This window comes from Fusarium fujikuroi, chromosome FFUJ_chr06 (genome assembly GCF_900079805.1).
Source record: "Fusarium fujikuroi IMI 58289 draft genome, chromosome FFUJ_chr06".
Classification (NCBI taxonomy): domain Eukaryota; kingdom Fungi; phylum Ascomycota; class Sordariomycetes; order Hypocreales; family Nectriaceae; genus Fusarium; species Fusarium fujikuroi.
The window spans coordinates 1695762-2789380 of NC_036627.1; the positions used below are offsets into that span (position 1 = coordinate 1695762).

The window sequence follows — 1093619 nt, forward strand, 5'->3', positions numbered from 1 at the left end:
CAGAGATTTCGAGGCTTGATCCCCGAATTGGAGACTCGCAAGTACTTGACTGTATGTGGGTCTTCACATATAAGTTTGACAAACATGGGTACCTGCGAAAATGCAAGGCAAGGCTTGTAGTTCGAGGAGACCAACAGTATAAGTCAAGCACAGATGATACATATGCTGCTACCCTTGCTGGAAAGTCATTCAGGACGCTTATAGCAATTGCTGCAAAATATGACCTAGAGCTCCTGCAGTACGATGCAGTGAATGCGTTTGTAAATGCAAAACTGCAAAGCAATGTATTCATGAAGCTGCCACCCGGTTACCGGAGTGGTGAGAAACAGGATCGAATACTGCTCCTACACAAAGCACTTTACGGTCTGCGCATCGCACCTCTTTTGTGGCAAATGGACCTCGGAGATACCCTCGAGGCTCAAGGCTGGAATCAAGTCCCAAATGAACCATGTTGCTATCGGAAGGAGAATATCCTTATGTTCTTCTACGTAGACGACATAGTATTTGCATATAAGAGAGAAGATGAGAAGAGTGCCTCTCAGGCTATTGAGCAACTCCAACGAAAGTATACACTTACTGGAGGAAAAGAGCTTCAATGGTTCCTTGGAATGGAAATCATTCGAGATCGAAGCTCAAGGCACATCTGGGTAACTCAAATCTCATACGTGGAAAAGATATGCGAACAGAGCACTTCAAAAACGCCAAACGCGTCTCCAATGTCAAAAGAAGAACTCCTCCCTAATGAAGGCACCGCCAGCTACAAGACAACTGCCTGGTATCGAAGGGCCATAGGGTCACTGCTCTACGCCAGTGTAATTACTCGGCCGGACATCGCATTTGCAGTATCAAGACTGGCACGTTTTATGACCAACCCAAGCGAAAAACATGTGGAGGCGGTGAATCGAGTTTTCAATTACCTAAACGACACTCGTTTCTATGCATTGGAGTTTGGTCCCGGAGAGGGGTTCGACGTTCACAGTGACGCATCTTTTGCAGACAATTCCCTAGACCGCAAAAGCTCTCAAGGCTATGCAATGAAACTCTTCGGAGGTCTAATAGGATGGCGAGCCAATAAACAAGACACTGTAACGACATCAACAACTGAAGCGGAGCTATTGGCACTCTCACAAGCAGCAAAGGAAGGTCTATTTCAGAAAAGGCTCCTCCAAGGACTACAACTCGAGCTGCCAATTGACCAAATGCACCTCGTCCTCTGCTCAAAAACTCGACAGATCGATCTCCAACTGTTTTGTGACAATAAACAAACGATCGGCCTCTTGAAGAATCCACTACAAAAATTAAAGACGAAACTGAAGCATGTGGATGTACACAACCATTGGCTGCGCGAACAACTAAAACAAAAGACCCTATCTCTTCAGTATAAACAAAGTTCAGAATTGATTGCAGACGGGATGACCAAAGCACTCCAGGGCCACTCACAAAAGGAAAGCTGCAAGCAATTTGGACTTGTGAATATTGAAGAGAAAATCCGAATGAGGAGAGAAAAGGTTACTGCGGAAAGAACGATTGAGGAAATCCTAGAGGAGTTGAAAATTTAGGAAAACAAGAGTCCTCTTAGGAAAATGAAGGTCCTTTTCGGGAAACGAAACTCATTTTCGGGAAACGACACTTCTTACAGAAGACTGACAGAGTAACCACAACGTCACAAATTTACCTTGAAGGAAATAGACTGTCTCAAGTTTTACAAAAATTCACAAGTTCACAAAGAAAGGAAATGAGAGGCATTTCCCCGAAAAGACGTTCAATTCATGAAATGCCCGAAGGCAATACCTACGGCGCCTAGCGCCGCGACGAAAACGAGCCCCGAAACACAAAAACGAAACGCTTAACCCAAGTTCACCCCCGCCTCGCGAAGGCGAATGTCGTGCTTATCAGGAAAGGTGTTGTCGGCGATACCATCGAGGATAACCTTAGCCGCAATGCGGCGCTTCTCCTTGATCTTCTGCTCGTCCTACAAAATCACCTAAGTCAGAAAGAGTCTCAAAAGTAGAAAACAAAGCGCCAGCTTACTTTTTCAAGGTCCTTGGTAGGACCGGGGTGGGCGCGGCAGTAGTCGAGAAAGTAGAGAGCGACAGGCAAGGCAGGCTTGGGACTATACAAATAAGTTAGGAAAACGAGAGTCAAAACCAGGAAACAAGACTCGTACATCTTCTTGCAGGAGCCACCCTCAACGCAACGCTCGTAGCGACGTTGCCCAGGAACAGCATAACAAATCCCATCGCTGCGACCACCGGTCGCACTGTTCAAGCAAGGAAGGCAGGGCGGAAATCTCTCAACAGCATCGCTAGCACTAATTCGCAAGTCGTAACCTGAAAACAAAGCTCGAAAACTTACACTTGTTTTGCTGCGGCAGCAGCAGCCTTCTGCTTCTTCTCGCGGGCCTTACGGAGCTTGCGAGACGAGGGACCACGGCGACGACGACTAAATCAAATGTTTAGCACCTCGAAACCATGAAACGAACTGCGTTGATACTTACGGAGGTGCGTTTTCATCTCTCTCCTCCTCAGAGGACGAGGGAGGGTCGGAGAGCTCCGACGAACCTTCTGGATCGTCAGGCATCGCGAAACGGAGCACGGAGAAGAAAAAGCGACACGGGAGAATATATATCTGGAAATGCTGCTCAAAAGTCAGTAACGAGGCTCCTTTCAAAGAAAGCAAAATGGCGAAGCGCAAGCGCAGCGCGCGCGCAGATATCACATACCGATTGATGGTGGTGAAGCTTGAAGAGAAAAGAAGAGAAGGAAATTCACAACAAGAGATAAGATTCATTTCTACGAGCTGCATTTGCTTACTAAGGCAATGAATCATGGGGCAACAGTATGGTTATTATTCTCTGAGCTGCCAGTGCCAGACACCGCCAGCCTGAATCACCATCAAACCTCATTTTCAAAATTCTGGAAATTCATCTGGGAAACCTACCGACCAAGACTCAAAGTGGAATGACCGGCTACGAGTACAAGATAACGAAAGGACACCTCATTTTCTTAAAACGACTCTCATTTTCCTAAAACGAGTATCGTTTTCAGGAAGGGACCTTTGTTTTCCTCCAAAGACTACTCGTTTTCATTCTAATTAAACGCAACTTCAGATCAGCCAAATTTGGCAAATCTGGGGGGGTATGTTAAACCCACTAAGATAAGAGGCAGTGCGTTATCTGATAAGGAACCTCATTTCCCTATAGAGAAGGTTATGTGACTAAATTACCCCGCTTTTCAAGTTAGCCAGAATAGCAAAAATAACCTCAATCAAGCACCAATTCAATCAGCGGTTCAACAGACCTCATCTGGGATCACAAGGGTATCGACTTACCCGCTAGCCTCCGCCGCGGAAAACAACGCCGAGAATGTGGCTGCCAGGAGTTATTGAGACAACATCAAAAGTCTCAACGTGCCATCCAGCCGTGGTGTCGACAGGGCCTGTAGGTAGGTAGCATCCTGGTACACCAGAGGGCAGATCCAGTGGGGGGCAAAAAGTATAAAGACCCCTTAAGGTACCGAAAGGGGCGTCTAACCGGAACGGGAGATTATTATAATACTGCTTTAAGCTTATATTTTCGACCTTTTAAAGTGACTATAAATAGGCTTAATACTTTATATATTAACCCTTTGCAGCAATTATAGCTGTAATGCAGTTTAATATTATATTGTAAAGGTTCTTTAATATTATATCTTAAAGACTATTTTAAGCTTCTATTATAGCTAAAACTAGGGTATATTATATAGTAACTGTATTCTTTATATAAGTTAGTTCTAGATATAATTAATATATCTCTACCTTTATTAGCGCCTATAGATTCTCTATAGGGTTTAAATTAGGCAAATATGGCAGCTAAGTTATCAGCTTAACCTGAAGCTCTTTTAGGAGGGCTTTAACGATCTAGGCGGTATATATAGATATATTATTATATATAAAGATATTGCCAGCTTAGAGAAATTAAGGTAAGATATAGAAATAAAGATAATATATATTAATAGCATTAATATTACTAATAAGAGGCACTAATAGTATATAAGAATTATAACTAAAGGCAGCCTAGAATATCTACTAAATGGCACCTTACCTCCTTACCTCCCTTATATCTTATATATAAAGAGCTTTATAAGGCAATAAGAAGGTCTAAATAGGTCTTAAGCCCTAACTGCAGTGCACTATATATTTATTACTTTATTTTATATGCCTTTAATTGATGCCTTAATATATTATGGCCTATTAGAGCCTCTTATAAGCCTATAGTGGTATTAGAGTAACTTGTTTTTTCTGTATCTATTTTCTCTTATTTATCTTATATAAAAGGTATTAAAAAGACTGTAATTTAACTATATTATTAATAGAATTAAGTAAATTTTATATAGTTATATATAGATTAGTTATAATGGCATTATAAATTTAATCTTATTGCTTTTCTATAAGCTTGTGCAGTATATTGGAAAAATTTATATATTATCTTTTTTCTAAAAGAGAGAAAATTCTATATTTAAATCCCTTAATTTCCAGCATCTTATTAAGGTTTTACCTAAATATAAATAATTATTTTATTCTCCTAATTTAATATCCCTCTTTAGTATATAATAATTTTAATAATAATATACTAGTTTTAAAGATTTAAGTATTATATTATATTACTTTAGCAAGATATTAATAAACTATTATAGGGTAATCTATACTTATATTATCTTAATAATTAGATTTTAATATTTATATTTTTTTACCTTACTAAAATTATTAATTTTTAATAAGCTTTTATTAATATTTTATTTACTTATCTTTAAAATTCTTTAGTTATAATTTTTAATAATTTTATTACTATATCCTATATTAACTCTTATATAAATATTCTCTAAAAGTTTATCTATAATTTAGAGGTTTAGCTAATTAATTAGTCCTCTAGTAAAATCTTATATTTTTACTATATCTATAATATTTACTGCAATCTCTCTTTTTAATACTGCACTAGCCTCTTACTAAAGTATTATATTTTCTATACTAATAACTAAAAGAAGTATAGCTCTATATATATTTCTTTATCTTAATTATTAAATCTTTACTAACATTTTGCCGGTTTTTTATAAGTATTTTAATGCAATTTAGGCTTACTATCTAGCAATTAAGTACCTTTAGGATTATTTTATTAATAAAGAATTTAATTCTATTTAAGTCTAGCAGGCCTATATTACAATTAAGTCTTACAGTATGGCTTAATAAGTAATTACTAACTGTATATATAACCCTGCCTTTAGTAATAGTAATATTCTAGCTGCTATAATTTAGTCTTAAAATATTATATCTTTTTAAGACCTTTAGGCACTTTAATGCCTTATTTTTATATATTTTTTATTAAGGCTTTTCTAACTTTTTAACTAATTTATTTTTAAGGTAGTATTAAACTTACTTTTAAGAAAATATCTACTTAAATTGCCTTTATAATGCCTCTTTATACCTATAATATCTCTACTATAACCTGCTTTTATTTAGCAATCTTTTGCCTAAATACCTATAAGGATATCTCTATTAAGAGTAAGGGGACTTATAATAAATTTCTATCTATATTTAAAGCTAAGCTAGCTTTTTATACTTTACTTAATAAGTATTTAGATAACTTTATTTCTAATGTTTTAATTGCTTTTACTGGCATTACTTCTATTAATTATTCTAGCTAATTTACTCCTGCCTATTATTAAGGTACTGCTAAGCCTTTTTGTATTTTTAAGTAATTTAGCTAAGGGTTTTTAGTTTTTTAGTCTTTATTATATAGTTAGTGTTAGTTATATTGTGACGGTTATGATGAGCATTCCAGGGTAAGAGGTCTAGCCTTGTTGGTGGGGTTAGAAGGCTGTCTATAGTGACAGACATAAAGGAATAGATTCCCCTCAATATCTTAGTTTTAGTATACCTTTTTAGACTGAATTTTACACTTTTTATCTTTATATTTAATATTATTAAACTAATTACTTAATTACCTATCTAATAATAAAGACCCTATCTTAATTAAACCTTTATGGCTATATGCACTTAGCTTATAATTAAGGCTATTAGAAATTATTATCTTCTTACAGTCTTTTCCTTATTATTACTCTTTACCTTTAAATTAATTCCTAAAACCTAGAAAATCCTCTTTATTAATAGTTACTGCCTAAAGGGATTTTAAAATTAACTAATTAAATAGAAAGAAAGGCACTTTTATACTGCTAAAAGTTATAGATATATTAAAGAAAGAAGGCATTAAAACGAGAAGATATAAGGTAAAAGGCTATAATAATAATAACAATAAAATAATAACTTATTTATAAGAGCTACAGATAGTAATAGATCCTTTAGTTTTTAAGCTAAAAGCAATAATATTAAATATCTTATAAATATAAAGGGCAATACTATAATTATAAAACTAAGATTATTTTATGCCTTTATTTTATAGGATAAGGATTTTACATTTTAATAAATAGAAGGGAATAGCCTTAACCTAATAGCACTATAATATAGCTATAGTATCCTTAAGGGATACCTACCTTAAGAATAAAGTTTTTTAAGGTCTTTATATTAAGACTAAGACTTAAAGAGCTATTTCCCTTAAAGAGGCTAAGATTAGTAGTACCCTAGAATTCCAGTAAGATACCTTTTAGAATTATCTAATTAAAAGGTCTTTAAGAGTAGTGCTATAAGATATTTTTATATTAGCAGTATTCTAGACCCTTATAAAAGACCTGGCTATTATAATAATAATTAAGATAATAGTTTTATAGAGGATGGATAAAAGGGATACTCCCTTAACCCCTTATAGAAAGGAGGTATTTATAGAAAACTTATAAAGATATTCTAAACTAATTAATTAATTAATATTTACTATAATAAGCTTATTTAATACCGCTTTAACCTTTAAGGATATAGGAATTTAATCTATAGAGCCTATAATTCTGCTGACTTAAGCCAGCAGTATAACTATAGCCCCTACTATAACTAATAACTAATTCTATACCCTTATTAAAGCACTCTATAAGTAATATAGAGGGTATACTATTATTAATTAAGTTTCTCTATATAAAGAGACCTTTTTTAGGGAGAATATTATAGAGTATCTCTATTACTTTAAGCGTTATATAGATAACGCTAATATCCTACTAAAGAAATGCACTATAACCCTTAAGACCCTTATTATAAAGTCTCTTATAGGTAATATCTATTATGCCTGTAAAGGATATACTTAAAAGGAAGCCAAGAAGAACCTAAAGGAGATCTTTATAGCTAAAGATAATATAGCTATAAGTAGCCCTAAAGCTAGGCTTAGGAAACTTAATTAGAAATGGCTTCCTAATAACTACTTTTAAATAATTAGATAGTTAACCTGCTATTAGTTTAAGTTTAAAAAACTTAAAAAGGAATATAAATTAATAACTACTTAGTCTAAAAATATCCTTAATATAATTTATTAAGATATTTTAGATAAAGTCTCTCTATAATATAAAAAAGGGTAGGATAATATATAAAATATACCTTATAGCTAACTTACCTAAATAATTAAATTAATTATTAGTAATAAGATTACTAAAGCTAAGAATTATTAATACCTTAAAGAAAATAAGAAAGATGGGCTTTAAGATTAGGCTTAAGAAATCCTAAAGCTAAGGGCAGTAATAAAAGTACCTACTAAAATAATCTTAAAGAAAGACTAAAAGTCTATAGTAAATATCTTAATAGATAAGTTAATTGCCTTATTTAAGGAGATATAAGTTAACTTAGCTAAAGAGGCAGAAAATAAGATTAAGAAGATATTTAAGATACTTTAAGTATAGATAGATAAAAGGCTTATAAACTAGATAATAAGCTAGCCTTAATATATAACTATCTAAATATACTTAATAGCTATAGACCTAACTAATTAGATAGAAGAAGAATTTAATATATATATTAATGTAAACTATACTGACTAAGGCTAATAGTATTTATATTAGTATTACATTAAAAAGGGCCACTTTCTAGAAGGGTACTATAATCTAGAGTTTAATAGAAAGAATAGTATAGCTAATTATAATGCATTAAGTGGTATAGCCTAGATAGGTTATTATAAAAAGCCAGTTTTAAGCTACCTAATTTATAAGGTAAAAGCCAATTTTAGTATTAAAAAACTAATCTATATTTAAATCCTGCACTTTCTTAAGTCCTTTCTCTATAGAAATGCTAAGCATATAACTATATATAATAATATAAAAATCAGTTAGAATATAGAAAGAAAGGTCTTAAATGCTATCTAGGAATATCTAAATAAAAAGCCTAATCTTAATCCCTATAAACTCCTATATGCCCACCCTGGCGGCAATACCTACTTACTAGCAGATATTATAAATAGAATATATAATAACACTTAGCCTTAAAATATTAAATTAACCTAAATAAATTTTATTATATTTAATAAATACCTAAATATAATACTAAATAATTAGGAACCTAGGCCCTTTAAGATTTAAATTTCTAATATTAATATAAATATAAATGCTAGAAAGTAAGTTTATATTAAAGATAAAGAGGAGGTTTAGGCTATAGAAATCCTAAAGAGGTAAACTATAGAGAAGGACTTAAGGAGTTTTAGTCTTTTTAGGCAGAAGAAGGGACCTAAAAGATTAAATAATCCTAAGGCTTACTAAAACTAAATTTATACCTAAATAAAGGCAGATATCTATTTTAAGAAAATCAAACTAATTATCTCTAATGCAGTAGTGCTTAACTTATAGCTAGGTAAAGAGATTACTAAAGAAATAGAGGATATAGTAAATGGCATTATTAAGGTCTTATACTAGACAGTTAAGGATATAAAAACTGACTAAAGCACTTCCTAAACTACCTTAATCCTTATAAATATAATTTAATTTATAAATTAAAACTATAAAAAGAACTACTAGGATTTAATAAAAAAAATATTAAAGATTAGCATTAATATTAATGCTATTTACTTTAAGACTGGCAGTAAAGATATAATTAATTAGTTAGATAGGTATATTTAAAGTAATAAAAAATAAAAGTTAATAAAAGAGGAATATATAGTTATTAAGAATAAAGGCACTTCTTATAAAACTTAATAAATAGTCTAAACTATTAACCTAGATATAATGCTACAGCTAACTAATAATAAGGAACTAAAGGATTTAATAGTAAATAACCTTAACTTAAACCTCTACCTTTAGAATGGCAATAGGTTAATAGTATAGAGGCAGGAGCTGCCTAGAATTATAGTTAGGCTTAATAACCCAAATAGTTATATTATAGAAGCTATAGTTAACACTAGATCTAAAGGGAATATTATCTCTAAGAAAGTTATAAAGGACTGCAAGCTAAAGATAATTAATATTAAAGCTATAATAATATTCTATATAGGTAATAAGCTTAAGATAATAGGCTAAATAGAGGCTAAGATATATTTAGCAAATATTTAAGTCTTTTAGTAGTTCTTTATTACTCTAACTAAAGTAATAGTATCTTTTATTTTAAGAATGCCTTTTATAAGATTAATATAAATAATATTTAATTATTTACTGTAAAATAGATTAATACTATTAATCTACTAGCTAGGTAATATAAAGTTTATTACTTCTATAGTAAAATTAATTAAGTAAAAGTTAATATAAACTAAAACTAAAAGATTAATTAGTTTAAAATAAATATTAACTTTATTACTAAGCTAGGAGTTAAGGATATATTAGGCTTAAAAGAGGATAATATCCTATTATTAGTTAGGGCAATAAGCTATAAGTCTATAGATAAGGTTATTAAGTTAATTGCTAGAGAAGGGATAAAGCAATATAAAGAGGTCTTTAGAGCTACTTTTAATAAGATTAGGCAGTATATAAATAGAGCTATTAAGGAAAGAAAGGAAGAAAAATAGGATATAAGTAAAGATAGAAAGGTAGCTAATATTAAAGTTAATATAATATATAAATAAAAGGGGGTAAAGATCTATTCTATAGATAATATACCTTTAGATAGTTTTATTCTAAATAGTAATCCCTTCTAAAAGGAGAAGAAGTAGGCTAAGATTAAAGATATACTAAATATAGCAGTAAAGTATATTAAGTAAATTACCCTTAAGTTCTCTAAGATTAAATAAGGTTACTAGCTAAAAGGAAAAAGGCTTTTAGCACTAAAGGATTAGGTAAATAGTATACTAATAGATATAGAACTAAATATATTCCTTAAGGTAATATATAATTAGGAGGCAGCCTTAATATAAGACTTCTTAAAGTGCAGGTAGCTAGATTTAATTATTACTTCTCTATAAATCCTAAAGGTAGTTCTATATAAAGTATAGTAAGTAAGAGATATCTTAATACTTAAGGGTTATAAGGCAGTAGTTATTAAGCTATTAAAGGAGCAACTTATATATAGAGTATTAAAGGAATCCTATAGTGCCTATTAAAATGCTTAATTTTTAATTATTAAAAAGGATAGTAATTTCTGCTTAATTAATTCTATAACTTTAATAAATAAGGTAACTATAAGGGATAGCTTATTGCCACTATATATAGATAAGTTTTTAGCAGATTTTACTATATATAAGATTATTTTACTACTAGACTTCTTCTTAGGATATAATTAATTTCCTCTTAATAAAAAGAGCCAGGATATAACTATATTTAATATACCAATAGGGCTATTAAAGATATATAATTTACCTTAAGGAGCGATAAACTTAATGGCCTAATTTATAAGAAATATTATCTATATCTTTAGAGACCTTATTCTAGAGGTCTATAGAGCTTTCCTTAATAATATCTACATTAAGGGGCTAACTACTATCTATAATAAAGAATAAGTTACCTTAAGTATAAGGAGGTATATTTTTAAATACCTAATTAATATTAATAAGGTTTTCCTTAATATTAAGCTATTAGAATGCACTATTATAGGAGGAAAGTCCTAGTTCTACTAAAAGATAATAATTATAGTAAAATACCTCTATAGTATATATAAAAAGGCACTTAATAATATTAAGGTAATTAAGATTATAGAATAAAAGAAATATATTAATATAGAAGAGATATAGTTATTTTTAGGGATTACTAAATACTATAGGTAATAAATCTATTACTTTACCTAAATTGCTAAACCCCTTATTAAGCTGCTTTAAAAGGATATTAAGTTCTTATAAGGCCAGCTAGAATAAGAGGCAATAGATATTCTAAAAGAGAAAATCACTTAACTACCTTTACTAATTACCCTTAACTATACTAAAGAGGCAAGGAAGGTAATCCTTATAGTTAATATAAGCTTAACTAGTTAAGGCATTACACTAATATAAGTTATTAAAGGGAAATACTATTTAATATAATTTAAGTTAGGGTTATAGAATAAGGCTAAGTCTATATATAATGCAATAAAGAGAGAGTATTAAGCAGCATTATATATATTTTAAAGGTTAAAAGGGATAATATATAGTATTAAGTTTACCCTTAAGACTAATATATAAGTATTAGTATATTAATTAAATAAGAAAGTAAATAATATATCTAGGTTATTAATCTTATAATAGATTAGCTACCTGCTTCTCTTTAACTTTAAAGTTTAGTATATACTAGGACTAAAGAACGGGGTTACTAATAGACTATTATATAAGTAAGCTAGACTATTTAATTAGTTAGATATTAAGGTTAAGGAGGATATTAAGGACTTTATTAACCTTTACCTTAATACAGTTAAGATTAATAGATTGCCTAAAATCTTTAATAGAAACTATTTACTAAAGTCTAAATGCTTAGCCTGTTACCTATTAACCTTATAAAGGCCGCCAGTTATAGCAGACTTTTAGTACTATACTTTAAGGAGCTAGAGTAAGAAGTTCTTTATTTATAACTGTTAGCTCTAGAAGTATATATATTAAGAATAGAAGTAGCCTATACTAATTAAAGAGGACCTTGCAATCTAAAAGGAAGTAATTAGGTAGTACTATAAGGGATATAGCTATAAAGGATATAATATTACTATTAACTTAATTTAGAAGAGGTACTTCTAGAAGAACCTTTAGGGGGATATTACTGCTACAGTTAGGTTATATAAAACTTATTAAAAGTATTACCTTAAAAGACTATAGGAAATAATCTATTATACTGCATTAGGTAATCCCTTTATTAAGGTCTATTTTAACACTTAGTATATACTAAATAACTAAAGGTATAAGTATTTACTTAAGGCCTAATATAATCTAATAGAATAGATTAAAGTTAAGCCACTAAAAGCCTTATTAGTAAAAGCAATAGCTAAATTCGTTAAGGGACTAATCTTATAATTTAAGATAATAATAATTGCAGTAATAAATAGAGGCCTAAAAATAAAGAAAGAATTGCTATAGGTCTTTTAGCAGTATAAAGTAAAGACTATTAAAACCTTACTATATAACCCTAAAGCTAATAGCCTAAATAAGTATAGTTACTATATATTTAAAAAGGTCCTAGAGAAGCTTAAGCATAAAGGGAAATATGCCTAGGTAGATAACCTTAAATATACTCTATTTACTAAATAGATAGCTATAAAAGGATCCTATAGATTTTTACCTTTTTACCTGATATATAGCTAGGAGCCTATATACCCCCTAAAGGTTAAATACCCTATTTAGTAATTAATTAATTAAAATAAGGTTTATATACTAAAAGAGAGGCTTAAGGCATAAATTTATATCCTATAGATAAAAGAAGTAGATATAGAGAAAGCTAAAGTAAAGGTTATTAAATACTAGAAAAAGGCTTTAGCCTTAAGGAATAAAGAGCTTTAGTATAAGGTATAATATTGGCCATTAAGAGTTAAAGACCTTATTCTTAAATATAATATACTATAAGTAAACAATATATCGGTTAAGTATAAGATAACTAAGAAATAGAATAGTCCCTTTTATATTATTAAGTACTATTTAGGAGCTAACTATTACTTACTTTAAGAGCCTAATATATTAAGGCTATTAAATAAGTTAATATATAGGGATTAACTTTAGAAGTTTATTAAGGATAAGGATAGTTAATAGACCTATAAGAAAGACCTAGAGCTAAAGGAGGAAAGGATAAGTGTTAAGCTTCTATAAGACCTGGTTTTTAGTGCCTTAGGTATAGAACTGGCTAATTATATTAAGAGGAAAGTAACTAGGTTAATGCTATTAGCTAACCTGATTACTAACTTAAAAAATAAGACCAGTAATAGCAATAAGGATAAAGAGGATTTAGGTATATTAAACCTAATACTAAACCTATATAGGGAACTAAAAATGCACTTTAAGGTATAGCTTAAAGGGCTTCTTAAAGGTAAGAAAGATACCTATAAATTAATTAATTAATCTTAGATTAATTAATAGAGATCTTAGGAGCCTTAATTTAGGGGTAACTAAAATATAAAAAGTAGAGTTATTAACGCTAAAAGCATTTTGCGGCATTATACTTTTAGCAGAGAAGAAAAAAATAAGTAATAATATAAAAAGATAAAATATTACCTTTATAAAAAATAATAAAAGGAATAATACCAGTATAGAATAAAGCCTATAAACTCTATAAATATATATTTAATTATAATAAAAAAGGAGGATAAATTTAATATAGAATCCTATAGACTTAAGGGAGAAATACAAACTGTAACTAAAATAGGGAAAAGACACTAAATAAAAGTGCCTTAAGGACTATAGATAGGGGACTAGAATTAAATAATTAGTTAGTATATAGGAAAGACAGCCCTTAGATAATTAGCATTTTGCTAGGATAAGAAAGGTAAAGTCTAGACTTAAGGGAGATAGATTAGCCTAGATATGCCTTAAGAACTTAAGATCTAGATTAAATACTACTTAAATGCCTAGATAATATATAGAATACACTAAAGATATACTTTTAATATCTTAAATAAGTATTAGATATATTCTAGATTTCTTAAATATAGCACTAAAATTATACATTTTTAAGATATAGACTTTAAAATTCTATATTTCTATTACTAAAAATTAAGTCTTTACTGCTTAAAGATACCTTATTTCTTATTTATTATCTAGTTAATTATAAGTTTAGCATTCTTTATTACTATTATACTATCTAGTTTATTATCTTAAGGCATTATAGGCTACTAATCGGTAATTCTTAAAGAAGATTAAGGGTTTAGTTAACCTATAAATATTTAGCAAGATCCCTTAATCTACTAAAAAGAACTAGCTTAGGCAATACTATCTTTTCCTAATAGGGAAGCCTTAAGAAGACTAAATTAAGGTTTATTAGCCTAGTAAATAGAGAGATAGTGCCAGTTATAATTAGCCTTTATATTCTAAATACAGTTAGAATACTAGCCGCTCTAGAAACCCTTAATTAAGATATAGTAATAAAAAGGCTAAAAGATATACTTATTATTCTAGCTAGTAGTAAAAAGGTAAGAATTAATATAGTTTTAATATATCTTAAGATTATAAATACTAAAAGAATTAATTAGAAGGGCTTTAAGGTAAGGCTTACTTTTTATAAGCTTAAAGAAAAACTAGCCTTAATAATAAGTAAACTTAGCTAAGATATATATAGGCTAGAGTTATTAATAAGCATATTTAGCAAGCTAATTAATAAGGGCAGCATTACTTTAACCAGTAACTATAAGTATCTTTTCCTAAAAGACAAAAGCGGATTTAACGGTTAGTTTTAAAGAGCCAGAAGTAAGGCAGTATAAGAGTTTAATATATAAAGGATATTATATACAGTTAAGCACTATACCAGTATAGATCTAAATATTAAAAGAATTAAAAATTTAAGAGATTAATTAATATATAGGGGAAGTATAGAGAATAGTAGCACTTATAAGTATATAGATAATAGAATTCTTAAAATCTTTAGTGCTAATCTAAATACCACTATATAATTACTAATAATAATTAACTCTAGAAAGGAAATTAGATTTATAAATACAGCACTTAATAACTGCTATAAGATTTAGGAGAGTCTTCTTTCCTTTCTTTAAGAGATTAAGACTATTAAGAGCTTTAGTAAATATATTAAAAGGTATTAGTATTAAAAGATTAAAATAATAAAAGGGATTAATTAAATAAGAAGTATTAAAAGAGAGATTAAAGGAATAAAGAAAGAGGAAAAGAGGTAAAAGGTAATAAAAAGAAAAAGGATCCTAAGTTTAGGATAAAAGCTTTTAGGTATGTAATAGAGATGAATTACTAATATAGCTATATAGGGGGTTTCTATAGGCATAAAAAGCTCTCTTCTCTCTCTCTTAATTCCTTTTTCCTTCTTCTATTTAATATATTACTTACTTCCTGCTTTATTAATTAATTTAACTGCCTGCCTCTATACTTTAAGATTGCTTAAAGCTATTCCTAATCTTATAACTATACTTACCCTTAAACCCCTGCCTTAATCTGCACTTATATAACTGTAAATCCTATAACTGCAATTATATCTCTCTTTTAGCACTAAAGTTAAAAGTATTTAATTAGTTAATCTTCTATCTATTAAGCCTAAAGGAAACCTTTATTACCTTTAAACTAAATACTATCTGCTGCTACAGTAATAATATCTAATAATAACTACCTATATAGTAGATCTACTTTTATAAGTAATAATAACCCTAACTTCCTTAAGCTAAAAGACCTAGCTCTTTTACTTATACCTAAGAATAATAATAAGTATTACCTTTAGCACTTTATTAATAAGTTAGTACAGTATCTTACTATTTATAGTAGATATTATATTAAGAATAGTAAGAGAGACCCTTATAATACTAGGAAATACTTAAATACTAATAACCTTTGCCTTAATATAACCTTAATAATATAGCCTGCTATAGTCTACCTATAAGAGGATTAGGGAAACCTTTTATTAGTATAAATTAATCCCTTAAGGTATAATATTATATATATATCTATATAGTATAAACTTATTATAAATAAGGCTTTAGCTTTATATAGTTTTAAGATCTAAAAGATTAATAATAATACTAATATAAGTTAGGCAGGATACTGCTTTCTACTAGTCTAGCTACTTAAGTAAATAGAATAGAACTAATATACTAGCAGAAAGGCCTTAATATATCTTCTAGTTATAACTTTATATAGGATAACTAATATCTATTATACCTATAACCAAGCCTTTACTATTTAAAGTAATAAGTTATTTACTAATTACCCTTCTTAATAAGTTATAGTAGGCCTAATAGATTATTACTATAAAAAGAAGCTTCTAGATAGTATACTAAAAGTTAATATAGACTTTAGCTATTATATCCTCCCTATAGAATAAAGACAGAAAGTTACTAAAAGGAGGTTTATTAGCTTTTTAATTTACTTTAAGGATACTAAATATTAGGTCTTTATCCTATAGGACTAAAGGCATAGCTAATTATATATCTTTAATACTTATAAGAAAAGCTAAATCTTTTATATTAAGGTAACTATTCTGGCTTAGAGAGAGTAGTTAGCAATCTATAGTATTTTATATAATTTTAACTACTTTATGCCCCCTTTAATATATTAGCTTAATTCTAATAGCTATAAACTGCTATCTGTTTAATCCTTTAGTCTAGCTATATATGCTTATATTAGACTTAAGTATATAACTCTAAATAGGTTTAAACTACCTATTATATTAAATATTAATAGCAAGAGAGACCTCCTGTAATAAAATGCCTACCTTAAATATAATAATTAGATGCTAATCCCCTAAAAAATTAAGTAGCCCTAATATATTTAAGGCTAAAGAGATCTAGCCTATGCCTTAACTAGAGTTACTATTTTTAAGGAGCTTAGGATAAAGGATATAACCTACCTTTACCAGAAAAGAGGTGCTAATAGCAAGCCTATAAAGGCTATAATATTAAAGAAACCGCTTAAATAGGTTAAACTCTTAGAGTAGATTTAAGATATCCCTTAGAATCTAAATAAATTTAATATATTTAGCCGCTTTAGTAAGTATAACTATATTTATATTAAGAGGCTAGATCCTAAGATAAAACTAAATTAAAGTAAATATATACTTAAGGTAATTAGATTAAAGTTATATAAAGGAAAGCCTATATAAAGGAAAGAGATATTTTATAAGGCAATCTTTTAGTTAAGACTAGCTAAAATAAGAGGTACTTAAGCTATTAGACTTATAAAAATTAGTATAAATATTTACAGAAGTGTATTAAATTTTAATACCCCTATATAGCAGTTAAGGCTATAATAAGTAATTAATTTATTTAATTAATTAGGATTCTCTATATAGAGATTATTACCTATTCCTATTATTAGTTAGAATTATAGTTTAGGGTCACTAATGTATATAATACCCTTACCGCTAAGAATCCCAGTTTAGCAAGCCTATACAGTAACCTTAAGGCTAGCTTTAAAAACTTCTATATTAGATGCCCCTTGCTAAAAAAGCAGGATTCCTATTTAATATCTTATAACTCTAAAGAATGCTAGTAGTAACTCTATTTAGTACTTTATAACTCTAAAGAATATAGCTATTAACCCTAAATCTATTAAGGTTACTTTAATAAACTAGCTAAAGCTTAAGAGTCCTGCACTATTATTAAATCTAAATAATTACTTAAGTCCAGTCTTGCTGTAAAACTAATAGGTACTTTAAAGCCTTAGTCTATTCCCTTTATCTCTATTATTACTATCTATTAAATAGAGTCCTAAGCTAAGTATTTAATTAAGCCTATAATTTTCTATAACTTAAGAGCTAGTAGTCTAACTAAACCCTTTATTAAGGTAGCCTATTATAATAGTTATAATTAATAAACCTACTATTATTAAGGATATATTATATATATATTATGCCAAAATAACTAAAGGAAATAAGGAGGCCGCTAAAAGAACGATTTAAGATCTTAAAGCTTACTTCTAGGAGATAATTATTAAACTAAAGTTATAAAAGCTGCCTATTTAAGGCATACCTAATTATCCTTTTCTCCTGACTTTAAGGACTTAGGCTATATTTATTCCTATAGGGTTAATAAGACCCAGTTAGTAAAATAATATCTAGAACTTAGTAATTAATACTTTTTAACCTTAAGCCTAATTGAATTAAACTTACAATAAATAAATAGCAGTAAGGAACTAGGAGTAATAGGAGGATATAGGTATTTACTAATATAATAGAATAGGTTATAAGCTTTATTTAGGTTAGAATTAATTAATTAATTAGTTATAAAAGGACTGCTAGGAAGGAAGGACTTATTATATATATATAATTACTTTTAGTAAATTGCTTATTTAATATGGTTTTTTAGGCATAAAGGCATATATTAAAACCATATAGGGACTTATATAATAGTTACAATAAGCATTCTAGGGTAAAAGGTCTAGCCTTATTAATAGGGTCAGAAGGCTATCTATAGTAATAGACATAAAGGGATAGATTCCCCTTAATATCTTAGTTTTAATATACCTTTTTAAACTGAATTTTACACTTTTTATCCTTATATTTAATATTATTAAACTGATTACTTAATTACCTATTTAATAATGAAGACTCTATCTTAATTGAACCTTTATGGCTATATGCACTTAGCTTGCAATTAAGGCTATTGGAAATTATTGTCTTCTTGCAGTCTTTTCCTTGTTGTTGCTCTTTACCTTTAAAATATAAGCGTTTATTAGGGCTTTACCCTTTTTGTATTTTAATAGTTTTTTAAAGATAATAAATTTAAATTAAATCTTTTAGGTATTTATTTTATTATATAACCTAATCTAAAATAATTTCTATTTACTATTTAATTACTATAATTTTAATAAGCCTTAATTACTTAAGAAAATTTTAAAATTTCTTATTAATAAGGTTTTTAGTTAGGCTATTAGCTATTAGTTAAGTTAATAGGATATATATTATATTTACTATCCTATTTATTACTTTTTATTTTAGTTAATAGTTATAGATCTATATATATTATAGCTTTATATATAGCTTAACTAATTTCTTTTTAATTAATTAAATAGTTTATAAGTTATTATATTAGATAGTTACCTTTAGTGGCTTAATAAGGCCTTATTAAGGGATCTTATCTTTTAGATTAACTTATAATAAGGATATAAGCTGGCTTATAAAGATAGCCTCTTTAGCTGCCTATAATAAAGTAAGTAATTCTGCCTCTATAGTAAATATTATTATAGTATCTTACTTATTTACTTACTAGCTTATTACTCCTTTAAATAGTTATATAGTAAAGGCTTATAAGCTTTAACAGTCTATTAAGTTATTAATAAAGCTTATATTTAAGGCTATAAGTAACCTATTAATAGTAAAGTTATTATTACTTTTAAATTAAAGGGTTAAGTTTTTAATTTAAGTAAGATACTATAGTGCTCTATCTACTGCCTTATAATATTATAGTTTTAGGTTTTAATTAAATCTTACTAATTAGCTAGCTATAAAGGTAATATTTAGATAAGTTATTATTATAATATATATAATAGTACTTACTTTCTATTAGTAACTATTTATACTTTTTAGGCTTAATAATTTAGTATATAATAATAACTCTTTTTATACTATTAAGATAACTGCTTTATATCTTAGTAAGGGGTCTAGAAGTAATTATTATATTTTATTAATATATATAGCTTAAGAGAGCTATAGGTAATAGTTTAGTCTGTCCCTTATAACCTTAATGCCTAAAAACTATTATAAGGTCTTACCTTCTTTAATATAATATATCTTTTATAATTTCTTTATTAAATCTTTTGCCTTTTCTTTTTATTCCTTTAGGTAGTAAAGAATACAGTTATCTATATAAAAGAAAAATACTATATTACCTTAAACCTAATAATAGTTCTTATTAAGTACTTAGTGAAATCCTATATGTAATAGACCTTTCTTAAAGTGTTTTTACTATAAGAGAGATAACCTTTAGAGTTTATATAATGCCTTTTATAGCTTAAGGACTATACCGGGTTTTTAGTAACCTATTAGCATTTTTATATATATATCTTTATTTAATATTAATTATATAAATGCATTAACTATATTATATTAAAGTATCTTATAGTTAAATCTAATTGCAATTACTATTAAAACCCTAAAAGATATTTTAGCTAGTATAGTTATATATATATCTTAGCTATCCTTTACCTATTAGTCTCTTTAGACTACTAATCTTGCCTTAATTTTTAGGAATCTTTTATATTTATTTAACTTATAGATATATATTTAGTGATATTTAAGTATTTAATAACCCTTTACTGTAGTCTTAGCTACTTCTATTTATAATTAAGAGAGTTTATAGCTTTTTAAATAAGCTTTTTCTGCCTTTTAAATTATATCTTAATATAGATAACTCTTTATATTAGTATATAAGCTAGAGAGCCTCTTTAGGAGCTTTTAATATATATTAATATAAGGCCCCTTTTTCTTGTTTAGTGCAGAGCTTATCCTATCCCTTTAGGCCTTCTGCTTTTCTATATTAAATTAGTTTAGAGGCTAAGGTAAGCTCTTTCTCTTTAGTAAGTTTTTAAAACTAGCTAAACTCTCTTAATTTTTATAACCTTAGGTCTTCTATTAGGTGCCTATATATATTTTATACTATAATATCTTTACTAGAAATGCTATATTAAATAGAATACAATTTCTTACTTATATCTTAATAAGGGTTTTACTTACTGGCTTACTACCTCTCTTTACCTTTAGATTATTTTCTATTATATAGAAAAAACCTAATAGAAGTGATTTTAGGGGTATTAGTAGTAGCTTAAATCTAAACTAGATATATAGTTTTAATTCCTTACCTGCCTTTATTAAGTTATTAGCTTTAAGGCTTATAAATTCTATATTTTTATTAGTAATTTTATTTAGTTTTTTATTTACTAGATATATCTATTATAAATTAGGCTAAGTTTACTAAAATAAGATTAATTCCTTAATTTATTTCTCTATTACTGTTAGGTCTTTAGCCTATAGGTTATTTTAAAGGGTTACTATATTTCTATTAAAGTATTAATATTTATTAAAAGTAATATTCTATATTAAGAATACCTTTTTATTTAATAGGTTTTAAATCCTATAGGAATTACTTAATATATATTCTATTAGGTATTTAATCTACCCTCTAGGGGTTTAATAATATAATCTATTACATTACAGTTATATATCTTTTATTAGTATAAATACTTTATATCTATATGCTTTAAGATATAATAGGTCTGGTTTTACTAACTGCTTAGCTATGCACTTTAAGTGAAATATCTTATATAATAACTTATACTATCTCTAAACTAATAGTATATAGTTATAGAGATAGGTGGCTGCCTTTATTAATTTAGGCTAGAGGTATTTTAGAATTTTTATATTTACCTTTATTGCCTTGCTTTTCTAGATAATAACTATAGCTACTCTTTTTGTATTATTATTTTAAACCTATATATTTAAAGTAAATAGTTTATATTATATTTCTTACTAAACTATTTTAATATATACTTATAGATAGGTTATTATAATTTTATTATTATATTTAATTACCTTTACTTTTTTAAAGTATTATATTTCTATTATATTTAAGAAGCCTTTTAGTACTAAGAGAATAGTAAGGGTTATCTAATTAGTTATATAATAGTCTTAAGTAAATCTTAATACTTTATTTATAAATATTTATACTAAACTATAGCCTATATATCTTAGTAATATAAGGTAAAAGTCTATAGCTATTTAATTTCCTAAACTTATAACTTAAACTGACTCTTAAGGAGTATAGTATATTAATTAGTAAGCTTTTATTACTTTATATATATTATAGTTAACTATAGTTATTTACTATATTTCTATTAGAATCTTTAACTTTATTTATACTTCTCTTATAGATATAACTAGATATTAAAGAGCCTTTAGCCCTAAGTAGCCTAACTTTAGGTGCTATATTAAGGTATTACCTCTTAATAGCTTTCTTTTAGTCTATATTATATATATATACCATTTTAGAGGGATAGGAAGTGTATTTATTGCTAGTCTAGCTTATATTAGTTTTAGGTTTTAGGGAGAATGCTTATATTTAAGTATTTATTGCCTTTTAATCTTTAAGACCTTATTAAGTTTATTTCTATTTAAATACTATAGATAATTATTTCTTAGGCTTATATTTTACTAAATTCCTTATTTTTTTAACTTAATAAATAATATTAGGTTTATAGCTAATATAGTATATAAAGCTATATTATAGAGTTATAGTATTTTTAGCATGCTATTACTTAACTTAAGTTTAATTTATACTTTACTGTATCTTTCTATTAGGATTTATATTACTTTTAACTAAAAGAAGTCCTTAAGGGCTGCTGCCTTAAGGTTTTTTATTTACTTTATATCCCTAAATATATATATAGTTACTTCTAAATTTAATAATACACTTTTATTTAGGGGGTAATAGTTAGCTACTGTTAGGCCTGTATTTAGCTAAGTAGAGCTAACTAGATATAGTTAGGCTAATCCTTTTAGTTTTAGCTTCTTAACTTAATTAGCTATACCTTTCTTATTTTTATTTATTCTTTTTTATATTTAATTAATAAAAGCCTATATTAATTTAAATTTAGTATAAGCCTTTTTAGAGAAAGTATAAAAACAGTTTAATAAAGTATGCCTTAATCTATATACTTTATATCTTCTTACCTTATTTTTACTGGGTTTTTAGTAAAGATATTTCTTTTCTTTTTACTTTTTTTACCTAGGCTTTTTTAAGGTATTTTAGTCTTCTCTAGCCTCTTCCCCTTATTTAATTAGAAAGGCTTTATAGCTTACTTTAGCTCTCTATATATCTAGCTATAATACTAATACTAGCTAAATATCTGCCACTATTATATTAATAGATAGGGTATTAGACTAAATATAATTTATTTAAGTAATACTATAGGCATTTGCCTATAACTTTAATAAGGTTAACCTTAAAGCTATAATAAAATTAGAAAACTATTAATCTGCCTTTTTAGCCTCTTATAGGCCTATATTTTAGGCTTTATTAATTAAGGTTTTCTATTACTTAAGTTAGTTACTTATTTCTTTATAGGTTATATATTTTTAGTATATAGGTTTTACTAAGACTTCTTTATATATTTAGTAAGCCTTTTACTTTTACTCTATTTATATTAAAGAGAACTTATTATAGAAAGACTAAATCTATTTTACTAAAGTATTATCTTCTAAAAAATAGTACCTTATAATCCCTTTATCTACTATATTTAATACTTAATTTTAAATAATAGATATCTTTTTTTTTAAGTCCTTATAATTCTTTAGATATATTTTATATATTACCTTTATTATAGTAACTATTTAATAATCTTTCTTTATAAGATATAATATTTATTAAGTCTATATTTTATATTTAATATAATTTCTATCTAGTTTAATAATAAAGGGATTAACTTCCTATATAACTATCTTTTATATTAATAAAGATAATACTTTTATAGTAATTACTGCTTTAATAGCTATAGTGCTTTACTGTTTTACTGCTAATATATTAAGGGGTATAGATATAATTACCTTAAGGGTAGGCTTATTAAATACTATTAAGTTAATATAGGCCTATAGATCTTTATTCTTTAATTTAACCTTTAGGGCCTTATACTAGCTAATTTACTTATTGCTAGATTTAAGCTTAATTATTTAATTAATTATTATTTTAAATATCTTTAGTAAGTATTAGGCTTTCTTTTTTAATTATACTTATAGTAGTTTTTCTTATAAATAAGACTTTTAATTATTAAAAAAACTTATATATTATCTTTTTTCTAGAAGAAAGGAAATTCTATATCTAAATCCCTTAACTTCTGGCATCTTGCCGAGGTTTTACCTAGATATAAGCGATTATTTCATTCTCCTAATCTGATATAGCGTGCCTAATTAAGGCAGAGAAAAATTTTCCTCTCCCCGTTATGCCTTGCGGCAGTATGTCGTTTTAATCGTTTTAAGGGGAATATAGGGAAACTGCTTTTAAATTTAATGGTAGGAATAACCTTATCTTTTTAATTTATATATTTAAGACTATAATAAAGGCAAAAGCTCTTTACTGTATAGCATTACAATCTATTTTTTAGTATTATAATATATATAAAAAAGCGGCATTAAAAATGCGGTCTCAATCGGGCTAGTTAGGGAGGAGCTACTTAAGGGGTCTTTATACTTTTTGCCCCCCACTGTCGAATGCTTAGCAGCTTTGATTGTATTAGATATGGCTTCCAGTCTATGTGCCAGTATATTATATGGTGGACGGGTAGCATTTCCTTGGCCATGGATGTAACCCTAACAGTTGAGGTTTTTCAGGCATCCCTCCCCAGAGTCCCAGACCCAAGTTAGGGGGGTGATTCCGGCGCTTCTTCAGGTCAGTCTAGAAACCTTGATGATCATGGTTACCAATTTACCTTCCATGTACAGGTGGATTCTTGTCCAAGCAATGACCACTGAACAAGAAGGCCTTTCAACCCCCAATGAGTTCATTGTGGGAGCCCTTTGAGATAACCACTGACTACAATTCAATTTGCGCTGATCCAGCGCTCTCCTTGTCAACTTATAATCCCCTTTCGCTCATTCCATGTTGGCATCGAAGACACTATCACAGATATCACTTAAAGCCAATACCCCATTCTGTCTGGTTACATCGAGTGTTAAACCTAGCGTCGGAAACATTAAAAGACCGAGTCCTGTTACATATTAGGAAGCAGCTCTGAGCATTAACGATGAATTAACAAAAATGCTACTGCAACCCAACTATCTCTTCACTAAAGTCACTTACAAGTGACCTGTTGTGACCTCCACTCCCACCGCGTAACTACAGTAGTATTTAACTTAAGCTTTAAGCTCGAACTACAATACACCATCCCGCTGCTATTTCCATCTTCAGTTCGTCCCTTAATGAAGATCTTGCGGCTACACAACATATGCGGAAACGTTTCCAGGTGCGCTAACGAGAGATAGGCAGGTTGTTGTTTACTGGCCCCTGGTCTTCAGGTGTCAAGGACTCTTACCTCACATCGTGTTTTTGGGTACTGGATTCGCTTCAATCCTATATAGTTGTGCTCTCTGTCTGGTCTCTGCATGTTTGCCTGCCTACGTGACTTCAAGTTTTAGGAAACATCTCGAGGGGGCCTAAGCTTGGAGGAGACTTTGTATAATACAGGTATGATTCTTCACTATTCCCCAGTAGGATGCATTCAGGGACATGGCACGGGCTTTATTCCACCACTTTCGCGCTGTTTAGTATTCCAGCTTCCTTTAACTTCGATCGTGGCTTGTCATAAGTCCCTCGGTGTGCGTATAATTTCAGGAACCCGGGGTTCGTAAACCTATGTATCCTAGGAAAGTCATGGGGCTTCTACATGACGTTTTAGGGGGTGCGTGTTCCTGATCGTGGTTCTTATGTTTGAGTTGCTGTTCAGAACAACAAGACTGCAACTTCGTACATCGGTATTTCCCATCTGATTCAACTGTCCAGAACACGATGACTTGTATTGGTATGGTATGGATATTCACGAGCTGATAAATTGAAGCGGCTGAGAGAGACTTGACTGCCATACATCATGGAAACCTGAAATTGTCTTCATGCTCTATGAAGCTGATAGAATGATGATGACTGCCTCATCGATTAATTACATGGTGGTTGTCAGTCTGTGACACCGAGCTCTAGGGTAGCTTACTAAGCGAGCACAAACTGTGGCCGAGCATTTCCCGCCACACTCCGAAAAATTCTTCCTTCTCCGTGATCTTGTCAAAAACACCCACACAAGGGCAGCCCATCCAAGTCATCGGGGCCGAGTTCTTCCTCTTCCGTCGAGGCGTCGCCGTCGTATCGCATTTATCCAGCTCCGAGATCCCAGAACAAGAGTCGTGTAAGTCGCCATGACCAAGATATAGCTTTCCTAATCAACAGCACGAACACAATCATGTCGTCGCGTCTGCCTGCAAAATCACTTTCCGTGACATCCCTCGCTTGGTTCGCGATCGTGTGCACTTGGTCAACATCGCGTCGAACTATTGCTAACAATGGCTTCGTCCAGTGATATCGTCGCGCGTCGCGCAGGGCTTAATTTGGTGGAACGCCGTCATATCGCGCCTCATTATTGCAACAATTGAAGCATTACGCCTGTCAATACTCATCTCCGCATATTGTGTTGATTGACGATCGTCCTCGCCCGTAAAATACCTCGAGTGCCAACCGACTGTACCATCTGCATGTCAAGCCAGCTGTAGCCATGAGTACAAAGCTAGAAAACGAGGCAGAGGATGCCAACATCTCATATCCCTCGCCCGGCACTGAGGCAATGGAAGCTGGCCCTTTTTACAACACTAGTGGCCGAGACGTCCCTCAAGACCACCAAGAGCACGAGCACCATGAGCATCATGAGTCCCATCACGAGCCTCATCATGAACAGTTAGACCATCATGCGCCGGAACAAGTACAACATGTGCAAGCTCCAGAGCACAATCAGAATGACCTGCAACCTCCAGAACCGGAAACCCCTCAGCAGCACGTTCCTCGTCCTGCCAACCTGGAAGAGCTTCAGCTGGCAGCCCAGTTAGGCCAAGGTCTAGCTGGAGCGCCCATGATGTCAGCCACAGACCCCAACATGAACGTCGAGGACCCCAACCTGCGAAGCATCATGCCTCACCCTGACCCCGAGCAGCAGCAGACACCGTCATATGTTCACGATACTCCGACGAGCGACCAAATGGTATCGCACGCCATGTCTGTTTCTGTTGGGCCACCAATGGGCCCCCAATACCCTATCGACAACAGCATCCCACCCAGAAAACGATCAAAGGTGTCAAGGGCGTGCGACGAGTGTCGGAGGAAGAAAATCAAGTGTGACGCCCAGTCAGATACTGGGGACGCTCCCTGTTCCAGTTGTGCTAGATCATCCATTAGATGCCTATTCAGCCGCGTACCGCAGAAAAGGGGTCCAAGTAAAGGGTATGGTTTTGATACCTGCAAGCAATTACGCACTGAAAGGCAAAAACTGACAGCCTCAACAGATATATCAAAGAACTTGCAGATCGCATCCATAGCATCGAAAACAAGCTCGAGTCCGATGGAGGCCTGAGCCAAGACGACATCGACAGACTCTTTTCCACAGATCGACCTCGGCAAAGCCAAGGCGAGGATGCTGCTCGAAAACGACCCTTTTCCAGTATTTCGACAAACGATTTTGTTACACCCTCGCGACAAATGCCATGGGGCTCGGACCACAGGATGCAGGCCTCGCCAGGGACTTCTGAAGCATATTCAGCTTACAACAACAACAACTCGTTGGCACCCCAAGCTACACCCATTAGGCCAGACAGTACGCCCTCTAAACCTCCCGTGGCTGCTATGGACGTGTCAATGCCAGATGCTCATGAGACCGTTGACATCGACGAAAGCATGCTACAGAGGTTAGTGATCCGTCACCGAAACCCTTTTCCGCAACTAACATGTCGTTATTCAGTTATTTGTCAACTGTTGGCCCTGTGTATCCGATATTGCCAAGCACAAAGAATCGAATGCAGGCGTTACTCGCGCAGTGCCCAACATCGGTCCAGAATGCATTTGCCAATGCTCTTCCCGCTGTCGTAGGATCCGGTGGTGACACAAAGCTTGCTAGCTTGCTACTTATGGAACGCGAGAGCGATGAAACCCATGCCACACAAGCCACCTATATTGTGCATGCCCAAACGCTGTTGCTGCTTATTATCGACGCAGACTGGCGTTCTTCACCAACTTTGCCATACTTGCTTTCTCGTGCAGTTGGTCTGGCCAATTCGATTAATCTATGGCGATACACTCCCGTCGAGTTGGTTTTGGAGTCCGACTCGGACTCAGATGACCAGCTATCAGTGCGGATATGGTGGTCATTGATCCTGATGGACCGTTGGCATGCTGTCGGCAAAGGAAAACCACCAATGATACCCGACAATAGTACAGTCGCTCCTCCTGGCCTGGAGAAGATCCTGGGAGATGTGTGCTTTTACCTTGCTCGTAAGTGATAACTAGTTCATTATAGGTAGTTGTTGATCGCTGACCGAGACTCTAGGACTTTCAAAGCTGCTCAACTGTCTGTGGCAAGCTATCTTCACATTGCAGCTCGGAATGTCCACAACCGAGGAGATAGTGGCACGCATACTCGCAGATTATGTCGAGAACTACCGAGAAGATCTCCCTGCGCATATCTTGGCTACGTCGCATCCCGTGGTGCATCTAGCATACTGGCACTGTAAGCTCATGGTTGTGCTTTTGACACCAGGCGCTACGCCGACCGAAACGTTATGGCCTACCAAGGAAGTGATCAACCTTCTCTTTGCAAACGAGCACCTACGCAGTCCACTCGTCAATCACTTTGTGTCTCTTATTACGATGTCTCTGGCGAAGCTTGTCAAGATCGACAAGTCGCGAGAAGAAGCCACACAGCTGATCAAGGACATTGTGGAAAAGACAAACGAAATGTGGAATGGTGTTCGCGACAAACTCTCGGAATTCTTGCGTCCAACATCGTCAGTAGAGGCGGCAGCGAGCCAAGGCCTTCAACACCTGGCAGATCTTGCCACAGCACATGAGGGCATCGCACCGGGAGGTGATGATATCTCATTTGGGCCATCGTTGGCATCAGGGTATTTGGATATGGCGTAGGACATCATTCAAAAAACACAACAAGACCTGTACACACACGTGTGAAGAGGCGATGACCATTGTCAGGCGATGGGATTTGTATAATTATTATTCCCCTTTTTGGTACTTGTTAAACTGGGGTAACGGAAAATGCGGAACGATGACAGTAGATGATAGTGCCAAGCTTGTGCCATGAACGATGGCGTTTGGGTTTTGTTGAGATACTATTTTGATACTTATCAACTTTGATATTCGAAATCCCATAATTGTCCTATTACAACGCTGTACAACCGAAGCTCTACTCTGTGTGCAGTAACGGTTCCGAAACAGAGTTTTTCCCACGCTGTCCACAAGCTTGTCTGGTCAATCATGGCTCGAACTGTTACATATGTAGCGTCGAGGGAGAAAAAGTCAAAATCTTGCATATTCTAGCCGTACCTGATCGACACTACCTCTTCCCTCTCCGAGTACCGGACCAAGCTAAGAAAATCCGACGGTTCGGGAAACGAGTAATGGGAGAATTGAGTTTACGTAAATGGGTCTTTATCGAATTAGAGGCTTCTCCCACTCGACTACCGATAGACTAGTTGTTAGGGACTCAGGGTTAACAGGACTTGGTTGTGAAGCCGTCGGTCAGTACTCCGTAGTTGAAGACAAAATGTTACCTAGTAGTTAGTAACAAGGTACGTAGAGACTTTGGCTCCGCTTAGCTTAGCCGTGCAAACGATAAAGAGGCTAGAGAGGCTAGACTGAAATCCTTGAGGCTATGCTTTGCTTGCCAAGTTGTTAGTTACTTAGCTTGTGTGGTTGGCTGTCGTGGCCGATACATGCGAGACGCATGTTTTGTGTACCGTACCTGGCTTCCATTTTCAGAAGCAGTATAGAAACCTTCTTTGCTTGATATGAAGTACGTACATGCGCTGTACGCCCCCCTCCAAATGTAACTTGGACTGCAGGCCAGGAAGAAAAAGACCAGGCCAGGCCCTGCATCACTGAGCTGATGCTTCTGTGCCGGCCCGGACCCGGTATGGACCGTTAGATGCATGTACCACACAGAAGCAGAGTACGGAAAAAACAAAGTGCATCTGTCTGTTTTATCTGTGTGCATCTCCGAGCTCGAGAAAAGCAAGTAGCGTACATGTAGATGTGCTAAAGAATCTTTCATGTGTGTGGGGTCTTTGGTGACATCTTTCATGACAATTTCCAGCCTCCGTACTATTTTCATGGGGACCTCGGATGATCGACATTGTCTAGAAACAACCAGGAACATCACCAGAGCCTGTACGTAAAGCAAGACACATCGAATGCAGAGGGATGATGATGTCCTGGTCCAAGTGCCACGTCTTCCTTAAATCCCTGTTGACCCCGGCTTGGGGATCCCTGGAATCATGGGGTGGAAAAGAAATGACGGGGAAATAGGGTGCTCATCTGTGGCGGCTTGCGCGCGGGCCTATAGGATACCAACAATATGAAAGAAACGCTGGCTGTTTCTGAAATCAGGCCTAGAGACCTGGCATTGTTGTTGGTCGAGCACCTCTTGCATTAGACCCCTAGACAGCAGAAGGCATCCTTTTGGATATCTCGTGCACCACGCAACTTGGCTGGTCGAACCACTTCGTCTCCGGGCGTCCGACGATGGGCTGCAATGGGATCCGTGTGATGTTGTCTTGAAGCAATGACAAGTGATACTGCCGGAGTTCGAAGCAAGCTGGTGTCAGTGATCCTCAATGCATGTCGACACAATCACCCAACGTATGTAAATATGTATGGTGGAACGGTATTTGGTGGTGTTGGCTCATAGACCTCGACTCGGTTGGTCTTGGTCCTCAGTCATAAAAGTCTATTGCGTTAAATCAAGTCATGCCGAGTACTCTTCGTCGTACCCAGATTGAGACCAGAAGCAGAAACATCGAACCAAAAATAACAAAGAACGATGATGAACAATTGAGTCAACAGACGCAATAACTGCTTGACAAACGAGTCTAGAATATGCAATCTCCCTCCTTCTTGCATCGCTCAGCTTGTAAATTCCCCATGCAGATCAAATCGAGCGCAGGTCGACGGACCACCAGTGCAACCTAGTCTTCTTCCCTTGGTCTGATTGCCATGGTCCGTCAGCCATTGCTTTCAAACTGAATTTTGTCTGTCTTGATCACATTTCTTTTCGCAAGCTAAATCATCCAAACATATTGCACTGCTCGTCTCTTCTTTGTCCTTGCTCTGCTTCTTGTGTAATTCAGAAAGCCATCTGCGCCTGCTCTATCCTTTCCATCCCTCCTAGCCGATAGTAGGAAAACTCATGCTCATCAATACTCTCAAACCGTCTACTTCATGGATGAGAGTGGTGTCTGTCGTAATCATCACCGCAAGAAACCCAGACATCGTGCAGATGCGATTGGTTTGCGGGTGGTTGTGAGCGTAGATTCGCTCCGTATAAAACGTATATATGTTGCGCTCTTCACGCGAAATGTGTAAAAGAAACCATGCCTCTCATGGCCTCAATTCGTTTGGTATTTTTCAACGCCTGCCGGTGCGTCACCCTAATGACTTGAAATAAAAAAACCGAATGGGTATTGTGTACGCCAAAATATTCGAAAGCTCGATAATTTCTCAGATGCCCCAGAAGCTAGGCACTGAAGCAGGGCCGAGAGGCTCGGGGCTTTCGTCCATTGTAGTGATGCCCTCGTTGTAATTGGGCATCCAGAAGGCAGGGTCGTCCTCAACCATGGATAGACCGGCTCCCGCCATAGGGCCACTATCTGCTCCCTTGTAGAAGCTGTCGTAGTCGATGGTAGTGAGGTCGGTCGAGTTGGCCATCACGTTGCCGTTCTGTCGGATGAAGCTATCGGCACGGCTGAATCCTTCCAGGCCGTCATAGTCGCCGTCTCCTCCGGGAAGAAAATCTTCCACTTCGGAAACCTCGCCCGAGGTCGATGTAGTGTTTGCCAGGTGGGGAAGGTGCTCTGAACCGCTACCAAAATCGAAGAGGCCATTGAAGCTCTGAGTACCGGCCTGGCTATAACTGGAAGGCGTGAAACTCTCGCCCTTCATCTCTGAAAGATCATAGTGGCTCCAGTCGACTGAAGCAGCACTGAGACCAGCGCTGTACATGGGGGCATCTGTCTCTGAATTGAAACCAGATCCAAACAGATCAAACGTACTGTTAGCCATATAAGGAGGGTACTCGATGCCTGAAAGGTCCAGAGGAGGCAGGTTGCCATTGAGGTTCTGGAAGCTGCTCGCACCACTCATCAGGGGCGATGCGGTTTCTGATTTGACCCTTCGCTCTCGGTTGGTAGCAGCGCGTGCTCGGCTATTGGGAGGTTCCCGTGTGCTCTTCTGCAGCATGCTTTCGGCGCCTAAGCTGCCAGTGCTGTGAGCCGAGTTCACCCTGTTAAGCTGATATGGGCCACATTTTTGCGAGACCCGGTTGCTTCGGTGAGCAGGCTTGTGGTTGCCGTGCTGATCGAAGGTCAAGACCCCGTCTGAGTGGACCGTGTTGGCTCGTCGTCGTCGACCCGGAGGCTTCGGACGGCCACTAATGCTAAGGGTCAAAGACTCGCGCTCCGAGTCAGATTCAGGAACGGTGTCAAGAGCAGGCTCGTTCTTGTGAGAGCAGCTGCAGGGGCCACCATGGTTACAGCAACATGTCTCTGCGAAAGTTTTAGAAAATGCGAATTGTGTCGAGCGTCTCGAGGTCTGTAACACCTCGAGAAACCAGAGGAAGCTCACCAGTGTGCCCCTCAACGGCTGGCTGCAAGTGGGCACATTTACTTGTCTTCTCACCGCAGTCGCACTTGACGTGAGCAGAGCGCGACTTACGCATGGCGCGACAGTGAGCGCATTGGGAAACTGGTCGACCCTTCTTGTTGATGTGCTGAAGAGGGCGGTCTATCGAAGGATTGTGGTCAGTACAGAGAACAGAGCTAAGCTTGGAGCAATGTCCATGGACGAGTACTGGATTTACATCCAGCCAAAGGTAATGACTGGGACCGATAACCCATAACTTCAGTCTTGAGTTCCGACTTACCAGAATGTTGGCAGTTGCTCACGCGGTGGCCGCGGACGCAAGCCTCGCAAGCATACTTTTCTCCATCAATTATCATTTTGGCGGGTGCAGACTGGCTCAAGGTGCAGTCGACTTGAGGTTAAATGGCGAGCTAGAGAATCGTGGAAACGGTCGTTTCTTGACGAAAGCCAGATATGTAGGATCCAAGGTGACCAAGTTCGAGTCGAGTATGCTCGGTCCGGCCAAGGTGGAGGGAGGATATAGTGGGTTTCTATCGACACCGATATCCAAGGCTTGTGTGTAAGTGTCCCGCAAAAGCGCTCCCACGCTAAGAGAGGAAGTGGATTGAGGTTGGGGAAACGGAGTCGAGAAAGCTTTGTTAAATCGGACAGTCAAGTTTCAGTAACATATCGTGACGGAGCTTAGGCAGAGCTGGAAGAGGCTGAAAAACGAATCCAGACAAGGAACGTGGGAGCAGAAGACTATAATAAAAGTTTTCGAGGGCAAGTTGGACAAAACCAATTGATGAGAGAGAGGAACGGAGTGGAGATACACCGGCCAGTAGGTGGGTATTTTCCCTTGGGGTGTCTTGGGGTCTCCTCTGGAACTGTATGGTACAGTAGGTTCCTAAACCTAGCTTGTGGCCGGGTTGGATCGCTCGCTACTGTAACCCTGGGCCCTGGGGGTGCGATGCAGATTGTAGTGGTGGGTGTAGAGAGGGAGTGCGCCGCAGGAATACCTGAAATGGATGGGCGGACGAGGTTGGCGGCAGGACCGGGGTTTCTTCTGGTGCACGCTGCAGACTGCACAGCACAAGCGGGTTTGGCGCCTTCAGCTACAGAGCCAGAGCCAGCTAAGACAACGACATCGACGACCAAGTTCAAGCCAAGCCGCCCTGCTGGAGACGTTGTGGGTGGAGATGTCGGCCCGGATGGTCGGAGCGTTCTCGTTCTGCGTTGTTCGTCGCTCGTCGGACCTGGTACTGTAGCTTTGGTGACGTCGGCGGCCGACACCAATTGGTGAACGGAGAGCAGAGAACGGAGAACACACCGCACAACTAAGCGTGCTCCCTGAGGAACACACTGAAGGACGCCGTGCAAATGTGAGGTTGGGAAATAGAGGAAAGAAGTAAAAGTGAAAGATACGGGAGAGATTCGAGGAAGAGAGCCTCTTTTATGACAGACATTGAGTATAACAGGAGATAATGACGAACTGCAGCGCGAAACCCACAGAGCTCAGAGTCAAAAGACCAGTGCCCAAAGTAGCAGCGTTGAGGCGTGGTGGGCAACAGAACACCCATCACAATGTGATATGTCTGTGAATAGCAACATACTGGTAGCAGGCCAACCGTGACCCTTGGTCCCTAGGCCTAACATGATCCCTGGATCATTAAGTTGTCCTGTACCGAATCGATCCGCATAAGTGAAATCGAATTCTTGCTTTCTCGCTGGTTAATTCCGCCAGCGTGCCCGCTCAGATTGGACATTCTTTGCCTACAGCCCCTAGGGTCCATGTTCTCAATATCCTTGCCTTGCCTTGCCTTGAATAGCAAGGCGAGGCGTGGAGGTCGCGGACACGGGCGCGATCGAGGATACTCGGCTGTACAGTGTGGGACGATGGCGCAAGCAACAAGGTGACCGGGCTGGGCGGGGTGGAAAGCATGGGCTGGGATGGGGGACAAGGGTTCTGGAGCGACCATGACGAGCTTGAGAGGACAGAGAAGACATCGTCAGTGGTCATCTTCCGTTGTGGTCCGTGGCATGGCATGGGCCATTGCTGAAGACGTGGGATTGAGACCGAGTTCGGGATAGCGTCCTCTAGTTGTTTCTCGAGGAGAAGGGTTTAGACATGAGCGAGCCTGTGATGTAGAATCGCTGGGCATACATACGTTTGTGTGTGTGATTGGGGGCAGCGGGAGAAACGTTACCGAACATACTGCCGTCGCGTTTGCGTTGCTTCTAGATCGACATTTCTCAGCCGTGTGTGTTTATTAAGGGCGAGATTTGATACGCTCGCATAGGCCGTCAAACTTATTAGCCATTTGGTTGTCATCATGAATGAATCAACTGTCGAGTGAGAGCTTGGGGGATTTGTGGAGCTCATGGCCCGTGGGATGGTGATTTATCCATGAATGTTATAGCGGATGGATCAAGATTGAATGGGGGAAGTAGTGCAAGATTGGTGCGAGACAGATTACAGTGGAGAGATGCGGAGTGTACAAAGTGAGAAGGAGCAAGAGCAGGAGAACCGCAGGAGAAGGGGAGAGGGAAAGAGGGAAGGAGGGAAAAAGGAGCCGCAAGCATTGGCATTAGACATGGATTCGTGGTTCACATGTGTCCTCAGTAAGATAATCATGTAATTACAATGCAGTTTCTACATCACCTTCCTGTTTATTGGCAATTCAGACCACAGCAGAGCAGAGCAATTCAGCATCGGGAACTAGGTAAATGGACGATGAGAAGGGGTTGCTGTTTTCGGGATTGCCTACCGTATGTAAAAGCGTGTGTCTGCGGGTAAATTAGGTTGACTGGCATAACGGGACGGAGGGACGATCAGAATATATCCATGCTTAACTTTATGGGAGAATCCGGACTCAGCAGAGACGCTGACTGGCTTGAACTGACATCCTAAACCCAGTGTTCGAGGCCAAAACAGCCACAGTTTCTGTCTGGTCTTGCACCTAATCCTTCGTGTTGCAGCCGCTCCGCGTCTCGAGTCAAGAAGAGAATAGTGCAACAGAGACAGGGACCACCGGGCGATACGTACTGTGCGCACTACGTATGTATACAAGATATTATTTGGGATAATAATCGACTGTATGAAATTCAACACGACAGTAACATTATCGTGTCCTCATCAAATCCACTTCCGCTGTGACTTGGGCTTGAAATCTGACGCTTAGTTGGCGCCTCGTGCAGCTGGACATCGGCTCTGTCGTGACTTGGGAACCTCTGGTGCAGGTATTGTCGCGTGCAGACAATGCCCTGCCCTGTACCTGACGTGATGGTACACTGACATATCTCAGAGGCTCGTCTAGTGGCCGTTTGGCTGGGGTTATCAGACTGGGGGCAGGGCAGGATTCGACATTCGTCAATGAGGATCACGGCACAACAAGTTCAAGGATGCCGCTCAGCCATTGGCTGTACCGAAGCTTAAGACGGGTACGATCAAACCAGGTTAGACTGGCAGATTTGATCCAGGTCATCAAACGAAAAAAAAAAAAAAAAAAAAAAGAAAAGAAAAGAAAAGTTTTACGTACATGCAGAACAGTACCTTATCGGCGGAGCATCTTCGGGACGATCCATCCATCCATCAAACTTGAGTTGGTGGTGGTGGCCGGTGGCCGGTATCTGTTCGGAAATTCGCAATCCTTGCTCTGGTTGGTTGGTCGGTGGGTTCTTACAATTGCTGAGAATGACTAAGGTAAGCTGATTGTATTATTGAAATGCTCCTTGTCATGTATAATATTAGCACCCGAGCATCTCGCTTTTTGAGGTCCATAAACAATGGCAGAGCCGACGGATGTAATTGCAAGGCTCCCGTCTGTGCCGCTGCAAAACACAAGTGAAGACAACCATGCGTACTGTGCCTCACTGTAGCCACACTGTAGCAGATCAGGCTGATTGATTGCACTTCAACAGGTCCACCTATAAACATCCTCCAGCATAAGACAGCCTCCCAGCTAATTCGATAGGGCGCGCTTGTACGGATACTCGTCTACATCCACACTTTGTCTTGCTGCATGAGTGCTTGGCAGAAACAGTAACGCCGCGGCTCCCTGAGAGAGAGAGAGAGAGAGAGATTGGGAGTTTCGGTTTGATTGCCGATACATCATGAATAGACTTTGCGAGGCGGCTCTATTCAAGTATACGACCTAGTCCGTTTTCAACCATGCATCGGCTGTAATCTCGTTCTCGCTTGCTGATGGCTGGTGCCCTGGCTACCTGGCAATCATCTTGTCATACTCCGTACAGCTCGTCGACTTGCTGCGCGGTGTGTCGCTTCTCGATTGACGATGCTGACTCCATTTTGCTGCAGGCAACAGCATCATCATGCTTGTTAGGCCCCTTGTACAGAGTTCACGCGACTCTGTTACTCAAGGTCAGCCATAGCTACGTATAATCGTCCCGGAGGCTTTTATCCACAGAGACCCCAGCGCCCCGGCTGGATCATACACTTTATGCACCAATGCTGGCCTACAGGCTCCATGCACCGGAGCCGGACAACGAAGCTACAGGCTCCTTCTGGTGTTCGTGTCAAGGCATGCCGAGAATGTGCGTCAAGGCAAAGATGACAATGTCTCAGTCTGGATGGCCATCTCCAAGACCCTCGTGGACCCTGCAAATCATTGGATCCCAGGGTACCCTCCAACCCAAATTAAGCACCGACAGTGTTACCATGACAAGTGCACTTGTGTGCAGACCGCCGATCCAGGGGTAGGTAGCCCAGATTCGCCGATGCTATTTGTAGCCTTGTCTCGACATGTATGATGTATCTACCTGTTGGACTGCCTATCTTGGTATAATCCTTCGGACTATATGCGGTGCTTCGCCTTTCACATGAAGCACAGATCTTTAACTTATGACAAGCTGACCAAAGAAGAAAGCACCGCATAGATTGACACTTCAGCTGGACTCTTCCACACTTGCAGTCCAGAGCTTTGATTGCTTCCTCCAGATGTGCAGGGCGGGTGACTGAGACATTACCCATCCATCCATTGGCACCCTCAACTCTTCCGCGTCATCAGCATTGCACAACCAACCAGCCGTCTCCGCCCGGGTGATGCACTTTCGGTTCAATTTTGTTGGTTTCGATTCGTTCCGGAATCTTTAGAAACGGATACCCTCCGAGGTGCGGTAGACTCTCGATTTTGTTCATGTCCATTTGTAGTTATATTGTGACATTAGCATCCTCCAGCTCAGACACCAGGATTTCCCCAACTTCCCCCGCGATGCACGGATCCCGACGGGATAGTGCGGGCGAGCGGGTGCCGGGAGTTTGTCTTCTAACCAATATGGTTTCTAGGCTTCAACACAGCGACAGTTCATGATCGTTCGGGTGATCCAGCACGTATTCCTTAGATCAGCAACAATGACATTTCCTCTATGTGATGCGTGTTGATTTTGTCACTGCACTGCCGCTGACTTGGTGGATAATCCGCTTTGACGATCTGCGCGAACCTGTGTTCGAATCTTGAGAATCGGCTTGCGGCCATGGAGGATATCTATCACCGGGCACACCAAGTTCTTCCCCAATCATCGTGCTTCCGGTTACCACCAGAACCAACCAGGCCTGATGAACATGGGACGGGACCCCGATTTCTGCCGTTGCTTAGGTGCATGCCGTCTGTATTAAATCTTACTATGTATGTACTCCGCGATGCGTCTATGTCGGCTATCATACATACGTATTGACTTATTCAAAGAACTCTAATTCTCTGGCGTCTTTGCCGGCAAGATACTGATAATGGATACATGCCCCTTTATCCACACAAAGAATGAGGACCACGAGCCTAGTCACAGTGAGCGTCCGGCTTATATGTAACACTTCATTTCAATGACGATTATCTCCAGCCAGCAAGGTTCAGTCAATGGGAATAAGTTCTTCGTATCCAAGGGTTTGGCAACTGGAAAAGACAATTCCGGACTCCGCATTCTGTGGTGGCTAGCCATCCAACTAGTACCAAGTTACGTATAACGAATCCCACAGCCGCGAAAAGCGACAGCCGCCTCTTTTATGCCCCCGCTCCTCAACTTGATGCGGGATGCCGAGGGGTCATCGGAGTTAGATCTGACCGCCTTGGAAGATCTATATGTATGAATTTCTGTGTCGTCCACGTGTATGCATAGGATATCAAGATTCCGCCCTGAAATGGGAAGATGAAAGGCTCGTCGCCTGACCGCAACATATGCGGTGTCAGAGACGTCACGCAGGTACCAGAGTGATCTCTGGCGTGTCCAGCGATCGGAGGTCCATTCTGCACTCTGGTAGACCATTCCTTGCTCCTACTCCACGAGGCTCACGCAAGGGTCTGTACACGCCTGGCTGCTACTGGCTTGCATCTGTCACTGTCACTGTCACTGTCACTTGTAACTTGTAACTTGTAACTTGAGTACTCTGCCGCATGTCTGGGGAAGTACCAAGAGTGAAGCAGGGGTTGGTGAATTGGCTGACAATGTCCTGAGATCTATGGGAATTACGATATTGATGTACCCTGCCACTACTTATGATACCTTACATTATACGGGATGCAGCGTACATATGGATAACTTCCTGGGGAAATTAACTACAGCCTCTTGGTCCACTATCGATCAACCGTTCTCCAACAGACTCTCCACATAGGCAAAAGAAATGCCTGATATCCGTTCATCCTTACTTCGGAGATGTCAAAGAGAGGTCTCATTCCCGGGCTACATGTGCAAGCTTGACTAGTATGCGTCTACTCTGTATGGCTGTGCGACTTCGGGTCCTGTTCGCTCAAGCAGGAGATGCTTTGCAGTCAGCGAAGACCGTCAAGTTGCACAAAGGGGCAGGTTGGATTGCGCCCGTTGTCAGTGTCAGATTGACAGACTCGAAAATGCAAAGTGCTAGCCAACAATGGACATCCAGACATCGTATAAGAGGCCAATATGAAGAAGTTCGAGACAGTGCTGGGTGTCTCGAGTTTGCACCGTTCCCAAAGTCACTCGAAAACAGACCGGAATCCTTGCCTAAGTTTGTCTAAGACTCCAGACATCCATCGGGGCCCCATTGCCCGCCCCCACCATCCCGCATCTTTATATGCTTACATGATTGGTTCTTGGCTTCATGGCGGAATTCCCCCAAACAGGATTTTGGCTGTCTGCTCACTTCACACCCCGACCCTTGATCTGCTAGGTTCCAGCAGCTTTTCTAGAAGCCTGCGCCCCTGCATCCTTGTGGTACAGCGGAGGGAGCTTGGACCAAGCTGTCAGGCTTCTGATTGCCCGCAGAAAAAAAAAACATGCGCCAGCTCTTGCATATGAATCAGCAGCGATACCGCTGTGGGATGCGCCAGGCGAGCCTCAGCAGACTTTGTGACTTTCAATCCTCGGTTTTCCTTTTAGCACCCGTGCTTCTTAGGTAAGTTTTTACCCCATGCTCAGAGTGGAATTGGATGATCATTGCAAAGCCACCTAGGCTACCTACTACGTACATACATATATACATACCATGCAGACTAAGGAAATGTTACTGATCAGCGAGACCTTGGCCACGTCTGTATGTAGTTGGCCGCTCGTCCATGGAATGAGGATTCGCTACCACTTACCAGGAAACGACGTTCGCCTAGAAGACCGACCCGAGGAGATTTGTTGACCGGTTCCGTTATGTGGTTACTAACCTCACTAACTACACCGGCAGTTTTATGGATGGCTGAGTGGCTCATGGGCCATGGCTGTACGTATCCGTTCACATTTGTTTTGTTGGCGATGGGGCTCATCTGCGACGCTTGACGGTAGCTACCTAGTAGCCTACCTTAGGTAGGTATGTTGGACGCGATGCCCAAAGAGTCTTGGGTTCAATCTGCACGTCGACTCTTGCGATGGCGCTTCCGCCTAGCCGCATCTGCTTTGATCCATGGCCAATCTCCTCGTCTCAGGTCAAGGCAAGTTGTAAGAGGGTGAGGGTCGCCCTTGTCATGTGTGTCTTGAGCCTCTCCGGATGGGTACTTGCAGTCTCGTTACTTTACCACCATCTGCTGCGAGCGTGCGAGCGCAAAGTCTGAAATGAAATGAGTTGATGTGAAAATGAAACGAAACACGAGCCCTAATCAAGCGTTGAACGGTTAAGCGCCACGAAAAACCAAAGTCGAGAATGGAATAGCATGGAATGGGAAATGCACCCGCTTGAGATTGGCAAAAGACAGTTTCCATCCATTCATTGACCACAACATTCTTAGCAAAGTTTCCTGGTCTTGTCAGACGCAGACACAGACAGAGCCTCGTCTCCCAGGGGCTACCGCTTTCAGGCACGGCACGGCGCAAGAGGTGGGCTCGGTATACCAAGGGCAGCCGCGGTTGAAAGGAGTCTCCAAACGGGCCGGCTTGTCTTGATTCTCCATTTATTATGAAAATGGAGTGGCTATCAATGGATCATGAGAGAGCGTGAGCCTGTCAGGACAGGTCGACGAACATGACCGTAAAGCAAAGCAAAGCAAAGCACCACAAAACAACGGTGCGGTGGCCGGGCCGTTCACGGCCGTAAAAGGCAACTCGAGCGTGACCTCAAATGATTGGTTTAAACGTGTGCCTTGTCTTGCCCTGAAGCTTCTATTGGCCCAGAAGATATTCGAGAAAGGGGACATGTAATTGGCCGCCCAGCCATCGGTTAATCACAACCACCCCCACGCTGACCAGGCCAAATTGCAAAATCAAAACTCGCCCATATCTTTCACAAGTCGAAAATTTTTTCCCTTTGCAACCACACAAGCTCACAAAGTTGGGGTCAACCGCAACCACAACCACAACCATTCCACTGAGCGCCACGAGGTATTCAACAAGATATACCACGCTTAGGCGCTGATCGCCGACAGCGGCTGCAACCCAAGGCTATCATCGTGTCGATTCTATCGTCATGGTTCCAATTTGAGAATCTCTGAGCTGTCTTGGAAGCGGCCGCCTCCGACACGGCTACGTGCATTTGGATTCGGATGCTGGATGTGAAATATGCTGCTTGACATGGCTGGGATAGCAATACCTCCAGCCCTCGCGTCGCAGCTATTCGCCATTCAGCATGGCATCATCTTTGCATCTGTCTACTGCAAGAGCCTCAAGCATGAGGCAATGCTATAATAGGTTTTCCGTGACACTGACATGTTCCCAACAGTTTCTCGCGTGTAATGTTTGCCAGCAACCGCGTTGGGATCTCCTCAGCGTGGTAATCGGCATTCAGTGTCTGCTCTCCATAGACCTGGATGTTTTTGCTCTGGCATAGATAAATTCGAACTCGTTGCTGGGCACCCGACTTTGAGAATGTCGTCTTGACTTCTTGGACAAGTCGGGAATCAGCTGTAGGCACATAATGAATGATTCTAGAGTATTTTGATATCCAGCCAGGTCGATAAAAACGACCAGTGGTTTTTGATGACGGCAACAGCTCCAATAGCTACGAGCCTTGATGAGTCGGCAGTTGACACATTGGTTGAGATCATGAGGGCCACCTTGCATCATGAATGTGGCTTACGTCGCGTGGGATTGACGGCAATAGCTGCTGGTCTCTATACCCTTCCTGTCTCGTGGTCTTTCTGGTCACTCGAGTAGGTGTTTGAATCTTACACTCACTCACTCATTCGCACATTGAAACCGATCATCAACGATCGGCGGGGTGTTCCGAACCGGGCGAACGGCGTCGCCGATTGGTAGCCAAGAATTTGGGTGTGAATAGCTCCCGAGATGGTTAACATGGAAGTTGGTTGATTGATTGATTGATTGATTGCTTGCTTGCTCTACCTTGATGACTTGCCTTGTTTGAACAACGATGCTGACACATTACGGGAGACTAAGGGAACTAGAACAACTGGTTTTCGTCTTGTGTTGCATTTGCCGTGTTTCGGAGCGAACCACGACGAGAAGAAGCTGGAACTTGGGCTGTTTGATGCCAAAACTATCCGATGTTGGCGGGTCTACTTGGTCTGGAGGATCAATCATCATCAAGTTGACCTGACTTTACTTGTGCGTGTGTTCGCCCATGCAGTGCTTCTATCTGGTTCAATCACACAAGTCTCACAGGGCTTGCTTGCCATGCTGCCAGTGACGTGACGAGCACGGCTGGGTCCGATGAGATGGAGAAAGGTGCCATATGCAGCAGGTGGTGGCCGATCACTGCGACTAAGATGGTGTTGTCGAGGTTCATGATCCTTCTGAGAGGACAAGTATTATGTACACATGTAATTGGGTCTGTTATGACGACGGTCGATCGGCCGACGGGAAAGATGAGGGCAGGCTCGATAATTGATTTCAGTGACAAATGATTCCTCACTCAGTCACTGTCACTGTATTCCTTATGTATAGAAGCCCAAGTATCGTATAGAGGATATTCTAAGGCTTGGCTTTTGCTGGGTTTCGATGGTGTGCTCCATCTCCAACCTCTCGGTCCCCAGGCGGAATGGACCTCGGTGTTCGGGGTGGAAGTGGCGGGGCTGGGTTGCTTTGAGGTTGAGTTAGAGCTTCATGACTGTAATTCAACCTCGTTTAAGTCTCGTATTCTATTGTATCGGCAGAGAAATACAGAGACTCGTTACTCATCAAGTCTGAAGCCTATCGAGACTTCTGTCGGCTTAATTAAAACGCCATCCATTGGGTGCCCTGAGAGCATAGCATAGAAAGGCCCGATACCTCGACATCATGGCAGACAACAGGTACCCAAGAAGCACCCATCATACGAATACTCAATTGCGCATAAGTCAAGTCTAAACTATTACTGACATGTACTACATCTGCCATAGCCGCGTTGATATCATCTTCATCGGTGCTGGCGCCGTTGGTTGCTTCTACGCTTCACGCCTTCATCACGTAACGCACCCAACTTCATGATATCCTGCATAGGTACACTCACTGACCATCATGATAGCCATCCCAAAATATCCACGTCTCTCTCGTGGCTCGCTCTAACTATGCTGCTATTCAAAAAGACGGTGTGAAGCTTCTGACACGAAGCTTTGGTGATTACACCTTCAACCCCGACGCGGCTTTCCCTTCTGTCGATGCTGCTGCTGGCACTTCATCAGGCGCAAAGCGAGACTGGCACTACATCTTCGTGACAACCAAGGCTCTTCCAGATATCAGCGATGACTCTTCCATCATCGAGCCCTTGGTAGGCCCAAAGTCATGTATCGTCCTTATCCAGAATGGTGTCGGTGTAGAGGAGCCCTTCCGCAAACGCTTCCCTAGTAACCCCATCGTCAGCGCTGTTACCGTTGTTAGTGCAGAGCAAACCTCTCCTGGTACTATTCGTCAGAACCGCTGGACGCGTATCAGCATCGGACCTTACACAGATGGTTTAGCCTCGAAGAACTCGGAGCTTGGCCGTCGTGGCACAGAGTCGACTGACGCACTGCGTCGTTGGTGGACAGAGCTGGGTGGTATCAAAGACGTGGATCCCCATGATGAAGTCGGTCTTCAGACTGTGCGGTGGCACAAGCTCTGTATCAACTCGGCCATGAACCCCTCCGCTGTGCTCTCAGGTGGTCGTGGCAATGCCGACATGGTAGCAGATGACGAGCTCCAGCGACATCTACTGGGCGTGATGCACGAGATTCGAGATGCTGTGCCCAGGATCCTCGGCAGACCTTTCCCGGATAGTATGGCCAAACCTGAGAAGATCGTTGAGAGCACAGCCCGCAATAAGGGCGCAAGGCCGAGCATGCTTCTGGACTGGGAGGCAGGCAAGCCCTTAGAGCTTGAGGTGATATTGGGCAATCCTGTGAGGATTGCAAGGGAGAAAGGTGTTGAAATGCCTAGGTTGCAGAGCTTGTATGCGCTTTTAAGGTCAGCGCAGGCCATGAGGAGGAGGGAGCAGACCAAGGGGAAGCTTTGAGCTGCCATCTTGTTCAGAGACGAGTTGCAATATTACATCGTCTATTAAGGCCGAGATAGAGGTTGCGATAAGACATATCCGAATTGCCAACTGTTAGTTATTTATCCATTACAAGTTCTATTTCGTTGCCATACAAATCGCTCTCTTCTCATGATTCCAACGTCGGCGATGAAATCACTTCCCTTTTTTCTGAACGAGTGCACATCTTGAATTGAATTCATGTGATAAGTTCCATGCAGTAGGAAGGACACAGGCTGGTAACGTCCTTGATGTTGAATCGTGTGTCAACGTGCTCAGCATAGTCCTGAGTGCCGAAAACGAACATTGAGTATTACGATTACGACATGGAAGAGCATATAAGATTGTTAAACCAGGCTCCCAATGAAATGCGAGGCCTTTCAAGCCAATACCCGATACTGCTCTTTCTCTCTTTCTCTCCGGTATTGCATCTTGACTCTCCGGCCTTAATACCAGCGGTTCCCTGCTTCAAATCATGGTATACGACCGTGATAAACCATCTTATTTTTCATCTGGATATAGTCTTGATGGATCAGTTACTCTTCATTTCATGAACCGTCTTTTATCAACACTCGCAGAGTCACCAAAGATTGTAGGGCACTGATCTCTTAGCCACTCACCACCAATCCACAGGAATACTCATCGTAATTTGACATATCATATATTTTATTTGAGCTCAATAGTATTATAGAACAAGATCATATGTTCAGTCACTGCAAACCGATCACAGCTAAACTTTTTTGGCTCCAAGCTCTGTGTGTCATCTCCCTGGACCTCGTCTTACCAAGCTGTTTGTTGGCTATTATGACCCAAATAGTATCTTCAGGGAACCAGATATCTCATGGGAAAACTCAAATTCGAAGTTTCACTGCGAAACCTTATCATTCGGTGCATCGAAAAAAAGGAACATGTAACAGAACCGATATGGACAAAGGAATGGACTCGCGTCTCTCCTGGATACGGTCCCTGTGCAATAAGAACGGCAAAAACTGACGAAGAACAGGAAACCACCAATACAGTGACGATCCAATTCTAGTAGCTGCCAAGGCATCAGGTGTTACTCTTGGTGCAGGGAGTTGCATCACTGTCCAACAATTAACTAAACATGGCCCTGACCAGATTATCTCGACAGCATTGAGACGAATCACTGGCACAACATTGCAATTCGGTATCTTGCCATGTCTCATATATCTGTTCAGTGGTCCTGCACTTCTGTCTGTCCATTACTAAACTCATCTGGGTGTCTTACAGCGCACTGTAGGTCTCTGAAGGGTACCTGTTTGAAAGACCGGGTACAGATCATTTCAGGATCCCCTGCATTGAGTGGAGGTATTTGTCTAATAGATAAACTTCTTCATTGATTGTGCTTAGCTATGTCTCTAATAGTGTATTCTTGTATGGTGAACCAAATCCCTTGAAAAAGGAGATCCATTGTCAAAGGGGGAAAATCACAAAATTGGTATAGCAGAGACATTTAGAGGGAATTCAGAGCTTGCTTATCAGAAAAAATATCCCCAATATTATTGTGAGTCTTTAATCATGTCGTAGCTGGCTTATTGCCTTTATTCGAGGTCCTAGTTCTGGCATGGACGATCAAATACTGCATGGACGTCACATGGGTTCACTACGTAAGTGTTTATATTTAGAAAACAAATAAGATCTGATAAGATATGCGCAGATCATTAGAGATTACCACAGATTAGTCGGTCTTAGATTACTCCATGACCGGCGACACCCCTGTTGAAGTTCTCGGGTTGGCTAACATCAAGGCTGGGTGATATCTTGTAAATCTTGTATTATGCCGTTCAGCTGCTATGCCATCGAGTACACGAGGCCTACAAGTCGAATGACGGTCCACTGACCAGAATTTTAATTTCAAATCCTCTTGTTCCTCCCTATCATTGAACGCTACAAGGTTCCTCAGTGGGCGCAGACGATAGTGGCTACTCATCTTCATTGGCTTCAAGGGAGCGCCTTCAACCAAGCGGTGCTTGTACCGAAGGAGTGTAGGATGGAAAGTGGATAAGGGTGGCTGGATATTTGACGGTAATCCTTCTGTCTATCCTCCAGTTGTATGTATATATATGTACGCATGTCGTATGTCGTATGTCACGCTGATGAGGTGGCACCAGAGTGAGGCGGTTACCCGTGGTTGCAAATGAACATGAAACACACAAGATACTTCTTCTCCCGCCCTGTTTTCTCGAAGTCATGCCCCTTAGTACAGCTCAGCTACGGCACAGTTGTATTAAAGTGATCCCTTAACCACCTTTCCAGCAGCTTCACCGTCCTACTTTAGACCGCCGGCGTTCAGGACTGGGGCCTCTGTAGCCAAAAAGAAGTATTCCCAACTTGCCCCCTAACCCATCCTCCCATAACTTTCAAGGAGCTGAAGCTGAGATAAGTATTGGCGATTAGCCAGGATAAGCTCGATAAAGCTACACGTTTCGAGTTCCGTGGATCGACCAATCCAGATAGAGAAAGCTCGGCCGACCAATGATCTTCAAATATGACACTACGCAACTAACCATGCATAACATGTATAGCTAAGAATAACCATGGGATCACACTCTTGCGGCTTGGGCTTTCGCTTGTTCTCGAACGTTGTTGTACCGTCAAAGCTGTCATATCTCACAATCTCCATCTTAACTGATCTGGAGCTTGGACGATTTCGTGGCATAACCTAACCCACTCACTTAACCATTAGGCCTTTTTGCTCTGTTCGAGACTGGGATATCCATGGATGAAAATTGCCAGCTCGTTTACTAGCCATATTCCTATATTGAGCTAGACATGGTTATATTTGCTTGGCATGGCTATCTTCGATGCCAGAACTTCGTGTCTACTGTGGATAGTGATAGCTACCGAATAGGCTAAGCAAGCATAGTTCCTGGTGGTCTATCTTGATTTCCCGTTTCCATTGTCGTACTTGAAGAATCGGCTTGAATAGACGTCAAATCATCACGTCCAAGAGGAGGGTCCTGGCTGTATGGAAACGTCCATAACTAGGATCGTTAGTAGGGACGACTTGAGTGGCAGCTTATTGCTAATTTTACGCGTTTACACGCAATTCTCAAAAATATATTCGATAATATAGACTGACTACTTTAGCCCTATGGGTAAGAAGTGATGGATCTCCCATGTCCCAAGGGTAGAGTCTTAAGAGAGCTCGCCAAATCGATACGCGATTACAGGGTATGTTGAGAATCATATCGACAAGCAACATGCACGGCTGTCAAAGAATGGCCAAAAGCCTTGATAACAAAGCGGTAGCAGCTGATGGTCTTTATCCTCTTTGAAATACAAGGCCAGGGATATTCATTGACCACACAACACATGATGGAATAGCAATCCAAAGCTTGACACGATTTTGATCTCATAGTAGCCGAGAGCTTTGTATAGGGAGACCGAGGCAACGGAGCAAGTGGTTCACTTGAGTAAAATAAAAAGTCCCGTCAAGAGGCAACTGGCAACTTCTATAGATATCAGGCTGCTTATGAATCCCGAAACCTAATGTAAAATCTTGGTGATCTTGAATAGCAGCATTGTGTGTCGTTGAGCGTTCTCCAAATTTTATGCGGGGTTAAGCCGTTAATTTGAAGGTATATCACAATAAACGACTAAACGGTTTAAGCTTTTGTAGATTCAGGGTCTTGACAACGGTATTTTGAGTTTGTTAATCGCCTAGCATAGTGTATATGTGTGTAGGGGGAGTTCAACCAATATTCTCTTCAACGCTTGGGAGGTTCGGAGCCTCTGCCTAGGTTTTCACTGTGAGAGCTTTCCATCCAATAGAACATCTGCATGCTCTCGCACTGTCTTAGCGTCGGGGAGCTTATTTTGGCGTCTCTATGACACGGCCTGGAATGGGTTCCCTCACGAGCAGGGGTCAGGCGAGAGCCTCTCGAGATCTGATCTAAGGATAAAGGCAATCTGCTGTACCTAGCCTAAGAATTCGGCCTTCTAGCACGGATGGCACTCTATGATTTGAGCTTTGCAAAGCCAGGCAAAATCAGAGATTTTATTTTGTGGATATATATCAGACCAGTCTCTCGTCCAGCCTTTGAATGAAGTTCCGCGCGTGGTTCAGAATCGGGACTGGCTGCCCCTCATGTCGAACGGATGCCCGTTCCCATTAGGTGTTACCCTTCGGAGCACCTCCGGAACGGTGTTTGGTCTTGGCACTGGGATCCTCCGTGCATGCAGCCTAAACTGATGGTAGTTAGTGAAATGAAATGATCAGAAAGGGGACCTCGTAGATAGACAGGCGGTAACGCGGACACGAGAAATCCCCGAATGTCAGTGTCAACTTAGATGTCAAAGGCCTATTGTCATAAATGGCCCACATGGTAGAGATATTTCTCGGCGGCCTACAGTCACCACAACTGAATGTACTAGGTAGAAATGCGATAGATGTGGAGGTTATGTTACCTACTTAGGGGATCCGACGACATATTTGCCCAGTGGAGATAAGGTATTTGTAGCTCCGAAGAACATTGCTAATTCTGTCGAACTTGGTTCCTCGGAAAAATCATTTCCTCTCCAAGAAAATAACCAGTCCCCTTGACAGTTGAAGTTTGAAAGCAAACTTGGACTGTACGCTGGATGACGGAACCTGAAATGTCGGATTATTAAACCAGGTGGATCAAGGATTGCAACGCCACTATGGCTGGCACGACAAGATCTGCGTTCAATGAGATGATTGTCATGATCCCAATTCACTCCACGAGTTCTGATTCGCCAGACCACCCATGCACGTCCCCAAATCCGGAGAGGATGCACCGCACCGGCTTGAATGATGTCACGATCGTATGTGGCGCCCCAACTGTTTAAGACCTCAGGGCTGAGAAGCCTGGGTATCGAACATGGATAAACGACTCTTACAGATGTTACATGTCTCGTTGTAGCTTGTGGCACAAATGCCGAGCTTGGCTGCCATTGCACCAGTGGTGTTTGAGGATACTGAGATGCGGTTATTTAATAGTGTGCACGATTTGTCCAAGACCCTTGTAAAAAAGATCGGCGAGGGGCTCGTAAACTTTGCCTCTCTCACCTGATTACAGGAGTACCTATGAGCAGAGTAAGTGGCAGACGGGTAAGGGTCAGGAAGCGCCATACACTATGGTGCCCTGAACCAGGACCTGGCACAGATGAGGGGTCCAATTGCTTCCTGGGATCATTCTTCAGGCTAGCAAAGCACCTACGGGCTGACTGGTAGGCCCTCTTGGTCCTGGAAAAGCCTAGGCCGTCCTGATCGCCGATTCACGACATGGTGCATTGTCAAGCGGTCTGGCTGATCTGTCTGTAATCCCTGTTTCACGATCTGGGAATGCCATCAGCATTTGAATAGGCGGACGATACATATCTGACATGATGCGGCTGTCAGGGGAAAGGAGCGTTTTATGCCAGCTGGTACTGAAGACGGCAACACGCAACGGTCGGCTCCAAGGTCCTCGATCCCCGTCAAAGTGAATGATTCGCCGCATCTCGGACAACCCCTAGCTCGTACTGTAGAACAATGACAACTGCAGTATGGAGTATGGTAGTGTACTTTCAAATTAGCGCACGGGTTTCAATGTTGGATTATCTCCCGTGAATGGCCAGCCTACCTATGATGCTATGATGCTACATATAGGTACGTGTACAGCCATCAGGCTGATAAGAGTCAAGACTTATCGTTAGGGTTGTGTACTCCGTATTTTTGTGTTAAATCAATAGGTTTCTCTGAACACTTTCCGATCTCGCTTCGCTGTGCCTGAGAAGCCTGCAGAGGATCAAGGCAAGGCTGTGGATGCGAAGTTATCAAAAACGATGATCAGTAAGCCCAAACTGAGCCAAAAGGCCCCGTTAAAAAGGTCATGGGGCAATCTTTGAAGACTGGAGCCAAAATGGCAGAACCCTTGCTCGATGGCGGGGCTTGTTTCTCCAAGTTGCCGCTGGTTTCATAGAGGGGAGGGCACAATTATAAGAGCGAGAATGCCGTAAAAAGCTCGTTCTTCCATAGTGACACTGTACGGTTCCTCCCCTGGCTGCTGGAATCTATGGTTTCGTGGTGGAGGGTTGTTTCGGGTTCGAAAGGTCTTGGGGTCATCGAAAGCACCAAATTATTCACCACGAGACCCTTTCATCAATGGCGAGAGCTGATTTATCTACAATAGACAACAACCTCAGACAGAAGGCAATGGAAGAAGGTATCTACTATGAGCTCAATCGTGAAAAGTGCATCTGCAGTGCATCGTGGGCCCGAGTGGGAACCTGAAGGCCTAGACCTGGACCAGGACCTGGCTGGGCCTGAGCCTGGGATGACGGATATAATGGGATTTTCAAGGGATAAAGATGGGATTCTGAATAGTCTTGGCAATGCAATGCAGTGTTTCGCTGAGCGAGAGTGGGAAAATGGACAAGATCGACGGAGCTACTGAGGCAGATGAGCAAGCCATAGGTTGGTTGGTGGGGATCCATTGGAAGTCCTGAGGTGGGCTGTCCTTGTCCTTACCTTGCCCGTCTAGGGTACTGCTAGACTGCTTCATGCCCTGTGCTGCCCCTGGGGCGCCCATTCTCACTTGATCCTCAGCGCTGTGGCCACTGGACTGCTTGACTGCCCGGGCTGGCTCCTCTCCGGTAGGTGCCAATAGTGAGGGGTCACACTGTACTGTGCTGTGCTGTGCTGCATCGAAACTCGCCACCTCCACACAATCAACCAACAACCTACAAGCAACCTTTTGTCCTGTGCCAAAACCTCCCCCCCAGCCAGAAGCTGCCACCTCGGGCTGGCAAATTAATATTCTCCTCGCCCTTGAAATTCGCCTCACCTTCTTCTCGATTTTCCTTACCTCGTCATTTGGACTGGTATTACGTATCAATCGATAAATCAATCGCCTGAACAGTCAGAGCCTTCGTCACTCCTTCCGCATTGGGATACGCCATCGCAGCCCTTTTGCCATCTACCGCGCCTATTTTCTATCTGCCCGTCTACCGTGATAGCTCCGTTTCGTTTCATACGCCTTGTCTGGTCTGGTCTGTCTGTTCTATCGAGGGCAGTTCGAAGTCTGAACCCCTGTTTGGCATCGAATTGGATGGGAGCCCCGTCACTTCCACTTGGATCTTGCTCCTCCTATCAACACTACCCTACCTGGTACTCTATCATTGTGCATGTAGCTCCCGCGCTGCTCCTTCTGGCAAACAACCTATCAACCACGATCACGACAACTCCACGGACGATTTTTCACTTCACCTGGGCTACCCCAATCGTTCGATCTCACGAGATCATCCTAGGCTGTCACCCTAACATTCTTACGATATCGGTTATAACGGGAATGCACGACGCTACTTTGTAGGACCGCCCTAACCTCTCCCTCGAGCATTCTCTTCCCACCCTCTTTTGCCTCTCGGCTTTCATCCTTCAGCATCCGCTTCGCAACTGTTAGGTTAGCGATCAGACAGCATCGCCATGGATGCGCCTCACGAGAAGGACGACCAGGACGTCAACCAAGCCCAGCCAGAGCAGGAACAACGGGAGCAGGAACACGACCCCTCGTCTACGTCTCCTCCAACCTATACTTCTTACCCTCCTCCCCCACAGTCTTCGACAGCATCTTCGTCAACATTCAGGCCCATGGGCCAAGACTTGCCAAATTTGCGAACAAGTCCTTCCGACGCAACTCCAACACGCACGACTCGGGCTGCCTCATCTGCTGCTCCTAGCGAGCAGAATAGTATTGCAAACTCGGACCCACCGTTTTCTCCTTGGAGTGTTGGATCAGACAAGCAATTAGGATATCACTCTGCTGCTTCAGATATTTCTGGAGATCGAGTCTTTCCTATACGATCCGTTATAAGCGTCGACCCCAACTCTAGTAAGATCGCCAGTGAGGATTATTTCCCGGCTTTGCCTGAGCGCGATGGTCGAAGCATTCCTGTCCATGTTCCAGGTGCTCCTCGAGCTGACACAGGGCCAGATCTGAGACGGTCAGACACTGTCCCAGCTAATTACCATTCACGAGCCCACAGTGAGCGCATCGATGCCCTTATGCGGAGGAAGAACACAATGAGCGGTCCAATGTCCAGTATTCAACTAGACGCAAACCGCCATGGAAGCAGTACAACCCCACTTCAGCTCGATATCTCCACTTCCGACAATGAAACAGAAACAGAAGAATCCGGGCCAATGGGTCACAGCGCACCTGCAGCTGTACACTCTGGACACGAGGCCGATGTGTCTTCTGTGGGACAATCGAGTTCTGACGTCCCCCTTATCACCTCTCGCTTCACCCATGTTGTAACCGATGATGGCCATGCAGTTATCACAGGTCGCAATGGAGTCCTTCAGCGCTGCGAAGATGAACCGATCCATACTCCTGGTGCGATTCAAACATTCGGCGCTCTCGTTGCGCTCCGTGAAGAGAATGATGGCTGTTTCGTCGCTCGGTACATTAGCGAAAACTCCGAGCGAATGCTGGGCTACACCCCCAAGCAACTATTTCAACTCAAAAGCTTCTTGGACATCTTGACGGAGGAACAGCAGGATAATCTTCTTGACCACATCGATTTCATTCGTGACGAAGATGCGGATCCAGCCGTTAACGGGCCTGAAGTTTTTAGTTTGTCGATTCGGTCCCCTAAGCGCAAAAGCACAAAACTCTGGTGCGCTATTCACATAAACCCGGCACATCCTGATTTAATCATTTGCGAATTCGAGCTGGACGATGACACTGAATATCCTCTACGGCCTGTTGATGAGTTGACGCCCGATACCCCACACGACACCCTCCAGTCAAATCCCACACTGGAAGAAATCGAAGAGAGCACAGAGGTCCTCAGCAAACCCTTGCGGATATTGAGAAGTGCGAGAAAGAGGCGGGGTGAGCAAGGTGCCATGCAAGTCTTTGATATCATGTCCCAGGTTCAAGAGCAGCTCTCCTCAGCTCCTAATTTGGAAGCGTTCCTGAAAATTCTTGTGGGCATAGTCAAAGAATTGACTGGCTTCCACCGTGTCATGATCTACCAGTTCGACTCTTCCTTCAATGGCAAGGTCGTAACAGAACTTGTCGACACATCAATGACAAGAGATTTGTATAAAGGCCTCCACTTTCCCGCATCAGACATTCCGCGACAAGCTCGCGACTTATACAAACTCAACAAGGTCAGGTTGCTTTACGACCGGGACCAAGACACCTCCAGAATAGTTTGCAGGACTAAGGAAGACCTGGAAGTGCCTCTAGACATGAGCCATTCTTACTTGCGAGCCATGTCCCCTATCCATATTAAATATCTCAAAAACATGGCAGTGAGATCGTCCATGTCGATATCAATTAATGCTTTCAACGAGCTATGGGGCCTTATTTCTTGCCACTCATATGGTAATCACGGCATGCGTGTGTCTTTTCCAATTCGGAAGATGTGTCGCCTTGTTGGTGATACCGCGTCCAGAAATATCGAGAGACTATCTTATGCTTCGCGGCTGCAGGCTCGCAAGCTGATCAACACTGCACCTACAGACAAAAATCCTTCCGGATACATTATTGCGTCTTCGGAGGATCTTTTGAAGCTGTTCGATGCCGATTTTGGACTGCTATCTATCAAGGGCGAGACCAAAATCATGGGTCTTGTGGAACAAAGCCAGGAAGCCCTCGCGATGCTGGAATACCTACGGATGCGCCAACTTACCTCTGTCGTTGCATCGCAGGACGTCAAAGAAGATTTCCCCGACCTGCGATATCCACCTGGTTTCCAAGTTGTAGCTGGTCTACTCTATGTACCCCTCAGCGTTGGTGGCAACGACTTCATCGTCTTCTTCCGGAAGGGCCAGATTAAAGAAGTCAAGTGGGCCGGCAACCCCTACCAAAAGTTTGTTCGAGAGGGCACTGCTGGCTACTTGGAACCAAGAAAGAGCTTCAAAACGTGGAACGAAACTGTTGTCGGCAAGTGCCGAGAATGGAATGAGGAACAGGTCGAGACTGCAGCCGTGCTCTGTCTCGTCTACGGTAAATTCATTGAGGTCTGGAGGCAAAAAGAAATGGCTCTTCAAAACAGCAAGTTAACTCAGTTGTTGCTTGCTAATTCTGCCCATGAGGTCCGGACACCTCTTAATGCCATTATCAACTACCTGGAAATAGCCCTGGAAGGTAGTCTCGATCAAGAAACCCGAGATAACCTGGCGAGATCTCATTCCGCCTCTAAGTCTTTGATCTATGTCATCAACGACTTGTTAGACTTGACCAAGACTGAGGAAGGACAGAACTTGGTCAAGGATGAGGTTTTTGATCTTGCCAGCTGTATTAGAGAAGCGACAGGTCCATTCCTGAATGATGCCAAACGAAAAGGGATTCATTACACCGTTATTCAGCATCCTGGGCTTCCACAATTTGTGCATGGCGATGAACGACGAATCCGCCAAGCACTATCGAATGTCACTGCGAACGCGGTGGCCCATACGCACAGCGGCCACGTAAAGGTGGAAGTCTTTGTGTCAGAAGTCAAAGATCGACAGGCAGTGGTGGATTTTGTAATTGAGGACTCTGGGATTGGCATGAGTGCCAGCCAATTGGACACCTTGTTCCGTGACCTTGAACAGGTCAGCTCAGAGGAAGCGCCTATGTCGGGCACGAAGCTGGAGGAGATGCCTCGCGAAATGCGAACATTGGGACTCGGTCTTGCTGTTGTTGCCCGCATTGTTCGAAACATGGATGGGCAGCTTCGCCTCAAGTCGGAGGTTGGCCAAGGCTCAAGATTCGTGGTTCAGCTTCCATTCCTTCTTTCCAATGAGTGTCCAAGCTCACAAGGAAACGAAAACATCACTAAGAGTAGTCGGACAAACAAGTCGACAAACAGTGCAGAGTCTGCCAATACTGCAACATCTGCTCCTCTTTCTTTGACAGCTGCTCCAGAAGGAGAGATCACACTCGTTGAGAGGGTTAGCTCCATGACTTCAGCTGTCGAAGGAGGCGATGCATCAGTGAAGGGAAGCCGAGCAAGCCAAAGAAGTATGAGTAGCCATGGCAGCCGTGGCAGCCATCAAAGTGACGCCGATCGACTCATTGATGCGATCTCGACGCCCCTATCTCTGAACGACAGGGAAGGCGGTGAGTATCCTCTTCCTGGTAGTGTAAATTCAGGAGGGACCTCCATGCGGCCCACGTCCCGCGGAGCTGTCAGCCTCAGTGGCCGATCTGTGAGTCCTCCCCGGAGCCCTGTAGTAACCAAACCACATAGCGAGCCTGGAAGCGCAGGGGTGGTGGATTCAAAAACTCCGATTCGCGCTGTCAAGATTCCAGACGAGTACAGCGATGTGCCTCAAAGACCACAGCCCAACGAACATTCCCGTGTCCTTTTTGAGATGAAGGGAAACGATCGCCCCGTGACAAAGGCTGCGACAGAGAGTGTCACAAGCGGAGGAACTCAGATGACTGAGGCACAACATCTGGAGGTCCTTGTGGCCGAGGACGACCCAATCAACATGAAGATTTTGAGGAAGCGTTTGGAGCGAGTCGGCCATGGTGTGCATCATACTGTCAATGGCGAAGACTGTGCTGCAGCGTATCGCGAACGATCAAAGGAGTTTGACGTGGTCTTGATGGATATGCAAGTAAGTCGTTCTTCTTAAGTCTTTCCCACATAATTTACGTTACTAACATAAATAAGATGCCAATTGTCGATGGACTCACAAGTACGAAAATGATCAGGTCAATGGAGGCATCCGCGGAGCATCAAGGCCATTCGTCGTTGGCTAATTCAAATTATCGCATACCGATTTTCGCGGTTTCGGCTTCTCTTGTTGAGCGCGAGAAGCAGACCTACGTCGATGCCGGGTTTGATGGCTGGATCCTCAAGCCGATCGATTTCAAACGTCTCAACACTTTGCTTGCCGGTATTTCTGATGAGGAGGTCCGCAAGTCTTGCCTATACGAACCAGGTCAGTGGGAACGTGGAGGTTGGTTTCTTCCAAGGGCCGTTCTTGGTGGTTCAGTGACTAGCGACGAGACGACACCCAAGGCCGAACCTGATTCCAAAAATAAAGACATAGGCAACACAGTAGCTGCCGAGAAGGCCAAGGCTGAGGGCGATGCTATTGAGCCTGCGCCCAGTACTTGAGACGCCAGTACTTGCACCAGCAAACAAGTCGTTGGCCGACGACAGCTCCAGGGTGATGTAAAGCTCTCCCCATCTTCTGCTTTCATATACGAAGGGGCCTCCTCAAAAAAAAAAAACCAGCAATTCCTCTCGAGTCTTTTGACATCTTCGATACATACCCTCACATGCCATTTGACCGTGGCTGCTAGTTTTGTTCTATCGTTCTTTTTTCTTTAGCTTCATTTTCGCTTTTCTTTTTGGCTTCAAAGGTTTTAGCCCACGGGATACACGCACTGTACACGATAGATATGATGGGAATGGAAATGGGCAACAAGGCGTTAGGAGCTTTCAGGCGTTGAAGTACGCTTCACCATCGCAACGCTGTTTGATGTCGCAGGCTGTCCTTTCCGTGCAAGCAGAAAAGTCCTTGTACGAGGAAGACACTCATAATCGCTGGCAGTCTACCACTTTGTTTTTGTTTGATTTTTATTTCACTCTTCCCTTTTGTTAGCATAGAACGGACGAGAGACGAGGACCATGATGTATACGATAGCATGGGTCAAGGACGGGGTGTTTGGTGATGGGAAAGGTTTTTGTTTTATTACTTGTTTCTTGATCGATCTCTGCTTCTGCTCTGCAAAAACAAGAGCATTGAGCTTACTCACGGTGAGGGGGGGATTTCTAGCATAGCTATCCTGCGAGGGGTCACGGTCGCATGAGGATGGAGTACAACACCACGCCGCAGGTCTGGCGACTTGGTAGTGGTTGGAGGAGGAGGAGGAGGAGGAGGGAGGGGAAAGGCATCAGGAGTAACAGCATGTATATGCCTATCCATAGAACTCATGCCTAATGCCTATGAAGGAAAACACAACATAACTTGGATGGTTCGAATGGGCGAGAGCACCACATAACCCCTGAGATGTCAACAAGTAATAATGTGCCGAGCTTAAGCATAAATATCACTAAGTTCTTCAAGTCATGAGTTGATTGAATCCTGAGAGTTGTCATAAATGTGCATTTGATGTGTATTTTCCATAACCTACCTATCAAACGTTCAACGCCGTCTATGCATTAATCCTGCAAAGCAAAATCCCAATGATACCCTTCCTCCCACCCCGTGACACCATCATGCTTAACCCTTCCTAAAGCGTCTCCAGTGCGTCTACGCCTTGTTCCTATGATGCAGCCATTAGGCATTTTTGCCATATATCTAGGTAGTCTGATGTCGAAAGTTTCCGCTGAAGAAAATATTGGAATCTTTCATTGGCAGTCCTAACATCTACCGGGTCTGGAGTCGCGAAGGGGCATGTATGAGACCGGCCGGATGCGCCCGTCACTCTACAGCTCGGATTCAGCTCCATTAGTGGACAGAGCCATGGGGCTACCATTGTTGTTCTGCCTCTGGCGAAGGCGAGCGTTTCCAGGAGGGCGTCGACGAACCATAACTCTGCCATTCACACCAGCTTGACCGCTGTTCTCGTCGTCATCCTCCGAGTCAGGGTTCTGTTCTGCGTAGAGACGGGCTTCATCGAGCTCGTTGATATCTGTGGGGCGGTTCACGGAGCCACTGCATCCTGGGCCCAGAGCGGGCTCTCTCAGAAACGCGGAAACCATAAATGCGAGGCTCGTATATATGCTCACGACCTAGACCAGGGCCAATATTCTTTGCGTACATGCCGTTGATGAGACCATCGCCTTCGTTAACACGAGAGCTCGTGGATGACAGCACTTCGATGCCGCGCTTAGTAAGGTCATATTCTGGGAAAGTAAGGAGAAAGAGGGAGCCGAAAGTACGACCAAAGAAGGCGCCGTCGACAGTTTGGAAACGGCTGTTGGGCGGGACGTAAACGTCTAAACATGATGGGCAGAAGAGCTTAACCGTGTCCTCGCCAGGGATATCGGAGAGGCCGACAGGCAGAGTGCGAGCTTGGTCACAGTTTGTCCTGGGACAGCAGCCAAAATGGCCTAGCTCGTACTTTTCACTCATCTGCTGGATGCCAGCCCTGGAGCAGATAAAGCGTTGGTGGATGAGGCCGTACAGCATCTCGGCAGAGGATTCGATGACGGACAAGTCGCTGGCCATGCGGTGATGCCTCCGCTCGCTGGCTGCTCTAGTCAAGCGTTCTGGGTCTGACTCGTTCTCATCCTCTTCCTCCTCCTCTTCCTCCTCTTCCTCGTCGTCCTCTGGTTCCACATCCAGGATCATCTGTGAGACAGGGGTACAACGTTAGCAATTCTGGGTCCTTTGAGAGAGAGAAAACTGCAAACGTCGACGCGCCTGCGAGACAAGATAAACATACCTCCAATGCTTCCTTGTACATGGCAACCTGGGACTGCAGGCCAGTCAGGTTGAAGTCATCCTCGATAAACTCCTCCGAGACTTCGGCAAAGTATTCATGGCCGAGAAGAGAGCAGAAACTGGATATCCAGGACTCGGGGACGCCCGAAGAGGTCGACATGGTGTCGCTATCGTGGTCGTCTATTTTGTTGTCGAGGGGCAACGAGTACCAGTTGACAAGGCTGGGCCAAGGGATTGCGCTCGGTAGCGGTATGGTATAAAACGAATCGCAATGGAGAGGCGAGAATAATTACAGATGTTGTGAGGGCGTTGAAGTGCTGTGCTTAAGGGCGCGGTATCGATATGATAGCTGTAAAGCTACCTCGAGGCGGGGTGATGGATGTTGGTGAGTATTTTGAGGGGCGCAGATATCGCGAGCCACGGGCACAAAGCACCCACTACACCTAGCCTACCTAACCTACAGTGGAGGGCATGCGCGCTCGACGCTAAAGTCGATCGACGTTGGTGGGGATGTGCCCGCTATTATGGGATCCGTACCTAGTAGGTGAGGTATGTGTGATTTCACAAACAAAACAAGAGCAGTGGTTAATGCATCAAAAATCAGTGCATTTCCGATAATATACAGTAAATGGATAACGTTGCAATGAAACTTGGATTATATGACTGAACAGCCATTTCCTCTCTCGTCGATTGCGCCAGGACGAAGAGTTTTGGTGCAACAGAAATAGAAGGATCTAACTATTAATGCTTGGTTTCCACTTCTATCTAACGGTACCTGCTTCGGGACAGGGTTTTGCCGCTTCCGATACATAGATCTCGCCTCTCATATTCAAGATTCCTCGATAGATGGTGGTAAAAGTGACACCCAACACAACCAAATGCATTAGATGAATGCAGGGCATAACGTCGATCTATTCTCAAATGGAACTACAAAAAATACATACTATGGCAAGCTCTTCTCATTACTAAGTCATTGTACAAGAACCTCTTCCCATCGGAAATAGAGAAATCATGAGCAAAGCTCTATCTACCTTCTCACCATGGAGTCGGCATATATCAAAGACGGCTCCATTATGCCGATATTTCAGTCAGACATTATCACCAAGAAAGGGGATACCAAGAAAGGGAATACCGAGACTGGTAGCAGTAGCCGAGGAATATACCACCACTGAAGCATTTCGCACGCGATCATTTGAACTCGAGAAGCCTGTCGTCTTCGCCAAAGACCAGGGCTCACCGGCTGCCAATCTACCTGCACTGGAGAACTGGTTCATGGACGAGGAAGAACCACACCACACAGCCAACACAAAAACTCCACGGCAGCCTTTATCACGGCACTTCCGGCGCTTTCGCAATCCCATGGTCACTTATGAGATTTACGCTCCGTCTCAGAAGCAGAAGGACAGCCTCATCATGTTTCGGGATTCTCTTGACCGAGATATCCATGATGATCCCATTGTGAGGAATTGGGACAACTGTTTCAACCAGGAGGCTGTGGTTGACGGTGTCGTCGACGCAACCGTCAACAACATAGCCAACAGGGACTTCTATCGATTCACTGCACCTCTCCGTCTTTTCAATAAGATATACCACTTCAACAAAGTCTTGCTGAGTATGGGGCTCCCGAGAATATCACTATATATTGCTCAGTGCCCCATAGAGAATCTCCCCAAGGAGCTCCAGGATGACCTTCCCACGCCAAAAATCCTCAAATCCGTTGGAAAGGGAGACATATATGCTACTAGCATATGGCTCGGCCTAGTGCCGACGTACACACCTCTACACCGAGATCCAAACCCCAACTTCTTCTGCCAGCTTTCCGGGGACAAGGTTCTCAGGCTCATGCTACCAAAGGCGGGGCAGGCACTATTCGGCGAAATACAGGCTAAAATGGAAAAGACAGACAATGGTCGGTTACGAACGGAGGACATGATGCAGGGCGAGGAACGGGAAAAGCTGCATGATGCTGTTTGGGGCGACAATGAAGCACCAGCAGGGCTTTTTGAGGTTGTGCTGGAGCCTGGCGACTCTATGTTCATCCCTTCGGGCTATTGGCATTCTGTCAAGAGCGTGGGATGGGATGGAGAAGTGAACTGCTCAGCCAACTGGTGGTTTCGATGATGCAGCCACATATATAGCGGTATCGCAAACTTCTTGTACATTATATCAGCCTTTACGAACAGGTCTACAGATGACCCAATTGAGATACCCGCACGGCCAGAGGTGCATCTCACTACCGCTCTTGACCTCCCATTTGCTCGTGTCTGCACCACAAGACCGCAACAAAGTCTCAACTTCTTCGGGCGTTCTTGTCCGCAGCGCTGAGATATATCCATCAAACATGAGAACGAACGGTAGAATAGGGATCAAGCACGAGAAGATGAATGTTGCAGGTGATCGCCACTTGAGCGCGAAGAATGGAGCACTGAAGAATGCGCCAATGCCTAGGAACGTGACCGCCAACACGCTCGCAAAGGAGCGATCTTGTAGTTCGAAGATGGCAAGTCCCTCGCTTGTCTCGACAGTATCTCGCAGGATGTCCTTGGCCAAGTCATCGTCAAAATGATGAAACGCCAGGTTGAACAGTCTGAAAGGCTTCGTTCCATCTTCTCTCTTGACAAGATACTCCGGAGCAGACGACGCATCGACAGAGTTGCGTTCATAGGTCAACATCGGATTCTTCTGGGCAACCTGTTCCCAGGCTTCGACATTTGGGTGCAAGTCCGTAAGGATAAAGCGAACAGGATCCGATCCTTGAGACTGAAGGTGCGCGTTGACGGTGCGAGCTATCGAGGGCGTGGGTCCACCGCCGCCGGCACAGAAATCGATGTAAGCATAATCGGGTAGAGACGTGTTGAGCTGCTTGATCAGGACTTGGGCACTGAGACTCGCGGGAGATTGGGACTGGAGAGGCGTGTTGGAGAGCCAGGCGCGTGTGAGGCCATCTTGGACGCGAGCGCGAAGAAAGGCGGGAAACCTGATGCCTTGTCAGTACTATTGACGCTGCTATAGCAGCTGCAAGTTGGCCTAGTATCCTGAAGCTGCTTGTTGCGGGCTTGGGCAGTTGAAGCTCAAGAGTAGAGCATGGATGGATGGATATTGGGGTTGACGGAGCTCTAGAGCTGGTGGAGCTTGACTTGGTGTCCAAGTACGTACCAAGTTTGATCGTCAATCTCAAAGAGATGGAACCGAGGAACAAGAGGAGCCATTTTCTATGGTGAAAAGCTCCGCTCTCTATCCAATTGACCGGTTCACTTGTTGTTAGGTAGCAGTTGATGTAGGAGTTGTGTGTCTTGGTTCGATAAGATGTGAAACTTGGTCGCCGCGAGTGTTGGCTACCTACTCTAGGTACTAGGTATATCTGGCAAACGATGTCGTCACCAAGGGTAAGTTATTCGCAAAACAAAAATATTCTCAACACATAGGTATTCAACGAGAGTTCAGAGTAGCTCAACTGGCTGAAATATATATGTGTGAATGATTCTTCGAGGAGGAAGTAAAATCGTATTGCAGAAACACCCGATGTTTCTCCTTGTATCATCATGTTTCGTCGTCAACCTCTAAACGCCTCCGTGGAACTTAATACGCGCGGACATTTAGTTCCCATGCACCATCATGGCCAATAATTGACTCACGTCAGCATACCATACCTATCACATATACACAAGTGATTATAATTGCTCAGAGAGGTATGGATGAACCCAATTCATATACATTTAGTCATCTCAGTTTCCTCACTGTAAGTGAATGGTTGATATTACGGTGTAATAACACACAGCTTTGCACTAGTAGCGGTCGTTCCGTGTCAGTGTCAAATTGCATGCAGTTTGTCACGTTCTTGTAGAAGTTATTAACTACTTCGTCAGTGCGTCGGTATAAGGATCAAATCCCATACGACGCTTTGCTTCGCTCCGAGCCCTCCACTGTGTTTCGCCAATCAGCCCTGTGGTTGATGTCTCCTCCAGGAAGAAAGTGAGTATGTGGTCAGGAATAGACAGATGAGATGTCTGCTGAAACTCCTGGAGACTAGCCAGTCGTATCAGCATCTCCATCAGAGATAGAGATGTCGTGATCGCCCCAAATGGCGATCGAGCGACAAAGTTCTCTGTCTCGGCTGCTGTGACTGCTTGTAGAGAGCCCAGTCTATCAGGGCTGTTCAAAGATAGTCTCTTGATTTGATCGACGACATTCGAGTCTAAAGATCTCCTGTCACGAGGCGTACCCGGCTTCGATGTCATACACTTAGGCAGCTCGAGCCTCGTCGAACCTACGGAGTCGGTATCATCGTCTTCCCCAACATCATCTTCGTCATATTCTTCTTCGTACACCTCGAGGGCCATCCACTCCGGATCGAGATGTGACGGAAATCTCCACTTGAAGAAATGCTCGCTTACCGGCACGACATTGCTGTCTTCCAGTACTGGGCGTCCGAGACCCTCTAGAAGTTGCCTGTCGATCTCAGCTTGATCGTCCTCATCACTCGCTGAACTCGTTGTCTCGCTCTTGTCATCGTCCTCGAGTCCTTCAATAAACACACCGACATCATCGGTTTCCTGGTGGGCCGGCAGCGCTTGAGTGTCTCGTTTCAAAAGCAAGACTGGTCTTTGCTCGCTGTCAGTAGCGGAACCAATGTTCAAAATCCTGCCTGTATCTGTGTAAAATATCTTGGACAACTGATGCACAGGAATGGATTCGCGAATGCCTGCTCGAGCAATGTCGTCGTATGGCTGAATATTATGCTCATCATCGTGGAGTCGACCGTCGTCAAGGTCTTCGATAACCTCCAGGTGGTATGCATATTCTCCCCCACTGGTCGATTCAGGAGCTGGAAGGGGAAACTCCTGGTCTTTCAACGGATTCGCACAGTAACCTCGCTTACTGTCAAAGTAGAAGTCTCTGCGGGTTCTACAGATTCGAACTCTTGCCTTGTGTAATACTTCCTGCCACAGTGGCTTCCGCTCCCCATCCCCCAACCCGTACGCAGTCCTGATGCTCGACGTTTCCGAACAGTGACCATTAGTAGAGACTGTGTTGCCTGCAGCTTGACAGGTGGTGTGCGGCTTTAGCGTGGATGCGTGTCCGAGAAAGAGCATGTAGAGTGATAGAGTAAAGACTGGACCAATCTGAACTGGTCTATTTGGATCTTGTGCGAACTGCGTGTCGCCGACGGTGAGTAGTGTGCTGGCCTGCAGCAGTCTGGATGGTGATATGCCAGCGGGTAGAGATGTGGAAAGGCTCTCCCCAGAAGCAGTAATGGCTAACTGCAGTAGCGGGATCTCACGATCGATCCGGTCCAGGAGACCCTTTATAGCGGTGATGATAGCTAGCAGGCTGTCGTGGCTGGCAGATGATGAACGTGCCTGGGCATTGTTACTACTTGAGTTTGAACAGATAGTAGTTGCTGACTCTATGCGACGGCCCAGCGAGACAATGTCCTTATGCAATGATTTCGCAAGGGGAGTTGCTGATTCGAGAAATACATTTCCACGACCTGACCTAGTTGGGATGTGTTAGAATCGGACTAGGAGAAATAGCTCCAACTAGTTGAGCAGTTGATGAGCGAATGGGGTGCTTACTTGAACTCGATCAAGTCTATGGCTGGTGAGATGATCTGCAATGGTGATAGGTTAGGTCTCAAGCGCCTGGTACCCCAGAGTAGTGAGTAACTACTTAGTTTTATGCCTCACGACGCACCTTTATTTTGCTATCAAGCAAGTTTCTTAACGATTTGAGTTCAGCATGGACAGCCTTGTCTTCAACTGACTTGAGGAGTTTGGAACATTGACCGACGGCATACGACGATGTTAGGGCGATGCCGGAGCGAATGGCATATCTCATGGCTTGAACGCCGACTGTTGCAAGGAACTCATCCATGACCAGGACGTTCGTGACTCGCCTTTATCGAATACTGTGTCATGCTGAGAAGCACCGGTAGAAATGTCGATAGAAGAGAAGAGTTCGCGAATTTTAGGTCGAGAGAGTAGACAAGCAAAAGATTGCACGTCCCCTTCTGAGAGTTCCATGTCGCATTGGATTGGTGGCCGTAGCTTGTTAGCAGCGTTATTCACTGCACGTAACCTAATTGACCGCCAACGCATAGGTACCTAGACGGTGTAGGTTTCGGGCACTTACACTGAGTATAGAGGGGCAACGTGTACAGTGTGAGGATTAAAGAGCATGCCCCCGCCATAAGGTGAGGTATGTATGGCACGTGCAGTCCTTGCTTGTGGCTGGTGTCGATGCCCAGCCCATCATCATTAGGCTTGATCTCGCTCAAATGATGGGATGAGTCAGAAGACGAGTCATAAGGCTGAAACTTATACAAACGCATTGTGATACTGACAGATGCTCTGAGTTGTTTGGAACAATAAACACTTGATTCTGCCTGTTCCGTCCCGTCCCTTCTTTGATAGATGTAAGTGTGAGTTGACGAGCGCGCACAGTAACAGTCTCCTGAACTACCTTACCCGCAGGGCATAAGGTTTAGGAGTCTCCAGGCCGTTGGGGGAGCAAGAAAACGTAAGACTTTAGAAGAGAATGCTAAAATAAACCCAGTAAAGAGTCCCCTAAGCTTAGGCTTAATTGCCCAGGTCTTTTCGTCATTTAGGAGAAAGGGCCTAAGTTTCTGCCAGGACAGTTCCATGGCCCAGCGTCATGATGCCCATAGCGGGGCAATAATTTTCGCAGTCTAAACCAAGGTTGCCTGGTTCTTCTCGCCTCACCCCACCAAGCAAAACACAAGGAACCTAAGCATATTCACAGAATCAATATAAGTTGTTGGGCGTCTTTGGTGCCTAAAACTCATCTTTCACTGACCAAATTTGACATCTCCAAGGGTTGGATTTTATTTATCTCCCTTCCCCATTTCCCAAAGAATTTGACATAATCTCATCGCTTGATAATCGAAAAGAAAAACACAAGCCCCATTTTCCACAGACAAGTTGCTTGCATATCTAGGGCCTTTTTAAATCCGCAACCCCATCCAGGCCTTAACAAGTGATCGCAAAACCCTCTCTACTCTCCTCTACCTACCTACCTACCTACTCTCCCTCCTCCTCCCACCCCCCACTACGCGACACATTCCACCGCCATCAAACACATCAAAATGGCGACACCTAATTCTTGGGAGGACGATCCCGCTTCTCAGGATGAGAACCTCGCTCAGCAGGCTCAGCAGCAGCTCAACATGAACAACCCCGCCCCCGCGCAAGGAGGCTTCCGACCTGGCATCGCCTCTTTCCAGCCTGGTGCTGCTTCATTCCAGCCCGGCCAAGCATATGGAGGATATGCACCTCAATACCAGCAGCAGCAGCAGCAATACTATCAGCAAGGCTACTACCCCCAATACGGTGCTCAGCAGGGCTACAACCAATACAACCAGGGTTACGGTGGTTACAACAACCAAGGCTATGGTATGACACTTGCGACCCAAAAAAAAAAAATTCACAATCCGCCGAGATCCGTGACTATGACATACTAACACAAGCAGCAGGTGGTGGCTATCCCCAGTATGGCCAACAACAGCAACAGCAACAACCTCAGCAGCCAGCTGCTCCTACGATTGCTCAACGACCTGCCGCCGATGCTCCCGCTGCTGCCCCCAGTCAGCCTGCTGCCGCTACCGCCCCTAAGCCCAAGGTGATCAGCATCAGCGGCGATGCTTCGGGTCCCAAGCCCAAGACGAAGGTCCTCTCCATCTCAGGAACCGGCGCCGCTACTCCCGTCAAGCAAGAAGAACCCCCCAAGGCTGAGCCTACCGATGAGCCCGAGGCCGGTCAGAAGGCCGCAGCCGTTAAGGCCATCGAGAAGACAGGCGAGAAGGCCGGTAAGGCTACCACCGCTAAGACCTCTGGTAAGACCTCACCAAGCCCTGGCTCTGGTCGCAACAGTCCCACCGCTGGTGAGAAGAAGGCCGCCGCCCGAGAAGTTGATGCCGTCGAAAAGGAGCAGGCCGCCGATGTCGACCAGGAGACTCTCAAGGAAATTTACGGCAAGGAGCACGTCAACATCATCTTCATGGGACACGTTGATGCCGGAAAGTCAACTCTTGGTGGTTCAATCTTGTATGCTACCGGTATGGTCGACGAGCGAACCATGGACAAGTACAAGAGGGAGGCAAAGGACTTGGGCCGCGAGTCTTGGTACCTGTCATGGGTCATGGATCTGAACAAGGAGGAGCGCACACAAGGAAAGACCATCGAGGTTGGCCGTGGTTTCTTCGAGACCGAGAAGCGTCGTTACAGTATCCTCGATGCCCCCGGCCACAAGATGTATGTCCCCAACATGATTGGAGGTGCCTCTCAGGCCGATGTTGGAATTCTCGTTATTTCCGCCCGAAAGGGCGAGTACGAGACAGGTTTCGAGAGAGGTGGACAAACCCGTGAGCACGCCATGCTGGCCAAGACACAGGGTGTCAACAAACTCATCGTTGCCGTTAACAAGATGGATGACCCCACCGTGGAGTGGTCTCACGAGCGATACCAAGAGTGTACCACCAAGCTCGCTCAGTTCCTCAAGGGCACTGGCTATAACCTCAAGACTGATGTTTACTTCCTACCCATCGCCGCTCAGCAAATGATGGGTATCAAGACCCGCATCCCCAAGGATGTCGCTCCCTGGTGGGATGGTCCCGCGCTGCTCGAGTATCTTGACAGCATGAAGGCTCTCGAACGCAAGGTCAACGCCCCTTTCATGTTACCCATCAATGGCAAGTACCGTGATCTTGGTACGATGGTGGAAGGTAAGATTGAGGCTGGTGTTGTCAAGAAGGGTATGAACATGATCATGATGCCCAACAAGACCAACGTAGAAGCTGCCGCCGTCTACGGCGAGCAGGAGGATGAGGTTCAGCTAGCTCAGTGTGGTGACCAAGTGCGAATAAGGCTCAAGGGTATTGAGGAGGACGATATCTTGCCCGGATTCGTGCTCTGCTCGCCCAAGAGACTGGTGCACACTGTCGCTGAATTTGAAGCCCAGATCCGTATCCTGGAGCTCAAGAGTATTCTGACTGCCGGTTTCAACTGCGTGCTGCACGTCCACTCCGCCATTGAGGAGGTAACATTCGCAGCCCTTCTACACAAGCTTCAAAAGGGAACAAACCGCAAGAGCAAGAACCCCCCTACACATGCCAAGAGGGGTGACAGTATTATCGCCCGTATGCAAGTGATTGGCGGAGCAGGCGCTGTGTGCGTGGAGAAGTTCGAGGACTATCCCCAGATGGGTCGCTTCACCTTGCGAGACCAGGTAGGCTTTATTCCACCCCAACCCCAACACGCCCATTCCCCATTCTACTAACCCCCATACTTTTGGGTGCCTCGTCCCCAGATGGCCAAGAGACCACTGCCGTTAAGGCGTGGCGGCAAGAGTCATAGGGAGTGCCTCAATATTCGGATATCAGATAGCTAACATGATATACGCACAGGGACAAACCATTGCTATCGGCAAGATTACGAAGCTCATCTTCAATGAGGCTTAAATGAATGATGACTGTTTTCGATCCGCGCACAGTTGCGATTATGTGAGGCCAAAAAGGGTCACGCCATGAGCAAAAACACAGGGGATATGTAACGGACATTCACCACAATCATCTTCACAAATCATCACGGTTTCGACGGCTTGGCGCTGGGGAAGTAACGGGGTTACCAGGGACACGGTGCCGGAATTATAGGATGACAGGAAGGCCGCTTCTGTTACCCGTCAGAGGGACATCGAAAATGATGACATGAAAGAAGAGACAGTAGGCGATATTATGGTGGGTGCCATACATTCTCCGTACTTCAAGTGTATATAGACAAGCAAATGAGAAAACAAAAAAGGATGATGAAAGGGATCATGACACACTATTTGCTTTGCTCATGTGCGGTATGGATGGCGTCTTGATATGGCAAACAAATCATGACTCTCACACGTTCAAGATAAATGTTATTCATTGAAAGAGAGCTAGCTGAAAGCCAAATGTTGGAAACGAAGCTGTCTTTGAAACCGATAGACGAAAAGAATGAGGTCTATATAAGGGGACAGGAAACACGGCATGTGTGTTTATAGTAGCCATTCAATGCGGTGATACCTATTGAGGGCCAAAGCAATTGAGGTAACATCATGGTACTGAGACAGGAGGGGGAAAGAAAGTGAAAGATGGACGGAGATAACAAACCGAGAAGTTATCGTCCACCTGAGGTCTGAGTTAAGAGGCAGCCCATGACTAGAGAAAAACTCAGAGCCGGTGAATCATGTAGAACACAGGCTCGGCAAGAGGAGAGATTTCGCCGTCGCCTCTTTTGACACCACTTAGAAATCTGCATGAAGTCACGATAATTGACAATCTAGGCCTTAGTCCACGATACGTAACCCCAGTCTCCTACTGCAAGATATTGCAGGGATCTCGACTTTGATGGACGGTCTCCGAGGTCAGTTAGTGAACGGCAACGGGACGGAGACCCCGGGGAGGGTATTTTGCATGGGCTTGATGGGGTTTTGGTAGATGGGCTATCATGATCGAGGGGTTGGAGCAAGGAAGTTTGTTAGCGAGGTTTATGAGCACGAGGAAAAGTCGGGACGGTTCAAGGAAAGCGTTACAGGACGCTACATCATTGTTCCAGAGTTGAGAAGCGGTGACCGAATGGAATTCCGAGATGAGTATGGGGAAGAATGATGCATATCCACCATATCCATGTAAGGAAGGGAACAGATATTGCGGATGCGGTTGCGGGTGTGGATCCCGGTACGGCGCTGGCTGGCTTGCAGCGGCCCAGCGGATCGGGAGTTGGGGGAGTGATAGATGCGTCAGGATACGGTAGAAAACTGCATGTCGTGTTGGTGTATTCCAAGGTGAGTGAGCCCCAGCAACACAACGGTCTCGTGACGGAAGTCCTTTCGGAAGGTTGCCGAGAGGACGGAGGTGTACGGAACACCGTTGGGTTCTAGGTGGATCAGCTTGGAAATACTGATCAATGCCAGGCTGTACAGCGGTTCCTGATATTGCATTATCATGACCAAACTTGAAGCAATATGCAGTGTCCAGGATCAAGGTAGTCGCGAACTGCATTGATCATTCATGGGAATTTGACGGTCGGGCGGAAGAGGACGTCAGTTTTACTGCGACAGACGCACATCAGTGATCGACGCCACGTCCTGTATCAGTTTGTTATCTTAAAAGATAACATGAAGTTGAGCGTGTATGCATAGACAAGGGCCTGCATCGCAAGCTTGATCAAGGTGAGCGAGAGTGGTTGACATCGCATTCCGGAGGCATACGGAGGAGACGGAGCCGGGTGACGGAGCACGATAGTCAGGAAGTTAGCCGAAACATGGCAGGCAGGCGCCCGCAACGGGAGCAATAGTCGTACCGGGTGTGACATTATCCCTAAACTGTGATGTGCTTCTCTTGTAAGAATAATAGCCCCCGCAACCCCATTTCCCCACGCAGTTCTTGAAACCCCAGCTGCCCAGCCCCAAAAACGTAATTTAGATGGAGGCTCTGAGCGGAGAAACGGTCAGAAACGGACAGTCGGATAATGTCGGAATCTACAGAGAGACGGTTTGAAAAGGTGAGAATCTGTAAAGGGGCGTGTGCATTCAAGGTGAGCATGAGGCCAATCAGAGTCGCCGATCGTAAAATTCGAGTCATGTGGAGAAAGGCAGGGAATGCAGGTTCTGGTCTGTACGTCACCCAGATCCTGGTAGAGGCTACCCACGGGAAGCTTTTTGCATTATCGTGACTTTCTGTTATTTTGCCTGACAACTGATACATACTCCGTACTGACGGACGAGATGAGTTGCGGGGCGAAGCAAAAGAGGATCACAATCGAGTCCAAGGGTCAGTGAGATATGTCACTAAGCCAGGTCCTGGGATTCTAGTCCAATAGATCGAAATTTTTTCAAGTCACGACCAATCTTGACTGGGTAACTGGAGTCATGTGCAGAGTCTGTTCTAAAAGCATCATCCCCAGGCTGGTGTTGAAAGGCGCAAGGGAATGGTAAGCGAGAGTGCCAGAGTCTAGAAGCCTCCACATTAGGTTGTTCAGAGCTGAACACCAACAATTCTTCCGAGGTGACGGAAATAGAGTCCCAGTTGAATGACGTGCTAGTGCCAGGCACAAGCCATTGTCAGACTTTGAGAAATCGAGAAGACGCAAACAATGATCGTGATCCGAGAACAAACGTGAAGTGGAAGAAACAAAGGTACGTTGGGTTCATCTGCAGGTACTAATTCTGAGGTTAGTACTACCTACCTTAAGTTAGGTACCTAGGTACTAAACTAGGTATGAATTACCTACTATATCTACCTTATAACAGCAGGTTGACAAAAGAAACCTTCCTTCCCTACTAACCTTACTCTAATGCTTCAGTGCTGGAAGGGAAGCTAGGTGTAAGTGACGGTTCTCGATGGCGCCTGCAGGAGATCATCCAAGTTCTGGGGGATAAGGGGAAGGTACAGCTCTCGGGGTTTTCAGCGGTGGAAATACCTGACCCCAAACAATAAAACCTGCTATTGGTGAATCGCGGGGTAGCCCAGACCCCAGGGTAATTTGGAAGGAAGGAACAGCTGCATACTGAATGTATCATTTACAGAGTACAACCTGATTCATTATTACTTACACCATCAGCAAACAAGGCATACGTTCATCCAACAACTCAATTCCAGTCTACGTATTAGTTACCCAAGGTACTAACCTTACCTTGCCATCTATCCAGTATCAAAACTCTCCAGGTTGGAAGCAGTTGTTAGTGCCAGCAGCTTGCACTGGTCTGCAGTTTGAATTCACATACATGCCAGATGCTCTCCATTCTCGCCTGCGGAGCCGTAGCGTCAAAGTTGATCCTTTTCTCTCCGTGCCGTATCCACAATCTTCCTGTTTGTTCCTGTCTGGTGACCAACGAGTTTCAACAGCACAGACATCGTATACCGACGGGTTTGAGGTGAGGCTCGGTGTTGTCGCTCTTTTCTGCCTAGGTACCTCCCTCTTCTCCGCAATCTGGATCTCAGCCCTAGCTTGCTCACCTTGAGTTATCCCCCTTTTGCTCCTTACCGCTTCCCATCCCCAGAAGCAGCCTTAGCGAGCTTGTTTTCCCATGATCTTTTTTTGGTCTTTTCCTCAAAATTTCATAATCTGCTGACCTGTATGAAGACAGACAGCACCGGTGAGCGCAAGCGTTACAGCACGCAACCCAATGGGTTCCCGCCTTTCCAGTCTTGGATTTTTCTACCAGGCCCGGGGATTAAGAAAACTTCTGCCATCAAGCCAAGCTGCCAAAATTAGCTGGCCCAAAGTCCGTAGAAGCATACCCAAACCTATCAAAGTCTTTTTGTCACTTAGAATAGATGTCCTAAGTTTTTCTTGCCTCCCATTGCCAAGATAAAGTACTTGACGATTAGTCGCCAAATGAGGTGTAACATTCGCCTTCAATGCAGCATGCACGGCTTTCCATCGCCATCCACTACAAGCAGGTAGATGAGCGAGTAAGGAAATATCATCTTCTGTATTGCATTGCACCAAGAGACGACCAACCCCCTTGTGCAATTGGGCGCACCCTCGCAATCAAGACCAACGAGGGTTGCAGGCCTCACTCCTAGTTCCGAAACCTAAAGGAATTCAATGTCCGAATACCTCGTCAACTTGACCCTCAAAGAGCTCTTTGATAACTATCCCCCGTACTGTCCCGATGATAACTGCGACCCTCCTTGCTAGGAGTTACGAGCTCGCTGGGGCACGGTTATATACGGTAGGTGGCCCGGACTACAGAACATGTATAAGCATTTGCGACAATACAGGCATATCATTCTAGTCAGGTATGGTTGCCAACGTCGACGTCAAGAGTACTGTGTGTTGCAAGCATGTGCGTACCTTATATGCATGCATGCAAAACGAGGTCTAGAAACTATTCAATGTGTAATTGAAATGCAGCCGAGTCTCTTTTCCCGGAATATCGCGGGCCTCGCTCATGTCGCTGTGGTATTTTAGTCTGGGGCTATTGGGCTGGGACTGGCGATCATGACGACACATTTGGTTAAAATGCATCACGAACAAGACGATAGCCTCACGACTGGGATACTGAGGAAAAGACCTGGGAGAGTTTTGTGAATCGAGCTGTCGAGCCCTCAAAATTATGAGGCGGCTAAGGTGAGATTTGAAGAATTTGCAGTATGTAAGTTGGGTACTCAATTAGACGGCCACAGGCCCGTATATAAGAATATCTGGAGGGAAAATACTTCCCTACCTTACATTACAGCAGCAGTGTACCGTCATGGTTGTCATCACGGTTTCGTCCCCTTTACCCTTTTACCATTAACAACGTGACTATCAGCTGCTTGCTTGCCATTCAATCTTCACCACCACCACCACAACAACCACTGCCACCAAAAAGAAAAGAGATCAACCGTCTTGGGAAAACACAGTAAACCTACCGTACCGTACCGTATCTTGCCGTCACAACAACGTCAATTCGATACGTCTAGAAGTAAAGGCGCTATCCGCACGGCATCATCCACATCCACATCGAGGCCAGCAGCTCCAACCAAGGATTGGATCCTTTCGTCCTTTTTTTTTTTTTTTGGCTACTGGCTACCCAGTTGTTTTGGTTATTTCCCCCATTGTTGACCACCTTGACCACTCCTATCGTGGTTGTCGTCTTCCGGCATCTTCCTGAATTTGGGCCTTAGTCTTTAGTCTTCCCCGCCAAAACCTTGACGCTTTGCTCACTGTCCCAAGAGTTTGGACCGGGGTTGGGTTACGTTTCGTGACCCCCTCCGTCCCGCAATATCCCATCATTAGAGCTGGCTTCCAGATCGTGTCTTCGGGTACGGCCCCAAATTCAAGCCCAGGCCAAGGCCCAGGTGTCCTATCCCGTCACCTTGTACCAAGACCAAGAGGTCTCTTCCGGTATAATATCGTGCCCGTCACCTGCAACGCCTCGCCGGCTCCACTACGCGCTTGTCTCTGCCAGTCAAAGCCTCACTCCCCATCCGTCCCCGTCCCTATCCATCCTCGGGTCTGACCCCGGCAAGCGGACGCTATCTATCTTGTGGAGGAGCACACCGCGAACCTCACACCCCAGGGCGTACACTACCAAATCTCGAGCTGCTCGTGAAGCTTTTATAAAAGCCATGAATGACCCCGTCAAAAGAAGTGCTTTTCTCTATTCAAATCAACTTCTCAAAGGTCCAAGCACACAGATCAAGGCTTCAGGAACCGGTTTATTCAAGAGTAAGTCTTATCTTTGTCCCTTCCTTTGACAGTTGTGCTGTCTTGTCATGATACCCTCACATGACTACTCCCCTCTCACTCTCCATGACGGAGCACCAAACAAAGCGGCTACCGTTGCACGAGTCTCAAAAACCATTACTGACTTGATCGCAGTGCTTCCCAATAACGTTAACAAGACTTCCCTCCACCCTACCGGTGTTACGTACGTTCCTCATGACACTTGATCAGTCACACACAGACAGTTTCACTAACACGGGCTTTACAGTCCTCACCAGGAGCACACCGAGCTGGAACAGGAGCTCCACGACAAGGCTCACATCGATTATGACCGTGTCGCCATTGTAAGAAGCTCTTCAGTCAACAGCGACATAGCTTGTCACTAACATGTGATTTCTCAGATTCCCAACCCTTCAGTCGCTGCCCTCTACGAGGATGCTCTTGTCTACGAGACCGGTACCGCTATCACCTCCAGCGGTGCCCTGACAGCCTACTCTGGTGCCAAGACTGGCCGATCTCCCCTTGACAAGCGAATTGTCGAGGAGGCTTCTTCCAAGGACAACATCTGGTAAGTGATAACCTGGATAGCGGCAACAGAGTTCCGTCTGTTGCGCACATGAATCGTCATGAGCAGACAAACTAACATGAGAACAATAGGTGGGGACCTGTCAATAAGCCTATGACTCCTGAGGTAAGATTCAAATCGGCAATTTCCTTGATACACTCTACACGATCGGAACGACTGGGACTACTTGGCTGTGGCGTGGCATCTTGACTCTTGTTTCCCAGCCCTGGGAACACGAGAAAATTTGCCTACATCACGAGTTTTACGCCCATAACCAAGACGAGCGAACCGAAACAAAACGTCGAGACCCGCGCCGGAAGAGCATCTCCATTCCATCCAGCGACTTCAATTGGCCTTGCCCCGAGGATACCCGGAGCATGAGCGTCATGGCTTTGATGGCTTGTCCACTGGTGCTTATTCTCTTACCCAATTGCCTGGTCGCTGGTTGGTAGATGCTTGGCCGAGGATTTGTCTAGTGGTTCATTGGCCTAGCGCTATTGGACCTGGTTCGCTCGTTCCCCTGGTCTTTCCGGGGAGGGCCTAGAGTAGCTGAGGGAGGGTGTCATGGGATCGGCACGCTAGGCCTTGACCCCGCAAAGTCCTCACACGCTCACCTTCCCCTCTGGCAATTGCTCACGGCTTCAGACCGAAGCCTTCGGCCGTGACAAGCCCCTCTTTTCTCCCCGACCACGATTTTTCCCGACACGGCTGCCCTTTACCGTTTCTGGAAAGGCTGCCGTTTGTCATGTTCCCTCCCATCCATGATCTCATTGCACAGCTTTAGCTTCAGCTCCAGAATTAATGACTGACAATATTATCACTGCAGGTCTGGAAGATCAACCGAGAACGTGCTGTCGATTACCTCAACACACGAAGCCGTATCTATGTCATCGATGGTTTCGCCGGCTGGGACGAGAAGTACCGCATCCGAGTTCGAGTTATCTGCGCCCGTGCCTACCATGCTCTCTTCATGCGAAACATGCTTATCCGACCTTCACGAGAGGAGCTCAAGGACTTCCACCCCGACTACACCATCTACAATGCCGGCAAGTTCCCCGCCAACAGATACACTGAGGGTATGACCTCTGGTACCTCCGTTGCCATCAACTTCGAGCAGAAGGAGATGGTCATCCTCGGTACCGAGTACGCTGGTGAGTTTTCATCTCCTTCCTTCCTTCCTTCCTTGCCTGCGTGAATCAGAGCCATTAGACTTCGAGACACACCCACATCAACTTACTTCCTTCCTTCCCTCCTTCCTCCTTCCTCCTTCCCTCCTCCTCTTGCACCTTCTCCCTGTAGGGGAAGGAGATGCTTCGATGAGGATGCTCCTTCTCTTACGCTTGGCTGGGAGAGTCATGCTGGAAGAACTCTGAATGTGAGGATGTCGTCCAAATTTGCCAACAGACATCCCTTTGGCGCATTTGGACGACGTCCGCAAATTCAGACTCAACGATGGCTACCCTCGATGTTTCCACTATTCTGCTTTCTCTTCTCTGGGCTGCCCTCAATGTTTCGAACTGGATCAATCCTCGCTTTCGTATGGTCTGCCGTTCTGAGGCTCGCCTGTTTGAGCTATTCCGACTCGTCAACTTCTCGTTTTGTCCTGGATTGCTTCATGCTCTCCAGGCTTCTGCTCCTCCGTCCATTGAATGGTTTTTGGCACTCGACTCCTTCGCTCCCAAGAATGTCTGGGGAGTTTACATCATTGTCCTCAAGAAGCGAAACCATCCAAGCATACTCTACATTGGCTCTTCCACAGCAGCTAAGCGAGGTGTCAGAGCCCGTTTCTACGAATATGATGCCAAGAAGAAACTGGGCACGTATGTGAGCAACGCTCTGCGAGATGGGTACACGATCCAGCACAAGGCACTTCTGGCTTGGTGTCAGATACCCGAGGCATCCAATATTCCCCTTTACCGTACTGTCGTCATCGCTTTGGAGGCCGTCCTAGCTTGCTATTTCTGGGCGATGGCTCGTCGAGACCACGACTATGGCTTCAACCACCTGTGCCCCTGGCCCTTAGAGTCATTCTCCTACAGTGGTGCTTGTTCCTATAACCCCTTGAAGGAAGCAATACATGGAGATATCGGGCTGTCTGCAGATGAACTGCAGAGCCTTGCAGACACAGTCAGAGAGAAGAATCTGGCGTATGGCAAGAAATACCACACACAACAACGCCTTGAAGCCACTCCTGAATTCAAAGCCGCACAAGCCAGGGCAAACGCGAAGCACAGGCCTAAAACACAAAAGATAAGACAAGAGGCCGTCGCTGAAAAGCGATTTCACTGCGTCGTTTGCAACTTGAGCTGCTCAGACCAGAGTCACCTCAATGAGCACAATGCTACAGCCCGACACAAGAGGAGAGTCAAGGAAGGAGGGAAAGGACCTCACTGTGATATCTGCAACAAGTCTTTCAAGTACCCCAGTGATCTCAAGGCTCACGAAAAGGGAGCTACTCATCTCCGGAACGCCGCTGCTCATGTTTCTGAATTCGAGTCTATTGAAAACGATGCTAACCTCCCAAAAGGTGAAATGAAAAAAGGAGTCTTCACTGTCCTCTTCTACGAGATGCCTATCAAGCACAACGTACTCACTCTCCACTCCTCTGCCAACGAGGGCAAGAACGGCGATGTCACACTCTTCTTCGGTCTCTCTGGAACTGGCAAGACTACTCTCTCCGCCGACCCCAACCGAGCTCTCATTGGTGACGACGAGCACTGCTGGTCCGACAACGGTGTCTTCAACATTGAGGGAGGTTGCTATGCCAAGACCATTGGCCTGTCCGCCGAGAAGGAGCCCGATATCTTTGGCGCTATCCGATACGGTTCCGTCCTCGAGAACGTTGTCTTCGACCCTCTCACCCGTGAGGTCGACTACGACGATGCCACCCTCACTGAGAACACCCGATGTGCCTACCCCATCGAGTACATCTCCAACGCCAAGATCCCATGCTTGTCTCCCAACTCCCCCTCCAACATCATCCTCCTCACATGTGACGCCCGCGGTGTTCTGCCCCCTATCTCCAAGCTCGACCGCAACCAGACCATGTTCCACTTCATCTCCGGTTACACCTCCAAGATGGCCGGTACTGAGGACGGCGTCACCGAGCCCCAGGCTACCTTCTCCAGCTGCTTCGCCCAGCCCTTCCTTGCTCTGCACCCCATGAAGTACGCCAAGATGCTTGCCGACAAGATTGAGACTCACAAGGCCAACGCCTGGCTCCTCAATACCGGTTGGGTCGGTGCCGGTTTCGCTCAGGGTGGCAAGCGATGCCCCCTCAAGTACACTCGTGCCATTCTCGATGCCATCCACTCTGGCGATCTTGCCAACGTCGAGTATGAGAACTATGAGGTCTTCAACCTCCAGGTTCCCAAGACCTGCCCCAACGTCCCCTCAGAGCTCCTCAACCCCTCCAAGGCCTGGACTGCTGGCGAGGACAGCTTCAAGACCGAGGTTGTCAAGCTGGGCAAGCTCTTCCGCGAGAACTTCACCAAGTACGAGAGCGAGGCTACCGAGGACGTTGTCAAGGCTGGCCCCGTTGTCTAAGAAGAGGAAGAATGAGAGAAAAAGAACAAAAGGGAAAGCGATTTTTTTTTGCGACTGGTCATGACAAATTCGAGCAACTGTTTATCATCTGGGATCGGCGTCATTACATGGCGGCCATCAACCGGCTGCCCTCATCTTTTTTTGTCCAAGAATTTCTTATATAGCACGAGATTGTGTGTATGTGAGCATGAACAAGGCTTTACGATTTCTGCAATAGAAAAGCATTTGCTATTGATTTCTGACGTCTGTTTGCTTGTGACTTGGCGACTTGCGAGATGCTGACAGATTCTTATGTTTCCCACTGCCTAAAGTGAAGGCCAAACAAAGCACATTTAACGTAGGAAAAGGCATAGATAAAGTACCTCGGTGCCACTCAGCGAAATTCTGTGCATCTATCTACTAGGTACCTAGGAGATCTCCTAGAACAATCAGATCCGTCGACATCCTGTCAACAATGCTTCCATTTCACACCTCCAGCTGCTGCAAGCTGTGCTCACCCTGTCCCAAAATCGAATGTCCGATGAAGTCGTTAACATCTTCGGTTATAGCTTGGCCAGTTTTCCGCTCAAGAATGCTCAAATTTACCAAGCTTCAACGGGAGCAGCGGTATCAGCACCCCAAGCACCCCCGCCACCAGTGTTGCCGCCATCACCACCACCTCCCCAGGCATCACCGCCAGCGGCATTGCCGGCATTGTTGCCAGCATCCTCTCCCCAGGCGTCGCCAGCGTCACCAGCCCCAGCGTAATCGTTGGGGTCGAAGTCAGAATCTGCCTCAAACTTCAAATTGTTGCGAGCTTCACCTTCGGGAACGTACTGCTGGAGGAAGTCAGGGATCTCCTGATTAGTCTCCAGGAGTGTTCGAGTGAGAACACTGGCCATGGGCTCATCACGCTCCGAAAGAAAAGATGTGGCCACACCTCGATGGCCGATGCGACCAGTTCGGCCTAGTCATGTTAGTTAGTGAATCCCAGATACAAGATGATAATCTCACCAATCCGATGAGTGTACTCCTCGATGCCGCCGTAGTCGATGGATGGCATGTCGTAGTTGATGACATGCAGGACATTCTGCACATCAATGCCACGGGCAGTCACTCCGGTAGCAATGAGAATCGGAGCATTTCCAGAACGGAAAGCCCGCATCGCGGCCTCTCGCTCCTGCTGGGTCCGATCACTGTGCATCGATGTGACCGGCAAATGCATGTTGAAAAGGAAGTCGTCCAAGTTATCTGCGGCCTGGCGACTGTTCACGAAAATGATGGTACGAATACCATGCATTTCCTCAAGTAGCTTGACCAACAGTTCCTTCTTCTGGGGGGCTTCAGCCTGCAGAACAATTTGCTTGATGTTGGAAGTGGTACTTCCGGCGCGGCCAACACGGAACCGGACATGAGAAGCCGCGAGGTAGTTCTTGGCCAGGTCACGAGCGGCCTTGGGGAACGTGGCAGAGAAAAGGCTAAACTTGACGTTGCCTTCATCCTGTTCTGTTGAACGATTAGTTTCTGATCGTCTGCGAATGCATAAGGTTATGCTTACCACCACCGGACAAGATTGGGTTAAGCTCTTCGGACCAGTCGTCATTCAGGAGTTCGTCGGCCTCATCAATCACCATATAACGCAGGCGTCGCAGAGTCAAGACTTTAGGGCGTTGAATAAAGTCCACCAGGCGACCAGGTGTTCCGATCAGTACATCGCATCCTTTCTGCAGGAGACAGGTCTGCTCCTTTACAGGAACACCCCCATAAACGACACCCGGACGGAGCATGGTACGATAACAAAGCTTACGAGCTTCATTGAAAATTTGAACCGCCAGTTCACGAGTGGGAACCACAATGAGTACAAGTGGCTCAGCAGTGACCTCGTCGAGGCCCTCGCGAAACGTCAATGGGTTGGGACGGAAAGCAGCAAGCTTCTTGGCCTTGCCCATGAGCTTGCTGAGAATGGGGATAAGGTACGCAGCAGTTTTGCCGGATCCTAAACGCAAATTAGTGATGCCGGTAAGTACCTCAAGGGGCACACATACCTGTTTGCGCGATGCCAATGACATCGTGTCCCATTAGGATAGAGGGAATGGTGAATTTTTGAATGGGCGTCGGGTTCTCATAGCCACAAAGCTCGATGTTCTCGAGCATGGCGGGATGGACGCCAGCGTCCTTGAAGGAGCCGATGGGATCGATTTTAGTCGGACCCTCCTGCTGAACCTCAATGCTCTCGATTCTATGACAAGGTCAGATGACAGGTAAGCCAGCAGCATGCATCAGCTTACTGAGAGAAGTCGAGTCCAACTCGGTCGTGGCGAGTAGTGGGATCTCCGAACAATTCGAGCTCTAGCTCAGGATACTTGGGACCGACATCACCATACTCATCCTGCCAGGCATAGGCACGCGCGTTACAACCCCACTGCTGGTCACCGCCACCGGAAGTCATGGAGGAATAGTCGATCGCCTGGGGCTCAGTCCATTTCCCCTGGGACGCATCGTATCCCTGAGTGCCGGGAGTTGCGGATTGGTCCTTCTGACCGGCGCTAGGGAGCGCTTCGCTCATGGCAGCGGTATCAAAAGTGTCCGCCATGGTGGTGTTTCTGTGGGCGTAAAGTTAGATAGATAGTTCAGAGATAATGGAACCTGGGGAATGGAGAATGAGAAATTGAATAACTGACTCGGGAGCTGGAAAGTCTCAAAACGAGAGGGGCTGATTTAGATAGGCAGGTCGAAACCAAAGTTATCAACGTGCTTGAAGAAGGAAGGTCAGCCAAGTTTCAACACGAGTTGAGGAACCACGCGCAATGTGAGAAGCAGATAAGAAACGGTGAAAGGGAAATAGGCGCGAGGAGAAGAGAAGAGACAGCCCAAAACACGGCGGGAGGCCAGGAGGTAAACAAGAGAAACATACCAGGCAACAACTTCCTGACAAAACAATAGAGACTACAACGCTTTGTAGTTATCTTGATGTTATAGTCGAGGAAGAAAAAGAAATATCTGACTCTTCTCAGGAGCAGACTGAAAGTGAAGTCGAAATGCAGATGTGAAGAAGGAATGAGGAAGAAAGAAGAGAAGAGAAGAGAAGAGAAGTTGAGGAGTGGCTAAGGTATTTGTACTTCTGCCTGCACCGATTGTGCGCGCTGTGAATCACAGGCTCCTCATGGTTAAGGCATGGAAGTGCAGGGACGAATTGCTCCTTGTTTGCCGTTCGAGGCAGGTGCCCGTGTCAGAGGGTAGCAGCTTGCCGGCCGGCTGCCACTGCCATTGCTAACTTACCTTACTTCCTGCAATCCGAGGCACGCAACAAATGAAAACTGTACCTACGAAGATTGGAGGCTCAAGCCCCTAGTAGTAGAAACTGTTTCTGGTGAGTGAATACGGAGAAGTGTTATTCTGTGAGTGTTCACTCTTACTATTGAATAGTTTGGAGTTGATTCAAATCCATAAAGCTCTGGCGTAAAGCTGTAGATGACGTTTGACGAATTGAGGAACAATATTGATACCTTGTTACATTCACCTGATATATTGCTAGTGAACTCAATGGCTGTCCATGCTGTTCTTGTTCTTGTCACTTTGCTTCTGCATATCTACCATGAAATGCTTACAATGAGTTCTGCATCTGTCATACATTGCTGTTCAGACAGCACCGTTGCGGCATGAAGGAAGCGCTGGCATGTTATTTGATTCAGGTCTCTGGTAAAGTGCAGAGCTACAGGACCAGACATTGATAATTTTGTTTCCATAAGATTATTACATCTTCAAAGTTGGAGGAACCTGATGGGCTTATGTCTGAACACTCAAACACCAAATATCACCCAATCTGCCTACTAAGCTACTAAGGTACCTAAAGTATGCAGTAACCCGTTTCGATATTCTTTGATCGGACCACATGTAGTCAGGACAAACAAGAAATCCGGATCTTGGAACCTACTGTCGCAAGTTACATAGCTCAATGTAGACAAGTCTTGCTTGTTGTGATTGTACAAAAGTTGTTACTCACAACAACGTTGAGCTCAGACACACATAACAAAGCAGTGAGTTTTTATTATGAAATCAGCTTGAACCCTTCACCAGAGGCTCAGGAGATCCTGTGTATCCATTGCCGTCGAACTTTCATATTCGCCCATTCCGTCTTGAAGAACTTTGTCGAGGCCAGCTGCCGCTCGACCAGTAGCACCACCCTCTTTTTTCGCTTGGTCGGTGCCCTTCAGCACTGCCTCCAAAAACCTTCGCTCAAATACTCGTTGTCTTGCATCCCGACTGGGATACATTTCCCCCTCTTCGTCTCGTCGAGTACCATAAAGGTTGAGATATTCGAATGCATTCGAGTCTTGTGGGATTCGATATAAGTTGTCCCATATCTCCGACTCATCTTCGGGAATCTCAGCTTCAGGCCGAAGACCAGCCTCCAGGAACCGTGATAGCGTGGCGATTTGTCGGGCATATGTCGAAGCATCTTTTGCCCGCAGACCAGATCTTGAGCCAGAAGACCATCCGGCTTTTGAAGTTGTCAATGCCCACCCCATCATGGCACAGAAACTGTTTAGGGTCTTCACCCAACCGCCAGGACACACGATCAAGTCGTTCTCTGCAACATCCAAAATCCATTCCATTACACCGAGAGAGTCATTGCTGATGTCGGCCGAGAGGTGTGTCATACCCGCCCGGATAAACATGATGGCTTGCTCCACACTGTGTCTGACCTCTTCGGCAGGTAGCTCTCTGAAAAGCTTGAGTAGTTGACTTCGAACTGGCGTCGAGCTATCTGAGATGAGTGGAAGCAGTTTGGCGAGAACCGCATGTGTTCCTACTGGATTGACAGGAGGTTCTGCTGAAAGCTGTGAAGTAAGATAGGCCAATGCTTCTCGTCTTTGTTTGTCTGACTTTGAAGAAGAGGCTAGTGAGAGATTGTGTTTGAATTGTTGGGCGACATCAGGTGCGACTGTTGAGAGTGACTGATGACCCATCACAATAGCTATGGCCCATCAGTAAATTGAAGGGAAACACACACAAATCTCCTCACCCTTTGACTTGAAACTTGTATCTGTGAAATTGGACGCTTTTGGCTTATCCTTGCCCACCTTGAACTTCGGTTTCTACATCTTGTTGGTGAATTGCACTTCAACAATGCCGTAGTGATTGAAATCATACCTGGAAGTCCTTTTGCTTCTCGCGCTTCTTCTTGTTGCTGGAACCCATGATGTCGGTTTGTTGAGGTCACTAGAACAGATGTATAAAAGTAATAAGTAAAGTTCGGATACCGCACAATGTCAGGTTATTCCCTAAGATAATCTTTGTTATACGGAATACTGAGGTTTGGATTCTTTGATCTTCAACTGATAAGATCTACCTTCTTTCCCTGTTGGGGTTCTAAAATTTTGGCGGTGTCGGATGGCAGAACCTCCATCGTGCCCCGCGGCGTCACCTTAACGCAAGGTCCGACCACGCTAGACCAATACATCGCGACAATCAGCGGTATCGAACATCACCATACTCAGCTACTATAAGAATGGCTGAATCTTCACTGGTATGCTGAGAACAGAGGCTTGAGATACTTTGCGAAGCTAATAAACGGACAGGCTAATGGCCATGATGCCCTCGAGGAGAAGCTCGGCCGATTGTCAAAGAAACCTGGTGTTAAAGCCAGCATCATTCTTGACCGAACCACCGGCGCTATCCTGAAAACCAGCGGCCAAATCGATGCTCTTCAGACCTCTAAGACGCGAACCACATCTACTGCAACATCGTTTTCCAACGAAGGTCCTGCACTAGAAGAGAGCGAAACGAAAGGAGTCGAGCAATTCGCCGCCATCGTCTGGAACTATGTGAATAGCTCCGGAAGCTTGGTTCAGGAGCTGGATGGTGAAGTGAGGATCATCACAGGCGTCACAGGCTCATAGCTAACAATCAGTAGGATGAGCTGAGGCTTCTCCGCTTACGAACAAGGAAGCAAGAATTGGTCATTGTACCCGATCCCAAGTATTTGCTTGTGGTTGTGCATGACACACCTCCAGCTTGAGCTACGAACCACGCTTATCTAAGTCTTACCACTGTCTGGGCGTCCCAGATCTCCCACTTACCGACTTCCGGTGAAGGGCTAGGGGAGCGATTTGCCTTGATTCGAGAAAGATGTTCTGTTTCATCGACTGATCAACTGGGAATGTGACGGGCCGTGGAATCGACAAGATGCAGGGGATTATTACTGGTGTGTTGCATTCGGGATGGTCTTGAGTAAGGCAAGACATCTTGAACGAAATCACGATTGAAACACATGGGCTGGAGTCTGCGCATGCATCTCTGCCATGTCTCGAAGGGAAGAAAGAACAAGAGAGGCATATCAACATGGGTCAAAAGGGCTGGAGTCTGCGCCCTCGCGGCTATCCCGTTACCCGATTTCCTTTTACTGTGCTTCCCGTCACTACGGGGCTATCACGGGGTCCGCCAATGTCCGGCATAAACAATTGGGATGGGAAAGGCAAATAAATCCGCCGCTGTAGGTAGCCGCGTGTTTCGAAGGTTTAATGGGCCGAACAATTACAGCTGGATCGCGCCCCTTGTTTCACAAGGGCCCCATTGGCGACGAAAATGGTGGTGGCCGGGGTGGAAACGCTAGGAGCCGTTGGAAAAGAGCACGGAAAGGCCTCATGGGGGTCATGGCAATTGAGGATCACACATAGATATCGGCTACCAACGCAATTGAGCAGCATTTCCGGTCCAAACTTGTAACGGACAAAGTTGCGAATGTGAGCTTCTTCTGCTTGTTCAGGGCCGAGCAAGGTTCATACGGGGCAGCGCAGGAAAGACGGAACGCACGCACAAAATACGTGCGCACGTCCTTATCCTTGACCAGTATCCAGGATGTATGCGGATAACGGAAACGCTCAACAATCAGGGTTACATACTCTGACTTGGAAGAAGGTTGCAAGGACTGCAGGGCTGATACATGGCCAAAGGCAAACACGTCAAGTATCGATCATACATATGTCTGATCCCAAGAAGTCCCAAGTCTCAGATCATCAGAACTAATGTTGCTGACCGAGCGCCATATCGATCTAAGGTTCCGATATGATTTGTACTATTTTCGGCAAGATAACATTCCGAAACTAACGAGGGATTTCCAACTTGACCGTCTGTTCACCTTGGAAGGCTTATTTACACCTTGTCTTGTCTTGTGACTTTCACTTTCACTTTACGATGCCAGGTCCTTGCCGAAGCGGCGAATTCTCCCTGGTTCGCTTCTCGCAACGGCGGTTTCGAAACACGTCGTCTTACTCCCTCCACTTTTACACATTGGCTTCCGCCAGAGAGGCCCACAAACTCCCGCAACTTCCAGCATCAGGATTCTCGAGCTTGAGGCTAAAATGGCCTCCCTCCGGATGACAGGAAATGAACCCCGGTTACGTACAGTGCAGTGCTGCCATTCTACGATAACATTGACCGTAGCAGTTCATGTGCCTACCTACCTATGTTGTTACATAATGAACTCTATAGTCGGGTCTTGACGTACACCACAAGGGCTGAGTATAACGTTCTTAGCATGTTTCCCATGTAACACACACTAGTGAGTCTAATTTGATGTTTGCCAACATTCGTACGGCAGACAAACTCTGGCATGATTGATAGATTGCGTCCACCTTCTATTGCAAGGATCAATGCTTGCCCACGTATGCTGGGGGCCTTTGAAACTTCTGTTCTAACCATTGGGTATTCCGCACTCCGCTGCTCTGTAAGACTGGAGCGTGTAGTACTGTACCATACAGTATGTATATAGACCGGGTCCTGGGTGTTATGCCGGCTTCCATATTGGATTCGGACCTGTATCTACTCACATCGATTCGAATCGCAGATCTTCCGTTTTACCCATATTACCCAGGCTCGGTACATACAAAGAGCAATCCACGATCGTCCAGGTTGGTTCAAGGCCCACGCTTCCAAGGTCTCCTGGATATCCACGCGTGGAGACAGCTGCATGTTGCACGAACAAGAAAAGAAGCGGACACAAGAGAGACTCGGGAGAGAGGGGATTATATCTGCTGCACGGGATTGTGCACCAATGACCTGAGACGGCCGTTGAACTCCTGGAAAGGGAAAGCATTGTGTGCTTAGCATATTCATACGTACGTACGTGGATCAGCCAACAAAGACCTATAATTGTATAGCAATACGGGTGCAATGACAGCAATGGCTCCATTCTGTTCTCCGTCGAGTCATCTTTTTGAATCTCGAGTCCCCTTTCGTATTCCAATACAAATGCCTGAGGAGTTGTTGAAAGCTGGATGTTCTGGTGCCAGTTCATACCGCAGTCCAACAACCCACACAACGCAACGCAGAAAAAGGAGCACCTAACTGACTGACGGAGGCAGTAGTTAGGGAAACGCATCTATCAATCAAACAAGAGGCTCTTGCTTTACAGCCTGTCTCCTTTATCCGGAGTGGGCCATGGTGCTTGTATCCAAGTTGAGCTGCCCACGATCAACAATATCAATCTGAACCTTCGGCGGCGGATGCCCGCGTTGCGCTGATACTAACGCGGCTCTCACATGGAAGACCTGCGATCCATCGCAACAAGATCGCAGTATGCCATTAAGCAAACCAAGGCCGTCTCCACGGTCAACTGCCACGAGCAGTTTCAGCGACACCACCGACAAATCAGGGCCAAAATTGACGGATGAGAATAAGAATGCGCCGTCGCAAAAGCGACATGAACGGCAAAAGTCCAGGGGACTACTGTTACCCCAGAGCCAGAGCGGCGCCACATCTATAGCCACCACCAGCATAATACCGACCAAATCTCCTATTGCTGATGGAGATGCCCAAAACGAAAACGATGAGAATGATCCCATTGACGGTTCTGGTGCCATTGGCGCATCTGCATCAACCGGGGGTCGTTTTACAAGGCCAGACTATCTACTCCATGGTTTGCTTACACGAGCGAAGAACCGTGTAAAAGATCGAACTGGACGAGACAAGGAAAAGGGCAACGGAGATGTAAGTCAAGATTTTGATAAGTTATTCACTGGAATTATTCCTGATGAGACACCCACCCACCATCTCCGTCATAACTGCAAGTCATCCATTCCCTGATCAGTGCGCATCCTCAGAGACAATGAAAGATCAGACCACTGCTCAGCCCAGCCCAGCCCAACCAACCACTGTCGGGTGCTAGGGCGATCTTCTCTCAGGTCATGCGATTGCCGTTCGGGGCCCTGAATTGGCCCCTCAATGGGCTCAGTTCGGGGGCGCCTTTGACCGATGGTATTTATCCGGCTTAGAGATGTCATGATGGTCCAATGTCCGGTCATTCATGTCAATTGACTCGGCGACTTTTTTCCCTTTAAGCACTACCTGTATTTTAGTTTCTTGTGACCCTGTCTGTACCCCCAATTGCTTCCCTCCCCCTCTCTACTGTACTGCACTTCTGTCTCAGAACTAATTGCTCCCTTCTTCACTGCAAACAGACAACATCAACTGTTACAAGTCCAACCAAAGCCTTCTCTTCCTCCCCGCATTCTCCTCCGCCACGCGCCGCTCCTCCCGACCGAGGCTTCCGTCGTAAAGCCCCACCTCGAGCTTCTACAGGCAGATCTCAAGGTACTAAGACGCCTTCATCGTCACAGTCGCCGTCACACTCACCACCACGGGCTCTCACTTCCCCGCGTTCACCACCTGATCAGAACAAGCCTCTTCCTCCTCCACCTCCTCTGCCGAACTCGGGTGCCTTGTCCGACAAGGAAAATGCCACTTCTCCTCCGTCCAATCCCGTCTTGAAGCTGAATAGAATCATGTCTACTCTTACCGACTCAGAGATCGAGAAGCTCTTCTCTGGCGCCCCCCAGTACTTTGCCCGTAGCGAGGGGCACTGTTCTGGCGCCCCCAATCCCAGCGTCGCATTCCCTTTTGATGAGGCATTGGAGATTCGCGACCTCACTGATCATGTCCAAATTGAAGATAGAGCTTGGAGTGGCCTTACAGCATGGCCTCATCTAACTCGAGATCTCAATCAGGATGCCGCTGCCCGGGCACAGGCCGTTGACTCTCGCAAGGCCCATTTCTTCATCCGCTGTCGGGAACGTCCCAACATGCTGAGCATGCAAGGTCTAGAGAAGGGCACCATGGGCTTCTCAGCTGCCCTTGAACTCGCCGTTGGCGATGCCCTCGAAGAAGAGCAGTTCGGTTTTGACAGTGTTGGCAAAAAGGCCCATGCCATTGTTGAGGCACGTGAGCGCATGCTTTCCTCTCTGGGCTACCTGCGTCGTCTCCCTGAGACAGAGCTGCTGGATCGTCTCAAGCGAAACGCCGAGCTATACCGGGTCAATGATCTTCGAAAGAAAACTTCCGTCCAGACTTATCAGGATCTCTTTCACACTTTTATGCGGCCATGCAATTCCGTTGTCGATAAGCGCGACCACTATAGCTTGACCAACCAGATCAATGCCTTGATCAAGTGTCTTGGTACCGCCAACGTTTGGTTTGACTTCACCCATGTCGAATGGAGGATCAGATTGGGTCAGATTCTTTGGGGAGGTGAAGACAACGATGAACTTGAGGATACTTCTTCCATTCACGACGCTAGTAGTGCCAGCGAACGGGCCGAGGAGAAGTATTGGCTTCTGATGCAGATTCTTGTTGCGACCGAACTCCTCATCCGCTTAGATGCCATCACCGAGGGTGAAGAATATGGAGTCGAGGCTTTCCGACCTGTAGATGTTGTTCACTTCGAAAGAGCCGCGACTCCCATGGTCAAGTGGTCGCTTCATCTTGCTAGGAGCTGGCTCGACAATATCGAGATTGAGAAAATCAAAGAGGATCCACCAAGCGACGCTTCCGAGACAAAGGGAAAAGTTACCCCTCCGCCTGCGACTGGCTGGCTAGGCGCCCTCTTCAGTAAATTTATCGTCCGTCAACATCATGAAGACAAGACGACAGCAAGCCATACCTATACTATTAAAGGTCGCAACCCACAACAGCAGGTGGATGGGCTTACTCATTTCGCGAAGAAGCTACTCTGGCCCAACATCGACACATACGAGGGACTCATCGCGAAGAACGCTCGTCGATCGATTATTAACTCCGTGCCTAAGCCTGCTCCTGTGATAGCCTCTGAGAGATCATCAAAGTCTTCTGAGTCGAATGGATCTAAGCGGGGACTCTACTTTGGTGCCTGGGACCGTCCTGGTAGTCAAAAGGATAAGACTCGACCACAGCGACGAAAGCTTGCAGCGGCGCTTCACCCCTCCGGATGGCTTTCGAAATCATATATCTATGGTCTGGTACTCCCTGGAGATGGCATGTGCCACTTCCTGATGGCCACACTTCTCGAGAACGACAGTAAAGCCATGGAGCGTTTGGGCTCGTTCGCTAATTTGTGTGGAGGGTTTGTGTATTCTGGCAAGAGCTTTTGGAGCACGTCATGCATCGTAGGGCGAGTTATTGCAGCAGGTCAGGGATCAGCCGAGTGCATGGGATGGGTTTCCAGCGACATTCTACCCCTGGGCATAGATGAAGGTTGGGTAAACATTGAAGTAGAAGAAGTGGCTGGTAAGTTGTTATATATTGTGAGAGGAGCATTAGGCTAACAGACAGAAGAGGACAAGGCCCATCTGGGCAAGAAAGCGAGACTCTGGGCAAAGAAACGAGTTGAACGAGAATCGTCCATCCTCGGAGATGCCGATGAATATTCCGTGTTCCCTGCCGACTTTATCATTCCCCACGAGAACAACTACTCTACGCCGCCACCGTTGATCAGCGTTACTTTACGGTCGCTTGAGCTTCTTTCTCCGGCCAACTCAATTCAGTCCACGCCCTTCACCAAGCTGACACCCGGTGCGAGTGTGAGCAACAAGGAACCCGAGTTGTTATCGTTCCCAGCCAATGTCAACTTTGCGGTGTCGATTGACGGATTCACAGCTGAGAACTTCTCATTCTCCCTATTGTATGACATTAACTTTGTCACGGCGCACCCCTGCTCGCCTTCTCATCGTGTCCGATTTGTTAAGTCGCCATCAAGTCCGACAATCCAGCAGATCGATGTGTCCGGGTCAGATACGTTTGGGCAAGGTTCTCGACCCGCTCACAGAACAGGCAAGTCAAGTGGTTTCCGGTCAACGTCGCACAGCTAACTCTAGTCAGGTCATCCCTTACACAAATATTATAATTACACTGTTATTCATATTTCGGAGCTTCTAAAGCGGCAGCATGCTCCCCTTTCGGAGCTTCTCGCTGTTCCTCAGACTCACCGTCGCTCGCCTTCACGCATGGGCAGCGAACGAGTGCTTGTTATTGACTGTATCACTAACTTGTCCGAGGTTCCTCAATCTCCCACGATTGAGAGACTTACCTCAAAGTATAATATTGTTCAGAGAAGAGGTAGTTTTCCTGCTGCGGAACAGATGCATTTCGAGTCCAGAAAACGACAGTTTGGCTCCGACATGGAAATACTGGTTCGTGCTCTTTGCGCTCAAAAGGGCTGGAACGCCATCATTAGTCGACGGAAGCGAGGATGTCTGGCTTGTGCTATTCGTGAAGCTGGCGCACTACAGTGGAAGGTTATCATTAGGGTGGAGTAGGAAAAGCTTGCCTCGTTGTAGCGAGCGTATGATTTGGCGTTTATGTCGTGGGAGTATGCTGTGTTTGTGAAATGGGTACCAGGTTAAGCCTTTGTCTTTGGTTTTGGTTGTCATGATACATGTCTAGTACGCTGGATGACCTGAGAGGATACCCGTTATGTATATATACACGAAAGAGATGTTTGACTTTATCCGTTTTAATTTTCGCCTCTGGGTAACGCTACCGTTGAAGAGCTTCTATAACGTGAAGATTCATGTTCTAGGCACTGTTAATAACTGATTCCTCGACCGTATCTAGGCATATGAAGCCATTTCCTATTTAGGTAGGTCATTTCTACGCCACGCTACCCCACTCAAGGAAGCGCCACAAGCCGTCCCGAGACGACAGGTCGCGCGAGCTCAGAGGTAATTGAGACAACCATTGAACAACCGTCAATCCTCCTCATTCACAGCAGCAAATATGTCGCCTACCAAGGACCCCAGAAGAGTTGACCTGAGTACGATTGCCCTCTAACTCCAAATATCAGTCAATGGCCTCGCACACGAAGCACAATTCAATCTTCACGATTGCGACATGAAGCTGACTGCGTGACAGTCGTCCCTTACCAAGAGCCCAAGAGCTCAGGTGACTCGACCGACCTCTCCTCAACGATGTCTACTACCCTGCCTATGGCTGCTATGTTTACGCGCAACAAAATGGTTGGATGGTACGTTTGCCAAACGAGCCTTGAGAATGCGGAGAAGTGGCGCGATGCGATGCGATGCGACACGAATCGAAGCGAGACGAGGCCGGGTTGCTGACGAAACTTGATATAGGGCGTCAGTTGTCTTCTCTATCCAGAGCTGGCTCGGCGAGAGCGAGGACTCGAAGAAGAACTCCACCACTCCTGGATACTTCTCCGTTGGCATGTCCAGTAAGGCCACCCCTATATCGTTCGAGAATCGAAAATCCGTGCTGACGGGACGCAGTTATGGCTCTTGCTGTTACTTACCTCCCTATGTTCCTCCCTCCCGTCGGTGGCAAGCAGGCCTCTGGCACCGAGGCCCCTGCTCCTGTCCCTCTCGCATAGTGGCCAAAGAGGTCGAGCTGTATACAACGGGAGGACTTGCGGAATGGAAAACCACCCTTAATTATTGCTGAGCGTTATCATTTTCTAGGTTCCAAATTGATCCGTACTCTGGGTGGGAATTGATGGACAGGATATCTGTATTATGAGTTCTTGTAAGAGTGAGCGAGTTTTCAAGTCTGAAGAATTCTGCATCCTTCACCCCAATCTCACGAACGATGACAGCCTGATTTCGTTCTACATAATGTGATTGTCGATGACTTCAATGCTATCCGGGAGTGAAAATGGATCAGAAGTGCGCATATTGGTCTTGATGGAAGCGCAACTATCATCATCACCTGGGCTGTTTGGTGTCAATGGTTTGGTTATTGCATACACCTCCAGTGCCTCTCCTTCACAAATCTCAAAGGCAATGAGTGACATTAAGTTTCGGGTGGAAAAGACATGAGTAAATGGTTAGATGATGCTTTCATATTGATAAATCAAAGGCACACTGTGAAGAGTACGTAATAAAGATCATGACTGTGTTACGCACTCAAATTTATGAGAACGAGGTTTCAGGCTGTAAAACGCTAAGGATGGCTCCTTATTGGTGGATGTTACTGATTGCATAAGATAATTTATGAGCAGGGTCTAATGACAGTGGAAGGAGAAGGGGACCTACACCTCAGTCTCAGGGAGCAAGAAATCATCGAGTCTCAATATTACCTTAGATGTCAAAATAAACTCAGCAAAAGGTATCCTAAATCTGGTCTAAATTTATACCAAGTTACCTAAATCTTTTTATCATCTGAGGTCAAGGTCCGAAGTTTTCTTTCCTCCCTAACTACCATAGCTGCAGTACTCCGTACCGCGGGGCTACCTGCTACACAGTGCTTTACGCGGGCCACGTATAGAGGGGTTGTGAGCTAGTGACATAAATATCAGACATACCATCCACCAAAGCTCGGACTGTTCAAGGCTCATTATTATGACACCCTCAATCCGTTGCCGGGGCAATTCATTATGTCATTTTTTGGACGATACCGAAACGATACACTCATGCAGAGTCCCTTGTACTCAACGGCTTCACCAAGCTGCACATACCCTCCCGACGACACTTACCGCCCGGCGTTTGAATGAAGGACCCTGACGACCTTTCAAACTGGTCGCCCAAAAAACATATCAGTAAACCAAAGCCCGGTGGTTGCTTTGCATTTAAACCACAAACGACCCTCTCATCAAAACAACAACCTGACTTCTCCAAACTTGGCCCAAGCCATACCCATACCCATACGCATTCCAAGACACGTCTCAGCGATTCTACTGCTCTTCGAGACCTTGGCACCATGGTCAACGAGCGGGCGCCTCCCAAGGTGCCTCTAAACTCCATCAATCCGAATGGAGAAAACACATCCCGCGAGTTGTCTCCCGACGATGATATCACTGCCCTTGTCCGTGGTATGAGCTCGCTCAAAGGCAAGGTTCGGGGAGACATGAGCGACCCCTTTAATCCCGCCGACGCAACCAACACGCCCACATTCGGTCATCCTACCAAGATGATGTCCTCTCGTAAGCAGAGAGCAGACCCTTTCATACGGCAGAAGACACGACCGGAACACCACCTCGATAGTCGAAGCAGCAACAGCAACAACGGTGCTAGAATCACAGGCCCCCGAGGCCCGGTATACCAGGATCGAAGACCACCACCAATGCCCATGTTCAGCTCGAATGCACCCTCTGCACCACCAGTTGCATCCTCATATGCGCCAGCAAGACATTACGGAGAGGAGACTTTCTACACAGATCCTGCCAAGGCGAGTGCTGATTTGAAGGCTTTGCTTGAGGGTGGCATGGAGGAGGGCGAAGAGGAGGGTGGAGAACAAAGCCAAGCTGATCGCCCAAAGACATCAGAAGATCCAAAGGATGCCAAAGACGGCACAGTGGATGGTCTCAAGGTCAAGCTACTACCTCACCAGGTCGAAGGAGTTGAGTGGATGCGCGGACGAGAACTTGGCCCTGTGAAGCGAGGAAAGGTCCCCAAGGGAGGCATTCTCGCCGACGACATGGGTCTTGGAAAGACTCTTCAGACCATTTCACTTATCCTCACCAACCAAAAACCAGCCAAGGACGCACCTGGATGGAAGAAGCACTTTGAGAAGATCGAAAAGACAACTCTGGTGGTGGCGCCACTTGCTTTGATTCGACAATGGGAACACGAAATTAATGATAAAGTGGAAAAGACCCATGGCCTCAAAGTCTGCGTACATCATGGACCGAACCGTACGAAGCGATTTAAGGAGCTTGCTCTCTATGATGTTGTCATCACAACTTATCAAATCCTGGTCTCTGAACATGGCAATTCCTCAGATGCCGAGAATGGGTTGAAAGCGGGATGCTTTGGTTTGCACTGGTGGCGAGTCGTTCTCGACGAAGCCCATACAGTCAAAAATCGCAATGCAAAGGCTACCAAGGCTTGCTACGCCCTCAACTCTGAATACCGATGGTGCTTGTCTGGTACACCTATGCAGAACAACCTCGATGAACTCCAGTCCCTTGTCAAATTTCTTCGCATTCGACCCTACGACGATCTCAAGGAGTGGAAGGAGCATATTGATCTACCCCTGAAGAATGGCCGCGGTCACATCGCCATCCGCAGACTACACAGTCTTCTCCGATGCTTCATGAAGCGAAGAACCAAAGAAATCCTCAAGGAAGCTGGAGCACTTAACCCTGGTGGTAAGCCTTCCGCCGAGGGTGAGGGGTCCTCAACAGGCTTCAAGGTCACCGAACGAAAGGTTGTTACTATATCGACTGCATTGTCACCTGCAGAGCGCAAGTTCTACGATCGATTAGCTGCTCGAGCAGACCGAAGTATCGAGCAGATGATGCAAGGCAAAGTCAACTATGCCAACGCTTTGACCCTGCTGCTCCGCCTACGCCAGGCCTGCAATCATCCCAAACTGGTTGAGGGCAAGCTGGAGAAGGACAAAGATGCAATGTCTACAGACGCTACCCAGAAGACCCAGGATACGGACATTGATGCCATGGCTGACATGTTCGCTGGTATGGGCATCGTTTCTAGGGACTGTAATATTTGTGGGCGAGGCTTGAGTCACGAAGACAATAAGTCAGGCAAAGACATCTGCTCTGACTGCTACGATGACCTAGCATATTTCAACAACCACGAAAGGCCAGAGCGGTCAGAGCGATCCGAGAAGCCCAAGAAGCCCAAGGACAAGAGCAGGAAGAAAGACAAGAAGAAGGAAATTGTTGACGAAAAAGTCATTGACAGGCAAATTGTTGAAGTTGATGATGATGAAGATGACGACGATGAGTCCCCTAAGAAGCCCTCGGGGCGACCTCGCCACCGAAACACGGTAGTTGACAGTGATGACGAGGACGCAGAGTCCCCAAAGAAGACAGCTCGCCAGCCTCGGAATCGCAACGCCATCGTTGACAGCGATGATGAGGAAGAAGAGGCGGAAGGCTCATGGCTTGTGCCCGAGGATCAGCGGGGCTCCATACATCTGGGAGAGGCTGGTGGCGAAGAAGATGAGAATGCCGAGGGTGGAGGCGACTGGATTGGCTCCGATGACTCAGAAGATGAAGAGAGTAAGGTTGAAGACAAGAGCAACTTGAGCAGCTTCATTGAGAACGACGAGAGTAAAGGGAACGTGGCTTCTGACTCTGATGACTCCTTGGCGTCCTTGACAGATATCACAAAGCGCATGGCTGCCCAGACGCTGGACGATGGGCCGTCTCATGCAGCTGACACCACAAAAGCAGGCACAGATGCTGATACTACGGCCGCCGATACTACTGCTGCTAATACGACAGCTATTTCTAGATCATCAGCCTCAGATTCAGGGTCTGACTCTGACTCTGATGAATCAGATGTCTCGTCTGAAGAAGACGATAGTATTTTCTATCCGTCCCGCGATCCCAACTCCCCTCAAGTTCTCGCTTCTTCCAAGATTCGAGAGCTCATCAAGATTCTTCAGGGCGAAGTCAAGGAGCACAAGTTCATCGTCTTCTCCCAGTTCACTTCTATGCTTGATCTTGTTGAGCCTTTCTTCCGCAAGGAACGGTTCCGCTTTGTCCGTTACGATGGCAGCATGAAGAACGATCAGCGCGAAGAAAGCCTACGAAAGTTAAGGGGCGATCCTCAGACCCGCATCCTGCTGTGTAGTTTGAAGTGCGGTAGTTTAGGACTCAACCTCACGGCAGCGACCCGAGTTGTCATCCTCGAGCCCTTCTGGAACCCGGTATGCTCTCCTATTCTTAATCCCCTTTCCACATAACTATTCTAACTTCTTTGCTAGTTTGTCGAAGAACAGGCCATTGATCGTGTCCATCGTCTGACCCAGACAGTCGATGTGATCATCTACAAGCTCACAGTCGCTCAGACTGTCGAGGAGCGTATCCTTGAGCTGCAGGAGAAGAAGCGCGAGCTGGCCGAGCAGGCCATCGAGGGTGGCATGCGTAAGGAGGCTCTCAAGCTCGGCATCAATGAGATCATCAACCTCTTCAAGCCAGGATCTTCGGAGAACCCAGTTGTTATTGGCGCTGATCCCTCCGCTGTCGGCAACGAGAGCTTCAATGGCAACGAGCGTAGAACTGCGGCTTCATCGCAGAGACGGCCAGGGCGGCCTAGAAAGGAAGAGAGTGAGGTGTATGGTCGACGATGGTAAAGCAGTTGCTTGCTGTAGACATTGACGATGAGATGGTCATGGTTGGAAAAGGTGTTTAAGAAGGCTCAGGATTTATGACATGGCGCAATGAATTATTCTTTATTTTGGCATTAGCGATATTATTTGTTAACTCGCATGTCCTGACCAGATAACAGATCGGACAATATTATCTACATTTTTTAATCACCTGATCTGCTCATAGCTCATGAGAATTATGCTCATCCTGTGCCTCATTGCACTCCAGCCGAGACATGCATGTCCTGGCCTGGCCTGGCATCCTGTATGCGTCTTCAGTCTTTTTTATCTCTTCCAATCTCTATGGTTCTTATCTACATGTTTCTGAGAATGTTGCCGAGACCCTTGAGCTTTCTCAAGGGAGCTCCATAGCCCAGCTCCACAACACCATGTGTGAACTTCCAGCTATCGGGCTGACTCTTGATAGGGTACTGTACTGGGGGAGGGATACCAGTACGGATGCCCAGCCAGCCGAAGCGGTCCTCACAAATGGCCTTCATGTTGCAGAGTCCGCGTAGACCTTCTTCGCCTGCAAAACGGCCGTAACCAGAGCCACCAACACCACCAAAGGGCAACTGGACGGCGTAGTAGACGGCGAAGTCATTGACGGCGACCATGCCGGCGCGGAGGCCCTTGACGATGGGCTGTAAGTTGGGATCACGCTCGGAACCATGAACAGAGGCACCGAGGCCAAAGTTGGGGGCGTTAGCAATGGCGAGGATATCTTCAGGGGATGATGACTTGGCGCGGAGCAGGGTAAGAACAGGAGCGAAGCACTCATTTTGTGCAATACGCATGTCGGGGGTAACGTCGGCAAGGAAAGTTGGCTGGAAATAGTGGCCAGTGGGATATTCAGGATGGTTGTAGCGTTTGCCACCAGCAAGGAGACGGGCTCCTTGGGCGACAGCCTCAGCGATGAGTTCCTCGAGGCGGTCAAAGGAGGCGTCAGAGATCATGGCACCGACATCGGCCTCAGGGCCCAGGCGTAAGGCGTTGACGCGAGGAGCAAGCATTTCGACAAGCTTATCATGAATTGCACGAGGGGCGATGACTCTCTCGATACCAATACAGTTCTGGCCAGCGGCTTGAAAGGTTCCGCGGAGAATGACTTCGGCGATGCGCTTGAGGTCTCGAGAAGCAGAGTCGAGAATAATGAAGGGGTCCTTGCCACCAAGCTCTGCGACAACAGGAGTAAGGCTCTTGGCCGCGCTAGCAGCAACATGATGGGCGACAGACTGAGAACCGATGAAGGTGATGTGACTGATACCAGGATGTGAAGTAAGATGGCCGGCGGTTTGAGGCCAGCATACGACAGTCTGAACAAGCTGAGGATCATGACCATGGGCAATGAGAGCGCCACGAGCGATGTTGGTGAAGTACTGGCTAGACCAAGCAGTCTGCTCAGAAACCTTGACAAGAATACCGTTACCAGAGAAGAGGGCGCTGATGACGGGACCGATGAAGTTGTGGAAGGGATAGTTCCAGCTGACAAGAGCAGCAACAACACCGAGAGGTTCATAGTGGACAGTGTTGCGCTTGTACATCATGAGAAAGTTGGTAGGACGACGAGACGGCCGCAGCGCAGCTTCACCATGGTCGAGAGTCCACTTGAGCTTCTCAGCTGTGACAAGAATCTCTCCCAACTGAGCATCCACCATAGTCTTTCCGCTGTCCAAGCAAGCAATCTTGACAATGTCCTCGGCATTGTCGAGAACGTGCTGCAGCAGCGAGCGCAACACAGCCCGGCGTTCCTCGAAGGTTGTCTCAGCCCATACCTTCTGCGCAGCCGCGGCGGCGACAACCGCTCGATCGATAGCAGCAGGTGTAGAAGGATTGATTTGTCCTAGGAACTGGCCAGTAGCTGGTGCATAGCATTGAACGGCTGAGCTGCCAGAGACCCTGACTGAAGGGGCATCGACGGTGGAGTAAGGCTCGGGGATCTTGGGCGTGGGAACGGTAAACTTGCGAGGACGGCCGGTGGCTGCTTTGATAGAGGCTGTAGCGATAGCGTTTGTGAGGCGGAGAATTAGAGTTGCAACGACAATGGCAGCGACTGTCCCGACGGCAGAGACTGTAGATTGCCTGTGAGGAGTGAATTAGCTTGTAGGTCACGATCAATGGGCTCGTTGCTAAAGGATAGCATGACATGACATGACATAACATAACGTACGAGATGTTGTGCTCTGCAGCAAACTCATTGCACCTCCGCCAAGCGGTAAGGAGCAATGGTTCTTGATTGTCCATTGCAGATTCTGACATGATCAATTCGTCTCTTCCGCAGAAATTGTACGTCCCCTTTGTATCATGCGACAGCTGGAGATGGTTCAGGTCGGATGGTGGGTGTGTTATTTAAAGTGGGAGCTGGAGTCTGAGATCCCCTTCTTCTTAGGTTGAATTGATGGATTGGGTACGTACTGGAGCTAGTTTCAGGGACCTTCCATTCACTGTTCCTGCCAAGCCTTGACCGCCAAGGGAAACGACCCGCCGTATTCGTACTCGCCCTGAATGTGACTGTGAGGCTCATCAACTCGAACCATAAAGCAACATCAGACCAGTCCACAGAGAATGAGTGTCATATAAAGTCAACACCACCAGCATCAAGGGACTCGGATTCGAATTCGAACTTGAGGTTGAATTTGCATATCGTCTTATTGATTTTCGTCTCTGGTCTCCAAAAGGAGATGACAACTTGATTATATAACCGCTTTCTTATTTACAGCATCAACACTGCTGTCTTCTCCCACTCTTTCTGTCCGTCTGTCTTTCAAGCTCGCTTCCTCACCTGTGACATCCTCTCCAGCCTCAATCAGCCCGTCTCCTCGTCTCGCTATTCTCCCTCCCTCTCTTCGACAGCGCAATAATGAAATGTATCTTCGTCAGAGAATGGGTTTGCTGCTTTCCAGCTCTAAGGATGCTAAAAAGAAAAGTGTGAAACAACATGGGAGATGAAGGAAGACTAAAAGTGATAGTACCGAAGCCACCAAAGAATCAAATCAATTCATACAAGAAAACAAAAACCCCCTTTTGCATTTCCCCTTATAACGCCCTGCGTGTGTAAAAGCAAACCTCCTAGCCCAATGCAGTTGAAGCATAGGGGGTATTATAAAATAGATAAAAACCAATTCGACCTCGTTGCCTTCGTTGCGTGCTAAAGCGCATGAGCATACAAAGACCGCGGAAAGCAACTCATAGATCGCTCATGCTGATCGTAAGTGCATCACTGGCCGTCTGAGGCCTGGGATATCAAAAGCAAGGAAAGGTCGAAAGAAACAAAACTCGGCACCGGGTCCGCAGAGCCGTGTGGTCGGCAATAGTCGAGTTGGGCATCATGTACAGCGAGATGCAAAGGGCCGGAATCATATGTTGGCACTCTTAGTCAACGAAAGTCCTCTAAGTCGAGGGCGGAATCGACCTCCTTGCGATTGACTTGACTCGATCCTTGAGAGTCGCGCTGCCGATGTGAAGTCGTTGCTGGCTTCAAAGCTGGGTCTCACCCTGTCCATCGAGGCTCGCATACGGTCGTATGATGGTCGTGCTCGGTCAATCGATGGCCGGGCTTGCATTGGTACATCCAACGATATGCGATGCGCCGTGTAATTGGTCGAGTCGCTGCCATTTTGGCTGTGTTGATTATATGTCGTGGTTCGTGTTGCTGTTGACGGAGGGTAAATAGGCCGTAGATCCTCATCAACACTTCCATAAGCCACGTGCTTGGGCATCTTCTTTGACCTCCTTGAGCTCTTGGATGACTTGGACTTATCACTCTTGGTATCTGCAGTGAGAGGATCACTGGTCTCTTCAGCCTGGTAGAGGTGTGCGAATTTACCCATTCGTTCCTGCTCACGAATGATGTCAACATCGTAAGGCCAGTACACTTTCTGAAGAGCCTTGATAGCAAATCGTGGGAAGAGGCATATGACAGGTACAAGGAAGAAACATGCCCAGAAGGTTGCCTCTCCATATACCTGTGCAGCAGTACCATAGAAGAATGCTGACGAGGTGAAGGAAGTGTACACTCCAGTCCAGAAGAAAATGAATACATCAGAGATGACAACAATGAGCACCATCAACCAATCCCAGCGATAGGTGTTGATCAAAATGTACATGTTGATCGTGATGACGGCGGGGTGAGCAACATAGGCGCCAAAGCGAAGACGGTCCTCGACGCCAAGACCGTTGCCAGTCAAGAAGGTACCAGGCATAAACAGAAGGTACGGAATGAAAAAAACCATGATGGACTGATAAACACCATCAATCATGTAGAGCCTTTAGCAGATTTAGCACAGAGCATCGATATCAAGGACAGTTTACTTACCAGAACTTGAGCTGGGTCCACTCCAGTCGCTCGATACCTCGTCGGTAGAGCTGAGGAACAGCCAACGATACCTTGTCAGACACGTCCTGATCCAGAACACCCATAATAGCGACAGGGACCGAAGTGAAGAAGAGGTTGAACATGAGAATATACGTGTAGTCGAAGAGATAGGTCATATCCATGTCACAATAGATCTCGTACCAGAAAATGGAGAAGGTCCACACCATGTTCTTGTAAAAGAAATTGCTGATACTCTCTGCCAGACGCCGGTACGACCATCGACCATGGACAAGCACCAGTCTCTGAAGGAATCGGAATTGAGCAATAGCATAGTCAGAAGACATGGCTGCTTGACGGCCTTCGACACCAGCAATACCGACACCAACATCGGCTTCCTGAATCATGGCAACATCGTTGGCACCGTCACCAATGGAAAGAGTCATAACATCGAGACCGTTCTTGACCATAGCCACAACGGCAGCCTTCTGCGCAGGACTGACTCGACAACAGAGAACCGACTTGCACTGCTTACAGAGCAGGAGAAACTTTTGCTTCAGGCGATCGTTGAGTACCCATCGGAGTGTGAAACCATCGATGACAAGCCCGTGGGTTGGGGCGGGCGGTTCGTGGTTCTTCTTGGCAAGCGCGAGATCATGGTCGCTACCAGTAATACCAAAAGTCTGAAGGTTGTCGTCTAATAGTCTTTCTGCCATATCAAAGAAGGTCTCGTCGGTGATCTCACCTGTCTCGTCCTCGTCGACCTTAAGGTGAATCAATTCCATGTCGTTGTTGAGAAGGTTACAAGAGAAGCCGATGTTAATAGCAGTCTCAACTTTGTCGCCAGTGAGAACCCAAAGCTTGATGCCAGCATTACCCAAGAGAGCGATTGTGTCGGGGACACCATCTTGTAAACGATCCTCGATGGCGGTACCACCAATAAGGTAAAGATCTTGTTCAATCAGCTCGGCCACTGATTCCAGCTTCTCTTCCCGCTCTTCGAGGGCAGATGCAGCTGCATCGTGCTCTTTCTTCCAAGCTCGGTAGTCCTGCTCGGAAACTTCCTTGTGGGCAATACAAAGTGTTCGAAGACCTTCCCGGGCAAACATTTCGAGATGCTCAGCGGTTGTCTTTCTGAGCTCCTTCTGTTCACCTCGTTTAAGGCGGGAGTAGATGATGCTGTCTGCACCTTTGCAGAAGAGAACAATGCGGCCATCAGGCATCCGGACAATTGAACTCATTCGCTTTCGACTAGAGTTGAATTCAAGCGTGTTAAGAATTTGATAATGTCGGTCCTGACCCATGACGTTCAGATTGATGCCTTCACCAGAGCTTCCGAGAACAGTGAAACCCATATCACGAGCAGTAGCAACCAAGGCTTCTTCATCTGGTGACTGCGCCTTAAAAATCATTTTTGGTTTGTCACCATCAACCTTCTCAGCCATCACAGTATGACAGAGAGCCAGGGCTAGCATGAAATACTCATTGGCTGCCTGCTGCTCAGGGCCTGACTCGCCAGCGAGATCGGAAACGAAATCAGGAGCAATGAATGTCAAAGCCTCGTCGTGAAGATATGGATTGTCGTGAATTTTGCGAAGACCAGCAAGCGCCCGGACCTTGGCGTCAGCAATCTCGGCGCGAACCCTCTCTCCTTCCTTCTCAACGTCAATGCCAAGTCGCTTTTGCATTCCTGCCTGAGCTTCCGTGTAAGCTTCTCCATAGGGCTGTCCATTGATCGTTGCCTTCTTGAACTCCATGACGTTTTGTGTGAGAGTACCGGTTTTGTCGGAAAAGATGTATTCGATTTGGCCAACATCGTCCGAAATATTCCATGACTTGGGAATGCACGGTTGATCGATTGGTTCATAGTACATCTCCACATCGCTGTAAATAAAGATAGCCTGCAAGGTTCGCACAATTTCCAGGGTGATATAGAGCGAAATAGGCACCAAGTTCTGGAACAGAATAATGGCAGCCCAGAAAGTGATAAATCCGCTCATAGCCGGTTTGCCACCAATGGATCCGAAGTCGAAGAAGTGAAGAGACGCATCTGTCTTTGCCCATGCCACGCCGTTTATTATAGCGGCGAGCAAACACATGATAAGCAAGATACCAAAGTTACACACGACATTGAAGTTCATCTCTCGAGCAATGCGAGCACGCTTACTAGGAGTGATACCGGCGTTCATCATGATTTTGGTGTCATGTCCGGTATACACAACTACACCAACAATCCACTCAGTATTCCGGAGGTTGCATCCACGTAGGAGGAGGTTGTCTATGGTGATAGGTTCCGTCATATCCTCAGGTTCTTCGTCGAGGTAGCCGGGGACATTCTGCTTCCACTTGATGGCGCCGTTATACTTGTAGAGGTTTGGTTGAGGTCCTTCGCTTTCGATCACAAACTCTGCACGTTCGCAGTCTCTAGCATGCTTTAGACCTCGGCCGCAACGTAAAGCCTGGCGGACTTTCAGGTTAGTTTCGCCATCCAGATTCTTGGTTTCGACATAGCAACCTCCATCAGGATCGGAGGTTGATAGGATGATGACATCGGCGGGCAATTCTTCGTCATTATATATACGAACGAAATCGCCAACGACGAGACTCTTCCAGGTATCCTTTTGAAATCGGGCACCGGATGGGGGATGGTTGTAGTTGATGACATCAGACTTCATCTGCGATAAAGCTGCTGCGCGCTTGGCATCTTGCTGGTCGGGCATCTCAAATTGTGCAGGCGTGGCCTGAGGTGAGGGCGATGGAACAGGAGTCATCTGAATGTCCTCTCGGGCAGACATGAAGGACTCGCGGCCAGTGAAAGGCGATGCAATGGACTGTCGCATGGACTGACGAGTTCGGTGCGTCTCAACTGAAGGCCGAGGCGCATCATCCTCCGCAGGGCTGGCCTTCCGCTTTGCCCTCTCCTCCTTCGCCTTCTTGGACCACAGAGATTGAGTTGCTCGCCAAATAGAACCGAAGAATTTCGAGTTGGCCTTCTTGAATTGACGCCACATGGAAACGTCACCCTCCATAACATTGACGTTGTTCCAGTTTCGTAATCGGTGGACAGGAGCATTGTTGAGTTCGATGTCGAGAATAGTTCGTCGGTAGTCTTCGATGGCATCCTTGATAGCAGTTACTGCAATAATGAAAATCAACGGAACGGCGTTGAGACCTGGATTGACGCCACCAAAAATGGGAAAGATCTATTTAAAGGTTAAGGGTGACTCGCGGGAGTAAAGGGGGGCGGATGGTTAACTTACGACCAGGATAACCAAGAACAAGAAGAATATATTAGCAACATTGTGGAATTGGAACCACAAGTTTTTAGGAACGAATGATAGAGGGGTATATTTGGCCGTTCGGATTTTATTTCGTGTGAAGACTTGAGTGGGATGGCCGTTCTCATCCAAAAGCTCTTCAGGCAGTGGCTGGTTAAAGAACAAGGTGCGGTTCTCGTGATCTTCGTCCTCCTCACCACCATTCTGGTCTTCGGGGTTCGCTTGGGGCGGTTGGCCATCGTCACCGTGAGGGTCGGATCCGTCGGAGGGGGGGTTCTTCTCATTGGAACCTGTCTTCCTATGTCCCATACGTTCGAGCAGAGAATTGCGTTTGTTGTTACTACTGTTGACACTCTTTCTTTGTGTGGCCCATCGCGATCTTTGGGTAGCACTGAGGGCCTGCGGATCAAGGTGGCCGTCAGAGGTTGTTGTTGTGGTCATGATGAAGTCGCGGGCAAGCGCCCGATCGGCCCCTCGATGCCAGCCAGATTGGGGAAACTGAAGAAGTCCAAGTCGGAGTCGAGAGAAGCGAGAGGCGTCTGATTAAGCGTATATGGTACAGAGTCGAAGTGAATGGAGCAGGTACAATTGAAGCAACACCAGCTGCTCGTCAAAGATTACTATTGGCGGCGACAATGTGATAAAGTCGAGTTTGAAACGGCTTCGCCAGGACCGTTTGAAGATCGTCGAAACGGTACAAGAAGGTGAACGTGGAGAGAGTAAAGGTAAGGTTGTTGATGGTCGAGATGGGACTGACGAGAAGAACGGGCTGGCTGGAAGAAGGTACGGTACAAGGGGAATTGAATTGTGTAAGCAAAGGCAATGGGCAATGGAAAGAACGGGGCGGCAAGGGAAAAAAGCTACGGTGGACTTTGGAGAGACGAGAGACCCTCCCCGGGCCCCGTCCCGTCCGCCAGTTAAAGTGAGTGGCCGCCCGAGAGCCTGAGACTCTAGCACTCTGGGATGGCCATTTCTGGGTGGTACCCGCTCGAGACAAGCGCTGGGACTTGCTGACGAGCGCTGCTGAAGGGAAATGGGCAGTGGAGAGTGGGTGTCGGGGGCGTGGGTCGCAGGCTTTCCTCTGGGTGGGTGTGCGTGGGGAGTCTTGATCCCGGCCCATCCGACGCACTCTTTCATCTGCCCGGAATGTACCCCCTAAGTACTCATGGATCTGCTCCTGCATAGGTACTAAGGTACAGACATATTGGATCCTGTAAATGCTTGCATTGGGATTCTCACGATTGCGATGCGCTGTCTCGCATTGTGTACTAACCAATGCCTAGCAGCTAAGCTTCTTTGCAGTGCTTACATACCTACCTACACTCTACCTTGCCTTGAAAGCCTCGACAAGGCGGTGTTGTCGCATTGCTGGTATACATTCAATGTCATCATCCATCCATTAAACCGCATCACGAACAAAATGTCTTCTACTCATCGGGCTCTAGGCTTAACACGGTACTTCCGGGCATCTGTCATACCTCACATGCCGATTGAACTTAGTACTGTACTCCCTGGTTCTCATCATGATAGTTTCTCAGCGGTACGGATAGGCAACGGTCAAAATCCAATGAAACCTATGGATCTCCCGCCTCCCAGCGACCTGCAGGGCCTACTAACGCCGGCGCCACGGTTCTAACTGAAGTCGCCGGGAATTTCGACTGTGTTGTACTGCTCTCAGCAGCTAGGCGGTAGAACTATCTTGGTCTAACGTGGATAGATCAGTCATACCTCAGCCCTGGGAACACGGGCGGCTCCCTCGGGCATTCAATGCGTGCGTCTCGCGGCGTAGTCGGCCGCTACATATCTCCGACACTCCTGGTTTTTTTTTTTTAATTCAACATTTGGAGTTGGAGAGGATGAGAAGCTCCAACAGAGTTAGCCAGGGGTCTATTTATTTATCTTAACACGACCACAACACAACCAACTGCGCTGCAACGGTTTCCTAGTACCAAACATGCACTGAACACTTCCACTATATCTGCATCTTTCTAGGAACTCCGTGACCTAGCTTCGAATAAATCACTCCGCCCTTTGTGAGCTTTGTTAATACGGAGTAGCTTGCTGCGATCTATTGCTGCATACGCCTCCAGCTGGCATTTACTGCCCCCCTTGAAAAATCAACCAACCAACCCCTTGCAAAGGGGGAAACTTACAATAGGTCGCGCCTAAGATTTGCCAAGGATATAATCAAGTCAATCGCGACCCTGGGTATCCGATGCGTGTTTTCTGTCAAGATTCGTTAGTCTCGCACGAACCATTGTGAGTTTTGAGGGTTTTGAGTACCCGAACTTTATGTGTACCTATGTCCATGGATGGAAGCTCCGGCTCCGTCGCCTCCGTGGATGGACTCCGCATACGGACATTTCACCACACCCTTCCGGCCGTGACCATTGTCATCGCAACCAAAGATATCAATAGCGTACATCTTAAAAATCGGATAAGCTTCTATTCGTTGTAGCCATCACGACTAGTCCCTAAGGGTCAAATATGGTGGCTACTTGTCGAGACCGTCATCAATGGCTTTGAATTCCCTTTGGATCATGTAAACCGAAAAAGAGCGGGGTTCCTCTGAGTAACACCCTTGGTAAATTGTCGACTCTTTTGATCCTCACCGCGTTGGCGACCCTGGACAATCGACCGTAAATAAGTAGATGATTGCAAGCGGTGACTGCACAAATCTCCTGACGAGGGGTCAGGGGATGGCCGCGCAATATGTACTGTACCAGCATAGGTAGTACGGAGGTTCGTCTCAAAAGTATTTGCCTAAGATAACTTACGCCACAATTGCTAATCCCTGTCAGGTACAGAGGTATACAAGAGATAAGACAGCTTACAGAGGGACTGCCCTATTAAACCCCTATAGTTATAGGGCATTTAGGGAGAATCTTTAAGTATTTTACTGGTTAAAACTGCTATAATTTAATTAGAATCAGTATCTATTATCTTGCTAGATGTATTTCTGGTATCTTATCAAAGGTGGGTCTCTTAGCCACAGTCTTCTTCGGCAAAGACTTTTGAGACGAACCTCCGTAGTAGGAAATCAGAACAGAAGATACCTACGTAGGTAGCAAGTTCTCCAGGAAACTTGTAGGTAGCAGTTGCAATGTTTCAAGACGGGATCCTCCACTCTTTTATTTACCTATCCAACCTTGCGTGATGATCTCAATGGTCGCTTGGCGGCATCAAGATCCGGTTTCGCCTCGTCCTCCTTTATTGATGTACAATACCACGCTGTAACGAAGATCCAAGACTGCTTTCTTCATTTACGAGAATATTTACTGTCAAAGTGCGAGAACGGGAGGGTTGTTCCTGGTAGAGAGACACTTGACAGCCTCATAAACAACCGAGGAACAAGCTTCGACCAGATCTTCACGTCCCTGCCTCAGAGAGAGGACCAGCAAGGTTAAGTTATTACTGTATGTATGTAGGATGAGCCCCACGTTGCTTTAATGAATGAATGAATGAATGAAAATCAGCCCCTCATTGGACAGACTTTAGTCGTTGTCTTTTTTGTTTATTCTGTTCCGTTTCCTTTCCTTATCCGCTGCGTCCTATGTTTATTTATTTGCTTACCTAGGTAGGTAGGTACTCTAATATCTAGGTACATTCAGTTCTATTAGATGCCTCTTGGCAGCAAGGCATCCCGGGGTTATACGAGCGCCTTCCTCTCTTGGATGGAAATATAACTTGTCTGTAAACCTCCGCAGGTCCCGTTATGTCCAGATTTTACCTCCGCATTGTCGGGTTCACGGACTTTGCTTACGAGCGAGGAAAAGCGCCACGATATTTCTCCGCCGTCATCCAATGGGACTAACTCATAAGCAGATGCAGACATGACGGATGAATAAAGCAGCATCGGTCGGTCACTTGTAATCAACGGACCGGGCTTACAAACACAGCGGGGTCTACCACTTTCACGAAGCCCATGGAATTAACACATTGCGGTGCTGAGTGCGGCGTTGCCGTGCCTCGAGAGAAGCTATGAACCTCGCCTGGGATACCAAAAAAAAGATTGGTATAAAAGCTAATAGAGTCTCTGTCGACTTTGCCTAATCATTTTTGTCACCTAGAACAGAAATTACAAGTTTTCTTGCCTCTTCTCACGTTAGACGTGCTGCACCACAGGTGACGGATTGCGGTTCCACTTGGTTAGTAGAGATTCGCCATCAAATCTAGGTACGTTTCATCATTCAGCCTGACTCCAAGCTCAATTTGATCAAGCCCAGGTAGGTGTTGGAGATGTGATTTTTTTTCGAGTCTGTGTTATTCCCGTATGAGGATTGACGGGAACACAAAACACACGCTCTGTACGAAGCACTTTGTTTCTTACAGTGCTACATTACACTAACCCAATTGCCCTGATTGCTGCACTGTCCTATCCGACCATTGAAAACCGTGGATGCTTAGCTTGGCTTTCTTACCATTGCATTGTCCTTGGGTAAGGTACATGCAAGTAACAACAGAGACCCATTGTCCCCCTGTCTTGAAGCCTTGTTAGCTCAGCGCCGCTCAGGAACGCGAGTGCCCTTTGCTCCTTGTTTCGTCAACTGGAGAGGACCCTTGCTAGGGGTCTCCTCTCCTGAGCCTACCATCTGCAGGTCCAAATTTCCAGTGACAGGACTCCCCAGGGGTTGCCAAATATCACGGGTAGAACTAGATCGCCAAGATCATATCGACTGGTTGAAATCATCTATATACCTCATGATCGCGGCCGTAAATCTCAAGAATGATAAAATGTCATCGCCTCTGTCAGCTCGTTTTGTTTGTACGACATATAACCATCCGCTCGTAACACCTGAGTCAAACGGTCAACCTCTAATTCTTAATCTGGTGCATTTTTATCAACCCAAGGACTGCCCAGGCTAGAGAGATGGAAGGATCCATAATGATCCATCACTTCTGATCCAACCCTTCAGAAGCAAAGAATGGAACGCGCCGAGCTGGGCTGTGCTGCGTCAGCCTCGGATTGGACGTCTGAGACCGGCTCGCAAATGACCCACTGTCGTATTCAGGCGTCATCATCTAACAAGAAGCAGTTGTATAACAATAACCCGAGCCCTGGACTCCTGTCAGGCTCGGATGCCGAAACCACATCTATCTCAGCTTACACTACAGTCAGCTTGGAGCCTTGGGCGTGTTAGACCTGATCCTTCAACAGCTTCATTACCTTCACCAACATCGACGTTGCACTAAACCAATGCCGAACGAAATAAGGTCTAAGTCAACGTCTTGGGGTCGCATACCAGACACAAGCTTCCAACCCCCGATTTCAATACTGCACTATGATTTGTGCTGTAATAAGAGACGAAATGCTGGAATGAGCGCAGAGGCTCCATTTCCGACGATCGTTCTCCAGCGTTCTCGGCGGTGTTGGCATTAAACGCATAATGAACCCCTTTTCTCGACCACAGTCTGCATGGACGAAACACCCATGTGTCGTTGATAGATTATGAGGCTTGATCCCGCACACGCCGCGTATCTTGGAGCACGAACCAGTGAGCTAAAAACAACAGCATTACGTCTACATCGTGATAAAGGCCTGGTCAATGCTGAGAACTAGAAGATCAATGTCCAAGAGGGGACTCTTCTGGAAACTCTAGTGTAGAGAAAGGGGCCATAGGCCAAGAACTATCGCCATTCCTTTTTCAGTACCTAGCCGCCCATTCTGTAGAGCGCCACATCTAGAAATGGTTACATCTGTAGGGCGAAGTCTGTCAGCGGCCAAGATGCAACCTGTAACTTCTTTAAGATGTCGGTTGTTGTACTAGAGATTGCTCTAACCTAAGCACTAGACACAGTCGCATGATGATTGATGATGCTATTCATATCCGTAACTCATCGCAGTCAGCGTCTAACTCCTTATAGGTAGGAGGCCCCCAGGCAGCCACGGCAGCCACACTTAGTCACCCGCCTCACCCTAGGTACCTCAACGCGTCTCAACCTAAAGCCATTAACGCGGTTAGTATGTCGTAGCTGCATCTTGTACTTCCTTCACACACCCTGTACCTACAGTCATTTTTACAGGTGAAGGTATCAAAACCAGGGGACTCTCCAAATAACCTGCTGCAATTTATAAACTACCGCTGGCTATCGGATCAGATACGCCATGTCTCAAAAGGGTAAAAATGGGAATATTATGAGTTTCTTCAAACCCGTGACAAAGTCACACACACCCAAGGCCTCAAGAATCTCAACACCACAGCCACCTTCATCACCGTTGGAACAAAAGTTGGCGACCCCGGTCAAGAAGACGGCAACAATACCCCGAGACTTTGAGATAAAAGATTCAGACGAAGAAGATGATCTTGGCGCATCCTCAGACGATTCGCTGGAGGATCTGTCCGCTATCCTCGGACGAGGTCGCCCAGGAAAGGCTGCCGGTACCCCTCTTCACAATCCCTTTACGACCCCAAGGGCCAAGAGAACTGCAGTTGAGTTTCCTACGTCCCCATTGGCGATAATGTCCAAGCACAAATTCGACCTCAAAGCTCTTGCAAAGGATGCTAGACAGGATGATGCGACTCATGCAAGTGCCTTAAAGATCAAGGCCCTTTCAACTGCTGAACAGCATGATCAACAAATGACAACAGACGAGACGTCGCGGGATGTGATGGAGGGCATTGTCAAGCATAACACCGGCCAAGATGCCCAGAAAGTTATGAGAGCCGTTCAGAGGTCAGCACCGGGACACTCACAGCTACGATATTGCTTCTTTCGTGAAGGATATACAATACCATCCCCCACAGCTGCCCCCAAAAAGTTTAACAAAGGGCCATGGAGACTGTTGACTCAAGGCGATTACCAGACACGGGAGCAACATCTCGCCTCAGGACTACCTTTTACCCTCTTGCAAATGCAGGGGGAACTCCCGGATGAACTTTTCGAATGGATACTGAGTGAGGTTTGCTCCCAAAAGTCAACCCTTGTCAGAAGAGAATACTGCAACTTGCTCAGCTCGTGCCCAGAAGCAGTTGCGCGCATTGTCACGCCGCGTCGGTTGGAGGAGCTGTTTCGTCGATTTGGTGCTTCTTCTGAGCTTGAACAACAAGACTCTCATTTGAATCTTCTGATACCAAGTGCCGAACCTTATGAAGGACGCGACTGGTCATCTCTCAGCTCCTTCTTATCACTCCTCACGGCCATCTCCCCCTATATGGCCCAGGAGTCAGTTGTCTATGCTTCTCAGACGCTCCTACGTATGTCAATGGACAGATTCTTGATATACGAGATTGATTTATTGGTCACTTACGAAACTTCTATCCATGCCCTTCTCGAAGCTATTCCCCAGCCTGGCTGGGACACATTTGTGAGTTACACTCAAGGCTGGTACACGAGATTCTGACTGACACATATGCAGTGCTCTGAAACATGTACACAACTGCACACATTAGTCAAAGAACAATGTGTGAGGACCAATGCTCTTGCGTGTCTGCCTATCCGCAAAGCTAGATCTCACGAGCTTAGACGGCGACTGGCTATGGTGTTCTTGTTCAACGACCCAAGCTTGGGTCGCTACCATCCCGATGATGTGGTTACTATTCGTGGCGTCATAGCACTCTTGGATCACGAGGACTTCTTTGTCGGGCCCAAGACAGATTTTGCCCTCCTCCAGGCCAACATTTTCCTCATCAACATCGTTGTGGATGACGGGTCATTTGCACTATCCGATGATCTGGAGAAGGAAAAACAGTTCAATAGCGATGTCGACGAGCTTGCAGTCAGACTGAGGGAAATCTGGCGAAAGATCAACGATGCGGGTATGAAAATCGCTCGTACAGAAGCCAAAAGCGTCATAGAATGGGTCCAGCAGCGACTCGCACATTCAGTCCGTACACGCCGAAAGGCGAAGAAGAGCATATTTGACCTGCCAGGTCAGAAAGAGGATCCCTTCCTTCCGAGGCAGCAGAATTATATCAAGAACTTCCTCAAGAAAGCACCACAGAGTGTGCCGGACCAAGTGGCTGAACCATCTCCCACAGAATCAGAGGAGGTCTTCCACGAAGCAGTAGACGCCGATACGATCGTGGTTAAGGTGAAATAAACTTGAGAGCTACAGGGCTAGGCGAAAAGGGTAAAGGCGTGCTGCAATTCACTAGGTACTGTTGTCGCGAGTATTTGAACGTGTAATCAATTCTACCGCGGGCCAAGTCCCAAATCAGACAAAAGAGTCGAACACAACACACAGCGTCTAAACTACAAGCGCAGACTGATGAACAATGCGGGTCGCGAATGGCTGAAGCCTCCCCAGTCGTGCACTCATGGAAACGATACGTACGTAGAGGCTCCCATATAGAGATATTTATGGTCATGAAAGGGGGTTTAGTCGAAGAACTTGCGGTTAGGATTCTTGCCGAATAGAGCCTCTCGTACTGCAGGAGCAGCAGACTCTTCCAAGAGTCGCAATCTCGCCTCAAAAGTGTTGTCGATGTCAATCTTTCCATTTCCACTGATAACAACCACACCGCCAGCACTATTACTGTGTTAGCTGCCCACTTCAGGTATCTTCTGGAACGGGCTTGCACGTACATTCCCTCAGGGAGAGGATCGTCCTCTTGAATCTTTGCTGTAATGTCCTTTCCAAGCTCCTTCTTGAACTCCTTGGCAGCCTCCTCGATGGCCTTCTTGACAACATCGTAATCCTTCTTGCGCGCGCGGACTTGGAGCTCAGGCTCATCAAGAGCGTAGAAACCCTCGAGCAGAAGACCTTTGAGGGCCTTTTGGTACTTGCCCTTATCCTTGGCACCCTCGGCGAGCTTCTTCTGGGCCTCCTCAAATATGTTGTCGAGCAGCTCCTGGCGGGCGCCGAGGACCTTGAGTCGCGTCTTGTTGGCAACGGTTGAGCGGGTGATCTGCTGGGACATGGTGGCCTGCTTGAACTTCTTCTCGTACTGGCTATCGATGGCGTCTGTCTCCTGGCGGACGAGCTTGGACTTCTCGATCTCGAACTCCTCGTTGGCCTTGATCTCGATCTCGCGGGCCTTCTCCATGGCTTCTTGCTTGATGAACGCCGTCATCTTGCTGAGCTCATTGTTGACCTATTTGTGGGGAGAACCGCGCGTTAGAATTAGGAGACTGGTGAGACGGATGAGGGACTGCGTCGTTTGGGCATGCGTACCTGCTGGTCGGACAAGGCGTGTTGCGACATGATGGGCAGATTTATACGGATTTGTTAGATTCGAAAGGTGAGAGGATGATAAGGAAGGCCCTGGATGGGTTCAAGGTTGAAGTGGTAAAAGGATGGTGATGGCCTCTTGTTAGTGAAGGTCAAGGTCGGCGATGGACTATGATGGAGTTGGTAGTTGTGTAGGTATGGGATGTGACGCCAGCCGTTCCAAGACCCAGCCTACCAGCTTCTTAGCTGTATCTTACTGTGCACCAGCAGGGAACTGACTGGAGCTTGGGGGCTAGGTAGCCAAGCCACAGTTGCTCCCCACTGCTTAGAGTACAGAAGGTACTGAGGTAGCACAGCCATTCGACAAAGAGTCTCGTTCTCACACCTCATCGCAAGATGCGTGTTGTTCTTGGAAGAATGAGGTGCATTTGTGGGAAGGACCTTATTTAAAACACCTATAGATTTGAGTGTGAATAATCGAGATCATCTCAAGGCCATTTTGCATCGTTTACATGTGCATTATGCAACTTCACCGCCACAGTGGCTAATTAGTCCCGTGTGAGAGCTGCATGCCTATCTGCTCTGGGTAGGTAGTGTAGTCTACTTTACTCACGTCAGGTGTCCCACGCTCGACTCAAGCTTGTCCGCCTCCGACTTTCTATTGATTAGTTTCAATTCAAGACATAAACTTCTCGCATCAAACCGTTCATTCATATTCATTCTCTATATCCTTCGGTCCTCTCTCGAATAAAGAACCTGCTGGTATACCTCTCCGATCGGCGGCAGCTCAACAGCCTCCCCAGTTACCTACGACTAGCGCTTCTACCAGCCATTCCCCTTGAATCTATCGAAACAAATACACCCTTTACTAGTCCAGTAACACGAAGCGATCCTTGTACCAAATACACAGCCTATGCGACATCTCAACAATTCGCCTCAACTCTCCCTTGCCAGATGACCTCGGACCTGGCACAGGCGCAATGGGGTTGCTTGGCGGCATCTCTTCTGGAGGGAGCATAGCTGTACGTTGCGTACAGCGCTATGTGAGCGGATAAAAGTGCTAATTTTGGCGACTGTAGCTTGGAATTATTGTTGGATTGATATCGACTAGTGTTCAGAGTCTAGGTCTGACCTTGCAGCGAAAGTCGCATATACTCGAGGACGAAAAGGGACCTCACGATGTCCGACGGCCTCCCTACCGAAGGAGGAGGTGGCAGATCGGCATGGGCATGTTTATTGTAGCAAACTTGCTGGGAAGCAGTATTCAGATCTCGACACTCCCGCTCCCCGTTCTCTCGACTTTGCAGGCTGCTGGCCTCGTATTCAACTCGATATGCGCATCATTGATCCTCAGCGAACCTTTCACAAGATGGTCTTTGTCCGGCACGATTCTCGTTACAACTGGCGCTGTATTGATCGCTATATTCGGAGCCATTCCTTCGCCGGCGCATGACTTGAAAGAGCTGTTGGAACTCATGGCGAGAAGGCCATACATTGTCTGGATGATACTCCAGGCGCTGTTTGTCCTCACTCTGGCGCTGGCCGTTGATCTAATCAACAGCATGTCGAGCCTATCACACGACGCCCGCTTTCGGCTGGCTCGAGGCATTACTTACGGTGTCATCAGTGGAGATCTCTCTGCTCATGCACTATTGTTTGCCAAGTCCTCAGTAGAGCTGGTCATCAAGACTGTTGCTGGACGTAACCAGTTCGTGCATTGGCAATCTTGGGCCATCGTCCTAGCTCTCGTCACGCTGGCTCTCTGCCAGCTCTATTATTTACACCGAGGTCTCAAACTTGTTTCAACCTCGGTTCTTTACCCTTTGGTTTTCTGTGTCTACAACATCATTGCCATACTTGACGGTTTGATATATTTCAACCAGACAAGCCTGATATCACCTCTAAGAGCGTGTCTCATTGCTTTGGGAACTGTTATTCTGCTTTCCGGTGTCCTGGCACTCTCATGGCGATTAAGCGACGAGCAGCATACACCCGGCGTTGGACAGTCGTCCCTTGCCCCTGGTCTTGGACTTGTGGAGGACACTGAGGAGGAAGAGTCGCTGCTTGGCTCAGACAACGCCGTTGCAGATGAAGACTCAATTCCACATACATATCAAACATTCCCGCCCGCAATTGACGAAACACCACTGGTCCCCTCTCGCAAGAGGATCCCTCGGTGGGCTGAGCGAGCTGAGATTTGGGATGAGTTGGAGGATCGAGATGAGCCCAGCACTCCAGGCAATAGGAGACGGTCTAGTACACTGCCGCGCCATACAGAGTCCTCACCCCTACTCCCTACCAAGAGATCTACCACCAGTGGCCCCGTTGCGGAGGAATCTGGGCCAAGCACCGAATCTACACCTCGACGACTTCCACGACGAAGGCGGAAGAGCACAGGATTTCCAGGTCTGAAGGCTCGTCGATACAAGAGAAGCAGGAGCTCCACAGACTCGGGTGCTCTCGGTAACATCCTCTCATTGAGTTGGTTCAGGAGTAGAAACCGCCAGTCATCACAAGCTAGCACCAGCGATGGCTTTCCTTGGGGCACCACATCTCAGCAGGACAGTGCTGAGACAAGGGGTGACGCAGCTGTATGAATACGAAATATCTCTCTATGTAGCTTTTGGAGTTGTGAAGAGTGTGAGAGGCGAACGAATGGCGTTTTCTTGTGTAGAGTTTCTTCTGGGTTTCTTGATTAGTGTCTATGGCAAGGCTTCTGGTTTTCCAACAACCCTGCGCATGCCAATGTCCACACACACACACACACACATATATATATATATACGTTTTAGGGCTCGAATGAATAGTATCGACGGCAATGCATATCCGCTGGAGTATTTGCATTTTCTATTCACAGATGCCTGTGAGCGCAGTTACAGTCGGCCTAGTCACCTGTAATATCAATCCCGAACATATAGCATGTTGCTTGAAATTAGTTAAATGTTTGCATCGTGAAGTAGAAATTCCACATTGACCCCGTACTCTCTAGCCCTTATGAATGTGGCCCTGCAACACCGATCCTATCTAACAATTATTAGTTGGCCAGGATCTTCTATCATCCATGCGAGCGAGAAAAACAACAGCAATAACTCCAATTTCCATACGCACTCCGTACTCCAAGACCCTCAACTCCACATCCCGTTCTTCTTATTTTAGCAATAAAACAATACATGCAACAGATGCGAACTCCAAATATCCTCCAGTAGCGAAAGCTGTCCCCGGACTGACCAGGTCAGAAGTGAAGCTTTTCGTGATGGGCAGGACCATATCCGCAACAACTCTTCGTCGCTATTGATTCGGTCATCCGAAACTTTTCATGATAAATTCATAATAAAAGAGATAGATAGAGACACACGAGGCAACTGTTTTGCTGTGTGATCCCAAGTCCGCTTCGATGTGTATAACTGATGTATAGATACGATTGAACAAAAAGCGGTCAATTCGAACAGGTCCCGGACAAGGTGTGGATTCTCATGACATAATTAAGACCTTCTCTAGATGCAGACATGGTCGAGGAAACTCGTTTCGGTCGAATGTACAATAGAACAAGTCCTGGGACCGAAATTCCAGTGCTGTAAAGCGGGAATGGCTGTAATAATGCGACAACGCTCCAATATAGAACTGTAACTGACGACTGATCTAAAAAATTAGGACTCTCCTTTGCTGTGGTGGACCGTAGTTGTTTTGTAACCGGCCCGGCTTAAATGAATGTGTCGTTTGGTTGCAATTAAATTACTGTTTGAAAAGAGAGTCGTATACACGCCGGCCATGTGCATCAGCATGAACTCGCAGAGTCCTATACACGGCTCGTACTGGCTCGGCTGCGTTCATCCTCCTCTTCCATGACATCACTCAGCCGGGTAGGATGGTGATGGCGAGGGACTGTCTCCCAGCCAGGAGTCCCATAGCCTTGGCCGGAATAGTCTTGGGGGTCTGAGTATGCGCCAGTCCATTGGCCTCCGCTCCCTCCACTGCCTCCTCCTCCAGTAGAGGTGGAAGGAGAGTCTTGTTTACCGCTTGGTGGATTGGTGGTAGCGGGCGTTGCATACTCTTCTGCTTCAGCATCAGAACCGGAATATGTAGAAGGTGGTCCAGCGAAGGGAATCTTATTTCCTTGGGCATCCAACAGGAAGTTGCCATTTGCATCAATCACGTACTCACCTTCGCTGTAACCACCCTCTGATACTGGTGCTTGAAGGCCACCACCCTGTTGACGATATTCGCCAGCACTTGTTGTTGGAGGCTGAGTCTGGGGAGAGGAAGTCGCCTCAGGCGGGTAACTAGCTCCATACTCAGTCTGATAAGCCCCTTGAGCTCGGCTGCTTTGATGTCTGCTTGGACCGCCATGTGTCATTGGAACCACTTGTACGCCTCCAACAATAGTAGGCTGTCCTGACTGAAGAGATAGCGTTCTGTCACGTTCCTCCTGCTCACGTCGCCCCAATTCCTCCCATGCACGACGCGCCTCCTCTTTAGAGATGGACAGCTCCTTGCGCATCTCAGCAAGCTGTTTCTGAGCTTTAGAAGTTCCTCGCTCATTCTCGACAGCTTCTCGGATAGCATCTGCTCGGCCTCGACGTTCTTGATCCAGGGCAGCCTCCAACATGGCATTGACTTCTTGCGCGCGCTCCAATTCAGTTCGAGTTTCGAAGAACCATCGCTGGAATTTTCGCTCCGAACTTGCACGAAGACGCTGAAGCTCAACAACGGCATGAAATAGATTGGCTCCGGCCGCAGATAGATCTGTCACCTGGCGCGCGAGCTGTTGATTCAAGGGATCCCGATTCAACTCATCCTTATTTTGTTCAAGCTTGCGGATCCAGTAGCTGGTAAGTCCTTCCCAGTGCGCAGATAACGTCTCCCATCGCTCAAACGCATGAGGAAAAGAATTTCGGGTCTTTGAGCCACTGGCACCCCCTTGGTTTCCGCTCTCAGTGCCCTGTGCAGCAAAATTTGGTTGGTTTCCGGGAGTTGGGCCCGTAAAAGTTTGGGGAGGTGGTTGATTGGTAGTGCCAGATCGCCCGGGCCGGCTAGCTGGTACTTGTGATGTAGTGTTTGCCCTGGGACGGGCTGATGTGTTATCAGGAACGGCTTGCGCCTGACGCTGGGGGTTCATGGGTTGGCGCGCTTCTGCGTCAGGAACCTGCCCAGCAGCAACGCCAGCAGATCTACGCTGTTCCTCTGCTCTCCGAGCCTGCTCCAAAATGCGCGCCTCCTGCTCAGCTCTCTCGCGCTGTTGCGCCTCTGCCTCGGCACGTTGGCGCGCTTCCCGAGCTGCGCGCTCCTGCATGATCATCCTTGGGCCTCTGATACCAGAGGGTGAGCCAGTTTGACCAGGAGTTGCGCCAGGGCGGAATGGAGAGGCAGCTGGCTTACCATTGGAGACTGGAGGCATGCCTCCAGAAGCCATAAGATCGGCCATGCTTGCAGATTCCTCTTCGAGATCTGGAGTGAAAGGATTGGGGCTGCGCAGCGCCTCCTCGAGTGCAAAGAGGATGGCGCTGTGGGTATGCTTGGAGATCTTAACCACGGGGTGTGGTTCTGGATAGTTTGCAGGTACGGAAGGAGTCTGTCTCGGGGGGGATTGGGGATGCTCAGAAGACACCTCGTCGGGATCTTCAGTCAGGTCCTGTGAGAGCCGTCGGCGGGGGCGGTGAGTTTGATGCGGCGCTGAACGAACGGGGATAAGTCCCAATACAGTGGGATGGTTCTCCGGTAGGTTGTCAACGGGTGCGAGGGTCGCCTTGGGTTCAAAACCGAGAGAGGCAGCTGCGATATGGACTTTGCGAGGCTCAGGTGCTGGAGTGGGAGGTGCGTCAAATCTTGGGGTTCGACGAAGACTTCGGGGCGTGGAGAGCCGCTCAATGGGATCCGACGTCTGATTAAACAGCGGTCGTGAGCCAAGACTTGGAGTCCTTGAATGCTGGCGTTGCGAGTGCTGGGTAGGGGTCGTGGGCGCGTTAGTGTCGTGACGGTCGTAAGAAGCAGATGATGATCGTATTCTGGTCACGTCTGCGGCGCTGAAAGGGCGAGGAATTGGGTTGCGAAAGTTCGACAAGTTGAAGGTTCACCAGCGGGCGCTGGTGGTGTGTTGCGTTACGGTGGAGGTTTCGGGAGGGTGGAGTGGGGGAAGGTTCTGATGCGTTGTACAAAAAGTCGGTTTCTTTTCGAGTTGCCAAGCGGGTGAGCAGATCAGAATAGAGAGGCCTCTTCAGACTGATGACAGTGATGGTCTCGGGAAGGACGGCCAGGTCTCAGTCCGGTCTGAGTCTACTCGAGACAGAACCGAGAAGTGTAATTGCCCAACTGGAATGTTGAGGCGAGCGAAGTAAAGGTGAGGAGGGTCAAATTGGGTGAGCGTATGTGAGCCCAAGAGGATGGGCACCGGCTGGTGATGTCAAAAAAAAGCTGGTGGCAGGAAACCCAAGCCAGGCCCGAAGCTGGAAAATTGGGGGGGTTGGTACTAGGAGCTGCAGTGACCGCCCGCCAGACCAAGGTCCAGACAAGCTGAGAGGTCCTCGAGAAACGAGCCACTAGTAAGAGAGAATCTTTAACTGCAAGCACTTCGCACAAAACGCACGCGCACGCGATACGTAAAATCACCAGCGCGAAATGATCGGTATTCGACTGAGGTAGCCAATTACTTTATGCGGTGGAGTTTATAGAAACAACGCGAGTTTGCGCTCAATCGCATTTGTTCGACGATGCCAACGCAAGAAACAAAAAAGGTTGTCTGGAGGTTTGCGCGCGCGTGGCCGAGCAGCTAATCAGCAGCTCGTTTCGTTTGATCGAATGTTCTTATTGAGGCCGTTTGAAGGGGCTTTCTTCGTCCAGCGAATCTGTTTGCAGCTCGAAAATTAGTAAATGTCGCGCAATGGCTTGAACGTTGTCGCGCAGTCGTCATGCGCAGCTCGGAGCCCGAACAAGCAAGCAGTGCTGTAAGTGAAGCTAAGTAAATCGAGCGGCTGGGAAGGACGAAGCAAGGGGAGCACAAGAGCAACATACTCCTCTTTTGGGGGCCAATGGCGTCTTTCCGAGGAGTTTTCTTATCCGCGCATGAGTTGAGGTATCACCCTCATGTGCGAAGTGGTTGTTCTTTAGGGGTGATGATAAGAAGAAGAGGTGAAGGTAGAGTAACAAGTTGGAAGGGGAAGAAGAAGGAAGGTGCGCACACTGACGTAGGGACCTACCTGCTAAAATAGGTAAGGGAGCTGCGCTGTCAAAACTGCCCGCGCCGAGTCTCCTCCCTCAAACCATAGAACTGGCAATGGCACTGGCAATAGCACCGCCCACCGGAATTGATGACTTAATGGAATTAGTTGCGCCAAGTTTCCTTGGTTTGGCGAACAAAGTGCGATAAAAACTTTTGCTAACTAATGCAACTAATAGTTAATGCCACTATTCTTTAAGGCTTGACCGGGATCGAGGATCATCATATCACTAGCATTGGCCAGCGAGAGTTCATCCAGACGGCAACAGATACTACAGATATATTATTATTTCAATCGTCACTCTTGAAGTTATTCTTGAACAACCAATTCGAGCCGAGTGTCTTTGCCTTCCTTTGATTCACGTCTTTGACTTTATAATGTATGGTACCTTATGTAGTAGGTATGCGTTAGACTGTACCTGAGGTACCTTGCACCCTCGAATGGTAAGTTAGTACCTACTAAAAGTACCTACCTGAGGGCACTGCGTTGACCGTCCCTGATTCTAGGGTAAATCCACCCAATAACTGCCTAAGAGCAGGACAATGACAAAGAGCTGGAAGTTTGGATATCAGGCAATTACTTCATACCCATCTTCTGTCGATTCTCATGCATCGTTTTGGAGACTCGCGTTTGGCCTGTCTGCTCACCCATCCCGTTGACTTCCCATATCACCTCATCTTATCCCACCTCGCCGAGTCCTGGCATTGTTCCCACACGTTGTTGCATTGGGCAATAAGGCTTAAACCATCTCTATCGAAACCCGATAAGCTTAGTTGGACCAATATTGATCTGACTGTCCCAGGCAGTTGTCACCGTTTCAAAGTATTGCCTTTATCATTGACTTCCCCAAGCCTTTGCATGGCAGCACGTCTCTACCGGGTTGTACAAGAGCTTTGAGCCACCGAGTGACTCTAGCGTGGGAGGAAGCGAATAGACCATCGTCTGAATTACTGACCTTCTCAATCGTACTGACCGCTCCTGACATACAGGGTTCGAGGTGGAAGCAGAGCTGCAGCGTAGAATTACTCAATGCCAGGGAATCTTGGGCATGAAACAGACAGGACGAGGCGGGCTGCACTATTGGTCGTCGGGACCTCAAGCTAGGTCGCTGGAACTTTAGGGCTCATCCTGTTACTCCGTACTGTAAGTGAGAATTGTTGTCCGTTAGCGGGAGCCGGATCTTGATCCCGCCCCAGCCCCCCTGGTTTTGGCCCATGCTTTCCGCACCGAGCAGCTGGTTTGCTTGGGCGAAATGGGAAGTGGAAAACGGGGCCGAGTGCAACGCTGCGTCATGGCGTTAGGTTATGATCAGTTAGGCGGAACAACGGTTGACTGCCACGTTTCCTACAGCTGCATGCCGTAAGTTATTCTCTTTCGAGCCCTTCACCCGACTTTAGGCTTCAGTCCTTAGAGCCCCAACGTTGAATGTGTGAGCATAGGTATGATGCGAAGGTCGGTGAGGGACGAATTAATTCCTCCTCAAGGACAGCCCAAATCTCATACCATCAAGCTCATGAGCCAGTCTATTCCAGATCTGGTCTGGAGGAGCGGGAGTCACGGCACGCCCCGTTTTATGGGGTCTTCAGTCTCCAATCAGAGTCTTGTTCCTCGTTTTCCTAGTTCGGTTTCGAGCTGAAGCTGAAGCGGAGCAATTGGAGGCCCTGAGTTCTGTGCTTGGGTCTGTAATCGAGAGAAAGCATCAAAGTGTCGCGATTTGGATCATATTTGAGTCGATACCAGGCACTTCCGGAGCTATTGTTCTTTGCACATGATACCTCACCCAACAAACTACTTGTGGGTATTCTCTCAGGTTCTTGGGAATTGTTGGGCCTTTCTTTACCCCCCTCTCCTGCATCCTGCATGTTACATATTCGTGTAACACCAGAAGTGACGCCCAAACGTCCACAGAATGACCAAGGTGAATCGAGCTGCTGGTCAGAGGTGCACCGAGTAAGCACTTCCCAGTCCCTCCCTTCAGTTGGCGCTCGGGTTTCTTGGGTGCGTATGAGACAGCCGATGAGTGAAACATAAATGATCACATTTGCTGAGTCGAAACTGCTCTTCTGTAGGGTAACTGTTGGGCAAAAATGCAGCATTGTCTGAGTCCTTCAATTCTCGAATTGGTCGATGAAAACGTAGGCGGCTTAGTCAACTCTGTAGGTAGTCATGTCTCGCCAAGAGTGCGCCTTCGGATGTTTTGTGGCTTTCCCAGTTCGTTATCGGATACTGTGTTGGAATGAAACGAGAGCTGGTGTGGACTGATACCCTATAGCTTTGGGAGAATCCTCTGGTGTGAGGATCATGAGAAAAGGGCATCACGAACCTCATGAGGCTTCATCTCGATCAAGGAGACAAATTTTCTACGAGATATGGAAAAGAGCCACAAGTTTAATGAGCCCACCGGTTTCTTTATAACAAGTTTGAAATCTCACAGAGCCAAGAGTGTCTTGAGAGATCGAGCGATCGATTAGAGATTCCTATGATGGTTGCAACCAGGAACATTGATTTGGAGCATCCCTACCTTAAAAAAAGAAAAACCAGTTCTTGAGATATGAGGCTTGCTTCTACAACATATTCAGCTTCGCGGCCCTCTTACTGGACGCCTCAAAAGTTGATCTGGATTCTTTGGTTGCTTCTCAGACAGAAAGACGACTCATCTCGAATATTGTCGAGTAACAAGTCGACCATGAGAGAGCCCAGGAAATAGGCTTTATCTGATGTGATGGGAATAGTCTCTGGTTGGCTTGCTATACGAAATATGTCAGTAAACTCTCAGCCCTAAGCACCTTCATCAAAGGCCATTCAGGAATGTGATTATCGAAGCCAATGTACGAAGACTGTAAGAAGCCACCGTATAAATATCGGATGAGTACACAGTTCGGATGAATGTTCCTGCAGCTAGAAAAAGACCACCACTCGTTTTGCCCCTCTCTAATAAATCTCTGCTTAGACAGATCTTCCCAATAGCTCAAAAACATGCATATAATCTGCAGCTAAGATGCAAGATGCAGGCACACTTTGCACTCTGCATTTCAGCTGGTGGGAGAACGATCGCAAAATGCTCGATCTGGCACTTTCTCGATCGCAACTATGTGACGCATACAAGGTGTGCATGAAAGCCATGAGATAACTGTCTTCTCAACACCATCGCCATTCCTGCGCTTGACGAAACATCAGATTTTAGGAGTCACGACCGATAAAGAAGGGCAGAAACACAGCCAGATCGCCGATCTAAGATCGAGAAAAGGCTATGCATGTGCGATTTGGGTGCTATAAGCCCTTGCGGCAGCGAGGCTGGTGGCCTGACACAAGACCATTTTAAGACATGCATCGCGCGAACTGTCCAGAGAAGGGGGTCGCAAAGGCTCAGAAGCTGTCACTATCGTGTCATGCAGGTTAGTCCTGATGCTTGAGTAAGGGGTTCGACTCAACGACTGCCTTTCGAAGGATGAAGCTCATCTTTTGATCGGAAAGGTTTTCATGCGGGAGGAAGGGTCCAAGGTGACATTGAGGGAGATGTAGTGTGTAGGTGAGGGAGTTTGGTGAGTGAAGGGAGAAGAACAAGAGCTAAGTAGAGATATGTACTCGCTGAGAATATTTCAAGGTTATGAGTGCAGATGCAGGAAAGAAAAAAGTGATGTATATCTGTTGGCTCTGCCTGTTGTTGACTTTAACTATAGATTTCTACACTATAATTAAATTAAAATTCAACTCCTTCGTTATTCATCTCTGAGTTTTCAAAGAAGTTAGTTAGTAGGTATTAGTTAGTGAATCTTATCCTCTCTTTTCTCCGTGGGCTTAGTTCCTGGAGATGGTGGGGACCCTGCGTCAAGGATGCAAGATGTGCAAGCTAATGCAGGGTACAGCTGCCGGTACGACCATCAGGTCAGGGATAAAAAGTTGTTCAGTGCATTATTTCCTACATATCACTTTTCCAGTCATCGGCAGTTGTTCTGATTGGCAAACACTGAGGTAGGGAGATGTCTAGCTCATGGTAGTATATATGTAATAGTGGACTAATTAACAGTCGCTTACGTGCCTCCTTTGAGCCAAGCTGAAGTTTACTGGCAGACTGGGGACTGCTCAGCTTCCTCTTCCACTTGTGAATTCTTCGCCACTGAATCTTCAGCGTCACATCCTCTATCTCCTGGAACAGTCTCCAACTACAAACCGCGCGGAGTCGCCGGCCAATGAATCCAGATGCAATAGAGCATTTTTCCTATTCCACAAAAAGACTGCGTTGCTACGGATCCGAGGTCCACAATCTCAGCTCAACCAACACTCATCCGATGTTATTCTGAGCTATCGGAGACAAGTGTCTTACGACTCCACTCAGAGACAGCGCAGTTCTCCCATCTTCTGGATATCCAAGCAGGGAGGATCCCTCAAGACCTCGACACTGAACCCTCGGCTCAGGCCGTGCCTGTATCAGTCACTTCCGTCGCGACTCGCGTTCTGTCCGCTCCAGCTGGTCCAGGTCTTGCTGGTCTCCATATTGAATGCCTTATCCTGAGTCTCGCGTGTCGAGATGCCTCAGTTGAGCACAGCGCTCAGACGCCTCTCATAGTGAGCGTGCCAACAGATACTGCCATCATTTTTCTCAAGATGCCTTTGAAACCAAACAAAACCGCTATACCAAGTATGAGTTACCAGTCTCGGCCACACTGCGGTATTCAATGCGAACAAAGGGCTCAGCTGCTGTTCAAAGACGCGGGCCAAACATAACTCTCAGCATCGGCCTTGTTCGCCGATCGTGGACAGAGTCTGACATTCCCCAGGGACCAAACCTCATGAGCTCCTGCGTGTCTCGACCTAGTACTAGGGACCCGATTCCTTGGAAACCTGCCGACTCGCTTAAGGGATGAGCACAACGCGTGTTGAATGAACACACTAATTATTCTGATCCTGAGTAAACAACTCAGAATCAAGGAATTAAGCCCGTTGAAGCCGTCTGGATGCGACTTCACCATACCATTGCTGCTCAGAAGACCTTTGTTGCTTACATGAACGAGTCAAGCATACTGACTATGCTTTGTGCCTTCGCGCCCAGCTTTCCTTTGTTTATTGTCAATTGGTCTATTTTGGTACCTACCAGCAATTGACTGCTTTTTCCGGCGTCGTCGGGTCTGAATCTCCTATCCGAATCATTATTTCACATTGCTTCTTTGCGGAAGATGCACTCTGGTCATCCGCCGACAGGCTACTGCAGAAAGAAAAGAGAATCATGCATCTGCAGCAGACCTGTAATAGTTTACAGTACGGATACTGCAAGTCTGAGAGTGCAGAAAAATGACAGTCAAAAAGTGTGACGCAAGGGATCAATCGCGCGTCTGCATACCAAACAAACCCCCGAGGCCCGAGCCCGAACTAGAGCAAGCCCATGTTCCTGTCAAAGCCCTTGGGAAGATGCAAGTGTTCGGAATGCTCTTGGGGCTGCCTGAAAAGAGGGATGGCTCCATGGCTAGAGCTAGACTGAGAAACCCCTCTACCCAGGAATGCCCCTCCAGGTCAAGGGCGTCTGCTTGATCAACATAGACACATGCAATGCAACGCTCAAAGTGGGTGTGCTGGACCCACGCTATGTTTCAACTTCCTTTGACAGCTTCTCTGCGTTCATATCTATTTGTATATCATGCCTTCTGCATCCCTGGTTTATTCATTTTGATATCAATATTGTTGCGAGTTAATTTCATGCTTCAAACTTCACGATCCACCATGGAGCCCTCTAGCAGATTGGCCGACCTCAAGCTCGTTTCAAAGTACTATCCCATCACCAACTACTCGTATCCTCAACAGCCGGAACGCCCAACGCACTATCGAAGTCGCTTCTCTGACGACAGAGCGTCATTGGGGTCTGAGGGATCTTCACCCAGTCTGATCGACGACCGAACAGACTCGGAAGTTTCTCTGGACGACGACTATCAGTATCACGCTCATGCTACAGAGCTTTGGGATAGCTTCTGGCTTCCAAGCAAGAGCAACAACCACGAGGCACACCCAAGAAAGCAGTATCCAGCTTTGATTCCATCTCGGCACCCACAAACCCAACAACACCATATTCAGCAACAGCCGCAAATCCAGCAGATGCCACAACAGAAGCAGCAGCCTGAGCAGCGCCGTCTCAACCCATTGCCTCTCCCCAAGAGTGCTCTGAACCAAGGCCGAATGCCAAGTGCAACTTACTCCCCCTTCCCAAAGCCTCTCCCACTTCCACCTCGAGATGCACCAATGTCCCCATCTTGGCAATGCTCTAGAGATGTACGGCAGAAGCCTCAACGTCCCCCTCGTCCCCACGAAGAGGTTTTCATATTCCGCTCCCTCCAGAACTCACCACTCGCTGTACGCTTTGCCATTTCTCAAGACTCACCCCGACCTACTACACCAAAGGACAGACGTCCCACGACATCTCAAGAGATGCGAGCCCCAACATTCACAAAGGTCATTTCACACTCTGAAACCGCCTTACGCCATTCTGCGGGACATGTTTGTGCACCCAAAACCCAGCCACCCGCTTCTGTGATGCGCTCAAAGAAGTCTCTCCCTTGCATGCGTCCTCTTCCGCCAATTCCACAACCGGAGACGGAAGAGAAACCGGAGGCTGAGCCCCACTCAGTCTTTGAATATGATGACTCTGATACTGAGTCTGGCAGCCGCTCATTCTGGTTTCATCGTCGGTCAGGAAGCGATCAACGAAAGACAAGACAGCGAACTGCACCCTCATCGCCTCGCAAGAGACAAAACGATGTCATAGGGCGTATGCTAGGACGACGCAGTCGAGGCTGATGACCATATCACTTTTCTTTTTCTTCAGGTTGCTTTTGCTTTTTTCTTACGACCACCTTCTTTTCACGTACATGATGATACCAACTACGATGTCTCTACGACCTATGACAACTTCACACTCATTTATGACTCAAGTGGAAACCTCTACTATACGCATCGACGTTGCCAGACGCGACATGACTATAACGACCTTTCTTTTTCCTCTTCCTTTTCTTCTCTTCTTTTTCTTTTACAGATGAACGCCGAGAGAACCAGCACGGAGTTCCGGAAAACCCCCAATCTAGGGGTGGGAGAGTGGCACGTGGACCACCACTCGCTATTCATTATTTCCTTTGTTATACTGGTTTTGGCTTTTAGAGCCAGACGCATTCGCCTGACTACCAGATTCAGAGCAGGCGCAAGAAAAAGGTGGCTGGGTCTTTGACTAACGAACAAAGGTGCGGGTACAGTCAAACTAACGGGATATGAGTTCTCATGAAAGAACATTCCTGATTTGAGTCCGGAAAGTCCAAATGGGGAAAAGGTTACAGGGAGTCCCTTATGATAGCAATTCTTTTATATAGGATTAAACAACCAACGGCTATTGCCGAATGAAAATAGCTTGACGATGACGTCCACATACTGCTTGTTCTCAGACATACGGTCATGTGCTTTGCTTTGGTGTTGTGAATGCCTTCATGTGGTTGGTGATGTCTCACCCCACCACAGACACTCGTCGCCCATGACAATTATCACATACGCATTGGAACCATGTCTTGATACATATAGCAGCTGAAAATCGGCCAAAATGGAGCCTGAAGACCCAGATATTGTCTCCTCTTCTTTCGTATTCATCCGTTCTAAAGTTCCCCAGCCATACACAAGACAAGCAGTCTAAGAGCAACTGAGACATTACTTTTTCTCCAATTTGGGACGAATTCCTCAAGACTCCCCAGCAACATGGCACATTCCAATACTTCCATTCCATTCGGCCCAAGGTATCCTTCTCTTCAACGTACATAAACAAGCCATCCTTTAACGTGTAAACATCAACCCAAGTATTTACCCTTTTCCAAAACGCCCAAACAATGCAGCCATAACATGCGAGTAAAAACCAATAAACGCTTCGAGTACACCAAAACAATAAAAACTACACGCGTCCAATAAGCCAAGTATCGCAGCACAATCAAATCATGACTGGGTTCGTATCATGAGAGCCTGTTCGGTCTCATTAACCCCCTTTAGACATTACAGCATCAAGCCGTGCTTATGAGCATCATTATCAGGTAGATCTATGAGATCTCATTCTTTTTTCGGTAAATCGTTTCATAGGGCGGACGCTGTCGTAGCGCTCGTCCCGGGAACCGCCAAAGTACCACATTGACTGCTCACGGGGATCAGAGCGATCAAGTCCCAGGCGGGCCTTGAGGTCAGTGGTGTCCCTGACGGCTAAGAAAGCAGGGTCTGAGAGAGTCTCCCGAGCCGCGGTGAGAGAAATGATCTCAGCAAGATTATCGACAGAATGAGGGATGCGGAGGGCCCGGCGTCCGGGCAGCATTAGAGAGAGGCAGCCGAGGTAGAGGAAGAGGAAGGCGAGGAGAACGCCAAAGACGGGCATGTTGGGGAACATCTTGACCTGGCCACGGAAGTTGGTCAAAGCCATGAAGAGACCACCTGCGAGGACGGGGATGAAGATGAAGATTGTGGCCATGAAAGAGATCACAGCAACACGCCAGTGGCCGTTACGGAGAGCCTTCCATGTACATTGGAAGGGGTAGCAAGCAGCGTAATCGGCAAGGATGGACTTGGACGCAATCTCACCAGAAGACTTGGACATATCTGCCCAAGGCTGGTGGGTGCGGAGAGCGTCGTCGAGACTTTGGAAGAGCAAGAACATGATCATGCCCAGTAGAGAGGGGATAAATGCGTAGAGGAAGTTGGCCGCAGAGAAGGCTCCGCTCCTGGGTCGGGCAGGGACCTGAGGGAAGTATCCCTGGTCCAGTCGAGTCTGAGGTAAGAAGGAGACAATAACAATTGCGAGGATCAAGAGGGTCATTAAGATGACTGAGCCCAGAATCACGGAAGTTCGCAAGGCGATAGGCGTGTATTTGTAGTGGCGTACTTCAGCCTCAAGGTCATCGAGAGAAGACGCAGGCGAGATTTCGGGCTTCTTGAGGACGAGGTCGTAGGTTCTGTAATCAGAGTGACCACCGTCACCAACGGAGCCGATGCCGTACCACACGCCACCTTGCTGACCATCCATCTGCCAATACCCGAGTCGATCAAGAGCACGCTGGCGAAGTTGGTCCTGCCGTACATCGTTGCTCTGAATAGCCTCCGGGCTGTTGTAGCTACTGGTAGTGTTGCTCTGGCTTAACAGGGGAAGGAGATGTCCCACAGATCGAATGTCCCACAAGAGCCCCGTCCATCGGTTGCGCCAGAACATCATCAAAGCGATGGTGGCTGCCAACAACAAAATATAGAGCGTGACAAGTGTCCAAGCAACACCCTGAACTGCAGCCCAAACCCAGCCCTGATCCTTGAAGATGCATGTGAAGGCTGTGCTCATTAGAGGGATCGTGAAATTAGCGAGCCATGTGCACACACTGAAGCACTGGAATTGCCAGGGTCCTGTGAACGAGGGAATGAGAAATGTCATAGGACGCAATCGTCGGAAGAGTGCGAGATATCGTTCTCGGGGCTCGGCATCAGCCATAGCGGTGAATGGTATAGTTCGTATTGAAGCAGTGATGATGGATTGGGCGTAGATTAGGATGATTCCTGCGAAGATTTGAGGCAAGATTCTGAACAAAAAGTATTGACCGCTGTAGATACTTCCAGGATATGGAGTGAAACCACCATGATTTTGAGAGTAGACAGCGCAGAAGATGAGAGCGGCTATCATGAGTAAACACAACAAGGCAAAGATGCACATAAAGACTGGTCGAAGAATGGCAGGCTTGAAGACGAGAGGAGGATGCGCTCGGTCGATGGGGATGGATCGAGGGCGAGCCTTTTCCCTCTGAGCGAACTGGTCAGGCTCAGAGTGGTCTGAAGGAGTTGGTGACCGAGGAACGGCTGGTACATCGTGATGAGCAACGGGCTCGTTGTGATGACGAGCATTTGGCGCAGGGTGCACGGAGGTATCGGGCATCTCGTGGCGAGGAGCTTGCGTCTCGATCGGTTCTGGTAAACGATCTTCAACGTAAGCGGGCTCCGGTTGTGTCAATTGAGGGTATCCCCTCGCCATGTCCTCATCGGCGTACCGTCTTGGTTGTGGGTAGTCCTCCTCGTAGTCATTGGAAGATCCGGAGGGGAAATGCGCAGCAGAAGGACCGCCGTGATTTCTCGTCAGAGCCTCAAGAGCGTATTGAATATATGGTGTATCGTCAACGCCGGGAGTGACCTTGCCAGCGGCTATTGTCAGCTCGTCTTTGATACTCGCCATGCGAGCTGCGTTCTCGGCGGCGAACATGGCCAATTGAGCCTCGTCGAAACGAACAGACCCAGGTGTAGGAGCTGTAGGTGCAGTTGGTGCAGCTGGAGGAGCAACGGGCGGTGCAGTATTATGCGTCTGCGTTGGTGGTGTAGGCGCCGCAAACCCTCCAGGAAGATCAGAACCGAATAATCGTTCAGGGCCGTAGATCTCAGCTGTCGAGGCTGTGACCTTTGATGGTGGTAGAGAAGGAGGTGACGGAGCAAAGAATAGAGCACCAGGCGGTGATGCTGAGGGATTGGTAGAGTTTCGTCCTACACGCTGTCTGAGATCATAATATGGGTGAAGAATTGGCTGAGATGATTGATCGTCGTCGTCAACTGGTTGTTGACCAGGAGTCTGTCTCTTTGGAGGACCTTGACCTGTGATGGTAGGCTCGTCAGCGACACTGACAGACGAAGCCAGTTAAGTGCCAAGTGTGTGTGTATGGGTGGTGTTGGTGTAGATGTATGTATGCAAGGTATGTAAGTGTAGTGTAGTGTAGTGTAGTGTAGTGTAGTGTAGTGTAGTGCAATGTAATGTGTGTATGTGTATCTGTAAAAGAGGGTGTGATAGTGTCACGTACGAGGTGCTTCCACAAAGTCGAAGTTGAGGTTTTGGAAGTTCATTCTTGTTCTGGTTCTTTTTCTGGGCGAGATCAAGAGCAACAGACTGAGAGAGGGCGTAAAACCTTGGAATGCAGACCGACTTCTTCCCACTCCACACACTCACATACAACACACAAGCTCGTTTTGACCAATTGGTATCACAAAACAAGATGCGAGAAGAAGGACAACAAGTGCATGCTGCAAGCTAAGAGAGAAGAATGAGATATGGTTGGACTATGAGGATTCTTTGCGCGAGGTTGGGTTCCTTGGAGAGGCTGGTAATACTAGGCTAGACGGATAGACGAGAAGACGATGCCATTCCCAGCCTCTTTTTGCCCCACCAAACAAGGATTGGGTGTCTGAGACAGGGATCGAGGGAGGGGTGATACTTACCAGAAGAAAAAGAAGAAAATCAAGTCGGATACACACACAGATTTGAAAAGGACTTGATTTGAGAATTATCTGTGCTTTTGTACTCGAAGAGAGTGAGGGAGATTATGTTGGGTTGGGCACACAAGAGTTGGCACTCGTGTTCTCACCTCAGGCGATAATGCAGCTGAACTGCTGTGTTGTCACAGCGCTTTTCGTTGGACAACACACTGAACAAGGTGTAGCTAAGCCTATAAAGGTATAGCTCACACGGCCCGTCGGGAACTTGCTACATAGTATGACGGTGTGAGATGGTCCAGTCCATGTGAAGTCCACAGATATGAATGTTGTCAACGGTCGTGAACACGAGCTATTCTCAATGTGTTCCAATGACTTGGACCATTGAACATCCACATTTAATTGTCTAAAAGAACCGATCAGCTGTGGTGACATGATGTTTGTACCGCCTATCACGATGGACAGGGGTCTGAGACATGACCAACCACCTCAAAAGTTATCTGGAACCATCAGGCTTGACATCTACGGGTAACCAACCTAGCTTCTACTAGAATTTAGATTACCTGCCTCTCTGTCCTTAAACTTAGATCAATCGTTTCAGGCCTACTGTGTTCCTGATTTTGGTCTCATCTAACTCTATCTCGTGTTGTTGTTGGTGGTGGTGGGTGAGATCCTATAATTAGAGCTTCGAGATGCGTGCAACACAAACAATGCTCAACCTTGGTTACCTATTCTGGGCGATTTGAGATACAGGAAGTAATTAGAGACCTTGAATGCAGGAATAAGACAACTCAAAGTGATTAGACATAAATGTCACTGGTGTTCAAACGCTTCAATGACACAAAAGCAAGCTGAGCTCTTGGCTTACACAGCTGAAGCTCAATCCACTTATTAAACCACTTCAAGGGCATGGGCCGCATTTCCTGCCTCCTCATGCAAGGCACATGCAACATTGACAGCCAGGATTAATCAACAGACTGGGATCGCGTCTTTTTTTCTCTTCTTTCTTTTCTCCTTCATCCTTGATATGTCATTCTCGCCATCTGAGAGGCTGGTATCGAAAGGGCTGAGCCTTGGATGTTTGTGCGCTGCGTCATGGTGACCAAGCCAACAAGGGAGAAGCACCCTGGATATCTAACCTTACCGCCCCTGTTAGGAAGCTGGACCAGATTCTTGGAACGATCGCCAGTTGGCGACTGAGTTCCAAAAATGTCTGCTTGCTATGATGCCGAAGGGATGAATGCTGGATTTCGTAAAACGGATTAGTGGTGGTTGGCCAAAGGGAGAATCAGCAACCAAAGGATTTGGACCAGTCAGCTCTCAGTCTAATGTCTTTCAGTCTTTTGTTCTGGGCTGTCTAATAGGAAAAAGTTCGCATATCGTATTCCGGTTCGAGGCTGAATTGGTTCTTACAAGAACCTAGTCGAACTGTACTCGATTGCCCCCCCAATTGAGCTTCCAACAAATGCCAGCTTCATCATTGGAGGGTAAGCCCAAAGCTCACCTCGATTCGATTGGCGAAGACAATAGACGCCAAGTCACGTGCGATTAGTAGTGTCTGTGTAAGCCTGAGATAATCACCAAATTCTTTCTATTTACCCCACATTATTGCGTAGCAGCGAACCAAATCGCTGAGCAATCATTACAAAGTCAATTACACAGCAAAGCATACTTAGCTATATCTTGTCAGCGTTTTTCAATCATCATCAATCGAATCTATTTTCATGCAGGCACTTTCTCGTGAATTCGGTGAATTCGTCTATATATGTTTCGCGTCAGTCCCTTGATTGCGATTTTCGTCGCTGCAATTTCCATCCTCATCATCATCTATCCAAGCAACTACATCGCTCACATTCAACAACTTACAACAAACATTTTCACAAACAAAACCACAACAATTACTTCAACTACTCAGAGTCAAATGAACGCCGCAAAGAACATGTCAAAGTCTCTCCGTCACGCAAAGATCACTCCTCATCGCTCCAACAGCCGAGGTCACAGTGATCATGGCTGGTTGAACACTTACCATAGTTTTTCCTTTGCCGACTGGTATGACCCGAGGTTCAGTCACTTTGGCTCCCTTCGCGTTCTCAATGAGGACCGAGTAAAGGCCAACTCGGGTTTTCCTACTCACCCTCACCGGGACTTTGAGATCTTCAGCTACATCCTGTCAGGAGAGCTCACACACCGAGACTCGATGCTCACCAAGGGCAAGGAGGGAGGGCAGTCTGACAAGTTCTACCGCATGCACCGTGGAGATGTCCAGTTCACCACTGGTGGAACTGGCATTGCCCACTCGGAATTCAACGAACACAAGTCAGACACTGTCCACTTTCTTCAGATCTGGGCCATCCCCTGGAAGCGTGGTCTTACCCCCCGATACCACACCCGTCACTTCAGCGATGAGTCCAAGAGACAAGACTTTGTCAAGATCCTGAGCCCTCTCAAGGGCGGCGAGGAAGCTACAGTCCAACAGGAGAAGGACGCTGAGCCTGTCATTCCTGATACCATCCCCATCCATGCCGACTTCGTCATGGCCGCCGGTATCATCGAGCCAAGCAAGAAGTTTGAGTGGACCGTCGGTGGAGGCGCTACTGAGCAAACAAAGAGAAAGGTCTATGTGCATGTGCCCATGACCAAGGGAGGAAGGGCCAAGATCCGTCTGGACGGCCGGGAGGATTCCGAGATTCAAGAGGGTGATGGTGCCTTCATCGATGGTGTCAATGCCGGTGATAAGCTTGCCGTTGAGAGCATTGGTGAGGCCGAGGCCGAGGTTGTCGTTCTTGATACTGCTTAAGTACAGTCTGACAACGCTGCGCAAGCCAGGGAAGCTATCTGAACAGGAAAGATGGTAGCATTACGACCAATAGAAGCCTCTAGATGTATTTAGCGTGAATCAGTAAAATTGATTTCTTACCATGTTTAAAAACCCCGTTCTATATTGAAGTTGTCCTGACAAAGTCTCCAACAAGTGGACTATAAGTTTCAGAGAGGATTTTCGCTGCTGGCAAACTACGTACTAAAGTCATCCTTATCCACCTCGTGATAAAGCCGTGGGGATCGGATTAAATCCGTCTTATGCCCTATTGAGTGGTAGGTTAATCCATTTGTCCAACAAAGCACCGAGAGTGACATTTGTTGGCCCATGCATTTATGGACCATCCTTGGATATTTCGAAGAGGATCGTCGGCTAACAGATGACTCGACACCAAGAGAAGAGCATGAAGTCAAAAGACAACGAAGAGGTGAGTTCAGTCTAACTGGCACGATGTGTTCTGGCAAAGAGCCGAGAGCCGCGCTGTGTAACACCCTGAGGTCAGAAAGAAAGAAATCATAAAATCGAATGGTGATTGGTAAAAGTAGGCCTCCAGACGGTGCAATGGACGGCCTTGGCAGCTGGAGATACTATGCCGACTGCCAAGCAACACGCGGTAATTTGGTGAGAGATGGCCCAGTGAGAAAGCTGTGTAATATGAATGGGAGCGTAATTATACTGGCAATTGGTGAGCTTTGGTAAATAACCATCTCTCAGGGGGCGCTGCATCAATTATAAGCAATATCAATAAACACCACGAACGTGCTTTTTCTAAAAATCGGCCAAGCTGAAAAGCCTGGAATATTGGAAAGTATTGGACTAGCTGACAAGATGGTTAGCGTGTGGTTGAAAGACGAGACTATGGATTCTAGGCTCATCAAGAAGAAAGAGAAGAGAAAGCCACACTCAGAGTTAAGCTGACGACGCTTCGGAAGATTACTCGACTCCTTTCCACAGCCGTTGAGTCAGCCACTCTCCTCAACAACGGTTTTATCTGGCTATAAATCTGATGATACACAGTGACAGCATTTGATGTCACTGACAGATGAATGCCACTCGGAAGAAAGCGAAAAATGTCGATCAAAGGCAGGGACTGACCCCGGATCGGCTATTTCCCAACGTGGTACTCCGTAGGTAGGTGTCAAGCCTGAACCCTTTCTCATCGTCATCAGGGGTTCAAACCTTCAAACTTCACGCTTCACCACTGCCAAGTCTCTAGGGCACAAGCCGTCACTTCTGTGATTGAACTACCTTACTGGCCAAAACCTCCGGAGGCATCAGGGGTTTGCTCGAAGTGGAAAACAGGAGCGGTGACGAGGTGAGTAGCTGCGCTAAAAGTTTAGCCCTACAGAGCCAACACAACATGCTATTGGTCGATTTAGATGCAGGAACCACTAGCTCTATCGCTTAGTATTCCACGACTCCACGTGTAACAGGGGTAGATACCAACGTCGAGTGACAGCCCACTCTCAGTTTCTTTCCTTCACACATGAATGTTTTGCAGGAAAAGTCAGTTGTAATGACTCGAGTTTCTTCACCTAGAGACAGAGACAAAGTGACAACTGTGAAGATCTTCTTGTCGCCAGAGCCTATCCCTGCCAACTCACTTCCATGGACACTGTACTAGGCCCCTCGACCGAATTATCAACTGCGTAGGTAATCGGACCAACGACACTCTAAACATGCTTAGGTACTCGGAGATAATCGAACCGAGCCAATTCCCTATCCCCATCCACACTACCCCTAAGACTTACACCTTCGCCGTAGTGACCAGACAGACACCGGTATTGGCGCCGTCTCCAAACGGACATCAACCATCTCCATCTATCAGCCTTAGATGGGAATCATTGGCCTGCCAAGATCCAATTTCCATAATTCCCCTCTGAACCGCTTCCCATATCAACCATAGTGTGATATAATGACACCATAAACGCAGCTTAGCGGCTGAATTTACCTTATCACCGTCCCCATTCTCACCTTGGCGCATCGGCTACGCGGCTCAGACGCCCATTTTCGATAGTCCCTCAGCCGCCCAAGTCCACTTTCGATCAACGCTTAGCCTGTTCCTGGAATCGATAGCCTCCTTCAGGTGTCCGAACTGCAAGAGTTCACAGAAAGAGCCTTCTTCTGCTGTTCCAAGGCGGAGATTACTTTGCACGATGTGGCCGATTTCGCCGTACTCCATCGACAACCCCGGGGTCTATGTCTAAATGGTCCTCTTCTAGCGACAAGACTCCTTACTATGTCCTAGATAGGCAACCACCGGTTCAAATGGCTGGAAAGCCAACAGCTGAGATGGCTTTGGCCGTTATGAGATGCGTCTAGGGCAGAAATTTCCCGAGTGTTAGTTCCCTCCATAATAGAGGGCTTTCCCTCTCTTCCCCGGTGTTCCTCTCTGTCTTTCCCATCAACTCTGTTGACAGTAAATTCAAGACGGCTCGGTCCTCGGCCTCATTGCAAACTTTGGTTTGCGTCCTTTCTTTGATAATCGTATCAACACATTCTTTAACGGCCTCGGCCACATTACGATCTTTTACAGCCTTTCAGTCACCCATCTCGTGACAATGTCTTCTATCTCTTTTCCGGGTGGCTCTGGTCTCTCCCTGGGACTCAATGGATACTGGGTTTGTTTAACTCACAGTCTTGTGATTAACCAACTGACCAACTTCTGTAGGGTCAACTTGGATCCGATTCACTCAAGTCCTACTGTGATTCCGCTCCAGAGTACGTTACTTTGTCTTTTGTGAACCAGGCTCCCGAACATACAGAGTCAGGCTATCCTGGTACCAACTTTGCCGGACACTGTGCGGCTGGTGTCTACAGTAACAAAAACGGCGTGGCCTCATCACTCCTCAGTGAATGCTACACTATCAAAGAGGGCATTCCATACTGCCAGGAGCGCGGAGTCAAGGTTCTTCTGAGCATTGGTGGAGTCTACAACGAAGCTGGAAGCAACTACAAGGTGACCACTGATGACAAGGGCGTTGATTTCGCAGACTTCCTGTACAAGGCATTCGGTCCTTACGATCAAAGCTGGGATGGTCCTCGTCCTTTTGACAGTGACGATGGCACAACCCGTCCTGCTGTCGATGGTTTCGACTTTGATATCGAGCATGACCTCCGTACGTGATGACCAACATATTGAAGAACGGAGCACCAGCTAACAACCACAAGCCAACGGCCCTTATATCGCCATGATCAACGAGCTCCGCCGATTGAACAGCGATGTCATCATTACCGGCGCACCTCAGTGCCCTACCAGCAATCAATACTTCTACATGAAAGACATGATCAACCAGGCCAAGTTCGACGCCCTCTTCATTCAGTTCTACAACAACCCCGGCTGTGATGCTATCCCCGACCCTTCTGTCTCATGGGATAGATTCAATTACGATGACTGGGAGGGCATTGTTGAAAACAGTGCATGTAGTCAGAACGCCAAGCTCTATGTTGGCCTGCCTGCTAGCGAGGCTGCTGCTCCAGGCGGAGGTTATCTTGAGCCGGAAGCCATGAAGGATCTCGTCTGTGCTCTCAAGGACAAGACTCACTTCGCTGGCATCTCTCTCTGGGACTTGACTCGTGGTGCTGGTAACGAGATTGACGGCAAGAACTATAATGAGCATGTCATGGATGCCCTGAAGTATGGCTGTGACCCTGTTCCTGTTACAACCACCACTGCCTTGGCCACTACCTCTGAGGCTACTTCTACTGCAGAACTTACTACAACAGCTGACACAACTACTGCCGATGTTTCTACTACTACTGGTGTAACAACCACATCCGGTGCCTCTTCATCTGATGTTTCTTCCACGGAAACTGCCACAACTAGTGGGTTGACGACTGCTGATGCTACCACAGCCTCTGGTGTTTCTTCCACTGAAGGCTCTACAGCCAGCTCTGATACCTCCGCGGCTACTGATGTCACATCAATACTGGCTACCTCTGCTACATCTGATACTTCCTCAGCAACCGAGACAACTGATAGCTCTGCCACAAATGTTTCTGGTTCTGTCACCGACACTACCGCTTCTGAATCATCTGCCACAGCCACTGATTCTTCCGCTGACACCACTGAGACATCCGCAACTGGCAGTGTCTTGAGTACCGGTACTGCATCTGCCACAGTCGATGTCACAGCCACTAGTGACTCGTCTGCTATCACTCAGGATGCCGCGACCGCGACCTCGACCACTGATGCCGTTCTCGAGAGTAACACAATCACCGAAACTGCCAAGACAACGGACTCTGCCCAGGAAACCGAGTCTGCCACTGCTGAGACTACTTTCAGCACCTTCAAAGGCTGGAATGCCACCTATGGTGCTCCTTCTTATACTCAGAAGTATGGCAACCCTACGACCCTTATCCCCTCTGGCACTGCAACTATTACCAAGGGATCGCCTGTTTACACCAAGTACCCCGATAACACCCATGCTGTCAGCATGACCACCAGCACTGTCTGCACGACCCGAGTCCACACTGCTGTGGATGGTTATGTGGTCACCGAGACCATCCCTCTGTACACCACTGTCTGCCCCGTTACTGGTAAGGCCAAGCCTACCAACTACGCTGTGCCCTCTCAGTACGAGACTAAGACTGTCTACACCACAAGGATCCAAACCGTCACCAAGTGTCCTCCTGAAGTCGCAGACTGCCCCTATGGATCTGTTACCACAGAGACTATCCCCGTCTACACCACGGTCTGCCCTGTGACAGAGAAGGGCAAGCCTGCTCCCACTGATGTCCCTTACAACCATGAGATCAAGACTCTATACACAAGCAGGGTCAACACCATCAGCCAATGTGCTCCCGGTACTCCCGACTGTGTCGTCGGCGCCATCACCACGGAGATCGCTTCGTGGACCACGGCTACTGTGCCTGCGCAGCAAACTCAGCTCATTAAGATCTACAGGCCTGTGCCTGAGATGCCCAAGGTTGCCACTAAGGAGGCTCATTACAACGGCACAGTCTACACCAGTGTTGCTGTCCCTCCTGTTACGCTCAAGACAGCTGCTAAGCCTGGAGTTTTCGAGCAGGCTAAGCCCACGCATCAGCAGTCTTCCGGTGCTGCCGCGCCTACTGGTGGCTACACATCGGTACCGGTGTCGGCTCCAACCTATGCTCCAGCTCCGATCACTCCCGCTACTGCCGGAGCCTCTTCTCTCGCTGTTGGTTTGACATTGATGGCCGGTATGGTGCTCTTCCAGGCGCTTGCGCTGTAGAGAGAGACATACTCCTTAGACTTTCTTTGATCGCTCCTCTTTCTTCTCTTCTCACCAATGTCAAGATTCCTTTTATTATACCTTCTTAATGTAGAGGTCAATGGCCTTTACAGTTCATGCCATCCTATTTATGTTAATGTGTATAGAATGAATACATACATATGTTACCGTTAGAACTCAATGATATTTGATGCAAAGAATCCTGCTATGTAGATTATTTCATGACCTGAAACGTCACACGTGGCTCATACTCTGTACCCGATGAACTGTTCCCAAGCACAATATTGCAACGTTGTTTGCAGATCAATCGAATCTGCTCTGTAGTATAGCCTATATGCCTCTTGGTGACACTTGTTATCTGATGGGCGCTTGTGTGTCAAAATAGGGATTTCTTAATGCAGAATGATACGTCAGCGGCTGCCGCTATATCTCAACCTGTGCTGGATCGTTGGGTGTGCCTCATGGCTGCGTCAAACACGTTCAAGGCATGGTAAGTATAAAAAACAAAGAACTGTTCAGTTCCGCGCGCGTCTGATTATTGAATGGAAGGCTTCTGAGCAATGTTAATCATTTCAAGTTACCTCGGCGACGTCAAACTCAAAAGCTGGCCTGTTAGTTAGCGGTTTATGTATTATTCCTGGTCGCGGGCTGATTGACCTTGTAGGCTCGAGCCTCCTCGGAGCTAACAAAGGAACCCGGTTGTTGTCACGGTAAAGCTTGATTGATTGATTGGTTCGAGGGGAAGACGTCATTGGACGGGAGGGATATGAGGAGAAGCTTCTATTAAGGACCTCATACAGAGTGACAGTCTGATGAGTGAGGTGAGGTGAGGTTGCAACGGTCTGAAATCTCCGAACGGTGACGAATGCTCAGCTGTGCCAGGTTAAGCGATGTATGGCATCCGATGTTACATTGGTGATTACAGGGACCTCAGATTCAACTTATCAGGTTGTTTTGGTAGAATCTGAAGGTTGTCATGATAGTGGCAGTGCCCCCTAGAACTACTAATCTATCGCCTATCCAAGAAGCTTTCCCCACCTGGCGTGAAGCTCCAAAATGGCCCCTCCATGACCGGTTACAGCGCTGTTGCTATGGAAGGTCCCTACCTATCTCTGGGCTGTACCTTTGTACAGTAGTAACCTAACATTGGGTTTTTGGCTGATCAGCTCTGTCCCGTCGTGACGAATTCATCCCATCAACCGCATCATCTAGATCCGGTCGCTTTTGTTTTCCTTGCAACCTGGCGACCAAGGTTTTCCGTTTCCTCCTCACCTACATCAACACCAAAGCTCAGCATTCACAACTGCTTGGCATTGACCAGCAACACCCCTGTACACGACAGCTACCTTACCTGACTGCAGCGCACTTCCTTGTTGTCAATCCAGTGTCTGGCCCCTATTTTCTCTTATTCCCCGCCTCGGCTCGATATACATACAGTAACTTTGGGAGGGGAGCTCGATCCATTGGTAGACGTTGGCCAACATGTCTGACGCCGGTGATGGGTGAGTTTCCAAGTGATAGTGATAATTACCATTGCTACTGGGCTTTTGCAGCACCAAGAGAGCTGCTGCATTGTCAGATTGGCTCGCAATTACCGCTGCATATGCACGCACACCAGATGCAGTAGATGCAATGGAGTCGCAACTGGGCCACATCACACATGCTTCGCTCTCGTACTTAAACTTAGCTTCCCCTCTACTGCTTGACCAACCCCCCAGCATCAAAAGTCGTTCCACCTACTGACCGCTGTTTATCTTTTTATCTTCAGCACCCACAAGCGGTCCAAATCCGCCGCCGCCCTCTCTCTTTTGCGGCGCAACAACACTCGCGACGAAGAGTCCGGTTCCGAAGACGGGAGGCTTCGGAGAACTCCCTCATCCTCAAACCCAATCAACCCCATGGCGCACCAGCAGACCCCGCGAGGCCACGGGGCCAAGCAGTCCGTCTCCTCGGCTGGCCTCTCGCCTACAGCTTCTCAATCAAAGTCCCAGCAATTCCTCTCATCGCCCTCTGCCGAGAAAAGCACTGCAAGCCTCGAGCAGTCCGTTCGAAAGTTCAGGTTCGTCGAGGCCCTCCGAAGCGGCGACACCTCATCCATTTCCCGTGCCATTCGCGAGACAGCTGAGAACGCCCCGCGAGCGAGCATCTCATCAGTAGGCGCTTCTGCCACAAGCGCTCTCGACGACACCACAATCCTTCACCTAGCGATTCAGTGTGCCGAATTCCCTGTCATTGAATACGTTTTGTCCGAGGGACAGGGATCGATCGATGTGAATGCCCGCGACAAGGATGGCAACACCCCGCTTCACCTGGCTGCAATTCAGGGCCGTACCACAGTCGTGAAGCTTCTTCTCGAGCAAAAGGATATCAATGATGCTATTGCCAACGCCCAAGGCAAACTGCCACTCGACGTCGCACGAAATCCCGAAATCTTCCAGCTGCTGCAGCTCTCACGATCCCTTTTCGCCGAGGCCAAGGTCAAGCAAGTCCAAGAACTGATTGCGCGGGGCAACTATGGCGCACTTGCTGGTGTTCTCGAGGAGCACCGAGTCAAGACCGTTCTCGACATCAACAGCCCCGAATTCGCATCCGAACCATTTACAGTCCAGACTGGAGGCACTTTGCTTCACGAAGCTGCAAGAAAGAAAAACACCAACCTCATCCAGGTTCTGCTTCTGCATGGTGCCGACCCCTTCCGTCGTGATCGAAAGGGCAAGCTGCCTCAGTCCGTCACAAACGACGATGCCACAAAGGCCATCCTCAAAAAGTCTCCAGCAGCTGTAGCTGCCCAGCGTGGAATCCAGGAGAAAGCTGTGCTGGGGCAGGCCGCTTCCCAGGGCACCGCAGGGTCTGCATCCGGTGATCCTCTAGCCGGCAGAGAGGCTCGCGAGATGAAAGGCTATCTCAAGAAATGGACCAACTACAGGAAGGGCTACCAACTGCGATGGTTCGTGCTTGAGGACGGCGTTCTCAGCTACTACAAGCACCAAGACGATGCAGGCTCCGCATGCCGAGGTGCCATAAATATGCGTATTGCGAAACTCCACATGAGTCCTGACGAAAAGACGAAGTTCGAAATTCATGGCAAATCCTCTGTCAAATATACCCTTAAAGCGAACCATGAGGTTGAGGCCAAGCGATGGTTCTGGGCCCTCAATAACTCGATCCAGTGGTCCAAGGATCAGGCCAAGGAGGAAGAGAAGCGGGCAGCTCGAGGTGCGGAGCTTTTGAGGCAGGCTAAAGCCGACCCAAGTACGCTTTCTCTCCAGGACTCTTACAGCGAGAACACCAGCGTCACAGATCTACGCAGGAATAGCTCTCAACTTCCAAGCAGGTCTCTGTCCAAGATATCGTCTGTCGATCAGAGACCAAGCCATACTAGCCCTGGTACAACTGGCAGCTTTGAGGAGGATGAATTCGTTGATGTTGAGACTGATGCAGGCACCTCGCGGGCACCCAGGAATGGAGCGCCAACACATAATGATATGGATGACGACGACGATTATGGCGACGATATGAGCATTCATGAAGAACCCACAGCTACTAAGGATGCACTCAACATTACTGCTCAATCGGCTAAGCTCCAGCTCGAAACAATGTCTCACGTTCACCAAGCCCTTCTCAACGAGCTGAACCAGAACCCGAACACGCCTCTCTCTGACAACAGCGTGACGCAGGCTCTCGGAACATATGATGCCGCCATTCGAAGTCTATCAACTCTGGTGGCCGACTTACTGCGCATTTCCAAAGACCGTGACGCCTACTGGCAATACCGCCTTGACCGTGAAGCTAATATGAGACGTATGTGGGAGGAAAGCATGGCGCAAGTGGCCCGTGAGCAAGAGGTTCTGGAGGCTCGCGTTGGAGAGGCAGAGAAGAGACGCAAGGCCACAAAGAGGGCGCTAAGAGAGGTGATCGAAAGCGGGATACCCGTCGGCGTAGAAGAGGCCATGCCCCGTGTTGAGGACACAATTACCGAGAAGGAATTGAGCGATGACAGAGAGAAGGAAGATGAAGAAGGAAAGTTCGAAGATGCTGCCACCAAACTGTCACCAGTGCCGCCTAAATCGCCTACAATGAAGAGCGTCCGAAGGAAACCCACAATCATCGTGGACTTGTCCGAGAGTGAATCCGAAGAAGAGGACGAGTTCTTCGACGCTGTGGATGCTGGCCAGGTTGAGGTATCTGAGCTCCCCGCGGAGGAGGTCAAGCCTAAGTCTCAGGATATTGTCGTCTCTGGTGGTCTAGACATCAGCTCCTCTTTCAAGGGCTACGAGAATGGCATTCGAACGAGGCTCAAGATGGACGCCGATGACCGTCCTAAGATTTCTCTCTGGGTACGTTTACTACATATACGTGACATATGAACAATACTAATTCTGGAGTAGGGTATTCTGAAGTCGATGATTGGCAAGGATATGACCAAGATGACTCTGCCTGTTTCTTTCAACGAGCCAACTTCACTCCTCTACCGTGCTGGAGAGGATATGGAGTATGCCGATTTGCTTGACTTGGCTGCTGACCGGGCCGACTCGATCGAACGACTTATCTACGTGGCTGCCTTTGCTGCTAGTGAGTACGCTTCGACTATCGGACGTGTGGCCAAGCCTTTCAACCCACTGTTGGGAGAGACCTTTGAGTATGTGCGGCCCGACAAGAACTACCGCTTCTTCATCGAGCAAGTCAGCCATCACCCTCCAGTCGGCGCTGCGTACGCAGAGTCACCCAAGTGGTCTTATTGGGGTGAATCGGCTGTGAAGTCGAAGTTCTATGGTAAATCCTTCGACATCAACCCGCTAGGTACATGGTTTCTCAAGCTTCGGCCCACCGCTGGAGGAAAGGAGGAGCTTTACACATGGAAGAAGGTTACCTCGTCTGTCATTGGTATCATCACTGGAAACCCAACCGTCGACAACTATGGCGTAATGGAGATCAAGAACTGGACAACGGGCGAGGTGGCTCACGTTGAGTTCAAACCGCGTGGCTGGAAGGCATCGAGCGCATATCAAGTATCTGGAAAGGTTACCGATGCAACTGGAAAGGTTCGCGTCAGTCTTGGTGGTCGCTGGAACTCCAAGCTGTACGCTCGCCTGACCCCAGGCTACGAAGCAGCCGTTGATGAACCTAAGGAGAGTGGCGGTGACATGGCCCAAGGTGGTCTTACAGACCCCAACCGTGCGTATCTCATCTGGAAGGCGAATGAGCGTCCAACTGGCATTCCTTTCAACTTGACGCCATTCGTCTTGACTTTCAACCATATCGATGACAAGCTCCGCCCATGGCTTCCACCTACTGACTCTCGTCTTCGACCTGATCAGCGGGCTATGGAGGATGGAGAGTATGATTTTGCTGCTGATGAGAAGAATCGTCTGGAGAATGCTCAACGAGCGCGCCGGCGTCTCCGAGAAGAGCGTGGCGATGAGTTTGTGCCCGCGTGGTTCCGAAAGGCACGTTGTGAGATCACAGGAGAGGAATATTGGCAATTCACTGGCAAGTACTGGGAGCGACGCGAGAAGGCCGGTCCAAACGGTGATCCCCAAGTTGCGTGGGAGGGGTTGGAACCCATTTATGAAGACCATGTGGATGAGGATACGATTCGGTGATATAATTGTTGCTCGTTAAAATTGTTAATTACACAAAAAAGAGAGAGGTTTGAGAAATGTGAGAAATGCAGCTATTACGATGGTATAGGGAAGTTGTTTAGGTATAGTTGGTAGAGTTCTGGAAGCTTATACAGAGCAGTACAAGTTGCAGACGCATCTCCATCACTATTGAGGTTCAAATTAGCATTTATTGGGCTAAAGCAAGATAGGTACCGTTGTAATTCCCGGAACGGAGAATAACTGTGCGCTGCCGGGCTCTGAGTGGCCGATAACGAGGTAGATTCGGCCCCACGGCCGGCATAGCCTCCGAACCTCGGTAAAAAAGGACAAGCTTAAACTCATCAGGGGCAGGTTACGTACGTAGACTAGGGAGCTCGTAGTGAGGCAGCACATGAAAGCTCGGCCTCTAAAGACATCATCTTTCTCCTTAAAAGATAGTGTCTATACTACATGTTGACTATTCCTGAGTATCCACAACTTCTTTCCAGCATCATCGGCAGCAATACGGCGCATTCATTCAATTGGAGCGTGATAGCAAAATGACAGTCATTGAGGACCACGTTAGACCGACTCTACTGCGGCCACCAGAGCACGATGAGAGCAAGTCTCTGATTGAGAATGTGTTGGACGTCACAGAGATCAAGGTTCTAGGCCCTGTAAGTCGTGCCTCTTTTTCATCACCTATTTCGGTTACGTCAAATCAATGAGTGATATGTGATACTACTCTCACTGCATGGTATCAATACAAATAATTAGTTAGCGTTACTGACTGGTCACAGGACATCTTTACAAACACACAACCTCAATGGCATCCTCCTGGTGCTCGTGGTATCTATGGAGGTGCTGTCATCGCGCAATGTCTTGCTGCCGCGCAAAAGACGGTCCCGGAGACGTTCCTAGTCCACTCATGCCATTGCTACTTCCTGCTGGCGGGCAACTCTGAGATACCCATTCTCTATCATGTTGAGCGTGTACGCGACGGACGCTCGTACTCAACACGCACGGTCCAAGCGCGGCAAAAGGGCGCGTGCATCTTTACCACCACCATCAGTTTCGTGCGTGAGACACCTCCTGAGAAGAAGCGACGGGAGGTCAGCCATGCGGCGAGCCTGCCGAAGGATGTGAGCCCTCCGTCAGAGGACTGGGATGGCGAGCCTGAGTGGGCAAGGACTGGACCATTCCAGAGCCACAGAATCGAAGTATTGGGCGCCCAGGACCCAAACTGCAAGCCACAGGACCGCAAGAGCAGACAGTGGATGCGCTCGAGACAAAAGATCTCAGCTGGAGGTGGCCACCAAGCACATCTCAACGCCTTGGCCTACATGTCGGACAGCTACTTCATCGGCACGGTCTCCCGCCTCCACGGACTATGGCGCTTCCCGTTCTCGCCACAAGAAGTACCCTCGCTGGATGAGAAGACCCAAGAGCAGGTCAAGAGTCTGTGCGAGTTTGAGGGCATGGGCAGTAACGTGGAGGACTGGAAGGGGCGGGCACAGGTGGGGATGCTGGTGAGTTTGGATCACAGCATCTACTTCCACGAGCCACTGGCAGTCAAGGCGGATGAGTGGATGTTTACCGAGATGGAGAGTCCGTGGGCGGGAGATGGCAGGGGTGTTGTTACACAGAAGATATTTGGCAGGGATGGGGCGTTGCTGGCGACGTGTTTCCAAGAGGTGAGCCTTGTCTGTGATTTGATTTGAGTGATATGAGAGTTGTGCTAACTATGTTCAGGGCGTTGTTCGGCTTAAGCAGGATGGCGGAGAGAAGGGTGCGAAGCTGTGATCTGCTTCTGAGCCATGAGCCGTGTTTGTTTGTTTGCTTGCTTGTTTGCTTGTTCGTTTCGTCTGTTGACTGATACCATACATACTAATTACTACCTTTGACAACTACGTCAAATTTGAACCCTTTTCAAGGACTTTCCCTTCGACTTTTACTGTTCAGGCAATGAACAGCTGGTTGATATATTGTTCATCGTTCACCTCCCTTTGCCCATTTGCTTGTTCAGAGTAAGTTACAAACTTGTTCTACGGTCAAAGCGTTATTCAACATATCATGTACGGGAATTTTCTTCGGACTCATTGGCTACAGTATTGTGATAGCTCCCATTTTTCTCACCATGTTAGCCCCCAACAACACTTCCCGTGGCTCTGTGCATTGAATTAAGTGCATACCCTTCGGCAACTTGCGTCAATGATGATGCTTTTGAGTTGTCTCTTGTCACTTTCTGTCCTGTCCGCCTGAACACGGGAGAACAGGCATATGTTCAGCCAGAGTCCAAATACGGTTCGTGACTGCTATTGCCTCCAAGATTTTGGTATAAATGCGACCTCTTCTCTACGAAGACTTTTCTTCTTTCCTCATTATTCTTAACTTTCCATCATAATCAACAACACCAATTTGGCGTTTCAAACATCCTAATCATAATCTTTGATCGATGCCTACTATACAACCATTCCAACACTCCGACACTCCAACGCACGAACAACCCATTTCGAGGCAAGCCTTGATTTCATTTTCCGTCTTTTTCAACTTTTTCTTTACTCTACAGATTATACTAACAAGATGTGTCAAGACCGCCATCTTCTCTTCGCTCCCTGTGGCCACTCCTTGCACGAGGAGAGATGGATATGCAAGCGGGCCAAGTCCTTCATCGGCTTTTTCAACAGGGTCCTCCTGCAGAAGAAGTGCGAGCCAGTCAGTGTCATCGCAATCGTCATTGACTGGTGTCCCGTTTGCAAGGTGGCCTTTGAGAAGCTCGTCAAGACTATCGGAGTCCACCCTGTGACATTCAACTGCCTCTGGGACCCAAGACTGATGGACCGGTATTGGTCCATCAAGTCTGAAAACGAAAGGGTCCGGCCAGTTGATCCGGAGGTGATAGGCCCCGTAGCTTTTCAGTGCTACGACCTGATCAAGTACAACAAGATCAGGGCGGGGTCTAACACTGTCAAGAGAAAGGTGGACAGCTGGGAGTTACGCTGTCTTCAGGCCGAAGTGCGGCGACTGAAGCCTGTCTGCGTGTGGATAGAAGACTATGAGCACGAACCCGCCGAGACTCTAGATGATCAACTGAACCTTTGCAATGTCTCCTTGGTTGAAACCAAGAGAAAGGCGAATACCCACGGTCTCGTCCTGTAAGTTCTTCTGTCCACAACTTCACTTCTGTCACTCCGTTTGTCACTACGTATGAGCTATTACTAATTAATATACTGCTGAAGATTTGAATGTATTCAATATAATGCTCGTTCTGTGGGGAGAAGTTTAGACTTCTTTCTAGCAAGAACTCACATGCAAAGTTACACACAATTAGAAAGTTGTGCTATAAGAGAGTCTATGATCGAAGTGATGCCTGTGCCTGTTTTTCACATCAGCCCGCAATCAAACTATCGACAAGACAAAAACAATAAGAAGAGAAATACTTTACAGTACAAAAACGACAAGACTCAAGCCTCTATATAAATGTCTCTTGAAGACGAATCATGTGCTCTTAATCATCTTCAAAAACTGATGAAACATGATCCTTCAGGCTCCAAACTGAGTCGCAGGTTCCAAGACTGTTCAGCAAAGCTAAGCCTCGTACACGTAGCAATTGCCAATTCCTTCTTCCTACAAACCCATAGAAGGATGGAATATTCCCGCCCGACTTGAGTGGCATCCACTGTAGCGTAGCGTTAGATCCTTGAAGGACCGCTAAAAATGCCAAACCCCGGAACTTCCCCAGGGGCTGCCTAGGTATATGTAGGGGCTCTAGTGGCTGAATTGCTTGGATCCAATTGGATAATCACCCCTAATAAGGCAGACTCAGGCACAGACTCGGGCGTTTTAGTGGCGTAGGCACTGCCTACCTACCTTAGCTACCTACTTGCCTTAACCGCCTGGGCAAGTCTTGGCAAATCTCCAGCTGATCAAAAGAGAAAAAGTTCAGCTCCTCCTCTAAATTACAATTATCTTCTTCTTCTTCGTCTCACTCTTCGTCTCACTCCTTTTTAACTACCGACGCTAAATTGATACCTTGGAATTAAGCTTATTTCTTGGTCGTTTTCTTATAGATTTAAACCTTTTCATCTTTTTATTCTTCATCGTATTAAGTCTATATATATTTTGTTTTCGTTTATTTATTGCTTGCTTCCTGTTGTTTGTATACCGTTGCAGATCAGCGCGTGCTAGTGTTGCATCGTGCACGCCAGTTATCAACTCTATTCAGCAGCCTCCCAATTGACTTTAGCACAATGCGAACCTTTACGATTCTAACGTCTCTCGCCGTTGGAGTTTCTGCTGGCACTGTCTCTGCCCCAGTTGTAAAGCAACGATTCCATCAGGAATCGCCCCTTCACAGCCGCGACACTCTCAGTCTCGCTGCTCTCAACAATATCACAGGGGGTGGTTATTACGCCGAATTTCAAGTCGGTACCCCAGGCCAAAACATCAGCTTTCAACTTGACACTGGTAGCAGTGATACTTGGCTCAACTCAGATGAGACCGATCTCTGCAACAGCAGAACCAAACAAGAGACTATTGGCCCTTGTATGACTACATGTAAGCTACTCTCCCATCTCAACCACCAAGACTAAATATACGAACCTTCTGTAGTTAAACCTGACAAGAGTCGTACCTATGAACTGGTCGATCGTGATGGATTCGACATCACCTATCTTGATACCCGCTCTATTAGTGGTGATTACTTCAACGATACCGTCACCATCGATGGGAAAAGCATCAAGCAGCAGAGGCTAGGCCTCGCGACGAAATCTGTTCGTCCAACGGGCCTCATGGGCCTGGGCTTCTCTGCAAATGTCGTAGCCAACGGGACATACCCAACCATTGTCGAGAACATGGTGTCTCAGGGCCTGATCGACCGAGCTGCCTTCAGTCTCTGGCTGGTGAGTCAGCAAGGAACAACAACAATAATTGACCCCTGACTAATAAACCGACAGAACGACCTCAGTGCTGAGCAAGGAACTATCCTCTTCGGCGGTCTTGACACTAAAAAGTTCGTCGGCAAGCTTGCAACTCTGCCCCTGTTGCCTGATCCTTCTACTCTCAACCTCACTCACTTCACCGTCGCCTTTGAAGGCTTCGAGGTCAAGACACCAAAGGGCCAGGAGATCAAGGTAGACAGTCTCAAGAAAGACACAACCGCCATCCTCGATTCTGGTGCTACCGTCTGCCTCTTGCCCGAAGCCCAAGTAGGACCTATCTATAAGGCCTTCAACGTCCTGAGTGTGGAGGATGTCGCTATTCCCTTTGTAGACTGTGCCTACGGCAAAGACAAGGGCAAGGGCGTTAGCTTCGACTTCAAGTTCGACGGCGAGACCATCTCTGTTCCCATGAGTGAAATGGTTATCGATGCCTTTCCCGACAAGCAGGAAATCTTCGACGACCCTCAAGTCTCTTCCTACTTCGATGATTGGGACAGCGTCTGTATGTTTGGAATCAGCCCTGTTAGTCAGTATGGCCTCACCGGGGGCGTCACTCTCCTCGGAGACACATTCCTGCGTTCTGCCTATGTTGTTTATGACCTGGCAAATGAACAGCTGGGCATCGCTGAGGCGAACCACAACACGGACGAGTCAAACATTGTTGAACTTAAGGAGAAGGACACCAAATTCCCGGATGTCACTGGTGTTGAGGGTGAGTCATCTATTTTATTCGTTTCATTCTCATTTACCCCCTAAACTAATGCATTTATAGGCACCTCCAGTTCCGAAGAGGAGGACAATGCTGCCGGTCATTTGTCTCCTGCTTCCATGGCGACGCTCATCGTGGCTGCGGGTGTTGCATTGGCTCTCTTGTAATCATGAGAATAGACAGGCAATGAAAGTTGAACGCCAGCGTCAGACGTTGCAAGTGAGTTCGGACATGTACATAGAACCTAAGACACTGGCTTCTACCAGTGCTGTATTCAAAAATGATAACCATTTGAAGATGTGCGCCTGTCGTTGACTTGTCGAGGTTCGTCCTCAGTTTCACAGCAAATTCTGAACGCCTCTACCTATCTATATCCCAATCTACAATTACATGGCCTTTGTGTCAACATCTCAGCCCATCTTGTTGTACCGCTCCCGTGCCCTGTCCTGCACCGTGTTCACATATTCGGCGTAACTGTTCTTTGTCTTACGCTCAGCCAATTGCGCTGCGTCGCCAAGATTGCCGCCCTCTGCGCCCAATCCAACGCCCTCCTGGTAAGCATTTGTCTCGATGACCTCGGTACGCCCATCTCCATTGGCTCCAAGGCCTGCACCGGTTGACCATCCCATCTTGGCCAGCATACCTGCTCCCTTAGACTGAACGGGCTTCGGAGCGGGCGCCGCCTCTTCCGCCTTTGGGCCCGACTTGGGTTTGCCTTGTGGTGCGACTGTTGGCTTGGTAGGCTGGTTGAAGGCAGCTCGCCTCTCTTTAGCACGATCGCGATATTGCGATGCCGCAGCTGCCGAGTCGGGATTCTCTTGGACCTGTTTCTGAAGTCTCTTGTCGCGTGCTGCTAATCTAGGCAATGCCGCCTTGACCTGTTCTTCGTTTTCCATCGCGTTCTTGTGGTTCCGGGATTTTTCATGAATGTTAACTTCATCCGCGGATTTGTACTTGCGCATGCAAATCAGGCACATCAATCGATCACGATCGACATAAGAGATTGGTGCGTCTCCAGAGACTGAGGTCGCCTGTGTCGTACTGCCGGGAGTATCCGCCTCATCTGGTGAGCCCTGCTTGCTGGGAGCCGCATGCTCTGGAGGACCAAGTTTCTGTGTCCCGGAAAGTGAGATCCTAATAGCACTCTGAGATTTCGATGAGTCTCCTCCTGAACCTGACAGGTTTATGCGAAGTGGAGTCCGATTCACATCGCTGAACTCAGGCTTGTCCTGTCTTGTTGGTCTAGTATCTTTCTCGACGCGAAGCTCATCCCTCTTGCGCTGCCACATGGCCATTTGGCCCGCCATCATTGGCACAGACTTCTTCGTAGAAGAAGCAGCGAGACTTCCCTCTGCTTTGCGCTTCTTTGACTTCTTATCGTTGCCATCTTCCTCGGTTGTTTTCGAGGCACCTTCACCTCCAGGAGGCTGCTCATTAACAACCCGCGGGCTCGGATACACATGGTAGTCTCGGTATCGAACACGAAGGTTGGGGTTGAGCAAGGGTCTGAATGACAGGTGCTCGATTTCCGGTGTAACCTCGCGTTGTTCAGGCAAGAAAACTCCCATATGAGTGCTAGATACTGTCACTGGGCATGCTGCAACAGTAAATGATCGAGATTTGTGAAATTTTGCCATCGCGGCCGATGCGTCTTCCACCGTCCAGAACTCAGCAAAACCATATTTGAAGGATTCGTTCGTGTGCGCGTCACGCATAAGGAAGACTCGATGAAGAGAGCCAGGTCGAGCGCCGTAACCTGTCGTGTCGCCTGTTGGGGCTGTGGACTTCAGTTTGGGTGCTCCATTAGAAGTATTCTTGACTTGGTTGGGCTTTACAAGCTCTAGTCGCTTCATGTCTTCGGCTAGCATGTCTTCAGTCACAAATGACGCCAAGGGGTAAACAACAAGGATTTGTGAGGGTACATCCGAAGCATCTGCCATGCCTGTGAGGCTCAATTGCCAGGCTGGGGCTAGAACTTCAACATTAGCATCCATCGTTACTAAAATGTTCGGTCAACTTACCAGCCTGTGGGCCGCCACAAATCTTGCATTTAGTTCGGGTAGAAAAGTTGGAAAAGTCGCACTATCTCGTTAGTAGTTGTGTCGCTGAAGCTGTGGGAGCAAACCTACAGTAGGACAGATCCAGTCACCACCGGGAACTCCCCGAGCATCGGCTTCATCGCGTGCATCTCGATTCCGAGCGTAATGGATGTACGCATCGAATCTCCCTTCTGGGATGTCATCAGTGGAATGCGTCATCTCAACAAGAAGCTTTGGATAATGTTCTCTCATAAAAGCAACAGCATGGTCAACTTCCTGGAACTGCACAAACGCTCTGCGATTTCCTGTTCGTGCGTGTCAGCAACAAAAACGTAAAATACCAAGCACATCTTGCTGACCCTTGGAAGCGGAAACGCGCACGTCAATTGAGGGGAACTCGGAGGCAACTGAGTTGCTCAGGATACTGTCGCGCAGCTATAGGCGGGGGAATTAGTCTTGAGAACTGGCATCAACTGGTTTCAAGGAATGTGTTGCGCCGCTGGTGCCGTTTAATGGAGGACAAATGCATAGGACACCGGCAGCCTTTTGTCCGTTCTCCAGAGCAGCGAGGCTCGAATCCGTAGGCCCAGAAGCCCGCATGGTGTTCTTGTAACAATTTTTTTAGACCGATAGGGTACCAACCTCGTTCGACGATATACTGAAAGGCAGGCCTTCAAGAATGACGGTGTCGCTAGGCTTGCCAGCATCTCGCGTTGGGCTGCCGGAGCGACCGCGGTTATGATAGCTTCCAGACGGAGACTGTGATCGTGGATCATCGCCGTCACGGTACCGCCCTCTGCCAGTCCGCTTGTCGTCCTCATGACGTCGTTGCCCTTGATCGTTGCTGTTGTCTACGTAAACATCATCATACATGCCTCGGTAGTCATGTTCGTCGCGAGAGTTGTAGCGCGCTTCTCGAGATGCGCCGCCTCTTCTTGAGTTTCCATCAGCGTGACGGCCAGACCGGTTGTCGTAATCGTAGTCGTGGTCCCTCTCGTCATCCCGGTATCGAGAACTTCTCTCTTGAGGATCGTCGCGGAAAGCTTGCTTGGGCGGAGACCTGGAATGATCTCGCCGTCCCATGGGGAAGTTAGCTATGAGGCTCAAATCATCCATGAAGGTCCTTCTCGAGTTTCCCATATCTGCCTGAGGCTCGGGTTATGTGTTTACCCTGCCGCGATCGGTAGCCGGCATCTCGGTCTTGAAATTCGTCGCTCATGTTCATCTTGGTTTGCTAGTCGTCCCTCGAGCGATCAGGGATCGCATTTGGTGGTCGTCGCGCACAGCAGCTTCAGCTAACGCGGTAGCCTTTGTCAGGTCAAGGCGATGTCGATTTTAGAAGCGGTTGAATGTGAAAAGAAGAGGAAAGGAAGGGTTTTATTATGATGAAAACTGTATAAACGAAAGTCAAAAAGTCAAGGCGGCAGGGAGGAATAAAGATGTCGAAGTGGGGCTTAGTCATCGCAATGTGATGCGCTCATGTGAGTGCCGTCACCAGCGAATAACTTTGGCAGGCAATCCTAGGTAATAAGGTACCTAGGTAGCGGGAGAAAGTGATTAAGTACAGAAATCAGATACCTGAGGTCAAATTACCTTAGGTAGGTAGGTAAGGTCTACTATAGATACCTAGTAATTTCTATTGGGCCTTCCCCAACCATGATAGGTAGTCTCAAACAGTATGGCTTGACATCTGGCTGGCCCTTATAAACCAAGCGCACTCTTGATAGAACAACTCCGAAATATAAACTCCTTCTTATCTCATCTCTCTTCCAACATTTGCTTGGCTAAAAATGGCAACTCAAGAAAAGGTTCAGGATCTTTGGGAACTATCAGAACAAGACTGCTATGTCGCTCTGACTCACGATCATCTCAATGCCCAGGCCATCATGGACCGGGTGCGCAGCCCCTCAGCTGGCGCAATCGTGCTATTTGCAGGTAATGAATTCTTATCTCTCGCAGGTCTCTGTTCACAGCGGAACTGACCAAGCTCAGGTACCACCCGCGATAACTTCGCAGGAAAGCCAGTGAAGGAGCTACAGTATACAGCGTATCACCCCAGGGCTCTCAAGTCCATGATGGCCATTGCAAAGGACGTTCGCGATAAGCATGGTCTCCGCGGAGTAGCCATGATTCATCGCCTCGGACCTGTGCCTATCGCAGAAGAGAGCATACTAATCGCCGTTTCGTCACCTCATCGGCAAGCGGCGTGGCGAGCTGGTGAAGAGGCGTTGGAAGAGTGCAAATCCAAAGTAGAGGTTTGGAAACGTGAGGAGTTTGAGGGTGAGGAGGGGATATGGAGAGCAAACCGAGACGGAGCTATCGGACAGCGTGAAGAAAGCTGATGCCATTTTACTCCAATTGGAAACAAACGCAATCTTTTGACAATTCGTCTCCTTGAAATCATCAACATTCTGACGCTACTATTCTGTCTGGCAATGACGGATCACCTTGCCTCTAAACCACCAACGCTATCATGCTCCGGGCGTCCCACTATCGCCAAACCTAATTCCAATAATACACAGAAAATATTTTTAACCTTAGAAGCATCACGACTCTATCTTTGGCGTTTCCTTCTGGTAGGCAGGCGGAGGTTCTCGCATTAGCTCAATGGGACATCGGGGAGGGTATTTGATTCCGCGCGCTCCACCATACATCACTATCGCTTGTGTAAGTACTAACGAGCGGACGGCCTGAGACGGGAACTTGTACATACTGATGTGTCCGTGGTAAGCCTCGGTAAATGTGACATCAATGCTGAGGCCTCGAATATCGATGTCTTCTGTCAATGCCGTGGGATAGACGATGATACCGTATTCAGCATGGAGGACTCGCCAAAACGAAAGAGGAAGTCTGAGTTCAGTTAGTTCGATGTTCATGTGTGTTGCAGGTAATGAACACTGCGTACTTGTACTGATTGTGTTTGATGCAAGCGTGGACAAACAAGCACACGGTCTCGAGAACCAAGTGCCCATCATTGATAGCATCATCCAGTTCATCGGCTGCGAGGTCATGTACCCGTTGAAGACGCTCCTTAGAGTATTTCATGGCAGTTTTCCACCCCTTGGCGATTTTGTCAAGGTCTGTAATTGGCCACTCCTCCATTTCTACTGATTTTGTAACTTCAGTTGCGGGCTTTTGGGATAGCAAATGGTAAGGTGGTGTAGAGTGGTTTCCGTTGTGGTTGTTGTGGTTGTTGTGGTTGTTGTCGCACTATCTTCCGCCTACCAAGAGCTTGTGGTAAAGTATCTAAAGACTTGAGAAATGATAAAGTAGCTAAATATGAATGAGAGAGAATGTTTTGGGTATTGAAAAGTTGAAGATACTCAGTTTGAGGACCTCTTTGACTCAAATATCTAGTTCCTACCTACCTACCTACCTACGTAGGTATTCTTTTCAGGTTCTTCTCACATAACGAGTCAGGGACCATCAAGGTGTCTCCTCCTGCCTCCACGCCATACGCCATCACGGCCAGACCTTGCCTTAATCATTAATCATTAGGGCAAGTATCTTACCAAGACAGCCTCCAAGGTCCTCCTTCATACCTTATTTTGCCTTGTCGATTTGAGTTGAAGCCATTCTCCAATCACAATGCTTGAACGTGCGTGCCTCTTGATTAAAGCGTGGGGTTCATCATGACTTTGCATGAGGGGGAGGGGCAATCTCGTGAACCCTTCTGGCCACTTCCTCATAATTGTCATGTCATCATGTCATGTCAACTCCGATCACGGGGTCTCTACAAGTTGTACTATAAGAAAATAGGTAGATAGTATAGGGTATCGATATTATATAGCTGAGGCTCAATTGCCTTGGTACTCATACAGCTAAGGCACCTCCGAAGGTCCCAGGTTGGTTGGTATATATATATATACTAGGTCATCAAAAAATCAGATCGCTCATGGTATCTCTTCACGCCATCTCCATCAACCCAACACAATCCATAGTATTACAGGCCTCTGCACACATCCACACAATGCTCCCTTCTTACAAAGCGTAGTTTTCGGTATGTAAGAAGATCTCTTCAAGCTCATCATCTCCCCAGATCTCCGCCTGGAGTCGGGCAACCGTATTGGCGACACCAACTCTCATAGAGGGTGGGCCACATACGAAGACTGCCGTGCGTCGGCCAAGGATGCCTCGTCCATCAGCACCTCCTGTCGCCCATTCCTTCAGCATATAGCCCAGGTCAGGGCGACCATACTCAACGCTCCATCCTCCATCGATCTGATGAGGCACAGGGAACGCGAATCGCATCAGACTCTTTTGAAACTCGGTTGGGGTTTGGGGGAACCCGAAGTCAAAGCCCGATGGGGGACCAAAAGTTGATGTTGGTCGCGGTCTTCCGGCCTCAGGATTAGCTGTCCTCAGGTGGGCAAGCTCAGGAGCTCGGACTGGGAATGCTTCTTCTTCCGTAGGGAACGACTCTGGAAGTCTTCGAGGAGACCTTGGCGCGTAGTTAAACTGAGGTGGATTATCTTGCTTCATGGGTCGGAAATGGAACTCAGGGTCATTTTTAGTGGGTTCCTCGCTGTCACCAAGCGGAATTTTCTTGTCCTCGGGATAGCCGTGACCCTCAAGTCTCCTCAGAGCCTCATCTTGGTTAGTAGGAGGTGGTCCTGGAGGAGGAGGAGGGATCGAGTGAGGTTGCAGGTACTTCTGCTGAGGGAGGGCTGTGATACGGTCCTCGTCCTCGGCCCGTAGCTCCCTCTCACGCTCAGGGTCACCCTGGGCCTCGGATTGGATTAGGGCCGAATTTCTCTTGGAAGCGATGCCCGCAACGAAACCGTCGAGCTTGTCATGAAACATATGACTTAAAGCTCGGGGTCCATTAGGACCACCAGGGCCAACCTGACTGAAGGGTCCTGGTCCTTCCATACCTGGTCTCGCTCTCACAGCCGATGTCACAAAGAACTTGCAAGTGACGCTCTCAGGGGGAGCAGCCTCACGACAAATTCGCAGCTCTTCTCTGAACCAATCCATAGCTTCAAGTCGCTTCAGAGCCCAGACGACAACAACTTTTTTAGTGATGGCCTTGCCATCCCTCATTCTCTTGATGAGGTTGAGAAGCTGTGACACAAGGGCAGTGATACCACTACCTCCGGCAATCAGGATGCAGGTGTCAAAGGCAGCTAGATCGCGGCGCATACCGCCATAGGGGCCATCAAGAAACGCGCGGTAGGTATGGAATGGTCCTTTCTCGATGGCGGTATCAAGCACCTTGCGTGTAAATCCACCATAGGGCCTGAATACCAGAGTACAGTCGCGGTATTGCTCGCCGTACTCTGATGGGAAGTCATCGCTGCAAAGCGATGAAATGGTGAAAGGATGGTTCTCAAAGATCGAGATACCAGGCATACGAAGATAAACGTATTGGCCAGGCTTCCATTTCATCTGCGTTGGGATTGTAACTTTGATGGCGTTCTCTGCCATAAGAGTAATAGCGGCCTCGTCTCCAACCATGAAAGACATACGCCAAGGCTTGAGCCAGTTAAGCTTGAATAGCCTTATGAAGTAGCAGAATGCCCAGATACCTATTGTTGCATAAAGGTAGGCCCACGACATGAGGAAGTTCTTCGTGTGCCAGAAAAGGAGACCAACGTAGACGATTCCCACGGGTACGTGGAGAACCACAAAGATCTCGTAGGCCGTCCTCCTAATGAAGGGCAGTGATGCGACACACAGCCAGATGAGGGGTACAAGACAGGCGATGCCAGTGCCATAAATGATGCCACTGCCACCGGGAAACAAGCGCTGAAACACCTTCATTCCCCCGTCATCCCATACAGGCTGGATATAAAAGGGAATGGCGTGGACGAGGGATAGGAATAGACAGAGGTAACCTGCCCATCGGTGGAAAACATTAAGCCGCTCGGGGCCGATGCCAATGATAGCAGTAAGGATGTTTGCCTTCATGCTGGTTGCGATGATCCATGGTGTCAAAGCAATCGCAATCATGCCGGCTCGAATCGCCAGGGGAGGTGATCCGAACTGAATGCTCTGCCAGTATAGAGGCTGTTGCAGAAAGCAATAAAGGACAACAAAGGCGAGAGTAATGAAGACAGTAGTAAGAACTGCCAGTGAGGAGAAGGTGATTCGGCGTTTTCCAATCACCAAGTCCGGGATAGGGCGATAAAAGATCCATCGAAATAGAGCCAAGGTATCGTTGATAATATTAACGGAGGAGAAGTGTGCTTTCGGTCGAAAGTTCTTCTCGCCCATCATGTCATGACCTTCTGGGAAGAAATGCTGGCTCTGGGCACTGCGCATACCGGACATGGCTTCTACCTCAGCATTATAGAGGTTTTGGTAGTGCTCCTCGACCTCCTGTTTGTAAATAGCTTGTCGAATCTTGTCCTGCCAGAAGTGCCAGACACGCATGACGAGAACTGTGCCCATCAAGGCGAGGGCGAAATAGGACCATCCTCGGCCATATTTACCAGACTTCTCCCAAGGGTCTATTGTATGCGCCTGGACTAAGCCAGGTGGGGTTGTCGGTGTTAGGGGAATAGATATACGCTTGATGAGGCCGGAGAAGGTCCTTGTAGCCTCGTCCATGTATGAGTTGGGAGCCATTTCGACCAGCGTTAAAGCTCAGTAAATTTTGGTTTTATTTGGCGACAGAGCGCGGAACAGGCTTTTTAATTCGACATCAACGGCGATTTCGTATATCGTTATGGGTGTGTTTTAAGTAAGACGAGTCCAAGGGCATAAGACGGCAACTTGGCTGACTGGTCTATCGAACCTTCAATGAACGGCGAACTGTTGAGTTACGCCCAGACGAAACAGTCAATCGGCTCGAATTGAAGAATTCCAGACTCTCCGATTAGAGATGCAAAGGCAATAAGACAGATGATAAACGAAAGGATGCGAACGCCTTGAACTTGGGGTATTGGGAAGCAGGGTCTTATTAGTCTTAAGACGGGGAGCTACAGTGGAGTCTAAATGGGCATGCGGCCGAATATATGGCCTCAGGCGATCGGATCCCCACCGTCGAGCGGAGAATGGTACAGCTGCAGAGGTAAGGCCCAGCAAATGTATATGGCAGCTGGTGGGTGGCTCTTGTGATACGGCGGCGGCAAGCATGTCACTACTGTACGTGCAGGGATAGAAGAGGTGGAATTCAAGATTGACATGCGGGAAGAGTCTGTGCAGAAAACGAGTCAACACAAGGACCAGCGGCTGACGGAGCTCTGATATTGGCCAGCTCATGAAATGCCGTTTCCCCATGAGTGGATCATCCGGCTGTCACACAGCCGCGAGCTGGCGTGGTTGAGAGACATAGACGCAGGCGGAGTGATGAAGGTGGGTGACATGCAGAATTAAGAGAAAGGTCAATCCATAATGAGAGAAACACGATGGCGGGATGTGGGTGTTTTCTGGTTGAGGGGACCGGGATGCAGGCTCTAGGTCTGCATGTTGACACGGATCATCATCAACGATGGCTGGGGCATGACATACTGTTTCTCTGCTCGAAACTTTGTAAAAAAAACAATAAAAAAGTTGTTTCTTAGACAAAGGCTTCATTGCATCTTTCTCAAGACCGCTGTGATAATGTGATGAACGCTATAATAGCTTCACAGTAAAATGAGACCTAGCGCTTGCTGTACGGGACGAGAAATTAGCATTGTGATAGCTGCCGAATGTTTAAGCTCTCAACGACTGTTGGCTCATCCACAACCAAGGTAAAGATGAGCGTCTGAATAAGGCTCAGGATTGGGTGCTGGAAACTCCCGACACATCTAGCCAAGATGTTCCTGGCACTCGAGCCGTGATCCAAGCACTTGCTTGAGCCATCTGCGTTGGTCTATCCCCCCTCCAAGGACGGGTAATTGCTCTTAGAGGCCGCTGATGGACTTGGGGGCTGAATGGCAGTCAGAAGCAACCAGGGTGGAGTCTTCAAGATGTAACGCTGTGATGAGATGCGATAGGCTAGCATGATTGGCCGACAGACGCAGTGACGATCCTTGCAGGTTTTCGATGGCTTCTTCAACGGGCGGTAACAGGCGAGTTCTGATTCGCTCTTTGAGGTGATTAGCCTTCTGGAGATTTAATCGCATGCTTTCTTCTTTCAAAGCCTCGAACCTCATTCGAGGATTTCCTTGTTCATATCGGGCATTTAGAATCTCAAAATGGTCGAGAATCATCCGAGCGTAATATGATGGGCCAGGAACGGTTTGCGTGGATGTTGAAAGAGTCTATAGTCGTTCGATGATGTATCGAGGATGCCTGAACCAACAGAGAGAGTTGCACGACATCATCATGGCCGTTAGGCATGTTGGTGATATGTTCTCTCCCATGCACAGTTTCTGCGGACCGCGGCGGGATAAAGCCCATGGTGTGAGGGGACCAACAAAGGATCCAAACTCCCTGTCGAATTTTGCTGTCGCCTTTGCCACGCCTCATGGATACCTCACGATGTACGGTAAGTGTCGGATCAAACGGAATATGTTGTTGGTGATGTTGGTTGACTTGTGCTTCTTGTGACTGTCGATCTTGACGGTGTTGTTGGTGATTGAACTTTTGACAGTGGGTAACGTAACGGGAAAAGAGGTCGGCAAGTCCCTTGTCAAGAATAACGAAGAGCATGCTCAATGCAGAAGTTGTGACGTTGTCAAGCGAAATTCCAATAGCCACAAGTCTTCCTAATTGCATCAACCGTCAATATGACCAGGAAATGAACTGTCTCTACCGATTATGGCTGGAGTAACGATGTTCAATAATTAACTCTAGTCAAGTGCATCAATAGAGAATAAGGCCAATTGTAATACCCCATTGAGCCAAATGAAATAGCAGTTTGTCAAAAGTCATTGTTGATATCGCCAAGTATCCTACTACAGATGTTCTTTGAATAAAGTAGGTATACCTGCTTAACTTACCCTAGGTAGGTAGGTATGTTGAAGCTTGAGGCAAGTCAGCCTTGCACATGGCGGCCTCTTTGACTGGACGGAGCTCAAGTGACCCCACCAAGGAACCCCATGAGGCTGCGAACATCTCTCCAACTTTTCATCATCCATTTCTCATACTAAAAGTCAACCACGGTCAATACCTAAACTTACAGTAAATCCTGACCGAGGGTTCAGTTTAACTCACTATCATGGCCTCCACTAAGGGACTGACAAGGACGACTTTCGCCAAGCTGTCGCCTCATCCGTATCTACTTGCCAGCCTCGATCCCGCCTCTGATGATATTCGCCCAGCTCGAAGCAATGGACGAGCCCGAAACGAATCTCGCAAGCCAACAGTCAACTTGGCGAGCTTGTCACACGCTCACGGCAGTGCTGTTGTTCGTGTCGGCGACACTACCGTCATTTGCGGTGTACGAGGCGAGACCATCTTAACACCCAACATCCCGAATTATCGTGCCTCCAATACCGAGACCGAGTTGAAAGACTACGACCTCCTGGTGCCCAACATTGAGCTTGCTACGGGTTGCGCTCCTCAGTTTCTCCCAGGTGGTCCACCAAGCACTCTTGCCCAGACTCTCAGCACACGCATATACTCCCTTCTTCACAGCTCCAGAATCATCAAGCCTGATGACCTGCGAATATGGCACACACCACTATCAGAAGACCTCGAAGATCACATGGAGGAGGATGGAGAGGACACAAGCAACGAGAACCGATCCGTTGTGGCTTACTGGGTGCTCTACATTGATATCTTTTTCATCTCCTTCGATGGAAACCCGTTCGATGCTGCATGGGCCGCTACAATGGCTGCGCTACGAAACACGAAGCTTCCTGGAGCGCGATACGACATCGACCGAGAGATGGTCATCTGCTCCCACAAACAGGCCCGACCTCTCAACATCACGAACATTCCAATCGCATGCACAGCAGTTGTCTTTACCGGCAAAGAAACTGACCGACCCACTGACGGCAGGTTCTGGCTCCTCGTTGACCCAGACAGACTTGAAGAGTCACTCTGCGACGAAAGTGTAACGGTCGTGGTGGACTGCAAAGACGGGGATCTTAAGCTCTTGTCCATCTCCAAGCATGGAGGAACTGCATTGACGCCCCAGTTCCTTACGTCAGAGCAGTTCTTAGGCTGGGCTTCAAAGCGATGGGAAGAGTTCAACGCGGCCATCACCCAATCATAGATTAATGATACCCTAATGAAAAGAAAATGCATTGCAATTGCCCACAACCGTGGCTTTTACCATTATCATCATGAACTAAGTTGGATGGATCAAGAAATGTGTCAAGGCCATTCGACCCACCCTTTCAGACTTTATTCTAGGGCAGGAGATACCGGAAGACAAATTGCTCTACCACTCATAAAGTGAGTAGTAATGAAACTACCACGCCACGAGCAATGTTCCGCAGAAGAGGTAGACATTGCGTAAAGGGCTGAGCGGATGGTGAGGAAAAAGGAAGAGAAAAGAAAAAAAGTATCGGCCAATCTTTTTTTCATTGCTGGGAGTTGAAGTGCACGGGCCAACTGATTTTATTTACTAACCTCCACTTACTGCTTAGCAACCCTGCCCCACTTGAAATCTCCTTCAAACTTCGCGCATCATAAAAAGGCTGATCAACTTCCTCTCCCTTCCTCTCCCTCTATTCTCGCAATCTCAACCTCACCATGGAATCCCTCTCAGACACCCTATGGGATGTAGTGATCAGCGGCACTGGGCTACAACAGTCCCTCCTCGCCCTGTAAGCTTTGGATTCCATTGTTGAGATGTTGCCTCGGTCGGACTGACCCAGCCTTCATTCTTGAAGAGCTTTGTCGCGTTCAGGCAAGAATATTCTACACGTCGACCCCAACGACTTCTACGGAGGCAGCGAAGCCGCGTTCAGCCTTCAGGAGACAGATCAGTGGGCTGAGAAGAATCGATTGACAGACCCATCGCGGTTGTTCTTTTCTGCGGAGGTGACGCGAGATGCGGACGCTTTAGGTGCTACACGATCCTATAGCTTGGCTCTCGCGCCGCAGCTGATACATTCGCGGTCGAAGCTGGTGACTCAGCTCGTCGACTCGAAAGCATTTCGGCAGATTGAATTTCTCGCTGTCGGTTCCTTCTACATCTTCCAGCCCTCTTCAGATTCCTCGTCCACACCGTCGCTCAGCCGGATACCATCGACCCGCGAAGATGTCTTCTCCAACAAGTCCATTCCAGCTCGGTCCAAGCGGTCCCTGATGAAGTTCCTCAAGTTTGTGCTTGACTTTGATTCGGAACTGAATATCGGTACATGGCAGGCACGTGCTGATGAGGAGCTGGCACAGTTTCTGGCCTCCGAGTTCAAGCTCGATGCTACACTTCAATCCTACATCATCACACTGACGCTGAGTCACGATGGGAAAATATCGGTCAAAGATGGCTTAACCGCCATCAACCGCCATATGACATCGATGGGCGTTTTCGGTTCTGGCTTCGCTGCAGTCTATCCCAAATGGGGTGGATTGTCAGAGGTGGCTCAAGTGGGCTGCCGTGCTGCTGCGGTTGGCGGTGCAATATATATGCTGGGATCTGGCATCAAGAACCTGAAACGATCAGAACAACCCGATGCTCCGCTGGAGCTCTCATTCACGAATGATATCGACGTCAAGACCAAATTGGTGGTCCAAGGCGCCGATGCAGCTGACTCTAGCAGTATTCGAATCAGCAGGCTCACAGCGGTCACAAAGTCAAACTTGTCTCCGGTCTTTGAACTGCTTACTGATGGCGCTCCCACACCCGCTGTCGCAGTGGTGGCATTTCCTTCGAGCATTGTCACTATTGAGGACCAAAGCCCTCACGAGTTTCCAGTCTATGCTATGGTACACTCAAGCGACACTGGGGAGTGCCCTTCTGGACAATGTGAGTTCACCTTATCCTTTCTTCTTTTCTCATTGTGTTATGATGATTCACATACCGAATACTTATCTACATTGTCTGAATTCTAATGACGATCATTATCTCTGACAACCTGATGCACACCTCACTTTATTATTTTATTTGACACATGATTAAAAGACAATCATTCTAACGAAAGGTCAACAGATGTTATATATCTCAGCACTGTCTATACCACATCAGCGAAATCAGTCCTCAAAAAGGCTCTTTCGTCTCTGATTGCCGCTGTTTCCAAGGACCACAATGCGTCCTTGCCGATCTACCAGGTGTACTACGAACAGAGCGGTGGATTAAACTCTTTGAGCGTAGATGGAGACATTGCTACATTTTCCCTCCCGTCGCTGGGTCTAGCATTTGATGATTCCATCCTTGACTCTGTTCATGAGGCTTGGAAATTGATTAATGCTCAGTCCGAGGGCACATCTGCTGATTACATGCAGTTCGAAGATCGAGAGGGTGGAGTGGATGATGATCCCTTCGACTAGAGATAATATCAATAATAATAATCATATGCGAAGTATTTCAAGTTTTGTTTCTTCAAATATCATGTATCGAGTGTTTGCCCACTGAATGAATCTCTTGCTTACGGACCAGAAATATCCCGTTGCTACCTCGTTTCCCACCCCCAAATCAAGATATATACCGTTGACCGTATCCCACATATGCTGTCAATACCTATGGTCCCATTTTGCTTCCATGTCAAGTGTTCCCCGAACTCCAAGAATTTGGTGACTGATTTCCCCTGTAAATGAAATGGGCAACGCTGCGTGAAATCGTAAAGTCATCGTCAATAAAAGTCGTTCCTGTCGTAGGCTTCATCGCCATGCGTCTATGAAACTCACATGAATGATAGTGTACCAATTGAACCCTCGGTCCAAAAACAAGTCTAGGCCAGCTCGTCGGCCATTTCGACCTCCTTCTGAGGAAGAGTGAGGCCAATGCGGATGGTGCCGAAGGGCTTTTTGTCGGCAATCCCATCTTGCTCGATAGCAATGACGTTCTTAGTTGCAAGAACGAGAACATGCATGAAAGCTTCCGATGCGAACTTCTTGGAGTTGGCAGGGTCATCGAGCTCGTCGGTAAGAGTATTGAAATCAATCCAGCGACGGCCAGCTTGGTCGCAAGAACGAGTATATCCCTTGGACTCCACACGAGAAGTGGCATAGCCTAAGAAGTCAAGAGCAGAGGCATCAATGACGGCACCAGAGCCCTGTGTATCGTCGCCATTGCCGAATTCGCCATCAACCATGAATCCTTCATCGCCGATAGAAGAATCTTGAGAACGGAGCATCGCCAAGTCATCAGAGCCATGTTGCGGCCCAAGCTGATCACTCCAGCGCTCGATTGGGCGAATTGCACTACCGCGGGCATGCAGAGGACTTGGAACAGGGAATCTCTTCTGTGCACTACCCTGTCCCCGAATAGACGAACCAGGAGCAGCAGAGGGAGGACGACTCCAAGGAGCCATGGATGAGGAGTGCCGATCTTCAAGACCCTTTGCTGCATCCATTCCCATCTCTGGGGCAATGTCTTCACCAAACATGATAGCACCCATGTCACAATCAACACCACGCCCAAGCTCGTTGGCATGGTCTAACTTCTGACGGACATTCCGTGCTTCATTGTGCTCGTCTTCAAAAGCTTCAGCAGAAGCACGGCGGCGGCCTCGCGTCACAATTTCTGGTTCTTGCTCAGGATTCTTTCCCCGTAACTGTGCCAAGAGAGCCATACCAGAGAAGTGTTCTGCGAGGAGGTGTGCCGCCCCTGAACTAGCTCTACCAATACCCGCGAGCCCATTGTCAAAAAGAAGAGCCTTCGCGTTGTGCCGTGCCTGAGCGACAGTGGTAACAGGACGGGGTTTGTAGTTGGCCTTCATGTTGTCAAGATAGTTCATAGACCAGCTTCGCATCTCTGTCGCAGCAACATGGTTCTTTCCGTCGACCATTTGGCGAATTCGACGTCGCCTTTGTCGTCTCAGTGGTGCTTTGGCTTCCTCAGTCGAAACTGATTCAGAGCTGGGCTCGGCCGAGGAAGTTGCTTTTCTGGCAACAGAGCGCTTGGGGAAAGGCTCAGCGTCAGGTAAGGCAGCTTCACCCATGATGATCACATTGTCTCCTTCAAGGGGTCCATTTTCGACGTTGAGGCCGGCGTTGGCAGCTTGAATCTGGAGTTGCTCTTCGAATGCCGCCGTTCCAGGAAGGGGAGGGAGTTGTGGTTCCATGTCGCCGAACTCAATGAGGTTGCCGTCGAGGTCAAAGTTGAGGTCAAGACCAGGCATATTTGCAATGTCTACGCCGAACGGGTTGAAGTCCTCCACAGGGTCCTGCGTATGAAAAGGTTTTGCGAAAGGAGAATCATGGTCAAGATCCGTTGGGAGACGGTAACTTCGGCCAGAATGCGAAGACTGAGGAATGTCGAAGTTGAGCAGTGAATTGCCCCGACCTGAAGAGCTGGAACCTTGAGTCTTAGGAGTCATTTGAGAGACACTGCCTTGTGATGAAAACTTTGTCGAGAGAAGAACCAAATCATCAACGCTAGCCAAAAGGTCGAGCTTTGGGATAGTCGACAAAGGATCAAAGGACGGGTTATCCTGCAAGGTGATTTGATGCCGCCTTAGAAGAATATGTCAGTACACAGAGCTTTGTGAGGCAACAAAGGACGTCTTACTTTGATTTGCCCGCGTTTGGGTCCGTTTCACTTGTATCCATAACCCGAAAGAAGGTCATCATGTCAGATTGTGTCTTTTCAGCGTCCGAGAGCATGTAACGGCACTGCTGGGCATAGACTCGAGAAACTCCATAAAGGAGGTTTCCCTGGAGACGTAGAGCCAACGGGGCTCCTGGGTCGATGATGGTCTCACATGCCTTGGGAACGTTGACTTGTTGAATTGCCTTGCGAGTCAACCGCTTTTGATTGGACTTGCCCACGGTGGCAACGAGCCTAGATTGCAAAGTCAGTGAATAGAATGAGACGAAAAGAAGGCACTGATATATACCAAATGGTGGCAACCCCATACTGGGTATTGCTGAGGACTGAAACGATGTTAGCTATGTCCTAGTTGATGACATATCATGAGGTGACTTACTCTCGTGGCTATAGAACATGCTGCTCCCGGATGCGCCTTTGAATCTCTGAAAGAGCGCCCGAGACTTCGTCTAATAAGGGCAAAAGCAGGTTAATCAACGAGGAAGTTTCGCTCTAAACTGCCCCCTATACTGATGAACCGGCTTGAAGTTGGTCGCGGTGCTGTAGTTAGTAGGTGAGGTTGAAAGTTTAGGAGGTTATGATGCAGGATAAGGAGAATGAAATTGGAAGGAGGAGAGAAGGGACGATTTTAGTCGCGTCTGATATTGATCAAGAGGGGCCTATCGCGGAGGCAGTTTCAATGTCTGGCAGCCACTGTCAAGCACCTGGCACCTCAGGCAGCAGCAACTAGGAACTTACAGCACACCTATTAGGTACCTAGGTAGGTAGTAGATAATGTATAAAGAACTATCTCATGTTGTATTCATCAGGCTCTTATTGTCACATTCAGTTATTGGTAGTGATGACCGTCCCTATTACCCTCTCTGAGTAGCTACACTTGCAACGCCCTGGTGTCAGTATCTCAGCTTCAGTTAAAGGACCTTAGGAGAGAGTTGAGGTATCGTTGAAACTATCTGTTCGGCCTAGATAATGAGATCATTGATTATTGAAAAGAAACGAAAAGTCGGTACGACAATCTCGAAGTCGTTCGTGGTCAATGTAGTTGGTGTCTCTTAACTAACATACCTTGTCTTAGTACCTAAGGTATAGAGCGATCTTTCGATGATACATTTCCTTTCAAGTTATTGCGCATAGTCTTTACGGGCGGTAGTTACTCGCGTACTGCTGGCCTGAAGCCTTCGTCGCCTCGATCATGTCGGCCCTTGATGCCTCTTGCTAGACAGGAGGACCTTGGGATGGACCTATCAGCTCAATGGCTATTCAGCAATTAGAATATTATGTTCATCACAACTGCTTGTCAATAATCAAACCGCGTTGGTTCCGTGGTCTAGTTGGTTATGGCATCTCGTTAACACCGAGAAGGTCCCCGGTTCGATCCCGGGCGGAACCATACTTTTTGTTCGCTGGCTATTCACCGAAGAGGAATGTGTTCTTTTTGTTTATCTACATTACGCTGATCGGCGGGCACATGATGTCGTGGAGATTCAGTCCCTCTATTTGCAGGTGACTGCAAGAATTGAATTGGTTCTATCTAAGGAGCTCTGGGACTCTGCCAATGACCACCAGTAATAGTCATGAAGTGAACGCTTGCCCACAGAAATCTGATTGCATGCAGGAGACTGAGACTTATTTGACGTTTGATGAACTACAAAGTCTTGGCCACGTCTGACTACTTGTGAGTTGTTCGAAGGCCAGTTCCGCTGGCAATCAAGGCAGCACAGAGTCCTAGAAGGGCTACGGCAGTCGAGGCGCCAAACGCATATCTCAAACCATGATAGTAAACCAGACGCGCCCTGAGTTGCACATCGGGAGGTAATTGACGGATATAGTCGACAGAGTGTCTGATTTGCTCAATAACCTATGTGGCAAAGCACGATTAGCATCTGATCAAAGGCTTTACGACAGAAGTTGGCGACAAGAAAAAGGGCATACTCTCCATTTATCTGCTACGTCACTCAATGCATCAGGCAGGCGAACGCTGAGTGTAGTCTGAACGATGGCAGATGTGACTGAAACGCCCCAGACGGTTCCTAGTGAGCGGATGAGGTACACTGTCGAGGCCGTGACAGCGTGATCTGTAAAATTGTAAGCTGGCAATATTGATCTACAGAGACTCGTGTGCTTACCGGCGTGGTCGAACGAGGCGAGTGAAGTAAACAGTATACCGGGATAAATAATGCCTTGACCAAGGTTTGCGGGAAAGACATAGACAAAGTACTTCCACTTCGAATCTTGAAACTGGAGTAAGGTCACCAAGCCGTTGCCTACCACCATCAACAGAGCTCCAGTTCGCACAAGAGCAAGCAGTTTGCCCCAACGAGACATAACTACACCAGCAATAAGGCCGCCAATTGGAGTCGCCAGTGAAGGAATTGCAAGTCGAGCACCGGCTGTGGTGGCCGAGTCAAGCAGAACAACCTGAAAGAAAAGCGGAAGCATGAAAAGGTACTCGTGAAGTGTTAGTCTATTCTACTAAACGTGGACAACTCGCGGAAGCTTACCCCATATGCAGCCATGCCTGCGCATACGTTTGCACACTGCGTTGCAATAGGTAGCCTTCCTTGCAGCAAACGGAGGGGGATAACCGGGATGGCACTCGTCTTTTCCTCAACGACGAGGAAAAGACCAAACAAGAAAACGCTCCCAATCAGGGCTCCAATCACCCAAGGACTACCCCAGGGAAGCTCGTTTCCTCCCAGGCTGAGTCCCACAAGCTGAACCGAGATAGCTACGACTAGGAGAAGTGACCCAGAGAAATCGACTCTGTGCCAGACAGTACCTAGACTGCCATCGAGCGAAAAACCTCCAGATTGATCAGAGACGACTAGAGCTCCAATGATCAGGGCCATGATTGATACAGGCACCTGAAAGAGAAAACACCATCTCCAGCCAATATGGTCGGCAATCGAGCCACCAAAGGAAGCTCCAGAAATAGCTCCAAAGCCATAGATGCCGTTCTGAAGAGCTTGGTACATGCCGCGCTTCCTAAAAGGAATCATGTCCGAATTGACAATAGTGGCTTTCACATATCAATGGAAGTGAATGAGAGAGTTTGGAGTTACACTTACCCATTGTCATCAAGCCTCCACCGCCAAAGCCCGTCAATGCTCTCATGACATTGAGAAAGATGATATTGTTCGCAACACCACACCCAAGACATCCAAAGGCAAACGTAATGGTTGAAATGAAGAAACACAGTCGTCGCCCAAAGATATCAGATACCCTGCCATAGAGAGGCTGGAACGCTGTGCTAGTGACAAGATACGATGTAGTCAACCATGAGGCTGTGTTTGCGGCATCGAACTCAGAGCTGATGACGGCATAGGTGGCGGCGGTGATGGTACTATCGAGGCCGTAGAGGAATACATTCGACATAATGGCCAACTGAATCCAGACGAACCCACGAGGAGGTTTCCAACTGTCTTCGTCGGGAGCTTGAAGTAGCGGTTGATCCTCACGAGGCTCCAGGGTATCATTTTCACTGTTGCTTTGCTGTGAAGGGTCCAATGCTTCAGGATCCTGGGCTGTGAGAGACGAGTTCCTCATGATGAGACGATTTATTGCGATTGCGATTAGGGATTGTCGATTTCCAATGATACGAGAATTATCGCAGTCGGTTCAGGAGAAAGATGTCAAAACGCTACGGCTGAAAATACTTTTTGCGTCACAAAAAATGGTGAATAAGAAAACCAATCTGATATGACGTGGGGCATCAAACGGGTCGTCGGCCATGACTCAACTTCAAAGAACCAGGAATATTGACGTATTGCAGAGGTAAACCGGGCTGAATCAATGGTGAAATCTCGCATTGAAATCACGTATTGGCTGATCCAATGAGAGCCGGCAGATCATTACGCTGTTACACAGAGCAAGATCGGTATCTATGGAATTCGGCAAACAATTACCATCTATAAGAACGATGTATTAGTGTATGAAGCATGGTATATAGAGTTAAAGATGAATTCTTCCTCTGTCACACTATATCTCAACCAAGACACTCAAAGATGCCCAGCGCCTGGGAATCATTCACTCATAACCAACCATACAATTCTTTCTCTTGACTCACCTTCAGGCGACCAGAAAGATGAAAATTAAAATAATGTTCGTAGCCTCCATGTCCAGCCAGCAAACGTGAAGAGCATATAGGTAATGGCTTGGGGTAAGATCTTGGTCGCCGCCTTTAAGAACTCAGCTGGTGGTGATAGGATATTATTTTCACGAAATTCCCAATATGCGACAGATATTCATTGAACACAACAACAAAGGCTCTGGTAGTAAAGTCCACCTCAGCATGATTTATACAGTTGTCCAGATAATCTCATCAACCCCGCCTGTCTCATAGATTCATTGTGTGTCAAACCAGTGCCTTGCACTGTTACACTCGCCAAGTTAGGTCCCTTACAGCCCGAACTTAAGAAATGCACCTAAATCTTTAGATATTGGCAGGTTCACGCCTGAATGCATGTGATTTATGGCCCTGGGAGAAAAGAGCTTTTGCAGGTAGAGCTGCAGTCATTGTAAGCCCGCTTTAGGCAGGAATGCAGTCTGCTGCAGCAAACATCCACTCAAACCAACCACTTTCCGTATCTTATGGCAAAACGAAACACTCTCACCAAAAGCCAAGAGAATCCCATGCCCCGAAATCAGGATTTCCAAGGACCAACTTGGCGCGTCAATGTTTGTGGGCAAATCGCGCGAGACAGTCATCAACTGTCGAAGTTCATCTCGTGCCACCATAGTCACGCAACACCATCGACAAATCAGCAAAGACAAAGAAAGGATTGTTTTGATACGGGCTTTCCCGGCAACCCTCTCAGAAAGGGAGGTATCAACTGCGAATAGGACACCGCCCTCCCTTTCGAATCCAAGGGTCCAACCATCCAACGTAGCCCTACGCTCCCGCCTAAGACCTGCGCCTGGGGAGGAAGGAAATCCGAGCTCACTTTGTCTTTAAATCATTACATATGATGGTTCTGGTATAATATTGTATATTGTTACAGAAATAGCAGTTCGATGTGTAAGGCCGTTTCATTTATTGGCACCTGGTGTCTATTTGAGTGACAAACCTCGAGGAACGAAAAGAGTCGACATCTATCATTTTCCAGCGTTTCCTTTCTATTCCAGCCACGATACCAAACCAGGTTGTCATGCACCTCGATGCACGTCAGCAGACACTCACCGCCGTCTATCACTATCAGAGCGCAACCTGCATGCTTGTGTGACAGGTTGAGCAAGATGTACCTTCGAACTATGGAATTACGGTCGCGATTTAATACTTCCCGCTCAACAGTTCCGTGCGAACCGTGCCGCTTCCCCTGAAGTATGAGTCGCAACTAACTCAATTCAATCGAGGGCCTCGACACCTCGGTGAAATGGGGCCGGACCAGCCGCTTAGAAGCAGATAGATTCCTCCTTTCCCACGGGAGAAAGCGGGGAATATCCAATAGTGCCTCGTGAGTAGCTGTTGCGGACAATACATAACGATCCAGGTACTGATAAGATGCGATCTGAAAGTGGTCTTTGATGCCCCGCGGGCTGTTCCTGCATCTGAGATGCGCCAAAAGTCACCAGTTTAGAATTCTATATCTGGTGATCAAGCAACGCCCCCCCCCCGCTTTTGATCAACAGCTCTTCACACCAAGAGGCTGACAATCAAATGGCTCGAAGCAAAGATGAGCAGGACACCACTTCGTTGAGGTCTTCAGACTTCGATGAATGTGGAGAGAGGACGCCAAGCTAAACCTATTCGAAGCTGGGAAGAAGAGGGAGGTGGGTGTCGAGCTCCAGCAAGGATAAATGGACTTGGGCGTCACATAGCGCTCTTTGAGAATCCCAAAAGAATAGCCAGGTCTGGCATCATAGGCCGGCCCGACCACGCGGTTCACAGCGGTTAGGAAGATCGGCAACCTTACTGTAAGGAAATAATGGAAGCTGCGCCAACATTTTTGCGATAGGACAGGACGGGACAGGACAGGGCAGGGCAGGGCAAGACGAAACGGAAATTAAAACAAACTTGGTCCTGGAAATGCAAGCTCGACGTCAAATACATCATTCAGCTCCACCACTTGGCACAAGCTCGACCGCCGTCTTGAACAAAACCGGATTGAGATACCGTCAACGCAGTCGTTGTGCAACATTGGCTTCCGTCAGTTACGCTGCTTCTTCTGCTTCTGCCAGGGAACTTCTCACAGCCAAGACAACACCCGCCAGCCGTCTTATCCATTGGCCATCTGGGCATCTGGGCTTCTGGACTTTTAGGCCTCCCCCCCCCCGCCTCAGAGACTCTCCCCCCTGCACACATAGCCCGACCATGATCCACAGCATACACAACCCCGCCATTCACAGTGGGTAAATGGCCTCCGAGGCCTCGCCGGAAAACTGTCCGTGATACCCCGCTATCACCGTATCGTGTCGAAGCATCCATGGAAGCTCGTTATGCCAACTAAGGAAAACGCCCGAACGTGTCTTCAGGGGAGCTTGCTGACGGTCGTCCCTAATTAGGGAAGTCACTGTGCAGCCTTTAGATCCTTTTGTGCACCCTGCATTCGCAATTGTTGGAGTTGTGGCGGTTGTACGGAGCGCATGCACGAGAGCTTGTGACACGAATATACACTGGGCGGGATCAGCAAACTTTCTTAACAGTGCCCAGAAGTAAGACACTTTTATTCAAGACTTGCATCGAACAGAACGCGTCATGGTGCTTTCGATGGTCCTCCACAGCATCATCGTCGTGTCTTTTCTCACGTGTCCCCGCATCTCAGTCCCCCTTGCAACCTCCACGCCAGAGAAATCCACGCCACGATGCGATACGGCTGCCCAGCCTAGACCTTGGCTCGGGTTGAACCTGGTACGTCTCCGAAGGGTTCCGCTCGCCAATAGGTTTGCTGTACTCTGTACACCTCCGAGCTGGGCCTCTTCACCTCGCTCGCTTGCTTGCTTCCCACCATCCTCTCCTGCATACCTGGAAACTCCATGCATGTTTATCCGCGGCTGTGCATCAAACTCCTGGGCATCCTGACCCTCCCTGTCTTACCTAGCTTGGCGTCTTAAACACCGGTCAAAAGGCCATTCATTATTCTGGCTCCCGCACACTTTCACGGGTCTCACTTATCTTGCCTTCTGACTTTCCACGCACCGTTCAACCGTCCCAGCCGCCTACCGTGTGATCCTGTTATTGTCTCGTATCGCTACTTAACCTCAGCATCCCCAATAGTGCTCTTGGACTGATGCTCGAGCTGTCGTGTGCTAGCTCTCTTCCGCTTCGCTCTCAACTGTGCTTCCTCCACCGCAATCTGCCATCATGACGGGCGCTCTCGCAACTCCACGGTATAGTAACGACGACTTCGAAACAGCTTCTATTCGCTCTGCTGCTCCTTCTTATGGTGAGTAGGCAAATGTAGTTGCGATTCTTTGTATCCCGCTGGGAAATCGGCTCTACTTATACACCAGACTGGAGCTCAATACCAGAGCTCCACTACCTGGCACGAGACCAAGCTTGCTGACTTGTCCATTGCCTCAGTATCGGAAGCTCCCTCATACCACTCAACAAATCCATACCCTGAGACCTTGCCATCATACACCCCTCCAGCTCGGTCTCACGCGGTTGTGAGGTCCTCCTTAGTTCCTCAAGGGAGCGGTACCTCAACTCCACGCCAGCAGACTATCGGCTTGCCTCCAGTACCTGCTCTTCCTCTGCGATCCCAACCGAACCTGAACAATTTTCGTATCGCGACATGGTCTTCCGTCTCTAGCAACCCCAACGCCCGACACTACCAAAATGTCGCGAACCGGCGACTGACTGCTCAGCGAGATCCCGTAGACAGCCTTCGTCGAGTCATGACCGATGTTAGCGAGCAAGAACAAGACCGATACATAACAAGACCGTTGGAAGATCCCTATCTGGTTGGTGAGGTGGCTGCCGCTCGTGCTCGTACAGAGCGACTTGCACGAGAATCAGGGGATGATATTCTTCTGCGAGAGGATCGCCAGTGGGACTGGTTCTTAGGTAAGTTAAAAGAAAAACAAAAAACAAGCTTGTCGAGTGTTATATCGCAGTTGTTAACGTAGAATCAGCTCGAATGAGAGACTCGGATGACCGGCAGCGGAACTGGACTCCGACAAACCCATACAGGCGGGAGGTGGAGGTTGGGAGCCGAAAGAAGCTCCTTCGCCGTATTGGAGGACGACGCTTGCTATGATCTTGCTTTGTTGATCTCTGCCTTTTTGTATTTTCTTTGCATCTTCGTCGCGCTGGGTCGCTACTGTCGTGTCTATTACGTTGGCTGAAACGACATTGTCGCATTCTCATGGCGTTTTGATGATCTAGATTGGGTTGTCGGGATAAGGCATGGCATGCGAGTTGGGGGTTCTCAAATTGTCAACTGCACTCCGATTGATGGCATGAAACGGTCGTCGTGAGCATATTCTTTTCTGTCGCTCGTTCTCAAACATAGGGTCGCATAGGGCTTGGTGAACCTGGGCTGGTATTAGGTAGTTCAACCCTCAAATGAAATGAACACTCAAACTGTCTTGAGACGTATAGTGCCAACATGTTGGAGAAATCATGTTAGCATAGACTTTGCGATTATGCTCGAAGCTAGATATGGTCAACTTCCCCGCCATTTCTCTACCTGTTTGCAAAAGATATGTTACACGTCCAATAACGCCATGCCCGATGTACATATGATGGTATGCCTCCGTAACTCGATGGCAGCTCAAAACCTCCTCGATGTACAAGTCGACCATTCGATAGAAAGTCGACAGAATAGGTGTGATTGTTGATTGAATAGGATTTGTTTAACCCTTGCTCTTGCTGTTCAGGAGAAGAGCAACGATGAGTCTACAGGATAATTAGCATGACCAAAACACACTCAAATATCATCAATGACGTACCCATAGAGACCAAGAACTTCGCCGAAGATAAGAATCAGGACCATGCCAACAAAGATCCTAGACTGTTCCATATAAGCACGAACGCCAGTGTCGCCAACAACTCCGATGCAGTAACCGGCTGCAAGCCCAGTCATGCCGACTGCAATACCACATCCGAGATGCAGAAAACCCCTAATACTGTTAGTGTTCGTTTTCATTGATGAGACTTCGCGTCGACGTACGAAAACAAGCTGTAGTTCTTGCCTGGGTCGAGATCCTCAGCGATGAGGACGGAGATGACTAGCGAGTAAACGGCAATAATACCGGACATGACGACGGGGATGAGGCACTGCAAAAGGCGTCAGCGATAGCCTTGATTGAGCCAGAGGACAGTTGTACCTTCATGATGAGGTCTGGTCTAAATGTACCGACACCAGCAATGCCGATGCCAGACTTGGCTGTGCCATAAGCAGCACCAATACCTATCGGAGTCGTTCAGTATTCGATCTGAGTAATATCGCATCGCGGGAAGAGGGAGAGTATCGTACATCCGAAGACCATTGCAGCTGCAATTCCGGCCTACAAACTCGCAGCATCAGCATTCGCGTCCACCCCTGGTTTCAGACCAACAGAAAGACCAGAACGGGGATACTCACCATCCCAATAAAGGGTGCAAACTTGGGGGCGAGCTCTGATTCTGCCATGGTGAGGATATGAGGCTGTCGGCGAGCTCTAGTGTCAAGGGCGACGTGAAGAGTTGACGTTATAGCTTGATGATGATGTAGCCTGCTACTGGCCAAGGCTACCAGAGGAGTTGGAAGCTGAGGTGGAAAGCCACATTGGAGCCGGTGAGTTTGACCAATGACGAGTGAGTGGCTTCGAGATAGATCACGTGACTGTGTAAACCATTAAGGTTGGCCTTGATCAAAGAATTTTGGACTCGAGAAGTAAGACAAAGGTAAATACCCTTCAAAATGCATGTATGATTGCATGATAGAGATGATCTAACTTCTTACTATTGTTACATATATAGCTCTACCTGAGACTTGACTGGGCTCGTAATTCTATGTATGAGTTTAGAGTATCTGTTAATGATGGGAAATAACAGGCTTCTGCCAAGCGGTGTCTTGACTGTATTTGAGGCAGCCGACGTGGACGGTTTCCAGGACTTTTCCCTTTGTCTCGGTAGGCCGCTACGATTGTTCTCCTTGAACCTAAAGACGAGATCCGGTAGTAGTTAATAGTATGCCTTCGAAGCTGCTATGGCATTAGTGAAGGTTGCCCTGTATCATTAACCCAAGGCTGAAGGGGCCGAGACAGCCGGCAATACCTTGTCTTTGGCGGCATTTGATTCCACAGCTCCAGTCACAGAAACATTGGACGGGACGCAATCAAAACCAAGGGCAGCATGGAGATGCCTATCTGCTGATATTGTTCTCGGCAACTCTCGTCAGTGAGATTGCCCGAGTTCAGCCGTGACAAACAACAAACAAACAATAGATTAGTAGGGAGCAATCAGCAAACACCCGCTGCATAATCAAAGGATGCAGGTTAATGTCAGAAGTAAGAATCAACGGCCACTAGCGTGCCCCTTGGGTCCCTCCAGTTCAACAGGAGGTTTAATTGCCGTAACTCCCGTCTAAGGTGTGGCGACGCAACCACTGGATCAATTAACCTTTGAATTGAATTCGACTCACCACAAAGGGTCCATTGCGAACAAAGATCTCGTGCAACGAGTAAACGAGTACACAGGTACAATTGAGTGACGCCAGAGGAGATATGACATGTGCTTGTTACATGAATGAGGCAGCAGTAACAATAGCTGTAGCAGCATCTGTTCCAGGTGTCGGACTGGAGCGTCAACACTACAGTTAGGCGACCAACCTCAGGTCGGACTACGATACACAAACAAAGAGGCTCAACTTCACTGTAACAGCTCGAGTTGACGCCTTGAAACAAGGAACCGACTTTAGTACCGACTAAAGATAAATTACTGTTTTAACCTGCTCCTGAATAACTACCCAACTTAACTAGTCCACTTCTCTTTTTCGTATCCACAGCGCAATGCCAACGATCCATGCTCTTACACTGCTACTTCATACCCCAGTATATTCATCCCCTGAAATTGTACTAAATAATTTAACTGCCCATAGCCCATCCATTACGGCGCGCCCACATTGCCGGCCCCCCGTCACCACATTCATCTCGACCCCCAAAGAGCACAGAGGCCGCCATCAGACAGGTGGACTCTCTGGTAGATCTAGCACTGGCGTGTCCGTCGTTGGCTCCTACAGCTGACTCCCTGTCCTGTCCTGTTCCATTCAGTACCTGGACGTGGATTCTATTGGCTTGGATTACCTTTTACCTCTTTACCTGCGACGAGTCGGGTGCCTGGCTTGGATCGTGAACCTGCAACTGCAACTCCCTCCAAAGTCCATCACCAGAGGGCTACTCCCCCGAGAAAAAACCCTCTCGAGACGGCGACCGCCCATTGCCTGCGATCACATTCCTTATCGTCGTCCCTCCACATCCTCGATCGGTCGACGAGCTTCGGCCCAAGGCGAGAGGTTTGCCATTTTGCTCAACCGGCCGCCTTGTCCGACGGTCCCCCTCGAGCCCAAACTTGCAAATTCCGACACGACACTTTGCTTGGGTAGAATTCACACCCCGATCCCTCATCATCTCCTCGCACCGTAACGACGAGCGCTACCTGCGAGGGTATTCGCAGCGCCAGTATATAACGGACGGTTATCGCTCACGTAACATTTATCTTCAGCTTCAGGGGACATACAGTATTGGCGTCGACTGACGGCGGCGCATCCGTCGAAGTCGGCTGTTGATACGCCAGATAACGAGCTTTTGGCCTTTGGCGCTCAAAACCATACCGGTAATGCAATTCCCATCCCCAGGTACCACCCCTTTCTTGGAAAACTCTCCTGACATGCCCTTGATCAAGTTTCCCTTATCATGTCGAACTACGGTTACGATCCTCGAGGAGCTCCTCAAAGGCCGCCGCAGAGGGGCTACGGCGACGACAACAATTACGGTCAACGAGATGCTGCATTCTCCAACATCTTCGGCGCTGCTCCGCCTCCTGGCCGATCTCAAACAATGACTTCGTCCTCTTCGATGCCTCAAAACATGATGGACCCCGGTCGCACTCAGACTATGTCTTCAATGTCCTCTGGTATGCAACGGCAACCACCGCCTCGTGCTCCCCCAGGACACTATGGGGACCCAGCAGCTGGCAGGACTCGGACAATGGATAGCAATAGCATGATGGGGAATGGCTACTATCCAAGCCAACGCTCAGCATCTGGTGGTCAAATGCCACCTCACTACATGCAGCAGCAGCAGCAACATCATCAACCACGACGTCCGTATCCAGGCCCTGGAGGACCTCCACCTCCTCGAATGGAGCAAAGAGGTCCGCCGCCTCCGCAAGCTCCTGGTGCAAGGACTCCCGCCCAGCGATTCTATCAAGGAGGACCGGCACCTGCAATGAACAATGACCCTTATCGCTCGCAGTCACTCGCTTCTGCTCCTCGCCAGCCAATGTATCACCCTCCTCCTAGCGCCTATCAGCAAGCTCCAGCAAACCACCTTCGACAAGCCCCGTACGCGCAGCAGAACTCAGCGAGGACGACCGCTCAAGGGCGAGTTGTGCCAGAACGTCATGAAGACCGCACCATGTCGCTGACTGGTAATTACCAACCCCAGAGCATGGACGCCCACCAGACCATGAGTGGTCGAGTCATCCCTAACCGACGAGCACCTACCGAGCTGCCGGCCACCAACGGTTACCCTAATTCGATGCCTCACGCTCCAGGGGCACAGACCCGAACCTCTAGCATGGTTTCGTCCAATGGTGCTGGCGATCATGGTAGGACCATGTCGATGGCCTCTACCGTGGCACCAACCATCACCCCTTCCGAGTCTGATGCTTCTACTTTGGTTCAGCGACCAACCAGGAGCAAGTCGATCGAGAGCGAGCGCCCCCCGACTGCCACGAAGATTCGACCACCCCTCGTATATCCTGCCCTACTATCTCGAGTCGGAGAGTGCTTCCGTCGCAAGATTATTGTTGGTGACCGGACCAAGAACGAACTGACATACAAGAATGCTTTCAGCGGTTCTGAGGCTGTCGATGTCTTGTCATATATTATTAGGACTACTGATCGCAACCTTGCCCTTCTTCTTGGCCGAGCTCTGGATGCCCAGAAGTTTTTCCACGATGTCACTTACGAACACCGTCTGCGAGACTCCCAATCGGAAATGTACCAGTTCAGGGAGACATTAATGGATGAGCCAGAAGATAAGCCCGCAGTCAATGGTGTCTTTGTCCTGCTTTCCGAATGCTATTCTCCAACCTGTACCAGAGATCAACTTTGTTATTCAATTGCCTGCCCTCGACGATTGGAGCAAGTTTCGAGACTGAATCTTAAGATCAACCCTGGATTACGAAAGGAGGATGCTGTTAATGCTGTCGACGACGAGGCTGATCAGACAGACGAACAGAAACTCTGGATTAACTCCGTTCCAAAGGAGGTTGCTGAGAAGGTCGATGAGCGGGAGAAGAAGAGGCAGGAAGTTATTTCAGAGATCTGTTATACCGAGCGAGATTTCGTCAAGGATTTGGAATATTTACGAGACTTTTGGATTCTGCCTTTACGATCAAAGGCTTCGCCAGTTCCTGTTCAGCGTCGCGAAAAGGTTGTTAAGACCATTTTCAGCAACATTATCGACCATCCCAGTATTCATACCGTCAGCTCCCGGTTTGCGTCTGGACTCACGACTCGACAACAAAAGGAACCTATTGTCCATAATATAGGTGACATTTTCCTTGAGTATGTCCCTCAGTTCGAGCCCTTTATTCTGTACGGTTCGAAGCAGCTGGAAGGAAAGTTTGAATTCGAGAACGAGAGATCAGTCAACCCTTACTTTGGCAAGTTTGTGGACGAGATTGAAAGGCGCAAGGAGTCGAGAAAACTGGAGTTGAATGGTTATTTGACCAAGCCTACGACCCGTCTGGCACGATACCCCTTACTCTTGGAGAACGTCTTGAAATACACGGAAGATGGCAACCCTGATAAAGAGGACATTCCTAAGGTTCTGGTCATGATTCGAGATATTCTCGGTAGAGTCAACGCAGAATCTGGAAAGGCTGAAAACCGATTTAACCTCAGGAGGCTTCATGAGCAGCTCCGTTTCAGACCTAATGAGAGGGTTGATCTTCGACTCACAGAAGAGGGACGTGAAATGGTCTTCAAATGCCAGTTCAAGAAGTCGCCCACGGATCCTGCAGAAATTACGGCCTTCCTCTTTGATCACGCCGTTCTTCTTGTTCGCATCAAGCAGACTGGCAAAACTGAAGAGATTAAGGCATATCGACGACCCATTCCTCTGGAGCTTCTCGCAATCAGGGAAATGGACGAGGTGATTCCCAAGGACGGCAATATGAAGCGTACCTCGTCGAGCTTGATTCCTTCGATTCGGAACAACGCCAACGACCCAGCGAGAAAGGAAGGTTGGCCGATCACCTTCCGCCATCTGGGTAAAGCAGGTTACGAGCTGACGCTTTATGCGTCTAACCAAGCTGCTCGTCAAAAGTGGCTTGAATTTATTCACACTGCGCAGGAACGCCTTCGATCCCGTGCCGACTTCTTCAACACAACGGTCATCTCAAGCAAGTTCTTTGCTGGTACCAACCGTGTCAATTGTGTTACGCCATTTGGTAAGTCCTCTCTGCTTTTTCCGATTCGATCGCTAATATCACGACAGATGGTGGCCGTAAGCTCTTGTACGGTACTGACAATGGTGTTTACCTGTCGGACCGCAAGGTGAAGGATCAAGTGCCCCGTAGGGTATTGGAGACTGCAAGCGTCACTCAGATTGATATTCTGGAAGAGTACCAATTGCTCTTGGTCTTGTCTAACAAAACACTCCAGTCTTACCCAGTTTCTGCCCTCAACCCCGATGAGCCCGCATTGTCTAGGAGGCCTAAAAAGATCCAGAACCATTGCAGTTTCTTCAAGACGGGCATCTGCTTGGGCAGACATCTGGTCTGTTGCGTCAAGTCATCTGCCCTATCTACTACGATCAAGGTCTTTGAGCCTAATGATGCCATGACCAAGGCCAAGAAGCAGAAGGGTATTGGTAAATTCATGAGCGGCGGTCATGATGAGCTCAAGCCATTCAAGGAGTTCTACATTCCCACCGAATCTTCGTCCGTTCACTTCCTCAAGTCCAAACTCTGCGTTGCCTGCGCTCGAGGTTTCGAGGTCGTTTCCCTCGAAACGCTCGAAACACAATCATTGCTCGACCAGGCTGATACGTCACTTGACTTTGTGGCTCGCAAAGAAGGAGTTAGGCCAATCCACATTGAACGACTTAACGGAGAGTTCTTGCTTAACTATTCGGAATTCTCCTTCTTTGTTAACCGCAACGGCTGGAGGGCCCGGCCAGAGTGGCGAATTGACTGGGAGGGTACACCACAGAGCTTCGCACTCAGCTACCCCTGGATCCTTGCTTTCGAGCCAAACTTTATTGAGCTCCGGAACATGGAGAACGGTGCTGTGCACATTGTGCCTCGTAAAAACATTCGCATGCTTCATAGTAGTACACATGAGGTAAGTTTGATCGCACAGAAAGCCATTTCTTTCCAGGATGCTAACATGATGTCAGATTCTATTTGCACACGAGGACGATAAGGGAGACGACGTTGTTGAGGCAATCGACTTTTGGAAGAGCAACCGCAAGTCGGAGCTGCTCGGTTCATAACAATAAATAAATACCGGACCCGGCATTGGGGGAGCGTTTCTTTTTTCTGGAAAGATTTTTTCTTCTTCTTGTATTACTTGGCGGCGCCCGGTTATTACGACATCGGCTATCCTTGGGCGTGAGATACTCGTAAGAGTATTGACGATTTTCGGCTTCTATGTGGTAATCCTTTTATTTGGGAAGACACAAACTTTTGGGCCGCACTTCGAACCGCTCACTGGATTTGGTTGTAGTGCTCCTGACTATGTAAATCGGCAAGTCAGCACATGGTGAGCCTTGATGCCGGCTGAACCAGAGCAAAGCATCACCTCAATGGCGTCGCTAAGATGTTTGAAATATAGGAGCTGCAGATACGGAGATGGGGGACCATGACCAGCAGGATGTAGGATGGGACAAGATAAGATGACGAGATGGAAAAGAGAAAGACGATATATCGTAGCCTGTACTCTGGAAGGATGAGCGATGTTTGGCATGGCATACTGTTGCATTCCATGGCATGAAATATTTTGGAGCAGCTTGGAGCGACTTAAGAGTGAGGGAGCGTCGTGAAATAATGGCCTGGACAGAACAAGAAGGGAAGGGAAGGGAAGGGAAGGACTGGGCTCTACGGTACTATAGTAGTTGAGCTTACAATTTTGATTGTAGTAATTGGAGATATCCTCCTCGACTTTCATTATCTGCTGTTACTCACTTATTCACTTCTCACTCACACAATCTGTATGTCTACGAGAGGTACCTACTTAAGCACCTAAGTACTCCGTAAGGTAAGTTAGTAGGTACTTGGCCAAGTGTCGATGGCCCACTCACTATAAGAGAACCAATCCCCTCTCATGCGACCCTGACATTGGCGTATGCCATGTGGCAGTGTCTTCTGTGGCTCGCTTGTGGTAATGACTGTTTCATATGGGTATCATGGAAGGAAAATATGGAATGCTTTTTTGACCATTGGGCTCTTTCAGCATCTTGAGGCCTGATAAAATCTCCATTTTTCTCGTTTCTTCACCGAGTTTCTTTCGACTCGGGGTTACTTATTCTGTTGTTGACTCGCCTAAAGTTCTGAGGTCATGATTCGTCAGGTGCGCGAGCTACCTACTAACCTTAGTGCTACCTCGCTGTAGCCCAGTACCAGACCAGGCACTAACTCTATCGCTATCTCCAATTGCATGTGATTCATTGAATACTGACATCACCTCCATTTGGACAAGACCTTGGACTACGGATACCTTATCGACCTCTCTTGCTAGCTACATCTCTCATTGATCCTTGTCCCTACAACAACAAAAACCTTAAGCTGGGATAGGCTTGTATCGCGACAATCCTCAGACAAAGATTGTCGCGATGGCTATTCCTTTCATCGGAAGGCTTCGCCCGTGAGTATCCCCTATTCGTCTTTGTCTTGGCCTGGAAGATCTGCGTGGGCTCATCCACACTCTCATCTTTACTATGCGCCGACTTTACTAACCTCTAATCCGAATAGTCACGAGTATCTAGCTCTCGTGGGATCGTTTATTCTCGTCGGTCTCGAGGCAATCATTCGAGTCTTGACTTTGGCTTTGCGTGAGTCGCAGACCCTTTCCCGAGCGGTGTAGGGGGTCATACTAACAACAACATCGCAGCCCCATTTCTTGTTACGCTTTTCTATAGAGCTTCAAGACGGCTCTTCAATAGGTTTTCTGCGCCTGCGAGGCGACGAGCGGAGAGTAAACGAAAAAGTTGGCTTTTTGGCTGTTTCTACTAGACTCGGACTAACATCGTATAGCGATATCCACCAAGGTACGAGACGCGCCTGACTTTGTTGAGTTGTGTCGCATTTGGGGCTACGAAGCAGAGGAACATATCGTCCAAACCAAGGATGGATATCTTTTAGGTCTTCATCGTCTGCAGTGGAGAAAGGGCGAAGAAGGTCAGAAGGTCAATTACGGCCCGACGAGTCTGAAAAAGAAGGTCATCTACATGCACCATGGCCTTCTTATGAACTCAGAGGTTTGGGTTGCTCTCACAGATGAGCAGAGATGTCTACCATTCGAGCTGGTTGAGAGAGGTTACGACGTCTGGGTAAGTTTGACTTCATTGTTACGCAGCCCACGTCCGTTGACTAACACCTGCATAGTTTGGAAATAATCGGGGTAACAAGTACTCCAAAAAGTCAATCAATCAGTCGCCCACCTCCAATGCCTTTTGGGACTTTTCCATCGATGAATTTGCCTTCCACGACATTCCAGATAGCATCAGCTATATCCTTGACACGACCCAGCAGGAGAGTCTCTCGTACATCGGCTTTTCGCAAGGTACAGCCCAGGCTTTCGCAAGCTTAGCCATCCATCCCAAGCTCAACAACCAGATCAATGTCTTCATCGCTCTCGCACCTGCTATGGCACCTGCCGGCTTATCTAGTGGAATTGTCGACGCGCTCGTAACAGCATCGCCTTCTGTTTTGTTCCTCTTGTTTGGTCGTCGTTCCATTCTCAGTTCCGCTACGATGTGGGAGACCATCTTGTACCCACCCATCTTCAGCAAGCTCATCGACATGGGACTTTCATTCTTGTTCAATTGGCAAACCCTCAATATCTCCGCGAGTCAGAAATTGGCTGCTTACCCACATTTGTACTCTTTTACGAGCACCAAGAGTGTGGTTCACTGGTTCCAAATCATTCGAAACAAATCCTTCCAGATGTATGACGATGACGTTCACCAGCCAATCAGTGTCACTTCAAGCAGCAAATACTCCAAGGTTGCCAAGTACCCGACTCGAAACATCAAAACACCAATCGTTCTGGTTTACGGCGGCAGCGATTCCCTGGTGGATATCAAGGTTATGCTCAAGGAACTACCACCTCAAACTGTGGCAACTGAGATTCCTCACTATGAACATCTTGATTTTCTCTGGGCCCGAGATGTCGATACCCAGGTTTTCCAGCACGTGTTCGATGCGCTTGATAGCTTCACCGATGCCGAGCATACAAAGGAGGAATATGATCGTTACTATGTCAGTCGGCAGGAGAGTCTTCTGGGATCAGGTTATGCATTCGGGCATGCTCACCATGGCAGCGAGAGCGAGTCTTCGACACTTACACCAAGTCTTGAGGGAGCCAATGGCGTCCAACTTACGCCCCAACCTCAGCCACACCGAGCACGAGAGCAGGCGTCTGGAATTCCTTCTCCTAAGAACACGACGAGACACAGAGTGAAATACTCGGGTGAAATACCTGCAGGCGACCGACCAGCCACCCCTGAGCTTTTTAAAAGTGCTGCGGGAAGAGACTCACCTGAAAGTGGATTGGATTCCCCGGTGGCGGCCAGGGTAAAAGCTGGTGTCAAGCGCAGTGGGAGTGTCGGGAGCAATATCAGCCTGGATATGCGAGAGGGTCGTGGTATCAGTGTCGGTGCGAGTAAGGCTGCTGGTGGCATCGTGACGAAGAGCGGCGCCAGCGGAACCAACGTGGAGGAGAGTCCTAGAAGGGACAGCTCTGCAGAAAAGAAAAAGAAGTAGGTGGTTAAGTGGAAGCACAATGGAGGAAGAGTTGGATTCAGTCATGTCTTCGATCGACGATTCAGAAATAATGCTTATTCTTTTTATTTGTTACAGGAGGGACAGCGATACATCCCGAGCAGTGCACGCACGTTACAATATATTGGGTTTGAGAGAGCCCAGCTTTTCGCTATATACATAGTGCAGACTTGCACAGATCAACACGATAGAATGCAGGATAAGAAAAGCCAGAGAGGACCCTCTTCTATGCTACACTGGTCGCTTTCCGTTCTAAAGAGGCGCAGCAATGAGAGTGACTTTCATTTGATAGGTAGTCAAAACAGGATGATGGTGCGAGGAAGTGTGAGTGGGCCGGACCATCTGCAAGGCTCCTTTGATCCTTCAACTGTATTATTGAGGCTGAACTGAAGCAACCAATACTATCTTTTGATAGGACTATCTTTCAATATATCCACAATCAAAACGGCAATGCATGCTGTTTTTCGGCCACCAAGGGCCGACGGGATGATAGAATATGTCAGAGACTAGCCGCAAACTTCGCGAAACACGAAATACGACGGAGGTGAACTCCGATATCATACTTGGATCCTGTACCTACTTCTCTAGCCTTGACCTGGATACCTTTCTTATAGAGTGTAAAGATTTCAAGATTGTTTATGTATGGGCAGAGTGGAGGGCCACTTGCATTGAAGCTGAAGTACAGGAGGGGGTTGCATAACGAACAGCCATATATATATATATATCGGGCTACCCATCTTTTCGTTCTTTTCCTTTGAACACTGGACACAATTACTCATATTTGACCTGCTTTCGCTTCCTCATTATGCAGCCAACCTCCCCTGTTTCCCTTAACGGGACACAAGCTCCTGACATGCCCTTCTTTTGTCTTCAAAATCCCGAAGCTGGATCGTGTGTCGATGATACGGGCTACTACCTCTATCGCATCGATCTTGCACCAAATGCTGCATTTCTTGCGATGTTCACAGTTTCATTGATCGGCTTCATTGTCACTTGGGTTTTCACTCGCAGAGGTACAGCTTTCAATGTTGCCATGATCCTAGGTCTTCTGTGCGAGATCATTGGATACAGTGGACGCATCGCGAGTTGGTACAATCGCTTCGATATGAATGCCTTTCTTACTCAGATTTGTTGCTTGACCATGGGACCAGCCTTCATGGCTGCGAGTATCTATCTTTGCCTACGCAGGATTGTGTCAGCTTTTGGACCAGAGAACTCACGGTTACCTCCCGAATACTATACTAGACTTGTAAGCCATTGCCTTGTGGATATGACTCAAACTTGCATTCTAATATACCGACTCTTTAGTTCATCCCTTGCGATGTTGTCTCTCTAGTCCTTCAAGCCCTTGGGGGTGGTATGGCCTCCGTTGCTTCTCAACAGTACAAAAGCGCAGACCTAGGCACAAATATCATGATAGCAGGACTCGCCTTTCAAGTTGCGACGATTCTCGCCTTTATTGCTTGCTCAATTGACTTTGCCATTCGAGCTATTCGTCGTCAACGTGTCCTCGGTGAAGCAGCCTTTGACCAGCGCCCTGAAATCGTCAAAGTCCGCAATTCTCGACGGTTCAAAGCTTTTCTCTGCGCTCTATCACTCTCTGCAATTTGCATTCTTTGGAGAAGTGCGTTTCGAGTTGCGGAATTATCTGAAGGCTGGAAAGGACCTCTCATGGGTCATCAGTATATGTTTGTTGGGTTTGAGGGAATCTTGATTGTTGTTGCCGTGGCCGTTCTCAATATCTTCCATCCCGCCTTGTGTATGAAGGAGCTCTTGGAGATGGATGGTGGTGGTCTCAAGGGTATTTGGGGCTTCCGCAAGCGCAAAAACAATGCCATGACTAGTGAAGAGTCTGTGGAGGATTCAGACCGAAAGACACCCACGAGCGAAGCTGTGGCAGTTTAGGGTTGGTCCAGTGCGTGTACGTTGGTGTATCAGAACAAACAATCACCAAGTTGTATGTAGGGAAGCCTGTAGGCATTGAGAGGATGGTATCAACATTGAATGGACGTATTGTAGGTAGTGAATTATATGGATCCTATGGGTAGTCCCTGAGTGTCTCCGAGCAGTTTAGGAAGTATATTCCAGCTGCTTTCGAATGTTAGCCCGTGCCAAAAGTCACTTGTAGGTGTTTGACAGCATCTTCTATCATCCTATAACCCCTATCAATCACGCCATGGAGCGAAAGAATAGAATGTGTCCCGCCTTTCACCAGTAGCATTTCCACGTCAACTCCCAGCCCCCTCAAATGCTCTCCAAAAGTTAGTGCCTCTGGTGCGAGAATATCCATCTCTGCAACAGCGATCCACGTCTTTGGAAGCTTGCTCAAGAGAGATTTGGGGGCAAGGTTAGGGCTTGCGTCCCATTGAGAGCGATGGTCATCACGAGTAAAGTAAAGCTTACGATAATACTCCATTCGTGCAGGTGTAAGCCAGGGTGCAGTCTCAGCATTGGGCCTCCATACCCCTTCAGCTGTGGCAGTATTGTCAACAACCGGTATGAATAAGACCAATGATATAGGAGGATGTGTAATAGTGTTTGGGAGTGATGGCTGAGCTGTCGGTAAAGGGACTTCTGGGTTCGATGCAGATAATGCAGCGACAATCGCCAGATTAGCACCAGCTGACGTTCCGCTGATGGAAATACGGGAAGCATCTATCCTCTGTAGCTCAGTAGGACGAGATGCGACCCATCTTACGGCGTCAATCGCATCCTCGACTGCAACTGGGAAAGGGTTTTCAGGGGCAAGCCCATAGTCTACGCTGACGACTATACACCGCGCTCCTGGATTTTGTGTAAGCATCGTACGATCAGACACAATCAGAGAAACACATACTCTCACAAGCCCAGCAGCAAAGATCGGTGCCATTGTTGAGTCCCCCAACTGCCCAGGCACCACCATGAAACCAGACGAGGACAGGCCAGCCTCGGTCATCACATTGGCCTGTTGGTGTGTAAACTCTCACTCGGAATCTAGCAACGTCATGGTCGCCGATGCTCCCTACGGGAATAGGTTTTGTTCCTCCAGGAGGGAGAGAATGCTTTTTGGTACGGATTGAGCCGTCCCAGCTACTGATCTCGTCTCTTTCGATATACTGCAGATGCGCCTCATGATAGGCGACATATTGGGGATCTAGACTATCACGAATGGCGGGGTGGAGGGGCTGACAGATCTTGCGGTGTGTGTCATCTGTCATTGTAACGATTCATGGGTTTGGAGTAGGTTTCGAGGAGTTGTAGTGAATCAGATTGTGAGGTTGATTCAGTTGATTCAGAGGCGAGAGGTCAGAGGTGAAACCCCACGCTTCCTCCAACCCCCACTATTCAGAGGCCAGACCCGCATCTGAGACTTAAGCTTACATTTCGAATCACTTTCTGCGAGTTTTAGGGTCGGAAATTATCATTGCATGTGTCCAAACCACTTTCTCATATTCAGATTTTAGAGATATTCTGAACATCGATTTAACAGCCTCACTGTAGTAAAACAAGGTAACCCCCCGGGCTGCCCGAACGGTGCCGTAAATAGTGGGGCAGATGCCGAAGCCCGTCACCGTAATTCATAAGGCTATCCCGACTTTGGAGCTGATGAAGTTTGACTGAGCACGGTATAAAAGGATCAAGTAGTTTCCTGCGTAGAATACTACAGCAGTAAATTTCTATCAGTCCTTTCAGGCTTTACAACAACATATGCTACCATTGAGATGCAGTCAGCCTGACGGCTTCAAACTCTCATAACCTGACAGTTAGTTGAGTTGTGTTACCTCGTTCTCGGCTTGGCTTGGCTTGCTCATAGGCATGCGTAAAGTGTTTGGCAAGTCAGCCTGCAGATTCGGTAATTCTAACGGGTCTTACGGTGTGCCCAATTACTGCTGGCCATGGCTGTTTTCTTGGGCAAAGACACCGTCTATAAGTGGAGAGAAGATGTGTTAGTGAATGCCAAGCAGACTCAGCATGGGTGCTGTGGATTGAGCGAGATGAAGTTGGCTCGGTTGGGGGTAGGGTAGTTATCTGGATTTCCGAGGCGGGGAGTCAGCCGCCCAATTTTCAGGGTCCTTACATATGGTAAAAATACTCCGGGTTTGTCCAGAACAGCTTGAGCTGTCTTGTAGGGCTGTGGCTTTAGGCGGCTGACATGCTTCGTTCGGTCTGGCCGTAACACGTCGAGTCGACATGCCGAAACCTAGCACATGCAGTCAGATGAGTAGGACATTCATCATAGGAATGTCACCATAGATCAGCCCTACCGTTTTGTTAATGGGAGCAATGTCTTGGAATATTGCGATTGGTGGGGGGGAATAGGTGATTCACATGTGTTTACCAGATTGAATCAAGGTTCATCAACCGTTGCAGTTTTTATTAGGGACTCTCGGGTAGATCAAACTTAACAATAGACAAGGCATAATTAATACAAAGAAAGAAAGATTCAGTTCCAACGGCCTGGGGCGAGTACAAACAAAGTACCTTGTAGTACTAGGTAGGCTGCTTCACAACTGACCGTATTGAATGCCGGATATCAGTCCCAAATTGAGATACGCATTCCTTGACCAATGGTATTCCCGTACCGAGGTGAGAGTTGCTACATACAGTACTGTCAATCAAAATACGAAGAGCCGGGAGACAACATCCTCATTATTGCGCCATCTGTGACGTGCGGTGAAAGTACCTACCTAAGTTGGATCCCGCTAATCTGACAGCGAGGCCGCCCAGTAACTTTACGTCTAGGCACTAATGTATGTACTGAACCCCCCACATCAAACTTGAGACCCAGTCCAATGGAACGCGATACAATCATGGCTCTTGAAATGTTGTCTTTTGCACCACCGCGATCGAACAAGAATATTGTTTGGAACTTTTAATCCGTACTCAGTAATTATTGAGGATGTAAAACATTCTCCGCCACGGACGCCAAAAACCCCAGGGCATGACCCAGAACACGAGCCTGTGACCTAGACCATCTATGATGTGGTCGCACCATCAAGTCTCATGGGTAAATTCGAACAACAAGGTACCTTACTTTTGATGATCAAAGGCCGAGTTCAAAAGATCCCCAGGGTTCCCCAAGCGATAATTAAACACTGTGGAGCGTGTTTGTTCGTTCGTTTGTTTGTTAGTACCGAGGGACTTGCGATTCATCAGTATCACAAGGCAAGGTAAGCTTCTTGGCCGTTGAGACTATAGGTTAGTAGATTAACTTTTGTATCATTGATTGTGGCTTGTACTGTAACATCACCTCAAGGCGTTCCCGAGGATAGTCCATGAATGGTGAGGATGTGTTGGATGGTTGGATAGTAATGACATGGGGAAGCTTCGGAGCCTGATTGATCTTCAGTGACGTCTCATTAGTTTAGTTTGGGTTATTCCAATCTCACCTACGCCTGCATACTACACACTCCGTCTCTGCTCTGCTCTGTTCTCCTCCGTCGGATACAGTCCCCTTCTCTTGGGTTTAATCACTTTGTCTTATTCTTTCCCTTGTCACTCGCTAAACCCTGCCTTTGCACCAACCAGATTCTGACAGCTGAGGACGAGACTGATTTATTATCGTTCTTCTCGTCTCCAGTCGTCCATCTCCCACCGCAGGACGCAAGGCTCTACATATTGTTCTCTACCTACCTTATTACCTACCTAGCTAGCTCAGGGCCAAATTTAGGACCCGACAGACAGAAAGATTCTCCAAGTGGAGGAGGAGGACTCAGGACCCTGTTTGCCTAGACCAGACTCCCTACGCTGTCTGTTCAGTCCTGTCCTGTCTTGTCACTGCCTGAGTAAGAGGGGCTTTCGCTCTAGCTTCGCTTCTCCCTCTCTATCTCGCTCAGACAATCCAATCTCAATTCCGCGCTCGCCGCTCTCGAGTCCGCCCATCACACATAACTATCCAGTCCAGTCCATCCACATCCAACTCCGAGCCAAGATCCATTTTCTCCGCTGAGCTCATTCGACTCGAGACCAGACCCGACCCGACCGCCTCGATTTGTTTTTGCGCACAACAAATCTGTCGCTCTTTTCCTTGCGTCTTACTCTGTCGGCGACAGCGTCATCTTCAGCACCCGCAATCCATTATTATATCCATAGTCGACATCCTCGACCCCTCAATGCGACCCGCCCACGCCCATCAACCCTCGCCGTCCTATACGAGGTAGACGCCCGAACCGCCAAGCCCAAGCGGCACTCACATTTATTCTTACAACCATTCCCGATTCCCTCGTCACAACTATTTCCAACTACAATCACCCGCCGCCATGTCTTTTCGCGGCGACGACCAGCGAAGATATGGCCATGTGCCACCTGTGCAGTATCCAGTCGCCGGCCGCGGCCAAGAGTACCAGCAACAGCAGCAGCAGCAGCAACAACAACAGCCGCACTCATCCTACGACGATATTGGACGCCGAGCTAGCTTCAACGGCGGAGACGACGCTGCTTATATTCAACCACCCACCAACCGATCTCCTGCCTTTGGTGGCTCTGGAGAGGATGAGCTCTTCATGAACAACAATGGGGCGGCCCGGCCAGGCTACGGTTCCACGAACAACGCGCTGTCGGGCTACCAGCACCAGTACCAAGATGTACCCCCCACGCCGACATACTCATACAATCCTCAAAGTTTTGCGCAAACTTCAGGCTTCTCGCGGTCGACTTCCACCAATGCTCTGCCATACCGCAACCAGCCTCAGCCTCAGCCTCAGCCCCCCTCGCGTTATGCTTCGAATGCCAGCTCCTACACACCGCAGGCTTACGATCCTTCTGCTTATGCAAGCACCAATGTCCCACAACGACAGGCTTCTTACCAAGGATACAATACATATGGCCAGTCATATGGGTCGCAAACATCCCCTGGCTTCAATCACTCTACCGGAAGTTATCCCCAATCTGTGGCTTCTCCTGCTTTATCGTCTGGGTTTGAGCAGCCGCTCCGGAGCCCCTCACTCAATGCCTCGCCTGGCGCAGCACAGACCTCGGCATATGACCAGTCTTATAGCCAATACCCAGGCCAATTGTCTAATGGGGGAGGATCTTTCTCAAGCGCTTCGCAGCCTCCATATCCTACCGCGACGCAAATGCCAGTCGGGCCATATTACTCCCCGAATGAGCATAATTCACTATACAATAGAGGATCCCGTTCAAATTCACAAGCCTCGCCTATGGGATCACCCGCGAACCCTGGATCAACATCACCCGGACTGCAACGGCACCCGACGAATGCACCCTTGCCAAGCCGTCCTATTGACGATGAGCTCACCTGGAGTGCCGGACATGAGCGCATTACGAGTGACAACCTTATGCAAGAGTTGGAGCTAGAATTGGGCGGCTCTGGGCAAGGCTACCGTCCGCTTCCTGAGCCTGAGAATGGTCATTATGATGACGATCTTCATGGCCAGCGATTGCAACGTTTTGACTCAGGTGCCACGACAATTCCTAACAATGCCAGCCGAACGACGTCCACGCGAACTGGTCAGACCGCTTATGAGCCTGAAGAAGATGACGACGCATATGGAGAGGCTGGCCTCATGGCTATGCGGCAAGCTGAGCTTGACGAACAGCGCTTCAGTACCGGCTTCGGATATACGGACATGCCTGCTATGCCAGAACCCTCTCCAGAGCCCGCTCCTATCAACTCTTTGTCAACGAAGGCGTTACATACTCACCCTGAAGAGCAAGGCCACAGCAGCGACAGTGATTTTGCTGGTGTAGACTTGGGAATGCTAGGGGGTGGATTTGGTGGTACGTTGACCTACGGCGGGGATGTTGGATCTCCACCCGCCTCATCCGGCCAAGATACTGGTCGACCCCTGCCCACGCCAGGCTATTTCAACCGTGCATATGATCAAGGGGAAAGTGTGCCTGCGTTCAAGACGGCAGAAATAGACTACGGCGGTACAGGAGGCTTGCAGCCCCCAACGCAACATCGGCTGAGCTTCGACGAGGAGGATGAACGAGTATCACTGTGGTCTCGACAGAGCGGAACGGAGTCCCCTAGTAAGGATGAACTGCAAGATCTGTTCTATCACCCGGGACTATCAAACCGACCCCTCCCAGCTATCCCGGGGCCAGGATCGGATAGCAGCTCGATGCTCTCGGTTCAGACCAACAACCGACAGCAATACCAACACGCATATTCGCGTAGTACCGATTCGCGATTTGGCGCGCCGGATAACCCTGAAGCTTACTACACAGGCAACCAAGCTTACAACCTGCAACCCGAACGATCCATCTCTTTGGCTGGTCATAGCCATACACCCCAAGTGCAAACACCTGCTCGATCCAGGACTGATGCTGCCGAAGAAAGGAGGAAGCTCGCCAGGCACGGCCATCAGCAAGTGCCATCGAACCAATCTTTCCCGGAATACGAGACTCCTGCTGGCTCGATAGCGGCATTCGATGGAATCACACTACCAAGCGGTCGAAAGAAGAAGTTCATCCCTTCCAAGCTTAATGCCTCTGATTTCCGCAGATGCGCTGAGCCATGGGCGCTCAGTGGTCTTGAAAATTGGATCCGTGAGATGGGAGAAGGTGAGATGGATCTAAGGACCAAGACGATCGAGGAGGCTTTGATCAACCTCTTCACTGGCAAGATCCCCATGATGAATGTTGCAGATGCCGAAGTTCTTAGCACACATGTAGTATCGTTGATGCTGGAACGAGGTGTGCTTGTGCCTGATGAAGAATGGGTCAAATTTGGAAACGGCCGCATCTCTGGAGTTTTGTGGCAATTGACCGGCTCTGGATGCTATGCTCCCAAGGTCCACGACGAAGAGATTGGGGGCCGGTGCTACTCTCATCACTGCACTCGTACTATCAAGAAGGTTGACTTGGAGGAGCTCGCCCAAGACTCTCAACCTGCAGACGAGTGGCACGTCTTTTATGGTCTTACCAAGGCCGACTGGGAATCAAAGCCCAAGAAGGAGGTCGAGCGTCAGAACATTTTACACGAAATTGTTACTGGTGAGGAAAACTACATCAAGCAGTTGGATATCTTCCGCAGGTATTACAGGGATCAGCTTCGGGCCATGCAACCCCCTGTCCTGAAGCCCGAGAAGCGAGACAAGTTTTTGCATACGGTGTTTGGAAAGCTTGACCAGGTCCAGGCAATCAACAAGGACCATCTTTTGTCGCAGCTCAAGTATCGACAACAAGAGCAGGGTCCTTGGATCATTGGCTTCAGCGATCTGTTCCGAGAATGGATTCGCAAGGCCAAATCAGTCTATATCGAGTATGCTTCGGCTTATCCCAATGCAGTCTATCAGGTTCGAAGGGAGGCCGATCGCAATATTCTCTTCAAGCGATTCTTGGACGACATGCAGAAGCAAAAGGTGTCTTCGAAGCAAGATTGGACACATTACTTGATCGCGCCTATTCAGCGCCTTCAGCGTTACTCCCTTCTACTCGACAGTGTCGAGAGAAAGATGCCAACCGACAGCGAGGAAAAGACGAACTTGGCCAAGGCCATCGCGGAAATCCGACAAGTCACTCTCGAGTCCGATCTCAAGGTCGAGGAACAAAACAAGAGAGTCGAAATGATGGAACTGAACAGAATGCTCGTGCTGCGGCCAGGTTTCCATTCTGTTTTGAATCTCGACCATCTTGGCCGTGAGTTGATCTTCCAAGGTGACCTACAAAGAATGGGATCAAAGGGAGTTAGATGGGTTGACACACATGCTTTGTTATTCGACCACTACATGATCCTGGCCAAGACGGTGACTCCCAAGGAGGGCAAGGACAAGAAGTATGATGTTTCCAAAGAGGTACGTGAAGTTTACTGCACAGCTTACGAAACCGTATCTGACTAGGCGTAGCCCATCCCCATGCCTCTCCTGTTTCCTGAGAGCATCAACGACGAACCAGTTCAGAAGCAAAAGGGCATCACTGCTCCATTGGGAAGAACTACAGCAGCGGCCGCCTCCAGCACTCAACTTAACAAGGTCAGTAGCAATACTAGTAGACCTGGTCTGGAGCACGCAGCGACAAACTCGTCTATGGCCTCTGGCACACCAACCGGCTCGAACGACACGGAGGGAAAGATCCTGTATCCGTTCAAGGTCAAGCATCTTGGTCACGAGGTTTATACTCTGTATGCATCATCAGCCAAGGATCGTGCCGACTGGTGCAACATGATTATCGAAACCAAGACAAGGCACGCCAAGGCACTCTTCTCTCAAAATGCTGAGCCATTCAGGCTGCGGGTTCTCGCGGATGCAGCTTTCCACTACGACACCGCCTCTATGTACGCAAGGTTCTCGAGTGTTGCAGTCAAGGGCACTCCTCTTGACCGGGCAATTCACGAGCTGGAGAGCGTGCTGGGACCGGCTCAGGGCGTCGCCCCAGTATGCCGTGCCCAGGTCAACTGCGCTACCAGCTTCACTGCCTTTGGCAAATCTGTTATTGCGATCGGAACTGATTACGGAGTTTACATCTCGGAGCCGTCAAATCCTCGCGGATGGCAGAGGGTATGTGGTTTCCTTTTTCTTCAATCTGATATAGCTAACAATTTTACTACAGACGGTCCAGGCAACCCGCGTCACTCAAATTGCTGTCCTTGAGGAATTTTCTGTCTGCGTGCTCATTGCCGACAAGAACCTCATTTCATATCCTTTAGATGTGATCGCTCCAGTATCTGACTTCTCGGCCCCTGTCAACGACAGCCCTCGACGGGCACCACAGAGACTTGCCAAGGACGTCACCTACTTTGCCACAGCTAAGATGAAGGACAGAATGCTTCTGTTCTACAAACGAAAGGAAGGTTTGCATACATCATTCAAGGTTCTCGAGCCTATCTTCCAGAAATCTACCGAGAAGAAGTCTCGGCTCTTTGGCGGACGAAAGGCTGGTGGTGGAGGATGCGCGGAGACATTCCGCGACTTTGACGAATTCTTCTTCCCAACGGAGTGCTATTCCCTCAGTCTGTTCCAAACGTACATTGCAGTTGCGACAGCGAAGGGAGTCGAGATGCTCACCCTGGATAAGAAGCAACCTATGTCTATTCCTGACCTTAAGGCGCCTGCGATTGCCAACATTGCCAGCCGCATCCGAGATCAGAAGCCGCTCGGCATGTTCAGGCTGAACGAGAACGAATTCATCGTGACATATGAGGACTGCGCTGTATACGTGGACAAGCACGGTGATGTCAGCCGCACGCTGATCATGGAGTACACTGGCAAACAGAAGAAGGCCCGTGGTGCGACCATGTATGGACAGTATCTACTCCTCTTCAACGAGGACTATGTTGAGGTGCGCAACGCCGAGAACGGACGACTGCGCCAAATCATCGCCGGTCGAGACGTGCGCGTGCTCGATCTCGGCGTCCGTGGACCGACTGGCCGAAGCACATTGAATCCGCAGTCACACAGTAACGGATATATGCAGTCGACAAGCGCGGGCAGCGAAGGGTCAAAGGGCACCGTCAAGATTGCCATGGCCCATCCGGAGCTCCCGGGTCGACAGATCGTTTTGGAAATGCTTTTGAACGACGGACACACGGAGAAATGAGAGGAAGCGAATGATTGATAATGGTTACGATGATGAGCATCTCTGGAGACTCAGTACCCACCCGGCGTGGGCACAATATCTTGAAATTTGAATGACTTGAGATCATGAGATGAACAATCAAATTGAAGGGCTGTTTTAGAAGAAAGGGAGGGGGCTTATCTTTCCTTTGAGTCTGTACATGTACATATCGGCACTGGCCTAGTTCCTCACTTGACGCTCTGTGGCCCAGCAGCCAGCTAATGATTGGATGGATGGCCGGGGCTATCTATGGCGAAGGGCAGTATTTGTGGCAGGGCGTTCATAGGTTGGTGTATAAGAAGTTGCTGGTGTTGTGAATGCCATCATGAATGATACCTAAAGAACAATTTAGAGAGATATCTATAGTGGATTTGGATTATAATAACAATCAAGGTCGCTGGCTGTTGCATAGCTGGTATGGCATACTGCGGTTAATCTTGACAAGTACGAGATATAAGCCATGTTTTGTACGTGTTTATTTGTTGAACCCAACCCATCCTTTCTACATGTTGACTACATGCGTGGTAATCTACCATGTAAAAAGTGACAAGCTATTCCTGAGCTCCCCTGACTCTGGAATGGCTTTGCAAAACCCACCCTCCTTTTCAAGCAATATATGCGTCCATTTGCGACCCACGCCTTTTGAAAGCAGTCCCTCTGTAAGGAGTAATCGACTGTGGCATTACAAATCGTGAGATATGTCGGACTCAAGGCCACCTTTTTCGACAATTGTCTAACTTGCCCATGCTTGATTGCATTTAGGGCTTGGCCTCCTGGATGGTCTCCTTGGCGTCCGCCTTGATGTCCTCAACGACACCCTCCAGGCTCTTCTTCTTTGCTGACTCGTAGCTGAGAATTCGGGTGATCTGGACGAGGCCGACCATTCCGAGGAAGAAGTTGACAGCGGCGAGGCTAAGATACAGCTGTTAGCTCGAGTGTGTATGATTTAGCAGGTTCTAAGCGTACAGGTAGTTCTTGGGCTTGATGATGAGGCACCATCGAGTCCAGATGATACCGGTGCAGGTCAGAGCGAGGTTCTGAGTGAAAGAGAGCTTCTCGGCGGGACGAGCGAAGTCGGAGATACCGGCAAGGACAAGAGCCCACTATAGATGGCGAACAAGGTCAGTAATTGTGATTATATCGGGGTTTCGAGAGTAGTTGGATCCGTAGTGTAGATATCGCGGGATGATATAGTCAACGAACCTTCATGACGGGAGCCCTACAACCACGCATATTAGCATTCTGTGTCAACAATCGCTTGTTCTAGACTTGTCCTCACCAGAAATGCACAGTCTTGAAGCCGACCTCGCTCTCCATCATGCGCTTGAACCAGCTCTGCTGCTGCTGGGCGCCATCAGTGCTCTGCCATCGACGGCCGCTGCCCTGGTAGAAGTTCTGTCGAAATGTTTGCTGACGGAAAGCCTGTCGAGCGGGTGCGGCGAGGGTAGCCTGACGGAAGAGGGGGCGCGAGGCGCGGAAGATGGTGCTTGCGGGGGAGGCCATGATTGCTATGCGACTGTCGTCAGTGCCAATATCAATCAATACTAATTAATATGAGATGCAATATCAGGAATCAAAAAGTTGGGTAGTCAAGATAGTTTGCGCGCAAATCGAGACATTCGGCGACCACATGGAAAAGTATAAAAGACACAATTGAATCCCAATCCGCGATCAGATAGTCAATAGCAACTTACACGTTGATCTCTTGGTGGAGGGGAGATTGGTTCAACAGAGAGACGTTGTGGTCAAAAAGATGAGGTTCAACGTCAGCGAAAGAAGCTTTGAGACGTTGGGGCAAGGGTAGTCGGTCGGTCACTGTAGCCCCGAGATAGCTGCTGTGGTCTGTGGATTTAGCTCACCATCCACTAAGTCCATTACTGCACGGTGCCCGGAAACCGGAGTTATCGTGCGTCCGGGGCTCACTCTCACTGTGGACGAAATACGGGCATCTATCTCATGGATACGTGGGGAGGAAAAGCCGTCAGCGGAACCGGAGGCTGTGCATAATTGGATTATGCACGCACACTATTGGCTCTTTTATGCAAATTATACCTAAGGTACATAACCTTTGTACCGCTTTTCAGTCCCTACCTACCTACCTAGTAGGTTTATTCCACCCGAGCCTCATTGAGGAACCTACCAAAAGCTAGCAATTACTTAGCACTTCAAGGCCGACCCGACTCCGTCGCTCCTGTTTTTACCTAACGAACGACTCAACCACGTTAATTCGCTTCATAATGTCGGCCAAGTACGCTTTCACAAAGTCTCTCCGCGAGGTGCGATTCCTCTTTTGCCAGACTTCGGAGCAGAGCGCGGCTCTTCGGTACGTCTAAACCCGTATTATACTCCCCAGCGACGACAACAATCGGCATGGTCCTGGCCCAATTGGGCACATTGGAGGACACGAGCGACCGGACGGCATTGCACAATGACGGTAGAGCTTGGGGAATCATTGGGCTGATTGTTTCCTGCGCCGATATAGATCATTCATCACCCGATCGTACCCTACCATGAAGCGCAACAACCCCAACATTCCCATCCTGATCCGAGAGGCCGCTGGCACCCAGCCCAAGGTCTTTGCCCGATATGGTTCGTATTCTATATCGCTGGAAATCCTCGGCCATCTTAGAGCGATATCATCCAAATCACGGCAGTACTGACATGATCAAATCAGACCGAGGTGTCGAGAAGTCACAGATCCTCGAGGGTCTCTCCGACAAGGAGATTGAGGAGACCGTCACTGGCTTGGTCAAGGCTGATCAATAGAATCATGAGTATCGATCGCTTAATCAACATTTGCCAAAACAAAGAGAAGTTATAGGGAGAGACCTCGAGCTCGGGCATCACCACGATGAAATGTACATAAGGGTCAAATCAGCATGCGACAAGAGAGCATTGTACTACTACGAAGCCTGTCCATCATCTTGAACATCGACCTCCTCGTAGCTGCTTCATGGCCAAGTCGCTCGCCACTGGAGTCATATTGTTCCTCATTTGTTAACACATCGAGATACATATAGGCTTCCGGGCTTGCTATATTAATGTAGCAGCACCTCATCATTATCAACATACATAACGCACCACCATGTCTCTCTCTGTACTCACGGTACTATATTACACCTGGCATAAATCGCACTTTTTTTTTCTAATCCCTGACCTGAGACCATTGTGACGTGCCCAACAACAAACCAGATATCGCAAACTATGTTAATGGACAATCCAACTTGTCCATGCCCAATGCAAGCCCTTGAAATCCACTACCCTGTCCCCTATTCACCCCCCCTCCCCTTTCTACTGATTTGATGCCAAGTAGAGCGAAAGGTGCCGACCGAAATAAATTCACTGACCATTTCTCGATTCATATCTGCTCGGTCCTCCCTGTTCTTCCTGCTATGTCTCAGTCACATCACAGTCTAGTTCTTGGTGACAGGAGATCCTTGTCCGAGCTCACCGTCATCTTGGGTAGATTTTGTCTTTCCACCCCAAGTCAAGGGTGTCTGTGGCTTGGATTGTGCCCGTTCCCGAGAAGCTGGAAGTGAGGGCCAGTCATCGTCGATCAGGCCAGGCTTCTTGACTTTTCCTCCTTGATTCTCTGGGGTTTGAGGCATCTCTTGAATTTTCTCGACCTTTGCCTCGGCCTTGTTAGTCTTGGCACTCATCGTCACTGCCCTCTCCTTGCCTTTGCCTCGTTTCGAACTTTTTGCCGGAGTATTTCCCTCTCCTTGGTGAGCAGGCCCCTTTTCCTTTCTAGGAGTTCCTTTTTGGACCGCTTCTGAGATGCCTCGACGACGTTTGACGGCGGATGGGCCCTTCTCATCCTGAAGAGTTGTCTCGCATGCATCATCGTCCGCGGCCTTGGGGACCTCTCGGATTATTTCATCTGTTTGAACATGTTTGACAGCCGATTCATTCACTGTGCCACTGCTTGGTGCTTCACCAGCTCTCAGATTGGCAACTGGTCCTTTACTAAGAGACGCTGTTCTCGATGGAGATACAAACTCTCGGGCCTCGGGATTGAGGCGGCTCCTTGCGCCATTTCCATGATCGCGCAAGTTCGGCGAGTCGTCAGATTCGGGGAGGCTCTGGCATTGGAAAGCAAAATTGGTCGAAGGAGGTGGCGCTTGAGCATCGAGTCGTTCTCCTGCGAGCATTGAGCTAGGAATCATAGGACGAGGTCGACGTTGCTTGCCGAAGCGAAGTGAACCTCCTCTACCCATTCTGAATCCCCGACGACCGCGTTCGTCCTCATCAGGGGAATCTGATTCGTCAAATGGAGGTTGGGGTTGAGGCTGAGGCTGGTGCTGGTGTTGAGCCATTTCGTGCTTATTCCCATGCTTCTTGCTTCGCTTAGCAGATCCAGATACAGAAGGCTGCTCAGGTTCATCGTGGTGTCGCTTGATAGGCGAGGATGAACCCGGTTCCTGACTTCCGATATGGCCTCCATGGTGTGTATTAGACCCCAGCCCTCCACTGCTAACATGCATGTGCTGAGGTGTCATGTAGCTGGATCGAGGAGAAGACGGCGGCTCGTTTTGTTGAAAGGCGTGATTGGACTCGTTGCTCGTGGGTGCCATGTTCTTCGCTTTCTTTTTCTTGGCCTTCTTCGTGTTCTTTCCTTTACCTTTTGGGAGCGTGTCTGAAGTATGTTCTTGCTCAAACGATTGTTCAACCTTGGATATGACATTTTCGGTTACAGGAGAGGTTGAAGGCATCTCAGATGGCTGTGCTTCACCTATAGTAGTTCCCTGCGGCTCAGTAGCAACTTCTCTTGTTTTCCTGGTGGGATGGGCAGTAGAAGAGCCTTTTGGCGCCTGCGGCAACTGAAACCTCGACTCGGGGTTCTCGGACATAGATGGCTCGTAAACATCGCTGGTGCCTGGAACAGAGGTTGCATTCTGCCCTGAGATTGGCAACTCCATCTGTGTAGCATTACGTTCGCGATTGTCAATCTTTCCAACTTCAGAGTTGCTACCACACTCGGTGGCGATGCTGACCGGGTTCATTGGGGTAACTGAGCGAGGCCTACGGAGAGTCAGAGGCATAGGAATTTTAGCCCATGCTCGTTCTCTCTCTTTTTTCTCATTCTCAGAAAAGAAGCTTGGCACACCACTGTGACTACTCTTGCTACCAGTTGGTTCAGACAGTAGTTCAGCTTGATGACCAGATGTCACCTTTGTTTCTGCCTGGCTTTCAAGCGCCTTAATGGGCATCTCATTCAGGCGATGTGCTGTCGTACCAATACCCGTAAGTCCTTCTGCTTTGTCATTTGGTTTCGTTGGGGTTCCTTGGGAGGCAAGGGAAGTTTTCGAAGGGGTGCTGGGCAAGGAAACACGGGCTTTGATCCCAGTATACTTGCTTGTGTCACTTCGCGGACTACCCGGATCATCTTGATCAAGGTGATGGATTTCATCCAAAGCTTCTTCAGATGGAGGCTTAGTCTGCAATACCTCACGAGAGCATGCGGTTTCCTGCGCCGGCTGGATGGGAGGAGGGGCAATTTGCCTTGGATCAAGAGCCGGCTGTCCAGGGAGGAGTGCCTGTATGCCGGGTCCGGACTGCACAGTTGTAGATGGAATACCAGGGGCTGGAGGTTGTGCAAGTCCAGACAAAGAACGTTGCCCTCCATTGGGTTGCCAGAAATGACTGTTATGTGCTTGCCCAGGGTTGACTACAGCCGGATGAACGATGCCTGGCATCATGTGAGGGACTGCGACAGTACTCGGCGCATTGCCTGGCATCGATAGGCCGAAAGGATAAGGAGAGAATGGAGGAGCGGCGGAGTTCTGACCAGAAACTCGACCTGGGAGTGGTCGAGTAGGTGCTTGCTCCAAGAGTGTCCATTTTGATCGCAACGCAGGGGAAAATGTAACAGATATGCCTTGCTCAGGCATGTTGCCGCCGCCAATAGTCAGTGCTTCACCAACTGACGAGGAGTTTACAAACCTAATTCTTGTTAGTCGGTCATTGATTTCAACATGAATCCACAACGAGTCATGACTTACCGGGCAATAAAACGTCCTGGTTCTTTCGAGGCGATCGGGAACACCTCTTCTACATATCCATATCTCTCAGCCAGGCCAAACTTGAGCCGTGCGAGTATGTCTGGCCCAGTAAATCCTTGGTAGCCTTGGACAATGATGTATACAGAGCGGTCACGAGAATCGCAGATCGAGCAAGAGCAAGGTACATAATCTTTGATCGACAAACCATCCTGAACGTTCTGGCAAGTAACTGGATCCCGACGCCATGAATCCTTCCATGGTGCCCCCTCGCGCCTCTTCTGGTTGAAATCAGGGTCGGTATGAGGTTGCGCAACAGGCGCGGTTGCGTTTCGCTGGTTGTGGCCACCGCGGCGGTTTTTACGAGCCCCTCCGCGATGGAAACCTCCGCGACTCAATCCAGCATTCCCGCCGTTGTTATTCTCATGGTTTTGATAGGGCCATCTGCCATCGTTCGAATCGAAACGATCATTCCGAGAAGAGTTGCTGGTATTTCTACCACGACCAGTCAATGAACCCCTCTGAGGCGGCTGTGACAGCTGGACAGGTGGAAATCCATGGTCAAGTCCATTCTGCATGGGAAAATTCTGTTGGGGAAGTAAAGAAAAGTTTCCTTGAGTGGCAGGGCTAAAGGTTCCTGCTGAATAAAAGGGGGCCACGGGAGAGGTGTGCATCGCGAATTGCCCAGAAAGTCTCGTACCTTCAGGGGGCTCAGTACTCATCGCGCTGTTTTGAAAGCCTACTTCAGGTGTTTGCATCTGATTGAACGTACTCATTGTCCCAGGATACTTCATTTCTTTCTGACCGTGAGCTACTGGCTCATCAAAAGCTCGGTTTGGTCGCTGGTTCTTGGGTCTGTCATTGGTGCTAAACCGCAACTCTGCATCTCTGATGATGTTTCCAGTGATATGGTCCTTTGAACGACTCGAAGTAGCCTGGGCTAGTTGCTAATCAGCCTTCTGGCTATCGGTCGGAGGCCTCTGGTTTGAACTTTCTGTGGCATTTGCAACATCTTTTGTAGGACTAGCAAGACTTGAGTTACGCATGACTGCTGAGCCTGGTAATGATGTTGTCACTGTGGATTTTCGAGCTCCTCGTGTGGTCCGGGGATTTTTGCGGCCATGTCTTTTGACTTTTGTGGGGGTCATTGCATCAAAGTCCTCCTGCTCCTTCTGTTCGTGGTGTCCGTTGGAAGAGGAAGCGGCTTCCTCATCATTCCCCTTACCATCAGTGTGGGGGGATGGTGTTCTGACTGAAGGGAAAGGCTCTGTAGATTTACTTCTGGCCTGAGCTTTTACCCGGAGACCACTGTGAGCGGTAGTGTCGTTAACCTGCTTTTGTTCGATCAAGGCTGTCTCGCTGTTGCCGTGAACGGAAGGCCCTGCTGCTGCTGCGGATTGGTGGAGCGCTTCTACCGCACTGGGCACACGGCATTCAGGCCGTCTAAAGTAGTGTTTCCCATCAAGCACCATGATAGGGTGAGTGACTTTCTCTGATGCCGGGGAGGAATGGTGAGGCTGCCACTCCGTTGGCCTTGTAGACAGACCCGAAGGTCCTAGGACGCGTTGGCCCGCTATGAAGGTGTCAGCATAACGGTAGAACCTGATTTTGGAAGCAAGTTTCACATACCTAACCAGTTTTCGAGGTGCCCCTTTTCGTAAAACTCCTTGAAGTGATTAGGTTTCGTTGCACCTGGCCTCAATTTCTCGGGTGATAGTAACAGAGATCGTCGATGCGCAAGGGCACTTGCAATAAGATGGATGGCATCATCCGGAAGGCCTCTCATAGCTTCCCAACCGATGACACCATTGATAGAAAGACCAGTTTCATTGCTATTGGTGAGTTTGTCGCGGTTTTCGTCGTCATACAACCAGTGATCAACCCATTGGCCAACTTCGATGGAAAAGGCATTATGGACGTCGAGGGCGATGGACTGGTTCTCGACAAACAGTTGACTAACCACATTCCAAAGGTTCAAAGCTCCGTAATTGTAAATGTCCTGGGCATCAAAATAGTCCCACAAGCTATCCCAGCAGTCTGGATACGGCATGTCTTTTATGACCTCCCAGTAGAGCTTGCGGAGTGAGTTGCAAGCAGATTGAACTTCGTCTCCGGACCAAAGGTGAACGCGGCGCTGAGGCAGTAAATGCTCCATGTAACGAAAAGGGTTCGATCCATTACAGGTAGAGAAGATGGCTTTGGCCCCGACTGGAGGGTTGCTGTAGAATCCCACAGGGAGGTAGTCTTCGACGTACGTTTGAACGACGCCCTCAGGACCAGGTGTCTGCAGCATTTTGTAGAAGTTGGGTAGGCCATTGGGGTAGAAGCTGGTGAAGGCTTCGCGCAAGTTAGGTGGCTGGTCTCTGGCATAAGTCCGGTCTGGTTCCAAATTTGGTTGAGGCGGCGGCGATGGCCCATTGGACATGGAGAAGTCATCCGCCGAAGCGGGTTGAGGTTGAGCCATGATGCTCTGTGTAACGGTCGGTTAGCACATGATGAGACAATGTGCGCTTGATCTTGGAAACGAGGTGAACACTTTCATCCCGGCTTGAAAGATCCTTAGGGGTCATGAGATGAAAACATTCACCTCGTCTTGATAAATCACAGTTTGCATAAATAGAGGTGTTCGAGGCTTACCTTGAGAAGTGAAGCGCCCGAGCGCAAAACAAGTGCAAGTTATGGTTCAGATTCAGGTATAAGATGGAGGAGATTAATTTCAGAAAGAAGGTAGTTCTTTCCTGAAGTCGATGCCCAACGCGCGATGATGCGCCGTAAGGAAAGAAGGAGGAGGGGAGATTTGTCGGTGTTTTCAAGATGTGCGGGAGTGAGGTTTGAGGAGAAAGAAAAGAGAGTTAGAGGGAAGGAAAGGATCAAGAGAGAAAAGGAAAACAAAAAGTAAAATCGAAGACCGGGCAATGATTGTTCTGGCTTGGCCCCTACTGCCGCCGACACTGTCACCGAATAAACATTAAGTGACTGACACTGGCAATGTTAGTAACTGGCACGCACTGGCACAGCTGGCGCAGACCTGAACTGATGATCAAAGTCTCTCGCTTGCAAGTATCCATTCACCAACAGTTGTGTCTTTGCGGTGCTTGCTTGTGACTCGAGGAGTGCAAACTGTCAAAGTCAAACAAAGGCAAGGAAACCTTCCTGAACGGCTCGCAGCCTGCTTGCTAGCTAGCTCGCCTATAATAGAGCGTAACAGACTTCGGTTACAACTAGACTAACCTTGGGTTTTCCGGTATTTATATACTAGACAATAGCAAGATTAGTTTTGCTCGAGGTACTCAACGCGTCAACGACACAGTCGCCTAGGCATCTTGCAGCTCAACGCGGGTGCTTGCTGATTCTCGCTCCACACAAACGGCTACTCTATTATATGTAGATTGTGAAATATGTGTTGGAGAACTCGTTTCTTGCTTGGACTAGGAACAATTCCATTCGATTAGACGAGGTTAATGCCTGTGCCCTTTGGTGGCATACGGTTCACGTCTGGTAAATTTGGATGCCAAACTTTGATATTGTTCATAAAGGGTCTTTTCGTGGAAAGACTGGCAATCGTACCGAGGGGAATGCCTTGTGGCATTTCGAAAAGAAAATCGGGCGCTTGTCAACCTACTATCGTCGGCTCATGATGGGTCACTAATACAAGCATGCTAATATGGCTGATCGTCAGACGCTATCAATCATTGACATAGTATATACAGAGAGGGGTTATGCGATAGTTCATTGACAGCTTTAGAGACGTTACTTCTGTGTTTTCAGAAGCTTGAGGATCTCAGACTCGTTGTCGCCAGCAATGGCCTTGCCATTATTCCAATCCACAACCTATACGTATATTAGTCAGTAGGTTTCCATCGTGACATTCCAGAGGCAACATACCACTGGTCGAATGAAGCTCTCTTTGCTCTCTTTGAACTTCCTGAGAGCCTCCTTCTCGTTGTTTGCACCCTTGATCACCTTGGGGATACTGTTGCTTCCAACATATTCCAGAATTGTCTTCACCTGGTCGTCTGTAGGAGGATCCTCGGTGATGTTGAGCTCAAACTGGTCTCGAATAGGTGCCGTCTGGGCGGAGTGGTCGCTCGCTTGGTCAAGAGTGGCGCCAGAAGTGGCATTGGCAGAGACCTGCTTCAAAAGGTTGGCGACTCTGACAGATGCCGGAGAGCTGGCCTTGTGGAAGACTGTCACAATATCGAGTGTCTTATGCTATATGCTTGTTAGTAATTACGCATATCTGATATTGGCCTCGTAACTTACAAAGCGAAACATTTTAGCTGGTTATTTTTCAAAAGTTTATGTTTAGAAAACAATTGTAGAAAGATCACGATCGTTCATGGAGGTTGATGTCGGAGCTCCGATTCGGTATAGCTCCATGAAGCTCGTCACGCCGAAAATGACTTAACGTTAATGGCTCGGGTCTGCAAGGCCCGTGCATAGACCCCCACTACGGCACCCGCTATCTTCCGCCTCCTCAAGGATGACCAGAGATATATAAGAGAGAGCCAATGTCCTCGGGACATTCGTGTTTCAAGTATGAATGACATTATTTAAGAGAAGAAGGCTCAAAGTGGGTATAAAAATAAACCTTTTGGCGATAGGTTTTAACTTTACAAAAAATAATAATTTTTAATTCTCTGAGGGGTCAAAGACACATTAATCCAGCCAGTCACTATGTCCTGGCTTAGTACTTACTTTACTTATGGGTGGTGTTAAGGTCAGGGTCCATCTCGGTAGATACCTCATTTACCAGTCGTGGTTTTGTATTTTGTAAAACCCAGCAATCACGAAATGTTGCAAGCAAATTGCCAATCAGTAAAGTTTTTAAGAAATCAAATGTCACGATCGGATGAGGCTCGGCTAATACATCTTGATTGTCCCAGTTTCAAACTTACCTTACATACGGTACCACACGGCAGCAAGCCTTGACGTGAGAAAGAATAGCTGGAATGTTCGATCGCTATTGTTTCTATATGTGCAAATGGACGTGCTCTCTCATTAAGAATTCATGAGATGTTGTTTAGTGTCTCATGTGGCCTGCTGTCAAGGATCATGGACAGGCGCCTCGCCAAGCTGATATCAACCGCTTACGCTAGAAGATCGACTGTATGTAGCAAAGCATATGTTGCAGAAACCCTAAGGAGGAGCCAAAATCTCTTTCTTTTTACTTATGACGTATGTGTTGCGATCTGATGCGTTTTGTTGTGGTGAGCAAGGACTTTCTTTTATCATGACGTATTCTATGAAGTCAGGGTTGTGGAGAAGATGTATGACCATGGCACTGATTCATCGTCGAAGAGGAACTACAAAAGGGTCTTGAGATCAATTAAAACTATTTCTCACACAACATCTCATCTCTTCACATAATTCTCCTTTTCAATCACTAAACACACAACTCTCACACATCCATCATGTCTGGCCACTCCAACGTTGGTAACCGTGGTGTCTACGAGGCTGGCGATCAGAGAAACGCTCCTGAGTCGGAGCGCAACGTTGAGAACCCCTACAACGAGGGCAAGGAGAACTCTCACAACAACCTTGATTCCAGTACGTATTCCGTGGATTAAAGATGAGAAAATATTCTAACAAAATTGCAGAGGATGAGCGATCCATCGCCAACCGCCTGGCTGCTGAGGAAGTTAGTTGAGCCGCCGCAGTTGGATATCCACTATATACTAATGTAAAACAGCAGCGATCCGAGCCTGACGACGATCTCGAGACCGCCCAATTAAAGAAGGATCCCACTCTGCCCGTAAGTCCAATCGAGATCTGGCTTTGGCGCCGAAAGAAAAGCAAAAAACTAACAGCAATAACAAGGCTCGCGCTCACGGCAACGAACCTTCCAAGGGCGCAAAGGTCGATGCTCAGCTCCAGGCTGAAGAGGAAGAGGAGTTGAAGCGCAAGGGCAAGGCTTAATTGTAACAATAGGTACTTTAGATCACGGCCGAGTCGTTGCAGGCAAATGATTCGGAAAGGATGAATTAATGATTGAATTGAAAGCCGAAACATGACTCTACATCGCACACGTGAATATGAGGAGGCCTTGTGGTCTTATTGAAACATAAGTCAGTCCCAACGATATCTCGTCAAACGTCCCCGGCACATTAGATGTCATAGTATATGTACTACGTATGTGTTTCAATGCGATCGCTAAACATCGAGGTAGCAAGGATTGTACGGCATTTCACATGAATAAAACGAAACGAGCGGTATTGCTTGTGAATGTTTAAAAAATTATTATTAATTGTAATTGTGGACATTGAATGTGTCTGCTTGTAGCTGCTAGGAAGGCTCACAGTATGCTAACTAAAGCTTGCCACTAGAGAAGACGGAGAAGTGTATCACTAAAGTCTTGAGTTAGTCTTTGTAAAATGGCAGGTCATGCGAGACTGAATGTAAGACAGAATGTGCTTTCAGAATATGTAAGAAATTGAATATCAGCTATCCGCCCGATTTAGCCACTCCGGCGAAAGAGGACCATCAAGCAGAATCAATCGCAAATTACCTCATCCTATGCGAGAGAGAGAAGAAGGGGAAAAGAGAAGCGTGATGGATTCTTACCTTGATGCACTCAAAAATGTGGTGTGTCTCTCCGACCATAAGGAGGAAGAGTTTTGTTGGTCTGTACAAAACTTGATGTCTTCAGAAATTTTCTTTTGAAGTTGTCGTCGGCTGGCCCGTGCTCCGTTGCCGGGTGGTGAGCTCGCTTTGTCGGACGGCCAAAAGGTTAGTCCGGAAGTTAGACCGAAAGTTAGGGCAGGCACGCACAGGATCTTTTTCTGCCCACGATCAAAAAGTCCTTAGCGATTTCAAGGTCCGCGGCTCCAGCAAACAACCAACTAACGGGACAGCATAATCGACAACTGGTATGAACCTCGACTCCTACGATCGCAGTTGTATTCGAACAATCAATCACTGCGCGCGCGACTCTTGAAACATTCGACTAATCGACCGTTAATTAGATCACCGTCACAATGGGCGACGCAGTCATTGAGGGTTCGAACTGGCGCCTCGTTGAGGTTGGCCGTGTCGTTGTTATCAACGGTGACCACCCCTTCGCCGGCCGCCTGGCCACGATCGTCGAGATCATCGACCACAAGCGAGTAGGTTTCTCCTGCTTCAGAACAGACTTATCTGCCGAAACACGCGATATTGACCCCGTCACAGATTCTCGTCGACGGTCCTTCCGCCAACGCTAGCCTCGCTGTTCCCCGACAAGCCGTCCCCCTCAGCAAGGTCCTCCTCTCCTCTCTTATCGTCGAGGGCTTGAACCGCGGTTCCCGAACTGGTGTCGTCCGAAAGCTCTGGGAGAAGTCCGAGATTGACTCCAAGTGGGAGCAGACCAACTGGGCTAAGAAGCGGGATCAGATGGAGCGGAGGAAGGGTCTCACCGACTTCGAGCGCTTCCAGGTTCTCCGACTCAAGAAGCAGCGACGATTCGAGGAGCGCAAGGCTCTGGCCAAGGTCAAGGCCTCCGCATAAATGGGTCATTAAGCTGGAGTCACGGAGGTGCTTGAAAGTCGGGTTTAGATCAAGTGGCACGGAACTGGGCAGGAAACACATCACGGCGGTATAGAGGCTGCTGGATTCACTTTTGCTCCGTTCTGGAAGGCTGTATTTCACACTTCATCGTCACGATGAACGGCGTCAATACGGAAATTCTGAGATCAACTGAATTCAAAGCATAAGGAGCATCAAAAAAGAACATGGATTCATTGTGAACTGTAGCCGAAATAAAAATGAAATGAATACCCCAAAACTCCGCTGCCTGTGTATGCATGTATGTCTTTACACTCAGCCACTTTGTATCCCCATATTCAACCTTAATTATTGTCCAAATTGCTCCATGGATTTTCCCTCCACCCGTCGTCACTTTCTTAGACATCCGGATTCTGGAGGGGGAGACGTAGTGACACAGATTCTGATTACCTAATGCACCTTAGTTCCCACCTCCCACCAAGCCCTAGGTAGAATTATCGCTGTGCGAGGACCCCATCACAAAACGACGACGTGAGAGATCAGGCCAGCAAACAGACGTAACTGGGATCAGCAAAACAAGTAAGTGCGCAGCTGTCGTTATGTTCATTATGTTATTTTGCTATCGATTTTTTGCGGTCCCGGGAAGATTTTGCTGCCACAAATTGTTTGCCTGAGATTTACTAACATCTGTGCCCGCACTTCAGTCGCCAAAATGTCGAACCCCCGCGTTGAAGAACTTCCCGACGAGGAGCCCAAGAAGACCACCGTCCAGGAGCACGAGGATGATTCCAGCGACGACTCCGAGGTCGAGGAGGTCGGCGAGGGCCAGCTCCCCGCTGGCTCTACTGTGATCCACAACCGCAACGAGAAGAAGGCTCGCAAGGCCCTCGAGAAGCTGCACCTCACCCGCATCCCTGGCATCACCCGTGTCACTCTCCGACGACCCAAGAACGTGAGTGCCGGTGGTTTTTTAAAGAGATTGGAGGGATAAAATGAAGTGTTGGTGCTAACCGAAGGCTACAGATCCTCTTCGTCATCAACAACCCTGAGGTCTACAAGTCTCCCAACAGCAACACCTACATGTAAGTTGTATTGTTGTAAAAAGATAGATCTGCCTCTGACCTCAAGCCAGTGTTTTCGGTGAGGCCAAGATTGAGGATGTCAACGCCGCTGCTCAACAAGCTGCTGCTGCTCAGCTCGCCTCCGCCAACGCTGAGGACCACTCTGGCCACAACCACGGTGAGCCCAGCAAGGCTGCTGAGACCGCTGAGGAGAAGAAGGACAAGGAGGAGGATGAAGAGGAGGAGGAGGATGACGACGAGGAGGTCGACGCTTCCGGACTCGAGGATAAGGATATTGAGCTTGTCATGACCCAGGCCAACGTCAGCCGCAACAAGGCCGTCAAGGCGTTGAAGGAGAACGACAACGATATTGTCAATTCCATCATGGCTCTAAGTATCTAAGCATGAGCTTCTGCTGGACGATCATCCAAAAAAGCATGTACAGGGGACGAACATTGGGCTCTTGTATTAGTTCTTGGCGAACTGTACCCTGTGGAACGGAGTTGATGCCAAATAACGGGAACAATTGAAGGGGAATAACACCCATAAATCCGTCAAATAACGCTGTTGAAATTTTGATCATGCGTGATGTTGTATTCATGGACTGATTGTGACCGACCGACCGACTGACTGACTTGATATTCGTTTCATGAGCGATGTATGTCATGACTACTTATTCCATCAATTGCTAATTGCTGTCTACGCTGAGTCACCGTACTCCGGTTCGTGAGAGTTTCTGCATCTCGGGTCTCATCGCTCAATACTCTCTTGCCATTGATTGGCTTCTGAGCCTCAATTTTCCTTAACTTTTGTCCTCGCTCATCCTGAGCCGACGTCAATGAGGGGTCCGAAAACGCCGCACGCCGGATATTTGAGTGGAAGCACGTGACTTCCTAGTGCCCGGTAGTTCCCTGAACTTCGGCAAAGTCATCAACAGTCAATCAAGATTATCCTCTCCGCTCTCTCGACATCGTAACCTTCCTCAAAATGGCGACTGTAAGTTCAATTCATCAATTGGCGCGTGTGACTGATCGCAGGTGCTGTCGAAATTCTCCCCCGGCCCCCGATCGCGCGCCTCTACGCCCCAGGATGCCGTGAGCTAATTTTCCCTTTCTCCGACAGCGAAGCGCAGCTCTCAAGCTTGACTGGACCAAGGTCACCAGCTCCCTCGGTCTCCGTGGCCAGACCGTTGCCTCCCTGCAGGCCTTCAAGAAGCGCAACGAGGACGTCCGCCGCAAGGTTCAGCAACTCCAGGAGCAGCCCACCACCGTCGATTTCTCCCAGTACCGATCCGTCCTCAAGAACCAGGCTATCATCGATGAGATCGAGAAGCGATTCAGCGCCTTCAAGCCTGTCACCTACGATGTTAGCCGACAACTGAAGGCTATCGATGCTTTCGAGGCCGAGGCCGTCAAGAACGCCGAGGCTACTAAGGAGGCCGTTGACCTTGAACTTAAGGATCTTGCCGCTACCCTCAAGAACATCGAGGAGGCCCGACCATTCGAGGAACTCACTGTCGTACGTACCACCGAAGCTGAGACTGTTGGGTCGATATTCACAAGTTACAGGACGAGGTTGCCGCTGCCGAGAAGTCTATCGACGAGAAGACTGCTCAGCTCGTTTCCAAGGGCCGATGGATGGTGCCAGGATACAAGGTATGTTGTCCGGATGACAGAGGAATTGACAGTACTAACACCCACTGCAGGAGAAGTTCGGCGACTTGGCTGTGGTTTAAACGAATCGCGATATACCTTTTCCGACTTCGTGTTGTGTACTCTAGCATTGTAGATACAAGATCCCGAGGGAGAACCCGGCTTGTCTCATATCCAATTCGCTACAATTTTTCCTCTGTGCTTTATAATGAATTCTCATTGAGTTATTGAGAATGCGGTTCGATTTGAAGCATAGTGTTCGAGTTCTTAGTTACCAGACTAACCTCGGACCTCTCAAATTTATGTCTCTTGATTGCCCAATTCACGCCGAGCATCCTAGTTCTTTGTTCCCGTCACTCTCGAGTGTTGTCTTATAACAACTTTTGGAATGAGCCTTCACTCCTTCGTCGATACTTGGCCCAATACCTATCGAGTATGGAGACAGTCATTTCAGGAGGTTGAACAATCCGAGGGAGACGTTGGCCGAATTCCCATACACCACCCAATGCACAGGGCAATTTCTTGATGTGCCCAAAGTGAACCGTAATATAGGCACGCCATCCGATCAAGTTCATTCTGTTCTGCAACGTTTCAGTCATCTGCATCATTACGCATCTCTTGTCATACCCTATATCCGAAGACAACCTGAGAGTTAAGTCCAAGTCCGGTGTCGGACTATATGAAAGGAAGTACACTATGTAGAATAGTTGCTGATATTCCATATCCAGGAGTCGATTGGTAAAGATTGAGCTTCTTATAAGTTATTTTTTTTTTTTAGCTATTAGACTCCTCTATCTTCTTTGTTTTAATCCAAGCTTGGCTATTCCGTTCTGAGGGTCTTCTACTCAAATAACGTTATTGGCCAAAACTGCAAGGCTCTAAATCCTCAGACGTCGCTCTAGGTATGTAGTCAGTCTCGTGCAGTATCTTTGTTCGGAATCCTACAGCAATATCAGGGTCACGTGTCGGACTTTAGCCTGAATATCCCGACTTACACGATACGCTATATATCCCTCGTAACGTATGGTCAGTATTGCGAATACTTCTCCAATCAAGTCCTTTGTCAAAATACCAGATCAACATCAAATATGGTCTTTCCAGATCCGGAACTCGAAACCTTTGTCTTCAAGACGGCACCGCAATTAGACGCTGCTTGGCTGGCACATGAAGAAGAGGCCAAGAAGAAAGGCCCCCCAAGAGTATTCAGCAGTATAGAAGAACGGCAACCGATTTATGCTCAGGAATGCCGCGACTTATATGCTCAAGTTACGGCGCCTGGAACCCGAGACCATGAGCTCTCCCAGGGAGTTACGAAGAAAGAGTTCACTATTCCCTCTTCTGTGGATGGGCATCCAATCCCCATCCTTCAACTGGACCTTACAGGTGCCGAAGCTGAGGAGCCGGAGATTATCGTTATATTTTACCACGGCGGCGGCTTGAGGGTTGGTGAGGCGGATAGCGAAGAACTATCTTGCAGGCATATTGTCAAGTCACGCATTGCCAGGATTCGACTTTACTCAGTGGGATATCGCCTGCTGCCTCAAAATCCAGCTACCGTCTGTCTTTCTGACAGCTTGGATGGGTTTCATAAATTCCACAACCCAAAGATAAGAACCATCGTTATCGGAAGCTCGAGTGGTGGACAGATGGCATCTGCAGTGGCGCAAGCAGCTCCTCAGGGTGCCATTCACGGACTTCTACTGAGGTGTCCAGTCACAGCGGACAGAGCCAGTGGCGAGGAATATGTACCTGAAAAATTACGTCCATATCACACAAGCGTGTCTGAAACGTTCATCACATCATTGGGCGGATATTTACACCGAAACACACCGAGGGATGGTCTTGAGAAATTACCTCTTGAGGTTTCGGAAGACGAGCTGAAGGGACAGCCTCGTACTTGGATCCAGCTGACTTCAAACGACCCCCTGTACTCGGATGGGCTATGCTATGCCATGATTCTTAGGGAAGCAGGTATCGATGTCAAGGTTCAGGTGGAGGTGGGCTGGCCGCATACCTTTTGGCTCAAGGCTCCTCACCTCGATCATGCCTTGACCTGCGAGAAACATATGCTGGACGGATTACGATGGCTTCTCAAGTAGGAGAAGATAAATTCGGAACGGGGCATGCATTTTTCATTACTTCCAAGCATAGGAGATTTTGATCTATTGTATGATTGTTCTCTCCACTGCCACTTCTACGGTAACAATGTGCCCCCAATAAGCCCTTCAAACCTCCAGTAGAGTACAGCAGTAAAAAAAGAAATAACAAATAATCTTTTAGATACAATTCAGGGCTGTAAGGTATTGGATTTCCTTTCAGATACCAAGCCTTAGGTGAGTCCTTTAATCTTCCTCGCGACACTCATGGTTTTCGAAGAGGGATTTGCTCGTTCTCAAAGATTCGCGCCAAGTAACATTGGACGCAAGCCATGAAAAGCGTTTTTTCAAGACGGATTTGGGGCCTGCCATGATGGTCCCTCATTGAATATATTGCCGAGGGATCGTTCGATAGAATGACACCACTTGTTCTTATGGCACAGAGCATGAAGGTTAGACGTTGTTCGGATCTTGGCCCTCATAGGTTAGAGAATTCCAGTCCTCGGCGAACACAGAGTAACAGAGATTCTTCAAGTCGACACAGATCTTCCTGAGAACGAGAATTTGTTCAGTATAATGGTTGCCAATAGTGACCACCAAACACCCCTGTATCCTGTGAACTTATCGTTGGATTATGTTTAAGGAGAAACACCATCCTACCACCTGGTGTAAGAATCAAGATTTAAGTTTGTCTCCTGATTCAATTAACTTCTGATTTACATAGAGAACAAGGTCCAGATCACAGCTCTGGGATGTCATAGTGGTGGAGGTACAACGGCGAACAACCCACCAGTAACTGAAAGGCCAAGGAGCTGCCTGGAGGGAGTTGGATACGATCCTTTCACACTGAAGCGGCAGGTATCGTTGAAAGTATCAGGATAAGACTAGACAAAATGGCGATGCGTTTCTTGACAGCAAAAGCATTCAGGTCTATCAGACAAGACCAAGAGCAAACCTGCGAGTGCCATTGTACCCACTCAAAGCCAATAGAAAGAATCTCCATGAGACATCGCTTGGCTCCTAAACTCCAGCATTTGTTCTCCCAACTTGATCATTCATGTGTGTTTAAATTCCTTTTTTTTTTCAAGTATTTAATCCTGGTGTATCATTTCCCCTCAAGGTTTCGCATATTGGGCGGTCCATTCCTTGGCGGTTGCAATAGCGGCCTGCTCATCCTCCTTCCAGCTCTTGGCGACATCTGCAGCGAGAGGGTCATCCGGGTTAGGAGCACCGAGGAGGGCCTGGATCGACAAGAGGATAGTTCGGATCTGGAGAGCGGGAGACCAGTTATCTGTAGCGTTTGTCAGCTTGGCCGTTCCAGACCTATATGCACCCTGATATGCAACCCACTCTTGAGGACATCGAGGCAAATACGACCAAGCTTATCGACGTTTGGGTGGAAGATCTTGGTTAGGAATCGAATCTTGGGAGGAGTCATTGGATAATCGTCGGGGAGGAAGAGCTCGAGGCTGAAAACACCACCTGAATTCTGAATTAGTAGGCAGATCAACTGGTAGTGATACAGAGCATACCCTCATACGGAGACTGGGCGGGACCGTGAATTTGGACATCGAAATATCGGAGGTTATCCTCGTGAGGAACGGCACTGATTCCTGGAACACTGTATTGCGACGAATGTTAGGTTACAAAGTCAGGGAGCAAGACCTGTAGCCTCGGGGATGACCTACGGCTCGGCCATGAGCCGTTCTGTCTCTTTGATAATGCGCTTAGGGAGAGCCATGATGGAGTCGGGGGGGTATGTGAAGGTATTTCGACGATATTCGATATCGGTGGATACGGTTCTTATCTCGGTGAGTACTTGCTTATACGATATCGTGTCGTCGTAGCGGTAGCTTTCGGTAGAGTTACGTAGAGAAGGGTTGTGGTTGGGTGAGGTCTGGGTTGAATGCTTGAAATACCTGGCGGGCACTTATTAAGGTCAACGGCGGGGCAGTCGCAGTGGCAGGTACTCCGTAGAGACCTGTATTATCGAGAAGCAAGCAATCTAACAAGACCCGATGGGAGTGATTAAATGAAAAGAAAGATTCTGGCAGCGCGCCGCAAATAAACGGAATTGTTTTGACACCTGATCATTTAAATCAAGTGACGATTATCAACAAATGGTTAGGCAAAGATGGGTAGATAGGTAGGTAGATAAGCCATGTGCATCCATTATTAGGTACTATACTCCGTAGTTTGTCTATACCTTAGTACGTAGTGTAGGTAGGTACCTTATGTAGTAGAGAGCTATACTTCAAAGTACATGCCCTTTATTAGGCGCTGTCATACAACAAATCTGCCCAATAAAGGTCGCGGAAGGTTCCGTCATGGAAGTGCTGAACCTTTCACACGCACTTCAATGGGGGGGCGGGGGCTGGGGATGTACCACAACACCTCAAACAGCAGGGGCGGTACCTCCTTGTGGAACGATGTCGCGCGCTCTGACCACCTCCTGTCAATCATTCATCCAGTGGACGCGAGCTCAGTTGAGTAACTTCATTAATAAACATCTTTATACAACGTTCGTATTCAAGAATACATTGCCCTGGGCAACTCTTCTCCCCTGCTGCACTTAAACGCCTCTATCCTTCTTTGGCCTCTTGTGGATGATGACATGATTCAAAGCCATTCAGTGGCAGTCCGCTGTGTCTCCTGTCCTCTCCCCTTCTTACCTCATATCATATGAGTTGCGACATGAGGAACGTCGTGATACCCTCTCGAGATAGCCCATCACCATGCCCTCCTTCGACCAACTTGCTGATGCCCCCAAGAAGGGCAAGGTCATCAAATCTGCCTACGAGAGCGAAAGTTTCGAGTCAGATGGCACCATTCATGTTGATGGCCTAGTCGGCTCTGCCACTATCTCTCCTGCTGGGCGAGACGTCGCTTTGGCTTCGTAGGTTAAAAGTGTACGGTTGACTTGATAGATTCTAACAACGAGATAGGCCTGATGGATTGGCAATCATAGATCTTGACTCACCATATAGCCCTCCCCGGCGACTGAGAACTCATGGCCTTCCGTGGTTGGTTGTGGATGTCCAATGGTCACCCTTTGCTGCTCGCGACTACTGGGTCGTCTCTGCTGCCAATCATCGTGCCCTGGTGTGGAATCTCAATCGGAGGGAAGACTCAAGTTCAGGTGCCATAGAACATTCTCTTCAAGGCCACAGTCGTGCTATTACAGACGTCAATTGGTCTGCTCATCATCCAGATCTCTTGTCGACCTGCTCAGTAGATGGCTACATTCACGCATGGGATCTTCGAAGACCGCGCCAGCCTGTTTTGACCTTCTGCGATTGGACTGCTGGGGCATCTCAGGTCAAATATAACCGCCAAGCATCTCACATTCTCGCTTCTGCTCACGATCGATGGTTGCATATTTGGGATGAACGCCGTTCTTCTGAGCCTCTAAAATCCATCAAAGCTCACAAATCCAAGATATATGGCCTGGACTGGAATCGGTCTGACCCGAAGGCGATCGTCTCCTGTTCCATCGACAAGAGGATCAACTTCTGGGACTATACTGCGGAAGAGCCTTTGCAACATACCATTGAAACTGGATTTCCAGTGTGGAGAGCTCGTCATACACCTTTCGGGCACGGCCTCCTCGCAATACCCCAGAACGAACCGGGTGATCTTTATCTCTACGACACCAACTTTGAACCAGAATCAAAAGTGACAAGTCAACCAACCGATGTCTGGCCGGGGCACGGAGATCACAAAGCAAAGGAATTTCTGTGGCGATGCCGTGGCGGCATAACTGACGACGGTAAAGACAACCGTGAATTCCAGCTCGTGTCTTGGGGCACAGACAACGAACTGAAGCTTCAATGCATCGACCCCAAGATCTTCGCCGCTATCGGCCATGAACGCGGCATGCCAGCCGATCCAGCGATCAGTATCACTCGAAAAGGCGCAACATATAAGACTTTCCGTACAGTAGACGAAAGTACGGATCGCGATCGTAAATCTGCTACAATGAGTGATCACCGGCCTGGCACCAGCTATCATAAGCAAAGTGCTCTAACTCTAGGAATGCGATCAGGCACAACTCAAAGCCACCGTACATCGATGGCATGGCGAGGTCCTTCAATGAAGGCCAAGGTATCTGGAAGATCCGTCGATCGTAACCAGTCGCAAATAGGATGGATGAAAGGAATTGCCATGACTAAGAGAAAGGCATCAACGAGCGCCAAACGACACTTGTCAAAAGACTCGGGTATATTTGGCCATGGATACCCTGACGATGACTGGGCAGAACCTGAGTCTATTCAGGAGGAACTTTTACGCATCAGCCATCAACTTCCCAAAGTGAGGTGGGACAACATTGATATGGACAGTTTGACTCTCAATGCCTCACTGAACGGCCCTTGGGGCGCTGATGGGGAAACTATATTCGTTAAGGTTCGGATTGATATTCCAGTCGGCTATCCCAAGACCAGGGCACCTAAGTTCTATGTTGAAAAATCGTCCTTCATGCCTGCAGAGACTCACAAAAAGATTGATCGCGAGATTCATCAACTGGCCAATCAGTTCTTGCAGAGAAAAAAGAATTGCCTAGAGGTTGCCTTTACGTATCTCCTTGGGGAAGTTGATCTTGAAAGCAGCACAACCTTCTTCAAGAATGTTCGAGATTTAGATGATGAACTTGATGGCTTAGCGGACGAGAGCTCTAGTGAATCGGACGAGGATATCCCCGCTGGCGGTTCGGCATCCATGTCTCAAGAACTCCCCCCTCATAACGAGCTGGATACCGCGCTTGCGCCTCCGAATAGGACTATCGTGCCACCACCACCCAGGACCTGCGGTGCCAGGTTCTCACACAATGGACGACTGATCTGTTTCTTCCCCTCCAAAGAGGAAAAGGCACGGGCATTGTTCACCACCACTATGGACGCTTATAGGGAACGCCCTAAGGGGGAACCATTCTTTGCAGGCTTTGGCAGAATCGCACATGATCTTGGGCCTCGACAACGTTTTATGGCGGAAGACAGTTCCGCATCCAGTGGGGATTCTGATACCGACGACTCTGGATCGTCTTCATCCTCATCATCTTCGAGCGATTCAGAGTCTACGTCAATGCACAAGATTAATCTCTGGTACCACCCTAGTCGCCAGTTTAGGAAAACATGGAGCGAAGACAGATCAATACGCTCGAGTGGCGGTGGTACGGGAGTAGGCACTGGTACTGGCACTGGCACAAGTCGCAGGAGGCCTGGTCGGCCCAAGAACCTAGTCTCGATGCATGACTTCCGTGGTCTTCTCCCCTCGAAAGAGGAATTTGCGCGTGAGTACGCCATCTTTGGCGATGGAGCCGAGGTCTGTGAGCACAACGCAAAGGTTGCTGAGAAGTACAACGCTCGAGACCTGGTTGATGTCTGGCGGTATCTTGGGCTTCTATTAAAGAAGGGCGTTCCGCTAGAGATACTCGCCCACAATCAGAGGCGCGATTCTATTCTGGTAATCGCACACGATGTGGTTTCCAGGTGCAATGCCGATACTTCTCCTCACGATTCCCTTTTGGAAAGACATGAAGGTGCATTGTCGGGCAGAGTCAAATGGGGTAGACATCCCTTGGCCAGGGACTTCATCATGGACCTTTTTACATACTATGAGCAGATTGCGGATATCCAAATGCTGGCAATGCTTTCTTGTATATTCAGCGAATCTTCTGCTGCAGACAGTGTGGCTTACTTTGAATCACATCTACCGCAGCCCGAAACTCCGCTCCCTTTTAAGGCACCAGCTTTCTCGCTAGATTACTTCCCCACTGATGCCTCACTATGGAATATTGGTGGACGCAGTTATACCAACTCAGCTATTACAACACCGATGACAGTGCACACTCCTGTCCACTATTCTGGATCCCAGGCGTCAGACGATGGCATATGGGGTGGCGATGCAGCATCGAACTCGTACTCTTGTGGAGAGACGCCGCCAAATAAATTCAAGGGGCATTTAGGGGAAGTTGAGGCACCGCCCAGCGTGTCTACGTCTCCAAACACACGATTTCTAAATAGAGCAAACTCGGGTCTGGCATCAGCTTTTGCTGCCAACCTGCCACGTTCGTTTGCAGGAGTCAGCTCGTCGTCACCTCCAAATCAAGTAAGAAAGAGACCCAGCCCTGCTGAGACGATTCTCAGCAGTCTGGCTCCAGGCAATGTTACATGGAGTGCGTCGACCGCGATGGACTCGAATGGTGGGAGAACCTCTTTGGATGATGACGATTATGTGAGGGATGATTATGTGTCACTTGTGCCCACAAAGATTGCCGTCACAATGGAGGATCAAACCGCCTTCGACGATGATGGTTGGCTGAACGTATCCATGCTCGAGTCCAGTCAGGCGGATGTCCATGCTCGTTATCGATATGCGTATGCTGAAATGCTGCAAATGTGGAACCAACCACTCTCCAGACTGGAGATTATGAAATTCAACTCGCTCAAGGAGGGCATGACTGGAGGACACGGTGACGACGCCTTCCATGAGCCAGGCGCTGGTCACGATGGCAAAGCACATAACTCATCGCCCATTGCCATGGGCAAGAAGGATCAGCTTCAAGCGCTGCTTGCATCAGGCCGCGGTCTTGATGTCACAGGGATGTGCCGTATACACGAAACACAGCTGGAACCACTTCGCTATACTTCCAGTGACTCCAAGGTCGGTGGTGCTGTTGGTACATGTGATCGCTGCCATCAAACTCAGAGTCAGCTTGCATGTGTGTACTGCCTTGAGCCTGTGGATGCTCTCTTCCCTCCATGCTTGGCTTGTGGTTGTGCAAGTCATGAGGCGTGTCTAGCAGAGTGGCATGCTGCTGGCGAAACGCAATGCCCCGCAGGCGACGAGTGCAACTGTGTGGAGGAGGCAGCAGATGGCCAGGTTGAATCATGGGCAGCCCTTCAGGGAGCCATGCTCAAGGGGCAAAGACATATGGTGATGTTGCCCGGTCCAGCCTTGGATGATAGCGACGACGACGCAAAGATGCCTCGTAACTGGGAGAGAGTTGAGTCCTCTTTTCCCTCACGAATGCAGGGCCTTTCAGCTGCGAGTATAAGTCTGGGCAACAGGCTACGGAAATCAGCAGGAGAATGGTCACGAGCTTCAAGTTTGAAACGAAACGATCGGAGGAACGTAATATGATATCGCTGTGGGAGCGCTATCGGATTTGACGAGCCCATTGCCATGTACACTAATGGAGGCTAGATTGTTTGAGCGCTGGAACTTCATGTGTTAGAGTCGAATATGTATCTTTTTACACAACACTTGCTTGCCATATTTCAAAAAAGATGAATATCAGTCACGTCAAAAGGATGCTGGTAGTCATGGTTGAGGAAGTGCAATGCCTTGGGTATACTGCTGGTGCTCGGTTGCAGTAACTCAGGGTCACAAAGCCCAGGTATGCATGCAGCAATATCTAGGCAACTGCTTTGTCAATAAGGCGAGAATGGCATCTAACATATCAACAATTGTCACACCAATACGATTATTCAGTTGTGATATCTTCTTTTTCCACTGACGACATGACATCAATTCTTGGGCCTTGTTCTAACCAGATTTATAGGTAGACAATCATCTGCCTGGCAAGAGCATACACTTGTTACTCTTTGCCTAGCAACAGTATAGCAATTCAAGTCACGGATCCTAATGCAATAATAATATCCAAACTCTTTTTTTTTGGGAATGATTCCGAGGTAAACTAACAAACCAAACACAAATGCTAGAGAGTAACGGCCAGCAGTACATCCAAAACATCAAACAAAGCAACTTCGATTTCAACTCAAACTCACATCCCAATCCTTTTGCTTTCGAAAACACGGCAAAATACTTACCCAAAGTCGATCAGACTACCATCTGACATGTCTCATCTCGGATCGGGTTCTCGAGTCTTATTCGAGTCAGCACCCACAAGTCTCTGATTCTGCCGAGATAGCGCTCACTAGACTTTGGATACAGGTCTAGGTGCGTCCATTCAAGCTCTCTTGGCATCCTATACCGACCGCGACGTTGTCCGACGATCCACAAACGGACAATTGTATAAGGAAATAGCCCATTTGTAAGATCCTCGCCAGCAGATGCAAGCTCTGCGACGTCAGACCAAATTAGCCGAGTGTACTCCACGCGTCGGGTATCTTGGTGGTAGCGGAAACCATAGTACTCACCTCGTCTGTTTGTTGAGGAATTGAGGAAGGGCAAATGACTTTGGTCTCTGCAGCTGGTAGGTCGCAGGCACATCATAGTAAACTCTTCAAGGTGAGGGAACGTCTTGAGGCTCAAGGGTCGCCAAGCATAGTCTGTCAACTGAATGTGTGGAATTGCTTCTTCATAATCAAAAGTTGACGCAACTAGATGCAGGTCAAGACTGATGAGGTCGTATCCATGAGGATATCCAAACTGCGAGGGCACAGGCTTTGGGATGACCATATTGTGTGTCAAGAAGGTGTCCTTTGTAACAGACATTTGCCTCAACCGATGGTTCCTGTCTTGGAAACGAGTGCGGTGAAGTTGCTCGAACACTTGATATAGTCCAGGTCTGGGCATATGAGATCCGCCCATGTATATCATTGCCTCGATGCTGCGATAGTCATCTTCGCTTCTAGATGCTCGTTCAGGGAAGAAACTGACAATTTTGGGGCCAATGAGCTTGTGGATATCACTACCCATGGTAGCGAGTATCACTTGCTCGGTGTTGAGCAGTACTGAAAACATGATAGAGGTGACAAGATTGTGGGTATGTCCAAAGCTGCTGAACTTGCGATGTTGAGATGGATTCGTGTATGCCATTCTAGCTGCGGAATATCTTTGCTTTATAGTCGAATTCATGCCTGGGACATCAGTATAAAGATAAAATGTTCATCATTATCTAGGCGTCGTTCATGTTATCACATCTCTGTTCATTGCGGCCTTCCAATGAACAGAGATGTGATGTGATGTTATCCTCCTCTGTTCGCCCGAACACCACTATCACATCGTCCATCTCAGTATGAGGGGGGATGGGATGGGATGTTCCATGTCAGATAACCAAGCTGAAGTACTCTGAACTATAGCGCAATACACGAACAACATTGGCTGTTCAAAAGTTCATTTATAATATGCAGGTCTACCTGAGGATTGAGGAAATAGTCTTTCAGTTTTGCCGTTTCTTTAATCATTCTGTTCGGCTTATTTCAAAAATAAAATTTCTAAATGCAATAAATAACAGAAACAACATACCTCAGTATGTCTAGACTGAATATTTAAATAATTAGATACCGTTGCCTGTTTCATCATTGAGTTGCCCATAATGATAGCGCTAGACCATAGCTTGTTCTGGTCGTTGTGCCCTTCATTTCTGGTAGGACATGATAGTCCAACAAGTTCTCTTCATAACCTGACCCCCTCTCCATGGCTCTTCTTCATTTACCCTCAGCGAGTGTCAATTTGTTCTTCCTTGTGTTGTTGCCGTTGTTGAACTTCACGCACATATTAGTTGTCCAGGGCCTAGGTACTGTTCTTATCGTTCAGAGCCTTGCGCTTGTCAAAGGTATCCCCCATCGAGTTCAATTACCTTGAATGCTACGTCGTCTCACTTCCACTCCAGATTCGCTCCATCCATCCCGTTGCAAGTCAAACGTCAGAATTCTCTCAACAACCACCCATCTCATTCTGTTTTCGTAGACGACTTTCTCTTCACCAGCTTGCCATGAAATGATTCGGATCCACTTCTGTCCGTCATCAGGGGCCCTGTATCTACCGTCGAGGAAGGCAACCTTGGACAGCATGATACTGCGCTGTCTGTTGAGTTCGTGGCAGTCCTCTTTTCCACAACGGCCGTCTTTCAAGACAGCCTGTGCTTCTGGCTCACTCAGGTCCAGGGGTGCCATCTCAATGATGTTCTCGTCCACCCAGTATCTGAACTGCTTCGCCAACTGTTGAAGTCGCCTTCTGTATGGCAATTCTGGGTTCACCTGGACCATCCACGCTGGGTCGATTTCCCCCACCTTGACAATCCACATATCATCCACGTTAGGGAACCAAAACCTGTCGAATTCGATTTTCCCAAAATCTGGCTGCCGGTAACACGCCGATAGATAGACAGAGTAGTGATAGGGTCCCTCCACCCGTCCATCATCAGGGAAGCAGTCCCAGAAGACAAGACGCTGTATCCGTGGGGCAAGACCATCTAGGTACTGGTCGGTCACCTGATCTGAGATCCTGTGGTCACAGAGGAGGATGTCCCTGGAGAAGTCGAAGTATGATCCATTACCAATTGGTTCGTACCCCACGCGGGTTTCATCTCGCGCTTCCGCAGTGAGTTGAGTAACGGTAGGCAAGGGATAAGACCGGCTCTTTTGAACCAGATCACCATATAGAACGATACGGGGCTCGCTGGCTCGTGACCATATCTTGAGACGAAGTTCTGTGGGTAAAGAATTAAAGTCGGTCGTAACTGAGGTGGAGGGGGACAAAGACGAAATGGTCTCGAGATCATGAGATGAAGAAGACATGTCCATTATAGTAAATAGAGGGTGGAGTATATGAACTCCAAGGAATAAAGACCAGCAGAAGACATCAAAGTTTGGCTGCCAACCAAGAGGTATCAGCGGCGGTTTTAATCTCACGTCGGGTACGGAGTATATAGTGTCGAACCCCAGAGCAGGGGTTCTCACGAGGACAGACGGAAACGGTGTCATACCTACAAGTAAGGGGGGGACCATGACCGTTTGCGGCACGTCGGGGGCGGGGAAAATAATTGATCCTCGTGAAGCCATCGTCGGACGCGGTGCATACATGCATGCGTGCATGCATGTAAGGTATGTAGGTGGTAGATAGTAGATAGACTATGTGCTGTACATACTGTGTCACAGCCTACTAAAACCGGGATGGTTCACCGACACCGCACTCAGCGGTTCGATGGCGGCAGGCTGCATGGCGGATTCTAATGTCTCGGTCAACCTACCAATGAGACAACTTTCCAAGGAACAAAGTGGTGATGAGACCGGGGGAGCCGCAGATGGTGCAAGATGTTAAGTGGACGATCACACTTGATCGAACATTTCGCGCTCCTTGTTTACCTCTTGACTCTCACTTGTCTTGTAAAAAGCAAATCTGGCAAAAAGCCTCACAACGTCCGCCGTTTCCCCTCGCCGCCCTTTTTAGCTCATCGTCTTGCTTCAAGTATGATTTATAGTCTTGTCTTGTTTTTTGGTCAAATGTTTGATAGGATATCTCGTTGTGTACGTACGGAGTCGAAACAGCCAAAAGACAACGCTCAGCATTCGAGACAACCGATCAGTCCGTGTGTCTATAGCATTATAATTATGCTATGTCTTGGATAATGGCCTGATGTGAGTTGGACGGTGGCAGAGTATCCCAGTCGTGGCTGCATACGACGCAAAAGCCTGCCAGTGGGCAAGACCGATACGACGCGATGCTAGGGCCGGAGAGATCAATCAGAATCAGGACCTCCTCAGCCCGGAGTGCAATCTCTCCAGTTACATACAGTCATCTGGAGCCTGGAGGTGACCGCTTATGATGCTGGGAATGTCGATTGTCTATCACGAGGCTAGGTGACAGTTGTCCAAGAACGTGGGTCAACGCGCGAACAGACACTTTCAGCTCAGCTCAACACACCAAAGGAGTGAGTTAATTGGTTATCTATTCCAAGCTTGCTTCAACCTTCTTCTGCTGTTGGGAATCTAAGATGTGTCCTCTTTCTTGCGGTGGATGTACGGAGTACCGAGTCATCTTCCGATCCTATGTACACTCCGTACTGTAGAGAAAAACTGCGAGTTTGGTATGGACCCAGCGGTATGGTTGGCTTGACAAAATGTGAGGCGGAAGGGCTTGGACGGGAACCTGCAAGGGATGTCGGGTAACCCCGTGTGGAGCCTGTTAACTTGAGGCGGGATAGTACGCGATTGGTGCCGGTGAACTGGTTCTGGGACAGTCCAAGAATGAACGCCTTTACCAAGTCTGGCTATGATTGGCAGTGAGATCTGACTTGGGGCAGGCAGCGGGCATCCTTGGTGACTGCAGATAATGATGGTGATGAGTGTGAAGGCTGAGCAAATGGATATCGGGCAATAACACCGGGCTCCTATTTCATTTTGCCATCGACATGATCCAATTTCTCCGATAACAGCACATCAGCAGGTACGGGTGCGTGGCTGGTTCTGGGTCCCGAGACCACGTTTTTCTCCAAATCGATCTCTCAGGATCGGGAGAGCTAACTTGATCCATTGGCTGGCAGATGCGAAGTGGTCGCTATCGAGGAGTGGAGATAACTATGCGGGTTTATAGGTGTGACGGGGAGAGAAGGCCTGCATTCTGCACGGTCCATTCTGTATGCTGCGTATCCACGAACCATGTCTAGCATATCAACCCAGTTTCTCGGTTAGAAGTAACTGAATATGCCAAGGCAGACTGGCTGGTCAAGCAGGATGGGATGGTGGGTGGTGGATCGAAGGAAGGGCGGTGATGTGCTCAATATTGGAATGGCTGATGACTGCTTGAAACATCGGTGTACATGCGTATCTGCGTATACTCAATGTTGTCACTTTCGGTATCCAATGTCATCAAGAAGATCGCACTGTAGCCGCCAGACCTGAGTTTTCTCTCCGGCGGATGTTCTCTCCTCCTCCTGCAATGCAAGGTGCTGTTTGTGAAATCATGCGAGTGATGAGGAGTCGTCAGGCGGTTGAGTTGACTCTGCTTGTATAGGGTAGTGGAATGGCCCGAGGGTTGATCAAAGCTGCTTTTTATTCTCGGTCCGCGCATCAGTACATTTTCTATCGTGTTTGTTGTATGGCCGTATTTCGACTTTGCGGGAGGAGACGAGAGGATACGAGATGAGAGAGAAAACTTGTACTACTGAACCCAGATGGTGACTGCACCATCAGTTGTGCAGTTCCAAGTTTGCCTGCCTATGAGTGGGAAGCTGCAAGTGTATCACCGACCCCACCATAAGACAGCTCCATCCTTCCTGTTATCCTCCTGCCTGAAGTGAGAAGTAGGTACCTCAACAGTCGAGGTACAAAATCCGAGAGACAAGGAATACCCAAGGAGGTACTTGCGTATACGAATATTGTACTGCTGCAGGATCAACGTCCTCCGGTGGGAGCTGGAGATGACGATAAGCCCGTCACATCTCAACTATCAAAGCATGGGACGGATGTTCTACTAGCCACCTACATACAGTACAGTCAGTACATTACAGCGCAGCCCACACAGCTACGTCCAGGCTCGCGCACGCACTTGTCTATAATCTAACTTTGCTTTGTAGATCCATCCCATACATTCCCATGACGGGAGACACTACGGCACGATCTCCAAGTCCACTAACCCTGGGCGACCCACTCATTACAGGTGTCAATTGGCATCAACACCAGCCTCCAACTTCAGCTCCGGCTCCAACTTCACCAACAGAAAGTCCAGGTTCAAGCCAACCCCCCGATCCCGATCCCGGACCCGGACCCTGATCCCGACGCCTCCAATGCCTTCTCGATAGCATGCCACCCCCTACCGACGACGAGACGCCGTTCCCCTCGTTAGACCACTCGGCCCTCCATGGCTTCGGTCGTTCTCATCTTTCCCCTGATGATGCCTTTGTGTCGCCTCCTCGAGGGCCGCGAGGCCGGAGCCGAAGACGTAAACGCCCATGGAAGAAGCTGATGTGGGTTAAGCAGTCGTGTAGGCCTCAGAAAATTCTTGTACTGGACAATGGTAGCTAACAATTGAGCCTACAGACCCCGATAACTACACAGATCAAGCGACCTTCCTCGAGAATCTCCAGCGCAACCCTCGTCTCAAGCCATACGACTTCTGGCCACTCGTCGCTGACTCTACGGTCATACTACAGCACGTCTGTTCAGTCATAATCTTTGTTGTTTGTTTTGTTGGCATATTTCAGGAGCGCGTGTCTCCTGTTGCTGTCACAAGTTGGAGCAGCTTCGCAACGTTTGTAGGATGGATCCTCTGGGAACGTTGGCTATCAGAAATTGAGGACACGGACGATCCGAGTCTTGGCGTTGCAGCGAATGTGATGGGAAGGGCCGGTCGGACTGGAAGTCTAAGGCGACCAACCCGCACGGGCAGTATCCGGCGTCCACCTCCGCTCCGGGTCGAGTCGGCGCCGTCTACCGCCGCACCCTCTGCTGTCGCTTCGGCTGCGAGTTCAACAACCAACCTGCATGCGCCCAGCACGATGCATCGAGCTCAGTCTGCTTCGAAGACCTCCCTGGCCAGTGGCATCGCACACACTCCACGAGCGAGTCAGGAGCATCTCCCTGAACTACCGCCTCCCCTCCTGGCAGAAGAAAATCGATATCGACAGAGGATGGAGACAGTCAAGTCTGCGATTCTTATCTATTGCACGCTCCTCGGACTGAGCCCCATTCTCAAGTCGCTAACGCTATCAACATCAAGCGACAGCATCTGGGCTATGTCCTTCTGGCTTCTCGCGATCAACATCTTCTTTTTTGACTACTCTGGAGGTGTAGGCGCCAAGTTTCCAGCATCGCTGTCCACAAATGCTGCTTTGATGGCATCGACTGTACTCGCCAGCCGACTACCATCGACCAAGCAAGTGTTCAGCCTGACACTCTTCAGCATCGAGGTGTTTGGGTTGTTTCCAGTGTTTCGACGCTATGTACGACATCGAAGCTGGCGCTTCCATATCCTCTCTGCCATTCTTCTGGTACTAGGTGCAAGCTTCGGAGTCGGCCTAATACTGGGATACGATAAGAACACAGTTGGATGGCCATGGAAGAGTGGACTAGTGGGCATGATTGTTGGAATGCTCATTGCCATACTGGCTACAGGAGGCTGCAGCTGGTGGCTGATAGGGCTTCAGAAGTACAAGAACGAGATACGAGGACCGTGGGATCCCGCGAGACCCATTATCATGAATCGACCTCGATGGGATGATGATTCATGAGGCGATGTCTTTTTTAGGCATGTAATTATTATTTACTTGTTAATGTATTTGGACTTGCATTTACTGCCCTCTGAGGAAACATTTCCACTCCAGTAACTACATGATGGAATTTTTTGCAAAGTCGCCGTCTTTTTGAAGACAAGATCTCTATTTGCATCGATTTTAAAGGAACGACAAATGAGTCCCGCTGTATAAGCAATTGCCAAACACACAAGGAAACTTGGCAAGATTTCTATGCTGAGTCAAGCTTTTTGTTCAACTCCACAAGGCTACGCTAGGACGCCGACATGGGAATTGTGTCACAGATCGAGAAGTAAGCGAGGATTCAATATCAATCGAGGTTCTGATTGAAGGGATAATCGACTTTGGCTTAGCTAAGTTTGGTGGCTGAGATAATTGGAATGAAATGGAAGATGGCAGTTGAGGGAGACTTGACGTTTTGTATATGGTACGTACTGCGAATGGAGGTTACCTAACTGCAATGTGCTATATGCAGGCCTAGGCACTCAGTTACTATCATAGATCACATCACTACCCACTTGAACATCCTCTCTACTACTCAGTATGTACACCATGATTTGCTTAGCGAATGGAGATCCATACGTGGTGTTGGCATGATGTGATGAGAGGTTATGTACCTACCTATGTAAGTGCTATGCCGTACTCGCCTGATTCCAAGCCTCGACAACGCGTTACTCTGGATACGAGATGCATGCACTGTTGCAGCCGCGGATCGGTGATGCTGATCTGGCCCTGCATGTGAGGATGAAGTCAAAAGAAGAAAAAGCAGCCGCCAGAGATAGCTACAGCAGTATTCGTTCAAGCATCACTGCGTTTCGTGGAGTTGCACTGTCTAGACACCTCCCCGAATTAGAAGCCGACATCCACCAATAGCAGCAAGGGAGAAGGAAGATGTTTTGTTGGGAAGCGTTGGATCCAAGCCAATTTATCCGTACAAGGCCACTAGACAGTCCTGCCTACCTACCTGTGAGGCACTGAGGAGGCACTTTGGGACGACGCGTAAGTGTTTGTATGCAAGTACGCGCATGCACAATGCGTGAGGGGGCAATAAGCTGACGTTGATGAATGAGCTTGAGGATGTCGGATGTGAAGATGACATCCAGAAGAGACAACGGCAACAGTAAGCCAGCTCAGCCTTCAAGGTTGCCACGATTGATTCAGTGTGTGGGAGCTGCAGAAGCTGAGATGGTGCTGCATATCATGTTCTCATCCTGGTCTTTGTGCCGTTTAGTGGCGTTTCCGGTTGTTTATACATAGGTAGTATGTACGGAGTACTGAGTATGTTTCTTCTAATATCTAGCCCTATCTTGTTCTGGGTGGTATGCTCTGTAAGTTTAGTGGGAGAATAAGTGATAGAAAGCAAAGGAAGCTTCTCGTTGAAAAAGAAAGAAAAGGAGTAAACAGACGAAAGGAGCAATGTTGATGCATGAACTACCTGAGCATCATCATCAAACCTTAATATGGAGAAATAAAGTTATGGTAGGCTCCTTCGTATTCAATACATACCGACAGTCCGACCTACCTACATTCGACGTACGTATGTTTCTAGATCTGGAAAGACATTGACTGTTGTGATGTTGTCCGGGGCAATAAATCCCTAGTTTCGAGGGTAGCACCAATTTAGACTACCCCCTCCTCTTCAAACATGCACGGATGCATACCAAGAAACGCCATGGGCAAAGATGGCGTCGCCCCCCAAACGGCAACCGGCACAAACAAGGCAAAGAGTAGCAGATTTATTATAGGGGATGAGAGAACTAGAAAAGACATAAATAAAACTCAAATTTCCTTGTTCTCAAAGTCGCTGCCGAGCACAAAATGACGCTTGTTGGAGAAGATAACGGAAGATACTCCATACCAGAAGAAAGAAAAAACAAGTAGAGTTTTATGAAACCTCAGACGATGACACCCGACAATTACGAGAGTTGTGAGAATGTTACTGAAATATGGTGATTGACAGGCCATTAGAACTCTAACAGCGCTGTAGACCCACCGAAAAAGGTCAGCGCCTATGCCGCAGGACTCGGCATGATTGGTCGATTCAGGCGTTTTATGTACAGTACACAGAAGGTTGGTGTCGGCTTTTCGGGGTTGGGGGGATTGAACCAGGGGTCCAGGGGCACCTCTGCAGCCTGAAGCTGTGCTAGAGCTTAGCATTGGATCAGGATCAGGTCAATGGTCACCCCAATAGCAGCAGCTTAGCCTGTATTCGTTCGTAGTCCAGCCACTTGTTGACGTCTGCCGTCTGTCACTATTGACTGGGCTAATAAAGTATCGGGACTTTTTAAGTTTGCAAGACTTTACTACATTGTATATAAGGAGGTGATGCCAACCTGTTCCGAGACTTGTCTTAGTTGTCTCCTGTACATCCCTCTCGTTGAATTGAATTGAATTGAATTTGCACCTGTCTAATCGTTGACTTTATAATTCAAAGCTCTCCCGCTTTCGCGTTCACTCAATCGTTTATTAGTTACAGTAACATTCAAGATGAAGGCTACTTTCTTCCTCGCTGCCGCTGGCCTCGTTGCCGCTCAGGACTTCGGTGGTCAACCCGAGTGTGCTGTAAGTCGCCCTGAACCAATGGAACACGACCATCCAATGACACCACCCGACTAACATCCATCGTGCAGCTCAAATGTCTCCAGGAGAACATCCCCAAGGCCGGCTGCAAGCTCGAGGACACCGCCTGCCAATGCGCCTCCGATTTCCAGGAGAAGCTCCTCCCCATCATCACCCCTTGCTTGACCAAGGCCTGCGAGGCTCAAGACCTCCTGAAGGCCCAGTCCGCTGCCGCCGAGGCCTGCAAGGAGTTCGCTAAGACCGCCGGCTCTGGCAAGCCTACAGCTACCTCTGCTGCTGCCACCACCGGCGCCGTCACTGTCAGCATCGATACCTCCGTCACCGGCTCCGCCAGTGTCCCCGCGATCTTCTCCAGCATCCCCGAGGAGTCCACCGCTGTCCCCGTTACTCCCCACCCCGGCAACGGAACCTCCACCAAGACTCACGGAGCTTCCACCCCCAGTGGAACTTCTGGCTCTGGTTCCGGCAGCGAGAGTGGCAGCGCCAGCAGCGTTCCTACTGGTAACGCTGCTGCTGTTGCTGGCCCTGCCTTCGGTCTCCTCGCTGCTCTCGGTGCTGTTCTTGCTCTGTAAGAGAGCTCTGATACCTGTTTGCGTATATTTTCACCTTCACCACGGAGCATTTCATGGGACGCAGTCAATTGACATTTACGATACAAGGAAATTAATAATGCGTTGTTCAAAGATCCATGGATAGTGTATCACTTTCCTTTTTTTTTTCTCTTCTCCCAGGGGTACCCATGGTTGATTAGCTTGCCATCGAGAGTGATGGGAAAAGTACTAAGTAATAGACATGTACCAGCTTAGCTAGTAATAATCAAGCATTGAACCTATAGGTTTTCAGTTGATGTATATCTATCTATGCTATGATTCGTAGTGATGATGATGATGTATCCGCAGTCATTCGTCCAGGATCTCTCACAACGGTCCAGCTCTCACCAAGTCTACATCAATCAGCCACGGTAGCTGTATAGGTCTATATCTGATATCCATAATCGCCGCGTTGACAAACAATGTTTGTTTCCCTTGAACCACGCGACTGTCACCCTGAGTGAGGTCCAGGTGTGCAGCTCTTTGTTTGCTCATCTCGATTAGCTTCACCCTCGTTGCATTGGCCTCTTCCTCGTTCTGCGTCACGCGATTTGGTCGTAGCCCCTTGAGCCCGACTTTTCTTGACAGTTTCCCATCAATGTCATTGTCTTTCCATGTCACATGATGCGTCCCCCAAGCTTCATGAATATGGCCGAAGCAGTGAATCTTGGGTCTGGCCCGGGCAATAGCGGCACGGAGATCGGGACAGCCAGCGTGGGACCCAGTCATGCCTGCAAAGTCGCAGATACCTCGTGGGGGACCGTGAGTAACGACCACATCGGTTTCCTCGGGGATGTTGAAGTCGTGTCCGTTGTCATATTGGAATGCCCAGCCACCATACGAAGGAGTCCACGGACTCGCATATACTTTCAACAGAGCGCCATTCTGCAGGGTAAACACATGAACGCCCTCTGTCAAGTACCGAACACCATCTTTCTCAGCCTCCTGAAGAATAGTCTTGACCTTGTCGAGCGTGTCCGCTGGACCACCAAACTCATTGATCCAATAATCATCATGAAGCGCCATGTCATGGTTGCCTGCGATGACCAGCTTGAGAGGGGCGTTGATAGACCGTAACACGGAGAAGGTATTCTCGAATTCAGGAATTGTCGTTCGCTTCGTGAGGTCTCCGCAATGGATAGCCACATCAGAAGAGGGAAGAGGGTCTCTCCAACCCGTCGTCACACGCGTGACATCCTTTTCGTTGAGCTCATCATCGGTAGTAGGTCCGCCTTTGTTCTTGGGCTTTGGTTTCGACCCATGCGTGTCGGATATGATAAGGATGCGAGTCTTGACATGTTTTGTAGCAGGTGTTTCGGACATTCTAATGAGAGTTCAAGCCGATCATGGGAACGCAATATTTATGTTGGGGTTGAGCGTGCCAGGGGACAGAAGAGTTATTATCGAGAAAAGAGTGGATGGTGCTTTCAGCGGCAAGAGTAATTCTATTTCAGCAGATGGTAATTATCAATATAAATTTGAAAGAATAATGCTGCCCAGTTTGTGTTTGCGGATTTCTGTTTACACTGTCAGAAGGAACCTTTCATGTATACTAAGAGCTCAGGCTGACGTCGATGTTTATTCAATGCCTCTCAAGGACAGAAAAGACGAAGCCTAGCGTCCGCGTTGTCCTGAAGAATGACATTGCAAGGGCATGAGAAGAAGACGTCAAAGTACATAGAAATAGAATCAAGTAAAAAAGTGTCACCTTGTGCAATATTCAAAATTGTACAGAGACTGGGAGGAATTGGAGTCGAGTATTAACAACCTCCCTAATTCTTGACTTTTTCTTTTCTCTTCAACTGTCAAAATGGAAGATGTGGGCCTTTCAACTGCGCGACCTCTACCCCAATTGAACTCCCCCAAACACAGCATCAACATCCTCCTACATCCATATCACCACCCTCACCCCCGATCTCCATATTCCACTGTTCGGAAGTAGTCTCTCTCGATACAGTTCCTGGAATATGGCGACGGGAGATTCTCAAGACATCCCAATGGGATCGCCTCCCGAACCGCCTGCTGAAGTAGACCGAGAGCCCAAATACGGTGGCTATTCACGATTCGAGGTTGAGCTTGAGGTTTGTTTGCTCTCTCATTTAGTAGCGCCATGAGCCCCTAACTAACAGATATCGCGCGCAGTTTGTTCAGTCCCTCGCCAACCCGGCCTACCTCAACCACCTTGCCTCCCAGAAGCTTCTCAGCCAACCCGCCTTTGTCGCATATCTTGGCTACCTACAATACTGGAGCAAACCGCCGTATCTCAAATACCTAACGTACCCCGGCCCGACACTACGACATCTCGAGCTCCTCCAGCAGGAGACGTTCCGACAACAAATCATCAGCCCTGATGTCGTGAGGGCACTGATGGAGGAGGGCATGAAGGCATCAGTCGATTGGCACCGAGAGAGCTAGAAGGTCCCTGCCAAGCTGAACAGGCCTTCGCAGGACGATACGAAAGGCACGAGTAACAACAAGAGGAATCAGGATGAAGCTGTGAATGAAAGCATGCCTGATACCCCGCGAAAGCGAAAAACCCCACGCAAGAAAAAGAAGCATTCCGCCATCAAGGACAGTGCGACGCCTGTTGGAACAGATTCTTAAACACCTCTAAAAGACAAGTATGATGGCCCAACTCCATTTCTCCTTGCACAAAGAAAATCCCTTCGCTACGAAACCCAAAGCAATCCTTCCCCGAACTCAGTTTTCTCTCCACCGGTGACCACAGGTCATGCACTTGTAAAAGCTCGTCATGGGCTCATCAGCACTGCGAATTTGGACCTGGAAGAATGCTGCCTCATCTCCCTCGCATCCCTCGTTAGGGCACTGAACACGACCCTTTTGCGCATTGTCCCAGGCGCCAGGACCGCCAAAGACATCTTCCTTCTCGACACGCTCATACATACGTCGCGAAAAGACGGGCTCGGTGATGTGATGTTCGAACGGGCAAGTTCGGCATTCTAGACGGTTGGTTCGTGTGTTTGTGAGGGAGACGGTGAGGATGTTTGCGCAATGGGGGCAGACTGAAGTTTGTTAGTTTGGAAGAGGCGCATCAATTTTGGGGCTCCTACAGAGCAGCATGATGACGGTTACTATGCTCGTGGGCGAGAGGAACGGTTTAGTTGGTTAGGAGGGACGTTGATTTGCTTAAGATGGCCCTCTTATTTGGTAGTTGTCGTGGATTGAGATGCCGTTGAATAGACAAACGATCTTGAATTGAAGATGGAATGACTACCTTATTTTTTTTTTCATCTAACCGCAGAAGCATGAGGCTGCCTGACTTGATCTGGTTGGTCCCACTATCGCCCAGGCTGGTCTGGCAGTTCTAGCGCCATCCCTCTCCCCGCCATTTCCGCCTGAGCTCCCCTGAGGTGGACTTGGATTAGGCTGGGCATCACAGTGCCCCTCCAAACACCAACGAAACATGAAACACCCAAAACCTAGCACAGTCCTTATTCACTGCCTCCCTTAAGCCACAACGACACAACCAGCCTGTGCATCCTCTGTTTCTCACCTGCGGACATTCTTAGAATACTTCTGAACTACCAACGGGGTTTGCCAGATTCTTCAGCGCTTGACTTCGTCATTGTCAATCCGAACATTTAATACCCCGCTCTCGCGAACCCCAACTTGACTTGATATTCAACAAATCTCAACATGGCTGGAGATGAAGAGCACGATGTGAGTTACATCATGCTTGGCACAAAATACTCCCAATAGATCGGCGAATTAACGCGAACTCTGCAGGGTGCCACCGTTCAGGAAATCCTGATCGAAGCTTGCCGCCGTAACAACCTTGATCTTCTCAACGACTGTCTTGAGGACAAGTCCGACGCCGAGATCTCAAAGCTCCTCAACGAGACCACAACTGTCATGGGCAACCATCTCTACCACGAAGCCGCCTCCCGCGGAAACTGTGCGCCTCACATACCTTCACACATGCGCATGATCCAGACGAGCTAACCCACCGCCTCAGACGAAATTATTGACCACCTTCTCGACCAGCCCGAATTCGAGTGCGATCCCATTAACCGTTCAGAAGGCGACACACCTCTCCACAGCGCTATCCGTTGGATCAATTCAGAGCCGCCCGCGCAGCGACCCTTCGGCAACGCCCTCGTCGAGATGATGCTTGAGGCCGGCTCCAGCACACGAGTCAAGAACAAGGCCCGTCTTACCCCCTACCAGCTTGTCGATCCTACAAACACAGAACTCCGCGAAATCATCCAGAAGCATGAATATGCGAATCAAAATGCCGGAGACTTTATCAATGTCAACAACTCGGCCGGCCATAGTGGAGCCGTGCTCGATGTTCCAGACGACAGTGATGACGATGCTGAATTCAGTGGAAGTGATGAAGAGGAGAGAGCTGAGTGGGAGAGGAGGCGGAAGGAGAAGCAGCGCAAATAGACGCGCGATATGGCACGTTTGCACGAATTCAAATATAGAGGTTGCTTCACAATAAGACGAGGCAAACCAGTTCATGGGTGGATATAAATCATCAAATCTCAGAGCGATAGAACCTAAGTAGCTTACGCACAGGTGCAAAAATAAGCATTTCTCATTTAAGGTTATCGAAAAAGGGGTATAAGCGTTCTAATCAGGTATATGGTGCGGTTTCTTCTCCATCGTCTATCGTTTCTTCGTATGCGCCCTTCTTTCTACAGTACGGGCATCAAAGGAATGTACTTGAGATCAGGAACCAGCCTGAGCCCTGGACAAAAAGAGAACTGCACAGCCCCAATGGTTGGTTCTCGCATAAGACCCGTTACATCTTATACTAGTAGCCAAGTTGCAGTTGCCAACGCTGATGAAGCCATCATGACTTTGATAGGTAGCACATGGTTTCCGAGGCTCCTCTCAGCTACGATATAACTGACGTCCCTGAGCTTCTTCTGTGTCACCTCCGATAGGGTGCCAGATTGGGCGAGCTCGTTCATTTCATCCCCAAGTTGTCGCAGAATGTTAGTTGAGCGACCCTTGGGGCACATGATTACCTCCCAGCCTCCACCATTAGGAATAATGAACGTGGACTTCTGGTCGTCATAAGCAAAACTATAAGCATCGGGGCATATAATCTTGGCTCTCTTGCTGTAGGCAGATGGCTTGCAGACATCTGGGTCGTGGTACTTCCCTACACAGCAGTCCTCATCAGTTCCGTACGCAGCGCATGCACTGTTACAGGGGGAGAACTCTGGCCGTTGAATGTCGTCGTCTGGATAAGGATAGACGCCATCCCCAGGCTTAGTGGGTGGAAAAGCAAGGTATTTCCATGGGCACCAGCTTCGGGCATTGTCACTACTGACTCGAGTTTCAAGTGGGACGGGGTATGATGAGTTTGTGTAATATGTTCCCGTCTGACTGCTGGCGTAGATCCAACTAGGTGTCGCAATGCAGGCGCAGTTGGTCAGATTCGGCGGAATGAATGTTGTGTTCTTGGCGGGTATGTAGTTTACGCCCATCGGGAGATTGTAGCCGTCAACCAAAGAGAGATCGTAGAAAGTCTGCTTCCCATGCAAACCACCAGCCAGTGTGAATTCAGCGAGTGTTGCTGGCGTTGAACCCTGTTGGCGGTCAGTATTATACGATTCTTGTTCCCGCACAGAGCACTTACACTGGCTTCGCAATCCAACATCCCAAAACAATCTCCAGTTTTGCAGGAACACGAATCACCATTTACAGTACAATTCGTACGACCCCAGACGCGACCTTGCCAATCCCATGAGACCCATAGGTCTTTGCTTTTTCCTTGAGCGAGCTCGAAACCTCCAGTTCCCGGGCCTCTGCCGGCCTGTGTTGCAATGCCGGGCCAGATTGTCGAGTCACATTTGTTGGTAATGGTCAAGGGAATTGTCCTGTTAGGATCTTTTGGTTCCCCTCGGTTCGGAGATCTAATTCGTCCAGGGAAATGCAGAAGATCGTCGTGTGAACCCTTCGTGGCATCTTGTGCCCCTTCCGCCCCTGCGGCGCTCAGGAGAATCCCGACGGCAACAACTGGTATCAATACTCGACAAAGTGAAGAAACGCTACTCGCGCCTCTACGCGTCGACGAGGATACCATCTCACGACCCGGGAACTTTATTCCTACCAAGACGAAGAAGTTGAACGTGGGTAATTGAGACTGGGATCCAATAAGCCTGCCGAATGAAGTTGCCTCAGATCCAAAGTATCAAAAAACAATAATAAGTGCTAACCAGTCGTGATCATAACGCTGAAGGGACTATTCAAGCTGCAGTCGAGAGGCAGATATAAGACGAACGATAGAGTTGGTTTGGAGCCAGGGTCCAGGGTCGACAGTGACGTATAGGTGGCTGTGAAGGTGCGAATAAGGGACTGTTTTCTTGATGCCCAGAAACTGTTTCTTGATAAACCTAGTCGAACTGATCTGCAATTCAAGCGTGGCAACTGGAAATGACCAGAAGAAGGACGAATAGTTGGCCCAATGAACAGGGATTGACCGGCCGAGGGAAACGAGATAGGGCTAGGCTGTCGTGAAGGAGAGGTGATGAGAGGGCAAAGCACGAATCTGAAACGACCAGGGGCAAAGATGATGCTCTAACAGCTATTTTTGGTGTGTGATCGCCCAAAGACAAAAACCAGGAAAGTACATAACAATAAAATATGTAGAAGAGGATAAAGGCGAGATGAAAAACTCGCCTGGAGCCAGGGAAAGAATCACAAATCAACAAAGGACAAGACAGAAGTGAAGGGAAGCATAAACAAGAGACAAGGTAGCTCAGTGAGCAAAGTAACAGAGTGCCGCACGCTGCTCAAGGAACCTACGAACGAACCCATGGCTGGCGTTCCTGCCATTTCCTGATGTTGGTTAACATGGCAAGTCAAGCAAGTATGACGTCAGAGCAGTCGCGAATCAGGACGACGGCGGATGACCGTCAAGATGGCCTCGTGCTGTGAGTGTCTATCAATCTATACCTACCTAGTACTCAGATAGTTTCTGAGAAACCGTTCACTGCATATAATGAGCTACGCTTGTTAGGTATACTAATGCCATTGTGAGTGAGTCAATCTCAGCCTGGCACCACGTGCGTCGTGCGTGGTGCAAGAGGCTCTGCCCCACTTAGCCAATTACCGTATTTGGAAATCTGAATATCGTCAAAAATCGAAGACACCAAAAAACATACAACACCGGGGATTCGCTGGTCGTCACCGACCCAACTACTAATCCGGCGCTTCGCAGCTTGACGATGGGGGAGCAGACGGGACCCCGTATTCTCTACGAGCTTTGGTCGTATGTGCTTGACCGTATTCTTCCTGAGACCTATAGGCATATGATCAGAAACTGTGAGCAGCTTCAGCGTGAGACTTGAGAGAGTGCGTTGATCGCTTTTGCATGACTCTATAGCCTGTTTTCATTCAACTTAAAATTCATTGTCTATGTACGAGTAATCATCATGTCGTTCATGCATGCAACTCTTCCCCTCTTTATCTTGGAACGTAGCACCAGGCTCAGTCAGACACGTTGGTCTATCACCATTGCCCCGTCCGTTTTAACTTCTCAGTACTAAATCCAACATCTTTCGCTCGACATGTCGCACGTCCTCTTCGCGTGCTCTTGAGGCAGCTATAAAAATAATCCCATCTGCGCGCTGACTTGGCGTCATCTTGGGTCTGTGTCTTCCTAGGTATCATGGGGTTTCAAAGTGAACCTTAAACTTATCGACTTTCGCTTCCGCTTCTATTGAAGGCTTGTTTACCTGAAGCGAGAGCGGCAGCGGCCCATGACTTCACCTTGACAAACAAGTTCGGCGCTGAATTCCGAACCGTCGAGGGTCAGGTAAATATCGAAGTAAACGCGGTAAAATGTGCCTTGAGGGGTATCCATTCTCTCAAAGTCCTTCTCCAAGTTCTTGCGAGAAAGATCCGAGGTAAGAGTAACAACTTCCTTGATACCTGTGATATGTTGGTCATGTGTTGTGAAAGCTCAGAATGAATGTTTAACTTACGGGGATCCTTGGTGTATTCAGGGCAGACATCATCGTCGCAGGCATATAGCACATCCTCGTACATAAGGGTGGCACCTGGAGCGACTTGTCGGAAGAAAGAGACCTTGACGGGTTCGCCGTTCTTGACCTTCTGGCCCTTCTGGACGAAGATCTGGCGGGTGAACTTGCAGCGGTCCTTTCCATCGAGAGACGGCACACGATAAGCCTCGGGGTGGTAGCCTTCCTTAAAGGGCTGAAGAGTCGCCATGAGGTAATGTCGTCGAGCAACACGATGAGTAACAATTCGCTCTGTGATACCAGCAGTAACAGCACCCTTGACAATGGCAGCCACGGAATCCATGGGTCGGACAACCTTAGACTGGAACTGGGGAGGGACATGGAGTTTGATTTGTTGGAAAAGGTACTCAGAAGCACCGAAACCACCAACAACCAGGATGTTCTGGAGAGTGCGGTTCTGGGCCTGGATGGCAATAATCTGGTTTCTCACAAGCTCCAGGATACGGTTGACAACGGGCTCGAAACACTGGAGAATTTCCTCGTTGGTGAAGGTCATGTAACCCTCCTCAATACCAGCCTCAGGGAACTCAGCCTCGATACCAACGTCGACAGCCCACTTCTGACCGTTGTTTCGGAAATCAGCCTTGATTCGGTTCTCGAAGTCCATGATGCACTTGGCGTAGACTCGGCCAGCGGTCTTGGAGCCATCGGGAAGCTTCATCTTTCGAATCTTGGTGCGGAGAATGTTGCTGAAATTACGGTTCAGGGCTGTTGAACCACAAGAATCTCCAGAACCAGCCGTACACTCGGCAACAGTGAAGGGGTTCTCCTCTTCAACCTCGTAAGCAATCAAATCAACGGTACCACCACCACAATCCACAATCAGAACAGCGTCATGGACCTTGAGGTCCAGAAGACCGGTCTTGGAACAGAACAAAGCGGCAGCCTCGGGTTCTGAGACGAGGGTCAGACGGTTGTCGTTCTCATCGCGAAGGAAACCGGCCTGGATGGCAGCAGCTCGAGTAGCGGCCTTTCCAGCATCGTTCCAAATAGCGGGGACGGTCAGATAATATCGGATGTTGCGTTCTTCTCGGTTAAAGACTTCACCCAACGCCTTTTGCAGAGCTGACCGCATAGCCTGTCGAAGCTTAAAAAGGTAATCGGCGGCGACATCAATTTCTGACTTTCCTGGAGGCAGAGGAGGAAGGTTGATAGGGTCAATGTATGTGTTGCCACTCAACATCAGTTGCAGCTTGAACCATTCGACCTTTTGTACACCGGGCTTGGGATAGCCAGTAGGAGCAAGGGCATCGGCAATATCGGGTCCCCATCCTACCACTTTCTGGTACTGATCGTAATAAAGCACTGTTGGAATCTGTCAAAGACAGTTGTTAGCTTGCTGTTTCCTTGATTCGTGTCTTGATCGTTGCTAACATACCTTCTGCTTGGTATAAGAACCAGCACCTGGCCACTCAGTAATGATATCTTCCTTGGCTTCGTTGTTGGTCGCGAAAGCAAAAGCAACACCTGAGAATGTGGTACCCTGTTGATTGTTAGTTAGCCACAGTGTCTGCCACGCTGGTAGCTAGCCTACAAAATCAATTCCAACAATGAGCTGAGCCTTGCTCTTGCTAGCGCCCTCAACTTCGGCAGCAGGGCCTGGTCGTTGAAACTGCTGATTCATAGGAGCACCTGGAGGACCGGGAGGAGGATATCCTTGGGGAGGCGGTGGTTGTTGTCCAAAACCAGGAGGACCTCCCATCGGAGGAGGCCCTTGGCCCATGGGCGCCATTCCTGGAGGGTAGCCCATTGGGGCTCCGGTGTTGATCGGAGGAGGACCGCCGACCATTTGAGTTGGAGGAGTGCGGTTGGGCTGTTGAGCGAGAGGACTGGTACGACCAAGAGGAGCTTGACCTGGAGGGAAGTTTGCGGTATAGCTAGGCGGACGGTTGCCGGGGCCCGGGTGATTCATCGGAAGACTCGTCGTTGAAGACGATGGAGCGATTGAGGGAGCGTTAAGCTGTTGCTGAGGAGGCAGCTGCGGTATTTGGCCTGGAGGAGGGGTTGGGCTCGGTGTCAGACCTTCCGAGGTCTGTATGCTTGCAGCGGATTTGCGTTTTCCGAAGCCAAGGCTCTTGAAGCGGGAGTTCATAGAACTCATAAGGAAAAGAGGAAGAGGAGCAAAGGGTAGAAAAGGTTGAGAAGTAGGACCCAAGAGGTCAAAAGAGGTAGAGGCAGGCACAAAAGCACAGGGCGGCGAGCGAGCGAGCGAGGCGCCGCAGCAGGACGGGGCAGGACGGACAGGACGAGGGGGGTTTTCGATGGAGGCGGATTAGGATTGGGCGTAAGAGGGGGAGGGGGATATGAGAAGAGGAGTGGGAGCGTCAGGCTTGGGCTCGGGTCAGAAATTAGCACGGCCTGGGGGGGTGGGGAGGGGCAGTCAGAGATGAGCGATGCTACTAGACTGCCAAGGAGTGAGGAAGCAAAGTGTTTCCTCACTGAATATCTGTAAAAGTATTAGTAAAACAAGACGAAGCGTGAGGGACAACAGTAACTCAACTTACTATCCAGCAAGGTACCTAATTTGGTATATGATGTAGTAAATGAGGTTGTATTCGTTATCACTAGAAAGTCGCGAAAACAGTGGCAGCTGTGGGCTAGAAATGATCAAACTAGGCTGGTTGCTGAGTGCCTTTCTTTCACTTGAAAACAGACGAGGTAATATGTAACTAGGTAGTCGAGAGAAAGTTCTCAACCGTAAACGGTCCGTCCGGTTAATGGCGCTTACTTCGATTCTGATGCTGTTCCAATCTGCTGGTCTTCCCTTGAGTGTCCTGAATCTCTACAATGGCCACTGCCACTGTCTTTGCTGTGTCTTAGATGTTGGATCCTAGGAGTGTGCAAAGAAACAAAGAGGGGGGTGCGAGCCTGATGCCTTTGCTGGCTGGTTGGCTAATGCTATTGAGCTTGGGCTGAGCTTGGGCTGAAGCTGGCTTGGAGCTGGATGCACCAAGAGCCGTCTCTTGATGCTGAGATGTCCTTACTTAATGCAGGCTTGAAGATGGCGCAAATATTGGCGGTAGTGACCGTAGTTTCCAAGCTTCGTTGTCTTGAGTACAAGAGTATCCGTACTGTATAGTCAGTGATTCAGCACCACTGTCTGTAGCCGTAGGGTCGTAGCAAGTTGTTTAAAATGCAGGCGGGCTTTCTTTGGTTGGTGTCGATACGCGCTGATATGGAGCACGTCCAATGTCTATTACCGGGGCCTCGTTCTTGAGAGGCGATCAAACAAAGAGGCGCAGTTGAACAGAGGAACGGGCAGGCCGAAGATACGATGGGCTTGGTCAATTTAGCGAGGAGATGATGATCCAGGAACGCTTTTGCTTCGTAGGTGAGTTTAAAGTTGGGAGGTGTCGGCGTGCAGTATTTGGTAAAAAGGAATCAACGTAACAGGAAGAAGAATAATTCTGAGGTGAGGTGCTGTGCTGTGCTGTGCTGTACTGTGCTTCGCTTGGCTTAGCTTTCGAGTCTTCAATCTGGTATCAGTTCCTTCTGGGCTGAGCTCGGGTGGTGGCTGAACTGGGCGCTGCAATCTGAGTAACCCGCTTCCGCTTCTATTCTGCACTGGACTGTACAGTGCTGTATAAGGTACCCAGTACCGTACTTACCTACCTACCTACCTCTACCCAGATGGTAATCCAATCCAATGGAAACGAGGAAGTAGAGCCCGACCGCCTCTAGTGGAGACCTGACCAGGACACAGCTGACGGCGCTAGGATATTTTCAGCGGTTTAAGGCTGAGGACAGGGGTTTAATGACCCATGTGCTGCTACCGTAGCAGTAGGTGCATTTATTAGTTACCGGTCGTTGCAGGATCATTTCACACCGATGCTCTGGTTTGTCAGATCAGAAAGTTCATGACCTTTGATGAGAATTGAACAGGCTGGACTGTCTAACCCCAGCTGTCAAATATTGACGCCCAATTGATATGCACTAGAGTAGGTACTAAGCTACCTACCTGGTAAGGTACACAGTAAGGTAAGTACCTAGCCAACGCCATTCTGCCTTGTCATCGTTCTGACAGGATGCGATCTGACCGGTTAATTGCTTTCCTATTGTGGCTGTGAATGAGGTGGATTCTTCCCTTTAGGTTCTCGTTTACTTTCGCCCACTTATTATGTATCAATTCTTTTTGACATTATTCCAAATCAAAGTTCGCAGTTGACATAATTAACAGAGCCCTCAACAGCTTATGCTCAGTTTATTCTGGTTCGTCCAAGTCATGTATGACTATCTTGGTTTCTGGGAAGTACGTCCAGATAACGTTGGTGTTGATCTTGATGTCTGGTACACGAGGTGGGATGGTGGGGTAGCTACAGAACACGAGCAAAGCCCCAATCTTCTGGGTACGGGCGATGACGAACCTTGAAACTGCCGAGAAAGAGGACGCCAATGTTGACGTTGATGATGACGCAGTTTTTCGTATATTCGTTTGATGATGATTCTCCCTCAAAGAACAATCGAAACTGTCCAGACTCGAGTTGTTGGGTGTTCCTAGGTCAGTAGGCAAGCAAGGTTAGTAGGTAGGTACCTTGTAATAAACCAACCAGCGGGTGTCAGCCTGACGTTACCCGGTACCAATTCTTCGCTTCTCTTCAGCCGCCTTTGTCCATACCTAGGACCTACCTAACCTTAGACCTTAGACTCAGTGGAGGGCCTGGGGTATGACGATGCAGAGCCCTGGATTTCAGGACTTGTAGGACTTTTTGTGGGCCATCTTCTAGCCAAATGGTTATTGATTCTTGTTCCACACTTTGCTATGATTTACGATCCTCGCACGGACAGGTATCTTCAATGTTACAGTTCCTTCTATCAGCCCAGGGTCTAGACCATATCCAGATCTTGGATGAGTTAAATATGAACTTACAAAGCCCTGACAATAGATTGGTCAGCGCACGATGCCGTCTAAGTTGTTGTTGCTCAGAAACGACCTACCCTGTATTTGCAGACCACCTTGCAGTTGAAAACCGCTACGAGTATTGTCAACACTTCCTCGAATAAGTCTAGCTCGTGTGGCTAGTCAATTCTTGAGATATACTGGCAAATCTAGTGAGAATTTGGGTGTAATGTCGTCAACTCGATTACCGAGTCGAAAGTTAAGTCTCGCTGTAATTCTCCGGGAATGTGTGGCGATTCAGTTTGGCCATGGAGTCTTTAAGAATTGCATGTCTAAGCACAGCATAGAGAGCTGAAGATGGAAATACTATAGACGACATCAAAACATTAATATCCGACTAAATAACGCCGTTTCACCGCCACTCAAAGATGACCTAGCTCTGTTGACCACAATCACGACACACAACAGTACACTTTTATTCCCCAAGCAACGTAACTCGATATTCAGAGAGTTCATGTTGGCCACACAGAAATAATTACCGCAGCAAATACAAGCTGATACGGTTCTCTAGATAGTGAACAGGTAGTTGTTGTTCCATCAGCCATCCATACACACAACAAGTTTCCACTTCCAAAGGGCTATAAACCCGAGAAGTATTTCCACAATGATGCAGATAACCTAGGAGTTTAATATGCTAATGCTGCCAATCTATAGACTCCATAGTAAAAGCACCGTGATTGGGTTGGTTCTTACTTGTTCAAGATATCGGAATTAGAGCTGGACAAATTAACAGGAGTAAAGTGTTAGATACTAACATTTGAAGGAGAGCGGTCGGATTCTGTTCAGCGGAAGGTGGCAACTTAATTCTAGAAGAGACAGGGAATCAAACGAGTTTTCGATGAGTATATCTGTGTTGCCTCGATCTTTGTGAACGACCAGTACGAGGACCGTGTAGTCAGGGGTAGGTTTAGATCAACACAAGTTCTCTCGTGTATCATCGGCCTCTTCTTGAAGCATTTAGCTACAACTTGGTTCAAACAAACCGCAAGTTCCAATCGATTGGCGCAGAGACAAACACTCTTACAAAATTACTATCGTTAAGTTTTCAGTGCCCCGTGCTGGTGTTGAAGTGAGCTTAGTGTGCCTGTTTGCGTTATTCAGGTAGGCAATCATAAATGAACTCATATCTAGCCCTAGGTCTAACGTGCAGTATCAAATGAAGGAAGCATCCTGGCACATATTTAACCGGCGAAGTTAACTGTAGCGTTTTTACCTTGACTATCTCCCACGTGCTTCGGTTTGCCTCAGCCCTATGTCCACAAACAGGACCATCTGGTCATAACAAAGATGGTCAGCACCAGTGCATTGATATCCTCCTATTACAAGATACGGTACTCATGAAATGAGGCAAAACACAAACTGGAGTGAAAGATGCTGTTTCGTGGCATCGTGTCGAGGCTACCCTGTAACTCTCTGATATCTTGTGCATCTGAAGACATTATCGAAAACTAAGCTATTTTGGAGAATTCCTGAAGTCCGAAGATAGCCCAGGGCCTATGGATCTTGTGCAAATAATGTTGAGAAGCGATGTTGGCTGACTGTTTTCCGGAACATATGAGATCGTTATCACCAACACATGATTTGTAGACCCGTTTCGAAGATTATCTAGAGGAAGAAGGCGAGAGAATCTCAGAGATATAAAAAACCCTAAATGGTAGCTCACACTGAAAAGAGTGATAAGCAGACCGGTATATTTGTTCACCTCACCTTCTTTGTGTTTCCATCGGGCCAAGTCAAGAGCCAGGCCTTAGAATGCCAGAACCAGAGAATATACACCACCCCCTACACCTTAATGCCACAAGGCCTTGAGATTTCATGAACAAGAGATAAATCTCAACCTCTGGATGTAAGAAACAGAATGAGATATACCACTAAGTAGAGTCCTGGAAAAGGCAACTTAATGGTATTGCTTACCCCCCTAAGCCTCTAATAACTTTAGCGAAGCCCTCCTATTAAATGTTGGGCACCGTTGTATTGATACGCCTTTCGGCGCAATTCCCCTGAATTAGTATTATTTTGGACTCAAGGGATGTCGTAGAGTTGCTCAAACAAACGCACGGCGAGGTAGGGTTTGGACCTTGTGGCTGCTCTCGAGATCAGATCAAGAGATAGGGCAACGCAGGAAAGGCGTCATGGATGGCTTCTTTGTTGACCATTAATAACACAGAGTTTTAGACAGTTATTCCTCACCTGTGGTAGAACCACAGCAATGCGACCACTCATATATATCTTGCATAAGCCGATCAAGGGGAACTTCAGTAGTTAAAGGTAAGTAGTTACGGACAGTCTTAAAGTCCAAGGTACGTCATTATTAGTGTCATATCTGAAGGCTCTTGGATTCAATTATTGGGAATCGCTGATCTGCCGAAAATGAGAGGCTTTGGCCCCTGACTTCAACGGCCAGTGGATGGAATAGTATCTACACCCTTCAAGTCAGAGCATAGTAGCATGCGTTATTTGGAAGGAATATTCAATTAAACCCGAGATTCTACGATGTGAAGCATATATCACGATCGCTGCAAATGATAGGCAGAACCACCATTATGGATCGCCGATCTACCAGGAAGGGAACACCAAACACCCAGTCTTTTGTTAGAACACGGCTAGTCCCGTCGATTTTGGTTGATGATATGGCCAACGAACACATAACACGTTATGGTAAGATAGCAGCTTGTTGCATCGATGGTTCAAGGTATGAGTGAATGTCTTGGTCAACATAGCCTGTAGCAAGGTAAGGGTTGAAATAGAAGTGGAAACCGCGAACAAAGATAGAAACGGATTGCATCAATCGAATTTCGCACTCAAGTCGGATCTTTCGGATGCATGCTAATGTTTTTTTTTGTGATGTTGTAGTATCGAGAAGAAGAAATGAACGTAACCGAGGGTATGCCAGTGTCGAAACATCTCGAAACAGGGGAGACATTGATTAACATGATTGGAGCGCATGGACCCATATATCGAAGATTCGAGTGATACTGACAAAGCCCACAACATGAAAATGCAACGGGATCCTCGACGGATGCAGGTGTAGGATTAACGGTGGGTTTCTGTAGACGCATTTGTTATCAAGGCTGCACCCTCGAGTTATCAAAGTGACTACCAAACTGACAACTGATTGTATGTACAAACATTAATGTGGATATATGTTGCAGGGCTTGCGGTTTCTAGGCTAGTGTGATAAACAAGATTTTAGACAAGACTTTTTTAGTGTCATGCATTAAAAGTTGGGACTGGCTGGGGGGTTTAGCCCCTGTCCCATGAGTGACAGGAGAAGGGGTGAGAGTGAAGGTATCGTGGGATGGTATCTATCATAGAGTAGGATGAGTCAGTGTTGTTTGTGATATGTATGAAACCCACTAATCGGTATCCTCGTGAGCATGTTGGTGAAGTGGTCCGTGGTGTTGTGGGTATAGGAGAGGAGAGGAGAGGAGATGAGACACGAGATAGGGGAGAATAGAGTCAGCATTTCTAGTAAGAGACTAGTCATCAACTACCGTAACTACTGTATCGTGGTCTCATCTTCACCGTCTCGAGGTGTCTCCGTTCTTGGAAACCCCGACCTCTCTTCTGGCCCCTCTCGTCTCTCATCTCTCATCTCTCGTCTCCTCCCGCAATCTTAGTTCCCGTCACATGAAGGGTCACCCAAGATACAGTACGGAGTACATAAATACGGATGCTAGCTACTTATCCCACCCACCCATTCGGAAATCCTTATCGAGTTAGCTTCATTTTCGTGCCTGAGAGCGGGGAACTGGATACCTGGGTTAGTTAATTGCAGCTCTCCCCTCCGGAACGTTGCGGCTCTGCTCCGTCCCCCCTCGCTTAGGTTGAGCTAAACCTGACAACCCACATTCCCAACTCCCAGCTTCCCACTCACAAGTCTTGAATTGCTTTAATGCTCACGAGGATCAAAATCCAATGCAATATAAAAACGGAGTTGATGCACCCGTGCCCATGTCTCGGATCCGAACACGTCCCCTCTAGCATGGGACGTGCATTGAGTTCCCGGCCCCTCCTGGATATCCGGAATCACATAACCCACTTTTCCCTTTTTTTCTTTCGTCCCGCGTGATCTTTTACAATCCTAGACAGATCTAAATTAAGAGCAGGGCTAGAATCTGCCGCAGAAGCTTGCCTTGCCTTTTATTCCTTTTAGATGTTGGTGGGGGGCTTTATCAGAATTGCATTACAGAGCGGCCCAGCCCAGGAATAGACAGGGTGAGGCGACACCTTACGAATCTAACTAACCCATCAAGGCATTCCGAGGTTCACGATTTTCGACGACACTTCCATTTACCCAAGTAAGGCAGTTAATTCGGCTTTGTTTCTGGCAACTTGCATCTCCCACCTTTGTTTATTTCCTGAATTTCGGTGTGTCTTGGTCTTCATTGACTCGGCCTGGTACCTATCTAGGTAATAGTAACAGTTCACTTCCACTCCACAATGAATCTCAACTCCTTTATTATACTCAACAACAATTGTGACTCTATCAGCATGTTCCAAGATATTACTCATAACATACCTACATAATAATATAATCATTTACCATAACTATGTACATGGTCTGTATTTATTCCAATCACAAAATTGTTCAAAGATCTTCTAATGAACTATAGAAGTAAAATTGTGTATATTGAATTGCTTCAAAGAGGTTGCAGACCTGGACACCGTCTTGATGGCTTGAATTAAATTTACAAGTTAATTCAAAAGGCACAAGAGCATCACTCTCACCACACATTGTGACTTTGAAAAATGATTGATTTTAAATGTTGATGGTATTATGCAATAGATGTAGGCTTTTATGCTATACTGAAATTCAAAAGGTCAAACGCCGAGCTCCCATGCTCAAGGCTCAAGACGCGCTATGCCAAGTCAACGCCCCCAAAATCATATCATTATACAAAAGTATGTAGACTTTCGTGGTCCTTTGCCCTCGCATTATTTTATTCGTCATCCTCGTCCTCATCCTCCTGGAGCCAGCCTCGGCTCATCTCGACGGCTCGCTCCCACCTCTTTCGTGATCGGCGGACAGTCTTCTTGTCAGTCTCGGGGTAGAAGATCTTGCGGCCCTTGCGGTTGACTTCGTGCAATTCCTCTAGTTCATCCCATACACCAGTGGCGAGACCCGCAGCAATGGCGGCGCCGAGTGCAGTAGTCTCACGCATAGCGGGGCGGTCGACAGGCACACCACTAAGGTCGGCCTGGGTCTGCATGCAGAGGTCCGAGTTGGAGAGGCCGCCATCAACGGCCAGGATATCGAGGGCATGGCCAGAGTCAGATGCCATAGCATCGAGAATGGCGGCTGTTTGATGGCAAGTAGCCTCGAGAGTAGCTCGCACAATGTGGCCCTTGTTAGTGTGTTGGGTGACGCCGAAGAGAGTACCCTTGGCGTCATCAATCCAGTAGGGGGCGAAGAGACCACTGAAAGCCGTCACGAATGTAACACCGCCATTGTCAGGGACGCTTTTGGCTACAGTATCCACCTCTGAGGAGGAGTTGATGATGCCGAGGTTGTTCTGGAGGAACTTGACACCAGAGCCAGCAACAGCGATGCTGCCCTCAAGAGCGTAGACAGGCTTGCGACCCTTTCCGAAATCATATGCAACAGTAGCAAGCAGTCCGGTCTTGGAGATGACAGGCTCGTTGCCAACGTTGTAGAGAAGGAAGCAGCCGGTACCATAGGTGTTCTTGGCCTGGCCTGGCTTGAATCCACATTGACCGACAAGTGCTGCAGACTGGTCTCCCAAGCAGCCAGCAATGGGGATACCCTTGAGAGGCCCACGGGCGAGAGATCCGTAGGCAGTGGGGTCGGAGGAAGGCACAATCTTGGGCAGGTTGAGCTTGGTGCGGTCGACCTCGAAGAACTTGAGGAGCTCGTCATCGTACTGGAGGGTCTTGAGGTTCATGAACATGGTGCGGCTGGCGTTGGTGGCATCTGTGACAAAGATGGGTCCGCCCTCACGATCTTGTCCACCGTTTAGGTTGTAGATAAGCCAAGAGTCGACAGTGCCAAACGATAGGCGGCCCTCATTGTAAGCCTTTCGGACTGACTCAACGTTTTGAAGGACCCAGAGCAGCTTGACACTTGAAGGGTAGGTAGACAGTGGGAGACCACAAGTCTTTTGGAGCTTCTCAGCACCAGGCTTGTTTTTGAGCTCACGGACGAGAGAAGAAGTGCGAGTATCCGGCCAGACAACGGCGTTGTAAAGGGGCTCGCCAGTAATGTTGTCCCAGAGGATAGTAGTCTCACGTTGATTTGTGATACCGATGGAGCGGATATCCTCGATATGGTGACCCTTTTCGCAGAACTTCTCTGTTGCTTTCTCGATGCATGTCTCTACAGACTCGAGGAGTGTCATGGGGTCATGCTCGTGCCACCCAGAGTTGGGATAGTGATTTTCAAACTCAATCTGGTGACTCACAATGGGCTCTCCATGACCGTTAAAAATGAGGAAGCGAGTTGATGTGGTGCCCTGGTCGACACTACCGACGAACCAGTGTTTTTGCTTCTCCTCTGCTGTCTCCTCGATACCTTCAGGGAGTTGCTCGTGGTCTGACTCGGGTTTGACGGAGAAGAAGTCTCCGGTAAGGTCTGCAGCCTCGGCGGCCTTGAGAAGACCCTGTGGTAATTGCTCCTCAAGGAGGATGTCAGCAGTTCGTGGGCGCTTAGACTTGGGTTCTTGCTTGATGAAGTCCTTGGGGTTTATATCATCAAAGTTGTCCTGCACTAAGCGAGGTGCGTCCGCTGTTGTGAATTGTTGCATCCTTGCACACGATGTGGTTGAGAAGGAGTTTATGAATCTGAGGTTTGTGATATCGTGGCAAGGGGGCCGTCCCTAGCAAGTACAAGGTTGTTTCTGCAAAGGATGTGGCGTAGTGTGTGGGCGTTTATGGCTGACAGCAGGTGGAAGGAGTCGTTGCCAAGAAGATAGATTGTTGTGATATAGATAGATAGAAGGAGGAGGAGGAGGAGAAGTGGTTGTTGATATAGATTTAGATCGGTAGAGAAGATGTTTGATGAGTGATGGAGAACGAAGAATAGGAGATGGGAAGAATGAACATTGATGGGAGGAAGTCGGCCTTGATAAATGTTTGAGGATCGAGGGGGAGCAAGGGGAAGGTGGGGGAAAAGAGCGGAGGGAAGGCCGGAGGAGGGCTCGGGATTCCATTGTGAGTTAGACGGAAGGCACAAGACACGGGAACGCGCCAAACGTCTGGAGTCAAAGTTTGGTAAGGGTCGGTAGGGGAAGGTAGGGCAGGCCCAACTGACAGGCACATGTGCAATGCTGACGAGTTGCCAATGCTAAACTAACGCCCACGCCCAGGTCCGGATAGGGAAGGAGAGCGGGGTGATTTGGTTGGGGATGCTGGGATGTTGTGTATGCTGTGCCTCGCTGTAAGTTGACTGAGACTGCCGGGGAGATCGATCGCCAGAGACGAGTTCAAAAGCAGGTTTGATTTTCGGCCGGCTACTGCCATCATAAAGTGGGACATTGCTTGCCATACCCCAACCCCACTTTGCAGGTCAGGCGGACTACATACATGCGGAGCCCCGGCTTCGGGGCACGTCCAGCGGGACACTGAAGGAATTACTGACCACGCCTTGAAGCCCACCTTGGGGAATTGAAACTTGGATCATGAGGACAGACTGAAATTAAGCTTACGAAGACGCAGAGCACACTTGGAGCTATCTGAAAAACTATTTTTTATTTTACAAGTTCTAAAATAGCACAAACTGCATCCAATTTAACCAAAGCAGTAACCCGCCAGAGTTTCTTTCCCTCATTAATGACCCGGAAACCTTTTTTAAGGAGTGGGGCCCGCAGAAGTCCAGACTCTTGAAGGGTGCGCTCAATTCAGTGACGTTCAGTTGACTCCCCCCCTGGTTGGTGGACTTTCTGTACCCGCCCCCAATTGGTACTGCTCCCACCCCCAAAGGTTTCTTTTTTAGTTATGGCTACCCAAATTCTTCAATATTGGGGGACGTTTTATCTATCTGAAGTCGGAAAAGCCAATTTCATGAGCTGGCGTTGTTCCTGACGGCACATCGTTACCAGAGATTTAATCCTGGTTACAAATTTTGGGCCAATGTGCTGTGCAGAAAAGGCTGCAGTCTTTCCTAGAATGGATAAGCGACAGGCCCGGGATTGCTCTAAGGAGTCGAGACACATTTGGGTCTCAAAAATGCATGCAACATGTCATGAGCGACTGCATTTTCTTCACTGCCCTTGCTTTCCAATTTTTACTGGCCTTTCGAAGGGTTCCGCAATTTGCTGCTTCCGTTCTTCTCCTCCTTCACTCCTTCCTCCGGACATAATCGCCCTTGGGATTAAACCGGTTTTGAAAACAGTGGCGTTACACGTCACAGATGAGGCAAGTGCGTGCTCTGAGCCGCACAGGAAGTGGCTGATCATGATCAAAACTTCGTCGATGCACGTATTGGAAGATCGCAAGTGCATCGAGATTCTGGAAATTTCAGTGGCTCTAGACCCTTATTTCAGCGTGGGAATAAACGTCACTTATTCACGTCACTCTTAGAGCCGCTGACCTCTGAGAGCATCCACATTTCAGCAAATCCACTCCTGGACATGGCTATGACACAACGCTATGGCTCATGAACCCAATGACGTTACACGCTTTTTTCCAAAGGCGGGACTGACTCCAGTCAATATGCAACCAAACGACAATCGTCAAATATCGATGTGAGTTAAATGCGATCGTCCCGGCTTTATGATTTCATTCCTAGTTCTTACATATGTCGATCAGGTCCAATCCTCCGGACCAGCTCGACCAGTCATTGAAACGTCACATATCCCAGACCCAGGGCTCTAACGTGGGTAACATCAAACGTCAACGCATTTCCATCGACAAATCATCTCAGCAGCTCACCTACAGTGACGTTGCCCAAACCCCAGGGTCTAGTTCTACCCTTGTTGATAATCCTCAATCGACCAACGGCGACACAATCGCTTCTTCATACACCTCGTTGGACCCCTCTCCGCGAGAATCCCAAGACCCTTATGACGACCCTTACGATGATCCAGAGTTCGATCAAGTCTTTGAGAGCCTCACCGGACCCAATTCTATCGACAAGTCAGGAACGTCACCGCTTTTAGTCGACAGTGATGAATTTGCTCTAAAACAATCGGACCAGGACGCCTTGGCGGAGTTCCTGGAGGAAGAAACCTAGGAAGAGCCTCAACAACCGCCATCGAGCGTTCTACGTACATGGAGCGGTAACTCGAGGTCAGCGGATGAGTATGACCCGCTATTACAACACTCTTCACCGCGTCCAACAGCCGATATACCAGAGGGCAACATCGGATATGCACCTTTAGATGAAGGTATAGACTGGAGTAATGTCCAAGAACATACCCGCAATAAGACAAAACCTGAATCGACAGTCGGTTTCACAACTGGGAACGGGAGCAAAGCCCCCGAACATGAATCACCGATTGCTAGACGAAAAACATCCATCTTTTCGCAATCTCGATCATCAGCACCCACAAATAGCCAGAGCTCAGCAATATTTACAGGAAACGTTTTGCTGAAACCCTTCAAAACGTTCTTCGATCTCCAAGAGCTTGTAGATGCGAAGACTCAAATGTTCCGAAACCAACCTGACATTACCTTTGAGCTCTTCGCTCGAGTCATCTACTCAAGTCGCGAGAACTTCTACAAGAAACAGTATTTTCGATTTCAGAGCCTACTCAAAAATAGCCCGCCTTATATAAACGGGGCACTTCTGGCCTAGGAGGTCGGGAGTCCACTAGACTGTGCGGCTCAGGAGTTACTGAAGGCGCAAGCATCACGTATGAAGTGTTTTTGTCGGTGTAAGTTGCGATCGGACCCAAGGTCAGAGATCGGTTGGGGCATATCAGTGCTGGAGATCCGTCCCACAACATGGAAGGAAATTCAGGGGGCTATGGATGTGCTTGGGAGACATGATCTGGACGAACCAGGGAGTTCATATGGGAAATAGAGTGGGATATGATGGAGTTTGCTTTGACGGAGATAGTTTTCGATTTTGTGGAATGTAGACAACAACATCGCGTCCCGTTACTATAAAACGAATGATTCACCATGAAACTAAATTTAATTAATGTTCTAAAGTCTTATCTATTCGTATATGTAAGATTGCCATAGCGATCCTCTATGAAAGGGTACAGACACCGAAAACATTCAATATACCCTGACGCAGCCAGGAACTCTCTACTGGCATTTTTAGACATGCAGAAACCAGAAATTCGTCTTCCGTGAAACAAGGTTACCTATACTTGGTTGGGTTTCAGCCTAGCTGACGATGGGCGATGCGTTATGAAAGGAAATCCCTTCATGCGCTACGCCAGCCAGTCGTGACAGAGCCTTCGAACATCTAGTTTGGCATGATGAGATTCAGGTAAGGGGCCATTTGTTTCTGCGCAGCAGATTTGACCTGTCTAAGCTCTGTCAGAGTAGGAGGCTTTGCGTTTCCTTGGCGTCGCAGCCAGCTCTCTTCAGTCTCGAGGAGTGCAGCATCATCATCTTTGCCGGAAGGGTCGACAAACTGATATGACCGATATTCACAGTTTGACCAACCGGTAGCTTGAGGTGCTGGTCAGAGAGCGAATAAATCATGGATTCTCAGGGGCTACTGCTCACCTCTTCCTTCAGGCACACCGTACCAGTCATCTGTCAAGAAATGCAAGAATCCTCCGTGGGAGACGACAACAATGTGCTCGTCGCCACTAACACGATCTCTCAACATTTTTCTGGCCTTGAGGCCACGCGCCGTCAGCTTCTCTAGCGTAGGCTCATACTCACTGTCAGGACCTTTATCAGTCCACGACTCCTCTACGTTGGAGTAGTCGGCGATTCCCTCAAACTCAGCCTGGGCCTTGGCTACAGGCGAACCAGTATCGCAGGGATTGGCGGAGACCTCCTGAAACACTGGAAATGTGACGATGGGCTTGAGCTCATCAGTTCCAAAGGCGTGGAGGCAGGTATACACCGTACGGCGCATAGGTGAGGCAAAAAGCTTTGTAAGCTTGTCATGGTGAGGAAACTCCTTGCGGAGTGCAGCGCATTGCTCCTCGCCAAGGGGAGTCAAATCTGGATCTTGCATCTGCTCATTCTCGATCGAGAGGTTGTGGAAGCCTTGAGCGTGGCGAACGAGGTGGATAGTTGGAGCCATTATGATGCTGATATGAAGATTGAGCGAGATTTCGAGTAAGTGATGTATGATATATCTAGGATGGGATAGTGATAATGATGATGTCTAATATAGAACTGAAGAAGAAGATGGTTCTATTTAAGAGCCAGAACAATGATTCGTACGAAAACAAGACAAGGAAATAAAAACATGTTTGTAAGAAGCTATGACTCAGCCCGTGGCAGCCCCGCCAAAGCCCGTGTCATGGTCTCCGGGTCCGGCTTCGTCAGCGGAGCCCACCATTCATATTGCGTGGTGTGCACGGCCGTTGAACCCCGATTGGTCTCCGACCTGCAGTAGCTTGCACCGCCGCCACGGAATGCTTGATATTGGCTCGCCTCGATTACCTTAGTTGTATACTCCGACTCGGCTTGTTGACTACAATAGCAGATGATTCCAGCAAACTTTTGATTCATCAAGAAAGAGAGTAGTCAGAAGACGACTGTGGACATAATCGCTTTAGTCACGTCTACGCAAACAATGAAACCATCTCAAGGGCCCCATTCTCCCTCACCACAGATTCTATTTCACGAGTCTATGTGCATGTTGCGCCAAAGCAGGTATATGTATCACAGTTTCAGTATCTTAACTACCAGCACATATGACTATGCCCGTTCACGCGCCCAAGAGTATATCCATTCTGGTCTTCTAAAACTGACAACCCGGTAAACGCCAGTTTGACTCATTATAATAGTCAAACACCAGATATAACACATAGGCAAGATCAATGATGCCGACTATCTCCAAATCTAGAACTCAATGAGAGCCTCCTCCTTCACGGGTTGCTTGACAGGCTCCTGTTGTGGTACTGAAGGGAATGAATCTTGTGTGTAACCACCGTATGCCCAGTTCTGCGGTGCGACAGGTGGTTGTTGGTGTGACTGGGGCATAGATGGCTGCCAGTACGCTTGCTGCTGTGGGGGAGGTGCTTGCTGGGTTGGTTGGGGCGGTTGAGGCTGAGACGGTTGAGGCGGCTGGGCATGCTGCATATGAGGAGACTGCACAGGCTGGACTGGTTGCGCAATCTGGGCGGGCGTTTGGCTAGGAGTTGGCTGTGAGGGAGTAGATACTGATCCTCCAGGATATTGGGAAGGCTGCTGCAAGTTAGGGTATGGTGACTGATTAGCATCAGGTGCAGATGGTCCCAGAGGGGTCTGCTGAGGCTGATGGGGTGTAAGATAGTATGAAGAATTGGGGTCACTGGCAGTTGGAACCTGGGGCTGTTGTGAGTTTTGTGTTTGCAGGTTGGGATCGTTGGGTTGTTGCGGCGGTTGTTGCTGCTGCTGGTACGGATCTTGAGGTGCCGAGGGCGCTCTGTTTTGCCAACTATCGGCCCGTTGCACCTGATGATGATGAGGGTATTGGCTGGGCTGCGCTTCCGGCGCGGATCCGTAAGAAGGATATTGAGGCTGGGGTGTTGCATGCGGTGGTGGCTGTTGGTAGTGCTGGTGTTGAGGCGCCTGGTAACTGGCTCGTTGTTGACCTGTATAAAAGCTCTCTGCACCAGTCGGGTTGCTGGGCATCTGGGAAGGAATGGAAGGGTACGGCCCAGCAGCCTGGCGTGGCGGCGGCAAGTTATATCCCCCAAGATTCTGTTGGCTGTAGGCTTTGGAAAGTCGATCCTCTAGCATACGATCATAATATCGAACAACTGTGGAGAGTTTCGCATGAAGATCAAGAAGTGTATCTGAAATTGGGTTAGCATCTCAATTCCTTCAGCAGAGAAGGTATACTCACCATGCTTGCTCATAGTCTCTCCGTAAGTTCTTGCCAGCTTGGGCCGTAATGTACCGATGCTATCATAGAGTTCCTGGATCTGTGGCTCTCGTAGAATGGTTCCTGGCGGCTGAGTCTGAAGCCGGTCCACCAGTGTTGAGAACAGGTTGATGTTCTCTGCCTCCACAGGAGTCAATTCATAATCGTTCTTGGGAAGAACAAAGTTGGTGGTAGCAGAAGCGTCCATAGAACTGGACGTCTGTTCCTTGAGTGCCGCGGCGTGTCTCTTCTTCTGCTCTTCCATATCAGCCAGAGAGGCAGCGATGGCGGCCTTGAGGTCAGCATCGTCCTCCTCTGCTTGTTTAGCCGACGAAGCGTCACCGTTGGCTGCATAAGAAGTCTGAGCCGGTCCAGCATAGCCGTGAGAATGGGTCTTAACCTCCTCCAGGCTCATTGCCAATGCCTTCTTCAGATCTTCGTCAAATCCATCGTCAACTCGAGCGTTCCGAGGCTGCATGGCTGATGTGCTTCGTGTCTTATGGGGATATGTCGGCGATCGATCGAGCGATGGGTTGGGAATCTTATGTCCCTTGTTGGTAAGCTTCGCATAACAGCCATCATCGACTCGCACGGGCGTCATGATCCCCAGGTGCGGGAGAGCGACAACTTTGGCCGAGCACTGCTGGTCAAAACAGTTGCCGCAGTTTCGGCAATGATGCTTTCGGTTGGTAAAGGTAAATGGTGTTCGACATCTCATGCATACGTCGGAGTCGGTCCATTCCGGAGGCTGATAACATCGTTAGTTTTCCCCATTGCGTGACTATGACAAGAGTAGTACTCACAGCGCTACTGTCAATCATGCTGCTGGCCACGGATATCTTGGGAGGGAACTGGTATCCATCGCGTTGTAGGGTCCGATAAACCTCACCGATGTACGAAAGCTCGTAACGACCTTCAGTAGCACCCGCCCAAGATTGTATAAGCTCAAGGATTTTGGATTTCACGTCAGCATTGACAGCACCGCCTCCTACAGCCTGAAGTAGCGAAACAAGGTTATCCATAAACTCTCGCGATGCGACTTCAGCAAGGAAATGTGAACCGCCATTTTTAACGCAAGTATCGGTAAGCTGAAAGGAGTCAGCTTTGGTAATTGTTCTTAAATCGATGGGATTCATACGTTTAAAGCGCTCAACTGTGTATTGGGGTTCTTGTTGCCGATGCGCTTCTTGAGGGAGCGCATTGCCTCTTTCGGCGCAACCGTCTTGGATCTGATGACATCGGAAATTTCGAGGTTAAGGGCAATATCTTCTCTAAAACCATGGTTAGCTGGGGTTGCCAGGGCGTAACTGGCTGTCTGGCGACATACAGGCTACTGCTTGTGGCCTTCTCGATCTGTTCGTCCAGGGCCGTATTGGCGGAGGACGACCACCAACTCATCATCTTGGCTTTTGGCTACAGCGATCAGCAAAGAGGAGGGGTATTGCGCTCAGTTGACCAAGTGAATCTGAACAAGAGGTATTGGTATCGAGGTGTCTGAAACAGCGACGCAGAAGGTCAAGATGCTCGATGAAGCAGTTGCTGCTGTTGATGTTGATGTTGATGTTAATGTCTGATGGAGGTTCAGTGTGTGCCTGCGAAGCTCCTATGCTCTGGGCTAGGCTCTCGTTAACCCCAGCCTCTGTCTGGGCACGGCGATTGAGGATCTGACGCAGAAAGGTGCCTCATTAAGTAAGGTTGTGAGAGCTGTGATTGGCTGAGAGGAGCATTGATTCCACAGCAGTGCACTTCAAGGCAGCCTAAAACCCCACTGTAGAACGCCTGGACTGTCGTCAGCGCTGGAACTACGCGGTCAAGCTAAGCTCTTGTTCTGTGGGAGAATGACGACGTATTCTGTGGCGCACGTGGCTCAGGTGCATGAGCGACCTCGAATAGAGAGGTAAAGTCCCTGAGCTTCGGTACGAAAGAGGGTTAAATAGTACTTACTTCTTGCGGCTGATCAGGCGTCCTATCAAGTACTCCAGATGCTCTCATATGTACCTACACTATTCCCCGCGACTACTAACACCTCACCTCATGGCAGTCAAGTCACCCATGAACAACCATCCTTTATACCAAGTTCATTCTCCCGACAGTACAACCCCTCTCGTTCGGCATCCCATGGTTCTTGTTCGGGAGGAGCCTTTGTTTGTGATGTTTCCTCGCGCGATCCTTTAAGATGCTGCATATTGATGCCATCTGTACTCGGTCGAGGTGCTGTTGACCCTTATATTTCCATACTCCGCCACTCTTCGGCTCTGTCGTTGTTGTCACAGATAATTCATTGCAACCTTTCGCCGCCAAACCCTATTTTCGCAACTTGAACACTATAATTTACCTTCGATCCTCAAAATCGAATCTACTGACCGAGACCTTTCTGTATAACGACTTTGGAGCACCGAGCAAGGCATCATGGCCTCCCTAAGGCATTCGCGCGCAAGCAGTGTGGCCACCGCAGGCTCACACTCCTTGGGCAGCCCCGGCGCATTCAACCATGGCCCGATACCAGGCGGCAGTCGAGGAGGCGAATCTCCTTCGAAGCCTCCAATTCCTCACATTGACGATGTTCTTGCTGCGCGGAACCTCGACCGGAACGTGTCTGCTCGAAAACTTCTGGAATCGGCCGAGGCATCATTTAAGCAAGCCGAGATCGCTCGGGAGTTTCGCAGACCGGCCATCGCTCTGAACGAATATATACGGGCATCCATAATCGCCGTACAATTCATCACCAACCATCCCGAATATCATGATCTCAAAACGAGTCACGGCGATTTTGTAAAGGCTCATAACAATCTACTCGCCAAGATCAGCCAGCAGGACCATGTGTATGCCAAGATCAAGGCCGACATTATTGCGGATAACAAGCGATCTGGTGTGCAACCACGGGCTGTTCGACCGAGCTCGTCACAAGGAGGAAGTCGGCCACATACACCATCAAAATCGACCGTCGAAGGGCCCATGTCACCCTCAAGGCATCGATCTGATGGGCATGGCATGAATGGTTCTCCTGCTCGAGCAAAACCAGCAATTCAACCGAAACCTCAATCTCTCCACGGGAACGCCATCAAGCCCGGGGCTCAAAGAGCATCCATTAATGGCGTCCAAGATCTCGCTGCCAGGTTTGCCAACCTGAGAGGCCCGCAACCTTCACCAGGTCAAGATCCACGCATCAAGACACATCAGATAACGCTCCCAAAGCCGATGGGTCCTAGAGAGATGCCCCCACCCCGGCCGCCCAAGGTTGGTATTGACACCAGTGTGCCTACTCTACCCAAGATGCCAGATGCTATCTACAGCCCTGCTCGTGGGAGCATCTCAGGAGAAGTAACAAGACCGCCTTCAAGCACACCTCGTAGCATGTACCGCACAGCGTCCGCCGTTTCGATACCCGGAACTCCCACGGGCTCATCACAGTCACAAACAGACTATTTTGTTCCTACGCAAAGCTATTCGAACAACTCCATTCCTCCGGTCCCCCCGAGCAATCTCAATGGCTCTGTAAGGGTTCCAGAAGGCGATGCCATTTCCCCGGAGGAACTATACCAAGCTATGAAAGCTAAGGGGAGTATTTTGATAATAGACATTCGCATGAGGGACGACTTTAACGAAGGCCACATTATGTCGTCGTCAACAATTTGTATTGAGCCTAGCATCCTGCTCAGGGATAACCTCTCTGCGGATGAGATTTCTGAGAGCTTGATTCTCTCCCCTAACCAGGAACAATCGCTTTTCGAACAACGCCATGCCTATGATCTAGTGGTCTTCTATGATCAAGACTCTGAAGAAATCCCCGAACACCCACGGAACTCTGACGACTTGGTAATTATATCACTCCATCGAGCTTTAGTTCACTTGAATTTTATGAAGGAGCTCAAAAACACACCCAAGATTCTCAAGGGAGGTCTCGATGCTTGGGTTGACTTGATGGGGCCGGCATCTCTGGGCTCGACTACTTCAACAACGAATAGAACAGTGCACTTGGAGCGCAATCGAAGCCGGTTATCAGCTATCGAGCGACGGAGGTCAAAATATATCGCCAAGCCTCTCAAGCCTGACGAAGTCAAGGTGTGGCAAGAGACACTCAAAAACGACGACGATATGCAGACAGCATCATCACCCAACTTCACTCGTACTACGGAAGACTTCCTTCGGAGATTCCCACCAGTGTCTTTGGAACAAGAGTCTATGACTTCTCCGGAAGAGAAGCCCCGGAATCGCCCTGTTTATGGGCTATCTCACAAGGTCGACCTCTACACAGACTTGCCCTCACCACCTACAAGACCAGCCCCTGCTTTACCGCGACGAAGCTACAGCGGCCTTACCGAAGGGAGGGACGAGAACGAGCTTTATGGCAACAATAACGCAGTCGTGCCGCCTCGTCCTTCAAGAGCACCAACTATGAAGGCCGTGGAGCAGCAATCCACAGGTGATTCGGCCAAATTCTACACTGGGCTCAACAATCCCAACAACTGGTGCTACGCCAACAGCACACTGCAGAGCTTGCTCGCTTCACCTGAGTTTGGAAGAGAACTGGCGAACTCGGAATGGGTCAGCAAGTACAAGGCGCCAATGAAAGATGACGAGAAGATTGAGCAGCCACAGCTCATGATTCGTATTATCTCAAACCTGTTCCACTGGATGAGTTCAGGCAAATTTCAGGTCATGATGGCCCAGACGCTCATGGTAAGCTAATCACAAACTCACAGACAAGAAGAGCCGAGCTAACAGAACTATAGAATTACTCACATCACGTTTGTACCCAAAGCCGAAGCATCGAGCAGTTTGGCGGGAGCCAGCAGCAAGATGCCCAGGAGTTCATGTCTTTCGTGCTCACTCACCTGCACGACGAGACTAACACACGCCGAGATCGAAAGGGCACTGCTGCCCAGCCCGATACTAAGCACCAGTCTCTTGTGAAGGCTGCTGTCCAGTACTGGCAAAATCACCTCGAATACAATCGTTCTATTGTCGACCGCTACTGGCGCGGTCTTGAGCTATCGACTGTCGAGTGCTTCGAATGCCGCACCCGTACTTATCAGTTCAACCCTATTGATGTTGTCCCTGTCACAGTGGGAATGGGGCGTGGCATGACGCTCGAGCAGGTTCTCGACCAGTATACATCAGGCAACATCATTAACGACTTCCATTGTGATCATTGCCGCCATCCTACTCGGGCTCAACAGAGTCTCTCCTTTGCCCGCTTTCCGTCCTTGCTCTGCGTCGTCTTCCGGCGCTTCCACTACCAACATGATTCCTCGGATTTACGCAAATCAACGGCACCCATCACGTGGGATTTCAATGACACTGACTTTACACGCTACTTCCTCCCCCCTGGCTCTCGCGAGTCTTCATCTGGATTTGATCCCATGGACCCTGCATTCACAGGGCCATTCCGCTACGAAGCTTATGCTGTTATTGTTCATACAGGCAGTCGTACTGATAATGGGCATTACTTGGCGTATGTACGGGACTCTACGTCTCATGACCCTTACGCTTGGTTCTGCTGCAACGATTCGCGCGTGACAAAAGTTCGCATTGGCAGCGGAGACCGCGATGATGTCCAGGAGGAGGTGTTCAAGTCTGGCCGCGACCGCGTACCATATCTGGTCTTCTTTCATCGCAAGGGCACGCGATAAGGCTTTATCATCGTATCACTTACTTATACCCAACAATTCTTGCCGGGTTTGAGAGTTGGATATATCCTCATGGCTCCTCGTTCCTTTCTTTATAGAGGAAATCTGGAACACTTATTGATCATGAACATGGTCGAATTCGCCATTGTCTTACCTGCCTTCCACCCTTTCCCCCATATCAGCCCGATTCTCGCGAATTGCTATGAATTTTTCAACTTCCGGGAGGTCCTGTCTTCTTTTCCAGCACAGCTTTGTTTGATCTATACCGATACTACGCTACTAGTCTAAATGGGTTGTTGTTCCAGGTCCCCCGTCGTTTTTATATGAATATATTATCTCGCTAGCTGGCTATCATGGCATTGTACGGAGTAGGTAGCGTGCTCTTTTTTGGTAAATGTGCTTGACCTAGAGTCATGACTCGAAGGAGGGGTATCTGTTTTCTGGCAAGTGCTTATTATATCCATATACCGATTGATCGATGATCTAATCTATGTACTTGAATCACCGTTCGTAACTCCATTTTAATGTGCCATATATCAAGCTAGAATGTTGCTAGCTGGTCCCGTTTCTCAGACACTAATTGTTTACTGGGTACCTTCTGGCCGATGGCTGGTATTAATACCGATGTAAACTAGACCAGGCAAAGAGTTACAATATTCTACATCTTGAACACCTTTCCATGGCCGCCAGCCAATGGTTCTCTCACGCCAAATTCGATTTGCAGTATCACATGTCAGCTCACATCAGTTCATCCCCGAAAGAAAAGGGTAGGGCCGAGTGAGCAGCCATAAAGTGGCCCGGAGCCGAGTTCCATTGTCGTTCAAAATTCCCTTAAGATATCATGAAGCCAACGCCGCGAAAGTAATTACAGGCACTGAAAATAAACCCGCATCAAGAGTTGATACACCACGTCTTTCCATCTTCTCTCTTGGTATCCATTCTTTCGACTTTCAAACCAGATGTTCGACCATTAAATCTTCTCACCTATTCAATCGTTAATCACGAGCTAGTGCTCTTGAGGGTGGCAGCGATGTCCTTCTTGAAGTGCTCGGTGATCTTGCGTCGGTTCAGCTTCTGAGTAGCGGTGAGAAGTCCCTGGGAGCAAATGAATTAGTAAAACTTCTAGCCAGCCAGCGATTGGGATTGTCCTTACATTATCCGATGTCCACTCTTCGTCGGTGATCAAAACGCCAGTGACTATCTCAATACTGCTCAAACCAGCACGTTTGGCAGCACCTTGGAGATCCTTGAGAACAAAGCTGACCATCTTGGGGTTGGTGTGGACAGTGTGGAGATTGTGCTCATCAACACCCAGCTCCTTGGCCTTCTCGTGCAAGACTTTCTCGTTCGGCATGATGACGGCAATAGGGCGTGAGTGCTCGGGATCGGCGTGGACCATAACGTTGGCCACAGATTGGACACCACGGTACACAGACTCGAGTTTCTCAAGGGCAATGTATTCGCCGCCCTGCATCTTGACGAGATTCTTGACGCGGTCAAAGACCCGAAGGTGGCCCTGGGCATTGAATTCTCCGATATCGCCAGTCTTGAACCAGCCGTCAGGAGTCAGGGCCTTTTCTGTCTCCTCGGGGTTGTTCCAGTATTTAGTCATAACTGGCAAACCCTTGATCCAGATCTCACCTTGTGGAACCTTGGCTTCTGTTGAGTAGCCCAGCTCGGGAAGTGCAACAAGCTTGACATCGCAAGCGCAAGGGGTAGGACCAATGGCATCGGGGGAGAACTCAAGTGGGCAGCCCAGAGAGCCATTGGCGCAGGTCTCAGTGAGGCCATAACCAGCCAACATGGGAGCAACGACCAACGAAATGAAGTTCTTTGTGCCATCGGAAATACCACTGGCGCCATTCATAGTGAAGCGCATACGACCACCCGTCAATTCACGGACTTTGCCAAACACGATGCTGTCAAACAAGCTCGCCAGAGGCAGCTTGTTCTTGGAGGCGAATGCCTTCCAGTTGTAGGCGCCCCAGAAGAGGTTCTTGAGGAGAGGACTGGCAGCCTCGAGCTTGGCTGTGATGCCCTTTCTCACAGTCTCCCAGATTTGGGGGACGCCAACCATGACAGTGGGCTTGAACTCGCGCATATCACCAGCGCAATTCTTCATTGATGCATCAGAAAGCGTTCGCGGGTTTCCATATCCAAGAGTTCCTCCAATGTACATGACGAGGTTTTCGAGGGCCATTTCGAAAATATGAGCAAGAGGTAAGTAGGCAAGAATACATTCCTTATCGCTAACGCATTCTTCGACACAGGTGTACAAACTGGTGACTAAGAAGGAACGAATTAGTATGAGGGAGCAATGTGGTACAAATCAGCTCACCTCCAGCAATAAGAGCTTCGTGGGTGATGCAGGCACCCTTGGGCAGACCAGTGGAACCAGAAGTATACATGATACAGTAAAGGTCGGATGGCTTAGCCGGGTTCGGCTCGACGGGATTATCTTCACCGAGCTGACGAAGTTCCTCGAGAGTGATGATCTTCAGATCAGGATGATCGGCCTTGAAGGCCTCAAGCTCCCCACCCTTGGCGAAGATCGTTCGGTCGTTGACGATGACGGTTTTGACGGAAGACTTCTTGATAGGCTCTGAGGCTGTCTTGAGGAGTTGCGAATCGACATACATAGCGCTACATTCGGTCTGAACGAGAGAGTGCTCGACACCACTGGGACCAAGCGTATCGTAGGCGGTGACAATCGAGATGGACTGTGAGGCAGCTGCGTGGGAAGTAGAGATCCAACCGATGCTTCACGCCGTGGAGTCAGAAACCAGTGCTTGGATACAGGGCCAGTCAATGCTGAACATACCTAGTGGTACCGAAAATGTGAAGCTTGTCATCACTGGTCAAGCCCAGCTTCCGTAGACCGGAGCCGATCTGCAAAACGCGCTCGAGGTACTGTTGGTAAGTCAAGTAGTCGAAGCCAGTCAACTCGAAGTAGGACCACTCCTTCTCAACTTCTTGAATTTCGCCATCGACGTTCTTCTTGACCTTCTTCTTCTCAGTGTGCATGTTGATGAGCTTGCGGGCACCGACAGCATGATGGTTGGGGTAGAGTCGAGCGCTGCGCTCAACAACCTGGAAGACGGTCCTGGCATCGGGAGCAGGATAGGTGACGAGGCCGTCCTTGGCCTTGGGGTGACGTCGAGGAATAGTTTCGCCGGGGACCTTCTCGTAGCCAGGAGCCTCGATAGTGAAAGGAGGCTTGTGCACCTGGTGCAGCGGCATAATGCCCGTTGTCCAGTCAGTCATCTTGAATGCGCGGTAGCTACGGAGTAGACGAGGAAGCTGATGAAGGTTGAGGTTTAGGTGATGGTTTAGGTGATGGTCAAGGTGAAGGAGGACAACTTCACAGAATGGGCGGCGATGACGACAGTGGGGGTTGAGAGTGAGGGTATCGTTGAGAGTGAGGAGAAAAAGGGAAAGAAATATGAAGGGGGAGACTGGTGGAATTAATGTGAGGAAGGGACGGGAAGCGAAGCCACGGACGGAGACGACGTAGGAGAGAGCAGCACGAGCGTGGAGAAGGAGATACTGCATCTGGTTGGCACACACTAACTTTGGCTGCCTTAATACTAACCTACCTTACCTACCTAAGCAATTGGAGCAACAGAACACAACACAACGGGAGAGCTAGAGTGAGCAATACGTATGGAGAGGCGCTTGCTGCAGGAGAGACACGCAGATACGGCACAGCAGGGAGGTACACTGAATGGTACAGTACCATTCAAAAGCCCGGGCCAGGTCGAGGTGGAGATTGTACAGGGTTTCAGCAGCTCAAAGTACCTCCAAGTATCCTAAGCTCGGTTGATTCAATGTCCATCTGACGCGGTTATCTTAGCATCTATTCAAGCACAGGCTTGGCTGAACAAATATTTAGATTGGTACACTCTTTTTCTACCTATGCTTTACCTTGGCTTACCATAACGAGCTTCCTTTTGGGTCCTGCAGACTGCAAAGATAGGAGCTAATGCTGGAATACGACAAATGGTTTTTTTTGCAGCGGGACTGGATACATAAGGTACTTTACCTTACTCTTGAGTTAAAGTCTCTTCGGACAGGGAATCTTGAACAGGACCGAGGAGGGACCTGAAAGATACCTTGTTCAAGATGGAGACCAAACAAAAGCTGAGCCCTTCACAGACATCAATGATCAAAGTAAGTGGTGATTGCGTAAATATAACAGGCCTTGGCAGGATCTAATTCCTACGCCACTGAGAAAAGACTTTCAAAGTCTCTTAGGAGTTAAAAGGATGATGCCACTAATAAAAAGACAAGTGTCACATAACTTCTCCATATAAACTTTCCACATTAAATCCAGTTCACATGAGAAAAGGTGGTGGATAATGCTGTCGAACTTTAGACCTACCGAGATATTCGTAAATCAAAGTCTTGCAGCAATTTCGGAAAATATAGGCAAGTACAAAAAGATACAGATGGGGCCCAGAGCAGTATACCCCTTCAGGCTTAGCATGGATAGCTTCAGGGAAGCTCCAAGGCGCTAAGTCTGCTGGGGAAACAGAGGGTGGGACGTCTTGATTGCGTCACAAATGGAGTCTTCGAAATTGTGCTTGCAGGTCTGCGACACGAACGACCATAGGTAGAGAAGAAATTCAAGAGAGCCCAGTGAATGACAGACAAGACGTGAATGGCAAAAAATGGTCGTCATCACCATCAGAGCTCTCGGCTTCTTCGGCGCAACCATTGGTCCAGCGTCATCAATGCTACAGGTGGCAGATCCTGAAGCCAACGCTCAGTGCTCCCCAGATCCTTGTTGAATCACCGGATCTCGAAGGTCTGTTGCTGGCTTGGCCGTTACGTTGAGGCTGCCCCATTCTCAGTCTATCCCTCACTCGACATATTGTCTCTTAACAGCCAGTAGCCGACCCTCTCGCCCGTACCATCCGGCGAATACGCATGGTCAGCAGCTGTAAGCACTTTGTTATTGTTATGCCGACTACCGACGTGCAAAAGGAAAATCGATGCACCTTTCCGTAACCGAGGGAGAAGGAGAAGAACAAACAGAGTCCAATATGGCCGTGCCGCGAACGCATTGCAAAGCCAAGATTGACCTCCAACAACCAACGTAACCGGTTCATCGCATAGAACAGATCGGTACATGTACTTCTACAGTAATAAGGTACCTTACTGCTAGGATCAGCGACAGGATGCTGTGCCTTACACTGCTTTTAGCACTATAAACGCCACACTTAAATCATTTTCGCCCTATGGAGGACTAAAGATGGTATGTCTCCAGCTCAAAGACCTTCTGACCCAGGGGGGCCATAGACACCCATGCAACCCCAAAAAAGTCAATATGTTCCAAAATAAGGGAAAGCTGTCATGTTTTTGAGCCATTTCCCCCAACACTCTGGGCACTTACACAGCGGTCTGCCTCACCGGGAGGCACCGGGCCCTATCAAGGAGCTCGTTGGGTTGCTGGCGACACACGTGCCTCGAACACAATCATGTTTGACAAGAAATGCATGTATCACCAAAAAAGCCACGAAAACTTCAATCATTTCTTTAATTCCAGATTCATCAAGACGCATATCAGATCCACCGCCGGGACCCCGCTGGCCGGATCTCCCTCCGCTGCTCCCCCGGACTCTTCAATGCTGGGCAGAGAAACGGGCTCAGGGAGTGCCTTGCAGATGGGATCAATCGCCGAGTTGACATTGGCTGTGGACGACGAGTCTCCTCTCTGATGCTAGTCAATCAGCTGTGTTACGTTCCGCTGACCTAAACCAGCCGAGGTGAATGTAGGTTTGTTACAGGTCGCGTGGCATGTGTCACTGGGCTTGCCCTTAGGTAACCTACGGAGTGCAGTATTTCGTAAAGAACCAATAACTTATGTTTCCGTATTTCTGTCTGCACTCTCCCAGGCTTGATTTCATTCATGCACTGCCACTCTGGGTTTCTCTTGGCGCCTAAACTTGTGTTCATACATACAGACGCCACCATTTGGGAGCCAAGCATTCACTAGGCTGCTGCTAGGTTACCCCATATTCAAGCTCGTTCGTAGCCGAGACCTGGCAATGGTCAGGTGTCACTGGTGAGGGGGTGGACGTGACTGTTTAAGGAATATACCTTGTTGAATACCTATGCACAGTAACTACCTATCTTTTCAGGCTACACTACGAGACTTTCAGAATCCCGGCAAATTCAGGATCAGTTTGGGACTGTGAACGCACTCGCAGGCCCCACGAGCTGTCACCATAGCCCAGTGTAACCCAATCCTTCAATCCTTTAAACTATCTGCCTAGCTGAGATGTTCGTGTATGAACAGACGAGTGGCATGTCCGTCACCGAACGGAACACAGCTCAAAGAGGTCGGAAGTTTCCTCTGGGGTCAGAATCCATGTCAGGCAAGCGCCCACAATGATCAAGATGATCAAGAACAAACATTGCCGAGCCTCGGGACCAGCAGCGGAAACACGGCTTTCTTGGTCGAAACCCGAGGAGCCGGCGACAGAAAAGTCAAACTATATGAGTATCACCCGAAGCAATTGAACTCCCGCTTCCGAGGAAGGTCTAATATGAATCAAACATGATACTCGTACTCCGTATGGCGAGGGGAGTTTGCAGAGCTAGGAGGGTGTAGAGACGTCTCAAGGGGCTTTTTGTTGCTTGCACTTGGCCTAGACCATTCCACCTGCCAACCTCTGAATGCGACATGAATGTAATTTGACCATGGTAGATTCCGCTTTGACAAGTCAAGCCTCGTTGAGCTAAGTTAGATGACGGCTGTTGATAGTGACATGAATAAAATGACGGGGATTGCTCTATTTCGGCAGTTCGAAAGTCGTTCTGCCGTTTGATCGAAATTCTCAAAAGGCAGATTCTTCGATCGTTAATCGTTCAGTTATCGATATCACTTCTGAAGGTGGCACGTTGCAGAAATCGAATTCCTGTTCCCTGAACCCTGGATTTAGCGTTGCAGATCTGCAACTGGACTTCTCTGAAGGGGAAAGGGATTCAGGGGTATCAGCGGACAACTTCCAATGAGCATTGGCTTCTCTCATGCAATTACATAGTATGCAGCCCGTAAGGGCTGAACGAACTGCAGAATGATATCTCTTCAGTTTGGTACTGACAGCTCCCGAAATGACGGAAATCACGGCATAATTATAGTTAAAAGTCCCCTCGAACTCGTAATGACTAGCACGACTCGCTTATCCACGTAGTCAATTACAGCAATCCAATTAATATCTCGCCTACTAGAGACGCGTACCTGTCGTGGCGGGGCTGGCAGGTGCTGATTGGTCGCCGTGATTTCGGAATGGCAGTTCAGGGGCATAATGACCCCCAAATTACATTGGAGACGGGGGCTTCACTTGAATACATACCTAAAGCGAGAGCCTCACCTTTTTGCCTCGTAACTTTATTTGTTTTTCCTCTTCAACGTCGAACTTGTCTCGGATTTCATATCATAGACCCTCGAGCTGATTTTTTAACAGTGCAAATCCTACAGTATCTGCTCTGCTCACGATGGTGGTACGCAGAAGTATTGAGCAGTCAAATGCTTGGCTCAAACCTGTCGAGGACGATGAAGATGAGGGCTTTCTCACTGTGGCCGAAGATGCCGAAGCCAAAGGAATTCTCGATGATGGCAACAGATCGACGCTCAACTTGACGACTACTGAGCTTCCTGTGTATATGAACATTCACCGGTAAACTCGCCCTTATCCTTGATCAATCCCTGCCTGCAGCTCAGAACTGCATGCTCCTAGTGAGCCATTGTAATAAGCTCGCCGAGAATCATAATACACCCATCATGAGGAGTCAGCGTGCTAACTCTCCTTGAGTGTAGAGTCCGGCGTTTAGTTCTTGCGAGTATTGGTAAGTCTCATCCTAAGTCGTATATAAAATATGGATTCTAATATACATCAGATGATCCTTATACTATGGAGCACTTCAGAGATCCCAAGATGAACGCTCTAGTTGTGAGGCCTCTGGTCGAAAGGCTTTATAGCCCAGATGATATCTCAGTCGGTGAGTTTGAAGCGCAGAATCTCACCTGGGAGTCTTCTCTGACTCCTCCCTGTCAGTTTATTGCTTGTTAGCGAACCGTGTATCCTTCCTAAGAGAGCAGTCTAAGGAGGTTCATCAGAGCGTCAACCAGGCGCGTGCAATCCTATGTGAGCTGCTCGCCAGTCGGGTCCTGCGCCGCTTCCACGAGGACAATCCAGGACCGCAGGGTCTTTTGCTGCTCTCACATATCCTCGTTGAGGGCTTCGACCCATTTCAAGGAGCCCCTAGTCACATGGAACGTCCAGCTAACCGACCCCAATGGCCTGGATCTGGCGATGCTTCTGGCTCTGAGAGAAAGGTCACAGCTCTCGAGTTGGCAATTGTCTCGGAAAGCAAGTTCTTCATCAGCTCTGCAGCCTGTCAACGAGCTGTCGATGCAGTTCATAACGGTCAAATCATTTACACGCCCCTTTCATTTATGGATTTCCTTCCGGATCACTATAAACGACGACCTATCTCTCTTTATGACCCCCGGACAGCACCTCTCCTCAACCACCACCGTCTTATTGTTCCTCGCAACCGAAATCTCATCGAACTCGTTCACTTTATCATCTTACTGGTGCTCTACGTCATGACCATGATTTCTCGCCATTCTGAGGTCAATATGTGGGAGTTCGCCTTTTGTATTTACACCTTCGGTTGGCTTCTCGAAAAGATGGCTGCTATTATCGAGCATGGCTGGGCAGTTCACGCACAGAATCTATGGGCATTTCTTGACATCACTTTTGCTTCCATCTTTGGCGCCTATTTCATTCTCCGCATCTACGACTTTCTCCTCGATCAGCTTCATTCTGGCTATGGACTACCGATTCTTTGTATTGCAGCACCTGTCATGTTGACCCGGGTTGCTTTCAACCTACTGCCGAACAACCTTGTCTTTATCTCTGTTCACGCCATGATGAAGGACTTTACTGTACTGACGTTCCTTGCCACATGGTGCTTTACCGGCTTTCTGCTCGCTCTGCAGTGGCTTGTTAGTGCTAGCAACGATGGTGATGAGGAGTTCAGCTGGTACGTTGTGGGCAAATGGATGCTCTGGATTTGGTTCGGTCTAGATGGTGAGGGTATTGAGGAGTCGGTGCGCTTCCATATCATCCTTGGTCCCGCGTTGATGATTGCCTTTGCGTTCCTGGGCAACACGCTCTTTCTGACCATTCTCATTGCCATGCTCACGAACACATTCTCCAAGATTGTGGCCGACGAAACGGCCGAGATTCAGTTCCGACGCGCTGTTTTGACTTTTGAGGGCGTCAAGAGTGATTCTATCTTTGCCTACCCCCCTCCCTTCAACATTTTGGCTCTGATGGTGCTCCTACCCCTGAAGCTTGTCACCACCGCTCGAATCTTCCACATTGTCAATGTGGCCCTTATTCGAACTCTCAACATGCCAACTCTCCTGCTCATTAGCTTTGTGGAGCGGCGCCGTCTTTGGATGCAGTCCAGACGTGCTTCTGGCAAGCGATCCAAGTGGCAGTTCACATCTCTGTCACCGCATAACGATGTCCAGGCAGTCTTCAAGTCGATTCCGCCAACTGAGATTTCTGACATCATCGATCAACTCGACCCGTTGGGTGAAGTCCCAATTCTTGAGGACGATCTGATGCCTACGATGGCAGGTGACAATCCCCAGTCGAAGCTGAGAAGATGGAGAATGTTGCAACGAGAAGGGCATCGCCGAACAGATGATACGGATGCGTGGAGTAGCTCAAGCAGCATAAAAAACGAGTAGACAATATCGAAGTTACGAGCACAGCATTACATCGGCGAAAGGAGTTTATTTTAGGTTGTTACTATGGGTGGGAGGAGTTTTCCGACTTCTACGACAAGACAAGAATTATATAGAGAAAGAGCAGATGAACTATACCTTGTAATTCGAGATTTTTGAGCTCTATAACCAATTCTGCCCCTAGGTAGCATTTTATACGAAGTGAAGTAGTACGGCTCAGCTAACGTAGATTGGTGCAAGTCATGAGATATAGTGATCAAAGTGATAGAGACATTCGGTGAATACGTAAAACTATCTCATACTATCCTCGTTATCAAAACATGACAGATATCTATATCAGCATTGAAATATCTATGGTATCGAGATCCATCATTGTTTCGCTCCAGGTTAAGTAAGGCAGTTGTGAAGTTGTAGTTGTTCTATTTGGAGGACCCACTCAAGCTGTTGGCCCCGCGGTCATGGGTGTAGGGGTCCTCAAACGGGAGCCAAAGTAGAGAAGTCCGAATCTTTCACAGGCAAACATCACCATCACCAACGCAACTAGAACAAAGAATAGCAATTGGACACCTTTTAATATGCCCAAACGTTATTGATTACACACACACACGATACGGAACGAAGAAAGGCACCTGAAATCTACTCATCATGGCCCATGGCGACGACCAACCGTTGTCTATACGACCATCTCCCGTCGCCGATCGCAAACCTCAGAACATTGCAGAGTTCATTGCTCGCGCCAACGCGCAACCTGGAGGCTTCAGAGCTATAAACGAGGCCAAGCTAAGAGAAGAGCTTGCCCAGGAGGAAGCGGAGTATGGGGATGCGCTGGATAGGGATGTTGACATGACCGATGTAGACCAAGACGACGACGACGACGCGGATGCGCCGAGAGACCTCCAGGAAGTGCGCATGGAGATGCTAAAGAATCTTGAGTATGGAAGCCCGCATCGGTCCAGAGAATTGGTCGATACATCCTACAGCATGATCATAAACTAATATCTTTCCTCAGCGCCGCAGGGAATACAGCTCTTCTTACCCTCGACTTCCTCTCCCTCCTCATCTCGAAACAGAACCCTACACAGGCTGGTGTCACTCTATCACAAGGCCTACGCGACATGGTTGGCATCGGTACACTGGGCACTGACAGGCTTGATAACCCACCCGTGACTCCAGCCAAAGTACAAGAACAGGAGAACATAGCATTGGGTCTGGCACTCACACAGACGAACAAAGCACGGGATGCTGCCGAAGCTGCCAGTGCATTCTTGGAAAAAGAAGTCACGGTTGAGGGCAAATACTGGGAGGAGATCACAGCGGTCCAGAAATCCGGGTGGTCAATATCCAGAGTGCCCCAAGAAAGGCATACACTTGGTGTTCGATTTGGTTTCTCCGAAGGTACGCCTCGCTTTTGATGAGTTTGACAGCGCACGAGCGTGCTAACATGACCAATAGCTGCACCCGAGTACAGGAACAGTCTAGCACCCATGAGGCGAGGCAACGACGGGGCTGTTCAGCTTGATTGCGGCCGGCTGGGAGGAGTATCTGAGCGAGTTGTTGTGACATATGAAAGAGACGGTCAAGTTACCGGTCGCTCTGCTTTACCAGCTGAGACGGCTGCTGACGCTCCCTTGGAAGAGCGTGTTCTTGAAGCCCGAAACACCATCTTCTCACAAGAGCTATGGCATGAACTGACACGCGAAGCTCGCACCCTTGCAGCATACGATGTCAAGCCATACGATTCCCGCCTCATCTGCGATATAGATCCAGCATCCAAATCAAGGGTCATCTTAGAGCTGGTGCCGCTTGGCCCTCAGGCTTCTTCGGATGACGCTCTTCCTGATAACCAAATCGCTGAGACGATATCCCTTGCGCTGCATACCCTCCTTAGCTACGCTCATCGACAGAACGAGCTCACCAGAACTCGCCCTATTCCGCCTCATATCCCACGATCGAGAGGCCAGCAAACACATGCTCTTCTACGTCCTATAATCGCTCGCCTCATGCACCTCCACAACGTCCAGGTCGTCACCAAGCACATTGGTGTCCTCGTTCAGTCTCTTCAGCGCGCTGGCTTCCCGTCACGTTTCGTCCTCAACACAACCCCTATTTCTCTCAACGACTCAGATCCCGCGAATCAGGGACCCAACCAACTTGCATCGTCGCAGATCATGATTCGGAATATGCTTCAGCCCATTGAGTTCAACATCAAGCTAACCATTCTTCCCAATGTCAGCTTCACCGTCCGCGGCCGGACATTCCTCATGCCCGTTACAGCGACTTATTACTATGTAATCACCCCCCCGAACTCACCTCTTTCGGCTGCATGTGCACCATATCGGGAAGGATATCCAGACGCAAATGCACTGGCTGATTACCTCGGCACTGCTACCACACGCCTTCTCGTCGAGCACTACCTCGCTATTCTCCCCTCGCCATGGTCCAAAGGCATACAGGGCAATGCCATTCTCAACGCCAAGAACGAGGATTGTCGGATGGTCTTCACAGTCACGCAAGAGCCGACCCTCCATCTAAAGAGCACGTCTATCGTTGACGGGCAACTGGTGTCCCAGGAATGGACGTGGTCGGACGACGCCACCAAAATACATGTTCAGGACATCATAGATACCGAGGTTTCCAAATTAAACCTCTGAGACTTGGTCGCTTCCGGCTGAGAGGGTAGGAGAGTAAGGTGGACAGGATATACTCAGCTTTTGATGGTGCTCAAGAGCTTTACATCAGCTGTGGTGTAGTATATAGACTGGACGCATCTATTTACGAAGCAACGAGTTGTCTTTGTGCATTCTGGTTCACACCATGTACACAATACGATCACGCCCATTCTTACCCTCCAACTGGAAACAATGTGATATGTACTGAAATCATTTCCTTAACGTTGACATGGTTCATCTATGGATTGTTCACCCTTGTGCAACATGCACGCTGCCTGCAATCAACACTGAACGAACATCTGCGAAGCATGATCCTTGAGCTCATACTCCAAAATGTCCCTTGGTGGAATCATTATCCATATCTCGTTGCTTACATAGTCGCACCGAGAAAATTTCTCAATCGAATTAACGCCGCGAGGTGGTCGTTCGGCTCCCACGATATTGAGGCCTCACTCAGCCCTGTAACTGTCATAACTCGTCCACGTCTAAAAAAGCAAGTCGTATCCCATGATACTGTATAATGCGATAATTGATATCGTAGCAGACGATCTGATCTGTTGGTTGACATACATCTATTAGCGGTTGAATCCGAAAAGATTCTTAAGGTCGTTGATGCTGAGACGACCAATCTTGCTGCCTGCAGTCTCGTCCAGTGCAGCCTCCACCATCTCCTTTTTCTTGTTTTGCAATTCAACGATTCGGTCTTCGACAGTCTCCTTGGTCAAAATTCGATACACCTTCACCTCCTGTTGTTGCCCAATTCGATACGCTCGATCGACGGCCTGCATCTCGATGTAGGGATTCCAGAAAGGATCCATAATTATTACTCGAGACGCAGCGGTAAGGTTCAGGCCTGCATTTCCAGCTCGGAGGGAAACCAGCATAACCTTGGTATCCCTTCGCTCACGGAAGTTCTGAGCTGCAATGTTGCGAAGAGTTGCTGACATTGAACCATCGTATCTCTCTGGCTTAGCCATCTTCTCATGTGACATGGCGACCTGTAGCAGATCCAATAGCAGGGTCCACTGAGAAAAGATGATGGTCTTCTCGCCGGTTTCCTCAATCTTCTTTATGAGATTCATGCATTCCGTGACCTTGGCAGCAGGTTCCCAAGTCTTGCGTAGATATCGCATGTACTTTTTGAACGCCTCGCGGTTCTTGTAAGCCTCCTTGCGCAGGGTCTTAAGCATGGCAGGCTTGACATCCAATGACTTTCCCTTACCCTTGTTCTTCCGTTTTCCCTTTCCTTTGCTCTGTTTCTTGACCGATACCTTTTCGTCCTCATCCGGAAATTCGTCGTTAACGATGAAACCTTTGAGATTGCCATTTTTGTCCACCTCATCATCTGACTCGTAGTCTGACTCTGACTCTGTCTCTGAGTCGTCACCCGAGCCAGATACATCGGCGGCTGGTTCAAAATTGGATTCTTTCTTGATGGTTTCTGGCATGTGCACTTCCCGAAAGGTTTCGTAGGAAAAACACTTGACAGGGTCGAATTGGCCGCGACAGACGGGGCACTTAGCCCGGCTGCTTTCATTTCCTTCCTGCAAATTAACCGCCGAAGCGCTCTCTACAATCTTAACAAGGCATTCGCTGCAGCTATCGTGGCCGCAGGGAATAAAAAAGCTAGGGCATTGAACGGCATCATAGCAGATAGGACATTCGAACGCCTCGACCTCCTTGATCCTTTCCACTATAGCTTGATCCAATTCTTTGACCAGCTGTTTTTTATCTTCATCCGAAATAGACGAAGAGGCGACCTCGTCGACATCCAGATTGAGATGTGGATGGCAACAAGCCTGTCGCAAGCGAAGTAAAAGAACGAGAATATTGGAGTAGTTCTTACTGACTGTCCCCTCACGAAGATATTTGCTGAACTGGACCCTGGCATGTTTTTCAAGCTGCGAATAGAAATCGCGCTCCTCAGGTGATAATTCGGCATAGATGATTTCTTCCGTCTTCTCAGGGAGCACAAGGATGGGCTTGCCGTTGAGTTTTGAGCTTTTCTTACGCCGGAGCATGATGGCTTTGAGAAGTGCTTGTAACTTATCCATGGCCACGTGTTTCGGGTCTCCATTGCGGCCAAATAGAACACCAAATCCCTGACTGAGCATTAGCGACAAACTGGAATTGAAGACTGATTGGCATACCTGTCGGAACTCTTCCCACTTCGAGTACGGTTTGATCCTCAGGAACTTGACAAGAGAGTACAGTTCTATGATTCCATTCATCATGGGTGTTCCTGTTAGACACCATCGGTGGATCGATTTCAGTTGGGTGCAAGCTTTGGCACCCTTTGTGTCCTTGTTCTTAATGCATTGTGCCTCATCAAGAATGACACGGTAAAATTGGGCCTTGACTGGGTGCAGAAGTGACAGTTTGGAACTGATGGTCGTGTCGTTCCAGTTGATGTTTCCTCCCCTTTCGTTATGATCCTCCACGATCTTTTCAAATCGCTTGAGTTCCTGTGCCACCGTTCCATATGTTGTCAGCACCACGTCGTATCTAAGCAACTCGTCAATCGAGGCCTTTTTGCCGTGATGAACATATACCGAGAGCCGGTGTGTTGGTTTGGTCTTGGTAGCAATTTCTTCTTCCCATTGACGTAGGAGAGCCACAGGGGCGACGATGAGGTTTGTCTGACATCTTAGTACACTAACTTGTTTGTCAATCGGAGATACGCACCTTTGGCCTTGTGGATGCCCGTCGGTCCAAGAGGAGCGAAAGTGTTGAGATCGTCTTCCCAAGCCCCATGTCATCAGCAAGAATACCACCTTTGTTTGTCCCTGATTCCATTTTCTTCATCCAGGCTAGAGCAATGTCCTGGTGGGGATACAGAGGTCTCTTCAACCCTTCTGGTGCCTCGCCTAGACCTGCCTTGGGAAGATCCATATCAGCAGAGATATTTTTCAGGAGAGCATCAAGTTCTCCTTGGTCTAGCTGAGGCGTATGGAAATTGACCGCTTCTCTCGCCACATTCATCGCACGGGGGTTTATTGACTCGCCATCGGCATCTAGCCCGCTCACGAAGTCAAGTCCGTTACTCCATCTGGTCAAATTGGCGAGTTCTGATAAATGTGGTGAAGAACCGGGTGAGTTGTAATTGTTAGGCCAGAAGCCGGCAGGAGACGCACCAGGATGACGCCTACTCAGGTCTGGGTAGTTCATGCCGGAAGCCAGGATTGGACGGCCAGAAGGAGTTGGTGGTTGGCGAGTAACAGATCCTGCGAAGATAAGATCCGGGTCATCCTTGATGGCATTGTGGTTCGATGAAGTTGCCACAGGTATGTACTGAGGGGCCATTCGCCTTTGGGGTATGTTGAAAGCTGGCCCAGCACCTGAAGAATCATCCCAGCGCGCATCATAAGCGCCAGGGATCCGAAAGAGGTCGTCATCTGCGTCATCAAGCGGGGTAGAAAGAGCTGGCTGGCTGTTCATGAGGCGTGTAAAGGCGTTATTTTGAGAAGATTGTGAGCCTGAAGGCTGATTGGAAGAGCTTTGACTCGAAAGTTGTCTCGCAAGCTGTTGGTCTGCCCATTCCTGCTTTTGTCTCTCTTCGGCCTTAAGTTGTTCAGCGATGAAGTCGGACCCTATGTCATCATCGTCCCTGGTGTTCTTCCGTCAGCAGTGAAGGATACAATAATGGTACGAAGCAGCTTTACCCAGTAAGGTCTATGAAGTCAATATGGTCATAATCATTGCTGTAGGCCATGGCAGTCGAGAAGGTATTATCTTCGGGGGAAATGCGGCGTGCCTTCGCATGATTGTCATGGAAGGAGAGGCGAGCTGAGTCGGCACCCCTCTTTCGATCAGGTAAACGCCAGACACCGTGACGTGATGGAGATTGCATGGCTTTTGATGCTTCAGGCTCACCATCCCCTGGAGAAAGGTCAGCTTGATGCTCTTGGCTGTAGGCCTATTGAGTGATCAAATCAGGGATTGGAAGGCAACATATGAAGTTGGATGATCCAGCCAGAAGAACTTGAGTGCTAAAAATATGGCATGGGCACTAAAGTAGAAACCACATATGAAATGTGTAGAGTACTTTTCAAGAAGCTCGTACCTAGAGTTGATGATCCAAGGAAACGATCTTTGGGAACGTGGTGATGAGATTCACCAGCTGCAAGTGATATGTGTTAGACAACGAGAAACAATGCCGCTAGGTTTATGCTGAGGGGTGGAACATACTAGTAGTACCAGGCTCTTTCTTCAATTTCAAGGTTTGAAGAAGCTTCTTGAGGCGAACGATCTCCGAGTGAGCCTCTTGTCTCATATCCTCAGCCCCATCATACGTTGCCTCGGAAAGGGACTCCAAGACAACCTTTTGCACTGTCAGCTCCTCGTGGATCTCCTCGACACTCATGGAGGTTGTGGCAGCCATCTTGTGCTGCAGCCTTGAGAAAGGCGAATGAGACAGCGCACAGGCGCAACGACAGCATTCAAGACCCTCTCGGTCAGCGACAGCGACAGGCCACCGGAGGCAAGGGGCCACCCATGAATCTTCCCAGGGTACGCAGCAAGACCTCCGGATTGCTTGAGGCGGCGGCAGGGTAGTGGTGGCCGGCCTATCAGGATCCCTATCGCAATCTTGTAGTACCAATTATCGCAAGATGAGCGGTGTTAAAGAACGTTACTCTTCGCAGGTGCACGAATGAGAGTTGCAAGCGGCTGAAGTTGGTTGTTGGTTGATATTGTAAGGTTCACATTTAATTTTGAGGTGGAGCTCCTTCAGGGACGATTATACCGGGAGTATGGGAAGGAGCTCGCCGCGTCACGCGTTAAGCTATTCACTGGAGTTGAAAGTGGAGGAGGACCTGAGGAGCTAATGCAGGCAGCAACAGCCATTGTACCTATTGTAGTGGGGGAGGGGCAATCATGGATGACAGGCAGTGCCCCCCCCCCACCTTGAAATGGGTTGGATCCCTTGCATAAAATCATTGATCATGATCAGAGCCTACCTTAGCGCCGCCTAGGCTGAGTTAGGTAGCCTACTGCAGTTATTTCCATTTCAGATAGAGATCTCTATACATTGTAACATAAGGAGCCTCACATAAGGCAATTCTTTGGGTAAAGGTATGACTCCGAAGGTTAGGTATTATAACTATACCTAACTACCTACCTACCTACCCATCTTAGGTACTATGCAGGAAACTGAGGCGGAGTGCAACAAATGTTCTTTGGCCGTGTCTCAAATCCCACCACCTCTTTGATCCAGGCAAAAGTACATTTTCAAGGGAATAGGCTATATGAATGAACACCTACCTACCTGCAGTGTACACCGCCTCTTGATCAAATGTCCTTATACGTGGCACTCGTGCAAAGAGCACCAAGGTCACACAAACAAAGGGCAGCAGCAGTGCGAGGTGAGCACAGCATTCCGCCTCATTTTCAAACAGGCAAGGTTGAAAGGAGAAAAAGGAAGGGATATCAGATTTATACCAACATTGCTCGGACGAATCACAAGCCTCGTCATGCCCATTGTAATGTCAAACGCCTTGTGCTCCATCATGGCCCCTTTGAACGCCGCAAAATACAAGAAATACCTACGCACAACATTTCCAACATTTCCAACCTACCCACTACCTACCTAGTCTAAGGTACCTAGGCATTCACAATTCAATCATCATCTCCAGTGATTTTATGCCAGACTTTCTCCACTTTGTGAGTGAACCAATCCCAAATCCCTTCGTCTTTATCATCGTCATCGTCGCCACTGTCACTATCGCTGTCGCTGCCACTATCCCCATCCTTACCTCCGCTGTCCTTAGAGGGGGCAGCCGACTTTGATGGTTTCACAGGTTTCTTGAGTGAGACTGTCGCCTTGGCGGACTGCGTAGGGGCAACTGGGACCGTAGGTCGTTCAGGCTGGGTGGGCTTTTGAGGCACAGTTGGCCGCTCGGGATGACTTGGCTTCTCCGGCAAAGTTGGGCGAGCCGGCTTCTTGGGGGCGGACGGAGGATCGGCAGGTTCCTCGGGCGTATCTTCGGGCTTGTGCACACCGATAGGCTTCAGGGGAAGCCGTAAAGTTCCGTTGTTGGGGCTGGGCGTCAAGCCAACGGAGTCGCACAACATGTTGTACACCTCAATGTTTTCTGATCATCCAAATCAGTAAGTGAGAAGAAAAAGCATACTCTCAGAAATCAACTTACGGAAAACTTCGATCTGGCTGTTCGCTGGGTGGGGGAACGCAGGGCCACGGGCAATGAAAATGGCCCTCATAAGCGGATGCTCATGGTCATAACCATGAAGGCCCCGCGGATGATATACGAGATTCTTCTTCTTTCCTTCTTCAACATTGAACTCGTCTATGGTCACAATTGCCCATCCTGTCTCGGGGACAACCCACAAAGGGGCGATGCGGTGATGCTTGGAGAAGTGATATCGCTCGGGCATGTCGACATCACGAAGATAGACTTCAAAGTTGGGGTTCGACTTTGACTTCTCCTTGAGCTCATCATAGAGTCCTTTCAGGTCGTCGGGATTCTTGGGACGAAGACCGTAGAGCGGCCAGCCATCGATATGTTCAATCTTGTCAGTATCGATGAGGTCTTCGAGCTGGATTAGTCTTGAGATATCTGTGGTTGCCATACCGTGATCGGAGACGACAATCACATTGACAATGTCGGTCAAGTTGCGCTGCTCAAGACCATGGAAGACCTGTCCCAGCATGCTGTCCACATTATTGATGGTTTGGCGGATCTCGGTGGAATTGGGACCGAATTTGTGACCATCACTATCGACATGAGGAACGTAAGCGGCAATCAATTGTGGTCGCATGTTGCCGATGTCCACTGTCTTGTCCTCAAAGCCGGGCATATCAAGAAACTCCATGATTCTGGCGACCTTGTTCTCAAGTGTTTCTTTGCCATTGAACTTATCCATCAAGCTTGGTTCAGTATGAAGAACATGTGCCTCGCTTCCGGGCCACATATGGACAGCACTCCGAACCCCTTGTTTCTCCGCTGTAACCCAGAAAGGCTCTCCTCCCCACCACTTTGGGTCAAGACTCTGGCCAGGATGGGTGTAGTAGAATTGCGACTGCATATCAGGATCCCAGAAGGTATTGCTGACGATGCCATGGCTTTCGGGATACAAGCCTGTCGCAAGAGTGTAATGGTTCGGAAAGGTGACTGATGGAAAAGAAGGATGCATCCACTTCGGCGACACTCCCTCAGCAACGAACGAGTTCAAGGTAGGCGTCAGTCCACGTTGGAGGAAGTCGGCGCGGAAACCATCCAGGCTGATGATGAGGGATGTGGGCGCGAAGAGAGCGGTTCCGTTGCTGACCAGGGGTTGGTTTGCCTTGGTGAATCTGTTCCTGCGATTCTTGGACAGCTTCCAGGCCAATAGAATCAGGATCGCGAAGCCTATGGCGATCAGGGAGTGAATGAAGACCCACCAGCGCCAGCTACGACGTCGCTGGGCCTTTGCTTCGGCAATCATATTTAGATGATGTCGATCCAATTCGTCACTGTCATCCCTCTCGCTACTCTCACCAGTTGAACTTCCTTCCTTCATACCTCCTTCTTCCATCTCATACATCAACTCTCCGTCCTCTCCATGTTGAGCATGCTCCACAAGTTTCTCTCGCTTCTTCTGTCTCCGCTGGCGTCGAGTCTTTCGCTTCTCAAGCACAAGATTTTCGGCGGAGCTGTTGATCGAACGACTTCCTGAACTGCTTCCTCGACGACCAAACATTCTGCCTATACTAGGCACTGCGAGTCCTGAGCCACGGCGCTCCCGTTCTTTCTTTTGTCGCGAATCGGTAACAAGTCGGTCGATATCTTCCTCTTCCATCAAGACGATACGATCGTGAGCACGCAATTCTCTACTATTTCTCGCGCGTGAGATAAGTTCGTCATCGTCGGTATCGGTATCTTGATCGCTGCGGGAGTGGAGAGACGAAGCATCGTCGTCATATGCGATAGGAGAGAGGAACGAGGCATTGTCGCGATCCTCCCTAGAAGGTTTCGTATTTAAGTTGTGGAAGGACATGATGACTTGACGTCGAAATGTCTCTCAGGAACATGAAATGTCCTCGCATCTGCTACGTCGCCGCTGTCGCATTTATTAGGGAATTTCTATTTAAGGGGATGTAAGACATGGTTAGACCCTTGGGATAAGCCATGTTCAATGCCGCGAATGAGACCGGGGGTAACTTCTACCGGCTCCGTTTTCGACCCACAATCGATGTCAATGGTGCGATCATGTTGATTTGATGGTTTTATTGGTGGGTTCTCCAGCCTTTGTTTGACATTTGGAACTTTGAACTTTACTTTGAATCAGATAAATAGCTGACTGTTTCGCCCTTTCCGTCCAAGTCTCAATTATTAATAACCCTTAGGACATATCAATAACAGGAGATATTTCTTATTTATTCTCAGGCAAAAGCGATGCTCAGCCATATATATACATATATATGTTGACAGCCTCACAGACTAGACAGACACCTTATTGGCAAGTTTCATCCCTGAATTCCCGGGGCTCCATCTAGCTGCATCTTAGTCCAAACACTAAAAATGATGGCTTACTCTGCCTGTGATGTATGGACCCAAAGATAGATGGGCAAAACAAAAGGTTTGCGGTTTGTGTGGATCGAACACACGACCTTCAGATATCGAATCCCGAAGTTTGACTTCAGTCTGACGCTCTCCCAACTGAGCTAAACCCGCTGTTGGTTGTAGATACAAATAATAATGCATTTCATGTTCACTTCCAGCAACCAATCTACTCCATAGAACTACGTAGGTTATCGAAGACGGCGAGGAACACTTCGTTATCATGATGGGATGGATATTGCCACGGTGAAGGGATCTGAAACTAAACTGTATGTTTGAAGTTGTGTCTATAGGCCATTTCTTAACACTTGCCTTGCCCATGTAATTGTTATCATACGACGCCTAGGCTTTGCTGAACCTTGATTGCCCTTCTATAATTTCCCACCTTTGCTTGCAAACCAACCCTCAGCCTCATCTCGTCCCAATAAGCTTGAAATCATAATCTTTCCAAAGACATCTATATCATCTGCCTTTGCCTCGGCGAGGACACCATTAAAGATGGCATTTGTCACTACATAGTGGTCCTTATCTCGCCATGCTTCAGCAAATCCCAAAGGGGTCATAGCATTCCATAAATATGCAGACAGTGTCCATGAGTGGCATAGACCAAGCCTTCCATCACATTGGAGCATTTTGCTGCCGGACATGATGCGATATGTCTGTACAAGATAGAACGAGAATAAGAGAGTTCGGCGTAGTGACTCCTGGAGAATCCAATCTTGCCAGAAGGCTTTTGTTGGGGCTATAGGGTATAGCGGAAGCGTGCCAGGTGTACCCTCGATGTCAAATTGGGCATACGAGAACAAGGACATCGCGGAAGCCTCTATGGCTGGAATGATTCGCTCTGCTGATGTACGAGCACCTATATCGCCGTCATAGAGCCTTATTATCTGGTAAAGGATGAGAGCCTGGGTATGAGCTAGACAGTCCAGGGGCGTTATTGGTGGCGGCGCTGAGAGTAGGTCGTTGACGCGAGATTCTATGCTACGAAATATGATGGGCGAATTGATGCGGTTTTTGGCCAGGTATAAGGCACAAGAGGAGTGGGCATCTGCGTTGATGTTAGTGGGCGTAGACGACAGTTGAGCGCTGATCTTTACCCTGCATCGACCGAGGCATGGCATCTTTATAGAGTAGTGGATGACACCACGGTGTTTGATTCTCAAGAACCATCTTCTTTGGAGCTTCTTTGATCTCATCAACAGCCCACTGAAGGCGATTCAAGATATGTGCTGAAACATTGCCAAAATCTTGCGTTGACGGGCCAGTCAATGCCAAAGGCTGTTGACCAAGTTCTAGTGCCACACCTTCTAGCGGGAGATCAAACGTATCCAGACCACTAGAGCTTGCATCAATTCTTGAGATGATGGTATTGAAATCCTCAATGATGGACCCAGTAATGGGAAAGCTGCTAGAAACTTGAGGGGACGGTTCATTACTCAACAGACAAGTTGATACTATCTCTGGTGACCCAGACTGAGGGCTCAGCTGCCCTCGTATCGTCCTTGTGGGATACTGGCAAGATATCTGTCTCTGAGAGCATCGGAGACACGCGGGTAGAGCAAAGTCGCAACGCCGCTTCGCTTTGGTGCAAGCAGTACAGGACTTCCGCCGACTTGGAGGGTTGCGGCGTTCTCGAGCGGTAAGAGACATATTATTAGAAAAGAAAAGCTGCAGTGGTTCACCAATGCGCGGAAGTGAAATTAGTAATACCAATGATTATGATGTTGGAAGCTGTACGCATCTAACGGGAAAAGTGGATCAAGGCGGACTTCCGCCCGGTGCAAGCGGTTTCCGTGAGAATGGCGGATCTCCGGCGACGGGATGGAGTACTCTATGGGATAGAAGAGTTCCCCGCAAGTCAGTATGCGGCTATCTTCTATATAATGAGGGCCTGTGGTACTTCAAAGAGATTGAATAGTTGACCTCACATAGCATTTGCACGCACTATCGTTTGACAAAACTTGGAAATGTCTACCCCTCAAATATTCGTCTCGGGCGCAACGGGTTGTCAGGGAGGCTCTGTCGCTCGCTACCTGCGATCCAAAGACATCGCTGTCCACGCCCTTGTCCGCGATCCTAACTCTGATAAGGCCAAAGCTCTTGAGACTATCGGGGTCCAGCTTATTCCTGGAGACTATGACAACAAAGCGGCTCTCGGAAAGGCCATGAAGGGCTGTACAGGCCTCTTTCTTGTCCTTATGCCCGACTTCACAGACCTCACTGCGGAGAGGCGATGGGCAACCAACGTCTTGAATAGTGGCAAAGAAGCTGGCGTCAAGCATGCCATCTTCTCAAGCGGCTTCAGCGCTGGCAATCCCGACCAACTGACTGCCATGGAGCCAGGAAGCTTCACCGATATAATCATGCGAAATAAGCATGCAATTGAAAACCAGACTCGCGATGCAGGCTTCAAGCACTGGACAATCTTGCGCCCAGGAGCTTTCATGGCCAACTATGTCGAACCCTTTGTCAGAATGTATCCCGACCTCGTGGACAAAGGTGTTTTTGCAACTGCTATGACTCCTAACACTGTTCTACCCTTGACTGATACAGTCACTATTGGCAAGTTCGGTGGCGAAGCATTTTTGCACCCAGCCAAGTTTCACGGAAAGGAGATCACGTATGCCGATGAGTGGATCGAAGTGGAAGCCATCTTACAGAAGCTCTCCAAAGCCGTGGGGAGGGATCTGAAGGGAGAGTACCTTTCTGATGAGGAGATCATGGATCAGAAAGCCACCAACCCTTTCATAGCTGGTCAACTGGTCATGAGAGACATGGCCAAGCTTGCGACCAAGGAAGAAGTTGAAGTATGGGAAATCCCGCTGAGCACATTCGATGAGTTCCTTGAACGTGAGACACAGGCGCTTCATGAAACATACCACAAGGCAGCTTGAATGGTACGAGCACCTGAAAATCTATGAGCGGCTGATTTGATGGCATAGGAGACTGACTCTGTGAGAATGTGTTTGTCGATGATATTAAATCGTTGTTGAAATGATAATGATAGCAAATACGGGAAATTATAGCACCATCCAAAACTCTGCGTGAAATAAATGTGTACTACTCTTGCTCTACTGAGCCATATATCTCTTGTCGGAAAGGACAGAAACCTGTGAGTTTGTATTTAATTGTGTGCGACACCTCGACTCTGCCGTTGTAGCTAGGAGGCCTTCTTTCTTATGGTACCCCAGTCCAAGTTATATAGATAATACTCAAAAGCCTGCCCACAGGCTGTCAACCGATCTGCGCCGTCACCGTCAAAACGCCCCCAAAATGCCACAAGCTTCCGTTAAACCCTAGTTGAGCGTGTATTACCAAGAATGTCGTAAGTCTCAGCCCATTTGACTAAGAAAATATGATTACCCAGCACAGGAAAAGATCACTGTGCTACTCCGATAGCTCCTGGAGCTTCACGTTGACTCGCGCCCACTTCAACGATGTGGGTGGCGCTCTTACTGTTCATATCGTGTGGTAGGCCAGGCTCCTCAGTACCTGGGGTGGTGTCGCCTGTCGCCTTCTCCTGATGTGTGTAGCCTCTATTGCCACCAGCCGAACTTCCTGCAGCACTGCTTGATTCGCCAATACCTCCTACTGCCCAGTCCCCTCGAGATTGCCGCGCCGAGGCCGACGCTGGATAAATCCCGTCAGAGTCATATAGAGTGCTTCCTCTCATTGCTGGGTTTTGTGGCCACCCCAAAGGCATACTAGACACCCGACGATGTCGCCCCTGACTTTGGTTGGTAACGCCAGCAGGCACATCGTTTGCAACAGGGCTGTTAGTGTTTTCTTGGGAGCTGCCATTGCTTGATGTCGCAAAGACCGCAGCATTCTTTTCGTTGATGTCCTTCTTGTCCTTATGTCTAAATGCCGCGGCTGCGCCCCCACCAGCAGCCAAAGCGGCAACGGCAGCAGCGGCTGAGGATCCAAAACTCCGAAACTGATCGATGGGACCAGTGTCTGACGTTTCGTCAAAAAATATCCAGAACATACCAGCGAGTAGGCCGGCGAGAATCAAAATTGTAATAATGGCAGCACCAGCCTTATCACCGGCAGGCAAAGGTTTATAATCCAAGTCCGGGGTCGTTCGCCCAACATCTTCGGCACCACCGCCAGGATTGGCTTTGCTTGTTCCTCCGGTGTCCTTCGTTAACGGGGCGGGTCGATCCTGGATCATGCAGGCAAGAGTAACTTCCAATGCGGCCATTTGTTGACCAATGGTGACCTCGCCCTCAAACTTGTCCTTGGTCCAGTAGAGACTACACATTCGATTGTTATCACCCCCCGTGCACTTGTCCGTGGCTGCAACAGCGGAAGCACGCAAAAGGGGCATGATGGTGTCGCGAGTATGGGGAGCCCATTGTGTGGTGACAGCAAGCCAGCGGCTCAGATATGCCTTGAAAGACTTCTGGTCGAGGTTGCAGAGTTTCACGGGTTCACAGGCTACCTCTGTCATTATGTTCTTTTCAGGCCCCGAGAAAAAGACTTTGGCACCCACGAGAAGATTGTCGAGGCGATCCTTCCAGACCTGGCTTTCGGTAAAGTTGTACATGGCAGCGGCGCCAAGAATCATACCGCCCGCGTTGTAAGAGAATTGATAGGGAACGAGTTTCGTGCAGTTGTTGCCGATATGAGCACCGTCATAAACGTACCAGCTCTTAGGGTCAATAAACTCGACTGCTTCCATCCAGTCCCATGTTCTATCTGCCCAGTCGGCATAACTGCTATTGCCAGTGAAGAGAGCAAGGCGGGCACCTAGAGCAAAGAAACAAGCCTGAGAAATCGAATTCTTGTAGTCGTAACCCCTATTCCACTGCATTCGGTTGTTAGCCCATCGATATCAATTTCGACTGATGATAAAGGTTTGACGCTAGGCACCCGGAGGACGCCACGAAGATTTGACAGGTGATGATGGCGCAAGTCCGAACTACACATAATTGAATCACTAACCTGAAAGATTTGCCATCTCAAGCCGCCATTGCAATGCTCTGTATCCCAACGAGCTGCCTGGGTATTGAACACGGCTTGTGCAAGTCCAAGCCATTGTGGCTGGTCTTCTGCAGGGTGGGGGAAGTTATACTCGGCAGCCGACATGACAGTAAGTCCCCAGAATCCCTGATCATCGTTTCCTTCGGTTCTTGTCTGGTTAATAGGCATATAATCGTCGTGATCGCCGACCTGGAAAAGAAGTGCCTGTTTGGTGATTTCGACATATTGAGAATCGCCAGTGTATGCCCAATAATCGACGAGTGTTCCCATAAAGGCGCCAGCGTACCACCCTGGCAGGAAGTGTTAGTATCGACAGATGGAGCAATGTCGACTTGGGGAGTGCGTTCGTACAGTAATAAGGATCAGGTAGTAGACCTGGTGTTTGTCCGGGTTCGTCGCCATGATACATGCCAACCATATCCTTGGCGATTGATTTGGCAATCGACTTAATCGAACCTGAATTGAGTTTCTACGTCAGAATGCGCGGTATTGGGAGGACAAAGTACCAAGCAAGCGGCTGGGCGACTGTTTCATGGTGTAACTCACTCGTCGAATTAGGATCCAGTTGGTAGGCCAAGGTAAAGCGATTGAGCGTCAGTAGCAGGGCAGCTATGATGCCGCCTGCACCGAGCCTTGGCTCTGATCTCGATGTTGACGGGAAGCGCATGTCGACGATGAGCTCAAAGACGACAAGGATGATACGTGTCGAGCTTCATGAGGATGCAAAGGTAGAAAGAGAAAGAAACGAGCGAAAGGATGACGATGAGAAGTGGAGAGAGACAGACAGAGAGAGAGAGACAGGCGTGGGCGGAGGTTACCTGCGAATGAATGAATGAGTGAGTGAACGCCCTGGATAGGTACGGGGATTGGGATGGCAGCCCGGGGTGGCTAGGAACCTAAGAATGGAAGGAACCTCGACAAAGAAGCAGGGTTAGGCATTACCTTACCTAGGAGCGGGATTACCTTAAGGTAGAGCTAAAGCCAGTTTAGGTGCACAAGGTACCTACTAACTTTTTTACCTCAGTTTATAAGGTCACAAAGGATGGAAACTTTAAAAGTTGGAGGTCGGGCATTCAGTGCGAGAATTGATCAAAGGCGACAACCGGATCAATTGGGTGCTGACAGAGGAATATCGGGAGATGGATGATATGATATATTCGCCATTTATTGGATGCTTGTACACGAGGTTGAGCAAATGGCAGTAAATTACCCTCGTGTAGCATTTCAAGCGCATCTTCGGCCTAGGTACAGAGCACAGCACCTCCAATTAATCATAAAAGTAACCTTTTTTCCGTAAGCGGGAGCCATTCAAAAAGTCCCATCCAATCCTCAAATGGCCCGGGCATAGCCATGGAGATACGAGGAGGAAATGTCACTGACTAACTGCTCTTGATAACATTTGAATGTTTCACCCCTCGAAATATCGTTAGATGAATGCATACCACTCACTCATTCAACTCGTGTCGGCCACCTCGGACATACATGCCATCCAACTGCATCATTGTTAGCAGCTCACAGCTGAATAATCCCCCTCTGACCCGCCATCTCCAGGTCCAAGCTAGCCTCTTATGCGTAGAGATTTGCCAATACGAGCAGGCGAGGACCTGGAACGGCCGCCCTCAACTCCACCCTCTGCACGCTCTAAGGCTCCGTCGATACGGCCGAGTTAGCGTGAGGGATCCAGGTGTGATGTGCCAAACCCAAACGGGCCAAGTCCAGTTTGTATCTGATGAATGGTATGGTATGTACGGAGTTGCCTCTTGAAAATGAATATCACAATGTGAAGAGCAAGTCTCGGTAGCACGGCAAGCCAAGAATATGTGTGATATGAGGGGTTTTGTGGTTGACCCAGTAAATTTATACAACAGTCCAGGTTATAAGACAAGAATTTGGGGCCAAGCCCGTCGCTTGATTACGCTCAGTAAATGACAGAACATCCATCCCTGGCCGGCCATTGCTCATCAGCTGACATCTGTAATCGAGATTCTCGTGTTCACCTTGATATCCCACTTCATCATCATGTTGATATGACCTGCATGGGACTTTGGCATGGCCTATCCAACGCACTTTTGGCCCCATAGAAGAGCTTGCATAAAACATCTAGGGGTGGTCAAGTCGGTAGTCGATTGATCCATCTCTCTTTTGTTTTAGGGGTTTATTTGTCGATTCTCCGTAAACCGGCCGAGTCTGACGAACCTTGGACCCATCGCAGATCAGGTCAATCCATGGGAGCATTGATATTGACTATTTCTAAGTGACTAAGGTTCCAGACTTTCGAAAACAGGCATTCTTGGTGTTTGTGGAACCAACCATTAAAACACTTGTTCCCCGGAAATGGTCGATTCTGATACTGATCAGCGGTTCCGTCTTTGTTCATAGCCGTGGCGAACTGAATAAAACACTACACAGTTAGTGGTTCATATCGCAAACACACTCTTTTAGTCCAGCGGCGTTCCCCCCGTTACACTAACCGCAAACTCCTGCCTTTTGTTCAACTTTCATATAGACGCCAGTGTTACCAATTGTCTCATGTTTGAGGCACAACTGGTATTTCTTGCTGCACGATCTTCTCCCTCTTCTCCCGCTCAACGGCAATTATGATGTGTTGCCTTATTCTATTAATCATTTTGAGTCTGAAGCTAACTCCATTGCTGGTTTCTCGTTTAGGGGTACCTTATTCAAGAAGCTTCTGAGCCAGTCGTTTGCTGGACAAGCCACTTCTGGTCATTTGTGCTGAACATTCATTCTATCAGTGAATGCCCTGTCTCATAACCTGTCCCAAGTATTATCATCAGACTCTACTGGTTCATCCTCGCTTGAGTCGCCCGCATTTGTAAACTCCCGAAACAGTGCAATATCCTCAAACCTGCCAGACAGGCTCTCCACACTTGCTTCTTCAGGATCCGTCATGGCAAGATTCAAATCAGCCATGAAAGTCGCCCGTATATCTTCCGACGGACTAGTCAGCCTATTCTCCTCAAATTGTACCATTAGTCTTCGTGCTTCGTCTGTGGATAGATCGCCTTGCTGAAGCGCCATGGACAATATGCTGCGACCGATCGTTTCGGCAAACCGGAATGCTCGTCGTAGTTCTCCGTAGCTTTCGACACAAAAGAATAGGTAGAAGCGCCAGGCAGGATCCTTTGTATCTCCAAGAATCGCATTGGCGATGTGGATCAGAGCAGTATGCCATAACATCGTGTAAGATGAACATGCATATTTTTCTCGGTACATCACCACAAGACGCTTGAGCTGATTCACGGATGCCTTACATGCGGCGTCAGGCGAGCTGCGTCTGCAGGGAAATGTTTTCAGTCGCAGTGGTTTCGGCGAATCCCTCGCACGAACTGTAAATGGGCGAAGGACACACAGAATAGCGACATGGAGCCAGATACTGCCATTCGATTAGCTTTAACAGAAGAAGGACTATAATTGGGAAGAGGCAAGAAAGTCGAAACTTACTGAAAGACAAAAACATGATGCGGACTCTGCTCTGAACGCACCATAGGTGGAGGCAGTGTTTCTGCCCAAGCTATCAACTCTCGATATTTGTATTCCGCAAAGGCGAGTGTAATGTGACTGTTGAGGCTTTCGCGCGGTAGAGGCTGATCACGATAGTATTTCAATGTTACTTCGTGCATTATTCTCCAAAATCGACATATAATCGGAAACGTGCCTCCCATGTACGCCTGCTTAGGTCTCTGCTGATGAGACCCGGGGCTGGAATCAGAAGGGTCATTCCATTCATGTCCTGGTATTGGGACTATAGGGGGGTGCTCGGGATACGAGAGGCCAGGTTGTTGATAGAACAAAGCCATAAGCCTGAGGATGTTAACATCACATCTTGTCTGAGGTCTTGACTTCCTGAACCCACACTATCCAGTTAAAAGCCCCCCAGGCCGCATACGATGTCGCGCTTTGTAGCTCGGGGCTCACTTGCTTTGCTTTCGAATTCGCAACGCTTTGCTCGACGCCAAAAAGCCCCATACGAGCCCCCATGGCGTTCACTTCAGATACATACGTCAAGACGTAGTGGTCTTTTCCATTACCCAGATATGCTAAGCCCAGAAGCTGTGTTGCAGCAAGATTCAGCAGAGAATCTGTCGCCTTTTCAAGGGACCAGCGTTTCTCGGCCTCTTCACAAAACTGTGGTATGAATGGCTGAACAGTAGAGTCGACTGCACTGTACATTTGCTGTTGTTGTCTCAGCGAGGCTAATCGAACACCACACTCCTTCCAGACCACTTACACAGCTCCAGTACATAATGGTACTGGCCAGTAGTTTACTGCAGTGTTTGGTTCGACAATGGACCAGATCTTCCATAAACAGGGTGGGATCAAAGGGGCCCAATAAGGGGTGGTCAGTCTCCAGATAAAGTGATATGACCTTTGCTGCCAAGTCGGAGGCGATTGGTACAGAGGTCCAAAACCCAATATTAAGTTCTTCTAGTCGTTTGTCACATGAGCTTAGGGTGGGTGCTAGGCTCTGGGTAGGATCATGGGCTGGGAACGGGTTCGGGTCACTGTTGGTGATTGGGGTGTTTTTGTCGGTTTGTGCGCTCGATGATGTCCGGCTGGCGCTGAAGACTTTCCTTCTGAACGTCAGTAAAAGTTGGTCATAACATGGCTTTGTCGCCGGATAGCGAATGTTGAGGCTTTTCACATCCAGTCAGCTTACTTCAAGATACTAGATTCAAGGGGTTGGAGCGCTGGAAAGGCGAGAGAATGTCCTGCCATGAGCTCAGCTTCAAGGCCCAGGTGCCGAGGGTGCTCGGGGGAGCGTTCATGGTCACTGATGTTTTTTGTTATCCGCGGCTGGATTATCGACACGGCTGTATCGAGATCTGCGTGGCTTCGCACGACTCGTAGAACATCAATGGCCTGCGACTCGGGTACTGTCTTCAATATATCAAACAGCCCCAGAATCTGCTCTGTTTTCTTACTCGTCTGGCCCGGACTTCGAGTCTCGGCGTAGGTGCATGGTTCCTTTTCGCCACGTCGTCGACAAGCCTCGCACATGGGCTTTCTTCCATCGCACTATTTGACAAACCGTGTTAAAAGGGACAAATGGGTTGGCACTTTTCCTGACAAGCTTACGCGAATCTTCCTCTTACGGCACGAGTCGCATGCTAGTTGTGTTCCGATTCGTTGTCGCTTCAAAGGTTCGTCGCTGGAGGACCGTGGAGTCGAGGAAGATCCAGATGGGTGCGAGTTGGGGGGCGAGTTTTCGTTGGGAGGGATAGGGAGTAGCTGGCGATATCTCTTGGACATTACTTGGACTCGTGATACTGCTTGCAAGGGAACGTTCAAAGAAAGTAAGTACCTAGTGTATCACAGTTGACTGGAAGCAAGGGATCAGACAAGGTATTCGGTGACAAGTAATATCTGCGTTGCATGGGTCTCCTTTCACGTGTTTCATTATCCAAATGAGTGAAGGTTGGAAGTGATGTCAAGTAGTTAATGGATGCGTGCACACAAATAAACGAGACTTCTCGATCGAGGTGTGTATCTCTCACCCTATCAACTTAACGCTGCTGCGTAGAACCAGCTTCCCAAACAATCTGCTAATGATCAGAGTCCCATATACCATATTCGTACAATTGCACTGTAGCTCGATTCAAATGTGGAGGGACAATATCGAGTTCGGAGGGGGATCCGGCTCAAATGATTGGCTGTAGCTAACGAACCAAAGATGCATTAATAAGGGTGAGCTTGACGAAATAATCATACCTTGTTGTGTCTAATCCAATATCATGACATCCGTCCATACATCCACACATACATCCATACATAAGGTGATGTATACTTCTGTGACAGATACACGTACTACCTAATTTACCTATTGTTGATGACTTGAAGTTCTGAGTCGCCTTGAGAATGAGTCATATAGCGTGTAGATGTCTGTTTTGTTGAGCTTCAAAATCCTTCTCCTCTTCTCGCGTCTTCCGCAAAATCAGTGAAGCATCCGCTTGTGTTACATCAGCGAGATCGAAATCGACATTTCGATCGAATCCTGTCATCTGGACGACCCCTGTCATTGGTTTCTTTAGCTGCATGTTTCTAAAATCCCGGAAGCCTCTTCCATCATGATGATGACAGAATGATCGCTTCTCTCATATTTATATCCTTATATCCAGGTTCAATTATCTCAGCGTTTTAATGAGCTCTACTGAATTAAGAATGTTTCCCTTTCGACAAATTATGCTTTAAGGATGCTTACCGTTCAGTCCTATTCGTGGCTATGCGCAGATTAGGTGTGATTATAGATCGAGTGACAGAACATGGATAACGTCGTCTATGCCTTTTCGCTTTATATGGGCAGCATAGTAAGACGTAGTCAACAAAAGATAGAGTACTGATAGCAGCTATCTACCCCTTGTTTCAAGTTTACTGATATTCATTGCTGTTGATGCTGGGTGAGGCTCAATGTAGTCTCTCGTTAGCACCATTTTGAAAGCCATGTATGAAGCATCCAACACAGACCTCAAGGTTTCATGTTAATACAACGAAAAACGTCTCCATAGACGAATTTCAGCAACTATTCTGAAAATCTACGACCGTCATTATTCTAGTTGCGATAGGTTGTAAGTCTAAGACACCTTAAGTACTAATATATCTCTCTATTGCGTGGCCTATCAAGACCCATCTACGGCTATTTGATATTGCATATTTCAGCAACAATAAAAATGATACCAGCTGCTGTGTTGCAGAAAGTCTTTCTGGTGAAACCCTAGGCACTAATACAAATTACCTATCCCTTCCTCGTTCATGTGTTTCCAAGTGCATGAATGGGCTGTTTGAGGGGGGTACCCGAATGTGGATGTCTGACCTACACTCAAATTGAATCGGATGTGGCGCTGTTGCTGAGGTAAGCCGTGGCTGATGGTGGCTGTGAATGGATGCGAATACGGGCAGCGTCTCCGCGCTTACTGAAAAGGGACGACTTGGGTTACAGCATCACATGAGTCTGTCATCACCAGTTCCATCTGTAACCTTTTTAGGCATTGCGTACCGCGACTCAAAGCAACAGGAGGAACGTATCACTGCGCGAATACTTTACAGTGCAACTACTCTCCCGGTAAGCGTGAACAATGAATTATACGCCTTTCCAGTAGGACAGGTCAGGACATTTACGACCTACAGCACTTTTTGTAGACAGGCTAGGTGCTCCAAGGTGTCTAGGTATTGACTGTCATGGCCAAAAATAGAACAACAGAATGAACGAACTACATAGTAACCAACAGTTGATGAACCCCGATAAATTGAAAGGACAAAGACTCTTGATTGCCAAAGCCTAAGTTATGTATCCGTAGGCCTTCGAATCATGTAGAAGTACTTGGCCACGACGTCAATCGCCCACGTTAAAGCAACCGCAGCCCATCTGAAGCCTGCCCCGAGCCCCCCGGGGGCCTCGTCACCCAGCAGCGCCCCAAAACCAGCTCCGCCCTAGGTTCACCTGCAACCTGGTCACTCACTACTTGTTTCGCCTGGGCCAGCGCAACGTCTCATAATCAACTTCCCTCTTCCAACCTCTCGCTACGCCAACCTCCTTTTTTCGAATATCACAACGACACGACACGATAGCACCGTAATCGCGAACTTGCCCTCCTGCACTTTCCAACCTTTCGCGCTATTCCGACCGATACCCTTTTGTTATTTCCTAGCGACTTGAACATCTCCAAACCACAGCCAAAATGCCTGAGCAGGAAGCCCCCTACGACCCTTACATCCCCAGTGGCCAGGCTGGAGCCCAACAACAGGGTGCTGGCGGCAATGCCAGAACGCAGGCGCTACAAGCTGTAAGTTTGTCTTGATGATTTTCGTGATGCGCTGGTGTTTTTCGGATGATTTTGGGTTGCGACACTTGGCGACGAGGCTGTCTGTCGACGGATGGTGGATGACGCCTCCTTTTGGTGATTCGCAAACGGTTTGCGATAGATTCGCAATTTCTCGAAGAGCCAGCAACCGGCCACCGGCAAATCATGCGATAATAGCCTAAGAGTACTTACGCAGCATCATGCTCTCCGTTCCGAGCAACCCGATCAAACGCCACTTGCCTCAGTGTGCCAACGTTTAATGAGCTTTCGCAACATTCTTGTCGTCTTGCCGTCAGGCGACGCCAGTGTCCAACCCACGTCGCACCTCAACATCACCAGCACTGCAATGCCTCTAGTGTTGGATATGAACTAATGTAGTCGGTAGCAAATTGATGATACCGTTGGTGTGATGCGTGACAACATCAACAAGGTTTCTCAGCGTGGTGAGCGCCTCGATGCTCTTCAGGATAAGACCGACAACTTGGCCGTCTCGGCACAAGGTTTCCGTCGAGGAGCCAACAGAGTCCGCAAGCAAATGTGGTGGAAGGATATGAAGATGCGAATGTGTCTGATTATCGGTATCATCATTCTACTGGTCATCATCATTGTCCCCTCTGGTATGTCGTCGATCTGTCAAAGATGTGTTGTTGAAGAACTTGCTAACCCTCCTAGTTGTGGCTACTCGTTAATAGCCCAATCATCTGTTTGGGTACCACTTGGTCCTTACGATACACACGCTGGGACATGACGACATCGAATATCGCAAGCTACGACCATGGGAAATGGAACTTTTGGGCAACCGGCCATTATTGCAATGGAATATGATTTGAGCACGATGGAGTTTGTTCACGTTGGGTCCCGGTCAATGTTACGCAGGCAGTTTTCGCTCCTGGGGTGACTTACTGATGACGAGGTCTCAGTATTGCTCCTGGAACTTCAGACCGGGCTGGATGTTTGAGATTAGGCGTTCCCCAATTAATTGAGATGTATACCTTTCCGCGGATCCTTGTCATCAAACCGGCTCCTCGTATTGCGTCACTGGTCGCAACGAAGCGGCAGTCTGCCTGCCAGACTGAAGATAGGAATGGCGAGTGACGGTTCATGATTTCTGAGGGCAGAAGATCGGGGTCAGCTCTCCGATTCTTACAGTATTCCCTCTTGTTAGTCCACCTCTTTAATAGGAGAATCCTATCGCACGATGAAGGTTCCAGTTTATAGAAACCCATGGTGACTGTCAAAAACTTTTCGAAGACGTGGGTAGCCGGTATTTGGATGAACTAGACTAGCCATGCCTCGAACAATAGTTGCTCCGAAAGTGGAACCTATCTGCACATATGGCATCGTGTCCGTTGAGGATGAACGAAAGAGAACCCTTACAGGCTCAAGATTCGACGTACCTGAACCATGGGACTCCTCTGTTGGCGTCATTTGGTTGTGGGCTTCTTCTGTAGGTGCAAGGGTATTGTGGGTAGGAGGAGATTGATAACGCCGGCTGATTGATAATGCCTCATCACCATCTGATTTTTTTCTTTTTTAGGTAGGGGGGATCAGGGAATGTAGCCGTGTTACTGGACCTCGGTGAGTTTGCCTTGGTAGAAAGATCTGCAGCGGATGAATGGGACATTTTTACCATTGCCGCTTCACTGTAGATATTTCAATGCAAAGATGAACAAATGATGTCAATCTTAAGGCAAAGGTTGCTTACTCGTCCATACTTACAGGCCACAATAGATGAGACGGCTCGAACGTGGTATTTTTCATGATGGAGCTTGACGGTGAAAAATTCTATCATGATGCAATGGATACCGGTAAGGTGACCCTGGTGAGCTAAGGGTCTGCAAGCGGTGTCGGATCGATGGTGAAAAGTCAGAGACGATGACTCCAAGGAATATACGAGTTGAGCTTTGGAGAGATTGCAAGTTACAATAACAGAACTACCTATCAAAGACCATTGTCTCGACTTCTAAGACGGTCATACGAGCGTAGAATAATTGTGCGTAACGCAGCTGGTTACACATGAAGAAATCTTGATAGCCTCCACTGTCTGTTGCCCCTCCATTGGAGGTAACCCCAGGTTCCTAGGTACCCTAGTACATTGAGCTCCTTACACCTTTTTAGCCTCCACTGACTCACCTGGGCCTTATCTTGCCGTGTGGGCCTCTCGATCTAATCTCTAAAAGAGTCAACAGTCCTCGTCCTTTCTTCCTCATCCCTCCCCTCTGTCCATTGCACGATCTCCCTACCATCGTCGAGTCAATTGGCTTAAACAAGATGTTTTCCGCCACTTCTGGAGCTTTCCGGGCTGGTGCCCGACGAGTCGCTCCCCGCGTCGCTCGCTCCAATGTCAAGACTGCCGCTCCGACTGCGCTCCGATCCATCAACACCAACCGTGCCCTCTCAACAACCAAGGCCCATGCTTCTTTGCCTGGCCGCGATAGGACCCGGGAGATTGTTGCGCAGACTATCAATAGCATTGGCAGCAGGAGGGAGGGTGAGCAGTACCTGAAGCTCTTCACCTCGGTTGAGTCCCAGAAGTTTGCCGTTATCAAGGTCGGCGGTGCCATTCTTTCCGATTACTTGGACGAGCTCTGCCGAAGTCTCGCGTTCTTGACAGAGATGGGCCTCTACCCAGTTCTGGTACATGGATCAGGTCCGCAAATCAACAATATTTTAGAGGTTATTTTTTCTACTTTCAACTGGCAAACATTATACTAACATGGAATTCACAGTCGGCTGGTGTTGAGCCCCAGTTCGAAGAAGGTATCCGAGTTACTGACGCCAAGACCTTGGGTATTGTTCGCAAGCTTTTTCTTGAAGAGAACTTAAAGCTTATTAACCGACTGGATGAGCTCGGTGTTGCAACTCGATCGATCAGCGGTGCTTTTGTAGCCGATTATCTTGATAAGGAGAAGTGGCAGTATGTTGGCAAGATCACCAAGGTCAATAAAGATGCTATTGAGAAGTCCATTGAGGCTGGCTACATCCCTGTTCTTACCTCAATGGCTGAATCTGAAGACGGCCACCTCCTCAATGTTAACGCTGATGTCGCTGCAGCCGAGCTTGCACGTGCGCTTGAGCCCCTGAAGGTTGTTTATCTGTCAGAAAAGGGTGGACTGTATGATGGTGATGGCGAGAAGATTTCCTCAATCAACTTAGATGCTGAGTTCGACTATTTAATGTCTCAGCCCTGGTGCCGATACGGAACGCGACTTAAGATCAAAGAAATCAAAGAATGTTGGTAGGCCCAAGTGACAGTGTGCAAACTTATAGCTGACCATCCCAAGTACTTGACACACTTCCCCGCAGCTCGTCCGTTGCTATTATCCACCCTAGCGATTTGCAAAAGGAACTGTTCACCGACTCTGGTGCCGGCACCCTCATTCGTCGAGGAGACAAGATTCAGCGGGTTTCCTCTATCAATGAGATTGGAGATATTTCCAAGTTCAAGGAGACTCTGGCCCGTGACCGCCAGGGTCTTGATGCTGAGGCCACTGTCGAACGCTTTGTCGATCATCTTAAGGAGAAGAACTTCAATGCCTACTTCGACGATGGAATGCAGTGTCTAGCTGTCGTCCTGCCAGCCAATGAGGAGCGACCAATTGCTACACTGGCTACTTTGAATATCACCAAGGCTGGATGGCTCAGCAACGTCGCTGAGAACGTCTTTGCTGCCGTCAAGAAAGATCACCCTAGCTTGGTCTGGACTGTCAGCGAGGAGGATGAGAACCTAACTTGGTTCTTCGAGAAGGCTGACGGAACCTTCAACAAGAACGGCAATGTTCTTTTCTACTATGGATGTGAGCTCCGATCTGAAGCTCTGGTCCCTATCTACGAGGAGTTTAAGGCACACGGCCGTGCTATGTTCGGCGACAACCTGGAATCTCGACTTCGAGATGCTGCCAAGACCACAAGTGAGACGTTAAACGCCTCCCAAAGCCGAACTTGATCAAGCTATCCAAACTATCTAGCTGCGATCCTTGAATATCTCGCAATTAAAATTCCCAGTATAATATAAAACGGTTTAACATTTCACCTTCAGACCCTTATTGACGTAGGCCTTCTTCCTTATCGTGTAGCTTACAACAGAAGCGAAAGAGGAACAAGCGATGTTCACTCTGAGGCAGAAGGGCTGTCAAAGATGGACACAGCATCACACAAACCAAACTGGACTATTCCTCAGGTTAGAAGTCTTTGTGGAGATAACTACAGTAAGTACTTGTATTTGAGTGTGGTTTGGAAGAATCTGAGAACTGCCTGGACTGTTGTTGATGAGGTAGCTGCTACAAACCAACAGTTACAATCACAGGCTGTGATCGTCATTGTCAGATATTCTCAACTATCACATCACATACCAACCCGAAATAGGCGACGTTCTGGGCCGTTGGTGTAACATGAAAGTGGCGCGCCTAACGATGGCTTCTAAGCATAGCAATAACAAGAGAATGTGCATCGAAAACCGTATCAGGTCAGTTGAGCGATAGAAAGACCTGCTGTCTTCCTATCGTCACTCTGTCAGCCACTAGTCCAAGTAAAACTTCATCAACAAGGAAGAGTTGAGTCTGTCAAGATGGTCCCCCAAAGGCGCCTATGAGGCTGTATTTTATTGAGAATGAAGGTTCTCTGAAGAGGGGGGGAGGAGCACATATGCAGAAGATCTCGGACTGGAACTTGGAAAACCTTGTTTGTCGTGGATATTTTGAGCGAAGGGAACTGCTGAGGGAGGCGCATCAATCAGTGAGTCACCTTGTGTGAGGTCGGATACATGTCGTGACTTTGATTCTTTGGGTTCTTGAATTGCAAAGAGCAAGTACACGCGTAAGCTTGCTGAGGCTGCAACAGTATCTGTATGTTGAAGAACCTCCAAAAGATAGTATGGAACTTCCACTCGTTGTTTATTGCTGACTCCAAGCTCAAGAATTATCTAGCACTTCACTCCTTCATCCTGTCGAGCTTGCCACCAGAGGATGAAACCAACGCCGAGAAATTATGCTGTAAAATCGTTCCTGTAGTCGCGAAATAATATGTAGCAGAGTTAAATACAGAGGCGTTGCAGAAATCGTCATTTTATAAGGCCGCCTGGGCTGTGAAGTATCAAGCATCATGCTGGGTTGGCAACTGGCGGCAGCTGGCAAGTGTCTGAGTCTTGCGACAGCCCCTCGATCAGTGTTCATTGTTAATTCTCGATGAATAGGTAGATGGATCAATCCCACAATGGCATTTTTATTTCTATTGTTGCAAGCTCATCGACATCAACGACTGATCACTGTGCATAAATATATGGGCTCACTAGGTATCTAAGGTACTCGCCGCAACGTGCATCCTCGTGGATCTTGAAACAACTTTCTCTCACTCGAGCACTCGAGTCATTTCGTCAGAGCGAGTTCTCTCTCATCCACAAGTTTATTTTAACCCCCTTCCACTGCCAACATCGACTTCAGGTCCACAGCCACTTCCGCACCTGAGGAACCCAAGGCGTCTGAGTCTCGACCCATGAGCCGTCTTGAAATAGGCCTCATCGTGGGAGTCAGTGCTCTATTCATCACCTTGATCTTTTTCATCTTTCTTATCCGAGCCCTGGACCAACGCCGTCGCAAAAAGCTGCTGAGGAGAATGGCCGAGGATGCCAGAAACCGTACTCCCGAAGAGGAGATTTTGCGCCGCCGGCTGGCATGGCTTCAAGTTGAGCGTGAGTCAAAGTAATGGCATGATACAAGAGAAGGCTGCTGGTGAACATGTCGACAGGTATCATGCAAAGCCTGCGCTGCGTATGGGTGGATAAAGACAACAACCCAGCCGATCCACCCCCCGAAGTCGTTGAATTTGACCGGCGCAAGGGCCGTATCCCGTAACAGAAGCCGCACATGCCGCAGTCGGAGCCACAGCCCAAGGAAGCGAACTAGTATACATGCATATCTGATGCCAGTCGATTCAAACCTGTATCATCCATCCACCGCAAAAATGCGAACGTGGCAAAGCACTCGAGATGTGACAAGACATGGATATGGATTGCGAAACGGGCGTAGACTAGGCAACTAGTTGATTGCAACCGACGTGGTATCGAACGTGCACATAAGGATGTTGCCCTCGAATGAAGAAGGATTGGGTTGCTTGCAGGACAGTGCAGGGTTATTATATCAAGGCAAGGCCGCGGCTATGTACAACTACACGCTATACGGATACTTACTTGCAGGGAGGTAATGACATGGAACAGACGGGTAGACTACCTTAGCTATCAGTCAGCCCAGGGCTGGGTTCCACAGTGATGATCGACAATGCATACTATAGTAGATATTCCGAGGCAGTATCCATTTTGGAAGGGAAGCATTCAGGTTGTGTCAGCCAGTTATGAGCCTTTGCATAATAAGTCACTCTCTTATTATCTTATACCAAACGAAGGACACCGTGTATGATTACCTTATTTGCTGAAAAACACCCAGTCACCCGCTAAACAAAACAGAAACGCTTGATATTATACCTACCATAGGTATGCCTAGGTACCTAGTACTAAGGGAGGTAAAGCACCCCGTAGCAGATTGTCAGAACTGCCCGGACCAGCCAAACCCCAAATAAATAGGTACCTACCTTAGCTCCATGGCGCGTCATCTATAGTCACGTGATCACCTGTCAAGAAAGCTCCAGCAGCTAACCCACAAGCCTTCCAACCGCCACATTCCGCGTTTCAAGCCAATTCCTTCTATTTCAACACGCGATATCAAACATCATTTTGAGCTGAGGCCGACTTTGCCCTTGGCGCCCTAATGGCTTCGCGATCACCATCTCGCGGCCGTTACAGGTCGCGCACGCGCTCACCCGCTGCACGCTCTGAACGTTCTCGTTCACCCCAGCGCCGCCATCATCACGACTCGCGCTCACCCGCCCGCTCCACATCACCCCAGCGTCGTAATGGCCGTTACAGATCTCGCAGCCGCACTCGGAGTCGTAGCAACAGCCGGAGTCGAAGCCGTAGTCGTAGCTGGAGCCGCGGGGCTCGCGATCGCAACGACAGAGATAGGAGTGCTTCCCCAGTCGCCAAGAGCACAAAGGTACGTCTTGAACAGTTATAGCCGGGTTGCGGAAACTGACTTAGTATGCCTAGATTGTTGTAGAGCGACTTTCCAAGAACATCAATGAACAGCATCTTTATGAGATCTTTGGGCAGTTTGGACGCATCAAGGACCTTGACCTTCCCATAAACAGAACCTGTAAGATGACCGCCTCTCATTTATCTCGGACATCAGCTAAAAACAGTTCAAGTTGGAACAAACCGTGGCACAGCATACATACTTTACGACTACGAGGACGATGCCGAGGCCGCGATAGCCCACATGCATGAAGCTCAGGTGGATGGATCCGCGATCAATGTGTCCATAGTGCTTCCCCGTCGCAAACTTTCTCCTGCGCCTCCAACAGCTCGGCGTGGAGCCAACATTGATCCTAGAGTTCCGTTTGCGGGAGCACGTGGGGGGCCCCCTGGTGCAGGCATGGGAGGAAATAACGGCATGGGTGGTGGTGTTGGAGGTGGAGGTCGCCGTCGAGCGTCTCCAGGAAGTCGGTACGGACCCAGGTCTGATGTGTATCGTCCAGGATCGCGTTCGCCTTCCAGATCGTCGGCTGGCCCCCCTCCTTCCCGTGGCGGTGGTGGAAGCCGATACCGCAGTCGATCCAACAACTCCTTTTCATCTAGATCACGCTCGAGATCTCCAGGTCCCCGGCGAAAAGCAACCGGCCGCCACGATGATCACGAGACAAGACGACGCGGGAGCATTGATAGTCGCGAAGGTCGAAGTCGATCTCGAGGACGCGGACCAAAATGATTCAAAAGCTCTTCAGGTGTAATTAATTTGCTTCGATTGGCGTCACGAGAGGATAGGGGAAAAGGAACAGAATAAACAACGGCCCCAGGTTTTAATTAGCTCTCGGAAACAAGTTAGTCACTTGTATCTGTCTCCCGTCTGGCAAACTGACATCTGACCAGGTGAAGATGTACGTCTTACCACCTAGTTATGTTCGGCAACGAGGACCCTCAAGAATCCCGCCTATCAACTTTTTGGATCACACCCAGGTTCGCTCCGTTCTGTTACGGCCAATCACTCGCCCATTATCCGAATTGTCTATCAATGTCCCAGTTCAATTCATGTACGTGATCTCGTTTTGGTTTCGGCGTTTCAGGACAATTGCCGCAGACGGGGCCAGCAAGGATTGCCCCCGATGCCTTCCCATGGATATGCACACAAGTCACAGATTTCGGAGCTGGGAAGTTGAGGATAGACTTTGAGTGCTACTGGTCCAGCCACTAGTTTCGAACGTATATCGACCATTCAGGGACCAGTCACTGGTCACTAGATCCAATCTACCATTTGTCACGATTCGCACCTCTCCCCGCTCGGCTAAGGGGACCTGGTGTGGGGATATAAGAGGACCCATGCTTAGAGACTAAGTCTTGGGGCAACTCGACCCTTCGCGATAGTCTGATCCAACCAACATTCCCTTATGCACCGAAGCACGGCAACAGTGGGATGGTTTGAGTAACACCGCCCATAAGCAACATGGTCTATCGAGCCAAGACAGTCTGATACCAGGCCGGGGTCTTAGTCTTGCCCTCAGCGTCCTTCACCCACAGCTGTGGCTTCTCCTATAGGGCTGAGGAGAGGCGGATCCTACGACGCCGCTCTTGCAAGCAAGATCCATGAATCGTGAGCGACCAGGGTATTATTTGGTCCTGAGCTTGGCTCGGGTCACCGTTTCAAGAGGGGCCGCTGTCAGACTGCACCACTCGCCATACGACAGTCTGTCATGCCCTCCTGCGCAGCCAAGTCGTGGCTTACAGCTGTCAAAGCGAGCTCGGTTTAAACATGCACCGAACACATAGAGTGCAGATGTTTGACACATAGCAGATCTGACACCACCAAGGGTGTCTTGACAGGCATGATGTTCACACATTCTCTCACACCATGCATATCGGTACAGTACTGGATAAGCTGTGCGTCACAGCGGTGACATCGCATCTAGGGTACAGTACACACCCCCTTGCGGGTTTTGTGACGAGATCCCATTCTGCACTGGCGTAAATCGAGGCCGTGGTAGCTTTAGGCACAGCCGCACATCGCATCACTCTCGGCGGCTATACATACTAGCATCGTGTATTCACCGTCAAGAGCATACTATACCCAGCATGTGATCCACTTGCATGGCGCCAATTACGAGATCCCGGGGCAGGGTACGGGTAAAGGCGCTGCCGGCTAGTCAAGCCAGGAGATTTTTCCCTAATCAGCTGGAAGCCTATAAAGGCAAGATTCTGAGGCCTGACGGACAACGCTTCGGCTTTTGCTGGGGTGTCGAGCCCCCTTTCTCACATTACTGCTTTAGGAGCCTTGCATATTCTGCATGGTACGACAGAGAAGGTGGTGTGTGGCGCATAGTGTCTGTTTCGAGGACCATGGTAAGAGCCTGGAGAGCCTGGTAGACGGACAGCTGCCATAGGTCCGTATTCGAGTTTGGCAGCTGTCTCTGACATGGGTGCCGTGCGCGTTGCAGGGTTCAAGTCGGTTGTGCTACCGAGGACTTGTGGTCTGGCTGCGTTTTCTGTGTGATCACTCAGGTAATCTTTGCCTTTGAGGTCCCCTCGGCAGCCAAATTGGGACCCCACCGATCTCTTTAGGATGCTAGGTGTTCCTTTTGAGTTGACGCTATCATACATGGGAAGCCGGTTTCAGCTTGTATGAACCACGGCAGGTATATTGAACCCAGAGCCTAAGAACGGCTTTACGCGCATCATCAATGCTCTGGCATGCCTTCTTGGGTCTCTTTGTTGTTTCCCTAACCCCCGGGTGTTTTCCCACGGGCACCTACCGCCTCGACCCTGCTATGAGGAGCATTCTCTAGAAATATGAATAAATGGCTATTGCTATGGATTTTGGTTGAGGCTCAAATCGCCGATGAGAATATCGGTGGCTGTGCCGTGGTCATACCGGTACTTATTTAGCGCATACTGAAATACCTACTTGCCTTCCCTACTCGGTCCCCAGGCCCCGGGGCTGGCTGGACCTACTCAGATACGTGGACTCTGCTCATCTGGGCAACATGTTCGCCGTGCAATCCAATCCCCCTCACTGGTTTGACCACCTGATGGGCTCGGCACGAACGATGTGTTGCTGTGAGGCACGATGCTGGATACGACAATGATGATCCTTTGAGAAACAGCGAGAAAGCCACCGGGTTTTAAGGCCTGATCCTGGGGCGCGGGTGCGGGTCTAGATGCCGTCGACTACACCTTGCGCAGCTGATCGTGTAGGTCAACGTGGATATCTATCGTGAACCACCTTACACATTGATCTGACGAGCATACTACCCACCTGGTCAAGGTCGATGATGTGCCATGTCGTCCAAGGGCGAAACGTGAGCCTCGTTAAGAGGATCGGTGTCGCACCGACTATCTGGAGATACTGGGGTGGCAGTAATGTCGAAGAATAGTATAACATAAACCACAAGCCTAAACTAAGACTATCTATCGGATACCATTTACCACTTTGACTAGTGTCTCTGGAGGGTCAGGACCAAGTGTGTCCTCTGTTTCTCTATTTCTTGTCTTGATGACTCTGAATGTGCAGCCTTTTGGATTCTCTCCCATGTCCATGATGCCTAGGGCTCATCCTCACCTCTATCTTGACCCTCACTTCCACACTTTGCGTGTGGCTCACTGCCCGATGTCTCTCGAATCGCAAGATCCAGACCCTCCGCCAACACCTCCAGGAGGGCCGCGTGTCCCTCCTCCTCAGCCAGACCCGCCGCCGTCTCCTCCTCATACATGGGAACTGTTCTGACCTTTTGGCGTTTCTACTAGCAATCTCTGTTGCCTTGTGCCAGATTTCCTTCGTCGATCAAGCCTCTTTCCGCTCTCTTGGAGTGACAAGGGTTCTGCTTTTCTCGAAGCCAAGATCGACCTCCAAGAAGAAGAGACCCCTGTTCCGCGTCCCGCCACCTGGGGTTCATGTCTTGGGGATCGACCCCGTGTAGGACAGTTGAAAGAGAGTACAAGAGGCAGGAGAGGAGTTTACGCCAAGCATCATGTCACTTATCATACAGCACCATGCCCGAAGTCTCATGCTTCTTCGCATCACATCTCGTGGGGCGATCATACCAGGATTCAACATATGGCCCGAAACAAGACTTTGGACCCAACAGGCGGGAAGTACGGGAGTGATGGATAAGCCACAGACTGGCAGCGTTTATGGTGTGGGTTGCGAGATGTGCATTATTCCGGATGGGGGGGGAGAGTGGGAGAGTGGGAGTGGAAGTTTTGCCTGAGACGGACGGACAGCCCAGTCCGTTACGGTATGGTATGGTATGGTACATTACGGTACGGTACAACACAATACGGTCCGATCCAGTGCATTACGGAGCGTAAGGTATAGGATACGGACGCACGGAGGCCCTGAAAGACTCTGCCAGAAGTGATACGGAGGGCTGACTGGGGTGTTGGTTTGTGGGGGATGCGTTGACTTTCGGATGAATCTGGCAGAGCAGCAATCCGATGATGCGGCTTGGCGCATGAGCGACACACAGAGAGAGGCCGGCATGTCACTCTTTTGCTTTTGAGGCCTCTGCCATATTATACCGATTATGAACGAAGAGTCGTCGACTCAGCAAGCGAGCGAGCGTGCTGCTCTTTCTGGTGGGGGGTGATAGGTTCTGGCTCTGAGCCTGATTCCGATTCCGATTCCGTATCCATTCATAGTGGGCAACTGCACTGATTCATGATCCTTTCCGCCTCCTGGCTCTCTTTGGTTGAAACCGTTTCCATGGTCGCCGAACTAAGCTTGTTAGTCAAGCAAGGCGAGGCAGGGCAGGGCAGGGCAAGGTATTAGTCAATTAGTTTAGTCGCTGAGCGGTACATTACAGACAGACGTATAGCGGGTCTATCGCGTTTATTTATCCCGTCTTGACTTTGCATGCATGGCCTGTCGTCTGTGTATTCGGCGTATCTCAATCTTGCCTCCTGTAATCCTGTAATTGTGGATTTATCCCGTGCTTGGATGTTTGTGATAACGAATGACTCAGTTGCCAAGGAATGGATACTGGTTACGAAACATTTATCTAGTTTACGCGGTCTGAACTTGTTTTTCTCTCTCCTCTTCTGATCGAAGGATTTCTTCTTCCTGTATGTATCTCCGGGGTGATTGAGCAAGTCGCCGTCGCCTCAATGATACCTAAATAGCATGATACAGCCAAGACTTTATCCACCTACTAACTTACTTACACCTGTGCTAGCTCAGCCCGCTTCACTTACAGGCAAAGATACATAGACACGATAACCCTGTCAATCAAACGCACCGCCCGTTCTATTCCCCCTAGTTACAGATTCTCGGGCTTTGCCTATTAAGGTTGTCGGCCGAGACACCGACAGGCTTTTCCACTTCTAAATTCTACTGTACCCCACGAACCAGGTGAGCAATTCTGGCCGGGTTGCTTTTGCCACGGACTTGGGATGCTTACCCTAGACCCCACAGCGGCATCTTCCGTGCGCTAGGACAATCTCGCTGTTCTGTTGTGCCAAAAACTTGTATTTTGTATACTGAATATGGCAAGTCGTGGTGCCATTTACTTAGTACTGACCGGAGGACAAGGATTATCTTTATGGCAGCCGTACACAATTGCATGCATAACATCCGCGACCTTGAACGGATCTAGATCTCTCCGTGTATCGATAGGAGACTAAGAAAAAAACTTCACCAATCACTTTACACGCCAAGAGGATAACAATATCCGTTCAAGTTAAAAACCTCATCCGAACGATAGAACAAAGACACTTGACTGACGCGGAGTTAATGAGAAGTCCGGACGACAAGTGCCATGCCTGTTTCGCCAAGAAGTTCGATCCACGTTGATCAAACACTGCTTGACTAAGAGCAAGATCTGTGGAATCTCGGGGAACATACTGGCAAAAAGGAGGATGCTTGGTTCCGCTAATGACTGTTGGGGTAATTATTGATCGAAAGATAGAGAGATCTAAACTTCTGCAAAGCCAACCGACCTAAAACGCCAAAGCTCAAGAAAGCTCGCGCAGAACAAAGAGACCAGAAGAACACCAACTCTTACTACAAGAGCGCCATCCCCGCACCTATACCCACGATACCCAGTGCAGCGCGGGCAACATGTGCTGTGGCCCGAGGAGCAGCCACTCCCCTGCTTGACCTTGTGGTGAACCACGGCGTTGCCACAGCGTTGCTCTCAGCATCATCTGCCGGTGTAGGTGTTGGCGTGTTTGTCACTGGACAACTCGCGGTACAAGGGATATCCGAGTCGAAGACATCGTCAACGCCAGCAGACTTGAACACGGGATTCTGGAGCCAGAGACTAGGATTAGGAACCGCATCGGCCTCCTTTGGGTTGTTGACATTGGAGATGATGTGAAGTATACCATTGGAAATGAGAAGGTCAGTCGTGATGATCTTGGCCGAGTTGACGAACTTCTCATTGCCAATTTGGCGGACGTGGACCTCCTCACCAGTCAATGTGGTAAGAGATGTGGCATTGTCGAGGTCAGTCGAGACAAGGACCTTGCCAGGTATAATGTGGTATCCCATGACACCCGCTAACTCCTTGGTTGACATGCCGCTGAGTGCACTGCCAACCATCTCCATGGCCTGATCTCTTGGAGCAAAGACAGTGATGTCCTGACGACCAGCAAGATCAGGCATGAGGCCAGCTCTGAAGAGTCCCCCAAGAAACGAGTCAACCTTACTTGCCGTGAGGACCTGACGAATTCCAGAGGGCGGAATCAACAGACTGTCAACAATCTGGATGAGTCCACCTTGAAACTTGATATCGTAGTTGATGACCGTAGCTCGATTACCCAGCCGGGTACTGAAGATAACATCGTCAGGTTGTTTGTTGATAAGGATGTTCTGACCAGCAGTGACATTGCTCCACTTAGGATTGAGAAGAAGTGTAGGCTTGACATATGCAGGCCCCTCCTTCAGCTTTATTGTGCTTATAGTACCCTGCAGAATGTGGTACTGAAGGAGCGGAACAGTGACCTTGGCATCGTTCGGGTCCCAAATATTGGAGAGAGGAGAATAAGGGATTTGGTTGAAAGCATCATTGGAAGGAGCAACAATCTAAGAAACATTAGAAATTAGTCGCTGCCCCTGAGGCTAGGAAGATCAGATCCAACTTACCGTGACACCCTCATAGCTGGGAAGCTGCAACAGGACATCGGGGAATTTCTGAAGGCGTTAGATAACAGTCTTCGGCTCACAAACTAACATATTTCATACCTGGATCAATTTGTAGTATGTTGAGAGCTTGGGGTGCCTTGACAAAACACTGCCCAGGTCCATGGGCAGAGCTTCAGTGGCATCATCAGCAACTGCCAGTGACACAAGACTGGCAACGCCAGCAAAAACTCTAGACAGACGCATTGTGTATCTGTTTATTAGAAAAGAAATATGATAAAACTGACGAGGCAAGCTTGTAATGGTAGAAAGGCTGCCTATAGACTAACTGATCTACACCTTGCAGTCTCTGGTGCAGAAGTTAAGAAAAAGAAAAGTTCAGTGAATCTGTTTCAAATAAATGAGTGAAATGTGAAATAGGGAGCGTGGTCAACACGGTAAAGGAGCGAAGTCCATCCAGGAACGATGGGAGGAAATGCAGAAGCCCGGAACCGAAAAAACGGTCATTTGACAAGGCTTAATAGGTCTCTAAGAGGCGAAGCGGTGACATCCTGTACGGATATCCCGCCAGTCATAGGAATTTTGGAAGCTAATTAGAGCCGTGTCAGGCTTATGGTGAGGGACGCTACTGTTAGCCTCATCAAGAGAGCTTCCAGAACTCGAGCGCCTCACGAGTGACACCCAAAAATATCGCCAAGCCTCTGCCATTGCTATGTGGTACGGTACGGTACGGTACTTGGAAGTCTGGGAGTGTTGTAGCTTCTGTCAGATCTGCGGGCATGCCGAAATCCGACCCCTGGACCCTGCTAAGAACCCTGCATTGCAAGGATGTCATTAGTGGCCCAGATCTCCGGATTGGGACTGACAACCAGGAACGAGCCACCACTTCATCCAATAACATGAACTCTTGCTCACTTGAACATGATCAGATATCATACAAAGTATAGTCCTTGCAGATATTCTGAGTTCATCTATTGGGCTAAGGAACATGCGTATTTTTGGCCAGCGCATCCCGAGTAGCTATCAACCTATGCACCTTGGCATTGTTGCATCTTGTATTCCAAGAATTTCTTGGCTTGTGTGACAGCATACAACCTCGTGGGGCTTATTGTAATGCTTCCTGACACTGTAGAAGAGGGGAAACCACCAGAAACAGAAAGTTGTGTGGCCAGTGACGAGACATGCCGTCATATAACAATGCAAGACAGCGTCGAATGTTGGCCTCGTGTAAGTGTCTGAGCATCCTCGGCCAGTCGGTGACTTAAAGTTTGGACCATATAGTCTTGTTAAAACTTATCCAATGTACACGAAAAGCGCCTCAAGAAGCCAGTCACTTCAACACTGCTGGCTCTGGAAGCGTCCCTAAACTCGTAGTGCCCAGCCAAGGGCGACTTGAGATTCAACTGACCATGTCCAGTTCCGAAGTTCTTCTTAGCAAGGTGGGACGGCACTTGTGGCGTTATTCTCCAGTGAAGCTATCGGACCCGAGTATGCGGCACGGATACTGCGAGTTTTCCGTTGAAAGAGATGGAATCCGCCAGGCAGGCAATTGTCATATCACATTCATCGGTGTTTCAGCTGCCCATCACCTCGGAGTTAGAACGAAGCACACACGGCTGTCGTACAGTAAGCTTGCTCGAGGTTAGTATTGATAGAGTTCACATCGAGCCGAGGTGTTAGTGCACCGGACCTAAGCATGCCTGGACGTGGGTGCACCGAGTTTACTTGATGTTGGCCGACAGGGTGTGCAAGTGGAATGGGGGTTGAAGTTGCACCGGGCGTTGATCTAGACAGCAGCTCCTGATCGCCATGCATGTAGGTAGGTGGAAATAGAGTTGAGGAGCTCGAGTAAGCGGGAGGGGCGGGAGGTTTGTCTCAGTCATGGCAAGTTTGCTCTCACGATCGACTTGTTTGCCGTTCTACCGTGCTCGCTGAAGCTATAACGCCAGGTCAAACGGGAAGTCGGGAAAGGCGGATGATCTATGGGTACTATTAGTTACTATTGATCAACTGAAGATATTGGCGGACGAACCAAAAGATGGCCGTCATAGACAGCCTCTGTCCAAGGAAACGGCAATTCGTACAACTGGGGTAGCGGAATCTCGCGAGATCACGCTTCGGTTCCTGCATAGGGCGGGAACTAAAACTCAAAAAGAAGTTCTATTGTTCGAGCCATCGAGATAGTGCACACTCAAATTTGGCTTAAAATTTTTGTTATCGACGGTTGCGAGAGAGGGCTCAGGACGGCGATGACCACGCTGAGAATGATGGCGATGGCGAGAAGGATGGAATGTAGTGACCATAGTTCAGTGGAGCTAATATAAGATGCCATACAGTGTTGATGATGCTGCGCACAGCTTTTATCCAGCCATAGCGCACAGTGTTGACTTTTCAAGCACTGTATCCATACCTAAACCGATCGACTTACAATCCATCCATCCCGTTCTTAGCAACTCGTGTTTGTCTTGCCAAGCAATCAGCGGATCAGCCTCGTTCTCGATTTCTTAATCCAGCGATGGCTTCATCATGCTCAGCTTGACTGGGCTTAGCCTTTCCTCTTCTCAATGCCACAATTCTCTATCATCCGCCAGATCTTCCCCTTGGCCAACGAACTCGATACGTGATCGCATTGTGCGATTTCTGACATGAAAGAAAATTCTGAATTTGGCTTTCTCCTTGACTAGCTATTCATTCCTTACCTTGTATTGGTTCCTGACTAGCCCCAATCACCATGGATCATGAATGTCACTGTGGTGTTGAATCTTATCACAAGACTTCTCCCTTCTAAACAAATCCAGCCTCTTCAGTTTTATTCACTCGAATCTCATTTCTCACCTGCTTGTTTGACATGAATAATCCATATCGAAAAAGTAGTTACGGCGGGCACGAAGGCCCTGGCCCGACTGACATGTCACGAAGGTCTATGGACGCCAGTGGCCCTCATGAGGCGACCTCAACAGGTTACCGCCACAGTATCGACCCTGGGCGAGGCTCAGGTTCAGGTTCAGGTGGCCACGGCGGCATGTTCAGTATTCCAGAGTACTCGAGTCCTGCCTCAGAGTCTGAATCTACATCTGGCTCAGGAACTCAGATCGACGAGCGAAATCGATACTTTCACTCAAGGAGAGTGAAGCCAGGCGAGGTTGAGAAACCGTGGCTTGAAAAAACCAACCCCAAAGAAAAATGGGTGACCATCCTTCCCATTCTTGCAATCTTCCTCGGCCTCGTGGGTTCTGGCTTTCTTGTCTGGGATGGCATTCGAAGCGTAGTCAAGAACAAGTATTGTCTTGTTATGGAGGAGGATTTCAGCCAAGGACTGAATCCTAACATTTGGACTAAAGAAGTCGAAGTTGGTGGCTATGGGTATGTTGAATCATGATGTCTCTTTTTCGCTCACACGGCTAACCCTCATAGAAATGGCCAATTCGAGCAGACGACAAACACAGACGAGAACGTCTATGTCGAAGATGGCAAACTCATCATCAAGGCGACTTTGCAGGATCCCAAGTTGATGCAGAAGAACAACGTCATCAACCTTCTCAAGGCCGGCACTTGCACCTCTAAAGTCTGGTCGAACTGTGTTGCCTCCACCAACTTGACTGCTGGAAATAACAGTGTGGTTCCTCCCGCTAGATCTGGTCGTATCAATACCAAGAAGGGCGCCAACATTAGGTACGGCCGCATCGAAGTCACTGCCAAGCTCCCTGAAGGTGACTGGCTCTGGCCTGCTATTTGGATGCTCCCAAGACAGAGTGTCTATGGTGCCTGGCCTAGATCTGGCGAGATCGACATCATTGAATCACGCGGAAACAACTGGACGTACAAACAGGGTGGAAACGACATTGTTTCCTCAGCGCTACACTGGGGTCCCAACTCTGCCAACGATGGCTGGTGGAAGACCAACAACAAGCGAAAGGCCCTTCACACCACCTATAGCGCTGGTTTCAACATGTTTGGCTTGGAGTGGTCTGAAAAATATCTCTTCACTTATGTCAACACCCGACTCCTCCAAGTCACATACACCAACTTCAAGAAGCCCATGTATAAACGAGGGGGTTTCCCCGATGTGGATCAGAATGGCACAAGGCTCACTGATCCATGGACTATCTCACCTAATGTGAACGCGCCGTTCGATCAGGAGTTTTACCTCATCCTCAATGTCGCCGTGGGCGGCACAAATGGGTGGTTTGAGGATGGAAAGTCTGACAAACCATGGTACGATGCCTCGCCAACGGCTAAAAAGGACTTTTGGGACGCAAGAGAGCAGTGGTATCCAACTTGGACACAGCCACAGCTTGAAGTTAGCCGAGTACTCATGATGCAACAGTGCAATGGTAATGAGGATCTATGAAAATGAGACTAAAGCAATGAGTAGTCACCTCAGGGAGCAGGATGAGAGAGATTTAGACTGAATATACCATCTTGGGGCTAGTTTTACGGTACAATGTTTCGATTTGAGGAAGTTCCTTTGTTAATAGAGTTGATATCAAACGAAAAGGAAGTCATGCAAGTTGCACCATACCTTCACCGTTTAACACATAATTAATATGCGTGTCTCATAACATGTCTGACTCTAGGTAATTTACGGCATCTAAACACCAAACATCAAGTGCATGGCTTCAAAAATTCCCACCTTTTTACTGCCGTTGTGCTAACTCACATTATGTATCAACAGCAGCTTTCACCACTTGGCATTCAGAAATATTTTTACGAACCCTTAAAGATCAGACTAGTAATGCAGTTCATATCTATTGACTTTATCTTAAGCGGAGCGGTACCAAGACTATTCATGCCCAACTCTTTGTATAAAATCCTGTGTAATGAATCACGAGCTACTGAGGCTACCGAGAAGTTTGCTTTAGCTGCCCGCCCATAGGTAACTGATCCGTTTCTGGTCTTCTGTTTTCTCGCAGCGTTGACTCAAGTATGGTGGACTACAACAGCGTCGAGGAATTCAGCATGCCAGGCAATACAATCAAACTTCGATAGAGACGAGTTTATGGCCACAAAGGCTAGTCGTGACCACAACGCTGCCTCTTCGGCCCGTAAGATAGGAGCCACCGAGCTCTGCCCTTTTGACTACGTTCTGCGTAGATTCGTGAAGGCATCTCGTGCCAAGGCTATACGTATCTTGATATTTGTAATGAAGTGTTGGTGGTGTTTGAGCCGGGTCTGCGGAACGAGCTCTACTAACATGTCGAAGGCGGAGGCGCCGAACTTCGGGAAGCGTAGAGGCGTCCTAGGCGTCCTAAGCCCACCAGTGGATTCATCAGGCTAGTACAATAACGTCAAAAGTAAAAGGGTTCATGTTGGCGATGACAGTCGCAGTGGCTTCCGGCTCAGTTTTAGGATACCAATCCAAATCCGGATCCAATGAACGTTGCGGTGCGCTTACGCCTAGTATTAGCTCAAGGTACCAGGGGAAGATCTGCAACTTGAGGGCTGTAACAGGTGAATCAGGTTTCAATAACGGTTGCTAATTAACCAGAGATCAATATTTTCAGGTACAGAAGAGCTATGTAACTCTACTGCACATCACGGTTTACATCAATGTTTAGCGCCCATCGGTATGGAGACTCGTCGCTTATCTTCAAGATATTTACTAGATATAAGGTTGTGGGCTTTATGAGACATGGTTACAGAGCAAATAACTACTGTTAGTTTCGGTAAAGCTGAATCCCTGCAGACTCAGGCGGTGCCTAGAGCCTTGTGACTGGCTTAATAGCGAAATGAAATCCAGCAGACAAGACCCAAGGCGTTTAAGTGAAAAGAGTCTAAGGAGGAGGGTGTCGATTTTAAACCAAATAGTCGTTCGACGTCAGAGCGAAAAGGACGGAATATGTCCATGATATGATTTTGATACTGTTTCCGCTGCCTAATGAAGTCATTATATCATCTTGACTATTCAAGTATTGGTAATTCGTTATTCAAGAACGAGGGAACCAAATATAGATTTCAAGGCTCAACACTTTAGGTCTACTGACGGCTGAGATATGATCGACAAATGAGTGAAACATGGCAAAGCATGATAATGGAAGTACGGGGGTGTGATATGTGAGCTCGGATGTGCCAGATTTCAGCACACAATAGGACTGAAAATCGAGAAGCAGTCTTCAGTGCTGTAGGAGCTCTGGGGCAGAGGATGGCTATCTTGGCAAAGTGACTCTTGTGCCAACCATCTTTCCGCGATGGTGAGTGGTGATAACTGACAAATCGAATTTCGATCGCTGGGATGCCGCCGTGGTCTAGGCCATCTGCATTGATTGCCCTATTGATGAGCGAGAGGCCGGTTCAGGTCGGCAGCAAAAGCACTTTAACCAAGGCTTCGATTCACGACTCGCCAGGGACATTCGATGCATTCCTTATGCCATGCATTACTCTCGGGACGGCGCGAAGTTTGCAGCCATTAAAGCCACAGACAATAGTAGGCTCTGGGTCGACCGGTTTGGTACTGGGGAGGAATGTCTGATGACAACCTATAGATGTGGGGGCCCAGTACCGAGTAAGCGTAACTCCCGACTCCAATTAGTAATTGAGTATACTTCTGTTTGTAATAATAAGGTAACTGTGTTCCATTCAAGTTGATGGGCTGCAAGGTGATAATTCGAGGTGAAGTAATACACAGCCAAGGCTTTTGTTCCTGCATCAAGCCGATGTAGGTACAGCCCCGCATGCTCTTGTCCCCACGTTAGACTGCATTTCCGACCTACCTAGGTACCTACTAACAAACATTGTCGCCACCTTCCCTTTCCCGGAGCTCACAAACAAGCCACACCACGCCACTGAAGCTGTCACAGTGACACCAGGGGAGGGGCAGATCTATCCCGCTTGCCCAATTTGCGTATCAATCGTGAAATACGAGTGCGTGATTGGTTTATGTCTAAGATCCCACTAGGCCTGATACAGAACATACTTTATCCGCAATTCCACCTCAGCTGAATGTGACTGCACTCAGCCAAAACACCAACACCGTCAAAACTCATGATAGTGGGAAGCAAAAGATGGTCATCATATCAGAAATGCAGCTGTGCCTAGACAAAGAGACTTCTTTATGATAGGCAGGTTATGGATCAATATGGAATCGTTCATCAACAACTTCATGTTCCCGTCACCCTACAGGTCCACGAGTTGTTTACAGTTTCCGGCTCTCCCGCTTCAACCGGTTCGCAGAATCAGACGCCACTTACAGTACAGCAAGTCTCTAGACCCAAGTGGCACGGTCCAACAAAGGCAGTACTTGCCACATTATTACGTTCTGACTTCCTGAAATGGGTCGTCCAGATTGATCGATCCCCTTCTTGGAGGATCGCAGACAATAGGCTTGGCTCTCGATTCAGGCTTGGCATTCACGAGCTGAATGAGGCATCGGTCAGGTTTCAGAACGACAAAATGCTAACAACAAGCTTTGTGCCCACATGGATTTGTCTCGTTTCCAGCCACCCGGGACAATCTCTTGTGCCATGCGCTGGACCCCGGTCGACTAGTCTGAGACACGCCTACACCAAGACCAACTTTCTGGGAACCTCTAGCCACACTTTACAGCTCAAACATAATCGTCACCCCTCCGCTTCTTGCACGCTATTCCATCTAGACCTATGGCTGTCCGGCTCGACGTTGGCTGTAAGGCTTGCCTAGGGTCTAGTCGTGGTCATCCAAGTGGATGTCCGTGATCCGCTTCGTACAGCTTCTGTCGCGATGCCCGACCTCATTGTCTCGCTGTCTAGCCGCAGTGGCGTGGTCGCCGAATACTGGTTCTCCCTCCGGGCAAGAGAAGAAAACTTTAATATGCTCGTCCCCGATTCCTTGGCTGAGTCTGGCGCAGAAAATTAAACACTGAAGCTCAAACAAGTTTGTTTAATTGAACCGGTAGTTGCACTCTGTGAGGTTTGATCCTCTCATCTCAGACCTTCACTCACTACGATCCTTCGATCCTACACTCCCTCATCCGTTCTTTCTTCCGTCGTTCGCTCAATAGGTGCAACTTCCTGCCACTCCTTGAACCTGTCTTTTTTCTTCGATTAAGATATTCATGGTTATGAGTCTTTGAAACACAGTCCTTCTAACAAATTCCATATACGCGGGATCGCTTCGGCACAGATCTTCAAGACAGCTCAGGAACAGACTTCTTGTTCTTAGCCGAATTCTTCGGGTTACTATACGGCGGGCTGTGTCCCCAAACGCACAGTCTTTCAGAATCTTGTTTTTGCTTGCCACATTTTCTACAAGCACCGTCAGGATGGGTATCGGCAGTTACTTCAAAGCGGAAATCCCGCCTCAGACACCAATAGGACCTCCTCCCAGGAGGCCTAGCCACCGTCCATCAATGTCCCTTCATGCCCCAATCATCGAGGAGAAGATCCCCCCTGCTGCCGTGGTAGAACTACATTCAGCAGCTGGGCCCAAGTTCACTGCAGGCCCTCCTTCAATTGCGCCGTCATCTAAATCGGGCAACAGCAATCTTCTCGATGACATTAAGCATGAGGTTATGGTTAACTACCTGTACCAGCAACAATGCTCCCAACTCTGGGTCGGAGATGGCTCTGGTGAAATTGAGGGTGTTCTTCTTCGTAAGTCTCGGGGCCAGTACATGGCTTGCCCGCCTCAATTCGGACAATCTCCTTTTGCAATCGCTTGCACGGCTCTTAATGTTCAGGTGTGTACAACTTGTCTTCCCATGGTGAGAGTGATTGCTGACATATATCTCAGTGTGCGATGACTGTCAACTCTCGTGTCATCAAGACCTTCCTCCAATGGTCTCCTGATGCAGTGGATGTTCCATTGATGAACGGCCTTCGTGTGCAGATTCTGCCTACAGTGAATGACCTCCCCCGAGCTCGTAAGCATCAGTTCGCGGCTTTCATTGCTTCAGATGGTCTTCTTGTCGTCTGGGATGATGATGCACTGAACTTGATGGCGCGAGCCAAGATCATTGAATCAGAGCTTATGGAGCTGGTATGGAACTCTGGCCAGTCCGTTGACGAAGATGAGAGAGACTCTACTATTGCGGCGGAGTACGAGATTGACGAAGAGAGTGGTGAGATCAAGCCGGAAGCTCGACCGGTTCATCTGCAGAATGCTGTCCTTGTTTCCCTCACACTCCTCCTCGTCATGGCCTCCCTGGGAGCTGCGTGGAGGCAGCTGGCTGTGGAGATAGCCATCGATGGCGACTATAAGCGACTTGGTCTCGTCGCTCTCTTCCCGATCCAAATATTCTTCTCTCTTTTTTTCGCCCAGGTCATTGTTGGTTGTTTGGCACAAATCTTTGGTCCAATTCGCCAATTGACCATCAACTCTAAGTTCTACTCAGCACGCCCGCCACGAAGACTCCAGGGAGCCACTCTGCCTCATATCACCATCCAGTGCCCTGTCTACAAGGAGGGTCTGAATGCCGTCATTCTTCCTACTGTCAAGTCCATCAAGCAGGCCATGTCAACTTATGAACTGCAGGGTGGTTCTGCTAATATGTTCATTAACGACGATGGCCTCCAGCTTCTTAGCGAAGAGGAACGTGATGCCCGTATCGACTTCTATGCCGACAACAGCATTGGCTGGGTTGCACGACCCAAACACGGCGAGGATGGCTTTGTCCGGAAGGGCAAGTTCAAGAAGGCTTCAAACATGAACTTTGGCCTCATGATTTCTTGCAAAGTCGAAGAGCGCCTACAGCTCATCAAGCGCCCTGCCGATTGGAGCCAGTCTGATGAAGCCCTTGCCTATGAGCAGGCCCTCAAAGATGTTCTCGAGGAAAATGGCCGCGCTTGGGCTGACGGAAACATCCGCGTTGGCGACTACATCCTTCTCATTGATTCTGATACTCGTGTTCCTACTGATTGCCTGCTTGACTCTGTCTCTGAGATGGAGCAGTCCCCTGATGTCGGCATCATGCAATTCTCTTCTGGTGTTATGCAAGTTGTCCACACCTATTTCGAGAACGGCATCACCTTCTTCACTGATCTGATTTACACTGCTATTCGTTTCACTGTCTCCAACGGCGATGTTGCTCCCTTCGTCGGCCACAATGCCATCCTTCGCTGGTCTGCTATTCAGCAAGTTGCTTACCAAGATGAGGATGGTTATGACAAGTTCTGGTCCGAAAGTCACGTCTCTGAGGATTTCGACATGTCTCTTCGTCTTCAGTGTAATGGCTACATCATTCGTCTTGCTGCTTGGGCCGGCGATGGCTTCAAGGAGGGGGTGTCTCTGACCGTCTATGACGAACTCGCTCGATGGGAAAAGTACGCATTTGGCTGCAACGAGCTACTCTTCAACCCCATCCGCACTTGGTTATGGCGCGGTCCTTTCACCCCCCTCTTTCGGCGCTTCTGCTTTTCTAATATTCGCTTCACTTCCAAGATCACTGTCGTTTCTTACATTGGCACTTACTATGCTATTGGAGCTGCCTGGATCATGACCACTGCCAATTACTTCCTGATGGGTTGGTTCAATGGATATCTCGATAAGTACTACCTTGACTCGTGGCAGGTGTGGTTCTCTATCATCCTTGTGTTCAATGGACTCGGTAACCTCGCGCTTGCTATCATGAGATATCGCTCTGGCGAGCGGACTCTGGGCTATGCCATTTACGAGAACTTCAAGTGGACTCTTATGCTGGCTGTTTTCCTTGGCGGCCTTTCCCTTCACGTGAGCCAGGCTCTTTTGGCACACATGTTTGAGATTGACATGAGCTGGGGCTCCACGTCTAAGGAGGCTGAATTCTCCAACTTCTTCATTGAGGTTCCCAAGGTCTTGAAGAAGGTAAGTTTCCCCCATCAACATATACTACAATCACATACTAATAAATTACACTAGTTCCGTGTCTCCATGACATTATCTCTGCTGGCCATTGTCGGTCTCATCATAATGGCTACCGCTGACTTTATTCCTCATTATTGGCGCATCAACGACTTTGTTGCAATCCTGCCCATGGCGACTGTCGCTGGAAGCCACCTCCTGCTGCCCTTGGCATTGAATCCTGCCCTTATGACCTTTTCATGGTAGTTCTGACTCATATGCCGTCCCAAAAGCATGTCCATTCCTTTTCTTTCTTTTGTACTGTCTTTTCATCAGACCTTGAGTCAACGGAGTATAGAAGGATCATACCCAGTAACATTCGTTTTCATGGCTAGGCTTTAAGAGCCTGCCTGTATATATAATGGCAGATAAAGCTTTATTCAAAATAGAGGTTCAATTGAAGTGAACTGTCGAATCATTGTTGCTCTTAACATTAAACTTCTATCAACATACATTACATCACCTCGATATCAACAGTGACATTTGCTCTCCCTTCATGTTTCACTCAGTCAATAAGCTAACGAACAGTCGAGTTGAAAAATCGAAAAGAAATCGTCACAACAGTAGGAAGCTAATCTGTAGAAAGTTTGATTTGATTCAAAGCCGTCTATCCCAAACCAACGCCTCTATACCATCCGTTCAGTTCTATCTAAGTATGTAAATTCCATTCGTTCTTCATAGCGATACCGCATCATGCATAATAAATGAGCTGATACCTTCATTCTCCTTTTGTTAACAACCGCCAGATACCGCACAGCGTGGAGACTTGTTCATATCCGCATAGTCTCAAAACAAAAACGCACATAAGAGCAAAAAAATCCAATGAACTTTTCTAGTTGTCCTCGTCGTCGGTGTCAGGAGGATGAGGAGTACCCTTAGGGCTGTTGAGCCATTCAATGTGACGAAGTCTGCGACGGACCTCACGCTCCTTGAGCTCCTTCTTGGTCATCTTCTTCTTCTTCCTGGCCTTGAACTTCATATCCGAGTTGTCCTCGATACCACTATTGACAGCGCTACTAACTACGGAGCTGGCAGCAGTGCTGTTGACGCCGCTGCTGGGACGGCTGTCCTCAAAGCGGTCGAGACTGACAGCAGCGTTCCCTCGAAGGGCAACACGGCCGTCACGGACGTGCCATTGCTCAGAGCAGAGGGCACCGACAAACTCTTCATTGTGAGAAATCAGGATAACTCCACCCTTGAAGTCGCGAATAGCAACTGCAAGACCACCAAGGGAGTCACGATCCAAGAAGTTGGTAGGCTCGTCAAGCACGAGAAGATGAGGGTTGTTCCACATGGCTCCAGCAATAACGACCTTGACCTTCTGGCCTCCGGAAAGAGAGCCAATCTCGTTGTGGTTGGCGATCTCGGGGTCGAGTCCGAGATCTTCAAAGTGCTTGGAGATGACCTTGGGCTGAAGCTCACGGTAGCCGAGACCCTCTCGGGAAGCCTCGTGATCGTCAAATTCCTGGACGAGCTTGTCGAATCCAAGCTCGGTAAGGGTCTCACGAGAGATCATGGTGTTGTTCTTGGGCAGGAGACCTCGCCACTTACTGTTAGAAGTTAGGCATGAGCTTTGTAATAAAAACATTAAGGGAACTTACACTTCGTATTGGAAGGTCTTCTTGTACTTTGAACGACCAACCAGAGACTCAATCTGGCGTGGAGACTTTCCATCCTTCAAATCAACCCACTTCTCCATCTGAGCACGATCGGCATCTGACAGAACACGAGTCTGCTTCATGTGAACCTCACGGTCGTCACCGTGCTGGTAACGCCACTGAAGATACTGATTAGGGGTCTTCTCCAAATGCATCTCAACGTGCTCTAGAGCGTGCTGCTTGATATAACCAATACGGAGGTTAGGGTGCTTCTCAACTTTTCCGGTGGTAGGAATAGTCTCGCCGGTAAGGAGCTTGATAAGAGTCGACTTGCCAGCACCGTTGGGACCAATGATAGCAACACGAGAAGACAGACTCAACTGACAAGAGACTTCCTGCAGTGAAGGCTTCGTCGCACCAGGATAAGCGTATGAGACGTTAGACATGCGGATAATAGCGCGGGTCTGTGACTTGACACCAGTCAGGATACCAGGAGGAGGGAACTTGAATTGGACCGTAGAGGCGGAGAGTGTGTAGTAGCTCTTTGCCTCCGGGCGAATCTTGACGAAATTAGCCAGGTTACCCTTATAACAAGCCAGCTTCTTGTTAGGCTCGTAATGGTAAATATCAGTTGTAACATTGTCCAGGAATCCGGAGTCGTGAGAAACAATGAGACTGGTGATATCGGGATGAGACTTGAGGTAGTTCTCGAGCCAAGCGATGTTGGCAACATCAAGATGGTTAGTAGGTTCGTCCAGAAGTAGAACGTCGGCACGCTGGAGCATAGCTCGGGCCAGAGCCAGCTTCATCTTCCAACCTCCAGAAAGGGAACCAACTCTCTCAGCCTGACGACCCTCGGGACCAGCAGTGAAGCCGAACTCGGCCAAAACCTCAGAGATACGCTCACGGCCTTGAGTAGCAATCTCAGGATCCTTAGCAACGAACTCAAGAATGCTGATGTCAGCGTCTTCGCCCTGGTTGTGCTCAACATAGCAGGTACGGAGAACATCTTGAGGAGGGAATCCCTCGAGCTTGCCATTAGCAATGCTTCGCATGAGGGTAGACTTTCCAGCGCCGTTGCGGCCGCAAAGACCATATCGGTGACCCTTGAGGAGTCGCAGGTTGGTGTGTGACAAGAGCAGCATACCACCATAGGCGAGAGAGAAATCGGCGTTGACAATCTCGACCTCACCGTCGTCCTCCTTCTCAGGAACCCCGTACCGGCGGTGGTCCTCGTCTACATAGTGCTGCTGAATAGTGTCGGCAATCTTTTGAGGAGCCTCGGCATCCTTCACGAAACTCTTGACGTAGGGAGCAATTCTTCCAGAGATGCGATTGACGAACCGGTAATTGACATCAATAGCGACCATGTCGGAAATATAGGGACGAGCCTGCTTCCAGAGGTCCAGGCTTCCAGTAAGGCCGCCGTTGACCTTGATCTGCTCATCAAGAATCTTGGCTACGTCGTCTCCTGCGGTACGAGCAACGACGTCCTTATCGTCACCCATAGCCTTCTCCATAGTGGCGAGGGCGCGTTCAGCGATCTCACGGACCTCAGGGAGCGAGGCTCGGTCGCAAACGCTCTTGACGCCAGGGATCAGCTTGGGTAAGAATGTTCGGGCCTCGATGGGGTCATGGACCAGCTTTGTCAAGTTTTCGACGATAACAACAGTCTGTCGGAGAACCTCCTGGGCGGTGGTGGGGTTGTTAAGAGATCGCTCGAGGAAAGGGGTCAGAAGAGCCAGGACGGGTGAGGTAACGATGGCGACGAAGGTGGTTTGAGACAGAGCGTGAATAGCCTTCTGGAGAGTCTGGGACGAAGGGTGCTGCATGGTATCAATAAGAAGAGGGATACGAGGAGCAACATCGTCGTTGGAGAGAAGGGTAGTGAGAGAGTTCATAGTGTGGACGGCTTGCTTCTCGACCTCGGCCTTCAAGTCATGCATGCCATTCTCGACCACGGGGATCAAGCCAGCGAGCTTTGCACCCATGGCCTCGCGGAGGATATCCTTCTCAAGGGCCTCCTCTTTGGTGCCTCCAATAGAAATTTGAGCCTTATCAGCCATCTTCTGAAGAAGCTTGTAGGCGCCAACGGTTCCCTGCCACTTTCCGGTCTTCCTGGAAAGATACTCGGTAAGAGCAGGAAGGAGACCAGCAACAAGAGCCTCGGGGCTCAGGATGCCAAAAGCGGCATCGAGGCCATACTGTGCAGCCTCACGGACGACAGCGCCCTTATCAGAGAGAGCATCAAGAGCGCAGCCGACGAGACCGCCATCCTGGAGGAGCAGAACGACCTCGCTGACAGGCTGCCGAGGAAGGAAACGCTCAAAGACGGCACCTAGAAGGTTCTGACTGGACTCGCGACGAAGACCCGACTTCTTATCAGCGGCAGCCTTCTTGATCTCGGCAATGATGCCGTACTCGTTCAAGCCGGCAACGCCAACCGAAGAGAGGATAATCTCACAGAGGCCGTAGCATGCATCGATCGAAGCGGCCGAGGTCTTTGCAGTGAAGATTGTGTTGATGAGGTCGTTGATGGTTTCTTGAGATGGCGGGGGCGGGGCCTCCTTAGATACCATCGTCGGGTCCTGCGACGGCGGCGTAACGGGGTGAGGCATCGTCTACGGTTGTCTTCGTATAAGAAAACAAATATATACGATTAATGGGCCTCGTTGAGTATTAGGTACTGTTCCAGGAGAGGACAGTAGGAATAAGAAGGAGGGAGAAGGAACAACAAAAACCAACGAGGCCCTTGAGGGAAAAATAGGTAGCGAGCGTAGAAAAACCGCTGCTTACGATGGATGTTAGGTAAAACAAAGTGACTTTCATAGGTTGGGCGCACTAACTACTAAATTTCGGTTTGAAATTTTTCTTATCGCTAGCGGCGGTTGTCTTATCGCCATCCACTCGGAGACTCCGCCCCACTGCCTGACTATACTTAGTAGGTTAGTAGGTAGAGCCTAACTAGATGTATGTATCCTTGTTTATTTCCACGTGCATTCTGGGTAATCAATTAGTGGACTCTTAGACTCTCAACATGCGATTCAGAGTTACCGATCCAGAGGCAAATTAAGTACATTTCCTATTCTGTCAGTGACTAGGTACGGTCTACCTGATTAATTCGATCAAAGTTCTGGACATTACTCCATGGGTTATAAGAAAAGTGAATGGATCTAGTGGCTTAAACTGACTGTGGTATCTAAATAAAATCTCAGATGTTTTATCAGAGCCAAGGCTCGTCTTCCCAGTCAATGCCCGTTCAACGCCCGCATGTCGGTGGCCATACCACAAGTTACCGACTTTTCCAGAGTCTTTGCTAAAAACAAAAGGGGAATGAATGCGTGAAATATAGTCGACTAGTTAACATAAGGTAGGTAGGGTATAATAAGAGAAGAAAGAAACAGGCATCATATCATCCTGACCGCCTCACATGATGAATACTTCCCAGAAGCTACGCCATCTTGAGAAAAATAAAATACAACTACAATGCAAGAGTAAAATTCCACCTCAGTGCATCAGCTAATGACTGTGTTCACTTCTCAGAGCCACTGGACCTTGGAAACCAGAACTTCCAGGGACGACGTCGTGCATTTCCAATCCCTGAGAGCTCGATCTCGGCCGCTTGTCTCGTCGAATGCCTAGGCGTTGGTCGCCTTCATGATAATGCGCTTTGAACTGATAATACGTGGGTTGTCGGGGGCGGCATAGAACGACAACAAAGTTCTTCAACATGTTGGCTTGAGAGAATGCCCGGAAACGCTCCTTCTTAGCAAACTTGTGTGAGTTCATGTACTCTCTGGTCGTTTCGCCTCGCGCCATGAGGAAGACATGATATCCCATCAAAGCAGCAGGATAAAGGAAGGAGATAAACCCAAGAAATACCAACGCAAAAGGAACTCGGAAGTGGTCAATAGCTTTTCCGAATGAGACGCCTTCACGATTCTTGTAAAGAAGAATCTGTGTAAGAGAAGTGGCGATGAGGTATGCCGCAAGGATAGTTGCGGATGTAACAAAGGTAAAGAAATATCGGTAATTACGTTTCCCGACACAGTTGTTGAGCCACACACAGTGATGATCATGGGTTTCGATACAGTTATCGCATAAACGACAGTGGTGGGCACGGGGTGGTCGCCAGATATTGCATGTTCTACAGTGCTTAACCGGAACTTCCATGGCGGCTGTTGATGATTCCGCAGATTTTATCAATGCCCAATCTGTCGTGGGCGGGCTGAGTTGGAGAGGGTCGTCGTTGTCGTCGACAGGGGGAAACTGGTGAAGATTTCGCGGAAGAATCTAACAAGCATTAGCCAACACGCATCCTGCTGTGACAAGATATAAGACTTACCCCAGGGTCCGTAACAGAGGCGTGGATGAAGGAAGAGAAACATATATACGCAAGGTATGCAAAAACAATAGGTATCGCAGGCGATACATGCTTCCATAACCAAGGTGCTTCAAAACCAAAGAACAGGGCGCAAGGAATGATGACAAAGATACCGGTCGCAATATTAACAGGTCTCCCTCTTGTGTTTTGCCAGCGACCACCAAGACAGAATACTGTGTTGCCATCGAAATACTGATGAACACGTCCGAGATCTGATTTCTGACTTGGCTTATGAGGAACCCGGGGATGACGCTCAGTATGAGAGTCTACAGGTCTGAATTGTGGTGAAGATGCAGACGAAGAGAGTTTCTCAGCTCCTTCGGTACTGCGATTCTGACTTTGCTGGCCTTCGTTACTTCGACCCGGCATAAGGAAGCTTGATCGAAACGACCGTGGAGATTTAATCGGGCTGGGCAGGTTGTGTAGGTCCTTATAACTCTTGTCCACAATGATGTTATGCTGAAAGTGACCTGTATCGGAAGTCTTGCCTTGTTGAAGAGGACGAACACTATCAGTCAAACTCCCCGCAGGATAATGGCCATGGCTAGGGCTCGTATTCGCTGTTATTCTGTCCAAAGTTTCTTGTTCCGTCATTTCCGTGCCCCGGGATGGTGGAGATCGCATGTTATCGTCATTGCTTGTTTGGCGTTGCAGCTGCGCAATGGGGTTCGATATAATACTTTGCCGTGTTTGACTACCACTAGCTTCGCCGTGCTCATCGAATCTTTGTTGTGACGTTGGCGATGTTGGTGACGTTGGCGAGGTAGGAGACGCTGGCGACATTTGACTCATTGTAGATGGACGATGCGATCCTCCTCTTTGCGCCTGTAATTTCTGCGAGCTCATGGGTCTGAAAAAAGCATGCGACTGCAACGATGGAACATGGCTCCTGCTTGATAGGCTCGGCGCTTGGCTTGTCGAACCGGCAGTCGAACTCTCGACACTCCCTCTCTTCGCTTGTACGCCAGAAAGATATGTCTTGTTACGCAAAGACTGACCCTGCCATGGACCCCTGGAAGACGCTCCCGTTCTTGCAGTATCAGGCCGAGAACCCATGTCCGCACTTCGAGGAATGCTCATTCTGTTCTTTTGTAACTCTGGCCCGTCCCCGTCCTCACTCGCGATGTCCGTCATTCGAGAAGAAATTATGCTCGGCGGCCGGGCCGCTTCGGAACGGGAATTATGTGGCGCTGAGAAGCCATCGTCACCGGATTTCGCGGCCATAGCGATGGCAATGTTGAGTAATGGTGTCGTTAGCAGTCGTCTACCTAGAGACGACTTTACAGGAAGTCCTGATCGAAACTAAGGCAACGGTTGCGCGAAAGGTCGAACCGAGCTCAGCCTCCCATTCAGAGTCTTGTTAAATTCTTCGCCTAGCCAGTGAATAGGTAGTGTCGAGCGATATCCAAAAGTGAAATTGGCACGGTCGGCAGGTTGGTCGCGTTACGCAGTACTGTACAAAGGAACCAAATGAAGGGATGGAAGGACAGGGGTGAGAGGATACGGGTTTCGATCGTGGAAAAGGGAATTAGGAGAAAGTGGTCGCGAGAAAGATAGCTAAGCACGGTAGGTACTAGGTAGGGAGCGCACAATTGGAGAGTTAAACCAGTAAGTAAAAGAGAACGTAGTTAAAGGGCGGCCAGCAACGAAAAGAAAGGTGATGGGATGGTGACAAGATGAAGAGGAGGTGTATGCTTGTTCCTTTTTCCTGTCCTTGCCTTGCCTTGTTCCGGCTCAGGACTGGTTTCTTTTTCCAAGCCCAGCCCAGCCCAGTCCAGCCTCAGAAACCTTGGGCCCGACTCCTTAGGTAATTGGACGTTCGCGCTCTCCCAAGCTGTCGTCCTCAAGCCCCCTACCTACCTAGTAAGGGGCCAGGGGCTAACCTCAGGTCGCTGAAGCCCCTGCTAGCGGCGCTGTTCTGAGGGCTGTCGGAGGTTGAGAAACTCCAGACGATAACTGATCACGAAAAGTACTACTAACTACTTAGACTAAGAGATTGCTATGGCTGAGCGCATACATACGCCGCAATCAAAATGCTCTGTAGCTTTCTCATGCACAAAAAGACGTCACTTTCAACAGATTGTGGAAACCTTCTGCAGCAACCCGTTTCGTTGACGTTTGACAGCCAGTCCCAGAATAACGTCGGTTGCGGTAACTAGTAGGTACTCCGTAACTCAGTTAATAATGATGGTTGCATTCACTTAAAACTCGGCTGAAGCCAGCTAACCAGCCAGCCAGCCAACTTTACTAGGTGAGTAGAGCAGTCTTGGCTTCAAGAGGTTGATATGATCGTCGCTGCATCACAATGAACGTACTTAGGTACTTTAGCCAGGGACAATACCTTACCTAAGGAAGTAACTACGGAGTAGTACCTAGGAGAAAGCCAGCTTGTGGCCTGGTTACCCAGGCACCATCGCTAGAAGGCTCTGGACTCAACTCAAGACGTCATTCCTTGTAAATCGTGATGCTACACGTGACCTTCTCAACTCCCCCGGCATTGGCCAATGAAAGTGCACGCATTCATCGTAGCGACTGTCTCCGAAATCATACGAGAACTTCAAAGCCTCAACCACCTAAGAAAGACCCCGACGTAGAAACCCGTTCTTCAACAGCAAACAAGAGCACGTCGTCAAAATGGCCTCTCGCATCTCCCGCCGATTCCTCTCCACCACCGCCCGCCGCTTCCAGGAGCACCAGAAGGCTGAGCTCAAGAAGGAGTCTCGTCGCAACCCTGAGATTCTGGTGCGTCATAATGCCTCGGCCCACCCTTGGAACTATGCCCGGCCAAAACAATGAGCGGCGGAAATGGACCACGAATTATGGTTGCTAACGTAGATGGATGATTTGTAGATTCTAGGCGGTGTCATGGTTGCTGCCCTTGGCGGTGCTGGCTACTACCTTGGTACGGAAATCAATTGATATGTCAAAACTGAAGCAATTGCTGACATCGCCATCTTCAGGCCGATCTCCCACTGGCGCTACCTCCGAGTCTCCCGTCACCATTGCTACTCACCCCTGGGAGAGCGGCAGCTCTGGCAAGTACCAGTACCACCCCGGTGGTGACCCCAATGCCGCTCCCAAGGACGCTCCCAGCGCTCTCAACGTTGTCGTCGTTCCCAACGTTACCCTTCCCGCCGAGCTTCACGAAAAGTACAACAAGTGGGGCAAGGACGGATACCCTTAAATCACGAGTTTGGAATGATGTTGGAGCTGGCTACATGGACAAGCATGTATTGTAGGGAAAGAGGGGAGAGCTTATGAGTTGGATCAGCCAGGTCTCTCACGCCCTGTGTAGAAAGAAGGACAAAATGGGCTTGATCTAAGCAACCACCCATAGTTCACATACGACGCGCCGCGATTTTTCTTAGCTTTGTGTCTTTCAACTATAATTTGACTTATCCCTGGCCTTATTATAGCTGTGCCTGATCTCCAGCTCACGGGAATTGACCGGGCGAAAGGCTGGTCTGGATATGTTCACATGGGCTGCCAAACACACCAGCGACATGGCATGATTTCACATACATCACAGAGTAACTCTTGTTTCTCGTTGCTTCTTGGTATCTCATCACTCACCACTACAACACCCCGTCGTTCCTTGTAATATCCTAAACTCCTGTCTTCACCAGTCTTGTGACAACTTTCTCTGGACTCGACGCCGACAACTAAACAACCAACGCATCAATCTCTTCGGAAGTGAATCCAAGAAGGTACAGGAGATCCAAGAGGCTCTCTCCGTTCAGGCGGGCGTTAGCTTCCATCTGAACACGAGGCTTTGCATTCCATGCAACTCCCAGACCTGCCTTGTCCAGCATGAGCAAGTCGTTAGCGCCATCGCCAACAGCAATGACCTGACACAGATCAATGCCCTCCTTGGCAGCAATGTCAACGAGGAGATCCCTCTTCCGCTCCTTTCCCACAATAACCCCCTCAACCTCGCCCGTGAACTTGCCGTCCTGAATAACGACATGGTTCGCGTGGGCGTAATCAATGCCCAGTTGGCCAGCTAGCCATCCTGTCAAAGGCTGGAAACCGCCTGAGAGAACAGCTGTCTTGACACCCAGTCGCTTGAAGGCCTTGATCAACTCTGGTACGCCCTTGGTGACGTCCAACACTGGTCGCAGGCCTTCGAACAGGTTGGCAGGGAGGCCCTGCAGAAGAGCAACTCGTTCGCGGAAAGAAGCCTCAAATTCCAGCTCACCCATCATGGCACGGTGTGTGATCTCGGCAACTCGTGCAGCCAGATCTGGGGGATTCTTGACATGATCAGCCAAAAGGTCAATCACCTCTTGAGTGATGAGTGTGCTGTCCATGTCAAAAACCACAAGTCGAGGATGGCGTCTCCATACTGTGTCCCGCTGAAGGACCACATCGACGTTCCACTCCTGCTCAAATCGGTAGATCATCTCATGCTTTCTCAGGTCATCCAGGCTCAGATATTCAGGGGATGGCGTAGGAGAGAGCGTGAGCTCAACAATGCGCGGTTGCTCTTGGTTATCCAAACATCGATGAGAGGAGTGAGGCTCATCTGCGTCCTGAGGAAGAGGGAATGAAGACATGAGGTGGAGGAATGAGGTGATGCATAGAGGTGAGATATAGGAACCATAGATGTGGTCGAGCTGCTCTGACTCTTGAGTTGGCGGCTCCAGAGGATACTCGTTGGGATCAGTTGTCGGGGCCAAGTTGGCGGGCAGAGACTCGTTACTGTCTGCAAAGGTGGTTTTGACGGGAGATCTGGAGCCCTGGTCCTCGCCCCTCGGCTTATAGAAAAGGGTCGCGATAAGACGATCCGACTTCTCACCAGCTCTGGGAGCGCAATTGGGGTGAGAGTACGAGTGGCTCAGTCCACTGTCGACGACGGTGGGGGGGTTCTCCTCAGACGGGATGCCATTGAAGGGCAAGATAGGCCTTGTCTGGGGAACGGGTGAGTTGCTGGTATCCTCTATAACGGTGTCGATGCCGTGGAACAGCTGATCCTGTCGAGCTGAGTCTGGTCGAGGAGGGCGGTACTCCTGGTGGTCACTAAGGTAAGAGCTGCTCCTCATGGAACCCAGCTGCGGCCGTGTGACATTCTGTTTGGTGGGACTTGTCTGGTCTGCCATTGTGTTGAGTGTCTGTTTGTGTGTGTGTACTGTAATTGCGTACGTGCGCGGGGTGAGATTTGCTAACGTCTGACTGACTGGCTCTGACTGGTTCCGGTAATCAATAGCGTCGAGGAAACGCTGAGATACGAGGTTTAAAGCCCAGAAAGAATACTGAGAAATGTTTAAATCAACGTATAGTAGATAGGATAAGTGATAAAGCGCAGGTGCCTAGGTATGGTACAGCGAGCAACGGACCCTAGAAGCTTTGCGTTGAATCAGTCTTCAGACTCAAAGATGAGAGGGTAGTGAGCGTGGGTTGGTAGTTTGTCTTTGGCCAGTCCGTGTTTAGCCCCGCCAATGGGCTCGTGCGACTTTGACCTCACGGCATCTGCGGCTCCCTGCCAGGCTTTGTCTAGGGTATGATTGGTGCAAATAAGCCCGCAGCGTCACGGGTTTTGTCATTTTGATGAAGACCTTCAATGAACCTAGAAAATCACGTGAGTTTAATTTAAGATGTATGTAACTCTGAGGAATTGTCTGTGGTAAATCTCTGGAGGCCGTGGCTGTAACTTGTGAGCCCACCGTTTGTCTTGTTGGAGTCCTGACTCTGGTCATCAAGTTAACTCATGGCATTGGCTCCATATGGCTCGGTGTTTGGCAAACTGTCGGTGTCGACTCATGAAGGAAACATTGAGATGATGAATGCTTGGCTCACCCAGGAGCGAAAATCAACAAGATTATACTATTGATAGAGCAATAAGCAATGACGCAAGCAACGAGCTGGGATTATGACGTAGCTTGAGATTAGGGTCAGAGATCTCCACGTTAGCTTGATAAGTCAGCAAGTTTGGCACTTCATTGTTAAACCCGTATTAGTGAGCACTCAACTGTCGGAACACGGCCTAACCTTTGATCCCTCATGCGAAACGACCCGAAGAGGAGGAAAAAATTGTTCAAACTGGAGCCAGGCACAACGGCAGTCGCACGGTTCCTCGGTACCGATGTTCCGAACCTCATACGGACAATGACCGACTGCCGCACCGGCTGCCCAGTATTAGATTGCGCCTTTGCAGCACGTCTTTTTGGGAGCATGTAAGACGTCGTCACAGTTTTATAACTGGGATTGACTTGTTCGGTGTGTGTTTATACGGGCTGAGATACAGGCATCGAGCTGTCGGCCCTTATGAAGCCTAACTGAAAAATCATCAACCAAGGAACTTTGATATCATGGATCTCGGTATGTGGCAACACAATGGCTCATTCTTGCGACAGAGATTCATACATACACCAAGTGACACACTATCATCGTAAACGGAAAGCATATTCGCTTCCTCCGGGGATACTATGTACATATTTGAATTTCGCAACCCAGGCCAAAATGACATGATCGCGGGGAACCTGCCCTCGTGCTCACAATCGTGCAATCGATGGCTGGCCCTGCTAGCCCTGGTCAGTCACTGACTCCATTTCATCTCGTCAATCCAATAGTTAGTTACATCCATGCCCAGATCTCGATAACATGGGATTTGACTTTGACTGTGAGATGAGCCAGATCAAGACCATAAAATTTCTAAGCGATGCTTATAGAACCTTCTGCTCGCATGATGATGATAACCTCCAACCTCCGGGGTTGCCGCTACCTATGTATAGTCCCACCGAATAAGAGGCCCAATGGACCTCCGGCTCGGCGGCTGTATCGAAGTTATGTCGCTGTCCGGGATAAGGTGAGGCAAAACAAGTCCCATCTGCTGGGCGCCATTTCAGGGCTTTGATCCATAGGCCAATCAGACTTTGTCCTGAGCGTGGCGCCCCCATCGCGAAAGGTATAGCGTCGATGTCGTGATCAGTCTCAGTCGCAACTCATGGTCGTTAATCCTCATGGCGGCGATTGCGCAATTGCAGCTCCCCATCTTTTTCCACGTCCTGGGCTCGTCACAGGCAGAATACTCTCGGGTTCGGACGATGTCCTTGCACATTACTAAGGACGCCCTTGATCGGGGGCACAGCGGGCGGTCGCCCGGACATAGCTTGTAAACCCCATACAATTGAGCACGTCTCTCCCTCTTCGTCTCCCTCTCTCTCGACTTGACTTAAGAATTTGACTGTCCTCGTTCATTGTCGTGCTCGTCATCTCGTCCTTCCAGTGCTTTGAAATCCTGCTCTATAATCAAATCAGCACAGTATCTGCGTCATCAACTCGACTAGAGCCTCTTCACTCTACCTTACCTTTGGCTGCCTATTAGATATAACTGGGATACATCCTCACCTATCCCAAGTTTCAACAAGTTTCAAGTAACAACTAATCGTTGAAACACCATCACCTCGTCTTCAACATGCCTGCCTTCATCTCCCAAACATCCTCGCAGGTGTCACTCACCGATATCAAGCTTGAGTGCGAGTCAGGCTATGTCTCTGGACAAAACTCAGAATACTCGTCACCATCATCATCAACCACTCTGCCCCAGGTCTCTCTCACAAAGGCCCACATCAACCATCTCAACAACATGCTCGAGGATATGCACCCCATGGACATCCTCCGATTCTGCAAGGTCATGTTCCCAAACCTGTACCAATCGACTGCCTTTGGCTTGACCGGTCTCGCAACCATGGACATGCTCTCCAAGATCCAGAAGGAGCACCCCAACTCTCCCACTGTCGACCTCATCTTCCTGGATACCTTGTACCACTTCAAGGAGACATACGACCTTGTCGACCGAGTTAAGGAGCGATACCCTAACGTCCCTGTCCACATCTTCAAGCCCGATGGCGTCAACAATACCGAAGAGTTCGAGGACATGTACGGAAAGGAGATGTGGAACACCGCTAGTGAGATGTATGACTGGATTGCCAAGGTCGAGCCTCTCCAGCGAGCCTATGATGAGCTCAAGGTTGCTGCCGTACTCAACGGTCGTCGACGATCTCAGGGTGCTGCCCGTGGGTCCATCCCCATCATCGAAGTTGACGATGAGCGTGGTGTCGTCAAGATCAACCCTCTGGCCACTTGGTCCTTCAAGCAGGTCAACAACTATATCAAGGAGAACAATGTTCCCTATAACGCTCTCCTCGACCAAGGCTACAAGTCCATCGGTGACTGGCACTCTACTGCTCCCGTCAAGGAGGGTGAAGACGAGCGAGCTGGCCGATGGAAGGGCCAAGACAAGACCGAATGTGGCATCCACAACAAGAAGTCTCGATACGCCGAGTTTGTTGCTATGATGGAGCGCAAGCAACAAGAGGAGAAGCTTGCTGCTGCTCTCGAGAAAGTGGCTCTGCCCACCGTATGAGTGCACTTGCACCCAGACAACCACTTATCTTTGATGACTTAATGATTGAGACATTATGCGAGGCGTTTAAGGAGATAAACTGGCTCGGCAGTTATCGTGACTGAGCCGAATGGAGTTTTTGGTAATTCGGAAATCATCGAATGGCGTTTGGGGGAAAATACAGGAAGCTGGGTGCAACGGGGAAATAGCAAGCACATGACTGAGCAGATAGATCTGTTGCAGGCTGCAGACAGCCATAAATGAAAGAATCAAACAAACTTCTCAGATGTGTCTTTGATAGTGAGATCTGTGATACCAATTATGAGAAATGAAGTCAAATTTCAATGGTAATCAGGATCACGAGGTTGGAGCCACAATGATAAGCTACCCCGCGTCGAGACATGAGTTTTCAAGCTAACAAAACATCACATCCCCACCGCCAGACTCTGATATCGTCTTATCTGGCCCTTTGACGTACCTACCCTTTAGTGCTATCTACAACTGTCCATCGTGACCTTTTTCAGCCTCGCGCCACTGTTAACAAATAGAAAGTTCTTGCCTCTTGCCAATATGCAGGAACTCGCTTCTTCTCCGTCCGCTTTTGTTGGAAGAAAGAAAAAGATTCTTGAACAGCTTGCAATTCCAGACACAGAATACACGGATGCTTCACCGAAAGGCTCTGTAGATGAGGGTATCAGGGATCTCATTGATGAAATCAACCAACAATCAGGATTTGTCACTACCAGCAGCTGTGCAGGCCGTGTCAGCGTTTTCCTTGAAGGGCGGAGAGTTACTGACACTGAAGGAGAAGATGAACGGGTAGCAGGTGTTGGTGGAAAAGGCGCTGGGGGAGCTTGGTTGTTCGTTTCCCATGATCCAGTACCTGACAAGGGTGATGGAAGTACAGACTGGAGCAGTTTATTTGGACTCCGGGAATCTACAGAGGTACAGGAGACAACTGGAGAAGCGAAAGAGAGAAGACTTGTCCACTTCAAGTACGAGGCAATGGTAAGCAGAAATTGTGCTGTATCGAGTCTAGCGAAAAGGCATTATATACCTAATACAAGGAACATCCATACTGAGATATTACGTAGATCCTCCACGTTCTCACAGCATCACCCGAACACGCTCAACTACTTCTGCGCTGCGGCCTACAGGCAGGGTTTCGCGAGTCGGGTGCCCTCAATATCATCCCGAATGGCAAGGATGCTGCCACTCCTATGGTGGCTATACGGACAATGGGACTTGCCTTTGAGTCTCTCATTGGGCAGCAAATTGACGGCCATCGGCAACGCATAGTCTCATCCGAGTACCTCCAGACCCTTGTCCAAATTGCCAATGAGCGCTTTACCGAGAACAAGAAGCGCATCGAACGTTTTCAGAACGCCTTCAGAGATGCTGTCGCTGCTCCAGTACCACGTCTAAACCCTGAAGGGCAAGAATGGGAGGATGCTGCAGCGAGAAGAGAAAGGAAGCGTGCTGAAGGCCTGCGAAAGAAAGCCGAGCTGAAAGCCAAGCAAGAGTCAGAACCAGAATCAGACCGCGCCAATTCAGGAAAGGAGGAGGACGCAGGACTGTTTTTTGAGATATAAGCTGTACACTTTGATTCCTCAACCTACCTAGTTTTACCCGCTATCAATGCCGTAATGTACACGTGCGTACCTGTCTGGGCATACCAGAGCCCATAGCCTCTATATCTCTAGAATCATTCCCCATTCGCATTATCAGTTTTCCTTGTCTCTCTACGAGACGACCTTCTCGACCCAGCTCTTCTCAAGTTTCTTAACTTCGGCCTTGAAGTTCTCCACCTCCTGCCAGCAGTCAAGCGGCCGTCGGTCGTGCTCCCGCAGACATCGAATGACTTCATTGCGCGCTCCCTCAACACTCTCGGGCAGAGGACGCACTTGCTTGCGTGACTCCAGCTTCTCACGCATGGCTTCAATCTCCTTGCTGACGGTGTACTGGCTCGTGCTGTTGTCATCCTTGAAATCGGCGCTGGCGAGTTTCTCGTGTGCTATTTTGAGAGCTTCGGCCTCTTTCTGCTGTAGCTTCTTGAGCTCCTCGGCCACGCGGGCCTGGATCTGGAGCTCGACTATCTTGGAACGAGAGGCATCGGTCTATTTAGAATCGAGAGAACGTGCATTAGTTTCGATTGACGTCCGTGGAAAACATAGTGGTAAGACGATGCGGATAGAAGTACCTCATTGCTGGATTGTAGTGAATCAACGAGATCTTGTGACAGTCCGTTAGGCGCTGAGCTGTTTATTGGCAAGCTGTTAGTCACTGATTGCAACATAGTAGCATGCCCTCCATGTTTTGATTAACTTACGCCTTCCACACATGTGAGGAGATTGGTTTCGACTCGCTGGAACCCATTGTGTCGACCGCAATGGCTGTACAACCGATGTTCAATGCCCGGCTCGAAATTTCCGGCGTTATGAGCGGCGATCCGTGGCTGCCTGAGGTTGTGAATCTATCTGGTCTAGCGACGCCTCTTGTGGCGCTTTAGTGTGGCGCCTCACCGGCGACCGAGATATGGTCACCGAAACTATTACACCACATGCCACTTGTACTGTAATGCAATTTGTGCATGACATTGTCCGAGCAGGTTTCAACACGGGACGATGTCCGTGCCACTTGCGATGATGATTCAACAAACATGCTACTATCGGCAATCTATCTTCCACAAGCAATGATAAACTTATAACACCGGCCGAGCCCGCGCTTATTACGGTATGATGTTGGGGTAAGATGGCCGGTTCTAAGAGCATAGCGATTTACAGAAGCCAATGGCCCAATGCCTGCCGATGCAAAGAATGGGAATGTCACGGTGACCCAGCTTACGAAGACCTGCTGTGAGGTCGCGGCTTGACTGGCTGATAGGAGTCAAGGATCAACGCAAGCATCAGGTTCAGGACAATCTCCTCAAGGGAGCTTGAGATTTCCATTTCTGGAATCCAGATAGCGCCCGCTCGCGGGGCTGTCATACATCAGATGTAGCTTACCAAGGCATCGGAAGCGAGCATTCAGGCACTATAATTTTATCTGTGACGCCAAGACAGTCGACTTGATAGCAAATGTGCGCCAAAGGATCAAGAGCCTCATGGGCCTGGAAATCCAGCGGTCATTTTTCCGTTATCATGCTAGAAGGCGGACAGGCTAGCTGGGCCGCAGTATCAAGCTGACGTCGAAACAGAATTCCATCAACCACAGGACGAGAAAATATAAGATTGCGGGCCGCGTCTGACCCTTGGCAATGATGTTTGCAGGGAGTATCTTTGACTTTGAATACCTTGTTGATTGAGGCTTTTGGTCAGCATTGGCAATCTGTCGAGCTAAGCGAGGAGATGAAGCCTGGAGTTGAGAAGTCTTGGTGAAGGGAGCATGGGAGCTGCCATCGTGGTTGTGGTTCATGGCATGACATATGCCCCTCATGGTTTGCCGTGCAAGCCGTAGGATGTTTCAGTCAGGCCATTTTCATCCACTCTGAGCAGGATTGCGTCAGAGGAACAATGAGACGAGAAACTAGAAACGGATGCGTTTATCCAACATCAAACAGGAAACATTTCATCGTCTAGAAACGTGTCGCGGCGGTGCTGAACTTGAGCTTGTGATACGAGAGTGAGCGTTCCTAACCGGATGCCTCTGAGAAAATGAGTCGTTGGCGGCAATGCTGCGGGGCATTGAGTGGCTACGAAGCGCTGAAAGTGCTCAAGTGCCCACATTCTTGCAGCAGGTCTGGCCGTTGACAGCCAGTCTACCAGTACACCCCTGAAGAGTTGAGCAGAAGACTTGGAGTTTCCCATTCGCCATTCCAAAAGGGGGCCTGGGTGGTCCCCTGAGCAAGGGCCAGCCAGGGCCAGCAAGTGGCTGGTTTCAGAAGCATTGAGTTACCAGGATCTGCCAACAAGCAGCCAGTAAATAATGTTCCTATTCCGCCAGAGGCCTAATTCTGAGATCTGCTAGCGACATCTCTCACCCAATTGGCCATATCTTGCGAAGCCACGCCGTTGCTGGGAGTGCCCCTGCCGTGCTGCAGCTGACGAAGGCTTTTTTAAAGTCGGGTGCTAAAGTTCCTAGGCACTCGTGTAAGAGACGCTTTAACGCTCGTGGTTCGTTATGCCATGAATCTTGTAGCTCTTGTATTGTAAGACATGGGAAGGCGTAGTGCAATGCGCGGTCCAACCAGATCGATATGGATTGAATTCTCGGCTTTACGGCTCATAGCTGGAAACAGCACGCCGTGCAGGGGGTCCCAGTTATATCCATCCGTCCAGACTCTGCGGTGCCGAGCCTCGAAGTCTGCTCTTGTCTGTAAGGGGCTCCTTGTGATAGAGACGAACAGGGAGGGGATCCTCTGCCATGCCATGCCCTGCTGTGCCAGTAAAATCTTTCAGCGCCAAGACGTGTAGTACACAGCCTTTTCGGCCAAGTTTGGATGCTGATTGCTCACTAACTTGAGCTGGGGGGACCCGTTTACAATACATATTATCACAACCTCCGCTCGGCTGGGCTTCGTAAATTGCCTCTTCATTCCTCATGGTCTTTACTTCGTGCCGTTTACGGTGGTTTTTTCCCTGTTTTATTTTTATCTTTTTCTTCTTTCGTCCTCTGGGCCATTGAAACATTCTTCGCTGAGGCTGGCCACTCTTTACGTCAATCCGCCTGACAAGACTGCTTTCGTCGCTGCCGACCACTGTTCACCGGTTCTCGCCCTCGTGTTTGTCTCTGCTTGGGTTTCGGGTCTCAGAACAGGTTGAAACATTGAAAAACCACCGTTTCCCGCTTGGCTTCGATTGTCATTGTTTCCTCCGGTCGATCATTCATTATTTGGGTATTGTCTTGTGTGTTGCGACAAAGCGCCTCAATTCCTGCCTCTACCTTACCTTACCATTCTTCATACTCGCGCAAGCGCCCAAACGTCAACGTTGATCGTCTTAAACGCCTGCCTTTATCGATTGGCCTGTGTCTCAATTCGCCCTTGCCCTTCCTTTCCTTACTCGCGGCAATTGACATCGACCCGTTCTTTACCGCTGATCCAAATCCGCCCAAAGTTGGAGATCGTCAGCCTGGCCTGCTTTCTTTCCCAACTGCAACTGAGAACATCATCATCACCTTGTTGACGAGGTGAAGACGAATTGGACTTTCTACGTCATCGAGAACTGCCTTGTAGCGACAGTGATCGGTGCCCAAGTCTGCCTTGTTCTCCGCGGATTGTTTATTGTTCTTTGCTGCCCCTGCCGCTCTTTGCCTTTGTGCTGCGTTACATTGTGTGTTGAACACACCTTCACCAGCACCAAATCTCCCAAGTCACCACTGAACATCTCGCTCGCCGATCACGATTTATCGACACCAGCGCCAAGTCAATCATTTGTTTACCATCATGTTCTGACACCAAAGAGCGAACACAAGGAGGAACAGCATACACTTACTTTCTTTAAAACCACCACTGACCTCTTGACTCTTATTTGGGGACCCTTTGTTCGTCGCACAATTATACTGTCCATCATTCATTCACAGCGAATTGCGAATCCTCCCTCTTCATTCGTCCGAAGACCCCGGATAAAAAGAAACCGACTCTCATTTACTACTGCACTTGCTCCCAGAGAGCAACTACTTAACAAGATGGATTTCACACGGCGCAGGATCGCCGATATCAGCTCATACATACCAACATCAACCCTCAAATCTCGTGGCGTAGCCGCTCCTGCAGATGCCGAGGCAACTCCAAACTATCACTCAAATCTCGATGGTGTAAACCAACCTATGAATTTACTTTTTAAAGATGCCTTGTGGTGGACCTTGGGTATCATGGCCCTTGTTGTTCTGTCTATCAGAATAATTGAAATCCTGTGGATGAGACTCCGTCAGGTGTCTGCCATGAATGTGTCCGGCCCCAAACAAGCGTACTGGAAGATATCTCAATGGAGCTGGATGCCAAACGTCAAGAAGAACCTCACATACGCTCCTCTATGGAACAAACGTCACAACCGAGAGTTCAAGTTATCCTCTGCTATTAGCATGGGAACGCTTCCTTCGCGACTTCACTTCATCATCCTCTTCATCTACCTGGGCAGCAACTTCGCCTACATGTTCGTCCTCAACTGGCACAATGAGAACAAGCTTGCTTTCTGTGCCGAGCTACGAGGCCGCTCAGGAACCCTGGCCCTTGTCAACATGGTGCCCTTGATCATTTTCGCTGGGCGAAACAACCTCCTCATCGGCCTGCTCAAGATCAGTTTCGACACCTACAATCTTTTACATCGATGGATGGGTCGTATTGTGGTCCTCGAGTCTATCATCCACACTATCGCCTGGCTCATTGTCGCCGTCGACGACTTGGGTTGGGATGGTGTTGGCCATAAACTTTCCCATGGACTTTTTGAAGGCTCAGGAGCCGTTGGCACGGTTGCTATGACCTTCCTCCTTCTGCTTTCCGTTTCGCCTTTGCGTCATGCCTTTTACGAGACTTTCCTCAACGTTCATATTGTCCTAGCCTTTGTTGCCTTCGTCGCTACATGGATTCACTGTGCTTCCTCTGCACTTAAAGGTGGCCTACCTCAGCTTCCCTGGATCATGGCTATCATGGCCATTTGGTTCGCCGACCGCCTTGCTCGTATGCTCCGGATTGTATTTGTCAATTGGTCTTCCAAGGGGTGGACTGATGCGGTGTGCGAGGCTATGCCAGGCAACGTCACTCGAGTCACCCTCCACTTACCACGATATGTCGATATTGAGCCTGGCACTCACGCGTATCTGCGCTTTTGGGGTCTTTGTGCCTGGGAGAGCCATCCTTTCTCTATCTGCTGGGTCAATCATGTACGCGATAACAGCTTACCGATTGCGGAAAAGGATACTCTCCACGCAGTCGACAAGTCAACCATGACCACTACAGTCTCTTTCCTGATTGGCGCACAGACAGGTTTCACTAAGAAACTCTTCGACCGTGCCTCCAGATGCCCGCGAGGTCTCCGTATCAAGGCTGCGATGGAAGGCCCCTACGCCGGACACAACAGCCTTGATTCATATGGTCATGCAGTCCTGTTTGCCGGTTCCACCGGAATCACTCACCAAATCTCCTACATCCGCCATCTCCTCGAAGGATACAACCAGGGCACTACTGCTGCTCGACGCATTACACTTGTCTGGATTATCCGCGAATACGAATCTCTCGAGTGGGTGCGGCCCTACATGGATACGATTCTTCGTATTCCAAACCGAAAAGACATCCTCCGCATCCAGATCTTCGTCACCCGTCCTCAGAACCCACGCGATATTGTCAGTGCTAGCGCCACGGTGCGCATGTTCCCAGGACGGCCAAACGTTCCCCTCATCCTGGCCCGAGAGGTGCAAGAGCAGATGGGTGCCATGTGCGTCACAGTCTGCGGCCCTGGTGCTCTTGCTGACGATGTTCGGGGTGCCGCCCGAGCAGTGCAGGGCTCGACCGTGGTGGACTTTGTAGAAGAAAGCTTTACGTGGTAAACTGCGACGAGAGTGGTGGAAGTAATCAAGAGGTTTCCGTTCGAACTGTACATACTTATCGCAAGTGGGGGTTATATCATGGAGGGAGGTTGATATCACGGACAATCATAGCATAAAAGCGTTTCCATAAAGCAATCGTATTATTGAAGATCTTGAGAGAACTATTACTGGAACGAACCACATTTTTGTTTATATTAGTGACATGTTTAACTATAATCCAGGACCTGGGAACACCATGTGCTTATTACCATACCCGGTCCCTTAATTGATGAGGCTCGGCCAGGCTAGCCAAGCAAACCTAGCACATGTGTTTTGCACCCAATTAAGGTTCAGTTGTCAGATCCAATACCAAAGGAAGGCATGGAGCCCCGTCACTGCCCCGCAAACCTTTTCTCTCAGGGCAGGTGGGACTCCAAGGTTAATGGATTGAAGTACGTACCTGCCTCACGTCGCGTTTTCCATCAAAGACGCGATTGTCACAGCTACTCCGTACAGCTTTCAACTTTAAGAAAGCGCTAAGACAGTACAGGTCCTTAACGGATACAAGGGCATATCTAGATTGGATTCTAAACTAATGCCTACATTTGAACGACTCATCGTATCGCACCAATGCCTACTCGAACACATGATTCCCCGTCGCATTCGCGATCACCATCGCCGCCCTCAAGAGCCACACCAGCGCATCGGAATTTAGCGGTCAGAGAACGGGATTCAAGTCGCTCCGCATCTGGAGCCAAGAGGAAGAGAGCGGACACAAGAAACGGAGAACCCGCGAGCCATCGAAGACGGACCGTTGAACCTCCAGCGAGCAGCGAAGACGAGGAGGAAGATGAAGATGTTTACGATCCTGACCAGCCACTGGAGGAGCGCCGCAGAGTCCAGCAGGGCTTCAGAGATTTACTTCGCGATGTGACGGAGAACACTGAGGAATACCTACAAGGGGACTCGCGAGGGCTCCATGAGGCCATTCTCCGCGCCGATGAACTATCGAAGAAAGTGCGACAGACTACAGAAGCAACAATTGACTCGCGGCTCCTCGTTAGCACTACCGACTTATCTTACCGAAAGACTTTGAGACTCACACAAGGCAGCCTCTCTCAAGGCATCGATGTTGATGAGTTTGTTTCAAAATGCATCACATATATGAGACATGGTCGAGGAATTATGGACGATAATGCACCCGAGCTCTCGAGCACCCAACGTCAAAGAAGAAGGACCACAAGAGGGGATGAAGATGGCGAGGAAGACATCGGGGATGAGGGTGATATGATGAACTGGCCGCATCTTGGCCGGTTTGCAAGTTTACCATACATCCGGCGTCCCGCCCTCCCCGGGTTCCTCCTTGGGCCTCTATCGGTCGAGAAGAAGGCTCGCAAGATTACAAAGCGAAGTGCCCCCTTCAGGCCTAACAACCTGACGGAGACGCGTCCCGAAGTGCTCAATGTCGAGGATCTGGCCAAGAGGGAAAACGATCTCACCGCGATTTGTGGCAAGATTCTCCATCAATTACAAACTCTCCAGGCGAACATTCAAGAAACTGTGGCGGACCTGATTAATGAGAATATGGACGATGAGGAACAGAATAGGATTATGCATCAACATGGCCTTCGGAGCACCGGTGGCATTGACTTGATGCGGTTCGTTGTGAATCCCAAATCATTCGGCCAAACCATCGAGAACATTTTCTACGTCAGTTTCCTTGTCAGAGACGGCAGAGTAAAGATCGATTTTGATGAATTCGATTTACCAGCGCTTGGTTAGTTAATCATGGCCAGGAGGACTGAAACTCGCTAACTCGATGTTTAGAAATCACAGAGAGAGATGTCGAGGTAGAGGAAGAAGAGCCGACACGACACGGGGCAGCGAAACACCAAGCAATTCTTTCCATGGACATGGAGACTTGGCAGGACATCATTGACACTTTCGACCTTAAAGAGCCCATGATTGCTCACAGAAAGGAGGTGACGACTTCGGGACCTGGTGCGCGGGGTTGGTATAGCTGAGTGGGAAAGGGGAAGCATGGACAGACATGCCGACCTTTCAAATCCATCATTCACTGTCTCGAAACACACGGGATAACCTTGATCGCATGTGAGATACCTACCAGGCAGTGGCTCGAAGATGGCCAACATGGTGTTGTGCACAGGCCCTTAGCAAACAAACTGTTTCCTTTGTTCTTGCTCTTCCCTGACCTCTGTTGTCAGGGCAGTGATGAAGAATTGTTCGATTGGCGGTGATGAGCCTTTGTGTAAGACTGTCTGTCCACGGCAAAAGGTGTGCGCCTCGTTTTATTTTTGACACATTGCAAACATTGTCAAAGAGAAGCGTCCGATTCAAAGAGTCTGAATAGACAAAGGCATCCATGCACCTGCAAGCCGCTTGTTTAACCCCTTCATAACTCCCTCCCAGTCCTCGTGTCCCTTGATCGAGTACCAGCGACTGTTTCAATAATCCTTTTCACATTGTTGCAAGGCAAAACCGCTGCCTTTGTCACATTAACCCGGAAATCGTGCAGCAACTTTGTCACACATCCATATTCTCAAATCCACCGTTGTTAAATACTCAGTCAGTCAAGATGTCAGTTATTCATCCCTTCGTCGAATTCGAAAAGGACCTCGATGTTCGAATAGCCGAAACAGGCGCGAAATGGAATTATAAGAAGGACAGCCTCGTGTCAAGTCTAGAAGAATTTTACGAAAAGGAATGTCTCAAAGAGCCTTCCAAATTTCCAAAGATTGCCCTCAATGTCATGCAAGCTTTTAAAAAGACAGCCCATAGTTCGCTTGAAGACCTGCTCAAATGGGTTGATACCACACAACGGAGTCAGGACGATGAGTCCAAGCGCCAGCTCAAAGATCTGGTATATAGCATCGAGGATCATTTTCAGAGACAGACGTCACGAAACGAGAGACAAAGGCATCACGCAGAACAGCAGTTGTTCAGGGCGGAGAGGAGCCGCCCCCCTAACCCTGCATCAAACCCTGAGCAGAAGCCAGAAAAGCCCGTACCAAACCGTCGAACTTCCGTGTTAAAGCGCGTTGGCAGTGCCGGGAAGGCTTTCGAGCGTGCCAAAGTTACTGAGAGGATCATACGTAGCCAAGAGGCCAATTGGGAGCCAAGACCCTCTCGCCATCCTCATCGGAGACAGAATGTTATGCACATAGAAAAGACCTTAAATGGTCTAAACATGAATCCAGATATTTCCAGGAAGACGCGGCCGTACAAACGATCGCAAGCTTATGGTAATCCACAAGGGCCGGCTCGTCGCATCTCCATGACGGCCTCTAGATCGCCCACAGCGATCCAGCCCAAGAAGCGGTACGCAACAAGATCTCTATCGCAGGAACTGGATGCTTCCGAGTTGCAAAGTGACGAGCCTGACGACGTTCCTGACAAGATACACGCAAAACCTTCTTTGAAGCAGGAGCCTGTCGCTGCTCAGGGTTATAGGCTTCCTCGAATAAGCGAGGAACTCCTTATAGACGGCGCATTCATTCTTGGGCAACAACTCAATGAAGAGTTCAGTACTACATCCTTTCTGGCTGATGTTGAAGAAGACTCGGATGGTGGGGATACCGAAGTCGAGCAAATGGCCGAGGAGGGACAAGGGCAACAGAAGAGGGATCTTGAAGAGAAACCTCAATCTGGGCCCGATGGCACCATTATGCTTTCACCTCACATGGCAATGCGGCTCTGGAAAACCCTCCTGCGTAACAACGAGCGCGTCGATTTTGCAATAGCAGGATGCGAAAACCTGGAAAAGCACGACATCAATGCGAGTTCCGTGAATGAACTCATTGATACCTGGGTACCGGCAATAAAGGATCACCATCATAAATTCAGGTCCATCAAGAGTTGCTTTGCTGATATCGCTCGCCATGTGCTCGAAGTCGATCTCCCTCCTAACCCTGCGCGGAAATGGGAAACCCCTAACTCCAGCTCTATGCTGGGACACTCAGAAACCTCTGCGGGCACGGAAGGCTCTCAGTGTTTGTCAACTGCTCCTTCCAGCGGATCTCGCGATAGCTTCATTAGCAGTAACGATGACCATAGCGGTGAAAATGCAGAGATGAACGCAAGTAGTGAAACGAAGCATCCTGTTATCCCAGACAGCAAGCCAGCGACAAGCTTCAGACCTGGAATTTCTCGAGAGTTCAGTGTTCGGCAGCAAAAGATCAAGAAAAACAGAGAGTCCGTGACCCGAGGCCCTTACCTGAGCCCTCCTTCGTCCGCTGGGACGCAATATAGCACGACACCGCAAAGCAGCCCGAGAGGCGGAGACTCACCCAACGAGTGGCAGAGCAGTCCGAAAGAGGAGAAAACTCCACAGAAGGACAGTGATGGTGAGAAGGAGGCTGTCTCTGAAGATAAGAAAGGAGATGGCCCTGCTGGAGACATGTCGAGCAACGGCACCGGTGAATCCTCAGACATACCTGAAGCATCTCAAGAGGCGAGCACGCCAGCGCCAGGGAACAGTGATACCTGCGATGATCCGGATCCAGATCCTACTAAAGGGGCTACCGCTGATATTGCCCTTTCACATTCATCAACAAAGGCTTCTGGTATCTTCCAATACTTGAAGCTGGGGCTTAGGTACTTGATGTTGTTGGCGAAGCTATTGATACGCAATCAGGTCTCGGCTTGGTGCCTTGCCATCGAGTTTGTCTATCAACTTATGTCCTGGTCTTTTCAGCGTTTCATCAGGTGTAGGAATGTGGATAATAACGGTAAAGTGCTGAAATCCCCCATCCTAGTTCCGTATGTGGAGTTGGGTTGTGTTTTCAACCACTTTTTTTCCTGTATGTTCTTGGTTGGTGGTTAGAGGTATGCCAGGAAAGACACCTGTGGTTTATGGCCAACGGCCAGACGAGGGATCATATGTTGACGTACATGGCGATACAGCTGCCATGGGTATCAACTTTACTCTCTTATTATACAAGCTCTTTGGGGTATATCTTTGGGCTTCCGAGGGCATTGCTATCCTGGATGTTTGCCGGTCTAGGTGTTGTTATGCAGCTTCTGACTTCATTTGTAACTCCATTGTTGGCGTGTTTCACAGATGTCGTTGAAAGTGCAGTCTCGGGAATCAAGACATACAAACTGACAGGTGGCTGATGGGAAGGATAGTGGGTGGGGATTCTGGATTCTTGTTTTTGTTTGTTAATAGTCGCTTCGAAGATGTAGTGGTGTTGGGTTAAGGATTCTTGGACCCAACGTTCTCTTGGTCTGTAGATTAGTTGAGTTGAAGCTGCCTACAATATCGTATTCAGTGTTGGGTTATGTTATGCAGCCGAGGACCAAATATCCAAAACCAACGAGCTTCCATATAATTTAGCTGAAATCGTTCATTTGACCAGAAAGTTATACGGGTACCGAAGAGCCCTAATTGGGCCGAGGTTGAATTCTTATATCGGGCTCTCGGGGAGAAGTAACGTGCCGGATGGATCAAGCTACCGTTGAAACGATATTTGGAATCAATCAATTGTGTGTGAGCTGCCAGTAACTTTGACAGTATCGATCCTATTTGCCAGGGATGTACATGGTAGATAAGGGAACTAAAATGGTCACCTCAGTAGGTACCTTGGTTGTGCTGCATCCCAGCCTAAAAGTGCATGCAGGGCGGCGTATTGCCTAGGTACCTTAGTAGGTAGGTAGGTACAGGTAGTCAACGGTGTTTCAAATATGTACCTACACTACAGCAGCACCCAAGCACCAAGAACACTCACCTCACATCCATGGATGTCGGTTGCTCCGTTGTATCCACTATTGACGCTTGAGTTAGCAGCCCCGATTTCCAGGGTCTCGGGCCAAGTCAGCCAGAGTCGGCCGATTGATTGTCAATATGGATCGGAATGTTGATGTCATTGAAGAAATGCAAAGACTAATTCCATTCTCAACTGGAATATTACCAATTCAAGTTCAAGCGCGGCCTCGACATTGGATGACAATTATCTATTTATTAATTGATTGATTGATTGATTGATTAATTGCCTTGCTCGTAATGATACGTCCAACGTCTCGAATTCAATACTTAACCATCAAGGCATCTAGATCATTCCGGCACCAACAACGACTCCTTCTATTTTCACGTGCGTTTAATAATAAACAGACTCCAACACACGACTTCAACGTCATACATCTTCAACCTCATATTGCGACACCACCGATCAACAGACCCAAACTCACAACCTCTCTCACTCTACCAGCACAGAATCACAACCTCAGCACGCAATCAGAAACCTCCAACTCAACAGAAATGTCGTCCAAACTCATCCCTTCAGACCCTGATCATGTCATGGTCATTCGCAATGTCACCCCCAACATTGCCACTTTCTCAGTCCCCTTTTCACGATTTGGAAAGGTCAAGATCGGTGGCCGAGGCACTCTAGGTATGCTCTCCTACTCATAACAAGTAACTTGAGCGCCATACTGACCTCCAATAGTCAAGCTCACCTCTGGAGGCCTTGCCATCTTCTCACCAGTCGCACTCACCAAAGCCACCCAAGCCAAAGTCATGGAGATGGGAGGCGATGTCCGCTATATCGTTGCTCTGGACTATGAGCACCATATATTCCTGTCAGAGTGGAAGAAGGCATACCCGTCAGCCAAGATCATCGGCCCAGAGGGCCTCCCAGAAAAGCGAGCCAAGCAGACCGACGATCCCAAGATCAACGACGATGAGTTTGCTGTTGTCTTCAAGAAGGAAAACAAGCGGGAAATCAAGATCGACCCCGACTTCGATGCCGATTTTGACTATGAATACGTCGACGGCCACGCCAACCTTGAGATTGTCTTCTTCTACAAGCCTGAGCAAGTCCTGATCCAGGCTGATCTTCTCTTTAACCTACCCCCCACCGAGCAGTACAGTAAAGTGCCCGAATCAGAATTGCCCGCAGATGGAGCTGTTGGCAAGCTCTTCGCCTGTGTTCAGAACCCCCGTGGCGATACCAAGTGGTTGCAGAGATTCAACTGGTATCTCCTCGCCAAGAACCGTGAAAGTTTCAACGACAGCATGGCGCAGATCGCCAAGTGGGATTTTCATACCATGATTCCTTGCCACGGAGATGTTTTGGAGGGAGATGGAAAGGAAGTGTTTATGAAGGTGTTTGACTGGCATCTCCAGGGACACAAATAGACGTAAAGGATGACGAGATGACGGTGACGAGATGACGGTGATGATGATGTTGTATGAACAGAGCATAGAAGAGGAGTTGGGGAATGATGTACAAATATCTGTAGGAATTTGTAATAATACTGGCTGTACATATGCTCGAGAAATTCTTTGATAGACTGACCAGTCTGATAGTCTTCCAAGAATGCAACACTAAACAACTTCAGGATTTTAATACCACCATATCTTGACTGGCCTTAAGACAGCATAATGGTTTGAAATTTCAGAAATTGACTAAACATTGGGTATAATACTATTTTGATGCCGAAACGCCAGTATTGCAACAATCATCCATGCATTTACTCTTGCCCTTATCCAGTGTACGCCTCTTGACGCTTTCGCTTCTATGTGCCGCGATCCCATCGGACATGAACTCTCGGTTGCGTGACGACTCTGCAGCAGAAATAGTCGACTGCTTCCTCACTCTTTCTAAATGTGTAGTCTCGGGGGTAGCTGATGGCTGTATCGATTGTTTTCTTGACGGAGGCTCGGGCTCCATCTCTACAAATCCAAAGACAGGATGTTCGACATTGATCAATTCACCTCCTTTGTGAACGTAGTCGCTGAGTTTCCCGAGTATAACAAACTCAACTTTGAGTTTTACCGAGTAGGCCACTGCCTTGATTCCCTGTTGCCACAGGAAATTATTGGTAAAGCTAACGGCGAGGAGCGTGACATCTACTATAACGATTCCCACGTTAATAGCAAACAGGTGCCAGATTATCCGAGGAGTATGGTTTTCAGCTTCTTTTCTCTTGATGATCTCCGTCGTTTTCCAAATGTAAAGACCTGAAAGGAAGAAATCTTGAGCACAGAAGAATGCCAGCTGAATCTTTTGGACTTTGATGAACGCACCGTTGCGGTCGAGTTTTTGCTGCGTGCTGATAGCAAACAAAAGAACAGTAACCGCGCTGTGCCATATAATAGCATTAAGGATTACCATCCATTTCGTAACCTTCAAAATGGAGATACTTTTGACGAGCAAGTTGAGTCGAGAATATAGAACAAGAGCTTGGCCAGTAGTCAGGAGTATCCAGCCAATGTCGTTTATGAGCATATTTGCAACGTCCCCCACAACATCGAAATAGCGAACCAGCCAGCCACTCGCATACGGCAGCACACCCACGGAAGCCACAGCAAGGCTCCATGAGAAGAGGTCGTTATGCCGCCTGGATGATGTCAAGATGAGGAGAAGCAGCTCGATGCCATTGTACAGCGAAATAGTGGCACAGGTCTATAAGGCGTGTTAAATGGAGTACTCGAGTATCGAATTCGACAGGGGCCGTACTATGACTATCATGGCCTCTGGGGTATATCTCCCCGAAGACGTAAACTTGGAGGCGGCATCGGTGCGTCTCGAAAGAGACATGTTGGCCTTCTTTGGGCGGGCCGAGGTCGTGGCATGGGGTGAGCAGCAGAGAGCAATGCTCTAGAGAGAGAGACAGCATTGAGTCTCAGAGTTGAAGGTTGTTGAGATTACCATAGGCATAGCACCTAGGTAGTTATGACGCTGACGCCTCAAAAGGCCGCACGTGATAGGTCCTCTTGGACCTACAGAGGCTCAGATGCTGGGGCTTGCTAGGCCAGGGATACGAAATGCCTAGAGTTTTGGTGCATGTCTCTGAGGGATATCCATTGATTGATGGGGATGATGGTGTGGCTTCTAGGTTCGGGCTATGCGCTTTGAAGATTGGGATGCGCCTAGCTATGCAGTATCCATGTCCGCTATGAGACAGGACCGCGGATCGGGATGTAAGTGCCGCAGAGGGTAGCTACATACCTAGGTAATTTACGAAGTAGTATGATATGAACCAATGCCTGGGACTGGTCAATTTATTTAGTCGGCAGACGGGAAGTATAAGAAAGCCTGGGGTCATTAGGCATCGAGAATTGCCCTGTCATGTCTACTTGACTACTCCGTGCCTTCATAAGAGTACTTTATCCAGGGGCACTTACAAAGAAGCTCGACTAGCAATGCTACGTAGCATCTTGGTTGATATTCGGGAAATGAATCTTGACACATGCCCATGTTTGGTTGATAAAAATACGAGAACGTGCTGTATCCCATCAATAGTCACTACGGACTGGGAAGTGAGCAGCCAAATAAAAAGCAAAAAAGTGTCAATCCTCAGTCCGGCAGTAGAGGTTCCGATGATGCGGTAACGGCGGCTGATCAAGGAGCTAGCCACAAGAGGGAATTCATAGACAAGCAAATAAAGGGCTTGGTCAGTGGCTCTGCGAATGATTGATTTTGAAAGTACGTGAATAGAAAAGAAACATTCGCGTTTCGATTGCTCATCGAGGAGGTCAATGAATCTTGGCTCTGAACAACCAGAGTGATATCTGTGGAGTGCCTTTATATGGATGGAAGCTGAGGTAGACTTACTATGTATGACGGGGCCCATGTGATCTTCTCCACCGTGATCAAGCTGATGAGCTACCTACCTTAGTAGGGTTCCTTATCTTATCGCAACTCAATACCAGCCATTACCACTACCAACCTGCCTAAGGTATATTCACAACGCAACTCAGAACCTCCAACACTAAGAATAGCTCTCATTCTCTGCGCGCATTTCTACTTCTCTTCTATTCACACAGCATGACATAGCCTATCATGTCTGAGTACGGGCGCATGGACCCGTTCTCCTTTGCGGCTTCTAAGGACGTCCATCATCCAGTGACCATTCGCATGTAATGCTCCTCAAACCGCCCCCCCCCCCATCATGGGAATACTGAAGCTGACATTTGGCAGTATGAATCTTGAGGGCGACGAACCTCCCTTCAAGCACTCCACTCTTCTCGAGCGCCCCGACCTGCGCCACGTTGGGTCCAACCTGAGGTCCGCGACATTGCTCACTGCCCTGACTTATGCGATAGACTAACAAGAGCTGTTAGCCCATGCTCTGACCTTTATGTCACAGTGCAGATTTGGGCTGGATCGAAACCCTTGACTGTCCCTGTTCAGACCGCTTATAAACCTTTTCGATCCGAGCGAAAGTACGATAACCCCCGAATGTGATGGCGCACGACGTATTGACCAAGTTAGATGGAATGAGTGGCTACAGTTGCCTATTACATACGACTCCTTACCAGCGAACTCATGCTTGGCTATAACAGTATGGGATCTATCGCCGACTGGCGGTAAAGGGGCCATTGGCCATGCTATTCCGTTTGGCGGCACGACACTGCCCATGTTTGATGAGGACAATCAAGTACAGAAGGGAAGGCAAAAGTGTCTTGTTCACCGATACAAGAATGCAGACGGCACCGACAACTCAACAACGCCCGCGCTGGTTTCCACAAAGAAGAAAACAACGCGAAAAGGGGAAGTCCCTCCACTAGATAAAGACGCAGAAGAGTTAGAACGGATGGAGACCTTGTTCAAGAAACACGAGATGGGCGAGATCCCTCGGGTTGACTGGCTGGATCAGATGGTCTTTCGAAGCTTTGAGAAACGAGGCCTGCAAGCTGCCAAATCGTCAATGAAGATGCTCCAGAGACAACGAGCTATCAACGGTGAGAACGGCCCGGACAATCAAGATGGCGAAAACAAGGATGGACGCCCTGGACAGTCGACGTTCTTACTAAACGTGGAGTTGCCACGTTTCGATTTCCCTGTTGTCTTCGCTGACCACGAATACGATCCGCCCCCGATTTCAGCTTTCCAGAATCTCTCGGTTTCGCAGGCAAGCCTCGCAAACCGTCAGCCGGAGGTTCATTACGGCCCAGGTATCAATGCCGTGGGCGAGGGCTCTTCGGCGCCTGGGAGACGGCTCATTAAAGTCTATGACCCTGAAGTTGGACATAGAGACAACCCTGCAGAGGCCCAGCACCGAAGACTGTTCAGAAGCTCATACAGGCACGGTATCATTGATAAGAACTTGAAGCCGAATGCCAAGGTTCGAGATGAGCTCAATCTCATAATGTCGTATTCTCCAACCCATGTTCTCACCCCAGAGGAGGCAGATCTGGTATGGAAATTCCGTTACCACTTGACACGAGACAAGAGAGCGTTGACAAAGTTTGTCAAATCTGTCAACTGGAGAGATCACGGCGAGGCAAGACAAGCTATTCAAGTTCTCGGGCGCTGGACCGCAATCGATGTTGACGATGCGCTGGAGCTCCTCGGACCATCCTTCGACAACTCTGCTGTACGTTCGTACGCTGTAGACAGATTACGAAAAGCCGACGACAAGGAACTTCTGCTTTATCTTCTTCAACTTGTCCAAGCGCTCAAGTATGAGCACATATCAGCAGATTCAGAAGAGGAAAGCAGTCAAGATTCATCTCTGGCCCGTTTCCTGATTCAGCGTGCGGCTGCCAACTTTTTGCTCGGCAACTATTTTCACTGGTATCTTATGGTTGAGTGTGACGATGCCAGCCCTGAGCAAGGTATTGATAACCGCAACATCTACCGCAAGGTCGCATACGACTTCATGGCCGAGCTTGTCAAACAGCCAGATGGCCAGGAAACGCGCAAGACTCTGTTGCGCCAAGCAGAGTTAGTCGCTATTCTGTCAAGAATTGCTCAAGAGGTCAAGACCTCGAATGAATCCATTCCGAAGAAGGTCGACCGAGTTAAGCACTTTCTGGCTGATCCCAAGAACGAGTTGTTATCATTCGACCCACCCTTACCGATGCCGCTTGACCCTTCAGTACTGATTACGGGCATCATACCAGACCAAACAGTTGTGTTCAAGTCTTCACTAAATCCCTTCAAATGCACCTTCAGGACAGCAAACGGGACCTCCTATGCCATTATATTCAAGCTGGGCGATGATCTTAGACAAGATCAGCTTGTTATCCAGATCATCACTCTTATGGATCAACTGCTGCAGAAAGAGAACCTTGACCTCAAGTTGTCGCCCTACAAGATCCTGGCGACAAGTACTTCTGCTGGCGCTTCGCAGTTCGTACAATCCCAAAGCTTGTCAAGTATTGCCAACAAGTTCAAAAACAACCCAGCTTTGGCCTACCTCAAGATTAACAATCCGGATGACAATCAACCTCTTGGCGTCCGGCAAGAAACGCTGGACACGTACGTAAGATCTTGCGCAGGGTACTGTGTCATCACGTATATCCTAGGCGTTGGCGATCGTCACCTGGAGAACTTGCTTCTTGCACCTGACGGCCACTTCTTCCATGCCGACTTCGGCTACATTCTTGGCAGAGATCCCAAACCTTTCGCGCCCCTGATGAAGCTGTCCAAAGAGATGGTGGATTGCATGGGTGGCGTGAACTCGGAGCACTACAAGCAGTTCAAGCAGTACTGCTTCCTTGCGTTTACGGCACTACGCAAAAACTCAAATCTCATTCTCAATCTCTTTAGTCTTATGGTCGATGCCAACATCCCTGATATCCGACTCGAGCCTGATAAGGCAGTGCTCAAGGTCCGAGACCGTTTCCACTTGGAGTTGAGTGAAGAAGAGGCACTGAGTCACTTTGACCGGATCATCGAGGAGGCCCAAACATCTTACGCCCCCGTTGTCATTGACAAGCTGCATGAGTGGGCACAGGCTTTCAGGGCATAGAATGATTGGCAATGACACAGGCAACCGGAGTTGGGGCGTTCATATAATGTATATTAGCTTTTGCTAGGAAGTAAACCGGATCCTGATATTTGACATGTTATTATTTGCATTTGTCATTCCTTTCGTTGAGGACCTGTGTCTGTATATCCTTCGGCTCAATGGTTTAAGGAAGGGCTACTTATGACACTTTGCAGTAGCCTGGTTTACCTGTTCATAATGGAACAGCCAGCCCAGCCAATCACGATGTACGTTTTACTCTTATTCACGTATTTCTATCCCGCCTATGTCTCACCAAATGTGAAGATACCCTTGCCCTTACGGAATCCTTCAAGGCCCTGCTGTACGGCATTGCGCAGAGTCACCTCCTCTGTCTCCCAGTCCCATTTGACCTCCTCGATGGGGACGTCGCGGAACTGGCCAGATCGAATGAGCTGAAGAATATCGTTGATGGCATGTCTCCTGCCGGTAGGATCCTCCTCATTGAGTCTGCTGAGCCAGAAACCAAGAAAACGGACATCCTTGAAGATAAGGAGAGCGAGGGGTAGTGAGACTGGCTGTTTGGCCATGCCGCCATAAGAGACCATGGTAGCGCCTTTGCCGAGCGACCGAGCGATTGTAGTTGCTGACTTGCCACCAACACAGTTGAGACCTAGACCGATCTCCTCACGACCCTTGCGGGTGATTTCTGCTAGTTGATCCTTCCACTGGGCAGCTAGAAACTGGGTTTCGGTGACGACGACATCTGCGCCGAGGTCTTGAAGCTCTTTCTTCAAAGCGTTAGTCGCTCTGGGTGTTTCGCGATCGCGAATAACGTTGATGCTCCTCAAGCCCCAGAGCTTTCCAAACTGGATGGCAGCTCGTCCAACACCAGAGTTGGCACCATTCTGAATGAACCACTGGCCACTGCCAACCTCAAGGGGGCGCATACCCATACCAGCTTGAAGACCAGCACTGGGTCCATAATGTCGCAGGATGCGGTAGGCGGTGCATGGGTTGACGCTCACGGTTGCGACTTGTGTAGGAGTCAAGCCCTCCTTATCGATCTTGATGAACTTATCGGCTTCAGCAATTGCATGTGTTCTCCAAGTACCGAACTGGCCGATGGCGGGGATGACCCAGTCGCCTTTCTGTAGCGAGGAGGAGGGTGAGCCTGTGGAAACGACCTCGAAAACACCTTCGTTACCGGGAATAGCGGAAGGTTCAGCGGTACCAATTAAGTTGGTGAAGGGAGGCATAGAGCCATAAACTCCCTGGACTGTGTTGACATCGGCGGGGTTGATGGGAGCGGCAAGAGTACGGACGAGGACCGAATCCGAGGGAATAGAAGGGGAGACAGAGTGACTGTGAAGCCTACAGACAATTGTTAGTCTTATTGGCGGTGAGATATATCATACACATACTTGAGAACTTTGGCTGGGTCTCCGGGCTTTGAGAAGACGAGAGCTTTAGCCTGTGTGTAGCCATAAGGACCCGACTTATGTCGTGCGGCGATCATGGGAAGTCGGGTCATAGGTTGAGCACTGAGCTTAGCCGAGGGCCTTGCAAGTCCTGAGGAGGCGAGTGGCCTAAGGCGCAGACACTGCGAGCTAGCCATTGCGATGAAAGTCTGCAACCGATTGTCGAACTGAAACAAGAAGATTGATTAGCTTTGCTCAATTGAGGTTGATGCTTGATTCAAGCTTGACGAAACAAGTCCAGCCGAGCTCGGGTCAAAACGATTAGTCTAAAGCTCTATGACGTGAAATATTGACAAGCCAATTAGATTATGCGATTAAATGGGGCCGCATCCCCAGCCAGAGAAACAGAAATTCTAGACCTTGTGAAGATTCTGGGGGGCCCAAGTCCAAATTGATTAGATTAATGAGTGCGGGTGGGATGGATGATGGATCCATTCCCGCGTTTGTGGAACGCGGGGGGCCTTCCTAGATCGGGAGATGTCGACGAGACGGGTAACACAAGAAATAAAATTAGGAATAGCGTTAGAGTTTCTACAACTTGAATAGGGAACGAGAATTGTCTGACTGCGCTAGCTTGGACGCTTCGTAATGAGTGAGGTACTTGACGATACTTCCCCTATCATGACTCGCAATGGCGAGAAACAGCCCAAAGAAATCGGAGCCTTTTTTTATATACTGCAAATGCTGGAGATTGGTCCCAGGACTTGACAACTTGGAAGAAAAACTTGGGTTGTTTCTCCTATGCACGATAAAGGGGGGATAGTCATACATAGTCCGATCTTGAATCGCTCTAACAGAAAAGAGGAAAAAATAGGCAAGACAATCGTGCCCTGAGTGAAACATGTTTTAGTCTTTTGGGCGGGTTCCTGGTCTCCCGTGGAAACGCAATCCAGTCCAGCCAAGAATTTCTCTCCGCTGGTCGAGTTATCGTGTTGAAACTGCGCCTTGAGTGCCAAGGTACTTGTGAGGATAGATACGAGCTATCTGAAAGAGTAATCTCGGCAACAAGGCAGCTTGTGAATATGGTCAATGTGTTATAGCACTGTTGACAGATAACACCTCGTAACTACCTATCCGCCGTAGGTTAGTAGGTACTGTACCTCGATTATCAACATGGAGCCGTTGATATAGGCCCGGTTGAAACATGTTGGCGCCAACGTTTCTTCTCTCCGTCGAATTGTCGAATGGGTGGTTCATCGAGTCTCGACACACGTCTGTGGCGTTAGAAAAAGGGTGTTTTCTCGGGGTTGTAAGGGAGAAAAGAGAAGGGAGCGACAGTGAATATGATGAATTGACTTTTGAATCATGTATGATCAACTCAACGATCAATCGGTGCTTTCTTTTCTGAGTTTCCAATGCATCGACGGTATAGCAGAGTTGATTCAACCTTTTTGCTTCTGAATCGTTCACCAATTTGGTGTCATTTTCGTCAATAGTCTCGGCCTGTCCCGTAGTCTTGAGTGATTGCATGATGGCTTCCAAGATTCAAGATCAGTACTTTGGGGGTACCTCCAAGCCTCGACAGCCACACGCTGCGAGAGGGACCGCTATCCCCCAAATCGATTAGACCAATCACCATTTCTGGTAACGCAGTGTACTAGGCAGTACTTTGCGTGCCCAAAGACGCCCAGCTCGCGTGGCTCCAGCAGGGTCCAGGGAACAGCGGGCTCGCCGCAGTCTGGGTCTCTCAGGGGCAAGGTCTGAAAAGGAAACACTTTTGTGTGGCACTCGAACCGTAAAGTACTCCCAAAGTAGCTTTATTAGGTTCGCTGCCAGCCACGACATTCTCCACTTACATCAGGAAGGTCGTACTGTACCTCTCATAGCTCTTTCTCCTCCAACCTAAGACCCGGTCTTGCACCAATTCTTCTCCTCTGAACACATCCTCCTCTCTCTCTCCTCTCTCCTCTCCGTCCAATTTCTCCTCTCTTCTATCCTACAACATCTACTGCCTCATAATATCTCTCTCTACATCAACTACCCATCGCCTCAATTGCTCCCCACGTCTGGGATCATCGTCCTTGTTACCAAAAGCACGCCACGCCGCGTGTTAGATCCCTGCAACTTGCAGTCAACCACAAGCCACCAGACCCTTGCTCCAATTTTCCACCTCTACTCCGTAGGTACCTTACCTTACCTTACGCTACGCTACAGCACTGTGCTGTCTGCGACGCTGCGTCTGTACCTTGCCTCGTTATTCTACGGTACCTCTCCATCCTGGTCAGGTCAAAACCGTTGACTAGAACTCTCCTTTCTCTTCGCCCTGTTCTTGCGGGGAGTTTGAGACTCAGCTTCGTCATCTAAACCCGCTTGTTGGATCCCAGTCATCAATTGCAGCTTCATTGAGAGTTTTGATTGCCATTCCAATTCTCTTGTTGAGCTCCTAGGCCCTCGCTTCGCCTAAGGTATCCTGCTTTTGCTAAATACCCCTTTCCGAATTCGGGCCCTCGCCATCGAATCGACCTGCCTTCTTCCATTCTCCGTCCGATCCGCCTCGTCTCGTATCGTGCACGAATCACCAATTTACCTATTTTCCAATTATGTCGTCTCTTTTTGGCAAGAGCGGCGGAGGTTCGCGATTCCAGCTGCCTGCTCTCAACCTCAATTTTGGTAGTATCACGGACGGCACCAATATTCCACCGCCTCCGGAATCACCTGTTCAGAAGGTCCCAACTCCTCCACAGACACCGCCACCCGCCAAAGACGTCAAGGACGAATCCAAGAAGGAACCGGGACAGGACACATACAGCAGTGTCACCGAGGACGTCAACAAGAACACACCTCAGCCAAGCATCACTGCTTCTTCTAATGGTAATCTTGCTGGAACCAAGCGCTACGCCGACGAGGATGCGCCTTTGAGCCCAGCTGCTTCAAGCCGCCAAGGCAGCATCCGTCGCCTGTTCAGTAGAACCATGTTGAATAACACTTATGCAGAGGGCCAGATATCATCGAACGGAAGTGTCCCAGCCGCCGGCGCCGGTGGCCTTGCCCGGCCGAGCAGCCAGGGTGGCGCAAGCTACCTCGACGAGCGCAAGTCTAGGAGAACCAGCGGCTGGTTCAGACGCATGAGGACCGGAGAGACGAACCCCAGCAAACGAGCTAGTACCATGTTTATGGAGGAAGGTCCTCGTGCACCGACACCTAAGAAACAATCCGGCCCGCCGCCTCCCATGATACCCGAATTGACCGATCTCGAAAAGGACAATGGAAGCTTGGGTTCTGATCTTTTCAAGAACATCAAGTAGATCGACGTTTCATGCGACACCCAGAGCCAAATTCGCCTGCCGTGCTCGACTCGCCAATAATGGCTGGACAGCCACCCCGTTTTTCCTTTTCAACTATTTACATATTCAAAGACCGGAAATTGAGACAAGACAACACATTACACCTATTTTTTATTATTATCGATCGAGCCAGAAGTAGCAGCAGCAGCAGCAGCAGCATCACAACATGGGCCGGTCCAACCACTTCTGAAAAAGCGTTTCTTCTATCGTGACCGTTTTCTACGCAGCCAGAAGGATGTTCTCAGCCCATGTCTTTGGTTGGGGGGAAAGGGTGTCTGCAGTGGAGCAGGGGGGGGATGGGGGGAGAAGGAATCAAGAGCAGTGCAGTATGGTGAAGGCAGCTCATCAAGATACCCAAGTCGTTTCGCGAGCTCACTTATCTGGTGTGCGAATTATGGATTTGTTTTCTTCTTGTTTGGCATTGCTTCAGTTGTCTATGCTATGCGCTATGATACTACAATGCAGTGTATCATGGTCATCTTACGGGTTTCATGTCACTATTTGTCATTTATTACTTGCCACCATCACCTGAACGGCCCCTGCTACTATTGTGCGGAGAATCATCTCAGATTATTATTTCTTTGTGAGAGTTACAAGGCTATTCTTTTCAAAATTTCTTGGAGGTGACAGAAAGGAGCACGCTCCGGGTGCCCTTTTGGACTTTACACATCTATTTCTAAAGAGCAATTTGTACAGATAGGTGATTCTGTTTTGAGAGAAAACAAGGAGAGCTTTTGGAGACAACATACCAAGACATTGGTCAAAGCTCCGTCACTAGAGGGAAGTCTCCCTTTGTTATTGGATACGAGGCTTATGAAGAATTGAACCCCAGATCCTTACTATTCACGGTCCTTGATCTGATCCATGCGCAGGGAAGGCTGACTAGAGATCTGTGGTGGTTCCGCCCGTGGCTTGCTTGTGCCGTAATCTGAAGCACAGATCAGGATGTACAAGTGCTTCGGTGAACGTCACTGTTTCTATAAATATTCTGATGTGTGCGTATATGAGGCTGTGCAGAGTTTTTTGTGAGATATCCGATTCATGCCCGTCCAACAATGTGATGGTAGTCTAGGAGATGAGGTCCTCAGCGATACATCGTCGCTCATACGTTCAAGCCCTCCTTTTTCAGCTTCGCATACAGAGCGTCCTTAGAAGCTTCATACCCAGGTACCACAATGCCTTCACCTGTCGGAACTGGTGCATTGAAAAGTGGTACAACTCTCGTTTCCCCCTTGGCCACTTCGAGGATGGTGCCATTTCCATACTCTGGGTTAACGACAAGTTGCCACATGCCTTGAGCCACTTCTTGAGGATCTAGCAGAACTGTATCCTCGTCTAGCATGACTGCTTTGGTTGGGTCTTCATGCCACAGAGGAGTCTAGTGGTAGCCTTGCATTAGCAGTCTTTCAAAGGCTCGCAGAGACTCTGGCGAGCTTACCTCTACTGCGCCGGGAGCAATACAGCCGACTCGAATACCGAGTTCATCACGCAATCCCCCCAATGCTCTCACAAACCCATGCAAGCCATGCTTACTCGCAAAGTACAAGGGCGTTGCTATGCCGGCTAAGTAACCTGCCATGCTGCCAACATGTACAAGGCATCCCTTCTGCTTCGTCTTTGTCCAATGCCCGATAGCCAGCTGACTGAGCCGAATGGGAGATACCAAGTTCACATCCAAGACTGCATAGTGTCCAGGTTCCGCATTGGTATCATCTCGAGAAACACTATCTTTGTTACTCTCAGTTCTGGGTGGTTCCCAGAAGGAGGACCATTGAGGCTCGAACAGACCGGCTCCTGGAACGACAATATCGACAATTGTGAACTTCTTCAAGGCCTTCTCCCAAGCAGCCGTCAACTGTGGCCAAGATGTAACGTCGGTTTCTTGAAACAACACCCCAGCTTTACCGTCGATGCCAGGGAACGGATATTGCTTCAGGAGTTGTTGAGCTTCGGGTCGCAATTTGAGATCGGCAATGAGGACCGAACATCCATTGTCTAGGAGTATACGGACAAAGCACAAGTTAATACCTGTGCTTCGTCGTCAACCAATAGTCCACGATTCCTTGCAGGTCTATGGATTTGGCATGTTCATACCTGAGCCACCGCCAGTGACAAGCGCGGATTTTTCCTGCACAGACGTTGGCATATTCCTTTTGATTAGAAGTGTTTCACTTTAAGGTTGTTAAATTGTTGGTGATCCGATCGCCAGCGAGGGCCCAATGACGCGAGTTGTGTCTTTCAGGGCTGTATGACCCCTACTCCAACTGTTATATGAATCAGCGTTGCAGTCGCTCGCTCGACTGTTTTGAATAAGGGAGTTGATATTAGAGAGGAGAGTGAACTGAAGTGCAGTTTCTGCGGGGCAGTCTGATTGTCGTACGAAAGGCACTAGGGACATGCATGGGCTGACGAATGAATCGACTGCGTACTTCTTCATATGGGTTTCATGCAAAGTCTAATCTATGTGTATCTGTATATGAGTATTCTGACCCCTGTTACTTGCAGCGATATTTCGTCTCACCTCCTCTCTGAAGCATTCAAATCAAACACCAGCCTTCTCCTCATCTCCAGATCCTTGCACCTGCATCGTCTCTGAATCCGAATCCTCCGGTTTGCCCTCCCGACAAGCCCATCCATCCACTAATCGCAACGTTTCACGGCTCCACACGCGGTTCATGAGCGATAACCGGACGGGAACTAAAGCGATGATGATCAGAGGGAATGCAGGGGCCGCAATTGTCAGCGTCACCCCAAAAACAATACCTGTCATGATGATCTGTGTGACAGTGTACATGTGAATACCGAACCAGCTAACATTATCAGGGAGGGCAGGGAGATCAGATGGCGGCGTGAGTAGGTTTACAACTCTTTCAAGAATAGGGTTGACAGTTAGAGACTGGTAACCCATGAAGAGGAACAGACCAGCTAGCACTGATGTCTGTGTAAGACCCAGAAGCTTCTGTAGTGGGGGAGACACAAAGATCAGAATGAGAGAAGCTTGAATAAAGTGAGAGTATCTCTGCTCATATGTCCTTGCGACTGGCCGAGGCGAATCTGGCTGTTCCCCTTCTTCCGCAGGAGGACTCTCAATGGCATAATGCATCAACGATTCTGAGTGAAGCGGCGCTTGAGGTAACAGGCCGTTTGCAGGAGGAATCCCAAGAATACCGCAAAGGATGGTAGTGGTTCCCAAGAGAGCAACATCCCAGGCATACCCGCCTGGCTTCTTGGTCCCGTATCGTTCCACGGTGCAGATAATGCTGCTGATTTCGTGGTCGAAGTAGAACAAGACCGTGACGATGGCGCCCGGGATCATGGATAAGAAGACCCATTCGATAGGTATCTCCCAGAAGCGAACAAAGAAAGTCGATCTGTCTGGGTTCGTGGGTCGAAAGCTGGTTTGGACTTCGAGCCGTATATGATCTAATGATGCTAGTTCCCCGATATATGGAATTCCGATCCAGATAATAATGGAAATAGCAGCAGCATATTCTGTAAGTCCAAGTCGAACGTAGCGATGGAGCATAGGCTTCCACGAGTTTGCGGTAGACAGCAGAATTGCCAGGAGACACGTTCCCACCGCTCCAAGAACAGCATATAGAAAGGCGGCAAGGGAGACTCGAGCGTGGGTCCGCTTCAGCTCCATTGCCGCCTTGTGGAAGTAGATGACACTGTTGAGGAGTGAGAAGATGTCGGCGCTGAAATGGGTGACATATTGCATAGTCCAGTCATGCGCATTGAAGATGGCAAGGAGATAGTGCATCCAGCCAGCGTGGATGAGGGACCATGCCATGACTGGTAGAAATTCGACCTGGGAGGTGTTAGTCAATGGACACCAGTATAAATGCACACTGTTTATCGACTTACATGAAAGTGTGTCTCGCATAGTTCGTAGATGTTCTCGGCCAGCACCGAGAATGGGCCTGTAACGCCCAGAATCGTAAGAGGTTGGCCCGAGAAGCTAGGAGCTCTTGTCAGAATGTGTAACGAGGTATGAAAGGGTGTTCACATGCTACTAACAGAGAGAAAATGAGGCCGCATAGTCCAGTGCTGAACACAACCTCGATGGTGCCCCACGACTTGCCGGTCAATGTGTATAGATCACTGGCAAAAGTGATACCGGGAAGAAGGTTTGTGAAGAAGATGTAGACTGCACTTGCAACCACCTGTTGATTGAAGATCTGCCAATCTGACAAGTATCGACTCTTGAGGTTGATAACATCTTCCTTCAGCAGTCGAAAGGGTCGAAGTTTTCCACCTCTTGCAAAGTACCTGGATGCTCGCCCTCCTCCATTTGCAGGGCTCGAGGCATCATCCTCAGCTAGGGCATTTTGAGTGTTTGGTGTAATGGTGTTTCCAGAACCGAGCGTCGGCGTCCGCTCGACATTGATAGTGTCTTGGATAGGCTCCGGCTCAGCCATTGTTCACAAGTGACAGGACAGGACAGGACAGAATTTGTCGTTTCTGCTAAGGATTTGAAGCACATGTTGGAAATTTGCATGGTCCCGGGGCTCTGAGTCAACTTATTATTCTCTCAGTCTCGCTATAACTTAGCCTTTGTTCTGGTGAAAAAGCTCAAGCCCAGTCTTGGCCTTTTCTTGGCCTTGGTGATTTTCCTTGGCTTTCTATAACCTTTTGCCCTTGTCGGTGCCGTAAAGGGCGAGGCGGCACTTGGTTGTGTCTCCCCATGCTGTGTCCTAATAGTATAATAAGCCGCGTGGGCAATTCTCTAATATCAATTGGTTCAACAGGTTCTCGACGATACCGAGAGCTGAGCATGACGTAACTCCTGTTATCGCCAGCTCTTATCATCACGTGCGGAGAGGCGAGGCTGAACTTGGTGGGGCACTAAGACGAGGCTGAGGATCATATTTACATCATGCCCTCTTTTTCAGGGTCTTCTTCATCCTGTCACATCTCAATGCTCCACGATACCCAACTCGAAAAGCAACGGCGCTTCTTCAATTCCCTGTTGAACAAGACGTACTACCGTAAAAACACACTGAATCGAAACAATGGCACAGTTTGTCCCTCGGCAAAGTTTTGTCGTCCCGAACTCGATACCGAAAACGTACTATATCGGCCATCATGCCAAGGGCTTCGGCGAGATGACAAAAATGAAGAGCCACATCTCTCTTGCTCTCGAATGCCGCGACGCTCGGGTCCCTTTCACATCACACAATCCCAATCTCGATCGCATCATAGCCGGTAACGAACGAATCATCATCTACACAAAATGCGATTACACAACAGACACTCCAAATCTCCAAAACATACTGCGCAAGATTTATGGTGATAATATCATCTTCTGGGACAAGAACAGACCCTCGACGACAGATAAGCTACTTAAAATGATCAAGAGCGCTACCGTGGCGCACGATTCACTAGTCGGTTTGCGGGCCATGGTTGTCGGAGTGCCCAATGTCGGCAAGAGTTCAGTGCTCAACGCTCTACGCTTCAAAGGCATACCGAGGAAAACGGCCAAGGTAGCCAGGACTGGAGGCCAAGCAGGCGTGACGCGCAAAATGGGTACAAATGTGCGCATCCTCGACCCAGAGGGGAAGAGTAAGGGCGTAGGCTTAAATGGTGCATTTCTGTTGGACACCCCCGGCGTCTTCCCACCCTACGTTCGTGACGGCGAGGCTATGCTAAAATTTGCGCTCGTGCAGGGCATAAAAGACGGGTTAATACCAACCGAGATACTGGTGGACTACCTCCTCTACCGGATGAACCTCTTCAAGCCGACCTTGTATAAGAGATACTGCGAGCCCACCAACGACGTTCATGAGTTCCTTACCGCCGTTGCTTGGAAAGACGGCCTAATAAAGCTAAAAGGCGTTCCTGATTTACAATCGGCTGCTAGCAGAATCCTACACTTGTGGCGACATGGGAAAATGGGCAAGTTTGTGCTGGACGATGTATCTGACGAGGGATCAGAGAAGCACCAGCAGTCCATAGACAACCCTCCTCTAAGTCTAAACCAAGCAAAGAAACAGAAGAAACAAGCAATCGCACAAGAGAAGGCAGGTGCCTAGCATTCTCAGGAATCCATTTCTGTTGCATATGTTGTATACTAGAGCAAACTCCATGTACACTATTTAAGCCTATTCTGTCATCTCATGCCAAACTTGATCCGAGTCCTCCTCCTCCATGCTTCTCAAATTGTGCAAAGACGCCAATGACCGAACCCTCGGGCCGTACTAGGGTATATATAGAAAGGTAGCCGGAACAACAGCTTCGCCTCGTGAAGCGGTTCCATAGAAATAATAATATCGACAACAGACTATACACAAGCTCGTACAGCTTTGCCTGTTGCATCTGCTGCGGATGCTGGTGACGCCCCTTGATGCTCCTAACCGTAAACGCCTTAAATAAGAAATCGAGCGCAGGTCCCTTTTATCTCATCATGATGGACCTACTGAAACAAAATGCTGCCGTCAGGTATACTGATTCTGCCACTTGACCATATCTCGTGTCAGGACATCCATCATCTCTATACAGTTCAGGTCCTTAAAATCTTTGCCCCCAGAAGAGCCTGCTGTATCCTCATTCTCTACAGAATGGGAATCTGAGGACTTTTGCGGCGATGCTTCTCCGCTGCTTGCGTTTCCGTTCGTGCCTGGGATTGCTTCCGCTGCAAGGTCTACTTGGGTCCTTGAAATGAAATCCATTATGGCACCGACACGCCGCTTCATATCCACCATATTCAACTTGTGATGTAAGGCGGGCTTTGACTTGCCATGTCGATGTTCACTTGTAGGTTTCGTGTGTGTTGGGGTGGGCTCTTCGCCGTTCTTTTGAATGTCCCTTGACATGGATCGTGCTGGGGATTCGCCATCCACATCGCGGTCCCTCGTGTATTGGTTCCTGCCTTTGCCCTTCTTATGTGTAGCTCTGCCGCCGCGCTTGGCGGTGCTTGAGACCGTCTGGTTGCTCGCAGGGGGTGTGTCGGGAACGGGCAGCGCAAGTGCAGGGGTTTCCATAATAACCGGTGTCTCGATGCTTTTGGTAGCGGGAGGTTTAGCAACGGCAGGAGGTGTTTCCTCTGAAGGGTCAGAATCTATGCAATGATCAGTACCCTGCTTAATCACAATGTACGCTCCAACATACCCTCTCCTCGTCGCCTTTCTGCGCGGCCTTTCCTTTTATCTGCAGCTTCCTGTCGCTGGCGCTCTTTATCTTCCTTCTCCGTCTTGGTTCGCTGATTCTTGCTGTTACGAACTTTCTTGGCTCCATTTCGAGTATTGACCTCCTCATCTGATTCGTTGTAACTTTGAACCTCGACCAGCTCAGTAGGAGGTGAGGGTGACATCGAATTGGTTCTCTGTCGCTTTACACTTAATGGGTTCCTCAGTGATGCCAGTTTCTCATCCCGTGGCCGAGCATTGACGGCGATTGACTCTTCACTATCGCTTCGTCCCCGTTTCGCTCGTCGGGTCACGATTTCTTGTTCATCTTGAGGGACATCTTCTTTACTTGCTTCAATGGCACGCAGGAGTTGCTCGTCTTCATAAGCTCGGTCGCGGCTATTCATTGTGGATCGGCGTTTTGAGGTTTGTGAGGCGGAAGTTGGGCGCGAGGTCTTACTCGTGCCAGTCTTGGGTGAACGATTGCCTTCCTTGGCAATCGAGGTGGCTCGAGATGTTGCGCGCGACGGCCGGTTATGGGGGACATACTTGGACCATTTTTGGCTGGAAACAAACTTGTCAGTACTCAGGTTCGTGGGAGGGCCGCCCAACATGCGTTGTCCAAGATTTCAAGCAACCAGAAAAACATGAAATCCATGTCGCCAGCAAAAAATCACTGGGTAATTCACTTACCCGTTGCTTGCAGTGTATATTTTATGGAGATCTTTGCGACATTGCTCGCAAAAATATTCTTCGGGAGAGCTCTCAGCGCTAAAGATGCCGACACAGGCGCCGTGCTGCCAGACCTTGCAAATGTCGCATTGAACGAAGAAGCCGGTAACGTCTTCAGTAAATTCTATGGCATTGAAGAAATCTAGGTCGGCGCCTTCCACGGGTGGGCGGCCCGGGTATTCTTCTGCATCACAGATACATCGCACGGCTTCGTCCTCCTCTTCTGGGAGGTCGTCGCTGCCATTCGCCATTTCAAAATTATCGGGTTTCAAAGTCTTATCGTTTTCGTCTTCGTGGTTACGCTTTCGCCTTCGACCGAGGAGGGTATCGTCAAGATCTTCAAATGGCTCCGAGGACAAAGAGTCACTTGGTGTGGATTTGTTGGAAGACGGTTTGGCGACTGATCTCGTATTCCGCTCAACTCGACCCGATGTGCTTGAGGATACAGATGACTGTTGGGATTGTGAATTGGTGGCACGGGCTCTTGATGACCGTCGCGGCGAGGGTGGTGCCATTGAGGGAGCCGGGTCACCGATCTGAGGTGACAGAGGAGAAAATGGAAGAAAGGGCGAGAGGTTGTGGGAACCAACAACGGCGCGTGGGACAAAATACAGTAGATATGTTCTTCCCAGCGCCAATCGAGAAGTTGAGAGGAAAGAAAATCGCGAGAATTGGTGGTGGTGAACAAGGAATAAAGATTGTTGAAGCTGGCTAGTGACCAGCGATGAGTGCGACTACTGAAAGAAGAATGTCGAGTAAGGGCAACGGTATCGAAGGACGGATTGGCAAGCAAGCATGTCGAGACCGAGTAGAAACGCCGTGGTCATGACACGGAGAGTTGCCGTAACGAAGAGTATGAGAGAGAGACGAGTGGGTGGAAGCTTTCTTCGGAACGAGGAGGAGGAGGAGGAGGAGGATAGCCAGAAGAAGCGCGGGCATGGGCATGGGCATGGGATGGGTGTGGGAAAGTGGGCAGGAAGGTGGGCGCGGGTCTCACTTTGCTTGGGATCCTTCCCCAAAGCAAAAGCCGGTGGAACCACTGCGAGCCACCTGCAGAACATAAAGTATAGCGCTCGCTGTGCAGACTGAGCTCACTAACAAGCTCCGATTACAGGGGTCTTTTGGGGTTCTCGAACCTGAAGGTCTCTGACGGGAGCAGCCAAGAGGCAAAATTGGTGCCCACTCACCGCTGAGGTGCAGCGCATGACAGTGACCAGACGGCTATTGGCCGGCTCCAATGAGACTCTGAGAGCGGTTTGTTTCCGCATCATTTAGACGGGACTGTTTCCATATTAATTGCCCTACCATGCATGCCCTGCATTTTCTGATGAGTGACATCAGGAAAATATTGAATGCCATGTTGTTCGAGTGAGCCACAAAACAGTTATTTTACCACGCTCCAGTCCAGTATAGATTACTCAGGACAGGTTTGCGCATAAAAGCATTGGAAATGTACAGTTGAAGCTCAAGATTATAAACATGGTCGTCCCTCTTTTTTCCCTTGTGGCTGCTGTTAGCAGGAATTGGAGAAGACGGGAGGGCGGGACAGTCATGTATTGAAGCGCCAGTGTGATTACCTAACCCGCCACCTCCCAACGGCCCTGCCTCTCTACCTTAGCACCTCCACAGATTAGTAGTTGGTGATTCAATCACACTCAAATACAGCAACGTTGAGGGCGTTATCGGACTTCGCATTGTGTTATTCTGGCTACCCGCTTTGATAATTATTGCTTCATAAATTTTGTCTCCTTTTTGTGCCTCCTGTGGCGTCTGCGCTCATATAAAAGCGTCCTTCGTGTCCACGAACACCCCCTCCATCACCCTGTCCATGACTGGGTAAGCGAGTCCCGGCCTTGAGCGACCAAGAGCGAGCGAGTCTGCCATCCATTCGTACACCTACTACAGGAATCGATACAAGTACGAAACGAGCCGAGCTGGTGCAGGCTGGTACTCGTGCCGGTGCCAAACACTGAGTCGTGATATCGACGATATGTTCTGACCCGCACACAGAACGTTTTAGAGCCCGACCGAACCAAGTTTACCCCTCTGAGCTTCGAAGAGGCAGGCATTCTTTTGCAAATCACCGTTTTGGTCTTCTCTGCGACTTGTATAACTAGTATTGCAGTATTAAATTTGTTTGCCGCCAACGAATTGTACAAGTTCCGACCCCTCGTTTGGCAGGACTTGCCCCTCAACTGTCGTGTCTGCCGTCGTTTAGAACAGAGCCTATACAATGTTCGATGGGTACGCTTTCCGTTTGCTTTGCATTTGGCCCGTCAGTTGCCAATCTAGCAGGTGTTGGTCCTGCAACTGCTTTCAACTGCCAGCAAGGCTGAGCAGCTTCTGACGGTGCCAACAACTCTTCCAATACCATCTGCGACCATGTCGAACTTCGCTATAATTGTGGCGATTCTGTCCATCGTTCTGGTGATCTACGTGCTAACGAGAAATGTTCGTTCACGCGCAGGTTCAACTCTCAACATGTCGCCAGATACTGTATCGTCGCAATTCCCAGACCGACCGATTCGGCCGTTACCGAAACGTCGACTGCGCGAGAAGCTCTCACCAGGGGCCGTAGAGACAATAGCGTATCCTCCTTCAACTCACGAAACGACGCCTCTCTTTTATTACCCACCATACAACTTCAGGGAAGACACGAGCCCGCCAAGGGCATGTTCTACCAGCCCATCTCAACAAACTCGTCGAGCGGAGGAGGGCTGCAACTATACCCCTCGAAGAAACGGACTGGGGCTGCCAGATGGCGACGATGAAGAGCCGGCTTTGCGAAGCACTCTTGTTACTAGATCACCCCCGGAGATCTTTATTCGTGGAACTCAGCGATCCTCGAAGCTAGATATTCCCGATCCGCAACCACAGCCTTCCGCAACGTCCTCTGTGGATGGTTATGATGTATTTGAAAACACGAACAATAAAAAGAAGCGGAAAATTCCTTCCCCTGGGGAGCTTTCTGTTAATGGTACCCAGGGCTCGAGTAATGAGATTGCCATTTCAGCTGGTGCAGGAAATTCTCCTACCGACGAATCACACGACGACCGGGCGCCCTTCCACTCAGTCTCACATCCAACGACGGGCACTTTTCTATCCAACAATCAGGGGATATCAGGACCTGGGCGGGGCAGGCTTGGCCGTTCCAGGAATGGCAGAAGCCCGTTGCGAGCATTGTCTGATAGTAACAGTAATGCGTGGGCTGAGCGAGGGCCAAAGGCCACTCAGTGGACAACGGGCGGTACGTTCATCACTCTTCTACTTTTTCAAGCTCTGTTGCTGTGCCTCCCAACTCCTACACATGGATTCATCACTAGCGTTTGCGTTCAACCGAGTTTCTGGACACCCTATGCCCATGTGCCTTTGGTTATGGAGAGGTTGTTCAGCCACGGGGGTTCCTGCTCTGCCCTCCATAGCTTTCGGCTAACAGCATAAAACGGAACGGAGACTTGCTCACCATTTTCCATTTCTCTACCGGTGACATTTTGCACTGCCGCCTGGCTGATGGGATTCTCTCCCCCGCAGTCCGGCCTCGATCTCTGTTTCTTCCACAATTGCGCATCTTCCTTACAACGGATTTCCAGCTGCTAACGCGAACTCAGAGCAAGAGAGCAGTGGTATAATATCAAATGCTATCGCAAACGCCGAGAAACTTCGACCCCAGGGACAGGAGAACGTGAGTCTACTTCAACAACACTCTATCGCAACAAGATCGACTCCAGCATCAACCCAGTTTACTTTCACCTGTGATTCCCAAGTCCCTGGCACGGTTCAGTGGCCCGGTGAGTACATGTTGCACAGTCGAGACTTTGATTTACTGACATAGCCGTTAGGCCACTCGAGCAAGCACAGCATGTCGACTCAGGCCGGCCCTGGCTCCTTACCACCTGGCAGTGTTGCTCCTCACGATGGGTCTTCCGTGGCAGCTAGTCGAGGCTCCGGAAGTTCTCGTCGAGACAGCAAACGACGCCTAGACAGATCACTCGAAAGGGCTGCGCGGCGTCGTCGTCGAGAGGCGCGGCAGGATCCCACCAAAACAGCTGACGAATGGATTTGCGAATTTTGTGAATACGAAATGATATTTGGAGTGCCACCCAGAGCATTGATACGACAATATGAGATGAAAGACCGCCGACGCCGACAGGAAGAAGCTGATCGCAAACGACTTCTCGAAAAGGCCAAGGAGAAAAGTCGGAAGGCCAGAAAGGGCGCCAAGAAACCTGCATCTCGGGGAGAGAATGCTGCCGCTCAGAACCTGACTCGGGAGCCTAGCACATCTCTGGACATGAACCACAATCATTCGAATCAGTCAGGAGAGGACGAGAACCATTTCCCGAATTCCCCAGGAGATCGCACTGGGCCAGACATACCGACTGAGGTCCAGTCATCATAGTTTGCAAGCATGATTCAGTGGAAGGGGCTGCTCCCCGCAATCGCGGTACTCCCTATTCTAGCCTCGATGATTGGGGTACGTCGGCGACCAACAGAGCTATGACAGGGGATGTATACCTAGAAGATATCAGTGAACCTGGACACTGCGGTGTCTGGCATCTGAAAATAAGGCACTCCTGCTCTTGAAGATGAAGAAAGGGACAAAGCCCAATCTACGACAGGTTTCTTGCTTGCTGCTATTGGGAAGTGTGGATAACAAGAGACTGAGCTACTCGGTGGGGAGGCGGCTCAGTAACGACACGAAAGTGACATTTGGTTTAAGGATAGGTAGGCAGGTAGGAGGAATAGGTAGAATGTTGTAGCTTGGGCCACGACAAACAGCACTTGGGTTCAATCAATCAGAACAAAGTCATATTGCATGATAACAGGGCTATCCTAACTTACTCAACATTTCCTAACCACACATTGGTTTTCTGTTTCAACTTAAGAATTTATACAGACAACTAACGTCCCCCACCCAAAGACCGGCCACCCCTACAGACTGGCCACCTCATTCTTAACCCAGCTACCTAATTTATATATACTTTAAATAGTTATAATTCTATTAATTTAATTTTAATTAATTTTAAACTAATATTAATTAATTTAAAATACCTTTTTTTACTAAAAAAGATATAAGTGCTATATTTTAAATAGTTATAGATAGTATATTAGTAAATAAAGTAACTAAAGCTTATAGTATTAACTGTTTTATACTTTAAGGTTAGATTAAAGGAAGTATAATACTAAAAGAAGCCTAAAAACCTTATTAAAAGCTCTTTAATACTTAAGAAAAGAGTCTTTAAGATTAAATTATTATTTAAGTTAATTTAGGATACCCTATATTATATTAGTAAGTTAAAGAGTTTACCAGTAAGATTGCTATCTATAATGGCTTTCTAGAAGGCATTAGAAAGAACTAGTTATAGGGCTTTTTAAAATAAAATCCTAATATTAAAATATTAAAAGGTAAGAAAATTAACTTTAATTAATATTATAAAGCTTTTTTTAAATTAATAAAGGTATTCTTTATGCTCTTTATAATACCAGTAATATACCTAATTAAGTAGAGAAATAAATATAATATTAATAAAGTTAAAATAATAAAAGGAATAGAAATAAATAGTCTATTTTTTAGTTATTAATTAAAGAAGTTAATATTTATTTATTAGCCTAGTTTTTATATTTAAATTATAATTCTTAAGTATATTTTAATAACTAAGAAGGTCTTAAGACCTATAGTTATTTTTAAGGGAAAAACAGTCTAATAATAATATTTCCCTAAAAATTTAGACTTTCTAAAAGACTAAAAATTTATATATAATAATAAGGGCTAGATAAGTAATAAATTAGTATTAATTTAATTAAGAAAAGTCTTTATTTTATTAATATAGCTTAAGAAGAAAAATAAACTTTAATTTTTTATTCTTAATAGCTATAAAAGTTATATTATAGAAGATTTCCTTTAAGAATATTATAATAATAATATATATCTATTATTTCTTTCTGCTTATATTTCCTATATCTTTTAGCTATTAAATATTATAGTTTTTAGTTCTCTAAAGAGGGCATATTATTATCTTCTTTTAGATTTTACTTTTATCTTTAATAATAGTTATATTAGTAAGATTATATTTCTATATACTTATAATAAGGCTTAAAGAGAAGCTATTATAAAGTCTAATGCAATTACTAGCTTTAAAGCTACTAAATTGTAGCCTATAAACCTAATAAAGGTCTTAATAAACCTAATAGTTATAGAGATACCTTTTTTTACTATTACAGTAAATTTACTGGTAAAAGAGTAAGATTTAAGTCTCCTAAAGACTTTTTATTTATTTATATAGCTTTAGTAAGCTTTAGGCTAAGTCCTAGCTTCTATAATATAAGATTTAACTATTAGGCTGCTTTTTAAGAAGATTAATAGTTAATTAAACTATTATAACTTTAATATTAAGCAATAAAATAGAGAAATAAGTATTTTATAGTAAGAAAATAAAGAAAATTAACTAAAATAATATAAAAAAGTTATTTATAACCTAAATATAGAGTTTATAAAGATTCTAATAATAAAAAAAGCTTATAAATAAATATAAAAAACTTTATAATTAAAAAGAATAGTAAATAAAATTAAAAAATTAAAACTTAAGGATTTTTATATTAATTTCTATATAAATATTTACTAATTAAAGTTTTATTTAATATAAAAAATGTAGTGTTATAATAATTTATTAATTAATTATAATATCGGGTTTTTAGTATTTTAGCTGAGGTGGCCAGTCTGTAGGGGTGGCCGGTCTTTGGGTGGGGGACGTTACTGGTACATACTGCAAAATTGCATGAAAGCGACTCGGCTACGATTGAAACGTCCTAGTCAAGCTATGACGTCAGGAAGCTGTTCAGTTCAGCTGGAGATTTGAGGTGGGTTTTGATCTAGGATATGCGGAGATACGGGGGGCTTTATTATTAGCTTAACATCCCATCCATGAATGTCAAAGGTGGTTGAATTATGTTTGCAGTAGCATACTGTAAAGAATGCTCTATAATACTGATGGGATGCATGCGCCCTGAGCAGTGGAGCGTATATTCTTCTACATTTGCTGGATGATTTACAGTCTTGCTTTTCTCCAGCTACCTACTAACCTACTAACCTAGTAGGTACTACTGTACAATTTGTCTCCCAGGTCTATCCGAATCCCGATGCAGAACAATGCCACTACCACGAAGATCAGTCCCTCAGTGGGTCAGGGTCAGACTTTGAGTGAGCCGGCGGCCGTGCCTCGTGCCTCAGGTCGAGCAACCAAGCAAGATTACAATAGTCCCCAGATTGTTTATTATGTTTATTCCGCCGAGCAATCTTTGTAGATCTCGGCAGGTGGAAACTGGAGGCCTGCCGAGACGGGACCTGATGAGGCACTGATCTACAATTTGAATTACTGATCTCCATGGATCTGTGCAGCAGCAGATGGCACTACTGAAAACCGGAAAGCTGAGGCATTGTACAGTATTGGATGTGTGTACAACGACAACCACGTGTTGGTCGACGTGGGCTGCTGGGGAGGGAGTAACAGGAGGAGGTTTCTATGACATAAATGGCCATCACTTCAAGCAAAGTCATCACAATTATCTTATTGGACCCTCGAGTTTCCGTCCAATGCAATGCAATGCGCCCTGGAACATGGAACAACCGGAATAAAAAATTACATGCCAGAAACAGGGTGGGTCTGCTAATTGAGGCTAGTGTTAGTGGCTTCATACCTGTCGTCATCAGGTCGGGTCTTTAACGAGCATGGACTGGATGGAACCTCCCTCCTCCCTCGTCTCCGTCGGGTCCAGTCCTTGGAGTCTTCCTCAAACTACTTTTTTAGCTACCCTAATCTCCGTCTCAACCTATCCCGTTTAATCCTGACGTATACACGACACAGCATCTCTTACTACGACTACCTTGACTCACATCTCAGCGTCATTGTTCACTAACCTCCGGAAATCCGTGGCCTTGATCTTGATGCAAGCCGTCTGTTGAGCTGAGCTGGCCTTGCGCCGCTTTCGATCTAGTCAAGCTTAATCCAGCCCATCATGTTTGGAGGCTCAAGGAGGCATCGTCCTCCCACTCAGGTGAGCCGTCTTCCTCCTCTGCGCAGTTCACTATTGCGGCTCTCATAAAACCGGTTTTGGCTTTTGGCTTTTGGCCCGCTACGGAACCCGCCCTGGTAGGCAAAAGCCATTAACTTAAGCTCACCTATCGAGACTTGCCGCATTCGCTCATGTCTTTGATTGTTGTCTTTGACCTTTATCCCTTGATGCTACGCCCCCCCTCTCGATCCAATTCTCTTTTCCTTTCCATCGCTTTCGCAATTACACGTCGTTGCTAACATGGCGCTCTCCTCTCAGCCGTTAACCCGGGAGACTGCCAATCCCAACGCTACGACAGCCGCCGCCTCGGCCTTTCTAAGGCGTGAATCGACGCCATCTCTGTCATCGGCTGCTGCGGCTGCAGCTCTAAAAGCTCGACCTACAACCCCCACCAATGTGTCGCAGGTGCAATCGAAAAGAGTTGCGCGGAGGAGCGCTTCCGTCTCGTCTACAGGAAGTCGGGACAGGAGAAGTCGGGAACTACATCGATCGCCAAGCGCGAGTTCTATGACCGAACGGACCTTTCGATCGCCCTCGCCTTCGCCAGCACGAGTCGCTGCCCCGCAAGCCCAGGATGTTCCTCCAGTGCCCAAAATCCCCCAGCATGAGCACAACAAGACAAATCCGAAGAGCTCGACCCACAAACGAGCAACAAGCTTGCAAACGCAACATTTCCAAACTGCAAGCCAAAAGATGAAAAGCGGACAAGCTCAAGGTTCATGGTTTGGGGCAGCTACAGGGAACGATTTGTCTAACGTGCGTCGCGCCCCTGTGGCTGATAAACGGGCATCAGCAGATTTACGGCCAAGTAGTCCGAACTCTATCAATTTCTCGTATCCTCGCTCTATGACAGAGTCTCCAAGCCCATCAAGTAATGCCATGGTGTACGATCCCAATTCGAGACGGATGGTCCCTCAGGCACAGCTTTTGATGATAGATCAGACTGTCCGTGATGCATCGGAGAAATCTGTTCGCAAGCAAAAGCATGATGGATCCAGAACTGGCACTCACTTGTCCAAGGGAACCGTCGGGAGACTCAGGGGCACTGCAGTCGAGCCAGCCTCACCACCACCAAAGGCAGTCGCAAGCCCACAAAGCCCTTCGATTACTTCTGTTGCTACAACGCAACAGCCTGGGCACCCAGAAGCTGAGCTCGAATCGGATCCTGAGTCTGAGCCAGAGGCCAAGCGTGAGGCGAAGCCAGACTCCAACCTGCCAACTGGGCAAGCATTGATTCAACAAGAACAAGAGCCAGGTGTTGAGACTTCGAGACATCCGAGCCAGACTGTTGGAGTCCCACCAGCAGTAACAAAATCCGAAGCATCGGTTAGAAAGCGTCCTTCTGTAGTGCATGAAGACCCCGAACTAGAGGAGGAACCACGGGCTGCTGTCCAGCCGGCGCCTACTAACGAATACCCAATGGATGGAGTAGATGCCATCCCTGTGAAATCAACCTCGCCACCTCAACATCCATCGGAAGCTGCACCAATCCCAGGTCCCAGTGAGACTGTGCGAAGAAGTCGCGTGCATTCTGAGAGTCCTGCCCATAGCCCTGCCCGTACAACCCATTTTGCCCCTAAGACCGATCAGCTACTCGTTAGGCATGAGCCGCCTCCAAGATCGTTGTCGCCACGAAAATCCGCACTTAAGTACTCCGGTCCTCGGGATGCATCTCCCTCAGAAGATGGCTCAGATGCGTCTGCTGCCTGGTCAGGTATGGCTGGGCGCGAGGAGACAGAACTCTCGCGGAAGAAGAGCGTCAGGGTGAGCTTTGATGATGGAAACACGGCTGTTATAGGGGGGTCTATTCCATCTTCAGATACAGACTCACCACAAATAGCCAGCCCACAGTCAAGAAAGTCTTGGCATAGCATTATTGGGCGAAACAAAAGAGACTCAGTAACTTTGGACGAAGAAGAGACCATGACCCCTCGTCCTGCTCTACCCTCATTTGGGAGTATTCGCGAGAAGAAGGTCAGGGAGCCTGAAGAGCGGCCTTTGGTTCGACCTATGGAGAGATCCGCTTCACCTCCAGCTACAGATTCGTTGCCTTCAGAATCGAGTCACAAAGCTCCTGCCCAAGAATTGGCGCAGTCAAGTGATCTGGCTATTGGGTCGGTCTTGGCACAGGAACAGGCCTCTCGCAACGAAGCTAATACTTCCAGATACCGGGAACCACTGCCCCCCGTGGTCACTTCTGTTGACGGCCAAGGGTATATAAGCAATAGTGACCTGAGCTCTGATGAATCCGAATCAGTGGTTATGCCCAGATCTCAGGCTTCTGTCGACCCTGTGTCCGAAACTCAAACAACTATTAGCAACCCTGCCAGCCCCTATGAGAGTAGTTCGGCGAAGTCTAGTCCAAGCGACAACATACCAACCATTTCGATAATACAACCTAGTCCTCGAATTCCCGATGAGAATCAGGCAGAGTCACCGCAAGACTTCTTCGATGTTCCCGGGGGCTTCCCAGCTGGCCTTACTGATGCTTCAGGTGAGCAGGCTATTTCCGAGGACGCCAAGGTATCCTCATCAGAACCTCGCTCAAGTCAATCACCAAAAGGTGCTGATCAGCCCGCACCGATTGCAACTCGTCGATCCTTCGATTCCACCAGTGCTGTGTCTTCAAGCTCTCAGATGCATGACATCCAGGAAGAGTCGGATGAGTCAGATGGGAGCAGCATTTATAGTGATGCTTATGAGGATCTCTCTGACATGGAAGGCGATGGTTTCTTGTCCCTTGACGCTGTAGTCGACAGCCCCGTCGAATCAGCATTCTCCCAGAAAGTATTTGAGAAGGCTATTGCAAAATCCAAGGAAACCAATGCGTCTCAGCAGTCCACTGCTAAGACTCCCTCTCAGAAGCCTCTTCGAACACCGAGTGACTGGGAAACGGCGAAGGCTTATTGGAGAAGTTTGAGCCCCAAGGACAGACGCCAGCTCGAGAAGGAGGCCATGGAGGAGTCTGACGAGGAGGATACTCCAGCAGAAGCAGTTAGACGCTCGAAACCCAAGACAAAGACTCAAGCGAAGCAAAAGCAGAAACTTGCTGAAGAGCCTATACAAGAACCCCTGGAGACTTCCGAAAATGCGTCTGTCTCAGAAAAGCTTCGCAGTTCAACTAGAATCTACCAAATCCAACCAGGTACTAGTTGGCCTCGTGATGAGGTTGAGAAGCCTCTTGTTAAAACACCTGTTACAGAGAAAGCAAAGCAGAATGGAGGTGCCAAGCTGCGAAAATCTATGCGGGCTAGTGAAGCTACAACAGTCGGTCATTCTGAGCCAGCTCAAACCGGAGGAATGCGCAAATCTATGAGATCCGGCGCTGCTCCTTCGAGCCCTCAGAACTCGCACGATGGGCATTTGCGCAAGTCCCTTCGTCAAGAGCCTGAGACTACTGCTGGTGTTGCGATGCGCAAGTCACTTAGGGCCAATGGACCGGCGGCTAATGGGCACAATACTGCTCCTACTCAGAGGAATGGTGGTCGGCCAACGTCTTATCAGCCAGCGACCACGTCGGAAGCGGTCAAATCGCAGCGTCGAGCGCATTCCGAAGACAGGGGCCCTACTATGCGATCTACTACGAAGCCAACCCTTACACGCCGAGGATCTGACTCAAGCGAAAGCAGCTTCCGACGTGCAAAGGCTGGCGGCGGAGAAGGCTTCGGCTTCCGTAAGACAATGAGAGGAAGTACACGGGAACCGGCGGCAGCAGCACCTCCCCCAGAAAGCGCGAGGGGCAGCAGCCGATTCAGCCTTCGGTCTCTGTCACCTACTGGATCAGCCTTTCGCCGCAATTCGAACACTAGCTCTCCTCCTCCAGTTATGATGGGTGGTCGTATGCGTCAGTCACTACGTAATGAGTCCAATGATGCAAGTTCCTCTCGCATGCGGGTTTCTGGATTTGGCCGTTTGTCCAAGGGGAAGAAATCCAAGAGCGGCAGCCGCTTCGATGATTCGAGTGATGAGGATGAGGGCCGCCCAGCCTTCAGAAGTCGTTTCGTTGACTCAAGTGACGAGGATACTCCTTCACCACTCCCCAAGCAGAAGCGTGTACCTAAAACAATGCGCAGTTCTGCTTCGGACAATGCTGCTGCCGCCGCTATGGGAGTCCCGCCTGCTCGTGCAGGCGTCCAAGATTCTCCTGACCTTCCTGATAGCGATGATGAGGAAGAGCAACCTCGGGAGAATCTTGCTTCCAACGGGACGGCTATCGCAGTTCCTCGGGCAACATTGAATCGAAGCGGTTCGGGGCGAGACGCAATTGCACCGCAGGCCAACAGCGTCGAGATAACAGGTGGTCGACCAGGTCACAAACGACGTGGCAGTTTCATGTCGTCCATTTTGCGTCGCAAGAAGGATCCTGCTGACAAGATCTCTCGAAGCACGAGTGAAAGCGCATCGCGTCGGGACACGCACCTGGAACGAGGCCCTCAGCGACTGGCTTTCATTCGAAGCAATAGTGAGAGCCAGGCACATAGCTCGCGTCTACACAAACGCGGAGCAAACTGGCCTCTCCAGGACCATCAGAACACTCATGAAGAGGAGGATCAGTTGGACGACGGCTCTCAAAATACATACGTCGTTGATGAGGAGAAGCGCCCTTCCACCGCTGGCGGTCTGGGTCCTTCTTCGTCCTCCCCAACAACAAAGACGGGCTTCCTCAAGCGTCGAAGTATTTCCCAAAGCCAAATTGGTGCTGCCAACCACGGCGTCTCAGCTTCAATCGACGGCTCAGAGGTCGGCACGCCCAAGAAGAAGAAGTTTGGGACACTGCGCAGGATGTTCAAGCTTGATGATTAGTGACGTCTCATGTTGGCTTTCCGCGGGTGCCATTTTCTTCGTACCATGAATCATGCTTTGCTATATTACACATCAAACTTATTCCTCCCCTTTTGTGAAACTGAACACACTCAATCAATCACCGATTTCTTCACAAAGCGGATTCTCATTCCGTCCCCTATTACAACACGTCATCGATTTTTGGTATAAGTAACGGATTGGACGGCTTACCCTGAGGAACTGTTTAAGTCGGTTGGGCAAAACACACGGTGCAAACCTTGGATTACAAAAAGATGAAGAGTAATATCTAGTAGCTATTTTTTCCTAGGTTCCCCAGTTTTATGGTTGTAGTATTAGATACCAGTATTATTAACATCAGCGTTAACACTTGGAATATTTCCTTCAGGCATAAATAAGGTCACGCGATTCCCAAAATACAATTCCTTAGGTACTCCGGACTTTAGTACTTGCTTTGCCAATCGCGAACGTCGCGCCACAATTTGGCGTATTTCATATAATAACTAATATGTAGCATAAACCTAGGGTACAGTATACAGTATTATGAAGTATAATGATTAAACTTTTACTCAAGGATGGATAATGAAACAGGTTCCTAATAGTAGAAGAACAGAAATTAATGTCATAAGACAATTTCCATTGTCGTGTTTTATATGATTCCTTCGTTTCCTCGATCAAATATGTCGGAAATTTGGAGGCTCCAGGACAATAGCATGCACTCAAAACGTTGTTTTCGACAAGTCCTGAGCAGCATCTGCAATGCCTTACTTTTAGTTACCTTATCTAATTGGTATCAACCAAATTCCCGTTCATTTCCTACGTGAGATAAATCCTTAAGCCCGTCTTCAGCTTTGCCATCAACGCCCGACCCCCTGGTTCGATCATGGTATGAAGAATCAGACGTGCCACTCTCAAGCTTTCACTTTTGAGCCAATAGTCCTTCGTCATATGGCAAGAATCTAGGATATATATCAAATAACCATGCGGGTTGCGGATGTTTTGATGCATTCGTTCAACACTCCGTGACAATGCACCTAAAGCCATGCGGAGAAAGAAGCATTTTGCTTAATATGTGAGCTAGGCCCTTGTTTACAAATGGTGTACATAGCCGCGGTGAGACCTTACCACGACACAGAATAACGCTGGCATAGTGGATTTTTGGAATACAAAGAATGTTTTAGTTTCTGGATCGCGGCCTATCACCGCTTCGTGCCTTTTCCCGTTCAAGCAGTAGTGTCAGCTGGCTTTTTGTGCGTCCTAGTGGTACACTAGCTGTTGTAGTAGGAGGAGTTGGGGTGAAACGAGCATCGAGGATAGAGGGCTGTGGTGGTACAACGGGTATGGTGTGATGTTCAAGCCGTGAATGATCGATAGTACTCAAGTCTGACGTGGATCCAAACCCAGATTGATCGAGAATTGTGCCAGTCACCGCAACATTGGATGTCGATGAGGTGGCTTCTGTAAAGAGTCCAGGTGCTCGGATGTTGTTGTGCGGTTTTGGTTGATCATATCCGCCATGGGAATGGGATCGTGACATAGGGGGGGTTTCCTGACTTCTTCCACTCTCAAGCGATCCCACTCCGATAGTCGACCTTAAAGAAGCCCCTGACCCTCTTCGCTGTCCGTGGTTCGCCAGGTTTATGAGAGAACGAGCTTGGGGGAGTACGCCTTTCTCTCGATGGATGCTTCGAGGTCGATCTTTAGGGGGTGATGGCTGAGCTTCTTCTTCTATCACGTCCTTGACGACTTCGTTTCTGTATGTAACTGGCCGAACAGGAACTGCTGGTTGCTTTCCTCGTGCCTTATCGCTCATCGGATATGTGCGACCTTCCCTGGCCATTCCATTCATGTCCCTAGAGGCTGGTTGGTCGTGTTCCACGTTTGTGCGAGCAATGTGAAGTACGGGCCGCTGCAGCGTGCCATTCCTTGGCCCGCTTGACTTTCTAGCCCCGGCCTCTCGAACAGGCGGTTCCGCGCTTGATGACGATTTGCTTAGCTGAGTGGTTTTCTTACTCGTGACGGCAGACGAGAGGGTGAGATTTTGAGGGGGCGCAATGGTTATTTTCTTCTTCGGCGCATCCGTTACATACACGGGCGCCTCAGACACTGTCGCGGCTGTGCTCCCTGAAGAAGGTATGTCGTCCTCATCAGCGGATTCATGGGGTGATACAAAACGAGCGGTTGGCCGAGGCCCTGATGATGACGGCCCTCGGGCTTTTTTCAAGATTGGGTGGGTGGGTGGCGGCTTTGAGGCACTTGAAGATAATGTCCTTAACGTTGAGTCGGTGGATTTTGAAGGGCGAGACCCTTGGGTTTGCGTCAGTGATGGGGCTGCCTGAGATTCAGCGGCTTCTAGAATCTGTTTGATCAGGGGTGGTATCTGGGTAGATTGTGTTAGTTGTCGACGGATGTCACTGTGAGAAGATCAGCCTCAATGACACATACATCGGGTCCTTCCCATCGATTTGGCGGTCCCTTGAGGGGGACAAAGGTTGGTCCAACCGAGATCTCCTCGTAGAGTTTTGCCAAGGCACTACCCTTGAGAAACCTGCGATCACTTCCCCAGACATGCCACCAAAAGTTTTCAAGTCGGCAAGCAGTCGGATCCTTGAGCTTCTTATATGTGGTCGTATACACTAGGAAAGCATGAGTGGTATTCAATGGCTAAGGGAAGATTAGAAATTTACCATGCCAGTACTCCCAAACCTTGTCAGGGGGGACCAAAGGGAAATCAGCAACCTCCTTGTATATGTTTTTGGAATTGATGACAATGCCCTTCGGCAGTATCATAGGCATATTTGAATCCATGTCTGAAGATTTTGAAGTGTTCAGTAGCCTCCGCAATGATAAGATATGCGCTTGGCGTGATCAACACACGGCTGCTAATGCCACCCAATGATTCTTCGGCGTAAAAGAGTTTATCGACGACTAGCAGTATGAAGCATGGTCGCTAAATTCAATATAAGTGAGGGATAACGGGCCTATGGTGGAATCGACAGAGGTTAAATGATTGCAGGCACACACAGTGTCACTCAGTAAATAGCGATAGCCAATCTCCAATTTGGGTGCCGTAAACCACTGTCACAGTTGTTGGAAGTTTTGAAACCGAGACAAAGGATTATTCGCTGGTAAAAGGCTTCTGGATCGCTGAAGTTGATGTTTCAACGGTCCTGTGATCGGGCAACCAAAACTGGTCTGGGAGGTGCAGCACAGACGGTGCAGGTTATACAAGACTTTTTGTCTCTGCTCTTAATTTGTTCTTCTCGCGTGGATCAATGATTGTCGATCTCCCTCAGAAAGAAACAACGTTGCAAAGAGAACCTCAAACCTCAAGATGGCCCGTGACTCGTAAGCTTGTGACGCAAAAATTGGCTTCTCGTGTGCAAAAAAGCGGCGAAAGTAATAAACTGTGGACCTTGTGCTGGTGAAGCGAGACAACTTTGGTGAGTGAAACTCGAGTGATGCAGTAGAAAGCTTAGCTCGGCGTGAGCTTTAGCTTTAGCTTTGGTCGTGAACTAAATCGAGGGCCGTTCAGGTGCCGTGTAAGTGTAACAGTGTGTTCGGGGCTGTTTTGTTACATCTGCAGGTTGAAGCCTCTTTTAGGAACGAATAAAGTCTGCGCGTCACGAGGTTAGGGGCACGAAAAGAAGAATGGACAGTTGAAGATATAGAAAATTCAGGGTCCAGAGGTAAAAAAGTCTGTACCTGCTAGTGAACCGAAGAAAAAGACGGTGGAGAGCCGGTGGAGGGCCTGATGACAATAGCTGAAGATATCGAGTACTTTAAGCTGGATTTCATGGGTACGTTTCGGACTACTGAATTCGTTGGGTCGGTATACATGAAAACTTCAAAGTGGCGGCGAAGTCGGAGGCGGCAGCTGATGCTGGGTTCAAGGTGAAAGAGTACCTCTTTGTACAAGTCAAGTTGTCGGAAGACTCCCACGTCTTCATAACCCGGGGCCGATAAGCTTCGGAGCTGATGCCGTGCCGACTCTGCACTTTTCAAAAAGACATGGAATTGCAAAATAGATAACAAGATCGGTGTGTCGCAAAAAAAAAAAAAAAAAAAAAAAAAAAAAACTTAAAAGTGCAAGGCAATGGTTCCTATAGTTTTGCTTGTGACGACGGGAGGGAGAAGGATTGAAAAGGAGTCCCGTCCGCTTGGTCGGCCAAGATGGCGGCGAAAGACGGTGGAGAGAGACGAACAAGGTCAGGTACCTTCCGGAGAGGCCGCTACTTCGCTGACCGGTCCAGGCCACAATGATCCAATTTTGACGAGTGAGTACGGAGTACCCTGACAGCGGAATGAAACAAAGCCTCTGCCTCGACGGGAGAGCCAGGACGCCAGGGGGCTTGGGTTCTAGCGACTTATCACCCAGCACGTTTATCTCTTTGGTGGAGTTGACGTGAGGGATGCTTGTCACCTCATCTGAGTGCTGTCGAAGCCGGTTCGTACTGCGTCGTAGTCTATGTCTAGTAGGTACCTTACCTTACCTTAGGTGTGGTAGGTATTGTGCTTGAGTAGTAGGCAAAGTAAGTAGGTAGCTCAGTGGAGGTGGTCCCTCCACAGACAATAGTGGACTTGAGGTGCTATCGGGTGCTGGAGCTGTAGGTGAGAAGCCAAAAGCAAGCACGCAAGCCACGAATGTCAGGGAGGAAGACAGCGCAGTTGCTGGAAGAAGAGATGTAAGGAACTGTACAAAGAAGTGAGGTGGAGTGGAATGCAATACCTAGTACCAAGGAGACGTTATTTAAATTAGGTAAGGTAAGAGGTTGGAGAATAAAATAAAAGTAAAAACGGGATGGGGAAATGGAAGAAGAAAAAAAGGAAACCTCGACCATGGGCTTTAAGATGGCCTGGACTAGAACTCGAGCTCTTTCGGTTGGTGATCTGGGTTCGATGGAGCTGTTCCTTCCCTAGCTTAGCTTCCCATGACCTTTAGAAAGCATGGGAAGGCACCCGCGGACCAGAGCTTGGCGGGGCTTCTAGTGGCTGTCCCGGGTCTGCCTACATGCCCTGGGGATTAGTTAGTACCTTGTCTTGGATGTGCCCGGATGTCAAAGTAGAGGAACGATTCAGAGAAGCTCAAGGCTATCTCATGATTACACGATACAAGAAATTGGAAGAAACAGAATCTAATTGATGTTCTACTCGAGAAGATCTACTTGGCATCTCGCAGCGAAAGAGCCCAACAATACCAACCTATTCCTCAAACTTGATGAACTTCTGGAACCCACAGACGACACAAGGGCAGTGGATGGAAAAATATACGCTAGTAGGGGGGGTTACACTGGAACCTGAACTACCGGACACGCGGGCACCCTGTGACGTGCGTGCCCTTCCACGGGCTGAAGCTCACGGGTTTCTATTCTCACATGGGCATAGACTTGGGCTGACCTCGACTGATGAGATCCATTCTCCATTGATGATGATTGGAACTTTTTGACCCAATTTTAAAGCCAGATTACCTGTGTAGTCGCTTTTATCATATCTAGGTATGTACACACTGTGAATTTTGAGTTCTATCCTTTGGTGGTTTAGAGATCTAGCTACTAGGTAGGCACTGCATCTGTAGTCTTGTCTTACATCTCACTGAATATCTGTGGATGGACGGGCAGTAGGGCTGACAAGCTGTGTACAGTTGCCTCGGAGAGCAAAGAACCTTAGGACCTCTACTCTAAGTGATGAAAAGAGTTATACAAGTTTAGTTTAAGCTTAGAGATGTTTTTAATTACCCATGTTTTTTTTTTTATCACCTAGGATAAGACTTTCGCGTTTTCTTGTCTCCCTATAGTGGTTATGTACAAATACCTGAAGGACCTTACTTCCGTCCCGTCTCCTCACTCCCACCTCGTCTCGCACCTGTGGCTAAGTACTTTATGTAGGGTGCATCAGGGGACAGGGGCTACCTACAGTACCATCGACAAGGATATGTATCTCAACATCAAGGTCACGGGGCCAATACTGAAATGAGATATTACCAATCATCAACTTCCAAGTCAATACTGTCCAGCTTTATGCAGGGCGAGCTGTCACTATGAATCAGGACCCAGATGTTTCGTGTTGGCCGCCTTCTGGACCTGAATGATATATGACCGTGAATGAATTCACCGCCCCCATGGCAATAGGCTTTTGCAGATTCAATAGATCGAAAGTTAGTCATAACTGATAACCCTGATCTATAACGGCTTTCTTTCAGTTTGAATTTACGGAGTAGGCAGTTCAAGTTCCCGGACTCTCAGCCTTTACCCGGGTGCACTACCTACGGAGTATCACGCTCGAGGCTTCGGCCTCGGAACCAACAGAGGCCATCAGGTACACACGGTTTGCGGCTCTGCGAGCCTTCTCCCTTGTGGTTCCTGATTCAATACCGCCCAAAACGGGCACGATCTTCGACCCAACCGAAACATGACATTCACACCGAGTTCTAGAACGGTTATTAACGACTCAGATAACGACTCAGAGCCTAACCTATCTGCAACTCATCTCCTGACCTCTCAGAAGCTGAAACCGTCACATTGTCTGACATAAACTAGTCTGCCTACCTCTATCCGGGCGAGATGATCAACCTGGTTGACTGGGTGGATTGGCTGCAGGAGTCCTACCGGGATTCCCCTCCACTACGGCTCAATCCTTTCATTGCCTTTGATCGATTTTCTTTTTTCTCTCCCTTTTGTCTTTCCCTCTTCCAGGAGGCGTGATTTTCTCTAGAGTCTTCTGATCTGTTTCTCGGCGGGGTGGATCGATAAGGTACCCAGCGTCGTCATGGTCGTGTGACTGACCACATCAGCCACATGGGACAGCACAGACTCGATGCGTTCGTTTCTCAGACTTTCGCTTCTCTGAAGCTCTTCCCCGCTTCCAAGTAACTAAGCTCCAAGCTGTACTGTATGCACTGTAATGTTTCACGAGACCAATTCAGAACTCTTTAGGCGGAGGTCGCCTTGTTCCTAGAGGCACCTGACGCTGAGATGATGAAAGGAGGGGTTCATCCAGCCATCCCGTCTCTAGGCTTGGGCTAGAGGTAAACTTTCTCGAGAGTTCAAGCATTTGTCGGCCGAGAGGAATTGCGGGATTCGTCACACGTATCGGCACGGAGGATTGTGCCTAGGTTGAAACCGGCAATGATGGGGGGAGAGGTGCTCAACGTCGGCTTTAGAGTTGGAGACTTGGGAGACTCGGCTAACTGTGGAGAGCTTGAGCTTGAGAGAGCTCTTGTATGCCATGACCACGACCACGACCACGACCACGACCACGCCGCGTTTGGGCCTTTGTCCAGGGAAACAAACATACATACTCTGTATGAGTGCGTGAATGACCTGCTCTCGACGGACATACCATCGAGTTTGCTTGCGGCGAGATCTTCATTCATCGTTTATCTCACCCAGGTCATGCACCCACGTGGTCGAGAGTCCAGTGCAAGTTAAGGTACCTTACCTTCATGTGCCTCGAGTCGACAGGCCTCCCCACGCTGCGAGCCACACCCAAGCTTCATGGTTGTGGGGATCCTTGCTAGAGATCCTGGACTGGAGCTTCTGTCAGAGCTGGAGGGGTTGCAGATGATCAAAAAATGCAATACAAAGCTTCCTATTTGGTCACCGCGGGCCGACACTGATTTTCAGGGTAATTGCGCCATCTGTATCACTCGGAGGGTCATCGCTCGACTATCGGATGTCGGAGGCCAGGTCAGGTCAGGTCAGGCATGGAGTGACAATGAAGTTGACATTCAAGACAGCCTACTACTCCGTACATATCTTGGACTAACGGCGACGACGGAATGATAATAGTGGCATTCATGAGCATTGATTCGAATAGGCACTGTACTTTCTAGACACTGTTCTTGTATCACCTTGTTCATCATCCATCCACATAGTATCATGATAGGCCGTGGATAAGATTTGATCCAGATTCATGGTAAAGCTTAACCACCCTAGGTACTACAATATCTCTGTCCTGCAACCACCATGTTGTGCCAGATTCTATCTAGGTCACGGCCACGAACGATCACACAATCTCAGAGTTTTCACCCTTACATCTGACTGATACCCAACAATCGTGGTGGCTGCATCTATAGTTGCATCCAGACGTGATTGTGTGCTGTAGCTGATCTAACCTACAACGGCAGCTGTTTGGCTGTACCATGGCATCGGTGTCAACGAACGTGTTGGGGTTTCTCTGCAGCCCGATCCTGTTCCGGTCGGCAGTACCGTCAGGCATATGCTGGGTGTGGCGGGTTGCACTCGGGAATGTCATGGGTTTTAATCTGCAGCTATCCGATCTCGGGAAGTGTCACATAGTTACCGGCATCTCTTTGACCGTACCTTATCTAATAAGTAGGCATGCCGTGAACTACGATAGGGGCTGAGCTACGATGAATGAAAATTTTCAACTAGCCTTTTATTAGTGCTGCCAAGAAATGCATGTTCAAAGCAAGAATAGCTGATAAGCAAAAGCAAAAGTACGGAGTGCGCGAATGTTGACGACCATGCCCAATCAAATGTGCACTCCGGACAAGGGAACACGAAAGATTTATCAAGAGAACATTTCAAAGAACCCACAGGCCCCCTTAGAACCATTAGGTCAAATTAGTATAGTGGGAGATCCTCACGACACATGATGTGTGCATAAGCAACACTTCACGCAACAACATTACTAGGTATTCATAAGTGTCAACCCGTTTCTGACCACATTAACCATTTGTATTTCGACTTGAAAATAAAGCAAGTTGCAGGTCAATGTCAATGTAAAAATCTCAATCTCAACCTCAAAAGTTATAGAAAGCATATGTGCTCATTTTCTTCGAGACATCGATCGATGTGCAAGTTTCCTCGTCTCATTAGTTGCATTATCAAATTCCAATCGCTATCGGGCACGCCAGCCCAACTGTAAGAAAAATCAATCAGGGTGCAATTTTAGCCAAACTCCTTTTCGCCTTTGTTTCATAGAAACTTAAGTTACTGTGTAACCGCCGTCAACTCGGATATCAGCGCCAGTGACATAGGAGGAGGCCTGTCAAGGATCACCGGTCAGTTCAGAACTTCGAAACGCCAGGGAGTACACTTACATCAGACAGCAGGAAAGCAACAGGACCCATGAGATCTTGAGGCTGGCCCATCTTGCCCTGGGGGATGAGGGAGGTCCACTTCGCTTTGAGATCAGGGTTGTCATCAAGGATCTTCTGAGTGCTGTGGTGACCACGTTAGTTACAGCTTTACTGGACTTAGCTTTGAGTACACTTACAGAGCAGTCAGCATGTATCCAGGAGAGATGCAGTTAACTCGAATGTTGGCATGAGCCCATTCAACGGCGAGAGATGCGGCAAGGTGCCGAACACCGGCCTTGGCGGCGTTGTAGGGAGCCTGTGGCTGAGGGACATTGACAATGGCACCGGACATGCTACCGATCATTACAATGCTTCCTGGGGCCCTTCGCTCCATCAGGTGGCGAGCAACTGAGGTCGCAAAGAGGTAAGTACCGTCGACATTGACAGCCCAAAGCTTGCGGAGACGGTCGATGGGGTAGTTCACAGCTTCAAAGTTCTCGGTGAAGCCAGCTGAAGTGACCAGGTTGTCGATTTTTCCATGCTCCTGAACGACCTCAGCGATACAAGCCTCGACAGACTCAGGGTCAGAAACATCGGCATAGTGGGCTGTGACCTTTGGGGTCCTAGGGGGGATATGTTTAGTCTGGCACAGTTGGAGCTTGTGAAATGATGAACTCACCGTCGAGCTCGAGGGTTCTCCTTCTTGAAAGCTTCAATGAGAAGACTGGTCTGCTTTTCAGCTTCTTCCTCTGTGGCATGGTCAGTATGACTTCTTTGTCCGCTGATCACAGGATATGCACTCACTGTTCATGTCAACGAGAGCAAGGTGAGAACCAGAAAAGACCATTCCCTGGCCCATGACAAGACCCAAACCACGAGCACCACCAGTGACGATACCGACATGACCATCAAGCGAAAATGTAGGAAGTGTGGGCTTCACGTACTGGCCACCAGTGCCAGCGACAGGCTCGCTGCTAGGGAGCTCATGGTCTTCTGGGTACTCGACCTCGATCTGAGGGTCAGTTTGGGCGTATTTTCCTGGCTTATCCTGGCGAGGCGGGCCACTGTGAAGCTTTCGTGCACCAGCGAACGTGATAGAAGGGCAGATCAGAGCCGGGGAGGCAATCCGGCGCGCACAAAGGCGCAGAGCGGGTGCAAAAGACATTGTCAATGAGCAACCCAAAGTGTGGGTATCACGAGAAGACGCGTGAAAGAGGAAAGAAGACAAGGAAGACTCTCTCTTGAGATAGACGATGTTGCTTTATGAAAGCAAACTGTGGCAGCCCAAAACCCAAGACTTGTGAGCTCAAGTGGCAATAGCTTGAGCTGGAGCTCCCTCAGCTTGACGTCGATGGTGCAGGGATAAGCACTGTTGATTAGCGCCCAGGAACAAAGCGGGAAAAGATGTACGCCAATGATGCCGCCAAAGTCAACTGTAATTCGAATTGGAGAACAGTGGTGACAATTGGGTGGATGGATGAATGAGGAGGAGGAGGGGGATAATTGGCGATGAAGTAATGGGGAGGTGCGAAGCAATTGTTATTTATTAATTTGTTATTGCGTATTACCTACACCACCAAGAATTCGTAAAGGGAGCTAGACCACCACCAGAAAAGACTTTGCTGATATTATGCTGAGCCTCCCGTTGCATTTCCCAAAATTTTGAGGTCTCGTGTAGGTAGCACTCGTCGTTCATCCCGCCTGGGCCTGAGTGACGGGAGAGCTCCCCACCAAAAAAAGCCTCCAGAGTCCACTAGAAACCTGGCCCCCACCCCCCGGTTCGGCCGGCTCTCATCTCATCTCAACGACATTTGATGGGCAAATCCACAATTCTATCTCGAATCCATGATGCAGCAACGGGGATCATATGCGCGGATCCCTTCCAGTTGTTCCAATTTGGCAACGCACATTACCATTGACGGTCTAGAATTCCCCATCCATCTCATCTTTCTTCCCTTTGCTTTGCTTTGCTTTGCCTTCCCCTCATTTACCCATCATTACCAAGACATTATTACAGTCTACTGCTAAGGTACGCTCAGATATTCTGTGGACTGACTGGATGGGAACCCCGCCCCAGGCATCAGTCTATAGAGAATGACCCCAGAACCTGACCTAACTTCATCTCTCTTAAGTGGCCTTTGGACTATACTAAGAACATACCGGAATCATACCATCAAAGTCTTCCAACATGTTCGATGGCTTAAGCGAGATGGAGACTAACGAGACTCGCAGGCAGCAGCTATTCAACCTCGAGGACCCAAAATTATAGAAGCCCGATCGTGGTAGTGCACCAACTAACTAACCCCTGACACTTGAACTGTCCCGGATTTCCATTTTCGGACCTGGGGGTGGAGGCCAGAAACATCCCCACAATGTTAACACTCGCCTAACCAAGGAGCTCTCTAGGTGAGAGCATGGGGTATCGAGACCCATGGAACAATCCCCAAAGCCAATGTTTCCTCTCTTCCAATTATCTCTACAATCCCTGCCCGTGGCCGCATAGCTCAGCTCTACGGCATCAAAACCGACTTTCTAAACGTTCTAGACAAGCAAATCATCACTCGTGTCCGGCTGGGTGTTTCAGAGCCTCAACATGCAGACTGCAATAGCCTATGATCTCGGTGGTAGAGTGACTTGAGAAGAAAAGAAAAGCAAAGAAAAGCAAAGAAAGTTGCTCACGGCATGAAGCCAAGAATGGTCAGGGCCACCACTTCAACATGTCGGTGGCGGGTCTATTATGCTCGGTGTGCAGGTGAGGTGTGTTGGCACCCCTTCACCGTTCGGCATGCCAGAGTCAGAAGTACAAACATATGTAACAGTGTCACATTTTGATCGATCGGAATTTCTCATGTCTCATCTCATTCCGGAGAGAGAAGAGAGAACTAGCGAGAAGAGAACAATAGAAGTTAGCCGACCTGTTTGAATCGGATCATCCTGTCACGAGGCCCTCGGCAAATCAACCAAGCCAGGTATCAAAAGCAAAATCAACCAGGGCTTTTCATTCGAGTTCTGTGCCGGGCGGTATTATTGGAGCATTGGAAACAAATGGAAACTTGTCATGACAAGAGCCTGATAGGAAATGTCATCTTGGTGGGAGTGACCGCGGCAACTCAACACCATTAGACATACCATGTAATATCACGATCTTTACTCCGTATAATTCAGTGCTCTACCGCTGAATTCCTGACCAATTCTTCCGTAATTTGCTATCAACTCTGTCAGCAAGTGAGAGAGTCTGAAGTACCCAATGGCAACCCAGACATGCCTGTTAGAGGTTGGGGATTTCATTGAGCCTCCATGAACTACTCCTCATAAGTTGCGTGGGGCTTGTCGCTTGGTGCATCGTGAGATTCACAAACTGTCTCAGACTTGACACTTTCATGGATTTTGATTTTTTTTAATCTTCTCGTTTCTTAGTTCCTGTGCTTTATTGGTTATTCAATCCATTCCAGCCAATATCTTGATACGCGATTCTTGCATCATAGCATGCTTAATCAAGATCGGATCGCTCTCGTCTAAGACCTGGCCCTGCGAGAGTCGACGATAGCTACACCTGTGGGGCTATTCTGCTGGCTCGGTGCCTGGTTTCTATCATTTCATGGCTAATGCATTGATCCTGGCGCGTGTTTTCATAGGTGAGCCCACACATCATGCTGTGTTGTTATACTTTCTCTTCAAGCCTGCGCATAGTCCTTGTTGAAAGCCCGACCGATAACCATTCTTCGAATCTCGGAAGTACCGGCTCCAATCTCATATAACTTGGCACTAAAAATGTGGTTAGTGAGCGGTTCAGAATTCAGTTATGTGCCCAAGGCCCTCAATGTCTTGAAGATTGATACCGGAGAGACAACAAGGGGTCTTAAACTTACTCTCGAAGCAATCGTGATGCGGGCATTTCCTCAACATAGCCCATTCCACCAAGAAGCTGAATACAGTCGAGTGTGCACTCCGTCGCCCGCTCAGCCGCATACAGGATGGCTCCCGCGCAGTCCTGTGTGCGGATCAAACCGTTCTCATCGACCGCCTTGGCGGTTGTGTAGGTATAGGCACGAGAAGCCTGGAGCTTCGTGTACATATCGGCGAGCTTGCCCTGGAGCAACTGGTTGTGAGCGATGGGCTGACCGAACTGCTTGCGCTGGTGTGTGAAGGGTAGGGAAACATCTAGCGAAGCCTGCATGATGCCCAGAGGTCCAGCGCTCAACACCAAGCGCTCCAGATCGAGACCTTCCATCAGGACTCGCACACCTCCGTTGACTTTGCCAAGGATGTTTTCTGTAGGTACGAAAACACCGTCAAACATCAGTTCGCCGGTGTTGCTGCCGCGCATGCCCATCTTGTCGAGTTTGCGAGCACAGCTGAAGCCCTCGCTCTTGGTATCCACGATGAAGGCCGTGATACCTTTAGAGGCCTTCTCGGGCTCTGTCTTGGCGTAAACCACAATAACATCGGCGTCAGGGCCGTTAGTGATCCACATCTTGGATCCGTTCAGGACATAGCCACCGTCAACGGCCTTTGCTGTTGTTCGCATGCTGACGACGTCACTGCCAGCACCAGACTCAGACATGGCCAGCGCGCCAACACTTGTGCCAGCAATGAGGCCAGGTAGGTACTTTTGCTTCTGCTCTGGAGATCCATTGAGTTGTAACTGGTTAACGCAGAGTTGTGAATGTGCTGCGTAACTGAGACCGATAGAACCAGAGGCTCGTGATAGCTCCTCCATAACAATGATGTGCGCCTGGTAACCCATGGCAAGACCGCCAACGTCCTCGTCAGCTGTGATGCCTAGAAAGCCAGCTTCACCAAGCTTTTGCCACATCTCTGCTGGGAAGGCATTTGTCTTGTCTGTCTTTGCGGCGACCTCTTCTGTGATCTCACGGCGTGTGAATTCCTGCACACGCTCCCTCAACTCATCGAGCTCCTCATTTGAAGGGGCTTCGAAGCCTTTGGGGTGTTTAGAAGAGTGCAAGCGAGACTGAATGACAGGGGGAGTGACAGCTGGACGGAACCGACGTGCCACGACAGGTCGTGCCAGTGATCTGAATGTTCGTACACTTGTTGCCATTGTGAAGGCGTCTACGGCTGAGATGAATGAAGTGAATGAATGAATGAATGGTAGAGAAACGAGATGATGAGAGTGTTTCTCTGCTTATCTTGGTTGTTTTCCCTTCTTCTTCTTGTTTTCTTAGATAGATTTGAAAATGACACGACCGAGGGAGTGAAAAGCGGCCGGAAAACACGGGCTTCGATAGCCGTCTTCGCGGCTTCTATCGGTCGGCCGGCTTACCCCAGGTTTTCGACGTCACAAGCCTCGGCCTTAGACGTAGCCCGCGCTTCGGCTTTAGAGATTGTTCATTCTTTAGGAGAATTGAGAAGAGCTTCCTTATTTCCCGTCCTTCTTCATTGAAAGAGCCTCTTGTTCTCGTCACAGACTTTTTCCAAAGCGAACTGAGTATCCCAGAACCACCAAAAGCAGAGCCTTCAGATCAGATATGACGCTATCACGTTCATCGCGCCAGGCGATACTGCTCGGTCGCCAGTTCAGTCGGCGCACACAGATCTCTTCACAGAAACGAGCTGTCGCAAATCTCACTCCTCCGCACCAGGCCAATGCCATCTCACGGATTCAGACAAACGTTGATCCGTCATCGGACGAGTTCAAGGAGAACGAGAAGCAGATGAGCGAGGTCATGAGCCGCATGCAGGAGCTCGCCCGCAAGATTCAGCAAGGAGGACCTGAGAAGGCCAGACAGAAGCACATCGCGCGCAAGAAGATGCTCCCCAGAGATCGAGTTACAGCTCTGATTGATCCTGGAACTACATTCATGGAGCTCTCGCCTATGGCTGGCCATGAGCTTTATCCAGAGGCTGAGGTGCCTGCAGGCGGTATCATCACCGGTGTGGGTGTTGTCGAGGGAGTGACATGCGTGATCGTCGCCAATGACAGCACAGTCAAGGGCGGCACATACTACCCCATTACAGTCAAGAAGCACTTGCGAGCGCAAGCTGTCGCAAGAGAAAACAAATTACCGTATGTAACGAAGCATTCTCACACAAAATGATACGCGAATTGACAGCTGCCAGATGCATCTACCTTGTCGACAGCGGCGGTGCCAACCTCCCCCATCAAGCCGACGTTTTCCCTGATCAGAACCACTTTGGTCGCATCTTCTATAACCAAGCCCGCATGAGCTCGGAGGGTATTCCCCAGATCGCTGTGGTCATGGGTCCTTGCACAGCAGGTGGCGCCTACGTTCCAGCAATGAGTGACGAGAGCATTATCGTCCAGGAGCAGGGTCATATCTTCCTCGCCGGTCCTCCCCTTGTTAAGGCTGCGACAGGAGAGGTTGTTAGCCACGAAGACTTGGGAGGCGGCAAGATGCACTCTTCTGTGTCTGGTGTTACAGACTACCTGGCTGTGGACGACGCACATGCTGTCGTATTGGCTCGTCGCTGCATTAGCAACCTCAACTGGCCCAAGAAGTCACCAGAGACTCAAGCCCCCAAGCCTGCCTTCTCAGAACCTCTCCACGATCCCGAGGAGCTCCTTGGCATTGCTACCACCAACCTGCGAAAGCCTCTGCCTATTCGCGAAGTCATTGCTCGTGTTGTGGATGGCTCTGAGTTCTCCGAGTTCAAGCGCGACTTCGGCACTACACTCGTGACTGGCTTCGCCGAGATCTACGGCCACAAGGTTGGCATCGTAGCCAATGATGGTATTCTCTTTGCCTCGTCCGCTGTCAAGGGCGCTCACTTCATTGAGCTCTGCTCTCAGCGCGGCATCCCATTGGTATTCCTACAGAACATTTCCGGATTCATGGTAGGATCACAGTCCGAGCGTGACGGTATTGCAAAGCACGGTGCCAAGCTAGTCACCGCTGTTGCATGTGCTGATGTACCCAAATTCACCGTCGTCGTTGGTGGCAGCTACGGCGCCGGAAACTACGGAATGTGCGGACGAGCTTACAGTCCAAGATTCTTGTGGATGTGGCCCAACGCCAAGGTTGGTGTTATGGGTAGCGAGCAATTGGCTGCTGTAATGGAGACTGTCGGCAAGACTGTCGATGGTGGGCTAAAGGAGCGTATTGAGAAGGAGAGCGATGCCACATTCTCCTCTGCTCGATTATGGGTGAGTCACATCTTCATGACTCTTTGTGGATGAATCAAGGCTAACATTTTTGTAGGACGATGGCATTATCCCCCCTCAACATACAAGACGATACCTGGGTCTGGGTCTGCAGGCTGCTATGGGAGGTAGAAACGAGGTCAAGGCCGGTGATACCAGATTTGGCGTCTTCCGAATGTAATGACTTGCATGCAGTAAAATATGTTAATCTATTAGAAACACCTACTGAAGTTTATGTTGACATGTGGGTTGGGAAAGAGTTGGGAAAGGCTGGGCATTGCATAGGGCTTTGTGAACAAGTCAAGAGCTCAGTATGTCTTGTCCGGTGCATCCCTGTCACAGTCCTCGGGGCTTTACTCATAAGCTTACACGACATACACGTAAGTCATATATATAGATCTTCTAGGCTGGTATACTCGGGTGTACGCCCCATCTCTGAATGGAACTAATACCCACTAGCCAACGCATGCATAACTGTTGGGCATTGGAATGTAGATGCTCCTAGTGTTAAGATGTTATTCTATGATTCTCGCTCCTTTATGTGGCTTTACAAGTTACGTGATTCTAATCGCTTTATCGACCAGGCTCACTACCTAGTGGGACATGACCACATTTTAGATTTGCAATGAGGTATCCTGATAGTGAGTGTCACACCCGTAGAGTACCAAAATTGTGTAAAAAGAGGCCTTTAGATGAAATACGATAAGAGATTGTATACCCTGTGTACTGAATATGCTAAGATCTCGTTGTTAGGTATTAGCAAATGAGTTTTGACTTTATGATGGGTAGAATCAACTTACCCTAGAGATACATGGAATACGCGGGTTATGGAAAATCAATAAATGATCGACACTCGGCAAAGATCCATCCCACCCTGGCGAACTGATGACGTTGGAAGGCCCCCACCGATAAACATGAAACACGCCAAGGAATGACGATGGAACCCAACTAAAGTGATAACATGCAGGTCTGATTTGTCTGGACCCAACGCCCGGACATTGATCAATTGTGTATGTACAGCCATTCATGGCTGTTTGCTTTTGATCATGTGAAGCTTCGGGTCCAAACAAACAGTAATTACCTATGTTTAATAAATGCCATCTTGTTGGCCAAAAGCAACGGTCACACAACGGGAAATGCTTTCCTTTACGCCAGGGCACGGAATCGATCGAATCCAGATCTTGAAGGGTGAAACACCACGTCGACTCAAATGTAGCCGACACAAGTCAACTTCCAGGGCCCCTTGTGAGTTATCGTAAGATGCGGACACGATAACAGTTGAAGCGTCGCAGATGCTAGTAACTCTGTTAGATGCTCCGACGGTTCCGAGCGAGTTCTGTATCAGAGTTAAGAAGCGCAGGCTAAACTCACAAAATGTTATGTGATTCAGGCTCAAGTTGGCGGACGGACTGTTGGTAATATGAAGAAATTAAAGGCCATGAACTCAATTGATATGAAATCGCGCATGACCGTGGCTAGTGCATCAAACAAATTGAATCTCATCAAGCACCAAACGACGGACGCTACTCAATGTGATCGTCTAATGTCCGAGGCAGAAGCCTTACCGTGCACTAATGGGGTAGTCTATCTAATCGAGCCCACGCGAGTTAGCTTGATATGTAGCGTGACTTCGGCTGTTTATTTCGGGTGTGTCAATTGACATTCATCAAATTATCGTGAACATTTGTTCAGCTTCTTGGTGCAAGGCTGAGCGCAAAAAGCTTGGCCTGTCAAGGTGGAGGAAACAAATAAGATTACCTCCGAACTGATGGAGTCAAATTAAATTGCTCTCGACAGAATGAAAGAAAATAAAGATTGATAAAAGTATGGAGCGCATTCTAAGACATCCAAGGGCCCTAGAAGAGGAGCGTGAACCCTGGAAATTATCTGACAAAAGATGGATCTCGTCTTGTGTTGGTCTTGGTGTTGGTGTTGAGAGAGAGAGACAGACATTGACTGACTGTGAGAGAGCTCAAAAAGTCAAAAAAGGTGGCTTGCACTCTGTGACTAGGGCCCGAGCTGCAGGAACACAGCACGCTAGTGTTTCTGCTAAACTTGAGAAGCTACCTAGTACCTAGGTAGGCTGTTGCAAGGGACCCCCCCCTAATTCACCTTAGGTTAGCGGCTTGGCTGGGCTTGGCTTCTAGGGGTTTTCGACAGTCGATACCCTGACATGATTGGTGGGACTTACACTTCAGACGGATGAGCAGCCAGTGGGAGAACAGTGGCTTGTCTCCCGTGCATTTATGGGGAAAAACGGCCAACGGCCAGACGCGCCCCTTTGAGAGGTCATGACCGCTGCCCCTTCATCTCTGACTCTCTATCGTCTCTGTTCGTATTGCGCTCCGTGTGAGTGAATCTGATTCTTGAATGGCGTTTGTGAAAGTGAGCAGGGTGGTCCCATGTTGGAATAACGACGATCCTGCAGCAAGATGCTAAGTATCGTGATGGGGCTTGCTCACCCGTAATAACTGGATCAGTCGAGTGGGTGTTTGTGTTGTCTCTGTGCCTCTCCCGTGCTCCCGTCTGGGTGTTCCATTGTGGAATAGCCCTGTTTCGCAGGTGAGCGAAGTTCGGGTGCTTGCTCAACTCCAACCTAGGGTCTCACCAATCTACTAATGTACCCGGGGCTTGGGTCGTCCTTTCAGTTCCATTTCCTCTCTTCTCCCCTCGCTTCGCCTCGCTTTTCTTCCTCCTCTCCAACCTCACCCGCACTCTTTGTGCCTATTGTACTGTACTGGTACCTACAAGCCTGCTTCGACCCAAGCTGTCGTAGGCTGCGCCTCGTTACATTCATTCGTTACTACTTTGATTTTTCTCCAACTGTGCTTCTATTGTGCACCTTTTTTCACAACTCTTCTCTTTTACTATTCCTTTTTTTAACGGGTCTGTCTAGAAGATAATCAGACCAACTTTTTTCTTCTTAACTCTTCTTTTTGCTTTGATAATTTTGACAATTAAGTAAGGGGGCCACAAAGAGATAATCAGGTTCAAGGAAAGAAGCAAGAGCTGGGAAATCAAACGCCTCACCACGCCTTCCTCCTCAACAAACAATTGGTGCCTCATCGATCTGGCCTTAGCTTCTATCCTTCTATAGGATTTCCTTTCACCACTCACAACCATTATCGTCTCATCACCTGGAGCATTCTCAAACCATCGAGACGCAACTTTGAAACGCGATTCGTCCAGAGCCATCTCCTCGGTGACACGCCGCCTCGTCTCACGACGTCGGCATCGACTTTGGCCTTTGCCCACTGGTTCTCGATTCCGACTCGAATTTCGTCCCCATCTGCTGTGCTGCTCTACTACGGAACCGATCCCTTCCATCCTTTTAGTCGTTGATTGCGAGCCCCTGTGACGTTGACTTGATTTGTCGCGCCCAAATGATCTCATGAAGTCGTGACCTTCTTTCGCTTCTTCGGTATGTTTTCCCTTCCGTTGTTACCAACTCTTGAGATGGCCTGGACATTATCTTGATTGTTTCACTTCAATTTTTCGCATCTTCCTTCACCCATATCCCCTTGTAATACTAACACTTTCTCTTCAGACTATTTCTCATTTGCATTGCTTGCAGCGCCTGCGAGGTCTGGATTACCGTGCAACAATCTCTCATTTTTGGGTCGATCCGTCTTATTTTCTCTCACGTTCTCTTCTATCCAAGTTTTCATCTTGCCTATTTTTACTTCGCTTCTCAAATTTCTCGTAACCTCGACATAGCCTGTGGCTGTACGACCCGATCGAGTCCAAAAGAAGTCAGCTTTTTATGTTGCAGCACCCAAACAATTCGCACACAGACTGCTTTGTCCATATACGAACGCCGTGTCAGTGATTCCCCACAAGGTCGATTCAAGCGCTGCAGGTCATCGGATACTCGCATCATTTCATCACTTCGGTTCTTCGCAACTTCTCGGCTTCCTACCTACAGTTGAACTGCATACAGGGGCTCGCTACCGGATTCCTAACCGTGTTACGCTGTTGGTTTGGATGAACTCGTGATTTGGCATAAAGGACCCAAATGAGTCAGATGTATGATGGAAGAGGGATGGACTCAGCACCCGCATCTGGATCTGTAAGGAGAGCACGCGAGATGGCCCAAGGTGGATATCCGCGACAGCAGCCTCTAAACCCAGACAACATGGACGACAGCCCGCCTGGCGAACTGAGGGCTCCTCCTCGTCGACCCATGGGAGGACACCCTTCCGCGCAGTCAAGGCTTCCGAAACCCAAGGCTGCGCCTGCCATTGATTATAGAAGTGGAAATTCTGGTGTTGCCATATCTCGACCACAGCAAGTTCCACAATGGCCTCTACCCGGCCCTCCGATGGCTGCTATGAATTCGCCTGACACCGAACCATATCGACCACCACCCGGTCGACCGACTCAGGCCCCTCAACGACCACCCAGACCCAGCCAAGTTCCTTCTTTGCTGGATCAGTCTCGACTCCAAGAACCGACCCCGGTGTTTCTCACACCCGAGTCTGACGACTATCACTCTTCTGTTCCGCCTTCCCCATCCTCCCGAATGACCACCTCTAGTCTTGGATCGCTCCCTGACTTCCCTGAGCCCAATCAATCGACAGCTACAGATTCTAATAGAAGAAGTGTCAATCTGGGCCCCCCAAGAGCGAGCGCTAATCTAGGACCTCCCCCGTCATCTCGCAGGGGTGCATCATCCTTCTACTCACACGCTTCTTTTGTCTCGCCGATTCCCGAAGAGAGTCTCAATTCGAGGTCGCACGGCTCTTACGCCTCAAGTGCGGCTATGCCTGAAAGTTGGCCAGCAGGTTCTCGGGCTGTCAGTCCCTCGTATTACGACGAGACAGACAACAAGAGTCAGGATTCCGCGTATGATGAGTTCCATGACGAGAGCAAACTGGTCCGCAGTGCAAGCATCGGCAAGAGAGGAAAGCCCTCAATTGTTACTACCAAATCATTCATTATGGAGCCCAATCACCGACCTGCGCCATCACCGGTTCAGCCTTTCGACTCGGGAACCGGCTATATTGATGCTTCAACAAGCTCTTCTAACACCCTTCCTCTGGCGAAGACGTTGGCACCTTCGCAAAACCCTCATGACGGCCTTAGCCCCGACGCTATCTTGGGTGCATATGCTGCTGCCAGCGCCACCAACTTGTCAGAAGTACCAGTGCCGGCGCCAACGCCTTCACCTCAGCCTTATAGTCGACTTTCGGCTATTCGACGACCCCCAAAGCTGGACATTGAAGCAGTGAGAAGGGCAGAGGAGAGGGGCAGTATCACCAGCTTGCCTGATCTGATTCGACGTGCAACTCGCCTTGCGACCATGATTGATTCTGGCAAAAGACCAGCGAGCCGATTCGACAACTTGAATGATTTCTTTGACGACAAGGGGCAGACTCGAGGGGGTGACAAAGAAAACTCAGGTAAGAAGATCTGCTTTAGGATATGATGTTTTGATGAACTTACCTGTCCTAGGACTATCGGATATGCTGGCAGCATTCCCTCCTCCCGCACAACAACCAGAGCGACAGAACCGTGGATCCTGGTTTCGGACGACATCTTGGCCCCTGGCCCCCACCCGCCAGGGTGATGCTCCTTCACGATCTGGCCTTCGCGAGATGACGCCTTCGGATGAAGGCCAGGGCAAGCGACGTCGGCACTGCTGCGGTCTGCCTGTGTGGGCGTTTGTCCTCTTACTACTGTTGCTTGTTGGTATAATTCTGGCCGCTGTCCTTGTACCGTTGGAATTTTTCGTCTTTAAGAACTTGGGCAATGATGAAAAGCCAAAGTCTGCCCTTGCTCAATGCCAAGAATCATTAAAGTGCCAGAACGGTGGAACAAACATCATGTCGCAGGGTACATGCTCATGCATTTGCACAAATGGTTTTACAGGCTCCGACTGTAGCGCAGGTGGCTCCGATGGTTGCACGACTACAGACTTAGGCAACGATCTGAACAACGTGACGCTTGGTAAAAGTATTCCACGCCTTATCGAGAACAGCCAGAAAAACTTTTCTGTCCCTCTATCTGGCACTGCCATCATGGCAAAGATCAATGCTGCAGAGCTGTCCTGTATTGCCCAGAACTCCCTGGTTACTTTTGATGGCGCTGCAGCACGCAAAAGGACTTTGCTCGACAGCCTGGCTCTCCAATTCAAGCGAGAGGCCGCTGCACCGACTCTCATTGCCCGTGCACCTGAAACTGCCCCTGCCGTCGTCGTATCGTCTGAAACCGCCGCGCCAACTACACTGGTGGTTGACGAGGGACGCCCCGAAAACGCGCCAACCTCAACAAGCGAAGCTGGCAATGCTGCACAGACCTCAGCGGCAGCAGACCCATCGCAGACACAGGACCCGATGACCAAGTTCAAGATCACAAACGAGGTCCTCGACTTTGCGCGTATTGCCGTCCTCTATGTGTTGCAGGAGGAGGACGTAGAGAGTGCCGAGGACGCTCAATCTAGCCTTGCACAATTCTTTGCCAAGGCTCGTAAAGAAGCAGGCGTTTTGGTAAAAGAGGCAGCTAATGTCAGTATTGGCGACAAGGAATCGGTTGACTTGTTGAGGTACAAGATCAGTATCGGATCCAAGACAATAGGAGGAAACGTGAAGCGTCATGTGTTATCTCCAATGGCTACTCTCACCCACCCGTCTCTTCGGCATAGAGCAGTCCATTGGCCAAGGTGAAGCAGAGCAGCGAGGTTCAGATGATCCAGGAGTCAAGAGTAGACACTGTATATAAGGCATGAACATAGGTAAATATGCATTTCGCAATGATGGCGTCGGTATAGTGCTTTCGTTTCGTTATTTGCTTCAGTTCAGCTGCGCCAGGGCCGGGCCATGGATGGTAATGAGTGCGGAATAAGTAACGGGACAGATGAAGAAGACGGAGAAAGAAAAGAAGGAAAGGAGGAAGAATTTTGCATAGGCATTTCGGAGGCGCCCTTTTCATTTTGTCCTTCTATTCTAACCCCCCCCTTTTACAATATGTAACACTCGCGAGCGAGATTAGCAAGGGCGTTGTACTAAAAGATAGAGGCCTCAGGACTTGATACTCGATGCTATGAATCGCAAGATTTAGATCATTAGCTCTTTATGAGTAAGGGGTGTCTGGCTTTTCTTTATACCATTCCTGAATTTTATGTTGCATTATTCACCTTAAGGCTGGTAAAAGACCTCCTCAACTGGCTTCCACCAAGAAGGCTCGCCGGCCTCGGAGCTCACTGCACCAGGCACGAGACTCTCCTGCCAGGCATCTGTCATCTTCCACCATTCTCTCACACGAGGGTTCTTTGCCATCTTTTCCATGTCGCCACTGTAATCCGAGCCGATATATTTGAACGAGGCGAAGAGAATGTGACTCTGGTCATCGTAGAAAATGCTGTCTATACAAGCGATCAGTCTCTATTACAATTGCCTTGTAGAAACACCTCAGGATAGGCCATACAGTCTCGAATATTGCACTCTTGGATCTGCTTGAGGACGTCGGGCCAGACTCTGGCGTGAACTTCCTTGTACTCAGCAAGGTGCTGAGGCCTCAGTTTGACGATCTGAGCGAATCGGCGAGCTGTTTGTGACATGTTGTGTTTTATAAGTGGCGGATCGTACTGTGCGTATTGTTGGTGAGAGTGAGAGTGACAGTAGTAAAGTAAGACAAAATAGGATCAAAGTAGTCTAGCAGCTACAGACTTTCAGAACCAACTCCAGATTGGATGGGATTGGGAACAAGTAGTTAGTTATATAGCTATACTCGGGTGTCGGGCTAGAATATAGCGAGTCGAAACCCCGCATACGACCGGACCTTTCTATCCACACTTGATGACTTTGGATCGCGAATGCTCTCCCCCAAAGTGGAAGCTAACTTATTCAGAGTGTGAGCGGATAGTGCCCATTCAGGGTCCACAGCCTGTGTGGGGGATGTAGACTTTGGGTGGCACTACTATTTCATAATTGGCGATCTTGGTCTCATATAGTGAATGCATCAAATACCTACATAGTATATCCGACACGAGTTTATGAAGTTCAAGTAATTCATCGACGTATTTCAAGTTTAGCCAACAGTGCCTAGACCATCCATAACCTGATAGACACCGCTGAATCTTTAAAGAAAGGACAATTGCAATTCCAAATCGTTACCAAAGAAAGCCACGCCAAGTCTGATGCGTACGTAGCAATCCAGTTCATAAGACATAATCCCATCCACCATACTCATAACGCCTATCCCGAGCCCGGATCCTTTAAAAACATACAATCTTTGGTATAAATAACACGCCTGTCGTAGAAGGCTGTGTTGGTAGTGTGCGTTCCCCTTTTCTATCAACCGTGGCTAAAATGCGGGCAAGTACAGAGTCTTAGAAATCGACTTCTAGTTGCGTGGCTCGTACTGGGGAAGAGCCTCCTCGTCGACCATAAGACCGGACTTTTCATCTTCAACAAGCATTTCGGTGATGGCGGCCTTGTGAGTAGCACCAGGGGCAAGCTCAGGCTCGGAGTCGGAAGATTCACCCTTGAACATGCGGATCACACGGAGAACCATGGCACAAAGGAACATGGTGAAACTGATTATGTCAGTATGGTGCAAATTGAAGAATAGCAGGGAATTGACTTACAATGCAACTCCGACACCGGCAGCAACACCCATAAGGACAGGGATGATAATATATGCCGTGACGTGTGTAAAAACATCACTCCACGACTGCTCGGGGGCCTTGTTGACAAGAGGACCGTGCTTGAAGTTGTCGGTAGGCTTGTTCTCACCCTTACCATGACCGTGATGGGGCTTGCGACCGTGACCATGGCCCTTACCCTTACCCTTCATTCCGTGGCAGCCCTTACCCTTGAACTTGCCCTTGACATCCTTCCAGGTATCGTGGACCATGCCCTTGGCGCGGCACCACATATCACAGTCCTCTGGTGTCTTCTCGCCATCACCCTTGACCTCGATGCTTCCGATGATGATCTCGCCAACAGGAGCCTTGATGAGCTTTACTGTGACAGGAGGGACGCCGTCGACAAAACGGTCTCCGACTTCGATGATCCTGACTTCGACGTTGACAACCTCGAGATGTTGATCCTTATCGACTCCTTCAGGACGAATAGCCAAGCCATATCCCAGTCGACGCATATCGCTCTTGCCATTGGCCTTGATAACAGCTGCCGACAGGTCTCCGTTCCAAGGGTCGGCGTGAGGATAGAGTTCGAAGCCGTTTAATACCAGACGACGGTCTTGAATGCCGAAATTGAGTTCGAGTTGGCTATCATGGCCGCGGCACTGGAGGCAAGGGACGTCTACGACTTGACCATAGGCGGTCTCGGGGATCTCAAAAGTGTCGACCTCGATGGGAAGAGTGCGGAAGATGCTGTCGTCCTTGTCAGAAGTCTCTGGGACGATGAGGACAGCAGCGGCGGTCGCTGCAAGGGCGAGCGGCTTGAAAAGCATGATGTGATGGAGTATTCGGTATATGTGATTTGTGTATTGCGATGCTTAATTGACTGATTTGGCGATGATAACGATGATGACGATGATGGCGATGTTGTCGTCGTTGGTATCGTTTGTGTGGAATAAAGAAAGGATTAAAAGAGGGAAAGAATGAAGCGCAGCTGATGGTAACGTGCTTTACTCTTGAGGCGTCGGATGTCTCGGTGGCAAGGGATCCGCTTTGGGTAAAGTCCAAGTGTAAGAGGCACCAAATCTGGGGCCGGAAGAAACGACCCCTCCTGCCGATGACGACGATTTTAACTTCGGGTTTTCTTTCTTGCGCTAACATAATTGGCTCAGCTATTTCATGCACTGTCCTGCCTCTTGCCTACCGTTCACCGTTGGTCAGAAAGAGGCAATCGTAGGTCCTACATAGTAGGTACTAATTAGTCCTTACACAATTATTTACATCTTCAACGTATCTATACCTTAGTAGTAGCTTACACTCCTAAGGCACCTCAGTAAGATACCCACCTACACTTTTATGAACTGAATCAGTAGACTTGTCTTGCTTCATCATGTCTTTATTTAGGTGCTTATGTACCTATCTCTTGGCAATACGCGTACATGTACATGGTCGACTCGTAGTACCAGCCAAGAATATACCAATGATCCACTCACATGTCTCACATTCACTCACATCCATCCCTATCTGTTCCAAAGCACGCGACCAAAAGGCCCATACCAGATGAGTTCGTCCAAGAAAAACGATACTTATTATAATCTCGACATGATTAATAGCATGAACTACATAAGTCTTGTACACACATCCGTAACGTCTGTGTTTTCAACCAACTCATAGCAAGTCTCGCAATAAACCAAGGCTCCCTGCCCTGCCCTCACTGGCCCGGTCTGACCACTGTGATCCCTGACCGGACCCTAAAGTTGCCCGAAATACCGAAACCGAAATCGAAGCCAACAAATAGGGCTGAATTAGAGTAGAAATGAAGTCCAGACAAGGAAAACTAACATGTCCATAGAAAGAAATGAGCCCCGATTTGCCATGCTTCGTAATCAGGGAATGTTTTACAAACACAATCCAAATCGTGCCTTCTTCCTCCTGAGACTTAGTCCTCTGACTTCAAAGTTTGTCCACGCCAGAGACCTTCCAGCTTGTCTCTGACATTCTCCCACCGCGGGCGCCAGCTGATTCTCTTGCTCAGACCTCCATCGCCGTCACCGTCATTTTCACCAGGGCCAAGCTCAGACGAGTTCTGATGACGATGGATTGGGGAGTCATTGCCCCATGGAAAGTTGGGATCCTGAGGCACCCTGTCTGTGGGTGTGGGATAGTCATCCCCAGTCGAGCCCAATTCTCCGCCAGTCTGCGCTTTTGTGACTGTCCGCAATGTTGTAAGCGGCTGGTAGGTGCTTGTTTCTGTATCTAACCTTCATTAGTTTGGTGATTTTACCCGTCAAGAATATCACAAACCTTTTACGCCAAATGTGTGAGTCATGTTCGACCAATGCACCGTGCTGCTTGTTGTGTTGCAGGTCGATGAGACGTTTTCAGCGGCTGTTACTGCTGACACGTAGGATAACGATAAGTCTGGTCCATTCGTTTCAGTCAAGCAATCGGTGCTAGCTGGAATCGCTGTATGGGTTGGGGTGTCGTACACTGATTCCGTGCACGTCGATGAGCTAGTAGATGTAGATTCACATGGAGCAGCTGCTGCCGCTGAGCTAGTCAACAAGTGTGTACCCGTCGAAGTGTCAATCCCCGAAGATGTTCTCCCAGAAGCCTCTGATAGAGTTGAGTTACCTACCGGGATTGGTGCCAAGGCAGAACTCTCGAGGCTGGTCGATACCCCTTTTGCGCTACCAGTTGTCAAGAAAGTCGCCAGTGTTCCCGAGAGAGACGATGTAACGGTGGTCAATGAGATAGTCTCTGTGCTCGTGAAGCCAGCGACCCCGGAGGTTACGTTAGCCCATGTGGAAACAGATGAATTTGTGACTGTACCCCCAGATACTTGAGATTTCGGGGGTTCTGCCAAAGTAGTTGTAAGAGTCAATGTCGTAGTACGAGTGTATGAGGTTGACAACGAAGCACCACCGCTTGAGCTGCTGAGGGCAGACGAGGACGCTCCTGGCCCTCCCATAGTCGTAGTGCGGAATATGGTTGTTGTACGAGTATATGAAATGGACTCTGAGGTTGCAATACTCCTGTTGCCATTGGTGGACGGGGAAGTGCTGGGCTCTTCCAAAGTGGTTGTGAGGGTCAAAGTCGTGGTACGAGTATAAGAGGTTGACCCCGAGGTTGCACTGCTAAGGTTGTGAATAGAAGAGTGAGACATATTTGGCTCTCCTAAAGTAGAAGTCAAAGACTTGGTGGTAGTTCGAGTGTATGACGTCCGCTGTGGAATCTCGCTATTTACAGTCCACGTCGAGACACCTGGCTCATTCGTGAGGCTCAAAGTTGGCCAGCTCGTCCATGGCTCGGGATCTGGCCTCCATGAAGCGATTGTCGAGAGACTGGTGGTGCCCAGACTAGTTGAGTTGGAGACCGGGAAGAGTGGCTCGTTTGTGCCCGAAGCAGAGGCCGAAGTATCAGCCGTGATACCAGCCACTGTGGTGTTTACAGTGAGATATGTTGTCCTGATCGATGGTGAAATGGTCATACTGGACGTTGAAAAGTCTCCCAAGGTTCCGGTAATGGTGAAGCGAGGTCCTGTACCACTCGGTGGAAAGGAAGTGCTAGTTCCCGTCAATGTGGTGTTTGATGGAAGAGGGAAGGGGGCCGTGCTGGTCGATACCGTTGGGAGTGAAACACTCTCAGATGTCGTCAAGGAAGTCGGCATGATGATAGTGATTTTCACATCGGTGAACGTTTTACTATAGGTACTGTCTGATATAGTGGTGAGCGTAACGTTCAGCGAAGCGGGCGGCTGAGGAGTGGCGGCAGCTGTGTCACTCAAAGTTTGAGTTCCAGAAACCAAATCAGAGCCAGTGCGGGTAGTTGTTTGGACAGTTGAGATTGTGAACCACTGAGCGCTGCGAGTCGTGTTCCGCGACCCAGAGGCCCCTGCAGTAATTATGGACTGCGTCTGATCCGTATTACTTGAAGGATATGTTTCACTGGCCGTAACGGTAGTGGAGTTGGTATAAGGAGTAGTGCTATTGAATCCAGCTGTGGTCAGAGAGAATGTAACATCACTGGCTTTGGGGCCGATGGTTTTGTCAGATTCAGAGAGTGACGCTGAAGATGTTTCTGACTGCCAAACTAAGCTTGTGTTGGTGGGAAAGGGGAAGTTGGTAGGCTGCTTGGATATGATAACGGTACTAATACCGAGAGAGGTCGACCGAGAACTAAATGTGCTCTTGACGGATCCCACACTTTTAGAAAAGTTGTACCCACTAGTGGTATGGGCTACTGTGACATTGCCAGACGAGGATAGGCTTGTCGGTGTGAGACTGCTAGTGATGGTAGAAGTCATTGTTGTCTTGATCACCGTTACATTACCATGTGTTGAGCCATCAGATGGGCCTCGAGTTGACGTGGTAGACACACTGGGAGGCGTCATTGGCGCGGTAATGATCGAAAGCCAAGAGGTTGGGAAAGCAAGTGACGGGACCTCCAAAGTTACTTCCGAAGTATGGGAAGTCGTCAGCGTCGAAGTCGGCCAGTCAAGCCAGGAGTCTGTCTGAGAAGACAATGAAGTCCGTCTGATGGACATTGACGAATTGAAGCGCGAAGGGCCAGATGTGGAATACTGTGTAGAAACGGAGATGCTCATCATACTTGTAGCGATCCCAGTTGGAATGATACCGCCGGGGAAGATTGTAATAACCGAGCCGTCTGACACAGTAGTCACAACGAAGGGCTCGGTGACTGAGTGAGAGGTCACATTTATAGGCAGGGCTGTTGAGGCAAAGAGAGTCTCTGAAGATGTTTGGTTAGACGTGGTAGCAATATTCGACTCGGAAACGTCAACGCTCGCGCTAGCCACGGAGGTCGGAACTGAAGAGAAAGGAGAGCTTGTTGCTGGCGAGGTGACGTTGAGCGCAGTGTGTGCCTTGCTCGTGGTAACTATGGTGGAAAGGGCAACAGTAATAGATGCCATGATCGCCGACGAGTCTCCTGTTACAGCCCCCGACGAGTCACCAGAAGCAACAATAGTAGTTCTTGAAATGCCAGATGAATTTGACAGAACAGAAGATGAGGCAGGAACTCCAATTGTTGTAGTGAAGTAGGCAGTAGTAGTAGTAGTAGTAGTAGTAGTAGTGAAGCTCACTGTTCCATTGGCAGGAATGCTCGAAGCACGGGTAGACTTTTGAGTCGATTCCGAGATAGCAACCTTTGTCAGAGTGCTTTGGATTGTGACAGATTTGGTCGATTCAGTGGCCAGACTGCCCAATGTTGAGCCCTCCGCCGAATCAGTATCAGTAGCAAGACCCTCAGTAGAAAGTTCAGATGAGTTCTGTTGTGGGATGACTGTGACTGTCGTGGTTTCGTCTGCAGTCATGGGAACAGTTAAAGATGAAAGACTTGATGCAATACCACTTGAAGAACTGGGGGCGACTGTCACTGTAACATTAAGCATCCTTGTTGTCGTTGTTGTCAACCCAGCCTTCGTTACGCTACTCTCGAGGCGAGAAGCAAGCTCCGTTGTAGTGAAGTCACCTGAAACTTCAGCACTCAACACTGCTTGTGTGTGTGAGACGCTCTCAGTGATCATCTTTGTTTCGTTAAAGAAAACAGAGACTGTGGCAGATGAGGCAGAACCTGAAGGAAATTCAGTTTCCGTCCCGGGTGATGAGGTATCCGCGGAGGGATAAGTGCCAGTCAACGGAGAGTTAGAAATAGTAGAAACTTGACCAAGTGAAATTGAGGAAGCTTTAACACCAGAAGTCTCGGTCCCAAGGAAAGAACCCGAAGCTGTCAGGTGAACACTCGACAATGCCTTGGAGCCGGATGTACTACCAGCCTTTGCGCTTGAGCCAACAGTTATCATGGCAGTGCCGGTCTCGAGGGCTGAGGATACAGAGAGAGAGGAGCTGCCATAAGAGACAGTTTCATAGTGAGAAGAAACATTTGACTTGGATGACACACCGGCTTGGGAAGCTCCAGTCTGAGTTTCTGTTGCAGTGGACTCCTCGAGAGAATGATCTGACTATGTTAGATTTAAGGAGGACCTTAAGTCAGAGCGTAATACTTACGAGAAGTCAAATCAGTTGGAGCAACTGGTTCCCCAGTATAATAGGGAGGAGGTGGACCATAGCCATCAGCGAGAGCTTTACCCAAGGGATTGCGAGCTTCGATGAGATTATTGCCGCGCACATCTTTGCGAGCACCCCGATGCTGCTGGGGACCAAGCCCAGTTGCACTGCCCAGAAGACAAGAGAGCAGTAGAAGTACCGATAGGACGGTGATCAAAGGAATGTTAGGTGGTCTCATGATGAAGATGTTGTAGTGCTGTTGATCCTTTGGGTCAGCGAATACTGTTCGCCCTTCAGCATATACAGAGATTGATTTTTGAACTCACCAGAACGATTCAGCGAACGGATTTTATTACAGAAGTGTTTAAACGAGCGGATGAGTCGATAGTAGAATAAGAGATACAGGTAAACGAGTGATTGTCGACCCCTAGGATATTATTTCCTATGCTTCCTCGAGCTGATGGGGAGAAAACGAGAGCGAGATTTGCGAAGCGGAAGAAAAGAAGGGCAGAAGAAGTGAAAAGAATGAGGAAGAAAAGTATTCGAGCAGTTCAAGGCATGCGTGGGAGTGAGTGAATCATGAACAGCGCAAAAGATAGAAGATATGAAGTGTGCAACTGGCAGCAGCCGTCATAAGAATTTTGCCAGTGACGGGCAAAGGGGCACATATCTTGCAACCTTATAGGCGGCACATACCTACCCTCTAAAGTCAGATATTTAATTCACCCCTGAAAGCCTGCCACAGCATGAGCGTACAAGCTGTATTTTCAGGTCCAATGGGTTGCAAGTGCTTAGCTCAGTGTCATTGGGGTGACGATTCATGGATGTGTTTTGCTGGATTGGACCGTCGTCCGCGATGCTTCGGTCGTTGGTGGCCGTATATAGCCTTCTTGGTACCCCATAGAACATATGTCCGGCTGGTTGCTTGCCTTCCTCCCGATGGAAGCTATCCCGGGATCTTGGACAGGCTTATAGTTCCGTTTGCTTATGACACGAAGGCAGACACAATGGGATGGGCTTGCACAGCTACTGTCGATGCTTGTTCAGTTTCCTCCACTCTTTCAGGACAATAAACTTGAGTTTGGGGTCGTATTATCGCTTGATTGCATGTATGGAGTGTCCTTGCTACCGCCTCTGCTTCATCAGCCGGTGATTGTTTCCATGTGCCATGTCACAGGCCGCCCTTCATCTCCCATCATGTTTCTTCGAGGAAACAACACAAAAGCGATGGCTTCCATAATTGCTCTCACTTGAGTATGAGCCAGCCTATTCCTGCCGATGTCGAGTGATATTCTGTATATCATATTCCAAGACATGTCGAGAATAAGCAGGTGATCATATGTTTGAGAGCCGTCCCTTTCACTCGAGTGAAGACACTTGCTGGCCTCGTCAGGTCACACATGGCCTGTATCAGATTAATCCTCGTACGGCCGTATCTCGCTCTGACTCGCATTGCGGGATCTAACTTGCATTGGTAAACTGTTTGCAGACGAGATCTTGGCCGTGTTAAGCGGTGTAACACAAACCACGTCGGGCCTTTGACCGTTGGGGATCAACGGCCTGGTTGTTGGAGGTTTCCCAATCCGGGGACCAAAATCCCAGACTTTACATGCCATCCGTGCAGACGTGGCACCTGTAACGAGCCTCGGCAACGAGGCGAGATGCAGCTTGCCGTCGGGTCGCATCAGGGGTGAAGTGTTCGATGATGCACTTAGTTTGTCTCTGTTGAGCGTCCGGGCGTATAGAAGGGCGGCAGTCCTTCTTCGTTTTCTTGGACGACTAGGTGTGGGTGACTATGAAAGACTTGGAAGATGTCATCTCGTGGCATTATCAGTTGAACCAAGAACAACGACAAGGGTTAAGGCTCACAGTTGAAATTTTCTCGAAAGGGAATCAACGTTTCAAAAGGTGAGGGTAGTTCCAATTCTGAACCTGATTGCTCTCAAGAGCAGCTCTTAAGCGAAGACTCAGACATTGACACGTTTTCATCTTGAACAGCGAAGACTCAGAGATTCAAATAGGGGGATAGTTGCGAGGCTCACGTTGAGATGTAAAGAATGAGACAAATCGAGAAGCTGAAAGTTTTGCGAAAAGAAACTGGTACCTGAGCCTAGACCTACCTACCTTAGGTACCTTACCTAAGACATATCTTTTAGACCCTTCCTTCCTTCCTGGCTGATGTGACTAATGGACGTTCCTTCCTGTATAAGTTTTGCGAAAGCGCTCGCCCGTATTCTTAGGTTACCTAGATGGGTAGGCAGGAACTCGTGATTGCCTCATGCATCCCCCAATTCTCACAAACTTCCACCCCTCAGAATATCAAAATCACATCCATATAATTAATTTTGCTTTCATGTTTTGAACACAATGTCTCGCAGATCATGGATGTTGCGTGGCTTTGAGGCTTAGCCTGTTGTACGAAGACGAATGCGCTTATTCGGCCTTTCTTGCGGTTTCACGCAGAGTAGGGGCAGTTCCATCAATCATCGAGGCATTCTTATCCTCGATATCAGCAGCCCAGAGGGCAGCTCCAACTTTTTGGCGTTAGCTTTACACATCGTGAGCTCGCTTGAGACTTACCTGTGTTACTGAATGTGAAAAACATGGAAGCAACCGGAATCATCTCGAGAAGAGTGGCAACTAGTCCGAATCTTTTGCACATTTCAGTTAGCTAAATTTGGCTCATCTGTGCTACTAGGCGTCAACCAGGAAGCAGATGGATAAATACGCACGCAGTGTAGGGGCCAACATTCTTGGTAAGCCAATCCTCTCTCTTGGGTTGCGACCATTTCTTCAGTTGGAAATACTAGAACGAGCACTGTTAGCTCTGATCAAATTCCAATTAATAGGCAACTTACTCGACCGTGAACTCCCTTGCCTCGAGTACGACCTGTGTGTGGTCAGTGGAGTGATATAGTTATTGATGCTGCATTTTTACCTTGAATGAGGATGAAGATGACCGTACCAACAACCGGGATGGCGTTGAGGGGGAGGTACATCACGTAGCGGACAATAGCCTTGGGGCTGAACTTCTCAAAGGGGCTCTTGATGATCTTGCCAAGTTTCTGCATCGGATCTGCTCCAGACTTGACCTCTCGTCCCTCGCTCACGATTTGGGTATCTCCACGGGCAAGGAGTGTACCATCAAACACATCGAGAAGGGCATCTTGAAGGAGGTAGTTGCGAGACACAAGGTTGATGATGGTGGTGCTCTCATTGAGAACCAACAGAACCGCAGAGAGGGGCGCAATGGGGCCATTGACGAAGAATAGTACGGCGAGCTGTGGCAAGTATGTAAAGAAGAACATGCCACCAATGACACCAGTAGAGAGAACGACCAGCGGACCGAGCTTGGAGATGAATGGCTTCCAAAGTGAGCGATGGGAGATGAAGTAGAAAATCCCCTGTTCAATACGTGGTGCATTAGCAGGTGACCTCTCTGGGGCTCAAGAAGGGAGACCCTGTACCTTGATCGGGTAGAGGTAGGATCGGCTCTTGGCAGCGCTGGCGACATGCTCTCGAGCCTGGGCATAGTCCTCCTTACTAGTAAGCCATATTATTAGCTTCAAAAGAAGAAGAAGAAGAAGAAGAAGAAGAAGAAGAAGAAGAAGAAGAAGAAGAAGAGAATCGAAGCAATTTATGCGTACAAGACCTCTTGAGCTTTCTCTCCAACAGAGTCAACCACTCTGTTGCGCTTGGCAGGTTCCTGCTGGTGATCAGCTCCCGAAGCTTCAGCTGTGTCGGCCATGGTAGTTTGTTGAATGCGAAAGTCAGAGCAAGTTTGCGGTGCTGGTGATCATGTGTAGAAGCAAATCGTTGTAAGAGCACTTTGATGTTGCCAATTGGAAAAGAGGTGACCTGCTTCGCTTTGTTTATATCACAGCGAGGTTGACAATCACAAGCTTGACATTCCACCCTAATAAACCATGGAAGCTCAAGGGAGAGAAGCTCTAATCGATGTCGTCATTGGCACCTAAGGCCCTACGAGTGGGGCTAGCTTAAATCGTCACAGGCTTCTACGTAACCAGGGGCACAAACCAGTGACGATGATGTGATGTGTATGTTATGCTGTTTGACAAGTTTTGATATAAGAGTTTCAAGCTAGGTACATATTATATGGCATGCAGCACTTCTGCCAAGTGATTCTTTCTCCTCCTCTCAAGAACGATCTATTAACCCTGTATCCCCCTTCCAAAGTCGCATCAACGTCAACTTGCAGATCGCCGGAAGAAATGTCCCAGGGGACCCACCTCCGCCGGGAGCTCATGACCCACCATCGGCCTCAAGTTTCGGGAGCTTCTGTAGTCCTCCGGCTAACGCTGACGTCTGTTTGTCATGAGCCGTAGATAGTAAGCGATCGACCTTGGAACAAAGCAGGCCTGTTTCAAACCTGACTTTTGAGCCTATTATAATCTCTTCTGTCGTGTCTGGAGAGCCTATTATTCTGTACATTGGTGGTATGTTTTGTCGCGTGAGCCTCGGCTTTTGCCCCTCCTCCAATTACATGGTAACGTGTTGCTGATCATCCCTAAAAGACGAAAGGTATGCGTCACTAGGAGGGCGCGTATAACATCATGTCGAGACCAACATTGATGACAACCTCACCCAGATAATGATAACGCGAACCGCTCTCGATAACTTTACCAGAGATTCATGAATGCATATGCCATCGCCGCCAGCATGACCCAACGATATATCTCGAATAACCTTCCTCCCCAGAAACTCGGCTCAGATCCCAAAGAGCTCCTCACATATGCTCTTGAACTCGTCGTACGACATACGCCGCCTCGTGAAGTCTATCATGAACGCCACCTTGGCGGTCTCTTCACTGGGTACACTGATCTTGCTTACCTGTTCCTTCAACTGTCCGAACTATACCCAGATCTGAAAATCTCTGGCCAAGACCTGCTATCTTGGGCGAAACGCTACCTGGAAGGAGACCGTGGAAAGTTAATCCTAGAAAAGGGCAACTGCGGCATCTCGTCCGAGAAACTATCCTTCGAAGCAGTGAGAGTGTGCATAACCAAGGAGGATGATCACTTGATAGACTTCCTGAGCAATATGCCGGTACTTCTTGGTCCCTATACGAGCCCCCAGGAAGATACTTTCCCATCAGAGATACCCTATGGGCGGGCAGGTGCATTATACATGTTGCGTATGGTGAAACACTGGGTTCCTAGGAGTGAGAGCCTTGTTGAATCTCCGATCAAGAGACTTATAGAGCGTATCATGGCCACTGATGACGACGGCAGGGGTAACTGGGAGTGGCATGGGAAGAGGTACTTTGGAGCAGCTCATGGTGACATAGGTATCATCACACAGCTCGTTCTCTCAAACCCATCGCTCGCTCCACAACTTACACGACGCGTGGAAAAGCTACTTGAGCTTCAGGGTCCTGACGGGAATTGGCCGTCGAGCCTGCGGAGCCTCAAGGAGGGCAAAGGCGCAAGTCTCATTCAGTGGTGCCATGGTGCCCCTGGCTTCTTGTATTCGCTGACGTCCCTGCGCCCGTATTTTCCTGACTTGCAAGATCGCATCGACTCAGCCATCGAGAAAGGTCAGAGCATAACCTGGAGGCATGGTCTTCTCACCAAGGAACCATGCTTGTGCCATGGAATTTTTGGAAACGCATTGTACGTTTCCCCCGTATTAAGCCCCTTCCCCTTCTCTGCACGGTGATATCCTAGACCTCGGCTGTGACTGACCTCGGAGTAGGGTGCTTCCCCGTGGACCTAATCGACAACACTTCCTTGCACTGGCCACCGCTGATGCAGTGGAGAAAGTGCGTCGACACGATCCAGATTTATTCGAATCTGCATCTTATGGCCACAAAGCCGCAGTCCTCATGAATTATCTGCCGAGTGCCGCGTGGACATGGGCTGTTTGCGAACAAGAGCACCCCCGGCTTATCATGTACAATGATGTGTAGTGCATGAAGTAGGTAGTCTGGCGGTTTGATACTTCTTCCTAGGGACATGACTGTTATTGAAGCTTGATGATTCAAGAGCGATATCGAGTGGACAACGATGTCCTTTTCCCTGTTGGATCCACTTTTCCGTAATCAATTAATGGATCGATATCTTCCTCCGAAACGGACGTGGGATGTAACTGTCAGTCGTGATCAAAGTGGGTGCTTAACCGAGGATATAAAAGGACTCTAGAATACCACCAGACTTTCACAAGGCTCGGCCGTTAGAATCCTGATTTGCAAGCCCCATAGTTTCAAGCGAGAGGCAATACCTGAGCTCAACCAATCTCTTGGTCAGGTGAGGATGCAGGCGATCTCGAAGACGAGAGACAAGAAGTCAGAAATAGTCTTGCGTGATAAGCCTTCCGGGGGTGGTTCGTGAGGAGGATCCGTACTCACGTTGCAATACGTCGACAGCATCGGACCCATAGCTCGGACGTTACTGGAGAATGATCGGAATTGGAAGCCTTTCAGGGATGAGGCTTGTTTGAAGTTGTTCCATGGGATTTATATCTTGCGTGAAACGTCTTGTTATTGGTCCCTGTTTGGCGGATTCTTGGTAGACACATCAAATCTGCGGCTGAATCAACTTGGGGCTTATCTTAGAGACAAGGAAAACCTCAACACCGAATTCCGTAGAACAAGAGCTGGGAATCATGGCGAGCTTCGATGAACCATTGAGTCCCTTTTTTTCCCCTTTTTTTTTCAATTTTTTTTTTTCAGGAGAGTCATCGAAAGACCCGGTTTATAAAGGTGATATTCATCGGCCTAGCCGACAAACTCTGCGATTTCAAGGCCATGGCCAAGTAAGTTTGCTTGTGATTCCTTGTGAAAGTGGTAGAACATAGAGATACTCTGGTGATCAAACATTCCATCAGGGTACAATGCCAAGCTCAGCTCAGATCATAGGGCTTGAGGCTCATATCATGCGATGTTGGCAACGGAAATTACCTGGCGTCGGGCTGCGATGCGGTTTTCGGCCGAGTTGCTGCAAGCCTTCCGCTCAACCCCGCGGGACGAAAAGACGCCAGACCCAAGGGGCTCTGGAGCCTCTTGGGAGCCTCTTATGGGGCGTCCTAGAAGAGTTTAGTGAGGCGAAAAGAAGTGTGAAAGGGAGAGGCTAGGAAAGACGACGGCTTGGAAACGTGAATAGATTGGTAATATTTGAAGTAATGATGGGCCCAGGCTTGTGCCATGCAGCATCGAGATGAATAATCACGAGCAACTAACGTTACGTCCCATTTGAAGGAGATTACCAGGCATCGATTGTGTCTGATAATCGGAACATAAAAACGAAAATGGAGAAGGGGGTGTAAGTGTAAGCGGGCTCTCGCACTCAGAGGTGCACAGGCTCAGTTCAGTTCGGTCCAGTCCAGCTCAGTTGCATGCATTTGATGCGATGCTATGCCATGGGTATTGAGGCATTTCTCGACATGCCGACTTTGGTCCATATGCCGTTGTTTGTTCAATTTCAAAGCGAACATGGATATGACGTTCCAGCTTCCTTACTCCTCCAAGGGTGTAAGGGTTGCTTCACCTTGACCGAAAGCGGCCCGAGGAAATAAAACGCACATAACCCAAGACTTGCAATCTCGAATGGTGTACAGAACCCCGACGGGCTCTTCGGGGTTTAAACGCCGACTTGAGGGCTGGTCACACCTCGGCACGGAGGTCGGGGATATTGAAGCGGCATTCGCGAATCATCGTTGCCTTAGCTTAGCGGAATCGTAGCGCGAGTCAATTCTCCAACAGCCCTGAATATCAGAGAAGCCGCTGACCTCATTTCACGCCCATGGGCTTTTTGGTGTCGATATCATGGAAACTTTCTCTGGATAAGCACGCAGTAGTGACACTGCTGGCTGGCCTTATTGAACAAAAGGAACCCCCACTTCGGCACCGAAGAGTTGTTCAAGTCCGTGCGCCAGTTCAAGATGGTGATGGTGATGAGATGAATGGGGAACGTCTAGTGACTAACTCGTGAAATTTCGGGCGAGTCCGACAGTCCTTACAGGCCGATTTACTGCTTCCAAGATATCTTCAACCCGATAGATCCACCATTGCCGTTCCGGTGCCGATGGGGGTACCATGCACTGATAATCCCGCGGCCTTCTAGAAAGATTTCCATGGAAAAGAACCTGGTCAAAAGGAGAAGCCAAGGGACGCGGCTGAGAAAGACAAGATCCCATAGGACGGACCATCACTGGTCCCCAGGGAGATGTCCAGCATCATCATCATCCCGCATCGCGAAAAATAAAACATGGCTCGGCTTCAAGTTGCCGACTTGACCAACCGCTTTGGCACCTCAATGTCTTGGTCAAGGTGAGATCTAGATAGACTTGCTGCAGGCTACTTGACCAGCAACATCGGGAAACACAGTCGCCTTGTTATCATCATAACATGACATCAGGTCAGCACGTTACGCCCGTTTTAGGTCACGTTTGCTGCACAAGGTCTTTATCTCCGGCGTCTGTTTATCAAGGTTGAATATCAGTTTAGATGTGAGAATACTGATCAAATGATGTACCTGTCTTGCACGTATTGCAATACCCTACGACAGCTGTATCGAAAAATTCGATGAGATATGTCTTGGCTAGTTCTGATGCGATTGTGAACAAAGCACTTACACAGACAGAACTAACATGCATATCTCCAGTCAAAGACGAGTCATGGACTCGATTTACGTATTCAGCCATTGACAGGGACAGGGACGGACAGTATTATCCCCGGCGCGTGTAATCTATTTCCGGGTCAGTTTAGCAGCAGGCGCAGACACAGGCGTAGGTCTAGGCAGGGCTACGGTAGTGCTCGTTTCTGGCGATCAGGGTTTTTCGCTTTCTATGGATGTTAGGTGTGTTGGTGTCATCGACTGAGGTGCCCGCCCCGAGGATTCATCACCACCATCATGCACTAAAACTCCACTGTCCCTGCACTTGAAAAACACGCCCTGGGTCCATTAACTTTTTTATTTTGACCAACTATCAACAGAGTTTGACTAGAGCAAGTGCCGAACGGTGAAACTGGCGCTCACTGAGCAAGTTAAAACGTCAACGTGGTACTGAATTTGCTAAGCGGGTGGACTTTTTGTTGATAATCAAGACCGCATGACGTCGACGGTTAGATGTTGTATGTAACTAGCAGTAGCAGTGCCAGGAGAGAGAGAGAGAGAGAGAGAGAGAGAGAGAGAGAGAGAGAGAGAGAGAGACAAGAATGAAAAAGAGTGGGACACCAGCTGTAGTAGGAGAAATATCGCGGCCGCATTTCCGCTATCCGGGAGCTTTACCGCTATAACCGTCACATCCATTTCTGATCGATCGATGCCCCGGGTTCGGGGTCTATAGTGGCCTGATTCACAGCAACAACCTGCATGTCACAAATATGGACATCTCTAGAATATCCCTCAGTTCTCGTTGGATTGTAAGGATGACGGGAAATGCCTTTTTCGGGCTTTGTCTTTCCCTTAGTTTCAGTGGTTAGCGCTTGAGAGAGCCTGTCTTGCTCAACTGAACCTTGACTGAAACGAAGCTCTCGTCGTATCCAAGATCCATAATTAAACATGGAATTCGCTTCATAATGGATCTGAGTTGACGGGGAAGCAACTGGTCTCTTTGGCAGAATCTCAAAGAAGGTTTCATTTCAAAGGAGCGGGCGGGATGATTCCAGACCGCAAAGGCCGCACAGGAGGAACACGGTAATGAAACCATCATATCATTCATTGTTTTTTACATGGTTCTGTTACACCTAGCCTCAAAGGATAGTGAGTGAAGTGAAGTGAATAGGCTTCTTGTCTATTTACCGATAGCTCGGGTTCAAATCGCGGAGGTTTTCGTCCATTCGGCAGTTGTACAACTGATCAAATGATCGACTGCTACCTCAGCCTTCATCTCACTTACGCAACATCTACATGCACGTGTCCAATTCCATGTCCATGGCTTCAATTGCATTGCATCAAAGAACGGACTGTCTCCCAGCCGCGGACTCCGATCGGTTTCGGCACCTTGAACAAGTCCGGCTATCGATCTTGTTTCCAAAACCTGAGACGTATTGTGACTGTGACTTGTACACACTGGAGATGAAGCTGGCTTGCTTTCATACCCCACCCCTTTTGGCTCTTTTGTTTGCTAGCCAAGGTACTCTAGGCATTCGAACTTCTGGGGTCTTTGTTCGTCACGAAACTGCGGTAAGACGCCTGCCAAAGACGGTTGATATATCCGAGGCGCAAAGAAGGTATCATCGCGGCAGTCTAACGGTGCAGCGGTACGTGGCTTTGAGTTTATAAGCATGTCTGATCACCACAGCCGTCCCTCCTTATGGGGATCAACGGCTTCTCAACCGTCCGTCCGTATATAGTACTGCAATCTGAGTTGAGTGAGTAATTGCCAGCCCCAGCCCCAGCCCTATACGGTCAGGAAAAGCCTCCACGGAGGGCGGCACTTCAAAGTTCAAACTTCGATGCCCTGGGCGGCTTTCGTAAAGGTGTCGGGAAGCGAAATTCGGAGTCAGGGTTGATAGATAATCTTCGCTTCACTTAAAGTTGCACTTAACTCTGTACTGTAACTCATGGTCCCTGGTATGTGGGACCTTTGATGAAGCGTTCATCATTCATCACGAGAAGCTAAACAGCCCGCCTGGCGCTAGATTCAACCGCATCCCGCCCGCTTACACAATCAACTTTGAGGCCCTTAATCAGCGCCTGCAAACCCTTAATCTACGAATTGAGTATAGCACTACTCCGTAATAGCTATGGCCTGGAGCCGCAATTTTGCACAAGCATGTATCCGTATCATGGCATGATATAAGGCGTGTCCTCTGCTCGTGTCTTCACACGCGAGCCAGAAAATGGATATCAGAGCATCATTCTAAAAAGCTTGGTATGCATGCAAAGTTGATGGGATAGACCGAGGCAGACCCGTTATAATTAAACTTCCAAAAGAGGACGATCGTTGTCTACTTTGGCTACTTGAACGTGCTTTGCGATTTCTCCCCATACCTGATGAGTATCTGTCATCGGCGCCGGTGGTTGGAATCGGCGCCGAGAATCGAGACCCCTGTTGATGATGGATGACTGCAAAGGACCCAGGACCATAGCGCTGGAATATCGCGGCTTACAAAACAGCGACAACTACGGAGTACCGAGACTAGCTTCACTGAAGGTTGCAATTAGGAACGGAATCAAATATCGGCCCGCCAGGTAGGTAGGCCTATGTATGGCTGGCGAGTTGTTGCTTTTGGTTGTGCAACGGCCGCACAGCGTGGCCATGAGAACCTTAACAAGGTCGCGGGATCATAACATCCTTGCCTGCCAGAGGGAATCTGGAGTCTGGGAGCCCGAGAGAGCCCTTGGTACGGGGTTGCGGGTGCACATCTCATTTCTTGAAAGATGGAGATGGATGGCCCTCCGTCCCCCCCCCCAAGGGGAGAGAAGACGCAATCGCCATTTGTCATTGGGTTCCAGGAGAAAGTTCTTCTGCTCTTGGCAACCCCGAGCTAAACTAGCGACCATGCGCTGTATTGGTAATGTGGATATTCACAAGAGAGGAAGTGAAAAAAAAGAGAGAAAAAAAAGAGATGAGATGGAATCACCCAAAGCCAAAAGCCAAGGTACATACATAGGTAAAGCGGCCCCGAAGGCAACGGAGATCGGTCGCGCGGGATGCCGACAAGACTCCGTAACTACCAGTAAGGTGCCTAACTCGTTCTAATCAATCAAAGGGCCCAAGGCTCATTCTCCAGCTCACCTTACCCTTCTAGAAGCACCAAAATTCGGTCAGTGGCGACAACAGCGGTGGAAGTACGGCAATAAGTGGACAGGCCAGGACAGGATAGGGAGATGGGATCCATCTTTCTACCTCCACCTATGTACTGTAACTGATCAAGATGCAGTTTCTGGGCAGCTGGGCAATGCACCGTAGCGAGCGAGATGGCTTACAGACCTTGCTTGGATATACATAATAAGGATGATGCATCAGCAACTTGTCTGTTGATCGAGCACCATGACGAGATCGGTCTGGGGAGTAGACCATGTAAGAAGAGGACAAGAATCATATATACACGTATCTAGAAATAGCCGCATCATTCCCTGTAGGGTACAGTCTTACACACACATCCAATATCTTACAATTTTCTAGTGATGGTGTTGGAATTGTTGTACAAAGTAATCAGGTCCGAGATTGTAGGAGCTCTACTGGGCCATCTGTACCTCCAAACAATAAGCATCAATCCGTCTTACTGTACATTGCAGTGTAGTAAGTGTAGCGTTGTGCGGCGCAATTAAGGACCATTTGCCGTTCTGAAACCAAAAACAAAGCTTCAAAAGTTCACAGCATGGTCAAAGCCAGAGCCAGAGCTAACTTGTACGGCAGTCAGCGATGCATTTTGATCCTTGCGAGTGATTTGATATTATACGCAAAATACGCGCTCCCAGTGACAGTCCCCGTATATATGTACTGTAATTGTTGTATAGCCACAGGGGAAGGGGATCGCCAAAAACACCCCTAGCAGCTACTGTAGCTAGCTCGCTCGCTCAATGCTCGTTCTCGGTCTCGCACCCTGATGCTGATCAAGGGCATGGCTTGGCAGAGACTCATCATACACACTCATCAGCCTCGCTCTTATGCTTTGAGTTTTGGGTACAATTTGCTTGCGCCCTGAGAACGCGTTGTCCCTCATTTTGATGGGCGCCCAATCAATCTGTATTTCCAACGGTTTTCCCAAACCGACAACCCCTTGGATTCAATGTAAGCACCAGCAGTTGGGGAAGCATCCAAGCCTCCCGTCAGCCATCACCATCATTATCATCGCTATGCCACCACAGTCAACAATCAATCAGTCAATCAATCAGTACGTACCCACCATTCATCATTCTCTTAAGTCCGCCGCCGTCAACGCGGGCGGACTTTTAGGTCGCTCCAGTGCCTCAAACTTCCAGAGGATCCACACCATCACCATCAACAGAACATCCATCATCTGCGGGTCCATCTCAACCCCTGCTAGCCTCGACTCCCTGGACGATCCCTGTAGCATGGAGCACTCTAGCACTTCTCTCGCCTTCTCGGACAAAATGACCACGCCGACCGTTAACTACACGCCCTCCACTCCCAATAACTCGCTCGAGTACCATACTCATCCTCACGGGCACTCATTCACTCGTAACTCATGCCGCAGCGCGCGGGCGGGAACTTCCTTTGCACTCTCTCTGATACCTGATGTAGGTAGGTACCTACTATTCATACCTGCTGGTTGGTTATACACCCTACGAAAACCTTCCGACCGCCGTGGACCGGGATCGCTCGTTCTCACATAATACAAACATAACTCAAAATCCATAATAATTCAAGGCCCTCTCTTCTCTCTCTAGACTCTGGACTCTACGCATAACTCACTTATTACTGTCCTGCCGCCAAGTCACCTCCAGTCACACAAGATCAAACCCAACCCAACCTTGCTTGACTTGACCTGCCTTGGCCTCGCCTACAACTATTATTAAGCTGCTCGAACCCTTCTTTTCCTTCTTCCCCTCCTCTCCCACTTCAGCTTCCATATCTGTTATACACATACATCACCACCCAGGTGCTTGGTGCTCTACTCTCCTACTACCACTGGCTTACACCACTCAACATCCACCCAATCCAAATACAACCCACAATCTGGATTGTATATCGCCTCAATCAACTTTGCTTGTCATATCATAGTCATATCAGCTATAGATACAGCGGCAATGGGATCAGGTAGCTTACCATCTCCTCCCGCCGAGGACCATAAGTCGACTCTCTCTCGAAAGAGCACATCGTCAAGTTCCAAGTCGGTCAAGCCTGTGCATCGCACTTCCAAGCGAGCCAGCTCCAGTGCTGCCACAATTCACCACCACGACCATGTCACACATACAACTGGTATGGACGGCCGACATAAGCGTGTGTGGAAGGCTTGTGAAAGATGCCGAATGAAGAAGACCAAGGCACGTTCCCAGTACTACAGCTCTCTAACCCCACCTCTCACTAACACGAACTCAAGTGCGACGGTGAATTCCCATGCAAGCGATGCAAAGACGACGGTCTAGTCTGTACAGCTGGTGTACGAAAGAAGATGGAATACAAGCAATTGCCTAGAGGGTACGTGCCCAGAATTCCCAACTTGGTCTGCATCTCACTTACACGCAATAGTTACGCTGAGGTTCTCGAGAACACACAATTCGCCCTCATTGCTACAGTCCACAAGCTCTACTCGATGGTTCGAAACAACCAGTCTTGGGATTTGGGAGAGCCCGAACTCAACGACCGCGGCCAGCCCGTGATCCACAACATCGCCCAGAAGCTCGGCTGCATCCGCCCCAACAGCGATATCGACCTCCCTGTTCACTCAGTGTTCCCTGAAGACGAAGCTGGCATGGCTGAGTTGGCTCGACAGCTCGAGGATCAACAGAAGGAGCACGAGCCTGCAAAGGAAACCATCAAGGACACTGATTCATCCGTGTGCAACCGAACCGAGCGAGCGTCATCATCGGAGCTTGATCACTCCGACTTTGAGCACGACTATCGAAGGGCCGCCTTTGGTAACACCAATGCCATGACCCTCTCACCGCAGAGCTTCACAGGCAGCGCCGACTTCGACTTTGCCCCTCCACCGCCCGAGATTGACGCTTCCAGCCTGTTCCCCTCGCAATCTCCCGCCATGAGCAACTTTCCCGCCTGGGCAATGACCAAGCCCCAGCCTAGCGACCTTACCATGCAATTCCTACAACAGCAGCAACAGAATGGCATGATGGCAAATATGGACTTATTGAATCAGGGTCTCGTCGAATCAGAATTTGGGACAATCAAACCTCACGTTCTGTCATGTCCCAACCCCGAAGTTATGCTGGGTATGGGCGACCCCATGATATATTCTGGCTACGACGGTGAACCCATGCGACTTTGAGCAGATGTGACTATAAACACTTGACTGTACAGTACTATAGACTTGTTTACGGCCATCTTACGTCAAAATTTGTCACGCGGCACGGTGTTTATTGGGATTCAGTTTTTTCTGGGCTTTCATTTCTTGTTTGGGTCTATACCCTTGGGTGTTTGGTGTTAAAAGGCACGGTTTCACCTCACATCCATGTGTGTGTGAGGTTCGGTGCGGCGTTGTATGTTTTCCGACTGCCGACGGGATATGGGACTACTTGTACGAAGCTCACCCAGCTCGACGCCACGACAGGACAGGATAGGACAGGGCAACGTGGTGATTTGGAGATTGCATGATGTAAAGAAGATGGATGTGGAACGACAACCACGAGCACGACCATGGCACAAGCCTCTGTCAGAAGCACAGAGAGCCAAAGTTGAGATAAAAATCACGCCATTCGAGCGAGGGAGGATAGGAATAGGGTTTTTGAGAAAGATGCATATTTTGGATAAACCTGTACATATCATATGGATACACACCTAATCCGACTCCCTAAATTATCAGATCAGACTGATGCCTGCAGTACTGAATTGCACATGTCCATTGCTGTCTCATCACATATCTCACATAGTCAGTCACTGTGGGGATGCAGTCACATCAATGGATCCCACCATGCCCTTTGAGCCGCCCGCAAAAGCATATCGTTAATCCTTTAATACTTTATCACTGTATGCATGCATCTAATAAGCTACAGGCACATCAACCAACCCCCCTCCATCAGATCATGAGCGCTTGACCACACGTCACTTTGAGATGGTCGAGACCAACTCTTCGCTTGGCAGTCCCTGGTCCCCTTTCTTCTCTCTAGTTCTTTGATTCAGGGCCCTTTTGAAGATCCATAGCGCAAATCACCGAGCTGTCAAATTCCGGTTCCGTGCAAATGCCGTGGACACACACACACACACACGCACACATTTGCCCGAATTTGGCACAGACCATTTGTGATGGATGGAATTGGCAAACGATGTTATTCTTAACAGTTATGGTTAAGCTAATCAATGAATCAGCTGTGCTAGGGTGATTGCAAATCAAGCTCGACCTTGATGAGAAACAGAAACTAAAAACTAAGAACTATAAAAAAAAGGCCGAATGCATGATAATAAAAAATTACTATGTTATCTATCTACAGCAGACAGTCAGTCTTAGACTGCAGCTGAGCTCTAAAAACTCGGCCGTCAATGGCAGATTCTAAACACACACCTCTACCTTTCTGCGTATTTGGTGCTAGCACGGAAACCCGGAGCTAAGGTGCAGAGCCTTGAGAATCTCTATTGAGAAACATGCACGTTGAGCCGTAAATCCGGCAGAGGAGCTGCAATGTGCCGATGACCAACGACCAGGAGCCAATGACCCTCAGATTCGCATTCCCCTTTTGTGCTAGATATTAACGTTAGTCCCCATGGGCATAAGAGTCATCATCCATCATCTGCAGTCCCACGAGGGAAGTCTCTGCGTGATTGGCTGTTTTGTTATATCCTATTGAGGCTGCTGGGTACGGTAGACGACGAGGGTGGATATGATTGGAAATTTGAAGGCACTGCTTACAATAGCAGAGCCTGCATCTAGAGATGAGGTACAGCGTGAGATAGGTAGTAGTGTCGAAAAGACTGCCAGTCTGGGTATAAGATCCATTGGGTTAAGGGGCGGCCGAATTGATGACTTATTGGCTACGGGTTGAGTAATACACGCGCGAGACGGGCTGATATGAATTCCGCTGGCGCCGTTTTCTGAACTAAAGCCACTACGCTGCGGGTATTTGGCTGGTTACAGAGCGACAAAAACGCCATTCGAACAAGGTTGGGAATGTGTGTCACCCAGTGTCAGCCCTAAGTTAAAGCTGCTTTGCTTTGCTTTGCTTTGCTGTTGAGCGGGCGACCAAGATCCGCGTCGGACCAAACAACGGACGAAACGGACAGACATTGGAAGCTGACGCTTACTGATGATGCCGCCCCCTCCGTGGCATTTATTACAAGACGAGCTCATCCTGCACTGAGTGAGTGACTGCAAGCGAGTGACCCAACATACGATTGTATCATCATGATTACGGATCATCATCAGCCATTGATTTTGATTGCTACAGTAGCAAAAGGCAGTGAGTGGGACTGTACATCTACCAACGTTGAACAAACTCTATTATTTGTATGAGAGGAGCAAGATCAATGACGGACAGTCATCTCAATAGTTGGTCAACAAGGTTATTCATGGCGTTAAGAATCCTTGTTAAGAGCGAAAACGGTCAGGAGGTGTCTTTGTTGTCTTGAATCTGTCATGTTTGTGTTTTTGCTGTGCGGACTGATTTGATTGTCCGCGGGGCACTTGGGGCTCCGCGGACGCGGATGCGGACTGCGGAGTTGGAGATTCAACCTCGCATTCCCTCCCTTATCAGACTCAGACTCAGAGTCTGAGACTCAGAAAATCAGAAACAGACGGGACCAAAAGAAAAATGGGGTTCAAACTGGGGTCCGGCTTTCGGGCTTTTTGGTACTCCCCGGCTGATGTGGGGTTAACGGACGGCGACGGCCTCGGCCAACGCCTAGGCGGGTTATGGATGGAGAAAAAGGAGCTGGATAATAAGGGGTAAGAGACATTCGATTCGCATCATACCAGGCAGATCAGGTCAGATCAGGTCAGGTGTGTTGCTAAAGAGTTGAAACTGCTTGCCTTTTGGGGACAATACAAGTACAAAGAGTCTGTGTGGTAGATCCAGGGTTTGACCTCCTTCGTTTTGTTCGGCCATGACTCTTTGGAGAAGTCTTTGCGCGATCTCGATAAAGTAGATCAGATTGCGCTACGCCTTGCATCTCTGCCTTCGCCTTCGCCTTTGCCTCTGTTCGTCTTGGACTTGGGCATTGAGTTTCAACTACCAGGTAACGTTTATGAACTAAGCGAATTGCGTGGGATGAATCAGGTGTCGATCGATACAGCTACATTCTTCGCAAAGTCCGTTTATCAAAGTATGGATGTACTAAGTTAGTCTTTACTGCATTGGGTTCTACTCGAGAAGTCAATCATGATATCACACCCAATGCAGAACGACTGCCCAATGCGTCTCAAATGATCTGAGGCTGAGGGAAGAAGAAGAATAATAATACGTATATTCGAGTTCTCCTTCGAGATACGCGTTTTCGCATAGTCGCATAGTGACATTGGGGATGCGATGCGATGCAAAAAATCACACAAAAGGTCACATGTGGGCCTCGCTCGCAGGTCACGGCCACGCGGTGCACATGTGGGGCCGGGATGCGGGAGGCGGGCAAGCATAATTCCCGCCGCACATGGCAAAGGCGAAGCGAAGCGAAGAGATGCGATGCGATGCGATGCGATGTGATAGCGAGGACGACGACTTATTATATAGGAGGATTTCAATGATGGGTATACAAGATGCATTATATGTACCAGCAACATGTTCAATTCTCAACACGTTTATCCCTCGAGACCAAATCAACTCCAATAGTTAGTTACCTACCTACCTACGGAGTAGTAATCATGCCGACTGTGGTGGGCTCAACCATTTGATGATTCACAACCAGGGTTTCACACAGATCGGCACCTCAAACCCTCATTTTCAAGCTTCATTTTCGTATGTACGCATGCATGTTCTTCAACACCGAGTCCAAGCCACGTATCCGTACAATACATACAATAATTGCCGGTACTCACCCTCACCTCACGTTACACTCGCCAAGGTCCTTGTCATATTGAACCACACTCGTTCATCTCTTCCAATGATTCCCACCAGTCTCCGAACACACCCCGCAGTTAGCTAAGCTCGTCCTCAGACACGGCAAGGCATAGCATCCATCGTCTAACGTTAACTCAAGCCAAGTCTCTCATTTCCCTGACAAGAGAGGCTCAGACCGCTCGTCCACGTATCACCACGACAGCCAAGGCACTTGGGGAAACTCTACCAAGATAATACGCCGTACTACGCAGATAGAGGCCGTATTCGACCCCCCCGATGAATCAGCGCGGGTGCGCGCTATATGCAACCCGTTTTGGGCAAACCCATTCGACCAGTCAGGCTCAGTCATCCTGATCCCCTGTCTGAAGTAAGTAAGCTCCGGTCAAGGTCAAGGTCAAGGTCGAGCTGTGTCGTGTTGTGTCGAGAGGGCGCACCCACGCACGTGCATGAAATTGGGCTCAAGGACCCGAGATATACGAAATCCCCCTCCAAAACTCTGTTTACGTGGAACGATCCGATAATGAGAGGCAGCCAAGCTTTGGAAATATGTCTTGTCTTTTGGCGGCCCTGGCTTTGGCCTTGGCTCGGTCAATGTTCCGCCCCTCGGTCTTGGCTGTGGCTATGGAGGTTGCTGAACCCTTGAGCGACAAAATAATAGCGACAGCTTGTTAGACGGACGCCTTTTTGACCAGATATCGGGGTCCCGGCGTTTGAAAGTCAGTGTCGCACAGTTGATTTGCCCGTAAAGGCGCATTGCGTATGCGGGTCGGGCTTTGCTATTCCCCGCGTAAAAACATTTTGCATACTCTGAAACTCTCTCGTGGATGAAATGAGTACGCGTATTGGTTTTAGTGACCGAACCGGGCTTCAAATTGTGGCCCAGCAATATTCAACTCAAACCATCTGATGTTTACTGACTGCAGCTATTATTATGCCTTGCTCATCAAAGCACTAATCAAGCAGAATTGCATCCAGTTATTAATGTTTCTTACCACCACATTCGCTCAGTTGGCATTGGATATAAAAAGATACCCTCAATGACCTAAGTAGCTTCATAAACCCCGGAGATCTAGTGCTGACTTGATCTGCTGGCAAAGTCTGGAACCCAATCAGAAAATAGGATCTACACTACATTTATTTATTACTACATGATATCAATGTCACGCTTGTAAGCCCTCATGTCAGCCATGTTGAGCTGGCGCCAACACTGCATTTGTATTACTTTCCCTGCCGTCCCACGTTAGTAAAGTCGGCCGACAGATAGGAGATTTATCAACAATCGACTCTGAGTGGAGCCCGAGCGAGCATATGTATCCGAGATATGTCCCAACAAGGAATGTATTTCGAGTTGTCAGGAGTATGTAGAAGCATGAAATTCGCCTATTCTGCTGTTGTGGTTCCAGGCCATTAGACGAGATGCTCCCTTATCTTATGAAATGGTACAGTCAGGAACATATCCATCACGTCGATAGTGGGATCAGGAACTCCCTAGCATGGAACTCTATGTTGTGTATAGGTCTTATACAGAGAGGCGTTGATTTAGTGGTGTTTCCTCGCTCGTGCACGATACGATGATTTTGTTGAGATTTCACTGTGAGTAAGTGTAAATAGCCCATAGGATAGTCGAAAATAGTATGATACCATACTCAATCGAGGGCTGGAAGTCAAATGAAAACTTCAGGAGAGAAATCTATTTGATGGGGATAATAGAAGGGGGTCATTGGACCAGTTTGTCTCCTGCCGGTGACTTTTCTTTAATACTTGACTACTACCTAGCCTATCTTTTCCCTTATACTCAGTACTCTATATACTCTGACTAATCTTTAGAAGGGGTATGACATCTTTTGAGGGTTACTCAAAGTCTTCAATGTTATTGATGTTTTCCTGATAATGGATAGGTTATTCGTTCACTGGCTGAGGAGCTCTTATAAGCTTAGATATCAGGACTGTTAGCACTCAGAGTAGGGTTAACCGCATTTGCTGATGGCTCTGAACGCAGTATTGTCAATATATAATTCACAGGAAGCATTCGTCCTGTGTCACTGCTATGACCAGTATCCTTTGTCCATGCCTGAAGCATAATACCACTATACTATCTGACGATGCCCGTTTAACGACAAAGAGACTATTTATCTCTTTTAAAGAGATTTATGACTAATATAAAGTTAGAAGCCATGTATAAATGTGCCTTGGGTGACTGCATATAACTGTTATCGACAGGGACCAGACTGCCACGATCGAGAAGAGGTTGAGTTTAAGTTGTCATCAGCATTTCTATACCTGCTGAGTCAAAGTAGGTTTCTAAGCTTGTTCCTTGGTTGAGATACAACTATAGCTCTGCCGGTATCAAACGGGAAAACTACTTTATAGAGTTATAGGCTACCCCTGTAACTGGCACACTCAGTTGGAAGACGCCAATACTCGGCATTCTTGGCCAGAGGAAGGCAGTCCCATATATCCAGTATTGGTTGGCAATATTCTATCCATTTTCAAAGATGGACATAGCCATAGTTGTTGTCCTACAGTCGAAACTGTGGTTGTTTACCACTCATATGTCAGACCGTCATTGACGTGCGTCTTTACTAATTAAAGAACACTGTTAGTATTGCTCTGGCATTTTTTGGACTGAATAAAGATGAAAGTCAATATTCACGTCTTCAAGGAGCCATTATCAATATTATATATCGTTCAACATTGTGCCTGGGACTGACAACCTGCACTATCATCTATGGTTATGTGCAGGTCTCAGGCGTATAACGACCAATATTTGGATCCTATGATGCTTGTAAAACCTATGGAAAACATTTCGACGGCGAATGAGGGCATTATATGTAGTGCAGGCCTCTAGCATGTTTAAATTGTGAAGGGTTCATACCAGCACATGGGACTAGACTCTGAAGGCAAAGGATATCTATCTGTGTTCAAGGATAGATTTGGAGAACCCATCCGAAGCGCCATGATGAAGAATACACGAGAGTTCTCAGGAAATCATGTTGATGTCGTATGGGAGTACAGTTTTGGTATAGTTGACTACATGGTGCTGCAAACAAGTCGAGGCTTCACGCAAAAGGCACCTATTTGCATTGAATAGAATCGCAGATAACCTGCCATGAGATTCTCAACATTAAAATTAACAGAAATATCCTGCCAAAGCTATAACAAAGGCCAGGTAGCATTACCTATGCTAAATGCCCCTACCCCTATTCCGTGTCCCATGTCCTCACAAGCCGATCGTATCGTGATATCTCATGTCTTCGTTCCTGTTCGCCATCTCTTAATTCTTGATATCCAAAACCTGCGTCAACACACCCTCACTCGCTCTCCACCAGCGAGCTCTCTCCTCCAGGTCGTCCGCTGCACCACCCAAAGCGGCCTCCTTTCTCCTCCTCGCCTCACGCGCAGCAGTCGCGCTATTTTGGCGCTTGTTCTCAAGAGGCTGCAGCTCAATACGAAGTCTTTCAGCCTCCTTTCTTTTCCGAGGGACCTTGGCTTGTAAGGACTCCAGCTCTCGCGCGAGTTCCTGCTGTTCCAGCTTGCGTTGGTTGACGAGATCCTGGGTTTTGGCTAAAGGCAGATTCATGCTGGGGGCGGATCCATCTGGTGTGTCTAGTTCTGTGCGTAGTTGTTCAATTCTCATTTCCAAATCCTCGATCTTTGTAGGCATCTCACGCAGCTTTGCCGTTTCGAGTTGCACACTCTCGTACTTCTGGCTAAGCTCGATGCCTCTCCTCTCAAGATCTGCCACCATATCCGCCACTTCTGTTTTGAGTTCTTTGAGTTGCTTTTTTGCAATCGCGTTTTCCTTTTCAAGTTCCAGATTCTCTTCCATTGTGACAATCATTGGTGGGTCGCCGACAATGGCTCGGATGAACTTTTCCTTTGTGACTTGTTGTACATATGAGAAGCGCAATTTGGCGAAGAGTTCTTTGTAGTGTGCTAGGTCGGCTGTTAAGCCTGCGGGAGTTGGCGCGTCAAAGGCTGAATTTGATGCATCTGATGTTCGTTGCCGGGCATCTTGAGGTCTTGAGCTTGAGATGGGTTCACTGAGTTTGATGATTGAGATTTCTTGTGATGACTGAAGTTTGTTCAAGGCTTCAAGAACCTTTTCTGGATTTGATTGACTCATGGCAGTCTAGGAAACGGCGATATTGTGACAAGAGAAGACCAATTCTTAGGCTCGTGGTATAGACTCGATTGTGTTTACTCCGTAGAACGCGGATATTGGGTGTTTACTTTGAAACCTAACTTGGGTTAGCGGGATGCCGTTTTGGCCACAGGCGGTGTGGAGCGGCAGAAGACTGCTGACATCAATGCATCCATTAGCACTTCTAACCAAACACAAGAGCTGCAACCTCGACTTACAACCATTTCTTTTCTTTTTCTCTTTTTTGGAGCGCAATCTCTGGGCAATATACATATTTTACGACTGGCGCATATCCTGGACTCTCAAGCTGGATCAACTATGTCCAAAAACGACGAACTTTTAACCGACGATTATGTCGCTGACCTCTTGTCGCAAGAGGCAAGCGACTGCTCTCTCAAATATTCAGCCATGGGTATGGAAGCATATCGCACGAATAAGAAGTAATGCATGCACCCACCAATTCTGGCAAGTCTGTCGCTGACATGGCTTCAGACCTGCGAATATGATGAAACCCAACACCCGATTTTTACGACATATTATAAAGGATACCGACAATCACAACAAGGCACTGTTAGCCAAAGAGGCCGCCGAGTCCAAGGCACGGCTCAAGGATCTCGAGCGCACAGAAGAAATCAAGCGGCGCAAGACAAACCCGAGTGTTCATGACATTCGACGGCGGCAGATGGGCGATATTCATGCCATTTTAGGCGGCAAGAAACGGCCAAGAGACGAAGATGAGGCTGGCCCTTCTTCAAGGAGAGATTCGCGACGCGCCGACAAGGTTCGAAGACAGGAACGAAAACACGACCAGAGACCAGACGACCTTTTCACAGACAAACGCAGTGAGCAGCGACAGCACGGTCGACTGTTGCGCGACGATCGTCGTAGTAAGACTGACGATGAGTCGAGGCGGTCGGATAGGTCACGAAAAGATCACAGACAGCGCGATAGAACGCGGAGCAGAGACAGAGAGTCCGAGGAAGAAGGTCATCATCGTCGCAGTCATAAGCGGAGAGACAGGTCTAAATCACCTGCAAGCCGACGACGGTCTCGATCGCCTAGGGAATCTAAGAGTAAGCATCGGCATCGATCGCCTCTAGATAAGATCGAAAACCGCAAGCGGAAGGAAGACGAAGAAGACGAAGAAGAAGAAGAGGAAGAAGAAGAAGAGGGATTGGATGCCATGGAAGATCTGATCGGACCCGCACCGCCCCCGAAATACCGGGGTCGAGGAACAGTGGGAGGGTCTTCGGGTATCGATCGACGGTTTTCAGACACATACGATCCCAAGACTGACATACAAATGGATGAAGATGAGGTTGGCAATGACTGGGATGACGCTGTTGAGGCGTTTAGAGACCGCCAAAAGCTACGACAAAACCAGGAGCAACGTCTAAAAGACGCCGGTTTTGCAGACGAGCAAATACAGCGTGCCAGCGGTGCAGATGGAAAGTCCACGGAAAGTGTGCAATGGTCCAAGGCTGGGGAGAAGAGGGCTTGGGATGTTGGCAAGGTGATCGGGTCAGACGGAGTGGCCCAGCCAGAAGTTTAGTTGAGCATCGATACGACCGACCAACGGATTGGATCGAGGTTACGAGCCGAGACAATGATTCACAGATGATGATTGGATATAGCGTAGCATTCATTCACTGCCTTGTTTTGAGGGATTGCTTTGGGCGGGTTGACTAGGGAGAAATCGGCTTTTAGGATAAACATGGACGTACAGCGGAGTTCAAATAGACGCATTGGAAATAGGACACGCGCGTACTCATGAAAAGGTTAGACGAATGTCACAACACAACCTCCACTATCGCCCGAACCGGTGCTATTAAGGCAGAATCACAGGTCACTGAAGACTAAAGTCAGTGCCTACCTAGTAACTAGGTATGAACAGGCGCACGGATAGAATCACGATCACATACGGAACTGGATTCGATGCCTGGATCTGGGCAGGCCAGAAGTAGCATGGATCAAAAACGCCATGTTTGACCAGATCGCGGTGGTGGCACAATTAGACGGCCGATTCTGGCAATCCCTAACTTTGAGGCTGGATAGCGGTAATGCCGATGGAGTGATACCCAAGCCGGGCAATCGCAAGTCGTTAATTTAACTTGAATACAAGCTTAAACTTGATTCAAAGATGCAATCGAGTAGTCTATAGTATGAGGTTATGTTATCCCTTTTGCTCAAGGGATTGTTGATGTCGACCTTGAGCAGCCCCTCCAGCCCTTCAGCCCTTCGGATAGGGAGAAAGTGACCGACAGACAAGGCCAAAAAGCTTGGTCGACGCACGTCCAAGGGAATCAATCAATAATGGATCTGTCTATTTTAAGGTCAAACCAAACGAAACGTGGACCTGGACCTGCATCTGCAGACCCGTTACGTTGCCGAGGCAGGGTATCCGTACGGCAGGGCAGGGTTAGATTTAGATCAGGTACGAGAGAGGATAGGGATCTTTGTTCAAGCTGTCTTTATACGAGCTTGATTGGTGAATTCGTATGTTGTGTTGCGCAAGCACTTTGGGGGTCGATCATTGGAGGTAGCGTAATTTGGATGGATGAAAGGTTTCATGGTTCCGCGGGTCTCCGCAGCCCGCCGTTGGAGCCTTAGAACCTTAGATACTAGGTAGGTAGGTACCTAAAGTAGCTGAAGGCTTAGACATGATCACTTCCATTGTCTGTGTCTGATCGAAGGGACTCACCTGACGCTCTCACGTGTCAGAAGCTAACATAAGTTGTTAGCATCAAGTTAGTCAAGAAGAGAAAAGAGGCCCCGAGAAACAACCACATCATCTCGTCTCATGCACGGAGCATAGAGAATGGAGAATGGCCGTAGCCGACCGTTTCACCGACAGCAAAACAAAACACGCGACTTTGTCTGTCAACACACTACGACGTTGCACCTGTACCTCCCTAGGTACCTAGCAAAGGTAGCAAAGTCAATAGGCCAAAGAATTGTTGGTTTGTTGCACAGCGACTCGCCCAAGGCTCTGCAGCCTCGAGTCACGAGTTTACGGTTGCGGTAGACGCTCAGGAACAAGATTGATTGACTTTGAGGCGTCAAGTTTACCCCGAATATCTACTAACTTGGGAGCTTAGCTTTGGATATGAGTGGACTGTGGAGTAGCCTGCGCTAGAGAGTGGAGGCTGTTTCGTGACGTGACGTGACCACCAGAAGAACAGAACAGACGGAACAGACAGAGCCAAAGAGACCCTGGTTTTGAAGGGCGCCTGATCATGACAGGGCCCCACGGGAGTTGTCCAGCTGAGTTGGGTTGAGTTGGGTTGGTCTCTGTTCATGGCTTTGCTTGAACCCTCGAGTCCGAGTCGAGTTGAAAAGAGCCCGACTCATGTGTAACCAAGCACGAAAGACAAGCTCTTATCTCTCTCCCGTCTTGACCTGATCAACTGATTCTGAGACGTTGTTGGGTTGGCCAAGCAAAGCTCTCTTAAAGTCTAGAAGCCAAAGATACCTTAGGGACCTTGAAATGACAGGGGTCGAGGTGCCGGTTACAGCGCTCACAGCTCTAGCCTTCAGGTCACCCCCGCCCAGAACCCTCCACTTACGGCACCATGCCGCGTGCGTCTCTTTGTCCCTCCCCCTCTCATCAGCCATTACCCATTGCCATGCCATGCCATGTCATTGATTCGGATGCATTGTCTTTTTGTCGTCATTAATAACACACACACAGAGAATTAATAACCTTTGTAACTTTTTATGATCTGCCCTTTTCCCACTCCCATCGCCAAGAAGAGAGTTTGCAGTTTATTCCTTTTCCTTTGTGAGACCTATCACTGAACCTAAGCGATCCGATTTGACTTTGCAGTCAGCCACACTGACATCAACTTTCCTTACCTACCTATACTCGATCGCTCACTCACGTTGTTTGCCTGGCAACTGATACTGACCTTCTTCTGGCTCTTCTTGTTACTCGAGTCTCTCATAAAGCAAAGCCCCGACTTAGGCCATGCCATAGTTTTCTCCCACTCACCTTTCCCCCGTCTCTTGAGTGTTCTCATCGGAGCTTCACTTCCTTTTCTCTTCCTTTCCTCCATCCTCTTCTCCAAAAACAAAAAGAGAGTGACCAACCAACCAACGGATGATCGGCCTAGACCAGAGGTGACGTCTTTGGTTTATGTGACTTGTATATCTCCGAGTGACCCCAAGCCCAAAGCGAAACCCCAAGGTCACCTCACTCACACCTCAGCTCACCAACACCAACCTCTCGTTCTCTCTCTTTTATCCTCTTCCTCCTCCTTCTTCCTTTCTCTCTCTCTCTCTCTCTCTCCCCTATCCTCTTCTCCGTTCACCTGTTTTGGAGAGTTTGTTTTTACAGTCGCTCAAAATGCGTCCCCCGCGCGTTTTTGTTCTTATACTCTTTATCGCAGCCTCTCTCCTCCTCTTCTGTCGCGCCATATCATCCTCGCTCCGTACCGCCTACGCCGATTACCCCGCCGGTAACTTCAGGTCCAGACAAAAGACTGACTCCAAGTCGTCTCAGTCTCGATCGCATAATGATGATTCAGAAAAGTCTCCAAAGTCCGTCTGGAATTCCATGTACTACAACACCCCATTCTCATTATTTCCACCAAATGCTGCCATCAGCTTGACCGACGACAACAGCACTTCCTTTGCCGCCCGTCCCGCCGCTTTTGGTCCCAAGCTCGCTATGCGAGGTCTAAGTGGTCAGTTATGGGTGGGCAGTGGTTTCGCAGAGGATGCTCTTATACACGGTACCGGCGAATTGGGCTGCAGCGACACACCAGGTTGGAATGAGAGAGCAGAAGCCATTGCTCTTCACAAGGCCTTGAGGGCTGCTGTCCCTTCTATTTCGACTTCCAGGTCCAGCACTTCTGTCCGTGCTAAGCGAAGCCGAGTCGTTATCCCCAACGCTGGCAATGGCCACACCACCTCCAGCCATGTCTCTATCATGCATGACCATTCCGAAATCGACGGCAAAGTGGCGCTACTAATGCGAGGCGGTTGTGGTTTTCTCGACAAAGTAATGTGGGCGCAACGAAGAGGCGCTCTCGCTGTCATTATTGGCGATAACCAGAAAGGCGGCCCTCTTATTCAGATGTTTGCGCATGGCCCTGAAGTCGATAATGTCACCATTCCATCCGTTTTCACTGCTCGCACGACCGCGCAGCTGCTGTCTGCGCTAACGCAACCAGGGAGCTTCATCGAAGATACATTAGACAACCAAGGCAATCCTGTTCTTAGAGTTCAGAGAGGTTCCAAATCCAGGAAGCACAGTAAACAAGGCGTCAAGTCCACGATTACCGCCTCGACCCACGATAGACGATCTGCCGACGACACCCACAGCCAAATTGAAGAACAATCTACCAAACCAAACAACAAAAAGCGAAAGACGGCGCTTAGATATTCCAGGAAAATTTTCACCAAGAAAAACAAGGTTGTCAGAGGGTCACCCAAAGAAACTCGAAGTCCCCTCTTATCTGAGGATAATTACGACGACTGGAGGCATCCTGGATCCAGAAGGTTCAAACCTGTAATTCCATCCAAGGCTTCCCTTGTTCGCGATCGCACAAGTGACGATGATCCTGAACCCGATGAGGAAGAAATTCTGGTTGAATTCTTGACAGAGGATGAGGATAACGTCCTCGACTTTTCCCACGAACGTAGCGAAGAGGGACATGACGAGCCCGATGAAGCCGACGATGACGCACACGATGGACTTTGGGTCACTATCACTCCCACGAGTAATGCTAGCCCGTTTTTCGATACGCTTCTCGTACTGGTCGTTAGCCCGCTAGTCACTCTGAGTTTCGTATACGCCCTTCTGATTCTTCGCGCTAGAATCCGCCGAAGGCGCTGGAGAGCTCCGAAGTCAGTCGTTGAACGTCTACCCGTGCGCACGTTCCATACAGTCGCTCCCTCGCCACCTTTGACACCGAGAACTCCTTCACCGTCCGCTCCGACACCAACCACTCCTCTACTACAGGAATCTCCCTCACGACCACGACCTCGGTCGAGGGGCTCAACAGGTACTCCCGAAGAAGAAACGCGATCTAGTGACGCTATACCAACACCTTCAAACCCAACCAGGAACAATACTCGATCTGAGCGCGAGAAGGGCTCTGGTGGGTTTTCTGCTGAGTGGAAAAAGTACATGGGACGTCAAGTCGAATGTGTGGTGTGTCTTGAGGAATACGTGGATGGCGTGAGCCAGGTCATGAGCCTCCCATGCGGTCACGAGTTTCACGTAGAGTGCATGTAAGTTCTCCAATTGCATGCTTTCATGCAAGTCTCAATTACTAACAGTCTATAGAACTCCCTGGTTGACGACTCGCCGACGAACTTGCCCCATCTGTAAGGGCGACGTAGTTCGATCTCTCGCTCATGGCTCATCATCTGAGCCGCACTACGAACCATATCGCGACGATGCAAGTGATGACGATGATGACGATGACGATGGAACTATTGCGGAGGGCTCTGGCTCTCGTTCAGATGACCGTGAATCTGATCTTGAACAGGGTTTGCTTGCCAACGAAAACCGAACTTCACGATGGAGTCGACACGACGGTTGGCTCAGTATTTTCTCCAGTGGTATTGGCAGGGCAAGGTCTCCTTCTCCCGAGGATCGCAACCGATGATGCTACAGATACCCTGCTTGTTATGGGCGGCGAGCAATATGACATGGCGTTTTGTTTGTATACGTTTGGAGTTTTCTGGTTATTATTTGGCGCAATGGATGGATAGCTAGCGCACTGGGATACAGAGCACAGCATGGATTGTCAAGACTTTAGAATATCACATATTTGAGTTTGGTTATAGTCAATGGGTTGCGCATGATTGGTGTCAAGACACTCGCGCTGGGATAGGAATAGATATGGTATACCCTCATGGTCGGCTGTTGCATGTACTTTACGGACCATCATCATGAATAATTAGCAATTCACCTCGCTTCATAGTTTCCCTGTTGTTCTGTGAGGTTACATATTTGCAGGGGTCGAGATAATGCTGAACGCCGAAAAAATACCATTATCTATTTTTATCTTTACATGACCGAATTGTTTTTTTTTTTTTAAATTAACACTTGCCCTGTACTCTTAGATATAACCCTTGAGAATGGCGGCCTCTGCGTTCAATATCGATGAACCAGCGGCACCGATAACGGCTGAAACGGTCAGTGTGAGACAAGTCCTCAGAGGGGAAGATGGAAGACTCACTGTTGTGGCTCAGTGCTGTAAACTTAATGTCAAAAATGCCAGCCTCATCCTCGCGAACACGGCCGACGCTGACAGTGTACCCACGGCCAAGGTCGCGGTCCAGACGGGGCTGAGGACGGTCAGGCTCATCGTCGCCAAAGACCTTGATAGCGGGCTCAGGTGCAGAAGGGCATCCGAGAGCCTGAGCCTCACTCTTGTAATCCCGAAGAGCCTTGCGTACCTCGTCGGCTGAAGGAGCGGGCTTGCGCTCGAAGCTCAAACTAACACATGCAGTGTGGCCGTCCATGACTGGAACACGGTTACAGGTGGCAGAGACACGAAGACCCTCTTGCTCAATGAAGGCAGTACCATTGTCATCAAGGCGACCGAGAATCTTGCGGGCTTCAGTCTCGAGCTTGTCCTCCTCGCCAGAGATGAAGGGGACAATGTTGTCAATGATGTCCATGCTGGAGACTCCAGGGTAACCAGCGCCAGAAACGGCCTGCAAAGTAACAATGGAGACGGTAGAGATGGGTCCGAAAGCGGCTTGGAGAGCGGCGAAGGGAATAACAAGACCAATGACGGCGCAGTTGGAGTTGCACACGAGGAAGCCCTTGTTGAGAGAGCGAACAGAGCGCTGATGAGGGATGAGGTCGAGATGGGGGAGGTTGACTGTGGGAACGACGAGAGGCACGAGAGGATCGCGACGGTAGTTCTTTGCGTTGGAGAAAACAGGAATGTCGGCCTTGATGAACTCGAACTCTGCAGACACATAAAGTTAGTGACATCAGCTATTACTGATACGTGATAGAGAGGGATATACCGATATCGCCAGCGACGTCAGAGTCAAGACCACTGAAGACAACATCACAGTCCTTGAACTCCTCAGCCTTGCATTCTCTCACAACCATCTCGGCAATATCGCCCATGGGGGCGGCCTGCTTCCATCGTACAGCATCCTTGTACTTCTTGCCGGCGGAACGAGATGAGGCGCCGATGGTATGGAGGGTGAGGTATGGGTGCTGAGCGAGGAGGAGGATGAAGCGCTGGCCTACAGAGCCAGTGGCACCGAGGACACCTGTAAATGGATCAGTATTGATGCTAAATGCGTGTCTAGACGTTGACATGGAAGTTATAGTGGGTGGTGCGAAATCGGATGGAGGGGGAGTGTTGAGGGCGACGTACCGCACTTCTTGGTAGGGAATTGAGAGGCCATAGTGGGTGTGTGTCTGTTATAGAATCAATGAGAGACTCTCGACGGCGAAGAGGTCAAGAGACACAGTCAAAGATACGTTGGGGGGTTGCTGATGTTTAAATTTTGGCGTTGAGGCGGGTGAGTCTTATTGAAAGTACCGAGTAGAATATAACCCCGCCAAACCTCCGACCCCGTCATCGGAGCTGAGTCGCCGAATTTCAATAAGTGTAACCCCACTATGGCATGAGAGTGCTCTCATGGGTCGAGTTTATCGTCGAATTAAAGGCTTCAGTTTTTCAATTGGTCGCAAGAATGTTTAATGACTGGCAAAACACATGTTAAAAGACTCATTGAATTGACAAGTAAGAAAAACCCTCCGAAGAGTTATAATTCGACCCGAAGCATTATGTCATGCACCTCTATCCCGAGGATGTCCCAGTATTGAGCGTGAGCTTGTCCAAGCTTCACCCTTCCTTCATGTAACAATTTTCCCAAATTCGATGCATATGAATGAATGAAACGCCAATTCATGCACATTAGAACCTCCAATATCCTCCCTTGGTCCATTTCAAAATACAATTGCCATATCTTGTCTTGTCTTGTCGATCGCGATCTAAGGCTCAATTGCGCTCTCTCGTTCATCGTTGGAGTAAATTCGGAACTGGACGAAGATGATGAGATCCTCAGCAATGGTGCCCAGAGATCCAAGCAACCAAGGGAGCGCGTTCAGCAAGTACTTCTTGTCTTGCGAGTAAGCTACCAGGCTGATGCCGTAAGTGAGGTTTCCGCTCATTGAGAGCATAAAGAAAAGCAATGCGAGTCCTGCAGATTATCAGTCTCATCCATTGATTACAAACAAGCATGGATCAACATACCTTCGCATGACTTTTCCCGGTGGTTCTTGATGATTTGGGGAATTCGAGCACAGAGATAGAGCGCTGCGCTGATGTAACCCAGAATAAGCCCAGCAAGCTCCATTGGGCTCTGGGCCTCATCAGGCGCATCGGGGGTTCCAGGGTCACCACTCTCCCAAGCGCCGACCTTGTACGAGACAAACCAGCCAGCGAACCCAATGACGTATACAGCGAGCAGGCTCAGGGTGTTGTGAAGCCAAGGCTTGCTATCGGGGGTTTCGTCTTCGCCCGTCACAATCTTCCTCAATGGGTCCATCGAGGACTCGGTATGTGTCGCATGGCGGCGCTGAGACCCAGGGAGGCCAAAAGAAGAGCTTCGTCTACGGGACCCATTGATCAGAGGAGACTCTTCTGTAGGACCGCTTGATCGACGTTCCCCGACGCGACTCGCTCGGCGGGCATTAAGGGCATTGTAGTAGACGGCCTGGCCGATGAGGACAATATCGGCAATGCAGAAGTATCCTGCTAGGGCAATTGCAGTGGGAGCTAGGTGGGTGAACAAGGCTCCTAGAAAGCAATTAGCCAAACTGAAAGTTGGCGTGGTGGCAAGCCACTTCTAGCCGACATCAAATTTTCTGACCAGGGCACCAGACCATGGCGTAGCAATGGTATTGGTCTCTGTGCCGAAGACAAAATTTGATTTTGGGGTATTCAGATAGGAACGGGAACTAACCGATGAGGTTTGTGATGTCGCCCAAGAGCCAGACGACCAGAAAGGCCATGCTGAGGCCATCGGCGCTCTTGGCCTTGTAATTGGCGAACAATTGGGGTAGCTGCAGAGCATCGTTAGCCAGGATGGGGGAGAATTAAGGGTCGCGCATGCAATTGAGATGGCGAATATGAATGCGAATGCAACACAAGGACGCGCGAATGAGAGAAGAGAGAGGGACGCACAAGGAGGCATATCCAAGAGGTCAAGCTGATGCTACCAAAAATGCCCGACAGAGCCAACGTGACCGGTAACGCATGCGCCGCAGCGGCGATTGAGGTTGAGGCCAGCAGCGGCATCGTCGTCGTCGTTGTTTTCGAAGGAGTTGAAGAGGGTAAAATCGAGAAGGAGAAAGAGAATGAGAAGAGGTTTAGATAAGGTAGATCAGATCAAGTAACGTAGAAGAGGAAGAGGGTGGTGCGACAAAGGTGGGTATCACGAGGGCAGCCGGCGACAAAGAGCGATCGAGTGTAGGAAGCAAGTAAGCAAGTGAATGAATGTAGATCCAATTCCAGAAGAGAGGTTCTGTTCTGATTCAGAGTTTACTCGAAACCCGGTCAAGGATTCAAAGTTTGTTATTCTGGTTGCAGTCTGAATCTGAAGACAAGAAAGAATAAGATAGAGCAAAAAACACTTCAGTAAGCAGCAAAGTTTAATGTTCCACGATCAACGGTTCACCATACCAAACCCAGGCAACGCAAAACACTGCAGACACAGACACACAGACTCAGATAAGAGATCCCCATGGGAGGTCGGCCCCGTTGTCGGGTTCAACAGTGGAGGTCTTATCGATCCGTTTGGTAACTGGTCATCGTGTATTGGCCAGTTGAGGAGCGCTTATCGCCCAAAGTGACGCACTGGGCTTGGAGATCTTGTGAGCTAAAATATGGAGAACTCGCAGGCATTCCAAGGCGCGTGAGTCTTTTTGTGTGAGGTGAGTTTGTGAGATGCAGGGTCTATCTCCTCCGATAAGTGGCCGATTGACCCTTATCATGATAGCACTACTATGGAAGTCACCTTAGCCATCCAGTGCCATGGAAGCTACAGACTAAACTTATGGTATTGAGAACCCATGCAGTAATTCTTAGTTAGTCTAGATACTTTGCATAGCTCTACTGCTTTTATGATAAACTATCGACCTCAGCTCTTCAAACTAGAGCAAACCTCAGCGGCCTCAGCTCCATTCTTCCCAGCCACTTTCAATGTTTCACCGTAGAGCGGCACATGCCCACCATGATTCGCCATAAGCTTGCCTATCCCGCCTCCAGTAGGTAGCTAGACCCCTGACAACTCATGAGCAACTATCGATCATGCTCCAGGACTAACGTAAACATAGGCGGCCTTGGCCAACCGCTTCGCGCTCAGCTCTCGAGCTTCAAACGCTTTGGTCCAATCTAGAATTCGCCTCTTCCTACTCGGTAACCTTGAGCTTAAGCGTGCTCATCTTTTTAACGTCTTCATTTCCCTCTTAAAGCTTTGACTCTGCTCCCTTCATTTCGTGACTGATAAACCTGCTGCATTCCGTAGCGACTGCCCTCATTCTGTTATGATGAAGCTCCTCTCCGCTGGCGCGCTGGCTCTTGGCCTCGCTAACTTGCCTAGCACTTTTGCTTGGGGCAGTGAGTTCATTAATTCATCATAAAACGATATTACTTACTAAGCTCATATATCACAGGTCTCGGTCATATCACCACCGCTTACCTCGCCAGTCACTTTGTCGCAAACACCACCGAGGCTCACCTCAAGTATATTCTCTATAATGACGGGGAAGACTATTTGGCGAAAATAGCATCATGGGCAGACTCAATTCGCTACACAGATTGGGGTCGATACACCAAGACCTTTCACTTCATCGACGCTCATGACAGCCCTCCTAATAAGTGTGACGTCGACTTTGAGCGCGATTGCAAGGACGATGGTTGTGTCCTCACCGCCCTCAAGAACTACACCCAGCAGTCAGTTGAGCCTCAGTTGCCCTTCTGGCAGCGCAACCAGGCCGCCAAGTTTGTCGTTCACTTTATCGGGGATCTGCACCAGCCTCTACATAACGAAAATGTCGAAAAGGGAGGTAACGGTCTTGCAGTGACATTTGACGGCCGCACATTCAACCTCCACCACGTCTGGGACAGTTCTATCGCCGAGAAGCTGTTGGGTGGTCTGCACGGCGACCCCTTCAAGCTCGCCAACAGCTGGGCTAACCAGCTTGCAGTCGAGATCACAGACGGCAAGTTCGCAGAGGCAAAAGACGCGTGGTTGAAGGATCTAGACTTCAGTGACCCCATCAGCACGGCACTTGCTTGGTCCCGAGAGGCCAATGCGCTCGTCTGTACTCACGGTAAGTCGATTACCCCGGCAACAGCTGCTGTATTTGCAACTCGTCTCTAACATGGATCTACAGTTCTGCCCGAGGGTGCCGATGCCATTGTCGGCCAGGAACTCGGAGGCGAGTACTTTGAGAAGGCTGCCCCGGTCATTGAAGAGCAGGTTGCCAAGGCCGGTTACAGAATGGCTGCCTGGCTGGACAAGATCGTTGAGGCTTACAAGGATGTTGAGCAGAAGCAGATGTCTGAGGAGCTCTGATTTACTTATTGTGTATATATATCAGAATGCTCTGGATATTTTGCAACTGGTAGCTTCTTATGAATAAGTGTGTTATGGTTTTTGAGATTGTAACTTTTGTGATTACATCCTTGGGCTATTTGATGCTCCGCGATATCTACACGAATCCTTCAACAAAGAATGCCAAGACCACGAAATGCCATGTGGAATCAATGTGCCTTGGTCCGAAATTTCAAAACATGACATCATTGCAATGAGGAGAATTGAATGATTCAGGCTCGCTTCGTGACCATGATTCATCCAGTGTCACTCCAAGCCTGAGACGAGTGATCAGTCAACAATTGCTGAAGGATTTTGCAAAAATACGGATGAAACAGGAACTTTGGGGAAACTGCAAATGTCTTATCGATATTGTAAGCTTAAAATACAATCGTGATACCGAGTGAGATATTGTTACAGGTCCGGTTACAGGGCACTGTTTGGATGCTACCTCGTGGTTGCAACGCCAATGTAGGGCATTGATGCTATTGCTAGTCTGCAACGTACCTGCAACACGCCTCCAACTTATCTGTCTGTCGTGACAGCTGGTTGGATAGAGCTTAGATCTGAGTGAAAAGTCTGGATGAGATTAGACTGAACTCAATATGCCTGAGTTTGTGAGTGCAATGAGTAAGAATCTTTCTGAATCTCAGACGACCCGTTGACAGTAATTCGTGAGGATATATCGTGATATGATATAGCGAGTATAGCTAGGGTTGTTAGTTTTTCTCTCTTGGCATTATCAGCTACCTAGACGTTAGAAACAGGACGAATACATAGCCACGCAGTTGACGGTGGACAAGCCAAGTCGACAATTACAAAAATCCCCATCCCAGAGAGGATATCATCTATTATTCATCAGATTCTCTCGATCTGGTTGATGAGTTTTCCGTTACAGGGCGGACGCTCTCCGACACTGGCGTTTAACAATGGTAGTTTCGAGATTCAGTGGACGAAACGCGCTGTGCTTGGAGTTATAGGCACCCCTGGCAACTAGCTGCAGGTACCGGTCAGTGCATACTCTGATTGACTGCGCAATCAGTTACACAATACCAATTGGGAAGGAGGGGGCACGGGATGAGACGTCTGCAGCCGCATCCCATCTCCAACGTCAACTCCTAACTTGGATCTCTACTATTACATACTCACTCAATCGCCTCTCGGAGATATGACTCTCCGCCAAGATTAGCCAAGCGCTAAGGAAATACACGACACTCGCTCACAATTGACTAACATTCTCCAACGTCCCTGTTACACCACCTGAGAACAATCATCTCAACCTGCCCTGACTAACTAAGAGCCCAGCCCGAACAGGCATCTCGACCCTGGACCCCTTGGCCAAGCCGTCAGGTCGCTTCTGCCGCTGTCTCATGTTTTCGTTTCTCGGTCTCAGAAGTCCTAGGCAGCTAGTGCTGTCACTGTGTTCCACGATGTTCTGTCTTGGTGTTTCTCATCAAGTTTGATCGCTGCCCCCTTGCCTCTCAAGCGAGAGATGGATCTTGGGTACTATTGCTCGCTCCAGCCGTCGTCCATGGAGTTGTGACCCTGAACCGGGCCCCTTCAACCGCCCAGATGCCATCCGGTCTGATGTGCAAGCCCGAGACGTTGAATTGTCTGGGATTGTCATAATGGAAGCCAGCCTCTTCTCTCGGCAACTTCGTTTCCGATCATCATCTCCAGTTTTCCCCAATGCTTTAAACCCTCGTCCCTTCGTCCCAAAATCGTACTATCTTCTCTTCTCTTCAGCTCTGGTAGTGTCTCTTTCTTTCATTCGTTCCTTTGAGACCAAGTTGACTTTACTGTGACCATTCTTTTTTCTTTATTTCGAATTGGTCTGGCACCGTTCGAAAACTTTTATACAACATTGTATTTGCCCTCGGCTTCATTTCCTTTTTCACTTTCTCTCCACAATATCAACATAAAGTCATCACAATGCAGGTCAAAGGCGTAATCATTGCTCTTCTGGGCATCTCTGCCATTACAGAAGCTGCTGTCGTCCAAAAACGGCACCCCCTGGCTCGCGCTCTCCAACGACGACAATTCGGCGGCGGTCGATTTGGAGGTGGTGGCCGTGGGGGAGGTGGTGGCGGAAACAACGGTGGTCAGGGCAACAACGGCGGAAACAACAACGGCCAGGCCAATAACGGCGGCAACAATAATGGAGGCAACAACGGTGGTAATAACGGAGGCGGCGGCGGTGGCGGCAACACTCTGGACGCCAACGCCGTGCAAACTGGTTCGCAGCAAGATGGCAACAACCCCGGATCGGATGAGCAAGCTGCCTCTGCAACGTGTGTTACATCTACCTTTGAGGGAAAAAAAGACAACTAACAAAGACTTAGGGATGACAACAACTTCATCAACTTCTGTGCTGGCCAGACACTCACCAACGGGGAGCAAAACCGGGACGGCTCATGTAACGGTATTCGTAAGTTTTTCGATCCTCTTTTTCCCTTCTACATATACTGACTCCTGTAGCTATGGGGAAGATTCCCGGAGCCAATAACATGGTTTCTTCAGTCTTTACATCACCTCAAAACGGCGACAACGTTGAAGCCAATCAAGACTTTGATATCTCAGTGCAGTTTATCAACTTTGCGCCTGGCTCGTTCACTAATGCAACAACCACCTACTATTCAGCTCCCCAGAACCTCGACGGTGGTGGTAACATCATCGGTCATACCCACGTCACTGTCCAGGACACTGGCGATAGTCTGAACCCTACTCAGCCTTTGGACCCTCAGCAGTTTGCCTTCTTCAAGGGTATCAACGATGCTGGTAACGGCCAAGGTCTCCTCACTGCCAAGGTTGACGGCGGTCTGCCTGCCGGTAACTACCGTATCTGCAGTATGTCTGCCGCTTCCAACCATCAGCCAGTCCTCATGCCTGTTGCTCAGAGAGGAGCACAGGATGACTGCATCCGTATCACTGTTGGAGGTGGCAACGGCGGCGGCGGCAATAACGGAGGCAACAATGGCGGTAATGGTGGCAACAACGGAGGTCAAGGCGGTAACAATGGAGGTAACAACGGGGGTCAAGGTGGTGGCCAGAACGGCGGCAACCAAGGTGGCCAAGGTGGTGACCAGAATGGAGGTCAGGGAGGTGACCAAAACGGAGGTCAGGGAGGAGATCAAGGCGGCCAAGGTGGTGACCAGAATGCTGGCGGCCAAGGTGGTGACCAAAACGGAGGTCAGGGAGGAGATCAAGGCGGCCAAGGTGGTGACCAGAATGGCGGCGGTGATCAGGGAGGTCAAGGTGGTCAGGGCGGCCAAGGCGGTAACGGAGGTGGTGGCGGTTTCGGCCGCGGCGGCTTCGGTGGTTTCCAAGCGGCTTCAGCAGGGGATGGGTCTGGCAACAAGACGGCCTCAGCAGCATGAAGACTATGACTGGTTATCAAAGAGGGATAGACAGAGCCATTCGACTTGGCCGTGGCCCTGGCGGTTTTCGGTGTGAGTATCAGTGGTGGTCCCTAATTCGAGAATACTATTTCGCTCGAACAAGGACAGTAATCAGGGTGGAGTTTGGGTGTCTGCCTAGTTAGAATGGTTTTGGGTTTACATACATCTATGGACAATAGATGATGGATGGATATGAGCTGGAGGTGAATGTACGTCAAGATATGTTGTTTATTAGTTGAATAAGATTTGGTCACTTAATTACGATTGTCCTGGGAGTTGTGATTATCTCATCTGATAGCTGTTCGCCCTGTGTACACACTGAAAAGCGCAAGACAATGGCGTTGAGACTTGGACTGTACGATACTTAGTAAGGGTGCTGTAGTTGTCGCAGAGTTGCGATATGAAACGGGCCTATCAGGGTTCAGACAACCACTGTTTCGTTGCGAGTATAGCAAAAGATTAAGTGGATGTTCAAGTTATAGAATGGCGGTTACCCGTAACAGTCATCAGCATGAACAGTGGAACCGTTGCACAGCCTACCTCTTTAATTTAGGTACGTAAGTCCGAGGACTTGAAATACTAGGTAGTCCTAGGTAGTTTCTTTTTTACGATTCACACGACATATATGTTTGTTAGCTACCCTGTACACGAGGCAGTCTTTGCCTGCGAGCGTTCATACCTGGTGAATAAAAAGAAAATTAGAATTAAATACATATAGAGAGAATCTCAGTACGAAAATCCACATGGCCTGGTAGCTTCCTTCGAGGAAAGATACAGGTGTCGGAGAATGCGAATCGCCCGCCGAACTCTTGTGTAACCATGAGCACTTGGGACAGAGAATTATCACATGTCGACATATTACCATAAAGATGCAATGGGTAAGAGAGTACCTAACAGAACCAATGACTTGACAACATACATCTGTCATTGATTCAGGGCATATTGTTGCTGGAAGTCGCCTTCAGAACCACCGGGGTTGTTTCCTTCCAACAACTCCAGAGATTACCTACGGTAGAGGTAGATAGTACCTACCTACAGTACCTAAGTATAACTTGAGGTCTGACTTGCCATTTCCATGCCAGTGATTAGTACTTTATCCGTCAACACTGCAACGCAACTGCCTTGTCAAAACCATTAGGAAGACACGCATTCTCCCGCCAGATATTTGCCCACGGTGAACCTGAATTTCCATACCGCAATGAGGGAGCACTCCGCACGCATTAGCGACAGAAATCCAGCACTATTTACGGCTTTTCTCTACAGAGGCTTTACAGATCAGCCTAAGGCCTCTGAAAGCAGTTGAGTTTCGATGCGGCTGACCTTGTCCTCACAAAAAGAACGCTGTTTAGAAGGAAGTATAACTTATCCGCTCTCCCCGCCCACGCAGGCCTGGATCATCTAACGGCCTCAGAGAAATAAACTCGAAGCCTTATCTCGTCTCGCCTAGGGCCACGGTCCATCCCTAGCCTAGATCGCTCAGTCTGACGTCCGGCACGACTCGTGGGAGCATAGGACCATGGATAAAGGTCCTAGCTGGTGATCGGTCGTAGGGATCTGCCAGTCATTTATACTATAGCTTGGCTTCTGCCTTCGACTTATGTGCCGGTAGTGTTGTACTCACAATAGAAAACACCGACTACCTCTACCACCAGTCACACGTAGGTGCAAGATACAAATCGGTCGTCAGAAATCGGAGATATTCCAGCGATTGATGATGAACCATCTCGAATCTCCGAGTGCCTGCACTTCCTGACGTGGTTTCTCAGATTGTCCTGGAACAATCGACTGCTCAAGTGCTGGGACTTTGTTGTATCCTCAACACCGCAGACCACAGAGCAGACCTCATTTGAGACGCTTTAGCGGAATTCGACTGCCGAGGGTTTCGAAAATAAACACCATGTCAAATCTCAGCCGTATTGGCGTCGATGGCTATATAGGAAAGGAGCGGGAATCCGAGATATTCGTCCTTGAAGATAGTGGAGATGGATCAGGCAGCCCCCAGCCCCCAGCCGACTGTCAACGCTGAGGAGAACATCATGGCTGATGGTACTGTCGAGTATGTTTACAAAAATGCCTTCGGCGATGAGCTCGACCGAATGCCTAATGGCTACTATCGGAGTCCTCAGTTCATTGGTACTCTTACTGTACCTCTGATATCCAGACTGAGAGTGAGAGGGGTACTGACTTTGATCCATAAGGGCAGTCATTGTCTAGCAAGTACTTGCGTATACCTAGGGTGGGTGCTCCCCTCAAATACTCTGTATGTGTCTTCACCTTGCATTTACCTCTATCTCGGACAGTGCTTTTCTATGGTACCACAAGAAGTGTATGCTTTTTCGAGTTTACTAACGTGGATTGCCACAGTGCTTTAGTAACTTACGTGAAGGCTGGCGCTGCAGTTACTATCTGGGCATCATTTTGAGTGCAATCACTCTGGCTCTATATCAGTTCCTCTACCGCCACCAACCTTTGCTCAACTATACGTGGGAAAGACGAGAATATAGCAAATACAGGTGCTTGATTAGATTGGCAGGTCTCTCTTCACTCCTGGATGCGTTCCCTTCCTCGTTGGCCTTCTTGGGGCGACACGACATATCCTTGGAATAGTGCTGAGGTTTTGTGCACATTAATCATTGGTATAATAACCCTTGCCGGGTTCTTTGTATATGGTATGGTTCCTTGATATGAAAATGGCCTTCAGAGTCCGCTGATACTGTCGAAAGAGGCTTTTTTCTGTTCTGTAAAACTCCTGGTTCCGTCCAGTGTTTTTAACAACACTGGGTTTGTCGCAGTAGTCACCTATGCGACTGTTGCTTCAATGGTCTACTACTCCTTGACAGTTCTCCAGCCTACAATTATCAGCACGCTGTACAACGCAGATTCTATCAAAGTTGGCTGGCAAAGCGGCGTGATTGGTAGTGGAGTTGTTCTGGGCCAAGCTATGTAGGATCTTGCTATTGCCTATGTTCCTCGCCTCAAGATCCAGTGCATGTGCGTTGCTGCTCTTGTTTGGCTTTCATCACGTCGATGTGTTCCCTATCCCCTGACCGGTGGGCAAATACAATCGCATTCGGGTTGAATGCATGCACTGCTGTTGGATACATTGAGAATGTTGCACTCACCCGGTGTAACTCTACTATGGGAACCCCAAGATATCGGCCTAGCATTTGGTATTCTTGGATCGATTCGTGCCCTCGGTGGTGCCATTGCTCAGGTTTTATATGTCTCTATTCCCGACAACGAGTTGGCAAGGAAGATGCCTGATTATCATTTATCAGTCATATACCATAGGGAGACCTTGCTATAATAAGGGGCTCCCCGAGTTTTTGGCCTGGTCTAACAATTATGTGATCCCGGCTACAACTAGATCTGGTTTGCCAACCAAACCCAACCTTCACTCTTTGAGGCTATCAACAAAGGAAATTGCTCAGATGTACCTGGTATCAGCAAGGCCATCCTTGACTCATTCGAAGTTGCCGTTGCCAAGCCTACACAAGCTCACTACATTATGTCTTCTACGCCACTATCCCGTTTTCCTGTATCATGCTTGTTGCCGCTTGCTTGATTCCTGATATCAAAAAGTTCTTGACGTACAATGTTGCGAAACGTCTCCAGGATAAGAGCTTCCGTAAATCCTCGACCGAAACTAACGAGGTCGCGGTTCAGGCCATGAATGAATGCCATCCAGATGAGGCCAAAGTGGCTTCGCACGCATAGACTTTCTAGCAATTTTCTTTCTCCAGAGGGGGGCGATGTTGCGAACCGTATATAAGGACGGGAACCGATCAGCGGACACTCGGAGACTGAGCCTGTAAAATTGATCAAGACGTCAAGTAAGTAAATTCTTGATATTACATGGAGGGTTAAGACATGCCCGCAGAAAAGAAGATTTAACCTAGTAAGTGACATGTCCAGTTCAAGTTTGGATTCACTGATCTTTAATACTACTCAAGTAGAATGGACACGCTTAAATATTATGAACTTCTTGTCTGCTCAAGCCTTTAACACATACAAATAGAAGAGCCTTTAGAACTGTCTGAAAATACCAAAACCAAATCACTATGACTGAATCAACCGCCCGCTAAAGAGCTCAGTCCCTAACCGCGCTGAGGACTATTGAAATATTAGCAAGTATGACTCCAACTACTCAACCCATCGAAAGGCCGAACTTACGCGCAACCTTGAGGAGTAACTACGCCAAAAGGACAATCGCCAGAGAGCTTCTCAACGATCTGGTTAAAGAAAACAGGCGTGACGACGATGCCGGCGCTGACGAGCGAAGCAGCCGCAGAGAGAAGCGTGACAAAGACGGTAGTCTTCATGTTGCTGATGATGGTGATGGATATGGAGATGGGTATGAATGGATATATAGTGGCGTGATATTGAGCGATGAGAAGAGAGTGGCACTTGAAGCTACAGAACCAGCTGAAACGACAAGAAATTAACTAGACAGGGGAGAAGAGAAAGAAACGCGTAGTGCAAAGAATTAATATGTATATTTTAAATGTGTTGACGGGAAGAACAAAAGAGGAGGGAAAAAGGGAGACAGACGGGAAAACCGAGTGGGAGGCAGCAAAAAATAGGGTGTTACAGGGGCGAGACGGTCGAGGTTTCAGGTTGTGAAACGAAACGAGTCCATTACTGGCTCGCGGGAGGGAGACTATTAACAAATTTGGGTATATCATCCGATCCGAAATATTTGAATAGGTACAACAAGAAAAAAGTATAGAATTAGTATCACGAGCTACAGTACAGAGTGGCAGACATTCAATTAATTCGAAACTTGCTTTGACTTGGTCTTCTATTGTCCACATAACCCCCTAGTTCCAGCCTTATCATCTACAGCATGACAATACGCAAATTTGTCCAACTAGCGACAAATCATAAGTATAAATATCAGAAACTTCAAAAAAGTCAAACCAAGCGAAAAGATTGACCACTAAAACAAAAACTCCCAGCGTTAAGTATGCACGCGTCAGGAATGTATTGAAGCTATAGTAACAGTCGACTATCCTCCAAGTCATCAAGTCCCTTTAGTAAACTCCCCCGCTTTGATAGTAACTGTCGGGTGCAGGAGCCGAAGGACCATCGCCGGGTGGCACATAAGGCTTGTACTGAGCCTGACCACCAGCACCACCTTGGCTGGGCAGACCATGACGAGCATCATATCCGCCGGCATTCCCAGGGTTCAGAGGGGGAGGTGTCATGACACTCTGAGGAGGAGGGGGAGCTGACCCTGTGGGCATGGGAGGGACTTGGGAAGAAGGATTGTAGCTCTGGTATTGTTGAGGCTGCTGCTGATGCGTTGCATAAGGACCAGGAGGTGGTGCGCTGGCGTTATCGTTGGGCTCTTCAGGAGAATACACCGAGCTCGAGAATGTGGCAGCCGAGGTCGGTTGGTGTGGGTTGTTGGTGGCTATAGGGGAGTCGTAGACAGACGTAGCCAACTCTTGGGCTCCGTATGTGCTACCAGGTCGTCCTCCCGTAGGCGCTTGCGCGTAAGGGTTATTGTTCTGAGATTGGTTGTAGGGGTTGAAGTTCGGGCCCGGTGTCGAGGTATTGATAGGGGCCGGTTGTTTACCATTGGAAGGAGACTCGTTCCGGGGAGGGTAGGGTTGTGAACCAGCGGGCACTTCAGCTCCTGCTACATAGAAAAGCGCCGATTGACCTTGAGGCTGGTTCTGGAAGTTAGGGGGAGGAGACGATGCTTGATAAGGAGGTTGCTCTGTTAAAAGTCAGAAGGAGGTTCTTCCACTGCAAGGACAAAGGGCTATCATACCTTGTGGACCAGGAGTATAATATCTTGAGGGGTCCTGGGGAGGTGCTCCCTGTGGAGGATATCCGCCAGCTTGAGGATAGCCCTGGCTGGGACCCGGTCGCATTGCGTATTGCTGGTAGTTGTGCTGAGGAGGATGGGCCATGGAAGACTCCAAAAGAGCCTCGTAGTCCCGTCTGGCTTTGATGAACTTTTCGTTCAGCTGTGTAAAGTCATCTGAGAGATGTATGTTAGTGTCATATCCAATCCTGGGGGCGTCCAATGCGTACCCTTCTTCTGAGAGTACTTCTCGATCAGCTTGATAAGCTTGGGTCGAATAGCAAGAGTCTGGTGGTAAAGCTTCTGCAGGACCTGTTAGCATACCGATGATATTTTCCATCATACTGGGCGCTTACGGAAATCTCCTCATTATCTTCCTCTCGGGGCGCTGTGTTGGAAGTGCTTAACAACGTGAGGAGCTTCTCAACGTTCTTGATCTCGGCGAACACCTCAGCCTCCATCTGAGCCTCGCGTTGTAACTCATCTGGTGTGGGATCGGTAAGCTTTTCGACATAGTTGAGCGGGAAGATGCCAGTCTTGCCCCTGAGAGAGCCTCGCCACCAGTCCTTGTATACACTCTCGAGAACAGCAATCACGTCACCCTTCTTGAATTCCAGCTCTCCGGACTCAGAAGGAGCAAAGTCGAAGAGCGCACGTACGCGGCTCACCGTGGCCGCTGTAGTTCCAGCTGGCGCAGCAGGAGCAGGGCTCTCTGTCTGGCCACTAGGACCGGCTTGTGCGCCTGGACTGGTTGCAGCAGTCTTCTTGCGCTCCTCCTCTTGCAGACTCAACTTGAGAGCCATCTGCAATTCATCCTCTTCCTTCTGGCGATCGAGCTCGGTAAGGCCCTGCTTCTGAGGAGCACTTGGAGGCTGGATGTTTGGGTTGCTTCGTGTGGCACGGTTATAGGCGTCACTCATGATGCCCAACTCGGGATCGCTGCTGAACATCTCGGACCAGCTCTTCATGTGCTCGATGATTTTAGACTTGACTTGTGTGTGGGTATTACGGTCGTTGGTAAGACGGAGGAGGGCATCTGTAAAGGCACGGCTGGAAAGTTCGCGGTGCATGTTCTTCCCACAGTTTTGGGCGAGCGCATGCGCAAGCTGATTGAGTCAGTAAAACAAGGCTTCGCATGACGGCGTGGTATTCAACATGCCTCAAGAGTGTAGAGCTGGACATTTGCGTTACGATGGGCAAGGCGCCTGATGATGCTTTGTACAGCCTCCTTGGGGCCATTTGGGTCGTTGCCAACTTTGTCGCAGACCTCGATGATGGCGCCCCAATCCTCAGACGTGAGGTTCTCGTCGGTGGCCTTGGCTATACTGGTGTTAGTCGCAAGAAAGCACGAGTCGAGACGAGAGCAAGTGATTGGGATTCTCTTGTCCGAACCGAATAAAAAAAGCGGAGGGTACTACGTACTGACGACCTCATCATAAGGGCCTGCTGCTGAGGCTCGGAACATGGTGGTTGGTGATTTGACTCGGGGTATCAGTTATTGGCGGGGATGTAGTGAATGCGAGAGAGGCGCGGGATGAATTCGACGGCTGAGAGCCTTGGGTATGTGATGCGAATATCCACCGTATATAGAAGAAAAGTCTCGACGAAAGCGACGATGTTGCTGTTTAGAGGTGGTGGAAGAAGGCTGGTGACAACGATGCGAGATGCGAGATGCGAGATGAAGGTCCCGTACCAAGACCCTGGGTTACGTCGTCGGCGGTCGCACTCTCCACACAGGCACGTCACTTGTGGTTTTGCTCGATTAAGGTACCTAACTCTAGAAAGCGTCGTAGGCGTTTGGCGTTGTCTTGAGGACGAGAGTATAGTGAGTGAATGGGTCGAGTGTGAAGAACAAAACGAACAACCTAAGTACCAGGTGCCTAGTAAATAAAGTAAAGTACTAAGGCTCGTGGAGAGAGTTTGTAGGTAGCAAGTGTTTAAACAGAACAGGCTTCCTTCCAGCTTCGCTTTTACCCTTGGCTCGCTCTGATGACGAACGACGAGCGGCGAGCGAACCCAAGTAGCGGGGCTGAGCTACCTACCCCGACAGCTCCCTGGTCCATGTGGCTTGAAGGCCACGCGTGCGCCACACCAAACTTCAGGTTGTCCATCAGGTTTGATTCCATTTCTACCAACTTATTAGTACCTATCATCTCACTGTCTTGACATTGGCGAGCTTCTACCGAGATCTGCCATGCATCTAACTGCTTCCTGGGCTGAAGCATTGCTGTTTATGCTTTCACTGGGAAAAATTAATACGCAATATGCTGCTTCTATCCGCTTTTACGGCACTTTCATAGCGGAGTCTTTGATTTAGTTATTACATACTCATCTTCAACTTCGTGACAAGTTTGCGCGTCCCTTATCCCTTGGGTGACGTCCTTACGTGGCGTGGTCCTCGGATTGGGTATCATCGGACAGAATCCCAAGCCTTACACCAAGAGCAAACACACCTTAGAATATATATCCCCTACATTATGTAAATAAATACTCGGTGGCTCGCCTTGGAAGAAGGATGCCGCTTGCTAACGCTACAGTCAACGCTGCTTTGAATCGTATCAACCTATGAATAATGTATACAAGTCCATATACGCCGCTCCCACCCATCCACCCATACATACATACATACATACATACATACATACATACATACATACATACATACATAAATAACCTGGCAATCTACGGTATTTCGCATCCAATGCGCCATCCTGCCTACAACTCCACTGCCTTGAAACATAAATCATGGCTCCAATGAAGCTGGTGTGTCGTTGCTTTCGCTTTGCTGTTAGTAGATGTTGTATGTAAGGTAATTTGTGTCCAAAATCCATATTCAGATATGTCATGCTCACCAACCCCGTCTTGACGCACCACGGCTTTCGTACCCTCCCTTATCTGATGTAGCATTTGTTGCCCCATGGGCGACGCTACGGGCCTCTTCGATGCTTCGCCGACCCTGTGGATCCATTTCTGACAGGTCAAAGACCAGAGGCTCCTCGTTAATCGAGTCATCATCACCCCGGACCTGTCTGGTGATAGATCCGGTAAAGCTTCCACGCGATGATTGCGGCGGTGTCTGCTTATGTGAAGCCAAACCCATATATCGCCTTCTACCAAAAGGTGAGCTAGACGCTGCTGTCGGTATCAGTCCCTCAGGAGGGTTCTCTTCTGACAGACCGCGCTGCATCAGCCCTGGCGTGTCAGAGGTCTCGATTTCAGCAGCTGATTTGAGTTCGTCCGATCCCCTTTGAGTTGACCCTCCCTCGAGCTGCATCTGCCTACCCAGCAAGATGCTTAGAGTAGGTGGTTCTCTATCATCAGCACCTAAGCTGATAGATCGGTGGGCAAAAGCAGAGTCCGGCTCATCTTCATCCGCCATCGACCGATTATGGAGTGCAACAGAGCTCGCCCTTCGTTCATACGTGGCTAGCCGAGGTGACAAGGGAATGTCGATGGCTGTCGTTCCATCTTGTGTAACCGTATTCTCTCTGATCGTCCCCGGTGCAGGGTTATTATCAGATGTTCGCCCCTGGCGCGAAGTAATTCGTCCTTGGCCAGTGTAGTCAATTATCGAGTTCTCGCTCAGTCTTGACGGGATTGCTGGCGTGTGGGGTGTATGAGGGGATAGTGGCTTCCCAGGAGACGACGAAGCAGACACAGAAGCTGGTGCAGTCATCCCAGGCACACTCGTCAATTGTCGACTGGATGAGCTCGATGACCTCTGCATTTGTACAGACGATGTCATCGAATCCGTGAGTGCGTTATTAGAGTCCCTCATTTGATGGAAGCGCGATAGTTGCGCCACAGTCTTGTTAGTTGCTGATTCACCTTTCTTTGAGGGACCAAAGCTCTTCAGGGTCTTTTTACTGTCCAGTGCGCTGATAAAGTCTGAGAGATGTTTATGGTCGTTCTGGAGCGAGTCTGAGCTGGTTCCTGCAATCTCGTCCAGGAGGTCAGATCCTGGCTGTGCCACCGATGAGGCCAAACTCTGCCTGCCACTGCTGCCCTGCTCGTCATCGCCAGCCCTGCTGGCTCCGCCAAAGGATAGACGGCCACGGCGATGCGTGAAACTGCTGCTATAGCGACTAGTCGATGCTGGTCGCGGGGAGCTGGCTACAGCAGGGTCTGTAGATGCCGAGGGAGGAGGACCCCCGCGTAGGGAAGCTGGCATACCAGCAGTAAGAGATGTTCGGTTTCCTGCTTGCTTAAGGGAAGGAATACCTGGACGAGTCAACGTTTGGGGAGAGGCCGGCTCAGGATCAATCTGCCTTGGGACAGGCGAGCCCGAGAGCGAGCCCGCCTTGAAAGGCTGAAAAGATACTGAAGGACGTCGGCTTGAGCCCTCGGTCGTTCGCAAAGGGGGTCGTGTTGCACCCTGACGTACTGGCAAAGAGCTTGGACCACCCACACCATTCTGTGCTGGTAGAGACTCTGGGGGTGAGCTTGTGTCGGAGCCTGGTGGTCGCACCGATCTCAGAGCCGAGATCGGGCTGGTCCCCATTGGGACATTAGTGTGAAACGTTGAAAGACTTCCATATGCCTGCTGCATATCACTCAAGTTTGGGCGGGAGCGGTTGTCACGCAGTGACCCTGCCTCCGTCATCTGGGCTCTTGACTGCTCATTCAGCGGTGGAATGGAGGGTCGGAAAAAGTTCTCGTCCACTCCCATGAAACGAGAACTCAGTAGAGCCTCAGAGTCATCCACGCGGAAGTTGCAATCATTGCGATAGGTGACAGTAGTGCTTAGTCGTCCAACGGGCACCTCTAAATCGCCAAACATGTACTCCGTCACGGGGTCTGGTCTGCCATCGATGGGAAGACGCAGCTGATCATTACGTGAGCGATCAGACTGAGATAAACGTACTCGGCATCGTGGGATAAGCGCCGGGTGTGAGTTCTTGGCGGGACCCTGGCTGGCAAACTTCCATGCTGGAAGAAGGCGAGTCGTGATGAAAAGAGACCGGAAAAAGACAATTGCCTTCTTGTAGATGGTGGGTAGGATCGGGCCAAAGTCCGTGGGTATTACGCCTGAGTACTTAAGCTCGACTCGCCACCTCTCAATGATAACCTCGCTGTTTCTCCGGGATGCACCTGACGAGCTGTCGGTGGAGGAACCAGACGAGTTCAGCTGTTCCATCACATCCCATCTCTTGCCAGCCTCATCAACGATGACTAGACTCTGGCTGTCTTTTAATCGAGAGGTATCCAGATAGACCTCGATGACCATTGGAGGAGGGGGGTTATCGAAGCTACCGCAAGTCTTCCAGATCTTGAGCTCATCTCGAAAGTCATCAATCTCATCCGTCTCGATTTGGAACTACCCCAAGATTAGCGACTGAGTGTGCAAACAGGCTGCAAACCTACCCATTTGTTGGGTTTCCGTCCACCGTTGGCCCCGCGCGCAGGCTTGGATTTGATGCGAGAGTCGAGGACGAGTACGGCTGCCTTTGCATAGAAGTTCTGCGGGGGGAGAAGTTGTTAGCAACAGACCTTTGGTAGCGTATTCATGTATCCCGGCCATTCATACCTGGACTATTTGATCGAGCTTCTTGATCGAGTCGGCTGGAGGTGCCGGTGTCGGCACATCTCCAATAGTTGGTGAGCTGGGTGTGTCTCTACCAGCAACATTAGAACCGGCTCGAGGCCGGGACCCCAATGCAGCTTCTCTGGTGCTGTTGGATCGAGATGGAATGGTTGGATGGTGCGTTGCACCTGGGGATGACACCCGGGCTGGGCCACGGGGTTGTTGATGCATTGTTATCGGTTATCGTATATCGTATCGTGTCGTTTGCGCAAAGAAGAGGCTACGGTCGTAATTGTTGGTCGATGGATGAATTGATCACGAACGTATAGGGATCTTGATCGGCCACGAGACCTGCTCATCCATGGTTCATATCGTTTGAGGCAGGCAGTGCAGGTCCATAAGGGGAATGGAGAACGGAGGAGTTAAGATGGATCGGTAGTCGGGGGTGCTTGGGTCGGGGGGAGTGCGGAGGTAGAAGTGTAGGCAAAAGTGTAAAGAAGAAGAAAGAAAAACAAAAGGCAGAAAGCTTGGGTCCAGGTCCAGATCCAGATCCAGATCCAGATCCAAGTCCAAGTCCAAGTCCAAGTCCAAGTCCAGGTATCTCCTTGCTGCCGGTCGGTGAGATGCAGATGCAGATGCAGTTACAGATACAGAGCTATGCAGGCAGCCAAACACAACTCCGTCCAGGGTCGTTGTCGTTGTAATAGGTCTGAAGGGAGGTGTGAGAGAAGAGGGTCTAACACTGTACAGGACAGACCAATCCGGTCGCACTAACAAGAGTGCAGAGATGGCACAGGTACCGCGGTTTGCTTGTGTAAGGCAAGGCAAGGCAAGGTAAAGTACTTGTTTGTGTCCACGAATAGAGATAAAACAAGACGATAGGTCGCGGGTTGCTGCAGCAGGCCCAACTCTGAAATAGAAGCAAGTTTGGTTGTGTTTTATCAAAGCCGAAATGAAATCCCAACGGTGACGGGATGAGAAGGGAAAAGATAATAACGTTAGGTACCTACTAGACAGAGAGAGACGGAAGAGGTCACCACCAACGACCTCGTGATGGGATGGGCGACAGGGACCGGATTGGATAATAATGGGCTGTCGTCATCGGCTAGAGCCTCACGTCACAGTCACAGGGCTCATGGGCACGTCTTGCGCCTGAATCGAGTCAGCTATCAAGTTATTTGATCAACACAAGATGAGAATAATAAATGCTAGATTTACCGCAACTCGTCCATATCCAACAAACAACATGAGCGAGTTTTCCAATCTAATCTATCTCGCTCATGTCTTGTGACCTACAAGATAACGATCCATCCATATTCATATCAATGCATCGGCCCATGCATGGACCTCAATCAAAACACCGGCACCTCAAACAGCCCTCCACTGAATGGGAGGGCTCGGATCGTACCCAACAGGGGATCTCGGTCAGTGCATTTCAGTGGATGCTCTCGATAATCCCGGGGGCCTTAAGCGCCTCCATGATCCATCCCCCGGTGGAAACCCACCTCCATTCATTTGCCCGGCCTGGCTGGCTGGGTGCCTACTCCAACCCCAGAGTTTCCATCATAAGTCCTACACTACAGCACAGCTATCATGCTATTCGAGGGCCTTCAATGGAACAACATAGGTATGCAATGCATTGACCCTGTCTATTCACTATTATCCAAGAACTTCTGCCATGAACCAGGCAGAAACATCCTTCATAACCCCGTTCGTCTCTTCTGGTTGGCTCATGGTGGTTGTCACATCTAAGTACCAGTCATAGATGGGATGTTGACTCATGACATCCCCCTCCTCTCCCCAACTCTTTTCCACGAACGAGATAAGCTGGAGGGCTTATCTTCAAGCTGAGAGGCGTTGCCTGCTTGGCCGCAATGCTACTCTCCCGTTATCGTAATGTTTCTGCTTCTGCCTCTGGTATGTATCTGCAGCCTTCTCCATGCAGTCTAGCTTTGTAGATCCGGAACGTTTCACGCCTTTCATCAGACGATCTCCACATCTCCGCCCGAGCTCGATAAAGACTCTAGAGACTGTTCTCTCTCATTGTGGATGGAGAGACGACCATGGCAGCATGGCACTCTCACGGCAACCTTGAGAGTCACCCATGGCGAATTAGAGACTCACCTTGATGGAGTTACATAGCATATCATGTGTTACACTCACACATTGAGCTAAACTCTTCACGTAATACAGTAAAAAGAAAGAAGAAGAAAAAGGACCCAATTGATCGAGTTGCTTCTCAAGGTTATCGCCATGTACCCTGCTGAATCACATCATCCAACTAACACATTTCACAGTTCATCAATATCTCTACAATTTTTCTATTCAAAGCTGGAGAGGGTCATATGTACGTTGTTCTTAGCAATTACAGCCAAGAAGATCAAGTCAATAAGTACAGCGAAACAAGCCCACCGATCATGCACTCTATACCGTATACGGTGTGCCTAATGTCCCTTTGAGTCCTATGCTCCTCAAGGTCAACACTCACACTGCCGTATTCATCATGCAGCCTGGGACTGATTGCCACGTCCCTTTCCTCCCTTGCCACGCCCACCCCCGACTCCACCTCCACTTCGTCCGCCTCCCGATCCCCGAGTGTTTGTGTTGCTTGAGCCGGCAGTGCCTCCGCCTCTACTTCCGTTTGCGCCGCTTTGCCCGCTGTTTGTGGCCGCTTCACCGGTGCCTTTGGCCTTACCACCCCGTCCTCGCCGACCGCCCCTTTTGGTTCCCTTGCTGTCCTTGTCCTTTTCTCGGCCTTCTTTCTGCTTTCGCCTGGCCTCCTCCTCTTGTGTCCTTCTGCTCTCTTGGTCCCACCACTCTTGGAACGCTTGCTCCTGTTGAATCTCTTGTAGTGAACGCTTCGCAACCGCTTCCTTGACGGCCTCCTGCTCGCGCTTCTGTTGGCCAATGATATCAGCCATACTGAATCCGAGCGTGGGCTCCGCTTTTGGTGCCGGTGTAATGTACGACTTGGAATGTGGTACCAACGGCTTCTTAGGCTGCTGCTCTGTCGAGGGTCCTGCGACAATTGCGGGGGAGCTGTTGGTTCGACCCTGACCCGGGAACCTTGTGTCGGGTGACGCAGTACGCCGTGTCGCCGTCCTTGCTCTCGTCTCTGAAGCGACGAGAGGTTTTGCGTTAGCAGATACCCCCTTTGGCATGTTGGATTCCGCGGACATGGCCTCTTTCAGCGACGTCTTGGGTGCCGGACTTGCTGCCTTCCAAGGCGCTGGTCGCCCTCCTTCTGGAACACTCTCCCAAGGTACATGGTTCGTCGACTCGTCCTTCGCTGCTGCTTCTGCTGCTGCCATGGCCTGAAGCTGCCTCTTCCGTTCTTTTTGTGATACTTTGGTCTGTGGCTTGTTTGCTGCAGCATCTTGCTTTCTCTGCGCTTGGAGCCCGGCAGTTAAAGCAGACGTAGACGCCTCAGACATGATATCTTTCAGATCCAACTTCGAAGTGGCTAATTTGGACGCTGACCAAGGAGCACCGGGCTTTGACATTCCGCCGCCCGGTGTCTTTGAACTGCCCAGTTCGGATGGTTGAGACTCGGGGGACATGGAAAATGCATGAGGAACTGGGCTGAGCGCAGAGCCTGCAAGCTCCTTGCCCTTTGATTCCCGCCACGGTTTGGGAAGCTGCGGCATCTCGTCCATCTCTGGAGGCGAACGAAGATTTACGGCTTCATTCATGGGCGATCGTGGTTTAGCAGATAAAGACCCGTCTTCATCCTCCATATCAAAGATCATATCTGCTTGCGACTGCTTAGGCCGAAGACTGGGACTGAAAGGCTCATTCCGCCCACCTCTGGACTTGCGTCGAGTTGTCTCTGGAGATTGGAGCGGACTGCCTTCATCTAGACTTCCGATTCGAGCCTTGAAGGATGATGACAATTTCTTCTCGTCATCCCGCTGAGATGCCTTGTAGGCCATCTCTTTGATCCTGGCCTGGCGCTCCTCGTCGATATCAGCAGCCAACTCGGGATGGCTTTCATGGAGTAGTAGCTCTGCTCTTCCGCTCCGTACAAATGGGAATCGAGCAAGTTGATTGTCTCGGACCACTTCATCAAGTTCCAGCAAAAGGTCTTCATCCAAGTCGTCAAGAAGGTGGTTCTCGAGCATGGATTCCAGTTGAAGGCATATGTATTCAAGACCAGTATCTTTGAACTCTGTAATGGAGCAAGGACTTATCTCGTTGAGCAAGTTCGATATATTCCTCGTTGTCACAAACTTGCCAATGAGACCTTGACACACTTGAGACAATCTATCGAGCATCAGCTCATTTGCAGCACTCATCACGTCAAGCACAAGCTCTGACAGCTCATCCAAATTAGACACCGAGACAGTATCGAAGAGCTCCCGTCCGATATCTGCATAGATAAAGGACATGACGTATTTGAATGTGTCAGAGTCGATGTGACTGAGGTCCACCCTGATCTTTTCCGCAGCGTCCATGCCATCACGGCGCCCAGCGAGCCACTGGCCTTGAGACCGCCCGTTGAACAAAGCCTCAAAGAAAGGGCACCTTTGACACAATAGTTGGCTGTGTACCATGATATCCTCTCCATCCAACTCAATGATGATGTCGCCGTCATCGAAGAAAGAAGGGTCGAGGATTGCTTGCTTGAAATCGCCGTCTAAGGACTCTTCCACGCCGGTCTGTAGGCGAACTGCCGCCTCCAGTTTTGGAAGGGCAAGATTTGTTGCAACTTTCATAAGCTCTGTCCTAACTTGCCGGAAACGGAACGCAAGTGGAGGTGCTTCGCGCGTGTACTTCCATACTGGAACGAATCTGTCCTGGTAGGCATGGACAACAACATTCAGTACAGTGTAAATGTCGACTTCAAACAACGTCAACAGGGCCTTGTCATCCACAACCTCGAGGCCGAAAGAGTCTGTGCTGAATACTGATCCTCGCTCGCGTAACTCCGATAGGGCATGCCGCAACACCGGGCTTCTGCCAGCAAGAGCCCAACTGTGGACGGGGATTTTGATATCAGGCAAAGAGGAGGAACATATTGCCATGTTCATGTCATTATACTGGAAAGAGTTGATTTCCAGCCAGCGACCCAAGTCTGTTTCGATATCGGCTGACCGAAGAATTTCGTAGGGAATAGGGTCTCGTTTCTCTCTAATAATGGCAGCTTCCCATGTTTTTCGAGTGCCTTTGACTTCGGAGTGAAGTTGCGGGGCCTCGAAATCATTTAGACAGAGTAGAGAACCAATATCGTCGCGAAGAGATTGCTCTCCAATCTCAATCTCCTCCGCCATAACTTTGCTATCCTTTCTGATAGCCGCAAAGGCGCCAAAAATGGAGCTCCGGACAGCAACACAGTTGGTGATATATGGTACTCGCTGGAATTTGAAGTCTTTGCGCTTCGTGCCGCTTGATCCAGAAAACCCAGTTAGTTTGCCTTTTGTACGCTTTACACGATTCCATACAGCCCCTGATTCTGTGCAGATGATGACTGAGCCATGCTCCCCAACTCCAACAGACGCGACTCCGTCTTTGCGAGAGTCCCAGACGCATTGTGGCTGTGTAAGGGCATTCTTGATCTTGACTGGATTCGTAGTTGACGCAACAGACTGGCTTGGATCCCCCTTGTCGTTCAAATGAAATGTGAAGAGATCACCGCGGGCAGTCACGGCAGCTATTGTCTCGCCACCCGCAGTGATATGGTCAATCTCCCTTCGACCGCCTGATTCATATCGTGTCATGGAGAGGTTGTTCGCGAAGACATCAGGGAATGGAAACTTGACCAGATTATAACCATAGTGACTGAAGACCCAGACGGTATGGTTGGAAAGCAGACAAATAGTGGCTTTGTCAATCGCTGATACCATCTCGATTGGGGCGGCGAGAAGAGAAGCAGCGACTTTTCTGGGGGTATGCTGAATATCAAGTGACCTCGAATCAGCGTCCATTAGAGCCAGTTGTCCGACATTACGACCCCAGGTAAATAGTGAGTTTCCTGTATGGGCAACAGAATGGTTTGCAGACGCAGCAACCCCAAGGACAACTTCTTTTTTGAGAGATCCAAAGACCTGGCGAGGAGTAAGGCTCATGGGTTCTTCGTCTGCCTTCATCGGTGGAGGCAGAGCATATCCCAGCTGTGAGGCAGAATTCAAGCCCCAGGTCCAGAGTTCTCCATTATCGACAACAGCCATGGTATGATTCTGCCCGAGTGCCACTTGGTGAATCTTTTTGTCTATGAAGGGGCCTTCAACAGGAACGAATCTGAATTGTGTATTTTCGTCTCCTAATCCAAGTCGGCCTCCACGGCCAACACCACAAACGTACAGATTTGAGACCGGGTCGGTTGTCAGGATAGCACTATGCAGTTTGGACATAGAGACGTCTTGAATAACGAGCGGCCGGTTTCGAACCAGGGTCGGAATCTCATCCAGTTTCAACGAAGAAGGGGCTTCCTCATCCTGCTCGTCCAAGTGTGAGTGGTATAATCGATGCACGAGAAGCTCGGGCCTGGACAGATGGATCCGATCAGGATACTGGCGATCGTCCTCATCGCCAACTCCAAGAGAAACGTTCTTGTTGCTGCCAAAAACAAAGAGCTCATCACCATCAATCGAGCTCCGCAATCCATGCGACGTTTTTACCATACTGTAGCAAGAATCAGCCAAGTTCCGTCTGTTTTCCAAACCACCTACTGATGTAAACCGTCACCACCGCTATCGACACTATCAGCGTCACTATCAGAATTGCTCCCATTTTCCATGCTCTTCAGAGATCTTGCAGCGATTGTTGAATTGTAGACATCAAAAGGACTGTTCCCCTCGTGGTCTTTCGTCTTGATCAGGAGCCCGACTTTATTAACAGCATTGAGATTATGGCTTGTCAAATCCACTCGTTCCTTTTCCAACAACAGTCGCGCAATCGAAACATTTCCAGCGTATAAAGATCGATGGAGGGCATTCCAGCCACTCTCGGGGTCTTGTACGTAGAGATCTATGGCAGGGTGTTCGATAAGAGCCTGGACAAACTGGTGGGCGTTCGGGTCGGTCGATGAGGCAGCGCGAAGTAGAACTGTCAATCCAGCATGGTCGCGGCTGTTGACTTCGGCTCGTCCAAGATTTGTATTGCCGTCCTTCGATTTTCCAGGTGTCTGCGGATGGCCGGAAACCCGTCGTTGCTTATTCGCCGGTCGTGGGGAAGTCCCTGGAAGACCAGGGCTTCCACCGAAGAGTGCACCAGTTCCTCCTATCGCAGGGCTCTTCGATAGCGACTGGGCGTTGTAGCTGGTTGGGGCCAGCAGACGCCGAAACCGGTCGACATCGTTTTCCCAGTAGGATTTCCACAATAAGTGACTCATGGGCAGGGGGCAAGAGAACTCTCCTGGGCGCGAAAGGCACCTCGCTGTGACGCTCGTTGGGTCACGGCCTGTTTAAAGGTGCAATTTGAAGCGCAGGAGAGCTTGAGATGGTGGCAGGCTCAGGTGAGGTTGCGCGGAAGTTGAGGTTGCTGGCGCAAAGATTGCGACGGTTGCTTGTGATCGGTATAGGTTGCCACCCAGCGTGTGTTCGGTCGATAAATAGGGAGAGCGTAAAGGGGCGCTCGTCGTCTTGGGTCTTCGTATGAAGGGCAACTTTTGTTGAGATGTGTCTTCTGTAGTGTAATATGTGCAGGAACACCTTTGTTTAATCAGAAGACGAAAGGAACGGGATTTGTCAGATCGGGATGGTGAAGAGGCGATGTCATTAGTGACATCGAGATTCGATACCGAGGGGCCAGCCAATTGTGCGCGTCAGCAAGTGCATTCAGCATGGTGCCCCAAAAACGTGCCCCAATCGCAACCCTGGTTAGCAGCTACCTACTAAGGTAGGGAAGACAGGGAGTCAAAAGAGACCCTGTAATAGTGAAAGCCTGGTGTTTGATTCCTATAAGTTCTAACCATCCATTGTCAATTAGAATATGATCCTATATGTCAGAGCGTTACATCTCAATAATATTGGTATTATTTACCACCTCTTGTACTGTTATTACAGCATCTTGTGATAGTATCTTGTTTAAAAGAAATCACAAACGCATTCCCTCTTTTCTGTCACCGTTGTATCGATGGAGAACCTACCCCGCCATCCAGAAACTCCCCTCCATGAATTGCGGATTGAGGTTGAACCAATAACGGATCTCTTTTCCAAGGTGTGCAGCTCTGAAGCTCTGAAACTTGGTCTTGCGCTTCACCACATGCTTTGAACTGGAGTTTCTCATTTGTCGCTTTCGAGAATTGTGGACGGCTGGATTCGGGCAAGTATCTGATTCCTGTGTCGCTGTCAAGGCATCATGAAAACAGATTCGAATTATGTGGAATGCTCTTACATTGCTCGGAGGATATACTGTTGACAAGACCGGATCCGTGAACCTTTTGGCTTACTCGTGAACGTGGATGAACACTTTCTCCCTGTTGGAAGTGAGAAGGACTAGGAGTAAGGAATAGTAGCATAAACACTAGCAACACTACAGGATTTTATTAACTTGCAATGTTCTTATCCTTTGAGGATTGCAGAGCATCTGTTTGTTGCGTTTTCCAAGATATCCTAAGGTTAATGTAAGCCTCTGTTTCTTCATGTCAGCCAATCGAGTTTATAATGATTTGTCCTAGATCTTCTCATCACTCAAGATCAAGGCAAGTTCCTGTCTATTCATTACGGGCCAAGTGCGCGGTCCACTCGGCCGACGGGATGGAGACGGTCGCCCGTGCACGGGGATCGACATCGTGGGGGGGCTCCGAACTATCTGTATTCGAGTATTCTCCTAGAGTCGCTTGATGGCATTCAGGACTGGTTTGAAGTATCTCAAGTTGGGTCTCTGAAGTATATTTTCCCACTATATCAGTTGCTACAATGAAGCGTGCGGCCTTGGGATATTCGATTTCGTCGTGAGCGTCCCTTTTTCGTCCGTTGCGTATAGCTTTGACTTGGCTTTCGTCTCTTCGAATTTGCCGACTTACACGGAGGATCACAAGTTAGCCCCCTTTCAACTCCACCTCTATCATCTGAACGGCACCACAACACCTCTGTCTCTCCCTACCACAAAACTCCCTCTCACTTCTCTTTTACTTGTAGTTGCCGATTTCGGCTCTTCCTTTCTCTCTCTCTTGGCCTTCATACAACAATTTCAGCGTCTCCTTCTCTTCTTCATCCACAATCTCAACTTCTCCCTTCTGCCACGCCGTAACTTCAACGTTGCACTTCAATATCTCAAGCTTCCCTCTTCTAACCTCTTCTAATACTCCTCGTGTTCTCTGAAGTCTTCCGTTATAGTGATTCACCCTCCTTGCAGTCTTATGTATAAAAGGGTGCTCTTCATCCTTCGATCCTTGTCTTCAGCTCTTCCTTCTTCATCACATCCTTCATCACATCCTTCCTTTCCCTCAAGTTATATCGATACAATCTCCCATCTTATTCTATCCTGCAGTTCACTCAAACCTCATCAATATGTCAGACAGGAGCTCAAGTGACTCCGACGTGGAGCTTATTGACCTCACAGAAGATGATAATTCTCATCCAGACATTGATGGGCATTTCAATAATGCCCCTGACCAAGAGGAGATCTACCTTGGGCTAGATACTCATGGGGAGTCGATCTCACATATCATTTATCGGCCTGGTGGCCCTATGGACGTCGACAATGAAGAGGAAAGCAGTGACGAAGACCAACATACTCCTGAAGTCGAAGGAAGTCTTTTCTTTGTTGATGATGACGATGAAATCAGCAATGGTGATGGCGACAACGGTGGACACAGAGGACCTCCATCCCCACCATCATCCGATGACCCGGGTAGCGAATCCGACGGGTCAGAAAGTGCCGACAATCATCATAACGACGACGATGAGGAGGATGGCGACGATGACGACGAGCATGATGAGGACGATGATCAGAGCCAGACAGCTCAACACAACTCAGGGGCTTCTAACGGAGGAAGTCCTGATGGCGATGATTCTGGTGATGGGAGTTCTGACGACGAAGAAGATTCGGACGACGAAGATGTCGACGATGATCCCATCAATCATGATGATGAAGAAGGCAACATAGAGCATGGACATAAAAACCCGAACGCTGATTTACCTCAGGTCCTAGAAGAAGAAGATATCGAATGGCCAGAATGGAATGGCGACTGTATCGATACATGCCAGCCCCCTTGGAATAGTCTTGCTCGCAAATTCGCAGATTACCGGAATCGATTCCTCAAAAAGAGAGAAGATTTGAGAGAGTGCAAGAGGGTCAACAAGCGCCGGGTTACCGACCGGAATCGTCAAATCAGGGGCCTAAAGGAACTGGTGGACATAATGAAAGAAGCAGTGAGAGAGTTCCATGCAGCCAATGAAGCAAACATTCAGCAGAATGAGAGACTTGTGTCGGAGAACCATGAACTCCGACGTCTTGTGCCCGAAGAAGAATTGGAGGATTTCCCTGACCCTATTCAGCTGAATATTGGGGATATGGAGGCATCTCTGCCCCAGGAGATGCTCGCGAGACTGCCGCCAGGTGTCCGAAGGTATTTTCGTAGGTGGCGAGGCGCACCAGGAAAGGCCCGAAAGACAGAACGTGTATGTACTTATCATTATCAGGGGGTCTTCATCTTCAGAATCGCTAACAATCTATAGTTGTGGCCAAAGGTCTACACCCGTTGGATCAGACATGGTCATCATCCTGACTATGATAACTGGGGAGATATTCACAAGCTCGCTTGCCAGGAAGAGAATATGCCTTCAGTTTTCGGGAAGTCCACGCCACTCAGAACACACCCAGACCTTACTCTGTGTGCACCGCCTCCTCAACAAGAAGAGAGTGTTATTACAGGAGAGGGTGAGGTTTGTACTCCTGGGCCATATGACCGATGCGAACGCGCACAAAGCCAAGAAGATACCGGCCCGTTCAACTTCGACATTCTTCCAACCAAGGATCGACAGAAGATAATCACGAAAATTCTTCGGCATGCTCTTATTTTTGATGAGAATATCATTCACGCCATCTCTCGTTTGGATCCATTCTTCGAGCCAGCCTCCCCTAACCGGAACTGCAACGGTAAAATATCGCTAATGCATCGCTTCCACATTGGGCGGCAGAGGGTTTCTCTCACATTTGGAACAATTCATCCTCAGAAACTCCTTGCACCTCTTCTGGTATGCAAGGAATGGAACATGATAGGTGGGAGCCTGTTCTATGGAGCAAACACATTCGCATTCTCTTCTATCGGCGAGTAGGGTCGCTTTGCGAACGGAATCGGATGCAAACTCCAACATTTGCAGCACATCGAGCTATTGTGGATGGGCTCACAGAAGCTCACATACATGATCGACCAGAAGGGCAAGTACGTATCTAGACGAACTCATGATCTCGCCTATCTGCCCGAGGCCTGTCGACTGAAGACGGTTGCTATTCACCTGCCCGAGTCCTCCAGGGAGTATATGCGACGTAAGCATGAGCCGCCTCAGATCGTTCAGTTCTTGGCACAAAAGACGAGAAGCCAGCCTAACTTCCGCCGCTTCCGTGCGTTGCGTACGTTGCAGGGTGTTGATTATCTATACTGCCTTCGTGGAATTCGGGAAATGGCCTTCTTCGACTACGACGAATCGCGACGACAGCTCCCGAAAATGCCAGTTCGCGACTGGACCTTTGTCCGTGACATCAACGAGTCTGTACGCAGGGAAAAGTCTGCAAATGACGAACACTTCTCCCAGCTTCGGTACCTAGCTCCATTGTTGATCCAGCCTTCCGTCGAACTCGCTAGGCAACTTGAGGACATCGTCAACCCGCCTCAGCGATTAGGTCTCATGTCACCACCTCCTGATATGTATCCTCAGCTGCAGGCCGCTTTGGATCAGGCTGATGATTCTGAGGATGAATCCGATGGGGATGCCAGCGACGGAGATTCTGATGAAGAGATGGGGGGCGACACTGACGATGATAGCAGTGACAGTGACGACGATGATGGCGGCGGCACAGATGCGCACTTCAATTATCAGCATCTTGCTGCGGATGATCACGGTCGTGAGCGAGATGAGAGCCCAGCCGATCTCGATGAGCTGGCAGCAGGACTGTCCGATATATTATCTGATGATCAGTCTGATTCCGACTCTGAACAAGAGGAGAAGGAAGAGGTATGGTCAGTTAATGGGCAGACGATCGACTTAATAAGCGACGATGAGGACGGTGATGGACCCCAGTATGGAAGAGACCGGTCCACCTCTCTATTCGTTCGAAGCCCCCCACGGGCAAATCGACCTGTGTTCACCACCAAGGTCGAAACGCCATCTCCTCCAAGGGCAAGCCCTCCAGCTCTCGCTGACCAGGCTGAAATAACGCCGGCGAGGGAGAACCGCGCTGATAGTAGCTTGTTTGTAAGCCCTACCCCCTATGAGGATCTGAACCCTCAAGCAGGAGATCGCTCATCGCCAATTGACCTCATTGAAGGTATGGGGGTGTCATTCTCTTCTCCTACCTCGTCCTCACGCTCGGGCTCGGGCTCGGGCTCTAGCTCAAGCAGCTGTTCTTCAGGTTTCAAGCGAGAATGGAGTTTTATCAGCGTGGATGACGATGACGAGAATGATGGTGACGATGAGCATGAAGGCCTCCAATTCTTAGGAAGTCTTTCCAAGCGGCCACGCCGCCTTAACGGTGATGACGACGACGACGGTGCTGAAATGATGGACCTGGAGGAGGGGCCACGGGAGGAGTTTCAGGAGGAGTTTGTCATGGCTTAGATTTTGCTATTTGCGGGCTGAAGGAAGCACAAAATCTCGGGAATCATTTGCTTTTGAAATGGGAGAGGTCAATGGGACTGAAAAAAGGTTACCTCGACATGCTTTGGCAGCGGAGTTAAGTTCACGGTCCGGGCGAGAGGAGGAGACATATTCGGGAATCGAGACGCAAGATAGGTACTCAGATTGACACTATGCGTATCTCATGCTGGGTGGATAATTTTCCCTCAAAGATAATTGTTAATAAATACCCCAAAATTGCACCAAAATATGACTTGCAATGTCTATATAACCATGGGCGACCAATTTCTACGGGGTAAGGATGCGAATATCACAACTTGAATTGATGCATGTTGTCCGCAACTTATCTAATCGCTGCATGGTGCGGGCTGGTATCTCTTTTTAGTGTTCTTTTAATCCCATGCTCATTTGATGACTTAATTCTTGAGCTCAGCAGTGGCAGGGTAGTGCCAGCTGCGGAAGGTGTCCATAACAGTTGTGAACACGACCAGGAGGATACCACCGCCGGGACCCAAACGGAGAACCTGAATGCTTGTCAGTTGACCACCCTTCCACTTCCAAAATGACTACTCACCTTGGGCAAGAAACCCTTGTAGAGAGCACCGAAACCCTCCTCCTTGAAAACAGTTCCTACGGCAGGGAAGGCCCAGTTGTACTTGGGAACCTGGCCAGCGACCTTGGGGGTGTTCTGAATTCGACTCTTGACAACATCCAGGGGAGTGTTGAGAACAGTTCCGATGGTACCACCAATGGCACCAGAGATGAGATCGTTGGTGATCTGAGCCCTCTTGGTCTCAGCCTTGGGGAGAAGTTGTCGGACCTGGAAAATGCAGCCGAAGTACCCAGCGTTCCAGAGGATGTGACGCCACATAGTACTCTCAAGACCCTGGTAAAGAGTGAGGGGACCCTCGTTCTTGACAGTCTTGACTACGCAATCGACCATGCCGTTGTACTTTCCAGCGGAAGCCTTGTCCTGGAGACGAATCTTGACGAGCTCGAAGGGAACGACGACGAAAGCCTCAGTAGCACCAGCAGAGGCACCGGTGAGGATGGAGAGCTGCTGGTTCATCTTATCGACGCCAAACATCTTTCGGTAAACCTTGCCCCATTCATCGTTGGCAGCAAACTTGGTAGCACGCTTGGGAGCCTCCATGAGGATGGGAGCGGAAATACCGCGGTAGAGTCGTGAGAAACTGGCGCATGTCGTTAGTTGTGGGCGCAATAGAATCGCGAGCGCAGATACCGTACCCCTCCTGCTTGATGATCTTGCGGAAACAGTCAAGCATGCCATTGTACTCAGCGGTAGCACCGGAACCAGTTTGCAATTGGCTGGTCATCAAGTCAGCAACTGGGCTATTATTTCGAGATGCGCACGCATGGTTCGTCATACACTCGGGTCTTGACAACATCAAGAGGGTACCTGGGACTGGGTTAGCTAAAATGTCTCGAGCACGCGACAATTGCTGTCATACATCACCAGAATCTACAGCCCGCACAAAATTAGCAATGGCCCTCAAACAAGCCGAACTGGCGCGAGCGTACCTCCGAGACGCCAGCAATGGCGCCTAGAATATGAAATGTTAGCCATTGGACCTGGAGAATGGTAGAGTTGAATGAGTCGAACTGGCGTACCTGCGGCGAACTGGTAGACGAAGGGGAGGGGCTTGTCGTTAGGGTTGGACATTGTGACGACTGTACAGGCGACCGAACAAAAATGAGGCAGGACCAGAAGAACAAAAAAAAAGAGGTTGAGCGAAGAGTTGTTGCAAGTTGACGAGAAGGAGAGAAAGCTTAGCTGAGGTAGTCAACGGAAGGGAAGATGGCGACCTCCGAGCGAAGACCGGGCCGGGGAGTGGAGGGAATTTCTTTGGTGGTGCGTCTTTGTAGGACGGGTATGGATCTTATCGCGCTATGGTTAAATGATAAGATCACTGCGACAGACGGCGAGAATTAGGTCGATGCCGAATGGACGGAACCTTTTGCTCTAAACAAGCGCCTTGTATCCGTGGGATTGTGGAGATTATAGCAAGCGACAGCGAGACGAGACCCGGGGGAGGGTCCATTGATGCTCGGTGAGACGGCAAGCAACCGATCCATGAGGCCCTAACGTCTCCGATTCTTCTCCGACGATGCGATGCTCTTTTTGTGATGGCTGTTTTAGGCAAGTCTGTGGTATATTCTTGGCAGTTTATACTATGTATAATGTCTTACGAACAGTTTCAAGCATACTAATATCTACACATAATCCCAAACTATTATGAATTTCCTACCTACGTTACGAATGTACAGAGTAGTCAAACTCATTATTGATAATAACATATACCCGGACGCCCGATGTCTGCCGCTAGCCCTGAAGCTCCTGGGAGCACGTACCCGACTATTTACCTTTGAGCCACTTGTACCTGAGCATGAAGGGGTTTGACATCGGCAACGTTATTGGGGACCCCTTGTCCTAAATACAGACTACATGATAGGCTCTGCTGTAACAAGAGTCCGCAATAACGCAGACATAGCTCCACGGGAACCAGGGTCTTAATTGCTGAAGCTTCATACAGTTGCTGGAGAACTCTCGATAGAACCTTCAGATAAGATTAGTGAAGCTTCTTCATAAACAGCGGCGCTTATGATGTGGGTAAAAGTCAGGCATGGCGTTATGAGTGACTACGTACATATGTCAATCATATCACCATAATATTCAAGATGATGGGTCTAAATCCAATAAGAAAAGTATTCGGAGAAGCACAAAATTCGTGAAGTCTCGCGGAGGCTTGCCAATCATAGGTATCTCGCAGATACACTTAAACGAAGCTCGCTGGTGCCGATTCGACACTTCTTTCACAATTTTAACGCCAGGCAAACGTCCATACTTTTCATCCAGTATGTCCCTTGGAAAGACTTATTAAATTTGTATGATGGTTGATATCAACTGGCTCGGCTCAGGCTCTATTTAGTATATACCGTGTACCAAAGTGATTACAACCTGCCATCACCTCTCATCAAGCTATTGGATGTCACAAGCAGAACAGAGATATCCTGACAAGAGGATAGACATTGATAAAACTCCAGCTATCCACTTACAATACTGCATGCCTCTTTTACCATAATCTATGCGAATGACTTCTCCAGGGTAAGGATGTAAGAATTCAACACTACAACCTGAGTTGATGTGGCTTCGAGATGCGAGAAGAATGGCCGGTCATCTGTAAACTTGAATTAAATTAGGAAGGTCCTGTACTGCTTGAAAAGCCTTTGATGTTTTGTCTTGCGGTTTTATGCTTCTTTTTTCCTTAGTTTATATAAGCATTAATGATAGATCAAAACCGCACATTTCTTCCGTTACACACCAACTGCGGCTAGGGTCCTTCGAGGACGTGACGTATGTGTTTCCTATTGGGTTCAGCGGGTGTAAAAGACGCTTTGACACCCTGTGTAAGCCAAATTTCAGCCACAGTTGACGAAGGTGCTTGAAGCGTTGGAGAGTCCTCAACGGAAGAACAAATTTGGGGGATATTACCTCAAAGTGGAATAAAAAAGAAGCTCCAAAGTATACACACGCAAAGTTTCAACACCATCAACTCAAATACGCACACGCAAACCCCAAGAACCCCGCAAATCTTGGCACAGCTTGAATAGGCTCATCTGAGCTGGCAAGTGAAAATGGATACGTAATCAGCTGGCAGAGCCACAATGTGCCATGCCATGCCCGTCTAGCCCGTCCATTATTAGTTGGGCCGGCCTTGGTTCCATGCTCGCCGCTCCCAATCCCGCATGAGAGAGCGCCAATTCATTCATCATCCTGTCCTGCACTCACTCTTTTCCCTCTACAGCTCTGCGAGTCGCGCAAAGAGCAGTGCAATTTTGTTCCTCTCATCGCTACCTACTGTGCTCTACTCACAAACGGCAGAATCAGGCTTCTCTCTCCTCAAATTTGAATTCGCCGCCTCCAAACTTTGTCACTTCGCCTCCCTCCTCCCACTCGCTCCTCATCTTATAACGTCGTGTCCGATCGGTCTCCCCGACTTCTTGAAATCCAGACTTAATCACTCCACGATTGCGTCCCGTCCTTCAACCACCATCCACAGACGATCCTCCTCCTCTTGATTGCCAAATCTCAGACAACGGGCGACTGATTCTTGTTCTTTTGGCTGGGACTTTGTCGCAAAGGCTACGCAATTACCAGTGCGGATATCTCGTGATCCTAGGAGCTTGCTTAACCCCCTCAAACCCCCCTCCCTGCACTACTTCCGTGGACTCCGTCTCACTGGGCGCGTGTCGGATTTGTGTCGCAGAGGCTGTCGCTTGTAAAGTTTGATCAGGCCAATCCTTTTTCCGAGCCTCATCGAATCACCCTACCTCGGCCGATCCATTGGCGCTCACAAGGCATCCGGTTCACCAACGAAATTAATCAGTCAACATCACATATCGCCCATCATGTCCAAGGTCATGCGAAGTGTCAAAAATGTGACCAAGGGTTACTCTAGCGCCCAGGTCAAGGTCCGAGAAGGTCAGAACTCCCTGCGTTCTCGATTGCGTCGCTGGAACATCATCGCTGACAGTGACATGTAGCTACCAGTAATGACCCATGGGGCCCGACCGGCACTCAAATGAGCGAGATTGCTCAAATGACATACAACACGTATGTAATACCCTGCGCATTGCTCAACTACCTTGTGTACGATGAGAAGTACTGACTTGGCATGACGCGATTAGATCCACCGAGTTCTACGAAATTATGGACATGATCGATAAGCGTCTCAACGACAAGGGAAAGAATTGGCGTCACGTACTCAAAGCCCTCAAGGTTCTGGATTATTGTCTTCACGAGGGTTCAGAACTTGTCGTTACATGGGCTCGACAGAGTATTTATATTATCAAGACTCTGCGAGAGTTTCAATATGTCGACGAAGACGGCCGCGATGTCGGACAAAACGGTCAGTGTTTGTATATGTGCCGTTCAAAGCTGCCACTAACACCCGTCTAGTCCGAGTTGCTGCCAAGGAGTTAACTTCACTCATTTTGGACGAAGAGAGGCTCCGGGCCGAGCGGAGCGACCGAAGATCCTGGAAGTCGCGCGTCACTGGCCTTGAGGAATTTGCTCCTCAGCATGCTGAGCCCGTGAACCATGGAACCCGACGACAGCAGCCGAGACGACAAATGAACGAAGAGGAAGATGCTGAGTACCGTCTAGCTCTGGAAGCAAGCAAGTACCAGGAGGAGGAAGACCGGAAGAAGCGCGAAAGCCGACAGAACGGACCAGATGACGATGACGATTTGGCGAAGGCAATCAAGCTTAGTGAGGAAGAGGAAGAACGAAGGCGCAGGGAACTCGAGAACAGCAACGCTGCCTCTCTTTTCGATGACGATCCTACTCCTCAGCAGCAAACCAGCCAGCCACAGTACACTGGCTTCAACCAAGGATACCAGCAAGGAAACCCCGTTGACTTCTTCGCCAACCCTATCGAGCAGAACCAACCTCAGCCTACTGGCTACATGAACAACGCCTATACTGGATTCCAGCAGACCCAACCCACTGGCTTCCAGCCAAACTACAGCACCGGTTTCAATGGCCAGCAGACAGGCATGGGCTTTGATCCCTATGGTCAGCAACAACAGCAAAACCAGCAAGGCTTTCAACCCCAGCCCACAGGCTTCAACCCTTACTTGCAACAACAGCAGCAGCCCCAGCAGCAGTCGTTCTCATCACCTGCTTCTCCCGAACCTACTCTCCAGCCTGGTAGCAACAACCCCTGGGCAACCAACAACAGTCAGCAGCAATTGCAACCAACTCCCACTGGTTCCAACAACCCTTTCGCCCAGTTCAGCCGTCCTCAGTCCGCCCGACCAAACCCAATTTCGTCCCTCGGTGCGCTTCCTGAACAGAAGAGCCTCAACTCCTTTGGCAGCCAACCTCAGACTCAGACCCAGCTCCAGCAGCAGAACAGCTTCCCCTTGCAATCACAAAATAGCTTCCCTCAGTCGCAACCTTCATTCGTCGCTCCTCAAAAGGAGATGAATGAGCACGAGACACGACTCAACACTCTGCTTGCGAGCGGTGACGGCATGGACACCTTTGGCAACACAGGCAACCTTCGTATTCCCGCCCAGCACACAGCACCTGGCACGTTCGTCAACAGTGCCGGTGCAGGAGTTGCCCGCATCAACGCTGAGGCTACTGGCAACAACCCCTTCCTTCGACAGCAGTTCACGGGCATGCCCACAGTCAACTATGGCGCCCAGATGCCTGCTGCGACTGGACCTGCTGGCATGAATGGACAGACGAACAACCCCTTCGCCCACCCGCAGGCACCACAGCAACAACAGCAGAACCACGACTTGATCCAGTTCTAAGTTGGGTTCCTCAATCGAAATTTACGCTCATGTATCGGTGACAAGCTAGTTGTGTGATGGTTTGATTGATTACCCCTGACTTTTCTTTGTTGTACGTTCATCTTCATATCCCGGCTTGAACCCGATTCCCGTTTTTTGCGCAGGCGAAGGATGGTATTCCCCTGTTCTCGGTACATTTTTATGGTATTGGACCATCGTTGAGTCTGATATTGGGTGGCTTAGTTGTGATGGGAGAATGGGAAAGCTTTTGTGACGGATTCTGAGATTTTAGACAGCGCACCTGGCGCATTCGAGAAAAAAAAACAATTCTTAGATGTTATTGAAATCTACCCATTGACTCCGTTGTAGCCATATTACGCCATTCCCGTTTTCTCTTTCAATGCTTAATGCGCCTTGCAGCTAACTAATGTACCCAAACCGCTTAGAAGGTCGCGGACTGAATCATTCTCTGTCTGACAGTGTGGCTTGACTCGGCTAGCCAATCCTCGTGTATTCGGGGCAATTCTGTGCTCGCGAGGACGATTCTGAGACAGCCATGTGCCTCGCTCGATCTGTTGCAACAATGACCTTATCGGCTCAAGATGGGAGATTCTTTGTTGCAAGCCCACATATCAACCTCGAAGCGCGACAGGCGTGGATAATATGCGAACCCCGAGCGATGCCACTTGTCCCGGACTTTTTTACTGTCATGTTCTGGCACGGCTGGTATTTGCCATTCTTTGACCTCCTGTGGTTGGGCTTAACCAGCCTCCTCCATCATCTGTATGAATTCTTCCAAGTTTACACCGCCTTTGCCCTCGTGATCCAGATGCTCAATCATGCTCTGGATTTCCTCGTCTGTCATGGTCCTCTCTTCCTTGATATCGGAAGCTAGCCGTCGCATGTCCTCAAAGGAAATAACACCATCTCCATCGTAATCAAACATGTTGAACACTTTTGTCGCTTCTTGTCTGGGGTCGCGGTTGGCGAGTAATTTGGCAGCGCATAATCGGAATTGGTCGAGGTAAACATAAAGGCGGTTGACAGGGCAGTTGTGAGGATCTTGCCATTCGGGAGGAACAGAGCCGTATGACTGTAGTTCTCTGAAGTAATCAGGCTTTGACATATCAAAGCCTAGGGCTGCTAGCGAGTGCCTGAATTCGTAACTGTTGAGCCATCCCTTCTTCTTCATGTCCATCAAATCAAACTGCCAGAAGTAACCGTGAGCAGAGAGTTTCTCAAGGCGGCTCAGACTCAACCTACAACTTCATCAATGTGTTCGCGGTCCTCCTCCGGAATCGTACTATAGTCTTCATTTGATGACACTTGAGCAGCAACTGGCTGCCTCGACTGCGGAGGAAGTCCCGAGCCGCCTAACGAGCGCCCTTGAAAGGCAGTGCGTGGCGTCGCATGAGAATTCATTGTTTTGATTTCTCAATGTGGCTGGAAGAGAGTGGCAATCGAGCAAGCAAGGCGGTGGGTGCGATGGTTCCCAAACAACGGGTATAATAACAAAATTTGGGGATAGTTATGATCGCAGAGGTTGACAATAGCAAAGGCAACTGATGTGACAGGGCGAAGATGTTGGAGAGGCGTAGCGCAAGGTTGTGTTGTGTATTCAAAGAGCTGAAAGAGATGGGTGCTTAGAGGTATGTAGGTTGTGTGACGCGACCCTTGACGCGGTGGTAGAAAAAATTAGTGCACCTCCAGCTTGTTGCAGGAAATTGGCAATGGCTACATGGGTTATATAGTCAGGGTCTCATCATACAACAATTGGATTTATATTAGTTTGAAAGAAGTCCTTTATCATCTGTACACATTGTATGTCTGAGCACTAATAAATCTGTATTGTGCCTTTCATCTCCAGGCTCAAGATATTCTAGTCGGGTTGGGCAGCTTCATTGTCATTGCTGTGGATGGCTCAGGTGGGTCCGAACTTAAGGTCCAGCCATTGTGGTTGTCAGACGTAGACCAAGGGATCAGCTTTGGGATCGTGATCAAAGCCTCCATAGCTCGGAAGAAACTGTGAAGTGAAATTTAGGTTACCAATATTTAAGCTAGAGGAAGCATTTGCAAATAATTGATTAGAAAGCACCCGCCTGAATATGCACAGGTCAGCTGTTCAATGTCAGGAATGATTGAGGCAGTGAAGCAAAATTATCAAGTCAAGATGTCATTTGTTTTCTTAGGCCCCCAGGCGCGTGCAGAGCTGGCCAACCAAACGCGGTTTTGGCTGACGTCGAGTCTGCCTTGGTACCTTTGAAGCAGGTAGACCTTAGGCCTACTGTAGGCATCAGTGACTCAACTAGTATGTAGCTCCGGCGCAGCGCCTGATTGGCCGTTCAACCTCAAGAACCAATCAAGCTGCAAAGTTCTTGTCTGAGGCAGCAACGCACTGGAGCCTACGGAGTTGGTGCGACAGACCTTAAGCTACTACTAAAGCCACTGAGGTACCTCACCCTAGCTCAATCAACTTCTCTTCTCCACATGCACGCTCATACGCGTGCTCGCCCTGAAAAATCGCAGGAGCGCAGACTGACATCCACTCCTTAACAACTTCATCATCGGCGACCATCATGTCTTTCGGCGGCGGCTTCGGCGGCTTTGGCCAAAACAACAACACTTCTGGTGGCCTTTTTGGTGCCGGAAATAATAATAATAATAACAACACCACAGGCGGCTTTGGCTCAACAACCGGTACGCAAATTTTACTTCATCGCATCACTGTCATCTACCATTGAGAGACGAATCCAGTGCGCAAAGCTCTATCGACATCGACATACTAACAATCAATATCTTAGGCGGCTTTGGATCTACAAATACTGCTGGCGGCTTTGGAGCTAAACCTGCATTCGGTTCTACCTCTACCAGCACAGGAGGTGGCCTCTTCGGCTCCTCAACCACCAACACCAGCACTAGCACAGGGTTTGGAGGTTTTGGTAGCAACACAAACAACACCACATCAGCGTTCGGTAGCAACACAGGAGGTGGTATGTTTGGAGGCAACACTGCCAACAAGACTGGTTTTGGCACTACGACCAACACCGGCGGATCGCTCTTCGGCGGAGGCAACAACACCACCACCACCACTCCTGCGACGACAGGCTTCGGCTCTGGCTTCGGCTCCGGCGCAGGATTTGGCGCCTCAAGCACCAATACTCTTGGCGGCGCTGCGGGCGATCCTCCTGGCACTGCTGTTGCGGCCTTCCAAGCATGGAGCGAAAAGGAAGCTAATAGTACCTCGACCAACTCTTACCAAAACATTCTTTTCCAAGATCCTTACAAGAAGTGGTCGGCTGACGAACTTCGACTTGCCGATTACGTCCAAGGAAGACGACATGGCAATGCTACTGGCGGTGGTGCGTTTGGCGTGAGCTCAGGTTTTGGCGGAGGGTTTGGAACTAACACAAATACCACCGCAGCTTCAGGCTTTGGGGCGAACACGACGGCCAACACTGGTGGTGGTCTTTTCGGATCCAACACGAACAACACCGCAACACCCAGCACTGGCTTTGGCTCGACTGGTTTTGGAGCAACCAACAACAACAACACCGCCGCCAGCGGAGGCTTGTTTGGCAGCACTGCGAACAAACCTGCTGGGGGCCTATTCGGCAGCACCACCACGCAGACGAACCAGACTGGCGGCGGTCTTTTTGGAGGAGGAAACACCAACGCTGCAGGTGGCTTTGGTAGCACGAACACCACCGGGTCTGGCTTCGGTCAGACGAACACGAACACCGGTGGTGGACTGTTCGGAGCAGCTCAGAACAAGCCTGCTGGTACCGGTTTCAGCTTCGGAAACACGAATACCAGTACTACAGGTGGATTTGGAGCCAGCACCACAAATAACGCGTTTGGCGCAAACAATAACACTACAAACAGCGGCGGTGGCCTCTTCGGCGGCAACAACACCCAAGCTGCCGGCACTGGTGGTGGCCTCTTCGGACAGAACAACAACCAGACACAGCAAAACACCGGTGGTGGCCTCTTTGGCCAGAGCAACCAAACACAGCAGTCGGGCGGATTGTTTGGCGGCAACAACCAGCAGAAGCCTGCTGGTACTGGCTTATTCGGCAACGCAAACACTGGCACAACTGGTACTAGTGGTGGCCTATTTGGCAACAATCAACAGCAGACGAATACGGCTGGCTTTGGAGCCGCCAACAACAATGTAGCTGGTGGTCTTTTCGGTAGCAAGCCTGCCCCAACTGGTGGCCTTTTCGGAAACAGCACCACAGCTCAAACGAACACACCTGGAGCTGGCTTTGGCGGCGGCTTGACTTCAAATACTCAGATGAACCAAAATACCGGCGGCCTCTTCGGTGCTGCCAATAACCAGCAGCAAAAGCCCGGTCTGTTTGGTGGCAGCACTAACAATGCTGGAAGCAGCCTCTTTGGCGGCCAAAACAACCAGAACGCTGGATCTTCCCTGTTCGGCGGTAGCACAAACCAGCAACAGCAACAGAATGGAGCTTCAATCCTAGGCAACAGCCAGTCCGTCAATGCCCCTCAGGGTCTGACTGCCAATCTCAACGACGTTTCGGCATTTGGTTCTCCTGGTCTGTTTGCTGGCCTTGGTGGAAACGAAGTCCAGAACCCTGGTCCTCTGGCTACTCCACTGAGTGGTGGTTCAAAGCCAAGAAGAAGCTCGATTCTGCCTATGTATAAACTGGCTCCGGCCTCTGCTTCTCGATATGCTACTCCCCAAAAGCGAGGCTTCGGCTTTTCTTACAGCAACTACGGTACCCCCTCGGGCAGCCCCGCAAGTAGCATTTCCAGTACACCTGGAAACCTCGGCCACAGTTTACTAGGCTCTAGCCGATCTGGAAATCTCAGTAAAAGCCTGTCGACTAACAACCTGCGCCGCAGCTTTAACACTGAAGACAGTATTCTTGCCCCCGGAGCTTTCTCTAATGGATCTCAGCCCAGGTGGTATGGAAGCACTGGCTCCAAGAAGCTCGTTATCAACAGAGACATCAGGAGTGATCTCTTTTCAACACCGCAGAAGGACAGAGCCTCAGATGCTGGGACTGGCTCCCGAAAGCTTTCCAAGCGTGTTAGCTTTGACACAAGCAACGTTGACATGGATGACAGCACACCTGTTCGCGGTGCTCTTCCTGCTGCTAGCGACGTTGAAAGCCCAGCAACCAACGACGAGACCCCTCGCCAGATCCGCACGGCTAATGGCTCGAACGGCTCAGCGGGCTCCAAGACCCCCGAAATGGAGGAAGTTAAGGGCAACGAGCTGGCTATCGTCCATGAGGAGGATCACACTGCCACTCCCGAGGCTTCATCTACCAGCACCGACAATGCTCCTGGACAATACTGGATGTCACCTCCCTTGGAGGATCTCGAAAAGCTGAACCGCATGCAGCGCCAAAAGGTTGATGGCTTCACTGTTGGCCGTGACAATGTTGGTTATGTTTCTTTCAAGGTCCCTGTAGACATCAGCAACATTGATCTGGCTGAGATCTGCGGTACTCTTATTGTGCTTGAGCCTCGATCTGCTACAGTCTATCCGATCTCAGCCAAGAAACCGCCTGTCGGCAAGGGCCTCAATGTTCCCGCTAGGATTGCTCTCGAGCAGTCATGGCCTCGGGGTGGTAAGCGTATCGCCAATGACCCTAAACGGTTTAACAAACACGTTGAGCGTCTCAAGCGAATCGAGAACACAACTTTTGAGAGCTACGACAAGGAGACTGGTGTCTGGGTCTTCTCAGTAGAGCACTTTACCACTTATGGCCTTGATGACGATGATTCCGACGACGAGGAGATGACACAGAACGAGCCAGCCGCCCCTCAGGAGGTGGCTCTCGATGCTTCCATCAACTCCAACAACTCCCCCATGGATGATGACACATTCGAGTTTCGAAGACATCGAGGTCTTCCTGGTGGTTTTGACGATGAAGCTCAAGCCCTACAACCCCACTTCTCTGGCGAGCAGTCTTTTTTAGGGGTTAGCTCCGCGGATTCCGCACCCAACGATGTCAGGCTGTCCCTCGAGGAGGAATACGCCGATGATATGGGTGATGAATATGACGTGTCCGAGGACGAAGACATGGCGAGGTCTTCTCTCGAACCGCATCTGGCCGCGGAGCTCGACGACAACTCGTCCGAGGGTGCTCCGGAAGCCGTGAAAGCGACTCCCGGAGGCATCCTCAGAGCTAGAATGCGAGCTGTTAAGGACTCTGCTGGTCCTGTGCAGCTGGAAGTTGCCGATGGGGACGATTGGATGGAGATGTTACGAAAGACTGTCAGCCCAGTCAAGCGAGACCGACAGCTTTTGAGAGAGCTGAATGACTCTCCCTCAAGACAGACGGGTGTACTGATCGACCTCGACAAGAGTGGATCCGACACTTTACGGAAATCATCCATTTGGAGGAAGAGTATTGCAAAGAACGATAGGCCGGACAATTTCGCAACAAGCACCATTGGCATGGATAAAGGCCGTGGGTTTGCGACTAGCATCGACCTCATGAACTCATTGTTTGAGAAGCCCAAGCCAGCGCCCCAGAAACCTCGAGCCTCAATCTCTGGCAAAGGCTTTCCCAAGGTCGGTTCCCTAGTTGTTACCTGAGTGGCCCCAGAATGTAATTGCTGGAGGTTTATGTATATATTGACTTATAGTATATGAATTGACGCTAAAATTGAATTTGATTAGTGGCCCTACGAGCGACAAGAGAAGACAATGACTTTAGACGGTTACGAAAAGACTTTCCACGACGCTGGCCGACCTACTTGGGGTCCTGACGAGACACTTGTTGTTCCCCGACCACTGGTTTCAGAAGGCAGCCGACGATCTCTCACCCATAATACCGACCTTGTTTCTTTTCAACGCTGTTCAATTCAGACTGATAAGCAAGAGCTCCGTCTAGCCTCATTCACAATGGAGGTTAGTTATTGAGCATCGACCATCAGACATATGCTGACTCGTCACATAGCAATCCAAGCGATACCTGGGCAACCAGGATAAGCTCACTGAAATCCGAATAGTTGATGATGTCCCTTTCGCCTCCCTCAACGTTACTCACTTGCAGGATGTCTTCCACCAACAGGACATGAACGACCCCGCAAGCATGCAGGAGAAGCATGTGTGGGAGTTGGCCAGTATCCTCTTCGACTCGGTCAACGACAATAGTCAACCGGAGCATCTTCTCCGCAGGAACAAGCTGTCACATTTCTGGTCTCTCCTTGTAGACTCGGCCTCGGCTACGACTATCGGCCTGGCAGGATCGAGCGAAGAGAAGGCTGTTGCGTGCCTAGCTGGCCATCGGATCATTGACGCTTGTAAGCACCTTCTCGACGGGAAGAATTTCCATCTGGCCACCTTGGTGCCTCTTATTGGTACCAGTGATGCTGGCAAGAAAGACATGCGAGAACAGCTCAAGGCATGGCACGATTCAAAGATGCTATCGGAATTTTCAGAATCGATCCGTACCATCTACGAGCTCCTTTCGGGTAATGCATGTGTCTGCGAAGGTATGAAGGGAGTGCCTGTTGAGGACCGCCTAGATTCGTTTGTTATTTCGAAAAAGTTTGGACTCGACTGGAAGCAGGCCTTTGGTCTCCGACTGTGGTACTCGATCGCTCAGCAAGACGACCTAGCAGCTGCAGTGCATAGCTTCAAGAACGATGTTGACCAGGAGAAGGAGTACCTTCCGTTGCCTTGGTATATTGATCAGGGTATCAAGCCCTTGTGGGATGATGTCGACTCGGACCGCCGACAAGATCTTCTCTGGGGTCTTTTACAGTTGTACGCCAATAACAGCACCGACCTGGAGGCTGTGTTGCGCCCTGAAAACTCGCAGCTCTCTCCACTTGATATGCGGCTGACTTGGCAACTCGGCCTTGCCCTTGGGTCTAGTGGCAAGGTTTCTTTTGGCCAGGATGGCGCTGAAAAGGCCGACGCCGCTACTCTTGCTTTCGCCTCGCAACTAACAAGCGCTGGTGAATGGCTCGAGGCAGTGTTCGTTTTGCTGCATCTGAGCAAGCCCCTCGCCCGCAAGATGGCTATCCAGGAACATCTTGCCCGGCATGCTGGCCTCATCGGCGATGAAAACTCTTCCGCTTTCCAGGTACTTACCGAAAAATTCCAAATCCCTTCGTTGTGGATCTGGGAGGCCCTGGCTCTGTACATGCGCAGCGTTAAGAAGGATGCGTACTCAGAAGTGCAATGCCTCCTGCGCGCCGGCTCTTTTGTGGAAGCTCACCGTATTCTGGTTAAGGAGGTTGCACCGCTAGCCATTGTTGAACGCGACTACGCGGACCTCTCTGCTCTTCTCTCTCAGTTTGAAGGCCGACATGAGGTCATCTCGGACTGGCCGCTTGGAGGAGAGATCTACAGCTTCTTCCTGCAGCTCGTTCAGTATCGCGCGAGGCATGAGATTGCACCACAGGCAGTTTTGGAGAAGCTCCTTGCAGGTCTGCACGCGATGGACAAGGAAACAGAAGATTCTGGAGTCCTGCGGTACGCTGCCGTGTCAGACATGGCAGATGAGACAGCTAAGGAGATTGTTAAAGCCAGCAAGACGAAACAGGTATGTTTTAGCGGATGGAACGCAAGGATGGAACAAGTACTAACTATGCATTGCAGGATATGGAATTGAGGTCTAGGATTCTCAACCTGCCTTTGACACAAGATCGTCTATTGGCTTACTCAGTGGACTTGAGCATGGACCGATACCGGGAAGTTATGTCCCACTAGAAGGACGTGGACGTCAGCAGTATAGGATTAATGCCATATTGGAGTGGTTATACAATAGTCTAGTAATGCAGGTAGAAGTACTAAAAAGGAGCAAGCGTGTCTTGAGGGTGTGAGAGTAGGGCGGGCATTCATTTATGGCCTCATGAGATCGACTTGTAGGAATAGTCTAGATAGTTTGCATGGAGCATTGGTAATAAGGAAACAATTGCATTTTGGGAAGACCTTTTGGTGTTGACTGTGATGTTCTTGGTGAGTCGTAACATTACTGTGGCAGACCTAGGTTTATTGATACGTGGGGGTCTGTGGATCATCAACCTCATTGGGAGTTTCTTCTTGGGCCACTGCAAAGCAAAGCTGATGGTGGCATTCATTCATTCATTCATTCATTCATTCATTCATTCATTCATTCATTCAGATTCCATCTTGCATCACGTGTTTGTAGGCCTCGTCATGTCTAAGCCAAAGAATTGGCCGGACGGCTTCCCGTATCTCAAGGCGCCTCTTCATGACAAGAGTCTAACTCCAACGCACGTACAAGCTCTCAGAAACAAACCCTCTGCTCCAAGCGGCATTCCAATCATCCCATCGCCGGCGACGACAACGCCGTGCAGTCTGGTCAGGATTCAGCCCATTTCTGAGCCGTCACACCCAGCAAACGGTCAAAGTGGCCTCTTTGCAGCCCAGAACCTTGCGCCTGGTAGCTTCATCCTCGCGTATCTCGGCCGAGTGCACTCAGGCTCAGCATCGTCAACAGAGAGCGACTACGACTTATGGCTGGACCGAGAGCTTGACGCAGCTGTTGATGCAGCGAATGAGGGGAACGAAGGACGTTTCGTGAACGACTTTAGAGGCGTGGGAGAGAGGGCGAATGCGGAGTTTAGGACGGTTTGGTGCGAGCGATGGGGAGAGTTTTGTGTGGGAGTTTGGGTGCTTGGAGGTGGGAAGAAGAATAAGAAGAAGAGAGCAGGGATCAAGAAGGGGGAAGAGATCCTTGTCAGTTACGGTAAAGGCTTTTGGGGAGAGAGGAAAGCGGAGGAAGAAGACGATGCCTACTGTGATGGGGGAGACAACGGGGAGGGAGTTGGCAGTGAAGCCATATCATGATGTGCACTTGGAGATGGAGATAGCTTCAGTTAAGGATTCTTGCTTTGATTGTATTGTCCTTGTCCAGTCTTTTCTAGCCTCAATTGTAGATTCGATGACCACCAGCCTACAACTTGGGATCCCACTCGTTAACCGCCATGTCTGCTTCTTTTCCTTCAAAGATAGTGACGGTATTTTCCATCAGAGAGCGGCTGGCCAAGAGTGCAGACAGAAAAGTCAAGGCTTGGACGGCAAAGACAATACTCAAAAGGTCTACAGAACCTTTTATCCTGCCCAGCGACATGAGCTTGGCCGTCGCTAGAGTGAAGGTGGCAAGGCAGCCGAGCAGAAACAGTATGATGAAGATGAAATGCACCTGGGTTTTCCTGTAGCAACCGTACAGGTTCAGGCCTAAATAGAGACGGTATCGGTCAGCACTGGGTAGAGAGTATCGGGGAGAAGCAGAGTTGCTATTTACCATGTCCATTGTCGTCTCCAGGACTTGGCATGCTGGCCTTGACTTTTGAAAAACTGCGGACGACATTGAAGATGGTTGCGATGGATACAAGAGCAGCGAGACCAGTGGCAATGACGAATGCGACTATAACATCAGGTTAGATTATATTATATTAGATTAGACCACTGTCTCGAAAGCTCGGGTAAATAAATACCCATCACATGAGAGTATTCATTGTCGAGAATACAATCAATCTGTTCTCTGAGTACTGAGGTTTCTGTTTCTGTTTCTGTGACTGTTGCAGTAGCTGCCTTTACCACGGCTCTGGCTGTTACTCTGGCCGTTGTATGGAAGCTAGGGATATTAGAGCTAGGACAAATAAGGCTATTGTTATCCAAGAAAGTGGTGGAGTTGTTGTCCCTAGACATGACGATGATGATGGTGGTGATAGCTTAGAATATAGGATTGGCCAAAGAAAAGAGGATGGTGATAATTAAGAGGGAGGGGAAATAGCAGAAGAACGGGGAGAGAGAGAAACGCCGTGTTTGTTCTCTTCAGCTTGAAGCCTAATCACAAAGTTATGCGTGCGTGTTGCACGCATGAGATGTATACCAATCACATATGTCCCCTTGCTATTGAGGGCCCCTTTCAGCGTCTTCTTATGGGACTGTTGTGGAATCCAAGTAGAAATGAAAAGTTCTATCTCTGTCAGAGCAAATAGAAGCTCATCCTGGCTACTTCTTGGAGTATAATATTAGCGTAACAAGTTTTATACTCTTCGAATTGATCCTTCATTGGGCCTCCTTCGTCGTGTCTTTTGCCACTGCCCGACACTTCGAGACGTGTCCTTCTCTGGTACGAGTCTTTAGATGAGTCGAATTCAATTCACTGATGATATCTCTTTCGTTTGTAGTACCTCGGTCATGATTGGTAGAGAGTGTCGTCTTGATATTGCGCACAAACTATAACCATGAGAGGTCGACTAAACTTTTCAGTCTGTGTCAGCACAAACTCTTGTGAACTTTATGATGAAGGCAAATAGCTACGTATGGTCAATATGGGGATCTGTCTCTCTTGTACTCTCTCCAAATTAGTTTCCCCCTTCTGTCGAATATCAGGCAAATACCGCCAGTCTTCTCTATCGCGAGTAATCATCAGCCATAGCCGCCAACATGGCTGCGATTGGAGAAAAACAACGCCTTGCAATATGTTAGTATCTAGAATTGGGTGGTGATCCGTAGCTTATACTGACTCTTCTAGGTTATGGCTATATTTTAGTAGCCGTGGCTCAGTTATCCCTAGTCATCGTCGCATCTACCCTCCACAATGACACAACGCCATGTAAGAAATACTCATTGATATAGGTACCCAGCGAGCAGTTCGGACTTGGGCTAACTCTTTCATCTCAGATACAAAAGCCGCGTATAAGAGCTCCCAAAGAGCAACACGTACCACCAGCGGATTGGCCTTTCTCCTCATGATGGTCCAAGTCTACCTCTCCGCCATCATCACCCTCCTCGGCTGCCCTATCATTTACATTGCGTGGTTTATTATCGCTCAAATAGTATCTACGGTGTACTTTTGCTATATCCCCTGGAGGTACCCGAAGAGTGTCGCACCGCCCGTGGAAGATGAATGGTTCCTGGCTGATCAGGACGACTTGGAGCTGAGGATTCTTTCGTACAAGATGGATCCGGCATCCTTGAATAACTAAGCTTGGGGATGCTTGTCCTGTGTAAAACGTTGTCACTGGACTGAGAATGGCGGGAGGATCTTTCGGGAATGTAGATCAAGGTCTCCCGTCTCAACGGGCTCCAAAGTGAGCTTGATTATCTCTTAGCGAGATAGATGCCCAGGTTACGAGGCATTCTATGTAACCTTGGCTGTCTATTAGGTACCTACTTACATAGCTACAAGTCAATAGTCGCATACTTACGCAAGTAAAATATTTAAAAAGAACTGATGTCACTGTCATGTGCTTCTATATATCTCTTTAGTGGCTTGCTTACCTACCCATATTTATAACCAAATGTTTCTGCCCCTCCACTGCATTACATACACTAGCTAGGGGAGGAAAGAAAACACAGGACCTCAATCCTAAATAGCAAAAAGATTTAGGTAATACAGCCTAAGCTTAGGATAACTTTTGCTAAATTTATTTTGATACCCTACAGTAAGGTTTGCTGTTTTCTTGCTCCCCGAGGTGTGACTCTGCTCCTCCACTTACATTAAGTTACATCTTCACCGTAGCATCGCCAGCCGTAGGTGTTTCCTAATTGGGAAAGCGGCGCGAGGAACCTTGTATAGGTAGTTGAGGTTGAGGTTGAGGTTGAGGCTGACGATCACTAATAATAACGACCAAAGAAAGGATCAACCAAGATACGGCTGACGCTCGCGCTCTCTAAAGGCCGAATATACCTACAGAACATGTATAAATAAGGCCTTTTCTCTCTTCACTCTACATCTTCATCCTTCCCCATACCATCCATCCATCCATCCACCCATCCATCCATATATTCCTCACTTACACGGAATACACATACAAAGCATTATCTATATCATCAACCATGGCCCCTGAACCCTCAAACTCCTCTCCTCGTCTTGTACGAACTACACATAATGAGCATGGAACCTCCATTTTCGTCCCTGACACAAATGTCACACCCTTCCAGCCCTTTGGCCCTCAAGGCAGTGGCTTCAACGTCTTCGATGTCCGTCAAAGCGTCCCTGTCAACAACACAGACTCTGTCCCATCATTTGAGAACTCTCTTCCGAGATGTCCCCCCAAAGGCTCTATCTTCTGCATGACCCAGATCCAGCCCGGTGGTAAAGCACCTATGCATCGTACCAAAAGCCTTGACTACGCTGTGGTTCTGTCGGGTGAGATTGTGCTGGGGCTCGACGGTGGAGAGGAAAGGACTGTCAAGCAAGGAGAGGTCATTGTTCAGCAGGGCGTGAATCACAGCTGGGAGAATAGGGGCGACATTACGTGCCAGATCATATTTGTCATGATCGGTGCTGAGACCGTCACTCTCAAGGATGGAACGGAACTGGAGGAGACTGTGTTCTAATAACATAGTCTAAGGGAGTGAACTATAGTGAATTTGGTGTACTCATATCATTAGATCTCGGATAGAACACCCAAGCTTGACTTGATGCCCGTGCACTCTCTGATCCGTTCAAACACTTTCTGTGCATCCTCTTTCTGTGAACCCGTGGTCAAGGCGCTCTGGCTTTTGATGATCTTTATAGGCCAAAGCAAAAGGTATGCGCCGACGGCCTGCCAACGAGCCGTCTTTGACCCCGCGTGCCATCGACCGAGGTGATCGATGTCGCCAAAAGATTGGGGAACAGTTGCCAGGACCTCGCCAGCCAAAGACTGGACAGTGCTGATTGACTCTGTGGTTCGAGCTATAACTCTAGAGTCTGATGGTGGTGCAGTATTGACCTTTTCCACGCAGGCCACCAGTTTCTGATGAAGAATGATGCGCGCAGTACGGTGGTAATTCCACTCATAGGCCATCCATAAGTCTGGATGAAGCTGGATAGACTCTGGCAACCAGAAGTTGGACTCTCTGTTCTCTAGTACTTCCTCACGAGCCCTAGTCTGAAAGTTCCATTCTGGTTTCTTTCGCCAGTGAGTAGCCTCTTGATCAAGGCGGAGCATCTCATCTATCAGGTCTAACAAATGGTGTACTTCAGTGTCTCCAGCATTGATAGAGTCCAGTAACTGGTTTGCCTGCTGACACACTTGATTGATTGCTAGACCGTCTTTTTCTAGCTTTACCGAAGCCATATCATCGTTCAACTTGTCAAGCCAACCTTGCGATTCAGGGAGTGGGCTTAATTGCTTAGCCAAATGCTGCTTTTGCTTCCAATTGTAAGTCCAGTATTTACTTGCGCGGAGGAGGGTGAGGGTTGCTTACCAGTCTATGGTGAGCTAGACGGAACAGGCCCCAGCCACGGGGATCATGGAATTGCTCGTGGCCACGGAGTCGCAAAATATGTGCCATGCCCTGGGCGTGCGCACCAGTTGTCGACGAGTCAGGCATAAATGTTGTCTGCAGGAGTGTAAGCTTGGTAGGATGAGTGCAGTTGTGTAGTGTATTCACCTCAAATATGTCTAGCATAACGACTGTCATCAAATCGTAATCATCTGGAGTCTTGTTCTTCTCAGCCAACGACTGTCCAAGGGCACTAAGAGCATAACCATAGCGCTCGAGCGATCTCTGGACTAATTCCTCTGAGCTTTGTTCACGAGAAAGGTCTGCGAAGGCACGTGCTTGAACAGCAAATCTCAATGCGTAGCGGCCCTCGATATTGACTTCTTTGAACAAACAAGGGAGATGCTCAAGAAAGCCAGGGGAGGATGATTCGTTACAAGGAAGCAACACGTATTTCTCCATGAACATGTTCGCTATCTGTTCATCCTTGGAAACGGACTCTGTTTTCGGCTGGTCTTTTAACCATGGAAATGCTGCTGGAAGATTGACAGGAGTAGTCGACGAGAACGAGCTCTCGGAGGCACGCTCAACCGATCTCCTCCTTGTATAATTTTCTCGAGGAGACTTTGAGCTGCTGGAACTAGACGAGTTGGAGGGATTAGAAGCTTGACTCTTCAGGACAACTTTTGCAGTTTCGTGCTGGAACATGAGGTCGCCTTCATCTCGATACCCTACACACAGCTCATTGCGGGCTATACAACGTTGACATGAAGGGTGACTGCGGTCGCACTACGATAATCAGATTAGCTCTCACTTGAAGATAATAATAGTACAGTTGTTAAATACCTTGACTCGTCGTTGGCGGCAGCGAAGACAGCCTCTACTTCGATGTGACATTGTTGTTGTTGCTGTTGCTGTTGCTGTTGCTGTTGCTGTTGCTGTTGCTGTTGCTTACATGTAGTTTTGTTGAAAGGTCCAAGTTACCCCACGGCACTAATCAACTTGAGCCTCTACAAGAGCCAGGGCCGTCAAACAATAGTAAGATCATGAACAAGAGACCAGATGAACAAACCTCTAAAGCATGACAATGCATTGGACTTATCGGAAGGACTCAGACTATCGACATGACTCTAAGGCTTACGCCGACTTGGAGCAAATGAAGCATCAGTGTTCACTCTCAAGCTTACGACAGAATACACCACCAGAAATACTGTTTCCTAAGAATCAATGCCTATTCTAGGTAGGCATCTATTTAGGGCTTCTGAATGAGCAGTTCGCTTTCCACACAAAGCGACGTTCGGTGTAGGTAACTTGACTCTTGTTCATAAACACCATGTCGAACAAGATATCTCAGATATCTCCTGTCCAACTGAACAACCTGACACTTGTCCGTAACTCAATAAAGGATGCCTCGAAAGATGACACAGCTAGTCAACTATATAATCATAGCCTGTCTTCGATATAATGACAATCTCTACGACTATTAAATCACATGCACTTTTGCAACTTCAGCTCCAATAACCGGTTTTAATCATCAAACATTCCCCAAGATATACAGCAAAGAAACCCATCAAAATGCCTTCATTCAACGATAACCGCATTCGGAAGCCCTACCATCGTAGTAGAGGTCTCATCCGCAACAGAAATTTACAACAATCTTTGAACATCAACACCAGCCAACGTGCTGATAAATTCAAGACTAACATCTTTGCTCACGCACACTTCTCCCCAACCCAGCCCAGCCGACCAACCTGGAAGCAGGAAGACGCACGGCTTCACGTTGAGAAGAAGGACTCTATTTCGTTTCTCATGTCTTCTCTTCACTCTGCAGCCGACGACTGGGAGTGCAAGGACTGTAGCTGGCAGCTTCGTAACCTGGCAGCCAAGTTCTACACTCAATTCCACTCAAACAACAAAGGCCTGCCTACTTCCTATCCTACGGAAATGGCTGCCAGAGAACCTTCATCTTATCGACGAAGTCGTCACCATCGTCGCCGAAATTCAGACGCCGTGTCAATGCGCTCTGCTTCCTCTGTAAGAAGCTCGGCTTCTTCGAACCTTGGAGGCGATGTTGCGTATCTAAGACGCTGCACACTAACAAAAGACGTTGGACAGGACGGGCAATCCTTCTATGGAGTCCACCAAGCCCATCTTGATCTTAGCCTCGGAGAAACTGTCAGCGTCCACATGCGTCCAACCGACCAGAGGCGAAAGCTCAGCGAACTCGGGCCTGGAACCATCGTCTCGGCTCCTTTCCATAGCCAGAATCGCGACGAAAAGGTATCGACAACCAACTATCACACAGCAGTCTCTGGCTTCGGCTCCATCTACTCCAAGTACCGCAAGATGATCACCATCGAGATTTGGGGAGATCATGCCGTTTGCCTGCCCATCTACAGTTACAACGGCAAAGGTCTTGAGAACCGTGGAGGCATGGCAGACGAGTACATGGATATTCGTGATATCGATGACGACGAGCCTGAAGATGGCGATACCCATCACAAACCTCTTATGGCTATCCGCAGTGAAGGGTGGCCTGGTAAGAACACTTTCATCTGTGGCAGGTCAGTTGTCAAACTGACCGAGAAAATCACCCACCACGCGTTCCAAAAGTGTTCCATTGAAGGGTCTCTCACAAACTCGGACTTCCAACGTATGTATAAAGCATATCTCGGGCTGCTACAATCAAAGGCGCTGGAGGTCTTTGGCAAACCTGTCGAGGCTACCATTATACCAAGCAAAGTATAGACTAACAATAGGTAAGTCACATAGTTCTCTCTTGCTGAGCATTCATAGACACTCGCTAATACAAATTTCCTTTGTTAAAAATCATATTCCTATTCCTATTCCGATTCCAGGTCCTGGTCCTGCTCCTCATGCCCTTGACCTCCAAGAAGCATCGTTCCGTTCCGTGACCTGTCTTGTCTAGTATTTCAATAACAACAATACGCTTGCTACAAATAACGACCCCTGTCTCTGGCGAGATCAAGCCAATAAAGCAACCCACGCCGATCCTACCAAGGTATATAGTACATCCGTAACCCCAAACCTTCCCGTAATCAGCCGCTTTCAATAAAATTAGATATCCTCTCCCTCGGCATCCACGTCCTCTCCTTTAGCAGCCTCTTCCGTTGATCCCGATCCCACATTATTTGCAGTAATCCCATTGACTTTGGCACCATTAGTCTTCGTCGAGACAACGACCGAGTCTTCTGCTGCTGAGTCGAGAACTGCCACCTCCTGTTCTGGCCCCTTGGCTTCTGTGACACCTTGCAATTTGGCTTGGCGATCGACCCAGCCGGGCGGTAGACCAGGGCCACTGGTAGCGTTACCGTAATCTGATTTCTTTGTTCCCTTTGGCCATCTACCTGGTCCCCGACCGGTCCCTCCAGTCTTTTTCTTTGAACTCTTGGGCCGAGACGAGGATGGCCGATGGCTGTTGCTGGGACGCTTCGGTCTAGGAGCACTGGCTGGGCGAGGGGCTGTCGGTCGACTGACAATTGGTCGAGCTCTTTCTCGTCGACCACCAGGTACGGCAGGGAAGACTTCAAAGCGGGTGAACGGAATGTCCTGGTATGGCAGTAGCCAAGCCGGGGGGGCTCCGGCTTTTGCATCTTCCATTTCAACATCCTTATCTTTCTCTTGCCCGGGCGCCACATCTTCGATAGACTGGACTGGCACTGGCTCCGCACTGTGGTTCTCGGCTGGAGACTCCTGGGGTTGTTCTCCATTGATGTTCATTGGAACATCGCCGTCTGCATCTGCGACTGCTTGAGGGGCAGACGCATCGTGCTTCTCCCCATTGACCATTGGCTGACGGTCCTCGATGGCAGCCGTGCCATTTCCCTCGTCAACCTTGGCCTCGTCGTCTTCCCTTGGCGCAATGGTATTGATCGGTGGGCCGAGTTCAAAGTTGACGGCATTGGTTCGACCCATCACATACGGAGTCCAAACGAGAGCTTCGGATTTTAACTGAACGTAACCCTTGGCTTCCCACTTGCCCACGTATTCTCGACAGTAATCCAAATCGACTCGGAAGGCATACAGCTTGGTCTGCGGATCTCTGACAAGAGCCCTAAGACCTTCCAGTGCAGAAATGACATCGTCCGGGGTCATGCCGGTATTGGCCGATATCCGTTTTATGCTAAGCCCTTCCGTTGCGTGATTCTCATTCTCCATCACCTTCAAAAAGTATCGACACAGAACCAGTCGCCAGTAATTGCGATATGAGACCAGGCCCATATCAGAGAGAGGCTTCTCGGGAGAGCCCGTCTTCTCCTCCACTTTGGTGAGCAAGTAGGAAAAGTCTATAAGCAAGTTGCCGTAACCTTTTCGTTGGTGTATTGGTAATGTCAGAATACATGAGACATTGTTCTGGCTGCTAGCCCTCTTTTCTTTGGAAAAGTACCCCACAAAGTGGTAACCTGTCTCGTTGTATTCGCATAAAACATAGAAAAGGAAGGGTTCAACGTCGTAATACAAGGTTTTCGAACCCAGGAACAGCTTGGCAAGAAGGCACAGATTCTGGCAGTAGACCGGATTCTTGCGGCCGTCGACCTCAAAAACGGAGACTGACCCATGACGATAGATCTCGTCTCCTGGTGGATGCTTGGCTGGGCATTTGAGTTTGTGCCTCCAAGCAACGTAGTCAGAGTTCATGTACTTCAGACAGAACTCACAAATGTACAGTACTCGATTTATGCTGTATTCGGCAGGATACGGCGCAGCATACCAAGTATCGATCTCCCAGCCGCCAAAATCGATGCATTCGATCTCACTGCCGTTGTTGCCGGCCTTTTTCGATTTTCGAACTGGTGGGTTGGGGTCTTCTTGCATGGCCTGCAGAAGACGCGCTCTCCAGTCATCTTCAGCCTTCTTCAGAGTAGAGGTGAACTTGTTTCGATCATCCTCGTCAGGGAGAGTCTTGGATGTGTCGGCCTCGACCTCGGTCAATATGCCGCCGTAAGGCTTGCCCTTCATCTCATCGGCCTCGCGATCATAGAAGGAATAAAATGGTTGTGAGTAGTTGTCCGATGTAAAAGGCGTGGGAAGGTTAGATATAGTTGCAGCAGTAAGGTTGGCTCTGGCAACTGGAGCTGGAGTCGCAGCCAGGGCTTGTCGTTGAGGGGTCGGGCGCGTGGCACTGCCTGGCTGCCTTCTCTTTTCTCGCTTTTTGCGAGATAAGATTTCCTTAAGATTGCCAGGCTTGACATGAAGTTTAAGTACAAGTGAGGTACGAGTACGTTTCTCTATTGAGACGGGTGGGGGTCGTGGAACCTTGAGACGCACAGTTCTGGGAGGGTGGTGTCGTCCTGGTTCAGCGCTTCCATTTCGTGCTGTGCTCTCTGACCCTGCGTCTTGGGACTGGTTTCGTCGTCGTTTCCTCAACGAAAGCCCGCTTCCTTGATCTTCTAATGATGAAGATTTGCGTTTTCTCAAGCTGCGAGGGGCGTCAATGGGCTCCTCATCAAGCTCACTGTCATTGTCGCTTTGAGAGCTGGCATCTTCGTCATCGTTCACGTGCTGACCAGATTCATGCTCTCCTGGTACCTCCGGTACATCAGACTGTTGGGAGTGTATCTCGGCATTGTGTTCAACATCGTGATCCTCCATCTCCTCATCTTCACTCCCCACGTCGGATTCTTTGCTGAAGCATTCAGGGCATTTCCAACTCTCGGGCGCTGGTATTGTCAGCATTTGCTCAACTGTGCTTACACATTGAAACATACTATTCTCCGCACTCATTGCAGCCGCACCGCGTGCGCATTGTTGGTGAGCTGTACTTGATAAGTTTCCTAAAAAAAAAAAAAAAAAAAAAAAAAAAAAAAAGAATGCATAGGTACTGATGTGGTAGGTGAACTTACCATTACCACCACAACGCACACAGGCCAAATAAACCTCAAACTCCTCGCTGGGGTCTTCATCTTCATTATGGCCACAGAAGATGCAGTTGCTCGAGGCGGCCGTCTCATCATCTTCATGATCTTCCTCGGCCTCTGCAGCATCATCCCATGCGGCCTCCTCGTCTGACTCGTCGTCGTTTGCGCTTGGTGATTCGGATCTATCGCTTTCACTATCATCTTCGTCGTCGCTTCTTGTCCCTGGCTGGAACTTGACGGCACCAACACCTTCGTCTTCCTCATAGTCTTCTCCTTCAGCATCAACATCTTCATCCTCCTCGGCATCTACATCGTCTTCTTCATGTTCCTGATCTCCTTCAACATTTTCGTCATCTTCCTCATCACCGCCTTGGGGAGGTCCAACACTGTCGTGAGAAGATGCCTGCGGAGGTACCGTATAGTCGTTGTCCTCCTCTCCAGATGCGTCTACATCCTCGCCAGATGCATCGTGGTCGCCGAACTCGGCATCGCCATTCTTTGCAGGAGCTTGATTCGTATCATAGCTTCCTTTACCTCCGCTTGGCCTAGATGCGATTGTTTTTGTTGTTTCGCCTCCTGTTTCGCCTGCCGTCTCATATTCAGCATCCTCGTCGGAAACCATGACGTTGTGTGGAAGCTCTTCAGCCATAGTTTGTGCGCCTGTCATGGTTACCCCCGCGTCCCAAAAGAAAATGTCCTCAAACGAGAGCCCCGAGTTTGCATATCGGTCGCTTTCGGTAGGTTGCGAAGGGTTTCTCGCAGGGTGGTCACGTCTGCTTCATCGCGGTACGCGGGCTTGCATCGAGGGGCGGCCGGGAGCGAATGCGCAGTATAGGTTGCTTAAACGAAAACTCGAGGGTGAATTGACACGCCTAATTTGATTTGAATCACGCGTTCGTAGAGAGTCTGAAGATCGTAGAGATGCGATAGGAAAGCTGCTGAATCACGTCGCGTCAACTTGTGTGATATCAAACAGCAGTCGCGGGAGCTAGTTGCCACAGTGCGTGCGACAGCTTCTTAGTGAGCCCCTCCAGGGGAGAGAGAAAAAGTCCGGAATGGTAAAAGCGAAAATGCTTATCGGCGGATTATTGAAGAACTGGCAGTTTTAGTATAGTATACAAGTGTAAGGGAAGTAAACTAGGTGTTTCCGTTACTCCAATTCGGATTTTAAAAGCCTTGAGAGTGTTGAATTACTATCAATAAAGAACCTGGAGTTTACTCCTCCTTTTCTTCTGTTCTCTTGCTATGCTTCTACTGCTATGGAGCTTGGTAACACACTGTGCGACAGGTCCCCTCAGTTACTGTACCACGACGCAGGGATAGTTATGGAGCTTCTGGCCTCAGGCACCGAAATCCGCATCACCAATCGCTGAATCGTCAATGGCTCGGTTGGACGTGAGCTTCAATTCAAGGCCCGTTTGCTCGGTAGACTCACGACCACCGCGACGAACCCGGAAGACAGGTCAGGCCCGGTCAATTCAAACTCTCGTTCTCCGATACATACGCCAAATACCTTCGAGTCTGCTCAGGCAGCGCCGCCGTCACGATGCCCGTCCCTTTTGAGGCTCTTCTTCCCTATGCCATCATGATTGGTGTATGTCACCATCCGATCTCGCTACCGCACGATACCGAAGCTCATTGATGATTGATAGATGTTTGGTATCTCTGGTACTGGTCTTGCCGTCGTCAAGAACTGGCAGAACGAGGGCAAACGACCCCGTTACTCCGTAGATCAATGGGATAGAGTAAGTTATGGGCATTCGACAGTATCGTCAATACTAACTAGTTTATAGCAAAGTATGATATGTCCAGCCAGATGATAGCTCGAGGGTACTAACGAATTGGACAGTGATGGACCGTGACCGCCGACTTACGGGAACTCTACGAGGACAAACAGACAAACCGGAAGCGCCTTTAGGCTTCGAGTTGAACAACCCATGGAAGGTTTGTTTTTCTATTCAACCAGCGATTCAAGCATTAATTCGATCAAACAGTTGGAAACACGCTTTTCTTAAATGGCGATATGAAACCGAGGGCAAATAACCAGAGAAGACAGCCCAGAACTGCAATTGTAAATACAGATATTTAGGGTACTAGTAGCAAGGCATCGAAGCCTATGAGACGGATGGACAGTGGCTAAGAGAAAGATTAAAACATTTCCAAACAAAGTACTTTGTTCAAGTTACAGTGCACTGAAGCGACAGAAAAATTGGTCTTGACAGCAAGGTATCCATTATATCGCTATCTCTGCTCTATTCTTATTTAGACCCTCCAACAATGTGCAAGCCTGGCACATTGTCTGACTCGACATGTAACCACACTTGACACATTTCCCTAGGTTTTGTTTTGGTGCAGGAGTCTCCTTTTGCTTCTTGGTCCTTATTGGCAAGGCAACTATGTCGTCCTTAGGTGCTCCATTGGATGTGATCTCTGTCTCGAGAGCTGCAGACTCGTGCTTTTTCTTCAGGCTGGCCTCGACCTGGGCCATCTCATTGCCAGAAGTCCGCCCGTTGGCTGATCCGCAACCTCCGAGTCCCTCGCCTTCGTCGCAGCCACACACAGCTTGGCCTTTGTCTGGTGTAAGTCGAGCCATGTCCTCTCCACTTCGTACAATGTCGAGAATTGCACTTGGCCGCACTTTCTCCAGATTCTTGATAAGTCCACGCGCTGTCCCTCTGAAAGCCTCGGGGCTGTAAATACACTCTGTGCTGAAGTAGTCCAGCTTCTTGTGATGTGCGTAAAGTACGATCTCCTTCTCGTATGCATACTTGAGAGGCTTGCTTCTCTTGACCTCACTGCTTGCGTTTCCGGTAACAATACTGGTACTTCGGGATAAGCGTGGCATGTCGCCTCGTAGCAAGTTCATGAGAACGGTTTCGGCAACATCGTCAGCGTTGTGACCAGTAATGACATGCTGAATGGCCAGCTTTTTGGCTCCTCGGTCGAGGGCCTGTCTTCTGAAAACACCACAATATGTGCAGTTTCCCTTCTTTCCGATAGTCTCGACAACTTGGTCCATGGTCCATCCGTACAGTTCATCGTAACCAACAATTTCCAGGGGCATGTCGTATTGAACAGCATTTCGCTTGACTGTCTCTAGGGAGTCGTCCCGATATCCCTTGATGCCCTCGTCGACACTCAAAAGTACTAGGTCGAGTCCATAGTTGTGTCGTTCATTCAAAGTCTTCATTACAGAAGCCAGCACTGTTGAATCCTTGCCACCTGAAGCACCAATAGCAACTCGTTCACCCGGAAAGAAGAGGTCTGATGATGTGATTGTGTGATGGACTTCGTCCTCGAACACTCTGATGAAGCAGTCTCGGCATAGCTTGTGATGGTTCTTGGGTCGCTTTACAACAGCTCGGTTGTTCTGACACCGAACACAAGGTGTAGGTGCCATTTTGCTGTTAGCGGAGTTGAAATTCTCAACTGAGTCTCAGCTGGCTGGGTCTTTGTGATTGTTTATGTGGTGTGGACGAAGTGAGTGGACGACTTATCCAAGAGCTTTTATACAGACCGATTTCAGTCTTTTTTTTTTTCTTTCGGGGGAGTCTTTTGGAATTTACTTTGACTTTACAGATTCTAGCTTTCTTTTTTCCTCCATCAAGATGTTGCCTCCTAATCATTGACTCAAGCAGTGAGTAGTATGTTTGCCTGACTGTAAGAGTCACAGTCACGTGTGCGGCATTAGTCGTGAAAAAGATCGATCCCACCCTTCCCCTCCCCTGCCTGGCCTTAGGTTGTTTTCTTCCAGCCAGTGGAGTCGAGTTTTTCTCAATGTGGGTACAGATTTCAAAGAAGCCCTAATTATTTTTCACCAAAGGCACTCGCCTTTCTTCTTCTTGACTTTCGTTCTCCATCCACCATCGTGTCCTGGACTTTTGCTCTTCAACCCACGAGCAACTACTAACCCCAACTATTCAAGATGGTGAGTGAATGAAACAATCGACTCGACTCTAATGGCCACAGTTTTGTGAGTCAAATGCGCTTTATTGTGCAATTGAGCCACAGCGTCGTCCACTCTGTGGTCGACACACGCTGTTGGTATTCCGCCAGTATTCGATCACTGTGACAGGTATCGAGCTGGTGAAGACTTGGCTGGAGATGCGGCGTGTGCAGAAATGCCACGGTCTATTCTCGTTAGAGTTCAGAGAAGACCTTTTGTTGGCTTGAACGCCTTGCTGATGTCTTCTTTTCTCAATGACAGCCTCCCAAGTCCGGCAAGAAGGTCGCTCCCGCCCCTTTCCCTCAGGGTAAGGCTGGCAAGAAGGCCGCCAAGGTTAGTAGTTCTCTTGTCTCTTCTGGTGGGATAATCGCTGACATCCATAGAACCCTCTTCTCGAGAAGCGACCTCGCAACTTCGGCATCGGCCAGGACATCCAGCCTAAGCGAAATGTCTCTCGCATGGTCAAGTGGCCCGAGTATGTCCGCCTCCAGCGACAGAAGAAGATCCTTCAGATGCGCCTGAAGGTTCCCCCGGCTCTCGCTCAGTTCCAGCACGTCCTCGACCGCAACACTGCTGCCCAGGCCTTCAAGCTCCTCAACAAGTACCGACCTGAGACCAAGGCCGAGAAGAAGGAGCGTCTCCTCCAGGAGGCTACCGCCGTCAAGGAGGGTAAGAAGAAGGAGGATGTTTCCAAGAAGCCCTACACTGTCAAGTATGGTCTCAACCACGTTGTTGGCCTCATTGAGAACAAGAAGGCTTCTCTCGTCCTTATCCCCAACGATGTCGAGCCCATCGAGCTCGTCGTCTTCCTCCCTTCTCTTTGCAAGAAGATGGGTATCCCTTACGCCATTGTCAAGGGCAAGGCCCGTCTCGGAACGGTCGTCCACAAGAAGGTATGCTTATCGAAACCATGAGCTCAAGTTCGTGTCTAACAAGTCACAGACCGCTGCTGTCCTCGCCATTACCGAGGTCCGCTCCGAGGACAAGAACGAGCTCTCCAAGCTCATCTCCGCTGTCAAGGACGGTTACCTTGAGAAGCACGACCAGGCCCGCCGACAATGGGGTGGTGGTATCATGGGTCCCAAGGCTCAGATGAAGATCATCAAGAAGCAGAAGGCTCTTGAGGCTGCTACCAAGATCTAAGGCTATTTTCTTATACCCCTCACAATGCATTGCGATTTCGGGATCAAACGGTGTTGCACGGTTCAGGGCATGGAAAATGAATGATTTTTCTCGGGTTACGTTTCGTCCCATCCCCCTTCGCAGTGACCAGTGAGGCCAGTCTCATGACCCTCCTAAAAAATAGATGATGAGCTTGCTTCTTGGACAAGACTTCAGCCTGAAGTGAATGTTTCGCCTTTTAAATGTCCTATTAAGAGGATCTCAAACTCTAGCCTCATCAAGAGCCTTCTACGTGCCCATACAAGCGGATTGGGGGTTTGCATTCATTTTGACAGAGCTAGCACGCAAAATATGTTACATCTTGCCATTTCTACTGCTGAAGGATTATATAGTGGTCAGGGCCGTGGCTGCTGAAGCAGTTTATTCCTAAAGATACAACGCCAATCACGTTACTTGGCCATACTCGGGTATACGTGACGTATGTCGTTGCACCGTTTGCATTCACACTGATCAATCTTGGGTGGCTTTATCTTGCCTTGATCACTTCAGACCCTATTTGCCATGTCATCGAGCTGAGATTGAGTACTCATAGCTTTGGGAACCAATGATTCAGCTTGATTGGCGAGAGGAAATCCAAGATAATCACAGCCGACTCAAACAATTGCGTTCCCTTCAAGCCATGCTCTAAATTCATCTTATCGTCAAAAAGAAGCTATTCCGTTGCCATTGCCGCTTTAATTTCCCCTCGTCTGTCGCCCCACTTGGTGTGTTTGTGTGTTTATAAACGTCGCTCAACTCATTCAAACCACAAAAGGCGCCGGCCGGCAGTGTAACTGCTTTCGATTAACCGAAGACAAGCTTGAAGATGTCGTTGTAGACGAAGTACTGTCCATTCGCATCGCGGGCGAGCTGGAAAGACTGGCTGAAGTTCATGGGGCGCTGCTCCTCATCGACCTGATATTTGTCAGTGGGCACATTTCAGTAGGCTGTGGGATAGTCGGAAACATACAAGGAGAGCACCGGTAATGAGGATTATGACACCGCCCTGGTCATTGGAGGGCTGGGCATCGAGGGTAGAGACTTGGTGCTTGACCTTCTCAAAGGGGAGGCCCTGTTGGAGAGATTGTTAACAACGCCGACTCGAAGTCGCTGGTAACGAAGGGATGCATACAGCAAGCTTCTCGGTAATAGCCTGGGTGCCAAGGACGGAAGCAGACTCAAAAGTCAGCATAGAGTGGTCTCGCTATTATCAGAGTTAGCGGGTTGTTCTACTAGAGTGCTCGTCGTTGAGCTGGAGGGTCACTTACGTAGAGAGCAGCGAGACCCTTGCGATCACTGTCGAAGGTGTTGTAGTAGAACTCAACAAACTGCTCTGTTTGTTTTTCGTTAGGATTCTCTTCATGACCGTGTGGGTTGGACTCATAAATCAGTCCAGGAGGGCTTCAAACATACTGGCAACTTCCTCAAAGTCTAGAAGTGTGCGCGGTTAGATTCTCTCGTCGTACAGCCATTCCAGAACAGTATAAACTCACTTCCGGCCATTTTGAAGTCTGGGGACCTGTCCTGGTCGTTTTAATCGCTAATGCGTCGAGAAAGGGGGATCCGAAGGGTTTTAACTAAGGTAGAGAACCGTTGGGTTGTCGCAAAGTCTGCCCGAGGGGAAAGCAATGGAAGCGAGCAAGGAAGAGAGAGATGAGATCGAGTGGATGGTGGGGTTGAGGGGGCACAGTGCAGATTAGGCTCACACGTCAGCGATGATGGGCTGCTCCTAGCTGGTGCCCACTGAAATACACTGCAGATTAGGTACAGGGCTGTGCTCATACAGTGCGGCTTCGCTATAAGCATAAATGGCGGGATGGAGCTTGGATATGCCGATAATTGACCATACCCCGGTCCGCCGACTGAATAAAATTGCGCCGGAGCTGCTTCTGAAAAACTTTCTTTGTCTTCAACAACAATTCAGTTTCCAACAACAATTGGTTCCCGCAGATATTTTCAGACGGCAAGCTCTTGAGAATATGCAGACGCGCTCTGCAGCATCAGAATAACATATCTGCGGGTTTTTTCAAACCAATAACAGTAAGGTACGTTTACATGACACGACACAAGAATACACGTCTCGATGCCTCCAGCGCACACTCTGGACGCGTTTAGCACCCCCTTTTGCATGATGACAAACTCTTCCATTAAGAACGGCCAACTGAATCTCTATGTTGATTTCAAAATTATCAAGCTCAACAGTCTGACATGTCTCCCTCTCATTCATTCTTCACACGAACAAACGTGTTAGAAGCACTGCGCTAACATGGCAAAAAGTTTAGTAAACGATTGACACCAACCTTGTCAGGATCCATTTTCATTGCCAGCCTTTTGCTCTTTGAGTCGGCTTGTTCCTTGGAAGCCATTTAATAGAATGCTATCAATTGATTATTACTCTGACCTTGACTTTATTACTGCGTCCAATCCTGAATCAGTGACATGCATACTTCATGAATGTGTACTGATAATGGCCAGTCGTATATTCTTACATCCATGATCTTAAAGCTCCAGGCTGCCCCCTCATCTAGGGCTAGAGCCAACAGGCTTCCTCATATCCCAAGCCTTTTCCTCTCTATAGCTACGATTCTGGCTTAAGGGGTGAAGATAACGTAGCGGAATGCCATACCGAACTGTCGAACTAGACGATAGCAGTACTATAGCCTTCAAAGCCTGTGGTGCATATAGCCATCTGCTCCAGTTGGCAAGGACGACGTAAAACAATGCCCTTCTATTGTTCAGGTAATGATATGTCACATAGAGTTAACCGATTCACCGAACACTGATTCCTTCTGCTGGCTCAGACTACTCTCGATTGTAGAACCTTCTAACCTCTAGTAAGTAATCCACCCATGCCTCCTCAACATCAAGAGTTGCTTGTTTTCCTGCACCAAGAAATGACAGGCTGCCTCGATACAACATGAGCCACTTGCTTCCCAAACCAATACTTCCTTAACCTTCGCCTGTACACCACATGAGCTTCATAGTGAAAAGTTTATATCTTGTGCTGTCAATACTCGTGCCGGTCAAGGAGTAAACCCTTCGACCGAAGAACTGGCCCATCAGTTTATGTCCAAGCTGCTAAGGCTGTCCATGTCGACACCCAACGGTTGCTTTATGTTTGGAGCAAACCCGTCATTTTTTGTCGTTTTCTTTCGTAATTCAATGAATAGACGTCTCCGCTGAAGTCTGTAAGATTGATCGAAAATCGAGGATTCTGCCATCATCATAGCTCCTCCTCATCCTCAACCTTCGGTTTTTGGGTTTCGATATTGGAGGGCGTTCCTGACCCCGACCCAGATCCCCCAGAAACAGCTGAATCTACCTCTGATTTCAAGCCAGATCCTGTTGAGAGGTTCAGACCTCCCGGTCCGTAATCCACACTGGGTCGGTATTTCTTGAGGGGACTCTGGAAAATTGACTTGCTAGGCGTATCAAGGCCTACAGCATTCGAGAGAAGATTGTTGGCGGGAGAGCCCCCTGTGGTAGGTACTTGTGACGTGGATTCGCTAGCTGCGGTCGGGGTTTGTGACAATTCCGGTGTGGCCAAGCTGTCTGGGTCTGCAGAATGCGCCCTCTTAAGCTGCATCATATTGTCAGTTCAAATATTCTGGAAGATATAACCCCGGAGCTTACGTGAATACGATCCACGCCCTCAGCAAGTTCGCCTTGGAATTTGACGTCTTCTGGTGCGAGTTTTGCGTTCACATCTTTTGCGTACACTTCCTCCATCTTGCCGAGGTTCTCGTCGTCCTCTTCATCATCGTCGTCGCTATCATCGGCGATGTTTCCATTGCTCTTCTTTCTAGCCTTGCGTCGTCTCGAGGCTTCGGTAGCCTGGTCACGGAAAGCAGAGAAGCCGACAGTGCCACCAGCCTTGAGAGGTCCGAGGCTGGAGAAGTCTAGTTGACCTGACCTCCGTTTGGCTGATCCAGGGGTTGTCTGAGGGTTCTTTGAGGACTGCAGAACCCCGATCTTTTGCAATTGTCCTGCGATGTGGGTTAGTGTACGATCCTCAAAACGCCCGGTAATACTTACGCTCTCCTCGGTAGAAAAAGGTAAAGACAGCGTAGGGCTTGTCTGGTCCGTCAATGCCCGTGACTGTCTGTGTACTGATGGTCTTCGGATCAAGAGTCTTGGGCTTCGCGAAGCTTGTCGTGTGTTCAACGTCGGCGTCGATGCCATTTCCTTCCTTAGAGCCCATGTCATCTTCGTCGCCGTCGTGAGCACCGAACTGGGGTGAGTATTCACCCTTCTTGATTTCGCCAGAGGCAAGCACGCGGAACATAGCCACCTTGATCTGCCCAGTCGCCTCAGGGGGTTCGTCATCGTCGTCGGACCATGAATCAGAGTCGTCCACGACAGCCTCAATAGGAGACTTGTCGTCAGCGCCATAGCGTAGTGTGTCCCTGCGTCCTGTAGATCCCTGTTCCACGTCGGCACTGGCGTTTCCTTCCATGGCCCGTTGTCGTCGGCGGCGTTTCTCAAACTTTTGGCGACGCTTCTCTAGCTTCTCGGCGGCATCATGGCCTTGTAGGTCCAAGCCGTTGAGCCAACGCTCGAGGCCAACCTCGCGGAATAGAAATTCTCGCTCAGCCAGACCGCCACCTTCAGAGTCTGGCACCTGAACCCAGCGGCTGTTGACCCATGTTTCCTCACCTGGTCGCAGAAGAGTAGCAACTTCCTCCTTGGCTCGACCGTCAAAGTAGATGTAAGCAGCGATGGTCTCATTTTCGGAGTTGGTCATGGGGATGTAGGGATTCACAACGCCAGAGGACTTATTCCGATCGCCGGTGTTCAGACCGCCGACGAACTGAGGTTTCGGGTAGGGGTTATCATCACTTGGCTTCGGGGTCGAGTATGGGATGGGCAAGCCGGGGGTGAGAAGGGTGATGGAGATGGCGAATTTTGCAGGCTCGGGTTTGTTTGACTCAGCGAGCTGAGGTTGGGGTACAGGAATGTAGGTACTGATTCTTGAGAGACGAGATTGCTTCTGCATGCCATACTCTGGCAGCGGGGCAGAGTTCGCATGAATGCTGACCGCAATGCCCTTGAAGCAGGGCATCGTGACGGTACGTGGTGTGCGAGGGTTGGTGGCTGGTGTATGTATATAGATTCGAGAAGAGGGGAGGCAGAGAGAAGTTGATCAGGGCGGTAGTTGTGTAAGACTTGACTGTGACGTCTCGTCCCGTCTGCGTCTAGGCTCGTTCAAGGCTGGGCGAAGGCGAAGGCGAGGGTTCAAGCTGAGGAGTCGCAAAGAGTGAACAGCAGAAGCAGTCGGTTGCTCGCTCGCAGGTGCTAAACACAGCACATGCGGTCAGGTCGGTGTACTCAGCTCAGGTCTGGCCTCTTGGTGATTATCGGGTTCAGAGTTGATTCGGGAGACGTCGAGAGGAACAGGCGGGCGGGCGGTGGAGGGAATCGCAGTAGTTGGCCCGCAATGAGTCCAGGTAAATCGAGCTAGTAATAGCGGTCGGTACGTAGCGGTAGCGGTAGCGGCACGATTGCTGTCAGGTACCTTACCTTACCAGGTAACTTGGGGGTGGTCGGGGATGGCTAGGTGAGGTAGGATGTGGATTGTGGTGGAGACGGTCGAGTTGTTCGTTCAGTTCAGTGAATGAGAACCATGTCTCTCTAGCGTGAGTGTGAATGGATGTGAAAAGGCGAGAATTTAATTACACAGAATAGAACGAATAGTCGATGAATGCTAGTGACGCCAGGTGGTGTTGTTGTTGAGTTACACTACCTACACTAACCAAGGTACCTCTAGCAGTGAAGAATGATGCTCAATGCGTTGGATTGTTGGCAACAGAAAGAAGGTGGAGGGGCTTTGAGGGGCTCTGGGAAATGGATCAGCCAGAGAGCATGGGTGAGTGTTCCCCTAAGCTACCTTACCTACAGCAAGATGCTCAGGTACAATGGGGGGTCACGACAGCCCGAGCCCAGACAGGCCCAGCCAGAGGAGAGTGAGTGTGGATGTGGATGGAGGGGTTGAAAACATGCATGTGCACTGAAGAATTAGTTAGTGAATTTCCGGACAGGAAGACTTCAATTCGATTACCAGTTCAATGTGTACCTGAGGTAGTGTACCTAGGTACTAGTTAGGTAGATGACTGGAAATTGCTGCGCTCTTCAAGCAGTATGAAATAAATGCTATTTTCAAACAATGAATACCATCGTATTCTTGGATTGACATCACAATACTTTCAGCCATTGTCAATGGTGGGTTGCCATAAAAAGATACTGCCAACAAACGGTGAAAGTGAATCGCCCGCTTTAAATACCCATCAACGCCTTGGAACCTTTGACCGTCGGTAGCCAGGCAAACGACTCATAAATTACAATCCAAAGGATCCCTCGTTGTGAAGCAGAAGCGCACGCTGCTATTCTTAATAAAGCCTTCGTTCTTTGACTAGGTAGTCAAAAACAAAAGGAAAAAAGGAATGGGAAAAAAAAACCAAGCCAGGCTCTACCTACCATGAGCTCGTCATCGAATTACAGTCAACTTGGCATGCATATCGGATCAGCATAGTCTAACTTACCAGGCAGTTTCCCCTGCATAATAAACATCAAATTTTCAGCTGGCAACACATTCTTATTCCAGGACTGCATATCATAAGCCACGGGTATCTGCTTCCACTCATTACACTCAGTCTCTCTCTATATTAAGGCCTCGCAAAACTTCCCTCCTCTACAATTTATTACGTGACGTTCGCCTTCGAATGCTTGAAACCCCTTCCTCACTATAACTCGTTCCGATACCCGAATCCTTGTGTTGCACATCGTCGTCGTCATCGTCAAAACTACCCTCATCTTCGTCATCAGCGTCGGCTCCTGCTCGAGGAATTTCAGATAAAGGCTGTTCAGGGTCCGCCTCTGGTTTGATGTCGGGCTCGTACTTGAGCGGCTGCTGTCTTCCATATGTTGGAAAGGTCTCGGCGCGATCTGTGTCCTCATCTTCATACTCATATCCTTCAGCCTCAAGCCTCCTGGTCTTGTCATCGGCATCTCCAGGCGGTGACCCTGAAGTCATGCTCCAAAGTCCCCAGGCAACACCCATAAAAATAACTTCAAAGGCCCAAAAAACAAGGGTCAAGGCGATGAATGTTGAGATGCGATAGTGAACCATCATCCACCGGAGACCACGAAGCTGAGCTGTGAGCTGAAGGTAGGCATGGTAAATCTGAATGGTCTGGCCCGCTTCAACCTCCACATACGCTGACCTCGGGAGATCCGAGGCTTTTGAGAACAAGACTCGCTCGGCCAACGGGATGACGATTGAGTTCGTGCTTGAACCTGGTGTGAATAAATGGTAAAGCAGAAATAGCACTCGAGACGCAACCGATACTAACGGGTCAACGTAAGGAAATAGAGCAGGCCTGCGTGAAGTGAATAGTACATTGGCCCCTTCCAATCCTTGGTGTAGCGATGCGTGACGTTCCGCCGCAGCATGCAACCCAGCATCAGCTTGTGTGTCGACCATGTGCAGGGTAATCATGAAGTTACCGCGCTCCACGTTTGGATTCGAGCGAGGCATCGCTAAAATTAACGACACATCGTACTCCTGCTGCGTCTTCATTGGCGGCGTTTGAAGGGAGGCGATTCCATACGGGTTGATGCCAGAGCTGTAACCATTCTATCAGTCAGGCGAGCAACATAGCAACATATACAGCATCATAACCCACCCATATTGGAGATGTAATGGCAAAGTTACGACCTCATGAGGAAGGAAATTCTGGAAAAAGAGCAATGAAGCAATAGCAGCCGTGCAAAAGAGGGTTGCTGCTGTCGAAACGAGGAGTGCGGTGTTAACGACAGCTCGCTGAACAGGTTTAGACGTGATAACACGGGCGGTTTCTTGTAGGGTTTCCTTGTCAGGCAAAGTCAGTCGTGTATGGATAATAAACAGCAGAACAACTGACCATGCTATAATGCTTCAGATTATTCAGGTCATTAATGTAGACGACATGGGTATGAGTACGAGCTAGGAATCACAGGTTGCGAAATTGAAGGGAGCAAAGGTCAAAGGGAGTGAGTGAATGAGTGGCATGTAAAGGCGGCAAGCTAAGGTACAACCAGCTCTGGACCTCCGGCGGCCTCAACGTCATAATTCGGTACGTACCCACCTTAGATAGGAGGGTATTCAACTTCACGGGGCGGACAGCTCAAGCAATTGTAGAGGATAGGTAATTTCGACACATTAATTCAGAATATCTAATGTTTCCATAACATCTACATACGATGATTCTTATTTCCATGAGGTGATATAGAAGAGCAGTCGTTTCAATCTTTCCCAATAATCGTGACACAAGTAAAAAAAAAATCAAAATAGTCTGAAGCAACAACAACAACAAGGCCAACGCTTCCTTGCCAAATATTTGCTGTACAAGATAACAACGTAACGAAAAGTATAAATCAAGTCGTGAACCAATTTCGTCGGGGCCCTTTTCCTGCCGTAATCCTAACCTACAATTCAATCATTTTGCAAGAAACATCTCAAAAATTCGTCCATCAAGTCGCTCATATCATAAGAGTCTAGCACGCCGCAAGGTAATTGCTTGGGACCAGCCCGACACTTCCGTCTCCGCCGTGGACTTCAGCCTCCCACCATCCGTCGTCTTGATGACGGAGGACCGCAAGATAGTCACCCTTGCCAAAGCTCAACTCCTCGGGAATGGCTGCTTGATACATATACAATGCGCGTGCTGTGAAAAGGTCATGTTAGTCTCTTCCGCTCTTCGATACTGGATAATCAAAGACTTACCATAATGCAGGATTGCTCTGCCATCTCCCGTATACAGCCGAGACGGATCAGCAACGCTCTGACTACGTTGACGGGTACTACCATCGTCATAGTAGCTCATGGCTCTCGAAGCAGGGCGGCTGCCTCGACTCCTCTGAGACCCGTAGGGATCATCAACCGGCGCGAGCTGAATTGCCATGTCGCTACCTGCATAGCTGCTTCCGGGGCGATTCTGCTGGGCATAAGGTGAAGGAGAAGGCCCGCGGCTAGCGGCCTGCTGAGGTGACTGGGGATAATACCCCTGGGCAGAGCCATGCTTCTGTGGTGAGCTCATGACAGACGGAGAGCGTTGGCTAGCAGCGTAAGGGTTGGGCGAAACCGATCTGTAGCTCATGTTGTCGTTCATAGGTGGCTGTGGAGACACGCTACGAGCTGGTGCTGGCGAAGTTGCTCTGGGCATATCAGAGCCTCTGGTGCCAGGTCGGGAGCCAGGCGACGATCCGTAAATACCAGATCCGCCACGAGACATGTCACTTCCCCTTGTGCCTGGTCGCGAAATAGGAATTCCGCGAGTGTCCGATCGGGGCATCTCGCTTGCTTTGGTTCCCGAACGTGCCACAGGTGGTGTACTATAGCCGCCAGTATCTCCTCTACCCATGTCAGTGCCCCGAGTGCCTGGTCGAGGCATGGATGCTGAGCTATAGCTTCCAGGCTCGCCGCGTCCGTTATCGGTAACTCTAGTAGGCTGTCGTGACACAGGGGACGCGCTGTAACTACCAGACTCGCCCCTGCCATGGTTAGTGGTTCGAGTTGCCGGTCGTGAAGCACTTGGTGGAACGCTCTGGCTTGGGGGTGGCTCAGATCGCCTTGTTTCGGTTGCTCGAGTGTTGGTCCTAGAAGCAGTACTATTGAATCCTCCTGGCAAACCGCCTCCACTCTCAAACATGCTTCGTGTTTGTGTGGTAGCCTTCTTGGTCGCTTCCTTCATTGCCCTGGAAGTCACTGCAGGTGGTGGGACACCTAGACGTGAAACTGGGGTTTGGTAGGATGGCGGCGGTGTTCCTCTCTTTGCCGCCGCAACATCCGGGTTCACAGGAGTCGGAGCTGTGCGAGAGGCTGAGGCTTGTCTTGAAGCAGCCTCTGATGCTGGCGCCGGAGTGGCAAGCCCGGAATAGTGATCAGCGGACATTCTCATTGATGACTGCTTGCCTAACGTGACACCTTTCAGCTCCGCAAGGGCCAGAGCGATTGGGTCTGTTTCCTCGGGTGTCTGTTCGGTGGCAGCTCCTGGCTTCTTCTTTGTGTCAGGGGTAGATACAGGGAAGACATTCTGTCCCACTCCTAGAGCTAGACTGGCATTGGCATCGATGGGCTCGGGACTCTGAGTACGTTCTTTGGTGACAACACTGCTGGATTCTTGTGTTTGCAACAGTGGTCGGCGAACGGGACTACCCGAGTTTTGCGTGCTCGGTGCGTGCCATGTGTTCCTGTTTGATGACTGAAGATCCTTGTTGCTCTTGCGTCTGAATGGGCTGTGATTTTTTAAGAAACCACCACTCTTCTTCTTAGCAACTAACTTGACTGGGCTCGGACCATTGCTGACAGCGGGCGCCGGAGCCGGAGCCGGAGCAGGAGCTGTGACTGTCGCCGGAGCAGGGGCTGGTGCCGGCGCAGGTGCCGATACTGGTGCTGGCGCTTGAGTTGGGACTGGGTTTGGCTTTATAGGATCCTGCTTGACAGGTGAAGTTTTGCCACTCGGTGGTTCCACACTAGAGAACGAGTTGGGGTTCGAATAATCACTATGGGAGTCTCTGCTCGAAGGTCGAGCAGATGTTACCTGTGAACTCTGGTCCGAGATGGGGCTGGGCCCAGTCCTGCACAGCATCGTCATGCCGTCCAGGGGGTAAGGGTCGTGTGGCACGGCTGCAACAGCACCATGCTGGTTGGCATCATACGATGCATGACCTGCAGGTTGTTGGCGGCGATACGGATCCTCCATTGGTCGCCTTACTTCCAGAGATGTTCTTGCATCCATTGATTGTCTTGCATCAGCACTGGGTCGAGACTGCATGGAAGGCCGAACTTCACCAGAGTGACGCATCTCCAAAGACGGTCTTGGATCGTGGTGTCGCATATCTGAATGTCGCATGTTCGCGTGTCTCATATCTCCAGATCTGCCATCAGCGGGTCTCATCTCCAGAGGCCTCATTTGCTGTTGCATGTGGTGTCCTGTATGGTGAGCAACCTGCTGGGACGGTTGCTGACGCTGAGGAGAGTACTGCTGCTGGGGGTGATGCTGCAGCTGTGAAGGGTGCTGAAGCTGAGAGTGGTGCTGCAATTGGGAGGGATGTTGATGCTGGGAAGCATATTGCAGTTGAGCGGGGTGCTGCATCTGAGAGGGGCGTGGTATCTGCTGTTGACGCGGTTGAGGAGGTGCCTGGATTTGCTGAGGTTGAGGCTTCTGAGTGCCAATTTGGAGTATCTCGTCAGGGGGCAGCGTTGCTGGCTTCTGGCTTGGAAGGTCGCGTTTGCTTGAAGCAACTTCTCTGTGCGCCAGGTCGTTGGCCAGAGCAGAATTTGGATCATGATGCGACTCGAACGTCGAAGGTTGAGGGGACGACGAACGGAAAGCAGGGTTGATGCTGCGAGGAAATTGAGCGACAGAATAGTTGTCGTCTTCTGACGTCTCAGATTGGTTATCCGTCACATCTCCGCGACAGAAGTTGATATACTTGGGAGCGTCTGGGATCTCCTGGCCGGTTCCCTTTTCTGTAATGAAAGTGATGATGTCCTTTTCCACATCCATAACCTCCAATGAGAGTCGGATCTTTTCGCACGACGAATCGTCACTAACGCAAACTGTGGAGGCGATATTGGCAAACGTCCACAGGCTACTCTTGGTGAAGTCGAGTCGTTCTTCCTCCAAATCTTGGAATTTATCGGCGGCTGACTTCCACTCTCTGTTCCATCTTGTTGTCGTGTCTTCGAGTGCTTTAACCGCATTCTCGTACTCCGTATTGGAAGTTGCCAGGCTGATCTGTGTCTTTTCGAGTTTGGCTTTGTTGCGTCGTTCTTCCTGGCCCATTACCATGTGGCCTTGAGCAAGATAACCCTTGATCTTCAAGCACTCTTGCTCATACTTGTCTCGTGTCTAGAACCAAAGTCAGCTTCAGTGATAATGGAGAGTCGAGAAGAGTAGTCTAACCTTGTTGACCTGCTGTGTCTGCTGCATCTTGACCTTCAATAGCTTTTCGACGGTATTCTGAATAATCTTTCGTCGCTCCTTCATTCCGCCAGCAAAGGCAGCGAGTGGTTCCTCAAGCTCTGATTTCATTTCTGCGCCAATGAGTTGGTGCTGCTTGGCCATTTGTTCGACTTCGCCTCGGACGGTATCCAACGATGTCTTCAATGTACCAGACTCCTGCGATCCTAAGGCTTTGCGACTCAGGTTCAATAATTTGCGGGAGTATTCCTCCTCAATCGACGCTCGAGCTGCAGCATATTCAGTCAGGTGGATTTCTTTCACTAACTTCACTTGTACGCACCGCCATAGAATGCTCGTAGTTCATCGCATGTAGTCTTGGCCGCAGTCATGCGACTCAGCAGCGGCGCCACGCCGGCATCTTCTTTGCCCCAAAAGTTGTTTGCGACTGCAGTATCAGGTATCAGTCATGGAAACGTCAAGACATCGCCAAATTTTGCTCACAAGACAGCGCAACGGCTGGAGTTTCAACCGTTGATGCGGGCATGGTGCCCAAGGGTATTCAATTTCAAATGTCAAGACAGACGGACGTGGTGTTGTTTACAGCGAATATGGATGATTAAGGACCAGCCTGAGTCGCACTGCTCTCCACACTAAGCACAGAGGAAGCGAGACAAAAAGGATATCTGGTATGTAGCCCTTTCAATGGTGATAAAGGGAATAATGTACGGTGAAAGGAGAGCTAGCTGTATTGTTTTGGTGGCGTATAGCTGTTGGCACAGCAACAAAGGAAGCACTGACCACCGGCGTTGGTAACAAGGAAACCTTGGAACGGCTCACGTGATGCGGGTATAGGCAGTTTGGATCCACTCGACGTATCGGGATTTGCCGTTCTCAAGGGCCTTGTCATTTTCAGTTACAGTACCTTGTCCTCCAAACCCAACATCGACCACCACCTTGTGTACAGACGTTCTTGACGATATCGATACTTGCATCACCACGCGCCATAAATATTTCGGGTCTCGTTGGCTTATTTGACGCCGAATCGCTACGGACTCCCCCCCCCCCCCACCCCTGTCAGTTTGTAGCGTTTTCGGCGCCCTCCCTACGACGAACGCCGAGTACGACACGTACCTCCAACTCCACCTTCAAGTCGAGTCAGGCTCACGAGTTCCTCTCTGTTCGACTACCGTTGCACGATCGCGCAGTCTCTGCAACGTCTCGACGACCGCTGTTCGCAGCTTCATCGTGCCGCCCCCCCCCCCCATGTAGGCATCTTATATACGGACTCTTCCTCCTTCACACTTCCCCGCTCGCTCGTTTTCTGAGCCCTCTGGCCTGCCACCACAACGAAAGCAGGCGCTCATTCATCTCATCTCCCTCCGCCGCGAATACAACTCCATGGTCCCACCACCTCGAGCGGGATCATTTTCGCCCAATCCTGCGCAGATACTACAGACGGGTGCGAGCCATTCTCCTCACCCATCGCAGGCCGCCATTCTCAGTGCTGGCGCAAGCCCAAGCGCCAGCAGTCCAACGGGCACTAATTCCCTGACAAAGATCGTCGTGGCACAGGTCTATCTTCTGCTCAGTACTATCAAGGAGGACAAGGACCGTGCTAAGTGGGAGCTGCAAGTTGACCAATTGAACAAGGTTTGGCTACACTATTGCTACTGGACATATTCCAAGTTTGCTGACAATGCATCTACTTAACAGCTCATCGATGAACACGGAATGGAAGTGTTTACCAAGTATTTCACCCGGCTCGTTGCCGGCAATGCGCCCCAGATATTCCCTGGCCTCAACAGGCCCGGCACAAGCCCGAACAACTATCACATTCTTGTTGCCGAGATGCAGAAGATCTCGCACGATCCCAATCAAGCAAGCAAGATTGCTGAATCAATTGAGAGTGCCACGGAGGACATCTTCCGCGACTTTGATCTCTCTACCTTCATGGAACATTTCAAGCTCGATGCATTAGAGAAGACCATATTAGCTCTAGCCTTTAAGCTCACTTCTCGAGCAGATTTAAAGACGAAAGGTTGGTCCATTCCATTAGGAAGTGTATCCCGGGAGTATTCTAACATCAAGGCAGCCGACGCTATATTGTCTACTAACTTTCCCTCCTTCATCGATATCCTTTCTCGATTTGACCTCGACGCCCATGCCGATTTAAGTCCATCTTTCATCGCCCTGATTCTGGACCGGTTTCTTCAATATCATCCTCCGAGCTTCAATGCTTCTTCTATGCGCGAATTGGAAACACGTGTCATCAGCCGATGGATGGACCAGTCTCCCGAGCGTACACCGCCTTCCGAAATCCTCGCGGCTCTCGATCTCAGTCGAGTGCTCGCTGATAGGCCTTTCAATGGGCTAGTTCGATATATCCAAAAAACGGGCATCGATTTCACCAGAGACGAGGAAACATGTGTCTCTTATTTACAGAACCGCCCCAGCGGCTTGCAGTTGGGTCCCGAACAAGTTTCAGCTGCGATGACCTTCACTGCCATTAGTCAAAGCCCACAGCAAGATACTGGTGTTCTGGTTGCTGCGCTCAGGAGAGTCCTACCGAAATCATTCGACTGGATGGAGGTCATCATTTTGTTCGACCAACCATCGACTCGTGTCTCTTCTCAGCAGTTCCTTCGACTTTACCAAGCTTTCTTGCCAATTGCACAGGACTCCAAGTCTGGCTTGATAGTGGATATTCAGAGGTTATGGGGCGGCGTTTGGAGGAATCCCGAGGCTCAGCTCTCTTTTGTTAGTGCCTATGCCTCTTTGACTCCCGACCAGCTAGACGCGACGACAATTCCCGGACTCCAGCGCAGCATTACTATTGAGGAATACGCAAACTCCCCTGAGAATGTACAAGAGCGAGCAATTGTCGCCGTCAAGCATCCGTTAATATCCGTTGCCGCGCTCTCCTCGATCTTCAATGTTGCGCTTAGTTCCATGATGGCGTCGACGAGTATCGAGGCCAAGAGGCTCTTCCAAGAAGTGGTAGTCCCGAATTTGGACATCTTCCTGGTCTCCGCCTTCGAAGTACCTCGGCAACATTGGGCCCCAATGGCTGTAGAAACACTCAATTCTTTGTTCGAAAATTTTCTCTATAAGCGTTCGCCCCAATACGACTTTGTTCTAGATAGTGTCTGGAGGAAAGACAAGAACTGGGTCATTCAGCGCTTGGTAGACACTCATGCTGTTAAGCCGATGGACCTCCCGGTTATTCTTGAGCACGCCGTAAAGCATAACTGGCTTGACACACTGGTGTACCAGTCGAATGGATTTGGAGTCGATTTAGCCGCTCTGGCCCATGCTGAGGGATATTTGGATTTGTCCAAGTGGGCACGGTTCAATGCTGAGCGGAGTGAAGAGATGTATAGTACTCTGCTTCAGTTCTTGATGATAAAGGCCAACTTGGAGAGCCAGTTCCAGCGAGGAACTTCTGATGACTCTTCTGTTAAGAACACAACGACTCTCCAAGTTCGTACCGTATCAGCATTACTGCGAATTCTTGAAGACTTTTCGCCCAGTCCTCCTAGGCCAGAATTGATCCTGGTTCAGCGCGCTTGCATTATTGCTTACCCCCGACTGATCAACTATGGCGAGGGTTACGACGATGTCATCGACGCCAATGGAAGGGATGGGAATCTCCTGTCTCCGACCGCCAATACCAGGATGGAGGAACATTACAAGAAGATGTATAGTGATGAAGTGCAGGTTCGCAATATAGTCGAGGTCTTAGATCGCTATAAGCATTCCAGGGATCCTTTGGATCAGGATGTTTTCGCATGTATGATCCATGGGCTCTTCGATGAGTATTCTCACTATGCCGACTATCCTCTGGAAGCTCTTGCAACAACCGCAGTTCTATTCGGTGGCATCATTTCGCATAAGCTCGTTTCAAACTTGCCTCTTCAAATTGGACTGGGCATGATTTTGGAAGCTGTGAGGGATCATTCTCCTGATGAACCTATGTACAAGTTTGGCCTTCAGGCACTGATGCAGTTGTTCATTCGCTTCAGAGAATGGCCTGCGTTCTGCAGGCAGCTCTGCCAGATTCCTGGACTCCACAACACGGAAGTTTTCAAAAAGGCAGAGGAGGTCGTCCGTGAGCACGAAGAAGAGTTGGCCCGTGGGCGTAACGGCGCCGGAACACCTCATGGTCTAGGATTTCAAGGCGATGGTTTCCCTAATGGAAACTCAGATGAACTGACCAATATTGAGCGTCAAGCGCCTGCGTTTGCTGCTTTGAACGTCGATCCGCCGGCTATGGACGTTGAGTTTGAAGATCCTGACGAGGGTGCTCAGGACAAGGTCCAGTTCGTTCTCAACAATATCACCGAAGGTACACTACAGGCCATGTGTCAAGAACTTCGAGAGACCGTGGAGCGCCGACATCAACAATGGTTTGCTAGCCACCTTGTTGAGGAGCGCGCCAAGATGCAGCCAAACTACCACCATGTTTATCTCGAACTGGTTAAGCTATTTGAGGACAAGGCTCTCTGGAGTGAGGTCCTGAGGGAGACTTATATCAGTGTGTGCCGAATGCTGAACTCAGAGGCGACCATGCAGAACTCAACGGAAAGGACTCACCTGAAAAATCTCGGAGGCTGGCTAGGTCTTCTGACCCTGGCACGAGATCGTCCCATCAAACACAAGAACATCGCCTTCAAGCAGCTTTTGATTGAGGCTCATGATACGAAGCGACTCATTGTTGTTATCCCGTTCGTGTGCAAAGTTCTGACTCAAGGCGCCACATCGGCCGTTTTCAGGCCCCCAAATCCATGGCTTATGGATATTATCCATTTGCTAATTGAGCTTTATCACCATGCCGAGCTGAAACTCAATCTCAAGTTTGAGATCGAGGTCTTGTGCAAGGGTTTGAACCTCGATCACAGGAGCATCGAACCTTCGGGCGAAATTCTGAACCGACCCATCATTGAAGAACCGGCAGAGACACTTCCCCCTGAACAACTGGACGCGTTTGAGAACCTATCGCTCAATGGCATCGGCTCCGGTGTGGGTGCTGGACTCTCACCTCAGGCTCTTGCGCCAACCATTCCTGATCTTGGTCCTCTGGTTACTATCCCCCCGACTAATGAGATGGTGGTCAGCACTACTCGTCTTCACGAGATTGTTCGTACGGCCCTCAGCCGTGCTCTACAAGATATAATCCAGCCTGTCGTTGATCGCTCTGTTACAATTGCCGCCATATCTACGCAGCAGATGATACATAAGGACTTCGCTATAGAGCCTGACGAGAACCGTGTACGCAACTCTGCTATTAGCATGGTGAAAGCCACTGCCGGTAGCCTTGCCCTCGTTACGTCCAAGGAACCCCTTCGTGCCAACTTCACCAACTACATGCGAAACCTCTCGACCGATCTCTCTCAAGGGCTCCCCGAGGGTACAATTATTATGTGTGTTAACTCTAACCTGGACCTAGCCTGCAATATCATTGAGAAGCAGGCTGAGGAAAGGGCTGTGCCTGAAATTGAGGAGATGATCGAACCGGAGCTAGAGGCTCGTCGACGACATCGCCTTCAGAGACCCAACGATCCTTACTTCGACTCAAGCCTCAGCCGGTGGGCCATGGCTATTCCTAATCCTTTCAAGTTATCACCGAATGTTAATGGCCTCAACCCTGAGCAGATGGCCATTTATGAAGACTTCGCCAGGCAACCACGAAGCGCCACGCTTCCCACACCTTCACATGGCCCTTCAGCATCCGATGCGACCAGATCTTTGGCCAACGAGGTGCTACAGGATCAATTTAGTTCTATCCCTAGTATTCCGACTCCTGCAGAGACCCCCTCAATTCAGCAGCATCTGGGTGCTCAGATGCAGCCCTATGCGCCCCCTCATACCGCTGCTAATGCAATGACTAACGGTAGATCACCCGGCTTCCAGATGGATGTTCGTAATCTAGCCGAGCGGGTCAATAAGCTACTCCAGGAACTCATGAGGGTGGCCACCGAGTCTGCCCATGAACATTTCCTGGATCTACCGCGCCCATCTCCTCTTGTGGACGTTGTGGACGCGCTCGTCCAGCACATCATCAAGACTTCGCAGAACCATGAAGATTTTTCCATTTACGCTGCGGAACAAATCATTCAGCTCATCTTCTCACAGGTTGACGACAACCTGGCTCTCGAGAGCTTAGTTCATGTTTTAGAGACGCTTAGAAAGATCGCTGGTCCTGTTCTCAACAGTCGCGTTCGAACTCTCTTCAGCCAGCAGCCTGGCTCCACCTTCTTGAGCCTACCTCTGCTCGCGGCCTTGGTTCGGACGGACCTTTTGGATTGGAGAAACATCGATCTGGCTATGTCGAAAGCACTGCAGGCCCGCAAAGAGGGATCTCTTGACTTTTTGGAGCACCTGCTCGACCTCACGCTGCTCGACTCCCGCCCGATTGCTTTGTATGCCGACTTTGCCCTGACGCTGGACGCAGCTTGGTCATGGATCTCGGATGACCCCGATTCCGCCGCTGGGCAACGCATCAAGTCAAAGCTCAGCAACTCCGGTCTGACACGGCTGACTCACGCTGACAGTCAGGCTCTCCAACACGAACAGATAGAATATGTTTTCGATGAATGGATCCATCTTTGCCGAAACCATCATGCTTCTGAGAAGGCTGTCACGGCGTTCGTGCAGCAGCTGCACGCTAAAGGGGTTATGCAGAACAGGGATGACCTCTTTGTCTTCATCCGCGTCACCATCGACCTGTCGATTGAGCGCTTCGACTACATTGTCCACAGTGGTTCCCTTGCCGATGCCTATGTCATGGTAGATGCCCTTGCGAAGCTCATTGCAACGTTCATTGGGATGGGCTTTGAGCCAACATCTACTCGCCCTGCATTTATCGACTCAGTGCTTTCACTTATTGAGCTCATTCTCGTCAACCACCATGTCAAGCGCGGAGAGCAGCTGAGCCAGCGCGTTTTCTTCAGATTGTTGTCCATGCTCTTTTACGAAATCCAGGGGATTTCAGAGAGCCTAGCTGAGGATGAGCGTCGTGAAATTCTTCTGAGGATCGCTCGGCGACTGTTCAAAATCAACCCCTTGTATGTTCCCGGCTTTGTTTACGGCTGGATGTCTCTTGTTCAGCACCGTGCTTTCATGCCAGCAATTCTGCAGTTGCCCAACGGTGTTGGCTGGGGCCCCTTTTCCGACCTGCTCTGCCAGTTACTCGACACTCTCGGTGATCAGTTGAAGGTTTTCGAGGTTTCTAACGTTGCCAAAGACATCTACCGGGCCTGCTTCAAGCTGCTCGTCATTCTACAACACGACTTCCCCGAATTTGTCGTGGCCAATCATGCTAAGCTTTGCTCTAGCATTCCACCTCATTGCACGCAGCTCATCAATGCTGTCCTAGCTGCAAATCCTCAGCAGAGTCCTAGATTCAACGAGCTTGGTGGTAAGATCCAGTTCGACGATATGCGCCTTTTTGCCGGTCTCATGAATGAGGCCAGCGTGACACTTCAGTCTCGCAGTCTTCTCAAGGTCCTAGACCAAGCACTTCAAGATGGACCAAATGAAGATATCGTTGCCAACATCACACACGCCATGACACATGACACTCCAAAGGCATCTACTTACGGCCATGTGCCTGTGGTCGCCAACACCAGCGTTATTGACGCTGTCGTTCTATATATCGGACACCGTGCTGTTGAGAAGGCAACACAAACTGTCGCAGACCTGTCCCTGACTGGTGACGAGAATGAAGTGTCACTTCTTTCTCTAATCATTCATGAACTCCCTGCCGAGGCCAGGTATTATATCCTTGTTAGCCTAGTCAACCAACTTCGATATCCCAGCGCCCACACTGCCTTCTTCAGTCAGGCGCTCCTTTCCATCTTTGCCAAGGATCTCGGTGATCCTGAGGAAGATGAATTCCGCGAGGACATCACCCGAGTGCTGCTTGAGCGACTGGTTAGTTTCTGGCCTCAGCCATGGGGTCTGTTGTACACTGTTGTGGAGCTTGTGAAGAATGAAGACAAGTATGGATTCTTCAAACTTCCTTTCATCGATGACGAGAGTCATGAGGTCAGTCAGATGTTTACTTGCTGTTACACGGGACGGATACTAACATTATCTCTAGGTTGCCAAAAAGTTTGCAGACGTGCTTCAACGAGCATAGGCCGTGGGTCATATAGTCACACCGCGATGGAATGAATAGGACTGGGTAAAGCGTCACAAGGAGGAATCTATAGGAGAAACGTATTTTATTATCGGCGGAACTCTTGGTTTTTGACGGTGCATCATTATGAGAGAGGCACGGGGCGTTGGGTCCAAAAAGAATTCAGATTATAGAGGCGCAAGTGTTACTACGGCCTTGGGGCAGACTCGTCTGGGGGGGCGAGTATGTCTTCAGGCCAATACCACATTGCAGTAATACTGTATCACTGTACGATAGTCGTTACGATGTTGTCGGAAGAACATACCAGGCGCATGATTGGTTTCGGAATACTGCCCTTTTGGTTAAATACGTGATAAGATTTGGGTCCTGGGTTTTATAGAGCGGTTGGGAACAAACAGTATGTCTTCTCTCTCGATTAGATGGTGACATGACCACGCATTACGGGAGTAGCTGTTCCTGAGAGCTTGACCGTGGCGATCTTGGACTCTTTTACATCAACGTCAACTACAATATTACTCTCCCTGCCCATCTCAACACCCTGGTCAATCTCATATCTGAAGCCATGATCAACTAGGCTCGACTGTTGAAGCGAAAGATAGCTAGAGAGAGCGCTCGCAGCACTGCCTGTCGCAGGATCTTCCATGGATGCTTCCATCATTCTCGAGCGGATGGAATAAACTGTTATGCCGTCGTCTTCACGCTGGCTATTGACAACATAGTAGTACTTCAGCAAGAGGCCGTTTTGCCAGCCGTCGTCAAGCAGTTCGTCCACAGACAAGTTTATCCCGCTCATCTCAACTTTGGCTAGATGCTCGAGATCCGGGAGTTTGATGAGCGCAAAGGTCATGCCATTGACGATACTGAATAGCGGGGCCTGGAGCTCGGATTCGCGTATCGTAGGGTCCTGGGATATTTGGGCAGCGACCGGGGCAGACAGATCGGCAAGAGTCTTCCTGTGACGACGAACATTGTGCGGGATAGCAGCTTGGATATAACCAGGGCGGGTCTGGGTGAGAGAAATTGGGCCTGCCTTGGTAACGACGGTATCGACACCGTGGGGGATAAGGGTAACAGCGGCGCCGATAGTCGGGTGCCCAGCAAAGGGGATCTCTGTGCCGACTGTAAAAATGTCGATCACTCGGCGGGTGACATCACTGTCGACATCGGTATCAGGACGGGGTTCGTGGATAAAAACGGTTTCTGATAGATTGAATTCCAGGGCAATTCTTTGTTTTTGCTCTTGCGTAGGCTCTGGTAGAGTTCTGTCTGCGGGAATCGTGACAACGGCAAGGGGGTTTCCTCGATATCGAGTGTTTGTGAAGACGTCGAGAGTAACAAACGGAAGCTCCATGGGTTAAGCTTTGGTGGCTTTCAGCTGTGAAGTAGCTTTCAGTAGGACCAAGCAGATCTGATAGATTAGGTACGAGGCAGACACAGGAACAGTAGACGGCCAGAGCTTGTGAATCTCGATAGCAGGAGCTTGCTTTGGTGGTTGGTAAAAGTATGACGATGATGGAGGGGGAAGATTGTGGTGGGGTGGGGTCGATTGACAGGATGGAAAAGTAAAAAATGACTCGAGGGTCTTTTGGGCTGAGGGGAGGGCTGGGTATAGGGTAGGGCAATCTCTCCCTTCATGGTGGATAGGTAGGCTGTCTTCGGCACATCCATTCACTTAGGTAAGGCACAAGTCTGAGGAAGGGTGAAGCGGAGCAAAGGCGGGGATCTTCAATTGACCAATCATATAATAAGAATTCCTTAGCGCTGTCCTCGACCTGCCCGACAAGACGGCTGCGGCGGCCTGAGGCAAGGAGTACGAGGAGAGGCGCCAAGACACGAAGAGTTCGACGAACGACGGGACTTGCAAGGAAATGGGAGGGAGGCTTTTCGTAGGCTGGTTTTCGAGTGATCTACGGCCTAAGTCTTACCATGACTTCATGGCGGAGAGGACGTGAGCAGGGTTCACCAAGGAATATATAGAGGCAGATTCTGGCTTTGAGAGACGACGTCTACTTGACTGACGGCATAACGTGACCGGCAATTACAACAGCACAGGTCAAGCAAGCCCATCGAACGATGTTGAACAGGGAATTAACCCGGTCACGGCTGTGATCAAGACAAGAAGAAGCTTGGGCAAGGTCTAGGCGTAAGTGGAGAGCATCCATGTTAGCGGCAGACGCTTGTCGCAGCTGGCGCCGCAAGGGGCAGAGCTAGAGATGCATCATTGGATGATCCACCTCGTGGCATGCACCTCTGAAGTGACATTCAACCGTTCTCTATCCGTATGTACTCTTCAGTCAGGTCAGTGTAGGGTAAATCCACATGGTGATCCTCGACAGGTTGGATCATCAGGAGGCGATTCGTGCGTTCGAGAGATGACGCAGCGTCTGCACCCCGAGCTGCTGGAATTGTTAGTGGTGGATAATAAATGGATGCTGCGTAAGTCGTGTAAGAGAATTGGATGGAGGCTGGCGGTGGGATCTGACCAGATCTAGTTCAGGGGGTTCAGTAGGCTGAGAGACATTGAGCGAGGTGAGGTGGTCAAAGTTACATTTGCAAGGGCAGGATATCGCAATCGAATGTCGGTTATCAAGATCAATGGTATACATAAGATAGTGAACATGGGATTATGACAAACAAAGCAAAAATCGGACATCGTATTGCTGTGTAACATTTTATGTTCTCACTCACTCACTTACAAGAAAGACGAGACTACGGGCTAACTGCAAGTCATGAGAGAAAGAAAGCCTCGGCCGGCGACAGCGGACTGAAACCCACCCACTGCATATATCGTGAGCAGAAGAGAGATGATGAAATAGAAATGTCGCTATTGGCTGCCGAGTCCGATACTGTCCCTCATTGAAGAGTGCAGTGTCACGGAACTTACACATCGTTTGCTAGCTAGCCTTGGACTCGGCCTCAGACACAGTTATTACCGTCAATTTTAGGAAATAGGTCACTTGTTGAATTGCCATGGGCGACGGGTGAATGGAGACGTTTGAAGGCGCCAGACCAGGGGTTCGAGATTCAAAAGAGGGCCTCGCCGCGGTCTTGGGGAGACTCTTTGATGATTCGGCCCACTCGTCATCTCCATCGACTTTCAATATGGGTACGTAACTTGCTCACAGTATGTCTTCCGCAGGTATGTACCGCGGACGCGATTAGAAATTACACCGGGCCTCTTTTCCGATTATTCCACGCTTGTTATGCATTGATTGATTGTCTTGTACAGCATAAGCGTGTCGAGAGAGAATGCGGTGTAAGAATATGGTTGCACGGAGTAAATGTGTATGCAGTCTTGATGCAGTCTGATGCAGTCTTGATGCGGTGTGATCTGTAGGGGAAAAAGGTCACGTCCAGGGTACCTACTATCGTGACAGGCAGTTCAACGTATTGTATTAGCCATCCAATGCAATGCCTGTCGACACCTGAGCTCAAATACACGGTCATTCTCGGGCGTTCCCCAAAAAAAGATTTCAGGGTCCTCCGAGAACGCACTAACCAACTACTTATTAACAAACATGGACCCGAAGTGGCCCGGGTCCAAAAAAACCGCGGATGAGGCGGAAAAACAAGACTCCATCATTCCATCATTAACGAGGCGAGGCTATCAGTGAGAGGCTGTCACAGTGGCCCAATTATAGTCGCCGCAGTGCAGCTAGACCAAAAGCAGAAAAGAAACAGAAGACGTTGACGAGTCAAGGTGGCTAAACTGTACAGAGTAAGTTCGATGATTAAGGTCTCCGAGCCGATGCTCTTTGCCTGTTTGGTTGCGTAAGTTCTGTTGCCTCTTGGTGTAGGACATCATCGATAATGTACAGTACTGTGTATGCCTAGGAATAATGGTTGATTATTGGTACAGAAAGGCTGAAATGGCTGCTTGTTGCCTGCAAAGGAGTCATATTTCTCTCCAGCTGCATACCAACCAACACTTTATGCTTACCTACAGAACCCCTCCCTCACACTTAGAATATGGACACCAATACCACCCACGCAAAAGCAATGAGGAAAAAAAAGTGTTGTCAGTCGGGGTCGGTCGTTTTTCACATTTGGGTCTTGCGGCTGGAGACATGAATTACAAGGATACTCCCAGATAGGTACCCATAGTTGCCTGACCCACCGATCTTTAGCGTGATCCACTTCTCGGCAGCCATGCACGCCAGTCTTGACCAATCGAGTTTGGCTGAAACGAGAAAAAAAAAGAAAAAAAGTTCAAGCTCTCGTGCTCTTTCCGCTGCGTCTGACGAAAAAAAAAAAAAAAAAAAAAAAAGTAAAGTGGCAGACCCAACACCAAGCGCCATTCTTTCCCGTCATCCTAAGGATAATCGCTCCTTCTTTTGTAAGTGAAGTCAGTCGATGGAGACAAGCATCTTGTCTCCGAACCTATCAGCTTACAAGAATTGAATCATGGAAAGGCCCCTTCTGAGCTAGCTCCCCGTTTCTAAGGTGTCTTCCCCAGCACCTGCAGTCCCTCTTCGCCCACCTTTGCCCCCCCATCTAATCCCCTTCCTCGTGGTTGCCATCGCTGCTCCCTTGCTCTTGCCTGCGTCCCGTCGTCTTTGCTCCTTCCTGCTCTGTCTGTGTCGTCAACATCCGTAGACCGCCTCCACCCTCGGCTTCAACTCTCCAGTCTAAATCTAAACCCACTCGTCTCAATAACAAACCAAACACTCCCACCCCCTTCGACTATCTATCTACCTCTCCCCTCCTCCTTCATCCATCCATCCATCCATCTTCCATACCTTGCCTTGCCTCGCTGCCTGTGCACATAAACTGCATCACCAGTCTGTCTGTTGCCGTGCCCTCGCTAGATCAATCAATACAGTAGACCCTTATAGATCTCTCGGATCTGTTTCAACTCTTGAGGTTACTACTCCGTACAATTGCTCAGCGAAGTTCTGGTGACCTTGACCTGTCTCCCAAGTTGACAGTCCATCATCTTGTAGACAGCTCTACTCTTGTCCAATATTGTCCCCCGTCTCGCTTCAACACAGTCGCCATGCCTTACAACACGCGCCGAAAGTCGCTTTCTTTACCCAGCCTTGGGATTCATGTCCCAATGACACATGCTGCTCGAGCTGCTGCTGCTGCTGCTGCTTCCAAGAACGCTTCAAGATCGTCTTCGTCTTCATCAAGTGCTGCTTCCTCCGCCTTGTCACCATCCTCGTCTGGCTCCGAGGCCCCCGAAGCGCATCCCAATAAGCGACAGAAGCGATCGCATTCCGACGACATTGCCATCGAGCAGACACCTCCTCCTTCACCTACACCAGGCTCAAGCCTCGACCTTGATACAAACCAGTCCGCCATTGACTTCGATACCATCAACGACGACATTGTCGAGGCAGTTATCGTTCAATTGCAATCAACTGGAAACCGTCCTCACCTCGTCAAGGAGCTCGCTACCGTTCTGGCACAACGTCTTACCTCTGTTCAACAGTAAGTTTAAGCCACCTGCTATCCCCCCCAACCCCTCAGCTCTCGTGCGCTAACATTTCAATCCCAGTTCTGCCAACCCTTGCGCAATCATCTCTTCAAGGCTGGCCTCATATGCTAAGCGACAATGCTGGAGTGACACAAAACCATGCCCTCTCGCCAAGGAACTTGAGAGCGTCCACCCTCGAAGGACCTATTATTTCCTCACCACCTGTCCTCGTCAGCCCATCCCCGAACCCAACTCAACAGTGTCTGCTCATGCCGCCCTCGAAACTCCTTCGGTGTCTCTGACGGATGATTCCGGCTCCGATGACGATGCTCGCCGGCGGGAACTCAGCCCATCGCCTGAGGTTGACCTTTCGGACCATGGATTTGAGGAAGGTGACGATGATGTTATCATGCCTCTCACACCCATCGGCTCTCTTCCCTCTCATCACCGTTACGTGCCAAACCGTCGCAACAGCCGTCACAACTCACCACCTCTGGAAAAAGATGAGCGGGAGTTTACACAAACGGCCGATTTCCTACAGAAACGCAAGTTCGCCGAGGATATCCCTGTTGCTGAGTCCGCGGATCGCACCACCCACACTTCAGAGTATGGGTACCGCGACGACTTCTGGTTCGGCGACCATCGCATCTTCACTTCAAATGCCCTCCTTACCAGCCCCGCAGTTAAGCCTAGCTCCATGTCAAACACGGCATCCAGTTTGCGAAAAGAGGACGATGGTGAGAGCTGGCTCAAGTTTAGCAAGCTCATGGAGTGGGACCGCGGCGCTGAGAGCATCGAAATTGATGAGCTTGATTGCTTACTTGATACGTGCTAAGCAATTGTGACTTCTCTGGGCAGGCGCAAGGAGAGACGATTTAGATGATTTGATTCCGTCAAGTCTGCGACGACGGATATACGACATACTTACATACTAATTGCATGGAGGGGCGCCTGTGGAAGTACCTGTATTTTTAGACAAGTTCGGTGTTTTGGTTTGATTGGGTTTGGACCGGGATTGGGATACCTGGAAAAGGGATCATAGCATCCCATGGTTTTGATCATTTGGCGTTACAAAGGATGCGGAAGCTGAGGTTCTAAAAATGCAATGCCGCTCATAGTGCTTCGACTTTTTGAATATTGTACATACGTGGTGCACCCTATATTCTACAACCCATCTCATTCCTTTCATATCAATCATTTGCGTTTGTGTGTGTTGAGTCGTCACGAGGTTTTGTCGTTGACCTTCAACTCAACCCATACCAATGTGCCCATTTGCATTATGTTCGGTCGCTCGACCTTGACGATTTCAAGGCCTGGTGTTTTGGCGACGGCGTCCTCGACTAAGCCCTCGATGTCACGATTCCACCAACATCCATACTTTTCGAAATGTTTGCCGGCATTCTTATCGAGAAGTCCATTGACAATACCGTACCAACCCTTGCCGTGTTCGAGCAGAATGATACGGCCTGACCCTGGTTTCACAACCTTGGCCAAATTGTTTACTACAGCAACGGGGTCTGACACTGAACATAAACCGAAGGTCTGTATAACTGTATCGTATTTCGTCGTCTTGGGAGTCGCGGGACCGGGAATTGGGTGGTGAGCGTCGGAATGAATTAATCGGAGCTGGGAATCAAGATACGAGAGTTGGCCTCCAGTGTGATCGGCCATGGTAGATGCGCGGACGATGGGAGCAGAGTTCTCCATGGGCGGAACAGTCTTGACGAGTCGCTTTCGAGCAACATCCATCATATCAACCGAAATATCGAGACCGGTAAACGATGCCACGCCCTTTGGTAGTTTGGCACCAGCCTTGCCCTCTGCACGCAGGGTCAATGGCTCCCAGTTGAAGTACTCCAAGTTCCGCCCTGTACCCATTGCTAACTCCAACACATGTCCGTTTGCACGCTCCGCTATGCGCTTTCGTAGCTTCGTGATACCCATCCACCACTCAGGAAGAGCCAGCTCCTTGTCGAACTGTTCTGCATTATCGCCATCGAGAGCCAGGGGCCGGCCGGTCGGTGTGGAATGTTCGCCGGTGCAACTGCATGGCGTCGCTTTGAACGATGCGGCAGCTGTGCCGAATATGTAGAAGCCAAGGGCACCGGCGAGAAGAGCTGCGCCAGTCAGAGGGAGCCATGTCGATGCCCAGAGATCGCGGAGGGTTTCTGCTTGTGCAGGGGTTGCCGAGGTCGACGAACGCGAGGGAGAGGTTGGAGACTGAGGCTTTCTGGCGTGCTGTGTCAGTATGATCGATCTGGCATCGCATGTATTAAGGAGTCGTTACGTTCTGTAAGTTTTTGAGATCTTGGGTGGAGGGCGAGACGTTGGTGTTTTGATATTGGGGCGTGGAGGCCGAGGGGTAGAGCTCGCGAAACGGCACTGGATGCGACAGGCTCTCGAGACGAGGCCTCGACTCGGAGAGATCATAATGACGAATTTTCCATGGAATTGGAGCGGTTCTTGGTGTCCTGAGGGGATCTGAATTGTCTGATTTTCATGTGGAAGCAGATGAAAAGACCTAAAGCTAAGACAAAGGTTTCGTGGAGCGGAGCGGATCCAAAAGGCTGGGCTAAGTTAGTGGGTCCGATCTCGCCAGGTGTACCTCGCTAGGTAGGCACTCATTCATTCATCCTATTGCGGAGTGTTAACGGTTCCGTGAAAGAGGACTTGCGACTTGCAACAACATTGTCTCGATACCTGAATATCAAGACAAGAGCTATAGAATCACAAATCACAGAACTTTTCTTTGATTCTCATTCGCCTCTCATATTACCCGCCCTGCAATTCAAAAGAAAAAGAAAAATGGCGACGCCAAATGACCTCCAGGAACTTATACGTCTCTTCACGGCGCGTAAAATGTCCATGATGGCAGCAATGGGACAGGTAAAGGCCCTACAATCAAAGAATCTGCGAAGGTATATATGACTTGTGTAACCAACTGGTATCCTGATACTAACGCGTATGAAATAGTATAGCACAAATCGCAGATGCACCCTTGGCCACAGTCGAGGAAGCGCTCAGTGGCGATGCCAAGGCAGCAAAGAGTCTTCACACAGCATGTAAGAACCATGAGAAGAAATCAGGAACGAAGCGTGGGGCAGACGATGGGATGGCTCCCGCTGAAGTAAAGAAACCAAAACTGGAGACGCATAGACGTGATCTGGATTATGGCTCCATGTCTGGGGATGATCTCGAGGCTTCCCTCGAATTGCCATCGGAGGAGGATGAAGATATTATTCGAAAGACCACTATTTTGACAAACAGAGCGCCCTTGTTTTTGGCCTTTGCCGTTGAGCTGTTGAGATACACTATGCCTGAACAGCCCCTGAGTAGCCGATTAAGTCTGGCGCAAGCAGTGGTGAGTGCGAACTCTCGAACAAAAGCCATCAGCATAGGTATCGAAAAGGCACCCCCAGGAGGCGAAGAGAAAGCCCCCGAAGGTCAGCCGAAGATCACTATCATGAATCGACCGATTCCAGTTTTGAAGAGAAGCGGCTACACTTGGTCAGGATCCTCTCAACCAGCATCATCCAACGCTTCGTCAGTTACCCTTCAAGGGAGTCAACCAAATCCAAGAGGCTGGACTGCAAGTCAGAAGTTGACATCAAGGGGCTCGGTATTTATAGCTCATGCTATACCTATAACATCACCGGCGACGCGTCCGGCAGTTTTCAAATCATTAATGGCTGAGAAACCGGAGCTGGAGACCGCAACTCACAATGCTTGGGCGATCCGGACTAGTTTTGGTAGTTCGCCCCTGAAGCAAGAAGCATCGTTTGACGATGGTGAGTCTGGTTGTGGAAGCTTCTTGCTGCAGCAACTACGCGATCTCGATATCAGCAATACGCTGGTTGTGCTTACAAGATGGTATGGCGGCATCATGCTTGGTCCGGATCGCTGGCGTCTCATGAAAGAATGTCTCAACGACGCCTTGTCGTCTCAAAAGCGTACATCTAGCTTGAATGGCGAGCCGGTTTGGGCTCTGAATCTCGAAGACAAGAGTCCTTCAACATCGACGGTTGGCATGCCCATACATCGACCAGAAGGTGCACGAAATTACATCCTTCGGGCTTTCGCACCAGCGGATGAGAGCGGAAAGAAGACCGTTACAGCAGCCAACGAGGAGAAGCAAGAGAATCTGGGCCGTGTGCTGGGTGCACTTCGCTTGTTATTTTCCAGTTGGGCTGGTATTCTGAGCCGCGATGAGTTGGATAAACGAGCTTGGACGTGGTATATGAATCTTCGACCTGACGTGGATGCTGGGCCCGCAGGTTGGGGAGCGAAGGGGACGCTGAATCTGGGAAGAATATTAGACCTGAAGAGAAAGGAGACTTCATGATGTACATCCAAGGTTGCCAGGACACGGTACCCTGAAAGTGAAATCAAGGGTGATTCGCAAGATCGATATTCCTGGGGCCACCTCGTTCAAGTTTCTGCTTTGATGGGTATTGAGGGCATCAAGTGAGTGTTGTTGCTATGCTCCATACTTCGGGTTGCTCTAGAGATGTAGCAAACTTCAAGTCTAGATATGCTGGGCACTTATGTTTGCGAGGTTGGGGAATCTCGTGTTCAGCATCTCATTGTATCAATCTCTCTCTGTACATCATCGCAGTCTAGTCCTTTTGGTATCACTTCTTGGCCGACATCTGTTTATGATGTCGACCGTAAGTTCACAACAACAGTAGCTGCTAGTTGACACAAGTAGGTATGCACCATGAACTACTGCGGTATATGGCATCGAAACACAGGCTCATATTCTATCATCTTACCACACGTAGATACATATCTTTCAACACCACTGAGATTCTAATGTATTGAATCTAAGACTAGACTTTCTCTTAACCTCTGGTATCGGACTGTTGTATACTGACGATGATCAAATCAACATAATCAACTAGTAAACAGTAATCTAGATTTCGTGCCTGCAGTGCCATTCAAACCCCCCATGCTTGAGGCGAAAGTTTTAATGCAGCAACTCAACGTATACATGGTGCAATCCAATTGGCTCAGCAACTGGACATGTGTATAAACACGGCGGGTTTAAGGTTGCATGAACTTAAGCATGCTTCCCGAATGTATAAGACTTACTCCAGAGTTACGAATTGTATCGTATACCTCGACCGTCGGTCATGACGGGAATGCTACTTCTTACGTCCCTGTTATCGCCAATCTCTGTTTGGATCAGCTATATAATCGCAATTCATTTCCTGGGCTTTATCAATTCGCTAAGGCGCAGTGGCAGAGTGGTCTAATGCGATAGACTAGAAATCTATTCTCCTCGGAGGCGTCTGTTCGAATCAGGCCTGCGTCGAGTTGACTTTTTTGGCTTCTCTTACGTCTGCTAGAGATGATATTGAAACAATTTCGTGTAGGGTTTTGTTTCAGTATATGCTTTTGCTGTTCAGCTGAAGACATACTTCTTTTGGGCAACCAAGTTAAGCTAGCTAGGTACTGAGCTGAGGTACTAATTGTTGCTGGGTGAATGTACAACATCTGAGACTTTCACTTTCACAAGTCTAGGTAAGAAGTGAATCAACTCGAGTCACGACTCGTGCAATTAATATATCTATGACCTTGCGAAATTCCTCGCCGATCGGCTGGTATTTATTTAATGAAAAGTAAGTGAGAGTTGTGCTCCATGAGTAATATCTCCTCACTTATGGCCATTCCGAACAACGTCACTCTTTGAACACTCCCGAGACAGGGACAAAGAAGAGACAAAGAGATTGGAACGCGACCAAGACGCGTATTTCATCAGTCACAGCCCCAAATCGCCCGCCTCCCCAGGACAACCACAAGAGGAAGGATATTGGATGTAATTGGGCTCGTGAATCACTCACCAATGGCTGATCAGAAGTCAAACTTGAGCGATCGAGCTAGTCCCAAGGGATGCGCTACTGGATGACTCCAGCTGCTATCGTGCTGTGGTTGTTACAGAGGGGGCGCCCTCTGAAGGTTCCTGGTTTTCAGTGACTTGACTTGTGAGGATCGGGCTGCCACTGCACTGAATGATACGTGAGTTACGGTGAGTATCTGTACCTAGGTTCCATGGATCCATGCATTGTTGACGCGCCAAACTACTAAACTAAACAAGTCCAGTCCCTTCTCGTCCAAAGTAAACACAAGGCAGTGTCATTTCATTTCATCCTCGATCGCGAGAGAGATCTCATCATCTCAGGGACTTTCAGGAACATTGTCCACAACGCCCGCCACAAACCCAAATCTCGGCAAATCAGCATCACCAAAATAATGGTGATCCTCACTACCAAGAATACGAATATTCGTTAATGCGCCATTCAAAAATCCCTTGCATTGCTGGCCTTGAATCCTTTGCTGTGCCTGTTCATTTCCAGGTGTTGGTTCACAGTTAGTTACCTTGAGTTTAACTGAGGTGGTAACTTAGGTAGTTCGTAGCTGGACCCTTTTTCTTCGTCTACTAACTACGTGCCCCGCCTTGCTCACGTCTCTCCTCCCCCCCACCATCGATCAGTAGAGCCTCTTTTTCAAAAGGTCACCGACGAGCAAGGAGACAAAGCACGGGAAGATAAGACATTTTCTCTGCTGTCGGAGCAACTCGAGTCTGGACTTGTTCCACGCATCTATCAATCTCGCAACGATCGCATAACGAAACGAGACACACACACACACACACACCCCGATCCTTGTCGTACCTTGCCTTACTCTGATCTGTCCCACCGCATCTCGAGCTTGAACCTTCAGCTAGCACCGTCAACGCCGCCGACGCAGTGTCTCTCGCTTAATTCTTCTAGAGGCGACTCGCGCGTTTCATCCTTTCTTCAATCCGACTTTCGATCTGCCTTTCCTTCTTCGCAAAACAGGCACAGGACATATCACCGACCATGGAGAACTACCAAAAGTTGGAAAAGATTGGTGAAGGTGCGTGTACAGACAGACAAGCCTTGTGATGCTTGCCCTGTAATCTTCACGCCACCGGCTTCGCCCTCCCGAAAACCCAACGCTGACACTTTACAGGTACCTACGGTGTCGTCTACAAAGCCCGGGACCTTGCCAATGGCGGTCGAATTGTCGCCCTGAAGAAGATCCGCCTCGAAGCTGAAGATGAAGGCGTCCCCAGTACTGCGATCCGCGAAATCTCTCTCCTGAAGGAGATGAGAGATCCCAACATTGTTCGACTGTTCAACATCGTCCATGCCGATGGGCACAAGCTGTACCTTGTCTTTGAGTTTCTCGATCTCGATCTCAAGAAGTACATGGAGTCTCTCCCCGTAAGCGATGGCGGTCGAGGCAAGGCCCTGCCCGAGGGTTCATCCCCTCACTTGCAGCATCTTGGCCTGGGCGACATGGTTGTTCGAAAGTTCATGTTCCAGCTTTGCGACGGCATCAAGTACTGTCACTCCCATCGTGTCCTCCACCGCGATCTCAAGCCCCAGAATCTCCTGATCGACAAGGAGGGTAACCTCAAGCTCGCGGATTTTGGTCTTGCCCGTGCCTTTGGCGTGCCTCTGCGCACCTACACTCACGAAGTCGTTACTCTTTGGTACCGAGCCCCTGAAATTCTCCTAGGAGGGCGTCAATACTCGACTGGTGTTGACATGTGGTCCGTTGGCTGTATCTTTGCCGAAATGTGTACAAGAAAGCCTCTCTTCCCCGGTGACTCTGAAATCGATGAGATCTTCAAGATCTTCCGGTAAGTGTCAAGATTGTATGGAGCTTCGATTTTCCTCCCACTAACAATCAAATAGCATCCTCGGCACCCCGACTGAAGAGAACTGGCCTGGCGTAACTTCCTACCCTGACTTCAAGGCATCCTTCCCCAAGTGGCAGCGCGACTACAGCAAGGACCTCTGTAAGGACCTCGATTCCCATGGACTTGAATTACTCGAGATGCTGTTGGTGTATGACCCTGCTGGGCGTATTTCAGCAAAGGCTGCCTACAACCACCCCTACTTTGAGCCTCTCCTGGCACAAGAGCAAGCATCCGCTCAGACAAATGGCTACTATCACTAGATGGGATATGGAGCTCCATACCAGATGATGCAGATGCAGATGCAGAGGAACTAGAATTCCACCGCCGAATGACGAGCGGGACCGGGGTATTCTTTCTTTCCGAGATGCTGTTGGCGCTTCTCCTAGGCCAAGGGGAAGATGTCATTGATATGGCAATATCAGCAATGCCTAAGCAAAATCGTGCAGTGATTGTCCACTTGGGCGACAAACAAACAGACATTGACTCGCCTGGCCTAGCTTGACCTCTTTTATTGACTGGCCACTCACGAGGCTCACTAGTAATGTTTTATAACGACCAACAACAAGCGTGGCTAACACGGCCGTTGGGTTGAAAGCCGTTGGAGGTCTGGCCAAATATGAGAAACGACGAACGGTATGCAGTTGACATGGCAGAGCAGGTGAAAAGCAACGGGTAAGCAACAGCCTGACTTTCAGGCGTTTGGAAGGCGAACGGAAAACATGATAAAATAGGTTCTCTTTCAGCAAGGGCGGCAGACTTCTTATTCGCAATGGTTTGCTTTTGGGATGTGCTTTGTAGACATATGGCTCAGCGCGCGGTTTGATATTCGGATATGGACACCAAAGCAGAATAATTGATAAACAACAACCATGACTGACCGCGTATGCCATCATGAGCAGTGCTGGGACCGTGCTGTGAGACCTTGTCGGATCATTTACGTGTTGGACACAGACTAGAAGACGAACAATGGTCATTTGGCCGTGAGACAAGAAATGGCGACAATGGTTGGAAGGATTTACAAAGGCCAGTTTGGTAACCCATCGTGACACAGCCCATTCCAATCCTCGGAAGAATTTGAGGATATTTACCGACGACTCGGGACGAACGGGGCCCGATATTAGCAGCCGGCCATTACGACAGACCACGACAACAATGGCATTGTATGTCTCTGGTTAATTTATTGGTCTGGATCATCTTGGCATTTTTGCACCGCCACGGAAGAAATGAAAGGGTCACAATCTTGATGAGATTCTGCGGGAGTCTATTCAATATAGAAGCATAACGTAGGATAACAGATAGACGCCCGTAGCTCGTCCGGCAAGTGGATTTAAAGAACCGCCGGTACTACGATATACAGTTCTATTCTGGTAGCTTCCTTGTTTATTTATTTCTGCAGTATCATGTAAGCTCCATGGCATGTTTGGGTGATTAGCCGCCAGACAAGAATAGGTAGCGAGCAAGGGTATGTACATGTAGTGAAATGGGCGCTTGCAGTGTATGTAAGCGCCTAAACAGCGATGAAGGATAGATCTAATGTAGGAGTATCGTGTTTCAGCTGTAGTGAAGGATGTATCGAAAATTCATGAAACGGCTCCCGATAGTTGACCGGGCTATGTTGTATTCGTATACTGCCTAATTACCAATAATGCTATTTACGTTGGAGTTGTTTTTGTTGTTGGCATCAGATTGCAAGGTATGGGAGGCAGCCAAGAGAACAGAGGCTCTGGAGCCAATACATTGAAGACCTTGGATTCGAGGGCCAAGGTAGTTAGTTAGTTCGTTAGTAAACTCATCAATAAAAACATCGTGGCTCTTGAGAAGCCTCTTTAAGCTATGTCATAATGCATCAAGCTCGAATCCCTACACTGCTGAGATACTAGGTCTGGCTTATGATACCTCTCACCCTATATTCAGGCGATCGTCAGCGGCAGTGCATTGTAGTAGCTGGACCAGGGGCCAAACGTTCAACAGCGGGAAGCGCCAATCCCGCGGGTTGAGCCGAGGCTCGAAAACTGGGGACCAGAGGCAGAGGCAGAGGCGGAGGCAGCCCGGAACTCCGCTCCGTTCGAGATTCGCCCGGACCGACCGATCAACCGGGGCCGAGGAGGGCGAGGGCGAGGAAAGCTTCGGACGCGACCACGGAAGAAGGATCTCAAAGAGGATGTACATTAACAAACAATTATGATTATGCTTGATTTGTCTGGTTTGGTTTGGTGTGGTTGGATTGATTGATCGGTTAAGCGTAGATCCAGCATCCAATGCATTGAATACGAGTTGGACCTTGTCTTCACCGCAATATGAGGAGTCATCTTGATGCCCCGATCACGGATAGATTCAAGGCAGTAACTTTTAGTTTATTAGCCTGGCCCTAGTCTATTTTCCCCGCATCGTCACGAGCAATAACTAGCCATGGTGTTGGTGTTCATGTTGGGCATGAGCATCAACTGGAGCATGAGCATGATGAGGGAGTGGAGGCTAGACAGACTACTAAGCTAGCCCAACCACGCGGACAGAGTGGCCCAGACCAGGTCATGAGATGGCATTGACCCCCTCAGTAGTCACTTTTACTAGGACAGACCTTGGTAATAGGGCATGAAGGAGCCGAGATAGTGGCTGGCCGATGCTTGAGAGTTTGTGGGTTTGTTGGGCCTTGAGATCAAATGAAGATGTCCGTCTTGAATGTCAGGTTTCCAAGGTAAGAAGGATGGATGGACATGGTAGTATGAGTGGAGGTAACCAACTACTAGTAATATAATCAACCACAAAACATGCCGCGAATAGCTGCATAAACCGAAACCAGCCAAACGATAATACGGTTTGACCTTGAAATGCCTGCAGGGAGGAAGACGGGGAACTGCAGGCCCCGAAAGCGGTCGGTCGGCCGGCCGGTCTCGTACATACCTAGGTACATACGTGTCGGCGTCGCCACAGTCCACATCCGGAGCATGAGCCACAGTCCCTCTGCGTACCTACCTTATGTAAACCACCCTCAGCCACATCTACACGGAGCAAACTCTTTCGCAGCGAGTCAGAGCCACGCGTTTTTGACATGCAGGCGTCAGGGATACATGTGCGGGGCTGGCCAATCAGCTGAGCCAGATATGAGAGGATCTTGGGGGGGGGGGGAGTGCAATTGTGGCTTCAGTGCATTTGCCATGAATGGCTCAGGGGTCAGGGGCCAGGGGTTAGGGGGCTTGATACCTACTGTACCTAGTGAGTGGACTGTGGACAGCTGTGGGTGACTATCGTGAGAGGATGGATGGACGGATGACTCCCTGTGAACTGTCAGTGGTTGCAGCAGTTTCCATGGCTCCAACCAAGATCAACAGCGGTGAGAAAGAGTTTTTCTCTAATGTACGATGCGTCCGATGAGATGAGTAGATTAGTAGTGACATGACTTCCAGGAACAAGTGAATGCAAACGGTCATGCTAGAGACCTCGTCACTTGGGAAAATAAACTCAATCAGCCCACCAGATCTCGCGATACGCTCAGATGATCACTGCACATCCGATCCTCGACGCCCTCATGGCAGGAGAGACGAATTGACCAAGCTAACTCAATCTCGACTTGGCTGAAGAATCTACGGCGGGCCGACAATTGTATGCACATAGCGTAGGGCTGCTGTAAGCTGTGAGCTGTGAGCTGTGAGTGAGTGAATGAGTCTTGATGAGGCAAAGGCTAAAAATGGGAATGGGGACAAAGATCCTGGTCGAGCTCGATGGGGATCTTGAAGGTCAAGGGGCGTTTGCTCTTCGTGCAGGGGCCTCTTGGTTGGTATGCAGAATTGACCATCGATGCCTTCTTTTTCGAGTGGCTTCAGCCGATAGGTCTCATCACCCTGAATGGGTTTATTGATCAGCCCTTCTTCCTTTGTCAGGGCAAGATTTGCAAGTAATAGATAGCAGTAGGTACGCAGGAAGGGCCGTAATCATCAGATCAGGTGTTCCTCTGTAAGGATAAAAAGTCTCCCTCGCGTGGGCCACTGGCGGTGATGACCACCCTTTTCTTACCTGTGCATTCCTCAAACGGGCTGCTCCCGAGCCAAGCTAGTGGCGTCTGCCGACCGACGGGATCAGTCAGTGTGTGAAGCCTGGTGGTTGCATCTCGCAGCACTCACAGGAGAGATGTTGTGCAGGGGGTGCTCTAGTGCTTCTCCTTCAGGCCTAGAGTCTGCGGGCTATTTGCATGGACTGAGACAGATGGCAGTTTGATCTTCAAGGACGGACAGTCTAACAGTCTACAAACAGACAATAGACAAAGACAAGGGATGACACGGTTGATTTGATGGGCTATCGCCTCGAGGCTGGCTGATAGCGTCAGGTGAAGGAGGTCGGTGATTGACGATTATCACCACACGCATCTGTAGGGAGAGCATGTCCCATGAAGCCCGGAATGCACATGCACGAAATGGGAGGTCCTTCTTGGCCCAGTGGACTAAGCATGTTAGCCGATAGGACTCGATGAGTCTATTGCGGGATGGCCGCTGTGGATAGTGCTATCCATAGAACGGACAGGTTTGAACCCGTGGTTTGATACTATGGATCGCCAAGACCTCGTTCTTGAGGCATTGTTATGCTGGCAATGATTAGTTTTAGCCAGCCAAACGATTACTGCATCTCTTGTGTTGGGGTCTGTGGCTGTCCTCCGAACGCCATCGGCCTCTAGACGAAGCCATCACAACAGGGAAAATAATGAGGCACAACCGGAAGCAGAGAAAAAGAAACGGTCGGTGACGAGAGGAAGAGGAATGTGACTCGGCGGTGGACGACGCCCCGTCAATCCGCCATCCTTTCCTTTCCTTTCCTTTCCTTTCCGCTACAGGTCTCGCTCGCTTGGATCTGAACCCAAGGGTTTGGGTCTGAGTGAAGCGCCACTAAGTGAATTTGAGTCTTACGATTGGGATATGGCTGCGCTTATTTGAAATAGTGGAAAGAAAAGGGAAGACAAAAGTGGTCTGATAAGCTAGTATAATAAACCTCCATCGTGAAGGAGTGCTATACAGTCGGTAGTCTTTGGGTGCGATAACTTAACTTACACCGCACACAGACAGACCAGTTCAACCACGTGGTGGAATTGAACGCATTGGCCTCTCTTTTTGTTCCGGGCAGCTGGGGTTTAGATCAAGATACATACATTACGGAATACATACAAACAACAATACCGGGCGTTTGAACTGTGCTGTGCTGAGCTGGCTGTTCGTTTGTGTTTCTGTCTGCGTTACAAGGCAATTACCCTGAAGCGAAGCCAGAGGAAACACAGACGAACGAGAAAGGCTAAAGAGGAACCAAGAGTGTCGCAAGTCAGCTCCTCTTCGCGTCTCACATTATTTGCTTCTGCCGTTGATTTGCGTAGCGTAGATAGTGGCGCAAAGAATGAATCATGTCAGCCAGTGATTTTATGTTTTATGGTTTTTTTTGACATTTCGCCTAATGCAGGGCTTGGATGGGTCGTTTGTACATACTTGCAGACAGCCACAGGTACAGTGCAGCGTAGTATGTATCAAGCAGCGCAGGACTCTTATCACGGAGGTACAGTACACTACAGTACAGACTGGCTGACATAGCCTTTCTGGCCGAAACACGTGTGCGATCAACATGCAAGGTACAGCGTCTTTCGGAGCGAGATTGACCTTGTCTCTGTCTCTGTGGTCGTGGTCGTGGTCGTGGCCGTACGAGTGCTGCAGCTGCACGAGGCGGGACGAGAGAGCCGAAACACTGTAACCTCAACCGCCACGATTGTACGTCAAAGTCGTTGAGCTGTTCAAGCGGCGCATCCATGCGTGGGTTCATTCATTCATTCTCTGTTAAACGGCGGTGCATTTGTTTTAATGCCTGAGGGTACTATATATGAGCGCTTATATATATGGATGTTCAGGATAAACATATCTATAACCATGTTTGTAACGTGAGTGAGGGGTTTGTTACTCGGAGCCCTGTAGATCATCCAACTCGTGGTACGCGTTCAAGAGGTGAAGAAATGCAGGGTCCTTGACTAATAACTCTAGTTGCGTTGATCTTGATCTTTTGTGTCTTCAAGGCCTCTCGTCTTGTCTTTGCCTCCCCCTCACCAACCCAGCCTGCCAGTCTAGCCAGTCTAGCCAGCCCCAGTTTTGCATCAGATAGCCCGGTTTCAAGTCAAGTTGCACGTCGACCAATCGTGGGATGCAGAGCCGCCCAAAGAAATGCCCGCAGCCAGTTTCGCGTTGTTTGATGTTTCTTGTGCGGCCAATCACGCACGGACAAGGCAGCCCGGCCCCCTGGCTCCCCCAGCGTCCAGAAAGATGCAGAGCCTGGAGATTCTACTGGCCGGAGGAATTCGACGTTTCTAAAAACTCATACACGGTCCTGCTGGGCGGTTCTGAGTTCTTGGACCTCGAGATTCTATCCTGCTGCTTGGTTGGAGGAGGATTCTTCTGCCTCTGAAAGGGCTTAGCTGTGCTTCTATTCGTAGCCAGCCCAGCGCATCTACAGAGAGGTTCCCACCTAGTATTCCATCCATCGTAATCAAGTGAAGTGAGCCAATGAATTTCACAATCTCGAGGCTCTCGCGTAGACAGAGCAAGACCAGGTATTACTATTAAGATGCCCATTGCTTCCGTTCATGTCTCGACTTTTTTGATTATTATTACTATCACTCTTCATCCCATCCCAATCCGACTCCGACTCCACCACCACCACCTCTCTCTCTCTCTCTCTCTCTCTCTCTCTCTCTCTCTCTCTCTCTCTCTCTCTCTCTCTCTCTCTCTCTCTCTCTCTCTCTCTCTCTCTCTCTCTCTCTCCGTTGCGTCTGGAATTCTTGGGGCCGATCATACATTGAAAAAAGTGTTTGTTTCTCGTTTGCCTGGTCTTGCCACGCCCGTTTCGACCATCCATTCCCGCATACCTCTGGCAGGTACAGCACATCCCATCCCATCCCATCCCTTGGACAACAATAATTACGTACCTGAGGTACCTTGCTCGACGGAACCGACCAGGAGTCTTGACGATTCTCGCATCATTAATCCCCCCGCCCACTAACCAACCAACTACCTATCGATCTGTTCTCGTTTGGTGCAGGCTCGCCAACCGCCATCTCAACCCTTCAATTCAATACTCTGCGGAGGTGCAAGCTCTCTCCCTTTGTATGCAATCTTAAAATTCCAGTCCAACCTGACCCTCTGGATTAATCAAGAACCGAATAACCAATATTCCTTCCCTTGTCAAGCCGGTCTTGATACCATCATTTGGTTATATAACTCTTGAACTCTTCTTTCCTTTCCAGAGTATCTCATCAGATCTCATCACCATCAAACATCTACACCAATAGACCGATCTTGATCTATCGGCCAGCCTTGGACATCATCCACTCACGTCATCTATTTCAAATAACTCAGTCATCTCGAGTGTTCGTTCATCATTCACTTTAACCACCATTCCTCCGGTTCACTCCAGAGCACCCAGAGCCTCCCGAGTCCCCTCCCCCCACAGCTGTCAACTTAGACTCGCATCTCGCCCAGATCGAGCTTCAAGCCACAGCGACATAAAGTCTAAATCGCTTCATCTTATTCCCGTCCGCGCAGTTCTTGAGCGGCTTTGGAAAGGTGTCGATCTTCTTTTTTACGCTATTCGCTCATCGCCGTGCCAAACGCAGGGCCTCGAACGCCTTATCCCATACCCGGCAGAAAGAAACAGCTCTCAGCGACATCCATTATCACCAGGTACATTTCACGCACTTCTCCTCTAGATTCGCAGCTACCGAATCTGGACCTGGACCTGGTTGCTGGCTTAATTGTTTCTGGCATTTTAATTAATCTCAGAATCAATCGAAACAAAGGACCCACAGCACGTTTCTGAAAACAAACGCCTACCTAGTCTAATAATCAGTTACAATCTCGTTGTTCGGTAAAACGAACAAGAAAAAACTGAGACATAGCCAATACCGAGACGGACGCAGCACAGCAACCGGCGAGACACTGTGATATTTGCTACCTGCTACGCCGCATTCTGCAACGCAACGCAACACAAAGATACATACGCAACGATACGCAGTACAGGGATCATCATTCTGTTACTGTACTGTTTGAGGTTTCTTTTCCTCCCAAGCCACGGTCTGTTCTCGCTCTATTTCGCCACCCGGTAGTACTGTACCTACCTATTCAGGTTTTTGAGTGGCCTCTTGTCTTGCTCTATCACCAGCGAACCAAAGAAACCCCAAGCCAAGCATTTATCCCCCCTCCCGGCCAGACCGCCCCAGCAGCTTGTTAGTTGCATTGCTCGCTGCAGTCCACTGAATAACTGGACCTGGCCTAGTCTTGAGACATCTCTCCGACTAAGTCTTCCCTTACGACCCAGTGAGTGACCCCCCCTGTACCTTTACCTGTCTGTACCCTGCACGCCCCAACCCAACCCAGCCCAGCCCGCTTGTGGCACTGGGCTCGCTTTCGCTGTGAACCCCTGTCGGGCTTGGAGTTTTTTCAGCGAGCCTTAGCATTAGCATTAGAGACAGAGACGCGGCGCTCAGCCTCCAAAAGACACGCCCCTGCCCCCCCTCCATGATCCATCCTCCACATTCACACCCAAAACGTCACCCTTAGCTCCATTACTTACGAAGCCAGTTTCTTAGGGTCCTCACATGAGCCTCTGATCTCTTGATATATCTATCCTCACGCACCTTCATCTGGCTTAACCCCTGGTTCCTTTTTCCAGTCACATTCAATCAAGAGATTAATCATCTGCCTTTTGCTTTTGCTTTTGCTTTTGCTTTGCTTTGCTCTGCTTTTGCAATAGGTCAAGGTTCACAGCCTATCGATTCTTTCTAGGCCTATCAACCTCCACCTCAACCTCACCCCACCTTCTTCACTTACACACGGTCCGCCCTCCCGTGTAGTATATCTCTATCAACCTCTCCCATCCACTTATACAACCTCTTTTCCTCCTCTCCCTCAAACATCCACATTCACACAATGGCTTCTACAACGTCACTACGATACCTCACCATGGAGGAACTCAACAAGACCGCCTTGGACCAATTCGTCTACCAACCTGTGGGCCGCGATATGATCGCATACCTCGCCCAAGCCGCCCACAACGTCATTGCCTGCGACTCGACTCTCATGCCTCCCGCTCCCGCCGAGCCTCGCCAGAACCTCCCAACTCCTCCCAAGAGCCCCGAGCCCCGAACCGTTCGATCCGAAGACGGAGCTCTCCCCACCCTGGAGGAGTTCATCACACAGCTCGTCGTCTCTTCCAACGTCCAGGTCCCAACTCTCATGTCAACACTGGTCTACCTCGGTCGCCTAAAGTCGAAGCTCCAGCCCATGGCTCGTGGTCTGCGATGCACCGCCCACCGCATCTTCCTTGCTGCTTTGATTCTCTCTGCCAAGTACCTCAACGATAGCTCACCCAAGAACAAGCACTGGGCCAACTACAGCCACATCACCACCGAGTGCTACAGCTTTGGCTTCAGCCGCACCGAGGTCAACCTCATGGAGAAGCAGCTTCTCTTCCTTCTTGAGTGGGATCTTCGGATTACCGAGAAGGACCTTTACCGTGACCTCGACGACTTCCTTGAACCCCTCCGCCACAAGATTGCCGAGCGACATGCCAGGAAGATCCGACACCGTGAGGAGAAGCGACGACAGAAGGAGCTCTATGCCGCCTCCACCCGATATCCCAGCCCTGCCTCTTCTCGCGGTCACTCTCGCTCTCGAGGATCAACACCCGAGCACGCACGAAACCTTTCTGGAAACTTCACTCCTCCTGGTCTCAGCTACAGCAGCTCTTCTAGCTCTTACGCCTCATCTGTCTCCTCTGGCCGCGCTTACTCACAAGCTACCACGCCTCTCGAGCCCTCCGAGCCTGAACCTTACTACTACGAGTCTCAACAAGGCAGTCTCTACGACTCGCCCGTCCAGATCGTTCCTGATGTTGACTACCCCAAGGCTCACATGCCTGCTGGCCGCATGCTTCCTTATGAGATCACTGCCGATGAGTACCAACAGTATCAGCAACTCCATGAGACCTCATCATCCAAGAAGCAGCAGCAACATCAGCATCAGCAGCAGCGCTCAAGGCGCGGCATGTGGGGTCGTCTTCTCGGTGGTAGCGTCGCTGTGCGATAAATAGCTACCCACGATCTGGCCCGCGCTCGACACCTACCTAATGCATAGTCTTGGCGTTACACAGATCGCTGTTTGGCATCACTATATCGATCTTTGCATCCGTTACTTTTCGCATCGAAAAAGAAACCTTGGCATGGCGTTGGTTATTGATTTTTTTCTTTCCTTTTGAAACTTCTCCATCTGTTTTCTTAAGAGAACCAGATACATTATGAGTTGGCCGGCAAGCCGCTCAGCATTATTCCCTTTGTTCTATTACAACCACTTTGTTTACTTTTCTACTCTACAGTATTTCCACTGAAAGACCGGCGTTTATTGTGGCTTGCATGAAAGACAGAAGCCTCCCCGGGGATAAGGGGGCGTGTGCATTATTACTATTGGGTCACTGTCATGGGACTAGGTTGGATCGTTTCGGGATTACGCAGCATCAATGTTGTTTGACGGCCTCTACAAAGTATTACGCCCCACGATTGCTATCGGGTATACATGATGGGGGAATGGGAATGGGAATAGGAGTAGGCATCATACACTGCCACATTTTGGTAGGATTTGGATCATGGAGTTATTTAATGGGGCATACATCTTTGGGGGCCCAACCAACAACTACAACATCTAAGAACAATACAGATACCAAATTACAACTTAGTATTATTAGTCCTTGCAATACAAATCGGGCGATATGCCGCGAACTGTCTCCAATCTAGTGTTGAGTCATCAATAGTAGTGCCATGCCTCTGCTGTGCTGTGCTGTGCTGTGCCATCCATGGATTCATCCTTGCGAGGTTAACTGCAAGCCATTTTCTTACAGTGAATGTGTGTAAGTCTTCCTTATGCCTGATGATGCGCCTTTACAGGGTCCTCCCCTACAGTTGGGGCCAGTTACCAAATTTGGTACCTAGGCTTACTTGGTATGTGCTTTGACCAATCACGTAATCGTTTCTACCGCAAACAGTCAAATCCTTCGATTTCGGATTTTGACGAGTCCGATGGAGGATCAGAGACGTAAGCAAACAAAAAGATTCTATTTGCGTGCACTGTCGAATGCAATTGCTACAGTATATCGACAATGAAATTACATTGCATTATAGTGCATTTTTCTTGAATGACTCAAGTGAAAATACTTGATTGCGCACTCAAGAGCCCCAGGGGGTGTCTACTGTACATACATAATGGAGACGGTTGCGTATGCGGGTGGCGGACGAATACGAGTAGAGCATGTTTTATGGAGTTTGCTTTACTTGATACGAGGTTGATGAGTGCATGAACCTCGTCATGTTTCATTCGCAATGAAACGTGTTTTGAACTCTTATCTCTACTCAACCTCAACGTGTTATATTTTTAGTTTGCTCAATTAAACCATGTTTTAAATCATTTGTACATACGTAGTATACATATTGTGTACTCTCTAAGTTGGCAATGCTCCATAATGCAACGGCACCGGCTCAATTGAGTGAGGACAGATTTAATCGATCGTGGCTGTGAAGTCATCACGGCTTGCACGAATCCCTTGGAAGAGCAACGACTCACAGCTCACACCAACGAAAATCAAAATGGTGTGAATGACATATTCTTTGTAACCTCCGCCGGGACCGAAGGAGAATCACATTGGGCCAAGTTTTCGAGACGGGGTGATTGCGAGAATCCATCCATTGGTTCACCACATGAGATTGGCAACATGGCATATGCATGGCACGAGGTGCGTGAGAGCCCAAGAGTAAGCCGTGCATATCTAAGAGAACCCTGAATTTCAGATTCTTGAGGCTGAGCTGGTACTATCTAAACGATGGCATAATACGCAGCTACACCATTAGGTACTGCCAACACTAACACTGACACTGCCAATACCACTACCGCTACCGCTACCACTACCGCTGTTCCTAATACTACTCATCCATTTCAACCTTGCGAGAGCGAAATCCCACTCCAGGAACCCGAACCCGAAGGCTCAGGCTGCTCAACACCACACTGATGCTTGATAGAGCCATCGCGAGAGCCGCCCACACCGGATCCAGCCTTACACGTTCTCCACTTGAAGTCTTAACCGCATAGAAGCACCCAGCCGCAACGGGCACAGCAAGCATGTTGTACACAAGTGCCCACGCAAAGTTGACACGAATCCGTCCAAAGACGGCGCGGCTGAGATCCAAGAGCGTGACTACGGCCGTAAGCTGTGACGTTGCAAGCACGAATGCCGCACTGCTAATGGCTACGTCGCTTCCCGTTCCTATGGCGATGCCCACATCGGCCGTCGTGAGCGCGGGGGAGTCGTTGATCCCGTCGCCGACCATGGCGATAGTAGCGCGTTTAGCCGTTGAGCCGCGTGCGTGTAGAGAGGCTTGGAGAGATGAGATCTTAGCTGCCTTGTCCGATGGGAGAACCTCAGCCAGGACATTAGACGAGGGTATGCCAACGCGCTGCGCCACCGCGCGGGCGGTGGTGACGTTGTCACCAGACAACATCCATACCTGAATACCACGAGAAATTAACGCTCGGATGACAGGAATGGTCTCACGACGGATCGGATCCGAGATGGACAACGCTGCGGTAAGTGTCCAGGCATCGGCGGATGATACTTTCGTGGCGATTATAGCAACTGACTTGGCTTCGGATTTCCAGGTATCGAGAAGTGGAGTGATGTGAGGCGATAAATTTACTGAAAATTCTCGCATGAGAAGTTCGTTGCCGATAATCATGTCCATCTCTTGGTTGTCAAAGCCCTCAAATGAGGCTTTCATACCCCTTCCAGCCAACTCCTCGAGATTATGAACATTACTAGCCGGAGCGTCATCGCAGAAGGAGACGATCGCTTTGGCTATAGGATGGCTGCTGCTCTCTTCCACAGCCTTGAGTGCTGACAGAAAAGCGCTGCGTTCCTCTTCACTTGACGAAGTGTCAGGGAAGAGTACAGAATCGGTGATTTTCGGCTGTCCTCCCTCGGTGAGAGTACCCGTCTTGTCAAAGACGACGCAATCAATCTTGCTCGCCTTCTCAAACGCCTCACCACCACCTTTGGCGAGAATACCGTGCTTAGCCGCAAGACCTCCACCTACAAAGATGGCTGTGGGTGCTGCAAGTGCGAGGCCACAAGGGCAAGCAACAACAAAAACGGCAATGGCAAACTGGAGGGCAAACACTACCGAGTCGCCATCAGAGGACTCTTCGTGTTCTGGGACCTTGCCGGAAAACCCAAGCACCATCCAGATGATCCAGGTGAGGATTGCTATAAGAGTGATGACAGGAACGAAATAGGCGGTCAGAAGGTCGGCGATCTGTTCAATTGGTGCTCGTTTTGTCTGACCTTCTCGCACAACTTGAACGATCTGGTCTAGCATCGATTGCCCGGAGGCGCCCGTGACACGCATGGTCACGGCTGCTGCCTTATTGATTGTCCCAGCAAAGATTTGGTCTCCTTCTGTCTTCTTGATGAGTCGAGATTCTCCAGTGAGGCTCGATTCGTCAAAGTTGGTTTCTCCACTGACAAGAATACCATCGGCAGCAGGGGATGCGCCATGAGGCACACGAATTATGTCTCCAGAGTCAAGTTGATCAACAGGCACGGTGCTAGTGATCTGGCCCCCAGCCTTGTCTTTTTCAAGGAGGAGAGCTGTCGTTGGACGAAGCTTGCTTAGCATTTCGACTGCATCGCCAGTCTTGGACTTACTGTACGCCTCGATAAGCCTTCCTAGGAGAAGGAACAGCGTCAGGAAAACGACAGAGTCAAAATACATTTCGGCTTTAGATTTATGATGCTCTCTCCGAGATGCCCCTGCGGCAATCATCTGTGCGACTGAGGAGAAATAGGCTATGCTTGTTCCCAGTGAAACAAGCATATTCATGCTACCAAATCTGTAAAAGCGCTGAATCAAAGGCATGCGGCTTCCCCTTCGCCACATTGTCCGAACTTCTTTGATTGCTCGTACGTGAAACACATCAGCGGCAAAGAAGTACACCGGCGTAGCAAGCGCGAAAAGACTAATATCAAGGCGGCTGAGCCCGGAAACCCAAGGTGCCATGAGGTACATCTTTTCGTGGTTGGAATCTGGCAGTAGGCTCATGTAAACTATGCCGAGAACAAAGGTAGGGACAGCAAAAATGAGGGTAAGAATCACACGATACAACAGAGCTTGCTGATGCTTGGCTCTGATAATTCGAGATCGTTCCTCGAGTGTGGGGGGATGGTAGATGGAGGCTTTGAGAGAGTCGTCAGCTGCTTCAATGGCTTGCAAGATCTGCCTGATTGTAAATATAGGAGCGTTGGGTGTATATCGGAGTCTTAGAATAGGATTCTGTATGGTGGGCTCCTGGAAGATTTGAAGTCGACCTGGAGCAAGAGCCTTGAGGGTTGTGACGATTCGCTCTGGACATCGCTGGCAAAATATGCCGTCGACACTCACTTCGACCTCGCGCTCATCAGCCTGAACTCTTTTCCCTTGTAGATTGACAACCTCGTCGATTGCAGCATTGTATCCGAGGTCCTCAACTGCATCAACAATCTCTTGTGCTCGATCGCCACCTGTATATTCGATGGTTGCGCTGTTGGAAACAAGGTTGACAGCGACCTTTGTGACCCAGGGAAACTTATCCATCTCCTGCGTGATTGTGTTGACACAAACAGCACAAGTCATGCCGCCAACAGAGAGTGTAACTCGCCATGATGGAGTGGGGGATGTTCCTGTTACCACCTTTTGGAGGGGATATGGCAGAGAAGAACGTCTGGTAGGGGTATCGGGAACGACAGAAGAAACCCGAAACAGTTCTCTTTTATCATCAGATGGTGACTTTCCGGGGATTTTCTCGGATTTACATGCTTCACAATTTTCGAGGTGAGCAGCACGAGCGGCCTCTATCGCCAGAGGTGATACTTGTGGGCGCCAAAAGAGAAAGAATGAATCCAACCAGCCATCTGAATGCTCGGGGACACGGCTACTCTCCCCTTCAACCTGGGACGTGCGATAGAGATCATTGGCAGTTGTGGCGGTTGTATTGAGACCGCAGACTTCGAAGCCAGCGTCTTGAAGTACCCTTTGCATGCTGGCAACCGAAGCCGAGGAGTTCTCTTTATGCTCGACTGTAACAACGGAGGTAACGAGATTTGGGGAAACCCAGAGTACATTGTCGCCAAAGGCATCGTGTAGGAGGGAGCGAATCAAAGTGACACAAGTCGGGCAGTGCAGGTTCCCGAGGAGATAGGAGGTCGTGACAACAGTTTCCGTGGACACCATTTTTGGAGTGTTTCACAGTTGAGCGTAGTGTGTTGTGATGTGATGAAGTATAGGATGACAAGTGTGCTTGGTGAAGAATGTTTCTGTTCTGTATTCACCTTGAGTGATTGAGCAGCACGAGCGTTTGCCAGGTGTTTCTGTTTTGGGCTAAAAGAAAAAAGAGAATGAACAATGATGTTAAGTCCTGTGAATGTAGAGTTGATGATTTTTAGCTGTATCGAGTTGCTTCCATGGCTAGTATTTAATTGCATTGCATCGTGGCCAAAACCGCACAAATGTCGCAAACGATGACTCTCGTCATGATGCTTTGTCACTAGTGCAATTTAATATTGGCGATGACTTTCTTGTTGTACCTCACGTTTTGGTCATATAAAAGCCATGTTGACTGCTGTGAGACCAAAAGAGTGATGCCAGAGAAGAAAAGCTCGTGTCTGGGTTTCTGCTTCTTTTCTTTATTCAGAACCTGCCCAATATTGACCGACCGACTGCACCTTCTCCTCGGTCAGCGGAAGGTGAATATGGTATGTACCTACCGGCAGAGCAGCGGGAGCTAATCCTAAAACAGTCAAGCGCACAATGCGCCGTTTGTGCCGTTTGTACCGTCAGCCTGTGTCTTAGTTATTGTGCGTCGTTGCCCCTCAAAACCTTGAAAACATTGGGGACAATTCCAGCTCTAGATACCTAGTAGAGATGATTAGCCCTACCTAGGTAATTGTCTAGGCAACTCTTAACGTCAATAACATATTACGTACATACCTATCATTAGGTATATTCGCAGCTGTGTATCGCCGAGATAGAGTCTATGCCAAGAATACACTCATCACCCGAAGATTCTTTCATCTTCTTCCCTCAAAGGACGTGATCTAGAGATATATTCCAAATCTTGACAAACGAGACCATGCCTCCCCTAATCATGTCACCTGAACATGATTGACAATGGGCAAAGAAGCCCTCAATAGGGACTCGTTATGGCCCGTCGAGAAAAAGAACAAAAACAGCAGAAGCCAAACTACCTGAATTTAGCCAAGACATTTTCGCAAATCTTTTAGTCAAACAATCGTGACAAAGGATGGTCTGACTAGATCTGCCAGGCTCAGGTTGAAAAGAGCGCAGTTATGGACGGGCATCAGTCATATGGAGTAGACAGTTGGCTTCTTCTCCAATGTACCTGGCCAAAGCTCGCGTGATCTGGGTATGGATTCACCAGGGGGAATTCGACAGAAATTGAGTTCCGGTGACGAGTCGGGAGCAACATACCTAGGTAGCCAGGGCATCAAAAGTCCTATTCGTTGGGCAAATCATCACGTCACGGGGAAGCAGTATCAGGACAGCCGCACTGCTCATGTCCTCCCTACCTCCCTCCTTCGAGCCGCCGTGGTTGATTCTCGGGGGGCATGGTCTGCCGCTAGTTATGCACTAACAAACGTGGGCTTGTCGTAAACCTGACTGAACCTTATAAACGACAACCAACATTCGTCTTACACAACAAGACGCTCTTCATAAGCTTTCTCCTCCACATACATATCCGAGCTTGTCTCAACTCCAGGAAATTGCGGAGAAGTTACTGATTGTTGGTATTCCATTACGTACAGTCCCAGCTTGCCATCTTAGAAGGAACAAGAAACCTCCCTGCGTTGCGGGGGATCCAATCAGCAGCATATTATCTTCTTGGCCTTCGTCTGGGGGAGGGGCAAAAGACAAAGGCCAGAGACGGCTATGAGCGGATTGGCGTTGCAATTTGAACGCCTGCGATTATGACCCCAATACCAAGCTTTCCAACTCCCCAACTAACCATCCTCCTCCAAGCCTTTCCATCTATCTCCCAAGACTTTTCCAAGACTTTCCCACATGCCCTTCGTGGAATGATCAGTTCCCAATCTCACTACTCGCCAAGCACACTGACGCCCGCAGATGAGATACTGACCTTCAAGGTTGTTCTCTTTGCTATCGCATCAGATGCCCTCGCGCTGCCTCTCTCCATCGGCTGTCAGTACCCTGGTGTAGACATATTCTGCGGAGAGAAACAGGATGCACTGATGCGCCATTAGATAGCTTTAGGTTGGATGCGTTTGACAATGATCAAGCCATCCTTTTCACCTATTTTATTCAGTGGGCTCAAGTGGATATTTAAACGTAATAAGTCGATGCTCTGCGGGGTGAAGGCATATTCGCTTTAATTGCCTGGGATAATACGCTATGTCTCCAAAGCGAAGAGGCCCGTGTCGAACGTTGATCGTAGCATCGGCCGGACATTCAGCTATAGAGGGATAGGCTCCAACACCCATGGACATTCGCAAATATCCCTCGTTGCGATGAATATAGCGCTGAGCTGGAGCAAGACGAAACGAGGTATCGGAATCTTGAGGTTGGCGCGCACCGCTCGAGGGGGGGGACTGCTCATTGTCGTATTGTCCGAAATACAGGTGACCCCCAAAATGTCGACACAAGGCGTCGTCGACTCTTCTGAGTAAGTTTCCAGAACCTTTTCTTTTTTGGGGTAGCAGGCGTTTGCACGGAAGCTAGTGAGGTACTCTAAACCGGCTACTTAGTGCGTAGGATACAGGCAGATTGCCTGTTTCTGCCTCTGCGATGATTGATTCGTTCGGAACCTGAGTCCGGTTATGCTTAATCGCTTCATGCGGCAATTGTAAGGATCCATGTCATGCCCGGTTATCTCCTGACGCTGCCTTCCAAAAAGTCCCTACATACTCTGTACAATCGCGGTATTACCTGACGGCGTACGACTTGGAACCAGATTAAGGAGTTGGAAGTCTTGCTTTTGCATGAGATCGTTCCGAGGCAATGGGTGGCATGGATCCTCGATGGAACGTAGCAATCGTCCGCGTGATGATCCAAGACACGGTCAGCCAAGAGAACGGGGCAAAAGATATATCCACATGAAAGCCATCTAGGCAACATACTATTGCAATCTGATGCTGAGAGAAATTCGATAGCTGATGAGGATGTCTGGCCAAAAATTAGATGTCAGGGGAATCAGAGACTTCCTGAACAATCGCCCTGTAGCCCACAGATTAGGAGCGCGGTTGGAGCAAAAGCTACGGAGAACAACCCCCAAATTTGGTTGCGAGGAAAACGGTGCCAGGGTCCAGCTCAGAGTTCCACCCCAAGGGGAAACATGAACAGGCACACCGAAATCCTTGCTTCAACTCCTAAGGTGGAGACGTGAATACCCATTCTCGGGCTTGTTGGAGACCGCTGATTCAGAATTGGTGAGCTGGTGCTTCGGGAGCGAGAGTACCGTAGCCCTGTATTGACGAAGCCGTTGCTCATATCATTGAACCTACCGGCCCTAAGTACTTTCTCATTCGTCCTATGCCTCCCCGGCTCCTATCGTGGTGTGCTCTTGTCCGAGGGCATGATGGCGAGACAACTAACTCATTTACCGCTTCAGGTACGAGAATTGAGTTAAGCCACCAGGTAATGCCGTTAGTCATCCTGCATTTATAGTATCGCTAGTCGAGTAGCTAAGCACTCCACATCGCTCATTCTCTTCTGGTGGGTTGTTGATTGACGTGATGCTGCTTTCACCAAGTAAGCTGTCATCGCTGGATGATTGCTATCTCCAGCATCAACCAGCGAGCCAGATCCCTGACACCTTATCTCTCGTTGAGATACGCGGGGACTTGAGCAAGTCTCGGCACTGCGTTATCACTCTTGGTATTTCGTAAAACATGCAGCAACTTAGAATGTACGGCGTGCTTGGCTAGATAACACCAGCACTCATGCCCCGTCTGTGCAATCCCCATCTCTGCGGCATGGAGCTCATCCTAGTAATGCATGGTACTCTGTCGTGTGTGGCGGCTTGGCTTGGGGAGAATGTACAACATGTTATGGGCTGGAATAGTGCCTCGACTTCTTGGCTCTCTTGGCTCTTCTTTCGAGCGACTCGTCCGCTTGCACTTTCTCTTGGCATCGTCGCCTCCTCGGGCAAATCCTAACTCTCAATCAACCAGTACTCCTTGGTCTTCTCCACAATGTCTGCCAACAACTGACTCTGAGTCGGCTTACCCGAGCTACCAGGTCATCAAGACCAAGGAGTTGATGCTTGTTGTCTTGGCGATGGAGAAAGAATTTCGTAATTCTCACCTTCTCTTCTTAGCCAGGCCAAGCTCGAGTGTTTCTTTCGATGTGTCGCATCTTTGCTGGTTTCGGCACGCGATTCTCTGGGCACTTCATCCATGCCCTGGTGTCACTCTCTTGACAGAATCTCTTGATGCTCCGCAACATCTGCTCCCATGTAGTCAGTTTGGCTTGGCGATAGAGAGTGCCCATGAGGTATAAAAGCTGAGGCGTGCTCTTGACGTTTGACCAGGAATTGTAGTGACAGTGCTCTTCTCCATTCCGTCTTTTGCCAAAGCCTCTCTACGGTCCTGCCTTGTCTCTAGTCTTTGAAACTCAAGCCAAGCTTGCTGTTCTTGCAATGGCCACCAAAGATGAGTTCAAGGATGTGTCCGAGGCACACCCGGTACAGGTGCCTACCAACTCCAGCAGCGACATTCCTCACGACCATGCCGAGGAGGAGATTGTAAAGAAGCCGTGGTGGCATAGTTTCAAAGAACCCGGCTCAGCTCTTCAAATCATCGTAGCCGCCCTGCTCGCTATCGCCATCGGCGTGGTCGTCGCTACTCAGGTCGACGATATTCCGGAGGCTGCTCCCATCCTTGTTGGTATTATTGGCAACATGTGGCTAAGAGCCCTCAAGGCAGTTGGTAAGTTCCCCGTTGACTTGAAGCCAGCAACAGCTTCTTCGGCCAGAGTCGGTCGCTGACCAGTTGCAGTCCTTCCCTTGATTGTCTGCTCTATGTTGCTTGCTGTGACCAGACTCCGAGAGATGAGTAACGGGGGTTCTCTTCTCGCGAGATGGACTGTCGGGTACTACATCATCACCACTCTCATATCCATCACACTGTCTTGTATCATGATGGGCCTCGTCTGGACCAAGCAGTACTCAGTGGTCGGCACTACCCCGCTTGATCAAGAAGAAGAGGAAAAGCTCAAAGAAAATGATCGCAGCATCCCCGTGGTCGTACAGGATATGTTCTTCTCTTTGATCCCCTCGAATGTGGTCAAGGCATTGGCCGAAGACGAATTACTGGCAGTCATTATCACTGCCATCATCGTCGGATACCTCATTGAATCCCCTCGCTCGCCCATCGTTCGCGTTACCGAGGAGATTGAACGTATGATCACCAAGATCATCAAATTCCTCATCGCGGTGGCCCCTATCGGCGTCTTCTTCCTGATTTTGCCCAACCTGATGAAGCTTGACATTGGCGAGATCGGCAAGAATCTGGGTCTTCTCATCGGTGCCACCCTGTCCACCATGCTCATCCACATCCTGATCATCGTGCCTATCATATTCTTCGCCTTCACCAGGATGAATGCCTACTCGTACTGGCTCAAGATCTCGCCTGCCTGGGTCACTGCATGGGGAACTGCTTCATCTGCTGCCACTTTGTCGGTCACTCTTCGATGCGCCAAGGACCGGGGTATTCCGTCCACCATCTACAAATTTACCTGTCCTCTGGGCTGCCTGATTAACATGGACGGGTAAGTTGCTGCCTTATAAATCTTTACGACGCAAGACTGACCTAATAACAGCACCGCCATCTATCTCCCTGCTGCCGTTGTCTTCATGGCTGCGACGCAAGGCATTACCCTGGGCCCTGCCGACTATGTCATTGTTGCACTGCTGTCAACGCTGGCCTCTATCGGTGTATCTCCGATTCCCTCGGCCTCGCTTGTTCTTTCAATCATGATTGCTCGCTCGGTCAATGTCGACCTCACCAACATGTACGCTGTCATCGTGGCTATTGATTGGTTCCTCGACCGCTTCCGTACCGCTGTCAACGTTTCCGGTGATTTGTTCGCGTCTATGATCATCTACAAGATGACCAAGATCGAGGATCCGCCTGAGGTTGTGGAGCAGAACGCCCGAGAGGCTGATGAGAGCGAGAAGGATGCTTCCAACAAGGTTTAGGAACAAGCCATGGATGAAGTCTTTTATAGCCGGCGTTGTAGCGATGAAAATTTGAAGCTCGTTAGTTGAATAACGTAGTTGAGATGAAGAATTGACCAAGGTCTTTGAATTCAGTGACTCTTTCGTCGGACGGCGATGTGTGAGTAATAAATGTCATGACTCAGGCCAAGAACTTGTTGACAGGGAATTGGACGTGCTGATGAGCAAAAAGCTTAGCCTCTGTGATGCTTGGCATAAGGTAGAAACTGCATGCCTACCTACCTAGGTACTGAGGTAAGTACCTAACATACACAAAATGACGTGCTTCAGAACTTCGGGCCTCAGTATAAAATCTTATAAAGAAATGTCAATGATTCTGAGGCATACGTGTACGCCCTCTGGTAGCGATGCACCACAGGAGAAGACCAAGGACATGTAACAAAAATGCAAGGAACAGAGGCAAAAAGAACAAAATTACAAAAATCAAGCCATAGCTAAATACCCTCAATAAATAGGGACACGAGAGATACACAATCGAGGCGGAGGCTTGAAGAGCCTAGTCTTATCTAGGTAGGTAATAAAGCTGACCTCCCCGTTTCCCGCTTCTGTTGCTTCTAGACCTCTAGACTCCCAACGAATGCGAGCCATCCAAAGTGGATTCTTGGTGTTGCTGAGAAACAAACCACTGAGCTGGGGTTTGAAATGCTAGTATGAACTTCTCGTCTCAAAATAGGTATACCCTTTGTGTTTTTATTCGGGACGATAGGTGTTCAGATCAACAGCCGAAATCAAGATATAACAACCTGTATTGCCTGGAACGTGCCTTGGCATATCTTCACAGAGTAAGGTATGATCAAGAACAACTGCACTATACAACACTAGGTACTCAGCGATGACCGATGTATAGCTTCATCTACAGGTTCATTTCTATCATAGCCGTTACATGTTCATTCTTGAAAATTCCACCGCCGAACAGCGCTCCATCATTGCAAAGATCTGTCATTGCTCATACAACCTCTGGAACGCTAGATTTTCCAGTATCCTCGAACCGTTGATACTGGAGATGTCGTTTCCTCCAGCCTCCAACTGCTTGTCATACTTGCCCATCGCCATATTCATGAGAAAAGGGCCAAGTTTCTCCGTTGGGCTATGCAACGACTGAAGTACCGTTCTCATGAGGGGACCCATGAGCAAATACATAGCGTTGTAGAGCATACCGGGGTTGGGAATATATGGTTTGATAGCCTCATGATTTGTGGCATCTACCCCAGCAGGGCGTACAGATTCGACGTGGAATTTCGCCGGCGCATGTAGCTCAGAAAGTGCCCTCTCAGTCTCGCCTTTTACACGACCGAAGATGGGTGTAAATGAAGTCGGCTCAAGGGTAGCTCCATGGCCAGAAACGTATAGGAATCGGAAAGGTTCCTTGGTAGGTGATATCTTGGAAAAGGCTTTCGCAGCAGCAACCGGAAAATCTTTGGTGATGGTGACATATTCGCTTTGCCGCACCTTGTCAGCTCATACAAACTTGGACCATAAGCAATTGAATGCAAACCTACTCTTTTGTCACCTTGAGTTGGCTGATGCCCAATGCCCAAACTACGCCGCTCGCGCCTTGAAGTTGATCAAGGACTTCTGAATTGTATCTCGTAAAGTCGTTGTGAGTGATGACATTGACTCTGGGATCACCTGCTGCCATCGGCACTGGTCTGCGGCTCAGTATTGAAATCTTGGTGATGTCTTTTGACTTGAGCATAGCGTCAAGCACGCCAGAGCCAACGAGGCCAGTGGCTCCAGTAAGGATGAGATGCATGATATTCGGGAGTGGTTGATTATTTCAGGCTGTAAGTGGAAAGTTGAAGAAACCCAGGGATCAACACTTTGAAACGGAATCGAGGTAAAAATGTGAGCAGTCACCTGAAATACTATACTGCGGTTGATTCTTTGGCAGGTCCCAACAGATCTATGAAATAGGGTTCCTTTAAATGGCGACTGAAGAGTTTTATAATGCTTGATATAACTCCACGGCGGGCCACGGATTTAGGATCTAGTGCTAAATCCGTGTTTCGCCAACCTCATCAATAATTCTAGGTACTTTTGCAAACATCAAGAACCACTTTAAGATTCACAGATTGCAGAGGAATGTAGGTAGATGTACCAGTCTTAGCACATGTTGGTGCTAGTAGAGCTGGAGCTTTTACTGCGGCCTTCCCCCTCCCCCCCCCCCCCCCAAAAAAAAAAACGAACATCATTTGAAAATCTCCATCTTTCGAGGTACATACTCACTACCTAGGTACCTATTCAAGATCCAAGCAGGGGTTCGATTAACCGTGCAGGTCTGGCGTTGCTCTAACGCGAACTAGTATAGTGCCCGTTCTGTCCACTTTTCCGTGTAAGCTGCTGGATACTCCAGCGATTTTGACACTGCAGTTTCCCTCTTCAAGATTATCTATCTTATATCTCTGATCTCCGGCGCGGGCGAAATTCATGTCGTGGCAGTCTCTCATCAATTGAGAATCTTAAAAAGAATCTGTCCACTATTCAGTCTTTGAAGCCAACCTTGTTCGTGCTTCTCTCAGACCCAGTGATGCGGGAGAGATCAACATATACACACCGTTAATATACTTCCAGGAGATGATTAAATCTCAAGAACTGGATACATATAAGTGAAATGAAATGATTCTCTCAATCAACACGGGCTCCATCGCCATTTGTGTCCATTCATGCTCAAATGGGATATTGGGCTGACCATAAACAGAGGACAAGGCCTGACACCACTGCTATTTTGAGCTCGCTTTGATTAAGAGTATATGAGATATTTCTGAGCGCATAATTAAAACTTGTATTGTGAGAGATTGAGAAGGTGCAACTAACTCAACCCGGAAATAAGATCTAAGACTGGATCGCCTTGGATTCTGGCCATAGAAAGGTTAAGGGCCTCTCAAGTCTTCAATGACATGTCTCGTGAAGTGAAGTATCGCAGGGGAAATGTTCATCAAGACCCCCAGGTCAAAATAGTTGGCATTGATATGTATTGGTAAAGATCGAATCAAAGTCTATGTAAAAACAAAACAGTCGCTATCCCGTGTATGCTTATTCTCAATCCCAAACGCCTTGCTTGATCATCTGTCCTTTCCGCAGTTTCTTCTTTTCGTCGAACTCAGGTCAAGTAAATCGAGAATCATCTGCTTTGAGCAAAGTTGTTGTTGTTGGCGATCAGGTTTGGTGAGCCTCGGCGGCTACCAACGACCTTGTTGCTGGTGGCGTACTTCTTGATGTACTTGGTTGTGGTATCAACACCGGTAATGCCGTACACGGACTGTGCATACAGCACAAGACCAGAAACATGAGGAGTGGCCATTGAGGTGCCGCTCTCAATGTAGGTGCCGTTGTCGCTGAGCCACGAGGCGGAAACTACATCGACACCTGGAGCCATCATATCTACAGAGCTGCCGTAGTTGGACCAGCTGGGGATTCTCCAGTTCTTGTCAATGGCTCCAACAGTAATGGCCTGAGGGGCTGAAGCTGGAGATTTCGTATTGGCATTTGTTCCCTGGTTTCCGGCGGCGACCACAAATATGACTCCGGACTTGGCGGCATTCTTGATAATGTCGTTGAGCGCCCCAGATACACCGTCGATGCCAAGAGAGAGGTTGATCACAGAGAACTCTTGCCTTTCCTTCTTGATGATATCGTTGACGGCCCACTCAATACCGTTGAGAATGACGGAGAGATCTGCAGAGTCGCCCTGAAAGACTTTGACGGAAATGATCTTAGCCTTCTTAGCGACTCCGAAGGTCTTTCCCGCAATGGTTCCAGCAACATGAGTACCATGACCCAGTCGGTCAACATAATCTTTTCGGAAGGCTGTCCAGCCATTCTTGGCCCGGCCTTGGAACTCCTTATGGGTGATACGGACACCGCTATCAACAAGGTAGGCAAACGAGTCAGAACCGCTTTGTTTGTGGTAGAGATAGTTCTGGAAGCCCTTGTTACGGTGTGAAATGGTTCCGAGGCCCCATGTGCTTGACTTTTGGTTAATTTCGCTCCTCTTTTCAAGCTGATCATTTTTATCCTCATCTTCAGTGTCCTCGCTTTCTTGACTTGTCGTTTCTGCTGGTGGTGCTGGTTCCACGGGTTGTTCTTGACGCTTGGAAGCGTTCCATGTTAACTTGACTCTACGGTCAGGCTCAACGCGGACGACCTTTTTCAGTTGTTAAACATCAAGAACTTTGTTAGGGTTCAGTTATCTTACCTCAGGGCTCTGCTTGATCTGCTTAACCGTCTCATCATCGAATGTACCAGAGTATCCGTGAAAACCAGCCTCGGTCTCAAATGTCTTCTCAACACCATTGTCGCCATCACGCTTCTCGAGACTTCGTTTGTGGACGCCTTCAACCCATTTCATATGAGCCTTAACTGCAGGAGCCTTGATCTCAGACTTGAGGGTAATGATGTAGCTGCCAGGGATTGTGCTATCGACGCCAGAAGGAGTTGTAGGTGCTGTTAGACAACAGCCAAGGAGGGTGGTAGCAATAACTGCGAAACTCTTAAGTTGAACCATGGTTCAAATGATGGTGTGAAGATTAATGGAAGGAGGGACAAGAGGTGGGAAGAGAGCGTATCTTGATAATGAATGAGAGTGTTGGTTATGAAAGAAGATCAAGTTCACTCCGGAAGTTCTTGTTTCAGGCTTAAGTACGAATCAAGGATTGCACTAGAAGCCTCTTCTCGCGTGAACCATGATTCTATGCCATCATACCAGGTATCTGGGGCGAAACGGACGAGACCCTGAAGAGGCATCATTGCCATGACAAGCTCCACGATTAAGCAAGCGCCTCATCGTAGCCAAATACCGGATATGCCGCCACCCAGACCCGATTTGACGCAGGAACAATGAATTCTGAAGCCAGAGAATGGAGGCGCCGCGTGGCCATAGCTCTAGCCAGACATTAACGGGCAGATGGTTGCCCGTATAGGCAAGGAAGCGATGGAAAACCACGCGATGGCTTCGCAGTGACCACCTAGTTCGATAGACGGATCTGGAGATGTCATGACGATCTATCTCATGAGTCGTGCCTTGACCTATGTGAAGGAATTTGGTAGTGGCCAACGATGTCTGAGGACATGGCCCGGAAATGGTCTAACTTCCCGGTAGTCTGGTCCAGACATATAAGCCGCATTCCTCTACCCAGACCACGACGCATACAGGGCCCTGAGCATTGGATCAAAATTCTCCGGTTACTCCACAATTCGAACCTGGATTGTCCTGTCTGACACGGTTCGACGCTGCCGACAATCATCGTAGGTTCAAATATGAGTGTTTTGGCACCTAAACTGGTATTCCAGCTATCGGCAAACTCCATCTGCCAAACGACGTATTTGAGTAAGTATTGAAGCTAGCGTGTGTAGCTCTCTATCAACATGATAGTACGCCTCTTGCGTAATGCAAATAACTATTGTTTGCCGAGATTGAGTTCATGGCAGACATTTACATACCTTCATCGTGTGAGGCATCAATGACCATGCCTTTAGCACCAGTCTTTAGTATTTTTTGTACCGCCGACTCGGGTCCTACTCTTACAGAGGCTCAAGATCTATGTCTTGAACAATCCGAGACATTCCTTTTTCTCTTACCTGAGAGACGTCATGAACGGTTGTCATTTGAAGATCATTCATCACCAGGTAATTCAGAAGCCCTAAATATGTCAGAGTGCATCACACGCTCACCATAGGTACACGATAGTATACGTAATTCCTGCCAAGATACCAAGAATACACGATTTGTAAGTGACAAAATATGAAACTGGCTATCATAATGAACAACAGCAGCTGCAGAATGTGTGCCAAGTCATACGATGGAATTCGGTGGCAAATTCCCTTTAATCTAGATCATGACTCGGAATTTTGCCAAGCGCGCTTTTACATGAATATTTCATAGTTGATCACTGGCATTTACTAAGGTGCGGGCGTCAGTTCACGATGTGGCACAACTCGTAAGCATATATGGCTTGGCCAGTTCCTCTTGGCTAAATCACAGACATATTTCAAAAGACACAATGATAGACGCCATAACTCGGTCCTATATCGTGGCCGAGAGTGTTTCCACTCATCTAATGACAAGTAGAGTGTACGACAATCGCTGATTTGTGTATTGGTAATCGAGGTGTTTGATATTTATAGAAGAGTATTGGTAGATTCGCGGACCCCATACTATCCCATATGCTATGGAACATGTGCCTGATATGATATATAACCCTTAGCTTTAATACAACGTTTTCCTTTTTTCCTTCCTCGCTGTTTGAAAAGCCAAGTCACTGTCACGATGACAAGGTACTCTGATTGTCTTCGACTTCATAACTAGACAACTTTTGAATAGCTATATCTCCCAGAAAGGCCTAAGTCTCGAAAGCGATGCACAATTGAGTCGTTTACTTATATCGATATGTTACGATCACTGATCTACTATCTAATTTACTCATGTAAGGACCAGTAACTTGGACCGCTATCATCGATGTAAAACACACGTTTATGGCAACTCGTTCTATCACCACCGAATGAAACCAAACTAATATGAAGCACACAATCAGCATGTGCTTTTAGCCTACTGTAAATAATGAAGATTCCGAGTGATGGACGAGATATGTCTGTTGAAGGAGATTAGACACAGCCCCCTAGAAACATGTCATCAAGCTGAGTCATCAATTTGACCAATACCACTCTCTGCCACACTCTCTTCAACTAAAACATGCGAATATCAGGTGGTATAAGCAATACTAAACACTATTAATTGATTGGATCTCGAGACTCAGTAAAGTCTCGGTGTTGCCTCCGAAGCTTACTAAGGTTGATGGTCAAGCAAAGTACGGCAACCGATTGCGAGATCGCCGAGTGCCGGTCGGACCATCGGGGGCGCTAGAAAAAAAAAAGTTGTCCCCGGCAGGAGGGATCGGAAGTTCGGGGTCTCCATTGGGAACCAGTCTGTCATGTGGGGTAGTAAATAAATTAACGACCACTCAGTAGGGGAGATTGTCCTATAAGCTGCTGCTGCTGCTTTTGTCATCCCACTTTCCCATCTTGCGACATCAAAGTCCTTTCCGAAGTCGGCCTAGTTCAATTGCGTGATTCTGTCGAAGCATCAACAATTCTCAAGACCGAGCAAGATCCGTCCATTTCAAGGGCAGAGACAGGGGAAAATACATAGAGTAAATCGGCGCCATGGCTTTCCTTACGGTTACTCCGTTGAGTCGCCTCTTGAAGGGTTCTTTTGCTTCTCTTTTGACTCCGCCTTTTCTCTTTCTCCTCCTCTCTCTTCTTCAGTCCTTCATCGCCCTGAAAGTATCTCATCTCGCTTCAGAGCCAGCGACTTGAGTTTCAGTTGGTAGACCATCTCTTTTGACTTTCAAGTCAACAGTCAACCGCGGGGTTTTGTTCTTTTCCTTCACTGGCTTTAAAGACCCTCAAGATGCCTCATCAAGAATCCGCCCCTGTGGCGAAGACCAACTCGGCAGACTTCAACAAGTTGTCGTCCAGTCTCCCTTTCGGCCAGCAGGTTCCTCTATCATCAATCTCTGGACCGACTTATGTGACCGCCCAACTCCTCGTTCAGCAGATCGCCTACAAGCTTTCCGATAAGATCTTCTCTTACTCTCCCGAGACCTTCGACCTCGATATCGCACTCAAGGAGTGGGCTTCCAAGAATGAGAAGAACATCCATGGATACTCCACCGAGGTTCTGCCTCTCCAGACTCGAATTGGCGCTGGTGCTCTTGCTCTGGGCTACATCTTCTCTCCCGACTTCGATGTCTCCAAGCGTCACATCCCCCAGTCCCTGGTTGCGCCCTCAGGCAGCCTCCAGCAACTGCGCGGAACCCTCGACCAGCTCTCTCTCCTCTACGGCGTTTCCAGCCCCTTCGTCGCCCACGTCGCCGCTCTCGACTATTCTGATAGCAAGGGTCTGATCTCCAACTACGACTCCGCTCTGCGCCTTGCCGAAGACCTTGGTCTTGGACTTGTTGCCAGCACCTCCACCTATGAAGCTCAGCACATGTCCATCTTTGCCACTCTCTTGGCTATTCTCCTTCCTACTCTTCATATCTACGATGGTGTCCGCGTCGCTCGCGAGACTCTCCGTGTCGTTGATGCTCTGAGCGAAAACGGTGTTGCCGATCTGTACAGTAAGCTCTCTGCCGAGGCTGGCAAGCTCAACACTCGTCTTGACACCGCCGGCAAGGTTGTTGAGCTTCTCAAGCTCTTCAACGATGAGCTCGGCACCGTCTATGAGCCTTTTGAGTACCACGGCCATGATTCCCCTGACGTCGTCCTCGTTGCTTTCGGCAGCGTCGAGTCACAGGTGGCCAAGGGGGTTCTGGCCAAGCTCTCTGCAGATGGCGCCAAGGTTGGTGTCATCAATGTGCGGATCTACCGCCCCTTCATTGAGGAGGCTTTCATCAAGGCCATCCCTGCTTCCACTCGTACAATCGCCGTCCTTGGTCAGGTCAGAAACGAACTCGCTGTGGAGGATGAGGCCACCCAGTCTGCTCTTTACAGTGATGTCCTGACTGCTGTCACTTTCTCTGGTAAATTTGACACCGAGCCTGCGGTTCTTGACATCAAGTACACCCCTGCTCAGACTTTTACTCCCCAGGGTCTGGTCAACACTCTCCACAAGATCTTTGGCAACGAGGGCGAGGCCAAGAAATTGCCTTCTCTCGTCCAGGCTCAGCAGTTCACCTTCTGGGACCTCGATAACTCATCTGCTCTTAACTCTCCCAGTGTTATTGGCAACCTGCTCTCCAAAGAATCCACCTCCAACGTTTATGTTAACGAGATCTTCGACAACCTCACCCAGGGCGGTCTCGTTCGAAGTGACCTCCGAGCCTCCAAGAAGGCCCTCGAGGCTCCTTACGACATTGACGACGCGAATACTATTGTCGTCGGTGACGAGAAGATTCTCCAAGAGGTTGATGTCCTCAAGGGTCTCGTCGAGGGTGGCAATGTCATTGTGAAGCTCTCCAACTTCAAGGATGATGAGGTCGAGAAGCGTCTCCCTCTCGCATTCCGAAAGGGACTTCGGGAGAAGGCGGCTGAGCTCTTCATCCTCGACTCTTCCTATTCCCCTGCTTTCGAGAAGGACCCTCTCTTCTCCAAACTGCTACTAGAGCTGTCCTTCCTGAAGGTTGCTCTTCCTGACTATACCCCCGAAAATATTGCAAAGCATATCCTTGCTGAGGGTCACCCTCCTACCCTGGAGGAGTCCATGGATGCTGTTGGCCTTTGCCTCCGTCATTTCGAGGTCCCCTCCACCTGGGCTGAGGTGGGTGCCGACTTTGTTGACCCCAATCTTCCTGCCACCATCCAGAGCAACAGCTTCGTCGTCCACGACAAGGAAGAAGCTGAGGAGACTTTCGAGCTCCGTGACTGGCAGGCTGCTGCCAAGTCCCTTGCTTTCAAGGAGGCTTATGGCACCAAGAACGTTCTGCGACCCGAGTTGTCTGTCAAGACCTCCACCATCACTGTCAAGGAAAATCGCCGACTTACTCCACAAGACTACGACCGCAACATCTTCCACATCGAATTTGATCTTGGTGACTCTGGTCTGACCTACAAGATCGGTGAGGCTCTCGGGATTCACGCCGAGAACGACGAGGAAGAGGTCAACCAGTTCATCGAGTTTTACGGCCTCAACCCTGCCGAGCTCGTTCAGGTTCCTGCCCGCGAGGATTCTGCTCTCCTCGAGACCCGTACTGTCTTCCAGGCCCTCGTCCAGAATGTCGATATTCTTGGCAAGCCTCCCAAGCGCTTCTATGAGGCCCTTGCTGAGTTTGCTACTGATGAGACTGAGAAGCAGAAGCTTGAGGCTCTCGCCAGCCCCGCTGGTGCTGAGGATCTGAAGCGCCGCGCCGAGGTCGATACCGCTACCTATGTTGACATTCTTGAGGAGTTCAAGTCAGCTCGCCCAAGCTTCCACGACCTCATCAAGATTGTCAGCCCAGCCAAGCGCCGAGAGTACTCTATCGCCTCTGCTCAGGCTGTTACCTCCAACTCAGTTTCTCTCATGATTGTCGTCGTTGACTGGGTTGATCCTCGTGGCCGTACCCGTTACGGACATGCTACCCGCTACCTCAGCCGTCTCCCAGTTGGTGCCAAGGTCACTGCTTCAGTCAAGCCTTCCGTCATGAAGCTTCCTACCAAGGACACTGCGCCTCTCATCATGGCTGGTCTCGGAACGGGTCTTGCTCCTTTCCGTGCCTTTGTTCAGTACCGCGCTATGCAGAAGGCCCAGGGTAAGGAGATTGGCTCCATCCTCCTCTACCTTGGGTCCCGCCACCAGCGTGAGGAATACCTCTATGGTGAGGAATGGGAGGCCTATCTGGCGGCTGGTGTTGTCACTCTTATCGGATCTGCCTTCTCTCGTGACCAGCCTCAGAAGATTTACATTCAGGACCGCATGCGTCAGACCCTTAAGGAGATCGCAAAGGCCTACATCCAGGACGAGGGTAGCTTCTACCTCTGCGGTCCTACGTGGCCTGTCCCTGATGTTACCAAGGTACTCGAGGAAGCTATCGCTCACGAGGCCAAGGCTGCTGGCAAGAAGATCGATCCTCGCAAGGAGATTGAGAAGCTCAAGGAGGAGGGACGATATGTCCTTGAAGTTTACTAGCCGATATGCGTCTTTCATCAATTGTGCTCAAAATGGTGCTTGGGATAGTATAGAAAGCATTGAAGCGTTTGAATTTAAACTATATGAGTCTATCTTTACATCACGTCTTCTGCATTGTGACGCTTGATATCAATCCAGATACAGGACATTGTCAACCCACAGATCCCAGGCTTCTGGATTACTTTCCATACCAACATTGGCAAGCTTTCGGCGGGAGCTGATGAATGTGCCCCAGGTACGTCCCTCCGCAGGACCTCGCTCTCGGTCCCTCTAAGCACATAACCTGTGCCTTGCTGGCTTACGCGCGCGACTACCGGCAAATCTATGAGAGATCTGAAATTGTTACCCGCCTTAACAATAATCCTAAGTTGTTGCCCAACCGAGATTATCTCGTGTGGCATAAGTGTTCTAGACCACGAGCGAAAAGCAAATATCACAGGTGGTGAAACTTACTAGCGACCAAACAAGACAGGATACCCGCCGCGGTGAGAACGAATATGGAAATCCGAAGGGCTTCCTTTCTTTTTGTCTCTGGAACCGAAAAGCCCTGCAGATCCCTTTGGGCATCAACCGCAGCTATTGGCGCTCAGCCCAACCGGTGAATGCTCAATGCCCGATATTTGCTCACACGAAGGGAGGAGGGAGGGGGAGGGGGGGTCATGGATACGCCGCGGAGATGATATCGAGATTGCTTGCATGGATGCGTCGCTGAAAAGAGTATTCCGTGGTCCTGGAGGCTGACGGAAGATGCATCCTGTGAGGGCTTTTGAGTTTTGAGCGACCGGCGAAGGTCTAAGCGAACCGATGATAGCCATCTGGCATGCTTGGAATTGCCGATATGGATTCTACAGTACAGTGTTCGGAAATACATACCTGCTGCCTCGTCCATTTCTCATAGAGCTTCAATGTCGTGCTTGGTTTCTGCCGACAGCTGGAGACATAATGGATCGTTCAGCAGACGAGATAATGCACGTGTTAGCCAGCATCAGAGATTAAGTATGTGATTTATCAACTGGATCTCTTGGAGTCGTAAAGTAGCCTATCGCTCGAGGGTCACCGATGTCTCAACTCCATGTCGTGCAGCTGAACTACCCAGGCAAAGACATTCAGAACCAGGCAGCTCATCAAGTCTGTCCAGTTTCGTCATGCAGGCTTGTTTGAGCATCGTGGCCAAAAAGAAAGATTGATTGCCCCGTACTGGAATCGAACCAGTGATCTTATCATTTCATGTTGATTTTACTAGTGATACGCTTTACCACTGAGCCAACGGGGCTTGCTAATCGTTAAGAGCCACAGAGTCTGTACGGTCTATACGCATGAACAGAGCAGGAACAGGAAATTTACCTTACCAAGCAGGCAGACAGGCGGCTTGTCAATCAACCAAGGCAGTAGTAAGAAACAATTCTATATGTGTATATTGAGTTTAATTATAAAAAGGGCTCTAGTTACTATCCCTTAGTAAAATGGTGTTTCTCATTAGCCTACCCTATTCCCGTAATTGCAAGTATGCTAGGTATGGTAATACCAGTACATACACACAAACCGACTACCTACTAGTTAGACCCTCTTCCAAGAATGGTCAGTCTTCACGATCCAGATACAAATCTTGGAATTCCAAGATCCGAATAATTTGACCTGATCTGGTCTGGTCAGATCTGATCCGAATCAATTCGATCTGTTTGCAATTTCTGCCGATTTCGGCACCTTCTTGAACATGCATGAACTCGCCGTTAGAATGCGGTGACGAACTGGAAAAAGCAAACAATCTTGGCCACAAGAGTCAATTTCAAGTTTTGAGGGCCGATGATACAAAAAGCAATCCCACGAAAAAAGCAACGCACTCAGACATTGCCCTCCTTTCGAAGTGTCTGTTCAGGGAATGATCGTCAGGTGAGGCTATTGCGTACGACAAGCTGAAAATAGAAGCCACAAAATGACATGGCAAGGCAAGGCAAGGCAAAGCAAAGCAAAGCAAAGCAACATCTCAACAGGGCTGTGCGCGTGTGTGCGCACTGTACGCGTACTTCCCTGACAGAACTGACTTATCGACTGGCTCTTCAACTGTCTAACTAGATTGCATCCGTACCTGACATACGGTATCCTGTCGGCGAGAGATCGACAACATGGATGGTTTCTCTCCTGAATCGAAAGCGATAACTCATACGAGGCTGTCGTAGAGATCGACAGGACGGTTCGAGAATACCCTTTTATGAGGCTGTCGCGATCACTTGGCCGTTGTGTCCAGAGTGTGTCGTGTTACAACTCCTCCTGTGAGTTGTTGCTTTTGTTTGTCACGCATGCCGCGCTCTTGTCTCGTCATAATCACGTCGAGATGGCAAAGAATGTAATTGTGTGGCTATGATTATTGACCCAATACGACTGAGGACAGTGAAGGTCAGTGTCGCCATATTTTCCGCTCTCAGGGACGACGTACGTACGTACATACATACATGCATGCATACAATCATAGCGACAACACGCCCCAATGTCACTCATTGATGACCGATGAGGGAGTCCAGACTTGAACCAACCTGCAGGGAGACAATAACAAGTCATGTGCGCCGATACGAAAAAGAAGAAATGATTCATGCTTGGGTGCTTCCATGCGTGTCTCGTCCTTTCTTTCATCACCGGTCTCAGCCTATCGAGGTGCCTTATGCACATGGCCTCTAATATAGCCTACCTACCTACCAAAGTCAGCAGCCTATCTGGACCTCTACGTACAGACCGGTACGGAGATCTCACGATGCATGTCCTATATGTATGCAGGATCACTCCGTACGTACCAGTACAACTTGGGCCAAAACATGTCAGACCTATCGGGAATAAAGATATCCAGACTCCCCGGGTCCCGACCTATCTCCTGAAACCGGAATTCCAGAGACAAGTCAAAAAGAAACATGCGAGGGCTTCAACTCGAGCTGACGTATCCGTACTATGTATCAAAAAAGACGCGACAAATCTGAGTTTTGCACAATAGCCTACTTCCATAGCTGCAACTCTTACGGATATTAGTGTCCCCTTTCCTTTCCTTTCCCCTGAAGAATGTTATCTCTTTACTCTCCTCGTCGCCAGGAACTCATCCTCCGTCCGCCTCGTTTCCCCGGGGCCCAAGGAAGGAGGGCCCAGGGATCTATGTAATGAGTGTCGTACCTACTAGCTACTGTATGTACGGGGTAACTCTCTGCAATGTATGTACATATGTATGTATGTAGACTGTCGTAATCGCTCCACCTAGACCAGGTTCCCGACAAGAGGTCAAAGCGAGAGAGATCTGCAGCGATCCCCTGCTTCATCTGCTCCCGGCCACGAACCTAACCCACAATACCATCTGCTCAAAACTCGTTATCTAGATACGATCATACGATTCAGATGAAGGATCCCAGCAGACCGCCCTATCTCTGAGGGGCTTGCAGTTGCAGTTACAGTCACAGTAGTAGTATATGCAATGCAGCTCCATGCATGAAGGATCATGGGGAGAGTGGAGAGAAGAGGAGAGGAGAGGAGAGGAGAGGAAGGGGGAGAGGCAGAGGGAGAGACGAAAAGAAGACGAAGAAACGGGCTCTGATTCCAGCCCATGATTTTAGTCTAACCAGAGCTTTGGATCGGTATCATGCCTCCCGCTAACCGAACGGAACCAGTCCAGTCTTGCAGGGATCATCAACTACCGATACAAGGGGTTTGACCACCACTGTCAAAGTGGCAGGGGTCGTTCCTCGTATGCCAACCCTGAACTTTTGCACTTCCTCGTGATCTAGTTCCACGCATGTTATGTGTATGTACGTATGTATGTATGAGACGACGACCAAGGCGAGAAAAGTCAAAGTACCTACCTACCACTGCATCTGTAATTGTAATTCCACAACCCGAGAGGTGGTGCTGTTCTCTCAACTGATCCTAATATGCCAAGGTTATGTGCCGTAGTGGACCGTAATTACCGCCCACCTCCTCTGACTTTTAGTCTAGTCTCACCCTTTTGCGATTCTGTCAGATATCACTAACACATATTAATATTCTCCGGTCAGAGATAACATACTGTAGGGGACTGTACTGTACTGTACTGTCCATACATACATCCATACCTGAAAGCTCTGGAAACGGCATCCGGAAGGCGAGCCGAGACGGGGAGACGGCGAAAGCAAGACAGGAGAGAAATGCTTGCTTGTATCATGCATGTGTTATTGAAAACCTTAAACCCTCTTAATGCTAATAATAATGCTCATCGATAAATCTCTTTGCTTCAGTTCTTGGCACCGTTTTGAATATCCATGCGTTTGGAATGCTGACTGTGAATGACCATGATACCAACGACATAACATGACGAGGAAAGCAATAAATAGAGTGCGAAATGGACAAAGGAGAAACCTCACACTCAAACTTGAGTGTCACAACAGACACTGGAAAAAGAAACCCGAAAGGAAATGAAAAAGAAATGCAAAATATGATGTGTTATGACCCCTCTCTTGTCAGTTCCAATATGAGGTGATGTAATATTAAGCAGGGAGAAAAGATCAGAAAAAGGAAAAGAAACACACAAGAACCACATACTCCATCTCTCTTCAGAGATTTTCGTCCTTCATGCTCATGCTCATGCTGATGCTGATGCTGTAGCCGAAAAAAGCAACGCCAAAATACCTAGTGAGAACCAGCAAGCCCACATAACAGCCCTGGGGGGTCCATGCCCATGCCCATCGCTGAGAGGAGAGAACAAGGTCTCCAACTTTTAGTGCCCATCATCATTAACCGTCATTTCCAGGTTGGTGGTTCAGCTTGGACCATCCATTCATCGTGCGTTGTAGCGGAGCAGAGTGATAGCGATAGTGATATCGTTGCGCTGCCTGCCGTGTCGTTGGTAGGATGAACAATGAAGCCTGGCCTGGGGTTTCAAAGTTTGGCGCCGATCCAATGCTAGACATGGGGTAATCCATCGCTCGTCTCACCCATGTCGTGACAGTAACCGACCCCTAACCCTGCCCGGACCCCTGTCAAGGGCGCTGTCACTGACCCCGTTGGTTGGGTTGGCTTGATCTTGGTCTCGATCTTGCCACACTTCTTCGGAGGAGTTCCACGCCATAGCCTTGGCTGTCGTTTCTCAGCTTCTGTCAGGCAGGACAGGTACAAAGAGGAGGAGAAGGAGGAGGGAATAGCCATCTCGTCTCCTAGTTTGCCCAGCCACGGGTCCAGTCTTGCAAGTCCCCGACGATTTGGTATGTTGGGTTCGCCGAATGGCCGTCGCCGCCCTTCTTATCCCAGGCCCATCGATCGGCCAAGTCGCTGTCAAGGGTTCCCTGCATCATGTCGACGACGTAGTCGCCAATGACAGGGAGAAACTTCCATCCGTGGAAGGAACCTCCTGTTGCGATGTAGAGCCTATCGCTCTGCGGATGCGGTGATATGAGGAAGTCATGTGTTGGTGTTGATGCGTCCCTGTGGCAGAGACCAGTCAGCTCAGGTAACTATACACATACGAATACAGGCTCATAAGAGTGGGTGGCCTTGCTCACCAACACATTCGGTAGGCCTCAATCTTGATGTTTTCGACTTCCTTGCCATATAGGCCATTGAACGTCTTTCGCGCCCGGTCCTCAAAGAACTTGAGAAATCGAGGTCCCGTCCACGTGTTATACATGGACTGGCTAGGCGCAACTGACATGGCCTCACCGGTTGGAGGGAACACTTGGTAGTTGGTGAAGCATAGGTCGCAGTTGAACTTGATAGTTCCGTCGCTGAGGATTGACATGCCTTCACCTGCAGATGACTTGTTAGCTCAGCCCAGTCAAGTACCGATAATATCCGCCCCGGTTGCAACATCAAACAAGCATGCAAGCAATACAGTACGTACCCTTGACCTGAGGTAAGCAATTCTTGAGCACCGGAATTGCTGAGAACTTGTCTTTTTGTGCGCCATGCAGCTTCGCATAGAAGCTCACAGCTCCCGTAGCCAGCAGTCTCTCACCAGCATGGAGTAGTAGCTTTTTAGGCGCGCTTTGCGCGAGTAGAGACGCCGTACGAGCTCCAGCAGCAAGAAGAACCTTGTCAGCTCGCAGCGTCGTGCCGTCCTTGAGTGTAGCACCAATACATTGGCCCTCTGACCCAAAGTCGAGTTTCGTCACTTCTCCAACGACATACTCGGCTCCGAGGTCGACCGCAGCCTGGACTACCGCGCCGAGAGCCTTGTCCGCCTCCGCGAACCCTACGTCAGGGTTCCAGAGAACCCTATCCACGCCCTTGAAGTCAGCTGTCTCAAAGGCACCGTTCCAACGACGGCGCACCTCGTCGACAGGCAGAAGCTCCGACCTGTTGGGGATCCCCATGTCGCGGTAAGAGTTGATACTCTCTTCGCCAAACGAGGTAGAGTCAGCACGAAGCATGCCGACTTCGTGATACCAAGTCTTGTATAACTCGTCATGCCTCCACAGGGGCATAGCCTTCTTCAGCAGGCGCATGTAGAGTCTGTCCGGATAGTCATCGCGGACGATCTTGTTGATGTCGTGAGAAGCGGCCCTAGGATTGGGGAAGTAGGCCGTGTCAACAATGGTCACTTGAACCTTGCCCTTTCTACGGAGTGAGAGCGCAGTCGCAGCACCAAAGTTGCCGGCCCCTATGATGAGGACAGAAGGAATAACCATGATTGAGTTGAGTTCCGCTGTGGTTAATTGAAGTCTGAGAAACAAATTCGCATAAAGATGAGTGTAAATGATAGGCTCTTATACTGGTTCTTGGGGTATAGGAAAATGAGACTTGTTGGCGCCATATCATCTCCCGCGGGTGCGAACAACAACTTTATATTGCAAACTCCAACTCCTAAGCCTGTTAGCCGGGCCGGGAATTGCAGGCCAATACCAAATAGCGGTCGACTGAGAGACGCCAGAAAGCCGAGACTAGTAACCGTTGAGAAAAGACGATTGCCGGTCAATGTAGTCTTGTGCTATGTGATGTAGTGTAGTGTACATAGAATATTGACCGTCATGTAGGCAGGCGAGCGCGCGAGTAAGGCTAGGACAAGGCGTCCAAACAGCCAATGGGTACATGGCATACGGCCCTGTTGTGCAGTGCAATATAGGTAGTGCACTCCGTACAGGTAGCGCAGTCCATAGATCAGCTACAGTATGTAAGGTATCCATGGCCCCAGCGCCAACAATTTAGTTCCACACTCCTTGGAGAACACCGCACATACATTGACGGATTGGCGTGGGCTCATGCCAAGGGGACTGTCTCATTTTGACGGCTCCGGCAAGGGGGGCGTTGACCGAGAAAAAGAAACGACGGGAAAGGAACGACGAAAAGATCGCCCCCCCCCCCCCCCCCAAAAAAAAAAAAAAAAACAAGAGATTCACAGACTTAGGAACCAGGTAACTTAGTTAGTCGAGAATCCTGGATGACTCACTATTGGCTGAATGGGGGTGTGCGAAAAGCGCCTCAAGTAGTGAGCAAGAAAACCCAGGCGAGCGATATGAATAGAGCGACAATGTCGTCTGTCCAGTACATAATTGTCTCGTAGAGCAACTAGCCCGGTTCAGCCCATGTTACTTGATGAATTGGGAGGTGAGAGAAGAAGAAAAGCTACTCTTTTCTCTCATCGCATTCTCCACTCACCCCAAAAAGCGAGAGCCAAAAAGTAAAACAACCCAGCAAAGGTGCTGGAACTAAACAGCAAGCTTCGCCTGGCTCACCTCAGTCATGGTTGAGAATGGTTTTGGTTGGTCGCGGGGTGTTTCTTGGCTGTTCCGCACCAAGGTACCACAAGCCTCGCTGTGTAATGATGATGACGCCAATTGACGACAAGTGCTTTGTAGATGGATAATAAACTCAAGACATGACCGACTGAGACCTGAGTTACCGTAGTTGTCGTTTGCTCCGCTTAACCTTAGGCTAGATGCAGTTATGCAACTCGTCCGCAAGCCATCGATGCTGTACAGCACAGTGCTCTGGAACCCATCAACGCCATGCATTAGGCCAGTTGCCTTGTAGGGATCCCCACGAGATCAGCTCTACTGGCATGGCACGATGTGATGTACCATACATATCCATTTCGCCCAAGCATTGGGTAACGCCTAATCCCAGATCTGACACTTCAGCACGGCGCGGTCTACGACTCAGCTCAATTTGACCAGGCCAGACCAGACCAGCGTAAGAAACGGCACGACACTGTATAGTCCTTGTTGCGTGGTGCATGGTTGACCAAGGATGGACAAAGTTGAAGAGCTGAGGTTGACGCTATGACAGGAGCATATTTCCGTCGTCTCCGGAACACACCGCTCATCTGACTTTCTTTTGTTTCCTCTCGTCTCTTCTCTTTCCTTTTCTCTCCCCTCCTCCTATTTTTGTTCCTTCCCTCCTCGTCCCATCTCGTTCGTCTCCTGGACCATAAATCCTGGTCTGGTATGGAAACTCCCCTTACACAACCCATGCAAGTTCCCAGCTGCTAGCGCCCTAGTCCCGCACCGTTAAGAAGCCACGTGCGCCACTAAGGGTTGCACCAAGTCTGTTTCCCTTTGCCTGGAGTCGAGAAGTCAATGGGAAATGTTTGTGGGGGAAAGGTAGATTGGTCAGTGAGATCGGATCGTTCTGCCGAGTCTAAAATTTATGATGCCATTATGTAGGTAGTGCTTGAGATGCTACTATCTGCCTGGCCACGGTCTCGAACCACAGTGCTGCTGCGACATGAGAGTTGGGTCAAGACTCTCGTCACCGTACATACCAATATACGATTTCTCACAATTGCTGTTTCCAACTGGTTGGTCCGCATGTTGATCGCAAGGGTGCATGCCCAACAAATGGCCCTAGTGCCGGGATCATCGTCTAGGGCCGCCCCGGAGAAGAATGATAGAATTTCACCAGTCCCTAGAAGCTCTGAAAGCACCCTGAAAATGAAGTGTCACATTGCTGCAGTATGAGATCGTATGTCTGCAAGTCATCCGTGGCCAGCTTCCCACGAGTTTGGGAAAGCCACCCGCTTCTCGCAGTCGGTAGCCCAGCCTAGTACTATATTTGTACGTACTCTAGTAAACCTCTTTGCCTGATCAAGTGCCTCTTGCGCGGGAGCCGACAGCTTGTGCCAGTGCTCTTGTGAGACCTTGGCCTGCTTCATTCTCATACGTGGCTGCACCTATTTTTCTCGAACGTTCTGGGTGCGTGTTCCTGTCGTACGACTTATAGACAGCCAGCACACCCGTATAATCAAAGTGGCAATGCATTTCTGAAATTTCCCATGCTGCCATCCGCTTTGGCCCTGTAGGAACGGGTAGATCTGTAACTGAGATGCCGCGTCGGTGGGTTTTCCCACCCTTAGTCGTTGAGGCCTACCACGTCCATCTCAACTGCTAACTGTGGTACCTGTGAGCCGGCTGCTTCTCTTTTGAGAAGAATGTCCTAAAATTATTGTGAAAAGCTTTCATGCATCTTGCCCGAAGGCTAACTGCATATGTAACGATTGTTTGTTTGGGTGACTCTGACCGGTGATGCGCCAGCTTACAGGTAGGTGGTTGCATCATTCCCTTCAGATACAAGACTAGTTCAACTCCCCAAAAGGTTGGGCGGTCGCTTATTGACCAGCAATTATGCCGTGATAAAAAGAATTCCGACTATCTTTCCTGTGTTCATGCGAGGGATGCGCCATTAGGCATGCTAGGCTCATATTGTAACTTGCACGCAACTGAGGCCATGTAGATCCGAATCAATTTCCATGATTTCGTGCAACGTTCAGCTGCTGGCGGGCGGACCAGTGAGTGGCAGAGAAACCCTTGGCGAATCACTATTGGTTCATGCTTCTCGGGTTTGCATGAGCCGCATGGTTTATTTTCACCGGCCATACCTCCCCCAATCAAAGACAAGTCTCTGAATGTAAGGGAATTGACCGGTCAAGGTCACGCAGCCCATCAAAGCACAAGATGGAACTCGTGACTAGGGCCTCAGGATGTCATAACGCGATGCTTGACCGTCAATTTATGTCTTTCAAGTCCGTCCCGACGGGCAAACTTGCGTTTCTTGGGTGGATTCGGGCACCCAGGAACATCGCACCGCCAAGGTTTCCGATGCTTGTTACAGTGTTGTCTATGACAGGGGTCAGTTTAAACCAGCAACTCGGGGTCACAAGCATAAGCATACGCAAAAGAAGAATTTCGATCGAAGACCACAAGTCTTCCCTCCTTATCAACGCCGCCCTTGTCGCAGCGATGTCCCAAAGGACAGTAGTACGAGCCTTTGCCCCTCTGTTTAAGAGCGTCCATGTCGATTTTGCTGAATTGTTCATCTTCGTCATCTCCTGAGTCTTCTGAAATGGATAGGTTCCCACCAGGTGATGGAGCGTCATCAGTGCTTCGAGAAGCTAGTATAGCTCTCTGGCTTTCGCGAGTTCCGCCATCCATATTACTGCCTCCGGAAAATGACCGGTTCCAGCCTGAGGGTTCAGATTTAATGGTAGGGAAGGAAGAGACTGTATGGTAGGTTGGTGCTGACAAAACTCCTCCAGGTTCAGGTGTCCGTCGCCAGACTTCTTGAACGTCTTCAGAGAACTTTGCTGCCAGATCACGGATCTTACTGCCAGAATGGGTGAGCCATGGTATAACACGATTGGTTTAGAGACTTACCCAAGCTTGCTGATGTTCATGTCCATTGTAGCCATGGGCTGCAAGTCCGCCATGTGCGTCTTATTGTAGGACAGCTCGTGCGCCTCCTCTGCAGCTGATGCTACATGAGGTCCTGTCACCAATTTATCTGTCAAAGAAAGCCACATCTGGGCGGTCTGAGCAAGATATTCTCCCACATCGTTGATGATATTTTGACGTTGTTCGGGCGATGAAACATTTGCAGTAAACTTTGCCTTTGCTGCCAACTCCCTGGAAACAGTCTCTAACTGGACCCGGACAAGGGCATCCAAAGAATTGGGCTCCATTGTGTTGCTGGGGATTGTATTGATCCCTGATTCAAAGACGAGTGCAGATGATGGAATTGACATGATGGTACAGTGGTATCTGTACCTTTTTCTGTACTATTGAGATCGCTGACAATAGGCGCTGATATATGAGTATACACCTATAGTACTGTACGTGGGAATGTACTCTGTACTATGCTCAGAGCTTCGACCAACCACGCGGGACCTAGCAGTAGCGTGTTGCAAATTGCTGTGGCACGGAAGCTAACGAAGGGCTCCGGACCGGCGCGGCGCGGCGGCGGCGGGAAGGCAAAATTTTGGGGCGACCGAGGGAGCGAGGGAGAGGGGGAAATGGCTGTCAGGAACTGTCTATCCGTCTACCTGGGGTTCGCGGTCGCGCTTCTAAGGCAGAAGAAAAGAAAAAGATACGCATGCGTCGGTCAGAGGAGGGCAGCATGTAGCGTAACCGTCGGAGAATAACATGCGCGGGTTTTTGTGGTATTCAGGCCTAGAAGCCAGTGCTGAGAGGCGAAAGACAAAGTCACAGACAATCTGCTTGGTGAGTGTCCTACGTCTTTGGTCCGCAAAAGAGGACGACCCCAACGTCGGGTTGACAAAATGAATGTTGTGGTCTCTTCGGTCAGTCTCTTGGAACTTGCTCCTTATGAGGCCGGTAGAGAGGCAAGACACGCGGTGCCGGGCACAAGCACAGCTTTTTCGCGTGAGCAATAAGTGACGAGACAAGAGACAACAAGCTTGGGGGGAAAGAGACAACTGAGTCAAGGTAACGCTAATGCGTATGGGGGCTGCCGCTGTCCGTATCACAGGATGTACCAAGCACCGTTTGTAATATTGTTGGCACTGGACTCTGGCCCCGTTGTTTGTGTCTCCTCTCTCCTGTCAAGGATCGTCTTCGTTGTGCCCTTGCTAGACCGGCTGGCCTTATTAACCCCGAAGAAGCAAGGGCGGGTGATTAAGCTGTGAGGTGCGCCATGGCGTTTTTATCCCTGCCGCTAAAACCATCTTGGTCCTCGTAAGTAACCCCCCTGGTCCTTGACCCTGGAAGGCCAGGTCCCATCACATCGATGGGCCGCCACACCTGCTCAGTTCTTTCATATCCTCGCTGGCTCTACCTCGACGGCGGCAGCAGGCGCGTAAGGCGCGTGAGGCAACGGTGAGTGAGATTCGCCTTCAGGTTGCCCGCCCTACCGATCGTGACTAGCCGGGACTGCTTCTAATATCGTGAGGCGGCGTCCTGCTAGCTATTGGAGAAGCACTCTCATTCCCTTGTGTTAAGGGCTCTAAGCTCGTCAGGTTCCAAGTGGGGAGGCCTGCAATCCAACCATTGACCTTAATGTTTCTAACAGCTCCTAGACATCTCTTTAGTTAAAAGTCCAAACTGCTTCTAGAGAGGCAGAGAGTAGCACCTGGTCAACGTCCCTTTTAATGCAGGTACTCTCCCCAGACTTATCTCACGCCATGACCTTCCGGTCTTCTTGACTTTGCTTCAACACCCCTCCGCTGGTCCCTCGGTTGAACTGTTTCCTCTTCGCTTCTTGTTGTCTCCTTTCGCCCCCGCTATCCCGGCGGTTTACACTCCAAAAACCCACTCTCGGTAGGCGTGGTTCTTTGCCTTGAAGCGAACCAGTCTGCTGGAATCTCATCAATAGGCTCTCAGTTCGACGCGCCGCAACGGTTGTGCGTCGCCCCTGGGGCCCGGCGGCTCTGATCATCAAACGTCTGGCATCGCTACTTGTTACCGCTGCCCGCTGCCGCTGCCGCTGGCCTTCCGTGGTGTTCTGACCCGGCCGACTCCGAAACTGTCGTACTGTAAGGTTTTGTTCTCTCATCTCTCCCATTAATTATAGCACGGCCCATCGGGCTTGTCCCCGGCGTTCCCTGCCACGAGCCGTCCAAATGGAGAGTTCACCAGAATCAGTCCGTCCGGTGAAGCGCGTCAAATACGCGCGACAAGACGATACGATCCCACTGAGCATAGCCACATCCAGCATCAGGGCCTCCGACAGCGTCGACGGATCCCTGGTTACTGATGTCCCTTTATTCGAAAATACATGGCCTACGACAACGGGAGTATCGTCTCCCTCAGAGGTCCTATTCGACCTCCCTGAGGACCTTGGCAATTCGTGGGCCCCAGCTTTTACAGGTAAGGAAGTGAACCTGTTGTCTGTCACTCACTCCATGTATCCAACTCATCTCACCCATCTTTCCTCATGACTCTGCCTTCTCGGAAACTCTTCAGATCTTAACTCTGACCCGTTGTCCCTGTCAAATCCCTGTGGAGGATCTTGAAGTCTGATGGGTCTCCGATGAGAGAGGTGTAAACCTGGGCAGAAAGGAGATGAGAGAGAACATGCTGCACCCACCCACCCCGCTCTTACTCCCACCCTCACCCCGTTGCACAATCCGATCGAGAATCCATCTTTCATCCATCATGTTCCCGACTTTGTTCCAATTCCTGCCGAGAAGATCAAAACTACCCGTCGACCCGATCATGCCATGGTAGACTATCAAGTCCGTGAGCTGACGTTCCATGCAGCACCCCAGCCTGCGTTGAATCTTCAGGTAGCCACAGCACCTCAACCTGAACCTGAACCTCAACCTCAACCACCTCGCTCTCAGGCACAGCGACTGCCTCGCCTCTTGCCTGCGGTGCACGATGCTCTTCCAGAGCGGGCTGTCGAATCGCAAGACTCGAAGAAAAGAGGCCTGGTACCAGTAGAAGGGCTCGTTGTAAGTCCGTTCACCGCGAATGAGGACCGGCTGATTGTGTCTGCCTATCCTCGCTATGCTCGCCCTGAGAATGGACAGGTGAATGGGTATGTTAAATTCAACTGGCCTTCGCGAGCTCCATCGAGACGGCCGTCTGGCCCTGTACCACTCCCGTCAGAGGATGACGTTGAGGACATAACGCCCAACGTAACGCGATCACACAGTGCCGGTCGTCCTCCAACCATAATAACTCTGGTTAACCCTGGGCCTGCCGTGTCTTCCGCGCCAAATGGGACTGTTTCGCCCATGGACCTAGAGGGAGGATGGGGAAATACTTCATCGCCAGTATTGATGGCAGGTTCTCCGGTTTCCCTTCAAGACACTTCACAAATCCTGATAGCTGGTGACCCAAAAATGCTGCCTCCTCAGTTCGGATTCCAAGCAAAGATGGATCATATTGACAGACGATTGTTTGAGTTCTGTAAGTCTTTGAAAACTTGCTTATCGGCGTTTTGTGCCTTGAACAAGCGTTTGCTCACCACTCGGCAGATATCAAGAACTGGTGTCCGGGAAGGAGTGTGCTCAGCAACACAAACCTATGGTTGAAGGATCTGGCGCCGATGCATAAGAACGAAGGTATTCTCCACGCTATTCAGAGTCTTGCCGGGGTGTATATCTATGATTATATTCCGGATGAGCGCATCCGCCAGCGGATCAATCAGCGATATATCACGGCAGATCAATATTTCAGCACACTCCTCAATGCGCCTGAAAGCAGGGAAAATGGTAAAGGGCAGGAGGTCATCACCATGGCCGTGCTTCTTTCAATGCAAGATGTATGTATGATGTCGCTACAGGATTATTGACCGTGCGCCTTCGATATTGTGAAGTGACCTGACTGGTATTTAGATTGTCCTAACGGAACGACGACTCAAAAAGCCATACAATCCGCGATGGCTGGAAGGATTCAGGCAAGGCGAATACTTCCTGCAGGCAACTGACCCTGGCGCTCGCTACTGGAAAAACAACAACGTCCAGTACAACGAACTTCGCATCTCTCAATCAATCATTGTTGGCCGGGCAGTGATTCTCGCTCAACCTATGATGGCCCTTCCGTCACCGCAGACTTTTAACCCCGAGGCTGAAGCAGGCAGGTTCAGCTGGCTGCTCTATGGAACAGAGAAGGATATGTTTGAAATCCATGGAGGTTGTGGCTTTTCAAAGAAATTGTTGCATCTTATGAGCCAGGTAACGTATTGTGCAGGTCGATTGCAGCAAGAGCCTGAATCCACCATCGTTCCAATCACGGCAAAATTCCTCCTGCGCGAACTATCAGAAATGCGACAATGGAGCCGTGAGGGCAAAGACTGGGAGCTGGCTCGAAAGTACCCACCAACGATAGACTGGGTGCGCGACAAAGCAGACGAAGTGATAATCGATTCCAACCAAATCATGACCGAGGTTACAGCTGAGGCATGGAGGATCGCCGCAATTATTTATTATCAATGTCGTCTTCTGAGGTACGAACATGCGATGAAGGAGAAGAAAAGGTCCGAGGAGGGAGAGAAGTGGACAAGCTGAAAGAAGTTGGAGATCCATTGGGATAATGGGCGTTGATTTTGCAACAGCTCAACTCACTCCTCCCCCCTCTGCCGGCTCAACACTTACACACTGCCTGCTTTCCCTACCACACCATCATGCCTACCTCACCTCAACTTGCGTCAACAATAGTGGTAAGAGCGCTCGCTGACTGAACCTTCCATTAGGCTGCCTCGAAATCACCCGGAAGTTCTTGCCAATCTTGACGATCTCGCCCGTTGCATACGAATTATGCCTACATCGGGGTCTCACTTTACAGCTCAAGCACCCCTATTACCAGTGTTTTTCCTAGGATTACTCGCCACTGAAACTGTACACAAGGATGTTTCGATGGATTGGTTCGAGCAAGTGGTTCAAACGCCAGTCCGCAGTGTAAGTGCAAAGAAAAGAAACGCAAACCTCCCATTTTTAGTAATCTATGGCAAGACGCAGGCTGGTTCTGCCTTTGCCCAGGTCTACTGCACCCAACACCACCCACTCTAGTTGCAGAATTAGGGGCTAATTATCTGTCACCTCAGAGCGTCCCCCCCTTGTACGACGCACTTTTGCGCATCTGGGGGTGGATTGACAAAGAAGTACAAATCCCGCGAGATCCAACTGCTCTCTGTAAAGATATCGGTAAGAGGTACCCTTGGTGGGAACACCTTGTTGCAAAGGTCCTCGAAGCAGAAGAGGAAACCCTGTGTCTAACCTGACGAAACGCAACGAACAAAACCTTGATCTGTCCATCCATTTTGGGATTACAATACCTTCCATTACTCGTAAAAAGGTACTGTCCGCAGATATCCTCAGCAATAGTTGCCCGCCTTTTGGTGAAAATTCTTTTAGGAATTAGATGTGATGGTAGCGGCCAGCCGCGGAGCCAGATTAGTAACTGACTCCTGAGACGGCACTGTCGGCGTCGTCTCGCTGGTCCTTGCTGTCTTTACGGCGAACGAGATATTGCCCTGAAAACAAGTCAGTATGAAACACGTAAAAGAAGAAAGAGAAGAAAAAAGAGAGGGGGGGGGAGAAAGAGAGACAAAAAAAACAGAGGAAGAAATCGCCAGAGGGTATTAATAGGAGGGAACTTACGGAACTCCGATCCTGGGGCCTGCCACACATCGATTACGCTCAGTCCTGCCTTGTAGCACATGAGGCGCACGTTATCTTCGCCGTACTTGTGAGAATCGAACCAGTCGAACTCTTCGCCTTTCTGGATGTTGCGGCTCATCTTCTTAAGCTTCACATCTTTCTTGGCCCGAAAAAAGAACCGATGACGAGTAGTGGGCTCATCCTCCAATTGCGCGAGGAGCTCCCAATCCTCCTCACGAAACCATTCCTCACCTGCCAGACGGTTGGCATGCTTAAAGCCGTTCAAGAAGAACTTGTGGTAGAGGTCGTCGCAAGAGTGGTAGGCGTTCCAGATCTTCTCCTTGTTGTTGGGAAGAGTGTGGCCGTCCATTCCAATTAGAAGTAGGTCGTCAGGTCGCAAGGCATCGGCCCAGAACTTCAGGTGACCAAGTGCTTCAGGCCAAGGATCGTTGCAAAGCACCGAACCTAGCGAGAGAAAGAGACGGGGTGTCGAGATCTTTTGGATATAGCTCATGCCGTCGCCAAAGGTACCCCAGATACCAGCACAGGTCACTGATGACTCAGGTCTCGGGTGCTGCTCCACGAGGTATTTTACGTTGTGATTCAGCGACGATCTGGAAATGTCCAATGCGAGGTACTTGGCGGGAACTTTGCCCTTTTCAAAGGCTGCGAGAAGGTGGCCAACCTTGCGAGTGTCACTGGATGGGGTCGTGTTAGTATGGAGAGGGTAAGCTTACAGCCACCACTCATTGAGGGTGGGCAGAGTGCGGGGCAATAGAGGATGAACTAACCCAGCTCCTAGATCGATAATTGTGACACCAGCTGGGCATCGCGCAGCAACATCGGCGCCATGCTCATCAAACAAAGCAATCTCATCATGAGTCTGATAGAATTCAGGGGTGAAGATTATCTGATTCCAGATCGGCAATCCGACATCGTCGTACAGTAATTCGTCGGGCAGCGTGGGTTTGGAGGTGGGAGAGTATGGAGCCGTAAGGGCCTCTTGCAATCGCTTGCCAACGCCGTCATACATGTTGCTACCGCCGATATCGACTACGGCTCCATGCGTGGGAGCATCATTCTTTGGATCCATCATGGCAATCGAAGGACATCAATCAATCCAAGTATTCGTTTTCCAAATGTCGTTATGCAAAATCGGAGGAGTGTGTGACTATACTTCCAAGGTTAACAGGGTCAAGCACGCACAAAACAATTCCACGACTCCGGGTCAACGTTACCACTTAGGAAGATTCAAAAAAAAAGAGGTGCGCGCTGTGGAACGATATGTTACGGCACGATACGATATGGCAGTGTTATATTCAAAAATAGGTTTGTGGAAAGGTATTTGCGGTTGAGATGGTCTATAACAAACCTCGATGCTAGCGAGTGAAGGAAGAAGAGATAGCGATTCAAGGCACGCTCTTCCCGATTTTATACCCGGCAAGCAGATGCGAGAAGGCGGTTACTGTGATTACTACCGCTGTCAAGTTACTGGTAAACACCGGCCAGTGCTACCGGCTGTCACTGCTCAATGGAGACGACCGCCCAGGGATGAGTCGAATAAGGGCCGCAGACGATAGGAATGTGTGAGGGCGGACGAGACAGGCAGGCAGGCAAGGGCCGTGATATGATTTGAGTCGATCTGATTCGAGACGATTCAAGAGAAAAGGAGAGAGAATTGCTGCTGTGGCAGCGTGGATCCTGTCTGTTGTAACAAAGCAGTGCAATGTCTTGTATTGTTTTTTTTTTCTTTTTCTCTTTTGTTTTTTGCCCTTGTGGTGCCGTTTTGACAGCTCGACGTCAGTCCCAGTGCAGTGCATGCTAGGCAATGCAGCTCGGTCTGCTGCTGCTGGATAACACCCCCGTATCCATAGCTATACCCCAGTACTTGGAGTGTGTTGGGGTGCGTAAGGTGGTAGAATTAAATGGGATGGATCTTGGCCATGTCCCAGACCTGACCAGAAGTGGTTCATCCTACATTAGGGCGAGAGCGTGGAGGGTGACATTCTCATGCTTGGACATTGACATCCCCACCATAATAAGACATGGGGTTCCGGTACGTGCTGGGGAAGTTATCAAGACCCTTGTTTTTGCTCTTTAGAGCTGAGTGCTTTCTTTTTTCTTCTTCTTGTCGGTACTGGGAATCAATTTATAGTGTTATCTACCTTGTTTCATGTGTCTCGCTGTCGTATTGGTCTTATAAGTGCCATGCGTCGACTGATATGGGACTCAGCTGGCTCATCTTTTGCTATCACACAGATATGTACTTCAGCTTCGGCTTTAACCACATGCTACTGTACCTAGGCGGACCATGCCCCTGCAGAGCGCGCTAATGAGGCTCCAGGATGTGGTGAGAAACAAGAGCCCATTTAGGCATTTGGGGCCTATGGCCTGTGTCCAGGTCGCCTCCACAATTGCTTGAGGTTGTGTTGCAAAACTCGTAAAACACAGCACAAGCCAACCTGTGGCAGGCTTCAAGGCACCAGCGCATCTCGACTGCCTCAATGTGATGATATGAAATCAATCCAATGATGATTGCTCTCAGGTATCTCAATGACCCATCTTTATCCCCACGGGCCCGCCTTCGCCCGTTCTAGCCGTGCCGGGCGCTATTTTCCCCTTCCATGCCTCTTTTGCTGTGGTCTGTGGAAAGCCGGGTGAAGTTGGCGGACGGCTCTGAGCAGGTGACTGGTCACCTTGGCAAAGAGAAAAGAGAGCCTTGAAGCTATTTTCAGGCAAGGTGGCTGCACTAGGGGGCAAGGTCTGGTAGGGCACTTTATTCACACCAACCTGACCAGCCCTGGACGGTGAGAGGCAAGCAGATGCACGTCATGGTTTGAGACGGATCCCGCTCGAGCTAGAGAACAAGCAGCATGAGCGTGACAGATGGGAAGATAGCGTGGTTCAGATCGGACTCCATTGGTTGCAAAGCTTTGAGTCATTTCCCTTCTTGGACTGAAAGCGTGATGGTTTCATTCTGTGGGTAGTACAATGGCGTTATTGATCCCCAGTGCTATCTCAACGGCGGTTCCTGACACCCTCAGCTGTTCTATTCAGAACCCTTGGTGCAAATCGTCTGGGGTCCTGCTGTAAATCTCGAGCAACGAAGGCGAGTCTTTCCGAAGATGGAGCATGCCATTGTCGTTGTCCCACGGTTAAATCTCAGCACCTTGACCGCCTGTTGATTCATCATAGGAAAGAGCATGCTCTCCAGCTGCTTGACCAGGCTCGGCCCCAATTATGCCCCCATTCTACCGCGGCACAGGTCATTGTTGCATCTCACGACGGCCTGTGATATGTAGGCGGTGGGGAAGATTGCGTACCTGTCCAGCTGCTGCAGTTGCTACTGGACGTACTGCATACGTGTAACGAAGCAGTGCGGTTGAAAAGTCTGACAGAGTTGGAGTTCAGATGGGTTCCGCAAGAGATCCCTGTGCAAGAAGATGTTTGTTTCGGAGTACCCAGTCAAGATTTGTCAAAAAGTGCCCACTCCTCTGATCCAATGTGGTTCGTCTTGAAGCGGAGGTGTGCTGCAAGAGTGAGATGCAGAAAAATAGCCCGCCGCTATCGCAAGGGTTCGATTGCACTAGACTGACACTAAACTAGGTAGACTGAACTAAACTTATGAGCTGGGAGCCTTCCAGTACCTGGCAATATACCCCCGGCTTCCATAAAACGATATTTGAACTCGGAAGCTCACTCTTGAACACGGTGGACTCTGGACCCTGTGGCCTCCTGGAGCATCGCACTTAAGCTTCAAAGTTCTCGACGGGGCTCGTTTGTCTGTACGTAAGTCTTGGCCAAGGTAGACATCAACTAAGAGCAAGGAAGGGAACTCCCGTGGTGCTAAAATGGTTTCCTTTTCTTCCCGCGGTCCGCCGAGACTTAATTGGGGCCTCTGCATTGATTGATTCTCACTGGCAAGGTGTTTCCTATAGCAAGAAGATACTAATGTGTGAATAGGCTCTTTGTAAGACAGGTAGTAAATATCTGGCAACGCGGCGTGAGTGGCCTGTGATTGATATTCCTTGGCCATCAGCTGTCCGCTTCACAACAGACTTGTGTCCTCCCAACTCCGGTTTTCTTCACCTTGTTTCTATTCCCGTCACTGGTTGTTCCAACGATCCATATCGGTTCGGCTTCGACTCACAGATTAACAGCGCAAGGCTACACAACAGAATGCTCAACCATTACCGTGGGTTCCGGTTAGTGACGTTATAGGCATGCCACCCCTTTACGATCTTAGCCGCCGACCGACAAACTCAATTCAGACACCTTCGCCTTCAGACCCAGGTCATGGTGTAAAGGCTCAACTGCCTTGTTATCAACCGGGTATAGTTGCCGCCTAACACGGCAAGATAGCGTAAATTGGTCATTATGCACTGCCTCTGACGAGAGCTCGATCATGTCCGATGACAGGATAGAGCCTTGCATGATGATGAACGCTAGAGAACACCTTCCTACCTACTATGTAAGCGGGGTGGGCTGATAGATTTCGATCGACAGGTTTCCCCGTGGGTGCACACACCCTTCTGCAGCAATGGAGGGTCGCTCACAATCATAACACGGCTTTACAGCCTTATAGCAGGGCCATATTTTGTCAGATCATAAGAAACACGGTGCTCTCCGACTTGGGCACCGAGAGTTAGGCTAAAAGTTTAGGAGTATGAAATTCGCTTAGTAGTGCTTTCTAGTCTTTGGAAGTGACAAAACTGATGCCTTCTATGAAGTGGTAGGCAGATATGTTCTGGATAGAAGACAGGATATGTTAGATGCTCACCCACATCACATCCTGGGATGTGTCTAGCCAGCAAGTAGCCCGACAGATCGCGATTGGGGTTTGTCACCCTGTCCTGGGGTAGGTGAGGTGTGGTAACACAACAGGATCCCTCTCTAATGGTGTTGTCTACCTGCACAGGTGTTGTCTCTAGACTCCACCGGGCCTCAGGGCCTTGACTGATTTGCCACTCCCAAGATACTGGTTAGGGCTATCTATAGTTAGTTTCTTTCTTAATCACTGCTATATCACCAACAATACCCATCTCATGTGATGTCCCCCAGGACGCTATTCCGTGCTGTCACGTCGATAGTTGTCTTTTGAATGCGGACGAGGTCTTTGTTGGGCGATAACGCAGTGGTCAAGCGAGACCAGGGCATGGACAGGGGGGAGCACACAACGCACGCGCACATACAGCACATACAGCACATACAGCACACAACGTGAACAACACGCCATGAAATCACCGATAGCCAAAGAGATGGGTATTCTACAATGCTCAATAGGTATTTACCGACCAATTCCATGCGTTTTGGAACATACAACTTAAAGCACTTTAGTCCGTCCTTTTCTTTTCACCACAAAGAGCGCACGTCGTCCAAGTTGAAGCTGTCAAGTCGAGAGAGCCTCAAAAAAGCAAAACAAGCATGGAGAGAACCACAATTCATGCCACTGGCATGTGGAGTAGCGAGCAATTAACCTTTCCTTTTCCCGGTTACCGCTGAAAATCAGTTTTGATGGTGGTGATGATGCTGATCATATCAGGTGATCCTTGTCCTTGAGCTCTTTAACTGCTCAATAAACGAGACCAGACAGCACAAGACACGGCACGGTTAATGTCCAATATACGGAGTTATATCCAATGCAATGCAATGCAAAGTCAGTCATGTCATGATACTCTGTGTATGTGATATGTTGGACGCCAAGACCTCAATTCACAGTCACCCATGGCTCCAAAAGGACCTAACACGGAAACAGCAGGAGCAGTTGATCGTGCCTGCTGGATCGCTAGCCGAGGCCAATTACGAGGCCGCGGTTCACTTAAGCGTGATCCGAGATCCAAGACATATCCATGAACATCCTCCATCCATCCTTGCGCAACCTTAGACAACTACCAGGTGTAACACTACCTATTGCCGGCTCGCTTACGCTGCCATTCGACCGGAAAACAGTCCGCCGGCCTTTGTTGAGCCTCGGGGCTTTAGCGATGCAGTTCTGTCAGTTATGATGGGCAAATGAGAGGTCAGCATCGTCACAGTGCAATGGTTTTTTCAGTACTCGACGATACTTGACAAGCAAGCCACGGCACTATCGCTTATTAGCCTCGCAAGTTCCCTGCACGTTGGTTCTCCAGAAGTCCAGAGAGTGAGACGCTGTCATTGTTTCTAAATGCTCCGCTGCACCCTGGCTTGTCCTATGTGCGGCCGACAACGTCTTGCGTATTCTATGTCTTGATGAGCATTGATATTCCTTCTCCTTGTTTCTCCTTGCTTCTCCCAGTCTGTCACATGCCACGTGGAATTAGCATAGTACTGACTCAGCTGCTATTCCATGCGTTGTATGTTGTACGATAGAGCTCAGAGTTGTCGAGGTCTCAGATGCTTCACATAACACACCGCGTTTGGCCTGAGAAGAGAGCGCGAATATCGGATCTTCATAGAAAGCCAGCCGTTGGCAAAAGGAAGACTCGCATTCGATGGTGTCGCAGCTACTGTAATACACGTCAACCTCATGTTCTCCTGCGAGACCGGTAGATGGAAATCCACTCTGCGGGCCCATGCTTTGACAGCGTTTGGTAACGCAGCTCTAAGGCGTGGGTGAGGAACGACGCATTATTGAGTCAGTGATGGCCAAGCTGGAGCCAAGAATTGGACGCATAACAGTGCAGTATTGTGTGTGCACACGAGTCAAGGTATAGTCGTTGGCTCCGCCGCCATTCTGCTTTTCACAGAACCACTTCTCTCCTATCAAGTCATCGTCCTGTATGGGGTCACATCAACAGTAAAGTCGACAGACTATGGAGCTTTTCGATGGACAACGCTGTTCGTGCCTAAGAGCTTGAGATCGGGCTAAGGGGTCGGTTGAGCGATAGTACTCGACACAGCAGCTGAAAGAAGAAGAAAAAGGCACACGACATAAAAGCAAATATGACATGCCGTTGTGATTTCTGTGGATAACATGGGTTGTTGGTTCATTTCAGCTATTCTTCTACATATTACGGATAGTCTCTATGCTGTGGATTCTAACTCTCTCTGGTAATGCCTCAGGATTGACTTGATAGATACCATGAGCCACCCATCAGTCAATGCCCAGTTCCTAGCTAGTGTGCTAAGTCCTTTGCAGCTCTCAAGCATTGCCAAACTCGGATCTTTCTAGTTTCGAGTGCTCCGCTATCCCGCGCCGAATGCCTGCACTTGCGCCGTGACCACGGAGTCGACGTGGACGGAATCTGTCACACCCCGGACCTGTCAACACGGGGACCGGCGTGTTTCGGTCGGCCTGAAGTCCAGTCGGTCTTCTTCATTAACGTCGCCTTCAGGGATGACTTGTCCTGCACGCCTCTCAGCCAACTCCTCGAGATTGCTGGTAGCTCCGCCTACCATGAATAGATGTCATGAGGTGGTGGCTGGGCACTGAGTCTCTGATGACAGACAACATAACGTTCATTAAATAAACAACGAGGGCAGTGACTCTGACGAACAGCCGGATATGCTGGACAGTCATCCAATGTGCACTAACTTTGTGCTGATTCATATTGCCTCGATCACCCAAACCCATATATCGCTACAGTGTAAACGAACAAAGGCAGAGCGTAGAATGGTCAAGTACAAAAGAGAAAACAACTGAGACAACAGGAGCACAGGGATCGCGGAGTCGGAATCAGCATTGCATGCGCTGCCACAGAATTGTGTTAGGATCCCGGCCGAGAAGAATCTTGTTGATCGAACGAACCTCTCTCACAATGCAGCCGAGCGGCGTTTACGTTTAAAGGACGCGCATCAAAGAGGGTGTGATGACAGCTACGCCCCTGTCGCTGTGCAGAGTCCATGGATTCAGCCATATCTGCATACGACAGCACGCAGGTAAGATGATTGAATAATCATTCAAATGACACCCCTAATTGTTGCATCACCAAGTACAAGGGTTGTCATCAACACTCAAGAGGTGCCTAGGGGTTGAGAGTGTGAAGAAGATCTTCCGTTATAACTAACAAGACATCTTCAGGGACGTTCGTTGTACAGCAACCACCCGTGCTGCGAGACTAATGTGAGCTGCAAGAAATGCCAGGTAGCATTTGACCAGGGCCCTGGCAGAATCTGCCCTTAGGGCGGGCCGTTGCCGATATATTACTCACGAACATGGATACAAGGCACAGGAACGACGCTTGAAAAGCTAGTAATTGTGGTCCAGAGAACTTTACAGCTCATATCCTGAATTGCTCTTAGAGCACCGCATGCCAATGCTCGGGCCTCAATGCTTCACGGCAAAAACGCCAGACATGAGAAGCATCAATGCATGCGACGTAGTGGGCCGGGCAGACGACGTAAGAGCCGCTTTTGCCACATCAATAGGCATATGCAGGGCCTGAGAAAACAAAAGAGAAAACACGACATCAAAGCGTGACACCAGAAATCGACTGCCACAAAAAAGCCATCTTCAGCCATGAGCCTCGGGTGTGGACGAGGCAGCAACGAACCCTTGTCAGGGACCAGGGGTCATTCAACACCATTGACTATTGTGTCGCGGCCTGGTGACGTCGTGAACGTACTTTACTGCCCTACCAAAAAAGGTCTGGTTGATAGCAGTTGGGCCTGTGCTCTCACCAATTCACATTATTCTGACATCAATTGGGTCTTTGTGCCCACTGGCGAGTGTATGATTCCAAAGAACCCATCAACGAGCAAGCAGACGCACGGAATCGAACTCATATCGATGACCGATGATTGTTCCACCGCTTTACAATAACGCCTCTATCACAGCAAAAGCCTATCTACATTTGTGTACGTACTTTGGTTTACCCTCGAATATCCGCCTCTTTCTGCTTCTGACTAACTTGGGTTTATTCCTCCCAGAAGCCAGGGAAAAGGTACTCGACCTTCTTCATGGCCTCGGGATCACGGCCAGCTGGCTTGGTCATGAACTTGACGGCTCCTTGAGAGGCACCAGCCCAGTGCTTCGCTTGGACCAGGTCGCTGTTCTCGAGCTCAGCAAGTCGATCCAAGACACCCGCTACAAGTCGCTTGGCATTTTCATTGTTAGCCTTCATGTACTTGATGACCAGCTCTACATTAACATCCTCAAATGAATGCCAGCAATCATAGTCGGTGGCCATGGCAATCACCTGGTAGGCCAGCTCAGCCTCGCGGGCAAGCTTGGCCTCAGGAAGGGTCGACATGTTGATAACAGATCCTCCCCAAGATCGGTACATGTTGGACTCGGCGCGAGTCGAGAACTGCGGCCCTTCTAGATTGTTTGTCAGAGGATGATTCGGTGATTGGCACTGCTTCAACGGGTCTCTTACCCATGACAATGACCGTGCCCTTTTCGTGCAAGACGACGCCGTCGCCCTCCATATGAGCTGCGCAAGCCTTGACCACCTTAGCAAGGCCTGCATCGAAAGGGTCGGCAAAGCCAACATGTCCAACTACACCACCCTCAAAGAAGGTAAAGGGACGGATACCCTTTGTGCGATCAATGACCTGATCCGGGACGACAAAGTCCATAGGCTTGATCTCCTCTTGTAAGGAACCGACGGCGGAGAACGCGACGACGGATCTAACACCAATATGTCGTAGAGCAGCGATGTTTGCGCGGTTCGGGACTTCGTGAGGAGCAAACTGATGGTGAACACCATGGCGAGCAAGGAAAGCGACGTAGCCACCTTTGTGGGAGAGGATCTGGATCGGCGAGGCCGGGGGTCCCCAAGGTGTGATAGGGGTGAGAGCAGCGACGGGCTCGAAGCCTTCAAGCTGACCGAGACCAGTACCGCCAATCACGGCGATATGGACAGGCTCTGTGAGGATAATGCGAGAATCAGCATTGCATCTATATTGATGGATACGGACGGATGAGATAGTCTACACACTGTCGAACGTGGTGGGGAGGTCACCCATCTTGACGAATTGAAGCCGAGATTAGTTGGAGCAAGGACTTGGAACGTTGGTGAGAATGAGAGGTTATCGTCGTCGCGAGGAAATATCTGCCGTGTCTAGGTTGGTCCTCAGTAGTAGTTAGGTGCCTTATTACCTAGCTACCCCGCCGCCATGACCAAGCTTACGTGCTTGGGTAGAGGCGGGATGGAGGGGTCGTGGACCCTTGTGAGCGCTACCATTGGTTGGCGCATCTGAGGATACCAAATCTTTGGCAGGATAGTGCTATTATTCTATCATAAAGATTATAAGTAGGCAACCAGGTATGGTATAGAATGCTTACCGTGCTGTTTTTATAGACTTGCGATAGGCTATTACTGTTATCATAAGGATCTCACAAGGCTTGTGTTGCTATTTGTTTGGTGGGGCTGAGTTCTTTTACGCTGAGTGAACATTTCACTCTATCAACATTCACCCAATGAAGGTATTGATAATTTAGTGATAGAGCTGGATCAGTTTTGATTTAATCTTATCTTTTGTTAATATTGTAATCTCATATGCAGCATCGAAATTCACAGTCTCACACTTATTTACCTTCTTCCTCACACTCACCCCTCTCTTCTCTCTCTCTCTCTCTCTCTTTTATGCTGACCAAGCCGGCCAAAATTTTCCGACCTAAGTCACCTAGCTCCGCCAAAATTTAGCCCACCGCAACCTCACCCATCAAATAGTCTGGCAGCCACAACTTGTCAGCGACTGTGTATGGATGCCATGACGAGAAATGATAAAATGACCCGACTTCCCGACAACGTCAATTTGCTGAACGAGGCTCACGAGAATGGACCTGATGAAACCATCGAGGAGCGCTGCTTCGCTGCCGCCCTCGTCTGTCTTGAAGGCCACTACACTCAGTCTCCTCCCATGGGCCCTCAGACAGCAGCTAAAGTGAGCTCTATGATCACAAAAACATTAGAGAAAACACACACGATACGCAAGGCTCGGTAAGCCTCAGCCTCGCTTTCTATGCGGGCATCATCACTGACGAGCGTGCAGCGAGGCCATCTCAAGAAATGTGGCGATTTGGATCTGGCTCACCAGAATTTTTGCAGCTGCCATACCGAGCCTCACCACACGATCTGTAGGGCCGCTGTCGAGCCTCAACGACCCAGAGAAGGGCGTCACTCCCCAGGAGAGCACTGCCTTGATTGTTATGAACCATGCGACAATTAAGGAGGACATAGCGACTCTCATCAAGCTTATGCATATTGCCAGGAATCTCCTCGTGAATGCTGAACCCGAGGTGCCGCAAGACATCTGCGCGGCGGTTCACTTTGATCAAATGGTATACCAGACCATCATTCTCTGTGTCAACGTAACGAGTAAGGGCTACGACGGAGAGATTCTCAATGAGAACCAGAGATTAAAGCTCGGTGATGTCACAGAGCTATGTATGTATCCGCGGTGTCGAGACACATACTCCCACACTAACAATAGAATCTAGACAAAAAGCTGCTGGTAACTTCTTTACAGCAAGCCCATAACTGGACTGCGAAACACGACAGGAACAAAATGTCTTTTTGGTTTGACGTCCTATTTGATGATGACGGCGCGCTTTCGGGTCCCGAGGAGAGTCTAGGCGATGGCTCAGGCTTCCGCCCAGACGTGGCAAAACGACAGGTCCAGCACTGGCTCGATAGGAACTCCAAGCTATGTGACACTGCCAGGAAGCTGCTCAAAGATTACGCCCAGAACCAAGCCTCGAAACCACCCGGCAACCTCGCCCCGATTCGACCTCTGGCTTGGAACTGGCTCCCGGATGGCTCTGTCGATGTTCCTGGAGATGTCACCAACACTGAGGATAAGATCAACCCGGTGTGGAAGCCCGATGAGACGGACAAATTCGAACAAGATCGTGCATATGGGCGCGTCTCGAGAGAAGTTGACACCTGGTGGCTGAACGCCCGCGACCCTAATTACGAAGAATGGCTAGTCCTGATGCCATCTGTGGAGTTTGCCCAGAGCCGCCTGGAACATTGCCGCAATAATCTCGTGCATCGATATGCTCACTCTTGTGGAACAGACCACTCTCCGCCACCAGGTGTTGTTGAGGAGGAAGAGCTCTCGGAACACGAGCATTGCCATCACTGTGAACACGATGATCATGAGCATGATCATGAGCACCATCACGATCATCACCACGACCATCACCATGAGTGCGACCATCACCATGACGATCACAATCACGACCACGACCACGACCACGACCATCACCATGACCATGACCATGAAGATGATCAGGAGTGCGTATGTCAATGTGATCACGACCATGACCATGAACATGATCACCACCATCATCATCATCATGATCACGATCATGAGTATGCTCACGACTACGTGGAGGATATCATGGACGAAGAAGACGCTGACGATGATGAATCTTATGGAGAGGGGCCACTGACTGGTCTACTAACTGAAGTGCCCAACATTTTGGATCCCAAACAGATCGAGGCCCTGCACATGATTGTCAAGTCATGCATTCTAGACAACGCCGGATCAGGGTTGACTCGAGCAGGTGAGAACCTCCAGAAGACCAGGTGTCGTATGTTCCTGGCCCTTGACTGCGGAAAGAGTCTCCTCAGGGAGATGCTAGTCTTCATTGCTGTCTGGGAGAAGGATGAGCAGTCTCTCATCTTCCAGGTCACTACTCAGATTGTGGAGGCCCTTCATCATAGCGCCTTGATTCCATATGCCTGGAACTCGCTCCGTATCCCCAAGGATATCATCTCGCCCGCTCAGACAGTCCTTCTACGACTTGTCAACCACATGTTCAGAGCTCGGATAAACAACTCAGCTTCTCAGGAGACAAAGGACAATTCCCGTGACATCAAGCTTGTTCACTTCTTCTTGAGTTTCTTTCGAAGCCGTATCGTCCCCGAATGTGCCGCTCTCATGCATCTTCAAGCTCAAATTCGGGAAGAGAACTGCGATCCTTCCGAGTTTCCAGTGGATAGTTGGGATATGGAACGTGCCAAGGATGGTTTGGCTCAGTACCTCGATTTTCTCACGACCGTTGCTGAGATGCTGGACACTCGAACCAAGCTGATCGAGTGGGAGGCCATCTACGACCTCATCACAATCTTGACGGGGCTGGAGGCTGGAGTGCCCAAGAAGCCTCTTATTGAGCTCCCCAAGCGGTCACCTCGGAATGACAGTGACGGCAACCCCATGGTTGAGCGACCATACGCCGCTACGGAAGATGGACTCCCCCCCTCGCCACCACCTCCTCCTCTGCAGGAGCCAGCGCATAAGTTCCCCTGGTCCGGGATCAAAGGACAAATCTTTACCATTATCGCCACTCTCTTACAGCCGCCTCAAGGTCAGAGCAGCCCTGGAAACCCTGATGTGCAGATGCAGATGGTTAAGTATAACGGAATTGTGCCTCTTCTCAACTGCTGCGCCTACGACGACCACAACCCATATGCCAAGGAGCGAGTGACGATTTGTCTCAAGTGGCTGCTGGACGGCTGCGAGGCTGCCAACAACTTCTTCCGTGAACTTGTCAACCTCTCGCCACCACCTAACCTTCGGCCTGCCCCTGGCGGTACCACCGTGTCAACGATAAGGGTTGATGGTATCCAAGGCGAAGTCAAGGTGCAGGTCCGCTCGAGTACGTCTGCACCAGGCGAACAGGACACTAATGACATTGTGGACGGAGCTGGCAGGATTGATCTCAACCAACCCAGTGGACGAGGCAGCATTGAAGATGATTTTATGGCATAAATAAGTGCCTGTATATTTGTCATGAGAAATATGAGAGAAATTTCACATGGTATGGAGGTTAGCATGGCGTAGGGTGTCTGGAGACTACTGCGTAAATGGTTGGTTGAACTTTGGTATTTGTGAAACATCTCAATCAGAGGAGTTTAACTCAAGGGATGAGATGTTGGACCGAGTTTCTGTTTTCTACATACGGCTGGAGTTTGGACAAATACAGAAAAGTTGTTCTTATTAGGGATATCTGGGTTTGGGCTTGCATAGAATCACTGAGTAAAAGTCAAGCTCTTGATTTGTTTGATCTTTTATCATCTTGGACAAGTATTACGCATGACACCAAGCACAGTTCAGATGAAACATCACATATTCCCATCCGATCATGGTGGGTATGGCAGAAGCCTCTAGGTCATCAGCAGTTACAATACTGCCCACTCAAGCACGAACAGCATCTAATTACCAGTACCAGAAGCTTTCTAGGCTAAGGATATTTACCATCTGAGCAGTCAAAAATTCCTAGAGTTTTCACATCAAGTGCTATTCCTACCAAGCCTAAAGAGCACAATCAGTCTCTGGTTCAAGATCTGGGGCCGTGATATACCTATGATACTTATCTAGGGGCAGTTGACTGATACTCTACAATGAATAAACATCTTTAGATTCACGTTGATGACCAGAACGGTCTATGGTCAACTCTTACTAGGGAATGAATCACAAGTCGTCTCAGTGTCTTTCTGCCATCCCTTGCTTTGAGAAGCCTGACATTCCCCATGAGTATCAATCAATTCAAGGCATTGTATAGTCTATCACTTTCGGGTTAATCAGTCTTCTCTATTTGCGACCAGACTGACGGCAAACAGGGAATGATAGAAAGACGCCGAGTTAACTTGATTGTCTGAGAGATCAGAGGACCCCAAAGGTGTGACCGCCTGCCAAGCAATGTCCCACCCTTAAGTAGCCTATAGACTGACCTTCAGAGTCCGACTCGTTAGAGCGCCCCCCTTATCAAAGGTCCGACCCAGACAGCTACATATGGAATGCATAGGACGTGTGTTTGAGGGGCGCTATCGTCAAATCTTGCCACGAAGCCAGCAGCGGAGACTGATTGCAAGGCGTGCTTTAATTACAGGCAGTAATAAACAAATGTTCAGCCTTGGAAATATGTTATTTGTATGAGTGCCCGTCAAGCAAGTGTGTAGTCACCGCACTTACACGATGGCTCTCTGTCAGTCTCTGGAAGAGATTCCTTGGTATGCTTAGACCATCGACACCACGTACATTAGCAGTATCCACTGACTGGAGTTTGCGTTGCATATACGCATTAGTAAAATCATGAAGTTCCCTGCTGAGCTGATAGCTCTGACCCTTCTAGGAACTTGCTGAAGCAATCGCCAAGTTCTGACACAAAACTTTATTTGCGCCTTTACCAAGTTTGGCAGTGACAGAAAACGTCGGGGACCCATTATGCTATCCCTTGGACTTTTTTCTTGAGTTTTTTGGGCATCAGTGTACAGTGAGAGTACAGTATTGGTTTGACCTGTCAAGCCCTTGGCTCGATCTCGTGGCATGACAGGGAGGCCTGGAGATCGAGACAAGGGTCTTCGGTTGATACGGGACAATCACAGACAAATGCCGGCTGATGAACAAGAAATGCTGTTGGTTCAGAAAGTTTCTTGTGTGTACATATATGTATTTCCATGATCTGACAGCGGCGGTCAGATCGTCCACAGCATCTCCAGATACTGTAACCCATCGTATTTTGTCGTGATTCCACGCAACTCTGACTCAGGTCCTCGTGACCATCTTGCTTCACCCATCAAATCGACAACACACAATGCCAAGTAAATCAAATCAAATGCGTGTATGTATGTACTCCTCCTGCGCCCAACATGGTATGCTCGTGCCTGACAGCGACGTCTATGGTGAAAGAAAAAGAGAAAAAGAAAAGGTCTTTTCCCAACCCACGTTGCTGTACTATGCAAGCCCGAGCTTGATTTCCAGCTAACAAAATCTAAAAATCTAAAAGTCTTACATGGGAGCGTAAATCATCAGACTATGATAAGAAAAGACCAGAACGGTGGAAACAGAATAACAACGCTTAACCATTTGTTCTACTAAAAAGAAAAGACCTGAACACCTTGAAGTGCTTCTCCTGCTAGGAGCCGTGAATGTGTTGACTGAGAAAGTAATATGCCAATGCAAAGGGTATCGTAAATATTCATAAATGCCTTATAGCAAAGAGATACCGGAACTGGGTGAGCACCTCCAAAATTTACAAAGTGGAGTGAGTGCAAGTCGAACAAGGATCTCGAAGAATGCTGGTAGACCAGGTTTGTAGGCCGATAAGTGTAAGAAGTTGGTGTCGTTGTTGGAATTTCGTCAGAGAGAGCCCCTGTTTCGTTGTGAGGCGCTGTATGATGACGTCGTTGGCAGTTCAATATTGAGACTATCACGGTTGTTGTCAAATCGTCGTCAGCAGTGTTATCGAACACTACTGTGATAATGTTGACTTGACTTCTCAGTCCATCTCGCTCAGAAAGCCGATGCAGTAACGACAGCCGGTTTCATCGACAGGAACGGGGATTATGGTGAGAAGGTTGTTGAATGGCTGGCCATATTTCTTGTAGTTGGTGACGGGGATCTGAATCTCCCTTCCAGCACAGACGGCCTGACGTATGCGGTGTGAAGCGACCTTGTCCGTACCCTTTCTGTCAAGAGACCGTTCATGCCCTGGTGGTGCTTGGAGGAAGCGGCAATTTCGCCCAAGAACCTCACGAGCCGTGTATCCAGTGAGTTCGGAGAACGAGTCAGAAACATAGATGACGGGGGCATCGGCCTGGCCCATGTCGCACACGACAAGAGCGACCGAACAGTCCACTGGACCAAGAACAACTTGAGGGTTTGGTCGGCCCATAACACGGAACTGTTTTATTGTTAGTGGCCTGTGGGCAGATTAGTGATGGTGTAAGTCGGCTCACCAAGATGGACATGATGTCGATCCCACTGGGAGCGTAGAGCCCGGGGTAGATGACGGGGTCTTGAACTCGACGCCAAGTACCTGCAGAGTTTACTGTGCCGTCAACATTGAAAGAGCCCTCTTGAGGAAACTCATACTATGGAAAAGTCAATGGGTGCCACTTTGGACAAAGATCACATTCGAAACCTACATTGAGAGCATTGACCTCCCAGGGATTCATAGCTGGAACGGTCTTGGACGCCATGGCTGAGCAGTGAGGAGAGGGCGAGCGTGAGGATGGAAAGCCCAGCGGTAGTGTTGAAGAGATGGCACGCATGGAAGCTGTCATGTCGAGGATAACGGGAGATATGAGTAAGGCGATATATAGGCCCGGGCCCCCGTGTCCTCGGCTGAGGTAGCACCAGAATAAACGCAGTCAAGTATGACGGAGTCAATCAGCAGCGTTGCAGGATGTTGGAGTCGTCAGGTATCAGTCGGATAGAAAAGCTGGAAGCGGATAGGTTGCAAGTTTGAGGGATGAATGAACTGGCAGGTAAACGAGGAGGAACTCGTGGATCGTCCAGGATGCGGCTGGATAGTTATCCCAGATGAGGTGCCAGAAGACAGTCAGACTTGTCAGGGAATAACCGTGCGGGCGGAGCTTTCAATGGTTTCCAAATGCGAATGCAAATCGTGATGGACCCTGAAAGGGAACTGACAGAGACGGCGGATGCTTTGGGGGTGTGGGTGATGACGATCTGGTGTGAGTATAGATAGTCTTGGTATGGTCCAGGGAGTTGCTCTGCTGTTTATGGTGTTGAACTGCAGCTGCTGATGTTGGGGACGTCAAGTAGTGCGCATTTCACTGGGAATGAGGAGAAAAGCATTTTCGCGGATGAGTGGTTGTATTTTGAGCATGATTTGCACCTTTTCTTGAGTCCTGGGGGCTTGCAATACAGCCTCATGTTTGCTTCAACAAACAGCCCAACAGTGGTCAAACGGGCATTGAAGCAGGGGTCTGGATACCACAGCGAGGTGTAGGCGTAATACGTACGGGTAGGGGTAAAGAAACACAATTCGTATGGTCTTGTTCGATTGGTTCAAGGTGCTCGATTCTCATGGTCCCCGAGCAGTTGAAGAGATCGCCAGCAACAGTCTCGAGACACAAGATCGGTACTCATCGACGAGGATCTCCACTTTAGTCAAGGAACGACCTGTCAGATTGGTGAAACGTAAATGTACGTACTGCTGAGATCGCTGAGTACTTTGAACTAGGCCTCTGGATCGGTGCAATGGACTGTATCTTGTCGTCGGCAGTTTTCTTAGTCAATCAAGCCAAATACGCAGAATACCTACAGTGCCTCACAATATCTATCGATTGTCATTTGGCTTGTTTCTTCTTGGCGTTTCGAATTCGATTATGGTATGCAAGAGATATTGATCGCTCCTGGGTTGTGTTTATTTTTGTTGTTGTTTTTTGTTTTTTTGTTGTTGCTTTTGTCTACCCATCATCACGATGACTTCTTAATAGCATCGACAATGCGCCAATATCAATTCGTCGTCGGCCTGGGCTCGATTGAATCTGGACCCTCCTCGCTAACATGAGCAACATATTTGCGTGTGCGTATGCGCATGCGCATGCGTTGTTGGCCAGCCTTGGCCCATTTCACAAGCGACCGTCTTTTGCATGATCGATGCTGTAGCCGATGCGCGATGCACAGGTCCAGGGTGAGAAAGAGCTTGTTTGGTGTTGAGGCGCGATGGCTTGCTAAGGCTTCGATGCGTGGAACCAAGTCTCGGTTGCCGTGATCAAACACAAGCACATTGGAGGCTTCCGTCTCCCCGCCCGCCCTATTTTCTTTGTCTCCGATTCAAGACAAACGCCTGAGACAAGGATTTCACTGGTCGGACATCGGAAAGTGCATCGAGATGTTGGAGAAGGTCCATGGCCACGTCCAAAACTATGACTACGACACCGTGCCTGGTCCTTGTAGAGTCTAGACCTTTACTATCGTCACTGGTGACGCTGAGTGGGTAAGGTAGGTTGCGAGCCGAGCCAGGCTGGGCTGAGTCGAGCTGCTGGAATAACCCGTCCTCGCTTCTGATGAAGCTACAGTTGGCGTCGATGCATTCATTGCCCTGACATTGTCAGTTGGTCGCTATTCTTGCGATTTCGTATTTGATGACTGCTGTGCGTCTTTTGACGATTTATTGTACTCGCTCTAAATGTCAGATAGCTGATTCTCATTCATTATTGTTTTTTCATTCTGTCAGGGTGATATGGATCAATGACGCTGCGATTTCGGGTTTCAGATGGAGGGACCCTGATTGACGTCGATTCCAGCCATTCTTCAGATCGACAGGCGCTTGGGTTGAGCCCCTCCGATCCATGTTAGTGAAATATTACAGTACCGTTTGGGCACCCGCCAACGAGAGCCACAGCACACAGGCCTTCAAAACGGCCAAATCAAAATGGGGCTAGGGTGAGTAGATTGGAGGTCTAGGGTAGGCGATGCACTCAAACCTAAGGTAGGTATGGAGTAGGTATGGATGGATAGAAAGACAGGCCCACTCACCCATGTGAAAATGTCGCGTCTCTCTTTCAATTAACGCGTGTCGCGTCGCTAGCAGAGACTACACTCCACCAACTGCTCAAACATCAATGCCAACCCCAATTGATTGATTATACAATTGCCATATCAAGATCTCAACATGTCTCGGAGAGCCATCAACCGCACTGGTAATTCATCTACAGAGCTACCTGGGTACGAACCACCAGCATGTCCACTCACCGACACTGCTCGCCGCAAGCTGCACGACTTGTCAAACAGCCGCTCAACAGCCGCATATCAACAGCAGATCAACGAATCTGTCCGATTACTTGGCTTCAGTGTCAGTGATATACACGAGCGATTGCGCATGCAGCGCGAAGAGTTGTCCCGTCTAAAACTCCGGAGAGAGGAGAAGGGGACAGAGAAATCTGAGGACGAGCTACGCCTCGAAGCTCATCTCCCTGAATTGGAGGAGCGCATTAACACACTGACAGCGGCATCGGAACAGGCCATTCGTGATATGATCGATCGCAGAGCAGAATTGGAAGACGAAGATGCGATGTTCAGCGAGTTGCATGACACGGCCAGTGCAGAAGCTGCCCAACAAAGACAAGTGGACGCCCAACGAAGCGAGCAGGATGACGAGCAGGAGCCGCTGGGTGCAACAAGCCTACTCGATCTCTACAAAGAACTGCGCCAGAAGAAAGACACTGAATATACTAAAATGTCCGCCCACCAGCGTTATGCTCTCAATAACGACTACGCTGGCTTCAAAAAGCTGTGGCACGATGCTATGGCTGGCGATGAGGGGCCCCCACTGCCCGATGCCTCACGCTGGTTCACTGCTGATGGCGAGCCTATCATGACCGGTGACGTCAAGGGAGCAGGTGCCGGGGTAGGAGACGACGATGACGATATTGCTGTTGAGCGCGAGGTCAAGAGCATCAACTGCCCTTTGACATTACAACCCATGAAGGATCCTTACACCAACCGGAACTGCAAACATACATTCGAGAAGGCCGCTCTGCTCGAGTATCTACCCATGCGAGGAGAGTCTCAATGTCCACAAGCAGGATGCTCACAGGTCCGCTCACTCTCCATCATTCAAGTACTATTGACTAACTTGGTGTACAGAAATTCACGCGTGCGCGATTCGACCACGAGTTCTTCCAGGACCAAGCCATGGCGCGCCGTATCAAGCGTGTTCGTCTGGCACAGCAGCAGCAGGAAATGATGGATGAAGAAGACGAAGGCGACGGCGACGACGAACTTCGAGTTAGAGGCTCACAGGCTGTCCCCGGAAGGCCGCTCAAGAGGGAGAAGAGAGGAGAATGACCGCGGTTTTAGGTCACATTTGCGATTTTGTTCACTACGAAGACACGATAAAATGATACCCCACCAGTGTTAGACCTGATAGAAACCAATCTAGCAATTGAGAGCAGTCTTCAGATGCTGCACATAGGTATGTAATTCGAATGAAAATTAAAGAACAGAACGGCCCAAGAGAATCATAGGACTCGAAGACAAGAGCGCATTCAAGGATGTGCTATATTTTACTCTATAGATATTATATATACGACAATGTAGGGTATCTCGAGTCTTTCAGTACCCCCCTATACTATTTCGCTCAACGCGCCTTATTCAAATAAGAAGCATTCCAATGCGATGCTTTTCCAACCGGTGCTAATTACCATTACCCACAAAACGTTGGGGGATAACGCCATGATTTTTCTATAACAATGATCTCTGCTCGTGCTGCGCAGGTGCAACAAACAATACAGTGTTCCCTCAGACTTGGGGAGCTCATGCAACAGCCTGCAATACCAATATGCCAGCAATGGCAACCACTAGCCCTGAATTGGGCGGGTTCCATGCTGCAGCATCAGGTGTTTCGGTTGCTGTATATACACCGGTCATATCCGATGTTGAGCTGGGATCTGAAGTTGATGTTGTTGGTGTCTCCGTCGTTTCTGCTTGCAGCGGCCAATCTTCCTTCGAGGTATACAGTATGCCATTAACCACAATCCCTTTGTCATCCTTGACTAGTTCCTGGGCGCCCTCATCGCAACTGCCTTGGAAGTTCCGAACGTAGCACGTAGGATTCAGTTGCTTAGGAAGATCTTCAGTATGCGTCGCATTGGCATCGCCTGTGGTATTATACGTGGCGGTATCAATGTCCTTGCCAGTAGAAATCGAAGTGCCCAGGATGATACGAGCAAAAATCTGAAAGGCAGTCTCAGGCTGATAAGCAGGCACGGCGTGGCCTGCTTGGTAAACACGACTGAAGGACAGGTTGCCGAACTGACGAACAACACCACCAATGTACGACTCATTGACAATGATGGGTGCGTATCCAGCGTCAGGAAACCGAATGCTGTATTCACCGCCTGCTTCGCTGGCCAGGCTTTGCGAAACAGCTTCTCCACCAAGCCAATTGCATATATAGTCACGATCTCCGTATATCAGGGCGATCCGTACTCCTGAATTGAGGAGAGAAGCTAGACGGGCGATATTGCCGCCACGCGCCTGATCGCCCGTGGATTGGAACTCGAGATTGACATTTATGTTGGTCATTGTAAAGTTGATAGGAGAACCGATAGCTTGTCGCACAGCGTCTTGGTTGAGGTATTCCAAGAATGTCATAGGTGGAAAAGGGTCGGCTAGGGGCGCAGCAAGATCGTACCAGCCACGACCTGAACTAGAGTAGGCGTTTTGAATGTCATTGCAGCTACTTTGAGCCTCAAAGCAGATCTGATTGATAGATTCCTCGTTCCCCTCGCCCTCGGGATCACTGACTGATGCATCGGTGGCGCATTTCTGAAGAAGATCGCGACAGCCGCCTTCAGCAGAGAACTTGTCGAGATTGAACTTGGCGTCGCTATCAGATAAAGCTTTATAGCCATATGTATTGTCACTGGCAAATGTTGGATAGTAAGGTACTTGAATCTCCATGTCAACGCAACCATTGACGATGCCGAGAGAACTGAGATGAACGTCGATAGTTGAATTGCGTGGTAACTCCCCACTCTCTCGGCGAGCGTTTTGCTGTACAAAGGTTTCCGCGAAGATAGGGCCGTAGCGACCACCATAACTTTCGGCAAAGAGGTTAATGCCAAGTGAGCTGTTGCGAGAACGCGAGGCAGGCTGGTATTGTGGGAAGGTGGTCAAGAAGCCCTGGACCATATGCCAAACGGCCATGGCAGCGGTCTCAGTAGTATTGGCAGTAAAATTTCCATTGTTGGAACTGAAAGTGCCATTGCGAACGAGCCATTCTGGAAGCTCAGGGTAGGACACTGGAGGCTCAGTAACATTTTGACTGAGAAAGTTTATTGTGCCGTCGGTAGGCGTATCGTATGAAAAGCCGACTTGGTTGGGCTAGAAAAGTGCACATGAGCTCTTGTGAGTTGGCGAGGATACTCGAGGTTTACCTACCTGATCGATAAAGAGCATGTTAGAGGCTCGATCCCAGCCCCATTCTCGCACAAGCGTCTCATATTCATTTAAACCCTTTTCGACAACTTCACAAGGCCCGTTGCCGGTGAAGAAACCATAGAGTGAACTGGATCCTGGTCCTCCATTGAGCCAGATAGTGAGACTGTCAGTCCGCTCACGAGCCTCAACAAACCAAAAGAAGAGATTGGTTGGATAATCCCCGGGGACCGACACCCAACCTGTGTACTGCTTTTGTGAGTCGAATGCTGTAGAACAGACGCCTTCGGGAGTTTTATAAGAGACAGTCACATCCCGATTTGCTGGTGAACGAACGACTGTGAGGTTACGCGCCTTAGCATCAGAGCTAGGGATGAATTGTGCGAAGGATAGAGAGATCAAGGTAGAAACAACAAAAAACCGTATATAAAGAGGCGAATAAATGAGGCGATGAACCGCCATAGCGGCGGAGGAAGAGGTGAGGTTTCGTAGCAATGCAGCGACCAGGTATTTCAAGAGTGGTGAGAGGGTACGGTAGGAGTCGTCGTCATCCAACAAGTAATCAAACCCATAGCAAGACAATAACTAAAGGGCGAGACAAGTCAAGTCAAGCAAGACACCAACGAGCGATTGATTGAGACAAGAGATGCCGAGACAAAAACAAAACAAAACAAAAAGACGGGCTGATTTGGAAATAAACGACTGATAGACAATGAAATAGAAACACTGGGATAGTTGTCAACGAACGACAGTCATTATTAGAAATGGGACCTTGAATTTGATGTAGGTAGTAGCTAGGAGAAAGAGGAAAAGACCGATCAATCCAGGAGGAGCTCAGGTCAAGTGGGTTCCATTCTGACGGGAGTGGAGGAACCGTTGCAGCTGCAGTTACGGGGCAGCCACTGACTCCTCGTTTCTGCCCTAGCTAAGTACCTACTAACCTAGGTACTGCCATGAACCAGGTCTTGCACTGTATTGGAGGTTGATCATAGGGCGTTTTGGACTCTGTCAGCCCTCTCAATTAGCGGAGTCTACCCTGGCGCTCTCGGCTAAGGCATTGGATCTTAGTGGGCGGGGTTGTCTCGGGTGGCTGTATGTACGTACAGTACCGTACCTCGTAATTGTCCGGTCAAGGATATCAAAACATGTGAAGAAGACCTTCTGATGGATGTCTTTTAGATTCGATTCGCTGTTGCTCGGAACAAAATCACCAAATAGATACCCGATGTTCAACGAGAGGTACTGTTTGTTCTGTACGAGTTGATGTGCAACGCGAAAACCTGTTACGCCAAGGATCATATACCCAGTAAGCTGTAAATCCTTATTAGTGGTAGGGTGATCCAGGAGCATGGAGCTGTATCAGCTCGCACAGCCGCAATATGCCTTGAGATGTTACTGGTTCGGTGGTGCACATTCCGACATTAGAAACTCCTAGTTCTGACTGACTATGGAGTACCTAGGTATGCAAACGACAACAACTCCCCAGCCTTACAGCAAGTACGCTCTTTTCTACAATAGGTAAGCTGAGCGAAGAGAATAGTCTCGCCAACCAAAATATCCAGTGGTAGACTCTAGTAGGACCAAGTTTATTCCTCCCATAACGCATGCCCTGTTACAGGAGCTTTACGGATCCTCCTTAGAATCATGCCAATTCGATAGTTAACAAATCCCCGATCGGATTATACTTTACATAGTAAGAGCCTTTCAGCTGGCGAACTACTTAATCATCCCACACTATATTACAGTTGACTGTTATTTGATCATTTGCGACCTCTCAACTTTTGTGTAACCGTATAGCACATGAATCATACACATCTGAACCAGGCCTACCTATCAGGCTTCGGATTTACGCACAGCAAAGAAGTAGTTGCCTACCTTTTCACTGCCGTCGACCTGCTTCCAGCCGAGCCCAGGGACATATATTACACCCTGCACCATGGGGTGACTCCAGCCTCGACCGGCGAGGAAAGTTCGCAACTCCTCTTCGTTGAGATACTTGTTCCAGTCGTGTGTACCCTTGGGAACAATACCTAGAACGTCCTCGGCCATGAAGTTGGTGGTAAACCAACTCATCCACGTTCGCGCGATGGTGCTCATAACAAGCCACCCCCCAGGTTTGACAAAGGGGCGCACTTTTTCCAGGAATGCGCCTGGAGCATCGATATGCTCGATAACCTCGAACAACGAGACCACATCGTAGGCCTCTTGTGGTGTCGCAGGAATAGGAAGATTTTCTATTGACGTTTGCCGATATTCGAGCTTGAAGCGGAGACCAGGATCTTTGCGAGCGTGTGAACGTGCTACAGCGAGTACTTCAGGGGTGGGATCGATAGCAGTGACATGCCTGGTAGTCGGTAAACGAGCTGCACTTTCGGCAAAGATACCACCGCCGCAGCCAATATCAAGGAATGTCAGGTCTCGAGTAGGAGAATCGGGGTCGGTGCGGTGACAAGTGCGGATGAAGTCATGACGTAAAGGATTCATGAGATGAAGTAGCCGGGAGGAGCCATGAGGATCCCACCAGTCGGCGGCGAGCGCATTGAAGTGTGAGACCTCATCGGGGTTGACAGATGAGAAATTCTGCGACGAGTTGGACGAGGACGTGGAGTGCCATCGAGGTGTTGGTAATGTCGTAATAGAGACTGCGATGGTATGGCTCGCCGGCAATGGGAGGGCGAAAGGCCGCCGACTTGATCGGGCGAGGTTGCGGAAGAGGGCACCCGCCGGCCGGGACGGAGCCGGCATATTTGGAGGCTCGGAGGTGAAGTGAGAGTGGTCACGGTTTGGTTGGTAGGTGGTAATGGAATGGGTAAGGTGTGGATGATGCGAGGATCGATGAGCCGATGACAAAGCTGCAAGCCAAGCAAGATAAGATAGTCTCGATGGACCCTGGAAAAAAAGTCAACGATGACAAGATTCAATTCGATTGCAGGGTGCACTCGGACGGTTCCGCCATCGGTTCCACTACTGCAGTATCAAAGTCCAAGAATTTCTGTCGTCTTTCGCTGACTGATGCTTCGCAATTCCTTAGTCCAACAACGTCTTCAACAAAGCTGACATAATGAGGGAGTCAGAACTGACCAATCACAATCAGAAGAATACGACCCGAACTGCCCGATCAAGTAAAGACCCCTTTCAAATCACCAATGCATTGACATGTGAGCCCATCAGTGTCGACGATGCACCGCGGGTTCACAACCAATGGCTCCGAAGGTAAAGTAACTCGGTATTCGAGTAGGTCCTCATGGGATTTGGGCTTACCTAGACCGGATAAGCCGGGCTCGATCGTAAGGAAGCGAGCGGGAAATTCACCGCGCGGCTGTGATTAAGACCGGACTGCGGAGCGGGGCTTGGCTTGCTTTGGAGAAAAAGGTTCTGTCTGAATCATGCGATGCGAGATTCAAATGCCGTATCCGAGCATATTTGATAGTTGCAGTTCGCTCTCCATCACCTGAATCATTACTCACTCACTCACTCAATCAATCAATCAAATCAATTATTTGCTTACTCAAACTCTACTTGGTGCTTAACAATCACCTAATCGGCTTCCATATCAACGCCCCCAGTAAAAAAAAAAGCAGTTTCCGTTCCCCTCCTTGACCCTTCATCAACCCCCGCGTGCCGCTGCCCGCTTCCGTCTCCGCCTCCGAACCCGCTCTCCTCGTGCGTCCCGTCGCAACCGTCGCATTCACAGTCAGAAGCCGAGGTCGAGAAGCCAAGCATCCTCTTTGGAAATCCAATTGTTGCTCAACACTCAATACCTTGCACTGTTCAATTCCTCTACCATTATTCCCTATTACACCTCCAAGATGCCCGCAACAATTCCCCAGAACAAGTTTGACTCAATCCCCGAGTCGATCGAGGCTTTCCGTACGTGGTTTCTGTCCCTGCCTCATGTGTCACTATGCTAACATTGATTGTGGCAGGAAATGGAGAATTCCTCGTCGTGCTCGATGACCCTTCACGAGAAAACGAAGCCGACTTGATCATTGCTGCTGAAGATGTTACAACCGAGAAGATGGGTTTCCTCATCCACCACTCCTCCGGCTACGTCTGCGCTCCTCTCTCCCCCGCTATCACTACCTCTCTCGACCTCCCTCAGATGGTCCCCAACAACCAGGACCTTCGAGGCACCGCCTACACCATCTCAGTTGACTCAGCCGACCCCTCCGTCTCAACCGGAATCAGTGCTCGTGACCGCGCTCTAGCCTGCCGCACGCTCGCCGACCCCAACGCACGCCCTGATAGCTTCCGCCGTCCAGGCCATGTCCTTCCTCTGCGATCCCGCCCTGGTGGTGTCAGACAGCGACCGGGTCATACCGAGGCTGCTGTTGACTTCTGCCGACTAGCTGGCAAGGCCCATGCCGCGGTTATTTGCGAAATCGTTGACGTGGGCGAGGAAACCCCTGGCCAGGCCCTTCGTCATAACCACGGCATGTTGAGGGGCGAGGATTGTATCACTTTCGCCCGAAAGTGGGGTTTGAAGGTCTGCACCATTGCTGATTTGGTCGCCTACATCGAGAAGACTGAGGGAAAGATCGAGGCCAATGGCGCTGAGTCCAATGGCAACTAAACCGGAATTATCATAGGAAATGGTTATTAGGAGAATTTGTTGGGAATGTGGCGGGCGAGTGGCTGGTTGTTCTACTTGATTCATGTTCACAAATATCCACAGGGCGGTTGATGGTTGACGATACCACCTTCAGTTGGTTCCTGTATTCTTGCATCTGTTTCTGGATTCCTAGGGGGTATTTTGGCATAGACTGGGTTTCATGGCGTCCCGAAAAGTGGCGGTTGAAAAGACAACGAAAAAGATATCCCTCCTCTCACCCATGCTTGTTCCTGGCTTGTAAGCTGGCGTTGTTAACTACTAGGTAATTTGTGGCAGCTTCAGGTCCAGGTTATATCTGAGTTTTGTCATTAGTTTATGCAGTTCCAGTTCGTGTTAATGGAATCTCATGCTCCTTAGAGTTTGGGTGGCTCGGTCGACTCTCCTATATCTACTCTGCGCCAGGCCACATCTTTGTAAGACTTCATGTGGTGTGAAAGTAAGCGTGATGAGACTTAACGCGATTGAACTTGCGATGGGCATTTACTTGGAATGAAATGATACCTGGTTATCTCAAGTTAGGTACACAACTAACCAAGTGTGAGAAAGGAGAACCCAACGCAAACAGACACTTAAGAACTCCGCGCTCTTATAATATTTTGGAATTGGTCCTGGACTGGATACAATTTTTCTCAAGGAGCAAACAACCCATGGCGGGCAGCAACCAAGATACGCACTACAAGAACACAAAGTTTTCAATGACCCAACTCCTACACAAAACCAGGGCAGACCAGCTCGACCATTTAGCTACTCATCCTTTGCATTCTTAAAGCCAAGATTAGGTAGGCATCTACTTCATGAGGCGGGTGGATCTTCGTCGTCCAAGATCTGGCAGGGTTCCCTCGGCAGCCTCTTCTGTCTTTACAGCGTCTCCATTCGTCTCCTTCTTGGTAGCCTTTGTGCGCTTCTTCTTTGGAGGCTGAACGTTTTCTTCGGCTGCCTCTGGTGACTTCTTCCTTGACTTCTTGGGAGTTTTAATTTCGGCCTTTTCTTCGAGAGGCTCCTCTTTGATGCCGGGAGCTGTATTTCCTGTCTTCTTCTGTACACCGGGCGCATAACAACTTGTCCGTCCGCCAACTGTAATGAAAGCCAGCTTTTCGCCATTTGGTAGCTTGGTCGCTGCACCCTTTGCGCCCTTGCCCCATCTGTAGTTGAAGAGCCAGTGTTCGGGGAATTCGTCTGAGTCTCCCAGTTTATCGACGGCTGTTTGACACACATAGCGGATCATTTCATAGAGGGTGGCGATTTGAGCATCGTTGAATTCGTTGCAATATTGCTCAGGGTGAAGTTTAGCTTGGTACAGTGTTTCGTCGGCCACCCAATTACCAATTCCGCTGATCATCGCTTGGTCTAACAAGAGGGCCTTGATAGGGACATGGCGGGCTCGCATCTTGGAGCGCAAGTAATCCTCGGTGAAACGATCAAGGTCGACAACTGGATCCGGTCCGTTCTCTACCAGAGGCGAATGCTTCCTTATCTGGTCCCCGGGACAGTCGACAAGTCGCACCCGACCAAACCTACGCGCGTCCGTGAAGGCTACTTCTGAACCCTCGGTCTTGAACTGGAACTTCCAGAACTTGGGCGGCCATTGATCATGCTCGCCCTCCTTCATCTTCTTATAGTAGTTGGTATATGCTGTCTGTTCATCCTTGATGTGCATCCAACCTGTCCCTCTGTTTAGTATTGTTTCGTTATTTTCGTTTCTTGCGAGGCTTGGTTACCTGTCATTCCAAAGTGCATTACTAGATGCGGAGGTTTGTCGAGGGTTATCCTATTGTTGGTAAATTGGGTTGGTCCTGGAATAACACTGTAAGTTGGCTCACCAGAAGTATTTCCCCTGGCTTCCTGCAGAAACAATCTATAATGTTGAGCATGATGAACGCGAGTAGTAGCAGGCAATTGCTAACCTTCTTCCCCTTCAAAGCAGTTTCTACTTCCTCACCACTTGTACCAACTTTGCCAAACACATTCTTGTCATCTATTGCAGAAGCGGATACGATGTGTTTCCCTACTACATGAAGGCGTAGGAAATGGACGATACGGGCAACTGTTTCAGGCTCAGCATTGGGATCTTCATCTCGGAACTCAAATCTCAAACGGACCTTCTGCGATCTCAGGCATCTTTCTATACGATAAAAGGTTGATATATTGTGTCTACGGGCGGTATGAAGGAAGTGATAGCGTCACAGACTCGATTTCGCGAAAGGCGCGTGAGCATGAACGCGATATCACGTGATGGCAATCGAGGATCAGGGTCGGTCCTCAATTGGTTCACCAGCCTCCCTAGATTTCAAAGCACAATTGTTGTTACTCCACAAGAGTCCTTGCATTTCGAGAGCTGCAATCTTAAACCCAGTCAAAAAGATCCATATTTCACTGAGTTTTCTTGATGTGGACCGTTTCTTAATCGACGTTCGTCGCCGAACATTATACTTCTGCTTTGCTAGGGAGATGCGGCGGCGGAAGAATAAGGGCCCGTGCTCCCCACATTGCAACTTTTGTCCGAGCTTTTTCTCTACAAAAACTTTCGCTCCTCCAAGCTTCTTCAGTTTTTCTCAACAACACAAAAACAAACAATCATTCAAGCTGAGGTATGTTCTAGATGGCGCAATATCTTGCGCGGCTACTTCTTTCTTCCTGATGACACCTTACACCGCAAACTAGAGTCTTTGACCTAAATGGAATGAAACCTCTTTTTTTTACACGTCAGTCTGAAAAGACTTCGATTTCGCTTTCGCTTTTGCACTTTGCAATTTCTGAACATGCGCTGACCTTTGAATAGCTCTTTCATCACCAAGCGGTGGATCATTGCGAGAATGCTCAAGTTTTCCCCTACGTCCGATATGGGCTGAAATGGTACGTTCATCTACAGCGTCTCCCGTCGCATCCTACACCATCTCTCGTGATGATCATTTCTTTTACAATATACGCTGGAAATTACCGGCTGAGTTCTTCTTTGACGATATAAAATGGCTATTTCTGATTGAGACTCCTCCTGCACACTTGTTGTCATGCATGTAGTAGCTTGCGCTGACCTGAAAAAAGACTTGACTAGCAAGGTATGCGATATCTCATCTCGACCCGCACCCGACCTTTCATGATGAAGCGGCACTGGGCTCCGAATCATACCACATGAGCAAGAAAAGCCACTTTGCGGCAGGCCTAGAAAACCTCGCCCACTGACTCGTCACCATCTACCTTCACTTGCTGGATGTTTTCGGGCCATTGAGGCTAACCTACCTCAAGTGCTAGTAACCTTGCCATTCAATCTTAACATTCAGATTTCTCTGGTTTTCTCAAACCGTAAGTAAACTTTCACACATTTCAGCAGCATCCTCGCTTCCTGATGAACCCTTTAGATGACGAGTCTTATACGAGTTTTCGATGCAGACACAATCTTACTTTACCATTCATGCATTTCCTGACACGCGATTCTTTTGCAAATTTGCTCGCAAGCACTAGGCGACTTGTGCTAACCAATTCTCAGATAATCAAGACGTGAGTAGCCGACTGGCCCCTGCATTCGCATTTCACATCATCTCTATGATGATCCAAAATGAAAACGACAAGCATATGTCCGAGCTCACGCTACGACGACAATTCATTTATCCCCTGATCGAGATGCTTCACGACACGTCAATGCAGTCTTTTCAGCGATAGCGACTGACATTTCGAAAGCATACTCAACTTTTCTCCTCACTTCGCTGTGGGCTTGACTACAGCATCAGGTTAGTTTTCTCTTGTCTTCTGTTTCCTCAGTCGCTCTTCAATGATGTTACAATATCACGACGGTCAACGTAGCCATATTGCTTTGACGATGACGCCTGTGACAAGGCACCTTACCCTGAATTTCGTATTGCATTCCTCTTTTGATGTTTATCAACGCATTTCTGGACAAGTCGCTAACATGACTTCCAAGGTTTACAGTCAATGCATTTTCAAAGAGTGCTGTCGTAGATGGTGTGGCTAGTTGCCTCGCCGCACCTTGGATGACCAACTTGTCAAGCGACAAGCTGTAGCATGCCTTGTCTCGTACCCTATCCCAAGGATGGAGGCCAGCTTGCTCCCTTCACGCCTTATCACGAAGTAAGAATGAAATCAATGAAGCCAATTGAGAATACCGGTAAGTGGAAACAAGCTAGAATAATATCCATGATAGGATAACGTATATATTTAATATGAGACACTTCAAGATGACCTGTTTGTCCCAGCTGCTGAACCAACGTTTCTGAAAGGAGTGTGACCCAACGATGTTCCCCTCTATCCTTGAACGTGTCCCGTCCCCAGAAAGATCGTGTTAGTCGAATTCGTCCTTACTGTCTGTCATCTACACATGTTCTACCCCTGTGCTACGCCGTGATAGCCAACCATGTGGTGAAGTAGATCCCCTGGGTTTGGTCTGCCCACAGACAAGTCTGGAGCTCGCAAGCCCGACCGGAGTCCAGCGTCACGAGGGTACAGCGGCTGGTCAGGTACATACCGCGGGACCATACTCTCAAAGTGTGGTCGGTCAAAGGACTGGGGAGGACTGTTGAGATACGATGACGAGCCTCGGGGCACTGGCCAGCTCGAAGCCTCATTATAAGACTGGATTGGCATGATTCTGCACACGCCATGTCAGTGATTTGGTTCAGGGCACTAGGCGGAGGGATATACGCACGATGGCAACATGGCTTGAGCGGTCTGGGAACCGCGAAGCGAGTCTATATCCAGGCCCTCCCACAGCGGTGCTCGGGGAGCATCAATCTTTGCCTGCGCATCGTCTTGAGACCGCATCTGGTCCTGGAAAAAGCTTGGGTAGAGGATGGGCTGCTTCAGCACAGGTAGAGGTTTCTGCTCTGATGAGCGTCGGCTTACAGAGCTGGAGCCTGAGGAAGAAGTCGGCGAGCTTGCATCTTCTTGCTTTATGATGACGTCTGCAAGAGACTGTGATGGGGAGAGAGACAGACCGTTGTTTACGGATCGGCGACGGCGCTCTTCTCGTTTCTTGCAAGTATACTTGCCTACTCCCCAGATATCAAAATGCTGTCGATATGAGCGGATTCTGTGACGGATGGCAGTCAGCAAGACAGTCAAGATCTTACAGCGTTTCGTATGTTCAAGACCAGCACGAGCTGTGCCTCAGGGGAAAGAGGGAGTAAACTCACGAAGCGTCAAAGTTGTACTTCAACTTCATAATGGCGCGGACATCCTTGAGTGTTCTACCGTCCTTAATGTACAACTTGGTGATAGTCCCTTGGTATTCGTTCCACGGCTTGGCCATCATTTTGGCTGCGAATTGGATTGTTTTGGTGCTTTTTTGATGGGTGTTGGTTGAAGTGATGGGTTTGGCCTTTGGATTGCCAAGTGTTGTTTGTGTCCGATGTCTCTTGCTCCTAGCCCGGGACAATGAAGGCTTTGGCAGCAGGAACAGGGTTGACGAGCATCGAGGTATACAAATCAGTGGCACACGAGTCTTCCCTTATTGGTAAGTAAATTGGGTCTTTGTGATGCTGCTGTAGGTTAGAGGTTCTGAGGATGGTTGAAGCTGAGGGTAACGGGAAGTTCTGTATAACCTTCCCAGGATATGGGGACGCAATGGAAACGAAACTAATGGAGGAGGACAAGAAAGGCCATTGAATAGGGGGGAGCCAATCCAATCTACAGGTCTTCTATCATCTTTTTTAGTTGCTTGTCAGAGCCTGATTAGGTACTTGTGTTGCAGTACTCTTTTCACAGCAAGTCTGTCAGAGCCCGCACAATGAAGAGGCGTTTAAGGCGTCCGCGCGAGGCAGACACTTGGTGATGAATAAAAACTATGTGAAAGCGGTTGAACTCGCAATTCCTGTTGGTGTATAAAGCAGGGCGGACTTGTGCAAGTCCTTTTTCAACTGTGCCTTGTATAGGTAGGTAGGTAAGCTCATAATGGACGGTCTTTGTATTTGGATGACGAGACCAGGAGATAACGAATGAATGTACTTGACACTTGTGCTACACTTGTTCTGAAACGACTGCATCCTTGGATTTGCCCGATGAGAGAGCAGGAGAGGGAGGGAGTTGGAAGAGGGTGTGAGGAATTAGGCAGATAGTTCGTCCTTCAGCCTCATTCATCTGTGTTATTCCGCCCGCCTACACACCCAACCCACACACAGTTGTGATGGACTATCAACTTCTTGATGACTCAACTGTTTAAAAAAGGAAGAAGAAAAAAAAGAGAAAAAGAAATAGACCAAGTCATGCATATCTTGTAATATCCAATGCTTACAGGAACCATGCCCTTGAATGACAACTCATATACAAGTACGTACTAGTCATCAAACTGCGTCTTATATTCACTTCCCTGAGCCTTAAAGCTATAGCTCCAATCCCTGCATCAGATCGATCGCCTCGGCTGCCCACCCTTCTTCTTCTTCTTCATCTTCGTCTCGGAGCTTCGAGGCATCCAAGCGCGTGGCTTCCAGAACTCGCCCTGTTTAGTCTGTACAACCAACCAAATGGCTTTATACCCAGCCTCGGATAGCCGAAACGATTGGCAACCAAGACATGAAAGGTGTAACATACCCAGCGGAAGGACAAGACTAGACTGCTCTCTCTCTCTTTGTCTCTCTCTCTCTCTCTGTGTGTGTGTGTGTACATATGATGTTGTGCATCGTTCGCCTCATTTCTGTCATCGATCGGTCTCTTATATCAGTACATACCGTACATCCTCGCGTCAGTTGCACTTGTTCTACCTTGTCGTCGTCACGTAGTTTCTCACAGCCACTGGTTCGCATCTCCACGATAATGCACTGATATCGTCGCGTTCTGTGATGATACTGCCAAGAATACACTTTGTCAGCCATGCTTACTCTCGCACAGAGGAACATGCATACCCATTCAGCTGGGCTTCTGCGAGATGGCATATACACAAGCCGTGCCTTGTGATTGGTAATGTACGGTGACATCTGCCGCATCTGAATCACGGCATCACAGTCAAGGTTAGTCTTTTCAATCCCATTAACACATATGAGCGCAGTACAATACCGTCCAGGTGACGAGGAATGGGAAACACAGCTGACCACGTCCTTAGGCCCTAAGGGACGGTACCTTGGGTAGATTATGATTATCACATTGATCACTGCAAAGACAAAGTGTAGAAATGAAACTGTATAATATGATTCGAATACAGGCTTAGTAGGTAGGTATAGAGGCATAAGCCAACTTGATAACGACTCACAACACACAACACACAACACACAACACACAACACACATCCGCATTAATTTCTTCCTTCCGCAATCCAAGCCACCGATAATAATCAAGGCAGCAAGGACAGATTCCAGATATCAAAATCATTAGAGTCTGGACTTGCTCTTTTCAACCATCTTCGTCGCAAACTACCAAAAGCCACGTCAACGGCATCCTCACCAAACGATACAACGTCCTTGCCGCTGCCAGCCTCACTTTGAACCACAGTCAAATCAAGAGACGAAAAAAACAGTTGTTGCCTGTGTATGCAGGACTGGGTATAGAGAAACTCCGCCCATTAAAATCTATTGTGCAGGGCCTCCGACGCAATGTCTGTCACCCTTCGTCCGCCTCATTCAGGCCTCTCTCTAGATTGCCGTCTCCTTCTTTTCAGCTGCCGCTGGAGCGGCTACAGGAGCCGGTGCAGCAGCGGCAGCAGGAGCCTCGCCGCCAACAATACCAGCCTCTTGAGCGCCGTGCTCAGTAGCAGGAGTCACAGGAGTAACGGGAGACTGGACCTTTGCGTCAATGGGGTCAGCCGTGACCTGAGGGTTGGGCGATGTGGGCGTAGATCCAGCAGGGCTGGAGCCGGTGCTCAAAGGAGCTGTACTCTTTCCACATTCTGCGAGAACCTGGAACCATTTCTGAGCATCGGCAGCTGTGTGCGCCTTGAAGTTGAGCTCGGTTGATCCGGTGAGCTTGCTGCTCATGGTCTTGGACTTGTCCTTGCCCTTGACGCTGAACTTCTCGCCCTGGACAGTGCCAATGACGGCGTCAGGGAGGTAGATGGAAAGCTCCGGCTTAGGGTCCTGGCGGTTGTTATCCGAATCCTTGAACTCATGGAGGAACTTGGAGGGCGTGACCACGTAGTAACCTGTCGAGTAGCCCCAAGATAGCTTGTTGCGCGACTTGCGCTCCAGGGAACCCTCGATCAGAGCCTTGGTCGCAACGTGATCCATGTTGGGGAACTGGATCGCGTCAACAGAGCGAGCGGGCTCGTTGGGGTCGACGAGGCGGTCGGCGCTGCGGGCCTTGAAGGCATTCCACTCAAAGTCAGGGGTGACACGTTGGATGACCGAGAGCTGGTCGTTATACAGAGCGCGTGTCTTGTCAGCTTGGCCACCCGCAAGCTGTGTGAAGGCCTCCATGGCCTGCTGGACAACCTCAATGATGTGGGCCTCGAAGCTCTGGAAGTTGTTCTGGACGGCAATCAGGTCATTTCGGTGGTTGTTCTCGGCAATGACCTGACTGTTCAGACGGTGCAGGACACCGCGGTAGACGACATAAGGGTCGTCGTGGCTGTTGAGATGGCCACCAGCAGAGTCGAAAGAAGCCGCATGTTGCCCAAGCAGCTCTATCTGCTTCTGGGTGGTGTTGCGAGCCTTGTCAACCTCCTTTGCGCCCTTCTCAGCGCCGTGGGCGAGCTCCTTGGCCTTGTGCTTGATCTCCTTATGCAAGCGTTCGAGGACGGGGAGGACAGAGCCCTTGATGCTCTTTTCGGTTTCGATGTTGGTGTTGATGAGTGACTGCGTGTTGGAGCGCATGTTCTCGAAGAATCCTGCAACGCCACCCAGGCTCTGGTCGAAGTGGTGGCCCTCTTTGAGGGGGTTGTTGATGGCCTGTTTTGCCTCGAGTTAGTGACCAAGGTCTACTGAAGTGATGGGAAGTTAGATATTGGAATTGAATTAAGCTCACCTTGAGCGCCCGCTCATATTCTTTGGCGTGGTGGCCGTGGATCTTCTCCATGGCCTTCATATACTCCTCTATGTAGCCAACGGCATGTTTCCATGCCTGGAGTCGCTCAGCGAGCAAACCGGCAGTCTATTGACAAAGAGGTCAGCTCAGATCTCTTCCAAAATTGCGCGCTCGTTCTGTAGCGCATGTTGTACATGGAGACCTCAGGTGACATACGCTTGAGGGATCAACTTCGGGAATGGCATCTTCGCTGACGGTGCTAAAGCCAGTAGTAGCCCTCGAGGGCAGATCGGTTGTTGTAGGTGAAGCCATGTTGGGTGATGAGATATTAAGAGTTTTGTTATAGCTGGGGGTATCCAAAGGGGCCGATGGACGATGTGTAGGATTATATGGGTTATGGATATGGATTTGAGTTGGAGAGCTGAGATTAGATTTCACTGTCCAAGCTTGGCAGACAGGGAGGGAGGGAGGAGCCAAGGAGGGGAAGGGTATCACAGTCAAGGGTTATGAGCTTCTTTTCTGATGCTCTCTGCAGGGGTCGAAATGGGAGAAGATCACGGGGTTATTTATTTGTATGGAATACGGAGTAGAAAGAGGTTGAATACTAATCAGTTCCTGGTTTTCTTGGCGGGAGACAATCAACTAAAAGTTAGATCATCAGGCTAATGTTGACGTCGTGGATAAATAATGCGCTGTACAGTATGTACAACTTGGAGATGATCGCCAGGAGAGCTCATATGACGTCGAGATTCAGGCCAGTCGCTTAGTTGGGAGGGAGGGGGTTGTTGAGACAAGCCATGAAGAGCTGAAGGCCAAGCGCTAATAAAAGAGGCCAACCAACAGAAGGTAGGCAGGTAGAATATAGGTAGGTGGTCTACCGTGCTAAGTCGGTGAGAATAGGCACGACCGAAATGTATTTTAGTACGAGTTAGCCCCTTCGATATCCTGTTTTAAAGAGCTCAAATATTAGAATGCCAATTTGAAGTCTCAAATGTATGTCCTCTTGGTGTACTCCGTAGCGTAAGGTAGCTGAGTCCTTCAAGTGGTACATGCTACAACAGATCATGCAATACTTACACTCTGTATACCCTCAAAAGTCCCAGTTTCAGCTATCCAAGGATCACCACCAGCACTACCGTAGCAGATGCTCATTCTCCTCTTCTTCAAGCTGATCACTCTATGTATATCAAATCTCCGACAATCCAATCACTAGCGGCAAGTCAATCTATCCCTTGAGCCCCCACAGTCACAGTAGGTCGAGATTATCATGAACACCAAGTTGAACCATCACCAGACCCTCGTTGATATCTCAGGTTATGACGTCAATCGCCCTTCAACTACCGCAAACTCTGGACGCGGTCCCTTGAGCTTGTGTCGCACCGACACCACGACTAGCACAAGCTTGGTATAGATGCAACGAATCGTGTGTCCATCTCAATGCTTGGCCTCGGCTCCCTCTCTCGAGATATCAATATCTTGTTCATAATACTGCTACTATTTGTCTTTCCTGGAAACCAACTCTATCAAGTACGAAATAGAATCTCCTATAGGCACAAATTGTCCTCAGCAAGTCCCCATCACCAAAACTCCCTCTTCTTCACCAAACCCATATAAGTTCTTCCAATCCCTCTCGATACAGTTGCGCCAATACACCACCACCATCGCCGGTAGATCGAGCTAATCATACGCACTAAACAGTCCAACAAGCTTTTGCTCGGATGTCACCGAGTACCGAAGAATTTCGTTCACTCGCCACCAAGTCGCAAGCGCCCCCTATGTCATTGTCGACAAATAGTATCCATTCACCATCTCAAGATATCAGTTTCTGCAATTCCATATCAAACTTCATGGTAAGGGATTCACTGGTCATAAGCCAGTCTGAATATGCCTTGAACACATTGTTCATCATTCTTCTTTGCTGTCATATCCTTCAAGGGTATTAATTATACATGTGTCATCCTTCATCCGTCGTTTTCCCTGTGCATTGTTCTGGGCCCAATATTGTGCAGATATCATCCGAGCAAAGAGCTCGTCACCAAAAGTACGCCTTGTCTATAATTCCCATGATTCGAAGCCACCCGTGATTGATGACACATAAACGCCGGTAAGCCCTACGAGGCTTATGAAACATATTCAATCAAGTGATGGTCATGCCAAAACAAAGAAACAAAAGATGAGTCAAGCCGCCCATCTAGACAACTTGATTACGGTTCTGCGAGGGATGCATCCTTCGGTAGGTTGAAGCATCATCCGTGTAAGCGCGGCCATTACCAATCCAACTGGAAGGGCGCGATATATGCAGAGTATGATCCTCACCGTCCTGGTCCTCGGATATCGTGCCCAGAGGATCTGCTGGGTAATCCGTAGCAGGGGGTGTCCTGGGAGCGCTGAGTGCCGTCTGATAATCTGGCAGAAGCAGGTCCCCAGTACCAGCACGCGAACGAGCTGGGGTTTTGACAGCTGTCTGATAGCTAGGGACCTTGTTGAGTTCAGTCAAATCGGAGACATCGAGATCGATGTGTTCAGCAGAGTTGCGTGATGAGTCTTCGGAACTGTTGCTTCTGGTGAGTGCTGCGGTCGCAGGTTCCGATCTCGGAGCTGGGCCTTGGGGTGCAGACGTGGGGGACATAAAACCAGGCGTGCCTAGCGAGCCCAAAGACGTGGAAGATGTCGTTCTTCGAGAAGGGTCTAGCGATACATCGGCCAATCGAGATGACAGTGCCGCAGGTGCGACAGGTAGGCTGTGGGCAAGCGCTGCGAGGTTTTCATTCGAGCCTGCTCGTGACTGTGCATAGAAGGGACTGCTGACGCCTGACTGAAAGCCGGGCGTCTGGAAACCGCTAACGTCAACGTCCTCATACAACTGATCAAGAACATGCTCTCCATATCCGGGAGGAGCAATCGTCGAAAGTTCTCGCTCGTTGTTGGGTGTGGTTGGTGACTGATCAACGAGATTACCCTCCTCATCGAGAGGCATGTTGGGTGAGATAAAAATTGATACAGGAAGTGTTGCTCGAAGCTGCGAGAAATGTTAGTGTACCAGAAGTCATTATGCATCCGAACATCATCTTACCTCAGAAATATGACCATCGGGATTGCAAAGCGCAACGGTCAGCTTAATTTTGTGACGGACCTTAATACCGTGATGGTTCAGATCTTGAACGCACTGGCGAAGTCTCTTGGGTAGGTTAAGCTTTTTGGTGACCGCCCAGCCTTCTTGGCCAGTATCCTCAATCATATCTTGCCAGTGCTCTTCTCTCGAAACCTGGAACTTCCACATCGAGACCTCACGCTCTGTTCGGTGCTCCTTAGTACCATAACCTGAGCCAGATCCTTGGACATAGCACTCGCGGACTTCCATCAACCGTGCTGTGATATCGCCCAGCTCGAGCCCTTTGAGTAAGGGTGTGAATCGCATCTCCATTGTGACTAAGCCGCCAAACACCACGGCCTTTTGGGGGATGATGATTGAGTAGTCAACCTTGTTGGGCCAGATGTTCTCGACACTCATGGCATGGAGGAATTCCAGGGCGCCGGGCTCTAATGTTCGGATGATTCGAAGGTGTTTGTTGGCGTGCAGATCGTATGCAAGTTTTCCGCGTCCGACGGTTGCCCTGAGTCTGTATGTGATAGATGCTTCGGGAATGCCCTCGACACTCTCAGCCATGTTGCCGGGAAGCATGTATTCGAACGGCCATTCGTAGTTCCCGGCGGGGAGCGTCATGCTCTTGCCGTGCGTGCCGACAAAAGGCGCCCATCGGTGCTCGAGTATCGTTTGCGTCTTGTCAACCTTTTGGCCCGAAACACCGGGAGCGCTTCCTCTGGGATCAGCCCAGCTGCAGAAAGTCAGTTGCTGTCCTCTAGAGAAGTTGGCCTTCAAGTCGAGTATAGAACTTACGTATGGCGCAGAGTTCCTACGAGTCGCAGTCTAACATCTTCGATTTTCAGGGATGTTTGTAGACACAAGACTAATGTGCCCTTGAGAACTTGACCAGATGATTCGTGGTCACTTCCACGGAAGACAATAAAATCGCTGTCTAGGCTGAGCAATAGGCGCAGTTAGTAAGTAGTTTGAGTCAAGTTAGTTGAGGATCATCATACCGAATATCGAAAAGACTATATGAGTTACGCCCCGTCACTGAAGCGAAGGGCTTAAAGGACGGCATGATAACGTATTGTGTCGTATAAGTGGTTGTGATTTGCTGCAAAGCAGCATGGGGAGGGGGGGGGGGGGGGGGGCAGGATGGGAAATTAACTGATGATATGCCAAGAAGGGGAACTAGAAGGAAAAGAAGAATAAATTGGAGGAGACGGAACGCTTTTATTTAGGATCACGGCTAAGTTAAGTCGAGCGAATGCGCAAGGTGACGAGCTACAACAGCGCAAGCCACGCACGAGTCGGCGGGATGTGTGGATACGGTACAGCCTCTAGAAAAGTTGAGTGGGGCTGTGAGATCAGGAAAAGTGCAAACCCACGAGGGTCAGGTTAAACAAGGGTTGGGTATGGAAGTTCCATTCAATGGGAGGCGACAAGACGATAGCGCGAAGCAGAGCAGATCAAGCGGCGCGGCGTTTGGTGGAGTCAGGATTGCGATTTGATGCGATATGTAAAAGTTGAAAAAGAGGGTCCTGTTCTGATAAGACGCCCACCGTGTCGGTCTCACTAAAGATTTCTCATTCAGATGAACCTGGCTTGTATGAAAAAAGATATGGGTATGATGAAGAGGCGGCGGGCAACAAGGAGACGGAAGAAGTTAGATGGGACAGCAGAAATCGGGGGCGACAATGATCCTTCTTTTACAGTCGTAGGGGTGTGGAGCTTGAAATGCGTGTGAATCCTGAAAAACGATCATGGGAAAAGGAAAAGGAGTTGGTTAGAATAGAAAAGATTAGCATGACATTCGATGTATGCATCTCTCTGGCTTTGATCATGACCAACCGGATATCCTCTCCCAGAGACAGGAACAGACTGGACCCAGGCAGATCAAGCAATCACTCCGTTCAGTGATACCACCCCTGCAATGCCGTCGTTTAGGTCATGGTCCAAGCCTCTTTGAGGTAGTGATAACTGATAACAAGGCCTATTCTGCCCTGCCGACAGCTTCAGCACAGTTACCGTACACAAAGCCGACATGGCGCGGTTGACGCAGCAAAGGAGCTGTGCTGTAACGGTAATTACGGTACAGGACAGGTCTGCCCTGCTGATCTGGCTGCAAGTGTCATGTATCATCTCTTCGTACATCGTACGTGCCGGAAGGTTGCGATGGTGAGCGGGCGTCGGATGTTGGCGGGCCGGAGGAAACGGGAAACGACGAAACGTCAACAAGCCGCCTTGGACATCAAATTTGAGATAGGTAATGTATCGCGGTCTTTCATCGCCGATAAGAGGGTCCCAAAAGACCAGGCTGCTTGTTGTAAATTGTCTCGGCCTCGTTTGTCTTACTAGCGAGAGCCACTGTGGTTAGGCCAGAGCACGCAAGACACTCAACAACGATGCTGAGCAAGGCCAAGACGTTTGAGGCCCTGTAACGGACAAGGGATAGTGGGGCGGAGACGCCGCCGAAGTGCTTGAGGCTGGTTTGTTGCATGAGTCGGGACGATTCATGCTATCGAAGCCTGATGGAAGCTTTTTGCCCTGCAGGTTCAACGCTGTGCCGAGCGTCTGTGCTGCGTGGCGTCGTAACGCCGAGAATCGATGACGGTGGTAGATAGATAAATATCCGCAAATACCTGAGCATCTCCATTAAAAACGTGACGATGTTTGGAATTGCTTCATTTCAGAAAATCATTAATTGGTATGGCCGCCCTAAGAAAACTTTGTGTTGGCCACGGCAGGGTAAGCATGCGCACCTGCCAAATGGTGTCATCATTGAGCACCTTCTATGCATGTAGGTATTGGGCTTCTAGGTCCAATTAGGATACGAACCGGGAGGCACAGCCAATTCAGCTCACGACAAAACCGTGACAGTCGCTTTAGCTCAATTACTTAGTACCTACCTATACATAACAGGTGTCGTTATCCCTGAGAATAAGTAAATCCATTATCTCTTTCCAACATCACCAGTCAATGGATGTCACGATCGATGCCTCGAGTCAGAGACATTAAAGCCGGTCTATTATCGTGGAAGGGGCTGAAATGTACTGTACGTACCTCATCGAAGACCGGGCATCGAGGTGACCTACTAAGGTACCGGCAGCCTCTACGACCCCCACGCTGAAACCCCCAATACCATTCGATACCAAACCCAGATTTGCAGGACTAACTACTCCTTGGTTCATCCTTCGAGCTGTTCGACCCTGATTCAAGGACAAGAATAAGTTCTGCAAACGGCGGGATCAAAGGCTTGGGAGTCATGCCAGGAATGCATCGAGTTTGGCAATGGCTTGCGATCTCGAAACTCTCTTGTCTATCCTTCTTGCGGCTCCGCTAATCTCTAGTCGTTTTCTCAGGCAGGATAAGTACATAACCCGCCAGGCACGTTATTGTGGCGCTCGGTCATAGCACGGGATGTTTTCTGTCGTGGTTGAATGAATATTCGCTATCGGGTCGTTGCTTATCACTACACGAGGCGCTCAGCCAACCATATTTGTCACATTATCCCATCAGGGGCACTGAACTGACGCCTTTGGCGCTGTTTGATGAAACTTACTTGCGATTCTGGTGATCTTTCGCATGCACAGCAGTAATTGCTACTCATCATATGATTCTCAGCCATAGCACAGTGACTGGCACATGCACTGGACATATACGGAACATGCAGTTCTAGAATTGGGGGCACGGCACGAGACCGCTCCTATGACACCCTTCTGCCTCCAGTAAATTATGATACCCAACCGAGATGGACTGAGCATCTGAAAGCTCACAATAGTCAGGTCTGGATTGGGACGCCCCAGGCTTTGAACGGAACGGCCCCTGTCCCGGAATCTCTTCGAGGTTAATTTCTACCCAAAACTATTGGGGTAAACATGTCGAATACATACTGTGATTCGATCTAGATCACAACGATCACGCCAGGGGAGGCAGACTCCAGACTCGCCTTTAGCCGGGCAAACGAGAACAGTCTGAACTATGTATGCATATGGTGAGGGTCCATCCTCTTGACAGTCCTTGCTGACTATCGGTTACTGGGACCGGGAACAAATACGAACTCGCTTTGTACAAGTGCGGTTGCAGACACCGTTGACAGTGTCTTCCAGTCAAGCAGCTTAACCTGGCTGTCTGACTGCATTATGCACTCTAGGCACTACACTTTGACGGCATCCATGTCGCGCCTAATGAGCTAGCCTTCAGCTTGGCTCGTCTCCATTGAACAAGCGCCCGTCGACGGCCCCCTATACCCGTTGATAAAGCACCGAGACGACGGGTCACCGACAAGAAGATCTAGCGCATTAGGACCACCCATGAGTTCGCTTGTGTCTCTTTGGGCTAACCACTTTGCTCGTGGCGGTGCCACATCAGTTCAGCCTCAGGTACTCAAACTTTATCTCATCAAGGGAACTCGTTTCCAGATTTCGGCGTCGATACACGTTCCGGAGATACAACGGCTCTGTATCGGCTTGCCATCGAGAATACCGCCTCAGGTAATTACACCTCGGCAGCTCGGGTTACCTCTTATGTCATGGCATATCACATAGGGTTTCAAGGCTCCAAAACAACACATTTCCGCTAAAGCCTATCGGAAACATTCGATGGGGTCCTTTGTTGCGGTTTTTATTCTCGAAAATTGGGCCTTTGAGTCGGGAGCCCCAAGTACCGTACCGGACCCGTAATATGGATAGTAGCAATCAGCCTTGTAAAGTACGCAAGCTCTGTGATCACCATGTCAGGCGTAAAAGTTTTCCAGCTCAGCTTTTGGATGGTTGATTTGTTGCAGACAGGGCCCGGAAATTCAAGACCGACAGACGCCAAACCACCCATCAGACACGACACAGATGTACAATTTGTTTCCCGAGCCAATCAACCTACTGCCTAAGTGCCCAAGCAATGATTCCTCACTATCCAACGAGTCACCGCAAGTTCAAAGATCAATCAGGTAGCCAAAGCAACATCCAGCAAATCTCATCATGACCTCTCATGAGAAGCTCATGACAACGCAAGAAGTTCATGATACATGCTCCATAACTAGTTCCGGCAATAACTAACTGAAGTCTCTTGGAGTACTGTGACTTCATGACCCTTGATACACAGATATCATCGGCTTATATATGCACCTCCCTGCTCTGTTGCTGGTGTCCAATGTTGACCACACGCCATCAGGCGAGCCAGCCAGCACATGATGGTCTGTCCTGGCTGGCCCTTGTCCATCAGGTTTGGTTCGGCAACGGCCGTGTTAGTGGGCTGAGTAGCCCCCCTCCCTTTTCCCGATTTGCAATGATGATTTTCAATGCTTGTCCCTAGTCCAGCCAGCCACATCGAAACGCGATAACCAGCTATTACAATTGCTAGTGAGCGATTCAACCCTCGGCGTTTGAGGTTCAAGTTGCGCTCTCACCAGACCTGGTCCTTGCTTTGATGCACGGGCGCCGTCGACTCGGTAGAGGAGCAACGGGCGTGCAATAAGCTCGCATTAGTGTGCGTGCACAATTTGTACAAGTACTCGATTGGTTCCTCAGGTTGGAAATTGTTGAAGATCGACTGAGATCAAAAAATCAAGATCTGATAACATGAGATGGCACTATTTCGCATTATCATGGCTACGCAACTGCGTGCGCGTCTCTCAACGTTGTCTCTTATGGAATGGACACTCGGTTGCTTCAGCACAATGCAATCTCTCGTCATTCTCGCAAATCTGACAGCTCTCACTGACACGAGAGAGATTTCTCAACCTCCTGCTTATCTAGAAACGTGCAGCAATTGGATGTATGTAATCGTTACGTGCGCTAGTCTAGTGTCTGAAGATCCACTGGTATCTCTCGGAGGGATGAAAAAAATCCAACATCTAAAATCAGGGTCCTGCAGCCATTGTGGACCTCAAACACGGCAACTCGTTGTATCACCGAAGAGCCTCCATCACCATGTGGGCTTGACGGAGACGTCTGATTGATAGGACCGACTCATTACTCCTGCAAGACGGCCCAAAACGGTTTCTCAACAGCTATATGACTCTTTGACTATCTATCCCGGCCGGTGCCCAAGCCAGTCCATAGCTGCCAAGGGCACATAATTTGTTGACCTTGGATCCTGGGCTAAAAACTTGCAGTCAAAAACAAGATCCGAGGTGGATTTCCGGTCTCAGTATCCGTACACCTACATCAGATTCAAACTATCAAACCCTGAAATCAACCAATGACTCAAATGACAACAACCACTTCCCCTTGCGTATAGCAGTTATTGGATCTCGCTTTACAGGCTCATCACAAAACAAGGAGACCAACAAACCCATCATGAAACTCTATTCGCCAGCGCCCTTGTTACGAAGCCCATCAGGGCTTCTATCGCTCAGCATGTACGGATATCCGTCTATCATGATGTTGCTGCCGGGGCTTCTGCTCCCTTGGTCTGTGCCGTAAACTCCGATCCAGGTCGCAGCCATGTTCTCATATGTCCTATTTTAGGAGATTCACATGTTAGCTTGTCACTTGTGTTATGTGCATGCCAGGGACAAGCGATCGTTGATCTCAATAGTCCAATCGGACCGGAAGATTGACTCCAAGCTTGGCTTGGTGTTGCTTACCTGACTTGCAGCTCGTCATGATAGCGTTCTCTGTGAAATCCAGCCAACACACTGGGTGGGTATCAATTGATTTGTTCTGTTTGTCTCACCGTTAGCTTTACCAAACCTTACAACCTGAAGCTATCACATATCAGCCCTCGCATTGAAACTTACAAGTACCGGAGGGAGCATAGGAATTCTGGCCCGCGGCTCCACAGGGTGTGCGATAGCCATTTCCTCGTCTTCGGTATCTAGGTTCGAGTTCGATCGCAACCTTGAGTTGGACGTGGTGGCTGTCTCAGCCCGCTGCAAAGCCGTATAGCGCGATGAGACAGATCCACGGTGTCGTACAGATTGCTATAATAGTAAGATACTGTTAGCGATCGAGTTGTGTAAAAGGCGTGGCGTAGAATAAAGATATCACAGTGCAATGTCGTGGAGCGTCACATCTCCCGCCATTGTAGATGTTGGTGTTAGCACATACCGCTTTGGGTCGGTGAAGCATGCCGACACTGAAGTCCCACAGACAAAGACGCCCGTCTTCTCCCACGCTACCGAAACGATAGTTTCGCTCATCGCATCTCCAAGGGTCAAAGGCAACGGCTGATACCCAAGACTGGTGTCCCTGGCATCTAGCTACCAGAGCTGAGTCCGACAGTGACCATATTGATATCAGGTCGTCTTGTCCGCCAGTCAATACGTATTGGCCATCTGGGGACCAACAAACGCATGTTAGTCCTCCATAATAGGAATAGAACACATCGAGTAGCCTTGCAGCCCAGTCAGATAAGCTGCTCAACAAGATAAGGTGCCAGGAACTTCAACTCACTCTTCCTTCAAATAGTCAATAATTCTTAGCGTGCCGTCCTCTGACACGACAGCCAAGTGTCGGTTATCAGGCGAGAAGGAGAAGGCGTTGATTCGATGGTTGGATAATTTCCAGGCGGCAACTGGATTGACCTTTTGATTTTTGGAGTGCACTGACTTGTTGATTCGAATAGAATTGTGATGAGCTCCGCCATTGCTGGCATCTAACGACTCACCACTCGTCCCATTCACGTTTCCATTAATCGCTTCCTCTTCGGGGTTGAACTGAGCATCCTCTTTTTCCTTGTCATATACGACCAGCGACCCATCCATATGGGCAGCTAGAAATAGGTTTTCTGATCCTGGAATCCATCGAATTGCCGCAACTGGTGTTCCATTAATTGCACCCTAAGATATGGCGTCAGCGGGGTGCTTGTCGAATACTAGATCCTGAGCACTATCCTACATTTTTGTTCAGTCGTGTGTATCGCTGTGAGATCGGCTCCCACCAGATAACCTCTCCAGTTGAGAAGCCCATTATAACATCCAGATGCGAGACACTCTTGGTATGGACATTAACATCGTGGCATAGGCAATGCGCTTTCGTGAAAAGAATCTTGGTCAAATAGTCTTGCTGCTCGTGATGTCAGTCAGGATGTCCGAGGATGGCCTCGATACGTAGCGGCACGAACCTTTGACGACGACGACATATCAAGCCACTGAAAGGCGCGGTTGATATTTGCAAAAGCAAAGAGGCCATCATTGGATCGCTCCGTAAGTTTCTTAGACAGGCTTTCGTTAACAATAACGCGAGAGATGAAAGACGAGTTGCTCTTTGTCATGTTGTTCTTGGGCTTTCTCTTCTTGTTCACATCCTTGGTCGGCACCTGGGTAAGCAAAGCATTGCCTTCGCCAAAAGCAGGTGCAGAACCAATGGTAATGGAGGTAGCCTGAGCATCACTCGTCGAACCAGTACGGCCCTCCTCACTCGTCTTGCCACCTTCAGCGGAGTAGCGGCCCTCGTTGGGATGCTCCTGAATACTAGATGGTGCGCCACTCAGGGCGAGAGTGGTCGAAGAGAGTCCTCTATACAGAAAGTTTGGAGCCGGACGACTCTCAAGCGCGATGAGAGAGACTGAGGTACCGGCGCTGGCAGGCTGCGGAAGAGTCGATAGCGGGTTCGGGTTCGGGACGGTGGCTTCGGAAGGATGGGGCGGAGGTGTCGCAAGATGTAAGTCTTCTTTAAGTGTATACGTGCCTGGTGGGTTTCTATACGTAAGTCGAGATACAGCGAGAGTATAGAGCGTGGTTGTCTACCTTCTCCAACCAAGAATTGCCATTCGGGACCCGTCGGATTAGACAACGTATTGTTTGTCTCTATCATGGGAACAGGATGTATACCACCGGCGCCATAAGGCCCCATGGTGGGATATCGTGGCGGGGGAGGTAGCACACTGGAATTCCGTTGTGTCAGTTTGTGTCGGGCGTAGAGCAGCTGATGCGCAAACGCCGGCGCATGAGGGGAGGGAATGGACGTACAACATGATGGCGGTTTACAAAAAATGCTTGTATATTTCCAATGAGCTCTACAATTGACAGATCGAATGAAGGTATCGCGATGTTTAGTCGCTACTGGATGGAGGCGGAGGCGGAGGCGGAGATTGAATGGCGAGAGACACAGCAGTCGACGTTCGGAATTGAAAGGTGCTATACGTCACTGGAGAGCGAGGGAATGGCCTTGGGATAGCAACACTCGGTGAGTCCTATCTCTAGCGATCGATCAACTCGTGGGTACCGCAGTAAGTAGAAGAGGTTGACTTGTGAGGCTGGGAGAATATAGCCGAGGACTGGTTGAGATGAGAGGGAGGATTGGGGTTGGATCAACGGACTCGGAAGCCGCAGGCGCAGCTGCAGACGATTAGGTAGTGTGGGGTAAACTGGGGAAAACGCCATCCATTGCAACGGCCAGGGTTCCAGAATTGAAGGGCTAAATGATAGGTAACTACCAACCATTGGATTGGATGTGACTTAGAAATTGGGGGCATTTAGCCATTATACAGGCTGGTCTTCTGTCGCTAGTATTTCACTATGCGCGCTTTTCGATGAATCAACTTGGATGTCCCAAATTTCTGGACTAGAGCCAGGGGTTCTGCGTGGCGCAACGGTTGCCGTTCAGCGTCAAAGAACAGTAACATTATTGATACCCCTCATAGGTTCCTTACAAACTGTATTGAAGTTTCCAAACCTTTGATGGTACCAATATAAGCGTATTCAAATGTTGGGAGTTGCCATGGTATTAGTCGCGCCACTCTATCATCCACCGAATCCTTCGATCGGTTGAACATGGATCTGGATGTTCTGAACAAGACTTATTATCTTGGACGGGTCAGTGAGAGATATATCCAGTCGATCGCATCTTTGTCTAATTTACCGCCAGTGTCAGACTCACCCTATTACATCGAAAGAAGGGTTCTGCTCATTTCCTGGATATTCGACCAATATTACTCTGCTCGAACCGAGCACCTACCTAAGTTAGTAGGTAGCAAGTCGGGCGTCAAGTGACGAGATGGATGAGTTGTACAGGAACTGATAATACCTAGCCGCCCACTTAAAGGCGGTATCAGCCTACCATCGTCTCCCAGGACCTAGAATGTGGGGTCGGTTATTCCCTGAAAGCTCAGGCTCGTACGGTGACGGCGGTTCATGACAACACACTCCTCAGGGAGCAAGATAATACCAGACCTTAATATAGGGTGTCAAAATAAACTCACTAAAATATGTCGTGTATTTGCATAAAATTACCTAAGTCTTTTTGTCATCTAGGGCTCAAGGTCCTGGGTTTTCTTTCCTCCCCTAGACACTCACTGGAAGCGGGACGCATCTTTAATTGATCGTCCCTCAAACCACCCTATCCTTGCTCGTCGCATCACTTGTTTGTCTGCCATCAAACTCCAATCTTAGGTCTGGCACTTGGGTTTTGAATTAGCTGCATATTAGCTGCTGTGCCTAATTTATTCCCTTCTCTGCACCGCTCTTTCTGTCTCGTCTTGTTTCTCATATAAAACTGAGACATGACCTGACGTGATGGATGAGGTGATCTTCTCTGCAAGACTCTTTTTCTTTCGTGGCTCTCTCCAACTTGGTTACCCCTTGAGGCTCTCGAAATAATCGCCATATCCTCCAATTTGACCAATTCAACTGCTGTCACCTGCGCTGTTGCCGCCGCTACGATTCATTCATTCCCCACGATCGACCTACCAAACCCACGATATCAGCAGACCACCGTGGTCCCCGTCCCGTTCCCTCTTGGGCATGGAACCTTGATGACGACATACCAGTACTTTCACCAAAGACTCCGATAATAGCTCCATCATGGCCGCCGCCGGTACGAACATCCTCCAACTAACTCGGCTCCAACTCCACTGCGAGCTCTTCAATCCAACAACAACTTCTTGCTCAAATGACTAACCTCCCTTGCGCAGTGCGCATCTGCGTCTGCGGTGATGAAAGCACCGGCAAATCGAGCCTCATCGCTTCTCTAGTAAAAGATCAATTTGTCAACAACAAAATCCAGCCCGTCCTTCCTCAAATCACTATCCCTCCTAGTATTGGTACGCCCGAGAATGTCTCAACAACGATCGTCGATACCTCAGCTCGCCCGCAAGACCGAACTACTTTGCGCAAAGAGATCCGAAAGTGCAATGTCATCCTTCTCGTCTATGCCGATCATTACAGCTACGAAAGAGTAGCACTGTTCTGGATGCCATACTTCCGATCCCTCGGCGTCAACGTCCCCGTCGTATTATGTGCCAACAAATCCGATCTGGCTGGTCAAGGCACCACCCTCAGGTAGTCGAGGAGGAATTGTTACCTGTGATGGCCGAGTTTCGCGAAATCGATTCTTGCATCCGCACCAGCGCTCGAGACCATCGAAACGTAAATGAAGTCTTCTTCCTTTGTCAAAAGGCCGTAACTCATCCAATTGCCCCTCTATTTGACTACAAGGAGGGGCATCTCAAGCCTCTATGCGTTGATGCTCTGAGGCGCATATTCTATCTTTGCGACAAAGATCAGGACGGATATCTCAATGAACAAGAAATGAGAGACTTCCAAGCACGTTGTTTCGATAAACCTCTGACAGCGGACGATCTAGACAATATCAAACTCAGTATCTCGAAATCGTTGCCCACGTCCGAGTTAGAAAAGGGCATTGACCTGCCGGGATTCCTACAATTAAACAAGCTTTATGCTGAGAAGGGTCGCCATGAGACTATCTGGATTATCCTTCGAAAATATCACTATACCGATAGTCTCAGTCTCGAGGATAAGTTTATTAGACCCAAGTTCGATGTTCCAGAGTACTCGTCGGCCGAGTTGAGTCCTGCCGGCTATAGATTCTTTGTGGATCTCTTCTTGCTATTTGACAAGGACAATGATGGTGGTCTCAATGATCAAGAACTCGAGGCTCTGTTTGCCCCAGCTCCAGGCCTTCCCAGTTCGTGGACCGACTCGTCGTTCCCCTCCTCGACTGTAAGGAATGAAGCTGGGCACGTCACTTTGCAGGGCTGGCTGGCTCAGTGGAGTATGACAACATTTATCGAACCCAAGACAACTATTGAATATCTTGCGTATCTGGGGTTTGAGCCTCCGAATCCCAAAGAACCCATCACCGCGGCACTCAAGATAACCAAGCCTCGTAAGAGAAGAAGACGTCCTGGTCGGGTTGAGCGTAACGTGGTCCTCTGCTACGTTCTTGGTGCATCAGGAGCAGGCAAATCCGCTCTCCTCGACTCATTCCTCAACCGCCCGTTTGATGGTCTTTATCATCCGACCATCAAGCCACGCCGCGCTGTCAACAGTGTCGAGCTGCCCGGTGGAAAGCAAGTGTACCTCATTCTGGAAGAGCTTGGAGAGCTGGAGCCTGCAATCCTTGAGAACCCGGCCAAGTTAGATGCTTGCGATCTTATTTGCTACGCCTATGACTCGTCTGACCCCGACTCGTTCTCGCATATCGTTGATCTGCGGAGCAAATACGCGCACCTTGATGAGCTCCCTTCGATTTATACTGCTCTCAAGGCCGATAAAGACAAGACAAACCAACGCTGTGAGCTTCAGCCGGATCAGTATACTGCCTCACTCAACATGAGCCTGCCGTTACATGTGAGTGTCACCTGGGGTAGCATCAGTGAGCTTTTTGTAGGTTTTGCAGATGCCGCTACAAATCCCAGTACGGCTTTCCCCAGGAGCAATGAGGAGGGACCTGATCGGACCAGTTTGTATATTGCATTAGGCGCCACGGCCTGCGCAGGAGTTGCCGCTTTGACGATATGGCGACGGGCAACGAATGCTCTTTGATCAGTGTTACAGTTGAGTAGATGACCGGACTTCGGCAAGTTTTGAGGAGGAGTTCGTTACTTGGGAAGAGAACAGGTATTGCATAGGAAGGAGTTGAACCTCACTATTCAGAAAGAAACATGATACCCAGCTCCATCGAAAACACATTTTTATCACATAGATATATAATCAACAAACATCATCTTTTCTTATTTTGATCCACTTGTCCAGGTGATCGTGGCGTCGTTTCTCCTGTATATGAGCCAAACTCCTTAACACCAAGCCCATGATACCACCCCCAATGTCTTATGCCGGTACAGATATGATTAGACCTTGTAGAAGCAGAACCCGACGTAGAAACTAGCAGCTTCCATCTCCTCGTCAGATACCAGAAGAGGACCTCCACCACGCTCCCGTACGCCCATACGCTCGCTCAGGGGACCAAGCTCGCGGTCATCCTTCTCCGCCTCCCAGATTTCAGGAAAAGTGCGGTGAAACTGCAACTCGAGGTTGTAGTCCTCGGCGAGAGCACGGAAGGCCTCCCAGGGTACGACATACTCAGGCACCTCCTCCACAGCTTCGTCTAGAAAGAAGTTATATTTCCAGCCAAAGGCAGGTCGAAAGACACCATCATCAGGTGTTTTTCCCGGGAAGCGCACACGGTAAATCGAGTTACCCCATTCGGCGGTGGGCTCCTCCTCGCCCTCTTCCAGCTCGCCATCCTCTGGCTCTGTTTGTTGCGGTGTTGTCGAGCCATCGCCGTCCTTTTCTTCGCTTTGCTTGGCTGCACGCTTGGCTGCGGCCTCCTCGTTGAATCTGCGGACTCGCTCGCCCAGAACATCAGAATTAGGGATGCAGCCGATGAAACGTCCTCCTTTCTTGAGTGCTCCGGCGACGTTGCGGAGCATGTTGCGCGCGTTCTTTTCCGACTCGAAAGCATAGTGCATAGAGAACATCATGCTGACAACGTCGAAACCTCGGCGATTCATGGGCGAAGGGTCGAAGCCGACTTGTTGGATGATGTCGAGGTTCTCAATGGACTCGCCGAAGCAATCTTTAACATGGAAGCGAGCGTCGAATAAGCGCGGTGGCGGTCTTCGGTGTCCGCCTCGCCCGCCTCGCCCGCCACGGCTGCCCAGTGTACGGTAGCGGTCGCGAGCTTGCTCAATACTCACGTCAGCGGGATCGAGCCCAACATAAAGCTGAATTGGCTGAGGAGCCTGCTGCCACTTGTTGAGATCGCCGCCCTTTCCACATCCCATGTCCAGTACAAGTAAGTCCTTGCCACTGGAGCGTCCAGCTTCGCGCGAACCAGGGGTGTGGTCTTCATCGGGTGAATAACGCTGGATGATGCAGCTCTTGATCCAATTGTTGAAAACACGAAGTCCCTTGATCTTGCTGTCCCTTGTTCTCCAGTCGCGACCACGCTCTGGTACGTTGTTGTAGTGGTGCCGCACAAGGTCACTGTTGTTTCGGATCCTCTCCTGTTCAGCTTCGGCGGCTTCCTCAGCAGCGGCTTCGCGTTCTCGTTCGAGCTGACGCTGTCGAATGGCTTCACGTTCGGCCTCTGATATACGCGCGCGCGCACCGGGGCGCTTCAGCTTTCGAGGCTGTTCTGATGGCGAGAGGGCGCGCCGCTTTGCTGGCTGAAGTGACTTGGCATTGTATGGTTGGGGTAGGTCATCTTGAGGTTCGTCGTTGGCAGGACGTTTGCGGTGGTTTCGCTCGTCGCCGTCGTCGCGATCAGAGTCTCTGCCCATTTCTGACAGCCTCTCTCGTTCTTTTCGTGGAATATATGTCGATTGATGTTGCAATGGTAGATGCGAAGTTGGATGTTAAAGTTATTGAAAGCAAAGGAAAATGGAACATGATGCAAGTTCTGTATCTAATCTCAGCGTTGCACTGATGTAAGGGCGCTCGGCCCCCATATGCGGTCCAGTTGCATCAGCCTACCCTGCACCTGTTGGTTTTCTGCTGTTGCAACTCAATGGAACGATGACTCAAGTACTCTGTGTCTATAGAGAAAGCCATTTACTTGTTACATTTAAAGCAGTCTGATGACCCGTTAGTCATACTAGGTTAAGTCAATGGAAAAAAGGAAAATATCTTGGCAGTGTTGTGTAAATACCTATATGTCAGACAAATACTACGTACTAAGCACTGCCAAATATATCACAGCATTGAGGAACTATTGAGCCCTTGACGGTATTATGATATTCCATTGGCTGCCAAGCATTAGGCGAGGCTGAAGCACGACCTGAGAATGATTCACTGTGCAACTCATTCTTTACCTCAATTCCTTCGCTCGCTGGCGTGAGCTTGGTAAAAGTTGAGCTGAGTGCTCGGGGTACGTACCAGTCCATCAGTGCGTGTCCCGCTGGAGCCTTGCAGCACAAAGCCGCCTAGAAGACCCCACTGTCGCCTCGCCATCCAATGGATCCAATTGTCATTGGATTGCTGTATCTGCTCAACACCAAGCTCTACCGACCTATCTCTGAGCTTCTCTCGTCATCCATCCGCCAAACCACAACATCAACATCAACAACAACGCTCAACAGCGAACAACGCCATCGTCTTCGATTTCTCCGGGCAACTACCGATATCGCACTCTGCGCTTAAAACAATCACAAACTCTCGACGACAGCGACCGCCTCCATCATGGGTTCCGACCCCCAGTACGCGAAGTGGCCATTGCTGCCTCTGTCGCAGCACGTTTTCACCCTCACAAACGGTTATGCCACTAAAAATGCGCAACAAGCTGCTGTAAAGGCTCTCCAAGATGCTATCGCACAGGACAAGATGGCTCCTTTCTACCGATATCTTGCCCACCCACTCGACGGCGTCCTCAACACTCTTGGCGAGGGCGGCTCTTCTGCTCCCGGGCGACCTCTCAGCAGAAAGTCCAGTCTTGTTGGAATGATTGCTACTAAGCCTGCCGCTACCATCGTCAGTCTGCCCTGGGACGAGGGCCTCTATAACCAGTTGAAGGAAGATAATGATCGGGAGCTGCAAGAGTTCCAGAAAGAGGAGGATGATGCCGTTGAGCAAGCTGGTGATACCGAGGTCATGGCTGCTCAGGGGAAGCGAGCTGAGTTCTGGGCTCGTGTGGGAGATAAGGTATGTTCTCACACAGAAACTCGGGCCCCAGCAGCAAAATTGACTTCGCCTGCTAACACCCACCAAGGACAAGGCCATTGCCGCCTACGAGAGCCTCTCCGAAAAGACGGGAATCCTCGGTACCAAGATCGACGTCGTCCTCGCCATAATACGCATGGGTCTCTTCTATGGCGACAAGCCTCTTGTCAAGAAGCACGTCGAACGTGCGAAGACACTTGTCGAATCAGGCGGTGACTGGGACCGCCGCAACCGTCTCAAGGCCTACGAGGGTCTGCACCTACTCACACTTCGCTCCTACAACCTCGCTGCGCCTTTACTGCTCGACTCTCTCTCCACCTTCACCAGTTACGAACTCTGCACCTATTCCAACCTCGTTGTTTACTCCGTTCTGGCTGGTTCAGTGTCTCTCAAGCGAGTCGATTTCAAGTCAAAGGTTGTAGACGCACCTGAAATCAAGGCTATCCTGGGTGACGGCGAGGACAAGCTTCTTGCTCTCAGTGGTGCTCTCAGTGCTGGCCCTGGTGCCGATGACACTACCGGTGCGAAGGCTCCTAAGACGGCCACGGCTGCTGTCAACCTGACCACGTTGGGCACCAGCACGGAGCAACCTGAAGCCGAGATGGCCATTGACTTTAGCCCTCTAGCGCTGCTCGTTAGCAGTCTGTACAGCGGAAACTATAAGACCTTCTTCAAGTCTCTCGCCGAGGTCGAGGAGCAGTTCCTAAACCAGGACCGCTATCTTCATGAGCACAAGAACTGGTTTATTCGGGAGATGCGACTTCGCGCCTATCAGCAGCTTCTTCAAAGCTACAGAGTTGTTGGCCTGGAGAGCATGGCCAATGACTTCGGAGTCACTGTTGACTTCCTCGATCGGTATGTCACACGTTACGCAATGTCATGAATGGCACAACCTGACTGATTCTCTACTAGTGACCTCGCTCGCTTCATCGCTGCTGGGCGTATCCCCTGCACCATCGATCGCGTGACAGGCAAGGGTGTGATCGAGACAAACCGCCCCGATGACAAGAACAAGCAGTATCAGGATGTTGTGCGACAGGGTGATCAGCTCATCACAAAACTACAAAAGTACGGCCAGGCTGTGCGACTGAGGGGTAGTGAGAGGGCATAAATGGGGCGATTTATAGATGAGGAAGCTGGTGCTTGACTTTGTCATGCCGTAGTGGGGGAATAAAGCGAAAAGACAGAGAATAAGCCCATGCCTTTACCTATTTCCTTGACTGTACAGTATGATATGATATGTTATGGAGTAGACAAGCCATTTGCGGTAATAGTCTAGATTGGCTGGGTCCTGGTGAGGAGAGCCAGAAAAATGGGCTGATCTGATATCACGCCCCTTCCACACCGAGGTGACAACTGCACTGCGGAGTTAGCTGCATGTGTTTGAATGATATGATGTTAAGCATACAGCTTAAGAATCGATCTACCCCAGTCTTCTCCTCTGGTACCTGCGCATGCAAGCAAGGGTCAGAATCGAAAGATCAACAGCACACGTCTACCCCGGATTTCTCTATTATGTTCCGGTAGGCTCACAGTCTTTGTTGATTTGAGGTGGGACACGCCATATTGACATATAACAAAAATGCTAAATCGGTGAACTTCTGTCTATCCAATACCTATCAAGGCGCTAAACTATGCAAAACTATTTCCTGTTTGATAATCCTAAATTTCTATCTCTTTCTCCTTCGCACGCCACATCGTCGCTCCGTGCCGAACCCTCGGCCCCGAACCGCCGAACCCCTGGAGCCCCGCTCCAAGTCCGGCTTCGACTCACAATGACAATACTGCACAACTGCGACTGATGCTTCATCGGTACTTCTCGAGGAACTCCTTGTGGAACTTGACGATACTGCCAACCCACTCGGTGCCAGGCGCAAGGAAAGTTGTTCTGAAATGCAGGGTACCCTCTTTCTGGCCAAAGCCTGAGCCGGGAACGACACAGATACCAGTAGCCTCGAGGAGACGCATGCAGTAGAACTCATCTGGGCTTCGACCCTCTGCCTTGGCAGCCTCGGCGGCCTTCTCGGGCAGGTTGATGGTGGGGAAGAGGTACATGGAACCCTGGGGCTCGGCGCACTCAACTCCCTCCATCTGAGAGAAAGCCTTGTGGAGGGCGGTAGCACGCTCTTGAAGACCGGTGAATATGCCATCGTACTCCTTCTTGTAAAGCTCGTGTGAGGGCTCACCCGGCTTGGGAGGGTTAACCATCAACTCAACGATGCACTGACCAATAACAGGGGCGCAGAGCATGATGGAAATGAACTTGTAGATGTTGGCCTCGACCTCGGCATCGAAGTTGACAAGCTCGAAGTAACCTCCTCGGTGACCACACTCGCCAACCATGCCCTTGGAAACACTGTGAAGAGAGGCGAGCTCGAGGCCGTCAAACTTGCCAGGGTTCTCCTTCTCAAGGGTGCGGAGGACAGCCTTGAAACTGTGGAACTTGCCAACAAAGACATTTGTCTGGTAGACCTCGTCGGCCATAACAACTAGGTTCTCCTTGTTGGCGAACTCAAGGACAGCACGAATATCCTCCTCGGGAAGAGAGGCACCGGTAGGGTTACCAGGGTTGATAATGACGATGCATCGAACGTCAATGCCGTCAGCCTTGGCCTTTTCGTATGAGGCACGAATGGTGTCGACGTCGGTACCCCAGTTCTTATGCTCGTCCAGGAGGTAAGGGACAGCGGTGGCGTCCAAGAGGGAGAGAGTAGCAGTGTAGAGAGGGTACTGAGGAATTGGAATAAGGATGCCGGTCTTGGGGGAAGCGCAGATGACATTGAGAAGGGTGTTGACACCGGAGGAGGCACCGGCGGACAGGTAGATGTGATCGGGATCTGCAGGGAAGCCATCGCGACCTGAGACAAGTCAGTAACACAGCAGAAACAGAAGCGACGGCAGAACCCACGCTCAATAAACTGGGCGATGCTATCGCGGATCGCAGGAACACCGGTGCTAGCACTGTAGGCACCAACGGAGCCGATCTTGCTCAGGAGGAACTTGGCGCGCTCGACGACATCGGTCTGGTAGCCAAAGTGCTTGGTGAGGGCCTCCTCGTTCTGGAGAAGTATAGGGTTCTCGAGAAGACTGGCGACCTGGCGGAAGAAGGTGATGGGCTTCTGGTCGAGCTGCTGAGGGTTGCCAATGTTTGCAGAAATAACCTGTTTGAAGGGGAGATCGCCGGCATCGCCCTTTGCGATCTTGGCTCGGTATTCCTCGGACTTGACAGCAAGTTCACCACGAACGGCGTACTTGGCAGCGACGACTCGCTGGTTGATGTTCTCCGAAGTCAATCTCATTTTGGCAGGATAAGTAGAGAAGAATGAGGTAGAGGTAGAGGAAGAAGAAGAGGAAGAGGAAATCGAGGTATAAGGATAAAGGTGACGATGGTAGTGGGGAGTAGTAGTCGTAGAAGCAGAACTTTTTGGCGGGGTGAGTAAGGGTCGCGGGGTAGATGTGGCAGTAATAGATTTACTCCAAGCGCAAGCACGGGGGCCAATCTTATAATCTGTGTAGATACCAAAAAAAAGTCGAACGAGTTAGCAATTGAATCATGCAATGTTTGTAAAGCAAATCAAGCAAATTGTCAGTGCTTTTACAGGCCTGAGTTTTGCGTCAAGGGGAGAGAGAGCAAGGTGAGAAGTGAGATGAGGTGAGGTAGGTATCAGGCAAGGATGAGATAGATACCTGGTAAGAGAAAGGGAGAGGAAGACGAGGAGGAGGAGGAGGAGAGAGAGGAGCATACAATGAGAGACTATTACACCAGAACAACACTATTGTCTGTGTAAGAGGGTATCTTGAACAAGGTAAAGATCAGAGAAAGAAGAAACTCGACTGAGTCAGGAAGAGGGGATAGCGCCTGATACAAATACAAGACAAAACAAGAAAAAGACTCGGCTCAGAAGTAATGTCTAGGTAATAGAAATCCCCTTATAGACAAAAGCACTGTTAGTAATAAAAAGCAGAGCAGAGCATAGCATAGCAAAGCAGAGAAAAGAAAAGACCAAAACCCCTTCACTAAGGTAACTAATCCACTCTCACCCACTCACACACGCACACACGCACACACGCACATCTCCATCGCCATCGCCATCGCCCATCGTAACCTTGGGCCGTAGCGCAATCCACGTCTGGGGACGGATGGAGACCCGGAGTGGATGTGTTGCAGATTGTGCTGCTGTAGACAAATAAACACCTCAAGTAAGATCAAATCAAATCATGGGGGTCCTCAAAATCAGCGCATTTTGCTTGTGATTGCATGACTTGAGCGCATTGTCCATGACGAGGTTGACAAAATTGAATGAATGGCTTCAACCCAATCCGATCAACGGACGACATCCGGGGGCGCTTTGGGGGAGAGCGTGGAGAGAGCGTGGGTGATGGATGACCTGGAGACAAGCAAGGGTGCTCCAAATTGGACATTGGGGTTCATTCTAAGCCCGGAGCCGGGACCCCGGAAGCCTGAGGGCACAGACTCATACCTACTGTACAGACGCAACTGGCGCCCGATTTTAGTTGCTGCACATGACCATGACTGAAATTCATGATACCCTCCCTCTCCCGGTCTCCGGGCACTTTGCCCGAAGCTATCGGAAGACTCCGAATACCTGTTGATAACAAAAGAAAAAGATATACACGGCAGCAGAACAGGTACTCAATGGCCCGAGACCAGCCGGACTCTATCTCGGATAAAACACCGCTCTTCGGCACTCGCCCTCACATCAAAAGAGAGAGAGAAAAAAGAGGCGGCTGAAAAAGGACATGATGAAACGTGATAGGTTGAAATAGACAAAACTTCGATAAAAAGGTGCAGGGGTAACGACAGTTAAGAGATCCAACCGAACGTAATGTCTTGCGCCATATCTCTCGGCTGCCTTTCTTTGCCTTGACTCCTAGATCATCTTCCAAGAGCATCTCGCTCCGGTTTCACTGAGACCGGACCGGCCCTGCAGACTATGGCGCAGATGTATATAAAGCAAAAACACGCAATTGGACGAGACGACCAAGAAAAACCCAGAGAAATCTTCCATAGAAGTTCTCAGAAAAACGTACCTGAAGTAGCTGTAGCGGGGCGCAAGGTGCTCGCACATCGTTGACCGGGCTCGTTGACCTCGGGGCTGGCAGCCAACCTCGAAGACTTTAAAGGCGGCTGGCATCGCAGCGTCTGGCCGAAGCGGACCGATGCCACGGGACTTCGACGGGCTAGCATTAGATCTCGACGCCAGGAAATAATAGGTACACCACTATTCTGTGCTATCCTGTCTTTGTGCTGGCCAGAAGCTGTGGAGGCGTGCGTGGAGCTTTGATGCGGAACGATACAAGGGTCCTAGCCTCTGAGACGGTAGTTGAAAGAACTGCCGTTCAAAATATAAGTACATACGTACGCGCAAGAGGGAGGAGAGAAAATAGAATGCCCAAGACCTACAAAGCTGGACAGCCAGAGACTGTATTGTGAAGCGAAAGTTACTCTGTTGTCTGGCCAGATAAGCTACTCACTCACCACTAACCTTTTGAGCTAGTTGGGAGATCATACAATAAGATCCCGTCGAATCGCTATCACCTCGCCGCTATTTGGTCTTGCTTATTCCCGTGGCGGGTAAACCGTGACTGGGAGCTCTAGGGCGCAGATTGATCTGGGAGTCACCGCAGATCCGATGCCGCACTGGTGATTGTTGACGAGAAATAGAGTGAACAGAACAGAGCGAGATAATGTGTGTGTTCGAATCAAAGAGGGGCAATGTCCTTGTTGGGGTTGTAAGAGCCAAGATTGAGATGGTCACGTTTGTGTGATCAAACGCACACTACCTACCTAACTACCTCTGAGATTAGAGGCTCAGTACGAATGAGTACGTTCTGGCTTTTTATACCGCTTGTTGAGGTTGTCTCTCAAAGAATTTGCCCGATATCGTGGTTAGTGACATTGTGTGCAAGGGTTTAAATAGGTAGTCGAGACCACCGGTCTCGGATCAAGTATAGTAATCTTCTCAGAACCAATGGATCCTTTCCCCAAATGTCTTGCTTGTATAGTAGGTAGTGATACCATGCATCATTTAGCCATGTCACGATAACTACCGGTACCTAAGCTTGTGTGAGAAGACAGCTAATACAATAATACCAGATAAGGCGCAACACCTCAAACACACAGCTTCTCATTGGCCAGCCATGTTTCTGACTCAAGCTCTCGGTGAACATTACAGCGCTCCTACTCACCGAGAAGATTAGGTAGTGGGGTTAAGCGACCATTACGGCGCTACGTTTTGCCGACAGCCGCCCAACGTCGCCAGTATCCGTAAATTCTCTACTATCACGGCGACTGACGTACAGCAAGATTAAGCCATCTGATCCACGTCAATCAAAATGGCAAAGAAGGGTAGGCAAATCCCCTCAAGACCACCCAATCAGGCTGTTGCTGACTCTATTCTCTTACAGCCAAGGCTCGCCTGGTGCATGCGCGCCTCGTCTCCATGGCCATGACTGGCTTCTTCTATACCTTCAAGCGTCCCAGAACCGCACCCATGATGAGCATGTTAAAATACGACCCCATCGGTACGGCCTGACATATTGGAAATATCTGGAGCCATCTGCTAATTCTGTCAATGGCAGTCCGTAAGAAGGTGCTGTTCCTCGAAACCAAAAAGAGGAAATGAAAGCCGCCCGACCTCGCTCCATCATACCTTGTTCGATACAAGAACCCAATAACCGAGTTTCTTGCGTGAGCTAGAATTGGCTCTTTAACTGCAAGCCATCACGCACGCGCCATGTAACACTACACTAAAGAGCATCGCTGGAGTTTTGGGCATCAGGATCCTCCCTCTTCGAAATGCGACTATACATGTACAACATAGACCACAACATTGTCCTTATGGATATGGCTGCTTTCGTATGCCACTGAATTTAACGACCAGACTTTCATGATCCCGTGCCTGCCTTGTACGTGAGCTCTGCCTAGGTATTTGTGTACAAATGATGAGGTGCAAATCTTTATTCTATCCACCATTCACGCATTATCTTCTTCAAAGCACCAAATACCCACCACGATTGTCCCACAAAGTTGAATTCTAGTCATCTATGCTCCCCGAGAATTAAAAGATCTAGTAATTAGAGAAACCTCGAGTTCCCCAGGCCCACAATATTACTACATCATGGCGATTGTCTGCAGTCTTTTCGTTTGTAAGCATATTAGTTCGACTGCTTCGAGTACGTCTTTCGGATCACATGGCGTGTTCGAAGCAACAAAGGCCTGTCTGAACTCTCAGGTTGCGAGTCGGCTGGCGCTTCCTCCGACTTGACTCGTTTGTTAGGAGAGGCGATATCGTCTTCCTCGCCCACAAAGGAGATACTGTGCTTTTTCCCGATCCCACCGTCGTCCTTGCCATTTGGCAGAATTTCTTTGGCAAAATCCTCCATAGTAGGGAAGTCCCAGTTAGGACGTGCAGGCTTTGACTGGATCAAACCCGACCGAATCTGTTCAACCATCTCGGGGTTGCTACAGTCTATAGCCGAATTGACTTTAGCCATAACGGGCCTGTTGTATTGGCTGTGATTTGCAGGTGGCCTGATAGTTTCGGTTTCCTGCGTCGAGGCCGTCGAAAGTCGTAGGATAGATCGTGGGGCAGAGCCTTCTCGGCGCCTCGCTTGCTCCTGTATTACCGAGGGCGCGGGCGCCGGTGAAGATGCTTCCAATGCCGGACTGGCTACGACGACTTTACGACGGTATCTTTCTCCCTGGTAATGTAAATCAAGAGTAGTAAGGTCACTTAGACTGGCCGAACCCTTCGTGTCAGTACTCTTCTCTTGGCCACACGAGTTAGACTCTTCCGAACCGTGCTCATTGAAGTAAACGGACTGGGTTCCAGTCTCGCCCCGCGAGCCGACAGCTTGCGGTATGACCCCCAATTTCTCATTAACCCAGTGGCGCTCCTTGCTCAGGTAAAAAGCGGTAGACTGCATTACCTGATTAAGATCAACCATCTTGTTGAATGTGGTGTTCAAATTTTCCACCCTGGGAACCTGCTCTGTCATTCCTTCTAGCTGGTTCTTCAAAACATCGATTGCTTTGAGATCTTGGAGTTGTCTCTGGAATAGTTCTGCATTTACACCGGAGTCACACTCCAGAGCAGCAAGCTGTTGTTGTAGATCGTGGGTTTTCTTACGTTCTTCAGCCAACGTCTCGCGCAACAACTGAGATTCTGGACCACTCGATGACATCCCTTCGAGTTGAATCTTGACCTGTTGAAGATGAGCCTCTACTGCCGCCTGCATAGTTTCAGACTTGGAAATATCTTTCTCCGAAGCAACCCTTTCCTCCTCAAGCTTCGTTGTGAGTCTAGTTTTGATCTCACAGATAGTTGCTTGCAAGTATTCCCTGGCCTGCTCGTCGCTCTCGAGCATGGAAGTTTTCATGAGATCGAGCTTCTTAGACCATTCTTGAGAGATCTGGTGCAGAGTTTCCTCTAGATCCCCGATCTTTGATTCACGGTCTTGAAGCTGTCTGGTTAACTTGTTGTCAAGATGAGTCTGAAACCCTTCTTGCCAAACCGAATGGCCAGTAGCAAGTCTGGCCAAACTTTTATTTGTTTCGTCGCAAGTCTTCTGGGTAGCGAGAGTTTTGGCAGAAATATCGCCTAGATGCTCAACCAGAGCCTGGTGTGCTTTCTCATGCCACTGCTGACATTTAGATAGAGTCTCCTGCTGATCGACTATGTTGTTATGCAGCTTCTCGAAGTGCTCCTGGATGATATCCTGAAGAGACCCGGCTGACTCTTTTGCATCGCTTTGAGACGAGATTATCTTCTGTATCTCAGACATCAAACTGGAAGCTTGATTAGTGCGAGAGGAGAATGAAGCAAGAGATAAGAATCACATACCGGGAGACAATGTTTGTTTCTAACTTATCTGCCATCACCTTGACCTCTTCCTTCGTCATTTGGCCATCACTGCGCGACTCCAAATGGTTGCTCATCAGCTCGAGTCTACACGTTGGTTAGAAAGATTCTTCCAGGAGATATGTTGACTTACTTCTCCAAAAGGGTATTTGTTAGTCTTCCCTGTTTCTCACTCCACTCAGTATACTTCTCGTTACCTTCTCTTAGTGAGGACATATCAGAGCGGAACGTTTTCACCTCATCCAGCAAGCTTGATTCCGTTTTTAGACGGTTCTGGAGTTCAGTGGCTGCTTCCCTTTCTCGATTTATTTCCTTCTCCTGATTCTCAAGCCTTAGTTGCAGCTCGGAAATTGTGTGCTTTTCTAAGAAATACAGTCAGTCTCTGGTTGTGACACAACATAATCGGTGATCTTACGTTTCTGTGCTTCTTGTTCAGACTCAGATCGATACTTTTCAATGCAAGATTTGAGTTCTTCACGCTTCCTGTGACTGTCCTCCAATGCTAGCTCAACTGCTTTGGCCTCTTTCTCGCGCCTGTCCCTCTCCTTTTGCAGCTCATCGTTCGCTTCTTTGTGAAGATTACGAGCCCTTGAAAAGAGAACCTGCTGTTCTTTAATAGCTTCATTAAGCTTTGACCGGTGTTTGCGATACTTTTCATGAGTTGCTGCCTCGAGATCCCGAGATTTGATCAAGTCGGAGCGAAGAGATTCAATCTCACCCTGCAATCTTTGAGTTTCCTTTTCCGCCAGTGATCCTTCTTCTTGTAACTTGCCAAGGCGACACTTCGAATCTCCAATCGCGGAATCCTTTTCCGCTATGAGCTGCACAGATTTGTCCAAAGCCTTCTGTGTGTGCCGCAATTTATCCTCAAGAAGTGTAATCTCCTGAAAGGCCTCCTGGCGCTCAGCTTCGGCGATCTGTATGCACTCGTTCCAGTATTCAGCCACGTTCTGCATTGCAATCTTCTTTCGGTCAGGCTCAAATGTTGGTCGATGGTAGACTCTCTGTTTAGCAGAGCGTTTTCTTGATATATTGCTACTCCTGGAAGCTGGGCGATCGTTGTTTCTGTCGGACACTCTATGGTATTTAGATGCCGATGGGGGCTGAGTCGGCCAGTGACCACGGGATACGCGATTTCGAGACTTTGTAGTGGTCACGGGAGTCCGGGGAACAGGTGCCTCCAGGTCACCACAAGTACTGGAAGAGGGCGCTTGATGTGAGGCTCGGTCAACACGCGTAACATGTGGAAGGGGAAGTTTTAGACCTTCAAGTTGGCGCCCTAGATTTGAGCTTTAGCGGGAAGGACAATTGGCGTCGTGATTTGTAACTTGCCATGGCCTTTGATGTGAGGGAGAGAAATATTCACCTGTTTTCCCAGCCGTTGAGAAACTTGAGCTTTGGTAGCCTCTTTACCGAAGCGAAAAGCATCAAAGATGGATCCAGTTTCTGTTGGAGGTGGTGCGTTTATATCAGAAGCTTCTGATGTATTTTCATGAGGGAGCCTAGAGCTATCGATACAGATGACTGATGCTTCACCAGGGCTGTCTCGTGTAGAAGATTTCTCCAATGGAACTATGGTGTGACTTGAAGAATTATCCGACCGACCAGTGAGGTTTTCTTCATTAACATGAGAGGAAATCTCGGAGAGAACTTTGCACCCCGTTAGACCAAGCTCAGGGAGATCTAAAGGTATCGCAGGCCTATGGATATGCACAGGAGCGTGTAGCGGACTGAGTGGGGAGTGTTCAGCAGGAATGTTTTTTGGCCTAGGGAAGAACTGGGAAGTATCAGCTGCTTGGGGCTGCTCAGGTTTAGGTCTCTCTGAGAACTGTCCAGGGCGAGGAGGTTTCTTTTCGGCAAAGCAGAAACCTTCGGCCATTGTTGACGTCGAAACCTCCTCTCTTGGCACCGAGAACCTCCTGAGATGAAGCTGATTCAAAAGCGTATTAGGGGCGGTCTGGGAATCCGGGATGACCGATCCGAAGCTATCAAAATCTCTTTCATCTTCAATAGGTCCAAAAGAGATCTGGCTGCTGCCTCGACTGAATGATGCTCTGGGTTTCGGGTCTGGTGAGGCGGTCATCTGCGCCTGAGTAGCTGGTAGGCCAGCCAGACGTCACGGTTTACAAAGAAAGAAGACCTGTATTACGAGATTTAAAAAGGGTATCGTCGACTGTGAGGAGAGGAGTGATGTGAATAAGTTGAAAATGACAACGTGAGTTGCCAAAGAAGAGAATAAATTCCTAAAACCTTCCAGTAGGCTTGCTTGTACCCTCCTTCTCGTCTCAGTCGTCCCTCTATCACAAATGCTGGAAGGTGTTTATGATACGGCTTCCAGCTGAGGTTCCGCAAAATGTTTTCGGGAAGCTTCACCTGCCTAGATTGTATAGGTACAGTGATTCATTGCCCATTCCATCAAACCCATGGTGCCTGCCGTGGGCAGACTTTGAGCGGAAGCAGGCAAATCTCAAAGAGCTCGGAGTAGGAGGGATTTTGAGAAGGATGCCTTGAGGAGGCAATACCTAGGTACTACCTACCTTACCTAGTAAACAGTAGCGGAGGGAGTTCCTCGCATTTTATAAACTGTTACTGGCCGCGTTCCTTCTTCTGGCCTTTTAAGGTATAGGAATTCAACTGCCGTACGGATTATCAAGATTTTACCTTATTAGGTACTTACTTTGGAGGCTTCCAATGGTTGGTAATTTAAAACCCGACGTACCTTAGTACTACATGCTTATAAGAAACGTGTATGATGACGGGTAAAGGAATAGGTAAACTGATAACCCCCCTGGAAAGCAGTCCCTCCAGTTACCGCTTGCTATCACTTGTGACCTTCTAGTGTAACTAACCTCCTTGAACTGTATAAGTCAAGCTTATTATATGTCTTCATTTGCATGAGAATATTCGAGAGAGATTAAGTGATATGCTTCTTTCTTAACTGCTGTCAACCTGCACCTCGACTAAACTACAAGTCGCATTTGGAGATGTTTTAGGCAATTTGTGAATGTGACTATATTTGGTGGTGCTTTAGACTGACTTAAAGAAGCTAGGGTCATATACGATCTTCGGCTATCGTACAAGCATCTAAAATATACGAAATCGCAAGAAGGGAACTGTAAAGGAGGCCTCGTTTTTGTATCACACAGCATGGTTGTATCACCCTGCGCAGGGTCATGAATATATTTCAACTGCTAAAGGCGCTTATACCAGATCTAAGATGATGTAACATCGCATCGCCAAGTTTTTCGCTTAGAAGTAAAATCTAGAACGGCGGTTATCTGAAGTTCAGCGTCTTCTCTTCCTGCCAAGATCAATCTCAAACGCTGTCCAAACCATGACAACGGCTGCAGGTCAACTTACACGATAAGCATATAAAGAACCAACAACGACCCCTGGCGCTTCGGTTCAGAAATGGACGCCAACAATGCATGGGCCACCGCTAGTTGATCATTATCAACCGCTGTTATCACCGGCCCAACATCACATAGTGAAACGAATATCCAACACCCACATGCACTACGACTTAATCCCCAAACTAAGGCTTTGCAGAACCAATCCGGCGGCTCATCACTGTGAAAAATATGAATATTTCCCTTGCGCACAATAACGGCCCTGCATTAATCACCCTTTGGCGCGTGACGAAGTACAGGCATTGAGGTTGATAAAGCCCAGATCTCAAGTCTTATTGGCCGGACCCCTGTTTGAGGCTTCGCCGCTCAGCGCTTCGAGCTGGATTGTCACCAATCACAGATGTGCGTGTTACTATATCGCGGTTCCTGCTGCTGTGCTCGAGTCTCGGCCCCGTGATGAAAATCCAATGATGATTCGTCTTGAATACTCGGGACTTGAGAACCAAGTCGGTATCAAGGATGCCAGGGTCTGAGTACTACGCATGTGGAGGATGAGGAACCAAAGATTTGGGGATGTATATACAAGTGGCTGCCCTCGCCAAAGAGGCGGTATTCTTGAAAATTCCTAACCCTTCTATCTTAATTACATGGTATTTTCACTTTTTTCTTTCTTTTTCATAATCCATAGGTTCTGTGAACCTTCCTGTGCAGCTTCTCGAGCAGCCATATCCTTACACCAGTTTACACAAACTCAAAGACAATGTCTTCGACAAGTAACCCTTTCCCACTTGCGTCGGAGAGCTATGATGATAGTGCTCCAAGTGCCGACTCTGGCACTGAGGCGGGTGCTGCTGGTGACAGCTCAGGCAACTCCGTTTCCATCTCTCAAGGCGGCATGATTGCTATCATCGTTGTAGTTGTTGTCGTCAGTTTGATCGGCAGTATGTATCCCTCTCCCATTGATCATTTACATGCACTGACTTTGTTATAGTCTCCACAGCTGCTCTCTTCTTCATAGCAAAGAGGCGTGAATGGACAATGAGAGAGACAATCAGAAAGTCCGCCCGCAAGGTTGTTACAGCTCTCACACCGCGGAGAACAGAGTTCCCTTCATCAGTCAAAGACGGGCCTGTTCCATCTCATCGTAACCGTACACGGATTGCTGATGATGATGTCCCTCCGACTCCGAGAATCCGACCTGAGGATCTTGAAAAGGGTCTAGCTCAAGCCAAGGCAAAGCGTAAGGAGAAGAAGTGGTTAAAGAAGTGAGGAGCAGCAGCAGCAGCAGCAGCAGCAGCAACAGCAGAGGGAAATTCTCACTGTAGTGTGCAACTGGCAGTCACGGTGGCAGGAGTGGTCATAGAAGTTGTCAGCCACGTATTTGATGGTTGTGGTCTCAAATTGGTGTTTCCAACGGACAGGATCCGGGTATCATCCATGTATAAATAGTAACCTTCCACGCATGGGCTGTCTCATCTTTACTCCACGAACTGAGCGTGAACGCCTTTGCTATTTTGATAATGAAATCCAAGCGCCTGCTTTGTCTTTCTCGTTTCTTAGATCCGTCTAAATGTGTTGCCACTAGCGCTGCGTCGAGCAGCTCCTGTTCGTTTGTCCCGGGGTTCAGCAGGCAGCTCCTCCTCTCTCTTCTTTTGCTTTCTCCTTGACTCTGGAATGAAGGACACTTGGCGCTCGCCAACAACCTCTCCTCGGGCCTGGTGAGTGCGCCCCGACTTCTGCTGTCTCGAGCCAAGTGCCGTGTCCTTGACAGCCCGTCCCTGGTTGCTGGTTGACGACACACGCATGACGACGTCTTCGTCCTTGTTCTTTCGCCTTGGCGCTGGGACTTTCTTCTCCATATCTTCATCACTGGACGCATCATCGTCAGAGTCCTTGCCCTGATAACGGGCCGGGGCCTTCGCATCGACCTGCTGTCCCACCGCAGTGCTTGGGTTGAGAGCACGGAACTCTCCAGTAGTCTCGTCCACCTGGAAGGCTTCATCCTCGAACATCTTGCTGAAACGGGAATCACCAAGAACACCGACATTGGTGTCAACCTCATCTCTATTCTCTTGCTTCTTGAGAATCTTATCCACCATCTTCTGGTTGACCTTGACCTTCTTAGTGCCTCTGATTCTACTTGCGCGTTCCTTCTCGACCTTATCCTTGATACGCTTCGTCCTCTCCTCTTCCCAGACGTATGGGTTGGCAATCAATCTAGCTTGCTCGTACAGCTTGGAGGCCACAAAGTATCCGTGCATGTAAGGTCGAAGTAGGTTGGTCTTTCCAACCAGGTGGGACAAGCTCAGCTGCTTCAGTTCGGGTAGTGTCAAGAACTTGTAGTTGTCGTATGTTTCGGTGTGCACCTCTTCCGCCATTTCTTCGACCATGTTGTCCAAGAATGAGCACCATTTAGGAGCGGGACCTAGTTGGGGAACGAAGAACGCATGTTGCTGCTTGCCTTCGTTGGCTGTCATGATCATACCGGTATTCTTGCACCATGCAACGTCGTTGATGTCCACGATAGGCTCTACTGACGTCCAAGGATCTCCTGTCTCCTCATCCCATAGCTTGATGATGCGCTTATCCGCTGACAGAATTTTCTTTTCTTGTGATGCCGTCGTCATATGCATGATCTTATGCACAGGGAAACCGTATCCTTGATCCTTCTTCATGAGGGGCACGGGTCGTCGCAGATCGAAAATCTGCATCATGCCACTCGAAGCACCCGTAACGATAGAAAGGCCCGAAGGGCTGAAGTCCAATGCTGTAACTTCGCCTTCGTGGCCTCCTAGCAAGGCAACCCTGGACTTGGATCGGGGGTCCCAAAACTCAACTGTTCCTATCGAAGTCCCAAAAGCGAGCAAGTTGTGAGTATTCTCAGCGATAGCAGCCGTGTTGACGCTACCAACCCCAATACCTCCTTGTAAACCGCCCCCAGTAAGTTCATCGTCGCCACCAACATCGACCTGATATGACTTCATGAAGCGTCCTAGCTCAAGGTTGAGGCGAAACACCTCGCCCTTACCATCGCTATCCAAGCCCACCGCTGGCACGAGAGCCTCGGTAGATTGCCGGTCGTAGACAAGAGCTCGCCCATATCTGGGAAGACGGACTTCGTAATGGCAGCCCATGGGGGTGTGGAATTCGAGGCGGCGATCGGTTTGAAGGTGAAGAGATTTGGAGTAATCGGTTGATAGGAGCTCAAATGAGTGATTGAGGGAGTTGGTATGACGAGCGAAAGACAGCGACAGCTGAGGTAGGTTATGAACATGAATCTGCGGCTTGTATGTGCCTGTACTCATGATCCAGTCGCCATCCTCACTGACCCGGATACAGTTACTAGCCTCTTCGAACTCGAAATCCTGCAGAAGCTCGACACGATTCTGGTATTCAGCATCGTCCTTCAAACTTCGCTTTCTGCGTCGCGCAAGCCAGTCGGGTAGAGGTCGGGCACTAGATGCGCCCGAAATTGTATATACGGGAACTGTTCCCGGATTTGAAAGCTTCATGATGGCGGGGTTACAGCAAAACTGCACTGACGAAACTTCTTGGTTGTCGTGTTGAGAGGAATAATGCAAGTTTTGCGATTAACCAGGTGATGCGCCTTAGACTTGGAAAAAAATCAAGGTGAAGAAAAACGACGCCCCACTATCTTCGGTGTGCTCGGTGACTCACGGTAAGAGACCCCAATGGATATCTCAATTAGAGGGAGAATGTATATACTCTGACCGTTTCTTTATGAATGTTATTTACAAAACAATTTAGTTATTTGAAACCAAACAGTAAGATAGATGATTTATTTTGATAGTTTATGGTCTTGCTTGTATCAAATTGTATACAAACGTCAAGATTCCAAGGACCAACTCTCTACTGTTGCTGAGCTTCCTTTCCCCTAGCCTAGCCTAATTCTAGCCTAATTCGCTCCTATTCAGTCCCTTGAAATTGGTTGCCCGTTCCTTTACTCCCCCGTTAAACCCGGCCAACAAACCACTTGATTGACCCCGATTAAAAGTGTTCCCCATCCCAGCTGAGGCCCTTGCTCTTCCGCCTCCACTGAATTCCCACCTCCGCCAACGCCTAGTTTGTCGCGACAGACATCATCAAATATCGGACAGGCCCAGACCATCATCGCATCGTTTCCTTTTGTCCAGAGAACACAACATAACGTCAATAGCTTAGCTTTTACTTCTTTCAGCAATATTTCGAAGAACCAACTTACCGTCCGAGCCATTTTAGCTCTCCGTGGCACCATCCCCGAGCTGCGAATCTGCGACTAAGCACAAGTGTCTGAGCCCGTTGAGATGGAGTCTGGGGAGTCGACTGCCCCTACCAGTACCATCCAGACAACCATATCTCGACAACTTCTTTTATCCTAAGGCTCGACTGCAAAGAAGAAACGACGCAGAGTGTCGAGCCCTTTTAGGCTTGGGCCTCGCCGTCGTTCCTAAGGCCGCATTTACGGTTGCGACTTCGGAACGGCGAGGAAGTTGTCGCAATGGAGACCAGTGAATATGAGACGAATACCTTGTCGATAGTATGTTTGAGTTACCCTTATACTTTTAGCCTTCCTCCAAAAGCATTTCTTTATCTAACTTTGAACTTTTCAGAACAACATCGCGTCGGTAGCCTTTCGCATCTACGAGCCTCCTCCTGACCAATCGCATGGCTTTCAATCATCCGCTCTCGAGATTCAAAGTTCCCTTCGCGACCAAGGAAAGCTTGTTTCGTACGACGCCGAACGAGTAGGAATTTGGATCTTCCAAATCGTCAGCAAAGACGGGACGAGCAGTCTCGTCAGTTCTGCCCCAGGATCTAGCCTGGAAGCTTCAGGCTACACATTAGGGATGGTTGAGGAGGGTACCCTTGAACCAGTAGCTTTGCAGAAGAGCCGCATCCCGGGAAACACCACACAAAATGCCCCGAATAATACAGCGTCGACCTCATCTCCGGCCGAGGCAAATAGCCGTAATCCTTTAATTTCACCAACTCAGGTCGCTGGAGGGGCTTTGCCAGACGGAGGGTCTCAATCTTCAGCTCAGGCTACCGACATGAGGACGCCGCGGATAGTGCCAAAGATTATCTACGAACAGTTCATAGTCGCAGTCATTTCCTCGATAGCGTTTGCTTTCTGTAGTCGGTCTATGGCCATTCCACTGAACTACAGGACAATGTTGATTCCACCTTTGCAAGCCGATGCGAATGACCGGGAAAGGGGCTCATTGCAAGCCGATCCCGTCGTTGGCACATTCAAGACATATCTCACTACTACGGGCTCTCTTGTTGTCAGTCTCACTTTCGCTTACTGCAAGAACCTGGCGACAGTGGAAGATGTTCTCACAGGTGATTCCTCTTCGCCAAGTAGCTCAGTACTGGCTGCCCCTTATGGAGTTTTTGCAACAAAACAGAACTTTGCGAATGGGGATGGTCCGGATCGAAGCCTAGCACAGACACCTAATACGCAAGCTTTGAGCGTGAGAAGTGTTCCAGACACAAATGATTCGCAATGGAAGCACTCATGCCTCAAAGCACTCGAATACTGTGGACTTAACCCATCTCAATTCAAGTCGAGCCCCTGGGTCAACCTCCTTATTTCCAAGCCGACTTCGCAAGATGCGGACGGGGAATCTAAGCGATCACGGGCAACAGTTCCGTGGCCAGGATCGCTCTGCTTTCGAAAGAAGCCACTGGAAATGTCAACAACTCATCGTGTTGGCGACACAATGCTCAGTGGCCACGAGGAATGCCACGATCCTCTAGGAGATGCTCGTGGATGGTTCGCCGGTGCGTCTGAAAGGGAAGAGAGAATCTCCAAACGCAGAGCTGAGCGAATGTATGCTATCCCTAAAGAAGTTAATGGTGCGAACCCCGTCGCTCAAAATCTCAACGGGCAGTCTCCTTTGACCATGAGGCGACCTAGCACCGCTGCCGCTGGTGTCATGTATCCAACACCCCCCGACGCAATTCAACAACACATCGGCGTTGCCCCTTCCTTGGATGGAGCGATCCCAAGTCCCAACAACCCGCCCCCGACCCTTGCAGTTGTCGATGCTGATATCACGATGCCAACAGCGACATCGATGCCTGATGCTGAGAATGATGCCTGGGGAGGCCATCACGAACAAAAGAGAGAACGAAGCGACAGCAACGCTATGGGCGATTCTGACGATGTAATGAACGACTTGGGTGAGGATGTGTTCGGGGACCACGATGTAACAGAGGATGACTTTAATTTCTTTGACGGCCCTGACGGCAACGATCTGGACATGGACATGCCAGATTTGCAACCAGCTCCTACTGCACCTGCGCCCCAGGTAATGCCTCCGCCGTTGTTATCGCATCCGCAGCCTCACAAAGCCATAGAGCCGCAGCCTGAAGTCAAACCAAAGCCACAGATCAATGATTCTGTCTTCGCTAAGCCAGAACTGAAGCATGCCAGGAGCTCACTCAATGAGGAGCTTAATCACAGAATCAAAGTTGAGCGACCAGATACTGCCAAGCGAGGGTCTAGTCCATTTGACCCTGCCACGGTGTTCAAGCGAGTCCGGGCCTCGTTGTCCAGCCCTACCAAGGATGATTATGCTGTTCAGCCACCTCGGAGAAAGAGTAGTGTCTTTGAAAAGGTCGAGTTTGATCCTAAGATCCCTCTGATCAATAAAAAGTATGAGCATGGCGGCGCATTCGACTTTTCAAAGGACCAGCGTAATGAAGATTCGAGGCCGAGTGCGCATAATCTTTCTCGAGATGAGTATCTCGAAGGGCAAGGAAAGCTGAAGCAGACTTCCAAATCACTTCTTGGGAACTCCCTTATCAGAAGTTTGACTGGTCTTGACACATCTACTACCCATGCAAGCCCCCAGAGACTGAACGGGCATGATTGGATCTCTGAGGAGAGTGATCTCGAGTCAGACGGAGATGATATAAGTTCGCTCTCTGGTGGTCCAGTTTCTCCCGTCAAGTCCAGTATTAAACGAATCGTCGTGGATGATGATGTTCTTTCACAAGCTACAACTTCTAGAGAGACAGAACTGCTAGATGATTTCACTGATGAGCAACTTGCGATCGAGCTCCCAAAACTGTCCAAAACAGAATCGCCAGAAATGCTGCTACACCGTTTCTTTTTGGACCCAGAGCCACTGAACGTGGACGTAGGCCTTTCCAACCACGATTTTGTTGAGATTGCGCAAATCATCACCGAACAGGCTGCTACCGGGCGACTTGAAATTGGCCTCGAGCATAAGGCTGAGTCGTCTGTCTCCCTTGCGACTATGAGGAGCCATGAGCTCAATATCGCTCGGAACTCCTTACAACTTCTTCACGATGTCATGCCTTCGAATTTGGGTACCCCCACGGCTGTGCGGTTGAAAGGGCTGCTGGAAATTCAGGACCTCCCCCTTGTAGGACAACCGAGCCGTCTCCAGCCCAGACCGATTCCGGGCAGAGATCCCAACGCTGAGCAATTGCGCGCAAACAATCTATACCAGATTCCTGTACCTCATCTGGAAGTGCGCAGATCAGAAACGAAACTCTCAGTACTTCCATCATCAATGTCTTTCTGGGAAGGTCTGGGGCTGTCACCTTCGTGGGGGCCAAAGGACATCTCCGCTCTTTGCATCTTTCCAGGCTGGAAGGGGATATCAGACCACGTTGAAAGTTTCCTCGGCCGCGTAAAGAGTGTATATGAATCGTTGAAACTTGGCACTCTCAACAACCTGCCGTTGTCTGGAGACTGGGACGATGGCGTCTTGCCATATGAGGTTGATAGGATCTCGACTTCGCCTGACGCAACCGTAACTGGTCGTGGCTCTGCTCTTGTGGAAAGCATGGAAGTGCTCCGAAGCTCTCTGTCAGAGTTGAAGTCCAAAGACAAGAATCTGGTCATTTACTTCGTTTACTCACCAGATAATCCGGCTTCCATCATCGAGGCTTGCACGGCTTTCTACCGTTGCTTTGATGAGTACAGCGACCTACTAGCAGCTCGTCGAGAATCTCCACAGAATGAGCTGGTGCTGCAGCTTGTTTCATTAGATATGATCTCTTCTACGACGTCGCTAGTCGTCCCGACTCCCGCGGAAATGATCAAGCTCTGCATAGAGACATATGATAGGTGCACCTTGTTTTTGGATACCGAATTCGGTGGCCCCACACCGGCACCGGCAGTTATGCTCGAACAGCCTCCACCTCGCATGATTGACTTCAAGCTTACAACGTCGCCTTCTCAGTCCCTTATGCATGAGAATTCCTGTTTACATGTTGGCTATGCTGAAAGTCTTGACGGCCGATGGATTACAGCTGCATGGACCGACAATCGTGGACAACGACAAGCGACCACGTCCTATTCAATCACTCGGAGCAGAACACCGGATCGTTCCGTCTCCCAACACAAGGCCGCCATCATAGCTGAGATCTGGGCGACTACGTTGACTATGATATCAATCTGGAAAGTTCATTGGCGAGTGATCATCACCAAGTCTGGGGTAATGGACCAAAGAGAGGTGGAGTGGTGGCAAGCAGCCTCAACGCTAGACGACAAACATTCATTCACCATGATTATCATGTCCGTCGATACCAACCCATCTTTGCAGCTGGTCCCGCCGATCGTGAAGATTCCTCATACGGCAACCTCGGCGTTCTACTCAACACCAGTATCCACGCCCCAGGCTAATATTGTTTCACCGGAGCAAACCACAACGCCGGCAACGCCTATGCGTGATGCTAGCACGTTAGCTGCTACACCTACAGCCGAGGGTGCTGCAGAAGCAGAGGCCGATTCCTTCCTGATCGATGCCACTGACCAGACATGGGGTGCCATCGTCGGACATCGACTCTGTAACTCTACTACGTTACTGGAAGTAAGACCGGCACTTGCCAGTGGGTATTTGATTAAAAGAACAGGAACAAAGCTTGAAGACCCCCCGGTCGTGATGGAGGTCAATCTTGTTCACACAGAGGCTACACCTAGGGCGTACGAGCCTCTTCTAAGAGAAATGTTGTGCTATTTTAGGGGTCTCGGAACCCTAGCCAGAGCACGAGGTGTTGTAGATCGCGAGATGGATGTTCGGCCTTGGCATATTGCAGCGGCAGAGAAGGGCGTGCGGGCGCTGCATCTACTATTATGATGATACAGGCATTGGGAGGCGTCGTTATTGGTAGTTGGTGTGTAGATTGTTGGTGTACGGCGTTTTTGCTTTATGGTGCATATTTGTGATTGGATAAGCTGCTTATGATTCGAATACATACCGGCATTCTGTTGCCACCTTCAAGCTCACCTCTCGAATCGTCGAGATGGCCATCTAGTAGGCTGTTGATACTAATGATAGTCGAGTAGCCAAGCGGACATAAGTAAATTAAGAGCAAAATGCTATATATTGAACTGTCTAGCAATAACTGCAGGTGCAACCTAAAGATCAGAAAAGAAAAAAAAAACACCAGCATATTATTAAAGCTATGTGTTTTTAGCTTTTAGTGGTCAAGGAATTCCTTGGACTGGGTATCTTACGAGCAAGCCATTGATTGTTATTGAGGAATTTCAAACCAGTCTCTCTCGCCCGACCCGTCCTGACCTTTTCGACGCCAAAGTTGTCTCTCAACGTCCCATTCCCAGAATTGATGACCCGGGTGCGTGGCGAAATCGTCGTTCTGAGACTCATGGGTAGTGTTCTGATCTTCCACCAATTCAGGGGTACTTGGATGGGTATCTGCTGAGGTTGTGTCTACCAGAGACCAGCCTTGGAATTGAAGACTGTGAGAAAGAACTTGAGATGCTTCAGTTGACAACTCCCAGGCAATGTTTTCACCGGCGTCGACCATACTAGCAGAGTCCGAAGGCTGCAGCGAGGAAGTCCTCTCTCTGTGCAATTTGTCGTTGGGCGGCAAGATCCATCTCCCATCTGAATCAGACATGTTGGAGGAGATATCAAAAGAGCCGCACAAGGAATCAGTGCTAATCTTTGATAGTCCTTCGGGCTGTTCGGGCTCTGAAGCTACGGGTTTGAGGTGGGGGGGAGGGTTTTGGGCTCTTGTGCAGCAGCGAGCCAATAGCCGCTCGAGAGTTTCTTGAGATTGTTGATTCTTGGGGATTATGCCTTGACTCTTAAAGTCTTCCCAGGTGTTGAATTGGAAGGGCAGGGTTTTCTCTGGACAGGAGGTACTTGACCCTTGCCCTTCTGGTTCAGGTCCCTGGGACTGTGCTGGGGGAGGGAGGTGGACACTCTGGTACAGTTCCTCGGGGTTATCACCAAGGACGAGGTCTTGCTCTAACCCAGGAATGATATGAACCTGGCTCGTCTCCAAGTCCTGTTCAGAGCCAGATAGAGCCCAGGAGATTTCTACCACAGAGGGGAGCCCGGAAGTATGCTTCTCGCTTGTCCCCAAAAGCTTCTCTGCTATATTTTTGGAGACGAGGCCATAGGCTCTGCCGTAGAGTATGGCACTGATTTGTAGAGGGTTCTGGGACTTTTTTCGTTGCTTGGAGAGGTTGGGATCGTTGGCAGAAACTGGCCAGCAGTTAATGATGACTAGTTGAGTGAAAACATCTGACATGTCTTCGACTTAGCGGGTAGGAGAGTATATTCAAGGTCCTGCTCTGAAACGAGTGAGTAGCCCCAGAGGGGATATGAGGATGGAAGAGGCCCAAGACTTGTAGGAATATATCGAGTGAGGCTCCAATTTCGGACACATCGCGGCAGTCAGCGGGGACCGAGGTTAGCAAAGGGAGTTGAATGGGCCTTTTTAACATTTGTGAAAGACAGGATAAACAATGATAGTCAATGACCAGTTCTAGTCAAGCCCAGTATACTAACGCCCGGCAACACAATGAAGGATGCATAACGTGAAGCATTTCTGATCAGCATTGCTGTCTTGGAACAAATCAGGCTGAGAGGGACTGGGGAATGGGGGATTTCCGATTGAGAAAGCCACGTACTCACCCACCTGTGAGTTGTCACATTCACCGATATCACATTGCATAAATCACATCAAAATGCGGAGCTAATAATGCAGAAGACCAATTGTGAAATACAAAGCGAGGTGCTCGGGGAGTCGAGTTTGGGCCTCGAGACGTCACTGATGATACAACTACCATCGGCCCTCAGCTTCAAAGAGTTACAATTCCCTAAATAGGGACAACCCTTACAGTTTCCTGACCTATAAAACCCTTGTGTATCACCATGTCTGTCCTGCTGCTCCTATCTTCACTTTGTTATTGTTCAAGTCAAGCTTGACTTGGCCAACCACGGCCAACCACGGCTCGATATCGCTCACTGAACCAGTTGGCTGCATAATAGCATGGTTCCTTGATTCTGCAGCCAGGGTGGGTTGAAAGAGAAAATGTCGCCTTCTATAGGTGAACATGGCCCTCCTAGCTACGGTATATCACAGCTGTGCAGTAGCTCGTCTGGCTGAGGGAGCGTTGTGTCTTTGTGGTTTTCTCTGCCACGTATCGGCCGTGTAAATTCCCATCATGGTACGCCATCCATGTTCGTGCCGGTACTTGATGAGGCTCAACTGATCTAGTCCATGATAAGACCAGGATCGAGAGCCTAATGTGAGGCCCGAATCGTATACTCTGGTGCTTCTCTTCCTTCATTTTCCTCGCCAGCGGTTGCTTGGAGTCTTCGACAACTTGAGTCTTCTCCCTTTTCTACCTGCTTGATATTCTTCCGAGTGTTGTCTAAACTCCGACTTACTGGGTATACTTAAACCTCATTCCGGCCAGGACAGGTATCGATGCTGTCATGATCGCGCGATCACATTACCCTAAAAAGAAATCGTTGAGAAAAGGTTTTAGGAGTCTCCTACCTGGACCTCTGCAGAAACGTGTGAAGCAGAAGGAGAAGGGAAAGTCACGTCCCCAAGCATCCGTATCATCGGCATCGGCATCGGCAGCAAAGCCTTCGGCATCCTCCCAAGTACAAGGACTCAAAGCCTTGGCTTCAGAAACATATCTGTTACCAGAAGCACCGAACCCTCTTTTAGAGAGCAACATCGAAAGCCCCGTGGTTCAGAAGCAGATCTTCATCGCAACAAACAACAGCAACATCGACGAGTCCAACATCACTTCCGTCGACCCTCAGGGTCAAGCTCAGACACGAACCCTTTATCCTTTGGAATACAACACTCTCGTTACCTCAGCGCTTTATTCTGGGTCATATTCGTTACCAATATCAGGACAGGACATCCAGTATACTGCTCCCAGTTTTACCTCCTCTATCACCCAAGCATCAGACTTGGACTTTGATATCAATGACAGCTTTCCCCTACAAGAGTCAAGCCAGACACAATTTGGGTTAGTTATTCAATACCGTTTGCATCCTTTCAACTTGACTAATATACTTTCTAGTGCTCCCTCTATCCAGAGCCCTCTAGTATCAGACTACAGCCAAGACTTTGGTGTCCCCTCCGGCCCTTCTTGGCCTTCAAACATGGGACAAGACGTTCAGCAAGGATTACCGCCATCTGCTCCCCATGTCCCCCCCTCCTCTTCTTCTGCTGGACAGGAGTTGAGCCTGGTCAAATTCACTTTTGATGGCGGTTATTCGACCTACCAAGTGGTCGAATTCGACTGCAGGTGGGACTTCAACTTCATAGCCCAGAGTTCTGTTGAAATTCTACAACGCTCATATCCTATGCAAGTTATGAGTGTCCCACCAGGAATCGGCAGAAAGACGCAATGTCCCAATGGTGGATTAATCAATATCGAACGGATCTTGTACGCCGGGATCGAGTTCGAGTCTCATCGCCTCCCATTTCCTCCTGTTCGAGTATACTTTGTCGTATACGATGACTTCGGGGGCGAGGATGGAGTTCATATGACCTTGGGCCGGGATTGGGTCAATAAAATCGAACAGGCCTGTCTACAGATTGGCTACCAAGGTCAACTATAGACTCTTAAGAGATCTATTCAAGCTCCATGCGAAGCACTAGAGATAGGTGAAGCTTCCGTGCAGTATCAGCAGGGTGATATAAGAATAGGGCGCTCTCTCAGCACTTTGACGAGAACAAAAGCGGCCTAATTTTCTTTCACCCAGTACCCCATGGTTAAATTGCAAAAACCATGGCCTACAATCATACGTTCACAAGAACCTCGATAGGAAGTAGCCAGAGGTTCTCGAAATGGTCCAACCCGTTTTATCCCGTCTTTACTTTGCGTCCTTAACTTTATATCGTTTTGTTTTCCTCTTTATACCTAGCTAGCCCTTTCCGATTGCGCTCGAATTATTGCAGTTTTCGGCTTTGCCATGCCCAACCCAAGGCTTTTGCCTTACAGAACTTCGTGTGGAAGGATAACGACAGGGTTGTTTAGGATGTTTTCTCCTGTGCATGACATATGTATATACGGTCTCTGTATCTGCGGCTTGACTTACAGCTTCTTTCTATTGCTTGTTAACGGCGGGGAATGTTCTGGCGTCTTTATGATTTTGGGCTGTTTATCGATTACTTGTATGGTTTGAGGCACAGAATGGAATATCACCATACATACAAACAATGACACTCATAGGCCTAAAATCTAGTAACTTAGATCAGTGACAGGGAAATGAAGTTGACGTGTTGAATAGAGACTGATAGGTCTAGGTATTAGAGGGGAGTACGTACCTACTCCCTAGACCCGCTATGACGCTCTATTTTCTACGACGTGAAACTAATATTAGGCAGGCAGGCAGGCACCGCCAGTAAGCAATGGCTGACTCACTGTTAGAGTCGTATTAAGTTTTTTTTTTTCTCTTCCTAGGTCAAAATCCTTCAGGTTATAAAATCGAATTAGAACAGATTCAAGATCTTTTGATTTTTTGACATCATTTAAAGACAAACCTCAAGACTCGATAAGCCCGAAAATACTGCTATAAGTCAGATCAGGGTAAAAACTGCATCACTTCATAACTACCACCTCAAGAGCCTCAGGCGAAATGAAACTATGATGGACAGAACATCTCTGGCAAGTCTTCCAGATGATATTGTTCTCGATATTGTCGAGCATCTCGACACAGCTCGTGACGTAGCTCACGTTTCCGCCTTGACGAAGCATCTCCAAAGTCTCATACGCCAAGATGGCTGGCGTACCTTCGTCAAGACTCGGTTCCCATCCCTCCAGATAGACACAGATCCAGAGAGTCTCTGGAGTTCTGTTGCAGATCGTGCAACGTACTTGGATCGTTGCTGGGAAAAGCGCGGCTTCTGGGTCAATGTGTTGCATGAAAAGAAGAACCAGCCAGAAAGATTCCAGCGTCGAGTTGCTGGAAGCCAGTCAGTGCTGTTCCATTCTGTCATTGATGCGCGGCTTATGTCGTCGCCGAACAATGAGGTTATTGCCGCCGGCGTGGGTGAGAATCTTATGGTCTGCATAAAACCTGTTGATGGACAGCAAGATACCTGGTATCAGATTGGGGGCCACGATCATGGCTATCGAGCTGGCACTGGAGATGTTACAGCAACTTCTGTCACAGAGAGTGATGGGATACCGAACATTGTTGTTGGGAGGGCTAACGGTGACATTAGCATACACTCTGGCAAAGACAAGTTTGCAACAGTCGCAAGACACTTGAATCCAACGGACGAGGCACTTCTGAGCCATGCCTCCGATCCTATGCGGAAATCCCCTGGCCAAGTGGCAGTCTCATCTCTACAGTGGCATCCGGAGACGAATCTCCTGGCAAGCGGTAAAGGCTCGGTTTTGACTCTCTACAATCTCAGTGTGTCAGATGACCAAGTACTGAGCCCTTTGGATTACCATGAATTCTCTAAAACTAGTCCTGCAGATGAGGCGTCACTCTTACGCAGCACCAAGTTCATGGGCAAAGATATCGTGGCTTGCGCTTTAGGCGGAACTCGTAATCCTCTGCGTTTGGGGCAGCTCACCCCGACTGGCTTACAATTTTTCAACGCTCATAGTAACTCTATGCACGTAGACGATGCTTCGAGGTTGATAAGTGGAGGAGTCAGTGAGAAGACCACAGTTCGAGCAATCGAGCCAGTTAGGGGCGGAAGTGAAAATCTTCTTTTGAGTGCATGGGACGATGGCACATATAGGCAGGTTTATCTCACAAGACTTATGGTCAGCTATTAACCCCTTATTCAGGCTTTTAGATATCCGAACACCTTCACCACAAGACGCAGTATACCGTGATCGCTTTCAACCCTACCAAGCAGGTAGTTCTCTCCTTGTGTATGGTACAGAGCGCTTTGTATCCGGCAGTAACACAGCACCGGATATCCGTCTATTTGACTTCAGGTACCCAAAGCCATATCATCACACAACTGCTCTTCCATGCTCGCCACAATGGCCCTTTCCCAGCCAGAAGGATGATCACATTATGAAGCAAGGATGGGCGCCAGAGCATCAACCTCAGAAATGCGATCCTCAAAACGGGGTATTGTGTTACTGGCATGGAGCTTCAAGGCGAAACTACTGGCGTCCCGATGCTACCATTCATATTGGCAGTCCCACATATGACAGGATCTATTGTCTGGCAAAAGCGTCTGATCTTTCAGATACCATATACTGTGGCGTTCGCGGTGCCATTCTCGAGATGAACCTCCATCTCACAGAGGACATGGTGCATAATCATAACCAACGAACTACCCCTACAGATTGGAGCATGGGGAGACCCGGAGGCAAAATCTCGCTGATCGAGACAGGCGTGAGCCTTACCCAGACGAAGGAATGGTCGCTGGATAATCGTGGTGTTCCAGAGCTCGTCGTTCAGCAGCCTCGACCTCGTAAACGAATAGATTTATCAGACGAGGAAAAGAGACACCGCTTGGACTATGCGTTTCATAGATTATAGGATTTCGACGACGCGGGTGCATAGAATTAGAAGGAGCATACTCATTCATAGACAAGACACAGTTTAAAAAGTCGCTTGCAATTAATTCTTTCTTCAGCACACATAAACAGCACATCTTCGTACAAGCTCTAAGCAAAATCTCGCGAGTCTAGTATCTTGTAGCTCTATAACTTTGACTCGGGCACCAGAAGCGCGAGTCTCTCTTTCAACGCCGTCTCCGCCTCCTTCTCAATTCTGTGAACAAGGACATCGCATGTAGGAATATCATTAATCAGGCCGATGACCTGGCCAGTTGTCCAAACCTGCGAATTGTGTTAGTCATTGCATCCTCAACTCAACTCAATGTATAAACTTACGCCGTATTCAGTATCGCCGTTCACAAAGACCTCCTTTCCTCGCTTACCACTCACAAACGGGGCAATCTCGGCAAACTCGCCCTTCTCACTCTTCTTCTCGACCTCGAGAGCCTCCAGGGCAACCTTGTTCTTGAAGAGTCGGGTGGTGTTTCTCCACCTGCGCATGAGGAGCGTTGTGTCGGTCTCGTCGGCGCGCACAATCTCCTCCTTGACCTTGTGGTGCACTGGAGCCTCGACCGTGCACATGAATCGCGTCCCCATGTTGACTCCAGAAGCGCCGAGGCACAGCGCGGCTGCGAGTCCGTAACCATCTGCGAAGCCACCGCTGGCGATGAAGGGAACACCGAGGGTTTGACGGGCCTTGCTGAGCAGGATAAAGTTCGTAATGTCGCTCTCGCCAACGTGTCCACCGCACTCAAAACCGTCGATACTGAGGAAGTCGACGCCAAGCTTGACGGCGCTCTGAGCATGGCGAATCGTGGTGCACTTGTGGAGAACAATGATGCCGGCCTTCTTCAACTGCGAGATAACAGGCCCGGGAGAGTTTCCTGCAGTCTCGACGACCTTGATTCCCTCGTCTATGATGGCCTGGGCGTATGCGGCGTAGTTCGGGGGCACCATGGCGGGAAGAAGGGTGATATTGACACCGAAGGGGTTCTTGGTGAGGGTGCGGCAGCGTTGGATCTCCTTGCGCAGTTCCTCGGGCGTGGGGAAGATGAGAGCGGTGATGATACCCAAGCCGCCGGCATTGGAGACGGCTGAGGCAAGATCGGCGGTGCCTACGTGCATCATGCCGCCTTGGACGACGGGCACTGGAGATGGTCAGTACGAGAGTCGAGGATATGGGATTGGGTGTGCAAACCTCTGATGCCGAGTTGCTTGGTGAGTTCTGTTGCAAAAGGCATGGTTGCTGATGGCTGATGGCTGATGGCTAATAGTTCTTGGTGAAGAAATGACTAGAGATAAAGTGAAAGAAGATAAGAGAAGAGTAGTAGGGATTCTATGGGTATGGTATGGTATGGTCTCTATGTCTATGATATATTATCAAGCTCACCTAAGAAACAAGTCAAAGAAAATGGCCCGAGGCTGCGTACGTGACCATTCTCGGTCGGTATGTCCCTTAAAAAAGGTGCCGAGGTATGATGCACGTTGGTCTCCACTAGCTTCCCCACACTCTAAGCTCGAAAGGAGTCGGCTCGGCCCCTCCTTTTTTTTACCCTTCAAGTTCGCATGTGGATGTGGATCTTGCATTCAACTCAATCCAAGATGGATCTTGCGGGGAAGAGTCAATCCAGTCCCAGCCGTTGCAGACTAATCTTGGAGAAACTCAACATTTGAACAGGATCCCCATGTTTCAGTCTCGTCTTCTCTCACGCTTTGCTTCACATCTCGTGCTCGGGCAAGACGAGTGATCTGATCTCTACGGAGTACAAGATTCACATAACGAAAAAAAAACTCTCCTATAATCACTACTGTAGCTGGCATTGAAGCCACTATACCCTCTTCTGTCCTTCACATCAAACGCCAACTTCATCAAAATATGCCTTTCCAATCAATTCATACAACAAGTCATCCATAAAACGCCGTATGTATATGATAACCCATATCGTGGACCATCATGATATCCCTCATTTTCCCAGCCAGGACCAGCATCTTTCAATAGATGGCGTGTTAACTAACATCTTGCCTGTTGCCCATATTCCCTCAAACCAGACGCCTGAAATCCCCAAGATTGTCGCTTCCTTCTGTACCATTGCTGGTCGTCATATTATCCTACTGGCCTCCCCTTCTAGTCGATACCCTTTCAGTTGATGTTTGGCTCCAGCAACCGGACCGGTGGACTTCTGTCTCTCGGCTTCTCGATCAGATCAGCGTATGCATCGAGACTCTGGCCCATAACCTTGACAATCTCAAATATATGTGTTCCTTTGAAAGTCTCTGCCCAGAGTCGCACAACTGCAACAGCCAGTTGTCGCAACTTGGCACTGTCGCTTGATGGCGCCTCGTTCTGCCCCGAAAGAGATGGGTCGATTGGCGGGACCGCAAATTCAGTCTCATCAAGCATCCGTCCAACCATATCCAGTAGGTTTTTCTCCTCGGGTGAAGCGGGAGCCTCGTGCGGCCCAATAGCCGCAATCGTGAGTAGCCACTTGGACACTAAAATGGCACATTCAAAATTGCACACTGTGACAATGAGTTAGCGATCGAGTCAAGATCAAGTCACCTCCAAGAAGCCAAAGCATGCAATGAATGACTTACGCGAATGCTGAATGCTCCATTCGGCCGACTTGGTTCTGGCTACGTAGTTGACGCCAGCCTTAACCAGCATCGATAGGGCGTGGAATGCTTGGAACACTGCCCGGTGCAGTCTTAGACTCCGTACTAGCAAGGGGGTCCTGCTCAGCGCCGACGCCACCAAAAGCGGATCCCGGGTCTCGAGCGCGGTTGACGGCGTGACATCGGTATAGAGTCGGATGTAGGCTTGTCGCAGTAGCGCTGTGGCCGTGTAATCCAAGGTTCCTCCCACATTCGAGTCCAATGCGTTGTAATGTCCGGCTTCCGCTGCCCTCAGCTGATGCTGATCTTCAAAACTCGTCTGCCATACACGCAGTGCTTGCGTAACCTCCTCGACATCTTCGGGTTTCATGGTTCGGTGGATGTTGTATGGCAAACCAGTTGCGAAAGACGTCTGCTTCAGAAGATAGATATGTTGGATGAGGGCGTGGATGAGAACATAGCTTCCCAGTGACGACAGATGTTGGGGAAGTCCCTGGTTTGTTCTGCCAAAAAGTCGTGAGAAGGCGTCATGCAGGGTGAGCTCCATCATTGGCGTCGACTGTCGCATTTCCTGCCATTGCCAAGCTGTCTCGGCCCTCCAAAGCTTACCTCTTTGAGGGAGCAAGAGGTTCAACTCGGATGTCAATAACAATGGGGGCATGTTGTAGGCAATGCTGCAAAGATTAAAAAAGCAATAAGCAACGAGCTTCGTCCTCGTGGCTGTTTCCAATCGAATCCAGGTTTCCCAGTCGTTAACAGCACTCTGGTTGATTTCTGCTACAAGGCCTTCTTCTCGAATGAGAATTGCCAAATTGCTCTGTAGTGACAGCGCTTCATGAAGGATGGTTGGCACGCCCCAAAGACCGACAGCGAATAGAAGTAGAACTGCTTGGATGGTCTCAATCCGAGCCTGGGGAGTATTTGGAGAACTAAACACGGTTAAAATTGAGCTTCAGTTGAACACAGAATGAGACTTACTATGGCTCTCGGTGAGTATCCTGTGTTGTAGGTCGCTCCGACTGTGCAGATGCAAACGAGTGGCGATATGTGGCACTTGGCGAGGGCCTCGTGGAATGAGGACTGTAAGCGGAAGCAGTCGGTAACAAAGCGTGAACCTCCGAAATGCGCCTTCTTCGAATCTGCTCCATCGCGACAGCCTTGGCAGCATACCAAAGGGCATAGCCTCTGTTCTTCTCAAAGCGATATTGGGCCCCCACGGCAAGGATAGCAAGCAACAACTCGGGAGCGGCCTCGGCAGGTGAAAATGTTGGAAGATGGAGGAAGGGCAGATGCTCGTGGAGTCCGCTGATATATCCTTCCAAGAATCTGGTCGATGTGTGCCTAGACGGGAACACAAAGTCATTAGGAAGAACAGCCGAGAACTCATCCAGTCTGTTCTTAATCACAGTGTGGTCGGATACTGAGATACGAAGGGCCGACTGTCGTGCTGCTTCGTCGATACCCCGAGCGGCAGGGTCTGCAGGATCTCGTGCCTCAGTTTGCATTGGAGGGAAGCGGCCTGGCACAAAGGACGATTTTGATGATCTTCTCCCCGAAGGTCCTCCTTGGCTCCGAGAATACATCATCTGCTGTTCGATTTCAAAATTTGGAGGTAAGAAATGTGACGAAGAGGTCAGCTCGTCAAGGAAAGGATTATAATCATCATAAGAGCCAGTAGGGAGCTGTTGAGGCACATATCCGGATCCCAGAGGCTGATCTTCCCGGGGTCGCTCCGTGGTGTATGCGACGATGGACTCTCCATAGCTACTCTTTCTTCGGGAATCTGGTGAATGTGGTGGAAGAGGCGCTGCATTGACATTTCTCTGGACAGGTGTCACTGAGCTCGCGAGGGCTGCATCAGAGAGCAGGTCAAGATTGCAAGCTGCAGTTCGGGGCTGAGTCCGGGGATCCTGAGGGCCTTGTTGAGTATTTGGTGGAAGGCCATGGTGGAACTGTTGTGGCTGCGGGAGTGGTTGTTGTGGTGGCGGAGGTCGTGATACATTTAGATGTTGCTGTCCAAGAGCCTCATTGCTCATCTGACCCTCAGAGATGGAACTCTTATGTGAAGCTGATGATGTATTGGACGACAACTTCCTAGGTCGGTTGTTGTCCTTGCTACCTTCATTCAAATGCACGAGCTTCTCGTGTCTAACAAGGAGGTCTCTAATATCCATGTAAGCATGTGTACTTGATGACAGAACTGGAGTGACAGGAGAACCCCCAACTGGGATGATACATTAAAGGAAAGACAGGAAGAGGACGAGCGGAGATGACAAGATTTGAAAAAAATGTGTGGATGAGTGAGTGGTGAGTACTGTTTATGAGTGCCAGGTGGGACGGCCTGAGAGACGGGGTATATAGCGTAACTAGAGTAAACGTACCTTCGTCCGAATGTCTTTCCGCAGCGATCCCAACCACATGAGAATGGCTTCTCCTTGGTATGAGTGCGCTCATGGCGTTGAACATGTTCGACACGTCTACACATTAGACGATCTTATCAGTATACTACTCTAACTCTTGTTCAACAACAGATGACGAACCTGAACCGCTTGCTACAGTACTTGCAGGGTAGAGTCTTGGGCTTTGGTTGGCGAACTTCAGTAGGCTCTGGCCCAACGAGAGGAGGAGGAGGACCAGGAAGTGGACGAGGAGGGCCCTCCATAGACTGAATGGCAAGCATTGTGAATATGAATGCGCAAAGAGCAAGTCCTTGATGCAGTTTCACGTCTGATGCTTGATACCAAAGTGTGGGGATGGGAGAAGTAGAGTAAAGAGACAGAGCAGTTATGTAGCTAGATAGATGGAGATGGAGAGAAAGATCAGGATTTGGACCTGGATTTGGAGCTGGGGAAAGATAGATGCAGGCAGATTGCGGGGTGCGTTAAGGGTAGAGCATGGCATGTGGAGGAGGAGAAAATAGACGGTGGCCCGTGGACTGCTACTGTAGAAGGAGGGTTGCTTTTTGGCTTGCCTTCCGCGGGAGAGACGGGGTGGATGAGAAGATGGGGGGATGGGGTGGGCGGGAAGAACGGGGGGAGAAACGGAGTCCAGTAGGAGTGGACAGGCCTGGGGGTACAGTACAGCGACGCCTAAGCAAGGCCAAGCCTAAGCCAAGGAGAGTGAATGAAATCCAAGGAGCTGGATGGGATGAGATGGAGTGGACAAGGTCAAGGAAGGTCAAGGTCAAGCCTCAAAAAGACAAAACACCCCTTTCTCTTTAGTGCTTCCCCTCTCGTGCACTACATTCAGTCAGTACTGTACAATACTGCACAATATCTCGGCTGTTTCCCCCACTCGAGCCGATAACCAAGGCAAGGTCGGCACTGGGGGGTTGTTGGTGTTGAGAGTGCGTATGTATGTACGGAGTACACTTCGATATATGTATGTATGTAGTGTGATTTTGGTGTGCTAGGCTGTGCTGTGCTGTGCTTGTTGCACAGTTACCGTCCTTCCAGATCTTATCAAGTTTGTCGTTCTTGTGGTGGTTGCAGTATATGAAGGTGAGCAGCAATGCTGAGCGGTGTTCTCGGAAGACTGCTCCGAGACTTGGATATGGATATTGCATATGTCTATCACTTTTCAAATCCTCCAAGCGTTGTTCAAGCGTTGAAAGCGCTCTTTAACGCCCAGATCAATTGATGTATAATTTTTTCAATCGGGGAACCTGCCCATGTAAGCGTGAACGGCGGATAATTTGAATGTGAAAGAGGAGAAAACGGGAACAACAAGTGTCTAACTAGGCAAAACGTCAAAACCACGGAGAAGTACCGCTCATCAAGCGAGGAGGGGTTTGCCCCGGACATGGAGAAGATGGAGAACCCAGAATGGCTGGTGTGTGTGTCAAGTTTACGGTGTAAGTCATCGCATCGGCGAGACACCCGAGGAACTGGCACTGGCACCAGGATCAGCCAAGATGGAGTAAATGCGGGTTCATGACGAGATAGTGTATGTATTCGCATGGCCTTCAGTGCCTCCTGTACCGTGTTGGAGCGACATTTCCCATCATCAACCGCATTTTCTAGTTGTTTGGGGGTTGGTAACAACCCAAATGCTCGAGGACATACGCAAAGGACCTCGACCCAAGTCAACCAAGAGCTTGCCGTGCAATCATGTCCCTGGTGGACGACTCAACTCGGCGGTGGGCGGAGTACACCGAGTAAGGTGTAGCGCCTGGGTTTTGTGCCTGCTGTAGGACAGCTTCAGCATTCGGTGCCACGTAGATGCGCCCAGAGCAAGCAAGACAACAGGGGGCGTGAAAGCGGAAAAGAGCGACAAGACGTGGCGAAACAGGGTGAAGAGGGGAGAGAGGAGACAGCCCAACCCAACAGGAATGGTGTGGCAAGGTACGTATCCGTAAGTGAGAGTTGCAGTACGGATTGTGCGTAACTATAGCACCTAAGACTGTCCTAGGTGCTGTATCGGTTCGGATAACGCTTGAGGATAGGTGTAGGAAAATCCTCGGGCTGCTGCTGCGGCCTTCAGGTCGGACAGGGTATGACGGCGTAGCGCGGGCGCAAGGGCCAGGGCGGGGAAATTGGAGGTGATAAGCTACTAAGAGATACTTGTAGGACTTTGTCAAGACATCCCTGAGTGCGGCGGAGCTGTCTACCTTGGTTTAGCATACCTAGCGTTCCTGATCGCGCCAAGCCTGACTGTAAGAATCAGGAGTCTGGATTTGAGAGTCGGGCGATGTTAGTCCGAAATTGATACTTGTATATCGTGCCTCCTCCATACTCAACGATGGGATAGATACTAAGCTGCCTTGTACGTAAAATGAATGCAACACTTCAACAGACCTGACAGCCGACACTATTCCCTACTCCCAACTCGAATCAGTGTGGGGAGTGTGAGTGGACAGCATCAGTCTGTGGGAATGGATCTCTAAGGAGCCACTGAATCTGCCCAAAATGTAAGCCACAAAGCGGCAGGGAAACAAAGAGCATAGGAAAAAGAAAGGAAAGTCAGCCGCGAGGGTATAAAAAGCACTTTCAAAGGGTGATCATAATGGTACTGTCCAGTTACTCCGCAATGGCGAATGGACAGAGGCGGCAGACATAGATGGGTGATTCAGGTGAATCCCCTGCGTTCAATAGGCGCGCACATAGGGAATAAACGGAGTGTCTTGCTGTCTTCTCCTGACTGACACCATACCAGCCTGATTATTGGCAACCTCGAAGAGAAACGGTTGGGCCAAGCTCAAGTCTGTCAGGTTGTCAGGTCTTTGTTCAAATAACCTCAGTGGGTAGCCAAGGCTACGGCGTGTTGAGGCGTACGCAGGGCTTGGTGAACCTCGTCCTCACCATCTGAACAGTCTCACTATTGTCTCGTCTGTGCCAATTCAGCTTGGGCAGCCAAGTCAACTCTCACCCACTCAGTGTTGCTAAGCCATCCTGGGCATGTGTCAGAGCTGTGAGGCGTGGAAGTGAAGTCTTGAAGGTGATTTATCATTGTCAGCCATAAGCGAGCAAGGGCGGTTATCGATAGCCTAGGCACATGTTAAAACGGGACAGAAGTCTGGAGGATTCAACTGGTTGCAAATGTGCGATGATGATTCATCTCGGCCATCATGGCGGCACCGTCTCCAGTGCAGCCGTAAGTACGGGGTAAGATGTTACTCAATACAATAGACATTGATATGTATGTAAAAAACATCGAGGAAGAGGTTCAACAGCCTTCAAGTCAGTCAGTGACTACCCTGGATATTTTCCATCTCCAGACCTCCAGCTCTCCACGGCTCCCACCCGAACGTACCCTCCAAGTACCGCCCGGTATATGCGGGGGGAGCACTCGCCCCATGGGGGGTTTGGGGCAAAGGACCTGCCTGTCCATCCTGACCCCTGCAACCAGGATTTTCTAGTTCCCTTCCGGGCCAATCGTAAGAGCCCCAAAGACAGGCTATCTAGTTACGGCAGGTCTATCCTTGGTGGTTGAGATCCGTGTCAGTTTGGGGCCCAGGCGTATACACATACCATGACGACGCTGTATGTCCAGTAAATTTCAAGGTCGAAATTCGGCGGAAAATCGCGTTTCCCGCCGCCGACTTACACAATGTTGACCGTCCATTTTGGCACTGAAAGAGTCTGACTGCTGATTGAGTGCATACAACTCAGTCGGTCCGTCAACTGTCTGGGGAGGTTAATCCTCAACAGACATGTCCCGAGTGTAGCTTAGTTTGATACAATCCTAGGAATTTCCAGTGAGATAACTCGATATCGGAGTTGATTCGGCCAATATTGGATTCTACACGGATGTGCTAATGTTTGATACGTAGCCCTGGAGGCTTCATGATCTAAGCTACCTCGCCTAATACCTTCCTTACACAACTAGAATGTACTATACACCTGCCTTGGTGCGATTTTCTTCAAGCCGCCTTCCTTATCTGAAGTCATTCGTTTACACGTGATAGGATCCTTCATCTTCAGCTTGAAGAGGTACCTACCTACCTTGTAAAATTACTTTCCACTGACATCGACAACCTCTTCAACTCGCCCATGTGCATTTCAACGTAGCTTATCCAATCAAAGCCACTCCTCCTCTCATCCTCACTGCCGCTTTTCGCGCCGTTACTTTGGAGATCAAAGGCGCTACGAGAAAACGTTACGGAAAGAAAATCACTTCTCAGTTCAGGGTGGGAAGCGGAGACAGGGCTGATGCGGAGCAAAGGAACTTGAGCAACACCAGATCAGCCCTCTCTAAGCACACTATTTTACCAGGCCGATCGGATTCTTGATGCCATCAATAAAATCCTACTGTTTCACTAACAACAAGCCACAGCCTCTGGCAGTAAAAATATGGAACCGGAATTCCCAGCAGTAACAGAACCTACCGCCAGAGATCCGGTCTTGATGTGCGGGTTTTTGCAGATCCTACAAGCAACACGCTTGGAGATCCGGAATCCAAGGAAGTTGTCCGCCCTATTGCGCAATGACTAACACAATCCAGCTGCATTGCAAGCGAGAAGGAAATTCCAAACTCTTCCCAAACTCTCCTGCTCCGTCGGCTCCGCTTCCGTCCTAGACCTGCCTTTACGTAGCTGCAACGATGCTGTCTACAACACCCCCAAGAAGTTGGTGATCAGCCTACAGTCAAGGTCCAGGGTCCTTGCTAAAACCGACGTGTTGAGTGTCTTCTCTCGCACTTTGTTGAGACAGGAATATGATGCCGTATCCCCATTGGCTGTTCAACGTCAACCAGCCTCGCGTTGTCTGTCAGCCAGCACAGGCTCGAATAGCTAATGTCTCGCATGGGTAGAGACAATAGAATCGCCGAGTTCGAGAGCGGAACCGATTTCGCTTCCACTCGGATACGTTTAAATCGTCCCTTTGAGAAATTCTCCCGGGGACATTTGCCAAGTTCGGATACACAGTATAGGTTCGGTAGGTGGTTTTGGTATTTGCTAATAGTAACTAATAGATAGGTAGTGGAGGTTTTGAGATCAGACAAGCGAGTACTGGGATCTGTGGAGGTGCGGGGATTGATGGTCGGTGCGTGTGGGGTAGTCTAGACTTTGGATCTTGCACCCAGGCCCGGGCTCAGAGAACATGACCATGCTCATCTACAGTACTCATCAAGCTCAACTGGAGTCAGTCGTTCACTGGGCCAGCATGGGCAACTGGTCCTCTTTGCATCGTCGGAACTTGAGCTCGTGGAGACACAGGCCTCACTCTGCCATATAACCTGGGTACCCTGTGCCCCATGAATATTGTCTGCCCCCAATCATGCAAGCATTCAGTCAGTCAGTCTGCCCCCAGCCCCCCCTGCAGGTGCAGACCGCTAGAGTAGATGATTGATGCTGGCATTCGAATTGCCCTTTGTTGGCTAGCTTTTACCCCCGCGTTATAGACAATTTCCCCGTGGGGTTGACTCTTCGTTACACACCGTGTATGAGCCGAGCCCATCATTTTCATTCCGCCGGGATGTTACCGAGTCCGGGAAAAGAAGGTTTGATTATAAGGCTACGGTGCAGTATACTAACTTGGCACTTATTGAATAGATTCAAGCCTATTTAAACATATGCGTACCTGACTCGCCGAAGACAATGATAGTCACATCATTTCGCGACCACTCATCAACTCGAGTCGGCCCAACACTTTGAGTTTCTTGATCTGGCCGAGCTTTCAAAACCCGGGGTCCCCAAACGATTTGCACGAGGTGGCAGCCACTTGGATCCGGGTGCAAATGCGGGGTTGAGAAACAACCTAGGAAAACCGCATCTGTATTGGGTGCCGCAACTTAGATTTCATCGGGAAGTCGGTCTTTGTTCCGGATAATATCGTGATAACCTCGGTCGTGTCAGGGCAGAGTTACTCGGATGTGCTTCCTTTGCTGTCGTATCGCAGTGTCGAAGTGCAACACCGGTAACACTGAAAAGGAGGTAAGAATCCATCAAGACTTGTTGATAGTAATAACACTGGCAATGGTTTGAAGTGTGTCTTATCGGGACGCTGTTCAAGCTCGTGCCTGCTGGTGCCGACAGTAGCTGAGGGGTCTCCTCAGTTCATACGAAACTATATGAAGCTTTTCCGAGCATCAAGACATTGAGTTTTTCCTTTCTTCCGTCCCTTGGTCAGTAGACTTTCAGCATCAGATGGAGAATTGTATTCGTCAGGTCATGCATGTCCAATGTCACCCAGCTGCTTTTAATTTCTGCAATTTTTCACAGGATGTACCTTACTTCTTGTGCATTGATATATCCAAGCAATGACATCAAAAAGCGTTGGGGCCGGCCTCGCTTCTCTCAGACTCTCATGGTCAGCCTTGGAGTGAGTAACCAACCTGACCACTCTCACTGCCAAGCTGGATTAGACGCTGTCTCATACCGTCGGCCCTGCGCCTATCTTCCTCCGGGAGCGACTCGAAAGCACATTTGTCAACCCAGTTACCAATTCCATGCTGTAGAACGTTCCTTGCTCGAAGAGTGCTGCCCTGCACATGGCCAACGGAGCCGTGCAGTGTCATTCGCTCCTTGCTGCTGCTGTAAGCCCCGCGGTGCAGAATATTGTTGTTATAAAAGACAATATCGCCGGGCTGCAGCTTGACGATAAGCTGGTCTGGTAAGGACTTGGCAAAGGGATCTGCGTTTCGCTCGGTCGAGGTCCTAGCGCGCTTGTGCGAGCCAGGCACGACGATGAGAGAATCATCATCCCATAAAGCGAAGTTATACTGGGCATGGTAGGCATGCTTGCCAAGACGCTCCATCTCCTCGTCCTCGCTAGCCTCAGCGGGGATGTCATCGCGATGCCACCTCAACTCAAAATCCCTTTCTGGTCTGACAAGCATGTTGAACAGCTCCACCACGAGATGGTCGTCTTGGCATTGCAGCAGCTGCTTCACAATGCCGAGAATGGCTTCAGAGAAGTACAGCTCTGTGAATAGCTCATGACCAGGGAGATCAGGGTTCATGAGATGTTGGACACCCCATATTCCGTGCTCACGTGCCTGACTGGCATCCCATGGTGGGAATTGTTTTCCTACAGTCCGTACTGCAAAAACATTAGGAGAATATTTATTTAAAGCAATAGTTAAGGGGCTGTACCGTAAGGCCAATGCCCTTCACGAGCAAGCTGAGTGGCCTTTGAGCTGACCTCACGAAGAGCATCGAGCTTATCCCTGCTCACGATCGACTTTATGACCACAAACCCATCCCTGTTGAGATATTGGAGATACTGCGAGGTGGACATGATGTGATATGAAAATGCCGGTTTTGGGCCGTTGAACGAATTGCAGCTTGCGGCGCGGCGCGGAAACGTCTGGTATTCTGCGGCTTGTGGACCGCCGGTAAAATAAGACAAAAATCCCGTTACAGTAGTAGACTGGCCGAGTACCCCTCTCGAGCTATGTATAAAACAGGTGGTACTTGGAGATACAAAGCAGCTGACAGGTCATCGGCCAAGAGGCTCTGTAACACTGGCAAGGATGGTTGAAGAGGTTGAAACGAAGCGAGACTCGGCGCGGATATTTACAGAAAGAGTTTCAGTTCCTTGTGCAGGTCCCAAAAGTGCTTCTTCTTGTGCTATGATGAGCCTTTTTAAGAATCGATGTGGGGAACGTACTCACCTACCGACGGCTCGTTGCATCTACTACAATGGAGCCTCACAAGGTCAAGTAACGTAGCAATTGGAGCAGTCTCGTGAGTAGTAAGAGTCTCTGTAGTCAGAGATTCCTTACTCTTAGACATGTGCCAGTGCCAGTGCCAGTGCCAGTGCAAGTGCATATGTCAGAGAATCCACAGCATCAACCTTTGTTTGGTGTCATAATCGTCATTCATTAACCAATTAATTGCCAATCAGTTTCGTCTATCTATCCTTTGCCCTTGCAATGATCAACTGCACTTCTCGGCAGACCATCTCACAGCATATCCCTTGACGGTTTTCTGCACATCCAAGTCGCCAGGGTCGTTCTCAAACAGTGGCTTGTCGAGTCTTCGCTCAGCAATTTGTTCCACCTCGAAGCCCTCGTCGCGCGCAATGTCAAAGAATCCCTCATCAAGCTCCTTCTTCCACGGTCGGTATGACGTGAAGAACACATAGGCCACGCTCTCACGGGACACCTTGAGGGTCTCCTTGATGGTCTTGACCATGTTTCCGTGCTCGCTGTGTCGAAATAGAAGATCTGCCAGGATGAGAACATCGAAGCGCTCCTCGTGAGAGTCATCAGTTGGATTTAGACGAGTAAGCAGTGGGATAGGGTCAGCGCCCCAGACAAAGCCCACAGCGTCGACAGTGTTGGCGATTCGGCCACGAGGCTCCACCGTTTCGTCACATTCATCGATGTTCTGCTGCATGATTCTGATGATATCTGGGTCTGGGTAATCTGTCACCACGACCTTGCGCGCACCAAGAATAGCAGCGACAAGACTGGGCAGACCAGCTGCGGCACCAAGCTCCAGAACCGTCTTCTCACGCACTCGAGAAGGGTCCTCCTCAAAGAAGTCGGAGATCATCTTGGCACCGTTCCAGAGATGGTGGGCTTCGGTAGGACTGGCACCAACAAGGTGAAGTGTTATGGGCTTGCCGCTTTGCATAGTGAAGACTTGGGATGTAGGAGGGGGCGTAGGTGGGCAGTAGTCCTCTGGGTCATCCATGAGGTCGCCAAATCCATAGTCTACCTCGCCAGACATTGTATCGAGTGAAGAGTGAGCAATAGTCAGTCTGAAATGGGTGTGGGAGTAAGATTCCGTCGGAGGACTTTTGTGTAATTTTATCGCTGCAGCTGAAATCCTCCGTAGTCTAAGTAGGAACTATTCTCGTAGCTCGCTCTCGCGTCTGGTTTCGCTGATAAGTCTATACTGAGATCTGAGCCTCACCTCAGAGTCCAAGTTTTGCTTCTTCTGGTTGTTGAAAGTCGTGAAGAAGAGTTTTGATTCGAGTGGGCCAAACTTCCAATTGGTGCGCTCCCACAGTGCGCCAAATTATCCAGGTGTCAATAAACCTACCATATAAATCCACCAAATAAGAATAGCCAAGTTGTTCATCCACCATCATATCGTACCTAGCTTCGAGGCTTCAGTGGAAGAGAGGTGAATATAGGTTATCATGTCCTCTATCCGAATCGCTGCCGTGCTAATTCCCTCAGCATGCTCACAGTCCCTTCTTCCCTTTCCCTCCATGCTCTCTTCTTCTCCTCCACCTCTTCCCTTTTGGCCCTTTCGATCTCCTCTCTGCGAATTTCTCTGTCTGTCTTACGGCGTTGCTCCCTTTCCTTGGCTTTCTTATACTCATCCAACGAGTCTCCGCCGCCCATGAGCTCTCTCTCGTCTTTGACTTCCATAGCATCAGGGCTCTTGTCGCGGAACGAGCGCATCTTGTCCGCCACTACTGCTCGCTTTTCCAACATGCGCTCGCGAGTCCCGGCCTCAGCACGAGGGACCAAATCTTCGAGACGCTCTTTCTGTAGAGCGCGGTCAGCTTTGCGCGCTTCGCGTAGGTCAGCGATAGACGCTTGCTTGTCTTCCTCGGCAAGCTCAGCTCGTAAAGACAGATCCTCGAGTGTGGGAATGCCTGGTCCAGACCGCCGTGTGATATCCGAACCAGGAAGTGGAGGGCCATAATCATCATCATCCTCGCTCTCACGATCCTCTCTATCGTTCATAGGCTCTCGCACTTCATCCCGTTGCACAGAAGCACGCCTTGCTTGAGGCGGACCTGGATTATTCGATGTAATTCGTGAAAAGGTTTCAGGGTCGTACCATCCTTCTGCCAACTCTTTTCGGTTCCACTTCCCGATGAAGCTCTTCCATCGTCCTCTGACTTCATGATCGTCCATCTCTGCGATATTCTTCTGCTTCTGAAGACTTAGATATTCACCAAAGAGTGGCTTGAAAGAAGGTAGATCGGCTTTTGACAAGGGCCGCGCCTTGAAGGGTAGGTTAACCACAGCCTCAGGCTTGCGACTTGCATTGTCCCGGGATTTATGTGATGAATGATGGCGATGATGATGTTTGGGAGACGAGCGACGACCACTGGGCTCAGAATGATACCTCTCGTGTCGATAAGATGATGTTTTAGATCGTGTGTTATCAGGTGATCGTGATCGCGAGCGTGGTCGTGAGCGCGTGTTTTTATATGAAGTGTCGCGATCCTGGCTTCTCCTATAATTGTAGTCGCGGTGCGGCGACCTCTCTCTCGTCCAATTACTGCGGTCCATTTTTAAGCTTTGAGACTATGTCTGAGTATTGCAAGTCCAATAAGTAAGCGATCAAAAGTTGCGATGATAAAATTAGAACATCGATGACATGAATCTGGTTCAAAGTGTTTTAAGATGAGATTTTGAGGTCAAGGGATGAGCACAGTGCGCTCCGCTTTTCTTTAATGTCACTTTTTGGTTAATTACCTAGTACCTAGTAGTTTACAGAACCTAAAACACAATCAATGCCTTTGCAGGACGATGAGACTAATAATGTGAACTCAGAAGCATATATAATAGCGTGAAGGGGAGTCTATCGTATTCCTATGCGTACTGACTATGCCAGAACTTCTCTATTCTTCTCAATCTCCCAGTAGCTTTCTTCACCATTCCAAAACTTCAATGGGTATAATCGCCGCAAACTAGCAAATCGCAGTCCTCCCCTTCCCCCTTGCGCGATGAACTGCTTCCATCCGTGCGTTCTCTAATCGGCGAATATGAAATGTTGATCGAAGAAGCGTTTTCTAGACCTGGCCTTCTGCTTCAACCGCCGACTCGGAGTTGCCATGAATTACACAGCCTAAACACTGACAATCATCTCCGCACGGACAGCTTGCCTCCTCACCGGCACAAGAGTCTCCGAATGGGTAACTAACAAAGAAGAAATCGTTCGCCGACAGAGCTTGCTCTTCGCTAATGCCTGACGCCGCTTCAGAGGGGGTTTGTGGAGCGACTGGCGATACAGTCCCGTCAGTAGAGCCGATAGGAGGTACAGAAGCCGTGCTTGTGGTAACGCTGTGGCCATTTGTTGTGGGTGTTTCACCATTCCCATGTCCGTTCACATGGGTGTAACCGGTATCCATCATGCTCTGCCAGGCCGATCGAACATAGTTCTGCGTCGCTTCGTTGTACGGATGGGCTGCGCACCCTACACACTCGCACGAGGCACCACAGCTACACTGGTGAGAAGTGCCCGTCGCCGAATGGGGAGTTTGAGGGGCAGTCGGGGCCGGGAACGATGTTGCGCCATGCATTCCGAAGGGTGAAGGCATGCCGCCTTGACCAGCAAAAGTCATCGCGGCCATTACTTGTCTCCATTGCTCCGGCTGAAGAGGCTGCAAGTATGAACCATACTGAGGTGGGTATGTGAATACAGTGGGCTGAGGGTAGTAGGCGTACATGCCGTTAGGCATCACGATGGGTGTCGGAAAAGGCGACATCATCATGCTGTTTGGCGTGGGTATGTCGTTGGCCGGTGCATTATCGTTCTTCTGGTCGACTTTGGGGGAGTCGTTGCTGGAAGAGCAACAACTCTTAGCTTTGGCTTTCGGTGGACTCGGTACCGAGGGCATTGTAATTGGAACGGAAGCGATGTTATTAGAATTGCCTCCTCCGCAGCAAGAGCCGGCTTTTGGTGTAGGTTGGATTTGTTGTTCTAGAACTTGCGTGCTCGTTATTGAACCAGACTGGCCGGCCATGGTCTCCTTTGATGTGCCTGGGCTCATCATAGGGGGTATATGTGGTTGGAACATTGGATACATGACGGGTCCAAAAGGGCTGTCTGCTGGTGTCATACCCACACTCCCATAGGGGGACATGTCAGGAAGAGACGCGACCGGCTTCTGGGATATGTCCTCGAATGAGGGCAAAATATTGAGCATTTTGGGATCCATTCGCTGGAAGGCTGATGGGTCAACAGATTCTCTTCTGCTAGAACTTCCGCCTTTCGAACTCGTTTTCTGTACTCGATATCCAGAACCTGGTGTTTTGCTAACAGGGCTCTGAGGCGTGGAGCTGCTTGTGCTACCACCATTCTCAGGCTTTGGTGCTTCGGTATCTTTGCCGGGACCACAATGGCATGCTTGTTTCTTTGGTATGGCGGCCGTGACTCTGCCGCAAGAACATGGACGAGAAGCCGGATGAGGGCATGTACTAAGAGGTCTACCTGGTTTCCTAACAGGTACCATTAGTCGCTCGTTTGCGTGTGTACATTTAGTAGAGCGATGACCACGAATACAAGGCTCGCTACAAGATCAGAGTTAGCAAAGTCTAACCAACAGACCGACGGCAGTTGAATGCGCCAGGATTGATCATACCAGGCCATTTTAATTCCATTGATGAGAGGCATGGTGAGACTGTCGTCGGAAACGTATGTACGACGGATGACAGAAGTGGAGCAAAACGGATGGTGGTAGAGATGGTGGCCGGCTCACAGCCGTAACAATTGCCTACAAATGCGCAAGTCTCGCAAGAGTCGACATGAGAGAAGAGTGTATGGAAGACGCGGCGTGGATTACTCGGCGACACTCGAGGACTCGGAATTTGCGTCGCAAACGACGGGATACAGAAGACGGGTTTCCAAAGTTCGCGACGGCTGTGTACTATATGAAAGTGTCGTACCAGGACTCGACGAGAACCTATGGCGGGTGGTATATGGCCGCTGCAAGTAAGTACTATAGAATGCGAGGTTGGTGTAAAATGGCATATATCGATGTCGTTGTTGTCGTGTAAGAAGCAGATGTAACAAAGCAAAACGGAGGATCTTGATCTAGACCCAAGACGAGAGAGATGGTTCATTATTCAGGGACCCCAACCTTTCTCCTTCCCTTGTCCAGCCGGCGGACGACCTGCCTGCAAATGTTCGTCGCGCCCCCCACCATGCGGGGGCTGCAGCGGGCAAGAAACGCCCTAAAGAGCCCAAAGGGTGTCTAATCCCAGCAAGGCACTTGGTTGGCAAGATCACTCTCACGCTAGTTAACGACAGACTTGGCTCTCGGCTCTGGCGCGCATCGATTCTGGTGTTTCGGTGCCCGCTCAGCTAAGATCGGCTCGGAATAGCAGACGTTGAAAGTCATGCCATGTTGAAGATGGTTCCGCGATAAGATAAAAATTGTTCCGAGGACATCTCAGCATGAGAACGAACGCAGTAGAGTGTATCACCAGGATCTAAAGTTCTCCTTGACGTTGTTGATACAATGGTTATTCCCTACAAGCCAAGCCCAACATGTCCCCTCCCCTCCCCGGCTCAGGGCCGTTCCTCCAATTCAGCCGCCGCCGACACGGAGCACTGTATAGCCGGAGACCCGGCGCTTCTCTTCCGTGCAACGTCCGAAAGAGCATATTTGGCAATTTGACGACTCTAATCATAAAGAAACGTGTTTAGATATAAATACAAGGTCCATTCCCTCCCAATAACAGTGAAAACTCCGACTTTACCGCATTTCAATCATTCATGTCACTTTTCTCTTCCCTCTCCACTATCTTGTGCCCGTATCCATCAGCCAACCCGGCCGAGTGAGCAAGTTTCCATTGGCTCAAAGGCCCCGGCCACCTTCAACACCAACACCACCATAAAGCTCAAGCGCTCAGCTTTCTCTTGTCGACTGTTTTTACCTCATGCGTATAAATTGCTTTCCACTATATCAATATTTGTGACGTAACTTGGTTTGGACCGTGACAAAGTCGACAGGAGTCAGATGCACAGTCCATCCTTGGTAGCATAGCATAGACGCATAGCTCATCACAAACTCATCTGCCAACGACAATGCTGCAATTCTCAGCATGTGCTTTCCACATCTGTGTTACATTGTGCCTCTGTTCTAGGCTCATCTCCCGTGGGATCCTCGTCTAGTGTCTGGTCTCATGTCATGCTCTGCACATCCTTGGCGTTCCGGCCTTGATATCCGATCCAACTCAACTGATCTTCAAATGTCCAGCGGTCGCACACAAGCTAGAGATCACATCTTACTCTTTGGCCCGCCTTGGTCTCACGCCGTTAGATGGCGCCATCTCGCAGACGGAACGGTACGTCTAATCCATTACAAATTGGTATCATTGAACTTCGCCTATCTCTACCCGCCCATGTCCGAGTCGTCTGAATCTGCAAACATATCCACTGCTCGCATCCGTCTTCGAGGCTGTCCGGCTTGAGGCGGTCCTTCTTTGGTCTTGTTCTCAGTGCCAGTTGTAGGTTGATCTGTAGGTGCTGGTGGCAACTCATCCCCTACAGCCTCATCTTCATCCATTGGTTCTCCAGCCACGTCGTCCTCATCGATAGGCTCTCCTTCGATGTCATCCTCGTCGATGGGTTCTCCGTCAATATCGTCCTCGTCGATCGGCTCTCCAATAACATCATCGTCATCAATCGCCTCGCCTTGAACATCATCGTCATTCTCTTCCTCCTCCTCGACCGTCGAAACCGGCAGTGCACGTAATTGTCCATCCTCCACCATCCTCCATTTGCCCTTCTTCTCTTCGCTATCCTCCTTCTCAACGGCAACCAGCGACGGCGGGTTCTCAAAACTTTTAACAAATAGTTCCTGGCTCTCGACAGGGAAGACGCACCATCCCTCCCAGAGATTCAGAACAAGGTGAATGCTGCGCTTCCACTTCTCTGCACGTAGACGTCCCCACTTGAGTCGCTCCGCCATGAGGCCCAGTGTCTCGAAGGTCTTGCGGTCTTTCAGTGATGTCTCGAATAGCTGCCGGAAACGCCAAGCGTGCCGCACGCCGCTTGTCGATGAAGACGACAGTATGTCACTGACGACATATAATCCCACCAGACTAGCACCACTGATATCGGGGCCTTCGTTACTTGGCACCTCTTCGGGGGCGCTTGTTTGGAAATCTTTACCCTCGGACTTCTTGTCTGGGTTTGCACCAGTAAGAGCAAATGGCTTCTCAACGTTGAATGTGATCATCGCCACGACCTCGTCAACTCCTCGACTAGCATGGGTAATTGCGAAGCTCGTCACTCTCGCGACATCGCCCTTCCTTAACCTCGACATCGATGTCGGTAGTCGTGCAAGGAGATGTGTTAGCTTGGCTTTCTCCAGCGGGTTGAGGAACGCCTTTTCGGATTCCGCATCTGGGTTTTCCCTCTTATTTTCATCCTCAAAATCCTCCTCATCCGATGAGTTGTACTCTGAATCCGACACGAATTCGTCCAACTTGGTCGTGTACTCAAACTTGAGGTTCTTCTCTGGGGCCCTCCATGCATGCGAACCATCGAATAGGGGGACGTATTTCCCCTTTTGTCGTGATTGCTGTGAACCCGTAATGACCTCCCATAGTCTCCATCGGTACCATATGCCGCCTTGACTTCTTGCATCCCAGATCCATGCCCATTTTTCTTCCCTTTGCACCTCGGGTCGTGACATGAGCAGCGCCTCAAATTCTGGGCCATGGGCAAGAACTCCCTCGATAACCTTGCTAATTAGTTGTATAAGCTTTACATCAGTGGGCGGTTTGACCGGCACATGTAATAGGGTCGACCGATTAATGCCTGCGCCAGGAGGCCCATAAGAGGTTGGGGGCGCAAATCTGCCATTGAATCCATGCTGCGTGTGCGGGTTTTGTGGTCCTGACGGCTGCTCAACAGGTTTCGCACCAAAGGGATGTGATGTCGCTGAAGAGCCAATATGTGGCAATGCAGCCGAACTCGCAACGGCTGATGAAAGATGGCGATGGAGAGACAGGTAATATCCATAACCTAAATATCGGTTCTGTAGCGCAGTGACGGCCGCGTCGATCTCGTTCGCAGGTGTTTCCTGTGACAATGTGACAATCGAAACGGCATGTTTTCTTTCCGAGTTCCCAGAGCTGCTCGAAGATGTGATTTTGACATTCTCGACCGTCAGATTGTCTGGGATCAGGGCCTTGATCGTGGCTGGGGAAGTTCCCGGAGGAATATTCGACAGTCGCAGTGTAGGTTTCGCTATAGCCTTCTCTTCTGCCCTATCCGTCACGCCGTCCATATCCTCATCATCGCTTGTATTGAAAGCTCTCGCTGCTGGGATCGGCCCTCCTCCACTGGCTCCCTCATCATAGCCCAGAACTCCTTTATCCCGCGACGGCCGCGCAAAGTCCTGGAAAGATCGCTTTTTCACGAAGGAGGATGGCGGAGGCCCCAAGCTTCCTGGTCCGCTCTTGAGTCCCGATGTTCCAAAATGCCGTCTCCCTGGTCCTGAGGGTGGTGGCGGGCCTCCAAATCCATGTCGCGGGCGTGGAGGTGCTGAAGAGCTTGGTGCGTTGTGTCCATCGTAGTCATCATCGCGGTCGAAACTTTTGACGAATTCATTATACACCGCAGCGGTTTCTGCTTCTTCTCGTAGTCGCTTGGCTTCGGCTTCTGCTTTTTGTTTCTCGAAGGCGGACTGCTTGGTCGGTTTTTGCAGCTTGGCTTCCAAGCTTGGAAATTCGGATACGCCCTTTCCGGAGGACATTTTCGGTTTCGGTCTGCAGCTTGTTGATTCAGTGCATCTCTGTTGTCGTACGCGAAGTATGCCCAGTTTCCATCGAGATAGGGACCGTTGAAAGAAAGACTGAACACAGACACAGTTGACTGGAGTTAACGTTAGCGGTCGCAATAGTCTCAGCGCGTTCCCAAGTTCCAGCTAGTGGGCCTCATCACTGTAAGCCTTATCGCTTACCGTGCGCTAGGTTTAATGGGGCATAACGCAATTCGGTATTTCGTGGCCAATTACCTACCCTACGTATGGCTCAAGATCGAGTGAGTTGCAGTTTATAGTAGTTTCGGGCTGAAACATATGTGATCGAGAAGGAAGCATGCAACTCGATGAAATAGTCTTCTATTAGTGACAAGTCTCGTGAAAGTGGCTCTCGAATCAGAAAAGTATAAGCCAAAGGTAATGGATCCTATTGGCAAAAGTGTCAGAAGACTATCAATATAACCCATCAGGTTACACCCTAAAGCAGAACCAAGTGGGACGCTGCAGTATAATGACCGGGAATTATCCAAATAGGCTAACCAGTTTTTTATATATTGTTTAAGCGTGTCTTGGGCCATTTTCTCGACAACGTGTGCTCTGCCGCTATCGGCATCACGTGATACCCCTTGGAGGGGTGAAAGTTTTGAACTGAAGCTGGAGAAATATTGTTCGGAGGATGACTGAAGCATACTACAATTTTCATTTCACTTCAGTATCTACCCTTCAAGATGTCAAACGCGGACCAATCACCATGCCGAATTCTCGTCATGGCCTCTGGTTTTGGCTCCAACTTCCAGGCTCTCATTGATGCGATATCTACCGGTTCACTCCCAAATAGTTGTATCATTTCTCTCATCGTGAACCGACGGAACGCATACGCAACTGCCCGAGCCGAGAAAGCTGGTACGGGCACTCTCACAAAATCCTATACGTCGTGCTAGTCCATACGACTTTCATGTGTATATACTGACTCGTGACAAGGCATTCCTTGGCAATACTTTAACTTGATCTCTCACGGATTCTTGGGAAAGGGAGAATCCGACGAGCAGAAGGTGACTGAAGGCCGTCGGAAATATGACGCCGCGCTGGCCGAAAAGATTCTCTCAGCCGACGAGAAGCCTGAGCTTATTGTACTCGCTGGTTGGATGCATGTCTTTTCGACTGCGTTCTTGGACCCTATCCAGAGAGCTGGCCTGAACGTCATTAACTTGCACCCGTGAGTATAACGTGTTACGTCTTTGTAAATAGCCGAACCATTAACAAAACCACACAGTGCTCTACCAGGAGAGTTTGACGGAGCCAATGCGATCGAGCGAGCTTATGATGAGTTCAAGGCTGGTCGACTAACACGCTCAGGCATCATGGCCCACTACGTGATCGCTGAAGTAGACAGGGGTACTCCTATCCTGGTCAAGGAAATTGAGTGGAAGGGAGAGGACCTAGAACAGTATAAGGAGAAGGTTCACTCTCATGAACACGAGTTGATCGTCAATGCGACCGCAAAGGTGGCACAGGAGACAGTCAAGAACAGAAGGACATAAAAACGGAGACGACATAAACACTGCTATAGCAGCACTGCACAATGACTAAGAAGGACGTGACATGAGACAAACTTGATATACAAAACCCATACGGAACATGAGATAAGAGGCAACCCACCTCCATCAAGAGCAGTTCTATGACCATAGAGGTGACCAACAAGCTACTCTCCTACGTTCGTCTGGTAACCAGGTATGGAGTCGTGGAACCAAAGAACCAGATATCATCATTCCTTAGCTCAACCCTTCATTATACCCCCTTACAGAATAAAACTCTAATCTGTCTCTCCCTGTTCCATATAAAATATCATCCCTGGCATGTGAAGTCATGTTAAAACCGGCGCTGCTGAAACATGGCCCGTCGGATATTTGTTAGCCCGCTGTCCATATCATACCCAACGTGTTGTAAGTGGTGTTATGGTTGTAAGCTTATCCTCCTTCCAAGTCAGACCATGCATGTCGCTTCTTCACTTTCTCAAACATTCCAATCTTTACAAACAAAACATGATTTCTTGAAATGCTACAAACGAACGCTTCATCTAAATCCAATCCATATGCGGCTTGCGCCCCAAAGGCCTTCTGATGTTCTATCATAGCTTGGCCTTGGTGTCCCCAATAAGCGCCCTGCCCTTCTCGAGCTCATCACAGAGCACCAAGGGCCGTCCACCTCTGCTACCATCTTCCGTCACTAAACCAGTGTACACTCCGTTCGTCTCTCTTCCGACTCCATCATTCTGGATCTCTTTCCATCGCCACTTCTCGCCAAGCTTGCCACCCTGGCCTTGCATAACATCCACGATCTTCTCACCCAAGTTGGGTAGGAACTTGAATCCGTGTCCACTGTCACCTGTTGCAACAAAGAGTCCCTTCCAGCCCGGGTGGTAGTCAATGAGCCACTCGCCATCTCGTGTATCGGAATACCAGCAGATTCGAGCCTCCTTCCATGGCCTGGTTTCTAGGCCACGTATAGGACACAGATCCGTGAGTGCGCGGCGCAGATCTTTGTCAGCCTCGACGGTTAAAGGATCTGAGGAATCGTTGCGAGAGGTGTAGGGTTGAGATGCGATGAAAGGTTCCCGCTTATCGTTGGGCGAAGGAGGAAGAGCGTTGTTAATCTTGACCGGGTTAATGTACCCGAATGTGTGTCGGGCGGCCTTGAGGACGTTATTTCGAGGAGGAATGAGGAAGAGACCGGTGCTGAGATTCAACACCACAGGGAAGTTGTCCAGTCGCTTCTGCTCTTCCGGTGTGATGTCCATATACGCGACAGCATGGCCAGTAGCCTCTGTTCTTCCTCGAAGGTCAACGAGTGAGCCGGACCAAGCACCAGCAGCTACCATAACCACATCGGCCTTGAGAATCTTTGAATCGCTCAATTTCGCACCAATGACTCGGTCACCCTCTGTTACGAGCTCTGTCACCTTGCCGTTGACAAAATGAATACGTCCTGTGGCATGGGCCTGCTTATAGAGCCACTTCATACCCTCCCCGGCATCAGCCCAGCCAGAGTTGCCATTAAGGTAGCCCCAGTCTCCGGGATAACCGTCTGTGCCAAGGAACTCTTGCAGAGCCTTGGTACTCTCCAGCTTCTGGATCTTATCCACGGGCAGACCAGTCTCCTTAGCAATCAACTCGACGTTTTTGGCGCTCTCCTTGGTGTAGTCCATGCCAGACTTCTTGAGCTTGAAGTCTTTAGGAGTCTCGCTCGCGCAGAGAACAAAGCCCGACTCGGAATATCGTCCCTGCCCACCAACCTCATGATCACCCTGCTTTCGCCATTCCTTCTGCGCCTCGGCGGCAAGCGCGGCATAGTAAGGGTCCGAGTAGTCGGCTCGTACAATGCGAGACGAGTCTACACTGGCAGCATCTTCTGGAGGAAACTGTCCTGCGCAGTCGTCGACGACAGTAATCGAGGTGTTGGAATAGTGTGATCGTTTGGCCAAAGCCCAGGCGGTACCGAGCCCGAAGACTCCAGAGCCAACGATAAGGATGGAAGAGGGAGGACCGGCCATTGTGACAGACAAAGATGATAGACGGTCGAGGAGAAGACAAGCAAGGCTTCCTGCGAGACACGATCACTTATCTATCTGCAACTGTCAACAAAAGAAAGTTCACATGGGCCGATGAAATGCGAAGACTTTTCCCCGTTCCCACACCGATCACGGCGTTGTCCGAGTAGGAGAGCGTCCCCAACGACACTAGAACGGGCCCAAAAGTCGGCTGATAAGTCTTTGGTGGTGCCGAGAATCGGGGCTAGTTTGCCGATCGACAACAAAGAAAATGCCATTACTGGCTGTGCACGTGAGTGGATAATCATGCATCATTGACGCACACGAGCTTCACACACAAAATATCAAAACGACTGCAAACTTGGGAGAGAACTTAAAACTTTAGTTATATCTCACTACTGAGAAAAAAAACCTGCACACTCTGGAGACATGCATCTCGCAGATGTTGGTTTAAGTTTAAGGCAACCATATGATTGTCTTAACCACCAGCAGATGCTGGGGTATGCTCTCCATGTTGTCACGAACTCGTTACCAAGTTCATTGTTTTTTTTTTTGGACTGAACCCTCAAAAGGCTCATTCGGGCAACTGTTCGACTTTGTTTCCTCAGCACCCTCTCTCAGCTCAACGCGTCCCTCAGGAATATTAGAAGCGCTCAAATCAACTGAGCGCGTGCGCCACAGTACTGGCGCGAGCAATCTATGATGTGTCGCGGGATGAGTAGTCTTTGCTTTTCCCCAGAACCGAAATCCCTCGTAAATAATCCCCTTCCTAGCCGCCCCTGCCAACGCCAGTGCAATGCAGAAATTCAAAATGGTACAAACGCAAATTCCCGGCCTCCAGCCTGGGCATCAAGACCAGATGGAAGCCAGGGAACATGAAAACAATCGTGGTATCATGACGGGTTGTCTAGTCATACACGTCGAGAAGGTGACATTGTAGTGTCGGATGTAAGATGACAAAGAGTCAAGTGGCACCTTAGACTTTGCGGAAATCTGGTGAGAAATGTTAGTATCAGTGCGACCAGAAAAAGAGTGAACAAAGACATACCTTGCAACACAGGGTAGATCATCTCGAAGGCCTGGTAGATCTCCTCGCGGACCTTGGCACCAGTCAAGACGATCTTGCCACTGACAAAGATGAGAAGCACGATCTTGGGCTTGATCATACGGTAGATAAGACCGGGGAACAACTCGGGTTCATAAGAACTGAAATTGTGATGGCGAGATGCCAAACCCTCGAGTCGGATAGGGAACTTGATATCGCAAGAGCCGACGATGTTCTGAATCTTGAAGTCGGTGAACTTGGCATTGAAACCAAGCTTCTGAATGATACGAGCGTACTTTCTTGAAGCCAGCTTCGAATCGTCTTCAGACTTGGCACCAGTGACGACCATCTTGCCGGAAGCGAAGATCAGAGCGGTGGTCTTGGGCTCGCGGATTCGCATGATGACAGCAGCGAAACGCTTCTTCTGTTAGCAACGTGTTTCTTACTCGGTATTCACGTCAGATGTGTAGTACCTTGGGGTTGTACTCTGCGTTACGAGCATGCAGAGCAATAGTCTTGAGGTCCAAGCGGCAGTCCAAGTTCACTGTAGCCACAATGTTCCTTTAAAGTTTGCCAGATAAGCCTCGCTGAGCATAAAAAGGTCACTCAGGAGGATACATACTGTAGAGTGGGGGTAATTCCACTAGGTCCTTGAGTAGCAGCAGGCGTCGCGACAGGCGTTGCGGGTGCCACCCCATTGCCATTTGCCGCCTGCTGGCCGTTGAGGGCAGGTCGCTGAGCAGCATCACCAGTGCCGACGGGCGGAGGTGTCAGCTCGTTGGTAGCTCCAGGGAACGACAGCGATCCTGGCGCCGTGAACGCCTTGGCTTGCGCCGCGTTCGATGGGTGTGTCTGGATGCCTTCCATGATTGGAGTCGGTATCGAGATGCGTCAACGGTTATTAAAAAAATCGCTGAACAGATCTAGAGCAAGACCCGAGTTAGCACCGCGCATCAAGGAAAAGAGCGTGCATCCTACCCTGGAAGGTAGATGCGATGGTGACGATGCAACCGGTAACAAGTGCAGCGCCGATGTGGTGTTGCGAAAGAGAAGTTGAGAAAAGGGAGGAGAAGTAGGCCTTTTATAGGGCGGGGATAGTGGGGCTGTGCAGTGAATCAGAGGGGCTACCTACCAATCGCGGGAGAGAAACAAGTGAATGTGTCCCCTACAAAGAAACTGGTCCAGCAAAGTTTTGTTCCTTAAAAGCGACGAACTCAAAGATTCGATGCGGAACGATTTGAAAGATGACAGAAAGACAGTGGCTTTTTCCCTCGAGTCGATGTATCGATCAAGTTATTATAGTTTTAGAAGACCAAAAGCTTCTTTCACTTCACGACAGCTTCTTTTTTTTTCTTTCTTTCTATTGTTGTCTACAATAGCGCGACCAATCGATGTATGACGATGACGGTGTCGGCGGGTATCGCTTCGTTCCGGTCTTGGTCGGGTTCAACGATGTCGGTTGCGCGCAAGGAGCGAAGAGGGCAAGGAACGTTTTTCAGTTCTTGCAACCTGGTCGCAAGGGCTGTGACCTAGAGAGTGTGATCACGTCTGCGACAGCAGAGTCGTGATGTATTGACAAAGTGAAGAGGAGAGAGACAAAGCCCGAGATGATTCAAGGCTCAGACTGATATGGGACAAGATGGTAATTGTCCACACAGATTGGGATGTGAAAGTGTAGATGTGGGGTGTGACGTCGTGGGGGGATCAAAAATAAAAAGAGAGGCCGGACGTAAGTGGTTGGTACGTAGGGCCGTCAGTCGGGACTTCCGCGCAGGTCCTTCGAAACAGGCGGGCGAGGGGAGGGCTGGCTCTTTATAATTTTGAGCAAAGGCTGCTTAGGCAGGACACCCCAGGCAACAACACGACCTGTGGCGTCCGACGCTGGCAGGCTTGGCATGAGCTAGTCTCTGCACTAAACTGAGTTGATCCAATCAAACACTCTTGCGACGCTGATTTTATCTCCTTTTTTCCCACCCACTCACCCCAGTCTCAGCATTGAGCCCCTGAAGTGTCGCTATAGCAGACTCAAAGTCTATGTACACATGTATCGGTACCTCTGTTTTGACTTTGCAACACGACCTGACCTGCGCCCAAACTTTTCCCGTTGCTCTGCACTCAGGCGCTGCAGGTTCTGATGCACTGGGGTTGCGAGCTTCCAGGATTTAAGGATTGCCACTAACTGGCTGCCCTGCTGCCCGATACGGGCCATACATGTGGGTGATAGTGAGCCGCTATTACCCTCGCCAGCGTTGCTTGCTCTCCGTTCAGTCGCAAGAGACACAAGCAGGCTGGCAAGGGAGCCAAGACGTGTACACGGATCAGAAGAAGCAACGGTCTAAGCGAGACAACTAATCCAAGTGACAATATCATCGAAGCAGCACTAACTAACTTTGAGTCATAACATGCACTGTAATCGCGTGTCTTTTCTCTCTTACCAGTTCACACGTATCGGGATTATTTCTTCCACAGCTTGGCGTGAGCAGTTTTCCTCCTTTCCTGGCTGCGAGTTTTTTGGTCGTCGTCATCCCTTTCCCTGCGCTTTATTTTCTGTCCCTCCATCACCTCACCTCAGACCTTGCACCTCCCCTTCTCCAACAACCCTCAACAGCAATCTGCGAGTCAATACCCAGCTATGAAATGTTGGATCGATTTCGATGACGAACGACGGCGACACCCCCGAAGATGATTAAAGGCAACACACGGCAGAGATGAAGAGAGAGCGAAGGACGACGTGAACCGGTACCGACCGAGTCGAGATGGACGAAAACGATGCCAAATACCGACGGGAACGATCACGAAAGACAGCAAAGGCGGGCACCGAGACCCATCGACCAACAGAGCCTGCCTTGACCTGGACTGGCTTGACTCAAGCCGGATACCGCGACGGCATCAGCACGCAATCCGGCGGCGACAAAAGCGTCACAGCGCCTATCCATGGAGACTCGCAGGCCTGTGGGCCTCGGATACGGACTGGAATTATGGGCCGGGGGTGCTAGTCCGACTAAGGGTGCTGGCGCGGTTGGTTGCTTTTTAGGCTTTCCACTCATTCAGACTGACTCCCACCTCTCATCAGCGTCTGACTCTGATTGCTCTCGCTCGTTGGCGCACCAAGATCGCCTCTGTTGCCCCAATCGCAGTCGCGTATCCCTGTCGCTCCTTATCGGAGCGGGCACCACTAACTCTGATTCTAACCATGCTCCGCCCTGTCAAACCCTTTGCTCGCCCCCCGTGGGACTTTTTTTTCTTCTTCTCCCAACCCAACACGATGGGACCCTGAAACACGCTCTGCCCCCTTCACTGACTGTTTTGTTCAGCCCACGCGCCCTCCTTTAGTACGCGTCGTCACCCCAGCTTCTTGAGCAGGGTCATTTGAATCGCGCTCATTTCACTGCGATAGTCGTCTCGCAAGCGTCTCATCAGCAAAGTCACCCCATTACATTGCCTGCAACAAAAATATGGCTCGGTCAAAAGGTCACGCGACTAAATGGCTGCACAAAGCCTGTTTAACGGACACTCCGCACAGCAGAATTTTTTGAATTTTGCCATTCCCGTGTCCAGTCAGCGTGCGACAAGGGAGTGAAGGGCAGGTTATGGGGGTTTCCTTTTTTCGTGCCCTCATATTGAGGCTATTGAGCCCCCCCCCAACCGCCCGCTGACTCTGTGAGTCATTCAACTGTGGCCAACCAGGAAGCAGTTAGCCAGCAAACTGTCCCCCCCCTTCGCAGTGCTAGGGAGGCTGGATCTGTGCGCCCACTGACTGGCTTCTAGCATCATGTACTCAGTACAACGACTTGGGCAGCAGCCATAAATGATGCAGTCGTCATGGTTGCTCACTTTTGGACGCTGATGCATTCTTTATTTATCACGCTGTCTACCAGCTTTTGTACCGCTTTCTTATGCGAGACTGAGCGTAGAGTGATGCATGGCTCCCGACACCTGGGCTAGACTTTCGAAGCCTGCATGTCGTGACTCTCGGAAACCCCAGTCTGCATTGAGGACACGTTCCAGGATGCCACCGTCAATTTGACGCCGAGTGGTGACACGAAAATTTTGATTGTCAAGGATCGCCAAGTATGGTTACCTCTTACGAGAACGCGTCAAATTACCGGGGGCTTGCTGACACAAGTACCTCACTAACAATTTCCTGGTCCCACGACTTATCACAGTCCTAGCCTGGGTTTGGACAGGAACTCCACAGATTGTTCATCCTCAGAGGAACCAACCAGCCATTTGAACTTCTTCACGGTTCTACCAGGATCCGCCATGTCTCGCTAGCTTTCTTGATCCATGGGCAAATTTGGCCGGGGCATGAACCGACTCCGCACTGCAAGGTTTGTTTGAACAACATTGCTCTTCTTTTGTGGGGGCGATCGCAAAGCTATCTCTATTCAGTCCTTACCTGGTTCACAGAAAAGATAAGCCTTTGATTCCTTTGTCATTACACTTTAATGGCTTCGATTATACTTAGTTGTAGTTTTTGGCCAATTGCCTCACTCATTTGTGATTTAGTCGTCCTGCAATTGAAATTGTCATCTTGTTATTCAAACAACTATCTGCACATGTCAAGGGACATAGCCGCGGAATTCGCAAGGACTAGGCTCTCCACATTGGACGCTCTAGGCCTTCGCCATTCCTCTTTGTTCACATGCTGATAAGCTCAAGTCCATGCGGCTCGTGACCTCCCTGTGCAACAGCATCTGGATTGCTTCTGGCTGAACAATAAGCACCTCTGTGCTATTGCAGCATGCGTACTCTCAATCGCCCGTCGATTTTATGGTCTAGGCCTTCACTCCGTACCAAAAGTCATATTTTTGCATTCATTTGTACCTTGACTCCAATATGCTCCAAATGTCAAACCTTCCCATCTCTTACTCTCAGCCTTATACCAATAGACTGTCCCCAACGCGCCAATGATGCATCAAGGTATATAAACAAGGTATCATACAGAATACATAACGAAAAAGTGTTGCTTCCAAAAAGAACAAATGTTTGGTTTCCTTAGGTCATGTAGTATTTAGGACCTTCACCTCCTTGGGGCACCTGCCAGTTGATATCCTGGTGAGGAGCCTTGATATCGCACGTCTTGCAATGGATGCAGCTGCTCTGCTGTTAGAGTCTGTTCTCAACTTAAGAAGGTCGTAGTAAAAACTTTGGAACTTACTTCTGTGCGTTAATTTGGAAGCGCACGCCATGAGGCTTTGACTCGTCCTCAACATACTCGTAAACGCCAGCTGGGCAAAATCGGTTTTCCAGGCCCTTGAAAGGAGGGTATGTTGACTCAGTATGAGCGTCCCAGTCCTTGACCTGTAAGTGGACTGGTTGATCCTCCTCATGGTTGGTTCCTGTTCGGGAAACACTCGTCAAGATATCAAAAGTGAGCTTGCCATCAGGCTTCTCGTACTCAATCTTGGGGACCTTATCGGCGGGAAGGGTAGCAGCGTGGTCGGGAGTCTTATGCTTAAGTGTCCAGGGAACGCGACCCTTGAAGACATAAGCCTCGAGACCAGAGTACATGATGCCACCATAGAGACCGAGAGGAGTGTGGAAAGATGGTCGCATGTTGCGCACCTCCTTGAGTTCTTTCCAGATGGGAGAATCTCTCAACTTGTTCTCGTAGTCGTACAAGAATACTGTGCCTTCATCGGTCTTTTCGCTAATAGCAGTCCATGCTGCCTCGGCGGCAAGCATGCCTGACTTCATGGCATTGTGAGTGCCCTTTACTTTCGGAACGTTGACGAAACCAGCCGAGTCACCAATGAGTGCACCACCTGGAAAAGCGACCTTGGGAATAGACTGGAAGCCACCCTCGATAAGAGCTCGAGCACCATACGAGATGCACTTGCCGCCCTCGAGAACATCACGGAACAAGGGATGCCGCTTCAGCTTCTGGAACTCCTGGTAAGGGGACATCCAAGGGTTCGAGTAATCAAGCGAGACGACGAGACCAATCTGAACAAGATTCTCGCCAAAGTGGTACATAAAAGAGCCTCCGTACACATCTTTGGGTAGCGGGTAACCCATCGAATGCACAACTAGCCCCTTTTCAAACTTGGCAGGATCAATCTCCCAAACCTCTTTGACACCAAGGCCGTAAGTCTGATGCTGGCTGTCCCTGCGCAGATCGAATTTGTTGATAACCTGTTTGCTCAGGCTTCCATGGCATCCCTCACCGAACATGGTCACTCTGGCATGGAACTCCATGCCTCGCTCAAACGTTTCCTTGGGCTTGCCATCACGCCCAACCCCAAGGTCGTTGGTGGCGACACCCTTAACTGAGCCATCTGAAGCATAAACGACCTCAGAGGCAGCGAATCCGGGGTAAACCTCAACACCAATCTCCTCGGCCCGCTCTCCAAGCCATTTTACGAATTGATTCAAGCTAACAATGTAATTTCCATGATTGGTCATTTGAGGAGGCGCTGGAATGGGTATAGCAGAGTTCTTGGTGAGGAATCGCATACGGTCAGTGCCAGCAGGAGTGGCATGTTCGAAACGATTGGGATTGTTCTCGTCGAGCCAGTCAGGGATAAGTTCGTTGATGGAGGTGGGCTGGATCACAGCTCCAGAGAGGATGTGAGCGCCGAGGTCGCCAGCCTTTTCCAGGACAAGTACCCGAAAATCCTCGTTTCCAGCTTCATTGGCAAGCTGCTTGAGGCGAATGGCGGCGCTGAGTCCAGCAGGACCAGCTCCTACGATACAGACATCAACCTCGTCGGACTCTCGTTCAACGCTCGCGGGGTCGAAATCTTGGTCATCATCTCGAAGTCGAGAGGTAGTGCTAAAAGCACGAGAAGCCATTGGAACTCTTGCGCCAGACCATACTGTAGTAGATGTCCTTCTTGTGATAGAGGATCGAGCTGAAATTGTGGCGATAGAGAGGTTAGATCTGGCGGGACAAACTTGGGAGCGAGAAAGCACCCTCGAACTGCGCTGGAGGCATCGCGAAACTGGTCGTGGGGCGGACATAATGACGGTACAGAGCTGAAGGCGAATTGGATGTTCAGCCACCGTGAGCAGGACTGGCGATGGATGAGTGAGACTCTAGGTGAGGGAAAGGAAAAGGGTAAAGGGAAAGGGATTTCTTTTGGAGGAGCTCAAGGTGGGAATAAATGTCCTGGTGTCGGCGGCAAGTAAGCAACTTTCTGCCGCCGTTGACTCTTTCTTTCTCTCGTGGTGCGAGTAGAGAGGGCCGATAGTGGGGAAGGCACGAACGATCGCCGGGGTGGCTATTACCGCTTTTGGGTCCAACTGAGGACTTCTTTTTGACAATTAACTGGATGTTAATTGGCTCTTTTGGCGGGTGCCCTAGAGCTTGGGGCTCCTTTTCCCGCTTGTTAGGTAGTTATCCTCGGGCCTCTACCTTGGTATTTAGATATCAGATTCTTCAGAGAGTGGGAGGTGGGGTTCCCTGTCTTGACAAATCTCTTTACAGCAAGGTATCATCTCTTCTCTCATAGGTAGAGTATTGTAGCTGCAGAACCTAAGGGTTTGTCAAGGCTCTCACCGGCACTCGGTTTTTGGATAACCGAGGCCAAGGAACTACCTACGGTCATTCAACGTCTAAAATCGCGGTTGGTATTCGGCTGATCCGCATTGGTGTGGACCTGGGGTATGCAATGGTTGGATGTATCCAGATTCCAGTGACTAGCATGTGCAAATGTCATCATACATCATGAATGATGATAACGAATAATGTTAGTTTTATGCACATGGTCATGGGTAGCAGCATCTGATATATGAGCTCTATTAATACAATCACCAATCAGCAAATCTCCTTTTGAGTCTGTAACCGTGTGTAAGACCTACAATACCTGACGAATATGTCCAAAAAAGCATGGTAGACTAAATTATCATAAAGTACTAGCCTGCCTATCCTAAGCGTACCCAAGTATTTCTGTCACTTAAGACTGACATTTGAAAGTGTCCTTGTTCGAACGTCCCCAGAAGGCTTCAGTTGTCATAATACTTGCTATTGAAGTTTTGAATACATTATCTTGTCATGATACCAGGGCCCATGAACAATTACGTCAACTACATGCCCCAAGCGTTCGGTATTCGGATGTTCTTGGCCGATGCTTTCTTTCGGCTTAACGCTGTTCTTTGCCGCGGCTCAGGTATCTACGCATTGTTTCGGCCTGTATTTGCTTCGACATCTATATACACACTACATTGCAGTGAGCAGCAAATTCTCACTCACGTGTTGAGGTAGCCCGGTGTGCCAAGGGTATGACTTGATTTACTAATGTTATACAGGGAGTGGTTTGCTTTTCGAGTCTACTATACCATCGTTGTGAGGCTTTCTCGTGAAAATTCAATTGTCATTTACCCTCGAACGAGTGTACTTGGCTATTGTTATATGGTCCGGCTTTCGCTAGAACGTGATGGATCCGACGAGCTAGACAACGAGACTGCAGGAGATAATATGCCACTTCTATTCAGTGTTAGTATATTACTGATTTCTCCAGTTTCAAACTAGCAGACAGGCTGTCTTTGAATGATACTAATATGTACCCATGCTTCAACTCGCTGACTACCCTATACGAGGCCTATTGTCGCGGTGTATCCATTTCGTTGCCTGGACTCATCATACACAAATGTGGATTGAGTCATCGTATTAATACTTGATCGTGTAGAACGTGTTGCAGTATAACCGGTTTCCTTGCATCTTAATTTGCCTGGTTGCACCACATTGCTGTTGCACCATCAGACCAATCCCAATTTTGAGAGCTTTCGTCTTGAAGTCCTGAGTTTGGGCTCTCTGGCATCGCTGCTAATTTCGAGAACCCATATCTGATTGACTGGTACTCAACCCAACGCGCGCCGCTTTCCGCCAACTCCATCAGCTCCTGATGAATTCGTCGGTGAGTCATATCAACGCACTCAACGAATGGTGTCGTACTCTGGGCCCAGAGGACTGTAGTTCCGTCAAAGCCAACCAGGATAGGAGTTAGATGTGTATGAACCATAGCGTACGGGCAGATAAAGAAGTAGTGATTAAAACACCCAAGCATTAAACTGAGACAATCTTCTTTAATAAAGAAGTTAGCAGGAAGAGAAATGTCAAATATGCTGGGTAATGCCATCGTGTGCTGCTAAGGCTTGTGTAGTCTTGTGTGTAGGCAATTCATCGTCCCACAAGCCGGAGCTCTTATATCCATAAATGCACCAAAGCAAACAGTGACGTGAGAAGGGCAATATTTTACTGTATTCACGAAACACCGCTTCACGAACTCTACGCATGGATCACTGGGATCTGCATAAAATACTGCACATATGACTCTGAATGTTTTGCTACGAATAACTGGCATTGAAGAGCAAACCGACAGATATAGCGAGAATCTCGGAGTGAAACATGATAAGCGTTCGTAGCGATCTACAATGATACACTTACCTTACCATAGACTCTCGATACAATGCGCAGGGATATCCAGTATAGGACGTGACCATCAGTGGTGTTGTAATCGGCGATTGGGTCCCTGACATAACGAGACAAGGGCAAGCAAGAACATGTTGAAAATCCCAAAGTACCTGATCTATGAATTAAAACATCTCACAATTGACTTGCCAGTGATCTGAAAGTATATAGTTATGAGATTGATAGGGATACTATAGATCGCCTATATAGGTATGAACTTGCCTTAAGATAAACAATGGATGTCCTCATCTCAATCCGTCTAAACCAATGCCTATTTTGGACGGTTCACTGGATCGATCACCTTATTTCAATTAGCCTATGAAGTTTATCTCCAACGCTTCAGGCTTCCCCAGCTTCAGCCCCACTCATCCCTTTAGTTTTAGTCAGGGGTCAATGGCCATCATTGGTTCCTACATATTCAAACCGGGCGCCTTCTGGTACAATCATCCAAGAAACACCAAAATGTTTGCATAACAACAACCTCTTCAAATGACGGAAATACCGTCAAAATGTACCACATACTCCCCCTTCTGGCCAGCATCGTAGCCGTATCTGCCAATTGCCCCAACTACGAACAGTTCGCCCGCGAACGACACGAGCCTTTCTCGTCAGGGCGACATGCGTATCCTTTTCAGCGTCCAGGCAAGGATTGCCGCACATATTCAGTGCCTGCGGTTGAGAAGGTGATCTACGACGAGATGGACCAAGCGATTGGTGATCCAGATCTGTATCGTTTGTTTCTGAACACATGGCCTAATACACTCGACACAACCGTGAAATGGCAGGGCACTTCTGCTGATGACCCTGATGAAGAGGTAAATTAATATTCATGTCCAAGATCATACTATGTATTCCGCTGACACTTCATCAGCTGGCCTTTATCACCACCGGCGATATAAACGCACTTTGGCTGAGGGATAGTGCTAATCAGCTCCAATCATACAAGTCAGTCCTTTCTTCCAACAGAGGCTCCCCGTCCAACGAGAACGACATCGCCTCCCTCTTCCGCGGAGCCATCAACCTCCAAGCCCGATATATAACCAAATCTCCCTTCTGCAATGCCTTCCATCCTCCACCTGAAGCCAAGCTCCGCCGTGTGAAGCGATCTCTCCAACCTCGAGACACCGTCAGTCCGAAATATGACCCCGATTTCGTCTTCGAGTGCAAATACGAGCTTGATTCGCTTGCAGCGTTTCTTCAATTATCATGGGACTACTACGACGAAACCGAGGATGGCGAATTCTTTGGCAAGTTCGGCTGGGCCGAAGCCGTCAAGGCAATCTTAAGGGTTGCCAAGCATATGCAAGAAGGGACATACGATGAGCAGGGCAGAGTGCAGAAACCTGCATATACATGGCTGCGAAATGCTGACAGTGCCTCAGAGACTGTATCTAACCATGGCCATGGCGCGCCCGTCAAGGGTCATATTGGCCTCGTGCGAAGTTTCTTTCGACCATCCGACGACGCATGCATTTATCAGTACTTCATCCCTGCCAATATGATGTTTTCACGCTACCTCGCCGCATGCGCAAAGATAATGAGACCTTTGGATGAGAAGGTTGCCAAGGAGATGGAGGCGCTGGCTTTTGATATCGAAGTTGGGATTAACAAACATGCTATTATCCAGCACCCTATTTTCGGGGAGATGTATGCTTATGAGATCGATGGTTTCGGATCATATAGTCTCATGGACGACGCCAATATTCCTTCCCTCTTGAGTATTCCGCACTTGGGCTACAAACCAGCCTCGCAGCACGTATACGACAACACACGCGCTTTTGTGCTAAGCTCATATAACCCCTACTACGCCCGAGGACCTGTCCTGAATGCTACAGGTGGCCCTCATCTGGGTCCAGGCATGGCGTGGCCTATGGGGCTCATTGTCCAGCTTTTGACGACTGAAGATGACGAGGAGATCGTGGATGGTATTCGACAGTTGATGAACTCAACGAGCGGGCTCGGTCTCATTCACGAAACTGTTAATAGTCACAACGAGAAGCATTGGACAAGGTCGTGGTAAGTCATGCCGCCGGAGCTGAAGCGCTATGCGTACTGACAGAACAAAGGTTCTCGTGGGCCAATGGCTTGTTTGGACAAATGATTATGGACTTGTATAAACGGAAGCCAACATTAATAGCCAGGAGCTACCAGGGCGTTGATGAGAAATGATTTATCAATGTGTAATAGGAATCTCTGCATGATTCAAGATTGAGTGGTATAACCGTCCTTAATGAGAGAGGAAGATAACATGCACTTCCGTGTCTAATTTGATCGTGGAATTTAATTCACGTAACACAAGTTGTTCAACTATTTGCTTGTCATAAAACGTTCAGTCGGATTGTCTGTCTATTGACCGACCAAATACAATACTTATGCCGAAAGCCAGCGTTGTCTCATCATAGTCATAACTCCTAAACATGCATTTCTGATGCTAACGCAAATAAAACACCTCTCATCTGCCTCCTGATTCATTAAAAAAAAAAAGATCAAGTCCCACCTAACTTAGGTCGAAACCTGCCCCTGACTGTATAGCATAAAGTAACTTCTCGCGAAGCGTCGCCTCTGATGTATATCTTGGTAGCTTGAGTAGGTTAACACATGTGCTAGTACTGGGCAGTCTCTCCTCATCTGTTCCCCCATCTCGAATGCTGAACAATGGTTTCAATTGTGAGAAGCCCAACAAAGGGGCCCGGGGTGTTGAGCTGACATATTTGAGAACGGCACGGCGTTGATCATCTGTGAAACTATGCATGACTTTCCAGAACAACTTGATTGTTTCATGCTCTTCACCGTCATCGCCAATTTGGTATAAGCCGCCGTAAATGGTATGTTTCCGGAGATCTTCGATATCGATCTCGGATGAGTCGCCGCCGACAAGACGCTGCAGCTCCGACTGATTAAACATAGATAGCCACGATGGGCGGATAATAGACCTCAAACCGCGCAAGAAGGCCGAGGTCTGTGGTGCTGGCTGAACAACCAAACGGTGCCGAGCGACATACGAAATGTACAAGAGGCGGTTGTCGTTCGTAACGTGGATCTGATCGCCATTGGCTATAAGCTTTCTGGTGACGGTCTTCACTGGATCTTTAGGGTCCGAAACCTGGTCCTCAATGGTGAAGTCGATTCCCAGTTCAGAAACATCCCCAGGATAATTCTTGAGTCGCAGCATGCCTCTGTAGAGATCCTCATCCATGTCTCGAAGATCGTTCACGCTTCCTTTATAAGTGTTCTCATCGTTGGGCCCTGTCGACGTCCACTTGAGGAGAAAAAAGCCAGCAAAAGTCAGGTCGACGAGAATACCCTCGTACATGCATTTGCCCACGATCCTGCCGAGAAATTCATATCGCTTGAGTAAATCTGATATCATATCTCGGAATGTGCTGTTGGCTTCTGTCATTCCGGCATGGCGCAATTCTTGCCGAATAACGTCGAGGGCTGTGGGATCAGGGTACAGAAGTCCCTTTTCGTTCGAAGTGAACATGCCTCTACCACCTTCAGCACCGAACGCTTCTGTCGATACGCTGATAAGGAACTCTTTGGTAACACCTCCTCCATCGATACCAGCCTCGGCGGCACCGAACTGATCAACAAATGTGATCTGGATAGGGCCCTTTAGATCGTCCCCGATCTCGTAGAATTGCTTATATGCATCGTCAAAGAGACTCTTGCGTGAAATCTGTGCATGATGCTTCGCAAACGGACCGGCAAAAAAAGGCTGGCTGCCTTCCCCTCGTTGCAGTCGATCTAATTGGATAAAGTGGCGAAAGATTTGGACACGGGTTTCGAAGGGAACCGCAAACGGCATGTGTTTTAGAATCTCCAGCTTGGGCTTCATCTCTGCTAATTTGCGCTCTCTTTGACTTCGAATCTGCTGAGCCTTGAGTTTCTCGAGTCTCGCGTGTCGTGACAGTCGTTGGCCAACAATGGTTGAGTAAAGACCTGGGCCATCCCCATATTCGCTGCCCTCGTCGCTGGCATCAGAGTCTTCATCGATCTGTCGCTTTTCCTCTGCAATAACGGCACTGACAAAGTCTGACTGGTCTAGTTTTGAGGTCATAAGCCAATGATCTGTGGGTAAGAATTGCTTCCTCGAATCTCTTTCATACAGCATTTTCATAGCTGTCGTAACAATGTTTCGGAGGCTGTCAATATCAAGCCTCGTCGAACTCTTTGTGGGGGATGAAGGTTCCTCCGGTATCATTGCTGAAGATTGTCCAGAACCAAAATAGGTGTCAAAACGATATCTAGAGGCTGCCTCGAGACTACCAGCAGATTTGGAGAGGTCTTGGGCTCTGTAGTGAAGAGTAAATGCAGTATTCTTCAGAAAGCTCGTCAGCATTTTGACGTCCTCCAAAGACAGGCTGCAAGATCGAATGCGGGATATTGATTGGTTTTGCTCCATGATCCGTGGGTCAATACCACTGAAAAAATCCTCGTCATCGCTCAAGCGAAGAATGAAGATGTACAGCTCAAGAAACAAGAGAGCAATCCGCCAGTCCTGTTCCTCTTCTAGGGTGTTCGAAGTCTCTGATGTAACACCCAGATACCTGCGGAGGATGTTGAGCGGTGGCTCTGACTCAGTCCTCAACTTTACGAAGACCGCCGTTTCGCTCATAATCTGCCAGAGAAACTTTATCGTTGGGACATCACCCGAGACCGTAGGAATTTCCTCAAGGAAGAGGCGCATGCGTATGTCGTCGCTGTTTGCAGGGAAACACCGGAGCAGGGTTAAGATATACCCAGCCAAAAGGCTCGTGCTTTGATACTCTTGCGAAGAGGATCCTGCCAGGTTGGTTGAGAATTCGTGTAACGTTTGCGAAATGCCATTGCTGTCCACTAGGGACATGAGTCTAGCAGTGATATAAGGATCTAGTGATGGCACCAGAAGTTCATCAGAGCTATTCTCGTCGCTATCTGTCGACTTTGCGGACAACCGGGCACTGATGGTAGAGGAATGGCCAGATAATTGAGCGTAAAGCGTTTCTAAAACACCTGAGCCACCGCTATTGTTGGCGTGAAAGCGACTCAAATCGATGAAGTGGGCGAGCTGCCAGAGTTGAGCATCCTCAGACTGTTTCTCGCTCGATCGAGAGGACAGTCCTGTGGCTATCGCCTCTGAAAGATCAGAAAGTCTGACTGTGCTGGATAGCGTAGCGATATTTTCTTCGAAGACATACAGATTATTCTTGGCCAAGAAAGAGAAAGCGTATGCACGGTAAACTTGTGATATCCCTGGAAAGTGTTAGTGGAACACCAAGGATCGTGACCGGGAGACTTGCCTTCGTGAGATGCTGCCTCGAGTGGGCTAGAAATGGCTTGAAGCATAATATCTCGCCACTGCTCACTGAGCTCCTGAAATTGACATAGCTTGGCGACTACTGTATAGTAACTGTCGATTACGGGAACGACCACATCGGGGTACCTCGTAACGATGCGAAGAATGAGTTTAAAAAGAAGATGGGTATCGCCAGAAAGATCTCTGCACATGTTATTAGTTAGACAATGGCCAGATGGAACTAGAGATAAACGTAGTCGCGTACCCTATCGATAAAGACCTATCCAAGGCCTGTAAAAGCAGTTGAACAAGGCATCCTACCCGTGACGGACAAACATTTGAAGGAGCAATTGCTTCGAGGTCGACAGACTCGGTATCATGTGCATAACAGATAGCTCGCTGTATGTCGTCATCTCGTCGCAGGCTAAAGAAGGACAGAAACAGGCCGAATGCTTTAGGAAGCCTCTCAGAAGGATTCTGAAGAGGCCCTGATTTATACAGAGCATCGAAGGCGCTCCTCTGAGACTCCTTCAGCTCGGCTCTTGTTTTGTAGCCTCTCCATATTCTCTGTATCTTGCAGGCTGCCTTTAGTTTTTCCCGATCATTTTGTCGCTTCTCACGCTCGGCCTGTGCATTTGAAACGGTCTTTGTTGTGTTCGAGACAGCAGATGGTGACCACGAGGTATTGGTGAAAGGATTCCCAGTGCTGCCGCTAAGGTTGACATTTCGGGGGCGTCTCGAGTTGCCCGTGAATGTCGAGAACATGGTTATGACGCGGAATGGGGGACCGGATGGGAGGATAGCGAAAGGTTCAGTGAGTCGGGAGTATATTTAGGTAGGTAGGCAACGATATCATGGTTGAATGGCACAGCCGTCGAACCTGTCGTGAATATGTGTCGAGCTTGCTTCTAGAAGATTCAGCTTAGAAGCTCAGTCAGCGACGAGCGGCGGCCTGGTCTATTTTAGATGCTATTTGCCCAATGCCGCGTTCGGAGTTTGGAGATGCTTTGGTGGGGATGGGCTTTGAGGTGACCTCACCTTTGTCTGCAGCCGGGATTGCGATAAGATAAGACCAACTACACTGAGCAACTGCGGAATACGCAAATGCGAAATGCCATGACCACGCCGTGAGCACGATTATGCGCTAATTGAGGAGAGTCTATGCGAAGGGACTCTCGTTTCATTCTGCGGAGAGTTTTTTTTATTAATTTAAGCTCTTTTCTGAACCTTGGTGTGATACACTGATTAGAAATGCTGATATACAAAGTCTTGGTAAGTTCTAGATTCAGTTCTGTGATAAGACTCCGCCAGGCATACCTTCGGGACTTTGTCATTTTGCGAAATCTTGAAGTCCAATAACTGGTTTATTTGTATTTTGGTTAATGAGTTTTAATAAAATATAATACTCTTATTTAGTCAAATAATGACTTCGTGAACAAAAGCCTTCCATCGTGAGGATTTGCGTATAGGTAGGTATTTAATCATATTATAGAAGAACTAGTCACAAGCAGACCCATACCCTCATTATGACACGACATTTCCAATCATCATAAACGTTGCGTGAAAGTCTTCCCATGGGCCCCGAGTCCTGTTGGGGTGGCTTCGTGTTTAAGATTACATGAGTTCCATGTAATTGCATAGGTAGAACGGCTTATCGATGACAGGAATTTTTGCTTGTTTTTGTCTCAATCCTAAATACTTGCATCTTTTCATCTTATACCCCTCATGTGACGTCCGGAAATTGCACTGTCAAAGGAACCTTGACCCGAAGGATGTCCACTTGTTGAGTTCACGCGCCTCAATAATATTGTATGCCTGCCTTTGGCGGTGAAGAAACCAAACATCATGGCATGCTGGATCTAATGAAGCGGCTAGCAATAGGTTCATATGCACGTCCGTTGCTTCGTACAGTGATACCCCGGCCGAAGCGACAAGAAAAATGGCATTCTAACTGCAAGTGGATCACTTTGAACAGTGAGACACTGAAGATAAGTCGTCATCGTCAAAATTAGCAAACACACACATCAAAAGCAAAAATTGCTTCCTCCCACAGTTTTCTCTGTTACATCGTAGCCTCTAGCTAGTAGGTAGCCCAGCTCAGCCCAGGCCAGTGACAGCCTGGGCCGTTTACTAGCTTCAACAGCGTGGCATAGTGTGGCTACCATCTCCAACAGTGACAAAAAATTCGAACGGTTTGCCTTTTCCAGCCCCGGGGGCGCCGCTTGTAACTTGGCCACTGCCGAGATGGGTGAGTAGGGCACGTGCCGTCCGTTCCTTATCACTGAACAGTGGGCTGGACTGCGACATCTGTTAGTGAAAGACCTCTACGATGCCCGGCAGCCTATCACTAGCAGCAGGCATGTACCCCACTTCCTCAAGGTGTCCATCAATTCTGGCAGGTTCACTCCACCAATCCCTCCCCTCTACCATGACCAAATCAGCACAGTACGTACCTTGACCTTAGGTCTACAGTGCAGCCAAGGCTAAGCAAAAAATATTCTATCACGACCGAAATTTCTCTTTCTTCCTTCTTCAACCACGAAACCAACCTTATTACTCAACCCCAAAACCCATAAAAGTCGAGTTAGTCCAGAGGTACGGTCTTCGTACTAGTTCTCTGTTTCTGCTCACTTCATTTCCACTCGGAATAAAAACACAAAAAAAAACTTGAAAAAACCCCCAAAAAACACAACCCACCAACACCACTACTACCCCCTCACCTCATCTCACGACCTCTCTTCTCTCTTTGTCTCTCTCGCGACACCCACCGCCCGAGTGACTTTTCCTCCTTCGACGACTTCTTTCAACCCTCGCTTTGATTCTCTCGTAATCAAAGACTCTCTAAATCGTCGCGCTGCATCGCTTTGTTCGTTGCTACGTCTTCTTTGTTCGCTCAAGGTCGAGTACCACGCGAACTTTCTCCACTGTCGGCTTCTTAAACAGGTATGCCTAGCCCTGCAATTCCTCCTCCTCTGTCTGCGAATGGATTCTCTCTCTCTCTCTTCTTATACCCAATATTCAAACTCACTATAATTTTCGAAGCGTTTGCTTGATTATTTGCTAACCCTACTGCTCATTGCAGGTTTACTCAACCCTAGAAAACCGATATTCACAATGGCCGCCAACGCTGCTCCCGGCGCTGTTGACCAGCTCGCCAACGACCTCAACAACACCTCTCTCAACGGTGGTGATGCCAAGGCTCCTGCTGTCGACACCGGTGTCGCTGCCGCCGCTGACGATGCTGCTGCTCCTACCCCCACCTCCGCTGCTCCTCACCCCCAGAACTCTGCTTCTCTCTACGTCGGCGAGCTTGACCCCTCCGTCACTGAGGCTATGCTCTTCGAGCTCTTCTCCCAGATCGGTGCCGTCGCCTCTATCCGTGTCTGCCGTGACGCCGTCACCCGCCGCTCTCTTGGTTATGCCTATGTCAACTACAATGCCACTGCCGACGGCGAGAAGGCTCTTGAGGAGCTCAACTATACCCTGATCAAGGGTCGCCCCTGCCGCATCATGTGGTCTCAGCGTGACCCTGCTCTTCGCAAGAACGGCCAGGGCAATGTTTTCATCAAGAACCTTGATGTCGCTATTGACAACAAGGCTCTTCACGACACCTTCGCTGCCTTTGGCAACATTCTGAGCTGCAAGGTCGCCCAGGACGAGAATGGTAACTCCAAGGGCTATGGTTTCGTTCACTACGAGACCGATGAGGCTGCTTCCCAGGCTATCAAGCACGTCAACGGCATGCTTCTCAACGAGAAGAAGGTTTATGTCGGCCACCACATCCCCAAGAAGGACCGCCAGAGCAAGTTCGAGGAGATGAAGGCCAACTTCACTAACGTCTACGTCAAGAACATTGCTCCTGACGTTACTGAGGATGATTTCCGTGAGCTCTTCGAGAAGTTTGGTGATGTCACCTCTTCCTCCCTCGCCCGTGATCAGGAGGGCAAGAGCCGAGGTTTCGGCTTTGTCAACTTCACCACTCACGAGAGTGCCTCCAAGGCTGTTGACGACCTCAACGGTAAGGATTTCCATGGCCAGGATCTGTACGTTGGCCGCGCCCAGAAGAAGCACGAGCGCGAGGAGGAGCTCCGCAAGTCTTATGAGGCTGCTCGCCTGGAGAAGGCCAACAAGTACCAGGGCGTTAACCTCTACATCAAGAACCTCGATGACGATGTTGACGATGATAAGCTCCGCCAGATGTTCTCCGAGTTCGGTCCTATTACCTCCGCCAAGGTGATGCGTGAGACCCCCACTGAGGGTGACGAGGACAAGAAGGAGGAGACTCAGGACGACAAGGACAAGGAGAACAAGGAAGAAGCCAAGGAAGAGGCTAGCGAGGAGACCAAGGAGGGCGAGGAGGCTAAAGACGATAAGAAGACTGAGAAGAAGTCGGACAAGAAGCTCGGTAAGAGCAAGGGCTTCGGATTCGTCTGCTTCAGCAACCCCGACGATGCTACCAAGGCTGTCGCTGAGATGAACCAGCGTATGATTAACAACAAGCCTCTGTACGTCGCTCTGGCCCAGCGCAAGGATGTTCGAAAGAGCCAGCTTGAGGCTAGCATCCAAGCTCGCAACCAACTCCGTATGCAGCAGGCCGCCGCCGCCGCCGGTATGCCCCAGCAGTACATGCAACCCCCTGTTTACTTTGCTCCTGGCCAGCAGCCCGGCTTCATGCCTCAGGGTGGTCGTGGTGTTCCTTTCCCTCAGCCTGGCATGGGAATGCCCGGTGTTCAGGGTGGTCGCCCTGGTCAGTTCCCTGGTTACCCTCAGCAGAGTGGCCGTGGTGGTGTTCCTCAGCAGATGCCTCCCAACATGTACGGCTTGCCTGGCCAGTTCCCTCCCCAGTTCGGACAGCCTGGTACCCCTCAGTTCATGGCTGCTATGCAGGCCCAGCAAGCCGCTCTTGGTGGCCGTGGCGCTCCTCAGGGTGGTCGTGGTGGTCCTCAGAACATGCCCGGTGGTCCTCCCATGGCTGGCGGTATGGCTGGTTTCCCTCCTAACAACCGCCAGCAGGGTGGCCGAGGTGGACCTGGACGTAACGGCAACGCACCTCAAGGTGGTCGTGGTGCCGATGGTGCCGGCCCTAATGTGCTCCAGCAGCAGCTTGCTGCTGCTCCTCCCGCCCAGCAGAAGCAGATCCTCGGTGAGCTGATCTTCCCCAAGATCCAAGCCATTAACGGTGAGCTTGCTGGCAAGATCACCGGTATGCTTCTAGAGATGGACAACGCTGAGCTTGTCAACCTGTAAGTTTAACTACTTTCCCACAAACCATGACCAGGCTCTAACATTCATCCAGGATCGAGGACGATGCCGCTCTCAAGGCCAAGGTCGATGAGGCCCTGGCTGTCTATGACGAGTATGTCAAGGCCCAGGGCAGCGAGGGCGGTGAGCCCAAGAAGGAGGAAGAGACCAAGGCTTAAGCCATTTTCCAACTTCACCACAATTCTATCATTTTCTTTTTTTCATGGTTATCTGACTGGGCAACCCCCTCCAATGGAACGACGAATGTCTCTACGAGGCAATTTATGGAACAATCAGCAACGAAACATGCTTTACGACCTTGTGTTACCCAACCCGAGGGGGCGCATTATGTACAGATAGAATTGGTTGCTATTTCTTCTCAGGAAGGGAGATTTCAAAAGTTTGGGGATTTTACGGTGGCTGGCTCTCGTCGCGAACCGTCGCTTGCTCACAGCAACGGCGTCGGCGCTTTCGGGAGAACCCACCAGGACGGCGTTGACGGTTTTCTGACACTCTGGCTGTTGGCCTATACCCCCTACCAATGGTTCTTGTTTGCAGGCATGATCAACGCAGAGGTTTTATGCGGTTAGGGTTTCTAATGAAAGAGACATGTTTAAGTTACTATTATGTGTGCGTCCCGCCAACGTGAGAAAGGAAATATCCTTTCGATGTGATGCCTCGTACATGTAAATATCGTGAAAATGCTAACTTGTAAATTGAAACTAAGAGGTATAAAGTAGAGGCTATCCTTTATGCAATGAACCATGTCACTGTAGATTTACCTAACGCCCAAAACAAAATTCCTGTTCTGTACTCACAGAGCAGTGAGATCCAAAAGTTTGTTGGACAATCATATTCCAGCGGCAGCATAATCCTGCCAGGGCAAGGTGTCTAGATCCTTCAAACCCAACGGTATGAAAGATACGCTTGATAAGTGACTGCATTCCAAAGTCGCAAGGGAAAACTAGTCCTAGAGAAATCCAAGATGCAGTTTGGGGTCTCAAAGAATTCGTGCATCCTTAGAGGGGATTTACGACAACAGTGCCAGGCCTGTCTTCGATTGCATACTTTTTGCTGGGTACACTACCAAACAGAGTCTCCATGACTTTACCCTTCTGCTGTTTCCTGACATCACCGAGGTAATCGCTCACATCGCTGAGACCACGAATTTGATCCTCCAATGTGAGTGTTGTAGAGTTGACGCCGCGAACAAGAGGCGAGACGAGTTTGCTGCGAAGAGTTTCTAGGGACGCTTTTAAAGTTAAAAGTTTGCCGTTGTGTTCAACAAGAATGCCTTTATTGCGCACTGTCTTTTCCCGGACGTCGCGTAATAGCAGACGATTCTGTTCAAATTTACGTAATTCAGCAGATCTTGTTCCAAGGAGCCGCGTCCAGAGGCTCGAAAGCATATCGGCATGAAGTTCTTCCTGAGCAGACGATTCGCGAACAACAGTGCGGGCAAGATTCAGGAAGTGATGATCCACAGCTTCGAAAAGGGCGAATAGGGTGACGCTATGTTGTAGCTCAGCTTGGATGGAGTCTTCAAGGACAGAAAGAAACTCGGTGAAGAGGAGCTGCACCATGCGTTGCTCCCTTTGCGGATTTGAGAGGCCAAATATGTGGCTGGCCAAACGACCAAGAGTGGTAGGAGAGCCGGAGGCATCCTCAAGGACATGTGCTTGTGAGAGAAGATTGTGAATGTTGTCGTAAGCTGAGGAGATAGTTGAAGGGGAAGGGGATGATTTGAGGCGGTTGAGGTGCATTTTGGCCCAATCCATGACGTTGAGGATGCTGCGATATGTTAGATTGGCCCAGATCGTTTCCAGCTCACGACTTACCCATCAATGTCGCCATCGACTCTAGCAAAGAATTTGGTCATCTCTATGGCCAACGTCTTCATAGTCTCACTGAGAGCATCTAGGTCTGCCACGATTCTAGGAGCATCGCGCATTTCACTTGTACGTACACTCTCACCGAGATCCCAGACAGCAACGCTTGTCGCCTGTAGATCATGTACTTGGGAAACAGCATGCTCGGAGTAATATATGAGGGGTTCGAATGAGCGAGCTAGTCCTGCAACTTTCACAAGATCGCCAACTGGACGTGGGGCAGCGGGCTGTAAGAGAGATTTGAAGATGGAGACAGAGAAGAAGGCAATGATGATGGTGGTGAAAGTTGTTGACCATGTCCTAGTAAGAGCTTTGTAGTGATCACGCATGAAGTTGATGGCTGTCTCAATGGGTTCAGTGCGATGCTGAACTTCGGCACGGACGGCAAAGCGGATGTCTAACATGTATTAGATATGTATCTGGGATCTTGCCACAACTTCACCTACAGTTATCTGGTGTCGCTTCGTGTAAGCTCAGCTCTCTTGAAGGGCTTGTCTTCTCGTGGAGCTGAAACTGGATTGTGGGATCATCCGTTTTCTCAGGGCTCATACTCCTGCCTTTGCCTGGACTCTGACTCCCCCTGGGCAGCCTCGTCCGAATGGCTCTCTCCAGGACGCCATCGTCCTCACTGTCATCCAGCTCAGGGGAGCTCTCTCTGAGCGTGCTCATCCCTCGGTGCATAAAGCCCTGCTGAGGAGCTCTCCAGAAGCCACTACTCCGGTCTCCGTTTCCCAGCCTTCGCCACGCCGGTGGTGAGTACCCACTCGCGGAAGCGGTCTCCGACTCCGCGAGATCCCCTTCTGTCATTGCTGCTTCGCTGCGATGAGCTGAGTGTTGTGGCAGTGATGGACTTGGTGGGAGATCGAAGTCCTGTAAGCTGGCGTCTAGACCTTCGAGGGGATCCATTGTCGGTAGATCTTTTTGATGGTGATGAGTCCTGGTGCGAATCCCGACGACGACGATATTCTACTTCTTGAAACTCAAGTTGTTTCTGCTTCTCGAGGAGAAGTCGTTGTTGTTGAGCTAATTGTTGTTGTTGGAGGTAATGGCGGCGCTGCGCAAGGACGATATCCTGCCCAGAGATGACGAGTTGCTGCTGATCCTCGAATACAAGTCCAGTGGCGGCATATGGTGGCTCCGGTAGGGCCTTTTCAGGTTTGGCTGGATGCCTTTGACTGTCTGTTGGGTCTCCAAGTATTGGCCTTAATATTGAAGCCAGCGATGGCAAGGGTATGCCCAGATTAGGAAATCGGCAAGCCAAAAGACGGGGGATGTAAATAATGGCAAAGAGAAGAAGCAGAGCAACAGTGATAAGATACGTGCTTGGAGCAATAGTGATGCTGACGAGCGAGACGTTGTTGTTGACTGTGAAGAAGGAAGTCATAGAGACGATAGCTGAGTGATATACGGCTTTCTCTGCCACTGAATTGACTCGACTTGTCTTTGAATAAGATAATGAGAGGAGGAGTTATGACAAAACGGTTGTGAAGTCTAAGGTTAATGAGTATTGAGTGTTTGGTATGGTATGGTATGCATAGAATGATGATGATGATGATGATGATTGGATGGATGGTTACTGTAGAGAGGAGATAGAAGGGGCAAATAGAAGCTCAGGAACGATATTCCAAACTTCCTTGTGCAAGGGTACCTAAGGTGATATTTGAGTGTATATGGATGGATAGAAGAAAGAAGGAAAGAAGGATGGGGCCGCAGGTGCCTTGACCGACTGAGCAGCCTGGGAATGTGGATGAGAAGGGAAAAGGAAGGATGAAAGTTCAAGAACAGGAAGGAAGTTAGACATGAAACACAAGTGGTTATTCAGTTACTACCTGACATTTACTAAGACAATAATTGATGCACATCACTAACAGCTCCAGATAAACCACCCTTGCCTTAACCCATCACACATTCACTCACTCACTCACTCTTGCCTTTACTCACACATTCATCCGCAACTTCCCCTCCAAGACCCAAAATCAACGAGGCTGGGCCCTCCTTCCCTCCCCCTAGACAACGCATAACATCCAATCAAGCCCCGCCAACCGTGCAGAACAAGACCGTTTCTCGAGCCCCCCGCACTAGTCTTGTTTAGGAAGCACTTAACGCGCCCGAAGCTGAACACGCGACGGTCACATGGTGCTTTTTGTTTATTGACCCTGAGAGATAAGACTATTTATTCCCTTTATAAGGTGATCCACTACACGAAACTGGGACGTATTCACGACTCTATAACGTGTCTGTTTTGGAGGCAAATTCCGTCCACATTCACAGGGCTCGCGACCGTGTTGTTTTTGGGCACGAGGACCAATAACACCGCAATTATGACTCGACGCTCACGCTCTTGATACGCTGGCAACGCTTTGTTGTTGATTGTGGACCATTTGTTACAAAAGTGGACCTGGTCTGTGTCTTTGGCCTTGATGGAGGCCAAGATGCGATGACGGATGAAGCGGGAGGGATGAGGCGATGAGGCCATGGTATCTACAGTGACGAAAGGCCCAGGATCGCTACAAAGATGCCTGATGCTCAGCTCATAGTCTGCTATTCTCCTCAAAATTCAGGCTGCAGCGGTTTCTGGAGTTTATATAGCCATCATGCATATGAACTGTAGTCTATCCTCACTAACAACTACCGCCGTCCTTTTCTTCTGATATACAATCACCTCATGCTCATACAAAGCTCTGTCAGCCTATAGGTACAGCCACCATGTGATCCAGCAGTCACCCCCAGCTCCCATATCTATGCATAGTTTCCAGCATCGTTCTCGACATTGGGGTTCTTCTCTTCGATGGCCAACTCACAGCACAACCGTCCCAGAAACTCCATCCTTCTCATTGACGCCTTGAGCCTCATACCCCAGCCGATGCACTCAATTACTGGCTGGGCACACTGAGTGAACAGCTCAATCACCGTTTCTGTCGCCATTGGCTTCTGATCGTTGAGGGCGTTCTGCAGGTTCAAGCCGTCTTCCACCTCTACCACCGAAGGCCTCTCTGTTCCCTTCCACGGAAGTGGAAATTCCTCACAGAGCATATCCACAGCTAACGACTCGGCGAGCTTGGCATCCCAAGTCTCTGAACCCGTGAGGTTTTTCCACGACTGGGCGAAACACACTGGAACACTGTTACTCCAGACTCGAGGGCCATTGTGGCGATTATGTACGTCGTACATGGCTGTGCCCTCTTCTATCAGACCCCACCATACGACGAGCTCGGTGTCTGTATCATCAGCTCCAAGGAATAAGACTCCATATATGGGGTTTTGTGTTGGTTTGTTGGCGAGCTTGCCCGCTACGATGTATCGCTGAGATCCGGTGTAAGCCGCACGCTGCTTAAGCTCACGGTCTTTGAGAGTCATGTTGACCTTGAAGGGAAAGCTTCCTCGCAGGCGAGTATCTGGCTCGATAGAATCCGACTCAAGCAGAATTGTCTCCGTCTTGAATTCGGGTTTGTATTCAATGGAATATATTGCTAAGGCTGTCAGTTCAGTATCCACACGAAAACACAACAGTTGGCCTCACCGTTCCTATCACCACCGGTATCCAAATACCCGGACTTATTCTGATCATGTTCTATCACCATAATCACGCTCGTAGGATCTCGTCGAAAAGCACCTTCAGCATAAGGACTCTCGCTGAGAATTATAGCTGGTCTGGAAAGAGTATCCGGAGACAGACTGCAGTCGAGGACGGCCAACCACCGATCATTGGCTTCCTTGAGTTCTGTCTTGTCATGATTCCAACGTGTCAGTTTGCACGGACACTTCCACACGCGAAGGACCAGCCCTTGATCTGTCAACCTGACACTAAACAAGCCCGAGTCTTCTTGTCCTGCATATGTGCGGAGGTTAAAGTTGGCTGGGCTGTCAGCGAGGAAATGCATTCGGTGGGTATTCTCCTCAGGCTTTCGAGACAAGGGCCATCTCCAGACAAGTATGGACTGATCCTGCGACTTTTTGAGAACTTCTTCCTGCAATCTCAGAAAGGCTCTGGAGCCCTCGCCATATAATATGGGCATGTTGACTCCAAAAATTCCGAGCAAAGAGTACGCTAAATCTTCAACTCGCGTCGTTTCCCTGTGGGCCATCCAGCCCATCCTTGTGGCCACGTTTTCACGCTGGAGCTTGACCGATATCTTGCGATCCTTTTTACCTTCAGGCCTGACCAAAAACAATTCATCAATGTCTGTAATCTCCTTGATTGTAGAAGCCAAAGTATGTCGGTCGCCGACGGGAGTCCAATTGTGATCGAAGAATTCCACCTCATCAGGCGCGATCAGCTCCTGTAGTGTCCATCCACGCGTGAACCAACGACTCTGCTTCAGGCCGGACGTCAAACCGATGCCCACGGCGTGTAGAAAGACATCTGTGAGGTAGACGTAGCATATATCCGCGTTGTTGTACCAGCGAAACATAGAATTGATGGCTTCTGAGAGCTCAGCGCTGCTGGACTTGTCGATGCAGCAAGTATCGATCCAGAGATGGTTGAGCCCGCGGCTGAGAGCCTTTTCGCAGGACTGCACTATCTTGCGGTAGCCAGCACCATTCTTTTTCCGAATGTCTTCCATGCGCGTGGGATCCTGTATGTCACCGAAAAGGACCTCATCTGTACCCCACGTATGAGACAGGATGGCGTATTTTTCGGACCCCTCTTCTAAGCTCTCGAGCTGTAGCGTCTTGGTATTGAGAAATCTCATAATGGTTTGCGAATCAGAAAGTGAGACAGGAAAATAAAAATAGGACGGACAGGTGAGATTGGTAGGCAAACAAACATCAAGATCGTCAAGCCATAAAGAGGTGATAATTGTGGTGGAGCACTTTCATGCTCTACTGCCTCTCCAGCCTGTGTCCGTGTCTGTGTCTGTGTCAGTGTCCGTCCGTACTAATAAGGGTCGTTTCAGTTCAGCCTCCTGCTGCTCTGTTGGCTGCTGGTCCAGGCGAGACGCGAGAGAAGAGAAGGCCTAGTCTAGGCCCAGTTCAGGGCCATACGAGGCGAAGCTCAAGCGAGTCACAGGCTTAAATTCCCTAGGGTTGCGGGTTGAGAGACCAATGAAATGTGTCAGAATCCCTGTGGCGAATCTCGTATGAATAAGATACAGTAGTAAGCTGCCGTTGGTTCTGCTCTGCTTCTGTTCATTCATCCGAGGCATAATGAGAGGTTGGGCAGATGCAAAAAACGGTCAGATATTTCAAGTCAACTCGAGAACGCCAGCGCTGGTTCAAAAGAGTGCAAGCTTAAATCCTATAAATGCATGCGTCGAGTCAGTCGTAATTGGGCGTTAGGATGGAATAAAGACAGACGTGCATGGATAGATATGACACGTGATGTCACCTTTAACTCAGTGAAACCCCATGGCTTCTTGCAATTCTTCACAGCTGGCTGTGTGTAGACCAAATTGTGATTTTGAACTCATAATCTGGATTGATTCTACTGATAAACTAAAGAGCGGTTTCTGCCCAAAATATCTTGAACCCTCTCAACTTCTGTTTCTGGTTCCGCTTCCGCTTTCAATCACCAGGTTTGCGCCAACTGTGTTTAACAAAGCCCGTTTCTAAGAATAAACTGCTAATCCTTGCGCCGCTTGAACCGAGCATAACAAATCATGAAGCCTCGTAGAGCATTTCCCATGCATGTGCCTCTCCATACCGATCCAGTTTCTCCAAGACGTGATTCTTCGCTTAATCAATTTTGGCGTTGGCCAAACTTCGGGCCGCTGGGTTGCTGAGATTGTTCACAGGCTTCACACCTCTGTATTTGCCCTGCTTTCGGAGACGCTTTCGTGCCACCATCACAGGGACCGAGCTCTTCGTAACCAGATAGTTGGAAAATGATCCCAGAATGACACTGTGTACTGTTAGCTGCTGTCATTGCATCGATAGTGGAAACGTCGCTTAATTTAACGTACCCCTTGAGTGCACTCCTGCCTCGACTTCCTATGACGACAAGAGTTGGGTTAACATGGTCGATGACCTCTGTGATCAAGTGCTTTGGGTTCTTGCAATGCAAGACTTCCACGATAACTCTGACCTGAAGAGTCGTCTTTCGCAGAAGACGGAGCACTTTGTCTGTGATCTCCTTGACTGCTCGGCGCCGCTCTTCTTCCGCCCTACCCCTTTCTCCTCGACTTGAAGGCGCGGGAGATGTGTTTGGGGTATTGTTCTTGGAGGAGTCTCCTCGAATAGAATTCCTCACGAAATCTGGAACAGCAGACATGGAGGGCGCAGCAGATCTTGAGCTTGCTACCGTGTTGATAGCAGCTGCCTGCTCTCTCATAGCCTTCGGATCATCAGGAACTGAGTTGTCGACTCCCCCGATGCCGGTCTCTTCGTCCACGCAGTAGATGCATAGTAAGGTATCACCGTCTCGCAGGACTGTTCCAATGGCCCATTCGAGGGCATGCGTCGATTCGTCACTGAGATCCGATGCAACCAGATATTTTCGCAGACGGTGGTGTTCCTCCTCGGCTTGCTGAACAATCTTGTTGTAATCGCCACGATAAATCATGCGGATAGCGCGGTGAGACTCAGGAGTAGAGATAATGCCTGACATCGAGCAGGAGAGCTTTTGAGCCCGCTTGATATCATCCATATCTGCCTCCTCATCTGAATCGTTTGCAGAAGCCACTGTTGACATCTGATCGTAAGCAGTCTTAGGATGCACACCGCCGCCTTTGTTTAACCGCGTGTTCTCGCCCAGAGGAGTGGTAATCTTTATTTCTGGCTCATCGAGTAGAGAACGGTACTTAGGTTGCTTCGCTGCAACTGTTGTCCCTGGTACCAAGTTAGCATCACCGACTTGAGGTGAGACGAGGGGAGGGGTAGCTTACGCTCTTCCTCTGCAGCAGCCAGAAGACTCATTGATTTTCGTCGCTCCTTATTCGGATCGTCTGCCGACCCACCAATTGCATCGGGGTTAAGTGACCTAGGAGCCTTCTTACGACCACGATCTTCGTCATCGGATGAGTACGCCTCGTCTTCCTCACTTGAGCCAAGGTGCTCGCCATCAGGGCTCAGGTAGTCTTTGATCATCCTTCCACTCTTGGCATCCTCGCGGTTGCGCCTCGGCAGCTGAGACAAGCTACCACCTGCGTACGCTAGGTTGGCATCAGATAACCTTCGATATGCATTGCTGATATCCACAATTCGGCCATCATCAAGCATGGCCTTACCTGGCGCCAATACTTGCGTTACAGGAGCTGGAGACCTGGACCTTGACCCCAGCCGATTGTGAGGAGATTTTGACTTCTGACTGCTGCTGCTACCGCCGAACCAGGAACGCCTGCCATCACCTTCTCCAGGGATTTGCAGGCCACTGAGATCGGCGTTGCGGAGTGCCTCGCTCAGAGCATTCGCAGATGGCTTCCTGCCACCCTGCGTGTTTCTCTTGGGAAGTTGTTGGCCGCTATTGCGCGTAATAATATCTGAAAATTGATACCCGGCGGTAGGGTCATTACGTGCTGCAGCAGCTCTAGGTCCAAAATCGACGGGGTTCGAGGCTGCATCAGAGAAGCTGCGAGTGTGCCCGACGCTACTGGGCGCGAGAGTTGCTTTGGTCATGACTGGAGAATTAGGAGTCGTACTGGTCCCGGAAGGCCTCGAGGGCCCAGCGAGGGGGGTGTCAGTATCCAACATGCTTCGGTATTTTGGCGGCGGGGGAGAACTGGTGTCCAGCATACTCCGCACAGTCTGCCTTGGTGAGCTTGGTGTTGGCTGATCGTCGACATCCAACATACTCCGAACGGGAGATCGAGGGGTGGCGTAGGGTGAAGCAGATCGCATGGCTCCGGGCATGGAGGGCTCAGGGCGAGGTCGATTCTCGAGCAAGGCGAGAACTTCCTTGCGCTCCATATCGAGCATAGCCTCGATGCTCATGGGTTGCTGGTTGTGCGACATGATGACGGCAGATTCGAATCGAGATGTTCGTATTCAAGCAATAGACAAGATTTGTAAGAAGGGTGAGATGCGACGAGAGCTCAACCACGCCGGTGTCGAGGATTGCGCCCACAAAGATGAACAGTCTGGTGTGGGTTCCGCAGGTAGATGTTAGAGATGCCTATGCAAGTGTGATACAAGGTGGCATTGCGCGTGGTCAAGAATGAATGCGTATATGTTCTATCGTCTCTCAAATTGGCTGGGTAAGAATCGGTGGTGATGTCGGTAAGCGTCAAGATAAATGATAGTGTTTGAACTCGGGGCGGTACGTCAGAGGCCACTCGGTGAAGCTGGTGAGCGCCCAATAGCAGCGTAATGTTCTCGGTTCGCAAGGTCGCAATACCAAAAAGAACGGCGGAGGCAGTTATACGGGGGTCAATGTAGTGGTAATTCTTGCTTCGTTGTGTGACGGGGATAATGAAGCTGAGTATGAAGAGGAAGAGGAGAAGAGAAGAGGGGAGAGGAGAAAGGTTGACGTGCACTTGTACCGTAGCGGCAGCGGTAGTGGCAGTGGGATCTACCTTATGGAGGGTAGGTTCTGGGGAAGTAGTGGCGTGGAGTCTAGAGTTTAGAGGTGTTTGAGCCCAGAGCCCAGAGCCCAGAGCCCAGACCGAAGCGGCGCAGCAACCCCCAATTCGGGTCATAGAAGTGTGGAAGATCACACCGGGTTAGTGGGGTAGACGCAGCTACACCCAGGATGGAATAAGATGGATGAAAACAGTTGGGAAGGCTTATTATCAAGCTTAAATGCAGGAGGCTCAGAGAAAGAGGTAACGAAACGGCGTGATTTAACTCTTGATATGTCACCGCTCTTCACAACAAATCTTACCAAACATTGACGCTATCGCGGACTGTTTCTTCCCTCCGTACTTTTGCCCTGAAGTTGGGCACTAAAGATCCGACTAACATTTAAGGTCAGTGCCTGTGACGACCCTCATTATGGTAATGATGTGCGTAAGACGTCGGTTAAAGCATTTTAAAAAGTGGACGGCGTCACCACTACTGCGTGAGGTTAATCGATATGAACTCACCAACCGAAATTAAAGAAGCCCAAAGGGTAGGTATGCTTGGATGATGAGAAAGAAAGAAAGAAAGAAAGAAAGAAAGAAAGAAAGAAAGAAAGAAAGAAAGAAAGAAAGAAAGAAAGAAAGAGAAAGCCCAATGGGGTCTTTGCTTTTGATGACTCAACAGAGTTTTCAAGCTCAAGCTGACCTGCTCAACCCCAACTGAGGCCTCCCTTGACCAAACTATCGAGTGGTTGTGTCGTCATGTGAAAGCATCATCCTGCCACCTCTAAATCGAAGTTTTATCATTGGACAATGCTTTCTTACAGGCGTCGAATTCGATCTGGGGCTCTCCTCATATCATGCCCTGCGTAAAAAAATCTCCAGAGTTATGTTCATCAGCCCTGTTGATCCATAAATCCCCAACTCCGTCGTGTTCATGCACCTAAGTAACTATCAATCAATTTATCTTTGCTGGGTAACAAAATCAGTTTTCATAGAAGGACCGAATGTCTCCATATCTTGTTGAGCCTCGTCTACTACTCATAATTTAAGCGAGTTTTGTTTCGCTACGAATTGTGAATACTTGTCAAAGCATTCCGACTCTCTAAGCGATTCGGGTGCCGCTGCAGTCCGGATCCGGGGCCGGGCTCTCGGCAGCTACCGAGGTTTCTTCCGATATCTTCGGCTTCCGTTCCCACCATACGACGGCGCCAATGAGAGCATAAGCACAGCCCCAAACCATGCTTTGACTCATACAACGACGCTGAAACAGTCACAACTTTGCTACAGTACAATACTATTGAGCTTGGAGATTCCGGACAGTCTGTGGATTCCCCTGAATGGCAAGTTGAGCACTAGGTACAGTAACATTAAATGCGTCTTTTCATCAGTATCTTGATATAGTTACATATTTTGCACATCTACTATACATCCAGAGGACCAGGCGTTCCATTTGCACCTCGTCTAAATCTACATCTTCTTCTTGACCTTGAGCTTATTGGATCCAACATTCGCTCGTGCCGCTGTACCCAGCTTATGCACCTGCTTTCGCTTTTCCCACACACCCGAACGCCCCTCAACCACTGCAACGATCTCCTCAGCAATCCTGTATGGGAACTGCTTACGTCCACTGCCCTTGGAAGGCTTCTTGTTGATCACGTCCAGAATCCACTTGAACGCTACTCGTCGTCTCTGCCTCACACCCAGGGGTACCGGAAGTTCAAGTGCACGGCCACCACCACCGGCGCCGGCCACGTTGCGGATTTTGAGAAGAGGAGCTACCGAGTCCACGGCAACTGTGATGTACAGGATTGGGTTGAGAGGCAGATGTGAGGCCGGGGGGGTTCCGGGCAGTAGAGGGTATTTCGGGCTATAGATCGGAGGTGGTGCGGTTCGGAGGTAATTCATGACAATGGCCATATTCTGATTCATTGATTAGCCAATTGCCTCCATTTTCATTCCGTAGACGAAACTTACTCGTTGAGCAACACTGAGCTTACCATCCCTCATGAGGAGTCGGGTAATTTGCTCCAAGACAGGGTGGTAACGTTTCTTCAGATTGAACCCTTGCGGCCACGGCCTCTTGGGGAGGCCAAACTTGTGTCCTGGGTTTTGCATCTCTGTGCTGTCCGTAGTCTCCAACTCGGACTTCTCTGCTGCTGCAACGAGAGCTTCAGCCTTCTCGGCCGAAGGAATAGTACCCTCTCGGTAAAGAACATCCTCCTGTGCCGGTGTCAGGCCACCCTCAGCACCTCCAACTGAGCTGGTTTGTGTACGGCCACCGAAAAATAATTGTTCGAGCGTTGCATCGTCGATAACTTCGGCACTGGACGTCGAAGAAGTCACCTATATCGCAGCTCATTAGCTGCGAGACACGGAAGCTTTTGAACCAAGTCCTACCTCAACCTCTCCATTTTCTGCTGCCGACACTTCCTCCTTCGGTTCTGATCCAGCCTGGGAGTTCTGAGCCTCTTGAGAGTTATCAATTGCCTTCGGAGGATGATCGTTTCCTTGGCTCGAATACCATCTGTTGCGCGGAAGAGACTGGACGAATGGGGCTGATCGAGGGGCGACAGGTCTCGAACGAATTGCGAGAGCTCTGCATGCGCCCCAAATACTCGTTCTTGGAGACATGACTGAGCTCCGCGTTGCTAGCAACGTTCTTGGAGCAGGAATTATAACAGCCTCGTGGCTCTTGTGATCAATTGTTAGTCTAATTCGCGATGCAAAATTCCCAGAATGACGGATAAGCAATAATCCGAGCGTTGATGTATGCTTACATAACCACGTCTGAAGCTCGATATCAACAACACTCCAGGCAAGCGAGACAAGAGTTGGAGCATTGGAATTCATATTGACTCAATATTCTGGAGCGGGAATTATGTGTAGTCATGTATTGTGATTCTAAAGGTTGGAAGTGCTCGTGGCTGAACTTGAGCTCGACTCTTGCGAAACGAAGTCATCGAGCTGCTTGGATTGGACATGAAACCAGCTTCCAATGGTTATGGTAGCAAATGATAATCATCCTGGAGCCATTGCTGCTCTCCTCTTGTCAGGAATCAAATTATGCAGCTTACTTCAGCTACCCAACTGATACTAGGTGGGTGTTCATAACACAATTGACGTCGCACTGAACCTCACTCTTATGCTGTGAAATGCCGACGCCGGATCGATAGTAGAGTATAAACCAGTCGGCATGTATAAACTGCCGTTTCATGTGGCCTGCTCATGCTGTCCTACCTACGCTGTGACCGACCGTGGCTGTACCGAGGGTGGGGGTACACAACATTGGTTGAGTATGAACTTCCCCTTCAGGAGGGAACTGTATATGAGAAAACGACGTTGAGAGCTGTCGGAGCCTCGATGCGCTGACTGCATTGCATAGGAATGCTGCGAGATATGCTGATAGGCCCTGAAATGAACCCCTCTTCGACCTCACAGCAAGGAACTTGTTTGGGTATTCCTTGGAAATTTCATTACTGAACGTCCCAAATACTAAAGGATCGAATCAAACTGTATAGTTCTAAAAGTCTCCGTCTGCTGTTCTACGAGCTTTTGTGAACCTCTACATGAGGGCTCATTAGTAGAGACCCTCAGTGTAACCAACTCCGTCAAACACCAAACAAGAACTGTAATAACCGACATATCCTACCCTTTCCTCAAGTCATACATGAAAAAATCAGACTTTCGCCCTCCAATCCAACCCATAAAATACAACCCAAGACCTTGACCAAGGGGTCAATTGTTCCAGGTGCTGAGAGCATGGTGAACATAACCTTGCCCGTTTCGTAAGTTTTGCTACCAAACTCCAGGTGCTTGATTCGAAAAGAGGTAAGACCAAAAGGAAATCATAATAACACAAGAAAGATAACTCCTTCGTTCATAAATGGCCAGACCACCATTTCCGTAGATGTCAGTGATGCTTGTGTGGGTTAAGCATATGAAAAGGAGTGACCCCCACATCGTAAGTCTACCAACCCCATTGCTGGGTGGGAGAACTAGATTCAGATCCAGTCAACCACTTGACGGCACACTCGGCAGCATCTTCTCTGGCATTGTTGAGATTCTTGCCGTCATACCAGAAACGAGCTGCGAGAGTCTTGCCATGGACAGTTACTCTGCTGGACCAAGCAGTTCGGCCACCTATAAGAATGTGAGCTCAGGACCAAGTCATCTTTCATGACTAGCATACCTCGACGATCAGACACAATTTGAAAAACCGGGGGACGCAACTGAGCATCTCGGCAAACACCTGATCAGTAGTTAGAATGTGAAGTTTGTGTCAAGTGGAGGGTGGGGGTTTCCATACTGTCGAGCTGATCTTGCCAGGGGCCAGTAGGAGTGGCAGATTGAACCTCCATCGCGATTTTGGGCTTTTTATAACAGGCGGAGATTGGTGTAAGATAGTTGGCCGAAGAAACTGATTTTTCTGAGACCAGAGAGTTGAAGTTGAAGAAGGTTGGTGTACCAGATCTGAATAACCAAAGATCTAATGAAGCCTACTCAAGAACGGATTCGAAGCTGAGACGACAGATGAGAACACCGAGGGAGGAGATGATGAGCTTTATACGTTCAGATGAACCAAGCTGTACGTAGCCACCGTGTCAGAATACGGCGGGTGCGAGGTTTTTCAAGAACAGGGCGGCAACGGGTATCCTGTAAAGTTGCCCAACGCGTGATGTAGTTAAGAGGCCCGAAAGGTAAGACGAAGGCTAACAGACAGGTTGGGCCCAGGATTCCGGGACGATGATGTGGCAGGATAGGATTAGATGCCGTTCAATGGGAAGGGTGACTGAGGCGGCAATGCAGGCTTCAAGTAGACGAGAAAAAGCTTGTGTGAGGCTAAGTTGCAGATGATCAAGGATCAGAGGTTTGAGGAGACCGGAAGATATGGCATTGCAAAGCAAGTAAATTAGTTCAGTACAGTCACGGAGAATCAATGGAGAGGAAGAGACAAGAGAGTAGATTTCGGACAAGTTATAAATAATTGGTATGAAGGATGTGAGCCACTATGTGAGCTTGTGCTTTGACGAGGAGCTGGGAAGGATTGACAAGCGAAACCTCAAAAAAGAAAGACCTGAAGTTTCTGCTGGCAAGCAAGCAAGCAACTAACTAACTAACTACCTACGAAGTAAGCGTGCGTACTATTCATCAATACGCACTACTAGACTATGACCCCGGAGCTTGGTAGATGGGGCTCCGAGTTGGGTTTGCTTTTTCTAGCCCCTTGGAGGAATTGGAAAGGGTGGGATCTGGTACATTGGGTCCGAGTTCACGATGGGTGTGTAAGAAGTCGTTTTGACCTCAGAATGGGCCGTGCCGGCTCCCGTCAGTCTAAGACGGATGGCAACGGCAACGGCTGGGGGAGCGGGTAGAAAGGCGAGGTGCTGAAAGTGTTGTACACATAGTGAATCCGTCAACTGAGGCCTGACGAGGCTGACCTGGAGAAGACAAGCAAAGACCTGTGAATAATGTGCGCTCAAGGATACGGGGACAACTGGAAATGTAGGCAAAAAAGAAAGGAAAACAAGGGGGCGTGTGGTCTTGGTCATTTTCGAGGGCGTCGATAATAAGAGGCTCGTCTCGTGGCCGTGGAGCTTGTTCTGTTTGCTAGGCACAAATGTGCAAGGGGATAGTCAAGAAATGGGACCAAGATCACAGCGGGTATGTACGCGCGCATGCATCCTTGTGGTTAACTAAGCTAAGAGCTTGATTTGGAAAGGCTGAAGGTTACTGGCACGCTGGACCAGGGAGAAAAAAGCAAAGGGAAGTACACAGAGCAGATTACGTAGAGCGAAGCAAAACTGGCTGGATGGTGGACGCCCAACACCAAGGATAATAGTAATACATACACAATGGTTGAGGAGACAAGAAGAAAAAAACACCATGAGGTCGACCAGCCATGACGGAATAAACACGAAGCGGGAGACCACGTCCTGTGCTCAGCTTTGGAAACGCGAAAAGAGACGACTAGAGAGAATACTACCTACCAATCGAGTGCGACGCAGAGGATTCTCACTTCTAGTGATGATGATGTGCAGGATGAGGTGTCATGCTTGAGATGATGTCGCACACGAGCATCAAGTGCAGTTTTTCGTTTCGTCTGCAGGCACGCGACAGGACCGGGAGAGTGAGTACTATGTAACTATACGTGATCGTTGGGCGTCTGTTTGAGGAGGAGATTTGCGCAAAGTTGATGAGAGAACAACCCCTGTTGGTATGGCATCCAGTTGAGATAACATCTTAACATGGCCACGTCAAGCGAAAGCTTCAGCCAGCATCTTGAGGCAGACGCCAGCTGAGGCAGGGCAGCCCAGTCCAGCCCAGGGGATCAAGACAGGCGACCAATAGGCCTTGCTGGCTAAAAGCCGAAATCGTCAAGGATATAATTTGTCGATGCAAAGTACCACCACGAGATCTGTTCCAATATAACAGGCAAAGGGCAAAGAAAAGACTCGGAAAAGGCTGAGGGCCAAGGACAAAGAAGGACTCGTACGTGGCATCCGTGGCTTTGAACTTGGACTGTTTGTTGTACTCTCCTCCTTTATTGTGTCTCATCTCGTTTGTCTCTGACAGTTCGTAAAATTTGACGTCGCCCTTTTTGTTTCTTTTTTTTCTTTTCGTTGATGGATGGATGTGCTGTGGAGTTGCAAAGATCACCGCCATAGCCTGCCTAGCCTGCCATGATCCCGGCTTTCAGCAGCATTGATCCAGCCAGAACTCCTTGAATGCTCCCCTAGGTAGCCTAGCTAGGAGCCAAAGAGCCCGGATCTATCGAGAGCTTGTGGGGGGACCTCGAGTTCTCTCCACCGACAATCCGCTATCAAGGGTGCTCGTGCCTTAGACTAAGCCCCTAGGGCACTAAAGCAAGCCCGATGAGATGGTGACATGTGACCTAGTGTCAAGCTCTACAGCACTAGCTCGTGTCTTCACCAGAGTTCAGAGTTCAGACCTCCATAAAACAAAGTAACAACACGTCCTTCACCCTCGCTAAGATCAATATAATCTCCTTTCTAAACCCCGATCGCTAGTTGGCCTCTCCCGACACATGAACCAACGTTGCATCAAGCATCATCACTGCAGTCATCAACTACCGGGGTTTTTGCGCATTGGTCTTGAGTTCTTTGGCTACACCAGGCTTTTCACAGGGAAGTGTACAAAACCCGGTTGGTACCTACATATCATGACATGTACGGCACTATGCAGTAGCTCAGTGATGATCTTGGTGTACTCTGGATTTTCATTCATGGCTATTGTGAGGGTGAGGGATGGATTAGCCGCGTCTTACGACTGACATCAGGACCCTGGACGATCTAGTTACCTGATCACCGAACTACTAGCCACAAACCTCACTCGCACTGATCTAGTGGTTCTCGACTTCATAACTGACTGCTCGGGTGTCATCGAGCGTTTCTTGATTCACAGACTTCTGAGCCGATTATTTGGCCAATATTTAAAGAACAACGCGGGCGCCTTCGGAAAGCGGAGATAAGTGCCGTAGTAGTGCGCATCAAACGCCTCTTCCCACGGGGTCCGCAACCATACATTTTGGTCAAAGTGTATTCAAATTGATGACAAGCGACTTGCAGAAGCCCCGAGCGCTTCGTCAATCTCAAAGTGCCGGAGGACTTGTTAGTGGCCACTGCGTTTCTGACACTCCTGTTTGACTGCCGAACCCGCTACGTCCGTCCACCTTTCCCAGAAAACTGGCCTATTCCAGGCTTGAAGCTGATGACATATCGGACCCCTGCATACAACTTGACTATTAGCCTTTCACTTCAAGCTTTTCCACGAGTCTATTCAGACTAGCATGTGCTAGCATTCGCTTCAGTCCGATGTTGGTGTCTTTTTATGTCGTATCATCGACTCTGGGCCCGAGCCTTGTCTGATGCTGACTGCAAGTGTCTGACTCGACTACCCTGGCCAGACTCGCTATGTTCAAGGCGTGGGAACAGAGATGGGAGCTGTAAAAGACTGGCCCGGTTCACTTATGCAGTAAAGGCACAAACCCGATTGTCTGAGCATTTGCTATACACCTGGGGACAGCATAGTTTTCTCGCTTTGTTTCCACATTGATATGACGCGACAACAAAGCCAAAAGAGTCACGGAGCCTTTACATACATACTACATACTGGATACCAGTCAAAGCGACCAACGAGCCGTGCCGGTTTTAGTGTACCAGCTGCAGCGGTTCAAACCCCACGCCAACATACCCTCATCCCACGCTTCAGATCACCATAGAAGGAACTGTTGTCAGCTTGGGCACTGACCGGTGTCTCGCCTGTTACTAAATCGAGTATATGTAGATTCAGCGTGGCAGACCGGTCAAGGGCTTTGCCGTAATGCAGTGTCTTTAACCCGGGTTTGCCATCTCTCAAAGCCTCCTGGATCAGTCATGCAGAGCAGGGGAATCGTGATGAGACTACGCACCGTACCTTATCCTTGACAGACAAACAGACAAACCTTGCATGAGCTTGTGTGACGAGCCTGCGAGCTCCTCTTGATCCGGTTATCGGGTACTGGCCGCGCCTATCATGCTGGCCTCATCAGCCAACCACTCTCATGGAATTTCAACAACAGGCTCCACAATGAGCTTGCTCTTCACTCACCGGTCGTGACGTAGATGGAATGTAAAATGCTACAATGTGACCTCCCAGCTAGGCGTCTTCTTCCCTCCTTGCCTCCTTGCATGCCGTACAGCACTGCACCTCGCCGTTTTAGACCGCGATGCTGCTGTGCGACTTTGTCTCAAACTGATAATAGCCTCTCTCTTGTCAACCTTGGCATTGTTCTCAGTGTGTAGCTATCCTTGATATTGATAAGCAGCCTTCCAAATATCTAGGAGAAGCAAGGCCCAAAGTTACGAGGTTGAGTGCAGTGCACACATACACAGAGCGAGGTATTTGGCCGAGCTTGGAGTCTGATCATCTATTTCGCCGAATGGCCATCACCTACTGTCAACACTGCGAAACCTCGATTGATACACAAAGCAATTGCATCCTCTCTTGAATAAGTTTCCGTCGTCGAAAAGCTTGATTGCAGTCACAAGAGGTTGCCTGATGCCCGAGCTGGTGCTTCGACTTCACTTACCGGTACGACAGCCTGCAGGTATCTCGTCCAATACCACCACGATGATCTTATTACGCAAACTCATGATACATATCCGTGGTGTTGGTGTACCGGGCGTACAAAGTGAGGAAGTGAGGAAGTGAGAGAATGTTATTGTCGAGACAACGCCGAATTCCCGAGCGAGAGTTCATGCAACTGTTTATCGTTCCGAGATCATAGAGCAGCAACGAACTCGAACGCTCCTTTGCGTTCAAACCATTCGTGACTCACTTAACGAAGCTTTATTGAACTGAAAACCTAGTCCTGACTACAGGAGCTGATCCCTTCATTTTGAAAGCCGACGATTTGCCATCAAGGCCAGCTCGTGAGATCAATAAACGGAGAGTTGTCTATATCCTTCAACAACACGCTAATTCGTATTGAGCTATGGGTATACGCTGATGTCTAAAGTTTCGAGTTGTCATTTTGCCCGAAAAGAGATTGTCACAAGTTTGTGAGTTTTGTCACGAGAGGGTCTTAGACAAGGCACTAGCCAGGCTGAAATAAATTAGAATTATGTGAATAATTCTTATTGGGGAACTTACAAAGATGCCTGCAGATGATCCGAGCTTATGGAAATTCTCCTGGCGGAATAGACACTTATACCGTGCCATATTTATCTTTATTGCCGCGTACGTCCTACTTGTTCATGGGAAGGCCCCCAGGGAGCAAGGAACTCAAGACTTTAAAAAAGAAAGTGCTAAAATAAACTCAGTCAAGAATCCCTAAACTTAGGCTAAATTACCTAAATGTTTTTATCATTTAGGATCAAGGTCCTAAGTTTCCTTTACTCCCTTAGAAAGGACATTGGCCATTCTCGTAGGAATTTTTTAGCGGTGGTAGACACAGTGCAGGTCGCTTCTTTTGAAACAGCGCGAAAGACGGACGTCTAAAGCGAGAGATCATTTTGGTATGAACGTGTTTGATCATCAAAGAGTGTATTTGTTGATCAAAGAGCGATGGTGTTTGCGATGATGATTTGGGTGTGGTTGTGGATCTGAAAAGTGCAAGAGTTGAAATGACAATGGGCCTCCTACAATAACGGCACGGCAGATGTACTGAATAGTTACCTACCTACCTACCTTGGATCAAATAACTATCTCCCAAAGCTTAACTACCTATCTAACTAGAAGGGAAGTTACCACTATGCCGTTCATTTACCTCACGAGCTGGCCTTTATGGCAGGCAAATCGTCGGCTACCAAAAGGAAGGGATCAGCTTCTGTACGTAAAAGTCTCCAGGCGAGCCATTTACTTGGCCAGGGGAGGAAAGAAAAGTCAGGACCTTGATCCTAAATGAAAAAAAGACTTGGGCAAATTAGCATAAGTTTAGGACAGGTTTGGGATACATTTTACTGAGTTTATTTGACATTATATATTATATTAAAGTCTGATACTTTCTTGCTCCCCGAGGGTTGGGTAAAAACAAGGCGGTTTTTGAGTCTAATTCCCATGTTTGTTCCACTGTAACGGTCAATGCTTGGAGATATGGGGAAGTGGCCTTTAGCCAGCTGGGGCCACCTCAGATAATCGCCGATATAGCTGCCCTAGGTATAGTTAAGCATTTTATTAGCAGTACATTTTCTCTGCAGTATTATCTAGGATAAGCCAGATCCTTATTATATAAACACATAGGATTAAAAGACAGTGCTTCTTCAGGAGCCCACATACATAAAGATTGGCCGAAGGAGGCAATATCTTTTTAAGGTAAGGTAGTTGGCAGATGTGTCTGAACTGTGCCTTCCCAAAAGGGGTGTTCCTTCCCCTTGCCCGGGTTTTCATTTCGACATGTACCTGGTTCCAACAGAATATGAACTTCCCCAGTCGGGAACCTTCGGCCAGTCTTTCTAATCACGTCTACTTCGTTTGAGCGAAGGAGATGTTCGGAGAATTAAGCCTCACCCGTAATGCGGAGGTGATTCATGCTGTGCGGGGTCGTCAGGGGTCAAGGTTCCGAATTACAGGTCTATTTACAGTAGGAGGCCCCGATAGACGCTTCGTAGCTAATTACTCCATTTGGAGAAATCTGATTTGTATTCTCCACTAGCAACTCATCTTCAACCTGCATCGTGTGTCTAAGATGAGAAGAGTCGATGATCTAGCCAATGGCCATGATACTATTCTGACTGAAAAGCGGAAGGATGCAGATCTTGTGACTTCTATTCCAAGCCACTGGAAGAAACCATGTACTCATGCAACGCGGGTCTGTCCAATCGAGTTGAATGTGGTGTTAGGGTTGAGAAAGATTCGAGAAAAAAACGAGCAATGCCGCGAGAGCTCCGAGTATCGGTGTAGATTTTCTTGACCTAGATTAATCAGAAGGCTCAAGGTATAAGGGAGGAGAGCTCGCTCGTGCTCATCATCTCTCAGCTCTTCAGTCTCATTGCTGCTACGAGAACCCGACAGACACACAGCTTTAACCTAATCCTTTCTCTATCACGTCTTTCTTCTCTCAACACAATGGCCTCTCCTAAGCTCCAAGTCGCCGTGGCTGGCCTCGGCCGCATGGGTGCTCGTCATGCTCTCAACTTTCACAACAGAACACCCCGCGCTGAGCTCGTCGCAGCCTTTACCCCTGTCCAGAAGGAGGCAGACTGGGCCAAGGTTCACCTCGAGGGTGTTACAATCTACAATGACTACCAGGAGATGCTGAAGCATCCCGGTCTTCAGGCTGTGGTAGTCGCTACCGTAACTACCGCTCATGCTGAAGAGGCTATTCAAGCCATTGAGGCTGATAAGCATGTTCTTTGCGAGAAGCCTCTAAGTACCAGCGTTGAGATCGTTAGTCCCCCATTTTCCAAAAATTAAGCTTATTAAGAACTCTAACTAACCCTTATTCTTCAACAGTCCCAATCTGTGGTCGACGCCGCTGCCAAGAAGCCTCACCTCAAGGTCATGTGTGGTTTCTCCCGTCGATTCGATGCCTCATACCGCGATGCCTTTGATCGCATGGACAGCGGTGCCATCGGTCGTCCCTCCGTCTTCCGATCTCAAACCTGCGATAAGCTCGACCCATCCGGTTTCTTCGTTGCCTATGCCGAGTTCAGTGGCGGTATCTTTGTCGACTGTAACATCCACGATATCGACCTTGCCATGTGGTACTTTGGCCAAGACTCTATCGTCAAGTCGGTTGTTGCTACTGGCATCACTGCTGTTCAGCCTGAGTTGCGAAAGCACAAGGATGTAGACAATGGTGTCGGCATCGTTGAGTTCTGGGGCGGCAAAGTTGCATACTTCTACTCTTCGCGCATGATGGCTGCTGGTCAGCACGACATGACAGAGGTTATAGGTACTGAAGGCAAACTCGCTATCAATGCCAACCCTGTCGGCAACCTTGTTGAGATGCACGAGGCAACCGGTGTGCGCCGACAGATTCCTGGCGACTACTATGGTCGCTTCGAGCACGCCTTCGTCACAGAAGCCAATGAATTCACATCTTCAGTGCTTGACAACAACAAGCTACCGTTCAAGCTTACTGGTGCTGTTCAGGCCGTCAAGATTGGTTGTGCACTCCAGGAGTCGCTCAACTCGGGCAAGAAGATTAACTTTGACGAGACTGGTCGTCGCATCGAGGAATCTAAGCTGTAAAAAGTATTACTATTACTGAGCGCGTTCGTATTTAGATGAGTTTATAGAACAATTGGACTTTGTTTGCGTGTAATGAATATCCCGATCTTATATCTGAACCTCTCTAATAGAGATGAGTTGTACTTAATATCGTACTAACAATAAAAAGCATTATCAGACAACAGAGCGGAATACAACCCCCGAAAACCACATTTGTTGCTGGTCTCTACCCACCAGGCTGTACTAAGCAGCACTTTGGTATACCGAAGCCATGCTAGAAGATCTCTCGAATACCCTCAAGAGTCATGCCCTTGACCTCAGGGTAAAATAATTAAGAAGCGGCCTGTATGATGGCACTTGGCTATGTGCCGATCACGAGCACCAGTCCTTCGGTTCCATCTGAACTGTTCCTTCCCAAAATTGTGTTCCTTCCCTTGAGTTTTCATTTCGACATCTACCTGGCTCTTTCCCCGGGACAAAAAAAAAACGTACGTCATTCTACAAGACAAAAGAATTACAGGAATATGGCATGTACCTACCTAATTGGAGTCATTGTGGTCAGTCATGAGCGTGGAAAATAGAGAGGATTTGACACATAATTTACCATATGTTCGATATATCATCACCCCATCAATTTACACTGATTTTAAGTGGTGAACAATGGCAACTCTATATACGTGTTCTCCGAGAGGTTTGACCTCTCACAAGTTCTGGGATGAGTCTGAAGAGACCGTCTGGTCCGTTGTGGCCTCAATTCCTCCCCCCTCGCCTCCCCAAGTCGTTGCTCCTATGGAGCAGGAGCCTTGCGCCAATTTTTCTTGTAGGTTCTTCCTTCTCAATGGAGTGTCTACTCTACTTGACAGATAGTTGAGGTACCTTAGGATTGAGGAGTTAACAGAATTATAGAGGAAGAACTAAGGGCCAAGGCAGATGTAAGGGTGCTGAAGGTAGTAGAGGCTGCCAGAGAGCACCTCCTGGGAGGCCTATATGGTCACCTCCCCCATTGCGAGCTGGACTGGTCCCTGGATGATGATAAGCCTCGTTGCCGTGTTGTGGGGATGGACTGTTATGGGATGTCTTTCACGAGGCCAGAAAGCCTCAAAAGACACCTTCTGCGTGCGCACACTGTAAGTTACTGATGCTCATAGGCCGGTTTTGATGAAATCACGATAATGAGAAACTCTCTGATACTAATGGTGACTACCCGTAGAAGCACGAGGCCCAACTTGCCAGGGAGTGGGTTGAGGCTCCTTCCTCCTCCCCTCAGCCAAGCCCTTCTCTTCATCAACCACCGACTCCAATTGCTCCTGCCCTTGAGATGGACTTTGTGGAGGTTGGTGGAGAGTTGGAAGCAGAAAGAGCCCTGGATACCTCGCAATCTGCTGTTGCTGCTGAGTCTGGGATTCCCATCCCATCTAGCAAAAGGAGTTTTGCCCCTGCTGAGATTCCAGACATGGGAGAGGAGAGGGAAAGCGCTCCCCGACTACCACCACATTTGCGTCGATCACGACGGTTAAATCGTCAAAGTTGACGCTGAGAAGGCAGCAACTGCGCCTGGTTGGATGATCATGTTCAAGGTGCCTCAGTGGAGGAAGCGCCTTATGCTTGGAACTCTTGTCCAAGTCTTTACTCAATTCACTGGTATGATGCCCCTTTTCTGAGAGCCATCTGTGTCAGGAGCATGAACTGACACTAGTCCTAGGAATCAATGTCATTGGGTAGGCTTTTAAACCTGTTTTTGAATCACTGATTCTGTATTTAATCTCTGGACTTTATTTCGATCCCGCTTCAACTTTGATCCTCTTGTATGCGTTTACTAACTGATACACACAGTTACTACCAAACCATTATGTACGAGAAGCTCGGAATCAACGGAAAGACAAATCTTCTGGTTGCAGGCATTTACAACTGTACCGGTCCCCTTGCGAGTAAGTCCGGCATCTTATTTTCTTTCATCAAGTTCTCTGTTCAAAGACTAACACTCTTGAGATCTGTTTTTCATCACATTTATCTCTGATAGGATCGGCCGTAAGAGGCCTCTCATCTATGGCATTATTGCTATCACCATTGCTCTCATCCTAGAGAGTGCGGTCAACTCTCAGAACGTCGATGGTTCACACCGTGGTCTGAGTATTGCCGGAGTTGCCTTCTTATTCTGTGTCACAATCATCTTCTCGCTATCGTTTGGTCCTGTATCATGGACGTACATGTCTGAGGTTATGCCATATCAAATCCGTGGAAAGGGTTGCGCATTCGCCACAGGTATCGGCAACTGGCTAGTGAGCACATTCTGGAACCAAGTCAGTCCCTTTGCCCTCGAGGAGCTTGGCTGGAAGTTCTATTTTCTCTTTGTTGGTAAGTAGACTCCCGTGGAGCTTTTCTCTGGTCATATGACTTACACCAACAGCTTTCAATCTCGTCATCACACTGCCCACCCTTATCTTTGCTTTTCGGGAAACGAAGGGACTATCTCTTGAGGAGATTGATCTCATGTTTGGTGATCGGGCTCTTGGAAACCTTCCTGCTGATATTGAGAAGGACGGTGGTGTCATTGCTGTGACAAATACCCATGATGAGAGACCTCGCCAGGAACTTTGAGGAGGGAGCTCAGAATCAAGCACATGGCCTCTTATTAGCCCGACGATTAGTACGATGGCGGAAGAACCGGATGATAAACTCATCAAAGAGCCTCCTAAGTTGAGGCACAACTTACATAAAAATTCCTTACTTTAGTCTTTTCATCATTTAAGACCGAGGCTTGTTCTCTTGCCTACCCCGGCTGGGCCTTAATGTTGTGTCGAAATGGGTGACCTGAAGAGATCCGCAAGTATGGGTGATTAGTGTAGCATGGGCATTATATATATATTGGTATATTTATATTATCGTTCTCAAATGCTCTAGTGTTACCTCGAAATATTATTGTCTGACCTGTCTGTGATATTTAGTTTTGATCCTAAAAAATAATTAAAAACTTAGGTAAATTTTACCGAAACTTAGGAGGCTCTTTGATGACTTTATCATCCAGTTCTTCCCCAGTAAGGACTTTTTATACCATGTTCATGTCCATCAAACTCATCATTGGACTGATAAGGGATCATGTGCTTGCTTGATGTTGAACTAGACGTAACATGAAAAGAGGTATTTATATATGCTCTACATAACATAACTCATAATGACCCTAACCAAGCCATTCAGGTATATCCCCAACGCCAAACCATGATATCTTAAACTCGTCTATCCTCTATGTTTCTTTTCTCTACCATTCCGGCGCACCGCCACCACAACCATTCGCTGCCATCATGAGGTCAAGTGGCTTAGTGGTCATCTTGGCACCGCCAGTTGGCTTGACGTATGGCTTCTTTCCTCTCAACCCAACAAACTTGATCTTACTGTCAAGCTTGGCAAGAGGCGCCTCACCAGCCTCGCCCTTCTTGACCATCCACTTCTTTGTGCCCAAGGCAGCATCAAGCTCCTCCACAGGGGGAAGCTTGAGGTACAACATACCGTCGGCTCGAGCCTCGGTAGGGAATGTGGCGATGGAGAGAGACTCATCTGTCTTGCAGGCACCGTTGCCGAGGTCAAAGTTACGCTTGTGGTGAGGACATGAGACCCAGGGTGAAGCACCATCCTTATCACCATTCGTCACAGCCTTGCTGGGCTCTTGGCCGATGAGACCGTCGGAGAGGATGAATGCACGCTTGTGAGGACACATCTGCTGTGTGGCATAGTAGACGCCCTTGATTCGCCAGATGGCGAGCTGCGTGTCACCACGCTTGATAGTGGCGGAGATACCGTTTGGTAACTCGTCAGCGCCATCGAAATAAGAAGATTCGATGATGGGTTCCCAAGAAGTCATGGACCACTTGTCCTTGAGACCTGAGAAGTTGTCTGTAGCTGCAGCATCCGCGGGCCAGAAAGCTGGTCGCTTCTGGCCACGGTCATCTTCAAGCTCCATGTTGCGTGTTGTGTCGTTTGTGTTGGCGAACTGCTTGAACTTGGCAGCGATGGCAGGGCTCTTGATGGCTTCAGCCCACTCGTCGAAGAAGCTGTCAACAAGCTCTTCCATCTGTGCCTCGAGTGAGGCGTTGATGCCGAGCTTGTCCTCGAGGATGACCTCTTGCAGGTACTTGATACCACCGGGGAGGTTCTCGATCCAGCGGGCTGTTCGCTGAAGCTTGTCGGCTGTGCGCATGTAGAACATGAGATATCGGTCGAGGATTGTCACAACATCAGTTGGGGGTACATCCTTGGCTAGAAGCTCGGCATGGCGAGGGTTCGCACCACCGTTACCGCCAACGAAGATGTTCCAGCCCTTCTCAGTGGCGATCAAACCGAAACTGAATCCATGTTAGCGGACCGAAGAATTGAAATATGGGGGTAAAACATACTCTTTGCCTTGAGCTTCAGCACACTCTCGCACACAACCACTCACACCACCCTTGATCTTGTGAGGAGCTCGAATACTCTTGTATCGCTCCTCCAGACGAACAGCCATACCGACACTGTCACTCAGACCGAACCGGCACCACGTGGAGCCAACACAACTCTTGACAGTTCGCAGAGACTTGGCATAAGCATGACCAGATTCCATACCACCAGCAACAAGCTGGCCCCAGATGTCGAGAAGGTCCTGCTTCTGGGCACCAAACAAGTCGATACGCTGACCGCCTGTGATCTTAGTGTAAAGGTTGTACTTCTGAGCAACCTCGCCAATGACCACAAGCTTGTCAGGAGTAATCTCACCACCGGATACACGAGGAACAACAGAGTAGGTACCGTCTCGCTGGATGTTACCCAAGAAACGATCATTGGTCTCCTGGAGACCGTGGGTGGTCTTGTCCATGACGTGCCTGTTCCACAGCGAAGCCATGATGCTTGCTACCACAGGCTTGCACAGCTCACAGCCAAGAGCCTCCTTATCGTTTCCAGCCTCGCGCATCACTTCACCCATGTTGTTGAGGCGCTTGACCATGATGATGTTGAACAGGTCAGCGCGAGAGTGGTTGAAGTGCGAGCAGACGTAGTTGGTAACCTCTTGGCCCATAGATGCCATTGTCTTGTTGAAGATGGTGGTGATGAGGGGAACACAACCTCCGCAGCCGGTGCCGGCCTTTGTGCACTTCTTGAGACTGGCAACGTCCTTACAGGTGCCATCCTTGACAACCTTGACAATGTCGCCCTTTGTGACGTTGTGACACGAACACACCTGAGCATCATCGTCAAGGTCATCAGTATCTTCGCCGCCGTCCTTCTTGGCACCGAGAATAAGTTCACTGGGTGAGATCTCAAGCTCCTTCTGCGCCTTGACCATTGGTAGAAGCTTGACGTAATCGCAGACGTCGCCAATCATCATGCCACCGAGGAGATACTTTCCATCTTTGGTAAAGATGTACTTCTTGTACACATTAGAGAAAGGGTCTTTGTATGTGAGAGCTTGCACAGATTTGGGCTCTTTAGCATCGCCATTAACGAGTGTCCTGGCGTACTTGGGAGGAAGTGTTACGGGACCATCGCGATCAGCGAAGCAGTCGCCGAAACTAGCGACGTTGACTCCGAGGAGCTTGAGTTTTGTGCTCATGTCGGGAGTCTTGAAGGTCTGGGGACTGTGAAGCTTGGCTTGTGTGAGGTTGAAAGCGACGACTTCGGCCATGGCCACACCAGGTGCGATAAGTCCGTAAGCCATTCCGCGCCAGCTTGCACACTCTCCAATGGCGTAGATATCGGGCATGCTCGTTCTCAAGTCATCGTTGACGACGATGCCACCGCGCTGTCCAACTTCGAGGTTGGCGCTTCTGGCGAGGTCATCTCTTGGCTTGACACCAACAGCGAAGCATAGCGTTGAGCAGCTGATCTCTGAGCCATCGTCAAAGATGACTCCGGTAAGGTTGTTGTTCTCGTCAGTCTTCATGCTCGATACGCCCTTGCCGAGATTGAGGTTCACACCAAGCTGCGAGACCTGATCCGCCACCATCTTGCCACCAGTCTCGTCGACCTGTCTTGTGAGAACCCACTGAGCCTTCTCAATGACATCGACTCTGTTGAAGGTCTCAAGATCAAGCATGGCCTTTGCGGCCTCAAGACCGAGGAGACCACCGCCAACGACAGCCCCATTTGTGCCCTTCTTGTCGTGGGAGAACTTGATGAGCTTGTTCAGGTCTTCGATTGTGCGGTAGACGAAAACACCATTTGCATCCCAGCCTTTGAGCATACGGGGAAGAATGGCGTCTGAGCCGGTGGCGAGGACGAGGATATCGTAAGGGTAACTCTCGCCGTTTGCGCATTCGATGAATTTGTCCTCGGTGTTGATGTGTGTGGCTTTTGTGTTGATGTGACAGTTTAATGAGCTTCCAGCTTCTGTGTACTATAGGTTGTTAGTGCTTGGAATGCAGTTTTGGTTCATATTGAACATACCCATTCTGCTGGGTTCATGTATAGTTCTTCGACATTTCGGTGCTCGAAGAATGTTGTGAGTCCTACTCGGTTGTAGGCGAGATATGGTTCTTCTCCAACCACTGTGATTGCATATTCTTTTGATTTGGCGTCATATTTGAGCAGCTTTTCTCTGTGTCATTATTGTCAGATCACGGTTGGCAAGTAAATAGTGCAAGCTGACTTACATGAAAGCAATGCCCACCATGCCCAAGCCAACGACCACCACACGTTTTTGTGCCGTTGCAGTCATTTTGATAAGTCGATATTGAAACAAGTATACTTGGGAAAGGGATCCAAAAGATAGAAGGGATATCACGGCCTCTCATGGTTATAAGTGATTCTCAGAGCCTTTTACAAAAAGAGGGTCTGCTGTATGTACCTCAAGACCACAAACTATGGATCCCCTCTGATGTTTTCCCCATCTCCCTATCTAGAACGTACATCTCCGGGATAGTGCAGCTCGTGCTAAGCATTTCCGCCGCTGGTCCATAGAAGGTGAGCGCATTTGCAGCTCTCGGCAGGGCTGATCTCTGATAAGGAGACTGCGCGCCGTGGCTGAGGGACCAATCAGGGACTGCGCCCGCACGGTAGAGGCGTTTTGGCCTCCGCGGAGAAGCGACATTCTCGCAAAGAGGTCGTACGTCGGAACACACCACGACAGAGCATGATATGAGGTCTCTAGGAGTTTCTCATATTAAAATCGCATCCGGTTTCTGGCGAAATATTATGCTCCAGCTCATAGTTTCACCGTACGCTACGGTCAAGTCTTTTGTGGGTTGTTGACTGACCTGAGTCTCGGTGAAGGATGAAGCCATCTCGAATATCGCCTAATTCAGTGAGTGTAGAATTGTCAATGCTCTTTCTTGGCCTTATCTTGAGAAGATGTCCTCAGACCCCGAATACGGAATGGTATTGTTCTAGAGTCGCTCAATCAGAATCCTCACTCATGGCCGGATATTAAATTTCCTCGAGCTATTTTTTGTGTTGTATCGATCGGGAATATTTACTACCTACCTCAACTAGCTCCCATATTCCTGTCTCCTCCTTTCTCCTCGGAGTGAGCCTCCTTATCAATGCCGGCATAGATAAGCCTCAATATCAACCTCTTCTGCTTTGCAACACAGCGACTCTAACTGGGCTATACCTACAGTTCCCCCACAAAGATAACACCGCGGTTCAATGTCGCGGAGATTCAATTGTCAAGCATTCTCCACGGAATAGTCAACAAGAACACGCAGTGACTATGGGGGACTAGTCCTTTATGTGGAGTCTCGGAGAGGAATCCATGAGGCGAAGTTTCGTGTCATGTCGTGTCGTACGAATGGAGATGATGTGATTTCAAACACGAATTTCAACCTTTGTTCTGGTATACCATTTCCAAGCGAAGGACTAAAAGATTTTTACTATATTTGCTCCGTAGATCTTCATCTGATGGTTCGATAAGGGAGCAAGGAAAGTCTGGTCTGAGGCCTAGAATTGCCTTGCATTGCCGTAAACGGCTTTGGCCGATCAACCTATCACACGTGTTTAGCCTGACGGGTACCTTAGCTGTAGAGCCCCTCCCACGTCATCGTCTCACCCCTCCAATCTTCAACACCACACAAACATCACCAGCCTAGACAATGGCGACTACCACCGAATCCTCCTTCGCATTCCCCCGAGAGTATCATTTTCCCGCCTTCTTCACTCGCCAAACAAACCTCACTACGCTCCATGCTCAGCGCAACAAATGGTCCGATCTCATCCTCGCCTACACGAGACATAACCGCATCTTCCGCCTGTCGCTTTCCGAAGCAGCAGATTCAGACCTCTTTGTAAACCGAAAACTCGATCGAAGGCTACAATTCGATGATATTCGTGACGTGATTTCTTATATGCACACAGATGGGCGTGTAGAGTACGTCGGTGGCAAATCAACAGGAGATGTTGTGTTTCTATATTGGCGAAAGCCCGAAGAATGGGCGGAGCTTGTAGAGAACTATGTCGAAGAGACCGGACAGAAGGGGAGTGTTCTTACAGTCTACGAACTTGTCGAGGGAGACGGTACAAAAGGAAATGGTAATTTCAGTCAGACAAGCCAATATGTTGATGATCCTGTAGCTGATCCTCACAGATATTCACGGCATGGACACTGATGTCCTTCTCAAAGCCCTAAACATCCTCGTCAAACGAAACAAAGCCCAAATATTCGGCCAGGACGACTCATTAGGCGTCAAATTCTTCTAAGTACTACTGAACCATATATACTCGTCTCTACATAAAGCACATGCGACTTTTCCATCATAGCACGCGCACCGATACAAACCGACTACGGACTCCAACATCGGCAGCGATGTCAAACCGTCCTGAACGCCATCAAGCAGTAGTCAGAGAAATGGCTACTGCGAATTTCCGTAAAAGTTCTCCGCCAAAAATTTGTCATCAAACCGCACCTGTTGAGCCATTGCGACATCGAGCAACCAGTCAGGTGCAACAATGCGAGGCTCCATGTTACCTTTGTACGCCATATCACGGAATTTCTCCCAAAGCGGCCTCTCGTCGGGACGTCCGCTACTTAATAGGTAGACCGGCTCGGGTGGCGCGTTACCCTCCTCCTCTGCCGTTGTTGGTCGGATTGTCGTCCCGCTCCGAGCCCGGTAGATCTTGAAGATCGCCCCGTTGGCCTCGGCGATCGCTTTGTAGCTCTCCGCACCATTGCGGATCTTTTCCGTGCAATAGATGGGAACACCAACAAGAAGTTTGCCTCTGTTTGCCTTGGCACGAGCGACTGATGTCTCAAGGACAATGTTGTGCCGATTCTCAGCAGCATTATCTTTGAGGATGAAATCCTCAACATCGAGAAGGGTGCCCTTGTCTAGAGACTGGTCAATAAAGGTTGACGAGATCACTGTTGGGCCGCGTGCAAGCGCGCATAGGAATTTGACAGTGCGGACGACACTAGGGGCTGCCAAATAGTCGCACGGCTGACCCTCTTGCACAATCTGTATGCCCATGTCCCGAAGTTTTCTCTGTCGTCTGGTTAGAATAGATTCAAATAAATGGCTCGCGCTTACGTACTCGATCCTGGTCTTCCTTGTTCTTATCCCCAACCCAGCGAGTGAATCCAGTCAAGACAATACGCATCTGAATGTCTGGAAGTGACGGCTTGGTCTTTTTGATTGGCCGCTTCGCTAACGCGTCGGCATCTTCATCTTCAGGCTTCTCCTCTTGTTTGGTTTTGGTGTTAGTCTTTTCGGCCTGGTCGGCAGCTCGCTTTCCACCCCAGATTGTGTTGCCTCCCTTGGCATGTCTCTTCTTCTCCTTTTCGTAAAGCGCAATATCGTCGCTCAAGCCATGCAGACGTTCCTGGGCTTTCGCTTTGGCGCTACGACTTCCTGTGGAAGCCACCGACGGCGTCTCGTTCTCCTTCCCAGTACGGCGTGGACGAATTGGTGTTGCATCTCCGATGGTTTTCGTCTTCTTTGCGGACTTCTCACTTCCTCCTCCGTTAGAGTCTTCCATCTCGACGTCCTCGTTACCAGCCTGGCCAATAACAACACCCTCTGCTGGCCCTCGAGCATATGCGTTCTCCTCTGCAGCTTCCAGGATTGCTCGCTTCCTCTTGGCTCGTGGCGAGAGCTTAGCCGGCCCCCCGGGGTAGTACTTGTCGCGCAACTTTGGTTCATCAAAGAACGTTTGCCCGATTATCTCGCCCAGGTTAGTGCGCGGGGGGAAATGATTATACTTCTTGATGTTGATGGGCGTGATTTCGCACTTGGCATAGCTCTCCTCGATCCAGAGATGGTTGACAACGGCGATCCCCCATTCAGGAGCCGCCTTGCATTTCTCGCTAGAGTCTCTAGCAGTGATTAGATGCGTATTCTCGGCTCTCATCGTTCTGGTGAACTCGGCTCCAGAAGCTTTGATCAGGTTCTCCAGGTAAATTCGTGCTTCACCACCGTAATTTGACACTGTGATACGTAGACCCTTAAATCCTTCTATACCATCCTTGGGGATCGGATAGTGTAGCAGTCGACGGAGTGGCGATGTCCACTCGTTATGGACGATGAGCCAGTAAAGCCAAGCCAGATTTCCGACTTCTTTGTACGCTTGCGCCGCTTGAACATATTGAGGACCGTCGCGGTATTGGCAAATGAGCATGTCGCAATCCTCGACTTTATCCACGAGCTTTCCGCCCCCTCTCACGATAATTTCTTTGACCACCTTTGACAGTCGATCGGTTATAGTCAGATCCCAAGATAGCAACACATTACGGTCCTGAAAAACAGTGACCGGTGGGCGAACGACCTCTCCATCAGAAGGCAAGGGTAAAGGAAGATAATTCGGCGTCGGTGATGTCGCGCCCGCGAGGTTTTCGTTGGAGGGTATTTTGAGATCGTCCGCAGAAGTCTTCTTAAGAATTTCGGGATCGGGTAGTAGATAGGGGCCTTCGTCGATACGTTTCCCAAGTTTGAAACAATCATCGAACCTGGAGACTGTCAACGACCAAAATTTTAAGCCCTCTGCGCTCGCTAGACATACCAGTGTGGCAACACAACTTTGCCTTTCCATCCCTTTTGTAGAGCAACTTGGACCTTGGGATGGTCCATCGATAGGGCGCAAATATGTGTGGTTAACTTAGACGCATCTTTTGTTTCTTGTCCACCCAAAGCCATTGTGGCACCAGCAATGCTCTCCTTGTCGGTCTCTGGCAGATCCGCACAAGTCACCACCACCTCGGAAAAGATCATTCTCGGATCAGGCGAAAAAGGCCTAATTTGAGCCTGTTTCCTGCGAGCTATAGAGAAGGTGATCCATTGAGTCGTCACTACAGGGATCATATGAGCCTGTGCCTCAGTGAACTGAGGGAAATCGATCGTGTTGGAGATGATGTGGGTGACTTTCTCGATCGGTAATGAGCCGTCGCGTCGAGGTTCACATATTTCTGCACCATTCTCTTCTAGAACGGTTGATAGCTAGGAGTTGTCAGTATTGATAATTGAGCTTAGCAGCTTCAGATTACCTCTCCGATCAGTTTGGGAGTCAGTAAATTGCTGGCGACGAACGCGATGGCGCATTCAGCAAATGTGTCGGCGGCGGCCATGTCGCGTGTTGAGGGCAAAAAGATAGGATGAAAGTGAACAAAACAAGCGAACAGCACCTTGGTTATGACATCAAGCAAAAAATTAATCTAAGCTCAAGAGATCAACAGCTGCGGGAGGATATTAGGTTGGTGTACAAGATACCGTGGGGTGCCTAGAAGCTATTGTCAAGCTGCAGACGCGCCAACCACTCAACGCGAGAGTTTGACGCGTGCACGTGACCCTACTTCAGTTGGAAAGGCGTGATGAAGTTTGGGCCGCAAGGGTACCAAACACTAGGTAGGCATAAGAGAACTTAATTATTTTGATAGCCGATCTTTTGATATGACTATTATTTAAGGCTGGAGAATCACACTTTTGTACACGAAGTCTACCATGAGCAGTTCTCAGGGACGCACATGTCTAAGGGCTGAATTAATATAGTTCGACATCCCATCCCAAGTTCATCATCCAAATATATTCTCCATAAAAAATAATCCAACATTATTTTCATCTCAAAAACCAAAACGCCAGACACCGATGCAATGCTAATAACATGTCATTAAAATGGCGTATACCTGTTCCTTTTCTTTAGCCGACCACGCCCAATGGCCCCTCTACGACCTCTTCCAAAGAGGCCAAAGCCACTGCTGCTCCCATCAGGGAGCTCTCCTTTGCTGACACAAGCTTGATGGTTCTGTTACCAGACTTTTCCATCTTGTCAGCCGCTACCAAGTCATTCAGGTATGACTGGCAACTATCAAGATAGCCAGGGTAGCTCTCGATAACGCCGCCGTTGTAGGCTACTGTCGTCTCGGCCAGGTCACGGTCTGCTTCCGCGCTGTCTCGCTCAGATGATTCGGGTGATAGTGTGGATACGAACTTGTTCTGGCTGTCGATGCGCAAGTTCCAGAAAGCGTGTACGGCAGCAGCAACAAGCGCACTTGAGCGCCTGGAGATCAAGCCGGCTAGCTGCTTGAGGAATGTTAGATCAGCAGCTGTGGGGGTTTGGCTCGATGGGTGACGAGAGGAAAATTGCTCGCGCGCCTCTTCGGCATCAGAGCTCGTATCCCTATGATCGTTAGCATGCTGAAGCTGGATAATCTTGAGTCTGAAACTCACCTCTCAATAATAGAGAGCGTCTCGGTTGAGAACGAGTAAGGTTTCTCCAGGGACACAGGAACAACACCTCCAAAAACCCCAGTCGACTCAATCGCCTCAACAAGTGCCAATCTGCAAATCTCGCCCAGATACATGCCGCTGACCATATGCTCTAGAGGCTGAAACTCAGGCCGGGAGTGATTCGCCAATAATTGCCGATCCCATCTTGTCAAGGGCAAGATATCACGTCCCATCATACTGATCTCGCTGTTGATGATGACATGTGTCGCTTTCTCGAACCATTGGGGAGGACGCTCGCCAAATTTGACACGTCCGATGGCGGATACAGGAAGATAGGCAGCAAGGTTGACGCCAGTACCAAGGATGAGTCCGAATCTTGTTGTAGGGTGGTTATACGACTCCGATAGTAAGCATGCACTGGAGTCGTTGACAATAGCTCGAAGTTCTACACTGAGACCGCGGTTCAAGCAGGCTGTTCGTACGATCTCTCCAAGATCTTGACCTAACAACCCGTTGCACGCAGCGAAGCCCTTGCCCATCCCTTGCAACTTGCCACCTGCCAGTGATGTTTGTCTAGAGAATATTAGCTCTGGACTAAAGAGTGTGTTGAATGAGCATACTCAATGGGAAAACTCCATGCCATCGACATAGGCAAAGGTCCATCAGATGTATCTTGCTGCTCTAGCTCTGCTGATAGAGTCTCTAGTATTTTCTCGGCCATCCAGTCAAAGAACAACCTGCCTTCTAGGGCTTTGATCTCAGGTGTGATGTGGAAGTTCCTCATGCTCACGATCCTGCTCTCCTCCCCGATATTGGACACGCGACCGCACAGTTCCACCAATGCTACTCTGAGGGTCGAACCACCAACATCCAATGCCACAAAGCGGCCAACCTCTGTACCTCTTGGTAGCTGATGACTGTATGACGGTAGCATACACTCCATATCAGTTTCCAATCGCTCTAGGAGTTGTTTCCGTATGTTGTTGGATAGTTCTTGTAGGCCATCTTGACCGACAGGGTCGAGGAATAGAGCCTCTGCCTCTTTGAGAAAGTCTTGGGCAGATTTGCGTGGCGTATTGGCGACTCGCGTCTTTGTGTTTGTCTCGAGTCCCAGAGAGCTGCCCCAGTAAGCCAAGAGTGACTGCACCAGTGATTTCCCCCGAAGGAGGCTCTTGATAATGGCCGCCAAGAGTGTCTTTTGAAAAGTCGCTGGCATGATGGTAATGAGTGATTATGGAAAATAGAAACGAAAGGAGAAAGGAAAGAAGGTTTGAGTCATGGACACGGCAGAATGTAAATAGTCCAAGAGAATGCGAAAAGAAGAGGTTGAAGCAACCGCCTTCGAAGGAATAGATGGGCTGGGATGGGATGGAATGGGGTGAGGGTGAGAATCTTACGCCCCGATGGATGGACCAACTACTACTACTACTACTACTAGCAGGTGGAGAGTGTCTGATGGACAGGCACAGGTTCCTGGATAGGTAGCTCAGGCGAGGGCAGATCTGAAGGAAACAACACGAAGATGGAGATGGGCCACCTCTGATGGGACATGCCAGGAGTAGACGGGGTCAAAGCATGAGAAGGGACGGATAGAGCGGAGCAGACGACCAGTCCCGCAGAGGAGAAGCAGAAAAAGAGTCGACGTTGCAAGGGGAAGAAGTCGGTCTGGTCGAATTCAGTTCAGAGCAGTTCAGTTCAGTTCACGCTGTGTCATGGAAGTAGAGGGAGAGCAAGGGAGCAAGGTGTAGTAGGTTGGAAGTGGTAATTGGTAGTAGTAATGTATCATATCGCCTCCAATTCGTCCATGAGATCAAAATCAACGTCGCACAGCGAGAGCGCCCGCTCACGCACCCGCTCTCTCACAGTCACAGGCGACACGCGAAAACCGCCGCCACAGCGATGCGAGCCAGCAAATTAGTGAGCAGAAGCGCCTGTAACTGCAATTGTCATTGTAGGTGGCCTTGGAGTTTGTTGGGTCAGACGGGGTCGAGGATCGTAGCCAGATGGGGGGGAGTTAGTTAGTTGTAACGTAACGTTGCGTGTGAGTGTGAGTGCTCCGTGAGAAAGTGGATGGTATTTCATTAGTGAGTGACATGGGCCCGTCACGTTTTAATTGTTAGTGTGCACTGCTACTATTGGAGGCTGAGAGGAGGCTTATTCGTGGCCGTCTCAACAATCTCCATAAATTCAGAGGGTTCATCTGATTTTACATGTTACTTCAAACTTGTCCTTGTTACACAGACATCGCCAAGGAACGTAATTTGAAACAATCTGCCCTTCTTCGGCGCGTCTACCTCTATTCTGGACCCCTGTATTGAAGTGACATTGCCACGAACAGAACAGTAATATCCTAGAACCAATCCTGTCATCAACTAGTGCGCTTACACGGCATTAATTCTTGAGCATCTTGAGGGATGTGACCTCGGTTCAGGTCCATTTGCTGAGACGTAGGGTTCACGTAGCGACAAAGTTCCAGAAGCAAGGTATCCAATACGAACAAAAGAACTCTATCATGCTTCCACCTCCCATAAAGAGAAATCGGGATCCCGCGACCTATGTACTTACTGTACCATGGATCTGATAACATCCCTCCAACGCTACCTTACATCGGAGCTAATGCCGGCTACTGTATATCACTGACTATATCCGTCTTTGCCCCGTAGAAACAAGCAAGCTTGGCTTTGGCCAATGGAAGCAGAAAGCAACCTTGACAACACTAAGGTGCCTATCATGAGCAAGCAAGCAATACAGTGCGGCTTCTCAAACAGTGTCAAACTTCATAGTAAACGTTTCATTCCCTCCACCACGAATCACTGCACCTATCGCGACTTGCTATCCAACCTTACATTGCCCACTGACCGAAGTCGCTCTCCCCACGCTCCATCATGAATGGTAGTTGAAAAGCGGAAAGGAAAGTGGCGTCCTACCTATCTCAGGTAGTGGCTTCTATCATGATGCAACGGGTCCCCGTGGATGGCAAGTGACTCTCTCTTGGTAGTGACTTGTGCGCCTTTGATAAGTTCTCCTCATAAGCAATTGACTCCTCGAAAGTGCAATCATATTTCTTCAACCCCCAACACACTCAAGAACTCCTACCAAAAACCCAGTATTTCATAACCTCATTTCTAAATCCAGCACTTATAACATCAACCACTATCAATAACACAACCACATCATGCGGCTCATCATCCGTGACGACGAGACTGAGGCATGCAAGTATGTCGCCAATTACGTCGTGGACCGCATCAATGCCTTCCAACCCACACCCGAGCATCCCTTTATCCTCGGCCTCCCTACAGGTTCTAGCCCTATCGGAGTGTATGATATGCTAGTACGCAAGTACAAGGCTGGCGAAGTATGTTGCATCGCCTCATCCTAGAGCATCATCTAACCACAGCAGGTCTCGTTCGAGAATGTAGTCACCTTCAACATGGACGAGTATGTCGGTCTTCCTCGAGACGACCCCAACTCCTACCACTCCTTTATGTGGAAGCACTTCTTCTCTCATGTCAACATCCACCCTTCCAACGTCCACATACTCGATGGCAACGCTGCCAGCCCGGAGGCCGAATGTGACGCATACGAGGAAGCTATCAAGGCAGCTGGTGGTATTGATCTCTTCTTGGCCGGCATTGGTGAAGACGGGCACATCGCTTTCAACGAACCCGGATCAAGCCTTGCCAGTCGTACCCGAGTCAAGACATTGGCATACGACACCATTCTTTCTAACTCGCGCTTCTTTGACAACGATGTAAGCCGGGTGCCAAGAATGGCTTTGACTGTGGGCGTCCAAACAGTCCTTGAAGCAAGAGAGGTTGTTGTCATTATCCTTGGGGCCCGCAAGGCGCTTGCACTGCAAAAATGCGTCGAACAAGGTGTCAATCACATGTGGTCGCTATCATGCCTTCAGCTCCACCCCCATCCCATGATTGTTGTGGACGAGGACGCCACATTGGAACTTCAGGTAAAGACAGTCAAGGCAAGCAACCCTTCCTCCCATGACGAGCCTCCGCTAACATGGACGACAGTACTTCAAGAGCATCGAGAAAGTTGCTCGCGAGCAGGGATTCGAGCAGATTCTTCCCTCCAAAGTACGAACTGGCAATGTTGCTATCCCTGAAACCAAGATTCAGAGAGCTCAGAGTCCTACGATTATCGCTCCGGAGCCGATTGCTTCACACCTCTTGCGAGCGACACCTGCGGGCGATTACTCTATGAGAACCCCTTCGCCCGATTTGTTCCCCGACCGAATGGCGTCGCGTATTCCGGAACCGAACCTGAACCGCAGACTTACCCCCAACCTCGAAGTTCAGACCGACGTCCCAAAGACGAAAGTTGAGATGATTGATAGTGCTGTCGCCATGTCTCCAGACGCCCCTGTCGCGAACTTGCTCCAACCGATGACCGCAAACATTAAGGCAATGCGATCACCGTCGCCAGACCTGGTTCCTGACAGTATGGCCTCGCGCATTCCTGAGCCAGATCTAAGCCGCAGGTTGACACCCAACCCTGAACTACAGAAGAAAATCAACACCGTCGGGGCGCATTAAACGCGATAGGTGGACATATTGGGATAGGAAGAGTAGAAAAGAATTGGAGACCAGGAAGGTCTTGTTCAGTCGCTACAGGGTTGGGTCAGGAACGAAATTATCAGACTGTATCAGTATGACTACAACAATAGCATTTTTAGCCCCGTATTCGAGTAAGGCGTTTTAAGTCAGGTTAGAGATAGAACATAAATACCACTGGCGGCTTAAGATAGGTTTTGTGTTGGAGTTTATGGGTGTTACGTGTATCGTCTTTTGGCGTGGAGGCGTTGGGGGAAAAGTGTCATTTCTTGAAAATCGATCGTCATCTAGGACGTGCGGAAGAATCACAGGTGCCTAATACAATCTATTGCTTCTTGTAAATTGAGAATTCGGTCTGTGCATAAGTTCACTCTCAAGTAACATGAGCATGATTCGACAACATATGCTGTGTTTTGTAATGCACACTTTGCAATAATGACCAATTGTCGCATAAAAATTCTCGGGTATCGATGCAAACCATCTCATGCCCTCAATGATGAGTTAACCGTCTCACCTAATGTGTATATACTTGCTCACAATGTGCTATAATCCCAAACAGACTCCCCCTTTCCAGAAAGCCCGTACAAAAGCTTAGATATATAATATACAGGAAATCGGCTTTTCCAACAATTCGTAACTCATCAGTCTCGACCACCTGTTGTGTTTCAGTCAGAGGCAAAGTACCGCTTAGCCTTGCTCTTGAGCTGTTGTGCTTTCATCTCGGGTGGCATGATAGTGTGATGGACCACGTGAGGCCGATAAACAGCATCGACAGGCGGCATCCTGGTGGAGGTTAGTAACGTGAAAGTGGAGAGATCCAACAAAGTGGTAACGTACCAATCATCCACAGTCAGTGGAAAGTATTCGTACAAGGGATCGGCACCCTCATCTGCAGGACTATTTTCCCTGTTCGCCCCTGCGGTGGTGTGGCCTTTGCCAGAATTGGGACTGTGCAGCTCAGCACTCGAGCGGTTCGGACTTCTCTCGTCCTCTGATAGTGACAGATTGATCGGCAGAGATGCATTCTGACGCGGGAGTGAGTTTTTGTTACTGTGGGAATTCGCTGCTTTAGCAGAGTTGTTTGGATCGCTGGACCAAGCTGGTATCGGTGGTCTGGTCATTGTTGGCGATAAGGCGACTCGTTTTGCCGGATGTGGACTTGCAACGGGTTGAGGACTGGGTAGTGGGTGGGTCATTGACCCAGGTGTTGCCCAGTCGTTCGGCTGCTTATCTGTCAGTTCTGTCTTTTCCGTAGATGGACTCACGTATGCCTTACCTGGAGATTTCCAGCAGGAGGGAATCTTTGCGTGAAGTTTGTCGAATTCTCCCGTTCTAGTTTAAGCGTTGGGTGGTCTACATTTGACGTCGATGTGCTTCTCCTCTCAAATCTCTTGTCGCCTGTAAGAGGAACGTCCTTCCTGCTGTCGAAGTTTCTAGGACTCCGGCCACGAACAATGACTGGGCCAGATTTGATCTCCGATATTTTTATGAGTTCACCGGCCTGTGTCTTTCCCAACAGGGTGATCTGGACCACGTAGTGCTGTTGCAAGCCCTTTCTTCTGCCGTTGTTGGCAGTAGCATGCTTGAACTGAAGCCGTTTCCAAGATATAGGCAGAGAAACACGATGTGCGTCGATCTCCTGGCCTGTCGTTATATCTAGTGTGATAGTGGGCGGCGCTGAGACGCCTTTTGAGTCATCACCTCCCTGGGGGTTGGCGTTCTTCCAGGGGATCGATATTATTTCTGTAGCCTTTCCTTCGATGGATTCGATGGCTGCAATAGTCGCTACTAGCTCGAATATTGGAATGTGTTGCCCTTGCTCACTCACAATATTCCTGATTCCGCGAGGAAGAGTGATCTGCCCCGAACACTGCCAGAGGTTGCGGCGATAACAAGTCAATTCCATCGGGCGTCCGGTTGATTCTCCTCCAAAGACATCCTCGGCAACGAAGAACATGCCGTACAATTCAGCCGTCATGCCGGCGTCAACAAATTGGTTGTTCTCGTTAACAATGGTAGCGTTGGAAACGGGAGCGGAGAACCCGAGAAGCTTATTATCAGGCTCCTGGGGAGATGATTCTTCGTGCAAGGCATCTTGGTTCGGCGGAGGATCGAATTGTTGTCGAGTCGAGTATGAGAAGGGATCTTCAAAGGTCGAGGAAAAGGCATCCAAGTCGTACGAGGTGCCGAAAGGTAGAGTCTGCAGTGCAGCCCCATCACTGTAGATGTTAGCTTGACTAGCTCCCAAGCCAAAGTTGCGCGCGTGTCGCAAGTGCGCTGCGGTGCTTACAGAAGTGATTCGTCAAATGTCATATCCTGGTCGAACACGTCCATATTCATACTCTGAGAGTGGGCAGATCCAAAGTTCATCGCCATCGCTTGGCTGGAAGAGGCGCCAGTTGGCAGCCCCGACATTGAGTTGTAGGTTGACATGGCATTGTTCAGTTGAGAAGAGCCGTCAAAGTCTCATTGGCGCGGCGGGGGAGACAGCGACACAACGTGATCGCGCAAGTATGTGTAACGGTGCAAAGGGATGAGAAGTATCTGGCGAAACCGGCGATGACGGGTTGTTTCCCCGATAGAGCGCCGAGGGTTTGGAGCGACGAGCAAACAGAGCCGAAAGAGCAGATAAGACAGGTCAAAGGTCGAGCAGAGCGAGGTAGAGATAGTCAGGTAGTATGAGGAGAGGCGGAGGCGGAGACGGAGGGAGTGTGGAGAGCCTGGGCTGCCGACCTCCAGCTAACTCTACGGGCTCCGGCTACTGTAGGTTTGTGGAGAGACCCACTGGGCTGGCTGACCCTCCTCAGGGGGCAAGAAAATACCGGGCCTCACTATAGGGTGTTAAAATAAACTTAGACAAGAAGTCTCCTAAGTTTAGGCTAAATTTACCTAAGTATTTTTATCGCTTAGGCTTAAGGTCCTGAGTTTTCTTTCCTCCCCAAGACCCTTTACTGTTCCCAGCGATGGGTTCTGAAAGTTGATTGGCATTCGCTTCAACAATTGGCCGAGACAGGGCTTCATGTGAAGACTCGAGACCCCGCGGGCATTGTTATCTGCTAAAAGAGAGCGCTATAAGAGGAAGCTTTAAAAGTTCCAGGTGGTGCTTGGCGTTGTTTGCCCTTTCGGCATCTTCCAGGAGGGTTTTAGTATTCATCAAAGTCAATTAAAATGAAGCACAACATTGGCAGCGTTTGCAGTAATACATATTTTATTTATCAATGCTTCCTTCATGCCTAATGCTCCCTAGGTCTTTACCTTTCTAATAATAATGCTCTTTTTAATTCTAGTTTCTGTTTCATGCAGCGTATCTATTCTTATCATGAGGACGGGAACCAACAGCAACGGAAAGCCAACCAAACTTTCACATCAACTTTCTCTCCTTGGCAGAGTCAGACACCCTCTCACCAAACTTCCACACTTCGTCCAGCACAAGAACTTCATTCGTTCCCCTGACTTCACCCTGGCTTTCGTATCCGTCTGACAAAATCACCAGATCTGCGTCAGCCCCCGATTCTAGTGAACCCTTGACTCCCTGTAAGCCAAGCATGGCCGCAGGTGTTGATGTGACCGCTCCAAGGGCCTGGGGAATACTAGCCCCAGTCCACTGTCTGAAATTATTGACACACTCGAGAAGAGTGATTGAGCTGATGAGAGTTAGATACAAAGCTGCATAGAGTAGATCACTACGTACCTCCCAGCAATCGTGTCGGAGTTCTCAAGAAGCAATTTAGAACCTTGCTTGACAATGTTGCATGTGTACTCTCCGTTTGTCCACGGATAGGCTCCATCCGGGAGACCAACAAGATGCATAGCATCCGTGACCAGGATAAAGCCATCAGGATGGGCGCTGTATGCGATCTTGATAGTCGTAGGATGCAAATGAATGCCATCTGAGATGATGCCAAAGTAAGGTCGTGGCAGACTCTCGGCCTTGCCCAAAACTCCAAAGACACCTGGGTTTCTGTGATGCAACGGGCGCATGGCATTGAAGAGGTGTGTAATCATTGTAGCACCCCTACTGACAGCTTGCGATGTCTCTTCGTATGTTGCCTCGGTGTGGCCAACGGAATAGATGATTCCTCTTGATGTGATCTCCGGGATCAGGCTCATCATCTGTCCGCGTTCCGGCGCTGCTGTGATCATCTTGATCGGCATTGGCGAGCCATCGGAGCGAGGGGTCATATTCTCGCGACCATAACATTGCTCAATGTCCTGTATCGATTCAGCTTGTGTGAGGACATCAACATTGTGAACGCCATTCTTGGTGGGACTCAAGAATGGACCCTCGCAGTGAGCACCAAGTGACTCGGCGCCGTGAGCCGGGATCCGCAGTTCCCCGGACGGGCCAAGATACGGGAGGGCCTGGCAGGCATTAGCTTCATGTACGATTGCCCCACCAAAGAGGAAGGCGTACCTTTTGGTATAATTCAGGCCGTTGGCTGGTGATGGTTGGGATGTATGATGTGACCCCTGTCTTTACCAGTAGTCGATTGATCTTTTGGATGTTTTTGCCATATTCGGACATGTCACCCAGTAGGGTTGAGAAGTTGAAGCCAAAGGCACCGTTGAGCTGGCACTCGATCAGACCTGGTGCAATGATGCGTCCACCAAGATCAAGAGTGCTGTCAGGCATGTTGCGGCCGCCATAGAATGAAGCCTGGCTATCGATGATCTTGCCAGTAATGGAGCTGACCCAAAGGTCCTCCCAGACCAAGTCGTTGCCTTTCAGCAACCGACAGTTGGTGAATTTAGTGAGGCCATTCTTGGGTAGGGTTGGCGAGACGGCGATAGGCATACTGGAGATGGGCTGGAGGAGTCTATAACAAAGAATTAGATATCTCAAGGTGAGGTTTTCTGATGCTCTCTATCTTGTGATGAAAGTCCCTAAGGACAATGAATCATATAAAACGAGAGGCGAGTCGTGGGATACTAGTATTTTCCAAAGAGTTTCATCCTAGGAAGCCTAAGGACCTATCAAGCCGCCGACAACGGCCACGTTTTTTCCCAGATAGCATGGGAAAAGTCATTTCGTCATTACTGTGAGCGATTCAGTAACCGTGCCATCTGGTCCCAAGCAGACGGTGCCATCGTTGAAACCGTGAAAGTGAAACTGTGTGGAGATGTTTTCGGTCTCAACGTGGTATGGTTCCCTTTTGCTATGTTGCTGTGCATATTGACAGCCAGAGACCAGGGTGCAGTGGAATACAAAGACCATGCCATCCGTCCATTTTTGCCTCACAAGTAATGTCCATCCTTACCTGGTCCAATCTCTCACGTCTCGACACAACGTGAAACGGGCCTCTTTGTCGCCGACCATTTGTTGCTGTTGTTCCATGTAACGTTAACTCATGGGGCGTAACCCATCAAATCGCCTGCCATAAGAAACAGCCAACGAACAGCACGACCCCACTTCGCTATCGCCCAACAGCTGGCTCCTTCCGCAACTGACCAATCAATATACACCAATCATCTCAGCCGAGGTTTAGGCGGTCGGCAGCATTCCACCTCCACTCCAATGGCCCCTCCTCCTGCTGGGTCAGCGTCTAGCTCATCCTCTCGAGAAGGCTACCGCAGTGTCAATGCATCTCATCGTTACCTCAAGCACGCGGGGCCATCAAGGGGTGAGCCAGAATCACAGCAGAAGAGATCAAAGTACCATGTGACGAGGCATCGACGCCGCCCAACCATCATGGCCCAAACAGACAATAGCGACCTCGATCCAGCATGGCAAGATCTCGACCGGTACGTACCCATACACCTCACCTCACCTCACCTCACTTCCTGTCAGTCCCGTCGAGGCGCGTCTCCGGAGGGCGCGGGATTGTCAAGGGGCCGTCTCTCCACTCTTCGGCTCCGAATCTCGGAGAACAACCATCCATCCATTCACTTGACATCGTGATAGTAACTGGTTGTCCTGTAGTGCCATTGGGCAGATCCTGATTATGGGCTGGGATGGCACTGAAGTTACCCCCCAGATCAGGAGCCTCATTGAGGATCATCACCTTGGTTCCATTATACTTACAGCCAAGAACCTCAAATGTGAGTTCTACTTACAGACACCTGACTTGCTCCATAAATCTAACGCTGTCAAGCTGCTCAGCAAACAGCAGAGCTGGTCCAGGAATTACAAACCATTGCTAAGAATGCTGGTCATTTACAACCTCTTCTCATCGCCCTCGATCAGGAGAATGGAGGAGTCAACAGTCTTTTCGACGAAGACTACGTATGCCAATTTCCCAGTGCCATGGGCGTCGCAGCTACTGGTCGAGCCGACCTAGCATATGAAGTGACAAAGGCTACTGCCACTGAGATCTCGGCATGTGGTGTCAACCTCATGCTAGGACCCGTCCTTGATGTATTGAATAATGCTCGCTACCAGCCTTTGGGAGTTCGTGCTACCGGAGACGACCCCCAAGAAGTATCACAATATGGCCTGGCGGCTCTGCGAGGAATTCGAGATGCCGGGATTGCTTCATGTGGAAAGCATTTCCCATCGTATGGAAATCTAAACTTTCTGGGCTCAAACCTAGATGTGCCCATTATTACTCAAACACTTGAGGAACTCAGCATCAGCGCTCTGGTCCCATTCCGAAATGCCGTTGCCTCGGGAAAATTAGATGCTATGTTCATCGGGGGCTGTGGCATATCCAATCCGTCCATGAATGTGAGTCATGCTTGTCTTTCGGATCAAGTTGTGGATGAGCTCCTTCGCGATGAGCTTGGGTTCAACGGAGTCGCAATCTCAGAGTGCTTGGAGATGGAGGCTCTCAGTCATGAACTTGGTGTCCAGAATGGTGTTATCATGGCCGTCGAAGCAGGCTGTGATCTTGTCCTCCTCTGCCGTGCCTATGACGTCCAGCTTGAAGCTATCAAAGGCCTGAAGCTCGGTTATGAAAATGGCATTGTGACGAAGGAGCGGATTTTTACCTCTCTGAGAAGGGTACTTAATCTGAAATCGACCTGTACCTCTTGGGAGAAGGCGTTGAACCCTCCAGGCATTTCTTTGCTTTCTCAACTTCATCCATCTCATCTTGCTCTATCACTCCAAGCCTACGATGATTCCATCACAATCATTCGAGATAAGGAGAAACTTATCCCACTCACAGCCTCAATGCATCCTGGAGAGGAGCTCCTCTTGTTGACCCCCTTGGTCAAGCCGCTGCCTGCATCTTCACTCACCAAAAAGTTACTTGCAGCCAAAGACAGTCAGAATCAAGCAGAAGGACAACACGAGATGTGGGCGCATAATGGTCGTGACCGAAGCGCGATACTGAGTGGAGAGGGTGTCTTCCGAGAATTTGGCAAATCCCTTGCTCGAGCCCGTAATGAAAAGTTACTTCACACAAGCTATACGGCTAATGGAGTTCGACCAGGTAAAACTCTTATTCTTGAGTAGATGAATTTCTTTCTGACCAGATTTAGTCCACGAAAATCTTATCCACAGAGCATCTTGTATCATCATTGTTACGGCTGATGCCAATCGAAACCTTTATCAAGCTGGCTTCACCAAGCATGTTGATATGATGTGCTCTATGCTTCGAACCAGGGGTCAGAAGAAGCAACTGATTGTAGTGGCAGTCAGCTCCCCGTATGATTTTGCAATGGATAAATCCATTGGCACATACCTCTGCACCTTCGATTTTACCGAGAACGCTCTCCATGCTCTTGCAAGGACATTAGTTGGAGAAATCGCACCTCTTGGAACGCTCCCCGGTACCCTGCGCAAGAGCAAGAAGGTTCTCAAGTCCAGACAGCACTGGCTGGTAGAAGAATACAGTTCGAAACGTGATGCATCTGCTTTGAACGACCTACTTCGAGCTGTTCACCGAGCAAGCGCACCAGATCTGCAGTTTCTACGCACAACAACTGCTGCTTCCTTTCAGCTCAATAATGCTAATATTTCGGAATCCCATTTTGTGGTTAGAAATAGCAGCACCAACGCTTTGTACGGCTTTGCTGCTACTTACTTTGTCCACGGTGTTGGTATACTTGGAGGTGTCTTTGTCGAACCTACCAAACGTGATGTATCGATCGGGAGGTCCCTTCATCGACGGGCGCTTAGAAGTCTCATGCAGCGACGAGGAATTAAGCAAGTCCAGATAGGGTCAGCTTTCCCTGGAGTTTTTCTAGGCATTCCCAATGATGTCGAGGTCAACACAATCAAAGAGTGGTTTGCGAACAGTGGCTGGGATGTCCAGTTTCCACGACGTGTATCAAACATGATTTTACAGGATGTGGCAAGCTGGTCAGCCCCAGAGGGTTTGTCCCAGAGCATTCAAAGAGCCGGTATTAGCTTTGACCTGATTCATGATTTGGACAACGCGGATGGTGTTCTCGGCCATGTCCGTAACAACGCAAATCCCGAGGTATTAGAGCTGTACCGCCATGCGCTGTCAGAATCGAAGCTGAGTGGGATTGTGCGGGCCAAGGATGCGACAGGTGCCTTATTAGGTACCATCATTGTTTGCAAGCAGCGCAGTCCACTGGAAACTCATATTCCTTCATTGGTGTCACGCTCTGAGGACATCGGTGGCATCGTTGCTCCAGTTGTACCTCCTGGACCACAAACAACTCTCGCCTTACAAGGTTTGACGCTCATGGGCATTCGTCAGGCGAGGAGTCACAAAGCTACAAAAGTGGTCCTTGGTTGGGTAAGTCAACCATGCTACCCAATCTTTCAATATCGCTAACAAACCAGGTTGTGGATGACGGTACCGAGTCCCTCACAGCGATGGGCTTTGAGACACTCCAAGAGTTCGAGGAAATCACAAACTCCCCAGAGAACGTAAATATCCCTCACATCTAAAGCTACAACAGCTACTGACAAACAGCAGTTTTCCAACATAATATGAATAAGAGAACCCAACGGATGTGTTATCACGAATTTACCGGGAAATTTATGATTAGCGAACGATACATGCTGCCTTGAATAAATGCTTTGTAAGCTTTGCTACATCCTAGGTCATGTCTCATGAATCTACACTTCGATGATATTCTGCCACGCTGTCTCACAGCTCTTGCATCGGGCAGGGACCTCTTTGTGTTGACAGTGAAGTCGCTAGTATCAACGTAACACTTCATCCCAGTCAGAAAGCTAAGTCCCTCTTTCGGTAAAGAGGTTTCCACTTGGTTACAGTCTAACGTAAAACGGTGTCAAATTCCCCTGTGTCGAATGTTACGCATTCCCTGATGCCCTAGCTATAAACATTATGTAGAAGACATTGCGAGGGAAAGCTATTCTTGTTCTTGAGTGACAGTAGCACCATATCAATTCGGTAAATCAAATGATTAGATCTCTTCTAAAGACGCTGACCGCCTTTTCTAAAGATGGGTTAATAACTTATGGCATCATGCCCACTGTTGTAGTTTACCGTCAGAACACTCACAGTTGGACCGGCGGTAAGTATTTTTCATCCTCACGGCCGATAACATCGCTGGATCTTGATGTCATGCACTTACCCTTGAATGTGAGTCTTAGCTCAGCGTCCTCAGGTCGCTCGAGATCAGCTGTATCTTCGAAACTCTCATTTGTAGAACTCTCAATCCGAGCCAAGGTCCCTCTGATCTCTAGAATTTGCAAGTTCTATCTCAGTCAAAGTCTCTTCCCGTTCCCATGGTGAAGCCTGACGAGCCTACGCCAGCTTTGGGTTAAGGCCACTCAAGTCAAGACTCATGCGGTCGTATCTTCTGTGGATATCAACCAAATCTTGAGATCGCTTTGAAGTCCTCCGTGAAACAATTCTGACCGCTCACTACGCCACTCAGCAGCAAATATCACCATGCTCGTACGATAGCAGGGAATTAAGCCATAATAATGTACTTTGAATGAGAATAAGGAAAAATATATTTGTTTGTCAAAACACTTCAACACACTTCCGCATATGCTGAGTCCATCAGAAAGCCCGTTAAAATAATATGTCCTTCGCCATGTACTGTTTGATTGTCCTTTTACCCGTTGCCAAGTTAAAACTCCATGAATAATAAGCGCCAGGATTTCCCACCAATCTAATAACCGTTTTCGTACAGATAGTCATCTCGGAAGGGCAACAAGCAAATAGATCGTGAAGAGATGATCGAAGTAGAGTTGCGGAAAAGTGTATCGGTGAATGTCGCTTATAAAAATGAAAAATAAAAAGGAAATTTTGCTCCTGGTCGTCTAACATCCGTCGTCTTCACATTCATCAAGGCTTCCGTAGCCGGTATCCGAATCAATTCCCACCATGCTCTTGTTGATGGCCAGGCACCGGCTAACGACCTTCTCTCGTACATCAGAAGCAACGCCACATTTCTCCCCGGGAGATCCGCCCATCCATAGACGAAGACCACCAGATAGTCGCTCAAGAGAGGCTTGGAAGGTCTCAGCTGCTGCTTTGTGCTCGTAGAGCTCCTCCATCAGCTCGAGAGTTGCGGTGCATCCAATAAGAGACATCTGCGGGGCGTTGCCACGGGTCATGATTGACTCAATCATACGGAGTCCTTGGTGGGTACTTCCAGGAGTACATTCGACACGTCGGAGGTGAGCGATGGCCATGGCGCATCGTAGGGCAAGTCGGAGATCGGGAGTAGAAGCCTGGAAGCTTGAGTCAACGACACAAATGGAAGAGCTCAGGAGAGCATCGACCTTTTCGTTGCCCATTGATTGCAAGGCAGAGGCGATGTTAGCGCCGCGTGCCTTATCAACGAGAACTGCTCGTGCCACGATTGCCCGAGCCTGCGCGGTTGACCCCAAGGGTGCAGCCTTGATAGTGAGTTCGATATCTTCTACCTTGGTGCTGAGCGTTTCTTCGTCCTTTTCCAATGTGGCGACCAAAGTTCGGTGTAGGAATTGGGTCGACCACCAGGCAGCAACAGCATCAAGGGGGGATCCAATAGCGGTATCGTCAACAACAGAATCCATGCCATCCATAGGGGTCACAACGTTGTAATCGGTATCGGTATTGAAAGCCAGGTTGTGTGCTCGCTGAATAACATCGTCGTTGAGCACTTCATCGCAATCTTGTTCAACCAAAAGAGCGAGATGTTCGGGCAAATCGTCGTCATGCTGCTCGGAGGACTCGCGGTGAAGTTGGGTAAGGAGACGATTCAGCTGGCGGGCCTCATTCCACTTGCTGCGAGCAAGTTTGGCAGCGATGAGGTTGATTGCCCCAAGTTGGAGTCGGTTCTGGCTCAGGTCCCAGAGAAGAACGCGAATATGGAGGGCCTTAAGCATAAGTCTAGCAGGAGTGTCGGGGAGAGTGCCGGAAGCGAGGAGTGTGAGAATAAGACGGCTCTTGTTGATCTCAACGTCACCGCCAGCCAATTGCGAGTCGAGGGCAATGCTCCATGCCTGGACACGGGCGGTTTCCTGCTCCTGAGTCAAACCAGTGATTGCTTGATAACCATGAACTCCAATTGCATTTCGGAGGCTGAGCTTGAGAGTCTTCAAGATGAGAGCTGCCGCCTCGAGGAAGAAATTATGACGAGGGACCCATACGGTCTGGACAGCGGTAAGCCAAGCTTGTCGGCGGACATGAATTGGTGAAGCGAGCGATGGCGCTGCCTGAAGGACACCGACTTGCGGTTTCTTCGACTTTTGTGAAGCTCGTGTGAATAGTGAAGGAACAAACACCCAAAGGAAAGTCCCAAGGAGGAGAACAATTCGGAGTGAGGTATGTAGATGATAGCCTCCGACGGTCAGGTCAAGGCCGCTGGCTGCACTCTTCAGAAGCTGAATAGGTATGGCGAACAAACCGCGACCTTCAGGCTTCTCATTGCTGACTTCATCCTCATGCATCGCCTCCAGAATCATGAGACCGGCAAGTGAGCCAACCATCAATTTACCAAAGTAAGGGCCGGCATTATTCCACCGACCCTGCTGCATTTGCTGTTGCTGTTGAAGCTGCTGCTGTCGAATGAGCGCGGGATTTCCACCGCGAAACTGTTGTTGGGGTACAGGATATGGTTGATCAGAAGCCATTTGTTGCGAAATGATTCTCTTCATATCATCGGGAACTTGAATCATTCCTCCTGGCTGTGCGTTGCCGTCCTGCGACGGGCCCCCGACAAACTGTTGTGCATCCTGTGCATATTGGATTGGTGTAGGTGGTTGCTGAAGAGGGCTAATGGCGCCATTCATCGCCCCGGCCATGAAAAGCTTTTCGAAAGCTGCGATGCGGGCTTGCATAGCACCATTTTCGTCGAGTAGCCGGTTGTTACGCTTCTCGAGATGTCGGATATATTCAGTCGCCTTGCTCAAAACCTATCCAGTGATTAGCGTGAGTCATATCGCTAGAAGAAAGAGCACAGCATACTGTAGCCTTGTTCAGCTTATGAGCTGGGGTCAGACCATGGAGTTCCTCGCGGTCTTCAGTCGTGTCTTCACCTCGCGCGCTCTTCGACATGATGCGAAGACTGGGAACGCTATCTCTCAAAGCGGCGATCTTGTCGTTCAGGTTGGTTCGATACCGCTTCTCAATCATGTTGTGGGCGGTCTTCTTCACTGGTTGATCGCCATCCTCTTCCTCTTCCTCTTCATCCTCAGGGTCGGCGGAAGACTTGCGCTTTCGCGATGCTTTCGAAGATCCATCGGCAGGATCCGGTGACGAAAAAATACCCCTTCTGAGTTCGCCATTTGCTGAGTCCGGGCTAGAGGCGCTCTTGGGGGAGTGGTATTGAAGATGTGGCGGCATGGCGATGTTGCGCAGCTTCTCCTGCAGAGCAGGAGTCAGATGGCTGATAAGGGCTGGCTGAAGAACGGTGTTGTCGTTGAAACTAGGCTGTCGCAGGGAAGGATTTGAGGCGGCGTAGATTGATTCGGGGCTGAGAGTGGTTGCCGGAAGGCCGTCGACGCCGGTAGAGATGGGAAGCTGTTGAAGGTTCTGCTGATCCTGACCGAAAGCGAGATTCCAAGGAGAAGGTTGATAGCTAGTTTGAGCAGGAGGTGCGGTGCTGCTAGAGGGGTCGTACGAGTCGTAAGGGGGCGTGCCGGTGAACTGCCATGCAGCGTCGTAGTATTGTTGCTGGGTCTGGGGACGGGAGGAATCGTTGGGCAGGGAGGCTGAGGAGGGGTCAGATTTCACGACCGAGCCATCATCAACGAAACCACCTAGATTCGGATCTTGAAGGCCATAGAGGCTGGTGGTAGAATCATAGTCGGCCATGTCGGAGAAGCGGGAGCCGGGCATGATGGGGATAGGCCAGCACCATGCAATGCAGTTGCGATGGCCTGATTGAGAGACCCAGTGCTTAGGGTGACCCCGAAGGAGTCGCCGTGGTCGAGCGAGGCCTTCCTTTCGGGAAGACGAGGGCCTTTGGCCGACGATACTAAGAGCAAGGGTCGATGTTGTCGGTCCAGCTGGGTTGAATTGGCCTCTATTCCCGGCGTGGCCTGTTCAATTGAGTCTCTCGGCCGAGGAGTGGACTTTGACCGCGATAGCCTCAGCTACAGTGGCAGCTACAGCTACAGGCTGTGCTGAGGGTCAGCCTGCAATAGTCGACAGGCCTATAGCCTCTGCTAAGGCGATCAATCGGTGGATAAGATAGAGAGATTCGGTGGTGAGGGCGTGCTGCAACCTCAGAATGAATCGATGGTTGTCTCGATGACTCTCTGATCGAATGATTGAACGGGTGTTGCCGAACGGTTGACGGGTGAGAAAGGACAGTACAGGGGTTCTACAACAAGGGAAGAGCAGTGCAGTCTCGCGATTATGGTTCGACTGGCAACGAGTAGCAGTTAAAATTGCTGATGGGAGAATAAGCGATTTGGGCGATGATTCGGAGGCGAGCGATGGATGCAAGGAATTCGGTTTGAGAAGAGGGCAGAAAATCGTACGATGGAACCCGGATATCAGCCCAGTGACGCCTAGTCAAGTCCGCGCTTGGCCAAGGTCGTCTTTTGTACCAAAGAATGGAGTGATGAGTTCAGGGGATCCACTAGTATTTGAGTGTTTACCTTACTCTAAATACAGTGCAAAACGTCGATAACTTTTGGTGGCGTAATCACTAAGCCTAACAACTGGCACGGGATGAGTCTCTAGGCGAGGGGGCGTTACGGCTTGAACCGCACAGTATTGGCGATCTGAAGAATACGGTCCACTTTAGTTAGAGGTTTACCCCTCTCGCATTCGGGTCTGAGACGCATTCTGCACTGTGCACGCAATCACAAATTCAGTAACCCGTAGCCCGTCAAGCACAAGCCAACTCTGTTTGATCAAATTGGAATGGGGGGACCCTCGAGGACGGGCATGAGTTCGATTGCGTTGGAGAACTCGGCTCAGGAAGCAGAAAATACCCTCATAATCGAGTGGCAATAGACAATATCTCAGTCACATTTATCAAACTCTCCCCCCCCCCCTAGACCAAGATACACTGTCGAAAGACAAAACATAAACCGTGGTGCTACTCGAGTTGTCTCGGGTTAGCCACGCGAGTCTCAGTCTCGCGTCCCCGTGGTTCACAGGAACTGAATTATTACATACATTCCAGCCGGCAAAGGCCAGACCCAGGCGACGGTTACTCGGGAGCATTTTGAGTATCACAGGTCCAATTAAATAGCTTTATAACGGTCGCCAAGACGACTTCATTGTGAAGAATCCGAAAAAACCTGGATATCAATCCCTCGAATCTGCCATGTCCCGTCTGGTGCAACCCTCTCAGGGACTGTGCGACGGATAGCTACATACAAATACCGAACTATTGGCGCCCTGCCAATCCGCGTTGAACAGAAGATCTGTTCGGGTTACACAACGCAGGCTATTCTTGCATGTCTTGGACTCAGCTTTCAGCTTCTGTGCCACTATCCTCATCCTCGCTTCTCGAGATGGTCCCCGCCGCCACCAAATGATCGTGATCCCAACACTGAATCCTCCTCCAAACTATCCCCAATCCATCCCGGTGATCAAACGATTAACCTTGCGTCACCTTCTAGTTTCAGCGCTTGTTGCTTTTTAAGTATCGTCACATGCATCTTCTTAATTGTTCCGATTGGCGATTCAAGATCTTGAGAGATCGTAGAGTACTAGAGTCGATACTAGATATTAGCGCCTGGGTAACATTAGATGGAAACCACCGCGTCTGTTGGGTGACGTTACACGTTTGAAAACAACGTGAACTCGTAAACGAAATCGATTTGGCAGAAATAAATGATATACAGGTGAATATTTTATGCAGATAGTAAAGCTCTGGTCCTTGCGGCCGTTACTAAATCCCCGCAAGCCCGTGGGCCAGCTCTAACCAAATACTGTAAACCCCAACCAAGTAGACCCCTATGTCTTGATATCAACGACAGCAAAGGAAATAATGCAATGTAGACCCCGTTAAATAATCATAAACTCCAATCATTTCGTTTACCAAACGTCATCCGAACTCTGAACCATCTCCAAAGTCGGTGTCTTAGGTACCATGCGTTTCATCCTCTTCCGATCCTCCCTGGTCACAAGCGAAGGTGTCACAGGCATGCATGGCGTGAAGGGCTGATAAGGCGAATAAGGCACTGCACCAGCTGTGTGCGGAGTCATTGCTCCGCTTGGTGATAGCGGTCCTTTCCTCTCGAATACAGTCTGCTTGGTAGTTTGCGCAATGGTATTTGGTGAAACCATGGCAGGCTCGTAAGCACGCAATGGGAGAGAACCACCAGTGCGCACAGCTGAAGGTGCGTTGGCACGGTGGAATGTCTGGCCAGGCTTGGGTGACGCGGGAAGAGATGGGAACCTTGAACCGGGCTTGGGTGACGATGGCAGGCCGACCAGTGGTGCTTGAGAGTGTTCCGAAGTTGCTGACTCGGGATCACGCTCGCTGGGTGCATGCGATACAGTACGGGCGTGTCCAGGATAAGGCAGCTGACTTCCGATTCGTTCATCGATGCTCAAAACACTCTCGGGCGAGATATCCGGGGTCGGAAGCGACGCATGGGCCTTGGGCGGGAGGGCCGGTGAACCATACGGGACCTGATTAGTGGGGACCGGAGGAGGAGCGGCCGGAGCGTAATGCCGGGGAGGAATTGCGCTCATCTCCTGTCCTTCATAGCGAGGAAATTCACCCGATTGAGGAGTCATGAGAGGCGATGAGATGCTCATGCCCTTCATCTGCTTCTTCTTTGGTGATCGTAGTGCTGAGAGAAATGATGAGGTCCTTGACTGGCTCTTCTCCTCGCGAGAAGCAGAAAGGTTGAGTGTTGCTGGCTTGCTCCTCTCCTTCTTCGATGGCGAAGATGTCGAAGATTTCAGAGAGAGTACGGAGGCCGAGGCTGAAGGCCGTGGTTGGTGGTGAGCATTGGGAGGAAGAGGAACATCGTAAACGACTCCTCGCTTCTTTGCATCCTCATGCTCCAGGACATGCTTGTACATGTCTTCAAGCTGAGATTGAGCCATGAGTCTGTCTACTGCCACAACACGGGGATCGACAAAAGGATTAGTTCCGGGGGCTCCAACACTTGAAGCCGGCGACGGATAGATGTATGGATTTCCTTCGTGCGAGTCCTGGAAGCTCGGTTTGATGAATTCGGTGTCGGTGATTATATTCAGAGATGTAGGTACAGCTGTTGGAGGAAAGTCGGGACTGACGATATCTTTCCGGACTTCGAAGTCGACCTCGTCAATTCCAGCTGCAATATGTTCGCGCCGCTTCTTTGATAAAGCAAGCAGTGTTATGGCGACCAGCACCAATGATACAGCGTATGCTCCGATTATACCACCAATCTGGGCTGGCAGATAGGTTGTGTCAATTGGTCCCCCTGAAAAAGGCTTATCTGTGTCCCGGGCTTGGAGTATCGAAGATAGAACAGGCTCAGGCTGAGCTGTTGTAATGAGTGACAGAGACAGAAGCAGACCGAGTTGTAGTGAGTAGTGAGCACCCTCGAGAAGCATCGTGGGAAGCGAGGTCAAGGCGAGACACTTATTCTTTATGGAGGAGCCAGCTTGTGCGATGTGACCTCCTGAACACGATGAGACGAAACACTAGAGAAGAACATCATGCACGGAAGAGGGAACTTGCGGTCTCAACGGGGTATATAGCGGGCTGGGTCATGATCGTCTATCACTCTGCGTTAGCCGCTGAGCTATCCAGGGCTGGACGCTGAGTCGCTGAGCAGACAACGCCAGTCAACTGGCGGTCGTCGAATAGCGGCCGAATGCATGAGAATACGTCTGAGAATAGCTCGATACCCTTGGTGATGGCAACAGAGTGGTTGCAGGCGATATGTGAGGGCCCAAGTGTGACGAGGCCATCTCCGAGCTGTGGTTGGATGGCTAACCGCTGAGCGATATAGTGTGCCATCGTCTGATTGGCGAGCAGCTCTCACTACCAACCACCAATACCCACATACATGACCTATCGCTGGCTCTAGAATCCTAGATGCCGGGATACACTGCAGTGTTTTCTCGCTTTAAGCTTCTCTGTGGTTGTCTCGTTTCTGCCGTTGAAGGGTCCCAAGCGGGGCGGGGCGATCCTTGCTTTTCGCCATCACAAAGAGAGGTCTTGTCCGACTCACACGTTCCTGGATCTGCGGGGTCAAACCAACAACAACCATTGACCCAGCGATTGGTGACGATACTCTTCAATCACCCAACTAACGGCATAGACGATGCAGTCTAGGCAGTGAGGGTCACTTTGAGGCCCAATTGTGTGTGTTGCCTGCATCATCCACGCTGTCGGGCCCTGAACCATGTGGACTCTCCCACTCTTCCTCTCATCATGTGATGTGCCAAAGTCTTCGAATGGGCTGCTCGTCTTTGTGTGACATTAGGTAGCTCGGCATTGTTAGTGATGTTCGTGTCGATCCCCTCGAATAAAAAGACCTGTCACGGCGCCTATTGTGTAAAGTCGCACTACTATCGCACGACTATAGCTTCATGCTACCCTGCACGAGTGACTTTGGTGATATGGTTGGTGATTGCTGACTGGAGACGTGACAATCATAATTCAGGACCATGTTGGGTTCTGTTCCAGATGCAAAACAGGCGCTATGCGGTGAGCACCTGTGCAGGGGAATCCAGGATGCGTCCCTGACTGTTAAACAGACTGCAATGTTTCACGGCACCCATAGAAATATTATGTTTCAAAGTGTCCGACCTTTTTGGGTGACAACGCCAACGATGTCCCACAGTATCGTTTCTGGCTTGATAGAAACTCTCAGGGTGGGACATCACCGTAGCATTGGACTTTTGTTTGTCACTCTTTAGCGGTGATTGATATGGCATATCGTGACAGTGATAGTGACGAGAGAAGCCTTAGCGTAAAGGGGATGTGACGAAGATGATAACGAGATCCGACAGAGTTGAAGATGAGCATGTGACATCCAGGCATAATGCTTTCCCCTTCCGTAGAGTCAATGGAGGAATTCATGATGATTATCAGGGAAATTGAATGGTAAGGCTAGCGTCATGAGCACAATGTTCTCTTTGAAAACATGAGGACCAGATATGTGAGTGATGAGCAAGATACTCAGGTATTTACTTAATTGAAGCCAAGAATGATATCAGAGCGTAAAATATAACTTCCTGGCATTTTGGTCATAACTTACCTACCCTACAACACAGCAATTGCTGCACTGCACGTGACATCGCGAAAATGACATCGCGTCGCGCGATGCCTGCTTCTCATCAACGCGAAGAAAGAAGACATTACCAGCGACTCCGGTGGCTGAAATACCACGCCGCAATCCCATTCGAGCAATCTCGCGTGGGTCTAGAATTTTCGATGATACTCCTCTCCTCGACCAATCGACAGCAATTCGTGGATTCGTCCACGTACCCAGCATGTCCACCTCGACCACACAAAATGCGATTCTTCAGTCGTTGAACGAGGCGCAACGCCGAGCTGTTACCTCATCTGCATCGACAGTAGCAATTCTAGCTGGTCCTGGCAGTGGAAAGACTCATACTCTTACCTCACGAGTAGTATGGCTGATTCAAAGAGTCGGCTATCGACCTGCCGACGTGATCGTCGCAACTTTTACCGTCAAAGCCGCCAGAGAAATGAAAGAGCGTATAGGAAAAGCTCTAGGCGAGGAATGTGAAAAGAAGATTGTGCTTGGAACGTTTCACTCAATTGCCCGAAGATATTTGTCTATATACGGAAATCGCATCGGACTAGACTCGAAGTTTGGAATTGCAGACGACGGAGATTCGAGGGCGATCATTCAGAGAATCTGCAAGAGACTGGAACTTGGCATTGAGCCACTACATGCAAGGTCATGGATCAGTAAAGAGAAAGCGAAGGGACCAAATGCCGCCGCGGCTCCAACTCAGAAAGGCAGAAAGGAGAACCCGGCGCTAAGGACATGCTATGAAGAGTATCAAGCTCAACTAAAAAGGTCAAATTTGCTGGACTATGATGATCTCCTGGTCAAGTGTGTCGAACTGTTGAGAGATCACCCAGCTTGCGTTTCCAACGTCCAGACCGTCCTTATCGACGAGTACCAGGATACGAACGGCATCCAATATGAGCTGATGAAGTTGTTCGCCCAAGCACGCCAGCGAATCACAATTGTAGGCGATCCTGATCAGAGTATCTACGGTTGGCGTTCAGCTGAGATTCGAAACCTTTATCGACTGTTAAGAGATTATCCTGATACAGATGAAATTTCCCTGGAAGAAAACTACCGATCGTCACAATCCATCCTTGATGTATCTCTCAACGTCATCCAACAAGACAAAAAGCGATACCAGAAAGTGTTACTGCCAGTCCACACTAAGGGAGCGCGACCGGTTCTCAGAACACTGAAGAGTTCGTCGTCTGAAGGCGAATGGATCGTTTCCGAGATTAAGCGAGTCATCATGATGTTTGGAGATATGCTCAATTTTGAAGATGTCGCAATTCTTCTGAGATCAGCTGCGCTTTCCCGACACATCGAATCAGCTCTGGGAAAAGCCGGCGTCGCATACCGAATGATCGGAGGCCATAAGTTCTACGAACGAAAGGAAATTAAAGTCTTAATAGACTACCTTCGTGTAGTGAGCCAGCCTGACAACAACGATGCGCTGGCCAGGATCATCAATGTGCCAAGAAGAGGAATAGGAGAAGCAACAATCAAATCTCTTCTTGAAGAGGCGGAGCAGACCAACATGAGCCTCTGGACTTTGATTATCAAGCACTGTAAAGGCAGCCGTAAAGCAAACACCAATATCAGACCAAAGATGGAGCAAAAGCTCAATACAGAGCTCATCCGGACCATCTCGAGCTTACGAAAAGAAGCCGATCTAATTAGTCAGAGCAGCCCTACCACTCTGGTCAACTTGATAGAGCAATTGATTGGCCATCTTGATTTCAAGAAGTATTTGGAGGAAGAATATACAGAAGAACATGAACAGCGATGGGCCAACGTTCAAGAGTTTGTGAATCTGGTTAGCGATTTTATGAGAGATTTTGGCGGACCAGAGGAAGAAGCACTCCCTGAAATCGAGGATATGGATCAAGTGAGAGAGGATGATATGCTGGGCCGGTTCCTGGCCAACGTTTCATTAGCATCGGACGCACAGAACAAAGGCGACACCAAAGACCAGAAATCGCTGATCACTATATCGACCATTCACGCAGCAAAAGGGCTGGAGTGGCCTGTTGTTTTCGTGCCATCCGTTTATACTGGATCAATACCTCATTCAAGATCGGAAGACACAGATGAAGAACGACGCCTCCTCTATGTGGCAATGACACGAGCCCAAGCGCTGTTGTACCTGAGCTGCCCACTCTACGGTTCTCAAGGGATGAGTAGCAAGGTTGAACTCTCACCGTTTGTCTCTCCCTTTGCATCCAAGGTCTTCGCCAAGAAGGGGCCATCATTCGACCGAGCAGTTGTAGAGGGTGTTGCTAAAATCTTGGGACGAGAGGCCCCAGGTGAGAAAGCAATATTCGGAAAACTCCCTCCTATGTTCTCAGTTGAAGATGACGGGTTTCCTGTCGATCCTGTCGATCCAAAGAACGTCGATAGATACGACGAAGAAAGTGGCCGACATTACTCGCGGGCACCCAAGCGCCAGCGTACGGCACACCCGGTCACCTCATACGATGAAACAGATGAGCTTCCCTGGCAGAGAGAATATGCCACAACAATGGAACAATCATCTGATTTCACCGTTTCTGCTTTACCAGGGTTCACAACCGCTGGAGCCCATAGAGTTGCCCTAGATGCTGCAGCCGCAGCAGCACAAGCAGCAAGCTTAAAACCAGGGCCAAAGAAGGGATCGACGAAAAGAGGTGTTGGGCAGAAGAGTATGCTTGGTTGGCTTAACCATGGAAGAGATGCTCCTCGACCTCCGCCCGAACCTCAGCCTCTACCGCAGCAGCAGCAGTCCAGGTCCCTTGCACAGGTGCGATACCAGTCTGCTTTGTCACGGCAGAATGGTATGCCGGGGAGACTACCAACAGGGTCGGAGCCACAAAAGCCATTGATCGATCCGGAGCTGGCAAAACATAAACTTCCTTCTGCACGACCTCTATCAAAACCAAATGTTCCAAAGGTCGATGCGGGCCCTCGAAAGCCTTACTCCTGTTTCTCCAGTTCACCACCGCGACCGCCCTCAAGAAAAGAGCCTGAAGAGGAGAACAAGAAGGACGAGGAAGAAGCATTGCCTAACAAGCCTGCTTCAAGTCTTCATGCGACAACATTCATATCTGTAAAACCTAATGGAGGTGTGAGACGCCCAGTTGGTCTGGGGCCTGCGCCTTCAATGGATCGATTGCGTAAACCATTCAAACCGCTGACGATTAATCGACCGAAGCGACCAGGTGGCTGATGCGATGAGATCATTTGTGACGGTTCGAAATAATGCCTGTTATGTTTGAGCGAGGCGTTGTGGGGATCGTTAGGCATTATGGTTAAGCATAACGGAATTTGGTATTTGGGTTATATCACTTGAGAGTATATATGTAGACTGTTTGTCAACTCTGGTAGAAGAGAAAAACGTCAAGAACAATTCGATAAAAACAATTCAACCACACGCGCCACCGAACTTAGTTATACAAACCCCAACCTAAATCCTTCAATTAAACCACCACAAGATATCATGTCGCCCACCATCACCGCCCGCCTCTCCACCTCTGCCAGCCAAGCTGCTCGCAGGTACATCTCAAGCTCGACAGCCATGAAAAGCACCGTCGCTCCCAATGTCCGGAAGTCTACCAGCTTAGTTGAGAAATGGAGGAATGCCTCTCCTCAGAATCGTCGATATGCCTTGGCAGGCCTCGCAGTTGTTGCCTCTGTCGATGTATACTTACACTACACCTATTGGCCTACTATTCGAACATGGCTTGGTGGCAAGGAGATTGTTGGGAACTGAGAAGGACTATTCGATCTATGTATGGCTCAACTCTGTTGAGCATTACGCCGCATGAGAATCGCTGATGATAGACTCTTGTGGTAGAGAAACGTGGAAACCTCATCTCATTTCAGTTGACCTCAATACCATATAAAACAATAACAAGATAATTCTCAGGGTTAAGAAAGCCTCTAACACTAAGCCAATGTGCCAATGTGCAAAAGTAAACTGGTCTAAAGGCCTTCTAACATATAATAAACTAATCTAAGTCTATCCTAAACTTACCTAAGTCTTTCTGTTACATACAATCGAGGTCCTAATCTTGCATCCTCCCTTGATAAGCGCGTAAACCAGAATAGGTACGAACATCCCGCCGAAATGAAATTAATATCTGCGAAGTTTATGAACCTCTCAAAACACTTGGCTAGAGATCTATGTGATTCATATACATACAGTCTATAATGCCTCTAATGTTTATCTATATAGTAATCTTATTAAAAAGGAATCTTGACACCAGAAGATCGGAGCTTCTGGAAGACACCCTGAGGATCGTACTTCTTGCTGGCAGCACGAAGCTTAGCAAGAGCCTCATCTCCAATAGTCGCTAAGGGATCTTGTGTAAGATGAGCGTAGTTGATAAACTTCCAGGCCCACCAAGCATCCATCTCCTTTGCCTTTGTCTCGATGTCGTCCGTGTAAGCCTTGAGGAGAGGGAAAGCAGCCTCCTCGCTTGCCTCACCCTTGGCAGCCCAGGTGAGGAGGAACATAATACCATCTCCGTCCTCTGTATACTTGTCTAGACCCATGACATTGCCGCCATTCTTAACACCCTTCTCGGCGATGGACTTGGTGATGGGTTGGAACATGCAGAGTGTGTTGAGCTCTGACTCGGCACTGGGCATGAGAGCCTCAAGGGCCTGGTTGAGTTCGTCATACTTCTCAACGACATAGTTCAGGAGTTCAGCATTGGGCTTGAAGGAGCTTGTGAACCAGACATTGCGGAAGTGGGGAGGTTGGCCTGAACCGAGATCCTTGGTGACCTTGCTAAGCTTTTCAGTGACAGTGGTGTCACCCTGAATATCAGGGATGGCATAGAAGCTGTCGAAAGTAGGGGGCTTGACCTCGCCCTTTGTGTTCTCTATAGCTGCGTTAAGAATAGTGCCACCAGCCAAGGCAGGAAGATAAGCCCAGTAAATGATACTGCTGGAGTTTTCATCCTTGGGTACATTGGCGGTGAAATCAATGAGGGCATCGATGACTGCAGGGCCTGACTCAGGTTTGTAGAGAAGGTTACCACCCCAGATTGAAGGGTTGTTGCGGTCAACAAACTCAATGGGATACATGTCGATTCTTGTGATCAGACCCAGGTTTCCAGAGCCACCCTTCATGGCCTAGTTGAGGTTAGAATGGCTGATTTGAATGATCTGATATGTAGATACTCACCTGCCAGAGATCAGCATTGGATTCGGCGTTAGCTTCAACGATGTCACCGTTGGCGAGGACGAGCTGCCAACCCGCCACTGTATCACAAGCCATTCCCTGTATATGTGAGTTATTGTCGAGTGATTTTGTAGTGTTTCTGTCACTTACATGAGACGCAGAGTAGAAGGAGTTGCCTCCACCTGTCACGAAACCACCAACACCAACAGTTCCAGCACGACCACTATAGAGTGTAAGTGATGGGAGAAGACTAAGGATATATAGACATACCCAGCAACGGCAAGGCCATATGGGATAAGAGTGTCGTAGACATCTTGCCAATGACCACCAGGTCCCACACTTACGACGTTCTTCTCTTCGTCGTACGATGTTCCATTCATAAAGCCTGCAGCTCTTAGCATGAGTAACGATGATAAGACGAGGTTCATCGCCTATAACTGACCAAAATCGATTGTAATACCCTCCTCGACAGAGTTGGATAATTTAAAGTTGCCATGGCCGCCACCGCGAATACCGAACTTGCATTGGTTCTTGGTGATGACCTTCATGACCTTTGAGACATCCTCGGGCTATGGGACATGTCAGGACTAAAAGTCGGAATGACGCATCGAATCGGATTACGTACCGTCTTGGGCAATACCATGCAGTCAGGATGCAAGGCAGCACTGACTGACCAGTAGGAGTCGATTCGTTCATCGTAAAGTGACTGGTTCTTTGTGACGACAAGATCGGAGAGACCAGCCTCCTTCAGCAGAGCAGAGCACTTTGATGCGACGTTAGCCATTATGCGGGTAATAGGAGAGATAAGAACAGTTGCTCATTGCGGCGGGATGAGAGAACGAGATGCAGGTTAAATGTGTATCAGGAATTGTCGATCGACGAGGGGTTGATCAAGACATGACTTACACACTGCTGAGGGCTAGAAGGGAGCATTGTGGTGCCATAGGCGGCACCAGTAGCCAACACACCAAGCTTCATGGTTGTAACTGTAACGTATATCTCAGACAAAGAACGACAAGACGAGAAAGGATACCCTCGATGATAGAACCAAGATGATATGCTCTATCAAAACAAGAAGAAAGGCAACGATCTACAGTTCACGGACGAGGAAGATCGTCTTGTTATTAAACGAACTATTCGCCCCTCAGCTGGACTAGTTGATCTCCTATGTTCGGTAATAGGAGACGGGGCGATGTTCGGGCAAGAGAGGGGCCGGAGAGTGGCCTGGAGTAGGCATTATTCCTAATGCTGCCTTGTGATGTTCGTTGTGGTTTAGTGGCAGCTTGGGAGCGGAAGGATAGCAGAATATGCCAGAGATGAGCACGTCAACCCGGAGACAGGGTCAGAATGAGGAAGCACATACTGTAGCAATACTACGTACTGTTACTACGTGGCACTGGAGGGAGGTCTGTGAGGCTCAAGGTTGAGCTGCAGCTTGTCACAATTGCACTCGGATACACGTGGAATACCCCTGACAGAGAGAACCATTGTCTTGGATCATACCTTGTCAAGTCTCTGCATTGCATCAGAGCTCTTGAACATCAATATCTATGTCTTGAAAGCCTCGCCTACCTCGGTCCAAACCCGACCTCTGAAGCGGTTGGCTGTAAACCCCGGTCTATTCGACGAGACTAGCATGGGAGGCCCTTGTTTGAACGGGGATATGATTGAGGAGATTTACGGCTCATGAATCCTCCTATTTCCCCACAGTAATCGGTACCAGGGATTGGAATTGGTGAAGAAGCAGGGTTCAGAACAGGGTTGTCTATTCTTAACCTTATTCGCAAGTACCGTTGCATAAGATAGGTCCTCGCCTCGAACCATTATTGAAACCTCTATAACCATTCGAGATTTCTTCTCTCTCTATAGTTTATGCGCTACAGTTTATTCTCCGTTCAGGTGTGATCCGCGCAACCGAAGAACCCATTTTACCTAACTTTCGGTAGTCGGCCAGCCCACTTAGTGTTTGTTCACCTGTCTCTATCAGATGCTGATCGTCATGAAAAACTCCACGTGTATTTGGTGACTTTCCGTACTATGTCCGCATATGACAGGCCGCAGGGGCACTCTAATTCCGCAGGTCTGTTCGCAGTGACGGAACATGTCTCATTGGCTCTGTTGGAGATAGACGAGGCTGCTATTTGAGATTGCTACGAACTGAAATCAAAGATCGGTGAGAAGGATTGGTTATGATGCAAAGTGTACCGAGTTACATTCCTGTAACAGTTCTTAGTCCCTTGCAGACAACAGGGCCCTGGTATTGATGGACAGGGTCAGCCATCCTTGGTTCCGCTGTTGATGCTGAGTTCCCATTGATCTAGACCTGATCCTCATGACCCTTCAAATCGGCCTTTTACTGAAGAACATACGATTCAATCTCGCTCGGTGTATACACAGCTATATATTATAAGAATGGAAGCTTAGTAACTGACAATCTTCACCGTTGACTCCTCGGTATTGTCAAAATTTTCAACTTCCAGACTCACGATGGCTGATCATGAATTATCCTTGTCTTCTAGTGTCTGCATGACCAGCCATGCATGAGATGATCCGATCTGATCACAATCAAAAAGATCACGACCAGAGGCACCTTGATGCCCATTTCTTTCAACAGGGTACCAAAACACCTCTGCAACAACCCGAAGCATCGCCACAGCAAGCCCTCAAACGCATAAACGGCATTGCCGTCTTAACAAAACACTACTATAAACACATTCCATTTCCGTACTCAAGATCCGGCTCAGGAGTTACATTGACTCTACCCGACCTCTTGGCGAAATGCAAAAATCCTACAGCCGGCCCTCTTTACCACTTCAGGGCCTGTCTAACAAAGGGCCCTGGGGTATCGCGATGATATCGAACACACTGACCGTCCGGAAATCATACCACCTGCGCTTGTCGGCCGGATCGGCATGCCCTATACCATGTCTGGGTTGCGGTGCCTGGCTCACGGATCTCTTGGCTTCAGGCGAGTTCCTCGGTAACTCTCATCTTCTAGGCCAAAACACCCGGCCACGGTCACAGTGAGTGAAGTGATTGGTTCTGTTAAGTTCTTTCTGTGAATACTCAACTGAACATTCTCTACTGTATGACCTGCATGTCCCCTGTAATGAATCGTCAAAGCAGCATCGTTTAGTAGAACCTGTTGAGCCTATCACGTATACCTCTGAGACTCTACTTAGGAGGCAAGAACCACAGTGATATATAGTTACCCCTACCGTCTGAAGTTGCAGCATCCTTTGAGGGGAAACAAGTGACAGCTGCGCGTTGATCCTTCAGTGGCACAATCGGCTAGTCTCCGTCTCTTGCTTCAGATCATTCCGAGTTCCGTCAGCCATCCTTTTTCTACCCAAGGCATTCCCCAGACTGAGCCTTCAGTTCTTTCAACAAACCTCCATGTCAAAATGCCTCTGATAGATGGAGTAATGGTGCTTCTACCACCGCCTGAGGGCTATGTGGTTAACTTCGACAACCCACAGAGACAGGGAGTGACAGAAGCATACTTTGTGGCGGGGTTCGGAATGGCTGTGAGCTTTCTTTTCTTCTGCCAGAGGATGTATGTCAAGCTATTTCTTGCAGGTGGCTTGCAGTTTGACGATGGTAAGTTTTGACATGTCGTTTTCTAGCTATTTGTTGTTGGTTGTTGGTTCGACCCTGCAAACTCAATCGTGGCGGATCTGCATGGACATGACAGATCGAAGTTATGAATTGTGCTGATACTAAATAGTCTTACTCATATTTTCATATGTAAGTAAATTCGCAGCCACTGGTTATCATGTCTCGTTGGAAATGATGGCCTTATACGTTCCAGGAACAAGGCGTCTATATCAACAAAAGCTGACTGCAAAACTAGATATTGGCCTTGGTGACCATCAGTCTTTGCCTTCACATGTTTGCTTCTGGCGCTGGAGGTGTACATGCCTGGGAAGCCTCTATTGAGACCTTCAATATTTACCTAATGGTAAGTCTCTCACAGTCACACAGCAGCTGTCACCGGATATTAACAACAGCAGGATGTCTATCTCGCCGCATTCATATATGTCCTCTGCGGTTCCCTAGCCAAACTCGCTCTCCTCATGTTCTACTTCCGACTCTCCCCTCAGCGATGGTTTAAAATCTCAGTTTGGTCAACCGCTGTATTCATCAGCGGATACACCATCGGCATCTTCTTCGCTGTGATGTTTGCCTGCCATCCTATTGCCATGAACTGGGATGTTACAATCACAGAAGGCAAATGCATTAACAGACCTGGTCTGTATATCGCGACCGCGATAACCAACATTATCAGCGACGTTATCCTATTTATACTACCGTTGCCAATGGTTCTGCAACTCCAGATGCCCTTCAAGCAGAAGGTTGGCTTGATGGGCATCTTTACTATCGGATCTTTGACAGTTATCACATCTATTGTCAGGGTCAGTCTTCTCCCAGGAATGCTTAAATCCATGGACTTGACTTGGGTTATCGCTTTTCCTTCGATTTGGATGTATGGAACTCTCCTCTCTCTCTCTGACAGCCTAGCAGAGCGTTATAGCTAACATGCCTCCAGTATCGTCGAAGCGAACCTGATCATTACCTGTGCGACGATGCCGACGCTCCGCAAGTTCTTCAAACATGTTGCCCCCAAACTCATCGGCGAGTCACGATATGGCAGCAAAACAGGGAAATCGTCAAAATATGGCAAGCCAGATACAGGATCCAAGCCTCCGAGTCGACCATTTGCCCCCTCTTCCCAGGGACGCCGTGACCGAACACAATATTCACAGTTCGATGGCGATGAGAACCCTACGCCTGATAACTTTGCTCTAGGCCCCATCAACGGACGCGTGGGACACAATATCAGCGTTGGTCAGAGCGAAGAGGTTACCGGCTGGATCGATAGTGATTCTGAGAAGGGGATCGTTGGGGGGACGGTCAAGCCAGCCATTGTGCAGACGAAGACGGTGACGGTGGAGTATGAACGATCACTATGATATCGATCGATGGTGGGAAAGGCGTGGGAGTTGATATGGTCTTGGGTATTGCATTAATAATAACCGTATGGATAGGAACTTTCGTTTTAGATACCACTTTAGTAATGATTTATTTTGTCTTAGAACTCTGCCCGGCTGAACTTCACCAGACGATGATATTGATGATTACTAAACACTTGGAAACCGTTGTACGTCAAATGCGTCTGTCAAGTCGTGTTGATAGATAACGTAGAATTAGTTCCCGCCGGTGGTATGACTATCCATGACGTAGTGATAACTGGCTTGGGTATTGCATGCCACTACAGAGTACTAAACTGTCAACTGCCGCACATCGATAAGAATTAGTGAAAGCTCTCATGTGTAGTCTTGAAGGGATGTTGTAAACAAAGTTCACGACCTGAGTTGACAACTTTTCCTGCCGAACATGTCCTCCGAGAAGCTCAAGATCAGCGCCTTTCTTTCGACCTGACTCAATTTTGAGCCAGCGATGAAGAGTCTGAAGATCTGACAGCTTGGCTGAGTTGATTCAGCGTCTCTCTCAAACGATTGCCTGCAACTCCGAGTTGCGTCACTGCAACCTCAAAATTGAGCCCCAAAGAAAGCGGCAGATTGATTCTTCACCCCTGACCAAACCAAGCCTGGTAACCCACTGCAAAATCACCTTCCGCTTTAGAAGACGCCGTCCTTTGGGGATCAGCATCCGTGCGGTTCGGTACTAGTCAGAAGAGAGTCCGCTTTCTGCCCTGAGTTCTTCTCTTACTGGAGCCCATGCCTTAGGAGCAAGAAAGAGTCGGACTTTGATGGGTATTAAAATAAACTCAGGAAAAGGGATCCTAAACTTAGCAAAGATATCCTAAACCATGCTAATTTACCTAAATCTTTTTATCATTCATGATCAAGGTCTCGAGTTTTCTTCCCTACCCAGCCATGTCCCACTGAGTTTTCAGTGAGTGCCTTTTCGGAAGAGAGGGGAGGCAATTTGGTTACGTACGATTTAAAACCAGGTACAGGGGAAGATCTCAGTGTTACTCTGCGGAACACGTAGATCTTGGCGAAGGATTGTGACCCCTGCTAATGCCTCCGCCGGATATAGATTCAATGAGAGACACAAGTATAGGGTATGCTGCTTGCACAGTTTGTAAACAACATCAAGAATTGATATATTTGCCCTTCTAGTCATTGCAATATTAGGGATGAGAGGAAATATATACTAGCTTCATATGAATTGATAATAATATTTCCTAATTTTGGTTACTTTTTCTTCTTTAATTTGCTTGTAATTCGCTTTGGGCAGTGAAGCATACGCCAGGTCCTCCGACCAACACATCACCACTATTACAACTTCGCAGACAGAGCCCATCTCTCCTTAATAAGATCAGCAGCCTTCTCGCCAATTCCATAGGCAGGCATCTGCGTATGACCGTTGTTCACGGTAGGCATTATCGAACAATCTGCGACTCTCAACCCCTTAACACCATAGACCTGTAGCTTCTCATCCACAACAGCCATAGGGTTATCCCTCTTGCCAGCGGCACACGATCCGCTGGCATGGTAACAAGTCGTAGCATTCTCCTTGACGTATTCCTTCCAGTCCTCGCGCGTCTTGTACTTGTGGTGCACAAGATCCGAGGGCCATGAACCCTTGACGATGTCCTTGGTGCCCGAACCTTCGGTGATGATCTCGTTGCCAAAAGCGCACGCTTCAGCGAGGACCTCGAGGTCTAGAGGGTCGGAGAGGTAGTTGCAGTCGACAACAGGGATAGATGTTGGCGAGGCGTCGCGAAGAGTGACGGTGCCGCGGGACTTGGGAGCGAAGAGCTCAGCGATCATACTGAAAGCGTGTTTGTTGTCGATGGGGAATTGGTCGTACTGCTTAGGACCTCCATAGCACTCAGTGGTAAAGAACTCAATCTGAGGTTGCTTGGGAGTAAGACCCATAGGATCGCGGCCTTCTTTGCGAGGGGCTGCATTCCAGATCTTAGAGTCGGCAAGGCGCTCATCCATGCGAGCGTAGGCAAAGATTCCGAATGGGAACACTGTTAGAGGACCCTTCTTCTCCTCCTTCCATTGGGTATAGGCCTTTTCTAACGCGTTACCGTGGTATACTAGAGAATCAGTGGTGAGCCCCTCCTTGTCAGTCTCGTAGAACATGAAGACGATCAAGTGATCCTGGAGGTTCTTTCCAACGCCGGGAAGATCGACAAGAGTAGTAATGCCGTGCTGCTCCAGCTCAACCTTTGCACCGATGCCTGATCGGTTGAGGACGTTGGGTGAGCAGTAAGCACCAGAAGAAATTATGACCTCTTTAGAGGCCTTGAGCTCAAGGACCGATCCATCGGCCTTGACTGCTCGAACACCAGTGGCCTTCAACTCTCCCTGGCCGTCCTTCTCAATGGTAACCTTGTCGACATGGGTCTCGACCATGAGGTGTAGGTTATCTCTGGGTTTCTGCTTGGTGATGAAATCTGCGCTAGTGGTACGAAGGCCTTGATGAACTGTTCTGACAGAGTGGCCGCACCCATGGGGATTCACACCAGAGCTAAACATATCGTGGTCAAGAGGGAGACCCTTTGATACCATAGATTCTCCAATCAAGTTGGAGATAGGAGCCAAGTCATGAGGTTCGGTGTGTACATGGCCGTCATAGCCATGGGACCCCTTGGTCTCCTTGAACCAATCTTTTGTGTGAAAGTTCTCGGCCTGTTAGAAGTCAGTAATTGTCTCTGAAGAGTTGCAATAGTGGGAGAGTAAGGATGGCTCCCTTTGTGTGGAGGATATAGGTTAGGTACATACCTTGAGCATATACTTGAACATTTCATCACCACTCCAACCGGGCAGGTTCCAGTCATCATAATCTTGTTTCTAGGCGGGGTCAGAATCTCGTACCGATTGACAATCATCAGTAGAGCTCACCATTCCCTTAACCATAAGAGTGCCATTACAACCTGAAGAGCCACCAAGGAACTTGCCTCGGCTAAGCTTCACAGAGCGGTTGTTGACACCAGGGCCAGGTATAGAGACGACATTCCAGTCTGTCTCCTTGTCGAAGTTGTTGGACCAGCTAAAACAATACGTTAGTCAATGCTTTTATAAACAGCTACAGGAGCAGGGGTGCTTACCCTCCAACCATGTGAACGTTCTCAAGATGCTCATTATGGGGACCAGCCTCTAGAACGAGCACCTTGACATTAGGATCCTCAGCGAGGCGTGCTGCCACAACGCAGCCTGACGTGCCACCACTATAAATGAGGTTAGTTAACCAATAATAGTCTTAGGCTTGAACCTTATGAGTGCGGAACTTTACCCGCAGATGATGAAGTCGTAAGTAGAGTCTGGAGCAGCAGCAGCAGCCATGTTTGGGTATTTGTTTACAGAAGAAACAATCTGTCAAGTATATAAGAGAAAAGTATCAACGGAGAAGCCAACTTTATGCCCGTAGCGCCTCTGTTACTTTATATACATAGCATTAACCGAGGTCCACTATCATGAAGGCTGTCTATCGAGCCAGTCAGGACCGGAAATTCGGAAACCTTGTCACTCAAACAACAGGAGGATTCCGGTTATGTAGCAGCTAAGCATTAGGTCCATCATACCATTCCTAATAAAGGCAGTTGAGAGGTTCAGATGTTGCTTGTCTGGTGTGTTGTGCTCTTAGATCCTGGTGTCTGGCAAGGACCCTGAATAGTCTCAGTTGAACCAACAGCATGAATATGGCCGCACCTTGTGCACCAAATTGTGGATTCATGCTCAAGGACATATAGAGAGGGAGTTTCTCTGAGAGGCATTTACCCCGCTGTCTGATATGTCGACGCAAGCTGGAGTCCTCAACTCTTTTGGAGCATCCAATCGGGGATGTCTCCGCGCTGTTCAAAGATTGCCCTACGGATCCGACGTTACAGTGCAAGGACTTTGCATTTGCATCAGAGAAGGAGAAACGAGAAACGCCGGATCCAGTCTCCTTGTCCCCTTATTTCAACGCGTTCCGCGGATGGAGCTTGGAGCTTGGAGTTGGGTGAGTGTACATATGTAAGTCCAGCAGGGTACAACCATGTAGCTACAAGAGAACAGGCAACAGGAAGTATCATATTGCCCAAGATGATGTCTCGTCCTCGGCCAAGGATCTAGAAGCCCTGACGACGTTTAGCTTGGGCGGGACGGAACTAGTTCCACTCCCGCTGCAGATCACCGCGGCTAAAGGACATCAGTGGAGAGGATTGGCCGCTAGAGATGCTGAAATTGCTGTTCAGTGTCTGTTCTAGCGGGGTAGAGCTAGGGGCAGCTAGGGGCTTGGGGGCAACGTTGTAAAGTTTTGCCTCTAACAGTGCCTGGAAGAAGTCTGGTATATAGCCAACGATATTAGTACTGGCTTTTACCAATAGAGAGGTCGAGTGATTAGTCTTGTAGACACTAGAACTCACCGTCGACCGTTCTAATTTATCCCCACAGGCACACTATGATCATCTTGGTCAAGGACCTCGAGTTATGACCAGGTCTGCCTTGTCTTGGGAATGTTTTTGACCAACCAACAACACCAGCCGGGGTTCTATGAGACTGTGGACCTGCATATGCATCAACCATGTTATTTTCTGTAGCAGAAGAAAAGAAAAGAAAAGAAGGGCTCGCAAGTTCTTCTCCAATGGTAGACCTTGACGGCTTGAACGGCTTGGCGGAGTCAAACTGACTCGTATATGACTGTGCCGTAGAGATCAACAAGACCTCAAGAAGATACTGGATGACTGTACGAGTTGAACAATATGATGCTCATCAACATATCCCAAGTCATGCATCAGGGTTGCCAAGTCCCCCCGGTCCACTATACCCAGCGTCTCGACAAGGTAGCACTCCTCCTACGACACGGTCAATCCTTAAGTGAGCCATGAGATGGTCAATGCCTCTTACACTCGGCCAAAAGGGGGCGTCAGATCCTGCATCTGCATCTGCTAGTTCATGTCAACTTCATAAGTCACATATCATACCTACATATGCCGGCTGGGCCTGCTATTTCCTCATCTCCATCTCTATTCCCCGAAGCTGTCACTCCTGGCCTGCATCTGTTGTCTCAAACCTATTAGACAACTCTTGCAAGCTGAAGCTTTCCATTATTAACCAAAATGGCAACGCCCTTCCAAACTGAGGCCTGGACGGAATATGGTCTCGGCACACTTGTCTTGTTCTTACGATACTTTGCAAGATGGAAAACAGTTGGCTTCAAAGGATATCAAGGTGATGACTACTTTGCCCTTGCAGCCCTTGTCTTCTGGACGGTATGCCGCCTCACTCTCCTTACCAAGTTATCCTTGCTAACAGACATAGTGCGAGTTGGTCATGTTAGAACTTATTGGTAAAGACATCTGCAAATTATGTTGGTTAAACTCGGAGGATCACTAACCCTACAATAGGTCAATCTGGTACCAACATTGGCGTTACCGACGAGATGGGCGCCAACATGTCAGCTGCAGAGATAGCCAAGCGCGAGTTTGGATCAAAATGTCTCCTTGCAGGATGGAACTTTTACGTGACTTTAATCTTTACTCTCAAGGGAGTGATGCTCTGCTTGTATAGCCGTATGACGTACGCAGAGCCTCGATCCACTGTTGATGTGTGCTTACAGAGTTCTAGGCTTGGTCTCTGGCAGAGAAAGATTGTTATCTGGACACAAGTCGGAACAGTTGTTGCTTACATAGCAGTGATGGCAGCCATTTGGGGTCATTGTACGCCTGTTCATAAGAACTGGCAAGTTTATCCTAATCCTGGTGGTAAGTATTATCCCTACTGAACCGACCTCCGATTCTAACAGGAGTAGACACTTGTACCCTCGCCGTAGCGAATTACCTTACTCTGGTTGTATTTAATATTGTGTATGTTGTTGTCTAGGTATTCGAACTGTGAACTTTGATCTAACTCGCGAACCCCAGAACCGATATAGCCATCGTCTCCATACCAGTCCCTCTACTATGGACTGTGAAGCTCACCATCAAGAGGAAACTAATGATTGGCGTCCTTCTTTGTTCTGGTGTTTTTATTATGGTCGCAACGCTCTTGAGATGTGTGTTCTCGCTGCGGTTAGTCCCCCTCGAGGCATAGTTTTTGGTGTTTAGCTAACAACCCAGGGATATCCAAGGCATCAACACATCGACAATTTGGGCAATTCGCGAAACCTTCATAGCTATACTGGCAGTGAACGCAGCGGCGATAAAGCCTTTGTTCTCAGCTTCTCGATGGCTCGTGTCGAGCAAAGGAAGCAGTCGGGACAAGGGAACGAGCAGCTACATCAACAAACACGGCCACCCCCTCGGAACAATCGGCGGATCAGGTATCTCGGGTGGTATCTCTGCGAACCGACATCAAAAATACATGACACAACTCGACGACAACTCGAGCGAGGAACATATTGTTGGGAAGCCAGAGTTTGTGGGATACAGCAAGCCCGAGGTCCGGGCTGGCAGCACAACAAGTGGACAGAGTGATAACCAGGATGGCATTATGGTTACTAGGACCTACGAAGTTACTCCTGGAAAGCCTACACTGGACGTTTAGGGGATTTGGATTACGGAGTTAGAGGGAAAAGGCAATACCTAGTATGAAGGAAGTGTGAGAAGCACATGTAATTAATGTAATATGCCAAGATATCCACCAATTCAGCACTCAACGACTGTTTCAACACATGTAAAGGTCTGACGAGAGGTTCGCCTTGATAGCATGTAGCTTTCAAATTACGGTGCAAAGCTCGGCCTGCCGCGAAATTGCCCACATCTTCAGCTTCAGGTACCCAAGCAAATGGCTCAGCTAGCGGGACCAACAAACCATTCCAACAACGTCAGGTCCAGAAATTGGCCGTGCTGAAATCTGAATCTACAGGTGGCGTTACTCTGTCTCGGTAGCTGGACTACCGGTAAACGAAGGAATTAGCGCTGCATAAGCACGGTCTTTGAGGTTGTATTAGTCGTATCCTAAACCGTCTAATTACCGCCGACTACGTAAATGAAACAACCCCTGATTGACATTGGGGAGCTTTTGCCGCGTTACGCCCGGCTCCAAGTCCAAGACCACTTTTGACACATGATGATTGAGTTTACCTAGTGACATCCGGTTTCCGAGGCAGAGGCACGTTTCTAGGCCGAATCCTATTGCAGGGGTTCACATACCCTCCCCTGCTAGGATCAGAAGCCCTGAGGGTTATGTACCTGACTGCTTCGTAACATCGACAGACATTGACAAGCATTGACAAGCATTGACAAGCATTGACAAGCATTGACAAGCATTGACAGATTTGGTTTTCCTTTTGTCCGACGAGTTGGAATATGCCAAGCATTACGAAATCTGATCGCAGAAGCAATAACTAAGACATGCAGAAAGAGGTCAACAAGTGAGGCGGCATTAATGTGTTGGCAGGTGTTATCAATCGGCATTTGATTATTTGGCAGTTCTAAATCTGATATCCAGTTCATAGGCACTCAACCTCTTTGGAATAGTAGGGCTTAAGCTGGTGGGTATTATCCAAGTCATGTCCGAGAACAAATACCATTGCTAGGGCACTAGTTGCAAATCATGGCTCTTGGCAGCTTGAGCCTGTGGTTTCGTGGTTCTTGGTGGACTTTGGTCGATGGTTAGTTCACGGACTAGATTCATAAGGTTAGGACTAGCTTTGACAAAGATCATGATGTTTCTCGTGTCTGAGTCAAGAGCCAAAATATAGGCTGTAGGTTCCATGTTGAGGGGTATCGTATTGCTCATCTCTGACTTACGTTGAGTTGTGGCTTGATGGTCGGATACAAAGTACTGGCAATCGTGAGGATGTGATATATTACTCAAAACTGCTGAGCTTACACAAGCTCGATGCAGAATATCTTGTGTCTCCACGTCAGGCTAAAGAAGGCGCTGTAAGGGCCTCATGGCGGTCTGGACATCTGCCCTCTAATAAATGGCTTCACTAATCCTAGTCTCGGTCTCACTTTCAGACTACCTGTTAGGTATGTTTCATAAGTTCCTGATTGTGAATCTGAAGCTCAAGAGACGAAAGTAGGTATCTGCTCAACTTGATAGGCACTAAGAAGGAAGCGAATTCGTAACTATCAGATACTTGGGATATCAATATCATAAGCCTGGTAATTATTGTCATAAGTTTAGGATTACAAAACCTAAGCTTAGAGAACATGGAATAGATCTATCATGATGAAAGCAGATCAAATTTATCATCCTGTGTGTAGCTGCTTGAAACTATGTAAAGAAAGAAATTGCCAAACCACGGAACATGCTCCTTTTAACATTTAACAAACGCCATTTCATATCTGCATCGCCTTACTCACACGAACTCAACCCCAGACATCCTCAAGCCACTTGTTTCCCTTCTTTGCCGCTTCAGCCCAGCTCCTAGCTTCAGCATCGCTCCAGCTATTCTGCGTCTTCATCGACTCTTCCACCACGTTACCAACCTCTCTAGCCATTGTAGCTCGACCGCAGAAGTAGATACTCGCGCCATCTCGGAGAAGATCACATACATCTTTCTTCCTCTCCTCAACCTTGTCTTGAACATATTTCTTTGGCTGCCCATCTGCACGTGAGAATGCAGCAACGATCTCAAGACTGCCTTTTAGTTCTTTTGCAACCTCGGCGAGTTCATCCCGATAGAGATAATCTTGGTCAGGGGCGCGGCATCCAAAAAATAGAATCATCTTGCCAATGGGCTTTCCGACAGATTTGAGACGTGCTCGTTCAAGAATAAACCCGCGGAAGGGAGCGAGGCCGGTGCCAGCACCAATCATGACGAGAGGTGTTGAGCTCATTGTTGGAAGTTTGAAGTTGGATCGGCGCAGACAAGCAAAGACTTTGTGGCCTTTAAGAGCATCACCGGGGCCGGACAAGGCGTATGTAGGAGCCTCTGATCCAACCTCTGGTTGCTTGTTATCGCCGTTAAGAGACTTCCCTAGAGCGTAGAGGTAGTTAGTTGTGACACCTCGGATGGACCTGCTTGGGTCTTGTTGAAGTGGCGAATTATCGACGCCGCATGTAATCGAAAGCTTGCGTGCAGACACAGTGCTCGATGACGAGATGGAATAGTATCGAGGCTGCAAGGTCGGCAAAGTCTCAACGACGTAAGATAGGGGGAGCTTGTCCCAGACAGACCCAGGAGCAACAAGATTCAAAAGGCGCCCAAGAGTGATATGGTTCTTGGCGATATATTCAGCATAAGCCTCTTTACTCTTGCCTAGAGTTGTCAGGTTCTGAGAAATCTCTGCTGAAGGTGCAAATCTCGCCAGTTGGCCAACGGTTTCTCGAGATACAGGTGCTGAGATCTCGAGGTAATGTCGAAAGATGGCCAGTGCAGATGTAGGACTGGGAATCTTGATTGTTACGCCTTCTTCGAGGGGTTGAACTAGAAGAGGCTTCTCAGCTCGGTCTTCAAGATCAAGAGCCTTGAGGAGAAGTTGAATCTCATGATCAGGGTTGATAGGATAGACGGCAAGATGGTCACCAGTTCGATATCGAAGCTCAGGATGATCTGAAATATCGAACTCCATATGGAGACAATTGCGTCCGGGGGATGTATAAAGCTCGTGGGATGACTGGACCGTCAAAGGACGGATAGGCGAGTACTGCTTGACAATCTTTGCAGGTCCGCTTCGGTTCTGGATAGGCTCACCGAGGTTGAGATCCATGATATCAAGAGAGTCATCCTCTACGAGCTGAATGCTTGGCTCATATGGAATGTCTCGCTCTTCATAGCCCAACTTGGTCTGAAAGTGAGTATACAGATCATCCTTCCAGGAGAGGAAGTCTTCTTCTGTGCCACCCTGAGCATCGTTGGCCTTGGCCACCGGCATCAGCCTCTGTGCACCAGCCTTGTCAAGGAAATCAGCAATAACATCGATAACGCGGTTGTAGTACCGATAGCTGGTATTGCCCAGACCGAAGGCCATATATCGTAGGTTTGGTAGCTGAACATCAGGGTTCTTGTGAAGCCACTCCCAAAATGCAGCTGTATTATCACTGGGATCACCCTCTCCATATGTCGAGATTATGAAAATGGCGAGTTTGCTTTGAGGAAGATTGGCGATGGACTCAGGGTCGTAGTCGCACAGGTCAGCACAGAGGGTCTGAAGACCGAAGCGCAGTTGGCATTCTTTGGAGAGTCTGTTGGCAAATAGTTCGGCGGTGCCGGATTGCGAACCCCAAAATATGACAACATCTTTACCCTAATAATTTGTAAGTTTGTCGATTCCTTGTCATTATTGGGGAAAACTTACAGATTCTTCCATCTTTTTTGCAATATCACGAGTTGCTTTTGGCCCTGAGGAAGCACCATCCTTTGACCCCATGCGTTCGAACCAGATATGATGATAAGGATCTGGCTTATCCCAGACAATACCACGCAGCAGAAACGCTGCTGAGGCGATTCCAACCGTGCCCAGAGCGGCCATATCGGCTATTGTCTGAGGTGGCCCCAGCTGGGAGAGCCGGTTCAAGGCTTCTGTTGCAAAGACGTTGGACATGATTGCTAAAGACTATACGAGAAACGAGGAAAGGGTTTGCTCGGGTCTCTGAAGCGAGGAGAAGAAGGATTGATATTCATATTCATAATCTTTTGCCTTTTCTTCACCCGCGGAACTTCTTTCTATCCTAGGAAATCAACATACTCTATCGCTCACCCCAGATCAAAGAGTCTTCAACGAAAACGTGGGGACTGACTTTAGCTGGGGGATGTGGCGCTGCGCGGTTGGAGTTCAGAGTAAGAGACTAATGGTTGCTTTTTGCGGTCCAAACGCTACGCAAACAAGCCCAGTTGAGCTCTGAATGGGGAAAATTTCCTATTCAGGCAAAGGAACCATTTCGCCATGACAAGATGTGCTTGTTTTTTGAGACTAAAGGTGTGAGTGGATTTGAGAAGACAGGGGTTTGTCTAGTCTTCTGCGGCAGTTACACTAAAGAGCCATTTTATAACCAATAGGTGTAAGAAATAGTCAACTTACAATAAAAATATATATTACATAGTTTACTTATTAAGAGTTAATATTGGATAAAAGGGAAATAAAGTCTATTTTATTTAGAAATAAAAAAACCTAGTATATCATTGTTACTAAGAGGCTGAGATCTATCTCACTAAGTGGCGAGAAGTAGATGGCTTTAGATCAATCAATCAATGACAGGATGTGCGGGGAAAGACGATAATATCTAGATTCAAGACGTTGCCGGGTTCAGTAAATTTCCCCATTCGTCTTCCCCGCACTCATATTCTGTTGTTGTTGTATTGTTTAACGCCGGGGCGTTCCTTGGGTTGAAGTGGTATCGAGGACTGGGGCGAGGCCAGAAGAGTTCTCATGCTTCTAGAGCAATCATCTCGGAGTTGCCTTTCTCAGAGTATTCCCTTCTTGTATGGATTATGGCAAGTCAACTTTTGACGTTGTAAGAGTGGCTCTGCATAGATAGATGGGATAGACTGATTCAATACAATATAGCTTGTCTCTTCTGGACTCACCAATCTCTATCCAAGACTCGACTTCACAATCCCTCATCATGTACGCACAAGTTTTATCTGTCTCTACAGCAGTATCTTTGCTTGCGTACTTCGTACTCTACCCAATATATATATATCTTTGCGATGCCAAAGGTCTCAGGCGGTACCCTAACTTCCATCCCCTGGCGGGGATAACCAATATCCCTTTCGTCTGCGAAGCAGCCAGGGGTTTCCGCTCTCGTACTCTGTATGAGATGCACAAGACCCATCCAGTGATTCGCACAGGCCCAAACTCTCTTTCCTATGGTTCTATTCAAGCCATCAAGGATATCTATGGCCATGGCACAAAATGCACTAAGGGGGAGTTCTATGAGACTCTTGCTGGCAGCCACTATCACTTAGCCGATGTCATCGATAAGGCCGACCATGCTAGAAAGCGCCGTGCCCTTTCTGCCGCATATGCCTTGAAGAATCTTGAAAACTGGGAATTCAAGGTGGTTGATAAAACAGAGCGTTTTATCCGCGCTGCCGATGCTGCTTGTACTCTGCCACTCAAAAAAGGCTCCACACGGCCCGAACCTAGAGATCTCAACTTCGATTACCGAGCATTTACCAACTTCTTTACTCTCGATGCCATAGCAGATATTGGCCTCAGTGAACGCCTCGGTTTTCTTGACCAAGGCCATGACCGCGTGAAAGCCGAACGTATGGATGGAACTATTCACGAAGTTAACTTCCGAGAGTGTCTGCACTCAACAGCTCGAGCTCAGTCTATCCTGGCCTGGACAGAGAAGTGGTACAACTTCAACGTTGAAGCGTCCAAGTGGTTCTCCAAAGATTTCCGCCAGTGTTGGCACCTCAACGAAGGCTGGAACGATATTGTATATCACCGTGCAACGAAGCGTCTTGGGCGTCATAAGAACGGCGAGAGACTACCTGATTTCTTCCAAGCCCTTATGGACCACAGTGAGGCCAACCCTCCCGGTCTTGAATGGGGAGAGATTGTCGCTGAAGTTTCTATTATGATGAACGCTGGAAGTGACACTACGAGTATCGCGATGAATAACGTCATGTATTGGCTTCTGAAGAACCCGTCTTGCATGGCGAAGCTTCGGGAGGAGGTTGACTCTGTTCTTGATCCTGAAGAGGTCGTTGCTCCCTACGATAAAGCCAAGCACCTACCATACCTTCGCGCCTGCTTAGACGAATCTCTTCGTATCACACCGCCAACAACTTTCGGTCTTCCTCGCCGTACACCCCCTGAAGGTTGGAATATCCTCGGCGATTACATCCCTGGAGATACTACGGTGTCTATCTCGGCGTATGTTACACACAGAGATCCTCAAGTCTTCCCCGACCCCGAGTCATACGCTCCTGAAAGATGGCTCGGAGAGAAGGGCAAGGAGTTGCAGCCATACTTCATCGCCTTCAGTGCCGGAGTCCGCGGCTGCATCGGCCGAAACATCAGTTATCTTGAGCAAACTGTACTATTAGCTAGCGTTGTACATAGGTACGAGTGGGCATTGCCCTACCCAGAGTGGGAACCAGAACGAAGAGAGGCCATGAATCTTTCTCCTGGCCCTATGCCCCTCAAAGTTTGGCGTCGAGACTTGGGTGTGGAAGAAGTTGACGGAAACGGCAATTAGAATACAATTTTTGTCAACATTTGAATTGTCTCGTAGATTAAACCAGTTAAATTCAAGATCTTTTAGCCAACTCGAGAGGAAAGTTCTCCACGTCGGGGTGAAGTCCGCAGAAGTGTTACAGTGAGGTCCCGATCTCCGATATCAGCAGATAAGGCACTCTTTAGCCCAGACCAACCCCGTGTCAACATCAAGGGATATGTTTCTTAGAGTAGATTGCCCTAAGATTACCCTAAGATTGCCTAAACTATGTCAAAACATATCCTAATTTACAAAATTTAGGCGCCCTTAGGATACTATTTCCTAAGATTATTCTAAGCCTCGGCCAACTTGATCAGACCCTTGTGAAATTTGGGCCATTCAGCATGAATCCATTACACCAACTGCAAGTTGCTATTTAACATCCCTGAGATAGGCATCCCAGAATTCACATTCTCGGGAGATTCAGTCCAACCCCAAGCTTCCTTTAAATACTCTTGTCTGCAATGGCTGTTAGACTAACTGGTACCTGAGGGAATCTGGTTTCGGCTTACACTGATCGATTCGGCCACCCGAATTGTACATCTGCTTTCTGTAGCATTCCATATAGGGCTTCCTGTTCAAACAAGTTATTGAATCGGTCACCCGCCATCGTGATAGCCAGGCAAGCATATCTATAGGAACAAAATTAGCGAGATGCTGTTACAAGGAGAAACTTTGGTCGGTCATACGCATAGCCCGTTGGATTGCGTTGATTAGACTATTTCCCTACATTAATAGGAATTCTCAACATCAATCACAAATTCTCACCTCAGCAACACCGCAGACCATCTTGACGGTCTTCCTGATCTCCTCATTTATTGACTTGGCCGCTTTCGCCTGCCCGGGACCCAGTTTTGGTGTCCTAGGGTTGTGAGCTGCTAGCAAGACCTGAATAAGTAGGTAATGGAGCACTCCTGTGACGACAGCATCGTTGAGATACAGTGCTTGTGGGAAGATGCCAGATGCATCAGTGTTGATATACATCGGATGAAAGTGCCATGGCCTATCGGCCCACCATCGCTCTTGAGCCTCTTGCAACCTCTCCCATGCTGAAAAGCTCTGATCTTCCGACCCGTAACAATAACGTAGACAAGCAGCACATTGCAAGATAGTTAAATTTGCAAAGGTACAACATGTGTCATCGTTCTGAACAAGTCTAGAGATGTCTTCCAGGGCGAAATTTGGGTGGACAGGCCGAGCTTGCATAAAAGCCATGTGTATCTCTTGGTATAGTTAGCAAACATTAGGACCAAAACTGAAGTGCCTGCTTACCTTGCCGTAGTGCAACCCAGAAAGCTGCACGTCGTAGTCCAGTAAAGTCTAGAACCTTTTCTTGAGCTGCAACAAAGACTCGAGTACCAACAAGATGTGACTCGCTAGCCGTGTCTGCAGATGTGAGGGGCACATCAAGTTCCTCCATGTAGCGAAGAATGACAATGGCAGTGAGGAGATTTTCGTCCATGACAGCTGCAGAACTGCTCAGGGCAGGGATAAGAGCATCGAGACAGTTCTGGTGATAACGGTCGCCGACTAACCCATCAAACCCATCAATTCTGCTTAATCGTTTGGCAGAAGCCGCAAGCACTGCGTTCATAAGTGGAGGGCATATGACTGCTCGACGAGGGACAATCGTAGCGAAATGTCTCTCGCTGTCACACAAGTCGAAGAGCGGTGCCAACACGTGGATGAAGTTGTAAAATAACATTGCTTCTTGCGGATCTTCTAGTGGCCATCTCGGCGTATCCAGGTAAATACCTGAGATGGCTTCGGCAACATTGTCCACTGGGATTGGAAGGTCTGTTCCGCGAGAGCTCGCGAGCGCTGCGGCAACTTGAGGGCTCCCTACACCGAGAACAATGTCGCTACTGAGGATAGGAGATTCGATATTGTGAGACCCCGAAAACGATGCGAAAGGCCCCACGGTATCAGACTTCTGGCTGGGTGAGATGGCATCGCCAGGATCCGAGCGAGAGGTGTTCTTCCAATTTCCGCTTGAAGATGGACTTAATGCTCGTTTCTTTGAAGGACGTTCCTGATCTAGATTGGAAGAAGCGATCCTAAGCATTGAAGTTGAGTTGGATCTGCCCTGATCCGAATAAGACGTTGAATCATTTGATCGAATCGTCTGTAGAGAAGCAAGGGGTGGTGAAGACTGATTGCTGGCATCGTCGATATCACGTCCAATGTCGAAGTTCTCCAATGTGTCCAGGTTGTTCGAATCATGGATGTTGATGATGTCTGGAGTCTCGTCAACAAAACTTAGAGCTCTGGTTGTCTTGACCCATGGTTGGTCTTGAGAGAAATTGTAGTCTCTGTTCTTGGCTTCAATAGCCTTACCAGACCGTATACTTCGAGTGGTGAGCAACCAACAAAAGTCAAGGACAGAAATGGCATCATACCTCGGATTCAGACCATGACGGAATCTCACACTGAAACCTCGAACGCACTCAATATCGCTTTTTCGACAATTGGCACAAGAAGGTTTATCGTTGTCGCCTGTTTCTTCGGATTAGTTTCCATTGTTAGAAAGGTAAGGTATTGAACATAAGCCACCACCGTTAGCAAAGTTAATGTAACTTACACTTGAGATGCCTATAGAAGTTGACAGTCAGAACATATTGCTCCGGAGGACACCACGGAGCCTCGAGGAGCAAGAAAACATCGGACCTTGATATTAAGGTAACAAAATAAACTCAGCAAAAGGTATCCTAAACTTATACCAATTTACCTAAGTCTTTTCGTCATTTAGGATCAAGGTCCTGAGTTTTCTTTCCTCCCCCAGCGGAGCAATCAGAAACGGGTAATATTTCCTATGTTAACGAGATAGAGACTCACCTTTGCTTACAGACCTTGGAACTATCAGTTTACAGCCTCTAGGTCTATCGTAGCGGGGCGACTTGCCGTACAAGGATTGAGAGGCCTATTGAGAGGCTTTGTCTTACCAGTTGTCATTGATAGAGACTCTGACATGATTCACAAGGCAACTGTTACCAGGGGACAGCGGGTATCAATAACGAGAAGACGGCCCGTTCCAACCAAACTTTTGATGATGATGGGGAGGAGAATTGAAGGATGGAGCAAGAAGGAATGACCCAGAGTTGATTAAAAGGGCAGTTGCCATTCTTGGTCAAAAAGGGCAGGCGCAGTCCGCCATAAGTGGGCACTGGACTGACAGGCGAATCAGAGGCCAGCTGAATCCAATTAACCCCAAACTTTAACATCAGACTCCCTGAAGCTCACTGGAGAAGAGGCTGCTCTAGCTGCTCTCCCCATGGGGTTGTCTGTAAGTCGGTAATCTGGGGACTGACGCACATCCGGAGTAGACGAGCCTAGCATGGTCTAGATTCCCTACTCATCCAATCAATCGAGTCCTCGACCTTGGGGATTCTGGTCTAAATGCCGCTCGTTAGTGTAATCCGGGGGCAAGGCGTCAAGGCGCTGGGACTGTGACCATGCTAGCCATTCCACGTTTTTCTGAAAGGGAAATATTCATCCCCTCATTACCATCAGCTACAGATGAATCAAGTTTTGGAGTAGCAAGAAGTATCAAGCCCGAATCCTGGTTTGGTGGTGTACTACATCTGGGATGTTTAATATATAAGACCTTCGAATATCAGCTGGATTGCTTCTTTTTCCAGATCAGCATCGAACTCCATCTTCCCATTCCTCAAACCTCTCTGAACATCTCCAAAGATATTCAAAACCTTCCAACATCTCTTAGTTTCTTCGGTTCTCTCTATAGAGATATTGAAATTTCTTCAAAGTCCTGCACAACAGAGCGTGCTGAACAACCCCAACCGGCATCATGTCCAAGGCTGATACCAAGGAACATCTCGAGCATCTCGAGGATACCGGTTCCCCAAATTCCATTCACGAAACCAACATCAACATCGATGATCTCGACTCTATCGAGCAGACCGAAACCGGCAAGTTTTCATGGCTAATCAGTATCACTGCCGCCATCGGTGGCATGCTGTTTGGTTATGATACTGGAATTATATCTGCTGTTCTTGTATGTTCTGTCTCTCTCATTTCGGTTTGCTGCCTCAGATACTGACGTGGGATACAGGTCTACATCCACCAAGACCTTGGCAAGACTCTTACGTCTCAGGAGAAAGAACTCATTACCTCGATCACCTCTGGTGGTGCTTTCCTGGGTGCCATCTTTGCAGGTTGCTCTGCTGATCGGTACGGACGAAAGGTTGCTATCTATGTGGGCTGTGTCCTCTTCATTATCGGTGCCATCATCCAAGCCGCTTCTTTCTCCGTCGCCCAGATGACTGTTGGCCGTCTAATTGTTGGATTTGGCGTTGGCAGTGCTGCAATGATTATACCTCTCTACATTGCCGAGTGTGCACCGAGCAAGTATCGAGGACGTATGATCGGTCTTGATAATATGTCGATCACTGGTGGTCAACTGTTGAGAACTATAGTATACATATTGCACTGCTATTCATTGCCAGCAAAGGGCAATCACGTTTGACAAACCGCCTTGTGAAACGCTACTTACATTAATTCACTATCATTACACCGGAGCAATGAGTCACCTCGGAGGTACTTGACAATTAGCAAATGTATAACAATAAACACAAGCTTTAGCGTTTGTAGTTTGGCCATATTTGCCACTGTCAAACACAAGCAATGATTCACTGCGTAGGTTTGGTAGCAAAACTGTAGTAATGAAGCAAACGCTTGCGTATGTGATTCAACCTCCACAAAAATCTATATAAAGCCCTTCTCAGTCCTCCTCAAGAAATTTTCTCCTCGCAACCTAATCTCCTTGAATCTTTCTTGTCGTTATTTGACATTCAAATTCAAGAACCCAGTATGTCGATCGCCACCACGGTCGAGCAGCCTCTCCTGAGGGCTGCTCCGACTGTCCCATGGCCTTCAGGAACCGCCTCTAGAAACCTCACAGCTGTGATCGTCGCTCAAGACTACGGATATGTTGATACACTAGACAACGTACCATCCAACATCCGTGGAAGAATACCCAGGCAAATCAAAGATGGTGAACGTCTGATGATATGGAAGGACGAAATGGGCTACCTGTTCGGCCGGAATCCACGCAATGACGATGTGCTGGTCTTGATATTCAAAGGAGCTTTGCAGATACCTGGTAAGTAAGCTTGACAGCGTCCCTTGCATTTCACTGATCTTTTTCCCTAGTTGTTTTGCCTAGCAGTATCATTATCGAAGGAAAGCCCTTTCGCGATCTCTTGCAGCAAACGATTGACCAACTTGGCATTACAAGCGCACCACCGGCTGTGTCGATTCAGAGTGGTCCTAGCGACCAGCCTTTGCAAAGTTTCATACGATCCTTCTTCTCGTCATTATCAGTGCAACAGGGATCTCTACGGTCGCTGGGACTGCGTCAAACCGAGATCGATGAGCTTTTCACTGGGAGCAACTACAACACTAGCCTTCATGGAATATTGGATGCTATCATTCCCCAAGTTCGACAGACTATACAGAATGGAAGATTTTCTCTACAAGATATTCTTGGTCTCCGCCACGCAACAGCCTCTTGGCCAGGCAATCGACCATGCATTTATGTGCGAATCTATACCGACCCCGAGGATCGGCCAGAAATTGAATCCAGTGAGGGGCAACAGACTGATATAGATCGGTACGTGGGGATATACGTCGGTCAAGCCAGACGTGTCTGGGTGCGCCATCTACAGCATGAGAATAGAATCGACAACTATGTTCCCACGTGCGGACAGACACACTACAGGACTGCTTCAAAGTCACTACCTGAAGACCGACACACGATCCCTTTGCTGGTTTTTGAAGATATATCTGTTTCCAACATGGTGCTGAACATGGCTGAGCAGGTGATGATTGCCTCCTTCAAAAGCCAAATGCGATGGACTTTTGTCAATCAACCAGAGCTTGCCTTCCATCAACTGATGCAACGCCGTGCTCGTTTCATATCCAACACAGCCAGAGCAGTTTGCCAGCAGATAGGCTGGCCTGAACTGGCCCCCCAAGGGCTGAACGGATCATCTCCATTGTTTGAAGAGCGATCCAGAAACCATGTTCATTGCATACCGATGGCGACAAGTGGCGGTCCGTTTGCCAGGGTATTCACAACATACCGAATGCAAAAGTCCCTGGCCGACTGTCACGCTGCCCTGACTGTCCAGCCAGGGGACCGGTTTTGGAGAAAGGAAATCAATCTCCTTCTGAAAAAAGCCGATGGGACACATGATGATATTAAACTTTCAATGGCTCTTGATCGTCAGGGCATTACCGGGCCGAACCATGACGTCAAAAGGGGATTTCTGGTTGCCGAGATAATGAATGACATACAGCCCCATCCCAAAGCCTACGTTGGATGTCCTAGTGTCGGACCTTTTCAGAATTTCCTTGAAGGATCCCGTATAGCCCTTCGATTTGAATGGCAGGCAGACGGTCAATGGTATACAGTGTACCTCCAACGCCGAAAACTAAATCTTTCTCCCCCGCCGACACGTTCTTACGATACCGAAGTGGTCATAGAGCCATACAGGGCTGCTATGAAAATGATCCAGGCCTTCGAGGGAACTGTGTATACTGAACCTCTCAACGGGTTTCCACAATCACTTACAATCGGGAACGTCCAGATACTCCAGACTGACCACCTCAATCAGAGTTACCGTTGGGTTTCTCAACAACGAGTTACCCGTCCAGCCCCAGCCCGAGCAAGCTGGGACTTTAATTTTAACCTTATGGTTAGGAATTTCGGCAATGAATTGTTCGAGGAATTTTCCAATCAACGGGTTACCTTTGTTGGGCCCTCTAACCCTTTGACTGCCGGTCATGGCGCAATGAACTGGGACAAGGAGGACTACAGAAATGGGATGCGAGTGTCGGATGTTAAGTGCGACACATGTACCGTCATCCCCTGGGTTCTTTTGAACGGCCATACTTTTAATTGTGTTAGGGATGAATCTAGAACCGATGTCTGGGTTTGCAAGAATTGCTCGTTGTTCAACAGACCCTGCACTTTTACTCCATTGAGTCGATTGAAACAACTTTTTCATGGTACTTCTACTGTCAACGGTGCAGATACGATAGCCCACCTGAGAGGCCCTTTCAGGTTCTTGTCTTTCCACCACACTATGAGTTCTCAGGAGCTTGGTGAAGTTTTTGAGGTTTCTGAGCCTTTGTTCGAGAGGTTCGAAGGTTCTGAAGTTGAGGATGTAGACTATGAAGAGGATACTTGAGGAGGACCAAGAGTCCAACATGTTTGGGACTTGCTGCCACGGCTTACTACGGGACAAGGTAATGTGAGGGATTGAATGTCGTTCATAGTCAAATTCGTAGACTACTTTGAAGAGAAACGTAACCACAATAAAAGCTGTCTACTTGGTAGCCAATTTGAAACATAACAGTGATCGCAGAGATGTTTGCCAAAAGACCCTCAAAAGAATGCCATTTCCACTTCGGTCTTCAAACCCTCTGCGCTGACCTACTGTAGTCGAGTCTTTGATAGAGATTGATGAGTCTAGAAGAGATAGCTTATATTGTATTGAAGTAGTCTATTCTATCTATTCTATCTATCTGCCTATGTTCATTACTGCATGGCTTTTCTTATAGCTTCAAAAGTTGACTCGCTATAATTGATATAAGAAAGCAATACTGTGCGAAAACTCTTCTGGCCTTATTTACTGTAAAGGAACGCCCCGGCGTTAAAAAGGGATGCAATTACGTCTGTCATCACACCAGAGTCATAACCAAAAAGAAACGAGCTATCGATCAAAACAGTCAGTATATTCCCTGCAACTTCAAAGGGGACTTCCAAGTAACCTGTACGTACCCAATGGCTGCAAAGCAAGCCAGGCCGATACTGTACGCCTTGCCCATTTTCGAGCCTTGACCTATAAAGTCGTATAAGTGATTCTTAGTTCAATATATTAGACGATAAATAGCATGTGAATTATATCTAATACTAACAGCGGACCTTTCACTATTTGTACGATCATCACCCCAACGCAAGGGCTGCATTCTCAATGCTTCATGTAGCATGTTGATCAATTCTAACTACACCCTGATCCTCAAAGACCCACGGCCTCTTCTTCCCCAGGGGGCCCCAAAGGCCATCTCCGAAACAGTCGTACTACTAGAGGCGGCGATATCACGCAAGGTCTACTGCTATCTCCATAGTGAACCCTACGCATGACCAGTAACGGCCCGTCTCTACATCTTCAGCCCTGATATAGCCTCTCCCCGGCTTCGGCCGAGGCTCAGATGGGACATGGCATGCCGAAAATCGTGATGCCGTAGAGTGACATGGCACCCCTGGTGCCATTTCTCGTCGGTTCCGAGCGGTCGGAGAATATACTACTAGTGTTCGGCAACCGGCCCCTCGAGGCGGCGGTTAAATGGTGTTGAAGAACAACCAGCCTATGAATGAACAGTCTAAATTTCGGCATGTACAAACGCCCCTAACCTGCCAGAGGTAGTACCGTGTCGATACCTTGAGCAGAAACTAGACGATATAAAAGTCGAACTACCATTTTGGTCGGACCATACACCACGATGTCATCGCCATTCCGTCAGCCATACATGCCCTTGGCGAACTCAAATATCTTGATACATGGCCTTTAGCTTTTTCCATCCCCGGCTAAATCTGAATGCAGTTGTCTACATGGAGCAGAAGAACTTGTAAGGGAACCTTTGATCCTTCGTGTAGTTGCTTACACCCGGACCAATCAGTGTTGTTCGGGGGTATTTAACCCGACCCGAGTTGAGATCATCGTCAGATACAAGAGGCAGGCTTTTTTTCAATTGTGATATGTATATCGACGATCTACTGAATGCACCGAGGCAAGGTTGGTGCTGGTTTCTGACGGAGAAATTACGCCGTTGTCAATACAGCCCTGGATGTGCTGTAACTTTCTGTCATGTAAACCCACGCTTTTAAGTAGGCACTCATCATGAGACAAAACGTACATCCGCTCGGTTATTTGAGGGATACTTATGCCAACGAGGAATCAACCTGAGTCCTTCGGCTTTGGTGGTCTGCACACTCAACCTTGTCTGGATCATGGGAGGATTATGAGAAGGCTCGTAGGCTTCATGATCATTAAATTCACCACATATACCCTCCCCATCAATATTACACCATGGCAATGTAACATCAAATCACAGTGCCTCGAATATGCATATTTCAATCGCATATTTTGGTCTTCTTTGCACGGCAGTTAAAGGCAAATGCCGATATTGAATGTCTTTAGGTTCTTCTGATGTACTTGATTGTTGGTATAAAGACATAGGTCTAGTTTTCATCTCATGTCACCCCTCTGGCTCACAGTGACAGATCATATGATGCCCTCAAGGCCTTAGCTCTTCTACAGGAGTGCAATTCTTTTTCTTCTACATGCTTCTGCGTGAAAGCTCAATGATCAATCACATCTCATACCACGGGGACGTTGCCTGTTCCATTTGGCGGATATAGTGGCACTCAGGTCACCGCTTATGATGCCACGTGTTAAACAACCGGATAAATTGAAGTAAGGTGAGAATTGCTCTACTTCTATCATTTGATCTGAAGTTCCCTGCTACGTTACTTGTCTAGATCCTTCGAACAATATGGTTGCCCACTTCACGACCAAAAACGACCAACCAATCGCGACGACTATAGACCACTAAAATTACCATTTCGGGCAATTCCTAACCCCCAACCCCCGCTGGAGTCTCAGTGGGTGGAGCCTAAACGCGGACTCGGACTCAGTGGGGGGATCACTGTGGGGTGGCCTCAGGGAACAAGACGTGAAGCTTCTGACATTTCCGTTCATAACCTTGGATTGCCAAAAACAAGTAGTCTAGAGGCCACGCTAAGTATACACTAAATTTGCTCAAGTCTATCGTAAACTTACTTAAGGTTTTTCTTTTCTTTAGGAGATACATAGGTTCTATGTTTCTTACCTCCCCGGTCTCCCTCGGGTTGTCGTATTCCTCCTGGACTCGGCCCGCAAGGATCATCATCAGATACAAATCTTTCGGGGAGTTTCAGAGGATTCTTACTAGCTCATGATCTTTGTGGAATCTCCAAGTAGCTAAGATTAGTGCTGACGAGCAGGCTTGATATGTTCCAACCTCTCGGGACCACGGCACGAGTGACTAGCTATACCGGAGATGTTTTCACCAGGACTCCAATTTCCAAATACCCGGTCTTATAAATTGGTATTTTTGCAAGTGACATGTGATCGTGAAGACTATACTTATGAATCCAGCTCTGTTGTGGCTCTAACGAACACTGCGAGACATGAAGTGAAAGACGTCACATCAAGAGCCTCAGCCCCCAGAACAAGTAACAACAGTTTAATCAGGTTCTCTATGTATTAATTTGAGTCATGAAGTCTATTTGCCTATGACAGAGACTCAATCGAAACCGGGGCATCTGCTTCCAAGTCACGGCCCTTCTCAGTAACCTTGTAGTCACCCTTGAGTTTATCAGAACCCTCGAGTTTACCATCCTGTCCCACAACAAGTTCTGCAGCAATATTTCCTTCGCCATCCATTACAGTAGTCTTGGCCCCAGGAGAAGTCTGATACAAGGCAACTTCAACATCTTTCACAAAATCGTATTCAGAACCAACCTCTTTGCGGCTGCCAAGCACAAGGATAGTGTTCTCACGGACATACAGAGGCAATGTGCCGAAAGCGTGCTTCTCTTTGAACCATCCAGGGCCAGACTTGACTTCATTCGTGAAATAGGATGTCCATTTGCCCTTGGGGAGGTAGAACTCAACTTCGCCCGACTCTTCATAAATAGGAGCAGCAAGGAGCTGGGATCCGACCATGAACTGGCGATCAAGATACCAAGAGGTTGGGTCTTCAGGGAACTCTAGTGCGACAGCTCGAAGAGACATTGGGATGCCACCCTCTATGGACTCAATAGCCTGAGAGAATATATACGGCATCAATCGCGTCTTGAGCGCCGTCCACTTAGACAGAGTCCTAGAGCAACCCTCCTCAGTGGTATCATCATTGTCAACTATCCATGGGACACGGAAGCAGTTGGAACCGTGTAGACGACTATGACTGCACAGAAGGCCCATCGCAACCCATCGCTTGTAGATCCACGGAGGCGGAGAACCTTCAAAGCCACCAATGTCGCAACTCCAGAAAGTAAAGCCGCTGAGACCCATTGATAGTCCACCGCGGACAGATTCAGCGAGAGCCTCGGGTGTAGACTCACAATCTCCACCCCAAACGAGAGGAAAACGCTGAGTTCCAGCACAGGCAGCGCGAGCGTAGAGAACAGCCTCGTTGTCGCCGTATCGCTTCTGGAGAGCCTCGTAAACAAGCTTGTTGTACAGGAAGGCGTAGTAATTGTGCATCTTGTGTGGGTCAACCGAGGCATCATGCCACTGAACATCAAGAGTGGGAATACGCTCGCCAAAGTCCGTCTTGAGGGCATCGACACCCTTGTCAAAGAGCCCGTTGAGACACTCGGTATACCAAGCACACGCCTCAGGGTTTGTCACATCCAGAAGACCCATGCCAGCTTGCCAGAGATCCCACTGCCAGATATCGCCGTTCTTGCGCTTGAGGAGATAGCCCTTCTCAGCAGCGTGTTTGAATGCCGCACCAGCTTGGCCGATATATGGGTTGATCCAGACGCAGACCTTCTTGCAGAGCCCACTCTCCTTGAGTCGCGATATCTGACCCTTGGGATCAGGGAAACGCTCTTCATCGAAGATGAAATCTGTCCATCTGAAGCCCTTCATCCAGAAGCAGTCGTAGTGGAAGACATCGACAGGTGACCCACGAGACTTCATGCCCTCGAGGAATGAGTTGACCGTAGCCTCGTCGTAGTTGGTAGTAAAGCTAGTCGTCAGCCAAAGACCAAAACTCCAACTGGGAACTTTGTTGGCTTTTCCAGTGAGGACAGTATATTTCTTGAGAACATCCTTAGGCCCGTCACCGTAGATGATGTACATCTTCAACCTCTGCCCCTCCACAGTTGTTTGCACACGACAACACCTCTCACTACCAATCTCGAAATCTACCTTTCCAGGGTTATCCACGAAGACACCATAACCACGGTTGCTCATCCAGAAAGAAACGTTCTTGTAAGCTTGGTCGCTTGAAGTACCACCATCGGCGTTCCAAAGAACGATATTCTGACCAACTTTGTTCCATGCTCCAAAACGCTCGCCAAGACCGTGGACGGATTCGCCAACGGACAGAGTCGTTTGCATGAACATGTAGTGTTTGAAGTCGCGCATATCTCCGGTCTGCAGTGGTGTACTGGGAGCTGGCGAGTAGGCAAATCCTGTGCTACGATTGCCCAGGTTTGTGAGGTGCTTTTTGCCATCTGAGCTGTGGAACTTGATGTCGAAGTTATGTTGGTCAGGATGAATAGTGGCAGAGAGAACTCCAGATTGAATAGTAGTGCCCTTGTCACTCTTGACGATCTTCCCCTCAACTTTGGGCTGGCCAGCTGGGAAGAGATCAAAGTCGGGGCCTTTTCGTTGAGCACCGGCCCAATGTGTGGTCTCGATGGACATAACTCCATCCATCTCTGCTTTGATATCGATATCAAGCGTGGGCTGATTGAGGGTATCGCCTCGGGAGCGGATGTGCTTTACGGGACATAGCAGATTCAGGGCCTGCTGGTCCTTGCTGGGAGTGATCTCATAGACATCTTCGGCATACTCGGTGCGAAAGTCTTGGGCGGGCAGCCACATGCCATCGCGGAGATGCATTTTGGTGTTTTCTTGATTGAAGAGGGTATAGGAGGTATCCTGGCTCGATTGGCCTCTTGATGGGTGAAAGGGTGGGTTGTTTCTCCAAGAAATAGTCAAGTTCTGGTATCAGAGAGAGTGTGAGAGAATGAGAGTGATATGGTGTTACTCTCCACTTCGACAATCCTCCATATCATGGAACCTCAAATGTATCAGCATTCCACTCCTCTCACGGTGACAATTCACCCGGAGCAGCCCCTCTTGACCCCACCAACTTATCATGACATTCGTTCGGGTCTGACAACGAGTTACACACATGATGTTCTTGGAGGGTTGCATCCCGTCCCCTCAAGGATCCCCCTGCTCGATGATCAAGTGGTGGATAAATCAGCCGACGCTAGAGGCACACCCGGTTAAACACAGACGGGGCCCCTCTAGCTGCAGCCCATCGCGGGGTTCAGGGCCACTGTAACGAACGGGGTCTTCTGTAGTGGCACTGGATCTTCAAGGATGCATCGTTCGTTTCTGTGCGAGGTTTCTCAACTTGCCTTGTACCTACTAACGAAGACAACTTGTCCCACGAGCAGCGAACACCTACCTATTCCAAGATGATCTCCCTATCACAATTTCGTAGCTAGCTTCATCCATGCTCTTTAGTCAGTTCATCTGCATCGAAGCTAGGATATTCGGCTCGTCGTTCCATATACCGGCCCGCGCCCCTTGCTCACTCTCATCCCATATCAACTTAAAAACAAATCCACGAATCCCAATCTTTTGCCCGTCTCCTTCTTTGTGGCGCCCCCGCATTTCCCGGGGTCTGGTCATGATCGTCCTGTTCTTCGGCCATGAGATCCTAGAAGAGCAAGAAAGTTAAGAACCTCTATCCTAAGTGACAAAAAGATTTAGGTAAACTTGGACAAACTTAGCATGAACTTGGTAGACCGTGAGATTGGTTAATATTGACACCTTAGGTATAGGTCAGACGTTTTCTTTCTCCCTGAGGATATCCTCAAGGGACGATCCATGGGTCAAGAGCCCGCAATTAAAGCTCATGCAATGTTACTGAACAGTAAGGTGCAATTTCGAGCATCACGAAGTGACGCAGTTCCCCCGTAGGCTACACGGTTAATTGTAAAGACAAGGTTCCAGGTTAGATATAAAACATGGCGATCCCATCTCGTTCAGTGTATGGTTCGAGACAGCTTCTTCACCTTCGACTTTCGCAATGAAGCTCTCTGGCTACCTCTGCGCGGCAGTTCTGGCTGTGGCCGGTCAGGCTGCCAAGGACAAACCTGTTTACAAGGACCCCAAAGCTTCTATCGATGACAGAGTTGGGGACCTTCTCCAGCGGATGACTATTCAGGAAAAGGCAGCGCAATTGATCCAGGGTGACATGACAAACTATCTCAATCTCACCGATGAGACTGTCAACAAGACTGGTTTGGCATGGAACTTCAAGTATCGAGCTAATTCCATCTGGACTGGCTTGTACGCGAATATGACTACTATCAAGAAGGCTGCTAAGCTAGGACAAGATTATTTGGCCAAGGAGACAGAGCTTGGCAAGTGTTATGCTTCAATATTGGGTTCATAGTCTAATGCTGAGCAGGTATTCCCGCCTTTGTTCAGAGTGAAGGTCTCCACGGAGTCTTGATTTTGAATGGGACAATTTTTAACAGTCCAATTGGCATGGGTTGCTCGTTCAACCCAGAGCTCATCGAGAAGATGGCCGATGTCATTGCAACAGAGTCTCGAGCCCTTGGTATCAACCAGTTGTTTTCTCCTCAAGTCGATCTCGCTCGAGAGTTGCGATTCGGTCGAGTTGAGGAATGCTTCAGCGAGGATCCTTATTTGTATGTTCTTACCACATCATGCTTCTGGCCACCTAGTAGTTACTAATTTCCGATTAGAGCTGGAGAAATGGGATATCGATACGTCAAGGGTCTTCAAGCAGGTGGCGTCTCGGCCATGGTTAAGCACTATGTAGGTCTGCGCCGTCACCATCAGTTCGCGTACTGACATTCAAAGGCTGCTTTTGCAACTCCAGAGCAAGGTATCAACACTGGCCCAGTCCACGGTGGTGAGCGAGAGCTGCGGTCTCTCTACCTCCCTCCCTTCAAGCGAGCCATCATTGATGGAGGTGCAACTTCAATAATGTCCTCCTACAACTCTTACGATGGTGTTCCAGTCGTCTCGGACTCTTACCTCCTCACTGATATCCTTCGAGAAGAGTGGGGTTACAAGTACTACGTTATTTCCGATGCTGGTGGTACTGCTCGTCTTGCTCAGGCTTTCTACGTATGCCCTCTCGAGGATGATGAGTGCATCACTCTTGAGGTAAGCCACCACGAGCTCATATCGGATGATTATTGACTTGTGTAGACTCTTCCCGCTGGTAACGATGCTGAGATGGGTGGTGGCTACTGGAGTTTCGAGATCATCCCTGAGCTCGTCAAAGCTGGTAAACTCGACGAAAAGGTCGTCGACACGGCTGTATCTCGTGTTCTTCGCTCCAAGTTTGAGATGGGTCTTTTTGAGAAGCCCTTCACTGGCGTCGCGGATGATAAGATCTGGGACTATGTCAACACCAAGGCCCACAAGAAGGTCGCACGCCAACTTGATGCTGAGAGTATCGTTCTTCTGGAGAACCATGAGGATATTCTTCCCCTGAAGAAAGGCGCCAACGTTGCTGTCATCGGTCCCATGGCCCACGGCTATGTGAATGTGGGTATTTTCTGACTTTCTGGTGAACCATCACTAACTAACTCAACAACCAGTACGGTGACTATGTCATTCACACAGCCATGACCCGAGGTGTTACTCCCTACGATGGAATCAAGGCTGCTAGCAAAGGCAAAGTGACATTCACTCAAGGTTGCGAGCGCTGGTCCACAGACGAGTCTGGCTTCAAAGAGGCTGTCGCCGCCGCCGAGGCCGCTGATGTCGCCGTTGTAGTCGTCGGAACATGGTCTCGAGATCAGAACGAACTATGGCAAGGACTCAATGCTACAACTGGAGAGCATATAGATGTGAGCAACTTGAATCTCATCGGTGCCATGCCCAAGCTCGTCAAGGCCATCATCGAGACTGGGAAGCCCACCGTTGTGGTGTACAGTTCCGGAAAGCCTATCACAGAGCCATGGATTTCAGAGGAGGCTTCTGCTCTTATTCAGCAGTTCTACCAGTCACAGGAAGGTGGTCATGCTCTGGCTGATGTCCTGTATGGCAACGTCAACCCCTCGGGCAAGCTCTCCGTCAGCTTCCCCTACGATGTCGGCACCACACCTATCTACTACGACCATCTCAACTCTGCGCGCGCCTGGCCGAACCCTGGTAAGATTTATGAGAACGGCACCCTTAAGTTTGGTAGCAACTACGTGCTTGAGAACCCTGAGGCCCTCTACACATTCGGCTATGGTTTGTCATACAGCAAGTTTGATTTCTCCAAGATCTCCGTGTCCAAGAAGAACGTCACTGCGACCGACACTGTCACCGTTTCCGTTGACGTGAGCAACAAGTCCAAGCGCGACGGCTCTGAGGTTGTGCAGTTGTATGTCAAGGACATGCTTGCCTCTGTCGATGTTGCGCGATACCAGCTCAAGGGTTTCAAGAAGGTTGCCGTCAAGGCTGGCAAGACCCAGACCGTCAAGATTGATCTCAAGGTTGAGGACTGGGGTCTATGGAACCGAAAGATGAAGTATGTCGTGGAGCCTGGTGATTTCACTGTCTTTGTAGGAAACTCGAGCGAGAACTTCAAAGGCAATGTGACTGTCACAGTTTCGTAGATCCGTTTAGATTAGACACCCAATCACGTAACAAGGCTTGTCAATTTATTTATTTTCCCCAATTGAGTTCATCACATCCATGCAGTCATACAACGTTGCACAGTATATTGTGGCGTTGATGTGCCTGACACCGAGTCATAATTGCTTGCATGACATATTGACGTATTGCAGATTGGTGACATTTTTGTTGTTGTAGCCCACTCTGGTGCAGTCAATTGACTTATAAAATAGTACTTGGATCCTTCCGGGCGATTGTTAGCATGAGTTCATGCGATTCAGATAGTTAGGTAGAATAGGCCGAGTCAAGCTGCGAATCTTTAAAGAATATCACCCAATACAGCAATGAAACATGAATCAGAGCCATATATTGGGCTTATCTCTTATCGTAACTGTCAGGGATTGCTTTATTCGGCACCGGCTTTTTTATCATCCGCGCAATGACCAATCAGAATAGTCTGCGCCCGGAAATGTGGTCATGGGCTACGGGAAGGCGGGCAGCCTCGCTTCTCGTTCCAGCTTCTCCTCGTCGTCCCAGCACAGTCAGTCCAAATTTGCTTATGGTTAGCTTTCCTACGTCAACACGACTTTTTTCAGGGACTGAGACTCAGCCTTATACTGGGGCGCTACCAACAATATTTGAGCGTCTTTTTTCTTCCCTGGACGCGCCTGAAAGGCCTGCGCTCCCTCGCCGCTTCGCCCACAACTCCCATCGATTCGACACTTCATTCCACCCTCTGTCCGCCATGGCGTCGCAACAAATTCTCTTTGCCGAAACCATAGCGGGTATGAAGAAAGCATTCAAAAGGAAATCATATGGTACGGAAATCTCATTGCGCCTGTCGCGATGAAGGGATTGACAGCTGACCATCTACCCAACAGAATCCGACTCAGACTCCGAGATCGAAAGCTATAGCAATCGCGGGAACAAGCTCAAAAAGCAGGCACGGTTTGCCCGTCAAGGGCAATTGGTCCCAAATAATGGCCCAAGTTCGTATAAAGAGGTTCGTTGTTTTGACAGATCCTCCCAGGCCAGCCTCTGACTTCTGCTAGTATGTCGAATACGGTGGTGTCCGACGCCCGATCCTATATCGCAATCCCCCATTAGTCGACGAGGAAGGATACGAAATAGATAGCGACGATGAAGATGAGGAGCGCGTTCAAGAAGCAGAGGCCTCAGCGGCAGAGATGAACCCTTACGCCAACATACAAATAGAGAGTAAGTCAACAATCACGCATTTGAGTAGCAGGGCTAACAGGAGTAGATATCCTTGCTCCACTTACTGCATCAACCGCGTTACCGACACACCCGACCCTATCGAAGCCCTTCACATCCAAAACCCTGACTCGACTTGTTGACCAAAGTTGCGACATAATGCGCAAGGAAAACCGGTCTCTGTGGAGAGTCAGACATCTCCTGACATCGCTCTGCGGCGACTACACATGGGTCCCATGCGAAATGATGGTTCGTCCGGCAGATGTTGAGCTCTATACAGACAACCACACAGCGCAACATTTGTTGGCGCTATCCCAGGCGATATCGGCGCTTCCCAGAATCACCAACGGCGCCGCACAACAGGCCAGCGGTGTCGAACAAGCAAATGCTGTACCAGACACAACATTCGATGGCGAGCCCACGGATAAGGACCCAGCAGAGGATGCCGATATAACCATGACGGACGCTGGAACTGCCGACCCAGATGATTCTCTCGTAGAGGATGCCGACGATAACGCAAAGGTTGAGGCCGAGAAGGACGGTGCCGGAACGGCTTCGAATATGCACAATGGCGAGCAGTTACCAGCTGCACAGACCGACAAAAGAGATTCCATGGGTGAAGCGACAAACGGGGTCAATGAGCATACAAACGAACAAGGAACGAATGAGACCGAGGTGGCCAGAGCTGAGGCCACTGCGAAACCTTCAGGCAGCGATGCACATCAACAAACGGAATCAGCTGAGACAATACGTGCAGATGTGTCCATGATATCCGACGGGGACGATGACTTCATACATCCCATGTTTCTTGCACCTTCAGGAGCAAGACCAGATCGAGACATCGGTTTGCCGGACCAAGAAGCGGAAGATATTCGGCGATTACTAGCTCTCTACGTGCAGAAGCAGGAAGAGGTGTGTAGAGGGGCAAAGAGGCTGTTTCTAGGACTCCTCAAAGCCGAGCAGATGCGGAAGAATGTACTCCACTGGTCCAAGGCAGAAGCTCATTCAGGGCTTAACCGAGACATGTCGGACGGGGAAGATTGGTACGACAAGGAGGAATGGGGTCTCACAGAAGACCTCAAAAAGGGGCAGGATGAAGAGGAAGAAGATGTGCAGACAACTGGTAAAAAGACGAGAAACCGACGTCAATAGGTGTTGGTTTCTGTGTTCTTTTTGATGGATGATGATGACTGAGTTGACTTTGTTTGGGGTTTTTGCTTTGGGCGTTTTAAGGCTGGCGTTTGGAATAAACCGCGAGATGGGCCTTGATGCCAACCGCAGTAAGCGTATTGTTACAAAGCATTGATAGATATGAATATTGAGGCATATGGTCTAGTCAGTTAGGTAGTTAGTGGTCATACCCATAAGATTCGATTCGACATCTGCCTGCTGTGGTCTTGGGCCTGGGTGAGCTAATGAGGCTTTCTCTCGGTATAGGTTGAATTCGGCAGATTGGGTTACTTGTCTCGATTTCCCGGCTACAGTGCAGGGATCTTCCGTGTGGTCAGGTTCCATGGATTGGATGATTTGGCTTGGTTTGTGGATGGTGGATCAAAAGACGCAGTCCTACATAATCCTCTCAGGGCTCTCCCCCAGTTGACCCTCTTCTGAACGGAACCGTGGCTCTCCACTAATTCCGGGCTCCTGTCATTATGACGGGGCCGGGCTCTCTCCTCTTCCGCTTTCCACTCTCTTCCATGTGACAGCCCAGACGGGACAGGACGGCTACAGGAAGGTAGGTAGGTAGGTACCTGAGGGAGGGTACCCTAGCTCCAAGCTGTCTTTCTCCAAGCTCTCTCTTTAATTCTGTTTCTTCTTTCTTCTAATATCTCAACAGTTTATTCTCTCAACAGCAGAATTACAAATTATCTGCAGTCATCTTTGAACCCTTTCCCTTCTGTGACTCTACCGTGAACTTGTTACGTCAGTGATCACGACTTTTGCCATTACCTCACTCTCCCTCTTCGTGCCTGTTTGCTTTCTTGGACCCAGCTGTCATCATGGCTCTTGGTTTGCAAGACTTTGTCAACTATGTCGACTATGACAAGCAGAGCTTGTACAGTGAGTATCTACCAACTTGACTTGATCAATACCAACGATTACTCGAATCTGACTCAAGCTCTTTGCTTCTTCCAGTCTCTGCTGCCTCCATCGCCTTCAACCCTCTCTTCTGGAAGTGAGTTCCAAGCCTTCATGTGACGTTGTACCACCAATCACTAACTCTTCTTCTTTTCTAGCATCGTCGCCCGCCAAGGTATGCAGCTTGCAGCTATACGGTTCATCTTCGACTAACTTGATCGCTGAAAGAATACCACAACAAGCTTCTGACCAAGATTTTCGGCGGTAACTCCCAAGTTGCTTGCTATGCTCTTGCTGCCACTATCTTCTCTCTCGGTATGATTCGCGACTTTATCTTCAAGACGGCCATTGCCGAGCAACCCACGCATCCCGCTCTTGTCACCGACTTCATCCAGGCCGCCGCTGTTGCTCTTTTTATCGTTGGTAACGTCCTGGTCGTCTCTTCAACCTGGCGACTAGGCATTACTGGCACTTTCCTCGGTGACTACTTTGGCATTCTCATGGACGAGATGGTGACTGGCTTTCCCTTCAACGTGACCGGCTCTCCTATGTACACTGGCTCTACCTGCAGCTTCCTCGCTACCGCCATGTGGTATGGCAAGCCTGCCGGTGTCCTGCTCACATTGTGGGTTGATGTTGTCTACAGGATCGCTCTGAAATTTGAGGACCCGTTCACTTCTGAAATCTACGCCAAGCGTGAGCGTGAGCGTGTTGCTGGAAAGAAGTCCAACTAAGCTCCCGAATTCTGTCTAAGCTCTCCCAAGTAAACGACAATAAGAGTCACAGGACAGCATATTAGCGCCTCATGAAACGTTATTAAGGCCGCGCAAACGAAGGGAGACTGCCAGACAGCTCCATCTAGTCGAATAGTGTACACTACACACCGAGTCGACAAAGAAAGCTACGCCTTTCAACAGGCCAGGTGCCTCTCAACAGGCTTAAGGAGTTTTCGGATTAAACATACAGATACCACGTCCTTGCCGACATGAAATAGTCGAAAGGCATAAGGGATTACATTTGATTTATATAACAATACCAAACTGAGCATTCGCAACCAAGGCCATATACATGGACGACTTTTTCTCCACTACTCAAAAACGGATAGCAACCGTCCCCCTTTCTAGACACCACGTCTGTAGACCTACGCATGGCCCTCATCTGAAGTCTTTGATTTGAAGCATTCCTGCGTTATGGCCTAGTTTCTCTAGATTGCATGGCAGGGAAGCTGCCCTCGCGTGTGTGTCTGAGAAGATTGGCCGACATACTACCTTGAACACATGAAGGCGCAGGATAGAGTCTGAAGAGAAACTTGGCATACCTAAACTTCAAACATATTTTACACTTAGCTCATAATCTAGTCATTCCTCATAAGTTGATTTGAGAATCTACTTTACAGTTCGGCAACCCTTCGAAAGAAGCTCGGCAACCTATGTTCGTTTCTAACTGCTCCTCATGCACCGTCCATACCCAGTCAATTTCTTTTGCTAACGCCAACTCCGATTCACTCTGGTTTACATGCATCTATGTCTCAGAGGGCTTGTTGTCGGGGAGCAAGTCAACAGCAGAGGCCTCAACAGGCTTTTTCTCCTCCACAGGCTTCTCCTCGGTAGAAGCTTCACCTGCCTTCTCAACTTGACGAAGAGCGAGCTTCTTTTGCTTCTTCTTGTCCTTAGCAGCCTTCTTCGCCGCCGCCTTCTCCGCCTCGAGGGCCTTTTGCTTTCGGATCTCCTCACCACCAAAGGCCTCACGCCACTCATCAAGCTTAGACGCGGGGATCTGTGTGAAGAGAAGCTTGGGCTCGCCAATCTTTTGACCGGGCTTGACGAGGTCTCCTGACCATGTTTCAGGAATGGAGATCAATCCAGGGCTGCCGATCTGCTCCAGGATGGCCTCGGAAGTAGAGGGCATATAAGGATGAACGATGCTCGCAAGGAGCTGGAGGTGGTTGATACCGAGACCAATTACAGCAGCGCAACGGTCTGGCTCATCGGCCAGAAGCTGGTTGTTCAGCTTGCTGTCCTGAAGGAGCTTGTTTCCAAGAGCGGAGATGTGCATAACAGTGGCGAGACCAGCACGGAGCTTGATGGCGTCGAACTGTGAGATAAAGGTCTTGAGGGCCTCGTTCACTTCCTTCTTATGCTCCTCTAGCCGCTCGTCGGTGTATTTTGTGTAGTCGGGAACGACGCCATCCAACTTGGCCTGAGTGAACTTAAGGATTCGTTGGTTCAAGTTACCAAGGTTCTTGAGAAGATCGTTGTTGTTGCAGTCAATGAACTCTTGCCATTTGAACTCGGAGTCAGCGGATTCGGGCCGTCTGGATAGAAGATAGTATCGCCAAACGTCAGGATCAACGCCAGTCTCCTTAGCAGTGTTTCCAAAAACTCCAACGCCGCGGGACTTGCTGAACTTTCCGCCCTCATAGTTGAGGTATTCGGTTGTCGACATCTTGTGTACCTTGGTCCAGTTCTCTCCTGTTCCAAGTTGAGAGGCAGGGAAGATGATAGTGTGGAATCTAATGAATTGTCAGCACCTTCTCGACATATCATGTGGATTCTCAAAAAGGTCACATACGGCACATTGTCCTTGCCCATGAACTGATAAAGCTTGACGTTCTCAGGGTTCTTCCACCACTTCTCCCAGTTCGTGCCATCCAAGTTATCGCCATCGACCAAGTTCTTGGTAATGGAGACGTAGCCAATACAAGCATCGAACCAAACATAGAAGACCTTCTCTGCATACTCCTCGTTACTCAAGCCTTCAAGATCCTTGGGAATAGGAACACCCCACTTGAGGTCTCGAGTGATACCACGGGGAAGGAGTCCCTTGTCGATCCATGACTGGGTGATGGAAATACAATTTGTGCTCCAATCTCCCTCCTTGCTGCTCTTGTGGAACCAGGGAACGAGTAAGTCCTTAACCGCATCTAGACGAAGGAAAAGATGCTTCGTCTTTCGCTTCTCGGGAGTGGTTCCATCGACCTTGCAGCGGGGGTTGATCAGGAAACCAGTCGCTTTAGCTTCGACGTGGTCATCATCAGAGGTGCTGGGCTCGCGCTCGGGCTCAAATGGGTCGAGAAGACTACCGCATGCATCGCATTGATCTCCACGGGCTCCGAGATCATGGCAAATGCTGCATTCTCCCTCGACGAATCGATCTGCGAGGAACTTGCCGTGTGCAGGATCCGAGCAAAAAGGTTGAGTAGTCTCTCGCTCCTCAATATAACCATTCTTCCAAAGCTCCTTGAAGATCTGCTGCACAATCTGCGTCTGTTGTTGGGTGGGCGTTCGGCCGAAGATGTCGAAGTCAATTCGGAACCAATCGTAGACTCCCTTGTGAAGGGCGTGATACTTGGCACAAAGGTCGGCGGGCGAAAGACCTTCCTCGAGGGCCTTCGTCTCAGTAGCAGTACCGTACTCGTCGGAACCACAAACGTAGATGGTGTTCCAGCCTCGCGCTCTGCAATAGCGAGAAAAGACATCGGCGGAGAGAACACTGCCGATGATATTGCCCAGATGCGGAATGTTGTTGACGTAGGGAAGGGCACTGGTAATTAGGATGTTGCGCTTACCCTCCTCGGGCAGAACGGGTGATTTTGAAGCCATTTTCGGCGATCTGGTATATCAACTGCTCTAAGGATACTCTCGATTATTTATGAGATGTTCGGTGTTGGTTGTCTTTGTCGGTTTGTGAGTCACAGAACTGCGATAACGCCTTTGACAGTCAAAATTCGTAGCTGAGGTGCGATGGCGGGGGCGGGGGAGGGGCGATTAGAGAAGTCGCCGGACAGGTCTAGGGTAGCCAGAGTCGAGGCAAATGTGTGTACCTAAGGTAAGGGATATTGATAGATGGAGCTGTATTATAGGAATCCGAATGATGCCTGACTCATTTAGCAAGTAAGAGTCATGGCATAAACTCTCTTTTTGGGTTCTTGGCAAAATGCCACTCCCTCATAGATAGCTGGGTACCTAGTCCTAGAGCCAAATTTGAGGGCGGACTGCTATAAAAATGTCAAACTGTTCGTAATATTCGCCCTTACAAAGGTCTTTGCTCGAACTTTGTCCGGCTTCCTGCAAACTCTTGAGATATCTCATTCTACCAGGCCCAGAGCTTGATGTACCAGAAGTAGGTATGACACAATCTCAAGCTACCGTTGTGATACGATGAGTCTCTACTGAACTCGCCTGGGTCAGATTTCCACGCAATACCAATAATCCTCCATAAGTTTGATATTCGTTTCATAACCTATCACAGAACCTTGTCCAACTCTAATTGGACCTGTAAAGACCCCTTTTTCGGCTAGATAACCTACCACCGTCCACGACTTCCTCCCATCCCGTCTTGACGACGGGAGTGACGACAGAACCCCACCGAACCTGGGAAGGAGCCCCGCGTCACGTCCCACTACCAAGCAACAGAACAGTAAACCCCCCCCATACCTGAGCCACAGCAGGAACGAGTGAGCGCCTGACTAAGGTACCTACCTACCTTACCCTGATAACCTGTATTGACATTCATTCATTATCTGGCTGGCAAAGAATCTCATGATACAAGAGATCTTTAAACCTTCTCACCACTTACCTACTATATCTCAGGCCATCTCGGGCCTCTTCGTTTCCTCGGCACAACGAGCTCAGCGATCGTGTCGACTAGCCCCGCGCTGCTTTGTCTACTATCAGGTCGTCAGGCACTCAAAGCTGCCAAAGCTACCAACCGCACTTGAGATAGCATCATCGTGGAACTTGACAACCTGTGTCGCAGAGCTACAAGCACGTCAGATTATATATATAAGCCACGACAGTATAGCCCATCATGAGCATGTTCCAATCGGTAAGATCCTTCCGCCCTGTCTCTGAAGCAAGCAGTTTCCGCCCAATTCGGACATTACTTATTGATAGCTCTCATGAGCTATTTACATGTCACCAGAGTAACTCCAATTTATAATAATGTATTTACTGACGTCCCAGTAGAAAAAGCCGTTCTCGGCGGTAACTGTAACCGTTGAGAATCTTACCTCCGAATCATATGAGGAGGAAGATCTCAGCGGTATCCCTGAGCTTGTCGAAGTCATTACCCTACAAGCTACGGGCCCTAGTGAAGCAGCTCGAGCCATTCGAAAGAAGCTTAAATACGGAAATGTGCACCGCCAGATCCGTGCATTGGTCATTCTTGACGGTCTCATCCAGAACGCTGGTGAGAGGTTCCAGCGAACCTTCGTGGATGAGCCCTTGCTTGAACGTCTGCGTGTTTGCGGTACATCTGACCTGTCTGATGTTGCAGTGAGGAACAAGTGTAGGGAGCTCTTTCGTTCATGGTCACAGTATGCTGGCAGGCCAGGTCTAGACAGTCTCGCACGACTTCACAGAGTAAGTCATTCTAACACCATATTTCAACATCGAATGCTCAACGTTGCAGGAACTACCCAAGAGAAAGCAAGCTGTTACACAGGAGAGATCTCGAGTCCTGAGGGAGACAGAGGAAAATCCATTTGTCGACGACGAACAAGAAGCTGCGGCAAAGGCGGCCCGTGATGCTCGGGACGCTTCAGGCCCTTCGAGCTCAAACCCAGCATATGGTTCAACATTCGGACACTCTTCTACCAAATCTTCCTCGGGGCCCAGTGCTTTCTTCGGTAGCTCTAAAGACAAGAAGAAGGAGAAAGAGAAGGATAAGGCGAAGGGGAAGCGAAAGCCTTTCAATCTTGAGGCTGAGAAGGAGCAAATGAAGTCTGTCATTGCTGACTCCTCCATAGCAGCAACGAACTTGATGAATGCGCTTCAAAGCATTAACCGTGAGGTGGAGCGTATTTCAGAGAACCAGACGGCAGTGGAGCGCTTTGAAGCTTGTAAACTTCTTCGGCGCAAAGTACTTCGATATGTGAGTATTCATTTTAATTGTGAGAAAGTCTCGGAACTAATCATGTACAGGTTCATCATGTGGAGGAGGAGCAGTGGCTGGGAGGATTACTTCATGCTAATGATGAGCTTGTCCATGCTCTCATGTCTTTCGAACAGTTCGATCGTTCGATTGACGCGGATAGTGATTCGGATGACGAACTTGCCGAGCAAGCTCATCTTTATCGGAGTAGGTGTTGACTCGGATTCTGGCAGGAATTCAGCTGACTTCTTCACAGTGGCTACAATTAAGGGCAAGGAGGCCATGGCCAAAGCTGCCTCTCAGTCTCCAACCGTCTCGCAGCCTCCAGACCTCTCCGAGCTAAACATTTCAACACCCGTTCACGCAGCTCCTCCTCGGCCACCACCCATGTCCAAGCCTCACTCAAACCCTCCCCCTCAACCCCCAAGGCCAGTTGCAGCTCCGCAGGATGAAGATGATGAAGACGATCCCTTCGGCGATTCTCATGCACTCGAGACACCTATGCACGAACGTGACCAGCCTAAGTGGTAGACGTCGGGTCTAAAGACCAAGTCAAGTCGCGTCAGGCACATAGCCCTTTATAAACCGAGCAGATACCAGCGCGATCCAGCCTGTTTCTCTTTTGAATCCAAACTCTTTTACTCACCTCCCAAAGTGATTCCTCGTTGAGTGAACTGAACAGCTACATACAGCTTTTACTAGTAGTACGTGCGTGCTAGGTCTAGGGTATGTCTGAAACTACTAGAAGTCCTGTCAAATGACAAAGCCGATGCTCAATCTGAGAGAAAAATATACGTAGTACGTCAATTCAACATATTATCAATCCCTGGTCTTATATATCATATTGCTCTTGCGAGAGAATTCATTAAGTAGGTAATGAATAGTGAGGGTATGGGTATGTAGTGAGATCACTTTTCCTATGTCTAGGAAATGGCTTCTTACGACACACACCATAGTATTTCAGAAACGGAACGATAAGCACGGAGTGGCATGTACCACATCTCTATACTGTACTATCCTAACCCGGGAAATGCTCGTCCATTGCCACAAATATCCCTCCTTGCTGGCTAAGCGTCAGGCACACAGTGACCCATTTCAAGACCCCACGATATCGGGTCTCGACTTTCCGCAGGATATGAGATCTTACTCTGTATCAACTACCGGTACCTGTTGAAAGAACCTTAAGGAACCGCGGGTCTTATCGCCCCGAGAACTTCCAGACCGCCCTCATCCAGGACGTGGTCTGACACGGCGGTGTCGTACTGCACACTCCCCGGACATGCAACTCGTGCAGCCAGAATGCATGGATGCGGAGTGCAGGGCAGACCGTTAATCTCCACGATGCAAGCAATAGGATGCAATCGACAATCTGCTATGGCCTGCCGGATCTTGCGGTCAGCAAAGCAAAGTCAACTCAAGGATCACTCTGACAGAACACCACCACGCAACAGTAAGGACAATCCGGTAGTAAAAAAGCAAAAAGAAAAGCAAGCAATCGAGAACCTGCAGATCTGGCACAAACGAGAGACGGCCCGTCTCTTTGGCGATTCTCTTATTACTGAGGGTGATCTGCGCAACCGGTCATGATCCTTACCACACATTGACCACTAACATCTGCCTGCCGTTGAAGGGCACACGAGAAAAAGCAACGACGAGTCGTGGATGCAGATCTAGGTGTGCTAAAGACTGCTGGGATCCCCTCGTGGGAGGGAGGGGGCTTGTCTGCTGTGCATTCATCAATATGGCGGTAAACACTTGCACTTCGTCGACCGGCAGTGACAGAGCAGCGAGGATACCTCTGAGTTGAATGCTACACTACAACAAATGTCGAGATAGCACGTTCCTGAACAGTTGGCCGAAGCTTTGGTGATCGACATATCCGTCTCGCTTCCCAGTGATGCAACAGGGCAGCTTGACTTTCGATTCACAGATCTTAAAAAGCGCATTTGGTAAGGGTGCATCGGTCCTCTGAGTTATTCACGCAACATGGCCTGCTTGCCAGCAAAGCCAACTCGCTTGTCCATCATGCCAGGACCAGGCCATTTTGGTTGTTGTCACCGATCAAAGTGGTCCGGCCCCTGAGAGTACGGTCAAGCTCCGGGCTGGTTCATACTCGCGGCTCACCTCACCTCACCTCAGCTTGATTTGCCTTGAGCGCAAGGGAACGGTGAGAGGATGGGACAGACTGTCGAGGACCACAAATGCGGGAACGCGCAGGCATGCGTCCGTCCTCAAACCGCGCCGACGGCAATCTCAGCCCGGGCCACCAGACGAGTCCACCCACCCGTGGAGTATGCTATGCAGAGTAGTTAATCAAGAGGCTACAAGGAAATTACAAACAGCAGCAACCACGACAGAAATAGTCCATATGATCGAGGACCTTATTGCTGATAAAATTGGCAGCCTCAGTTATCGTCTCCTCTTCATATAGCCGCCAACGTAGCAGACTTACCTACCTAGTGCGAAGAATCCGTGTTATCAGTCATTCTGACCACGTTCAAGACTGAGTTGGTGGGTGGTACACAAGAGCTGATAAATATCTCATTTCTCCCGCATTTGTAGCGTCGTATTTGGGGAACATGATGAACGAGACCTGACGTGAATCACAGCACAGAAAGTTAAGATGATGGCACAATTGACTGATATCGAAAGTAACCCTCCGTGGCAGCCATGGGCCAAAGTCACCCCTGCCTGCATTGGCCCTGACGGGTGTTGGCGTTGTGGAGGGGGAAAAGTCTATACATCCATACCTGCATTTCAGCCCTGGAAGAATTGGCCGACCATCCCACGTCACCTCACCCTCTGAGGCTTGGACCTACACTGCTCCACTGCTTCTGGAAGGCTTCCATCAATTGTTTCATCGTCTGTGATGGCGAGCACGGTCCTGTGGGCTTTGGCTTGGTTCAGTTCAGGGTCCACCCTGGGACGCTGCAGGACAACGGTCAGACTCCCGGTTGGTCCTGATGATACAAAGATGGAGTAGAAAGCAAACTGAAATCCATGCGTTATGAAAAAGACGCACTCGATGCATTCGTAGGTGGGCTGCAATGTACCTGAACTTACACAGAGATAACGACGGTGCGTTTTTCACCTCAAAGCCATTTGCCTTCTGTGTTGCATCCCAAGATTCCGCGCGAGCCTCGATGCTTCAATTTAAGTTCAAGGTTACTTTGCAGCATGCACTGCAATGTTCCAGTTGTTAGTTGCTGGGTTTGTTCCGTTGCAGACGCGGTGAAATGTCGATCACGGGGCAGTTCGCGCAAACCAACGCCCCACGAACCAACTTTAGGCCGAGTCATTGCACGAGTGCATACGTATAAACGCCGCTCTGTGACATGAAAAGAAAAGCTCTGATGAGATCGACGAAGGGCGTAGCGATGGATATGCGACAACCGAGAGCCTTGACCAGTTATGTTTTTCGGCCATATGCGGGAGAAGCATCAACAAGCTTGTCGCGGCAGGCTGAGAGGATAGGTGAGAATATCATTATGATACAGTCCATATTCCCAAACTCTATTAGCCGGCCTGAGAATTACCTGCGTCGTTAGCTTTCGGTAAACAAAGGTATTCTGAAACAACGCATCTTTTAACCATAACGAGAAAGGATGAGCCCTCACATCGGCGCAAAGAACGGGCTGCTCAGTAACTCATCGTACAAACCCCAGGAACTCGTGATATTCGAAACAGAAAGCAAATGGAACTCACCTGCGCTAAGACGGGGAATACAATGTCAAACTGTTTCATCTCTGCTTCGCGTCTGACAAGGCCAGTGTCCGAGCACAAGTACAAAAAGAAGGTATTCGTATTGCTGCCAAGGCTTGCATTTGATACACTAAAGCCACCAACCCTTTTTGGGGGTCGGCGCATCGCCTTCGCCGAAAATGGCCAACGGATGGCGGGACGAACGGACTGGAATGGAATCACAGCTGAGCACTGGACTCTTCTCAGATACTAATAATAACCAACAGTCAAAGGCATAGCTTCGTTAATGAGAAAGAGGGGCAAGCTCGCCAGGCTGTTTGAAGCCTCCATGGGTGGTTTGGGCGCCATGTTTCTAGAACTCTTCTATATACATGGTTGGTTAGTAAGGTAGTCGAGCAGGTGAGCAAGTAAAAGAGTGTAAGAGTTGGCCAAACCTAAGCCATAAGCACCACTTGATACGTATGGCCATAGTGCATAATTCGCTTGCCGTCCTCGAAATCCTCTTTATTTGAGTCTTTGTTGGGTTTGCATAGTCAAGGAACCCACTGTCTGAGGATTCGATGGGTGAGCCTACGCTGGACCTTCATGGTTCCCCTTCGACTCAACTATCAAAGTCCGAGGCCCTTCACAAAATCTTACGACCACCTAGGGAGGCAAATAATTGACAAATCGATCTAATAACATATCTCTCAATGTATCCTCCTCGATTGTTCATGTAGTAGGCTATCAGTCCTAGCCCCCGCGCCGGCACGGACAGGACTTCCCCGCCCAGTAAGGCCAAGTTCTGCATTTCTTTACAATATGACTCAAAGGTTGAAGAAGCCAAGCGTACGGAGTACATAAATCGAGGTAAACTGGAAATGGTCATCGTAGTAAGAGCCGAGCCGCAACCGGAGCCGCAGCCTTTGTGACAATTTGAAGCCCGAGTACCTGGCTTTTTCTTTAATATACGTCCTTGACTGTGAATAAGAACAACATCCAATCCACATTCGTTGGTGTCCAGTCTTGGAGTGCTCTGTAGATCCGTGGTATGGCTGCCGCTCTTTGATTCTCAAGTGATATCTGGTGGCCCATGGTTCCGTACCCGACATGCACTAGTCCTTAATTAATTAGAGCCTCTTAATGAAAAGCCGAATACCAGCACATTTACCAACCTACAGCATCCCTTGGTCAGCGATTCATCCCCATTCCCGTGTCAGTGTAGGTTTTGGACGGATACTGCGCCATGACTGCAGCCCCCAGACCAACCGCTCACTGACTCAATTCTAAAACTTCTGGAAAGACGCCAGAACGAATGGGAGTGATCCATGCTTCTGCAGCACGGGGCAGATTCAGATGGGGCCCCGGGAGCATGGGGCCAGGGCAAGGATTTAGTCAGGACAAGCTTGGGCGGCCGAGCGCTCTTACGTATAAGATAGACACGAGACAAACAAGATCAAATGATATAGTAGATATGTACGGGCGTGAGTGTGAGTGTGCGTGTGAGTGGGAGTGGGAGAGTAAGATAAAGAGACCGAGTGGGATCATGGAGAGATCTGTACATACAGCAATCAATAATGGAAAGTGCGGAGGTGAATAAGGTAGACAGCCGAATTGCCAAGGTGAGGAAGGTTCATCTCATGCAAGGATACCAAATTGGGATAGGTTGCAACTTGGAACCATACCATGGAAGGAGGGGGGAGGCTTTGATGGTGGCATGCTTCTAAGGTGATGGATCGGAATGAGAAAGTGGCATCGAAGGACGGAAAGAAGCTCAATAGAAGGATAAGATGTGTCGTGGGCGCAACGCTACGCTCGGACGTGCATTGTCACACGGCGCTAGATCCGCCTCTGCATTACCATTGTTCCAGAAGAATTCTCGAAACCTTCCTCGGTGAGCTAGCGTCATTTCCGAATGTGTGAGTGACCCATCCAAAGACCTCGTTAGCCTCGAAAAGAAGCCAACGAGAGCTTAGCAGTTGAAAGATATGCCTCTCACCCCTGTCGAGTTTGATTCCCAAGTTTCTTAGTGTCTTCCAATTCCAGCTTCATTCATTTTTTTTTCTCTCTCTCTCCAGGGCTGTTGGTCCACGATACACCCCTTTCTCACTCTTGAAGTCATCATTCAAAAGCGTCATGGTGGATCTTGTCCTTTATGTTGCATGAGGCTATCCCTTTTGGCATCTCTGTTTTAATTATCAACTGGCATATGCGCCAGCGCCTGCATCTTGCGCACGGCACTTGCGGGGATGGTTGATTGATAGATTGAATAGGTCGTTGGAGAGATGGCATCGAACAGCCACACAGCACAGTACCTAAGTACTTAGCTAAACCAACCTGAGCGGTGTAAGATCACATCTGTCTGTCTTCTGGGAGGTAGACGGGTCATAATGAATTCCTCTAAAAGCTCCCAGGTATTGACGAATCAGTCCTGCCTCAGCCCACTACTTCACGTACATCTCACACAGTACAGGGTTGCTGACTCTAACGTCTCCAAAGCTGGGAGGGGAGCACCCAGGCCACTCGCTTCATATCCGATTGGGTAGTCGTATCTAGGACAACCCTTAACCTAGAGCCCAGGAGCAACAAACATCCCACATTCACGGCAGCAAACTCATGCGCATTGCATGCATTAACATGCTAATTAAGCCACGGGCTATATGGCAGGGAAAGAGCGGAATAAGAAGTGACACCGCCTCAGTTGGGTACACCATTAAAATAGTGTGGGTGTAATATGCAGTTGAATGCTGATTCAAAAGCAGCCTTTGTTTACAAAGGTTGATGGAGTGAGTGATTCGTCTACTAGTCTCGATTGCTGGAGACCTTCTAGCGAAGAACAAAGAGACGATGACAGGGCTGCTAACAACTAAACTAGACCAGGTGACCAGATATTGAGATTACATCATGTCGAGTGTACCACAGATTCAGGCAACGCTCCAACAAACGTCGAGCGGTCCTAGACCGCTTTCACCGAGATTCACAATACGCATGGCTGGAGATTAATTAGCCTCAACCAACAGCCCAGATCTTATTGACGCCTATGGCGCAGGAAAACATTATCAAATATAGTGCCAAGGGAGATGTGGGATCCCTAGATGAGGCAAGCCACACTAGGGGACGACAACTCGACACCGCCTGAGAGTGAGATGGGTCAGAGGAGCATGGGCGCTGATGATTGAACTCTTCTGGAAGCCGACGAGATCTACCACTCAGGACAGCTACCGCCTTGCCTGGCCCCCAGCCCTGATAGCCCGACATCAGCTCTGGGCACCAGCTCTGACCCGCTAGACCGCGCCCAAATTGACGGGACCCGTATGAATTCCCCTGGAAGACCTGGGTTATTTTGAGGGGCGCACATGCCCTGTCGACCCTGCAGGGTACAGGGAAGATTCATGACGTCGACCCTGCTCACCAGGGGGCGTGCAAGGGAGAGTGATGCGTTGTACATTGATTGAGACCAGGGAAATCGAGTTGGGGTCGAACATCAAACAGCGGAAGCTGGGTCAGAGAGAGGCCTGTTCACAATCCCGAGAGAGGGGAAACAGCGCTGTACATAGGAGAGAAACAATCAATAGCAACATGCTTAGCATTGTACAAGCAAACAAGCGTGGTTGATACAGGGCGAGACGTATACGGACCGTGTTTGCGCAGCTCATTTCTTTCATGATATCCTGTTGTTGGACTGGACATACGAGTAGGCGAAAAGGGAGGTGATGGGGCGTCCACTCGCAACTCACCAAGACACGGCATGATATGTTGGAGGCCCAACTGGCATAATGCAGTGAGAGAAACGAACGATACGATCGACGTCTGAGGATCACTCCAGCTGACAAGGATTGGCCTGCCGGCGAGATTCTCATTCCCTCAGCAGCGATCCCGACTATTCACGACAGATGAGGGAGGACCACAGCCTCTTTCCAATCAGCGTCGTGCAACGGCTAGAGGTTGCAAGATGTTATCCAGGGACGCTTCCACGCCAGTCATTCAGTGACTATTGAATTGTTATGGGCATTGGTGGTTGGGTGAGGCAGCGCGCTGTGGCTGGCCGGGGAATACCCTGTATCTGAGGATGCACTGTAGGTGTGCACTGTATGCTGTACATGGAGTTCAACTGCCCGGGGACGGGAGATTTCCAATTTGTGCATCGTAAAGTTGCAGCAACACGACGGAAACCATCTCTTCCGAGGGCTAGGCACCCGTCCGCTTGAATGCTGGTAGTGGAGGTTTTTGTTTCTTTTTGCTTCCCGCCCAAATCCTCGGGACACTCACTGCGTACTGTAAATGAAGACAGGATAGGATAAAAGTTTATGGTTTGGTTTGCCGCGTCTTGGGGATTACACACGCAACGGCGTTTCATGTTGGTTAAGTGAGAATGACGCCACGGCTGATGGATGTTTCTAGGGCGGAATTGAGGTTCTGGCCCTCGTTCTTTGTGACGTCTGTCGCATGCCAATCCCCGCTTGTGTAAGTTATGGGAGGTCAAATCTCAGTTAGTGCCTGAAAAGGTCCGGAATTTATTATTATAATTTTCGATACAATTACTAGAGAATTATAGAAACAGCGCTGTTTTAAACCCCTCATATATTGTCATTGTTTCCAGAGTATTGAGAGTGATATCCCCTCGAATCTATAGCATACCGTGTTTCTTTTAGAAACGCGAGGTTTGGTCTGAGTCCTTGTCTCAGCTGTTCGCCTTACTGTGCTAGACTAAGGTCACCAGCAATGTAAAATTTAACAGCTCTAGCGCCCTCGGTGCTAATTCATCGGCCTTGGGCGTTCTCAGCTCGCGTTCGCCCGTGATATGAAACCTCAATTTGCAGGTCATCCACTGTTACAGTTCGTCGATCCCTCAATGATTTCTTCCCGTCGTGTCGTGTCTCGAGGTCCTGCCAACCCCAGTCCTGTGCTTCGATCCATGTCACCATGTCTCTTGCGAGATCTGGCGCATAGAGCAAACCAAACCTGCGAGATCCAGTTCAAACGAAACCCTCGAGCGGCTTTCGGGTAGTAACACTTTTCTTCTGAAAAAGAAAAGAAAAAACAAAGGTGGACGGGAACCAAGCCAAAAGGATCGATCGTCATTTCATTGAGACCAAGAACAAGCATACATATGTTTGTTTATTACCCCTACTGTACATACACATCCATATCGAGTGCTTATTATGCTGAGATGATTTCCTTTTCTTCTTCTTCTTCTCTTTGTTAGAATGTCCCAATACTCTAATTACAAAAACATGATTGCTTACTCGTGCCTGATCTACACCTGCACTACTGTTTCCATTATCCTGTCCCATTGACTCTATTTCTGGCTCTTGTTTACTCTAGCTCAGGTCAGGTCTGAGAGTATCTTGGCCATGCTTTATTCTTATTTCCCCAATCCCTGTCTCTGCCCTACTATCTGGCTCATCTGATGCGCTACACGCGCTTTGCTTCAAACTGGCTGAACTTGAAGCGTTGGGTTGGGTTGGCCGCTGTAATGAGTCTGAGTCTACTTCATTCCCGCTACCGCTATTCACGCCCTCATTCAGGTCCGCTACCCCTGTCACCCTCCAACCCCTGCCCGGGAGTGCGCCGTAATTTATTTCGCAGACCCCCTCCCTCCACTAATCCCCCCCCCATAGGGAATCCACTTTCACTTCCCCTTCACCCTCCCACTTTCAAATCCCGGAGCTGCCTTTGCCTTTGCCTTTGCCTGCCTTCGCCTTGTCACGTCCCGCCATAGGGACCCGTCCTGGAACCTGACATAAAGACTTGGCCCCTACCTGGCCCTCGATCATCGCATCAACTCCTTTGGTCTATTTTATCTATCTCCCGTTCCCGTCTTTCGTTGCGTTTTGGTCCTCATACGTCCTGGCGATTGATATCCCGCTCTACTATCTTTCACCTCCTCACTTCTTTAAGAACTATCTATCCCCCCCCAGTTGACCCTTTAACGGTACCTGCGTCTAGACTAGCCACTGGCCATCAGCTGTGAACAGACCACCTCCTGATCCCTTCTTTCAACGCATCGCGCCTGTGAACGACTACATCGCATCAGCTATCGTGTGTTGATACAGTGTAAATTGAATTTGAAAACTTGCAAGAGTCTTCTGTTCTGTTGACTTTTCATCACCGACCGCCCGATCGACAGTGTATCACTTTGTGGAGGGTACAGAAAAAAATTTAACCATTTTTGCCTAACCCCTGCTGTCCTCGGTTCTTCCACCTTACACATACACCACGCGCGTTCCTCCAACGCTCCAACTACATAGAACTTCGTCGCCGCCCAGAAACGAAAATCCGACAACGAAATCCCGTCGCCGGCCGACCTCTCTCCTCCCGCTTCGACCGAACCCGCACCGAAAAGCGGTCTGCAAGATTTCCCGTCCACCTCGTCAGTGCGACCATACACGTCACTTGCAAACAAACGCGGAAAGGTGAGTCGCAAAAGTTGTTTTTCGGGACCTGACTCTCGGCGGATCTTGGATACCGATGATGCCGTCTCTGTGCGACTGCCTGGATCTAAGCATGCTGTTGCATTCGCTTACCCATCTGCCGGTCTCTTCGGGATGTCATTGTTTGTATTCGCACTCTCGAGCATCAAACATAGCCCGCTATCATACCAAGACGAAGTAACTAACATGCATATTCGCAGCCAACGTCAGCTTGACCGCCTTCCTGCCGTGATCCGTCACTTGTGAGCGCCCTCGCACACCCTTCCCCAAACGCGCCACGTCTTCAGCTGGCAATTCCCACCATATTGAAGATGAGCGGCATGCGATCACCAGCTCCTACGGAGGTTATGGACATCACCAACATGCTCAATAAGAAAGGTCAAATGCAACAACTTACTTCCGGTCTCCTCGATCACCAACAATACCAACACGCCTTCGTTAAGCACGAACCTGGTATGGAGCGATCAGCCTCTCCTCACGGCTCTGAGCACTCGCAATACTCCAACCCTCACAGTATCGCCCGAGCCTACCCATCGCCATCCACGATGCAAGCGCCGATGCATATGCCGAACCCTATGTCCGCCGCCATGACAATGCAAGGCTATCCCGAGATGCCCAACATGGGAGGCATGCCTCACATGCACATGCAACAGATGCCTCAACAACCCCCGCCTCCTCCTCAGCAGCCCATCAAGGCTTATCCTTGCAGTACCTGTGGCAAGGGATTCGCTCGACGCAGTGATCTTGCTCGCCACGGTAAGTAAACAAACATGCTGAGAGACTGACTGGCAATGCTAATGAGTCCCAGAGCGCATTCACAGCGGAGTTCGACCACATGTTTGCGACTGGCCCCAATGTGGAAAGCAATTCATTCAAAGATCTGCCTTGACTGTGCACCAGCGCGTGCATACCGGAGAGAAGCCTCACCACTGTGAGACTTGCGCAAAGGTTAGTACCCCGAACTCTGATTTTTGTGACAGGCGCTCACCAAATACAGCCCTTCAGCGACAGCAGCTCTCTTGCCCGACATCGCAGGACTCATTCTGGGAAGCGTCCCTACAAATGCCCCTACGCTGATTGTCAGAAGACATTCACTCGCCGCACCACCCTCACCCGCCATCAGAACCACCACAGCGGGACCATCGAGGAGGCTGCTGCTGCGACCGCTGCTGCTCTTGCTGCGTCAAAGTCGAAGGGCTTGTCACAGGCTCGGTCTGAAAGCGACCACATGTCTAACCATGGCTCGCCCTTGACGACCCCTTCTCCTAGTCAGCGAACTATGTCTATGTCGCCCAGTGTCGATCTGTCTGGTAACAACAGCATCCCTCGCCACCCTGGTGACTTCCAGTACCTGTCACAGAATGGTTCTCTGCCCATGCACATGCGTGTTGGCAGCCCTACCTCCACCTCATCTGGCGGTTTCAATATGATGCGACCTACCTCGCATCCCACTAGCTATGGACCTCCTCCTACTCTGGAGCCTAACCTGGATAACAGCCAGGGTACGCCCAGCAGCAATGGTGGAAGCCCTCACATGGCCAATGTTGGCTGGCAGTCTCCCTCGCACATGGCCTCGCCCTCGCAGAACAACGCCAGCTATGTTTATCCTGACCCTGCGGATGCGTATCCTGCCAACCAAGCCATGAACCAAATGTATTATAGTGCCGCTACGCACATGCGCCGACCCCAGAGCACTGAACCTGGACTGGTACACATGGCTTAGTCAGACATAGTGCCAGATTCTGACGCTTGAGCAATGCTCAAGGTCGTCTTGTGATGATCTGGAGTGAGCTCACCGATACCCTGTATTATTGAAGCTGTGCTCGACTCGGGCACGAAGATTATGGCGGCGTTAATTCCTTCTGAACTGGATTCCCATACTCATACCCCTTCACCTAGGCCTGCCACAGCTGACGACAAGTTGTGCGCATGTCTTGGTCTAATATCAAAACCCCCCACAACACACATCACTCTACCGTCTAATAGGCGGGCTCGCTCCTAGATGGAGCATGCTCTGAAGGTTGATTTCTGCACTGTTTCGTGTTACTCATGCTTTATCGATTCCCCATCACTCGTGCATTATGGATGCTTTTTTATTTCCTTTGTTCTAGTATCGAATAGACTGGCGGATGGCAATGTGATGAACGACGGATAGGACATTGCATTTGTCTGCATAACGCAAACATAGGACGGGAGTTACACTGGAACATTTGCTTGCTTTTTTCTTTTTCTCCTGAGCGTATCAGAGACGAAGACAGCAGGCATTATGGGAAGCACAAGACGCTGGCATGTTTGTGTATTATTATGTAGACTTGGACTTAAGGACGGGGAACCAACATAGACTTGCTGTTTGATGCGATGAATATATTACTACACTCAACAAAAACGAATATCAGCCCGCTTATGACTAGTTTATGCTGTGACACACACATACACCTGCTCTAGAACCAGGACATCAGCCATCGGTTGATATATCGGTCAGCCGCGGCCGATGTCCTTCGGCAATTATTGCCAACTGATATGTACCCCCTCAATTGAGCCGCATGGATGAACGTCTGGTGTTTCACTGCCCAGAGAGATCGACAAATCACCCCTCGTCTAAATCCGTGCTGTCTGGCCTAGAAACCTCCATGACGTTTATCGCGTATAACAAAGCCTCCACGAGCACGCGACTGTCAAGCCCAGCGACCGGTCTAGATTTTTTTAAGACCGTATATTTCAGCTAAGAAGCTGAAACCACGCCATTTTGAAATAAGAAAAAAACAATAAGAGCGAAAAAGCGAGAAAGGTTCCCCCCCTGCCTAATTCCCGGTAGTGCAGACTATACCCCCGCAGAACGGGGATTTTCTGATTATTCATCGCAGACATATTCAATATTCAACGACAGGCCACGATGTGCGGCATTGATGCCTGGATTTGCCAATCGGGCAGTCCTGAGGCCGGCTGAGCTGGGCTTTTATCATGTACGAGAGGGCTTGATGGAAGATGCTTGGTTAAAGCCCTGGTCCCTGGCGGGCAAAATGTGAGTGAGATTTAATAATACAGGACGGGGAGGGAGTGCCCTGTTCATATATATAAGTATCTTAGGTTGTTTGCTTTAGAGATCGACAGTGGCTTTCTTACTAAAGCATGACGGCGGCATTCAACGGTTTTTAACTTTTGGTGTTGGCGTCCATCTTTACTTATACGCCCTGACGACTTGAACGATTTACGAACACAGATTCTTCCGTATTCTTTTCTAACGCCTTCTCTTCACTTTCAACCATGCTTATTGACATCGTCATCCATGGAGACATTCTATGTCCGTGGTGTTTTCTCCAGAAAAAGACTCTTGAGGGAGCCATGGAACGATATCAAGCACTCCACCCAGAAGTTGAATTCGATGTCACATGGAAGCCCTTTCTTCTGTATCCCACGCTAAGAAGAGGTAATTCTACCCTCTATATCTCGCTGTTATTCTAACACGTCACAGGTGACAAGCGCGCCCTCTATGAAAAGCTCATGTCCCCAGAGAAGCTTCGTCTTTTCACTTCTCGACTCCAAACAGCCGGTGCTCGTTACGGCATCGAGTTCTCTGTGACTGGGAAGACAGGACCTTCACAGCCTGCCCATCGGCTTGTGGCCTTGACCCTTCAAACTCGTGGAGCAAATGTCCAGTCCGCGTTTCTTGATACTCTGTTCCGCGGTCACTTTGAAAACGGGGCTGACATTGCCGACGAAGCCTGGTTGATGCACGTAGGCCGAACAGAGGCCAAACTCGAAGATTCTGATATGAGAGCAGCGCTTCTGGGGCCTGGTCTAGGGAAGTCGCTCGAGGACGAGGTCAGAGCTGCTGCTATCGCGGGTGTAGAAGCCGTGCCTTGCGTGACGGTTCAGAAGAAGTTTCGAGTTGGGGGGTATCAAGAGTCAGACATCTTTGAGAGCCTGTTTGACAAGATACGGCGAGAGAACAGGTAAAGACAAATCAAGGTTAGGGCAAAGGGTATGGCAAGCGAGAGATACACCATTGAGGTCGAAGGCTTGTCATGTACACGGCAAAAGGCGACTGGAGTTTTTGATATTATGTTGTTGATTGAATAATTTAAAACATGCCGCTGCCTTGTTCCCTGCGTCTACCCGACGGTGCCCGTCTCATGATGCCCTTTGTCTTTTTTGTTTGACCTTACTCTCAATGGGTTCCTCTATCGCCAAACGCCAAATAAAAATCAAATCAAACCAAGTCAAATGATTCGTCCCTTGAGTCACGAGCTCATCACCCTAACGCCCTGAAATGAAAACAATTATGATACGCGCGTTCCCTATCGCCGCATGCCACTGTAGTCTTGCATGAGATGCGCCATGTGCACGTTGGTTGCCTTGCCGATCCTATTGCCCTTGCGACGCTTCTGAGCCTTGGGCTTGTTGGCCTGTCCATCCTTTGCCTTGCGGGGATCTTCGCTTGTAGGTTTTTGTCCGACGCTCGTAAGCTTGCGGTGCATCTCCTCAAGGGGTGGTAGTTGCACACGCTGCCACATGCTCTGGAACTCTGGCTGGACCTTGTGGTGCAGTGACGGATCATTGGGCCAAACGTAGCGCGGGATGTTATCCTTTTTGGTGCGTACTACCAAGATCCTGTGCTCGCGCTCGAGTACTGATATTGTGTCTTCGCAGTCGGGCCAGCCGTCCTTGAGATCCTTCACTGACACGCCTGAGGCGTCTGTCTTGGCTTGAAGATGAGCGAGAAGGCTGGTTGCGTCTTTGACTCCGGGAATGATAGGTCGGTGGACATAGGTGCCAGCCTTCCAGGTTTGTTCGCTCAGGTTTGCATCAGGCTTCCACTCTACACGGGGATGTCCTCGTAGACCTTCCGCAAGTTGTCGCTTGTGCTCATCGTCAAAATTCCGCAAGCTCAGATGGTCGATAATATCCGTGATGGTCTTTGCGTCGCCCTTCTTTTTCAGGTAATCGACAGCATAGGTCATTTGCGTCTTGACCCCAGCACCATAGCCTGTGAGCTGCGGCTGAGAGTAGGGCACCTCGGGGCCTGCATCTCGTTTTCGCTTGGAAGTAGGAGTATTTGGATCGGAGGCTGCTGAAGGAGATGGCGAGGGAGGAGCAAGCGAAGGGACGGCAAGAGATGAAGCCTTGTTTGTTGATGGATTTGAGATCTTTGTCGCGGCTGCTGAAAGGGTTCCCTTGAAAGCATTTGCCTGCCTTTCGAGATAGGACGACATGATTATCTAGGAAAAAAAGATGTATTCTCTGCGGATCGGAGATGAAGATCGAGAGGTCGCGCTTTGTCTGGTAAGGGGATTGGTGGTCAAAGGGAGAGACGGCCAGGGCGGACAGCGAAGAACAAAGGAATAAGGAAAAGGAGATGGAGGTTGAGTGAAGTAAGCTTGAAGTTTGGATTGACGTTGATCCGGCGAGGCTGATGTTCACGTTAGTGTGGCGCTAGGTACCAACAGTGGCCAGGGGGGGTGCACTGCTGCTGTGGTTGTGGTACTAACCTCCTCTGACTATCCACAATCGATCAGTATTTAGAATGAGGCTCAATGTGTGAGTAGAGAGTGTGTGATTGCAAGAGAAGAAAAAGAATGGCCAATTCATGGGCATCGAGCGCATATTTATATTCTCTTGAAGGGAACGTACAGTCATAGGCAACGGATATCAAACTCTTCTGTGATACTTCATGGTAAAACTAGGTCTGCCAACAAGATTATTCTCGTTATAATTCAAAGGGAAAAATTCAATTGATTCATTCTAAGAATCGTAGCACCAATCATCATTGGTGAAAATATTGATATACTTGGAGGCCACAAGCTCAAGCTTTAGGCAGTTCAAGACTCTACCTGTTTCTCAGTCACGTCCTCGGAAAAGAATGAAACTCTGCTTTGACTTTTCAAGTCTGTGGAATCCCATAGGTGAACAGGTCGACGTAAGGTTACAGAACTACCTATCTTATACAAGGGCCACTCAGCAAGAACTCAGTATCTAACTTAGTAGGTAGGTAGATTTGAATCGCCAAAGGTAAATGAGGAAAATGGTCATAACCAGTCATTGATTAAAACAGTGATATATATTTACTTTACTTTATTGCTCCCAAGATTGTCTGTTGTCTCCATTGTTGAATGCATGTCCCGTGTTCATGTAACACCGTGGCCCATGAGACGAGATGGCCGAATCGTCTGTCTGACTGCGCATGAGTCGCGCCTCGCAAATGGGTCTCGTCTGCGCTTCGCTGTGATCCTTATCTTTCTGTTCGGGTTTCGGTTGCACTTCCCGATCCCCTCTTCCGTCCACCCCCAACAAAAAAAGTAAAATCCCGAAAATCGGGACGTGGCATGGGCTTTGACATTAGTGAATTCGCCGCTGCCCACTGTTCTCATCCTGTCCAAGCCGGGGTAAGCTGCATTTAGTAGCTGCGTGCCCGCCGTCTATCACCGGCCTCTGTTCAGGCCAAAGAATACTCCCAATGCATGGTGGTCCTCAAACATACATCTGCATTGATGCCGTAGCAAAATCCAAAGAACACCCTTTTTTCTCTATCCTCATTCATGCGATGCGATTGATATGAGGCGCCTATGCGGAGGCTTGGCCTTGAGCCTCTTGCTGCTTCTGGAGATAGTTGTAGGCAACGTAGGCGATGAAACCAACGGCGACAACAATGGCGTATGTGTTCAAGCTGGAGCCGGCGGGATCAGCCTTGCCGCTTCCCTGGTTCGAGTTGGCGATTTGGCGCTTGGGGCCCTCGTCACCAGGCTGTAATGACACATGTTAGCGGTTGTTCCGTCGAGATAGAGGGTTCTGTCACTCACCAGACGCTTGAGCTCGCCAACGAGGAGACCGTCGAGAACCTCTCTGGCCTCATCACTGTGGCCAACATCCTCGAAAGCCTCGGTGGCATCCTGACCGGCAACGTCGAGCATGACCTCCTCACCACCGCTAAGTCGATGTCAGTATCCTGAGTAACGATTGCGCCACGTAGCGTAGAAGTATAGCGATATAACGTACGGGTGCTCGTCGAGGAACTTGGTGCAGTCGTAGACCTTGTCGTGAACAACCATGTAGATGTCGCTGGAGGTGTTGTGCTCAGCAACATCCTGCATGGTGAACTCCTTCTTCGCGGACATGATTGCGGTGTTGATGTGACGGTTCGTGAAGAGAATTGAGGTTCTGGTCTTGTTCGAGGGCTATCGTCGCACAAGTGGTGGGATTGGGATTATAAGAGGATGGGAGTGGGAGAAAGAGAAGAAAGGAGGAGAGGAGAATGGAAAGTCACAAGCAACTGGACGGAACCTAACCCAAGTTAACAGCTAAATTAATTTAGGTCCCCTGTTTCTAGGTGGCCTTCTGGAGATTTGGCGGCGGCCACTCTTCCCAGGGGCCCATGGGCAGACGGAGTAAAGTACTGCCCCACACAGATTCTATGTACTCGGTACATGAATCCTGATCCTGATCCTTTTGCGGCGTCTTACCTTCTATTGTTTCTTTCTGTTCTGTTTCCTCGGAAGGTCATCGGAAAGGAAGTCGACCGAAATCGTACCGGATCCTTGGGGTCCAATTGTATCCGTTTAGATTACCTACTTTACCTATTACTTCTCTGATGATCATTTTCGGCACATTTCTCTTTTATTAAACATGTGCCTTTTGCTACTTACAGCCTTATCATTCAGGCCACGACTTGCAATGAATTCAACCTCAACCTCACCCACTTGGAGTTCCTGGTACGATTCGGTGTCCCAACATCCGGACCCATTCCCTATAAGGCCCATCGCCGAGGGTACTTTTGAGCCAATCGCAGTCATCAAAATTACCGTCGCTACTCTCTGATTCGTTACCTTTTCTCGACCCCAGCCTTACCAACCTAAGTAACTTGTACGGCTGCTGATGAGGCCCAAGAGCCGTGGGCTAGCACAATTCCCTTCTTTGATTCCGTTTGTTTGCCCTGCTGTATGGGCATACGAATACGGTGATGTCTCCCCGCCCCAGGTTCAATACTACTTCACCGTCATTTTGAACGGTGGGTTCCATTGCTTTTCATACCCAACGTGGTATGATTGTTTATGTCTATGATCAAATTATGGTGATCCAATCCGAAAGGCATCGGATAGTTACTACTCAAGTTCTTCCGATCTCTTCCGTGAAGGACAGATTGGCAATAGGCTACAAAACAGCTATCAACACCAGATCTGCCCCTCCAAACCCATATATGATCTCCCCCGCATCTTGAAAACTAAGGCAAACATCACCGGTACTTAAAACACGGACCTATCCTCCGTCCACCGCGGGGTTATGTCATTGTCACAAGTCACGCCCTGGGAGGAAATTACCCTTTCAAGACAAGTTTGGCGGGACATCTCTCATGATAAAGAGTCAAGATAACCGGACACTATGCCGACGTGTACCATAGCCAACCTAATTCCGAGGAACATCACAGCTGTTGTTCCAAGAGCTGAAGGTCACTCGCAAACCAGTACCGATGGAGATGCCGATTTCCGATTCCCGAGGAAAGACATCTCTAACTTTTACCGCTTGCAGTTGACTTATGCAAGATAAGCAACATATGACAGAGCCACTGCCTGCTGTGAGCCTCCTATGTCTTATGTCTGGTTGTTCTGGATCCTTAAGCTCATGGCCATCTAGGCAAAACCACCCGGAGATTGAGGAAATAACAATATTCAAGGGCTTTGGATCAAGTAGATATTGCAAGCTGCTCTCCGATAAGGATAACATAACACATTCAGTGACCTTAGTCGTTAGACTGGCGTGTAGATTTTCCTGCTGCTAAACCACTCACTTCACATCATCGGTCATATATGCCCGGAGCGCCATCCGTCAAGCTCGCGTCAGTCACAAACTCGGTGTATATGCTACACGTTGTGCATGAGACTAGAAGCCTCCGAAGCGTTCCATGTCAAAAACCTAATCTAGTGATATGTGGACTAGGGATCATGCAGTTATTAAAGGCTTGGATAATACGGTTTGATTATCGAGATAATCGCATCCAAGCCCGAGCTTTTCTCGAACGATGCTCGGATTCTCAATCCTCCAACTCAGAAGAGGCTAGCACCTTCGAGATAGACATCGATCCTTGGCATGTATTCTACGTTGTTCCTCGTCCAGTCTATCGTTCATATTCGTGCGCTACTAATGACCATGCTCTATCGCCTTGAGCTTCCACCACCAATATCTTGACCCAGCCTGTAGCTCGTCACGCGATCCCACTCAATTTTCTGCCTCGTCACAGGGAGCTGTCGTCGCAAACCTTTGAAGGCTCCCTCACTGAGGCTCACGAAGCCCTTGTTCAGCTCCTCCTGGTACTTTCTCTCGGTGGTCGAGATCTCCCTGACGATGCTGGCGCCGTTGACGGACGAGACGGTGCTGGAAACGGGTTTGTTGGTGAGCAGACGAACGTTGCCGTCTTCGTAATAGTGTACGTCAACTTTTAGGGAGCCTTCAAGAGCTCCGGAAGATGGGTCAAGAATGTAAAGGGACCGCCAGCGTCCGTTCCTGGGGATATTAGCTTCGTGGAACAGGACTGTTACATAGAAAACCTACCAGAAGTTGTTGGGGCTGTATTTGTTGCCAACAATGACGATGGCAATCTTGGAATCCGACTCGATTGGGTAGACACCGTGCGCAGCATTGGCGAAGTGCTCATCAACGTAAGGTCCGATACTCTTGAGGGTGGATTTGCTATTATTGTATGTTAGTACTAGACGCTGTCCAACCGGCTCGAGGCAACTTACACAAGATCCGCTTGAGCTCCTTCCAGAACATGACTTTGCACAGCACTAGCTTTCTATTCCTCCGTCAGAACTATGTACCCATTTGTCTAGGTAGACATGCGTAGTTTACCTGCGTGGTGTGGTCGAAAGCAAAGCTGGAAGAGCTCTCAACATCGTAGTATCGGCCGTCTCCAAACGAGTTGTGGGAACTAATAATGACCTAGCACACCTCATCAGCTCCAATCCCTCTGCTTTTGAGATTCTTCGTCACCTACTGGTTGGCTGCTACCAGGCAGCTTCACCGTAACAAACTGCTCCTCATTGTACTTTTCGAATGCGGGACCGAGGCTGGAAATGATATCGGGCGAGGTTTCGAGGGTGAGTGACTTGATATCTGCAGACTCGCGTCAGTGTTTTCCGTTGCTTAGCAATCGCATTTCGGCCGGTTATACCTGCGATAACATCTGCGAGCTAGGAGTTCATATTAGCTGATGACGCCGCGGACAAGAGGATGATATCAGCACGTACCTCTCCTGGAGGAGCTCCCTCGACAAAGGCAGAAACAGTCTCTAGATCCGACATGGTTTAGCGAGAATGAATGCGCCGTGTATAGGTATAAGGCGAAAAGAATGGGCGTTGGCGTTGAGGCTCAGGGCGTGGAGTTCTTGAGGCACAGCATGGGCCACAGTCAAGGGGAGGCGGGGCAGAGGATGGAGGAGCTCCATTAGGTAGCTTAGGTGGAGCAGGAGCATAGGTGACGGTGTCAGTGGGGTTGATGCTAGCACTTCCATTTGCTTGACACTTAGAACTCGAAACACTCATTAAGATCCATTATCATCAAATCATTTGTGCTCCTCAAAGAATCGATTTCTTGAGTTTCTATATTACGGCTCTAGCTATCTTGGCTGCTCTGGTATCCGCTTGAATTCCCTTCCATTATTTTTCCACTAATAGTTCAGCAACTTCTTGATATTATCATAAATTCCTAGGAACAATGTTAGCTTTAGACTCTCATCACAATGATCTTTCGATTACTCACTTGCAACGTCAGGAACATTAAACCTCTCGTATAACAAAGGCGAGTGAATACTCCACCCAGCAACTCGAGCGACTGGTGCTTCTAGTCGCAGGAATGTATCATGATCTTCTTGAATGGTGGCGGCAACTTCAGCACCAATACCTGCATTCACCATAGCTTCGTGGACAACCATGACTCGTCCTGTCTTGCGAACACTCTGGAGTACGGTCTGCTTATCCCACGGATACAGAGTTCGAAGATCGATCAACTCCACAGAGATGCCCAGATCCTGCTCCGCCTGCTTGATGGCGTTCTGGCATAGGTAGAGGGGTTGGCCGTATGAGACAATTGTGACATCCTTGCCTTCCTTGAGAATCTCGGCCTTCGATAGTGGGAGTTCGTATGAACCGACAGGAACTTGCTCGACGGCGGCGCGGTACAGGATCTTGGGTTCCATAAACACGCATGGATCGTTGCTGCGGATTGCGGCCAGGAGAAGACCCTTAGCTTGAGCTGGCGACCTTGGCATGATAACCTTCAATCCAGGAATATGTGTAAACAAACTCTCGGGAGATTGTGAATGGTAGAGACCTCCGTGACCGACACCACCGCAGGGCATCCGTACTGTCAAGCCACCCACGCTTCGCCCGCAGGACCCGTCACGATATCTGAACTTGGCGGCCTCGTTGACCAATTGATCGAAAGCTGGGTAGACATAGTCGGCGAACTGAATCTCAGCAATAGGTCGCATGCCTTCCGCAGCAAGACCAATACCAAATCCCATGATACCCTGTTCTGTAAGAGGAGTATTGAATACTCTCTCAGCACCATGGGTTTCGGCAAGGTTCATAGTACATCTGAAAACACCACCAAAAGCAACATCCTCTCCAAAAATGACAACGGACTCATCCTCAGCTAGTGAAATTCCCATCGCGTCGTTGATGGCCTGGAACAGGTTCATCTTCTTGGTCGGTCCATTTCGAATGCTCTCAGGCAGCTCCTTGTGGCTCAAAGCAGCCTGTGAGTTATGTGCGAGGAGAGGAGTCGTGCCATAGTCGACAGGCAGGTTTAGTTTGGCATTCGGCGGATGCGTCGAATAGCACTTTCGTCCTACAGGAAGCGCAAGTGAGAGTCGTGCAGTCGAAGGATTGCTGACGACGTGTGCCCTCTTGAAATGGTGAATAACACGATGCTTCATGGCGTTGGATTGGCAATGTTCACAGGTGGTTATGGCAGGAGACGGGTGATTAAAGATTCAATTTGAATGGAATGTCAGAGGAGTAATAGAAGCAGAGTTGTAGTAGAACGATTATACCTTAGATATCCAAAGCCAACCGAAGGAGGCTTATTGATTGATTGATTGATCCTCGGTGAAGGTGATGTCAAGCTCGGCTTGCTGCGGGCTCAGCGGGCTTCGCGGCGGCTTCTATCGCCCTCATGATCTAATGCCGAACAAGACGGAGAGTTACCCAATCAGCTCCTATAACAACACGGATCACTACACAGGAAACACTGGGCAAAACTATACGGTAGAGTATAGATCATTTTATCAAAGGACTATTTCACATTGCGCAGCAGACTCTGCTAACGATACTGATAAGGATAAGGCATACAAGGATCATGGTCAAGATAGTAGTGTCTTGAGATCTCATCTGCCCAAATAACACAAGCATAATTATTATAGAGAACAGAAAAGTGCTTCATCACTCATCCTTTGCTTTAAAAGATGATTGGTTGGTGCGGTCTCGCAAACCATCATGAGCCGTTCAATCAAACCCAAGCGCTTCAACGCCGACCAGAGTGTCCAGTCAACCAGCCTACGCACTAGGTCAATGCAATAAGGATCGTGATGTTGCCAATATCTGGGCAAATCTTGATTGGCATCCGCGGACTCCAGGAGACATTGTACCTGTTTTTGGGAATCTGTATACTTACTGAACGGCAATGAGTTGCCGTTGCGTACGTATGCTTCATTTGCTTTGACCATCGACATAATGTCCCATTTGAAGACAAAGGAAGTCCGGCTTCTTCTGACTGGGCCGATTTGGTCTCCCCAATGACTGGAGCAATAAAAAGAAAACATGACGAAACGTGTAGAATAAGTTCTGGGTTATCGTTTCGGCGAGGTCTGGGCCTGGGTCTGGGATAATTCCAAGGATATATCTGGTTGCCCCGACAACCACGATCGGCCAAGACTGACGTCGTAATTGGCTGTAAAACCATTGACACTCGCTCAAGCCCATTTCTGTAGAGATTGCATTCCAATTACGCCGTCGCTACATGTCTCACGATGCCGCCGCCAGAGTCATCGCGGCGCTCTCACTCACACCGACCTCGAGACCGCGATAGGGATAGAGAAAGGGATCGACGAAAGAACGGTCAGCGGAAGAGGAAATCGCAAAGCTCCCGGCGACCAGTCTCTGGATCTGAAGATAACCGGGACAGAAGTTCAAGAACATTATCAGCGAATGCATTGGCTGATCTGGAACGGGAGAATGCGCGACAGAAGAAACGGAGCGAAAGGGCGAGTCGAGACTACAGAGATGAATCACGAAGACGAGACCACAAGAAGAGAGATCGGGATCGAGACCCCGATAGGCCGCGAACTCATGGCAAACACAAGAAGAAGAGGGTCGTGAGCGGTGCTGTTATGGAGGAGGGGCGGTCCAAGACTCATCTTCGGGGTGGTTGGGGGAGCGTGGACAGTGTGGAACAAGAGAAGGACTTTTATTTATCAAAACCACCAAAGAAGAGCAAGAAGAAACTCTGTAGGTTGTGATGCGGTGAAATCGGTAGTTGAGAAGCTGACTGTACTCAGGGATTGCACTCGGTGTGAGTGCCGTTGTTCTCATCATCATTATCATTGTGGCAGTAGTCGTCAGTAAAAAAAACAAAGGCGGTGGAGGAGGAGGAGGGGAGAGCAGCGATAGTTCAGACGATTCAACTGAGGATACTTCTGACCTGGACGGGATGGATCATTCAGAGATACCCGAGAAGTGGCAGAACACATATCTCGATCCGTGGACATGGAAGTCAACCACCGATTTCAACCTCACTTTCACTGACCAAATGGTTGGAGACTTGCCCGTCATGGGTCTCTACGACGACTGGGACGACTCGGCCCAAGCCAACGACAATGTACCACCTCTCAACAAACCCTGGGGATCGTATGCGAAGAAACCTGCTCGCGGAGTATGTATTGGAGGATGGCTCTATCTGGAGCCCTTCATCAGCCCATCTCTTTTCAATTATGATACTAAGGAGGGCATCATTGATGAATGGACTCTGTCCGAGAAGCTGGGCTCCAATGCTGCAACAACTCTCGAAAAACATTATGCCTCGTTCATTACAGAACAAACCTTTAAGGACATACAAGCAGCTGGTCTCGATCACGTCCGAATTGGGTTCAACTACTGGGCTGTCGAGGTCTACGATGGTGATCCCTATGTGTACCGAACATCCTGGAGATATCTTCTCCGTGCCATCGAGTGGTGCCGCAAGTATGGCTTGCGAGTCAACTTGGACTTGCATGGTATTCCGGGAAGTCAAAACGGATGGAACCATAGTGGTCGATGGGGTTCCATTGGCTGGCTCAACGGAAAAGACGGTAGCAAAAATGCGGAGCGGGCACTTGATATTCACAACCGTTTATCCAAGTTCTTCGCTCAGCCTCGGTATAAGAACATCATCACCCACTATGGTCTCGCGAACGAGCCTCGAATGACCAGCCTTAAAACAAGCGATGTTATCCAATGGACAGAAAACGCATACAAGCTCGTCCGCAAGAACGGCATCAAGGCCCTCGTGGTGTTTGGGGATGGATTTATGGGACTTGAGAACTGGCAAGGGTTGATGACGGGCTACGATGATATGGTCCTTGATGTCCACCAGTATGTCATTTTCAACGAGAACCAGATCGACTTTACCCACAAGGAGAAGGTTGAGTATGCTTGCGACGGCTGGACTGAGCAGGCCGAGGTCAGTATGAATCCCTCGACAGGTTATGGGCCGACCATCTTTGCCGAGTGGTCTCAAGCCGATACAGACTGCGCGAAGTATCTCACTGGCGTAGGCTGGGGTACTCGCTGGGAGGGCACATACGACACCGGAAACAAGGACACCTCCATCTTGGAGCCTCGATGCCCAACAAAGGACGACAAGTGTTCATGTCGTGGCGCCAACGCCGACCCTAGCGACTGGAGCGACGAGTATAAGAAGTTTCTCAGGATGTTCGCCGAAGCACAGATGCACAGTTTCGAGAAGGGCTGGGGATGGTGGTACTGGACATGGAAGACGGAGAATAACTACCAGTGGAGTTATGAGTCTGGGCTCAAGGCGGGTGTTTTGCCCGAGAAGCCTTGGGATCGCGACTTCAATTGCGACAAGGATGTCCCTGACTTTGCCAAGAGTGGTTTGCCGGAGTATCTTTAGAGATGTGTTTTGTGTTGGTGGATATACCGCATCAGTTCTGCAGTACATGTTGGTGCGTTTTGGCGCGTTTGGGCGTTTTGGCGTGAATTTGGTTTGCTTGGAATTGAGATAGAATATGCATGCATGGTTGGTATATGGTGCTCTATGAGAACTGATGGGAAGTATTTATGATGGGGGAACTCACTGTCCCAAGGTAGATAGATGTATAATGACAATATAAGGAAAATGAGTTGCTACGATGCTGTTGGTCCTCTGGCTCCTAACCGCCAGTATCATGATCAGTCCTAAGGTCTATCATGCCTCGGAATAGGTGAGACAGTTCGGAGACATGCCATGATGGTCATGATGACTTACTAGAGGGTCTTGTCCCGTGATCGGAAGTGGTATCCGAGAGTCGGTGAGCAAGGACAAGCCCCCAAGCCCCAACCCAGAAGATGGAAGGCCTCAGAGTATCTGGCGGGACAGAAAACTCCCCGAGGGGATAGACATCATCATGGCCAGGTAGTTTCATGAGCCGCCCGAGACCCGCCGATTGGGCGTTGTGATTGCCGCTGATCCATGACACGGATCTGTTGTCATCTGTTTTATGATTCGGTGAATAGTCGAGATACCTAGCAAATTTATACATCCTGATGAGGCAAAGACTCCCCCAAGATTCAAGCCACTCATAGACAAGAACGAGCATCGGAACTTTAGGTCAACTGACAGATCAATGGCTAATAGCAATGGAATGTGGTGCCTTTGAATGTGTATCAAACCCTAGCTACCATGAAACCAACTCCATTGTAGATAAGATATGGGTTTCTGAGGTTGTTCACTCACGTCTCTTTTGTTTTGTAATGACACGTATATAGGACGGGATATTAGCATTAGCCAGCCTATTCCTCAACTGGATATGCGTTCTAGAAAATTATGTACTACAAAAAATGATCAAATAGTTAGTTGTTCATGCTTGAATAATACGATTATAAGAATGCTATAGCAACATTTCGTACCAGTTTAGATAGCGTTTTCTACAAAAAAAGCCGAATTTCCACAGAAGAAAAGAATTATATACGCTTTGTGACAGGCCAGAAATCAACGACACTACTTTTTTAAACATGCAATCTAAGTCAAAAATAATAATAAACATGTCACATTCTTAATCAGATTCACAATCACAATCATGAGTTGGGCACGCACGCCTTTTGTATATTTATGCTGTATGTGTTGCTGAAGGACTGTGTAAGAGATTCCGATTGCGTTGCTCACTGGCGAGTCACCTATGTCAAAACGAAATCCAATCACGAACATTCTTTGTTGTTTCTCATATGATCACCATCATCATCGTCATCATCAACTTGCCAAAGCGAATACCTTGGTGGACACGGTCCAGAGGCGATAGCAACTGTACCATGTCAAGTGTCGATGTGTATGTTCCATTTCAATAGCTTTCCTGGGGCAGGGGAGGGTTTTCTGTGCTGTGTTTGTTTTCTTGTTTCTTTGTTGAGAAGGAAAGAAAAGAAAAGGGAAGCCGGCCACGAATAGTCTCATCATCATCATCATCATCATCATCATCACCAAAATTACCATCAATGAATCACTTCATGCAGACACTTGCAAGACGAGGTAGTAGGCCTTGGCTCCAGCACCCCTTCGGTAGTCCTGCAACTCAGCAGACAGGACCTTGATCTTGTTCTGCTCGGCGAGGCTCTTCACGTGTGCCTCGTAGCCTCCAGTCTGCCAGATCTCACGGATGACAGTAGCCACGATGTAGCCTCCTGGCTTCACGACACGCACAAATTCACTGATAGCCTCGGGACCAACGTGAGACTGAGTCAGGGTGCCCACACAGGTCACGACATCATAAGAGTCATTCTTTGCGGACAACGGTCGCGACAGGTCACATACGTCCAGGTTGCGATATGCGTCTGTAGCGCGAGCCTCGTCAAGCATGCCTGGACTGATGTCGACACCGTCGACCTTCTTTGCGCCCAGGCGAGCGAGGAAGACACCGACAAGGCCGGTGCCGCAACCAGCGTCAAGGATCTCGACGTCTTGGTTGATGGTAGGAGAGCCTAGAACTTGAGGGACATAGGCAGCGGCAATGGCTGGGCCAACATAGTCTTGGCCTTTGCCAGTGATTTCCTCATTGTAGGTCTTTGCCCACTCATCATAGACAGAGCGAGCATGATCGGCAGAAGTCAGGGAGTAGATCTTGGGGAAGTATTGGGCAGTGGTTTGAGAAGACATGATGTTGAGTCAATTGGGGGGTATTTATAATGGGGACAGATGTGCAGTGTGTTCAATTGGGTTATGTAGAGGTTTCAATGAGTAGGGGTAAGATTGCAGGGTATTCAAGTTGAGTGTTTATGAAGTGGTGCTTGTTCGTGTTGAAGACGAAGAGAGAGCTGAGTTGATGATTTAGAATCTCAACAACTTGGAGGAGAAAACCGCGACCTTTTATAACCAGCTCAAACAAATAAAACCCCGCGTCTCGTCTTGTTTCCCCTCGTCTCCCCGCGTCGTAGAGGTTCCGAAATGACGTTTGAGCGTGCTGCTGAATGTGAATCCATTGGTGGACAGGATTATGATTGCGACTCGGCGTGGCCCAAAGAAGCGATCCGAGGTAAGCGCCTAAAAGATGGAAAGAAATCTGTACATTTCGATAGTTGTAATAATAGGTTTTCGTCAGAGAAATGGGGGTTGTCAAAAAGAAACCGCCATGTTTATGTTCATGGTGCGAGTGTTGGAGGGGATCCAAAGGCAACGCAACGCAACACAACTCAACGCGACGTTGGCGGTTATGATCAGCCGAGAACTCTTGGCCAACTGGGTCAATTGATTGTGTTTCTGTTGAGCCAGGTAGAGCTATGTGTCCTCTTTTTCAATCAAGTTTCTATTTCCTTTGGGGGCTTTTTCTGTGTGTTTGCGATCAGTCTGTTTGTGAATTCTGACAGCCTTTCACTACACCATCAGAGACCAAACTTTGGCCCGATCGCAACAACCAGGTGTAACCAAAAACAGGTCAATAATCACAAGGAAAGAAAGGCTGTTCCCTGGAGAATCCAATGGGAAAAGGTCATGGTGGGAAAGAAAAGAGTTCAGCCGGTCGCAGGCGCATCATGAGTGAGCCCTATTGCGAGAATTACATGCATAGTTGCAGGACTTTTGCCTCGTTCGCTTCTGCCAGACTGGGCAGTGCAGCTGCAGTGTGCCTTGGAAGTGCATCTCTGAGTTGCAATTCAAGCTCATGGTAGAAGCGGGATTGGTGCGATTGTCATGTCTCTCGAGCGCTGATAACTGTCTCGACAACCATTGACTATTCGAAGGCATAGATGTGACATACCTTACCTCTCCTCATGACTCTTTAATTGCATCTGTTCGTTAAATACGACTGGACTGGTGTGCATCAAGGGACCTGCTTACCCTACAACACACGATGTCTCAAAATCACGGGCATATTTCCTGGCGTTCCGTTCTGCTGACCGAGCCTTGACTGATGTCCCGCACTACAACCCTACCAGCGCCCGCAGTGGTACGAGTGAAACTGGATGACGACATGTACACATGTCGTCTTGAGCATCCTATCAGACATCGTGAGAGCTGCCAAGACACCTGATAATTGGTCCCGTTTGGCCCCTGTTGAGCCGTGTCTGGGATATGCAAGTGATTCGAGCCCTGGTTCGTCAACTCGAAATAGCTAAGGGGCTCTTGTGGACGGAGTCGGACAATATGTCCATCAGCATGTGAAGAATAACCGGGTTTTTGAACTCTTGCAGGGTCGTATTGCTTGAGCATGAGGCTCTCTCATTCGACCACCTGAAGATGATGAGTGTTAGCGTGATACGGAGCCACTGATGTTCGATCAAGTTCAAGATACCTGATCATGAGCGCAGCCATTACTCTCAATTCTGTACTGATGACTCTTTAAAAGAGAGCCTCACAAGTCTCGATATGCGGGGAAATATCAATTAAAAATCATGAGATTATTGTTGAGCTCTTGTTCTCCCTTTCCCCGAAAAACTGAAGGAGACAAGGAAGTGTAGAATATTTGCCATGTTCAAGGGCCGAAAGAATTCAATAAAGACAGTTTGAGAAAGCTCAAACGCCGAAAGCCGGAACAAGAGCTCGTCGGTCTTAATACGCAATGTAGTATTGACAATCTATCGCCGAGATCAACACGGAGAGGGGGAATAATTGCCCGTCTCAGCACATCAGCACATCAGCATCTCATCGTCAACTTGTCCATCTCAAGAAGTGATTTTCGTGGGAATATCGTGAACCTTATTTCACTAGAAATCGCCTACTTCGTAAATACGGGATGCGGGATACGCGCTCTGCTTCTCCTAAAGTCAAGCTGTTCAATAAGTAAGCCACGGCGGCCGATCGCTCCTCTCGAGACCCTAGCTTGTCAGCTTTGATTGGGTATTAATAAACATTTCGCATCTTTGCAGGGTGCCAAGTCATGTTTTTGGTCAGCGATGACAACAAGAGGTGATTTCAACGGTGCGAGATAGTCGAGGTTCTAGCTTTGTGGTGGTGAGGAATGGAAGAGCTTTGTTAGAGTGTATATAAGGACTCGGAGGACCAGAGTCTTGGCATAGTTTTTAAATACCAAGTTATCTTGACTACAAGAAGTTGGTTCTCTGGATTAGAGCTCAACAGGTCTCTACGAATCATAATTCCGTGTCTAGACTAACATGGATCGCGACATTGAAAAGACGTCAACGAATTCAGGGACACTCGGCCCTGAAAGGAACGACCCAACTTTTGCGCCCATTCAATCACCGCAAGCAATTAGAACTCGCTCACGAGCATCTGCCAGGATATCCCGTTGTCAGTCACAGAATGGTTACAGCTGCAACCCCCTCAACGAGCCGTCGGATGATGAAGTCGAGAAGGATCCTTTCGAAGTCGGCTGGGATGGGGGTGACAACGACATTCTATGCCCCCGGAGCTTTCACAAGATGAAGAAGTGGCTCATTATCATTATTGTATCGTCCGGGAGTCTCTGCGTGTAAGTATTTCTTCAGCATCTTCAACCGGGACGGGAACTTATGTCGACATAGAACTGCTGCTAGTTCCATCTACACATCGACATATGAACAGATGGAGGATGAATTTGGCAACTCACGAGAAGTCTCCATCCTTGGTCTTTCGTTCTTTGTTTTAGGTATCGGACTGGGCCCCATGTTCCTCGGTCCCTTGAGCGAATTCTATGGCCGACGACTTATTTATATTGTTTCGTGGACTCTTTACGTCATCTTCATCATTCCTCAAGCCGTGGCTCAGAATATCGAGACCGTGATTGTGAGTCGATTTCTCGATGGGTTCGCCGGTAGCGCATTTCTGGCTGTGTCAGGAGGTACTGTTGGAGATCTCTTCACGGCAAATGAGTTGCAAGCGCCAATGTTGATGTTTTCACTCGCACCCTTTGTAGGTCCGTCGATTGGGCCTTTAATTGGGGGGTTCATCAACTATAACACTGACTGGAGGTGGACTCACTGGACTCTTCTGATCTGGGCATTTATTCTGCTATTGGGTATTGTGTTTCTTGTCCCTGAGACATATCGTGAGTCCAAATTGGCATCCAGAGCCAATTTGTCCCAACTAACCTCTACTTAGATCCGATCCTGCTCAAGAACAAAGCAAAACAGCTGCGAAAGGAAACTGGAGATGGGAGATGGAAAGCCCCTACAGAAAAGGTTCAGAAATCAGCCACCAGCGCGATAGGTCGATCGCTTCTACGACCATTTCAGCTATTAATCTTCGAGCCTATGTGCCTAAACCTATGTATCTTCACGGCCATCGTCCTCGGAATTCTATATCTCTTCTTTGGGGCTTTTCACCTTGTATTTGGCGATATCTACGACTTCAACCTTTGGCAGAATGGCTGCTCTTTTCTCGGCATCCTCGTGGGAATGTTGCTCGCTGCAAGCCTTGATCCCCTGTGGCACAATATTCGCAACAAACTCATTCGAAAATTGAGCGATGAGACCGGCGTTGAAGGAAACAGCCAGCCCGAGTTTAGGTTACCCCCAGCCATCTTGGGAGGTGCCCTTGTCCCAGTTGGCATATTCATGTTTGCTTGGTCGTGTTATCCCTGGGTTCACTGGATTGTGCCCATAATTGGATCGGCAGTCTTTGGAGCTGGGTAAGTCATCACGTTCCATCCCATATCAAACCAAACCATTCGCAGGCCTCAAGGAGGCGTCCTCAATGAGAACACCGTGATACTCAAGTCCATTTCACACGGGACTGAGACAAGAACCGGACGCGCGGAATCAAATTCGCACAAGAAGAGCAAAAAGATGTCTTAGTCACCGCTTGGTCATGCCTCTTGATCTCGTATCCCCTGAACCTCTGCTTGACGAACTGCAGCTAACCGCTTAACTCTGATATAGAATCCTCCTTGTGTTCAGTGGAGTCTTCACCTTTCTAGTAAGTCCAGCTCTGTGTCTGTATCACAAGTCTGTGACAGGCTCACCGCCCGTTACACAGCTCTCTGCTAGCCATTGTGACAGGAGTGTGCTCGTGCCAGGGAAGAGACTGTGCTGACTTTGATGGAAACAGGTGGATGCGTATCCACAGTATGCCGCGAGTGCCCTTGCTGCTAATGCATTCGTGCGTTGTGTATTTGCTGGTAAGTTGTTGGAGTATCTACTCCCATGGACTCGTCTGATTCTTCACCGCCGGCTGGCTACCAACTTCCCCTGGCATAGCCTATTCTGGGGAGCATGAGGCGCCAGCCCGGAAAGTTGTTGAGATTCAGCTGCATGAAATATCGCTAACTTGAATCCTGCAGCTGCATTTCCCCTGTTTGGTAACCAGATGTATACCAAGCTCAACAACCACTGGGCTTCATCTTTGCTAGCTTTTCTCACAGTTGCCATGATGCCTTTCCCTTATCTGTTCTTCCGGTATGGAAAGAGAATCAGAGCCTACAGCCGATTTGCTACTTCTTGAAGACTGTTCATCGAGGTTAGAGTTGGGGATATGAGAAGAGTACTTGATCAAGACTGCAAGTCCTGACTTCATCCGTGTACCCGCGCCACCAAACCAGGTACTAAAGCCCCTGCACTCCAGCTATTAGATGGACATCTCAAACTAATACACCGAGAGTCCTACTAGGTCAACAGTGGCTTTTGCGGAAAACGAGTGGATTGATCGCCAGTTGCACAAAAAAGGCCGGTCTAGGTCCTAAGCACAGGGCTTGGAATATTGGCGCTTCTTCAATTTGTATTCGAAGATACCTAAAATCCTGTCACAGGTCAAATCTATTGCTTGAAAAGAGGATATACCAAGAATTTCGATCAGGGTGCATGATCTGATTGTGAATGCTTGATAAGATCGCCTCGGCTGAAAGGCAATTCAGGATTCCCCCAGAATCAATAATGCAGCCAGCTAAGTTTATCTTGAGTAAAGATCTTCCCGGGCCGCTAGGCGAATGCGGGGATCTGGATGACGGACAGGCAGATGATGATCAATAATAGGCGAGTATAAATGGTGGCTTGATACAAGTGCTCAGCTGTTGCGGGCTCCAACAGCCGTGATCCAGATAAGGTCTTCCTCACAGAAAATGCAATAGGTACATCTAATTCAGATGACTGATTATCATACTTGGGAGATCTCACCCCAGTCAGCCGGCCATGTTTGCCAAAAATCAATATCACATCGTACCCTTGAGCTAGAACACCAAACATTGGCATAAGATAGGCCAACCACATCTTTGGTGTGAAGAACATCTTCAAGATCGACAAGGGTGTCTCAGTCCTCTTAGTCCCTACATCAAATTTACATTACAATCTGCAGGCCCTCGGCTATCGCAGCCTCGACTCGACTCCAGGTTCTCGGCCAGCAGCATGGGTCGTATCCTCCAACCGCATTGACGCACGCATGTCTCTACCCGCTGTGAATATTTATAAAAAGCAAGCAACAAGGACTAGGGGGCATATTGCCCACAAGAGGCTCAGCCGGACGTGTCAATTACTTTTGGAATCCTTGCCTTGGAGCGGCTGTCATGCAATGCAGCAGCCGCAAGGGAGAAACAAAGGAAAAAAGCAAACAAAAGCTGAAAGATGCTACTGGATTTTGAGTCTCATTGATAGTCACAAATAGTTACACCCGAGACAAGGCCTTTCTGCCTGACTTTAGGTAATTGTAACGCAAACTTCCACGCTAACATCGAGGCACAAGTCTCTATGACCTAGTTATGTAGTGAAGATCAGGATCGTTGCCTTGTATCTTGGCATGATTCAAGAGTCCTAGACAAATCCCAAAGCCTCGGTCACCGACGGGTTGCGGTCGGTTAGCGAACCGCGGGTATGGGATAACCAATAAAAGACCCTGACTATCAAACCTGGATCGTTCTATTCTTCACCGTAAACAGCTGAGCGTTGGCTATCCTCGGCGGCGTTGGGCTTCCGCTTCCGCCCCTCACCTCCGGCACCCGGGCTCGGCATCAAGCCCCGCGTTCCGGTACAGTTTTGGAGGCAGACACTGATGAATGTGACAAATTGTGATTCATGAAGCTTCAGTTGTCAAGGAGAGTAGCACTGAATGCGACAAGTAGAGCTCTGTAGATTATCTATGTTACTGGTCTCTGTGCTCTATATGTTCATTTCGGGTACCTTACTTATACGCCGCTTACCGGCTGTTCCACACCGGCCAGCCAGTGACTGCGCCGGCGAATCGATTTCTTTATCTACTAAGTTAGTAGCACCAGGGTCCTCTTTTATTTTCTTTTTGCTTCTGGGTATTGGTAAAGACTAATTACAGGGCTAGAATTGCGTGTTAGTTGCTCAAGAGATGACTTGAAACATATACATGTATCCGTGCATGCATGTTGGCTTGTGTAGGTACGGATACGACAGACTATCAGCAAGATGGCAATTGGCATTCTGCACCAAGTATCACCAGAGCTATCCAACATCAGCCCGACGCTGCACCTCGTCGCAACGGTGCTGCAGTCGCACGACACCTAGAGACCCCTGTCACAGGCGAGGTACGGATCACACGCTGGCTGACTCTGCCATTACCAACACAAAAGAGAGTTTGACATGTCGACGTGTACATATGTACGCGCAGAGAAGCATCCAACCAGGGCCCCAGACTCTTGCGATTCACAATGCATCGGTCTAAGCCAGGTCTAGGGGTTGAGGTTGCAGGGTGGCTGGTGATTGGGAATACAAATTCGAATGAATGGATCAATGGAGTAGTTTCTGGCGGCTCAGCGGGACCTCTTTAGCTTCATCTTCTCGATCGAGACTATTGCTTGAGGCGCAGGAGGTGAAATTCTCCTTCCATGACCTTTCCTGACCGCTAGAAGTGAATTGAGTCAAGTCATCAACTGTCCCCCTGGTTCGAATACCTAAAAAAAATCTGATCTTGATTACAAGGCTTCATCAGTTACAAATAGAAGCATCGTCAGACCAATAGCCAGCGCCCAGTTTCCCCAGAGCGGGTTACTCCCTCCACTAGTAAACCCCGCAGTCAAGAGTTTGACTTTGATTGGGCTCGGATTGGTTTCTGCTAGCGGGTGGTGAAAATGGGAGGCTTGAAGCTTCGGTTTGCTGAGGCATAAACGACTGAGTAAGAATATCAGCCATATTAGTCTACCAAATCCACCTGGGACTGCTCGAGGTAGAATCTTTCATGATGATCAGCGTGTTGATTACACATGTTGTTGGTGACGATGTTGAACCAATTGACTAGACCATCAGATATGTACGATAGGTACCCATCCATGTCTGGGCTGGTTGAAGGGTTTGACGTTTCATTGCTACCTTACGCAGAGAGACAGGGGAATTGACTGAAAGGATGAAGAGTTACCCACCCTGTGTGGGTTTGCAGCTAATACCTGTATGGTTATTCGATCATCCGCCTGTCAATCCAATCAATGTCCTGTCCTGTTTGTATGTACATACTTCCCTACTGTATTGTAGTTGTTCACGAGATTGCATGTAGCATCATCACCTCGGGTTTCTACATTTGCACATGCCATGGATGCACAACGAACGAGCCTTGGCTGCCTTTACACCTTGTGATGTAGAATCAAGATTCGTCGTCACTCTATTCCCCTTAAATACAATCCACTTTCTCTGACTGAGAGCTTGTTGTGAACCCACCTTGTTGTGAGGTACTGTACCTACATCAGGTACTTGGCACAGCAAACTTGGTACTTCTGTGATGCCTCTAGTAGCACGCATTCGCACTCGATTCTTATAGCAGAAGGCAGGCCTCCTCTCAGCTTAAGGTTAGGTACCTTGGAGCAAGCAAAACCAGCACAGGAACACCCTCAAAACACCTGCATCTGCATCTCCAATCCTCCAATTGCCCACTGCCCTGTCTGTGGCGTCTGCTAATCCACCAACCACCAAAACCCACAATGCTACTACCTACAACACCCTGTCGCCTGACCTGACTGGGCTCTTCTAACTGACCTTGAATTGGACCAGTCATTGCTTACAACTTATTCTGCGAATTGCCTCGTTCGACTTCTACCCTCAACGTTGACCCTTTATCCTTTCTTATAATCCCCCTTCAGCCCAATCTATATCGCGATCCCGGCTCCTCCGCACAATCTGCGCTCAACTTTGTCCCCCGCGCCGCGCCTGGTTCGCATGCCTCATCTTTGCACAACGCTACATATACGCTGTCACCACAGCCTGCTTCTACGGTCGCCGACGCCGTGTGAGATCCCACTGTTGCTGTAGTGGCCAATTGCTGCTTAAATTGGTTGGCTTTGGTGCTGGTTCTGGGTGCAGCCACTCCTCATGGCCCGCGGGTAGCTGCATCCTATTCTTTCCTCGTCGTCATTCGCATCCTCACAGTCGCCAAATCTCTCACCTCCCGTGTCGCCTTAGACAGCTCCGCCTCTACCGCTGACCGACGACTCTCCTGCATCCAGCGATCATCGATCATCGATCACCCAAGCTCATCGAATCGGAATTCTACCTCCTCCACCTCCTCCGCCTTCTTCGGTGACAACAATCACAGCCTCACGGCCCCTGCGACCTACTATTGACTCAATATACGTTCCACTAAGACGCCTCTTTGCGTACCATACTTATACACTTATTGGCTTTCATTGAGTACGCCCCTTCTACGATACGAGCTTGACCGAGCGGTTTCGGTCTTCCAATTAGCCCAGAGACGTGATCATCAAATACACGGCTGCATACAGCCTTCTGGCCTCGTTTGCGCCCAACGCCATAGTCCTACCGGATCTGGGCATTGCAGTTCAGGTTGTTCCTAATCTCACATACATCGCCTACGCAGCACGCGTGAGCGATCCGCGAGGGAGATCAGGGGAAAGATTATCTGCGCATCGCCACGCCACCGTGGGGGTTGTTGTCACTCTGAACAGCACTGATTGCAACTTCAATTCGACGGCGTACTTGTCCCTGCTTGGCTGTCCTACCACGGCTTGGATAAGTGTGGTTTCGCAAAGCTGTCTAAAAGGAGGACAAGGTGAAAGAGAGAAACAAAAAAAGGTTTCTGGGATCGGAGCCTGCATATCCGAGCCGCCTTGTGTGCAGTAACCCAAACAAAGTCTCGGGCTGTAATAAGCTGAGAGGAGGATATTCCAGCTGTCGCAAGACCTTGTACTGGTCGCCAGGCCTTGTATATAAAACCTAAGACACCATGCCGCACGAAATGGAGGAGAATAGCACTGAGGTCTCAGATGTTATGTCTGAGAACGAAGACGAGACGGAAACTTTTCTCAGGGAAGAAGACGAGAAAATGACCGACCAGAGCACTACCGAGAGCACCACCGAGGTCAAGAAGAAGTACGACCCCAAAGACCCTATGCGCCCGAGGAGGAAAAAGGCGCGAAGGGCTTGCTTTGCATGCCAAAGAGCTCATCTAACTTGTGGTAAGTGTTCTTGCAACCACCCAATGCTGGCAATTTGCCAATAATCATGATGTGAATTCGTTTTCTCCATGTGAAGCTTGGCTCTTTAATCCATCAGTTGTCGGTATTTTCGCTGTTAAACTGTCTTGCGCGCTTCCTGTGCCCATTTCAGTGGGACAAGAGTCATGGTTGAGATATTCGTGCTTGATAGCCAAGAAGAGATTTTGAACTGACAACTTTCCAGGAGATGAGAGACCGTGCCAAAGGTGCATCAAGCGCGGCCTCGCTGATGCATGCCAAGATGGTGTGCGCAAGAAGGCTAAATACCTTCATGATGCTCCTCCGGAAGCCCTGCGGCCTGTCCTTGGCCCAAATTACAACCCCAGTCCCAATCCTACTCCCTCAAGGCCCAACGCTCAGCGCCAGAATTCGAATGCCAGCCAGTCAGATAGTATGTCTGCAACTGGCAGCAACTTCTTTTCTCAGGCGAGCACTACGACACTGCCGGTCTTTTCGACGGGGGCGCAGACTCCTGTTGGCATTGATAGTCTACCCTTCAACCCACAAACGTCCCCGACATCCTTCCAGGCTCCCATCAGCAATGCACACGCTCCAATCAACAATATTATACCTACCGCTAATATGGACTTCAACGCCCTATTCGATCCCAGCAACCCTGCTCTGTACAATTTTGACCTCGAAGGTCTGAATTTCGGGAGTCAATACGCCGGCTGGGAGTTTGGCATTCTTAACAAGATGGCCCTTGGAGCCGAGACACCTCCACGAGAGAACTCCCTGTCGCAAACTCCAACCACCGAGGCCACCTATGCAGCTCTCTTCGGAAATGCAAATGGCAACGGAAACGGCTTTGATCATCCCATGTTAGGGGCCGACTTTTCGGGTATGGACCAAAATAACCAATCTCTATATGCCCAGGGAAACCTCCAGCACGGACTACCCCATGCTTATGCTATTGCAGCCGGGCCTACAAGTCTTGCTAGCCCAAGTACAGATGCGACAGCCAGCCCCCATTCCGTTGCAGGCATGGAAGGCTCACCAGGCCATAATTTTGCTGGAATTCCTACAGTTCCTGGCGCACAACGACACAGACCGAAGAGTACTAAGCCGAATCCCAAATCGTATCTTGGAAAGCGACAAAGAGACTCTGCCGCTATCTACGAAAGTGTAAAAGAGCCGTATCCTTACACAACCGGGTTCCACAACATGGTGGCTGTCCTACGAAACCGTCTGCCCGGTAACAAGCTACTACGAATCGCCAAAGCCCTCGGGGAGATTCGACCGTCTTTCATATCGTGTACCAAAGATCTGACTCGCCAGGATCTCATTTTCATGGAGAAGTGCTTTCAAAGAACCTTGGTAGAATATGATGACTTTTTACAGCATTGCTGCGCTCCGACCATTGTCTGTCGAAGATCGGGCGAGGTCGCTGCTGTCAACAAAGAGTTTATCGCGCTGACAGGCTGGACGAAAGAGGTGCTACTCGGGAAAGAGCCAAACCTCAATATCAATACCTACAGCGGGCGTTCGACCAATGGGTCGAATACACCAGACAACAATGCTCAGGGGGACATGCCAACGCCCCGGCCTCAAAGAGCCACCCTTGACATGAGCGGGGGGCGACCTCAGCCTGTTTTCTTGGGCGAGCTGCTGGATGATGACAGTGTGGTCGAGTTTTATCAAGACTTTGCGGAATTGGCCTTTGAGGACAGTCGCGGCAAGGTACAGAGAAGTTGCCGACTCAACAAGTATAGATCCTCTCAGAGCATGGACATCAAACCCGATCATACTGCTCCGAAGGACGTACAGCCGAGCATCCTCAGTAGCCGAGTCACGCGGATTGACAGCGAGCACGGTATATCGAGGATTGAGAGGGACGGCAAGGTTGAATGCACATACTGTTGGACGATCAAACGAGACGTCTTTGACATTCCCATGATGATCATAATGAATGTGAGTTCTAGTATCTTTTACCTCAAGACTTCTTCCTCGCTAACTCGGGTGCAGTTTTTACCGCGATATTTACCAGACCAAGGACCCCAGCAACTGGCAGTTTAGCTACTTATGACTGTGGGCAAAACCGAAATACGTTCATTCTCCCTTTTTGTTGGAGGTTATTTTCTTTGAAAATGAGATACTAGCCAGGCCTTTAAGGGAGGGCTACCTTGCAAGAGAAGGAAAAGATCCGGAGTATACACTTTTGTGTAGAGGATTAGCTTTGATGCTGCATAGTTTATTGGTAGTGCTCCAAGTCAGGCAGATGGGGGTTTCGCATGATACCCAGGTAGTTAAGCAGATGTGAAATGAAACAAACATGACTTTTTAAAAGAATTCCAGCTCTTCTATGTTGCTATCTATCCATAACTCCCGGCCACTTTTTACCATGCTCTATTTCTCGTGGATCTATCCTAGGCATCTCGAAGTAACCACTGGACGTCTAATTTGCCCTCAAGATCTTTACCACCGATAACACGTCCCTTTGCAGGAGCCCAGGCCTCTCGGGCTAGACTGTTCTTTGCAACCTCGCAATCAAAGTTGATATCTTCAATCAGAGCTTCCAGACTCTTGTAGTCCTTCTCCTCACGGATAAAGCCAAGGATGAGGAGACGCATGGGCACGTCATAGAAGTCTGCGGTGAACTTGTGCAGCACATGAACCTCTGCGCTGCGAACTATGTTCTTGTAGAAGGGGTTGTACCCGATGGACATCACCATGGGAAAGATGTGGAAAGGCGGATTAGCAGGGGCTTCGGCAGCGAAGAGAGCATCCTCTGTGTCAGACTTGGGAGGTTCGTTGGAGGAAGCCGATGGGATGTCTGGGTGTGTTGTGGGCAGGGCGAGAGAGGCATAGCCGAAGTAGACTCCAGAGGAGATATTGGCGATCCACGGTGTGAGAGCCTCGTCTACAGGGAGGTTGGCAGTTGGGATGCCGAGCTAGGAGGTGTGAGTAAAATAAGAGATGCATGCACGAAGACGTACCTCTTTGGAGCCGCGGCCGAAACCAGAGATCACCTTGCCTTCCATGTGAAGAGGATAAGGGGCCTCGGGGCCGGAGTCTGGGCCGACGACTGAAGGACGGGAAGACATGATATGTAATCACAAAACGATGATGTGCTCGATAGCGGATATGTGTCACCGGGCTATCAAATTATGAGTATTGCATGTCGATAAGGTATTCTCGTAGGTGAAGCTTACATGAGTTAATCCAAGTTGAGTTGCGGCAGTAAAAGATGAAGCTTAGTGAATGATTGAGTGAGTGAGTGAGAAGTTGATAGAAGCTGGTGGTGGTTATCAGAGTCGAGGAGTGGAGTTGATGATGAGATCCGACGAATGGCGGGGGCGGGGAGAAGCAATGCCGAAGTGCGATGGGTCGGAGGAAAGATCAAGACTTGCTTACTGCCTAATGTTAGTAGGAGGCCTTTGATAACTACCTACTAACCTAGGTATATACCAGCTTCAGCGTGAACATGTCTTCATGCAGGGGAAAATTACTGCATTTCATGGCTTTGTGAAACGCAACACAAGGTGTACAGAATCATAGACAGGGTTGGGGCTCTGATGCCAAGAACTAGTGAGATGTGATGGGAGCAATTAATCATATCCAGTATCATATCATAAGCTCATATGTAAGGTACGAGACAAATAAAAGAATGGGATTACTATGTGCTCCTAATGGTAAATTATTTCTCATTTGTGGGCTCCTCTAGTAAATCATCTCCAGCAGGAGTCTTGATGGCTTCAAGATCATCTTGTATTGCGCGATTCTGTCGCAAGAGTATTTGAGTGTTGCAGAGAGAGGAGAAAATGGATTATGAATTAGAAATCACTCTATTGGTTTCATGCTCTTTATTAATGAGTGTTTAAGGGAGCATGCCATTGAATGGCTAATTGATTCTGGCAGTCTGCGAAAGCGTTGTGCAAAGCTAGAGAGAGTCGTGACTGTACCACGAGATCATGTCAAGTCACTCTCGCAAAAATTCTACGCAGCAGCCTCTGTCTTCGTCTCCGTCGGAGTCTGGCTACCCGGCCACTCAGTCCTTCCCAGCTTGACGATGTCGCTTCCACCGAGAACCCAATATTTACTCGGCGCCTTTCCCTCACTCGCCAACTGCGCAGCCCTCACAGCCGCCTTCGCAATGACATCAGCATCTTGACCCAAAGTATCTCTGATACCAGTGCTGAGATAGCCAAGACCGTTGACTGCCCCTTGAGCGATACCCTCCACTGTGCGGCTGGCCTCTCGGTGGCCGAGGATCATACCGGGCTTGAGAATCACGGCTTGCTCAAAGTCGAGTTCCTTGATCGCGTCTTCAACCCCGTTCTTCATTTTTGCGTACGGCGAAGACGAGGAGAGCAGAGACCGTGTTCCAGCGCTGGAAATAAAAACGAAGGTTGAGACACCTGCAGCCTTGGATGCCTTTGCGAGTTCGATATTGAGATCATGGTCGATCTTCCACTGGTTGGCGATTCCGCCTGCTTGAGCGCGAGTGGTACCCAGTGCAGAATAAACGACAGATGGCTTGGGTGTGAGCCCTGTGAGAAGCTCTGCCCATTTGGCAGTATCGGCATCGACTATCGCATTGAGGTGAGGTGATGTCGCCTTGGGAGCGCGTCGAGTGATGGTATGTACAGGATTGTAGATTTCGGAGGCCAGCAGCGTTGAAAGGATGTTTGAGCCGACCAGGCCAGTTGAGCCGATGATGGCAGCAGAGGGCAGAGACATGGCGATAGGGTAAATTAGTGGTTATGGTAGGGGAAAGGGTTGTACAAGTGTCGAATCGTAAGGATAGCAGCAGATGGAGGTATGTATCAAGATGAGAGAGCAATAGTAGACAGGATACTCAGATATCTCAGTAGAGAAGCGAAGATAGCGAATCAGTTCAGACTCTAGTCACTAGGTACTAAGGTAGGTAGTTAGTTGATCGATTGATAGGCAGCTAAGACAGACGCAAGTACAGTATTTAAAACGTTGAATGGAAAACTTGGGACTGAATGATATGACGCATGGTCCAAGCGGGATGGGATCAGCCACATTAAACCGAGTTGGCATGTGATGATATCTTGATCAATCAAGTCAATTGCTCTATTACTAAAGCCTCAATTATTCTTCAACCTGGCTGTTCTTGAATACATTGTTTTGTTAACTGATCTTAAGGGGCCAAGCTTCTATGTAACGCTGTAAGAACCTAATCGGACAACTAACTTTCTCAGCCCTGCCCTGCCCTCCATAGGTTCTGCATCTGATGGATGTACCCTTCACTTTACTGCACGACTGTGGCGTCCTGCACTCTTCAAAGCAGGGGTCCAGTTCTCCACTCATTTCTTCCCTACCCCACAACTCAAGAGCTCTCGACTTGCGACATCATCTCTGCCTGGGTCTGACCGTTACACGGTACACCACAACGTCTTGATGCCAGCGCGCCCTCTCTTCTCCCTGCTCAATATTCCTACTATCCCTTCTCGATATCTACATCAGCAGCGTACGAACAATCAAAGGCAGTTTTCGAGGATTCACAATGGCTACTCAGTACGAAGGTAACATGAAATAACCCCTCCTCAACCCCTCCATTCATCCTATCTTATAACTAACTGTCCAAAGTCGAACACAATGTCAAGTTTGCTGAAGGCCGCCGCTCAGGCCGTCGCGTAGACATGTCGTCATTCTTCTCCCTCCTCGATCAGATCGCCGAACCTTCAGGCGACCAGACTCCTCATCACAACCCACACGCCACGCCCACCCCCGTCGACACGGCTGCTCTCTTCCGCCTCCTCCAGGAACAGCTCCACCAGCTGCACACAACTTCTCCTACAGACGATAACCGAGACTTTCTAGAGTCTCTGATAATGAATCTCGAAGATGATATCAACGATCCCCCCACTCGCTTGCATGGCGTGTCACAAGAGTTCGTTGATTCAATCGACCGTGTCAACCGCAAAACCCTCAAGAAAGACGACGACTGCGCCATCTGTAAGGTGCCCTATTTAGAAGACGAGTATTGTCTCGTTGTTGAGCTCCCATGTAAAGGAGGTCATCGATTTGATCTCGAGTGCGTCGGGCCTTGGTTACGCAGCAAGGGTACATGTCCCATGTGCCGTCAAGACTTAGGGAAGAAGAAGGAGATTCCTGTCGTGCAGGATGAAGACGAGGAGGAGGACGGCGACATGATGTACGCCTAGGCACTGGTGCGTTAGTAGTGATATGCATAAGTCTGGCGTCGGGAGTTTGAGCCACTGTGGGCTTGATGTTTTCATGGCATAATGAATGTAAAATTAACAACAGTTGGCTAATGCTATGCTGCCCCTCCCCAGGATCTTGGCAAATTATACGCCACCCAACCATTTGTTTCCATCTTCTTGTTGTCCCCGTATTGATGCTTGGAAATCTTCATATTCTCGTTGCTTTTGATCCAACTCATACCGCATGTGTTGGCCTTATACCGAATTCGTGTGAATGCCTGCCTTGAATAGTCTATCCTGCAGACTTTTCTGGTCAGGCCTGAGCTCTCCTCACAGCAATTTGAGACTCTCTTTCCAGGATTCCCATCTTTCTCTAGGGAGGATTACGCCCTGCCCGAACCGCCACTGTCCTAATTTATGTGCCTGTAATATTTCGATATCCCCAATCCGAAAAAATAGGTGCGGACCGGCTTGCATAATCCATTCACAGGGCCCACGAATATAAGCATCAGACATCTGTAACCCTGGTGTTATTCGATCTTCCAGCGCTCGTTTCATAAGGTGGGAGGCAGGACGGTCATCTAGCCGTATACTTTTGGCAACGAGACGAGCGTAAAACGACTGAAAAGACACCCAGCCCTCGTGCGTTCGACGCAGGCGAGTGTCGTTGGGGGGAACTAAGTAACAGTCAGTGGGACTCTCAAGAGGTTTGGACGAAGGGCAAGCCGAGGAACATGCCTTCACAAACTTCAAGAAGAAGCTCATTCAAGTCTAGTAAGCCGTTCCAGACATATATCCCCTGAGGAACAGTTGTTTTTTTGGACAGTTTCCCGAGGCATCTATCGTGCGTACAAGGAGATCAATACGTCCATCCCCAACTGGAATCCGTCGAGGAACTTCTAGGAAGACTTTCCAGACTGCAGTCCGGAATGTTTGGTAAAAATCAGAAGATAAGCCAGCTTGGGGCTGAGCTTGTGAGGGACATGTTTCTACCATAGCTCGTCCAGTTTCTTAGCCAGCTTCTCTGCCTCGGCGTCAAGCTGTTGACCCTCGGTAGATTGGTCTGATCCAGTTCCAGACCTACTTCTACTATATTCCGGTTCCTTTTGGTTATCAGCTTCATCAGCAGCTTGATCCTGGGTGCATTCTCCAGTATTCAGAGCTTGGTCGAATTCGTTGACTATGTCGAAGTGCAAGTCGTCCCGTTCGTCATTGGCTACCAATTCTTCTAGGGAGATGTGACATGGTGATGTTTTGAAGGTTTCCATGAAGTTCGTTTGCTCGTTGAATGATGTTTCTGTGATGGATGGTGAATGTTGAACTTAAATTCGAATGCTGTTGAATGGTTATCAAACATGGAACAATGATGCGAGTTGTGCAAAACATATGTCATGTTGAGCTTGGTAGGCGAAACAAGCAAGACGAGGTCTGTCAGCTGGGAGCTTCCTTCAACATTTGTGCAGTTGCTGGCCCACTACCTTCCTACTATGCTACCTTAGTAGGTAGTAGGTAGGCACAGGTAAGTTGGTAAGGTAAGGTTAGGTAGTAGTCGTCGTGACTGTCCGTGCTATCACTACTAGGTAAGGTGGGAGTGCTGTAACATTTCGAAACTGATTCATTCTCCTGTCACTTATTGGGGTAAAACTCCACGTTCTTCAAGCGCCGAGGTTGGCGTCGTGGGATATTTTCCTCTTCATTATCTAGATACCTATGGAGTTAAGCCTCCGAGCTCTTCTTCTGATGAACGAGTAGGTAATACATATGCCACCGTAAGGAGTACACGAGATACAGTTCATAGACACTGTTGACTTCTCGCTTCTTTGTCCCACTTCTTACTTGGCCTTGGGCAGATCTCCCTTCTTGGGCGCACTTCCACTTCCGCTGGGTCCTCCCTTTGAGATCTCTTCTCCAGCACCCTTGGTCTTGATCGTTTTCTCATCACCCATGGGTGTGCTAAGCTCTTGGTTCGCACCACTCGCGTTCAGGGCGTCTTCTCCCTCTCGACCCTTGGATTTGGTCCTCTCCCTGGTCTTGTCGGCAGCTTCCTCAGGCCGTGTCGTGTTAGGGTCAAAGGCGATGTCTGCGTGCTCAGAGGCAACTTGCTCGTCCGTTCCTGACTTTGTGTTCTCATTCACAACTGGGCGCAGAGATTCTCGGTCCTGGTCGTGCTTGTATGGCATCTGCAAGCGTGTTGTTGTGTGAATAGGGCGGATAGTGGTTGCGGTTGTACGGAGGACAATGCGGAAGAGAGACATGGCGAGGGACTTGGGTTTCTGGTAGGAATTGAGCTTAAGATAATGTTATAGGTGATCTGTGTAGTCTTCTGAAACAATTGGAATATGTATTTGACAAGTTCTGGGCTTCCAAAGTAGCTCAAATTGGAGTGATGTTATTTCAACTACGTCATCAAGCATCATACTTTAAGTGATCTCAAGTCGTCATGATTTGTACTCACTTGGTGGAGGTAGACTAACCTACACCATACCTAGGCCATGATCGTGTAATAAGAACTGAGGATTTTCTAATACTCGTGGTTGAAATTTGATACTTAATTGCGAGCAAAGACTTAATGGAGTTGGGGTTGGGTATTCTTCATCATGGCTATGGCGGGGCTGGAGCAGTCCCTCCGGTAAAGCAGGGTACTTTATCCACGGTGAGATATGATTTGTTCAGACAATGTAGCAGAAGTTAGATACCTAGAGGTCGAGTCTGCTGCACCCTATCATATAAGATATCCATCTGATCGGTAGTTGAACGATCATGACTGCCGTCAAGGTAGGATCCATAACGTAAGGATCAGAAGTCAGTTGACTACCGAATTTCGCTTGCACAGAAAACAACAACGAAATAAAGTTATCAACTGAAACGAGATCGCCGTCTAGCCCTCGTCCACAAAAAGATTGTCTCCTCTGATCAGATAATATGAATATAACTCAGGAAGAAAACTTCTCTCTGTATCGTCTCAGAGTTTCGGTCTCCAAGTTGACTATTCATACCTGGGCATACAGAAGAAGGAAGATTGTGAGATATCGTCGAGAATTAGACTTGCGTAAACTTGCTCAATTACACGCACCAAGCACGAAAGACATTTAAATTGGCCGTTGCGATTCAGTTGGGTCCTTGTCCCTCCAAATCTAGAACACAAACGTATGATCTTGACAAAGAAAATACCCGCACCGTGGATTCGTAAGGACGAAACTAGACAAACTAAACACCAAGCTGTCGTGAGAGACCTTGGCAGGAGGCGTTGCGCCTCAGCTGTTAGATCACCGGAAAATAGGATAAATGACACCTCGATGGGGAAAGCATACTCGTGTTAAATGCCATGTAGTCGGAAAAAAGGCATCATGTCGGAGAAGTGATTCTTTGTCTATACCAAGATTCGATATAAAATGCTTCTTGGCCGGCCGCGGCATTGCCCGAGAGGCGTTTTCCAAGCCACTAACGTCTTGGAGCGTTGTTCTAGAACAATTTAATTTTGTTTTCATAGGCAACACTGCGGATACACAGAAGCCAGTGCCACACGTGGTGTATCAAACGAGGTCCGTTTGCTGAGTTGATGGGATTAACTGTAGTGGAAGTCAAAAGGAGGCAGTTCGAGTTGACGTTTGGAGAAATGCCCGGGGATCAACCCTGCTGAAGGTCTGATAGGAGCGAGGAGCCATCTATCGCCCTAAGCGAGTATCAGCCTCCCCCGTGTTCATGCAGTGGATTTGAAATTACTCCCATCTCTAGGTAGGCTTGGACCTGATGCCTAGGTATGCAATCATGACAAAGACCTATCGAACTAACAAGAAAGACTTTGAAAACGGCTGCGGCGTTAAAGAATAGGAGGATCGGCAAACATGGGTCGGCATCTAGAACGGTATCAGGGACAGGGGGACCAGACGAACGTCTTCGGCAGCCTTGTGACTGTGATGACGTTCAAACCTAACTTTGCAAGTACCGCCAAGGTTACAGGCTTTGAAACACGGTTGAGGCACCTCCCATCTCTGTGCACCGCAGCACCTATCCGCCTGTTAGCTCCCAGGGGATCTTTTCAATGCTGATGCGGCTGCTCCAAAATGAAATTGGTTGGCTGGCCTGCATCAAAGAGGCGGCGCCGTTGGAAGCTGGAGCAGGGACCCGAGATGGTGGTACAGGTACAACTACATGTTGGTGCTTCTTTGCTTTTTCTTAGGTTGGTGTAATTGGCAGCCCATTGCGTTGTGACCACCGTCCAATACAATCCAGCACCTTGGCAAGGGATTGGTGTAAGTGAGATATGTGCAATTTGCACCTACGTTCTATGATATTGCGATGCTGCAGAGCGCTGTAAAAGCTTCCAGGCAGCTGTATTCAGCTCCCCTATATCAGTGCCTCTCGCCTCTCTATGAGCAGTGAGTGGGTGAAATATACGTCAGTCCTAACATGGCAAACAAAGCCGGTCTATGTGCATCGGAACGCGGCAGGCCAAACTAACACCGGTTTGGCTGCTTGGTTATTAAGTCATGAGGGACGCCACCATGTCCCTTTACACGGCAGGTCACCAGCGGTTGACTACGGGCATCTCCGTCGCTTATCTGCACATGAACGGCGTTTGCAGAATCCAAATTCAACTCATAATAACCGAAGGACTCATGCATATGTAGCGGTGCTGGGCCGTCTTGTGTTATTAGCATGTGAGCCGAAAGAAGCCTTCCAGAACGACGTTAGGGCCACACAAACACAAACCAATGGAGGTCTGTTTGTGAAGCAAACATACAGTAGCCGCTCTCGTTCATGCAGGGGCCCGTCCTCCAGATGAGATCTGAGAATGCATCACAATCAAAAGCCCAACGGGCTGGATAGTTGCAGTAGAGAGTTGGAGTTGCTGGTTGGTCGGTCAATAGCAATGTCAAACAACCCTGTCAACCTTGCGACCAACAAGAACTCCACGTCCCCGACTCCATCAATCCCTAACAGAGGAAGTAGTTTGATCGTCGTGTGTCAGCTTCTCCCCTGGTCTTTTCGTTCCTGGCCGCCCGTCCGGCCTTGGTCGGGTTTTCTGCTGTTGGTCCCCCCATATTGGTTTATTACGCCACGAAGCATCAAGAGCTCAAACATTGGGGACGATCGCTAGTAGCAGAGTGCTATGTATTGAGTCCAGGCGAAAAGGGGAATGCTTCTCCGGCGAACCTAGGCATCCCGTAAATCCGAGGTTGAAATTTGAGCTGAAGCGGAGCAGATCTTTGCTCAGCTGGCCAATTGCAATTATTTCAAAGACTAATACCGTGTCGGTATGAGCCATGATTGGAGTTTTGAGTTCTGCAGTGGGAACATTGAATCCGAGGGCTTGAACGTGTGAATACCATATCCGGCTTCCTCAATAAGCATCAATATCGAACAAGATTAATAAAACAGAACTGGTCAATTGGCCAATTAGCGACAAAGGTCAAGTTGGTTGGTTGCTGAGCACTTGTAAGGCCCGCCAAGTCAACATTAGCATACCTATATCATGTAGAACTCGAGCACGGCTTCAGTGGGTACTAGGGGACCCTCACACGCCCGGCAGCTGATTCGCCTCGGCGATAAAGGTCAGAAATGGTCTGCGTCGTGAAGCACATGTCGAGAGGTACTTGGGATACAACTGACAGCGTGTTTTCGATCTTGTGTCGACGGGGCACGAAATGGTCTGGTCTTAGTCGAGTTGTCAAGCTGATCAGTGGCTAGACTGGTTTCCGCCACACGCCGCCTATCCACAAGCACTACCCCTTCGGCCACGCCGAACAAGAGGAGACGTAGGTAATCAGTTGGTCAGTAATGTACTGTACTGTAATGTCATGTTACCGATGAACATGCAAGGTGGTCGTAAGCGGTAACCGTAGAGAGGGAAGCATGCCGACTGTGTGTGGCTTCCTGAAACAATGAAAATTATATGATTGTGAAACTGGGTGTTTCTACTTGTCAAGAGAAAAAAAGGAGATGATCGTGGTGATGATCTTTGGCGGTATAGTGCACCTTTAGCATAGTTACATTGCAGGTCAACGATGCTGCACCTAGGGACGCAGGACGTTTCTCTGCACCATGGGCTCCTTTTGAACGACCGTGGAACCAGGGTAGGTCGTCCTTCGGGGGGAAATATTAAACGACCCAAATGCACCAAAATTCGCTGGTGTTCCACCCATCGAGGGGTAGTTTTTTATTCCCCCCCCCCGTAGGTCGTACCTACAGTCCCCTGTCTTGTTCGACTGGCTCTTTTACAAGAGTCAGGACCCTTGTCATGGTCTGGGGCCAGATGAACGAACTCAACTCTGAGCCAGCTGAGCACGAAAATGGGAATAGCGAGAGAGACGAGCTCACCCATGCAATGTAGTGCAACGACGGCATCTTTGGTGATGTGAGATGGTCAAGATAGAATCTGTAGAGAGAGGGAAGGCTGCTTGCTTTTACGGGAGTTGTGGAATATCTCAACATGAAACTGCTTAGATAGTAGAGATGGACAACTTCAAACATCATCTTCAAGTAGCCTAAGCAGTCTAACTAGTTTCATTTCTCAACATAGATCGTAAAGTAAAGTCATACCATGACATTTTTCTGGTCATTCTTAAATTCTCATGCCATTATATCCCACAAGCCCAGTCAAGCCATTCCATCCCATGCTGACAAACAACCAGACGCTTCTTTCTGGCTGGACTGCCACCGGCCACTATCGTTGGTCGGTTATTTAGCCCACACTTGGTTCTGTGTGCCGTAATGGCAATTGTCGGTTCTGGTACTTTGCAGTACAGGACTCTGTCCTACTAGTCATAGCAAACGTCTGCAAGTCAGTAGTTGTGTAATACCTCCTAGCACTCGAAGGCATCCATCCACCAAGTCTAGTCAAGTCGAATCCTCCTCTTACACAAGACGACAGGAATTCCTCTTCTGGAGTCAACTCGACGCCATCTGTTGATAAGCTAGCATCTTGGCTTGGAAACCACCCCTGTTTCCCCGTTGATAAACCAGATATATGTCAAGAGTTAGGCAGAGCTAATGTCTGACAAGCGAGCAGAAAAACGAAAATCACTGCTCTTCTGGACGTGGCTTTCTGACCTCTTTCGTGCTGTTGCTCCGGCTCTTAGCTTTTTCATTATTCTGGACCCCTGCCAACGGATGCAGTTGTCCGTGCTCTCTTACATTGGATTGCAAGGGAACTAGAGATACATACAGACAACAGACCACTTGAGTTTGCAAGAAGGACGGAATTAAATAGGCACAGACCATGAAGCACTCTGGGCCGCGTCGAATCGCACTCCCGTTTCTAAGGAGTTGAATGAAGCATGTACTGGTACGGCTCGTCAGGGACGGGAGCCGACATGTACGCCCTGAAAGCTCAGAGTGGCATCACTAGTTGATTAGTTCTTTGTTTGACGGTGTGGCTCTCCTGTGATGTTTCCGTGTCTGCAGTAGGAAATCGTTATTGATTCGACAACCTGTAGATTAATGTGCAGCATCTGGTCAACACCTTTCAAACACAGGGACCCCCCCCTCTCCCTTTTAGCACAGCTGCCCGCTACCGTGACCTACCTGTACTGAGCTACGGCACCTTGATTAATAGGTAGGTACTTACTCCTCCTCTACCTAGACTTAGTACCGAGACCTTACATTTCCATTTGTTCCATTGACTCTTCTTCTTCCTCTCTCCGGAATGCATCCATTCAACCATACCTACTCTCAAACTTGTACTTACTAGCCAAAGGTCTTTACCGCTGGGTACCTTACCTTATCGCCATTTATTGTCCATATTAGACCATTTCCCTTCCGCTATTGCCGTACTGTTCTCCATCTTGTATTTTCACCAACAGTACATTTTCTTCTCCATTTCCAACAAGTCTAGTCTGCTAGGCAACTCAGCTAGAACTAGAGCACTTTGACATCCCACGTCTCGAAACGCCTCCACAAGCCCCCTCTTCACCGGGCCTCCTTTTCTCCCCCTCAAAAGACCATCCTCTCTCCCCTCTCTCTTCCCCAAGAAAGTCGGTCCAAAGTCGCACGCCGTCCCCTTGACCTCCCGCCGCCACCAACCTCCGAACGACGTCTCATCCCCCCCAAAAGACCGAAGCTGGACTGAATTGCACTACAAGAAAAATCCGATTCTCGCCTCCTGTGCTTTGCGCTGTCCGCTAAGGTCCAGACCCTGCTCTGTCCGCGTCCCGATTCGATTCGACTTCACAAGCGCCCGGCCAGTCCAAACCCAGCCAAGCCAAGCCTCATCTTGCTTCGCTGACTTTTGAGCTGCATTTGCTTCTGCTGCTGTACCCCTGCGACTTTGATCCTTTTGCCATCATCATCGTCGTCGCTGTCAGTATCATCGAGCTCACTGCCATCAATACATCCTCTGTCTCGAATCGAATTTTGATTTCCACGATTTACACCGCAAGATACAGTGCCCTGCGAGATACTACCACGGCGCTCCGACTCCACCTCCGACTCATTCCTTAGATTCAAGACTCAGCATGGGACTTTGCTATCTTTCACGATAATTCAACGTTGTCCAACATATCGATCCCCTCGCGATGGGCAATGGCCAAGGAAAGCCCGTCGACCTGAACGGCGAAGGTACGTGAAGGAGCTCGGCTCAGAAGCTTCTTTGTATCTGTTCCTGATGTCGTTCGCCCCCCAAATCTATGTCGCCATTGGTTTATCTGGGATTCCCGCCATCCTGCATGCCATTTGCTATCTTTCAGCCGCATATTACTTGGCGTCATCCTGTCTCCCACGTGTGTTATGCAACCTCTATCCACGCCCTTCACGAACCAGTTTCTCTGTTTTTTCTTTTGCTCTCGCAGCCTTACATGCTTCTGCTTTAATTTTATGACATTGTGTGGTGGGTGACGCTGACAGGTTTTTAGTGAACTTGAATCATTTCCGCCTGTTGCGAGTCGTCGGCCGAGGTGCCTTTGGAAAGGTGCGCATTGTTGAGCGGAAGGACACGAACTTGTCCTTTGCCCTCAAATATATCCGGAAAGATGAAGGTAAGCTCAGGGCGCTCCCTAAGGTCTCGATACATGTACCACTTCCATTGGTGGCAACAATCAATCTGCTGGAATCTGCTATCATCTCTGTGACACAATGCTAATCCTTTTCAACCTCGCAGTCGTACGATCCGAAAGCGTGCGAAACATCATCCGCGAACGTCGAATGCTGGAATATGTTAACCATCCTTTCATTTGCAACTTGAGATACAGTTTTCAAGATATTGAGTACATGTACGCTCTCCTATAACCTACACTGTCTAGTGCTAGCTCACATTCGATAACAGGTATCTGGTGGTTGATCTTATGACTGGCGGAGATTTACGATTCCATATTTCGAGAAAGACCTTTACCGAAGAGGCTGTTAGATTCTGGATTGCAGAGCTCGGATGTGCGTTGCGATATGTGCACAGTCAAAATATTATCCATCGAGATATCAAGCCCGACAATGTCTTGCTTGATGCGGATGGTCATGTCCATTTAACAGATTTTGTACGCTCTTCTTGCCTTCAAATGCAGCTAAAACTAACGAAAATAGAACGTCGCCTCCGACGTCGTTCCAGGAAGGACACTTACTAGCAAGTCCGGCACATTGGCTTATCTTGCACCTGAAGTTTACGCTGGCAAAGGATACGATGTGCGGGCAGATTGGTGGTCCTTGGGTGTTCTCTTCTACGAGTGTATCTACAACAAGGTAAGCTTGTTAAACTGCACTGGTCATATATACATCTTTTCTCATTTGATATAGCGCCCCTTCGAAGGTGGCTCCGAAGGATCTCTCAGTCAACAGATCCAGGCCGCTTCTCCCAAATATCCTGTTACACAACCGCCTGTGTCCCTAGCTTGCCTCTACGCAATCGGCTCCGCGCTCGACCCGAACCGCGAAACTCGAATGGGCTCAACATGGGAGAGCTTCACGCAAAACGAATTCTTCAAGTGTTTTGATTTCGAACTGCTCGAACTTAAGAGAATCGAGCCCATATTTGTTCCTTCATCCGAGAAGACTAATTTCGATGCCACATACGACCTCGAAGAGTTGCTATTAGAGGAGGCCCCACTGGAAGCCCGTGCGAGACGCCAGAAACCACGAGAGCGTCTAAAGGACGATGCGACTGAGAAAGAGATTAGGGAAGACGAGCTGTACCGCATGATTGAGACAGATTTCAAGCCGTTCGACTACACAGTGGCTGCTTATAAACGGTATGCCCTCCTGGACTGATGGCTGATATCGATTTGCTAACTTGAATAGAATCACTGAGGGCACTGGTGCAAATCCAGAAGGTCATCCTGACTCTGACAACGCTCCTCAAGCGATCACAACGGATGAAGCAACGCCTATGCCCGCAGTCAACGGAGGTTATCAGCCATCACCTCTTAATCCAAGTACCAGCAATGAGAACCGGCAGGGACGTCCTGTACGCCCTGCTCCGCCACCTCCGCTGCAGAATGACTTCCGAGCTCGCCACGTCCCGATTGTTGCCGGCCAACGGATGACAAGTCCTACTGGGGGCGTACAAGTAACTCTCGACGGCAGTGGTAGTTGGTCTGAACTAGCTCGCCAGGATGCAACCTTGCCTACAGATGCTAACAATATTGGCGACGGCAAGGGTGAAGGCTCTGGCGGTATGTTTGGATTTCTCAAGGGCAAGAAGGGTCGCACAAATAGCCCCAAGCCGAAAGAAAGGGGTGTATTGGGCAAAGAAGGCGCGCGAGTTGTCATCGGATAGAGGACGATCGAGGCTCACACCAGGCCTTTTGCGTTTCAAAGTCGACCGATCAACAGCCAGTCGACGAACTGCACGCCAACGCCGAGAGTTATCGGCCTCAATCCTACGACGAGTCTGCACCAAGGAACTGATCATCCAACAGTCCCTGCGGTACCAGCCTGCTTAATCCGGCATGCACTGGCACCGCGTTTCCTGGTCACTGTTCAGCCGCTGCACTCGAGCATGTATTTTGATCAAGATACGGCAGTAGTAGCAGCGCAGGGACGATGAGAAACGGCCTCTACTTCATTCATTACGGCGTTCGGTCATTTTTTACGGCTAGACGCCTTTCGTACCTCTGGTTACAGGGGACATCGCATCAGTGAAACGAACGCTAATTTGTAACAACGCGGTACGAACCAAGTAAATCACCAACACGAAGGGGAGCTTAGCGTTTGCAGGGGCACTTCATTCATTTGAACTTACAACAACTGGCGGATGCTTCACTCGCGAGGGCGTCTTTCTCTCCATGAGAGTGACATTGACGGGATATAATCATATCTTTACACACATTATTCATACTAACGGCATTTTCACAAATGTCTGGTCGGAAGAGAAGGATCATATACAACTGGACTGGGTGGGTTTTGAGGCAATCAGGGGAGGAAGGGTACTACCACAAGATGTCCGGTATTGATGGTTAACTTGTTTATTATTGTGAGCATATTTGGAATAATACCCCATTACACATTATGCTTTGATTTTGACCTACTTATTCGCCTGATTCATGCAATTCTAAAGAAACGCCTCCAAACACTAAGAAATCCTTGACCCTTGACTCCTTGGGTATGAGGATTCGGGAATGCGCCGGAAGTAAAAGATCTTCTTAGTTCATGACTCATGGCGTGAACTACGGAGTAGCCCAGAGGTCTTCTTCAAGACAGGAAAATGAAATCCGGAGCGACTAGAGGGTACACTTAGAGTAAGGAGCACAGAGATGTTTGAGACAGTATCACGGGGGTTGTGATGGTAAGCAATGAATGATGCCTTCCATGATTGTTGAAATGCGTACTTTTGAGCTCAGCAAGATCCGTAAGACTTTATAATCCATTGTTCGAAGTCGCATATGATGAGTCTAAGGACATCGACCTCCTTCATTCACAATCTGATACCGGGGACAAAAACAACAAAATACTTATACGACAACCCTCAACCACGTCTTGATAACCCTCTGCTCTAACCACACGCACCTGTAATCAGAGAGAAAAGGATGTCTTATTCATAGCAACGGCTGAATATCACTCAATAGGTTGCTAGCGGCCCGTGTCTTCCTAATGGTGTTGTGGTAGGGAGCATTCGAGGAACTCGGTGATGAAGAGGCATCCACTAACACAATCAACAAACATTTTCATTCAGTATGATGAAGAATAATAACGAGGTGATTTACCGAAGACGATTTATATATCGTCCATGCGATGTTGAACTTGCTCCTACCCCTATCCCATATGGAGTTTTAACGCGGCAACAGTCCTATTCTTCACCTTAGGAGATGATAGGCCAGCCTTACTTGATATGAACTGTAGGAAATACTACGGTAATTGTCTGATGCTTTCTTCCGGGGTGAGACTATCTGAAGTTGGCTAAATTCTCGAGTGCCTCTCGTAAGGAAGTGGAAGAGATATATGGCGTAGACGCCCAGTTACAGTGGATGGTATGAGTCTGAAGGGACGACCGGGGGGCTTCAAAGGTTGCCAATGGGATATCTGATGCTATGGTGGACATGTATCCCGATCCATCTGGCTGACTTCGTGAAAGGTCGTCCCATATCCTGAAAAGGGGCTTATCAACCAGATGTTTCCATCCTGCTTGTTCAACAAGGACCAATAGCGCCCAGGTCTTCCTAGACCGTCAATAGACTTTGTTCGGAGCGTTCATACAGGCGCCTAGACACGATAGGTGAGGTCTTGTACAGTATGTTTTTGGTTGGCACTTGGAAGTGGAACTTGTGTTTCTTGTTCGATAGACTTTATGATGATGAACTGGTATATAGAGACTGTGTTTAAGAAATACCACTTGCTTGACATCTTGAAATATGTAGCTGAGTCTTAACCCTATATAAGTCTTAATAGGGAACTCCAGGTGATGCCTTTCCTCGTACATGTAGAAGCCGCTATGAGATGAGAGCCATCTTTCAGGTTCTAACTCAACCACCCCGCACCACGGAGTAGAGGCATATAAAGTGGTGAGTGAATTGAGCTATCTATCAAGGGATAGGAGAATATAATACATACTGTCGATGATTATAAGACTAAAGCACAAAGGGAAATTACAGGGCCCGGCTATTAGATTCTGGCCTTGTTTCCAGCTTTTCCCCAGAACCCCTGACCTATATTTGGCGGAGGTGCTAGTCACAAAGATTTGCAAGATATCACTTTGCAATATGTAACTCCTTTATATATACGCATTATTAGTTTCTGGCACGTTCCAAGATGTAATGGAGTGGCAAGGCCTTTTGTCGAAACGGGGGCTATGCTTAAGCTGCTAAGGGGGGTTTGACAAATATATGGGTTGATCAGAATAATATGTCTCAGGCAGGTGTAGCTCCGATAGATTTATGTCTTTGGTAAGGTTGAACAAGTTGAAGAGAATTGATTGAGCAAATGGATAGACTTGTATCGGGTCACTTGGGCTTCCCTAGGACTCCGCAAAATGGTGAAAACAGACATCAAGGTAGACGGAGAGCAATACCAGAGAAGTAGAGAAGCTGTTTTGATGGTAGAACTTTGCGGATTCAAGATTAAATGTTGGTATATTAAGTAGTATATAACGCTAGCTCAATAAATCGTGTTTGGTATAGTTGATGTAAGTATGAATAAACATTCATTACTGCCATGAATTCCACCTAGACTCGGCCTGCAAGTCTCATATTTTGTTGTAACCGAGAGAGAATAGCCCCGCCCTTGAAGAGTCTCGTAACACTGTTTCCGCCTTGGAATTGATAATATTCTTCGTTCTGCTCCTTGTCCCTCGTTCTGAAAGCACTCCCTCGTCAGGCGACGTTGGACTCGGCAGTTGTCCATTGTTCTTGAACAACGGTACAAAATATCGTCTATCAGGAACTGTATTCTGCCCTTTGGAATTTCTCATGGCTACGGGAGGCGGCTGGTTTGTTTTTGAGATTGGCGGTGGTGAACGAAGGAAGGACGCCTTTTCAGGGGGTTGCATCACATCGCGGAGAAGTTCCATACCAAGAGTACTCATGGTACAGACGGAAGATGTACGATCCCGGGGGCTCCTGGATGACTTGGACACCATAACAGCTGGTGTCTCATGGGTAGGGACAGGCGGCAGCGGACCTCGAGGAGGAGAATTCTGCCGAGGGGGCAGCAATGGAGGGTTCCTTCGTAGAGGGCTTTGCTTCGGAGAACTCTGGGACGAAGAGTATTGAAGAATAGGAGTCTCTGGCATAAAATTCTCTGAGAGGGGTGTAATTGGCAATCGAGGTGAAGACAGAGGTGTCTTTGCAAGAGGTGTTGTTGATTTCGTATTTCCAACTCCTAGCATCTGGGCAGCCTTTGATGGTATAGTAGGCAGCACGATTGGTTGTGCTGAAGCTCTACTGATCTGAGTGGCAGCTGAGATGTTTCCGAGAGATCTCTGAGAGTATACAGAGTCTGCATACGGGACCGATATTCGATGGTTGAACGTCTGACGCCATGAAGTGTGAGCCGAAGTCGTTGTTCCTGGTGTTTCAGTGCGTGGGCGTAAAGGTTTCCCATCAACAATCCTTCTATTGCCTTTTTCTTGGGAAGCAAGATATTTCTTGAAGATGAGAACGCCGAAAAATATCGTGAAGCAAATGATGATTCCGCCAGCAACAGTGCCTCCAACGATTGCACCTTTGTCGGCACCACTCCGTGCGAAGTCTCTTGCATAATTGGCCTGCGAATTTTCTCTTCTCCTTTGATCTGGGTTTGTAAAGATTCCAAGGGCGTGGGATGCTAGTGACTCAGTATCTTCCTTACTCGACACTGGAGGTCCTTTTACTACTGGCATTGCCCACGCATACCGGGTGGTGAACACCACAAACAGATATACCGGGAGTCGTATCGAAGAGTTCATATGCATGTTTTTCGTTCGCGTGGTCGATATACTTCTTCGTGGCCATTCTGAATTCGTCGTGAACCATGGGGTTCATCGGTCTATAAACACTTGGTAGAGCGGCTCGATCTCAAGGATCTTCCCTTGAAGGATCGAAAGCCATTGCAGGAATAGCATCTTGCTGACTTAGTTGACAAAGAGAAGAGCCCACGATAGGGTTCGCCATGAAAGGCCATATCCAGGTGCTTTGTTATTTTATTGTATGGGATTCCTTTGCTCGCATCGTTTCGGGGAATCGTTCGTCCCGATGACTATTCGACATGGCCAAGTTTAGGACATTGTTTCGTGTCTCGATCGGTCTCGTTTAACAAAGAGTCAAGGTCCTTGAGCATGAAGGAAACAAAGAGTGGCTACAGTCATGGTCTTGTATGCATTGACCTCTGAACATTTTGTAAGACCAACGGGGTCTCGCGTCTCTTTCTTTGACAGCAAAAATAGACGTATGGCAAGAGTCCCTTCAACAGTTTTTTCAGCAGAAGTGACAAAGCAGCAGCATCGACGAATTTAAGGCTATGGTATCACAGATATGCAGGGCGATGGCGCTGAGATAAGGTTACAGAGCAACTGGCTTCAACTGATATGCGGCCGTTTGTTCTGTAATGCGGATAGTGTGTTTCTTGGATCTCCGCGCTGATAAACCCATATACACAGCCAGACACAGGCCATAATTGGGGAGCCTACATAGTTATCTAATCTTGGGCCTTGAGAACCTTTGAGAAGCGACGAGGGTCGACAGCCACGTAGGATTGCAGAGATGACTCGCATTGGTACGTGCTATCCGCAGAGATAACACATAAAAGTCTCGAGGATCCCGGATTTTGTATACCCAACTTTCTGAGCGTAGTGTATCCAGACCCCAAACAAGCTCGGCTGGGACGCCTGGTCTGCTGGCTCTGAAAATGAGAAGCCTGGCAGTGGTGAAGGAGTCTTGAGCAAGACATGGGCTCCAAGCAAGACCTCCGGACAGCAACCTCACCTTACCGGTGATGCTCTTGCAGTTCGACGAGACGAGCGCATCATGGTCCATCCAACTCGCCTGCATTGGCAACCCCCTGACCCCTGCCGGATGATCGCAACCTTAACCGCCAAGGTCAGCCGAGCAGCATGCCTCTTGGGATAGGAGATAACATGGTCTCGTTCGTCCGGAGTGTTGCACTCGCACACAGTCAATGCTCCTTGACCTTTGGACCCCCAACTCGAACCGGGACCCCCACATGCAGGCAAAGCAATATTCAAAGTCGATTCCCAGGTCTATTCCCACCGGATGCAAGGAAGCCAGAAACCGGTCCCGAGGGCTCAAACAGTGAATCTGCACCGAGGTGGCACTGACACTCATCATCCATTCCTCAAATTTGGCCGTCTCTGTTGATAGGTGCCTCTCGGGGATTTGACCGAAGCTAGAGAACTGTCATGCCGGTACGGAGTAGCAACTAATGTAGCAAATGGCTCACGACAGGCCTGGTGGCCTACTTTCCTTGCTGGTTTCTGCCGCTCGAGTGCATCTCACATGTTGATTTGCGGGCTAGGGGACTGTTGCGGGCGTTGGAGAATGGCGCCGAGAGATCTGATCGGTCAACCCACTCCTAATGTCTGGGGACACAAGCAGGCATGACATATTAATATCTGTCTCTATCTCTGGCCCACACCGCTATAGTGGGGCGACACTCCGGGCTCTCTCTTGTGCGAGATCCGCTTGAGACTCTCTGACTCTGTACAGATCGTGTTACCTTGATTTGTTCCTTCACTGCCACCGGGTTTCCCTTTGGAGGACCTCCGGCCCCGTTCTCCCTGATCACCACTCCCCAGTCTCGCAGGCTGAGCGGCATGTGGGGAAAGGATATATGTATGCATACTAGAGCTTTGTTCCCGCTGTCGTTGCTGATGAGGAGCGAAGTTGCATCAGCACATGGTTTCTTTCATGCTAGGAAGCGGAGAACTGCCCAGAATCTCAAGCGTTATGGACCGTTCACTGCGATTCAGGCTCGACGGAAACCTATTCCCGCATGACTCCCCATTATAATACCATCACCCTTTCTTGAGGACGTGAGGCAACATTGCGACTAATGAGGTGTCCAGTATGACTGACCACTTGATTCAGATGAACACTTTATATTAAATGACTGTTTTGTTGGAATTGCTTGCCCTTCCTTGCTGGCTATGTCTATTCCTATGCTATTCAGGCGCTTGAACTTGTACCTGAACCGAGGCGGATATCGTCGAGCCTCAGTCTTGAAGCCTTTGGATCTTTGTTTTGCCGGATGTCCCTAATATTGATTAGTGGATTTATAATTTATTATTGATTTGGTGCTTGTTTGAGCAATAGGTTAAAGATCAAACCCACACTCTTATGGATGACTAGGATGGCCAAGCCGCTGACACCATGCTCGGTCGTTTAGTGCAGTATTTAAATCGTTTGCGGGCGCAACGCTTACACGAGCCTCTCACAGCCAAGCGATTGCAAGCCATTAATAGGAACGAGGCTAATACTTTTAATAATTCAAGGCATGTAACTTAGTTTAAGCCTAACCCTTTAATTTATAGAAAAAATGTAATAACTTAAAGCTATATAGGTTTTAATTTCTAAATTAATAACTTGATATAAAGGTACTAAGCTTTTAACTTTTAATATAATATATTTAATATTTTAAAAGTATTTATATTAATATTAATTTAATTTAATAACTATATATAATATATTAAAACATTTTAGATTAATATAATATAAATAATAAATACTATAGTATATTTTATTTTAGTATTTCTTTTATACTATTATAGTATTTTTTAAATAAAAAAATAAAAATATATAATAAATAGAAAAAGGTTATATAATATCTTTAAAGGCAGTTTAAAGTCTGTTATTTATATTTATAATATTTTATTTAGCTAAATTAAACCCCTACTAAATGTTTCAATAATAACTTTAGATGTTATTTGTCTAATGTCGAGTAGGGCTCTAGTGAAATAATCTATAAGCGAGCGCTTTTACAATTTTGATACATGGCATCACGATTCTGTTTTAAAACAATTTTCATCCCTTGTAGGGGCTGGGGCCAACCATAAGCTCGGGCTTAACAAGAGTATCAAACTCCTCCTCAGTCAGAGCCTGGAGCTCGAGAGCACTCTGCTTGAGGGTCAGACCCTTCTTGTGAGCATTCTTGGCGACCTTGCTGGCCATATCGTAACCGATCTTGGGGTTGAGGCAAGTGACAAGCATGAGTCTATAAATCTGGTCAGTACTTATTTCGAGTGCCTGGTGGTAGAAACTTACGACTCCTTCATGATGCTGGCAATCTTCTCCTCATTGGCTGCGAGACCAGCAACGAGGTTCTTCTCGAAAGAGCGCATGCCATCTGTTAGAAGGCGCGAGCTGTGCAGGAGGTTGCGGATGACCAGAGGTTTGTAAACATTAAGCTCGAACTGGCCATTCATACCACCAATAGTGGTCGCAACGTGATTGCCCATAACCTGGGCACAGACCATGGTTAAAGCTTCACATTGCGTGGGGTTAACCTTTCCAGGCATGATGCTGCTGCCAGGCTCGTTTTCGGGGAGGTTAAGCTCACCAAGGCCACAGCGAGGGCCACTGCCGAGGTATCGAATATCCTGAGCGATCTTGGTAAGAGAGGCAGCAAGGGTGTTAAGAGAGCCGTGGGCTTGGACAATAGCGTCATGGGCAGCCAGGGCCTCAAACTTGTTAGGGGCAGTCTTGAACTCGGTGCCAGTCATGTTGGTGACCTCCTCAGCAATAGCCTCAGCGAAACCCTGGAAAGTATTGATGCCGGTGCCAACGGCAGTGCCGCCCTGGGCGAGCAGACGCAAATCAGGGAGAGAGCTCTCTACACGCTTGATGCCAAAGTCGAGTTGAGCAACGTAGCCAGAGAACTCTTGGGCGAGAGTCAGAGGTGTAGCGTCCTGGAGATGAGTACGTCCGATCTTGATAATCTTCTTAGCCTCAAACTCATCGACCTTCTTCTGCAGGGCAGCACGGAGGCTATGGAGGGCAGGCAAAAGCTCGCCCTCAATATCAAGGACGGCAGCGATGTGCATAACAGTAGGGAAGGTGTCGTTGGAAGAGGCACTACGGTTAACGTGATCGTTGGGGTGGACAGGCTTCTTGCTACCCATAGTTCCGCCGAGGATCTCGATGGCTCGGTTGGAAATGACCTCGTTTGCGTTCATGTTGGACTGAGTGCCGGAGCCCGTCTGCCAAACGACAAGAGGGAAGTGGTCGAGGAGTTTGCCATCAGCAACCTCCTTGGCGGCCTGTTGAATAGCAGCACCAATCTTGGGGTCTGCGAAAATGATCGTTAGCGTTTTGACACTCAGAGTAGGCAGTGTCCATCTCCGTTGAGGTTAAACGGCTTGGTGTACAAAATCTACCCCGCCATGGAACGGGTACAAGTCAAGCCCTCCAAGCGGAACAGTGGAAAACAAGATATTACCACCAAACAGCCCTGTATGAATGCAATTGCTACTCACCAAGGCCATATCGCATGTTGACAGTGGCGGCAGCACCCTTCAGGATACCAAATGCCTTGACGATGGGTGGAGGCATGCGATCCTGGGGCTGGTTGATGCGAAAGTTCTCGAGAGACCGCTCCGTCTGGGCTCCCCAGTATCGGTCGGCGGGGACCTGGATCTCGCCAAAGGCATCGCTCTCTGTTCGTGTCTGAGACATTCTGGCCGAAGTGCTGTGAATAGCTCTGGAGAGTTGAAGACCAGCAACCCGAGTCTTGTTCTGAAGTCGCAGTTGCGGGGCAAACGAGCATGTGGACGCAGCTGCTTGGGAGACCCGAGGCAGAGCTGACTTCACAAGGCCCGAGGCGGCAGCGCGTCCCGTGACGGTTCGAAGCATGATGGGCAGATGGCTGGCTGGCGAAACGCTATTCCGAAAGCGCGTTACCTAGGTACTTAGGTACAGTAAGCACCTTATGTATTCAAGTTGATGATGTATGTACTCCGCACTACAAGTGCTGGTGCCGGTAAGGATATACTTGTGTCGTCGAATGAAAAGGGCTTTGACTGGCGAAAGGGCGAGATGAAGAGACAGCCAAAAAAAAAAACCAAAAAAAAAAATTAGATGTAGAGGGAGGCGGAGGGATGCGGGGGGATGCGGAGGAATGCGGAGGGTCTCGAGAGTTGAGTTTAGTTTAGTTTCGTCGAATCGAAATGGACCTTGAGGTTTACAAAAGCGTAATATTCATCGAACCGATGGAGAGAAAGAAGACAGAAGGAACAGAAATGACTGGCTCGTTTATTTCCGTACAGAGATCATTAGTAGGTTGCAGGCATTACAAAACGATAAAATTGTGTCCTTATTTAAGGATTTTATATTAGATTTAATAATACAATAAGAATATAATAAAATGAATATGTAAATTTTCGTTATCATGAATATACTAGAGATATATATAATAGCTACTTAATTAAGTAAGAAAATTATATATAAGTAATATAGGTCTTGTACCTGCCATGCTCAGCAGCGAGCGCATCTATCGCACATCGACCTCCGACCAAAAAGAAACCAGAACAGAGCCAGGACCCAGAATTAGACTAGACGGGGACGAGGATGAGGATGAGGATGACGGGTAGTTATTCGCCAAGCCTTTCATCGTCTCGACAGGCCTACGGGGGAATATTAAACGACCCCTACCTACCTAGTAGACAGGCACTGTACCCATCACAGCGGATCCCGCCACAGCACTTAGGCCCGAATCGACAAAGATGAGCCTGCTACTTTGCTACTGTGACGGCTGAACTCGATGCGCTTGGAAGAGCCACTGACTCACTTAGGACAGGATGAGGGAAAAGCCGCAATCGCATTAGGTCCAATCCAATCGATTCAAGTTTGAAAACCGCCCACCTGTGGGTACCTATACGCTAACGCGCTGCCGATTCCTATAACCGGAGCTCCACGTCCCCTCCAGAGGATACTAACATGTGTGTGTACATCCATGGCCGCCGATTGTTTACGGGTGCTTCAGATTTCAAGGGTCCAGGCCATTTTCTACATGTACGTATTTCACGGAAAGTGGTCGCGGGAACGCCACATGCACCAGGGACGAGCATTCAGGACTTTGCCTTTGTCCAAACCCCTCAGGCCATGACATTGACATTGTTGTGTATGTAAGTCATTGTGTGAACTGTCGACGTCTTCCAGTTGGCTGAATACTGGGAAAACCCATTTATTTTCTGGAGGGAATTTACTTGGGATATTCAGGCGCTTACCAAAGTCATCTTCCTCATCCATAATTCCTGTTGCGCCTACTTTTACCGTGATCCTGAAATCTGTCGCCGCGAGCTCGGCGAGACTTCCTTCTTTGTTTTTCCCTCATACCTCAACCTCTCCTCCGAGTGCGGATGCGTCTTGCAGCCGGATGGGATAGTGTCTTTCAAAATATCAAGGCCCAGGCAAGTTCCAACGCTTAAAGAGGAATCCAGAAGTGGCACATTTGACTTTTCTCGATTCTGATTATTTATTTTCTCCTGTAGGTGGAATAAGACGAGAAAAAGAGAAATATCTCATGTGACTCTCAAGTCATAGCCACCAACAACACAACATGGATGATCACCCGCTCTAGGATACATACAGTACAGCTGACGAACCCCGGGACCATGAGTGGACAACGATCACTCTTGTTCGGGCAAACACCGCCAACTTTTTAAGACCCACGATGTTGGCCTTGTCCAGGGCGTAAAGAACCGAGAAGCTGGCTCTTCAACCGTTTCAGTGGTCAAGGGGCGCTAGGCACGTCCGACCCAATGGGCCTTGGTTTTTCAAGATCCGAATACTGCTATGCTCTGCTCTACTGGTTGCATGTAGCAAATAACACCCAGCCAAGCGGATAGACTATCGACCAAAGCGCGATCTGTATACTGGTGACGTTCTGCAGGGCCTTGTGCACATGGCATTGGACCTACTCGAAGTTCCGTTAACCGCCCCAAGCATGCCTACAACCTGGCCGTTCTCGCAAGCATGGCAGCCTACGCTTGCCTGAATCCGTACTGGTCTGAGTCGACACTCAACGGCGGCCGGATGTCGCTTGTCAACATGTATGTACTTGTTAGTCTTTTTGACCAAAACACCAGATTGAAAGCCGAGTCATGACGCCCGTTTCTAATAAGCTATGCTTCAACATTGCCTGCTACGAATTTGCTTTATGTTGATTTTCGATATTACTGCATGGACGTTACCACGATTTTGAACCATCTTATAGAGTAACTTCACTGTCTGTCACTTACGACGTAGTATGCAAGTTGAAACTTATCTGTTACCGAGGCATCTGTGCGACTTCGGACGATGGCTCAGTGGAGTGTGAACATTACCAGATTTGTCCGTACTGGCGATCGCGTCTGTGGCAATTTGCCGCACCGCTCTCTGCATCTCATTCCTTCATTGAGGCAACTTCAGAAATGGATATTGAATACATATCGGGGAGTGAGAGAGCTTGAATGTATCTGGAACGCTTCGTCAAGACAGACCCACGACCGTGCGTGAGCTTGGGCTAGGGGTCGCCCTGGTAGATTTAGGTGGTGGGGCCATATTACCAGCCGCCACATACAATTCAGCCCAGCAAGACGATTTTCAGGGTACCTGGTCGCTGGTTGCTCGATACAAACCAAGTTCATAGGCCTGTACATCCGTCACGGCGAAACAAACTAAAACGCTGGTCTTGGGACTGTCACCTCGGCTTCTGGAGATGTACCTTCACAAGCAAGGAAAGGATGAACCGCACGACGTTAATTCTCCCGTGGTGGCTGCCAACTAAACAGACAAGACCAAAGGCTTAAGAGGCTCTTCAACAACACATGCCGTCGGTGTGCCTACCTATCCAGACGCTCATTGGACGAGGTGGTTCGTCGCAACTGCGGCTCCGAACCACCTATTTGAGACTTCGTTCTGGAAACAAGGACATCGAGCAGCACACGAACGAGTATATTCGGGGAATACGGAGCTGGGGGAATGGGGAATTGGAGCACACGTCTAGATGTGCTGTACCACAATTTGTTGGCGGAGAACTCTGGGGACTGTCTAGACTTTCGTATCGTGTTACCAGATAAGCATCCGTTCCATTTCTACGAAAGTCCATAATTACAATTACAGACAGCCCTCACGAGTCAAAGGACAAGATTTATTTAATTACCAATCTACTGAGCTTGAGGTTCATTTATGGATATTCCGAAAGACAGGGTATCAGGCACCTAAATTCTTATTCTTCCCTTGGACAGATTTGAGCTTATAGGGTTTGAAATTGACTTTGACCTACTTGTGCCTTTTGGGAACTTGACCAACAAGCTCCGAAGTTTGAATGTCTAATGCATTCGATTTTCATTAGAAGAATCAAATACCCAAAGCATGCATTAGCCGGGAGCAGCAGGCAAAAGCAATCCCTGGCTACATACAGATGCTTATTTTAGCCGCATGTGTACGGAGGATATCCCGGTGAGCTGCACGACGACGTTAGACGGTTCGAGACAACAGCATTTAGTGGAAGTATTGACGTTGGTGGAGCGCAACACATCCACACTCACAGTCGGACTCTCTGTCTCACACACACGCACGCACACACACATAGCGAGAGCACTTGCATCAACCCCCACTTAGTACCCACGAGCCGGCAGGGATATTGACGGGCGAGCTAGGAGGGTTAGGGGTGCCTTGCTAGTGGTACTTGGGCAGCAGTCATGGTTGTTCCGGTATTTTCCATCGTCAGCAAGACAATAAGAGGCTAGGCGGATGATATACCTTTGGTAGACGAGTGTAAGCCAAACTGGTTATTTGACAGAGCATGTGCAGAACCCAGCTTTGCCATGTCTATCATTGTATAACAAACACCACGGCCAGGAACACAGTAACACGAGCTGCATGGCGTTGGCGATTCTCCAACATCAACATCGCGATTAGAGCCAGAGACTTACTGGAAAAGCAAGGAGTAGATTAACTTTTATATCTATATAGTATATATTTTATTTAAATCATAAAAATATTCTATAAATTATAAATAAGTTTTATTTTTTAAGAAATTTAACATATTTAATAAATATTTTAATTTATTATTATATATATATTTTATTAAAAAGAAAAAAATATTATTATAATAATATAAAAAATATAATTAATAAATATTAGTTTTTTTTTTATAAAAATAATTTATATAATAAATAATAGCTATACTTTATATATTATTATAGAAATATTTTAACTTTTTAATATAATAAATAATAAATAAATCTTTTTTTAATTAAAATATTTTTAAGTATTAAATATCTTTTTAATTTAAATTAATATATATTAAATTAAACTATAAAAAATATATATTAAATTATAAGGCCTTTTAGTTTAATCTTAAGGTATTAGTTACTCTGCTATTTATATATAATAAGTGGTAGATTCTTAATTAATCTGTAGTACTTCCTCTAAACTTCGGACCGACAGAAGTCACTCTATGCCGTATCGAGTGCGCCATATGGATCGATTGGATCAGGGCCTATGGTCGTCGTCTACGTTCTCATCTTCGATCGTCCTCCTGTACCTACACCAAACACCAAACACCCGGCCCCTTCAGTCGCTCTGGGCTTTCTCCTCCGGTGGACAGCGCCCGCTCACCCGCTCCTCACTGACGCCGGGTGCCCACTAAAGCCCCCAGGGCATCCCCCAAAAACAAGCACCCCACCCCGCCCGGAGCCTGGTACATCCCAGTCGGTCTGAGGTGGCCGCTTTTGGGTGTGGTGAGGTGGTTGCCCTGACCTCAGCGAGGTTGGATTTCTGTTCAGGGCCCTACCACTCTCAGCTATAGGTACATACAGCTGCAGCTAGGTCCTGTAACTTACAGTGCCATCCACCCATACATGCTCGCTGTAAATTATTGAGCGGCATCTGGACTGCAAGCAGCTGCAGCAGTGCAACCCACACCCGAACCTTCTCACACCCTACTAAAGCCACTACGTGGGGGGCCCTTCTCTTCGTCACCTCAGCCTCTCGCTCACCCTCACTCATATTCTCTTCCCTCTTTCATAGCCGTCCAACCCTCGTTCCACCACAAGCCGGCCAATATTTCCTCATGAGCACATCTGTCTCAATCGCAACCTCAAGTCCTGTTCTAACAATGAACCCAATAATAACAGAGCACGACTTTCGTTTTCCAAGAAGGCCAAGTGCATGGCCTGGCGCTGCTATTCACAACGCTCCCACTCAGCGCAGCGGCAACTCGAACCGCATCCCAAACTCTCGTGACGCTTCGGCCAGCTTCAAGGAGCACAAGACCGATATGGCCACCACATATTCCCTTGCCCGGCAGGGCCTGGGCGGCAGCGCCCTTTTCCCTTTTCTCCAGAATGGCTTGGCCGACTCCGATCGCAGTATCGACAGAATGCAACAGGATGATCCGCTTGCGACTCAGGTCTGGAAATTCTTCGCGAGGACCAAGCACCAGCTCCCTAGCCAGCACCGCATGGAGAATCTGACTTGGCGTATGATGGCTCTCAACATTCGCAGGCACAAGGAAGAGCAGCAGCAAAGGCAAGACGAGGCGGATGCTCGAAGAAAAAAGAACATGGACGCTGGCAGCCGGTATGTAAATCATATTTTATTCCTACAACGCCATTTGTGCTTCGAATCGCGTTCTTACATTTGGACCATGACGTGCTAACCAGGGCTTTCAGGCTTGGACGCCCAATGATGCAAAGCTCTCCCAGTGGCATTGCCCAGCTGAGAAAGTCTTCTGAAAACAATCTCGCTCAACCTGATGCCATGAATCTTGACGACTTCATTTTTTCTGACAATTCTGGCTCGCCTATCAACTTTGCCTCTCCTGAAGGCGATAAAATGGTTGACGATAGGTCTGGCAGTTCAATGGCGTCGGCCATCCCAATCAAATCCCGCAAGGAACCATCTCTCCAGAATTTTGTCCCACAGTCGGTGCCCGTCCAGCCAGCTCACCAAGCTACTCAGGGTAGCGAATTCAACTATGTGAACCGACATCTTCGAAAAACGAGCATCGATGACCGCAGGGTGAGTAACTTTCATTGCCCCTCCTCTTTGTGTGACCAGCTGCGCATATTGCCATTCGTCCGTCGCAAACCTCCAAGTTTGTGTTACTTTTTATTTTACATGTGATAACACGCCTATTTCCCGCTCGGTTGCTAACCTTTACAAACAGACTCGAAAGCGCCCTGCTAATTTCTCCCCCCAAGTCCCAGCTGTTAACAGCACTGCGGCGCAGAATGACCTCGATCTTGATTCAGAGTTGCACGACTATTCCCTAGACCAGCCCAACCAGGCCGGTATCCCTCAGCAGTCTAATGGCAGCAATGTTCCCTTCAACATCGATACTTTTATGGAAAATGACTCCATGGTCAACAATGGAAATTTCCAGCAGAACTTCTCATTTTCTCCTTCTACATCACCTATGATACCCCATGGTCCCTTTTCTGGCATGTACCACAATTCGTCTGTCCCTTCAGCATCGATGAGCAACAACAACAACAATAGCGACTTTTATTCGCCACCAGCGTCTGCGTATCCCTCAAATGTCTCGACCCCTCATCCTGTGCCTGAGCAGGAAGGGTTCTATTTTGGATCCCAGGATGCGCGAACGCAACGTCCACAAGGCTTTCAGCAGAGCATTGGCAGTATGCTTAGCCAGCAGTTCATGTATGGTGGCTCGAACGGCAACAGCGGCAGCACTATGTTCTCTGCTCCGGGCACAGCATCGGAGTCAATGTCAGCATATAGCACTGCTCCTAGCTCATTTGGGCACATCGACCCTTCCCAGGTGTTCCAAAACGAACAAGCTGTCACTTCACCCACAATTCAGATGCCGCAAGATAACATGTTTTCTTTTGGAGCCGACTCCGATGATGAGGATAACAACGCATTTGCTGATCGCAATGTTTCAATGCAAAAGGACATGTCTTCATCACTTGATGAGTCGGGAGCGATGGGCTGGGATGCTAGCCTGCCAGGCCAGTTCAGCACCCAAGCAGCTCGTTTCCCTGGCGGGCCAACTCGCAAGCAGGTGATGATTGGGGGAACAACAACTGATTTTGTCGACAACAACGGAGACTGGGAATCGAATGGCCTTGAGCGATCGCAGTCGCAGTCTTTTAGAGGAGGAAACCTAAGAAGGCAGCATCCTAAATTACCGCGAAATGCATCTACGCCAGTTCATTTTGGCGGACAGCAAAATGGTTTTGAGCAGCTTGCACAGTCGATGCAAAGCTCTCCTGCTGGTGATGGCAACGGGACCATGTCAGGATTCTCATCTGTGGCCCCAAGCAGACCATCTTCGCCTCCCATGTCAAAGCAGGGCTCAACCACCAACTTGCAGGCAGCTGCCGGTAATGGGAACGATGGAAATGCTCCGACCACGTGTACGAACTGTTTCACCCAGACAACGCCTTTATGGAGACGAAACCCTGAAGGACAACCACTGTGTAACGCCTGTGGTCTTTTCCTGAAGTTGCACGGCGTGGTGAGACCGTTGAGTTTGAAGACGGACGTGATTAAGAAACGAAATCGTGGTTCCGGGACCAATGTACCAGTTGGAGGGAGCAGTACGAGGTCTAAGAAGACGGCGAGTACCCTGAACTCTCGCAAAAACTCGACCTTGTCGATGTCCACTGCGACGGCAAATAGCACCAAACCAAACAGCAGCAACCCCACGCCCAGAGTTACGACACCACCTGCTACTAGTCAACCCCCTAGCAGTAAGGATGTTGATAGCCCAGTAAGTGGTACTACATCGGGTGCCAACACCGCTGGAAGCACTCCAAACAGCCATTTTGGTGGTCCAGGACCCTCTTCTGGCGCTGTGGGTGGTAAAGGGGTTGTACCCATCGCGGCTGCGCCCCCAAAGACTAGCCCTGGACCTGGTGCCTCATCAATGTCAATGCAGCGTCCCGCCACAGCTTCGTCAAAACGACAACGCCGCCACAGCAAGAGCATTGGAGGAGATGTGCCAGTATCGATGGATATCGACAGTCCCGATTCAACCAGCTCTATCGACGGCCCCCGTCCCTTCGGCTCCTCAGCTGGACTCTCGAGTTTGCCCGGTGGCATGTCCGCCAGCAGCTTCAACTTGAACCAGCGGCCTAGTACGCTAGGGTCGGCTACTGGTATGATCAGCATGTCTGGTGGGCAAACAAGCTCGTTGATTGGTAGCTCTGCCGGTCCTCAAGAATGGGAATGGCTGACGATGAGTCTATGATCGCAACAGCACAGCATCAAATAGCCTTGATGGTAATGATGGAGATTTTGGAAGCTTTGCCTTGAACGACGGTACAAATTTTGCGAACGATACACTTTAACGAAATGGGGCATGGTTTCAGGGCGTTTTAGATGGTGGCGTTTTCTTTGAGACTTGATCATATGACGGATTGATACCTTACTTGGATGTGTTAAGTTGTGGCGGATTGTACCGCTGCCGACGTTGCTGGAGTTTCATGGGAGGGAACGGCCTTTTGATATGTGGTTATTACTGAGTAATCATGCACATGTCAAAACCTGCATGTTGTCGAGGAATGGCGCAGTCGTCACGACAATTTTCCAAGAATCCAAACGTCTCCTTATAGATCTGACGATTGGCCGAGGGTTTTCGTTTTTACTGTTTTTTTATAGATGGTCTGGAAACAAGCGAATGGAAGGGTTTCTGATGGTGCAAATTTGATGGATGGGCCAGGACTTCGCAATGAACACACCCTCTGAAAGAGGTTTGATGATACCACTAAAGTCTATTATATACTTCTTGTTCTTTCTCTCACAAAACCTTCCTTGTCTGTCGCAGCCCACGTAAGATAAATCAATGAAACCGCCGAATAGGTTTGAGAATGCTTGGGACCAGTACTACGAGGAAATAGATCGAGTCTCTCGGGTTTTAAATGCATGGCATGTTCTTGTGATCTTGATTCCGGCATCAGGAGATACTGAAGTGGGCAGTGGCATGTAAGGTTGGTTGGCATGTGTGGCCAATATAAAGGCGAACACGCTCTCACAAAACGGCCTTTTCGAGTCAGTTAGTTGCTCGTTGCTTCGCATAGCCAATGCAAAGGCATTGGTTTTTCTATCTTCGGAATCCCCCTGGCCTCATACCTGCCAAAGCCAGTAGGGAAACTTATCTCAAAACATACATACATAACCTCAACTATCGTGAGCTGCCTGACATCTCGCAGACTCCATACCAGCGGACCGTACACACAAAAACCTGGTCCGTATAGAACTCCTGCCTGCCGAAAATGAATAACACGAAAACAGAACTGCAGAACTCGCAGTGTCGAATACAGTATCAAAAGTGATAATACAGCAACAGCGAAGAAGAAAAGTACCCGGGGACCAAGTACCAACAAAGACATCAAGAAACACCATAATGGTATGCATGTCACACCCTGAGACCCGGAAATAAGGACCTGGGGCAACCCACTCATATCACATCAGAAGAGAGCTTTTCCCCTGCTGACAAGCCCTCGCCAGCCAACCACGCTCTGAGGAGTTTGGGGCTCGTCCTAGAACATCGTCCCAAACGTCTCATCCGTGGGGATGCGCTTTCTGGGGCTCCCGCCTTCTTCCGTTGCGGGTTTGCGATGTCTGAACGTGAATCCGACGAAGAGACTCTTGCTCATTTGGTCTTCACGCTCAGCCATTGTCTCAAGAGCTTGTTGTTTGTCATGAACCTCCTTGTACTTGGCCATATCGGCCTCGTTGGTAAAATCATCGAAATAGCCCGCATCAGTTTCTGAGTCCAGCTCTGGTACAAAGGGCGCACGAGTTTGTCGCAAAACATCCCATTCAACTTCTGCAAAGTAGTGGTGAGCATAGATATCTTTGATATTCGAGAATCGTCTTGTGCGAGAGTTGATGCAGCTAAGGGATAATCAGTCAGCTTCAGTTCGCCATGACCATGTGTCAAAAGCGTGCGGTTTACTCACGTGCAGATGAAATTCCAAGTTCTGTTGCTCAGGAAGTAGTTGGGGTCCTCCCATACAGGTCTCTTCAGCACCTCCTTCCAGTGCTTTAGGTTACGCCACGTCTCGTCCGGAGTGGCACCCGCGAAAGGAGGAAATCCAGTGAGTGCCTCGAACAGCATGCAACCCAGACTCCAATAGTCCACTGTGAAGTCATATTCCTCCCCTCTAAGGACCTCTGGGGCCATGTAGTCAGGCGATCCCACAATGGATTTGGCATAGTTAACATCATTCTCGCGCATTGTCCGATAGCTCTCTCGACGTTCAGCCACAGTTCGCTGATCCATGGGCTTGCCGAAGGGAACTGCACTTTCGGATGCTTTTTCCAACTTGATACGCATTGATTCAATTTTGGACGGGGCGAGCACGCCTGCAGCAAGACCGAAGTCGGTCAACTTGATGTGTCCTGTAGAATCGACAAGAAAGTTCTCGGGCTTGAGATCTCGATGGATGTAACCGAGTTGGTGCAGGGCGTCAACGGAACAGAACATCTCGGCGATATAGAAACGCGCATGGCGGTTGGATAACACACCGGTGTTGTTAAGCAGGGTGCGGAAGTCGCCGCCAGGCACATATTCCATGGCCAGATAAATACTCTTTTCATCCTGGAAAGAGTAGAGGAGCCTAACGAGCCACTCGCTTTGGGCCGTGGTCAGAATATCTCTCTCCGTCAAAACATGGCGAACTTCGTCAAGCTTGAACAGTAACTTCTTGCTCATGACTTTGAGGGCACAGACCTCACGGGTGTCTTTCTTTTGAGCCAAGAAAACCTGACCATATCCACCTTGACCAACTTGTGTGAGAATCTGGAAGTCGCCATGTCGAAGTCGAACTCGACGCTTGCGCAAGTTGGCGCGTTCTCGTCCTGTGTACTTGGTCCACATTTGGTTGTGCGTCTGCTCATCAGTCTCCGGGGGCGGAGGATACTCGTTCTTGAAGGCTGCTAGTCGATTTTGTCTTGATCCAACGTAGGTAAGGAGGTCGAAGTAATAGTCAAGGAAGTCTAACAAAGCATTAGAGGCCAATCAATAAGATACTTTTCACAATCGATGGGTTTGGGGGATGCATACAAAGCTGAGTAACATTGACGAGTCGCTTAACGTTGGGCTTCTGAAGAATCTCGCGCTCTTCGGGTGTCAGACCTCGAGCGGTGTTGAATTTCTTCGTGGCGGGCGTGTTTGGTCGCTCCCTGTGCTCATAGTGTTGTTGACGAGTGACAGCAGCATGGCTATGCTGGTGGGGAGAATCGGTGCCAGCCAATCGAGAAGTAGGAGGTGTGTTCTCCTGGCCTTGTTTCTTTTGAGGGCTTGCAGGCCGTGTCTTGTGGACGACACTTTCATCGACATTGACGTTGGACTCGTCGAGGGGCTGAACCTTGGTCTTGCCAGGTGATAGCGGGGCTACAACGCTTTGAGGGCGGCCCAACTTGAGGGGTGGCTCCATGACAGGAGGATTGAGTGTTAAGGCACTCTCGAATGCAGACGGGAGGTCGTGTGAGCCAGGAGGGTTGGTCTTCTTGCTCGGGCTGCCCTGAGGTGTGCTCGCGGGGTTGAGGAAGTTGTCCACCCTGGTGGATGGCGTAGCAGGTCGCGAACTGCCATTTTCGCTGGCCGGGTTCTTTTCTTTCCCTCCGGGAAAGAAGCTGGACATGAAGCTAGCCATGGCTGCTTGTCTTCTTCCGGAGATGTCTGCTTAATTGAGCGAGGGAATGTTGAAGAAGAAGAAGGTTCGATACTACAGTATATGTATGGTGGGGATGTTTAGTTGTCGCGATGTGAGCTGGAGTTGGAGTCGAGGGGTAGACTAGCGGGTGGGCTCTGTTTTGTTTAGCTTGGGCTTGGACAGGCGGCGAGTGGGGAAGAGATAAGAATAACAATCAACACTGAATTGGCAGTGGAAGTGAAGCCCAACGAAGAAGAAGAGTTGTATAGATGCTGTAAAAGCGAGCTTACTGATGGTGATGGAGCTTGATGGAATTTAAGTCAAATGGAAGCTGACCCCGAATACCTAAGGAGAGGAAATTGGAGAGTACAGGTCTGAATGGCAAGAACCTGGATGCTCGATGAAGATCTGATCAACAACTTACAAGCACTGTGATCGGGCAGGACCCCACTTGAAACGCTATTGGCTGTCCCTTCAAATCTACCAACTAGCCTAAAGATGGTTGCTACTGCAACCAAGACGTACATGCCTACCGTACCTCTATAATCCACTAAGGTAAACGAATGGACCTTGCCTGAACAGCTGCCCATCAGTGGAATGATCTCGATTTGACTGACGTGCTGGCGCTTGAGCAAGGCACGCAATCTTAAATCCTGATATTCTCCCTTTTTGAAGCATGTACCTTACCACCAGGCGGATCATTTTTTTTCTCAACCATGGGTACCTTAGGGTAAAGCGAACGACTAACTCACATATGTATGTCCTTGACCCTTTTACACGCACATGCTCATATATTATTTGATGAGCTGCTGGATTGTATGGCTACTAGGTATCGTACTTAGGTAGGCCAGTGGCTCCTTCGATAGAACCCATTGTTTTTGTAAATCTCATCTCTTTACTTGTAAACTGAGTCCAATACAGACGTGGCTGTCACACTGTAGGCTCAGCTTCAGCCTTGTTTAGCAAAGACCACCAGAGTTCGGAACTGAAGCAAGGCAGTCAGTCGGCTGATTCTTAGTGTACACCACCAAATCAGTAAGAACTCAGAGAATTAGGTAATTTTGAAGGTGGTTGTTACCAGTTGGATCTGTATCAATGGCCCTAATGCGGCTAGCATTCTAGAATACTCAAGCATAGGAAATAAAGTGAGATGAGAAGAAGCCTCTGATTTGTCTAAGCATTAAGCTAAAGGTTCTATAAAACAGCACCAGATGAATACGATAGAGAAGTCTCCAAAGAAGCTTCTCTCATGCCTGCCTGGGAAATCCGATATATCTCAGACACCTAGAGCAAAGAATCATCTTGTGAAAAGATGTTGTGCCCTAATAACCCGTGTTAGCAGCCTCAACTTTAACCTTCTAGCCAGTAAGGGGTGGCATAGAGCAAACAATAGAGAACAGTAACACATAGTCACCAACCTAACTACCTTTGAACAGGTTTAGTAAGTCCTGCTCATCACTAGAGAAAGGGAAAAGAAAACTAGGTCTAAATACTTGACGATACACGGTCCTGAAGACAGTTACTCGGTACATGTATGCCAACTCTCATTGAATTCTGCTGAGCTTTACTTTTTTTTCTTCTTCTTCGGGATTTGGTTTCCATTTTGTTGACCAAGATACCTTTTCGCCTTTGTCTTAAGAAATCTCTTATAATCGGCATCAGTCAAGCTCAATGAATTGAAAGCATCCAAGGGGTATGTACGGGGGACTACGATGGCCTATTTTAACCTGATCACCCATCATCAACCAAATTTATTGTAAAAGTTGGGGGTCTGGTGACCGAGATTTTGGTCAGTTCAGATCTTATTCAAGCACCTCATAGCGAAGTATTTTGTCTAGGTCGGGTTTACCTGGTAGCAACCGGGATATTGGGATCAAAAGAAAAACGAGTCGATATAGATTCGGTATACGGCTGTTATAACTCATAAGTACTATGGATGCCTGGCCCCCATTGAGAGGTTGAGTGCAGATATGTAGCTAAGCCGAAGATAAACTTTGTATATTAACTCACCCCCGAGCATAATATTAAAGGCAATTGTACTGCCTACTTAGTAAGCTACATGAAACCTAGAAAGAAATTACTGCTTCTGAATTATGGATATTGTCAAATCAAACTTCATGCTCTAGAATACGTTCAAAGGTCTCTGATGTGGGGGTTTATGATTTTTACTTCAACTCACTCACCCAGACATGATTATCGAATAGACCAAATGAATGTGCTTTGAGTTCAATGTATCTTGAATTCACTGAGCCGAGTATAGCCCGTTCCTATAGCTCGTAACTCGTCAGTCCAGGGTAGTTAGGCAAGTCGTTAAACCTATCCCAAGTGACAAGTTAAAACTGTACTGTAACCATGACTTCACACAACATTCAACGACAGACAAGCTTTGAACAAGATATGTCATGATCTTTGAAACAGCCAACGAGAAATAACAGCTCATTCAGAGCACGGAGACTTCTCAAATTGGAATGTTGCTTGAATACTATCCTTGCCCATAACCAAATTTGGACGAAATAGATCTTTGAGGAAACTTGCCACAGGGAGCAAGAAAACTTACGAACTTGATCCAGAGTGCCAAGATGAACTACGGGTTCAAAGTTCTACTAAGTCATACTAAACTTACCTACCTAGGTCGCGCCGTTCAGGCCAGGCCATCAGAGGTCATAAGTTGCTTGTATCTTTTGGACTCTTATTAGCAGTGTAAAAGCAATACAGGCGCCTTTCGCAGCCGGCTGGCTCGCACAATACTGGTACAATTTTACTGATCTATATCAAGAAATTCAGTCAACGACTCCTCATAAGCCTTCTTCCAACATCAAAATGTTGTGGGTCGGTTTTGGCAGTTGAACGGTCGTCAGCCGGTTTCAGCCGATAACATGCAAGGATCTAATCTTATCAATCTACTGACATGAGCCTTGGCAAGAGTAACATCATCCATCATGGGATCAGTTCCCCTCAGCTTAGCGCGGCCAACTTCCGCCATTATTCACTAGCAAATTCCTCACGCGCCAGCAGAATCCAAAGCCAAAAGCCATCGGATCTCCCACCGCCTCGCCTGGTTTACCTTTGCCACCTCCTTCCTGCCCGTGTTCTCATTCTTGGTTAACCTTGTCCAGCGCATTACAGGTCAACTTTCTCGTCAGCCTCTCAGTGTCATCGATTCTGCCTACGCGATACGATCAAAAACGACATCATGAAGTTCTCTCATGTGATAGGAGGCTTTGCTGCCACGGCGCAGGCTTTCACACCGATGTCCAATATCTTTGGCGACAACGATAACGCCGATACAAATGCTCCTCATAAGATCCCAACAGTCCATGAGTCCGTTGTCATGGCGCGCCGCATCCTTGCTCTTACCAAGCTTGCAACGCTCTCGACAGTCTTCCCTTCTGGTCGATCTAATAAAGAACTCGAGTCCGACGGTAGTGGACTTGAGGGCGTCCCTATCGGAATGATGGACTATGTGGCGGACTGTGAGGATGAAGGTAACCCTACCATTCTCGAGATCAAGATCGCAACAACGTTTAGGAACGTGCGGGCTGGATCAAACATTACCCTCTCCATGAACTGGGTTCCGCCCTATCCGCCCGCTAAGCGTATCTCCCTTCTATCACGACTCTCAGCGTATATCCCCTTCCTCTCCAGTCACGATTACAACAGTCGTTTGGAGGAGTCGTTCTCCGTGCCGGACACTGTCCCTTACTCTGCGGCCAACTTGCCACGTTTTGCTCTCTTTGGGTATCTTGAGCCCATCGAGACCACACCGGTATCAGCGCTGAAACTTGCGGCATGCTTCACACGCAAGCACCAGGACGCCAAGTACTGGTTGCCTGGCAATGTGATCCATGAGAGCGCTTGGGCGCGTCTGGTAGTAACCAAGATCTACTGGGTTTGTTGTAGCAAAGTCTTCCTACGGTATATGACTGGCTAATATTGGCTTGGCCTAACAGGTTGGCGGCTTTGGCGACCGCGCCCGAATCGGCTGGCTGCCGCTTGACGAGTGGAAGAGCGTTACCAGAGATGAATGGGAGAGCATCAAGCTTCCCGGCGAGGAGAGAGGTTGGAGTGAGTGGTCAGTTAACGCTGCAGAGCTGTAATGGTGACACCGCCTGATCCAAATGGGCGCACTTGTGTCTTTTCCCCTTCTTTTCTTTCCGTTTGAGACGAAACAATATTCGGGCGGGGACATTCTTTTGCATGTGTGTTTGCGACGAATGTACAGAGTAGTGCCATACCTACTCGATGGCGGCCGCAATTGTTTACATACCTAGGAGGAGTCGATTTTACATAAGCCGGGACTGCAATCATCTGGTAGGGCAGCACGAGCCTTTCTTGTATAACATTTTCCTTGTCCCTGGGTCTCTTGAGATGACAACTTGTACTCTCAAGCAGATTCCTTGAATACGGCACGCAGATAACCGAATCCACATTTTGAACATTTTGGAGACATGTTGCCTCAGTTGAAATGCATTTCGGCCGTGCTACGGTCCGACGGGATTGGCAATGAGATACGAGCGTGTTTGTCTTACACAGCGCCCACGTTTGGCAAGCCGCGTCGCTAGGCTTGGCAACTGTGGTGTGGCCACCAGTTACCACCTCCAATGATCTGGGACTGGGCTCATACATAGCTGTTTGACCTCCGAGCCCGTGACGATCTGTGTGCCATCACAAACAACTCAAGGTGTCGCTCTTCCTCCCCGATGTGACCGTGCACTTGACTGCATTTGGGAGGGACGGGCAAAAATGTCATGCCTCTTCTTAACTGGTGCAAGAGATGGCGATAGTCGTGGGTTGCACGACGTACATACTTAGTCGCACGGATTGATCCGGCGGGCCACGGCCGATCCGATACCCTGCGGTGAGTTCTGATTAGGTGCATGTATGTAGACTGGGAACTGCATGCTTGTGGGGAAAATATGCGTCAATAATGTGTGAGAAACGCGGGATGAGCTAACGTAGCCTAGTGTCGATAGCTAGCAGAATCTCTGGCTACTGTGAAGATGAAGTTATTCTGCTGGTCTTCGCATATCATAGTAAGGTGTCTCTGGAACCCTCGGTCATACATGATTCTCATGGCACCGTTTCGTACAAGGGGCACAAGCATGTACAAAGGATCTACAGTACAATATGGACAAAGAGACATGAGAACGGCTCAGTGCAACGAATCACGGAACTCTGCATGTGAAAAGGCCTTGCTACATTTCTTTACGGAACAACATTGCCGCAACACAATGGTCTCCCCCAAAGAGGAAGGTTTGTTGCACTGTCTCTTGAAGGTCGTTAGTCTATTCCTTACTCATTCTCCAGAATCACCGGTTTTAGACTTAAAGTGCTCATACAGCTAACGAGTACCCCTACTGGTCAGTCGGTAAAAGGATCTCGGGCCGGGGTTGGATCCCGACGGAAAAGACAGGATGTTCCGTTCCAAGAAGTCGGACCAGCTGGCAGACAGGTTTTGAGAGTCTGGAGGCTTGACCTGGTGCTGCAAAATTAGCCGTGATACATGCATGAAGAGGCTTGTTTTGCTTTGCATGGGACGGCGTTGGATGTGAGCTGATAAGACACTCACCCCGTATCTACGGATATCTTCTCCGCATCAACTGGCACACCGCAACACAAACGCACGACCCCGTCAAGCGAAGCGAGTGATAGCCAAGCCAAGACCGGCTGGTATGGGCCAACAGCAGCACCATATTGAAGTTGAACCCCATGATCCGCACAACAGAGTCCCATCCTGAGGCAATAGAGGTTCGTCCAATCATCCCAGCGAATAGACTTGTTCAATTTTACTCTAAGTTTGGCGGCAGTCATCAAGTCACTGGCGAGGGGTATTATCTACCGTTCACGAAGCTACACAGCCATCGGGGCTTGCGAGTGGCTTGCAGCAGGCATCTTGATGTTTGTCAGCGCCGATGTGGTGTTTTTTCCCTCTCCGGAAGCCCAAGTCCCAACCAACGCCCATGTCGCCGGGAAGAGAGAAGCAAGGGCCAGCTAAAGGAGTTGTTTGGTGGGGACACAGACCACGGCTTGGCCGCTGATGCTCTTAGATGGAGGTTCTGGATGGGGAACTATCGGTCGATTATTTACAATGGCTTGGCTTGGGGGTTAAACTAAGTGAATGGTGACGGTTGATGATTGACATAAGAATGTCCCATTCGCTTAGACTTGGCTTGAGAGGGGGGGCGCTGAAAGCTGTTGGAAAGGTGATATACCATCGAATGAAGCGCTCTCGTTCGGCTGAATGCCGTCATGGGAAGCACCTCGAGAAATGATGGCTGACATCCATGTTCTACTATGGAACAAGCCTTTAAGAGAAGGAAGACCGTTATTGTGCTCAGGTTAAGCACAATGTATTTTCCTACTTGTTAACCTTAAGGTACTTGCTTGCACGAGTATTCTGCTTGCAAATTTGACAATATTTTACCAGATTCAAACGACACCTGAGGCCTCTCATCGGTCACCCCCAACAAGCGCTGTGCAATTGTACAGAACCCAATAGATAACGCACATTCCACGAGGCAAATGCTTCCCTGAGATCTTAGGCTGCGCGATTGTGCGCCTCCAAGCGGGGTTGATGGCTTTTGGGCGTGGGGGGGGGGGGGGGGGGGCGCGGCTGTAATGTTATTTGATCGCCAAGCAGGTAGGTAGCCAACTGCAACCCCTGAATAACACAATAATGTGATGCACTCTGATGTGACCTGAACGCTTCCACCTCAAACCGCCCGTCAATCTCAATCCTTACAAGCAATTCACCCGCTTATCCCTTGGAGAGTCAACACGTAGCACTGTACGGATAGCAAGAGGGTTGCTTGTTATTCAGGAATCCTCAGTGGTTAGCATAAGATCGTAAACCAGCCACGAGTCATCTCTCATGATGTATCGCCACTTGACGCCCAGCATCTCCCCCAATCGATCTTGTCCAAAATCCTCCAGACTCGCGCTGTAATAAGACTCATGTAATGGAATTGGTTCCCCAGTCCCAGACCCCGTCGGTCTCTATCCGCAGCCATAGCCGTAGTCTACTAAGCCCGTAGCTCGGCTCGGTCTCGCACGGGCAGTCTCGAGAATCAAGAGACAACTGACGAACAACACCTAACTGACTACCCTTTTCAAATTCAAAATGTTCGGGCAGGGTTCCAGCGTATAATAAACGATTCAAGGGACCGACCAAGCGACGGCTGAGAGCCCTGATGGGGGGGGGAGGGAGGGAGGAAGGGCAGATCCATGTAAAACTTATCGAAGCTATGTAATCGGTACTTTGCGGATATAGTGTCCAAGGTGGTCCTGTGACGCAAAAGCCCTGTTGTCGCGGCACACTACCCATCTCTCCGTTGGTAGTTTCTACCCCCATCTCCACTCCTATCTCGTCTCCATATTTCCTCTTGAGGGCCTTTTTAAGTTAGTACCTTGCCAACCTTGCCTTGCCTCACTTCAGAAACGCTCTAACTCAACTACCTACCTACCTAACATTACCTCGCCCCGTCTGACCCCATCCACATCTGTACATCTCATAACCCATCCATCGACAGTTGCCGCTCTCGGTCGGGGTTCCGTGCCGCTCGTGTACATACTTTTGCTATCTAGACACTATTCTTTCCAGTTTGTGCATCCGTATCTTCCTCCTCTTTGACTCGAACAACCCAACTCCACTGAATCGAAGCCATTCGTGTGCGTGGCTCCATTCTATCGATCCGGAACAACAACGGCAACGGCGGCTGTGATAGTAGGGGAATGATAGAACGCATGGGTAACAATCGAGTTCGGGCTCCCGAATCACGTTGATTATTTGTCCATTTATGCTTCTGGTTGCGCGGCTGGCTCATCAAACCACGTATCAACGACAACGCGACTATTGGAACGCAAACCTTGAACCCCATTTCACCTTCGAGTATTGAGGCGCCACCGAATACTGTAGGACATCACAGTACCATTCCCAGGAATCGCGTTTACTGCGGTTATCCAGCATCATCATATACAACACAACTCGACACATCCCTTTACTTAGATTTTTCGGAATGGCGCCTCCGCCCACGACCCAGAAATGACCTCGCGGACCACAATGGGCGCCCATCCGCGGCCGCCTCAGCGTTCCGTGAGCTCATCGTCGTTACCCGTCCAGCGCCCCCCGCCGCAGCGATCATTATCACATCAGCAGCAGTTTATGGCGGCCGCCTCACCAGTTCGAAAAGATGCTTCTTTCATCGATTTAACCGCCGACGCCGGCGATGCTACCCCTAATCGTTATCACACAACACCTAGAAGAGGCGGCTCACGTCTTCGGCTTGAGTTGTCACACAACGCTTCTTCTGGTTCCTTACCTACATCCGAATCGCCGCAGTCTCTTACACCCTCGCGAATACCCAATTCCGATCCCTTTCAAGCTATGGTCGGCAGCCCTGCCGACAGCGCCAGCTCAACTTTGATGCCGATGCCGACACGTCGACCAGTAACTTCACAGCCGAGATTTGCTCCTCGAATCACAGCGACAGGGCCTGCGCCAACCAAGAAAGATGTCCGGCCAAAACCATACACCGTCGAGATTCCCTCCGTCGCGCCACGATACTTCTCAGCCAATCGACCCGAAACCGCAGTACGAAATCCCGTCGACCCTTTCAGCAAAGGTCTCAACTCTGGATACGCCGATTTCTTTCCTTGGAATGGAGCCCATTATGAAGACGAGTGGAGCAGCGAAGCGATTACCAAAGGAACATGGGATAAGGTGAACTTGAATGTTCCCGAAACTTCGTCTGCTAAACTTGCCATCTTCCCAGCTCTGAAGCAAAAGACTGGCCTGAATGCATTGTCTACTATTTTTATGGGGGTTCTGACTCAGCGCAGACATCGAGGACAGATCAATGCGCCCTCGACTTTCAAACCACCGCCTCGAGTCACACTCACGGATACGAAGAGAGAGGTTTGGCTCAAGGACCTTGCGAATCCCGCGATATCTCTAAGACGCCTCAGCCGAACAATCCCCCACGGCATTCGCGGAAGAACGCTACTCGATCAATGCCTGAACAAGAATGTTCCCGCCGAACGAGCTGTTTGGTTAGCAAAGTGTGTCGGTGCCAATGAGATCAGGGGGTTAAAGAGGAAGGGTGTCAATGGTGCCTTTGTTATGGGTGGTGAACTGAAATGGGCTCGCGACTGGACCGTTTTTGTTGAGCAATTTGTCGATGCCGTTGTTGCTGGGTTTGGTGAGAACGACTGGAAGAATCGAGTCACATATGCGTAAGTTGACATGTTTATTGGTCCAGAATCATGGCAGCTAACTGTCATGCAGCATCCGCTTAGCAACGAACCTTTACTCAGAACAGTTGCTAGATCGAGATCATTACCTTGACTGGGTTGTGTCTGGAATTGAGAATAGCCTTCAGTCGCGTATTCCCATGTGGCTTCTCATCGCTCAGATTTACTGGAAAGACCTTCTCAGGTCACGCAAGTATGGTCGCAGGCTTGTTTTTGCTCTGCTCAGCCACTTGCATGTGGTAGGTTCACACGCAACTCTTCTTCCAAACGGTTTGACTAAGAAAGACCAGATATCCAACGACCCTGATAAGGATCTTCTTGTGCAACTCTCCAGTAGACTGTCAGCTTTGCTCGGCTCACTAATTCGCTCCAACCCAGAGAGCTTCATCAACCCCGGAGCCTGGTCGACGTACAAGGATACTTTACATGCTTGTCTGCGTTCTGATGATGAGCAGGCTCGAAAGTCACTACATGCCATTAATTCACGAAACTCAGCCCTGGTAGTGTCTAGTACCGCTTCTCCTCCTGCCGGGCGGAGTCAGCTAGTCAAGTTGCTTGATGCTGCCTTGAAAGAGTCTAGCGGTAACCATTTAGCCGCAGCATGCTGGGCAACGAGTGAGAACAAGGCTTTGATAATGAGGACAGTAGTTGAGTGGGCAACTTCGTTCCATCGTCCAGGTTTAGCCAAAGTTTATGCCGCAGCCCGTTTAATTCGGCAATGGAGCCAATTTCGTGTGAACCCTACCACGCCCATTCTCGAGACACTCGACAACATCGCCCCCAATGACAAGGCACGGAAGAACCTCGTATATCACCTTGTCACGGAGCTCGTTCGAACCGGCCACTTTTCTGTCTCTCAATATATGCAGTGGACTATCGCTCGTGGCGGTTATCATTGTGCCGCGGAAATCGACCCCGTATCAGGTCCGTGTTCTAGCAGGTTACTGGTCGAACTTCCGCTTCATGCTTTATCTGAGAAGAAAAGGGCTGAAAGAGGAAACTTGTTAAGACGAGCTGGCAACTATTCGGTCGCTGAGGAGGAACAAGATATCACCAATGCCATCAGGGTCGTGAAACATGTCGTGGGGCTCCCCTTACTGTCAAATGATCCATTGTCAGGAAGAAAGCCAATGTCGCTCAAGAGGCTGTTGCAACGGATCGGCGGTAGCAGTACTGCTGTAAGGAGCAGCATTGGGGCACATTTGCGTGATGAGCTAACTGGGCACTTCATCATGAAAGGTCACTCTTTATCTCTGACTATGTTCACCGCTGTTCGAGACATTATGGAAACGACCGAAGATTACGCCATGTTATCCGACATTCTTGGAGCTTGCGCGAAGACCGCCGATTCTGACGTTCTGGCGTCCGTTGCCGACACTGTCCATTCAAACTTGCAAATCTTCTATGCCATGGATAGCGCAGATGAACTGTTTAGCAGTCTGACCGAGCGCCTTAGAATGATGAACGAGGAGCAAAGACTCGTTCCGCGACCGCTACTTGCTGCTCTTGACAGTCTTGCCCAACGCATGGCTGGTCATGAGGTGATTGCCAGCCAACTTCGCCAGGAACTCGTTCAAAATGATCGCAACAACGCTATTGATGCTTGCTCGCCGGTTTCCGACATCGTGGCAACTCCCTCTCACCAAGCTGAAAACAATGTGGCCGAAGAAGTAGAGAAAACACTTTCCAGTGGAACACGATTGGACCCTCCAACAATGAACAAGCTTTTCAGAATGATAATCCCTGCTCTTGAGCGCGGGTGGGAGAAGGAGGACGATACGCGCCGGGTGTTGGCAACTTTACTCGCGAGAATACGAGTTTTTGATGCTCACCATTTCGATAAACTAATGACCGACTGGACAAGTCATATTCGTTCGATATCGAACCGCTCCCCCCTTTCTACTTTGTTCCCACTTCTTATCATTACAGGGTGTCTGACAATGCCTATCATAATGGGCACAGCAAGCCCTCCGTTCGCGACTATCCAGAGTCTTGCCCCAGATTCGTCCAGAGGTCCTGCGACATACTTACAAGAACTCTTACAACTCGTCATCATGCCGCTTCCCCGGGGAACAGGGCTTGTGGCTGAGGAAAGCTACCGTTTTCATACCGAGCAAAAGTGCGCCAAGTTTGAGCAGTCCAAAGGATTGCTGAACCTTGTTCGAAACGCTTTGCTCGAGTACTCGGCTGTCAGAAATCATGTCAGTGGCACCGAGTTTCCCCTTGGCAATATCGAGTGCCAGGAAAGTCTGCTTGAGACCTTACGAACTCTTGTTCTGGTGGATTCCTCCGCCGTCTCAAATGCTTTAGGCATCAAAGCGCTTCCTGCTGAAGCTGTCGGTCTCGTCCGCAAGGTGACCACGAAACTTCTGATTCCTGGAGACTCGGGCGATACTCAAATCTCGTTCGATCATATCTTGCAGATTGCCAACGAGTTGACGCTGCCGTTCTGCCAGCTGAAGCTTAACTTGGATCTGTCATTGCCACAGCCCAGCGTAAATGAGGGACAAGATCAGAGTTCCTCTCGCTTCGAGATCTTTGCCAGGGCGATGGATCGAGCCATTGAAGCAGGCAACATCATGTGGACCAGCTTATTACCTTGTTTGAGTGACGACATTACCCAGCATCTCAAGACACAGGCTCAAACGGGATTTCTTGACTTGATACCTTCATCGAAGGCTCCTGAATTTGTCGACACTGGGTCACGGCAGTCCCTTCGCATGGCCGAGAACTTGCTAGAAGTAGTGGAGGCTATTATCTCCGGCCAGGCTCCCCCTAAGATGGCACAGTTATCGTTGGGCATGGTCGAAAAGCTGACAGACCTGTGGGAAATCGTTGCAGCAGGGCCTCAGGAGCGCCCCAACTGCCACGCCGCCGTTTTACAGCATTGGCTGCCCGCTATGCTTCGCTTTGTGAACCTTCATAGCTTGTCGTCCGAGCCACCATCAGCCCCTCTTCCCACGGCTTCGGCGACACGGCCTCCTATCCCGCCCGTGCATGATGTTCGAGCACGCATTGTTCTTGTGCTTTGCGGGCTGCTGCTTGAGTTAGAAACACAGCCGCCAGCTACTGTTGGCTCCCTTGTCCAGCAGGTCTTCGACATTGCCATCCTCCTGGTAGATGCCCTGCCCGAGGAATTGCGAGCCAACTGTGCCAGGGCCATTCTATTAACTCCAGGGGGGATGCCCAACCAGGGAACATCATCTGACCCTCGACTTTACTATTTATTCAGCTCACCACCACCGTCCCCGTCAGACAATATTATGCTCTCCCACCGAGAAAAGGCGGCAACGCCCCAGAGTGCTGCCGCCCGTGGCATGGGCGCGCAATATGGCATCGGGCCAGTAGTCCAGGAGCGTCTGAGCCCCTTCATTCTTCGTCGCTGGGAGGTGCTTAGTGAGCCGACTCCCAATGTTGGCGAGAACGATACGAGCTTAAGTCTAGGTCTTTTTGAAGCTATCAAGCTTCAGTGAGATCGTTCAAGACAGGCTTGTGTCTCTTCTAATCACCACAAACCAAATTATTGATGTCAAGGATTTTGACACCCTTTATACAGCATGACGCGAACAGCGTTCAGGCTTTTCCCTACACCATCATTACCATCACCAACATCATCATGCGCCCGACTGTATCTAAGTTTTCTTTTCCTTCTTCTCACGGCTATACCCCTGTTACGGAACTCAGGCATGTTGGCATAAGCGATAATGTGCACTGCAAGACGGATATTATTCTCAGTATTGTTTATTCTGGGCTACAAGGGGCATAGTGCATCAATGGTCTCGTCGAATATTTTATTTTGTCTTTTATGGGAAGATGACGCATTTCTTTTTGTTTCTGCTTTTTGGGGGTTTGCTTGCGTGTTTTTGCATGGCGCTTATTACAAAGAGGACTGGTGAAACGGCTGATGATATGTCGAGCACAGAACACGCACGATACTTGAGCATTTATCATGTATGAAAGACACCAAGGTTGGTGTCTGATGAGAACAGAGGGCACAAGGCTCGCTGCATTTATCTACATTACTCGTTGGAGTGGAATAGCATAGAACTTCAATCAAGTCACTTGATTAGCATCATATCACCATCATTAGGAGTATCGCTCCTGTGTACGCTGAAAATTCCATCCTTGACCGTGTTCATGAATATCATATGTATTTTAAGAGAATAATGTCCCCATAGCAACACGCAAGATATAGCCAGCAGGTGCCAGATAAGAAGATATACAATAGAAGGCACCATACACTATGCCAAAGAACAATGGCCTTAATGTAAAGTTTCAAGAGGTCACACAGCTGCTGTCTTCAACCTTGTGTACTAACTGAGTAATAGATTGGATCAGGTCGCAAGCCAACGCAGTGTGAAGAACACAAGTTGAAGATACACTCAGCCAATAAACACCTGGGATCATCTGTGTGAAGTGATCTAAAACCCGCCCAAGCGCAGTTCCCACAACCAAGTGACGGGGGAAAGGGTCAGACCATCGACTCCATTTCTTACAGTCATACCGTAACTGCATTATACAAATTATCAGTCGTTCGTGTTCAAAAGTCTTACATGCGAAGACTGAACAACGCCGTGTCGTATCAACTACCCTACAGCAAACCATGTGAAATGGCTTGCTTTTTATAACTGCGAGTCTAACCTCTCACATACAAAAATGCCATCACACGTAAGGAGCAAATAAGAGGTAAACCGAACAAGAGCAAAAGAAGCACACGAAAAAAAAAAGCGCTCAGGTTTGCCACCCAGTGGTTTTACACTAATCTCCAAGCACAGGAAGAAACGAACATGCATTAGATACGAGACGCCATGCAACATAAAAACAGCCAACATGGATAGATACCAACATCCCTCTCCGCCTCTTCCAACAAAGCGTTACATATTATGCCCTTAACCAACGCGAGGCGCTTACATACAAGTTTAATCCTCGTCAAAGATTTGGAGCGTGTTCTGCAGGATGGTGTCGATGGCCTTGATCTGCCAGCCCGCATCGGCAATGGCAGTGCTGGGATCAGTGCCCATGAGTGTCGGGCCAAAAATGACGGCTAGGTTGTGGCAGTTCATGCGATTATTGTGGCTGTTGTCCATAACTCTCCAGAGGTGAAGAGTGAGAGCACGCAGTGTAGCGTAGTTGGGATCAGGAAGACTGTTGATGATGGCGTGAATCGAATCGCGACGTACCGTATCGTCTTCTTGTTCTGTGCATATCAGTCAGTATTTGCCAAGGAGAGGTAGAAACACGAAAGGGAGGAATTGGAGCCACGTACTGGCAGCCGTGATAAAGCTATCATGATACTCGAGCGTGAGTAGCGGGTCGGGGAGATCGCGGAAAAACTGCTTCAACAGGCCAGTAACACTATTGACGTCATGATAAAAGTTCTCGGGATTCCTAAAATCGAGCGCAGGGTTGGACGACTCTGCTATATCATTAGCTCTGTACTTTCTACAAGTAGAACATGACGAACCTGTGTCGAACATATTCTTTAGTCTTTGTATGTGAGCCATGGACCCAGACTGGCGGTATATGCCTTCCACATTAAGGCCGTACATATCCACCGCCTGGATGCATTGGTAAACAACCATTGGTACTGCCAAGCCGTCACGTTCATAAAGACGACTTAGCGGCAAGCCGAACATTGGCCTGGCAGGCCCGGAAGGCCCAGGGCCAGGAGGAGGGTGACTAGAAGCTCCGTAGGGAGGTGGTGACCGTGTAGCACCTGGAGGTCCTTGTCCCGAGTTTACCCCACTTCCTGAACGTTCACGAGGAGCTTGGCCAGGAACTGGCTGTTGAGGAGGGGAACCGCCTGGCTGGAAGGGCAGAGCACCAAGTTGCGGCGGCCCGGATGAACTGATAGACCCCCCATTACCATATCTTTGACCAGGTGTCTGTTGTTGATTGGGGGCCCGACCTGAAAATTGCTGGCCAGGAGTGCCCTGTTGCACTGGCATATTCCCTTGACTGAAGCTCCTATTATGAGGCTGCGAAAAAGGTCGAGGGTCGTCAGTTGGGGGGAATGAAGGGTCACCTCCAGTAACGCCAGTAATAGGGCCAAGACCAAGGGTACTGGTCCTTGATCCTGGACCCAAAGGCTGTGGTCCGGAGAAACCACCTTGGGGCTGTGTCTGTGATACTGGTGACTGCACAACAGTAGCGGGTTGTTGAACAGGGCCTCCTGGATTATGCTGGCTACTGGAGCCCGGAGGGTTAAGCGCCTAAAATTGTTAGTCACAATACTGGTTACTTGCCACTAGGTAGTCACTTACTGGATTGCGCTCATATTTGATTTCACCAGTGTTGGGAGGCACACTTCTGTGTTGTGCTGTGACATAGTCATTTAGGTCTTTGTCGTTATCAATCGAAGAAGCAGCCTGTCGCAGACTGCGTTGAGCAGAGCTGCCTTGGGCCCCAGGACCCTGAATGGGGCTGACACTCAGACCATTGCTTAATAATAGGCGCTCATTGAAGGAGGCTAAATAACAAATGAGCTGCGATTGTACGACCCAGAATACTCGGGGAAAGACTTACCAAACTTCTGCATCTGCAATGAGATTCCTGCATCAATCTCCTTAATCGAGTCTTGAAGAGCTCGAATGGCTTCTGGGCGTGTCGTTGAAACAAGTTGGGCCTTCTCAGCCTGCAAGGCCTGGACGTGCCCGTGGTAGGTAGAATCAGCAGCTTGAACCTTCTTCAGCAGCTCACCCTCATGCTGTTGCGCTGACTTGTGTCCCTTGAGGCCAAACATCTTGCCGCTCTGGCGCGACTCGCCGGTCTTGACCCGCTCATAATCCTCAGCAAGAGAGTCGTACTTGGCCTTGCTCTTACGCATAGTCTGCTCCATCTCTGCCACTTTGTTCTCAGCGGACAAGCCGTTTTGCTTCCATGACTTCCGGCTGCGCTCGGCAACACCTGCGAGCTCCATAAGCTCGTCATGCATCTGGTGTAGCTCTTTGGCAAACTCGATGCCATTCTCGGCCATACGTTCATGGGTGCTTGCCATAGCCTCGTATGCGTTGCCGAATGTGCCTTGCCGATGATCGGGCCGACGCATGACCTCCTGGGTGGTACGGGTGAGTTTCCTGATGCCATTGGCATGGTCTTCTTCTAGACTCGATCGCTTCTTGAGGAATAACGCAAATTCCTGGAATCCGAAGTTAGTGAACTGGGTTACCTGAGTATGGGGAAGCTGGTCAAAAGCCAGTCGGTCTCTCACCTTTGCTGAAGCTATGCTCTGTTTGAGGCGATTCAGTAGCGTAACAATGCCAATCTGTTGAATACAGTTAGCCCATTATCCTGACATTGAGCATGTTGCTTGGGGTATGTCATACCTCGGAAGACAAAACGTCCGAGACTTGCTTAATCTGTTCGGAATTCACACCGGATGGGCCTGATGTTTGCGTAGGCGATGTGGTTTCGGCCTCGGATTTCTGGTCTTTGTTCATGGCGTCGTCAACTGCAGCACCGCCGTGATCTGATGGGGGCCCCTGGGGACTCAAGGGGATATTGCCCAAGGACATGCTGCCGGATCGGTCGCGCTCCTGTGAAGGAGAGAAGGCTTCGTTCGCCGACGGCGGGTGGTACTCGTTCATGATGCTGATGTCAATTTGGAAAGATGTCCCACACGAATATTGTGTTTATAATGCCGGGGACTGTCCAAGCTGTTTGTTCGAGTCAGACTTCGTTGAAGTGGACGCTCACATTCCTTGAGTTGGTCAGGTCGTGGAGTAGAGATTGGGCAGGAACTGTTCCGTCGCAGATTTAAGGTAGGATCAGTGAATTGGAGCGCAATAAGCACTGTGACAATCGCGAGGAACAAGTCAAAATGGATTTGCGCCGAGGCGACAACAGTGATGGTAACGCTGGAGCAGCTATTGGCGAATGAAGCTTTGTGTGCCTGTTCTGATGAGGAGAGCTTCGCAATCCGCAGCGGCGGGGGGGAGATCAATGATTCGGTGCCAGGACTGGGCTGGGCCGATTTGTCGTCGAGGCAGCACGGTCTTTCGGAAATGATGAACAGCGGGGATGCACAAGGCGACGTAGGCGAATACGCGCCCGTATGAGAAGAGGTGACAGGACTGATTGAGCCAAATTAGAGAGGCAAATATGCCTCGAAGGTGCAAGATGTGAATGCAATGCAAATGGAATCAGAATTGGAAATGGAGATGGAGATGGAGATGGAGATCGCTTGGTCGGCCAGTGGGGAGGGAATGGAAAGGAAACACTGACTGACTGCCTGTGAGGTGTAGACGGATTGGATGGAACCATAAATTGGGCTGATTGTGGCTGAGCCCACCTATGTATATTTCTTGCCCCCTCGGGTTTCAAGGCAAGGACGCCACCAACTGAGTCTCTCGGGGCGGTTCTTTAGCGGTGTTAGGGGTCTCTTTCCAGGGACGGGGGACGGGACCCTTTATCTGGTGCCTACGTCTCCCTTAGCTCGATAACCCCGATCTCGACTTCACCCAAAACAATGACTTGGCATTGTTTACCTCCACTTCTTCTCAGTTAGCACGCACAAACAAAAGCGCCTCGAATGCAAGAGCCCGAACGATTTACCTTACCCCATGATCCTTACAAACGGTACCTGGAAGCCACTCACTACCAACCTTACCTATGATTTCTTACAGGGAACCGCTACTCAGCCAAGACAAGCCCTACCTACCAAGGTACTAACTATACCTGAGGTACTATGGAGTATCTTCTGGTAATACCTTTAGATTGCAAGTGGACTGGAGGTATTCTACTTACGTACCCCAGCCCACTCTTTTCGCAACGTGTTTGGCGGCGAGTTGGACAAGTTCAAAAGCCACAACGGCTGACGGCAGTTTTCAAAACGTTACCTACCTACTATATTCACCTCGTTCTCTGACTCCTGATATGATACGCATCGTTGCTGACGGGTGGCTATCGTTCCACCCAGGACTCTTTACCGATTGAAACATGCCTTCTTTGGTGGCTGCGGGCGCCAGCATTAGTTCGTCTATCAAAGAACAGCCAATCTCTCGCACAAATTGTAGCCTGCTGCGGGAACCGCAGTGCTATTACCCTCTGCGGCCTGATGCAGCCATATCTGCAGAGGCGAGACAACGGTTGTGTTGCTTTCTCACTTACATCCATACATACCCCCTAACGGTAACACACCTCAACCACAAAAGCTCCAGCAGTGTTGATCTATCATATATGCTTAAAAAGGGATGTCCTAGCCTGCCAGCAGAGCGTACATACATACATACAACTCTTTGAAACTTTGAGGTTGTCGCTCTGGCATAGCTCCTATTTATAACCGCTAGTGTTGAAAATCCTCAGACTAGACCTCGTGTTTCATATAAGATCCTAGCATATTCTATTCCAGCAGAGGATACGCGCACAAGACTATTGAAAGTCTACTCGAATTGCCGAGACGCCTGTTTCTAAAACAAGAAAGACAGTCTGCAGCCACAGCCGCAAACAAAGAACATCACCCGCATTGGGTGGGTTTGTCCTACAGTCTGAGTCTTTTATGATCACCCTTGTAAAAACACATTGCTACATGTCCACCAAGGAAGAGGATGGTAGGATTGCTGTATTCTCCGACAAACGAATGCACACGCAGGCCGTGTTTGCCACTCTTTAACGATGCAACCCCAGGCCTGACAAACAGACCAAACGGATTTCACAATACACATCAGCCCACCCCAAATATTCGTTATCGCAACACACGGGTGTTGGCTGCTGGATGGAACAAGGGGCTAGGGTTCGGCGCCAACGTCAGCCGTCCAATGCTGATACCTCACTGTAAGTCCATGTCTGGTGTTACTGGCTAAACGAGTCATCAATCTTCCGCGATGCTACAGCTTTTGACTTACATCCGCTGGTGCGACGGCATTCTCGATGGCGAATTTGGTGCAAGTTGCCGGAGCCAGATGCCGTTTGCGAAACACATGCTATCGGGTGGGTGGTACTATGGCTTGATGAAGTACCATTCTGATTCATTCGGTCAATCATTCAAATCCTATCTATCAGGCCCGGGGTATTTACAGTCATGCACATTCAACCAGGCCACCCACTCCAGAACTTTCGCGATACTCAGATCCGTTCGCAAACAGTGTGCGAACGAAGCCCGGAGTCTGATAACTCTCTTATCCTTCTTCTATGATCCACGGATATCCGCTCTATCAAGACCAATGTCTGGGTATGAGTATGGTTGCGAACAGAGCATCGTCTCACAACGACCTTGTCTCGCCCCCAACAATATATGAATGAAATATGCGGCCATAATGCTATGCTGATGCTATTAAGAAGATGCCTGAAACTCCCAGAAAGAGACAAACCGGCGGAGACTTGCTCTAAGTCGTCCGTACCCCATGGCCTTTACGCCTGGTATAATGCTGTATAAGATATGTGCGTGTGTTGAAACAAAAATTATAAGAAAGTAAGGCGCAAATTCGCTTTTGGTCGTGAAGTAACGCGGAACGAAGAATACGTTGTATCATGAAGTTAGTCATGTGGCAGTAAATGTGATGCTGTTGCTAGCCATGCAAGTTATCTTACTCAGAAGACAAAAGAACAGTTGAGAAAAAGGTCTATCCAACAAGGACCTGTGATGTTTGTTCAGGCCATGTTGGTGTGGGAATTGGTGCGTACTTGACACCGTCTTGGTCTTCGAGCTCCTTGCGCAAGATCCCGATGGCAAGTTCCCACCGACGCACAAGCTTAGATTTTCGTGCCGTGAATGTGTGCACCAGTGTTTCTTCCTCCAGGACCGCCTGAGCATCCAACTCTATGAGTTCCTGTCGATTCCGCTCGAGTAAGGTTTCGTACTCAGCCTCTTGTCGGTCGATGAGTTCTTCCATGCGTTTAGCCTGGCGATCCCTCATCACATTAATCTTGGCCTGGTGTGATCTTTCCATGCCATCGCGAATATTGTACTGTTGCCCGAGCTCTCGAAGATCGCGTTCCGTAACCACTCGATGTGGTTGGGAGTCCGAGCCCGGGCTTGAGCTCGCACCATTGCGTCCCAATCCATCACAGTAAGCTTCCATATGCTTCAGTCGAATCCTGACACTTCGTTCACTCGCTTCCAGAGTGTTTCTCAGGTCCATCTCGGCAGCTACCTGCCGATCCTCCAATTGGCTCACAGTCCTCGCGTGTTTTTCTTTCATGCTCTCCTTGAGCTCGGCATGTCGTTTCATCATCGAACTTTTCTGCTCGACAAACCGTGTCCTCATGTGCTCCCTACCCTGTTCAGCGAATTCGAGGAACCGTCTAAGTTCTTGCCGATGCATCTCGGCGAGGTGGGAGAAATCAGCATTGTTTCTCGTTCGTTCTTCGGCTTCGAGGCGCTCGGCAGATGCCGCTGCAGCGGCTGCTTCCTGTGCGGCCTTCTCGTCTTCATATTCGGCGAGTTGAGCCTGTTCCTCCGTTCTCCTCCGGTCCATCTCCTCCTCCCCATCACAATCGTTCGGGCACCCAGTATTGGCATCCCACACACCTCCGCATGTGTAGCAGAACTGAGATTTGCACCGACAAGTCATATGTGTACTGGCTTCTTCAAGTGGCACCAAGTTCTGGCATTTGTAACACCGTTTCCAACCAGCTTTGCCCCCTTCCTTGATAACCTGGTCGAGTTCCCAATCTTCCGGACAGTCCTTACCTGTCGGATGTGCGTTATGTTTACACATAAGGCAAACTCTTGTGTTGCATTTGCGGCAAGTAACAGTGGAAGGATACTTGGGGTTCAATTTTTGATGTGGTGGAATGAATCCTCCGCATGAAGGGTTGGAACAGAATATCCTTGCCTGCCAGGGTGTGCTGTATTGTATAATGGCCTTCATAAACTCCTGCTGGGCGTCGCGACTGAGAAGATCCCTCATCAAGGATCCCGGCAATGGCTGAGCACAGCATCTCGGTGGCATGCTCGATTCGTCGGACATGGCTGTATGGATGAGCGATCTTAGGCAGTTATCGCAATATGTGTGGCCACATGAGATGCTGTGTAATGATTTGGAGCTCTTGAAGTCCGCACGGCAGCTCGCACAGGTCCTATGACGAGAGTCAGCACACTCTGGTTTCGTGATACCATGTTAGTCGGGATCCGGGTCAGGACGTACAATATGGCCTGGAGTGGCTGCGGGGATGCCTTCTTCCTCCATCGTAATCTGAAGCCCGACCTAACGCTGAAAAGGCTGCGTTTCGTCTTACCGCTGAATATACTCTGAGCAGTGGCATCGGGCGTTTGTGAGTCCCTTGCAGCTTTTACGTTGTTGTGGTGAGGATCGATCACTGATAGATAGCGATCATACTGGGAAAAGCTCAGATCCTTGGATTGTCGGGCACTGGAAAGCGCCAAATCAGGTGTAGATGGGCCAAAGATAGATGAATGCGTGGTCAGAGCGGTACTCGTGGATCCGGCAGAGAGCATAGAAAATGTTCGAGCATTGTAGACTGTCGAGGCTGACTCGACGCTTGAGGTGATACGCTTATCAGTAACGGGCGCACTTGAGATACCGAGGGCGTTCGCCTTGGAAACGAGGTCATCCTCAATCTGGTTCTCCGTTCGACCATGCGGCAATTGGAGTACAGTGATGAAGTAGTCGAGGTCGCTTAGCTCGGGAGCTGTGGCACCTGTGTTAGTGTCTGCGCCGTTGTTGACGCCAGTGCTAACGCTTGTGGTGGTCAAAGGCGTCGTTGTGGTGGAGTTGGCCATATCGACAGCGATGATCGGGCTCTGACGGAGGGCTGCGGCGATCATGGTCCGGGAACGGCGACTCTTTAGCCAGGGGATATGAAATTGTGGCGGTGAGGTTCAGTTCGAGTCGAGTCCGAGGGTATCGCTTTCTCAGTGCATCATTGAGAGAAGAGACGAGGTCCTGGGGGGAAATGAGCGATGACCAAGTAGGAGGTGAGGTGAGGTGAGGAAAAAGCAAAGCAACCAAGATTACATAGGTAGTGAAGTTGTCGTGTGGTTGAACTTGTAGGGCGTGGGCGTGGGGTGATGCTGGCCAAGTCTTCTGGGATTGGGTGGCTCCGTCTAGATTGACGATTCGATGATGATGGAACAAATCACACAAAGGCCAGGGAGATCCGGCTGCCAACTAACAAGGTTGGGTTTTGTTGGGTTCGGTTCGGTTCTAGGGAATTGACAATGTCTGACAAGTACTTGACAACTCTCTTGGAACTGAGTCAAGTCTTGGAGCATGCAAATCTTGCGCGCGCATTCGTCTGAATACTAGTGCCCAAGAGGGAGAATCGTTGCCGTCTGGAACGTTGAAGGTCAATTTCGATTGGAGAGATACGAGTGACGGCGATGAAGGTGAGAATGCGCCACGGTGAGTCTCCACGGAAGGATACAAAGTAATCAAAAGGAAGATTTGCCAAACAAAGCACCGAAAGAAGAGGACAATTAATCATGGGAATAATGAATCCGTACCGAATATCAAAGTGTAAGATGCTGGTGGGCGCAAACGTGAGCCGGAGGCAATCACGACCAAGGTCAGGATAGGAAGCCAAGGACAAGATAGGATCGAAAGACGTAGGTAGGTAGAGTCGTCGGGAGAGTACAGATAGATTCTAAAAGGCAAGCTTCGAACGAAAAGGACAAGGTTGACAGACATCCAAAGACACCGAGAGAAGGGTGGGAAAAAAAGATGCCGGGATATGATCCTTAATAATACTTTAATAAAGTCCCAGGTGGGAGCGGGAGGGACTTGGAGGTCGGGGGAACCTCCACTTTGGAGGGATATCTGTTCCGAAAAGAGATATCAAAAGTTCAGGCCAAACCGCAATGCGTAAGGTAACTAGAGCAGATCAGAGACAAGAACAGAGTGGGCATCCAAGATACCATACAAGGCCGAGCAGGCAAGCCCAAGGTAAGGCAAAGCAAAGAAACAAGCAGGGTTAGTTGATGATGAATACTGCTAATGAGGAAATAAGACATCAACAGCCGCGAATAAACTATTTCTCATGCGTCAAGGGACCTACCAACATGGATAACAATATGTATATTATTATGGACCAACTTGCCGGACTACACTGTTTACCTCAACCTCTCTTGAACTGATATAAAATGCAGTAATTCCGTGCTTCTATCATGCTAAGCCAGCTGTTATCTACACCGTTGACTCGGCTTATACCCTCAATTCTTCGTGATCGGGAGCGGTTGAGGTAATACAAAATGCACACCAACAATCGATGATCAGCATCCGTCACACTCGCGGCCAAACTGACTCAAGCAAAGAAGCAAATAAAATCAGCTCACGATCACAGAGCGGGTCCCTCTAATGCTAGGGTTCGGGCTGACAAGGGCGGCAAGACAGAAGACAATGCAGGGGGTTCGAGGGGTAGGGACCAGGGCCCTGGACTCTCCTTGCCTGCCATCCGCATCATCACATCATCAATGACCCATTCAAAGTCGAGTCTTTCTTTGCGAGGGCTCTGACACACAGTGGAGCCAAGCTTGAGGGAGATTCGTACATAATACACTGATATGTACGGAGTACATTTTGATAACTGGAGAAAAAGGGGGTCATCAGAAGAATGTGTAAGTGGGAATAAGAATAGAGCGGTAAACAGTGGAGGAAGGACAGTGAATCAGAGTGAATCACCCCTGGCAGTATTGGAAAGGTGATGATCCAATTACAAGTACATACAGCTTAGAGGGCAGCACCTTGGGTAGGTGGTTAATGGAGAGTTGAAGGGATAGGACAATTGCAGCTGATTCGAATTCAGAGGCTCATCATCTGTGCTTTGCAAATTATAACTAGCCGTTCCTCTCTGTTCCTGTCTTCCCGGCAGTCAGGCGACCTTAGACGCCACAGGCTGAACAGGGGGGTTGCCGAATGAGATAATTGGGGGTACTCGGCCGGGACGGCTCCATCGCCAAGAAGCCCACTACGTATTTTCTCTGTTTAGTTTATTGTGATGAGGCGCCTTTCTTACATTACATATTTCCCCTCCTGTTGGTGTTTGTTAGTTAACATGCATACATATTATTTCCTCGGCTGGAGTCTATTGCTTTCTTTTTTCACCTTTCTTTTTCTTTTTTTCTCTCTTCTAGGTCGAGGACCGGCCAGCTGCGATACTGGAGTGTTCTTCTTAATGAACAACAGACCACAATTACATCTGCCGAACAAGAGTCAGTACATACCTGGCCTACAGTAGCATTCGTATCTCCAAACTCTTCCAGTTCCAAGCTAGGAATGCCTTGATCGGCTCGCCTATCATGACGTAGAGACTTCCAACGCCAATTGCTTAATTGTTTATCTAACTGTTCTTGTCAATCGCTCTATCTTTGGCACAAGTCAGTTGATGCCGCGGTGTTCTACTATTCCAAATTCAAAGACACCATTGGATTGCCGATATGTAGATCCCTACTACAATAAACCCCTTTCGCGAACTCTCAATCGAGTCGCTTATTCAGACAAGCTCCGAGTTGCGACATCCATGCCAAAGCAGGGAAGTATGGCATCCTGACTCGATATTTCCCTCACAATGACCTCTGACAGGCACCCTTTCGCCATTGTTGAGCTAGGAACCCTCCGGGTTGCAAAACGTACGACGCGAAGTTGATCCACCTCGTCAACCATTAAATCACTCCGCAGTTTACTCTCCGAAACGCGGGATAGTCGAACACATGTTAGTTGTGGTGTCCGTATCTGCGAGCGAATTATCAATTTCAATGCCAAGCTCAGACGAGCTGCTTCACGGCAACCGCCGCAGTCCAATGTGGCTTGTACATGCTTTTTATCGTCGCATGTTCATTTATCAACTGTCCGTCTGCCTGTCAGGTCTGGGCGACGTCGGTTCCGTACTACCACGACGCTTCGGGGGATGTCAAAAATCCATCCAATCTCCTGTTTATGAGCCGTGAGGATGCAGCGGTGAACATCATGCAGGTGTATATGCAGCCGCAAAATGACAAATCTTGGGATTTTCGATCAATGGCTGAAGTTGTGTCAGATGAGAATGTGAAATGTTTGTGACAAACGTAGATCTTGATATCCCTTGAAGGCAGATCACCCGCATGTCTCGGGGCGACAACCTCAAAGAGTAGAGTATAGCCTCTACGCAAGGGTTCAGTCTTGCTGTTTCGGCAAACTTTTGGATAAGATCGGGCCCGTTTTCAGCTCTTGTTGTCCGGTGAGGGCGTGTTGCAGTTTGTTGTTGTTTAGCTGTTGTATCGTCTATCGTATAACTTAAGTTAGGTCTGAGACTGGCACAGTAAGGGAGGTGGCAGATGGGTAACCCGGCATGAGAATGCGTATGGATGTCTGGAACTCGCATCAGAGGCTGTCGGTGTTGACTTCGAGCAATCTTTGCGCTCAGGAGAGGATAATGTAACTTGTGCTAATACTCTTCAACTCAAAGTTCAGGCGCCTGTATCGCAAGTTCTCTCTCAGCCCTTCTGCCCAGACTAGTGACGGCTGCAGATGATGTGCATAATACGCATGCAAGAGGACTAATTAGCACAAGTGCTCTTTTGCCAACCATTCAATGGGACCCTGTATCAAACATCGGAAACTCTTCATCTCGAACCATACCATCAGAGCATTTGTTTCGCTGGATAGACTCTGCAAGCACTCCATTTGAGTTTCGTTTCAACAAAGCTTCAGCCTTCAAACCTCCCGCCCGGCCGAGGCATCGGCCGATCAATTAATGGTTAGCTTAATTAGCCCCCAGTAGCTGCGACCACTTACCAACCGACGCCATTTGAAGGTCAACACTACAAGTCAATTGGCGGGAGCTACGCTCTTGAGTTTCCCCCCAAGAACAAGCTCGCGGGAGCTAAAAACTGCTATCGTTAGTCGATGGCTTACGAGTTTGAACTCAATGCCACAGTCGAGCTGTTCGAGTCATAAATTTAGCGGGAGATGTGAAGCCTAAACACGCTCTCCTTCCAATCATGTTGCCAGAACCACAAGGGAGGATGAGACGAGACCAAGGAGAGAAGCTGAAGTAACCATCCAGAAATTAAGTCTGGTTTAGCTGAACTCTCCAACGTCAGCGTGTACTGGTAGGGTTTCGTAGCATTCGGCGGATACGACTTACTGGCAAACTTCATACAAAACCAACGAATAGGCATGTGTAAGCTCGAGACAAGAAGTGCCACCTTCGTTATAATTACGCAGGCCTCAGAGTCTTTCGCGGCCACTCAGCATCGCGTTTGAAACGAAGCGCCATGAGTTCACCGTCTTTTAACTGCATGGAAACCTCGACTCGTTGTTCTGTTATATCCCTACAGGTCGCTTGTCCTTGTACAAAAGCGGGCTGCATGAGTGATCGACGTCGGATCGACGATTCCCGAAGCCCATCGCCGACAGCTGACTTCTTATTAACGCCCTTGCTATAGCGCATAAGACAACTAGATGCTCAACAATACGTTTTTGTTCAGAAGAGAACACTGTATCCTAATTTTTTTTGAATCTCAAAACTCCACGTATCTGCATTTCCGTGTCTAAGGATCGACGCCGACATTATGATCAACGCCAGTTCCAGGCAGCTGGTACATGAGGACTGCGTTATTATTGATCGATGCTTGGCTCATCACCAACAAATGTTTGAAGTCTGCTATCTATTCGCGTCAGCCGGTCACTGGCACATGGGCCTCAGCAATGCACCATTGAGGTAGACAGGGCAGATCAGTAACCATAGGCTAGAGAGGGATCTCGATGTTTGCCGGCATGACCAGTGTCAGTGTCGGCTTTAGTTTATGTGCTGCTCTAATGTGGTTTCATATATGCGACTCCACGCACTAACTTAGCATATTATAGCCAATGCGTCTCGAGAAGAAGAGTAAGTATGGAAGATTCAGACGCAAGTAAGGCAAGGGAACAAAAGAAATGTTGAATGTCGGTGTGCCGACATTGCTCTGCCACCTTGCATAACGAACACAGAATTGATGGAGACCTATGAACTTCGCCAACCTTTATCGAATATGAGTTCTCAGATCAGCCACAAACTATGAGATTACGATCTGGAACATGCATGAACTCCAGAACCATAGCACTCGGGATATTCTCACACACCAAAGATTCTATCAAAACTAAATCTTTAGCCCAAACAGCCAAATGAACCCTGACTCTTGATACTGTTCACAGCCGAGTCTGGATATTTGATTCTGACAGGCCCTCGAACATTTCCCAGGCAAGACGGCGTCACCATGTTATTTCACACAATTTGTAGGCTCAACTACCCAAGATCCGTGTCATCTATCAGTGGTAAGGCCAGGGGACTTAAACGTTCTCACTATAGCTTGGAGGGTTTATATATAAATGAAGTAGCCGGCCCCCAATTAAACCAGAGGTTATTTCCTTGTGCATCATATATCTCTTTTGAGTGGTAAATTTCCAACAGCAAAGTTTGACTATAAACATTAGGTAGATAGCCCAAGGATCCAGTACTCGGCCATGGTCTAGAAGAAATCTTGAGACTCTCATCCTGAGGCACAATAACTCTGATGATTTTGGTATGAGTTCAGTTTGCTCTTTGAGTAGGGATCATTTCCCCCGTCCACAGCTATTTTGGTCGTCACCCTGGTATAATATGCTGTGAGCAAAGCTGATGTTTGAGATGTCTTCAAGTTTATCCTCTAGCTTTTGTGATCCTTGGACAGATTCTGGCGGCATGTATACTGATCTTGTGATGAGACACCCTTCACACCAGGCCTCTCTCAGGCGCCGAACATACTTGGAATATCTCGTCGTGAGTGAACTTAGAACAGTCTGCTGGCGATCTATTTGTCTTGCTCCCAAAAGGTTCTGCTTTCGACCATAGATGATGAGCAGGATGTATATAAGTTAAATAACAGGACACCTACCTTAGTTTTTGTAAGTCTAAGGATAAAGCTGTATTCCATGTTCTTACAAGCACGGAAAAACTATCTCTGGCACGTTTGCGATTCGTCATGCCCCTTTTGGCTGATCAAGAATTATTATTAGATGTAAGCTTGCTATTCTAAGTGACATATATGATTTCCATACACTCGTTACAAGGTAGAGAAGCCCTTTATTATGAACAGCACGAATCAAAAGTACCGAACAATTAAATACTGAGTAGTGACAGAGTTAGATAGCTGTTGGCGGTGGTTTGAGAAACTCATAGGGTTCGGATCGACAGAATGCAGGCTACGGAGTTTGAGGAAGCCGTAGATTGAGATAGCCAGGAGGCTGTCAAATTCAACTCGGCAGAATTACCATACCTAAACTAAAGCTCTACTGTTATATCCAGCGTTAATTTGGGAACAGAGGCTAACTTATACATCGGCGACACTGAGGCAAGGTTATTTGTGAAATGTGTCACGAATCCATGAGACACATAACTGCCGACTGACGTTAATAATCAGTTGTCAAGGTTAAGGCCATTCGCTGGAGGCACTGAGTTTGGCAACTCGCATAATTTAGGATTTAGTAAAACGGGGTATGCTTATTAATATGCTTACTGGTAAGGCTTATCACAGGAGCTTTGAAAATGGAATTGAAAGTGCTTTGTTCCCTATTGCTCTGAATGGGGGACCTTGGCGAGTTCCTTTGTTAAATTGGTTCACAGCCTCAGCAGGTTACAACCCAACAGGGAGTCAGTCAATCTATTAATGGAAGCCAGCTCGTGACAGCCCTGATCAAAGCACCCAAGAGCAAAACAGATGATTCAATGACCTGAAAGCATGAAATATTCGCCTCTGCCTTTATGATTTCCTGTTTCATCTCTGATTATGGACAGTATCTACCGTAGTTTTCTCCTTGACGTTGACAATAAATACGAACGTTATTCCACTTGCTCTTCTTATTACCCACCCTAGCTAGTGGCCTACTCCCCCTGCCTGGCGTCTCCCCACTTTGAACCCGTCCACTCGGCCCCATCTTCTCGGGTTCTAGACTCCAGACCCTCCTCCGGACTTCCCTCTCCTCAACCCGCGTGTCAACTTGAACCTTGAACAACTCAAGACAGGAACGTTGTGGACACCCTTCGAGGCAAATACATCATATTGCTGTACCATTCACTTCCAATACTAGTGTTATACCCTCAATCTCTCGCGCCTTGCTACACGCTCTGTCGCGCATCAAACTATGGCAGCGGCTGGCCTAATCGATCCGACAAAGACGGGCAACTATCCCGTGATCCTCGGCGATGCTCTCTTAGGCAAGACATCCAACGAGATCTTCACCGGTATTAAGTGTAAGTTTTTCTTAACCTCCAAGCTCGATGTATCATGATACTTACATACTCCAAGACAATCACAAGCCGACACTCTCGTCAGACTCAGCCCCCAACTTAGCTCGCATAAAACCCTCTATCCCCGGAAAGACGGCATCCTACGACCTCACCTATACCGACAACGACGCAAAGTACGCGTTTACAGGGACAAGAAATAAGGATAGTGGTCAATATGTTCTTTACTTCGACCCCAGCCGCGAGGCCTTTATCCTCGATCTTGTCGACTCTACTTTCAACATGAACGTCACCCGACTGCCTGGTAACACCGATGCTGACAGTCTCCGTCGACAATATCCTCACATCGACAGCGCATCAAACGGCGTATCGAAAACAAACACAAAGGTTGAAAAGAGTGCCTCCGACAAATCCAATGCCAAAGCACGCGTCAAATCCACCACACAGAAGAGAGATATCAAGCGCAAGCCCGAGAAGAAGCAGCCCCCCAAGAATATCGAGCTCTCACTACCAGTGCCTCAATCTAATGAGCAATCAAAACCTGCGGAACCCAAGAAGCGCACACCAGCCCCCGAAGAAGAGGACGAGGACGAGGACGATGACGATGGTGGTCTTCTTGTCGAGTATCCTGGCGCCGACACCAACACAGCGCGTAGGACTGACTTCTCGCCTGCTTTCCCGTCTGTGCGCCGCTTTGACGAATTCATGGATCAGCGCGAGTCTGAAGGTGATGATGCCGACGGCGAGGAAGATGATGATCCGGATTTTGAGTTCAAGCTGCCCAGCCCTGTCAACAACCGTAGCCAATACGAGACTGGACCCGATCCTATGGATGTCGACGGGGAAGAGGAAGGGGAGGAAGGACTAGAAGTCGACCTCGCCAAAGAACTCGAGGACGCGTTTGAAAACCTGGAGAACAGCCAGCAAGAAAGCCCCGATGGGGATGAGAGTGAGATTAGTGAAGAGGACTAAAAAGGTTTTGGATTATTGGGCCTTTCGATTTGTTTTTCGTTTATATGCGGCGTTTCCACGGAATCTATGGCGCAGATACTATCAAAAACAGTGGTTATGCTGTTGACCAGGCGTTGGAAAAGAGTCATTTTCAAAGGAATACTCGACGATACCACTGCCACTACCAGTACGACTCACGGTGCCATTTCTGGCTATACTATTCTAAAATGAACACACGATGAAATATATATTCACAGAACACCGTGCTTATGGTGCCCCTCATGCTATCCTCTCGGCCCCTTCTCCTTGATCATCATACTTCCATTTCTCACCGGGCAAATGATCCGTGATACCCTCGATCGCATCCTCGGACCAAAGATGGACCTCCGAATAGGATAACTGCCGGCCCCAAATTTTCAGGTCGTCTTTGTCAAACGTCCCAACAGACATGCTAATCTTTTCCGACTTTTCATTGCGCCAGAAGAGCCAGCTGCCGCAACTGGAACAGAAGCCCCGTGCTGCTTCCGGTGAGGCGCGGTACCGCGATAGCGTCGTCTGAGAGGTGAACTCTACGCTGGAAGTAGGGACTGAATGAAGCCATGCAATGAGAGAGCCACCATTCTTACGGCACTGGGAGCATTGGCAAGTTGAGCACTGCCAGGCGATGGTTAGTTCAGTGAAATCTAAGAAACGGGAAATGAGACGAACGCTTCTCTTCCAGTCATGGCCAGATGGAAATGTCAGCCTGTAGCGAACTGAGCCACAGAGACATCCGCCAGAGACGCTTGTAGGGTATTCTTCTGAGGCCATGGGGTTCTTCTTGTACGAGTGATAGTGGCAATGAGACCGAAGTATGGAAATTAAAAGCACTGAGATATGGAAGAGGCTTGAGCGTTATATTGTATAGTGTTGGAGGGCGTGACCCCTCATCGAGGGGCTTTACCCGCGGCAAGAATGTCAATGGCGCCTTTCGCTTCCCTGTTTAATGAACATCTATAAATTCAAAACTCCTGGCGTCATTATTCCCATGGCTGGTACACTAATGCCTACGTATCAAGTTTAGGCATGGGTATAAATGCATGCATGCCTAGCCAACCACACTCATGATATCCGAAAACAAGAATGTAAATACTGAGTCAGTACGCCGTTTGATGTTGATGTCGTAACATATTCAGACAGCCTCCCATTTTGCAAGCCACCCAACGCTCTCGCCCGCGTTTCTAATGATACAATATCGTCCTTCCTTTGCGTTTTCCTTGACATCGTCTAAAATCTTGTCTATCGCGATCGAACCCATGGCCATCCCGTGACCCTCGCTCAGACTAAATGATCCGGTGGTGACGAAGCCAACGAGATCTTCGGCATTAGGAACAAGAGGATGGCCGTTCATGTCGGATTCATTAGCCGGCGTGAAAGGGTAGGGCGCTGGTTTAGAGATGAGTTCAGCGGCAAGTTGACGCTTCAAAAATTCCAAGTCACGGGGCGTCGAGGTTCTGGATGTTTTGTTCTTTGTAGGCAGAGACGGCCTAGCTTGAGAAAGCCATTGAAACCGAAGGTCGTAGGGAAGCGAGTAGGATGAAGATAATGAACCCGGGGGAATAGTAGCAGGGACTTCGGCTTCAGAGGACTGTGGAGCTGTGGTAGGACGAGATGGGAGGCGGTAGATGCGAGCACAGGATGTGACAACGCCCCTAGAGATTAGAGATATACGGACGCCAAGAAGAGCGTTTGTCGGTGTTGTTGAGGGGGTAGATGGAGAAGTGACGGCTTGGTTAAAAACATCTTTCGTGATTTGATGTAGCTGGTAAATGCGTGGCTCTTGTTGCTTCGATACTTGTGTTAAAGTTGGATTTTCGTCCTGGTCCACGTCCATCGCGCCCTCAGCATGGTTCTCTTCGCTAGTTTGTGAATCTCCAGTGTCGAACAATAGCTCAAAATCGCTAGCGAAGCCATCACCAATCTCACCCTTTCTCCCACCGCCCAGATCAAGCGATTCCCATGCGGTTCTCTTGCTCTTTGGCCGCTTCTCCCAAGCCGCTCTTCTTTTTCGACGCTCCTCGAGTTCCCATGCAGCACCAGCCTTGGTTCCGGGAAAATCCCCAGGGAACCAAGTCTGGCCTCGTTCGAAGGCGACCTGGCGGATCTCGTTCAAACCTGCGAATCGTGGGTTACCCCCTGAAGAAAGGGGATAATGCACCAAGCAGTACCAGAGATGCTGTATACATTTCCATGGTGCAAGCAGAGTCCATGTACCTTGTTTCTGTGTGCCTCTATCCGTGCGGGAAGCCAACAGGATGATCGGGATTGGGGCATCATCTGCTGTGAGTTTCAAGGTGGTTCCGGGAACATTTTTCGCTCTTCGTCTATCGATTTGTTTCTGTGAAGGGAAGCAGGACGCGGCATGGCGAGTGTCGCGATCGAATAAGGCATACGGGTTCAAACTCTCCTCGGCCGACCACGACGCTATCCTTTCCAGGAGTTGAAGTTGTGACTCTGGGTCTTCGGGAACCTCCAGGCGCCTTGGAGGGTATTGAAGACGGGGATCCTGCACCGAGAACCCCAACACCGCGCCAGCAGGGAGAGTGGCTGCATTGGTCAAACCGGTCAGCCCTTGAAAAAGCTCAGTATGATCTGTTTTCGTCTTGTCCTTTACGGGATAATTGCGTAATATAGCTAGCAGAGCTTCTGTAGATCCCGGGCCTGTCAAGTCTAAGCTTCCAATCTCAAATCGGAGATCTTCGATGTAAAGCCGAGGGGTTTCCTGCTTTATTAAAGATAGTAACTCGTTAAACAGCTCGAGGAAGGCTGATGGGTGGATCCTCAAGAAAATCTGTCTCGATTCTTGTTTGAGCTCCTGGTTGTCTTCTTGTGTCGGTGGTTCGGGGTTCCATAAGATGGTGCATGGCCCGATCATCTTTCGGTTGACTTGGTTCTGCTGTCCCGTATGAATTGCCCGAGTTAGAACACCGGTCCATGAGCGGGTTCCGATCCTCCACTTCTTTCCCTTGTCGTTCCAACATGAATCCTGAACAACCCCTATCCGCTTCAACACACGTTCTATGCCAGCGCGTTTGCCGTAAAGGCCAATTGTGCTCATGTAACTCATCTCCCATACAACTGCGCCTCTGTCGCCTTGAGCTCGATGTGTAGGTCGGTATATCTTTTCGTTTGGTGTCAATGGGATAGCGAACCGCCATAAAGGTTCCAACGGATCAGTCATGCGTGCTCTTTTCGCGTGCCATGAGTGTGTTGGTAGCCATGTTTTGTTCAGTTGACGCTTGCGGAACTTGGACTTTGGCTTTGGAGGTTCGTTGAGTTCGTTTCGTCGAAGTTTTGGTCTCGGTGGTCTTCCTGTTACAGCTAATGCTTTGTCTTTACTGACATCTCCGTCCTGCTTGGCCCTCGCTAGACTAGCCTTGCGTTTCCTCGCTGCCAATATTCCTAATTTTCGTGCTGTTTCGGATCTTATTTTCGCTCGCGTTGTTCTAGGTTTCCTCCTTCTAGCTTCGACAACCGGAGTGTTGTCGTCTTTCATCTCTTTAAGCGCACGTTTTCTTAGTCGGCGCGGTACCCGTTTGGGGTTGTGACTCGCTGTGCGGCGGCGTAAGCCCCTGGGTACCTTCTGAAAGGCGCGACTGCTAGCAACAGCTTTCGATGTGGCCATGCTCTGCTCAAGAGCGCGAATCTCGAACTCGTGGGCGGCCACAAAAGCCTGGAGATCAAGTTCGCCATCTTTCAATGCAGCTTCAGCGGGCTGCGCAGGGATGCTGCGCGCAGAATGAACCACGGAGCGCTTCTCCCTACGGCCATTCGATGCCGGTGTGTCGGCCTTTCGCTTTCTGCTGTCCGGCCCAGATTGGGCTCCGGTAGAAGATCCCGGAGCCATGATGAGTGACTGATTTGTTGTGAAGATATCGAATTTGTGAGCTCTTGGTCACCTTGAATGTCAACGTCGAAACGCGATGGAAAGAAAATAAAAGCTTATCGATAAGCTTTGACGGACCCTGAATGGGAGTCATCATTTCAGAACCGCCATCATGACATGGATGCGAATAGGTAGAGAAGCTTGATTTCTTAGAAGAGGCGAGTCAGTCGATTTACTTCTCTCTTTATTACTTATGGTCTTGAAAAGAGAGATTGCCGGGTCACAATACGATTTTATTCCCCAAGCCAGGACAGTTCTTCAGATGTGGCCACCAAGCTAAGGTAAGGTACCTTTATTTACCTGTACCTAAGGTACCTAAGGTATATGAGTATGAGCTGAGCATGTCGAACATGGGCTTTGACAAATGCGGCAAGTTGGTTGATCAAATCAGCAATACGTTTTCAATATTCAATTCCCAAACAACAACATCGAAATAACATATGAACGCCTCTAGTAAGGGTATAATAAGCTGTCAAGTTTGCGCCATTCGCCAGATAATCGTGCTAGGCGTTGCCAATCTGAGACGACCAGATATTTGAGTCTAGGTACTTGGTCGCCAAGCTCCGACGAGAAAATGATTTTTGATCAGAACGTGATGATGAGGCAGGCCACCAAGCTTTCTGAATCGTCTATCCTAGCTCCATCCCGTAACACTGTAATGTCTCCTCACTGCTTCTGCCAATCGTCCTGGAGGTTGGCATTTAGAACACACCTTATGGCCCCTAGAACCCGATCAGCTTATTAGTGCCTCAACGCATCTAACACAGATCGATGTGATAAGAGAGCATACCAAAATTCTGGGGGATCAACAACATTAGGCGTGCATGGCCGTTGGGATCTTTCGTATTTTGGGCACCACTTTCGAACAATCCAAGCATGATGTTGGCACCGAAACTCGACCTTGCATTAGCGGTTAGCAAGAGGCTTCCTTCACTGTAAGAGAGGGAGCTCATACAAAGAAATAGTCACACATTCTCGGTGAGTAAATGATTTTGACAAAGAAAAAGATGAGGAACCGACGGCGATCGTCCCCCTTTTGCAGGACGGCTTCCAGAATACATGTCTGACCTCTCATTTTTATTCGATCACATTGTTGTGAAATATGCTAAAGGTTCATGGTGAGAGGTGATCGATGGGGAGGATCTTACCGAAGCCTCGGACTCCAAAGTCTCATAATTGTTGTATATTGCTTCTTTTGAAAACGCCATCGCAAGGAAGCGATGCAACCTGCAATGCGGCAGGGAGCCGAAGGACAGATCGGGAAATGGGTGTTTGAGAATTGAGAGAGAAGATTGTGCATAATAGTACAAGTTGTCTCCTTTGTCATCTCTTCTCCCGTGAGGAGGGGGAACTATTGGGTCTGTATGGTTACACAAGCCAGGCGGTTAAGGCATTAAGGCACATCATCACAATCATGGAAGACTTTCATCATGCCGTTAGCCTAGACTTTTGCTTTGAATTTACTACAAAGGCTGAGAATAGTTACGTGATGCTCAGAGTTCCGCTTGCAATAGTCCATCCTCGTTTCTCGGTCCTTACCTAGACATAGAACAGGTTTTGTCTCTTCTCTCGACGGCGGTTGAACTACCCCCCCTGTTCATTTTCTGTTTCAGACTATTTCGCCTTGCCAGGATCGCTTACACTTTCAGCTCAAAATCGAACATGGGTTTTGAGAAACTAAGTCGTATTCAGCAGGGCTTCTCACCAATCCTTGGGAAGCAAGAAAACTAAAGACATTAGAAGAGGATGCTAACAAGAAAATGAACTAAACTCAGCAAAGAGTCCCCCACAAACTCTCCGAAGCTTGGGAAACCGAGCCCCTGGGTAATCAGCAGGAGGAGGCTATAGGCGGTGCTTTACAGGTTTTGTCTCGTCTATCGACGGTTAGACGGCTTCAAGATAAGCGGCAAGGCGGTAAAAACGTCAATATTAATCGTATTATGAAATGGTCTCTATCCTCTTAGTGTCTTTCCTATCATAATATAATCCAGATAGGTACTGGCTCTCTTATTTATATTTACAGCTTAAATCAGTAGAGAGAACTTACTGGCACTTTAAGGTATAACTTAATATTTTACACAGTATGCCCTTCGCACGTCTACACTGTCACGGAAAAGCCATAATGCGCCCGTGCGTTCTAAAAATTCCACAACAACAAAGCTGAAGTCGCCTAACCTCCCTCCTATCTATCTATACGCCTATCTAGGATATATAGTTGATATCCTTCATTTTGTCATATGTTTTGGCCTTTTTAGACTCGTCCTTCCGTGTCGCCTGCGTTGTCTCAACTTAAGCGGCTTACCTCACCACCGTCACAACTATACGCGACTTAGCCAGCCAGAGCATTGCTCTGGTAAATACGTAAAGACATCATGTCTCGTGCTTCCGTTGCGCCCCCCGTTCTTGTGCTGGCATCAAGAACGGTCTTTCCTTTTCCACTATATTCGCTATAGTTTGACGTTTCACGCCTTCCTTTCTGCCTACCTTGGGCCTTCCCACGACACGATGTCTCTTTCCCATTTAGATGTCGACCAGCAAAATCAGTAAGGATCACGCCTTCCTCTGCCTCAAATCATCCTGTCTAATCCCCAACAGTTTCCCAACAAGGTACGACGGACTGGTTCCCTTTCTTTTTCACTCTTGTTTTCCGCATTTCTCTTCTCTCATCATCTCCCGTCGTCCTCAAATCTTTTAGGCGTAAAGATATCTTCATTCTCACTCGATACTTGACACCGTGCCGTCAAGAGCCTCATTTCCTGGCACCCGTCTTTACTCAAGATGTCTGACGGAGGGGACTACGAACCCTCAGATGACTATGACTCCTCAGATGAGGAGTTCCCGCCGCTTCCAGACAAGTATGCCCACGTCGGCAAAGACAGCATCGAGAGCATTATGTCGAATGCTAAAGAAAATCGACGACATTCAAAGCGTCTCTACAGTCAATTGCAGCCAGAGTTGAAGACGCAGAGTGCCACATACAACTTTCATCTCTGGGGTAATCGCTTCGAGGCTTTTGTGAAATCTTTGGGCGTAAAGTACGTACTCGTTCAGTTATAGATATGTGATTATCGAGTTCTGACATAGTCGACAGATCTGGCAATACGCCTACAGAAGCTCATCTCTGTCGATTCATTGCAGTCTTCCCAACTACACCTAGACCTCCTCCTGACGAGGGCAAGAAGTATAGTATCAGCACTATCAGAGCGGCCATCCCTGCTGTCATCAAATGGTGCCAAGTCAACTATCCAGACTGGAAGATGACCCCAGCTGGAGATATGAAATTACGTAAGTTATTCATCATATGAATGATGTAACGATGCTCATAGACATCCACAGAAGCCATCGTGAACAATCACATCGACACAGAGAAGGTCTCTACTGCCCCCGCCAATCAGAAGCAATGGGTGACAACTCAAAACGTCCGTCAACTCGTATCGAATTACCTACAGACTGGCACCCAACTCGGTCTCGCCGACTGGGACAAAGCCGTCTTGAACGTCCTATGTATGGTCCTACTAGCAGCAACTGGAGCACGACCAGGAGATGTTGCCAAATCGCCTAGGTACACCACCGAGTATTGCCTTCGCTGGGAGCACATAGTCATTGCCCGGTCTTCCCAAACGAACCGTCTTATCATGACAATCACAATCCACTACGCCAAAGGAAAGAAGTAAGATGACTCTCAACGCTTCTGATGCCCAATGGGCGCTGACATAATATTTTAGGACTGATCCAAGTGGAGTCATTCACCATGAGTTCAACGAGTTGGCCGATGCTTCAGATAGTCAACTCTGCATTATCAAGTGGCTCATTGTGTGGGCTCTCCGTACGGGTGTTGTTCGAGCTACGTCCTGGGCAGAGCTTAAACAGCATATTGACGCGAATCCCAAAAACGTAGTCGAATGGCTTCTTCCCAATCGACCCGTCCTCTGTTGCTGTATCAGAGGCGGCATGAGTAAACTCGACTTCGATAAGCCGCTTATTGCTGAGCACATCAGTAGCAAGATCAGCCAGATATGTGCACTTACTCCTAGCGCACCAAAAATCATACCCTACGACTTACGTCGCGGTGCTGCATTTGAGGTGGCCAACCTTGCAAGTGAATCTCAGTCGGCTGGCGTTTTGGCCGGCGAGGCTGCAGCGGCTCTCTTACTCGGGCATGGTGCAAGATCGGTTACAGATGGCGTAACCAGGAGGTATATCGGCAACTTTGGACGTGACGAATGGACTCCCCGTGTCAAAGCGGTAAACACACATGAGCGGGCAGGCCAACGTCTCGTGCTACTCGAGAGCCCAGCAAATACACCTGCCCCAAGACCAAAACGACTCACAACAGAGGCTGTCACAGAGGCTTGCAAACGAGCAAAGGTCGACCCGTCAGACGTTAACAGGCGCAACGTAGTCAAACAACGTATGAGAGCTCAGCAACGCAACGACGCTCGGGATGCCGCTCTGAACTCAGCCCGTACTACTCTGTCCTCTAAACCGACTAGTAGTGCAGTCGTGCACACAGCTGTCGCACCTACTGTCAACCCAGCTTTCAGTCCTGCATTTAACTCAACCTTCAGCACGGCGTTCCATCCGGCGTTCCATCCGGCGTCCCCAGCATTCAACCCTGCTTTTAATTCAGCCGTCAATCCAGCCGTCAATCCAGCCGTCAATCCAGCCGTCAATCCATGGTTTCACCAAGCGTTCAACCCTATGTTCAATTCTGCGTTCAGCCCCGCGTTCAGCCTGGCGTTCACCTCTGCGTTCAACCCAAACTTTAACCCGGTGTTCAACGCTGCCGTCAACCCAGAGGGTATGGGTCTCGCTGGTAACCCGGCCGTCCATTCAGATCCCACCCATCAGGACGGCGAGAATATTGCTAGCGACAAAGTCACCGGCCTAGGCGAAGAATCCGTCTCCAATGAGACAGGCTCTGAGAACTCCCAAGCCGCATCCGTGGGTATTGTTCCACAGTCGCCTCTGGTGCTCGAATCTGTGACTACCCCCTGGCTGGCTGAAGCTGATGTCTTTATCGAATATTTCTCGCGAATCAACGTCTACCATTACTCTGGCACGAGAAATGATGCCTTGCCTTATTATGTTGTCTCTGGTGGAAGCCGTGACCCGCCGACGCGGTTCTTTATGCGATGCAAAAACCACCCTCTCTGTGATTTTGCGACACCTAACAAAACATCCCTCCAAACCCACCACCAACGCTGTATGAAACCCCTAAACGGGGGTATGCAGCCATGGTCTCGGCCCCGAAGCTGAGTCAGACACGCTTCCACATCGCACCCAAGCCGTCAACATTCCCCTGAGAGATGGCTTGGCATTTGACGGCACTTTATATATGCCTGGTGGTGATGTACCAACCAGTGGACCTCCTGGGCTTGTTGTCTTTCACGGCAGTGGTTTTGTTACAGCATCATAGAGCAGCTCTATCCAGTCGAGATCTTTTGGGGCGAGCTGCCGTTTATATCCCATATTCACCGTCTTTCATCAGTCTGCGCTTTAGACGCGGCATTTTCCTATCTGGTTGATTCAATTGTTGTCATTACTTGCGTTGCTATAATTGTGGAAGGTGGCTTACGATCATGTTTTAGAAATTCTTCAAAAGTCTTTGAGATGGCACACTGGGACTACTAGTATCTTTTCACCCCTCAAACAGACAATACAAGATAAATTCCCCAGTACATGCGCATAGTTTGTGTTGTAAGTCTTCAAGATGCGCTAGGCCACAAAAGGTATTTTATGGATATGAACCTGCAGCTTTGCATGATCTCCTTTTGCACTCTGAGCTTGGGATCTTTAGGTGTGCATTTAGACTGATTATCCATATTTCCAGGAGTTCACAAGGAGCTTGCCAGAATTACCACCTTTAGTGCCAGCAGTAGAGAAATCTATATACCAGACCTCCAAGCTTTCGAATTCTGGCTCATCTTCTTTCCATTCAACACCACACAAGGGCACGAAGATCGCCTCCTGCACCACAACCATAAGTTCTTGGTGGTAATACAGCGTCAAATCTTCCTTCTCATCACTTCTATTCACCGTCTTCGGGGGTTTCCCCCGTGCGCGCCGTCTTTTGAGCATCTGCGCCGTCTTTCCTGTAAGCGACTCAGGAGATCGCAACCTTTGCTCTCTGCTTCTTCCACTGTCAGTCTTTCCGTCTAGTTTATCCTTCTGTCACTGACATGCCCTAGGCGTACATGCAAGATGCCGCCTTCCAAGGGAAAGAAGGTGGCTGAGTCTGACCACCAAGCGTCGCGTCCTGCAGACAAGTTCTCGATTGACTGTCATGAACTCAATGATCCAAGCAGGGTCATGCATAAACGAAAGTACAGACAAACTGCCCGCGAGGTAATCGCGAGGTATGACAAAATCCGGCAAAGCAAGAACATTGATAAAGAATGTCAACGTGAACTCCACAGATATTTCACTCAAGAAGACTGGGTATCTGAGCTACCCAAGGCAGCTAGTCAGGGTAAGCTGTATAAGCAGTTGACCGGCAACTCTCGCTCCAAGCCCCGGCTACATTTTGGAAACTGGATAGTTGCCAGCGTGCACTGGCAAAAAGTTACTGTCATGGATGAAGCCAAGAATCGAGTTCTCGACATGCTCTCGTATTGGTGGGGGGAGAAGTTTCCTGGCATGGACGTATTCTTTCCAACTCGGTCGCTGAGTGGTCCGGATCGGCTGGAAAAGCTTAAAGGTGACGTCCCTATGGATTTCAAAACGGAGTTCGCCAACTACAAACGCAAGAAGCGTTCGGCCAAGCCGACCGGAACCAAGCCGTCAGGACCCAAGTCATCTGGGTCTAAGGCTAATCAAGGCCACGATGATCAAGACTTAAACCAATACGAAGAAAGCGACAGCAAGAGCGACAACAAGAGCGACGAAGAGAGCGACGAAGAGAGCGACGAAGAAAGCGACGAAGAAAGCGGCAAACAGACGCTCAAGGCGCCGGCGCCCCAGCTGTCTAAAGTCAAGTCTAAAGCGAAGCTATCTGGGACCAAGTCGCCGGCGCCCCAGCTGTCTAAAGTCAAGTCTAAAGCCAAGCTATCTGGGACCAAGTCGCCAGCGCCCCAGCTGTCTAAAGCCAAGTCGTCTAAAGCCAAGCTGTCCAAAGCCGAGCTGTCTGGGACCAAGTCATCTAAAGCCAAGTCGTCAGCGTCTAAGCTGTCTATAGCCGAGCTGTTTGGGACCAAGTCATCTGGGCTTAAGTTTAGTCAAGGCCATGATGATCAAGACTTGAACCAATACGAAAAAAGCGACGAAGAAAGCGACGACGAAGAAGGCGGCGAAGAGACACTGGAGAAAGCTGTCCCGCCTTTAGATGAGATACCTCAGGAACTGGACGCTGAAAACAGTGCGTCTTACCCTGCCAAAGAGCCTTCGCTTCCAAAGACGGGTCTTTTGCACAACACGCATATCACATCTGGCAAGTCAGAAAGCAAGGCCTCATCTGACAAGGCGAGCCAGTCTCTCATCAACACAGACAATCCCCCGGCGATTGGCAAAACGTCTTCCCCTGCTGTCACCTCAAACGAAGGGACCAAGTCTATCAAGGATTATTTCCATCCTGTTGCTGCTGACAAGACTGCTAAGTCTATCAAGGATTATTTCCATCCTATTGCTGCTGACAAGACTGCTACCTCTGCCAAGACGGCTTCTCCTGTTATCAACTCAAACAACACCACGGGGTTTAAGGATGCAGATCCCTTGCGCGACCAGCATTACCACCCACTCGCTTTTCCAAAGACGATTAGTGGTCCCCTCTCTGTTTCTGGCCAGCTGGGCGCTCCTAAATTCGGGCCATCCCTAGCAGGTTCCTCATCGAGCCTGAGTCAAACTAGCCCAGCCATCTTGCCTACAGGGAGTTTCGGTAGTTCTATTCACAAGGACTACTCCACGGCTACAATTCCAGGTGCTAACCGAGGTGCTTGGTGGGACATCCACTCAGAGGAGACACCACAGGATACCCATGCTGCTCAGAAGACGGGACCAGGAAACGATTTGAAAGAAGACTCTAGCAGCTCCTTGGAAAAGACGGCAATTGACTGCAACGCCGGAAAGAGCGCCCCCCACCAACAAGTCATCGTTTTAGGTGACAGCGATATTGAACCTTGCACGGGCAAAAGGCGTAACTCGACTGACATTGGGCCAGCTGAATCCAAGAAGCCAAAGACTGTCATCTCGGATTCTGAGTCCAGCTATGCGCTTACCTCTGGCGATGACAAAGAAAATCGTCGTCCTGAAGAAGGAAACCGCTCGGGAGAAGGAGACCGTCCAGACGAAGGCCATCCAAATGTGCCTTCCTTCCTGGAATCTATATTCCCTGAGGATGATATTACTCGAATCATCGAAAAGTTTTGTACTATCAGAGACAAGCATAACGTCCAGCTCTTCGCACAGTATCTAGAAAGGTTTTATGATAAAAGTCGGACAGGAGATGCAGCAATCCGTTTACAATATGATAAACTCCATCAACAGAACGAGGACCTTCGTCGACAGAATGACGACCTTCGCCAACAAAATGGTGATCTACGCGAGGAGAACCTGGAACTATATGGTCGAGAAAGAAAACTGGTTGATGAATTGCGCCAGATCATTGCCCGTGACGGTGAATTCAAGACGTCTATAAAGGACTATATGGAGCAGTCTACTGAGCAGATCCTGGAAGCCGTCAAAAGTACCCAGGCGGAGATGGCAACATAGAGGTATAGTATCCTTGGCTCATGTATAGGTATAAGATATACTAACCTTGCTACAGGCGCTTATTATGGAGACGGCAGCATCGCTGGGACGCTGAGTATTTGATGGGATGCTCATCGAGCTTTAGTTTTTCTTGGGACAGTCGTTGACGCAGAATGGGATATTTACCACAGTTTCCGTGGGGTTACAGACGTCTCATGCGCCACCGAGAAGACGCCAAATACTGGCGATGCGATTTTTTACAGCGACGGTTCGGAAGACGCAGTGCAGTCGTTAACACAGAACGCTATTTTAAAGTTATTTTTTTTGGGAACGGAGCAGACGGACGTCTGCATACATCGGTACTGAATGGGAAATGCGTTCAGATTTACGGTCTAAGGTTCTCGGGGATATGCATGATTTTCTTTTGGTGGGACAGGATCGTTGCTAAACTTGCTATAGACCAAATGAAGTCGTTTGCTTATTATGCTGTGATTTAACCTCCTTAGGATGTGTAGGTGTCTCATGGTAGGGGGTGGTTGGTGACAAAGTTGACAAATAACCTCAGTGTCACCGACGCATAAGGTAGTTTCTATTCCGGCAGAATTATTACAGCTATCGTCAACGGAATTGTCAGTTTTTGTGCTATTCTGGTCCGATTCTTGACCTGCGGATATTGCGGTTCGAAGGGAGGCCGAGCGAAGCGCCGGGGAGGCTCTCATATGAGGACGACGAGAGTTTAGACGAAACACCTGGACGAACTTGTTTGTGATACCAATTTGATAAAGAATGGGGGAGGGGGGCTATGTTAGTTTGCGGAGGAGTATGCTACGGCCGTTCGAGATATCTTTTTTGATTACTTTGATATTCATCTGTCAGCATTAGGATACCCAATCCTTGCGATTTTTAGCAAAAATTTCAGTCTTGTAACATTCCGTTAGTGAACAGTTTGAATTCCATTGGTGATATTTCACTTTGATTGCTGTTGGTGACAAGGTTAGGGGGAGGCAAGAACACGGAAGATCCTAAGGATTGAAGAGACTTAGGCAATTTAGTCTAAATTTATGGGAGTCTTTACTAAGTTTATTTTAGTAGCGTGTTCTAAAGTCCAATACTTGCTCCCTGAGGTGAGGGTGAAGGTCGGAAATTGAATCAACTTATATTGTTTATTATTTTACCCCCTTCTATATCCTGATTCATTTTGCGGTATCTGTATACCGTTTTAACATCGGCTTGGTATTAATCGTCCTCTTCCATGACATTGCGGTTGAAAAATCCATGAATCTGTCGTCCAGCCGTTGTGCCGACCAAAGGTGCCAGTTCTTGGATCGTCATGTTGGCAACTTCACGAATACTCTCAGTCTTGAGCACCAGATTCTTGATGTTTTGTGGAGTCACGCCCGGCACTATGGCGAGCATATCCTGGGGCTCCTGGTTAAAGGCTTGCTCTTCGGCCCTTGTATCCTTATCCAAGCCAGCCCTGACAGCGGCTATCGGATCTGGCTCTTCCTCCTGAGTCTTTAGGGATTCAAAGATCTCGGCCGTCTGGTACGGGGACGAAGACCAGATGATGCGTAACTTTGGAAACGCTAAAGTCAGTAATACTAACTTGGATTGGAGGTCGGATGACATGTTGGTCGGAGCGACACTGTTCAAGCTTCCAGATAAATCGGCAAATGGCTCCAGAGTGAAGGACTTGTTCTGGTCAAACTCGATGAGCAGCATCACGCTTTTATAGTACTGAAACATAGTCTCGGCTTGACTGTAGAGTCGGCCATCCTTGAATGACGAGATCAAATCACTGATAGATTTCCGTTCTACACAGATATTTGGTGATAGGATGTAATCACCAACTGTGAGCATGCATGGCACAATGACCATAGAGCGGCCGTGGAGAAGAGATGGCAGAGAGGACCGGAATTCCCGTACGTCTACCACAACACGTGGCGGCTCAGCTGTTGCCGCAAGCCTTCCACCACCAGCAATACGTGTGTTGACGGTGCGGAGAAAAGCATCTTCAGGATCCTCAGCTGGGTCCACGGTCATGACAAGGGACATGCTTGCCCTCTCCTTGATGAGTTTCGTAAATGCATCTTTTTCTCGTCGAACAGATGACAGGTATTTTTGCTCCTCCACTGAGCCACCATAGTACATAAAGTATACTCTAACGTTCCTGTCGTTATGCGATGATCGGTACACTTCAACTCGACGGATAAAGGCGGCGTCCGGCTCGTACATAATTATGTATCGTGGTTTGGTTTCTTCAAGGACATGCTCGTCCTGATCTCCATCATATGCGTGGATGACGACTAGGTCTTGCATATCATATAATTTGAAGTATTCCTCCATATTGTCGAGGGGATCTGCCACAACGTCTTCTTTCTGCTGTGCTTCCTCTTCTGTAATCTGCACCTCTGCCATGAGATCGGCAACTTCTCCCGGTTTCTCAATGTACTGCATGATACTGCCATTCTCAGCACGACCCATGCTTACGCCGGCATTTCCTCCGCCGCGCACCCGTCGTCGCTTGTTTGCAGGAGCCTTTCCACCTCTTGATCCTGCCAAACCTGGGCGAGTGTCCGTGGCTCCATTCAGGGCCTTCTGGTTTTCGGAAAAGAGAGTGGCGCTGACCTGAGCAAATTGTCTCTTCCATCTTAAGTAGTTCCTCAACCGCCTTCGCATCATGAAAGCTGCAGAGGGCTTGTCTTGATCTTCATCGTCCTCATTTGATCGTTTCTCCGTCTTGGGCTTGACGTGCATTGTTTGTAAGAAGTCTCGCAACTGCCTGCAAGTATCGGTATTTGAGCACATGATCAGGATGGTGCCATTGGAGTCGTCTCGAACTGGAGGCTCAAAGTACAGATCGCGATCAATTTCCTCCAGGACCTCAGCCAAAAGCGCCCATTTGGGTAGCTCTTCGAGAACAGGCCTTAGAGAGTCGATGTTATCTTCCCGGGCCGCATCTTTGGCACTAGCGGAATATACTCTTCGTCTTGCCGTATCAAAAATAGTCTGAGCAGCATCGAGGAAAAGCCAGGGTGATTGGGTTTGCCTGGTCGATCCTGGAGGCGGGGAGTGAGCGGCATGAATGGTATCCAAATGCTGAAGGAACGAAACAGCATCATATGCCAGAATAGAGTTGAGCATGGCTCTGAGAACAGTCAAGTCATTCACAATCTGCTTCGTCTTCCAGCTCACGCGGTGCCAGTTGGGATCCAACTGTCTTCGAACCATGATGTCAAAGTTCTTGAGAAGAGCGCTGTCGAGGTTCCAATCGTCCATTTCCAGGCCACTGTTACCTTTCTTGAGCTCGTGAATACTGACTTCAACGCATTCCATTATGGCGTTTTGAATCTCACGCATCGAGTCTGTCATAGGGACCTCGAGTTCGATAACTTCGGCCTTCTTCTTTCCTTCCAGAGATTGCGCGACTGTGACGTGAAATCGAGGCCAAAGCGAGGCTTTACGCAGAAAGAGATTCCTCATCATGGTAGCCAAGGGTGAGAAGCCAGCGGTGAAGGGATCGGGGTTGTCAGAAAAGGCCTTCAAAAACCCAATCTTGTTCTTTTGACGGTAAACTCTTAAGATGAAGGCCTCGAGAGATGTTGCGACAACGCGATCGGCATGAAGAACAACAAGCCCTGTAATTGATTCAGGATTCAGCAAACCTGTGAGAAGGTCGACCACTAGAATACGCGATGTGATGCTGAAGATCCCGCCTCCAGAGTACATCTTTTCCCTTGCGCCGACGCTTTGAAAGTCTGTGTTCACGACTGTCAGGCCACGCGCTTTCGGGGACATGCTGATGGCTGCATGTTCGGCCAATGCTTCTCCAATCCAGCCATTTTCTCGTTCATCAGCGGCGACTATGACAATTAAATTGTTTCCGCCGGCGTCATACGAATGGAGGAGATTGTTGACAAGGCGCATCAGCCCCAGGCCGCGTGCGATAATGACAAGCTCATCTTCAGCACGAAGCTCCTGGAACAGAGTCTGTTGGTATTCCTAAATCGATGAGTGAGGGATCATACTTCAAAGTCATGGACAAACCTACGAGTGGGAGTGAAAGCTTCACTGGCTGGGGAGCATTGCTTGCAGACATGCGGGCCACCCAAATGTTGGTGTTGACAGGCGATGTGTTGAAGGGATTGATGAAATGACAACCTACTATAGTCGTGAATGATGTATTGAAGATCTTAGCGAGGAGCTAGAGCCGTGGCGGGGAATGTGTAAGTTGCATGCATAAGGCAGAGCGGGCCATGATGGAAATGAATGTCGATTGGTGACTATGGCATCCATAGATTAGTAGTTTTCGAGACAGAATGAAAAACCTTTGCTGTGGGTTATCCTTTTTGTTTTGTTCTCAAAAGTTTTATTATCATTATTATTATTTTATAATTTCTTTAATGATAATCAATATGTTGTGCTGATCCTGTTTGTCGGCCTCATATCAGCGACAGTGTCACCTCCCCGCCATTCGAGATTTACCTGCCAAGCCTGCGCCAGCTTAGCACATTGGGCTGGTTTCTGATGAGATGCCATCTGTTTTATATTGATATGAGAGCTCGTGTCGCATATGGGGACTGACATGCTGGCAAAACTACTGCAAAACATTGCAGTAAATGCAGCTGACGGTTCCTTAGAATACAAGGGCCATGGCCAAGTCCCTAGTCTATTCGGTAGCCACGCTATTTCACAAGTCATGATAAGATGAATACAGCTTAACCCTTTGCATTTTTGGAACTCTCCAGACACCACAAAGTGGTACATGTTCTGTCAGCGTAGCAGATTGAGCAGCACCTCGGATTTCTGCATTCCCTCTTTTTCTCATTCCTGAGACCAAGCTGGCCAAGTTGTGATACCTACCTACTGAGCTATTCGTCCTTGATTTTTTATTAGCGATATCCACTTACACACATTGTGCACACCATGACCACCATCTCCACGTCATTGTTCAAGATCCTGCAGTGTCCTAGATAGCACCTAGCTATGCAGTGATCTCAACAGTCGGCGGTTTTTGGGAACACGGGACCAATGAGACGTTGTGTACATCCTCTTGTGACACTTCCCTAAAGAGTTTGCGTTTCTGGTTGTCGCAACATGCGCCACAGAATGGTCTTACGTAGTACGTAGTCTGGCCAGACAAGACGACGTCATCGCCTCATGATATGGGCGGGCCAGCGACTACAAAAGGACGTTGACGACCTAGATTTGAGCAGCCACAAGATCTCGCATCAACCAAACAAAGAAACTAGATCACGAAAATAACCTTGAACTTTCTTAAACCAACCACCAAAACAACCATCAGAATGACTGGCACCGAGCAACAGAAGGAGGTGAGTTGACTGCCCTGTACCGGAGCTTTAGTTCTTGAGCCCAACACTGACCGTTTTCCTAACAGGGCGAGAAGCAATTCTCCATTCAACCCATCAAGGATGAGGCCAAGGACAAGGTCTCTGCTTTTAACGCTCACCCCGGACCCGCCGTACCCAAAGACATGCCCCAAGAAGAGGGCACCAAGGAGGAGCGCAAGGCCAAGATGGAGGCCCTGAACAAGAAATAAGCGGTCGACTTCTGTGGTAGAAGTCGCTTTATTGACATGACTGTATGACTATACGTGGATTTAGGACTGGGTTAGGTACTTTACGATCTATTTATACAACACTCAAGACATTTTGTCATGACTTGCATTGGAACGTGTCGAGTGCTAATCGTGGTCTCATGCTGGTATCATGGCACTAACCAACGGCAGCCTCGGAACCCCCTGCTGACACGCAGCCATCCAATATCTGCCCCTCATCATTAGTAGTCTAGATTTGGAGCCGAGACAAGACTCGTACGGCCAGACACTGGGGTTTATGAAGACTCGAAGTTTCGTAGTATTAGAATACATCCAGATATTTACATACACCCAGAATCATGTGAGAATTTTGTTCTCGTTGCCTCCCAAGATGTTCCGTTATTAGTCGATACCTAGCTAGCACATCATCTTTGTAACACACCCGACTCAACAGCCTAGATGCCCCTAAAAACCCCACTACCTTAGGTGACAGCAGCTATCTCCCCAGGTATCTACTAAGATAGGCTGCTAAACTCTGGCTGCCCAACAGTCGACTGGTGCCATGCGAATTTTCTAGAACCTGGCAAAGTGGCTGAAGCGGTGAACCATTCGATAGGTACCTGATGCATTGTGAGTTGACCGCTTGCGTTGCATGTCACAGTCACAATTACCGCCATAAAACCATCACTACATACCTGGCATACTACCTTGAGCTTCCACTTCCCTCCCGCCTACCAAAAAGCAAACTTGTCGTCCCGCCCGCTGCACAAAGACGTGGGCGTAGGTTGCCCCGCCCCAAGAACTACTTAAAGTGGCTGTGGTACAGTGCTACAGAGGTAGGTAAGCAGGTAGGTGTGCTACTGCAAGGGTTCTAGCCTGTGGCTGGTGCTCACTTCTCTCGTTACGGACTGGACTCTGGCTCTTCACACATCATCCCAACCGACCGCTGGCCCAGTCTGGTTCCTGTTCCTGTTCCCGTTCCCCACGGACGACGAACACCTTTTGACGTGCGACAACCATCCGTGCTCGCCTGCGCTATCCGAGAGAGATCCCTTTCTACTCAAGCCCGAAAGCTCGGGCGCTGCTCGCACACTCTCTTAACCATATTTATCTATCCGGCGACAAGAGCTTGCACCTTCCATCCCCCAGGATTTCGGTTGCCTCACGCGAGCGCCAAGCGATTCTGACGAGACGCTGGAAGAGGAGAGACCAGACAAGCGCCACTCCGCGCGTCCAGTCCAGGCGACAACCGACGAAGCCATCTTACCTTTGGCTCATATCCTTCGTTACTGTTTCTCTGGCATATTCGATCACACGACACTGCTATAGTAATCAATACTCGATTGCGCCGCCACAATGCCATCTATTCTTAACGACGATGATAAGGATACCGTGAAGCGGTTCATCCCCAAGCAATCCAACAAGATTCAGGCCGTTGCTGTTGCCAGACTCTACGTAGCATATCCCAATCGCTCAAAATGGACATACACCGGACTACAGGGAGCCGTTGCGCTCGTCAACGATCTTGTTGGAAATACATACTGGATCAAGATGGTGGATATTTCGGTATGTCCACGATCCAATATCTACATCGCTTCCACCACATCTAACCACCGCATGCTAACAACTTGTTCAGCCCTCCAATCGAGGAGTTATCTGGGACCAGGAGATTTTCGATACGTGGAACTACAACCAAGACCGGACCTTTTTTCATACCTTCGAACTTGAAGAATGCCTGGCTGGTCTGAGCTTTGTCGACGAAAAGGAGGCCAAACAGTTCAAGAAGAAGATGGATGAGCGAGAGAAGAATGCAAGCCGAGCTACAAAGTCGACACCCTTCGGTGGAGGTGCCCAGCCAGCCCATAAGCATGGCCTGTTGGGAGGGCTATTCGGACATCGCCATTCGACTCATATCAGCTCTCAGCACACAGCTCCGACCCCTCCGAAGTCTCCCCGGATGCCACATAACTCCATCCAGCATCATGTTGTCAACTCAACGCCCAATCTCAATGGCTCAAAACCTTCTGAATTCGCACTTTTAGATGCGTTTGATCCTCTGTGGCGCGAGCACTTTGGTGCAGATCTTCAAGACAAGGGTTTGACGGACGACTTCATCAAAGAAAACCAAGAGTTTATTGTCGACTTCTTGAGAGAAGAACAACAGAAGGCCAATCAGCCTCATTCGACACCGCCACCACCTCTTCCTCCAGCAGCGAAAGCACCCTCTCCAACGCCAACCGCGAACGGCAATGAAGGAAGAGGCTCTCGAGCGCCTCCGCCGCCACCGCCGCCCGGTGGTCGACCTCAGTCAGACGGTCCTCCAGCTCCCCCTGCTCCGAGAAAAGGCGGCCCCCCACCTCCTCCAGCCCCGAGACGGTCGGGCAAAGCCGAATCTCCGGCGAAGGATGCTGCGCCTGAACGAGCGCCGTCACCTCCTCGACCCAAGTTTGGTGTCCCTCCTCCATTGGCCGACGCTGGCAAATTCGCACGTCAAGATCCTCCAAGGGCTGTTCCAGCAACGCCCACTCCTGGACCTCCCCCTCCTCCGCGACCGGCCAAGACTCCCATAGAAACACAGAAGAACGAGAGTCACAGATTCGGAGTTCCTCCTCCCTTTCCTGGTTCAAGAGTACCCCCACCAACACCTAGCCGTGGGCCTGTTCCTCCGCCACCACCACCCCGACCGGCCGATAACCACCCTGTGCCTGCAGCTCTTCCTCCTCCTCTGCCTCCCAAAGTACCAGCTTCTTCAGCTCCACCACTGCCGCCTCCAAGCTCCCGGCCGGTTCCTCCCCCTCCAGCAGCCAACAATCACCCTCCTCCTCCACCTCCCTTACCGGTGACAAGTGCTCCTCCACCTCCTCCGCTACCACCAACATCAACAAATGGTGCACCTCCTCCACCTCCTCCGCCCCCTCCACCTCCTGGAGGCCCTGGTGCACCGCCGCCTCCTCCGCCCCCTATGCCGCCTGGAACTGGTGCACCTCCACCGCCTCCTCTCCCTCCTGTTGCTGCAGGAGGTGATCCTAGCCGATCAGCCATGCTGGAAGGCATTCAACGTGCTGGCGGAATCAACTCCCTCAAGAAGGTTGATCGCTCACAGATTCGCGACCGCAGTGGTGTTCAAGTTGGCAGTGGCGGCGATTCTGGCGGCGCGAATGCTGCACCTGCAGCAGCTGGTGCGCCTGGCGGCGGCGGTGGCATGGCCGATGCCCTGGCTGCTGCTCTCCAGAAGAGAAAAGAAAAGGTCTCTAAGAGTGGTAAGTTCAATATGCCTTTGTCGGTAAAGATTGATGTACTAACACTAGATTAGATGACGAGAGTGACAACGATGACTGGTGAGCTGAACCATGTCAACACAAAATCCAAGAGAAGGAAGAAAGATCGTGGTAGATATAGTCGACAGAAGATCATCGACTTGTCTTTTATAAAATTTGCACTTATGGGTAACGAAGAGGATTGTGAGGAATCAACCAGTTGCAGACGTATCTTGGTTGCGAATCAGCACAAGCATCTGAGGTCGGGTTTGTATTACCAAATTGGTTCTACCGCGTCTGTACCATTTCCAGTTGGCATGACAAAAGTTGGTTATGTTTTATAGACACCCATAGCATTAACGAAATTCTTTAACATAACAGAATGACTAGCCAATACATTGGGCTGCCTTTATTGTTCACGACATTAATGCAATGCGAGAATCAAAGAATATTTATGAAACAATAGTAAGCATTTTCTTGTCTTGTCTAACCTGTGCTTTTGAGACGAATGTGATGATCATAAAGCGTTGAGAAAAAACAATGGTCGTCCAGTAAAAACTACCTAAAAACGGAACAAGACAGAAAACTCGATCGTGATACTGAAAGTCCAAAAGAGAACGACATGCCGTGACGTCCCTCCCACCACGGCCGTCTACGACTCCACAGCAACTACTGTCGTGGGACCCGACGCACAGAGCTTTGGGTGCTCGGCTCCGGGTTTGAGAGAGAAGACAATATCAACAACACCAGCGGCGAAATACAATCGTATCACCCGGTAGCGTCGGGGGCTCGGTGGAGAGAGAGAGAGAAGGGGATTTGGAGGGCTTTGTCGAACTTAAATGTCGTCAATGTCGACCTCCTTCTTGTTGCCAGCGGCGCCATCGTCAGACTCATCGTCTGAATCAGCGTCGCCGAACTCGAAGTAGGCCTCGCCATCCTCTCCCTGGCCAAAAGAGTCGGTTTCGTTGATCTTGGCGTTCTCAGGAAGCTCGCCGTAAGACTTGAGGGTACGAGCTTCGTCGGCGGTGTACTTGAGAATGACGTCGCCCTTGTTGTCCTGGAAGTCACGGAGAGAGAGGAGGATAATATCACCCTGGTTAATCCAGACCTTCTTTCGCATTTTACCGCGAATCTACGAAGGAGATGTTAGCATGAGTCGCAGAAAGAAGGACATGAGCGTCCTGCTTTTGTTGCACCGCGTCTTAGGCAGGCAAACTTGGGGCTACTTACGTTGGCGAGGCGCTTGCTTCCATCGAAGCACAGAGCCTCGAGACGACCGTTACCAAGCATCTTCACGACCTGAGCATACTCTTGGCCATCCTCCTTGAAGGTGAGCTCTCGGCGCTGGTCATCGTTCTCCTTGGTACCACGTCTGCGGTTCTTTCCACCCTGTCCGACTGTTAGAGACGGTTCCTTTGTTGCTTGCAGAAGAGCGATGATGGTGGGGGCGGGGCAGGCGGTTGGCGGATGGCGCGTGAAAATGCGATCCATGAATGAAAAAGGAAGACAGTTGAGTATAGGAGGGGATCTGTGGGACTTACCTTTCCCTTGTTCTTAGGCATGTTGGCGGTTTGTCGGTATGCGTGAAGTGAGGAAGAGATGTGTTGGTGAGAAGAAGAGAGTTGGTGATGATGTTGTGGTGTCGTTGTTGGCTTGGGAAAGAATGTGGATTTTTCCTGGGCTGCGCTGCTGACTGACACAAGAGGCAAAAGCTGGTTGGGCGCTTGTGATTCTGTCCTCCACAGTGACTCAAGCGTGGCGCAGCAAAGATATTTTCAATGCAATACGTTAAACTTCCAGTCTGAAATCTATAAGAAGAATAAGAAGCCCAAGATCCTAAAGCGTATTGGTTTAGTCATAAAGAGAGTTAATTAATTCTTTGTTAAGTTCAGAGGTTATCCTAAGAAGAGAGAACATTGTGCCCAAAGTCAGATATTCTGAATAATATGACGCAGATTGGTTAGCGGCACAGCCACAATTATGTGGCGTTCCTAGTTGAGCATGTTGGGAAATCGCAAACTCATGGAATCGATTTGCGCATCGTGCTTCATCATCCTTGATTCCAACTTGCCCGACGCACTCCCTCGCAACTAAGGCAACGAATGAACGGCACTGAGGCGCCCACTGCAAGTCTCACCTCCGAAGAAAACATCATATCCCATCTCAACATGATCGTATCCCGTCCAAATCCTCCATCATGACAACAGCCCAAGTCTTGCCAGGAATCAAACTCCTGCGATCGATACCCTCCCCCAACTATCGACTTTACTCGTCAGCCACAAAAACATTGCGCCAAAATACAAAAGAGCGCCCTCAAAGAACTCCCAACAGACCAGGACAATCGCCGAATCGAGACGGAACGAAAGGACGGCCTAAAACACCCCGGATCTTCATCCCACCAGCAAATGACCATGTATTACCATCTGGAAGACTGCTCACCACACCAGAAGTCTGGTCATTTCTTCAAGAAACAGGCATCGAGTACGACAACTCTAAGGCTACACGTCTGCACCTGGGGCCTGACGAACAAAAAGTGAAAGTACTATTCAACTGCCTTGTTCAATACTCGCCTCGATATATCCTACACCCTTACCATCTGCAACATTTAAGGCCTGGGATAGCACCAATGTTACCCATAATTATGAGCAATTACCGACGCAAGTTGACTGAGGAGCCTCTCTGGACATACACAATATGCAGGGGAGGGGGCAGTACTGTGGTGCGACACCTGATGGCCAAAAGGCTGACAGGCGCATTCTGGAGAGCCTTGAAAGATCTCGGATATTCAATGAATGGCCCGCGAGGAACGCTTATGGTGACGATCCACGATCCTTTGAAAGTCGCCCAAGCCCCAGCTCATATTTTTGGCGAGGCTGTTGCGAAGCAAGTGAAGCAAACCTGGGAAGAAGAACACATGTCCCAAAAGAGACATGGATAGGTGGGCATACTTGAGAGCCAAGACTGGATATATCGGTACTAGGGTGCATTCTGCGAAAAATTGGTGTTTAGGAAATTAGTGGCATTCTCAGAAGGAATGTGAGCGAGTATCATTAATAGGTTTTGGTTATGGAATTTATGGAATCCCTTTGTCTGCATGGAGCCAACCTAGTGGTAGACGGATCAGAGATGAGGGCTAGTAAGTCATGTGTATACTTGATGCTTTGATACCAATGTTTTCACTAATAGACTGTATATTAATCGATTCGACCGTGTCAAGTTGAGCATTCGTCACTAAGTAAGGTACCTTAAGGTAGTCTCAACATGAGACATTCAGTATATGAGGATAATATCCATGTAACATCCACCGGTAGGAGGTGTGAGAGCTTTGCCCTCTACGTTTAGGTAGCCCCCGAGTCCCCACTTTGTACCTACAGTATGTACTACCACCTAGTGACTCGGAGAGCCTCACAGGGGCGCGGCTAGGTAGCGAGCCTGCTAGGGGCCCTGGGCCTAAGCTTCAGGGAGTCTTGTCTAAATTTGCTGCTGAAGGCTGAATGGGAGCTGGCGGGGAGCTCTTTGTCTTTAGTGCCCTTGTTGGCTGGCGTGCGTGTCCTTGCTCATGCAGCCCGTCCCAACCAAAGATTCCACGTCGACGTTCCATCCCTATCGCATTCGCAATTATCAGCAACCTTTCTCGCTTCAACTACAGATCAGATAGGTGATTTGGTCAGCGCCGTCTATAGATTCTTCTTTTCAAAGATACCCTTGTTTCACTTTCTCTATTCCGCTTGCGTGATAGCCTAGAGACTACCCTCGGCGTCATCATCACCCTTTGTTTGCTGCGACACTCGCAACGATGCTCGTCTCTCTCACTGTCGGCAAGGTCGATGCCGGTGTTACTGTTCTTCTGACACCGGACAAGCGCTTGGTGAGCTTGAAGCATCTTGTCTGTTTGTGATAATTGCTAATGCAGCGAGTGTCCTTAGATCGAATTCCCATCTATCCTCCTCCCTCCCAACATCTCGTCAGGCAGCATCGTCGACATCAACGTTTCGCAGAACGCGACCAAAGAAGCTGCCGCCGATCGCGCATTCCGGGCCCTCCAAGACAGCATCTACAACTCATTTGGTGCCTCCGAGCCTACAACCCCAGTGCTAAGATGCCGCAATGCCACCCAAACATCGGTCGTTCTTGAGTGGGATCCTATTCAGCTTGCTACGGCCGACCTTATTTCTTTGAGTCTCTACCGAAATGGCCAAAAGGCTGGAAACATCCCTCGCCCATTACAGATGCACAGCACAAAGATTAGCGGCCTTGCTGTCGATACAGAGTATACCTTCCACCTGGTCTTGCGCACAAGCGCCGGCACCTTCATCAGTGAGCGCGTCTCTGTGAGGACACACAAAATGACGGACCTAAGAGGTATTACCATTACTACCGGTATTCTGCCTAGTGCCGTCAAGGACAGCTTGACAAATGCGGTCGAGCGCATCGGGGCCAAGATTGTTGATGGCGTCCGCATTGACACGACGCATTTTGTCACCACTGAGGGACGTGGGCAGCAATGGGAGAAAGCTGTCGAGAGCAACATTCCCGTCGTACGTCCCGAATGGGTTGAGGCTTGCGAGAAGAGCGGCCGCATCCTAGGTGTTACCAAATTCTATCTTGATGCTATGAAACCAGGCCCCCCAGCCGAGGAAGCCTCACCCCCACCACCTCCAGAGAAGGGGGAGAAGAGCCTGCCCGTGCCACCTGCTCACAACGGTGAGCAGGCATCTCCATCAGAGGAGAAGCTAGACGAGAAGGTCAAGGAGAAGGAGGAAGAGGACGCGCAAAGGAACGGCGGAAAGCAGAGCTCCAGCGGTAGTAGCACTGAAAGCGGAGAAGAAGAAGTCGAGGTCGAGCAAAAGACGAAGACGTCACCTCAAGAGGAACAAAAGGTACGATTCGAGGATAAAGAGGAGCAGAAGATTGCCCTACGACCCGCCAATAATGGCGAATCAAGTAAAACCGAACATGATGATAAGCAAGAAGCGTCAGATGATGATGCAGAGGATGAGTCAAACGCGAAGACCGCACCTACACCAGATGGAGCATCCTTCCAAGAAGTGGAGCTATAGACCAAGAGGTACTGCAGCTATGTGGTTAGGCTTAACCTTGTTTGAAAAGATAGCATGATTAGGCCGTGAAGGGATAGCAGTCGCTATCTGGTACGGTCTCATATGGATATGTTGGCTGGCAAGATCTCGGTGAAAGGGCAGAGCAGATACTGGTTTAATAACTTATTTTTTCACACAGACAACCCTAAGCATAATTATCCTTTCAAACTTCCGAATGCTATGACCCTGTAGTTTCCATGTCTCACATTATGGGAGGATCTCCTTGTTGTTCCAGTCCATACACTTGCCTCGCCCTTCCAAGGGGAGGCCTGTTGCGACTTTTACAAGTCTGTCGACAGCGAATTCAGGGCTGAATAGTTTGCCCTCCTTTGTACTCTCCCAGAAACCCTTGCTCAGGTCTGTCTTGACCGTGCCAGGGTGATAGGCAATGGAGATGGCCTTATCACCACTCCGCCCACGTAGAAATATGTCGTAACTCTTGCCCAGGCTGATAACTCCCGCCTTACTCGCCCGATATGAGAACCATCCCCCAGCCCTATTATCTGATGTGGAGCCAACCCGAGCTGCCATACTGAGCCACACCGAATAGGGAGGCATCTTTACCTCATCACTCTTGGGGCTGTCTTCGAGCTCAGAACTCCGCCTAGGGAGAAACTTGTCGAAGTGTTTGATAAGGAGGAGAGGACCCATGGTGTTGATGCGGAACTGCGCCAAACTAGCCTCTGCGTCTATCTGGTTAACATTCTTCTCGGGTTTGAGGGCTCCAGGAATCGCGCACGCAAGCCGCAGGTGATGCTTGTCAGGGGGGAACAGCTCAGCAGCCCTGGAAGCTGCATTAATGAGAGACTCCTCGTCTGTGACATCGGCGTGAACTATTGACAGACGTTTGGTGAGACCTTCTTTCTCGGGGAGACCTTCGAGAAGTGATTTCTTTACGGTTTCTGGGTCGTGTTGGAGACGAGCTGTTGCAAGGACGGGCAAGGATGTCTTCTGGAGGAGGTGTCGAGTGAGAGCATAGCCAATTCCTCGGGTCGAAGGGCATACAAAGATCCAGGGCTTGCTCATGGTTAAATCACCTGGGTTGGATGTTTTAGAGTTTATTACAAGTAAGTCAAGCTGATTGAACAAATTGGGTGTTGTGAAGAGGATGAATGTAAAGTACGACGAAGGTCGAACTTCGTGTCATAGTCCACACCTCTAACGACCGTATAAAAGGTTGATTGTTGTCACTTTTCTTTCACCCTTCCCTTGAAAATCATGTAGCTCCATGGCATCTCATGTCTTTGATGATGCGTAGACGCACGTTCGTGTGAGGGATCGCCTACGTCATAAGATCTCGCTCCCCCTGAGCGGGCCCGATTCAAGTGCAGAAGCTCGTTACCCAACTGGGCATAAACAGAAGTGGTTTTTGGCTTGAAACTAGGTAGTTTCTGTATTTCTTGTCGTGTGAACTAAAGTGGAACAGCTAGCATGAGATAGATGTCATTTAACAGAATCTCAAGATTAGGATAGGACATTGTAGGTGTAAATACGATGCGTCTGTCTATTTTCACCACCTAATGCAATGGGCTTAGTGATAACCTTGGATTGTCGCCATGTGAGCTACCTATTATTAATTCTGTGAAACTAAACAAAAAGAACTTGCTATTTTTAGATAGATACGATACATACTAGGAAATACTCTAAACTTATCGTGATAGGCGTTAGCTAGGAAAATGCACGTCGGGTGCGAGGCTATACTATAACGTTGTTGAATGTATACAAAATCCAATGCTTCGCTCACCCCGCACACAAACCAACCAGCCATTCCAATACCGCAGAAAAAAACAAATCAATCTTCCCGTCCTCGTCTGCTGTACTTGGATTATACATCGTCTAGCAGACCACTACTCGGAAAGAGAATGCAACAATCCCTCATCATCCATTCCGAGTGATCTTGCTTCAAAGCTTAGTCGAGATCGACCAGCCAGTTCTCTCATCAGAGGCTCAATTGTATCAAAGCCGCTCACGTCATCGCTGACACTTCCAGCCTCAAGCTCCTCCTTAGTCCGTACAAGCTGCTCCAGAAACTCCCGCTCTGATATCCCTGCCCTTGCCATCATACGTCCTCGGCTCGATGGTCTCATTTTAGACGTTGCTTGAAAGTTCGAACGGTCATCATCAGAGATCCACCCCTTCGCCCCGCCTGGGTGCCCGTCTTGAGAATTAGCGAGCGTGCGGTTGAGATTGTCTAATACTGGCACCAGGGCACGAAGCCAGACATCTCCATTGCGCTCCAATCTCCTGATTCTCCGTTCCATCTCTCTGATGCGATACTCGCGATAAGCCTCATATCTTCGCAAAACCTCCTTTTCCACGGTGGGCGCTTTGTCTCCAGTGTCTTCTCTCATAGTGACGGCCCTCCTTGCCCTTGGCCGGGGACTGGCGTTCGAGGCAGCTTCCTTTCGTTTACGTTCTTGTTCTCGAGCAGCACTCCACTCCCGACGTCGCGAAAGGGATGTTCTGTCATGTGAGTCCACTTTATGAGTTGGTGATGAGTGAGCGGATTGGGGAGGTGTCGGTGACCCGTTCTGATACGAGGCCGGAGACGGAGAAATTGCTCGACTGGGTGTGTCGTCTTCTTGCTTAGGTGCCGCATCGCCCGGCTTCGGCTTCACAGCAGAGGTCAAGTCTTCTGGGTTTGCGGTCATTTGTCTCCTCGGGGATGCTGGGATAACCCCTGATGGAGGAGGTGATGGCTTGACATTGGCGACAACCATGATGGGGCACATGCTTTGGCGTTGGGGAGACCTGAGTGGCAATGGTGGTGGCTCTTCTGCCGTTTCTTTAGACGCCTCTTTGATAGTCTCCTGCTCAGAATCGGGCTGCAGGTCCATCGAAATAGATATCATACTGCGCCGTTTCAAGGAAGCAGCTTCCAGGTCCTTCTTTTTCTTGTCCCTGACCTTGTCACGGCGACTCTGTGACAATTTGGCTTCAGGGGTTGAGGATCTCTCCTTTGTTCTCTGTTTCCTAGAGCCTTGACGTTGGACACGTAGTGGGCTTTTGGTGGTTACAGTAACAGAAGGCTCCTCGGTTTTCTTCGTGGATAATCGAATGCGCGAATCTCTGGCTGATACTGGTCTTGCCTCGACCGGCCGAGCCTCTGCCACAACAGGATCATTCTCGCTTGTGGTCATTATGCTTTTCGAAAGCGAAGGTTGGTAAGATCCATCCTGGGAAACGGGGCGGGCAGGTGAAGTAGGAACCTGATGGGCTTCTGTCTTGGTTGACTGAGACATCATAGTATCGATCGACAGGTCACCGAGGTATACGAAGCGACCCCCTGTCAAGCTGGGACTCCGCGAAGGGATTCTATCTTGATTGTTTGGGCTTTCTACATGTGTGTTCCCCTGTCCGTTGCTTTGAATTCCTCGGCCCTGCTCATTAGCTTGTCTGACTTGGTCTGGGGTCACTACCCTCGGAGGAGGCGTTGCCAGAGTGTTCAAATATTCCGGTGCCGTACTTTGGTGGCTGCTATTAATAGGGGCCGGAGTAGAGTGCCCATTGATCGATGAGTTTGGAGATCTTTGAGAGATAGTAGATAAAAGAAGCTGAGAGTTTGCCGGGCTCACCGAAGGCGATGATTCTCTGTCCTCTGCGACAGTCCGTAACACTGTCACGACGCCTTTTTCGTTCAAAACTGCTCTAGTAGGAGCATACTGAGAAGTGAGAGGCCTCACACTCCGGTGCTGGTATATAGGATACTGAGACCTGGGAGTTCGACCAAATGGCGAGGCATCCAAGGGTATGGAAATCGCAATATGTCGATGTCCTCCTATTGTTGTGCCTGAGACAGCTGAGTCTGGAAGCCGAATGGTTTGAGGCGACTTGGAGAGTGATTTACTCCTCTTGCCTAGCTTTCGGAGCCTGTACCATCGGCCCCTGTCCTCCGGGGGAATTCCATCGGGGATAGACATAAAGTTACCTGACGGAGGGCTGTGATTCCTCAGAAAGTCAATGAGCTCTGCAAGGCCATCATGCGGTTCCCCGTCCCCCTCCTGCTGCTGTTCGATGAAGGTGTCGTCGTGAAAACCCAAGTCCTTGTCCTTTTCGGGGCCACCTAGCAAATTTGATGCAGATTTTGCTCTTGGCCGGGTACGTGCTTGAGCTTGGGTTTGAGAGCCTGGCCTTTGCAGATACGAATGCCGATTTGTTTTAGGGACAGTAGATGCAGATACAGAAGAAGTGAGAGCTGAGGGGATTGTTGTGCGAGGACAAGAAGCGCCACTGCCCGACGTGACAGAGACCTCAGGATCAAGGCCAAGAACTTGAGCCATGCCGGGCCAGCTTAACATCTGACACGGAACATGAGATGGAGTTATACGCTTTTGCGCAACGATGCACTTGCATCCATGAAAGACAGGCCGGAGCTAGGTAGATGTATCAGTTGAGTATTCACGGGAGCATGGTTTGTACACGAAGGGATCTCTTAAATTAGTCTCACCCTTTGGTTGTCTTTCGGGGGGTTTCTCGTGTCCTCCCTTTTGGAGGCTTGGAAGGAGATTAGGAGGCGGGTGGTTGCAGACCGGTGGCCCGAGTGATAGTAGGTACTAAGGTATGAAGGTAGAGGCAGTAGTCTGTATCCCCGTATATCATACACTGGTAATTGAGTTGACAGCCACAAAACAAGGCCAAGATTGTGACAAAGATGGGAAATTGAGAAGTGATGGTGTTGAAAAGAAGAAGAAGAAATTACATATCCTGGGGGTCGGTCCCCCAGTTCAGCCCACTTCAACCTGGTCAATCCCAGTTCCAAGGGACCTTCCCAACCGCGTCGGAACAGACAGACAGCAAGAGCAGGAGCATCAGAGAGGTCCTGCAGCCCATGTATGCCGTCACTCCCCCATAAAACCCTGGAGCGCCACTGAGACCAAGTGCCGCTATTTGGTCCTAGCTCAGGATCCGAAAGCTAATTATGCCCGTTGAATTTAATGGAGTGGAAACGTCCTCGCCAATTCCCCAATCAGAGCCTCTGAAGCACAGATTCACCAAAGGGGAGATCGTGCTCCTTTGTTCTAGCTCAGCTCGTCTCCATTATCTGCTGGGTCTCTTTCTGAGGTTGTAATTACGCCTCTTTCGCGATGCGGCACGACAACCCGGTCGTTCGGGATGCCAACCAAGATCGGCGTAGAAATAGTTTCATTTGCCAAACTATCCCTAGTCATATTTGCACTGGAGATCTCATTTTCCTGACCCTTGGCCTTGGTTAGCTTCGTTTTCGTCACTTTTGCTCTTTGCTTTTTTTCTGTTGTCGCTTTATGCATGTCTCTTTTCCGGCCACCACAAGTGATGTACAGACATGCAGTTGGTGGACAGGTCTTTAAATCCCAGCCGCTCCCAAACCTTTCCCTTGAAAAAGAAACAATCCATAGCAATTGTATGCCGAAACTCATCGGTCAGTGGTTGCAGCTGGCTGCTCGTCGTCACCACCGCGAGCTGTGTTACCTTCTCAGGTATCTCAGGTGCTTCACAAGAGGCAGAGGTATCCAATATGAACCAAGCATCAGCTGAAATCCCAAGCCATGTTCGCATTGTTTTGTCCTAAACTTGGCGATTTGCTGAACCACTTACGTAGGTATGCACCAATCTACAAACTGTGCATACAGTAGGTAGCCAGGAGATGGCTGAACTCAAGACTTCATCCTCAATCTGACCTTGTATGCCAAGAATACTTGAATACGTTTAGGATGAACTTGCTTGGCTCTCTGAATAGTCTATTCTTGCTCCGTACAGGAGTCTTGAGTCTTCTGAAATCCAATATTGAGGGAGTAGCTCCCTGTTCCAACATTTCACAAACATTTCACTCAACCCAATAGGATGGTGGCCATCTCTTTTCAGCTCACAGGGTTCTGCCTTCAGGTCGTCGTTACAAACTTATTCAATCACCAATACCGCGTCGTCGTTGCTCAACCGCCAAAAGCCCTTCCGAGCGCCACTGCTGATCTCCTCTGCAGGAGGCCGCTAGTGTCATCACTGTGCCAAGTTACCAACTGTTACCCACGGGCCAGAGGATATGATGTGTGTGCCTGACTGAGTGTTATCTAGAAGTCTAGCGTCATCCCGTACTCTCTGTCGTCTTGGCATTGATATACGCTGAGCCGAATTGACCCTCTTTGGAAAAGCCAAAAGGTCACTGTCGTCAATAATGCCTCCAGCGCCATTTGCCTTTACATCATAGCACAACCGCCCTTTTGTCAATTGTGATCGTGTATGTACAAGTACAAGTTGCCTCGTCTAACTACTAACCTAACTATTGCCCGTGGGAACTTGGCCAGGATCGGACATTACCTGACTTCATTCGTCACCAGGGTCCCTTGTCGTTCTCCCTGTCTATTGAAATGACACGATCCCTGTCCGCTGATGATCGTCCTCACTACCGGATGGTTAGGCGAGTTGACCCATGCTCAGCGCAAACATGCACTGCCATCTCCTCCATTCACATTGTTTCAACGGCATCACGTGACCCAATCAACCTCAACTGTGGACGACGAGATGGTGGAAATGATGCAGTGCTCTGCCATTATCATGTCACAGCCTTGACGGGAGTCCCCATGGGTCTCGTTGAGCGTCTCTACCTTAGCAGCTGGCCTCAGAATCTTCCAGGCTGGTCAGGTTTAATAGTTAATGATTCAGTCCTTCACCCGACCACCACAGGAGGGGGCCTCATGCCCCCTTGCATATCACCGTGGGCAGCCCACGCATGTATGATGTATGCCAGCCTACCGTATCTTCTGACTGATGTCAAGAGTCAGGCATGTTTGGCAATGTCTAATCCTCCGGAGCAAAACTTTTGCAGCCCCTTATGCCCTGTTCGTAGATGCCATGTACAAATGAAATAATGCACCCAACGCCCAGAAATGCTATCTACTATGTATCATCCTCTATGCTTGCTATACAGAGTCTCGTCTTGTCATGAAATTTAGCGCTTCTTTGGGACAAAAAGACTTGGCTTTCCCTTCTTGCGAGAAGAAGGCGGGTGAGGTGGGCGTCGTTGCTGTGGACACTATAAGCAAAGCGACTCATCGAGCACATGGTTTTAAACATACCTGGTTGTTGCTATATTGGGGTCCCGGATTTGAAGGTCCTGTCGGAATTCTTGGCCCTGTTGGGGCTTGGGGTCTGCTTGATAACGAGGGACCGGTCGGCGCTGCTGCAGGCGGCCTCTCAGGTGGCGCCAGACCCATTACTGACATTGCCGAAGGGTCGGTGGGAGCCTTGGGCGGCCGGTGCGACTTATTCCCAAACTTGCCCATGAGTCCACCGCCCCGAGCATTGTCACTTGCTGTCTGTTTGATTGTTAGCTCACAAAACCTTATTCTCGGCATTTGTTTTGTTTGTGGGCATACCCTTTTAGGAGCTGGCTGATTTGAATCTGGTCCGTCATGAGGTCGCTTTCGTGGTTCTCCTGGAGGCTTGCTTGACGAGGTATGAATGACAGGGGGCCCAGCAGAGCGTGGCAGAACTCCAGCCGATTCACCTCCTGCAATGCCAGGTATGTGAGTTGTGGGAGCTGTTGGCCGCTGAGCTCCCTCAACCTTTGGTGAGTTTGGACGAGATGAGGACAGTGACGACGTTCCCAAAGAAGCATCTCGCATTGGAACATCACGGTCTCGAGCTTGGGGTGGTGGGGGAAGGTAGGCGCCCGGCTTTGCCTTTTCGAGGGGCTTCCTAAACATAGACAACACGTCGCCATTAGTGTAGCGATCTCTGGCTTGGGCATCCTCAATAAGTTTTCGCCAGAATTCGCCCTGAACAAGCGCTCTGGAGTCGCCAAGAATCCACAGCGATGATTTAGCACGAGTCAGACCGACGTTCATACGTCGAATATCAGTCATGAAACCGATACCGCCAGTAGAACTGGCACGAACACAAGAGAAGATGATGATCTCACATTCGCGACCCTGGAAAGCATCGGTGGTGTTGAACTCGATTATGCTTGTGATGTTCTCGCCATATCGCGAACGGAAGCGGTTTCTTAACTCATAAAGTTGAGCTTTGTAAGGAGTGATGATACCGATCTTGCCAGTCAAGTCGCATTCACGGTACTCGTTACTAAAGCGATCATACATCTGCATAGCAACATCCAACTCCTTGGTGTTAACCAGCGACTGACCCTTGTGGCCCCTCTCCTGGACACCCTGGACATCGAAGAATCGATAGGGACCAAGTAGTGCGCTCTTGTGCCACGGCTGTTGCCTGAGCTCATGCATATTCTGTCCGTCGGCGAGTTGTCCTTCGTAGAACTCGCGGCTGGGGAACAAGCTGATCTCAGGATGCATACGGTATTGCATGTCCAGCAAATGCACCGATTGTGGGTGGTTTTGCTGCATTCGGACGAACAGACTTTGATCGTAGCCGAACTTCGCCGCTGACTGTGACAGAACTGTAGGGGGAAGCTGTTTGGGATCCCCAACGAGGATGCATTTGTAGCAGCCGTATTTCAGTGGAATCAAGGCACTTAACTCAACGCACTGAGCAGCTTCGTCAATGATGACTGTCTCGAACTCTACATCCTCCAGGTTTCGAAACATCTCGTGACCACTGCCACTCAGAGTAGCGCATAGGACCTGAGCGCTATTGAGGATCTCTTGCTGGACTTGGCGGCGCCGCATTTCCATCTCTCGAGCTACGGAATTGCCGCTACTCTTGTCGGCATCGATTTGTTTTCCATAGGACATTTGGCGTCGCTTCAGTTCGTCGAATTCACGAGATAGCTTGTTGTAGAGGGTTCGATCGTCCATGAGCTTTGCTGCTTCCAGCTGGGGACGCAGTTTTCCCAGCTCTTCCTTTACCTTCCCGGCATTCTCGTGAAGTTGGTCACGGTCGGCTTTGGCTTTGTCCTTGGTCTGATCACCCTCCATGCGGGCCTTGACAAGCTCGTCTAGGGTGACGTCCCTTACAGCTGCATTAATGGCATCACTCCGACCGAGTCGTAGCACGTTGATATTCTTGGTTTTCCCCGAGATCGTTTTGACACCAGCCTTCAGACGTAGCACTAACTCGTCTACGGCAGCGTTACTGGGTGCACAAACAAGAAGCTTTTTTGAACGGCTTTGTTTGGGTGCCCCTGGTGCACCGTTCGGTCGCAGAGGTACGCCCATGGGAATGCCTTGATTGCCTGGTTGACTCAGTTGCTCAGAGAGCAGAGTTCCAACCATGGCCACGATGGTTTTTGTTTTTCCTGTACCGGGAGGGCTGCTTATATTAGCTTCGTCATGACCAAGACCGAGAGACTTACCCCTGAATAAGCGTGAAACCATCATTGTCGTGAGCGCCTAGAACAGCCATAGCCTGTCCTCGGTTAAGAGCATAATTGTTCATACAGTTGCTTATCTTCTCATCTCCATATTGCAGAATAGGAGACGGTTCCGCATTCAGGATTTCGTCCATCAGATCATAATACGGCAGACTCTCCAGTGCAGCGAATTCTCGCTCGATTGTTGTCATGTTGGTGATCTTCACTCCGAAGACGCTAACATTGGGGGTCAACACCTGTGTCATGGGATTGTTTCGGGAAGCCACACGATATGTGATCTCGATCAGCTCCTTTTTGTAGGTGATGCGGTGAACCCTAGCCAAACAATGTCGAGCTGTCTGATCGATCAAGGGTTGTTCCGATTCCGAGACGAGAAGAATGTCGCCTTCAGAAACACCGCGCTCTCTGCTTTGGACTACTGGCATCGTGAAGGTCGCCTCCAGGTAGCTGTCGACGCTCGCACGGCTTGCAATCTTCATACCGAATGGCTGAGACGTGAGCTCCTCCTTGGCTGTGACAAAAGAGCGCCAAGCTTCTGAGGCAAGCAAGGGGAAAAAGGTATCCTGGTACGTTCTGGGCTCAGAATACTTGGTGGCAACTTCTGAAGCTGCTGGACCATTGGGAGGATCGTTACCACCATGGAAAATGTCCCAGGCTAGCACTGTGTTGTGTAACCTGTCCATGGGAGGGATGACTCTGGCTCTCCTGTCCTTGACTGAGCGCTGCTGTCTAACCTTCTTCACTGGTCTACGCATTTTGTCTTGCAAAGCCTTTGCCATGCGCCGCTTGTTAGCTTCTTCCAAAGCTGTCTGGCCTCCCGTGCTAAGGGCAGCTAGTTCGTTATCGGCATCTGATACATCTTCCTCCTCATCAGATTCTTCTTCGGAACTGTTTACCATTATCTCACTTCGACCGTGATCCTTGCCGATGAGGCCGAGACTAAGCAAGCCGGAACCCTCACCAGGGACAGTTTCTCCCCTAAGAGCTTTGGCGTTCGCTATAACCGCAGCATCACGCTTCTCTTTTTCAAGTTTGGCCTTTTGTCTGGCTTCCTTGAGCGCCGCGATGTCCTTCCTATCAGGGACAATCTGGGTTCTAGGCTTAATCATAGCTTGTGCCTTTGTTTTGGCCTTTGCCTGATCCTTAACTTTCTTGGCCTCCAGCTGCCTAAGGATGGGGCTGTCTATAGATCTGCTGAGATCGAGCACGTCATCGCGATTAGATCTTGATGATGCTGCCGTGGTTGTACTGCTGGATGATGTGCCAGACTTAGACCAAGCGTCAAGTTTGCTTTGTTTCTTGATCCCATCTTTGGGTCTCTGTGCTAATGGTGTCTGCGCAATACCGAGCTGGTAGATTTGAATTTCATCATCTGTTTGTCCAAGGGCTTGAAGAAGTTCTGCTCGCTGCTGGTCAGTCATGTTGGTTGACCTGACAAACTTGCCCGGGACATTTGTAGGTAGGCAAGCATCAGTGATAAGCTTGCGGGAGGCAGGGTTGATCTCATGGTTGTTTTCTCGAAGTCGAGTCAGAATCTTGCACAAGACTCTGACTGTGACATCAACGAGCCACTTGTCCTTCAGACGGATCATGTTCTCCATTCCACCAAAGTGTTGCTTTGCAGGGATAAGAATTTGCGACATAGTATCCTTTTCACTTTTGTTCAAAGCCTTGGAAATCGCTGATGTGATGAGACCATCCTCAGCGACGAGGGCTTCAGCGAGTTCCATAATTTCTCGGCAGAATTCTGTCATAACGGCGTTCTGAATATATCGAGACCATCCCTCAATATTTCTGCATGCGGTAGAGACAAAACGCCACTGTTCGCTCCACCAACGCAAGACCTTCGCAGCCGACATAGGCTCAAGGGTCTTGACTCGCAAGACTCCGGACATTGGGTCAGTCAAACCACGGAGGATATCTCGACTCATATTTAGCATGGGCCTGATAGGGCCCCAGGGGTATGGAGGTTTCAAAACTCGCTCTAGGGCCCATACTATGGAGGAGAGGGTCTGCTCAGGGTGCAGCTGTGACATCTGCTCGAAGGCGCCGCTCTGGGAATACTCTCCGGTCCAACTCTTGAGCAGCTCGGCAGCTGCTTCAGCAAGTCCTGCTTCTCCATGGGTAGAGAGTGTAATAGTACCTTGGAAAGCCAGGCGGTCGTCAAAGAAGGTATTCAGGTCTGTGGCAGCGTCTATTTCGGACATTCGGCCGAGAAGATTCCCAAGGATATCCACTGTTGCAGCAAGAGACTTGTTGAAGTTCTTGCTCGAATCACTCAGTTTATCGTCGCTCTTCAAGGCCCTGATCTGTTCCACACCAATTAAGGGCTCTAACGACAAGACGATATCTCTCGCAAGATCGACCTGCTCGGTTGACAAATCGAACATCTCAATAATGCCTTGCCAGAAAGCCTTCGAGTCTCTAGTGACAGCGGATTGCAGCTGGCTGCCCTCTAGGCAAGCTATATACTCCTCCGCAAACACTTTCATATCGAGTTTCATGGCAGCTTGCATGGCCTTTTTAGCTGCATGGGCTACTTGGAAGGTGACCCAGCCTTCCCTTTCATCGCCAGGGGCACGCAAGTTCCGGAGAATGATGCCTTTGTACTTCATAACGAGGTTGAACGCACAACATGCGTAGAGATGAGTGGTTCCTGCACCAATCTTCGTCTCGGGGTCGACAAAGGTTGATATGGTAAGCTGCAAAGCATCAAATCCAGCTCGAATACACGCCGCACGGCCCGGTTCCCCGATAGCCTCGTCTTTCGCAAGTGATTCGAAAAGAGTGTGCATTAAGATCTCGCAAGCGTTATATCTGCGATCGCGGCCGACTGACTGGAGCCATGGATCAATCCAAGACGTAGGAAAGGGGCCACGGGAAATGCTACCATCGTAGCCAGTCCAGCAGTCTTCTAGAGATTGACGAAGAAGATTCTTGTATCCGGGACTCGCAAAGATTAAGTCAGCGATAACATTTGGCCGGGCATCGCCGATAACATCCCAAAAAGCCCTGGGTGCCTTCTTTAGAAAGTTTGTGAGGATTGTGATGGTCATCACCAAGACACTCTCTGCAGGGCAATACTGGATATGACGGAACAGAAGGTCGTAGATGTGACTGATTGTGCCGCTCAGTTCAAGATTCCTTAACCGCTGCATAATGACGTCCGCAGTCAAGGTCCTTAGAATTTCATTGAATCCTTCCCAGAACTGCGCCATTTCAGGCCATGAATCCACAGCTGAAGCCTCTCTTTTAGAGATGTCCTCAATGGCCCTTGTCAGACCGCTGCTGACAGCCCAGTCAAACTGTTCCAATGTCATACTATTGCTGTCAAGGTTTCGATAGTTATCTGTGGCCCATTTCCGGCGATCCTGGTTTTTGAGGTCAAAAATAAAGTAAGTCATTCCAGGCAAAGGCTCCTTGGTCCCAAGTTTGAGGCCACTTTTCCCTTGAAGTCGCTGGAAAACATATTGAAAGGTCATCCTTCGATCCGCGTGCTCCATATACGGCATGCAACATAGAGCCTCGTATATAGAGATATGGACCTCGGGTAGATGCTCACCGAGTTGGGATTTCTTGAAAGTAGAGCCTTCTGAAATGATCTTCTCAATAAACCCCTTGGCCCATCGCAGGCTTAAGTCGATTCGTTCAACATCTCTCTGCTCCAACATCGACCGAATATCGACTACAACTTCTTCATTCCATCGTTCTTGGAATTGCTGCAAGAGTTCTCTGCGTTGCATGTGCCAATTATAGACACAATCTGCGCAATGCTTCAAGCAACCGTTAAGCCTCTCGCTGAGCTGCTCTCCCCATTTCCCTTGGCTTGATTTATCGAAGCCGAAAATCAGGCAATTCCAGTATGTGACTTCGAGTCGCTCCTTTCCTGCCTTTACTCGACTATTCTTTTCTTCTTGCGTAATCGATGAGTCCGGGTCATCCACAAGTTTGTAGTTTTCATTATCCTCGTCGTTGATGCGTGGACACAGAAGATGACATTCCTCGTCGAAGCGTTGAATCTTCTCGTACCATTGGCTGAGTTGCTCATGAAGATCCATTGTAGGGTTCGCAGGTACGTTGGCGCATCTCTTTGGATCGTGGCTAAAACAAAGGGTTCGGGGGTACTGTGGGAGGTCGGGTTTTCATGAGGCTACGACAAATTACAGTCAAGTCTAGCGAGGATCACATTCGGCGAATAGAATGATATCTTCAAGCTTGTCGCAACGAGTTCAAGGTTGGTCGGTTGGTGGTAGTGGTGGTCGAAAATTCGATGTTGAGTTGAGGGATCGTTGCCGGGGCACTCTGGCTTCAAAATCAAACAACCCGTTCCGTAAGTGTCTGATCGTTTGCGGGACAACCCTAGGAGATAAAACAATTGTGCGAATGAAAGTCTGAGTCGCAGAGAATGTATGGAGTCCCTTGATATCCTGTCGGAGCCTGTATTACAGCAAGGCAATGAGCCTACGGAGCAACATGAAAGAAGAAGATCAGGATAGGAAAATAGTTGTAACGCTAGGTCAGAAACTGGCCGGGCTTGACGCGCTTGGGTTGCCGCGTTTTCTGCAGGGGGTTTAATGAGAAATAGCGGGCCGCTCGTCGCTGGATGACTAGGCACCTAAGCCACTGATGTCTAATTTGGATGAAATGGTTGCTGAAGTGGCTTGTGATAGGACACAGGCAGGATAATGCATCGCATGTGTAAGAAACAGAGTGGCACGAAATGCTGAAGAGGTACAACTTATTTAACCAAAAAAAAACCAATTATCTGACCACAGGCACTTAATCACTGTCCTCTTCCTTCAGCTGCTTCTTCAATCCTGCTTTCCCTCCATACTGTCTCTTCCCCGTTCGCTCCATCAGCCCATCAAGAGGACATTTTGATTCATTCCATTCTTCGCTCCCCTCGCTTGTGTTTGCTCTACAGCGGATACAACTTCGTCCGTGTTGGACGAACAGCTTGTGCAATCCATACTTCAGATGATTGGGGATGCGCACCTCCAGATGACTAAATGTTTGATCTCGAGTGGCTTTGGGTGGTATCCATTTCAACCATCCACTGATGCGGTGAACATGGGTGTCGACTGCGAAGCTGGGTTGCTGGAGACAGAAGAGTATAACACAAGATGCTGTCTTGACGCCAATGCCAGGGAATTTAGTGAGTGTCTGCATAGCTTCATCGGGAGCCATGCCATGTATATGGTCTAGGGAAAGAATATCTTGGTCTGTCTTCAAGATTTCAAGATCTTTTTGACCTTGAGTCTTGTTGCCCGCTCCGGCAATACCAGATAAGTTCCCCCCTTTCTTCTCTTGCATAAATGCCTCTCGACGTTTGGTGTTCTCTTCATGGACTAACTCCAGGATTGCCTTGATGTCTTTGCCCTTGACCTGAGCCAAGCCACCTGTCTTGATTGATTCAACGATGGTGGGCAAAGGAGCAACTCTGACCTTGTTCCAGTCAACGCTACCTTTCCCAATACCTTTGTCGACAGTACCGAATGTGGTCACGAGCCCCCTGAATGCCGCACTTGAGTTGCGGTTGGAAGTGTTCGCGCTCAAGCGGGTACGAATCAAGGCATCAAGAACAGACGGTACCTCTCCGCAACCCGAGACTTCCAAAGATGGCGCTGGTATCTTCTCGGGGGCTTTGGCTTCTCCATGTATTTTTGCCAGTCGACGATAGACCACTTCACATTCTTCTGCTGATGGGGCGTTCCACTCTGGAAAGGGCGTCAAGCCAGGAGTAAGTCCATACGGGTTATCCTTCGTCTTTTTGACCGTTTTCCGAACTGGTGCTTCTATTGCCATCTGGAGATCCTCATCCTTGACCTCCTTCTTTACGGATGAAAGCTTGACTTGAGGTGTAGTTATTGTCTCATCATCAGATTCGAAGTATGAAGATTTTGATGTTGATGTTGATTTCCTTGGGCGAAGGGATCTTCGGGTTGCAGACTCCGTGGTTTGCGTCGAACCTTGCTTCGCAGCTTTCATCCCGGATTTGGCCACAGGTGAGACCTCTTCGACTTTGGCATTTTTCTCCAAGTCCTGCGTTTCTTTCAAATTTTCCGGGGGTGTAGGAATCGTTTCGATATCCTTCCGGGGAGCAGGAGCTGGTCCCAGATTGTGCGGCAGGTCATCCAAACACTCATCTTCCACTTGGTGCTTGGTCTTCCTCCCGGTCTTCATTTTCTTCGATGGCATCTGCTCTCTACTAACAACCTTACGTTTACGTAAAGTTCGAGCAATCATCTTGACTTGCGTAGAAGATGTGGAAGTGTGGAAGTGTGGAAGTGTGGAAGTGTGGAAGTGTGGAAGTGAGGAAAGATTGGAGATGATGTAGGTAGGCTCGGATAGGGGTGCAGGGTTGTACAAAACTTGACGGCAAATAGCAAATAACTTTTCATTCCATAAGAGCAGGCAATCTCTGGATGTTCTATATCAGCAGCGTACTCATTTTTGTTCTGGTCATGGTAAGTGTTTGATTAGTTTTGCGATTACTTATAGTTGATCGTATCAATGACCTCAACAGTCGACACAAGGATCGCTGGGGTCTATCTCCACACTGCAAATCGTTGCTCTGCCGGGATCCACTAACTAGGCACCCTAGGGAAGAAAGAAAACTCAGGACCTTGACCCTAAGCGATAAAAATGCTTAGCTCAATCTAGCCGAAGCTTAGGGGACTCTTTGCCGAGTTTATTTTGACACCCTATAAGAGTGGCTTTGTTGTCTGACTATCCACAGCCCCCGTGCCTTGCTTACCCTGTGCCATCCGCTCTTGAAATAGCATCAAGGAGCATCAGAATACAATAAATACATTCATGAATCCAGCCATGTTTTTAGAGCTCGGTCTGAACGGCGGTGAACTCGTTCATTACATTCAAACGCCCTCCGCTGTCTTACAGCACCTTTGAAACACGAACCCGTTAGACTGTGGATCTATCATCAGAAGCTATTGAACATATATTAGAGCTACTAAGGCCAGCTAGCCTCATTTAATGACCAATGTAAATGTGGTATGCATGCTCTCAGATCGAGTAACATAGGTAGCCAGCATATCTCGTGCGGTTTATATGTGATGTACACTACCCAAAAAGTGAACACTAGGGGACTGGAACACCAATTGAAGAGCTTTGGCCAAGCAACAAGATCCATTGATTCTATAGGACGCTGGTGAGCTATGTCTCGGTGTAACATAATGGAAAGATAGAGCAGATAGCCCCCCTATACACACACAAGTGCAGGTAAAAGACAGCGCCTGCGAGATGCGATGATGCTAAAGGGAGCATATATACCAAGTTTTGTAACAGAGCTGCAGCATAAGCGTCACGAAAATACGATACAGGTCACAAGAATATAACTATCGTTTCAATATAAATCCTCAGCTGGCTGATAGTACTTATGTAAAGGTTTCAAGACGAATAGGAGCTTTGACGAGACAAACGACTCGTAGGTCATGTTGCACGGACCAAATATTCTCAGAAAAAGATATATGTTGCTCCAGATACCAAGGTACTCACCCAAGCTTGAGGACCTAACCTCTTCTGATACAATACAATGCTTCTCTCGCTTTCTCTCCTGCAACCAACCATCGCTTTTTCACTCTCTATTCGCTAGGCCAAGGCAACAACTGCCTCGTGTGCTCGAGGTATGCAACAATAATCTTTTCTTTCCTACATTGTGAGTCACAGTGAACTAACGCAGCGACGTAGACTTTTTTTTTGATCGCTAGGCTCAGGTTGATTCTCAACCATGCCTATCGAAAGAATCGACCTTGAGGCGCATCAAGAGACGGATGACGTTATATTCCTTTCTGAAGAATATCGTGGGACTTTTGGTCGCCGAAGGCGTCTCTCATCTTGCACAATTGGAGATGAGGATACCAGCAGTCACTCAAATACCCCAACCCGTCTTCTCGAACAAGATGAACTTGAGCTTAAGGCAATAAGACTACTGAATACGACTATACAAGCAGACTCCTTCCTTGAAGTACGCCCATTCTTTTCCGGAAAATATCTTGTCGAGTTTATTCTGGTCAAAATTCTGGTTCGATGTCGGTCTACAGATGTGATCAAAATCCGTGGCACGCCCTTCCTGAGAAACCGTTCAGCTTTAGCAAAGCTTCCAAAAAAGCCAAACGAAGTCTGCATGTTGATATGCCGGGATGATGACACGAACAACGAAGAAGTATCAGACATCAGTACATCACAAGTGGTTCAAATGCACACTCTGCTGATAACCAACACGAAATACCCCAATTTCAACCGGTCTGTCTTCAATCCACAATATCCCGCAGAAAGGGGCCGACCTAATGTGCAGTCCACACACTTGACCTGCCGCTAGAAGCTGGAGGTTCGTTATGCTGGGCAAGGGAGCCGTCGGAAGCAGGCTGAAGAATCTGTTGTTCGTATTGATTCCAGTGAAGTCTCACGGAGAGAATATAGAATTTCCAACGAGATACTCCGCAACAGATGGCGAGGAACTACCGTCAAAGGAGGCTCATGGAACCCCTTTTTTGGCGGTCACCTTATCGACCTGGAGTCTGAGCGGCCCAACGAAGAAGATCGAAGCCACGGTCAACAGTACACAATATTTGACTCTTGTTCCGGTGCCGGCGGAGTATCGCGAGGAGCCCTCATGGCTGGTTTCAAAGTCCGATATGCGTTGGATAAAGCACCAGAGGTTTGGGATACCTACCAAGCAAATTTCCCTGAAACCGAACTATTCAAGATGTCCCTTGACCAGTTTCTATCCAGCGCGCAGACGAGCCATTTGCGAGTTGATGTTCTGCACTTTTCTCCGCCCTGTCAATTCTTTTCGCCAGCACACACGCACGCATCAGAACATGATGATGCAAATATTTTTGCGTTATATGGCTGCAATCAACTACTCAAGAAGTTGCGTCCCCGTATCGTCACTGTGGAACAAACATTCGGGCTTACGCATGACCGGCACGAGGAGTACTTCAATGGCTTCCTCGGGGACTTCACACAGCATGGCTACTCCATACGCTGGAGAGTCATAAAGCTCTGTACGTGGGGAGCTGCTCAAGACCGGAGACGCCTAATCATCATTGCCGCTGCACCTGGAGAGAGACTTCCAACCTTCCCCCAGGCTACACACAATCAGGAGGGCGGCAACGGACTGCTGCCCTACAATAGCATCGGAAAGGCGCTAAGGGGTATCCGCGCAGGAGACGATCTTCATGACCTTGATAATGTCCATTATTTCGATCCACCAAGAGCGCCATATGACCCAGAGCGCCTGGCAGGGACCATCACCACTGGCGGAAGTGATTTTTACCACCCTGACGGCTCACGAAAGCTCACTCTTAGAGAGTATGCAAGCTTACAGGGATTTCCGAAGTCGCATCAGTTCCTCGGTACTAAAACATCCATCAAACGGCAGATTGGAAATGCCTTTCCCCCAAACACAGTCCGTGTTCTCTACAAACACTTAGAACAATGGCTCTTGAACGAAGACCACATGAAGCCATTCACCAACAACCAGGAAACCATCCTCATTGAGGATGATTCCGATACAACGGCCAATCTTACGGATGATTCTGAGAATAGGTCACGCCACTCTCCGGATATGATGGACGGAAATATTGTTGAGACTTTCGATATACAACAACATCGACGCGGCAGAGACCGATGGGCAGTCGAGGACATGGTGATTGACTTGACCTAGCACCTGAGCAGGTTTTATCAAGACAACATGTTGCGGAGAACGAGATTAGTTGTTACTGGCCTGGTATTGTAGCAGCCTGGAAACTAGATGACAGTCTTCCTCCTTGGAAATGGCACAGTGTGGTAAATAACTGTTCTGTTCGAGCTGTAGATCCATAGATACTTACCTACCTACCTCTCAAGGTAGCCGTCATGAATACCAGTGTTTGATTAGGTACTTTACTTGGCACATAATGGAAGCTATGTCGTTTGAGATATCCTTTATAAGAGAGAGCCGATCCTGAACTAACACCTGCTGCCACTGCCTTCTCTGTCTTTGCACTCGAGAACCCCCTTCCAACTTTTGACAGTGATTCACAGCTGGCACGCAGTGCGGAGCAGCGCGTCGGGTGCCTGCATGAGCACCTTTTTATAATAACAAACGGCAAGTGCAAACGCTTCTCCTCCTTCCCTCTTCTTTTCTTCACCCTTCCTTCCCTCCTTCCCTCCTTCCCTCCTTCCCTTCTTCATCCTTCCTTACAAACTTCTGCCTAAAACTGGGCAGAGGGGACCATCTTCTCCGAGTTTACACTTCCACCCTTGTTTTCTATCATCAACTTCTTCGTTCGATTCTTTGATAAGTCTCAGAGGCCTGCTGCATTACGGCTCGTTGCTATTCTTCCGATATGGCATCACCTGCTTCTCTTGTGTCGGCCCCTATTAGAGGAAGTGTTCCTACGTCCGGAAATGTGAGTTTTGGTCATCCAGACCTGTGAACTATATGGCTGATATTGAGCTCTCAGAAGCCACTGGAACCATTGTACGCCTTGTCTGTGAGCGAGTATGTGAACAGACACGAGAATGGTACTATAATCGAGCAACGAAACGAGGAGACCATATTGAAACGGTTCAATGATCTTCGAACCCCCTTCAAGGCCTGGCCCATAGCCCAGATTGATTCCTTGGCCAATTCCTTCACCACGACCTGGCTCCTTCTTGTCCCAGTCCCCAAACAATGCGAAGAAGTCATTTTCCCCGCGCTCACTGACAACTTCCGCATCGAGTTCGAAGAAAGAATATATCTTTCGAACAAGACTTATTCTCTCGTCAATTTGTCAGCAACACGCGTGAAAAACCCGTATGAGGATATGGAGACCATCGTCGGCCCAGAAGTCGTGAAATGTGCGGCCTTCAACATCCAGGTGCCACGTGCGGTGAAGAATGATGAAGGAGACCAGGAGATCCTCGAACTGATGAACCACATGAAGACAGCCGCTACACTCGATGACTTTCAACGCATAACCTTGGATCCGACGTGTCAAAAACATGTCTTCATCACATGGGACACGTTTTCAAATACTTACGAGGCCGAACTAGCCGCGCTACATCGCCTGACTGGAGGTTGCCAAGTTGAAAGTCGACAGGTCAGCCCAAAGTGTAAGGCCGCTTTTGAGACAATACTTGAATTCAAGCGACCAAACACAACTATCACTAATCTCCACGATATATTTCCGCACCTTAAGAACCCACACCATCCAGACCATAGGGTTCGGAGGAGCATTCTGCGACGATTCCGATCCTTTAACAAGGATCATGTGGCGGCATTTCAAGGACTGAAGTCTATTCCGAACGGCCTCTATTTTGTGAATGGATGTCCTGGTGCGGGTAAGACAGAATGGAACATGGTCGTTTCTGCTCTGATTCAGTCAGTACGTCGTCCAGGTGCAAAGAGGCGGTACAACCCCATTTTATTTCTCGTTGACCTCAACAAGACTGTCGATGATGCTGCGGACCGATACTGGAGCTTGGCAAAGGAGTGTGGCCTCCATCTTCGCATTATTCGAATGCACGGTTGGCCTTACGAAATGAAGAACAGTGAGAGACTGGGCAAGAATCAGGCACAAGACTGTGACCAGCAAACAGACTTTACGAGAAAGTTTTTGACAACTGCAAATATCGCAAAGACTCTGAATGCCAGAAGAAACCCTAACAAGGCGCCAACCCTGGATGAAGCTGCCTGGGAGTACTATGAAAAGCACAAACATGGTGGTTTTGTGGCGCTTAAGAAGGTGCTCACGCGAATGGAGGCCAAGGAAGTCTTGCACCACGACGACTGGAAATGCTTGCGGAACGAAATTACAAAACTGTACACCGCGGTTTTGAAGCAGACAGACTTCATAGCCACGACACCCGTGGCCGCATATGGGGGCTTCGCTAAGCTTTTTAAGCCAGACGTCATCTTCATGGATGAAGCACCCCATGCCAGAGAGCTAACGACGCTCATACCTATCGCCTTCTTCGAGCCAATTGCTTGGATTTTCACGGGTGATGTCAAACAGACTCGACCTTTCGTGAAGAGCGGCGATCCACGCGATGCCCTGAAGAAAGGGCTTGAGGTGAATCCATATTCTGAGCAGCTGCGTCTTAGTCTCATGGAAAGGGCCAGTAGACTGGGGGCGATCAATTGTTCATTGTTGATCAACAAGCGAGCGCATGGCAACTTGCACAAGCTGCCGTCGGATCTCTTCTATGGCGGAAGGATGTCCTCTGATTACCCATCATCAAGGCAGTTCCCGGAAACGGTTAGCTACCTGAGACGGCACCTTGAGGCCCTCGGTAGTGGACAAAGATTGAATGCGAACCGGGCTATTGTTGCCCTTTCGGCGAGCAAAGAGGAAAACCACTGTCACAGTTTCTGGAACCCTGTGAATCATCGTTGGGTCTTGGCTGAAGTTAAAAAGCTTTTGGAGGACCCGGCATTCCGAGCCATCACGGACAGCAAACCCGGACGTGTGATGATCCAGACACCATATAGTGTCTCTATGCGTCAGTATGCACACGTGGTTAAGGGTTGGCCAGTTGAGTGGCAGGAGAGGACAGAAGTCTTGACGGTAGACAAGGCTCAAGGCAACCAGGCAGATGTTGTTTTCCTTGATATGGTGAGAACCACGAAGCCCGGCTTCATGGACGAGGCACAACGCCTCAACGTGGCAATAACCAGAGCCAGACAAGCGGAAATTGTTCTGATGCACCCTGCAATGACTTTTCGCCTACGCCAGGGTAAGCAGGTACCGACCGATTACACCTCAAAGGTCTGGGAGGATGCAGTTGCGAACAATCGCTTATTTGTGGTCTGACTGTGAAGTCTTTAAGAGGAGTTTGAGGACAATGAAGAGAAGCGTGTCTGGCGGTGTTTGTAGCTGTTTGAGCACTTGAAGTTCAGTTGGTTGATAAGACAAATCGGGTCTGTCTTTTTGTTAATTAAAGGATGTTGGGTTGAACCAAAGCCGAAGTGTATCGAAGCTTGGAAGCTGTTTTCTAGAGAACGTTGAATGAAAGAGAATGTTGTCGACGATTACTGCTACCGGCTCCCGTTTATTAGTCAAGAGATGAAGTCAAAACAAGGCCACAGTACTCCATACCTGATGGACTAGCTTAAGTTCTTAGTAGTGTCTTGGAGGCAATCGAGCCACACTGGGGTCGGTGTTGTGGTGGGGGACATGGCTTGGCAACAAGATCGATTTTGTGAAGCATAGTAAGTGTTGAATTTAGAGATTGGGATAGATCTTCATGCCCGCGTTTTCACTGCTTGCAAGACGATGCCAAACGTGACAGGTATGTTCACGCAAGGAATGATAGTGCTGACTTGATTAAATCGGGACTGGTCTAGGACATTCCTATGAAAGAAAAGCCAAGAATAAGGGTCCAATGGAGTATCTAGGTACGTAGAACAATGGCCCAAGGTCGCCTGCAAGGGTCTGAGGATTGACAAGACATACGGAGCATGTACAAGACATCCTTTTTATCAGAGGCCGGTCCAGATCTTTAAATTAAACTAACTATATTTATTATTCAGTTATTATTTCTTACATATGGATCCTATCTGGTAGGATGGGTTATAATTGCATTTTATCAAAAGCGAGAGTAACGGAATGACAATAATCTCGCATGATCAGGGCCATCAAACTGATCCGAAATGGTGCCAATTCTCGATCATTGCCTTACTCCCGCTCGCTCACGAACACCAGAGAGGAAGGGGCTGAGTCTTGGCTTGTAGGGTCAGCAAGTAAGAACATCTTGCAAACATAGAGCTATCAGATCTAATGCTGCATTATCATAGCCGGTGACTGGGGAGGCTTAGATATATAGTTGAGACATCACGAGGCTTGAGCAAGGAGGACATTCGTAGATTAGGTATGCAGCCAATTTGACGGTTCTTTGAGTAATCTTTGCTCTTTCGATATTCACGAATGCATTTATTTATAGAACTTGGCTGCAAATTGTCATCGGCATTATGGGGCCAGTAGCTTGAGACCAACTGCTTGACGAAACCCACGGTCGAATGAAACAAGGAACAGTGACATCGTCTCCCGATGTGACGATCTGATTGTTGCCGCTGCCGCTCATCTTCAGCCAAAAAGAAACAAGATGAGATAGATTAAGAGAAAAGATCTGAAAATTGTAGACCGCACTATTAAAGTCAAACAACCTGTGATTAAATCGTAAATCGTGTTGAAACTGGTGACGCCAGGGGTGAGTTGACACTACCTACCAAGTACCAAGTACGTCGAGATGAGTGTGGCTTAGACTGACGGAGCTTCGGACGGGAAGCGGGGCCTAAATAACCGCCCATGTCCAATAAAATCTCGTCCCCGTTGAGCTACTTTAATCTGGCAACGGGAGGCAAGAAAACTGAGGACCTTTATCTCAGATACAAAAAAGATGTGGACATAATTCAGTGTAGATTTGGTGCAATCGATACCATTTACTTTTGACACCCCCTTCCAACGTCGGAAGTTTTCTTGCTCCCTGGGGCCATGCACAGTTGAAGACGTTGGAGCCCTGAAAAGGCGCGACAAAAACCAATTGTCAGAGGGAGGGCCGTTGCTTTGCGCTTGGCCGCTGACGACCACCCCCGGATCCCGCCATGTCATTGCATCTCACTCATGCATGAATCTGTCTCTCACAACGATCGATCATGAGTACACTAACTATCCAACAACTAAAGTGATCATCCCTTTAATCCCCACCATATCTTCCGATTCATCGACTGGACCCTTCCAACAAAGCACAAGCCTTCCACGGGGCTCGCTGTGTCTCGCGCGACTGCGACGGCGGCCTCCCAAGACCTGAGCATCCAGTGTTATACCGGCCACCCCGCCCCAATAACCTAACCCAGCAATACGAAAAGAAGCATCACCACTCGATTAGCTGTCCCAGCTCCCAGCTCCCATCAGCTCTTGCCGGCTGCTGCTGGCTACCTCCCCCATCCGCCACTTATTCCTCGAACCCGGCGTGGTCCAATTAGATGGATACTCTGCGATGCCTAAGTCGGAGGAAGAGCCATGCGATGGGTAATCTCGAAACTAGAGGCGCCGTATTGAAACGCCAGCTTAGCGATGGAGGAATCGCGGGTGTTGTTGTTGGTGTTATCGTGGGCATTGCGCTAGTTGTTCTTTGCTCGTATCCCTTTATCATCCGCCGCATCAGACGCCGAAAACAAACATCTCTTCACGGACCCCCGGACACGAACGACCCAGAGACTGGCGAAGTTCCAGCAACTGGAGCCCCCGGGATAGACGACAATCAACGCCGCTTGTCCTCACAAGACTCTTTCAAACCTTCTGGAGAAAATACGCGTGGGGGAGTTGATGGATCCGTCAAAGACTTGGACTGGACAGCCCACGATGGCTTGTTGCAGCAAACTAATGGACAAGGTCAACCAGACTATATTCCCCGAATCGTCACAAATTTACCTTCTTATGGCTTTGGAAATGCTCAGCCAACTGCCAACGACTCAGTACCACGCTCAGCACCGTTCGGCTCCGACGAGAATCATCATGAAGAGTACATGCCGCAGTCTATTGGCGATGCACCCCGGGCTGTTCTTAATGGGACCAGTGCGGATTACTATAGCCCATCAGTCCCCTCGGAGGCATTTGGCATGTTTTCGACTGAGGAACCCCGACCTCAACCTGAACGCTCGTGGTCGCGTGGGAGCTCCTTGAGATATAATTTAAAACAGATGTTTAGTCGCAAGAGCACGCGCGATCAGTCTCTGAACTCACCAACATCGGAATGCCTGGCTGAAAACCTCGAAAGCGTACCAAGAGCACAGGATGGAAGTCTTCAACGGATCACGACAGCAGGAAGACCGACCGAATCTCCTACTGACATGACTGCTCCGGCGACTGATTCTTTGCCGATACCTTCGTCTACCCAAGCCTTGGGCTCCCCGATCGCTTTACCATCTACCCTGCCAAAGGGGGCTGTGCAAAGTCCCCCAGATTCCCCACCGACCACTTTCAACTTCAACGCGTCCCAATCCCCTCCTAGCCATCCCGCACCTGGTACCGTGAACCCTATGGATATCATGCCTGCATCGACAGAAACCGAAGTATGGCACAGGAATGACTACCAATTATTTGTATCGCAATCCTCACCCAACCAGCCACCCCCCTCAGCTGGGCCTGCCACGCATGAAGGACCTGTGGATTCGCCGTCGCCGTTAACCCTCCCTCCTAGTGATCCTCAACCTCAACCTGTGCCCATAGTTCACTCACCTACACCAACCCAGAGTCAAATAGCGTTTAAAACGGAGGTCGATGACAATCAGGATATCTCTATGTCTGAAATTCCAACGGCCAACCATTTGAGTCCTCTCCCCGACAGTAGTATTCGACACCCAAGCTATCCCTCCGATGCGTCCACCCCCCTGCCTGGACCGGCATTCACCAACCCGTCATCGCTCAGTACACCTGCGACACAGCTTGATACTCCTTCACCTCACTCTGGTACATCTTCCGACTACCGACATAGCGTGTCACCAGGAAACGCCGTGAGCAACCCGTCACCGAGTAATGGTTCACACGCATGTGATGAGCCTGGCTGTAACCAGGTGTTCGATCAGCCACACAAGCTCAAGTAAGTTTATATCATGGCATGGCTGATCCAAGTCGCTCATCAACCCAACAGGCATCATCAACGATATCATACAAAAGACCACAAATGCCCTTACCCGAACTGTGGCAAGGGATTCGGGACCAAGACACATCTCCAGCGGCATGTCAATGATCGACACGAAAGAAAGAAAAAGTTCCACTGCGCTGTGCAAGGCTGCGACTACTCAAGGCAAGGAGGAAAGGGATTCCCTCGCAAGGATAACTGGAAACGGCATATGACAAAGATTCACAATATGGATCAGAGACACCTCCCAGAACCTGTGGAAGTCGACCAGGAGATGGGCGGCACATAAGGATACCTGTTTGCGACGTCATCTTATTTGCTGCTGTAGATATGGGGTACTCCCGCTGCATCCTGCACTGTACTATGTGCCACCTGAATCGGCCACTGACTGACAAGCCTTAGCACTTTGCTGGGCTCTCTGTTTACTTACTTTCCTTTTTCATTTACAGCGATTTGATTCTTACACTCGTTCAAATTTGGCATACATGGGTATTAGAAGTCAAGGAATCGGCACAAAAACCAATGTTTGGACATGTAGGACTATTCGGGCGTTAGGTCATGGGAAAAGACATGTTCGTCTAACAGCGGACGAGCCAGGGGTGTTCGTTCTTGGGTATCTATTAATTCAACAGTGTACAACCGAACTATTCCAATACAAAGAGTGCTATTGAGCATCATGGTTTCTGGCACATGCTCGCCCCCTTCAGCTTAGGTCTTTGATGATTTTCCTGACAAGCTTCTTCTGTTCTTCGACATCTAATCTCCTCTCATCAGTCTCCAGTACTGCCCTCCCAACAGCAATGACCGTTTTCACATTCTCACTATCAACCCAGAACTTGCCATTGCGTCCTGTAGCTGTCTCAAATTGAAGGCCTGCGTTGCCGAGCTCTTCCAACACCACAATCCGGCCTTCTTGCACACTCTTGGGCATCATCAGACGTCGAGCCATTCCAAGTGACACGGTGTAGAGCATTCCGCCTGTTAGAGGGCCTAGACCCTCGGATTTTCCTGTTGAAGAAGATACGCATTCAATCTCTGGGTCCATGTGCCGGTTGGCGAGAGCAATCCGTGCGTACACAAGTGCACCCGCGATAAGCTGAGGACGGGTCTTCTTTGTGGCGCCCTCAAAAGAAAGTTGTGGTAGAAGAGCAGGCGCGGTATAGTCGGAGAGAGTAACGTAGAATAAGTCGGCGGCGCTGCGCTGGACGGTCCCGATGACGAGCTCACCGACGCGAGGGGTATACTGTTGATTGGTGAGCCGACGTTCTACGGCCCGGAGATAATTCAGAAGCGTACCTTTCCTCGAGCATTCTCTACACGAATTGCATTCTTTTGTCGATCAGTTACAAGTTGGCCAGCAAGTGTGGGAACGATGTCGTTGGGAGGCACATGTCGTAGGCCAGGACCGAGCCGCAGAGGCTTCTTAGCGTGTGAAGGGATAAGAGATGGATCAATGATATCGCCTGGCAGTACGAACACCGCATCAGATGCCATGATGGAAAGGTTGACGAGTTAATGCTTTGAAATGTAACAGTTAAAAGCTGTAATCCCGATGCGACAACTTCAAAACCATGAGCACAGGCGGCATGTGGAGAACCGATAACGATAACGTGAATACGTACCAGTGGCCGATCAAGAAAAAATGTGGGTGAAGCGATTAGCGGGCAGTTTTTTTCCAATCTCTGAGGGAAAAGAAAAGAAACCCCACTAACATCCATCACCAACTCGCACTCGCCCTCCAAAATCTCGACATCTTGGAACCTCTTTGCTTCAACTCAACAGAGGCACAGAGTCTTGACTTTCTCTCTCCCTCTCTCCCTATAAGGACTCACACAACTCCCTTCCGACGGACCTAATGAGTGACAACGCTGGAGCCAAGGGCCCTGAGCCTGGCGATCGAGTTGCCATTGGTATTACCTTTGGTAACTCCAACAGTTCCATTGCCTATACTGTTGACGACAAGGCCGAGGTTATTGCCAACGAGGATGGAGGTATGTTCTAGATCGACTTGAACTGTGCCCCGTGATACTGTCACTTGGTCGCTTGCTTACCGTTAGCTTCTCGATAGACCGACAAATTCCCACCGTTCTGTCTTACGTTGACGGCGATGAGTACTACGGCGGACAGGCCAAGAACTTCCTCGTTCGCAACCCCGATAACACCATCGCCAACTTCCGGGACTTCCTCGGCCAAGAGTACGCGACCTTTCCGCCGCAGCCCCAATTCTGGAACTAAGGAAACTGACAAGATGCCTTCAGATTCAAGTCCATCGACCCTACCCACTCTCACGCCTCCGCCCACCCCAAGGATGTTTCCGGCACCGTTGCTTTTTCTGTCAAGGACAAGAGCGAGGAAGAGACTTCGACTGTTTCTGTTTCAGAGGCCACTACTCGATACCTGCGACGCCTTGTGGGTTCTGCTTCCGACTACCTTGGCAAGAAGGTCACCTCTGCCGTTGTTACCGTCCCCACAAACTTCACCGAGAAGCAGCGAGAGGCTCTGATCAAGGCCGCCAACGACGCCGACATCGAGATCCTCCAGCTTATTTCTGACCCTGTCGCCGCTGTTCTGGCTTACGATGCCCGTCCTGAGGCCAAGATCGAGGATAAGATTATTGTTGTTGCCGACCTTGGTGGCACTCGCTCAGATGTTGCCGTTGTCGCTTCGCGAGGTGGTCTTTACACGATCCTCGCCACTGCTCACGATTACGAGTTTGCTGGTGTTCATTTGGACAATGCCCTTATGGATCACTTTGCTAAGGAATTCCAAAAGAAGCACAGCATTGACCCCCGAAACAACACTCGCAGTCTTGCAAAGCTTCGACTTGAGTCCGAGGCTACCAAGCGAGCTCTGAGCCTGGGCAGCAACGCTCAGTTCAGCGTCGAGAGCTTGGCGGATGGTTTCGATTTTTCTGTTACTATCAACAGGATACGATACGAGATGGTTGCCCGCAAGGTATTCGAGGGCTTCAACCGACTCATCGAGGGTGTTGTCAAGAAGGCCGGCCTCGATGTTCTTGACATTGACGAGGTTATTCTGTCAGGAGGTACTGCCCACACCCCTCGTATCGCTAACAACCTCCGTGGTATCTTCCCTGAGACTACCGAGATTCAAGCTCCCGCCACGAGCGTGTCCGCCATCAACCCTTCTGAGCTCCTTGCTCGTGGTGCTGCCCTCCAGGCCTCTTTGATCCAGGAGTACGAGGCCGCCGATATCGAGCAGTCCACTCACCCTGCTGTCACCACTGTCAAGCACATCTCCAATGCTATTGGTGTTATCACCGTGGGTGCTGACGGCGAGGATGTCTTCACCCCCATCATTGCCCCTGAGACCGCCGCCCCTGCCCGTCGCACTATCCATATTCCCGCTCCTAAGGAAGGTGGCGATGTTCTTATTAAGATTGTTGAGGGTAACACCCACATCAAGGTCACCAAGCCTGAGCCTAAGGCTAAGGAAGAGAATGGAGACAAGGATGAGGACGACTCCGATTTTGATGACTCTGATGAAGAGGAAGAGGAGACCCGGGAGAAGATCTGGAAGATCGGCAACCCTCTTGCCGAGGCCGCCATCAAGGGCGTCAAGGCTGGTGGCAAGGTCGAAGTCACGATCAATGTTCTAGCCGATCTCGGCGTTACGGTTACAGCCCGGGAAGTTGGCGGTAAGGGTGGTGTGCGAGGAAACATCTAAGTCTAGAAGTGCTGGACTCAAAAGCAGGAACTTTGATTGAAAAGCCGCAATGATTTTATGAGTGGGTTTATAAGGGGGGTTGGCATGCAAAAAGCACGGGATTATTGGTAGATTCTAGAAGACACAATAGAGGGTTGTCAGGGATGAATTGAATAAAGACTTAACATTTAAAAGACTAATGTCGAACCATTTCTGTGGAAGCCCTTCAGGAAACATCGTTAAATAGGTACTCCAGGCGCCTCCTCGAGGCCGTGAACAAGCTCAGTTTCGACGTCTAAATTAGGCCCTTCACATTACCTGATTCCCATCACCTGGTAATCGCCAAGCAACGAGGTCGTTTCGCATATCATCCTCTCTAACCTCGCGGGTTCCCTTGTAACTCGCTTCACGCATTGGGTCGCTATCAAGTGTCATAGTAGACGTCATGCTCGCCATACTACGCGCGTGGTCGAGGTGGTGCTCATGGATGCGTACACCTTTGCGTCGGTTCGATGGAGTAACTGTAACTGTCGAGAAGCTCTTATCACTCGAATTACTTGGTGTGCGGCGATGTGAGGAGCCAGCTGGGCTGTTGTTTTGGTGGTTGTGCGAAGGCGAGGCAGTTCTGTTTGAGTGGTGGTGATGATGGTGATGAGGGTGAAGGAGGTTGTGAGTTATACGGCGAGTATCACGGGCTCGGATAGTATCACGTGGATCCATATCGTCGTCGTCGTCTTCTCCATCAGTGACAGGCGAAGCATTGTGAGGTTTGGTTTTCCAGCCGTTACCTCCGTTGAAAATGTCCTCAATGACTTCTTCGGCAGAGTGCTCATTCGGTTGCCGACTCCACGAAGCAGCGAGAACGCTTCGGTATAGGTCTTGGAGCTCAGCGGCGTCGCGAGGCTTAGACAAGTTGGGGACCGCGGCAGCTATTGCTATATGTTGTCAGCGGCAGGGAATGATAGGGAACGAATCAGTTCAACTTACGCCCGGCGTCGTCCTCTATTGCCTCGCTCATGATGCCTCCAATACCTCCAAAGACGGGAGCCGTTTTCAGAGGGGGAGCTACGTAACTCCGTTCTCCGTCGACTTGGAGCATGAGGATACTGATCTTCAGCGTACTGTTGACTTTGCTGTCTTGCATGAGATATCTTCTCACGATGCCATCCTCGACGACATCTGAATCACGGCGCGGCCTTGATGTACCACCCCTCGTCGGGCTGACACCCATACTGTTGCTACGCATGCGACCAGGCGATGCGACATCCTTGACGAAGGCCTCGCTCTCTTCCACGTACTCGCTCAGGTTGAGGCGAACAATACCAAGGGTGACCTTCTCTGTCAAGCCAAATTCCTGTATAACCTCAAACTCCATGGGACATTCGGTAAGGTTGTTATTGCGGTCTATCGATATGCGGATAGAGGGCACCGCGGTGACAAAGCCCCATTCAACTCTGTGGTTGGCGATTGGGCATTTCTGCGTGCGCCCGCGATGCTCCGCGGTCATTGAGTGAGAAAGGTGCCATTTGACAAAAGCCTGACCAGAAACGAGCGGCACGTTGTTAAGGTCGTAAATCTAGGAAGCATAAGTCAAGGTTTCCCCATAGCGTGGCTGGATGTAGATTGATGGATGTACCTTGAGATGAAGGTCGAATTTTGGCTGGAGTACGAGTTAACTTGAGTTCGTGTTGAAGATTGAGATTAATTCTTACCTTCCGGGCCTTGCCAACTTCAGGTTTGAGAAAGCCCATGTTAGCAATGATTGTCAGGATATCCCTCTGTCGATGATTCGCAATGCTCAAGTCACGACTATTTGAATAAGTATATAGCGAGCTCGCTTGAGCGTAACTGTGACGGTATCTAATCTTACGACAGACTTCCGTAATGAGACTGCAGTGAGTGCAAGAGTGCTGGTTACAATATCGCCAAAGGTAAGACGCCAGAGAATATATATAGAAATAGCCTGTGCAATGCACCGGAAATGCGAACCTTGTGGGGATGCGGCTTACTTAAAGAGGCCATCCCCCTCTGGATTTACCTCTGCTTAGGTTTTTTTTTGGCTTGGACTTTGGGTTTGGGTTTGGGTTTGGGTTTGGTCTGCCAGACAATTCCAACTAACGATACGGCGGTGCCCTATGGCGCTGTAGCTGGTGGAACGGTTGCGACCGTTTGAACGTGGAGGAACTGAAACTGACCGTAGTCAGCGATGATAAGATAAGCCCGCGACCGAAAGGTGATGATCCCAACGTAAATGATGAGGATATCGTCATATGCAATTCCAGGGATCAGATCCCATGATGGTTGAACGACGCCCCCCTGTGACTTGACGCCACGAGAGATGTAACAAGCAAAGCCACAGGAGGCTGGTAGCCATCCTGATAATCAACGAGTACCTACCTCTCTCTACGGGTATCAATCAAGGGAGGGCATGTTGATTCAAAATAATGGCACAGATACACATTTTTTATATAGGAGATATCATATTACCGAGGCCTTTACTAAGTACATTCTGACTTTTACATTCTTGCTCACTCCTGGAGCTGGTAATATTCTCGGTGATGAGGTCCTGCACTTTGTCCTCAGCTCCCTTGCTCTAAAAAGAAAGAAAGAAAGAAAGAAAGAAAGAAAGAAAGAAAGAAAGAAGAAGAAGAAGAAGAAGAAGAAGAAGAAGAAGAAGAAGAAGAAGAAGAAGAAGAAGCGCCTGCGAGTCATTCCTGCAAGGCTCAAACCCGACCCAGCCAGCTGGATCGCCACCGAATCATATGTTTCATTCAGAGAGGGAGAAATAGGGTGCGAAAGAGTGCGATCTATTGGAAGTGCCTTTAAGGTGTCGTAACAGACGGTCCTAAGATGGGACCAGGAAACGATTTGAAAGAAGACTCCTTGACAATGACTGCCCTAGGGCGTTATCCTAAACTCAGCAAATAGTATCCGAGACTTGGCAAAAGTTATCCTATACTTATACTAAGTTACCTAAATCTTCTTATTAGCTTTTCACGAAATGGGCAACTTCTCCATGGGCGCGGTAATTGGACTTCAACCTAAACAGCAGGCGCCTGGTTTCTCACTGCGTTCAAACAAGCTTACGCTGAGGACCAAAAAATGACTGCCAGTCCTTGCGGACCAATGCCTCGGGACATTTCGCCATAGGCATGAGAGACAAACTTAGGCTAGACTTAACTCAAGCCTGAGTCAAGGTCCTAAGTTTTCACCCATATATATTAACCTCTATATTGCCGTCTCTGGAGTTTCCTCTTGCGCGGGCCTCTTCACGATGTCTAGGATCTTCCAAAGTCTTCGGTCTTCTTGCTTCCCAGGGACTATTCGGAAGACCTGCTGAATCCGACTTTAAGTTCACTACTAAGAGGATAGGGACGATTTTATAATACGATTAATATTGACGTTTTTGATACCTTGCCGCTTATCTTCAAGCCGCCTATTTCATAACCACCATTTTAGAGCCCAAACCACAGCTAACTACTCGTCTCCATTACCTCCATCACCGTCTTGCTGAGCGCTATGCAATGCCTTTGCAGCTCGTTTATACTCATTCTTGACCTCAGTCTTGATGCTAGTAGGAGGCTTTCGTGCTGCGCGCTCCTGGCCACGGAAGGCAACTCGCTTACCCTCCCTATTCTTGGGAACGCCGCGCGAAGCAAAGACGTTACGGCTAACTCCATCATCTGCAGTAACCGGATCTTCTGCGTAGAGAGAAATCTCGTTCGTGTTCGCCTGCGGACAATAACGCGTGGCATGCGTCTCGTTGCAGGTGGTACAGCGGATAGTCTGCTTGCAACCATGAGCTACATGTCCTGGCTGCAGACATCGAGAACACCACTCAGTCCATTGGGGTCTAGACTTTGCCCTCCCCAGAGAGTAGACGGCATCTCTTTCCTTCAGAAACTGAACAGCGCTGCCAAGACGGGATCTTTCTTGTACGGATCTTTCTCTGGCGATGAGGATAGTACACAATTCAGCACGGCTAAACGCCACGGCTACTCGACGGGGATCATCAATAAATCCACGTCGGCCTGTGCGAACGATATCTACAATAACAACAGCCCCAGAATGAGAGAGTGATCCGTCCACAGTTCTAACTTCAACTAAGCCAGGTGGGAGTTCTGCAGATGTAGCCTCTTTGAGTAGCAGCTCGATGTTCCGCTTCTGAACTGCATACATAGTGATGATAAGGATAGATCCGCGTCTGACTTTGACGACTTCACCGCGTTGAAGTTGATCTGCATCTCTGGCATTCAAGATGCTTGCCTCTCGGTAAACCTGGATGGCTAGCGATACGGCAAGTCGTGCAGTTGCTGGGTTCGCGTATGAAGTGCCGATTTGAATTTCTTGAGCTTCCGGGATATCAACCATAATATTTGGGTAAAGCGACCCAGTCTTAGACGCGATATAATCGGCTATTCCAGTAGTCGCGACAGTGGACGTCTTGTTCACAATGTGCATTTGCCCCTCGTAAAACTTTTCACGGACGAAATCGGCGGCTTTTCTATGGGCGCGGTAATTGGACTTCAACCTGAACAGCAAAGCGCCTGATTTCTCAATGCGCTCAAACAAACTTGTCGCACGCTGAGGACCAAAAAACGACTGCCAGTCCTTGCGGTCCAATGTCGTCACGACAGGCCCGAACTGCTTATTGTCACCGACGATGAGAAAGGACGCCTCGGGGCATTTCGCCATAGGGATGAGAGACAATGACTCTGGCATTCTAGCGGCTTCATCGAGGACAATAAAGTTGTACTCAAGCCCAGTGTGGTTTTTTATCTGACCAAAGGTAACCGGCGTACAGCAAAGGACGGCGGTTAAACTAGCGACGTGGATGAGCAGTTCGCGGGCATGCCGCTCATTATCAACACGATTGAGGTTGAATGCCTCAGGGTCTGTGATTTTCTGACGGTATGCATGAAGGTAATCGTTCCACTCGGCAGGATTCTCACGCGCAAGCCTCTTGGCATATTCAGAAATCGTAGTCGGACCCCGAGAAGCCGATGACTCGTTAAACCTATCCTGAATCTGATGGTTGATGTAGTTTGCAAGACGTCTATCCTGCGAAGTTGCATGTGGCTTGTTTTCCATGCTGATCAAGTCGGGTTCCCTATCCGATTGAGAGTACATATTGTTCATCTCTTTCTTCCAGGGCCGCGCCCGAAGTATGACGGCATCGGGTCGTTTGATAGACAGTCTGACTTGGGCGTCATTGCAAAGCTGGTTCTCTGCAACAAGCCATGCGACTCTGGGGATGACAGCGACACCTATAGCCTCCTCCTGCTGATTGCCTAAGGGCTCAGTTTCCCAGGCTTCTGGCAGTTGTGGGCCTACAGTAAAAGTCGCGAGCTGCTCCTGGTTGGTCTCGTCATTTGGCCAAGCAGTGAAAGTAGCAGGTTCAGTTGGCGCCTCATTGAAGTCGCCATCATTGCCCGAGTCGCTTTCATGGTCCGGTTCGCCATCATTGCCCGAGTCGCTCTCATGGTCCAAGTCGTCTTCGCTGCCCGAGTCGCTTTCATGGTCTGGGCCGTCCTCAGACGTGGCTTGGCCTTGTACCATGGGAGGGTAGACAGTAACCTCGGCATGATTGCAGGGTTCAGAAATGACGGATAGAACAATATCCTCTGCAAGGCTAGTTTTACCTGACCCGGGGGGGCCTGTAATCGCGGCGTAGCCAAAAGGAACTCTGTCGAGACGGCTAAGGACATCATGTCGCTCACCAGTATACTCATGCGCCTCCACTTGACGTCCAAGAGCTGGGTACTGTACGAGCCAGTTATGCAGATTTTTGTTCTCTCCAAAACATTGGGCCCAAGTCCAGAAGTTCTTGGAGATTGCGTTTTCGCCCAGGCTATTGATTTCGGTCACAGCGGCACATTCGGCCTTGATACTCGTATCATCAGGCTTGAACCACGCCTTAAACGTAACCGTCTTGTAAGTGGTGCTAGCTGGAGCGTCCTTTACAGGCACCCAAATGTTACTAAGAAATTCATGTAGTGGGCCTTTGATAGTGACATGTGGCAGAGACAGCTTGACAGGAGGCTTCTTCAACCCAATAGGCCAGTTGGATTGATTGGCCGTCTTGACTTCGAGAAGACCGATATTTGCGGCAGTGCCAGGTGGCAAGTCTCGAACGATAGCGGTGAAGGCCTCTCCGTATCCTGATATTCCCTGGGTGGAGCGGCCAGGACCGTTTTCTCGGACAAAAACGCGTACACGGTTACCCCAATCAATGTCATTCTCGTCATCTCGTTGACGAAGGGCTTCTGCAAGATGCTGTGCTGTTGCTGCAAGCTGGACGTTGAGCGGCTTTCGAGCATGCTCAGCGATAGCTTCTGCACTTGGTTGAGGCAATATTCCATAGAGGAAGGACGCAGCGAATGCTTTAAAGACGTCATTACGGATAGTTTGCAACTTCTCCGTTAGGCGTTCTTCTCTAGCTTCATATCCCTTCTCAGCCGCCTTATCAATATCTTGCTGGCATCTACTCTCTGCCATCTCGCCCTTGGTTTCTGCGAGACGGAAATTTCGTAGCAGTTCATTCGTGACATGGTGAACTTGTTCAGCGGAGAATCCGTTAGACGGCATGGTGCGCGCGTCGTATTCCGTTCTGATGTACACTTTGAAGGGAATATCGACGTCGGGAAACATGTCGGCGACGCCATTGGATAAGTCAACAATGAAGTACCAACGAAGTGGTTGCTTATCTGCAGCAATGCCGTAAACTTGCAGGTCGTCGTCTTTTGATTCCCAAGTTGTGTAGGGATCCTTGATAACAACGGCCTGGAGGTTGCTTTCCCAAAGCTTCTCGGCTAGCTCATCCGCCAAAACGATCTCTTCGATGGCGCCTCCCATGACAGAAACTGTCTGATGTTCCGCGTCAACAAAAACGTTTGTTGAGGGAACGGGCTTTTCGGGATGTGCTAAATCCGCCATCTCAAAATTACCGTAAGACAGGTCGGCGTAGTTTGTTCTGACCTTGTGAAGGATTTCGGTATAAGGCTGAACATATCTGTCTATATTCTCTAGCGCTGTCCACCAAGTATCGTGAAAGGTCTTTTCGGGAAAGAACCAGAGTCGAATTGAGGCTACACTGGGTAGGACTAAACGTCCGAGTACGTCGTCTGCGACGCTACAAAGAGTTTGCGGGTGGTTCTCACGCTCCTCCTGAAAGGAAGGCGTCTTAATGATGATGACGTCTTGACTGGCAACGTCAAGGCGAAGTGTGCGAATGGTATCAGTAGCTTGATGGATGTCACAAGCTGGACGTCCATCATCTCCGGGGACAATGCTTGGAAATGGGTCCGGAACTGTCTGGGAAGAGCCGAGTTGATCCAAATTGGTAGGCACATGGCTCAGGAGAGGCATGAGTGACGTCTTATCCTCAGAGTCGATATCGACGATATGCGGCTTATCCACAAGGTAATCCAATGGAATGATCATTTCCGCGAACAGGTGGCTCTGAGACAGATGACGAACGACAAACTTGAGCTTTATGGTCGGCTTAACGAAGGGGCCCATCTCAATATTGGCACGCACGTGAAGACCCTTGAAGGGTCCCAGACCTAGGCGTTGAATGGTTTCATTTGCAAAACCGGGCAAAATGATATCGTCAACGTCAAGAAGAATGTGCACCTAGCCACTCTGTGATGATTTCTGACGGTCCATACCAAAGTCGTTTTCACGTCCGCCAAGTTGACCAATGTTGTCAGCATCGGGGCTAACGTTGGCGGCGAGATCCTCCCCAGCATCCTCATTTGTCTCAAGTGGTCTGATAGGGCTGACTGTGACATGAGACGGATCGTCTTGAATCAGCTCGATAGCAGCGGCGCTCTCAGTAGGCCCTTCGTTTGAGCTTGACGGGGCAGACAGGGTAAGCGTCTCGTTCATTGCCGTCTGATTCTGCTCAGTAGCAGCGGCGCTCTCAGTAGGCCCTTCATTTGAGCTTGACGGGGCAGACGGGGTAGGCATGCTGGGTGTAAATATCCCGATCCCAGATGACTATGGGTAATATTAGCATAGATCCCAAGTTATTTATTGTAAAACAAATGAGAAAATACATACTGCTGAAAGATGTGGACGAATAGGCGCGGTGGTAAATGAATACGGGTTTTGGACACGGAATTGTGATAGAGCATTCTGCAACATCGAACGGTTTCCTGGGGGGCGATCGTGCCCGGCAGGGTCATCAGGTTCCTTCGACATACTGACGCATATACGTCTTCTGATAAAAAGTAGCCGCTTTTTCGATGTTGACTGTTATTGAAAGAAGCGAAGGTAGATGCGAGATGTGAGATGATAAAAAAGCGTGTTGTGCAGAAATCCCTAAACGCCTAGGTAACCACCGTGGTTGATTGTTGTTTTCTTCTGGAGACTGTTTACAGTGGGCCCTGGCAGCTGGCAACGGCTGGCAACCACTGAGGATAGAAAAAGTTCCTTCACTAACCCAATAGGCTAACAACGTAGTGAAGGGCGAGAAAAATAATCATACGCCGCGTCAACGTATGCCTCATCCCTCAGCAAATCGGTAACTTTCTGAGGGAGCGCCAGCGAGATCTCAAGACGCACTCGTTGGCCGGTGTTGTGTTTTTAAAGTCGTCCTATCAACCTGCGGTAGTACCGGGTAGGGATTCTGGTGTTTCGCGTAGTCTTTTTAATAGTCTTTCGCGTGGGATAGGTTGGTATAAAAAGTGACTGCAAGTCGTCAAGATGCTGGAAGAAGAGGAAGATAAATAAAAGCCAGTTTGTAACTAATATGGTAAGCGCCAGAAACGCCCAGATCCGCTTTTGAGGTGGGACGTATCTGTTCTCACAAATGTGGATTGCCGCCTAGACGTATTTTATTCAAATTCCGTACGGACGTATCAGGTCAACATTTCGCCACGGAACTATAGAGGCCTCTCCTCCAGTTAAAGTGCTGGATATGCCTTTGCTAGCTATTTACAGAAGTAGGTATAAGCGAACTACCCGTGCCTGTTGCAAAATGTTGGGTAGATGGGTACAACTATCTGTTTGTACTTGATACCAATAGTCTTTAAAGTATGAACAATTTATTAACTAAACGGCCAGCCTGGCTTGTGTGTCCATACAAACCTAACTGTTCCCTTTCCTCACAAGAGGTGACAAGAGGTGCAACTTATACAATTAAACACAGCTGAAGACTCGTTGAGAAAATTTCGTATGGGTATTGTTTACTAAAAGACACATAAAGGAGAAATCACAAATGAAACTGAATACACCCTTTGTCCGAAACACCTTCCTTCATGGCCATTCCTGCATCAGTCCTAGACTCTAGTTGTCCGCATGTGAGAGTGTCCTCGACGCTTGGTTCGACCCCCTTTAGAACCACAATAGCCACATGTAAGGAAGCTGACTAGTATTCCGATAAATCGGGCGACGCCGTTTACGATTGCTGTGATGATTTTTGCGATGCCCCCTACTATCGCCATAATAACATCCCCAATGGTCTGGAGGCATGACCGGATCTGTTGGAGAGACTTGTTAGTGGTGTCGTTGAAAGCGAGGCTGAAAGAGGGGCGGTGGAGGAGAGAAGAGCTGCCCGGGGAGGCGCAACGAAAGTAGTGGTGGGTAGAAGAAGGTAGAGACTGAGTGAGTGTGGGCGAAAGAGACAGGCAATTGGGCTTTGTCGTGGATCGGTTGATTGATGTGTAGACCACATCATGTGTTCTTCCTGGAGAGGATCAAGGGGGCGTGACTTACGCAAGACATAACACCGCCCATTGTGAATGTTTGAAAGGTGTTGTAGTAGGTAATGTAGGTGCTTTGTGTATGTGTTCAGTTGGTTGTGATTGATGAGCTCTTAGACAAGGCTGAGATTTTGTTGTAGGTCTGAGGTTGGTATTGGGAAAGATTAAAGTTTCTTCGAGGTCACATCCTTATATATCTGAAATTTGTTGGGCTGGCCATCGCGCCTGCTGCATGTTTTTTTTCTTTTTCTTTTTCTTTTTCTTTTTCTTGGATCATACCTTCCTCCGTCATGTTTTATTTCCTGACGTCAGTTTGCGATCCCTGATTCCCTCATGACCCAGCCACCAGCCACACTAACGGCTGTGGCTAAATGACAGGTCACCATTGATTGGCTGTAACATCATGATGACGTTTCTAATGTGGCTATTCCTCCAAGAAATCAAGGCCTGTCATGCCTTATTGCCGCTGTAGCCCATTGAGGGTTTGTTTGAGGTTACGTTCGACGTCAGGGCAATCAATTGTTCGAGATGATTCCCTGCAAAATGACTCGGCTGATTTTCCCTTCCCTTCCCTCCCATATCCACCTGCAGATTGTGTGTTGTAACGCAACACCACCTTAATTTCAATTCGGCCAGCCAGCCGCCATTGACCAGGACCAGGCTTTGATTAAACGAGGTCTCATGGAGGGCTAAAGAGGAATCTTTTCTGACGTCACACTGTCATGATGAGATCAATCGATAGGGGGTATTGGTGTCACCACGACGATCGAGACCTTAAGAGGGCCAAAATGGGAGAATCTGGACTTTCTTGGCCTTGTGCTGGTGGCCTCATTGGTCGTCATATTTACGATGTGCCATTAAGATCCGAGATTGCAGTGTTTTCACGGAGGGTGATGCCTGTAAGGATGTGTGTGCTGTCCGCATTTGGGTATCTTTCGCTTCAACTCCAGCCTCATTGAGATGAGTAGGTATCTAGTAGTTTCCAGAAATATCTAGTTTATACATGTGGGCGAATCTGTGCCACTGAGCCAGGGAAGGGGGATCTAATTTGCAAAATCATGCAAACCACTTCTTCTTTTGCGATACGGCCTTCTGCATGTTGATTCGCCGCAACATTTCGCGGTTCCTATTATCGAGGAGCCCCAGCGCCGAGCGATCATCGGGAAAATAGGCCTGCCCGCGGGGGATCCGCGGTCGCTCGTCATCCATCATCTTGATGCGCTGCACGCGCCGCAGCTTCGTTAGACCATACCAGCATACGATAAGCGAGAAGACGACTGAGACACCAGTGACGCCAGCGAAACCCCAGTTTGTCTCTTCGATGAAGTTCTCCAAGTTCATGCCGTAGAGACCAGCAAGGAACGTTCCCATGGCTAGGCCTAGCGTCCCAACGCTGAATTTGAGATCAAGCAGCATGAGAGCGTTTCGATTGGCATCCAGAATTGCACGAACGCTACACTGGTGAGTGAGTAATATGATCAGCATTAAGTTAAGGGTAAGGGTTCCTCACATTTCCTCCGTGTTTCGGATGCCCGAGACAAGGTTGCCGGCTTCTTGCACGATTTCGTCAGTCAGCTTGTGATAAGACTCCAAAAGCATCTCAACCTCCGTGTGGTCGTCCTCTCCCCTGTAAAGATCATGTGTTTTCTCCGTCAAGTACATGGCAGAGAGATCATCGTCGGCTTCGAGGAGGTCTTCAATGGCATCCCGGACCAACTTTGCTTTTTGCTCAAACGTGCTCACTCGCTTGGATAGAATGAGGAGCATTCTGAGCTTGCTTCGATCAATATCATCCTCCAGCTCGCTAAGAATATGCATGACCGGCTCCCGCACGGCCTCGAAATCGGCTTCAAGTTCAGACGTCACTGAGGTCAACACCGCTTCCAATGCCCGGAACTCATATGGCAGAGCACCTGATGCTTGTGTGTTCTTCTGTTGTAGTTTGCCCTGCAAGTCGTACATGAAGGCCGACTGGGGGTACGATGTCTTTGAGCCGTAAATATCGAATAGAAGCACTCGGTCATGTTTGATCAGAACCTTGAGATGGAGTAGGTTTAGCAAAATGGCCGAAGGGCGAATAAGGATATGAGGCAGGTTTGATGAGTCAATCTTGCGCAAATCTCGAGGCAACAAGCCGAACTTGAAAACATCCATTGTTAGCTGTTATATTCTTGAGGCTTTCCTTGCGGCCGAGACACCCGTACCTTTGCAATAAGCTCGGTCTTCTTGAACTCTCCATCAACCAGAATTACGTTTCCATGCTCGTCGACTTCCGTGCATCGCAGTCGAGGCTCAGATGCAGCTTTGGCCGCGAGTGTTCGCCGGTTGTTAAAGATTGACGAGCCATCAGAATATTCGTCATGGTTTGGGAGATCGTCTGGCTTTAAAACTTTATCATCCTTCCTTCCTGCGAGTTTGAGGAATCGTTCCCATGTTGGCGGGCTCTCTGGGTTCGGGTCTTGGCCTTTGAACAACTTGCGCGCACCTTGACTGGTGCTGAAGCAGTGTTGGGATGTCCAGGGCTGATGACAATCTTGAAGTTTCCGCGAGGTGGGATCTCTTTGGAAGAGGGTTGGTCTGGGAACGGTGACTGTTCTCTGGCATACTGTTCCCAAAGTTGTGAATTGTTTCCGCGTCGTAAGAGTATCCAGTGTTCGTGCGCGACAACATGGAACTGGTGTGGTCATCGAGGTTCGGCCATGGTTTGCGTTCGAGAAAGCCCTCTTGGACTGACACCGAAGGAATCGCAGGAGGTTTCGTGATGGAACCGGAAGACACAGGGTTGACTGCATCACTGAGAGTCGGTATCACGTCGGCATTGGTATTGGATATGATGCGGCACCTCTTTTCGAAGACAGGTTCTTATCGATGATATCAAGAAAAGTCGTTGTCGAAAAGACGCCTTAGTCATCGGGTCCAAGCCACTGGTTCTGGCGGGTCTGGGGTGGTGCACAGGCCACATTCACTTTTACTACTAGGTAGACTTGGGGATCAGTCAGGCATGTCGAGAGATGAATTGTTCTTTAAACAATCACAGATTTGTAGATATTTTGCCCTGCCTACCTTCGTAGCTGTGATGATTTGACTACCTCCTGTATTGGTCGGATAATTCAACAAATTTAACTCTTGTTGGCGTTATGAATTCACGCCCCCGCCTTGCTTTGCCGCCCGACCTTTTGAATCTTCGAAATATAGCAATTTTTCTCTTGCAAAATGTTCCTCCAAACAACTTTCCTAGGTATATGTCGACTCTTTCCGGACCAGCACCTCAATGGTCAACGGCCAATATTTCCTTTTGTCGAGAGGAAATGTATTTGGGTTGTCAACTTGAGCCATACGCGAATCTCCGAAGCTCATACCGGCCTCAAGTAATTCAAGCCATTGAGCCTCGTCTATCTCATCAACACTCTCATCCTGTATAATTTCGCACCATGGGCCTTACACCTATACGTATTCGAAGCAAGCGAAAACTTCCATTGAGAAGCAAACCATCGCCTGGCCAAACTATCGCATCTATACCTGACGACAAAATCAACCCCCCCAAGAGAATGAAGCGCTCACTATCAAATGTCCTCGCTTCTCGATCTACGCGCTGGAGGCCAGCTATTCAAGCTCTTCCAGCCGAAATCTTGGAGAGTATCTTCCTTTACAGCGCCAATGTTGCCCTCCCCCGGTCCGCACCGATCATAGGCTCAAAGCTTTCTGGACGGGCTACTCTCATCAGGTTCATCGTATGGGCTTTCCAAGATACTTGGAAACAGTCGTTCGGTGACCCTGACAAGTTTGCGGCAACAAACAAGCATCGTGTATCTGGTGATTGGCAACTCCAGGTTTGTCAACACCATCATACTTCAGAGCATCTATGACAATCTAATATTATTGGTTTAGTCAACCATATTGTGCCTACCTTGGATCACTGCAGAGTTCATTCTCCAGGCACAGCAGACCTGGGTAGAAAAATACGCCAGAGACCAGCATTATCGTCATTATCTTCCTCGGTTGGATGATGACGGTGACCCCTTTAATTATGGTCACAGCCATCATTTCGAAGGTGGCGTAGGGCACTTCAACTCACAGGACTGCTTTGAAGCTGATTATCAGGAAGTTCTGTCCTGGGAACCTTTCGAAACGGTTGGATCCTGGGGTGGCTGCGATATTCATCCAAAGGTACGCGTCCCTGCATCCCTCATCACCGGTCCATGGGACGAGAAGAACCTACGCCTCCTGTTCTGGCTTCGCAGAGGGGGGTTAGTCTATGGCCTAGACGAGCATGATAGATCGTGGGAGATCCAGCTGGACTGTCTTCGCAACGCATTTATCGACGCACCGGAGCCTAATGTCTTCATTACAAATTTGATCGATCTCACTGCACTGTGTCAGGGTCTACCGAGAGATGTTGCCAGAGAGCAAAGAAGACGCATTGATCAACGACTGAAATGGGGTGCTGATAGTGTAATCTCGAAAGAGATACTCCGACAGGTCTATGGAACAATAGGGGTGTTCCATGATGGCTTTGCCACTTCAAGCTCCCCGAAATAACGGCTGGTAGTCTTCTCTCCTGGCCAAAGAGACAGCACTGCCTCCCGGTTGTTCCGTTCCCCTCATGTCCAAATCCGCACCCGCAAGGATTGGGTAAGCACTGTCACTTGGAGCTACCACATTCAGCTCGCCGATATATATCATAAACTAGTGGGCTTCAGCAAACATCAGAGTCGGGGCAGTGAATGTTGCCGCACTAGGGTTCAGCAGGATTCGTGTGAACTCATAATGGCTCATCGTGCATCCTACCACCAGCACAAAACCCCGAAGCCCCTGAGGCTTGTCAGACCTGGTGATTGCGGGGCCATCACGCCTCAAAATAAAGAATCGAGTTCACCATGAATAGAAGTATGTCTGTGTGTTTAGTAGACCTCCCTAGATTAGTCGGGATACACCTTGCGATAGAATGTCACCATGCTTCATAGGATTCGAGTCTTGAACGAAAGGACCAGATGTCGTGAAAAGCCTCAACACCGTAATAAGAAATGAAGTGTAAGGTAACAACACGGGCAGAATATCACGGGCAGAAACACCCTAAACTCAACAGAACTTACGTCATAGCAAACTTACCTCCAATGTCGCTTTGCCTATGAAAGCCTTCTTTCATCTCCACCTTACCTAACGACCTATCTTGTTCGTAGCACTAAACTTCACGATGTTCCCGAGCGATAACAACCAAAACCCAGCCCTGTACGTAATATATATACACACACACACACACACACATATGCACACACACGAGACTTGCTGATGATACCACTTACACCGCACTTGAGGAAAAGAGCGTCAAAGACAGGGATAGACAAGGTAACATACTGTCAAGTCCGTGCCAAGCGAGTTGGGATGTGACTCACGCCGTTAGCACACCATGTCTGCATGTCCAATGGACCACGCGATTCCGGGATTTCACGGCCGCGGTTGAAGGCGTTCCTGGAAGTTCCGAGTGAAGAGATTCTCATGGGTGCATTGCGTAGGAGTGACTGCGATTTGATCATGCACCAGATCAGACAACCTTGGATGAATTAAACACATTCTCAATGTATAGTTTTATGGTAAGAATCATGCCTTACCTCTTCTGGTTCTCGAATCTCATTCTCCGAGCTTCCTTAGGCTTCAACAGTCCGGATCGGCATGCAGATGTTGGTCTAATGAATTCGATTCTGGCGCATCACGTAGTCACAAATGGTGAGTGGTTCGCTTCAGTTGCGTGAAAAGCGGAGGCAATTTAGTGTTGCAGCATAATGCTTTTGATTTCGTGCTTGTCTTGCTTTGCTCGTGCGTCCTTCTCCTATCCGAAAATTGGTTCCATAAGGGAATGGAAATGACTGCCACGAGTCCACTATCGCGAGGACTGTTTCAAGCTAGCTATTAGATTTCGCCATAGCGTCATCGCTCTCCTCAATTCAGATCATTCTTGGGACTCCTTTGCTCGAGTCCGCTTCCGAAATCGATTGCTTTGTTTGCCTTCTGAGTTCCCAAAGTCTGCCTTTGACGAGGTCGAGTGGATTCAAGCTTTGGCTGTTTCCGAAGACAATATGCGGTCTTGGGATGTGTTTGATTGCAGGGAAAAGGCAAATTGAACTCCAGTTGATGCAAAACCGATTACCTTGCAGATTCCTTCTTTGACGCCGGGGTCGTTATTCTTGGGTGACCGGGTTTGTCTGCTCGGTTTTGATAGCAAATCAAACCTATTACCTTCCTTAAACTTCTCGCCTCTCCTCTTTGTCGTGCGATACTTTTTTCAGTGCCGTCAAGTCCACTTCTGAGACCATGACAGCAAACGAAGTAAAGCCAAATAAGTAACCAGTACAAAACAAAGAAAAGCAGCATCGTCCTAGTCATACAAGACATGTACTCTTCACCACCGAACGGCCCCTTGTAAACAGACAGTCACCACCACTTTTTCTCCGTAGCCCATTCCAGACATGCAGGCAAATGAACACGCTTTTCGGCCCAAAGTCGAGAGAATAGCAAGTGCTTATACAGCAGAACTGTGATCTCTCAAATATGTGGTATCAAAGGCCTTTTAGCAAAAGACTCCATTTCTTCCACCCGCCATATCAGTATATTTAACAAAGAGAATTTTCTTGATTCGACATTATTTCTTGACTTTCAAGTCGTGTATAGCTTATCTATAGTCGACAGGGTATCAAGTTGGAAACAGCGAATATCGTCACCAACGTGTGATTGGTTGTTAGTTGAGAATACCCTCCAACAGACCAGGTCCCCGAAGGCCGATAGCAGGATGGACAGACGAAACTTCGTAGCCCTGAGCCGCTTCGGCAGAGCAGCAGACTCGCTTGCCGGTGCCAGGCAAGCTAGGACGGACGGGGATCTGGAGATTCGACTCGGAGGTAATGCCTCGAGTGCGAACCAACGTATCAGGCCAGACAGAATGCTGGGTAGAATAACGACCACCAAGGATTTCGCGAACGTTCTCCTGAAGGCAGTTGTCCATAGAGGCGGTTCTAGTTCGCTTCGTGCCACTTCTAGGGGCTGTTGCGGTCACAGTCTCAGCCGCGCGATAATTATGAAGCTCCTGTAGAGCACGAGCGGCGTCAGAATCGCGAGCCATATCGTCAAGTTCCTGCTGTCGTCTCGCCAAGGAAGATTCCAGAGACAGATCCACGAGCTTGCCAACCGGGCCGTTGTAAGACTCGGGGGAGGATGAATCGCAGTGCACATCATAATCCTCTGGAACCGAAGGGATTGTCGGCTTCTGGCTCAATCTCTCGTTACATGGCTTCGACGCTCGGAATCGCGACGGCAAACCCAGCCTGGAAGAGCTGAGGGTCGCGCTAACAAGCGATGAAGAAGATGAGATTGAAGAAGAGCGCGAGGAACGCGACGAATCCGAAATCATCGATTCGGGTGAGGAAGCTGTTGACAGTGAAGTAGCAAGGGAAGATCGACGAGTAGGGCAGTAGGCTTGAGGGGACGATGTCATGGTGGCAGGGAGACGATCTAGGTACTGAGATGTGTTCACATTGTTGGCTTGAGCCATGGCCAAGCCCATCGCGGAAGACTTATTAAGCATGTGGGAGGCGGCACTCGCTGCAGGAGTGCAGAGTCCACTGCTCTGAGGGGTGAGTCGAGGAGTTGGCAGCATACCCAGACTAGGGGCCGCGCGGCTAGAGGTGTATCCTAGAGCCGCTGATTCCACAGCCATAGGAGCACTGTAGAGCTTGGGAGTTGGTGCGGCCTCCGCAGATTCATAGCCACATGAATTCTGAGCTTGATGGGGCATATTGAGAATACTGCGAGGAGACAAAGCACAAAGATCACTTGACCTAGAAATAGCAGGAGTCGCAGGAATCAATGTGGCCAGATTCGTCAACTCAGGATTCAGACCCAAGATGATTCGCTTCCAATCCACGACCTGCGGGGACACAACCTGGGAGACACCTCCGGGAGAAGGAGGGCCAGACGGAGGAGGCGTGTACTTGAGAACTATGTCGGTCCATCGCTGGAAGACCTCGTCAACGATATGCATCTTCCAATTGACTGCGTGGAGAAAAGCGATTTCGTTCTGGTTGATCTCTTGAGTGTGAAGTCCCGAAATCTTGCTCCAGGCCCTGGCAGAATAGTTTCTATCCTGAAGATACTTTGAGGCAAGGATCAGAGCCGCGAGGAACATACGACGACCGCACTGAAGGGCGCGATCGGCGTGTCGGTCCTCAGGTTGTTCCATGGTGAAGTTGTGCTTCGGCACATGGGGCTTGATGAGAATTAAATAATAGAGAGCGACTTGCAGAGTCGAATAGCTTGTTCGTGACCGGCGCAAAGTTTCTTGAATGAATGTGCGCAGAGGAAGAATGGCCTTACTTCCAAGTTCATTTCGGCAGGGGACAGAGGAGAGAGGCCAAATGGCTTCAACGATATGTGTCGACGAATCTAGAAGGGTAAAGGCTAAGCGCATGGACAAGTAATCACAATCCAGTCATAACATACCGACAAGGCTATCTACAAAGTTAACTTTTCGGTCAGACTGTCGGACCAGAGCGGGAGGGCACGCGGCGCGAGCATTTGAGGTTCTTCGTGGGTTCTGGCGTAATTCAGCGGGTAGTGCTTCCGTCTGTGTCTTTTGAACACGACGCCGCAAGTTGAGACTGCAATCAGCAACGGCGGCCTTTCTCGAAAAATAGGAATCGCAAGAGTCGGAGTCGGAAGAGTGTGCGGAAAGAGAGGAGTCGTCGGAAATCTGAGAGGTGGTGTCGGACCAAACAGAAGTAGTGGAAGTCGAAGCGGAAGAAGCTATCGAGGTGTTGTAGGGTGCATAGTGGGAGGAGGGGTTATAAGCGGGCGAAACATTTGTGTCGCACATCATGTTGAAAACTGAATAAAAAGATCCTGAACTGCAATCAATTCAGGGGTTTGTCCAGTCGCCGTCTACGGCTAAGCCACCAATCAGATCGTGGTTTGCCGAAATTCGGGGGTCAAAATCGAGTAACGATACTCCGTTACAGCGCGTGTAAGTGCTGCTTCGAGGTATATCCTTGGTCGTGTTCTCAGAGAGCTTCTAGACAATAAAGTGCAAAAGCGACTTGATAACACAAACGATGAGACCGGAGGACGAAGCGGAGACGGCGACAGGAATAAGATATGTTTTTTCAACAGGCATTGCGGCAATGCTTCAAATCTCGAGTGAGGTTGGAAGCGAATGGTAGTCTTAGAACAAGGCTACCATCAGGGCGATCGAGCTGTGGAAATCGATTTCGGAGGTTGAGAATTAATAGAGATCAAGTCGGTGTTAGTTGATTATGCAAGGTACTGTTGAAGGTGTGGCTGAAGATGAGATGACCTGAAAGAGGTGGTGAAGGAGTTTATTAGATGGCTGAAAGAGGGTGACTCTTTGCTTAAGTGGCCTAAGGGGCGAGTGAGGCGTTGAGTTGGTGGCAGCCTGCGTAGTGGGATGTGACTCTTTTGGTTTTGCACGGTGGCAATTCTGAGCAAAAGCGGCGGGGGCGTGTGGCAGGTGTAAGCCAACTGGCGATCTCGGAGAGAGCGTTTTAGAGTGTGGTAGCCTGTGCCTGGTTCGGTACAAGGATGACTAACAGGAGGTTCGTCACTGTGAGTGTGGCGAAGGAACTGATAGCGGGTTGCAGCCTGGCAGGGGAATGACAGTGAACAAGTGAATCGTACAGGTGACCAGAAATAGAGTCAGAGAAACAGTAACAGAGGGGCAAAAGAAAATTGGTTGAAGCAAGTGAATAGAGCAACAGGGACGAAATGATGATAGATGAGTGAAAGTGATAATGGGATGATGATAGGAGGCCACGGGCAAGTGAGCAATACAGCGAGTCCGGAGACTGACACTAAGAGTGACTCGAGTGGCAGACAGGACACTTCTCGGTGGAATCACCTCACTGATAGAAGGCAATAATCCTTGCCTAGAGAGTATGGGACGGGTGCGGGCGAAGGCCGGGGGAGGCAAGGTTGGTCCCTCGAGTGGACAACCTTTTAGGCTTGGGCTCGGCTGGGCTTGGCTGGGCTGGACTCGGCTGGGCTGGGCCTAGGCAGTGCTGTGCTGGAATTTGTAGGCAAGGCCAAAGTGTGACTCTTCGCAGCGTCAGGCGGCAAAGAGAGTGTGTGAGTCCGAGTGAAAAGTCGCAGAGTGCAAGTGAATGCCGCTGCGGCCTGACTGAGAGAGGTACGGTTTGAGTAAGGTTGGAATAAGTGTTTTTGAGAGGAGATTACCAAGATCAAAACAACAACAAAGATGAAGACAAGACGCCGTGGAGAGTGGAGATGTACACGATCCAGAGCAGACTTCAGAGAGTCGCTTGGGGACGGATTCAGAGGACGAAATCGAACATTATGGCGATGATGCTGTTCGATGGGGGGAGGGGGAAAAGGCGGGAGATGGCAGCAGCGGGCTATGGCATAGTTTTGAATGCCTGGGAGATCGAAAGCGTGAGCAAGACCAGGAGGAGAGGCGAGTTGAGCGTCGGTACCTACGGCGCGCTGCAAGATTGGCCCGCGCGTGAGGTACTGTACCTCGCAGAAGTGTCTGTGAGAGATATCCGTACTGTACAACTGAGCCCTTGTAGGCGCTTCAGCCAGTCAGTGGGCTGGTTAATCTTGCCCTGACACCTCACACTGGACGACGAGAAGCCCCTCTTTTCCAGCTCCGTGCGATACTGTGCATAGATCGCGCATTCTGTACATGCGTGGCCTTCCACGATGGGCCTAAAAGCGTGTCTGCCTTTTGGCGTCGCCTTATTGGTCCTTGATATTTAACAGCGCGTTTCCTTCCCCTCCACCATCCACCCTTTCCACGGCGCCATCCACCTCCACCTCCCGGACTTTGAGTCTTGATCAAGGCCTCAAGGCATCCACGGATTTCTGTTTCCCTGGCATCCACAGTCCACGTACGGGTGAGGAGAAGATGAGGTTGACTTGTCATCGTTAAGTTTTAAGAGGCCTGCCGTATGTACATATCGCTGTATCTATCTACCTATGTCTAACATTGGCCTTTACCTGCTAAATGGGCCTCACATGAGAACAAGCACGACGCAGGTCTTCCTTCATGCAATCATCATGAACTCGAATGGAGCCTTATCAGTAATGGAATAGTGCTCTGTTCTACTCCAGCTTTCATCAGGTTATTACTATATAACCAGCCAGGTAGGTACCGACTACCGAGCTCCGTGACGATGACCAACGACTTGGATTTGACTCACCTCATCTTTGAACACTTCACTTGGTTAGCACGCCAGCCAGGTTCGTGCGTCTCGCGTATCCCTGCCGTCCCGACTACCCTGGTCACCGTACCAACCCTTTCTGGTTCCTTGACTTCTCGACTGAGTTGTCGACTGCCTGGCTCGAAATTGGAGAAGCCATCCTCGTTTTAGGTTCTCGTCATCTTCTCCTGGGATCAGCCAGCTGTTACACGGTTGCCCCTTGGTTATGTAGGTACTTCCGGACTCTTGGCCTCACACATAATGAAACCTTAAGCTTTGCTGAGAAACACCCGACCGCTGCTGATACCTGGCCATGATACTAAATTAAATGCTACTGAGTTGAATCTTCACAGCCAGTGCTTCGCTTTAACCCTTTACCTTTTTGGGGGGGTGGGAGCATAGCCCTCCAAAACCTGGCTCGAGTGTGTGAAGACTCTTCTCCTCTTGATAGTGCACACCTCCGTCTTGTCCGCCACCACTTCATGAACATTGGTAAATCTGGTACATTTCATGATGATGGTTACAATATAGCCAAGAGAGGGGGTGTTCGGTTCTCATTTGGCAAACGTACGGATTAATACTTGTCGCCAAGATGTTGCCCGGTCATCATTCTCTCAGCCTTTCGAAGCTGCGTTATAACTAGCTTTCTTCACAGAAGCATGCAATGAAAGCCGAACAATCTGCCCAATGGAAAGAAGCCTGTCTCACACGAATCTCGAGAGAATTGATTGTATAAACATGTGGGTGGGAATGATTGGTCTGGATTTGTCTCGCCTCCAAACATGAAGTCTGTTGGCAGAATCCGAGATCTCTTCTTCAAAACTTGACGTCTGTTTACTTTCGTCAGCACCGATAATAAAAAAACGCTATGTATGTACATAGTATCTTGCCACGGTGGCACGCCTATCGTAACGAGAGGCATTAACGATATTGACAAATTATAAAGTTCTATCTAGGTAGTCCCTATCGCATCACAGTCATTGAGCGCATGTTCAAGTCCGGTGTCGCCTCTGGCCTTTACCGTATTTGGCTTTTGTCACGGGTAATTGATTCAAGGCTCCTGTTCCCCTCACCCTCACGCATGATGTACTGTAGAAGGTCTCGCCATTACCTCTGGGCTTTTGTTGATCGGACATCTACGGGGACTATAGTCATCCCACAATAGACTAAAGTCCTTTGAACGGCCCCGATGCAGTCATCCTAGGTAGGTGCTATGCCTCAAATACAAGGCTTTAGTTAGTAGGTAATGAGTGATCCAACACCAACATCGTGACTCCGCAACTCGGTTTGTTGCCCGCTGCAGAAGCACAAGCCTCAAAGGTTATCGTGCAGCGCAAAACATTTGCTTTGACATGATCATAAAGTGGCCAATATGGTGTCGAGAGGAATTATGTCCTTCTGTTTGTGTTAACCTTGGGTTCCCCAAGCCTTGTTGGGCTACGGTTGCTTGGGACATTGACCGAGTAGTTGACTCGGTCATCTCAACAAGCTAAGCTTGATAAGTTTGGTCGTCGACATTACTGGCTTCTTTATGATAATACTATCACCACGTGTGCTACCTCGAAAAATCTCTCTAGTTCCATCTGTGCAGTGACTGGTGTTCTCTTCATTTTAGCCCATCATGAGAAGGCTGATTACAGACACCGCCATCATGATTCTGGTCCCACAGGTGCTTACACAACTCCTCATCAGCTGCACATCGTGAGCGTGGGCGTGGGCTCCTTCATTTCTTCGGATACTTCTTCTCCTCTGAGATATATCTGCTGATGGTGAAACATGATCCTCCTTCCAGTCAGTCACGTACGTACTCGGTGTTCTGGACATGGTGAATGCTCCTTCATCCGGCTCGTGCGCCCACCAAGTGGTGGCGCGCTACCAGCCCCTTAACATATTCCAATTTCTTTGTTATTTGCCAGAAGTCCCGACTCAGAATCGCACGTACCGAGCTCTATGGTCCGCCGTACGACACTCCACTTACATGTTGTGTTTTGTTCGTCTCATTGCGCATCATGGAGCTTGTACGAATCCTTACCTCAGCAGTGTCCTCGGTTCAGAAACGGGACCCGTTCGGTCACCGGATCCTTAACAGATCCGGGCGGACATGGACATGGCTCATTGCTCTCAGGTAACCTGTTCATGCATTGCAGTATAGTAGCAATCTGAACTTTTCCGACATCCGTCACTTACATAGTAACATCGCTAAAATGATCAACCAGGGCTCGCCACGAGCATCGTGCTCCGGTCTATAATGTGATCACAGTACAATTATCTCAACGCACCCTTTTTCTATGTCTGATGAAGGCTGCGAACTATCAACGACCGAGGCTCCATTTTTCTTACCCATGGACGTTGTGGTTGGTCCATTGACTGTGACTCAGTTCTGTCAGTCCTGTTCTTTCAAATCATCAAAATGAACAGCACGGTAACACCCATGGTAAGTTCGAGATCCTCAAAGAAGTACTGGGTTGCCTCTCGAGACCACCAACGTCTCGTGAGACTGCATAGCTACAGTACCTAGGCCATTAACAGGATGTATGTATAATGTTCTGCGTCACATCTGGGAACATAGGCTGCCCTACCCTAGACGAAAAAGAGTGTCTAGCAGACCTGGGCTGGGGCTGCCTAGTCACATCGCTTGCTCCACAGGACTCTTCTATTCTTGTGAAGGGCGAAGTGGTTCAGCTTGCGTGTAGGTTGCACCGCCGCCTGGGCCTCAGCTTCGGTTGGATGCTGAGTACAGATGCCATGACGCACCGCAGGAAGAAGCCCCTCACGGGACCCAAGGTTTACTACAGAAACAATGGGATTTACCGAATACAGTCACCTTCTCTCTGTTCGTGTCATCCTAGATACTCCCGGCCCCCAGTCCGGGAACTTCGGGGGCCCCGACCGCTCCACGAGAACTCCCATCTTCCAGGTGTGTGTCAGAAACCACTTGTTACTACGTGCGTATGACAGTGTATGGTTACGACCATGCGGTGCTTTGCGAGGTCCTATCACAGCCTACGTATTCAAAGTTGCCAATATGTTCCGTAGTTACTGTAGTGGCCGAAAAACACATTTCTTCTCAGTCCCTTAACAAAACCCTTGCTTGACCCATGCCCTCGACTCCTTGACCGTCAGCTTTCGAACGCGCTTAGATAGACAATCTCCATACTTGAGAACGTGGCTGCCTACCTTTAGCTATGTCCATGTCTCCAACCCGTCTTGGCCTCGCAGCATGTCCTGGCCACACCCTGTGCATATCAAATCAAACGTGCTTCGGCCTGCCATTTAACTTAACGAGGCAAGTCGCATCGTACTTTGTTGTGCCGAATCCTGAATACCGGCTTATCCAGAGGCATTGTTCAAGAGGCCACAAGAAGCGCCTGAACTGAGTTATCAACTACTCTACTCTACATGTAGTCGGAAGCCGATATCGCTCCCCTTGTCAAGCCGCGAACTTAATGACTTGCATGCTCAAAGGTGACTTGGAAATGGGGGTCTTATCGAAACCTGTCGAATGTTCTCTGGGCACCTGAGGATACATGATGTTGCCGAACGCATACAAGGGTAGAGGGGATCGCGATTATACCCCACAAGTAAGCTGAGCCGCTGATCTTAATAGGACATTCACGCACGGGAAAAGCAGTGATGAGTGAACGATCTCAAGTATGATAGGGACAAGCTGAGTCTGATAAGCATGTCGCCGAACCAGTCAGGCTGTCGCGAGTACGGCATGTCTGTACTATTGACCTGTGGAGGACGAAGTGCCATCAGGACAGCCACTGACTTTGCGGTTCGTATACTGCCACTGTAAACACCACTGGAAGGTTGAAAGTCGACGAGAATACATGGTTCATGTCACGAGGATTTTGATTGTAGCGAAGAAATTGTTACAGGCAGCTCTCAGTATACGCCACCATGCTGCGCTTCCCCTTTATTCTACGTATCAGCGCGGTAGACTGGAAATGACATCTAACTTACCTGTATAGTCAATTGGCTGAACTTACTTACGCCGACGAGGGGCATCTCATCTCAGTTCCCGTATTCCAGTCACAAACATGGCCAAGTTACGAACATGTGTTGAATCACCTGATCACTGCTGTGAAGCTACAAGTCAAAACAGGTGAGCCAACTTCAAGGCATAGTAGTTACGCAAGACCTATAGTGTAGCTAAATCTGCAGGTCGTTGGCGTTCGCAATATGTGGGCAAGTGACACACTTTTCGACCAGGGAACAGCCTAGGCTGCTTATAAAACACGAGCATCGTAATACGAATCCATTGAAAAAAAAAATAAAAAATTAACGAATACAATTGACCAAGATAAAATTGTTTGCAACTTTTGCCCTTTGCCGCCTCAGTCTTTCAACATCAATTTCCTAGCTTCTCACCAGCGGCCTACGGCAGCGCAAGGCGTTCACCATTTGTTGCAATGTGAAACACCGTCTCATCCAGTCCTTTAAGAGGCCATATAAGTGCTGGCATCGACACCCTCCTTGGGGAATTCACTGGATACTGTTAGTCATTGTGACAATTGAGAGAAAAGAAGGGAAGCAACATACGGAAGGGCGACTTCGAACCGCTTCTCAATCTCCTTAAGCACTTCTTGGTCTTGGTCGGTGCTGACGAACGAGATGGCCAATCCCTTGGTACCGAATCGTCCTGCACGACCGACACGGTGCAGGTAGGAGCTGGCATCGTTGGATAAGTCGTAGTTGATGGCGAGGTTGATTCGCTCAATATCGATACCTCGTCCAAAGACGTCAGTAGCAACGCAAATTCTCTTCTTGAACTCCTTGAACTCCTTGTAGCGACGAATACTAGATAATGTTAGAAGCAAGCACAACATTAAATGACTTGGTAACTCACCGTTCTTCCTGACTGACGCCAGAGTGGACGGCAATGGAAGGAAAGTTACACTCTCTGAGGAGCTTGTCAAGCTCAGTGGCACGAACAGTGCTACGGACGAAAATAATGACCTGGTTGAACTGGAGTTCATCCAAGAGCTCGTTGAGCTTGCGATTCTTCTCCTTTTCTTCCAGCTTGATGTAGAACTGCTGAAGACCGTGGAGAGTGAGCTTAGTGTCCTCATCGACGTAGTGCTCGGTCGGGTTCTGCATGAACTTTCGGCAAATAGGTTTCACCTCCTCTGACAAGGTGGCCGAGAACATCATAACCTGCTTCTGAGGAGGTGTAGCGCGGAAAACATCTTGCACATCCGTGCGCATATCTGAAGCCATTAGCGTACGTTAAAATTTGGTTGCATGAGCGAGACTCACCAGGCTGATCAAGCATCTTGTCGCACTCATCAAGCACGAAAATGCGGACACTGCCTAGACGTAGGGCCTTGTCACGAACGAGGGCCTTGAGACGTCCAGGAGTACCCACGATGATGTGAGGGCAAGTGTCCTTGTTCTTGAGTGTCTCTATGTCGGTCTTGATGGGAGTTCCACCGTAGAACACACCGGTCTTGATATCGGGCATGTACTTGCTGAAGCGGTTGTACTCGTCACGGATCTGGTAAGCCAGCTCTCGGGTGTGGCACATAACAACGACGGAGACCTCTCCGTTCACAGGCTCGACCTGCTGAAGGGTAGCGAGAACAAAGACTGCAGTCTTTCCTAGACCAGACTTGGCTTGGCAGATAATATCACCACCGAGGAGTGCCTGGGGGATACAGGTTTGTTGAACTGTCGATCGAACCGATGTTAGAGTGGGTTTCTAAGAAGCAACGAACGACGGGTGTAATCTCAAGTGTCCGTCCATCGTCGCAGCTTAGCCATTACTCGCATTTTCCATTGATATGGATTTGGAAGAGTTTAATATCGACGCGAGGTAAGGGCTCACAGGCCGGTTGGTTGCACAAGCAACCACAAGCAACCATAGCCTAGGAGCACCAAGAAGTGTCTTGGTGTCTCGCGTTTTCCTTGTTTTGCCCTCGTATATACCAAAAGAATCCGTTCGCAACAACGATTGACATATTATTCGCTTACGCGTGATAATTGTGACAACAATGTTGTGGTTTTGCGGAGAACCACGTCTCTCACCCGTGGTCTTTGTCCGCCCGGATATGGACCATCTCTCAGATCCAGCCTTGACCGCGCCGACGATGACGAAAACGACGATTGCGGAAAAAAAAAGTGGCCATTTGTTCTTGCTTGCGAGATGGACGAACACTTGAAGGGAGGGGATATGATGACTTAGGGTATTAAAATATCAAGACTGACCCTCCGATGGATGTTCGAAACCGCAGTCGCCGATGGCGCGAATCAACTCAGCCTTCAAAAGGAAATCGCGGAAACCGGTGGAATGAATGCCGACGTAGCTGCCCTTCTTGTCGACATTGTTGCCGGCAGCAAGCTCGCCCTTCTTGCCGTTGGAGGTGGTCGCAGTGGTTTCGTTGCCACCGATCTCCTCATCGGAGTAATCGATGAGATCTTCCTCGTGAGACATGTTGACCGAGATTTACAGGTAGTTAGATGGTAGATGCGGAAGCTATTGCAGAAGCTGTTCTTTGCAGCGAAGTTGTGATGACGAGTCTGACGCGATTACGTTCAAGTCGCGTCGCCTTAGGTTGTCGAAAACGTGGCGCAGGCGTGCCGTCAAGATGATAGAATGAGAATCAAACGATTTTTCAAGATATGGAATGAGGAAAGGTGTTGGGAACCAGGATACTCGTTCCAAGGATGGCTTGAAAGAGTCTTTGTTGAGGCTGAGAAGGGAGGTGCCAGAAGCAGGCGGGAGCAAACAAGGTCGCCGCTGGCTAAAGAGGCCCGTGCGAAGCTCGATCACGTGACACACATACAGTGCTAGGTATTTCCAGGCACTGGTATAAGGCAGCATGTAGCATCCTCAGGTATAGGTAGGTACCATGAGGTAAGACCCAACTACTTCATATTTTGATAACCAGCAAAAATTCGCCATATTTCAGAAGTTCCAATGGCGAAAAGCAAGGAACCAAAAGGCGTCCAGAACCGCATCATCTACTCTAGAGCATCGTACCTCTATCAAGCTGCCTCATATCTTACTAAACAGTCCTCAACTGTGCAAAATGCTGCAGCAAAATCATCAAACCTGAGCCATGGGCACAGTGTTTCCCTCCAAACAAGAAACGAGGAAAGAGCACTGAAGAACATGTCTCGTCAGGCCATATCAGACCTGCGATCTGTGACTCTCAAAGCACAAATACGGCGAAGTCCGGCTATGAAGCAAACTATTTGCAAGTTTTGCGACACTCTACTAGTCGAGGGTGACACCTGTACATCAACTGTGGAGAATGCGAGCAAAGGAGGGCGAAAGCCATGGGCTGATATTTTAAATATCAACTGCAAGACTTGTGGCAATGTCAAGAGATACCCGGTCTGTGCCCCGAGACAAAAGCGGAAGCACATGCGAAAGCTTGATCACAAGAAAGGCACAGAACATAGCAGCAATGAATCGAAGGTACAGGGGCCGACTGCCCCGACAACACCACACGAAACGCCCATCTCGACACCAGGCCAGACGCCAGGACCTTGAAGAAACAAGAGGAAGCCAAAGCCGTTCAAGCAGCAAATAGACCGACGTTGTGCTCAAAGACAAAGCCCGACTTGAGTTGTATTCAGAGAAACACATTGAGCCAGAGACTGGAAAGGCTGCTTGAGTCTTGGCTTAGAACATGATCGACCATCGAAACTGCACTGTTTTCGCTGCACTCAAACATATGTGTTCTCCGTTATCTACATGGCAGCTCAAGCTTTCCAGCTGGAGGTTGCCACCCTCTTACAGCATATTTTTATGCTGATAATAGACAACAGACCAGGGCCTTTAGGAAGCCGCCCGACCTGAAGAAGGAGGGCGGGAGCACCGGTGGACGTTATTAAGATATTAAATGCAAAACTCTGCCTGGCTATGACATATCAGTCAGCTGGAAACATAATCTCTTGCTGAGGGGATTTTTTTTGTTTTGACGAAAGTGGTTTGAGAGCAATTTCCGGTACCCCTAATGGAACATAACTCATGCTGCATTTTCGCCATCCCTTGTCAAAGTATCACTTTTCTGTCTCTTCCAGATTGGCTGTTCGATTGCTATTTTCCTGGCTGCCCAGCTTCTTTAACACTTTCCTCTCCCAAGACCTTGCTTGCTGCCATGAACCTATCCATCAAATCAGCGACTGCTCCCTACATACACGACCACCATCTGCCGAATTGAAAATACTTACAAACCTCCATGCCAACTACCAAGTCCACGCATAGCTTCTGCTTGGACACTTGTCATCCGTAGCAAGTTCTCGGTGTCGGACAGATTTGATGACAACTGTGCGAGTTGAGAATTTAGTTGTGCCTGGGTCAAGTCAGAGATCATTGTCAAACGCCGTTTTCATTTAAAACAGGACCGCTCTGTACCCCGAATCCTTAAAGTCATACGACCAAGGAGATGATTGATAACTGCCATTGACGGGAAAAGGGTTGAGGGAACTCACGAGTTGTCGTGTCTTGACAGCACTTCCACTAGTGGCCATGCTCTGCCGCACCTGTGAACCGCTCACATTTCGCGTCGCCATTGCTTTGGTGGATTTGATGTGGTAATTTTTCTCCCCAACTTCGAATCTACTCGCGAACTAGTGAAGACGAGATGCCCTCACTTATACCAGTAGGTGAAGGATCGCACGCCACCTAGAGTTCAGAAGAAGGAATACTCGGGAGTGAGAAAAGGACCAACGGCTTCTTTTGTTGTATGATTGTGTATTCGAGGCAGTCTTCTGAAGATGAAATTATGCTGATCTTGCCTGAACTACTCTAGGTACTTGCAGATGCTCAAGGTTGGTAGGGTAGGTACCTTAAAAGAACATACCTGGGGAAAGGCAGTGATTTGGGGTTTGTTTACGATGGATACAGAGGTACCTAGGTACTAGCACCAGAATGGCCCGTGCGTTTAACAAACATTGATTGGTTCAGCAATATGTATGAAGCAGTCTGTTTCAGCATTCAAACAGCAGCTTACCTACAGTATCCAAGGGCCAACACTGAATCATCACCTATTCAACTGCGCTTATCAATCCATCTCCAGTCTTTTCTTCTTGCACTGAGTCAGGGATCTGATGAAATTAACCAGATATAGTGATTATGCTTTATACTCCGGATCAAGTAAAGGGTGTCTTACAGCCCTGTTGGCCTTCACCAGAAGATCCTTGTTGACTGTAGGCTGACAACTGAATGCTTGAATACTCAGGGATTTTTACACTAAGGAGCGAATAATGTCTGCCTAACAGCCTAGAAGAGGACTGCGATCGACAAAGCCCCCATGTACCTTTCAGCTGTATTCCTAGGCAGTGGTCTAGTATCCTACTTCGTTTGTTCCTTCGACGTCATCACTGCCAACAACGACTTGGTCAGTGCAGCTTGTCTACGGCGCGAAGGAATTGACTGTAGATCAAAGATTGTGGTTCGCCAACTGTACGTAAATGGCCAGATGATCTGGCCGCTGTGCAGTCTGGGCCTATTAGGATATTGAGTAGCCAAGGCTCAGTCAGTGTCGACTAGATAAATCCTTCTAGAGACAAGCGCAGATCGGCATACTACCTATCTATCTATATCTAGACATCAAGCCCCCCACACACAAGCAGTTTGAGTTGATTTTAAGCTTAATTGAGACTTAATTTGTTGTGTCATCTTTGCTTCTGTCTTCGAATATGAAAGTAGCTCTCCGAGTCTTTGCTTTGGCCTCCTCGGCCATCGCATTTGATGGTGGATACGGGACGGGTGGAAACCCTGGTAACATGAGCGAGCAAGCATGGCAATCTGCTTTCGAGAACCCCAACGCAACGGGGACATATAAATTTGAGGCGTATAATGTATCGGAAAGATTCCCGCCAAACAAAACTGTTGATGGATGGACGGCAACCATTCGCGTAGCCAATATTACGGACGACCCTGGGGACGATACACCTTATCCCGGCATCGACATCAGCGTTCAAGCACCAGAGGGAATGAGAGTTCCAGCGTTGAATAGCAGTCGTACAAACTCTTCAGACTGGCATGTGTGTGTTGCTTTCTGGGGACCAAGTCGCCTGAAGGATGAAGCAACCGACGATGCACAACACGACGATGGAGACTGCAGCTCGTTCCTTGACGAAGATTGCCTAGAGGCCTTGAACACAGAAGCGGCTGGATATTACTGGAACGGCGAGGAGTGCACAATGTTGCCACATATGCCAGTTAAGTGTGAGAAGTATTACAAAGACTACGGCCCGACGTATGGCGGAGTTCGTAAGTATAGCTTCACAACCTGTTCGAGCAAAAGGACGCTGACCCGCGATGTAGTTGGGGCGAATCTGAGTCAATTCGGAAGCGGAAAGACCTTGATCAGCCAACGCCCACAAACGGCTGGAAAATACAGTGCAATGACCCAAGAGGAGGCATATGACTATGCTGTGCGTGGTGTCTGGACTGTGATGATCAACTGGGGTCGTCGTGACCCCGACACATATAGCCTGGATGATGTTTTACAGCCTTCGCTGTTGTGCCTGCGCACCAGGAACATCACTGGAGGTAGCGAGGATCCTAACGATGGCACAAGGACAACTGGCTATGTACCTATGGCTGTTTTCTCAGCTATGATGGCCACGCTATTGTTGGCCTACTGAGTTGAGGTATACAGTAGTAAAGTGTCTCTGCCGGATGCTAGGAGAATTGGGTAATGGGTATATTTGTTGACCACCAGGCCGCCTCTGGCTTCTCCTTCAGGTCAATAGATAATTCGGCTTATGATAACAATCGTTTCTCAAACGCGTCGCAGAAATCTCTGGCCCATTTCATCACCTTTCTCTTCCATACTACTATTTCGTATCTATATATTTCCAATAGGAATGCTCCCAATGCCGTGGATGGCTTTCCTATTCACATTCCACAACGTCTCGCGATGAACAGATTTAACCAGGAAAAAAAAAAAACCATCCGTAGTCTAATTTGAATGTGCAACCCCCGCCAACAAAAACAATGCCTATCATGATCCCTCCTCATTTGCTAAGTCCGTTTGACCTTTCATGACATGTCCACGCAAACTTCTGGAGGGCGCTTCAACAATCAAAGGAAAACAAAGACTTGCTCCCAGCTGGCGCAATGCCTTTGACCTTAACCCGCCCACTTCCTCGTTTTTCCACCGGCGTATTCATTATTCAGTCCCAACCTGTCTTCTGTGAGGCGGGCTTAGCGTCCTCCGAAATTCTCTTCCTTGCGTGAGGCTGTCCCAATATGTCAAAGCAGAACCAAGACTCGGGCGTCTCATGAACAGAGCCTTGAATAATTGAGAGCCAATTATATGCTAAAAGGCACCAGTATATCTTCCCCAATTCTCCAATGCATTATTACCACGGATAGACTACTTCTGTTTGGTTGGTCAATGTATGTACGTGTTGTGTAGATAGGAATAATTAAAAAGACGTCGTGTCTGAGAATAGTCCAAAGTGACTGACTTTTGTCGTGTCGTTTCGTGTTTTCGATGGAACTCGGGCGTATAATAAAAACAAAATGAAATAGGGCCGTGCTCGTCGAGGTGTTTCGTATAATTGTTCAAGCCAGATGTAGTACACATGGCCTCAATCGGGCTTCGCGACGGGACAAATAGATGATCCCGTGTACGCGATGCAGAATGCATGACAGGAACTCCGGAATCAAGAATATCAAAGCCTTGCTGGACAGACGTCATGTATGGGACCGTGTGTTGGAACCTGACGTCCTAGGTACTCCGTTGAACATTATCGTCGTGTAGAGCGTCCTAACGCACACCGATTGGTGGTCGTGGAGGCAAGCTGCCTTGACTGCTGTTTGCAGACTGCTCGGAATCAAATTCACCACTGCCCGCGCTGGCGCTCGCACTACCCGTCAGACTGCGAACATTCCTAGGCTTAGTTTGGTGGAGGGCGCTCACCCCAATATGTTGTTCAACTTGCTGTGGTGCTACTGAGTTACCGTGACCAGGTGGGTGACGAGGGACAGGTTGGCGAACACCATCTGGGGGTGATGGTCGGCCATTCATGCCTGGGCCTGGACCGTAACCACCCGGAGGTGATCCCCGTCGGCTACCGCCTCGCATAGATGGAGTATAAGGATTCCCGGGAGACTGGCTGGCGCGCCGGGGATAGGCACCATTCATCCCGGGGGGTCCACCGGGACCTGGGCCGTACTGCATCTCGTCAAGCCTTGACGCTGTTAGTGAGTTTGCTCGAGAGCCTGCGTTCATCGCTCCACGGTCAACGGATCCATAACGATCCGAGGAGCAGCTCATGAGGGGGTCTTCCAGGATGTTTTCAGAAGTCATGGAGCTGTGACCGACTTGGGAAGATCGATTGCGGCCGAAATTGGGCCTGAATCGGCCGCCTCGTGTAGGAGGCGGCATGTCATCGGGGTTACGGCGAAACTGGCCAGGGCTTGGTCCTGGAGCCTTTCGGTTCTTTCTTGATGTAACACTCATCATATCGAAATTGTCTGGATCGATCAGCGGAGGACCAGGGTTGGCAGTAGGGTCAAAGTAATCGTCATCGTCATCATCGTCTTCGTCGAACACCTGCTTGCTGTTGCGCATAGGATGAGGGCCACGACGAGGTCCGGGGCCTCCGGGAGGGCCAGGTGGCGGTCCGCGACGCATTCGGATTTCTTGCTCGCGAATTGCCATTTCACGCTGCCGTAAAGCCAACTCTCGTTCTCTTAGATTAATGTCTGCAGGGTCACCACTAACGGATGGCTCGGAACCTTCGGGAATATCATCATAAAGAACGAGATGAGAGAATTCCTCCAGATTAGTCTCCTCTAACGAGCCTCTCCTTGAAGCTTGACGAGATCCAGGACCGTTCATCGGAGGAGGTCGACCATAACCATTGGGTGGTCCACCGTTCATCGGGGGCGGTCCACGGCGCATGCCGCCTTGGCTGAAGTTGGAAGAGTTCCGAGGTCTGGGCTGGCGAGGGGGCATACCATTTCCGTTGGGCATACCGTTCATCATGGGTCGATGGCTGTTTTGTGAAGGCATTCGAGGCACAGGTGCCGCGGAGGGCGAGGCGGGTGGTATGATATTCGCGTTCGGGTCGCCAGGTTTGGGTCTGCTGCGGTTGACCAGGTTAAGGTTATGAAGAATCGAGTAAAGTGTCTCGATACGAGGAAGGGAAATATTCGAGTCTCTAGCCAGTTTGACAGGCGATCCAAGGTACGTCTCAACCTCCATAGGTCTTCGAGCAACGTAATCCTGCCACATTATGCTCTCTCCGGAAGCCTTGGACATCTCATCGATCGTCTTCTGCTTGAAATTGGGATCAAATTTGCATCCGTTAGCATCAGCTAGACGAAGCAGCTCGTCAATGACCTCCGATACCATGTCCCTAACGCCAACCTTTTCCAAGAGCGAGGCATGGCTGGGAGTTTCGAAGATAACGCTAATCGGATGGAACGCAATAGGCCTGCAACATCAGTTAGTGAGTTACAAGACTGTTAGATGAGAGACAAACCCTATCACTCTCTCGTATTGTTGCTGGCGGATATTTGGTGAGACTTTGCATTCCACTTGACCAGAACTCAGTGTCATGGCTAAGGCCTGTGCCATGTCTTCCTGGATGGTTTGTGGGATATTGTTCGGGTTATTAGCAGGACCAATCCAGATATCTGCTGGGCCCTTATGTTCAAATTCACTCTGGCCGAGTTGTGTGAGCTCAGCACCTGAAACAAGTGATAGGACCACATTGGTAGGAAATCGCTCCTCCAAAGCAGCTTCGACTCCGAGAGTATGTGTTGTGTTGACGATGATGCATGTATGCTGGGGGGTCACGACGGAGTCAATGACTGAGGCGAGATCGTAGACATCGGGTAACGCCTTGACGCAGAGTACAACATAATCGAATGGGCCGTCTCGAGCGCTCGCGGCGTCCTCGGGATTTCGAACAACTTGAAATGTTATCTCAGCATGCTGGACGAAAGCAAGGGGATTGTTGAACTGTACCATGTCTAGGCTTGAATCTCTCGTTGCCAAATATTGGGGATCTTGATTGTCAATCAGCATCTTGTTTAAGCCATAGCGCATTGGGTCACATACTTAAACGAGATACCGTACTGTGCCACATGCTCGTAACCAGACTTCCAAACGAGCGTCACATCACACGCGTTGGTGGCCTGGAGCCTCCATGATAGGAACGCCGAGACGGGATTGCCTCCCACTGAACAAACGGACATTAGCTCACTGCTGGCCATGATGAGCGACAAGAGTGGGACGCTGCACGAGCAACCGTCCTGACGGTTGACGTGAGGATTTAAGACAAACGAGTGAAAGATAGACAAGAGACAGAAAAGATTGAGAGGGATTGTATCAACTGATGAAGGATTGAGAGGGATCAGTTGATCTGAAATGACGCGAACGTCCACTTCTGGTTTCTGCGTGAACTAACCCTAGGTATGAAGGGAGAATTGTAAGAGAAGAGACGACAAACCTGATAGAATCTTGAGCCGGGGCGATACAGGCGCCATAATGTCTGGCGGGTCCTAATGTGGAATAGTGGACTGGTCCAGTCTGAGGGTGTAGCGGAGCGGTTTCTAACGACGGACCCGTAGTCTTGGGGCGTATTGGGTACCACAACACAACAAGATCGGGACTGATGGAAGTACCTGTCTAAGCAAGGATACGCTCAAACTGACGATGATTGCCGTTTATTGTGAGTAGCGATGCGGGTGACGAGGATCAGAGACGATAGCACAGCTCAATTGTGCATGTAGCGGCTCGGGAGAAGGAAGCTATCGAATGGGAACGAGGCCAGCGAGGCGTCGGTGGGCGAGAAGACGGCAGTGATAGTGACAGCCAGCCGTAGAATCAACGAGCGACAGGGCCTAAATCGTGGCGTAGGCGGCAGGATGGCGTACCAGGGGGGAAGCACAGCGGCGTCTCGTGCGTCAACTGTCGATAGGCAATGAAGGAGCAAGAAATCTACAAGCGGCCAGTAGTGAGTGTGACGAGTGGGACGAGAGCTGAGATGGCCTCGGTGGACGGTGCACCAAATGGGGTGTGGGAGATTGTCTGGGGATGTAGTCGGACGGACTGTAAGAGCGAGAGTGGGCTGAGCTGAGAAGCTGCAACAAGAACTGGGCCCTTGTTCAAGCTTAGAAATCTCACAGCGGGCGCGGAAGAAGCTGCGCGGACTTGGCTCTAGGAGGATTTATCGGTACGAGTACGGCGGGCCCCCGATTGTCCCTTTTTGCGATCGACTAGGCTTACAGCTGCAGGCCTGGGCTGCGTTGCCTTGACTAAATTAATCAGCTTCGGGTTGATGAAAGAGAGGGTCGCTTGGTCTTTGGTGTGTTGTGAGTTTCGCCTGTAAATGATGATATGGCCCGTAAATGATTGGGCCTCGATTTGAATTGAGGTGGCAGGGGGGGGTAAGGCGCCGCCGAGAGAGAAAACCCAAGTAGTGCAGTGCCTACCTGAAGTGTACTTGGCAGAGACAACCACTGTAATCTCTCTGGGGACCGGGGTGTTCAAGATGTTCTGGAGAGGCTAGACAATTTTGACAAGAGAAAAGTGAGAGGAGGCGTGTGGGAGAAAGAGATGATGCGAGTGGACAACAGACCAGTAAAGATAGGCCAAGTCAAGAACCAAGGGGGCCGAGCTTTGCAAGGGGCCAGCAAAACAGCAAGCAATAAGCAAAGCAAGCAACAAGTGCGTATGTAGCAAGCAGGTATGTGAAAGAGAGGCTTAGATACAAGGAAAATGAGACAAGGGGGGACCCCGGCCGGAGGCGGCGGCATGTACGATATGCGGGAGGGGCTCAGTCCGACTGTAGGTAGTTTGAAGGAAGAGAACGATATCATGAGCTATAGCCTGCCAGTGGTTGGGAGGCTCAAATTACATGGCAGACATGTGCGTGTGTGATGAGATGCAATGCAATGCGAGGGTATGGTTCAAAACGGAATGCCGCCCCCAAAAATAAAATAAAAATGCAAGCCCCAGTATTTGATTCTGTTGTGCCCAGGGAAAAAATGCCAATGGCAAACAGGTTGGGGCATAGGCAGCGACGGCTAGAAAGAGGGGTGTGTGATGAAGGGATGGATGGAAGAAGGCTTTGAAGTCATGACGAAGCAGAGACTGTCCACTTGCTTCATGAAACTCAATTGGAGAACCAGGGCAATAACGCATAAGGCTTCAGGCCAAGCATTTCACAACCATAGTAAAAAATCGACTTACTGTTCTCTTTTGTCCCTCACAATAGAATTATTATTCCCAACTCAAGGATAGGCCGGCCAGCCAGTGGTGTGGCAACAGTGACGAATGGTGACGAGGACGGGGGACTCGGAAGACCTTCGTTTCGAGATACGTTACTGAAGCTAACGAGGATGAGGATCGGTGCGGAGCGGCCGGAAGTTGAGGACCCAATGCCACGAGGAAAATACGCGCAAGCTTAAGGTTGAATTAAAATCCTCCTCCGTAAGGTAGTCCGTACTCGTAGAGAGCGAGCCGAGCTGATGATTTATTGCAGAAGTGACTGCCGGAATACCGTTGAAAGTACTCCGTAGACAGATATCAAGGGATCCGCCGCTAAAGATCCAAAGAACTCAATTCAAATGTTTTGGTGTGGTTTTTTCTCTCGTTCGTTCAGAGGAAAACACTTCGGCCAAACATCGAAATTTCCCAACTGTTTAGGATCCAATGCCCTAAGGTTTGAGAATTATTGCTTGTTGTTTCTTGTTGTAAACATCGGTCTTATTCGTCGCTGATTTTCCGTTCGGTCGTTGCGTTTCGCATTTATTCTCTCTTGGGTCGAGTAGGTAGCTCGCTTTGTCGTCGCGTGTTGTCTGGTTTCCGCTCTCGCTTTCTTTTTCAGCTTGGATGTTCAAATGTTCCCCAGACGCCACACAACCCGAAAGATTAAAAAAGAAAAAGACCGAATCTTACGTCGGCTGCGGTTGGTCGTTGATGCACCAAACCAGAATCTACAATGTTCAGAGAGAGAGAGAGAGGGTGAAGAGGAGAAATTCTGTTCAGTCAAGGGAGAAGTAAACGAGGGGAATCAACCACGCACAGCCAAATGAATACGAAGCAAACCCCAGAAGCGAGAAGTCAGTCACCAGCAATTGCTTGGTTAGTACATACGAATAGATGGGACCCTAACTCGATTGCCCTCACTCCGTCCAAACCCAAATCTTCCCGACTTTGCCCTTGTCTTTCACCCTCCATCGCCGTCCGTTTTCCAAATTCCTTATCATGATCCCTACCAGTATCTTCCATCCTAACATCCGCGTCGTGCGGCACGGGGTTGCGCTGATATTGGAGCAGACCATCTGACGCGACGACGGGTAAATTGATGTTGGTGACCGGCAATTATGTTTGATAATGAACCGAATATGCAGATACCCAGGCTTGGGGCCTCGATAGATCTGCTGGCTCCAACCTCGTGCAAGCTTTCTATGAGAGTTGGCTGTCTTCTACGCAGACCACACATGGCATGCTCCATAATACCAGTCTACTATATACATAGTAGGTATGTAGTTGGGCATCCAACAACGGCTGCAGTACGACACAAGGCTCGCATCAAAACTCATTGAGTTGGATGGTAATCAAACAATTGCTTGACATGGGTGGCTGCATTATTTACCCATCATACCTAGAAAACCCTAGTGTATCTGACGGTTAGACATTGTATTGACTAGTTCACGGTTCTCCAAAGTTAATATCAAGACAAGTACATGCAAAGATAAACCCCCTCCATTCAGAGTGCAGGGCGACCCTGCCGAGCTGCCAACAAAACAACAGGATATGTAAAGTTCAAGCACACAAACACGATGTATACATCCCACATGCTGCGCCCCAGAGGAGCCAAGTACTGTATAATCAAGTGGGTAAGTTCAATGGAACAGTTCCCCATTGTTACTAATCCCTCCCACAACCGGGAATTTAAAGTCCTCCGTTTCCATGTGCTGTCGGCTGTCAATTGGCTTTGCTATACGCCAATCCAAAGAGTAAAGTTGTTGAAGGTATAGTGATAACAACATCTACATATGTAGTAAAGTCTTCAACCTACCAGTAGAAGTTGGATGTGGTTTTCAAAACATTGAATGTCTGTGCTGTGGGAATGCTTTCCTGGCTGTAATGAGTTTAAAACAAATCAACCTCAGGCCAGTCTGATGAATTGTATGTGCTTCGTTTCAACGGCCATTGCTTGATTTGGTTAGTGGGTTACTGGTCAGCTGTAATAACTTTCGGTCAGGTAAATCCCATCCTGTCGTCAAAATACGATATGCATCAAATATCCTCCTCCATGCCTCAATTGAAGTCCTACAAAGGATTATGGGATACTGTGTTTCTAGGTAGTTCGACTAACAGCTATACAAACCAGCTAACACAGGATTTGAAGCACCTGTCTTACCATGTCGGCGTCGCCTCAAACTCTACGCCGGAAGAGGGATGGAGTTGTTCCATCTCCAGGCAAAAATAACTTCAGTTACAAATCCCATCCCACGGAGCAGTGGCCTTGATACGCGTGTTCTCCGTCGCCATGGCTCAATTGCCAGGGCCATCAGGGGTTAAACTTGTCTTCCCGCAGTGCCAAGCTGGATAGCAGCCCGCTACTTGGCAGAAAATGGGTAGTCCTAGTCCTCATCTGTCTTGGCGACAAAAGTTGCTGATGGAGCCTGTAAGACTTTCTTTTGGTCAGGAAGTCGCTCAACAATCTCTGGGGCACACAGCGAAGTGCGGACTTTCAGAGTTCCCTATCGCGTCGAAAGGAACAGTACCTAAAAGGTACTTGCTGCCAACTCCCTACCTAGATCGATCGCGGATCCTGGAAACATATTCCCCTGTCTTGTCACGCCGTACCTTGCAGAAATAAACCCACATTCCGTCACCATCCACTGAGGAGTACGTGTCGCCGAGTGTGGTTTGAGTATTAACACGTACTGACACAAAGTGAACAAGCTTTTCTTGATGATCTCCCATCCCTTTTCTTCTGGCGCTAAAAGGAAGTTTTCCAGCTCCCTAGGCCAGAAATGTCGCTATTTAGGAACAAGAGGTTCCGATACAGGCGAAATCCATATAAACTAACACTCCGGATGGTCCGGCGTTTCTTTACCACTACATAATCGATGACGTAATGCCGAAACGAGCCAGACTTTCGAGCCCTTTTGGCAAGACGGTGAAATGGACATGGGACGAGTTTGTGGTTTTCGGCCTGCTATGGAGGCCAGGGTCAGGGGGTATAGACCGAGTAGTGGACGTTTTCTCAACGTGCGCGCCACGAAGCCACTCCTATTTTGGTGACGAGGCTCAGCGCTGAGCCGAATGAGGCTACCCTTCAAATTCGCTTCCATGCCCCGGGATAGACCGTTCGAGCTAGTCGCCTTAGTGATTTTGCCTGATCCGCTGTAAGTTGACCAGTCATGGTATTCTCCTCTAACCTCATCGTCGATCTGCCGGGCTTACCTGGCAAGTTGTTGTTGCCGGCTACCGGCGTCAGCTATTGGATGTACTGAGACGTGCAGCGAAACAAAAAAAAAAAAAAAAAAAAACCCTTGATCAGCTGACGATATGCAGACTACAGAGCGCCATTGAACAATATTGAATACACACCGATACTTGGCATGGTGCTAAAGATTTGCATCCGTGCCTAATCTCGCCCGCCTCGAGAGGAATGAATGAAAGTCTCCCAGGCCCTCCCTTTATTTATGGTGATGGATGGGTCCATCACCTATCCTTTCGGGTTCGCTTCCACATACAACTGGCGGCTTGGCGAGATCAAAGTCAAGGTGATCCCTGTCACAAAAGCGTTCTCTCGTCTCCAGTTGGATCGTCTGCCGCAGCTCCTTATTTCACAAATCTTCCTGAAGGTTGATGGAAGCTGCTAGGCTTCAGGCAACGGCGTCGCGGTACTCCGTACGATGCATGTCTTATTTCCGTCAATCCAGGGATTCTCACCAGGTTCTACTGGTCATCACTGCTCCAGGGGGGACTATTGACGATCCATTCATATACATCTATCTAGTTGGGTGCCAGCAACTCCATAAACGACCCAGTATCACGGAGATGGCTAGATCTCTCATCGCGATCTCGAAAAGTTCAAACACCTTTGTCTAGGATGATCTACGACGGATATACGCGCGTTGTGTGTGCAAATCCATACTTGCTTCCATTAGGTGGGTAGTTATCGCTTAAAACTACTAAGGTGCCGTAAAGGCACCTCTTTTAGATGCTATTGGGTGTTCTGTTGCTTATTGACTGTCACTCTTTAGCCATCCTCGACAATAGCCTCATGCTTACTTGCAGAAATCGTGCTCACTTCAGTTTCCACGGGCGTTTTACTCCGATCTAGTGTGTCCTCGGCATCTAAGTTATCCGAACAACCGCGCAAGGCTGAACAGTGTCGAGTACAGAGTACTTCTTGGTCTATTCTCGTCTAGGGGAGGAAAGGAAATTCAGGACCTTGATCCTAAATGACAAAAGTACTTAGGTAACTTTAGATAAATTTAATATATCTTTTGCTGAGTTTATTTTGACACCTCATATCAAGGTCTGGTATTTTCTTAGGGCTCGTCAAGTTAATCATATCATCCTGGTTAACGTTGTGCCGTGGATGGAGAGACCCAGTAGCTAAGGAACATGGGGCATGTGCTAAATTTGACATCGCAGGGGGGCATCGACAGACCGGTCGACATGGTATTTCCAACATCTCGCATATTCTCGTGTGCTGTCCGTGATCCCGTCGTCAAGACATCGTCACGTCAAGATGTGGCTATCTGCTCCGCCGCTAATCACTCGAGTATGTACATGTTTGTCATGTTTATTTGTACGTACCATTCGCTGAGATGGATCTGGATGTGGTATGCCCTGGTGTCTAATTAAAGCACCCGAGCGGAACAAGCTGTTTGATGAGGTGTGTAGAGATCCACGACTATTGGGACCATTGAGAATCACGACTCCTCTTCCAAAGTGACCAGCATACATGTAAATCCTCGACAAGTCACAAACCGATACTGTGCTGGTGCATACTCACCGTAAAACGCCGCCGTGCATGGTAAATGATGTGATATTTGGTTATGCTCCCGAGTATGTGCAGATGGCCCAACATGCAGCCTACCTTAAGTATCACTACTAAGTGAATGCTGTGCCAAATCTGACATGCCATCATAGAAATGGCCGAGCATAGGGTACGATTAAACCCCATATAACCAAGGCCTGGTGTATCCAAGTTATGTGCCAGTCCTCCAGAATTAGTTTCTTGCAGGGTAAGCGCAGCTCATAAGATCATATTGCCATCCACCTTATAGCCTTCGCATGTATACATACACACTGCATAAGGTAGGTAGCACCTGTTTGGTACACTACACTGCAATCACAGGAAGTCGTTATCTTCAGGCGTTGCATGTGGATGTTCCTGTTCCCAGCTGAACCATCAGGTCGTCCACTACAATTCTGGTCGCTCAGTCTAGTACCAGACCTCTAGCAAGCCCTCGTACGAGACCATGGTTATTCTTTACACTCCCAAGTTTATCGTAACCAGTCGAATGAAGAATGCTAGTAGCTAAAGGCTGAGACATTGTCTCCGATTCGAACGAAGAGCCTCACTCGTCGTTGTACGAGACTCCCCGGGCTTGAGGCAGCACTGTCATACGAATAGTCTATAGGGGTTGCAAATCGAGTCTTTAACAAGTTAACTCTGACCACAGTAGATAAACCATGAGCGCCCATATTCCGTATTGACAAGTCATCTGTCGTGCTTGGGTTGCTACACTTATCGGCGAATCAACCGATGAGACATGGACAGTATGCTGTATCTGAGTAACAGAATAAGTAACGGCAAGATAAGAACAATTAGAGAAAGCCCTAGAATATTACTGTAGGACAGAGAGGACAGAACTCGGAGGGTTGAAGGCTCTCGTGCGAGTGATTCATAATGTGTCAACCGGCTACTTGCATCCCCGATAATATATGTAACAGGTGTGCTACCGCGATCGGAAAACTCGTCGCAGAATGCGCCATCTTACCAAATCACCTGCTGGGAGTGTAATAAACAAGCCAAAACAAGAGACAATAATTGCTGCTAGGACCACGATCTATAAGATATGGTTGCTCACAAGGTGATCGGGACACTCATGCATGAATTCGACGATGAAGTTAACAGACGAACACATACAATGAAATGTTGAAATCTCGAATCCCTATCGAAAGAGGAGCGAACCAAGGCACACAGGAGTTCACTCAGTCATGACTGAAGATTATGCCTGATGCAGTTCTGCTCGTTGAGTCGAGGCGTCGTCTTCAAGAGCCGAGAACTCTGAAATAAGTGTTTCTCAAGTCGAGGAGCAAAAGATTTACAATGTTGGTTTAGAGTGCATCTTTACAGAATTGAGTCCCGGGTCTGAAGTCTCCACGGCCGTCGCATGAGAGGCCCTTCTTGATGTTGACTGTGTTGACTATATTGACTATCTAGGTATGTTGAAGGCTGAAGAATGCCCTCACTGCCTAGTAGTCACGTCACCCGACTCCATTGAACTTGTATCCAAAGCATGAGGAAGGATATGACCTGATCTCAACGACATACAGTTTAGCTAGGTGAGAATAGATACCCCGCCATCCAGTCTGGGCAGTGCCAGGCGGAGGGAATATCCATCCCATCAACCAAAGCAAGAACTCGACACCATGAAATATGATCTTTTTGCCTCAGCCTTCAACATCAAACCACCACCATAACCCTAAAGAGCTTCGAGAAGTGTCGGACGCAAAGCTTCTCAAGACAGTGAACAACGGACTGCTGATTACGCACAATTTAATCATGTACCGTTCGAACACCTTCTGTGGTTAGTCTACTTCACGAGTTACTTACTGTCTGACGTGAATGGTCCATATGACGGGTACGCCAACATCTCATTGGAAACCAAAAACAGGTAAGAAACAGACAGATGAATCTATGAACTGGACTGGTGTAACAAATTCAAGTTGTGAAAGCACCAACTCGCTCTATAGACTATTGCACAATAGCCGTAGTGAAATACCAAGCATGAAAAACCAGATACAAAATCCCGAAAGACTTCCAATATGAACCTAGGTAGGTTTGGAAATATCTGAGTGTCACTGAGAAAATCCAGTCAGATCAGTTGATGCTTCAGGTCAGGCACATAGGAAATACCCACAGTACAGGAGAAATCCCGTGAAAAGGATTGTGTAAAGGATTAATATCATTGCTTTCTTGTGACTAGTCGGTTTCCAGGGATCTATATTCAAGCGCCATCTGGAACAGTTGCCAGTGCGATAATACTGAACTCAAGGTTCCCCTCAGCAGCTTTGGTAAATCTTTTGACAGTAACTTCCAATGCCTTATTACTGAGAAGATCATCACCTTCGTCCAATGTACCGCGATCAACCGGACCTCCCCAGCCTCCCTCAAGATCGTATAAATGACCATCTTGGCCCTTAACGAAGCTGATGAAATGATATCCGCTAGGCTCTTCGCTCGCAGGGGCTATAGTGTCACCAGTCACTGCAGCAGCCATGTGAGCCTTCTCCAAATCTATCGAGTTGTAGAGATGATTGGCGCGTTGGAGAGGCTTGAGATCTTGTGTTTCCTTCAGAATCTTATCGAGGATCGAGTCTGTTTTGATGAAGTTCTTGGCTGTGCCATTACTCACGCTGTGAAGGAGAGCAATGAGACCACAAGCGTGACCTATAGTTTGTTTGTACCACACAACTGGCTCGTCTGGACCAGAGCCATCGTAACTTAGTTCTTTTGAACCTGGGTCGTTCTCGCGAACGCGTGCCCACATAGGTGCAGGAGTGATGAAGACTAGAGCATGAACTGGACTTGGGATCATGGCAAGCAGTTCAGGTTCGTCAATGCTGTAGACGTCGTAAAAACCGAGCTTCTCAGAAACGCCCAGGTCGTGGATGAGTTTAGTGAAAACTTCTGGGTTGTTTTCGAGTGGAATGAATGTCTTCGTACCATCCTTTCTGAAGGAAACTCCTGGTGTTGTTGACATGATGCCGGTCGGGTTGGGAGTGACAAGTTTAGATGCACCTTGCAAGATGTCTACCCCGCGATTGCTTCCGCGAGGTTATCTTAATTACCTTATTTAAAAAAATAGGTAGAGTTGGCTGGAGTGGAAGGAAACGATAGCCTCCACTGCTGTGAATATGGAAGTGAAGATACCTAGTAGGCGGCAGCAATGCGTTATCTGCTGGAGTTGGCTTCCACACAAACTGCCACTATGTGAATCAAACACAAAGTGATAGCTTGAGTGTGTGTGTAATTTGACGGAGTTAATGCCAACGACAAACGAAGTACATATCATTACAGTTATTGTTGACACGGTGTGGAAAGTTTCGCTATGTAGATATTTGATGCGAAACCGTGATTGATAAGCAACAGAGAAAAAGATTACCCATCTGGTATTTCCATCAGGTCTTTGGCAATGGTCAGTGGTGACTGGCTTCGAAGGGGAGACGTCGTAGTTCACACTACATGCCTTCGAATATGGAACTTGAATTGACTTGAAAGCCTCTTTGTATCAATTTATGAAACGCTGGAAGTGGTTTATCACGATCCAATACTCCCTTCCATTATCGGCAAGATGTACGATATGACAACACGATAAAACTGGCTTCCATGTGTATGGCTTGTGTACCTAAGATTTCCAAAGAACAACTTATGATAGCACCTATGCGTTTCGGCAATTGTATCCTTTAGGCACATTTGCTGATAGTTTTGTGATTCTTGACAGAAGAAGAAAACCTCTTCATTCTGTCAAAGTTCAATTACACATGAACCTCAGGTGTGGTTGAATTCAGTGGGTCTTTACTGAGTACTCCGTACAGTTCGTCATGTTAGTAGGCAGACTCAATTTAAGATATCTTTTGGCGAACAAAAGACCTCAACTCTCCATCGTTTTGCCCGAAACCACCTCATAGTTTTCCTTGACTACGACAAACCCTGAGTTGGAAATTTCCGGCAGAGATTTCGAGAGCTTTTAGTGGTCTGATCAAAGGTTCCATCACTTCTGGTTGCAGTGGATGTGAGCCGAGCAGAAGTTCACAAAAGTTCGCCACGTGATGGAGGCTGATCAGAGGTAAATGGAACCATCTTTGCCTTCACAAAGGACCTTTTGCAAGAGACTGAGTTCTAGGTCAATTCGATGGGACAATCAAATCAGAGATTGGACTTTTTGACATGCTGTATCTGCTGAGCAAGTTGAAAGGACGAAACGAGCACAAGTCCTGGAATAATCCATGCCTGGTAGATTCCACCACCCTTCAAGCCTCGAGATTCCAGAAGGATTCCGGCTCTAGGACCTTTAACCCGGCATCATGGTTCAGGAGGGAATTGAAGTCTGGTTGGACCCTGAATCGATTAACGATAGGAAAGAAATTGACCATCGTTTGACGTTCTCAGCATGATTGACAGCCGGTCGAGCCGTTTATGTTGACAAAAGTGCCAGGCTGGGCGTTGAAACACGCACACACCAGTCGCTGTATTCTCACGTACATCATGGTTTATCTTGTGGGCCGAGGCTAACCCCGGACAGGCTGGAGATAAGCAGCGCTCCGAAGGCTTGAACGCCATCAGGGCCTATCTTCATTGGGTGAGCAAGATAACACAATTGCGTGCCAACGCCTGATGTGACATCGAGGACAAACAGGGCACCCTAGGCATGCTGGGCTGTCGTTGCGATAGGGAAACCTAGCCGAAGTCGAGAGGAGCCGAGCTACTATGATCGCTGAAATGTTTCAAACCACTTGGCGACTCTGCACATTGCCGCCTCGAAAGAATCGAACAAGAATACCAACGAATTGAAATATGCTGCTTTTTCGACAAAAGGTCCGAATTTTCAGACTGAGGAACCACAGGGGGCCATCGAAGTCTGCAGTCGACAAGGTTGAGTCCGAGCCCATGCCTGATCAAGAAGGTGGTCTAGATCCAATTGTGCCGTCGCCCGCGATAGCATTGCACGAACATTCGCACTATGGCCAAAAACCGTCTAGCACCAGGTTTTTATGGCGGTTCTCAGAGTACAGCATTGAGTGGTGTCAATGTGCGATTCGCGGGGAGCGACACTTCTCCTCAGTCTTAGGCCCTCCTGATTCTTGGGGCTGAGATCCCCCCCGTACTGGTCTCAGGCCGTCTGTATAACCACATCTGCAAAGCAGCAGCCGCTGTCGGCTTTCTCCTTCGCTTCAACATCGTCTCTCAATACCACAAGACCAAAGGCCGTTGTTGTCGCTGTCGTAGCGGGCTTCAAACCACGCGTCGACGTCGGTTCGCTGTCGCTGAAACAATCCATTGCTCGAGCAAAGGGTATCAATTATCATGGCGCCGTCTCTCTTTCGCAAACGCCACGAGGCCGAGGATATTATTCCAATCCCCGGCCCTCTCGAGACCGTCTCCGCCTCCGGTCGTGATTACCTCGAGAATCTACAGCAGTTCGAGAAGTCTCACAAGTTCGATCCTAATCTGCCCATCGACGACCTCACAGATGTCGACGCCGCTATCGCGACTGGAAATGCCGAGAAGGGGATTGAGATTGAGCACGCGCTCATGGAGGACAACAGCCCCTATCCCGAAGTCCGATCTGTCGTCCGAAACTACGATGTTGATGTCCCTGCCAATACCATCCGTGCCTGGACTATCGGGTTGATTCTTTGCACCATCGGTTCCGGTGTGAATATGCTCTTCTCGTTGCGAAACCCCAGTGTCACAGTCACTACCTACGTAGTCCAGCTTGTCGCCTATCCGTTTGGTCTTGGCTGGGACTTGATCATGCCTGATCGAGAATGGACCCTGTTCGGTCTCAAATTCAACCTCAAGCCCGGTAAATTCAACTACAAGGAGCATGTCGTAATTGTTGCCATGTCCAATGTATGCACAGTTTTCCTCATCCTAATAAGCATCACTAACTCAGATAGGCGGCGTACGGCGGCGGTGTTCTCTACGCAACTGATGTACTCCTTGCACAGCAAATCTTCTACGGCCAAAAGTTTGGCTGGGCTTTCCAGATCCTATTTGGCATTACGACTCTTTGCACTGGATATGGATTGGCTGGACTTGCCCGTCGCTTTCTGGTGTGGCCGGCTGCTATGATCTGGCCCACTGACTTGGTCAATTGTGCCCTGTTCTATACGCTTCACGATCACTCCGGCTCGGACCCTACCAAGACCAATGGCTGGAAGATGGGACGGTATAGATGGTTCTTGATCGTCGGAGCTGGAGGTTTTGTTTGGTATTGGTTCCCAGGTTGGATCTTCAAAGGTCTTTCTTACTTCACCTGGGTTTGCTGGCTTGCACCCCACAACGTTAAAGTCAACAAGATTTTTGGTGGCATGACTGGCTATGGTTTGATGCCTACATCCTTCGATTGGACCGTGTACAGCGGTTACCTACAGTCCCCCCTTATCCCTCCCTTCCACGCCATCGCGAACGTTCTCCTGGGCATCATTGTTTTCTTCATCTGTATTTCAATGGGCATACACTTTACAGGTACCTGGTATGCGGATTACTTCCCAGTCCAGTCATCCGAGTCCTACGACAACACAGGCGCCATCTACAATGTTACGAGAATCCTCGACAGTAACTTCCAGTTCAACGAAACTGCCTACAAGGAATACTCGCCACTCTTCCTACCGACGCAGTTTGCCCTTTCTTACGGTCTGTCCTTTGCAGCTGTTACAGCAGTTGTTGTTCACGTTGTGCTCTACCATGGACATGAGATCTGGAGACAATTCAAGCTGGCCCGCAATCAGGAGGATGACGTTCATATGCGACTGATGAAGAAGTACCGAGATGCAGAGGATTGGTGGTATGCGAGTAAGTTTTGTGTCACTACCAAACCCAATATCTTTTCTTACTGACACTCATCAGCTCTTTTCATTGTTATGGTTGCTATTTCCATTGGCGTGATTGCTGGATGGCCAACTGGCTTCCCCGTCTGGGCGTACTTCATCTGCCTCCTTATTCCCGTGCTGTGGTTGATTCCTATCGGTGTTGTTCAGGCTATCACCAATATTCAGCTTGGCCTCAATGTTCTGACTGAGTTCATCATTGGCTACATGGTTCCTGGTCGCCCTATGGCCATGATGATGTTCAAGAATTACGGCTACATCTGCATGGGCCAGGCACTTTACTTTGCGCAAGATCTCAAGCTTGGTCACTACATGAAGGTCCCTCCTAGAGTCATGTTTTCATCACAGCTGGTTGCCTCAATCTGGTCGGCTATTGTACAGATTTGCGTGATGAACTGGGCACTAGGACACATTCCTGACGTTTGTGCGGTCGACCAGCCCAACAACTATACCTGCCCAGGTGGTCGCGTCTTCTACACAGCCTCTGTGATCTGGGGGGCCATTGGACCAGCGCGTATCTTCAGTCATGGCTCAATCTACTCATCGCTCCAGTGGTTCTGGCTGGTCGGTGCTGTGACACCAATCATCACATGGCTGCTGGCCCGCAAGTGGCCTCGTTCAATCTGGCGATACGTCAGTACCCCTCTTATCTACGGGGGTGCTGGTATGTTGCCCCCAGCCTCTGTATATATTTATCTGTGCTGGGGCATGGTCGGTGCTTTCTTCAACCGCTTCGTTAAGAGAAGATACACAGGCTGGTGGCTCCAGTACAACTATGTCACTTCGGCGGCACTGGATTGTGGTCTCATCATGTCAACGATGGTGATTTTCTTCACTTTGTATCTGACGAGTGCTTCACCCCCCAATTGGTGGGGTAACTATGGCGCGTTGGAGACGATGGACTGGAAGACCACGGCGGTCTCCAAGACGGTTCCCAAGGGCTCGTTTATTGGACCTTCAACTTGGAACTAGGTAACCAATTTTATAAACAGTAGTTTATGGATATGGTTTTGGGAAGAAAGACTTGGATAACTGAAGAAATTTCGAGGCGTTATGGTCTAGGCTGTTTGTTACTTGGCAATGTTTCTTACTACACGTGCGAGATACCTCAATGATGATTAATGTTCATGGACTTTTTGGAAGAAGCTGGTTGAATATAAGTGGAAATTTAAGAGCATTTGAATTACAGCTGTACCTTCAATTAAAATTGAGATTCATGATGTCGTTCAGAGGAAATGGGCTTCATTTATGAAGTGACTGTTATACAAGACTCAATCAGTGGAAGCGAGGATTTCGATGATACTGCACATGTAGCCTCGGGGAGCAAGAAAATCTAAAGACTTTAGAAGAGGTGCCAAAATAAACTTAGCAAATAGTCTCCTAAGCTTAGGCTAAATTATCTAAATCTTTTTATCCCCTAAGATCAAGATCCTGATTTTTCTTTCCTCCCCTAGATTGGATATGCATCACATCTAAGGGGAAGAGAGAGCCAAGATGAAATATGAGAAAGTCAACTATCGTTTCTCATACCAAGGATGGCTAAGGGAGAAAAAGAAGAAGAAGAGAAGAAAAACAGAGCGAGGTAGCCTAACAGGATATTCCTGCCTATCGTATTATTCCTTCCCTCTTTCATGGCATACCTACAGTTCCTTAAGGTAGATGGCATCTCCACTCTGCGCCTTCCTCTGGCAAAACTTTCATAAGACCTGGAGATGGCATCTGTGAGGCACCTACCTTACATTAATTTAGGTAGTGCATTGGCACCTTACAGCAAAGGACTTATATGCAATTTATCCCCCTAAGCCTTCAAAGGCAAGACACGAGACACTCAAAGCGCCTAACACCCGTTGTACACCTCAAAGACGCTAAGTTTGGTGGTACAGCTGCACGTGACTGCCAATTCTTGCTCTTTCCCTACCTAGCGTAAATCCGCTCCTGCCCTAAGAACTAATCACATGATCCCACCTCGCACCTTCCGCCAAAATTCACTCCGCCAAAATTGGTCTCCCAAATTGAGAAATTCTCGATCGCCATTCAACTAACCGCCCAAACACCACAGCCAAGATGAGTATGTCGCCGCTCGTCAGCTGCTCGCGAAACAACAGCAGACGATGCTTCTCCCGAGAATAATTAAGAGTTTTTGCTAATGCGTCTCAACAGCGAAGGGTACCTCCAGCTTCGGTAAGCGTCACAACAAGACGCACACCCTGTGCCGACGATGCGGTTAGTTCTTATGCCCTCTTGTCTCGCTGTTCAGACAGCCCTCGATCTGTGCAACGGATATTCGAAATATAGCAAACGCCGAAATTAAACGATGGCGAAAATCGAGGGAGATCTGAACGGCGAGGCTTAAAAACATCAAGGTGGACGGAAATACTGATGGGATCCCAAATAGGTCGCCGCTCTCTTCACGTTCAGAAGCATGAGTGCTCTTCTTGCGGCTACCCTGCTGCCAAGATCCGCAAGTGTACGTGAACTTCTCACAGATGGCGTCGATGAACCGATATCGAGTGTTCGACGCTCTTGGACAGCATTACTGACTGCGTCGACAGACAACTGGTCCGAGAAGGCTAAGCGAAGAAAGACCGTCGGTACTGGCCGCACTCGCTACCTCAAGGATGTGTCCCGACGATTCAAGAACGGTTTCCAGACTGGTACCCCCAAGGGCGCTCGAGGCGCTACTGCCGAGAAGGCCTAAATGGGGACCGCATCCCTTCTGATCCCTTCCACCACCTCTCCGGCTTACCCCTCTTCCACCACGGACGTTGAAAACACCCGCTCCTTTGAGAACATACAACAGCAATGGCGGCTCATAATATGAGCCTGGGCCCAAGGACAATCTGATCGGAACCGGAGTAAGGGTGGTGATTGGGACGGGCGGTCGTGTTTGTTGGTTCGTGGATGAAAGGAGCGGCTTGGAGCATGGGCATGGTGTTTTACATGTTTGAGCAAGGAAGTAAAAAAAAAAGGACCCTTTTGCTCTTCTGAGATTCCATAGGGTTTCGGTTACGAGGTTCTGAAATGGCATCTTGATTCTGCATGAACGTACGATGAGCGGACATATGCGAGGAAAAGTTTTGGTCGTCTGTCGTGAAAATTCACGTCTCGTGCATGATGCCCTGTTGAATGAGATTTGGCCTGCAAACTGAAAGGCTCTCAAGCGACGGCTCCGCTATTAACATTCCGCAACTGCCACGGGGATTGCTCGTGACTTTGATTTTGGGTTCTATTTCGCATCCATCATGTCCCTCTTTCAAAGACCTTAACCCCGCCGTCTGCAACAACATGATATAAATACTCAGTAGCACCACCCAAGCCCTCTGCTCCAGGTCCTGTAATGCGGACTACTCCGCTGACATCCCTCGCTGTCCCTGTATCAAGCATCCGTAGGGAGAACACCATGTCAGCTTCATGTGCTGAAGAAAGCACGAGGCTGGCGTGCTCTCGCTCAAGCGTCGTAACTTGGGTAGCAACAAGAGGCACGTCGGCTGACAGAGTGAGTAGCGTACTATGGACAAGCTACAAATGATTTAGCAAGGACACACTGCTTCTGGGCAGACTTACACTTCGTAGGCTAAGAACGGCGTCTTGAAGCGTGAGACTTGTGGTTGAGTCATCGGTGACAGCGAGAAGCACATCAAGTTGGTCGATAATAAGGATCTTACGCGACGCACGTAAATCCGTGATAGCGCCTTCAATTTCTCTTTTGATGTCTGCAAGCTCCGTACTCCGAAGCGTCCTCTCTTGTCGTGTGCCTCGCACCCCGGTCCTAGCTTCACCGTAAAGTCCTGAGAAACCGTCGATGAATGTGAAGCGTCCTGCTCTACTTAGGGCATCTAAATCAAGGCCCTGGTCATGTCAGTATTTGCCCTATATAGATGGCCCATTGATCTGTGAAATTGTTACCAATTTTGTAGAGCTCTCTCTCCAAAAGGCGCCATCTCGCATGAAGCTCAGTAGTATGATGCCTGTGTCCTTGGTGCTCTCATCTCCATCTGCACTACCTCTCAGGTATGAATACACATGGCGCAGAACCAGCCAGTTCGCGCTTGCACCAAGCACGCTAGTGATAAGATTGAGTGAGGACTCTGGAGGCAGAGAGATATAGGGCTCCAAAAGATGGGGTATCCGTGAAGTAGAAGCCATTTTGGGATTGAAATATTGGAGGGAAATATTGAGTTGATACAAAATATTCTGAGGATTGGGTGGCACTGTGCGAGAAATTCTTGCGTAGTGGAGCGAGAGGACACCAGCTCACAGGTAGGTAGGTAATGGGCGAAGCCAACACTACCTTAACTATCACATATTGGAAATTTGAATCATGAAGAAAACTTGTGAAGAATCCTTTTCCAGTCTAGGATCTGCGTAAGTAGGGGTCTGTGGAAGGAGTCCTTTTCCATCTTGTTGATTACGGTTTGCCAACATGACACAACTTGACCGTTTAAAGAGTGAAAATCATTGCATATTTAACCTTAACACTCACAACCTCGCGAATCTGTGCTTTAATCTTGAGGAGGGAATGTTCGACCTCGCCTTACCTGGATGAGCTGTTCCTTTACAGAGTACCATCGCCATCAAGTCTAACAATATTCTCAAGCTTGTTAACGCTCATGAGAAGATGATGTGTCTATGTCTCACTTCCCATTTCCTTAAGACTGGACAGGCCGAATCTTCAGCTGGTGAATTTCGTATGACATGAATTTGCTCATGGACTCTAGGGCCTCAATAACGGGCAAGGCTTCGTTTGGGTCGACAATTTTCATTCGGCCTAAAAACAACCACCAAGATACAAGGTCGCGAATACATTACCCTGGAAGAGCATTACCATATAGAGGGACGGGATGAGGTTCTTCAGGCCAAGCCTGCATCATATCCTTGAGTATGGTACTAGACATTTGATACTGACCGTACACACAAACGCCAAGGTTGATATCTCTTCCTGAACTTGATCTTTATGTGGGGGAAGTGGCCGACAGCGAGCGATGACGAGCATTTCCACCATTTGAAGAGAGGAGATTTTAGGCAAAAGATACCTGTCTGCCAGCCCGACGTGACGATGTTGCTCGAGTATTTGTGATGGGTGTTATTGATATCGTGAGCTTCTAGACATCTGGCTGTGATATTGTTGGCATGGCTCCAAAGGCAGAAAATACCCTGGTAACGTGTCTATTATACAGACCATTGATGAGTTTTGATGTTGTCTTATTTGCCAAACAGCCCTCCAAAGATAGACGAACCGCCTCCTCCTCCTCCACGGCCACCATGTCTCCTGGCTTCAGTTCGGATCCATTCCTTCAGAAACTCCCTGTCCGCGAGCTTTCTGGCATCCGATAGTTTGGTCGTTGTTTGTGCCTCCCCACCATCGAAACTTAAGAGCGTGGGAATGCTGGTGATCATGTAAGTCATGGCTAAGTTGGGACTTCCTGACATGATATCCGGTGAGTCAAACTCAACCGTCGCAAGAGACACGCCTCCCTCCTCCTCGCCAACGCCAGACTCTATAAGATCTCTGATGAGAGGGCTTACGACTTTGCAGGTCGAGCACCATGAGGCGGTCCACAGGGTCAGCAGGGGGGTCCGGGACGACGTCGAGAGTGAAAGATAGGTCGAGAAGGAGTCATTGTTGCGGATACTAGCTGGCGGTCAACAGACAAGCTATTTCTCGGCAGAGGGAGACAAAGACAGCGATCGACAAATGGATTGCAAGGGGGGGGGGGAACATGTGCGGAGACATGTGATCTATCAAAGCAAAGCAATCTGACTTACGGGGTGTATATCTGGTTCTTGGCTTGTCGCGATGTAGTCGAAGAGATTAAGGCTCGCTGGAATGAACGAGGTCTCGTCTGCGCCTTATTACAGAAAGACCGGAGCCCAGTACGCAAGGTGAATGTGTGCATTATGATCTTAGAGATGAACCACAGCCTCAATGGCCAAAAGCTGAAAGTGCAATTGGACCTAAAATGCTTCGGTAGAATGGAATTCAAGCGAAGATTTGGAGGTGAGACAGGTAAGACGCCCATCCATGTCAGGAATGATGTAATGGCCTAGCGACAGGACCCTTCACAAGGTGGGGGATGCATTGTTTACTGGGGCAGCTGCAGTGAGATGGGCCAGTGGTGAGCTTGCAAACAGATACTGCAGAGTGCCGACCGCACGGGACGCCGTCTAAACAACAATAAGTCGGTCACGCGTGCAGCATCTACAGAAGTGAAACTTGCTTTAACCTGGAATCGTCCTTAGTTATGGCACTGCCGCCGCTCCCGCCAAGTAGCCAGCAGGATGATGGATCCTTTGTCACCAGGCCTAAAGGCATGGGAGTGGAGTTGAGCCTGGTGATCCAACGTTAACCTTACTCGCGTTATCCGTCGAGTAGTCCCAGGTAGACCGTTACGAGTCTAGTCCCTTATCAGGGAGAACCATGGAAGCCTTACTTTATAACCCTACCGCCTCCTCGCGCATTGTTTCTTTTCGAGGATATATTCCTCACAGCGAGCCAAAGTGGCACATTTTCTTGTTCCTTTGTTTTTTGTTTTTACGTCGTCTGTCGTATGATTCCAAGCCGAGTCTGTTTTTTGCCATAAACCTTCCCATATGGCTTGCAGTTGGTGACGACTTGAACACTCCACAATTATTTGGACCCTGATGACTTGCATTGCTTCGTGACGAAACTACCTAAGGTGGCTTCCCGTCTCTATCACGCTCACCTATAAACAATTCTCATCACCCATCATCCAATCTCCCTAACCTAGAATTCTGTTTCTAGCCTCACTTGGTCCCCCCTCCTCGAAGACGCGCCCTGCATTAGAAACCTTGTTTCTCCTTGTATCATTATCCACTTGACACCTACAATCGAAATATGTTCAACTTCTAGACTACCCATCAAGGTCTATATCTCCCTCTTCAAGCATCCTATCGAAAATCCCTCTGTACACATCAGAAGTGCAACTCGAAACTCCAGTTTTCATTTGCATATTAGCTTGAGAAAGTCCTCCTTATGCAGTCAGAGAAATCAAACGTGCCCAGGTGGCGGCGGTTCCTGGGCGGCGGCGGCGGACCTACCGGTGCCAGGCCAGACGAATCCTACGGTCCTTCCAGATGGAGCATGGGTGTTCTGAACGATAAAAATACTATTGAAGTTCCAGGTAAGCTCAAAAGCTCACATGTTTCTATATCAAATTCGCATGACTGACGCGTTATAGGTTCCGTGCTTCTTCTGGCATCACATCGTAATGAGCCTCTTGGTCTGCGGAATGTGCACGCCAGAACCTCTCACTCATCTATTCCTGCTGGCTTTCCTGTTGATACACGAAGGACATCAGCCTCATCAGCAGCAGCCGCTGCTGCTGCTGCCTCAGTCGTGGAGAGTCAAGCTTCCCCCGACGAGAGTGACGGCAAGAAGAAAACAAGTGATGGGGCTATCATCCTAGAACCACAGCCTGAAGAATCAGGAAATGATCCTTTGAACTGGCCTGCTTGGAAACGAGATATTGCTCTTTTGTCGCTTGGTTTCTACTGCATGATTGGCGGCGGCACAACTCCCATTATCGCCGCCGGCTTCACCGACGTTGCAGAGACATACGACATGGATGTCGAGAGGGTCGCTTTGACCACTGGACTCTACATGATGGGAATGGGCCTCGGCTCCGTTCTATTCTCACCAACCGCTATTCTATGGGGTAAACGCCCAGTATATCTCGGCAGTGCATTCCTGTTCATTGGGACATCACTCTGGGCAGCATGGTCTCCAAGCTTTAATTCTCTCCTCGCGGCCAGAGTCTTCCAGGGCTTTGCCGTTAGCCCTGTTGAATGTCTTCCATCAGCCACAATTGCCGAAATCTTCTTCCTCCATGAAAGAGCCTACCGCATTGGTATCTATACTCTTCTTTTGCTTGGCGGCAAGAATCTGGTCCCCCTTGTCAGTGCCGTCATCATTGGCGGACTCTCGTGGCGTTGGGTTTTCTGGATCTTGGCCATGATTATTGCCTTTGGTGCTGTACTTCTCTTCTTGTTTGTCCCGGAAACCTTTTGGGATCGCACCCCCCACGCAAGACCTAAGCATCCATCCAAGCGTCCAAGTTTTCTTCGCCGGCTCTCATCTCGACATGCGGTTCCGCAAACTGGCGGAGAGGGGCTACTTCAGGGTGAGCCTGAAGCGCACTTCGCAAATGCGGACCATGCTCAAGATGGACGCCAATCACCTGCTGCTCTTCATCGAGGTCGGGATCTCCATGTTGGCTTTGCTGAGTCTGGCGACGCCGCTGAAGAAGCCGCAGCCTCTGTGACTCCAGTTTCGCCTACGGCGATAGTCCATCCGTCTGGTAAAAATCCAGCTGCCCCAGGGGATGTCGACAGTGCGACTGGAAGTGAGTCCATCAGCGCGTCTTTCAAGCTAGGTCCAAACCTCGAGAACGAGAAGCTCGATGCCTCGCGGCTCCAGGGGCCGCCCAAGATTCAGGCTTACACACACAACCTCCGTCAGCAGCCTCCAAAGTCATTCGTTCAACAGCTTAAGCCCTGGCATGGAAGGCTAAACAGCGATAGCTGGCTGAAGGTCATGGTCCGCCCTTTCATTCTATTCGCATACCCGGCGGTCCTTTGGTCAGCTGCCGTGTATGCTTGCTCTGTGGGTTGGCTTATCGTCATCTCTGAATCGATTGCCATGATATACCGCGACAAGGATTCCTATAATTTCACCGCGCTCCAGACTGGCTTAGTGTATATCTCGCCTTTTATCGGTGGTATCCTGGGAACTGGCGTGGCTGGCAAGGTCAGTGACATTATCGTCAAGATCATGTCGAGGCGTAACGGTGGTCTCTACGAGCCTGAGTTCCGTCTTGTCATGGCCCTTCCCATCCTCATCAGCACATGCATAGGCCTCATGGGCTTTGGCTGGTCGGCAGAAGAAAAAGATCATTGGATAGTCCCTACCTTCTTCTTTGGAGTTGTGTCATTTGGGTGCTCACTTGGATCGACTACATCCATCACATTCTGTGTGGACAGCTACCGCCAATACGCCGGAGAGGCTTTGGTGACGCTTAACTTTTCAAAGAATATCTTACATGGGCTTGTTTTCAGCCTCTTCGTTACGCATTGGTTGCATGGCGATGGGCCGAAGAAGGTGTATATCTGGATTGGTATAATCCAACTGCTTCTAATGCTATGCACAATTCCTATGTACATCTACGGCAAGAGGGCACGCATGTGGACAGTTCGAGCAAATTTGATGGAGAAGTTCTGATTTCGAATGGGCATTGCTTGGAGTTTTGACACCTTTACTGCATGAGACAGAGCGCACCGCATGATCCTTCATTTTGACGATACGGAGTTTATCTGTTTTGTTATTGCCTACAACATATGGCCGGGCACGCAAGTGCTATTGCATTGACCACCGAGACCCAGCATGATTAGAAAGAATATTTCTGTTAGTCAAGGTGGCGATTCGTGGTATTATTGAGAATAGATTTGTGCATCCCTTAACTCGGTTATCGCTGGTGATTTCTATCGAAACCTCAAGCAATAAGAGACTAGCTCAGCTGTTTGACAGTTGCTTCCCATATCTTTCCCTTGATGGATGTCCTCCCGGTTCCGGTCTGAACTACCACAATATAGGGGGACATGTAGTTGGAGTCTTGTAGGCCTGCCCCTATCGACTTTCGTCACACGCCCAGAGCTGACAAGCACAATAATGAGAAGTCGCCAGGTGATGTCACGACTAAATGGCGTTTAGAGGCTCTCTCCCCTGCTATACGTAAGGGATATCCCCTGAACCAGCAACGTTTTATGGTAGTTGAGTATTATGGGATTAGCTTTGATCTTTACAGATTCGAGAAAGGGGCAATTGTTTTTTGGAATCAAGTATCATTAACTGAACGCTGTCTATTCCTTTCTGTTTACACGTCGATGCTTAACCTTCAGGTCTCAGATCATCGTCAACAAGAAGTGGCTCACGGCTCCAAGAGCTTTGTTTGTGAAAGAAAGAACTTATTAGAGCACGCTGCAAAACAGTCTCCTAGCGACGCCAGCTTCTTGTGATCAAGCTTGATTACAGTTATACGCCAAACATCAAAAGATATCATAGCCTCTCTGGCGGGCTTCTCAGGTAATCATAATCAACTCATTGCCTACCATTTTATGTTCACCATGATAACCAAGTTTGAAATAAGACTGACGTGCGTGTGAATCAATACGAGCAACCGCTATCTTGCACGTAAAAGTGCCAGTTGTCTGCATCTAAGCTCGGCTCCTCAGGCAACGGCTTGTCGGATACTGGCCGCGGCACAGATTCTGATGGTCATCTCCTTCTGACTGCTGATGATTTGTCAGGTTCCGGCTGATTAATTTCGATATCAAAGTGAGATCGAGACTGAGGGCTTATAGTAATGGGATTCTAATTTACCGAGATACAGCATGTTGTTCAAGCACACGGACGCATGTACCGTATATCACACTCATAATATCCTTTCAAGGGGCGGCAAGCGGGTACTTGTCAGTCCGATGATGCATGCCATGACGCTTCCTGAGAAATAAATTCACCACCGTGGTCTAACTGAGTCCTTGATGCTGAAGGCTGAATGTTGGGAATGATTAGACTGGAAAATATTTCCACATTAGCGAGGAGCTTGAGACACAAACCGATGTTGCGAGAATAAGCTATACTTTAGGATGTCTTGGCCTACAGTTTGATTTGTATTCTTGTGGCAAACGAAGAACAGCAGCCCGTTCTCCTCATTTGTTCTTTCTCCTTTTATATGCAGACAATTTTGCGCAAAATGTTGATGTTTTTGTGTGAAATGCCCCTGATGGTATATATCTACGCCATATGCAATCAACGCTAATCCCAAGACACCGTATCTAACGCCCTTTCTTTAGTTCATACATATCAGGGACTAAGACACCTGTTTGTCCCTGCAAGGCATCGATTCGTGTCCCGCTTGCTTCATCAAATTCATGTTCATCCCTCGTTATGTGTCTGAGGCAACCCGGGATGAAACCTTGTAGTTTACATGAGAACACAATCACCTTCTTGTTGTCTCTCCATCTTGCTACGGGAAATGCGCTCACGCTGACGCGCGCCGTTCTTGCCTGCACCACGCTTTAGATCCTCTAAGCGCTCACGAGCCTTCGGGAAATCTTGGGCTGTGCACTGTTGTCAGTTGTCGCCCACAAGTATGATTCCATTGCACTTACCGGCTGCTCGCCAATACCATCGCTTTGCATCCTCCAGATTTGGGGGGACACCGATACCTACTTCTGTGAAGTAACCCATGGCATATTCGGCCTTAGCAAGGCCTGCAATGGCAGCCTTGCGGGCCCAAAGGTAGGCCTCGGTGTCACTCTGCCCTAGTACACCTTCACTGCCTGTGAGATACCAGCCACTGAGTGCAAGCTCTGCCTGGTGCTCCTCTTGTGTGGCAGCTTTTGAGTACCATTGAATGGACTGACGAGGGTCGATCGGACAGCCCAGCAATCCATATTCAAAAGCACATCCAAGTCGATACTGTGAGAACTTGTATCCCAGGTCAGCAGCTTGAAGGAATAGACTGTATGCATATGCTTCATCTCGAATGATAGCATCGTTGGGTTGAGCTGATTCGTATAACAAGCCGAGTTCGTGTAGTGCGTGTGGATTCTCTCCATCTGCTCGCTCTGCAGCACGCTTCAGCCATCCCACCGCTTCCCTGGGATTCTTGGGCTGACCAAGAAGCCCTTTCAGTAAGATCATCCCAACCTTGTACATTGCTGGAGGATCGCCCAAAGTGGCAGCACGTTTGTACCACTGAATTGCTTTCATTGGGTCCTTACGTGTACCACCTCCTTCCTCATGGCCAATCTCGCAGCACACTGCAGTTCGATAAGCTGCTGCAGGATGTCCCAGTTTTGCAGCAGACTGGTACTGAGTGAAAGCTTCCTTATGATCGCTATCACCGAAGAGACCTCGTCCGAGACAATCTGCCAGGAGGAACATGGCGTCTGGATTCTGGGCATTAGCCAGCTTTTTAAGAATCTTATGACAATCGATAAGATAACGCTCGCGTGCCCTTGTACGTTGTTTAGGGTCTGGCATCTTAGGTGCCAAGACGTCAGCAGCTTCGACCAACTTCTTGGCCAGTCTCAATGCTGAGTCCTGGTCACTCGAGTTGTTCTTGATCAGCATTCTGAGATGTTCTAGTTCTTGTGTGGTAACAGGGCCTTCGTCCCTGGCCGGCTGCCGTTGAGTGTTGTTCCTAGGTGGCGACCGTTGCTGCTGTTGATACTGAGGTTGTCGTGGCTGAGCCTGAGGTTGTGGTTGCGGTTGTGTCTGAGGGGCTGGCGTAGAGACTCCGTAGTTTCGGATAGGAGCTGGCTTGTTACCCAGATGAACCATTGAATCTTGCATGAGACCCGGACGGATAGGAGCGGGATGTGAAGGAAGACCATCCGGATTCATGGGTCCACTAGTATGAGCACCATTCATAGCTGCTGGTGCACTAGGTCCTCTGGCCGGTATTTGGTTATAATCCTGATCATACGCAGCCTGGTAGTTGCTCATCGGTGGAACTGGTGGGACTGCGGGGACGTCTGGCACATCGCCAGCCATCTCAAACACGGCTGTTTGAGGTTGACGAAGGACTGGTTGTGACTTGGCGTGATTAAGGACAGCTGTTTGGTGGGCTCCTCGCTGAGGCTGTTCATTGCTAGGGCGCATTGACTGTTCAAACGAACTTCGTTGCCCTGGAGCTGGTGCAGCATCGAAGTCCGGCAGGCTGACTCGGTTGTGCTGGGATTCTGGTCCGTATTCAGGGTGGCTGTTATGTTGATTGTCGAAATAGGCATCGTTAACTTCGTCATAAGAAGCTGTCGATGGTGTATGGTATGTATTTTGGTCATCATACTCCCCACTATAGTGGCCTCCCGGGCCTGCTTGTGGCCCAGCTGTGTACGACCTTTGGGGAGGTGCCCGGTGACCGCCAGCAGTCGAAGGTCTTTGTGGTATCCCTCGGCCAGCGGGGGTGCTATATTGCATTGCGTCCATCCGTTTGGGTGGTGGCATGTTGCCTCTTTGTCGCATGTCATCCACAGGCATCGTTCTGCTTCGTGCCGGTGGGCCAAAGCCACCTGCAGGAGGCTCTCGAGCGCCGTTATATCCATCGTTATAATTTCCATAACCATCCGGAGCTCCGTAGCCTGGATTTTGCCGTGGAGGACCCCCTTGAGGATAACCTCTCGGAGGGGGTCCGCGGACCGCATTCACTGGCGGTCTTCCATATTCGCCCTGACTGCGTTGGGCATCCGAACTGGTACGCCCATTAGTTGGCACCATCGGTCTCTGGTTCATATCCATATTCGACATTTGATCGACCATCTGCTGCTCATATGGAATGTCTGGCCTTCGTCCACGCTCTTGTGACACGTGCTTGTGTCCGAAATGCCCGTCTCGAGGACTCATGGGAGGCGTGTTCATAGGATGGCGGCGAGCTTTGGATACGATTGTAAGCTAGGGCCCCTAGCATCAGGGCTGAAACTCACCTGCGGGATCCGAATTCGACGCATATGGTCCTGGACGTATTCCACCTTGCCCAGGGTGTCCATTAGGAATGCCTCTGGCTGCTCCTGGCATTGGACCTCCTCGAGGAGGGCGCTGTTGCCCACGATGCGGATCAGCTGTCTGCGGACGAGGAATGGGCCCTCCGCGAGGACCGGGTATCACGCTACCGCCACGCCCATATTGGTCTTGTGGAGGTGGTCCTCTCCCATAATTCTGATCTTGACGTTGGCCTCCAAAATCCTGTCCAGAGCCATAACCATAGTCTTGGTGATACTCGTCATACTGTTGTGATGCTCCATACTGTTGTGGCGGCGCATTGACTTGTTGCCGCGGGGCATGCCTAGGCGGTGCTTGGCCCCCGTAAGGTCGCTGTTGGCCACCATAGCCGCCTTCGTATGCCATGAGGGTGGTTCGCCCGTTGGCGACACGAACAAACTTTGTGTTTGGATGTCGTATAGTGCAAATGGTTGCAAACCCAGAAATCAAGAGAAGCTCTAGGCCCTGAGTATCGGTCGGCGCAGAATGAGTTTCAATCACTGTCGCATGGCGTGCCGCAGCCTCAGCAACTGGGTTTCCAATAAGTGTGTGATCGGCGGTCCAGATCGTGAAAGTACTGTAAGAGAAAGGATGACAAGTTGTCGATGATCCCAGCCCAAAAAAGACTTAGCAAATAATGGGAGAAGGATAATTGCGTCCTCGAGTCTCTAAGTACTAAAGTAGCTGGCAAGATATGGCACAAAGCTGGCAAAGACACCAAGTTCGTCTGCGATACAAGAAAATGGAAGCGACGATAGGAGGTACCAGAAGTGGCGCAAGAGGAATATCGAATAACCTCAGTTCGAAGGTGTGCTCATTTGAGGAGAAGTATTACTATTAGTAGGTATCTTTTCAAGCGGCGCAGATTTCAAGCGGACGGGGGATCCCCTTTATGCTTGGTTCATCCGAAACGGAAGAGCTCAAGGTATCCATGAAGAGGCAGGTCAGGTTGCCTCCAACCTCCAACGTGACCTGCCCCCAAGTGCATGTGGTTTCCGTCCATTCAATCAGGTCCAGTTGTTCTTCAATGGAAGCTTGTGGAGCAAAGCGCTAAATCTCCAGTGGCTTGTCATTTAGGGCCGTTTTCTAGGTTACTCTGAGTGGGGTTGTCCAGGTACCAGTCTGCATGCGGGTACCTTACTTGAACCCCAGCCCCTGTCGCTCGGGATAAATTATGACACTCACTAGATGGAGGACTTGAGGAGCATCAATGCCTGTATTGTACTCCGTAGGGCCCTTGGTCTTAATATAATGCTGTATGTACGGGCCCTGTTCTGTCAAAGGGTTTTGACTGCCTATGCCGCGAAAGAAAACAAGCGACTCGGCACCAACGAGGTTCCATAGAAGCAAAGCGCTTGATGGAATGGAGGAATGCAGTCACGAACTGACAGCGACTCTTTTTTCGAGTCAATGCCCGCACAGTCAATAATGGGCAAACCTAAGCCGCGGTGCTTCTTTCACGGGGGTTTCCCACTAGGCAATCCATTCCAATGATTCGAAAAGTCGAAAGACATGGCGCTTCGCCGCTACCGGCTTGGCTTACAATCGCCAACAGGCTGCATAACTGATTGTGGCTCAATCCAACCCCTGCTAATTAACGGCGACGTTAATCGGTTTTACTGGCCCGGCTTCCGTCTTCAGGCGATGACTTATCCAACAGGGCTTGGGTATTATTGCTTGCTTCACACAAAGCGTTGTTTTGTATCACAATGCTCGTCGTCATACTACCCTGGCCTGGCATTGTTTGCTCCCGCAACGATTTGATCAATCACTCATTCCTCGAATAGGCATTCACGGGAAGGCTCTTAGCGGAAAAGACTGGCCTCAAAGGCCGAAACAAACCAATTAAACAAAGGGCTCTCTTGATTGCGCCCTGTCTCTAGTCTACGTAAATGCCGTATACAGTACTTCTCTTGCACCCCTGATAGCCCTAAGCACGGTGGCTCGCATAGCATCATCTGTGGATCTGGCCAAGAGCTATGAATCCCTCAACGAACGGTTTTCATGGCGCTCTCGAATTTGACAGGTCTTGTGGCGGTTAATCGGCGCTAGGTTGGAGGGAACGTTGCGGTACTTGTCCCCGTGCTTTCGCTTAGCCCTCTGACGAATGTATTGACGTCAAGAATCCGGAGGCTATGGGATGAGAAAGTTGTTGAAATGGATACAGCCAAGTACAGGGCCGTGAGACAAATGTGTTGGAGCGAACCTGTAGATCCGACGAAGCCGGAGATTCATTTGTCTACCAGCTCGATTCCTGATACGCCATTCGTCAAGGACGTGTCCGAGCTGACTTCAAATGTCAACCAGTCAGGAGCCACGAAGCCTCTTTTTTGGGAAGACGGTTATCGCCACCTCTCAGCTCCTCGTTGAACACGAAAGGAGAATACCACGTTGTGGGAAGCTGAAACATTGTCTTGGCTCTTGAACCGTCTAGGTGGTGGTCGGCCTAGCAACTTTTGCTTTAACATCGCTACCCTATGGCGAGCTATTTGCTGTATGTTTTCACAACCAAAGATCTGCATGTGAGTTGCAGTTTGCATGTTTTGGCTTCTATAAAATACCACATCGAGATATCTCAAAGGGGAATGGTGGCAAACCCAATTGCAGAGTATCAACCTCTTGTCAATGCTATGATGCTAAAATGTTCTTGACCCAAGTCAAGGAACATGTCCGGCTTCGGGTCATGCTCAGCTCCGTGACCGCTTTCCCGATTGGTCTACTACCAATAAGGGCATACTGCCAAATCAATGACGGATGCAGAATCGTGCAAATCATCATTGGAAGAATTGATACCAATTCAGATTCAACTCTAATTTCTTCTTGTTGCATTTCACGCCTTCAAATCCTGTAATCTTGTTCTCCCCCCTTCTCATAATGGCTGCCAAACAACCATCTTCAAGATGGTGGTTCTGGACCAAAGTCCTAATGGGGTAAGTCTTTGCCATTATCAGAGTCTGTTAAAGATCAAGCTGATGTATTGCAGTGGCGCTGCTGTCGCAGTCGGCGGACCGGCCTTTACAATGTGGTTAACTCCTACTGAGGAAGAGCTTCGATCGAGATACAACCCTGAATTGCGGAAGAAGAGTTTGGAGAACCGTGAGGAGCGACAACAAGAGTTTGACGACTTTGTGACTCGACTGAAGGAATACTCCAAATCGGATAAACCAAGTGTGTTTCTTTCGCCTTCGAGGTACCAATTGCTAACCTGAGCTATCTAGTCTGGATTGTTGTGAAAGAGGAAGAGGAGCGAAAGCGGAAGGCCGCCGCCGCCGCTGCGAAAGCCTCTCAGAAGGATGCAGACACTCGACGAGAAGAGATGAGGAGAGAGGCAGGCCTTGACGCAAAATAGAGCCGTCAATGGGAACCGAAACTGAATGCTCTTTATGCTTGTAAGATCATATGGTGTGGTGAAGGACGGCTCATGTATAACAACTTATCATAGGAAATACCTTAGTTGCAGGGGTGAGTAAATTCTTTGGAGTTTTTGGAATCAACATTCAACTGCTTTCATTCGAAACCAAGATGCGATCATCTTTCATTGCCTAGACTGCCCTGGCACGACCACCGATATTTCCAATAGAGTGGCTATCCGAATCATCAATTTTCTCGAGACAATTGAGAAAGTGCTAAATGAATGTGATCACACCTAGTAGGTAGTAGTAGCTCTACCTGACAAAGCCCTTGTTTAGGTGCAACTGAAGTACATGCGCTCGTCTCAGACAATATATTCCAGGAACTAACTGTATAGAGCATCTCAAGAGCTCGACTTCAAATGTCATGGCTTCCATGTGCGGGCGGGCTTCTTGACTTACCCCACGAGCCTGACTGGAGGCGGCTATAACGTCACGGGCGACGAATGTGGTACCAGCAAAGGGCGGAGCACCAGAGCCCCTCCTTCGGCGAAATGGTAGTTCCACAGGCGAAAAACGCACAAAATCTACTTTGACTTATCACCACCGATTCGAAGCCGACGGCGACAAACAGCTAATTACCAAGCCTAACTTACTGGTACGTTGCTGAACCCACGCATGCACGAATTTCCGAGCAAAAATACTTCCAACAATTGATTTGTCCCGTCCGAAACCGCCCCAACTGACGAGTTTTGTCCCAGTTTCGATCGAGTCCCCCGATCCCCCGCAATCGAATTTCGCCCATCATGTCGTCTGCCGAAGAAGTCCAAGCACGTCTCAAGAAGCTCGGCCTGAGCGCCCGAACTGGTACGTGACTTTTGCACAATTTTACGATTAAATTCGAGGTGAGAGTAGCAAACTGATCTGTCATCTAGGGTATGTCTTCGCATTTCGATGCTCTTCGGCTGTCACCATTAGTTGTCGCTGCTAACGGAACGACTCAGTGGAAAGGGTACCCCCCGACGAAAGGTCAAGCGTGCGCCCGCCCGCTCCGGTGCCGACGACAAGAAGCTTCAGCTCGCCCTTAAGAAGCTGAACACTCAGCCCATCCAGGCTATTGAGGAGGTGAACATGTTCAAGCAGGACGGAAACGTCATTCACTTCGCTGCTCCCAAGGGTTAGTCATCCTAATCTGGCATGTTTCGTGGGGCTTCATATATATTGACATTCCCTTTCCACTCCAACAGTTCACGCTGCTGTTCCTTCCAACACCTTTGCCATCTATGGTAACGGTGAGGACAAGGAGCTCACCGAGCTTGTCCCCGGTATCCTTAACCAGCTCGGCCCCGACTCCCTCGCTTCTCTGCGCAAGCTCGCCGAGAGCTACCAGAACCTCCAGAAGGAGAAGGGCGAGGACGATGACGAGATCCCCGACTTGGTCGAGGGCGAGAACTTCGAGAACGAGCCCAAGGTCGAGTAAATTTTCTCTGCACAGTCAAGGGCGAAGGGGCAGTAAAATCGTAGGTCTGTTCGGCCAAGAGGCTGGCTAGTTTCTCCTACGAAGCGGGTTTTATGTTTCCCCCTGGTATTGGGCAGTCGTAACAGTCACTCCCCCGCTCTATGTTGAGTAGCAGAGGAGCAGGTACGGGTACGCAAAAGGTCACATCTTGGGAATGTCATGGTGGAATGGCGACCTTATGCTCGCTGAGGTTGATTGATCTGTACGAACAAACAAAATACGACTTACATCGGGAGAAATACCAATCTCTAATGATGTCAATGATTGCTTCGTTTTTCTAGTTGGAAATCTGACCCTCCGTCATTTTTTATCCACCCTGACAGTGCCATCCCACGGGTCTCGTCCTTAACTTGCCGTCGGTGAGCCATCAACTGTCCTTCTTTCAGGTGGCGATACGTCTTACCACCAGGACAAATTGCTGTAGGAGAGGAAACGCCGCCTATTCTACTAGCGAGATCGTTTGCTGCCTCCCACATGCAACGCTTGGAAACTTGACTTGCCCCGTCTGTCTTGAAAGCCTTCCGACCTTGAATAACCCCCCCAATGAGATTCTCTTCGAAACCTGATCGTGACCATGTCGCTGCTAGATTACTCGCCGAAATCTTGCTTGCTCTCATCTGTACAGATCGTTTCGAAAATTCGAATTCCAGGCCCGTCGTCGCAACCGAGAACTCCCTGAACGAATAGCCCCCCAGCCACTCTTTGCCAGCCATGAGCTTCATCCTGCCTTCTGCTGAGAAGGCACGTCGACATGCAAGATCAGAGTATTGGGATCTTGGCAAGATGATGCTACTAATATATGCATTGGTAGGATCGATGAATATTGATGTGATGGCTGAGAGAAGTGAAGTGCATTGTTTCAACGCAAGTTTATCAGAGCAGGACTTGGATAATGTGGGGGGCGCATCTCCTCGAGCAGGTTTTCGTCGAACAATCCCAGTTCTAGAGAAGCAAGCCCTCCCTAGTAAAGAGATTTGTGCATCACCTCCAGGCTTTGCATTTACTGGAGTTGGGGTTTCCCATGCTGAATCATCTTCTTGAGAAGCCATTGTGAGCTCCATACTAGCATCACCGCCTGCTTGTTCAGTAAAAGTAGTGTTTTCGTTTGAAATTACTTACATGGTGCTTCTGAGCAGTACATGTGCAGCTTGACGCCGTCCTTGATTTCGAATAATTGCAAAGGGGTGTCATTCAGATTTGAAGCGCTGGTCTTTTTCTGGAGGATACTCGACTCGTCTTCTTCATTGAGGATATTCTCGCATTCATCAAGCAAGAAACGGTTGAAAGTTCGTATAGCTAGGACCTCCGCATGCCAGTCATGGATACCCACGCCATTGGATTGTGATATTTTTGACGCAGGTAGGCATTTCATGCCAGTTCTACAATAAAAGTTTTAGGACATGAGGACACATAAACAGGAATCGAACGCGCTTACGCCAGGGCTAGACATGTTAGAATGCCATCTTTCTCAGCAACGATGCCACTCAGCGGAACCCATTCATGAACGCCATTGTCACGAACACCAGGTTTTCGCTTCGAGGGTAATTTGTAGAATTGTTGCAGTGCTGCTTGTGTCACCAGATCCGCCTGGGACGTCATCTAGCCATATCCAGTCTATCCAAAAGGCTGATACAAAAGCCACGGGCCAAGACTGAAGACTTAGGACTTTTTGTCGTGTTGATATCAGTATTGATGAGGTTCCATGATGACCCTGGGTGCCCTCCGGAGAATCATCGGTAGCTTACCTAAGACAAGCGCCACTGCACGTGATGGCTCCCGGCCCTAACTAGGTTCTAAAGAGGGTAGGAGCCGCTGAGAGCACACACGAATTTCGATTCGAGAAATAGCGACCCTCAACCTTCCATTTGCCATTGCCAATCCACGGTCAACCACACAACACCTTGTCGCCTTCAACGCACAACCAGCGACAAGATGCGAACCTACGAGGACACCTTCTCCGGCGCGAGAATTTACCCTGGCAAGGTACGCTCCTTTAGCCATTATCCCTATCCGTCCCCTTTATGCGATCCGGCCGATTATCGAAATGCGAAACTCTCCAGTCGCTGGACGGGGATGACGGCGATGACGGATCGCAGGACGGGCACTCGGTGTTTATGAATCAGGACATCAAAAGGCTAACGGGTATCGCTTCACAGGGTAAGCTCTACGTCCGTGGCGACAGCAAGATCTTCCGATTCCAGAACGGCAAGTCGGAGTCTCTCTTCCTGCAAAGGAAGAACCCCCGCCGTATCGCATGGACCGTCCTCTATCGACGACAGCACCGTAAGGGTATCTCTGAGGTACGAATCTACCAAACTTGAGCAGTACTCACAGCGGCTATAACTGCTGCTGGTGTGCTGCTGATTGCCACCATTGAACGGAGCTGACATGTTCTACAGGAGGTTGCCAAGAAGCGAACCCGCCGCACCGTCAAGGCCCAGCGAGGCATCGTTGGTGCTTCTCTCGACGTGATCAAGGAGAAGCGCAACATCCGACCCGAGGCCCGTTCCGCTGCCCGAGCCCAGGCCATCAAGGAGAGCAAAGAGAAGAAGCAGGCCGATGCTGCTGCCAAGAAGTCCGAGAAGGCTAAGCTCGCTGCCCAGGCCTCCAAGGGCCAGGCTGTTCGCCAAGTCAGCAAGCAGGGTGCTAAGGGTTCTGCCCCCAAGGTTCAGGCCAAGAGCCGTTAAGTTGGGAATGGACTTTGAGGGAGGAAGAAAATGGAAGAGTGGAGTCCGTGGTTCTTGTGTCTTTATCCGGCCGGTTCTTCTACAATCTCGGGTGCATGGATTGCCAATAGGGTGCATTGATAGCTGAGCAATGCAAAATGGTCAAACAAAAGCTGCATTTTTTTTATGCCGTGGTGAAGACGGGCTGTACAATCGCATGGTCCTTGGTAAACAAGTCACGGCGTCGATCTGATTGCTGGCAACACGTTTTGATGGATTTAACGACAAAATGTCTTATGATACGAGAGCAAACTTCACAAAAAAGACGTTTCAGACCGAGACAACTTTGATATGCTTCGAATTGAACACACATCGATCTATCTTCACCTTTCGTGCTTCGTACTTCATGTCTATATTCTATTCCCTTTGTGCATTGCAATGCAACTTCAAAATTACAGCTGGGCCAGGACACCCAGGGCACCAGACTTCTCGATGCTCCCAGGCTCCTCATCCCTCGCAGCGTACACGACCTTGCCTTGGTCGACAATAATCGCAAAGCGTCCAGTTCGCTCACCGATATTCCAGCCGATGGTTTGGGAGAACTTAGCATCCTTGTCGGACATGAAGAGCTGGTCAAGTTAGTACTGTTATGCTGACTTGTTGAATAAAAGAGAAACTCACGATCTTGTCGTCGGTAATACCGTTGGCCTTGGCCCAGCCGCTCATGACAAAGGGGTCATTGACAGCGATGACAATGACCTGATCAACGCCCTTGGCCTTGATCTTATCGACGTGCTCCAAGTAGGAAGGAATGTGAGAGCCAGAGCAAGTAGGTGTGAAGGCACCTGGGATAGAGACAAGAACAACCTTTTTGTTCTTGAATTCTGTATTGAGCGATGTCAGCCTGCCTGAACTCTTAGACGAGGCTTGATTGTGAGATCACATACCTTGGCTGGCGTTGAAAGGGACAGGTGTACCACAAGTAGTAAACTCGGAGGTTTCAGGCGAGGGAGGGATATAGCTGAACCAGACACCCTCTGGGAAGTTATCGCCGGCCTTAAGCTCAGACATTTTGGCTTTATTTAAGAAGTTGTTGTGTATAGGGGTGCAGGTTGAGCAAGAACAGAAGAAGATGTATGTCGAAGTGTGAGGAAAAGAGACTGAATCATGCCCAACTTTGAGGGCATCTGGAGAAGTTTATATCGTCCCTGCCTTCCGCATGTAGACAGTGCCGCTCTTTCCCTTAGGCACCTCAGTCTACGACTCGCTAGGTACCCCGCCGCTTCTCAGTCTTTCGGAGGTCGATCGGAGAATCAAACGGCATTGGCGTCCTGATGAGGTCAGTGAAGACCTGTGGGGATCCTCGGAAAGCGGTCGGTGCGTTCGGCGCGGCCATGGTGGAACCGCTATCGGCCACTCAAGCCGCAATGGTATTGAGATACGCAGTACCTTGATGATGGAGACCGGGTTTTGCCCAGGATCCATTTGGAATCATGTAAAAAAAGTCGATCCTCTATTAATAAGATGAGGCTCTTGACAAATGTTCAGTTCTTTGCCTAGCCATGACGCATCCTTCAGATGTCCACATTCACGATGATGTCCGAATGAGGCTCGGCGCCAGCTTCGGCAAGCGAGATGCCAGTCGGCGCAATATCTGTCACCCATTTCATAATCTGATAAGATTATCAACGTCAGGAAGACGATGATTTGCAGAAAGTTCAGGTAGTTGCATATTGTGATTCCAAATGGTCACACTGCAGTGATAAATTTAAATACTACTGTGATTAGGTGACAACAAGAATGTCAAGTCAATGCGTGTACTTCCCTTTGTATTGCGGAACAGTTGCTTTTGTGTCACTAATAAAGTCACCCAACTGCCAAACCATGAGAGTCCCCAGTGTGGCTGAGATTCGTATCCGTGGATGTATACCTGTGCCACTGATAAAGTATAGCTATATGCGAGACCGTCAAGCTCGTAGCCACGACATCAGTTGATTCTTTAATGGAGAATTCGCCTGTCTCGTTTGATGTGAGTCGTGTATAGAGTTTTCAAAGAAGATTCCATGAACCACTTTGTATAAGTACATCAAGCATCTCAGCCCATATAATTCATTGGGGAGGCGCAGAGCCACACATAGAACAATACCTAGGAAATAGGAGTAATTATGTCTAGTAAAACAATTATATCAAGCCAGTATCACACGAGTACTGTTGCTTTTGCTGATCATTGGGTTGACAGCAGCGCTGGACCATCTCCATAATAGAACCACGACAGTCGATGAAGAACAACCCTGAAATATTCCAAGGCACAGATTCTTGACTCCGTTGTCAACGAACCGCTAAGTGGAAATTATCATGAAGTTTAATCCTCAAGATATCCCGAACGGCTGCCATGACGGTTGTAAGCGGTTTGTAAACCTACCTCAGGTGTTAGTTTTACCTACTACCCTGGACCTAAGGACTTGTTCTTATTACCTTTTATCTTCTGAGTTAAATGAATATTTTATGAAAGGCACCAGACCTGTTTTACTTTGTTTTCTCCTTCTTGTACGTAGAATATCTCCGGATTGCATATGAGTGAGCTTGAGGGATAATGCGTTACCCAGCATAGGTAGGGTACTGAATGATGTGTGCAACTGGGGACGGGATATCTGCGCCGAGTTGCATCAAGCTGTGGAAACCTGCTATAATTAGAACACCTGATTTTACCGTTCATGCCCATAGAATGATGTCTACTGTCAATTGCCAGCCAAGATCATGATAAGATGCTTACCCGGGTTCAAACATTGATTGGCACACGGACCGAAGCGTCCCGGAGCGGGGGAGCATGACTTGCAGGAACCAACAACGTCAATATTTGACTTCTTCCAGCTAGACACAAGCCCTTAATTTCATCAAACATCAAGGAAATGTCTAAAGAAAGTTCAGAGAAACCAATTCACGGCTCAGGTACATATATCCTATCCAAATGCCTTGCGAAGTTACACTGACGACCAATGTTCAGAGAATGGCGAACCATGGACGGTTGAGAAAGCCTTGAGTCACAATGACCTAGTTCATATATCAGACTCACCGATCTCATTTTTCCATCTTCTTGGCCTTCTCAAGACAACAAAGCGTGAAGGCTGGAAGAGACATGGAATTAAGTAGGTTGCACGCTATTTCTGGGTATCCTTTACCGATGGGCTCACAAGTACCAGTCCCGAGTCGGTTGCAGATCATTCTTATCGAATGGGCATGGTAGCAATGTTTGCACCACAGGAACTTGACCAAGCCAAGTGCATGAAGATGTGCCTTGTTCACGACATTGCAGAATCTGTCGTGGGAGATATTACTCCTTTCAGCGGCGTCTCTAGGACTGAAAAGGGTAGAAGAGAGGCCTCAACCATTGCTTACATTGCCAGTCGATGGTCTGGACCATACACTGCCGAGATTGAAACGCTGTGGCATGAATTCGAAGCTGGTGAAACTCCGGAGGCTCAGTTTGCCCAGGACATTGACAAAATTGAGCTCCTTCTGCAAGCAGTTGAGTACGAAAGGGAGAGTAAGAATAAAAAAGATCTGGGTGAGTTCATGGGAGTTGCCCGAAAGTTAAGAACTGAAGCTGGAAAAGCATGGGCAAATGAAATACTGGGGGATAGGGAGAGGTTTTGGGAGGGCCGACAACACTTGAGGGGAGAACATGCCCAACAGGGAGGGCTCTCTGAGGAGATGACAAAGGCCCATGATGCATATTATGGATAGCTCAGGAATCATTTCCACGAGCCCTATACTTGTTAGTCGTTGAATTTCTTGCGTGGATAAGTTTTAGTGCCTTCGATATGGATGCTGATCAAAGCATTGGATCCTGACTTGTTGACGTGCCCCAGAAGAAATAGGAGCAAACAACATTTGAATCGCAGTCACCCGAGACTAATTGCTACGGAAGTGTTTCCCAATAACATCAGCTTGGGGCGGAACATGCATAACATGCAATTACAGCGACACGCGTCAAATGGTTCAGCTGAAGATGCAAGCAGCTTCTTTCCCGTGTGAATATGCATGGATGGCACCAGGCAGGGCTGTGTTGTTTAGGTAGGGCAAATGCCACCCGAGCAATGTGAGACTAACTATGCAGTGTGTACAGCATATGATTCTCCTTCGAGAATAGTCATGAGTGAGAAAAGCAATTGCGTGACTTATCACTTCTGTTATGTAGGGCAAGGGCTGGCAAGTGTCACGGCATCAATAATTCCATGCACGCACCCCAATCTGAGCCAGCCACAGTTGGACCAGAGCACCCTCCATTATCAATCCTCTGTTTTCTGTACGTCATTATTACAGCAAGGGATGAATTCACAGTTGTCAAATACGAAGATGAGCTTGTTGCAAACTTGACCTCTTCAAACGAGGCGCGATCGATACAAAAACGTGATTGATGGACTCGAGCTTCGATTGAACAAAAAGGCCGGACTCCTAAACAAGAAGCATGTCTCATTACATTCCAAGACACTATTCTCGCATGCATGGATTGATCTAATGCTACTGTCTCGGAGAAAGGCTCGTTTAAGTTATGTTTGCCCAGATTACCGAAGACTCGGCGACAAGGTCCATGTCTAGGGACAGGGGGCGGGACACTACACAGCCCAGGCCAGCAGGGCAGGTATCTGTCCGTCATTTAGCAGCGATCTTCCACTGGAGCTAGGGCAATTGGAATTGACTTGTCAAATTTCCTGCGAGTCTCGTAAGTGGGCCACTAAAGCTAAGTACATATCCAATTCTGTTGGCTTTGGTTAGCTCAGGACCAACCCAAAGCTTGACCTTGTTCAAGCTATCCCTGCTCAGATATGCTTCACCAAAGCAAATATCAGTCCTCGATGTCTATGTCAATGGCATGAACCGTTTTCACGGGTTGCCCGCGATCACGAATCTAGCGCCAGCCGCAAGCAAGAGACTTCAGCTACACATTCCTCATTTCTGTGATCGGAGAGGCGGCAAGGATACCTGTGGCTGACTCTAGGCCTTTTCTGGAGGACAAAGGTATGGTTACCTAAATCACCTTACCTGAGAAGGACACAAGCCGAGAACAATCCTCCTCTTCTCCCAGTAATCTGGGCGGGCCTAATCCCAGTACCTACTTGTGCGAAGCCACACCTAACCTAGGTGTAACTTCAGACCGTCGACCATGTCGTTTTGGCTCTGATCCTCCGCCGCCAGTAAAGTCTTCTGGATCATGAATGAAGTCCAGGCGCCCACTAAGATCTACTAAATCTACTAACCGAAAATCAAGTGCAAGGCTCATCCTTGCTTCGGAAGTTCATCCGATCTCCAGTATGTACATACTTACATGACTGCCAGCCAAGAAGCGAACTTCAGCTGGACGAGCCTTTTTAATTAGCTGCTTATGCGACTCTTGCGATCATGCCTACAATGTAGGTAGGCGACCACGTTTCAGCCAAACATGTTGGTGTGATGGTGAATCGATAAGTTGAAGGTCAGTGCGAAAGGGTGGGCGAGCTGAACAAGCCAAAGAGGCGAAGACGTTGTGCAACCCATTTAGCCGCCTACGATCTTCCCTGATTGCCCAGCAGTTGTGGTGCTTACCGTCCGTGTTCCTGGGGGAGGCCACAGAATCGCTGGCTATGGCCATCCCACATGAGGATTAAGTTTATGGGCGCAAAGTTCATTGCCGGCGGCTTTCTAGGATCGCCCAGCTATGCTTCCCCTTACAGGACGCTCTGGGCTGTTCTTACTGGCAGGCGAACCTCGACGTTAAAAAGGCTTGTCTACGAATCTAACGTATTTGGGTATCGTGGTGCACCGATTTCCTGGTCTCCCCCTGGACGATTTGTCACTTGCGTTTGCTTCTTAGTCCGCCACAGGCTATCCATGACGACCAAGACGCTTCTTCTATGCTAGGATGTCATTCTCGCTCATGAAGTTATTTAAAACACACACTATCCCCTCACCTCTGACTGAGCTGTGTGACTTATAGGCCATTTGCATTCGTCAAGTTCTTCTTTCCCCTTCTCATCAATCGTTGAATCTCACACTAGTTTTCATATTGTCTTATTCATCATGGGTCTTCTTTCACTCTCTTACACGCGCCCAAAGTATGTAAGCCGTCAATCATTCCGTAACAATACGAGCAGCGACTCGCTGTCCGACGCGGAAAAGTCCGATGCTACGGATAATTCCAGCTCTTCTCGTTCCTCCACTGGAATACCAGACTCGCTGTCCTTTGACAGGATCATTGGTGGTGGCACATGCCCTGTGAGTGGAGAGCACTTTTCTTCTTGAATTAACCATTGATCAGCCTACTAACTGGTCACTAAGCCCATGACTCTCCGTGACTTAATGACCTACCTTATCTATGTGGAGCATGCTGCCGAGAATCTTCAGTTCTATCTCTGGTTCCAGGACTATGAGAAGCGCTTTAATGCGAATCCAACACCAGATTTGAAGCTCGCTCCCGAGTGGACTAGGGCTATGCAGGACGAAGCTGTCATCAAGATCAGAAAGGAACAATCAGATAAGATGCGAAAAGAGCCTGAGGCAGCGGCTATCTTTAAAGGTAGCGACTTTGAGAAGAAGGCCGGCAGCCAGGACCGGAACATGAGTGCTGTTGATCCCTTCGCAACACCCCCTCAGAGTAGTAAAGGGGACGATTCCTCGATTTATACGGCCTCTTGCACCATGAACTCACTCAATGCAATGAGTCATCAGAGCCAAGCATCTGACGCCTTCAATATGGCGGGAGCGCAACAGCCTTGTAAGTCAATCATACCGCTCCTGGAACGACTTCTGAATCGCTGACCACTTATTAGTCACGATCCAGCCATTTCGAGAAGAGATCAACAGGGTGATCTCAACATATATAATGGAAGGTGCACCTCGGCAACTGAACCTATCCTCTTCTGAGCAGAAGGCGGTCATTGTAGCGCTGTCCAAGACTACTCATCCTAGTGCTTTTCGAAGCGTTTTCAAGACTGTTGATTCAAGCCTTCGGCACCAAGCTCACCCCAACTTCATCCGATGGTCTATCTGCAATGGAAACCCTGCTCGCGTGTTCTTCGCTCGATCGCTGGGCGTTGGGCTAATCGCCGCAGGCATCGTTGCTGGGATCATTCTCACGCTGAGCAACGCTGGCCGAGGATACCGGGCACTGGCAGCCGTAGCCCTTGTTCTTGGCATAAGCACACTTGTTGCGGCCTACAAGGGCATGTGTGTTGTTCTGCATGGAATGCATCACCGTCATGTCAGGCCGTGGGAACTTTTTGTGGACAGCGAGAATGTGGAAGATACGCAGAAGCAGAGCTTTGACTCGTTCGGATCTAAAAACAGCTACGAGGATGAACCCTGGGTCGTCAAGTACGAAAAGCGCAATGTTGTCCGCAAAGTGTTCGACCGCGAGATCTGGATTCAGGAGCCAGCATTGCGACAGATTCAAGACACCATCTTCGTCCAGGCAATACTCGCTTCAGTTCTCCTAGGCGGCATCATCACAGCGATCTTTGTTGCTGTTCCAGGAGGCCATTTCTTTTGATCGCCCAGAGGGCTTCGTTCTTTTCTTGCTATGACAAAAGGGCCACATGGCCCTATGGCAATGTTTTAATAGCTTCCTTTAGAGCTTTTTGTATTGGCCTTTGCTACGATCTCAGCTGCGGATACCCTGCTTTTGTTTGTTGGATGTTGGCGTTTTGAAGGGCGGGCAGTTTTGTCCAAAACAGTATCGATATTGCTTATAATTGACACCATAGTTAATAATAGACGAAACCCTTGTAGACTGCATCCTTGATGATGAATGCCGCTCCATCCCGTTTACTAAAGCCGACGGCAATTTAAGTAGCCAAGCTCGGCATCAAGTCATGACCCCTCCGTAGCCGGGCCATCGGGACTGTCAAAATCAAACTCGTGCTTTATAATGCGGGCATAAGAACACTTGCATTGCGTCTCACCGTAAGCAGAAAAGAAAATCTCCGAATGAGAATGCGCATAAGAGGCCAATGCGATGTCCTACAGTTGTAGATCTTCTCAACAGAGTATAATTGGCCAGAAATCGGAGGAAAGGAGCCAATTTCGCATGTTTCTTTGTTGAGCGAATACGTACATTTTGACACCCTGTATCCGTATTTTCTGGGGAGCTTTCCCCAGGCAATCCGGAGCCTCGGCCCACCGGCTTTTGGAGAACTAGAATGATGAACGACCGCTATCGATAAAGGGTCAACCCCATTGTAGTATTCAAGTCTCCCCATCCGATTATTAGAGCCCCTCCATAGCGGTTTCTTATATGTTAAGGTAGCTCTGACCTCCTTTTGTTCTCCCCATTTCATATTTCAAATATACGTCCAAGTCTGCTGCCGTCCCCTATATATCATCATAAACCAGGGTATGCAGTAACTCTTCGTGGGTATTGTCAATCTGCTACCCAGCGCTTCAACTCGAACCATCTCCACTATCTAATTAACCCCCCTCCATCCTCTCGAAAGTCAATCGAGCGTGGCCCGAGAGACATAATCACACAATGACTCCCGCTTCGGAACACGAAGATGCGATTGCGCAAGAACTCCAAGCCCCGGCGCATCCTTTGGACCAGAAGCGCCGCCGTACCATGACGTCGACCGATGAAATAGACAGCACCATCATCCGCCCTGGCAGTGTCAGAATTAATGTCAAAGGCGCTTTCATCGTCGATCCCGATACAGCGACGCCAGCCTCTACCTCTGGCGCCAGCGCGGGCGGTGCTACATCTCATAACGGCCGAATGAGCCCGACACACCCCGAAACGAGCGACATCCGGTTACCATACCACACTGCGATTGTGAGCCATATTGCGATTGACGTACGTATATCCGTTCTGAGTCACAAGAAGGGAAGCGATGGCTGACGCGATGAGTGTCCTTGCAGATTGGCGGATCGCTTATAAAGCTCGTTTACTTCTCTCGCGAAGTTGATTCTACGGATCCTGGCGGCCGACTGAACTTTCAAAGCTTCGAAACAGATCGCATTGATGACTGTGTGGAGTTCATGCGGCATCTGCGTGATAACCAACTAGTCAATGGCTCACAACCGGGAGAGTTATGTGTAATGGCGACTGGTGGTGGCGCGTACAAGTATTATGACAAAATTCGAGCCGCACTCGAAGTGGATGTGTCACAGGAGGATGAGATGGAATGTCTCATCATTGGTGAGCGGTTCTATTCGCTATCAAGGACGTTTTAGCTGACAGTTTTTCCAGGACTTGACTTCTTTATAACCGAGATTCCACGCGAGGTCTTTACCTACTCCGAAACAGATCCCATGCACTTCGTCGTACCGCAGGATAATATATATCCTTATCTGCTTGTAAATATCGGCTCAGGTGTCTCGTTCCTGAAAGTTACTGGGCCGCGATCATATCAGCGAGTAGGAGGTACATCGCTTGGTGGTGGTACTCTCTGGGGTCTTTTGTCTCTGCTCACCGGCGCGCGAACTTTTGACGAGATGCTTGAACAAGCCGCTCATGGTGACAACGCCAACGTCGATATGCTAGTTGGCGACATCTATGGAACAGACTATGGCAAGATAGGACTCAAGAGCACAACAATCGCTTCGTCCTTTGGTAAAGTCTTTCGTATGAAGAGAGAGGCCGAATCAGCAGCCGAAGATGGCAGATCTGCTACGCCGGAAGACGCATCCTTCAACAGCGCAGACGTTTCGCGATCTCTACTTTACGCAATCTCAAACAATATTGGACAGATCGCCTACCTGCAGTCCCAAATTCACAATCTATCCAATATTTATTTCGGTGGTTCTTTCATCAGAGGCCATCGTCAGACCATTAACACACTAAGCTATGCCATCAAGTTCTGGAGTAAGGGGGAGAAGCAGGCTTACTTCCTCCGTCATGAGGGTTATCTCGGAGCAGTTGGCGCATTCCTCAAAAGGAAGCCCAAGAACTGGGGCCGCAAAGGAAGTCTTGAGGGCATGGATGACCTTGCTGAGTTACGGAGAAATCTCCGCGAAGGGGCACCCAACTCCAGTACATCATAGATTTTCAACGAGCGCACCAGGGAGTCAAACCATGTCGGGAATTTCCAATTAAGCAAACACCAAAAGGCTTCAAACTATTGTAAGTTGACTTGAAGTTGCGTTAGGTCGACTTGTCGAGCAACAAACAAATGTCGTTGTATCACCTTCCACATGCAGCATTTTATGGCGCAGTATCTCAGGCGTTTGGTACATATTCGGGCTGGCTATCGTTTTCCTTTCACTTGAGGGCATGGGGCATTGTTGTACAGAAAGTATCAGCGGCGGATAAGCATTTTTGCTTCTTTGTTTAGAGATCAGGAAGCTTTATTGAAACACATAAGGGTAGCTACACCAAGCGCAGCAAGTTTCTGGCAGTCTACCGTAGTACTTGTTATGTGATTTTATGCCAACAAGGGGTTTTGGCAAGGCTCTTTGATCTAAGAAGCATGTTTATCATTGTACAGCATATGTGCTTGTTCTTAATATTGTGTTGGAAGTATAGAGGATATGTACTTAGAGCATGATGTCAAATTTGATTCATTTCTGTAAATGCTTTTATTAAGTTAGCTTCCTTTTCTCGCTCTATTTCTTCCGCTACATGCTCTACGGTACTGAGGACATCATCCGTCTCAACATGGCCCATGGAGTTGCTGACATCGACGGTTGGGTCAGAATGCCATATCTTATTAGCACAGCACAAAACCAGTTTTACGAAAACTACCCAGAACAAGCATTCAGAACTGGCCGTAATTTGAACAGACCTGATATCTGTTGGGAGACTACAAGCTCGAGATCATTGTCTGATTGGAGTTGTGATCCAGGCGGTCCATGTTGTACCTGCGACTGTGATTGCCAGCCTGCTCCGAGGCTCAACGCGCAGCCAGTTGGATATTTCTGCAAACCCCAGGACAATGCCAGTGTTGTAAGTTAAAAGTTAAGTATTCGATACCTTGAGAACACTTACTGATCGTCTATATAGCCTGACGGTACACACTCACATAGCCACGGGGGAGGACAAGGACCGCCTGGCCCTTTCGACGCTCACTACCAACCCAACACCTACCACAGTTATATGAGAGAACCGCGTGTCTTGTATGGCAAACAGGAGGTATCTTCAGTCGAGGATATGATCTACTATAGCGCAAAAGAGCAGCGATACAAGAATGATGCCGAGAGAAGAATTCAAGATTGGATACGACTCATGCCTGAACTCGTTGGCAACAGCAAGACCTCATCCTCAACACATGGCATGTCGAAGAGATACACCAGAAACAACAACAACACAGAAGACAAGAAGAAAGAGAAGAACAAGGGGGATGGGAGCAAAAGAAAAAAGAGATACCCGTTCACGCGACGATCCCACTGAGGAGACTGATAGTAATGAGGAGTGGTCATGAATCAAGACGGTGAGGTGGTAATCACTATGGACTGTTGTTGTGTCGTGAGGACAAGAGGTAGACTGAGTTTGGGCTACATGGAAGTCAATGCACAAAACCTTCTCTTGGGTAATTATCTGATATATCCCTTTATTCCCGTAGTCTACCACACGGCATCGTTTCCCTGCACTGGGATTATGAAATAAGGCTGATTTAAGCTCAACGAATCACACAGTGAGTGAGCAGCTACTCTAATCCGTAAAGGGAACGAACGGTCAACTTCACCACCATTTTATAGGCAATCTATCACGCGACAGATTCAAAATAGGTAAGGTAGCTTAGTATCCCACATGTAACCTGCACCTGAAGCATTAGTGGTCTTCAAGAGAGGGCTGCATAAGGTTATGATTTGGTTAAGGTTGACTGATATCAAAGCATAAGCAGAGACTTGAATACAAAGCCCAAAACACTGTGCCCTGTTCTCAAGAACTACTGTATCGAAAAGAAGACGGCCATTGTATCAGTAGCAACAACGACGCACATGGCTACACAAAAGCAAAATCCACCAGGAACAAAACACCAAAAGTTAAGGGTCTGGCCGGGGATTGAACCCGGGACCTCTCGCAAGCTTTGCTGTAGGGTTTTCCCTAAGCGAGAATCATACCACTAGACCACCAGACCGATGATGTGAATCTGAAGATCCACTCGTGTTTTGTTGTTGCAGGCTCGTCTGTTTTCGTGAAATATATCATGGGATCCTGGTCGAAAACAAAGTTCCCCGCTGGATATCTCTCAGATCTCGATGTCTTGCAGATCAATGTTGGGTTAGGCTTTTCTGGGAGTACATCCGAAACTCAATTGGCCGAGAGCATTGCTATGATCCCGAACGGCCCTGGCTGGCGACAAAAACTTGGACGATCGACCCATTGGAATTGTTGATGTGTAATTGTCAAGTTTGTTCACGCCCGCGAAGACCTTGCAAGGCCCGCATTGCCACCAATTGACCACACTGACCTTTGGTCATGAGCTTTCATCCTGGACCACCCTTAGTTTGTATCTGGAGAGCACCATCGCGCGGGGGGACGACTTACAGACTTAGCCAGTTCACATACCTGCCCACGTCAATCACAGCATCAATAGCATGGAACTCGCACACACTGGTTGTGATTCATTTCTTTATGTTCAATTCGTTGTGGTCGTTGTTGACTCACTATCCCATGCAGTCATTAGGTTAGGTTAGGTTAGGTATCTTTCATCCTCTGTTCTCTCATTCCCTCTCAGATGTCAAGATCTTTGCTTCTAGTTGCCCTGTCCAACGTCCTTGCCCTGCTTGATGCCTTGGCTCTGGCCTCCGCTGGCAGGGGCGTCCTGGAGACCCTGGCCATGCTCGTCCTTGCCCTCGGGGAGGTCGGCGGTCTTGTCAGCGCGGTCGACGCGGTCAGACTGGAGTGAGGAGGTTAGTCAGCCAAACAAACGAAGTCAAAGATGTGATGATTTGGATGGATGAATGAACTTACGTCGGGCTTGCCAACGCCGTGGGCGATGTCGTGGTCGGCAGCCTCAAAAGGGCCGTTGTCAGAAGAACCGTCTCCGTTGCGAGGCATTGTGATATGTCTTTGTGATGAAGTGTTTGGAGTGTTTGAGGTGTCTTGGAGGTTGGCTGTTGTTGATGCTTTAGGATGAAGAAGGCGAATCTCTGTTGAGTGCAGAGAACTTTATTTATAACCCATCGTGCTGGGACCCCGCTGTAGTCGACAGTGATTCAGCATCGTGATGTGTGATGCATCGACGACGTCATTCCGAGTAACGTCATCCCGATGGATGCAGTGGATGCTGTTATGCCCCTATGCCCCTCGCTCTCCGCAGATGCAACACGCTGTGTGTGGGGAACAAACACAAGCCAGCCTAGGCCTAGCCAGCCCATGTCTTATTCTGACGGCAGCTGAGCAAATGCTCCTTGATGGGACCTGCATGAGACTATCCATCCGCTGGACAGCCCACACAGTCGACTGTTACCATTGTGGATCTTAGTCAAAGAAGCCTGGCACCTGGGCAGCATCATGGCCCATCCACAGTCGCTATTTTAGTTTGATGTGAATATGAAGTTGGCGGAGTTGCAATCTACTAAATGCACTACTGGTAGCTTATACATGTCTGCTGACTTCAGCCACTGATTCTGTTGAGTTCAAGGTCCATGATTGGTTTAACAGAATCTACTTGGGCATTGGGACTACATCTTTGTCAGAGCCGCACATGTCGCGGACCCTCACTGATAGAACGACTCAATTATTGCTTGCCCTGGTTATCATGTATGCATAGCTAAATCATCCACTTCCACGAAATGATCCTTGCCCACTGGTAATCTCAAAGACTTTTCAACAAAGTGTTACCCATCCTTCAGTGACCCGATCCCAGAATCTCAACAATGACGGCAAATGAAAACATCACAAGCTTCTGTGCAATCTACACAGTTTAGGTACTCATGCTGTACCCGGTGTCGGAAATGAAAACGTCAATCAAGCTTTGCTGGAACGTCCGCGGCGAGCTCTGGTCCTCGGCGCGGCCTTCTCCTGTTCCTCTTCCTCAGCCGCAACATCTTCCTCCTCAGGGGTAGCCGCCTTCTTGGTAGCAGCCTTTCGTCCCCGTTTGACAGGAGCAGGTTTCTCCTCAGCATCAGATCCGTCCTTTGGCTTCTGAGCTGAAGTTCTGCGTCCTCTCTTGGCAGGGACATGAGCAGGAGCGGGAACTTCATCATCGCTTTCGTTCTTGACCTTCTTAGGGGCTGCCTTTGGTCCCTTTTTGACAGGAACCGGTTTCTCCTCAGCATCAGATTCATCCTTTGGCTTCTGAGCTGAAGTTCTGCGTCCTCTCTTAGCAGGAGCAGGAGCAGATACAGCAGTCTCATCCTCACTCTCATCCTTGACCTTGGCAGCTTTGCGGCCACGGGCCGGCTTAGCAGCGGGCTTCTCCTCCTCATCCGCCTTGGCAGTCTTGGATGTCCGAGCCTTCTTGGGCTGTGGCTCGTCCTCATCCTCTTCATCATCAGCGGCCTTCTTGCGTCCACGCTTGCCTTTGGGCTTGGCCTTCTCTCCATCGCCTGTGGCGGCCTGAAAGGTGTTAGAATCATCAACAGTGCGTATTCACGCTCGGAACTCACAGCCTCAGCGGCAGCCTTGCTCTTCTTCTGTGCTGCAGTCAAGTGAATACCCTTCTCACCAAGCTTGTTCTTCTCTGGGTCCTGAATGATGTCAATCACTGTAACCTGCGGTGAATATCTCTATACATACCCCTTTGAAATCCTCGGGGTCAATGAAGCCCTGGTTGATACAGCGGCGGACCTTCTCTTGCACGTCAGGGTGTTCGCTATCAATGTCAGAATAATATGAATAGAAACAGGATGCCAAAACTCACTCAAGCTCATCGTAACCATCGATGAGGTCACAATCGAAGGAGCCATCGCCTTGCTGGCACAGTTCACGGACATTCTCTAGCTGTTGACCAGAGACACATCCCCTGATAGGAACCTTGGTATCAGCGATCTACTATCAGTATGGCTGATGAACTGCAGATACTTACCAATGTTTCCATGACCAGCTTCCATGCTCCTTGATGATGACATAGGAACCAAACCGCAGGGTACCTTTGGTGACTTTGTCACCGTTCTTCTTGCACTCAGTGTCCTTGCACGTGGCGCGGTTGTTGGGGGATAACTCTAATACAATGTGAGCGAACTGCTCAACAGAGCAGACAACAGAGAGGCTGCAGCGTAACGCGATCATAAGGAATGGGGATATTTTAGGGCCTCACCGATACGATATTCACCCATCTTGGCGGCAGTAGAAGGTATGGTACAAAAGTTCGAGTTTCGAATAGAGTGGTAGAATGAGAAAGATGAAGAATGCAAACGATGCTTTGGCTTTGGATAGCTTGTTGCGCGTTGGCACGGAAGTGGGGAAAAGAAAATGGCTGTTTGAAAGACTGATGCAAGAAGAATAAATCTCTTTTTCGGAAATAGGACGAGAGATTATATACACGAGCTTCTGCCCCTTCTGGTGCTATGTGAATTAAATCAAAGCAGAAAAAGTGCGATAAGGTGAGATGAGTGAATGAAGGTGGGAAGTGCTGCCAGCTCAGCGTTGGGGATGTACGGTAGTATGGTAAGGTAAGTAGGCAGGTAGGTACCTTATGGTAGGGTGCGGTGCGCGCGACCAACGCGTCCCCAGCGGGAATGCAGGAGTGGTGACATGGCCCCTTCCTCCCCGGATTCCATTTCCGCCTGAAACGATACCTCAGTACCTACCTTGCCTGTGGAAGGTTACAACCAATAAGGCAGTTACGCACGCTGCTAAATAAGGTAAAAAAAGAAAAAGAAATAAAGGAATTTGATAGCAAATAGAGAATGTCCTGAGATTTTTTTTCTTTCTCATCTTGTGAATGACTGTCGATTGTTATAGGCGCGAACTAATTCTAAGCTTTTCTTCCTCTTTTCGTCAGTTACAAGCCGCTTCACGTATTTCTCTCTTTGTTCTAGGTTACAGGAACGGACACCAGCCTATATACATTGCAGCCAAATTTCTTGGATCAACCGCTTGTTTGATCAATTCCTCCACCTGGCCTTCAACACCCAGAGGAATGCTTTCAGTTGGAAGTAATCCCCTGACTTTGCGTTTGATACTGTCTACAACGCTTTGAGGCTGCAGCTTGACGCCCACATCTCCTCGCCGATGTGCCCGTTTTTCCTTTTGTAGATCCAACGTTGGATCGTAGATGAACGCCTCTAGGATTGTCATCAGAGTCTCCTCTTGCTGACGAAGAATGCCCAGAGTCAGCTCGCAAGACTTGCGAAATGGCCCTTCGTAACCATATATACCCATCGCAGCCACCATGTTGTGGGTAAGTCGGAACGGCACTCTTTCAGGTTTGGCAAATGTCAGGCCCTTGTCAAAGAGACAATTGAAATCGACATGAAATACTCCACCATTGCCCTCCTCCAAATTCACGTTCTCGCCATGTCTATCGCCGAGGCCTAGGATGGTGCCTACCATGGACATAACAGCACAAGACCGTGTGTATTTCAATCGCGCAGCAAACCACGCTGAAGGGCTAGGGAACTGTTGCGTGAACCAGAGCTGAAGTACCGGAGGAAATCTCCCCAGGACCTCATCAGTAAATATCCTGGTTTTGCCGTCTGATAAACATGCTTCATCCATGAGTTGCTTAAGAACGGTGTAGTCGGGGTAAATCTTCCGGGAAGCATAAAGGTTGATGAGAATGTCTCGCATAGTTTTGATTCCTGGAACCCATTCAATGATGCCGCACTCTTCATTGAGTGGCGTTACAGCATATGTTCGAATGTAAAGCTGTCTCCGGCTGGATTCTGCATCTCGTTTCAACGACCGATTGATCAATCCATTGAATTCCATAAGACGCTGGTCAGTTCGCAAGTCGTCCTTGGGTTTGATCAGAAGCATGTAGCTTTTCCCATCACTCCCTCGTGTTGTCAGCCGTCTTGGCTTAGCCAGCGAGCTCAGGACGAGCACATCATCAAGAAAGGAGTCAATCGTGACAACATCTCTAGAAAATGCCTTGTGCTTTTTAACATACTCTGATACAGCCGGTAACGTTGCCGTCAAAGAGCTCTCGACAGGCACGACCAACGGACATGGAGTACATTTATGATTGAATCGAAGATCTTTACCCAGGCTGGCATGAACAGTCTTGTTGCCCCGGAAGTCTCCGTTTTGGCATGCAAGAAGCAGCTGTTCGGCTAATTTCTCTCCCATCCTGAGCAGGTGTTTGAAATCGGTCGTAGAGCCCTCAACTTTCTTCGATATGTTCCTGAGTGTCTGAAGGATCTGAGTGCCCCGTGCCTTTCGTTCCGACACTTGTCTTGTGGTCATGATGCCAATAAGGCTCCAAAGGGCTTGCCGAGGATGAGCTTCCACGACCTTGGCAATGATGTGTGTCAGCCGGTCAAAAACGTTCGAGTTGGGGTGGGCGATGCGTGCAACAATCTGTGGCAAAGCTGTATAAAAGATGTACGCCGGCAGCCTATGGATGTATTTGTCAAGAAAAGAGTGCAAAAGATTGAGTTGCTCAACGCGTCTTCGGTGAAGCTCACGAGAAAGTGATGCTTTCCCTTCTGGTGCTTTGTCTACTTGGGCACCAAGGTCAAGCCAGAGAGTCAAAATTCGTGGAAGAGTCTGGTAAAGATATTTGGTGCCCGAGTTCAGTGAACGGACATAGTTCTCGATGACGAGTCTAGCGACTTCACCGGTGATGTAGTTATCGCTCTGGTCATCGGCTTTGAGCGGCTTTTCAGCTTCAAGGATCTTCTTGTAATGACGGCCAAGATAATAATGCCCCTTTTCCCAAGTCGAGAAGGTCTTGGGTGGCTGCTGATACTTTTCACGCAATGCACCGGCGTGCGTCTGCCCGGCGCTATCAAGCCATTTGGCAAGTAGCAGCTGCGCCCTAGCCGTCAAGAGCTTCTGTTGTGGGCTCAACTTGCTTGAACTTGTGCTGGTTGCTGTCCCTGTTTGTGTCATGAACTTGTTGCTCTTAATTGCTCCCTGCAGAACCTGTATTGCCTTTCGGTGCTGATTTTCTCTCCAAAGAAGCTTGGCATTCTCAATGGTAGCCGCATCATCGCCCAGCTTCGAAGCGTGAAGAATAGCGTTAAAAGACTGGTGAAGCGAGTTCGACTTCCGTGCAAGGCGTGCACTCGAGAGCCATAGTCCGGAAATGTCTAGGTCAGTGAATGTAGGTCTGTGTTGGTAAGTATATGGGCCGTCGATAGCTCTTGTACGATGTATCTTACCTAGTCAACTCCATGGTGGCACGGCGAATACCAAGAAGATATTGCTTGTCGTTCATATAAGCACCTATAATTTCAATTCTCCTTTCTAGGAGGGCTGCTGTCGTTTGGCGGGCGACTTCGTCACCCGCTTTTGTTCCTATTATGATTTCCACATCCGTAAGAACATGTGACTTAAGAAGGAGGTCATGACAGGCCTGTAGCGATGAGGTGGATGCGGCGTTCATCGATGATGAAATTTTGACTCTTATGTCCTTCATTATCTTAATGAGCTCTTTAGGCTTGTCTTTGGCCCTCAGCTTTTCGAAAAGAGTCGCGATCGAGATGTTGAAGTCTTCAATAGGGTCGCCGCGAAACCGTTGAATGAATTTGGTAAGGCTCTCCCACCTTCCTGTAACCCATGCCGCCTCTACTGCATAAGGCATGATCTTGTTGTCCGTTGATGCATCTGTGTGCATACCCTCGATGTGATTCAACAATCCCTCTGTCAATAATTAGCTCGTGTCGGGACAAAAGACTGAAGTAACCTACCGTGTTGGCCAGCCTGCTTCAGGCAATGAAGCAAGTCGATCTGGATATCCGTGTTGTCAGGGTTCTCAGCGAGTTGCATCTCGTACCAGTTCTGAACAGCAGTCCACCTGCCTGCTTTGCGATGACTCAGAATCTGTTGGTTGATGTCAAGAACTTGTAAATGAGCTGAAATTCCATCAAGGCCATCAGGCTCATCGACATTGGCATAAATATCCTGAAGCTTTTGTAAGAGACGGGCACGTTCCCCTGGTTCTTTCTTCCTCTGTTCCATTTTGTGGGCATGTTGCTCCAAATGAAAAAGAGCACGTGCGTATTCATTACAATCGACAGCTCTTTGTGCTATGAGCTCGGCTGGGATCAGATCGAGAGCCTCCTGCACTTGAGCTAGTCTCTCCCTGTCAGTTTCAGTGAGGCGACCAGCTGCTCGCCGAGTTTGCATCCATCTCATTGCATAGTCTACAACGCGAAATACAAGCTAATAACCAGTTAGTTCTCGTCACAAGAGTAAGGCGTTTTGAAACCTACATGACAGTATCGCCGCATATCCTCCTTCTCTTGATATGATGCCGTCTCAGCAGGCTGATAATTCAATATAGCAAGAAGTTCCCCGAGAATATCGTCCCTTTCTTGTTGTGTAGTCCGAGACCCTAAAAGAGTATGCAGGACTATATAGGGAAGGATGAATTCTGCAATAGAGAGATCTTTAACCCGAATGACACGCGCCAGAGGCTCGAATATCAAATCGGCAAATGGCGTCTGCCCCTTACGTAGAAGGTCCAGAACGTAAACCCTGAGCCAACTCGGATAAGGTCTGCCAGGACGAAAGAGAGGATACTCGATCTCGGTGTGTGGCATTGGAGCAACGACATATCGGGAGGCTAGAAAGGGTGCAACCACTTCCCGAACAGTTTCCGGCATTGCAACCCATTTTCGATAGATATCGTTTCCACCTTTCATCCCCGAGTTTTCCATGGCACATGCAGCTTTGATGTCGCACCTACCCATGAGTTCCTGCATAGCAAAAGACAGGAATCCCTGGAACTTGACATCAGTCGTAGATAAGAATGCTGGTACCAGGGCCTCTTCCAGAAGAAACAGGACGAAGTCCGTAGTTTCTTCATTCGTCGCAAAATTGTTCAATATGACTATTGATCGTTGTTCTCTAACAGTCTCGATCTTACTGGGGTCCAGGCAGCCTATCAAGCCCATTGCTTCTGTGCATAGGCGCGCTATGTCTCCCGGAAAGCCGCTGTATTTACTTGCACAATCCAGAAGCGACCGCATAAGTGTGACAACGCCAAGATCTGACTGTAGACTAATCTCAGATGTATGAAGTGCCGCTTGGTTTTCCTGAAGGTATGGTATCAATTCTGTCAACGCTTGAAGGGTAACACCAGAGTTTTCATGGCAGATTCTCTCGGCGAAGGCTTCCAAAACCTCTTCAACAGCGAGCGTTGCTGGTCTGTGCTGATCCAGCTTTTCTTCGATGTCCCTCAACTCTGGGATGTGTCTGAGTGAAGGGAGCTTGACGATGTACTTCGCAACAAGGGGGTCAAATTCATCGATGAGAGACTTGAGCATTTGCTGCGCTAGAAGAGCTGTTGACTCGTTCATGAAGGGCCAGTAACGGGTGACGACGAAAAATGTTGTTTCTAATAATGCCTCGACATCTGTCTCCTCAAGGTGTGTGAGCATCGATGCCCAACATGAGAAACTTGCTTCTCTCAGCGCATCTTGTGCCAGTGTCGAGAGCAAACAAGCAGACATCTAAAAATACAGTCAGTATTGCGATTCAAGGCCGGACACGTATGGCACGTACTTGCGGTCTAGCTGTGCTTGCATAGCCCCTCGACACCCTGATCATTTCCTCCATGGCCCGAATGTAGCGCCGACGCTCCGGGTCAGGAAGGCTCTGGTCATTGATGACATCGAAGAGACATGCCATGAGGCCAAGAAGTTGTGAATGAATAAACCGAGCAGTGTGGTCTGACTTCTTAGCTCGAGTTTCTTTGTTTGCTGGGATCATCATTTTCGCCATCGTGTCTAAAGCTTTGCGGACCTGAAGATGCATGAGCTTACGCCAAAGATGCATTGAGGATTGACTTACTGGTGCCTTTTTTGTTTCATCTGCGTCGCCGGCAGCTTTAAGTAACTCTATGACAGTGAGCACTGGTTCCACCTGAAGCAGATTGACGAGGGGCTCGGTTTGAAAATGTGTCGATAACTCCTCGAGGCGAGATTTTGCGAAACTAGCGATATCGTCTGTATCTTGAACCAAGAGCAAGGCCAGGGTTGCGGCTAGGTTCGCAGGGTCGATTAATGGTAGCCAAACCTCGGACTCCTGTCGTGCCTCCGCAATCTTTTGGATAACGTCCTTTTGCTTGTCAAGCACAAGCCACGGCAGTGCGTGAGTTTGAATCAGGAGGAGTAACTCGTTAACAGACACTTGTAGCAATTCAGCAATTGTCCGGCTCATTTGAGGGCGTTGGACCATGTCCTTGGTAGTCATGTATGCTAGGTTTGGCCAGAAAGGCTCGAAAAGCCTACGTGGGGTTACTCGACGAGCATCAGCTAGGTTCAATAGCTCATTGAAGGCGCAAGCTGACACGATATTGTTGTTGCTTCCCAAGTACTCCAAAAGCTTGATGAGAACCAAGTTGAGTTCATGTTCCCAGACCACTGTTCCTAATTGACCCCATGCCATAATGAACGTTTCAGTCAAATTAGGCTGGTTCTTATCTGAGATTGATTTCAAGAAAGCAATCGAGTTTTTTCTATTACGCGAGATCAAATCTTGCGTTTTCATCGGAGAAGATCCATTTGATACATTTGTCCGGAAATTGCCATCTGTGAAGGGCGCTTTAGCCTGGTTCACTCGTGGGTTCCCAGCACCATTGGCTTCTGCTGGTCGAGTCGGAAGAACCATGCTGGAAATAACGGGCTCTGGCCTAGCCAAAGAGAAGGTGGCTAGAACACGCCCGGCAGCTACCCGCAGCTCCCTCAGAGAGCTGTTTAAGGACTGAAGACACCACTGGCCTATCCCAGATGTTTCCAGATTAAGTAATTCGGTATCCTCACAATGGAGAATCACTCTCCTAATAGCCAACATGGCAGCAACCCTCGGACGCCGAGATTCAGCAAGAGCGGGGAGTCGGATCAGTTTGGTGAAGAGTGCCTCGATTCGGGATTTATGCACGATTGCTCCAAGAAGGTTTGATCGAACTGGAGGTGCATTACGTTCACAAATGGAGCAGGGTATTTCTGTCACTGCTGCTTTTGTATCATTGATTGTCTCGTTGCCACCATCCGCCACGCAAGATATCTGCGATAGCAAATCAAGCACGAGACATTGACGTGATATGTCAGCCTTTGGAAAGGCTCCCCTACTTCAGTAAGCATTTGAAGACCAAATTAAAGGAATGACTAACAATATTTGCGTTTCAAGATCAAGAAAATCATCGTCCACGTCCGCAATCCCCAGAACGTCTCCCAAACGTCTCATGAGGACCGCCATGGGGCTAGAGTCTGCCTGTGCTATTTTTCGGCGTTTGGGACGGTCTTGTGAACCTGTGTCAGGAGGCTCGTAGTTCAGCGCCAAGGCCTCGATGATCTCTTGCACTGCAGAATCCTCAAAACTCAGTGGGTGTAGATTTGAGGAGAGCAGCTTTGGCCTGGGATTGAAATTAATCTGTCGCAAAGTCTGTATCACTCTCTTGTTGAGAATTAGTTGCTGATGGAGGAGTTATGGAGGATGTAACCCACCCACAGATCTGTTCCTTCAGGCAGGGAAGTATAAAACATTGAAGACTCATCTACAATGCCGGAAACCGCTAACCGACAAATCGACGTATTTTCAGTAGAAGCTGCTGTTATTATAGCTAGAGCCATGCAATATGTACGCCGCGTTTCCTCATCAATGTCTAGCATTGGCATGGGATTGAGGCTTGTCGCGATCTCACCACAGAGCAATATCATGAGAGTGATGGCCTTCTTGTGAACAGAAGTGCTGATGCCTTTTCTTCTCAGTAGTGCTCGCTCGACTTCTTGAGCCAGTTGGAGAACATAAAGCGAAGAGGCAGGAAAGTTGCTACCGTATCGGGTCTGGATAACCCGCATGTCCCCTAAGACATCAATCAACCATACCACAGTCTCTGAGAAGGAGGTAACGTTATCAAAGGCATCATCTGAAGCTGTCAGAGGATAGGCCACCACTTTGCAAAAACTGATCAGTTGCTGCAGCGCTTGTGACATTCGGTCAACAGAATATGTAAGTTGGCTTGTGGAGGGCGACTCCTTGTCGACGAATTGGCTGAGAGCAATTTGAGGAGGTAGAGAAAGTGACTTGAAACTTTCTTCCACAGATGGAACTAGTAAGGGGTCTTGAAGCTGTTGAAGGATATCTGTCAATTGATTGTGAGTTCCTTTATTGTCCAAGTCGAGCTAACTACTTACGAGATGTGATGGTACGCAAATGGAATAAGAATGATGGCGCCATATCCCACAGGGTCCAGTTTTGTGCTATCACTAGCATTGTATACTGGAGGAAGCCTTCAATTGCTTCTGTGAGTTCAAGACACTGCGAATGGCCAAGAAGTCTAAGCAGCTGAGGAAGCAGCCAAACCCATAATGGCTCCCGCCCACGGAACATATACTCTTGCTCACCCACTCTATGTTTCAGAACTGCCGGCGTTTCTTTGATAGAGAACCTGAGGAAACTGATCGCCTTGAGGCCTTCTGTCCGTACTTGTGTGCGATCAAGGAATGGGTCATCTAATCGAATTCCTTCAAGAACAGCTCTTGAGTAAACGTAAATAAGCATATGATTATGCTCAACTCGGTCCTCTGGCGTCTTGAGAAGAGTCGGATCATCTTTGACACGTTGGATGATAGCAAAGAAGCCTTTGAGTTCACTGTTCTCATCTGATTTGGAGGATTTGGTGGATGCTGAAATATTCTCCACAAGCTGCGCAGCTAAGGTTGATGGAGGAGGGCCAGCAACAACTCTACTGCCTGGTTGCCCATGATCCGGTACAGCCGCCCTTAAATTTACATTAGCTGCCATGATGCACGCAGCATCATTGGGTGCGGCTGAATCTTGTTGCTTCAAAGCTGATGATTAAGGATGGCGTCCTGAGGTCAAGATAGTAGGTTAGATCCCTAAGGTTAGTACCTTCAGCGTTGAGGACGCGACGGGACTGGTCACGGTGGGGCAACACGAAGTCACGTGATCAATGAGAACCATTTAGGAGGTAGCTTTCTGGTGGTCTTGGATCCCTTCTAAGCGACATTTTATTACGATTGTCGACATACAACGGCAAAGGCTATATAGTGGTATCGATATATGATCTCGCACACTCATCTTCCCATTTTACTCTTGTCTGACATCGGAACTTGTCTTTCTAGCTCAACGTTCATAGCGAACACTGATCATGTCATGTGTTATTCCTATACGAGCGCGGCTTAGCACTTGATACACTAGAAACACTACGGAATGCCTTACCTCCAAGTTTGACTGTGTACGTGATCTCCGCTGACCCGTACACGGCTTCGATAGCCCCTTTCAAACAATAGTACCGATGCCAACCCATTCGTCTGATCTTCGCGGTTCTTTTGACTGCTTCTGGGATCTTTCTTAGGTCAAGTGAGAGCGTTCCGATGTGCTGCGTAGTTTCGTCGAGATGGACGGGAGCTTTTCCGTCATTATTGTTGCTGTAAATATCGATCTCGGTTTGTGGCACGTGGCCAAGCATTACCGGGAGATCGCATTGGTATTCTATCCGCGACGGTTTGCCTTCTGGGTAGGACTCACCCTTCCAAAGTTAGTGGCAATGAATACGCAGTTTGGAGAGGAGTCAAGATACCTTCTGAATAAACCAACACATTTCTGAGACAACTGTTTCTTGCTCCTTTTCCGACCAGAACCTAGAACCGTCAGCGACCAGATTTGCCTGGAAGAATGTGTACGAACGCTTCTCTGGGGTTGTGTTTCATCATATCGTATTTCGTCATCAAGCATGTACCGTACGATCGTCTTGCAATTCGAGATGCAACCTCCACCCGGGTGCCTGCGGGCTGATATCGACTGAGCCCATGCATCGCGGCACCTTTTACCACCGCAGTCCAGCCACTTTCTGGTTGAAGAACATCGGTTCGGCTAGATATTGCATCACGTACGCGTGACTTCAAATATCGACTTTGCCCGAATCCTCCAACCATGATCACAGCGGCGACACCATCTCCCGCCATCTTGATCTGTTCCTTGATAAGACAAACAACATCCTTCATGATGGGCTCAAAAATTTTGATTTTCATATCGTCTTGTGTCATAGTGTATCGGTTCCGTCGTAGGCCAAGACTGGGATCGACTTTGAGAGTCAAAGGTTCGCCCTTGGGAGAAAAGGTCTTCTTAAACTGTATCCCTCTGAGCGAACTGGCTGGAAAATAAAACCTTGGAAATCTTACCGACTCGAACTCACTCAAAGCTATTACGAGTCTCTCATCAGTCCAGTACTTGTCTCCATGAGTTTGTTTCAGATGCCGACGAAAGCGCATATTCAGCATGGATGAACCGCACTTCCCGCCTGTACCCTCTGTGACTTCTTTTACTTCAACTCTGCCTATTTTGGTTACTTGATAAGAGATCAAGTCAACGGTGCCGCCTCCCGCATCGCAAACAACAAATTTTCGACCTACTTGTAATGTAGAGGGGCTAAGGGTCTTGAGGGTGTACAAAGCGGCTGCCTCCTTGTCGTTTGTTAGCAACACACTTCCCTCTGCGACTCGAAACTCAACCCACCGGTTCTGATATGAGCTGGATCCTCTGATTACCACAAAATCCTGCCATGGCTGCGGCCTGCTCCGTCGATTGCTTTGCTTTTGGCGACCAAATAGCGGGGACTGTGACGACAAAGTCCATGGGTGTTGATTTTACCACACTCGACGATAGTCTCTTCTCAAGTAGGCTGACGAAATGCTCATGGAGGCATGATAGATAGACCTTGGTCAGGTCTTTTGCCGATTCTCCCTCCTTGGTGATCTGGGCTGGATCATCCAACTTTCTAAAAGGTCTGGTCAAACAAGGCAAATGGACTGAAGGCTCAGCAAGACGAACAGCTTGAAATACCTGATCCTCTTCGCAGACTCGGGAATCTGAAATCCCCACTGCCACCCAGTTGCTACTCTCCGGAGCTCAGTTGGTACTTTGGGACTGCTCTTCGAAGAGCCGGCCGAGGGCCATTCTGTCAAGACATGCTGAACATCAGGCTGCAAGGGTTAGCAAGCTCACCCCGAGAGATGTTAGGAAAACACTTACCCGAGTTGTGTCAGCCCAAGCGACACCTGAGTATGTCGTTCCAAAATCTATGGATACAACGATTCTGCGGTTGCTCATGACCAAACTACTTCCTAAAGGCTTCCTATGATTGTTTCATTGTCAACTATTTGTGGTGGAACAGTCAGGCATGATCTAGTGATGTACGGGATATGGAACTTCTCTACCCAAAAGCTCATTCGTGAAACTGGGAATTGCCCCAGAATTCACTCATGTCGACTCCCAATTGGTTACAATAGAAACCAGCAGGGCGACGGAGCATTTCTTCGCCAACACCCGAGGATCTGTCTGTAATTCTGGACGTGGCCAGCCATTCAATCTGACTCTTCAGGCCTCATTTGTTGTGTGGGCCTGGCGTTCTTTGGGCCTCGCTCATCCTCACCGACCAGTTATGGAGCAATGACCACCACTTTGACCACCAACTTCGGCCTCATCAGGGCTTTCGATCGAGTGGAGAGGGGTTTGGGCACTGCAGAGTTGGCCTTGAGCAGAAACTCGGCGCAGCTACGAATGACTGTAACCCTGGTAAATTCAGGCAGTGGAGCATGCAGTGGCCGCCACAGCGGCCTAAGACGAGACCGACTTTTGATGTCGTACAGCTGGAAGACTTCCGAATGCATTAGGTACCCATCACCTGGCGCCTAAACGAAACCATGCTTGGGTCCAACCGCAATGTGAGGCTGCGAGTATTGAGTTCTTTGCCAAGGAGTCTTGATGGCCATTGGTGGTACGCCGGAAGCTGGCCCTGATGTGCTGCCTTTGATTCGACTTACCAGACGGACAGAGCTAATCTAGCGGATGACTGGTCAGCCTCTGTCGCTTAACGATTTGCACGTGCGATATTGACAGACTCGTCTTTATCTTTGGGCTGTTATACACCATAAATTTGAGTACAGCAACCCGTCATCATGGATCCGGAGACGACGAAACAAGGATCCCTACAGACTCCCGCACTTAAGGACAAATTGGCCAGCGAGACCCATTTGCGTCGCTTCACGGAGAATGTATTGGACTCCAGGCAGCAGGAGATCGAGAATCGGGAGTCAGAAAAGGGCCAGCTTGCAGAAGAGGCAGAAATTCTCAGAAGACAACTTGCCGTCACCCAGCGGCAGCTCGCAGAGGCTCAGGATCAGATCTTTCGTCTACAGCCTAGGAGAAGAGACATCACAGAAACAGAGGCTAGAGAAGCCTACAAGATCCTAGTTGGGAATGTCCAGCGCTGGGTTGAAAACCGTGCTGCATATGCTATTGAGGATCTGGAAATTGACCGCCTTGCTGCCAGAGCATCCTCTCCAGAAGGGCTGCGACTCGTTTCTCTTCTTAGGGAACAGTCAAGGCGATGCTTGAATGTTACGCAGTCTGATGAATTTCACATCACTGGGGTCATCATGAACTACCTCCACGTTACCCTGTTCTCAAAGTCTTTTTATTGTCCTCTCGATGATACGGAAGGTGACGGAACGTCGAGATGGGTTGATGATCTCGAGAACACTATGTCTCGATTGCCAAGAGGTTTGTCTTAATCCCGGAGCGTGTTGTATATACCAAGCCGCTGACATCTCACAAGATACAGCTCATTGTAGGGAATGGAGAAGCGAGACGCTGACTGCTTTGACTCACCAACCATCTTTCAGAACGCGCCGGCAGAGGTTTCTGAATTTTGTTGTTGAAGATCTGACAACTTTACTGTCAATAATTGCTCCGAAAAGCCCTCCCGCTGAACTGCAAGGTTCTATTCGCCGAAGTATTGTAGAACCTGCAGCAGATCTCGCTCATCAGCTTCACCTGGCGCCCAGTGTATTTTCATTGAAATGGCCTGCTCGCACAGCCGCGACGAGGTTGGAGGTTTACCAATGCTTGAATTTGGCGAATGGAGGAGCAACTCTTGACTTGAGTGGAACAAAGGCAGCTTCTCAAGCACGCCGCGGTGTCATATATCTCTTTGATATAGCTCCTGGGCTTTTCGTCGAGAGAGTCGAAGGTGGTAGAAAGCTCGGGTTGAAAGCAATTGTTAAACCCACAGTTCTCGTCACTAACTCGGGTGGGGATGTGCTCCAGGGCCCAACAATCATGAGTTTCCTATGGAATAATACGCCAACTTTTCAAGGAACCAGTCGAAGCTCATCAAGAGCATCAAGTTCAAGGAGTGAGTACAGGTATTCTCCACACCCTTTTAAGCTCTGACATGTCTTAGGGCCAGCTGGATCTGTCATATCGGCATCGAGCAGACAAAGATACTAGTCCTTGTTTTATGAAATTGTATTCTTGTAAAGCGTAGAAGTCAGCAAACAGAGACAACAGCATGCAAAGGATAAAACGATGAATGGAGAAGAATAAAACGCACGTATGCTACTTTTATTGTCTGGAGAGGATATTATATCTGGGTATTTTAAGGAAACTGGGCTAGAAATGCTTTTATCGATACCAATAACCACCATAACCTTCCTGATGAGTAACGATTACCGGTATACTGCGAACTCGACGGGTTGGCCGAGGAGGTAGAGGCGGTGGTGGGGCGCCAACTTCTGATGCAGGTCGCCGCCGGCCAGAAACAGGAACCTGTAGAGTGTTTCCTGTGTAATGCGGCGCGAGTGGCCTTGGGGGAAGTGGTGGTGCTGATGGCCGTGACTGTGAAGGCCGCCTGAGCCTCTCAGGCACATTCGAGGCGGCATTCCTAGTCCAGCGCTGACCTTGAACCACCTGAGGTTGAAGGTGTAGGGGTCTTTGGCCAGGTGCCCTGTTATTTGGCGGTGGTGATTCTCTCCCTCTGGGAGGAGTTGCTCGCTTGACCTCGCGGACAGGTTGCTTCACCTTTTTTGCGGGATTCGGAACTTTTCTCACAACTTTTGGCTTCGGCGGTCCGGCAACTTTCGCAGACCCAGTTGCTTCTTTGTCTCCTGAGTTCTGGCCAGTCGGTGCTGGAATGAAGGGCCGGACACAGTTGCTGATATAGTCGTTGGTGACCCCTAAGGATGTGGCATCAACAATGCCTGAGTTGATTCTGTTGATATACTCCTCCTTTGGTTCGCTATCGACAATGTATCTTGGACTTATATATACCAAGATGTTCTGTTCCAAATGTGGCTTGTGGTTGATGGCCTTCCTCTGCCCTTCCCCTTGCTGGGCAAGGACTCGTGCGTGGTCCGGGCCACCATTGTTGACAATCCAAGACACAGGTCGGCGATATAAGGCGGCTTCAGCACGCCGTAGCGTAACAGTCATGTACTCCTTCTGGTATGCGTCCTTGGAAACACCTTCGTTGATGTCAAGACGAGCCTCATCGCGGGGATTGATCTCATAAACAAGGCCTTCAACCCAATGTCCTTGCGACTCGATAACATTGGCATATCCACGCTCGTTGATCTGCCAACGATGATCTGCCAGCTTCCCAGAGCCGATGAATTTGCTTCCAGGACATCTTCGTTTCATCTGCTGTAGATGAAGATTACTACCATAGGCAAAGTAGTACTTGGTGAGCGGCTGACCGGTGTCGGCCTGAGCCTCATCTGCAGACAAATTCATGCTGGAAATCTGTCGGGGGCAGCAAGCTCCGTGTATCCGATGGTGAGGTGCAGGGGGAAAAAGTGCGTATGTTGGTGAGTGTGTGTGTGTTGCGTTACGTTTTCGTTGTGGTAGGAGAATGTGATAGTGAGCTAACGGCGATTAAGATGTGATGTGAATCGGCTCCCTCACATGAGAAAAACAATATCGATCAAGCAAGCAGTGTCCACGTCGACTTGGCTAAAGCATAAACTAACTTACGTACAGTAGCTATGCTCGGCGCCAGCAGCGCTCAATGGGCGGAGTGGGCTAGGTTGTGCAAGTCACCGACTGGGCCTTATTGTCACATTGGGCAGCAAATGAGTCAGATTTTCACAAGAGGAGACGCCAACTCATGGCCAATTGCCGCGTCCCACGTTGGAAGGCTCGCAAGGGACCTGGCAAGCGAACTTTGCAGGGGAGACGCGGTTACATTTTCGTGAATACCGACTGTCTGGGCCTTTACAAACGACAGGCAAAAACAGGTGTCGTTTGATAGCCTCAGAATATTCAGACGCTACGAGACGGCCCAGCCCGCCTCCATTTCCTTGTTGGGCTCCGCACCGTGGCTCCGGTCTTCCGGCATTTCTCCCCGCAGCCCCCGGCCAGATCCACAACGACAGCTCCCGCCAAACCATGCATCCGCACCGCCATTCGAGGCCAGAAAGGCTTTTGCTGTACTTAACCTGAAAGCGAGGCGACGATTTTGAGTTGTGACAATGACAGCTCAGGTTAGGCGGGCGAGCGTGTTACTGACAAAAAGCTGAGAGCCAACGACTGACAATTCTGTGATTTTGTTTGGGTAAAGCAGGCGGCCGTGTCCAAACGTTTAGAACAAGGCACAAGCGCATCAGGAAACGGGTGATCACCTTCATGTAGTACGACTCTCTCTCTCTCTCTCTCTCTCTGCGGCAAGGTGATTATTCAAAAACCAAGGTGGTTATCTTATACAGCTGCATGGCCAAATCCGCCACCTTCAACCCGACCCCAGCCAATTCTACCATTCTTTCTTTTTCGAGTCCCTAAATCCTTCTCACATCTTGTCGATCATGACGGTGCCAAAGCTCAGACATTACAACTTCGGCGTGGAGATCGAGGCCGTGGTAAAACCTTACGGTGGTGCTGATAGCTTTACCAATGTCGACTGGTATCGACAATTAGCACAGAAGCTACGGAACCGCAACATCGAAGCTGTGCACGATGACTGTTCAAAATACAGCAAGCATCCCGAGTACTACGGTGGGAAATGGTTCGTCACTAGAGATGGATCTTTGAAGAGGGAGCGTCCCATGGGTATGTCATTCTCTTCACCGTGAAACCAGCGAACCGTTTAGTTTGCTCACTGACAGGGGATCCTAGTCTGCATGGAAGTCGTCTCCCCCCGTCTAGATACCAAGCAACATGTCAGCGGCATACTTGGCGACTTTTGGGAAGCGATGCGTGTACACTTCAGTCCCCAACGCGATATCTCCTGCGGCGGCCACGTCCATGTCACTCCTGTCTCTGGTCAGAACAAGTTCTCCCTGCGTGGCCTCAAGAAGATTGCGTTTGCATCTGCTGTTTATGAAGAGTTTGTGGCCGCTGTTCTCCCCAAAGCCCGTCGAGAAAACCAGTACTGTCGGCCAAACAGTCAAAGCATGGGTTCTGGGTTGCGTGAAACGTTGATACGATTCGGTAAGAGCAAGGGCTCACTTATCCAAGTCGCATCAGAAATCAAGTCAACTACATCCGAAATGGATTTGTGCTACTATATGCAGGGGAACCGATACGTGCTATGGAACTTCCAGAATATTTTCCCAAACCCCAAGACAGGTAAATGTACTGGCACGGTAGAATTCCGAGGGGGCAACCAATTCTTAAGTACGAAGGGGACTCTTGCTTGGGTGGCGTTCGTAATGGGATTCATCACACTGGCCTTGGAGGAGGTAAGTCGCTTGAATGACGTGCTATGCTCAAACGCTATGTTGACATCTCTTTCAGGATCTTCTCAACACGCTTACTACTTATACTTCGCCCGACGACCCAAAATTCCAGGCACGTCTCGAAGACTGGTGGAAACGAATACGTCAAGCGGCTAAGCAATCAAAACTTTCTCGATATCTACCCTTGGAGTACATAAAGATGCACACAAGATAATCGATCATATGGCATAAGATTCTGCCACGACGACGACAGACCCGGCCCTTTGTCGCCTTGGGTTCAGGGTATATGTTCTTCGGCTTGTTATGGGATACAGTTTCAGACATAGCATGATTCATGATTTCAGTTAATGGAGCTATTGGTGTCTAGGCGTACACATGTTTTGACATTGGTGATTCTTTACGTATTTGATGAAGTGGAACAGGTCCAACGACTGGGAGGGGATCAAGTGCATTTGTCTTTAGCAGGTAGCGTATCAGCCAATATCATTTAAGCAACGCCAAATTCATTCATCATGGTATCTAATATCATTCATGACTCTCCATCCTTTGTTTCGCTCTCTTCAAATAGTACAAGTACTGTACCAGCCTTGCAAATATCCTGCTTGACGTTAGATGAGATATCAGAGAGGATTGCCTTTGGGAACTTACCCCTTCTTTATGTGCGAGCTTCTTAATTATGCCATCCTGCGGCGACCGGATAATAGTTTCCATCTTCATTGACTCAATTCTGAGAGATGGTTAGCTTATTCTGCATATCGGAAATGGTCAACTTACACCACAAGCGGTGCTCCCTTTTGCACAGTTTGACCCTCCACCACTTCGTTCTTCAATATCTTGCACGGCATCGGCGCTGCAACTGAGGCACTTGACTCCTTGAGCCCAAGAGCCTTCTCGTACCACTTGGGCGGTAGAAGGACAAGATCTGTTTTCACGCCATGCTGGAAAACAGTAACCTTTGTGTCATTGTCTGTGTGTTGAGGGACCACGGAGGATTGAATTCGCTCAAGGGGGAAGTATGACTCGAGTTTCATCACTTCACCTTCGGGCTCGGGCTGGCAGGCAATATTTGTGAATACTTGGGGTGCCTCGTCACCTTTTCGGTGGACAGCAACGTTGTAAAGGTTTCGACCTGTCTGTGTCACGCTGGCCTCGACGACCTCGCCCTCTTCCTTGCTATACCCATCCAGGATTTTAAAGCTCAGCTTTCGTTCCCCGATGTTGTTTGTTTCACCAAAGCCAAGTGTCAAGCCATGGGGGCTAGAATTTCGAAGTTCAAGGTTGATCATCCCGAGGGCTGCTTGGGCGACAACCTCATTCTTGATAGGTCGGGGTTTGAAAAGCTCCTCTCGCCACTTGTCGATGAAGCCCGTTTCCACGTCTCCAGCCACAAAGGCATCGGTCTCGCAAAGCCGCTTGAGGAATTCGATATTTGTAGCAACACCAACAATTTCGTATGAGCGTAGAACGCTCTCCAATTTGGCGATAGCACGTTCTCTCGTATCGCCTCGCACAATAAGTTTGGCGATCATGCCGTCGTATGCTTCAGAGATAGTATTACCAGATCGGAATCCCCAATCCAGGCGAACATCCTCGTTCTGTAGTTCAGCAGGGAGATAAGCTCTCACTAATTTGCCGGAGTCGGGAATAAAGCCCTTCTCAGGATTTTCGGCATAAATTCGTGCTTCAATGGCGGCACCCCTCTCATTCATCTGTACTTCCACCTCTTCTTGGGAGAGTGGAAGCTTTTCGCCTGCAGCAACTCGGAATTGCCATTCGACTAGATCCAGGCCAGTCACCATCTCCGTGACAGGATGCTCCACTTGAAGTCGAGTGTTCATTTCCATGAAATAGAATTTGTTGGTATCCTTGTCGAGGATAAACTCAACAGTGCCAGCGCCGACATACCCAACTGCTGAGGCTGCTTTTCTCGCCTTATCCCAGAGATCGTGTCGAGTTGCCAGATCTAGATCTGGAGCTGGGGACTCTTCGAGGATCTTTTGATGCCGACGCTGAACACTGCAGTCTCGCTCACCAAGCGCAACGGTATTGCCCCATTTGTCGGCAAAGACTTGCACCTCAACGTGCCTTGGTCGAATGATGTACTTCTCCACTAGCATGACCTCGCCTCCTTCACCAAATGAGGCCTTGGCTTCGGCACGGGCACTTCTGAGTTGCGTCAAGAACTCCTCCTCAGTCAGGACGATTCGCATTCCCTTGCCTCCACCTCCTCGTACACTCTTGAGGAGCACCGGGAAAGTGATGTTTTTGGCATGCTCCAGGAGTTCTTGCTCGCCCTGGTCTGCTCCATGATACCCTGGCACACAGGGAACATTTGCAGCTGTCATAATTTCTTTACTGCGGGCCTTATGTCCCATGTCGGCCATGGCACTAGCGGGTGGTCCGACAAACACGATGCCTTCCTCTTCGCAACGCTCTGCGAACTTGGAGTTTTCGGATAGGAAACCATAGCCGGGATGGAGTGCCTGGATTCCATTTTGCTTCGCTAGAGCAATGATTTTCTCACCGTCAAGATAGGCGTTTGCGGGACCTAGCGCCAAAGACTGGAACCCCGAAGAAGCATGCCATGAGCCAACGTCAACATCTGTATAGACGGTTGTGGCTCGAATGCCAAGGCGCTCAGCAGTCCGGTTGATACGGATGGCGATCTCACCACGGTTGGCGATAAGGACAGAATTGATGGGTGTGTGCTTTGGTGCAGATGATGAGGAAGCCACTGAAGATACAGAAGCGCTTGACGCAGATGTTGAGAGGAATCGAGTGAGGGGCTTCAAAGGAAGTCGACGGTTTGCGCGAAGTGTGGAACGCATGATGAGCGATGGGGTTAATGAAGCGCCCAGTGTGAGATCAAGGAGCAGTATGCAACTTGACAGAAATTCAAAATGATTCTCACTGACATAAATAAGGAGAGCAACCGACTGAAAATCTCCGTCCCGGGTGATGAGCCGTCTCTAATGCCGTGAATGTGCTATGCCGTCGGCTTTGAAGGTTCAAGTCGGCAAGGACAGACGTGACCGTGAGGAGCCGCAAGTAACCGGTACCTAGGTACCTTCCCCAGATGACAGTTCAGAAGCTAGCTCGAACGAACTCTGGGGAAAGCACGCCCAGTGTCATTACGTCATATCCCTGCGATTATGGGTGACTCAGCAGATCCTGAGACCGGGATTTGCGGAACGTACCGTGCAGCAAGTCGAGCCCCTCCACTACCTCAAGATATTGGGTCACAGCATCATCAATCATCGTTCAGCCAATATATCATGGATCAAATACCTCTCAACTCCGAAGCTTCTCAGGGTGATACCCACAAGCAAACAACGTCGACGCTTCCGCCGGATGTCGTTCAATGCCTCGATAATGCTCGATTTGTAGACCTTCCCCACACCACCAACAATGCCATCATCACAGATCGAAGGCTGATGATCCATATAGCTTCACTTGGCAACATGCACCGACAACGTGCCGCATGTCTCTCTAATGAACTATACATATCTTCCCT

General features: G+C 48.8%; 322 protein-coding genes and 6 non-coding genes; 159 read left to right on the forward strand and 169 right to left on the reverse strand.

Annotated features, from left to right (window-relative positions):
• FFUJ_05881 (probable retrotransposon HobS hobase) overlaps positions 1–1559 on the forward strand; it is a gene marked incomplete at both ends in the record, with an annotated part of 2751 nt that extends 1192 nt beyond the window's left edge. The window contains one exon of the mRNA XM_023579143.1: positions 1–1559. This exon is cut by the window's left edge and continues 1192 nt beyond it. Coding sequence (XP_023432824.1) covers positions 1–1559 — 1559 coding nt within the window.
• Positions 1560–1846: 287 nt separating this feature from the next.
• FFUJ_05882 (uncharacterized protein) lies at positions 1847–2580 on the reverse strand (the record flags this gene model as incomplete). XM_023579144.1 has 4 exons in its annotated part: positions 1847–1972; positions 2032–2113; positions 2356–2442; positions 2498–2580. The coding sequence occupies 4 exons, from the start codon at positions 2578–2580 to the stop codon at positions 1847–1849; spliced, it is 378 nt and encodes a 125-aa protein (XP_023432034.1).
• A 23590-nt stretch (positions 2581–26170) lies between these two features.
• Positions 26171–28581, forward strand: FFUJ_05883 (uncharacterized protein; the record flags this gene model as incomplete). XM_023579145.1 has 4 exons in its annotated part: positions 26171–26742; positions 26952–27350; positions 27404–27933; positions 27989–28581. 4 exons carry the CDS (start codon positions 26171–26173, stop codon positions 28579–28581), a joined length of 2094 nt encoding a protein of 697 aa, XP_023432035.1.
• A 2589-nt stretch (positions 28582–31170) lies between these two features.
• Positions 31171–32666, reverse strand: FFUJ_05884 (related to transcription activator CUP2; the record flags this gene model as incomplete). XM_023579146.1 has 3 exons in its annotated part: positions 31171–32213; positions 32293–32451; positions 32591–32666. 3 exons carry the CDS (start codon positions 32664–32666, stop codon positions 31171–31173), a joined length of 1278 nt encoding a protein of 425 aa, XP_023432036.1.
• A 593-nt stretch (positions 32667–33259) lies between these two features.
• Positions 33260–33592, forward strand: FFUJ_05885 (uncharacterized protein; the record flags this gene model as incomplete). The annotated part of the gene is made up of 1 exon (XM_023579147.1): positions 33260–33592. The coding sequence occupies one exon, from the start codon at positions 33260–33262 to the stop codon at positions 33590–33592; it is 333 nt and encodes a 110-aa protein (XP_023432037.1).
• Positions 33593–42930: 9338 nt separating this feature from the next.
• Positions 42931–44122, forward strand: FFUJ_05886 (uncharacterized protein; the record flags this gene model as incomplete). XM_023579148.1 has 3 exons in its annotated part: positions 42931–42944; positions 43032–43098; positions 43157–44122. 3 exons carry the CDS (start codon positions 42931–42933, stop codon positions 44120–44122), a joined length of 1047 nt encoding a protein of 348 aa, XP_023432825.1.
• A 7468-nt stretch (positions 44123–51590) lies between these two features.
• FFUJ_05887 (related to phytochrome) lies at positions 51591–56230 on the forward strand (the record flags this gene model as incomplete). XM_023579149.1 has 2 exons in its annotated part: positions 51591–55724; positions 55781–56230. 2 exons carry the CDS (start codon positions 51591–51593, stop codon positions 56228–56230), a joined length of 4584 nt encoding a protein of 1527 aa, XP_023432038.1.
• Positions 56231–57547: 1317 nt separating this feature from the next.
• On the reverse strand, positions 57548–58668 carry FFUJ_05888 (probable casein kinase II beta subunit CKB1; the record flags this gene model as incomplete). XM_023579151.1 has 3 exons in its annotated part: positions 57548–57753; positions 57821–58415; positions 58510–58668. 3 exons carry the CDS (start codon positions 58666–58668, stop codon positions 57548–57550), a joined length of 960 nt encoding a protein of 319 aa, XP_023432826.1.
• An 851-nt stretch (positions 58669–59519) lies between these two features.
• On the forward strand, positions 59520–60629 carry FFUJ_05889 (uncharacterized protein; the record flags this gene model as incomplete). The annotated part of the gene is made up of 1 exon (XM_023579152.1): positions 59520–60629. One exon carries the CDS (start codon positions 59520–59522, stop codon positions 60627–60629), a length of 1110 nt encoding a protein of 369 aa, XP_023432039.1.
• A 45-nt stretch (positions 60630–60674) lies between these two features.
• Positions 60675–61717, reverse strand: FFUJ_05890 (uncharacterized protein; the record flags this gene model as incomplete). XM_023579153.1 has 2 exons in its annotated part: positions 60675–61485; positions 61665–61717. 2 exons carry the CDS (start codon positions 61715–61717, stop codon positions 60675–60677), a joined length of 864 nt encoding a protein of 287 aa, XP_023432040.1.
• A 645-nt stretch (positions 61718–62362) lies between these two features.
• On the reverse strand, positions 62363–64346 carry FFUJ_05891 (uncharacterized protein; the record flags this gene model as incomplete). XM_023579154.1 has 3 exons in its annotated part: positions 62363–64004; positions 64085–64119; positions 64203–64346. The coding sequence occupies 3 exons, from the start codon at positions 64344–64346 to the stop codon at positions 62363–62365; spliced, it is 1821 nt and encodes a 606-aa protein (XP_023432041.1).
• A 1267-nt stretch (positions 64347–65613) lies between these two features.
• On the forward strand, positions 65614–67983 carry FFUJ_05892 (probable SUP35-eukaryotic peptide chain release factor GTP-binding subunit; the record flags this gene model as incomplete). XM_023579155.1 has 3 exons in its annotated part: positions 65614–65920; positions 65998–67751; positions 67930–67983. 3 exons carry the CDS (start codon positions 65614–65616, stop codon positions 67981–67983), a joined length of 2115 nt encoding a protein of 704 aa, XP_023432042.1.
• Positions 67984–73611: 5628 nt separating this feature from the next.
• On the forward strand, positions 73612–77819 carry FFUJ_05893 (probable PCK1-phosphoenolpyruvate carboxykinase; the record flags this gene model as incomplete). XM_023579156.1 has 7 exons in its annotated part: positions 73612–73711; positions 73865–73913; positions 73977–74052; positions 74110–74276; positions 74366–74399; positions 75100–75424; positions 75718–77819. The coding sequence occupies 7 exons, from the start codon at positions 73612–73614 to the stop codon at positions 77817–77819; spliced, it is 2853 nt and encodes a 950-aa protein (XP_023432043.1).
• Positions 77820–78400: 581 nt separating this feature from the next.
• FFUJ_05894 (related to ATP-dependent RNA helicase) lies at positions 78401–80391 on the reverse strand (the record flags this gene model as incomplete). XM_023579157.1 has 5 exons in its annotated part: positions 78401–78765; positions 78813–79304; positions 79357–79794; positions 79844–80037; positions 80087–80391. The coding sequence occupies 5 exons, from the start codon at positions 80389–80391 to the stop codon at positions 78401–78403; spliced, it is 1794 nt and encodes a 597-aa protein (XP_023432044.1).
• Positions 80392–81868: 1477 nt separating this feature from the next.
• FFUJ_05895 (related to fruit fly brahma transcriptional activator) lies at positions 81869–83000 on the reverse strand (the record flags this gene model as incomplete). XM_023579158.1 has 3 exons in its annotated part: positions 81869–82776; positions 82825–82897; positions 82953–83000. 3 exons carry the CDS (start codon positions 82998–83000, stop codon positions 81869–81871), a joined length of 1029 nt encoding a protein of 342 aa, XP_023432045.1.
• Positions 83001–83310: 310 nt separating this feature from the next.
• Positions 83311–83820, forward strand: FFUJ_05896 (uncharacterized protein; the record flags this gene model as incomplete). XM_023579159.1 has 3 exons in its annotated part: positions 83311–83328; positions 83381–83668; positions 83716–83820. 3 exons carry the CDS (start codon positions 83311–83313, stop codon positions 83818–83820), a joined length of 411 nt encoding a protein of 136 aa, XP_023432827.1.
• A 2558-nt stretch (positions 83821–86378) lies between these two features.
• On the forward strand, positions 86379–90367 carry FFUJ_05897 (uncharacterized protein; the record flags this gene model as incomplete). XM_023579160.1 has 4 exons in its annotated part: positions 86379–86789; positions 87260–89339; positions 89388–89858; positions 89931–90367. The coding sequence occupies 4 exons, from the start codon at positions 86379–86381 to the stop codon at positions 90365–90367; spliced, it is 3399 nt and encodes a 1132-aa protein (XP_023432046.1).
• Positions 90368–90827: 460 nt separating this feature from the next.
• FFUJ_05898 (uncharacterized protein) lies at positions 90828–91437 on the forward strand (the record flags this gene model as incomplete). XM_023579162.1 has 4 exons in its annotated part: positions 90828–90864; positions 90963–91074; positions 91184–91281; positions 91337–91437. 4 exons carry the CDS (start codon positions 90828–90830, stop codon positions 91435–91437), a joined length of 348 nt encoding a protein of 115 aa, XP_023432047.1.
• Positions 91438–92552: 1115 nt separating this feature from the next.
• Positions 92553–96107, forward strand: FFUJ_05899 (RAD5-like protein; the record flags this gene model as incomplete). XM_023579163.1 has 2 exons in its annotated part: positions 92553–95681; positions 95739–96107. 2 exons carry the CDS (start codon positions 92553–92555, stop codon positions 96105–96107), a joined length of 3498 nt encoding a protein of 1165 aa, XP_023432048.1.
• A 329-nt stretch (positions 96108–96436) lies between these two features.
• Positions 96437–98381, reverse strand: FFUJ_05900 (related to succinate-semialdehyde dehydrogenase (NAD(P)+); the record flags this gene model as incomplete). XM_023579164.1 has 2 exons in its annotated part: positions 96437–98204; positions 98293–98381. 2 exons carry the CDS (start codon positions 98379–98381, stop codon positions 96437–96439), a joined length of 1857 nt encoding a protein of 618 aa, XP_023432049.1.
• A 1097-nt stretch (positions 98382–99478) lies between these two features.
• On the reverse strand, positions 99479–104153 carry FFUJ_05901 (related to ATPase II; the record flags this gene model as incomplete). XM_023579165.1 has 3 exons in its annotated part: positions 99479–100388; positions 100438–103637; positions 103695–104153. The coding sequence occupies 3 exons, from the start codon at positions 104151–104153 to the stop codon at positions 99479–99481; spliced, it is 4569 nt and encodes a 1522-aa protein (XP_023432050.1).
• Positions 104154–109818: 5665 nt separating this feature from the next.
• FFUJ_05902 (uncharacterized protein) lies at positions 109819–111753 on the forward strand (the record flags this gene model as incomplete). XM_023579166.1 has 2 exons in its annotated part: positions 109819–111018; positions 111070–111753. 2 exons carry the CDS (start codon positions 109819–109821, stop codon positions 111751–111753), a joined length of 1884 nt encoding a protein of 627 aa, XP_023432051.1.
• Positions 111754–112031: 278 nt separating this feature from the next.
• Positions 112032–112857, reverse strand: FFUJ_05903 (probable Vacuolar ATP synthase subunit E; the record flags this gene model as incomplete). XM_023579167.1 has 3 exons in its annotated part: positions 112032–112182; positions 112239–112747; positions 112828–112857. The coding sequence occupies 3 exons, from the start codon at positions 112855–112857 to the stop codon at positions 112032–112034; spliced, it is 690 nt and encodes a 229-aa protein (XP_023432052.1).
• Positions 112858–113804: 947 nt separating this feature from the next.
• FFUJ_05904 (uncharacterized protein) lies at positions 113805–115421 on the forward strand (the record flags this gene model as incomplete). XM_023579168.1 has 2 exons in its annotated part: positions 113805–113846; positions 113904–115421. 2 exons carry the CDS (start codon positions 113805–113807, stop codon positions 115419–115421), a joined length of 1560 nt encoding a protein of 519 aa, XP_023432053.1.
• A 1199-nt stretch (positions 115422–116620) lies between these two features.
• FFUJ_05905 (uncharacterized protein) lies at positions 116621–121020 on the reverse strand (the record flags this gene model as incomplete). XM_023579169.1 has 2 exons in its annotated part: positions 116621–118762; positions 120991–121020. 2 exons carry the CDS (start codon positions 121018–121020, stop codon positions 116621–116623), a joined length of 2172 nt encoding a protein of 723 aa, XP_023432054.1.
• A 4730-nt stretch (positions 121021–125750) lies between these two features.
• On the forward strand, positions 125751–126818 carry FFUJ_05906 (uncharacterized protein; the record flags this gene model as incomplete). The annotated part of the gene is made up of 1 exon (XM_023579170.1): positions 125751–126818. The coding sequence occupies one exon, from the start codon at positions 125751–125753 to the stop codon at positions 126816–126818; it is 1068 nt and encodes a 355-aa protein (XP_023432055.1).
• A 1261-nt stretch (positions 126819–128079) lies between these two features.
• On the reverse strand, positions 128080–130901 carry FFUJ_05907 (uncharacterized protein; the record flags this gene model as incomplete). XM_023579171.1 has 2 exons in its annotated part: positions 128080–130655; positions 130859–130901. The coding sequence occupies 2 exons, from the start codon at positions 130899–130901 to the stop codon at positions 128080–128082; spliced, it is 2619 nt and encodes an 872-aa protein (XP_023432056.1).
• Positions 130902–133032: 2131 nt separating this feature from the next.
• On the forward strand, positions 133033–134064 carry FFUJ_05908 (related to protein yhhW; the record flags this gene model as incomplete). XM_023579173.1 has 2 exons in its annotated part: positions 133033–133280; positions 133335–134064. 2 exons carry the CDS (start codon positions 133033–133035, stop codon positions 134062–134064), a joined length of 978 nt encoding a protein of 325 aa, XP_023432057.1.
• Positions 134065–136646: 2582 nt separating this feature from the next.
• On the forward strand, positions 136647–139301 carry FFUJ_05909 (related to endochitinase 2 precursor; the record flags this gene model as incomplete). XM_023579174.1 has 3 exons in its annotated part: positions 136647–136706; positions 136757–137204; positions 137257–139301. 3 exons carry the CDS (start codon positions 136647–136649, stop codon positions 139299–139301), a joined length of 2553 nt encoding a protein of 850 aa, XP_023432058.1.
• Positions 139302–140783: 1482 nt separating this feature from the next.
• FFUJ_05910 (related to oxysterol-binding protein) lies at positions 140784–144904 on the forward strand (the record flags this gene model as incomplete). XM_023579175.1 has 4 exons in its annotated part: positions 140784–140803; positions 140855–140974; positions 141070–143638; positions 143690–144904. The coding sequence occupies 4 exons, from the start codon at positions 140784–140786 to the stop codon at positions 144902–144904; spliced, it is 3924 nt and encodes a 1307-aa protein (XP_023432059.1).
• Positions 144905–145443: 539 nt separating this feature from the next.
• FFUJ_05911 (related to acyl-CoA thiolesterase) lies at positions 145444–146686 on the forward strand (the record flags this gene model as incomplete). XM_023579176.1 has 3 exons in its annotated part: positions 145444–145560; positions 145684–146577; positions 146636–146686. The coding sequence occupies 3 exons, from the start codon at positions 145444–145446 to the stop codon at positions 146684–146686; spliced, it is 1062 nt and encodes a 353-aa protein (XP_023432060.1).
• Positions 146687–147466: 780 nt separating this feature from the next.
• Positions 147467–148042, forward strand: FFUJ_05912 (uncharacterized protein; the record flags this gene model as incomplete). The annotated part of the gene is made up of 1 exon (XM_023579177.1): positions 147467–148042. The coding sequence occupies one exon, from the start codon at positions 147467–147469 to the stop codon at positions 148040–148042; it is 576 nt and encodes a 191-aa protein (XP_023432061.1).
• A 1091-nt stretch (positions 148043–149133) lies between these two features.
• Positions 149134–150699, forward strand: FFUJ_05913 (related to aspartyl proteinase SAP3 precursor; the record flags this gene model as incomplete). XM_023579178.1 has 4 exons in its annotated part: positions 149134–149440; positions 149495–149784; positions 149839–150535; positions 150596–150699. The coding sequence occupies 4 exons, from the start codon at positions 149134–149136 to the stop codon at positions 150697–150699; spliced, it is 1398 nt and encodes a 465-aa protein (XP_023432062.1).
• A 243-nt stretch (positions 150700–150942) lies between these two features.
• On the reverse strand, positions 150943–153796 carry FFUJ_05914 (related to RNA binding motif protein; the record flags this gene model as incomplete). XM_023579179.1 has 6 exons in its annotated part: positions 150943–152501; positions 152554–152614; positions 152662–152876; positions 152931–153006; positions 153214–153665; positions 153742–153796. The coding sequence occupies 6 exons, from the start codon at positions 153794–153796 to the stop codon at positions 150943–150945; spliced, it is 2418 nt and encodes an 805-aa protein (XP_023432063.1).
• Positions 153797–154361: 565 nt separating this feature from the next.
• On the forward strand, positions 154362–154913 carry FFUJ_05915 (related to molybdopterin synthase large subunit; the record flags this gene model as incomplete). XM_023579180.1 has 2 exons in its annotated part: positions 154362–154506; positions 154564–154913. The coding sequence occupies 2 exons, from the start codon at positions 154362–154364 to the stop codon at positions 154911–154913; spliced, it is 495 nt and encodes a 164-aa protein (XP_023432064.1).
• Positions 154914–155117: 204 nt separating this feature from the next.
• On the reverse strand, positions 155118–155616 carry FFUJ_05916 (uncharacterized protein; the record flags this gene model as incomplete). XM_023579181.1 has 3 exons in its annotated part: positions 155118–155227; positions 155285–155421; positions 155477–155616. The coding sequence occupies 3 exons, from the start codon at positions 155614–155616 to the stop codon at positions 155118–155120; spliced, it is 387 nt and encodes a 128-aa protein (XP_023432065.1).
• A 936-nt stretch (positions 155617–156552) lies between these two features.
• Positions 156553–159141, reverse strand: FFUJ_05917 (related to Fre1p and Fre2p; the record flags this gene model as incomplete). The annotated part of the gene is made up of 1 exon (XM_023579182.1): positions 156553–159141. The coding sequence occupies one exon, from the start codon at positions 159139–159141 to the stop codon at positions 156553–156555; it is 2589 nt and encodes an 862-aa protein (XP_023432066.1).
• A 1686-nt stretch (positions 159142–160827) lies between these two features.
• Positions 160828–161214, forward strand: FFUJ_05918 (uncharacterized protein; the record flags this gene model as incomplete). XM_023579184.1 has 2 exons in its annotated part: positions 160828–160990; positions 161096–161214. The coding sequence occupies 2 exons, from the start codon at positions 160828–160830 to the stop codon at positions 161212–161214; spliced, it is 282 nt and encodes a 93-aa protein (XP_023432067.1).
• A 448-nt stretch (positions 161215–161662) lies between these two features.
• FFUJ_05919 (related to exosome complex exonuclease) lies at positions 161663–162664 on the forward strand (the record flags this gene model as incomplete). Its single annotated transcript, XM_023579185.1, has 1 exon — positions 161663–162664. The coding sequence occupies one exon, from the start codon at positions 161663–161665 to the stop codon at positions 162662–162664; it is 1002 nt and encodes a 333-aa protein (XP_023432068.1).
• Positions 162665–163146: 482 nt separating this feature from the next.
• FFUJ_05920 (related to rab geranylgeranyl transferase component A) lies at positions 163147–164886 on the forward strand (the record flags this gene model as incomplete). XM_023579186.1 has 3 exons in its annotated part: positions 163147–163220; positions 163287–164365; positions 164549–164886. The coding sequence occupies 3 exons, from the start codon at positions 163147–163149 to the stop codon at positions 164884–164886; spliced, it is 1491 nt and encodes a 496-aa protein (XP_023432069.1).
• Positions 164887–165287: 401 nt separating this feature from the next.
• On the reverse strand, positions 165288–167505 carry FFUJ_05921 (related to meiotic cohesin rec8; the record flags this gene model as incomplete). XM_023579187.1 has 4 exons in its annotated part: positions 165288–167013; positions 167069–167341; positions 167397–167433; positions 167487–167505. 4 exons carry the CDS (start codon positions 167503–167505, stop codon positions 165288–165290), a joined length of 2055 nt encoding a protein of 684 aa, XP_023432070.1.
• Positions 167506–168424: 919 nt separating this feature from the next.
• Positions 168425–168498, forward strand: tRNA. The gene has a single exon. It is a non-coding gene (tRNA).
• A 278-nt stretch (positions 168499–168776) lies between these two features.
• Positions 168777–170653, reverse strand: FFUJ_05922 (related to multidrug resistance protein fnx1; the record flags this gene model as incomplete). XM_023579188.1 has 5 exons in its annotated part: positions 168777–168965; positions 169040–169182; positions 169234–169555; positions 169609–170126; positions 170176–170653. The coding sequence occupies 5 exons, from the start codon at positions 170651–170653 to the stop codon at positions 168777–168779; spliced, it is 1650 nt and encodes a 549-aa protein (XP_023432071.1).
• A 3754-nt stretch (positions 170654–174407) lies between these two features.
• Positions 174408–175305, forward strand: FFUJ_05923 (uncharacterized protein; the record flags this gene model as incomplete). XM_023579189.1 has 3 exons in its annotated part: positions 174408–174489; positions 174627–175112; positions 175181–175305. 3 exons carry the CDS (start codon positions 174408–174410, stop codon positions 175303–175305), a joined length of 693 nt encoding a protein of 230 aa, XP_023432072.1.
• A 598-nt stretch (positions 175306–175903) lies between these two features.
• On the reverse strand, positions 175904–176682 carry FFUJ_05924 (probable V-type ATPase subunit C` (VMA-11); the record flags this gene model as incomplete). XM_023579190.1 has 6 exons in its annotated part: positions 175904–175946; positions 176000–176170; positions 176221–176327; positions 176378–176460; positions 176527–176557; positions 176635–176682. The coding sequence occupies 6 exons, from the start codon at positions 176680–176682 to the stop codon at positions 175904–175906; spliced, it is 483 nt and encodes a 160-aa protein (XP_023432073.1).
• Positions 176683–178945: 2263 nt separating this feature from the next.
• FFUJ_05925 (related to GDP/GTP exchange factor Rom2p) lies at positions 178946–182758 on the forward strand (the record flags this gene model as incomplete). XM_023579191.1 has 3 exons in its annotated part: positions 178946–181712; positions 181760–182607; positions 182663–182758. The coding sequence occupies 3 exons, from the start codon at positions 178946–178948 to the stop codon at positions 182756–182758; spliced, it is 3711 nt and encodes a 1236-aa protein (XP_023432074.1).
• Positions 182759–184096: 1338 nt separating this feature from the next.
• FFUJ_05926 (related to triacylglycerol lipase) lies at positions 184097–186248 on the forward strand (the record flags this gene model as incomplete). XM_023579192.1 has 5 exons in its annotated part: positions 184097–184128; positions 184236–184315; positions 184375–184458; positions 184518–184813; positions 184869–186248. 5 exons carry the CDS (start codon positions 184097–184099, stop codon positions 186246–186248), a joined length of 1872 nt encoding a protein of 623 aa, XP_023432075.1.
• An 823-nt stretch (positions 186249–187071) lies between these two features.
• On the forward strand, positions 187072–188171 carry FFUJ_05927 (related to YER185w, Rta1p; the record flags this gene model as incomplete). XM_023579193.1 has 2 exons in its annotated part: positions 187072–187515; positions 187575–188171. 2 exons carry the CDS (start codon positions 187072–187074, stop codon positions 188169–188171), a joined length of 1041 nt encoding a protein of 346 aa, XP_023432076.1.
• A 196-nt stretch (positions 188172–188367) lies between these two features.
• FFUJ_05928 (uncharacterized protein) lies at positions 188368–189463 on the reverse strand (the record flags this gene model as incomplete). XM_023579195.1 has 2 exons in its annotated part: positions 188368–189050; positions 189103–189463. The coding sequence occupies 2 exons, from the start codon at positions 189461–189463 to the stop codon at positions 188368–188370; spliced, it is 1044 nt and encodes a 347-aa protein (XP_023432077.1).
• Positions 189464–192505: 3042 nt separating this feature from the next.
• On the forward strand, positions 192506–197747 carry FFUJ_05929 (related to GDP/GTP exchange factor Rom2p; the record flags this gene model as incomplete). XM_023579196.1 has 3 exons in its annotated part: positions 192506–196006; positions 196058–196708; positions 196761–197747. The coding sequence occupies 3 exons, from the start codon at positions 192506–192508 to the stop codon at positions 197745–197747; spliced, it is 5139 nt and encodes a 1712-aa protein (XP_023432078.1).
• A 776-nt stretch (positions 197748–198523) lies between these two features.
• On the reverse strand, positions 198524–199268 carry FFUJ_05930 (related to FMP43 Found in Mitochondrial Proteome; the record flags this gene model as incomplete). XM_023579197.1 has 4 exons in its annotated part: positions 198524–198677; positions 198732–198868; positions 198969–198984; positions 199045–199268. The coding sequence occupies 4 exons, from the start codon at positions 199266–199268 to the stop codon at positions 198524–198526; spliced, it is 531 nt and encodes a 176-aa protein (XP_023432828.1).
• A 734-nt stretch (positions 199269–200002) lies between these two features.
• On the forward strand, positions 200003–200531 carry FFUJ_05931 (probable NADH2 dehydrogenase (ubiquinone) 10.5K chain; the record flags this gene model as incomplete). XM_023579198.1 has 3 exons in its annotated part: positions 200003–200088; positions 200248–200354; positions 200440–200531. 3 exons carry the CDS (start codon positions 200003–200005, stop codon positions 200529–200531), a joined length of 285 nt encoding a protein of 94 aa, XP_023432079.1.
• Positions 200532–201178: 647 nt separating this feature from the next.
• On the reverse strand, positions 201179–206228 carry FFUJ_05932 (uncharacterized protein; the record flags this gene model as incomplete). XM_023579199.1 has 4 exons in its annotated part: positions 201179–203708; positions 203768–204704; positions 204756–205337; positions 205394–206228. 4 exons carry the CDS (start codon positions 206226–206228, stop codon positions 201179–201181), a joined length of 4884 nt encoding a protein of 1627 aa, XP_023432080.1.
• A 1286-nt stretch (positions 206229–207514) lies between these two features.
• On the reverse strand, positions 207515–208039 carry FFUJ_05933 (uncharacterized protein; the record flags this gene model as incomplete). XM_023579200.1 has 3 exons in its annotated part: positions 207515–207595; positions 207650–207976; positions 208028–208039. The coding sequence occupies 3 exons, from the start codon at positions 208037–208039 to the stop codon at positions 207515–207517; spliced, it is 420 nt and encodes a 139-aa protein (XP_023432829.1).
• A 1139-nt stretch (positions 208040–209178) lies between these two features.
• Positions 209179–209683, forward strand: FFUJ_05934 (uncharacterized protein; the record flags this gene model as incomplete). XM_023579201.1 has 4 exons in its annotated part: positions 209179–209314; positions 209365–209405; positions 209457–209519; positions 209585–209683. The coding sequence occupies 4 exons, from the start codon at positions 209179–209181 to the stop codon at positions 209681–209683; spliced, it is 339 nt and encodes a 112-aa protein (XP_023432081.1).
• Positions 209684–210741: 1058 nt separating this feature from the next.
• On the forward strand, positions 210742–211249 carry FFUJ_05935 (probable ribosomal protein L14.e.B, cytosolic; the record flags this gene model as incomplete). XM_023579202.1 has 2 exons in its annotated part: positions 210742–210870; positions 210935–211249. The coding sequence occupies 2 exons, from the start codon at positions 210742–210744 to the stop codon at positions 211247–211249; spliced, it is 444 nt and encodes a 147-aa protein (XP_023432082.1).
• Positions 211250–211958: 709 nt separating this feature from the next.
• On the forward strand, positions 211959–212709 carry FFUJ_05936 (probable nascent polypeptide-associated complex alpha chain; the record flags this gene model as incomplete). XM_023579203.1 has 3 exons in its annotated part: positions 211959–212198; positions 212270–212328; positions 212379–212709. 3 exons carry the CDS (start codon positions 211959–211961, stop codon positions 212707–212709), a joined length of 630 nt encoding a protein of 209 aa, XP_023432083.1.
• Positions 212710–213294: 585 nt separating this feature from the next.
• Positions 213295–214042, forward strand: FFUJ_05937 (probable ATP synthase subunit d, mitochondrial; the record flags this gene model as incomplete). XM_023579204.1 has 4 exons in its annotated part: positions 213295–213303; positions 213430–213825; positions 213876–213962; positions 214013–214042. 4 exons carry the CDS (start codon positions 213295–213297, stop codon positions 214040–214042), a joined length of 522 nt encoding a protein of 173 aa, XP_023432830.1.
• Positions 214043–215047: 1005 nt separating this feature from the next.
• Positions 215048–216058, forward strand: FFUJ_05938 (related to lipase 2; the record flags this gene model as incomplete). The annotated part of the gene is made up of 1 exon (XM_023579206.1): positions 215048–216058. The coding sequence occupies one exon, from the start codon at positions 215048–215050 to the stop codon at positions 216056–216058; it is 1011 nt and encodes a 336-aa protein (XP_023432084.1).
• A 1112-nt stretch (positions 216059–217170) lies between these two features.
• Positions 217171–217796, reverse strand: FFUJ_05939 (probable ubiquitin-conjugating enzyme E2; the record flags this gene model as incomplete). XM_023579207.1 has 4 exons in its annotated part: positions 217171–217346; positions 217406–217537; positions 217588–217676; positions 217744–217796. 4 exons carry the CDS (start codon positions 217794–217796, stop codon positions 217171–217173), a joined length of 450 nt encoding a protein of 149 aa, XP_023432085.1.
• Positions 217797–218790: 994 nt separating this feature from the next.
• FFUJ_05940 (uncharacterized protein) lies at positions 218791–223195 on the forward strand (the record flags this gene model as incomplete). XM_023579208.1 has 2 exons in its annotated part: positions 218791–218951; positions 219001–223195. 2 exons carry the CDS (start codon positions 218791–218793, stop codon positions 223193–223195), a joined length of 4356 nt encoding a protein of 1451 aa, XP_023432086.1.
• A 699-nt stretch (positions 223196–223894) lies between these two features.
• On the reverse strand, positions 223895–224836 carry FFUJ_05941 (uncharacterized protein; the record flags this gene model as incomplete). Its single annotated transcript, XM_023579209.1, has 1 exon — positions 223895–224836. The coding sequence occupies one exon, from the start codon at positions 224834–224836 to the stop codon at positions 223895–223897; it is 942 nt and encodes a 313-aa protein (XP_023432087.1).
• Positions 224837–225591: 755 nt separating this feature from the next.
• On the reverse strand, positions 225592–226539 carry FFUJ_05942 (uncharacterized protein; the record flags this gene model as incomplete). The annotated part of the gene is made up of 1 exon (XM_023579210.1): positions 225592–226539. The coding sequence occupies one exon, from the start codon at positions 226537–226539 to the stop codon at positions 225592–225594; it is 948 nt and encodes a 315-aa protein (XP_023432088.1).
• A 208-nt stretch (positions 226540–226747) lies between these two features.
• Positions 226748–227062, forward strand: FFUJ_05943 (uncharacterized protein; the record flags this gene model as incomplete). XM_023579211.1 has 2 exons in its annotated part: positions 226748–226845; positions 226900–227062. 2 exons carry the CDS (start codon positions 226748–226750, stop codon positions 227060–227062), a joined length of 261 nt encoding a protein of 86 aa, XP_023432089.1.
• A 2480-nt stretch (positions 227063–229542) lies between these two features.
• Positions 229543–230969, forward strand: FFUJ_05944 (related to pig-c protein; the record flags this gene model as incomplete). XM_023579212.1 has 2 exons in its annotated part: positions 229543–229723; positions 229780–230969. The coding sequence occupies 2 exons, from the start codon at positions 229543–229545 to the stop codon at positions 230967–230969; spliced, it is 1371 nt and encodes a 456-aa protein (XP_023432090.1).
• A 2508-nt stretch (positions 230970–233477) lies between these two features.
• Positions 233478–234142, forward strand: FFUJ_05945 (uncharacterized protein; the record flags this gene model as incomplete). XM_023579213.1 has 2 exons in its annotated part: positions 233478–233552; positions 233621–234142. 2 exons carry the CDS (start codon positions 233478–233480, stop codon positions 234140–234142), a joined length of 597 nt encoding a protein of 198 aa, XP_023432091.1.
• Positions 234143–234487: 345 nt separating this feature from the next.
• On the reverse strand, positions 234488–235483 carry FFUJ_05946 (uncharacterized protein; the record flags this gene model as incomplete). The annotated part of the gene is made up of 1 exon (XM_023579214.1): positions 234488–235483. The coding sequence occupies one exon, from the start codon at positions 235481–235483 to the stop codon at positions 234488–234490; it is 996 nt and encodes a 331-aa protein (XP_023432092.1).
• Positions 235484–236127: 644 nt separating this feature from the next.
• FFUJ_05947 (related to SOH1 protein) lies at positions 236128–236764 on the forward strand (the record flags this gene model as incomplete). XM_023579215.1 has 3 exons in its annotated part: positions 236128–236241; positions 236303–236551; positions 236609–236764. 3 exons carry the CDS (start codon positions 236128–236130, stop codon positions 236762–236764), a joined length of 519 nt encoding a protein of 172 aa, XP_023432093.1.
• Positions 236765–236860: 96 nt separating this feature from the next.
• Positions 236861–237241, reverse strand: FFUJ_05948 (probable DNA-directed RNA polymerase III subunit C11; the record flags this gene model as incomplete). XM_023579217.1 has 2 exons in its annotated part: positions 236861–237183; positions 237232–237241. The coding sequence occupies 2 exons, from the start codon at positions 237239–237241 to the stop codon at positions 236861–236863; spliced, it is 333 nt and encodes a 110-aa protein (XP_023432831.1).
• A 576-nt stretch (positions 237242–237817) lies between these two features.
• Positions 237818–238570, forward strand: FFUJ_05949 (ANK-like protein; the record flags this gene model as incomplete). XM_023579218.1 has 3 exons in its annotated part: positions 237818–237841; positions 237908–238076; positions 238137–238570. 3 exons carry the CDS (start codon positions 237818–237820, stop codon positions 238568–238570), a joined length of 627 nt encoding a protein of 208 aa, XP_023432094.1.
• Positions 238571–238935: 365 nt separating this feature from the next.
• FFUJ_05950 (related to pathogenesis-related protein PR5K (thaumatin family)) lies at positions 238936–240221 on the reverse strand (the record flags this gene model as incomplete). XM_023579219.1 has 2 exons in its annotated part: positions 238936–239724; positions 239775–240221. 2 exons carry the CDS (start codon positions 240219–240221, stop codon positions 238936–238938), a joined length of 1236 nt encoding a protein of 411 aa, XP_023432095.1.
• A 1075-nt stretch (positions 240222–241296) lies between these two features.
• Positions 241297–241412, reverse strand: FFUJ_r7. The gene has a single exon (XR_002792823.1). It is a non-coding gene; the product is annotated as a ribosomal RNA (ribosomal RNA).
• Positions 241413–241871: 459 nt separating this feature from the next.
• On the reverse strand, positions 241872–244282 carry FFUJ_05951 (related to hsp70 protein; the record flags this gene model as incomplete). XM_023579220.1 has 4 exons in its annotated part: positions 241872–242071; positions 242125–243496; positions 243560–243664; positions 243716–244282. The coding sequence occupies 4 exons, from the start codon at positions 244280–244282 to the stop codon at positions 241872–241874; spliced, it is 2244 nt and encodes a 747-aa protein (XP_023432096.1).
• Positions 244283–252021: 7739 nt separating this feature from the next.
• FFUJ_05952 (probable GUT1-glycerol kinase) lies at positions 252022–253842 on the reverse strand (the record flags this gene model as incomplete). Its single annotated transcript, XM_023579221.1, has 1 exon — positions 252022–253842. One exon carries the CDS (start codon positions 253840–253842, stop codon positions 252022–252024), a length of 1821 nt encoding a protein of 606 aa, XP_023432097.1.
• Positions 253843–255748: 1906 nt separating this feature from the next.
• On the forward strand, positions 255749–256832 carry FFUJ_05953 (uncharacterized protein; the record flags this gene model as incomplete). XM_023579222.1 has 3 exons in its annotated part: positions 255749–255780; positions 255845–256246; positions 256295–256832. 3 exons carry the CDS (start codon positions 255749–255751, stop codon positions 256830–256832), a joined length of 972 nt encoding a protein of 323 aa, XP_023432098.1.
• Positions 256833–257453: 621 nt separating this feature from the next.
• On the reverse strand, positions 257454–258251 carry FFUJ_05954 (uncharacterized protein; the record flags this gene model as incomplete). XM_023579223.1 has 2 exons in its annotated part: positions 257454–257662; positions 257720–258251. 2 exons carry the CDS (start codon positions 258249–258251, stop codon positions 257454–257456), a joined length of 741 nt encoding a protein of 246 aa, XP_023432099.1.
• A 767-nt stretch (positions 258252–259018) lies between these two features.
• FFUJ_05955 (related to vacuolar protein sorting-associated protein) lies at positions 259019–261425 on the reverse strand (the record flags this gene model as incomplete). XM_023579224.1 has 5 exons in its annotated part: positions 259019–259956; positions 260007–260772; positions 260828–261112; positions 261163–261295; positions 261352–261425. The coding sequence occupies 5 exons, from the start codon at positions 261423–261425 to the stop codon at positions 259019–259021; spliced, it is 2196 nt and encodes a 731-aa protein (XP_023432100.1).
• A 1008-nt stretch (positions 261426–262433) lies between these two features.
• FFUJ_05956 (related to ubiquitin carboxyl-terminal hydrolase) lies at positions 262434–265657 on the forward strand (the record flags this gene model as incomplete). XM_023579225.1 has 2 exons in its annotated part: positions 262434–264704; positions 264758–265657. The coding sequence occupies 2 exons, from the start codon at positions 262434–262436 to the stop codon at positions 265655–265657; spliced, it is 3171 nt and encodes a 1056-aa protein (XP_023432101.1).
• Positions 265658–266653: 996 nt separating this feature from the next.
• On the reverse strand, positions 266654–268918 carry FFUJ_05957 (related to long-chain-fatty-acid--CoA ligase; the record flags this gene model as incomplete). XM_023579226.1 has 4 exons in its annotated part: positions 266654–266749; positions 266808–267940; positions 267993–268414; positions 268476–268918. The coding sequence occupies 4 exons, from the start codon at positions 268916–268918 to the stop codon at positions 266654–266656; spliced, it is 2094 nt and encodes a 697-aa protein (XP_023432102.1).
• A 4239-nt stretch (positions 268919–273157) lies between these two features.
• Positions 273158–275429, forward strand: FFUJ_05958 (uncharacterized protein; the record flags this gene model as incomplete). XM_023579230.1 has 4 exons in its annotated part: positions 273158–273339; positions 273480–273508; positions 273560–273661; positions 273718–275429. 4 exons carry the CDS (start codon positions 273158–273160, stop codon positions 275427–275429), a joined length of 2025 nt encoding a protein of 674 aa, XP_023432103.1.
• A 642-nt stretch (positions 275430–276071) lies between these two features.
• On the forward strand, positions 276072–278077 carry FFUJ_05959 (uncharacterized protein; the record flags this gene model as incomplete). XM_023579231.1 has 3 exons in its annotated part: positions 276072–276358; positions 276436–276821; positions 276879–278077. 3 exons carry the CDS (start codon positions 276072–276074, stop codon positions 278075–278077), a joined length of 1872 nt encoding a protein of 623 aa, XP_023432104.1.
• Positions 278078–278670: 593 nt separating this feature from the next.
• FFUJ_05960 (related to DNA repair protein RAD16) lies at positions 278671–282476 on the reverse strand (the record flags this gene model as incomplete). XM_023579232.1 has 6 exons in its annotated part: positions 278671–280197; positions 280246–280734; positions 280781–281702; positions 281758–281974; positions 282159–282215; positions 282284–282476. The coding sequence occupies 6 exons, from the start codon at positions 282474–282476 to the stop codon at positions 278671–278673; spliced, it is 3405 nt and encodes a 1134-aa protein (XP_023432105.1).
• Positions 282477–283711: 1235 nt separating this feature from the next.
• On the reverse strand, positions 283712–286090 carry FFUJ_05961 (related to nucleotide diphosphatase; the record flags this gene model as incomplete). XM_023579233.1 has 2 exons in its annotated part: positions 283712–284187; positions 284245–286090. The coding sequence occupies 2 exons, from the start codon at positions 286088–286090 to the stop codon at positions 283712–283714; spliced, it is 2322 nt and encodes a 773-aa protein (XP_023432106.1).
• A 586-nt stretch (positions 286091–286676) lies between these two features.
• On the reverse strand, positions 286677–286768 carry tRNA. The gene has a single exon. It is a non-coding gene (tRNA).
• Positions 286769–287024: 256 nt separating this feature from the next.
• Positions 287025–288306, reverse strand: FFUJ_05962 (uncharacterized protein; the record flags this gene model as incomplete). XM_023579234.1 has 2 exons in its annotated part: positions 287025–287704; positions 287754–288306. 2 exons carry the CDS (start codon positions 288304–288306, stop codon positions 287025–287027), a joined length of 1233 nt encoding a protein of 410 aa, XP_023432107.1.
• A 317-nt stretch (positions 288307–288623) lies between these two features.
• Positions 288624–289550, forward strand: FFUJ_05963 (uncharacterized protein; the record flags this gene model as incomplete). Its single annotated transcript, XM_023579235.1, has 1 exon — positions 288624–289550. One exon carries the CDS (start codon positions 288624–288626, stop codon positions 289548–289550), a length of 927 nt encoding a protein of 308 aa, XP_023432108.1.
• A 485-nt stretch (positions 289551–290035) lies between these two features.
• On the reverse strand, positions 290036–292309 carry FFUJ_05964 (related to DFG5 protein; the record flags this gene model as incomplete). XM_023579236.1 has 4 exons in its annotated part: positions 290036–291466; positions 291604–291932; positions 291994–292098; positions 292189–292309. The coding sequence occupies 4 exons, from the start codon at positions 292307–292309 to the stop codon at positions 290036–290038; spliced, it is 1986 nt and encodes a 661-aa protein (XP_023432109.1).
• Positions 292310–294408: 2099 nt separating this feature from the next.
• On the reverse strand, positions 294409–296913 carry FFUJ_05965 (uncharacterized protein; the record flags this gene model as incomplete). XM_023579237.1 has 6 exons in its annotated part: positions 294409–295036; positions 295105–295464; positions 295517–295836; positions 295892–296234; positions 296321–296679; positions 296740–296913. 6 exons carry the CDS (start codon positions 296911–296913, stop codon positions 294409–294411), a joined length of 2184 nt encoding a protein of 727 aa, XP_023432110.1.
• A 2423-nt stretch (positions 296914–299336) lies between these two features.
• Positions 299337–300148, forward strand: FFUJ_05966 (putative synaptobrevin-like protein; the record flags this gene model as incomplete). XM_023579238.1 has 3 exons in its annotated part: positions 299337–299441; positions 299845–300076; positions 300132–300148. The coding sequence occupies 3 exons, from the start codon at positions 299337–299339 to the stop codon at positions 300146–300148; spliced, it is 354 nt and encodes a 117-aa protein (XP_023432832.1).
• A 1582-nt stretch (positions 300149–301730) lies between these two features.
• On the forward strand, positions 301731–303405 carry FFUJ_05967 (probable acetylglutamate kinase/N-acetyl-gamma-glutamyl-phosphate reductase precursor (ARG-6); the record flags this gene model as incomplete). XM_023579239.1 has 3 exons in its annotated part: positions 301731–302096; positions 302189–302693; positions 302744–303405. The coding sequence occupies 3 exons, from the start codon at positions 301731–301733 to the stop codon at positions 303403–303405; spliced, it is 1533 nt and encodes a 510-aa protein (XP_023432111.1).
• Positions 303406–304949: 1544 nt separating this feature from the next.
• FFUJ_05968 (uncharacterized protein) lies at positions 304950–305308 on the forward strand (the record flags this gene model as incomplete). XM_023579241.1 has 2 exons in its annotated part: positions 304950–305145; positions 305202–305308. The coding sequence occupies 2 exons, from the start codon at positions 304950–304952 to the stop codon at positions 305306–305308; spliced, it is 303 nt and encodes a 100-aa protein (XP_023432112.1).
• Positions 305309–306217: 909 nt separating this feature from the next.
• FFUJ_05969 (related to RNA-binding protein Y14) lies at positions 306218–307273 on the forward strand (the record flags this gene model as incomplete). XM_023579242.1 has 3 exons in its annotated part: positions 306218–306502; positions 306556–306661; positions 306714–307273. 3 exons carry the CDS (start codon positions 306218–306220, stop codon positions 307271–307273), a joined length of 951 nt encoding a protein of 316 aa, XP_023432113.1.
• Positions 307274–312553: 5280 nt separating this feature from the next.
• FFUJ_05970 (uncharacterized protein) lies at positions 312554–313879 on the reverse strand (the record flags this gene model as incomplete). XM_023579243.1 has 3 exons in its annotated part: positions 312554–313576; positions 313637–313684; positions 313736–313879. The coding sequence occupies 3 exons, from the start codon at positions 313877–313879 to the stop codon at positions 312554–312556; spliced, it is 1215 nt and encodes a 404-aa protein (XP_023432114.1).
• A 2662-nt stretch (positions 313880–316541) lies between these two features.
• FFUJ_05971 (related to beta-1,3-glucan binding protein) lies at positions 316542–317984 on the forward strand (the record flags this gene model as incomplete). XM_023579244.1 has 2 exons in its annotated part: positions 316542–316996; positions 317048–317984. 2 exons carry the CDS (start codon positions 316542–316544, stop codon positions 317982–317984), a joined length of 1392 nt encoding a protein of 463 aa, XP_023432115.1.
• A 1837-nt stretch (positions 317985–319821) lies between these two features.
• Positions 319822–321463, forward strand: FFUJ_05972 (uncharacterized protein; the record flags this gene model as incomplete). XM_023579245.1 is given in 6 exon segments in its annotated part: positions 319822–319824; positions 319883–320194; positions 320259–320494; positions 320529–320637; positions 320696–321253; positions 321269–321463. 6 exon segments carry the CDS (start codon positions 319822–319824, stop codon positions 321461–321463), a joined length of 1413 nt encoding a protein of 470 aa, XP_023432886.1.
• A 406-nt stretch (positions 321464–321869) lies between these two features.
• FFUJ_05973 (uncharacterized protein) lies at positions 321870–324631 on the forward strand (the record flags this gene model as incomplete). XM_023579246.1 has 3 exons in its annotated part: positions 321870–322286; positions 322340–324388; positions 324443–324631. 3 exons carry the CDS (start codon positions 321870–321872, stop codon positions 324629–324631), a joined length of 2655 nt encoding a protein of 884 aa, XP_023432116.1.
• Positions 324632–325256: 625 nt separating this feature from the next.
• FFUJ_05974 (related to translation elongation factor eEF3) lies at positions 325257–328640 on the reverse strand (the record flags this gene model as incomplete). XM_023579247.1 has 2 exons in its annotated part: positions 325257–325974; positions 326026–328640. 2 exons carry the CDS (start codon positions 328638–328640, stop codon positions 325257–325259), a joined length of 3333 nt encoding a protein of 1110 aa, XP_023432117.1.
• A 901-nt stretch (positions 328641–329541) lies between these two features.
• FFUJ_05975 (related to ERF2-protein involved in palmitoylation and localization of Ras2p) lies at positions 329542–331630 on the reverse strand (the record flags this gene model as incomplete). XM_023579248.1 has 2 exons in its annotated part: positions 329542–330315; positions 330368–331630. 2 exons carry the CDS (start codon positions 331628–331630, stop codon positions 329542–329544), a joined length of 2037 nt encoding a protein of 678 aa, XP_023432118.1.
• A 1410-nt stretch (positions 331631–333040) lies between these two features.
• On the forward strand, positions 333041–333590 carry FFUJ_05976 (uncharacterized protein; the record flags this gene model as incomplete). XM_023579249.1 has 3 exons in its annotated part: positions 333041–333148; positions 333257–333308; positions 333367–333590. The coding sequence occupies 3 exons, from the start codon at positions 333041–333043 to the stop codon at positions 333588–333590; spliced, it is 384 nt and encodes a 127-aa protein (XP_023432119.1).
• A 478-nt stretch (positions 333591–334068) lies between these two features.
• Positions 334069–335505, reverse strand: FFUJ_05977 (related to phosphoserine phosphatase; the record flags this gene model as incomplete). Its single annotated transcript, XM_023579250.1, has 1 exon — positions 334069–335505. The coding sequence occupies one exon, from the start codon at positions 335503–335505 to the stop codon at positions 334069–334071; it is 1437 nt and encodes a 478-aa protein (XP_023432120.1).
• Positions 335506–337820: 2315 nt separating this feature from the next.
• On the forward strand, positions 337821–338771 carry FFUJ_05978 (putative phosphoadenosine phosphosulfate reductase; the record flags this gene model as incomplete). The annotated part of the gene is made up of 1 exon (XM_023579252.1): positions 337821–338771. One exon carries the CDS (start codon positions 337821–337823, stop codon positions 338769–338771), a length of 951 nt encoding a protein of 316 aa, XP_023432121.1.
• Positions 338772–339320: 549 nt separating this feature from the next.
• FFUJ_05979 (uncharacterized protein) lies at positions 339321–340342 on the forward strand (the record flags this gene model as incomplete). XM_023579253.1 has 2 exons in its annotated part: positions 339321–339758; positions 339845–340342. 2 exons carry the CDS (start codon positions 339321–339323, stop codon positions 340340–340342), a joined length of 936 nt encoding a protein of 311 aa, XP_023432122.1.
• A 150-nt stretch (positions 340343–340492) lies between these two features.
• FFUJ_05980 (related to ochre suppressor tyr-tRNA) lies at positions 340493–341126 on the reverse strand (the record flags this gene model as incomplete). XM_023579254.1 has 3 exons in its annotated part: positions 340493–340867; positions 340951–341008; positions 341080–341126. The coding sequence occupies 3 exons, from the start codon at positions 341124–341126 to the stop codon at positions 340493–340495; spliced, it is 480 nt and encodes a 159-aa protein (XP_023432123.1).
• A 3249-nt stretch (positions 341127–344375) lies between these two features.
• On the forward strand, positions 344376–346232 carry FFUJ_05981 (related to ferric reductase; the record flags this gene model as incomplete). Its single annotated transcript, XM_023579255.1, has 1 exon — positions 344376–346232. One exon carries the CDS (start codon positions 344376–344378, stop codon positions 346230–346232), a length of 1857 nt encoding a protein of 618 aa, XP_023432124.1.
• A 609-nt stretch (positions 346233–346841) lies between these two features.
• FFUJ_05982 (related to NSE4 Nuclear protein that plays a role in the function of the Smc5p-Rhc18p DNA repair complex) lies at positions 346842–348235 on the forward strand (the record flags this gene model as incomplete). XM_023579256.1 has 2 exons in its annotated part: positions 346842–347988; positions 348039–348235. The coding sequence occupies 2 exons, from the start codon at positions 346842–346844 to the stop codon at positions 348233–348235; spliced, it is 1344 nt and encodes a 447-aa protein (XP_023432125.1).
• A 572-nt stretch (positions 348236–348807) lies between these two features.
• FFUJ_05983 (uncharacterized protein) lies at positions 348808–351054 on the forward strand (the record flags this gene model as incomplete). The annotated part of the gene is made up of 1 exon (XM_023579257.1): positions 348808–351054. One exon carries the CDS (start codon positions 348808–348810, stop codon positions 351052–351054), a length of 2247 nt encoding a protein of 748 aa, XP_023432126.1.
• A 1434-nt stretch (positions 351055–352488) lies between these two features.
• On the forward strand, positions 352489–353367 carry FFUJ_05984 (uncharacterized protein; the record flags this gene model as incomplete). XM_023579258.1 has 2 exons in its annotated part: positions 352489–352621; positions 352676–353367. The coding sequence occupies 2 exons, from the start codon at positions 352489–352491 to the stop codon at positions 353365–353367; spliced, it is 825 nt and encodes a 274-aa protein (XP_023432127.1).
• Positions 353368–353656: 289 nt separating this feature from the next.
• FFUJ_05985 (uncharacterized protein) lies at positions 353657–354772 on the reverse strand (the record flags this gene model as incomplete). XM_023579259.1 has 2 exons in its annotated part: positions 353657–354637; positions 354692–354772. 2 exons carry the CDS (start codon positions 354770–354772, stop codon positions 353657–353659), a joined length of 1062 nt encoding a protein of 353 aa, XP_023432128.1.
• A 1245-nt stretch (positions 354773–356017) lies between these two features.
• FFUJ_05986 (probable 1-phosphatidylinositol 3-kinase) lies at positions 356018–358934 on the forward strand (the record flags this gene model as incomplete). XM_023579260.1 has 4 exons in its annotated part: positions 356018–356094; positions 356156–356242; positions 356299–356400; positions 356450–358934. The coding sequence occupies 4 exons, from the start codon at positions 356018–356020 to the stop codon at positions 358932–358934; spliced, it is 2751 nt and encodes a 916-aa protein (XP_023432129.1).
• A 281-nt stretch (positions 358935–359215) lies between these two features.
• On the reverse strand, positions 359216–360528 carry FFUJ_05987 (related to 2,4-dienoyl-CoA reductase precursor; the record flags this gene model as incomplete). XM_023579261.1 has 2 exons in its annotated part: positions 359216–360284; positions 360335–360528. The coding sequence occupies 2 exons, from the start codon at positions 360526–360528 to the stop codon at positions 359216–359218; spliced, it is 1263 nt and encodes a 420-aa protein (XP_023432130.1).
• A 2403-nt stretch (positions 360529–362931) lies between these two features.
• Positions 362932–363636, forward strand: FFUJ_05988 (uncharacterized protein; the record flags this gene model as incomplete). Its single annotated transcript, XM_023579263.1, has 1 exon — positions 362932–363636. The coding sequence occupies one exon, from the start codon at positions 362932–362934 to the stop codon at positions 363634–363636; it is 705 nt and encodes a 234-aa protein (XP_023432131.1).
• A 1141-nt stretch (positions 363637–364777) lies between these two features.
• FFUJ_05989 (related to 15-hydroxyprostaglandin dehydrogenase) lies at positions 364778–365821 on the reverse strand (the record flags this gene model as incomplete). XM_023579264.1 has 3 exons in its annotated part: positions 364778–365053; positions 365114–365703; positions 365770–365821. The coding sequence occupies 3 exons, from the start codon at positions 365819–365821 to the stop codon at positions 364778–364780; spliced, it is 918 nt and encodes a 305-aa protein (XP_023432132.1).
• Positions 365822–366217: 396 nt separating this feature from the next.
• On the reverse strand, positions 366218–368096 carry FFUJ_05990 (band 3 anion transport family protein; the record flags this gene model as incomplete). XM_023579265.1 has 3 exons in its annotated part: positions 366218–367486; positions 367543–367645; positions 367696–368096. The coding sequence occupies 3 exons, from the start codon at positions 368094–368096 to the stop codon at positions 366218–366220; spliced, it is 1773 nt and encodes a 590-aa protein (XP_023432133.1).
• A 594-nt stretch (positions 368097–368690) lies between these two features.
• FFUJ_05991 (MTG1-like GTPase) lies at positions 368691–369710 on the forward strand (the record flags this gene model as incomplete). Its single annotated transcript, XM_023579266.1, has 1 exon — positions 368691–369710. One exon carries the CDS (start codon positions 368691–368693, stop codon positions 369708–369710), a length of 1020 nt encoding a protein of 339 aa, XP_023432134.1.
• Positions 369711–370112: 402 nt separating this feature from the next.
• Positions 370113–372049, reverse strand: FFUJ_05992 (related to CTI6 Cyc8-Tup1 Interacting protein; the record flags this gene model as incomplete). XM_023579267.1 has 3 exons in its annotated part: positions 370113–370735; positions 370786–371366; positions 371496–372049. The coding sequence occupies 3 exons, from the start codon at positions 372047–372049 to the stop codon at positions 370113–370115; spliced, it is 1758 nt and encodes a 585-aa protein (XP_023432135.1).
• A 1867-nt stretch (positions 372050–373916) lies between these two features.
• On the forward strand, positions 373917–375933 carry FFUJ_05993 (uncharacterized protein; the record flags this gene model as incomplete). XM_023579268.1 has 3 exons in its annotated part: positions 373917–374781; positions 375143–375322; positions 375374–375933. 3 exons carry the CDS (start codon positions 373917–373919, stop codon positions 375931–375933), a joined length of 1605 nt encoding a protein of 534 aa, XP_023432136.1.
• A 3911-nt stretch (positions 375934–379844) lies between these two features.
• On the forward strand, positions 379845–384407 carry FFUJ_05994 (uncharacterized protein; the record flags this gene model as incomplete). The annotated part of the gene is made up of 1 exon (XM_023579269.1): positions 379845–384407. The coding sequence occupies one exon, from the start codon at positions 379845–379847 to the stop codon at positions 384405–384407; it is 4563 nt and encodes a 1520-aa protein (XP_023432137.1).
• A 1174-nt stretch (positions 384408–385581) lies between these two features.
• Positions 385582–387200, reverse strand: FFUJ_05995 (uncharacterized protein; the record flags this gene model as incomplete). XM_023579270.1 has 3 exons in its annotated part: positions 385582–386784; positions 386850–387040; positions 387092–387200. The coding sequence occupies 3 exons, from the start codon at positions 387198–387200 to the stop codon at positions 385582–385584; spliced, it is 1503 nt and encodes a 500-aa protein (XP_023432138.1).
• Positions 387201–393353: 6153 nt separating this feature from the next.
• On the reverse strand, positions 393354–394612 carry FFUJ_05996 (related to D-arabinitol 2-dehydrogenase; the record flags this gene model as incomplete). XM_023579271.1 has 5 exons in its annotated part: positions 393354–393413; positions 393469–393589; positions 393645–394070; positions 394127–394196; positions 394252–394612. The coding sequence occupies 5 exons, from the start codon at positions 394610–394612 to the stop codon at positions 393354–393356; spliced, it is 1038 nt and encodes a 345-aa protein (XP_023432139.1).
• Positions 394613–397121: 2509 nt separating this feature from the next.
• FFUJ_05997 (probable isovaleryl-CoA dehydrogenase) lies at positions 397122–398509 on the reverse strand (the record flags this gene model as incomplete). XM_023579272.1 has 2 exons in its annotated part: positions 397122–397212; positions 397317–398509. 2 exons carry the CDS (start codon positions 398507–398509, stop codon positions 397122–397124), a joined length of 1284 nt encoding a protein of 427 aa, XP_023432140.1.
• Positions 398510–398936: 427 nt separating this feature from the next.
• On the forward strand, positions 398937–400751 carry FFUJ_05998 (probable methylcrotonyl-CoA carboxylase beta chain, mitochondrial precursor; the record flags this gene model as incomplete). XM_023579274.1 has 3 exons in its annotated part: positions 398937–399475; positions 399529–400573; positions 400629–400751. The coding sequence occupies 3 exons, from the start codon at positions 398937–398939 to the stop codon at positions 400749–400751; spliced, it is 1707 nt and encodes a 568-aa protein (XP_023432141.1).
• Positions 400752–404585: 3834 nt separating this feature from the next.
• On the forward strand, positions 404586–407235 carry FFUJ_05999 (uncharacterized protein; the record flags this gene model as incomplete). XM_023579275.1 has 2 exons in its annotated part: positions 404586–405972; positions 406025–407235. 2 exons carry the CDS (start codon positions 404586–404588, stop codon positions 407233–407235), a joined length of 2598 nt encoding a protein of 865 aa, XP_023432142.1.
• Positions 407236–407706: 471 nt separating this feature from the next.
• FFUJ_06000 (uncharacterized protein) lies at positions 407707–408128 on the reverse strand (the record flags this gene model as incomplete). XM_023579276.1 has 2 exons in its annotated part: positions 407707–407933; positions 407996–408128. The coding sequence occupies 2 exons, from the start codon at positions 408126–408128 to the stop codon at positions 407707–407709; spliced, it is 360 nt and encodes a 119-aa protein (XP_023432143.1).
• Positions 408129–408913: 785 nt separating this feature from the next.
• Positions 408914–409987, reverse strand: FFUJ_06001 (uncharacterized protein; the record flags this gene model as incomplete). XM_023579277.1 has 2 exons in its annotated part: positions 408914–409106; positions 409158–409987. The coding sequence occupies 2 exons, from the start codon at positions 409985–409987 to the stop codon at positions 408914–408916; spliced, it is 1023 nt and encodes a 340-aa protein (XP_023432144.1).
• Positions 409988–411093: 1106 nt separating this feature from the next.
• Positions 411094–415421, reverse strand: FFUJ_06002 (MUC1-Extracellular alpha-1,4-glucan glucosidase; the record flags this gene model as incomplete). XM_023579278.1 has 3 exons in its annotated part: positions 411094–411410; positions 411459–415133; positions 415184–415421. The coding sequence occupies 3 exons, from the start codon at positions 415419–415421 to the stop codon at positions 411094–411096; spliced, it is 4230 nt and encodes a 1409-aa protein (XP_023432145.1).
• Positions 415422–417616: 2195 nt separating this feature from the next.
• On the reverse strand, positions 417617–418931 carry FFUJ_06003 (uncharacterized protein; the record flags this gene model as incomplete). XM_023579279.1 has 7 exons in its annotated part: positions 417617–417717; positions 417764–417834; positions 417916–417989; positions 418042–418073; positions 418122–418587; positions 418651–418726; positions 418831–418931. 7 exons carry the CDS (start codon positions 418929–418931, stop codon positions 417617–417619), a joined length of 921 nt encoding a protein of 306 aa, XP_023432146.1.
• A 932-nt stretch (positions 418932–419863) lies between these two features.
• On the forward strand, positions 419864–421112 carry FFUJ_06004 (uncharacterized protein; the record flags this gene model as incomplete). XM_023579280.1 has 2 exons in its annotated part: positions 419864–420816; positions 420899–421112. 2 exons carry the CDS (start codon positions 419864–419866, stop codon positions 421110–421112), a joined length of 1167 nt encoding a protein of 388 aa, XP_023432147.1.
• Positions 421113–428865: 7753 nt separating this feature from the next.
• Positions 428866–430061, forward strand: FFUJ_06005 (related to zinc cluster transcription factor; the record flags this gene model as incomplete). XM_023579281.1 has 3 exons in its annotated part: positions 428866–429102; positions 429159–429256; positions 429308–430061. The coding sequence occupies 3 exons, from the start codon at positions 428866–428868 to the stop codon at positions 430059–430061; spliced, it is 1089 nt and encodes a 362-aa protein (XP_023432148.1).
• Positions 430062–437047: 6986 nt separating this feature from the next.
• On the reverse strand, positions 437048–437899 carry FFUJ_06006 (uncharacterized protein; the record flags this gene model as incomplete). The annotated part of the gene is made up of 1 exon (XM_023579282.1): positions 437048–437899. One exon carries the CDS (start codon positions 437897–437899, stop codon positions 437048–437050), a length of 852 nt encoding a protein of 283 aa, XP_023432149.1.
• Positions 437900–438235: 336 nt separating this feature from the next.
• FFUJ_06007 (uncharacterized protein) lies at positions 438236–439469 on the forward strand (the record flags this gene model as incomplete). XM_023579283.1 has 2 exons in its annotated part: positions 438236–438357; positions 438410–439469. 2 exons carry the CDS (start codon positions 438236–438238, stop codon positions 439467–439469), a joined length of 1182 nt encoding a protein of 393 aa, XP_023432150.1.
• A 2793-nt stretch (positions 439470–442262) lies between these two features.
• On the forward strand, positions 442263–444534 carry FFUJ_06008 (uncharacterized protein; the record flags this gene model as incomplete). XM_023579285.1 has 2 exons in its annotated part: positions 442263–444154; positions 444210–444534. The coding sequence occupies 2 exons, from the start codon at positions 442263–442265 to the stop codon at positions 444532–444534; spliced, it is 2217 nt and encodes a 738-aa protein (XP_023432151.1).
• Positions 444535–444990: 456 nt separating this feature from the next.
• On the reverse strand, positions 444991–446305 carry FFUJ_06009 (probable aspartate-semialdehyde dehydrogenase; the record flags this gene model as incomplete). XM_023579286.1 has 4 exons in its annotated part: positions 444991–445058; positions 445111–445851; positions 445913–446167; positions 446275–446305. The coding sequence occupies 4 exons, from the start codon at positions 446303–446305 to the stop codon at positions 444991–444993; spliced, it is 1095 nt and encodes a 364-aa protein (XP_023432152.1).
• Positions 446306–446897: 592 nt separating this feature from the next.
• Positions 446898–448206, reverse strand: FFUJ_06010 (related to membrane protein; the record flags this gene model as incomplete). XM_023579287.1 has 4 exons in its annotated part: positions 446898–447106; positions 447160–447705; positions 447872–447971; positions 448093–448206. 4 exons carry the CDS (start codon positions 448204–448206, stop codon positions 446898–446900), a joined length of 969 nt encoding a protein of 322 aa, XP_023432153.1.
• Positions 448207–449456: 1250 nt separating this feature from the next.
• Positions 449457–450487, forward strand: FFUJ_06011 (probable nuclease S1 precursor; the record flags this gene model as incomplete). XM_023579288.1 has 3 exons in its annotated part: positions 449457–449526; positions 449583–450242; positions 450306–450487. 3 exons carry the CDS (start codon positions 449457–449459, stop codon positions 450485–450487), a joined length of 912 nt encoding a protein of 303 aa, XP_023432154.1.
• A 1950-nt stretch (positions 450488–452437) lies between these two features.
• FFUJ_06012 (uncharacterized protein) lies at positions 452438–453882 on the forward strand (the record flags this gene model as incomplete). XM_023579289.1 has 3 exons in its annotated part: positions 452438–452796; positions 452848–452933; positions 452984–453882. The coding sequence occupies 3 exons, from the start codon at positions 452438–452440 to the stop codon at positions 453880–453882; spliced, it is 1344 nt and encodes a 447-aa protein (XP_023432155.1).
• A 2003-nt stretch (positions 453883–455885) lies between these two features.
• Positions 455886–457620, forward strand: FFUJ_06013 (uncharacterized protein; the record flags this gene model as incomplete). XM_023579290.1 has 4 exons in its annotated part: positions 455886–456047; positions 456107–456163; positions 457271–457441; positions 457486–457620. The coding sequence occupies 4 exons, from the start codon at positions 455886–455888 to the stop codon at positions 457618–457620; spliced, it is 525 nt and encodes a 174-aa protein (XP_023432156.1).
• Positions 457621–458000: 380 nt separating this feature from the next.
• On the reverse strand, positions 458001–458225 carry FFUJ_06014 (uncharacterized protein; the record flags this gene model as incomplete). XM_023579291.1 has 2 exons in its annotated part: positions 458001–458016; positions 458077–458225. The coding sequence occupies 2 exons, from the start codon at positions 458223–458225 to the stop codon at positions 458001–458003; spliced, it is 165 nt and encodes a 54-aa protein (XP_023432833.1).
• Positions 458226–458936: 711 nt separating this feature from the next.
• FFUJ_06015 (related to protein HSE1) lies at positions 458937–461183 on the reverse strand (the record flags this gene model as incomplete). XM_023579292.1 has 6 exons in its annotated part: positions 458937–459628; positions 459683–459895; positions 459949–460021; positions 460075–460824; positions 460899–461038; positions 461141–461183. 6 exons carry the CDS (start codon positions 461181–461183, stop codon positions 458937–458939), a joined length of 1911 nt encoding a protein of 636 aa, XP_023432157.1.
• Positions 461184–462566: 1383 nt separating this feature from the next.
• FFUJ_06016 (related to Autophagy-related protein 13) lies at positions 462567–465473 on the reverse strand (the record flags this gene model as incomplete). XM_023579293.1 has 3 exons in its annotated part: positions 462567–465035; positions 465083–465178; positions 465246–465473. The coding sequence occupies 3 exons, from the start codon at positions 465471–465473 to the stop codon at positions 462567–462569; spliced, it is 2793 nt and encodes a 930-aa protein (XP_023432791.1).
• Positions 465474–467743: 2270 nt separating this feature from the next.
• Positions 467744–472572, reverse strand: FFUJ_06017 (related to myosin-like protein; the record flags this gene model as incomplete). XM_023579294.1 has 2 exons in its annotated part: positions 467744–471863; positions 471911–472572. The coding sequence occupies 2 exons, from the start codon at positions 472570–472572 to the stop codon at positions 467744–467746; spliced, it is 4782 nt and encodes a 1593-aa protein (XP_023432158.1).
• Positions 472573–474694: 2122 nt separating this feature from the next.
• On the forward strand, positions 474695–477964 carry FFUJ_06018 (uncharacterized protein; the record flags this gene model as incomplete). XM_023579296.1 has 3 exons in its annotated part: positions 474695–475807; positions 475865–476383; positions 476510–477964. The coding sequence occupies 3 exons, from the start codon at positions 474695–474697 to the stop codon at positions 477962–477964; spliced, it is 3087 nt and encodes a 1028-aa protein (XP_023432159.1).
• A 434-nt stretch (positions 477965–478398) lies between these two features.
• FFUJ_06019 (probable mitochondrial oxodicarboxylate carrier) lies at positions 478399–479666 on the reverse strand (the record flags this gene model as incomplete). XM_023579297.1 has 7 exons in its annotated part: positions 478399–478506; positions 478557–479175; positions 479231–479311; positions 479373–479402; positions 479455–479465; positions 479525–479547; positions 479615–479666. 7 exons carry the CDS (start codon positions 479664–479666, stop codon positions 478399–478401), a joined length of 924 nt encoding a protein of 307 aa, XP_023432834.1.
• Positions 479667–482413: 2747 nt separating this feature from the next.
• On the forward strand, positions 482414–484330 carry FFUJ_06020 (related to clathrin binding protein ENT2; the record flags this gene model as incomplete). XM_023579298.1 has 4 exons in its annotated part: positions 482414–482486; positions 482549–482618; positions 482693–482913; positions 482964–484330. 4 exons carry the CDS (start codon positions 482414–482416, stop codon positions 484328–484330), a joined length of 1731 nt encoding a protein of 576 aa, XP_023432160.1.
• Positions 484331–485069: 739 nt separating this feature from the next.
• On the reverse strand, positions 485070–485731 carry FFUJ_06021 (related to CDC31-spindle pole body component, centrin; the record flags this gene model as incomplete). XM_023579299.1 has 2 exons in its annotated part: positions 485070–485516; positions 485573–485731. 2 exons carry the CDS (start codon positions 485729–485731, stop codon positions 485070–485072), a joined length of 606 nt encoding a protein of 201 aa, XP_023432161.1.
• A 1154-nt stretch (positions 485732–486885) lies between these two features.
• Positions 486886–493013, forward strand: FFUJ_06022 (related to Nup98-Nup96 precursor; the record flags this gene model as incomplete). XM_023579300.1 has 5 exons in its annotated part: positions 486886–487006; positions 487111–490862; positions 490971–491201; positions 491251–492846; positions 492903–493013. 5 exons carry the CDS (start codon positions 486886–486888, stop codon positions 493011–493013), a joined length of 5811 nt encoding a protein of 1936 aa, XP_023432162.1.
• Positions 493014–493463: 450 nt separating this feature from the next.
• On the forward strand, positions 493464–494117 carry FFUJ_06023 (uncharacterized protein; the record flags this gene model as incomplete). Its single annotated transcript, XM_023579301.1, has 1 exon — positions 493464–494117. The coding sequence occupies one exon, from the start codon at positions 493464–493466 to the stop codon at positions 494115–494117; it is 654 nt and encodes a 217-aa protein (XP_023432163.1).
• A 106-nt stretch (positions 494118–494223) lies between these two features.
• FFUJ_06024 (uncharacterized protein) lies at positions 494224–494981 on the reverse strand (the record flags this gene model as incomplete). XM_023579302.1 has 3 exons in its annotated part: positions 494224–494507; positions 494575–494697; positions 494768–494981. 3 exons carry the CDS (start codon positions 494979–494981, stop codon positions 494224–494226), a joined length of 621 nt encoding a protein of 206 aa, XP_023432164.1.
• Positions 494982–495725: 744 nt separating this feature from the next.
• Positions 495726–496267, forward strand: FFUJ_06025 (uncharacterized protein; the record flags this gene model as incomplete). XM_023579303.1 has 3 exons in its annotated part: positions 495726–495762; positions 495814–495894; positions 495963–496267. The coding sequence occupies 3 exons, from the start codon at positions 495726–495728 to the stop codon at positions 496265–496267; spliced, it is 423 nt and encodes a 140-aa protein (XP_023432165.1).
• An 853-nt stretch (positions 496268–497120) lies between these two features.
• Positions 497121–497624, forward strand: FFUJ_06026 (uncharacterized protein; the record flags this gene model as incomplete). Its single annotated transcript, XM_023579304.1, has 1 exon — positions 497121–497624. The coding sequence occupies one exon, from the start codon at positions 497121–497123 to the stop codon at positions 497622–497624; it is 504 nt and encodes a 167-aa protein (XP_023432166.1).
• A 50-nt stretch (positions 497625–497674) lies between these two features.
• On the reverse strand, positions 497675–499394 carry FFUJ_06027 (related to negative acting factor; the record flags this gene model as incomplete). XM_023579305.1 has 4 exons in its annotated part: positions 497675–498424; positions 498480–498614; positions 498666–499286; positions 499344–499394. 4 exons carry the CDS (start codon positions 499392–499394, stop codon positions 497675–497677), a joined length of 1557 nt encoding a protein of 518 aa, XP_023432167.1.
• Positions 499395–500072: 678 nt separating this feature from the next.
• Positions 500073–501245, forward strand: FFUJ_06028 (uncharacterized protein; the record flags this gene model as incomplete). Its single annotated transcript, XM_023579307.1, has 1 exon — positions 500073–501245. The coding sequence occupies one exon, from the start codon at positions 500073–500075 to the stop codon at positions 501243–501245; it is 1173 nt and encodes a 390-aa protein (XP_023432168.1).
• Positions 501246–501575: 330 nt separating this feature from the next.
• On the reverse strand, positions 501576–505043 carry FFUJ_06029 (related to histone acetyltransferase; the record flags this gene model as incomplete). XM_023579308.1 has 3 exons in its annotated part: positions 501576–504178; positions 504227–504274; positions 504362–505043. The coding sequence occupies 3 exons, from the start codon at positions 505041–505043 to the stop codon at positions 501576–501578; spliced, it is 3333 nt and encodes a 1110-aa protein (XP_023432169.1).
• An 879-nt stretch (positions 505044–505922) lies between these two features.
• On the forward strand, positions 505923–506391 carry FFUJ_06030 (uncharacterized protein; the record flags this gene model as incomplete). XM_023579309.1 has 4 exons in its annotated part: positions 505923–505970; positions 506029–506121; positions 506189–506320; positions 506371–506391. The coding sequence occupies 4 exons, from the start codon at positions 505923–505925 to the stop codon at positions 506389–506391; spliced, it is 294 nt and encodes a 97-aa protein (XP_023432170.1).
• A 218-nt stretch (positions 506392–506609) lies between these two features.
• On the reverse strand, positions 506610–507776 carry FFUJ_06031 (probable NCS6 Protein with role in invasive growth; the record flags this gene model as incomplete). Its single annotated transcript, XM_023579310.1, has 1 exon — positions 506610–507776. The coding sequence occupies one exon, from the start codon at positions 507774–507776 to the stop codon at positions 506610–506612; it is 1167 nt and encodes a 388-aa protein (XP_023432171.1).
• Positions 507777–508301: 525 nt separating this feature from the next.
• Positions 508302–509465, forward strand: FFUJ_06032 (probable ribosomal protein L7a.e.B, cytosolic; the record flags this gene model as incomplete). XM_023579311.1 has 4 exons in its annotated part: positions 508302–508304; positions 508584–508655; positions 508706–509215; positions 509265–509465. The coding sequence occupies 4 exons, from the start codon at positions 508302–508304 to the stop codon at positions 509463–509465; spliced, it is 786 nt and encodes a 261-aa protein (XP_023432876.1).
• Positions 509466–510287: 822 nt separating this feature from the next.
• FFUJ_06033 (probable nuclear transport factor 2 (ntf-2)) lies at positions 510288–510986 on the reverse strand (the record flags this gene model as incomplete). XM_023579312.1 has 6 exons in its annotated part: positions 510288–510398; positions 510454–510555; positions 510616–510687; positions 510752–510816; positions 510897–510914; positions 510977–510986. The coding sequence occupies 6 exons, from the start codon at positions 510984–510986 to the stop codon at positions 510288–510290; spliced, it is 378 nt and encodes a 125-aa protein (XP_023432835.1).
• A 1720-nt stretch (positions 510987–512706) lies between these two features.
• On the reverse strand, positions 512707–514545 carry FFUJ_06034 (uncharacterized protein; the record flags this gene model as incomplete). XM_023579313.1 has 3 exons in its annotated part: positions 512707–513063; positions 513117–513469; positions 513519–514545. 3 exons carry the CDS (start codon positions 514543–514545, stop codon positions 512707–512709), a joined length of 1737 nt encoding a protein of 578 aa, XP_023432172.1.
• A 1626-nt stretch (positions 514546–516171) lies between these two features.
• Positions 516172–517059, reverse strand: FFUJ_06035 (uncharacterized protein; the record flags this gene model as incomplete). The annotated part of the gene is made up of 1 exon (XM_023579314.1): positions 516172–517059. One exon carries the CDS (start codon positions 517057–517059, stop codon positions 516172–516174), a length of 888 nt encoding a protein of 295 aa, XP_023432173.1.
• Positions 517060–518015: 956 nt separating this feature from the next.
• On the reverse strand, positions 518016–521972 carry FFUJ_06036 (probable PEST phosphatase interacting protein; the record flags this gene model as incomplete). XM_023579315.1 has 5 exons in its annotated part: positions 518016–518185; positions 518245–521374; positions 521429–521715; positions 521769–521873; positions 521930–521972. The coding sequence occupies 5 exons, from the start codon at positions 521970–521972 to the stop codon at positions 518016–518018; spliced, it is 3735 nt and encodes a 1244-aa protein (XP_023432174.1).
• An 854-nt stretch (positions 521973–522826) lies between these two features.
• On the forward strand, positions 522827–529568 carry FFUJ_06037 (related to CDC39 protein; the record flags this gene model as incomplete). XM_023579316.1 has 5 exons in its annotated part: positions 522827–522943; positions 523001–523078; positions 523142–523466; positions 523521–529474; positions 529530–529568. 5 exons carry the CDS (start codon positions 522827–522829, stop codon positions 529566–529568), a joined length of 6513 nt encoding a protein of 2170 aa, XP_023432175.1.
• Positions 529569–529983: 415 nt separating this feature from the next.
• On the reverse strand, positions 529984–530919 carry FFUJ_06038 (related to phenazine biosynthesis protein phzC; the record flags this gene model as incomplete). The annotated part of the gene is made up of 1 exon (XM_023579318.1): positions 529984–530919. One exon carries the CDS (start codon positions 530917–530919, stop codon positions 529984–529986), a length of 936 nt encoding a protein of 311 aa, XP_023432176.1.
• Positions 530920–534564: 3645 nt separating this feature from the next.
• FFUJ_06039 (uncharacterized protein) lies at positions 534565–535822 on the forward strand (the record flags this gene model as incomplete). XM_023579319.1 has 2 exons in its annotated part: positions 534565–535001; positions 535069–535822. 2 exons carry the CDS (start codon positions 534565–534567, stop codon positions 535820–535822), a joined length of 1191 nt encoding a protein of 396 aa, XP_023432177.1.
• A 386-nt stretch (positions 535823–536208) lies between these two features.
• FFUJ_06040 (uncharacterized protein) lies at positions 536209–537417 on the reverse strand (the record flags this gene model as incomplete). XM_023579320.1 has 2 exons in its annotated part: positions 536209–537217; positions 537275–537417. 2 exons carry the CDS (start codon positions 537415–537417, stop codon positions 536209–536211), a joined length of 1152 nt encoding a protein of 383 aa, XP_023432178.1.
• A 375-nt stretch (positions 537418–537792) lies between these two features.
• On the forward strand, positions 537793–539329 carry FFUJ_06041 (related to impact protein; the record flags this gene model as incomplete). XM_023579321.1 has 2 exons in its annotated part: positions 537793–537905; positions 537961–539329. 2 exons carry the CDS (start codon positions 537793–537795, stop codon positions 539327–539329), a joined length of 1482 nt encoding a protein of 493 aa, XP_023432179.1.
• An 891-nt stretch (positions 539330–540220) lies between these two features.
• tRNA lies at positions 540221–540302 on the forward strand. Its single transcript has one exon. It is a non-coding gene (tRNA).
• A 1548-nt stretch (positions 540303–541850) lies between these two features.
• On the forward strand, positions 541851–542979 carry FFUJ_06042 (probable CDC28-cyclin-dependent protein kinase; the record flags this gene model as incomplete). XM_023579322.1 has 3 exons in its annotated part: positions 541851–541887; positions 541984–542659; positions 542715–542979. The coding sequence occupies 3 exons, from the start codon at positions 541851–541853 to the stop codon at positions 542977–542979; spliced, it is 978 nt and encodes a 325-aa protein (XP_023432180.1).
• An 8682-nt stretch (positions 542980–551661) lies between these two features.
• FFUJ_06043 (related to cyclin pclA) lies at positions 551662–552819 on the forward strand (the record flags this gene model as incomplete). The annotated part of the gene is made up of 1 exon (XM_023579323.1): positions 551662–552819. One exon carries the CDS (start codon positions 551662–551664, stop codon positions 552817–552819), a length of 1158 nt encoding a protein of 385 aa, XP_023432181.1.
• Positions 552820–554699: 1880 nt separating this feature from the next.
• On the reverse strand, positions 554700–558038 carry FFUJ_06044 (related to CCC2-P-type ATPase involved in export of Cu++ from the cytosol into intracellular, secret; the record flags this gene model as incomplete). The annotated part of the gene is made up of 1 exon (XM_023579324.1): positions 554700–558038. One exon carries the CDS (start codon positions 558036–558038, stop codon positions 554700–554702), a length of 3339 nt encoding a protein of 1112 aa, XP_023432182.1.
• A 4441-nt stretch (positions 558039–562479) lies between these two features.
• On the forward strand, positions 562480–564039 carry FFUJ_06045 (related to excitatory amino acid transporter; the record flags this gene model as incomplete). XM_023579325.1 has 3 exons in its annotated part: positions 562480–562764; positions 562891–563609; positions 563661–564039. 3 exons carry the CDS (start codon positions 562480–562482, stop codon positions 564037–564039), a joined length of 1383 nt encoding a protein of 460 aa, XP_023432183.1.
• A 978-nt stretch (positions 564040–565017) lies between these two features.
• Positions 565018–565831, reverse strand: FFUJ_06046 (related to nucleoside-diphosphate-sugar epimerases; the record flags this gene model as incomplete). XM_023579326.1 has 2 exons in its annotated part: positions 565018–565516; positions 565578–565831. 2 exons carry the CDS (start codon positions 565829–565831, stop codon positions 565018–565020), a joined length of 753 nt encoding a protein of 250 aa, XP_023432184.1.
• Positions 565832–567199: 1368 nt separating this feature from the next.
• On the reverse strand, positions 567200–568582 carry FFUJ_06047 (related to alkaline protease (oryzin); the record flags this gene model as incomplete). XM_023579327.1 has 2 exons in its annotated part: positions 567200–568222; positions 568274–568582. The coding sequence occupies 2 exons, from the start codon at positions 568580–568582 to the stop codon at positions 567200–567202; spliced, it is 1332 nt and encodes a 443-aa protein (XP_023432185.1).
• Positions 568583–571483: 2901 nt separating this feature from the next.
• On the forward strand, positions 571484–574681 carry FFUJ_06048 (related to MET10-sulfite reductase flavin-binding subunit; the record flags this gene model as incomplete). The annotated part of the gene is made up of 1 exon (XM_023579329.1): positions 571484–574681. One exon carries the CDS (start codon positions 571484–571486, stop codon positions 574679–574681), a length of 3198 nt encoding a protein of 1065 aa, XP_023432186.1.
• Positions 574682–575870: 1189 nt separating this feature from the next.
• Positions 575871–575955, reverse strand: tRNA. Its single transcript has one exon. It is a non-coding gene (tRNA).
• Positions 575956–579840: 3885 nt separating this feature from the next.
• On the reverse strand, positions 579841–581310 carry FFUJ_06049 (related to sarcosine oxidase; the record flags this gene model as incomplete). XM_023579330.1 has 3 exons in its annotated part: positions 579841–580108; positions 580186–580429; positions 580524–581310. 3 exons carry the CDS (start codon positions 581308–581310, stop codon positions 579841–579843), a joined length of 1299 nt encoding a protein of 432 aa, XP_023432187.1.
• A 3441-nt stretch (positions 581311–584751) lies between these two features.
• FFUJ_06050 (uncharacterized protein) lies at positions 584752–585638 on the reverse strand (the record flags this gene model as incomplete). XM_023579331.1 has 2 exons in its annotated part: positions 584752–585220; positions 585271–585638. 2 exons carry the CDS (start codon positions 585636–585638, stop codon positions 584752–584754), a joined length of 837 nt encoding a protein of 278 aa, XP_023432188.1.
• Positions 585639–587471: 1833 nt separating this feature from the next.
• FFUJ_06051 (uncharacterized protein) lies at positions 587472–589865 on the forward strand (the record flags this gene model as incomplete). XM_023579332.1 has 4 exons in its annotated part: positions 587472–587718; positions 587887–588765; positions 588834–589120; positions 589194–589865. The coding sequence occupies 4 exons, from the start codon at positions 587472–587474 to the stop codon at positions 589863–589865; spliced, it is 2085 nt and encodes a 694-aa protein (XP_023432189.1).
• Positions 589866–590750: 885 nt separating this feature from the next.
• FFUJ_06052 (uncharacterized protein) lies at positions 590751–592050 on the reverse strand (the record flags this gene model as incomplete). XM_023579333.1 has 3 exons in its annotated part: positions 590751–590830; positions 590958–591655; positions 591749–592050. The coding sequence occupies 3 exons, from the start codon at positions 592048–592050 to the stop codon at positions 590751–590753; spliced, it is 1080 nt and encodes a 359-aa protein (XP_023432190.1).
• Positions 592051–599794: 7744 nt separating this feature from the next.
• On the reverse strand, positions 599795–600848 carry FFUJ_06053 (probable MEU1-multiple enhancer of UAS2; the record flags this gene model as incomplete). XM_023579334.1 has 3 exons in its annotated part: positions 599795–600198; positions 600257–600748; positions 600821–600848. The coding sequence occupies 3 exons, from the start codon at positions 600846–600848 to the stop codon at positions 599795–599797; spliced, it is 924 nt and encodes a 307-aa protein (XP_023432191.1).
• Positions 600849–601613: 765 nt separating this feature from the next.
• Positions 601614–604608, forward strand: FFUJ_06054 (uncharacterized protein; the record flags this gene model as incomplete). XM_023579335.1 has 4 exons in its annotated part: positions 601614–601825; positions 601878–602272; positions 602326–604491; positions 604568–604608. The coding sequence occupies 4 exons, from the start codon at positions 601614–601616 to the stop codon at positions 604606–604608; spliced, it is 2814 nt and encodes a 937-aa protein (XP_023432192.1).
• A 2505-nt stretch (positions 604609–607113) lies between these two features.
• On the reverse strand, positions 607114–607816 carry FFUJ_06055 (probable vivid PAS protein VVD; the record flags this gene model as incomplete). XM_023579336.1 has 3 exons in its annotated part: positions 607114–607518; positions 607574–607708; positions 607763–607816. 3 exons carry the CDS (start codon positions 607814–607816, stop codon positions 607114–607116), a joined length of 594 nt encoding a protein of 197 aa, XP_023432193.1.
• Positions 607817–610263: 2447 nt separating this feature from the next.
• FFUJ_06056 (related to DNA repair protein MMS21) lies at positions 610264–611438 on the forward strand (the record flags this gene model as incomplete). XM_023579337.1 has 2 exons in its annotated part: positions 610264–611187; positions 611238–611438. The coding sequence occupies 2 exons, from the start codon at positions 610264–610266 to the stop codon at positions 611436–611438; spliced, it is 1125 nt and encodes a 374-aa protein (XP_023432194.1).
• Positions 611439–611906: 468 nt separating this feature from the next.
• FFUJ_06057 (related to carboxypeptidase) lies at positions 611907–613994 on the reverse strand (the record flags this gene model as incomplete). XM_023579338.1 has 2 exons in its annotated part: positions 611907–613478; positions 613536–613994. The coding sequence occupies 2 exons, from the start codon at positions 613992–613994 to the stop codon at positions 611907–611909; spliced, it is 2031 nt and encodes a 676-aa protein (XP_023432195.1).
• Positions 613995–615365: 1371 nt separating this feature from the next.
• On the reverse strand, positions 615366–616277 carry FFUJ_06058 (probable COQ3-enzyme of ubiquinone (coenzyme Q) biosynthesis; the record flags this gene model as incomplete). Its single annotated transcript, XM_023579341.1, has 1 exon — positions 615366–616277. The coding sequence occupies one exon, from the start codon at positions 616275–616277 to the stop codon at positions 615366–615368; it is 912 nt and encodes a 303-aa protein (XP_023432196.1).
• Positions 616278–617341: 1064 nt separating this feature from the next.
• Positions 617342–618105, forward strand: FFUJ_06059 (probable RIB3-3,4-dihydroxy-2-butanone 4-phosphate synthase; the record flags this gene model as incomplete). XM_023579342.1 has 2 exons in its annotated part: positions 617342–617402; positions 617459–618105. 2 exons carry the CDS (start codon positions 617342–617344, stop codon positions 618103–618105), a joined length of 708 nt encoding a protein of 235 aa, XP_023432197.1.
• An 826-nt stretch (positions 618106–618931) lies between these two features.
• On the reverse strand, positions 618932–620262 carry FFUJ_06060 (related to formamidopyrimidine-DNA glycosylase; the record flags this gene model as incomplete). XM_023579343.1 has 5 exons in its annotated part: positions 618932–619806; positions 619863–619912; positions 619965–619999; positions 620049–620188; positions 620244–620262. 5 exons carry the CDS (start codon positions 620260–620262, stop codon positions 618932–618934), a joined length of 1119 nt encoding a protein of 372 aa, XP_023432198.1.
• Positions 620263–622479: 2217 nt separating this feature from the next.
• On the reverse strand, positions 622480–623407 carry FFUJ_06061 (uncharacterized protein; the record flags this gene model as incomplete). XM_023579344.1 has 3 exons in its annotated part: positions 622480–622744; positions 622802–623185; positions 623289–623407. The coding sequence occupies 3 exons, from the start codon at positions 623405–623407 to the stop codon at positions 622480–622482; spliced, it is 768 nt and encodes a 255-aa protein (XP_023432199.1).
• A 2308-nt stretch (positions 623408–625715) lies between these two features.
• Positions 625716–627354, reverse strand: FFUJ_14921 (related to transcription factor Ask10p; the record flags this gene model as incomplete). XM_023579345.1 has 3 exons in its annotated part: positions 625716–626966; positions 627043–627168; positions 627259–627354. The coding sequence occupies 3 exons, from the start codon at positions 627352–627354 to the stop codon at positions 625716–625718; spliced, it is 1473 nt and encodes a 490-aa protein (XP_023432836.1).
• Positions 627355–629233: 1879 nt separating this feature from the next.
• On the reverse strand, positions 629234–631208 carry FFUJ_06063 (probable ROD1-O-dinitrobenzene,calcium and zinc resistance protein; the record flags this gene model as incomplete). XM_023579346.1 has 4 exons in its annotated part: positions 629234–630061; positions 630116–630878; positions 630941–631084; positions 631144–631208. The coding sequence occupies 4 exons, from the start codon at positions 631206–631208 to the stop codon at positions 629234–629236; spliced, it is 1800 nt and encodes a 599-aa protein (XP_023432200.1).
• A 5226-nt stretch (positions 631209–636434) lies between these two features.
• On the reverse strand, positions 636435–638925 carry FFUJ_06064 (probable WD40 repeat protein CreC; the record flags this gene model as incomplete). XM_023579347.1 has 9 exons in its annotated part: positions 636435–636588; positions 636717–636767; positions 636823–636836; positions 636870–637052; positions 637180–637465; positions 637525–637910; positions 637969–638136; positions 638195–638760; positions 638820–638925. The coding sequence occupies 9 exons, from the start codon at positions 638923–638925 to the stop codon at positions 636435–636437; spliced, it is 1914 nt and encodes a 637-aa protein (XP_023432837.1).
• A 1949-nt stretch (positions 638926–640874) lies between these two features.
• Positions 640875–642857, forward strand: FFUJ_06065 (probable vacuolar aspartic proteasse; the record flags this gene model as incomplete). XM_023579348.1 has 3 exons in its annotated part: positions 640875–640887; positions 640985–641301; positions 641352–642857. The coding sequence occupies 3 exons, from the start codon at positions 640875–640877 to the stop codon at positions 642855–642857; spliced, it is 1836 nt and encodes a 611-aa protein (XP_023432878.1).
• Positions 642858–643162: 305 nt separating this feature from the next.
• Positions 643163–644596, reverse strand: FFUJ_06066 (related to RNA (guanine-N7-) methyltransferase; the record flags this gene model as incomplete). Its single annotated transcript, XM_023579349.1, has 1 exon — positions 643163–644596. The coding sequence occupies one exon, from the start codon at positions 644594–644596 to the stop codon at positions 643163–643165; it is 1434 nt and encodes a 477-aa protein (XP_023432201.1).
• An 898-nt stretch (positions 644597–645494) lies between these two features.
• Positions 645495–647082, forward strand: FFUJ_06067 (probable RPN7-subunit of the regulatory particle of the proteasome; the record flags this gene model as incomplete). XM_023579350.1 has 3 exons in its annotated part: positions 645495–645953; positions 646021–646826; positions 646884–647082. 3 exons carry the CDS (start codon positions 645495–645497, stop codon positions 647080–647082), a joined length of 1464 nt encoding a protein of 487 aa, XP_023432202.1.
• Positions 647083–647777: 695 nt separating this feature from the next.
• On the reverse strand, positions 647778–649270 carry FFUJ_06068 (probable alanine transaminases; the record flags this gene model as incomplete). XM_023579352.1 has 2 exons in its annotated part: positions 647778–648829; positions 648880–649270. 2 exons carry the CDS (start codon positions 649268–649270, stop codon positions 647778–647780), a joined length of 1443 nt encoding a protein of 480 aa, XP_023432203.1.
• Positions 649271–652328: 3058 nt separating this feature from the next.
• Positions 652329–652618, forward strand: FFUJ_06069 (uncharacterized protein; the record flags this gene model as incomplete). XM_023579353.1 has 3 exons in its annotated part: positions 652329–652341; positions 652401–652517; positions 652575–652618. The coding sequence occupies 3 exons, from the start codon at positions 652329–652331 to the stop codon at positions 652616–652618; spliced, it is 174 nt and encodes a 57-aa protein (XP_023432838.1).
• Positions 652619–653150: 532 nt separating this feature from the next.
• Positions 653151–656939, reverse strand: FFUJ_06070 (uncharacterized protein; the record flags this gene model as incomplete). XM_023579354.1 has 5 exons in its annotated part: positions 653151–654783; positions 654839–654943; positions 654990–655218; positions 655272–656135; positions 656270–656939. The coding sequence occupies 5 exons, from the start codon at positions 656937–656939 to the stop codon at positions 653151–653153; spliced, it is 3501 nt and encodes a 1166-aa protein (XP_023432204.1).
• A 2027-nt stretch (positions 656940–658966) lies between these two features.
• On the forward strand, positions 658967–659475 carry FFUJ_06071 (uncharacterized protein; the record flags this gene model as incomplete). XM_023579355.1 has 2 exons in its annotated part: positions 658967–659147; positions 659198–659475. The coding sequence occupies 2 exons, from the start codon at positions 658967–658969 to the stop codon at positions 659473–659475; spliced, it is 459 nt and encodes a 152-aa protein (XP_023432205.1).
• Positions 659476–659762: 287 nt separating this feature from the next.
• FFUJ_06072 (probable nucleolar protein 10) lies at positions 659763–661718 on the reverse strand (the record flags this gene model as incomplete). Its single annotated transcript, XM_023579356.1, has 1 exon — positions 659763–661718. The coding sequence occupies one exon, from the start codon at positions 661716–661718 to the stop codon at positions 659763–659765; it is 1956 nt and encodes a 651-aa protein (XP_023432206.1).
• Positions 661719–662704: 986 nt separating this feature from the next.
• FFUJ_06073 (uncharacterized protein) lies at positions 662705–667325 on the forward strand (the record flags this gene model as incomplete). XM_023579357.1 has 3 exons in its annotated part: positions 662705–662743; positions 662817–665319; positions 665359–667325. 3 exons carry the CDS (start codon positions 662705–662707, stop codon positions 667323–667325), a joined length of 4509 nt encoding a protein of 1502 aa, XP_023432207.1.
• Positions 667326–667722: 397 nt separating this feature from the next.
• On the reverse strand, positions 667723–668748 carry FFUJ_06074 (uncharacterized protein; the record flags this gene model as incomplete). Its single annotated transcript, XM_023579358.1, has 1 exon — positions 667723–668748. The coding sequence occupies one exon, from the start codon at positions 668746–668748 to the stop codon at positions 667723–667725; it is 1026 nt and encodes a 341-aa protein (XP_023432792.1).
• A 1193-nt stretch (positions 668749–669941) lies between these two features.
• On the forward strand, positions 669942–671090 carry FFUJ_06075 (uncharacterized protein; the record flags this gene model as incomplete). XM_023579359.1 has 2 exons in its annotated part: positions 669942–670492; positions 670547–671090. The coding sequence occupies 2 exons, from the start codon at positions 669942–669944 to the stop codon at positions 671088–671090; spliced, it is 1095 nt and encodes a 364-aa protein (XP_023432208.1).
• A 1028-nt stretch (positions 671091–672118) lies between these two features.
• On the forward strand, positions 672119–673988 carry FFUJ_06076 (uncharacterized protein; the record flags this gene model as incomplete). XM_023579360.1 has 2 exons in its annotated part: positions 672119–673205; positions 673261–673988. 2 exons carry the CDS (start codon positions 672119–672121, stop codon positions 673986–673988), a joined length of 1815 nt encoding a protein of 604 aa, XP_023432209.1.
• A 164-nt stretch (positions 673989–674152) lies between these two features.
• On the reverse strand, positions 674153–675249 carry FFUJ_06077 (probable 2-nitropropane dioxygenase; the record flags this gene model as incomplete). XM_023579361.1 has 3 exons in its annotated part: positions 674153–674290; positions 674345–675156; positions 675207–675249. 3 exons carry the CDS (start codon positions 675247–675249, stop codon positions 674153–674155), a joined length of 993 nt encoding a protein of 330 aa, XP_023432210.1.
• An 899-nt stretch (positions 675250–676148) lies between these two features.
• Positions 676149–679301, reverse strand: FFUJ_06078 (related to regulatory protein amdA; the record flags this gene model as incomplete). XM_023579363.1 has 5 exons in its annotated part: positions 676149–676528; positions 676604–677550; positions 677600–678784; positions 679003–679098; positions 679162–679301. 5 exons carry the CDS (start codon positions 679299–679301, stop codon positions 676149–676151), a joined length of 2748 nt encoding a protein of 915 aa, XP_023432211.1.
• A 6071-nt stretch (positions 679302–685372) lies between these two features.
• On the reverse strand, positions 685373–686301 carry FFUJ_06079 (related to Putative nicotinamide N-methyltransferase; the record flags this gene model as incomplete). XM_023579364.1 has 2 exons in its annotated part: positions 685373–686103; positions 686157–686301. The coding sequence occupies 2 exons, from the start codon at positions 686299–686301 to the stop codon at positions 685373–685375; spliced, it is 876 nt and encodes a 291-aa protein (XP_023432212.1).
• Positions 686302–686942: 641 nt separating this feature from the next.
• Positions 686943–687740, reverse strand: FFUJ_06080 (related to Putative nicotinamide N-methyltransferase; the record flags this gene model as incomplete). The annotated part of the gene is made up of 1 exon (XM_023579365.1): positions 686943–687740. The coding sequence occupies one exon, from the start codon at positions 687738–687740 to the stop codon at positions 686943–686945; it is 798 nt and encodes a 265-aa protein (XP_023432213.1).
• Positions 687741–688162: 422 nt separating this feature from the next.
• On the reverse strand, positions 688163–689266 carry FFUJ_06081 (related to RNA helicase HEL117; the record flags this gene model as incomplete). The annotated part of the gene is made up of 1 exon (XM_023579366.1): positions 688163–689266. The coding sequence occupies one exon, from the start codon at positions 689264–689266 to the stop codon at positions 688163–688165; it is 1104 nt and encodes a 367-aa protein (XP_023432214.1).
• A 503-nt stretch (positions 689267–689769) lies between these two features.
• On the reverse strand, positions 689770–691373 carry FFUJ_06082 (related to putative copper-activated transcription factor; the record flags this gene model as incomplete). XM_023579367.1 has 2 exons in its annotated part: positions 689770–691270; positions 691342–691373. The coding sequence occupies 2 exons, from the start codon at positions 691371–691373 to the stop codon at positions 689770–689772; spliced, it is 1533 nt and encodes a 510-aa protein (XP_023432215.1).
• A 1723-nt stretch (positions 691374–693096) lies between these two features.
• FFUJ_06083 (uncharacterized protein) lies at positions 693097–695469 on the reverse strand (the record flags this gene model as incomplete). Its single annotated transcript, XM_023579368.1, has 1 exon — positions 693097–695469. The coding sequence occupies one exon, from the start codon at positions 695467–695469 to the stop codon at positions 693097–693099; it is 2373 nt and encodes a 790-aa protein (XP_023432216.1).
• A 734-nt stretch (positions 695470–696203) lies between these two features.
• Positions 696204–697016, forward strand: FFUJ_06084 (related to glycinamide ribonucleotide transformylase; the record flags this gene model as incomplete). XM_023579369.1 has 3 exons in its annotated part: positions 696204–696378; positions 696457–696691; positions 696749–697016. 3 exons carry the CDS (start codon positions 696204–696206, stop codon positions 697014–697016), a joined length of 678 nt encoding a protein of 225 aa, XP_023432217.1.
• Positions 697017–697603: 587 nt separating this feature from the next.
• On the reverse strand, positions 697604–699025 carry FFUJ_06085 (related to fructosyl amino acid oxidase; the record flags this gene model as incomplete). Its single annotated transcript, XM_023579370.1, has 1 exon — positions 697604–699025. One exon carries the CDS (start codon positions 699023–699025, stop codon positions 697604–697606), a length of 1422 nt encoding a protein of 473 aa, XP_023432218.1.
• A 973-nt stretch (positions 699026–699998) lies between these two features.
• On the reverse strand, positions 699999–700934 carry FFUJ_06086 (probable transcription initiation factor TFIID; the record flags this gene model as incomplete). XM_023579371.1 has 4 exons in its annotated part: positions 699999–700015; positions 700071–700485; positions 700541–700628; positions 700690–700934. The coding sequence occupies 4 exons, from the start codon at positions 700932–700934 to the stop codon at positions 699999–700001; spliced, it is 765 nt and encodes a 254-aa protein (XP_023432839.1).
• Positions 700935–705065: 4131 nt separating this feature from the next.
• Positions 705066–707033, reverse strand: FFUJ_06087 (probable flavoprotein-ubiquinone oxidoreductase; the record flags this gene model as incomplete). XM_023579372.1 has 2 exons in its annotated part: positions 705066–705165; positions 705229–707033. 2 exons carry the CDS (start codon positions 707031–707033, stop codon positions 705066–705068), a joined length of 1905 nt encoding a protein of 634 aa, XP_023432219.1.
• Positions 707034–709991: 2958 nt separating this feature from the next.
• FFUJ_06088 (Mug157-like protein) lies at positions 709992–711651 on the forward strand (the record flags this gene model as incomplete). XM_023579374.1 has 3 exons in its annotated part: positions 709992–710297; positions 710354–711498; positions 711549–711651. 3 exons carry the CDS (start codon positions 709992–709994, stop codon positions 711649–711651), a joined length of 1554 nt encoding a protein of 517 aa, XP_023432220.1.
• Positions 711652–711979: 328 nt separating this feature from the next.
• FFUJ_06089 (probable HUL5-ubiquitin-protein ligase (E3)) lies at positions 711980–715525 on the reverse strand (the record flags this gene model as incomplete). XM_023579375.1 has 3 exons in its annotated part: positions 711980–714717; positions 714753–714964; positions 715026–715525. The coding sequence occupies 3 exons, from the start codon at positions 715523–715525 to the stop codon at positions 711980–711982; spliced, it is 3450 nt and encodes a 1149-aa protein (XP_023432221.1).
• A 2349-nt stretch (positions 715526–717874) lies between these two features.
• FFUJ_06090 (probable PAB1-mRNA polyadenylate-binding protein) lies at positions 717875–720180 on the forward strand (the record flags this gene model as incomplete). XM_023579376.1 has 2 exons in its annotated part: positions 717875–720003; positions 720057–720180. The coding sequence occupies 2 exons, from the start codon at positions 717875–717877 to the stop codon at positions 720178–720180; spliced, it is 2253 nt and encodes a 750-aa protein (XP_023432222.1).
• An 840-nt stretch (positions 720181–721020) lies between these two features.
• FFUJ_06091 (uncharacterized protein) lies at positions 721021–723274 on the reverse strand (the record flags this gene model as incomplete). XM_023579377.1 has 4 exons in its annotated part: positions 721021–721792; positions 721840–722287; positions 722337–722602; positions 722655–723274. 4 exons carry the CDS (start codon positions 723272–723274, stop codon positions 721021–721023), a joined length of 2106 nt encoding a protein of 701 aa, XP_023432223.1.
• A 1355-nt stretch (positions 723275–724629) lies between these two features.
• FFUJ_06092 (related to beta transducin-like protein) lies at positions 724630–726584 on the reverse strand (the record flags this gene model as incomplete). XM_023579378.1 has 2 exons in its annotated part: positions 724630–725360; positions 725411–726584. 2 exons carry the CDS (start codon positions 726582–726584, stop codon positions 724630–724632), a joined length of 1905 nt encoding a protein of 634 aa, XP_023432224.1.
• Positions 726585–727566: 982 nt separating this feature from the next.
• Positions 727567–729780, reverse strand: FFUJ_06093 (uncharacterized protein; the record flags this gene model as incomplete). XM_023579379.1 has 3 exons in its annotated part: positions 727567–727732; positions 727794–728658; positions 728715–729780. 3 exons carry the CDS (start codon positions 729778–729780, stop codon positions 727567–727569), a joined length of 2097 nt encoding a protein of 698 aa, XP_023432225.1.
• Positions 729781–729860: 80 nt separating this feature from the next.
• On the reverse strand, positions 729861–730463 carry FFUJ_06094 (uncharacterized protein; the record flags this gene model as incomplete). Its single annotated transcript, XM_023579380.1, has 1 exon — positions 729861–730463. One exon carries the CDS (start codon positions 730461–730463, stop codon positions 729861–729863), a length of 603 nt encoding a protein of 200 aa, XP_023432226.1.
• A 1332-nt stretch (positions 730464–731795) lies between these two features.
• On the reverse strand, positions 731796–732959 carry FFUJ_06095 (related to ribosomal protein S7; the record flags this gene model as incomplete). XM_023579381.1 has 3 exons in its annotated part: positions 731796–732248; positions 732303–732671; positions 732726–732959. 3 exons carry the CDS (start codon positions 732957–732959, stop codon positions 731796–731798), a joined length of 1056 nt encoding a protein of 351 aa, XP_023432227.1.
• A 1336-nt stretch (positions 732960–734295) lies between these two features.
• On the reverse strand, positions 734296–734686 carry FFUJ_06096 (uncharacterized protein; the record flags this gene model as incomplete). XM_023579382.1 has 3 exons in its annotated part: positions 734296–734468; positions 734518–734577; positions 734635–734686. 3 exons carry the CDS (start codon positions 734684–734686, stop codon positions 734296–734298), a joined length of 285 nt encoding a protein of 94 aa, XP_023432228.1.
• A 7207-nt stretch (positions 734687–741893) lies between these two features.
• On the forward strand, positions 741894–743021 carry FFUJ_06097 (probable NAD binding Rossmann fold oxidoreductase; the record flags this gene model as incomplete). XM_023579383.1 has 2 exons in its annotated part: positions 741894–742214; positions 742281–743021. The coding sequence occupies 2 exons, from the start codon at positions 741894–741896 to the stop codon at positions 743019–743021; spliced, it is 1062 nt and encodes a 353-aa protein (XP_023432229.1).
• A 639-nt stretch (positions 743022–743660) lies between these two features.
• FFUJ_06098 (related to sugar transport protein STP1) lies at positions 743661–745598 on the forward strand (the record flags this gene model as incomplete). XM_023579385.1 has 8 exons in its annotated part: positions 743661–743820; positions 743931–744127; positions 744211–744499; positions 744546–744641; positions 744703–744718; positions 744834–744928; positions 744990–745355; positions 745408–745598. 8 exons carry the CDS (start codon positions 743661–743663, stop codon positions 745596–745598), a joined length of 1410 nt encoding a protein of 469 aa, XP_023432230.1.
• A 658-nt stretch (positions 745599–746256) lies between these two features.
• FFUJ_06099 (probable nitrite reductase) lies at positions 746257–749682 on the reverse strand (the record flags this gene model as incomplete). XM_023579386.1 has 4 exons in its annotated part: positions 746257–747337; positions 747389–749361; positions 749412–749562; positions 749618–749682. 4 exons carry the CDS (start codon positions 749680–749682, stop codon positions 746257–746259), a joined length of 3270 nt encoding a protein of 1089 aa, XP_023432231.1.
• A 1372-nt stretch (positions 749683–751054) lies between these two features.
• FFUJ_06100 (related to VPS25-vacuolar protein sorting) lies at positions 751055–751658 on the forward strand (the record flags this gene model as incomplete). XM_023579387.1 has 2 exons in its annotated part: positions 751055–751490; positions 751546–751658. 2 exons carry the CDS (start codon positions 751055–751057, stop codon positions 751656–751658), a joined length of 549 nt encoding a protein of 182 aa, XP_023432232.1.
• A 152-nt stretch (positions 751659–751810) lies between these two features.
• Positions 751811–754515, reverse strand: FFUJ_06101 (related to RTT107-Establishes Silent Chromatin; the record flags this gene model as incomplete). XM_023579388.1 has 4 exons in its annotated part: positions 751811–752440; positions 752490–753900; positions 753954–754387; positions 754435–754515. 4 exons carry the CDS (start codon positions 754513–754515, stop codon positions 751811–751813), a joined length of 2556 nt encoding a protein of 851 aa, XP_023432233.1.
• A 568-nt stretch (positions 754516–755083) lies between these two features.
• FFUJ_06102 (related to hexokinase) lies at positions 755084–756830 on the reverse strand (the record flags this gene model as incomplete). XM_023579389.1 has 3 exons in its annotated part: positions 755084–755564; positions 755615–756187; positions 756235–756830. 3 exons carry the CDS (start codon positions 756828–756830, stop codon positions 755084–755086), a joined length of 1650 nt encoding a protein of 549 aa, XP_023432234.1.
• Positions 756831–758789: 1959 nt separating this feature from the next.
• On the forward strand, positions 758790–760164 carry FFUJ_06103 (probable glucosamine-6-phosphate isomerase; the record flags this gene model as incomplete). XM_023579390.1 has 3 exons in its annotated part: positions 758790–758969; positions 759015–759578; positions 759643–760164. The coding sequence occupies 3 exons, from the start codon at positions 758790–758792 to the stop codon at positions 760162–760164; spliced, it is 1266 nt and encodes a 421-aa protein (XP_023432235.1).
• A 683-nt stretch (positions 760165–760847) lies between these two features.
• On the reverse strand, positions 760848–762615 carry FFUJ_06104 (related to acid phosphatase; the record flags this gene model as incomplete). XM_023579391.1 has 4 exons in its annotated part: positions 760848–760965; positions 761020–761405; positions 761459–762401; positions 762473–762615. The coding sequence occupies 4 exons, from the start codon at positions 762613–762615 to the stop codon at positions 760848–760850; spliced, it is 1590 nt and encodes a 529-aa protein (XP_023432236.1).
• A 928-nt stretch (positions 762616–763543) lies between these two features.
• On the reverse strand, positions 763544–764977 carry FFUJ_06105 (related to N-acetylglucosamine-6-phosphate deacetylase; the record flags this gene model as incomplete). XM_023579392.1 has 3 exons in its annotated part: positions 763544–763826; positions 763874–764544; positions 764597–764977. 3 exons carry the CDS (start codon positions 764975–764977, stop codon positions 763544–763546), a joined length of 1335 nt encoding a protein of 444 aa, XP_023432237.1.
• A 720-nt stretch (positions 764978–765697) lies between these two features.
• On the forward strand, positions 765698–769034 carry FFUJ_06106 (related to beta-N-acetylglucosaminidase; the record flags this gene model as incomplete). XM_023579393.1 has 6 exons in its annotated part: positions 765698–765924; positions 766103–766221; positions 766275–767555; positions 767605–768833; positions 768881–768967; positions 769017–769034. 6 exons carry the CDS (start codon positions 765698–765700, stop codon positions 769032–769034), a joined length of 2961 nt encoding a protein of 986 aa, XP_023432840.1.
• A 1304-nt stretch (positions 769035–770338) lies between these two features.
• FFUJ_06107 (related to myc-type bHLH transcription factor) lies at positions 770339–773345 on the reverse strand (the record flags this gene model as incomplete). XM_023579394.1 has 2 exons in its annotated part: positions 770339–772420; positions 772473–773345. 2 exons carry the CDS (start codon positions 773343–773345, stop codon positions 770339–770341), a joined length of 2955 nt encoding a protein of 984 aa, XP_023432238.1.
• A 2160-nt stretch (positions 773346–775505) lies between these two features.
• Positions 775506–777023, reverse strand: FFUJ_06108 (uncharacterized protein; the record flags this gene model as incomplete). The annotated part of the gene is made up of 1 exon (XM_023579396.1): positions 775506–777023. The coding sequence occupies one exon, from the start codon at positions 777021–777023 to the stop codon at positions 775506–775508; it is 1518 nt and encodes a 505-aa protein (XP_023432239.1).
• A 1890-nt stretch (positions 777024–778913) lies between these two features.
• On the forward strand, positions 778914–781889 carry FFUJ_06109 (probable ATP-dependent DNA helicase; the record flags this gene model as incomplete). Its single annotated transcript, XM_023579397.1, has 1 exon — positions 778914–781889. One exon carries the CDS (start codon positions 778914–778916, stop codon positions 781887–781889), a length of 2976 nt encoding a protein of 991 aa, XP_023432240.1.
• A 1016-nt stretch (positions 781890–782905) lies between these two features.
• On the reverse strand, positions 782906–784829 carry FFUJ_06110 (6-hydroxy-D-nicotine oxidase family protein; the record flags this gene model as incomplete). XM_023579398.1 has 7 exons in its annotated part: positions 782906–783802; positions 783855–783950; positions 784002–784074; positions 784122–784236; positions 784294–784420; positions 784477–784614; positions 784758–784829. The coding sequence occupies 7 exons, from the start codon at positions 784827–784829 to the stop codon at positions 782906–782908; spliced, it is 1518 nt and encodes a 505-aa protein (XP_023432241.1).
• A 2426-nt stretch (positions 784830–787255) lies between these two features.
• FFUJ_06111 (related to integral membrane protein) lies at positions 787256–788824 on the forward strand (the record flags this gene model as incomplete). XM_023579399.1 has 5 exons in its annotated part: positions 787256–787451; positions 787579–787598; positions 787705–787812; positions 787865–788337; positions 788401–788824. The coding sequence occupies 5 exons, from the start codon at positions 787256–787258 to the stop codon at positions 788822–788824; spliced, it is 1221 nt and encodes a 406-aa protein (XP_023432242.1).
• Positions 788825–790159: 1335 nt separating this feature from the next.
• On the reverse strand, positions 790160–792178 carry FFUJ_06112 (related to alcohol oxidase; the record flags this gene model as incomplete). XM_023579400.1 has 5 exons in its annotated part: positions 790160–791524; positions 791618–791686; positions 791738–791885; positions 791944–792063; positions 792129–792178. 5 exons carry the CDS (start codon positions 792176–792178, stop codon positions 790160–790162), a joined length of 1752 nt encoding a protein of 583 aa, XP_023432243.1.
• Positions 792179–793935: 1757 nt separating this feature from the next.
• FFUJ_06113 (related to integral membrane protein PTH11) lies at positions 793936–795361 on the forward strand (the record flags this gene model as incomplete). XM_023579401.1 has 7 exons in its annotated part: positions 793936–794088; positions 794138–794165; positions 794224–794395; positions 794444–794580; positions 794628–794682; positions 794740–794886; positions 794935–795361. 7 exons carry the CDS (start codon positions 793936–793938, stop codon positions 795359–795361), a joined length of 1119 nt encoding a protein of 372 aa, XP_023432244.1.
• Positions 795362–797136: 1775 nt separating this feature from the next.
• On the reverse strand, positions 797137–799314 carry FFUJ_06114 (related to NCP1-NADPH-cytochrome P450 reductase; the record flags this gene model as incomplete). XM_023579402.1 has 2 exons in its annotated part: positions 797137–799017; positions 799069–799314. The coding sequence occupies 2 exons, from the start codon at positions 799312–799314 to the stop codon at positions 797137–797139; spliced, it is 2127 nt and encodes a 708-aa protein (XP_023432245.1).
• A 1021-nt stretch (positions 799315–800335) lies between these two features.
• On the forward strand, positions 800336–801922 carry FFUJ_06115 (related to benzoate 4-monooxygenase cytochrome P450; the record flags this gene model as incomplete). The annotated part of the gene is made up of 1 exon (XM_023579403.1): positions 800336–801922. One exon carries the CDS (start codon positions 800336–800338, stop codon positions 801920–801922), a length of 1587 nt encoding a protein of 528 aa, XP_023432246.1.
• A 371-nt stretch (positions 801923–802293) lies between these two features.
• On the reverse strand, positions 802294–804460 carry FFUJ_06116 (related to ARCA protein; the record flags this gene model as incomplete). XM_023579404.1 has 6 exons in its annotated part: positions 802294–802399; positions 802453–802572; positions 802630–802658; positions 802709–803163; positions 803213–804288; positions 804369–804460. The coding sequence occupies 6 exons, from the start codon at positions 804458–804460 to the stop codon at positions 802294–802296; spliced, it is 1878 nt and encodes a 625-aa protein (XP_023432247.1).
• A 1285-nt stretch (positions 804461–805745) lies between these two features.
• On the forward strand, positions 805746–806423 carry FFUJ_06117 (probable ITR1-Inositol permease; the record flags this gene model as incomplete). XM_023579405.1 has 2 exons in its annotated part: positions 805746–805952; positions 806010–806423. The coding sequence occupies 2 exons, from the start codon at positions 805746–805748 to the stop codon at positions 806421–806423; spliced, it is 621 nt and encodes a 206-aa protein (XP_023432248.1).
• A 344-nt stretch (positions 806424–806767) lies between these two features.
• Positions 806768–809151, forward strand: FFUJ_06118 (uncharacterized protein; the record flags this gene model as incomplete). XM_023579407.1 has 2 exons in its annotated part: positions 806768–807059; positions 807110–809151. 2 exons carry the CDS (start codon positions 806768–806770, stop codon positions 809149–809151), a joined length of 2334 nt encoding a protein of 777 aa, XP_023432249.1.
• A 3147-nt stretch (positions 809152–812298) lies between these two features.
• Positions 812299–814644, reverse strand: FFUJ_06119 (related to glucosidase II, alpha subunit; the record flags this gene model as incomplete). The annotated part of the gene is made up of 1 exon (XM_023579408.1): positions 812299–814644. One exon carries the CDS (start codon positions 814642–814644, stop codon positions 812299–812301), a length of 2346 nt encoding a protein of 781 aa, XP_023432250.1.
• A 1204-nt stretch (positions 814645–815848) lies between these two features.
• FFUJ_06120 (related to beta-glucosidase) lies at positions 815849–818408 on the forward strand (the record flags this gene model as incomplete). XM_023579409.1 has 6 exons in its annotated part: positions 815849–816191; positions 816233–816476; positions 816534–816606; positions 816652–816960; positions 817006–817347; positions 817401–818408. The coding sequence occupies 6 exons, from the start codon at positions 815849–815851 to the stop codon at positions 818406–818408; spliced, it is 2319 nt and encodes a 772-aa protein (XP_023432251.1).
• Positions 818409–819151: 743 nt separating this feature from the next.
• On the forward strand, positions 819152–820773 carry FFUJ_06121 (uncharacterized protein; the record flags this gene model as incomplete). XM_023579410.1 has 5 exons in its annotated part: positions 819152–819191; positions 819288–819409; positions 819459–819624; positions 819790–819870; positions 819914–820773. The coding sequence occupies 5 exons, from the start codon at positions 819152–819154 to the stop codon at positions 820771–820773; spliced, it is 1269 nt and encodes a 422-aa protein (XP_023432252.1).
• An 848-nt stretch (positions 820774–821621) lies between these two features.
• Positions 821622–822434, forward strand: FFUJ_06122 (probable OPI3-methylene-fatty-acyl-phospholipid synthase; the record flags this gene model as incomplete). XM_023579411.1 has 4 exons in its annotated part: positions 821622–821682; positions 821758–821797; positions 821859–821875; positions 821929–822434. The coding sequence occupies 4 exons, from the start codon at positions 821622–821624 to the stop codon at positions 822432–822434; spliced, it is 624 nt and encodes a 207-aa protein (XP_023432841.1).
• Positions 822435–823221: 787 nt separating this feature from the next.
• On the reverse strand, positions 823222–825302 carry FFUJ_06123 (probable methionyl-tRNA synthetase; the record flags this gene model as incomplete). XM_023579412.1 has 2 exons in its annotated part: positions 823222–824212; positions 824272–825302. 2 exons carry the CDS (start codon positions 825300–825302, stop codon positions 823222–823224), a joined length of 2022 nt encoding a protein of 673 aa, XP_023432253.1.
• Positions 825303–826509: 1207 nt separating this feature from the next.
• Positions 826510–828105, forward strand: FFUJ_06124 (related to LSB5-possible role in the regulation of actin cytoskeletal organization; the record flags this gene model as incomplete). XM_023579413.1 has 5 exons in its annotated part: positions 826510–826527; positions 826668–827063; positions 827113–827574; positions 827625–827781; positions 827831–828105. The coding sequence occupies 5 exons, from the start codon at positions 826510–826512 to the stop codon at positions 828103–828105; spliced, it is 1308 nt and encodes a 435-aa protein (XP_023432254.1).
• Positions 828106–838000: 9895 nt separating this feature from the next.
• Positions 838001–839466, forward strand: FFUJ_06125 (related to zinc finger protein; the record flags this gene model as incomplete). XM_023579414.1 has 4 exons in its annotated part: positions 838001–838445; positions 838498–838637; positions 838687–839397; positions 839455–839466. The coding sequence occupies 4 exons, from the start codon at positions 838001–838003 to the stop codon at positions 839464–839466; spliced, it is 1308 nt and encodes a 435-aa protein (XP_023432842.1).
• A 1487-nt stretch (positions 839467–840953) lies between these two features.
• On the forward strand, positions 840954–841646 carry FFUJ_06126 (uncharacterized protein; the record flags this gene model as incomplete). XM_023579415.1 has 2 exons in its annotated part: positions 840954–841116; positions 841162–841646. 2 exons carry the CDS (start codon positions 840954–840956, stop codon positions 841644–841646), a joined length of 648 nt encoding a protein of 215 aa, XP_023432255.1.
• A 341-nt stretch (positions 841647–841987) lies between these two features.
• FFUJ_06127 (related to transcription initiation factor IIE, beta subunit) lies at positions 841988–842902 on the reverse strand (the record flags this gene model as incomplete). Its single annotated transcript, XM_023579416.1, has 1 exon — positions 841988–842902. The coding sequence occupies one exon, from the start codon at positions 842900–842902 to the stop codon at positions 841988–841990; it is 915 nt and encodes a 304-aa protein (XP_023432256.1).
• Positions 842903–844250: 1348 nt separating this feature from the next.
• Positions 844251–844801, reverse strand: FFUJ_06128 (probable cytochrome b5; the record flags this gene model as incomplete). XM_023579418.1 has 3 exons in its annotated part: positions 844251–844430; positions 844487–844613; positions 844683–844801. 3 exons carry the CDS (start codon positions 844799–844801, stop codon positions 844251–844253), a joined length of 426 nt encoding a protein of 141 aa, XP_023432257.1.
• A 2031-nt stretch (positions 844802–846832) lies between these two features.
• Positions 846833–847981, reverse strand: FFUJ_06129 (probable actin-capping protein alpha-2 chain; the record flags this gene model as incomplete). XM_023579419.1 has 7 exons in its annotated part: positions 846833–847181; positions 847230–847367; positions 847421–847473; positions 847530–847619; positions 847675–847793; positions 847852–847870; positions 847928–847981. The coding sequence occupies 7 exons, from the start codon at positions 847979–847981 to the stop codon at positions 846833–846835; spliced, it is 822 nt and encodes a 273-aa protein (XP_023432843.1).
• Positions 847982–848430: 449 nt separating this feature from the next.
• Positions 848431–849615, reverse strand: FFUJ_06130 (probable 3-methyl-2-oxobutanoate dehydrogenase (lipoamide)E1 beta chain precursor; the record flags this gene model as incomplete). Its single annotated transcript, XM_023579420.1, has 1 exon — positions 848431–849615. One exon carries the CDS (start codon positions 849613–849615, stop codon positions 848431–848433), a length of 1185 nt encoding a protein of 394 aa, XP_023432258.1.
• A 1092-nt stretch (positions 849616–850707) lies between these two features.
• FFUJ_06131 (related to glucan 1,3-beta-glucosidase) lies at positions 850708–852848 on the forward strand (the record flags this gene model as incomplete). XM_023579421.1 has 2 exons in its annotated part: positions 850708–851185; positions 851236–852848. 2 exons carry the CDS (start codon positions 850708–850710, stop codon positions 852846–852848), a joined length of 2091 nt encoding a protein of 696 aa, XP_023432259.1.
• A 1584-nt stretch (positions 852849–854432) lies between these two features.
• FFUJ_06132 (uncharacterized protein) lies at positions 854433–855080 on the reverse strand (the record flags this gene model as incomplete). The annotated part of the gene is made up of 1 exon (XM_023579422.1): positions 854433–855080. One exon carries the CDS (start codon positions 855078–855080, stop codon positions 854433–854435), a length of 648 nt encoding a protein of 215 aa, XP_023432260.1.
• A 2450-nt stretch (positions 855081–857530) lies between these two features.
• FFUJ_06133 (related to multidrug resistant protein) lies at positions 857531–859796 on the forward strand (the record flags this gene model as incomplete). XM_023579423.1 has 6 exons in its annotated part: positions 857531–857847; positions 857900–858402; positions 858456–858984; positions 859235–859271; positions 859404–859473; positions 859636–859796. 6 exons carry the CDS (start codon positions 857531–857533, stop codon positions 859794–859796), a joined length of 1617 nt encoding a protein of 538 aa, XP_023432261.1.
• Positions 859797–864476: 4680 nt separating this feature from the next.
• Positions 864477–866763, forward strand: FFUJ_06134 (related to transcriptional regulator RDS2; the record flags this gene model as incomplete). XM_023579424.1 has 3 exons in its annotated part: positions 864477–864708; positions 864932–866658; positions 866713–866763. The coding sequence occupies 3 exons, from the start codon at positions 864477–864479 to the stop codon at positions 866761–866763; spliced, it is 2010 nt and encodes a 669-aa protein (XP_023432262.1).
• A 350-nt stretch (positions 866764–867113) lies between these two features.
• On the reverse strand, positions 867114–867791 carry FFUJ_06135 (related to FMN1-Riboflavin kinase; the record flags this gene model as incomplete). XM_023579425.1 has 2 exons in its annotated part: positions 867114–867638; positions 867684–867791. 2 exons carry the CDS (start codon positions 867789–867791, stop codon positions 867114–867116), a joined length of 633 nt encoding a protein of 210 aa, XP_023432263.1.
• An 892-nt stretch (positions 867792–868683) lies between these two features.
• On the reverse strand, positions 868684–869427 carry FFUJ_06136 (related to Protein FMP52, mitochondrial; the record flags this gene model as incomplete). The annotated part of the gene is made up of 1 exon (XM_023579426.1): positions 868684–869427. The coding sequence occupies one exon, from the start codon at positions 869425–869427 to the stop codon at positions 868684–868686; it is 744 nt and encodes a 247-aa protein (XP_023432264.1).
• Positions 869428–870220: 793 nt separating this feature from the next.
• FFUJ_06137 (uncharacterized protein) lies at positions 870221–870881 on the forward strand (the record flags this gene model as incomplete). XM_023579427.1 has 2 exons in its annotated part: positions 870221–870239; positions 870304–870881. 2 exons carry the CDS (start codon positions 870221–870223, stop codon positions 870879–870881), a joined length of 597 nt encoding a protein of 198 aa, XP_023432265.1.
• Positions 870882–872713: 1832 nt separating this feature from the next.
• Positions 872714–873136, reverse strand: FFUJ_06138 (uncharacterized protein; the record flags this gene model as incomplete). Its single annotated transcript, XM_023579429.1, has 1 exon — positions 872714–873136. One exon carries the CDS (start codon positions 873134–873136, stop codon positions 872714–872716), a length of 423 nt encoding a protein of 140 aa, XP_023432266.1.
• Positions 873137–874945: 1809 nt separating this feature from the next.
• Positions 874946–875512, forward strand: FFUJ_06139 (uncharacterized protein; the record flags this gene model as incomplete). XM_023579430.1 has 4 exons in its annotated part: positions 874946–875023; positions 875062–875134; positions 875210–875260; positions 875406–875512. 4 exons carry the CDS (start codon positions 874946–874948, stop codon positions 875510–875512), a joined length of 309 nt encoding a protein of 102 aa, XP_023432267.1.
• Positions 875513–879397: 3885 nt separating this feature from the next.
• Positions 879398–881583, forward strand: FFUJ_06140 (related to serine/threonine protein kinase; the record flags this gene model as incomplete). XM_023579431.1 has 7 exons in its annotated part: positions 879398–879440; positions 879734–879856; positions 879979–880090; positions 880144–880348; positions 880395–880550; positions 880605–881056; positions 881106–881583. 7 exons carry the CDS (start codon positions 879398–879400, stop codon positions 881581–881583), a joined length of 1569 nt encoding a protein of 522 aa, XP_023432268.1.
• A 2901-nt stretch (positions 881584–884484) lies between these two features.
• On the reverse strand, positions 884485–885730 carry FFUJ_06141 (uncharacterized protein; the record flags this gene model as incomplete). XM_023579432.1 has 2 exons in its annotated part: positions 884485–885563; positions 885610–885730. 2 exons carry the CDS (start codon positions 885728–885730, stop codon positions 884485–884487), a joined length of 1200 nt encoding a protein of 399 aa, XP_023432269.1.
• Positions 885731–888754: 3024 nt separating this feature from the next.
• Positions 888755–890581, reverse strand: FFUJ_06142 (probable FUM1-fumarate hydratase; the record flags this gene model as incomplete). XM_023579433.1 has 3 exons in its annotated part: positions 888755–888944; positions 888995–890018; positions 890206–890581. The coding sequence occupies 3 exons, from the start codon at positions 890579–890581 to the stop codon at positions 888755–888757; spliced, it is 1590 nt and encodes a 529-aa protein (XP_023432270.1).
• A 5251-nt stretch (positions 890582–895832) lies between these two features.
• Positions 895833–898934, forward strand: FFUJ_06143 (probable nitrogen catabolic enzyme regulatory protein NIT-2; the record flags this gene model as incomplete). XM_023579434.1 has 3 exons in its annotated part: positions 895833–896296; positions 896389–896737; positions 896886–898934. 3 exons carry the CDS (start codon positions 895833–895835, stop codon positions 898932–898934), a joined length of 2862 nt encoding a protein of 953 aa, XP_023432271.1.
• A 1291-nt stretch (positions 898935–900225) lies between these two features.
• On the reverse strand, positions 900226–902346 carry FFUJ_06144 (probable protein kinase DBF20; the record flags this gene model as incomplete). XM_023579435.1 has 3 exons in its annotated part: positions 900226–900583; positions 900649–901687; positions 901755–902346. The coding sequence occupies 3 exons, from the start codon at positions 902344–902346 to the stop codon at positions 900226–900228; spliced, it is 1989 nt and encodes a 662-aa protein (XP_023432272.1).
• A 3193-nt stretch (positions 902347–905539) lies between these two features.
• Positions 905540–906443, forward strand: FFUJ_06145 (uncharacterized protein; the record flags this gene model as incomplete). XM_023579436.1 has 2 exons in its annotated part: positions 905540–906235; positions 906297–906443. 2 exons carry the CDS (start codon positions 905540–905542, stop codon positions 906441–906443), a joined length of 843 nt encoding a protein of 280 aa, XP_023432273.1.
• A 3962-nt stretch (positions 906444–910405) lies between these two features.
• Positions 910406–915068, forward strand: FFUJ_06146 (related to SRB8-DNA-directed RNA polymerase II holoenzyme and Srb10 CDK subcomplex subunit; the record flags this gene model as incomplete). XM_023579437.1 has 4 exons in its annotated part: positions 910406–911577; positions 911630–911834; positions 911886–914745; positions 914851–915068. 4 exons carry the CDS (start codon positions 910406–910408, stop codon positions 915066–915068), a joined length of 4455 nt encoding a protein of 1484 aa, XP_023432274.1.
• A 1446-nt stretch (positions 915069–916514) lies between these two features.
• FFUJ_06147 (related to GTPase-activating protein beta-chimerin) lies at positions 916515–919181 on the reverse strand (the record flags this gene model as incomplete). XM_023579438.1 has 6 exons in its annotated part: positions 916515–916792; positions 916862–917011; positions 917060–917807; positions 917859–918064; positions 918121–918733; positions 918921–919181. The coding sequence occupies 6 exons, from the start codon at positions 919179–919181 to the stop codon at positions 916515–916517; spliced, it is 2256 nt and encodes a 751-aa protein (XP_023432275.1).
• A 2973-nt stretch (positions 919182–922154) lies between these two features.
• On the reverse strand, positions 922155–924322 carry FFUJ_06148 (related to ariadne-2 protein; the record flags this gene model as incomplete). XM_023579440.1 has 2 exons in its annotated part: positions 922155–923613; positions 923682–924322. The coding sequence occupies 2 exons, from the start codon at positions 924320–924322 to the stop codon at positions 922155–922157; spliced, it is 2100 nt and encodes a 699-aa protein (XP_023432276.1).
• A 7309-nt stretch (positions 924323–931631) lies between these two features.
• On the forward strand, positions 931632–932706 carry FFUJ_06149 (uncharacterized protein; the record flags this gene model as incomplete). XM_023579441.1 has 2 exons in its annotated part: positions 931632–931740; positions 931796–932706. 2 exons carry the CDS (start codon positions 931632–931634, stop codon positions 932704–932706), a joined length of 1020 nt encoding a protein of 339 aa, XP_023432277.1.
• Positions 932707–932964: 258 nt separating this feature from the next.
• FFUJ_06150 (uncharacterized protein) lies at positions 932965–933495 on the reverse strand (the record flags this gene model as incomplete). Its single annotated transcript, XM_023579442.1, has 1 exon — positions 932965–933495. One exon carries the CDS (start codon positions 933493–933495, stop codon positions 932965–932967), a length of 531 nt encoding a protein of 176 aa, XP_023432278.1.
• Positions 933496–933856: 361 nt separating this feature from the next.
• On the reverse strand, positions 933857–936571 carry FFUJ_06151 (related to ribonuclease P chain POP1; the record flags this gene model as incomplete). The annotated part of the gene is made up of 1 exon (XM_023579443.1): positions 933857–936571. One exon carries the CDS (start codon positions 936569–936571, stop codon positions 933857–933859), a length of 2715 nt encoding a protein of 904 aa, XP_023432279.1.
• Positions 936572–939388: 2817 nt separating this feature from the next.
• FFUJ_06152 (uncharacterized protein) lies at positions 939389–941869 on the forward strand (the record flags this gene model as incomplete). XM_023579444.1 has 4 exons in its annotated part: positions 939389–939645; positions 939702–939895; positions 939947–940280; positions 940336–941869. The coding sequence occupies 4 exons, from the start codon at positions 939389–939391 to the stop codon at positions 941867–941869; spliced, it is 2319 nt and encodes a 772-aa protein (XP_023432280.1).
• A 945-nt stretch (positions 941870–942814) lies between these two features.
• FFUJ_06153 (uncharacterized protein) lies at positions 942815–945316 on the forward strand (the record flags this gene model as incomplete). Its single annotated transcript, XM_023579445.1, has 1 exon — positions 942815–945316. One exon carries the CDS (start codon positions 942815–942817, stop codon positions 945314–945316), a length of 2502 nt encoding a protein of 833 aa, XP_023432281.1.
• A 1215-nt stretch (positions 945317–946531) lies between these two features.
• FFUJ_06154 (probable MUS-38 protein, involved in nucleotide excision repair) lies at positions 946532–949394 on the reverse strand (the record flags this gene model as incomplete). XM_023579446.1 has 2 exons in its annotated part: positions 946532–949297; positions 949347–949394. 2 exons carry the CDS (start codon positions 949392–949394, stop codon positions 946532–946534), a joined length of 2814 nt encoding a protein of 937 aa, XP_023432282.1.
• Positions 949395–950601: 1207 nt separating this feature from the next.
• On the forward strand, positions 950602–950855 carry FFUJ_06155 (uncharacterized protein; the record flags this gene model as incomplete). XM_023579447.1 has 2 exons in its annotated part: positions 950602–950628; positions 950694–950855. The coding sequence occupies 2 exons, from the start codon at positions 950602–950604 to the stop codon at positions 950853–950855; spliced, it is 189 nt and encodes a 62-aa protein (XP_023432283.1).
• A 1353-nt stretch (positions 950856–952208) lies between these two features.
• Positions 952209–954194, forward strand: FFUJ_06156 (related to component of actin cortical patches LAS17; the record flags this gene model as incomplete). XM_023579448.1 has 3 exons in its annotated part: positions 952209–952418; positions 952489–954112; positions 954166–954194. 3 exons carry the CDS (start codon positions 952209–952211, stop codon positions 954192–954194), a joined length of 1863 nt encoding a protein of 620 aa, XP_023432284.1.
• A 750-nt stretch (positions 954195–954944) lies between these two features.
• On the reverse strand, positions 954945–955671 carry FFUJ_06157 (probable eukaryotic translation initiation factor 1a; the record flags this gene model as incomplete). XM_023579449.1 has 3 exons in its annotated part: positions 954945–955241; positions 955340–955498; positions 955651–955671. The coding sequence occupies 3 exons, from the start codon at positions 955669–955671 to the stop codon at positions 954945–954947; spliced, it is 477 nt and encodes a 158-aa protein (XP_023432285.1).
• A 635-nt stretch (positions 955672–956306) lies between these two features.
• On the forward strand, positions 956307–957047 carry FFUJ_06158 (uncharacterized protein; the record flags this gene model as incomplete). The annotated part of the gene is made up of 1 exon (XM_023579452.1): positions 956307–957047. One exon carries the CDS (start codon positions 956307–956309, stop codon positions 957045–957047), a length of 741 nt encoding a protein of 246 aa, XP_023432286.1.
• An 858-nt stretch (positions 957048–957905) lies between these two features.
• FFUJ_06159 (related to chitin biosynthesis protein CHS5) lies at positions 957906–959169 on the forward strand (the record flags this gene model as incomplete). XM_023579453.1 has 2 exons in its annotated part: positions 957906–957977; positions 958036–959169. The coding sequence occupies 2 exons, from the start codon at positions 957906–957908 to the stop codon at positions 959167–959169; spliced, it is 1206 nt and encodes a 401-aa protein (XP_023432287.1).
• Positions 959170–959415: 246 nt separating this feature from the next.
• Positions 959416–960234, reverse strand: FFUJ_06160 (related to short chain dehydrogenase; the record flags this gene model as incomplete). Its single annotated transcript, XM_023579454.1, has 1 exon — positions 959416–960234. One exon carries the CDS (start codon positions 960232–960234, stop codon positions 959416–959418), a length of 819 nt encoding a protein of 272 aa, XP_023432288.1.
• An 821-nt stretch (positions 960235–961055) lies between these two features.
• FFUJ_06161 (uncharacterized protein) lies at positions 961056–963488 on the reverse strand (the record flags this gene model as incomplete). The annotated part of the gene is made up of 1 exon (XM_023579455.1): positions 961056–963488. The coding sequence occupies one exon, from the start codon at positions 963486–963488 to the stop codon at positions 961056–961058; it is 2433 nt and encodes an 810-aa protein (XP_023432289.1).
• A 2642-nt stretch (positions 963489–966130) lies between these two features.
• On the reverse strand, positions 966131–972525 carry FFUJ_06162 (related to SEN1 protein; the record flags this gene model as incomplete). XM_023579456.1 has 4 exons in its annotated part: positions 966131–966205; positions 966258–966497; positions 966558–968406; positions 968450–972525. 4 exons carry the CDS (start codon positions 972523–972525, stop codon positions 966131–966133), a joined length of 6240 nt encoding a protein of 2079 aa, XP_023432290.1.
• Positions 972526–973246: 721 nt separating this feature from the next.
• Positions 973247–974713, reverse strand: FFUJ_06163 (uncharacterized protein; the record flags this gene model as incomplete). Its single annotated transcript, XM_023579457.1, has 1 exon — positions 973247–974713. The coding sequence occupies one exon, from the start codon at positions 974711–974713 to the stop codon at positions 973247–973249; it is 1467 nt and encodes a 488-aa protein (XP_023432291.1).
• A 1501-nt stretch (positions 974714–976214) lies between these two features.
• FFUJ_06164 (related to cytosine C5-DNA methyltransferase) lies at positions 976215–978155 on the forward strand (the record flags this gene model as incomplete). XM_023579458.1 has 2 exons in its annotated part: positions 976215–976775; positions 976806–978155. 2 exons carry the CDS (start codon positions 976215–976217, stop codon positions 978153–978155), a joined length of 1911 nt encoding a protein of 636 aa, XP_023432292.1.
• Positions 978156–978819: 664 nt separating this feature from the next.
• On the forward strand, positions 978820–981270 carry FFUJ_06165 (uncharacterized protein; the record flags this gene model as incomplete). XM_023579459.1 has 2 exons in its annotated part: positions 978820–978882; positions 978937–981270. 2 exons carry the CDS (start codon positions 978820–978822, stop codon positions 981268–981270), a joined length of 2397 nt encoding a protein of 798 aa, XP_023432293.1.
• A 2213-nt stretch (positions 981271–983483) lies between these two features.
• Positions 983484–985388, forward strand: FFUJ_06166 (uncharacterized protein; the record flags this gene model as incomplete). XM_023579460.1 has 2 exons in its annotated part: positions 983484–985057; positions 985109–985388. The coding sequence occupies 2 exons, from the start codon at positions 983484–983486 to the stop codon at positions 985386–985388; spliced, it is 1854 nt and encodes a 617-aa protein (XP_023432294.1).
• Positions 985389–985802: 414 nt separating this feature from the next.
• On the reverse strand, positions 985803–986593 carry FFUJ_06167 (related to protein involved in ribosomal RNA processing, component of the exosome complex responsible; the record flags this gene model as incomplete). XM_023579461.1 has 2 exons in its annotated part: positions 985803–986342; positions 986396–986593. The coding sequence occupies 2 exons, from the start codon at positions 986591–986593 to the stop codon at positions 985803–985805; spliced, it is 738 nt and encodes a 245-aa protein (XP_023432295.1).
• Positions 986594–986954: 361 nt separating this feature from the next.
• On the forward strand, positions 986955–988786 carry FFUJ_06168 (probable heat shock protein HSP70 (regulator protein involved in pleiotropic drug resistance); the record flags this gene model as incomplete). XM_023579463.1 has 3 exons in its annotated part: positions 986955–987090; positions 987168–987294; positions 987358–988786. 3 exons carry the CDS (start codon positions 986955–986957, stop codon positions 988784–988786), a joined length of 1692 nt encoding a protein of 563 aa, XP_023432296.1.
• Positions 988787–989074: 288 nt separating this feature from the next.
• Positions 989075–990516, reverse strand: FFUJ_06169 (uncharacterized protein; the record flags this gene model as incomplete). XM_023579464.1 has 4 exons in its annotated part: positions 989075–989700; positions 989753–990341; positions 990402–990425; positions 990478–990516. 4 exons carry the CDS (start codon positions 990514–990516, stop codon positions 989075–989077), a joined length of 1278 nt encoding a protein of 425 aa, XP_023432297.1.
• Positions 990517–992242: 1726 nt separating this feature from the next.
• Positions 992243–996970, reverse strand: FFUJ_06170 (uncharacterized protein; the record flags this gene model as incomplete). XM_023579465.1 has 3 exons in its annotated part: positions 992243–996330; positions 996427–996766; positions 996830–996970. The coding sequence occupies 3 exons, from the start codon at positions 996968–996970 to the stop codon at positions 992243–992245; spliced, it is 4569 nt and encodes a 1522-aa protein (XP_023432298.1).
• Positions 996971–999528: 2558 nt separating this feature from the next.
• On the reverse strand, positions 999529–1001264 carry FFUJ_06171 (related to mitochondrial RNA splicing protein MRS2; the record flags this gene model as incomplete). XM_023579466.1 has 3 exons in its annotated part: positions 999529–999925; positions 999983–1000611; positions 1000677–1001264. The coding sequence occupies 3 exons, from the start codon at positions 1001262–1001264 to the stop codon at positions 999529–999531; spliced, it is 1614 nt and encodes a 537-aa protein (XP_023432299.1).
• Positions 1001265–1001903: 639 nt separating this feature from the next.
• Positions 1001904–1003011, forward strand: FFUJ_06172 (uncharacterized protein; the record flags this gene model as incomplete). XM_023579467.1 has 2 exons in its annotated part: positions 1001904–1002302; positions 1002361–1003011. 2 exons carry the CDS (start codon positions 1001904–1001906, stop codon positions 1003009–1003011), a joined length of 1050 nt encoding a protein of 349 aa, XP_023432300.1.
• Positions 1003012–1005205: 2194 nt separating this feature from the next.
• FFUJ_06173 (related to G1/S-specific cyclin pas1) lies at positions 1005206–1007338 on the reverse strand (the record flags this gene model as incomplete). XM_023579468.1 has 2 exons in its annotated part: positions 1005206–1006905; positions 1006963–1007338. 2 exons carry the CDS (start codon positions 1007336–1007338, stop codon positions 1005206–1005208), a joined length of 2076 nt encoding a protein of 691 aa, XP_023432301.1.
• A 6798-nt stretch (positions 1007339–1014136) lies between these two features.
• FFUJ_06174 (probable ATP-dependent RNA helicase) lies at positions 1014137–1016130 on the reverse strand (the record flags this gene model as incomplete). XM_023579469.1 has 5 exons in its annotated part: positions 1014137–1014185; positions 1014240–1014497; positions 1014547–1014907; positions 1014957–1015367; positions 1015905–1016130. The coding sequence occupies 5 exons, from the start codon at positions 1016128–1016130 to the stop codon at positions 1014137–1014139; spliced, it is 1305 nt and encodes a 434-aa protein (XP_023432302.1).
• Positions 1016131–1016616: 486 nt separating this feature from the next.
• Positions 1016617–1017195, forward strand: FFUJ_06175 (uncharacterized protein; the record flags this gene model as incomplete). The annotated part of the gene is made up of 1 exon (XM_023579470.1): positions 1016617–1017195. The coding sequence occupies one exon, from the start codon at positions 1016617–1016619 to the stop codon at positions 1017193–1017195; it is 579 nt and encodes a 192-aa protein (XP_023432303.1).
• A 549-nt stretch (positions 1017196–1017744) lies between these two features.
• On the reverse strand, positions 1017745–1018220 carry FFUJ_14919 (uncharacterized protein; the record flags this gene model as incomplete). XM_023579471.1 has 3 exons in its annotated part: positions 1017745–1017811; positions 1017879–1018000; positions 1018140–1018220. The coding sequence occupies 3 exons, from the start codon at positions 1018218–1018220 to the stop codon at positions 1017745–1017747; spliced, it is 270 nt and encodes an 89-aa protein (XP_023432887.1).
• Positions 1018221–1019348: 1128 nt separating this feature from the next.
• On the forward strand, positions 1019349–1020302 carry FFUJ_06176 (uncharacterized protein; the record flags this gene model as incomplete). XM_023579472.1 has 2 exons in its annotated part: positions 1019349–1019925; positions 1019980–1020302. The coding sequence occupies 2 exons, from the start codon at positions 1019349–1019351 to the stop codon at positions 1020300–1020302; spliced, it is 900 nt and encodes a 299-aa protein (XP_023432304.1).
• Positions 1020303–1021432: 1130 nt separating this feature from the next.
• Positions 1021433–1023891, reverse strand: FFUJ_06177 (mug72-like protein; the record flags this gene model as incomplete). XM_023579474.1 has 5 exons in its annotated part: positions 1021433–1021878; positions 1021945–1023107; positions 1023156–1023588; positions 1023644–1023684; positions 1023737–1023891. The coding sequence occupies 5 exons, from the start codon at positions 1023889–1023891 to the stop codon at positions 1021433–1021435; spliced, it is 2238 nt and encodes a 745-aa protein (XP_023432305.1).
• Positions 1023892–1032894: 9003 nt separating this feature from the next.
• FFUJ_06178 (probable ubiquitin thiolesterase L3) lies at positions 1032895–1033650 on the reverse strand (the record flags this gene model as incomplete). Its single annotated transcript, XM_023579475.1, has 1 exon — positions 1032895–1033650. The coding sequence occupies one exon, from the start codon at positions 1033648–1033650 to the stop codon at positions 1032895–1032897; it is 756 nt and encodes a 251-aa protein (XP_023432306.1).
• A 2324-nt stretch (positions 1033651–1035974) lies between these two features.
• On the forward strand, positions 1035975–1038475 carry FFUJ_06179 (probable isp4 protein; the record flags this gene model as incomplete). XM_023579476.1 has 3 exons in its annotated part: positions 1035975–1036523; positions 1036571–1037468; positions 1037523–1038475. The coding sequence occupies 3 exons, from the start codon at positions 1035975–1035977 to the stop codon at positions 1038473–1038475; spliced, it is 2400 nt and encodes a 799-aa protein (XP_023432307.1).
• A 1092-nt stretch (positions 1038476–1039567) lies between these two features.
• FFUJ_06180 (probable ribosomal protein L37.e.A, cytosolic) lies at positions 1039568–1040201 on the forward strand (the record flags this gene model as incomplete). XM_023579477.1 has 4 exons in its annotated part: positions 1039568–1039571; positions 1039664–1039726; positions 1039899–1039970; positions 1040056–1040201. The coding sequence occupies 4 exons, from the start codon at positions 1039568–1039570 to the stop codon at positions 1040199–1040201; spliced, it is 285 nt and encodes a 94-aa protein (XP_023432896.1).
• A 542-nt stretch (positions 1040202–1040743) lies between these two features.
• FFUJ_06181 (uncharacterized protein) lies at positions 1040744–1041649 on the reverse strand (the record flags this gene model as incomplete). XM_023579478.1 has 3 exons in its annotated part: positions 1040744–1041022; positions 1041068–1041352; positions 1041410–1041649. 3 exons carry the CDS (start codon positions 1041647–1041649, stop codon positions 1040744–1040746), a joined length of 804 nt encoding a protein of 267 aa, XP_023432308.1.
• A 1056-nt stretch (positions 1041650–1042705) lies between these two features.
• Positions 1042706–1043400, reverse strand: FFUJ_06182 (uncharacterized protein; the record flags this gene model as incomplete). XM_023579479.1 has 2 exons in its annotated part: positions 1042706–1043135; positions 1043270–1043400. 2 exons carry the CDS (start codon positions 1043398–1043400, stop codon positions 1042706–1042708), a joined length of 561 nt encoding a protein of 186 aa, XP_023432309.1.
• A 1097-nt stretch (positions 1043401–1044497) lies between these two features.
• On the forward strand, positions 1044498–1046741 carry FFUJ_06183 (related to HOL1 protein; the record flags this gene model as incomplete). XM_023579480.1 has 2 exons in its annotated part: positions 1044498–1044645; positions 1044703–1046741. 2 exons carry the CDS (start codon positions 1044498–1044500, stop codon positions 1046739–1046741), a joined length of 2187 nt encoding a protein of 728 aa, XP_023432310.1.
• A 1761-nt stretch (positions 1046742–1048502) lies between these two features.
• On the reverse strand, positions 1048503–1051430 carry FFUJ_06184 (related to protoplast regeneration and killer toxin resistance protein; the record flags this gene model as incomplete). XM_023579481.1 has 3 exons in its annotated part: positions 1048503–1048639; positions 1048691–1050958; positions 1051010–1051430. 3 exons carry the CDS (start codon positions 1051428–1051430, stop codon positions 1048503–1048505), a joined length of 2826 nt encoding a protein of 941 aa, XP_023432311.1.
• Positions 1051431–1053938: 2508 nt separating this feature from the next.
• Positions 1053939–1054413, forward strand: FFUJ_06185 (related to ubiquinol--cytochrome-c reductase assembly factor; the record flags this gene model as incomplete). XM_023579482.1 has 3 exons in its annotated part: positions 1053939–1053994; positions 1054048–1054232; positions 1054283–1054413. 3 exons carry the CDS (start codon positions 1053939–1053941, stop codon positions 1054411–1054413), a joined length of 372 nt encoding a protein of 123 aa, XP_023432312.1.
• An 807-nt stretch (positions 1054414–1055220) lies between these two features.
• On the forward strand, positions 1055221–1055894 carry FFUJ_06186 (probable transcription factor BTF3a; the record flags this gene model as incomplete). XM_023579483.1 has 3 exons in its annotated part: positions 1055221–1055285; positions 1055419–1055591; positions 1055662–1055894. The coding sequence occupies 3 exons, from the start codon at positions 1055221–1055223 to the stop codon at positions 1055892–1055894; spliced, it is 471 nt and encodes a 156-aa protein (XP_023432313.1).
• A 296-nt stretch (positions 1055895–1056190) lies between these two features.
• Positions 1056191–1057532, reverse strand: FFUJ_06187 (probable tRNA-specific adenosine deaminase 1; the record flags this gene model as incomplete). XM_023579485.1 has 3 exons in its annotated part: positions 1056191–1057008; positions 1057053–1057312; positions 1057369–1057532. 3 exons carry the CDS (start codon positions 1057530–1057532, stop codon positions 1056191–1056193), a joined length of 1242 nt encoding a protein of 413 aa, XP_023432314.1.
• A 333-nt stretch (positions 1057533–1057865) lies between these two features.
• FFUJ_06188 (probable ribosomal protein L24.e.A, cytosolic) lies at positions 1057866–1058620 on the forward strand (the record flags this gene model as incomplete). XM_023579486.1 has 3 exons in its annotated part: positions 1057866–1057916; positions 1058090–1058233; positions 1058333–1058620. 3 exons carry the CDS (start codon positions 1057866–1057868, stop codon positions 1058618–1058620), a joined length of 483 nt encoding a protein of 160 aa, XP_023432315.1.
• A 431-nt stretch (positions 1058621–1059051) lies between these two features.
• Positions 1059052–1059670, reverse strand: FFUJ_06189 (probable peroxisomal membrane protein; the record flags this gene model as incomplete). XM_023579487.1 has 3 exons in its annotated part: positions 1059052–1059228; positions 1059281–1059483; positions 1059547–1059670. The coding sequence occupies 3 exons, from the start codon at positions 1059668–1059670 to the stop codon at positions 1059052–1059054; spliced, it is 504 nt and encodes a 167-aa protein (XP_023432316.1).
• Positions 1059671–1061508: 1838 nt separating this feature from the next.
• On the forward strand, positions 1061509–1062343 carry FFUJ_06190 (related to HD family hydrolase; the record flags this gene model as incomplete). XM_023579488.1 has 3 exons in its annotated part: positions 1061509–1061548; positions 1061604–1061745; positions 1061800–1062343. 3 exons carry the CDS (start codon positions 1061509–1061511, stop codon positions 1062341–1062343), a joined length of 726 nt encoding a protein of 241 aa, XP_023432317.1.
• Positions 1062344–1064656: 2313 nt separating this feature from the next.
• FFUJ_06191 (uncharacterized protein) lies at positions 1064657–1066124 on the forward strand (the record flags this gene model as incomplete). XM_023579489.1 has 3 exons in its annotated part: positions 1064657–1064851; positions 1064915–1065350; positions 1065406–1066124. 3 exons carry the CDS (start codon positions 1064657–1064659, stop codon positions 1066122–1066124), a joined length of 1350 nt encoding a protein of 449 aa, XP_023432318.1.
• Positions 1066125–1067102: 978 nt separating this feature from the next.
• Positions 1067103–1068610, forward strand: FFUJ_06192 (probable pantothenate kinase; the record flags this gene model as incomplete). XM_023579490.1 has 3 exons in its annotated part: positions 1067103–1067420; positions 1067486–1067765; positions 1067817–1068610. The coding sequence occupies 3 exons, from the start codon at positions 1067103–1067105 to the stop codon at positions 1068608–1068610; spliced, it is 1392 nt and encodes a 463-aa protein (XP_023432319.1).
• Positions 1068611–1069223: 613 nt separating this feature from the next.
• Positions 1069224–1069955, forward strand: FFUJ_06193 (uncharacterized protein; the record flags this gene model as incomplete). XM_023579491.1 has 2 exons in its annotated part: positions 1069224–1069511; positions 1069569–1069955. The coding sequence occupies 2 exons, from the start codon at positions 1069224–1069226 to the stop codon at positions 1069953–1069955; spliced, it is 675 nt and encodes a 224-aa protein (XP_023432320.1).
• Positions 1069956–1070556: 601 nt separating this feature from the next.
• On the reverse strand, positions 1070557–1070647 carry tRNA. Its single transcript has one exon. It is a non-coding gene (tRNA).
• A 617-nt stretch (positions 1070648–1071264) lies between these two features.
• Positions 1071265–1071569, reverse strand: FFUJ_06194 (uncharacterized protein; the record flags this gene model as incomplete). XM_023579492.1 has 2 exons in its annotated part: positions 1071265–1071408; positions 1071483–1071569. 2 exons carry the CDS (start codon positions 1071567–1071569, stop codon positions 1071265–1071267), a joined length of 231 nt encoding a protein of 76 aa, XP_023432321.1.
• Positions 1071570–1072481: 912 nt separating this feature from the next.
• FFUJ_06195 (atrx-like transcriptional regulator) lies at positions 1072482–1073791 on the reverse strand (the record flags this gene model as incomplete). XM_023579493.1 has 6 exons in its annotated part: positions 1072482–1073072; positions 1073123–1073203; positions 1073253–1073328; positions 1073377–1073478; positions 1073542–1073677; positions 1073773–1073791. 6 exons carry the CDS (start codon positions 1073789–1073791, stop codon positions 1072482–1072484), a joined length of 1005 nt encoding a protein of 334 aa, XP_023432322.1.
• Positions 1073792–1074497: 706 nt separating this feature from the next.
• FFUJ_06196 (probable UVSB PI-3 kinase) lies at positions 1074498–1082375 on the reverse strand (the record flags this gene model as incomplete). XM_023579494.1 has 9 exons in its annotated part: positions 1074498–1076733; positions 1076786–1077266; positions 1077314–1077788; positions 1077839–1079080; positions 1079133–1079372; positions 1079421–1080696; positions 1080742–1081025; positions 1081076–1081713; positions 1081766–1082375. The coding sequence occupies 9 exons, from the start codon at positions 1082373–1082375 to the stop codon at positions 1074498–1074500; spliced, it is 7482 nt and encodes a 2493-aa protein (XP_023432323.1).
• A 342-nt stretch (positions 1082376–1082717) lies between these two features.
• On the reverse strand, positions 1082718–1084703 carry FFUJ_06197 (related to hsp70 protein; the record flags this gene model as incomplete). XM_023579496.1 has 8 exons in its annotated part: positions 1082718–1082758; positions 1082814–1083123; positions 1083175–1083235; positions 1083282–1083724; positions 1083776–1084057; positions 1084110–1084371; positions 1084425–1084576; positions 1084626–1084703. 8 exons carry the CDS (start codon positions 1084701–1084703, stop codon positions 1082718–1082720), a joined length of 1629 nt encoding a protein of 542 aa, XP_023432324.1.
• An 848-nt stretch (positions 1084704–1085551) lies between these two features.
• FFUJ_06198 (uncharacterized protein) lies at positions 1085552–1086884 on the forward strand (the record flags this gene model as incomplete). XM_023579497.1 has 3 exons in its annotated part: positions 1085552–1086155; positions 1086211–1086789; positions 1086838–1086884. The coding sequence occupies 3 exons, from the start codon at positions 1085552–1085554 to the stop codon at positions 1086882–1086884; spliced, it is 1230 nt and encodes a 409-aa protein (XP_023432325.1).
• A 174-nt stretch (positions 1086885–1087058) lies between these two features.
• Positions 1087059–1088072, reverse strand: FFUJ_06199 (uncharacterized protein; the record flags this gene model as incomplete). The annotated part of the gene is made up of 1 exon (XM_023579498.1): positions 1087059–1088072. One exon carries the CDS (start codon positions 1088070–1088072, stop codon positions 1087059–1087061), a length of 1014 nt encoding a protein of 337 aa, XP_023432326.1.
• Positions 1088073–1089232: 1160 nt separating this feature from the next.
• FFUJ_06200 (uncharacterized protein) lies at positions 1089233–1090319 on the forward strand (the record flags this gene model as incomplete). XM_023579499.1 has 3 exons in its annotated part: positions 1089233–1089476; positions 1089543–1090108; positions 1090164–1090319. 3 exons carry the CDS (start codon positions 1089233–1089235, stop codon positions 1090317–1090319), a joined length of 966 nt encoding a protein of 321 aa, XP_023432327.1.
• Positions 1090320–1090634: 315 nt separating this feature from the next.
• FFUJ_06201 (probable methylcrotonoyl-CoA carboxylase biotin carboxylase chain) lies at positions 1090635–1092933 on the reverse strand (the record flags this gene model as incomplete). XM_023579500.1 has 3 exons in its annotated part: positions 1090635–1090703; positions 1090754–1090832; positions 1090880–1092933. 3 exons carry the CDS (start codon positions 1092931–1092933, stop codon positions 1090635–1090637), a joined length of 2202 nt encoding a protein of 733 aa, XP_023432328.1.
• Positions 1092934–1093619: the final 686 nt, after the last annotated feature.